At 38.8% G+C, this 1,153,433-nt stretch overlaps 4 protein-coding genes, 1 long non-coding RNA gene, 1 other non-coding gene and 5 pseudogenes across 16 annotated transcripts; 3 read left to right on the forward strand and 8 right to left on the reverse strand.

The window, feature by feature from the left end:
* Positions 1-39,739: 39,739 nt before the first annotated feature.
* Positions 39,740-54,472, forward strand: LOC104658079. The gene is made up of 8 exons (XR_747377.1): positions 39,740-39,794; positions 40,954-41,139; positions 41,551-41,647; positions 43,332-43,451; positions 50,028-50,122; positions 50,353-50,418; positions 52,645-52,706; positions 54,209-54,472. It is a non-coding gene; the product is annotated as an uncharacterized LOC104658079 (long non-coding RNA).
* Positions 54,473-117,746: 63,274 nt separating this feature from the next.
* OXSM (3-oxoacyl-ACP synthase, mitochondrial) lies at positions 117,747-129,149 on the reverse strand. 2 transcript variants are annotated; one of them, XM_010358005.2, is made up of 4 exons: positions 128,864-129,149; positions 122,114-122,407; positions 120,269-121,279; positions 117,747-118,189 (listed from the first exon to the last, which is right to left on the reverse strand). In XM_010358005.2, the coding sequence occupies exons 3-4, from the start codon at positions 121,246-121,248 to the stop codon at positions 117,787-117,789; spliced, it is 1,383 nt and encodes a 460-aa protein (XP_010356307.1). In that variant the 5' UTR covers positions 121,249-121,279; positions 122,114-122,407; positions 128,864-129,149; the 3' UTR covers positions 117,747-117,786. The 2 variants fall into 2 exon arrangements, with proteins under 2 accessions (XP_010356307.1, XP_030789016.1); XM_030933156.1 differs by having other exon boundaries at positions 120,269-122,407.
* Positions 128,547-196,511, forward strand: NGLY1 (N-glycanase 1). Of its 5 annotated transcripts, XM_010358006.2 has the most exons (12): positions 128,547-128,884; positions 134,419-134,533; positions 150,574-150,819; positions 163,524-163,689; positions 174,995-175,217; positions 177,356-177,477; positions 178,684-178,829; positions 181,174-181,284; positions 182,618-182,782; positions 185,785-185,970; positions 195,253-195,430; positions 195,814-196,511. In XM_010358006.2, the coding sequence occupies exons 1-12, from the start codon at positions 128,754-128,756 to the stop codon at positions 195,987-195,989; spliced, it is 1,965 nt and encodes a 654-aa protein (XP_010356308.1). In that variant the 5' UTR covers positions 128,547-128,753; the 3' UTR covers positions 195,990-196,511. The 5 variants fall into 5 exon arrangements, with proteins under 5 accessions (XP_010356308.1, XP_030789000.1, XP_010356309.1 ...); XM_030933140.1 differs by lacking the exon at positions 185,785-185,970; XM_010358007.2 differs by lacking the exon at positions 182,618-182,782.
* LOC115898358 lies at positions 159,187-159,799 on the reverse strand (annotated as a pseudogene).
* On the reverse strand, positions 164,893-167,515 carry LOC115897741 (annotated as a pseudogene).
* A 28,134-nt stretch (positions 196,512-224,645) lies between the features above and the next one.
* Positions 224,646-224,878, reverse strand: LOC104658075 (annotated as a pseudogene).
* A 25,551-nt stretch (positions 224,879-250,429) lies between these two features.
* On the forward strand, positions 250,430-318,139 carry TOP2B (DNA topoisomerase II beta). Of its 2 annotated transcripts, none has more exons than XM_010358002.2 (36): positions 250,430-251,139; positions 269,665-269,835; positions 271,162-271,252; positions 272,548-272,611; positions 276,866-277,011; positions 277,805-277,902; positions 278,969-279,181; positions 281,092-281,265; positions 282,300-282,401; positions 282,511-282,648; positions 284,163-284,301; positions 284,639-284,796; positions 284,956-285,081; positions 285,999-286,109; positions 286,191-286,296; positions 287,807-287,916; positions 288,580-288,672; positions 288,770-288,884; positions 290,604-290,725; positions 290,965-291,113; positions 291,972-292,203; positions 294,926-295,060; positions 295,657-295,857; positions 296,833-297,028; positions 297,172-297,263; positions 300,059-300,214; positions 300,357-300,440; positions 303,275-303,469; positions 306,322-306,466; positions 306,681-306,842; positions 308,659-308,863; positions 309,885-309,964; positions 311,154-311,264; positions 314,825-314,950; positions 316,519-316,613; positions 317,632-318,139. In XM_010358002.2, exons 1-36 carry the CDS (start codon positions 251,071-251,073, stop codon positions 317,803-317,805), a joined length of 4,884 nt encoding a protein of 1,627 aa, XP_010356304.1. In that variant the 5' UTR covers positions 250,430-251,070; the 3' UTR covers positions 317,806-318,139. The 2 variants fall into 2 exon arrangements, with proteins under 2 accessions (XP_010356304.1, XP_010356305.1); XM_010358003.2 differs by having other exon boundaries at positions 269,680-269,835.
* A 51-nt stretch (positions 318,140-318,190) lies between these two features.
* On the reverse strand, positions 318,191-743,130 carry RARB (retinoic acid receptor beta). Of its 4 annotated transcripts, none has more exons than XM_030933177.1 (8): positions 742,674-743,130; positions 456,485-456,633; positions 415,640-415,781; positions 346,508-346,668; positions 335,645-335,821; positions 322,381-322,585; positions 321,414-321,572; positions 318,191-319,696 (listed from the first exon to the last, which is right to left on the reverse strand). In XM_030933177.1, exons 1-8 carry the CDS (start codon positions 742,849-742,851, stop codon positions 319,500-319,502), a joined length of 1,368 nt encoding a protein of 455 aa, XP_030789037.1. In that variant the 5' UTR covers positions 742,852-743,130; the 3' UTR covers positions 318,191-319,499. The 4 variants fall into 4 exon arrangements, with proteins under 4 accessions (XP_030789037.1, XP_030789052.1, XP_010356303.1 ...); XM_030933192.1 differs by lacking the exon at positions 742,674-743,130 and adding an exon at positions 576,007-576,114; XM_010358001.2 differs by lacking the exon at positions 742,674-743,130 and adding an exon at positions 489,105-491,465.
* Positions 583,208-583,272, reverse strand: LOC115892143. The gene has a single exon (XR_004052031.1). It is a non-coding gene; the product is annotated as a U7 small nuclear RNA (small nuclear RNA).
* Positions 594,297-606,332, reverse strand: LOC104658083 (annotated as a pseudogene).
* Positions 743,131-1,049,969: 306,839 nt separating the features above from the next.
* On the reverse strand, positions 1,049,970-1,050,594 carry LOC104658072 (annotated as a pseudogene). The gene has a single exon (XR_747376.2). The product of XR_747376.2 is annotated as a 60S ribosomal protein L17 pseudogene (transcript).
* Positions 1,050,595-1,153,433: the final 102,839 nt, after the last annotated feature.

The following is a 1,153,433-nucleotide window of genomic DNA, read 5'->3' on the forward strand; positions in this document are numbered from 1 at the left end:
ACCCAGCCTGGAGTGCAATAGCATGATCACAGCTTACTGCAGCCTCAACCTCCCTGATTCAAGTGCTCCTCCTGTCTCAGCCTCCTGGGTAGCTAGGACCACAGGCACAGGTCATCATGCCTGGCTAATTTTTTTGTTTGTTTTTTTAGAGATGAAGTCTCCCCATGTTGCCCAAGCTGCTCCTGAACTCCTGGGCTCAAGCGATCCTCCTGCCTCGGCCTCACAAAATGCTGAGATTACAGGCAGGAGCCACAGCACCCCACCAATAACACACTTTTTCAGCTATGCAATAAACTTCTTGAAAACAGATTATATCACTAGGCCTCAGGCTAACAACAGTACCAATGTCTTTGTTGATAAAGCCTCGTTCTACTCATTCCACTACACTTCACTTTAGAGACCTCACTCTTCTTTGTTTATTGCAAGTAATAGGGAAGCAGCCTGCCCCAGTTGCTAGTTACCCAAACCAACCCAACAAAGCAACCACAGGATTTTATCTTGTGGCAGTACAAATATAAAGGACAAAAAAGGCTGTCAATGCAAAAACATCTGGTGCATTCATTAGGTTAGGCTAAATTGTGGTGACAAATGGGTTCAAAAATGTAAGTAGTACAAACAAAATTGAAGGGTTTTGTTGTTGTTGTTGTTGTTCACAGAACAGTTCAACATAGGTGTTCTTGATTGACTGTGATGCTCTTCCATGTGGTAATTCAGGAATCAAGATTCTTTCTATCTTGTGGCTCCAGAATCCCTTAAGACCTCATCAATCTCTAAATCCAGCCGGCATAAAAATTAAGACAGTGTGGAGGAGGCACACACACTTTCCTAAAAGTCCCGATCCAAAGGTGGCACACATCATATGAATTTAGTTCCATGGACACACTAGAAGTTTAGCCTATCCATATGTGCTGCCAAAATCCAATCACTGTTTAAGGATAGAATGGATGTAGGTGGACATTTAGGGGGTTCCACCATTCTCAGTTTATCTACTTGAATTAAGAACACCCCAGCACATAAGAGGCTCAGTGTATTCTTTTTTATCCCCTTTATCTATCACTCAGCTTTTTCTCTTATAATCTCAAGTGTTTTTTTTCTATATAACCTCCTCCCAAATATCCCCTAATTCCACCCTCTGCCTTATGGTTATAAGAAGGAAAAAAATCAATAACCTCTCCATCATGATCATGGCTACATTCCTAAGCATTGTTTAAACCAAGTCATGAGTGTCTATTCATTACCTCTACAAACAAAACCCAACCTGCAAAATACTCCCAAACTTACAAGACCACACCCAGAAACTCTTACAAGGAAACTATTCCAAATACATTATCTATCCCAACAACTTCTCCTTTTTCAACAAACTTCTCCTTTCTCCCTAGAGTAGAATTGTCAGTCTCACATGCATTTCTACATACTCAGCTTCTAGTGCCAGGGATGTCACTTTATTAATCAAATTGTCTTCAGTGCTGCTAATTACTCTAACCTGAAAAACTATTATGCATACATTTGGTCAACAAATACTTATTGAGAGCCTACTATGTGCTCAGCAACATGAAAGGCTGGAGGCTTGAGGATGAAGAGAATATAGTTGCAGATCACCAAGAATTTACTGTCTAGTATAGGAGACAGGTTATAAACAGGTATTTATTTATAGAGCCCACTGCTCTAATGAAGCTCTGAACAATTCTTCACAGGATAAGATATAAAGGAAGCACTGAACTCTGCTTGAAGATGCCAGGGAAGTATTATTCCTCAGTATTTATTGAGTCCCCAGTTTGTACTCAGTGCTATGATGGGCAGCATGAAGGCCAGAAAAGAAATAAAATGTTCTATCCTTGCCCTTGATGAGCATATCATCTCTATCCATACAGCAATAATGTTCTCTACAAGGCTGTATAGAGTGTTCCAACTGAATGAAAACGGATATTAATGATATTGAAGATGAGGTAAGCATCCTGGGGGAGGTCAAGTCATAAAGTGAACCTTGAAAATTTGTTTAAGTCTGGATGAGAGTTGGATGTGGAATGACTGGCTTTGTAGACAAAGAAAATAAATAGAGTGACACGGGGCAGGGAATATAAGCAGTGCGTACCTGAAACAGTAAAGAAAGAATCTTTCAGGAGTGAATGAAGTTAGTAGAAAATAATGGGAGAGAGTGTGGGGGAAGCTGGGCGGAGCCAAACCTTATGAGTTGAGCAGGTGAGATCAGATTTAACGTGTACAAATTAAGAAACTATTGAAGTCTTGTGAGTAAAAACACATTTGACAGAAGCAGTGTATAAAGAGACCTTTGTGACTACAGTAATCTAATCCACTCAATAAAGGTTTGTGAATTTTTAACCTATATAAAAATATAGTTTATATGAAAATATAAGAATATAGTATGTTCTTCACTTTCAAGAGTTAGGAAACACTGGTGCTGCTGAGTCATTCTGTATTGAATGGCATAATTTTGATGTTCGGGTCCCTAGAGTCAAAATGTAAATGAAAATCAGTTGGAGGCATTTTAAGAATGGTGCAAATAAAATCTCCTCAACTGTATGGTGCTGTTTTCTAAATTCTTTCCTGTGGGAATCCATTAAAGTCTCCCTTAAATCACTGTATTTCATATTTTTCCCTAAATGTTCTCAATATTTCATATTTTTCCCTTGCTGTTCTCAAATGAACAAACTCACTAACTTCATTTTAAAGGAGTTTTGATTGGGTTTTATTTTGTTTCTAAAACTGTATTATTTTTACTCCAAATCTGATTATCTTAGGAGATGCAAATTCATTTCTCTCCTCCTTAACTTTCCCTGCTGGACATGACAAGTTGACATCTCCAGTCAAATGCATTAGTTTCACTTGATCTACAATGCTTAAAATTCTAGATGATCTTAAGATTCTAGATGATCTGCTTAAAAGTTAGCTTTTTCTTCTTCAAAAGCAAAACTTTACATACAGACAGGGACCCAAAAAAATGACTCTGGAATGTTGTGTTTTCTTGGTCTTTACCACCTAAAGAAATTCACCTGAAATGCCTACAGTGGAAAACCAAGTATCATGAACAAAAGAAAGAGCCCTCATCTAATAAAAACAACAAGACAAACACAATGAGGAATGACAAATAACAGAGTCCCAGTGCTGGGAAGAAAATGGACTATAATGAGGCCTGTGGCAAAATCAATTCTCATGCCCTATCCTAATAAAGCAACAGCTACTGAGCGATGGCTTATGTTTTTCACACAAGCATGGGAGCATTTTCAGATTTTCTCATTTTCTTCTTTTTTGGGGGGGGGGGGTTGTTTGTTTATTTTTGTTTGTTTTTGTTTTTTTTTTTTTTTTTTTTTGAGATGGAGTCTCGCTCTGTCACCCAGGCTGGAGCTCAGTGGCATGATCTCGGCTCACTGCAAGCTCCGCCTCCCGGGTTCACGCCATTCTCCTGCCTCAGCCTCCCGAGTACCTGGGACTACAGGCGTCCGCCACCTCGCCTGGCTAATTTTTTCTTTTTCTTTTTTTTTTTTTTTTTTTGTATTTTTAGGAGAGACAGCATTTCACCGTGTTAGCCAGCATGGTCTCGATCTCCTGACCTTGTGATCTGCCTGCCTCAGCCTCCCAAAGTGCTGGGATTACAGGCGTGAACCACCGCGCCCGGCCTAGATTTTCTCATTTTTCTAAAGATGGTGTAATTCAGATTTTCTCATTTTTCTAAAGATGGTGTAATTCAGATTTTCACATGAAATCTCGATTTTTTTTAATTTTGGCAATCACTGCAGAGACACTACTATTGCCACCCAGCAGCCATTCCTGACCCACTTAACCATCACTCACCTCCTGTTGCAAAGGTTGAAAAATCTAGTCAGTCACTTTCGAAGACTTTCTGTTTCTAGTAATGGCTATGTGTTAAAGCTTTAGCCCCTAAAGAATAAAGAATAGTTATCTGGGGAGATTTTAAAGAAAGTTGTTCCAGAAAGATTTTTTTCTCTTCCCTGATAAAAGATGAGAGTGACATGAGGAGAGATCATATTCACTATTTTGGCTCTCACCCTACATTTGCCTTTACTTAAAGTCATTTATGTGACGTTATGCCTGGAGATGTGGCAGCGATTTTACAACCATGAGGATAGAACAAGAGAATCATGGAGATGCCAACCTAGAGCTCTGACATAGTTGAGCCACTGATCTAACTCTAAACACATCTATCACTATTATTTTTAATGAGATAATAAACTCATATATTAGTTAAAAATTGTATAGAATTTGTTTATAATACTGTAAAGAATACCTAAAAATGTCCTAGCTCTTAACTGGGATTATAAAGATTCAGTGTGACAGCTTTCAAAAATTTCCACCATAGGTCACATGAATCTCTTTATTTACTCTTGTACTCTAGTTTGGGTCATACCATACTGTTTAGAACTTTTTTGATAATTGTGTTATGGGTGGTGATTATAAGCTGTTAGACAGCTAAGTCCTTTATGCCAGTTTATCTGGGAAAGAAGTCATAGCAAATGGAGCATCTTTAATCACAATGGCCAATTTGAGTGATGGTGCTCCAACTTCAGAGGTGTAGCCTGTATATGTGTGAGAATCTCATAAGAGATTTCGCTTTTCTTCCTGGAAAAATGCACTTACTCACATCACACTGAGTTCTGAGTATACTTCTGTGGGTTTCACAGATTCCCAATCGGTTCAAGGCAAATTTAGAAGGAAACTTATTAAATTCAGACCTGGGAAACAGTGAATGGGGACTGGGAGCTGAATCCAAAATAAACAGTTTGGGAATAGAGAATAATCATTTTCCGTAAAAATGTCTCTGTGGCCACTTGAGATAAACTCAATGATAAACAGACTTTCTATGATCTGTTCTCTGTCTTCGGATACAAATACAACCTCAGAATGGCAAGCCTTACATTACCTGATCATCTAATTTTATAGGTATATTACGTAGCACAACTGGGAAAAAATAAGCCAGCTTAAGATGACATTCAGCAAACAGGTAGAGAGAAAAAGAGGCTCTTGGTTTTGCCCAGTCTGAGCATTGGACTCTTGAAATAATAATCACTGAGCAATGTCTCTATATGCCTCTTTCTGGAAGGAACTTTAACATGGACTTTGAATTAAACAAATTTTAATGTTACTAATTTGTGTCAAGACTAGTTTTCTCTCAATTCTCTAGGTTTCGAGTATATACTTCTGTGTTGATTTATGTCTTAAATAAATAGCAAGAATTTTACTGCAGTATTGGTACAAAACTCTGCTCAGTGAAGCCAAGGGATCTGACGGGCAAAGTTCCAACCTCGCCTTGGCACAGCCAACCAGCCAAACAGCATGTAACACTGTGATAATTTGAACATTTTCCTTTTCAAAAGTATATGATTCACAACAGTGTTTTTCTCTATCTAGTTTTTATCTCTCCTGAATCTCAAACATCTTCTTAGGTGAGGACTATTTCACAATCCTATTAAAAAATGGAAAAGCTGGTCACCTTAGATGAAAAAATATTAATACAGTCCTAAAATTTCCTGAAGGAGAAACATATAAATGTAGAACTATCTTCAAATATCTAGAGACCACTTCTACTCGAGTTTACCAAATTCTGTTCTGAGTATTTTGAGTATGACTAGTGATGAGGACTTACAGCCTCTGGATAAAGACAATAAAATCTGGATGTTTCTAGCTAATGAAGGAAAAAGCTCCCTACAAATTTTTAAATGAGAAGAAGCCTTGGATATAGCATTCTCTTTCTGTAGAGAGAAAATAATTTGCTAAGTAAAAAAGAAAAAGGAATTTCCAGAAAGAAATTACTACATCATGTTTGTTTAAATTCTTTTTAGACTCAGCATTAAAGACCTTTTGTTGTCATATGTGAGCCAATGAGCACAAGATTAAATGCTGGGTTAACAAAAGTTAAACTATGAATTTTCATCGTTTACTTACATCTTTCAGTTACTTGGAAAGAGAAAAAATGATTTTTTGAAAAATAATTCCTTAAAGTCAGGCAATTTAATGTAATACATGAAGTACAAATAGAACATTTTCAATAAACTTCTCATAAACATTGCTCATCCAACAGCAATGCCCCAGAATTAGCTCAGTCATCACCTGATTTGTCCTATGTGCCTGTCTTTCACAATACCCCAGGACAGACAAAACCCTAGAAAAGGAGTGCGGAGCCCTAGAGTTTGAGACCTCCTGAGCTGGAATAGTAGTTGATGACATTATAATGACATTACAAAAGCTTTATACTATGAAAGCCACTAAAAAGCCTGAGTCCTCAAAGAATTGCCCATCAATGATCTCAGATAAAGGCAATATTGAAAAAACATCCTTGCGTACTGGAACTTTGCCCTCTAGCCCCATCTCTGCTCTGCTATTTATTATGAGCCATGCTTGTCATTGCCATCTGGGAATCTAAACTATCAATTTAACATAGTGTGTATTAGTGGGTCTCTAAAACCTAAATTCAGTTCAATTTTTCTGCGTAACAAATCATCTTAAAACTCAATGGTTTAAAACAACCCTACAGTAGGACTCATGAAGCTCTAGGCCATCTAGATGGTTCTGCTCACCTGCCCAGGCTTGGCTAAATCTTGGCTAAGCTCTCTCAGATGTCTGAGACCTAGCCTGGGAAACTGGGATGACTCCTTGCTGGCCCACATGGTATCTCATTCTCCATCAGACTCCCCAGGCTTGTTCACGTGATGGCTGGCAGCATTCCAGGAGAAAGAGTAGAAACCACAAGGCCTCCTGATGCCAGCCTTCTAAATCACACATAGTTACTTCTCTGCATTCTATTTGTCAAGGGAAGTCATAAGCCCAGCCTCGGTTCAAGTTTTAGAGAAACAAAATGCACCTTTTTATGGGAGAAGTTGCAAAGAGAAGGGATCCCATTGCAAAGGGAAGGGATATAGAAAGAAGTGAAGAATAGCAGCTATTTTTGCCATCTGACACAGAAACAAGTAACTCTTCTAAGCAAAAGTGTTGTTTCTTTGTAGGGGGTTAATTTGGAATGAGGGCAAGAATTATTTCTAACACCAAAGGGTCTTCACCAGTTGAGGCATATTAGCCAGGTAAAGCCAGGCTTCCAGCTCACCAGACTCACCAGTTTTCCCCTCTGCATTCTGTTGCCAAGCATGCCCATTCCCATCAAACAATCTTTAAGTTCATACCCAGGAAGGAGAGTTTGGAGGACAGTATTTGTTGAAAAGTAATTTAGGCAGCCTCTGGCCTGGAATGCATCCACTGAACTGGAAGATTCAGTAAGTTGCTACAAAAATAAAATGCTCAGTGGACAAGCCAATGCTTGGCTCCTTCTAATGGAGGGGACTGGAGAGCTCAGGAACTGGCAGAAAAGGTCAGTGCAAGAATAGAGTGCTCAAGACAGTACTACCAACTCGCAGCAAGACTCCAAGCCCTCGGGGAAAAAGAGGAGGAGAAGAAAGCCCCTGACAGAAGGAAGCAGGAGACCCGTGAAAACAAAGACAGAGAAGATGAAAAAACGACAAGGCAATAGAAATCTGGAAGACCAAAAATAAAATGTCTGAGTTTTAAGAAAGTTTTAAAATGCTAGTTTTTCTAGAAAATAAATTACTAGCATGCATGCCAATTTTGCTGGTAATATGTCCACAATATTTGGATATATAACAACAAAAATAAATAGTTCTTTGATATTTGAAGGGTTTATTCCCAAGCTATCAATTACTCAGTCCTCCTCTTTTTCTTCTATTTCCTCCAGTCTAGGGTCCTTTGTCAGATAAATGGAGACTCACAGAAACCCAATAATAAAAGAGGATAGCAGGGAATAATAGACATTATTGACTACTATATACCAAAAGTTTTATGTGTTAGCATCCTAACAATCCATAGAGGAAGGTATCATTGTATCCCTTTGACAAATTCAAAACTTTAGGATTAGAACTGTAAACTAACTTTCACAAGGTCACCCACTCAGGATGTCTTAGATTCACACCCATTTCTGTTTGCCCTCAAAGTTGGGTTGCTTAACAAGTTTCCTTAAAACTCTGAAACCAATTAAAGGTCTCTGTTTTGGTGTTGGGTTACCCAGCACCAGCAGGACTGTTGAGTTGACAAGCTGATGTGTCAGGTTAATGAGATCCTAGGCTTGAACCCCTTCTGCCACCTTCTGGTCTAAGGCTTTCCCTCACATCACACTCCTAAGCAGGGAAATTCAATCAGTTAATTTATTCATTTATTCCAAAGTTGCTTATTTGCAGCTGCTATGTCCCATGTGCTGTGTGAGGTGACACAGAGGGAACAATACACAGAGTTCCCAGCCCTCATGGAACATAAGACCCGGCAGTTCCAAGATAAATGCTGGATTGGAAGGAAGCCTAAAACAGGCAAAGTTTGGGGACTCAATTATCCACACAATTCTTAATTCTCCCTTCTTTCTCACTCCTTTGATGTTTTGTTCTTCATTCCTTAGGTCACTCCTTTCACAGCGCTTTATAAGAGCAGACTTTATACAGTGTTATTCAATGACTCAAACAGAACTGATTTGAGTTCCCACTCTCCACATTCAAGACTTTCTTCTATAATTAAAGGTCTGAAATATACTGAAAACAACAGCTCTGAAGCTTTGAAAGTCCTGAGTACAGTAGCTATTATCCCAGCAGTTCCCTAATCCCTTCAGTATGGTAGTAAAACTCACTGCCAGGAATCTTCGCCATAGGGTGCTTACTGAAATATCTCATTTTTGCTGTAGTTGAAGGTTTTTTTGTTTCTTTAGCACTATGCTAATATGTCTAGAGGGAGTTAGGCTAGAGTAATACCTCCAGAGAGCAAAGCTTGAGACAAAGGCTGGGTACAGATGGTTTGATGGGAGGCAGCCCCAGAAAGCAGAAGTGAGGGAGCAGGGAAAAGATAGTAAGAAAAGACAGTACAATCCATGTGTTAATCTGCTAATTATTGCTGTGGGCAACTAGAGCTCACTCTTGCTGAGGCTCCTCTGGGGAACGGCGTGGGCCATACCTCAGATTTGTCTCACCAGAGGACAAGAAGTCTGAGACATTTATGCACTGATTCCCACCAGCCTTTGGAGCAAGGCTGTCTCATAGGGCATTTACTTCCCCAAGCTTCCAGGTTGTGTCTGTATATGACTGATCAGCCTTCTGGGCTTTCACAAAAAGCCCCCCAAGGCAGCAGAGAGGGGTCACATCCTGTGCTTGGAGAGGGATGCTGGTAACTCACCTGGAGCTGCCCACCTCAGCGGCACTAAAATCAGGTGGGTGAAAAGGATGAAGCTCGGTGCATCATAAGCCGTCTGCTAGAAGTAACGTCAATATTTGTAAAATGGTAATAAGTATAGATACAATTTAGTAACTTGTAATTTACAAAGTGCCCTACACATACATAATTTTATCTGATCCTTATAGTAGCCATACTATGAGGTTGGTATTATTATTATTATCACATTTTCCTCATGATGTTCTGAGAATAACAGAAGTCAAAAATGGTAAGAATATCCCATCTTACTTAGAGTTCTAATCTGCTTCTGCCAATTATAATTGATTGAATCAGAATATCTTAGTTTGAATCATCAATACACCCTACACCTTCTGACTTGGAAATGCTAAACAGAATTTTTTAATTTTTGAATTGTTTCAGAACCACAAACACCTGCACTAAAAATGCTCCAGAGAAAAGCCATCGACAACTTATATTCTTATCTTACAATACATAAATTAGAACTACAGAGTCCAAGAAATAATTAACAGGTTCCAGTTTATCTTAAAATAGCCCCCAGTATAACTCATGTGGCAATTCCAACAATATGAATGTTTATTACTCATTCCAAAAATTCTCCATAGAAATCTGTTGCTGAAAACATTATGTGGCTATGTTCCCATATGCAGATATGCTTGTTTTTCTCTGTTTCATGCCAGGGTACTTAATCCAGTCATCATAATAATTGCTGTTTTCTCTGCCCTCTTTATATAATTATTAGTGTATGAATCTGAAAGAATCTTGAGATTTTTAAGAATATAGGAAAATCTACCAGAAACATTAATAGAATCACTCCCACATTTCACTTCTCTGATCTTTGCTTTTTCAAAAAATAGGCAACTAAGTACATTTCTCCTGAAATGTCACTGTGCATTTAAAAATATTCCAAGATTATATTTATTTTTATCCCTTATCCTCTCTGTAGCCAAATCTTACTTAGCAAATTTTGTACTTTGGTAATACAATCATAACTTCATTTACTTTGCCTACTAGCAAATATGCATATGTAACTCACAGTCCTTAAAAATAGAGCAGGTGAGTTAACCTACAGAACGTGTATTTATTCCAAATAACAGTAAAAGCACAGTAAAATTTTTGACAAATGAGAAAATATTCAGTCTATAGGTCTGCCTTCCTGTCATCAAGTGAAAAGACAAATTATTCCTAGTTTTCTTAATAATAAAATCTGTTTATTACTACTCCCAAACAATTCTGTTAGATGGTGTGATGGAGTAACATTCCCACAAAAAGAGAAATATATCTATGTCACAATTTTCAGTTCCTTGATTATAATTATTATTTCTTACTGCTCCACTTTGATGTATTTTGCAAACCACATCAGGGCCAGAGAGCCTCATACCAACTTCCTCTCAATGTTTACAGAAAGGTTTACTATGTCTCTCTCTTCATCCTTTGATATCAGAAAGGTTCAGTCTACAAAACGAGGAGGATTAAAGGGCTGCTTACTAAGAAATTATTAATAACCAAGTTCTGAGTAAAGTCAACACATCAAGTTTGACAGATTTGTACATGCCTCTAATATATTTGCTTAACTGCAGAGAAATATTTCACCCAAGCAATCAAGAAAATAACTCATTAAAATGTTCAAAAGACTAACCAACTTTTATTTTAGACTAAACTAATGAGAAGCAGTTGTTTTCCCACCATATGCGTGAAAACTTCAAGCATCACTTGAAGAAGGAAGATTTGGATCTTCTAGTCTACCTTAAATCCTGGTGGGATAAAGAAACTTCCAATATTGTTGCTGAGAATCCATTGGTTTTCACAACAAAAGTGCAAAACAAAGGTTAAGTTCTAATGATTGCAAGAACAAGGAAATGAAGTTGCCCACAGAAAGCACAGCAATGGGGACACCATAGTACATTCCACATGTCATCCTTAGACATTATTCTTGAAACTATCTATTTCAGTTGGAAATTATACTTTGTACAATCATATTTCTAATACTTCCAATAAATAAAGCTTCTTGGGAAGTGAAAACATATATAATCCCATTAGTAGAGTCAAAAACATCTTATCCAGTATTCTGGGGTAACTATACTTAAATAATAGATCACCCCTTATTTCTAGTTTCATTCATTTATGGAAATATAATAAGTACCTACCATGTGCCAGGTACTCTATGATGCACTGCAGAAAAGAAAACAAAGAATGTACAGTCTCTGAAGTGGCCGAGAATCACTATGCAACAGAAGAAGACATAAACAGATGAAAGCTACAGCAAGTAAAACATGCGCCAGTGAAGCTATAGGCTAGATGTGATGAGAGACCAAAGGAGGCAATAATTTAGCCTCTAACCAATGAATTCATATTCAATAGGGAAGTGATTTGTCCTCAGGCTTAAAAAACAAAGGTGCTTGCCAGGTCCAGGAGTGAGAGGGGAGGTGACATTGAAGGCATATATACATATACAAACTCAAACACACAAACACATAGAAATGTATAGCCTCAAATAGGTAAAAATATCTGGGGGTATACAGCCTTCAGATATGTCTAAATCTATGCATTCAACAGATTATGAACTAGCCTTTCTATCTCTCAGCTCCATTTTCCTCTCTGTAGACTTAATACTGAGGCAGACATTCCCTTCAGGCAAGGTGGCTGGCAACAACTGTAAGCTTGCATGGCAGTCTCTCATTAACCCTAGTAGAAAGAAATGTTTCTTCTTTCCTACTAGTTTTAGAAAAGCCCCGAAAGTGAGCCTTACTGTGTCCAGTTGAATCACACAATCTCCTGTTAGTATGTTCAAGGGAATATGACACTCTGGCCAGACCTAGGTCACAAGTCCACTCCTAGAGCCAAAAGAAGAGTCATCTTCACCCAAACCACATGGAGAGGGCACAGGGAAGTTTTGGACCCTCAACAAAAATAAAGATTCAAGATGCAATGACCAGAACAAAAATGAGCGGGTGGATCTAGCACATATTCAAAACACATGGCCACTCCAAGGGAATCTACAACAGTTCCACATGGCTAGGGTAAAGCATGTAGATTAAGGAAGGCAGGAGATCTGGCTGCAAAGATGGTGACAGCAGATGGTGGAGAATGTTTTATGCTATACTATGTAGGTCAGGATATAGATGATCAGAACTTCTCAGATTATTAATGAATGTCCTTCTAACAGCACAGAAGCATCAGTAGGGTTTAATCTCCAGGGTTTGAGACTGGAGATTAAAGAAACTTCCTGTTTGGGCCAAAATAATTTGAAATTCACAGGTTTTAACTTTAAGATTCATGCTAACTTATACTCTAGTCTACAAGATATTCCTATTTATTTTTAATATTTTTTATTTCTATTGAGAAACCAATACTCCAGGAATTGCAAGAAAGAAGGGCTGAGGAAAGAATATTGTTCTCCTATTTATCCTCTGGCTTTGCATACCAAGGGCAACAAGTGTTTACTGAGTCCCTGCTGTGCACCAGGTCTATTTAGGAGATAACCACGTCCTCCTATCAGTAAGCTCTGTACAGACAACAAGCAATCACTTAAAGGGTTAAAGACGGTATGCAGGCTGCATTCTCTGAAAGCAAGTACTGAGACAGAGTTTGGGGTACCAGATGTTTGTGAGGGATCAATAGCTATGAAGGGAAGACAGAGGGAGGAAGCACGAGTGGGTGGAGAGAGAAGTTAAGCTAACATGCAGTCCCAGCAAAGCCTCAGAACTCCAACCCAGTAAGGAGTTCTGAAGCAAGAAGGGCTCTTCAGAGTTGTAGTTCTTCAAGCAGAAATCTCCAGGCCTTGTTCCCTTACTTCCACTCAGGGTGTGACTTGTGTGGTCAGAAGGGAAGTTGGGACTGGGGGAAGAAGCAGAGACTCTGTAGCTGAGGCAGATATGAAAGGAGTGGAGAGCTGAGGCTGTCTGCTGACCACGCTCCCTATCATAAGGAATAAAGTTCTTCCTCAAAGGAGGATCTAGGTAGCATATCTCAGTGTCTTTCCACTTTCTAGTGGAAAGTGATAGGAGCGGATATGCCTTAGAAGAATTACTCCAGGAACTACTTGGAGAAGGGATTATTGCAATAGTCTAGGTGAGAGCTAATAAGATTTGCCATTCCTTCTTTCCTTCTCTTTGGTTTTATTTTTTTAGTACCTAAAATCAGGGGAAACTGGGCAAAGGAGCAGACTGGTGGGATGGAAAAATGATGTGCCAACTTTCATTTTAATAGTTTTTCTCCTGCATAGCCACAAATCCTTTATTAAGTTGCATTTGTATTATTTTATGGTTTATCCAGCACCATCACATACCTCATCTCATTTGTTTGATCCTCACAGCAAATGAACATAACTACATTATAATAGCTTGCTGCTCCCACCTGCATGATGTAGGACCCCCAAGCACCGTCTAGTCTTTATACACACAGTTCCTAAAAGTAGTCTCACATGCCCTCAAAAACTAGTTCCTCTTCTCACCTCCTCTACCAGGCACCATTTCTCCCAGTTCTCCATCATTCCTCACTTGTTTTTCTCTTATACCCTCCTTTCAACTTCCAATTCCTATAACATCAGGCAGATTTGAAGCAAGGAAGTAGGTTGGTCCTTTACTTCTTGTCTTAAGTCCCATTTCTTTTTTGTTTCCTCCCTAGTTTATTTCCAAAGCTAGCCAGGAAGATTCAATGACCCTGTTAGAATTGCTTGAATTGGCAAGATCTTCTCTAATTGGAACCACTCTGAACCTCTCACCACCACCAACAGCATCCCCAGAGGTACATCTCTGGCTTATGAGGCTGTTGTTCCCGAGTGTAGCTCCCACCCTGTAGCCTTGAAAGGGCTAATCTAGGAGATCACTGGTAGCTGCGTATAAGTTGACATTCCCTGACCAGTTGCTAACTGGAACTTCTTTACACCCGCTGGGAAGTGGAAATGGGTCTGCTCCCTGATGTATCAGGAGCTCCTTCTCCCAAAAGAATCTTTACCTAAATCCAGCAGAGGGTGGGGGTGCACAACTGCCTCAAAGAGTAAGTATTACAAGAGCTAGTTAGTATGAGGAACACGATCAGAGTGTAATCTGTTTCACTATTAGGATTCTCCAGAGACAGAATCATAGGGGGGTGTGTGTGTGTCTGTGTGTGTGTGTGTGTGTGTGTGTGTGTGTGTGTGTGTGTGTGTATGAAAAGAGAGAGATTTCTTTTTTTTTATTTTATTATACTTTAAGTTCTAGAGTACATGTGCACAATGTGCAGGTTTGTTACATATGTATACATGGGCCATGTTAGTGTGCTGCACCCATTAACTCGTCATTTACATTAGGTATGTCTCCTAATACTATCCCTCCTCCTCCCCCCTCCCCACAATAGGACCCGGTGTGTGATGATCCCCTTCCTGTGTCCTTGTGATCTCATTGTTCAATTCCCACCTATGAGTGAGAACATGTGGTATTTGGTTTTCTGTTCTTGTGACTGTTGGCTGAGAATGATGGTTTCCAGCTGTATCCATGTCCCTACAAAGGACATGAACTGATCCTTTTTTATGGTTGCATAGTATTCCATGATGTATATGTGCCACATTTTCTTAATCCAGTCTGTCACTGATGGATATTTGGGTTGATTCCAAGTCTTTGCTATTGTGAATGGTGCCGCAATAAACATACGTGTGCCTGTGTCTTTATAGCAGCATGACTTATAATCCTTTGGGTATATCCCCAGTAAAGGGATGGCTGGGTCAAATGGTATTTTTAGTTCTAGATCCTTGAGGAATCGCCACACTGTTTTTCACAATGGTTGAACTAGTCTACAGTCCCACCAACAGTGTAAAAGTGTTCCTGTTTCTCCACATCCTCTCCAGCACCTGTTGTTTCCTGATTTTTTAATGATTGCCATTCTAACTGGTGTGAGATGACATCTCATTGTGGTTTTGATTTGCATTTCTCTGATGGCCAGTGATGATGAGCATTTTTTCATGTGTCTGTTGGCTGTATGAATGCCTTCTTTTGAGAAGTGTCTGTTCATATCCTTTGCTCACTTTTTGATGGGGTTGTTTGTTTTTCTCTTGTAAATTTGATTGAGTTTTTTATAGGTTCTGGATATTAGCTCTTTGTTAGATGAGCAGATTGCAAAAATTTTCTCCCATTCTGTAGGTTGCCTGTTCACTCTGATGGTAGTTTCTTTTGCTGTGCAGAAGCTCCTTAGTTTAATTAGATCCCATTTGTCAATTTTGGCTTTTGTTGGCATTGCTTTTGGTGTTTTAGACATGAAGTCCTTGCCCATGCCTATGTCCTGAATGGTATTACCTAGGTTTTCTTCTGGGGTTTTTATGGTTTTAGGTCTAATATTTAAGTCTCTAAACCATCTCGAATTAATTTTCGTATAAGGAGTAAGGAAAGGATCCAGTTTCAGCTTTCTACTTATGGTTAGCCAATTTTCCCAGCACCATTTTTTAAATAGGGAATCCTTTCCCCATTTCTTGTTTTTGTCAGGTTTGTCAAAGATCAGATGGCTGTAGATGTGTGGTATTTCTGAGGGCTCTGTTCTGTTCCATTGGTCAATATCTGTGTTTTGGTACCAGTACCATGCTGTTTTGGTTACTGTAGCCTTGTAGTATAGTTTGAAGTCAGGTAGCATGATGCTTCCAGCTTTGTTCTTTTGGCTTAGGATTGTCTTGGCAATGTGGGGTCTTTTTTGGTTCCATATGAACTTTAAAGCAGTTTTTTCCAATTCTGTGAAGAAAGTCATTGGTAGCTTAACGGGGATGGCATCGAATCTATAAATTACCTTGGGCAGTATGGCCAGAGAGATTTATTTTAAGGAATAGGCTCACAAGGTTGTGTAGGCCTGGAAAGTCCAAAATCTACAGGGTAGGCTAACAGTCCCTCAACCCAGAGAAGGGTTGCAGTTTGAGTCCAAAGGCAATCTGCTAGCAGAATTTCTTCTTTCTTTAGAGCAGATTGGTCTTTTTCTTAAGACCTCAACTGATTGGATATTGCCCAACCACATTTTGGAAGGCGTTCTGCTTTGCCTAGAGTCAACTGATCTAAATATTAATCTCATCGTTAGAAAATACCTACACAGAAATATCTAGAATAAAATTTGACCAAAATCTGGGTACCATGGCCTACCCAAATTGAAATAAAATTAACCATCACAACTATTAAAATATAAGAAAAACAAAATAGCACCATTCATAATTTGTACATTAATTATCATATGATAGAGAGTTAATATAAAAGTTATCATGTTTTTACCAAAGTTTGTTTTGTTTGGTATTTTTTTTTTTTACCTTTCATATCAATTAGAGTTCTTGAAAACAAGCAACAGAAACTGACTCTGGTTGTATTAATCCAAAGATAATTTACTGGAAAAACATAAAGAGATCACAGATCAACAAAATGTGGAAGACCAGGCCTGCAAAATGGAAAAGAATCAAAATACTTGAAGAAGTTAGACCACTGCTACTGTAAGACAGTGTACCTGCCACCTCTAGATGCCGCTGCTTTCTCATCACCAGGCACTGTCACATCTGCTGCCAGTGTGGAATACTGGTGCCATTAACTTTGTGCCATTTAACAGATTGAGAGCTACTGAAAAACACTGGACTCAAGTCTCAGCCCTCAGTCATGTGTCCGTTCTCCAGCCTGCATTCCAAGTAGAGAGAATATTGGATCTTTTTGGACTCAATGATGTGAGGTAACACCCCACATTCAACAAGACTCACACCGTGGTAGTATCCCACGAAATGAGAATGTTCAGATTGTTGTACTCAAAGAACAAAGAATATATCCAATACTTGAAGTCAAAAGACAAATATGCTTAAATAGTCTATTCCCAATTTGTATGCATGCTCTTTTCTTTTCTGAAAAAAATTCTAAGAGCACAGAGATTCCAAAGGGATTTCAATTAGGTGGCTGTGAACTGGAGTGTCTGACTGTCACACCTTTTCCTTTATCTTGGCAGTGGCGAGGCCAGAAAATCCACCCAAGGGTATGGACAGAATTCGAGAAGCAGCCCTAAAAGAGCTAATTTGTGATCAGACACAACTGGTCTGTAGATTTTCTCACAAGAAACTCAGGGGATATCTAACATATCTGTGGATGTACAAGTTGGTCTCTAAGAGAAGTCAAGTGTTCAACAGATTTTTATTAATATCTATTTTATGCCAGGCACTGTTCTACATGTTGGAAATATAAAGTTGGTATTGTTATTTTTGGTTTTTTGTTTGTTTAAAAAAAGAAGAAGAAGAAAGGCTGGGTGTGGGGCTCATGCCTATAATCCCAGTACTTTGGGAGGCTGAGGCAGGCAAATCACCTGAGGTCAGGAGTTCGAGACCAGGCTGACCAACATGGAGAAATCTCGTCTCTACTAAAAACACAAAATTAGCCGGGTGTGGTGGCACATACCTATAATCCCAGCTCCTCGGGAGGCTGAGGCAGGAGAATTGCTTAAACCTGGGAGGCAGAGGTTGTGGTGAGCTGAGATTGTGCCATTGTACTCTAGCCTGGGCAACAAGAAAGAAACTCCATCTCGCAAAAGAAGAAAAAAAAAGAAAAGGAAAGATACCTACTCTACTGAATTTTGCATTCTAATAGAGGAAGCCAGAAATAAACAAATATATAAATAAGTCTGCCAGGTAATACTAAGGACCATGCAAAAAGCAAAGCAGGAGAAATTGGCAGAAAAGCAAAAGAAAGTACTATTTTACCTAGAGTAGTAAGGACAAGTTGTCTGGGACAATGACGCATGAGCAGACAGTTGAATAAAGTGAGTAAAATTCCTGTGTGTAACTGCAGGAAAAGGATTCCTGAGAGCCGATTCTGCAAGTGCATAGGCCCTGAAGTAAAAAATGTATTTGGTATGTTTGAAAAATTGCATGTAGATCTGTGTGATGGGAGCATAATGAAGTATAAGGAAAGGAGGAAAAGATGAGGTTAGAGGAGTAGCAGGGGTTGGATCATGTAGGACCTTGTAGGTTGTGTTCAGAAGCTAAGAAGTTTGGGGTTTACTCTAAGTAAGATGAGAATTTATTGGAAAATTTGTAGCAGAAGACTGGTGGGATTTAATTTACGTTTTTAAAGGGTTACTCTGAATGATATGTTGAAAAGAAAATTCTACAAAGAGGGTAGGAACATTTACACTGTTCCCAGTGAGAAATGATGAGGCTTGAACTAGGCCCTTAGCAGCAAAGATAGTGAGAAGAGGTCAGGCTGTGGCTATGTTTTGAAGGTGGAGCCAATAGGATTTACAGACAAGATGTGGAACCTGAAACAGAGAAAAGACAATGATGACTTCAAAGCTTTTGATCAGAGCAACAGTAATAATAGAATCGTCATCATCTGAAATGGGAAAGACTGAAAGATGAGAATATTCAGTTTTAGTTTGGCACATGTTAAATTTGAGATGCCTAATAGGCATTCAAGTAGAGATGTTAAGAAGTCATTAAAGATAAAAAAGGATTCAGTGAAGAGAATGTGAATTGAGTAGCCAGAGGGGTGGACAGAGAACAAAGAGACTGTGGTATACTGACTGGCAAGAGATGAAAGAGTTTCAAGGAAGAGGTGATGAACTACGTCAACTAAAATGAGAACTATATAAGATGAGAGAACCATGTCAAGTAAAATGAGGACCATTGGATTTGACAACATGAAGTCATTGGTGACCTTGATAATACGGTTTCAGAAGACACAAGCCTGGTTATACTAGATTCTAGTGAGAATGGGGGTGGGGGGCAATGGAGTAGAAGAGGCCATTGACATGTTTTTGAGAAGTTTATTCTCAAAGGGAGCAGAGAAGTGGAACAATAGCTAAAGGGACATGTGGAGTTGGAAGTAGATGAGTTAATTTGCTGTGAAAGTATGTGAATAATGTATTCCAACTGCTTCTATTTTCTCAGAGAAACAAGCAAGGTCTTGGTAGAGAGCAAAGCAGTGGAGAGATGCTGAAATTTGAGGAGAGAAGAAAAGGCATGTAGCAAAAATGATTTGCCCTGTATCCATTTTCTCTCTCTTTCTTAGTAAAAGAACCCCTACTTTTAGCTTGGCCCTTTGTTACCCAGAGAAAGATTTTATGTTCTATCCTCCCTTTCGGTTAAGTGTGACCAGTTGACGACGTGTGATTATGGCAAGAAGTATGCAGTTGTATGATACTACCAAGAAGACTCCTTAAAGGAGGGTACCTCAGCTGAGAGGTGCCTCATGTGTCTCATGCCTTCCTGTTTCTGCTCCTTGAAACTCAGATATGAAGACTGACACTCCAGCAGCCATACTAGTTACCTTGAGGATCAAATCCATGTATAAGCATGGCAGAGGAAGAAGAAAAAAAATAAAGAAGGTTCTTGAGTCCCTGACAACTTTGTAGAACTTTCAAAGAGCCATTAAATACTTTCTTGTGCTTTATGTAAGAAGATTCATCAGTGTCACATTCAGCTAAACTTAATCCCCACTGTGTGTTGTGTGAAATAGCCATATGGAAGCATGGGAGAGTGTTGAAAGGAGAAAAGACCTAAGTTTGCCAAGCTGACTAGAGCTTCATGGTCATATATTTAGACTGAGCTAGGTCATCATGGTTATGTCTTTCTCAGTTGCCTAAGTACAGGGAACAAGATTTACCAGGGTTGGATTTTGCTAAACATACAACTGTAAAGAGGAACAAGACAGTTAAGAATGCCCACAGCAGAGTGTTATCATACTGGAAAGTGGAATCTAAATGAAATGACAAAGGAAGTAAAAACATAATGGGGCTGAGGTAAAGTGAAAGTATTTTAGCATCCTTAGATTGAAGGCCCTGATGGGGGTGAAAAATTGAAATAAGTGTGGAATGCTTAAAATTAAGATTTTGACTATAGTTGATGTCAATATCTAAGGTATGTCCATAAAAGTGGGTAGTTGAGAAGCTGAGAGAGGATATGAGACAAGACTAAGGAGTTGAGGAGATCTCATTTACACTGAATCCTATGATTAGAACCTGGGTCTAGACTAGGTTGCCTTTAGAGATTGAGATCTTAGTCACATGAAAACTTTGCTGGGGTTTCTCAACTTATTTTTAAAAGATAGTTAGTTTGGTACTTCATTATTATCACAAGCCAATCATAATCATCATCTCTGTCCTAGTCCAGTGCCCATCTGTTGCACACAAAGTGACTGCCAGGTCATTATGATCAATGACTAATAACAAAAACCATGTGCAAATGGTGAAAGCAGAAATTAACAACTTTTTTTTTTTAGACGGAATCTCACTCTGTTACCAGGCTGGAGCGCCGTGACACGATCTCAGCTCATTGCAACCTCCACCTCCCGGGTTCAAATGATTCCCCTGCCTCAGTCTCCTAAGTAGCTGAGACTACAGGCACGCGCCACCATGCCTGGCTAATTTTTGTATTTTTAGTAAAGACAAGGTTTCATATGTTGGCCAGGCTGGTCTTGAACTCCCAACCTCATGATCCACCCACCTTGGCCTCCCAAAGTGCTGGGATTACAGGTGTGAGCCACCGTGCCCAGCCCTAATTAATAGCTTTTTTTAAAAAGTAGCAACCTGTGGAAGAAGATGAATAACGAACTCGCCCAATAACACATGTGTAGAGCAGATGACTTCAGTGGGTTTCTCAGTGAGTAAATCTAGTTTTTCTAAGTGGATAAATGCCCCTATCAGAGTAACTTATGAAATGGGAACACTTTTTCCCTATTAACTGTGTTATACACAGTGAAATCCACCTTCCACTCCAGTGGAAATTACACAACCCTAAAACAAAAGAAATGAAAAGTATCCCTGCTGTTCGCACAAGGCAGGCTCTTTAATCTTTTTAAGCACTTAAAGAAAACCTAGATATGCTTTTCTAAACTTGAATCCCTATTAAAATCTGACACCTGGAGTTCTTATAGCACACTGATTTTCTTGTTCCAAATGTACTCCTTGTGGACCCCTAATGTGGCAAACATAAAAGTAAGCTTGCTTTAGTTAAGGCAAGAGTGGAAGCCTGGGGCATGCACACTTGGTTTTCTGCTTATCTGTTTGGCAGCCATTGGAGGACACCCATCCAAGGAATCATGGTTTGAAAATAGAGATCAAGTTCAGTCCCCATTTTGAACAATGACCACCATAGTGTACACATTCTGTTTATGGCATGACTTAGACCTAAATTAAAATTTTTTTTAATATTTACATATTTATATGTATTTATTACGATGAATATTTATTTACTTTATTGTTTTTGTATTAATGTGTTTAAGAGACAAATAAATGGAGGAAAGACAGAAAGGTATAAATCCTCACTGTCCTTGTCCTTCTCTTGATAGCTGTTACCTTCCTTCTTACAGAAATCTCTAGAAATCTCTGAAAAACAGAAGGTATTTTTAAAAGAATTCAAATTGTAACTATTAGGATTTGAAAAACGATGGTACCTCTGAAAGAAATTCAGATTCCCCATGTTTTCTTATGTGTTCATATTCACTATTAAAGGTAATAGTTAATCAAACTAAGTGTAATGATTGGCGCAAAGGCCTCATGCCACTGAGCAGTACAGCGTTTTGCACTCTAGAATACATAAGAATAATGATATAATGAAAATTTCTGGGCCATGCTACCCAGAAATTAGTTCCACTAGGTTTGAGATGGAGCCTCAGAATAATAAGCACCTTTGGTAAATAAGATATTTTCTAATATCCTCCTAATGCTCTACCTATAAGTATTATCTAAAAATATATTACCTCTAGAGATGGAAATAAAATAACTTTTTTTCTGTGTGTAGATAACCACCTTTATATTATATAAACAAAAATGGAAGGATCCATCTTACCACATATATTTACTTTTAAATATTTTTTAAATTAACAGTGTGGAATGTCCTCCGATATGCCAGGCCTAGTACTAGAGAGCTTCACATTTATTGCCTCTAAAAGTGGATGTCAGTGAATCTGACTTATTGAGACATGCTTCCAGCCTATGGTATTTTCACTGGTTTGAGGCATTGTGCCAATGTAAAGGGTAACCTATCAGTTGTCTAACATTTTATCCAAAATCTACTTGAATCACTGCCATCTTGAAAAGTAATAAAATAAAATAAAGAATAGATGTGGGCCAGGCACGGTGGCTCATGCCTGTAATCCCAGCACTTTGGGAGGCCCAGGTGGGCGGAGCACTTGAAGTCAGGAGTTCGAGACTAGCCTGGCAAACATGGCGAAACTCCGTCTCTACTAAAAATACAAAAATTAGCCGGCGTGGTGGCAGGCACCTGATTACTATACATTATATGTATGAAAACATCACTATGTACCTTATAAATTTGGACAATTATTGTGTGTCAATTTAAAAAATAAAAAAACTCCAAAAAAGAGGGACAAACGACAGAGCACAAAAATATCAGGAGTATTAAGCTCCCTAGAAGAGCAAATAAAAGTGTCAGAAAGGAAGCTAAAAACAAATTTGGTCAAATTTACAAGATTCCCTAGCTTTGGGAAGCTTGACTGGATAGTGTGCTAATTGAAAAAGCTAACAGGACCTCAAGGTTGACCAACTCCTTTCAACCCATAATCACTCTCTCCTTCCCTACCCTTGGCCTCCCCACTTGCATTCTCATATCTCAAGGATTTCTACTTATGACAAGGACAGGAAATAAAGAACATTGAATGGATTCTTAATGGAATCAACTTAATCATAAATATAAGTATATAACCTGCTTTAATGGTATGGTTAGGAAATTTTTTCTTTGTGAAAATACAACAGAAAATACTGTATGTGTATCAATAACATTTTAGATAAGTCTAATGACTATCTAAAGTTTAAGTTTTTAAACTTTTGCTTCTGAGATTCAGGAAGAAGGAAGAAAAAAGGGTTATTGTTTACATTCAATGCATAGAGATTATACCATCTCCACTTCTCAAGCAGCTTTTTTTCTCAATTCACACCAAAGTAACACATAGGTCTCTATTTCTTTTTACTAATTACTAATTGCTGTAATTCAACAAGCCCTTATATTTAGTCATGATAGAGGTAAGGTCAGCTGTTTTGAAGTTTAAATATGGTTATTTTATATTCAGAAAACCCATTATAGAGTAAAAATATTTCTGAGAAAACTCTCTCTAGATGTGGTGTGTTTAACTAGTTGTTTATCTAGCAGAATGTAAGGTGATTTATCCAAATTACAAATTTGCTAAATTATTGAATAATTTGAGTAGATGAATCTTATGCCTATTAAATTATGGATAAAGCTGGGCAGAATGTGATGATTACTATAAAATAAGTAACAGTCCTATTTCCTATACCACTTAACTGGCTACAAGAAAAAAACATTATGATCACTTTTTGTATATTGTATTACACAAAAAAGTTTCATCCCCAAGTCAGATGCTTAGCTCTAGGCTAGAGCGAATTGGCAGTAAATGCCAGGATATTGTTTGCTGGAAATTAACTCTCATTTAGATGTTTCTCTGAATATTCCATTACTTTGGGGACTAAAGACAGAAACTTCCAAATAGGCCGTCAGAATCCTTAACAGTCAAGGGGATTATTTAAAAGATCCCACCTGCTTGTATAGCCAAGTGAGAGAATGTTGGAATTTCACTGTTTGTCTTTGGTGCCATGGGATCCTATAGAATAATCAAGATGTTGAAATATTTACTAAGCACAAACAGCTTGCTAAGGAAGGAAGGGAGGGAGGGAGGGAGGGAAGCAAGGAAGAAGGAAGGAAGAAAAGAAGCCAGGAAGGAAGGCAGGCAGGCATGCAGTGGGAAGCAGGGGAGGGAGGGAGCAAGGGAGAAAGGGAAGGAAGATAGGCTTAAAATATTCTTAGGAATCTACTAGATTGTCTTTAGAATTTTACCTTTGTGCTTCAGTGCCCCACCATCACTGACAAGCATTTAAGCTACAGATGACATGAGGTGAAATAGAGTAGCCATCATCCTTCTTCCTTGCTTAGAATTCTTATCTTCTTGGCCGGGCGCGGTGGCTCACGCCTGTAATCCCAGCACTTTGGGAGGCCGAGGCGGGCGGATCACAAGGTCAGGACATCGAGACCATGGTGAAACCCCGTCTCTACTAAAAATACCAAAAAAAGTTAGCTGGGCGCCGTGGCAGGCGCCTGTAGTCCCAGCTACTCGGGAGGCTGAGGCAGGAGAATGGCGGGAACCCGGGAGGCGGAGCTTGCAGTGAGCCGAGATCGCGCCACCGCACTCCAGCCTGGTGGACAGAGCGAGACTCCATCTCAAAAAAAAAAAAAAAAAAGAATTCTTCTCTTTTAGTATTTCACTGGATGTAAACTGACCTAACAATTTGTCCATTCAACAATTGTTCAGCCCTTTGCTGGTAAATACCAATAGTTTCTACTTATTAATGGTGTGGACTTTCTATTTTTTCTCCCACAGCTTCTTGGCCGGGTGGTAGGTTATAATGAAAGTAAGTCTCAGGTTACAGTCTGCCATGCATATAAACAGTTGTTACAAGTAGTAACAACAACAACAACGAAAGTCAAGCAACTTGTGATAGTCATAGTGCTGTCACCCAAATACTCTCAACCCTTTGTCTTCTGGTCACAAAGTAGCCTTGTATTTGCCAAAATTAGACCCTCCAGAGGGTGTTTCCTCTTTTCTATCTTCCAATGTTCCAACTAGTGGTTGCTCATTAGGACAGGGGTTTAGAGTGATGGTAATGCAGAGTGGACTCTCAATGGACATATAGCTTAAGTGAAAAATGAAACTATGTTATTTTAACTACTGAGATTCTAGGGGTTATTTGTTAGCAAACATGATCTAGTTTTCCTGACCAATACATAGTTTTCACTATAAGCTCAGTGAAGTCCCCCTTTTGTCCTTATTTAAATTTCAACAACTATTTTGAATGAACATTTTATTCTGAAGTAAAGGCAGTAATATTATGACAGCAGGATCAGCTAATCTCCTAAACACAGAAAACTGAATCCTCCATATTCAGTGTGAGGGAGGACAGGAATTGAGGATGAGCTAAATGTTGTGTCTAGGGAACCATTCTGAAGTTAAGTAACTAGGCTCACCAGATTTAGCCTATTCACGCAAGGTACCTGTGCAATCATTTTAGCCAAACTTTTATCTCTAAAAGCATCCATTTGATCAATTCAAAAAGTATTTCTAACACCCCTTATGTTAAATAATAGATGCTTACTCATAACTAACAGGTTAATTACGTGTTCCACAACCAGTTTTGGAGGCTTTGGAACACAGGTGTGCCATCTTAAGACTGGAAGATAGGACACCTGCCCTCAGAAGTTGCTTTAACAGCTGCAAATCTGCCAAACTGTGAAATATGACATCTAGGACACCCAGATAAAACCTCCACCTTGTATTCTAATCACTGCCATTGTCACTAGCTGAGGTCTCTGCCAGGTCTCAGTAGATCTAGATACAAGAAAAGATGGTTGATATGGTTTGGCTCTGTGTCCCCACCCAAATACCATGTTGAATTGTAATTCCCAATGTTGGTGGAGAGACCTGGAGGGAAATGATTGAATCATGAGGATGGATTTTCCCCATGTTCTCATGATACTGAGTGAGTTCTCACTAGATCTGATGGTTTAAAGTGTGTAGCACTTCCCCCTTAGCTCTCTCTCTCCTGCCACTGTGTGAAGAAAGTGTTTGCTTTCCCTTCGCCTTCTGCCATGAGTGTAAGTTTCCTGAGGCCTCCCAGTCATGCTTCCTGTTAAGTCTGTGGAACTGTGAGTCAATTAAACCCATTTTCTTTATAAATTACCCAGTCTTGGGTCATTCTTTATATTTAATAGCAATGTGAGAACAGACTAATACAATGGTTCTTTCCCCAGAACCCTCCCACCCCACCCTAATCAGTGCTGCACTCAGCCTTACATACTCCTTGCCAAAACTGGCTTGGGCTTCCACTGCTTCCAGTTTCATATCTTTAAATTTACTCACCATATTTGTCAAAGTCCCAACAGACCGTTATCTTAAAACAAATACATGTTTTTAAAGAGACTATTGTCAAAAGTATGGGCATGATGCAGGGAAATCCAAGGGGTAGCCCAATGCTCCAGAGCTAATGACAATGGAGAGTGGTTACCACTCCTGGCCTGAAGGTCTAGGGGAAGGAAGAGGATACAGGAAACCAGGGACGGGACACTGTGATTGACCAGAGCTGTGATCTTTGGTTGAAGAATACAACTAGCCTGCACCCAGCCCACAGAGAGGGAGCTAGAGGGAGAGGGATACCCAACTTCACCCTTCCATGTCCTGCTGGTGAGTTCAATTGGTGAAGCCAATTGGAAAAAAGAAGGCAAGGATGCCCAGTGATATAATACAGAAAAGTCAGCATCTCAGAGTAGAGAAGGAGAGCAAGTGCCTCTGGAGAAGCAAATGGAAAATATCCAGCCCAATTACAGTTATGTTGCAGGGTACAAGCCTGCCCCAGTAGGCTGGGCTAGAACCTCCCAACTCCTAGATCCAGAACCATCTTTCCCACTGGCCCTGTTTTTACTCCCTTGTATATAGGAAAAAGTTTGTGTTTCAGTGCAATACTAAACATTGTCTACATATTGCATATCCTTTCAGTTTACGAGAGTCCAGCCTTTCATTGCTTTATGCTATTTTATAACTCTTTGTAAGTTAGTAGACATGCAAATTCTATTACAGTAGATTTTTTATTAGTTTCCCTCCCTTCTGTAGAAAAACCAGTTTTACCCTGACTTGCCATTCAATTCCCTTAATCCATATAAATTTGTGCTTTTTGACTTTCCCTTTGAATTAAATATAAAATCTGACTGGTTCTGTCATACATGAGTAAAACAAAACCTTTAACGTGTGTTCATTTTTATATCTGTAAGAGAGTCAGGATTTTAACTTTTCCTGAAAATTATCTTTTAACCGGAATCTCAGTCTTTTTCCTATCAGAAGGTACTTGGCATCCTTAAGCAAATTTACCCAGCCCTGCCCTAGCAAACTGCAAATTTGGCAAATCAGTAATTTATTTCAAAGTTTAAAAAAAAGATATCTCGTTATGCAAGGTTTGTAGAAAATAAGCAAGTTGATGGCATCCTAAGAAAATAAAGACTCTGTGCCAACTTTACAAAATGTTGAAATGTTCATCCTTTAATGGTATATCATAATCCTATCCTTTTGATTCATTTTGTTGGTGTGACCATGACTCAGAACTACAATGAAACACTGAATTAGTTAACAGTGGTATTTGGTTTCACAATCTAATTACTGTATTATTTTTTACCTCTTCTCAAATATCTGTTGGAGACAACCACAAGTCAGCTTTACTGGGTGTGAAAGCCAATGAGTATTAGATGAAAAGCTGCGAGCACTTCTTACAGTCTACCGAGGGTGTGGGTGTAGGTGTGTGTGTGGGTGTGTGTGTGTGTGTGTGTGTGCATCCTACCTTCTGTGGGCAACGAACTAAAGACAAAAAACCAAAATGATCAAAGATTCTGGAAATAATTATTTTTAAATTGCCTCCTAGTTGCAGGATTGAGGAATTATTTCCAGTTTGATTAATCAATATGTTATCCTTCAAAATCATGCTTTCCATTATTAAAATGCTAATGTCAGCTAAATCTGGCCTCCAGCTACTTTTCCTGCCTTAATTTCCACTACACCAAAATAAAAACCTTTTCACAGCACTTAGACTTGACTATTCCTTTAGCTGAACATTCCTGTACCCATGGCCCAGGGTCCAGAGTGACTCCATCATTCCCATAGAAGCCCTCCCGAACTGCCAAACAGCTCACTCCTGCCAATGTAAATTTCTTCAACATTAACGAAATCACCTCTTCCATGAGATGTTTCCTGACCATCCCAGCTGTAAATGGTTTAACATCTGCACCTGTGTTGACAATTATAGCTTCATGTCATAGGTGGGCTAAGTCAGGGGTATAAGTATTATTGACAGGCTGGATCTGTTGCTATAAACAAATAACAATACTACCAAGTACATATCTTCCCGCCATATATTATAAAATAATTAAGAAAAAGCTACAGGAGTCAGGCAGGAGTCAAAATGTCAGCTTTATTGCTGGCAAAACTGGATTAGAGGTTACTGCTTGGACCTGAGGATGAAATCAAATTTCCTATTACCTACCCCTGAGTTAAATCAGTTTACTTACCTAGTACTGGGTCTAAGAAGCCTTTCCAGGTCTTGCATACCCATCAAAGAGCAAGATAAATGAAGAGAACATATGTATCTCTTAAACAAACTGAGCTATATATGCCCACTAGCCTTTTTGCCCTGAGGGTAGTAACAAAGGCGCTAGAGTATAGCACAAAGGCTACTTATTAAGGGCAGAAATCTCCCATTTATGAGCCTGTAGGAACACAGAATGAATGAGAAAGTGATCATGGCTACAGGCAAAAGGTCTGGGATTATCTGGTTCAATATCTCATCCCATCTGAGGAATACTGGCTCCCTCAAGAAAACAAGCACACCTGTTGATGAGATAAAACTGAACTCATTGCTCACTATGGTAAGGGAGAAAATCACCCCCCATAGAGCTCTGACCGTGTCAGCATAGGTGGCTGGTCAGAGTGAAGCAATGTGAGAATTTATTGAGAACTGGAAGTTTGGTTTCAAGTGGGTCTTTCAATGTGGGAACTTGATTAGGGTTGGGTAAGGAACACAATAAAATAGTCCAAGATTGGTAAAAACAGCAAAGGAGAAATATGAAATGAGGGATTTAAAATAATCTTAAGGTACAAACTATCTACTGATGCTTTCCACTGAAGATTTGATGGCACTTTTGGAAAGTTCCTGATATGGTTTGGCTGTGTCCCCACCCAAATATCATCTTGCATTGTAGCTCCAATAATTCCCATGTGTCATGAGAGGGACCCAGTGGGAGGTAATGAATCATGGGGGCGGGTCTTTCCCATGCTGTTCTCATGATAGTGAATAAATCTCATGACATCTGACGGTTTTATGAAAGGGAGTTTCCCTACACAAGCTCCTTTGCCTGCCGCCAGGTAAGACATGACTAATGACTTTGCTCCTCATTTGCCTTCTGTCCTGATTGTGAGGCCTTCCCAGCCATGTGGATCTGTGGGTCCATTAAACCTCTTTCCTTTATAAATTACACACTCTCTGGCATGTCTTTATTAGAAGAGTGAGAACAGTTCCTGTAATAAATAATCAAGCCATTTGCCTGGGAAGAGATTCCTAGAAAAATGGTCTTTTCATAGAAACAGTGGAATATCAAAGTGACGTTAGTATAGACATTAAGGAGTGGCTTCAGTTCTCAGCGTCCAGGCCGAGTGTGGGAGTAGATGATGTTGGTTCTCAGTTTCATTTTGAGACGAAAGCTGAGGCTCTCTGGAGCAGAACTTTAGAGACTCAGACACCGGGCCCTTCTCCTTGAAATTTAAAGCATGGAAACCATCATATTAAAAAGAAAAACTCAAGTCTGACTTTGGAAGTCCAAACCTTCACAAATTCCAGAAAAAACTTCCTCAAAACCACTTCATTCCCATTTCTCCCTAAAGACCTCTTGGTAGCTGTATTATCCAGGGTTTTCCAGAAAAATAGAATCAACAGAAGAGACAAAATATAGTGAGAGGAAGAGAGAGATTTAAGGAATTAGCTCACACAGTTGTAGGGGCTGGCAAGGGCAAGCCAGCAGTCTGGAAACTCAGGCAGTTTTGAACTAGAAGCTGCAGTCTTAAGGCAGAATTTCTTCTTCTTCAGGCAACTTCAGCTGGACAAGGCTTCTAAGGCCTTCCACTGATCAGATGAGGCCCACCCACATCATCAAGAGTAATATTTACTTAAAGTCAGCTGGTTATAGATGTTAACCTCATCTACAAAATACCTTCACAGAGACAGGTAGATTCGTGTTGTATTAAATAACTGGGCACTGTAGGGCTAGCCAAATTGACACATAGAACTACCTGTCATGGCAACTGCTCAAAAATTTATTTTCCCTCTCTCCTGAAACTCTATAAAAATCTTTAGCTGCACTGGCTCACCTCTCTTCTCACCCCTTCCCGCACATCTCCTCTCTTTCTGCCTTCTGCCATCTGGATCGACATTTCACTTCTAGAGGCAATTGTATGCCCTTTATAACAATATAACAGCAGGTTTTAAAAAACTGTCTGTCATAAGAAGGAATTAATACCGTTAAAAATTGACACACATTTAAGTCAAATTCACAATAAACTCAGAAAAGTGCATGCAGAAATTTAAGAAGACATCAGCTATTATCAATGGGTTATTTTTGCCTCAGTTTATATTAGTCAAGCGATTTAGCCTCTCTCACTCCTCTCTCGTAACCTTCTAAGTCATTCATAGGCCAAATATACATTAAATGGAAATTTTCCAAGATAAATGTAGAGAATTTTCACAATAAAATATATTAATAAATTGGTGGCTCACGCCTGTAATCCCAGCACCTTGGGAGGCCAAGGGGGGTGGATCACCTGAGGTCAGAAGTTTGAGAGCAGCCTGGCCAACACGGTGAAACCCTGTCTCTACTAAAAATACAAAAATTAGCCAGGCATGGTGGTGCACACCTGTAGTCTCAGCTACTCAGGAGGCTAAGGCAGAAGAATCCCTTGAACCCAGGAGGCGAAGGTTGCAGTGAGCCAAGATTGTGCTACTGCCCTCCAGCCTGGGTGAGAGTAAGACTCCATCTCAAAAAAAAAAAAAGTATTAATAAATCTATGCCGAAAAATATGTTCTATCATGGAAATAAATATAAGACAAATGACTTGCAAACTCACACAGCCCTCGACCTTGAGCTTTGTATCTTCTGACTCCAATGCACCTGCCTCGAGTGCCTCTGCCTCTGCCATTCCATGTGCTGCAATGACTCTAACACCACGTTTTACAGCAATGGTGTTGTTTTGCATGACCATTCTCTGACACAGAAAATAATCCCAAAATATTTTAGCATCTGTATACTAAGTAATGCTGTCTTTAAAATAAGTTATCCTTCTAAAACGGTGATGATATACATGCCATTTATCTAGTTCTGATGAAAGCAGTGAAAAAAATCGTTTCAATGAGACAGCATTAGGCATGCAGTATAGGGTATACTTCTCTTTCCATTTAAATCTTTTCCCAGTCATCCAGCAGATGTGGGACTGGGTAGAACAATTAAGGCCAAGAGCTCTGTGGCAGGCAGAATAATGAGCCCCCAAAGATGTCCATGTCCTAACCCCTAGAATCTGGGACTGTGTCACTTTACATGGCAAATGGGACTTTGCGGATATGATCAAGTTAAGGATCCTGAGATCGGGAGATTTCCCCGGATTATCAGGGTGGGCCTAATGTAAACACAAGGTCCTTACAAGTGAAAGAAGGATATAGAGAAAGAGTCAGTGTCAAAGTGATGCAGTGTGAAAATATCTTGACCTGTCATTGCTGGCTTTCAAGTTGGAAAAGGGTCAGGAGCACTGAATGTGGGCAGCCTTTAGAAGCTGAAAAGGGAAAGGATATGGATGCTCTCCTAGACCTCTAGAAGGAACTCTCCTCTGCCATCACTCTGGCTTCTGCCTAGTGAGATGCCTTTCAGACTTCTGACCTCCAGAACTGTAAGATAATGAATTCGTGCTAAGCCACAAGTTTGTGGTAATTTGTTACTATAACAATAGTAAACTAATACAAGCTCCCTGGCGTCCAAAGTTACAACGACTGGGAAGGCCTTGCTTTGACCACTGACAAGAAACGTCTGCTGCCTTTTCAGCCAGAGTAATTCAGGTTGTATCTGCTTATACCATCCTACATAGTTCCTTTACATTGGAGGTCAGGTATTCAAATGGCAGGGACAGCAAGTAATAAAATGAGAAAATGGATGGATGTAAGAAACTGGGGATTAGTGAAGACTAAGGCAAGTGAGAAGTACATGCACCATCCAAGGCAGTGCATCCAAGATAACTTTCTGTAGAAATGGTCATGTTCTATATCTGCATGGTCCAATAGGATAGCCACATGTGACTATTGCTAATGTGAATAAGGAGCTGAATTTTTAGTTATATTTAAGGTTCATTAACTTAAATGTAAATGTAAAATATCCACATGGGGTTAGTGGTTACTCTGTTGAACAACACAGATCTAAAGGGTAAAGAAATAAAAACCTAGTGTGTCCAGATCTTCTGATGTTTCAAAAGAAACCAAAAAATATATGCTTTTATGTGAAATACGCTGGATTTTACATGTTGGCTTAAAATTTCATTTAAGCCATCTGCAGGCCAAGGATGCTGATGTTTCCTGCCAGCAGAGCAAACAATGTTCTCTTGCTCTCGATTTAAACATAATCTACATTAGTCTCAGACCAGGTTCCCATATTCACCAATTATGTCTAAGAGGCACATTCCTCAGATACCAAGAAGACCCCCAAGGTGGATTCAGATGTCCTATAGGCTCAAGACACAGGCTCCCAATCTCCTTATCACCATCATCATCTTCTGAAGTTTTTTCAGTCTCTGATCATAGAATCTAACACAAACTGAAATTCTTAAATTCCGTGAGACCTAAAATTAAATATTATGCTTTTTTTTGAAGATCTCATTAGTGCCTGGAACAGAGATTCTATGTCCAAAGCCTCTGCATACTTACTGTTATTCTTATTGTATCAGAGAAGGACATTTTATCATAGACATGTTCAATTGAGAACAAAATTAATGTATAAAATTCCAGATCTACAACAAATAAATTCGTAGGTAATTTTATGTCTAAATAGAGAATTCTTTTCATGGCAACTTTCTCTACCATATTTAAGATATAATTCTAGTGACAAAGATTAATATGTGCAATTATTTGTGGACATACCAATTGCACTAAGCAGTGATACTGGCTGATCTAAGTTGATTGTCTCTAAACCATTATCAATACAACAGAAACATATCTGACAACCAGGCTTTCTATCAGAACTGAATAACAAATAACAAAATTTTTTTCAAATTTTAGGCAACAAATTTAATTCATTAAATTAAATTCAACATCATTATTTCTATATGTATTATGTCATTTGGTCAACAAGATAATTCTACAGACAAAAAGATCCCAATATACAGTCCAAATTCAAGATAATTTATTAAAAACAAATTGTCTAACTCAAAAAAAGTCAAAGAACTTGAATAGATATTTCTCCAAAGACGGTATACAAATAGTCAATAGCCACATGAGAAGATGCTGAACATCACTAGTCATCAGGGAAATTATAATAACACAATGAGATACCACTTAACATCCATTAGGATGACTACCATCAAAAACAAAAAATATACACACACCGGAAAAATAACAAGTGTTGATGAGGATATGGAGAAAGTGGAACCATTGTGTATTGATAGTGAGAATGTAAAATGGTGCAGCCACTGTGGAAAACAATTTGTGGGTTCCTCAAAAAGTTAAACATAGAATTATCTCTGGAGGCTAGGTTCAATAAGAAAAAAAAGAACTACCATGTGATCCAATAATGTCACTTCTGTATATATATCCAAAAGAATTGAAAGTAGAGACTCAAACAGATACTTGTAAGACAATGTTCATCGCAGCATTATTCACAACAGTCAAAAGGTGGAAACAACCCAAGTGTCCTTCAACAAATGAATGAATAAACAAATGTGGTACATGTATATGTGTGTGTATGTGTGTGTATGTATATTTATATATATGTGTGTATATATGTATATATACAATAGAATATTCAGCCTTAAAAAGGAATGAAATTCTAATACACGCTACAAATGTGGTATGTATACATGTATGTGTGTGTGTGTATATATATGTATATATACAATAGAATACAATAGAATATTCAGCCTTAAAAAGGAATGAAATTCTAATACATGCTACAAATGTGGTATGTATACATATGCGTGTGTGTGTATATATGTATATATACAATAGAATATTCAGCCTTAAAAAGTAATGAAATTCTAATACATGCTACAATTTGGGTGAACCTTGAAAACATTGTGCTAAGTGCAAGTAGACACACACCAAAAAAACAAATATTGTGTGGTTCCACTTGTATGTGATATCTAGAATAGTCAAATTCATAGAGGCAGAATGTAAAATAGAGGTTAGCGGTGGCTGTGGGGAGAGGAGAATTGGGAGTTATTATTTAATGGGCACAGAGTTTCTATTGAGGATGATGAAAAACTTTAGAAATGGATAGTGGTTATGATGGCACAACATCATGAATGTATTCAATGCCAGTGAATTGAACACATAAAAATGGTTACAGTGATAAATTTTGCATTATGTATATTTTACCACAATAAAAATAAAAACTAATTGCTGTTTGATTTCTCTAGACTACTGCTTCCCATCCACTCCCAATTAGTGACAATAACTAAGAGGCACTGAACACATACTATAAAGCAGACTTTCTGAGCTATGAAGTAGCAAGCAAAATTGTCATCACAGTCATTACATTATGTCATCACAGGCATTATAGTGTATGAGAATAGAGGATTTAAATAACAAGACAAGTCATGGAAAACTGCAGAATTCCTTTCACTAGTAAAAGATATCCAAAATTTCACAAGTCTAAAAAGCAGGAAAGGACATTATTTAATCATTCTACAAAAGTCTATAAACATGACCATAAGAGAACACAAAGAAATTTGAAGACTGCTTTCAATCTCAGTACAAACAAACCTCTAATACATGGCTGAAATTATGCAACAGTTCATAAAAATGTAAGCATTTTATAGGAATCATATCTGTCTTCAAGTACAATACAAAAAAAAGGTAAATCTAATAACAAAGCATGATTTTGCTGCAATGAGAGCTCTAAGGAGCAGATATTTTCATTAAATTGGTCTATCACAGGTCCCTTCTAAAAAGTTTTAGCTAAGAAAGTGCCCAGAAGTTCATTACATGGTAGGTTTAATACCCAAAAACATGCTTGTATGCTGACTCCAAGAACAGCAGTATTCTAACTAGGTTCTGGAAAGTTCTACCTAAGTTATACTGAATCTAAATAACCATAGTATTAAGATCAAGGTCAAAATTCCTTTGGATCCATTCCAGCAATTTAAATTTTGACAAAAATTATCACTGGTTGGATTGGCCTAATCAAAGCAAAACTGATTTGGTTGATCAGTGAGCAACCTTAAGGTCCCTCATGGTTCTAGCATACTTCCATTGTATTGTTGCAAAAATTGTTGAAATATCCATCCCTTCCAAGCTAAGGGCTATTAATTTTGAGACTATGAGTACCCAGAGTCTTGAGTTTACGATTGCCTACTTCATTGTTTAATAAAACATTAGCAATTGTCAATTAAGCTTTAATGATAGTATTAAAATGCAAAAGATGATAATTCATATACTTTTCTATCACTTGGAAACAGAACTTTGGCTCTACAGAACAAAATCTGTTAAAATAGCCTTTATGTATACATTGAAACAGAATAATTTGCATAAAACAGATCATAATTAACTTATGTGGCTTTAAAATTTACAAAGTGTTGTAATGTACATTTCCTTATCTAATTCTCATTAATATGTTGTGATGTGGACTGTAGACTGAATATTCAAGTTTCCCATTATAAAATCTAAAACAAAAACAAAATGCAAATAGTAATGGCTCTCAGAGTGAACTGAGTGCTACCTTAAATTTACAAAAATCTTCACAATTTTTTTCTTGATAAAAGCAGCAACAATTTTCTTTGGACTAGAACCATAGTGTTGAAATGGTTCTTGGGCCTAAATCACATGTTTGTGCCATTCAACATCATATTATGTGGGCAAGTGAAGCAAACACAAATATAAGCATAAAGAGAAAACACAAAGATAAAACTGAATAAGTAGCTATAATACTAGTCATCTTAATCAGAAAGACAAATAAGAAAGGAAGACTGAAAATCTGCTATTCAAAATAAATGTTAGTGGCTCATGCCCCAGCACTTTGGGAGGCCAAGATGGGAGGATCACATGAGCCCAGGAGTTCAAGGTCACCCTGGGTAACATAGTGAGACGAGGTCTCTACAAAAATAAATAAATAAATGTAAGTTAACCTTAAATTATTTTTGGAAAGATTTTAGTTTTTAAAATTAGTTTCTTATCCTTGAGTTTATGTTTTGAGGACTTTGTGTGTTTTGAACATCTAACAATGACAAATAACATTTTTAAAAGAAGATCAAAACATGACTGCATTTAAAATTGAGATAACCAACTTCTTGGTGCCCAAGAAGCAAGGGCACCAAAATATTCAGTAATGAGCAGGACCCAAAAACACCTGTGGTCCTTTGCATACATAAGTAGGCAGAGGATTCTGGGAATTTGGCTCTTGGGAAGAAGCTGGAGTTGGACTCCTCTGCTCCTAAGAGGAGGAAGAATATATGCTGCCAACTATTGCCTGTAGCTGCTACTCACATGAACCTCATAGGCATGAGGCAGATGGACACACACACCACCTTGCAACAAGATGCTGAGCCAAGCCATCCCCTGACTCTGTGACTGATTCTGCAATAGCCCAATAAAAGCACCAGTATGAGACATAGTCCTGGATCAAAGGCCAGGTGGTCAGGCGGGAGGTAGGTGGGTACAACCTCAAAACTGCTACACAGGGAGAAATTATACAGAGAAAGAGACAATCTTCAATACATGATGAGCCAGAAAACCCTTAAAACCAAGACACATAAATGAAATTACAGTTAAGAAAGACAGTCTATGAATCAGATTATGGATTTATGCCAAAAAAGTTTAGTACCTTTAACAAGATAAAGAAATAACACTCATAAAATAAATAAGAAGTCTAAATCCAAAGCAGTCAGTAATAAAGAACGGATAATGATAAATACATATTAGTAAAATTAAACTTATAAACATTAAAATTTTTAAAAAGATAGACAAAATAAAGTGCTAGTCCAGCCCAAAGAGAAAAATATTAATAAATTGGAAGGCAGTCTAAGGAATTCACTCAGAATGTAGCACAGAAATAAAGGAATTTTAAAGATATCTGTGTCTGTATGGATAGAGAAACAGAGACAGAGACAGAGAGAGGCTCAAACAAATAGTAAAAATAGTGCCATATAAATAGAATCAAAGATGATGGGAAAATAACATTCTTGTACTAATAATTACTCAGATTAGTACAAAGACTTGAAAAGTCACTATCTAGTAAAACTGAAGATGTAACTTCCCTAATCAAGCAATTCTATAATTCATAAGAATATAAGAATATGCCAATAACTTTTAAAGTTAGATAAAATGATAATTTTCTGGAAAAGCACAAAAACACAAAAATTGGCTCAAGAAAAATGGAATTTCCAAATAAACCTAGAAAAACTGAATTAATTTTTTTAATATCTACCAAAAGAAAACCCTAACCTCCCACAATTTTATAGGCACATTTTATCCCATATTCAAGAAATAAAATAACATCTCTTATATGAAAAACTAAGTTCATATAAAGACATTATTAATCTTTAGTAATTAAAATGGTGTGGTGGTGATGTACGAATGGAAAAAAATGTACCAATGAAATAGAAAAGAAAACTCAGAAACAGAGATATCCATGCATCATATGGTATATTGCAAAGATGCCCTATAAATTAGTAGGGAAATAAACCCTTATGGCCTACCGAATAATACAGATGCTCTCATTTAAGCCATTCAAAGTCATCACCAAATGGCTCAAACTTATCTCTGTAATCTTACAGCCCATTACTTCCTCAACTATATCATCTGTCCTATCAAAACTCATCTAATCATTATTTCCCTAAAAAAGCTGTGTGGACCTGCCTCTATTACTTTTATCACAGCTGGATTTTCCGCTTAGAATGCCTTTTAACTCCCAAGTACCCCCTGGCACATTACAGCTTATTTTTCAGGGCACAAATCAAAGAGTACACAACAAAAAATACACTTCTCAATCACAAACATCACATAGGGATTGCATGCTGGCTGTTTGGGTGAGTGTGTTATCTCTTCTACTGAGCTGAAAATCATTGAGGGCAAGGACTGTTGATCTATTAATGATGTCCCTTACCTGCATAGTCACACACACCTACAGTGGCCTAAGACATGATAAATGATCAATAAAAAACTTTCAAATTGAATTTAGGAGTTGAAATAAGGTCAAGAAAACTGTTACCCAACAACTTGAAATGTTTCCAGTTTTCCAAAATTGGAAAAGATATGTTCTATACAATTTTCAATTGCTAGGAAAAATAGTCTAGTCTCCAGTTACCAATTACTAATGCTTTTTAGCTATCATCACTTGCCAAAATTAGAGAACCATGAGGGGTCGATACAGGTTAAAGATTCTTATCATTTAATCCAATTATGTTCCATTTGTATCAGTTATTTTCAGTCCATTAAAACACTTATTCAAGCTCTTGGGTATTCCCCTATCTCCTTTTTAAAAGTATTTCCTTCAATATGTTAAATGAATAAAAGAGGCTTTTGCTGAATCCCTGCAAAAACATACTAAATGACTGAGACTAGAGCAAATACACCTCCTGAATTAAAGTACAGAAATAGCCTTTAGAGAGAATAATAGCCTAATAATACAGGAGATGTCAAAGACTGCAAACACTAAGTCTTACGGCTCTTACGCAAAAGGCATGTGGCAGGGAATCTTTGCTTTTCACTGTCAAGGGGAAAAATTCAGATTTTAGGCATAAATACACCTCCATCCTGATGGGAAGGAGACACCAATGGGACCAAGTTAATACAATTAAAACCTAAAAAGGACTGGGTAGAAGTGGGGTCAAGATGGGAAAGCCGAACCTTCAGGTTTCCTCTGCATTCACATCAATTATCTGTAAGTCAAGAGGTAAAGGCAGCAGCTACGGAACCTAAACTAACAATTATTAGAGGTAGTTCAAAGGCCTGGAGGCCAAACTTTGAAAGCAGAGGTGATGAAAGTCTTGGGTACCAGGGATCAAGAGCAAGTCAAGCATTTGAAACACAAAAAGGTCAAAGCAGAGGTGAAGAGGACAACAGGATTTCAGTGGCCAAAGTACACACGAATACAGAACTGTCAGTGTCATAGTGAGCAAAACACTGGCACCAAGAATAAGAATGCAAGAATGTCTGATTTGTGAAAGAATCATGATATGTTATGAAAATTGATACTTTCTGATTTCTTCTATACATCTTACTAATTATAAATCATTCTGAGTTGACCAATAAATGCAGAAAGTATTTAAACTAGCCAGAGCCCAGGAGTATTCTGGATACAGGTGAGTTCTGTTGGCATCTGGAACAGAAAAACTGGATGTGGCCGATTGTGTCTTCCAAAGATGATCGCCATAGTATCTCCTATCCAATATGTTGTTCTGCAATATGACTTTCACATTTCCTCATCAAGAAGTGGAGTCTTATTACCTTACTCTGGGCTTGGCTTTAGTGGCTCATTGAACCAGTAGAATATGACAGAAGTGACACTCCAACCTCTGAGAGCAGATTGTAAAAACACCTTGCAATTTCTACCTGAACCTCTTAAAAGGATCACTCTTGGGATGCTGTCTCTGAGGACTGTTGCCATATGAAAGGTCTCAGCCACATGAAAAAGTTATGGGTAGGTATTCAGACATGTAGCCCCAGCAGAGCCCGTAGGAAATAGTCATCATCAACTGCCAGTCGTGCGACATTCCAACTCAATTGAACCTTTAGACGAATGTAGCACTAGCCTCTATTTGACTTCAATTACAAGAGAGATGCCAAGCTGAGACCAGTTAAGCCACAGAACTGTGAGATATAATAATAAATTGTTATTCTAAGCCATATGTTTCAAGGTGACTTGCTATGTAGCAATAGATAATCAGTACCTAGGGTTACAGGGATGATTTTTAAAATATCTCTATCCATGGCTAGTAATACTGGGACCATGACACTTACAGTTATCAACTCCAGCAGACTCAGAAATTCACTCAGCTCCCCTACTCCACCATTTTTGGTTCTCTAATAAAATGTTTGGTGATGGATGGATATGAAAGTTAAGTGAGACTTGGTATTACCTGGGAAATTTGATTTGCAGCAATTCCACAATGCCTATTGTTGCACATAACTAAGATGTGGCTAGAGCCTGAAACAATTGAAAATGTAGAAGAGTCTGTAAGACCAGGATGGAGAGCAAGTACTGGACATAATTGAGTGATCACTAAATACATTAGAGAATCCACACTCTAGTGACAAGTGGCATTTGAAGGGAGAAATTTTCCAGAGAGATCAATGAGACCTTTCTCAATTAATACCAGTACTTGTGTTGCTTGTTAAATTGTTGCATTTCCTCCTGAAATATTACAGGCATCTGGCTCTTTCACTTACCTCCAAACCTTCAATTGTTCAGTCTCTGTTAATGCAAGGTCATAATGCAGAACATAATACGATTCTCAGTTTATGGTCAATTCTCAATTATTCAAGGCTTATGGAGTTACAGCGCAGTCCAATAGATTTCTGCTTAAATATTGACTTCATTGACATTTGGACACATCTGGAAATTCAGTCTGCTTAATTTTGATTTTGCAGACATCACAACTCAGTTATTTGAAATCTAACTACCTAATCACCTCTAGTGCAAGTTTGGGCTAGATGGATGGCAGGAGAAAAGTAAACATTTATAGATTGTCTTTTGCATTTTACATACATTATCTAATTTAATCCCCATAGCAATCAATGAGGTATTACTATCCTTATTTCATAGAAAATGAAACTGAGGCTAAGAAAGTTCAGCTTAAGTTTGCTTTCTTCCCCACTTTGTTGCTTAACAATATAATTAAGAAAATAGACTCTAGAATCAAACAGACTGGAATTAATTATCTTTTTATCATAATATGTTTTTATTAAAATGAGTTTTATAATGTATAGTTTATCTCTGTTTTTATACCTGGTAGTTTCTCTATAATTTAGTTTTCAGAAAAGTCATATTTTTCTCAAATGACCTAGCTTTTACCTTTGTTAACTCACACCTGCACCCATCTGGTGAGCAACTAGCATTAGAAGTGAAACCAGCAACCATTTAACAACAAACAGTAGCAGCAGCATGCACCAAAAGAGAATGGAAAGTGAAAAGAACACAACAGATCATTTTAAAAGGTATACTCCCTAGAATTTTTTGACAATGTTTGAGCGTGGTTCTCAAAACTACAATTCGATAAGTCAGTGAATCCTGAGTTTTATTTGGAAAGCATGGTCCCACCTTGTGTAAAGAGAAAAAACAGCCCTAGAATAAGACTACCAACTATAAAGGGCTATTCCACGGCATCAATTAAACCATGCATGCCATCAATATAGTCTTTTGCCAAACGTGGACCTTCAGTGTGGATACACAAATCTCTGCCAACTTAGCTTCATATTTTACGTGAAATATGGATACAATACAGGAGAGAAATATAAATGGTCTGCAGTGTGACTTGCAATTCTGCCTATTAAAAAACTGTGTGTTGGTGACTTACCCGTTAACTAAGGGACTTTAACTCTAGGCAGGTTGTTCTAATTCTCTTTCAGTAATGTGTCAATTGCCTGGTTCTTGACTGACAGCTAAAATTAAACAAAAAAGTGAATTCCATTCTACAGTGGGACAATCTTATGGGAACACTAAGAGGTAGATTTTTTAAAAGTCTGAAATCTCTAATATAATGAAAGCATAAAAGCATTTGCAAGCATCACGTAAGATGTAACAATAGAATGTGGACTGCTCTAAATCAGAGAGCACACAGACCATGCTGAAGATTAAGTAATGACAATACACAAATGAACTTCAGCACTAATCTTTGAGGAATACATTTCACTGCAGTAATAATAGTCTAAAATTAATACATTTCACTGCCTGCATAGGCAGGCAGGAGGCAAAGCAACAAATAAAAGCAAAGATCAGAAAAGAATGTCTGGCAAATAGATACTCTGCAATTTCTAAAATGCAAGATAAAATGAAGGAGCCCAATATTAGACCTAACCCCTTCTAATCTAAATGAAAATGTGAAGAAATTAAAACTGTCTATAACTGATAACTAACCAGCCAGAATTGTATTCCAATCCACAGAGACAAGTTAAAAACAGGTAAAAAAAAAAAACAGCAGATTATTTTATATTGGCAATCAAATATATATGAAAGAAACAGTAAAGTGTTTTAAAAATTGGCAAAAACTATTTAGAAAATAAGATTCCCTGAAGAAAAATTATCAAGGACACGTCTAAATACATGTTAGAATGAGCCGATATGGACCAACTTCCCATTATCAACTACTAAGACAAAGGTTCTAGACATGGCTTAAAAGTGTTAGCTTTATCCGATGCTCTGACAGTGCAGAGTGATATTGGACCCAAATGTAGGATCTAGAGGATGAGAGCTTGAATGTTAGTACCTTGGCTGAATTGGGCTCAGGGTGGGGAAAGTGATGTTAGAACCAGGACTCCTGCAGAGAGCCGGAAACTAGATCCAAGCAGCCAATTCATGAAAGAGAAACTAGAAAGACTCAGTCCTCATGGAGGCAAAGTGTCAAGGAAACTTGTCTTCATGATGGGAAAACAGAAAGCAATTTTTCTGAAAGCAATTTAGAAACCCATGCTTGCCCTACATGGAGATGTAGAATCAAAGTTACACTTCCTTCATGGGGCAGAAATTTTAAGCCAAGAAATTAACATAAAAAAACTGATCTGAAACTGCTGAAACATCTAGAGCACTGACAGAAGTAAATAATATCACTTTCAAAGGGTGCTTTCAGATCACTGGTGACTCAGACACTGGCAACACAATAGAAACAACAGGGAAAAGATGAGCTCACAATAGAAAACTGCAAATCACACAGGGAAATGAATCACCATGAGGAGGAGACAGCGTACCAAAAAAAGGGAAAACTTCACAACCTAAAGATTAGGCATGATACAACTATTTGAGTTTATCAACTGAATGTGTTTAAAGTTATTAAAGAAATTAAAAATAGAAATAATAATGAACATCCTAGATATTTCTTGAGTTCTGAACTATGTCCTTAGACATTCCTTTGATAATTTTGGAATAAAGTCTCTGTTTTTTTTTTTAATCTGAAAATTGGGGTAGGAGGGTAGTATACACTACAAAGGACACAAGGGAACTTTTATGGGTAATGGAACTATTCTATAACTTGATTGATGTGACATTACAAAACTGTATATGTGTGTCAAAACTCAATGAGCCATACATCTAAAAGAGTGAATTTTACTGTATGTAAAGTATACCTCAGTGCCTTATACCAAAAAAAAAAAAAAAAAAAAAAAAAAAAAAAAAAAAAAAAAAACTCCTCCTTCAGGATATCCACAGACAGCAGAAAAAAAGAGCAAAATAGATATTTTCACTCACGGAAAATGAATGTTTGCAAAGATTCACCAAGAAATAAAGTCAACCAAAAAAGTAAAGTCATGGAAAAGAAGTGAGTTCAATTTATATTAAGAATTCATTTATTGAAAGCAGTTAAGATTTTACTTGAACACCAGGCCTCAAAGGCAGACACTGGTGAGGCAGCCTCACATGGGAAGCAGCTTCTCTGGTGAGATTCAGTGTCAACTCACAGCCACATCCTTTTCTATAAAAAATTTATGACAGCAAAGTTCACTTTCATTTATAACACTGAAAAAAATAACTAAAGCTTTAGTAAACAGATGGTGCTGAAAGTGAAATTACATTTGGTGAATTAGAAAATAAGAAAGATAATTTGAATCCAGATTTTACCAGTAATTATTAATATGATCCTATGCCAGGTGTCTCACTTCTCTATTCCTTAGATTTCTCATTTGTGAAAACATAAGGAATTAGCCAGATGATCCTGTGGGTCCATTCCTGCCCTCATGTTCTAACAGTGTGATTAATTTGGGCTTGGACAAACAACCACTAACACTTTAAGGTCAAAATATGATTTGGAGAAAAATTAGAGACCTGTAAACTCTTATTGCCATGATTGAAGCTTTATAAGATAGTAGAGTAGGAAAATCATGTTTTCCTCAAAAACATTTATTTGAAGAGTTTTATTGTGAAGTTAATTTCTACACTGAAGTGGGAACATTAGAACTTGAAATTTCTCTTTCGGATTCTCTAGACCTATATTATAGTTTATATGGTACCAACTGGTATGCTGCAGTTTTTATTCTGGCACTAACTACCAGAAGTTAGCAAAGACCCCACAAGGTAAGGGCTCAGTCCTCCACAAGACTACTCTCACTTGAGACTCCAGCTGAACATCAGGGTTCCCCAGGCCACCTGCACTTTGACTGACTACAAATTTGGGGATTCTCACAAACCCCTCAGGTTTGATAATTTTCTAGACCAAGTCACAGATCTTAGGAAAGTGCTCTACTTATGATTAAAATTTTATTATTATAAAGGATAACAGATAAGGACCAGCCAAATGAAGAGACACATAGGGCAAGGCCTGGGAGGGCCCCCAACACAGAACGTTCATGTTCTCGTCCCTCAGACAGAACAGGTCAACCTCCCAGCACATTGATGTGTTCATTTGTCAGGAACCTCTCCTAAGCCTTGGTGTCCAGAGTTTTAATTGGGGTTTCAGTATGTAGGCATGATTGATTAAATTATTGACCATGTGATTCAACTCAATCTCCAGCCTTTCTCCCCTCCCCAGAGGTCAGACTGCCTCAAAGTAGTCACCTTTTAATCATGTTGTTGGTCTTTCTGGTACCCAACCCCCATCTGAAGTGATTGGAGGACTGATCTTGAGTCATTTCATTAGCATAAACTCAGGTGTGAACCAGAGGACCGAACACCTCTATCACTCGGGAAATTCCAAGAGCTTTAGAAGCTCTGCATCGGGAAGCTGAGACAAAAACCAGAAAAATTCTTTATCATACAGCATAGCTCATCTCAGCTTCTCTATGTAGAGTCTTTTAAAATAGTCTTTCTATGAATACAGGCATTCCTAGCTTCAAGATGCTAGTGGATCACAGCTGCCCTGGGTACAGAGCCCCAGTTTGATATGACCTTTCAGCTTTAACACCCAACCCCAACTAACAAACATCCCTATCTTACATTAAATCCCTCTGAGAGAGAATCCAAATACATCCAGCTTGAGTCAAGAGTCCATTAATCTAAAAAACTGTGATCACAGCAGCAAAGTTATAGGATGCTTCAAAATAGGACTGACAATTCTCAGAGAACAGAGCCGGTACTTGGCAAGCATCAGACAATGTAAATCAAAGTATAGTTTCTATGGTTATGAAAAGCACAGGTGTGCAAAATGGGCTTAGAAAACATGAACAGGAAACTGTACAAGCAGAACCAAATATAATCAAGCTCCAAGATTTTGCCTTCCTTCCTATGCTCTTTTTTAAAAGCAGATACAAAAATAGTTTTATTCAACTATATTTAAATAGAATGTCAAAAGATTAATTTTAAACATTAATTAATCAAAAGATTAATATTCAGATTAATGTTCTTGGGAGTCAAACCCAAATTGGATATATTCTTTCTTGTGTACAAATGGCTCTGTTTTGTTTTATAGAATCATTGTAAACGGAAAGAGTGGTTTGTGGCAAATGGGAGAAAGAAAAGTTCCATTTGGGAGTATTTTCTAGAAATAAAATATGGAGAGCTAATAGGAGACAGATAAAGGCTTACCAAATATTACATATTTGAGCTAAAAGAAAAAAGTAAAGGTCTCTTCAACTGTATGTGAGGGAAGCTAATTAAAGCTACATTAAGAAAAATGAGAATGTATCACAATGATGAAGGGATAGCTCATGAACTCCAAATGCAGAAATGTAATCTGGCCTCCAAAAGAAACCAGAATTGAGGCCTCAGAAGCCTCCAGAAGACTGAGCCTCTTATTTTAGCATGTTTCATCTCCTAGTGGTCCCATCCTACTGTTTCTCAGGCTATATGAATAAGCATGATGGCTACTTCCCAACCCTAGGTTTACTTTGCCTCCATTTGAAAGACCAAACTAAAGAAAGTTAAAAATCCTTAGTTGCAGTTCATTCATTCCAGAAGATACCATCTGATCAACCCATTCTGGTCCAATTGGCAATGGCCAGGAGGGAAGGAATCACACAGTGCAAATATGGCTGCTCGGGGACCCACACTGTAGGGCAAGAAAGCAGTTTAAAATCATTTATGAATTGAGGAAACACCCCGGAAAGAGTCTCTAATACTCTCTGCTTACTTAGTTCCAGAAAAATAATAATTGACCTGGACAAAAGACAATATCTAAGCAGAATCTCTCCAGGATACTGATGGGTTCTGTATTTAATGTTTTTATAACTTATGTGAAGAGTGAATGCTCAAAAAAGCCTCACATTTGCAGATAAACAAAGATCTTTGGAGTATGAATAAACCAAAATGACGTAAATAAAATGCCAACTTATTTACTTCAATGAGTATAACAGAAAGGTAATACATTAGTTCTGAAAAATCAGAGAAATATAATCTTGGATGCACTGAAAAGAATTTCAGATAGAAACCTCTAAGACTCAAGTATTAGTCACTCATTTACTAATGCAACAGAAATACAGAGAGAAGGTGGGGCAAGAGGGAAGGCAGAGAAGAGGAAGGAAAGAAAGAAAAGAGAAAGGAAGAAGAAAAATGCATGCTAATATATCATGATTACCTGATGAAGCAAGTATTATCAATCCCCTTTCTCAGAGAAAGAAACTGTGACTGCAAATTTCCATGAATTACCCAGGATCACCAACTAGTAAGTAGAATAACTGGAATTCCAGCTCAGGTGTGTTTATCTGACTGCAAAGTATACATTCTCTCCAACACATGATTATCCTACATTTTTGAGATTTGGCATGAAATTCTTGGCAAAAACATTAAGAACTATTAAAATAGCTTAATGAAAAGCTATGAGACACTGACTTTTTTTTTTAACACTCTGTCAAAGTCTGGAGACGCAACATAGCCCCTTTGGAGTCAGGTTATGAAACATGAAAGGTCAATGCAGTGTCTCTACTCATCTACTTTCACAAGCCAAACATGCTACCCTCTTTATTGACTCAGGCCCAGAATTTCCAAGAGAAAACTCTGGCCTCAGGTAAAACGAAAATATTCAAACTCAAAGGCAAAGAAGAAATAATAAAGAAAAAATGGATGCATCATGTTAAAGAAAAAATAGGCCTGGCACAGTGGCTCACGCCTCTAACCCCAACACTTTGGGAGGCCAAGGCAGGCAGATCACTTGAGGTCAGGAATTCAAGACCAGCCTGACTGATGTGGTGAAACCCCTTCTCTACTAAAAACACAAAAAAATTAGCCAGGCATGGTGGCACATGCCTGTAGTCCCAGCTACTCGGGAGTCCAAGGCAGGAGAATCGCTTGAACCTGGGAGGCAGAGATTGCAGTGAGCCGAGATCAGGACATTGCACTCTAGCCTGGGTGATGGAGTGAAACTCTGTGTCAAAAAAAAAAAAAAAAAAAAGAAAAGAAAAAATATAAGCTGCATATAGGCAATAGGCAAATAAAACAAAAATAAAGTTAAAGTGGAAACTGTATTTGTAATATATATGACAGTAACTATTCTTTCTTTAAAAATCAATTGTATTAATATATTTAAGATATATAACATGATGCTATGGGATACACAGGAAGAAAATAGGTAACTATGTGCGATGATGAATATGTTGTTTCATTAATATATTCATCATCAAAACATTACCTATTTTTGTTTTTATGGCAAGAGCAGCTAAAATCTATTCATTTAGCATAAATTCCAAATACAGTACCATTTCATGAACTACAGTCATGCTGCATATTAGATCTCTAGGTGTGCTCATCCTAAATATCTGCTACTTTGTGTCCTCTTGACCTACATCTCCCCGTTTCTTCCCCACCCATAGTAATCACTGTTTTGTTCTCTGTCTCTGTATATTTGAATTTTCATTGTTTAGATTCCACAGATGAGTGACATCATGTAATATTTGTCCCTCAGTCTGGCCTATTTCACTTAGCATAATGTCCTTCAGGTTCATCACATTATGGCAAATGGCAAAATCTCATTCTTTTTAGAGTTGAATAATATTCCATCATATATACATACCATTGTTTCTTCATCCATTCGTCTACTGATATACATTTAGGTTGTGTTTATATTTTAGCTATTGCCAATAATGTTGCAATCAACATGGTAGTCAGATATCTTTATGAGGTGGTGATTTCATTTTGTTTGGGTACACGCCTACAAGAGGGACTACTAGGTCATATGGTAGTTCTGTTTTTCATTTCTCTAGAAACCTCCACAATGTTTTTCATAATGGCTATTGGAAATCTGCATTCCCACCAACGGTACACAAGAGTTACTACTCTTAATAGCTAAAAAAAGAAAATCAAACAGTAAGAAAACATTAAACACAACAGAAAAGGGGCAAAGGACTAAAAGAAAAATGCATTTCCCAAATAAACTTATGAAAATTCTGCCCATCCTAATAATTTCATTATTTGTCTATGTAACTGCAAGTTTCTCTTTCTCTCTCACTCTTTTTTTAACAACAATACTCAGGATTATGGAACGTATTAGAAAATGTGCTTTCTTAAATATTGCAAGTGAGTGTGCAAAATGTTACACATTTTCTGTAACATAGTTACTCAACATGTATCAAAGAATAAAAACATCCATGTACGCTTTGACCCAACATTTGCACTTCTAAGAATGTATTCTAAGAAAAAGTTAGACCTTAAAAGCTGTAAACATTCATATTTTTATATGAAAGTATTCATAAAAGCTAAAACAAGTCCATTCTTGGGTAAGTCTGAAAAAATAAACTAAAATAAGATAATGCACAAAAATAGAAACTGCTTAAAGAAAGTTGACCCATTTATATTTTTAAATTACTTGTAACCACTAAGAAGTGTGTAATAACAGAATATTAGTGTTCTAAATAATTGTGTTTGACACTCACCAGATGTATACCAAAATATTAACAGCAGTTCTTTCTGGGCAGTACTATTTTAGAGGATTTTTACTTTGTATGTGTGTGTTGTTCTCTGTTTTTCAGTTTCTGTAACAAATTAAGTTGCATTATTTTTATAATCAGAAAACAATTATTTGTTAATTAAAATGAAAATTAATCAAGAAGAGAGGCATATTTCTATTTCTTTTATCTGTATAAAGGTTTTAATTCTGTCAGAGGAGGTCACAAACATGACAACACATTCTGAGTGGCTGAAAGTAAACTGTCTTCAAAAATTTCCTGAGCCTTACTAAAGCATTCCTTCCCAGAGCAAAACACAACAGTGCATTTCTAATAAGAGCAATTAACTTTTGATGATAAATTCTACCCAAATAATTAATACAGGATTCAGAATCTTCAAAAGCAATAATACAAACAGTAACAACAACATAAAACAACAATAAAAATGATAAAATACAAAATCAAAACAGTCATCTCCTTAAAAACAAAGGATTACTGTTGAAAATATATAGGCTATCATGAAAAAAATTTATTGTCTTTAATAACATTTTTGATTTGCAAATTCCAATGGCAAAATGACTTTATTTTCCCCTCTTACTGGTGCATTTATGATCATGTTTTGATATCTCTAAGGGTGCTCATGCAGTTGTCTGCTAAGAAAAGTGTGATTGCTACAGGGGCCAAGGGAATACTTCCCCTTTGCTTACCCGCTTCAGGTTCACTGAAAATAAACTAGCAAAAGGCAGATTAATAGAAGAAAAGCCAGACAAAATTTATTAATGCACACACATGTGCACGGGAGTCATAAAAAATGTAAAATCTCAAAGAAAGGGCTAGCTGGGTGATGCTTTAATGCCATGAGGTTAGGAGTTTAGAGCATGCCAAGACAGGTAATAGGAAGGAGAGAGAAACAAAAGTGTGGGGCAAAGGCAATCTTATTACATAGATGAAACCTCCCAAGTAGCAACTCTCAGAAAGAATAAATGGTATCCTGTGGCTGAGTTAATCTTTTCTAGATCTGGGTAAGGGGGAGGACCGCAGAGAAAACCTGGATTTATTATTTCACTAATGTGGTTTTTTCTCTATAGATGCAAATCTCCACAAAAGGCAGCTTTTCAGGGCTATTCCTGTCTGCATGCCCTCTGAACAACCATCTCAAAATATGTTCAAGAAGTATATTTTGGTGCAAAACATTTTTGGTTTTCTTTAGTCCCCCATTTGAAACTTTGTGTTTAGAAAGTTTCACATATTAAAGTGGGGTTGGTAGCTATGAAGAGATTTGGGTGAGAGGTTGTGAAATAAGAGATTGGCAAAGGGGAAGGGGGAAAAGCATACATTAGACCACGCAGCTGATATCTTGTTGAATCAATCTCTTATAAGTTGGTTCAGTTAAACAGTTGTGCCCCATTCCAGGAGGCAGCATTGCAGATGGGATCTCAAAGCCAAGTCTCTATATATGATGCAGGCAAACAGATGTTTGTAAGTAAAATGTTTGTAAGTAAGATGTCTGTTAGTAAGAAGCATTTCTATGGAAACAAAGGAAAAACTAAGGTCAATATCTAGAGTAGTCTATAAACTAGTTTTTCTCTAGTCTCTATAACACCTTCAGTTGGATTGGGCAGGCGTGGCAATCGGACAGATTTTTGTAGATTGTAGTTCAAATCATATGTTCTAGTGAACCTTCTGAGTAGTCCATACATCAGCAGGCATGAAAGCTGAAGATAGATGAGAGAGAGAGAGAGAGAGAGAGAGAGAGAGAGAGAGAGAGAGAGAGAGAGAGAGAGAGAGAGAGATAGGGCTGGGCACAGTGGCTCATGCCTGTAATCCCAGCACTTTGGGAGGCTGAGGCAGATGGATTGCTTGAGGTCAGGAGTTTGAGACCAGCCTGACCAACATGGAGAAACCTCGTTTCTACAAAAAAATACAAAATTAGCCAGGCGTGGTTGTGCATGCCTGTGATTCCAGCTACTCTGGGAGGCTGAGGTAGGAGAATCACTTGAACCTGGGAGGTGGAGGTTGTGGTAAGCTGAGATAGCACCATTGCACTCCAGCCTGAGCAACAAGGGCGAAACTCCGTCTCAAAAAAAAAAAAAAAAAAAAAAGAATGAATGAATGAAGAAAGAAAATAGAAAAAGATAGATAGCTGTAGGGATTTATTCTGAAGTTTGTATCAAGTTGTCTAGTTTCCATTTGCAGGGCTTTAAAGAAGGCAGTTTTAATTTCTAGTGATTCTAAGTTAGAAGAGAGAAAGAAAAATTGGAATGTTAGTCTGCAGAGTCACAGTAATATATTTGAGGAAACTAGAAATTTAGGATTTAGTTTAGATTGCAGGTAAATAATAAAATCTCAAAAAAAAAAAATGATCCAGAACCTAATCACAGAGGTACTATAGGTTTCCTTCTGAAACAGTTTTCCTCTCTCCAGTACCCCATTTCTAACAAGGAGAAATCATAGTAAGACCAATTTATTTACAAAATAAGTTTAGTCTTATTACACTTGGCCTATTTGCATAAAGTATAGAAAGAACAGTGATTGCTATACAGGCTATTTTTAAGTTGGCTTTGCTGGAATTTTTTAATAAGGAATTTTGGATTTAACTTCTAAAAATCTCTTGAGGGTCACAACAAAGCCAAATACTGTGTCTATAATACCTTTATGAAACAGGTGAACTCAGTCTGGGCAACATAGCAAGACCTTGCCTCTACAAAAAAAATTAAACATAGCAAGGTGTGGTGACACACACCTGTAGTCCCAGCTACTCAGAAAGTTCAGGTGGGAGGACCACTTGAGTGCACAAGCCAAGGCTTCACTGAGTTGTGATTGTGCCACTGCATTACAGCTTGAATAACAGAGCAAGACCTTGACTCAAAAAAAGAAAAAAAAAAAGAGAGAGAGAGAAGGGTGAACTCCTCTTTAGCTGAAGACCCCCAAAATCTCTTGAGGTTCCTGGGCCTCTCAGAAACTCGTATTTAGTTTTATCAATATCATGTTGTCCTTCAGAATCTTTAAACAACCTGTAAATCTTTAAACAATCTTTAAATAGCCTATAAACTAGACAAAATTATTTTGTTCTCAGTAAACACAATCTTCATCCCTTTGTAACTTTCCTCACCAAAAGCATACCTTATTTTTCTCGTACACTTTGCATATGGAATTATTTCTTATTTCATTAGTTTTAAATATATATATTCTCATATATAATTTTATATATTTAATCTTAACTCAATAATGCTAATTTCTAGGGAAACCTAGGAAATGAGTAATTTTGGACTGTTTTATATCAGTATTTACAGATGAAAGCCATTTTATAATTTTTAGAAAGATATGCTTTCTCAATTTTTTGTTTATTAACACCTCTAATTATATTGTTTCTATACCATATCAAAATAAGATGTAAAAGTAAATAAACTTATGTTTAATAATTAATGTTTTCATTTTTAACTTACTTAGAAATGACTTAGACATTTTATAATTATCTATTACTTAATTAAGCATATTATGTGATTTGGCTGTGTCCCCACCCAAATCTCATCTTGAATTCCCACGTGTTGTGGGAGGAACCCAGTGGCAGGTAATAGAATTATGGGGGTAGGTCTTTCCTGTGCTATTCTTGTGATAGTGAATACGTCTCATGAGATCTGATAGTTTCAAAAGAGGAGTTCCCCTGCACAAGTCTCTGTCTTTGCCTGTTGCCATCCATGTAAGACATGACTTGCTTCTCCTTGCTTTCTGCCATGATTGTGAGGCCTCTCTAGCCACATGGAACTGTAAGTCCCTTAAACCCTTTTTCCTCTATAAATTACCCAGTCTCGGGTATCTCTTTATCAGCAGCATGAAAATGGACTAATGCAATATGACTTTAAGATTTAAAATTACTAAAAAAGAATTTTGAAACTGTAACACAGATACCACACTTCCCCATGACTTCCCCAGTTGTCCTGAGTCCCATGTACCATGTGGCACCAAAGAGGCTATGAAGGATAGCACCTATGTGGGTCCTAGACTTATATATCAGATGTAGAACCCAGGACAGAGGACAGAGCTCTGAAGATGGTAACTGGTAGCCCAGGTGCTGCAGGCACATATATGTCCCCAGGTCTTCTTATGGCCACCTACCCACACCCCAGAATCCAGACACCAAAAACCAAAAACATAACTTCACAGTAAGATGTGTGCAAAGCTTCAGGTGAGCCCAGAAGCCAGCCCTTATTGCTTTAGCATACAGACAAATCAAGCAAGTACAAAAAATATTATAAAAGCAGCAGTCGTATGATGTTAAAGCATGTAGCAGAGACAGCATATACCCATCTGAAAGTAGATCCAGGCAAAAATGTCTAAACTATATTTAGTACTGACAATTCTGAAGACTGCCTATTTTATTTTACCAACAGTTTTTAAACTAGCTTTACTTTCCAAAGATTATCTCAGATCACATAGCAATATCACATACTCATAATATACACTGACATATAGACAGACACAAAGACGGAAGCAGATCTTATAGCTTTCATTAAGATTCTTCATTTGCCAGCTTCCAAATAGTTTTGCTTTCCCCAATTCAGACCATCAATCTTCTGATTACTCATTTTACTCCCCTAAGAAAATAGCTAGGCAATCCCAAATTTGTACTTCTAGAGGAATGACTCTTAGGTGGAACAAGGTAGAAAATTTATATCTCAAAGGCACAAAACATAGATCTAAACATAGTTATCTGCCAAGACAAAGAGGGGCTTAGATAAATGCACAGATAAGGAAAGATAGCCAGGAAAAGTACCTTAAAGAAAAGTAAGGTTTGTTGTGTAAACTTGCCTTTCTCATTGTAAAAGTTTCTCATGGTTTAGATGCAGAGAGGAATGTGCCCTTGCAAATGGAGGTTTTCTTTATAGATACAAATTTCTTTCACGAAGAGCTTTTAAACAGCCAGTGAAATGCCATAAATATGTACTTTGGAGATAGGTTTAGTTGAATAGGTGGCTTTTTTTTTCTTTTTTTTTTTTTTATTATACTTTAAGTTCTAGGGTACATGTGCATAACGTGCAGGTTTGTATTTGTTTCAGCTTCTTAACTGGGAGGTTGATTTCAGGGCAACGTCCATTAACAAATGGGGCCAAATCAACTCATAACTCTTCGGACTCCATGAGAAAGAAAGGCAGCCCAAAAAGGGGTCACTGGCACCTTGGCTTTGTTCCTCAAGGGGTCCCAGAGTCACTAGCATATCTTTTAGATCTGTTTGTGTGGTAATCGAAACTCTCTTATTTTCTTTCTGCAGTTTTTCATCCAGTGACCACCAAATGGAGGAATTATGGTCTTGAAGGGGAACATATCAATGACTTAAGGAAGCTAGATGGGAGACTGAAGGTGGCAAAAGGAGAGGCATAGCAAATGGAAGAGGGTGTCCTAGAGTCACTCTTAAACTTTGAGAAGTTTGAGATATTAGGTTGGTGCAAGAGTAATTGAGGGTTTTGCCATTACTTTTAAGAGCACAAAGACCAAACATATGAATATTTATACTAAAAAATAAACCAGAGCTGCTTCATCTGAGACTACTGTAGATGCTTTTCTCCCATTAATCTTAATTTGAAAAAGGAAAAAGAGATAATCCATGATTTTTACCGACCTCTCGACAGGATTCGTGACAGACACCTGGGAATCTGACTGGGAAGATATTCTTACCCTACAGCTGGCATGTCAGATCCTGGGTTCCCTTGATGTGACATCCAGAGGAGCGGTGTGGTTTTGGTTATCCTGCTCAATACAGCAAAAGTGCAGAAACCAAGGGGAAGCTTCCCCTTCGGCTTCTGAAGGTTCACTGAAAATCAACTGACAAACGGCCCACTATTAGGGGAAAAGCCAAACAAAATTTATTATTGCACACACGTGTGCATGGAAGTAATGCAAAACGTGAAAACTCAAAGAAAGGGCCAGGTGGTTAATGCCTTTATAACGTCTTGAGATTATAGAAAAAACGTGGGCTTGGAGTGCGGCAAGATAGTTATAGGAGGGAGAAACAAAGGCATGGGGCAAAGGTGGGCTTGTTATTTACATGAAACCTCACAGACAGCAGCTCTCGGAAGAAAAGAGATGGTAGTTTGTGGCTGAGTACATCTTTTCTAGATCTGGATAAGGAGGGGGCCTCAGAGAAAGTCTGGGTATTTATCTCACTAATGTGGATTTTTCTCTACAGATGCAAATTTCTTCCACAAAAGGCAACTTTTCAGGGCTATTCCTGTCTGTAGGCCCTCTGAATAGCCCTCTTGAAATATGTCACTGAAGTATATTTTAGAGTGAAATATTTTTGTTTTCCTTTATTGGCAAAAGAGAAAAATGTGTTAGTTGCAATATTCAAAGGAAACAAAAAATAGACTATGCTTATAATTAATAAAATTGTATTATATTTTTAATTTCCTATATAGTATAGATTAAGTTAGATTGAAATAAGTCTGGCACCTCTCTTCCTGCTTTTCTTTCCATCCAAAATATTTCTCCCACCTTACGCCAAAATGTCCAGCACACACTATTATTGAGTCATTCCGTAGGGTCCTAAAGGCATTTACTTCATCAAGAGGCTTTCATTATTGAAAGGCAAATACTCCCTGCGCCAAATTCAGCTCAGTAATTGATTAGTTGGAGTCATCTGAGAGTAAAAAAAAGTGACCAGAAATAACATACAGGTGAGGGGACTGTGTACCAAGGACATTCTAAGAGGGCATATGGGAAACAAATGGCAAAGCTAAAGGGTCATAAAATCAAGGACTGCTTATCAGCTATGTATCCACGTGAAGATGATTAATATAATGCTAAAATTCAGAAAAATATATATGCTTTTAAAAATCAAGAAAGCATCTACCTCAGCCCACACTGTTAAAGAATAGAAAGCAAACCACTCGTTTCCTGAGATGAGCAGCTTCCTCTACTAACCACAAGGTGGGGCTCTATTTGGGATTACCATGCTTAGATTCCATACTCAGAGCCAAAACAGCAACTTCATTAGAAATTCCATTTATAAACCATTTCCTTCCAGTCAAATCAGTTTTAAATAGTACTTGCTGCTGTTAAACCACTTTGCCCAAGTATAGACTTACGTCCATTGAGAACTGTTCATTTAAAGATGTTGCATTTATGTAGGCAAAGTCAATGCTGAGTTCCAACATCAATAGCCATCATTTTCTGTTATGGACTGAAACAGGTGGTTTACGTACCCTCAAAATGTATACATTGAAGCCCTAACCCCCAATGTTATGCTACTAGCAGGTGAAGTCCTAGGGAGAAAATTAGTTTTAGATGAAATCACAAGAATGGAACCCCTATGGTGGGATTAGTGCCCTTTTAAAAATAGGTCCTCCCATCTCCACCAGGTGAGGCTACAACTACAAGCAGACCGATCACGACACAGGTGACTGTCTGCAAGCTAGGCAGAGGGCGGTTACCAAGAACGGAAACTGACAGCACCTTGCTATATAGAGAGAGAGAGAGAGAGCGAGAGAGAGAGAGAGAGAGAAAGAGTAGATATATGTATTATATGTAATAGAGACTATATATTATATATAAAATACATGTGATATATTACATAATATATGTAATGTATACATGACATACATATGAGACATATATATTAAATATTTGGTTGTTTAGGCCACCCAGTCTATGGGTTTTTGTTGTTGTTGTTGTTGTTGTTTGTTTTGAGATGGAGTCTCGCTCTGTCGCCCAGGCTGGAGTGCAGTGGCATGATCTGGGCTCACTGCAAGCTCCGCCTCCCAGGTTCACACCATTCTCCTGCCTCAGCCTCCTGAGCAGCTGGGACTACAGGCGCCCGCCACCACGCCTGGATAACTTTTTGTATTTTTAGTAGAGACGGGGTTTCACCGTGTTAGTCAGGATGGTCTCAATCTCCTGACCTCGTGATCTGCCTGCCTTGGCCTCCCAAAGTGCTGGCATTACAGGCGTGAGCCACCAGGCCTGGCCAGTCTATGGTATTTTTGTATTACCCAGAGCTAAGACAGAAATTGGTACCTAGAAGTGGAGTGCTGCTGTAACAAATATCTAAAAACATAGAAGCAGCTTTGGAACTGAATAATGGATAGAGGCTAGAAGGGTTTTCAGATGCACACCAGAACAATTCGAGATCACTGTTAAGGTACTGCCAAATGGGATTCTAGTGAGAACTCAGAAAGAAAAGAGGAGAGTGAAAGAAAAAGCCCTCCATCTTCTCAGAGAACACGTAACTAATCATCAACAGAATGTTGGTAGACATATTGATGGTAAAGGTCATTCTGATAAGGTTTCATACAGAAATGAGGAACATGTTATTGAACAATTTTTAAAAAGGCAATATTTGTTATAAAGTGGCAGAGAATTATTCTGAATTGTGTTCTTATTCTAGTGCTTTGTGAAAGGTAGAACTTGCAAGTAATGAAATTGGATATTTAGCTGACAATTCTAAGCAAAGAGTTGAAAAACTGGTTTGGTTCCCCCTGACTGCTCAGAGTATAATGCAAAAAGTGAGAAAAGGCATCAAGACAGAATTGTTAAGCAAAAGGGAACCAGAACTTAAAGATTTGGGAAATTCCCAGCCTGTCTATATTGCAAAAAAAAAATGAGAAAGCATGTCCAGAAGAAAATACCAAGCATGTGTCTGACCAATCATTTGACAAGGAGATTAGTGTGGGTGTGAACCACAGACCTAATCGGTGATGTCAACAAAAGCCAGAAAACAGACGGGATTATATCAGCAGAAACACTGCCAGCTGAGACTACAGGAAACATTCAAAAAGGACAGAACGAAGGAAGCTTGTGAATATGTGCTATTCCTCAAGAAAAGAAAGGAATCCTCTCTCCACCATGTAAGAATACAGCAAGAAGGTTGCTGTGTGCAAGTTAGGAAAAGGGCCTTCACCAAGAACCACATCTGCGGGCATCTTGATCTTGGACTTCTCAGCCTCCAGAACTGTGAGAAATAAATGTTGGTTGTTTAAGTCACCCAGTCTATACTATTTTGTTATAACAGCCAAAGTTGATTAAGATACTTTCTTTCCTTGAGCTAAGCTTTCTGCTCTCATTACGCCTCCTCCCTCTTTCTTCTTTCCTTTTGTTTTGTGGATCTTGTCATTTTATTTTTGTGTCATGACACGTGACATTGGTTATTGGATATGTGAAATATCATACTATAGCAGATATGGAGGTTTGCCATTCAGATCACTTCAAGACAGGACTTCCTGCCCAGCAGTGGGGAGTGCAGTCACCAGAGAGCCTCCTACTGTCAGGTTCTTCATAGTCTTAGCTGCAGAGAGCCACCTCACTCGAATTCACATTCTTCCCAGAGCAACCTGCATCAGGTGACTTAGCAGAGTGTCAGGGGATAGGAGATAGTAGCGATATGGAAACTCGGTCATTTCAACCCAATGTAAGACCAGCTTTGTTCTAAAGCTACCTACAGAGGCTTCACTGGGCTTGCACAGCATGTTAGCTTTTTCCTCTAGTTGATATTGCTTCTAACTCTTCCTTTTACAGATACTGATCTTTAATACACATCTTGAACCACAGACTACATCTGAGTGTCTACTCTCTACTCCTGGGGAACACAGCCTGTAACTATGCAAAATAAATTACTCGGATGATCTGATGATGACTGGCCATTAAATAATTTGGAACACTGAGCTTCCTCTTTTGTACAACTTAGGATTTTTTTTTCACTGAATCACCATTTATTCATGTATTAAATAAATATTTAAGTACCTCTTATGAGCTAGGCAGTGTGCTTGTTAGAAGATACATGAAAAATACTGTACTAGAGGTAAAACAGACATCTCGTAACCATGAAAATGAAAGCTATACTCTAAGGGACAGCAGAACAGAGCCAGAAAGAGCTTCCGTGAAGCAACAATTACCGCTCTAGATTGCCTATCTCTGGCCTTCTCATTGTATGAGAAAAAATAGCCTCTTCTTGGGTTTTCTGTTACCTCAATGGAACATAATCTCTAGCTGATGGAATCTCCCCACTTGGTACTTAGTATGCCTGACGCAAATACCATTCGTTGGCAGTTGTTTGTTAATTTATCGTCTGTGATTGAATGAATGAATTACAGTGCTTGCTTTTATTTTACTCTATATTCCCTGGTCAAATCCACAACATCAGCCAATAATAAAGCCCGGAGAATAATTTGGTCTCGGCAGCTCACTCTTTGGCTCAAATCTGCTCATGCTATTCTTCCTTTTTCATTTCAAAAGCATGTGCGTGTTATTCCTTTTAGGGCATTACCGCATGAAAATGAACAATAAAAGGATGTCACCGATAAGATCATTTTGACACTTTTATCTTCTGTATTTTATATTCAAATTAAAAGAAAATTTGACACATGGGATATGAGGCTGTATAAACATATAACATATTATTTAAATGCTTCAGTTTCAGAGGAGCTGAGAGATAAATGGCATGTCTATAATTATCCCTCCACCATCAATAAACCAAATTAGTATCTACTCTCAGAGGCAGAGAAAATTCAAAAGTGTTTTTTAAGAAATTTCAGAAGTTACATGTTCATTAATTTGTTATATTAACTTCTGAGACTCCTGGACACAGAAGTTGTCTTCAGATCCTATTTACTTGAAGGGAATTTTTCAATCTGTTTGATAGAGAGATACAAGAAGACCACAAGGATAAGGCTGACCACCAAGCACATCCTGGTTTTTTGAGTCTCAGAAAAGCTTTCCAACAAAATTAAAACCACCAATGATGTGACACTAGATTCAGCTTATCTCCATATCCATTTTCTTCTTCCCAATTTTATTTCCTTTTAATTTTTTTGATTTATATATGTCTATTAAACAATCATTCAATTAACACCGATTATGTGCAAGTACAGTGCCCGGCACTAGAAAGAAACAAGGCATGGTCCTGGGTCTAAAAAAAGAATTTACAGGCAGACAGATACAGCACATACATAATAAAGCACTGAATAAAATGTAATATGTCAAAAAGAAGTAAAAGTGGGCTGCTTAGGTGACCACAGGAGAGGGAAACTCAACCTGGCAAGGAGGAAGAGTTCAGGAAATATCTCTCAGAGAAGGCAGCTTTTGAATTATCTTAAACAATGAACAGAAGTTACCTCTATCCACTGAAAATATTATTCAAATCCAACTGCTTCTCCGAATATCCACTGCTACCAGCCGAGTGCATCATTCATCTATCTGGATCACTGCCATGGCCTCCTAACAGGTACTTCTGCTGGAAACCCTTATGCCTACAGCAGCCACAGTGAGCTTCTTAAAAGGTGATCAGATGATGTCACCCCTGTAATGGCTTTCCTACATTCTTAAAATAAAAGTCTTCCCTACGTTTATAAAACCCTACAGGATCTGGTAATTGGCTACCTTTTGGATCTTATTTCCTATTACTATTCCCCTGGCTAACAGCAGCTCTATCTACACTGGCCCCCTTGGCAGTCCTCAAGCACACCAAGAGATTTGCCCAGGAATGTTTGTATGTGCTGTTCTCTCTGCCTAGAAATATTCTAATGGCTTCTTCACCTCATTTGGATCTCTGTGGAAACGTCACCTCCTCGGGGATGCCTTCCATGACTATACCACCTAAAATCATACTCCCCATCACTCTCTATCTCCTTACATTTCATTGGTTTTATTTTCCTTCCTAACACTTATCACTGTCTAACATTATATATATTTATCAATTGTCTACCTTCCCTTCTAGAGTGTAAGTTTTATGAGAGCAAGATTTTATTTGGTTTACTATTATGTCACCAGCACCTGGAGCAATTCCTACACTTAGTAGGCACTTGATAAATATCCATAGAATAAACAAACATATCACATCCCCCTAACCCAGGAAAAAAGAAGAGAGGAAAGGATAGTGTGTTCAGAAATAATTTACATGGCAAGTCCAAGCTCTTTACTCCCATTCTAATTGAGCTAAATAATCTGTTCTAGCTAACAACACGAAGCCAAACAGAAAAGATCAGCTTCCAAGTGAATGTGGGCAGTAGTACTTGTTTATAAAGTTTTAGAAGTACTATTATTGAAAATCAGAGTCGTAATACCAAAAGCTTTTTTAAATCTCGCAAGTTCTAAGTGAGCAAAAGGGCCAGGTTCATTTGGAAACACACATTCTGCCACCTCAGCTTAGTGTCATACTCTGAAGATATGATTTTCAGATGGCCAAGGGTTCCTTGAAACTTGGTTGTTCATCCCCGCTGGAAAGTTACGTAAAAATTACCCTACACATAGAGGTAAGATTCTTAAAATGGTAACTCAGAGGCCCATTCTGCATTCAGGAACTGGGGAAGAAGCGTTACATAGTATTTTTTAAAACTTGAATTAGTTGCCTGCATTTATATAGATTTCACATCAAAATCCATCTTTTGAAAATGTGAACGATCTAGCAACATAAATTAATAATAGTCAGCTGGGCCGGGCGCGGTGGCTCAAGACTGTAATCCCAGCACTTTGGGAGGCTGAGACGGGCAGATCACGAGGTCAGGAGATCGAGACCATCCTGGTGAACACGGTGAAACCCCGTCTCTACTAAAAAATACAAAAAAACTAGCCGGGCGAGGTGGCGGGCGCCTGTAGTCCCAGCTACTGGGGAGGCAGAGGCAGGAGAATGGCGTTAACCCGGGAGGCGGAGCTTGCAGTGAGCCAAGATCCGACCACTGCACTCCAGCCTGGGCGACAGAGCGAGACTCCGTCTCAAAAAATAATAATAATAATAATAATAATAATAATAATAGTCAGCTGGAGCTGAGTTATAGCTGCTCCCTTCAGATGGGCTAAGTGCAGTAAGTATCACTTAATATCACTGATAGGTTCTTAAAAACTGAAGTTTTAAATGACAGGATGTATAAGTGTTACTGAGGAATGGGCTCGCTTCCTGATTAACATAGACACAAATACTATGACACCAGTTTTTAAGAAAAAAAAAAGTTTTATTGTGGGGTTGGCTGGCAAGGAGACAGGAGACAAAGCTCAAATCCATCTCCCCATTCTGGAGTCTGGGACAAGTTTTCCGGGTTAGAGACAGCAGGCTGGTATGCAGCGGTGCTGGCGGGTAGGTTTTGATTGGAAGAACTTCTTTAAACAAGACCATATATGGTAAAGTATGATAAGGGATCTTAACACCTAACACTCCTGAGCTTGTATCCCTTCACTTTGGAAAGTGTTCTGGCCTTCAGTTCTGACCAAGTCTTGATACATTTGTCTATCAAGGGGATACACAAGGGGAATGAAACTTCAGTTCCAGATTTTATTTGAGGTTGAAATCTTTTCTGTGCATACTTCAGCTGTATGACTCGTAATTTCTTCATTCTGTGCCTGTAAAATAATTTAATGTCCTGTTATCAATAAAGTAGGACCAGTTAAAACTGGTTCAGTGGTCACATGAGAAAACCAATTTTATAATACGCTAATTAACATAAACAAGAGTTAAGTCCCTATGGCATATTTCTGGTCACAAAAACATCATCAAACATCTAACTAAAGGCCAAAATACTTCTAATATTAAACATTGAAATAAATGTGAGGTATACATACAAATGAGAAAAAGTAATAAAAACAAGTAAGATAACTATTTACCCAATTATTCCAGGTCGGGGTCATGGGTGACCATAGCGTATCCTAGCAGCTGGGTCACAAGGCGGGCACCTGTGGCAGGCCAGGTCTCACTAACACAGGCCTCCATTACAACTGTTCCAGCACTGACTGAGTAGGGAGGTTAAACATGAAAAGCTGATTGAGCCAGTGCCCTTACACAAAGGCTGGAATGTAACAAAAGCCCACAAAGAGTTTTGTCTAGGCCTTTCCTGGGCCTGAAAGCATGATAAAATAAGGAAGGAATTAACATGACCCATTGAGGATTAAACAAGTTTTATTGGGGGTCTGAACAAACTCCCCAGGCCTCCATAAACAAGTTTGTTGGATCTAAAGGAACTCCCCAAACCTCTGTGATTTAGCAGGAGACCAGATAAGGGTAATCACCCCCACACCTGGACTCATTTAGATGAAGTAAATTACTGAGGCTTCAGAAGAAGATCTTCAGGACTCAGACCCTAGTTATAGATTAAAAGAAGTTTATCATTTATGTCTTTATATGAATGCACACTTACACGTAGACATATAGCTTGGAAGGTCTATAAGCTCTGGAAAACTTTGTAATTTTGAATTGGTCTGGCGATAATTTCCAGGCCTTCTCCCTGTAACCAGTTACATAAACAAAAACTCTCTTCCTCCCCAGTTAATCTGTGTCTCATTATTGGGCTTCAAGAAATAGCATCCTGACCCGTGGTTTGGTCCGGGAGCAAACCCACCCTAGACAGGACACTATTCCATCACAGGACACACTCCCACACACATCCACAATCACGCAAACTGGGACAATTCAGACATGCCAATGAACCTAACATCTTTGGAATGTGGGAGGAAACCAGGGTATCTGGAGAAAATCCATGTAGACATAAGGAGAATGTGCAAATGAAGACAGTGGCCCCAGCCCAGGATCAATTTTTTTTTTCTCATCAGCATCACAATGAAATGGTACTGAAGGAAATAATGTTATTCCGGGACCTGTTATACTCTGCAGCACGCCACAATGCTTACCACAGACTGTCTATTAACTCAGGTGGTTTCCCTCATTTATTTCACCTGTCTAGTCTCTACAGGCATTTAAGTTTTTATCTCTGGCCTTAAACATGATTGGTTAATTGTCCCAGAGACAGGGAGATCATCAAAGAAGCAAAAGCGCTCATATAATAACCATGAAGAACCACCAACCTTTAAAATAACACAAGCCATTGTAGAAACATAGAATGGGGCCTCAGAAATCATCCAGTTTTCTTCATTATTATAAATGAGGAAACAGAGACCCGGATGGGTCGAACTTTGAGCAGATCAAAGATTAAATCTCTTGATGCCCAAGAAGGGCCTATATCTCCCACTGAGCACCTACCAGAACATGTATTTGTGTGTTAGCAAACATTGCAATGTAAACCTGGTTGGTGTTGGAGCTGTTCAATGGCTCCAACCCCTATGTTTTGAAAACATTTCTTAAAGCCTAAATACTAGAAAAAGGCAGTATTTCTAACCATTTAAGTGCAACTGGGAAAAAAATTCTCTAGAATAAAGTTCTCATGAGGCCAAGACACGATGTGAGGAACTGAAGTTGGCCTAGGTCAAGGGTCAGAGAATTGTTTTAGTGAAGGGCCAAGATAGCAAGCATTTTAAGCTTTGTGGGCAATATGGTCTCACAGCAACCACTCAACTTTGCTGCCATAGCATGAAGCATCCATAGATAATATGTAAGTAAATGGGTGCTACTCTGTTCCAAAAAAAACTTTATGTACACTGAAAATTGAATTTCATATAATTTTCATGGGTCATCAAATAGTATTCTCTGATTTTTTTTTCTTTGAACCACTTAAAATCTAAAAAGTATTTCTAGCTCATAGATCATATGAAAATTGAGTATGGACAGGATTTTGCCCATGGGCCATAGTTTGCCAATCTCTGGCCCAGATCATGAGGATGGATGAGAGGAGCAACCAAACCTGCTTGTCCTAGACCCGAGGATTTTGTTCAGTCTGAATACAAGATTCATTCTCCTAACCAGACCAGCCTGGTGTTTCTTATGATATTTCAAATGTCTTACAGTTTCTCAGGTTTATATCATTTACTCATATTCTTGGCTGATCTTCACAATTATCCTGTGAGGTACGTAGAGCAGGTATATATGTTGTATTCCAAATTTGTTCATTACTCGTACCGATTATAATGACAACAATAGAAGAGAAATTCACTGGAAATATCACCACGTCAAGAAACAATATTTGATATTTTCTTTATATTCCCACATGCCTTTTTCATATGCATGCAAAATTCCACAGAATTGGCATCATAATGTGAATATAATTGTATATTCCAGTTTTTCACATAACTGGTCCATGCATTATACTTTATTACTAAATAGGCCTCATGGTGAATATTTAAGATACTGTGTAATATATCATTAGTTACTTAATCTTTTCTCATTTGTTTGACATTTAAGAAGTTTCCAGTTGTTTACTATGATAAGTAATACTGCAATGAATGTCTTTATTTACTTTACTTTTATATATTTCCTAACAATATTCCCAGAAGTGAGATTACCTGATAAAAGAACAGTAACACTTTTTGATTCTTAATATGCTCTGAAAACTTCTTTCAAAAAATTACATGAAAGCCACCAGTAATGAGCTTGATAGAAGGAGAAAGATCTACTATTCTATAGCACTATAGGTTGACTATAGTTAGCAATAAATTATTGTAAATTTTCAAATAGCTAGAAGAAAGGATTTTGAATGTTCTCAACATTAAAAGAAATTTTAAATGTTTGAAGTGATGATTATGCTAGTTACCCTGATTTTATTGCTATACCTGGTATGTATTGAAACTCACTACCCCATATATATGTACAATTATTATGTATCAAGTAAATAAAAAATGCAAAAAGAGAAAATAATGTATCCTATCATTGGAGAAAATTTGGAATATGTAGAAAAAATACACGAGAGAAAATAAAATATTTTGTTTACAAAAAGCCACCAGTAATATATGGATATACCAGAAAAGGGTTTTCATTAGCACAGGGTTAAAAGACCGGGTCGTGCAGCAGCCCAACTCTGTCATTGACTCTTGTGTTACATTCAGAATGTTACTTCTACCTTAAGCTTTGATTTCCTCATCTGTCAAATAAGGACAATAATATGTGTTTTATGTTAGGATTAAGAGAGATGTTCTGTGTAAGGGTGACCTATAGTAAACAACTTCCAAATACTAGTGAAGGTTATATCATGATGATGATAATGATAATGATAGTGGTGATGATAATGATGATGATGAACTTCAGTTTATTCATGAACAACCAGGATTTAGATTAGTTAAGTGTCTTGTCCAATGTCACACAATCAGTTGAATAGCATTCATATTCCAGTTCATGTCTTTTGTTGTTTATCTTTGATGGTAGCCAAGGATCTTGTGGAACATTTAACATGTAAATCGTTTTGACTTCTTGCTTACTCTCAAGAACATTTTGTTTTCAGACTAACTTCTTAGATATCAGCCAACCTGTTCCTTCTGTATCTGAGGACCCCAGTGGTCCAGCTCTAACCTGCTACACAAAGCCAGACATGAAACTTTTTCCTTCACATTTTTAAAATTAAGTGAGTAACAGATGAGCATTATATGGCATAATCTATGTGCCTTCTAGCACTTGCATCAACCTAGTCACCAAGCTTGCCACAACAGCCTTTTATTTCTAATAGTGTTTACATTGCTATTTAAAGTAGATGTTGACAGGTTTTAACATTGAGTTCGTTTATATTCATAACCTTTTATACAAACTCCAATATTTCAAGGTTAATGAAATCAGTACTCCTGAAACTGAGAACTAATATCCAAGAAGAATTCATATATGTAAAGTAGATTGCTTCCTTCTCTTTGTTTCTTCTTGTTCAAAAACAATATTCCCAAGAAAAGTCAAAATTATGGTCAGTAACAATTAACATGAGAATTTAATTGAGAATTAACATGGAAATTTCAATGTGAGAAACATAATCTGTATTCTATCATCTTATTTTTAATGAAACACAAAGATATAGTCTACAAACTTTCTTATGAGCTTTGGCTAGTGCTTAATCACTGCTCCCAAGATGGTTTTCTGCGTGTCTGCTTATTGAAGCGGTTGTGTTCTGGGTGTTGGTTGCACGGTAATAGTTTTGATTTAAACTCTATGAAGCAAATCTGGTTCTAAGAATTAATGACACTTGTGTTTATAGATGGGTGGCATTTGAGAATCTACAGCATGTGTCAGCAAACCTTTTTTAAAAGAGCTAGATAGGAAAGATTTCAGGCTTCACAGGCAAAAGGTCTCTGTTGCAATTACTTAACTCTGCCATAGACAATGTATAAATGAATAAGCATAGTTGTGTTTCAATAAAACTTCTCTTTTCTAGGCAGAGTCTCACTTTGCCACCCAGGTTTATGAAGTGCAATGGCACAATCATAGCTCACTGCAGCCTCAACCTCCCAAGCTTAAGTGATTCTCCTGCCTCAGCCTCCTGAGTAGCCGGGACTACTGGCATGCACCACAATGCCTGGCTAATTTTTTAATTTTTGTAGAGATGGGGTGTCCACATGTGGTCCAGGCTGGTGTCAAACTTCTGGCCTCAAGCGATCCTCCCCCCTCAGCCTTCCAAAGTGCTGGGATTACAAGCATGATCCACCATGCCTGGCCAAAACTTCATTTTAAAAAGGAGATATTATGCCTGCAAGATATAGTTTGCTGACATCAGGTCTAGAAACTAGAAGAGCTTGTTCTAGATGTCAGTGGCACTAGTCATATCTTGATATTTTGTGGCACTTAATAACAATGTAATGGCACATATGTTTCCAGATTTTGCTGTTTTCTGGCACCTTGCAAAACCAACACATGGTAGAGGCTTCTTAAGACTGGGTGAGACTTATGATTCTAGACCCTGATAGCACTTAAGTTTTTATGTTTGGTGATCCTTATCACTTTGAGTACTTGTGGCATATACAGTTCTAGAAGGTGGTGGTTTATGGCATTAAAAGTAATTTGCCAATCTTAAATTCATAGCCCTTAGCCTATAGTAAACACTCAGAGAATGTTTGCTGAGTGAGTAAATGATCCTTACTTGAGTCTCCAAGAGGTGCTAAAAATTACATCTCTAATATTTACTAGTTTCTCCACTCCATGTTGTATATTCAGTAACTGGCAAGATAATTTGGGGGGAAAAAAATGAGCGAATTTGACCATGTGGTTTGGATTTTCATTAATTCATACCTTCAGGATTAGTTAAGGATCCTGGGATACATAGGATTAATTAAGAATACATAGGGTACAGAACTACCTCTACCTAGTCATGTTAAATGTCATATCTGGGTGTCTGGTTCACTCACTTTATAAATATCTCTTACTGAAGCTTGGTATATTTTCCAAAAGTGCTACAGAAAAATTTCTCCATGCCTCCCAAAAAGAGAATGCAATTATATTGAAGTCCTACTGGTCTCATTCCTAGATAAATAAGTATAGAATTGTATCCCTCTTCTGCACCATTCCGAGAATGTGCTACACTGGGTTTACAAAACTCCAGTTTTACAAGTAAAAGTATAAAATAATGAGAGTGAAATAAGGACTACCAGTTGGCTTGAGAACATTGTTAGAAATAGGCCATTACTGTGAAAACATACACACAAATTCATTTATGTTTAATGGAGTTCTTTTTTAAGTAAAATAACTAAGTCAAGGTATAAACATTTCTGTAGAAGAAGGAATGTGCAAGCTCCACGGAAAAGACATGTTAACTTACCAAGGTTTTGGCACCATCATGTGGCCATTTAGATTTGTTTTATTTTTTCCAGATTTGTTGAAGTATGATTTACAAATAAATATTGTATGTATTTAAGGTATACATTGTGATGTTTTGATATATGTATACATTGTGAAATGATTACCATAATCAATCTAATTAACATATCCATTACCTCACATAGTAACTATTTTGTGTGTATGTGTGTGCATGGCAAGAACACTTAAGATCTACTCTCTAGACAAATTTTAAGTATGTGATACATAATTATTAACCATGCTGTACTTTAGATCTCCAGAACTCATTAATCTTACAACTGAAATTTTATCCCCTTCAACTAATAGCTCCCCATTTCTCCTACATTCCAGTCTTCTACTCTCTATATCTATGTTTTACATATAAGTGAGATCACAAAAGATAAAGTATTTATCTTTCTGTTCCTGCCCTATGTCACATAGCATAATGTCCTCGAGGTTCATTTATGTTATCACAAATGGCAGCATTTTCTTCTTTAAGGCTGAATAATATCCCTGTGTGTGTGTGCATGTGTCACGTTTCCTTTACACATTCATTCATCAATGGACACTTACATTGGTTTCCATATCTTGAATAAATGCTGCATGAATGTGGGAGTGCAGATATCTTTTTGAGACAATAATTTTATTTTCTTTGGATATATACTCAGCGGTGGGATTGATGGATTGTATTGTAGTTTTATTTTTAATTTTCAAGGTGCATCCATACCATTTTCCACAATGGCTGTACCTCCAACTATGTGCAAAGGTTCCCTTTTCTCCACAGCCTTGACAACACTGGTTACCTTTCAACTTGTTGATAATCATCATCACGACTGTGAGGTTATATCTCACTGTGGTGTTGATTTGTATTCCTCTGATGATTAGTGATGTTGAGTATCTTTTTATACACCTGTTGGCCATTTGTATGTCTTCCATGGGAAAATGTCTATTCAGTTTTTTTGCCAATATTTTAATTAGGTTATTTGTGTTTTTGCTATTGAGGTTCCTTATGTATTTTAGATAATAATCCATTATAGGATAGATGGTTTGCAAACATTTTTGCCCATTCCATAAGCTGTCTTTCCATTTTGTTGGTTGTTTCTTTTACCATGTAGAAGCTTTTTAGTTTGATATAGCCCATGTGTTGCCTGTACTTTTGGCAAAAAAATCATTACCAAGGTCAATGTCAAGGAACTTTTCCTACATGTTTTCTTCTGGTAGTTCTATAGTTTCAGGTCTTATGTGTTTAATCCATTTTGAGTAGATTTTTGTGCATGGTGTAAGATAAGGGCCCAGTTTCATTCCTTTGAGTGTGGATATTCAGTTTTTCTAACATTATTTATTGAAGAGAATATCCATTCATCACTGTGTATTCTTGGCACCTTTGTTGAAGATTAGTTGACTATACATGTGTAGGTTTATTTCTGGGCCCTCTATGCTTTCCATTGGTCTATGTGTCTGTTTTATCATACTGCTTTAATTACTATAATCTTTGTAATATTATTTGAAATCAGAAAGTGTAATGCCTCCAGCTTTGTTCGTCTTTCTCAAGATCGCTTTAGCTATTCGGTGTCTTTTGTGATCCTATATGAATTTAAGTATTATTTTTTCTATTTCTGTTAAAGAATGACATTGGAATATTGATAGGAATTGCACTGAATCTATAAATCATTTTGAGTCGTATAGACATTTTGATAATATTAACTTTTCTGATCCATGAACATGGAATATCTTGTCATTTATTTGTGGCTTCTTCAATTACTTCCATCAATATTTTATAGATTCAGGATACAGATCTCACACTTCCTTGGTTAATTTTATTTCTAAGTATTTTTTATGCTATGATAAATGCAATTGTTTTCTAGATTACCCTTTTGGACAGTTTGTTATTTGTGTACAGACACATAACTGATTTTTGTATGTCTGTTGTGCATCCTGCAACTTTACTAAATTTTTTTATCAGTTCTGACAGTTTTTTGGTGGAGTCTTTATGGTTTTCTCTATGTCAGATCATGTAATCTTCAAACAGAGGCAATTTAACTTCTTCCTTTTGAATTGGTATTACTTTTATTTCTTTTCCTTGTCAAATTACCCTAGCTAGAACTTCCAGTACTATGATAAATAGAAGTGGAGAGAGTGAGCATCATTGTCTTATTTCTGATCTTAGAGGAAAAGCTTTCAATTTTTGAACATTGAGTATAATGTTAGCTGTGGATTTTTTCATATTTTGTCTTTATTGTGGTGAAATAAATCCCTTCTATGTCTATTTTATCCAGAGATTTTTATAATGAATGAATGTTAAATTTTGTCAAAAGTTTTGTCTACATAGACTGAGATGATCATAAGATTTTTGTCCTTTGTTTTGTTAAATAGGACACAATTGCTTTGTGTATAATGAACTATCCTTTCATCTTAGGAATAAATCCCACCTGATCATGATGCATGATCCTTTTAATGTGCTGTTGTTTTCAGTTTGCTAGTATTTTATTGAAGATTTTGGTGTCTGTGTTCATGAGGGATATTGACTTACAGTTTTCTTGTGGTGTCTTTGTCTGGCTTTGGTATCAGGATAATGCTGACCTCAGAAGTGAATTTAGAACCATTTCCCCTTTTTCTTTATTTGGAAGGGATTATTTAGAATGGATTAGCATTAATTCTTCTTTGAATGTTTGGTAGAATTCACTCGTGAAGCCATCTGGTCCTGGGATTTTATTTTATGGAAGGTTTTTGATTACCAATTCAATCTCGTTATTTGTTACTGGTCTGTTCTGACTTTCTATTTCTTCTTTATTCATTTGTTTATTTAAAATGTTTCTTATAAACTTTTATGTTTAAAAACTTCCCTCTTGGTACTGCTTTTACTACATCTCATAAGTTTTGGTATATTGTGTTTTCATTTTTCTTGAAAAAAAATTTTTCTTTTTTAAACGGAGTCCCGCTCTGTCGCCCAGGCTGGAGTGCAGTAGCGCGATGTTGGCTCACTGCAAGCTCCGCTCCAGGGTTTACACCATTCTCCTGTCTCAGCCTCCCCAGTAGCTGGGACTACAGGTCCCGCCACCTCACCCAGCTAATTTTTTTGTATTTTTAGTAAAGACAGGTTTCACTGTGTTAGCCAAGATGGTCTCGATCTCCTAACCTCGTGATCTGCCCACCTCGGCCTCCCAAAATGCTGGGATTACAGGCGTGATCCACCACGCCCACCCCGTTTTTCTTGAATTTTTAAAAAATTTATTTTTGTTTTCCTCTTTGACTCAATGGTTACTCACAAGTGTATTATTTAATTTCCAGATATTTGTGAATTTTTCATTTTCTTGCTGTTATTAATTTGTAGTTTCATTCCATTGTAGTCAGAAAAGATACTTGGTATGATTTCAATCTTCTTAAATTTGTTAAGACTTACTTAGTAATCTAACAGGCAATCTATCATGGAGAACGTTCCTTGTGTGCTTGAGAAGAATATGTATATGTACGCTGTTGAGTAGAAAGTTCTGTATGTTTGTCAGGTCTATTTGGTCTATGGTATTACCTTCAAGTCAGCAGTTTCTTTATTAATTCTGTCTGGTTTTCTATCCATTTACTGAGAGAGGGATATTGAAGTCTTCTATTACTGTATTGATGTCAATATCTGCCTTCAGATCTGCCAATATTTGCTTTATGTATTTAGGTGCTCTAATATTAAGTGCATGTATATTTACAATATTTATGCTTTCCTGTTGAGTTGGCTCTTTTATCATTGCATGATGACATTATTTGTGACAGTTTTTGAGTTAAAGTCTATTTTTTCTGATATAAGTGTAACAACTTCTGCTTTCTTTTGATTACCATTTGTATGGATTATCTTTTCTATTCCTTAACTTTCAGCCTGTGTCTGTCCTTGAGTGAGTCTCTTATGGAAAGCATATTACTAGCTCTTTTTCTTTATCCATTTGACCACTTTATGTCTTTTGATTGGGGAATTTAATTCATTCACCTTTAAGATAATTATTGACAGATGAGGACTTACTATGGACATTTTGTTGTTTTCTGTCACCTTTGCTATTGTTTTGTTCCTGTCTTCCTCTCTTACCATCTTTCGTTGTTATTTGATGACTATCTGTAGCAATTTCTTTGATTCTTGTCTCTGTATTATATATATATCAGGGTGTTTGTGCCTACCATGAGACTTGTATAAAGTATCTTGTAATTATGACTTTTTATCTTAAGTTCGTAATTTAACTTGAATTGCATACCAAGGCTTTACATTTTTACTCCACACTCTTGGTGTTCTTAAAGTCGGTTTGATTCTTTGTATAGTATGTATCTATTAACAAATTTTTGTGGCCGTAGTTATCCCTAACATTTTTGTCTTGTAACTTCATGTTTATGTTAAAAGTAATTTATGTTCCACCATTACACTGTTGCATTGTTCTGTATTTGTATATGTATTAACCTTTACTAGCAACATTTATGCTTTCACATTGCTCTTTACTATGTTTTTATTTCAATTTGAAGAACCCCCTTAGCATTTCTTGTAAGGCAGTTCTGATGGTGATGAACTCCCTCAGTTTTTCTTTGTCCGTAAAAGACTTTCTCCTTCATTTTGAAAGGATAGTTTTGATGAGTATAGTATTCTTGATTAGTAGCATTTTGTTTGTTTGTTTTTTTTTTTTTTTTCAGTATTTTCAATATATTATCTATCCCACTCTCTCCTGGCCTGCGAGGTTTTTGCTGAGAAATCTGCTGACAGTCCTATAGAAGTTTCTATTTATGTGTATAAAACCTCTTCTTATTTTATTTTTATGGACTGCTTTCAGCAGGTAAAGACCTTCTCTTGCCTCATTCTCAGACTGATAGGACTGCTTCTTGGATCACAGTCAAGTGGGGCTAGAAGTGGGTCACATGGCTATAGCGTGGTCTGCAGTTAGTTCCGCAGTCTGCAGTCCTGTTACGAGGGGTATGGGCAAGCATGGTTTCTGCCATGTCGTTTGGTTCTTGCTGCTTTCAAAACTCTCTGTTTTTGACTTATGACAGTTTAATTATAATGTGATGTGTTTCAGCATAGGCCTTTTTATGTTCAACCTATATGAGGTTCATAATTTCTTGAATCTGGATGTTTATTTTCTTCCCCAGATTTGGGGGCTTTTCAGTCATTTCTTCTTTAAATAAGCTTTTTGCTCCTTTCTCTTTCACTTTTCCTTTTGAGACTTACACAATGTACATGCAGACTAGCTTGAAGGTGCCTCATAAATTCTGTAGCCTTTCTCATTCTTTTTTATTTCTTTTTTTGTTTTCTTTTTTCTCCTGTGGCTGGATAATTTCAAATGGCCTGCCTCTGGGCACAGTACGTGAACAAAACGAGAGTTATGATTTCTACATCTTTGTTAAACCTCTCATTTTGTTCACATACTGTTTTCCTGAAATATTGATTTAGTTGTCTATTGAGCTTGTAGCTCACTTAGCTTCCGTAAGACAATTATTTTCAATTTGTTGTCAAGAAATTCATAGATCTATACTTTTTGGTACTTGGTTGCTGGAGCTTTATTAATTTCCTTCAGTAGTGTCTTGTTTGCCTGGTTCTTCATGATTCATATACCTTTGTATTGGTAGCTGCTCACTTGAAGGAGCAAACACCTCTTCCTGTTTTTATAGACTGCTTTCAGCAGGTAAAGACCTTCTCCTGCCTCCTTCTCAGACTGATGGAACTGCCTCTTGGGTCAGAGTCAAGTGGGGCTAGAGCTAGGTCACATGGCTGTGGCCTGGTCTGTAGTTAGTTCCACAGTTGACAGTCCGGTTACCAGGGGTGTGGACAAGCATGGGCATGGTTCCTGCTAGATCCCCAGATTGATGGAACCACCTCCAGAACCACAGTTGAACAAGGCTAGAGCCTGGTCATGGAGCTGCTTCTGTTTCTGCAGTTGAGTCTGCAGACAGTGGGTCTGCCACCAGAGAATACCTGCTAAGTGTGTGGCTCCACCAGGTCCCTGGCAGAACAGACTCCTGTCAGGGCCCTGTTTAGGTCTCTGGGCAGGAAGGACTTCCCCCAGTACTGTGGTAGAGCAGTGCTGGAGCCAGCTCACAGGACTGCAACAAGGTTTACAGTCAGGCTCAATGTCAGTGGGTCTACCATGCCACCAATTCTGTGAGCAGGCAAGATTACTCTGAAACCATGACAGAAGGAGGCTGGAACTGAGTCTCAGGGCTGCTTCAGGGTCCATAGCCAACACTGACTTAGGCTGCACAGCAGGGACTGAGGGCAGCAAGCCTGCTACCAGGGGCATGGACAGACATTACTTGGTCTTTGGGTGGGCAGGACTGAGAGCAAGGCAGGAGCTGGGTCACAGGGACTCTTCAAGAGCCACAGTAAGGACCAAGGTTGGTGAATCTATAACCTGGGGCATGACAATGTGTGTTTCACAAGATCCCTTTGAAGGCAGCACTGACTCCAGACTGGTAGTAGAGCAGGGTTGAAGCCAAGTCACAGGGCCATTTTAGGATCCCCAGTCAGGTCTGGTGCCAGTAGGCCTGTTACCAGAGGCATAGATTGGTGTGGCTCCTCCCAGGTCTCTTATTGGATAGGGCTAGTTGCAGCACTGCAGTCAAGCAGGGCTAGAGCCACATTCATGGGGGGATGGGGCTGCTTTGGGTCTGTAGCTGAAACCACGCTCAGCGAGCCTGCCACTGGGGCATGTACCTGCCTTCTCAGAGTACCTCTCCTCCGTCTTGAGCTTCGCCAGGGCTTTGTGACCTCTTATCTGGATCCCAAAGCTCCCACAAAGGCAGTTTTGTTCATGAACAGCTGCCAGACCATTGTTTGTGTTGGGGAACATGAGCTGGAGACTTCTTATTCTGCATCTGCTGGCAACTGCAGCCATTTACATTTGGCCATAAGAAACTAAAGTTCTCCATAGCCAACATATTCCCATGACTCCACAATTTCCACATATCTGGAAATAAAGGTGACATTCTTCAAAATAATATTTCAATAAAACCTGTTCTCTGACTTTTAAGGGACAAATGATTATTACAATCAAATTATTAGCTGACTTATAAAGTTGGTTTGCCTATTTTGAACCCAATTATTGTCAAGCCTCCTGGAATGGACTGGTTAAATGTCTGACATTTCTCTTTTCTATCTTTTCCTACTGCCAGCACCTAGTTCAAGTGCCTGTGTTTGCCTTTCAGCAAATCTGTCTCTGAACCTCCTAATTTCTCTAAATAAAATAAACTCTTCATTCCCTCCAATTCATTCTCCACTCCACTGCCACAGTGACTTGTGTTAATGCAACAGTAATCGTGTCACTCCTAAACTCCAATTAACATCCTTCAGTAATATCCCAACTTAAGAAAAATTTCCCAATCCTAACATGGCACACAGCACTGTCCAATACAGTAGCCTCTGCTGTACAAGCCACATGTGATTATTGAGCACTTGAAATGTGGCTTATCCAAAATTAATTACCGATATGCCACCCCTTGCATTTATATAAAACCATTCAGCACCTAAATAAAAATAATTTACAGTAAAAACCTTCTAGTCTTATCTCTGCTATATGGGAAGATTGGAAGTCATATCTCCCATCTTACAATAAGAAAAGCTGAACAAACTGAAAATCTGTGACTTTAGTTGGACCCGTCAGAGACTGAGGTAGCAGGGCAAATCACTGCCCTGAAATCTAGAGAGACAAGTACATCCAGAGACTCATAGCCAAGATCTGCTTACCTGGAGCAGAAGCTGTTGGGATCATAAATGTAGCCACAGGTTCCACATGGTGGCTATAGTTAGATTGAGGATTTGATTCGTCAGCACCTGGCAGATGTGGAAGGCTTTTTTAAGAAATGAAACTCAGAAGTAAAACATTTTACACAAGGCATGAAACTAAAGAAGAAGAAGAAGAAAAAAAAAAGTGTGACTATATAAAAATGAAGAACATCTGTATAACAAAAGAAATGTTAAAAGATAACAAGAGGCCAGGCGCGGTGGCTCACTCCTGAAATCCTAGCACTTTGGGAGACTGAGGCGGGTGGATCACGAGGTCAGGAGATTGAGACCATCCTGACTAACACAGTGAAACCCCATCACTACTAAAAATATAAAAAACTAGCCGGGCGAGGTGGCGGGCGCCTGTAGTCCCAGCTACTCGGGAGGCTGAGGCAGGAGAATGGCGTGAACCCGGGAGGCGGAGCTTGCAGTGAGCCGAGATGGCGCCACTGCACTCCAGCCTGGGCGACAGAGCGAGACTCCGTCTCAAAAAAAAAAAAAAAAAAAAAAAGGTAACAATAAAACTCGAAGGAAATGTCTGCAATATGGGTAACACAAGGTCAACATATACAATATTAGGTTGGTGCAAAAGTAATTGCGGGTTTTGCCATTACTTTTAATTACTTTTAATGGCAAAATCGCAATTAATTTTCCACCAACCTAATACATAAACAGTACCTACAAATAATCTTTTAAAAGACAACTCAATATATTGAAGGGTAAGCAGGCATTTTGAAAAGTATATATTTTAGAAGGAGTCTAGTAGATTGAGAAAAAAAATTTTTTTAAAGAGAACACTCAGTGTTCATAGGGATGTGGAGAAAAAGACATTCTAAAATAGCATTAGCAGGAATGTATATTAGTAAATCTTCTTGGAAGGCAGTTTGTTTGGGCCAGGAATTTCCGCCTCTAGAAAGGTATTAAATACTAGTGTGGACATAAGACACATAAATAAGAGCAAGTTCTTTTCACATTGTTTCTAATACGGAAAAATTAGAAACAAACTAATATTCACTACTAAGAACTGACATAAGTAGGATATACCCATTCAATAAGATTCTGTGTAACTGATAAAAGGATGGTTGTAACTCATCTATTCCCCTGGTAAAAATGTCCACAATTTGTATTTCAATAACAAAAGCACGGTAGATATTGAGAGTTTTATTATCTCAAACCAAAGGATTTAATTTATGTATTCAAGGCTTCTTTAATGGCCCCATAATGGAATTTCACAATTTTCTTCCAAAAGGTTCTTTACGTTTTTGGTTAAGCTTGTTTCTGGATATTATATTTTGTGATGCCAATATGAATGGAAGATTTTCTTCCATTAAATTCCGTATGTATATAAAACCTCTTACTGTTCACGTAAGAAATCTTCTGATTTTGTATATTAACATAATTGGGCACCTTAATAAATTATGTTATTGTTTCTAGTAGTTTGATAGCTGTACCTACCCATTCTATTTTTTATGTTTCCTTTGGTATTCCTGGAGAAGAGCTGTTAAATACAATTGTAGTTCAGTGGAATGTTATTGCTAAACACCTGGGAAAAGAGAAAAGGAAATCATAAAATTACACAATTTGGAAACAAAAGTTTTTTACAAAATCAAACAACTACGTCGCCCCCGAAATCAGGTTCCTAAAGTCGTTCTCGGTCTAGGCAGTGATGCTCCCTCTTTTTTTTTTTTTTTTTTTTTTTTTTTTTTTAGGCAAGCAGCTCTTTCTCCCAGTGAAACTTTGGACAGGAGCACAACGTCTGCAACTGAGCTGATTTGACTGACACTGTGGTAAGGGCAGCTGCCTGGGTAAAGGGGAAGCCTCCTCTGAATCCTTGAGAGACTTGAGAACGATGCACCAAGCACAGTCTGAAAATCTGTACAGTTTTCTGCTCTCCTTCCCCTTTCATTCCTGCATATGGAGCTCCTGAAGTTGAGCACACATTTTTTTTTCTTCTTTAGTCCCAACTCTTCTCTAGAATTTGTATTTCCCTTCTGCCATAAAGATCAGTCTATTTCAATGATAGGGGTCCCAAGATAACTTTTAGACACAAAAACGGAATTTGTTCACAGTCTCAATGGAATGTTTCATGATCACCATATCCTGGGATTTGATTTGGCTTCAAGGAACCAGAAAACAAAACACTGTTCATGATTATTCTTTGCTTTAAAATTTATTTAATCAATTCTTGAGAATTCTAACCTTTTTAACCTTAAAAATATAGCACAGTCATGAACATTCCATTGTTTCTGCTGATTCCATGTCCTCCTGCAAGTTATCAATTTAACAAAGGTCTTATTCTGAATGCCCACCGTTGCTGGATGAGGGAGAGCTTCTCCACAAGTCGGGAAAATCAAGTCAAACCAAACTGGAGGAAAAGCAAAAATATTAAAACAGTCTAGATCCAGGATAAGGCTTTACAAGAGCAGGGCTTTCATCCAAAATTGTTCCTGGTACAAATCATTCTTCAAGGCCCATTTACATAATTGGCTTCACTGAGAGGTCTGCTGTCTGGCAAGCACCCGCTTATAAATTTGGTTCTTCCAGTCCTATGTTAGGCAGAGCTGGCAGCTGTGCTTTGAAATTTCTCCTTTTACTATCCTGGCACACTTCTACATGTGCTTGCATAAAATTCCATCTGGTAGTATATGGGGTGATTTTCACTGGAAGACTGCATTTGGTGAGTAGATGAGATAATGCATCAAAAGTTTTCCACATGATGAAATTGCCTCTCCTAGCATTATACTTTTTGATTAACTGACTAGGCTAAACTACGTTGTTTTTGAGCAACAGCTTTCTATTCAAATCATGTCTTATGGCAGAAGGAGCTGTCATGCTCTGAACTATCACACTGACCGGGGGGCTTTCTGTAAAGTAAACTCTGTCAGCTGACAGAGACTCTACAGAAAGTAAAGTATGGCATAGAGATTCAATGAGTATGTTTGATAACTGCTCTGCCACAATTGGTGTAACGAGAATAAATATCCAGCTGAGAAAATTATAAGTATCCAAACTCACATTACTTAATTAAGCTTAGCTAGGACTGAATGCACTAGTCATTTTGCCCAGAGCATGCCCCGGTTTCACTTCTCTTTCTTAAAATGTTCTTGTACACCCATCCCCAGACTTAAGATAAATTCTAGTTTTCTCTTTGGATTTAAGTGTAGACTTAAAAGCCAAATAATGCAATACTTCATAGCCCGATGCCGTATATACAAGTTCTATTGGTATCATATTCTTTCTGTCTAGAGAACTTTCCCATTGATTCAGACTATATTCCATGTTTGTTTTATGCATCAAGTGTTGCTGATGAAAAGTCTGATATCATTCTGTTTTTCTTTCTTTTGTAGATAGTCTGTGCTTTTATCACTGGTAGATTTTTGGATTTTTTTTTTATCCCTAGTGTTTTCAGGGTTTCCCCCCACTTCCCCACCCTCCGCCCCCAGTATTGGGTTACACTACACTCGGTTAATATTTGTGAAAGGTGTAGGGTCTGTGTTTAGGTTCTTTTTTTTTTTTTTTTTTTTTTTTTGCTATGGATTTACAATGGTTCCAGTACCATTTGTTGAAAAGGTTATTATTCCCCTATTGAATTACCTTTGCTCCTTTGTCAAAGATCTATGTGGGTCTGTTTCTGGGATCCTTATTCTGTTCCATTGATCTATGCCAATCTTGTATGTCTGTTCTTCCACTAATACCATGCTATCAGTTTTCCCTGTGTCTTCATCCATTTTCTGTCACTATAATAGACTACTTAAGGCTGAGTAACTTATAAAGAAAAGAGATTTATTTCTTACAGTTCTGGAGGCGGGGAAGTCTATGATCAGGAGTCACGTCTTGTCAGCTTCTGGTGAGGGCCTCATGCTGTGTCATAACATGGCAGAAGGCATCACAGGGCATGATGGGTACACTGAGAGCCAAACCAACTTTTATAACAGACTCATTCGTATAAGCCCATTCCTATGATAACCTGTTAATCCATTAATCCATGAATGTATTAATTCATTCATTAGAACAGAGCCCTCATGACCCAGTCACCTCTTACAGGCCCCACTTCCTAATACTGTTACACTGGAGTTTCAGTTTTGACATGAGCTTTGGAGGAGCCAAACATTCAAACCATAGCAATCCCCAAGAAAGGTTTACCAATGTACGCTCGTTTTAAAAATTTTTTATTTTAGATTTGAGAGTATGAGTTATGTAGATAAATTCATGTCTTAAGGGTTGGTTGTACAGATTATTTCATCACCCAGGTATTAAGCCCAGTACCCAGTATTTATATTTTCTGCTCCTCTTCCTCCTCCCACCCTCTACCCTCAAGTAGACCCCAGTATCTGTTGTTTCTTTCTTTGTGTTCATAAATTCTCATTATTTAGCTCCCACTTAAAAGTGAGGACACGTGGTATCTGGTTTTCTGTTCCTGTGTTAGTTTGCTAAGGGTAATATCTCCCAGCTCCATCCATGTTCCCGCAGAAGACATGATCTCATTCTTTTTATGGCTGCATATTATTTCATGATGTCTACATACTACATTTTCTTTTAATGACATTGATTTACATTGACCTTTTCCCTACATCCCTAGCAAGACTAAATGTTATCTATCCTTTTAAATTTTTATCCAATCTATTAGATTCCTCCCTCAAAAAAGCCTTTAAAAAAAAAAAAGTCTACTTGCACCTTAATGTAATATATTCCATTGTATTTTTAAGTGATTTATCAGTACCCTTTACATATTGTGTGGACCTTTTGTTACCAATATTGCAACTAGTTCCTTCCAGTTTCTTAGTTATCTTCTAGCTTTTTTTCCTTTTAATGTGCAGAAACTCTTCGTTTTTATGTAGTCGAACCTGTCTTTTAGGTTTCATGTCTGGCCTAAGCATTTTACTTCTGGATTTTGTTTCTTACTTAGAAAAGCCTTCAGCATCTACCAGGTGCCTGCAAATCAAATTCTTAATCTAATTGTAGCAAGCATGTAGAATGTGTGGTTTACATATTTTCATTTGAAATTTTCACTTTTTCATCTCAATATTCTTTTCTTATCTACATTTTTACTTTTCTTAAGGTTATTTAATATCCAATTTACCTAACATATGTAATACCACCTCAATAAATGTTTGTCTCTTACAGGAAATATGCTTCCAGAATAAAGTGAGTAAACATAACTATACATTCCACTCCTAGGTATATACTCAAAAGAATTGAAAGAGGCATTCAAACAAAAACTTGTACGCAAATGATCATAGTAGCACTATTCATAATAGCCAAAAAGTAGAAACAACCCAAATGTCTTTCAAATGATGAGTGGATAAGGAAAATGTGGTAGATCATACCATAGAAAATTATTCAATCATAAGTAGGAATGAAATACTGATACATGCTACAACTTGGATGAACCTTGGAAACAGTATGCTAAATGAGAGACCAGACACAAAAATTTACCTATCATATTATTTCATGTATATGACATCAGGAATAGGTAATTCCATAAAGACATAAAGCAGATTAGTGGTTTCCAGGGGCTTTGGTACAAGTGTAATGGCGAGTGACTGCTTAATGGGTATAGGGTTTCCCTTTGCAGTGGTAAAAATCTTTTGGAACTAGATAAAAGCTATAGTTGCAAATGTTTGTGAGTATACTACATGCCACCGAATTGTACACTTTAAATGACTTTTTTATGTTACCTGAATTTAGCTCAGTTTGTTTTTCAAAACTACAAATACATCAATAAACATTTCTTTCTAAAGTAGAAATTTTAATCTCTACCTATCACAAGTAATTATTCTACTGCTTAGATAACATACAGTAAGTTAAAATATATAAATATAAAATCATAATATATTTATATATTATATAAATATAAAATATCATAATATATTTATATATTATATAAATATAAAATATCATAATATATTTATATATTATATAAATTAGTTTATATAAATATAAACTAATCATATCATGGTTAGTTTCCTATCTGGAACAAATTTTGCCTTAATTTCAAAACCTCTCAGCTGTGGTTCATCATATGAAAATATGTTAGGATGACAAACCACCTGGTCTTCACCACTGCTCAATCTTAAATTTCAATATAAAAAAAGGTCATGGTTATAATTCTACCCCATCTCTGAACCTGCTCCAGTTAAAAGCAGACAGCTGGTATTCCTACTAACTAGACTGCAGACAGTATGGGCCCTAAAAAGCACAAAAGGGAATAACTGTGAGCCCTTCCCTAAAGGCAAAGTTCACTTCAGTGCTTCCACAAGAGTGTTGCTGTTGCACTTTCTTATTCAAAAATCAAACAATTTTTGAGCATCCACTATAAGCCAGTCACTGTTGCAGGTACTTGGGATACGTTTACCACAAACTAGTCAAAAATGCCAGCTCTTGTGCATCTTGCTTTCTGCAAAGGGTGAGAGAAAAATAAATAATAAACTTAATAAGGAAATAGATTTTATAGTCCATTGGAAGGTGGTGGAGTGCTGTGGGAGAAAGAAAAGTTTTAGGAGTCTAACAGGGTGGCATTTTTAATGAGGTCATCAGGTAAACCTCCGGGAGACTGGCATGGATCAAAGACGCTAAGGAAGGAAGAGTTAGACCTCCAGGAAAACCACTCATCATTAGATAAGGATTGCTCCAGGCCGGGCACAGTGGTTCATACCTGTAATCCCAACACTTTGGGAAGCCAAGGTGGGCAGATCACCTGAGACCAGTAGTTCAAGACGAGCCTGGCCAACATGGTGAAACCCCCTCTCTACTAAAAATACAGAATTGGCCAGGTGTGGTGGTGCATGCCTGTAATCTCAGCTACTCAGGGTTCTAAGGCAGGAGAATCTCTTGAACCCAGGAGGCGGAGGTTGCAGTGAGCCAAGACTGCACCATTGCACTCCAGCCTGGGTGACAGAGCAAGACTCTGTCCCCCCCCCAAAAAAAGATAAGGATTGCTCCAGGCAGAGCCTCCCTGCTCCAGGAAGAGCCTATGCAAATTTCCTAAGGCAGGAGAGCCACAGTGTGGTGGGAACGTGTGTGGGAAGAGAGCAGGAAATGAGATAGGGAAGGAAACACTTTGGTTATTAAGAGGAGAGAAACAGGGAGTCACAGCAAGGTTTTGAGAAGAAGCCTTGGCTGTGTCCTGCTTAACTTCTCATTGTCTCAGGTGCATTTTCCTCAATGACTCTGACTTAGTATGTCACCTCCTGAATCAGATCCATCCTGTACACATTTCAAAATGTTCTTGGCTCCATCTCTTACTCCAGCCGTTGCTGCAGTTTTATGCAGTCTTTGATCTTTCTTGCGCCAGGGCAAATGGATTTTATCTTGCCTTAAGCTAGACTGCAGACCTCTTGCTTTCTGCCAAGAGATTCATTTGAGGCTAGCCCAAGATGTCTTCCAAATCACTTGGAATTCACACATTCTTTTTTTTTTTTTTTAATTTCGACTTTTTTTTAGATACGGGGGTACATGTGCAGGTTTGTTACATGGGTATATTGCACCCAGATAGTTAGCATCATGCCCCATAAGTAGTTTTTCAACCCACGACCCCCTTCTTTCCTCCTTCCTCTAGTAGTACACAGTGTCTATTATTCTCATGTTTATGTCCATGTGTGCTTAATGTTTAGCTGCCACTTAAAAGTGAGAACATGCAGTATTTCCCTGCATTAATTCACTTAGGATTATGGCCTCCAGCTCCTTCTATATTGCTCCAAAAGACGTGATTTCATTCTTTGTTATGGCTGAATAGTATTTCATAGTGTATATGTACCACATCTTCTTTATTCAATTCACCATTGATGGGCACCTAGGCTGATTCCATGTCTTTGCTATTGTGAATAGTATAGTGATAAACATAATGAGTGTATGTGTCTTTTTGCTATAATTATGTATATTACTTCAGGAACATACCCAGTAAAGGGATTGCTGGGTGAAATGATAGCCCCATTTTAAGTCTTTTGAGAAATCTCTAAACTGCTTTCCACAGTGGCTAAACTAATTCACATTCTACCAACAGTGTAAAAGTGTTCCCTTTTCTCTGCAGTCTCACCAGCATCTGCTATTTTTTTACTTTTTAATCATAGCCATTCTGACTGGTATGAGATGGTATCTCGTGGTTGTGATTTGCATTTTTCTGATGATTAGTTAAGATGAGCATTTTTAAAATGTTTGTTGGCCACTTCTATGTCTTCTTTTGAGAAGTATCTGTTCATCTCCTTTGCCCATTTTTTAACAAGGTTGCTTGTTTTTTGCTTGCTGATTTGTTTAAATTGCTTATAGATTCTGATTATTAGACCTTTGTCAGATGTAGAGTTTGCAAATATTTTCTTTCATTCTGTTCACTCTGTTGATACTTTCTTTTGCTGTGCAGAGCTCTTCAGTCTAATTGGGTCCCATATGTCAATTTTTATTTTTTGTTTCAATTGCTTTTGGGGACTTAGCCAAAAATTCTTGCCAAGGCTGATATCAAGAAGGGTATTTCCTAGGTTTTCTTCTTTGTAGCTTGAGGGCTTACATTTAAATTCTTATTTCATCTTGAGTTAGTTTTTGTATACTGTGAAAGGTAAGGGTCCAGTTTCATTCTTCTGCATATAGCTAGCCAATTATCCAAGCAACATTTATTGAATAGTGAGTCCTTTCCGCATTGCTTATTTTTGACAGCCTTGTTGAAGATCAGATAGTTGTAAGTGCACAGTTTTATTTCTGACTTTTCTGTCCTGTTCCATTGGCCTATGTGTCTGTTTTTGTATCAGTTCCATGTCGTTTTGGTTACTGTAGCCTTATAGTATACTTTCAAGTTGGGTAGTGTGGTGCCTCTAGCTTTGGTCTTTTTGCTTAGAATTGCTCTGGCTATTCAGGCTCTTTTTTGGTTCCATATGAATTTTAGAATTGTTTTTTCTAGTTTTGTGAAGAACGACATTGGTACTTTGATAGGAATAATGTTGAATCTGGTAGCTGTTTTAAGTTATTTGAGAAATCTTCAAATTGCTTTGGGCACTATGGCCATTTTAACAATATTGACTTGCAGGGCTGGGCACAGTGGCTCATGCCTGTAATCTCAGCACTTTGGGAGGCCGAGGCAGGTGGATTGCCTGAGGTCAGGAGTTAGAGAGCAGTCTGGCCAACATGGTGAAACCCCATGTCTACTAAAAATACAAAAAAATTAGCCGGGCATGGTGGCACGTGCCTGTAATCCCAACTACTAGGGAGGCTGAGGCAGGGGAATTGCTTGAACCAGGGAAGTGGACGTTGCAGTGAGCTGAGATTGTGCCACAGCATTCTAGCCTGGGTGACAGGGCAAGACTCCATCTCAAAAAAAAAAAAAAAAAAAAAAATACTTCCAATCCACAAGCATGGGATATTTTCCCATTTATTTGTGTTGTCTCTGATTTATTTCAGAAGTGTTTTGTAGTTCTGTTGTAGAGATCTTTTGCCTCCCTGGTTAGCTGTATTCCTGGGTATTTCATTTTCTTTGTGGTTATTGTAAATCAGATTATGTTCTTGATTTGACTCTCAGCCTGAACATTGTTGGTATATAGAAATGCTACTGATTTTTATACATTGATTTTGTATCCTGAAAACTTATTAACATTGTTCATGAGTTTTGTAGACTTTTGGCAGAATCTTTGGGGTTTTCTCTGGATAGAATTATATTGTCAGTGAAGAAAGACCATTTGGCTTCTTCTTTTCCGATTTAAATGGAATTCATGCATTCTTAGCCCAGGTATACAGAGGGGTCAACATTAGTGAGACCATCCTTGACCATGGGGGACAGAACCCAATGAGCAAAGTCTCTTTTCTTGCACTTCCCAAGCAAACAGTTTATTTTATAAGACTCCTCACAAGGTTCTGCTGGATCCAAAACTAGACACTGATAGCGCTGGGCCAATCCAATAATGACTCCTTGTACTGGCTTTCCTCCTTCCCTGTTGCATTCCTCCATCCTCTACCCCTGCTTCCTGGGATTATATTTCCAAATAAACAGATTTCGCACAAGTTTATATCTCAAGCTCTGCTTTAAGGGAAGCCAAGCCTAAGATACTTCCTTACACTTTCAAACCGGTTCTTTATTCCTCCAGAGTGGAGTCCCCTAGAACATGGCATCGGCCTGGAATCTCACAAATTGTCACATTCACCTGACTTTTACTGGCAGCCAGCTTTACTCTGATTGCCCCTTCAGTTCCTTCTAGTTTCCAATTACCTTTTACTACCCCTTGGCTGAGAGGCAGAAAATAAAACTACACAATAGACGGCCACTAGACTGAGAAAGCCTTGGATGCCATGCTTAGAATTTATAGGCAGAAGAGTTCCATTGAGTATTTTTAATCAGTGTGATCATGTTTTAGAAAAATAACCAATGGCATTATAGAAGTTGGATGAGAGGAAGAAAGTCTGGAGCCATGAAGATTAGAAACAAAAAATGTTGAGAGATATCTGCTCTGATGATTGCTATTTTTCTCTTCAAAACCGGTCATCTGTCAATAGTGCTGCGCATAAGAGTAAAGCCAAGGCCTGAAGAGACGGGTAGATGTGCCCTTCGATGAGATCTTCCTATGAAGAGTTGGGTTACTCTGGGTTCAGGGCTGTCATGGTAGGTGCAGTAGAAGGATAAACAGATGAAGGAACCTGGTGATGTGAGAAATATGGCTGAAGGGATGGATCATGAGAGTCAGATTGGATAGGGAAGGTAAAGAAGTCAGGAAGCAGGATCGATAAATTCCAAGAGTAAAAAAGTGATGCCTTCAAGAAGGAGAAAGGAGGCAAAACCTTAAAATGTCCATCTTATTCCTTTATTACAATTCTGAGTGGAAGGCTTGTTATAGAAAACAGGGATACTAATCATTTAAATGAGGTTTGAGGATTACCTCTGGATTTCTAAGATAATTGGATTGAATATGCAATGAAATTCAATCCTGCTTAACTTATAGGAACCATCTCATTTTAAAGTCTAAAGTGAGGATGAACAAAAACTTCTATTCATAGAATACATTCAGCAGAAATATTAATATGGATCAATAGTTGTAGAGCTAGAAAAGTGAGGCCAGAACCAATAAAGAACCTTGGTATTGGCAAATAAGAGTTTTAGCAATTATTAAAAATAAAATCCTGAGCCACGACCCTAAATTTATTGAGAATAATGCTCATCGTGGTCAGCAACTTAAATCACGCAGCATTTGGAAGATTAAAGAAGCTGATAAAAAATGCGAGAAAATTAATATCTTTCAAATAAACTTTACAAATCAAATTGGTCTGCTAATTTGGTAATTTGCCCTTGGTTTTAGTAATTTAACTTTCCCACTTTCTTTCTGTAAATGGATAATTACTTCTCTTCTTTTTCACTATTAAATATTTAATATTAAAATATTAAAAATATTTTCATATATATATTTAAAGCCAAGATAAATGCAAAAAGCAAAGTTAGAAATCAGGTTTAGAAACTATCAAGGAGGAGAGAGGGAAAAAGGGAGGTAGGGAAGGAGGAAGGGAAGGGAAGGAAAGGAAGGGAAGAAGAGAAGAAAGAAAGTAAGGGAGGGAGAGGAGAAAAGGAAAAGAAAAAACGACTAAAGAGGTTTTTGCTTGTTTGTTTCTTCTTTTATCCAGTTTTAATGTGCATTGTCACTTCAGCACGACTGCATTTGCTACTTCAAATGATATCCAGAAAAATATACCAAGGCTTTAAAAACTACAAACTAATACAAGTACCAATTTAAAAAATGGTTAAATTCCACTGTATCAGTTGCCTATTCCCACATTAATACTGTGTAGCAAACAACCACAAATCCTCAATGACATACAAAAATGAGTGTTTAGTCTTAACCTGCCTGTGGGTTAGCTCCATAGTTCTGTGATCAAGTGGCTGTGAGTTGAGCAGGTGGCTCTGATTTAGTCAGAACTTTATTGCATCAGCTTAGCTGAGGAAATCATGCTTCTGTTTTTCTGAAACTAGAAGGCTAGCTAGGAATGTCCTTCACATGGCAATGTCAGAAGGCTAATTGCAAAATCGCTTTTCAAACCTCTGCTTGAGTCACATTTCTAAGATTTCACTGGCCAAAGCAAGTCATTTGAGCCTAGGAGTGGTGCATACACTCCTGCTCACGGTGGAAGAAGGCTGATCACAGCCACTGGTGCAATCTAGCATGTCCATTTTTAAGAATTTACTCAAGGAAATATTTGAACAAGATGAAAAGCACAACTATACGCAGGGATATTCATCAATATAATGATTACAATATGGAAAAATTGGAAACCTAAATATCCATGAATAGGGGCCTCTTTAAGCGCATCATGATATAAGAAAATGAAAAATCTGGCAGCTATTAAAATTGTTGTAGATCCTTTTTTTAATGCAAAGATGTCCACCACATATTGTAGGGTAAAAAAAGAAAAGCTTTACAGAATAGAATTAATGTTATGAACCCATTCATGTAAAATGCATACATACAAGTATTTCCACATATATTGACAGGAAAGAAATATCTGAACCATGTGATCCACAATTTTATCTGAACTGTAGATTTTCAGATGCTAGTTTCTTTCTCTGTGTTATTTAATTTTTTGTAATGCACAAGTATTATTTTTATAGAAGGAATAAAGTACTCAAAAAGAATAAGCAAACAACCCATCATTAAGATTAAATGCAGAAAAATTAGGCTTTTTCTCTTAATTTAATTCCTAATTTATTGTCAAAATTTAGATGGGGAGTCCTAGTTTTTATCTATAAAATAGAGAGTAAGCATTTATTTCAGAACAAATTTTATTTTTTATTAAACTGGGTGAAAAGCACAAAAGTTTTTGTTATGCTATGCTTTATTTCTTTTGTATGTCTTAATTATTTCACAATATATATTTTTAAATTGTTTTAAAGCACATCTGTTTCACTACTTAATATGTTTATATTACAAATGCAATGTTTATTAGTTCTGAAGACCTTAATGCCCAGTTAGGAAAATGTTCAAATTTGAGACTATATTTAATAATTTGCTAGAAGTCTTTTAAAAACAAGCACTCATCTAATAAAATATTTATTAAACTTCTGCTATATACAATGCACTATATCAAGGACTGTGGGAGTTTTGTTTTATTTTGTTTGTTATTGTATGTGACAAAGAGTCTACTCTCAAAGAGCCAAAAACTTTGTATTTTGAAGAATAATTAAGTGTGAAATGATATAAAGAACGTTTTCCTCTAAAAATATCAGTCAAAGCTAGATTTCATAGAGAAGATTGATTCCATCTATGAGACTCTCATGTTAGACTTCAATGATTTGAAATGACCACATAGGTGTTCTGGACCCATCCTTCAAGTGGCTTGAAAACTTGCTCCAAAAACTGTGGACAGTACAACTGCCAACTTTGATTGTGCCCCAACTGCAAGCATCGTGGTTATGGCATACAAAAAGGAACATGTATTAAAGAAAAAGAACAAAAACAATAATCATATATTAACCAGCAAGCCTAGCACAGTGATCCAAAATTGCCTAGTGTCTCAAGGTGACTTTTCCTCAAGACTACTTAAAGTTCTCAAGGATGGTTTATTGTCCAAAAAGTCTAATATGCTGATCTTGGCTTAGTATGACTGCACACAAGGTTAGCCACCACATTTTCAATTCATTGTCTTCTACCTCCTACCAAATATGAGGATTCCAGCTATCTGTATCTTTATGTACAGTGCAGGAGCTTTGTATCATTACCAAGCAACATATTGCCCCCAGACTTCCTAGTAAAATACTGAATAGGTAATACCTTCATCTTAGTTCTTAAATACCAAACACAAGCTAGAGGTGATATTTGTTTCTTTACTCTAAACTTCAGTAGTTCATTTTTTAGTACAATCACACTTATATGTCAATTTACACTTAAAGAGACATTTTCATTCCAGTCCCACCTTTCTTCACTGATTGTATGTTCTTTGAAAGCAAGAAAAGCATCTATTAATACTGATAGCCCCAAAACACCTGTTACAATGTCTGGTGAAGAGCAGGCTTTCAATAAATAGCTTCTAAACTAAATGAATAAATTCTAATTCTATTTCTGTTTCTGAGAAATAAAAATAAGTCTGATGAAATAAAATTAAAAGAGCTGAACAGTGAGTACAGAGATATAGTAGACACTGTTTACTATCAACTCCACATTCACTTCCCAATACTGTTGTCTTTTACAGCAAGATCTGTCTCCAACGATAGACATTAAAAATGTCAGACATTTACTTTCACAGCCTTTCTTGCAACTAGGAGTAAAAATGTAAGCAATTCTGGCTGATGAGCTATATGGGAAAAATCTTTGAAGAATCTCAGAAATATGTTTCTCCTGATTAAAGGAGAGGGGAGAAAGAAGGAATGTGAGAGAGAAAGACAGATGGAGAAGGGGGAAAGAGAGGTACAAGCAGAGAGGAAGAAAGAAGGAGGGGAGAGAGAGACAGAGATGGGAGAGAAAGAAAAAGAGGGAGGAAGTGAGAGAGAGAAAAAAAGGAAGGGAGGCACAAAGAGAGAGAGAGGTTTCCTCCTCCCTTCTTGCTTTTGATTCTGTAATGTGAAGATGTGATGTATGAGCTGCTGCAACCATCTTGCAGCCTTGAAGGAAAGATCAAAAAAATTAGAGACACAAATCTAGCTTCTTGAACTAACCAGGAACAACTTGCCTCGTCTTTTTCTTCCCTGCCCCCCCGCCCCGCCCCCTTTTTTTTTTTTTTTTCCAGACAGAGTCTTGCTCTGTTACCCAGGCTGGAATGAGGCAGCATGATCATGACTCACTGCAGCCTTGACCTCCTGGGCTCAATAAATCTTCCCGCCTCAGCCTCCTGAGTAGCTGGGACAACAGGTATGCGCCATTACACCCAGCTAATTTTAAAATTTTTTTGTAGGGATGAGGTCTCACTATGCTGTTCAAGTGGGTCCCGAACTCCTGAGCTCAAGCGATCCTCCTGCCTCAGCCTCCTAAAATGCTGGGATTACAGGCATAAGCCACTATGCTCAGCCCAGTCTTCTTTTTATGTGAAATTCTTTATTGTTTAGTCACCATTCACCAAATATCTTGTCAAGTGTAGCTGTATCTCTGATTCTTCATTCTCTATCAAGTCCTTCCTCATAGCATTGGTGTAATGAATGGGAAAAACATTGAGGACAGTAAATGGCTATGAAAATTAATTTATCTACAAATTGAAGTGAAAGATATTCTCACATTTTTTCAACAATTGTTGATGGATTATTTCCTCAAATCCCAAAATCAACAAGTAAAAAAAGAATACCATAAAAGCAAAACCATAAATGAAAAGCAAAATCTCCTGATGAACAATTATTAAATATCACTTATCTCTAGATTATCTTCTTTTCAAAGTGAACTCCCAGAACCTCATTTGACCAACTCCAAGAATTAAGTTTTCTGATTCTTACAGCATGATTTTGAATAATAGAGATTTTATTCTCCTTAAAGATGGACAGGAGATATTTTTCTGGAATAGTTATAGCAAATATGTACTAATTACAGGATAACTGCGAAGGGTCTTTTTCTATGACAGATTGTACACTAACCTGCCATAGCTAACTTACTGTGGGTAATGGCTTAGTCACCTGCAGTAGCAATATAATTACTCAGCATTTACAGCTATGCCTTGACCAAGTGAAGTCATGTAAATACTATAGAATAGACTGTAAGTACAGCAAATGATTCAGGAAAGGTGTAAGTGGTTTCTTTTCCGGTTGTCTAGTCTACAATTCGGGATGATTTGTTCCTCTCAGATGCACATATTTGTGTGGGTGATCCCAAACTACTTGAACTCAGACATCCAAACCAAATGAGAAGGAGAGAGAGAGAGCTCAATCTTCCCCTGAACTAAGAGGCTCAGGCTTGAAGACTTCATGCTGGTTAGAGTAGCCTGCAGTGACTACTATTTTCATCTGCTCAGTATACACACTTTCCTCTGTTCTTTTTGGTAACAAACTTTCCACTAGCCACAGGGTTAGCAGATGACCCAAAATGAGTCAGTCAAGTGCCACATACTACTGACCCCAGTAGTATTCAGGAATGTGCATGTGACCTAAGCAGGACCAGTCAGAATCCTGCTTTTGGCTTACTATATGAATGTTAGGAGAAATCCATTTTCAATCAAAGTGAATCAGCTCAGCACACAGGGGAAAAAAAAAAAAAAAAAAAAAAAAACTAGTTTCATTGTTTGGGTCAGGTTTTTAGTTTTTGCATAACTGGCAGGTTGCCAATACAGATGACTTCTGACAAATATGCACCAGTTAATGCAAGGATGCTCCTTGGATTGCTGCTCCAAATTGCTTCAATTGCTCCTCCAAAAGGTAGCAAACAAAAAGTAGATGGTGAATTCAGCTATAATCTGAATTGAGATAGAAAGAAAAGATTTGGATTAGCTATGCCATTGAAACAATGATTAACATAACAAAGAGAAGTAAAGAGTAATTGAGAGTAAAAATTAATTGACCCAAAGAAGAGAAGAATGTGAAACATCAATATCGAAATATCATATAAACCTTATATGTAATTTTAAATTCTCCAGTAGCCACATTTCAGAAAGCAAAATAAAGTGAAAAAAAATTTACAATGTATTTTATTTAATCTAAATGTACCCCAAATCTTACCATTTCAATATGTAATCATTATTTTTAAGTTATTAGTGAGATACTTAACTTACTTGTATTAGTACTAAGCCTTGAAAGCCTACATGTATTTCATATTAACTTATAGCTCTTCTCCATTCAGACTACCCACATTTCCAGTGCTCAAATTATCTGTATCCACATGTGGCTAGCTAGTGGCTGCCATATTGAATGGTAATAATCTGGAAAATAAAACATCTTGGTTTGTAATTTTTGATGGCAGGTCCCTAATATCTTTTTGGGCTAGGAACCAGAGTGATCCCCTACATCCAAAACCCCACTTACTGGTACAATAAGTGGAGTAAAAATTCCATCCTGGGGATTGAAACGGCAAGTTCCATTATTACAAGTGAATATGGGTACACCCAAGACTGTGTGCCAAGAATCTCAGACACTTCTTGTGGACTGTTATGCCTACCCTGTGAAAACACAAATATGAATTCACACTCAGCACTTACATTCAGTTTGTTGAGCTCTCTCGGAGAAATTAACATAACCATGAGCACTGGTACCATCACAAATTTGAGGCTTTAAATTTCAAGTGGAAACTCAGTGCAAGTCGGAAATCCTGTCCCTGATCAATTCCCTTTCCTGTTTTCAATAGCTACTTACATCTTCACTGTGTTCCTTAAAGTCACTACCTTTGTATACAACCTTTTTTAAAAAATCATTTTTCCATGAGCAACCCTAATCTTTCTTCACAGAGAAATGGAAACCTCAAACAAGAATTTCATTTCGCTAAAATTCTGTTTCCTAATTCAACCTTCAAACTTAGATACTCTTGATCCATCCTTTTTGCCTATTGTCTGAGTCTCATTCCAGTCACCTCCCATTTTCTTCAAAATTGCTCCATCAACTACTTCACCCCTTGCATATTCACCTTTTCTTTTCTTCTCTGCTTTCTCTTTCTCTTCAGCATGTAAACACGCTCAAATTTCTCTTGCTTGAAAGTTATCCACATCCACTTACTGCTACTGCTTGCTTTCTCTGCATTTTTCATTTAAGCAATCTATCCTCCTTACTCCATTAAAACTGCCCTAAAATAATCAGATACTTTCTTCTGAAAAATCCAAAAGAGCCTGTTCTATCTTTAATTTTCGGTTTCTCAGCAGTATCTGACAGAGTTGGGCACATCCTCTGTCTTGAAAATCTTCCCACCATTGACTCTATGACACCAATATCTCTCTTGACTTCTTCCATCTCTGCCACTTTTTAACATTCTCTTTGTAGCTTTTTTCCTTTTGCCTATTATTTAAATGGCGTTGTTACTCAAGTTTCAATCATCTACCTCCTTGGTTTTCCAAGTGTGGACTGTAAATAAGCAAAAGTAGCTTCACCATCTGGGAGCATGATGCAAATTCAGAATCCTAGGCCTCACTCCGGAACTTCTGGATCAAAATCTGCAATTTAACAAGATACCCAGGTGATCTATCTGCACATTCAGCTTTGAAAAGTGCTACTTTACTCTTGACTCATCTCATTCTAGACTTTCTCCCTGAGTAATCTCATCCTCTGTGACTTTCATAACTACCCATATATTAATGACTTCCACATTTATATCTCCAGCTCAGTTCTCCCTCATGAACTCTACTACATATATAGAATTTTTCACTGAACATCTCCGCCCATTTGCATGACAGGAATATCAAGCTTTGTATGACTCCACAGACATACCTGGCCACATGTGTTCTAGTAAGAGAGTAATCATAAGGGATCCCAAGTGTTTGGATAAGGAAATCATGAGAGAAGGGTAATTATAAAAGACCTTATGTTGGCTTTGGAACTTGATCTGAACCCTAGTGGATAGATTGGAATAGAGGAAGGGATTTAGATAAATGGAAGATGACGGAAAGCATAAAGCACATTTTATCTTTAGAACTGATAAGGAACCCTTTCTATCAAGGCAGTAGTCTTCTGCCAGGGAAACTAAAGAAAAGGAAACTACTCAGGGTTTCTTTAGCTGGTGTGAGAAGTCACCTAAATATCTTGGTCTCTGTCCCCTACTAATTGCTTTTCACTTCTTGAACAGACATTTATTGGCTTCTACTACTATGTCAGGTACTGTTCTAGGTGCTCGAGATAAAGCAATAAATAAAATAGACAAAAATTGCCGCATTGACATTCTTGCTAGCAATATTAATTTTCTTCCCTTAATGGGTCATTTGAAAGCGAACTGTCATGCAGGGTGAGTCCCTTTGTGATCAACTCCCTGTTAAGCTCCAGGGTTCAGAAAGAATTACAAATCATCACATGAAATACTGGAAGGCAAAGGCTTTGTATTGGGGAAACTTACAAGCAAGTTTCAGTAGGGAAAGAAAGCCTGGATCCCTCATGTTCTCTTTGCCCCCACAAAGAAGCTTGCTGGAAACTGATACCCTTGTCACCCAAAAACAACTGATATGACCCCAAAATGTGCTTACATATGCTGGACCATGATATCACAAAGAGGAATAATATCTCTGCCCCTTGGCAGGGACGTGAGGCAAAGTGTGAATGGAATGGTGCAAATCTACCACCAGCACTGAGAAACTTTTTCAAAGTAGATGAATAGCTTCATCAGTGTATATAAAAACAGTATGAAACATTCTGTTATATCCTTATTTTATACAGATTTGACTTGTCATACATTCCCTGTTGCTTTGATAGATTAACTAAAACCAGTACCAGAGTTCAACTACAATAGTGCATCGTAAAAGTAGAAAACATAAAACTAGTGACACACACCCACAAATCTGAAAGTAATCTATTTGAGTTCAGTTATGAGCAGACAAAAATACGGATAACAGAACACTAAACCACAGAAAATTTACAGGTGAATTACAGAGTAACTGAAATATGGGTCATACTCCTGACACTTCCATTAAATAATGTATTCCTCAAACCCCAAAGGTCTTGCTCTTAAATATGTTTGATAATTGTAAAAAGTTTGAACACCACACTCATCTCTTTACATTTCTGTTTTTATATTGCATTTTAGTGCTAACAAAATTGGAAAGAAAAAAGTAAAGCTTTGATATCAGGCTGCTTACTGTTTTATTTGATTTCAGCCCCATTATCACACATTTCCAGAAATACACAATAATGCCAAATCACTTTCTCCATTTTGGGTTGGTTTCTCGATATATTAGCTGTCAGTGTAAAATTATTGTGCCTCCTACACGGCAACTAAAATCCCAAACAATGGTTACTGGCAAATTTCTCTATAGTTCACTGATTCCTCAAAGAAAATGAATTTTCTACCCAGCTAAGATTAATTACCATTGTTACAGACATTGGAATGCATCTGACAGCTTGCACAGAAAACACTGTGCTTTGCTTTCCTTTCTATTGTGTCAGTAATCACATGCTCCAAAATCAATTAGAATCACATAATCTTCCTAAAGAAATGCCTACCCACTATAAATGCTTAACTGTAGAAAAGTCAAGAGATGTGAAAAGTGGAGACGCAGGTTTGGGGAGGCGTGTTGGAGGCATCTTTTCATTACCTCTAGCCTGCCCCAAGACTATGCAAGATCTGGGAAGATGATACTATGGTTCTAGGCAGCCCAAAGTGGGAAGTTCCAGGCTGTTTTTGAAGGGAGAGAGTTCCCTGCCCCCCACCCCTCACAGGACATGCAACAGGGATGTGACTCTCTGTTCGGCTACCACAAGCTCAAACCCCTTACAGAAGGGAGAGCATGCAGATGGGCAGGTGCAAGAACCAGGGCAAGTGCTTTGGGGCTCTGGCCCACAGCAGCCTATAGGGGTAGGTGTCTGCTACTCCCAAAGCGCAAGTGGGCACGTGTTACAGTGCACCCTTTTAGCCTTACTGTCTGTGGATGGCCTAAGGGTTAACTGACTCATTGGACCCTCTGCCTTTTTATAAAGAGAGGAGTCCAGTATGACAGTTTTCTGTATCATGAGCTCTTGTGCAGCATCCCAGAAGAATCAGGTCACACATAGACTTGAAGGATAAATACGAAGATTTTATTGAGTGGTGGAGGTGGCTCTCAGCAGGATCGATGGGGAACTGGACAGGGGATGAAGTGGGAAGATAATCTTCCCCTGGAGTTTGGCCATCCAGTGGCCTATTCTCTGACCATCCCCAGCCAAATTCCGCCCAACATTCCTTCTTTTCTTTCCTTCTCTGCCTCACCATTCTGCCATTCATCTATTCATCCCCTCATCTCCTTGTCTGCTCCTGGAGCCTGGAGTTAAGGGTTTTATATGGGTACAGGATGGGCGCATGGCAGGCCAAAAGGCAACTTTGGGGGCATGAAAACAGGAATGCCTGTTCTCACTTAGGGCCACAGTTATCCAGGCTTGAGGGTGGGGCCTTTGCCAGGGAACCACCCTCTTCTACCCAGTATTTCCCTGTCTCCTCTCCATATCATTTTTGTTAGTATATCTGGCTAACAAACCACCTAAACTTTAGTGGTTTAAAACAACATGCCAGGTGGTTGGTGCACACCTATAATCCTAGTTACTCCAATGGCTGAGACAGGAGAATCTCTTGAGCCCAGGAGTTTAAGTCTGCCATGACCTATGATTGTGCCACTGTACTCCTGCCTAGGTGGCAGAGGAAGACCTCATCTCTCTTAAAAACAAAACAAATTGCTTTCCACAGTGGCTGAACTAATTTACATTCCCACCAACAGTGCATAAGCATTACTTTTTCTCTGCAGCCTCACCAGTATCTGTTGTTTTTTGACTTTTTAGTAATAGGCATTCTGACTGGTGTGAGTATCTCAGTGTGGTTTTGACTTGCATTTCTCTGATGATTAGTGATGACGAGAATTTTTTCATGTTTTTGGCTGCTTATATGTCTTCTTTTGAGAAGTGTCTGTTCATGTCCCTTTGCCCATTCTTTAAAAGGGTTAATTTTTGCTTGTTGATTTAAGTTCTTTATAGATTCTGGATATTAGACCTTAGTCAGATGCATAGATTGTGAATGTTTTCTCCCATATGGTAGGTTGTCTGTTTACTCTGTTGATAGTTTCTTTTGCTGTGCAGAAGCTTTTTAGTTTAATTAGGTTCCACTTGTCAATTTTTGTTTTTGTTGCAGTTGCTTTTGGGACGTAGCTGAAATTTTTTTACCAAGGCTGATGTCAAGAAAGGTATTTCCTAGGTTTTCTTCCAGTATTTTTATAGTTTGAGTTTTACATTTACATCTTTAATGTATTTTGAATTAATTTTTGTATTTGGTAAAAGGTAAGGGTCCAGTTTCGTTCTTCTGCCTATGGCTAGCCAGTTATCCCAGCACCCTTTATTGACTATGAAGTCCTTTCCCCATTGCTTGTTTTTGTCAGCCTTGTCAAAGATCAGATAGTTGTGGGTGTGTTGCTTTATTTCTGAGTTTTGTATTCTGTTCCATTGGCTTTTGTACCTATTTTTCCACCAGTATCATGCTGTTTTGGTTACTGTGGCCTTATAGTATAGTTTGAAGTTGAATTGTGTGATGCTTCTGGCTTTCTTCTTTTTGCTTAGGATTGGTTTGGCTATTCAGATTCTTTTTGATTCCATACAAATTTTAGACATCTTTTTTTTTTTCTAATTCTGTGAAGAATGACATTGGTAGTTTGACAAGAATAGCATTGAATCTATAAACTGCTTTGGGCAATATGGCCAACAATCCCATTACTGGGTATATATCCAAAGGAGAATAAATCATTCTACCAAAAAGGCTTGTGCATTTGGCTGGGTGCAGTGGCTCAAATGCCTGTAATCCCAGCACTTTGGGAGGCCAAGGCAGGCAGATCACTTGAGGCCAGGAGTCTGAGACCAGCCTGGCCAACCTGGTGAAACCCCATCTCTAGTAAAAATGCCAAAAATTGGGCAAGGCTAGATGGCTTATGCCTGTAACCCCAAAACTTTGGGAGGCTGAGGTGGGCAGATCACTTGAGGTCAGGAGTTTGAGACCAGCCTGCCAACATGGTGAAACCCCATCTCTACCAAAAATATAAAAATTAGCTGGGCAGTGGTGATGCAGCACCTGTAATCCCAGCTACTCAGGAGGCTGAGGTAGGAGAATTGCTTGAGTCTGGGAGGCTGAGGTTGCAGTGAGCCAAGATCATATTACTGCACTCAGCGTGGGTGACAGAGTGAGGCCCTGTTTTTTTTTTTAAAAAAAGAAAAAAAAAAAAAAAAAGCCAAAAATTAGCTGGGCGTGGTAGGCCTCATGCTACTTGGGAGATTGAAGAAAGAGAATCGCTTGAACCCTTGAACCCAGGAGGTAGAGGTTGCAGTGAGCCAAGATTGCACCATTGCACTCCAATCTGGGTGACACAGCAAGACCTTGGGGGAAAGAAAAAGACACGTACACTCATATGTTCACTGCAGCGCTATTTACAATGGTAAAGACATGGAATCAACCTAGGTGCCCATCAGTGGTGGATTGGAGGAAGGAAATATGGTACATATACACAGTGGAATCCTACATTGCCATAAAAAAAAGAATGAAATCAAGTCTTCTGCAGCAACATGGATGCAGTTGGAGACTACAATCCTAAGTGAATTAACACAGGAACAGAAAATCAAATCCCACATGTTCTCACTTTCAAGTGGGAGCTAAACATTGAACACACATGGACATAAACACAGGAACAAGAGACACTGTGAACTCCAGAGGGAGAAGGAAAAGAGGGAGGCATGAGTAGAAAAAGCTACCTATTCGGTACTGTACTCACTACCTCGATGAAGAGATCAGTAACCCTTCAGCATCACACAATTTACCCATGTAACAAACTGCATGTGTAACCCTGTATCTAAAATAAAAGTTGAAATTTAAAGGAAAAAAAAATTCCTGTGGTTCAAGTGACAAAAAATGAAAACAAAAACCCACATGTATTATGTCTCATATATCTATAGGTCAGTCAGGCAGGTTGTTGATCTGAGCACACTCCTGTAAGCAGTTAGCTGGTAGGTTGGCTATGGACTGATTGATCAGTAATGGCTCCAGCAAGGACAGCTAGGAGTTCTCAGCTCTGCTCCATATGGTCTTCTCACCTTTCAGCCAACTAGATCAGGCTTATTTGCATGGTAGTAGCAAAGAGAGAACAAAAGCACACAAGTCCCCTTGATGACTAGGCACAGAATTGACATACCATCACATCCACCGCATACTATTAGCCAAAGCAAGTCAGTCACCAGTCAGTGCAGACTCAAGAGGTAGGGAAATGGACTCTACCTCTTGACAAGGGGATCTTTAAAGTCACATTGCAGATTGTTTAAATATAGAGGTAAAAAAATAAAGTATTTCAGTTATAAATCTACTACGCATGAGAAATTTCTGGGTCGCCTCTCTAGGTATCACATTTCAACATGGCACTTCCTTGGGGATCATGTTCTTGCTGGGACTATATCTTACTGTGACCCTGTTTTGCACATGCTGTTACACTCTAAAGGGAAAGTCAGAGAAAGGATGAGGCAAGAGGAAAAGAGGAAGATGTTGCCTGTGTCTGTGGAATTGTATTGTCCTTCAGCACCCACCAAAAATACATCCAAAACCTTTTCTATGGCTTTATGGTTGGTGGAATAAGCTTGCCTGCCCCTCAACTTTGAGAGGGGCCATGTGCTTTGCTTTGGCCAATGGGATGTGTGATCAAAAAAGGCATAAAATGTGCTTATGCATAAAACTTATACTACTGCACTTAGTAGAAAAACAGACCCCATGTAGATACTATCTTTTCAGCATGGAGCAGAATTAGCCCTGCCAACTTATAGATGCAAGGGCCAGAAACAAATACTTTTGACCGTTGTATGCAACTGAAATTGTAAGGTTGTTACACAGCAAAAGTTGATGGATAAACTGAATTAGAAGAGTAGAAGGAGGCAAGGGGGAAAATGGGGATTCTAAAGAAATCTAGCAGAGAGGGGATGAAATCACCATCTTCATTACAAGTTTGTTGAATATACAAATTTTCTGGTGAGAAGTCATGCAGAGAGCCTTTTTTTCCTCACTGAGCATTACAAGCACTGATCCAAGAGTATCTTTTCATGTGTGTGTGTGTTTAAATATGTTTCTTGTTTAATAGTAGGTGCTGGTTGTAGCCACCCATTAGGAGAGAACTTTGCACTATTTTTGTTAGCATAACAGGATATATTGTTGTTTGCTTAAGAACTGTCCCATATTCCCCCATCTATGAAATGGAGATTAACATGCTAAGACACCTCAAACGGTCTTGTTTTATGGTTTGCGGGTTTTTTGCCCCCAAAGAGTAATGGAAAAAGTAATTGGAAACATTTAAAAAAAATACAAAGGGATATAAACACTAAATAATAATTACTTGTGAGAATTGAAATGAGAATTGCTTTGCCAAGAATCTTGAGTTGATTATAGTCCCAATATTTGTGAGGAACAGCTAATAAGAATCTTCATTAAAATTTCTAATTTTCTACTGACTGCCTCCTTATCAGGTGAAAATTATTAGCAAATCCATATCAACCATCATGGAATGGAATGATTTTCAGGGCAACCAGCTTAATTTTCTTCTGGGATGCAGTTGACCAAGGTTGTCTGAAGTCACAAAAGCATTGCAGAAAGAGGTGCTGCCTTCAGTTAGAGAGAAAAATAATCTTTCCCCTGGCAGATAAAGTTCCACAGGAATACTCTTGAATCATGGTTGGAAGGCTAACTGATGTGATATTGGTATTACTACCATTCCAACATACTTATTATTGATTACTTATGCACGCTGGTAATAATAATAACAATAATAATAGCTGCTACTTATTAAACAACCATTGTCAGGCCATATATATATTCATATATATATATATATATATATTCTTATTACAATATCTATTTTGTGCAGTTCTTTGTATATAAAAGATGCCAATAAATGCTTAATGAATGAATGAATAAATACTTACAAGGTAAGAATTGTTAACTCTTACAGATAAGAAAAATGGTATTCAGGGAACTTAAATAATTTGGGTACTAAATGACAGAGTCAGAAATTAAAGAAACTTTTTTTAACCCAAAGCCTTGTCTCTTTCTGTCTCACTCTTTCTCCTGTACACACCCAAAAACTAGAATGTAAACTAATGGAGTTCTCATGCTTTAGATATTTCTGGTCTAAATTACAGTAAAGTTACCTATAATAACTTGAGTTCTGCTGGGTCCAGCTGTCCCATGCCAGGAAATGTAGAGGGACATGGACCAGATCAAGGTGACTTTCTCTATACCCTTCTCTCATCCCTTTGAGGCTGTGCCCTCTGAAAATCAGTTTGAAGTAAAGTATCCTGGTGCTTACAAGCAAAGTCCACCCAGCTGGTCTCTCAACTTCACCCCTTTCCTATTTCTTCTAACTGGTCTACTGGCCTTCAAAAGTACTGACCTTCCCTTGTTCCTCTTGTCCTACCAAGATGTTCCTACTACCCAGCTCTGGGAAAATCAATGGGTAAACTGGGGTTTCCAGGCTCCCTTTATCTTCCTGTCTAATTTTCCTCTTATAGATTTGGCTGCCTAGAACACTCCCCCATCCCACTTAGTTCATCGTGTTCTTTTCTGATGTTTGCTATAGTATAACGAATACAAAATTTGGAGCCAGAAATCCTAGCTCTGCCATTTACTAACTGACTTTGAGAATGTCTCAAAATCATCCTGGGTGATTACAGATGTTTTTCTCATCCATAAAGTAGGGATGAACCTAAACAGAAAAAAATGCACTTTAATGCAACTTTGAAGTCTCATCAAAGGTATTATTAATACAGGTACTTCAGATAGAATACTATGACAAGTTGTGGTGAAGGGGAGCAATTTTTTATCATGTGAGCTCACCCCATGACCCTAAAATCATTCCCTCTAGGAGAATGACCGGCTCTCTTCTATATTAGCCCTGAATCATATCTCTTAAAAGAGTTAAAATAAAAGCTTAGTGAGGGCAAAAATTTTTGTTTCGTTCACTGATTATATCCTAAGGACCTGGCATGTAGTCAACACTCAAAAAATATTTGTTGAATAAGTGAATAGAGAAATTGTCATAAGTAACGAAGCTTAGAGCAAAGCCATCCACTGGGGAAGTATTACATTTGTGGTTTAAGGTAGATATATTTGAGTTCCAGTCCTGGCTCTGCATCGTCCCAGCTATGTGAGCTTGAGCAGGAGCTAAACTTTCCTAGACCTGAGTTACATCATCTGGAAATGGGAGTAATAATTTCCTGTTTTCTTAGGGTTGTTTGAAGGATTAAATGACATCATACTCGGAAACTAGTTCACATAGCACTAGGCACAGACTGATTGCCTAGGAGGAAGAAAGATACACAGTATTTGGGAGGGGATGATCAGAGGTCCTTTGGCTCATAAAATACATTTGTTTTCTCTTTGTAGGTATAAGTGATAGCAATTCAGGCACTCATTCAACAACCATGTTTTAGGCACCTCCTGTGTGCCAAACATTGATTTAGGCACATGGGATAGGATAATTTAGTGAACAAAACAAAGAATCCCACCATTAGGAAACTGACCTTCAGGCAGGAACAAATAAAAAATAAACAGTAGACATAATAAGTAAATTAAAAGGTGTGGTGGTAGAAGATGACTAATGCCTTAGAAAATTAGAAAGTGAGTGCGTTAAGAGTAATCAGTAGTGTGGAGGCAGGGGGCCAAATGCAATATTTACTAGAGGAATCAGACTAGGAATTTTGTTTTTGTTTTTGTTTTGAGACGGAGTCTCGCTCTGTCACCCAGGCTGGAGTGCAGTGGAGCGATCTAGGCTCACTGCAACCTCTGTCTCCTGGGTTCAAGCAAATCTCCTGCCTCAGCCTCCCGAGTAGCTGGGACTACAGGCGCATGCTGCCACGCCCAGCTAATATTTTGTATTTTAGTACAGACGGGGTTTCACCGTGTTGCCCAGGCTGGTCGCAAACTCCTGAGCTCAGGCAATCCGCCCGCCTCAGCCTCCGAGGATTGCAGGAGTGAGCCACAACGCCCGGCCCCCAGACTAGGAATGTTTTAGAAGACATTTGAGCAAGGACTTGAAGGAGGTAAAGGAATAAGTCATGTAGATGTCTGGGGGACGACCACAGAAGGGAAAGAGAACAGGTGCAAAGGCCCTAATGGGGTCTTTATGATGGGTGCATCTAAGGGTCTACGATTAGACGAACAAGTCCAGAGCAGGAACAAGCACAGATTATTTAGGGCTTGTGAGCTATGGCATGGACTTTTGTACTTATTCAAATGATACAGGGACAATAGGAATGTTTGAAGCCAAGTGGTCATGTGACATGACTTGGATTGATTAATTAATTAATTTATTTATTTAGACGGAGTCTCACTCTGCCACCCAGGCTGGAGTGCAGGGGCGCAATGTCCGCTCACTGCAACCTCCGCCTCCAGGGTTCAAGCAGTTCTCTCCCTCAGCCTCCCGAGTAGCTGAGATTACAGGTGGCCGCCACCACGCCCGGCTAATTTTTTGTATTTTTAGTAGAGACAGGGTTTCATCATCTCGGCCAGGTTGGTCTTGGAACTCCTGACCTTGCCTCAGCCTCCCAAAGTGCTGGGATTACAGGCATGAGCCACCGTGACCATCCATGACTTAGATTTTAAAAGAGGTAGTCTGGTTGCTGGGTTGAGAATAGGTTATAGGCAAGCCAGTACAGAAGCATGGAGACCCGTTAAAAGGCAACAGCAGTGATGCAGACAGGAGATGACACTGGCACAGACCAGGATAGCAGGAGCATGGGAAGTAAAAGAAGTGGATGGATTCCAGATACATTTTATTTTTATTTTTATTTTATTTTATTATTATTTTTTTAAGATAGAGTCTCGCCCTGTTGCCCAGGCTGGAGTGCAGGGGCGCAGTCTAGGCTCACTGCAACCTCCGCCTCCTGGGTTCAAGCAATTTTCCTGCCTCAGCCTCCTGAGTAGCTGGGACTACAGGCACCCACCACCACGCCCAGCTAATTTTTGTATTTTTAGTAGGGACGGGGTTTCATCATATTGGCCAGGCTGCTCTCGAACTCCTGACCTTGTGATCTACCCACCTTGGCCTCCCAAAGTGCTGGGATTACAGGCCTTAGCCACTGTGCCTGGACCCAGATATATTTTAAAGGTCATTAGAATGGGCACAATTCAGAGGTTTGTCCCCTGTGAAGGACTGCTAATCTCCACCTATTTACAGCTGCCATGATAAATAAAGGTACATTCGAATAATTTCACAATATTTTAGTAGGCAGATCTTTCTCTTACTCAAAAGGGCACCACCTCCATTGCTGATTTTTATTCAGAACTTGTCAAAACTCTGCCTGTCTGCTTACATCACAGAGAGACATTATTTGCTGCCTGATGGAAGTACACATTACCCTTGAATGGTATGTGTTTCTGTAAACTTCAATCAAGGAAAGTCTCCAATTCTAACCACCAATTTATAGGAAATACAAGGGATGGAGGATACCACTGACTTACAACCAGTAAAATATAAGCATGGAAAACTCTAGAGGACAAATGACCTGGTTTTTTTTGTAGTTGTTTGTTTTGTTGTTGTTGTTGTTTATGAAACAGTCTTGCTCTGTTGCCCAGGCTGGAGTGTAGTGGCGTGATCTCTGCTCACTGCAACCTCTGCCGCCTGGGTTCACGCCATTGTCCTGCCTCAACCTCCCGAGTAGCTGGGACTACAGGCGCCTGCCACCACACCCAGCTAATTTTTGGTATTTTTTTAGTGGAGACGGGGTTTCACCGTGTTAGCCAGGATGGTCCCGATCTCCTGACCTCATGATCCGCCCGCCTCGGCCTCCCAAAGTGCTGGGATTACAGGCGTGAGCCACCATGCCCAGCCATGACCTGTTTCTTTAACAGATTAATTGCAAGGGGAAAGAGGACTGATTCTCTTCTATTTCAGTAGAAATAGCTCTGACTTCAGAGCTACATCTTCCAAATGTATTGACCTCTTTTGGATCTCGATTTTCTGGTTTTTTGTTTGGTTGTTGTTGTTGTTTTAGAGACAGAATCTTGCTCTGTCATTGTCTGGAGTGCAGTGGCATGATCATAGCTCAATGCAGCCTCGAACTCCTGGAATCAAATGATCCTCCCACCTCAGTTTCCCAAGTAGTTAGGACTACAGGCATGCGCCACCACACCTGGCTTTTCTTTTTTTAAGTTTTTGTAGAGACAGAGTGCTGTGTTGCCCAGGCTGGTCTTGAACTCCTGTCCTCAAGCAATCATCCCACCTTGGCCTTCTAAAGTGTTGAGATTACAGGTATGAGCCACGGCTCCCAGCCTGGATCCCAATTTTTAATAAATAATTTTTTTAATGTATAAGACATTTGAGAAAATTTGAACACCATTTGGGTATTTGATTATATCAGCACATTGTTATTCATGTTTTTAGGTGTAAAAGTGACTATGGTTATGTTTTTAAAGGAGAAAGAGAGTCTGTTTGTCTTTTAGGTAAAAATTGTCAAACATTTTCAATAAAGGGCCAGATTGTGAATATTTTAGGTTTGGTGACCACACGGTATCTGTCACAACTACTCAGCTCCACCATTATGGCACGAAAGCAGCTACACACAGTAAGTAAATGAAAGAGCATAGCTGTTGACAGGGAGGAAAAACTTCCTCTTAGTTTTAGTGATTAGAGGCCTGTGAATTATTAATAAATTGACAAATGACAGATTTGCAAGAGAGAAGATAGACTTTTACTCACATATGTAAATGGGAGTTCATAGGAAAATGTGACTTGAGGTGGCCATTAGAATTTGTGGCTTATATACTATCCTAATGGGGAAAAGTGAAGGGAAGTATTCATGGAAAAATAAATTACTTTTAGGAAAGATAAATGGGCTTTTATATGGAAGACAGGATAGTTTCTTGACAGTTTGTTAGGTGTGGTACCAGCTTCTCAACCTAGTGTTAAGAATCAATATTCCATGGTTGCAAAACTCCTGGAAAAGGAATTTATGAACATTGAGCTCATTTGAGAGACTTTTTAGCCAGGCAAGGGAGTTCAGGGGGAAAAAAAAAAGCTTATTCTCAAATGCTTTCAGCTCAAAATAATGTTTATGCCACAGTTGCTTATTCTGCAACCCTTCACTAAATTATAAGAAAACTTTACTTATAAAACAGACATTGGGCTACAGTTTGCTACCTCTGTTTTAGAGATACACATTGAAATATTTATAAATGAAATAATATGACGTACGAGATCTATCTCAAAATAATCACGTAGGAGTAGGCATTTAGGTAAAACATGATTGCCCGCGAATAGGTAACTGCTGATGAGTACAGCGGGGGTTATTATACAGCACTTCTCTGTTTTTGGATGTGTTGGCAACTTTCCATAATAAAAAATGAAGAAACAAAAACAAAAGGCAAACACAATAATACTTAATATCTTGAATTAATCACTATTATCAAGCACACTATATTCCAGGCACTGTGCTAATCGCTTTACATGTGTTCACTCATTCAATCTTCACCACAACCCTAAGAAATAGGGTCTTGTGTAACTGAATGTGAACTTGATTGAAGGATACAAAATATTGATCCCGGGTGTGTCTGTGAGGGTGTTGCCAAAGGAGATTAACATTTGAGTCAGTGGGCTGGGAAAGGCAGACCCACCCTTAACCTGGGTGGGCATACTCTAATCAGCTGCCAGCACAGCTAGAACATAAGCAGGAAGAAAAATGTGAAAAGAGAAACTGGCCTAGGCTCCCAGCCTATATCTTTCTCCGAACCTGGATGCTTCCTGCTCTCGAACATCGGACTCCAAGTTCTTCAGTTTTGGAACTCAGACTGGCTCTCCTTGCTTCTCAGCCTGCAGACAGCCTATTGTGGGACTTTGTGATCATGTGAGTTAATACTTAATAATACTTAATAAACTTAATAAATATTTAATAAACTCCTCTTAATGCTACATATATATATATATATATATATATATATATATTAGTCTGTCCCTCTAGAGAACCCTGACTAATACAGTACTATTATTATCCCCACTTACAGATGAGAAACACAAGGTACAAAGAGGTTAAATAAATTCCCAAGGTCACAGAATGCATAAGGGGCAGAGCCAGTAGCTGAACCCAGGCAGGCTAGCTCCAAAGCCTATTCTCCTTAAGTATTATACAAGTTACTTGTTAAATACAAGACATTTATGGATTTGGAGAATTCTCTCTCTGCTCTCTTCTAACAATGGCTCTTTTCTAGTTAATATGCTGCTCCAGCAATGTCTTGTCTAGGGGATTACCTCCTGGATCTTCGCACTCTACATTATTATTCATTCATTTTTCTGAACCACAGTATAACTGAGCTTAGTTATTAAAATAATCTAATTCCTTCCATAACTGAATGCATTTTTATCAACCTTCTCCCTCTTGCTTTAGAACAGAAGACAACTAATAAAAAATCTTCTTGAGAAGAAAAAAAAAAACCCAATGGCTTGTATAAAACATGAGCATTTGAGCCCTGTTAATTTCAAGTATACAGTTTTAACCAGGCAGGCGAAGATTCAGATCACGAGCCAGTGTTTTCAACCATCCTTGTGTACAAAGGATTTCACATCAGCAATATTAGCATAATCTTTAAGTAGACATCAAAAAACAAAACCATAGCTAGAAAGAACCTTGAGAGGTCATCTAATCCACCCCTACTGCTAAGAAGGGTGGGCATAAGCTAGACAAGAAAGGCAGCTTTCTAATCCTTCATCTCTACAGAAGGAATTTCATAAGCTTCTTTTAATATATCAATGCCTTAGACTGCTTACTTTAGGGAACATTCCTAAAGTCTGGATATGGTTCTTTTTGCCTGGACAAAGCTTTTCTCCATTTAATAATAGGTCACACCATGCATGGTGGCTCGTGTCTATAATCCTAGCACTTTGGGAGGCCGAGGCAGGTGGATCATAAGGTCAGGGGTTTGAGACCAGCCTGGCCAACATGGTGAAACACCGTCTCTACTACAAATACAAAAATTAGCCGGATATGGTGGCACACGCCTGTAGTCTCAGTTACTTGGGAGGCTGAGGCAGGAGAATCGCTTGAACCCAGGAGGTAGAGGCTGCAGTGAGTCTAGATTGAGCCACTGCACTCTAGCCTGGGTGACAGAGCAAGACTCCATCTCAAAAAAAGGAAAAAATAGGTCACAAGGATACCACAATAATAATAATAGTAGTAGTAATAATAATAAATTGATATAGATATATACAAATGATAAAATACCAATGCATTTTTCTGTACTTAGCAATGAAGCTCCTGGATAATTCATCAATATGAAAAAAAACACACTACTCTTTAAATATAACATCTACTCTTTGTACAGAGTATTATATTTAGTATATTGAACTACTGGATTTGAGTCTCAAGACCATTGTTAAACAGGTAATATATTGACTCCATTTAACAGATTGACTATCTTCATGAGAAAAATTAGGCTCAGTGATAGTGATTTAGATCCAGGATTATTAAGCCCAACTCTCCCATTTCTCCCATCGCACCACTCTGGAAAAGCAAACAGATCTTCTGGTAGGTTATTCACTACCAGAATACCTTTAACAGAGCTTGGCCATTGTAGAATTAAGCAGTGAAAGGATAAAGAAAGTTCTTATATGCTGTTTGCTGACGTTAGACTAGATCAAAATGGCAACACATATTTTAGTTCACTGTGAGGTTGTACAGTGTTACTAACAAGCGGTCAGGGATGTGGAGAAAGGACTGACATAGCTTCTGCACTATTTTACATTTTAAAAATGAGCATATATGAGCACATACTATATACTGTCTGCACTTTTACCTGTGGTATAAATAATATATATATTAAATACCTATGATATTTTTATATGCATAAAAATTTACCACTGGTGTTTTTACCTGTAAAGAGTCCTTCCCTTAAAGTATTGTGATAAAATATTTAAAAATTATAAAGATTCACAAACCATATACCTGAAAAGAATAGAATATTTATACCTAGAGAGGAATCATTTTAATTTTTAGGTTGGGATTTGGTTGTCAGACTTTATCCACTTAAATTATTTGTCAGTAACTACGATAACAAAACAGATCACATCTTTCTTCTTTTCCAAAGAAATAAAATGAGGTGGTCAATCAAATCTGAATCGTTCCTTCTCCCAACTCAGAACAGGGTCCCAAAGAGTTAGCTCTGCCCCTCGCTATAAGATTTCAATGCTTGCTCTGTGGGAAGGTAGCACATTCATGGAGTTAAAAACCTGCTTTTTGGAGTCAGATGACAGTTTTCAGTCTCTGCTTTGCCAGTCTTTGGCTGTGTGACTGGACCAGCTTTTTAATCTCACTACACTTCAGATTTCTTATCCATAAAATGGGGGCAACAATATTACTTAAATTACAAAGCTGTTATGATAATTAAATGGGTTATTAAGAAAGGCACTTGAAACAATGCCTGGCACATAAACACTAGCTATTTATGGTGTTGTTGTTGTTGTTGTTGTTGTTGTTGTTGTTATAGTTGTTACGATTATTACAGTACCAAAATCCAGCTGTCTAATCTTATACTGCAAAATTTCTGGATACTCCACTGACATAGAAAAATTAGCTGGCTAAACATTTCAGAGAATGTACTTCCTTGCAGAGTTAGCGCAAGAGTCAAAAACCACAGCCCATTGGGCAAATCTGACTTCTTGAAGGCCAAAACATGCCATACCCATTTGTTTTTGTATTTTTTTCCTATCGCTGCTTTTGCACTATAAGGGCAGAGTTGAGAAGCTGCAAATGAGACCATATGGCTCACATAGCCAAAAATATTTACCATCTGGCCCTTTACAGAAAAAAAATAAATAAATTAGCTGATTCCTAAGCTAGAGGCATTTTTGTTCAAGATAACGTATTTAGTCTCTTAGAATTCAAGATATGTGGCTTGTGCTAAGCAATTCTAAAGAAATTACCAACATAACCATCATCCTTTCTTCTTTGGTACCAAAGATCAAACATGAGTCTCAAGTAACTAGACAGAGAATGAGCATTAGTGCCGCCACTAATTATGGCTCCAAGATCCATTCCTTGTACTCACTCTTGACAGTAACGGCAGCTCTCTTACTTTTCTAAAACCATGGATGAAATTATCCTCTTTGTTGTCCTTCCTATAACATAGATATTTTCAGTTACTGTTGGAACGAAAATTTTTGTTTTTGTTGGTATATGTGCTTGTATGTGTACATATATATGTGTACACATGTGTGCCACATACTTTGCTGAGTTCTGGGAATACTATTCTTGTTCACAAGGTTGATTAAGATCTCTCTGCCATGAAGCTTACATACTACCAGAGAGAAGAAAAAAGTCCTAAAGATATATTTTTTTCCTTAAGATAATTTCTAATAGTGAAAGAGATGTGAAGATTATATTTAGTATATTATGCAACTGGATTTGAGTCTCAAAACCATTGTTAAACAGGTTTGACTCCATTTTACAGATTGAATCTACTTTCATGAAAAAATTAAGCTCAGTGACAGTGATTTAGATCCAGGCTTATCAAGCCCAGTCTCCCATTTCTCCCATTGCACTACTCTGGAAAAGCAAAGAGATGTTCAATAAAACCACTGGGATGTGGATGGAGAAGGATTGAGAAGGAAGAAAAGGGGTTACTTTAGAATTGGTGGCTACAGAAGGCCTCTCTCAAGAAGAGATATTTGTACTGAAACTCAAATAGAAAGAGGAAGATAATTTTCACATAAATAAAAATGTGTCCCATACAAGAGCAGAAGTAAGCTTGGTGTTTTTGAGGTTACACATGCTGATACGCCAGCACAGCTTGAACACGAGCAGTATGAGGTGAGATTAGAGAAGGAGGTCCTGTGACGTCTCATAAACCTTGGTAAGGTGTTTGAATTTGACCTAAGTCAAATGGGAATCCATCAGAAGATTTTCAGTAGGGAAATAACATGATCTGATTTATATTGTGAAAGATCAATTTGTCAGCTATTACAAGAATGAATAATACTTAGAAAGCAATGGAGAGTGGAAGCAGGAAGACCAAAAAGTTGGTGCTTGCAGTTCAGGGAAGAAAGGATAACAGTGGTAGAAATGGAGAACAGTGACTACTCAGGGCATATTTTGAAAATACAATTGGCTAGACTTGTTGAAGGATTAGGAAAGGGAAAGATAAAAAGGGAGAAATCAAGAATGATTCTTACTAGTCTTGTGATCTGAGCTCTAGGTGGTTGGTGGAGCAATGTACTGAGATTCATTCATTGTTCACTCATCAATGTTTTTTGAGACCAAGTTTGTGCCAGGTACTGTTCTAGACACAGGAACTACAGCAGTGAAAGAAGTAGCAAAAATCCCTTCTCTGGTGGAATTTATCTAGGTGGGGATGGAGAATAGGGAAGATTAAGAAGCAAGGAATTAGGTGGGGAAGGTGAAGGTATCAATTACCAAATCCTGTTGATTCTACCTCCTAAAGATATCTTGTAGAAGTTCAAGTAGAAAATGAATGGCAGCTGCATCACAGCCACATTCAAGGGGTAGCCTTGAAAGATGTTGAGAAGGAAAAATCTTCTCAATAGGCAGAGCTTCATCTGGTCACTCACTTCATACAGTAGAAGTGGCCCAAGAAGTAAGCATATATAAAAATTCCTGGGCAGTGTCCAAAGGCCTAGCCTTTAGTCAGGGGTCTAGAAGGAAAAGGACTGAAAGAGCAGAACAATATCTTGAGTAGAGGCATGTGGATGGACATATAGACACTTAATGAAGGATAAAGACTTCTGCATCACACAATTATACCTACCAGAAAGTATCTATCATAGTAGAGGGACTAAATAGCCAAGTAGACAAAATGACTTTGCCAATTGACAGTAGCCAGCCTTTGTCATTGGCTGCCATATAACTTACATGAAAAGCATGTGAATCAAGAGGCTACAGTGGCAGAAATGAAGGCTACCTGTGGGCTCAACAATATGGACTTCCACTTACCAAGATATCTCACTACTGATGCCTCTGAGTGTCCAACCTACCTCAAAAGGAAGTACCTGTGGTTCATCCTCATAGGTATAGATAGATACCTATTTCAGATATCGGTTTGCCTTTCCTACCCACAGAGCCTGAGCCAGCACCACTATCTGCAAGCTTATGGAATAAATAATCCACAGGCATGGAATCCCTTATGACATAGCACCTGAGCAGGGGGACCTATTGCACAGCAAATAAGATGGCCCTATGACCACGGTTCCGTAGTTTGTATCATATATTACGTCACCCAGAAGAAGCCACCCTCAAAGAAGCTGGAACTGCCTTCTAAATGCACACCTGAATCACCAACTCAGTGACAACTCTGACTGGATGTGGTGCCATCCTCAAGATGCAGCACATGCTAACATCAAAAACTTTTATATGGGGCTAAGTCTGCAATAAGAAGAACATGTAGGTTTAGAAACAAAGGGAGTTGGAAAACATGAATGGCCCCACTTACAGTCATTTCCAGTGATTCAATCACAATAAGGAACTCCATACTTCCTATTTTGCAATTCTTGGCATTGCAGAGATGTATTACTGCAACTAAATAAGATTTTATTTAAGCTAACTAAATAATTTAAGTGGGAAGTCCTGGTCTCCAAAGGATATGCACTCTTGCCAGGAGACACAAGTATTACCCTGAACAACAAGATGTAGATGCCACTAGGACACTTTGGAGTTCTTGTGTCCAGGAACCATGAAGTCAACATACTAACTGTCATAGTTGACCCTAATCCGCTGGAGAAGGTAGTGTTGTGTTCACACAATTAGGACAGGGAAAATATATGTGGAATCTAGATGATCTACGTGGGTATCTTGGCATTTCCTTGCCTCCTGATCCCAGTGCCCTATGATACACGCAGCTGCCACTGTCTGAAAAGGGAATGGTATGATTGCTAAGGGCTTACATTCCTGAGGACTGAAGGTTTGGGTTATACTACCCAGCCACCAAGGCCTGAAGAGATGATAGCTGAGGGCAAGGGGAATTTATAATGAATAGTGGGTTAGAGAGAGGAGGAATAGCATTTGTGGACCTGAGACCAACTGCAGCCTCAGAGGCTATTATTTATCCTACTAACTACCCTCATCTACATTTTTCCTCAGAAAGAGAGGCCCACAGGAACCATAAAGGAGCTGTCCCATGAACCTGCTTGGAGAAACAGATCTCCGTGGTGCAAGGGGTAGATTATAATGGCCATGAAAAATGGACAGTTCAGATCTCCTGCTGTGCCTGGGCAGCTCATAGCCAATGACCACGCATGGTATGAGTCCTAATGCAGGACCATTCTGGAGAGATGTGGAACACCTTTAACAAGAGATTTTGACTGCAAACTGCCCATTGGCCTGGCCAAAACTTTATTAGAATGCCACTTCAGATTGACACCCTTCCTACCCAATCCTTTCATTCCTGTGCCCCTCTCCTTCCTAGTTGTGGGAAGGAAAGATCTCTCTGCCTTCTTCTGCTCTCACCCTCTATCCTTCACAACAAATTTCTTGCATAGAAATTTCTGTTTTGATGTCTGCTTCTGAAGACCTGAACAAACATATGAATCAACTATTATTATTTTTACCTGAAGTTTTATTTCTTCCATAAATATAAAGACCCTGGGAATAAGGTTAGGATATTTGGATCCAAAACTTGTCATATACTCATGGCACTAAATCACAGGAAATTCTAAAATTTCTAGCAGTATTTCTGGTAATCTAAATAATATTTATAAAAGTGTGTGTGCACGTGTATGTGTAGGTCCTTTGTTAAACCCTTGTACATTTGTGATTTGGGGCGGAAGAATTCTTTGCTTTAGAAACTATCTTGGTTCTATAATTTTTTAAAAATCCTGTCTTTTTTCTGTTCAAAAGGCAATATATATTCTTTTTTTAAAAAAACAGTGACAGTAAAAAGTTAAAAAAATAAGCTAAGTAGGGACTAAGGAAAGAGTAAAAGTCAAAGGTGTCTATACTGATTAAAGAATTTTTAGGGCCGGGCGTGGTGGCTCACGTCTGTAATCCCAGCACTTTGGGAGGCTGAGGCAGGTGGATCACCTGAAGTCAGGAGTTCGTGACCAGCCTGGTCAAATTGGTGAAACCCCGTCCCTACTAAATATACAAAAGTTATCTGGGCGTGGTGGCAGGTGCCTGTAATCCCAGCTACTCGGGAGGCTAAGGCAAGAGAATTGCTTGAACCGGGGACACAGAGGTTGCAGCGCGCTGAGATTGCGCCATTGTGCTCCAGCCTGGGCAACAGAGCGAAACTTCATCTCAAAAAGTTTAAAAAAAAGAATTTTTAAAATTCAGCAATAAAAGAGAAATGAATTACTGACACAATAACATGGATAAACCTCAAAAATATTATAAGAAGGCAGGCACGAAAGGTTATGTTCTGTATAACTACACTTATTTAAAATTCTAGAAAAGTACATCTTACCTATAGTAACAGAAAGCTCTTCAGTGATTTTCTGGAGCTGGGGGTACCGACTGCAAAGGGGCAAAAAGAATTTTGGGGTATCAGAAATGTTCTTTCACTGAGGTGGTGGTTCCATGTGTGTGCATACTTCTATCAAAATTAATTGACCTAGATACTTAAAATGGCATATAAATTGTATTTTATATATAAATTATGCCCTGGTAAAGTTGATTTTTTAAAAACACATGATTTTCAATTTTGGAAGAAACTTGGGTCAAAATATTCTTCTTCATCCAGGCCACCATCTTTTCTTACCAACATTTTGCAATACCGTCTGATTGTATTCCCTTATGGGAATAAAGCTTCCTTCCAAGCTGTTCTTCACTCTGCAGCCAGGGTGATGTTTCTAAAAGAAAATATGATTATGTTAGCCCCAATAACCCCTTCTTCTTCACATGTATCAGTGTTGACTCAGAGAAATAGAACCACTAAGACAGATATAGGTATCTGTTACAGGAATTTGACAGTTTGTGTAACCAGTTACACAACTGTGAGAACCGGTTAAACTTTCTGTAATGCAGTTATGTTCACTTGTTATCTTCTGATGATGGAGTTTGAAGTCCACAGGGCAGGCAGTCGGGAAGGGAAGATGGATATAAATTCCAGTAACAAGATGGAATCCAGAAAGTGACAGAAAGAAATCTGTCAGTTCTCATGGCCTCTGACTTTGGTGGTATGGGGCAGAAGGTCAGGTCCTTCATTATCATGGAACTAAACACACACCTGGTCCAGGAGTCAGGGAAACTGACAGAGGATCCAGGGAAAGGTGAAGCAGTTGAAGGCTCAGCCAGTCTCACACCAAGATGAGCCAGCTGATAAGCAACATGCATGAGCTACAAAATAGCTGCTGCTTCACTTCCATCCTCCAAATCTCCCACAAGAATTTCTTATGGCCCACCCTAACCAAGGACATACAACAAAAGGAATGCTGTGAAATGTAGGTCAGCCTAGCCAAACCAACACATTACAAAGCCATCACACCATCCCAAACCTTAAATGGCTTCCTATTACCCTCACTGCCTTGAACAAAACTTGTAGTTATTTGTGACCTGCCTTTCCAGATTTTCTGCCATTATTTCCTAATCCATCTCAGGGTATACGTACCTATGTTTAGTACAAACATTCTGACTTCTAAACCTTCCCACATTGAATTCTCTGACTGGAACACGCTCCCTTCTCTATCTTCTCCTTCAACCTGGCTAAGACCTATTCATCCTTACAGTCTCAGCTTCCTTTACGAAACCTTCTCTGACATACTCTCATCATCACTGGTAACCAGTACAAAGTCAGGTCTATGTTAGCACCCAACAGACTTCAGTTGAATGAATAAATGTGTGCTCATGAAAATTAAAACCAATTATAGTTATATGAACACACAGCTGGAGCCTTTGGCATAAAGGGGATAAAGTACTATAGTCAAAGTCAGTGGGTAGGCAATGTGTCCAGTCTACTGCAATGTGGGAAACTCTATTCAGTTCAGCAGAAATACACACATCCTGTTTATCCCCTATTCATTCTATACCATTGATATATAAACCCCACTACAACATAAACGTCCTTAGTTTGAGTTGCCCAGAAAGCAGAACCTGAGAAAAAGCGGTTTGTTTGGGAGGTGATTCATGGGAACAAGATTAAAAATCAGGGAGAATGGGAAAGGGAAAATAAAAGCCAGAGAACGAGTGTTAGAGCTAGCTAATACTGTGGGTAACTAAAGCTCTGTTTCACTGGGGACCCTGGGAAGAACTGTGGAGAACCATAGATATCCTTCTGAAAGGAGGCTGAGGCATTTAGCCACCAACTGTCCTCATTCCTCACTGGTTGAGTATTGCCTCTGGGGAATATGTTCCCTTCCCCCTACCAACAGTTCCAGGCTGCTGCGGATGAACAAGATCCCTTGGCTTTAGAGAAAACAAGGCAGAGAGGTAGAGGGACCACCAACATGTGTAGTAGGATGTTGGGAAAACATAGGAAACTAGCAAAGCTTCAAAAAAGTTAGAGGAGAGCCAAGGGGACGTGACCCGAGTCTCGAACAGTTTCTGCTCCACGTCCCAAAGATTCTTTATCTCCGTTAATCACTAGGTGCCAACATAAAGACAAAAAGAATAAGAAATGTCAAATCAATTTCAGTTTCTTCTTTCAGAGAATTGATGGCTTGGGAGTTTAGAGAAATTTCATTACTGACTTACAGTATGAATAATATGAAGGAAAGAGGACTAGGTGTTTAAGGAGTAAACAGATCATTACTGGCTGACAGTTTTACTCAAAGAATGCTGATGCAAACTTTGTTATATTCCTTCCCATGTATTGTATGGAAATGGTATGCCTGGAGTTCTATAGTATAGCAACCCTGCCTAGTAAAGAGGAGTTGAAAGGGACAGGAGCAGCTCAAATGTTATAGAAAATTGTTTGACCTAAAGTATTAGGAAAATATAGATTCATGGTTCTCATAGGCGGTGGGGTACGGCGGTTATTTTGTCCCCCAGAAAACATTTGGCAATATCTGGAAACACTTTTGGTTGTCACAACTGGGGAAGAGAGTGCTATTAGAATAGATTAAGAAGGGATCAGGATGGCGTTAAACACCCAACAATGTACAGCACAATCCCCCTTTTCCTGACAAACAATCATCTTATCCAAATATTAATAGTGCCAAGGTTGAGAAACCCTAACATAAAGGATATCTGGGTATCAATGTATAAATATATAATTTCTTCACATATAACATTTAAAAATCAGTATTTAATTACAAATGATTCATTCTACATTCCAGCAATACAAAGTGTTGCATTAGTACCACCAAAACCAAAAGAATTGGTGAGGCCAATAAATCTTTTCTCAGTTTTCCATTCCTGTGCCTTTAGTGGAACATAGTTGAGATCAAATTCTGGTTCTGTACAATCCAGGTTTAAAGTAGGTGGTAGTTTTTGATAATAACAAGCTAATGTGGTAAAAGCTGCCTCGGCCGCCCCTGCAGCTCCCAGCAGATGTCCTGTTGCTCCCTTAGTTGAGGAAACTGCAAGGGCATATGCATGGTCTTTGAAGAGATGTTTGATTGCTTTGTTTTCAGCAGCATCTCCCAATGGTGTGGAAGTAGCATGTGCATTTATATAGGATATCTCTTCAGGCTGTACACCTGCATCTTTTAAAGCAGCAGCCATACACCTAATAAAACAAGAAAATACATCAGGACTAAGTTTAATTTTAACAAAAGTCTCTTTATCTGTATGGCTTATGTGAAACAAATGTAGGTATCCAAGTACACTGGATGAAAAGAATCCCTTGTTCTAGTAACGGAATGCTATCTTGGATTACCATGTGAGTTAGGATGTCATCTCTATGGGAATAAAGAGTCACACTCACTACCTTGGACTGGTTCATCACCAAGAGTTAAACACACAAGCCAATGCAAGATTGTATAATCTCAAATAAAATATAATTTCATTTATTTGCATTGGCATTTTTCCTTGGGGAAAAAATATCATGTTGACTCAAGACTAGAATAATTTTTCTTCCAGGGATTTTTGGAGTGTGGCAATTTTTTATGAGAATTATAATTATGATTTTTCTTTCACATTTAAATTTAAAACTTGGCATACTTCCCAATAATCTACTGTTTCATTGTTTCAAATAATCTTTCCAAATCCTCTTTATTTAGGCCATAAGAATTCTAAACAAAAAATTACATAGGCAAACTAAGCCAAACAAACTTAAGAGTAAACAATATATCTGAAAGAACCTCTGAAAACGTTTTGGATCTCATCTTCCTTTAGTTCCTAAGAGAAATATACACGTACGTACGCGTGTGTGTGTATATATATTTCTTAACAGCCAGCTCAGAGTATAATTTGAAGTACGCTGAAAGGTTTCCTGTGAGCTTATAACCATTTCTTCATCTATTTTGTTACTATGAATGACATTTTTAGCACCAGCAACTACTCACTAAAATTCAAAAGTAGGCCAGGCATGGTAGCTCACGCCTATAATCCCAGCACTTTGGGAGGCCAAGGCAGAACTGCTTGAGGCCAGGAGTTTGAGACCAGCTCTGGCTCTGGCAACATAGCAAGACCCCAACTCTATTAAAAAAAAAAAAAAAAAAGAAAGAAAAAAGAAAAACAAAAACAAAATAAAAATTCAAACATATAATTTAGGGGTAGGTAAACTATGGCCCTGGCTAGATGCCTATTTTTGTAAATAGTTTTCACTGGAACACATTCACGCCCACTCATTTACATACTGTCTACGGCTGCTTTCATATGACAATGGCAGAGTGGATTAGTTGCAACAGACTCCATGGCCCATAAAGCCAAAAATATTTACTATATTTTTCCCATTACAGAAAAGGTTGCTAACTCTGGCTAATTTAACTAAGTAAAACATAATATGATTTAATAGCTATTAGCTATCTATTAACACATTATCAGGGACTTTTTTTTTTCATTTTAAATGCACTAATCTATAACAGTTAACTTAAATGTAGTCCTTAAACCAGCAGTATCACCATCACCTGCTAGAACTACAGAATCTCCCAGTCTGGGAAATAAAGTGAAACCCCATCTCTACAAAAAAAAAAAAAAAAAAAACTGGTCTCAGTGGTGCATTCGTATAGTCCCAGCTACTCAAGAAGCTGAGGTGACAGGATTGCTTGAGCCCAGGAGTTAGAGACTGCAGTGAGATAAGACTAGCATAAGCAATAAAGAGAGACCCTGTCTTTAAAAAAACAAAACAAAACAGAATCTCAAGCACTACCCTAGACCCACAGAATCAGAATCAGCATTTTAAATAAGATCCCTAGGTGATTATAGTTTGAGAAGTGCTGATTTGAAAAGAATAGAATCCTGTTGAAAAGAACAGAATCCTGTTGAAATGGAGCAAAGACCAGACACATCTAGAAGGGTTGACTTTACTTTCCAAGTCTGATGAAGGGTCAAAGAAGAGGACTTTGTGAGCGAGCACACTGATGCTTAAGCAAAAATGGAGGCATGAAAAGTTGGCAAAGGCACACATGGTCTTTTTCGCAACTCCATTGGTTTTAACTCAAATGCAATTTTGTAAGGATGTTCAAATGCTTTGAAATACTTCAAATATCTTAAGCAAAGAATTAAATAATCTTGTTTACTCTAAAAATTAAAACAATAGAGATTCGGTACACCAAGGCCAGACACTACAATTTTCCCTAATTTGGGACTCCCAATAAAGTGTCTTATTTAGAGAAATATTTAGAAGGAAATAACCCATTTTTACCTTAAGGCACCTTCTCCTTCAGGATCAGGGGCAGTTATGTGACCAGCATCACCTGAGAGTCCATAGCCCAAAACTTCTGCATAGATCCGGGCTCTTCTTTGAACAGCATGTTCATATTCTTCCAGCACCAGCACAGCTGCACCTTCTCCCATTACAAAACCATCTCTCTTTGGATGAAATGGTCGACAGGCCAACTTGGGATCTGAGTTTGTGCTCAGAGCCCGGGCTCTGGAAAACCCAGCAAGAGATAAAGGGCTAATACAAGAATCTGTACCTCCAGCCACCATCACATCAGCATCACCATGGGCTATAAATCTAAAAGAGTCTCCCACAGCATGAGCTCCTGTGGTACAGGCTGTGGATACCGCATGATTTGGGCCCTTGAGTTTATATCGAATGCTGACCTGGCCTGCTGCCATATTGATCAGAATCTTAGGGACAAAAAATGGGCTAACTCTATTGTAACCTTTTGTCTGAAAATTCAAAAAAGTTTCAGAAACCACTTCAAGAGGAATCATTCCCATGCCAATTGCAACACCAGTAGCCACTTGATCAGCTTCTGACTGAGGATGCCAGCCAGAATCCTTCATGGCTAATTCTGCAGCCCCAATGGCCATGATGGTGGCAGAAGACATGGACTTGATATCTGATTTGGACACAAAGTTTTGTTCATTGAACTGACCTTCATCACTACCTCTTGGCACATAAGCAGCAACACTGCAAGGGATACTCTTATACTCTTCACCAACCAGTGAAACAATTCCACTCTCTCCTGCGATAAGACGATCCCAAACCAAGTGAGTTCCAACACCAAGAGGAGTCACTAAGCCAATGCCGGTAATGACAACTCGCCTATGCAATCTGGATATTGGCTCAGTTCCGAAAAACTTCCTTTTACTTCTTGTTAACTGTTGGCATAATCTTGAACACAGAAGACGAGTGCTTGTAATTTTGAGGAAATTTTGCAGGCAATTGGACATGATTGAGATTCAGATGATCAGAAACACTTTCCTGTGAAAGACCACAACACATCTAGGAGGTATTCTTTTAAATAGCTTAAGGGCCTAAGGAAAAACATCCAAGGTGTTCCTTTGGGTGCTTGATATGAGCTGCTAATGAACACAGGGAAAATGGTACATAATTTCAATTTATACCTTAACATCAAACTACCTGTTTAAACTTATCTCCTTTTCTAGACTGTAAGTGCCCTCAGACATTTGAAGACAAATAAATGAATTGATGATTCATTCGATTCACCAAAACAGTAATTCAGTGAAAAATATAAAGGCACCTCCAGCCTGATATGAGTTGCAGGAAGCATCCTTTGTCAGGATTACTGATAACTTCTTCTAAATAGCATTTCTGGTGTCAGTGGCACAGAAAACACATTTCAGGGCATATTCTCTTAAGTAAGTAAGTGGGCTTTATCAATCTTCAATAATTAAGGACAACGAGCCTTTTCAAAACGCCACCCAGGGCCAAGAGCCCTAGACTGAGCGTCTGGATATGTGGGTTGGAAACAGACTCTGTGACCAAGACTGGGGGAAGGGGGCGAGTCTTTCCACTCCTCTAAACTTCTCCAATTGAATCATCTGTGGAAGGAGGGGTTAGGACTGGTGGATCACTTCAAGGGTACCACAAAGGCCAGGAGCGGGAGTAATAGGGTGTAGTCACTCCCTGTACTGCCTCAGTCACCACCACACATGTACACACCTGAAGCAGCATGGCGACAGAAAAAGAAATCAGGCCCTAAGTCCTCGGACTCCCCTCTCGAAATTCAACCCTGACTGGATTTCACTGTAAAGGAGGAAAGGAGGGGCGAAGGAGGAGGGTAGCGAGCGATACCTGTAACACGTTTACAGCTCCAGACACACTCGCCACCGTCCTAGGCGATGACGCGCTCGAGCGCACGCGCACGCGCACGTACGCTCATGCGCGCTCCCACGTACGCTCATGCGCGCTCCCACGTACGCTCATGCGCGCTCCCACGCACGCGTCTCGTCCGACTCCCCTTCCGCCGGTTGACTTTACGCCGCGTCACCTTGGCGGAGGTCAGACCTTGGGAGGTGGCTGGGTCGCTGTTTGCCTTAGCAGAGACACCTCTCTCGGAACCTCAGTGACTCGCCGATAATCAAGGACCTGCAAATAATGCGATGAGATAGCATTTTCACCCATCAGAAAGGCATTTTTCTTTGGCAGTAATAATGCCCAAACATTCCTTTTTGTCGGAGAAGGGACACCATCGTATTCTACTGGAATTGTAAGAAAGAATTAAGGAAATGACTGCAGTTACAAAGTTATTGCTATATCTCGCAACGTTATTAGTACTTGTGAGTAAAGAAGAACTAACCAAAATGGCCAACATCAGGAAATTTGTTGTGTATCTTGTGGTACATCCAAATGTCATGCAGCCGTTTAAAATAACTCTACGGGTGAATATTTATTAATGAGATGTTGAGACTATTTGTTAGGAGACATAGTTACAAAACAGTATATATCCGTTTTTTTCAAAAATAATTCTTTAAAGATCTCCAAGATGTATAATGATTGTGATCTTTCCCTCATTTTTGCTTGGCTTTATTTAATAAAGCTTTTCTACAATAAACAAATGGTTTTGTAGTAAAGTTTTTACTTTTTAAAAGTTGTCACCAGGCTGCTCTGCTTATGGAGTAGTCATTCTTTGTTCCTTTACTTTCCTAATAAACTTCTTTCACTTAAAAAAAAAAAATTATCACCGGATTTGAGACAGTACTTAAAAATATCACACCCATTGTAACAATGGAGACTTTTGTTTCTAAGTGTCTGAAAAATTCATTAACTGTTTGCTCAGAGCGGATTGCAAATCGATAAAGGGAAAATACAACATGAAAATGTAAAAAAAGCAAGAAGTCGACAAGATGGTATTCATTGAACATCTGTTTTTCACATGCTATCCCAGGCATGAGTTTAGTCCTTGCTCTTCTTTAGAAAAATGGTTGACCATAGAATCTTCATCTGGACCTTCTAGTCATATTATGTTTCTTTCTGGGTAATGCCTCTTGAAGCCATTGTTTCCAAGTAGAGTCCTCTGCATTCTTTCCTACCCCTGCAGAAGAATGTGAGTCAAGCTTAGCTTTTCCAGGTTGGTCCTGGATTTAAATGAGTTTGGAAATCTATTTTGTTTAAAATAATTCAGCAAAGTCCAGTTTGACCTTCGTCCCAGGCCTAACCAGTCACCTCTAGTATGATCCTCATTCAGTGACAAATAGAGTTACTTTAAGAAGAATTAAACACGTGTTATAAAAAAAACTAACACTTGATGAGTAAGTACCTAAACTTGATCTCTTTTTCATTGCTGTCTTTAAAATAATAGTGTGAAAATACCTACAATACTTTCTCTGAAGCTGAACTCATATGAAACATACAATTTTAATGTGCTATTTCTTTTGTAATATCACAAAATCATCTTGGCTAAGAGGTGACAAAATCTTTCCAAAAAGTAAAAAACCCGTCATTTTTGTATCTACCTCATCACCTTTTCTTTGATCTGGAAAAGGGTGGGAAATTTTATGATATTTTATAGCTTTACATATTTGGTACCATATTTCCTGCTACAATCCCATGGTGTCTTCTTGCACCAAAATCTTCAAATGGGCTCTGCTTATCCTACCCTCCTATTAAGACTTTTTAGGTCTGCCTTAAATTCTTTGTAATCTGATTCAAAACTATCTTTCCAGTTATGGCTCCCACTCTCTATTGAGCTTTCCACCCAGCAAACTGATTTTCATACTATACATGTCTTGATTGATCCTAAGTTTTCTCATCTCTGTACTTTTGGTATTTTCAACAACCATTCATTTTCTTGCTATCAATGCTTTAAGTTTGAATGCAAAACTGAGTAGAGGTATGGCTCTTGCTTTCAAGAAGTTCTTGGTCTAATAAAGTTCGTGGTCAACCCATTAGAAACAAGTAAGTGCAAACTACAGAAACAAGAGCTGTAGCGGAACTATTGTAACACAGAAGAGACAATGAGGTCCGTGCTACCTTGTAAAATCAGAAAAGGCTTCAGAGAAATGATCCTTGAACTGCATCTTGGAAATGAATATTTGTCTAGTAAATTGGGTGGGAAAGGGCATCCTGGCAGGAAGAGTAGAAAAAAGGCCTGGAGAAATGAAGTGTCATGGTATCTTCCACAAACAGCTAAGTATGTGGCCCATGTCAAATTTGAAGTGTGGGACAAAGCAACAGTAAAAGCATGAGAGTAAGGCAGGGCCCAGGTCACAAAAGCCTGGGGTATCATACTGAGGACTTTGGATTTAATCCTGTAGTTCAGAGAGCATATGCTAGCCTCCATGGTATAATTTGGAGTGCAACATTCTTTTATTGATTCTAAACTCCTCTCGAAAAGACATGGTAAACTCTCTCATTCCCTTCACCGGAGTCTCTCTTACTCCTCTTTGTCTTGAACAAAGCCACTTAAAATATTTAAGTTACCAGCCTGGTTCCTGACACCATTTGACTTTAGAATGTGGGTAGAGGGAGCCATAGAAAACTTTTTACCAGGAGAACAACATGATCAGATGGGTGCTTTAGAAAGATCACTGTTGCACAAATGAGTAGGGTGGATTGGAAGGATGTGGAAATGGACACAGGGAAGAAAGAATGGATGCAACACGATGAGGCTCTCAGGGCAATGGCGAGGAGAGATGTAGGAGATGTTGAGAAGGAAACATTACTAGGATACTGTACATGATTTAAGGAGGGTGGGGAGTCCCTCACAGCTAGCAAGTCCTCTCCTTTCTCACCTTCTCAACCTCTCAATTTAAGGCCTCTGTTCAAATTGTCCCCCATCACTGAAACTGCAGCCCTCAATGAAATTTCCCTCTGTCTAAACTAGTAGTTCTCCAAGTTTCCTGTGTATCAAAATCACCTGCAGGGCTTGTTACCACACAGATTGCTGGGCCCCACCTTTAAAGATGGAGCTTCAGAATTTGTTTTCCTGACAAGTTTCCTGCTGATGCTGCTGTTGCTTGTCCAACCACTGCTGTAAACTTATGACTTCTATGAAAGTAGGGACCATGCTTGTCTCCTTCACAGTGCTGAGCAACTAGTAGTCACTTCATAAATATATGATGAATAAGTGAATTATGGAATGAATAAATCAACATTTATCCTTATATTTGAGAGTACACATGCACTTTTTGTGCATATCTCACCAAATGACTTTTGTGAAAACCAATGCCATAGCATTAATATTGTGATAAAAATGTACAGTCCATAAAATCATAGAAATCACCATTTTAAAAAAACATCTGAAATTTAAGTCCTTCCAAATAACTCTTTAGTAACACTTCCGTTAAAGTTCTTGAGTAACTATAATCTCTTTTGAATACCGCCATTTATAAAACTATTAAGGGAATCCATTATAATAAGGGACTTTGTCTCTCATTTTCCTGGCTGCTTCCTCCACTTCAATCAAGTTGGAGATACTCTAATTCTTCCGTTTCCTTTAGAAAAGCTGAGTAAGTTACCCTACCTTTTATACCCATCGTTGTTTCAAACAACCAAAGAATGGTCTAGTACTAAATCAGCATTGAAATTCTTGTTCTTTTATTTTATTTTATTTATTTATATTTGTCCCAAAATAAAGATATTTTTTTCCAGGATTTCACCTTTATTAAAAACATCATTTTTAGAGTTGATGTATCATGGCATTCTTCTTTTTTTTTTTTCCTTCTTCTTTTTGAGAGAGTCCTGCTCTGTCGCGTAGGCTGGAGTGCAGTGGGGCGATCTCAGCTCACTGCAACCTCTGCCTCCTGGGTTCAAGCGATTCCCCTGCCTCTCAGCCTCCCAGGTAGCTGGGACTCCAGGCGTGCACTACCGCGCCTGGCTAACACTATTCTTTAATAAAACAGAAAAAAGAACTCTCTAAATTTTTCCCAGGATTGGTTTGGTGATATTAAAAAGTTAACCTCCATAAAAACCATTAGCAAGGAGAGGGGTTGAAGTCTTTCAGGAATTTGTATAGTGATTCACTATTGTGTGACTACATTAAGTGATTAACCAACAACTCTTTATTCAGAACCTGCTGTGTGCAAAGCAGTCTGAGACAGATGGCACAAGAGACTTTTAATCAAATAGGGAAGACAAAACTAGCGATAACTTACAGTGAGATAGCGTTTTAGTTGAGGAAACAAACTATTATGAAGAGAAAAACAAGTCATTTTGTTCCCCCACAAAAGTACCCTATGACTATTCTATCTGTCAGAGGGAAGCCTGAGCTAGCAGCTTTCTGCCCTTTACTTGACACCTCTGCTTCAATACCAGAGCATTTCCACTTTGGTGTTTTGTATATAGACAATCTTCCTTTTTCTTTTTTTTTTTTTGGTAGAGATGGGGTCTTGCCATGTTGCCCAGGGTGGTCTCGAACTCCTGGGCTCAAGCGATTCACCTACTTCAGCCTCCCAAAGTATTGGGATTATAGGCATGAGCCACCATGTCCAGCCCCTAAATTTTTATTTGAAAAAAAAAAAAAAAAGAGTTCTGTTGCATTTTAAAAAGTCACAAATACTGCATAATATATATTATTCTCATATAATTAGTAAAGTATAAATAAATGTATCAATGGAAAAAAGAAACCCAAATGAAGAGGAATAAAGTTTGTGATAGCTATATCCCCAGACCCAAGCCCCTAATCCATTGTGTAGTTATAGGAGACTACATTTCCCAGACTCTCCCCTTTTATCTTTTTATGTTTTTTTATTTTTATTTTTATTTTTTGTAAATCTGGCCTTACTGAAACACCCTCTTTTATCTTGATGAGGCCTCATTCTTAGCAATGATATAGTAGAGAAAATGCTGTATGTCATTTCTGGGCTTATGTGGTTAAAAGTAGGTGTGACTTTTTTTTTTTTTGTCCAAGCAGGCTGCCTGGATTTGTAAATAAAATTTCACTAGAACATAACCATGTCCATTTATTTTCAAGTATTGTCTGTGGAGCTACAACTGTAGAGGCAGAGTTAAATAGTTGAGACAGACCTTATGGCTCACAAAGCCTAAAACACTTACTATGTGGCCCTTTACAGAAAATGTTTCTTGACCCCTGTTCTAAGGGATGGAAGGAGACTGGGCCCACTGACATTATGACACCTGCATTATTAAACTGTTATATGAGCCAGAAAGAAATTACTCTTGTGTTAAGCCACTGAAAATTTTAGTTACAGAAGTTAGCAACGCACTACTATCTGTTGAACACGCCATACTTGGAAGCTGGTCCAAAGATCTACATATTTATTAAAAGCGTACGTATATCTGGGAGACGAATAGTCATTGAAGTGGATGGCATAGCTTAGGGTCTTGCTCGGAGATTCTGGAAGAAAATTTCAAGTCTTAAAAGCAAACAGATGAAACATCAAGAAATTTAAAAGAAGTTATTCAGGCAAATCACTTATCTTAAGAAATAAAGTCAAGACAAATACTTGGTGAGGTTGAAAAGGAATTTCTGCAAAGAAGGAAGCCAGTGGTAAAGTACACTTTCAAGGACATGGTGGGGCAGAGACTGGATTAAAGTAGTTAGGGATGCATCTTCTAAGAGGAATAAAAGACCTTGATCACATGATATACCTAAAAAGCAAGTCACAAAATAATACCCCTTACTGTGTGGGATGCAAATTTTTATTTTCTTCCCTTCCCGCCCCCGACATTCTATAATATTGCGTAATTATTATGCATGTGTTTTACGCTGGTCACCACGCAGTAAACCGAATCCACAATCCATTATGACGTTGCAACCTACGGTTTAAAAATACACTTCCTTACAGAGGAATCATATACTAGTTGAGCTGGGACTTAGATTTTCAGTCATTCGCCAAATTGTGAAAAGAATACACGTAACAAACCCAGCAGAGTTCATAGCCATGGTTTTGCTTTTGACGTTTGTTGCTCCTTCCTTCTGGGGTCTTGCATCCACATCTATGTAGAACCTCCTGACAATCTGCGAAGTGAAGGCTCTAAGGTCGTTTTATTTGTGGGGAAAGGAGAGAGGTACATGCGGTTTCTCCACCTTAATAGCTGGATCAATTAGGCTGGCCCCGGGGCGCTGAGGGATCCGGGTTTCTGAGTGGCACGTGCCAGCACCATTCTCCCGGTACCTCTAGACTAAAACCGACCTCCCCTCCAGCCGAGCTCATCCGTCCTAAGGACTCGACAACCCCCTCCTCCAGCCCCACGCCCCTCAGCCCCGGCGCCCAGGCCCCGCCCTCCCTGCGGAACCCCTCCCCAACCTGTACCACCAGGCCCCAGCCGGCCGAGGGCCCCCACGTTGCTCCGAACAGCCCCTCGCCCCTCCCGAAGGGGCAGCAGTAGCTCCCAGCCGAGCTGCCCTGCTCCCGCCCCAGGCCCCCGACCCCGCCCCTCCCGGTGGCTGCGGTAGCCGCTGCGCGCTGAAGCGCCTGCTCAGTGTGGGACACGGAGCGCGAGGGGCGGCGGCGGCCGCTGGCGCTCAAGCATGGCGGCGGCGGCGCTGGGCAGCTCCTCAGGCTCGGCGTCCCCGGCCGTGGCCGAGCTCTGCCAGAACACCCCGGAAACCTTTCTGGAGGCCTCCAAGCTGCTGCTCACCTATGCTGACAACATCCTCAGGTGCAGGGCAACGGGGTCGAACGGCGGGTACCGGGGTGGGTGGGCCGCGGCGCCTTGCTCGGCCAGGGACTGGGGGCGTCCGGCCTGAGCTTCGGAGGGCAGCGACGCCCGGACAGACCGGGACCTGGAGCTGGTTCTGCTCCTAACGTCCGAGCCCGTCAGCCAGGGGCCTCGGGACCCGGCCAAGTCCCACCCCCGCTCGAGAAGAGGAAGTTTCTTTGCAGTTGTGACTTGGCACCTGCAGTCAGGGTGCTGCGGGTGAACTGGAGTCCCGGAAGCGGGGCCGGGCGGAGGAGAGGTAGGAAGGCGTGCTGCAGACACTGCCGCTCTTCTCGTCGTTTAACGACCTCAGATACCAGGACACAACGGTAACCGCACCGCGCGTGTCATTCCCCCTGCGTGCATTTTCTCGAGCGGAGTGGCTTACATTTCCACATACTTACCAGAAGTTAGTCACTGACAAAGTGATGTTTTCTTCCCATGTTGAGACTATCCGAGTACTAAAGCATATGCTTCTGAAGTGGTGGGTTTTAAAATTTTTAATGTTTTCTTCTGCCCACTTTTGTTGATTGAAACATTATAGTATTTTGAAGTTACGGTTTTTATATTAATACTTGGACTCTACTATATAAACTCTTTAAGAATTCGTGGAGGTTATCGCCTTGGATGAGAGTAATTAGCTTCATTTTCCTGTCAGCAAAATTGCACTTTTAGAGGTCTAGGGGACCTTGTAGATTTCGGGAATTGGGAGGCAAGTTTGATGATTCATTTTGAATGAGTACCCACCTCAACTCTGCAGATCAAATGATGTGTCTTAACGGAGAGACATGGTGTTGGGGGAGGGAAATGGAACTGAGGTTAAAGGAGCGCCACTTGCTTTATGGTGTTACCTCATTTATCAGGTCACCGTGATTAATTAATTAGGTTCTCTGTTCCCCTCAGCCCCTGGTGCATTAAGTGGTTGGTAAATTATCATGAAGTCTAAGAGGAAATTCTTCTCCGTTTCAAGGTTATGTTTCCTGTGACCCAATTTTAGACATTAGTTACATGTGCAGTTTTTAAAATCCATGTCAGTAATATTTCATTTAGGCAATGGTAATGATGTTTAAAGTAAATTGAAGGGAAAATATGTTGAGCCCTTATTTTGTGGCAGATGCTATGAAAGATGCAACATGTAGCCTGTTCACAGCTACATAATTGTGACCTATGTGGGGGCCACCTTCGTGCTCTGTGACACCTTCTCAACTCACCTTTTTCACCCTTTGAGGCCTTACAGCTCTTCACAGTACAAGGATGCCAAGGGACTCCATAAATGAACTGATAGGCTGGGTTCTCCAGAGCTCATTAGCTGAGACTTACCACCTGGAAAGCCACTAAGCTATTTAAACCCCACTAGTCAGAAAAAAGAGGTGCCCTTGTAACGAAGACTCACTTCTGCTTTAAATCTAGTGAAACCGAAAATGCTGAGGTTTAGTTTGAGGAGGAAACCTTTGCATGCAAATAATGACATTTAACATCATAATCTTCATTAGGAATGTTTACTAATGGCTTGTTTCTGATTTTTTTTTTTTTTTTGGAGACGGAGTTTGCTCTTGATGATGAGGCTGGAGTGCAGCGGCGCAATCTTGACTCACTGCAACCTCCGCCTCCCGGGTTCAAGATTCTGAAAGATGAGGGGTGTGGCAATGAGCTCAAAGGATAGTGGACACACTGGAATAATGCTGAGAAGAGTTTAAGAAAGTCTTTGTGCGTTGCTTTTCCAAGGATAGGAAAGGGGATATGATGGGTTTGAAGTCTAATGTCCCTACAGCCCTCTAAGTCTTTGAGGGCTTCAGGGTCAGGCCTTTGGTATCAGTCTATGCACAAAACCATGGTCAGTTTACTCAACATATTTAATAAGAAAAAAGATAGAATTTGAGGAACTGGATGTGACTGTCATTGCTGGACCCTGTTTGCAGTATTCTTTTACTGAGAAAAATAGATTAATGTGAGGTCCAGAGATGATATAAAAATAAAATTGCTCACTGGGCACAGTGGCTCACTCGTGTAACCCCAGCACTGTGGTTGGCCAAGGTGGGCAGATTACTTGAGCTTAGGAGTTAGAGACCAGCCTGGGCAACATGGCGAAACCCCGTCTCTACAAAAAAAAAATACAAAAAACTAGCCGGGCGAGGTGGCGGGCGCCTGTAGTCCCAGCTACTCGGGAGGCTGAGGCAGGAGAATGGCACAAACCCGGGAGGCGGAGCTTGCAGTGAACTGAGATCGGCCACTGCACTCCAGCCTGGGCGACAGAGTGAGACTCCGTCCCCAAAAAACAATAAAATTTAAAAAAATAAATAAATAAATAAATAAATTAGTCAAGCGTGGTGGCAGACACTTGTAGTCCCAGCTATTTGGTGGGTGGAGGTGGGAGGATGGCTTGAGCCCATGATTATGCCACTGCATTCTAGCCTGGGTGGCAAAGTGAGACCCTTTCTCAAAAAATAAATAAATAAATAATAAATAAATAAATAAATAAATCTCACTAGAAACTAAGGAGGAAAATCTATATTGTATATCAGTAGTTAAATGGAAGCAACATATATCAAAAATAACAAAGGCCAGTCGAAGTGGCTCCCGCCTGTAATACCAGGGCTTTAGGACACCCCAGGTGGAAGGATTGCAGCCGGGTCAACACAGTGAGACCCCATCTCTTCATAAAAAAAAAAAAAAAGCCAGGTGTGGTGGCTTGCCTGTAGTCCTAGCTACTTCAGAGGCTGAGGCAGGAGGATTGCTGAGCCCAGGAGTTCTAAGCAGCAATGAGCTTTGATAGTGCCATTGCACTCCAGCCGGAGTGACAGAGCAAGACTTTGTTTTTTAAAAAACAAAACAAAAACAAACTATATGGGAACTGATGTGTATTTTATAAGAATTTTTAAACAATTGTGAAAGAAGGAAGAAACTAGAAAATTCGCCCAGAGAAAGACCGAGCATGTAGAGATCTGAAAGCTGTAAGGAAAAGAATAGATTAAAATAGCTCAAGCAGTTTTGAACCAGTAGGTTATATCATCCTGGTGGTACTGACATGTTTATCACCCGTGAAATACATTGAGTGTCAGGAAAAGATGCCTCATTTATCTAAAAGTAGCTTTGATAAATGTAAGATTATCTTATAGTTCAGTTTTCTTAAGTGATAAGAAAGAGAGGCTCACTTGTAACACAGTGTAGCATGGAAGCCAGGAATGCTGAATGTTCTGCAGTGCTCAAGGAAACTCCACTAAGAAAAGGTCCCACGTGTTAATGGTTCTGAGACTGAGAAACTCTAATCTAATACACAGAATAAAGAGTTGAGAATAAAATTTTCTTTGTATTTAACAACCATCCGTGATTCTCAAATTACGTACAGTAAAGAACAATGTTTTTGTTTTAATTTCCAATCCCTTATGGACCAATAACTTTTGTAAAATACACTGAAAATTTCATGGCAGTATCAAATTGCTATATACCAAACATTCCATTTCTGTACTTCTTGCTTCATTTTTATGCCCTTGTAAACAAACAAAAAATTTCTGTACTTCTTGCATATGGGTAGCAAATCATTTGTAGATTAGCACCAATCTGTGGACATTTTGAATAGCACTATTTAGAGCTTTTGTCTCTGAATATTCTGTAATAAACTTATATGATTTTTGAAATTAGGGAAAAGTTTAAAAACATTCATTGAGTATTTATGACACTTTGGCAATAGGTAGTTGACTGGTGAAAAACAAATGCAAAATTTGTTAAAACTTATAAAATTAAAATATTTGCTTTTTGGTTTTGTTTTTATGTCAGAATACCTATGGAACATGTGTAGATAGGACAAAGTTGATAAGTCATTTGCTAGCATTTGTCTACTCACCATACCATACCCCAGGCTGATGGCTTCTTATAGAAGTACATCTTCCTGTGGATCCCAGACACTGCCTCAGAATCCTCCTTAACATAGTACTTAAAGAAGTCACTATCACTTTAAGGCAGTTGGTGTCAGATATGAAAGTTATCATCCTAAACTATGTTCTGAGAGTCTTTTGTATATAATACTGTGATTATCTTAACCTTATGTTCTTTTAATGTTTTTTTCAAACAATTCTTCTGATTTATCAAAGTAATTAAAAATCTCAAACCAAAACTTTTCATGTGCTGGTTTCTTGTCTCAAGTATGCTATTCAAAATCTTAATTATGGTAAAAGAAATTTATATCTTCCTTTTATTGCTGTACTGTGTTGAGAATGTGTCTTGGGCCAGGTGCGGTGGCTCACGCCTGTAATCCCCAGCACTTTGGGAGGCCGAGGCGGGTGGATCACCTGAGGTTAGGAGTTCGAGACCAGCCTGGCTGACATGGTGAAACCCCGTCTCTACTTAAAAAATGCAAAACTTAGCCAGGAGCGGTGGCACACACCTGTAATCCCAGCTACTTGGGAGGCTCAGGTGGGAGAATTGCTTGTACCCAGGAGGCAGAGGCTGTAGTGAGCCGAGGTCACACCACTGCACTCCAGCTTGGGCAACAGAGCGAGACCCCCCTCTCAAAAAAAAAAAGAATGTATTTTAAACTGAATGGAGACCCCCACCTCAAAAAAAAAATGTACCTTAAACTTAACAGCACAGAATGTAACTTACTGTTTTTACTTACAGTAAAAACAATCACTGGTTTAGGGAAGAAAGAAAATCAAGTGACCATAAAGGTATACCTAGGTCATGTTTGTCGAAAGTAAAGTCTTTGAAGAACTATGACCTGTTTTGTTTGTTTTGTTTTGTTTTGTTTTTTTGGAGACGGACTCTTGCTCTGTCGCCCAGGCTGGAGTGCAATGGCACAATCTTAGCTCACTGCAACCTCCGCCTCCCAGGTTCAAGCGACTCTCCTACCTCAGCCTCCCGAGTAGCTGGGACTACAGGTGTGCACCACCACGCCCAGCTAATTTTTGTATTTTTAGTAGAGACAGGGTTTCACCATGTTGGCCTGGATGGTCTCAGTCTCTTGACCTCGTGATCCACCAGCCTTGGCCTCCCAAAGTGATGGGATTACAGGTGTGAGCCACTGCACCCAGCCATGATCTGTTATTATATAACTTTTTAGTTTCTTTCATTCATTTCACGAATATTTGTTAACCACCATATATGTGCCAGGCACCGTTCTATATGATGAGAATTCATCAGAACAAAACAGATACAATTTTTTGCCCCTGTTCAGAGATTACATGGATTTTTTTTTTAAACAGCCTAAAAGACTCATTAAGGTGTCTAGACTTAACAGCACAGAATTAAGATGTCACATGGATTTTCTTTGTGGCAGCATTAATATGAGGTGTGAAATTAAACAGTGAGGTGGTGCTAGATGTGTATTGAAGTAAGAGTCACAAAATTGAACTACTTTTCCAGACTGCTTCCTATTTATTTGAAGTTCGAGCCTATGCTACCATGTAGGAATGTAGCCAGTATAAAATATTAAAAGGAATACAAAAACACTATGAAAAATATAAATTACCATGTATAATCAAACTTTTGTTTTTTGTCAGAAACCCTAATGATGAAAAATATAGATCTATCCGGATTGGAAACACAGCTTTTTCTACTAGACTCTTGCCTGTCAGAGGAGCTGTTGAATGTTTATTTGAAATGGGCTTTGAAGAGGTAAGTATGTTCGAGGATTTCCTCTCCCCTCTTCACGTACAAAGCAGTCATTATCATGTTGGTGAATAATTGTTTGAATAAGATAATGTTTTTTCATTTATCATTTTGGGAATCAGTAGAAATAGTTGTTTCTTCACTGATTGGACCTTTAAAAATCACAGCAAGTATGGTTTAAAATTTCAGTAAAATATAACAACGCTCCACAGAGAAATTCTTACGAGTCTCAATTCTTTAGTATAAGGGAGGGTCAAACATGCAACCCCAGGACCAAATGTGGTTCACTTTGGACTTTTAGCAAAAACCTGATTTGTGAGCACACGTGAATACTAATAGATCTAGCAACCTGTCTCTAGTAGGAAATGAAAAGAGTCTGAAGTAAACAGAAAAACTGAGTTCAGTTGCCACACAGAAGGGGTTTCTTCTGTGACAGGAGAGGAGTCTCAGTATGTTTTTTTGTTTACTTCAAACGAATATTTTGGTGTTACCTTTTGGAATCTTGTGGTGTAGTTTAATTTTATGACACATTGAAAGTAGTTATTAAGATTCCGAATTTTCTTTATGTTTATATCCTTAACTAGTTCTCCTTTGTAGAGTGTTGAAAGAACTTGAACAGGTTACAGAGACTCAGTAGTCAGCAGTAGGCAGAATAGGCAATTGTAGAAATTGTTAAAGAGATATGCTGAGCTGCTATGTAAGATTCAATTTTCTTCATGCCTCTCTGCTTCCCTCCCCAGGTTCTATTTCAGTCCCTGAAGTAACAGTAGTGAACAAAGTAGTAGATATAATCCCATCTCATGTGGAGCTTAGATTTCTACTAGTTTAAACAGCCAGTAGATGTGAAAGCAAGATAAGTGCAAAGAAGAAAATAAGACCAGGTAATAAAATAAAAAGTACTTTGCATGGCAGGCAGTGGTCAGGGAAGGCCTCTCTGAGGAGATGACATTTGAGCTGTGACTTGAAACATCTCAGGTACCTGAAACTCTCAAATAAGAGTATTTCAGACAGAAGGATTAATGTGTGTAAAGGATTTCCTGCAGGAGTAACCGTGAAACAGAAATAAGCTGCATAAGGAGGCAGAGACCAGGACACGTGGGGTCTTGAAGACTGCAGCAAAAGACTTAGACTTTATTCTAAGTGAGATGAGAAGCCATTGGGAATTTTTTTTTTTTTTTTTTTTTTTTTTTTTTTGAGATGGAGTTTCACTCTTGTTGCCCAGGCTGGAGTGCAATGATGCAATCTTGGCTCACCATAACCTCCACCTCCTGGGTTCAAGCGATTCTCCTGCCTCAGCCTCCCAAGTAGCTGGGATTATAGGCATATGCCACCATGCCTGGCTGATTTTGTATTTTTAGTAGAGATGGGATTTCTCCATGTTGGTCAGGTGGGTCTCGAACTCCTGACCTCAGGTGATCTGCCCACCTTGGCCTCCCAGAGTACTGGGATTACAGGCGTAAGCCACTGTGCCCAATCTGGAAAGTTTTAAGTAGGGAAAAATATTATTTTTCCCTACTTAAAAAAAGATTATTCCAGCTTGCTGTAAAGAGAATTCTTGGAGGTGGTGGAATGGGGACAAGAGATGAAGCAGGGAGACCAGTTAGAAAGCTTATTATATTAGTCTAAATAAGAAGTGGTAGTGGTTTGTGTCAGGTCCATGAAGGCAGGGCTTTTTGTCATTTCTGTTCCTTGTGTTGATAGCTCCTGGAATAATGCTGGTACATTAGAAATGTTAGGCACTCAATAAAGATTTGTTGAATAAAGTACTGATGGTGGAGATGGAGAGAAGTAGATGGATCCAGGATTTCTTTTTGTGGCAGAATCAACAGGACTTGCTGGTGATTTAGATGTAAGATATAAGGGAAAGGAAGGAATCAGGGACTTATCTATGTTTTGGTTTAAGCAACTAATTGGATGGGAGTATCATTATTTGAGATAGAGAAGCCTTGGAGGGTAGCAGGTTTTATGTCTTTGGACAATTGTGACTAATTTGCTGTCAAATATTCAAGTAGAGATGTCAAGCAGTTGGATATATGAGTTTACAACGCCAAAGGAGAGACTAGGCTAGGGATATAAATTATGGTGTCATCTGATTATAGATGATACACAGGCATCTTAACGTAAAGAATTTAAAATTCCTTGTTCAAGGAAGTGCCAGTTTTCAAGATTCAGATTGGTTGGGAAAATTGAGTAAATGACAACTGAAGGCTCTACGCATTTCTCATGTTGAAGTGTCACATATTTAACAGAATTAGATTTGTCTTTCATTCAGCAAATATTTGAGTGCCAAGTAGGATAGCTAGCCATTCCAGTTTGCTCAGTACTGACCTGGTTTTAGCAGTGAAAGTCCCACATCCCAGAAAACCCCTCAGGCAAACCAGTGTTGGTCACTCCAGTGCCAAATAACAGGCCACACTGAGACTTGTAGTAGTATTGGATGCAAATGGAGTCACAATTTCAGAAAAGATTAACAGGTTTTGATATGACTAATTTATACTTAAAGTTTCTGTTAGGCTTTAAACATCGCACCTCAGGACTTGTCTGAAGTAAATGTTTTATCAGCGCGACTAAGTTTAGGAAGAACTAATAGTGCTGAAACTGAACTCTACTACCAAAAAGAAATTTGGTGGGTTTTTTAAAGAATAATTATATGGATACATAATAGTTGTACATTATGGGGTGCAGGTGATATTTTGAGCAAGCATACAAATGTGTAATGATCAAATCTGAATAAGTGGAATATCCATGATCTGAAGCATTTATCATCTCTTTGTGTTAGAAACATTCAAAATTCTGTCTTCTAGCTATTTTGAAATATACAATGAATTGTTCTTAACCATAGTCACCCTATTGTGCTATAGAACATGAGAAATTATTCCTATTTAACTATAATTTTGTACCCATTAACCAATCTCTTTCTATTGCCCAGTCCCTTCTATCCCTCCAAGCCTCTGGTAACTGCCATTCCACTCTTCTTTATTTTTTTAAATTTGTATTTAATTTTGTAATATGTTTTTACAGTCACTCTTTTCTTCTATGGGATCAGTTGTTTTAGCTCCCACATATGAGTGAGAACATGTGTTATTTGTCTTTCTGAATCTGGCTTACTTAACATAAGGTCCATCCATTTCCATCCATGTTGATGCAAATGACAGGATTTTGTTCTTTTTTATGGTGGAGTAATATTCCATTGTGTATATATACCACATATTCTTTATCCATTTATCTGTTGATGGACAATTAGGTTAATTCCATATCTTGGCTATTGTGAATAGTGCTGCAGTAAATGTAGGAATGCAGATATCTCCTCAATATGCTGATTTTGGAAAATGGTGGATAGGAGACAGGACTAACTTGCAGCTCCCAATTGGACTGACAGAACAGTGCCTGGAAACTCACATCGTGAACTTTTGCTCTGAGAACTACCACAGGAACATTCCAGGAAAAACAAAAGAATTCACAGATCCTTTGAAAAAAGCAGCTTGCTGCTGCAAATTCCATGAGACAGAGGGAAATCTGTGAGTGCCCGAAGTGTGAGGGGGGAAAGTCCACTGCGGAACCTGAAAATCCAGATCATGGGAGAAAGGTTTAACTTTACCTAGAGCTGAGATGGATTTAGAGAGCTGAGCGAAATACAAAAGTAGAACAAGTGGCGAGAAGAGCCTGCAGGCACTCCTGGCCACCAAGGAAGCCATTTCTGACTTTATCTCACAGGGGTCCTTGGGGAGGACTGCCAGTGGAATTGGGGAAAGACCACAGGGAGAATGCAACTTGCAGCTGAACATGAATTTTCCTGGACTGGGGAGTATAGGGGAGGCGGCAAACGGGAAATGCAGATATAAGCACAGAAGCCAAGGCAGGGGGAGGGGGTGAAGCCTGAAAGCCCTGATTGCTTTCTCAGTGGGGAGACTTGTAGCCTGGGGCAAAATCTCAGCGCTGCACACACTGCCTGGCTATAAACTTGGTGCTATGGGTGGCTTATGGTGGGAGTGAGACTGGCCCTTCTGGCTGTGTGGGAGCTGGGCAAGGCCTGTTATTGGTGGCTTTCCCTCACTTCCCTGGTAACCTGTATGATGGAGCAGAGACAGCCGTAATCTCCCTGGGAACATAACTCCATTGGCCTGAGAACCACACCCCCATCCCCCACAGCGGCCACAACAAGCCCAATCCAAAGAGAGTCTGAACTCAGACACGCTTAACCCTGCCTTCACCTGATGATCTTTCTCAACCCATCCTGGTAACTGAAGAGAAAAGACATAATCTCTTGGGAACTCTATGGCCCTGCCCACCACCTGAGAAACCCAGATGCTTATCCAGTCAACCCTAGAGCAAGCTTATATCCTCTTGATACTACCGTAGCTGATGCTGTCTTGAAAGCATCACCTCCTGGCTGAGCATCACTTCCTTTCCAAGAAAGGAAAAAACAACAGCTGATTCCACCACCTGTAACATCCTGGCTAACCAGAGGTCCTGAGTCTGACCACATGACAGCTTTACTGCCAGCACACCTGGAATTCGAGAAAACCAACACGCTAAACAAAACTACAACCAAGGTCCCACACAGAGTCCACTTCACTCCCCTGCCACCTCCATCAGAGTAGGAACTGATGTCTATGACTGAGACTTGAAGACAGATCACATCACAGGACTCTTTGCAGATACTCTCTAATACCAGTTCAGAGCCCAGTAGCTCTACTGGGTTGCTAGACCCAGAAGAGCAATAACAATCACTGCAGTCCAGCTCTCAGGAAGCCCCATTCCTAGAGCGGGGGAAGAGCAGCACATCAAGGGACCACCCTGTGGGGCAAAAGAATCTGAACAGCAGCTCTTGAGCCCCAGATCTTTCCTCTGACATAGTCTATACCTAAATGAGAAGGAACCAGAAAAACAGTTCTGGTAATATGACAAAACAGGGTTCTTTAACATCCCCAAAAGATCACACTAGCATAGTAGCAATGGATCCAAACCAAGAAGAAATCTCTGAATTGCCAGAAAAAGAATTATTAGGTTACTCAAGGAGACACCAGAGAAAGATGAATACCAACTGAAAGAAATTTAAAGAGTGATACAGGATATGGATGAAAAAAAATCTCCAGAGAAATAAATAGTATAAATAAAAAACAATTACAGCTTCTGGAAGTGAAGAACACACTTAGGGAAATACAAAATACGTTGGAAAGTTTCAACAATGGAATTGAACAAGTAGAAGAAGAGAACTTCAGAGCTCAAAGACAAGGCTTTTGTATTAACCCAATCCAACAAAGACAAAAAAGAATTTAAAAAATGATCAAAGCCCCAAGGAAGTTTGGGATTATGTTAAACGACCAAACCCAAGAATAATTAGTGTTCTGGAGGAAGAAAATACATCTAAACGCTTGGAAAACATATTTGAGGGAATAATTGAGGAAAACTTCTCTGGCCTTGCTAGAGATCTACATATCCAAATACAAGAAGCTCAAAGAACACTTGGGAAATTCATCTCAAAAAGATCATCACCTAGGCACATAGTCCTCAGGTCATCTAAAGTCAAGACAAAGGAGATAATCTTACAAGCCCTTAGGCAAAAGCATCAGATAACCTATAAAGGAAAACCTATCAGATTAACAGCAGATTTCTCAGTAGAAGCCTTACAAGCTAGAAGGGATTGGGGTCCTATCTTTAGCCTCTTTAAATAAAATAATTGTCAGCCAAGAATTTTGCATCCAGCAAAACTAAGCTTCATAAATGAAGGAAAGATAGTCTTTTTCAGACAAACGCCAAGAGAATTTGCCACTACCAAGCTAGCACTACAAGAACTGCTAAAAAGGAGCTCTAAATCTTGAAATAAAACCTTGAAATACCAAAATATAACCTCCTTAAAGCATAAATCTCACAGATCCTATAAAACAATAAATAACATGATGAAAAAAACAGAAAAAGTATTCACACAACAACTAGCATGATCACTAGAATAGTACCTCACATCTCAGTACTAACATTGAATGTCAGTGGCCTAAATGCTCCATAGAATGGCAGAATGAATAAGAATTTACCAACCAAGTATTCTCTGTCTCCAAGAGACTCACTTAATGCATAAAGACTAACATAAGCTTAAGGTAAAGGGGTGAAAAAATATATTCCATGCAAAAAGCCAGCAGGAGTAGCTATTCTTATATAAAACAGACTTCAAAGCAACAGTTAAAAAAAGACGAATAAGGGCATTATATAATTATAAAAGGCCTAGTTCAACAGGAAAATATTACAGTCCTAAATATGTATGCACCTAACATTGGAGCTCCCAAATTTATAAAACAATTGCTACTAGACCTAAGAAATGAGATAGACGACAACACAATAATAGTGGAGACTTCAGTACTCACTGACAGCACTAGACAGGTCTGCAAAATTGACATGGAAGGGACATACCTTAAGGTAATCAAAGCTGTGTATGACAGACTCACAGCCAACAGTATACTGAATAGGGAAAAGCAGAAAGCATTCCCCCTGAGAACCAGAACAAGACAAGGATGCCCACTTTCACCACTTCTATTCATCATAGTACTAGAAGTCCTAGCCAGAGCAGTCAGACAAGAGAAAGAAAGAAAGAACATCAAAATTGGTAAAGAGGAATAAACTGTTGCTGTTTGCTGATGATGTGATCGTACACCTGGAAAACCCTAAAGACTCATCCAAAAAACTCCTAGAGCTGATAAATGAATTCAGTAAAGTTTCAGGATACAAAATTAATGTACCCAAATCAGTAGCACTATTTGTGCACCACAGCGACCGAGCTGAGAATCAAGAACTCCTTTTATAGTAGCTGCAATAAAATAAAATAAAATAAAATAAATAAAATAAAATAAAATAAAATAAAATACTTAGGAATATACATAACCAAGCACGTGAAAGACCTCTACAAGGAAAACTACAAAACATTGCTGAAGGAAATCATAGACAACACAAACACATCCCATACTCATGGAAGGGTAGAATCAATACTGTGAAAATGACCATACTACCAAAAGTGATCTCCAAATTCAGTGCCATTCCCATCAAAATACCATCATCATTCTCCATAGAACTAGAAAGAAACAGTCCTAAAATTTTTAAAAGCAGCCTACATAGCCAAAACAAGACTAAACAAAAAACAAATCTGGACAAATCACATTACTTTACCTCAAACTATACAACAAGACTGTAGTCAACAAAACAGCATGGTACTGGCATAAAAATAGGCACATAGACTAATATAATAGAATAAATAACTCAGAAATTAAAGCCAAATACTTACAGCCAACTGATCTTCAACAAAGCAAACAAAACATAAAGTGGGAAAAGGACACCTATTTATTGGTGCGGAGATAATTAGCAAGCCACATGTAGAAGATTGAAACTGGATCCTCATCTCTTACCTTATACAAAAATCAACTGGAGCTGTATGAAAGACTTACCTCTAAGACCTGGAACCATAAAAATTCTAGAAGATAACATCATAAAAACCTGTCTAGACATTGGCTTAGATGAAGACTTCATGACCAAGAACCCAAAAGCAAATGCAATAAAAACAAAGATAAATAGATGGAGCTTATACTAAAAAGCTTCTGCACAACTAAAATAATCAGCAGAGTTAACAGACAACCAACAGAATGGGAGAAAATCTTCACAAACTAGGCATCTGACAAAGGACCAATCTCTAGAATCTAGACGGAACTCAAATCAGCAAGAAAAAAAATCCCATCAAAAAGTTGGCTAAGGACATGAATAGACAGTTCTCAAAAGATATACAAATGGCCAATAAACATATGAAAAAATGTTCAACATCTTTATCAGGGAAATCAAATCAAAACCACAGTGTGACACCACCTTACTCCTGCAAGAATGGCCGAAATTAAAAAATCAAAAAATAACAGATGTTGGTGAAAACTTTTATACTGTTGGTGGGAATGTAAACTAGTATGACCACTATGGAAAACAACGTGGAGAGTCCTTAAAGAACTAAAAGTAGATCTACCATTTGATCCAGCAATTCCTGTACTTGGAAATCTACCCAGAGGAAAAGAAGTCATTATATGAAAAAGATACTTGGACACACATGTTTATAGTAGCACAATTTGCTATTGCAAAAATATGGAATCAATCCATCAGTCAACAAGTGGATGAAAAAAATGTGGAGGCCAGGCCGTAGTGGCTCATGGCTGTAATCCTAGCACTTTGGGAGGCCGTTGTGGGTGGATCACTCAATGTCAGGAGTTCAAGACCACCCTGGCCAACATGGAGAAACCCCATCTCTACTAAAAATACAAAAATTTGCTGGGCATGGAGTGGTGAACACTTGTAGTCCCAGCTGTTCAGAAGGCTGTGGGGAGAATCACTTGAACCCGGGAGGCAGAGGTTGCACTGAGTTGAGATCATGCCATTGCACTCCCACTTGGGGGACAAGAGCAAAACTCTGTCTCAAACAAAAAAGCGGATAACTGTGGATACTACTCAGCTATAAAAAAAAGAATAAAATAATGGCATTTGCAACCTGAATGGCATCAGCAACCTGAATGGAATTGGAGACCATTATTCTAAGTGAGGTAACTCAGGAATGGAAAACTAAACATTATATGTTCTCACTTACAAGTTCTCACTTATAAGTGGGAGCTAAGCTATGTGGACACGAAGGCCTAAGAACCATACAGTGGACTTTGGGGACTTGGAGACGGGAAGAGTAGGAAGGGTGTGAGGGATAAAAGACTATACATTTAGTCGGGTTATAAGTGCATCAAAACCTCAGAAATCACCACTAAGGAAATTATCCATGTAACCAGACACCAACCCCTTCCCCAAAAACCTATTGAAATAAAAAAATAGAATTTAAAAAAATTAAAAATGCTTAAAAATTAAGCATAAGAATTTTTTTTAAAATTAAAGATCATTAAAAAATGATTACTTTTTTTGGATATGTGCCTAGCAGTAGGATTAGTGAATTGTATGGTAGTTCTACTTTTAGTTTTTTTGAGGAACCTTCATACTCTTTTTCTTAGTTTACATACTAATTTGTATTTCCACTAACAATGTATAAAAGATTATTTGCTCTAGATCCTTGAGGAATTGCCACACTGTTTTCCACAATGGTTGAACTAGTTTACAGTCCCACCAACAGTGTAAAAGTGTTCCTGTTTCTCCACATCCTCTCCAGCACCTGTTGTTTCCTGATTTTTTAATGATTGCCATTCTAACTGGTATGAGATGATATCTCATTGTGGTTTTGATTTGCATTTCTCTGATGACGAGTGATGATGAGCATTTTTTCATGTGTCTGTTGCTTGTTCATGTGTCTGTTGCTTGTATGAATGTCTTCTTTTGAGAAGTGTCTGTTCATATCCTTTGCCCACTTTGTGATGGGGTTGTTTTTTTCTTGTAAATTTGATTGAGTTCTTTATAGGTTCTGGATATTAGCCCTTTGTCAGATGAGTAGATGGCAAAAATTTTCTCCCATTCTGTAGGTTGCCTGTTCACTCTGATGGTAGTTCCTTTTGCTGTGCAAAAAGCTCTTTAATTAGATCCCATTTGTCAATTTTGGGTTTTGTTGCTGTCGCTTTTGGTGTTTTAGACGTCAAGTCCTTGCCCATGCCTGTGTCCTGAATGGTATTACCTAGGTTTTCTTCTGGGGTTTTTATGGTTTTAGGTCTAACATTTAAGTCTCTAATCCGTCTTGAATTAATTTTCGTATAAGGAGTAAGGAAAGGATCCAGTTTCAGCTTTCTACTTATGGCTAGCCAATTGTCCCAGCACCATTTATTAAATAGGGAATCCTTTCCCTATTTCTTGTTTTTGTCAGGTTTGTCAAAGATCAGATGGCTGTAGATGTGTGGTATTATTTCTGAGGGCTCTGTTCTGTTCCATTGGTCTATATCTCTGTTTTGGTACCAGTACCATGCTGTTTTGGTTACTGTAGCCTAGTAGTATAGTTTGAAGTCAGGTAGTGTGATGCCTCCAGCTTTGTTCTTTTGGCTTAGGAATGTCTTGGCAATGCGGGCTCTTTTTTGGTTTCATATGAACTTTAAAGCAGTTTTTTCCAATTCTGTGAAGAAAGTCATTGGTAGCTTAATGGGGATGGCATTGAATCTATAAATTACCTTGGGCAGTATGGCCATTTTCACGATACTGATTCTTCCTATCCATGAGCATGGTATGTTCTTCCATTTGTTTGTGTCCTCTTTGATTTCACTGAGCAGTGGTTTGTAGTTCTCCTCGAAGAAGTCCTTTACATCCCTTGTAAGTTGGATTCCTAGGTATTTTATTCTCTTTGAAGCTATTGTGAATGGGAGTTCATTCACTAGAAATACCATTTGACCCAGCCATCCCATTACTGGGGATATACCCAAAGGATTATAAGTCATGCTGCTATAAAGACACATGCACACGTATGTTTATTGCGGCACTATTCACAATAGCAAAGACTTGGAATCAACCCAAATGTCCATCAGTGACAGACTGGATTAAGAAAATGTGGCACATATACACCATGGAATACTATGCAGCCATAAAAAAGGATGAGTTTGTGTCCTTTGTAGGGACATGGATGCAGCTGGAAACCATCATTCTCAGCAAACTATCGCAAGAACAGAAAACCAAATACCGCATGTTCTCACTCATAGGTGGGAATTGAACAATGAGATCACTTGGACACAGGAAGGGGAACATCACACACTGGGTCTTATTGTGGGGATGGGGGAGTCGGGGGGGATAGCATTAGGAGATATACCTAAAGTAAATGACGAGTTAATGGGTGCAGCACACCAACATGGCCCATGTATACATATGTAACAAACGTGCACCTGTGCACATGTACCCTAGAACTTAAAGTATAATAATAAAAAAAATTCAAAAAATATAAAAAAGATTCTTTGCATCCTTGCCCGCATTTATTTTCTGTCTTTTTGATAATAACTATTTTAACTGGAGTGAGATAATAATCTCATTATAGTTTTGATTTTCACTTCTCTGATAATTAGTGATGTTGAGCATTTTCTTCATATACCCATTAGCCAATGGTATGTCTTCCTCTGAGAAATGTCTATTCAGATCTTTTGCTCATTTTTATTTTTTATTTTTTAATTATTGTTTTTTTGAAGCAGAGTCCCACTTTGTTGCCCAGGTTGGAGAGCAGTGGCACAATCTCGGCTTACTGCAGCCTTTACCTCTCAAGTTCAAGTGATTCTCCTGCCTCAGCCTCCTGAGTAGCTGGGACTGCAGGTGCACGCCATCTTGCCCGACTAATTCTTTTGTATTTTTTGTAGAGATGGGGTTTCACCATGTTGGCCAGACTGGTCTTGAACTTCTGACCTCAAGTGATCCACCTACCTCGGTCTCCCAAAGTGCTGGGATTACAGGCGTGAGCCACCATGCTGGCCTCTTTTGCTCTTTTTTTTTTTTTTTTTTTGGTAGAGACAGGGTTTCACTGTGTTGGTCAGGCTGGTCTTGAACTCCTGACCTCAGGTGATCCACTCACCTTGGCCTCCCAAAGTTTTTGGATTACAGGCGTGAGCCACGGTGCCTGGCCCACCTTTTTTTTTTTTTTTTTTTTTTTTTTTTGAGATGGAGTCTTGCTCTGTCACCCAGGCTGGGGTGTAGTGGTGTGATCCTGGCTCACTGCAACCACCGCCTCTGGGGTTCAAGTGATTCTCTTGCCTCAGCCTCCCAAGTAGCTGGGATTACAGGCGCCTACCACCACGCCTGGCTAATTTTTGTATTCTTAGTAGAGACAGGGTTTTGCCATGTTGGCCAGGCTGGTCTCGAACTCCCTACCTCAAGCGATCCACCCGCTTCAGCCTCCCAAAATGCTGGAATTATAGGCGTGAGCCACCGCGCCTAGCCTCTAATCCATCTTGATTTGATTTTTTTATATCGTAAGATATAGATGGGTTCTGGTTTCATTCCTTTGTGTATGGATATCTGATTTTCCCAGCGTGGTGGGCTTTTGAAAATGGAGTATGAACCTAAGACCTATCCCAAAATTTTCAACTATGTTAAAATTCTAGTTAGTTTTAGGCCCACTTGTCTCTGAGGCTGCATTCTTTTTTATGACAGTTTCTGAGAGTGATGTTAAAATGAAAAAGATGGGGTTCCAAATGGATATGTGACCCTACGGTTTATCTCAGTGAAGTAGTCTTCCACTAGGAGCCATACCTGCCCCCTCCACCTGCACCTCTTTCTTCAACCTGTTGAAGATGAGAATGGAAAATTTGCTAGGGCAGTTTGGTTGTTTTGTTGACTGGATGGTATTTTCAGCATTTAGTGGTCAGGGTCAGTTTTGCTAAATATCCTGTAGTAAGAATTATCTCAACAAAAATTCCTTGAGAAACAAATTTGTTAAATACTGGAATTCTTTTTGATTTCTCTTTTTTTTTTTTTTTTTTTTTTTTTGTGAGACGGAGTCTAGTTCTGTCACCCAGGCTGGAGTGTGGTGGCACGATCTCGGCTCACTGCAACCTCCACCTCCTGGGTTCAAGCGATTCTCCTGCCTCAGCCTCCCGAGTAGTTTGAATTATAGGCACCCCCCAGCCAATTTTTGTATTTTTAGTAGAGACAGGTTTTACTGTGTTGGTCAGGCTGGTCTCAAACTCCTGACCTTGTGATTTGCCCGCCTCAGCCTCCCAAAGTGTTGGGATTACAGGCGTGAGCCACTGTGTCCAGCCTTTTTTTGTTGTTGTTTTGTTTTTTGAGACAAAGTCTCGTTCTCGTCCCCCAGACTGGAGTGCGACAGTGCTATCTCGACTCACTGCAACTTCCGCCTCCTGGGTTCAAGTGATTCTCCTGCCTTGGCCCCCTGAGTAGCCGGGATTACAGGCACCTGTCACCACACCTGGCTAATTTTTGTACTTTTAGTAGAGACGGGGTTTCACCATGTTGGCCAGGCTGGTCTGGAACTCCTGACCTCCGGTGATCCACCCGCGTCAGTCTCCCAAAGTGCTGGGATTACAGGTGTGAGCCACCGCGCCTGGCCTCTTTTTGATTTCTTAAAATGTTATTACATCTAGTGCATTAAGCTTATAATTTTGTCCATTTATGAAAATAACAGTGCTGTTGGTTAAATTTTTTGATATAGACACTTTGACCATAATTATATCTTCTTTTAGGACTGGTTGTAAGGAGATTGAAGGGAAGGGAGCATGGCATGAGCAGCATTTCTGTCTTAATGGGGCCCTCTCTGAGTTGTGGACTGAGACCTACATCTAAATAACCTGTCATGCTTTTTCCTTCTCTGTCCATGGAGTTATTTGCCTTTCTCAGTGCTGTTCCAGTAACAGTATGATATCAGATGCCTCCATATTTGGTTTTAAACCAGATGTCAGGTTTCTCTTCCTAGGCCTCCTCCTAGATGTAAGAAGATTCTTTCTAATGTTGAAAAAGCATTGTGTTACAATTTTTGGCAGTCATGTAGTCGTTACAGTTGTACAAATGTTCTCTGCTCATTCCCTTCAACTATTTGTTTAAGCTTGTGGGTTTCGGTCCCTGTTCAGTCGAAGATGGAGTCAGTTATAGCATAACGATTAAGGTCATGGAGTCTGAATCCCTGCTCTGCCAGTTATTCTGTGGCTTCGAGCAGGTTGTTTAACTTCAACTTCCCCGAGGCTTTGTATTTTCTTTTTTCTTTTTTTTTTTTTTTGAGACGGAGTTTTGCTGTGTCGCCCAGGCTGGAGTGCAGTGGCCAGATTTCAGCTCACTGCAAGCTCCGCCTCCTGGGTTTACGCCATTCTCCTGCCTCAGCCTCCTGAGTAGCTGGGACTACAGGCGCCCGCCACCTCGCCCGGCTAGTTTTTTGTGTTTTTTTTTTAGTAGAGACGGGGTTTCACTGTGTTCGCCAGGATGGTCTCGATCTCCTGACCTCGTGATCCGCCCGTCTCGGCCTCCCAAAGTGCTGGGATTACAGGCTTGAGCCACCGCGCCCGGCCTGTGTTTTCATATAATAAGTGAGTATTGGCCAGGCGCAGTGGCTCACGCCTATAATTCCAGCACTTTGGGAGGCTGAGGTGGGCCGATCACCTGAGGTCAGGAGTTTGAGACCAGCCTGACCAACGTGATGAAACCTTGTCTCTACTAAAAAATACAAAAATTAGCCAGGCGTGGTGGCGCATGCCTGTAATCCCAGCTACTCGGAAAGTTGAGGCAGGAGAATTGCTTGAGCCCGGGAGGTGGGGGTTGCAGTGAGCCAAGATCGCACCACTGCACTCCGGACTGGGCAATAAGAGCAAAACTATCTCCAAAAAAAAAAAAAAAAAAGTGAATATTAATCTAATACCTACTTTTCAGGGTAGTTGTTAGTATTACTTGAGATAATGTGTTTAAAATGCTTAGCATTTTGCTTTGGGAGGCTGAGATGGGAGGATCGTTTGCGGTTAGGAGTTTGAGACCAGCCTGGGCAAAAGAGTAAGATCCCTGTCTCTCCAAAAAATAAAAAAATTATCCAGGTGTGGTGGCATGCACCTATAGTCCTATCTATTGGGAGGCTGAGGATGGAAGATCGCTTGAGCCCAGGAGTTTGAGGTTATAGCTTTGATCACTCTATTGCACTCCAGCCTAGGTGACAGAGGGAGACCCTGCCTCAAAGAAAAAAAAGCCTAGCATAGTACCTAGAACACACGAAGACAATACATTGTAGCTGTCTTTGTTATAGCAATTATGAATCACACATGGAGCTTCCTGGTCTATTCCAGCTTTTTAAAAAGGATTCAGATGAAATTGACTTTCATGTCATTGAATAATGTCTTATTCAGTTGATTCCTATACGTCTGCCGTCACCAGGGAAATGCAGTAATGTTGTCGATTTTGGAGTTTAATTTAAATGCTCATGATCTGCAGGTTGTGTACTGCATGCTGTAGCAACTTCTTTTTTTTTTTTTTTTTTTTTTTTTGAGACTGAGCCCGCTGTGTCACCTAGGCTGGAGTGCAGTGGTATGATCTCAGCTCATTGCAACCTCTGCCTCCCAGGTTCGAGCAATTCTCCTGCCTCAGCCTCCCACGTAGCTAGGATTACAGGCACCTGCCACCACGCCTGGCTCATTTTTGTATTTTTGGTAGAGACAGGGTTTTGCCATGTTGGCCAGGCTGGTCTTGAACTGCTGACTTCAGGTAATTCACCCATCTGGGCCTCCCAAAGTGCTGGGATTACAGGCGTGAGCCACCATGCCCAGCTGCAACTTTTTATCTCATTTGCAGTTGGAGAAATTAGTGTTTTAACATTGTTTGTTCTCAATATCCAGAAATTTGATCGAACACATTGTCATTTCATTTCACCTTTTTTCTTGTTTTGTAATTTACTGTTTTACATTATAGAATTTGTTGTAGCATTTTATTTTAAAGCATTCTCAGGATATTTATAGGTATTCTTTAAATGAATCATTACTCAAAGGCATGGTTTTAATTTTTTTTGTTTTGTTCGGATTACCTTTCTATTACTGTTAACCATCCATACTTTTGGATTGACTATCAGGGTGTACTTTTTGTTACCTTGGAAAAATTAGTGGACCCCATACACAGACTTCTAATCATGTAGCTATTCTTTAAAGACTCAGATTAACAAGATTCAAAGGTTGTTAGATAACTTCTTGTTGGTTTTATGTGACCCTGGATTCTTTTGTGTGGCTGTATCTCTACCGTCACTATTATTTCATAGGGAATTTCTTAGAGAATAGTAGTATCATATACTATTGCAGAGAGGATAGGAATATGCATTTTTGCAACTGTTATGAGGCCGTCTGACTTATTATTTCTAGAAGATCAAATATTTTTTCCTGAAGGTCCTTTGAACCACATTAAATAGGCTAAAGATTAAATGCCCAAAAGGAGATAAATTTTTTTATAATTTTCTGGTTTATGTTTAGGCATTATTTACCTTAGACTGTATTTAAAAATAACAATAGTGGTAAGAAAACAGTATGATTTTAGAAACATGCATTCTATACTATTGGTTTCATTATACATCTCTGTGTGTGTGTGTGTGTGTGTGTGTGTGTATGCACAAAAGAATGACTGCATAAAGCAAAGGTTCACATTTTTTCTAATTTTATAAATTCCAGGGAGAAACACATCTCATTTTTCCTAAAAAAGCTTCAGTGGAGCAGCTGCAAAAAATTCGTGACCTGATTGCCATAGAGAGAAGTAGCAGATTGGATGGCTCAAATAAGAGCCACAAAGTAGAGTTGTCTCAGCAACCTGCAGCCAGTACCCAGCTTCCTACAACACCATCTTCAAATCCCAGTGGGTTAAACCAGCACACAAGGAACCATCAAGGGCAGTCATCAGATCCACCATCTGCTTCAACGGTAATGTTAGAATTAAACCTTCTTTAACTGTTTCTTTCAAAATGTTGAAATAGCAAAAGCTTTGGAATGTGTTATGATTTATTCCTCAATTTATGCCCCATATTTTATTCTTGGTTCTCATAACTCTAAAACATCCAAATTTCTTCAGCTTTTTAAAAAATTGTCAGACTTCCTCTACTGCATTAATACTTCTGATCTAAATTATACCTGCTGCCATTCACTGTGGGGATATTTCCAACAACACAGCCATTATCAATACCTTAATTCAATAAAAAAGCTTCTTTAGGTTTAAGGTAATTAAGAATGCATTGATTTAATGATAGTGGATGCTAGCAAATTAGTGAAATTTTGTTATTGGTATACACCATATATATACTTGTGAAGAACTAAAGTCAAACTTACAGGCATTCTTGATAAGCCGAAATGATTCCATTTGATAGGAAATTATCCTGTTTACAAAAATCCCTTTTGACCAAGGTCCTTACGTATTCTTCTCCTAAGTTTTTACTGTCAGACAAATTCTTGTGATAGTTCTGTAAGTCTAACAAGCACCTCAGTGGATTTTTATGCCCCCTGAGATCATGTGCATTCCATTTTGAATACCTTAGGTCTTCATCAGTTTTGCAGTTAAGGTTGGTACAGTTACAGAAGCTCACTTAACATCCTTCTTGGTTTTTAACACCTTTTCTTAGGAGTTTTCCAATTACAGTGTTAGAATATATCTTTTAAGATTTCCTACTTTATCTTTTTAATTGCAGTATTATAGTTTAAAATGCACATAGCGCAAAAAGCTTGCAAACTTTTATTTTTTTTTTTTTTTTACAAAATATCTCTTTCCTGGGCTAAGTAGTATTTTGTTAGTGTTCTGGCTCAGGAAAGCCATTCATATTTTCTGAATCTTCTTTAAACTCCTTTTTTTTTTTTTTTTTTTTGGAGACAGAGTCTAATTCTGTCCAGGCTGTGGTGCAGTGGCACAGTCTTGGCTCACTGCAACTTCTGCCTCCCAGGTTCAAGTGATTCTTGTGCCTCAGCCTCCTGTGTTGCTGGAACTATAGGCACGCACCATCACTCCTGGCTAATTTTTGCTTTTCTTTTTTTCTTTTTGAGATGGAGTTTCACTCTTGTTGCCCAGGCTAGAGTGCAATGGTGCGATCTTGGCTCACTGCAACCCCCGCTGTCCCGGGTTCAAGAGATTCTCCAGCCTCCGCCTCCCGAGTAGCTGGGATTACAGGCACCCGCCACCACACCTGGCTAATTTTTTGTATTTTTAGTAGAGACGGGGTTTCTCCATGTGTGCCAGGCTGGTCTGGAACTCCTGACCTCAAGTGATCTGTCCGCCTTGGCCTCCCAAAGTGCTGGGATTACAGGCGTGAGCCATCTCACCCAGCCCTTTTTTTTTTTCAGTTCTTAACCTTACAATTCAAATATAGTTCCAGGTCTTTAAAATCCTGTCAGTCACCAGAAAGCCTCTAAACACTACACTAAAAACAGAATGTCATTCTATTGGCAAAACACATTCTAGTGTAGAAGAAAGTAAACTTTCTCAAAGATGTATGCTATTAATAGGCTAGTATATATCAATTCTTACTACTCTAGTCCTTCAGACAAAATATCTTCTGTATTTCTTAAAGAAGTTGAGAGAAATTAGAATGAATCTTGTTTTTCATAGGCAACTCTTGGTTATTTGTGGATCACTTGAATATACGTATTTCTTAAAAGTATTTTGTTAATTATGCTTTTATCATTAGTTGCTATACTACAGAATTTGACAGTTTTCTTCTACCTTGCCCATTTTGAGTGGAGATAATGAGAATTAAAATGTACCAAAGTCAGGGAGCCAGAGAGATAGTTTTTAAAGCATTTGACCTGTGTATAAACTGGATAAGTCCTAGTGAACTTATAACTGGATTTTTTGTTTTGTTTTGTTTTGTTTTGTTTGTGTTTTTTTGGTTAAAACTATATCAGTAAAATGTTGATGTATAAGTCAAGATGATAGTCACTGATGTTGACATTTGCCAGTAAGCTTTTAAGATACAAAATACTGGAATATATTGATGCTGAATAAATGATGATAGTGGTGGTAATTATTAGAAAGTTAATCTTGCTACTTTTTCTGGGCATTTTATGTTAATAGAATTACATAGTATGTAATCTTTTGTTTCTGGCTTTTACTTTGTGTAGCATTTTTGAAATTCTTCATATTGTAGGATATATCAATATTTTGTTCCTTTTTATTGTTGAATAATATTCCATTTTAAGGATATGCCACATATTGTTTCCATTCATCAGTTGATGGACATTTGGGTTGTTTCCCATGTTTGCCTATTATGAATAATGCTGCTGTGAACATTCACATACAAATTTTTGTGTAGACATATGTTTTTATTTCTCTTGAGTAGATTCCTAGGAGTGGAACCACTGGGTTGTATGGTAAGTTTATATTTGTTTTTAAGAAATTACCAAGCTGTTTTCCAAAATTGTACCATTTTACCTTCTCATCAGAAATATGTGAGGCTTCCAGTTTCTTAGTATCCTTACCAACCATTGTTACTGTCTTTTTTAGTATACCCATTTTAGTGGTTGTTAAGTAGTATTTCATTTTGGTTTTAATTTGCATTTCCCTAATGACTTAATTGATTTTTCAAACTTGCTGGTTGTACATGCTAAGTGTTTAGTGTTCCTAATGGAAGTAACTTTCTGATAATCCTTTATTTTTATACCTGTTGCCTTCCAAAGGCAGATTCAAAACAGCAAGGACAATTTTTCAATGACATGGTACCTCAGAATGTTAGAAGCATTGTTTCTAGCTTCGCAACTTTATCTAGGTTAAAAATGTGATTCTGAAGTATAATGTGCTTAAAATATACAGTCAGTACTTTTTACTCAGCTAATCTAAATGTATGCTTTTATTTAGCACATGGCTACTTTGAGTATGTATGTGAAATTGGTAGGAACTTTTCGTCAACTCTTTATCGCTCCAGAAATTACTACCAATTTATATGTGGGTATGTGTTTATTTAAACCAATTATCATAATTTGTGATTATTTCATTGAAATTATAAAATATTACCAGATAATGATAAATAATAAAATGAACTAGTTAATTTTAAAACTAATTTTATCTCATAAAGCAACAATAAGGCGACCTCTTAGTCTTAGTCTAGATCTATGTGCGAGCTTTTTTTTTTTTTTTTTTTTTTTTGAGACGGAGTTTCGCTCTTGTTGCCCAGGCTGGAGTAGTGCAATGGCGTAATCTCGGCTCACAGCAACCTCCGCCTCCTGGGTTCAAGTGATTCTCCTGCTTCAGCCTCCCTAGTAGTTGGGATTACAGGCATGTGCCACCATGCCCAGCTATTATCAATACCTTAATTCAATATTAGGATTTGTAGTAGAGACGGGGTTTCTCCATGTTGTTCAGGCTGGTCTTGAACTCCTGACCTCAGGTGATCTGCCCGCCTTGGCCTCCCAAAGTGCTGGGTTACAGGCGTGAGCCACTGTGCCTGGCCTATGTGCAAGCTTTGTAAGAGAAGAAACCTATTTGAACATAAGATTTAAACATCCACTTTCTTTTTCATGAACCTACCACTCTTAAAAGTTAACTAATACCTACATGCCCTTTGATGGGGGATTACATTGTATCCTTATATCAGCATACTTAGGGTCTGTGAAAAATGAAGATGTCTGTTTTGACATGAAGAACATTATATGGAAAAAAGGTAAACTGAGAATTCTAAAATTAAACAACATATGTTGTCTGTATATGTGTAATATTTTGATTTTTCTTATTAGAAACATAGACACACACACATATATATATGTGTATATATATGTTCATTTTTTTAAAGGTTTGGAAGGCCATACACAGACATCTTAACCATAATGTACTCTGAGTGATGAAATTATGGGTGCTTTCATATTATTTATACTATTCAGTATTTTCTGAAGCAACATGTATTACCTTTATAAATAGAAAAGTTTTTCTTTAAATAAGTTTACTGAAGTCACAAGTTGATTAAAACATATTTAAAAAAGCAGAACTTTTATGTCTAAAAACAGGTTTTAAATTTTAAGGCCTCAAAGGGTTGCATAAAATTAAAGAGAGGGCAAGTAGGCTTAAGCCTTGATTTGTTGTGTGTGTGTGTGTGTGTGTGTGGTTTTTTTTTTAACTAAAGAAGTGGATTTGTTAATCTAACTTCCACTGATTAATTCCCATGATTTGATAAAATTATACACATTGTACTTTTTTCTTATGAAGAGTCTTAAATATATCTCATATCAGAAATCAAAATAATTGGAAGTATGATTAGTGAAGATAAAAACTCTTTGATCTAAAACCAACAGATTTCCCATTTTAAACTTCCATTTGTGCTCCAAGTAACTTGAGTCTCTCAATTAACTACTGCCTTATGTAGCATTAGTACATGGTTACCCAGCTGCTGTAATTGCCATGTAATCAGCAACCTTCTATTTTTATGACTTAATTTTTTCAGAGTTGTGCCAATGAATGTGTAAAGAAATAAGGCAAGAAAATAAACTTTATTGTTTAAAATATTTTGAGTGCCATTAAAACTACAGTTAATCAGATAATTTTCAGATTGAAAATAATTAAATTGAAAATAAAAATACTCTGGATGAATTCTTACCTTCCTGGTAAATGAAAGTCTGCATTTAAGAAAAATGAGATACTATAAGTGCTTCATTTTAATATGAATTCTTTCAAATAAAAATGGAGACTTTCTTTTTTTTTTTTTTCTGTTTCTATACTAATCCTAATAAAGAAGCATATTTGTTTCCATGACGAATTCCCTGGACTTGTCATCACCAACTCTACATTTCTTCTGTCAGCTGTTGCATCCATCTCTTCTGTAATGGAGGCAATGTGTCTGCTCTTAATAAAGGCCAGTTGCTCCTCTCTCTCTGTATCCCTTCTACTCTGTTCACCATGGAATCTCACATGGACAGTGCCCCATCTTGTACCTGTTCTTTTCTTGGGGAATCTTCCTAGTGGCATGTAAACCTTGTTTTAGGCCAGTTTTCGTTTAAGATTCTTCCACTGGCATCACATGCAAATTTCTGAACATAATTCCAGGCTGGCTGAATCAAAATGGAAGAGGAGTGAAGTTTGGAATCTACATTTTTAACAAGCAGGTTAATGTTTAAGAACTTTACCTTTAAGCTCTCCTATCTTAGAAACAAGGTGACATACAAATATCCCTGGTCCTCCATGCTCTGTCTTTCTCACTTCCTCTTCCCAGTACTCATTATTGCATCTTTGTTTCTTACATACTTTTCTAGTGGGTCTCCACACTTTAATTATATGCCCTATCAGTAAAATATTTTTGAGCACATATTGTCAATACATTTGTGTTCATTTGTTTATATGTTATCTACATGTACTACTATGGCAATATACTGTACATATTATAAAACAATGTAAAGAGGATCTAAATAGTAAATAATATGTTTAATTCCAAAAAATTTATTTATTTATTTTGAGACAGGGTCTCGCTTTGTCGCTCAGGCTGGAACGCAGTGACATGATCACAGCTCACTGCAGCTTTGACCTCCTGGGCTCAAATGATCCTCCTACCTCAGCCTTCCAAGTAGCTGGGACTACAGGTGTGTACCCCAAGCCCAGCTAATTTTTCTTTATTTTTTGTAGAGATGGGGGTCTTGCCATATTGCTCAGGGTGGTCTGAAACTGCTGGTCTCAAGCAATCCGCCTCCCTCAGCTGCCCAAAGTGCTAGGGTTATAGCCATAATCCACCACACCCCACCAAAAAATTTATTAATACTATGTTATCTAATGAATGTAAACAAATCCATATTTAAAACAGTCTTGATAATTTTGAATTTAAGGGGCTTTGTTAGATCTCATTAGATTGTTAGTGATTTTCTTTTTTGCACTAAAATGTAACTGTTGAAGTGCTTATGCTAAAAAAGCAGATGATGTGGTTGCCCTTTCATTTTCTCCTTGTTAATGTGTGCTTTTATTATTAGTATTAGCCTCGGGGCCTACAGTTCTTTGTAATCTTTTTAAGCTAGATTGGGGGTTAATTTAGTTAAAATGATATAATCTGTAATTCCACTTAACCCAGCACATTTGAACTGCACAACTTTGTCACATGACAGCTGCAGAAGTAGGAGTGCGGGTGCCACTGTTAACCCTTTGACTTTATGACATTTTTTTCTCTTACATCAGGGTAGCTTCTCCAGTCTGTGAGGGAGGCACTGTTAATCCAGATAGTAAATATTATTATAACTTAATTGTTTTACTTGTCGGACAAAATAGAAATAGAAATTCTCATACTTTCTGTCCACATCCCTGTGGACCATCTCGTATAGCTCCTTTGGTACAGCTTAGCCAGCCCACTGTTGCACATCATGTATAACTCAGTCTCTTGCAAATTGTTTTCCTTATTAATGCTTTTGTTAGACTGTATTCTTACTACTATCAGTGATTTCCATGTTGCCAAATTTGACTTTTTTCAGTGGTTTTTACCATTTGGTAGTCTTTTTTCTTTTAAGCTCAAATTTTATTAATAACCTTGGAACAAATACATTAATATTTCCTTATAGTCATATAGCATTTTACAAGTTTGAAAGAACTTCCACGTATACCAGTCAAACCCTTACAACAGCCCTGTGAGGTAGGCAGGGTAGGTGTTTTTTTTCCTACTACTATTTAGAGCAAGGCTAACAGGTGAAGTAAGGTCACACAGTTGGTAAATGATAAAGCTAGGACTAGAACCTAGGCCTTTTGACTTGCTGCCTCCCTGAGAACATTCAAGTAATGATATCCCATGCTATATAGCAGATATCTCCTGTGATGTTGATCAGGTCTGTTTTTATACATTTTACCTGTTTTTCTATTACCTTTCCCTAATATCAAAAAACTCTAAAACTGATGAGACATTTGAGACATTTATTCTCTGTTACTGGACTTTTTCTTATATATGTCAAGCACTATCCTAAGATGAAACTTCTGTTTTGAGAATCCTTGGCTATAAATTCTAAATTATGATATGAACATTTATTTTACAAAATTCTGCAAATATATGTTGAACTTAAGAAAAAACAGGTCTGTTTATATTCTCAAAAGCTTTGCCGTCTTTCCCAATATGACTTTAAGATGTGTGTAAGAGGAAAACAGGGAAAGTGTTCAGCAATATTACAGTATTATCGGGAAACCAATGCAGAGTGCACATAAATGCAAGTCACACTAGTTTGTTTTCCTTGTTTTTAGAGGATGGAGAACCATTAGTGTCTTACTTTCAGGTTTGATCTCATCTTATATGTGATATCCTCAGCAACAAGCTAAAAATATCATCTGAATTATACCAATAGGAGGACTCAAGCAGCAGTGATCAAAACATATATGTATGTGGTAAAAAGGAAGAAAACACTTGTTCTTCAGTGGTTTTGCCTAGGTCCAGTGTAATTATCAAAACAAATTTTAACCTACAGCATCTCTGTTAAATTTAGAAATGTGAAATATGGTAGAGTTATCGACTTGGAATATAAGACTAAAACTGTAACTGACCCAAAACTACCTGTCAAAAGCACAGAAAGCTCAACAGGCATAAAAACTAAGGAGTAAAACCCAGCTGTTCTGACGTAGAGTGAAAAACAGCAAATGCAAACCATCGGGTTAAAGTGAATCACAAAACATTAGGCATGTAGAGAATGTTTTAAAAATATGAAAATGACACTGAGCTGTATTACCAGGAATTATATTTTTTAAATTCCAGGTATGGCCTTTTACATTTAAGAACAATGGAGAGACAGAAACAAGCCTATGGGTAGGTGCAGAAAATGAATGGGATTTAGAGAGGGAGTTCAGTTGGGGAATTCAGGAAGGCCAAGAAACAAATACATTCAAAATGGATTTAGAATCTCTCCTCTAAATCCACCCTTTCCAAAAATGTTTCCTAAATTGAGAGATTTGGTAAAAATAAAAAAGCTAGTGACTATTTTACCTTATAAAATAAAGTAGTATTTAAATGTAGATTAGAAATTATGCTGTAAAAGATAAATCTGCTGACCAGGCTGTAGAACCTGAGACTTAGGTGCTGCTGTCAGTGATAGAAGGCAGAAAAGTGTCTCAAAAACAGAATTACCATACTAGGACTCAACATTAATGAAACTTAAGAAACAAGTACTTAATTGTTTGTAATTGAAGCCTAATGAAAAACACATTTGTATGTTTACTAAAGCGATCTAACAGTCTTAACTAATATGAAAAATGCTGCAGCTACATTTCAGTCTTTTAAGGTAAAATGAGAAGATCTAGAATATTCTAGTTCAGTATATTGGGCTCAAAACCAGCTTTCCTTTTGAAATTCATCTCGACTAGACTATAATGCCTTACATAGTATCATTGTATTCATCATCTTCATGTTTTTCTCTTCAGTGGGTTTGCTTCATTGGCTGTGTTCTATGACGAAACCATGTTGGTGGTAATAAGAATATTTTGGGGCCCAATCATTGAGGGATTAGTTGGAACCAAATTTGAACTGCAGTTGTTGCGGGAACTGCTTTGACAGGTGTGGACTGAGAAGGTGGAATGTGCACTGTTAAATCTTTGGCTTGTCACTGACATTGGAGTTGAAACTTTATTTGGGACAGACACTGTTTGTGGGGTCGCTGTGGTAGGAGTGGTAGGTTTGCTAACAGCACCAACAGTTAATCGTGAAACTAGTCTCCCTTGGTTGGGTCCCTTTTTAATTAAGGACTTCAACCTATAGTTTGGAGCTGTTAAGCAGTATCTATCATCCGCATCAACATTAGGTTTCTTAGCATGGCTTGAATAAATGTATGCGTCATCCAGAATTGTTGTCACATTTTGGAAAGCAAATTCCAAAATTTGATTTATAACCTTTGGTTTGTAGTCTGTGATTCCCATATCCTTCAGGATCTGTGCCATCACCAAGGCATCCCTCGGAGCGTTCTTGGGAGGTGCCATCTTGCCTCACTCCATGTTATCCAGACACTTGTCATCCAGAGAGAGAGCCTATTGGTAGTTTTTAACTGAGTTGGTCATTTCACGGTTTTTCTCCTGCTGCAGGTGGTTCAAGTGCTGACCCAGTTGCTCATATCCAAAAACAGACAAACAAACAAAAAAGCCATGAATCGTCTCTAATGTGTTTTTTTCCTTTTCCAAATACTCTTGACTTCATAGTACAGTCACCAAAACTTATTGATTTTACTTCCTAAGTTCTTTTCATATCCATTCACTTTTTTTTTTTTTTCTACCAGTTGTAAAACTACCCTAATTTAAGCCACCAGCTCCTTGGAGTTCTGTAGTAGTCCCCCATGGGGTCTTCTGATACCTGCTTTCTCTACATAGTGGCTCAAGTGATATTCTGAAAACAGATCAGATTGTTTTACTCTTCTTACTTTCATCTCTGTAATGGCTTATCATTGCAATGAAAAGCGACTAGAAAGACCTTTATCTCTCCACTGCTTTCCCCTTATTTCTCTGGGTACTAAACACTGATCTCTCTGATCCTTCAAAATATGCTAAGCGATCCCCAGCTACCTTTGTGCTGTTTTCTGACAGGAATGGTCTTTTCCTTCCCTCTTCACTAGCTTCTTCTCATCCTTCCTATTCTGCCACAAATATCATTTCTTCAAGGAAGTTCAGGTTCAAAGACCTTGTTGTGAAGTCTCATTTTATGCTATATATTTGCTTAATAATATTTATCCGTATGATTAATTTTTAACCATTATATCCCCAGCACCTAGCAAATAAAGGATAAATAAATATTTGAGTAAATGAACATTGTTTATCAGTATTTGCTTGTTTTTGTATCCATAGACTACTTGCTGTGTGAGGGTAATGCCCATACTATATCTATTTTGGTCTCCATTATTTTTCCAGTATCTAACATTCACACACAGACAAATATTTTTGAGTTACTCTGGTGGGTCTGTCATTATTTGTTTAATACCTTTTCCCCATAGACCTTAAATTGATTATGTCTGTCTTGTGCACCCATTCCAGTGCTTAATACAGTGCCTGACATGTAAGTATTTGGTAATGTTTTTTTGTTGTTGTTATCGACCTGTCTCTACTTTGCACTATGCACATTTAACCCATTCACATTTATTCTAATTGTTAATATGTTTAAACTTACTTCTGATACCTTATTTTGTGTTGTCTATATTCTTGCTTTTTTTTTCTTTTCTCCCTGTTTTGTTTAGACCCAAGTTTTTTTCTATAATAGGTTTATTCCTGTAAGAGTTAGGAAGTTAAATATAATCTTTTTAGTCTTTTAATTATTGACCTGAAATCTGTAATGCAAATTTTTAATTTTATATTTTTCTACCAACACCTTACCATAAGACAAGAACCTCTGTTCTGCTCCCTTCCTTGCTACCTTTCTTATGAAAAAAATGAGATTTTGCTTTCCAACTGTGATTATCTATACCAATCAAAACTTGTACCAGTACTTTTATTTTAGATTCTACTCCCCAGTATGTATTTATTTTAAAAAATTAATGTAGCCTATATTTATTTTTTTGGCTGTAATAACTTTCCTAATAATTCTTTTAGATAGGATTTGAGAGTGATATAATTTCTGTATTGTCACATATCAGAAAATGTATTTATTTTGCCCCTATACATGATTAGTTTGACTGGGAATGAATTCTGCATTCCTAATCATTTTCCCTCAGATTTTCAAAAAATTTGCTTCATTGTTTCCAATGAAATATCTGACATCAAATAATTTTTTCTTTACATGTAGTGTTTCTTCTTACTTGAAGACTTTTAGGATTTTGTTTTTAGCCTTGCTATCATAAAATGTCACCATTATATGCTTAACATTTGTTTTTGTTTTGTTTTCCATACATATTAGCTCTTCAGCTATAAGAAATTTATTTCTGTTATTTTTTTGAGCAGTTGCCTTCTTCCATTGTTTTTACTGTTTTTCTGGAATTTCCATTAACTGGATGTGAGAAGTTTTGGATTTATCCTCAATGTCTATTTGTTCTTTTTATGCCTCATTCTCAGAAAATGCCTTTGGTTACTAATTAACTGATCACTCTTTAGCCGTGTTTATTTTACCGTCTGACACCATCTATGCTTTCTTCTTTATTTTATATTGTTAATTTATTTTATATTACTTATTAATTTATTTTTGAGACTACATTGTCCAGGCTGGAGTGCAGTAGGGCAATCACAGCTCACTGCAGCCTTGACCTCCTGGGCTCAAGCGATCTTCCCACCTTAGCCTCCTGAGTAGCTGGGACTACCGGCACACAACACTATACCTGGCTACCTAATTTTTTTTTTTTTTTTTTTAAAGAGATAGGATCTTGCTGTATTACCCAGGTTGGCCTAGAACTCCCGACTCAAGTAATCCTTCCACCTTGGCCTCCCAAAATGCCTGGCTTCTTTATTTTAATGTTTAAATTTTTTATATCCAACCGGGCACAGTGGCTCATGCCTGTAATCCCAGCACTTTGGCAGGCCGAGGCAGGCGGATCACAAGGTCGGGAGTTCGAGACCAGCCTGACCAGTATGGTGAAACCCGGTCTCTACTAAAAATACAAAAATTAGCCGGGCAGGTGGCGGGCACCTGTACTCCCAGCTACTCGGGAGACTGAGGCAGGAGAATCACTTGAACCCAGGAGGCAGAGGTTGCAGCGAGCCAGGATGGCACCACTGCACTCCAGCCTGGGCAACGGAGTGAGACTCCATCTCAAAAATAAATAAATAAATAAATAAATAAATAAATAAATAAATAAATAAAATTTTTCTATCCGAGATCCATAGTTGAGTCTTTCTCTGAATATAGTATACTATTGAAACTTTTTAAAGTTTTTTCTGTATTTCTGTCATTGCTACAGGATTAGTTCTTCTGATACTGATTCTCATGCATCTCCCCCACAGTTGTTGTAGATCCATATGTATTTGAGAGGTCCTGCCAGCTTGTCTGTGAATACTGCATTTGCTTCTGACAGCTGTGGAGAAGGGCAGTACATACTGCACAATGGGATGTGCCAGTGACGACAGTTCTGAGCTTGGTTACTCCCCTTTCCTTTTGTGACTCTAAGCATGCACCCTCACTGCTCAGAGGCAGACCTTTTTGTTGATGAGGTGATAAGGAGGGAGAAGCCAAAATAATTAGCTGTCCCTCCAGAGTTCAACCACTCTCCCTAATGCTTGCTCTGAGGACACTTCCTATTCTGTAGATCCTGTGGCTTCTCTGCCCTTGGGATTGTTTTGGAAACTTTTTTTACTTTTCATCACCACCCTCTGTGGAGGTTTCTTCCTTTAGTCCTTTCATGTTTGCCTTTTCTCTTTCAGGAATTTCTCAAAATTCCTGATTCTTTAAAAGCACACCTCTTTTGCTACTGCTGTACATTACAGGGATTTAAAGTGGAAGGGGCCATTAGCTCCTTAGATCAGAGCGCTGTATTGATCCATGCTTGTATTCAAGAATTCTGCATATCCTTGTTTAAATATATCCTTAATAGTATATACAAAGGGGAAAAAATAGATCTTAGGCTCTGACACAAATGTGGCTGTCTCCTAATACTAATGTTATGAAGGTCGTGGGTATAATTGTTATATTTAAGTGAATCCATACATTCCCTTCCACCTGTAAAATCATAAAACCACAGTGCTTTTTTATTATATATTATTTTTGGAGCATATAATGAAAAGTTAATTTCAGTATTTTTTTTCCTATTAGGTTACTCCTGATTCAGCCATTCTAGGAGTTCTTCAGTCCAACATTCAGCATGTGCTGGTCTATGAAAGTCCTGCTCTTCAGGAGAAAGCGTTGGCTTGTATTCCAGTCCAAGAACTAAAAAGGAAATCACAAGAAAAGTTATCAAGAGTTAGAAAATTGGATAAAGGTAGTAGCTTTACATAATCATTTATTGCTAAATGTAAATCATTGCTAAATAAACAGAAAATACTGAAATACAACTGACCCTTGAACAACACGGGTTTGAACTGCAGGGTCCACTTATACGTGGATTCTTTTAAACCAAATGTGGATTCACAGGATGCAAAACCCATATACGGAGGGTCAACTCTTTATATACATGGGTTCTGCAGGGATGACTGTGAGACTTGAGTATGTGTGGATTCTGGTATAGGTGGGGGTCCTGGAACCAGTCCCTGGCATATACCAAGGGACAGTTGTAGTGCCTTTTGCTCTTATACATTGTTTTACAGTGTTATACATTATAAATATTTAACCTATTTCAATTTGAATTTTTAAGAAGTACAATAATAGTATAATTTTATTGCATATATCTCGTGGGCACATATCACCTTTTTTTTCAATTTTTTAATTGAAGTAAAATACATGTAACAAAATTTACCATCTTACCCATTTTCAAGTGTACAATTCAGTGTTATTAAATATAGTCATAATGTTGCTCAGCTATTACCACCATCTATAGCTTTTTTTATCTTGTAAAACCGAAATGATACTCATTAAATAATAATCCTTCCCCAGCTTCCAGCAACCACTATTCTACTTTGTTGCTGTGATTTTCACTATTCTATCTCATATAAGTGGAATCATACAGTATTTGTCTTTTGGTGACTGATTTATTTCACTTAGCATAATGAACCTCAAGGTTCATCCAGTGATATGGTTTGGCTCTGTGTGCCCACCCAAATCTCACCTTGAATTATAATCCTTATAATCCCCATGTGTCAAGGGTGGGACCAGGTGGAGGTAGTTGAATCATTGGGGTGGTTCTCCCATGCTGCTCTCATAATAATGAGTGACTCTCGTGAGATCTGATGGTTTTATATGCATCTAGCATTTCCCCTGCTTGCACTCATTCTCTCTCCTGCTGCCCTGTGAAAAGGTGCCTTCCGCCATGATTGTAAGTTTCAGGAGGCCTCCCCAGCCATGCGGACCTGTGAGTCAATTAAACCTTTTCTTTATAAATTACTCAGTTGCAGGTATTTTTTCATAGCAGCATAAGAACAAACTAATACATCTGGATTGTAACATATTGCAGAATTTCCTCCTTTTTTTTTTTTTTTTTGGCAGTTTTTACAGTTTTATTTAAACACAAAGCATGCACATGAGCTGTCTACTCATTTTCTTAGCTGTGCAGCCTCGCATTGGGGTTGGTGACTCTGATGGCTAGCTGGCTGGCTCTTTCCATGATGGCTTTGCAGTTCTTGGGGGAAACGCTGTGAGCAGTCTCAGCACAGTAAGATTTGTTGCACATCAGCAGCACTTACAGCTCCTTGACGTTGTAGACCAGGAACTTCTGGAAGCCAGTGGGCAGCATGTCCTTTGTTTTTTTGTTGCTCCCTTAACTAATGTTGGGCATCAAGATCTGGCCCTTGAACTTTCTATGAATCCTGTTGTCAATACCTCTGGGTTTCCGCCAGTTACACTTAATTTTGACACATTGGTCAAACTGGTGCCAGATGAACTTTTTGGTTCTCTTTTTGATGATCTTGGACTTCACAAGGGGTCTGATGGCTGCCACCTCTGTAGGCAGCGCTGAGGAGGAGAGAGCTTCCTTCCTTTTTAAAGTGAATAATATCCTATTGTATGTATATATCACATTTTGCATATCCATTTATTCATGCATTCAGGGATACTTGGGTTGTTTCAATATTTTGGCTATTGTGAATAATGTTGCTGTGAACGTGGGTGTGCAAATACTTTACTCTGAAATCCTGGTTTCAGTTATTTTTGGTATACACCCAGAAGTGAAAACTGCTGGATCTTATGGCAATTCTATTTTTAATTTTTTGAGGAACCACCATACTGTTTTCCACAGGGTATCATTTTACATTGCTAACAGTGCACAAGTGTTCTAATTTCCCATGTTCTTACCAACACTTACTATTTTCTAATTTTTCAATAGTAGCCATGCTAATAGGGATGAAGTGGTATGTCACTGTAGTTTTGATTTGCATTTTCCTAATTCATGATATTGAGCATTTTTTTCATGTGCTTATTGGTCATTTGAATATCTTCTTTGGAGAAATGTTTATTCAAGTCTTTTGAACATTCTTTTTAACAACTTTTTTTTTTTTTTACCTGAATATGTATTTGCAGTTTAATCATTGGTGTATGAATATTTTAGGTAAAATAGAACTTTAGCCCACAGAATACATGATAGCATCACTAGTGAATTTAAATTAGTGAATTTTAATGTGAATCTAACAGAAACCATATTCAGAATTAATCCATATGAATAGACCACTGACTCACTTTTATTAGTAGAGAGACGTTATTTATTAAGAGTAGGTTTTGGAGTCAACTGTCTTTGTATAAATTCAGCTCCGCTACTTCCTGTGCATCACTGAGCAAGTAATTTAATCTCTATGACTCAGTTTCTTCATGTAGAAATAAGAATGATAATTTTTAGAAATAAATGAAATAATACATGTAAAAGCTGGGCTTGATGTACTGGATAATAGGAACTGAGGTAAACAGGCCTTTCATGTAAGGTTTTATGCTAATCTAGGAATTAATCTAACTAGAGTTGTTTTCATGTTTGCTATAGCTGTAGGTATCAGAGGCTTCAAATTCCTCCAGTGTTCTTGTTGTCTCCCCCATTGTCTTTAGGCTTCCCTAAGAACGCCTCCTTAGGGTCTGCATTTATCCTGCTTGGTGTTTGTTTAGTTGTAATCCATTGTTACTATACTGGAGCCCTATTGGTGTGATGGTAAGGTATCAAGGAGAAGGTTCTATAATCTTTTGATTAAATCTCGGTATTTTAGTGGGCCTATATCTCTGGGCCTGTGCCTTTCACAAGTGTTTGTTAGCCTTTTTACCCCCATAGGTGAGACAGGAAGGCTACAAGGGGCTGGAGTCGGGGGAATGTATGTCCTTCCCCTAGTTCAGAGAAGACTCTGGTAAAATCTTTTTCCCTGGAGAGTAGGCCTTAATTGTGAAGAACACTCTGGCTATACCTCACAATTCTTACTCTTCCCGTCTTTTCTAGAGCCACAAAGGATTTTTCTTGGTTCTTCATTGTGAAAACCTGGTGGGCTTCCTGCAGACAAAATGCACAGAAGTGTGGGGACCTCTCCCAAGACTGAATTTCTTACTCCCAACTAGTCCATACTCAGCTTGCAGCAGTTTGTCAAAATTGCTATTTAAATATCCTTACCAGTTTATGGCTCTAGTGACTTCTGTTCCATTTAAGCAGATTTGGGCTGTGATTCTCTTTATTTGTCTTTTTGGATTTTGGGGTGATAGTTCAGTCTGTGACCTCAGTTCTCTAATGGGTCCAAGAAAAGTCACTGATTTCAGTTGAGCTTTTTATTGTTTTAAAGGTGGAAGTATTGACCTCTGCTTGGTAGAAGCTGGAAGCTGAAACCAGAAATCCCTCTGAAGGCTTAACTATGTGTATCTCTTCCTTTTTTAACCATTTGATCAGTTTTCACATATGTCATTTATATATTTTGCTACCCATTGTATTTTGGTAATTTTTGTCTTTTTAAAAATGTTACACTATGCCATTTTAAAATTTTTGATGACTGGCTTGGGCCTTAGATTTACTTCTGCTACAGGCCTGCTAACCTTAAGACAGTTATTCTCTTCTTGTATTAACAGTTTTTTCCTGTGTGTACAATAAGAATGCTTATTAATATGTGATTATACAGGCCCTGTCCAGCTTCAAAGTACTGTGGTCCTTTATATGATGCCTTACGTAAATGCCTGTTTATCAGGTACTTACTGAACATGTTTTGTGTCTGAGTCATTGGGCTGGGCCCTGCAGGGGAGAGACAGTATAATAATATAACCTTGCCTTAAGAAGCAGCTGAATAGAAGATGAGAATTCAAATATACAGATCAACTGAGTGTAAAGCAGAGTCCAACAAATGTAATGTATGAGGTATAATTTTTAAAACATATTGTAGACCAACGTGGCCAACATGGTGAAACCCCGTCTCTACTAAAAATACAAAAAGGAGCCAATTGCAGTTGCCTGTAATCCCAGCTACTTGGGAGTCTGAGGCAGAAGAATCGCTTGAAACCGGAAGGCGGAGGTTGCAGTGAGTGGAGATTGTGCCACTGCACTCCAGCCTGGGCAAAAGAGTGAAACTCCGTCTCAAAAAGTAAAAAAAAAAATAAATAAAAAAACATTATGTTACTAAATGAATAAACTTCAATGAGAAATAGCATAGAGACAGAATGTTCCTGTTTGTGTCCATCATATTTTCTCTCTCCAGGCAAATAACAACCAGGAGATTGCTCAAGGAGCAAGAATCTACAATAAAGAGCATTAGTTAGGTGAATGTTATGTTTATCCTGATGCATTTATCCATCTGTCCTCACAGTGGGAATGGTCTTATCAGTGGACCAAGAATCCTTCAAGTCCATTAGCTAAGACTTAAAGTCCATTTCCCATAAAAATCTGCTGATGTTCCCTGCTAACATTTGCTCCAGCATTTTTTCTTTCTAATTATAAAGATAATACAGGGGTTGTAGAAAATTTAGAAAATAGGGAGAAGATAAACATCAATAACTTCATCACATTGGAGTATGACTTTTAAGATCTATGTATATATTCTTTCACACTTAAAAAGTTTTAATTAAAATAGGAAAGAAATGACAGCAGATTAGTAGTGAAAATTATGAAAATCAGTACAAGACTGGGCTTTTTTTTTTAAGGGCGTGAAGGATGAGTGGGATTTATAAAATATGTCAAAGTACATACTAAGGGATTGGGGATTTTCTTCCAAGTGTAGTGATCAACATGGATAGAGGCAGAGAAGGACAGGCTCTATTTGGGAACAATGAATAATACAGTTAGACTGTGTGTAGGGTAGGGTTTATATAAGGCAGTGGAAGATCAAGTAGGCTGAGACCGTATTTTGGTTGACATTGAATTTCAGACAGAGCAGTGTATACCGAGTTCATTTTTAATGTTTTCAAAAAGAATTAGCAGTAAAATGAACAAAGCATATTTCTAATAAGGTTTGAAATAGTAAAGACCAAAGAAATTCAAAGGAAACACAAGTCTCGGCAAAAAGACTAATGTTATATTGTGACTGTAATTGGACATATAGCAGAAATGTTACGTAACCTTTTTCATCAGAAAGCAGAAAATGATATTTCAGGTGTTCTTGAATAGGTAATTCAGCAGGATTGACTACTGAAGCTTTGAGTGAGTGACATCAGACTGTATTTAAGGAAGATTAGTAATAACTTGTGGAATGAATTAAAATCAAAAGAGTACAAAGAGAGAAAAATTAAAACACAATAGTAATCTAATTTACATAAGAGGGGTAAGAGGGTGAACAAAGGGTTGAGATTACAAGGGAGAAGATGGATGTGAAAGTTGTTGGGGTTATAGAATATGTGTAATTGGCAGTCGATAGGATAAGGCATCATGTATATATAAGGAAGATGTCAAAGATGACTGGGTAACTTTGAATCTAGGCAACTAGGAAATTAAAGGAGTTAGTAGAAACAGGTTTTGAAGGGAAAGGAAGAGTGAGTTGAGGTGCCTGCTATCTGGACTGTCAGTAAAAACATAGGCCTGGAAATTCAATAAGAAGTCAAGCCTTGAAATACACTTTAGGATGATAGGTAAAGCCATGCAGGTAAATGAGACTGCTAAAATTGAGAGGACAGGGTGGAGAAGTAGGATTACAGAGGTTCTAGAAAACAGTGTAGCACTAGCCACATGTGGATATTTACATTTAAATTAAGTGAGATGAAAAATCAAGTTCTTCAGTCACATTCAGCACATTTCAGCTACTCAGTAACCTCAAGTGGTTAATGACAACCTTACTGGACAGTAGGAATAGGAATTATTTCCATTATTGCTGAAAATTCTATTGGATGGCGAAAGTTTAGAAACAACAGGATATAGGAAGAGGAAGAGTAACAAGTGAAGTAAAGGAAACTTAAACATATAGTGAAATAAGTGGTATGGTAGGCACAATGAGTGTATCAATTAGGATTAGGTTGTGCTATGAGTAAAATGACTGATGGCTTAGATATTATTTTCTCATGTAAGAAATTATGGAGGTAGTCTGGTGCTAATGGTGAGCTATCATCAAAGACCTAGGTGCCTTCTGTCTTTCAGCTCAGATGTACATGTTTTCCATCCTTCACATCACCTTGTAGTCCAAAATGGCTGTTGCAGCTCCAGCCATTACATTTCCAGACCAAACATCAGGAAGAAGAAACGGAGAAAAAGCGTAAAGGTTTTGTCTCTAATTTGAGCTGCTTCTCTTGAAGTTATCTTCCTTGGAGTCACATGAAGTTTAGTCATTTAGCCACACTTAGCCGCAAGGGAAGTTGGGATCTGTAGTTTTTTAGCTGGTGCATTGTCATCCCTCCAAAATTGAAATTCTACAAATGAGGACGAAGTGGCAAGTGAATATTATATGGCCACCATCAGTCTCTGCCCCAGTGAGTGAATGGCACTGAGATGATGACAAAGCCCCCGCTGGCCAAGTTGGTGATTTTCTTTCATTAGTGCAGTGGACTGTTTTTTCCTTTCCAGACAAAATCATATTCTGGGTCTATGGACTGGGGAAAGTGTTTTGGTTTGATGCAGAAGTGGGGACCTTGTGGCACTGCCAAATGAGATAGAGAAGCATGGTTTGATAGCTCTGGCCTGGTAGACTGAAGGTTTGTCATGACTGCATGTTTCAGATACAGGTAAAACACCTTTCTGGAGGAGGAACCTATTTTTGAAAAGTGGTAACAAAATGTGTCTTGGCCTACTAAATTGTATATGAAGATATGAGATGGAGAACATGGATAAGGCTACCTCTACTGATGTTTTTACCCATTTTCTCATTGTCTTGTACATTGAAGGGGTTTTCAGAGAATGGAGTTACGGCCTAAACTTGTTGATTTTATTTTGTCACTGATAAGTTACTAGAAATCTACATTTATATGGTATTTTTGAAGATGGTAACTTTAGAAATTTGAAGTCTTAATTAATTTTTGAAGTAAACCCAATATTGTCTTCACAGAATTTAGCATCTAAATCAGGCTTCCCTTATCTCTGAAATTTCTGAGCTTTCATCATACAGGAATCTACGTTTATTTCTCTGAGCCCCTAGTTAAGGATATTGCTTAAATGAGGAACACTGACCCTTCCTTAATTGAGTGTGACTATTTGATAGTCGTGCTTTCAGCTGGAAACGTGCTGATTTATACCTGGAGTATGTAACAAAAGTACAAATATGCTGTTTTCCTTTCCTTCTTGGTCTTGATAATGACTGGTGAACAATTGCAATTCTAAATAATATTTTGAGGCATGTTTGTTCAGTCCCTTCATCATTCAAGTATTTATTAAGCATCTAGTGTATAGCAAGCAGAACACTTAAGTGTTGGGGATATAGCAGTGAACAAAACTAAGTACCTACCATTATGGGAACACACACACACTAGTGAAAAGCGGTAGGAATACCAATGGGAGAACAGAGAGTGAGTGATGATTAGTAAGATGCTGTTTGATACAAGATTTTCAGGGATGGCTTCTCTAAAAAGCAATGATTTCCCTTTTAGGTAGAAGGCATGAGCAGCTGCAAAGGCCTCTTGAGGTGGGAGTGAGGTTGGCAAGTTTAAGAGATGGCAGGGAGAGCATGGTGGCTATAGCCAGTGAACAAGACAGGAGGAGATAGGGTTTGAGGTCAGAGAGGTAAGAGAGTATTTAAGTTTCCTGGGGCCACTATAACAAATTACCACAAACTTGGTGAAATAAATGTATTCTTATAGTTCCAGAAGGCAGAAATCCAAAATCATTATCACAGAGAGAAATCAAAGTATCCCCAGAGCCATGCTCCTTTTGGAGGGGAGAATCTGTTCTTTGCTTCTTTCAGCTTTTGGTTGCTGCTGGCAGTCCTTGGTTTGTGGCTGCAACAGTCCGGTCTTAAGGCCAGCATCTTCAAATCTCTCTCAGTCCCATCTTCACATTGCCTTCTCTGTGTGTAAAATCTCCATTTACTTGCTTCTTATGAGGTTACTTGTGATTGGATTTATCCACATATTCCAGGATAATCTCCCCATCTAAAGATCCTTAACTTTATAACACCTGCAAAGACCTTTCTCTTTTTTTGCCACATAAGGTAACTACCTTCATAGGCTACAGTGATTAGGACATGGGTATCCTCTGAGGGCCATTTTTTAGCCTACTACAGGGGGCCAGCTGAAAGAACAAGAGTTGGGACTTTGAATTTTATTCTGAATGGATGGAAACCCATTGGAGGGTTTTTTAAGTCATGTAATCTGGCCTGTACTTTTAAAAAGATGACTCTAGCTGCTGCATGGTAGGCACTAGACTGAGAAGGAGAATGACAGTCCTCTGTTTCTAAAACTTTGTTTTTAATGTAACTAATTGATGAATATCTTCCTGTTGGAAAGCTTTCATATTATATGGGAAACTCCAAACTCTCCCTGCCATTCAGTTCTGTTCCTTTTCATGTCTTGTCCTGGATATTTATACCTGTAAATAATTATTTATAAAAATAGTTTAAGTTGTATGGGGTTTATGTAAAATTTATCATCTCATATCTATTCAGCTCCTTGGTGTTTTTCATTTACAAATATGTATTGGACAGCTTTTTCACTCTATAGTGTTTGATTGTGCATATACTATTATTTATCCAATTCCCTATTGATGGACATAGGGGTTGTTTCCATTTTCTCTGTTCTAAATGCCACCACAGTGGAGATTCTTGTAAAATACGTCTTTTGACACACATGCACAAGTGTTTCTCTTGGATGGATACTGAAATGTCAAGTGTGTATAATACTTTTATACTATAATGGATCCTGCCAAATTGCCTTCCAATTTATACTAGAAGTGTCTAAGAATATTTGTTTCCACTTAATGAAAGTATTGAATTTCTTTTATGGACTTTGTGAATTTTTCTAATGGGTTTCTTAATGTTCTTACTGATTTATAGAAGTTCTTTATGTATTTCGAATTTTTTTTTTTTTTTGAGATGGAGTTGTGCTCTTATCGCCCAGGTTGGAGTGCAGTGGCGTGATCTCGGCTCACTGCAGCCTCTGCTTCCCAGGTTCAAGTGATTCTCCTGCCTCAGCCTCCTGATTAGCTGGGAGTACAGGCACCTGCCACCATGCCCGGCTTTTGTGTGTGTGTGTGTGTGTGTGTGTGTGTGTGTGTGTGTGTGTGTTTAGTAGAGATGGGGTTTCCCCACGTTGGACAGGCTGTTCTCCAACTCCTGACTTTAGGTGATCTGCCTGCCTCAGCCTCCCAAAGTGCTGGGATTACAGGCGCGAGCCACCATGCCCAGCCAGAAATTTATCTTTTCTTTGTTAGACATGTTACAATTTTTTCCTCCCAGGGTTCTTTAGTGTAGCTTTTGAAATTCAAAAGTTTTTATTTTTAACAAAAGAAAATTTATTTTTTTCATTATTGATTTAACAGTTTGTATCTTGCTTAAGACCTTCCCTAACCCAAAGTCATAAATATAAACACATTCACCTATAAACTTCTATTATTTCTTTTATAGTATTCTGGAGACAGTGTTTTTTTTTTTTTTTTTTTTTTTTTTAAATGAACTATAGTAGGGATCTGATACTTAGATAGCTATTTGTCCAAATATCATTTATTGAAACAGTCCATCCTGTTAAAGCTGCTTTAAAATGCTACCTTTATTAAATACTGTGCATTTGCTTAGAAATCTGTCTTTCAGGACTTTTTCTTTTGTTTCATTGATCTGTTTCTTAATTCCTCACTAATATCACAATGTTTTAATTATTAGAGTTTTATAATATGTCTTGATACACTGTAGGCAAATTTACCTCATGATTCTTATTCAAAGTTGTGTGGGTTTTTTTGTGCATTTTCTCTTTCACGTGGGATTTTGTAGTTAGCTTGTCAATTTTTTTTTTTTTTTAATGAGACAGAGTTTCGCTCTGTCACTCAGGCTGGAGTGCAGTGGCACAATCTTGGCTCACTGCAACCTCTGCATCCCAGGTTCAGGTGATTCTCCTGCCTCAGCCTCCCGAGTAGCTGGGATTACAGTGCCTACCACCACACCCAGAAAATTTTTGTAGTTTTTAGTAGAGAAAAAAGTTTCACCTTGTTGGCCAGGCTAGTCTCGAACTCCTGATCTCAGATGATCCGCCTGTCTTGGCCTCCCAAAGTGCTGGGATTAGAGGTGTGAGCCACCATGCCTGGCTAGCTTGTCAAGTTTTATGAAAAAATATTGTATAATTTTATTTGGGATTGTATTAAATTATAGATTAATTTGTGGAAGGTTAACAACTTTAGAAATACTGAGTTTTCCCTCCAGGAACATTAAAATTTCTGACCTTTTTACATTCTCTGTAGTTTTTTTTTTTTTTTTTTCTGTAGTTTTTTATTTTGAAACACATCAAACTTAAATACAAGAACAAAGTATAATGTATCATACACCTATGACCAGCATCAAGCTTTATTAGATTTTTATGCTATATATGTCCTTCATATTTATGTTTTATCACTCTATTTTAATCATAAAACATTAAAGATAGAGAACCCCCTATATATGTTTTTAAGATTGATTTTCCCTCCCCTTCCCTTCTTGCCAGAGATACCATGGTCTTGAATATGATCAAGAGAGATCTGTTTATGGAAAAGTGGGTATAATATTATCTGTCATGTTATCATATGCTAGGATTGTTATATATACTAGAGATATGGTTGTGTTTTTATGTGTTTGGGGATGAGTATCCATGGATGGATTATATTGTACAGTTGAAGCCCTAATAGAAAGGCTAATAATTAGGATGATTTTTTAAATGTCTAGAATTCTGTGATTTCTGCCTTTTGTGATTGTTTAATGTTTACTTGTGTATATACCTGATAACAAATTTAATGTATCCCATTTTTAAATGTTTTTCAAAATCAAATTTATTTTTCTACCTCCCTTGTACTTCAGGATCAATTCCTGACTAGTTCCCTAAGAGGTCATTGTGTTCAGCTCACTTGTTAATGCATAATGTCAGTTAGAGGATATAAAATGGTAAATGTTCTACTATTTTTAATGTGCAGTTATACATGTCATTGTATTTCAGCCTAGTGCATAATAAATGACAGTTTCTTCTTGCCTCTTATTAGTGAAAACCTTTAAAATCATCTTAGGTTTTCATATTTTTCAGGTTCATATTTGAGAATAAATATGTGTGGATATTTTAAATTTTGCCAGCTTTAGCTCTTACTTGGTTCTCCTTTAATTTCTCAGGTACTAATATAAGTGATGAGGATTTTCTTTTGCTGGAGCTTTTGCACTGGTTTAAGGAAGAATTTTTTCACTGGGTGAATAACATTTTGTGCAGCAAATGTGGTGGACAGACTAGGTCTAGAGACAGATCATTACTACCCAACGATGATGAGCTGAAGTGGGGCGCAAAGAAAGTGGAAGATCATTACTGTGATGCCTGCCAGTTCAGCAATCGATTCCCAAGGTGGGTGCCCAGGACAGTAAAGTCAGAATAATCTCTTAATGAAATAGTTAGAAGAGAGTTTTTACTAAATGAACTTTTTAATATTTATTTTAATTATCAGAAATATATTCCTCTGAAACACAGGTGAGCAAACTGTGGCTGGCAGGCTAAATCCAGCCGACATCCTGTTTTTGTAAGTAAAGTTATATTAGAAGATAACCATGCTGATTCATTTGCTTGTGGTCTGTTTTTATGCTGCAACAGCAGAGTTGAATAATGGTGACAGAAATGATATGACCCACAAAGTCTGAAATATTCACCGTCTGTCTTTTATAGAAAATTAGTTGACTCTTGTTCTAAAGTATAACTTGAGTATCGTCATGTTTAATGCTATATATCTTGTATTACTTTTTTAATTCCTAATTTTTAACTGTCTGATAACTAACAATACTGATAATAATAATGCTGAAGTATACTTTTACCTTCCATACTATCATCGGATGATTATTTTAAACACATAATTGTATTTACTCTCACAATAATCAGCATTATTATTATCATCAGTATTATTAACAGAAGTTTGTTGTAGTTAGGTGCTTCCCCTGCCCAACCTAACCTGCTCCTCATATCTCTAAATTTTAAACTAAGGACATTTTAAATTTTAAATTTCCATTCTTTCATTTATAAGCCTGTTTTCAGATTTTCTGAATTGGCGACGCTTATAAAGTTTGGTTGTATTATCAGTCAAGAAAAGATACCACGTTTTGAAAATATCTAATTTTTTTAGCTTAGGACATAGTTTCTAATCATGTGCTCGTTTTAACTTCTAGCTGTTCTCTATATGGGGAGGCTGAGGCAGGAGGATTGCTTGAACCTGGGAGGCAGAGGTTGCAGTGATCCGAGATTGTGCCACTGCGCTCCAGTCTGGGCAAAAGAGTGAGACTTCGTCTCAAAAAAAAAAAAAAAAATTTAATTACCTAAGTTCTGAATTCATTTATTTAGCTTAAGAAATGTTTCGTTAAGCATTTGCTTAACAGACTTGTCATCGCAGAGCCCATTCATTTATGCCACTGTTTCCTTTCCTTCCAAAGCACATCGCTGACCTCGCTGCTCAGCTGCAGCACTTTTCCTGCTCAGCTCTATCAGTTCAAAACCCGCCTCAACACAAAATGCAAAATTCAGTGTTCTCGAATTGTCTGGTAATTTTATAATTGGAGTAACTTCTGAAAAGAATGTTACAAATAGATCCCAAAAAACAACTTCTAAATTAGCAGGCACCTTTAAATACTGCAAAAGAGTAAAATTTTAATCAAAATGATTATTAGAAAGAAAGATAATATTTTAGATAAAATTGAATGTAAGCTAAAATTTTTGTTGAGTAATTTGTTAAAGTTGTTTACCTTTTAAATATAGTGAGCTAGTTATACCAGTTTGCTTGTCCAAACCTTACCTTATTCAAAACACAGGTCAAATAAAAGCTCTCCTCCCCAGCCACTTTCTGACTTGTTGTATTGTTTGGTCACTAACCTGACCTGTTGTATTGTTTGATCACATTCTGCCTTATATTAAACACTAAATCTGACCTGTTGTATTGTTTGATCACATTCTGCCATATATTAAAATTATTTATGTTCATTCCTTTCCTCAGGATTGTGAACACCTTGAAAGCAGTACTACTGTTTATTTTTCACCAAAGATTCTAACATTGTGCCTCATATATTCTAGATTCCTAAATCAATATTTAAAAACAAATTAAAGACTGGGCGCAGTGGCTCACGCCTATAATCTCAGCACTTTGGGAGACTGAGGCGAGCAGGGTGGATCATGAGGTCAGGAGATCGAGACCATCCTGGCTAACACGTTGAAACCCTGTCTCTACTAAAAATACAAACAAAATTAGCCAGACCTGGTGGCATGCGCCTATAGTCCCAGGTACTGTGGAGGCTGAGGCAGGAGAATCGCTTGAACCTGGGAGGCAAAGGTTGCAGTGAGCTGAGATCACGCCACTGCACTCCAACCTGGGTGACAGAGTGAGACTCCGTCTCAAAAAAACAAAAAAAAAATTAAGAAACGTTTCTGTTTAGCATAGAGGTAATGTAAATTATCTTAAAAATCTTGATTTTGATAATCAAAGTTTTTTTTTTTTCTTTTTAAACCAGATATAATAACCCTGAGAAACTTTTGGAAACAAGATGTGGACGGTGTGGCGAGTGGGCCAATTGTTTTACACTGTGCTGCCGAGCTTTAGGGTTTGAAGCTCGCTATGTTTGGGATTACACAGGTACAGAATGTGGAATGAGCAGAGGGTAGTAGGGCTTTGCAGGCTTACAGGTTTGGGTTTACATTCTGAGCCCATCATTCTCTGTTACTTTTTGGCCTTGTCAGTCTGACCTTCCATTTGCCTTGTGTAAAACAGTAATAATACCAACCTTCCAGGTTTTTTGAAGGGATCACAAGAGTTTTGTAAAACACCTAGCGCTGTGCCTGGTGCTTTGCACTATAAATATTCTTTTTTTCCCCTTTATTTTATTTTTATTGATGCATAATGGATGTACATATTTGGGGGATACTTGTAATAATTTAATGCATTTATATAAATTCCACAGAGCAAATCAGTATTATTGGGGTACCTGCGATCTTAAATATTTGTCTTTATGCTGGAAACATTTGAATTACTCTCTCCTAGCTATTATGAAATATGCAGTCGACTATTGTAAACTATAACCACCCTATTGATCTATCAAACACTAGGTGTTATTTCTTTTATTAGCAATTTACCATGGCATTTATAGTGATACTATTTATATATGGATAAAAACATGTAATAATGTGCCATAGAAATCTTCATTGCTATAGGGATTACTGTAAAAGATTTAGTAAACTGTAAACTTAAATTGCAGTATACAGAAATAATAAAATAAAAGTCATGTGATATTTGTGTTGTCCCTGTTTAGAAATGACTTGTGTGGTCTACATGTTAAAAAGTTGTTTTCCTTGTGTTTCCATTTTCTAAAGAATTAAATGAGAATTAAATGAAACCTTCCGTTAATAGTTAGTGTTCTCTTAAAATCAAATATAAAGCATATATTGACCAGAGATTCTATTAGACTTCCTGCCAGTTCTGGGTCTTAAAGTCCAGAGAGAGAGACTGTAGTTTCAAAAGTGACATTAACTCCTTCATGATGGTAAAATCAGAATGATACTTTTTATGCTGCTGTTTAATATGTCTACCTTCTTAAGAGATAAAGCGCACATTAAGCCTAAAACTGAACACATTAAAGGAGATTGGAAAAACATTTTTAAAATTTCAAAGAGACAGAAATTAATACAGGTATTCGAAAATCCTGTGTGCCACAAAAATGCACTTATTAACTGAAATTCAGAATATTACGCATTACTTTATGATTCTTAGGAGTTTGTGTATAGTTATTAGAAGTCATTCTGATTTCATTTTTTTCCATTGCTCTCTTTTCTCTTACTTGAGTAGACCATGTCTGGACAGAAGTCTATTCTCCTTCTCAGCAGCGGTGGCTACACTGTGATGCATGTGAAGATGTCTGTGACAAGCCACTCCTTTATGAAATAGGATGGGGCAAGAAGCTTTCCTATGTCATAGCATTTTCAAAAGATGAGGTAGGGCATAAAAGAAAAAAACTTTTTTCCAAAAATAAAATATATTTTTTTCTTTTTTGACAGTTTTATGAATGTAAAATTAACATATGATAACCTGCATATATTTAAATTGTACAGTTTGATAAGTTTTATTTGTATACACCGAAATCACCACTGCAAATCAGTATTCATTTTATGGATGTGCCATAGTTTACCATTTAACCTGTTGATGGCTATTTGGGTAGTTCCCAGTTTTTTTCACGATTTCAAACTAAGCTGCCATGAACATTCAGGCACACAAGTCTTTATACGGGCATATGCTGCCTTTTCTCTTTGCTTAATGCCTACGAGTAGAATGGCTGCATTATATGGTAGATATACATATAACTTTTTAAGAAACCACTAAACTGTTTACCAACGTGATTGTGCCATTGTGCCATCTCACAGCAGTATGTGAGAGTTTCCGGTTCCTCCATGTCCTTGCTAACATTTAGTATGATCTGACTTTTTAATTTTATCCCCTTTAATAGGTGTGTAGTGGCATTTCATTATGGTTTTTATTTGTACTTCCCTAACGACAAATAATATTGAGCATCTTTTTACGTGTTTGCTTACCATCCATATGTCCCCTTTGCTTATTATTATTATTATTATTATTATTATTATTATTATTATTATTATTTTTGAGACGGAGTCTCGCTCTGTCGCCCGGGCTGGAGTGCAGTGGCCAGTTCTCAGCTCACTGCAAGCTCCGCCTCCCGGGTTTATGCCATTCTTCTGCCTCAGCCTCCGAGTAGCTGGGACTACAGGCGCCCGCCACCTCGCCCGGCTAGTTTTTTGTATTTTTTAGTAGAGAGGGGGTTTCAACGTGTTAGCCAGGATGGTCTCGATCTCCTGACCTCGTGATCCGCCCGTCTCGGCCTCCCAAAGTGCTGGGATTACAGGCTTGAGCCACCGCGCCCGGCCTTTATTTTTTTTTTTTACTTGGGTATTGTGTTTTCTTACTGTTGGGTTTTGAGAGTTATTTATATATTCTTATATAAGTCCATTATCAGATGTGTGCTTTGCAAAGATTTTTCTCCCTATCTGTTGTTTGTCTTTTCATACTCTTAATAACTTTTGAAGAGAAGAAACTGGTGTTCAGTTTACCAATTTGTTGTTTTATGGATTGTGCCTTTTGATGTTATATTTAAGAAATTTTGCCTAGCTGTTGGTCACAATGATTTTCTCCCATGTTATGTCTTAGAAGTTTTATATTTTTAGTTTTACACTTAGATCTATGATCCATTTTGAGTTAATTTTTTTATAGGATCTAAGGTATGAAGGGTTTTTTTAACATATGGATAATGAATGTTCTAGCACCATTTATTGAAAAGATTATTTTTTCTCCATTGAATTGTCTTTCCACTTGTATTAAAAATCAGTTCTATAGTATAAATTTAATACAATAAAAATGGATAAAATTTTTATTTGTTGAATTTTGTGGAATCAGCTTTACAGATAAATTTTAAAAAGGTAATATTTTGAAATTTTCACTTTTTTATCATGGCATTTCTGGTTAAACTATCAACTGTTTAGGAATGAATAAGTGACGAATTCAGTTTATTTTACAGACTTTTAAAGTTTTATTTTATTTTATTTTAATTTTTCGAGACAGAGTCTCACCCTGTTGCCCAGACTGGAGTGCACTTACACGATCCTGGCTTAATGCAACCTCTGCCTCCCAGGTTCAAGCGATTCTCCTGCCTCAGCCTCCTGAGTAACTGGGATTACAAGCACGTGCCACCACACTTGGCTAATTTTTTTGTAATTTTTTTTAAGTAGAGATGGGGTTTCACCATGTTGGCCAGGCTGGTCTCAAACTCCTGACCTCAAGTGATCTGCTCACTGCACCCTCCCAAAGTGCTGAGATTACTGCACCTGGCCCCATGGCTTTTAAATTTTAAACAAAGGATAGTATTCTAAAAGTGGAATTTAAGGCTGGGCGTGGTGGCTCATGCCTATAATCCCAGCACTTTGGGAGGCCAAGGTAGGTGGATCACCTGAGGTCAGGAGTTCGAGACCAGCCTGGTCAACATGGTGAAACCCCGTCTCTACTTAAAACAATACAAAAATTAGCTGGGCGTGATAGTGCATGCCTGTAGTCCCAGCTACTCGGGAGGCTGAGATACAAGAATCGCTTGACCCTACAAGTGAGACTACAGTGAGCTGAGATCATGCCACTGCACTCTAGCCTGGACAACAGAGTGAGACTTCATCTCCAAAAAAAAAAGCATTTAAAAATTACATACATTCTAGGTATCTAGTAAATAAAGGTTGATGGTTGTAATCTTGTTAATTATTTGCATTCTGTTATTTGTTTCAGGTAGTTGATGTTACTTGGCGATATTCCTGTAAACATGAAGAGGTGATTGCTAGAAGAACTAAGGTTAAAGAAGCATTACTTCGAGAAACTATTAATGGGCTTAATCAGCAGGTATGTGGTGGCTATCTTTTTTGAAAGAACAGTTGACATTTTTTATGTAATCGAGAATAGCCATTTATAGCCTATGGAAATTCTTAAAGTAGTAGCATTGTTTCATAAGCAGGAATATTTTAATATGTTCTGTCTTTTTGTTCATTGAAAATTTTGAGGGCTCATTTTAAATATTATGAGTTATTAAACTGTCTCATCTCAAAGTTCTATGAAACACAATTTCAATGTTGGTAGTACCTGACAAAAAGTGTGTTGTCTTATTTATCAATGTAACTGTGCTTTGGATATGACACAGACTCATATTTATGTAGTATGTGTGTACATACACACACACACAAACACACACACACACGTCCATGTGAGGACATTTCTGAAGCAAGGCACAGGAAATTATTAACAATGACTGCTTCCGAAGAGAGGAACTGGGGTTCCAAGATGAAAGGTTCAATTTTTATTTTATACCCCATGGATAGTATTGAAAAATTTAACTCTATACATGTGGGTTTTTTTCATAAATTAAAAAATAAGCAATGAATTTTGGTGTAGCAGGCAGTCAGAACAGAGCAGAGCAGATTAATCCAATCAGTGATTATGATTCCAGGTAAGGTTTCAGTCTATTTTGTATCTGCACTTACTCCTAATGTGTAGCCCTTCAGAGATCTCTACCTGAAAACCTGGAGTATTTGCTAGACCCCCTTGCTGTAGAAGACTCTGACCCTCAGTTTATTTATACCCCAGCACTGTGATTCTGCTAAAAATTCTGGTTTGATTTCCAGCACTTTAGTCACTATTTTGTCCTTGGCTTCTCAGACTGTTCTCATGCCACTTAATAATTGACAAATGACTGGAAGGGAAAAGGGTGCAGCATGTGCCCTTCACCTGAATTCTTTTCTTCTCTTGGAGTCTTGACTTCTCAAGTTCTGGCTGCCTTTACAGCTTTCTGTTGCATTCAACAGGTGTTTATATGTGAGTGTTCTGTGTGTGTGTTTCTACTAGCTTTTCTAGCTTTTCTCAGCAAGACATTCTGACACAAGCCAGTCTATCATATCCAGAAACAGAAGTTGCTACCTTCATTATAAATAAATCTAGGACAGTAGAGCTCATGGAGAGTTGGAAATAGGTGTTAAATGATTTCCCAATGTAAAGTTTATAAAATTATTTAACTTTTCCACAGTGTTCTTTTTATTTTCTGAATAATATATGTTTGAAAATAAAATTCAATACTTGTTTCAAGACCTCTTAAAATGCAAGTGTTTTAAATATATTCTTGCTTAGAGATGGACCTATACATTCCCCCAATCTTAACAACTTTTTTAAAAAACATGAATTACAGAGGCAACTGTTTTTGTCAGAAAACAGAAGGAAAGAACTTCTCCAGAGGATAATTGTGGAGCTTGTTGAATTTATATCTCCCAAAACCCCTAAACCTGGAGAACTTGGGGGAAGAATATCTGGGTCAGTGGCTTGGAGAGTAGCCCGAGGTGAAATGGGTCTACAGGTATTTAATTCATTCTAGCATGATGATCCTTTTACTTTCCTGCTTTCTATACTATGCTTTTCCTGTACTATGCTCCAAGTGCATTGACTATGACCTTTCAGTTAACTTGAGAGTAATTATTTTAAAATGCAGATATTTGAAGAGAACCAGTAATTGATTGACATAGCATAATCATGTGTAAGAGTTAGCAAAGCATTTTTAAAATGGGACTTAAAATTTTTTTTACCTTATGTAAATTTTTAGTGCAGTATAACTTTTACTGAAGAATATACAGGAAAATGCACAAATTACAAATGTACAGCTTAATGAATGTTTACAAATTTAACACCCTTGTAATCACCAACCAGAATAAGAAATAGATCACTGGAACTGTAGAAACAAGCGTGAGTTTCTTTCCACACTGTCTTACACCCTTGAAAGTAATCATTATTCTGGCTTCTAACATCATATATTAATTTTGCCTGTTATTGTGCTTTATATAAATGGAATCATATAGCACGTACTGTTTTGTATATAACTTCTTTTGTGCAACTTTGTGTCAGTGAGATACATGTTGCAATATGTATGGTATGTTTAGTCTCATTGCTGTATAATTCATTGTATGAATGTAATTTTTCACTGTTGATGGCTATTTGGGTTATTTCTAGTTTTGGCTGATATAAATGGTGCTGCTCTGAACATTTATATTCATATTTTCAGTGAATATGTGTAGGCATTTTGTTGGATGTATACCTAGGAATGGAATTGCTAGGTAATAGAGTATGAGTATATTCAGCTTTAGTAGATATTGCCAAACAATTTTTCAAAATGGTTATGCCAGCTTATACTCTCACCAGCAGTATATGAAATTTTTTGACATCTTTTTGTACACTTGGTATTGTCTATCTTTTCCATTTTAGCAGTTTTGGTGGCATATAGTAGCATCATGATTTTAGTTTGCATTTTGGTGATGACTAATTATGTTGAATGCCTGTTCTTTAAACTTTTGGATGTCCTCATTCTCTTTTGTGAAGTGCTTATTTAGGTCTTTTAAAATGAGAATCTAATGCATTTAGAAGAATGCTATTTCACTTTTATCCTCTCCAGATGAAAACTTTATGGAGTGGGGAAAATACAGAATTTGGGGAATTCAGCAGATGAAAGTGTTTATTTCTTGGTATATGCTTGCATATATCTGATATTGGCTAGAAATTATTGTTGGTGGTATAATTACTGTTACATTAAAACTTATTTTTTAAGATATCACATGATTAATCTCCCAAAAGTAAATAACAATAGAAATATAATTTTCGTAGTTAGGTCCTAAAGTTAAGTGACTAGGTAAAAATCAGTGTGCTAGACTTTGTAACGGGCATTAGGACAGTATAATAAACTTTCCTTCGCCTTTAGGGAGCTAAAGTTGAGTCACTGGAGAGCATTTAATATAAATGTTTAGGAAATTTGCAATGAAAAATGCTTGAAAGGAAAATAACTCATCACAATATCAATATCAAGCAGTTCCAGAGTTTTATTTATCTACTTTTTCTAAATTTGCCATTGTTGCAGCTCATTTCTCTAGTAACAGAATATGTTTTAAAGGAGCAAATTATCCCTAATAAATTTTATATTTGCTTTTTAATTTGTCCTATCGTCTGTAGCAGGCAGTTAAAAGTGTTGGTTCAGCCATAGGATTACAAGATCCAAATTCAACAAATAATTCAAATCACTGCCAATGCAGTGTGTTACAAGTATAAATCTAAATACAGCCAGTTAAAAAGAGCTAATTTAATTCACAGCTGTGTTCAATTTAAAACATGGATATTATTTAGGTCTTCATTTCTTTTTATGCATGGGTATGCTACCTCTTGCATGGCATGGAAGTTGATTAACTTTAAAAATATGAATTGGGTTGCATACCACATTGTTTTCTCTTTTGAATTTTTTTTTTAAGTTTCTTAATTGCTGGAGACTGTTTTAGGGCCATGGATTTAAAAAGAAATAATTTTTTCCTTTAGAAATAGATGTTTGTTTTAAAAGTAAATAGAAAAACATTCATCCTAAATACTTTTGGAATTAATCTTGCAATCAGCTGGAAACAGAAGGAACATTGGTGATATCATTTCCAGAAAGAAAAGTTTTATTTTAATCTTAGAATTAAAATATTGTATAAAATGTTAATGTTATTTTGGACTAGAATGCAAAGATTGCCTGGGATTTTAAGGTTAAAATGTGAGCTTTTGTAATAATTTTACACATGCAGAAGATTGTTTCATGCTATACCTCTCAGCTGCTCTCCTACCTTAGGGAATTAGGAAAGGACACTGAAGAAATGGTTGAGGACTGAGGATGAAAAAGAATCAAGTATGTGGAGAGTAGAAAGAACAGCATCCTAGACGAAAGAAGCAGCATGTCTCAAGGCCGTGAGGCAAAATGAGCTGGACCTTTTTGAGGAACTAAAGGAAAAGTAATATGATGTGAGTGTAGAAATGAAAGGGAAGAGTGACAGGACATCTGGTTGGAGAAGCAAGCAGGGTGAACCATCATAAGGCCCTGGTAGCCTTGGTAAAGAGCTTGGAGTTCAAGTCACTGAAGTGAGTTAAGCAGAAAAGTGACATATCCTAGTTTACATTTTTTCAAAAATCATTTTCATTGCTATGTGCAGCATGGATAGGAGAGGTAAGAGTTGAAAGCTGGGAGTCAGCTTCAGGAGACAGCTGTAGAAGTCCAAGTAGGGGATAGTGGTGGTGGTAGAAAAGAATAAAAATTAATGAATTCATTGAATGCAAAATCACAAAAATATAAGTCAGAGCTCATACTTCTTGTTTTTCTCTCTAGTAATGTTTAGAGCTATAACATCATACTGATTATATTTAATTTATAAAATAATTTCCAAATTTTCCAATGGCACCAATTTTTTCTTTTCAATTTTGAAGGATTCTCTTACCACTCTGCTTAGTAATTTCTCTTTTTTCTTTTTTACATCTTCCATAATGTTGAAAAACTAATTCTGCTTTCTTTTTAAGAGAAAAGAAACCTCGTTTATTCCCTCTGAAAATGAGAAGATTTCTAAACAGCTCCACCTTTGTTATAATATTGTGAAAGATCGTTATATTCGAGTTTCAAATAACAATCAAACCATTTCTGGATGGGAGAATGGTGTGTGGAAAATGGAATCTATATTCAGAAAAGTTGAAACAGACTGGCACATGGTAACTTAATACATAAAACCATTTAAAACCTTTGTCGTTGTTTAAGCAAATATAGATTGGCTTCATTTTTCAGTTGTGCAAAATATGAAAACTGATATATCATACTTATTTTTAGTAATCCTTTAACCTGGAAAAGAAAATTGTGTCCCCAGTGCGTAATCAAAAGTCCACTAGAAATCCTTGCATTTTTGGCCGGGCGCGGTGGCTCAAGCCTGTAATCCCAGCACTTTGGGAGGCCGAGATGGGCGGATCACGAGGTCACAAGATCAAGACCATCCTGGCTAACACGGTGAAACCCCGTCTCTACTAAAAACTACAAAAAAAATTAGCCAGGCGTGGTGGCGGGCGCCTGTAATCCCAGCTACTCCGGAGGATGAGGCAGGAGAATGGCGTAAACCCGGGACGCGGAGCTTGCAGTGAGCTGAGATCCGGCCACTGCACTCCAGCCTGAGCGACAGAGCGAGACTCCGTCTCAAAAAAAAAAAAAAAAAAAAGAAATCCTTGCATTTTTATCAAGGAAGTATCTGTTTTCATCTAAGAGGATGAATTTAAGTCTTTCATGGGGAAAAATAATCAAATGTATGATGAAGCCATGTGACTGATTTTTGCATGAATATATATATATATTCTATTTAATACTATATATATATGTATAGTCTATTCAATACTATATATATATATATAGAGAGAGAGAGTGAATTAATTCCTTCACAGATGTGTATTGATTACCCATTAAATACAGGCTATTTAGGGAGTATAATAGATTTAGTTCAAAATTTCAGAAAGCTAAACATCTAATAGGCAGTCACTTCAAAGAATGGATGATTGAGCAGCAATATTGGTTATTTCTTCTCTGTATCTTAAAAAAATAAGTAAGTAGAGGTTAGGACTATAGCAGTGCATTTATACCAAGTTAATCATCACATTCAGTAACAAATAAGAGGCTTTGCTTTAAAACTGCCTGCTCCTTAGAAATACACCAAAATAAACTTAAAGCTATTCACATGACCTCAGTAGATCTGATCTTATTATTGATAGAGTTTCATAGGGATTAATTAACTTATAGGAAGCTTTTAAAGTTAATTTACCAAGATACTTGAGTGGGAAGTTGTTCACTTGTAAAATATATTGATAGATTTAAAAAGTGAGACACATACAAACAGCTGCTAGTGTTTATGAGCATCTGTTATATGCTGTCACTGTACTAGGCATTAGTCAAATTACCAAAGATGTCTATACAGGGATAAGGTCTCTGCTTTTCTCTTTTTCAACCGTAAGTTTTGTTCAAAAACTTACCTTGCTGCTTAAACATAGAAGTACTCCGTTTATATCACATTGTCTAATACTAAAAAAGTTGAGGTATTTTTGTATTAATAACTTATAGGATTATTCTAAATTTTGGAATTTTCTTCTTTAGCTAAAGAAATGCATAAAAATAGAGATAAAATTTAAAATTTCAAGATATCTGTAATTAGTTGTGTAGTTGATGAGAGAGGATGAACATCTTCTAGAAGACTATCCTTAGCCTAAGAATTTCTCTGAACAGAAAGCAAGATAGAATAAAAGTGTAATCCAGTGACTATACTTGCTGAAATGGAGAAAAATCATGTGTTTCCTCCTAATCAGCAACATTAGTCAAGTAGTAATGATGGGGAAAATAGTGATGTGTTACAGAAGATGTGCTATGCCACGAAACAGAACTACTCTATGGAGTATTCCTTCTTTGTCTTATACACCCATTTGTTCATCAGCAAACTTGTACTGTTGTGCCAGGCATTATTCTCAGCTATATGGACAAAAAGATGATTCCTGACCTCACGATCTAAAAGGGGAAGCCAAAGCATAAACCACCATCTTAACCATGATGCAGAGTGCTATAATAAGGATATCAACACATTGCTATGGAAACAGCGAGGTGGGAGTGATTAGCTCTGGCTGTGGGAGTTGGGCAAAGCTCCACTGAGCAGACGACATTTGAGCTGGACGCTGAAGGTTGAGTAGGTGTTCATCAGGCAAGGAAACCAAAACAAGGCATGGAGTACGTGGCATGTTTCAGCATCTCCAAATAGAACATTTTAGCCACAGAGGGGCTATTGTATGAGAAAGATTTGAATAATGTAAATGATAGACAAAGACCATTAAATAGAAAACACACCCCTATTCAAGTAAAGCTTATGCCTTGATATACTTTTATGAAGATACCATTTTTTTTTTAAGTTGAATGAGTTTCTTTCTAGCTACATATATTTAGTATCAAATGAAGAAAAATACTAGAATCTTTACTTGTAGACAGTGATAACTCAGAAGTAACAATTGTCATTATAACTTGGGTATTCCATCTAAATCAGTATTTTTGGTTCTGTACTAGTACGCTTCCAATTAGGGATTTTCTAGCTCTGTTGAATAGTAAATGTATTTTTCACCACACTTTTTCTTGGTAATCTCCAACCAGGTGTCATGACAGATCACATGCAGCCTTTCAGAGTTTTAGAACAGATTCTTTACCTCTCAAAGAGGTATCCTCCCAGGAGCACAAAGATTAAAATTTGCTATTTAGCAAATAGCATTGTTCAATAATATCTGAATTGAAAAGAATATAAAAACTAAATCAAGAAAGCCAGTATGCTTTTTGGGAGGCAAGTGATAACACCTTGATAAAAGCAGTGTTAATAGCTTCCTTGCTAATCTCCATCTGCCCTAATCCTTTCAAAGCTGTGATCCATGCTATTGCTAAAGAAACATTTACAAAAACTTAATCCTTAACTGAGTGCTCTTAGAGTAAGACATGGGTCCAAGTCTTTTCCAAATCTGCTCCTTGCCTTCTTCTCTGGCTTTGACTTGCACTATGCTACCCCTTGCTCTCTGCATTGCAGATATATTGCCCCGTCTCCCTTCTTCACAGAACCTCCTGTACTTCTCTTTTTTGATTAATGTATTCTTAACCTTGCCACTTGGTCCAAGCCTCACTCCCTCAGGTCCCAGCAAACTGAATCCATTTCCCTCTTTATAGGTTCATTTGTACCATGTACCTCTCTTTCATGACATGTATTCAACAAATAGGTATGAGAATAAATTATTTGTCTCTTTCTGTAATAATGTTTACATTAGATTGTAAACAATTCTCAGGGGGAGACCTTGTCTTTTTCTACTCACTTTTGTACTCTCAGTATTCATACATCTGGCATAGTACCCAATACATAGTAAGTGTTTAGTAAAGATTGGTGAATGTAAGAATGTATGTGGCATAAATTCTGCATCACCCCTAGGGCTATGTAGAGCACTGTAAAAACTTCACTTTGTTGAGTGTTCTTTGGATGGTCTTAGATACTTTTTGGTTTTGATCAGTTTTATCTCTCTCTTTGTCACTACAGTCATTTTAGCATTTTGATGGAGGGGGCGGGTGCATGGCATTATGTCAAGAATTCATTCAACACTTAGCAAATATGCACATTGTCAAGTGTTGTGCTTGGCAGTCAGATGTAATGGTGAATTAAGAGGCAAGCCTCAAGGTGCATATCAGCTGGTAAATGAAAGACATGTATGGGCCAACCGTTTAGATTAACGGGGTAAATGGTAGAAGAGTATGTGTTTGTTTATGATACTGAGAGAAAGAAGACAGAAACAAGAGCCACTGACACCCTGAATCTGAGTGAAAAAACCTCATACTCCAAGTATTTTGTTTTGTTTTTTGTTTGCTCTACAAATATTTTTTTTTTTTTCTGTTCTCTCTACAACAATCAACTCAGACCTCTGTGACCAAATATGTGGGGGGTGGGTTCCCCCAAATAAGCAAGCAAGCAATTCTGTAGCAGAACCAGCTGAGTGACCTCTAATGTAATCAATTCTAACATAATCTTCATGGAAATAACATTAGATCCCAAATGTTGAGGGCTTAGTCCCCAAGACTGTCCCCTCCCCACTTCAGAAACCAGTCACAACCTCCAGTTTGTTTTACCTGTGCTTCTTACCAACTGGCTGTAAATCAGGACTCTCTCCTTGGAGTCAATTAATTTGCTAGAGTGACTCACAGAACTCAGGGAAACACTTTTACTGGTTTATTATAAAGGATGTTACAAAGGATACAGATGAAGAGATGCAGAGGGCAAGGTATAGGAAGGCACATGGAGCCCCTCTGCCCTCCCCAGGTGCACCACCCTCTAGGAACCTCCATGTGATCAGCTCTCCAGAAGTTCTCCAAACGCTGTTCTCATAGACCTTTTGTGGAGACTTCATTGGATTTTCATAACCATGACAACAGTGTAGAAATATGTTTGGACAAAAAGGGTGTGATCTGATACTAATAGCCTGACAAAACCAGCAAAGCCTATCTGTTCAGATTCTTCTTGGTCTCTGTGCAGCATTTCCACCTCCAGGGTATGGAACAGGACACTTTCTGAAATAGGGGTGTTACGACCCACAATCAGACAAGGTAGGTCAGATAAATTCTTTATGGTCAGCACCACGACAGAAAGTTGTGGGGAGATTGTATTTTTAGTTTCCATGGCCTGCCTTAGAAATAACAAAGGCTATGGGAGTTATGAGCCAGGAACCATGAATGAAAATCTGGAGAGAGATATATACGCACACACATATCATAGTATCACACTGAGTCAGAGAAGGCCTTGCAGAAGAAGTAATATCTGAGTTGGCTTTTGGAGAGGAGGAAGAGGGGAGAGTTTCTTAGTATGAGGATAGGATATGGAAGGGGAGGTTGTTTGGGGACCTGAGAAATAGTGTGTTTGAAAGCACTGAGGTGAGAGACATCTGGTGTATTCAGGAAAGAGTGAAAAGTAGAGAATATGAAGGAGAATAGTGAGAAATGAGACTAGAGAGGTAAATAATTGTCAGGTCCCAGGGACTTTAATTACCTTGCTATTATGTAATAGGAAACCATGAAAGTTTCCTATTTCAAATGTAGTAAATTGGAAGTATACATGGAAATCTTAAATATTCTATCCAGATTCTACAAATGGAATAAATTGGAAGTATACACAGAAATATTTAAATATAGTGGGAACTAGGAGTGGATTCATGTTTGATTTTCGAGATAAAATGGAATAACCAAAAATAAGACTCATTGCAAGTACCAGTTTACCAGCAACAATTTAAGATCCCTTGAAATACAACTGCTTTGCTCTATATCTGTAGGAATGATGACCTTCAGGGTGCCTGCTGTATGGTGAACTTAATTTGAGTGAACCTTAGCAGCCTAAGTAGAACAATAATTTTAAGAATGTATTAAAGAAGAGCTTCAAACAATATAGTACAAACTGAACCCCTAGGGAGCCATAGCAGCCTGACATGTAGTAATCAAAAAATCTTTGAGCAAAGATCTTCTATAGAATATTAATTACATAAAGAAGCCAACATGCAAATTGTTCTCAGTCCTGAAAATAGTGGTTACAGCCACAACCCAAAGGACAAGTTCTATTTATATACATTGTGAATAGTATGGCTTATGCCTAAACCCTAGACACACAGGTCTTGTTCTCACCCAAAGGTTGTATATGCCCATATGTGCTTACAGACATCAAAAAGGAGCAAGGATGGGTCACTGGTGGGAGGAGGGTTGGGGTGGTATATATAGAATACGGGAGAAAACCTCCATGATTTCTGACTTTACTAGCACTCCTGCTAAAGTAGGATAGCAACACTTACCTTTTAGAGACCTACAAATTACAAAATCAAGCTTATAGAATGCACACAATAAATTTAAAAAAAAATTTTCAGCCAACAGGCAAAAATGTGTCTATCAAATAACTCATGATGTTAGGAACAATCAATAGTTGTAAAAAAAAATTTTCTCTACATTAAACAAGTGAATGTTTGCTTTTTTTTTCCTTTTAAATAAACTATAGTTACTGATTGTGTTGGTATTATACATAGACAGGACCAGATTTGGAGGTTTTTTATAAATTCTATTGTTTTGGCACATTTTAATTTACCAAACTGAGTATACATATTCTTGGTAACTTTCTACCACCTCTAAAAGTGAGTCTTTGACAGAATATATTGTGTAAAAAAGATAATAGGAATTTTCTGTATAAATAGGGTGTTTGATCTCCATATACTGTTTCTTTAACATGAGACATTTTTTATTTTGCTCATAGTATGTTTGAATGTTTAAACATGTAAGTATTAAATCATGAACTCTATCTTATTCTTTAACTTTCTAGTCTTAAAAGCTGATGATGCCTTTAGGACTGAAAATTTTAAGTCTTTAATAAATGCTGTCAGGCATGTTCAACAGCTACTATAAACCTTCTCTTACAGTTAAAACTACAGTTCTGACCCAGACCCACACAGTGTAATTAAGGCAGTTATTGGAGTAAGCTACATTTGGAGTTAACCTAATTCAACCTATCATGTTTTATACCCACACTTTTGAGGAACATTTGAATCTAGTGAGCTCTGAAAATATACAAGATACAGAAATGCATATTGAGATATAAATTTGAGTATATCTATTAATATTTATGTCTTAAGATTACTTTCCTCAAGTCTTTTAGTTCTTTTAATTCACCTTTCTTCCAGTAACCTCTCTGTTTGGCTCTTCTTTCCCAGCTATCCCCCTTTGGTAGCCATTCCTTTAAAGGAGCGATTAACCTGTGTGTAACCCAGATGTCTAATAGTTTAGGATGGGTGAAACTAATGACTCTCAGGGACCACCGGTGGAGTCCTGAGTCCCACGTCCTCCTTACAAACGGCTTTAGGAGGAGCATGCAGTAGGAACATATATGAACTCTGGAGGATGTTATAAGTGACGTTATCCAAACTTGAGTGGAGCAATTGACAGTTCCACGTCTAGGTTTGTCAACAACAAACAACAGTTGGCTATACATATCTAGTTTAAGTAGTAGTTTAAGATCATTTTCTTTGGAGAGTGATTGCTCAGTTGTTACATAATCTCTAACTCACTGATTCTAAAATTTTTCAGATTAAATTAATGGGCACACCTGGAAGAAAAATAGCTATAGGTTGGTTGTCAAATAAATGGTGATGAGAATACTATCGGTGATTGATTTTTTTACTTGATGAGTAAAGACCAGAATACAGAATAGTACATGTAATAGGATATTCCATGCAGATGTGTTTTATATGGTACTTTCAACTATTTTCCCCTGAGCTAGAGTATGAGTTAGATATTCCTAAAAAGATCAAGTCTAATATGAATATATACATATATACATATTTGCATACAGATCTTTAATACTTAATATTTACTAAATGTTTTTATTTGTTTTTTTTTTTTTTTTTTTTTAGACAGAGTCTTGCTCTGTCACCCGGGCTGGAGTGCAGTGGCACGATCTCACTCACTGCACTCCGCCTCCCTAGTTCAAGCAGTATTCATGTATCGGCCTCCCGAGTAGCTGGGATTACAGGTGTGCACCAACATGCCTGGCTAATTTTTGTATTTTTAATAGAGACGTGGTTCCACCATGTTGGCCAGGCTGGTCTTGAACTCCTTATCTCAAGTGATCTGACTGCCTCAGCCTCCCAAAGTGCTGGGATTACTACCAGTGTGAGTGACCGTGCCTGGCCCTAAATGCTTTTATGAATCCAGAAACTGTGCCCCCAGAGAGCTTATGATTTGATGAAGGTAGGTCAGAATATGGGCAATATCAAGGAGTATAGTATACAAAAATATAAAGGAGCATTGGCAATTCAAAGTGGGATGAAATTGTGGAGTATTTTTTTTTTTCTTTTCTTTTTTTTTTTTTTTTTTGAGATGGAGTCTTGTTCTGTCACCCAGGCTGGAGTGCAGTGGTGCAATCTCGGCTTACTGTAAGCTCTGCCTCCCAGGTTCACACCATTCTCCTGCCTCAGCCTCTCGAGTAGCTGGGACTACAGGCGCCCGCCACCATGCCCGGCTAATAGTTTGTATTTTTAGTAGACACAGGGTTTCACTGTGTTAGGATGGTCTCGATCTCCTGACCTCGTGATCCGCCCACCTCAGCCTCCCAAAGTCCTGGGATTACAGGCATGAGCCACCATGCCCGGCCTAATTGTGGAGGATTTTTAAAGCTAATAGATTAGACTTAATGTAAGAATCAAGTACTTGCTGTACCTTTCAGACCAGGCAGATGACATAAAGAGAGTGGGATTTTAAAACATTAACCTGATCAGAGCCAGGTACACCGGTAGCTCACACCTGTAATCTCAGCAACTCAGGAGACTGAGGCAGGCGTCAAAGTGAGACCCTGCCTCTAAAAAATTTTTTTAATTAGCCAGGCATGGTAGTTGGAGGCTGAGACAACAGAGTCATTTGAACCCAGGAGTTCAAGGCTGCAGTGAGTTATGATCACACCACTGCATTCCAGCCTGGGTGACAGAGTGAGACCCTGTGTCTAAAATAATACACTTGAAAATAAAAATATGATCAGAGCAATTGGAATTGCACAGCAGTAGTCAATTGCAGCAAGATGAGTGTAAAGTCCAAACTGTAGTAGTAAGTGCAGTATTAGTGAGGAAGGGGTTTCTTTCCAGGAATTATTTCAAACAAATACATAGAATTTTGTGGGAATTCAGACATAAGGGATGAACAACTGAAGAGTCAGAGTCTTAAGAGTTTGAGCATGGTTGAATAGAGTGACCTGTGAAACACCAAGGCTATGGATGCCAGTTTTCATGGCAATGTTTTGAGGAGTGTAGATAGAAGTATGAGAGGGAATGAGCTGGAAGCAGCCGGTAGGCTTAGATGCCTTAAATAGTATACATTTAATGTGCTAAAGGGTATTGATGAAGGAACAGGGAGCATGCCATTTAGAGAAGTGAGCACGGATATCACCTTTTAAACTGTTAGTTAGCAATGGCTGAGGTATTTTCTCGATTTAGAGGCTATAGCATACCACGTCACGCTAGGAAAACGTATATGAAAATCCAGACTTAGAAAAGAAATAAAAATTAAGGAGTAGTTGCATTTAAAAGGATTCTTCATTTTCAGCAGGATTAATCATAAAACTCATTTTAAAAAGTTGTCTTAATATAAAAGAATATGATTTACCAAAATTTGGTTAGTAGGCAGTCCTTTAGAGTTGCACTTATTGGGGACATCTGCATTCAAATAATACCTTTCTTCTAGGGCAAAAGATGCCACGGGAAAAATTGCCAAAAAAAGAAAAAATGTTAGCAGTTAAGAACCTTTTCAACAGGGAAAAGTTAGTTTTTAAATAACGACTTGTACATACTACCCTGTGATAGTAATATTCTTCACTAAGTTTGTTTTCTGTATTATTTCATTATTTCTGACAGTTCCTTTCTCCCCATCCCTTCTCCTTATAGGTATATTTGGCCCGAAAGGAAGGATCATCTTTTGCTTATGTTTCCTGGAAGTTTGAGTGTGGGTCGGTTGGCCTAAAAATCGATAGCATTTCTATTAGAACAACTAGTCAAACTTTTCAAACTGGAACAATAGAATGGAAATTGCGATCTGATACAGCACGAGTAGAACTGACAGGCGGTAAGCATTTGGCTGGAGAATTAATCATGAAATATATATTTAGCACTCTGAAGACCACTTGTACTTATTTGAGATGTAGTTCTTTTTTGTATCCAAGAGTTATTGATACTATTTCAGTAAAAAAAAAAAAAAAATTTTTAAATAAAACCTGTGTGATCTCATTGTAACAGAAAGGCCGATGTTTTCTGTTGTGAAATACAAACGCAAGGAAAAAAATCATTTCTTTGTTTCAAAGGATGCATTTCTTCCATAAAAAATAATTTGTATTTATTTTTAAGGGTTTATTTTAACTTATACATCAGCCTATATAAAATGCATTTCAAAATGATCTGTGCTCTTTAAATTACCAAAAGCAAAATGTTAATTTTTTTCCCCTCTAACAGATAACAATCTTCACTCCTATGCTGATTTTTCTGGTGCCACTGAAGTTATTTTGGAAGCAGAATTAAGCAGAGGAGATGGTGATGTCGCTTGGCAACACACCCAGCTGTTTAGACAAAGCTTAAATGACCATGAAGAAAATTGTTTGGAGATAATTATAAAATTTAGTGACCTTTGAGATCCTAAACATTATAGAAAAGCTAGCAATAATCAAAGACTTACTAAAGTAGTCTGTTGGTTCAGTGCATGCTTAGTTGGCATTACCACCCTGTGCTAGCATATTTCTTTTGCTAGCTATCCATCATGTAATCCTCATGAAAATTATCTTTATACTGTGGACTATAATAAAATATTGAATTAAAAACTTTCTTCCATATGTGACTATAATTTGGAGTAAAGTCTCATTGACCCAATATGGGATTTTAATCTAAAAACTGTAAGTATAGTTTTAAAAGTTAAATAATGATATTCATGATTAAATGCTATTCATGATTATGATAAAATCTTGGGCTTATGATAGTAATTTGACATTTTCTGATCAGCCATTCATTTCTTCAGAAGTGGTTGAATTAGTCTCCTAATATTTTTAATTTTTAATTAATGTGAAAGTACAGTATCTCATAAATTATATAATGCATGAAAATTTACATGATTATAAATATGCAGGCATTTAAGAAATAAAATGAATTATTTTGCCTTACATCTTTTTAGTTTTTATTTTGGCTCATAAAAATCTTTTTTCTAAACATTGAAAAATACTTGAATAGATATGAGTTATGAAAACATTTAACATTGACAACATAAATTAGGATACATTTTAAATTCCATAATACGTGGACATTTTGAAAATGCCTTACCTTTGAGTTATATTTTTATCTACCTCATTGAATAAAATATTATTGATTTTGAAAATATGTAACTATATTTTGTAGTATCTATATATTGTATCAAGAGTTTTTGTGTATGTTCTGTATAACCTCTCAAATTAAGTTTAGTGAACATTAAGCATTTATGTACAAAGCATTGTGATAGCACTGTGGAAGAAGCAGTGGTGAAAAACATAGCTCCAAGCCTCCAGATTCCTTTGTGCTGTTCTGCAAAGTGAGTTCTCAACTCTTTATACAAGAAAAAGACATACTCAGAGTCTCACCCTGTGCCACTCAATAGAACGTGACATGTATTATAAAATATATAATTAAGATCCTGAAACAAAGGTCTTATATTTATTCTTTTTTTCTTTTTAGAGATGAGATCTTGCTATGTTGCCTAAGCTGCTTGGAACTCCTGGGCTTAAGCGATTCTCTCACCTCAGCCTTCCAAGTAGCTGGGACTATAGGCATGTGCCATTGCTCCCAGCTTATATTTGCTTTACAATTGCAGTAAAACTCTGTTGAGAATCTTTTTGTGCTAAAAAGTTATATTTCAAGAGAAGTAGTTTATGCATCTGAAATTATTAATATGTCTTGAATATAAGAAAGTTTTCTGGAACTCTCAGTCTCGAAATTTTAACCTATAGTGGCCAAGTACTTAAGATCGGAAGGACTTGACACTTACCTGTCTTGTGGTGTCTGCTATTGGCACAGTGAGTATTTTGATGATCATATGGGCTGATCCTGTTAACCAGCATGAAAAAACCTAGAACTGTTCAAGCAGTTTTATAAAGATGGTACTAGAATGTAGGAACTCAACTGAATGGATGCATTCTTTTACTGTGGCTTTAAATAGAAAAAATGATTCGAGTTCAGATGTTTTTTGTTGTTACAGAGTTGAACTGTCGAAGAGAAAAGGTAGTTGCACACTTTTTTTTTTTAAATACTTTTCAATATATGTACATATTTTTCATTTTACTTTAAGTTCTGGGATACAAGTGCAGAACGTATAGGTTTGTTACATAGGTATATGTGTGCCATGATGATTTGCTGCACCTATCAACTCATCATCTAAGTTTTAAGCCTTGCATGCATTAGCTGTTTGTCCCAATGCTCTCCCTCCCCTGGTACCCCACCCCCCAACTGGCCCCGGTGTGTGTTGTCCGTTCCCTGTGTCCATGTGTTCTCACTGTTCAACTCCCACTTACGAGTGAGAACATGCAGTGTTTGGTTTTCTGTTCCTGTGTTTGCTAAGGATGATGGTTTCCAGCTTCATCCATGTGCCTGCAAAGGACATGATTTCATTCCTTTCTATGGCTGCATAGTATTCCATGGTGCATATGTACCACATTTTCTTTATCCAGTGGTCATTGATGGGCATTTGGGCTGGTTCCGTGTGTTTGCTATTATAAATAATGCTGCAGTAAACATACATGTGCATGTGCCTTAATAGTAGACTGATGTATATTCCTTTGGGTATATACCCAGTAATGGGATTGCTGGGTCAAATGGTATTCCTGGTTCTAGATCCTTGAGAAATCGCCACACTGTCCTCCACAGTGGTTGAATTAATTTACATTGCACCAACAGTGTAAAAGCATTCCTGTTTCTCCATAGCCTCACCAGCATCTATTGTTTCTTGACTTTTTAATAATCACCATTCTGACTGGCATGAGGTGGTATCTCATTGTGGTTTTGATTTGCATTTCTCAAATGATCACTGATGTTGAGCTTTTTTTCATGTTTATTGGCCGCATAAATGTCTTCTTTTGAGAAGTGTCTGACCATATCCTTTGCCCACTTTTTGATGGGGTTGTTTGTTTTCTTCTTGTAAATTTATTTAAGTTCCTTGTAGATTCTGGATATTAGATCTTTGTCAGATGGATAGATTGCAAAATTTTCTCCCATTCTATAGGTTGCCTGTTCACTCTGAAGGTAATTTCTTTTGTTGTGCAGAAACTCTTTAATTAGATCTTATTTGTCAATTTTTGCTTTTATTACAATTGCTTTTGGCATTTTTGTCATGAAGTCTTTGCCCATGCCTCTTTCCTAAATGGTATTGCCTAGGTTTAATCAGTATGCAAAAATCACAAGCATTCCTATACACCAACAAAAGACAAGCAGAGAGCCAGATCATGAATGAACTCACATTCGTAATTACTACAGAGAGAATAAAATACCTAGGAATACAGCTAACAAGAGTTGTGAAGAATCGCTTCAAGGAGAACTACAAACCACTGCTCAAGGAAGTAAGAGAGGACACAAACGAATGGAAAAACCTAACATCCTCATGGATAGGAAGAATTAATATCATGAAAATGAACATACTGCCCAAAGTAATTTATAGATTCAATGCTAGTCCCATCAAACTACCATTAACATTCTTCACAGAATTAGAAAAAATTAAATTTCATATGGAACTACAAAAGAGCCCGTATAGCCATGACAAACCTAAGCAAAGAGAACAAAGCTGGAAGCATCATGTTACCTGACTTCAAACCATACTCCAAGGCTAGAGTAATCAAAACAGCATAGTACTGGTACTAAAACACATACAGACCAATGGAGCAGAACAGAGACCTCAGAAAAATAACACATCTACAACCATTGCGACAAACCTGACAAAAACAATGGGGAAAGGATTCTGTATTTAATAAATGGTCCTGGGAAAACTGGCTAGCCATATGCAGAAAACTAAAACTGGTCCCCTTCCTTATACCTTATACAAAAATTAACTCAAGATCGATTAAAGACCTAAATGTAAAACACTTTTCTTAAATGTATTTCATGAGATTTTCAACCCAGAGCCTATCCCATATGTTAATAGATATTTTATTATACAGAAAAGTTTGGAAATGGTACAGAAGGTATGGGACAACACAGTTCTTGATAATGTGAAAAGTTGAGTGACAGTAAACTGGTAAGGCAAAAGTAACTTAGGCAAAATGCAGATAGTACAAACCCCTCAGTGCGTGACCAATATTAAGGTACATTTTATTTAGGATCTTATGATTAATAAGTTTTCCACTGCCATTGCATATTAAAAATAATCTATACCCTGGTTTCAGGTCAGATCCCATCATGATGAATTCCACAGACACAGCTTGTTATTGCAGTGTTTTATTTTTAAGAAAGTCCTTTGCTGGAAACCACATTCTCATGGTGAACAAGAAGTACATCTGATGCTTTGATCGATTTACAAGGAAAATAGTGCTTCTGATTAAAGGAGGGCCAGAGAACACTTTGTCATAGAACACTTTTGAGATAGAAAGTGTTGTTAGAGATAATTTAACCCAGATTTCTTACTTTTCAATGAGGAAAACTCAAGCCCAGAGAAGGTAAATGACCTGTCCTGACAATTCAATGAATCAGTGGTGTAGGCAAGATTCATTTCTACATCTAGTTGCAAGGTTATATAGAATCAGAGACCTGTAAGTGGGTTGCTGTTTTAGTAGGTGTTATTATACTTTAATAGAAATGTTCAAGTTGAGAAGGTATTACAATTGAAATTAGAAGGTATTAATATTGAAATATAGAAACTTTAATAGAAATGTTTAAGTTGAGAAGGTGTTATAATTGAAATTGATTTTTCTAACCATAGTTAAACTTTTCTAAAGATTTTTTTTTCTCTACAACAATAAGTTGTATTTTGATTTTATAGTACCAGCAGATACACTCTTCATAAACTAATAGCAGATCCAGGTAGCACACCTTCCTTAAATACTTTTGGGAGAAGAAGAAGAAGAAACCAATACAGGTCATGATTGGTTTTATTTCTCTTAGCATATATTCAGTTACACTCTGCATATTGACCAAACACTGTTTTATTTCTGATAAGAGATTTAGAATACACCTAAAACAACAGTCACCACTTTTTGAGTTTTTCATAAGTGCCAATGACTTTCATTGTCTCATTTGATCAAGATGGCATTGTACAGTAGACACTGTATCTTATCCCCATTTCACAGATGAAACTGAAGAATTAAGTGGGAGCCAGTATTTTAGTGGCTCTGTGTCCAACATCCCTTTCCTGTTTCTTAAGCCACAGTGAAAACAGACTCAGAAGTTGAGACTTGCTCTCTTCTTAGTTTTCTGAAGACTTGCTCTGGGAATAACAAAATTGTTTTATAACGATATAACAAAATATTATAAAGTAAAAGTGCTGCCTCCACTTCCCATGCACTGTATTATTTTCCAAGTTAACTGCCAAAAATTTTACATGTGTCCTTCCATAGGTTTCCTGTGGATTTTCATGTCTATATATGTATACACACAAACATATACAGTTTTCATGTGTTTTTTATGTAAATGGAAGTATATCCTTTTCCCGCTTGTTTTTTAACAATGTGTCTTAGAAATCATTCCTTGGTCAGTCATGGATCTGCTACATTTATTTTTAACTGCTTCACAGTATTCCATAATTTATCCATTCTATTATTTACAGATATTTAGATTCCCCACTTTTTTTTTTTTTGTTATTAAAAACCCTGCTACAATGAGCATCCTTGTACATATTTATTTTACATAAAATACATGCCAAGATATGTGCATTTTAAATCTGACTAGCCACTGTCAAATTTCCCTCTAAAGATAATTTACACATCCAGCAGTAGTGGTTGAGGACACGGATTTCCTTCCATTCTTACGGAAACTGAACATTGCAGTTGTGGTGGCCATCCACCAGAGATCCCCGCCTCTTAGCTTCCATACCCTTTGGGTTGTCCCTTTTATACTAAATTAGAGCTAGCCCATGTGTCCAATAGAATATAGTGAGTAATCGTGGTATTTCCGAGGCTAGGACATAAAAGCCTTGGCTTTCTTGAACTGGTCTTTCAGAAGAAGCTAGCTGCCATGCTACTAGGACAGAAGATCTGTGCAGTGGAACCGAGGCCTGCCTCCAATCGCAAGCACCAACTTGCCAGTCACGGAAGTGGTTTCTCCCACCCCAGTCAAGCCTTTAAAAACTGTAGCTTGATGGGAATGAGACACCCCAAGTCACAACTGCCCAGCCAAACCACTAGTGAATTCCTCATGCATGCACAGAAACCATGAGATAAACATGATTTTTTAAGACATTGTTTCTGAGTGATTTGTTTATACATCATTAGATTATCAAAATAGCAACGTTACTTTTGCCATTCTGAATTGTGAAAAGTATCTAGTTTTAACTTATATTTCCCTGTTTACTTGTGAGGTTAAACAGTTTTTAAATATTCATTGGCCATTTTTATTTTGTATTTAAATTTTCTATGTATATGTATTATATATAATTATATGTTAATATGCTTACAATATGTAAAATTGAGTAAGCACATTCATACCTTTTTCTACTGGATGGGTTCTTTGTTTTGATAGTCATTTTTTTTTTTTTTTTTTTTTTTTGAGATGGAGTCTCGCTCTGTCGCCGGCCTGGAGTGCAGTGGCGGGATCTCAGCTCACTGCAAGCTCCGCCTCCCGGGTTGACGCCATTCTCCTGCCTCGGCCTCCCGAGTAGCTGGGACTACAGGCGCCCGCCACCTCGCCCGGCTAGTTTTTTGTATTTTTTAGTAGAGACGGGGTTTCACAGTGTTAGCCAGGATGGTCTCTGGCCGGGCGCGGTGGCTCAAGCCTGTAATCCCAGCACTTTGGGAGGCCGAGACGGGCGGATCACGAGGTCAGGAGATTGATAGTCATATTTAATATCCAACTCCTTTTTTTTTTTTTTTCTTTTTTTGAGATGGAGTCTTGCTCTGTCTCCCAGCCTGGAGTGCAGTGGCACGATCTTGGCTCACTGCAAGCTCCACCTCCTGGGTTCACGCCATTCTCCTGCCTCAGCCTCCTGAGCAGCTGGGACTACGGCACCCGCCACCACACCTGGCTAATTTTTTTTTTTTTTTTTTTGTATTTTTAGTAGAGACGCGGTTTCACCGTATTAGCCAGGATGGTCTCGATCTCCTGACCTCGTGATCCGCCCGCCTCGGCCTCCCAAAGTGCTGAGATTGCAGGCTCTAGCCACCACGCCCAGCCAATATCCAACTCTTTATGATTGCTTTTCTTCACATCAGCTTGCACTTGATGATTGTATTAGCTTCTCTAGCTCTTGAGATTACTAATAGAACTATTCTAGAAGTCTCTTGTTACTGAAATATTTCTATTTTCTCTTGAATTGTATCACATTGTTCACCTTGGTTCTCTTTTATGTTTTCCTTAAATGTTTGATCCACTATATTTATAATTAAGGACTAAACTGATAATAACAGGAAACTGGCCTGGGTTTTCTCACTGATGACATATTTTTTTGCCAGACCCTTCCCTTGGGTGGGAGGGCTGACAGTGGGACAGTATAAGTGTTGAGCGTGGCATGCCAACCATGAGCTTTACCATGGAGTTCCTGGGCATCAGTTACGCAGACCTTCAGACCTTCACTCCCTGCTCAGTACTTAGGTTCATTTGTTTTGGTGATTTTCTTTTTTTCCTTCTTTCTTATATAATGCATACACACAATTCCAAAGTCAAAACTGTGTATCAAAGTGCAGAAGTTTTGTCTCCAACTCTGTTTTCTTCTGTGTTTCCTTCTTCCACCCACCCCACCCTCATGGGTAACCACATTTATTAGCTTGGATTTATTCTTCCATCTTTCCCATTTTGAAAATAAAAGCAAAAAGCATTTCTTTTCCTTTCCATCACTGTAGACACTATTCTATACTCAGACACTGTTTTGCACTTTGCCTTTTTTTACTTAGTATTTCATGGAAATCATGCTACCTCAGTATTTTAAGAGCTTCCTCATTCTTTGTACAGCTGTGTAATATTTCTTTCAATATATGATAATTCACATTTTGACTTATCTCCAGGTTTTTTAACATTTAAAAGTTAGTAGATTAACATAAAATCTGGATTTTTTTGGCTAATAGTGAAAAATTGGATCATGTAACAACACTGTGGTTTATAATTCCTGTATGGAAGCAGTTGGCTTAGCCTGATTATACCCATGCCCCCTTTAAAACAGGACCAGCATAGGACCTGTACTTCCTGTTCACCATAAACTGCACATCCCTGTCTCTGGCTCCTGTGCTGAAGCCTAGCGTCAGTCACCATTTACCCCAAGACTTAACACCAGTGTTCCTAGAGAAGTACTCTTCTATTCCCTTGTCTACCAAGGTTATAAAATCCAACATGGACTAAATTGGTTGAATGATTTTATTTACACATTGATTCATTCATTTTCACCTGTAATCACTTTACTCATGAAAGTTACCTGCCTGTACATGTTAGAGTTTGTGACTGCCTCTAAAGGAATGTACTGTGTTGTATATATTTTAGTCAAGTTTAACATAATTGTTTTATATTACAAATTCTTAAGATGATTTGACATGTTGATTAGGGAGGTTGTCTTTGAATTGGTAGAAACTTAGACTCCATCAATAAGCTACATAGATTGTAGTAATCATTACGATTATCAAATACAAAATGTAGGAGACTTACCAATTTGTATGTCTTAATTTCTGTAACTTGTACCTTTTCTCAACTTTCAATTTTCTGTGAAGCAAATGTTCCCAGTCCTTGTAGTTGTCTTTGGATTCTTGCAATGAATAATTCTCAGAATGTTTTGTAAATATCACCACTGCATTTTGTGAAACTAGCTCTGCAGAGCTGGCTAGCCCCACCATAGCACTCTCATAGGTTAAAAGAATTGTCATTAGTATTTTTGTTTTTCCCCCAGTTATTTCCTGCTATTATTCATTTTAGTTTTAATAACTAAAATTCAAAGAAGTACAAAGAATAATATGACATAAACCAGTGCACTGTCCACTCAAGTAATATATATTAGCATTGTTTTATTTGCTTTACCTTCTAATGAAAAACGAAACACAGCACGTATGAAGATGAAATCTCCTATGGAACCTTGTATTAGTCCGTTCTCACACTGCTATGAAGATATTACCTGAGACTAGGTGATTTATTTATAAGGAAAAGAGGTTTCAATGACTCACAGTTCTGTATGGCTTGGGAGGCCTCAGGAAACTTACAGTCATGGCGAAAGGGGAACCAGACATACCTTACGTGGCGGCAGTCGAGTGTGTAAAAAGCCCAAGAGAGGCTGGGCATGGTGGCTCACGCCTGTAATCCCAGCACTTTGGGAGGCCGAGGCGGGCGGATCACCTGAGGCCAGGAGTTTGAGACCAGCCTGGTCAACCCCATCTCTACTAAAAACACAAAAATTAGCCGGGCAGAGTAGGGTGGTGCGTGCCTGTACTCCAGAGGCTGAGTACAGTAATCTCGAACCCAGGAGGCAGAGGTTACAGTGAGTCAAAATGGCGCCACTGCACTCCAGCCTGGGTGACACATAGTGAGACCGTCTCAAAAAAAGAGAAAGCCCAACGGAAACTACCATTTATAAAACCATCAGATCTCGTGAGAACTCCCACACTATCACAAGAACAACATGGGGAAACTGCACCCATGATCCAATCACCTCCCACCAGTTCTCTCACTCAACACCTGAGGATTACAATTCAAGATGAGATTTGGTTGGGGGAACAAAGCTTAACCATATCAACCCTCTTCCTTTTTTTTTTTTTTTTTTTTTTTTTTTAAGGCAGGGTCTCACTTTGTCACCCAGGCTGGAGTGCAGTGGCACAATCTCGGCTCACTGCAGCCTCAGCCTCCTCCTGGGTTCAAGCCATCCGCCTGCCTCAGCCCCCCAGGCAGCTGGGACTACAGGCACGTGCCACAATGCTCAGCAGTCTTGTATTTTTCTGTAGAGACAGGGTTTCACCATGTTGCCCAGGCTGGTCTTGAACCTCCCCAAAGTGCTGTGATTACAGACATGAGCCACTGCGCCCAGCCGGACTGTCTTTCAGTCCCATTTCTCCTACTTTCCACAGAGGCACCTGTAATCAGTAATTCTGTTTATGATCTTTTGCTATATACATATATTAACAATATACAATGTTGATTCATATGGTTTTAAGTCTACATAAATAGTATATATAGTACATAAGGTTCCGCAACTTGCTTTTTTATTCACTTTCTATGTCCATGTTGATACATATAGGTCTTGATAACTCCTCTTAAGTGCTGCATAGATTCCATCATTTAACAGTACCCTAATTTATTTCTCCCTTATTGACTTGATGGACATTTAAGATATTCTTAGTGTTTATTACAAGCAGTTGTTAGTATCACAGCTAATGCTTTATCTCCTTATAGATAAGTGTGAACTAGGATATATTCCTAGAAATGAAACTGATGGGTCATAGGATATGTGTATTTTCAAATGTATTGCCAGTTGTTCTATAAGATGTTTAATGCTAACTTACTCATATCCTGCTTCTCTACATCCTAGCCTATATGCAGTATTGTTAAACGTTATAATCTTTGCCAGTATGATCTGTGTAAAATTGTATTTTTTTACTTTGTGGTTTTTCTTTTTTTTTCTGATTATGGGTGAGTTTGAGTATCTTTTCACATTTATTGATCATTTGGGCTTTCTGTTCTGTGATCAAATATTTTGCTTTCTTTTCTTTTCTCTTGTTTGTCCTTTTCTTCTTGCTGGTTTTTAGGAGGTCCTTATGTATTCTGGACAGTAATCTTTTGTCTGTTATATATTTCTGCAGTATTTTCTCCATATATGATCCATCTTTTAAATTCATTGATTATTTTTTGTTAGAAACAACACAACAAAGCCATATTCTCTACAAGATCTGTTTAGAAAGATAACCTTTGACTTATACCTCTTTGTAAGCACTGAAGCCAATCTAACTAGAAAAAGTGCTTTGTGGGAAGAAAAGGGACAGTGATTTCCAGTAGGAAAAAAAAAAAAAAAAAAAAAAAAAAAAAACAGGTGTGCTAAATTCCTGGAGTCCTTGAAATACAACACTGAATAAAATTTTATGTTTGATGGCAATGTGCTTATAATTTAGAGAATGTTTAGGCTTAGAGAGAAGTAAATGCTTGAAAAGGAACACATTTTCATGCTGAATTCCTTGGTCAGAAAGACTATCATCTGAAATGTCATCCCTTTCAGACACAAAAAAACTTAAAAAAGCAAAGAGAGTCTTTGATCTTCACTTAATAAATATGGAACCATCAAAAGCTCTTGAACTCCTTGTAAACTTAAATTTGAAACAGATTAAATGCTGAGGGGGAATGAAAGCCGGAGAGCTTTTTGAAATGGATCATGAAGTAACTGAATTTCAAAAAATTCATGCTTGAGGAAAGGAGGATGGTAATTTCATTTGGATCCAATAATCTGACTGTATGAGGAGTGTTAGCACTGAATGGTCATGCATTCAAGCTGTGTATCTTTGCCACTAAGGGAAAAAATTATGGTATTTTTCAAAATAAAATACTATTAGCCCAAAAATACCAGGTGGCAGAGGAGTTACCCAAAGGATAAGGCACAATCTCAAGTACCACTTTTTTCATGTATGGGAGTATATGTCTACACTGAAGCAGTCACAAGGTTCCTGAGGACCAGGATGCTTCACTTCCTGCTCTCCTTCCACTTCTCTGTAGAAAACTTCCATGCCAGTCCCTGGATGCATACAGGAGCTGCATGAATGCCTAACATATGCATATGAAATAACCATGACTCCTAGAACATATTTTCAGTGGGAGAATGAAAACATTTTCCATTTGATACCTCATACTCTTCTCTCCACATCATAAACCATAACTCATGAAATCTTTTGGAAACTTCATTTTGCTTTGTGAGTGCGAGTTAATTATTTTTCTTAGTTTGGATGCAGTGTTGGGTTTAAGCCTCATTTTCTGATAAAAGTATGATTTTTATTTCACTCCAGAAGGAATTGCATACAGATTAAATTATACTTCTATTTACAAAATAATTCCTCTGGTAAACTAATTGTGAATGTATTACAATGGGAATACATGAATAGAAAGAGGAAGAAAAGAAATTACAAGATGTGTAGTTAATATTTCTGCTATTTTCCTTTTGTAATGGAGCCTTGCACAGTGCATGACCTCTCAGACAGTGTTCTTCAGAGCAAGGACTATGTATCACACCATATGAGGAGTGTGTTTAAAATGCAGACTTCTGGGTCTCATGTACGAGATTTCAAGTCAGAATCCTTGGCTGAGGCTAGGGAATTTAGTTTATTAACAAGTCCCTGATTCTTAAATGAACAAACATTTGAGAACTACTGTTCTAACCTAATGCTTACATTTTTATAATGAGGAAATTGAAGGTCAGAGAGTTAAGACATTGGCCCAGGTTATACAAGTTAGTAATTCCTTGACCAGTGTTTAATATTTGGAAGAGTCTCTAATTGCTAACCTGTCTCATTCTCATTTTTACCAATATTTTACTAACGTGGGTTTTTTTGTGTGTTTTGTTGTAATTTCCCTTGAGTCATTATGTGCTGGCTGTTTTTTTAACTTGAAAAAGGAGTAGCTTCAGCTCTTTCTGGTTCTCTTTTCTCAACTCATTTAGAACAGAGAGTTACCTCCAAAGGGAGAAGAGGATAAAAGAAAGGAGGGAGAAAGAAAAATGGTGTCTCAGATTAACTGTGCCCATTTCTTTGCATCATATTTCACCGTGAACCCACTGCAGTTTGTCTTTTACCCATTCACTCTGCTGAAACACAAGATGGCAAGGCTGTTAGGGACTGTGTTCTGTTCCTTTTTGTTGCCCCTACTAAGCACAGCACCCAAGAGGGACATAGTAAGAGGCAGCAAACAGTAAGCAGATAAACTACAGAATTAAAAGAATCCGAAGTGGATTCCCTGCCTCTCCAGAAAATTGTGACTCCTTTGGGGTATATTCAATAGTTTTGCTCCAGAACAAATTCTAAAAATGTTGCATCCACTGTGCTGTAGATTATTGTACAAATATGTGAAATGTTATTGAATATCCACTTTTGAGCTCGTTATGTTAGCCTTCAAGTAGTAGTCTCAGATACATGGATATTTCTTCATTCTCCCTCAGTCAGGGGGACTAGATCTCTCTCAACCTGCATTCTGGTTCCTTTTCTGATTGAATCTATCAGCATAATTCAACTTGGCTTTCTGGTATCCTAATCAGTTGAACAAGCGATCATCTTATATTGAAGTTGCCATGTATGTTATTTACATTAAAGTTTATGGTTAAAATCATCACAGGGATAGCTTGACAGCAGTGCACATACCACAACTTTCTGAAAACTCTTTTTTCATGGTCAGTTCTTACCTTTAGTTCTTCCTGCCTAACTGAGGTATTTTGCCAAAGCTCAATTTTGAGTCTTTGTTCTAATTTCACTATTCCTTTTATAGAATTGAATATATCTCATAGTTTTGCTGATCAACCTAGACATAAAGAACTCCCATAGTTCTACTTCAGGCAGGCAGATATCTCAGTGATGTCTGAGTTTCACATCTTTGGCCACCTGGGTTCCATTTCTATGCAGATATTCCACTGCCATTCTCAAACACAGTCCAGTCTTTCGTATGACAACCTTCTTGTTAATGACTGTGTAGGAGCCAGCTCAATATTCATAATATAGTTGATTCAATAATTCAGTTATTATTGACAGTCTAATCTGTGTCAGGAACTAAGTACTAGGAATATAGCAATGAATAAAATAGACAAAAAACCCCTGTTCTCATAGAATTTATATTTTAGAGAGAGATGAGTTTTAAACAAAATATACACATTATTTAGATAGTGATAGATAGATGTTTAGATAGTGATAAATTCCAAAGACAGTAACAGCGAAATGACTGACAATTTGGTGTGGCTTTATTGTGTACACTCACCTCTACTTGCCAGATGTTGGTTACAAGGAGGACACATTACCATTCATTACCATATCTCACTGTGAGTATTGAATAATTTAGATAGGCTATGCATTTTGCACACTTCCTTGAGCTAGCTGCAAGCATCCCCCTTTCTCCCTCACTGGTTGCCCTCCCACCATTGTGTCATCAGGATAAACCCAACGCACCTTTTCTTCATATGAAATCCTTTGCTCTCCCATGTGTTGTGTCAGTGATGTTAACTGTGGCCCTAACTGTTGTTGGAGGTTATTGAAGGACCAACCATTGGCCTAGTGGTATTGTACTAGACATTGATTAAGAGGAATGTTGATGTGAAACTCAGGGCTTAGCAGCGTCTTTCCATCTCTACCTGGACCAATTTGCCTTCTTGCTTTGGTCTCACTAATGTCCCGTCAGTCTAGTGGAGCTGCCTTGTTAAATAGTTGTATCGATTTAAGTAATTTCCTTCTCTGAGTCTGTTTCATTATATGATACATGAGATAATAACTCCAACTTTTCAAGAATGTAGTGACGATTAGAGATATTTTATGTAAAGCATTAGCATGATGCTTGGATACAGTAAGATGCAATGAATGGTAGTGGTCATTGTGATTGACCTTCTCTCTTCCTGGAGGGCCAGACTTGGTTAAACCTCGCCTTCTCAAAATTCAGCCTTGGGCCGGGCACGGTGGCTCAAGCCTGTAATCCCAGCATTTTGGGAGGCCGAGACGGGCGGATCACGAGGTCAGGAGATCGAGACCATCCTGGCGAACACGGTGAAACCCCGTCTCTACTAAAAAAATACAAAAAACTAGCCAGGCGAGGTGGCGGGCGTCTGTAGTCCCAGCTACTAGGCAGGCTGAGGCAGAAGAATGGCGTAAACCCAGGAGGCGGAGCTTGCAGTGAGCCGAGATCGTGCCACTGCACTCCAGCCTGGGCGACAGAGCGAGACTCCGTCTCAAAAAAAAAAAAAATTCAGCCTTGGCTGCTCCTGTGTAGATGCCTTTCTTCTCATTCATACTTGCTTCAACCATAACATCTCTTCGTTAGTTTGCAGTTATCTCCAAAAATGTAACAAGAAAATCAGATTCTGAAGAAATTGTTAGTCCTAAATAACATGCAATAAATATTAACTTAAAAGCAATTAAAATTTATTTTTATGCAGCTGTGACTCGGGTTTATAAATTTTAAAACAATTTAATTATTTTTATTTTTTCTTATAATTATCTTTCTTATAATACATGTTCACTATAGAAAAAAATAACCTACAGAGAAGCAAAACTTTAAAAATCACTTGTAATCCCATTGCTCAGAGATAATCACTGATTGGATTCTGGTATGTATCTTTACCAAAATACATATTTATCTTAAGATAGGAACAATTTTTAAGTTAATATGTCTTTTTTAAAATAAAAATAAAATTGTGCTATACATAATGTTCTGTAATTTAAATGTGAATCATAATGTGGTTTTCATTATTTTTTATGACTGCATAGTAATCAACTATCTAGATGCATTATAATTGGAAGCAAACCAATTGCCTGCTGGATTTTTAGTGGTTTTATTACGTTTTTTTAAGAGAAAGTAAGCTTTTTTAAAGAGAAACAATAAATGGCAAGATAATCAGCTATTTGCAATTTTTTTAAAAAGTCAAAATACCCAGAACATGTCCTGAGATGATATAACTACAGTTCAGTTTTCCATTCATTAATAACATCTTAGAGATTCATCAATTTGTTGTTGACTGTCACCAAGGCACTATACTCTTCCCTCCCTGCTTCTTTTATTACTGATACCTCCTATATTTCAAATACTGTAGTGGAAACTGAGGATGCAACCCCAGCATTCAAGGAACTAGTCTACTCGTTGGTATAGGACTAATACTTTTAGGGTGTGAAATATTTAAGCAAGGGTTTTTAAACAGCATTACACTACTATAAATTAAATTGGCTGGATTTTATGGTTTGTGTATGATTAGTACAGAGATGTTTTGTTTGTTTGTTTTTTGTTTTTTGAGGCGGAGTCTTGCTCTGTTGCCCAGGCTAGAGAGCAATGGTGCGAACTCAGCTCACTGCAACCTCCACCTCCCTGGTTCATGTGAGTCTCCTGCCTCAGCCTCCCGAGTAGCTGAAACTACAGGCGCGCACCACCACACCCGGCTAACTTCGTATTTTCAGTAGAGACAGAGTTTCACCATGTTGACCAGGCTGGTCTTGGACTCATAACCTCAGGTGATCCTCTTGCCTCAGCCTCCCAAAGTGCTGGGATTACAGGCGTGAGCCACCACACCAGGCCAAGATGTTCTTTATATTTGAATCTCAATTTTGTTAACTAGTCTAAACATATAGAGCATCGAATATACCATTTCCTTATCTCCTTGTTTCCTACTTGTCCTGTGCTTAAAAAACAAAAAGTAATCTATTGCTTAATCTCATGTACCATAAAAATAAAGTAATATCAGGAGAATTGGAAAGAACTTCTGTAATTTGTGACAGATATGTTTAGCATTTCAGGAAGACAGTAATTTTGAAAGAGAAGTGAGATTAACATAGAGCCCGATGGCTAAGTGCAGGTCTGGTGGTTCTGGACTACAGCTTGTTTACATGAAAGCATAGAATTTAGAGATCCACATTGCACTGAACACACTAGCCTCTGTGAGCTGTTTTAAAGATTGTGGCATGCTGTGATTAACTCAATATTGTGCAAGATAGTTTTAGACCCCAATCTCCTGACAAACAGATTCAACATAGGCAAAGTTTGAATCTGTTTACAGTTCATATATTGATAAGATGTAGACAACATTCATTGTATAAGAAAGTAGGTTTCAAAGATACAGTTAAATCTCAGCTTTCTGCAATAAGTATTATATCTTACTAGTATTAATTAACAGAAGGTAAATGTGTAAAAATATAATTAATAGATTGCATCTTTTCAAACTCAGCCTCATCACTGCATAAAATTATAGTAGGTGACATTACAAAGAAATCACATATACTTTCGGTTCTTATGGTAAATTAAATTGATCCAGCAACCATTTAGATGAACTACCAGCATCTTAAATGGAAGATATTCCACACCAACCCAAAATTTACCTGCTCAACTGCAAGAGATTTCCTTTCCCATCTTGCCTATTTCTATCAATAATGCCAACTTACATCATGAAATCTTATGAGGTCCATCTTGTTGATTCTTCTTTTAAAATATTTCTATCTTCCACTCATTTCTTTCTAACCCCATAACATGGCCCAAGCCCTCATCCCTTCCTAATTGGCTTCTGTGCTCTAGTATCTCCTTCTTCCAATATATTCTACATGTTACTGCAAAGTGGCCTGTGATCTTCTAGAAATATTTATTTAATCAGATCCATCCTCAGTTCAAACTCCCCCTTCATTCTCTACAAGAAAAATCTTGGTTCAACTCTTACCACATAGTAGGTTTCCAGAAATGTTGACTGCCTGATGGGCTAACTCACTGATTGGTTTTCGAAGTATGACATTTTGGTTTTCTTTTAGCTCACTCATGTGAGTCATTAAGTTTGAACTTATCACTCTGGTACTGTATTTCTTCTGGGTTGTTTTCATTTCCACTATTAAATGCACTGTGGCATTGCAAAATGATTGTTGACGGTGAAATAAACTAAGGTGATTAAAGCTTTAACTACACTTCCGTCTTGTGAAGTAATTCAGTCACAATCTAACTTGCACCTCATTAAAACTTAAATCATTCACAATGTGTGTCTTTAAGTTGGAGGTACTGATTTCCATAACCCTCACTGGAAAATCAGTCTTATTATTTTTCTACTTCCCTGTGGATACTCAACTCTTCTTCTCATTGTTTTATTTTTAGACCCTGCTGACCTGCCAATCATCTGTCTGTGGGCTGCTCACGGACAAGACCATTACTAAACAGGATTGTAACGTAGGGTTTTTGGCTACAGCATAAATGTTTGTAAATCAGGTGAATACATTGAGCATACAGTTTAATCACTTTATATTGAAGAGAAAATGTAAATGAAATGTTAAATGTTTGCATTTGAACTGAAAGCATTTTCTCCTATTCCCCACTTCCCCGTTTAGGATTTCCAAAAATTGTGATTAAATTTAAGCAAGACTTAATATCCACTTTAGAATAATTATATAGCCAAGATTAAAATGATTCACATAATCAAAATTACAAATTGAACAAAAATAAATTGGTAGAGACAGTTCCTAGGATGCTCTGATCTATCACATCCTCTCAATTACCCTAGTTGATAACCATTGCTGTTATTTCTTTACCTAGGTTTTAGGACCCTAAATATTAGCTAATAAGAGAGTCTCCTTGTCTCTTAGCTTAATTTTTATAAGTACTCCTGGAAGATGTGCACAGCTTGCTGAGCAGTGACTGAAAATGAGGGAAATGAAGAAGATTTGAATGGTTCTGGCTAATATTGGATGATTCTGGATAATTAACTTATGAATAACTGAGTGTAATATGCATATTTCTTTGATTCATAGTTAGAAGCTTTTTTAGCTTTTCTGATTGCACACTCTATATTTTCTAATTGTAGGCTGAGTGTCAAATTGCCCATATTCCAAAGACTGGGAAGAAATGTGGGAAGTTAGCTTATGTTTCAAACTTATTTAAAATATGCACTTTTTTAAGCTATGTAGACTATTTTTACCAATAAGCTAAGTTTAACATTTCTCTCACTGTGCTGAAATGATGTTGCTACTGTAAAATGCTATTGTGTAGACTGGAAATTTAGAGAGTAATTATATTTTCAAAAGGCTTCAAGCCAAGTTCTACTTCATGTTTCTTAAGAGTTTTGCCTCCAGCCAGTGTGATAATACTAGAAGAAATTACTCATTCTTAAGTCAAGACAACACCTGTAGCAGAATGTGCAAAGACCCAACAATAGTTACTGAACAAGCTATTCCCTGCTGAAGTGGAATCAGTAGAGATAGATGATGTAATAGATGAAAGATGCAAGGACCTCTTTTGTATGCTTGATGGTGGGAATTATCTTTAAAATCTTTTAAGGATTATTTTTACACAAGGAGCACTGTAGAAGCTGTTTCCTGGTTTATTTTAGTACTATCAATGCTGTTATTTGATTTAGAAAATGTCAAAAGAATGATTGTATACTGTTCATTTGATTGTACCAAACAATGAAGGGCATTAAGTGTGGTAATGTGAGGCATATTTAGTAAAGATTTTTGGAAAAGTTACATATTACAGTGGTTTCCCTCTTCCTCATCTTCCTCATTCTTCCCCCTTCTGTTCATTCTCCTCTTCCTCCTCCTCCTCCCCCATCCCTCCTCTTACTTTTCTTCTTAAAAATGAATTGGTAGTTCTGACGTTCATATATATAGACTCTAATTTACCGGTGGGCTATGTTCCATAAATATGTTTGAAGTCAGTTAGCTGACATAACAGAAAGACCAAGGACACTGAAGTAAGCCAGACTTGGCTGAATCCTGGTTCTATTATTTCTTAGCTGAGTTGAGTCCCTTTACCTTTCAGAGTCTCTTTTTGCATGTGTAGAAAAAGAATAATATCTTCCTTACTGAGTTGTTATGAAGATTAAAGAGAATATATATAAAACCCAAAGCACAGTGCTACGGACATTGTAAGTATTCAATTTATAACAGTAATAGACTATAAGTAGTAGATACAGCTGTAGTTGTCAGAACTAAGAATTAACAGCAGAAATGTAGGTGACTACACTATGAGTTAAATGAGTTTTTACGGAGCAGCCTAGAAAATCCATCTTAATTAAAACTAAGGTGAACAAAAATTTTTATAACGTTCAACTCTGAAAAAACAAAGACACTTAAGGCCAAATTTAAAAAATTTTATAATGAAATCAGCTTTAGCCCATGAGCAAGAATATGCATTTTTACAAGGTATAGGAGCTTTTAGATTGGAAGAAAGTCATAGAAAATATTAGCACTGTGTTTTTGACAGTGTTTAATATCTGTTGGTATTTGAGAAGCAGCAAAACAGAGACAACTGGTTGGGTACAGTGGCTCATGCCTGTAATCCTAGCACTTTGGGAGGCAAAGGTGGGTGGAATGCTTGAGCTCAGAAGTTTGAGTCGAGCCTGGGCAACATGTTGAAACCCTGTCTCCACCAAAAAAATGCAAAAATTAGCTGGACATGGTGGCCGTGTGCCTGTGGTCCCAGCTACTCCAGAGGCTGAGGTGGGAGGATCACTTGAGCCAAGGAGGCAGAAGTTGCAGAGTTGAGATTGCGCCACTGCACTCCAGCCTAGGCAGCAGACTGAAACCCTGTCTCAAAACAAAACAAACAAACAAAAAAATGGAGACAACTTATTTTTCATCCTTTCATGTGCATAGAGCTTTAGAGTTTATAAATTTGTTCATAGGTGTTATCTCAGGGGCCATACCAACTGTAAAGTTAGAGATACTGAGGCTTAAGCAAAAATCACTTGCTTGAAGTCATACAATAAGTTAACAGCAAAATGGGAACTAAAATTAGTTTATTTAATTTATGGAAACATTTGCTGAGTGCATGCCAATCCTGGGGAAATGAAAATAAATATATCTTCCACCACTTCCTCCTGCCAACACTTAACACAATCTAGGTCTTCCTCTCTAAGGATTTTAACTTTCCTCTCTGCTTGGGCCAAGTAAAGAATGGTGAACTGTGCAATCCAGAACAGAACTTCTTTCCTGGGCTTGCCAATTCCTGGGCAATGCCAATAATGCATTAGTTGTCTGTCATTCAACAAGAAGCCTCTTGGGCAGGGGCCACAGGTTCCCTCTTCCCCTAAGTGTGCACACATAGCTTCGAAGTTCCCAGAACCAGAGAGATTTTCTGTTACACCAAGGCAAAATGGGCTGGGATTCCTTCAGAAAATCTATATCACTCACATTTGGGTATTCTGGTTGTTAAGTATGTATGAATAATAGTTCACCACTGACACTTAAACTGCCAACCTAGTACTTCTCAAAGCACCAGAAGTTAAGGCATCTTATTTTCTACAATTCAGTGACATTCTATGATGATCATTCTCTCATAACAGGTTTTTTTCAATGTTTTGTTTGTTTGTTTGAGACAAAGTGTGGCTCTATCACCCAGGCTGGGGTGCAGTGGCATGATCTCAGCTCACAGCAACCTCTGCCTCTTGGGCCCAAGCCATCCTCCCAACTCAGCCTCCCGAGTAGCTAGGACTACAAGCATGCATCACTATGACCGGCTAATTGTTGTATTTTTTGCAGCGACAGGGTTTCACCATGTTGCCTGGGCTGATCTCAAACTCCTGGGCTCAAGTGATAGGCCCGCCTCAGCCTCCCAAAGTGCTAGGATTGCAATCAATGTTTTTAAAGATAAAAAAAATACTTCGCAAAATCAGAGATGACACAAGCAAATAGAAAAACATTCCATGCTCCTGGATAGGAAGAATCAATATCATCAAAATGGCCACACTGCCCAAAGCAAATTATAGATTCAATATTATTCCCATTAAACTACCACTGATATACTTCACAGAATTAGAAAAATTTATTTTAAAATTCATGTGGAACAAAAAAGATCCCGAATAGCCAAGGCAATCCTTTCTTTTTTTTTCTTTTGAGACGGAGTCTCGCTCTGTCTCCCAGGCTGGAGTGCAGTGGTGCAATCTCCGCTCACTGCAACCTGCGCCTCCTGGGTTCAAGAGATTCTCCTGCCTCAGCCTCCCGAGTAGCTGGGACTACAGGCATGTGCCACCACGCCTGGCTAATTTTTTGTATTTTTAGTAGAGACAGGGTTTCATTGTGTTAGCCAGAATAGTCTCGATCTCCTGATCTCATGATCCAGCTGCCTCAGCCTCCCAAAGTGTTGGGATTACAGGTGGGAGCCACCATGCCCAGCCTAGCCAAGGCAATCCTAAGCAAAAAGAACAAAGCTGGAGGCAACATGCTACCCAACTTCAAACAATACTACAGGGATACAGTAACCGAAACAGCACAGTACTCGAACAAGAATAGACACATAGATCAATGGAACAGAATAGAGAACCCAGAAATAAGACAGCACACCTACAACTATCTGATCTTCAACAAACCTGACAAAAAGGAGCAATGGGAAAAGGACTGCCTATTCAATAAATGGTGCTGGGATAACTGGCTAGCCATATGCAGAAAATTGAAACTGGACCCCTTCTTTACACCATATACAAAAATTAACTCAAGATGAATTAAAGACTTAAATGTAAAACCCAAAACTATAAAAACCCTGGAAGACAACCTAGGCAATACCATTCAGGACATAGGCACAGGCAAAGATTTTATGACGAAGATGCCAAAAACAATTTTAATGAAAGCGAAAATTGACAAATGGAATCTAATTAAACAGTTTCTGCACAGCAAAATAAACTATAAACAGAGTAAACAGACAACCTACAGAATGGGAGAAAAATTTTGCAAACTATGCATCTGACAAAATTCTAATATCCAGCATCCATTAGAAACTTAAACAAATTTACTAGAAAAAAAAAAAAGACCCATTAAAAAGTGGCCAAAGGACATTAACAGAGACTTCTCAAAAGAAGACATACATGCAGCCAACAATCGTGTGAAAAAAAGCTCAACATCACTGATCACTAGAGAAATGCAAATCAAAAGCACAATGAGATACTGTCTCACACCAGTCAGAATGGGTATCATTAAAAAATAAAAAAAAATACAGATGCTGGCAAGGTTGTGGAGAAAAGGGAACACTTTTACACTGTTGCTGGGAGTGTAAATTAGTTCAACCACTGTGGAAGCCAGTGTGGTGATTCCTCAAAGACCTAAAGACAGAAATACCATTCAACCCAGCAATCCCATTACTGGGTATATACCCAATTGAATATAAATTGTTCCATTATTAAGATATATGCATGCATATGTTCATTGCAGCACTATTCACAATAGCAAAGACATGGAATCAACCCAAACACCCACTAATTATAGACTGGGTAAAGAAAATGGGGTACATTTACACCATGGAATACTATACAGCCATAAAAAAGAATGAGATCATGTCCTCATGTTGTTTGCAGGAACATGGATGGAGCTGGAAGCCACTATCCTCAGAAAACTAGTGCAGGAACAGAAAACCAAATACTTTATGTTCTCACTTACAAGTGGGAGCTAAATGATGAGAACACAAGAACACATAGAGGGGAATGACACACACTGAGTCCTACTGGAGGGTAAAGGGTGGGAGGAGGGAGGGAAGCAGAAAAAATAACTAATGGATACTATGTGTAATACTTGGATGATGAAATAATCTGTACAACCAACTCCATGACACACTTTTACCTGTGTAACAAACCTGCACATCCTGCACCCGAACTCTAAACTTAAAACAACTTTGCACTCTGGTTTTGTAGAGCCCTAGCATGAGGTTGAAACAACATACAGACAACATGTCTAGGATAGATGTTTTAGTTTTGAAGAACAGGAAGTGCTTAAAACTTTTTCTCTCCATTTGCAGTATTCACAGCATGTTAAGCACAGAGCCCCTGATTAAATAAAAAAAGGTTTTGAAATTTTAAGGATTCAGATCATGAATGGGTTTTATTACTTTTCTCCAAAGCATAATATTAATAGATTACTAGGTTCCTCTTCCAAAATCCAAACAGCAAATAGTTTTTGTTGAACGGTGTTCTCTTCCCCCAAAAGGAAATTCTAATTAACTCAACAGACGCTGGCAAGGTTGTTGAGAAAAAGGAAGGCTTTTTCTCTAAGCAATTTTCAACCTCTGAGCAATTTAAAGATTGGGGGTTGCGCTACAGTTGGTCTTAGTTTTTCTAATGTGTTTTGTTAGCCTCATAAAAAACTCCTATGGATATGAATCTTAATAAATTTCAGTTCTGTTCTATTTTCACATTCCTGCTTTTCCTGAGGGAGTAGTAATAGTTTGGTTATTGTTGGTCTGGCATGCAGCTGGAAAAAGAATGTGGAGTTTATGGGAGTAGGGGGCCTCTCTGCTTATTGCTGCTGCCAGAAATGTATATTCTGCAACTCCTAGGTTTTGTGCAAGGCTTGTGTTGTAAATGGAACCATGTACCTTGATGGTTTTATGTGAGTCCATCAAAGTTGGACTTAGTTGCATTTAACATATTTTGTCAAGGAAGAGATAGAGAGATTATTCATATTCTGGAATATCCTCTCCCTTCCTTCCTCCTCTCACTCTTTTCAAATGGTCTCTCACCCTTGGAGAGAGTTACTTGTTTGGATGAAGAAACTGTGTTTTGAGGAATCCTCTTAATATATCTATCAGATAGCTTATTTGTCATGTCAGAAAGCAGAGGCTAAAACCCTGGCGTAGTTACACATGGAATGTGTAACATTTAAGAGAGATGTTAAGTGCCAGACTCAAGATTACACAGCTAGTAAGTGTAGTAGCCACAACCAATCTCGACTTCTTCCATTTCTCCAAGTCTCTCAACTCGCTCATGGCATTGCTTTCTTTCCTGTTCAGTCTAGACTCCGGGTTGAACAATTTCAGCTTCTGCCTCACTCACTCTACCAATCCCTATTCCTCAACCAGTCCATTCTCCCCTGCACTACCTGCTATTTACCAGGCTGCTGGTAAAAACCACGCAGTCAAGGAGACTGTCCTGCTCTACAGCCTCTTTCCACTTTACACACTCTTCCTGGGCCATCTACCTCCATGGGACAACCTAGTAGACCTTTGCTGGCATGTTGCAAACTTTTATCTGCAGTCCAGGCTATGTCCTGAGTTCTAGGGACATCTTTTCTCATTTAATGAAGATATTTGCTTAGATGTCCCAGACAGAATTCACCTACTTCTCCCTCAAATCTTTATCTTCCTCTATAGTGAAGACCCTAGGAACTTTGGAGGGAATAAAACCCCAGGAAATCAAAAGCTAAGAACATGGAGGCCTTTGCCTCTTCTAAATCTAATTAGAGCCGAGTGCACTGAAAGTTTCAGGCTGGCATTGTCTCATGCTTTCATCAGTTACTTTATGATCTAAGTCATTGTGTGCAGAAGTTCAGGGTTTCAGGATGGGACATGTTCGTTAATTTATTAGGCATCAGTGATGCCAGATATGCACCTGAGATAACGAGAGTTGTTTAACTAAATAATGGCTGTGTGTGCTGTTTTCTTTATATCCACTGGAATATCTTTTAAATTTCTGAATAACCAGTCTCCCTGGCACTTGTATACTCCTTCTAAGCTTATATACATGCCCCCCTTCTCTGCCCTCCACCAGGTGAATAATTTGTATTTAAAGCATTATTCTAAATGCATACCTTTTGAAAAAGGGGGCCACAAAAAGACCACTGATTTCCTTTGGGGTCAATATAAAATAAATAGCATTTGAATAGGTAAAAATCATATGCTTCAGTTAGGAAAGAGCTACAGAATTAGATATGATTAAACCTTGCCTGAAGGGCTGAGCTGTTTGAGAAGGCTTCAACTTGTTGGGCATGGTGTGACTTGGCTCTGAGTACCAAGACTGCTTAGACTTAGGGACTTCTGAGCTCAATTCCAAGGGTTTCTGCCTCTGCAATTGACATGTCTTGCCATTATCTCAAATACAAAGAACTAAATGATGATTTGGTTTTTACTTCTTCAACAGAGGTTGTCAAAAACTAAAAGTGCACCTGTTGAAGTTTGGCTTTTCTTCAGGGATATATTAAAGTGAAAAGAGCAACAAGCCAGAAGACAGTTTATGTTCCTATGAGCTGTGTGATCTGAACCTGTCACCTTACTTTCCCAGCTTCAGTTTCCTGTTCTGCACAATAACTTTTATACTTCATATCAAAGTTTCCTGATATTGCTAACAGAACACCCAGAAATTTATTACTTTATGATAAATATGTTTTCATAACACAGAAAGACCCATTAACTTTAACACCTTTGTTACTTTGATTCTGAGATAATTATTTTTTTCCCTGATAATGGCAAAAGGCAGACTTTTTTTTTTTTTAAGTTCCGGGATGCATGTGCAGAATGTGCAGGTGATGAGATAATTCTTATATATTCTTTAAAAAAAAAAAAAGATCATGCCTGTAATTCTAGCACTTTGGGAGGTTGAGGCAGGTGGATCACCTGAGGTCAGGAGTTAGAGACCAGCCTAACCAATATGGTAAAACCCTGACTCTACTGCAAATACAAAAATTAGCCAGGCATGGTGGTGTGTGACTGTAGTCCCAGCTACTTGGGAGGCTGAGGCAGGAGAATCACTTGAACCTGGGAAGTGGAGGTTGCAGTGAGCTAAGATCGCACCACTGCATTCCAGCCTAGGCGAAAGAGAGAGATTGTCTCAAACAAAACAAAACCCTTAAATTTGAAGTACTTTTATTACTTGTTGACTGTGGAAAATTAATTTAAAAGCTAAGGTTACAACATTGTAGACTGTGAGCTATTAGCAACCAGGACCCTTAGGCAGAATAATGGTATATTTAAAACTGGAATATTGTACTGAGGTTCTCTGAACCTTAAGAAAGAGAATGAGAATTATAAGGGTCAGATGACGGAAGGGCCTTTCACTGAGATGGAGAGCATAAGGAGGAGAAGGCTAAGGAGGTGAAGTTTGGTGGATAGGAATCAAGTCGGAACATGTCATTCTCCTGCTCAAAACTCCAGTGGCTCCCATTCCACTAACTGTAAAAGCAAAATCCTTCTCAGAACCCACTAAACCCTCTCCCACCTACCTGACCCCTGCTGCTTCCCAAGACTCACCTCCTATCACTGTGTCTTTCACTCAAATTGCTCTAGCCTTATTGTTTTTGGGACGCCCCAACACACTCCTGCCTCATCCTGCTTCAGGGCTTTTGCACTCGCTATTCCCTCATAAGGAATTTTCTCCCCACCATGGCTAGTTCCTCCCTTTTTCAGCTCTCTACTCATAGGCCAGCTTATCAAAGAGAGACCTTTCTTTTTTCTTTTCTTTTTTTTTCTTTTTTTGAGAAAGAATCTGGCTTTGTCTTCTAGGCTGGTATGCAATCATGCAGTCTTGGCTCCCTGCAACCTCCTTCTCCCTAGCTCAAGTCGTCTTCCCACCTCAGCCTCCTGAGTAACTGGGACCACAGGCATGCTTCATCACACCCGATTAATTTTTGTATTTTTTTGTAGAGACTGGGGTCTCCCTATGTTGCCCAGGCTGGTCTCAAACTCCTGAGCTCAAGCCATCTGCCCACCTTGGCCTCCCCAGGTGCTGGGATTACAGGTGTGAGCCACCTCTCCCCCTCCAAACCTAAAGGGACCTTTCTTGACTACCACCAATAAAATAACACTGACTCTAGCACCTTCTCTCTCCCTTATTTACCTTTATTTTTCACATACCCTCATCACCACCTGATATCTATTTGTTTATTGTCTATATGCCCCTCCTCCATGTAAGCTACAGAAGCTAGGAGAGGGGTATGCTTAATTATTACTGCATCCCCATTACCTAGCATTGGCTCATGGTACATGCTCAATAAACAGGTATTAAGTGAACAATGAAATCAGTTTGTTCCTAGCATTGGCTCATGGTACGTGCTCAATAAACAGGTACTAAGTGAGCAATGGAATCAGTTTGGGACATGCCGAATGGGAGTTGTTTCAGTTATGTCTAAGTGGAACAACACACAAGAAGTTTATGAACAGGTTTATCAGAGATATCTGGGCTATATATTGGGAGTCATCAGCATATGACATGAGAATGGATGAGATCCTGCAGTAAGGAATGAGCAAGGGGAAGAGCCGAAGATGCATTCCTGGGAACACCAACCTTGAGGTACATGTAGAGGAAACAGATTCATGAAGGAGACAGAAGAGTAGCAAGAAACTGAGAAACAAAACCAGAGGGGAGAGTTATTCTTAAAGCGAACTAGAGAGAGGATCCAAATGAGAGAATGACCAACAGTGTCAATTGGTGCAGAGTGAGATTGGTTCCTTAGAGCAGTGTCCCCGGAATGGTGAAGGGAGATGCCAGGCTGCAGAGGTGACACATGAATCAGAGATGAGATGGTGAGGGTAGAAGCTGGACATGAGAGGATGAAGTTAGTTGAAGCAGTAGCAGAAACAGCTTTTAATGAAAATGGCAGATTAAATTTTTCTGTGGATGGAGTGAAAACTGGGAGGTGGAGGGAGATGGACTTGAGGATATAGATGAAAAACTGACCACAATCTGTGGCAAAGGTACTTCTCCCATTGTTGAAGAGAGGGGAGAAGGAGTGGACACAGAGGTAAGCAAGTGAGGATAGCAAAGGGAGAACTTTCTGCCTGAGCCCTCCCCTCCCCTTCCCTTCCTTTTCTTTTTTACAGCAAAGGAAAAGGTAATATTATTTGCTAATGATAGGGGTAAAGCAATGGATTAACTTCCAAAGAGAGAGTCAAGTTGGAAATGGCAGCCCTGGGGAATGGAATAGCATGCTGCTCAGGGAGACCTGCCTAGGGTGTTCAGAGGCACTAAGGTCAATTGCCACTCAGTTGCCACTGGAGACCATAATTTTTATAGCAGTGTTTTCTGTTAATGTTTGTCAGTTTTAATGTGCATATGAATCATCTGGTGATCTTGTTAAAATGCAGATTCTCATTCAGTGGACCTGGGGCAGGGCTGAAATTCTACAGTTCCTACAAGCTCTCAGGTGTTGCTGATATGTTGCTCTTTGAGTAGCAGGTGGTTTTTACCATTTTCTTCAGCACCACTCAGGAGGCCTGGCGCAGAATGGAGCTGATAGAGAGTCAGAGGTCAATTCAATAGAAGGAAAAGTGGAAACAGGAAGTTAAGGAAGTTAAAGAGTAGATAAAGCTAGAAGCTGTTGATGTGAAGAGAATGGAGAAAGGCTTGAAGATTGGAGTAGGCGTCTGATGGGGCAAAAGAACTTTCAGAACTGAAGGTAGGTAGGAGTTATCAGATATGCTTGGCAAGACAGGTTAAAAGCAACTGATACAGTTTGTAATGGCTGAAATAGAAATTCAGCTACCTAATAATGGCATATAAATAACATGACAGGAAAAATACAACCTGCATTCACTTTATAGTCTTCCTAAACACAAAAAAAGTTAAACTGGGTGCACTAAAATTCTTATCTTCTTCCTTTTTAATTAAATGTCTTTTGTTCCTGTTACCTTTGCTCTAGGTTTTACATTTTTTTTTTTTTCCCAAGTGTTCATGTTTATTGAGGGCATTAGGGGCTACAAAGAAGCCCTGGACATCTGTGGGCGAGGCCTGGCATTTGCCTAGACAGTGGCCCAGCGAGCGGCCAAGGATGGGGTCTCCACTACCCGGTTTACCTGAAAGTGTGGCTGTCGGCTCCACCCCGACCAAAGCCTTTCTGCCCAAACATGGCGGCATAGCAAGAGTGGTGGCAGGAGGGCCTGCCTTCCTGCTCAGCGCGGCCCCCCGAGGTCAGCGTCTTCCCACATTCTCGCACTTCAGGCAGGGCCGATGCCAGTCCTTGCCCAGAGAGGTCACCCTCTCGGCGAAGTACACCTCCTTGTCGTACTTGAGGCACTTAGGCATGGCGGCTCCGAGTCCGGCGCAGGCGGCAGCGCCTGGGGAGGGACGGGCTGCAGGTGCGAGACTAGATTTTAAATTTCTAGGAGGTAAAGCTTTTACTTCGGGATTAACATTTATACAGCCTTACACTGCACAGGGAGTTTGGCTGATGAACATATTTAGGTGCTTTTCTTCTGGACGAGTACATGAACTTACCCGTAAATCCAATCATTTTTTAGTCAGGAAAACCTATTGTCATCATCTTTCTCATTAAAACAGTGTAATGCCATTATTTCGCAGTTTTTCTTTTGAATAAGGCATCACCGGTATTCTTAGAAACATAACTCTGTTGAGTAAAAGACTGAAATAATGTGGCAATCCTGTAGTCTAGCGCCTGTCCAATTATGTTGCACTTATAACAAGATTCTTTCATATTTGAATGGATCATTATTAATCTTTAGGAAACGGTGCTGTATGATGGGAATATAAAGGGGCATAAGATACGATGCCTTCTCTTGGCTGTGTTCAAAAACTGAGATATACATGTGTAAAGTCTTAGGAAATAATATCAGGCAGTATTTTAGTTACATCCCAGAATAAATGATATAAAGAGTTTAAAGGCAGTTTGAAAGGAAAAGTAAGTACACATAATTCAAAGCAAAAGCCGTTACCAGATTTTTTTTTTTTTTTACTTTAGGATCAATTAAAGGCATAATTTTCAATTAGTGTTAATTCTGTCTTGAGTGCTATATTCTCTCAAACCTGAAATCAATATTATTAGCAGTTGTTATTAGCCAACACTAAACTGGAACAATTTAGCACTTAAAATCGTTATAAAATATTCTAGACAAGCAAAAAGGCATAAAGGATAGATAATATAATAAATACAAAATAATTTTTCTTTCATATTTGCCAGTCTTCAGCCTAGCAGATACTCAGTAAATGTTTGCTGAATGAATAAATGATTCTCATTTATTATTAAATGCCTTGTCTCCATATTTATGATAACCTTGGAGCCAAGGACATTTGTCTTCCATGGTGCCTATAAAATGATGGTTTTGTGGTTGGTGTTCAATAAATACTTGTAGGCTGGTTTATTCAAGGCCTAGACTCCCTGTTTGTAGCTCTCTTTAAACTTGAACCCTAACTCATAGCTCTTTTTAACCTGATATTTAGCCCTATTGAAATTACTTTGTTATACATTGTTGATTAAACATACCTCTACAATTCTAAGAAGAGCTAGAAATTTAAACTATAGCTTTTATTTTTTTACATCCTAACGTCTTTTTTTTTAACTAAAAATAGGACATTGTGTAACTCCATGTTGTTGATTAAAAAAAAAAAAAGGACATTGCTTGAAGTCCTGATTTGTAATTAGAGTAAGAATAAGTCAAAATCTTATATTGCAAAATAGTTAGGCATAGATTTTTTTTTCTTTTTTCAACAATGAACTCAGCTTCAATTTTAAGAGTCCTCCAGGGACTCCAGGGACTACCAGGGATTCATCTCCACAAAATCCCATAAAATCTCTATAAAATTATTCCATCCCTGCTGTGTGCATTTATTTTCTGCTTCTTCCTCTAGTTCACTGTTTTAATGTGGGATTCAAGGACTACTTGCATTGAAATTGTTTGTACTGCTTGTTGTATAGATTCTTGACCCTCCTCTCAGGTCCTTCTATATCCCAACCAGGCCAGTGAGGGTGGTAGCTTGTCACCCACATTTTTCAGCTCTCCAGATGCTTCTTAGAGAAGCTAAATTTGAATACATTGTTACTGCTGTTTTCTTAGCTGTGGTTCTCTTGTTCCACTTCCAGCTCTGGATTAGTTTTATATTTCGGTTCCTATTCTTCATCTTCCATACCCTACCCCTGTTTCCAACTTCGGCAGTTCGCTAACAACTCTCTTCTCTCAGTCATGGCCTCATGCTCTACCTGCTGACATGGAAATTTGGGAGTAGCCATTGTTACAAGATTGCTTGCCCTCCTCACTTTAGTCTCTGTAGCCATAGTCACCAGAGACACTAAAAACCATTCTATTTGGTGTGTGTAGTGCGATAGATCAGTGCTACCCACAGGAGACTATGAACAATAAGCTTGTGCTTGGGTAAGCAGTACACTTTCTTTTCAAGAAAGTCTTGTTACAGTTTTATAGTGGTGCAAGCTCCTTAGCGCTTTGTGGACCAATAACCCATGGTCCATGGAAGGAACCATTCCACTGAGCACATTTTGAGGCCTGTGCTACAGATTTTTGAGGGAAATGACTTCACTGAGATATAATTCATATACCATAAACTTCACCCATTTAAAGGTTACAAAAAGTATATTCAAAGAGTTGTGCGACCCTCACCACAGTCAATTTTAGAACATTTTCATCACCTTGAAAAGAAACCCTGCGCCCTTAAGCTGTTGCTCCCAATCCCCCAATCCTGTCCTCCCCCAGGCTTAAGAAATCACTAATGCACTGGTCTCTCTATATTTGCCTGTTTGGGATATTTCATATAAATGAAATCATATAATATGTGATCTTTTGTGGCTGGCTCTTTCATTTAGCATGTTTTCAAAATTCGTCCATATTGTAGCTTGTAATAGTATTTCATTCATTTGATGGCCAAATAATACCCCATCATGTAGATATACCACATTTTGTTTATTCATTCATCCGTTGATGGGCATTTGGATTGTTTCCACCTTTTGGACACTGAATAATGCTGCTATGAACATCCATGTACAAGCTTTTTTTGTGGGCATATGTTTTCAATTCTCGGGTATATAGCTAGAAGTGAAATTGCTGAGTCAAAGGGTGTTTCTGCATTTAAATTTCTGAGGAACTGTCAAACTTTTCCACCATTTTACATGCCTACCAGCAGTGTATGAGTGTTCTCCACTCCACATTCTGGCCAACATTTATTAGCATCTGTGTCTTTGATTATAGCCATTTTACAGGTGTGAAGTGGGAGCTCATTGTGATTTTCATTTGTTTCCCTGATGACTAATGATATAGAGCATCTTTTCAAGCATTTATCGTCTATTTGTATATCTTCTTCGGAGAAATGTCAATTCAGATCCTTTGCCCATTTTTAATTGAATTACTTGTTTTATTATTGGGGATTGTAAGAGTTTTTCACTGAAAACAAGTCTATTATATACGATTTGCAAATATTTTCTCCCATTCCATGGGTTGTCTTTTCACTGTCTTAATAGTATCCTTTGCAGCACAAAAGTTTAATTTTCATAAAGTTCAATTTATTTATTTTTACGGAGGCTTATGGATTTGGTGTTTAAGAATTTATTGCCAAATCCAAGTTCATAAAGACTTATCCTTATATTTTTATCTGAGAGTTTTATAGTTTTGACTTTCATTAAGACCTTTGATCCATTTGGGATTAAATTTTGCATATGATGTGAAGTAAGGGTCCAACTTTAGTCTTTGGTGTGTGGCTATCCAGTTGTTTCGGCATCATTTGTTAAAAAGACTATTCTTTCCCTGTTGAAGGATCTTGGCACCCTTGTTGAAAATCATTTGACTGTAGATATATGGGTTTATTTCTGGACTCTCAACTCTACTCCATTGACCTATATGTCTATTCTTATGCCAGTTCCATACTGTCTTCATTACTGTGGCTTTCTAGTAAGTTTCCAAATTGGGAAGTATTGATCTTTCAATTTTAGTCTTCTATGAGAAGATTATGTTGGTTATTCTGGGTCTCTTGAGTTTCATGTATCTTAGAATTGGCTTGTCCTGTTCTACAGAGTCAGCTGGAATTCTGCTAGGGATTGTTTTGAATTTGTAGATCAGTTTGGGGAGTACTCTCATCTTAACAATATTGCCTTTCAATTCATGAACATTGGACATCTTTCCATTATTTAGATCTTTAATTTATCTCAACAGTGCTTTGTGGTGTGAGTACAAGTTTTGCACTTCGTTTGTTAAACTTACTCTAAGTATTTTATTCTTTTTGATGCTATTGTAAAAAGGGGTTTGTTTTTTAAATTTCATTTTTGGATCATTCATTTATAATTTTTACTCCTTAGGGACATTTAGAGAAAAATAAATCTGTTGCAGGGAAAACTTGGCTGATGGCCTGGCAGCCATTATTTCTCAAAATGCATTCTTTGAGATTCTATGTAGAGAAAAAAGTGTTCTGTGGTCAAACAATTTTGGGGAATGCTGGATAACATGTTTATGATCCCCGTAAACGTATAGAAAGGCCTGAGAAGTCAGCACCTTAAAACTTTAAATCCTGTGAAAGCAAAGCCCTTCATCTATTTTGAATTACTTAATCTTGAATGCAAATGAATTTCAGATTCTTCTTAGTATGTGATGAAATACAGAATTTATGTGACTGAGGTCTTGAAAGGCAAAGTTAAGATACTTCATAATTTTGCCTAGGGTAGATATTAATGGTTGACCATGATGTTTATTGTAAAATGTACCCTAAATGCCAGTGAAAATAGTTTTTTTTTGTGAAAGTACCATTTAAAATCAACCAGCAGCCTGGCACAGTGGCACATGCGTGTAGTGCCAGCTACTCAGGAGGCTGAGGGGAGTTCAAGATTACCATGTGCTATGATCATGCCTGTAAATAGTCACTGCACTTCAGCCTGGGCAATATAGTGAGACCTCATTTCTAAAAATTAAAAAAAAAAACCCTGTAAACTACTGTTTTTTAAACAATTTTTTCTTTGAATCAAGTGTCTTAAATGAAAGTTTCCTGTTTATAACAATATAATGATAAGAGTAAGATGTTTAGGAGTGAAGAAATGGGGCTTGAAGGAGCTATTAGATAAACATACAGTACTTTTAAGGTTAGGTGAGGTATAAAAAAGGAGCATGGCCTGAGGAGTTGAACACACCTATATTTGAATCGTAGCTCTGTGTGTATGACTTGAGTGATAGTGCACATATCTCATGGTTTTTCTGAATCTGTTTCATCACTTTAAAATAGTTTTAACAGCTATATCACTTTATAAAATATACAACTTCATTCTCTAAAGGAGGGATATAGTATTTATAATTCCATTTTTGCATAGGCTTTGCCTGTGTCTCTCGGTCCAGCCCTGGAGACTTGTGTCTGATTTAAAGAAACACCGGAGATTCAGTTCTGGGGGCAGCTTAGAGGCTTGCATAAATGGAGGATATTCAAGCGTTCCACCCATCTGAACTACGCCTAAAGCTGGGTCAAAGCAAAATTTGGAATCACATGAAGTTTACCTGCACTCTTCCCTCAACTCTTATTTCTGTCTTCTTTCCCTGTAATCCAGTTCTTCCTTTCTGAAACAATCTGTTGTGACAAAACCAGCTTTCTGGAAATGTAATATCAAATAAAATCAATATCAAATCAAATACAATTGAATGAACAAGTTACCTGTAGCAGTGATATTTTCAGTTTTCTGTCCTCTCTAAATGTGAAATGAAAGGCATTATTTCTAGTTAGATAAATTTTGAAACTTTGTCATGGATGGAAGTGAGAAGGTATGGAATTCTATTTTGAATAGGTGATTCTTTCCGAAGGATTCTGATTTAATTTGGTTTGCTTGATGATTGATTCTATTATACCTTTCGCATGCGATTTTAGATCACCTTGAGGTTTTTTATGCTTTGTTGGTTTTAACTCTGGTGTTAGGAAGCTAGGGTGGGAGAAGGAAGAAGAACAGCTAGTTACAAGGAGACTAAGCAGACAGATGGAAAATAATAGAATTCAGGTCCAATAATAAGCCATAAAAATGTGGCTGCTTGCCTTTGTTATTGCAATTTCCAGAAGGTTTTTTTTTTTTTTTGCACTGGAGATAACTTCCCAAACACATCTGTTGACATGAAAATAGAATTATAGCTGGCCAGGGGCGGTGGCTCACGCCTGTAATCCCAGCACTTTGGGAGGCCGAGGCAGGCAGATCACGAGGTCAGGAGATCAAGACCATCCTGTCTAACATGGTGAAACCCCGTCTCTACTAAAAATACAAAAAATTAGCTGGGTGTGGTGGTGGGCGCCTGTAGTCCCAGCTACTTGGCAGGCTGAGGCAGGAGAATGGCGTGAACCTGGGAGGCAGAGCTTGCAGTGAGCCGAGACTGCGCCATTGCACTCCAGCCTGGGTGACAGAGCGAGACTCCGTTTAAAAAAAAGAAAAAAAAAAAAAAAATATATATATATATATATATAGAGAGAGAGAGAGAGAGAGAGAGGGAGAGAGGGAGAGAGAGGGAGGGAGGGGGGAGAGAGAGAGCAAGTTACTGGGGTCTATGGCAGTGTTTTTGTTTAATTCTTGACCTTCCTATGATTTGAGTTTATTAGCAAATGATTTTGTGACTTGTTCCAAACTGATGAATAAAATTTAACAAAAACTAATCAAGGGGTAGAACAAGGGAGCTTCAGAAATGAAAACAAATCAGTTCACGAAGAATTCACCCAGTCTATGTGCAGGAGACTTTTAAGGGATAGAGAAAATCTATATATCTCTTCTTCAGGAGGACTGAAATGAACAGTAAGCTCATTGACAGTCTGGACAGTCCTAACTCCAAGATACTACTTTTGTTGGGACTGAAGGCTCAGCTCTCTCCAGTGGCAAGAGATGTTGGATGACTGAGATTAGGGGAAACAATAGTCTCCTAGAAGCATGACTTCTTCTCCCATGACCTTTGAAGAGGCTGCTCTAATAAAAGGGTAAAATAATTTTTTAAACAGCAAAAGGCATTTTTGACATTACCCAAACCAAGCACAAAAGGGATCTAGCCACCTCTCTCCTCCTCTTGCTCCTCTCTCCTGTCACCCCCCAACTCCTATCTCCTCTCTCCTCTCCCACCCACCCCTCTCCTCTCTTCCCCAGTCCTGCTGCTCTCTCCCCCGTCCTCCTCGCTCCCCCATCCTCCTCTCCCCCCGTCCTCCTCTCCCCCGTCCTCCTCTCCCCCGTCCTCCTCTCCCCCGTCCTCCTCTCCCCGCGTCCTCCTCTCCCCGTCTCTCCTCTCTCCCCGTCCCTCCTCTTCCCCCGTCCTCCTCTCCCCCGTCCTCCTCTCCCCACGTCCTCCCCTCCCCCGGTCCTCCCCTCGCCCCGTCCTCTACCTCCCCCGTCCTCCCCTCCCCCGTCCTCCCCCGCCCCCCGTCCTCTTCCTCTCTCCCCAAGTCTCCTCTCGTCCCACGTCCTCCTCTCTCCCACCCGTCCTCCTCTCTCCCCCCGTCCTCCTCTCTCCCCCGTCCTCGGCTCTCTCCCCCGTCCTCCTCGTCCCCCCGTCCTCCTCCTCCCCCCCCCGTCCTCCTTCCCCCCCCGTCTCCTCTCCCCCCCCCGGCCCTCCTCTCCCCCCGTCCCTCCCTCCCCCCGCCGCCTCTCCCCCGTCCTCCTCTCCCCCGCTTCCTCCCTCTCCTCCCCCGTCCTCCTCTCCCCCCGCCCGCTCTCCCCCCGTTTCCTCGCTCGTCCCCCGTCATCCTCTCCCCCCCCGTCCGTCCCCTCCCCCCCCGTCATCCCCTCCCCCCGTCCTCATCTCTCCCCACGGTCCCTCCTCTCTCCCACGTCCTCCTCCTCCCCCCGTCCTCCTCTCTCCCCCCCGTCCTCCTCTCTCCCCCCGTTCTCCCCTCCCCGCCTCCTCTCCCCCCGTCCTCCTCTCCCCCCTCCTCCCTCTCCCCCCCGTCCGCCTCCCTCCCCCCCGCCTCTCTCTCCCCCTCCTCCTCTCTTCCCCACGTCCTCCTCTCTTCCCCATGTCCTCCTCTCTCCCCCCGTCCTCCTCTCTTCCCCACATCCTCCTCTCTTCCCACGTCCTCCTCTCTCCCTCCGTCCTCCTCTCTCCCCCATCCTCCTCTCTTCCCCCCGTCCTCCTCTCTCCCCCCGTCCTCCTCTGTTCCCCACGGCCTCCTCTCTTCCCCACGTCCTCCTCTCTCCCCCCGTCCTCCTCTCTCCGCGTCCTCCTCTCTCCCCGTCCTCCTCTCTCCCCGTCCTCCTCGCTTCCCACGTCCTCCTCTCTTCCCATGTCCTCCTCTCTCCTCCTCCGCCGTCCTCCTCTCTTCCCCAATCCTCCGCTCTTCCCACGTCCTCCTCTCTCCCCCATCCTCCTCTCTCCCCCTCCTCCTCTCTTCCCCCCGTCCTCCTCTCTCCCCCCGTCCTCCTCTGTTCCCCACGGCCTCCCTCTCTCCCATGTCCCTCCTCTCCCCCCGTCCTCCTCTCTCCCCCGTCCTCCGCTCTTCCCCACGTCCTCCTCGCTCTCCCCCGTCCTCCCTCTCTCCCACGTCCTCTTCTCTTCCCCACGTCCTCCTCTCTTCCCCGTCCCCTCTCTTCCCCCGTCTCCTCTCTCCCCATGTCCTCCCTCTCTCCCCCAGTCCTCCTCGCTCCCCCTGTCCTCCTCTCTCCCCCCCCCGTCCTCCGCTCTTCCCCACGTCCTCCTCTCTTCCCCCGTCCTCCTCCTCCCCGTCCCTCCTCTCTCTTCCCCACGTCCTCCTCTCTCCCCGTCCTCCCCTCTCCCCCGTCCTCCTCTCTCCCCCCCGCCTCTCCCTCCTCTCCCCCGTCCTCCTCTCTTCCCCACGTCCTCCTCGCTCCCCCCCCGTCCTCCTCCTCTCTCCCCCCGCCCTCCTCTCTCCCCCCGCCCTCCTCTCTCCCCACGTCCTCCTCTCTTCCCCACGTCCTCCTCTCTTCCCTACGTCCTCCTCTCTCCCCCGTCCTCCTCTCTCCCCCGTCCTCCTCTCTCCCCCCGTCCTCCTCTCTCCCCCACGTCCTCCTCTCTTCCCCACGTCCTCCTCTCTCCCACGTCCTCCTCTCTCCGCCGTCCTCCTCTCTTCCCCACGTCCTCCTCTCTCCCCCGTCCTCCTCTCTCCCACGTCCTCCTCTCTTCCCCACGTCCTCCCTCTCTTCCCCACGTCCTCCTCTCTTCCCCACGTCCTCCTCTCTTCCCCACGTCCTCCTCTCTCTCCCCCCGTCCTCCTCTCTCCCCCGTCCTCCTCTCTTCCCCCGTCCTCCTCTCTCCCCCCGTCCTCCTCTCTCCCCCCGTCCTCCTCTCTCCCCCCGTCCTCCTCTCTTCCCCACGTCCTCCTCTCTTCCCCACGTCCTCCTCTCTCCCCCGTCCTCACTCTCCCCCCGTCCTCCTCTTCCCCACATCCTCCCTCTTCCCACGGCCTCCTCTCTCCCTCCGTCCCTCTCCTCCCTCCTCCCTCTCTTCCCCCGTCCTCCTCTCTCCCCCCGTCCTCCTCTGTTCCCCACGGCCTCCTCTCTTCCCCACGTCCTCCTCTCTCCCCCGTCCTCCTCTCTCCCGCGTCCTCCGCTCTCCCCGTCCCCTCTCTCCCCGTCCTCCTCTCTTCCCCCGTCCTCCTCTCTTCCCTCACGTCCTCCTCTCTTCCCCATGTCCTCCTCTCTCCCTCCGTCCTCCTCTCTCCCCACATCCTCCTCCTCTTCCCACGTCCTCCTCTCTCCCCCATCCTCCTCTCTTCCCCCCGTCCTCCTCTCTCCCCCCGTCCTCCTCTGTTCCCACGGCCTCCTCTCTTCCCATGTCCCTCCTCTCTCCCCCGTCCTCCCTCTCTCCCCCGTCCCCTCTCTTCCCCCCGTCCTCCTCTCTCCCCCGTCCTCCTCTCTCCCACGTCCTCTTCTCTTCCCCACGTCCTCCTCTCTTCCCCACGTCCTCCTCTCTTCCCCACGTCCTCCTCTCTCCCCCGTCCTCCTCTCTCCCCCGTCTCCATCTCTTCCCCACGTCCTCCTCTCTTCCCCACGTCCTCCTCTCTCCCCGTCCTCCTCTCTTCCCCCCGTCCTCCTCTCTTCCCCACGTCCTCCTCTCTCCCCCCGTCCTCCTCTCTCCCCCCGTCCTCCTCTCTTCCCCACGTCCTCCTCTCTTCCCCACGTCCTCCTCTCTCCCCCGTCCTCCTCTCTCCCCCGTCCTCCTCTCTCCCCCGTCCTCCTCTCTTCCCCACGTCCTCCTCTCTCCCCCCGTCCTCCTCTCTCCCCCCTCCCGCCATCTCTCTCCCACGTCCTCCTCTCTTCCCCACGTCCTCCTCTCTTCCCCACATCCTCCTCTCTCCCCCGTCCTCCTCTCTCCCCCGTCCTCCTCTCTTCCCCACGTCCTCCTCCTTCCCCACGTCCTCCCTCTCCCACGTCCTCCGCTCTCCGCCGTCCTCCTCTCTTCCCCACGTCCGCCTCTCTCCCCCGTCCCCTCTCTCCCACGTCCTCCTCTCTTCCCCACGGCCTCCTCCTTCCCCACGTCCCTCTCTTCCCCACGTCCTCCTCGCTCTCCCCCCCGCCTCCTCTCTCCCCCGCCTCCTGCCCTCTCCCCCGTCCTCCTCTCTTCCCCCGTCCTCCTCTCTCCCCCGTCCTCCTCCCCCTCCTCCCTCCCCCGTCCTCCTCTCTCCCCCGTCCTCCTCCTCCTCCCCACGTCCTCCTCTCTCCCCACGTCCTCTTCTCTTCCCCACGTCCTCTTCTCTCCCCCGTCCTCCTCCTCCCCCGTCCTCCTCTCTCCCCACGTCCTCCTCTCTTCCCCACGTCCTCCTCTCTCCCCCGTCCTCCTCTCTCCCACGTCCTCCTCTCTTCCCCACGTCCTCCTCTCTTCCCCACGTCCTCCTCTCCACACGTCCTCCTCTCTCCCCCACGTCCTCCTCTCTCCCCCACGTCCTCCTCTCTCCCCCACGTCCTCCTCTCTCCCCCACGTCCTCCTCTTCCCCACGTCCTCCTCTCTCCCCCCCCGTCCTCCTCTCTCCCCCCGTCCTCCTCTCTCCCCCCAACTTTCCCCTCGCCCTCTCCCCCTTCCCCCTCGCCCCCCTCCCCACCTTGTAATTGTTAAACTAGAATATTTGATTTTTGAGCTCTACTGGTAAACAATGGAGGCTCTCATTCAGTGATTCAGGGCTATTGAAAGAAGCCTAGTTGTATTGATTCTTTCAGAAGCTAACAGTGTGGGTAAAATATGAAATATTTGGTATCAAGTTACAGAAAAAAAGGTTCTCAAACTGTGAAGGGCCAATGCAATTCACTGGTCATATTTTTCAAATTATTACTCTTATATTCAAATAATAGGAAGAGTAAAAAAATCATAGAAATATTTAGCTAGAAGGGAATACCAAATCTAAATCCCTTTCATTTTATAAACTAGAGACCCGGATAAATTATACTTTGAAAGAATTTTTTAACAAATAAAGTCTGTAAAAATTGAAGCCAAGGAATTAAAAACTGCTGTGAAAAATTTCATTTGAGGTTAGTTATTGGTGACAAATGAACAAACAAGAAATGTAATGTGAAAAAGACAAAGTGGGAGATAGTTTAATCAAAAGCAAGAATTGTACAGCAAGACAAATTCCTAGGAGAAATTCATGACCAAGGTAATAGCGAAACACTTGAGGCTTTTACTATATTCTGTATTATCAGATGTCCATAATCAAGTGAAGCAATCATTATGTAGTTGTCAGAGACCTCCTGGGAGGGGTCAGCTCAGCTATTACAAAGATCACCACTGGAAAAATAACAAGGCAGTGAATTTATAGATGATGTGTTCAGGGAAACAGATTTTAAAAAGACAGCCAAGAAATTGTGGTTGCCTGGACTTAATACTAGAATCACTGAGAATATTTGTACTTAGAACTCTACTAGCAACCACTCTTATTCATCGGGAGAAACATTCTCCTTTACCAGGTGTGAAAATTAAAGAACAAAATGGAAACAAGGAATCAATTGCCATGTATCTTCTGTGAGGCTTTTAAGGACTTCCTTCAATGTTTAACTGGAGGTCCTATAATTTCTTGGAAAATTTTTAAGGGCAATATTGTGAAGGAGCCATTACTTGTTAGAGGAAGACAATAACTGTGATCCACATTATTTTATTTTTCTGGTGGTGAAAGAAAAGAATATATTATAGTAGGCAAGTTAGTTTAATTTCTAAGACTTGGTCCCCGATTTTTCCCTTTTGTAAGAATGAGATAATAATAAGAATATTAGAGTAAACAAAATATGAAAATTCCAGGCCGGGCGCGGTGGCTCACGTCTGTCATCCCAGCACTTTGGGAGGCCAAGGCAAGCAGATCATTTGAAGTCAGGAGTTCCAGACCAGCCTGACCAACACGGTGAAACCCCGCTCTACTCAAAATAGAAAAAATTAGCCAGGTGTGTTGGCTCATGCCTGTAATCTCAGCTACGTGGGAGGCTGAGGCAGAAGAATCTCGTGAACCCAGAGGTGGAGGCTGCAGTGAGCTGAGATTGCAGCATTGGACTCCAGCCTCGACGACAGAGTAAGACTCTGTCTCAAAAGAAAAAAAATAAAAACAAAAACAAACCAAAACTCCAAATGTACTCGTGACCTGCTCCTGCTTAAAAACTTCTTCAATAGTTTGCCATTGTGAATTTTCATATGTATGTTTGTTTGTTTTGTCCAAAGATAAAAACCCCTAACTTGACCCAATAGGCCCTGTTTCATTTGACCTTGGTCGTCTTCTCTTCCAGCAGTAGTTGTCTTCTCTAACTTCAACTATACAACTCCAGCAAGCCTAAGACTGTCATACATGCTACTTGCTAGTCTTGAAATGTTAACTCATATGTCATCCTCAGAGCTTAACATAATTTTCTCAGGAAAGTCTCCGACCTCCTGCTTCATTGTTTTCCCCCACCGATCACAATGATTTATTTACGCAAGTAGCTATTTAATGCCTTTTTTCCACATGCTTCATAGAGGTGTGCTTTAAGTCTCTCTAGTTTACTTCTACATCTGTAGCACCCGGTGCCCCATATGACACATGGTAGGTGTTTAATAAGTATTTGTGGAATGAATTAACAGACGCAAAAGGCTTTACCTGGTGCATAGCAAGTAATCAATATTAACAGCATTGTTATTTTGACTTTTGTTTCACTCTCCTTCTGTTGTTTGCCTTGTTTGCCCAGCAATTGGAGTATGAGGAACTAATGGTGTGCTACTGTGTGGAATAGGAGCTTGATACACATCTATATTTATTAATGATGAAGATGATAGCAAAGCTGCCTAGCCCATGAACCTCTCCAACTCTGACCTTGGACCTGTTATCACTATAAACTGGGTTAGCACTCAGGGCACTTCATCATGGTTAAACATATTAACTGTGGTGATACTACATTAGCTTTCTGTTTGGAAATTTTGGAGTTTTCTATTTACTTAAATGTTTATTACAAAGGACTTGTTCTTCTATGTGTACTTTTAGAAAGCAGAAAAGTTTTAACTCTTAGCTGGGTCAGAAGCTAAGGGATGTTTGTCAGAGCTAAGATATTTTAACATTTGTTCTTACCCTCAAGTACTGATATTTACTGTTCTTACTATCACCTTTGGAGTGGTCTCTACACCTGCTGGGTAGTAAAATTAGAGAATTGGAAAGGAGATTAAACTCACTACTCTGGAGGAGACAGAACTGGGTTCAAATCTCATTTCTACCACTTACAGCAGTGGGACTTTGGGCTGATCAACCTTTCTAGCCTCAGTTTTCTCATCTGTAATATGCGGTTTATAATAAATAACACCAAGATGTTCATCAAATCCCTTTTATATTGTTGAAAATAACAACATACATATCCTTCTACAACAGTGGTTCTCGATGGTGGTGCGAGAGGAGGCTTTTGTTTCTCAAAGGAAAAAATGTCTGGAGACATTTTTGTTTGTCACAATGGGGATGGTGCTAGTAGTGGTGATATGTTACTGGTTTCTAGTGGGTAGAGGCCAGGAATGCTGGTGAACATCCCACAATACATAGGACAGGTCTTTAAAAAATTACCCAGTCCAAAAAGTCGATAGTGTTCTTAGTTGAGAGCCTGTTCATAGTGAGCTCGAGAAATCCCTTTTAAAGTAAAATGGTAAACTAATCACTGCAATTATTATAAGAATGAGAGCAATCTACATGCAGCCATAGAAAGATTTCAAGGATAGCCAGTTAAAATAACTAAAGCAACTCACAGAGCAGTATTTATAATATGGTCCCATTAATTACTCACCTCTTTTCTGTGTGTGTGTGTGTGTGTGTGTTTCCACATACATATAAAGGATTTGGAAGGAAACATACCTACTTGTTAACCAGAGACATCTATAAGGAAAGCAGATTTTAAAGGAGTGTTTGCAAGTTTTACTGGACATACTTTTTTTATTGTGTTTTTTCAACCAGAAGGTATTATATTTATAATTTTGAAAAATTTTAGAAGTAAATTCATATTTCATACAGCTCTTCTGAACATTAAAGTAGACAATGCAAGCAATATGTTAACACAGTGTCCATATAATAGGAGCCAATAAATGTTATTGTTTGTCATAAAAATTCTATATAATTTTTTCTTCTAAAAATTGAGTTTTGGAGGTAAAGGTTTACAGGTAAACATGGTAATTATAAGATTTCATTAATGAATTTGCATAGCTTCAGATGGGATAATATCCATTTTTCCATCACATATGAGTTTTGTGCTTACTGAAAGAACTATTTCCTTTTATATCATGTTGTGCACACATCCAAAGGAAGACAAAAGTGAAAAACACTGGTTAAGAGTGTTCCTACCACTTCATATCCAGAGGGTGATCTTCTGAATCACTGATCCACACAGAGGCATTCATGATCTTGTTTTTCTGTACACTCTTATTTTTGTCAAGTGTTGGAAATACAGCATTTTTGGGGTAAACTTTTTATTAAAATAATGAAAAGCGTAAAATTCGAAAGTGTATAGCTGAGGGAATTCTCAACATATCTATTCACCACCTAATTCAGCAAATAAAAATTATTAGCACCCAGAGTCTGTCTCCCACAGGTAACCACATCTTGACTTATAATATTATAGATTAGTTTTATCTGTTTTAAAATTTGATATAAAAATACCGGCCATGGTATGTCACGCCTGTAATCCTAGCGCTGTGGGAGGCCAAGGCAGGTGGATCACCTGAGGTCAAGAGTTTGAGACTAGCCTGGTCAACATGGTGAAACCTTGTGTCTACTAAAAATACAAAAATTAGTTGGGCATGGTGGTGGGTGCCTGTAATTGCAGCTATTTGGGAGACTGAGGCAGGAGAATAGCTTGAACCCAGGAGGCAGGGGTTGAAGTGAGCCAAGATCATGCCATTGCACTCCAGCCTGGGCAACAGAACAAAAACTCTCTCTCCAAAAAAATAATAATAATAAAAATTTATATGAAGGGAATCATATAGTGTGTATTCCTTTATGTTTGACTTTAGGTTGATATTATATTTGTGAGACTCATACATGTTAAGTGTAGCGGTAGATCACTCATTTTTATTGCTGACCAATATTCCATTGTACATACATACAATATAGCCGTTCTATCACTGATGGATATTTGGACTGTTTCTAGTTTGAAGCTGTCATGAAGTGTTGCTATATATGTTCTTGTGTGTGTCTTGGTACATAAGTATGCATTTCTATTTGTATATATCTATTGATGGCAGCAGTGGGCCATCTGGAGTGTCCACTGTCATCATTCTGGCCCCAGTGGGGAGGTGCAGGTGGTGGCAGCAGGAGCGGCTGCAGGAGCAGCAGAGGCAGTGGTGGGACCCCTGTGACCCACATCCCCAAGGCCGCTGACTATACCACCCCCACCCTCGCATGGCTGGGCAGGACCCACTCCAGGCCTGGAGTCTCTGTTGCAGCCTCAACGTCACTCCTTGCCGTGTCTTGGGAGCCCTCAAGCACCCGGCTGAAGGTACAGCCAGGACTTTTGGAGTCAGCCCTGAGAACATCAGATTTGTTTGTGTACGGCTGGCCAGGGCGTGGCATCACCTGCACCTCACCTGCTGTTGCTGTGAGGAAAACGTGGCCAGGGCTGTGCACTCCATGGAGCCTGCGGGAACCAACCATGGACAAGTGGGAGCCTTGTCCCCTCTAGGTTGGTGGTGAGGGAGCTCATCAGGCACAGCCGCAGCTGCCCAAGTTGTGACTGCGACCTGGGAACCCCTGTGCTCCTGGGAACCAGAAGCAGGCAGAAGCCCTGCCCTCCCAGGCACAGCTGCAGCCACTCAAGCCATGGCTGTAGACTCAGGGATCCCTGCACTCTCAGGGACCCAGGAAGGCCCTCTGTTTACACCCCCCAGGCTCAGAAGTGCCTGCTCCTACTCTCTGGCTTCTCCCCACTTTTGGCACCTGCTCTGATCACAGAGAAAAGTTGAGGCTAAGCCTGGGTACTGTTGCAGCCTGACTGGGTGTGTGCATGCTCAAGGCAGCGCTGACATGCCAGCGCCCTGAAGCCTCGGCCTCCTCTGGACTTTGGGTGCCAGTAAGCATGGGAGGGAGGCAAGGGGGTGCTGAGGATGGCTTGGTGCTGGCCTGAAGGTGCCACCTCAGCACGATCAGCCTTGGCGCCATGAACAGCAGCAGGAAGCAGACAGGCTACTTAGTGGAAATGAGTGGGTCCCTGGTGAAGCCCCACCTTCAAGCCAGGGAAGGCCTGGAGTCTGGGGGCTGAGCTGCTGATCCTGTGGGCCAGAGGACCTAATGCCCATAAAAGCCCCATACTCAGGCTGGACCCAAAGAGATCATGGGATGACCAGCTGCAGAAAGGAGTCACCCTCTCTGCTAAGAGCTGAAGAGACAATGGGACCACCAGCTGCAGAGAAGAGCTACCCTCTCTGCTGAGAGCTGAACACTCAGTTGGGACAACCTGCCTGCAGAGAGGAGCTATCATCTCTAAGAGCTGAACACTCATCGGGACATGCTGGCTACAGGGAGGAGCTACCCACTGCAAGTCTCTTCTGAGCTGTTCTGTCACTCAATAAGGCTCCTCTTCACCTTGCTCACCTTCCACTTGTCTGCATACCTCATTGTTCCTGGATGTTGGAAAAGAATTTGGGACCTGTCAAATGGGGGGCTAAAAGAGCTATAACACAGAGGGCTGAAACATGCCCCTTGCTTGCCACATTGTGAGCAAGAAGGAGAGAAGAGAGAAGGACAAGAGCTGTGGCCCTTCAGGGACCCCAGACCTCCTCAAGCCAGGAGCTCCCCAAGCCAGGGCTGTGATACTCTCTTTAGGGCTCTGCTTGGTGTTTCCAAGTTTCTGGGCACCACTGTGTTCCCTGGTGCCAGTCATGGAAGCTGCTTGTGGTAGGCCTGGTCCAGCTGCAGCCTCGCAGGGAACCAGCATCTGTGCCGGTGCCTGGGAGCGGACTGCTTCGTCACTGCCAGCATGCCTGGCTGTGTGCAGTGGCCAGACCCCATGCTTGCTTATACACCCCCTGCCACTCCATGCCTGGCTCGCCCTGGGCAGACATAAGATCCAGGCCAGTAGTGTGAGCTGGCCACAGCCTGCCAGGTCAAGTGGGCAGAATGAGCCCAGTGGGCCAGAGCAAAACTCGGGCAAAGGCACCACTGACCACAGAGATTTCTGGCTGGTGAAGCGACACCCCAAGGATCCTAAATGTGTAGCTTTAGCATATATGGAGAGACAGTTATCCAAAGTGATTTAGTAGATTCTGAGAAACAGTTTTCCAAAGTGGTATCCAGTGGTAAGCTCCATAATACTAACAGTATATGAGAGTCTGTGTTGCTCCACGTTCTCACTAACATTCGGTATAGTCAGTCTTTTAAATGTTTGCTATTCTAATGGGATAGCGTTCTTTTTTTTCTTTTAAATGACTTATTATAGCCTACTTTTTTTTTTTTTTAAAGTAAAAGCTTTTGAGCATTTGCAAAAGGAGTAGAAAGATATTCACCAAACTGTTAACAGTAATTACTTGAATGGCAGAATTGTGGGTCAATTTGTTCTTTGCTTTTTCTTTCAACCAGAGAGATAGTTTCTAAACATATAAATTAACATGTTATTTTATTTATTTATTTATTTATTTATTTATTTATTTATTTATTTAAGACAGAGTCTTGCTCTGTCACCCAGGCGGGAGTGCAGTGGTGCAATCTCAGCTCACTGCAACCTCCACCTCCCAGGTTCAAGCAATTTTCGTGCCTTAGCCTCCCAAGTAGCTGGGATTACAGGTGCCTGCCACCACGCCCAGCTAATTTTTGTATTTTTAGTAGAGACGGGGTTTCTCCCTGTTGCCCAGGCAGATCTTAAACGCCTGACCTCAAGTGATTCACCCACCTCAGCCTCCTGAAGTGCTGGGATTACAGGTGAGCCACTGTGCCCAGCCAGCATGTTCTAATAACAAAAATAAAGTGGCAGTAGTTCCCAAAGTCTTTACATTAAAACATGAGTTCCAAGGATGTTAATAGATATTCCTGAAAAGAGTATCAAGACTAAATAAGTTTGACTTGCTTACTGCAGGACTGCTCAGAGGCTTTCTAAATGCTAGTGAGTTTTGTGAATTCCTTGTGCGTGGCGACTATACAGTAGTGTGTATGGTTTCTGAAACTTATAATTTCCAAAATACTTATTTTTACCTCAAAGTTCTAGTATACTGAGAAACAAGATTTACTAAATGCTGGAATGGAAAAAGCAAACATATAACACATAAAAATAGATTACAAAAAGGCAAATAATTCACATAATAGATGGCGTGTTCACAAATAAGTCTTCCCTGTGAAACTAAACACTTTGAGAAATTTGTATGCTGCTTTCAATGTCTTCTGAATTGAAGATCTCTTTAATATTTTCTATTGTGAATTTGAAATTATCCAAAATGTGAATCCAAGAGTGGAATCCCATAGTACATCTGTATTTTTCCCTCTGCATTTCAATGTTAGCTATTTGAATATCTTCTATGATGAGGACACTGGATGTGGATTATAAAGTTTAAAATTGCAGGCCGGGTGTGGTGGCTCATGCCTGTAATCCTAGCGCTTTGGGAGGCCGAGGTGGGCGGATTGCCTGAGCTCAGGAGTTCGAGACCAGCCTGGGCAACACGGTGAAACCCGTCTCTACTAAAATACAAAAAAAAAAAAAAAATTAGCCAGGTGTGGTGGCATGCACCTGTAGTCCCAGCTACTCGGGAGGCTGAGGCAGGAGACTTGCTTGAACCTGGCAGGTGGAGGTTGCAGTGAGCCTAGATGGCACCACTGCACTCCAGCTTGGGTGACAGAGCAAGACTCCGTCTCCAAAAAAAAAAAAAAAAAAAAAAAAATTGCATAGATGCTGAAGTATCACAAGATTCACAGGACCTTGAGCTTTGGGTTCTCTTTGATCCTTTGGATTTCAAAAAGCAATTTGCTTTGCTTTTTGAACAAGGTAAGACACAGTAGATTCAGACTGGTTTCAAAGAAAACATCTAGTCAGTCATACAAATGATAGACATTTATCTTGATCACCATAGTTCAGCAATACAATTCTACTGAGAGCGAATGGCTAGAATTATTCACCAGTGTTGCCAGTTTTTTAATACATTGCCAAATATGCTATATTGCCAAGTATGTTAGCCAACTTGGCAGTGTGGCAAAAGGGTGTGGTTTGGAGTAAGAGACTTGGGCTTGATTTTCAGTTTCACTACTTACTCAGCTCTGTGACTTTTTCTTTTTTTTCTTTTTTTTTTGAGATGGAGTCTAGCTCTGTTGCCCAGGCTGGAGTGCAGTGGCACAATCTCGGCTCACTGCAACCTCTGCCTCCTGGGTTCAAGCAATTCTCTTGCCTCAGCCTCCCGAGTAGCTGAGACTACAGGCATGTGCTGTACACCTGGTTAACTTTTATATGTGTTAGTAGAGATGGGGTTTCACCATGTTGGCCAGCCGGGTCTCGAACTCCTGACCTCAAGTGATGCGGACACCTCAGCCTCCCAAAGTGCTGGGATTACAGGCATGAGCCACCGCATCTGGCCGCTCTGTGACTTTCTATGAGCTTTAATTTTCTTGATTGAAATAAGGATGATAATACTACCTCTCTTAGGGTTACTGAAAGTTAATTAAGCTTCTATGTGTGAAAGGACCTGACTAGTACTGTCACAAATTGATACCAGGGTTCTCAGTAGGTGAGGCTTCTTAATGAAATAAAATATATGCCCTGGTAAGGCTACAGCTGATCTACTTTCACACCCGAAGATGTTTATTTTCTCCACTCAGTTTCACACAATTCGATGCTTTTGTTCTCCATGTCCCCTCCCCTCTCCCTCAATTCTTTTGGTACCAATAATTTCTTCCTTCCCTCCTCACACCATCCTGTTTCTCACTACTACAGAGACATAATGCTTTAACCAATTCTTAATCTGTTAACCGATAAAGTTAACAGATTAAAGTTTAAGGTATTTTACTCTTGCTAGTAGTCAACCAATAATACTTGAAAACACAAAAGACTCAAGGATGCTAAATAATGAATCTCAAATGGCCAAGTTTCAGCACTACCATGTATGGTGCATGAAATTTTTCTGAGGGAGGCTTCTTGATAACACCTCAAATCCTTTTTTAAAGTGATTATTTATTGAACACCAACTATATGCCAGGCACTTTCTTTGACTAGCTGGCACTATGTGGTATACCGTTCATTGAACAGGCTAGTCTTATTCTTTTACTTTTCCCAAACAACATTTAAAACAGAAATATATTCCTTAAAGAGTCTGTATTCTTCAGGCTTCTTCTGGATCTTTCCACATTTTGACAGTCATCTCAAAGAGGAAAGCTGATAGATAAAGATACGAATTATGTATGACATCAGGGCTGACCTCTTAATTCTTTAGAAACAAATAATTTGCTATTTTTTATTAATCACCATACTAAAAGATGGTATCTTTTCAAATTTTTTATTTTTAATTCCTACCTTACATAACTTACAAGTACCTTTTTTGTTTTGTTCCTCCCAAAATGCTGGAATTACAGATAAGTGCCACTGTGCCTGGCCGTTCTCTACTCTTCTGAAATGAAAACAGTTGTGGTGGGAAAACTACTGCTATCTAATTTTTTAAGGTGTGAGTCTTACAAACCTATGAAGTAACAATATCAGATGACTGTGGGCAACCAGAAACTTCAAATACAACTTACTAATACACATGATAGACTGTGTATCTTGTTGGTGAAGGGCAGGTGCATGATAACATCTAATGTCCCCCAAAGTAGAATTTTCTCAAAACAAGATGCATCTTTGCAAGTCCATTCAATTATTAGACTTTGTTACAAAGGCCAAGAGCAACTTTCCAAGAGCTAATTTTATTCTCCACGTTGTATGAAAACCCTGAATTACTATTGAGAACCCTGAATTACTGAGAACCCTGAAATATTATTGAGCTATATCATATAAGTGAAAGTGTCCCTTCTATCTGTATAATTAGAATGTCACCAGAAGATCAGTGTAGCTTACTTGACCAAAACCAGTCAAAACAAACTCCTGCAAAACAAAAAATCAAAACAAAGACTGTATCCTGTAGTTACTGCAGGTAGAAATTGAAGAACTTTACCTGCTATCTGTCTTCCTAGTGGTAATAATACTTAGGAATATGATCATTGATATCTTCAGTCATCCACAAACACTTGTTACTTTTGGTGCTTAAATACCATTTTAAAAGTAAAAATATACTCATAAAATATTTGGAGCAATTAAATAGTTCAAAGAAGCAGAGTTAATAATCTATAATATTTATTAGAGAAATACTGAAAACCAAAATGCCACATTGATAGTAACTTTTCTTCCTCGAGCTCACTTCTAAAGAACTGTAAGAAACTAAATTACATTTAAACATACAATAGTCATTAAGTAGGCAATCACTGAGTCTACGATAGGCCAGACATTAACAATTTTTCTTATTCTTAGCCCAGCAACTTTGTATATTGTAAGGATCCACACAATTAATGCAATGAGAAGGGAGAGGTGAAATTATAGACATTGAATTTTGAATTCAAATGTTAGCTTCTTTAAACGCTCCTGAGGGTAAAGATTTGTCCTCCTCCTCCCAACTGAATCTCAATGTTGGAACGATACACAACATTTAAGTGGAAACTATTGAAACTTTGGCAGATACCTAGAAGTATGGTTTTGAGTTGCTATTTTCTTAATTTACTTAGTAAATTACCTACTGTGTATAAAGTACGATGATAGCTGTGGCTTATCAGGTAAATTGTTTATTTTTATTTTTTATGTATATATATACTTTTGAGATGGAGTCTTGCTCTGTCGCCCGGGTTGGAGTGCAGTGGCGTGGTCTTGGTGCACTGCAAACTCCACTTTCCGGGTTCAAGCAATTCTCCTGCCTCAGCCTCCTGAGCAGCTGGGATTACAGGCACATGCCCAGCTAATTTTTATATTTTTAGTAGAGATGGGGCTTCACCATCTTGGCCAGTCTGGTCTTGAACTTCTGACCTCAGGTGATCTGCCCGTCTCGGCCTCCTAAAGTGAGGTAAATTGTTTGTTAAACAGCAAATGAATAAATATAAGATTGCTTTTCAATTAAATGATTAGCTCGAAACTATATAATTCGAGTGTGGACTTAAGGCAAAAAATGCATCTTCATCACCTTTTTAAATTCTCAGGTCCTGAGTACCTAACACAGCAGGCATTTAATTTTTTTTCCATTGCTACAATAGGGAACTATAAGATCTAAAAATATAAATTCTGAAGTAGTTAGGAAAAGCTCCTATGGAAGCTACTCAGAAATCTTGACTAAATAAAGACCTTTATACAGTCTATAGAAATGACTAATTTCTAGTTTTTCCTTTTGGTCAGTGCTTGCTATGGGGTAGAAATTAAGTCATTATATGTAATATATACATATAAAGTAGTATCTAAAACTAGGCAAATCTGATATAGAAGGTTTTTTTTTTCTTTTTTTTTGAGATGGAGTCTCGCTCTGTCGCTAAGGCTAGAGTGCAGTGGCACGATCTCGGCTCACTGCAACCTCCGCCTCCCGTGTTCAAGCGATTCTCCTGTCTCTGCCTCCCCAGTAGCTGGAATTATAGGCACGTGCCACCACACCCAGATAATTCTTGTATTTTTAGCAGAGACAGGGTTTCATGATGTTGGTCAGGCTGGTCTGGAACTCGTGACCTCAGGTAATCCACCCCTACTTGAAAATTACTTTACATTACCCCAGAAAAGAAAGCTATGCTCAAGTTGGTACAATCAATTTTATCATAAAGATATGCTAAGTCTGCTGCACAGTTAAAAAGAACAATTCTTTAGAAGCCGAGATACTTTTAATCTAGATTCTGTCTTCCACTCATCACAAATCTCTGCTTTAAAAATGTTGATTTTCATGTATATTCAGCAATTCTTATTTGCAATTCTTCTGGGTAAGTCAATATTTTCTTAAAACTAGTAACACTTATTAAAGGGTTTTTTCATACTGAGAAGACAAAAGGACTCAATGCCTCACATAAGAGGCAAGTGAAAAGAACATTGTTTTTATTAATCTATTTGAGTTTTGAATATATTGTTTTATTCATTTCAAAATCTGAACCTAGGCCAGGTGCGGTGGCTCATGCCTGTAATCCCAGCATTTTGGGAGGCCAAGACGGGCAGATCACTTGAGGTCAGGAGTTTGAGACCAGGGTGGCCAACATGGTGAAAACCCCATCTCTAATAAAAGCACAAAATTAGCTGGACATGGTGGTGGGCGCCTGCAATCCCAGCTACCTGGTAGGCTGAGGCAGGAGAATCGCTTGAACCTGGGAGGTGGAGGGTGCAGTGAGCCGAGAATGTGCCACTGCACTCCCACCTGGGTGACAGAGCAAGACTCTGTCTCTAAAAACAATAACAAAGGACACAAACTCATCCTTTTTTATGACTGCATAGTATTCCATGGTGTAGGGACATGGATGCAGCTGGAAACCATCATTCTTAGCAAACTCACAAGAACGGAAAACCAAACACTGCATGTTCTCACTCATAGGTGGGAACTGAACAATGAGATCACTTGGACTCGGGAAGGGGAACATCACACACTGGGGCCTATCATGGGGAGGCGGGAGGGATTGCATTGGGAGTTATACATGATATAAATGATGAATTGATGGGTGCTGACGAGTTGATGGGTGCAGCACACCAACATGGCACAAGTACACATATGTAACAAACCTGCACGTTATGCACATGTACCCTAGAACTTAAAGTATAATAAAAAAATAAATTAAAAAAAATAACAACAAAAAACTGAAGATAAAGAGCTTTGACAACTTAAGTTTAAAAAAGGAGACAGCTATATATTTTATAGCTTAGCTTCTACCTAATACTCTTCATAAAAAAACTCATTGCCTTTAAAATGACCCCTTTTCAAACGAAATACGTGTGTACTTGGAGATGCAAACTCACAGTAAGAACACAGTATCATTTTAGCAAGCACTAAACTGAGGCTCAGGGAAGTTAAATAACAAGGCTATGGGTACTTGGTCAGGTTCAGAAAAGTTTGCACCCAAAGTTCAAGGTAAAGAAAGGCTTCACTGTTCTGAAGTCCCTCGTATGGCAAAGTTACATGGCCATCAGAGAGCTAATTAAAAAAAACCTGTTTAAATTATTTCCATGTTTCAGAGTTCTCCACCTCTAGACTCAGAATGCAGTTTAAAGATGTGACCCGGGACATTTTTGTTTTCCCTTGAGAGGAAATGCACAGTTAGAAGTTCACAAAAACACCTCTTCAAAAAACAATAATACTGTTTCCATCTTTATAAAAAAGCTCTCATCACAACTCTTTGGTCGCACTTCATGCCTTCAAGTACTCATTTTGGTGATCGTTGGCTCCTTGTTAGTCTGTCTCACAAGCCAGGTTATAAATGGTTTGAAATCAGGGGCCCTGTTTTTATTTTGAACCCATCGCAGAGCCTGGCACAGCGTGGCAGAGTGTGCGCCCAATAAATACTTGAGTGGAATTACACTGAAAAACAGGAAGAAGTAAAGCCATCTTCCATCTGCCAAAGACTGTGGTGTTGCTGTATCGGTAATTTTCATTCTTAGAAAGCTTTAATGTGAATGAAATTATTCCTTACTGTGCATTTGAAAATTCCACTGAAAGCAGTTTTAAAAATTAAGCATGCCCTCTTAGAGGCAGGGGGCACAGTTCTGGACACATGAGAAAAGTGACAGTGACATCTCCGCATTGTTCAGAGAAGAAAGGTCAACAAAGAGTAGAAATAGAACACTCAACCCACCCTGCATTCTTTCCCTAGAACGTTCTCTGTGTGTCCCTTATCATTTAAGCTTTTCATGTGTAGTTTTCTGGAAACTGACTATATCCTCTTTCGGGGTGAAGGGAGGAGAGGGAGGAAGGAGATGGAGAAGGTCTGAGATGATTTTTTTTTGACAGCAGCGTCCACTTAGGCCCTTGGGGAGACCGGGTCACGGGGCCTCCTTGCACCAGTGGTCTACAACGTCTTGCTGCGGTTTACAACCGCTCTTTAAAAATAATTTCCCTCTGGGACGGCCCCCGGCTGCTTCCTGCCACCCCCACGCCCACTCCCACCCCCGCCCCCATCCTCATCCTTAGAGGCCCCAGTCAAAGAAACGCTTCGGCTTCCCGGTTAGGTCTCAGTAAACAGCACGCTTGGAGGATTACAATCGACCCGAGGCCAATTCGACCCTTTCCCTTTGCCGCCCTCAATTGACCCTTGACAGCAGCCCCTGCTCTCCCTTCAAATGGAAAACCCACAGACACACACACAAACAAAAACCCCAAGTCTTCCTTTCGGTTGCTACCCGCAATGACGTTTTCCCCTCGGGTCCCGCCCCTCCAGGGGGCTTGGAATTTTGGGATTGGCCGAGAGGCTGTGGCGACAAGGCCCCGATTGGACGGCATGGCGCTGACTGACAGCGGGGGCGGCCGCCGCGCCCTCCCTCTCTCCCCGGTGTGCAAATGTGTGTGTGCGGTGTTATGCCGGACAAGAGGGAGGTGACCGTGGCGGCGGCGGCGGCTCTGTTTATTGTCCCTCTCGGTGTGTGTGTGTGAGGAAACCGGGGCTGCAGCGAGGCTGACTAAGGTGGCCTTTGAAGCAGCGGCGGCGAACGGGACGACTACTCTGGCGACTCGAGCGGCTGGCCTTCGCGGAGTGTGAGAAGGACAAGGCACCTCTGCGTCCTCGCCACGTCCGAGCGCCTCCGGCTCCCAGGCCGCCCTCGCGGCTCGCACGCCCGGGCTTCAGCCCGGCCTGCAGCGGCGCCCGCGGGCGGGCGAGAAGGCAGTGCCGCCGCTCGGCGGTCGCCGGTCGGTCCCTGCTTTCTCTTCCCCAGCCGCCACGCTAGGCCCGGGCGACGCCGACGCCGCGCCTCGAGTTTGAGGGCAGCCGGCGGCGCGGCCTCCTCAGCGGGCTCGGCTGGACGTCCGCTCCGGGTCTTCGCGATGGGGCGCGGGGGTCGGCGCGGCTAGGAGTGCGGCGAGTGGAGCGGTGGGTGCGGAGCGGCGGGGCCTAGCGGCCCGCAGGAAGGCGGGAGCGGCGGCTGCGGCCTCGGGGCCTGTGAGCTGGAGGCACTCGCCATGGCCAAGTCGGGTGGCTGCGGCGCGGGAGCCGGCGTGGGCGGCGGCAACGGTGCACTGACCTGGGTGGTAAGTGACGGGTCCCCGGGATGGGCGGCTGCATTGTTCCGGGCTCGCGGCGGGGGCGGAATTCCGCGGGTCCGAACGGGCGGGGGAGGGGAAAGGGAGGGAAATCCCATCTCCGGAACGGGCGCTCCATCGGGGCCTGTGCTTGCAGAATTCTCCAGCCGGCTCCCCGCGCCTTTTTTTTCTTTTTTCTCTGTGCCTCTCTGGAAGCCCTGACTGCCAGAGCGTAATGTGTACTTGAAACTCCGGGGGAACAAAATCGCGAACGTAACATGGAGCCCTTGCTTCCTCTCTTTTCCTTTTAACCAGACTCTTCCGGGGCAGCCGGGCCTGCATGGTGGGGAAGGTGATAATGCAAGTGTGTCTGTGTGGGGCAGCATTTTTCTCCAAATGTAGTTTAAGAAAACCCTGGGAAAAGGGGTGTGTGTGTATTTTAAATGCAGCCCTTTCTGGGGCTTTAATCTCTCAAAGAAGAATGCACTGGGACTTCTACAGCAACTTGCACTTCGATTTGTAAAGTCTCATTCAGTTGAGAGCGCAGTTGGGATGACTTTCACAGCAGTTAATACTGTAGGTGTTCACTCTGTCAGGGTGAGATTATTAAAAGAAGTGCTTGCCTACGTCAGCATCGCAGGTGTAACGGGCTGGGGGCTGAATGGGTGTCCCGGAGAGGTAACTGAAGTGCTTAGGCTTGGAGTTAAAGGATTTCGACGCTCAGTTCCTGCTGGGAAGTAGAAGTAGCTGTAGCGGAAAGAGGAAGGGAGGCTGGATTCCCACGACAGATCGATAATTCACCGGCATTTCACTTGCTCAGTGTGGAGTTCAGACCAGGGTCATGTCCTATACAGAAAATCTAGGTATTGCGGAGAAAAGTAAAAAATGTTACATTTTTCTGGACTTTTTGACGGTCTATTCCCCTATCCCTGTTTTAAACACCTCAAGGGAGCTTTCATATAGGCATTTTTGTTACTTAATTCATTTTCTCTTTGTTTGGGTGAGGTTTAGGTGAGTTGAGTAGCAATTTGTGCTATATTGACAACTGCTTCTTATAAAAAGGATGTTAGTGACAGTAGCAAAACAATTTAATCACTTATGTTTGCGTGCCAGGGTACATTGCAAGATAACTTGCCAGGCTTTTATTGTTGCAATTCTCTGAATGTTGTATATTACTCCAGTTATGTAGAATGAAAGTATGAAGGGACTAGAGCCAGGAGAGAAAATGTCAGATACTAAGTTAGTGGTCCATGTGGACTTGCAGTAGAGGGTATGTGAGAGGAAGGAGGAGATGGACAGATACATGCAAAAGAATGACTTTCAGAATTAATGGCTTTTACCCCGTCACTACAATCAGACATCGGAAAATTGACTGAGACAGCCAAATGGTATTGTAAGTTCTCATTCACTATTTGGAAGTGTTGAGGCCTGATCAGTGTTTGTTCTGAAGACCTCTGGTTCTACAACGGTAAACGTTTTGCTCCATAGTAGGTTGTTGGCTTTAACATTTGATAGCAGTACTTTAATTTAGTGTTGTATAATTTTGTAGATAATTAAATAACAATTTATTTCTTTCAAGCTCCATAGGAAATTCATTGCTAATAAATTTAGCAAAACTTGGAGGATCTCATTCAACATAGAAAAATCCATTTGAAACTGAAATTGACTTATTGATTAAAGGAATTTTCATTATAAAGTGGATTATGGAAAATATGGGAAATGCAGTAAAATAAAGAGAAGTGAAGATCACTTAGTCTTTTATTTATGGAGTATATCTTATGGAATTAGAAGTTTATTAAAAAGATAATCACTCCTATAAATCTTCTTTAAGAGTTGATGCTTACTCTAAATTTCAGTTAGGTTATATGAGCATCTTTATGTCCATAATGTACATCATTGATCATAGACTGGTTTGATTTTATGGGAGGCAATATAGTGAGGTAGTTATGGGCTTTGACATCAGGCTGATATAGGTGCAGATACTGTCTCTCCAACACATTTAGTTGGACTTTTCCCAAGGAACTTTACCTTTCTAAGCCTGTTTTTTTAATCTTTCAAATAAGATTGCATTGAGAATGAAATGAGATAACGTATATAGCACAGTGCTGGGCTTAATGTTTGTTATTATTGGTGAACTTCAAGAAATGTACACTCAAATAATAATTGCAGTTGATTTTACATAAAATATATTTTAGCTGGGGTAAAAGCAAATTAATTTTTCCTTTGCACGAGTTAGGGCTTTATTGCAGTGGTCATCTATTTTGAGAAAGGTAACTTCGTCTACTTTATTGAAGCTAGTGTTATGTTGCCACCTGCTTGTGGATAACAGGAAGAAATAAAAATAGAATTAGCCCCTGATTTCTTTCTTCTGGGTGGGGAGTTGTATGCCATGTGTTGCTGATACTAACTACTGTTGGGATGCATGCCAGCATGTGTTGTTAATGTTGTCATTGCATGAAAATTTACCTTTCAATATCTGAAACCACAAAGCCAAGTGGTTTTAGGACTGGCATTAATTTCTTTTAATAACTCATTTGGTTTGTGTTTAATTTGTAGTGATATCTCAACCAGAATTTTTTATAATTAAAGTAAAAAATAGAAACATGGCAAAGCTATTTTGATTTAAAATGTATAGCAGTTACAAAGGCTTCTCTTAAGCCAGCAGGATTGCTTGAATTCATTCTTTGTAAAGCTTTGATTAGTAGACAATAATAGTCTGGTTCATTCTGTCAGTCTTGTATCATAAGTGATTGTAGCAAATACATTTGTGGAGATATTAGAATATAGTTATATGACTTGATCCTTCTCCCAACAGTATTCTAACTTGGTAGATTAAAAAAAAAATTGTAATAGAAAATGTTAAGCGTCTCAAAAAGTTTAACCAGAATAGTATAACAGGCTTCCCTCTATTTAGCCTTAAGCTTCAATAATTATCAACCTGCTGGGTGCGGTGGTTCACGCCTGTAATCCCAGAACTTTGGGAGGCCGAGGCAGGCGGATCACCTGAGGTCGGAAGTTCAAGACCAGCCTGACCCACATGGAAAAACCCTGTCTCTACTAAAAATACAAAATTAGCCGGGGTGGTTGTGCATGCCTGTAATCCCAGTTACTCGGGAGGCTGAGGCAGGAGAATCGCTTGAACCTGGGAGGCGGAGGTTGCCGTGAGCTGAGCTCGTGTCATTGCACTCTAGCCTGGGCATCAAGAGCGAAACTCTTGTCTCATAAAAAAACAAGAAAAAAAAAATTATCAACCTAAGACCACCCAGTTTATCCCTTCTCATTCTTTTGAAGCAGAGCAAATCCTAGAATTTTATCACTTTCTCTGTAAATATTTCAGTATTAATCTCTAACAGTTAAGTCTCTTTTTGAAAAACTGTAGAGCCACAAATATTGTAGTTTTCTCAAAAGTAAAATTTTTTGAAATATGTAACTTATATTTTTTGGACTGTGAATATCTCTAATTAAACATGACTGTGTATTTAAATGTTGTTTAAAGATTTGTTTTAAGAACCTTGCTTTAGTGGTTTACTATTGCGAGTCTAAATTGCTGAGCTTTTCATAAACTGTGTGCCCTTTTCAATGAAATTTATTTATTATAGTCTCTATAGTTAGATTTATCTCTTCACTGTGCCCTGTACAAGTTATGCTTGTTTTTGTCACTTTGTCTTTACATATTTACCTTCCATCCAGAATTACTCTTTCACTTCTCTTTACTAGTCTCAATCTTAACTGCTCTTCAGGGCTAGCTCAGCGCCTCATCACATTATTATTTTCCAGTTTATACTCATCTTTTTCTTTCATTGAATGTTTGTTACTCTCATGAATCATAAAACAGAAGTCTTTATTTTTTATGTAACTTTCATGCATGATTACTTTGCCTTAACAATATTACAAACTTCTGAAGTTAAGAGAGCATGTATTTTCCTTGTTCATATCCTTTATAGTGTTGAACAAAGATCTGGATACATAATCCAGTCTCAGTTATTAACAAATTGGATAACTGACATACTGACTTCCTAAAAAGTCTTCTGTCATTAGTAGGACAAGTGTTTAAGTAGCAGTGTTTTTTAGATACATTCTCAAGTACATGATATAGCAGTATTTAGGCACTTTTTAAATAAACTTAATTTTTCTGAATAGAAGTATGTTCACCTGTAATCCCAGATTTGTTGTTTAGGTGGTGGCAAAATTGCATTTTACTGAGTATACTTTAAAAAATAAACTTCCTGAATTTTTAAAAATATTAACACATATGGAACCCCATTTTAATGAAAAGTTGAAGTAGCTATAGTTGTTCCTATTTGCAGAGAAGAAAAGAGGTTTAGAGATTAGGTAACAAATTCTTAGGCACATGGTTAAGGCTCAGGTGGAATTTAAACCAGACTCAGTGTTCTTAACATTTACATAGCCTTCAACTTTAAAAACATTGAAAGACAAAACAACATATCTTATACTCTGATATGACAGAATAAGGAGACATCTGGGATATACCTATCTTTTTCTACTAACCTTTTACTTACATACAAAAAGTTAAGGAGTATATTTCCTTTTTCAGAATACGTGTATATAGTATAGCATAATGCTAAGAGTATGGGCTGTGAAATCAGATCATCTAGTTTAATAATTCACCTTTTTCAAGTACTAGTTTTGTTAGCTTTGGGAAAACACTTATCCTGACCTTCGTTATTTCGTATCTGTACAAAGGGAATTATAACTGTCTATTTCATGGAGATACTATATAAAGATTAATTAAGATTATCGTAGTGCTTGGCACATAGTAGCTCCCAGATGGGTTCACACATACATTCTCCCTTCTTTTTTAATCCAGTGATAAGTATTTTCATTCCCTTTATTATAAAGAAAGCCTATTTATTTTCATAGCAGAAGACTAAGCATTTGTTACTGTCTTAAGTATCTCTTATCTCTTCCTTGCCCCTTTGTTTAGAAGGGTATTTCTGAAGGAGCATAAGACGGGGGGACAATTTGTTACTTTTTGCTTCATTAATGGTGAAATATGGTTAGAATGAACATCATGGGATGGCAACCTTGAGGGAGAAAAGAGAGAGGAGATGTTATAAAAGGTTAGTGTTAAGTCTGAGGGGATTGTACAGAAGAAGGTAAAAGAAGGGGCTTGTTGCTAGGCTGCCAGCCCCCACTTCCACTCTTGTTGGCCTGGTGATGGAGAGCTTTCTGTGTCGATTATGTGAATGAGCGGCTCAGTTCTTTTTTAGTACCAACTGGCAAACCATCTCCTTTACCCTCTTTGTCAGCAATTCATTCTCCCTCAGAAAAACAGAAACTGTAGGTGCTCTGCCAAATTGCTATATTTCAGGTGACAACTCTGTCCATTGAAGAATCTTTTGTTTTGCAGAATGATCTTGGTGTATAGTCGTTCTGAAAACTAGGAAGTTTTACTGGAATGTTTTGCATTTTCTTCTGATGATTGAGAAATGTTCTTGAAAAAGATCAAATCTTTGATTAGTATTAAATCTGTATTAGGCATTAGCAATATTGCAAAAGTGCTGTAAGGTAGGTTAATATTTAAAATATATAGTCTGTATATTTGTTTTGATATTTTTGTTACAAGTTTAAATTTTTCCCAAATGCTTTGTTTAATTTGGCAGCTGACTTTTGAAATTCAGAAAACGTCAATAATGTTATCATAGTTATAAATGAAAAAGAATAGAATTAAAACAACTTTTAGATATGTGTAGGAAATTTATCTTAATATGGTGATTATTTTACATTTTTATTGTATTTATGAGAATGAAAATGTATCCTTGATTTTTTAGATTCCAATGTAATTGGATGCTGGCATTATTTATTACTATAAGTAGTTTGGTAATTTGTTCACATAAGTTAAGGCATGGAAATAAATTACAAATAAACTTAAATAACAAGTTTTCAGTTGTTTTACTTAGTCTCAATGCAAGTTTATTCAAAATGCTCTTGGTAAATTATTTTTCTTCTTATTTTTTTTTTTTGGGGGATGGAGTCTCGCTCTGTCGCCCAGGCTGGAGTGCAGTGGTGCTGTCTTTGCTCACTGCAGGCTCCGCCTCCTGGGTTCATGCTATTCTTCTGCCTCAGCCTCCCGAGTAGCTGGGACTACAGGCGCCTGCCACCACGCCTGGCTAATTTTTTGTATTTTTTAGTAGAGACGAGGTTTCACTGTGGTAGCCAGGATGGTCTCGATCTCTTGACCTCGTGATCTGCCTGTCTCAGCCTCCCAAAATGCTGGGATTACAGGGGTGATCCACTGCGCCCGGCCAGTAAATTATTATTTTTAAAGGCATGTTGTCAATTTTTATTCAATGTGGAGTACTGGGAGCAATTGCTATAGAACATGATGCCTTGTTACTGTGAACATAAAAGAATAAGAAAAGGTAAAATCAAAAGACTCTGCTGGGTCTAAAGTGAGCATAATTCTGTTAACCTACTTGTGTTAAATATACATCACTCTCTTTTATCATCTGTAGAGTTGAGGTGCTTTTACAAACATGCAGATATGAGTTTGCTAGTTTGTGGTGGATCAAGGCAATTTCCTGTTCTCTTTTCTGAATATTGTCAGCAAAAGTGTTAAAACTGAAGAGCTACCCAGGGTGACTTTTTTTTTAAGAGATAGAGATAGTGATGATAATAGCAAGGGAGAAGGTGCAGAATAGGTTTCTCATTTAGCTTGTCTCTTCTAAGGCCAAAGGTGGTTTGTATTAAATATGCATACCTGTTCTAGGGATGGGATCATCTTATTAACTGGGTAAGTTGCTCTCGTTCCCCTTACCCTAGATTTTGATTTTTAGTATCCTGAACATTGCTCAGGGGACAACTTTCTGCTGATAAACAGGAGTTGAAAGAGACTATTATTTCTGGTTTCTGTTGTAAAAACTTATGAAAGTCTCAGGGGAGAACCACCTGTGTTTGCCACTAGTGAGCCAGTGAGCAATGTAAATTACCATTTGTTGAGAATGGGAACATAAAAGACAAATTGAATTCTAGTGTTAGTTTCTACTTTCTACTCTGCCAAGGCTGCCAATCTTATTTGTGTATTTTGATTTTGTTTTTGCATAGTCTCTAGTGAGAAAGTTGGGGTTGCAGAAGTAATAAGTAGGTATAAACATTGCCTCTAGGAAAAGAAACCTTCAGTTGTATTCTGGCTTAATTATGCTTTCACATGCATGGGTTAATAAGCCTTTAACATATTTGTTTATGCATTCATTGTAGGAAATTAGAAAACGTGTAAAAAAGATAAAAATGGCATGTATTTCTACTCTATAGATAATTTTTATTGATACTCTGTTGGGCATATTTCACATTTTTTGCTACGCATGCATATACTATGCATAATTTTTTTCTGACAAAAATGGGCTCATGTTTTATATATATTCTTTTGTAATGTTCACTAAACAATGCCATTTTGATAAACGAATTTAAAAATAATTATCTTTACTAATACAAATTTTCTATAAAAGAGCAATAAAAGATTAACACAAATTATTTTTAGTATAGTAATTATAAACTTATTGACTCATTGAAACGTCCAAGTTTGAGGGTTTATATTAAGGGTTTTTGTTATGTATTTATTTATTTATTTTTCTGGTGGAGGCTTGCTATCACCCAGGCTGGTCTCAGATTCTTGGGCTCAGGGGATTGATCCTCCGTCTGAGACTCCAGAGTATCTGGGACTACAGATATTTGGCACCATGCCCTATGTCAGATTTCATAAGTTGTTTGATTCTATAATTGGGAGTAGATTTGAAATATCTGCAAATGACTTCCATTGTATTCTATAAATAATATGTATCCCTTAATGCTTTTCCTGACTTTAAATAGAATAGTATCTCTTATTCTTTCCTCAATACTTGTCATATGATATTTAGAAAAAAATACATTGTCACACATTCATCACACTTATTTTACAGTATTTCTATGTTCTTCCTAGAGAAAATTACGAATAGTATTAGACAAAGTCAGCTACATTTCACATATTCAATTTTTTTGTCGTAAAAAACATGTAACATTAAATTTACTATCTTAGCTATTAAGTATAGAGTTCAGTAGTGTTAAATATATTCACATTGTTAAGCAACAGATCTCTAGAAGTATTTCATTTTCCAAAACAAACTATATCTGCTAAACACTAATTCCCACTCCCCCCAGCCCTTGGTTAACCACCGTTTCTATGATTTTTGATTACTGCAGATACTTTATATGATTGTAATCATACAGTATTTGTTCTTCGTGACTGGCTTATTTTGTTGTTTAGCATAATATCCTTGAGGTTCATCCATGTTATAGCACATGACAGGATTTCTGTGTTTTTTGAGGCTGCGTAATACTCCATTGTATCTTTATACCACATTTAAAAAATCCATTTATACATCAGTGGACATTTGGGTTGCCTTGCCTCTTGGCTATTATGAATAATACCCATGATGAACATGGGTGTGCAAATATCTCTTTGAGATTTTGCTTTGAATTCTTTTGGATATATACCCAAAAGTGGGATTGCTGGATCATATAGTAATTCTATTTTTGATTTCTTGAGGAACCTCTATACTATTTCCATAATGGTTATAGCATTTTTCTAGGATTTTATATTCTCACCAACAGTGTAGAAATGTACCAATTTCTCCATATCCTTACCAACACTTATTTTCTGATGGCTGTCTTAATAGGTGTGAGGTGATATCTTATTGTGGTTTTGATTTGCATTTCTCTTATTAGGAATGTTGATTATCTTTTCATATGCTGTTGACCATTTGCAAATCTTATTTGGGGAATTGTCTATTGAAATCCTTTATCCATTTGAATGGGGTTATTTTGTTATTGTTGTTGAGTTATAGAAGCTCCTTATCTAGTTTGAATATTAACCCTTTGATGGTTTACAGATATTTTCTCGATCCATATGTTGCCTTTTCACTCCGTCAGTTGTTTTCTTTGGTGCACAGAAATTTTTAAGTTTGATGCCCTGTTCATCTATTTTTGCTTTTGTTGTCTGTGCTTTTGGTGCCATATCCATGAAAGCATTGCCAAATCCAAGGTCTCAAAGCTTTTCCTTTGTGTTTCCTTCTAGGAGTTTTATAGTTTTAGGTATTACTTTTAGGTCTTTATGTTAATTTTTGTATGTGGCATGAGAGTTCAACTTCATTCTTTTGCTTGTTATCTAGTTTTCCCAGCACCATTTGTTGAAGAGACTGTCCTTTCCCCAATGTGTAGTCTTGGCATTCTTGTGAAAAATCATTTGGCCTTTTATGTAAGGGTTTATTTCTGTGCTCTCTATTCTGTCTATATGCCAGTGCCACACTGTTTTAGATTTCTGTTGTTCTGTAGTAAAATCAGGTTTTGAAATCAGGAGGTGTGAGGCCTTTAGCTTTATTTTCTGATTAAAGACTGATTTAGCTATGTGGGTCCTCTTGAGATTCCATATGAATTTTAGAATTTTTCTTTTTTCGTATTTCTGCAAAAAATACCATTGGGATTTTGGTAGGAATGGCATTGAATCTGTAGATCACTTTGGATAGTTTGGACATTTTAACAATATTTTAAGTTTTTCAAATCATGAGAATGGAATGCCTGTCCATTTATTGGTATCTTTTTTCATTTCTTTTAACAGTGTTTTGTATTTTGATGTTATTCTCACCTCCCTGGTTAAGTTTACTCTGTGGTAGTTTATCCTTTTTGAGGCTATAGTAAATGGGATTTTCATAATTTCCTTTTTTGATTGGTCATGGTTACTGCATGAAAACATAACTAATTTTTGTATCCTGCAACTTACTGAAATCATTTATTAGTTGTAGTAGTTTCTCTGTGGAATCTTTTGGGTTATCTACTATAAGATTATGCCATTTGTGAGCATAATTCTACTTCTTTTCTAATTTGTATGCCTTTTATTTCCTTTTCTTGTCTTAATTGCTCTGACTAGGACCTCTAATGCTATCTTGAATATTGGCAAGATTGGACCATCCTTGCCTTGTTCCTCCTGATCTTAGAGGAAAAGTTTTTAGTCTTTCACCAGTATGTGTGCTGTTAGCTGTTGGCTTTTTGTGTATCGCTTTTATTATGTTGAGGTGTTTTCTATTTCTAGTTTCTTATGTGTTTTTATCAGGAAAGTGTATTGAATTTTGTCAAATGCTTTTTGTGCATCAATTGAGATGATAATGTGGTTTTTGCCCTTCATTTTGTTAATATGGTATAGTACAATGATTTGTTTTTATATTTGGAAACATCGTTGCATTTCAAGTATAAATCCTATTTGCTTATTGTGTGTAATCCTTTTAATGTGCTGTTGGGTCAGGCATGGTGGCTCATGCCTGTAATCCCAGCACTTTGGGAGGCCAGTGCAGGAGAATCGTTTGAGGCCAGGAGTTTAAGACCATCCTGGGCAATATGGTAAAACCTTGTCTCCAGAAAAAAATTTAAAATTAGCCAGGTGTCGTGGCACATAGTTGTAGTACTAGCTGCTTGGGGCAGGGGTTGTGAGGTATTGAGGAGGAGGGTGGGTGTGCTGAGGCGGGAGAATCACTTGAGCCTGGGAGGTTGAGGCTGCAGTGAGCCATCATCATGCCACTGCACTCCAGCCTGGGCAACAAAATGAGACCCTCTCTTAAAAAAAGTGCCATTGTATTGAGTTTGCTAGTATTTGGGGGAAGATTTTTCCATCAGTCTTGGTCAGTGGTATTGTTCCGTAGGCCTCTTATTCTGTCTTCTAGTTTTTGTATCAGAGAAGTGCTGGCTTCATAGAATGATTCTGGAAGTGTTTTCTGCCCTTCATTTTTTTGGTAAGAGTTTCAAGAGTTAATTCTTTGATTATTTGGTAGAATTTTCAAGTGAAGCTATCTGGTCCCGGGCTTTTCTTTGTTGGGAAGTTTTTGATTACTGCTTCATATCCTTATTTGTTATAGGGCTGTTCAGATTATTTACTCATGATTCAATCTTGGTAGATTATATGTTTGGAATGTATTCATTTCTTCTAGATTATCTGATCTCTTGCCATATATGTGTTCATGTAAGTCTTTTATAATCTTTTTTATTTCTGTGACATCAATTATGATGTCCCCTTTCATTTCTGATTTAGTTATTTGATTATCTCTTTTTTTCTTACATAATCTAGCTAAGGGTTTGTCAGTTTTGTTAATTTTTTCAAAAAACAAACTCTTGGTTTCATTGATTTTTTTTCTCATTGTTTTTCTATTCTCTATTTTATTTATCTTTGTTTTAAACTTCATTTGCCTTCATTAATTTGGTTTAATTTCTCTTTTCCTAGTTCTTTGAAAGGGTCTAAAGTTAGGTTGTTAATTCGAGATCTTTATTGATTGTTAATATTAAGTGTAATACTGTTTTAGCCGCATTACATAAATATTGGTGTATTGTGTTTTTGTTTTCATTTGTCTCCTGATATTTTCTAAAATCCCTTGTGATTTCATCTTTGACCCACTGGTTGTGTAAGAGTGAGTTGTTTAACTTCCACTTTTTTGTGGATTTTACTGTTTTCTTTCTACTGTTGATTTCTGGTTTCATGCCATTGTTGATAGAAAATATACCTTATATGATTACAGTCTTCTTAAGTTTGTTAAGACTTGTTTTGTCACGTAACGTGGTCTATGTTGGAGAATGTTCCATGTGCAGTTGAAAAGAATGTGTATTTTGCTGTTGTTCATTGGTATGTCTGTTAGGTCCAATTGGTCTATAGTGTTGTTCAAGTTCTTTGTGTCTTTATTGATCTTCTGTGTGGTGGTTCTATCCATAACCGAAAGTGGGCTAGTGAAGTCTCCTACTATTATTGTGTTGTTGTCTCTCTCCCTTCACTTCTGTCAGTGTTTGCTCATAAATTTGGGAACTGTAATGTTAGATGCATATCTTACTGGTGAATTGACCCTTTTATCATTATATAATGTCCTATTCTGTCTCTTGTGACAGTTTTTGTCTTAAAGTCTATGTTGTCTGATGTAAGTACAGCCACTCTCTTCAGATTCCAGTTTTATGGAATATCTTTTTCCATCCTTTTATTTGTAGGCTTTGTGCATCTTTGGATCTGAAGCAGGTGTCTTGTAAACAACCTATAGTTGGATCTTATTTTTTTATTCCATTGGCTAATCTATGTCTTTTATTTGGGGCACTTAACCTTTTTTTTTTTTCTAGATGGAATCTCCCTCTGTTGTCCAGGCTGGAGTACAGTGGCACAATCTTGGCTCACTGCAACCTCTGCTTCAGGTTCAAGTGATTCTTCTGCCTCAGCCTCCCGAGTAGCTGGGATTACAGGTGCCTGCCACCACAACTGGCTAATTTTTGTATTTTTAGTAGAGATAGTGTTTTACCATATTGGCCATGCTGGTCTCTTAACTCCTGACCTCAAGTGATCTGCCCGCCTTGGTCTCCCAAAGTGCTGGAATTACAGATGTGAGCCACCATACCTGGCCCAATTCACATTTGAAGTAATTATTGACATGGACTCACTATTGCCATTTTGATTATTGTTTTTGTATGTCTTATAGCTTTTTTGTCCATCTTTCCTCCCTTGCTGCCTTCTTTTGTGTTTCATTGACTTTTTTTTTTTTTTTTTAGTGACATGTTTTGATTTTCTTCTAATTTCTCTTTGTGTATATTCTACAGATATTTTCCTCTACTTTACCTTGCAATTTACATAACATATCTTCAAGTGATAGAAATAAATTTTAAATTAGTAACTTCAATTACGTATGAAAACTCTTCCTTTTTTCACCTCTGCCCTCCCCTACTTTGTTTTTGATGACACTTTACCTCTTTTTATGTTGTGTATATTTTAACACAGATTTATAATTATTTTTTATGCTTTAAAAATTCTATACCATATTTAAGTGATCTGTATTACTGCATAACAATACTAGAAGATGTCATATTTGTTTATATACAAATAGTCTTCAAAAAGTTCATGGAAAATGTGTATTATTAGAAAATTATGCATGGATTTCAAATTTTTTTTGTATCAAAATAAACTTCTACTAACTTGTTATAACATTTCTGAGCAAAATCTAGTTTGAGGTACTAGGAAGGATAAGACATCATTTGGAAAAGAGCCCTTATCAGAGCAATATGAATTACGCTAAAATTGAAGCAAGAACAAACAACAAGTTTGTGAAGAAGCTTAGGTGGAAAAATGGTGAAATCATTGATTTCCAGTATGTTTACAGGGCCAATGTCTCAAATAAATGAGCAGTTTACAAATGGATAACTTCTTTTAAGAAGAGATGAGATGATGTTAAAGATGAAGCCTGCAGCAGCAGACCATCTGCATCAATTTGTGAGGAAAAGATTAATCATGTTCATGCCCTTATTGAAGAGGACCAATGATTAACAGCAGAAACAATAGCCAACACCATAGATGTCTTAGTTGGTTCAGCTTCCACAATTCTTTATGAAAAATTAAAGATTCACAGACTTTCCACTCAATGGGTGCCAAAACCATTGTGCCTAGATCAGCTGCAGACAAGAGCAAAGCTTTTAATGGAAATTTTAAACAAATGGGATCAAATCCTGACGAATTTCTTCAAAGAATTGTAACAGGAGATGAAACAGGGCTTTACCAGCATAATCCTGAAGACAAAACACAATCAAAGCAATGGCTGTTAAGAGGTGGAAGTGGTCCAATCAAAGCAAAAGAAGACAGGTCAAGAGCAAAGGTCTTGGCAACAGTTATTTAGCATGCTCAAGACATTTTGCTTGTTGACTTTATGAAGGGCCAAAGAATGATAACATCTGCTTATTATAAGATTGTTTTGAGAAAGGTAAAGTTTTAGCAGAAAAATCCCCAGGAAGGCTTCACCAAAGTCTTTCTCCATCATGACAGTACGCCTGCTCATTCCTTTCATCAAACAAGAGCAATTTTATGAGATTTTTGATGATAAATAATTAGGCATCTATCTTATAGTCTTGATTTCGCCCCTTCTGAGTTTTTTGTTCATTTGTTTGTTTTGTTTACTAATCTTAAATCTTTAAAAGGCACTTATTTTTTTTTCAGTTGATAAATTTATGCATTGGCATAAATTCGCAAGACCCTTGGTCTTTAGAGATGAGCTAAATGGCTGATATCATCACTTATAAAAGTGTCTTGACCTTTATGGAGCTTCTGTTGAGAAATAAAATTTATATTTTTAATTTTTGTCTTTTGATTCCATTTTTCGAGGAACTTTTTGAAGTCTCCTTGGACTTTACCAGGGAGTTAAGTATTTTTGTGTTACTGTGTTGCTATTTTTTATCCTTTTGCTTTAAGGGACTCCCTTTATCATTTCTTGTTGGGCAAACCTAGTGGTGATGAACTGTCCCAGCATTTGTTTATCTGAGAAAGTCTTAATTTCTACTTCATTTTTGAAGGGCACTTTAGCTAGATATAATGTTCTTGGTTGGCAGTGTTTTTTTTTTTTTCTCTTCAGTACTTCAGATACATTCTTCCAATCCCTTCTACCTTGCAAGGTTTCTGCTAAGAAATTGGCTAGTAATCTAACAGAAGCTCCATTGTACTTGATGATTCACTTTTTTGTTGCTGCTTTCAAGATTCTCTGTCTATGACTTTTGACAGTGTAATTATGATGTGTCTTGGTGTAGTTTTCTTTAGATTTATCCTTGTTGGAGTTCTTTGAGCTTCTTTAATTTGTATGTCCATTTATGTCCTCAGATTTGGAAAGTTTTCGGCTATGATTTCTTCAAATAGGCTCTTTCCCCATTTCTCCCTTTCTTCTCCTTTGAGACTTACATAATGTATATGTTGTTCTGATGATAGTGGCCCATAAGTTCTTTAAGCTCTTTTTGTGTTTATTAATTCCTTTGCCTTTTTTCTCCTTTCCCTTGGCAGTTTTGAGAGTCCTGTCTTCAAATTTGCTGATTTAAAAAAATTCTGCCTACTCCAGTCTACTGTGCTATCCCTCTAGTGTATTTTCAATTCATTTACTGTATGCTTCGGTTCAAGAAATAATGTTGGCTACTTCATCATAGTTTTTATCTTTGTTGATTTTTTTTCTTTTTGTTTATGCATTGTTACACTGAGTTTTTGTTTGTCCATCTGTACTCATTTATTTCATTAAGCAACCTTTGGCAGTTAATTTGAATTCTTTGTATGACTGTATTTCTATTTCTTTAGGCTCAATTTGTGGTGATTTATTTATTATTTTTTTGAGACAGGCTCTTGCTTTGTCACCGAGGCTGGAGTACAGTCGTGTGCTGATGGCTTACTACAGCCTCGACCTTCTGGGCTGAGGTAATCCTCCTGTTGCAGCCTCCCAAGTAGCTGGGACTACAAGTGTGCACTACCACACCTGGCTAATTTTTTTGTTTTGTTTTGTTTTGGTAGAGAGATTTGGCCATGTTACTCAGACTGGTTCTGAGCTCTGGGCCCAAGGGATCTGCCTGCCTCAGCCTCCCAAAGTGCTAGGATTACAGGTGTGAGCCACTGCGCCTGGCTGCAATTTAATTTTTTACGTTGAATCGGCCATATTTCCCTGTTCCTTTGTATTGTTATTTTCTGTTAGGGCTTTGGCATTTGAAGGCTTAGCTAACTCTCCAGTCTTTGCAGTCTGGTTTCATACTGGGAAGACTTTCTTCATCCAGTTTGTCTAGCTAGGGAATCTTGAGACCTCACAAATCTTTTATGGGGATGCATCCTCTTTAGGTTTGTGCATGGAATTTCTTAATTGAAGAGGTTTGCCTCTGTCTGTGTTTGCTCTCTCTGGAGCGTGTGTGTGTCTGCTTTGCTTGTGGCCGTTGGTGCTGTAGTAAACTACAGTACTGGAGCTCCACCTTGTGTCTCTTTCTGATACTGCAGAGTCTGATGCTAAACTTTGATTGCCTTTGTTCTCAGTGACCCTCAACCTGCCACCCTGTTCAATGTCAATGCTTAGATTCAGTCAAGAGGTTTCTAGGGTAGCACTGCCCCCAACTGTTCCATTGGAGGTATATTCCTCTTCTGCTCCTCCCCAGGGAGAAGGTGAAAGTTGTTGTAGTCATGTTTTTCTCAATCTTGCCTTGCTGGGGCAGATAGGAGGGAGGATATGAGCTTTGATGCTATTTTATGCTCACTTGGGTTGCTGGAATGTATCACAAAGGCAGTTGGATTATATGTTATTGTTGAATCCATGTCTTCATGGGGAAAGAAAGGCCTGGGGTTTCTTATTTTGCCATCTGGCTGACCACACTCAAATGTTATCTGTTTTTTTAGACATTATCTTAGCAAGATTACGGCAAGTCTTTGAACTTGATAGAGATTTGATGGGTTCAAGCTTTCAAACTTTTTTTTGTAATATATCCATTTGGGAAGAGATGCAGGGAGGAAGAGGTGGTGATTATAAGTAAGGAAGTATGGAAAAAGTTGTAAATTCTTGAAGAAAGCATGAGGTAAGGCTTTACACCTGTTTTTTTGTTTGTTTGTTTGTTTTTGTTTTTTTAATCCATGTGTGCCCTTTAGTTCAGCTTAGTTCATACAAATTAGATAGACATGAGCCTCTGGTTGAGTCTCATCTTGAAAATATTTTCTTTGTGATGAGGTTGGTTTTGGAAGAGTAGCCTGGAATAGGAAAGCTTTTACTTGTATGGTTATCATGTGTCCTCAACCTTTATGTCAATAATTACAGACTTTAAAATAGCAGTTCTAAGTTAATGGTAAAATGTTACCTACCTTTGATTCCATAGCATCCATCTTCTTTGAGTACTTTCTTAGAGTGTGATTTTAATGATTATGATCTTTGTTCTAACTATTTTGAGGCTCCGTTAAAAAATAAATTGTGATTTTATTGTTAGAATCATTTCTATAAATTAACGTCACTGTGCCTGGCCCCTAAACGTAAGTTCGTTTTTACCAATCAACTATTTCTTTATAAAAAGCAAGGAATATGATTAGAAATTTGAAGACTATCTGGTATTTAAAAAATAAAGTTCATCTTTCTGGCCAGCTAGTTCATCATCTAACTTTTGCAGAAGTAGAATGTGAAAACTTTGTGAAACAGAATTATTTGCTTTTATCCAAAGCTATTTTTAATTGTCTTTGAGCAGTGTTAATGGAAAAACTTATAAATCTAGGAATGTATAAGAATGTAGTTTAAAATCTAGTAGAATGAGTTATTTTTAATACTTTTATTTTGAACTATTATTAAATCTTTAATTTTATATAAAACTTATTGCATTGTGAAATTATAATTAATGTTTGAGTTTCCTCAGGATATATTAAATTCTTGGTTTAGACTTTTCAGAGGTCATGTTTTTGATTTTTAAACACACTTAATGTTGAAGTTTTTAAAAATAAACACTTTAAAGAGGAATTAAAATTGCATACTGCTTGTTTAAATGCACAAAAATCTCTGTATCTTCTATTGTCTGTATTGTTTCTTTAATTTCTACTAAAATTTGAAGGCCTATGAAGATATTTTAATTCTCATTGCATTATTTTTTGACTCTGAAAAAATAGGCCGTCATATCTTTTTAGTGGGATGTCATATTTGTCAGCATTAAAGAATCCCAGAAGGAGAGAAGTATATTCTCTGCTGCTCTTAAGAAGACAAGGAAATTTGTAGACCTTGGAAATTTCATTTGACATCCTCATCTGCTGTAGGAATGTTTAGAATTAAGATCACCAACCTGTGCCTCCTTGAAACTGGTAGAGAAACTGGGATCAGTATTGGGGCACCCGGAGCTGATATGTGAGGAATTATTGGCATGATCTACAAATGTGTGAAATTTGAGGATTTTATAAGCTATTATATTTTCAGTCATATCAGTGTTTATTAACTACATAGGTTAATATTTTTCGTAGATCATATTTGTTTATACCGTAGTCTTCAGTAGCTTAATGGTGGGGAGCTTACATCTGGAAGCTTCTGGGGCTCCTGTACCTGGCAAGGTTCAGTCATTGTGATTCTGTAACCTCACCAGAACTCAAGGTTTTGAAGACCACAAAAATTAACTTGAGGCCAGGCATGGTGGCTCACGCCTATAATCCTAGCACTTTGGGAGGCCAAGGCAGGCTGATCACCTGAGGTCAGAAGTTCGAGACCAGCCTGGCCAACATGGTGAAACCTTGTCTCTACTAAAAATACAAAAAAAAAACAAGCAAAAAAACAAAAACTAGCTGAGCATAGTGGTGTGCATCTGTAGTCCCAGCTACTCAGGAGGCTGAGGCAGGAGAATCACTTGAAACTGGGAGGCAGAGGCTGCAGTGAGCCAAGATCACACCATTGCACTCCAATCTGGATGACAGAGCAAGACTCTGTCTCAAAAACAAAACAAACTAACTTGATATCTTATAGAATTGGGAAATGTTTGTATTTTTGGATTGCTAGAGACTGCTCTAGTGATTCTGGTGACTATACCCATGTTTTGGGCTCAGTCAAAACTACAGGTTCACGTTGTATAATAAGAGCCGGACTGTCAGTAATAGACTTGTGGTTTCTTTAGGATTTAAAAAATCAGTGGGTCTGAAAGATAATTTTGCCATTAAAAAAGAAAACCCATGTCGTGTGTCCTTACTCATTGTTTACCCCTTGGTAGGTTATTTAAATTTGATTTTTTGGTTAATTTTAGACTCTTTTTGATCAGAACAATGCTGCAAAAAAAGAAGAGTCAGAAACTGCCAACAAAAATGATTCTTCAAAGAAGTTGTCTGTTGAGAGAGTGTATCAGAAGAAGACACAACTTGAACACATTCTTCTTCGTCCTGATACATATATTGGGTCAGTGGAGCCATTGACGCAGGTAATTACTGCTAAAATTGATTGAAATTAGGAGATGTGCATCTATATCTACTTTTTAATGTTGATAAAATTATTGTAATTATATGCTTTGGAAATCTGTAAGTTCATCTGTCTGTAGTCATGGTCAAAGTAAGGTGAAAGATCTAGAAGTAGAAATGTATTTACTTCTTTCTGGGGATAAAAACCATCACAAGAGCCCGGGCACGGTGGCTCACACCTGTAATCCCAGCACTTTGGGAGGCCGAGGCAGATGGATCACCTAAGGTCAGGAGTTGAAGACCAGCCTGGCCAACATGACTAGTTGAGACTAGTAAGAACTGAGATTCAAAGTAGATCTCTCTGACTCCAAAGTCTTGCTTTGTTCGTATTATTTTACTCGCTCCCTGTATTATAAAAAAAAATAAAGCATGAACTTTCCATTCTTTATGAAAAGTAATGTTTTTATTTTTTCAACTATTTAATTCTGTTTCTAATAACTATTGATGGTCTTACATTAAAACTGACTTTAAGGCCAGGCGCAGTGGCTCACACCTGTAATCCCAGCACTTTGGGAGGCCGAGGCGGGCGGATCACGAGGTCAGGAGATTGAGACTATTCTGGCTAACACAGTGAAACCCCGTCTCTACTACAAATACAAAAAATTAGCCTGTAATCCCAGCACTTTGGGAGGCCGAGATGGGCGGATCACAAGGTCAGGAGATCGAGACCATCCTGGCTAACCCGGTGAAACCCCGTCTCTACTAAAAAAAAAAATACAAAAAACTAGCCGGGCGAGGTGGCGGGCGCCTGTAGTCTCAGCTACTCGGGAGGCTGAGGCAGGAGAATGGCGTGAACCTGAAAGGCGGAGCTTGCAGTGAGCTGAGATCCGGCCACTGCACTCCAGTTTGGGTGACAGAGCGAGACTCCGTCTCAAAAAAAAAAAAAATCAGCCAGTTATGGTGGCAGGCGCCTGTAGTCTCAGCTACTTGGGAGATTGAGGCAGGAGAATGGCATGAACCTGGAAGGCAGAACTTGCAGCGAGCCGAGATCGTGCTACTGCACTCCAGCCTGGGCGACAGTGCAAGACTCTGTCTCAGAAAAAAAAAAAAAAAAAAAAAAAAAAAGCTGACTTTATGTATAATAATACAAACTTGATACAAAATGAACAATTTCTCAATTTTGAGGTTAATTTAATATGAATAGTGAAGTTGACTATTACTGAAGTTGTGTATGTCTTCGCAGATCTAAGTATTCATATAGTGTAAATGACAGGATGTGGATTATACTATGAAAAATTGATGTTAAGGATTTATCGAGTAAAAAACTATTTTTGAATTTTTCAATGCAGTTCATGTGGGTGTATGATGAAGATGTAGGAATGAATTGCAGAGAGGTTACCTTTGTGCCAGGTTTATACAAGATCTTTGATGAAATTTTGGGTGAGTACTTGCTTAGGATTTAATGCATATTTCTATTAATATCATCATAATGTCCTTTTATATATAAAGCCACACTTAACCAGTATAAACTTGAAGGGTGTATCTTTGGCTTTTATCCTTCTGAATATAAATGATCTTCAGAAAATTTATACCATGATCTGTAGTGTTTATCTCTGTTTCATCTTTGTTTCGTTTTCTTCATCTATGAAATCAGTGTGTTGTATTTGTAATCCCATATTTGGTCTGTACTCCTCTATGTGTAGTCTTCCGGGATTTGCTAGCATCACAGTTACCTGGGGGCATCTTGAATATGGAGATGACAGGAACTGATTTTGCAGATTGATTGAGTTGGGATATGTGAATATGTTTTTCACCAACAAACCAGATATTTCTGTTGGGCAGCCAAGTTTAATAACCATTGCCCTAAATGATCTCTGTCCTCTCAAAATCACATGGTTAATTAAATTGTGTGAATGCCTAGTTGACTGCCAGGGATTGCCTCTACTTTGGAAATATTCTAACCAAGGACACTCTAGAAATTCTCTTGGTCTGCCATCTCAGTGCAACTTGAGGTTTCTTAGTGTAGTTGTATGGGTCTCTCAGAGCTGCTTCTGTTGGTATTTGGTGAAGAAATAAGAGATTAAAACTGGGTTACATTTTATACCTTTACTCTTGCCTCCATATTATAATTTTACTGTTTTAAGTTTATTACAAGTGTTTGTCAGGAACATATTTCTTCTATGATTGTGTTCAAATTTCCTTGAAGCAGTGGTTAATGAATGTAAAAATATTTATGTTGTCAGTTATAGTGCCTAAGATACAGAATTTTGATTTCTAAGGGTGTTAAACAGTTTTTTTTTGTAACTAAAAATGAACTGGTTGCTATTCAGTATGCCTATAAAGTAACTAGTTTATTGAAAGAGATCAGTAGAATGCAATTACTTGTTACCAAGAAAAAAATATAATTAAACAAAAGTTTTTGCTTTTAGACTTGGATTTGGGTGTTGTAAAATGCAGGTGTTTGCTCTGACTTAATTTGTTTTGATTAATATGTATACTAAAACATTTCCTCCTCTTTTTTGTGATGGAAAACATAACAGTAATTTGATGTGATAATACAATTTAGAAATATTATTTGGAAAATAAGATTTTATATGAGAAGTTAATGGTACTTATTTTCATTAACTATTACCATATGTAGATGTTTATATTAAGCAGTGATGCAGATAAAGTTGTGTCCATGTATTTATTTGTATAATTTTGTATATTACTCATTGAGATGTTTAATTTTGTAGTTAATGCTGCTGACAATAAACAGAGGGATAAGAACATGACTTGTATTAAAGTTTCTATTGATCCGTAAGTATATTTAAAGTTTAATTTTTTATGCTGTTTTATTCAGATAGTCCCCAATTTATGAGTAGTACTCCTCAAATAATGTATATGGGTAGTACTTTTTTGTTTCCCTGTTGTTTGAGACTTTGTAATTTTTGCCTCTTTTCTGTGTCATTTATTGTCTTTTCTTCCAAAGAACTTCCCTATCAGGACTCTTGGAGACCATTTTTCTTTGATGCTATATATGCTATTTCAACTGCTAGAGTAATCACCCTATCTTTTCTTTGGGACTCAAGGCTAAGGGCCATTAGTGTGATTCCAGTTGTACTTTAAATCTACTTTTCATGATTGGTGTTTGGAGTTTTCCATTATTTATGACATGATTTAATAGATTAGCTACTTTGGTGTAACTAGTTGTTTAGCTAATTATATTACTGTGGTGATTTTTACTATTTTTTTGCGTAGGATGAAGGTGTATAAAAAATAGTAGTGTTAAATCAGAAACATAAATGTTATATTTCTCCTGTTTTTACCAGCATGCCTTTTGTAAAATACTACATTCATCGTTTGTAATTTGATTAGTAATTTAGCATGATTTTAAGATTTTTCTCTAGTAAACATAAAAATCTAATAATTCAGGTGTAGTCTATTAGTAATCTAATTTCAGTTAAGATTAGTAGTATAGGCCGGGCGCGGTGGCTCACGCCTGTAATCCCAGCACTTTGGGAGGCCGAGACGGGCGGATCACGAGGTCAGGAGATCGAGACCATCCTGGCTAACACGGTGAAACCCCGTCTCTACTAAAAATACAAAAACTAGCTGGGCGAGGTGGCGGGCGCCTGTAGTCCCAGCTACTCAGGAGGCTGAGGCAGGAGAATGGCGTAAAAACCCGGGAGGCGGAGCTTGCAGTGAGCTGAGATCTGGCCACTGCACTCCAGTCTGGGCTACAGAGCGAGACTCTGCCTCAAAAAAAAAAAAAAAAAAAAGATTAGTAGTATAATAAAAGTATAATTTGTATTTGGTTATACCTTGAAGTTAACTGTATTTTATATGAAAATGTTACCATATAACTATGCTGTTGGATTCTTTATTTTTCTTCTCCATTCTTTTTTCAAAAAAATTTGGATTATTTCTATAATGAATGTATTCTTGAGAAGTTATATAAGGCATACAAGACATAAATTACAACTTATACAGAAGTTTAAGATGGTTTCAAGGAAATTTTGGCTATTAAGATTCCTTTTCCTTGTTTAGGCAATTGTCAGTTAAAAACCATCTCTCTCTTCATTTATTATGTTTTAGGAGAATAAGGAATAATAGACACTGAATGTTTGATATTTTTGAATTGTTTTCAAAATTGAACAATTCTAATTGAAAACAAAGAACCTTCTTTAAATACACTCTTGATGAACGTAGTTGCAATTGTTTAGTTCTTTTATGTGGTACTAGCCATATTAGTCCAAATATTTTAGCCACATTAATACAATAAGATTGAATTTAAGAAATAGTGTATAGCATACCATCATAACAAAGTGAAGTGAGCTAAACCAGTTGCAGCAGCTCACGCCTGTAATCCTGGCACTTTGGGAGGCTGTCAGGCGGATCCCTTGAGCCCAGGAGTTCGAGACCAGTCTGGGCAACATGGTGAAAACCTGTCTCTACCAAAAAAAAAAAAAAAAAAAAACCCAAAATTATCTAGGCATAGTGGCACGTGTTTGTAGTCCCAGCTACTCAGGAGGCTGAGGTGGGAGGATTGCTTGAGCCTGGGAGGTCAGGCTGCAATGAGCCATGATTGTGCCACTGTACTCTAGCCTGGGTGACAGAGCGAGACCCTGTCTCAAAAAAAAAAAAAAAAAAAGACAATGAAGAAGTGAACTGTAAGACAACTCTGTAGACTGGATAAGGGCTCTTGGTTTATTTTACTTATCAGTTCATTACAGATTTTGTACAAAGTGTAATTCTACATAATTCTGGTACTTCTAGTGCCTTTATCACTCCATTTTACACTCTGTTTTTAATCAACAAACATTTTTGTGTAGGCATAAGAGGGAAAATTATAAATAAGTTTATTTGTTTCTTAATGGCAATAAGGTATCAATTTTTTTTCATATCTCCCACCTCATTTTAACTGCCTCTGGTAGGAAATTGTTTTATTTCAATATAAACAAAAATCCTTAGCTATTCCAAGAAGAAAAGGTGATGGTAGTATATTTTTTCACCCCTCCTTTCTTATTTCTTTTGTTGTTTATGAATCATTGATGAAAAATTGAGTCTTAATCTTGCCTTTAATTGAATTTCATATACTTCTAAAATTGGCATTAGGCAAGCATTTTGTGAGAAGTTGCTGATTTGTATATTGTATTTCTGAGTTTTAACTATAGCATTTTGTCTCTTGTGAATTTTGTCCCATAGTCACTTTTTTTTTTTTAACCACATATACTATGGAATTAGTATTATTTTGATTAAAATAAATGCTATTTCAGAAGTGCAGTTTTTGCTTCAGTAAGATTTCTAATTGTCATTTTAAAGCTAAATTTAAATGAGAAAAAGAGCTGTTGCACTGTTTATCCAATTGATCCAGTTTTCTCTGCTGTCCATTTTTGTATCCTTTGAGTTTCATTCTTTTTAACATTTTTGTATAGCAGATTTTTATTTTTCTTTGTACATTTGTTCACATAAACTTCTTGTGTGGAGGAGAGGTTAAATTTTAATAGCTAATGGGCAAAGTATATAGGATATATAATACAGTCTAGCTCTTATTCTTTTTTTTCCTCCATGGTATTCTGTGATGTGGGGATAAAATTTAAGGAAAACGTCATGGTTGTAAAGCCATGAGAATAGATTAAATACAAGGTATGCTATACAGAATTTGGACAGTTCTTCTAGAAGTTAGAGAAGTTAGAGCAACTTCTTACAAGGGAACTTAACACTTATTAAATAATATAACATAATAGTATTGAAACAATTTATTTGTGGATGTCTGTCTGACTAAAAACCAATGTGGAATCTGGGCGTGGTGGCTCAAGCCTGTAATCCCAGCACTTTGGGAGGCCAAGGTGGGTGGATCATGAGGTCAGGAGTTTGAGACCAGCCTGGCCAACATGGTGAAACCCCGTTTCTACTAAAAATACAAAAATTAGCCGGTCGTGGTGGTGCGCACCTGTAATCCCAGCTACTTGGGAGACTGAGACAGGAGAACTGCTGGATCCCAGGAGGCAGAGGTTGCAGTGAGCTGAGATCATGCCACTGCACTCCAGCCTGGGTGACAGAGCAAGACTCTGTCTCAAGCAAAAACAAAAAAAATGTGGAAAGCATATTAACCAGAGTTCAAAATATTCCTCTAGCTTAAGTATTCTTTATTTAGAATTGAAACTTTAAAACTATAGCTTTAAAAATATTGTATACTCATGCTAAATTACATATGTAGACATTTCTTCTTTTAACAAATGGAATCATAGTGTATATACTATTTTATATCTTTCTCTTTATTCAACATATAGACAGCTTTCGTTATTAACTTACATAGATCCACTTAATGTTTTTAAACTACTTGCAAGTATTTTATTATGTTGATGTGTCATTTATTTAACCTCTTGCCAACTGATAAGTGTTGGATATTTAGATTTTCAATGTTTTTTTTTAGCCTAATTATTTTTGAAACTTTATTTGTAAACTATTAAATGCAGTATTCTTATTCTTAATTTTTATTGAAGATTATCAATGGAGCAAAGTTACAAAATTCTGAATAATTGTTTAGAGATTACAGAAATAAATACCAGATCTGAGAAATGATATAGATTGAAATTTTATAAGAGAGGTGAGTTTAATAGCAAGTTCCAGTTCATACTCATATGGACTTAGCTATGTCGAGGATGCCAAACGTTGATTTTTTTTTTTTTTAAATTGTGATGAAGATAATTAACTTACAAAATGCCTATTTTAATTACAGTACCATGTGCTAAACATGATGAAACCTTTTTTTAAGGTTTTCTTATGAGTATGTTGCCTTTTTTGTCATCCTGAGATATTTAAGGTCTGTAATTTTCCATTCTTGCCTTTATTTCCTTCATAATCCTTCTCTATTAGTTATGACTCAGGGAAAGAAATGTTTGTCCTCAGCGAGTATTTTCTTGAGAGATGAGTCAGTGCCTTTCAATTTATAATGACTAGTATCTTATAACCTTTAAGGTTTATTCTAGATTACTTTTTAATGAATTAATTTATCTTTACAATTTTAAGCTCTAAATTCTGCTTTTCTTTTTCTTTTTTTTAATACAGTGAATCTAATATTATAAGCATTTGGAATAATGGGAAAGGCATTCCAGTAGTAGAACACAAGGTAGAGAAAGTTTATGTTCCTGCTTTAATTTTTGGACAGCTTTTAACATCCAGTAACTATGATGATGATGAGAAAAAAGTTACAGGTAAAGTCTGAATGGAATTTTGATTGAAAAATACTGTTTTCTTATTATAAAATGTATAACTTACTGAGGAAATTGTGCAGTTTTGGTGTGAGAAAATCATTTTCAGAATTAATATTTATAAACTATCATGTATAAATATTGTCGAGAATAGTTTAACAGTGACATTTTAAAACCTTAAGTCTGATAGTACATTGACTATGTTGTTAGAACTGCTGGAAGTTTAACTTGGCTGACAGCTTGAGTTTTGATTTTAGATAGGACTAGTATGATGTCTATGTATATAAACTTTTTATTACATAAGTACTGTGTCTTTTGGTATTAAGTTACTTTTAAACTGTTTTCCTTAAGAAGGTCAGGATCGAAAATCTAGACTCTGTAAATAGAGTTGAAAGTGCTTTGACCAAAGCCATATGTTTTCATACTTATTTATGTTGCCCAAAGAGGTTGATAGGTTTTTTTGTTTTGTTTTGTTTTGCTTTTTAAACCAAGGCTCTGGGAAATGATATAGATTAAAATTTTGTAAGAAAGATACAAAGCTTAATGTTTTTGAAATTGTAAAGACTGTGGTAAATGTACAAAATACCCATTTTAATTACACTACCATATATGCTAAATCTTAATTGTATCTTTCTTTAAATGAAAAAAATCTAATTATGCTCTAGAATATTCAATTGATGATTGATAATGCAGTTAGTGGAACAGTTTTGCAACAGCCTTGCCCTATGGTAGTAAATTAACAAAATTCCTTTAAAATCATTTTTACTAAACCTTTTACATTTAATTTTTCTTACAGGTGGTCGTAATGGTTATGGTGCAAAACTTTGTAATATTTTCAGTACAAAGTTTACAGTAGAAACAGCTTGCAAAGAATACAAACACAGTTTTAAGCAGGTATGCTAGAAACACATCTATTTCTTTTTTTAAAATAATGTTTTGTTATTTTGCTGAGATAGTAGAACCTTAGATAAACTGCAGTAATGCCTATATAACTTCATTTTTTGTTTTCAAAGCATTATCCAAGTCAACTCATCAGAGTAAAGAGACATTAGAATGCCTGGGAGATTTAATATAAGCCTATTCCTTTATCATTCCTTTAAAACAAAGTGCTTTATTTAACAGACTTTATTTTAGTTAAGTATTAGTGAAAATGTCCTAAACCTCACAGACTCATGTACATGCAACCGCTTAGTGTGTTTGAAAAATTCCTCAATGAATCATCAAATTTGTATTTCAGAATTTTATTTTATTCTTGCAGGTCTATGAAAATGATTTGAAATTTTATATAAGCTAAAATAATTTTTATTTTAAGTTTTCTTTATTGCTTTCCAACAACCCCATTGTTGAAGTAAGCTAAAATAATTTTGTCAGGAAAAGCATCATGCATGTTTATTTTTCTAAAAGTCTATATGGTCATGTTGAAGAATTTGAAAGAGATTTTGTGGACAGTTTATAAATTTGTACCGTTTAGTTTATTTTTAACATGAGAGAATTATCACAGTAATACAGTTGTCCCTCAGGATGATTAGTTCTGGGATGCCCTTTCTATAGTGAAATCAGAGGAGGATCAAGTCCCTTATATAAAATGGGGTAGTATTTGCATATAACCTATACACATCCTCCCATGTACTTTAAATCAACTCTAGATTACTTATAATACGTAATACAATATAAATGCCATGTAAACAGTTATGCTGTATTTTAAAAATTTGTATTTTTTATTATTTTTTCCCAAATATTTTTAAGCTGCAGTTGGTCAAATCTACAAATGTAGAACCTACCCAAGGGCTGACTGTATTTACTATTTTTTTTTTTGTCTGTAATGTTATCAAGGATTTGTTTGGTTTGTTGTGAGGTTGGAAAGTTGATATAGTTTGATGAATGAATTTAATGAGCGAAGTCTTTATATATTATGAAATATGGAAGCATTATAGAAATATTTGTTTTTTTTCTTGTAAAGACATGGATGAATAATATGATGAAGACTTCTGAAGCCAAAATTAAACATTTTGATGGTGAAGATTACACATGCATAACATTCCAACCAGATCTGTCCAAATTTAAGATGGAAAAACTTGACAAGGATATTGTGGCCCTCATGACCAGAAGGGCATATGATTTGGCTGGTTCATGTAAAGGGGTCAAGGTCATGTTTAATGGAAAGAAATTGCCTGTAAGTCTCCTGTAAAATAGTTTTAATACTATGTTATTTTATACAGAGAATATTGTTGGGTCTTCCTTTTTTAAAGTTCATCTGGTAATCTCTTTTACTGGTGTGTTTAGATGATTCACATTTAAAGTGATTATTGATACATTAGCCCATTCTTTCTTCAAATAATGCTTCTGTCTTGTACTTTCCTTTCCTTCTTGGTTATATATATGTTACATTATTTGATATTGTCTCCAGTTCTTGAATGCTCTATTTTATTCACTCTACTTCCTCTTTTTGTATTAGTTTAATTTTTATTCCCCTCTCTTCAAGTTTACTCTTTTGCAATCTCTGCATCAAGTTTCCTGAAGAGCCTGTCAAAGGCATTCCTCATGCTTTCTGTTTTTTATTTTTAGCATTTCCATTTGATTATTTCTTACAGTTTCTATGTCTTTGCTGAAGCTGCATGTTGTCTACATTTTCCATTAGATACTTTAACATACTAATTAATTGTTATTTAAAATATTTTATCTGATACATGTTACGACATCTGTGAGGTGCTTATTCTGTTTCTGATGATTGCTGTATTTTTTCAGATTGTTTTTTTTTTTTTCTTGCCTTTTGACACGCCCTGTAAGTTGTGGAAAACCAGATATGTTTTGTAGGGCAGTAGATATTGAGGTAAATAAGCATTAGTGTAGGACTTAGGGTATATTTACCCAGAAGATGGGCTGTGTTTGAAGTTTATTTTTGCTGTAGTTATTAGTGTTGAGGTTTGTTGCTGCTGTGAGTACCAGAGACTTCCAAAATCTTTCTTGTTTTTGTCTTTCCCCTTGGCTTAGGGCCTTCTTTTTGAGCTGCCCCTCAGAGGTGATCTGACTCTCACAGCTCTTTCAGCTGAAACCCACTGTTGTTACTGGAGGCTTGGTAGCATGTTGGTAGATTTTGGGGGAGACGTTCTCTAATGTCTGATTACATCCCAGCCTTTGAAGTGCATGGTGAACCTGTATCTCAGGGGTTTGACCTTTATAAGTTTATGCCTCTCCTCCGTAGGTAAAGACTTTTTTTCTGCCTTCTATTCTCTTTCCCCAGCTGCAGCAGGTTTCCACCAGTGACCAGTGTTCTCAGCCTATGTCCTTGAGGTTCCCTGCCCTGCAGAATAAGCATTTTTTTTTTTTGGGTAAGGGAGATAGATCTGGGTGGATTTCCCAGTGACTACTGTTTCTCTCTCCCAGCTGGCACCATGGAAATGCAGAGGGGAAACCTTCTCTAGATTCTCACTGGTCTTCTCTGTGAGAATTTGGTGGGTTTTCTGGAGGGAAAACTTGCGAGAGTGTGAATAAATGAACTTATGACTATAGCCCCTAGAAGCTTTACGCATTCAAACTAGCATACACTCTTTCGGTAGTAATTAGTCAAAATTTCTAGTTTAATGTTCCTACTATATCTGCCCCAGGTAAGCAAAAGCTTAGGTTTTGTGGTCTCCTACAGACACTTGTGTCTCTAGGCTTCAGGATGGCCAGCTCTCCTGTGATCTCAATTCTTCAGTGGGTTCATGAAAAACCCTTTAATTTGTTGTCTGATTACAAATTTTCTTGTAAGGATGGAAGCTTTTTTTCCTGCTAGTTCATTACCTGTCTGAACTGAAACTAGAAGTCTACCATATCATTTTAAAAATATAAATTTCTGAAATATTTTATAGCAATTTACCTGTCCCTTTACATCCTTTTTTTGTCAAGTACACATAGAAATGAATTTCTTTTTTAAAGGTCAAGGGTTAAGGAATAGATCTGGGAAATGCCACTAAGGTTTGGATCTGTACATTTAGAACTGTTGTAAATGAGATGAAATGAAAGTATATGTACTTAAGGTCATTCACCTCTTTGAGCTGCCAGTATAAGATTTTTAATTGTTTTTGTTTTTTAAATTAATAGGTAAATGGATTTCGCAGTTATGTAGATCTTTATGTGAAAGACAAATTGGATGAAACTGGGGTGGCCCTGAAAGTTATTCATGAGCTTGCAAATGAAAGATGGGATGTTTGTCTCACATTGAGTGAAAAAGGATTCCAGCAGATCAGCTTTGTAAATAGTATTGCGACTACAAAAGTAAGTAAGCAAATTATTTGTTTCCAAGTCAGCGGTGGAACAGTGCTTCATTAAAAACTACAAAATAAATAACAATATCAGCAACCTCAAAAAACCCAAATCTGTTTTTGTTAAATAAGAATTGACTTATGAAAATGAAAACCTGTTTTCTATGAAATTGTTGTATTAAAATTTATTTAAACATTCATTGAGAAGTAAGTTTATATGATTAGTGTTTGTAGTTGAACATATTTATATTTTATGAAATTTGGAATAACAAATTCCTTTTTCTGTAACTTTTAGCCCCACCTCCCCCAACCTCTGGGGAGAGGAGAGGGGGCTGGTGACTGAGTTAAGAATCAATTATGGCTATGTGATAAATCTCTATAAAAACTCCTGAACAATGGAGTTCACAGAACTCCTAGATTGGTGAATACGTTGAGGTGCAAAGAGGGTAGCATGTCTGGGTAAAGCATGGAGCTTTGTGTACCCTTTCCCCTGTACCATGCCCTATGCATCTCTTCCATTTGGCTGTTTTTGCTGGATCCTATATAAAAAACTGGTAAATGAAGTAAAGTGTGTTCTTGAGTTCTGTGACCTGTTCCAGCAAATTATCATTCCTGAGGAGTGGGTCATAGGTTCGTTAGAAGTACAGGAGGCCTAGGATTTGTGACTGGCATTTGAAGTGTGGGGAGTCCTGTGGGACTGAGCCCTTAACCAACCCTAAATACTTGTGCTAACTCCAGGTAGTTGGTATCAAGATTGAATTACATCGTTGAACATCCATTTGGTGTCTGGAGAATCAGCAAATTGGTTGTTGGTGTTGAAAGCACCCCAGAATTGGTGATAGAATTGAAGTGAGAAAACAAAACAAAACAAAACACCATAGCAGTTGGTTTATTGGCTCGTTAGCTAAAATAACCTTATTTTTTAAAAATCCCAACTCTCATTCTGAGACTCCTGTTACTCTTTAGAAAATAGGGTTTATAATACAGATAAAGTATTTTACTACTTTAATAATACAGGATTTCGGATTTTATGTTTTCTTTCTTTAGGGTGGACGGCACGTGGATTATGTGGTAGATCAAGTTGTTGGTAAACTGATTGAAGTGGTTAAGAAAAAGAACAAAGCTGGTGTATCAGTGAAACCATTTCAAGTAAGGGATGCGTTATATATTGTATATGATGCATATATATGCATTATATATATGCTGAATTACTAAATATCAGCTCTGATATTGACTTTTTTTGGTATGTTTTCAACAGGTAAAAAACCATATATGGGTTTTTATTAATTGCCTTATTGAAAATCCAACTTTTGATTCTCAGACTAAGGAAAACATGACTCTGCAGCCCAAAAGTTTTGGGTCTAAATGCCAGCTGTCAGAAAAATTTTTTAAAGCAGTGAGTAAAACTTGTATAAAACTTGTATTATTTTTTATTGTTGTTATTAAGAGTTGATTAGGTAGTTTTCTTGATTTACTTTATTTGTGATTAGTTTCTTTCGTCATATTAATTGTGGGTATAAGCATGCTTGCACTGCAAACTAATATGCTTAATTTGATAACTTTAAAGGGTAGACTTTAATGTTTCCTAAAACAATTGTTTTGCCAAGAACTAAAGTAGGAAATTGTGTAACTAATTGCATTTTTAGCTTTGCATTGACCATTGTAAAGGTCAGATTTCCTCTAACAAATGTACCAATCCTTATGCAACTCTTTCATCTTTTCTACTTTCATTTCAACTTGATCTACTGATTTTATCTTTACATATGTTTAAAAATTGTGGTAACATATGCATAACAAAATGTACTATTTTCTACATGTTTTAAAGTTGCTTTGCTTTGCACGTAATTTTTTAAGGCTACGTTAACTTCTCTAAAATAAGGTGAGAGCACAAATAAACAAATGAAGATGAATCAATCACGGCCTCTCCTCTTTGGAATTTTGGTGGGGAAATGCTGTATAACTGCCCTAGAATTAATGTATTTCTCAAATTCCAAAAAGTAGATTATCAGAAACAAAAACAAAGGTTGTTTTGAGGTTCTAACTTAAGGCCTGTAGAAATAGTACTTTTGGATCTAATCTTAATGAATTCTGAGTACAAATTACCCTATATTAATGCTTTCCCAAATTTCTGTCCTCATAACAGTTGTTTCCTTGATGAAGTGATTTGATTTTAAATTTTATACTTTTTCATTTTAGGTGCACTAAGTTTAAATTTGGCAACACAGTTCACCTCTTTTGTTTATGTCTTAAACATTCCAAAAAACTATTTTATACACCTAACATCAGATCACCCAGGATGATAAAAAACTTTTAGTACTTAGAGTTGGAGATGCTTAACTTTCTTTTCCTTTTTCTGTCTGGGTTAACATCTTGCCACAGATTGATTCACTGCAGAGTACAAACAATATGTAATGTTGAAATCTTTGTTACCGAGCTATTTAAAGAATATAGTCATTCATAAGTTACCAAGGTTATCCTAATGTTCCTTTTAGGTTAATACTTTTTGTCATAGTGAATTAAAGGCTCACATTTTGTATTGAAGGATATCAGAAATATCAATGTGTAGAATTTGCCAGCTAGTAGGTTCATGTGTGGATCTGTTTTCAATGTGTTAATTTTAATAAAATTAATTTGTAACAAGAGCAATGTATATTCCTTATGGAGTTTATTATAATAGAGTGTTTCTCATATGTAAAAGTTATCCTTTTTAATGTATTTATATTTTAGCTTTAGTTTTACTGTAGCTGAGTAAAAATTGATTAGCGTGTATCATGATGCTTATCACCATTATTGTTTTGCCGTAAAATACCTTAAAACTGCAGATTCCAGGTCTTGCATTAGGCCCTATACATTTTAGCTAAATGTATGAATTTTCAGCTTATTTGTATACCATTATTCTTTTATTTTTAGGCCTCTAATTGTGGCATTGTAGAAAGTATCCTAAACTGGGTGAAATTTAAGGCTCAGACTCAGCTGAATAAGAAGTGTTCATCAGTAAAATACAGTAAAATCAAAGGTATTCCCAAACTGGATGACGCTAATGATGCTGGTAAGATTGATATTTTTAAATAAGATTTTGATTTAAGTTTCACTTTTAATTTATCTAAGTTACAGAAATTTTTTATTTTCCACATATAGTTAGACTATTATTTTCCATTCAGAGTGTAATTTTACTTCATTGAAATTGTCACATACACAATATATTACTAATTTTCAGGGGATAGGAATTCAATAAAATATACTTAATATTTATACTGAGCAATAATGTAAGATGACTTTTATAATCTTTCACTGTCAGCATTCTGATGTTAATTTTCTGACTTCATTTTTCTCATCAGTAAAAGTATGAGAAATTTTTACTATGTATAATTTTAAATTTCTCTCAGGTGGCAAACATTCCCTGGAGTGTACACTGATATTAACAGAGGGAGACTCTGCCAAATCACTGGCTGTGTCTGGATTAGGTGTGATTGGACGAGACAGATACGGAGTTTTTCCACTCAGGGGCAAAATTCTTAACGTACGGGAAGCTTCTCATAAACAGGTATATATATATATATGTGTGTGTGTATACACACACGCACACATACATACGACATTTCTAATATTTTTACTAAACTTGTGGAATTTTTAAATGTAATTTCTGACTGACTGTATGTTTCAACACTTTGAACTACTTTCAATGCTTTTCCATTTTGAACAGATCATGGAAAATGCTGAAATAAATAATATTATTAAAATAGTTGGTCTACAATATAAGAAAAGTTACGATGATGCAGAATCTCTGAAAACCTTACGCTATGGAAAGATTATGATTATGACTGATCAGGTTGGTTTTAAAGTTACCATATATTTCAAATTCATGTCTTCTTCAGATTCTACTTTTAATACTTGTTTTATGAGACTTGCCCCAAGATAGTATAACTGAAAGTGATTATACATCAGGGGAAAAAATTAAAAAACCTCATCATTTAGTGGAAACATTTGTATGAAGCACATTTTACATTATCTAATTTTTGGGGTAACGGTCTTATGGGTTAGTTAAAAATATTTTAAAATGCAATGTGTATGAGGAGAATATAATACAGTGTGGTAGTATGGCAGCCTACCTACAAGTAGGAACAAAATTATGGAATTAACAAGTAAGAAAGATCAATAATAGTGGTTAATATTTATACATGATGGCATGATTTGATTGCACAAATACCAGGAAGACTTAAATAGTAAAATGACAGTAATCAAGAACTAGAAAATTGAAAAGGAAGGATTTCGATGCATTCAGCTGTTTTCTCTTACACACTCTAAAGTATTTGTAGAGAAAATCTGCAACTGAAAAAACTATTAATATGTAATTTTAAGCAGAAATTTTCCAATTTTTTATTTAGGGAAGACTTGTGAATATCTGTATTACCTGGATTTCCGTACCATTGCCCGTTAAGGTGGCATTGTAGCCATGTTTTATTTTGTGTATTTTCCATCCTTAAATCATTCTTTTAGTGAAATCTGGGGAAACTATAGAACAGATATAATATATTTTTATAATGACAAATTCAGTCTATTACTACTATATTCTTTATTTGCCTATTAAGAAAAAATTTAGTGTGATCATCTTAATAGCTTTTGTAAAATGCATTTCTAAATTCAGAATTTTGTTTTTTTGTATTCACAAGTTTTAAAATTTGTTTATATAAGTAATCATTTTATAAAAGTATTACAGGATTTTTTACTTTACTAACATTTATTTAGGATCAAGATGGTTCTCACATAAAAGGCCTGCTTATTAATTTCATCCATCACAATTGGCCATCACTTTTGAAGCATGGTTTTCTTGAAGAGTTCATTACTCCTATTGTAAAGGTACTCTTTGCATTAATATATTTTTATATTGTTGTCTTAAAGAGTAGCAGAAAAACTAATTTTTTTTTTAATTAATTCAAGGCAAGCAAAAATAAGCAGGAACTTTCCTTCTACAGTATTCCTGAATTTGATGAGTGGAAAAAACATATAGAAAACCAGAAAGCCTGGAAAATCAAATACTATAAAGGTTTGTATTTTAAAATACTTAGATTTTAAATACTGATATAAATGTATTCTTATGAAAGCAGTCTAAAAGACATCTTGAAAATTTGACTCTATTTTAGACTTCGAAAATAGCTATCACTGATTTTAAAATATTGTTACAGAAAAATTTATGCAAATAGAATAGTGTAATAGATTCCATTGAATGGGATCACCATTCCAATGGCCAGTCTTGTTTCCTATAAACTTCCTTTATTGCCACTCCCTTAGTTTGAAAAAACTTCCAGACATTATAGTCTAGTATTTCACCTATAACTAGTATGTATTTTTAAAAGAATTTTTTTAAGTAACCCATAATACCACTATCATAACCTTCTTTAATATCCTATTGTTGAGACAGGGTCTCGCTTTGTCACCCAGGCTGGAGTGCAGTAGCATGAACACAGCTCACTGCCACCTTGACCTTCGGGGCTGAAGTGATCCTCTTGCCTCAGCCCCCCAAGTAGCTGGGACTACAGGCGTGTGCCACTACACCCAGCTAATTTTTGTATTTTTGTAGAGGTGGGGTTTGGTTTGTTGCCCAGGCTGATCTTGAACTCCTGATTTCAAGCCATCCACCCACCTTGGCCTCCCAAACTGCTGGGATTACAGGTGTGAGCCACCATGCCTGGCTCCCTTTTTTTTGGATAATGTTAAATACCCAGACAGTGTTAAAATTCCCCTGGACTGTATTAAGAATGTTTATTTTTAGAGTTTTTAATTTTTATTTTATTTTTTTGAGATGGAGTCTTGCTCTGTTGCCCAGGCTGGAGTGCAGTGGTGGGATCTTGGCTTGCTGCAACCTCTCCCTCATGGGTTCAAGTGATTCTCATACTTCAGCCACCCGAGTAGCTGGGATTACAGGCTTGTGCCACCATGCCTGGCTGTTTTTAGTAGGGGCGGGGTTTTGCCGTGTCGGCCAGGGTGGTCTAGAAGTCCTGGCCTCAAGTGATCACCCACTTCAGCCTCCCAAAGTGCTGGGATTACAGGCATGAGGCACTGTGCTTGGCCTGAGTTTGTTTTTTTTCCAAAGTTAGGATCCATATAAGGTCCACACATTGCATTTGGTTGATAAGTTTATTAATACAGCATTTCTCTTTTTATATTTTTCCTTGTAATTTATTTGTTAAAGAAATTGGGTTGTTTGTTCTGTGTAATTTTCCACATTCTGGATTTTGTTAATTAGATGCCTCTAGTTACATTTAATATATAGTATTTTCCTGTGCCCTTATTTTCTGTTAACTGATGGTTAAATCAGAAGCGTGATCAGATTTGGGTTACAGTTGTTTGGCAAAAACATTTCATAGGTAGCGCTGTGTACTTTCATCAGGAAGCATCTAATGTCTACTTTGTCTTTAGTTGCTTATTAAGATTGCAGTTGGTATAGGTGTTGCCAGCGTGATCCATCTGTTACAACTTTTCCACCAGCTTTTCACTTGATGGTTTTGAACAGACATTGATATTCATGACTCACTTTTATTTTTAAAATTGTGCAGGATTGGGTACTAGTACAGCTAAAGAAGCAAAGGAATATTTTGCTGATATGGAAAGGCATCGCATCTTGTTTAGATACGCTGGTCCTGAAGATGATGCTGCCATTACCTTGGTAATTAAGTTAATTCTTTAAAAGTTTTTGTTAGCCATCCCCCTACCTTCTGTTCCTTTCCTCCCAGTCCTGGTTCCCTATGAAAAGTCTCTTTTGAATGCTCAAGCTAGTTAATTTTAGTTTTTTCCCCAGATGATGCTGTGCTAGTATAAACTTTTTTTTTTTTTTTTTTTTTTTTTTTTTTTTTTTTTTTTTTTTTTTTTGAGAAGGAGTCTCGCTCTGTCACCCAGGCTGGAGTGCAGTGGCCAGATCTCAGCTCACTGCAAACTCCGCCTCCCGGGTTTACGCCATTCTCCTGCCTCAGCCTCCTGAGTAGCTGGGACTACAGGCGCCCGCCACCTCGCCCGGCTAGTTTTTTGTATTTTTTTAGTAGAGACGGGGTTTCACCGTGTTAGCCAGGATGGTCTCGATCTCCTGACCTCGTGATCCGCCCGTCTCGGCCTCCCAAAGTGCTGGGATTACAGGCTTGAGCCACTGCGCCCGGCCGGCTAAACTTCTTTAATTGAAAGATCTGAGTTCAAATGTGTTTTTGATAAAAATATTGTAAAATAACCTTAATTTTCCAGAAATTAATAATTAGTTATTGGCCACTTACACATTTTAATTTTGTAATGAAATTTATTTTATTTTTAATGTGCAAAATCATTACCTGGAATCTTTCAGGCGTTCAGTAAGAAGAAGATTGATGACAGAAAAGAATGGTTAACAAATTTTATGGAAGACCGGAGACAGCGTAGGCTACATGGCTTACCAGAGGTTAGTCTTAAAGAGCGGTGACCTGGGGGAAGAAGGAGAGAGAGACTAGAATTCATGCCATAATAATGATAATATTGCTATATAACTTTTCTCTTAGCAATTTTTATATGGTACTGCAACAAAGCATTTGACTTATAATGATTTCATCAACAAGGAATTGATTCTCTTCTCAAACTCAGACAATGAAAGATCTATACCATCTCTTGTTGATGGTGAGTAATGTTTATTTAAAAACCTCATTTTTGTATTTTATTTACTATAGTTTAATTTTATGTACTTTAAGCCATGCTTATGATACATATTAAAATTCTTACTTGAAATCTTGTATATGAAGAACTTGTTCAGAGGAATTTAAGGCCTTTTTGATTTTGCTTTTGTTACATGTTTTCATAGTGCTGAAATCTTTAATATTCCTTAATTTGAAACTTTTAAACCCTTTCTGAGTTTTTCAGGAAAATTAACTTTAAAAGTCTTAAAGCTTTTGCCCAAGTTGTCTGCAAATTTTCTAAAATACAAAGTAAAAGGGAATTTTGATCATTTCTAGAATATTTATCAGAGATTAAATTTTAAAAAACTTTTATTCCGCATTACCCAAAGCCTAGTGCTTTAACTTAACTTGAAAAAAATTTAGGAACTATTTCTAACTTGAAAAAAATTTAGAAACTATTTCTCGTTAGTTGAAGCAGATTTTGATCTTCTATCTAGAACTTTTTTTTTTCTCATAACCTTTACTGTTTGTTCATCTTTGTATTGCTTGGCTTTTCTGGTAATAGATGATTCTACCTATCCCTCAAGTTCTAGCCACAAATTGCCTTTCTTCTATGAAGCCTTCCCTAGCAATTCTACTCCAAATTGGTCTTAGATACCTTAACTTCTATGCCAATTATTATGTACCTCTTATTTTATGTTTGTTCCTTTTGCCTCTAGAATTAGATTACAAAATTCTTAAGGAAGTTACCATATTTTATCATCCTCATGTTTTATCATACTCTGGGTCCAGTATGATTACAACGATGGCATATACTGAAAAGATTGTTACTGTGCTCATTGGCCTAGAGCAGGGGTGTCTAATCTTTTGGCTTCCCTGGACCACATTGGAAGAGGAAGAATTGTCTTGGGCCACATGTAAAATACACTAATCCTAACGATAGCTGATGAGCTTAAAACAAAAACAAAAACAAAAAATCGCAAACAAACAAACAAAAAAACTCATGATGTTTTAAGAAAATTGATAAATTTGTGTTGGGCCACATGCAGCGCATGGGCCACGGGTTGGACAAACTTGGCCTAGAGCAAGAAGAATGATAAGAAAGCAGAGTGATTTGCCCACATTGTTTCATGCAATCCTTATGATAACTATATTAGGAAAGTAATTATTTCTATTACTTGGATAAGGACACAGACTTACTAGTTATTTGCTTAGTCACATGGTAAATGACCAAGTTGAGAAGAATATACAGATTAGTGAGATTCTAAAGCATTTATTCTTCACTACCACAATAAACCTCTTTTTATAAGGGTTTTCCTGAGTGGGATATTTAGAATAGATTTCAGGATCCTTGATGGCATGCTGGCAGTTTAGTTAGCTACAAATGGCATTTTGGTTGTATGAGTGTTTGGAAACTACTGTTAAAAGAGTTTGGTGCCACTGGGTGATTCTTTAAGGCCAGAATGTTGTCTTTCAGTTAGCAGTTCACTTTTGGAATATATGGAGATGGCATAAAAACATCTTAGTGTATGCCTGCAGATAGCTTTCTGGGAAACAAAACAAAACAAAACAAATGTGCTAGTATGCACTCACTTTGGTACAGAATCTCAGGTAACAATTTTACTGGTATTCTTGAAAAGCAAATTGTGTCTTTGCTTTAGTTCCCTGAATTGTTACAACTGTATCTTGAAGTAACATTTTAAAAGAGCTCTTTTAAAAATAGGCTTTAAACCTGGCCAGCGGAAAGTTTTATTTACCTGTTTCAAGAGGAATGATAAACGTGAAGTAAAAGTTGCCCAGTTGGCTGGATCTGTTGCTGAGATGTCGGCTTATCATCATGGAGAAGTAAGCATTAAGATTGGAATCCGTTGAGAACTGTAATTATTGTCTTGAAGAATGATAATTACACATAGTATTTTTCCTTTAGTAAAGTCTTCAGAAATGTAACAGAATTAAGAACAGAATATACAGATTAGTGAGATTCTAAAGCTTTTATTCTTCACTTGGATTTTAATACAAGTTGGGGAATAATTATAGAAAATTTAGAACATTAATGTTATGTTCTGCCGCCTTCTGTTGTATAGCAAGCATTGATGATGACTATTGTGAATTTGGCTCAGAACTTTGTGGGAAGTAACAACATTAACTTGCTTCAGCCTATTGGTCAGTTTGGAACTCGGCTTCATGGTGGCAAAGATGCTGCAAGCCCTCGTTATATTTTCACAATGTTAAGGTAAATATTTACTGATACAATGGTATAAAGTTTGATTTGATTTGGAACCAATTGACTAAATGTGTGATGGAATTATAGCTGTGGAGAGATGCGATTGTCTGGTTATTCTACTTAGAAGGTGAATGTTCCAAATTATTTGACCACAAATAGAATGAAGTCAATTGACCTTAATTTTTATGAATTGATTGGTGAAATCAGTCCTAATGAATGCAGGATGTTTTTCTCACCAACTTTACTCTTTAGGCTGAAGATGGGTTATATGCTTTATTCCGAGTAATAGGAAATTATTAAAAAGTTATCAATATTAAAGAAGTCAGGTAAGTAAGTACCTAAGTAAAATAGGACTATTTTATTCTGGGCTTGTAACTGAGAGAAAGATGCATTTGATAATACAGTTAGGCAGATTTTATTGTTAAGCAAACGTAATCAACATTACTAAAAATGCATTCTCTTTAAAAGATTTATTTTTAGGCCGGGCGCGGTGGCTCAAGCCTGTAATCCCAGCACTTTGGGAGGCCGAGATGGGCAGATCGTGAGGTCAGGAGATCGAGACCATCCTGGCTAACATGGTGAAACCCCGTCGCTACTAAAAAAATACAAAAAACTAGCCGGGCGAGGTGGCGGGCGCCTGTAGTCCTAGCTACTCTGGAGGCTGAGGCAGGAGAATGGCGTAAACCCGGGAGGCGGAGCTTGCAGTGAGCTGAGATCCGGCCACTGCACTCCAGCCTGGGCGACAGAGCCAGACTCCGTCTCAAAAAAAAAAAAATTTATTTTTGCAGTGTGAAGTTTTAAATTATGTATAAAGTTTCTTTTGCAAAGCCATAACATTTTTTCATTTGCTTCTTTCTTTTTCATTAGCTCTTTAGCAAGGCTACTTTTTCCTGCCGTGGATGACAACCTGCTTAAGTTCCTTTATGATGATAATCAACGTGTAGAGCCTGAGTGGTATATTCCCATAATTCCCATGGTTTTAATAAATGGTGCTGAGGGCATTGGTACTGGATGGGCTTGTAAACTACCCAACTATGATGCTAGGGAAATTGTGAACAATGTCAGACGAATGCTAGATGGCTTGGATCCTCATCCCATGGTAATTATTTTGAACTTATTGTTTATTTAACAAATGACAATGGGTAAGCTACAAAGTTCAGTCATTTTAGAAAAGTAATGGAGCATTTTTATTTTAGAACATATTGTAGACCATAAAGACCTAATTAGGGTATAATTTGATATGTGCCTACAGTAAAAGGTATAAACTTTGGAATGAGTTCTGCAGGTAAGTTTCATGGGGAGAAACTGTTTATTTAAATTTAGAAACACTTCATATTCCAGGTTTTCAAACCTCTAAACCATATATTAATAGAAAACAATCCTTTTCTGATAAAATTATATGTAACTTTGTTTCTGTTCTCAAACTACCACCTCTTGTTAGTTTGTAAGGATGCTTAAAAACACATTGTATTCATTAGCCTACCATTTGTAAAAAGACAAAAACTACATTGTATATATTTTAAATATATCCCCAAGGCCGGTGCGTGGTTACTCACACCTTTAATCCTGGCACTTTGGGAGGCCTAGGCCCAGACGTGTGGATCACCAGGAGTTCCAGACCAGACTGACCAGCATTGGGAAACCTTATCTCTACTAAAAATACAAAAAAAAATTAAATGTTGCTTGGGCACGGTGTCTCACGCCTGTGATCCCAGCACTTTGGGCGGCCGAGGTGGGTGTATCATCTGAGGTCAGGAGTTCTAGGCCAGCCTGCCCAAACTAGGGAGAACCCTGTCTTTACTAAAAATACAAAAATTAGCCGAGCGTGCTGGTGGGTGCCTGTCATCCCAGCTACTTGGGAGGCTGAGGCAGGAGAATCAGTTGAACCTGAGAGGTGGAGGTTGCAGTGAGCCAAGATTGTACCACTGTACTCCAGCCTGCGCAACAGAATGAAACTCCGTCTCAAAAAAAAAAAAAAAAAAAAAAAACACCATTTTTTTTAATGTTTATTCTTTTCTTGTATCATTTACTCTGCTCAGACCTCCAAGAAAAATGTCCTCAAAAAATATCCTTCCTTTCTCCCCATGATTTAAAATTACCTGGAGAAAAGTGTGTTTGTATTACCAAAATGATAATGCTTATTGTAGAAAATACAGATAAGGAAAGAGGAAAAAATCCATAATCCCACAATATAGAGACAATATTTTGATGTATGTTTCCAAGTTTTATTTCATTTTTGTGTTTTAAAATGAAAGTTATTCTTTAGCAATAAGACATACATTCTGCTTTTTCTCTTAAATACTTTTAAAGTACTTTAAAATATTTCTAACATAAGCATCAAATTTTTAATGATAGTGTGTTACTGAAATGGTTTTGAATTTTTTAATGGATTTTAGATTGTTAAGATAGTGTATTTGATCAATACATGCTTCTTATGTGCCTACTATGTGTATGAAACTGTGTAAGTGGTGAGATAAAGAGCTATGGTTTTTGTCTTCGGAAAGTTAGACAGTTGTCAAGACAAGACATTGAAGCATCAAGGCCTGAAATTTAACAGTGACCAACAATACTGATAGTTGCTTAGTATGCCAGAAGAAAGGTCCTATGCTATGTGCTCAGTTTCTTTCTTTCTTTTTTTTTTTTTTTTTGAGACAGAGTATCACTCTTGTCACCCAGGCTGGAGTACAGTGGTGTGATCTTGGGTCACTGCAATCTCCGCCTCCCAGGTTCAAGCGATTCTGCTGCCTCAGCCTCCTGAGTAGATGGGGCCACAGGTGTGTGCCAACATGTCTGGCTAATTTTTGTATTTTTAGTAGAGACGGGGTTTCACTGTGTTGGCCAGGCTGGTCTCGAATTCCTGGCCTTGGGTGATCCGCCTGCTTTGGCTTCCCAGAGTGCTGGGATTACAGGCGTGAGCCACTGTGCCCTTCCTATATATTCAATTTCTTAATGATAATAATGAGTAAGAATTTTAGAATAGGCCAGGCGCAGTGACTCATGTCTATAATCCCAGCACTTTGGGAGGCTGAGCTGGGCAGATCACTAGCTCAGGAGTTCAAGACCAGCCTGGGCAACATGGCAAAACCCTGTCTCTACAAAAATACAAAAATTAGCTGGACATGGTGGCATGCACCTGTAACCCCAGCTACTTGGGAGGCTGAGGTGGGAGGATTGCTTGAGCCCAGGTTGTTGAGGCTGCAGTGAGCCAATATCGCGCCACTGCACTCCAGCCTGGGTGGTAAAGTAGGGACCCTGTCTCAAAACAAACAAACAAAAACTTAGAAGAGGGAGAGATGACTTGTAATTCAGTTGGGAAGGATGAATAAGATTTATGTAGATGAATGATGAATGGGGTTGGGCCTGAATATGTGTCAGGACTTGTGGGTAGAGTGAAAGTGAGAATATTCAAAATAATCAAACAAAATGTGGGAAAAGAGTAGTGGTTTTGTAAGACAAGTCATTAGAGAAAAAATTGAAAGCCAGATTGGGTTTCAGACTATGGAATGCTTTCAGTGTGAGGCCCAAGGAGTTTGAATTTAAAGGATATTGATCTAGGGGAGAAGTAGGTGTAGGGGAAGTAGGCTGAAATAAAGTACTGTTCCAGGAAGACTAGGAAAGATGATACTAACATTTTGAGATTGGAGGATGTTCAGGTTTTATTAACAGAAGCTATGAGTTCAAGATCAATTGATAAGTTGGAAAGGGACATTTGAGGATGAGAAATTCTGTTTGAGGTACATTAATCTGTCAATGTTAGACCATAGACTCATGGTACTAGTACTCAAGAGAGAAGTCAATGCTATTTACATTTTTCTCTACAGCTTCCAAACTACAAAAACTTTAAAGGGACGATTCAAGAACTTGGTCAAAACCAGTATGCAGTCAGTGGTGAAATATTTGTAGTGGACAGAAACACAGTAGAAATTACAGAGCTTCCAGTTAGAACTTGGACACAGGTTAGTGTAAATATGTGATCTGCCTGTGGGAAGGGCAGTGTATGAAGCAATTTTTTCTGGTAAGGATGATTCCACCATTGTTTGTCCTAAGCATGCGTAGTGTTAAAAAAATTCCTGTAGCTGCTTTTACCCTTCAGTTGAATTTGTGCTTTGAATATTTAAATAGTATTTATATCTAAGTAGTATAGTATGACTTATGTTAGGTAAGGCTTTTATAGACTATTATCTTTGTATTTATCTTAGAATGAAAGGAGTAGAATATGACATAGTGTTTTTAATTCTTATAAATGTGGTCAGTAAATTAATGTCAGTATCAGCTTTACAAATCTAAAAGCTAGTTGATGTCATCCTTTTCATACTCAGCCTTTATCTTGCCCTTTAGAGTATGAGTGGGTCAGCACCATTACTTCTTACGTCTTTTCCTCCCACCAAGATCCCCATATATTGCCTTCTATACTGATTGGATAGGAGATGATAAAGGTTTCCTTTTTAATTCCCCATGAGAGTTGACCATTTTCACAAGACTGTATGACTTGTAGTATGAGAACATGAGAGTGTGTCATGAAAAGAATCACTTATTTTTAAATCTTTTATAGGTATATAAAGAACAGGTTTTAGAACCTATGCTAAATGGAACAGATAAAACACCAGCATTAATTTCTGATTATAAAGAATATCATACTGACACAACTGTGAAATTTGTGGTGAAAATGACTGAAGAGAAACTAGCACAAGCAGAAGCTGCTGGACTGCATAAAGTTTTTAAACTTCAAACTACTCTTACTTGTAATTCTATGGTAATTTATTAGATTTACTATTAATTTAATCTTTCTTGCATGTTGTAAGTCAGATTATTATAATTGGTTTCATAATGGGAGTGGCTATAGTAAGCCTGAAGGCATTTTTTGCCGAAGATTCTAGAACCACGTTCCTTTCTTCTAGTGTTGTCCACTACCCTTACTCTCAACTCTGTGTTTATGCATCTGGACTTGAACACACAGGATACACACACCTTCACACACATTGACTAAAAGTTATGAGAGTGGTTATTGGAGGGCCTTTGTGTACTTTATGCCCATCTCTATTAGCATTTTAACTGTAGAGTACTCATAACTCTAATCTGCTTTATTAAACTTGCACATTTATCTTTGTACAACTGGGGAGGAAGGTAGAAACTTTAAGTGTGTGATTCTTCAAGTTCCATTCCAAATTAGCTTTTACATTTAAAAAAGTAAAAAAAGTTCAGCAATGGTACAGTGGCTGAGAAAAAGTGCCATAGTCTGCTGAGAAAGGCTGATGGAAGAAAGAAAAAGGATAGGGAGTTTGGGTGACTGGATTACAGCAGATATAAAAGAGAGAGAGAAAGGGGACAAATGCATATACACAGAATATATGGGGGAGGAAAAACTTTAACATTTTTAAGCTTAGCAATAGAATAGGTATGTTTTCAGTTTGGGGAAAAATCATTTTTTAGGTGGTTTTATGGCTACTTTAAGAGCCCTTTTTTTAAGGCCTATTTTTGTCTTTCAAAATTATTCCTATTTTAAATACTTTTGTCGTCGTGAGAATTGATCAGCTTGCAGTCACCAAAGGAATATTTACAGAAATGTGCTGAATAGTTTTAGTTCTGTTTAATGGTTTTTAGGGGTAGTCTGTGTTCATATACATGTATTATGGTTATATATTATGGTTATTTTAAATACTGTAGATGTTATGTAAGTTAAAATATCAGTACAGATCTATATGATCTGCAAAATATGTGTTTCGCTTAGGTACTCTTTGATCATATGGGATGTCTGAAGAAATACGAAACTGTGCAAGACATTCTGAAAGAATTCTTTGATTTACGATTAAGTTATTATGGTTTACGTAAGGAGTGGCTTGTGGGAATGCTGGGAGCAGAATCTACAAAGCTTAACAATCAAGCCCGTTTCATTTTAGAGAAGATACAAGGGAAAATTACTATAGGTAAGATACAACCTTTAAAAATTTGAACATTAGTTAAAATGGAAAAAAACTTTATTAATAGAAGACATTTTTATCAGTAGAATATAAGCAAATACAAATTGAATCTCTTATCTTGATCCTAACTTTATTTTTCCCTCACATAGAGAATAGGTCAAAGAAAGATTTGATTCAAATGTTAGTCCAGAGAGGTTATGAATCTGACCCAGTGAAAGCCTGGAAAGAAGCACAAGAAAAGGTAATCATTTGCAGAAAAAGACATTCAGAGAAGCTTTTAAAAGCAACTTCCAAAACAAACAAAAATTCAACCCCTAAATTTTAAATTTAGTACTACTAAAGGTGCTGAGTTGTCTGTTTAGAGACTGAAGTCTTCTGTTTATCCACAGAACAGATACAGTACAGGAATTTATAGTACACACCCACCACAAAGCACTTGGCCAGTGTGACTCAACCAGAGCCTGGAGAAATGACTCCAGGTGTGAGAAGGTAGCTCAGTCTCCTTGACCTTTTTTCCTGAGTCTGCCAGTAAAGGTGTTATAGTGGTGGTTTTTATGAGGTATATGTATATTATCTGGGAATCAGACTGGTCGCACCCAGAATCAGCTTCACAGTATGGCATCCAGTCACCACTCACTTGATCTGGTTTGGTTAATACTGGGAAGACAAGAGACAAAATGTTAATTATTATAGACAGTATTTATCAAACACCAAGCTCTGCTTCATTCTTAGATTTTTGGCCAGATATTTAAACCCTGGAACTTCAGATTAAATGTCTGATGTTTTATTAAGCAAGTTGGCCATTGCAGATCACAAAATAGTAATAATAGTTAAATGAATGGAATGTTGAAACTTTGAGATTCCCCTCAATTAGCTTTTTGATGTTTTGTATGACTAAAAGAAAAATGTAAACAACAGTACAACGTTGTGATTGAGAACAGAAATTTCTTACAGAAGAGGAAGAAAAGTTGAATGATTAATTTTTTTGGATATTGGATTATTTGTGCTTATATGATTCTGATAACATCTTTAAAAAATAATTATGTGACATAACTTGAACATTTAAACTTCCCTGTACTTGAATTCTCAATCATAATGTTTTTATGTTTCATCAGACTACATTGAAATACTGCTTTTGTTTACATTTTTCAGTTTGAAGTCAATAAAAACCATGTATTAAAGTGAGTAAAATTAGAGTAAGTTATATAGAATAGCAATTACATAGTAAGATAATAGGCTTATTCATTATTTGAAGAAAATTTGGTAGGACAAGATGGGCGCATTCAGAATTAAGATGATTGAAGCCCTTTGTTTTCCTCTTAGTGTGTTTTATTGTATTGTTAAACCCCAAATTACGGTTTCTACAACACTTGCCCTTCTGTATCACTGTTGCTTTAAGCTATACTTTTTTTTAAAAAAAAGTAACTAGTAAGCTGATGAATTTTTAATGCTTAGTCTTAAAAGCTAAAGATTTCTACAGTTTCAGAATGTCCCTCTGGTGGAAGTAGAATTTATGGGTAAAGCCTAGCTTGATTTCAGTTATTGCGTTACCACCATCAGAATTTTTTCAGCATCTTGACCATGTGTACATTTTGGGGAGTTCAGGTAACAAAAGGAACTGCTCTTACAAGAGTGTCCTATTATACAGAGTTGGAGAAGAGAGAATTATAAAGTAGTTAATTAGAAGATTAAAGTTTTTTATAAAGCATAATGGAATTTTGTCATTAGAACTTGCAGTTTATTTTTTTTTTTAATTTCTGGAAGTGTCCTTAGTCATATTTCTGTTATCAGTGATAGATACACATATTCATAGAACACTTATTAATAATACTTTGGGTGCAGTCAAAACCTAGATCAAATAGACTTCCAAAATGTGGGTCTAAACAGGATTTTGTTGCATCCTAGTAATATTTTTATAGTTGTCTAGCAACCTGAATACTCCATAGAGACGAGCTGTTTCATGAAGAATTTTTCAAAAGTGTAGAATTATTTGTTGTCAGTTATCTAGGTACTTACTAATCATCTATCAACTCAACAACAGCCTTCCTTATTTGGCTAATGTGGCTTAATCAAATTTATAGTTTTTGTTTATATAATGAAGCATCTTGCTTTGCAATTTTAATTTTTATCTTATTTCTGAAGTACATATAAACTGTACTTTGTGTATACACATTGTTTTGCTTATAAATTTTAATTATAAAGGTTTTTTTTTTTTTCCTTTTTTGGTTACCAAAAGTGAACTTTTTGCTTCATGGAGTGTCATGGTTAACTCAGTCATCTTAAACAACTTAGATAAAATTTTGTTTAATGGCAGTTGTTATTTTAAAAAATTTAAAGGTGATATCACCTAAAATAACTTTTATTGAATTCATTGTATTTTGAAATTTAGTATTAGCACAAGATAATTTTTTTGTTGCAGCTGTTTCTGTAGACAAGGGCCTGATGAATAAAATTTCAGCAAAACCCTGACAAAATTCTTACTCTAACTCACCAACTCAAATTCTTAAGTGGACTTTCTCTGAGTCCAGACATGAATATTCTGGCTTTAGAGAATTTTTATTAAGAATTCGCCCTCAGCGAGTGAATGTACCTTAACATATTTATTAATAACTGTAAAATAATTTTCACAACTGGTATTTATTTTGTATTTCAGATTGTTCATTCACTCACCAGTATAAAAATCTGACAAGATGCAATGATAAAACATTAATTCTACTCTATTGACTTTAAAATGTGGTATCCTCTCATTTTGTTACTTAGTACCTGAGGAAATCAGTTAATTTTTCATCAGATTCCTGAATAAATAGGGATAGCGTTTACCATTCCTTCTGAAGATCTTATTGTGCGTCTTTAGAAAATTTTAAACTTTTTATAAGGAAATATATTTTTATAGGTAATCTAAAATAACCCCACCATCCTGAAGATGTAGCATTTATAGTGTAGCACTTGTAGAATTTTAAACTAATTATTCAATAAAATTCAACATTAATTTGATACTATACAAGACTTTAATATACAGTTTGTTATTTTTTACAGGCCGCAGAAGAGGATGAAACACAAAACCAGCATGATGATAGTTCCTCCGATTCAGGAACTCCTTCAGGCCCAGATTTTAATTATATTTTAAATATGTCTCTGTGGTCTCTTACTAAAGAAAAAGTTGAAGAACTGATTAAACAGAGAGATGCAAAAGTATGAACTTTTGTGGGTTAAATAGTTTGAAACTATTTCAGTGTTATCTGTATCTTTTTCTTTTTCCAAAAAAAAGTATTTTGATTTATCCTTCATACGTTTTAAAACTATTCAATGTTTAAACTGTACTTTTTTATTATAGGGGCGAGAGGTCAATGATCTTAAAAGAAAATCTCCTTCAGATCTTTGGAAAGAAGATTTAGCAGCGTTTGTTGAAGAACTGGATGTAGGTTAAGTCTCTCTTAAAATGTATTTGGAAAAGTAATGTTTATGAACAAGAATGAAATTCTTTTAAGTGATCTTAAAGTTTTCTTTAACTCTGTGAAGGTTAATGTGTTTATAAGTTGAGTTAGTATTAAGCTTCTGGTTATGTGAAGTTATAAAGAACTTCTTGTATGGAGGAATTTAAATGCTATGAAGTTGAAATTTAGAATAAATTAAATATACTTTGAATTAGTTAAAAATTGTTAACTCATTTTTAGATTAAAAATTGATTCAGTTTAATGTTTTCCTGGAAAGAGGTAAGGCTAATATGTGTGTATAATTGAATGTAAGTACTTTGGTTTTAGGAGTAGAGAATGATAGTCTCTTCAGATTTATAACAGATATTTCAATATTTGATTGTCGTAACATAGTTTTTTCCAAGTAGAATTGTAATTTAAAAAGTAAAAATGTAGAGATAAGATATAAAAAGTACACCTTTTCTAAAATTGCCCACTTAAAATATTAGAATTAAATTAATGGTAGCATTATGAACATGTGAAAATAGCAAAATGTAAAATACCATTTATTACTCACATTATTTTTTTTTTAAAGTTGCTTTGTTGATTTATTGTATACATGTTCTACTTTTACTTCGATGGTCTAAGTCAGAATTAGAGCTCATAAGAACAAGTGTGGTAAATTAGTTACCTAAAAGAATTTAGAATTTTTTAGTGCTATTTTTCTAGGCTCCCTCAACGATCTTTCAGGTGCTGCAATGTGAGTCTTCCTTGATTTGTGCTTTCCATATATTGTTCATTAATTAAATTTTTTTGCACATTTTTTCCTGCTGAGTTATAATTTATTTAAAAATTATTCATTAAAAATGAAGCCATCATATATTAAAAGAAAAATTATTCCTAATATTATTGATATCCTGATATTGCTTTACATTTGATCACTAATATAGTGAAACACAGGAAACTTTTGTGGTTATGCCTGTAAATTTCCTCACTATTGTAAAGTCGTCATTCAAAACAACCCTAGCAAAAAATACTGTTTCACGTTTAATTTATCATCTTATTTTATTATTTGACAATTAATGAAATAGGTCCAAACAACTTATTTCAATTCTGGATGTATTTGTTTTTAACATCTTAAAAGATTTAGACTTAAATTTCATGTCTCTCTGTATCATTTAAAGTCCAATGATAACAATAATTGAATATCTATCTATTGTACACTGGCACAGCCTTCTATGTAATGCTTAGAGTGACCCTCACCACAACCTCAAATGAATGAGATTATTATTAACCTGTTATACAGATAAGGATCCTGAAGCTTAGAGAGGTTAAGTCACTTTCTTAGGAATTACATCATTATAGAATTACTCATCTTCTCAGACACCCACTTTCCTCATCTATAAAATGGGGATCACAGGGTTTTTAAAATACCTAGCACATGGTGGATGCTCTATAAGTTATCTGGCTTTTTTGTTTTGTTTTGTTTTGTTTTGTTTGAGACAGGGTCTTGCTCTGTTGCCCAGGCTGGAGTGCAGTGGCACAATCATGGCTCGTTGCAGCCTCAACCATTCGGGCTCAAGCAGTCCTCCTACCTTAGCCTCCCGAGTAGCTGGAACATGTGTGCCACCACATCTGTCTAATTTTTGTATTCTGTGTAGAGACGAGGTTTTGTTATGTTGCCTAGGCTGGTCTCAAACTCCTGGGCTCAGGTGATCCACCCACCTCAGCCTCCCAAAGTGCTGGGATTACAGGTGTGAGCCACTGCACCTGACCTCTGTTATCTCCTGAGGATACATAACTAGTAAGTGGAAGTGCAGTTGAAATCCAGAACTATCTGATTTCAAAGCTTGGGTAATTTCTATTAAACTATTGTGCTACAAAGATCTTTTAAAAAATCTCTAAAGAAATGTCATTTTTTCCTTGTGCCTTTCAAAGCCTATTTTAAGGAATAATTCTGGTAAATGCAGAATCTAGGATATTAATCATGATTATACCGTCATTTATCATTACATAGACCTGCCTAAGTTCAGTCTAACTATATGGGCATTTTTAATTTCTCATACTTTCTGAGTTTACATTTAGGAGGTTTTTTTCATATTTTCTATTATGACTAAAGCAGTAGAAAAAAATAGCTTCATGCTTCTTAGCAGAACTGCCTTTGTATATGATTTGCTAGGATTTTGATGATACCAGGTTATCAGAGGTCTTGATTATTCTGTAATATATCACGGGGTCCAAGAATTGGCAGAGAGTTCTTAGGTTATTTAGTCACTATTGCCCGCTCTTATTACAAATGGGAAACTAGTTAGATGAATTGGGATTACAATCGAGGTCTTCTGATTTAGAATTATTTATTTATTTATTTATTTATTTATTTATTTATTTATTTATTTTTTTGAGACGGAGTCTCACTCTGTCACCCAGGCTGGGGTGCTGTGGCCAGATCTCAGCTCACTGCAAGCTCCGCCTCCCGGGTTTTACGCCATTCTCCTGCCTCAGCCTCCCGGGTAGCTGGGACTACAGGCGCCGCCACCTCGCCCGGCTAGTTTTTTGTATTTTTTAGTAGAGACGGGGTTTCACCGTGTTAGCCAGGATGGTCTCGATCTCCTGACCTCGTGATCCGCCCGTCTCGGCCTCCCAAAGTGCTGGGATTACAGGCTTGAGCCACCGCGCCCGGCCTATTTTTTTTATTATTTAATCTTGAACTAGATAAGTTAAAAGGAAAGCTTCATCTTTACTGAGTGAATAACATTTGTTTCAATATTTTATGAAGTAGTGATTATCTTTTCTAAGAAGTTGTTTATGTTTCTTCTGCTGCCTTATAATTATATTTTAGAAAGTGGAAGCTCAAGAACGAGAAGATATTCTGGCTGGAATGTCTGGAAAAGCAATTAAAGGTAAAGTTGGCAAACCTAAGGTGAAGAAACTCCAATTGGAAGAGACAATGCCCTCACCTTATGGCAGAAGAATAATTCCTGAAATTACAGCTATGAAGGCAGATGCCAGCAAAAAGTTGCTGAAGAAGAAGAAGGTATGACATACCTCTTGTCATTAATAGACTCATCTCTATAACGAAATACATATATAATTTTAAAAATTTTAATGTGTGTTTAAATCATGCTTTGTTTTATTCAAAATATATTTCAATGGTAGTAGGAAATCATTCTATGACAGCAGTTGATCTATAGAAGGAAAACATGTTGGTAAAGGATCACATATTGTAAAGAGCTATGTAATTCAGCTTTTAAAATGAGAAATAGAAACACTCCACTCAGCTGCCTTCTAAGTTAAAATCTTGGAAGCCGGCTGGGCACAGTGGCTCATGCCTGTCATCCCAGCACTTTGGGAGGCCGAGGCAGGTGGATCACAAGGTCAGGAGATCAAGACCATCCTGGCAAACACGGTGAAACCCCGTCTCTACTAAAAACTAGAAAAAATTAGCCAGGCGTGGTGGCGGGCGCCTGTATCCCAGCTACTTGGGAGGCTGAGACAGGAGAGTGGTGTGAACTTGGGAGGCAGAGCTTGTAGTCAGCTGAGATTGCACCACTGCACTCCAGCCTGGGTGACAGAGAGACTCCCATCTAAAAATAAATAAATAAATTAATTAATTAAAATAAAAATAAAAAACTTGGAAGCCAAAAAGAAAACAAAACAAAACCCAAAAACCCAACCATGAGTATATCAACTTTAAAGTATAAGCTTTAGTTCTGTATCATAATCCATTAAAGAAGACTTAGAGTGGGAAAGGGTCTGTGTGGCTTATGAAGTACTCTGTCATCTTTTACTATTTACTTGTTTTTGTCCTTAAACTACTAAGCACATCCTATGTCATTATCACTGATGAAAGCGCTATTGAGGATTAAAGAAAAAAATGACATTGACCTCACCTCAAGCAGGATGGACCAGAGTTAGCCAGAAGAAGAAAACATCAGAAAAATGTTCAGAGCTGAGGAAACAGGGTGCATGTTGGGCTTAGAGAGGCTAATGTTTTTGGACAGGTTGATTTTTAGAATTCAGGAAGTATACATTTAGATGTGTCCAATAAGTAGGTGGGAATATAGCCTCATTCTTACTAGAGCTTGGAAAATTAGCCTAAAGAGCTAGAGTTAGAGATTGGAGAGTTCTCTGTGCAGAGCTAATGTTTGAAGCGTAGGTGCATTTTGACACCAGAGTGGGCTCTCTCTTCTACTGTTGTGATAAACTCAGGTCTATACTACTTTCCTCTTACTTGGCTCCCCACCGCACACAGGTTCATTTACCTAGACACTCTTGCCTGTCTTCTTCAGAAAATGGCTTCTTTTCAGTTGGCGTTTGTCAGATTCATTTCTCAGCACTCTTCTCTCTACCTTAAATGGTCCCCTCAAGTAACCTCATCTATGCCTAGAGCTTATTCCATTCATACTGATGGCCCCTAAATCTTTGTTCCTAAGCTATAATGCTTTCAGGAGTGCCAAGCTCATAGCCGCTTGAATGCGTGAAGCCCATTAAACTCAGCATGTCTGAAACTGGGCTCATTATCCTGATTTAAAAATCTGTTCTTTGCCTTCTCCCAGTTAATGACACTATCAGCCATCACTGATAGAAGCCAAAAACCTGGGAGTTTTCTCATTTAATCAGTAACTAAATCCTATTGACTACCTACTAAGTAATTCCAAAATCCACCCCCTTATCTTGGTCCCCATTTGACATTGCCTTAGAATTCTGTGTTTCCTCTGAGATACTTTAAAGTGGTCCTCCTAACTCTCTCAGTTTCTAGTCATTTAATCATGATTTCTACCACTTTCTACTTCATTCCTTTAAGTTCTGTATTTTACTACTAGAATGAAAATTCTAAAAAGTCAGTCTGATTGTTGTGGTTAAAAATCTTCAGTGACTCCCCACTGACTATGCACAAATTCTTGGTATACAGTGTTAGCACCTGTATGCCTCTGTGTGTTTCTCCTCCTGGCTACTTTCTTCTCACATTTCCTTGAGTTCTAGCAGACTATTTCCTGTGTTTAAGCACCTAATTCTTTAAACATTTAATTCCTGTTAGATGACTTTGTGCCTTCTGCCTGGGTGCCCTTCCCTTCTTGCTTCTCACCTGACAAACTTACGTGATTCCTTTAGAACTCAGTCAGAAAAGGAACTTCTCCATGGAGACTTTTGACCCTGCCTTGAGCAGAGTTTCTCACTTCTCCCCTTGGGCCATGGCTCTACCAGCCTCTGTGTTTGTTATTTGTATTGTAATGACTCATCCTTGTTGTGTGCCTCTGTGTTTTTTGTTTTTGTTTTTTTACCCCATAGTCTTAGGGTTGGGGTCTGCCTTACAGTGTCTAGCAGTGAAAGACACATGTTACTTATTTTCCTTCAATAATTTGAAGATTTTTTTAAAATTTACTTTTATCTTTATTTTTTTGAGATGGAGTTTCCCTCTTGTTGCCCAGGCTGGAGTGCAATGGTGTGATCTCGACTCACTGCAACCTCCACCTCTCAGGTTCAAGCAATCCTCCTGCCTCAGCCTCCCAAGTAGCTGGGATTACAGGATTTTTTAATAGTATATAAAGGCCTGCCAGAGCTATAGGAACTTATTTTGCAGGTACCTTTTAGCTAGTGGTCTGGAAATCCCTCTGATAATCAAAAGCTGCCTTATTTTTTATGGTTGCTGCTAAGTAGCTGTCATTTCACTGAATGTACTGGAAAATTAGAGTTATATGCAATATTATTTACTATAGATAAGTGAAGTAAAACATGATCTGATCAAAGTCAGCTATTAGGACCTCGTCAGAATCACAGTTTTTAAACTTACCTGATTTGGAGGAGCTATCTGTTGATTGAAACTATCTCTAAAATATGCGATGTTTTTATTTTTGCTCGTGGTTTGATTTTCTTTTTATTATGTAGGGTGATCTTGATACTGCAGCAGTAAAAGTGGAATTTGATGAAGAATTCAGTGGAGTGTCAGTAGAAGGTGCAGGAGAAGAGGCATTGATTCCGTCAGCTCCTATAAACAAAGGCCCCAAACCCAAAAGGGAGAAGAAGGAGCCTGGTGAGAAATTATTATAGTTTTGTGTATGAGAGAGAAAAACCATATGTATAGAGTATTACTAGATTGTACTCTTTTTCTGTAGTTGAAATAATGCCTTCAATTTTAATAAATATTTATTATTTTTAATGAACTTTTCATTATAACAATTTTATTTTTACTAATGACATTTGTATAAATATGGATACATACTTTATTGCTATTCTTTTGCTTTTAGGTACCAGAGTGAGAAAAACACCCACATCATCTGGTAAACCTAGTGCAAAGAAAGTGAAGAAACGGAATCCTTGGTCAGATGATGAATCCAAGTCAGAAAGTGACTTGGAAGAAACAGAACCTGTGGTTATTCCAAGAGATTCTTTGCTTAGGAGAGCAGCCGGTATTGTAACACAATTTAATATTAACAGTGACAGTAATTTAATATTACTGTATATTACAGTTTAACCTATATGTTGGTATTGTTAGTATTATCAGTGTTGTTTAAGTACTAAGCCATTACTATTTCAGACATTACAGTTAGGAAGAAGAAAAAAATGCTTTATAGAATGATCTTTCTAGCAAAGTTGGACATACATTTCTCTAAAGTGAATCATGTTTCCTTACTGATTTTTATTATAAAGTTTAGTTTATATGCCTTCCACAGTTTGAAGATGTTTGGGAAAAAATGTACCTTGCCACAATACCAGCAATGATAGATCTATTAATATTAGAAGTGCTTTGTGGTTTTTTGTTTGGTTTCCTACCCCTTGTATCATAAAAAATTTCCTCCTGCTTTAGAAGTCTGAGTACATAGTTCTCTTTTAGATAATGATAGTGGTATGGGTGAACTGCAAAACCCCATTTTGCTATTATAGTAATATAGTACTTATAAGAATATAATTTGATCCTTTCTGAATTTTCATTACCGAGAAATGTTGACATTATTAACATCTAGTGAGTTTTCTATTTTGTACCTTCTTCTGAAATTTTGTTATTTGAAAATTTGTCCTAATTTATTAAAATGAATGATACAACATTGTGGGTGTTTACCTCTGAGAGATACATTTTTAATTATATATCAGACCTTAAATTCTTTGGTTCTGTAATCACCAGGTGATTGAATTTCTTTCCCTAGTGTACATAGGTAGCATAATATAGGTGAATCTTTAATAAGAGTAGTTTAAGTTAAATGAAAATTGTTTATTAAATGCTTTAAAACTGTATTTACATACATCAAAAGTGAAGTGTAAAATTATATAACATCCAAGTAATTTAAAAATTTTATTCCATAATACATGCTAGAAATTATAATCAAACATACTTGCTTTATAGCAATATGCCTTTCACTATAATTGGTATCTTTTTAGGCATTGTATTATTGTTTTTTGAATATATTGAGATCTTTATGTCTCCTGTCTTTTCTCATTCATCTAAAAAATTACTCTGTTATTTCATACTAAAACTAACTCTGAAGCGAAGATAGAAGTTTTTATCCAAAAAGTTAAGAGAAAGTTTAGGTGTTGGTACTGTGACTCACACCTGTAATTTCAACACTTTGGGAGGCTGAGGAGGGAGGATCACTTGAGATCAGGAGTTCAAGAGCAGCCTGGGTAACATGGCAAGACCCTGTGTCTAAAAAATTTTTTCTTAAAAATCAGCCAGGCATGGTGGCACACCTGTAGTCCCAGCTACTCAGTAGGCTGAGGGGTGAGGATTGCTCGAGCCCAGGAGTTTGAGGCTGCAGTGAGCTACGATCATACCACTGCATTTCCTGCCCAGGCAGCAGAACAAGACTCTGTGTCAAAAAACAAGAAAGTTTAGCACTTTTAAAATAACTGTGAAATTTGTTGTTTGTGATTGCAAATATGGGAAACATTGTATTTGTTGTCATTTGTATAATGGCTGTATGAGACAAGGCCATTGACTACTTTCCTTAGCGTCTTTAATTAAGTATATCAATAAGTACATTACTTTATGCTCTCCTAACATGCACAGTATTATCTGGTAGCCTCCTGGAAAGTGTAAGACAGACATTAACACTACCAAATAACTAAGGCCAAAGTTGTTGGCTTTTATTCTGTAAATGCTTGCCTTTTTTTCTTATGGTATTTTTAGAGATGGTCGGAATATACTTTAAATGCTTTATCAGTAATAATATTTCATGTATATAAAGCTAGGATTTGAGTTTTAACATTCATTTTTATTTTTCCTCCTAGCCGAAAGACCTAAATACACATTTGATTTCTCAGAAGAAGAGGATGATGATGCTGATGATGATGATGATGACAATAATGATTTAGAGGAATTGAAAGTTAAAGCATCTCCCATAACAAATGATGGGGAAGATGAATTTATTCCTTCAGATGGGTTAGATAAAGACGAATATACATTTTCACCAGGCAAATCAAAAGCCACTCCAGAGTAAGTAATGCTATTTGGTGATGTGGTATAGTTAGTTGTAAACATTTGCCACAGATATTATAGTGAACTCTTCTAAGAAATTGTTATTCTAGGCAAGGTCTTCTTCATGAAGGAATCAATTTTGTTAATATTGTGGCTGTTCCCATCACAGTTGCTGTAGTTTAAAGGAAGGATTGGCAAACTTTTTCCATAAAGGGCTCAATAGTAAATGGCTATTTACTAGGCTTTGTGGGCCATATTGTTTATGTCACATCTTCTTAATGCTGCCATTCTAGTAAAAAAACAGCCATAAATGATATGTAAATAAATGAGTGTAGCCATGTTCCAATAAAATATTATTTACAAAAATAGGCAGCAGGCCCATGGGATATAGTTGGACACCCCCTGGTTTTGAGAAAACTTACTAAGTCCTTAGAATTGGGAGGTTTGTTTCTTCCCTGAATTTGGCCTCGATAGATTTTTCTTGCTTTTGGTGAGCGTGAACACATCTGGGATTTGAGGTTTGTGAACTATTTTCGATTTTTTAAAAAGTATTTTCTCACGTATTACAGTTGGCCTTCACCAGATTCTGAAATAATTGCCCACCTGTAGTCTTGAATTAGAAATAGGATTGTTGCCTGGTGTGATGGGGTTTCTGTCTTTCTCCTTGGGTTTTTGTCCATAGTTTGCTGACTGTAAATTCTGGAATGGTTATTTCTATCAACTATAGAATTTGGTTTAATAGTATTTTGAATAACTTTAAACCATTGCTTAGTTTCCATTCTTTTTTATATTAAATAATTGATTTGTATGGTGTCTGTGTGCATATATGGTGTGTGCATATGGATTATGGATATGTGTGCACACTTTTACACATAAGAGAGAAAGAGTTTTATTACCCTGTCTTTAACAGAGAAAGAAATGAAAACTAAAGTTTTGTTCTGTGATTATAATCCTGCAGTATGTATTATATATAATTTATCAGGATTGAAATCAGATACTTAAATTGTATCCTCTGTGGTATTTCTTTTCTTTCTAATAGAAAATCTTTGCATGACAAAAAAAGTCAGGATTTTGGAAATCTCTTTTCATTTCCTTCATATTCTCAGAAGTCAGAAGATGGTATGTTCATTTAGTCTTTTCATTGGTTATTGTATTTTTGCTTTTAGTGGTGGAGAGAAAACAGTAAATAAATCGTTAGGTAATGATTTAGCTTCAGAATTTTTTACGAGTAGGAAACTTCCTTTTTATATTTTGCTCCAAGATAATAAGATTTCTCTACTTTTTCTGAGGTGATTCCTAACTCATTGGTCAAAATAGGCATTATGGAAGCATTTAGGTGGACACGCAAATGCTTATCTTTGTTTATGGGTGTGAGTGTGTGTGTAGTGTTTTAATGAGAGACAAGAAATAATGAAATTTTGAAAGCTTGAAATTTGATTTTCATGGCAATGTGAATGTATATACGACAGCTTTCTAAATCTGTAAGGGCACCAGTAGGATTGCAGATTGGTTTTACTAAATCCTAGTTACCTGAGAGATTAAAACCTTCGTAAGAACAAATTTAATTGGTGTATATACTTTTTGTTTCCTATATTTTTTTGTGTATGGAATTTTTAAGGTCATTTAATTTATTCACTATCATTTTTTAATACACACATCTATACATTTAGACATATTTGGTACATGTTCTATATGTATAGATACTCATTTTTGACAGTGTGTCAAAAGAGTTGTATAAACATATTTATTTACATCCAAGTAGCTATTTTAAAAGTTTGTGCTATGGTGTTAGGGAAGAACAGATTGATTAAACTAATTTGCATGCAAAAGTAAACTGAAGATAAGCCTGTCTGCCTTTTAAATTAGTCTTCAATAATTTATTTAAAAATAGGAATACTTACTATTCTTTTAGATTTAAACATTTTTACTGATATTCCTGAAATGGTTAATAGTATTATTTATGTAGGTACTAAAATAATCCAGTGGAACATTTTCATATCTCATTTTAAAATAAATTGTCAGCATGTATTTTTGAATTGGTCAGTTATGTTTTAAATATTTAACATTTAGTACTTTTAATTTTTACTACTTTATGCACTTCTGTGTTATTTAACCACAGAGTTAACATTTTTGGTGTATAACTGATATGTTTTATTTTCTGCTGTTTGTATATTGTGGATTATCTGGTCACAAAATAGTAACATAAGATCAATTGTCTAGCTAAAGAGAAGTCATCAGTTAAGAGTCAAAGTTTACTGAGAGATCTTTATAATATCTCTTTACTAAAAGAAGGCTTTGCAATTTTTAGATTCAGCTAAATTTGACAGTAATGAAGAAGATTCTGCTTCTGTTTTTTCACCATCATTTGGTCTGAAACAGATAGATAAAGTTCCAAGTAAAACAGTAGCTGCTAAAAAGGGTATGTACTTATATTTGATTGAGTTAAGCATTGCATAGATAGTTAATGTAAAAGGAAATGTAACTTAATTTGAAACTATTTGCATTTTTTATCATAAAACAAGTATAAATGCTTACAAGGAGAACCTCTCTTGTTTTCTAACCATGTGAGGGAATTAATAAAATTCCAACCATGTGAGGGAATTAATAAAATTTCTTTAAGACTTCATTTTAAAGCTGTTGTAATTATAAAATAATCCCATGCATTGATATCTAAAGATAGCTTTCTAGAAAAGCTCCCTTGTAGTTAGGTTGTAATGGAGATTAAAATTTTGTCTTGCTAGTAGCCTGCTTCTGTTATCTTTGTTGATCATTACTCAACTCCTTATGTGGAGGGATTGGTCAGTTCAGTGGAGGTCCTCTTTTTCTACGTGAGTCATGCAGCTTCTCTCTTTTTCATAGCCTTAGATTGGCCACAAAGCACTTTGAGTTGATTAATGAATCTCTTACTAGTACCAAGATATATGTACCTTGGTCTTCCTGAAAGAGGCCAGTATTTGTGCTTTGTGTTTGAAGGATGACACTTAAAAAAAACCCCACAAATCTAATTGAGATGTGTGCTACTTAAGATAGCAAGTAAATAATACGGATTGTTCCCTCAAGGACTATAAAAATGCACACAGACAACCTCATTACAGACACACGTGTATTGAAGGTAGTAGAACAACAATTTTGAAAAGTCCTGCTTACTCTGACTGCACTAGAACCATATTGAGAAATTGGTTATCTGCAAGAGTCTCTGTAGCCAACACACTGGGTGACCTTATGTCCCAGTGCCCTTACCACTTAGTGCACATTGGGCAACGTCTGCATTCTTTGCCTGAGGACTTCCTCTTTGCCACTGTGCTGGAATATTAACGCTCCCCTGCTCCTAGCTGCCTTTAACTAGTGAATTGAGGAAAGTTGTTCTGTAAATATCTCAGTGTCCTTGCCTCTCATGTGAGCCAACTGTGGGATGTGTGTTTCACACTGGCTCTCAAAAATTTCTCGTGGAATTAAGCTCCTAGAGTGATGATTGGCTTGATAACTTACCCATTACTGGCTGCCTTCTCTTCATTGTCTCATTTTTGTCTCCCTTTCCTTTACCTCTCAAATAAATACTTATACTTAAATCCTTACTCTAGGATTAGGCAGATTGGCCCAAATCTGGGGAACCCAAATTGAGATAGACTCTCTAATTTCTCTTTCTTTAAAAAAACAATCAGATTGGGCACAGTGGCTCATACCTGTAACCCCAGAACTTTGGGAGATCGAGGCAGTCAGAGATCACTTGAGTTCAGGAGTTTGAGACCAGCCTGGCCAACATGGCGAAACCCCATCTCTACTAAAAATACAAAAATTAGCCTGGTGTGGTGGCACATGCATGCCTGTAGTCCCAGCTACTCAGGAAGCTGAGGCACAAGAATCACTTGAACTTGGCAGGCAGAGGTTGCAGTGAGCTGAGATGGCAACACTGCACTCCAGCCTGGACGGTAGAGTGAGACTCCATCTCACATAACAACAGAACAATCAAAAAACATCTTTTTAAAATAATCTTCATATGAGCATCTTATAAACACCCTGAAAACTTAGGAGCACGTATTACTTATTGAGACATACCCCGTTTCCTTCATAGAACTGTTCACCCATATTTAACCTGATGAGTTTAGCATGACTAAAAGGCTAGAATGTCATGGCACCTATTCTACTTGCTTCCTTCTTCAGTAGCTGAACTGGCCTTGTCTAAGTTGAATAGGTGACTGCCTGTGTGGTGTGATTTCAGGGACCCCAGCAAGTCCTCGACCTTCCTCTAGCCTCCCTTACAAAATACAATTCCAATTAAAATATCATTTCAAGAAGAGGATGCATGACATCCATCTGTGGGATTGTCTGCGTTAACTCCAAATTGCATATATTATACAAGTTAAATTCTGTAGTTCCAATAGTTTACAGCAGAAAGGCAGCCGTAGTACTCAGATATCTGACCTGTTTGCCTGGTAGAATTGAAAGTGCCATGTAACTCCAAGCAAAGGAAAAAAAAGTGGTTCCTAGAAAACCTGGCTGAGTTTATACTCCCTGCCAGGAGCTGCCCTGTGGTTCTTGTGGTAGATACAGTCTTGAAGACTCAGGTGGGAAAAACCACACAATGTGGGTGCCACTTTCCTAGGGCTCCTCCTGCTCTTGGCTCATGAGGGGCCTAATTTGTAGTGTCTCAAATTGTGACAGATATACATTTTCCATCGAATCAGCATAGGTTGTTTTTTTGTTTTTTTTTTTAAACAAAGTCTACAGTTAATATATTTTCTTCCAAATTAGGTTTTCTTAATTACACAAAAAGTGATATATCAGTTTTTTTCCTTTTCTTTTTTTCTTTTTTGAGACAGAGTTTTGCTCTGTCTCCAAGGCTGGAGTGGAGTGGCAGGATCTTGGCTCACGGCAACCTCCCTTGCCTGGGTTAAAGTGATTCCCCTGCCTCATCCTCCCAAGTAGCTGGGACTACAGGCACATGCTACCTCATTGGGCTAATTTTTTGTATTTTTAGTAGTGATGGGGTTTCACCATGTTGGGTAGGCTGGTCTCAAACTCCTGACTTCAGGTGATCCGCCTGCCTTGGCCTCCCAAAGTGCTGGGATTACAGGTGTGAGCCATTGCAACTGGCCTGATTTATCAGTTTTCACATAGAAGTGCAGATAAAGCTGTAAAACAAGGTCTGTTTTTCAAAATTCAACAAAGCAAAGGTCTTGTATCTATTGTCTACTTATCTAGGACTTTATATTTCTTTCCACATAAAAATGCCAACTCTGGATTTCAGCTTTTGAATGGAAGTGAGTTGGTTTCTATTCATTGTATTTGAGGATCCCATACATTTTTTTTTCTCTAAAACATTCTAAAAGTTAGGACTTAATCTGTGGTTATACTTGGGTTATAATTAATTTATCAAATATGCTACTCTTTTGTCATGACTATATTTAAAAGTTACTGCTTAATTTATTTTTAATGGCTCTTCCTTAAAATGTCTTAATTGTATTACCTAAGGGCAAATTATACATAATTAAATAAAAAGCATTTTGTCATCTATGAGAAATTGTTTGCCTTTACTTTCCGCCAAGCAGAGAGAAACCATTTCATTAAGGCGACTCAATTTTTTTTTTTTTTCGAGATGGAGTTTTGATCTTGTTGCCCAGCTGGAGTACAGTGGCGTGATCTCAGCTCACTATGACCTCCTGGGTTCAAGCGATTCTCCTGCCTCAGCCTCCCAAGTAGCTGGGATTACAGGCACCCACCACCATGCCCAGCTAATTTTTGTATTTTTAGTAGAGATGGGGTTTCACCATGTTGGCCAGGCTGGTCTTGAACTGCTGATCTCAGGTGATCCACCCACCTTGGCCTCCCAAAGTGCTGGGATTACAGGTGTGAGCCACTGCGCCCAGCCAGGCAACTCAGTTTCTAATCAGCTATGAGAAATTCCATTTATAGAGGACTCTCTTCAGTTTGGTTTGTTGGTAAGTATATTGACCTGTGAAATGGAAATTTGCTTACTAGGAAAACCGTCTTCAGATACAGCCCCTAAGCCCAAGAGAGCTCCCAAACAGAAGAAAGTAGTAGAGGCTGTAAACTCTGACTCAGATTCAGAATTTGGCATTCCAAAGAAGACTACAACACCAAAAGGTGAGGATTATCTTCTTATAACCCTTTAAACATATACTGTATGGAAAAGATGGAATTTTTTCTACCTCATTGAATTTAGAGAGGCTAAGTATCTATTTTGTTTTAAATTGCTTTACTCCTCAGTAAGCAGTGTGTCTAGGAATCAGTGCTGAATATAGTCCAAAGGAGGTATAGCAATTTAGTTCAGTCACTTTGTTTTACAAATTAAAAAAAACTGAGGCTCCAAGAGGTTAAATAAGAATCCCTAAGAATGTTCCAAATTCTCCCCTGCAGCCAACTCACTGAAAGTTGTTATTAAAAAGTCAGATTAGCACTCCACACTAACTAAACTGTGACACTTATTGTAATGGTGTAGATCCAGGACTCTTAGGCTAGAACTTTTTTTCTCACCTAAGAAATAACTGTACTCAGGACCACACAAGGAACCAGCTCCAGTTCTCCATGGCATCCCTTCTTTGTCTCCAGAATCTGGAAAGCCCTTAAAGATGCTTTATAAAATATGTTTGTAAGACATGATATGCTCTGAGGGTAGCTGCTCCATCTTTTATTCAACTGAAGGATATCTTCCTCAGTGTGTTTCTTCTATTTCTTAAAGAAGTGGCTGGGATAAGGAGCTGTAGACCAAAGGGAAATGGGGATAATAGAGTGGAAAAGAATCATAGTGACTGGGAAGGTAGTACTCAAGATATGCAGGATTGAAAGCCTTTATAAATTCAAAAATGCTATTTCCCTGATTAATTTGATCAAATATGACATCCCAAGATTATGTAAGGCTATCTTTGTACTTGTCCAATCTAGCTGTCAAGGAATTTTTAAAGATTTGAAATTAATTGCTGTTTAGTTCTATTTTATTTCATTGGCATCGTTGTGGGATGGAGAACATCTGGCCACTACTTAAATATTACCTTTTCTCCTTTCACCTCCAATGATGAGAATAAGAGGTTAGGTAGGTGAAAAAAGTGCTGCATGTGCCAAGTCTAGGTCTGAGAAGGAATATGTATTTGACATTTTATAGTCAATACTGGTGGTTCTCAGATGGTGCCACTCAACGTGGGATATGCAATTGGTTGTTACTAGTCTTTGATAAGTAAAACTGAGTAAACATTTAGACGTTTATGATAATTTTGTGTTAATAAAACAGCATGTGATTACATTTTTTAGTAATTTGTGTTGTGTTTTTAAAAGTATTGGCCCATGACAAATTAGAAATTTAAAAAAAATTTTAAGTCACATGTAATTTAAGAAATACTCTTCCAAGGTATTTCCTTTTCAGGCTCAAGGACCACATAGCAAATACAGATGTTTTATGTATGAAGGGATTCATCATTAAAATTTGTCTTTGGGACTTTCCCACTAGTTTAAACGTATTTGTGAAAAAGTCTTTGGTCATGTCAACCCCAGAATTGAAATGCTACTGCCAAGTTGTTTATAATCACTCGTAGTAAGAGATCAGGACTGCAGTGTTCCACTGATTGGGCATGCCAAAGAAATAAACTACAATGTTGTGGCATTTGTCTTTTTATATTGCACTTAACCATGGAAGAAAAAACCTTTTGTATCATTTTAAGGTAAAGGCCGAGGGGCAAAGAAAAGGAAAGCATCTGGCTCTGAAAATGAAGGCGACTATAACCCTGGCAGGAAAACATCCAAAACAGCAAGCAAGGTAACTGGGAACATCATTGCACATTAGTGCATGGCTTTTTAGAAACAGATCTGTAACTGACTTAGTTTGCTTATTACTACAGTCCTGGAACAGCTTTCCACCTAGCATCTCATATCAGTATGGGGCTTGTATATGATATGGTTAAGGAATTATCGAAGTATAAATTTATATAATCAGGACTATTTTCTAAGTAACAGTGTGCTATAAATTAACCTACTTAGAATCTTCCATTTCATCCATTGAGCTATAGTACTGTTATGTTACCTAAATATTAGACTTTCAGACTAAAATATTATTTTTCAGACTAAAGACTGTTTCCTTTTAACTTGGATTTATTTGACCAGGGCTAATTTGATTTTTTTTTTTAATTGAATTCATTTGACTGTGGCTAATTTTCCCAATTAGTCTGACCCTTTTCCAGAAGTACACTTTTTTTTTTTAGGTAAATGAATGACATCAGCTGCCTCCATCCCTTTTTTTCTCTTCCTAGTAAAACTTAAAAATACCAATGTAGATGATCATAGCTTTATGTTGATTTCCACACTGACCTTTTCCATCCAGTCATCTTCTGTGTCTCAGGTCCACCTCGGTGATGCTTTGCATTTTTTAAAACACTTAACAGTGCATACTCCACATGGTGCAGGAGTCTTGTTTCCTCCCATGAATTCTTGATATGTACTTAGCAATAGGACAGCTTGAATTTTTACTAATCTGGGCATTGTGCATACTTCTTGGGTAAAATATAATTTTAGAAATGTGTTACATTTTTCAGGCTAGAACTTGGTAAATATGAAACCACCCAGGTGGTGAATTACTGTATGTAATCTTTTTCCTCCAAAAAATAAGGTAACTGGTCTTACACTTAGGTTAGCATTGCGACTCTAATTTTAAAAGTTCCATTATTTGTAATACTTCCTAAACATAAGTGAAGTTTAAGGAGTGATAGTTCTTCATACTAGTCTTTATTTCTTTTAATAACTTTTAACTCTAAGCTAATCTATTGAAAAAAAATATCTAGAAACCGAAGAAAACATCCTTTGATCAGGATTCAGATGTGGACATCTTCCCCTCAGACTTCCCTTCTGAGCCACCTTCTCTGCCACGAACCGGTCGGGCTAGGAAAGAAGTAAAATATTTTGCAGAGTCTGATGAAGAAGAAGAAGAAGATGTCGATTTTGCAATGTTTAATTAAGTGCCCAAAGAGCACAAACAAACGTTTTTCAACAAATATCTTGTGTTGTCCTTTTGTCTTTTCTGTCTCAGACTTTTGTACATCTGGCTTATTTTAATGTGATGATGTAATTGATGATGGATTTTTATTATTGTGGTAGGCCTTTTAACATTTTGTTCTTACACATACAGTTTTATGCTCTTTTTTACTCATTGAAATGTCACGTACTGTCTGTCTGATTGGCTTGTAGAATTGTTATAGACTGCCGTGCATTAGCACAGATTTTAACTGTCATGGTTACAAACTACAGACCTGCTTTTTGAAATGAAATTTAAACATTAAAAATGGAACTGTGTTCTCTGTCTCTTTACTGAGGATAAAGGTGTAGTAAAGGCTCCCACACACCTTTAAAATAAATATATTTTATTCTTTGCCAGGAGACTCCATGGAAAAAGGTAAACAGTATATGAACATAGAAAGCATTGTTAAACAAACAATCTCAATGTACAAACAGAGCCAGTGAAAGTACATCACAGACTTGCTAGTATATATATATAAAAAAAAAAAATTCCACTAGTGCTTAAATGAGAACTAAGAAACTGACACTTGTATCTGTTAACCACTCTACCACAGCTTTCACTCTGCTTCATAGTGATTGATTGAACAAGGTCAAAGGAGTCAGATTCTATGCCTGTGTCTTTGGGAGTTAATATTAGCCCCTTGGCATCAAGAAGGCTGGAAAAAAAATCCCAATATTAGGCGTGAATCAGGAAGGACACTAGAGTTACATGGTCCAGGTGGTAGACCAGCCTGCTAATTATCCCATGAAATGTCCCTAATGGCTTGTGAACAGGTAAACAAAAACTTCTTAACACTGAAAAGTGTTTCTGCCTTGGAGGCTATCATGACTGTAAAAAAAAATTTTTTTTTAAACTGTGTAGTTATGTCATTAAACAAGTAATAAACCACTTTTAATTTAAAGTGACATTAACAATTGAACAAATGACATTTGATTAACTGAACTGGCAGTTACACTGATACAGAATTCTCTTCTGCTAGTGCAGGGAATTTGTATACTTTTACTGGGCAACATGAAATAAAAGATGCCGTTTGAGAGCATCAGAAAGAGCAAAGACAAGCTTCCATACTAACTAAATTAGAATATCTTCAGTCTTATCTTGTCATACTGTACAATAGTCCTGTTTCCTTACCTTGATGTCTTGACTATTCCATGAAAGCAAGACAGTTATCTTTTTGAACGTAGGTAGGCATGTACAGTAGTCTATTTCATAACCTTGGTGTCATGGTTATTTTGAGTATGCAAGACAAAAGGAAAGCACCAAACATACAGTATAGAAAGAACAGAGCCATACTTCTGTATGTACAAAGTCTTCAGAAACTTAACCAGGGGTAAATCATTTTGACTGGGTCTTTGCCATGCAATCTTGAGTGTTCAAAGAGGAAAACAGAAGCTTTTAACTAGTTTCTGGTTGCATGAAATGGCTGATATTTTTAGAATTTGAAAAGTTTGTATTTCTAGGTAAGTTACACAGTGAGGAGTATATATATTGATACATACGAAAACTTCTTGGTCCTTCTTGAGTTTTAATATATTTTCAGTCCAAAAACTAAGCAGCAGTAAAAATGTTTTTTCTTGCATTTTAAATCTTGGAACTGAAGGTACTGGGGAATGTTTGAAGTAGCTAGAAAATGTCTTATTGCACGAGTGGTGACTGACTGACCCCACTGTTTTCCACTGAGCTGGGTGAGATGCTAGGACTGTGCTCTGCTGTGTTCCCACTTGAACTTGGGGTCAAGGGTTCATGTCCTTCAGAATTCTCCAGCATTTCTTGAATGAGAGGTGGCATTGATCCAGGAATTTCCATTTTCAAGGTAATTACACGTTCTGCACCTTTTCAAAAGAGAGAATGGAAATCTGGTTAAGATAAGGAGTTAAGCTATGACAGATAACCAGGGACCAATTTTCATATATTTTAACAGGTGTTTCCTAAGACTGTCACTTAGGAATTATGAAATGTTGCTATCAGGTGGCTTTTTGTTGAAAAGGATCCATCGATTACTATCACACTCATAAATACAAAGATGTATTTGGAATGGGAATTGCATCCACCAAAAATCATGTTTGTTTATTCTGAAGTTAGAATCAGATTGGGTTCTCAGCCAGCTCAGACTCAGAGTATGTTGATAAGAGAGGGTCTTTTTATGATCTGCTAGAACTTTATTCATCTTTTATGCAAGCAGTAACTGATACGATTGCCCCTTTTGATAACAGAAAATTATGCCAACAGTGCCTCCCAGAGGCCATCCTTATTTTACACCATTAAAACATTTTTACTTTATGGAAAAGCAGCAGAGATATGGTGACATTTAAACTTGATGTCTTCATTTCAGGAAAGAACAATTTACAAAGAGAAGTTCCTGATGAAAGAAGTGTATCTTGAAAAAGACAGGTTGATGCCAGTTACCCACAGAGGAATTGACAATGTGCGGTTATTAACAACTTGATTTAGCAGCACTCTGTCCAGTACAGTACCCACTAGTTAGCTAAATTTAAGTTTGTTAAATACAATTAGAAAAACAGTGCCTCAGTTGCATAAGCCACACTTCAAGTGCTCGAGAACCTCTTGCGTCTAGTGGCTACTGAAATGGACAGTACAGATTATTTCTGTAATTGCAGTAAATTCTATTAGATATCACTAGTCATCTATACAGAATGACAGTATTAAGTTAAACAGCCTCGTTTTTAAAAATCGAAGATACCATATTCACAACCACACTGGTATCTGCTGTTTACTTCTCTTAATTCCATGCAAGGATGAATTCAGAATGCTCATCGAGGAGACCTCTTAGAAGGAGCTCAAGAATTAAGACTGCTTGTCAAACAAGTTCCCTGTGCTTTTAAGCACTTTCTGAAATACAGAGTTTATTCCTTGGCTAGCAAACATCTTCAGAGACAGAGTAAGTAGTCTGATGGGGAAAGGAGAATGGCAGTAACCCATTTGGTACCAGGGATAGCTGCTGAGTGGTGTCTCTACATAGAAGAACCTTACTGTTAACATTCAACTGTGATATAGCTCTAGGCACCTCTATAATTGCTTGAATTGCTACATAAACAGAAAATCACAAGGCAAAGAATATTTATACCTCTTAGGAAGGCAAGAATTCCTTTGCTTAGAAGTGTGCAGAAGGAAATTTGCCTATATACAAAAGAGCAATGGCTAAAGTGATTGAGAGAAACTTAACAAAGGTTTAGATACTCAGGAAAAACTGGAGTCAAGGTTACATAAGCCAGAGGTGTGTAGAAAGCTGGAATTAAATGTATGAAACTAGACAATTAGCCTGTTATAGTACATTCTCTTGAAAACGATGTTTTTCTAATCAGTCAAATTTTAAAGCTCTCAATCATTAAGACAGTTGAATAGGGTAAGATTTGAGGGTTTTTTGGGGGGATGGGGTGGGGGGGTACTATTTCTTTTGATTTCAATGAGAAATGAGTTCCAAAACTTAAAAAGCAACCATTAAACATCCTGAATTGAATAAAGCAACACAACCTGGTAAGGCCCTCAAGTCCACTGTGTGACTACAGTACTGAGAGCACAAAGACATACCTTTAGCACTGATGCTACGGAGATCTGTGATTTTCATTAAGATCTTTGGAAACATGTGAGGCTTGCTGGGTCGTCTTTTTCTGATATAAATTTTTAGTGCTTCCAGCAATGGTTCTTGTAGTTTATCTACTTTTGTCGGTTCCTCAAGGTCCTGGCGGTCTGCATACCAGGAATAAAGTATTAAATAAAATCAGGATTTATGCCCTTTCCCCCTCTTCCTTGTTTCCTTATTCCTACTGAGTTCATTAATTTGGTAATTCAATTACATACACAAATTTGCAGACTTACGCAATTGCTTTAAGCAGTGATATTTGAAAGAAAAAAAAACCGCCCCCCTTGGTAGTATAAACATTTTGATAGCTGGTTGCTTTTGTCCCAGGGAAAGAATTACGTCCTGTGACCAGAAGGTGTCACTACCAAACTGAATTAAAACCTTGAGCAGGATGGTTATTTTAGCACAAAGTAAATCGGCTCCTTAATTGAAGCCATTACTTTTTAACCACTTACGAGTCAGCCTCCTGTAGGCCAGTAGGGGTCACTACAGAGAAGAAAGCTAAATTTTATCCCAGTCCTCCAAGGGTTGGTGGGAGGGCCCAGCCACATACTTGTATACCTACCCACTAAATAACAAACAGCACATACAAGTCCCTGGTCATCATTCAAATGTCCCCAGGCAATTCATTTTACAATAGTCTGATCCTACATTTAAGAAAAAAAAAAAAAAAACCTGTGGCAATTGGAGTAATAGCTTTTTGGGATTTCTTTCTGAGCAGAAGGATCCGAAATACCATTAGTTAATTTGTAACAACATGAAAAAATACAATGAACCCAGGCATGTATGCCTGGCTTTATTCACATCTTTTCCCATGTAAACAACTCCAAAAGGGAAATGAGGAATTTTTCACAAATTGGCAAGTATAAACTGTTCTTCATGGAATTTCATGAGGCTTTTCTACATAGTTGGTACCTCCACAGATTAAGCAGATGGCACTGAGAAGGCCTGTTTCTGTGTCATCCATTTCCAAAGGCAGGAGCTGGTTGGCAAAGGTGAACACAAGGTCAGTCAGAGGACCAAATCCAGCATTGTGCATCTGAGTTCGATTTAGGGTAAGGCCGTCTGAAAAAGTCATGGTGTCTTGTTCTGGGGTATACCTGGTGCAAATTCTAAGAATCTGGAAGGGGAAAAAAAAAAAATGATGGATGTTCTAAGCCAGCCTGTCCTGAAATCATCAATCAGATGTAAGCAGGAAATAACATGAAGATTTCCAAGGAGCTCTTACATCACATAGGGCAGTCTGTCCCCCTTTCACATGTTGAATGTCTTCTTTAGCTCTTCCATTAAGAGACTACAGAAGTCAAAACCTAGGGGCTGAAGTTTTTTAGGAAATACTAAACAGGACACAGGAAATTCTGAGAAATATCTTTTTAAAAGTAATTCATTATTTGATTCAAATAAACATTTACTGAGTACCTAAGTATGTCCCAGGCACTGTGCCAGGTGCTGGAGGTTTAAAAAAAAAAAAAAGATGAATAAGATTCTATTTTTTAAGAGCTTACGGTATACAATAAATGACAATATCATTTATTAAATGCAGAGTATATATCAAGTTTTGTACACACCCTATATTCAATCTTTCAAACAGCTTGGTAAAATGAATATTATTCTTATTTTACAAATGAAGGACTTACGATGTGCCCAATGTCACATAGTTAACATGTAACTGAATCTGACTCAAACCGAAGTTAGGCTGTCTCTCCCATGATGCCTCTGATCGCATAGTTACACAGACAGCTACAATACAAGGCACGTGAGTGAAACCAGCAAGGTATTAGGGTGTTCAGAAGAAGGAAAGCTCAGAAATAGCCAAGAGGAAATCAAGGACAGATCCATAAAGAGGTGGCATTTCAACCAAACTCTAAAGTGTTGGCAGGATTTCTACAGGCAAAAGGCCTGAGTCACTCCGCCAGAGTCTCCCAGTCCCACCCAGTGTATGCTTGACACATAACCCTATTGGCCCCCTGGGGCGCCAGCTACTAAGGAGACGCCTGCTCACTGACCTGTGCCTCTAAGCCTCACTCAGAGCAAAACAAACTGAAAATGCCTTGCTTCTGTCGATACTCAATCCTGGCTCATGTTTCCACTGCCCTATTAAGCCTAAATGCTGGTAAGGAGCTCTGTGCATTCCAGAGCACTTCCCCACTCAGCACCACATTTCTGCAACAACGGTAAAAGGTCTCTGCTGACCAGGTTGCCATACTTGACTTTTCCCTCTGAAAAAGTATCAGAGCTGCTTGAAGCACAGAGAGAAGTAAATCAAAAGTGAGTAACTCAGTAGGCTGAAGAAGTTGAGAGTTTTTCCCAGATACTGGCACTTAATTTGACTGGGTATAGCCCTGTGAATGTCCACCTCAGTATCAACCTACAGGAGGACAGATGTGATCGGAAAGGCCTGCATTATTCCTGTTACATGGCCATGTGCAGAGACGAGTGGCCTCTGAGGAAGACACAGGACCCCCTACCTAGGAGGGAACTCCTTGTAGTAAAGCCGTCTGCATCCTGCCCATATTCCCATCAGGTCTCCTAAAAAAAAAAAAACTTCTATCAAATCTCTCATCTTGTCAGGGAAACACTGGGGGTTTGGGACCAGGACACTTCCCATGGGGAAGTCAGTCCTATCTGAGTGGTGGTGGATCCACAAGAGCCTCACACCCACTGGACCACATGAACCACGATGGGACAGTTGCACTGCAATGGTCACATGCTTTGGGTTCTCTAAATCTCCAAGAAGGCAGTGACCTAGAAGCTAGCCTTCTTCCTACACAAAGGACTCCAGCGTGTATATGGAGGAAGGCACCAGGACATCCTATAGAGTGAGGGTGCAGCGCCTCTGTTAGTATATTTTTTTAAAAGTCTGACTTCAGTGTGTTATTGGTTAAAACTCCAAGAGGAAAACTGTGAATGAGTAGCACTCTTCATCCCCGACATACAGTAAGAGCTAATGTTTTACTCATCACCTACCAGGTACCGTAACTAAACACTAGTGTATTATTTCTCCTATCAACCCACGAGTTGTTACTATTAGCTGGGGAAACACATCTGAATAGCTTATGCTAGGTCACATAAGCTAGTAGAATGATTGGATTTAGGCTATCTTTTTCTAGAACCTGTGCTTTTAACCACTGCTCCATAGCTGCCTCATTCTCTCTTCATGCCAATACTCAAACCTAGACACCTCTCTAAGGTTAGATCACCTTTAGCCCAGTATTGACTTCGATATCAGCCTTACTGGGCACTTCTGTGCAGCACATAACTGCTAACTATTCACGGTGGCCTACCTGGTGTAGAGGGGTGTAGAGGGGTGCAGAGCTTGTGGCCTGGAAACGAAACCTCATTTTATATTGGGAGGGGTGGTAGAGATATCTAAATCAGGACATGTCATCAAACTTCTTAATGCTCCTACTATATGATCAAGTGGCAAAGTGAATCAGCAATTGACCATTAATGTGAGTGGTTATCAAAACACTACCATGATCTCTCTTCATTGGATGGGTGGTTACTTTCACCTCCCAGATACTTGCCCAGAGGCCCTTCTGAGCTAGCCCAGCCATTTCCTCTGGGTTCCCAACCGGTTGACCTGTTTCACTTCACCTTGGTAACTGATGGGGTATGAAGCCATTCCCAATGTCAGAGCAGTAAGAAAACTCAGAAGTCATTGGGCATAAAGCCTCACATTTCCCCTGCAAGCCCTGGGAGATAAAGTGTGGTGCCCAACATCACACAAGCAACAGTGCTAGAGCCTAGAATACAGGTCTTCCAATCCCCAGCCTGATGTTCCTTCAACTACCTGGAGAAACATGAGGAAATACTGCCTATGCAGGGAGTTATCAAGCGACAGTCACAGTTAGCATTTTGGGAGGCCAAGGTGGATGGATCATCTGCAGTCAGGAGCTCGAGACCAGCCTGGCCCACATGGTGAAACCTGTCTCTACCAAAAAGCATAAACATTAGCCAGGCCTGGTGAAGCACACCTGTAGTCCCAGCTACTGGGGCGGCTGAGGTTGGAGAATCGCTTGCACTGGGAGGGGGAGGTTGCAGTGAGCTGGGATCGCACCACTGTGCTTCAGCCTTGGCGACAGAGTAGAGACCCTGTCTCAACAACAACAACAACACAGGTAGTATGCTCAATATTTATGGGCCCCAAATCCCCGGATACATTTCTAGTCTGGAATCAGATAGGTACTAAATAAGTCTTTGCAGCTTTAACATGCTGCCAAGAAATGAATGCATGAGATCTGTCCCCTGCAAAAATGAAAGAATCCAGAGATTTGTCGGAAAGGAACCGAAGACCAGGATTTAGGACTTCGCAAATTGCCAATAACTCACTTAGAAATCCACATCCAAACGGCAGCCCTCAAATGTTTCTAACTATTCTATTCGAGAAGGTTTTCCTCCTCAAAAGTTAGAATGTATTTGCATTCTGATGAGGCATTTAAACCATGTTCTGTTGCCTCTCTTCCTGGAAAGTTCAAAGCTGAAACCAAGTACAACCGGTACCTCCAGAGAGGAACGCACGTGGCCTGAGGAGGAAGAATGCGCAATGTCTTCTTTCATCCGAGGAGTCTCCATTCCCTGCCCTGGCTCCAGCCTGAAACAGGACGGCCCCCAAGTGAAACGGGCATCCTCCTCACTGCTTCCGGCTGGTTCTGTCTCTGGAGAGAACCCAAGTCGTTTCATTTTGTCACACTAAAATCAAATGCCAGTGGCAACCACCAAGTACTTCTCCAGGATTAAAACACTCTTTGTTTGAAAGGAAGGCATCTTATCTGGAAAGACGAGCATCCAGGCCCCACGAGATGGGTAAAAATAGCCTGCGCCAGGCTGTCTCACCAAAGCCGGGCCCTGTTGGACAACACAAAGCTCCAGTTGATGGTCAAACTTGATCCTCCTCAGGACAAAAAGAACCTTCTCTTCTTGCCGTCAGCAAAGACGACTGTGCATGTCTCTACTGCTTCTGATGGGAGTGTGAGTTCTGTGTGTGTCTTGGGGGAGGCCTGCTTGATAATGGAACCCTGGAGGAATCTGATGATGTGGGACCCCAGAGGCAGAACCAGGGACTTGTCCACCAAGCTGCCATTACCTCTCTTATGGTGAGGGCCTCTGAAGTGATCCCTGATTTCCATTCCTGCTTGAGTACTACGTGGTCAATCCACGGCAGCCAGAGCATGTTGTCCAAAATGCTCATCAGAGGAGAAAACTCCTCAAATGACTTCTAGTCCCCTTCAGAATAGAATCCAGACTTCTTTCTGGGGCCTCAGTGGCCTCTCCCTACCTTGCCAACTTCAACTACTTCTCCTTTCCTTTGCTCTCGAACTTCCGGCCATCTTGGTCTGCTTTGTGAAGCTTCAATGACCCACTGCTGAGGCCGTGTTTGCACTTGCTTTTCCCTCTAGCTTCAGTGCTTTTCCCTGATCTTCACATGGCTCACTTCTCAGAGTTCAGCTTGAACGTCACCTCCTCTAAAGCCTCAGTGAAAATGCTTTCTCAAACCCATTATTTTCTATCCCGTCATGCTTTTGGTTTTTGGAATAAGAAATAACATTGTTTTAAAATTGAGGTATCACGTGGTGGTTTAAAAATACGTGTGCAAATTCTTTGATCCTACTCCCTTTAAGGGGTGGAGCTTAATTCCCCTCCCCTTGGGTATGGCCTGGACTTAGCGATTTCAGTCTAACAAATAGAATATGGTGAAAGTGATGGTGTGTGACTTCTGAAACTAGGTCACAAAAAGCATTGTCACTTCCTTCTTGCTCGCTCTTTCTTGAATCTGTTGCTCGCTCTTTCTTGAATCTCTTGCTCTGGGGGAAGCTAGCTGACATTTCAAGAGGACAGTTATCCAGCCCCATGGACAGGTCCACGGAGAAAGAAACTGAGTCCTCCCATCAATGACCAGCACTAAATTGCCAGACAAATGTGATGAGTGACTGTGGGAGCAGAGAGCTTCCGGCCTCTGGAATTCTTTAGATGACTGCAGCTCTGACTGGTGTCTTGATTGCTATTTCATGACAGATACTGAGCCAGAACCACTCAATGAAGTCAGTACCAGATTCCTGAACCACTGTGACTATGGGAGATAATAATGCTTATGTTTTAAGCTGCTAAGTTTTGTGGTATTTTGTTACATGCAATAGATGATGAATATAGCATACAAGCCTGGAGCTGTACACAAATCTCAAGAGTACAGCTTAAGGCATTTTCCCTAACCATATACCTGTGCAACTACCACCTAGATCAAGATACGGGTATTTCCAGCACCTACCGGCTCCTTTGACTACTCCTAATCAAACCTCTTCCTCAAAAGTAACCATTATTTTGATCTCTATTCCTACAAGTTAGTTTTGCAAGTTCTTGAACTTCAGATCAACAGAATTATACAGAATCTTCTCTTTTGTGTCTGATTTATTCACTCAATATTATCTCCGTGTGATTCACCCACATGAGTGTACACAGCAATAGTTCATTCTTTTACACTGTTGTGTAGTATTTCACAATGCAAACCACCACCCTGTTTTCTTTTCTTCACAGCAGTTGTCACGATCTGAGTTTCCTGGCCTATCTCCCTTCTAGAACATGAGCTCCAAGAATGAGACTGCTGTTTACACCTGTCTTGCACTCTGCTGTGTCTTTAATGTCTAGAACAGCGTCCTCCACACAGCAGGTGGTTAATGAATATTTCTTGAATGAACAAACTGAATTCCTTCATCAGACTCTCTTCTGTCTTGTAAACCTCAGAGGGAGGCATCAGGGGATTGCCCAGTTTTCAGGCAAAGGAGAAAGCTCAGGTTGTTCACCCATCTTGGTCACTCTACACTGATTGTGTTTGGCAACATGCGGGCAGATCCTGATCTGATTTGACAATCCATCCCCATATGCCTGTGGGAATGTTTAAGTAGTGATACTAGTAACAACGTTTAAGTAGAGATACTAATAACAATGACACATGCAGCACACATAGTGCCGGTTGTGATGAGTTCATGGGAACAAAACGTTTTCCCCAATGGGACCTGTAGCCAGCCTGCCTTAACTGAGGAGAAAATACAGACGTTAGAAGCAGCAGGAGAGCCTTGTTACTGTCACTGTCTCTGTTTTGTAGACCAGCACTCTAGTAGCCATTGTTTTGCAATGTTAAGAGAAATAGATGGAATTATTTTAATAATCTATTTTAACTTAAGATATCCAAATTATTTTTATTTCAACATGTAATCAATACAAAAAATCATTGAGGAGATATTATACATGTTTAAATACTATGTCGTTAAAAGACAGTGTTTATTTTGCAATACACACTTCACACCAGGCACATTTCCAGGTGCTCATGAGCCACAACTACCTCGCAGCTGCTGAACCTGACGGCACAGCCCCAGGTGCTATTGCCTGGCCGCTCAGACACAACACTTCACAAAGGCAGCCTAGGCTTACTCAAGACTGACCATTACGCCTTATTTAGAGGAACACTCACTAGGCGCCAGGAACTAATTAACTCAATTCTTTATTCCAGCAACCTAAATGCAGAGGAGCTACTATTCTACTTATTCAATTGGTGAGGAAACTGAGGCTCAGAGAGGTAAGTTAGCTTCCCTAAGTTCACTCAGCTCCTACATGGCAGAGCTGGGATTTGAACCCAGGGAGTTGGACTGCAAAGCCCACCCTCTTAACCACTACACTGGCTACCCTATAGCAATTCCTGGTGTCTCATGAGGTAATCGCGCCACATCTACGGGTGGGTAAGCTGAGGCCAGGAGAGACCCAGGGCCTCCTCATATGGCACAGATGCCCAGGTGCAATGGTGAAGCCTGAGCTCAGGCTGTGGGACTCCAAGGCCAGAGCTCGCTCCCCACCAGCCTGGGCTCTCGTCTCTACTGAGTCCCCAGGAAGGGGAGAGGGAGGGACAGGTTCACAAGGGAATGGGCCTCCATGGTTATCCAGCTGCATGGTGTCCAGGGCCTCAAGGAACCACAAATCACATTTTGAAGTCACACAGGCCATCACTTTTGCGTCACCAGAAGCAAGGTGCTGCTGTGACTGGCATGGGAATATTTTCCTTGGGGGCAGTAAGGGCAGTGGGTGGGTGGCAGGACTCAGGAAGTCGTGTGTCTTGTAGGGAAAGACTTTAAATCTTGAAGCCTTAACAGGCGTGACATTCCAAAAGCAGCATATATGCTGGAATTTGAATTTTGACTTTTAATTCATTTGCTCATTCATTCATTCACAACTATTCACTAAATCCCCCTTTCGAGCCTGGAACTCTGCCACAGCGAGCAACCCTAAGATGGTTCCTGCTCTCACTGAGACAAGAGACCGGGGGAGAAGCTGCTGGGGAATGCACCTGTAATTACGCTACACCTTAAGAGCTTGGGACAGACCCGCGGTGTGAGGAAGGAATCGGGTGGCTGGTCGGGGAAGGCTTTTCTGAAGACATGGCATTTCGGCTGAGATGAGGAATAGGCCAGGAAGGATGTGAGGAGAAGAGGGTGGGTAATCGAGACAGAGGGAATGGATGTAAAAAGGCTCTGGGTCAGGAAAGAGCTTGACTGAGGCTTGAGGCAGCACCAGGAGGTGATAGAGCCAAGAGAGGCGCCCTTGTGAGTTAGGCCAGATGGCAGCTAGAATTTCCAGTCAAGCTCTTCAAGCCCGCCTGCCCTGCCCCCAGTTTTACAACAGTGTTTACCTCCTTCACCCACCCCGCCCACCTCGTCCTGGCTCCACACTGACCCTGCTCCCCTTCAGCCTGCCCACGCTGTTGAATGTGGGCTCTGAGGGCAGCTCGCCTGTGTTCAACATCTGGCTCCACTGTTTACCAGCTGTGCGACCTGGGGCAAGTCGCTTCGCCTCTCTGAGCTTTCTCCCATGTTGACAAATACAATCAGTTGCGTTTCTGAAGTTCCAGCTTTGAGAAACACAAGCAATGGCTCTTCTACGACGACAACCCTGGCAGAGGCAAGACGGCCTGAGCCCCGGTCCAGGAAGGAAGGCCCCTCTGGCTTCTGCGGAATGGCCTGGCTGCACCACCCACGCGTGACTGTGGCATACCAGCTTGCCCCATCATTTGCCCACGCGGGCGGCTATGAAAACCCTGTCTTCAGAATCACAAGTGGATCATGATCCCTCACTGTGTTCCCACAGGGTTTAATTTCATTGTAAAAAATACAGCTACTTAATGAATTCTCCACCACAGTCTTTAAACAAACCCTGGCAAAGCAAGTCATTTTCTCATCCGAAAATTGCTCAAGGTTTTCTACTTTGCAAAAGCGATTTTGCCCTCCTTTATCCAGAGGCTGGAAACTCTCTCGGGGGAGCTCTATGGGTTTTTGGCTTCCCCTTGGGCCTCAGCTGCCTCGCCTGCAAAATGTGGACAGTAACAGGAGCCCTGAGGGCGTAGTGCAACCTAAGACTAACACTCCCGTAACTGAAGCCTGTGGGGTGCCACACACCGTTCCAAGCTCTACGTGCCACCTCATTTCATGCTTTCTAGAGCCTGAAACGAAGCTGCTATTGCCATCTTCACCGTAAATACGAGGAAACTGAGGCTCAGAGAGGGAAGTAACTTTCCCAAGGTCACACAGCTAGTAAGCAGCAGAGCCGGATTTTAAACCCAGGCAAGCTAGTTTCAGAGCCCACATTCAACAGCTGGGCAAGCTGAAGGGGAGCAGGATCCGTGTGGAGCCAGGCTGGGGTGCAGCGGGGTGGGGTGGGGGTGAGTGGAGGAGATAAATACTGTGGCAAAAGTAGGGGCAGGCCAGGCGGGGCTGGAGAGCTTGACTGTAGTGCAACAGGACAGGGACTCTCCACTCTGCCATCACACATAATTTCAAGCAATATTGACGCAGTGCTGCATGACAAGACAGAGCGAACGTTTAAACCAAAAGTCAGACCGCGGTACACCTCTGCTCAAAACCCAGTGACTCTTTAGGAGACCAAGAAGGAGAATCTGTGCGCGATCACAGGCCCCACTCTGGGATCGAAGGTCTCGTCCCCTCTGGCTCACTCCCTTCCAGGCACACTCACTTCCTCCAACCTGCCGGGGCTTCCCCTGCCCCAGGGCCTTTGAACTCCACTCTCTCTAGGCTCCTCAGGACCCGCACACCCCTCCCATCAGGGTCTTCTCCTGGGCCTGGCTCTTTCTGGGACACACTGGGAAATTCTGTTTCTTCATTCAGGTTTCTTCAAACGCCATCTATGTCTGAGCTATGTAAACAAGCCCCAGCCCTCCTTCGTTGTGCTCCATCCCAGATTCTGCTTCTGTTCTCCTTTGTTGCACATAAGACGCTGTCTAATCCATGTATCTGCTTCCTTACTGTCTGTGTCCCCCCAGGAGAAGGTCGGCTCCATGAAGGCTGGGGTTTTAGCTTGGTTCCCTCTGCTGCCTCCTCAGGGCCTAGAATAGTGTCCGGCACACAGTAGGTCATCAATAAATATTTGTGGAAGGAGCAAGAGAAGGAAGGGAGGGAGGGAAGAGGGGTGGACGGAGAGAAGAGGTAGAGAAACCAAAGTCTGACCACCTCAAGGTTTATTTTTATGATTTTTATTTTAAGTTGAGAGAGACGTGATCCTAATCATTGCAGAGGAGAAGAGGCAGGTGAGAGGGGGTGGAAGAAAAGGCATAAAGGAGACAAAGGAGATTGAACAAGAAGGAAACATGAGGGCAGAGCCAGGTGAAGGGACCACTCCTGCCGCAGGGCTCCCTCACTTGCCTGAACACAACCCTAGGATGCTACCAACTCTTGAGTGAAGAAAGAAACATAAAAAACCCATCTGCAGTGGTTATGAAGAGTCTGCCTATCTTAATAGAGACATTTTTGGCTACTTGGCTCCTGTGGGAAAACATAAAACTCAAAGTGTGGCCTCAGAATCTTCTGGCTCCAACCTCGTGCAGGAAGCCCGGCTATGGGCTGCCCACCAAAGGGTCCCCACCGAGCAGAGGCTAGGATGGGAAATTGCCTTGCAAGGTGAGCAAGGGCAGGACAGGTGAGGCCTTCCATCCTCTGCCTGTAACATGAGGGCTCTCACCTCATGATTCCGAATCAACCCTTCCCGGAGAGCCTCAGCTGCGTGTCCCACAGCTGACCGCATCTTCCTGTGAAAGTGCTGGCCCCGGCAGGCCTACAGTCAGAAATATTACCTTGTCTTGTGGAGAGACCACACACAACACAACGAGACATGTGGCTCTGAACAGGCCGTACTCAATCAGGGCTGGTGACCCTTGAGAGAGCCTGGGTTTTCCTTTCTAGGGTCTGAGAATAACCTCAACCTGGGTCTGTCTGTCCATCCGCCCGGTTTCTCTGTCCCACTCTAACCACATATCAATGACTTAGATAAGAAGATTCTTCTAAACAGCTCTGCCAGTTAACATCCTCATTCAAAATATGCTCTTTGAACTTGTGTACTTGCAGGATCTTGTGATTAACTGCCTTTGCTACAAATTCTTGGAAACAAGCTCTTGCCTAGGGCCAAATGGGTATTCCTTCGAGCTTTGTCTTGTGTGACTGGAGGTCTTTGCCCTTTAACTATCAGGACATTTTTCTCCCTGGCCTATTGCACCCCAACCCAGACTCCTCACCCCCATGGCCCAGGAAGGAGTGGCTGAAAGTTTCCTGATTCCCACCACAGGGCTGAAATTGCCCACATTAACCCAGCTTTGGCCTTGTCAACGTCATTGGTTAAGTACCTGCTGCATGCTAGGTATTACAGCTGTTAATATAGTTAATCCCATTTAAGTAATTACCTTACTTAATGCCTTAATGATTTGCATTTCTATTTTATACATAGGTAAACAGAGGCTTAGAGAAGTTAAATAACTTGGCCAAGGTCACAAAAATTGGTTTCTGTTCTACCTGACTACTGAGGGGCTAATGGCTAATTCTTGGATCCACGGGACTGGAAGACTGCTGCAGGATTCAGTATAAGCTGAGATGTGGAAAGAGAGCTGCTGGAGGCAGGAAGGGGATTTCTAAATTGAGGAAGGGGATTTAAATCTTGTGGAGATTGCACCCTGATCACTAAGTGTGTGGCTGTGCAGAAATAAGCCACTGCCCTGGAGGATCTCAAAGTATACCTCTCACTCCGTATGTTGGGGCTGAGAATCACAAACTGTCATCATCTGGCAACTAGACAAAAGAATTAAGAAACAAGGAGAAGATCAAGGTCAGAACCTGAGGACTGGGAAGGCTCCAGGCCCTGCTGGGTGGCTGCGTGATACAGGCTGTCAGAATGACACAGCATTGCTTGCTGTGGACTTGATTTGCTGTGTGTCACCTCACAGATCACTCAGACACTGTGGTGGTAACTCCAGTCTCTGCTAATATCTTGGAAGTGTTCTGAGGTTTAGGGGAAATTCTACTGAGTGTTACATTTTAAGTTTTTGTCAGGAAAGCATTAAAAGACCCAGTAATTTTCGTACATTGTTCTAATAGCTCATTGTTAATATCATTATTGATTTGTCAAATTGTCTCTGTTACTCTCTGGTGGTCTAGCTGGTTCTCTCACTGTGGCCCACAACTCTCTCATCTCTGCTATCCCTAAGGGCTCCTGTTTATGCTTCATTATCCTCTTTTTTTTTTTTTTTTTTTTTTTTTTGAGGCGGAGTCTCACTCTGTCGCCCGGGCTGGAGTGCAGTGGCTGGATCTCAGCTCACTGCAAGCTCCGCCTTCCGGATTTACGCCATTCTCCTGCCTCAGCCTCCCGAGTAGCTGGGACTACAGGTGCCCGCCACCTCGCCCGGCTAGTTTTTGTATTTTTAGTAGAGACAAGGTTTCACCGTGTTAGCCAGGATGGTCTCGATCTCCTGACCTCGTGATCTGCCCGTCTCGGCCTCATTATCCTCTTTTACATCCTCTTAGGCCTGGAGGTAGCCCAGTACCACCCTGGCTCTATACCCCACTCCACCCCTGATCTTGCACCACCCCCATCTGTGACCTTGGGAAGACCCCTGCCCTCCTGTTCTTAGTCAGTTCAGGCTGCTATAACAGAGACCTGGCCCGTTAAACAACAACATTTGATTCTCCTAGGTCTAGAGGCTGAAAGTCTGAGGTCAGGGAGCCAGCATGGCTGCGTTCTTGGTGAGGGCTCTCCTCTTAGGGCACAGCTGCCTTCCTGCTATATCCTCACAAGGCAGAGAAAGGGAGCTCTGGTGGCTTCATCTCCTTATAAGGGCACTAATTCCATCTTGGGGCTACACCCTTGTGACCTCACCTAAACTTAATCACCCCCCAAAGGCCCCACCTCCTAATAGCACCACATTGGGAATTAAGGCTTCAACATACACATTTTTAGAGGATGCAAATATTCAGTCATAGCATGTCTGTGGGCCTCAGTTTCCTCACCTGTACAAAGGGGATATCTGATGCCCCTTGGCTCCCTGCCCTGCTCGTGCTATGCTTCTAGAGCCTTAAAGAGGGTAAGGGGGCCAGCACACTTTGTCTTCCATAGGCTGGATGTCCACCCTGTCTTTCCCTGGTGGGGACTTCAGGCTGGGACTGTTTTCTTGGGTGGGAGCAGCTCCCATTAGACATATGTATGCAGAGAGGCCCGTGGACCCTCTCCCAGGGATGCATCAGAACATAGGGAAAGTAAAATCAGCTTTTGAAGTGCTGTAAAAGCATTGCCTTTTTATTAGGTTTTTCACAGCTTTGGGTATAAACCATTCTGCAAAGCAAATACAGTTACTATAATTAAGCACACAAACACACTCCCACTTAAGAGGAGAGAGGTCCCTGCGTGCGGTGGTCGTACAGGAAGCTTGAATGTTTGTTTATGTGTCCTGTTTGCTAAACAGACCTGAGGAAGAGTGGCAATGGTTACTCAGTAACTTACAGGTGCCAGGCGTCCTGAGAGCATATGTGATTATTTTATTTCTTGTAAAATCAGGGTATCCGGGGTGAACTTAGAAACATTCAGGAAGACTGAAACAGACCAGCATTCACCTGTAGAGTTTGCCAACCTCAGCTCATTTGAGCTTCACAGACCTCAGTGAGCCTGAGGGATGGGAATTCAGCCCATTTCACAGATAAGGAGCCAGAGGCTAGGTGAGTCCACCTACTAAGTCAGGTGAGTGCTAGAGTCGAAACTCAAAACCTCCTCTGGAGATCTTCAATGCCTCTTGGTCCCCTCCCCTCCTCTCCACAGTGTCCTCTCTCCCTCCCCAGCCCCATCATTGAGAGCTCAAAAAAGCACATACCAGGATGTCCAGGCAGGCGGCCTTCAGCAGGGTGATTTGGTCTGCGATGGTCAAGCCAGTGAAACCAGGCAGACGTTTAGCAAACTCCACGATCTTAATAATGCACTTGGTGGCCAGTTCACTGAATTTGTCCCAGAGGCCCAGGTCCAGTCGGACTCGATGGTCAGCACTGGAATTCTAGGAGAGAGAGAAAATGTCATCAGATACAGTTTCCGGGAAGCACTATAGGAGGGGAGAAACTCAGTGTTTCCTATTAAAGGGGGTGACATATCAGCCTTGAGCAGGCAGCTTGTTGGTGGAGCAGCTGTATATGTTTTCAGCCTGGATTCATCTTTTTTTTTTTTTTTTTTTTTTTTTTTTTTTTTTTTGTGAGACGGAGTCTCACTCTGTCATCCAGGCAGGAGAGCAGTAGCACAATCTCAGCTCACTGTAACCTCTACCTCCCCGGTTCAAAGAATTCTCCTGCCTCAGCCTCCCAAGTAGCTGGGATTACAGGCGTGTGCCACCACGCCCAGCTAACTTTTTGTATTTTTAGTAGACACAGAGTTTCACCATGTTAGCCAGGATGGTCTCAATCTCCTGACCTCATGATTCACCTGCCTTGGCCTCCCAAAGTGCTGGGACTACAGGCGTGAGCCACTGCATCCAGCTGGATTCATCCTTTTAAAATGCTTAAAATCTTATTCCTGTACCATTGGATAATCAAGTAACAGATGAGAGGGAGTTTCTCTGTATGCAGTTATCCAGCTAACAAACAAGGAAGGAATGAGGATTCACCATTTTCTAACTGATGAATGAATGGCTCTAAGCATCGACCATCAGTATTTGTTAATCTCTTAAAAACAGGCAACCTGTCGTGCTGATGCCCTGATGGGAAAACACACCACCACCTATGAAACATTCTGGCTAAAAATCAAACTTGAATCAAACGGAGGCTCTAGATATAACCTCAGGAAATCCAGGGATATGGTAAACGACACAAAAGGGGTACAGCTGTCAATATCCAGAATGCCAGAAAATCCACAAAACCAATGAACCGGTTTTTCCAATAAGTACATTGCAAGAGAGAAAAACAAGTGGAGAGAGAAATCTATAGATTGAAAGCAACTCAACCCAAATGCTCATTAACTGATGGGTGGATAAATAAATTGTGATTACAACTTTGCATTGAAAATGCTAGGTAGCATTAATAAGGAAGGAAACTGTAATACATGTTACAACATGGATAAACCTTGGAAGCATGCTTAACCAAAGAAGGCACACATAAATGCCCACATACAAAATGATTCCATTTATATGACATTCTGGAAAAGGCAAAACTATAGTGATTGAGAACAGCTCAGTGGTTTTCCAGGAGCGGGAATGCAGGTGGGGACTGACCACAGGCATACAAGGAAACTCTTTGGAGCAATGGAAATGTTCTACATCTTGACTGGGGTCAGGTTATGTGACTGTATACTTTTGTCACACTCATCAAATTATACCTCTAAAAAAGATAAAAATTACATTATGTAAATTATACTGCAATAAACCTGACCTAAGATTCTGAGAAGACTGACAACCAATTGCATGATGTAAACCTTATCTAAATTTTAATTCAAAAAATAAACTGTAAAGAGATGGTGATATATATGAGAAAACTAGAAATATGAGCTATTAGGTGTTGGAGATAATTTTATTTTAGGATGGTAATAATGGCACTGATGCTCTACTTTCGTTTGCAGAAGCTTCTTTCATTTAGAATGCATATTAAGATATTTACAGATAAAATGAGATATTTGTAATTTACCATCCAACAAAAGGCTGACGTTTGGTCCTCTGACAAATGTAAACAGCTCAGGAGAGGTACTCTGTTTCTCAAACTGATATCTTTAGTTCCCCACCTCAGTTAAAATCAGTCTACAGGAAGTCAATAAAACTAGCTCTTGCTTTGAATGTCTGCATGGAAAGCCAGGAAGGAGAGTTTGCACGAGGTGCCATAGACACAGCAAAAATGATGGTGGCCAACTGTGCCTTCCATGACATTCCTTGTGGAGAGTAGACATGCATCCTCCAGATTTATTTTATTCCTTCCTCAAGGACGTTGGTGGAATACAGTACACTTGGGGGAACAAGAGATCAAGATGTGTGGCCATTCGGACCATAATTAAATTTAATAGGCAGTTTATACGGTTCATAGGAAGATGACACGGAAGAGAGGGACGGAGAGTCAAGCTTATGGAGGGAAATCATTTTACAATAGAGTATCCATCTGGAAAAAAAGACATTGCCCAGACCCAGCAAGTGTGAACGAAATCTTCATCAACATTGGATGAGGTTACTTTATCACGCGGCAGGGCTGAGAGAGAGGAGCCTGTCGCACCTTCTATTAAAAATAATGCACAGCCGTCTTAACGGCATGTAAATCTAACTCACTATTATGCAAACTGAAGGGAAGAGGCAGTTAATAAAACACAAAATAACCTGGTGTTTTATTATACTGGCTGCTGGATTCATAGGCACGAGGCTTCAAATGGCTTATATATTATCTTCCAGCTGCGGCAAATGGAGAGCCCTGGCCTGCTTGGGTTGGTAATGAAGGCGGCTGTGGGGAGCATCAGGGAAGCGTGCATGTTCAGCAGCATTTCTGAGTGTGCAGGAAGGAAAACCAGCAGAGGAGAGGCAGAAAATTGGGTGGTGAGGAGGGGCCCTTGCTGTGAGTATGAGGCAGGCTGATGAGGAAAACAGCCAAGGCAGAAGGGCAAGGGGCTCTCCTCCACACGCTGCCAGCTGTGATTCCGGTCTGGGCTTCCAGGGAGGCCCCTCTTCGGCAGGAGATACAGGAACTGCAGCGCCTCCCCGGGATGCTGCGTGGTGGCCCATATGGAGGATCGCACCCATGGCCTCCCAGGGCCATCTTAAGCAGCAGAAAAGCCCAATCCTACTATGAAATCCAATCAAATGGCAAGTTTTGCCACGCAAATGGATCCCTTTCTTCTGCTGGTTTGGTTTTCTGCTGCAACAGGCTGCCTTCCTGGACTGGCAGGACTTTCAGAACAAGACCCACAAAGGAAAGTGGAATCACCAGCATCTTTGAATCCCGCTGGAGGCAGCGCCTGGGTATTAGAGTGGTTTGTTCAAGGGTTCTGGCTTTTTTTTTTTCCAAAGCTAAGCAGGAAATGTAAATTTTCATTAAAGGAATAAAGAATTAAAGATCTGTGGCAATGTTGGGTATATCCATGGAGGTGCCTCCTTCCACCATCCTGCAGACTGATGTCCTTTCAAGTTCAATTTGCAGACTGTCCCTGTCACTCACATTCCATTCCTGCATTTTGTATGTTTTTGTAGGTAACCAACCCTTTTCTAGGGCTTGCTTCGTGCCGGGCACTGTTCTATGTGCTTAACAATCATTGACTCGCTTTACTTTTCACAGCGCCCCCATGCGGTAGGCACTATTGTGGCCCCCATTTCGCTGATAAGGAAGCGAGGGCCCAGGAAGCGCAGTCATTTGTGCAAGATACCGCAGGCGACCTGGAGGGTATGGGATTCACCTACACAGTTGGGTTGGGGTGTTTAGGCTGCACCTTGTCACCCCGCTCCCTACTGATTCCTCGCATATTTCTACTTTCTGGTTAGAACTTCCTGATTCCTAAAGCCTGTGGTTGCATCTGTGATCTCCCTCCTTATTGGAATCTCTGGATGCTTCCATCAGGTAGCTACAAGAGCTCCAGCACGGCTATAAAGAGAATGTTATGTGCCAGCCAACATCTCTTTGTTGTCAGCACACACATTATCTAGGCACTATGACAAGATGGCTTCGGAAACGTCTGCCCCCAACAGAGGAGAAGAGAAGAGAACGCCCCCAACATGCCTGCAGCATTTTCCTTAGGACCACATGCCTCCAACAGGTGGGGAGAAGGCAGCTTGGCAGCTACCCTGTAGCTCTGGGTTGACAGGAGGGCGTCATCTTAACGGCATGGTGCGGTGTGTGGGTAGAGAGGGCTTCGAGCAAAGGGCAATGGGAGAGGGCAAGTAGGGAAGGTCTCTAGAATCTTTCGAGTATTTCCTAGCAACCTGGTTAACAGCAAGAGTGATGCTGCGGGATTCCCCTGGAGGTCATGCTTCAGGTGTGCTCCTGGACCACCATCGTCTAAGATTCCTGAGCTGGGACATAACCCTGGAGGGGACCATCTATCCATCTGCAGCCCCTTCACTCCTGGGGTTCAGAGATCCGGGACCTTGGGTAGAGTGCAGAGGTGATGTGGTGGGTGCAGTCCAAGGCCCTAGAGGATGTCCAGGAAATGCTAGAATTCTGGAGTGGTCCCAGCTGCTGAAAGGGGCCATGAATGCCTTCTGGAGCTGCAGGATACATCTGAGAAAGATCAAAAGCCTTGCCCTGTTTCCCTGCCGAAGCCTTCCAGTCAGACACAGCAGCTAGGGGCCACCTTCTTGGAACTGCTTTTTCTCATGACTAGAAACTTCCCTTGGCTCCCTAGGGCTAATATTCACACACTTTATCCCAGCACCCAAAGCCCCTAGGAAGCTAGCCCTGACCTCCCTCCTCAAACTTAGCTCTGCCTCCCTCGCACCCAGCTCCATCCCTATGAAACCCTGTGCTGGGTTCACGCTATTGCTTTTGCTGAGAACGTCTTTCCCTTATTCCACTACTCACAAAGAATGTGGGTACTTAGTGCAGTGCCTACAGAACACTTTTCTTCAAAAGATCAGGACTTACGTGTGCTGCCAGAGGTTTCTAAATACTCACAACACTGTGACAAAATTTGATTTCCAGCTAGGCTTTGTAGAGAGCGGCCAGCATGGAAAGGTAATGTCCGTGCACTCCAATTCTGCACTCACTAGGTGTCATTGTTTACTACGGGTTAAATTGTGTCCCGCAAAAAGATGTGTTGAAATCCTAGCCCGAGTATGTCATAATGTGATGCTACTTGGAAATAGGGTCTTTATAGGGGTAATCAAGTTAAAATGAGGTTATTAAGGTAGGCCCTAATCCAGTATGACTGGTGCCCTTATAAAAAAAAAAAATGTGGAAATCTGGACAGAGGTTGACATGCATAGAGAGAAGACATGGTGAAGACACACAGGGAGAAGATGGCCATAAGAAGATGAAGGATTGGTGTCATGCAACTACAAGCACTGCCTTCCATGCTGGAAGCTACAAGAGGCAACAAAGGGCTCTCTCCCAGAGCTGTCAGAGACAGCATGGCCATGCACACGTCTTGATTTTGGACTTCTAGCCTCCAGAAACACAATCAAATAACGTTGTCTCAAGCCACCCAGTTTGTATTATTTTGTTCCAGCAGCCCTAGGAAACTAACACAGTAGGTATGCAGTCATTGTTTGTTGCAACATGAAAGAATGTTCTAGGTCAGGGGTCCCCAAGCCCTGGGTCGTGGATGGGTACTGGTCGATGTCCTGCTAGGAACTGGGCCACGCAGCAGGAGGTGAGCGGCCAGGAGCGAGCATTATAGCCTGAGCTCCACCTCCTTCAGATCAGCGGCAGCATTACATTCCCATAGGAGCATGAACCCTGTTGCAAAGTGCACATGTGAGGGACCTCAGTTGCCCGCTCCTTATGAGAACTGAACTAATGCCTGATGATCTGAGGTGGGGTAGTTCCATCCTGAAACCATACCCAAGCCCCACATCCATGGAAAAATTGTCTTCCACGAAACTGGTCCCTGGTGCCAAAAAGGTTGGGGACCACTGGCTAGGTGAAACCGGCAGCACACGTGTGTTTGCTAGCAAGAAACTGAGGCTCACTACCAGCTGGCTCAAAGTCAGACAGCTGTGAGGTGACAGCGGGGACTGGAACTCGGGTTTTGTGGCCCCCACTGACCGTCCATCCCTGCTGCTGCATCTCTCCTGGCAGGCCGAGCTTCCTGAGTTCCAGGTTCTGCTCCTCTGGCTGATCACAAACGTTAATTTCCAAAAAGCGCACCGAGTCCACCCATGACTACAAGGGTTCAAAACAGCCTTCCTTTTCTATGGTGTGTCTCCTGGAAAGTCTTTTCACGGTTTCACAATTCTGTTTGTGGTCATTTTTCTGAGCGGGTTAAGGGCTTCTTAAATCTTCATAGTTCACATTCACGAGCCCCTGGGAGGACAGCTTACCTCCCGCCAGGCCCCACGTGGTGATGAGCAGCACGCACACGGCAGAGCTGCGGGAGGCTGGGAGCAGAGGCGGCCCTGAGCAGACAGCACGAGCTGGAGGTGGGGGCTACACCACTTGGAAATCTGTCCCACTGTCACACCCACGCTACTTTACAGAACCTGGGCATGTGGCTTGAAAAAATGACAAGACACTTATGATGGGACGGAGAGGAGGAGAGCTGCACACTCAGCACGCCTCCTCTGTGCCGGAAACCGTGCAAGGCGCTCCATATAGTTTTCTCATGGAACCTCCTCTGCGCTGGAAACTGTGCAAGGCGCTCCATATAGTTTTCTCATGGAACCCTCCAGGCAGGAGGTGGATGTGTTTAAAACTCCCGTTCTACAGATGAAGGAGCTGAGGCACACATGATGATGTCACTCTCCAAAGTCACATAACTCCTAAGTAGCAGGGGTTAGAGTTGAACTTGAATTTAGGAGGCCCTAAAGCCCAGATGACAGTCACTAGGGTTCACCCTAAGGAAATGGAGAACACGTCCTCAGAGCTAGGATAGTGCCTCTGGTTCAGTCCTGATTCTATTTTGGAAAGCTCGTCTATAAATAGCTTCTCTCCTGCTTTCTACCTTTCCACAGGGAATCCACCCTCTCTCCTTTTATGGCAGCGGAGGGTCATTGGGTAGAAACCTTCCCAGGGATAACAGCTCTGAAGACTGTGGGTGAGTGCCCTGCCCTGGCCTGAGGTGGGGGTGGTGGGAATATGTTTCTGCCTCTTCCATCCATTCCTGCGGCCTCCTGGGACCCAACCATTTGTCCCCAATCTACCCTAATTAGGGAAGAAAAAGGAACTACTCTTTCAAAGATCTGTAGATGCGCAGCTGGCTGCCTTTTTTATTCCTCTCTGCCCACTAATTCCAAAGGCATCTGACAGGGATGCCACTCTGGTGAAGATGACAGGAAGTTTCTTGCCGTGGAAGCAACTGCCGGTCTAAAAAAAGCTCTTTTTAAAAATGCTCAACTCGGAACTAAGAGCTTGCAGAGAATGTGTTATGGCTGCTGTTATTTATTTATACCACCGACTTCCAGAAAGGATTTTAAGTGGCTCACAATAAAAACACAGCTAGATTTGGGGAGAGATAGTAGAAATGAAGAGCACAGTGAGCTGCAAGACTGGCTCAGAGCGCCCTCCACCCCGCGGTGGGCAGCAGGCCTCTGGAAGGATGCCCAGTAGCGAAGGGCCACGCTCTAGAGATAAAATTGTGCTTTTGTTTTTCCTGCCTGATTGAAAGAAGTACAAAAAGTCTCCACAAAGTATTTAGGAGGGTGGGCCCCAGTTGAGGACTGGGGGTGACTCACCCCCATCTTGGGGTGGATAGGAAAGGGCTCTGGAGGCCCACAGGGAAGCCTCTCTCTCTCAGGCCAGAAGCCGAGGCTGAGACTAGAATTGGAATGCACGGTGGTTTACGTGGGAGGAGATCCCAGGAAGCACTGGAAGAGCAGAGTGGGCAGGGAAGGAAGGCAGCCAGTGGAGTTCATCACTGTGGGCAGTCAGGGCTCGATCTAGCTGGGAAACTCTGGGAGATGGTTTAGAGGATACCTAAGAGTTATCCTGCCCAAGGAATCAGGAAGCCGAGGGATTTACCTCTCCAGCTTCTACTCATCCATGGTGAGGGACCGTTCACAGGAGTGCCAGTGCCTCACATGTGAGCCACCCTGTAGGAACCCCCAGTCACACCAGGCGCGCGTTCCAGGAGGGGCAAACGCTGTACATTGTGTTTGTCCTGCCCTCCTCCAGGCTAGAGTGGGAGCCATTTCACCTGGTTACTAGGTGAGTCAGAGTCTGGGGACTGACTTGGCTGTGCTAAGATACCACCTGGAGGAGACGGAGGGGGGGCCCCTGATGTAGCAGTTAGTGGCCCTAGGTACTGCCATATAAAGTCTCTCACCTCATGACCTGGATCAAAAGTCTCCTCTTTCAGGAAGACCTCCCTACTGTGATCTCTTTTCCTCTGACTTTCTTGGAGCTACAAGATTGATTTATTCCTGGGTCACAGCTCTCTCCTCCTAGCCAGATGCCTCCAATGGCCCCAGCTTCCATTCTCCCGTTCTGGCAACCCTCTCAAGGGATTCTGTGTATAGTGTAGTGGTTAAAAGAGTTGCCCTGGAGTCAGGCTGTTCAAGTTCAAGTCTCACCTCTGACCACTTGTTGACTGAGAGAAAGGGGAAAATTATCTAGGCTTTCTGTACCTGGCTTTCGCATCTGTAATATGAGGGCAATGAAACCCAATTCATAGAGTCCTCACAAGGAGTAAAAGAATTAGTATGCTTACAGTACTTAGCATGGTCCCTAGTACCTAGCAAATGCTCAATAAATATTAGATGTAATAATGATAATAAAGATTTTTGACCACAACCCATCAATTACTGTTCATTATCTATGAACCAAAATACAGACTCCTTAAGTGGCACTCAGGACTCTGCCAGGCTTTTCCCATTCTCACTTCCCACTCGTTGTCAACTCAACACAGTCCACCATTGCACAATGCTCGTTTTCTCTCATCTTCTCTTTTCATCCCTTCCCACTGTGCCAGCCTGAGTTCCCTCATTTCTTAGGTCAAGACACCCCCACCTTGATACACAGCCCAATACAGGGCCTGAAATGCCACTGAATGGCTGGCAATTAGTAAGTATTTCTGAAAGAAATAAATGGCATACTTTCTGGTATTGGTTACTCATCATATTACTTTTCTGTATTGTCAGATGCACCCAGCATAGGGGCCAGGTCCCAGTTCATAGCCAGTAGAAGATGCACGGCTGGATGATGCTTCTGCCACTCCACTGCTAGGTAGATATATTTGGGTCCCATCACAGCAGCTTTTCACAAATTGACTCATTTCATCCTCCCAACTAGTTCACATTATTCCCATTTAGAGATGGGAAACCTGAGGCTGAGAGACGTTAGGTAATTTGTTCACTGTCACGGGGCTGATGGTGGCTGAGCAGGACTTGAAGTACATTCGTGTGGTTCCAGGCCTCTGTTCTGGATACATGGGGTCACATTCCACTTTCTCTCCCAGGTGAAAATGAAAGCTCCCTTACAGTGTCCAGTCTTGTCCTGGCCTGTGTCCCTGCTCTGGGATGGGACAGTGCTCCCCAAGCTCAGTGAAGACTGGTTGAGGTTAAGCCGAGTCTCTCCCTCGGCCTGGCAGACATGCCAGTGTCCCTCCTGGCTGACACCCATGGGCGAGCTGGGCCCCAGGGTGCCACCCTGGGTCTTGCTTCTCAAAGCCCAGCTTATTTGCTCTTCAGAGTCTGGTCTGCAGACCAGCAGCATCAGTAGCCGGGCAGCTTGTTAGAAATGCCCCTAGGCCATGCCTGCTGCACCAGAACCTGCATTGTAAAAAGATCACCAGACGCGTCAGATGCACACTGAGTTTTAAGAAGTAGTGCTCAAGGTTCTACCTCTGCGTCCAGTGAGCCAAAGCCTCTGGGCTTAGCCAGGGGACTTATCTGTTTAAGGTGGGTACCAGCCCTTCAGAAGCTGGTGCCACCCAACTGTGTAGCCTCATCCTCATCTGAGAAGCCACCTAGGCGTGTGCTGGCATCAGTTGCCATAGGCGCCCCTCTGGTCCTGCTTCTGGTCACCATTCTCGTGTTACAGATACCATGGTGGCACCCACATCCCAGCGCACCACACCGCATGCTCACCAAGAACTGCTGCAAAGCCCCTCCACTCACTGTGGTTTTTTCTTCCTGGTATCACTATTTTGTCTTTTTATCTTCAGGACCTCCCATGCTATCCTTTTTCCAGCATACCAGTCACCAAACCACCAAGTGCTACAATATTTGGATTTTTTTTTTAAAAGTATGTTTACTACAGCATTGTAGGTGAGCAACCTAAGGTTTTTAAAGAGGCCAGAACAACATTCTAGTTATATTAATTCATCAAATATCTATTGAGTGTCTATTACATGCCACAAGTTAGAAATATACATCAGTGAACATAATATATGCAAAAACCACTTGGAAAAATTAAAGCACCTCATGACCTCTCCACTGGCACAACCTAGACCAGCCAACACACACCTCCTACCTTATTCACTCACTTCTCTTTTTCCTCCTTCTCTCTCTTTATTTCTAATCTCAGTGAAAGGTCATTCCTAGCAGAAGCCTGGGAAGCAGAGGGAGAACATTCACTCAACAGGGCATGGGGCATGCCTACCCCAAACTTTTCTAGGCCCTGGCTTAGGGGTTTCGTACATGTCCTCTCACAGAAGGCAGACCTTGGCCCAGGAGAGGGCCTCTTTATCTTGGCTGGATTTCACAGCTGGATTGGGGTTTTTAAAAGATCGGGCCCTTGTACCCTGGGTCCCTCTGTACAGATGTCTGTCATGACCCATGTAACGCATCACTGGCTTTGTTTCCTTCACCAGATCAAAGTCTCTGAGAGCAGCACTCAATAGTTCATGTTGCCAGGGCTTAGAACACAGCCTGTCGTATAGCAAATGCTCAGTTAATGCATCTAGCGTGAATGCATGTGTGCATGACTGCAGGGAGGTGGCACTCAGCCTACTCACTGACTGCCCATGCCCAAAGGCTACCACACAGAGGGAAGTGGCTACCACATAACCCCAGGCGGCTAGCATGCAAGTCCCTGCCAGGCCCAGTGCAGGGTGTGTGTGTGTGTGTGTATCTCTGCACACATGCATGTGCAAGGTTTCCACACGTCCAGCAGCCTGGGGCAGGAGTATCTCTTACCGTGGTGTATTTACCCAGCTGGCAGAGCGAAGGGAAAGTTTCCTGGTGAGCTTTTCGGATCTTCTCTGTGAGATCGTCCAACTCAGCTGTCATTTCATAGCTCTCTGTGCATTCTTGCTTCGAAGTCTCCTTCTTTTTCTTGTTCCTGTCATTCCTGACAGCTGGAAATGAGAGAGAAGGCACGTCAGGGGTCACTGAAGGCTGGGCCTGTGCTCCTGAGCTGGGAGGTTCCACCTCCCGATGCTGCCTTAAGCTCATTTGATATTTGGGACAGAAACAGTGGGAAGAGGTGGTAATAATACACCTCCCTGGAAAAGGGATTTGGCAGCCGGGGAGGCCCGGCAGAGAGCTAGGTTTGTCTCTCTGTATACGCATGTGCCTGTCAGTTGTTTGGGAAGCTTGGGCTCAACCCAGGAGGCTCAGAGTCTTGGCTTATTGTGAGAGAACTTCTTCTGTGGACTGGATCTCTTGAAGAGAGAAGGATTTTTCCAACAGCTTTACCCTCAAAGGGGATGCCCTGAGTGACACTGTAAGGGAAGGGTCGGGTCTCTGAACAAAGCTCCTGTTGCTTCATAATTAGTATTTCCTAGTTACACATTTTGCTGTCTTTGCTTTTTAGTTTTCTGAATTAAGTGACTGGCACTTTTGAAGAAACTCATCTGAGAGGAGATAAGGATGATGGTTTTTGTCCCTTCGTGTTTTTCTTCTTTCTAAACTTTCTGTATGAGCCATGTTATCTGTTTTGGTCTATGAAGTTACTTAAAAATAATAATTGATATAGTATGAAACCTTCAGCCTGGAAAACCATTTATTCCCTTATTCGCTGGTCGCCACTCGACTCCACCTTGTGTCCGGAACACTGCACCCACAGCAGGCGTGTGTGCTTTCCCTCTGCATGCTCTGGGCCAAGCACGGTACCAGGCACAAAGTCAGGGCCCAGGACACAGTGCTACGGAAGCCTGTGCAGCACAGGCCTCTGGTATGACTGCAAAACCGAGTGTAACTCAAAGCTCTAGCCCCTGACTAGGATCTCGTGGGGAAAGAAACTGAAGCCCCGGGAGGCAGACACGTGAAACCAGACCAGGCCACCCCCTCCAGGAAGTCCATGTTCGCTGGGGGCCCCGTGGGTGCCAGGCTGGACGCTGCCTGGCTAGGCCTGCCACCACCGTGACCTGGGAATCTGGACTGCAAAATGACCCAGGGCATAATCTGATCTGCCTAAGAGGATCTGGCCTGAGTTGCCTCCCTAAGAGCACACGGGTGATTTGAGAACTGGCAGTTCCCTGTGTCCACACCATGAGAACACTCGTGTTTGGGGTGGGAGCTGAGGGCAGAGTAAGACAATAGCAGGAGGAGAGAGGAAGCGGTGAAAGGAAAGAGCAAGGGGTGAGAAGGGGGAGTAAAGAAACAAAGGGAGGTGAGTCGTCCTACAAAATCAGTGTCTGTACAAGCCACTCCTACCCAACCAGGAGGGAGGGCAGCTGGGGAGAAAAGGAACCTTTTTTTGAGTATGTTGAACATGGTATCACAGTATCTCACTTGATCCTCTTATCAGGTAGGCAAGTTTAAACCAATTTTACAGATGAAGAAACTGAGTCTTGGAGAAGCTAAGAAATATGCTCAAGTTCACATGATTGAGAAGTTCTTTCCTCACTTGGACTCACTTACTTATTCCTAAGGAAACCAACAGGTCTGAAGAGAATACCTTTCTAGACAGTTTCCTTCCCCCAGGACTCTGAAATGACACTGCTCATTGCTCAGAAAATTTCTAGATCACTGGTGAAATGAGTGGGTAGCACAGCCTCAGCTGTATTCTTTCCCAGTGCAGACTGGCCCCTCGAGACCTCTGTGACCAGATCCCTCCCAGCCAGTGTAGGATGCTGGGTGAGAGCGGGTATCGTGGTTCAAAGCAGAGAGAATGCAAAGAAGCCGGTGGGCAAAGCAGACACAATGAGGGGGGAAGGTGTCATGCAGGGTGGCAGAGACGGCATGGTGGCTCTCTGTGAGGTGGAGCCTGGACTGCTGAAGGGAGGGAATGTCTGAAGGCTTGTGTGTGAGTGCGCAGGATCTCAGGTGACAGCCTCCCCTCTTTTCCCCTGCCTCTGCCCATGGCCTTCCTTAGCTAATGACAAAGTCAAATCTAAGCAGGGAGGGTCCTTCTGAAACACAGCCCGGGGAAAAGGACTCGGCAGTTTTTCACAAAGTTATACACAGAAGTACCAAGTGATCCAGCAATTCCTCTCCTCGGTGTACACCCAAGAGAACTGAAAATATATGTCTATGCAAAACTTGTCCATGAATGTTCATGACAGCGTGACTCACAGCAGTTGAAAAGTGGAAAGAACACAAATGTTCATCACCTGATGATGGAGAAGCGGAATCTAGGATGTCCTTATGGTGGAATATTATTTGTCATAAAAAGGAATGAATTATGGACACATGCTGCAACACAGATGAAGTTTTAACACATATACCGTAAAGAAGCCAGTCACAAAAAGCCACACATTGTGTGATTCTAACTATATGGATGTCCAGAGCAGGCCAATCCAAAGACAGAAAGTAGGCTTGTGGTTGTCAGGTCCAGGGGCCAGTTGGTGGGGAGGGAGGATCGGGAGTGCTAACGGGTTCAGGGTTTCTTTTTTGAGGAGATGAAAATGTTCTGGACTTACTGGTGAAGGCTGCACAACTTAGTGGATCCACTACGCACCACTGAATTGTACAGTTTAAAATGATGAATGCTATGCTACGTGAATTATATCACAAAACAACACCAACAAGAAACCCAGAGCCCTTTGGGAGGCCACACATTGCTAAATACCAGGAACTGCTTTGAGTCGATCATGAAGCTGAGATGACACCTACAGCTCCATTAAAACGCAGCAGCAGCTGCAATACCCTTTAGTGATTGTATAGCAAGGGCCACTGGGGCACCAGCAGGTGAAGAATCCTGGCTCACGAAATCGTCACAGTAAGCCAGGTGAGGTGAGCATGATGACCCCGTTTCTACACTCAAGGAACTTGAGGCCCAACAACACCATGTTTGAAAGTAGTCAACCCAATGTGCATTTCAGTGGAATGTGCAGAGAGGCCACAAAACAAACTAATAACCCACCCAAGGATTCCCCATAATTCCGTCCACAGGGAGCTCTTCAGGACCCGTGTCTGCTCCTAAGCATTCTGCTTCATTTTCCCCATCCACCACCAGGGGCCTGGAAAACTCAGATGAACAAACACAGCTCTAGAGGGTTACCAGGAGAGAGGAGACACCGTGAGCTCTCATCATGGAGTATCTGAACCAAGCAAGCAAGGGAGGGGTGAGGTCCTGTGGGAAGGGGCCCGGGGTGAGCTGCAGCTGGGCACCAAGTTGGGAGTCTCTGTTGGGTTGTACAGTGATAGCACCTGCCATTTGCAAAATCACAACTGTGAAGCCAGAGCACCATATTCTGAGCTTTGGGCCCAATTTGGAGCACCCTTTGCAGCTGACTCAAAGGGGACCATGGTATAACCTCAGGCTGCTTTCCACAGTCCTTCTGTCCCCTAAACAAAGTCCCACCACCACTGTCTATGTAACTAAAGGACTATGCAACATGCAGGAACAACCCCTCTGGTGATAATGCCCCAATTACATAGAGCTTCATAAGTTGACAGACAAATTTTCTAAACATGTGGCTTCAGCAGCTGCTTCCCTCAATGGTTTTAAACTCTGGAAGAACGCAGACACAGTGTTTGAGAAGGGCTGCCAAGAACCACCAGAATCACGGAGGTGATGCAGTGCACAAGAAGCCACAGGGGCCTGGGGATGGTGGCTTTGTCCAGGTTCTTGGTACCATTGGTCCCTCTGAGGCCTCATGGTCAGCAGCTCCTGGGGCAGGGCAGGGGCTCATTCCCCTGGAGGTCAGCAGTGGGAGGCAAGGGGTGACACAGGTACTGCTGGGGAAGTCAGGAGATAAGAATAAGTGCCAGCTCCACCACTGACCACCTGGGGTCAACTCCAGAGGAGGCAGCTCCTTTCAGAGCCTCCCCCGAGATGGCAGTAGCACCTGCATGGAGACACACAGATGGTGGGTTAGGTGGGAAGGAGGTAGACTGCTGTAAAAGCCCGTGTGGGTTAGTTATGCAGGAAGAATGTAAAGCCCTTCTGTGGGGAAATGGATGCCCTAAACACCAAGGACTTGTGGGGATTACTGTGGGGCCTGTGGCTGTCAGTGGCAGAGGAGACTTGCTATAAAAAATGGTGCTTGGAGAAGCCATTGCAGTGGCACCAAATGAGTGGGTGGATTCATTTGTTCCTTCATTGTTTAATTCGTTCATTCAATCAATGAATATTTACTGACTATCTACTACGTGCCATCGCAACACAGGATGGTTCTTGCTGCCATGAAGCAAAAACTTATGGTAGGCGACAGACATTAATCATATAATAAAACAGTGACAGTAAAATAATAGAATATTGGCATCACTATTATTACATGTACTGCAATTAATATATGAGAGTATTATTTACCACAATACTGAAAGTGCTCATTACAACTATCATAAAACCTTCTATTCATGGTAGACCACTCAATCCTTACAACAACCTAATAGGGTAGATATCACTATTATGCCCATTTTGCAGATGAGAAAATGGAGGCACAGGAAGGTGAGTACCCTGCCTGAGGTCATGCATCCTGTGAGTGATACAGTCAGGATCAGAACTTAGGAAACCCAGTGTGCTCTGCTGAGTCTGAGTCTACCCCATGTACACACATTCTACAGCGTAGTGAGTGTAATGAAACATGCTACAGGGACCTGTGCCTGCGTATTACTGGGTGTGGCAGGGGGCTCCTGCTGGTCCTAGATTAGGAAGCTAACACTGGGGAATTGGGAGGGTAAGCTGAGGCGCGTTGTGGGATGGTGGGTGGGGAGATGACTCTCTTCTCTGGGAGCGTAGGGTGTGCATCTGATGCTCAGCTCCAAAGGCTGCCTGGGATGTTGGATGGTGGGCCTCTTCTTTCACTCTGATTGCAACTGACATATACCTATGCCAGACCTGGGGGTTTGACAAGCTGCTTTCAGGTATGGTGCACCCCTGGGAGGGAATGGGGAGGAAAGAGAGGAGCAAGCACTGTCAAGCCTGCATCAAAGTCCTCCCCTCCAAGTCTGCGAACATCTGAAAGGCAAGGGCCGCATGTTACTTGTCTCCATGTTCCCAGGGCTTAATACAAGATCCAACCCACAGATGGGGGGCCTCATAACTGTTTTGCAAATGATAAGGTAGACATGTACCTACATGTGGTGTTCTGTCCACTGTCAAGGCCTATATGTGGCAATACAGAGTTCACCTGAGCCTCTTTCTTCCAGAATTTAAAGTTCTCATTATCACGTTGGGGCCTGTGGGGGAGTCACCAACTACTCTCCACCCCTACAGTAGTAGCCAGGTTGATGAAGCAGGTGGGGCATTCAGCGGGTCACAGATGTGATTTATACACCGGATAGAACCCGGCCCGATGTTTGCAAAGCGCTTCTTGGATGAAAGGTGCTCCATAAAATATCAAGTATTCTCCTTGTGAGGGGCTAAGTGCTACAAATCAGATTTGGTGGCATAAAAGTAACATATTTATGATCCACTATCATATTGCAAATGAAATGAATGTAATAAAAGTGTCACTTATACAAATACCTCTGATGTACGGATCTCGACCTATGAATATGAAAACAGACACCCAAGCACTTTTATTTGAATGTCTAATCATGGAAATAAATGAAGTCATGTTCATTTTAATGTGTGCACTTGTGCATGTATCTGGAATATTGATTTTCATGCACACAATAAAAATTTAATGCAGGAAACATGCAAAAGATGTAGATTCACTTGGAGTCAGGAAGAGATGAAAACAATGCTTCACTAAAAGTCCTTTCACATCAAAAAAAAAAAAAAAAAAAAAGGAAAATACAATTGATGGTATTTTTGTCCATAAAGTTCTTTATATTCAGCTTAGCAAAGGAAGCATGATGGTCTATTTATTCTTGCTTGAAAATTAAAGTCTGGAATTTGTTCATCTTGACTCTTCAGCCGCTTGCTAACTGCAAGAATAATGAGTCACAGTCGGTGATCAGAGCTATGAGGCTGTCATGAGTTGGGGATGACCTGTAACTAATGCACTGATATATTTAAAAGAAAAACAGTAAAACATGCTTTAATTTTAGTTAAAAAATCATTTTCTAATCTCATTATATAAACGAGCTACCATGGATCTGAAGGCAGGTGGATCTATTACTAATGGTTAGAGACTTACTTTTCCCATAACCTAAGGATTTAACTCAAGCATTTAACACAGCAGGTCCCACGGTAAACTGGGTAGAGTTGGGGTGAGTAAATACTTCTTCTACGTCGGAATCTGCCTGAAGGTGCGGACTGTGTCTTTTTCCTAACAAAGTTCCTGCCATGTGAATTCTAGTTGAAACTGGAACAAATATACAGAGAAAAAAGGCTAGCAGCTAAGTTTTCTTGACACTCATGAGACATGTGTCTTTTGGGCCAGGCTGAGGGTAGGGCGCGGAAGAGTATGTTTTGAATGAATCAAGTTATTCCATTTCCAGGGACCTTGATTTCAGGGTTTGTAAAATGGAGGTCAAAATGGAATCCTAAGAGGACCACTCTGAGTCTGCAACATGTAGCATACGTGCAAGGACTTCAAAAGGGGACAGGAGGCCCCACACAACCTCGAAGTCTAAGAGATGACCTGGTGTCCATTGTGCCAGCAATCAAGCAAGGAGCATGCTGAGAATTTTTACAGAATATTAAAGTCTTAGGGGAAACAGTCTGGACACAGCATTCTGAGAGTTTAACACGGATCTTCCAGCCTAGCTCCGCTTCTTAAAGTTATTCAAAGAAGTTATAGAAAATCCCTGAAATATCAGAATGTACAGATGTCAAATACTTCTTTGTAGTTAAAGTGGTATGTTATGCGAATGAAACTTTCAAAACAAATTTAATCACATTTCCCTCACTGGTTACTTTTTGATACGCAGATTTTTACCTCTTCTTGCATGAAGAGTCTTTCAAATACTTTTTCCCTCCTCTGTCTGGGCTGGTAAGGGCAGCCCTACTGTGGTCGCATTCATTTTCAGACAAGCACAGTGTGGTGGGAATCCTTGCAAGGCAAGAGATTTAGTTTTAGATGAAAAATCCTTTTCTTTGGACATATGAGCTATAAGAAATATCTTAAGTTCAATTCCAGAAATGAGAAAAAAGAAAATGTTCTGGCATAATGTATAAAAGTAGGAACTCAACAATGAGTAGCTGAGGGATGACGTGAACCTCTGAGATGCTTTCCTTCATCAACGGTGGTGCTTCTTTGCACATTTCCTCTGTCAGAAATGGGCTATTCTCAATGATGACTTTGCCTAAATCCTATCCAAAGAGGCATACGTGTCTGTGACTCCGTGTTTGTGACAGAGCTACCCAATATGAATAAGAGCTGAAACGAAGTCCTTTACTGATGGCAGAAAACTGAATGTTAAAAAACGTAAATTAAAGACATTGTGGCTGGCCCCTCTGCTTTTTAGCCAGAATAAAGTCACACACTTACTGCATGATCAAGTCACCTTGTTTTTAAAAACTTCTGATCCAGAAAAAAAAAAAAAAAGGCTTAGTATCATTTCCATGATCAATTTTCATAGGCAGGAAATTCTTTGCTATGCCAAACTCAAGTTCACTTCTGCTGAAGCCTAAGCTGCCCTCGTGTATCTGAAACACTGTGAGTGGGTCTTTTAACTTTTTTGAAAAAAGGCAGACAGTCTAAGGTTCAGGAATCAATAGTCTTCAAATAGAGGCCCCATATATCTAGGGTAAAAAAGTTGAGCAGGGATACAAGCACACTCCTTTATATTTCTTTCATGGAATAGGCATAGACTGCCTTTCAAACACAGAATCTGATGAAGGGCAGGAGGGCAATAAAGAAATTTCCCAACAGCAGATTGTTCCAGATAAGCTTGTATCTTGCTCTGTGTCATGTATATTCTTTATAACAAGTTATGGGCTTTCAAATATTAAATAACAGTCTCTATCATGACAAAATATAATGGCCCGATCTTTCATTCCTACTGTCCTTTAAAACTCAATACATATTTAGCAAATGAACTGAAGTTCTGTTTGATATTTCATCACACATTTCCTCTTAAAATGTTATGTAAAATAGAAATGAAGTTTTTCTCAGCTTAGGAAAAGTTCTGAGAAGCAGAGGTTCCAAGAGACCATAAAGAGGATAGCCCAGTTGTTCCAACCAAGACCACACTAGATCAATCTGGAGCCAGCTTGAACCTGGGAAAGAGTGCAGGTAAGATCAGCAGAGTTGCCTACCCAATGAGAGAGCCCAGTGAACCCAGAAGTACAACCCGACTGATCCATGGTGCTGTGAAGAATAACAAATGCTTACAGTTTTAAGCCACTGAGCTTGGGGGTTGTCTGTTACACAGCAATAATCTGTGTAATATAGTCTGTGTAAAGAGTGTTTTTACGCAACAGTAACACATGCCCAAATGCCTTTTACCCTACAAGATATTTGAATACATGGTTCCCTCTATTCAGCATTTGAGGCAAGAAAGAAAATAATTGGTCATTCCTACAACTCAGAGTTCCAGATCCCACCCACATCTGTTACAACACACAGAAATGATGGCACTGTTCCCCATAGGTCTTAAATAATATGAAAGGAACATTGGACAAATGGAAGGACCCAGGGGTAAAATTTCAAAGGCCTGCATTTTAGCTCATCATTTATTGTACTATGTAAGCTCAGGATAGTCTCTTAATGTCTCTGAGCTTCAGTTTCCTCACCTGAAAAATGAGGATATTAATTTTTGTTCATTGCACACAGGATCTCATGTATATTTATATCCATGATTGCAACACAGTGTAACATGAACAAAAATAGTGGGAGTCCTATAGCAATTTGTTTATTCACCAAACATTTATTGAGTCCTGTAGCCACTAAAGAAACTGAGTCAAATAAAGCATGAGGGGTTCTCCTTTCAATAAATGAAATGCACATGAGACATAATATAGAATATAAGGATTTAATATACACAAAAGCTTTGAAATGTGAAATGCGAAGGCAGCAGTTGAGGAAGAAAGGTAGAAAGAAACGAAGGAAGAAAAAAATGAGGGAGGGAAGAAAGAATTTTTATCCAAGACAAGACCAGCATTCCAGCCTGGTGCTCTATAACTGGAGATGAAAGGGAAGACAGAGTATGGAAACTGTCAGTTATTAAGCTTCCAGTGAGTTCATCTCTAATGTTAGGACTCTGTGTCTGAACTTGGCTTAGTGAACATTTATGGCCACACTCACGTCCTTGGGATTCAACATTTTCTGAGATTGCTTAACATACATGATGGATTTCTGCTGAGCCATCCATGTGTCAATAAGGCATCTGAGAGAGACAGACAAATGGCTTATAATTTTGCCAGATGTTTGCCAAATATCCTGTTAAGATATGAATGTAGAGAAGTTCTCACATGTTGTCAAATAAATTTTAGAAACCCAAATCATTAGAGAAATGGTCTACATGTTAGATATAGTAGGTGCTTATATCACATAGTTAGTTTAAATGAAAAACCTCACTTTACAGCATTTCAAATGGTTTACACCAGTCTATATACCCCTAAGTGATTCTCAGTGAAGTCCTCGAAGTGCTAAAATTTCTAAAGATCTTCAGAATCACCACATATAAATCTTGTTCAGTATAGCTTTTGTTCTAAATGCATTCTATTAATTTTAATTTTTAGAAAATTGTCAGTCCATGTATGAGAGATATACTAGCCCACTGTTGGATATGATTAGTCACTTAACTATAATCTTCTTTCCTACTCATTATAGATCTGAACAGTGTCATATAACTGGGAGTTTTTTCCATCCATCCATCCATCTGTCCATCCATCTATCCATCCAAATAGACATCCGAGAAAGAATTGCCTGTTTATCCAGTCCTTTTATCTACTCATTCATAAACACATCTGTCTGTCCATCCTTCCATCTATCCAATGCAGCTGCCCATCTATCTGTCCCATTTTCCATCCATTGATCCATCTATTTGTCCATTTGTCCATCTGTTCATCCTTTTATCCATTCATCTGTCCATCTACTTATCTAATCTATCCATCCATCCATCCATCCATCCATCCATCCATCCATCCATTCATCAATCCATCCATCTTTCTATCCATCCATCAGTCCAACCAATTAACCATCCATCCATCCAACCATATATCCATCTATTTATTTCTTCTTCTGCTCAAATAGTTATTGAGCATTTACACTTTGTTTGGCATTATGCATGTTAAAGAAACAAGAGTGAGAAGGTATCATTTCAAGAGATTCACATTCCAGTAAAAGACACAGTCATCTAAAGAAATAACTATCACGCACTGAGCTAGATGTCAGAAAGGAGATATTCATTCTTAGACTCAAGCAATATGAATTCAAAATCTAAGGGGCTGGTTGTAAGATGGCGCTGAGACTCACAGATGAGGAAGCTGATAGTTTAGCCTGTGGGGCCGTAGGGAAAAAATCTCAGGAGAGAGGAATCTTGAGCTGAATTTCCTTATAAGAATAGGCTAGGTCTAATTCACTCAGATATCCTCAGTGCACAGTCCAGTATCTTCTCCATAAGGAAAGTTCAACATATATTTCTTAAATGAATTGGTCTTAGAGAGGCTAGGAGACATTCTGGATGAAGAGACCAACGTGTGCAAAGGCCTAAGTGTTGGAAAAACAAGGCTACATGATGGAATTTAGCTTTGGGGTGGCCTTTAAAGGGTGGGGTCTCATTCAGGAGGCCGAAAAGGGAGGGAAGAACATTCTGGATGGGACAGATATGAGAAAATACTTCCAAGAATGACTGCATCATGTTTGAAGGGGAGTGGAGTGGCTGGTGTCACTAAAGAAAAATGTGGAGACAGGGATTGGTGGGGAGAAATAACGAGGACAGACCGAAGTGGGGAGATATAGTGAATCACTGCAAGGAAAAATATACTGGACTTGGCAACAGAATGAAAATGAGGATGAAAAAGAAGACTTAGAGGTAACAATAAGGTTTTAACCCTGTCTTGGGCTACTGATGGTATCAAAACAGAGAAGGAATGTAGGGTAGCTGGTGGGGAGTAGGGAACCCAGTTTTTGGCAGACATACAGTGAATTTGGTTTGAGGGGACGTGAATTAGGAATCCAGAGGCTGTCAGAGCAATGGTATTGTGGATTTGGCAAGAGAGCAGCTCCAAAGTTAGATTATTTAGGAGTCAAACTTTGGAGATGGCTGTTGAAGTCATGAGCGAGGATGAACCATCTAAGGTGAGAGAGAGGAAAGATGAAATAAAATTCCATCCATCTTCCTATCCATCCATCAATCCAACCAATTAACTATCCATCCATCCAGGGCCAGGGTCAGGAACTAATCCTTGGGAATTGCTGGTGGTTGATGGGAAAGGGAAAAGGATACAAGGATGAAAGCAGATGAACTATGGGAGGAACTGGAATAGAAAACCACAGAAATCAATGGAGAAAAGAATTTGAAGAAACAGCAGCCTGGCCAAGTAAGTGTTCAAGTAGCCGCCAGTCAGAAAGAATGAAGAGGGGGCAAAGTTCATTTGTTTTGGCAATGGAGAAAGTGGTGACTTTCGAGAGAACATTTGTAGCAGAGCAATGAGGATGGAAGCCAGACTTGGGGGTGGGGAAGGTTAAGAGGAGGCCAGAGAAAGTCCTTCAAAAATCAACCTAGAAAATAAACTTGAGGTCAAGCACTTGAAAACATGTTTTTGTGTAATCCAACCTGTAGGAGAGGTCAATGAAACCACCCATGTTTACAAACACAAAAAGGCTGTATGAATTTTTCAGAGAATCTGAAATTGCTCATTTGCAGAGAGAGGCTCACTGGAGGGTCACTATGGAGTGAGATCTTGAAAGATGCATTCACTTAATTTCTACATAAATATCCACAGCAGACTTGAGCTAACCAAAGGCTGGGAGAAGGGAGTGCTTTCCAGGCAGAAAATAGAGCCAGTTTGCAGACCTAGAGAGAAGCAACAGGGCAGCTTTGGAGCTCTGCAAGGAACAGGGTGAGGCTTGTAGTTCTGGGTTGTGGCTGGACCACAGCTCATGTGATCGTGTGAACTTGGCCAAGGAGACTTGGCTTTTAAGTTTATCTGGGGTTGCTGTTTAGACAAGTCACTGTTTATGGTGAAGAAATGATTGGGGGTATATGAACCACTGAAGTAGTTGCTAGAAGTTCTGAGTGAGAGAAGAGGGACGTCTGAACTAGGGAGGGACTGTAGGGAAGTTCCAGGGGAGCAGATGCAAGGCACCAGGCAGCAGGAAGGGTCAAGGGTTTCCAGCTTGCACAGTGGTGAGGGAACAAAGGAGAAACAAGGGCATCCTCCTTCTCCACTTAGAATTCCAAGTGCCCATGTGCCGCGCAAGTGGAGTTATCCAGTGTGTGCTATATATAATTGGCTATCTGGGTTTTAGGCTCAGGAGAAGTGATAGGCTGCAGAGAGAGCCTTGGGAAAAGCCCACTTATGATTGGGATGGTATCCGTGGAAAGTGATGAGGAATTCCTTAGTCCCTCTGGGTTTTGTTTCTTCTAGCTCTTGACTCCTAGAAATTGGCTGAATATGAAATAGACTCAGTTATTCATTCCACTAATAGTTACTGAGCTACTACTGTGCAACAGATGCTGATGTAGACACAGGCTACAGAGGAAATCAAAGCAGAAGTTTCTACTTTCATGGCAATTGTGTGTGTGTGTGTGTGTGTGTGTGTGTGTGTGTGTGTATGCAATGCCAAATGCCAAGCAAAACACAAAGAAGGAGAACTTCTTATAAGTCTACTCTAAAGACACCCAACAGCATGTCATTGTGAGAAAATGCCTTATGCAAGGATGGATCCATATAATTTGTTGACCAACCTTGCACATCAGAAATTGTTTATAAGTATTACTATGAGAAAATAATAACTATTCCTTGCCCTTGGCTTTGAAATGCAAAGATGAGAGAAATTCCAACCCAGTATGGAAATTCAAACTCATAATTGCCAACTGTCACAGACCAGTTTCTCAAATTAAGGCTGTGGTATATGACCCAGACTTCTCTTGCATCTCCCTCAGCTGTAAGGACAGTTTGCCATGAACAAGCGACATCACTGCTGTCATCAACCCCAGCCCTTCAGGGTGCTGGTTGTGCTAAGTGCATGACATACGTTCTCATTTAATTCTCACAGCAGCCCTATGTGGTCGATGGCATGATTTACTTCTCAAGTTGCACATGAGGAAACTTTGGCCAAGAGAATTTAAAAGTCACATTTAAGCCATTAATTTACAGGGCCAGAATCTGAACCCATTTCTAATTCCAAAACTAAATATTGCTCATACAATAATTCTTACAACTTTTTGTTTTTTCAAAAGATTAGTGTTGGTAACAAGAATGTAATGAGGACTGTAACTAGGAAATCTTTCTACTTGGCCTTGGTTATCCTGAATGCCATTGAAGGGTCACTCTCAGTCCACATGTGTTACTAAAAGAAAATGTTAAAAAAATGAAACAGCAGAAATACGCCACAGCTCCCAGGTCAATCTCAGCACATGAAGTGTTGGCTAGAATTGTAGCCAACTTAGCCTTCCCCTGAGTGAACTTATCAGTTTCTCAATATAAATAGATCACCCCAAATTGCACTGTCTGTAAAGGATTGCTGAATCCCATTTAGTTCACAAAAATCTTCTTTCTGGCCTACGGAACTTTAATTCTCAGGTATTTATTTCTCTGGAGAGTCATTTGGGAAAGAAATAAAGCCATCTCCACCATTCTCTGCATAGCTTACAGCCACAGTCTTGGATATCTAATATTAACAGAAAATCCAGTTTCTATTCCTGGGAATGCTTCTGCTAAGGGGTCAAAAAAAAAAAAAAAAAAATACAAGAAGTCCAAGAAATAACATACAAAACGTTCCTGCCAGCGCTTCACAATCCACTTCCCTTTGCCCTTCCTTTTCCCTTCCTTTAACACCCACACCCATGCCCAGAATGGACTTTCTTTCCCTTTTAATAAAAAAGACATCTGCTAATGCCTTCTAAGGTAGAGGCGGCCTCCAGGCCTTGGGGGAGAGAGGAAAGGCAATGGTAGATCAGCAAGTAGTAGAGAACTCCAACATCCCCGGGGCCATCTATTTCTTACCAATCCAGACCTTAGGGGTGTAAGATCAGTACTGATAAGACAGTGTTTGGGATCCAGGGGGAAGGCAGTTAACATCCAAGAAATAACTAGAGTACATACAAAGAAATCCTAGGCTGCGTGCAGTCCATTCTTAATATGATCATTCATTTTCAAATATTTGCTGACTAAATGACACACACATGACTAAAACTTAATCCTGACAGAGCTAGAAAAAAAAATTAACTGGGGATCCACTATGCTCCAGGTACTGTTCTAGGCACTGAGGATGTGGCGGTGATAAAAGGATGTTCCCAGCTTCTTGGTGTTTATTTTCTTCTTGGGGGAGGCAGATGATAAACAAATGCATATCCAGTATAATGACAGGTAATAAGTGTTCTGAAGAAAACCAGTGCAGGGAAGAGAGAAAGATCGACAGGGGACGCTGTGCTGTGAAGTATGGCAGGGAAAGCCTCTCTGGTGAGGCACCATCTGAGAAGAGAGCTGAAAGAGGTGAAGGAGCAAGTGTTGTAGATATCAGGGAGAAGGTATTACATGTATTGAGGGAAAAGGGTTTCCCATAAATTAAATAAACAAACTAGAGTAGCTATTTGTCAATGTACTCATTCATTCATTCACTAATTTTATTCAAATATTTACAGGGAACCTGCTGTGGTTTGAAGATTTTTCCCCTCTAAAACTCATGTTGAAACTTAATCCGCAATGTGGCACTATTGAGATGAGAAGCTTTTAAGAAGTGATTGGACCGAGAGTGCTCTGCCATCAGGAGGAGACTGACTCATTTATGAATTAATGGATTAATGGATTAATAGGTCATGAGAGGAAGTGGTGGCTTTTTAAGAAGAGGAAGAGAGATGTAGGCTGGCATGTTAACACACCCAACGTATGAGGCCCTGTGCCATCTTGGGACACCACAGAGATTCCCTATCAGCAAAAAAGACCAGATGCAGTGCCTTGACTTTGGACTTCTCAGCCTTCAAAGTAAGAAAGAAATTCCTTTTCCTCATGAATTATCCAGTGTTCTGGTATAACCAACAGAAAACGAACTAAGGCAGAACCTATGCTACGCTGTGCCCAGCACTGTAAGTAAGGACTACTGGAGGTGTTGATGGTGAAGAGGCAGACGCGGTTCCTCATTGAGTCACAGTCTAGCCCAGGAGTGGCAATTTTTTCTCCTAATAGGCCAGATAGAAATGTTGTAGGCTTTTGGGCCTTCCCAGTTTTTGTTACCCTACTCAACTCTACCCTGGTAGTGCAGAAGGAGCCAGGACTACATGTCAACAAACTCACGAGGCTGTGTCCCAGTCAAACTTTCTTTACCAAAATAAGCAGCGGGCCGGGTTTAACCCATGGACTGCAGAGTTTGCTGACCTGTACACTAAAAAATGTCCTTGATGGTTAAGAAGTTGATTGTGCAACAAATCAAAGTCAGGGAAGAAAATAAATTTAACAAAAAGTAAAACAATTAATACTCACCCCCTCATGTTTTTTTGTTTTATTTCAGTTATCAGGCAACATACTAGATGTCAGTTGTTATTTTCTGCACATCAGTGAGCTTCCCCTGCCCTATACCTCCATACACTGATACTTTCTCTCGGGAAATCCCCTCCCCCACCATAACAATGGCCTGCAGTATTTGTAGACCCCTGCTCTAGAGGTAGACACAAACATTCCTCACTTAACCACACACAGATCAACGTGACATTAAATGCTGAAAACACATGGGGAAACAGTGTGGCAAACACAGGTGACATGGGCTTCTTTCTAGTTGGGGAGGGGGAGTGGGAGGTCAGCCAGAGAAAATCTGCACAGAACATACTGCATCAGAATGTCTGGGCTGAATACTGTTTAACTAGGTGAAGAACATTCTAGGCTCAGGAGAAAGCATGAGTAAAGATCTTGGGAACATAGAGTAGGGGACCTCTGGTATTTGAGAGGTGCCCGAGAGATGTCAGGGATGTTTTGATTCTCATGAGGGCTGGGAATGAAGGTTGGCCTCCAATCCTGCCAGGCTGCAGCAAAGACCCAGTGACAATCCATGCAAATGGGTTCAGCAGATGCATGCCAAACGCCTTTGGAGGGCAGATGTTATCAAGGCCAAGGGAGTGTGTCGACACGTAAGATATTACCAAGGGACTTTATTGATTGCTCCGCATTCTTAGGAAGCAACACTTCAGACGACTGGTTTTTTGGTGATGTTAAAGAGAGTTCTTCCAAAATTCTTCCTTTGTAAGTATCCACAGACTTTCCAAGGCCATTGCATTACCTGTTGCTCCTTTGGAAGGTAACATGGTCAGAAAGGGATCCTCACAGATAGCTGGGTCTAAATCACACAGAGATGAAGAGGAAGGGCTTAAAGATCCCTAGAGTTCTCTAAAGAAAAGTTCTCTGCTCCCCTGCCAATCATTCCTTGAGGGGTGGTGAAGAGTATGCCTGGGCGCCAGAGGCAGAGACCACCCTCCCTCAAGGAGGCTCCCATGAGAGGCTAGGTAGCCAGAAAAGCCTGTAGGTAGCGATCAATATAGTTCTGTTTTATTTACTCAAATCTTTAAAAAAAAAAAAAAAAAAAAAAAAGCAAAAGATGGCAGGAACAAAATCATCTTTATAGAACTAAAATTTTAAATATGTAAGTACTTTAACTCCTCATGCATTTCATAGTATTCACCAAGTGAATTATAGTTTGCCCATCTTCCTTTGCAGGATATCTGTTTTTCATTTTCAAGCTTTAAAACACAAAATCATACCGTTAAAAAGGTATGTCATTAATTCCTCTAGTCCTGACAACTGGAATATGTATTTATATTTAAACATATCTGCTACACAAAATCTGAGACATACTTAAAGTAGAGACCATGATGTAACAGCCCCCATTCACTCAACACTCTGCTTCAATGGTCACAACTCATAGGCCAAACTTATTTTCTTCCTACTCCCACATCTCCCAAGATTATTTTGTAGTAAACCCTAGACATTGAATATTTACATCCATAAGTATTTCAAAATTCTTTCTTTCATTATCTTTATCATACCCTTGGTTCATGTTAAAGGGGTGCAGCAGTATCTCCTTCAGGTAGATTTTAGTAGGCAGAAAGATGAAGAGAACTGACCTTCTAAAAACTTGAGAGAGGAAACCAGACTAAGAGATGTGGGGTGCTCACTTGATCTAGATATGTGCAAAGCAGGGCCAGCTATCTTGGAAATATCTGGAATGCAGGCAGAGAGGTCAAGTTGCCCTAACAAGCCACTGACACGAGAACGTTCCCCCTCCCCTTTACCAAGTCCCTTCCACTTAACAACGAAAGCACATTCAGCAAGAATTGGCAGCCCTCCCACAATCCCAGCCATTTTCATTATCTTGAGAACGTATGGCCCAACTGTGCATGCATTTAAGGTTGTCTAGATCTTAAGCTGGAAAGGAATGCTGGACTCTAAAATAATATTTTTCTCATTAATTTCATGAGGCTGACTTTCCCTTTGCCCAGCCTATTTGCCCACTTACCCTATAATCTTTTGACCGAATTCAGGAAATTGCACGATGGTTGGTCAGCTCCAGGAACTGCCATTTTCAATCACACAGACTGTTTTTGCTACCATGTACCTTGACTACAGAGGGGCCCGTGGTCAACTATGATTATTGGCTTTGCTGTCTCATCCCAGGGCTCTCGCTCATATCCAGGTTTATTTAAAAACAGGGCCAGCTCCGTGGGCTATGGGGACTTTTTAGGATGTCTCTTGACTTTAAAAAGTAGCAAGAACTATGAAACATGGTTATTAAAAAATGCCTTGAACTAACTAACTTCAAAAAGAGGAATGCAGGTAGGCGTGGACTGGGATTCCCCTCTCTCAGAACTATTGCTAACTTCCAGATTTATGGAAAACAGATTGAAGGCTTGATTGAGAAAGCTAAGAAACACTCAACTTGAGACATCTGCATCCTGGGATTCCCCACAAGACCTATCTGGCAGCCCATCTAAAGAATTCTGTATATCTGGGAGTGTCCCTGGCCCTCTTCTAATTCTATGTATAATGAGATCCATGCCCAAGCCCTCCAGTATCAACCACATATATCCAGGAGACTCAAATCTCAATCTCTAGCCCAGACCTTTCTCCTAAGCATCAGATGTGACCATCCCATTGCCCGCTAGACATCACTGGCACCTCACATTGATCTTCTCCCTAAAATGGACTCTTTAGCTGCTCCATATAACTCTTTCTCCTTCCATGTTGCCACCTCAGTGACTGGCACCATAGTCAATCTGAGGGCCCATGAGTCAAACGGGAGAGGCAGACCTATCCTCCTCTCTTCCTTATCCAGTATATCCACCAGGGTCTGCTGAGTCTATCCGCTGTTTCTCAAACTCACTCCTTCTTTGAATGGTGCTTTGCAGACAATAGGTCATCTGCTAAAGGTGGAAAAATACCATACATGACAATGAACAGCAAAAAGTAAAAATAGTACTGTTAGAGGTCAAATGGGCTGCCTGGTTCCACAGATGACTCCTTATTCATTCTCTCTTGCTGGGCCCCATATGATACCTTGTGAATTGCTCAGGTAACCATAGGTCCTTACTATGAGGACAGCATTTAAAACCTCTCCTTACCGTCCTAACTACTCTGCTAAGACCCTGCCCTTAAAGCCTTCAAAGATGATTTTTGTCATTAATTTTGCATGTCATCTTCTTAACCCCTTCAAACAGTCAATTCTGTAGACTCAATGTTTGTGTCCTCTCCAAATTCGTATGCTAAAACTTAATCCCCTAAAGAAAATGTGGTGCATATATATACATCATGGAATACCGTGCATCCATAAAAAGGAACGAGATCACGTCCTTTGCAGGGACATGGATAGAGCTGAAAGCCATTATCTTCAGCAAACTAATGCAGGTTCAGAAAACCAAACACCACATGTCCTCACTTGTAAGTGGGAGCTGAACAATGAGAACACATGGACACAGAGGAGGGAACATCACACACTGGGGCCTGTCAGGTGGCCAGGGGAGGGAGAACATCAGGATAAATAGCTAATGCATATGAGGCTTAATACCTAGTCGATGGGTTGCTAGGTGCAGCAAACTACCATGGCACACGTTGACCTATGTAACAAACCTGCACATCCTACAGACGTATCCCGGAACTTAAGATGAAATAAAAATAAAAATAAAATAAAATGAAACCAATCCCCAATGTGATGGTATTTGAAGGCGAGGCCTTTGGGAGGTGACATGGTCATGAGGGTGGAGCCCTCACAGATGGGATTAGTATCTTAAATTAGTCCTGAGGGCTCTTGCTTCCCCCTTCTGCCATGTGAGGTTACAGCAAGAAGACACCTATCTATGAACCAGAAAGTAGGACCTCACTAGGCATCTCCTGGTGCCTTGATCTTGGACTTCCCAGCCTTCAGAACTGGGAGAAATAAATTTCTGTTGTTTATAAGCCACCTGGTCTATGATATTTTTGTTACAGCAGCCCAAACAGACTAAGGCGGGCAGATGCAGACACACTTACTCCTTTTCCTCAAGACTTTAGGAAACTGCATAATGTCTCAAGAAGTAATATTTTCAAAAGTGTAGACAGCTTTTACTGCCAAATATCTTAACTGCAAAGCGATCCTCATTTTCTCAACCTCAATGCAGCAAGTGTTCCCAGGTTAATCTCATCTTATTTTGAGTACTATAAGAGAGTATTCGCTCTTTCTGCTTGGAATGTTTCCAAGTATCAGGCAATAATGTTTGAACTCATATCCTGAATAGAGACCGTCAGAATTCTACAGCTGGAAAGGACCTTGGAGATCATCTAGAATCATCAGTCTATAGAAAATCTCAGATATGGTGAGATCACAAAAGCTGAGAGAGAGAGAGAGTTGGGCTTACATCTTGACTGTGTAGCTTTAGTAGTTGTGTAAATTTTGACAAATTATCTGGCCAATTTCAGTGTCAGTTGCCATGACCATGAAAGAATGGTAATGTCTCATAAAGGTGTTGAAAAGGCCCAGCACTCAATAAATGACAGCAAACTATGACTTTCCTTTTTCTCATCTCATAGCACACAACTTTATGATCTCATGCCATCTTGGTCAACATTCTTTGGATAATGTCCAATTCTAGGTAACTTCCCTCTTAAAATGAGGTGCTCAGAACAAAAACCACTAATGTCTCAAGGTGTGCTCTGATCAGTCCCCAGTACAGAGGGTTATGGTCTTTCATGATCTGATTAACCAAACACCTTAAAAGGGAGAACATGTGACTACCCCGAGTTGGTTCATGGCAAGCTTCTGGTCATCGGATCCTCAGCTTGATCCTTCCCAACCTGTATTTCCTCCACCAATTTGGCTGAGTCTGAATCAGAACATAAAGTTCACCTCTGCTAAATGGTATCTTGTTTGTACTGGCCCATCAATTACTTCTGCTTAGATCTTCTGGAGCCTTCAGATCTGAATTTCTCACTCTGCCAGGTTCATCTAGGATTGATCTTAGAAGTGGGCCTTCTGCTTTGTCTGCCTTCTTTTTAGTCTCTAAATGCTTATCAGACCTGCTACCTCTTCAGCCTTCATTATTCTATTTGCTGCTCCTAAATGCCCCTCACCAAGAACATGGCACAAAACAAGAAACCTTTTAAGTGCTATTGCTTGTTAGGCCACCAGGTTTTGATAGCATTTCATACACATGCCAGATCAAATGGAGCTGCAAGCCAAAACAGAGGAATTCATAATTACTAACCTAGATTTCGACATGACTGGAATTGGTTAGAAGCCACAAATAGAAAAAGTACAACTTACTTCCTAAAGTGAGTCAGGCCTCTTGAAGAAAACAAACATAATCAGGTATTGGGCTCTAAATATAGAGTCAAGCCTCCTACAAACTAGATACCTTGTGGCTCACCCTAAAACATCTATAATGTCAGCTGCTGCTATAATGGATATTGGAAAAGATTTTTAGAACTAAAATATAGTATTTCTCCAGGGAATGTATATAAAAATGGGAAGAAAGCAGCAATTACTAGAGAAACTCAATAAATAACTTAGCAACCTGTCACTTTTCTTCAGGTGCACTGATAACACATATTTAAAAAAGAATCAAAACTCGCTGCTTCTCAAAACGTTGTTGTTTTTTTTTTTTTGCAGGGGGGTGGGGAGGTCAAGTTTTCTGGCAGGTTTGATTCAGATCATCAGCAGGAAAAAAAACATCCTCTATAATGCAGACAAAGACTTGGAATGTGCATCGCATTTAAAGAAATGGGTTTGTCTAAGACCTTCCCTTGGCACTGCCTTAAAATCAAGGGAATCTGAATGCTGGTCCTCCTGTATTAGTCATTACATAATTGCTGTGTTTTATTAGAAATATGATCTATTATAACCTTGAATAGAGTACATTAAATGACATTGAAAATTAGATTATTCTGATTATTAGAGAAGTGAGAAATGTGCTAAACATTTGTAGGACTGATAATCAATCAGGGTATCCATTTGAGTGTAATAAAAATCAATCTGGAGCCAGTGTGTTTGAATCTAATTTTTTAAGCATGACATTTTCCTCAGAGTTTCTTTCTAAAATGTCACCATCTTCTACCACAGTGATTGATTCTGTCTCTAGGGAGAAGCACTCACTCCAATTACTTCATCCACTGCACACAAACCACAGTCCACTTCAAAAAAAAAAAAAAAAAAAAAAAGCAAATGAATCACAGAAATGACAATGTATTTTATGGGGGGGCACAGATTTATGTCACTCAAGCTAGAAAATCACCCATCTTCCTTTTTTGGGATCAAACGATAAAATATGCTGTTAAGATCATAATGTGTCTCTTTACTTACTTCCAACAGAAATGAGGGGTTTTTATATTGGGTTTGTATTTCACCTGAGAAAAGAGACTACACTGACTTATGTAAAATCATTATTTCCCACATATCTCTTCATAGGAAGAAAAAGGATACAATGACTTTGTCTTAATTTACCCTTTTTTCCATCCACCCACTCTCTATCCTCCTTTCTTCCCTCTCGGCCTTCTCTCTGCCCATTCGTCCATCCATCTACTCATCCATACATCCATCCATAAACAATTATTAAACTCCAACAAAGGTTACCAAGATGCTGCCAACTTGGGGGATCATTGATCTTTCTTCTTTTGAGTATATTCAGCTTATACAGGGTGAGAAGGATGACTTAGGACATCCAAGGGGAACCCAGTGAACTCATCCTGCATTCTGCAGGGAGTTCACTAGGTTGGCAGAAAAGCAATGACTGCCCAGTAATTCGGCTTGGCCCATTAAATTGGCACATGGGACTATTTACTTTATGAAATTTTGGTATTTTCCTGGAAACAGTAGTGGAAGGGGGAAGATGGCAATTATTGAGCATTTACCAGGACTAAGTACTTGACATTCATTAGTCTGCTGAAATTCCAATGGCGGGAGGAGATCTCTGCTTTTCTGGCCTTGGGTATTCATGTATAGACAGGCCTTTCACCAGGGTGACCCTCCTGGCCTCTTTCTCTACCTCTCTTACTCATTTTCCCAGGGAAGAAGAGAGGCTTATGTCGGTGAGTCCTAGTAAGGGCTCTTAGAATTCTGGGTTTGAACTCTCCCAGGCCTTCTCCATGTGTGTCTGCTTGCAGGAAAGGGAACATGGGCCTGTTCTCCATGACACAGAAGCTCCCAGGAGCAGGCTCTGCCCTTGGAGGAGGCCTTCAGGTATCAGCCCTGCTGTTACCAGGCAGCTAAGCTTATCTGATTTGGGGGTGAGGTTTTAGGAAGCCATCAAGGCTGTACCTGTAAGCCCCACCCTCCACTAAGCAAATGGCTATATAAATTAACTCACACTAGTAGGAAGGAACATTATGCTGCCATTAAAATAATCTTTTCAAAGAGTATTTGATGAATTTGATGACACAGAGGAAATATTCACAATGTTAAACTAAAACATGAGGTAAGGAAAATTTAAATACGTGTGTGTATGCAGAGAAAAAAATCAGAATAAAAAATAAAAATATTAATAAGACGTTTCTACAACCTAGAATTATGATTTGTATTTTCTTCTTTACAAATTTCAGTACTTTCCAAATTGTCTGCAGTGACCCTATGTTGCTTCGATTATTGTTAAAAGGGTACTCTTTTTTTTCCATTCAAAAGAAAACAGCTTTTCTCTGGTACTAATCAGTTTCTCAGACTAGACAGTGACTATTAGAAACGAGTTGCTGACATTCTGATCCCCATTCGATTTCCACAGCTACTTTGCAACTGGGCCTGAACGTGTGAGGGGTGGAGAGGCCTGTGAATAGTGGACCCCTCCCGACCCCTCACTGCTCCCTGCTCTCCAGGGCCCCAGTGCTTCTCATGGGGTTAGCTTCTGCAGCCTCCTCACACTCTCTCTGCCTCTGCCCTGCCCTCCCCTCCAGTCTGTGCTCAACAGAGCAGACACCTGGGTGCTATTCACCGCAGTGTGGCACTCTTTTGCGCAAAACAGCTGACGCCGTCGAAGCCGGAGAAAAAAGCTGGAGTTCGCACACAGCCTTCCAAAGCCCATGTGAACAGGATCTCTTCCTGTGGTCTCTGATTCCTTCTCCTGCTGTGGGCCCCATCATGTATCCCCTGTAGACACACTGGCCTTCTCGATGGTCCCTACACATGCCAGGACATACTCTAAGTGCTTCTGCACTGGCTGTTCCCTTTGCCCGGGTGTCCTCTCTCCTCCTCTCCCCTCCCAGATATCCGCTGTCTCCCTTACCTCCTTCGAGTCTTTACTGACATGACATGTCACCTTCTCATGAGGCCTTCCTTAACTACTTCATCAAAAATTACAACCCGATTCCCCTTCCTGGTTTTATTTCACTTCTTGTTTTGTCTTCTTTATTATCTTTCTCCCCAAACCCGCCCAAAAGATATAAGCTCCAGGAGGGCAGCAATTTCAAGAATTCTTCACATGCTATCACCAGCACCCAGAAGAGTGCCTGGTACATCCTTAGCCTTCCATAAATTGTTGTCCATGAAGTATCTGGAAGGGAGGCTGTGTGCTGGGCAGGGAGGAGAGAGGGGTGCAGCCCTTGGTCTGTGGTCTTGTAGCTACCCAGGGAGGAGCTGCAGGACAGGAACAATGCAGAGAGGTGTTCTGTCTGACCTTTACAGCCCTGGCCCCAAGGCTTTACCCGCTACTCAGAGCAATGCCAACTGCACACACAGGAGCACGGAGGGAATGAGTGTGGAGAGCAGATGAACATTGGATGGCCAGCTGGGTCTGAGGAGAACTGTCACCACAAGTAACACATCTGGCCTCAAAGTCTAGGTTCTCCTGCAGCTTCTGGCTTGGGAGGGCAGGACACAAGTGAATGATAGTAGGCTAGGAGGACTGACCCAGGCAGATGTCTAAGCCACACAGAGCACCTTTGAGAGGCAAGGGGACAAAGCAGAGAGCTTCCTTGTGGCTCAGTAGAGCCCATCACTGCCATCTTTCTTAAAAGTACAAAGGTATGCCAGATAGAAAATGCCTAGCCACCAGGCCAGGAATGGTAGCTCATGCTTGTAATCCCAGAACTTTGTGGGGCTAAGGAGGGCAGATCACTTGAGGTCAGGAGTTCAAGACCAGCCTGACCAACATGTTGAAACCCCATCTCTACTAAAAAATACAAACATTAACTGGGCGTGGTGGCTGCTTTGGAGGCTGAGGCAGGGGAATCGCCCGAACCCAGGCAGCAGAGGTTACTGTGAGCTGAGATCATGCCACTGCCCTCCAGCCTGGGCGACAGAATGAGACTCCATCTCAAGAAAAACAACAACAACCACAAAAAGAAAATGTACAGACGAATAAAATCCCTGATTTCTTATATCCTATTTCTTGAAACCAACAGCTCAAGTGAACTTAATGCAACTACAACTGTAGATTCTGTCTTAGCAATTGCTTGAAAAACTGACCTCAGTTTAGGACAAAAATCTACACATTCCAGAAAGAGGGAAGGCAAAAAGAAAGGCAGCTGAAAGTGCTCAGGGAAGTTAGCAGCCCCTTGGAGATATTACCTGTAGTGTGTAGATTACTGAACGGGCATTTTGAGGAGTGGGCAGGGGAATGACCACGTCAAATGAGCCAGACAACTCTGCCTGTTTCCCAAATTCCAGATGGGCAGTTCTACAGTCTACCAGAAGAAGGAAGAGGAGGAGGATTTTTTGGTGTTCAGCTAAACATCAGTGTGTGACAAGCAACACAGGGCATGAGATGAACTAATTGAAGTCATCTTCCAGGTAGTAACTGGTTTTTGGTGAAGATAGCTGCTAAACTACATCTTGGGTAACTAATTTCCCAGAGTCTCCATATAGTATGAGAACCTCTTATTAGTGCCAGGGAAGAGCTTCTTTGTTTTGAAATTTTACAAAAGTATCATTTAAAAAACAACATGGGCTCACTGTAGACAATTTAGAAAGTGCTGAAACTTGCTAAGAAGAAAATATAAATCTTAATTATCTACACCCTCAAAATAAAGCCCTATTCACATTTTCATTCATTTTATTCTGTTTTTCTATGCGTTTACATATTTTTTTCAACAAAAATCATATACCCAATTTTTCTGATCTTGCTTTTCATTTAAACTTAACATTGTAGATATTTCTTCATGTTATTAAATAGTCTTTGGAAGAAAATTACTTTCAATGTCAGCAGAGTATTCCCTTCTACGAGTGTGAATTAATTTGCATAGCCATTCTTTTCCCGTCAGTCCTTTATTACCCACTCTATGCTAGCATAAATAATGCTGCAATGAACATCTTTATACGTCATGATTACACACATTTTTCATTGCTCTTTAAAATAGCTTCAAGGAAGGGATTATAAAGGTTTTTTCAATACATGGCCAAGCCATATGCAGTTTCTAATGTGAAGCTTGCGTCTGTCTGCCACAGGATTGGTTCTTGCTCCTCACTGAAGATCATGGGGGCGCATTCTATGGAAGGTTACTTTTGCATTTCCAATCTTGCTCATCCCCGTGGGGAACTGACTGCTTTTCTCTTGTCAAAGTTGCCCATCTGCTAGCCCCCACTGGCAGGCTATTACACTCTCCCCCTGGTCAATCTATCATTCCAAGGAACATTGCTATCGTCCGTCTCACTTAGGTCAGCACTGCTTGCTTAATAGTTCCTCAAATGGCCACAGATGGCCAATGGGCAGATATAGCAACATAATCTGATTATAGGACAACTGTGACCCCCTTGGCCAACCACCCAGAATGAGTGGATTTGCCACACTGCCCCTCCAAGCTGCAGAGTTATTGAGGCACTCATGGAAGGGCCATCTTGTAGTACAGGGTTTAATTCTTTTCACCGCCTGAACAGACTGAATTTTCTGTCTTATTTGGAGGATGTATGTCAAGCAGAGTAGAAGCTGGTGGCGGGGCGGGGAGGTGCCTTTAGGAAAAAATTCTTTCTGGCAACTCCTAGTTAATTAAGAAAACATTAACAGCTGATTCCTACTCACAGTGAGCTTTGTCTTTTAAGAGCCAAGTCATTTGTCTGTTCAGATCCCAAAGCTCTATGGATACTTTAGGTGGTCCCAAACCACATGTACATGTGTATATACATATGAGTGTCTCCACCTTGGCATGACTGACGTTTTCAGCCAAATATTCTTTGTCACAAGACCCATCCCATGTATGGCAGGATGTTTAGTGGCATTCCTGGCTCTACTAGTATCTCTTCCAGGTGTAATAACTAAAAATGTCAACAGACATTACCAATGTTTCCTAAGCAGCAAAATCTGCCTAAGCGGCAGTTGAGTGTCCATGGGTACATACAAATGTTAGAATCTTGAATTTGTGAGTGATTAAGAGCACAGGCTTGGGAATCAGATTACCACCATCACCACCAACCATGCGAACAAACCACTTGATTCTGATTCCCTGTCTGCAAACAGAAACATACTAAACACTTCACAGAGTTGCTGTAAGGATTATGTAAGACAATGGATGCAAGGACTTGGGAGGGCCCTTAGTAAGTGCTCCATACATTTACTAATTACCTGCTCCATGGCAGTTACTAATGCTGTTAGGCACATTCACAGCCACACCCATGGAAATGATCATTGCACAAGGGAACGGAGGAGGGCAAAGGGATGATGACTTTTTCAGAAATATCAGCACACACAGCTGCAAAGCTTCATTACATCAAATTTTGAATTTTGGCCAAATTCCAACTGTCTTAGGCCATTCTTAGATGAGTTAAGACAACTGAACAACTTCTATTAATACTACCGTAGGAATCCCAGACTCTTGATTGCTCTCTGTGGTGGACCCTAGACAGTTTGGTTGATTGGGAGGAGCAGTATTTAGCATCTATTTCTCCACCTTACCATCACCCTACTTTCCTTTGGAAAAATTACCTCTATCCCATTGGGTTTAATTTTGATAGGACGAAAAATCCAGTCATTTACTAAGGGATGAGGAGGCCCCCAAAGGCAGGCACCTAATATTCTACTCGCATAATCATTTTTAAAGATTTTTTTATATACTTTATTAGCCTGCAAGTGGAATGGAAAAACATGGCCTGTAAGCCACAGCTCTCTTTCTTTCAACAACCAAAGCAGACATATTAATTGATCATAGCTCTTCTCACGAATACAGCCCCAGAATCCAATGATACAACCACTACTAATTGATCAGCATTAGCACACAAAGTGAAACCTCTTCTCTGCCAGCCCTAATCTTAACAAAAGGCTAGAGCTTCACCTAACTTTCCTTTCTCCTTCTTTTCTTTTCTCTCTTACATCCTTTCTTCCTTCTTGAGATGACAATTTATTTAACAAACACGATCGAGGTCAGCTATGCAAAGATGGTGGAAATATAGCCACCTCCCACGAAATGAATAGCAGAGTTCTCAGCTAGTACCATGGTGGTGGCCACAGAGGGGCTCAGGAGTCTGGGGAGGAAGGGGCCAGAGGGTGGTTCTGTAAAGCCGTTGGAGACTAGACCAAATTCGAAGGTACAAAGGAGGATATTTACACTGTCTGCTTACATCATGCACATATTCATAGTATGTCACAATAAGGAGTCAGGTGTTGGAGCCAATGGACTAGAAAGCAGTTCCCTAAAACATCCAGGCTTTCGGCCATGTAAGGAGAAATGTTCATGATTCTAAGCTAAACTCTCCCTTTTTGACTGTCAGGGGCATCCACTTACTCACTTGTAAAGTTTGAACTGGCCTTTTTTTACAAGATGACGTGAAAGAATTCTGATTCAACTTTCCTCCAGACAGAGCTAGACTCATTCATCCATTCAACAAACATACATGCCAGGGACTGTTGCAAGCACTGGAGAGGTAGACAGGAACACAAAAGACAGAAATCTGTGTCCTCATGCATGATTACAGGAGAGTAAAGGTCAGAATGAAACACAGAAAAAAGACTGGTCAGAGAGAGAAGGAGAGGAAAATAAAATTCGGTCACAGTGGGTGAGGGAAAGTATTTTCAAGAATTGGTGGAGAGAGCCAAAGGCAGCTGAGAGGCTGAGGAGGATGAGGAGGGATTCAGGGCCACTAGAGTGGCTAAAATAAATGGATTTATTGATAGAGAGCAAGGGTCAGCCAAATGATCTCTGTGGGCCATACAGTCTCTGTTACAACTACTCAATCTTGTGGTTGCCCTGGGAAAGCAGCTTTAGACAATGAGTATAAATGAATAGGCATGGTTGCGTTCCAAAAAAAGTTTATTTACAAACGCAGGTGACCAGCTAGATTTGGTCCACAGGCCACAGTTTACTGACCCCTGATTTAGGTCATTAGAGAACTTTAGAAAAGCATTTATTTTTCCTCTGCAGAGTGGTTGGGGTAGAAGCCAGAATGCAAGGCGCTAAGAAATGAGTGGGTCATGAGTAAGTCAGACAGCCATTAAGGAGGAAGGCCCCAGCATGACCTGAATGAGTCCTAGCCAACAAGCTAGTAGGAGTGATTTCTTCCTTCTCTTTAATCTTTTCTATTACATTTCTTAATTACAAAAATCATACATGCTTATTATAACACGTGAAATGATGTTATGATCTCTCTCTCACTCCTCCTCCATCCACAGCACCCTGGGGCAACCCATATAAAATGTCTGGTAACTATTTCTTGGTGCCTATGTCTCACCTTGGTGGTTATAGGACGCTGTGACCATGCCATCAGAAGCTGGGATGCTGGGTACAATCAGATATGCAATCTGGTTACTAAGGAAACAGAGGTCACAAAATTCACAGTAGAGAGACCTCCTTAATTAGTGATTCTAAAAGGGGAGGAAGATGAGGGTGGAAGTTAAAAATAACAAAGTGTCTATCCAGGGAGCTCACTGATAAACCAGATTCTAGAGAGTTTAGCTAGTTGGGAATTAGTTAATTGGGTAACCATACCCCGAGGTGTGGACCAAAGAGTTGGGGCCTGCCCAGACACTGAGGCTCCAGATCAAATTAACTAGGAAGATTAAAAAGCCTAAACCGCTTTCCTTCCACTAGGCATGATTTCTTCTCGAAATATCTTACAGGATTAAAATCACGAAGCAGATATTACAGAATTCCATGGCCTGGCTAGCTGGATGCTTCATTGGATGGTGAGTGAAGGAAGGAATTGATCAATTAATAAATTACTGGGTCAATAAATAAAATAACCAATCAACTAAGGAAATTCATATGAAAAGGACTTAGCATTCTTATCCTTTTACAGTTGTCCCTCAGTATATACAGGGGATTTCAGGACCCCTGTGTATACCCAAATCTGTGCATACTCAAGTCCAGCAGTCGTCCCTGCAGAACCTGTGTGTGTGAAAAGTCAGCCCTTTGTATATGTGGGTTTTGCATCCCATAAATACCGTGTTTTTGATCCACATTTGGTTGAAAAAAGAATCATATATAAATAGACCCACACAGTTCACTCTAATTCATATATAAATGGACCCACAGTTCAAACTAATATTGTTTAAGAGTCAATTGTATAAGACATCAGTGTGATGGGGATACAAAATAAGTAATGCAGTCTTCTTAGATTACACTATAAAAAATACAGTATATGGATCGAGAAAGATGATCATTTTCCTGTAGTCTGGACAGACCACCTCTGGAATACCAGGATCCATTAATGGGACTCTCTTATTTTAGGATGGACTTTGACTAAAGAGAATATAGAGAGTGTAGGAAAAAAAAAAAAAAAGAAATACAAAACAAGAAAAAGAAAAAAAGAAATAAAGGGAAAAAACCAAGCCAAAAAAAATTAAAAAAAAAAAAAAGAGAGAGAGAGAGAGAGAGAAGAGTGTGACCAGGTGGTGAGTCTGTGGGTGAGGGGCATTCCTGAAGCCATACCACACAAGCAACCACTGAAACAACTAGAGACGTTTGGTCTGAAGTAGAGGAAGACGTTTCAGAAGAGACACAATAATTCTCAAATACTGAGAATTATTCTCAGTACCTTGAGAAGGTAGATATAGAGCCAACAGGTAGGAATTAAATAGGCAGAGGTGGGGACTCTCTAATTGTCCCTGCTGTCCCCAGATAGAATGCTGTCAACCGTGAGACATTCTTCCCATGGTAACTGATGTGTCCACCGGAGGGATCACTGCCAGGGAGCTATGTGGTTTCCCCTAGGTCTCTTTCAAACCTTAAACTTCTATGCAGTTAGCATCTTTCAACTGTTTCGGAAAGCACAGGGAACTGGCCAGTTTGTCGGTATCTAAATGGTTGTATGAATTGCGAGAACTCAAATGTCATCAATGGTTATCTGTTCATAGATCATTCAAGGTTAATTATACACAAAGAAACCTTTTAAAAAGCTTCGGCAAGACTATTTGTAATTAAGCTTGCTTCAACTTGTCTGTGATTGGCAGAGTAGTATCTTGGAAATTGCTGGCTGTGGGTAAGAGGAACTAAAATGCGATATCAACTGCTTTTATCTCTTTGAACCCAAGTATATTTACCTGAAAAATGAGGCTTAAAATGCAATCCCTGTCTCCCTCACAAAACCTGTTGTATAGCATCTCATTTGGTGTTGCACCAAATGAACTGATGTATGTTATACAATAGATTTCCTCAAACTACTGCGATGAAGGACCATGATTCTAGTGTTTTCCCTCCATTTCTAATCTACCATGGACAAATACTTTTATAAAATACATAAAGATGAACTACTAGGAAAAGGAAATGCTGCTTAAATGTTGCAGCACTATCAAATTGCTAAAGTTTCTACAGGCCTACCCTCCACATCAGGCCCTAACTTGTGGGGCCTAGCAACAAATAGCACACCAAACATCTCTGGTCCATGGACCATACTTTGAGTAGCACTGCTCTAAACTGTTGAAGAATATTATTACGAACACTAATTCTCTATGTTAATACATTTTAAAAATCACAATGACAAGACATCTAAAACTCTGATGTAAAGACAGAATTCAAAATGATGCTTAGCAAATGCTTCCCTTTCCTTTTGATGACCAGATGGGTTTAATGACATAACTGAGTCAAATTACAGGAACAACAAGAAAGTTCTATGTAATTATGAAATGGGTGTAAACCTCCCATCCTGGCAGGTGGATTCCAATCTTTCTGGACACTGATGTAGTAGCATTGGACATTTTAAAGTCCTTTCACAATTAAAAAGGTTGAATTGACTTAGTGTCTGATAAAACAGTGAAAAAGACACTTGTTACTGGAAAACACCATTGCTTTAAAAAAATAAAGTTTTCATTGTTGATTTTAAATCTAACTGATTACTTGGAAGCCCCTGAAAACTTCCAGAGACAATATCCTGCACACAAGGGATTTTGTTTCTATAAAGAGGCAGCAGTTTACACAGTTAACTCAATAAAGTAGCACTTTCTACTTGGATAAACTGACCTAGATATCCTGACTTCCATGCAAAAACAAAATAGGCAGGCTGAGATTTTGGGGGCTGTCTGTGAGGAGAGAGAGAAAAGGGGTAGGAGATATAGGTTGGGAGAAGGCCCTGGGTAAAGAAGAGCAAGATTCTTCATTTTGATTGTAGTTAAAACTTCTGTCCTCAGCTTTATGAACTGAGGGGTTCTGCTCCAGGCATTCAAAAAGAGAGTCATAAATCAAAGTGCATCATGATTCAGAGTTGGGCCCATAGAAGAGAGCCTCCTTGTAAAAGGGAGCTGCAGAAATACACACTCAAACCCACAGTTCCCTCATTCCACAGGCATTTTCATGATACGGCAATGTGGGGTTAGGAATCAAGGGCACCACAGTCAAGCAGCCCCACAAGAGCCTCAGTGACTACACCTGCAATATGGGAATTTTGTGAAAACTGAATGAGTCGGTGCACAGTATTGCGAATGTAGACTATATCAATAAGCGACGTCTGCATGGGCACGCACACACACAGAGTGCAGCACACTCAGGGACTATTCAAACACACAACCAATTTTGAACAGCCGGGTGAGACAGTCTCAGGGGAAGAGCTATATACAGTTGAAGTAATTTACAAGAACATAAGCTCACATTACTCAATTAGCTTGGCATGAGTTTAAAGCATCAAATGGCCCTTTCCAGATGCTTCTTGTCGTCAGCCGCTTTCCTGTCAGCAGGCCTTTCTTGACCAACCTCCCTTCCCTTCCACTAAGCCAAACCCCTCTTTCAACTTCCTCTGTCCCTGTGGGTTTGGGGTCTTTTCTTGACTCAGTTCCAAACCACCCCTGCCAGCCTCCAACTGCAGCAGGCCCCTCCTCAGCAACCTGTAGAGAGAGAACCCGGAGTCAGCTTTTTGATCTGGGTGCTCCCCAGGGGAAGTCTTTGACTAGTTTTTCTCATGATTCTGGGAATTTCGTCTCTTACTCAATTTCTCTGAACTGGATCCACCATCTTGCTTAGCACAATGTGGGTTTCTTTTCTTTCTCAATCGAAAATGTCACTGGAAAACTCCCCAACTTTCTTTTCCTAGGACTGCTAAAAATCCTATTTCACAGTGACTTTCATAAAACTCCCATGAAGAACCCTTTGCCACTTACCCCACAAACTTCTCACCATTTATGCTCCCGATGATAAGTTTCTGAGAAAACATTTCTTCCAGAAAGACTCAGCTGCATTTGCTTAACACAGCAACACATCTGCATTTTATTTTCCCTGCAGTTTAACTTTAGCTGTAACAAATGAATTCCCCTATATCCACCAGAGCCCAGAGATAAAAATATTTGATTGTTTGTTTGTTTTTTGAAACCACAAATCTTATCTAGGTTTGTACTCTACTTTCTAAGGAATGGTTTGATTTAAAACATTTTACCCTCCTCCAAGTGCCTCAATTCCATTTTGTCATTTTTCTCCCATGGTGGGTTTTTTTCTGTAAGCTAGCTTGTGGGGTTGTAATGAACTGGCATAATCTAACCTCCATTTCAACCTTCAAGGAACTGACCCTGTTAAGTCTTCTGAGGCATTCACACTTTAATATTCATTATTCCATGTCATGTCTTTAGCATGACAGATATTATTAGCATTAGACTGGAATTCTGCACACTATGGTTTCTAGGCCTGACTTTGTCTCTAACTAGCTATGTGACTTTAGAAAAGTCACTTAACCTACTCTTGGCTTTATCTCCTGTTCTTAAAATGATATTAAGTTAATTTTTTTGTTTCCCTATAAACCCTAATACTTGGGTTCTACTGAATATGTTTTGAATATTAACAGCAGGTAGGAGGAAAAAGATTGTTTAGTATAGTGGGTAGGTGACAGTGGATGGGGAACCCTGGTATCACTGTTGTCATCTTTTTGTCCTCCTCACCTTCACTAATGGCTTTCTCTGTATCTGGAACTCTTATAAGCCACTTCTTCGTACAGATGTTCCTTGACCTGCAATGGACGGTGGGGCTACATCTTGATAAACCCATTGCAAGTTGAGAATATTCTAAGTTGAAATGCATTTAATACCCTGATAACACTGTAAAATAAGAAAAATTCTAAGTCCAACCTCATAAGTCAGGAACCATCTGTATTCACTCCATTTGCCCAGCAACCTAATGAAGCAGGGATTCATATTCTTTCCCATTTAAGAGGTAAGGATGGTTTCCAGCTTCATCCATGTCCCTGCTAAGGACATGAACTCATAAACCATCCTTCTCAGCAAACTAACACAGGAACAGGAAGCCAAACACCACATGTTCTCACTCATAAGTGGGAGTTGAACAATGAGAACACATGGACACAGGGAGGGGAACATCACACACGAGGGTCGGTCGGGGGCTGGGGGGCTACAGGATGGATAGCATTAGGAGAAATACCTAATGAAGATGACAAGCCGATAGGTGCAGCAAACCACCATGACACTTGTGTACCTATGTAACAAACCTGCACATTCTGCACATGTATTCCAGAACCTAAAGCACAGTAATAATTTTTAAAAAGGGATAAAGACACAGAGACATGAAGAGGTTATTTGACCGATGTCACATGGCCAGCAGGTGGTAGAGTCAAGATATAAAGTTAGGTTATGTCCCTAAACACCAGACAATACTGCCCTGACGTCACTCCAAGCAAGTGACCACTGACCCCAACCAAAAGATTTCCATTTTAGAACTCATCAAAATTCATTAATTAAGAAAAAGAAAAGAGGAACAAGTTTTAGAACGAATGATCCAAAGCCCTGATAAATTAAGTAACCAAGAGAACACTCAGCTGGTCTGGCTAATAGTGGAGTGAAAACCAAGTCCCTGTCCTTACTGCTTTTCCTTCACTGGGAAACCCAAACCTGACTACTTTCTCCTCCTTCCATTGCATATCATTAATACAATACATCCAGTGTGCTCCATTTTGTTTCTCCTACAGCCACATGGCTATTTTGATCATTTTCTTTCTTTTTTTTTTTTTTTATTTTATTATACTTTAAGTTCTAGGGTACATGTGCATAACGTGCAGGTTTGTTACATATGTATACTTATGCCATGTTGGTGTGCTGCACCCAATTTTGATCATTTTCATTCACTTTACTGGCAAGCATACAGAATATGGTCTGGGCTTCAGAATGATACATCTGGGTGCCCCTGAAGGAAAGGTTTCTGGAGGAGTGATGGCCTCCACCTCCTCAGCAGAAGCTGGAACTTCTTCCAGTGTCCAGTGCACTGGCAGTCCAGCATTAGCTTGTCCCATCTTTTAGTTAAAGATGATCAACTATTAGGTGCTAGTCCCAAAGCCAACAGGTAAGGGCTCTTTGGATAAAACAAAATACAAACCTAAAATGTGGTTCAGTGTGTTTCACAAAGTTTCCTCTGAAAAAAAAGAAACAAACAAAAAAGAGGTGACACTGTGTCACAAAAGTGTATCCAAACAGGTATGTTCAGCAAACACTGTGCCGGGGGGCCCAGGAAAGGCACTGATAAGGGAACCTGTTACATCCAGATACTTGAAGGAAGAAGGAAAAGCAGGAAGAGCAGGAAAAGCACACGTGACATTCCCACAGGGCTTGTGAGCAGTGACCTTTCTCTACTTATGCTATTAAGGAAAAAAAGTATGAAAACCCTGAGTACTTCTCAGACTCAGCAAGGTAACTGAGGACCCATTAATAATAGTAATAATAATGAATATTTATTGAATGTAGTGCTTAATATGTACTAGGTACAAAGTACCCAAGCACGGTACATAGGTTCCCATCCAACCTGCTCTACCATTAAGGTAGGTACTCTGATTACTCACCTTTTACAAATGCTCTTGGTTATTTGCTCAAAGTCTTAGGTCAACAAATGGTGAAGCTGGGTTTTCAACTCACATGGGCTGATTCCAAAATCTATACTGTTAATATTCTCATTTTCTGATGACTGATTATAAAATAATAAACTGAACCTTTAATTCTCTAGGAAGTTGGAGCTGCATTGAGCCAAATAAAGTCAGGCATTTCTTCAACCGGCACATAGTAAAAATATTTCTTAAATTGCTAGACATGAGCAAGGGCTTATTGCTGCTTCCGAGGAGGAACTCTGAGAAGCCCCCTAAGAGTGCTGAAAGTTTCAACGGGAATCAGTCTCGCCATCACAAGTGAGAAAACCAGGATTTAATTAAAGATTTATTCAAAGCATTGAAGTGTTAGGAAGTAAGGTATTTACTCTTGCCCAAGAATTTACATTACTTTAAAACATGCTTTCAATTACATAATTTAAAACTTACTTATGCAGATAGTCCCTGCTTTAAACTTAAACTTTGTAATTGGTTTTCTTTTTCATTTAGTATTGTCTAATAGAATCATGTGGGTTCTTTTTGCTCCCTCTATGGGATCGTTTTATGATTTCTGCCAGTGATTGGGCAGAATGAAAGCAACAAAGTAGAAACCTAGATATATCATTTGCAAAGTAAGTACTTACTCTACTGGCTGGCACATAAGATACAATCTCCTCTCTCACTTCTCACTAATCAAACATATCCAAACTTTATCTTGCATTCCATGTGCTATACTACCCACGGCGAACTAAAAGCCCAAGATGCAAAATAATAAACAATGCTATCCTCTTGTGAAATAATACACCACTAGCCAGGCAACTAATCACGCATTAAGTTTGGCTCATTAATGTTTTAGATTGACTTCGGTGCTATTACAATCCTCCCATATTCCAGTATTTCCTGATACCAGTATATTTATCTATTTAATTTCGTACTTTTTTCAGGGTTAGCAAAACATAACATTTACAAAACTAACATCTTATTGAATACTGGTACAAAGTATAATATTATGGTTATATAAACAAAGTAATGTGTCCCCTTCCCATAAAACTGCATAATTATTTGCACTTTATTTATAAAAATAGAGCTTTTTGTTAGTGTGCATTAACATGGCCTTTACAATGAATGCATTAGATTTAAAAATGGAGGTAGCCTCTAGAGTATTTTTGGCAAGTATTAGTCTTTCATAAAGAATTCTCTTTGAGTTTTTAATATAATACCTCTGGCTCTTTAGCTACACCAGTTTGGCATGACCTCAGTATTGCCTGCCACCTAGTGTCAGCAATGCTGAATTGCAAGCATAGGTCTCGAGCTGGTTCAAGAGTGCTAGACATACTGAGGCCAGTCTCTGAAGTGAACTTCAAATGTCCTGGAAAGCAATGCCTTTCTTTCTAAAATGCCCAGTTGTATTCCCTGGGAAGAATTCTCTCATCTTGTGGCTCGGTGTCCGAGCCACTCTCAACAAAGAATGAAGTTAAATTCTCGCATTAGAAGCAGTTATAGGAAGCCTCTTTAGGGCTCCAGACATTTGGACCAAGTTCATAATAATCTGAGAGTTAAATATTTAGCTCCTCTTCCTGGATGTTAGCCAGAGACCATTTACTAACCAAATCAGTTGGTCAAGCATTTCCACATTATATATGGCAGATTTCAAACACTCTTGGGAGGCAAAGTGCTACAAAGATAAAATAAATTATCACTAGAGAAACTACCACAACACTCTAAAATACTCTTCCCTCTTTTGCTTTGCGGAAACAGTATCATAAATAGGAGACATATCTTTTAAAATGAAAAATGCTATTTGTTTTTTAACAGCTTCACTCTCCTTTCATCCTGCGCCCCTCTGCTGTTAATAACATCTGATCTTACATTTAAGCAGGAAGAAAATGTAGCCACATGATTTAAAAAGCATGTGTTTATGACTTGCCATGTTTAAGCACTGCTGAATAAATGTATATTGAAAACATATTTCAAGTGAGAAGCCATAATAAGGGGTTTAGGGATATTCAGTATTACTCTACTAATTCATAGCACACCATAATTATGGAATGTGTAGACTTTCTAGATGTAAATTATAATCCATGACTCAGTGAGAGCCCTTTGCAGTCCTCCCTCAGTGGAATGCCACAAGATTACACATTTTAGGCAAATTGACAGAAAATAAAATAAATCATGTCAAGAGCTGTATAGAACCATTATTTCAACCTTAAGCATTTCATTAAAACTGTACAGCTCAAAATCTCCCCTCCCCTCCCCCACCTATCAGTCTGTATTGAAAAGAATAGGTCCAAATATCCTGAACAATGTAGCTTTTTACATTTTCTGGTGGAAAGATTATTTTTACTAACAAAACTGAATCCAGATTTCTGTTCTTGTCCCTTCAGCCAAGACCCTGAGGGAAATTAAATTGAGCTCTTCTTTGCCCCTCTCAAATTCCTACCTGGCAGAAAAGAATCCTGACACAAAATTTTTATAATTTGCAGGCCATGAAAGTGGTATCCGCTTTTTTTTTTTCTTTTAAAGTGTCTGTATCTTTTCCTTGTTCTAAAACAAAATTTATCAAAATAAAATATACAGAAAACTGTAGCACTTCTGGATGTTAGCCAGAGAGCATTTGCTAACCAAATCAGTTGGTCAAGCATTTTCACATTATATGTGGCAGATTTCAAACATACATTGCTCTTGGGGGGCAAAGTGCTACAAAGATTAAATAAATTATCACCAGCGAAACTACCAGAAGACTTTAATAATTTGAGATACACAGATGTGTGCGTGCACGCCCACACACACATATATATAAATCTATCTATATCTATCTATCTGTGTATCGATCTTCGCCTTGGCCTTGACTTTCTCAGTATGTCCTGCCCTGACTTCCAACTACCCACACTTGTATCTCTTTGCTTGAGGGCTTTCTTTGGCCCTGGAGCCCATGTGGTCCACAGGTCCTGGGAATGAAGTTCTCCCAAGAGCAGCCCTCAACCCTTAACTGATGCTTATTGGAGGATAACTCTGAGGCTTGTATTTTTCATTGCTTCTCATAGTTCCCCAGGTTAAGTTCTACTTGCACACAGAATAACTACCTTAAAACACACTCTTCTTTGGGTATCTTTACTTCCTTATCTCTATTTCTCCACCTGTGTTTATGGCAATTATGTAAAACAAACACACAAACAAAACAAAAACTATATGCATTCAAATCCTTGTCTTACGGTTTGCTCCTAGGGTATAAAAGTTAAAACAAAAGTCCATATGATCCTGAAACCAGGAAGTGGCATTTGCTACATGCTGTCACTCTCTTAAATTTCAGTGGATAATTTTATTAGTTCTTCACCGTAGGCAGTAGGCAGAGTAATGCCTCCCCCACCCCACTCAAAGATGTCCACATCATAATCTCCAGAAGCTGTGAATATGTTATGTGGCAAGGGGGAATTTAAGTCGTAGATGGAATTGAGATTGCGAATCAGCTGACCCTAAAATAAGATTATCCTGGATAATCCAGGTGGGTCTGCTGTAATTACAAGACTCCTTTAAAGTGGAAGAGGGAGCCTGAAGAGTTACAATCAGAGCAGTTCAATGTGAGAAAGACTTTGGCCATGGCTGGCTTTGAAGACGGAAGTGGCCACAAGTCAAAGAATGCAGGCAGCTTCTAGGAGCTGGAAATAAGAAAGTGGATTCTCCCCTAGAGCTTCCAGAAAGGAATGCAGCACTGCCAAAGTCTTGATCTTAGTTCAATGAGACCCACTTTGGATGTCAGATCTCCAGAACTACAAGATAATAAACTTGTGTTAGTTCAAGCCGCTAAATGTGTGGTAATTTGTTACGACAGTAATAGGAATCTAGTAAACCCTTGGCCTGTGGAACTGGCCAAGTCTGAAGTAATTATCACCATGTAGGCTCTCCATGTCTTACCCATTTCTTCCCATTGTTTTTCCCCTACAGAATCAAAGGGGATGCTTGCACATCTCAACAAAACTGCACAAATCCTTCTGAACTCCTATGATGTGCCAGACCCAGGGGACATAAGGGGTAGACAACACTCAGGCAGCCTTCAGCCTAGTGGGACATAGAGAAGTCCATGGACAGCTGCAATCCAGCAAGGTCAGTGCTGAGACAGGAAGGGGAGAGGCAGCCACGGGTCCGTGGGTTGCTCAGGGAGGGGAGGCGAGCAGGGGCCAGGACGTGAAGGGCAACATAGGCCACATAAACAATCTGACCCTAACCCGAGAAAATGGTGAGCCACTGAGGGGTTTTAAAAATCACTTTTTTGAGTAGCTTGTGTAGCTGTAAAAGGATATAAATTACACATAAGGTATATTAAAAAAAATAAACATTATCTGTGTGCCCGCCACATACTTTTCTTTAACATGGGTATTTTCAACTGAGCTATACTTTACATACTACAAAATTCACCCTTTTTGGCATATGGTTCTATGAGTTTTAACAAATGTATACAGTCATGGAAAAACCACTATGATCAATATATGGAATAGTTCCATCACCCCTGAAATTCCCTCACATACTTTTAAGACAAAGCATATCATGTTATCCTTTGAAGTCTCCTTTCCCATTTCCTCCTCCTTCAGAAGTAACTCCATTGTCCATTGCATCATTTCCTCAGTTTCCTTCTGAATTTTATCACACTTCTATCCATTAAGGAAAAGGTTGTTTTGCATGTTTTGAAATTTATATAAATAAAAATATATGTGTTTCAGTTGTTAGAAACAGATGCTTCTGTTGCTGACCCTATGTTAGGATGAATCCTAAGCCTCATCCATGTTTTTCTACTATACAATTTCATTGTTGTATAGTATTTCATTGTTTGAATTTACCTATGCATTCTATTGCTGATTTGAATAGTGTTGCTAGGAACATTCTTGTACACATTTTTCTAGGATGTGTATGTATACACTAGATGTGTATATACACGCACATCACATATACACACACACAGACTTAGGAAACAGCTATTTTTTTTTTCTGGGTCACTAGGTATATGCCTCTTTCACTTTACTAACTAATGCTAAATCGTTTTTCAAAACTGTTGTATCCACTTGTCCTTCAATCAGCTGTAATATTCCAATTACTCCTCATCTCATTGTCACATTTGAGCTCTCTCCTGCTCAAAATCGAACAAACGAACCATTTTGAGCAGGAAAGAGCCACACATTGATTATTTATTTATTTATATAGCTTCAGAAAGACCACTCTAAGAGAAAACCTAAGAGAGTAGCATGGCTGAAGGAGGTGAAGCCCAATCAGTGCTAACTTGTAATGATGAGAATGGATCCAGAGAAGGGTTCTTAGGGAGGTGAGTCTTTATGTTTCTGTTTTACGAAGAAAACAAAACTGCGTTTTTGTTTGGCTGCGTTTTAAAAGTTGCTGCTTCTGAAAGTGGACACATCAGACTACTCTGTGTGGAGTGGTCCTCCGGACAGATGCAAATGAGGAGAAACAAGAATCTTTTTTCTCCTAAGGCAGCCATCTCTACCCTCCCTACCATGGGGAATATGGAAGCCCCTCGAGAGGAATGGGCCCTTCCATCCTTCAGGAGGAAGTAAGGGGAAGGAGACTGCTTTGAGGTCCCAGCTGATTGGATCCTATCCACTGGACTGGCCAGTGCTGAATCACATGGCAGGAGGGGAGCCCTCCCTTCCTTCTACTCCTCCTCCAGAGGATACTAAGCATGAAAGAGGGAAACATCTGGGTGAGTGAGTTACCTCAGTTCAACAATCAGAGGATGACTGGTTCCAAACACAGCACGGGACCCATGCTGGAATTTCCCCTGTCCCAGCACCCTGTTTGGGGCCACTAAAATGTTATAACAGGGTTTCACGGGACAATTTTGCACCAAGCTGTCTGGACTCAGGAGGGTGCATCTGAGACTTTGCTCATCTTCTTGTCTCAATCTCTTGCTGTCCTGCACAGCTAAAACAAATGCTGGCCATCTGGGCACACTGTCCTTCAGGAGTTTAACCGACCATTTCAAAACAGTGTGACAAGCTTCCTTGAACTCCATGGTGGGCAGGCTCTTTCTCCAAACACTTGAGGCTTGGCTTCAAGTCTGTCTGTCTTCCTTCCTCAACATCCACCAGCCTCTTTACTTTCTTTTCTCCTGGTGCCAACTCCGCAGACATTACCAATTAGTTAAACATCAGTGTTTGGCAAGCATTTTCCTAAGCCTTCTGGCTCAGCTTGCAGAGCACCTCATCCACAGGCCTCCCGCCTGGCTTTGTGCAGGGCCTTGTTGCTGGAGCAAAAACAGCACTCATTATGCTTTTAGTAGGAGACACTGAGGTAAAGAAACAAACAGCAAGAAAATCTGTGGGGGGCAAGGGGTAGGGCTTTTCTTTTGAGGTTTACAGAGTGAGTTGTTTGTTTTGTTTTCTCTTAAATCCATAGAGGCAAAGATAATCACAGTTAGTTTTACCGTTTTCGTCACTCAGGAGAAATAATGACATTTAGGTTTGTTAGAGGAATGCCAAGAGCATCTACCTACCCTCCAAAACCTCAAAAAAACCTTTTTACCTGAAAACATAAGGGTATACTCGTTGTCCTTTGTTTCATTTATCCTGTGCTTGGAAGGTTTGGGACTAAATGCTTCATGTACAAGCATGTACAAACATAACACACTACCAAGGTCAGCAAACTCCAGTTCACAGACCATTTGGAGATGGAATTGAACCCACAGCTGACTAGTTTCAAAGTACAGCTTTTTTGGACCTCTATCCTAAAGGAAATTGGTTTACTTGAAAAATCCAATGGTCTTTCCCTACCATTTTTGGTGTTTCTCAGTTGCAGGCCTCGCCAGCTAGGTCTCCTTAGCTAAGGAGGAAATCGAGTCACAGACAAAGGCCCACTCCTGGGTTTCCATGAGCAGGCAGCTCATAGGGCATTTCTGGAGCTGTTGCCTGCAGAGCTGAAAATCTTTGCCATCTAACCACTTGCTGATCACCGCTTTAAGCCCTTGCTGGTCAAAGTAGGACCTGAGGACCAGAAGGATCAGCATGATGTGGGAGACTGTTGGAATCCAGAATGTCAGGTCCCATTCCAGACTTGCCAATTCAGAATGTGCATTTTATCAAGATCCCCAGATGACTGATGTACATAATGCATTTGAGAAGTACTGCTCTAAGTAACTTAATCTTTCCCACTGCTGGCACTGAATAAAGTAGTAATTACACACAAACACATAAACATACACTTGCCCCTCACCGCCCTTCCCCCCCACCCCCCACACACTGCTTCCAGTTGCATGCTTAACTATCAGTAAGGTTTTCTGGCAAAAACATTCATTGGCAAATAATATAATACCTTCGCCAGCAGAACTCCATCATTAAAATAATGAGTAAGGAATCATGGGAAACTAAAGATATACCTGAAGAAGGGGAACACCTCTAAGTACCAGCTTAGATATCACTCTGTTGTCTTTAAAGTTTGAGAGTGGCTTGCCAGAATTGCATTGGAAGCCAGAGAACTAGTGACCAGCCATTCGTTCACCCACTCATCCATCCATCCATTCACCCACCCATCCAGTCCATCTGACATTCTCCATGTACCTTTCATGTACTATTTAATGTTGGTTCTATCTCTAATTTATTTATCAAAATCCATTCACTGCTCTTTATTTTTAAATTTAACTTAATTTTTCATTTCTCTTTAACTCCATTAGTCCAAGCCATCATTACGTTTTGCCTGGACAACTTAATTGACCACCCCACTTCCATTCCCAGCCCCTTGCCCAATCTATTCTCCGGACAGCAGAATACAAAATAAGTATATTCAAACTGCAAATGTGATCATGTCACTCAATGTTTATCCCTTATCAATGGGCTACACTGCACTGAGAATAAAAATCAAACTCCTTCAAGTGGGCTACAAGAACACCAGGCCTTTGGCTTCCTCTTCAATGACATATTGGACCACTTCCTTCCTTGCTTACTATATTCCAGCCCCAGCAGTTTTCTTTCATTTGGGTTCCCAGAAGACTTACCCCAACCCAGGGACCTTCTCCCATGCTGCTCTCCTACCTGGAATGCCCTCTTCTCTCCATACATGTGCTCAGGCTTCACACTCCTCCATGAGGTCTTCCCTCATCAGCCAGTCCTATGTCTCTTCCCCTACTTATTCTCTATCATAGCTTGATTGTTAATTATGAATTTCTTTGTTGCCTAGATTAATGTCTACCTTCCATATAAATGAAAACACCAAGAGGATGAACCATGACTGTGCCTGTTTTGTTTACTACTGACCCCCTAGCATACAGCTCAGAGCTTTGCAACTGCTGTTCCCCTGCCTGGAACACTCTTCCTTTGATATCTGCCTGCTCACTCGCTCACTTCCTTCAGGTCCCTGCCCAAATGTTATCTTGCCAGACAGACCATCCATGACCACCTTTCATAAAACAGACCCCTTTGGCTCCATGATGCTCTGCTTCATGTTTTTATTTATATTTACATGACTACCACATTATACAGCACAGTTCTAAGCAGTGATGACCACCTTCTATATTATGTAAAATTGCTTATTATCTGTCTCTGTCTACCCTCTCCCAACCCTGAATATAAACTTCAGGACATCAGGAACCCTTTCGTCAATGCTGACTTTCATCTAAAACAGCACACAATAAATATTGGTTGTTGAAAGACTACATAGTAAGTGCTCAGGAAATATGTGAGTAAATGAGTCAATTCATGAAGGCATGAGCCCAAAGCTATGTTTGCTGAGGGGGTCTATGAAGACAATGAAGGGGAAATTCCTGTCCTCAAGGAGCTTGTTTTTGAGTATGGGAGGCAGGGGTGATTTGGTGTCACATAAATACCTCCTACCTTCATCCTCTCTCCACTCTTTCCACACCAGCTCTCTCTGCCCCTTCCGTCCTCTGCCTCTCCCCTCAAAATGACACCACACTTTCATTCTGCTTGTCCTGTGTTGCCTCCAAAATGAACGGAATAACCTAGCATTCTGAGAATTTTCTTTCTGAGCTAGATCTTTGAGTGTTCTATTTTCCCCTCATCTATTTAACACCATGAACATATGGACTTTTGAAGAGCTTTGTCAGAACACTTTATAATGTTATGAGGTAAACTGAAATTTTCCACATAAAGTATAATTTCTGATTTTATTTCCAAGAGCTAGAAAAGAAGACCTTTTAAAAACATACAAAAGGCTGCGTGTGGTGACTCAAGCCTGTAATCCCAGAGCGGGGTGGATCACCTGTGGTCAGGATTTCGAGATTAGTCCGGCCAACATGATGAAACCCTGTCTCTATAAATACACAAAAATTAGCTGGATGTGGTGGTGTGCGCCTGTAATCTCAGCTACTCAGGAGGCTGAGGCAGGAGAATCTCTTGAACTCGGGAGGCAGATGTTGCAGTGAAACAAGATTGCGACGCTGTACTCCAGCCTGGGCGACAGAGTGAGACTCTATCTCATGAAAAATAATAATAATAATAATAATAAAAACATAGGAAGCAAAAGGACAGAAAGAAGAGGATAGGAAGAGGAAGAAAGAAGGGAGGATGGAGGGAGGGAGGGGGAAGACAGGAGGAAGGGATAACTTTTGAAGGAGCTTGTCAGTCTGTGGTTTTAGTCCTTAACTTTTATGAGATAAAAAATATTAGTACTAAATTACTTAGGAGCTTCATCTTTATTCTACCAAGATGGAGAAGATGGTGGTTCCAGTTGGGCTGCTGGTACTTTGCAAATCTAACCCTAATTTCTGTTGGACAAAGGTTCTGATTAAATTATCCTTTACATCTTATTTTTTCTGGCCAACACCTTGACCTTGACTATAAAAGTACTTTCTGAATGGTTTGATTCTCCAAGCAGTTTTAAATGATTGTTTATGCTGGGTGCCGTGGTAACAAAAGTAGGTCATTATTATTTGGTTGTACGTCTTTCTGAGTCCATTAGAACTGTCGGTTAACTACCTAAGCTCAAATTCCTCAGAAAGTGCATATTTGTTTTCAGTTACACATTGTGTGGAGGAAAGGTAGCAGCTCTGATTTCAAATGCTTCTCACATACTTCAAGAATTTCCTTCACTTTTTAAAAAAATTCCTTCCTAGCTGCAGTGAACAACCTATAGTATATAGAGGTCACAGCAGGGAAACCCACAGAAAATTCAATGTGCATCAGCCTTAGGCATTGCCCATAGGATGTAACGCTACGACTTTTTAAAGAGGCAGTTTTTAAATTGTACTTTATATAGGAATGGCATGAGAGATTTCCCCCTTCTACGACTGCTAAAAATGGTCCATTTAAAAAAATTATGCAATGTTACTAATAGGTCCTGTGCACGAGAGAAAAAATTTGTAAAAATTGCTGCAGAAGTTTTATGGTTATTTTTCCCCCTTTAGCTCTGAAAGTGTGAGTGAGGGCTGATTCTTTATTCAAATAGGAAAATAAGAGGAAAGCTATTTGCTTACCATTTTCAAAAAACATTTGTTAAACCTTTTTTGAGGGAACCACATAAAGTATATGGGGTAGACATGGTCCTTGACTTTCAGACAATCCTAATTTGTAGTTTATTCAGTTCAGTTGGTAAAAGAAAAAAAAACCCCTCTCCAAAGAATAGCATGCTATGGTAATGAAGGCACTCCCCTTAGAAACTGTATAGCCAGGTTCTTTTTCTAGCACAACCCCTTATTAGCCATTGACGTTGCCAAGTCATTTTACTTCTACAAATCTTGAATTCCTGTGTCTTTAAACAGGAATTTCATTATCTCCCTTGTTTTCCTCATATGACAGCTGACAAAATCAAACTACCTGGAGGGGATAATTCATATCATTCACTTTGCCAAAAAACTTACCCACACTTCCTTGAGACAATGACCACACCCTGCATTTGAAAAAGTCTTTCTATTTATAAGAATGGGATTCTTACCCCCATTAGATCAGAAATCAAATACAAACAAGGGCAGAGAACCATTCCCTTGGGAGGACATCCCTCAACTCCATATATGTAAAGAAATAATGCTTCTGACAACACTGGGGAAACTTACTGGAAACCAGTGATATTCTCAATACATTCGGGCACATATTTCCTGTGATTCCACTATGCGTTGAAAAACTGAATCCAGTTTTTCAACGCATAGTGGAATCACAATAAACACATAGTTGTCACCAAATCAAACATTTCCGTGTGTCAAATATGAGCCCTTGTGAACAACAGAACTTTCTAGACGGCACCATCAAACTAGAAAACATTTAAATTAGATTCTAATCAGGCGTCCATTTGTCCCTCACCCAGTGTCTACTGGAGATCAACCAGCCTGGGTCTCCCTCTCTGTGGACAGAACCTTAAGCCAAGAATCTAGGGCCATAACATACAGTTTCAAAATATACCTCAGATGTGGTCGAAGAGGGCAGGACAGGGGCATCTCAGGAATGGAGAAGCCCAACGGCTCTAGGAGGACCTGCAGACCTCGCCCTTACCCAGGGCTGTGCTTCTGGAATGAAATTCTGTGCCTTGATCGAGTCTGGGCCAAGCCTCTCCAGTGTTCTCTGTCTTTGCTCCTCCCGCAAACTGCCCTCACATCTACCTTCTCCTTACCTCCCGCCTCCAAACGTGCTCTCAAACAAGCAGGCAACACTTTACTTCCTGTCAGGTACCATGAAGTGATTTAACCTGCCACCTTTCCTTGGGGAAACTTCCATTTTCAGGGAATAATAAAGAAACCTTACTGCTAAATAAAGAAAACTTCAATGTTGAGGATGAAAAGCCAGAGACAGGCGGTCTGTGCTCGGACACAGAGTAGGTGTATATTGTCACCTACTCGTAAAACATGTCCCGCTCCCTATGCCTACCAAAAGGTTTTTTAGACCATTCTCTTAGTTTCTTTCTTCCCAACTGCAGTTTACTGGCAAGGGACATCGAAAGTACAATTTTGATGAGCTTTTAAGTCTACGTGTTCATGGTAGATCCCCTAGAAAATGTAAAGTGCATAATTACAACTTTAATTATCTTCCATATCACAAATACAGGTCTTTTTCTCGACCACTTCTGCTTGAAGTATTTTGTTTTCATGTATTTTCTTGAGCGAGGTAATTAACCTCTTTGTGTCTCAGCCATTTCATCTCTAAAATGATGACACTCTTTTACAGCACACCATGACAAAAATGTTCGGAGATCCCCACATAAAAAGGTGACATATGAGAAAAAAAGCAGCAAGAGAAGTCAATCTTGGCACATTATGTTCAAAAACCACTTAACAGCTCTCTCTCTACTGTATTTGGAGCAGAGCACAGTATGAATTAGGTTTCACTGTAATTATGTCCTGGAAGCAAATATGATTTTCAATGAAGAGGTTTTACTGACTCTAATTAAAGGGATGTTACAATCTATTGTCTCAGATTGTGTGATGTCTGGAAGGGATCTTACCAGTCATTGCCTCAATGTCCTTGTTTTATAGTCGTGCAGCACCCAGAGAGGTTAAGTGACTTGCCCATGGCCACCCAGCTAGTTGGGCATGGCTGGCCCCTAGGTTTCACATTCCGGGTTCTCAGTGTAGTGCTTTTTAATAGACAGCTATTACATTAGACCAAAGTGGATACTGTATATTCTTTCCTACTGCACAGATCTCTTCCACATTTATTAATGAATTACAGGCCAACAGAACCAAAGTTCCAGTGGATTCTCTCATCTTATTTTTTCCCCCAGAATATCCTAGAAACTGTCAGAGGCACCAGGAATAACTCAGAAGCAGCTGTCAGCTCTCTGCAGCAGCAAAGTTCACATGTTGATTCACCCTTGAAACAGGAACGTGTGCGATGAGTTTGGATGGGAGGCGATGCTTGCGGCACCCCCGGTTTTGTATAATTAGATCTAGGAAGGAACTCTAAGAAAGATGGTTGTATCTTTTAGATGCGCAAAGTTTGAAAGCTAAGTAGGCCGGGGAAGTTCTATCGTGACAAGAGCATGCATAGCAAAGATTTCTTCACTGGAGACATGTTCTGTTCTCTGTAGACAGGAAGTCTTGGGTGATGTGGGCTTCAGGAGAAAGGTAATGCCCTTTCCTTGCCTGATGGGGGAGACCCAGACATAGGTTGCTCTGAAGGCTTGGAGTCAATAAAATTAACCACAATTATATCTTCTGTTTTGAAAGCATTTTGATTTCTCAAAGCACTTTCACAGCTTTTTGATACTCTTGATATTTTATTCTCACAAACTCCCTTAGGTATAAAAAGGGTAGGAATGAAGACTTTTATGTTACAGGTGAGAAAACAGAGGCAGTTACTGTTCTTGCTTGAAGTCCATCTTAAAAATGGGCCAGTACATCATGCTCGCTTAAGGGAATTTGCTTTACCTGCCTTTTTGGTAGTTTATAAAAGGCATCAGTGAAGGGTAATAAGTTTGTCATGAGCTGGACTTAAATGTTAGAGCATTTCACTATATATCACGTGTGGCTATAAATGAGTGAGGTTTTATATGATATGTGACTGTTCGAAGAAAAATCATCCTGAGTTTACTTGTTCCAACTCTAGTGTCACTGCTTACAATATTTTTCTCTCTCCTCTTCTGGAACTACCTTCTGAGGCAATTTCTAGACAAGAAAAGCAAGCTCATTTATTCACAGTCACTACTTACTTTATCTAAAAAAAAAAAAAAAAAAAGAGTTATCAGTTCGATGTTTAAATTCTCATCTATATGTGTTTTTAAAAGGATATAATTTCATAGTTAGTTGCATTTGTATTAGGAATCAACACTTATGTTCCCTGTACCTAAAATGACCAGATTTTGGAGGTTGGAAAAGAAATAGTTTAAGAATTTTCAGTTCAGAGTTGAAATCAGAAGGTCTCTACTGAATTGTTGAGATAGGAGGGTAAGCCATGTAACCACTGAGTAGCTTCTATGAACTGGATAGAAATGAAGGCTGCAGTTACAAATTGCACATATATTTGGTATGGAACTAAAAAACCAGTGTTTGAACTAGAATAGAAAATTTTAAGAGTGAATATGGCAAGGGATGGCAAAATTTTTTCTTTAAAGGGCCAGATGGTAAATATTTTAGGCTTTGTGGGCAGTATGGCCTCTGTGACAACTACTCAGCTCTGTTGTTTAGCAAGGAGGCAGCAGCAGACAACACGTAAGTGAATGCATGTGGCTGTTTCAATAAAATTGTATTGCTGAAAACAGGCAGCAGGCTAGATTTGGCTCATAGGCTGACCCCTGATTATGGTCTTTTACACTGAGGTGAATATGGATGTTATCCTCAGATATCAACATTTTTAATATTTAGGAATGGATTTGATCTTCTTTGGGGAAACAAAGAAGTAAGTGCAAAAACAGTATGGGCCTCAATTTTTCTCAACCATTTCTATCTAAAGCATTGTCAATACCCAATGTTATTTATTGTTAGAAAATCAGGAAAACTGAAGTTTTACCTCAGAATAATCTGAGTTAATTCACTTTTTAAAAATAGCTTTTTTTGTTTTTAATCACACGAACAAATGTGCACTAAAATGCGAAATGATAAAAATACAGATAAGCTCAAAAAACTTGACAATAACTTTTGACATTTTGGGTTTTATCTTTCAAATCTTATGTGTTGTTACAAATATGAGATCAAACTGTGCATAATTTTGTTTTATACTTTCTAACTTAATAAATGAGTTTTTGTTAAATTAGAAAGAAATGCAACATCATTAGTCATCAGGAAAATGCACATTAAAACCACAATGAGCTACCACTTCAGACCCAGGAGGATCTGTGAAATTAAAAGACTGAAATATCAAGGAATGGCAAGGATGTGGAACAACTGGAATTCCCATACACTGCTGGCGGAGGGTAAAATGGCAGGTAGAAGAACCACTTAGAAAATGAACTGCTTTTAATAAAATTAAACACGTGTGTCCCTGTGACAGAGTAATTTCACTCTTAGGTCTGTACCCAGGAGAAATAAGTGGCCATGCCTCCCACAAAGCATGTACAGGATATTCATGGCAATGTTATTCATAATAGCTTCAAACTGGAAACAACCCAAATGTCCATCAACATGAGAAGAGCCTATCTATAAAATAGAATGCTACTCAGCAACAGAAGGAGCAAACAACCAATACATGCACCAACATGGGAAAATTCTACAGATGTAATGAATGAAAGAAGCTAGACACAAAAGAGCATACACTGTGATTCTGTGTAGATGAAGTTCAACAAGCAAAACTAACCTATGGTGACAGACATTGGAAGAGTTTACCTTAATTATAACCACCACCCAAATCAAGATACAAAGTGTTCCAACCCCAGAAAGCTCCCACATGCTTCTTTCTAATATCTTGACTTAGGAGGTGGTTTGAAGGATGCATATATTTATCAAAACTTACTAAACAGTACACTTAAAAGTCTATGCCATTAAGATATGTAAGTTATACCTTAATAAAGAGAAACATGTTCTAAAATAAAAAGTTGATTTCTACCTTAAAAGGGAAAATCAAACAGAAACAGACAAAACCCATAAAGGCATTATTTGAAGGAGAGTGCTTTTAAATTATAGAATTTGAAATGGAATGAAGAGGAGAGTCAACTCTTGTTTTGAGGAAGCCATCTTTATTGTACTGTCTCCATTTCATGCCCATCGTTATTTCTTTTGGGTCTAAGGTCATAAGGATTGCCTTGCTTTTCCACACCTTTTTATTTCAATTTGGAAAACAGATGAGATTGAATAACTACCTGGAGGGATGTCCTGAGGAAGAGCAACGAAAAATGTCAAGGACATCCTAAATGATGTCTCCCAGTACTCACTTTATAAAGACCTGTGGGAAACATTCATCTCAAACATCAGTATCTAGAAAATCTGTGATTCTTCTGAACAACAAGGCTGTTTTCCTCTTGTGGACACCTAGAATCTTGTCACTGACCTTGTCCCCTTTTAGCTCTGAGTACCAAACAATTTTTACCAAATAAGAGCCCTCATCTGGCACACACACACAACTTAGTATATGAATCTGACTCCAAGGTTTATTTTTGTATTTTCCCTTACATCAATTGACCTAACATTTGAAAATCGTCTGTTTCTTTTAGAACTGAGATACAGTTCAAATGCTATAAATTCGACCTTTCAAAATGTATTATTCACTGGTTTTTAATGTATTCACAAATTTCACAAACTGTGAAACAGTCACCATCATCTAAGTCCAGAATATTTCATCGCCCCCAAAAAGGAACTCATTAGCAGCCCTCCCCATTCACCACTGATAGACAACTTCTAGCAACTCTGAATTTACTTTGTGTTTCTATGGATTTGCCCTTTCTGAACATTTTGTATGGATGAACCCATAGAATATGGGGCCTTTTGTGTCTGGCTTCTTTCACTTAGCATAATATTTTCAAAGGTCATCCGTGTCATACCATATGTCAATATTTCATTCCTTTGTATGGATGAAAAATATTCTGTTGTAAGGATATATCACATTTTATTTGTCTATTCATCAATTAATGGATAGTTGGGTGTTTCAGCTTTTTGCTATTATGAATAATGCTTCTATAAGCATTTCTGTCAAGTTTCTGTGTGGATACATGTTTTTATTTCTCTTGAGTATATAGTTAGGAGTAAAATGAATGGGTGCCATGATAACTCTCTGTTTAAGTTCTTGAGAAACTGCCAAACTATTTTCCATAGTGGCAATGTACCATTTATGATCCCACTAGCAGTGTGAGAGTGTCCAAATTTCTGTACATCTTCCTAACATTTGTTATTGCTCATCATTTTTATCATAGCCATCTTAATAGGTGTGAACCAGCATCCCATCATGGTTTTGACTTGCATTTCCATGACTAAAGATGTTGAGCATCTTTTCATGTGTTTATTAGATATTTGTGTATTTCCTTTGGTGGAATGTCTACTCAAATCCATTGCCCATTTTAAAATTGAGCTAATAGTCTTTTTACTGTTGAGTTATCATTTTTTTCACAATACTTTTGTAAGCCTCATTGTATTCATTGAAGATGGCAACAAGAGATAAATATATTTCTATAAAGAGGGTGAGGGTTTGCTAATATTCGCTTTTGCAGAGATAACCAATCCTATTAGTTTTGATATTTTAGAAGTGATATTACATATTTTAAATCAACTTGTTAAAATATCATCTCATGAAACCACAAATTGTATATCTTTATGTCTAAATTTCAAATGTTGGATTAATTGCTCATACTCTGCAAACTGGCATTAGGAAAGAATTTGTCATTTTTACTGCTTTCTTTTCTGCCATAAGTATATATTAAACACTTTCAAATAATAAAAATAAAAAGGACAAGGAGGCTGGGCACAGTGGCTCACACCTGTAACCCCATAAGGGCGAGGTGGGTGGACCACCTGTGGCCAGGCGTTTGAGACCAGCCTGGCCAACATGGCAAAACCCTACCTCTGCTAAAAATACAAAAATTAGCTGGGTGTGGAGGCACATGCCTATAATCCCAGCTACTTGGGTGCATGAGGCACGAGAATCACTTGAACCCAGGAGGCAGAGATTGCAGTGAGCCAAGATTGCATCACTGCACTCCAGCCTGGGTGACAGAGTGTGACTCTGTCTCAAACAAACAAAAAAGACAAGGAAATAAAGATGAACCTTTGATAAATTTAGAACTTACAAATAAATTACTCTGATGGCTTTTTTTTTTTTTTAAACTAGATTGCCTATTGTAGCAGCCAAAACTTTTTGTTAACTTCCGTAAGCCAGTCTCAATTTGATTATTCATTTGAAGTCCCAGTTCCCTTTAATGAATGAATCAAAATATAAAGCACCTTGTTTTTTTAATTATGGAAAAAATAATTAGCTAATTATTAAACTGGAATCCACATAAGTTCATAAATCACATTTTGAACACTACATTTCTTTTTTTTTATTATACTTTAAGTTCTAGGGTACATGTGCATAACGTGCAGGTTTGTTACATATGTACACTTGTACCATGTTGGTGTGCTGCACCCATCGACTCGTCAGCACCCATCAACTCATCATTTACATCAGGTATAACTCCCAATGCACTCCCTCCCCCCTCCCCCCTCCCCATGATAGGCCCCGGTGTGTGATGTTCCCCTTCCCGAGTCCAAGTGATCTCATTGTTCAGTTCCCACCTATGAGTGAGAACATGGGATGTTTGGTTTTCTGTTCTTGCGATAGTTTGCTGAGAATGATGGTTTCCAGTTGCATCCATGTCCCTACAAAGGACACAAACTCATCCTTTTTTATGGCTACATAGTATTCCATGGTGTATATGTGCCACATTTTCTTAATCCAGTCTGTCACTGATGGACATTTGGGCTGATTCCAAGTCTTTGCTATTGTGAATAGTGCCGCAATGAACATACGTGCGCATGTGTCTTTATAGCAGCATGATTTATAATCCTTTGGGTATATACCCATGAGCACTATATTTCTAAAAGGAACTTACTGCCACTACTGATAATTTAACACTTAGACATAATAATTCTTACATTATCTTTTTTAGCTGTTTATTATCTGATGGGTCAAATAATTTTTCAAATATAACAGGTTGTAAACAAATCCTTGGGCTATTAATTTGGAGTGCATAGCCCTAAAAGAAAAAGCTAGTTATGTGGGTTGATGCAATTTGGGGTATTAGATAACCATACTCAGAGAACTAGGAGTAGATCATGGCCCATAGTGCATTTCTGGTGTTTCTTACACATTCAAAGCTGAAGTGAAAAGGGTCTCAAACCAGAGGAAAAGACAAAATGCCAAGATGTTAAAACACTGCCTGAAGAAATTTTAAAGTATTAATAGGAAGGAAGATTCTTCTAATGAGAGGTATTACTCTTCTTGGTGCTAACACAATTTCTCTATGCACAGGAAGAAATGGCCATTCCACTACTCCACATTTTAATCTGCTTCTTTCTCACTGAAGTATAAAATACACACATAGTTTTGTATGTACACATCAGATTAAAATTTAGAATGTCGAGCACCCCACAGAGATTCCATGTGCCTCTTTCGAGTCAATATCTCCTTTCTGAGGGTAACCCCCATTCTCATCGTTATCATAAAGACAGGTTTTGCTCATTTTAACTCTTTAAACAAATGGAGTAATATAGACTGTTTCTTGTCTCTTATTCTAAGTTCTTTCACTCAATATCATGTGAGTTCATCCATGCTGTTAGTTATTACTAAGCATATTCCATGATTTGAATATGTCACAATTTATTTACACAGTCTACTGTTGCCAGACCTATGGGATCCCCCCCTACCCCAGGATTGGGAATAAATCTGCGGTGAACATTCTTGTATGTGTCTTTGGGTGGGCCCATACTCTCATTTCTATTGAGTATGTTCCCAGGAATATAACTACTCAGTCATATTGATACGTTTAGCTTTAGGAGATACTGCTAAAGAGTTTTCCAAACTTTGGCTTGATTTATACTTCCACAAGCCACGCATGAGAGTTCCAGTTGCTTCACATCTCACCAACATTTGCTATTGTCAGTCCTTTTAGTGTCAGCCATTCTGGTGGAGTAAAGCACCACACTTCAATCTGATGGATGCAATTCTATTTTTAAGGAATATAATGCCACACAGAAGGCACTATTTGTAAAAACAAAATGGAGCTTTGCACTCCATAGACCTGGACACCATTATTATCCTAAGAATGCGGGGGAAGGCCATCTGCAAGAGTTTGCTCAGCCCCAAGAGGCAGGAGGAAGCCCTGATGTCTTTCTTCCTGAAATAACTCACTCACTGCATCTATTAGAGTAGGGTAGGAGTATATTCTGAGACTGCGTATTTTCAGATTTCTGAGAGCTCAAAGTCCAAGGACATCAGAGCCAAGTTTCCATTCAGTTTAAAACTACTGAAACATTCTGTCTGGACACTTTCAGGACATAAAGTGGGACTCCTTCACTTATTACCTTTCACTTGGTTCTCTTCCTGTCCTCATTAAATCCCTTGAGTCCAGAGTTTACTAGAAGCAACTTTCATCTTTCCCTTTGGAAGGGCCATATCATGACTGGCTCCCAAATGGGTCCATTTTGAAACACTAGTGAAGTTCCTTAGTTTTATTTTAAGATTTAAACAATGTTGCTAAACCAAAATATTGTTTAGAAGTCAGACCAACTGACCTTATAACTCCCCCCCCCCAAAAAAAAACAAGCAAAGAAAAATGGAGGATTTGCATTTTCCAACATCAATAAAATATTTTTGTCCTAAAATCATTTTGAAAATGAAACAAGCAGATTTTTTCTTTTTTAAACCACGAAGGTATTTTACGCTTGGTGAAATGAAGTGTCGGAACAATCAAGTGTGTATTTGGGACAAAAACATTCCTTCTCTTGAGAAAACAGGATGTTTGCTTTGCTTGGTCCCAGTACTAAAAGATGTCTGTCTTCATTAATCTAATTCATCACATAATTGCTCAATTCTTTGTTTTCCAGCTGTAAAGGGAGAAGGATGAAAGAAATAACCTAACCATGATAGTTAATATTTTGTAATAGCAGTGGGAGAAGAGATAGGGTTTAAGTGCTTGATACCACTCCAGGAAGAGCAAATTCCAGACTGTACTCTATGTAAGGATTTACTGAGTGATTTAGGTAGCCACTCTCCTGAGAACTGCTGTCACTGGGAGAAGGTTCTTAAAGGGCCATGTTCATTGCTCCAGAACACAGGGACTGCAGGAGAATTTCGGGTTGCTATTTTTAGGGAGACATTTGTTTCCAAACAAAGGGCTCTCTGCCAGCTATTTTAGAAGCACTTGCATATTTATTCAGCCAACTCTCTGTGCTGGGGATTGTCTTTGGGCATTAAGGTTTTATCAATGTCTATTTAAAGCAGAATAAAAAATAGCTCAAGATGAAAACATCCAATATTTCCAGTTTAGAATGTAAGGCACTTCCTTTTTTCTTACAGGGTTGATATCTGGTTTCTCCCTCTCTCCCTTCCTCTCCCCGTTTCTGAAATTGCCACCTGTCTTACAATCTGTAGTGTGTCTTGGTTTAATAGGTGCCGTTTTCCCTTTTAGCGGTATTTAAAATAATAGTGCACTTTAACAAATGATTGATCTGATGAAATATTTGTGTGTGTGTGTGTGTGTGTGTGTGTGTATAGCTTTGAGAGAAAGTAAATCTCTGTTAGGACCTATTTACAAGCTTCATCTGTTTACATGCACCATGGAACAAACAGCATTGTGATGTCATGTCATGAAAGAGGTAACATGCTATCATTCATATGGTGCAAAGTGGGAAAGCAGGCAGAATGGGAAAGGTAAAAATGGGCTCATGATAAGATATCAATAAGACCTAATGTTTTCTTGGGCTTGTATTTCACTTTAAGTCCACGTGTTCAAATCACTTAATTCTTGGAAAGATCAGACAGAAGTTCCTGATTCAGAATCCCCAGTCCTTAAGTACCCTTTTCGCTCTTTCTCTCTTTTCCTTCCTTCCTCCCCTCCCCTTCCCTTCCCTTCCCTTTCCTTTCTTCCTCTCTCTCTCTCTCTCTCTCTCTTTCTTTTTGAGATGGAGTCTTGGTCTGTCACCCAATCTGGAGTACAGTGGCACGATCTCAGCTCACTGCAACCTCCGCCTCCCGGGTCAAGCAATTCTCCTGCCTTAGCCTCCTGAGTAGCTGGGATTACAGGTACATGCCACCACATCCGGGTTTTTTATTTATTTATTTATTTATTTATTTATTTATTTATTTATTTTGTATTTTTAGTAGAGACGGGGTTTCACCATGTTAGCTGGGATGGTCTCAATCTCCCGACCTCGCGATCCGCCTGCCTCAGTCTCCCAAAGTGTTGGGATTACAGGCGTGAGCCACTGCACCCAGCTGTACCCTTTGCTTTCAATTCATTCCAGAAATACCTATGAAATACAAGGCACTGGGTTCACAATTAAAGACTCAAATAAAAACCAAACTCCATACTCATCCTTGAAGCACCCCCAGCCAGTGAGGGACCTCCTGTGTGATGGGTTTTCTCTCTCTCAACACATATATACACACAGACACCAAAATCTCCTGAACCCCCCCAAGAAACCGTTTGACTCTGAAAGTCATCTCAACAGAGGTGCCACTAACACATCATAGCATAGAGAGGTGACAGTGACCCCCACACACTCCTTGCTGTTAGAAAAGTGTGTCGTGTGTACATGTGCATGCCTGCTCATTTAGGAAGAAGGTGGCTTCAAGGAGAAGTAGGGAGGGAAAGGCACTGCAGGCAGAGAGAACAGCAGGCACAGCCTAAGGATGCTGTGTCACATGCGAGGACACTGAGTGGCTAGTGGCTAGTGCATGGCACATTTCGGGGCACGTGACAAGAGATCAGTGTCAGACAGGCTGGGGCAGCTGTGCAGGGCTCTCTGCTCATGCTAACATGTTTAGACATTTGGAGTTGATTCTGTAAGTGTTGAAGGGCCATGAATTCCAACATCAGATCATCTGGCTTAGAGCTGAAACTGCTTCTGGCCCCATCTACCCATCACCGTGCTTTGTTGGGGTAGATGTGAGTCCCAAGTACACATACTTCTTGTTTTGAGTAAAGGGACCACTGGTCCGGAAGGAGCATTAGCTGTCCTGTACAATCACTCAGGACCACTGATGAACGAATACACCAATCTTTAGAGACCAGGATAGCTCAGTATCATAACAGATACCAGAACAGTAACAGGAGCTAATGCTTAGCTAAGTACTGTTTTTAGCCCCTGCCATATATTAATTCATTTCCTTCTCACAATAGCCACATGAAGTAGGTACTATTACTCTCTTCATGTTACAGACAAGCAACCTCGCGCACACAGATGTTAACTGACCTGCCCAAGATCACACAGAGCTAAGTAAGTGGTGGGTTGGGGTATGAAACTGGCTGCCCCTTAAGTTCCGACTTTAAGCTGCATATTGCCTTGCCACTCTTTGGGAGGGGGAGTAAATGGTGCAACTTGAGAGTCTCTCATGTCTTTCATTATCCCTCCATCAGTTCCCGTGGATGCTTAAAATCCACTGTGACAGATCCACCCATTCATTGACCGTTTGTTTTATTAGGAAAGGTCTAAACCTTGAGGATCCAAGAAACTGAGATCCCCCTTCCCATCTTCAAGTTGTGCACAGAGTTCAGGTTGTGAGGAAGGGTTAGCGGCAGGCAGCAAGGCAGGGGCATGTCAGTGGGATCTGACCAGCAACTGAGGCACTACAGAGACTCTGAGAGGACCGAGGCCACCGCTTAAGACTCTGCTTCTATTCCTAAGATACAAGAACATATAAAACCAGTGTTTCTCAAACTTCAGTCCTTTGAAGTACTGCCTTCACAATTTTGCACATATTAACAGGCTGCTATACACTTATGATTTCTGTCTCAATTGGTTTTCTTCTTAAATAAAATTTAGAGGAAATTTTTATATTACTACTATAAAGGGGAAAGGAGTGCCATTTGCCATAAATAGAAAGGTAGGGTAAAAAATAAACAGGGTTTTCAGGTCAACTGCCCGTGTTTGTAAAGTTTTACTGGAACAAAGCCATGCTCAATTGTGAAGCTCTGAAGCCGCAATAGTAGAGTTGAGTAGTTGCAAAAAATATCAAATGGCCTGCAGACGCTAAAATACTTACTGCCTGGCCATTTAAGAAAATTTGCAGACCTCTGAAATAAATACAATCCAGTCCTACCTAGGTATTGTTGCCATCCTCTGTTAAAAAGAGAGATTAGCAGAGATTCATCTAACAGTAAGGCTGTATTGGCATCAGATTTTTCTCATTGGTAATAAAAAGACAATAAATATTGAAAACGAAATAACTTTATCATTAAATGAGTAGATACTAACTCATGACAAGTTCGTTATTCCCTAAAATTACATTTCATATCACAGCATGCAGTTTACACTTAGGGGAATACAGAATTAAACTAGTATACATATCAAATCAAACCACATATATAATTTTTTTTTTTTTTTTTTTTTTTTAGACAGTCTTGCTGTGTTGCCCAGGCTGGCGTGCAATGGCTCGATCTTGGCTCACTGTAGCCTCTGCCTCCCGGGTTCATGCGATTCTTGTGCCTTGGCCTCCAGAGTAGCTGGGATTACAGAGGCACGCCACCATGCCCGGCTAATTTTTTTGTATTTTTAGTAGAGACAGGGTTTCACTGTGCTGCCCAGGCTGGTCTCAAACTCCTGACCTCAAGTGATCCACCCACCTCAGCCTCCCAAAGTGCTGGATTACAGGTGTGAGCCACCATGCCTGGTCTATAATTATAGAATACTTGATTTGGGAGCGAATACAGGTGAAGATACTGAAAACTGTGTAGCCTTAAATGTGTGCAAGAAGTTCACTGTTTAGAGAAGCAAAGGGTAGTTGAAAGGATGCTGAGAATTAGAATTAAGACCCATGGGTGTAAACCAGCTGTGTGACCTTAGGCAGGTCTCTTACCCTCTCTCAATTTCAGGAAACTGAATCAGAATATGATTCCTGTCCTACCTGCTGCACAGGATAACCTGAAGTCTTGGGGCTCTTGCCATTAGTAAAGCCTCTTGTGACCATGAACTACCACAGCACCACTGATGTCCTCCCCAGCTTTCCTCTCGGGTGGCTAACAGCAAAAGCGGTCTTGCTGAGAAGGCCACAGAGTGGATAGGAGTTGGTTGGGAGAAGGGACATGATGGATCTGGAGGAAGGCAGGCTACAGAGTCCCAAATAAGGCAGAGGAGAGATGGAAGGTGCCAGATGAGCAAAGAAAGGCAGCTGCTGGGAGGGCGGGGAAGGGGAAGGGGAAGGGGAAGAGAAACTTTGCCTCTGTGGTGATTTAGCTTGGGCTCAGTACCACGGGAAGACCCCGATGGCCTCACCTTGAGCTGACTGAGGCAGGAAGGGGGCCAAGCATCCTTTCTAACACCCCAGTTCAGTTTTCTCCATGGAGTTGAGTTCCAGGATACCAGGATACTCTCCCATTCTCTGATTACACATGTCTCGGCATCTCTGGGCAAATGAGCCATCTGGCTCCCGCTTTAAGTAGCCCAGAAAGGTGGATATTTATTTTAGAAACCATGCTTGCAAGCTTTATTTTTAAGGCTGTGACATAATATTTGGGGCTGCACTTCTACGTTCTAAACAATTCAAAATGAATAGAGCCTCTACTTTTAACTTTTCTCCTAAAGTATAATCAAGGCTGTAACTATAATAAAACACAGCTGTGGCAGCAGCAACAGTGGCAGCCAAACTGTGTCACCACAAGAAGCAGTAGCAGAGAACCACTCTCATTCAACACCTACTATGTGCCAAGCATGGTGCTAAATGCATTACCCCATGAGGTCCAATTCACAAAACAATCCTGCAGCATTGCTGTGATAATCTCCACGCAATGGGTTAGTTCATTTCACGTGAAGCAAAATTTTGCCATGTGCCCAAGTTGAGACAGCTAGAGGCGAAGGCTGCATTTGAACTCAGCTCAGGCTAACTTCAAAGCCCTTTGTTCTTTCCCCTGTGCTGTTCTATTGTGTAAGGGACATTTCTCATTTTTCTAAGGTGAGAATGTACTGAGTGTCCCCACTCCAGGAGACAGGCAGTGGGGAGAAATGTGTCAGTAAAGCTGAAGGAATGCTAATACCTTCCTTTGCAGTCTGAGTGTTAATGGGCTTTGAGTCCCGCAGTGGCACTGACATCACCGGGCTGCTGGTACCCAAACAGAATTTTTATTTTTTAAAGAAATTTCCTAAACAGATGCAGGCAAATACTCATATCTGGCAAGTAGAAAGGGGCAGCAGATTTTTATTTTCCAGCTTCTAGGATATTTTTAGATATAAAAGTAGGAAGTTTCCAGCCTTTCGCTTACTTTTGGGAGGCTCTTTGGGGATTTGTGTGCCACAGAGCAAGAAGAGAAGGTGTGGGTTAATGGTAGTCTCTGGTGAGCAGAACAAAATGATCACAGTGAACCTTGGAAGCAAAGTAACAGGCTGGGATCTAACACGGGAACAAATGAAGAAATAAACTAAAATTAGAAAGACATTAAGTGCCCTGATGATGATTTTTATGTAATTTCCCAACTACACAGGGCAACCTACAATATGAATTTCCCTGTTATTAAGCCAGTAAAATCCAGCAGTAGAACCAATGAGCACATCAATATAATTTGTGCACCAGCAAAGGTGATTCTAACTAAGGTTAAGTGCCTTTAGTCCAAAAGGTTTGTTTTAATCTAAGTTGAACAGTAAAGGGGGAATGAGAGAAACACAGAACAACAAAATTCTCCCACAGAAGTATCTAAGTGCCATACAAAGCACATTCATTCCATCCAATCGACCCATGGGGACGTTCACGTCTAAAGTATAAACTGGAATTTAGAGACTTTATGAAAAGCTGTTCTTAAGCTCAATATGCCCCCAAATGAAAAGGTGTCAATGAGTACTTAGGGACTCTTAAATTCAGAGATTATTCAATTGCTCTATTCTACAAATACACTTATGAAACTGTCATAGGAAAAAAATGCTGTGAAATACACGTTAGAAAGCATTCTCAAACAAAATCAGACATGTTTTGCTCATCACTCAAGGGCATGGGCACATAAACATAACCTCAAAGAGCAATACAAAGAGGCTCCCCTGCATGAATTCATGGCCAGTGGTTTTCAGAAAGAAAGGAACTAGGATGAGGGGATGGCAGCAACAGTACCTTCCACGGTGTTTTTGTTACAGACACAGGGTGGGGGCACCCAGTCTTGGAGGAGGCCAGTGACCCATGGGAACCTAGCCTAACCTCAGGGGCATCCAGGGTATTATTTTTTTATTTTTTTTTTTTTTTGAGACGGAGTCTCGCTCTGTCGCCCGGGCTGGAGTGCAGTGGCCGGATCTCAGCTCACTGCAAGCTCCGCCTCCCGGGTTTACGCCATTCTCCTGCCTCAGCCTCGGAGTAGCTGGGACTACAGGCGCCCGCCACCTTGCCCGGCTAGTTTTTTTGTATTTTTTAGTAGAGACGGGGTTTCGCTGTGTTAGCCAGGATGGTCTCGATCTCCTGACTTCGTGATCCGCCCGTCTCGGCCTCCCAAAGTGCTGGGATTACAGGCTTGAGCCACCGCGCCCGGCCTGCATCCAGGGTATTCTACTGTCCCTTCCTCACAGCACCCAAGTCCTAATTCTGGCCTAATTCTTGTCTTCCACTTTCCTTTTGACCTCCTGACTGCAGTGTCTCCCCTATCCCTGGACCCCCTTCTGTGATAGCTAAAGTTTGGCAGAGGTAAGGTCCAAACCCCAACACATGTCCATCTTTGCTTCTCCCTCTTAACTGGGCTTCTGCCATGCACAACTACCCAAGACACCTGCTCAGCTCAGCCTTTTTCACTGGCAAAAGCCCTAGAAGATCTAATGTCTTCTGGGGGAGGGAACTGGGAAGAGGAAGCAGCTTATGGAAACGCTGCTGTCTAAACAGGATTAAAAGCATCAATTCTCATGTCACGCCTGGGCTGTTAGGCAATACCAATGTTCCTCTCATTCAGGTAGAAAACACAGCCTCAAAGAAGTTGAATAACTTGTTATGGGCCCCTAGAAGATAAACGAATGACTACAATTTGAATACACACCTAGAATTGTTTTGCCTCTGACAACTTTTCAGAAAGTAAAGCCAGGGAGAAGCTGGGTTTGCCTTATAAAACTGGTCACATTTAACCACTTGATCAATCTAACTTCACTGAGCAAAGCTTCATGCTAAGTTCAGGGGCTACAAGGTGAGAAAGACATGATGCATGCTTTTTAGGAGTTTATAATCAAGCCAGGGAGACTCACTGGTGTGTGAAGAATCATACTATCTGTATAATATATTAAGTTTGCGGTTCATGGAGCTTTGTGCAAAGCACTGTGAGAACACGAGGTTGGGGAGGGAGAAATGAATAACTCTGCCTAGAGTGTGGAACGAGGCTTAGGGGTGGCTTCAAAGAGGAAATAACATTTCATCAGGCTCCTGGGGTTCAACTGAAGGAGAAGGAGGTGAATCCTCAGAAAAATGGAGACATAGGGCTCCTAAGTCAGCATGGTGTAGTGTGGCTGGAAGCTGGGTGTGTCTACTGGTAGGAGATAAGTGTGGGATGGGATCACAGAGCAGCCCTAAGTGGCATCTGTGGCCACTGGATGAGCCACTTAAAGCAGATGTTGGCAAACCATGGCCTGTGGGCCAAACCTAGTCCCTCACCTGCTTCTGTAAATAAAGATTCACTGGAACATAACCACACTTGTTTGTTTATGTTTTCCATGGCTACTTTTGTGCTATCATGGCAAAGTTAAGTAATGAAGACCAGGACAAATATTTTCTTTTTTTTGAGACAGGGTTTTGCTCTGTTGCCCAGGCTGGAGTGAAGTGGCATGAAAATGGCTCACTGCAGCCTCAGCCTCCTGGGTTCAAGTGATCCTCTTGCCTCGGCCTCCTGATTAGTCACAGGTCCACACCATCACTGTCAGCTAATTTTAAAAAATTTTTTGTAGAGTTGGGGTCTTGCCATGTTGCCCAGGCTGGTCTCATTAAACTACTGGGCTCAAGAGATCCTCCCATCTCCTTCTCCCAAATTGCTGGGATTGCAAGTGTGAGCTACTGCACAGGGCCTCAAAAATATTTTCTAAAATTTCAAACATTTTTTAAAAAAAGAGCTGGTTCCTTTTTTTTTTTTTTGAGACGGAGTCTCACCCTGTCGCCCAGGCTGCAGTGCAATGGCGTGATCTCAGCTCATTACAACCTCCGCCTCCCAAGTTCAAGCGATTCTTCTGCCTTGGCCTCCTGAGTAGCTAGGATTATAGGCACGCGCCACCATGCGCGAAGAGCTGGTTCTTTTAAAAAATGGTTTGCTGACCTTTGGCTTAACGATCTGAAATATCAGTTGAATTTCTGTAACTGACTTAAATGCATGTGATCAGGCTTGCTAGGGCTTTACTCCCATGGTTTCTAAACAGTATCATCTTAAATCTTCTTTCTCATCATGGACCATCAGCTATTACCTATATTATAAGCTTGTCTGGACATTTCTTTTATAATCCAAATGTTATGCCTTCATTTATTGTTTCTCTTTTTCATTAATTGTTTTTATTTCACGGCTTTGCCACATGCTTTCCTCTTCTGACATCACTAGTAACCTCCCACACCACCAGCAGAAGTTCATCATTCAACTTTGAGTCTGTTTGCTTCCTTTGCCTCCTTCTCCAATTCTTAGTAAATTTTTGTGCCACCTTTAGAATGCTGCTAAAAATCGATTTTTTTTTTTTACTTGCCATTACCGTGTTCAAATTCTATGCTTTGACAGACAGCTACTTCTCTGCAAAAAGGCTTCCCTAGTTCTATAAGCCCTTGGAAAATACAAGGTATACCCAGCAGTATTTACAAAACAGAAAAAAAAAAAAATGAAGAAATAAGCACACTGTTCTGTTAGGCCACGTTAAAGGATTTCTTTTACTTGTAAATCCCCTTACATATGTAAAATCAAATTTGATCTATAAAAATTAAATTTGCACATGATTTTCTAGGGGATACATCTCTAATATAGAGCAAGGAGTATGGTTATTGTTTTATTAACCACTGGCAATAAAATAGAGTGGAAAAAGGAACTGGGAGTTTTAAATGCTGCTTCCTATGGCACGCAGTATATATTTCAATTTGAATATAGACTTTCTCATCAAACTGCCTGCTTCCAAATCTTAGCACTGCCCCTTACTAACTGTGTTACCTTGAGTAAATTAATGTCTCTGTGTCTCAGTTTCCACATCTGCCAAAAAAAAAAAAAAAGATGGGACTTGGGAAGGAGGAATTATAACTAATCTATCTCATAGGGTTGTTATGAGGATCAATGGGATAAAGCATTAAAAGTGGTTAATGTAGGCCGGGCATGGTGGCTCACGCCTGTAATCCCAGCATGTTGGGACGCCGAGGTGGATCACTTGAGGTCAGGAGTTCAAGACCAGCCTGGCCAACATGATGAAACTCCATCTCTACTAAAAATACAAAATTTAGCCGGGCGTGTGGCAGGTGCCTATAATCCCAGCTACTTGGGAGGCTGAGGCAGGAGAATTGCTTGAACCCAGGAGGTAGAGGTTGCAGGGAGCTGAGATCACGCCACTGCACTCCAGCCTGAGTGACCAAAAAAAAAAAAAAAAGTGGTTAATGTAGTACTTGGCACATAGAAAATACCCTGTCTAGTTAGCTATTACTATAATGATTCTTAAATTTTCCCAGTTTTTACCCTTCTTTTTTCTCCCACAGCATAAAGAAGAGTGCCTTGGGAACAGCACTGTGGGACCTGACAAATCGTGGCGAACATGAAGTCGTTTTTACCTCCTGTCTTTCTGATTCTCCTCTGAGGAACATTTTCTTCCACACTCCCCGCCCACATGGTTTGGGTGAAGTCAACTTCAATCCTGGGCTGTAGATATTGTCACATAATCCAGACCTGGCTAATCACAATATTCTATCCCCCGTCCAAAGCAATGCATTCATAGAGGGGCACATGACCCAAGTTAGGCCACTGAGAATCTGTCCCTTGGCTTTGATGGAACAATCGGGATCTAAGAGTCTCTCTTTTTAACGGGTCAATAGATTATCAGCCTGGAGCTGTTGGTGCCCTTCTTTGTCAGACATGGGGAAAGTCTTCCTGAGAATGAAGCCAGCACAGCAAAAATCAGCTGTGAGAGACAAAGAAACAATGCCCCGAAAACAAACATGTGCCCTTGGATCCAGCATATTACTCTGGACTTTTCAGTGACATGTGCAGAGTTTTGTAGCTTAAGCCAGCTTGGGCTGGGTTTTCTATCACTCTCATCTAAAGGATTCTGACACATACAGATGAACTGACATGTCCTATGGCTAGAACGGAATGTGAATCTTGCTAATCTTGCTATTGCAGAAAAGGCATGGGGAGGAGAGGTGGCCGACTTCACTGTAGTCTTGGTTATGTCTTCAGCCAGTTGGGACAGCTGGGAAAACCGTTTCATCTTTCTGAGTCCTAGTGTACTTGTATGTCAAATGAGAGAGGTGAGTGAAAATCAATCTCTAAGATCCCTTTTCACCTCTAACATTCTACGAGTATCTATTATTCTTGGGTTCATTTCAGTTGCGTATACTGTGGTATAATTGGTTACTGATTCTCATATTTGCCTGCTTCCTTCTGTTTCAACTTTAAAAATACCCTATTAGACTCTCAAGCTCTATATTCCAAGTGTTTATTTCTTTCCCTTCAATTTCCTTTTAACAAAAATATATTTATTTTTGTGTACTTGGACATAATGATCCCATTTTCTTCCCATTTCTATATTTTTAAATCTAATTAAGGTGATAAGCTCCTTGAGGGCTGATGCTAGAGTTTTCCTGTGGGTGTAAACATTATTTTTTTTAATTGCCAACCAAGCTGCCAGTTTTTACAGAGCAGCAGGATATGGGTTTTAAGTAATGTAAGCAGGAAATGGGTCTCCAGCCCACACAAAATAATGCAAAAGTACTGATTTTCCCTGAGACCACATCTGGCTTACTCATTTATAATTTCAGCCTGAACTGAAATTCTCCCACAGAAATGCTATGTGACATCCATGTCTACAGAACATCAGACCAAAACTGGAGCAGTAGGTGATCATCCTGTGAATCTCACACACAGGAATAATCTGGCTATTTCAGGTTATCATACCTTTCTCTTCAGTGGTAGCATTTAGAGCCTGAGCCAATTGAATGTTAGCTTCCTATCTTCAAATGTATGGATTTTGAGTAACTCAATGGCTCTAAAATTTAGAGGGAGGGAAAGGAACTGGATGAAATGTGGCCAAGTGACCGATCACCTGCAGATGGAATTGCCTAGGGGAAAAAGAGCTTCCCAGAAGGAATGGCACATGCAAGATGCTTTCCTGTCTGATGACCCACTGCATTCTCATTCATGAGGACTCTAAATATTAACAAGACGTCCATTCTAAAAGCCTTAATGGGTTCTTCTTGGCAAATATAACAAAACGACCTGGAGGCAGTGGTTTCATAGGGCTGGCTGGTTCAGTAATTCAATGGTGCTATTACGAGCTTGATTTCTGTCTTTCCACTTTACCACCTACAGTGCATGCTTTGTGCTACAGCTGACTTCCCTGGGGATTGGAGGATGGCCACCAGGGTATTTGTGGCTACCTGTTTCCTTGTTCACATGCACAGAGGGAAGGGTACTTCTGTCCTGATATTCTACACACGAGTCTTGAATTCCCTCTCACTGAACCAGCCTAGGTTACATGTTCACACATGTGGTTGGAACACAAAATATGCTGATTGGCTTTAATTGACTGAGTGGATCCCAGCCCTGAAGTTTTCTCTGAAGCATATAAACCTAACGGGTATAAAAGAAAACTAAAATCTGAGTACAGTTAGGAAAGGTGAAGGTGCAGGAGTACAGTTAGGAAAGGTATCTGCGTGGGCTACCAAGAAACATCTGCTACAATCCCTGAGCAACAGCTCCAAGCAGAGGCAAGGTTCCCAGCTGGGCACCCTCAGAGCAGTGCCTCTGGTTGGCTCTAGGAGCTTTCCCTCTTCAGTCATTTCACCCAAGGGTCACGTTTCCCAGTTCCAAAATCTAAGAGCTCCTGATTCATAACATAATTCCTCCAACTCCATTAGAGGATCATGGTGGGGGTGACTGGCTCTTTGTCCCACGCTCTTGGAAGGCAGTAGCCATGTCTCGGGTATCTCCAGGGTCCCCACGCAGCACCCAGCCCACTGCTCGCAGGTGCACAGCACGCCATCACCAAAATCCCCCCGCGATAGAGTGACAGGAAGAGCAGAAGTCCCTCAAGAGTGTCACTGGGCACATATCCCCATGACATCCCCAGGCCTGCTTGAGCCAAGCCATCCACCTAATACTTTCTTATTCCCTACATTTGTACATGTCCGAGAGAGAGAGTAAAATCTGTTGCAGTGTTTATATACTCTGTTTACACTAAAGCCTGTATATTCCAAATCCTTCCCTCCTAAAAAAAGGGCAAATTATGACTACTGTTAACATTCATGCCTATCATTTTATCTTATCCTTACTGATACAGGCGAAGATCCTTATGTCCATTGTCAAGATGGGGAAATGGAGTCACCATGTGACTGTGCGATATGCTTGAGTTACTGCTAATGACTCTGGGATCCACAGCGAGTTAGCCAACGCTTTGGAATACAAATCTGCCATCCACGACACCTAACTCCTGCCTTTCCACCAACTGTCAGTCAAGTTTCATCTCAAAATCTCCATATCAATCCCCATTTTCATGTCATCTCGATTCACACCTACCTTTGGCAAGATATCATTAGTGTCAAGTGTGAATTCCACATGACTGTGGAAGGTGAGCAAATCACAGAAATAAGGAAAAAGGGAAAAAGGTTTTTGAGACTGCACTTACATTCTTTGGACATTCCCACTTCAAAGCACTTCTGGAGTCGACAGTATTGGCATCGATTCCTGGTGACTTTATTAATAACACAGTTCTTATCTCGGTGACAAGTGTAAATCATATTCTTCTGAATACTTCTGCGGAAAAAGCCCTGCAAGCAAGCAAGAAGATGAGAAAACTCAGTAAAGCAAATGAGCTTTGCCAGAAATCAAAGCCAACCTTATCAATGCATTAATTGCTCTTTTTGCATAATGAAGTGATGGCAGCAGAAAAGTTAACTTACATAAACCTTAAAACCCTCGTGAGATATCAAGAGCTTCTCCCTTTGTTGCAAACCCAAAAGCCACTTTTAATCAAAACTAGACATGACCATTATTATCTTGCTAAAGGAAAATTAATTCCAAGCTGATTTACTTGGAAAATACCAGAGTTGGGTTCCCTCCAAACAGGCTTAGCTTTCCTAACTGGCTCCCTTGCTGACCAGAACAATTTCAGATCAGCCCACTACCAAGAAGCCCAATATATGAGGATTTTTACCCAATAAAAGAAATTATTGGCTGGGTGCGGTGGCTCACTCCTGTAATCCCAGCACTTTGGGAGGTTGAGGCGGGAAGATCATTTGAGGTAAGGAGTTTGAGACCAGCCTGACCAACACGGTGAAACCCTGTCTCTACTAAAAAAATACAAAAATTAGCCAGGCACAGTGGCGCACGCCTGTAATCCCAGCCTTGGGAGGCTGAGGCAGGAGAATTGCATGAACCTGGGAGGCAGAGGTTGCAGTGAGCAGAGATTGTGCCACCATACACCAGCCTGGGTGACAGAGTGAGACTCTGTCTCAACAAGAAAGAAAAGAAAAGAAAAGAAAAGGAAAAGAAAGGAAAGAAAAGAAAGAGAAAAAAGAAAATAAATTATTTGCCTAATGCGAGAGTTAGTTTTTTCAAAGGAGTCTTCTCTGAGTTCTTTTACATAGCTCCTCTCACAACATTTAAAATACAATTTTAAAAAATTAACCAAAATTGGAAACAAGAAATAAAAATGAGTGTCTGCCCATTTAATGGCATATTAGAGCTATGTTGTCCAACATGGTACCCATTAGTCACATGAGGTTACTTAAATCAAAATTAATGAAAAGTAAATAAAATTAAGAATTCAGTTCCTTAGTTACATTAACTACATTTCAAATGCTCAATAGCCATATCTGGCCCATAGCTACCATAATTAAACACCACATATATAGCATATTTTCATCATTGCAGAAAGCTCTATTGAGTAGTAATGTACTACAGCATTGACTGACAAGCCCACCTAAGTGTCATCTAACACTCACAGGAAATATAACTTTGTTTGACTTACTATTTACTATTGATTGGACTCAGATTCTCTACAGACTGTAGAAAACTAGTAAATTACACATAATTTTTATCTAGTATAGGTGCAAAACATTTCTGACCAGATGAACAATAACCCCAAATATTATTGTTTTATTGCCTTGTAGGAAATGAACCATTTTCTATCTAACTTTGCAATCTTATTCTGGTATTCTCTTTTCCTTCACTCCTTTCTCTCTTGTTTTCTATCTACCTGAATATCTTTCTCATATCTTCCTTTAAACCAGCTTGGTCATCCCACTATTCCCTTCATCAATGAGCTAAATAATTTTTGGCATGTGCTTACTAAATACTTGAATGAGTTTTTTGCTTTTTAACTTTTTGAAAATCACATTTTGACAAAAGAAGCAATTTACCCTGATTTTCTGTGAAACACCGACAAAATAAAGCAGACTTCAGGCTCCAGAAGCAAGGGTCCCCAACTTCCTCTTTGTCTTCCCTGTTTCTATGTACAGCTTTGCAGACGATGGATGATCAAGTAATGCTTGCTGAATACATACATGAAGGATATACCTGCTGCCTTTTCTGTCTTCTAAATGCCTAAGAAAAACTTCCACGTCGCTATGAGTATTAGGAGTGACGAAGTCTACCTTGCCAGTTGTGATGTGGCTTACATCAACACTAGAAACTACTCTCTTGAATGTAAGAAACACACCATTGAATGCGTTGAACAGAAACTAAGACCCACCATCTGAGTTCAACTTTCCCTGCAGTACATTAACACTGTGGGAGCCAGAGCTAAGAACACTCAAAGCTAAAGCACATTAGCAAAGAATGCTCGTGTAACACACATTGTTTAGGATACTTACGTGGGCACCCTAGGATTTTAATGTCTAAATAAGCATATTTTTACTGGCATGGTTCAACTGTAAGCGCCTGGAAATCTTGTTTAAGGTTGCAACTCCTGTCACATGTCCCAGACACACACATTTTCCAAGAAAACACAGCTTATTTTTGTGCCTCTGGAGCTACAAATATGCTTAGAATCTAAAAGGTTACCAATACTGTGAAATCCTCCCAGAATCTGTGCAGAGTGGTCACCTAAAAATATATCTTTCCCTACAAAAAATATAACTGCGGGCCACCTTCTGTTGCCAGATGCAGAAACTCAGTTTACAGAAACCTCCATCACTCTTCTGCCGAGAAACACTGACACAATGGAAGACATGGTCCTTTACACACGTGGGAAGAAAATGAGATAGGGACAAAGGTGACCCCCTTCATTTATTAAAAACCAAATACTCAGTTCAGCAAACACTTAGTGAGTGACCAGGAAGGCGAGAAAAACAATCTCATGATGCTCAAATGAAGGAAGACTAGAGAATGAAAGAACTTTATATGTCACTAATTACCCAGTCAGTGTGGTTCAGTAACAATGACGGCAGAAACTAAATAGGACTTCTTGGTTTTCCAAATCAGATTTTTGGCTGGATTTCAGGAGAAGGTCTAAGTTTCAGTAAATCATTTCCATCATGGTAGAACACTTGCTGACTAAAATATATGCTATGAGGTATTTTTATACATGGGTTGAGTAAACAGACATGCCCTCCGAGCCAAAGGGAAGCTTGCATCGTACAAATTCTCCTCCTCCTTCATTGGTATTACGAATTGTTATATTAACCTCACTCCCTTCTGGATCACTGCTTTGAGGACCCAGTGTATGTGGTGGGTGAGGGCAGTTATCCTCATACACCTAAAGTTTACTTAGCTAAGATTTCAATTGAGGTTGACTCCTCCTTTTAACAAACTATTTAAAGTGGAAACCATTTCTCTCTGGCTTACTTGGAAAACCAGATCAACTCTCAATATTAGAAGGTACTCATGAAATAAGAGAAATGCAAACAATACAATAATCAGATGTCATTTCACTCCTACTAGGCACTGTGTCTGCTGCAGGCCAGGAGCCCCAGCCCTCCTCACTTCTTGCTGAAAAGGGAGCTTGGCAAGCATGAGACACACATCAGCACTGACTCAAGATTTTCTGTTTGAGGAATTCAGAGAAACAAATAAGCTTCTTATTATGTGACTGATTTAAAGCCATGGATCTGCCCCACCTAAAATTAGACGCCTTAAACTTCGCAACAAAGTTTGGGATAGTTATTGAAGCCAAGGGATGGGTAGACACATCTGGAGGAGAGGAGATTCAAAAGTTGAGCATGTACAGAGGATGAATTCAGTCCCATTTGGAGGAGCAACCTGAGAGGAGAGAGCAGAGGTAGGACAGGTCCAGCCCTGGATTAGGAGTTGAACGCCTGGGCTGCAATCTCCTCATGGTCACTGAGAGGCCTTGAGCGAGGCACAACCATGTGGGACTAAGCTGTCTCTTTCCCTGAATGAGGGGTTGGGCAGTTTACTTGTAAGGTCCTCTCTAGTCACAAATTAACACCAGGAAGTGATGTGTTGGGTAGCTAGAGAGTGAGACTTGGGGAGTTTCTGTGGGCAAAGAAATTGGCGAAAGAAGAGGTAGTATTTGCAGACTAAGGGAAGAGGGACCATCCACCTGCATGGGCAAGAATAGCAACTTCTGGAAACCAGCCTGGGGCTTAAAGGACACCATCATGAGGGCTTTTATATTTGTCTTAGAACTGAGTCATTGCAGCACCTCACTGAGGGCCTCAGGCAGGTATCTGTGCTGGACTGAAGTTGGAATCTTTCAATACTATCCCAAGTGATTGTGGCTAGAAGTCTTAAGATCTGGTTTTCAGCCAGGCGCGGTGGCTCACGCCTGTAATCCCAGCACTTCGGGAGGCTAAGGCGAGTGGATCACCTGAGGGTTGGGAGTTCCAGACCAGCCTGACTAACATGGAGAAACCCTGTCTCTACTAAAAATACAAAATTAGCCAGGTGTAGTGGCGCATTCCTGTAATCCCAGCTACTCGGGAGGCTGAGGCAGGAGAATCGCCTGAACCCGGGAGGCAGAGGTTGCAGTGATCTGAGATTGTGCCATTGCACTCCAGCTTGGGCAACAAGAGTGAAACTCCATCTCAAAAAGCAAGCAAACAAACAAAAAAACACCACCTGGTTTTCTGCTATCAAGTCTGGAACTGCTGACACCATAATTTTACTCTTTCATTTTCTGGGAACTTCCTTTTCTCAGTAAACCCAGGAAAATTCTATGAGGTCACCTTGGCCAGGAAGCCTTCTCTGACTGATTTAAGCCTACATGGGTGCTTCCTCTCCTAGGCAACCATGGTATTTTGCTTTTCCTTCCATGTTATACCTATTCAAGGGTGATACTTAAAGTCTTAAACAATAGTACTGTCTGCTTTAGAGGTTACATAGGTGACATGGGGGAATGCCAACCTGTGGCTGGTGGCCACAGCCTCAGGGAGACCAATAGGCATTGTGCATTTCTCCATTAAGGTGTCACAGTGCCACCAAGTGTGCCATCTTCCTTGCTGATATCCATGTCTCCCTGACAGGGGAGTAGGATAGGTGTAAAGGCTGGTTCCTAGGAACCTGAGCTGACAACTTGGTGGACCCAAGGTGGCCTCCAGGCAGTGCCAAATAGACCTCCCTGGAACTAAGTAAGTACAGCTGGATGGAGGGAGGGAAGACCCAAGGCAATGGCCAGGCAGAAACTGGCAGGAAAGTGTTTCAATTTTTCAACACCTAATAAATTTTGTTGGGACACACCAGCTGAATAGCTTGGGGCTGGGACAGAACCTGACACACAGAAGATATTCAATTAATAATTGTTGACTAACAATTGTTAGTCAATTGTAATTATAACTGTAATCGTAATTGTAATTGTTGATGAAGTCCTAGCTATAACCAGAGCCAGAGTAACCGTCTTGGATTATACCTTAGTTTCTTAAATGTATTCCTTGAGGATGATATCATCTGTATTTAAGAAATTAAACAATAAGATTTCTCAGCTGTTAGTAGCAGACCCACTGATTTGAGTTGGAATCAGGTCAGTCAGGGCCTCTGTTGGCTATAACTGTGACTTGTGCACGTTGACTATGACTTTTGTTATACATCATAGCTTCTGCTGGCTAATCATGAATTCTGTCGGTCAAACATGAGTTTTGTTGCTTAATAATGAATTCTGTTGCTTAATCCTAATTTTTGTTGGTTAATTATGATTTTTCTTTATTAGCCATGGCTTGATTAGTCATGACTTCTGTTGTTGATTAATAGTTAAAGCCGTTAACACAATGAACACCAATTACCGAGATCGGAAAGACAGATCTGTGTTACAAACTGAGTCAAGCATTTTCTAACCGTGGATTTTTCAACTTTCCTACCTCATGCCCTTTGACTGCTGTTATCAAAGAACTGAGGTACAACCAAAAAGGAAAAAGAAAAACTCACATGGTGGAGAAGGCTATACATGCATTAGAGTCATTTGGTTCATGTATTAGCAGTAATTATGGAACGCCCATATCTGACTCAGATTGCTTCTGTCTCCCTGAGGGTATGAAGTACCACTGTTCCCAGTCACCCCTACTATCTACAGTGCAGAAAGAAGCAAAAATCAAAAGGAGGGATAACCGTCTTTTTTATACCTAAATATCCTATACATCAAATTTATAATTTTCTTGATGGACTCATCTTAAATCACAAATCAAGAAAGGACATGGAGCAAAGTGGCTCATCTCCCTGCACTCCTGCATATTTTGATATGGAATTGGGTTAGGCCATCTTCCCTCCTCTGATACCCTCAAATTGTTGCTCTAGATTTTTTTTTTCTCTGCACATGAACCCTGTTTCACCTTCTAATTCTCAGATGTTATCACACACAATAATCTCCACTATCTTCCACAGGGGATGATTTCTGTTGGTTTAGATACTCGTCTAGTGAATTGTCTAGTTCAGGCACACGTGGATTTGAACTGTGACTCGGCCACTTACTATCTGTATGACCCTGAGTGAGTTATATTAAGACCTCAATTTCCTCATCTGTAAAAAAAAAAAAAAAAAGAATGACAAAGTACCTCATGAGAGAACTGTGTGTATCTGAAGAGGGAATGCATGCAAAGTGTTAGCACAATCTGGCCACATAGCAGCCATCCAATGAATAGCAGCTACTGTTATTGACAAAACTTCTTTCCTCAAAGCTTTTTTCTGAACAATTTCCCATATACATTCTATGTTTAAATTAAAGATCCCCAAATAGTATAGGACAGTGTCCAACCTCTAAACAATATAGGCTCTTGGGGATGGACAACTTCATGATACCAAAGGCCATCTCTATATTTAATTGTCCACTTTTTGATTCATTCACTCAATGCCAATTAGAGTAGATGTGGTAAGCTTTCTTGGAGTATACATAGGTGGTTCCTGTCCTTTCTCAGTATAGAAGAAAAAATAAGTCAAGTGAACACTATGTAAGATGCCACCAAGCAGTGTGATAAGAACTTTTATGGAAGCAGAAAGTGAAAAAGTGTCCACTGTAGTGCCTGATCCACATATTGTAGACACATAAAATATTTATTGAGCAAATAAAGGCCTTAGGAATTCAAAGGAGTTAGAAGGGAGGAAAACTGGCACTTGATCTCAGCTCTAGTGAAAAAATAGAATTGGAAAGGCAAGCTTTCCCCCAAGAATATTATGGGTAAGCAACAGAGGTCAGGAGTAAGAAAGCGCAAGGAACAGCCAGTGGTCCACATTGGCAGAGATGTAAATGATGGGGGGGGGGGGCGGTGTAAGATACAGCTGGAAGAGGGGGCTAATGTTTAAACCGGGGAAGATCTTAAAGGCCGTGCCACGTGTTTACTAGAGAGACACTGTACTTGTCTGTGCAGTAGAGGGCTGAATTATATTCTGCCAGGATTGTCCGGGAAGCTGTGATTCATTGACTTCGTCACATATCTATCTGAAGTAGATATTGAGCTCTGGGAATCAATACAAATACCTAATACCCTGAGTCTGCCCTTGAGTCTAGGCAGGAACGTAGTCCAAGAATCCTTGCTTTCTAAAATAACAGTGCAATCTGCTGACTCATATTTAATCACACATTTGCTTGTGAGAATTCATACTGTGGTGTTTTGAATGGAAGTTATTTTTTAGCCTTAGAGCCATTGACATCAGGTTTAACGTGTGGAATGTGTCAGGATTGTTTGAAGAAAGGAACTAAGTAAAAGATTAAAAAAAAATTTTTAAGGCAATTTGGCACTATATTTAGTTGTAAAAAGCATTGGATCAGGGGAATCCATCCAAAAAGTGGTGTGGAAAGTACATCTATGTGAGCTGGGTTATTGCAGAGTTAATTTCTATCCCATGCAAAGTTCAAAAGAATAATTTCTCCTTCTAGAGCAAAAGAAGGAAAAGCATTACTTAGTCATATTTTCCTCAGTCATTAAAAGATTCTAACCTCATCTGAATAAAAAAGTAACCAAATGACCAGACCAGGTAGTCATTCAGCCATGCAGCAGGCTGGAACTCTGTGCAGTGTGACCCCAGGCCAGCAGAAAACTGCCAGTAATGCTCATTTCCAGCCAGTAGTAAATGCTGCCAGTAGGAGGTGAGTGTGGAATAATCCCATCACAGCTACTCTGGGAAACACGGGTTTTAAACCAGGAAACACGTTGCCTTAAACAAACAAAAAACACCCTCCGGAGTGAGTGGAAGTTTGTGCGTGACAACGTCTGAGAAGTTATTAATAGCAAAATTTGGGGCGAGAAAGAGAAAAGTGAAGACCTTTTCACCCCACTGAAAGACAATGGGTGAGAGGGAGGGAGAAAGTAGAAAAACAGCCTATTATTTTGATGACAGCGAGTTTCCTTCTATGCAGGGAGGGTGGACATAAATGCAATGAAAAGAACACTGAACAAGTCAAGTTAGAGGGGGCCAAACTCTGGGACACAAAAAAGAAAAAGACCAAATCTATACTCCAAACAAGAAAGCTGAGTTGTCTCAAGGGCAAAAGCTCAGAGCTGTTTATTTTTGTTTTTTTTTAAAAAAGGTAATAAATCCCCACCAGGACACGGTTCCAGTGCTGGGGATTTAGTAAAGGTATAGCCGTGGCTTCTATAAGGTCTGTTGGTCTATAAGCACCTCTTGCCTGCTAACTTGGAGGGTACCTTCTGGCCTTTCAGAGAACTTGACCATGTATTTTAGGCCTAAAGGTCTCCTTTCAATTCCCTTGGTCTAGAAGCTTCCTCAGCACACTTACTCTTACCATTAGAAAAGAAAGCCTGAATTTTGGAAATATGCATAGAAAAATGTCCTAAAAAAGGCAGAGATTACAGATTTATCAAAACATCATCACTGTGAAAGCAAATCTTTCGAGAAGAATATGATTATAGTATTTTCCTGGATTTTGTCAAGTGAACCCTTGACAGCTGAACCTCTGTTAGACCCAGAGACAACAGCTCTCAATCCTTTTAATCCCCAATTAATTAAAACTCCCTGAGAATACCAATGAAAAGGTGGCCCATGTTCTTAACTGAGAACCTGAACTCACATCATCAGACATCAAGGTCTAAACTTCCAAAGTCTATGATGTCCCAGGAAGGGCATGAAGCCAATGTATTCAGTTCACAATGTTCTTTATTTTAGAGGAACATGAGCCAGGGAAGAAATGTTACTAGGTAATGTAAACTGGAAACCAGTAGTAAGGAGAGATTACTCAGTTGGATAAAATGTCCTTTAATTTAGGTGAAAATATATCTTTTTCTATTTCCAAAACATGACCTTGGATAACATATTGTTTTAAATGACCAGGTATCATATAGGTCTGATTATCATAACCCCACTTTAATCGGTAGGCAGCAAGTCCACCAGGTTTTGTGATCAACTATCTCAAAACAAAATTTTCAGGGAGCAAGTTTCATAAGGCAAGTAAACACTGCTAAATTGTCTTCAAAAAGTGAAGAACTGTGTTCTGGGCAGGGCATGTGACTATGCAGTCCCTCAGGACCTTGCACCTAAGGGCCCGGAGCTTGGTTTACTGCTGTGCTGTCACTGTCCTAAAATTCAAAATAATTTTATTTTTTTATTTTATTTTTGAGACTGAGTCTCACTTTGTTGCCCAGGCTGGAGTACAGTGGTACAATCTTGGCTCACTGCAACCTCTGCTTCTTGGGTTCAAGCGATGCTTGTGCCTCAGCCTTCCGAGTAGCTAGGATCACAGGCACCTGCCACCATGCCTGGCTAATTTTTGTAATTTTAGTACAGACAGGGTTTCACCATGTTGGCCAGGCTGGACTTGAACTCCTGGCCCCGAGTGATTTGCCTGCTTTGGTCTCCCACAGTGTTGGGATTACAGGTATGAGGCACCGTGCTCAGCCCTAAATAATTTTTGAATAAGAGATAAGCATTTTCATTTTGCAAAAAGTCCTGCAAATTATGTAGTCAGTCCAGGCTATAGAATACCATCTACAGCAAAAGTGTTCCACCTCTTTTTCCTTTATGAGGATGTGGCAGTCTTGGATAGTCTCTCTTCTCTTCTGGTTGACCTAACGTCTACTTTAAAGACTGTAGATCAGACAGAATTAAGTAGTTCACTGCAAGCACACTCATTCTCCCACAGGATTCCCTTGGGATGCCTCTGAGAAAATCCACGACCTGAGTAAGAGCTAGAAAGAAAAACCTTTCAGGAGGGCTTTTATGTTTTACTACTGGGCTTTATTTCTCTAGTGTAAAAGGGACTTGGGGGTGGGGGTACAGGGGGAGTGGGAGAAGCCAAGAGAACACAAAGAACTTCTTTGAAACTGGATAAATTTCCTTTGAAATAGCACACATATCTAGGCACGGTTTCAAGAGGATATCTAAAAGCTCATCTTGGCCGGGCGCGGTGGCTCAAGCCTGTAATCCCAGCACTTTGGGAGGCCGAGACGGGCGGATCACAAGGTCAGGAGATCGAGACCATCCTGGCTAATACGGTGAAACCCCGTCTCTACTAAAGAATACAAAAAACTAGCCAGGCGACAAGGCAGGCGCCTGTAGTCCCAGCTACTTGGGAGGCTGAGGCAGGAGAATGGCGTGAACCCGGGAGGCGGAGCTTGCAGTGAGCTGAGATCCGGCCACCGCACTCCAGCCTGGGCGACAGAGCCACACTCCGTCTCAAAAAATAAATAAATAAATAAATAAATAAAATAATAAAAGCTCATCTTAAATCCCCTAGGTGTCTCTGACCACTACTTGGGAGCCACCAAAATAAAGGTGACTTAGAAAGAAGGGAAAGAGTATGAGGTTGAGTAGTTATCCAAAGGAATTTCTGTGCAGTAGGCTAAATATCATAAATATGTTATCTTGGGAACTACTTTATCTCTTCTCAAGAGTTTGAATTAAGATGTGGCAGGAAGAAAAACTGTATGACAGGAGGAAACGAAGCCTCTAAAATGGAAGATTTTGCTCTTCTCCACATGCTTTCTTTAAATCTGGTCTTGAGAATTTGAACCAACTAAAGACATCTGTTTTCTAAATTACTTGGGTCAGTTATTTTGTGCCCTTCCTTGGTAACATCCATAGTTACCAATCTATTATCAGGATTACTCTAAGTATAACAGGGCAAGAAGCCAATGAATTTTAAGTTTTTAAATTTTCAATTATTTTATTGAAAAAAAAAAAGCAACAAAATAGTTGCTCAGCTACAGCCCAGGAGTTGGTGGACCCCAGCTGCTTTGCACATTAATTACTAAATCTCATCTGAACCCAGATTAAATTTTCTTATCCGTACTGAAAAGGGGGGAAAAAATGGTAAGCAGAAGGAGAGAGAACCAAAACATGCTCAAATATATTGAAACTCTTTACCAAAGAGCATGAATTGTAAAATCTCTTTTGGAAGTTTGGTATGCAACATTTTGCCATTAACAAAACCAGAATATGGCTCTATCATAACATGCTGGTTGACGGCAAGGCACATCACCATGGCAATGCTGCATATTGCATAATTCAAAGGTCTCTCACAGACCCATATAATTATGATGTACTTGTATTGCTTTATGATGTTAAGGACCTAAATTAGTACAGAAAAATAAATGCTTGTCTATAACTTGGTGCATTTTTCCCAAGTCTATTTAATTTTCAGGGCCATGTTGGGATCTTCTCACTGGAATTTTTCTCACTTATACATGGTTCCATCCTGACCCTGGAATAAAAAGGAAAAAATCATAGAGTATATGAGAATGGGAGTAGGAAAGCTAGTCAGGTATTTACATTGAAGTCAAGTCTGACAACTGAAAAATAACAGGGATTTATTGGATGTAGCCTTCTGCTTCTCTTCACCACAGACGCTGCTCTGACAGTGCAAAAATCTCATGAAGTTTATTGAGAAAATATTACTTAAGCTCCAGCTCCCAAAATGGATTCTGTCCTTGTGTGGAAAAGCTGTGGTGAGTCCAGGCTGATGCCTGATAATGCTAAGAGTATCGACCTCTACACACCGACATCAGCGATGAAATGGTTTAAAGCCCACCTGCCCCTCAAAGTTGTTCATGCCTTTGTCCAGTCATGCTTACCCAGGTCCCCCAAACCTAGAGTGTTCTCTCCCTGCTCGGTGCCTTTCCACAGGCCCTATGACTTGAAAGTCCCTTCCTCACCTTGTCCTTTGGCTCAGGACTGCTCATGCTACAAGACACAGCCCCCAAGAGGGGTCAGGCTCCCACCAAGCCCCCACGACCAGCATATGCTGTTGGACCACTCACTCTACAACAGTGCAACAATTGATCTTTGTGTCTCTTTCTCCTTCAAAACAGGAGTCCTTTGCAGGCAGGGATGTAACAATCTTTTTTGTGATGGAGTAGTGCAACTTTTATAATTAAAAAATAATATCATATGGATATTCCATGTAGAAGGAAAGGGAAGAAAAGAAAGATCAGCAAAGAAACCTAAATTTAAACCAAAATGCTTTATATGCAAGGAAAGGAAAAAGGAAGTGATATTTTCATTGGTAAAACTCTAATATAATAAATTCAGGCAGCAACGTTAACTTAATGATTTATCCCAAATTCCCCTCTTTCTTATTCCAAATTAGCAAAAAAATAGGCTCAAATTTCACCCACAGGCTCCTCTTTCTTGATCCTTAAAATTAAAGTAGCTATATTATGTCAGCACAGTGCCAAGATTTGAAATTAAATAGGTCCCCAATGCAAAAGAAAAAGTTCTTTTAAACAACATGAATTTGTCTGCAATTAACACATTATAGCTTCCACCTAAGCACCATGCTATATGAAAATACACTCCTGGAGCTGCTGCTGTTTCAGAGACCTTAAGTTTTGCACTTTCTGAAGTTGTTTTGTAGGAGAACATTTAGCAGAACAGACACAATTAATTTTTTAAGTGTTACCTCTCTGCTTTTCCATTTCATACCTGACTTTAGTTGATAAAAAGAGGAACAGCCTTTTGACTACACTGGAGAGAAGGGGAAAAACAGTCTCCATAATAAAAGAGGTACCTGCCAATTAGTTAGATTGTTCTCCAGTTTTCAATTAAAGGCAGCCAAATGGATGTAGGGAGACCTGTTTTATTTTCCCTGACAGAGCCCTTATTTTTAAACTCTTCGCTTCATTTTCCAAAATTGCTGGCTTTAGACAGAAGAAACATATATCTTGAGTGAAAAGCTGTACTGTTCTTCTTCTATTTCCTGTATCAAAATTACATTTTTCTCCTCAGTGGCTACTTCCCATCTGGCTCCACAAAGCTTTCTGCTGCCCAGGATGGGCTTGTTAACGGATGGTGGTCCCTGATGTTATAACCCACTCCAAAAGATGGGGTGTCAGATCCTGCCCCTGGGCCAGGAAGCCTCATCTAGAAGCTTTGGGGCTGTTTCAACCTAATTTTGCTTTCCTCAGGTGATCATTCCACAGAATGTCATTTGCCCTGCTCGTTTTCTCCAGAAGGACAAAAGAGATCGCTTAGGATGGAGTGTTTATTTTGAACTCATCCAAAAGCACTTCAGTCTCTCCTGAGCATCTGCCTGTGGATGAAATTTGGGAATCATTTTCCTTAGATGAAACAGGACTGAACATTTCCTTAGACATGGCTGGCCTTCTTCCTTGGAACACACACATATTCAAGATTGATATTTTTATTCAGAGTTTTCTCAAATGAATAATTAGGAGACGTTCACAGGCAGGTGTAGGAAAAAGAGCGGGGCGGGGGTGGGGGCATAAATCATGATTCAACTACATTTAACCACCAAAGATCTGAACCACCTTTTGCTAACAGCTTAGCAGTTTTGTTTCTGTAGGATAGCAGTCCCTAGACTTTGGGGATTTGTGAGGCCAATTCCCCATACTGTCAGTAATAGTTACAGCAGCTGAATAAATCCCTCCAGATTGGACCAACCACTCCCTCCAGGCTGGAAAATAAGCCATGAATCACATTACCCTTGTACCTTGAGATTTAACATATCTATAGAGGGAAGATACAGAGCTTCATATATTAATTCCTATTTGTTTTCAACATCATCTGAAGTTTACTTGGTTCAAGATCACCTAAAGTTTACTTGGTTCAGACCAAAGATGGCTACAAGAGACACATCAGAACAGAGCATGACACCTTAGTGAGCATTAGAATAGACCCCGTGAAAGCACCAGGCAGTGACACAAAAGTAATGCTTTCATCCTGCCAAGAAAACAGAAAGGACTTTTAGGAGCGCCTCAGAAGGAGATTCTGAATTAATCCGTAATTTCAGGTTTCCAAATGGCTTTTATGAGCTTGCTTACCCAAAGTATTTCAGAACATCATCTCTTTTCATTTTTGATTTTTATCCATGCAAAGCTCCAAAAATACACTGATCTGAATCATAGGCTCTCTCATCTTGTTATCTTAATGGGGGAAGGATAGAGTGTCATGCCAGCCATTCCGCATTAGGTGTCCTCATTTACAGATTGAAAAAAAAAAAGTGCCGGACATAAATTATTGAAAATCTATTGTATCAGTGTGTGTTCTGTAAGCATTCACTACCGGCAAAGCAGACAGATTATTTTTCACTTTTAATTGTGTTGATACCTTATCTGCTTTGTTGAAAGCGGAGAGTGGTAGGTGAAACCACATCACACGCTGAGGAACAGAGAAGCGATGGGGTCTATTATTTAAAGCCAAAGTAACCCATTTAGTGGACACAACTTTAACACACTTCCACGGAAGGGAAAACCTGGAGTTGCTATTTACATCTGTAATGTGTGTCTGTTACTGTGACAAACACGACTGAGGGTAGCACAGGGCCGGGTTCCTTAAGGAAGCTGTTAGCTGACTGCATCAGGGACACCAGACACTTCACATCACCATCCCAGCACAAAGGGAGAGAATGTGTGTGACTGAGCAGGGGAACTTGTTCAGCATCCCTCCTGTCTCTCCTCTCCAAGTCACAGGTGTGTTGTAAAGCAATGTAAATCCCTCCAGATTGGACCAACAGGTATACCTGACCTAATCCAAACCTTGTCCTAATCTAAGAAAAATATTTAGAGTAAGAAAAATTAAGTAATAAATACTTAGGTATATAAAATTAATAATCTGTGATTGGAAACTGATAGAAATAAAATTATACATAGGGATACAAGGATTCATTATTAGAAATTCAAAATTAGCCCTTCTCCCATTGTCCCTGAAGTCCATCATCAGGAAATGCACATATGTGCTGGATATATCAGAATGCAGCCAAAAAGTACCTCACCATTATCCAAATTTAAAAGACCCTTCCAAACTCAGCAACTTAGGAATTCATTTGGGTGAAGTGGCAGATGATGGCAGGGTATATACAGATAATGACTACAGAATTGTGATGATGTAGTTTATTAAGTTGAAGTCCTGTCATAACTCTAGCTTTTTGTATCCTCGGCACCAAATCCAGCACCTTGCCTGTCATTCAGTAAGTATTTGCTCACATGGATGGGTGGAAGTTTGCATGGGAGAGTGACTTCGTTTGCCAAATATCCTCTGCCAGGGCTGTAGGATGGCTGAAGTGACTTCCACTTCTACCCAAGCAGAAGTCCAAAGGGCTCTGGGCTAGTCTACTGTCTTCCTTTAACTGGCTTTAGACTCTGGGCAAACTGTTGAGTCATTTCTGTAGTTCCATTTCACAAGTCTGAAATGATCTCTACATGCCTTCTGGCACTGATACTTGAGACTTCCATGTGTCTTCCTAAAGGAACACACATTCATCATGTCTCCAATATAAGCCTTAGTTCTATACCTTTTGTGAGACATGGCTGGTTTGGTAAGATGCAACGAGCTGAAGAAAGCCCAGTCTCCCAAATATGGACCCTTTGTGCCTTGACTCAAAATTCAGCGAAAAGACAATTCCCAGCAAAATACTCAAGTCAATAACCAGACACAAAATTGAACTGCATCTTATCTGATATTTGTGAGTTTCATTTCCACACTGTCAAATATAATTCGTGGCAACCCACTTCAGTGAAAGCCCAATGTAAGCCACTGCACTGTTCTTACCCTCCAAACTCCACAACCCCAACCAGTGTGAGCTTCAAATTGAACTCCTGACCTTTCCAGCAATTATCCCCGGAATCTAGACAGCCCCATCATCACCTCAAGCCAACGTGTGAGAGGAGCAGCAGCCAGGAATGCTCTGCCTCTGTTCCCGAAGGGAACCAGAGTGAGAGAGAGGATCCTGCTTTCCTTTCCATCTGCTTTCTCCAATAAAAGGGAAAAAATAAATGGAAATGAAAAGTATACAATTAAAAAAAATTACATTTAACTTCCTTTTGCTAATGTCTGTAAGATGATTTTTGGCCTGGCAGGAGACTCCAGATGGGCCGTGTAATGAATATAATTTAATACAAAGAACCGGAGTTCACAGAAACACATTTTTCCAAGTCTGAAGGTAGTGGGTTGTCTCACACTGTTTAATGCAAAACACCAGGGCGAGTCATTGCATTTATTTGCTGTTGCACATTGGCCTTTAAACCTAATATGAATGGGGCTAGACCTGAAGCCATGAAACCAGAAGCTGTCACTCTCTGAGATGAGGCTGGCACCAGTGCACACTCACCCAAAAGGCCAGAGACCACTAACCACTCAATGTGTTTTTCCTCTGGGGTCTGAGGATTTATATCACCAATTAAGGCCATAATGAGTGCCCCAAGTTGACCTCCTAGGAGCAAGAATTAATTAAGCACAGTATTTCTCAGTAAAGAATGACATTTTTCCAAACGAGTTACATAAGGTAGCCACATTTTCTGAGAGTACTGTGCTTCTATGTACAATTCCTAATTGTTAACACAAATAGAATATTCCAGGAACACAGCTTAGTTTATGTTTTTAATTTGACAGTAAAAGAAAATAATTTTTACTTTTATCCTTATTTTGGAGGCAAAGAGAATGTTTTGAGTGTATCGCCTGTGTGTGAAACACAAAATTCTTTACATTAGTAATATAATATCATTTCTTTCAATTATTAATATGACTATAAATGAAGGAAGCTAAGACTCATATTTATAACCTTCCCAGCTTTCAAAAATGAAAAGTCATGTTTTAAACCCAGTTGTTCTCCAAAATTCATATGTTTCCATAAATATTGCAACTAAGGTTAAAAAACATAGGTTAAAGCTTCCATTTTTGAAACTACACCTTAGATAGCCTCATCCAGGGGGTGACAGATTTCTATAAAGGGCCAAATAGAAACTCTTTAAGCTGTGGGCCAGAGACTTAGCTGCAAATACTCAACTCTACCATAACAGAATGAAAGCAATCATAGACAATACAGAAATGAATGGATTGGCTGTGTACCAAGAAAACTTTATTTATAAACACTGAAATTGAATTTCATATAATTTTCATATGTTATAAAATTAAAATTTTTTTCAAGCATTTAAAATGTAAAACAATATTCTTAGCTCTTGGCCGTACAAAAACAGGCGGCAGATCAGGTTTAGCCCATGGGCCATAATTTGACAACTCCTAGCTAAAACATATGTATATTTTGTAGTAATCAGTGAGGTTGGAGAAAACACGGTCTCTTTCTCACTCTCTCACAGATGCACACATGTACACATACACCCCAATTATCAACATCATGGTCTCAGAAACTGTTGACATAGTACCGAAAAAAATGTGGCTTCAAGCATGTCTCTTTTGCTGTGAATCAAGACACGAAGAAAACCTCAGCCTTGAAGAAACGTTATGAGGGTGGTTGGAAAAAGAGAACTCTTTCCTCCTCGCCCTTTCTCATAAAGAGAATTCCTACTCTAAATTAGAAATCATGTCTTTCCCTCCTTTAAGGAGTTAACATAGCCAGCACGGATCTGGAAATCCCTACAGCCTACTTGCCAATTAATGTATTTAACTCTAAAGAGCAGGAGTTTTTTAATCTAGCTCATCCATCACTAACTGAACATTTTGGTAGAAAATATTAGGATTTCCAAATAACTTTATAGCTCTGTAAATTGCCAACATACCATCTGCAATTGAATTAACATTTATAACCAAACTGAAATAATAAATAAAGCAAATTACGCTGCAAATATTCGTGAATGCCCAATATGCACTTGAGAACGATAATTAGCATTTTATAATCACGCTTCATTTTCTTTATCCAACTCCCTGTCACATTAATGATAAAATATTTTAAACTGTGCTTTATCAGCAAATGGCAGTACAATCTCTAGATTAGCCATTAACTAACATGGAGAATGAACACAGTTTGTGCTGCTGACATTATGCATCCAGAAGTTTTACTCATAATCACATCCTCTAGTCTCCCTTGCTCTTATCTCTGGGTTTTGTTTTGTTTTGTTTTCCTATGCTACCAAAACAAGGCTGAGAAAGCCAGTGCTTCATCTGTACCATCTGAACCTGAAGCTCTATGGGAACTAAAGCCACACACTCTCTTTTTTGAGTAAAAAAAAAAAAAAAAAAGAAATATGATTTTTAAATTTATGACTTTCTGATCTAGAAAACCAGGGTCTAGAGGTCAAGAAGCTTAAGTCACTCAAATGGAATAACTCTTGTCTTCAAATAATTCCAAAGTTCTCTCTTATTATCATCTGACATCCTCTACCGTAGTATGTGCGATTCTTTTTCTAGGTTCAAATAAATGTTAATTCAACTAAATAAACTAGTAAAGACTATATATGCACACAAATTTTTTCAACTAAAATTTCTACCAATTAGCAAAATTTCCCCAAGTTTTACCATTATCTTCCTTGAAAATCAATTCCCTTAAAACAATTGTGTCCTGATGTTTTCCTGAATCATTTCTGCCTCTCGTTCCATGTGTGTTTGCACTTGACATTTCGGGGTTCTCTGCCGGTGTTGCTCGGCTGTAAATTCTCACATCTCTTTGATCCAGTGCTGTTCTGTCCACTACAGTAGCCACTAGCCATATGTAGCTATTGAGCACTTGAAATGTGGCTCATTCAAACTGAGATGTGTTAGAAGTATGAAAGTTAACATCAAAATTTGAAGACTATGAAATTACTATGTAAAAATATCTCAATAGTTTTATATTAATTGTTGAAATAATTTTTTGATATTGCAGTAGATAATGTTTATTAGTAAAATTAACTTCATTTGTTTCTTTTTAAAAATGTGGCTGCTAGAGGGCTGGGCAGGTGGCTCATGCCTGTAATCCCAGCACTTTGGGAGGTTGAGGCGGGCAGATCGTGAGGTCAAGAGATTGAGACCATCCTGGCTAACACGGTGAAACCCCGTCTCTACTAAAAATATAGCCGGGTGTGGTGGCACACGCCTGTAGTTAGCTGGGAGGCTAAGGCAGGACAATCGCCTGAACCAGGGAGGCGGAGGTTGCAATGAGCCGAGATCACACCACTGCACTCCAGCCTGGCAGACAGAGTGAGACTCCATTTCAAAAAAAAAAAAAAAAAAAAGGAACTGCTAGAAAATTTAAAGTTAGATGTGTAACTTACATTTGTGGTTAGCATATTTCTGTTGAACAGTGCTGGTTTACTGGGTTCTAAATGCAGTGATGCCTGAAACTTTTTGTTGAGTACATGCTCTGCTATTGACCAACATGATTATTATTGAAAGGCCAAATCAAGTAAAGCTTTTGATCAAATAAATCCTACATGAGTGTCATCAGGCAACTCCAGAAATTTCAAAGAGCAGTAATCTTTGTCTCAGCCTGCATGCAATCACATTTTTATTGAGACAAAGGTTTGATAAGCCAGACATACCACTTGAATATGGAAGGAAAATGGAAATGACTGTTTCCATTATAAGCTGCTATGTGCTAAGCCTCCCCACATGTCCAGCCAGGTTCTGCAGGGAAAAAAAGGGGGCTGAAAGCAGAGGCTTCTTATTGTAGAGGTAGTCTAGTGGTTGTGGGCTTGGGTCCTGCTGCCAGATACCCTAGGTTCAAGTTCGGCCTCTGCCTGTTATTAACTGTGTGATCTCAGACAAGTTACAAAACCTCTCTGTGCCTTACCTTGTCTTTTAAATGGGGATAGTACTATTTTCTATCTTGTGGGATTGTTATGAATATTAAATTTGTTAAGAGCTTAAAACCGTACCTGGTAGAGCATAAGCAGTCAAAAAATATTTGCTGTTATTATGATTACGAGTCTTTACTGCCTTTAAAGACAGACAGAAGTGTTCACAAAGCAAATGGAAGTGGTAAAAGGCGCAAAGAAAGCTAAAAACAAAGAGTAGGGTAAGACCAGGAAAGAAGGTAAGTTGGAAGTAGGTGGAAAGAAGAGGAAAAATGTCTGCAATGTACCACAGGGACAATATGGTAAAGAAGCACAGAAGCACTATCCTGCTAGGACCATTCACACAAACCATGCCTGCCACCAGCTGATAGGCTGATTCAGTGACCATAACAGACAGGCTCTGCATGCTTAACCGAGGGAACAATCTGTTAATTCTAACAGTTTATGGATTTCCCTTTCAGGTTATAAAAGGAAAGCACATTTCTGGACTAGCTTCTGGGCTAGCTTTAAAAATATTCGGCCAGTGTTTTTCATAATTTTTTTAATGCAGAAAAATTCAAAAAACCTAATTCTTTTCTTTTCATCCATTATTTCTTCCTAGCATTTAAGGTAGAGGTTGCAAACTGCTAATCTCCAAACTGAATTGAGCTAACAGACATGTTTATTTTGGCTCAGTGGTGGCCAACGCAGTCTTTTAAAAACTTTTAAATACATTGCCAATACTTAAAGAGTAGATTTAAATTATGCAAGAGATTGACTTAATGTTCTTTCCTACTATTTCTTGCCTAATCATTGTATGATCTGAGTGTTTCTTAGTAGTGAAATATGTGGAGAACCAAAAAATACCTTGAAAAAGCCATAATCCTCAAGTAATAGAGGAATTCTCTTGAAATATTGGAAAACCTGGCAATGCTAGTTCCACATTCCTGTAGGGCAGTGACTCTCAAAATGTGGTTCCTGGGCTAGCACTCAACATTCCCTGGGAGCTTGTTAGAAATGCACATTTCTAGACCCCTTGAACCTGAAACTCTGGAGATAGGACCAACTAATCTATCCTTTGACAAGTCATCCAGGTGATTCTCATCATTCTAAAGCTTGTACTCTACTGAGGCATGAAGTAGCAAAGAATCAGAAGACAGCTACTATCTTTGCTACACTCCCCACCACCCTCTACTGTACCAAATCAGCCTGCATTATTTACTTACCTGCCCTGCCCTCCCAATAAAGCAGCTGATTTCTCAAATCCAATAATAAAAATTAACTCTAATAAGAAAAAGCAAATACAACTTCTCAATGGGTTGAGTTTTGAAGAAAATGATCAGGTATCCTTTTATCTAAACTCAACTAAATGGATTGGAATATACAGTGACTCTCACCTTTAGAACTATATGAAACATCACCAAAATGCATCCTTGCCATACTGTCAAGGACTAATGAATCAGATAATGTTAAAGACGGTAGTTAGTTACCTTAGCTACCATTTGAACCTAACCTGGCTCATGTCATAGGTAGGAAATCATGTTCCTAAAGGAAAAGGGAAAGAGAAGTAACTGGGAGGTTCACAGACTTGGCCCAGGTGCTATACCCTACCTGGAAAATGTTGCAGCAACAGCATCTACTTTATAGAGCTGTTATGAGGATTAAGTGAGTTAAAAATATGGATCTGGAATACAGCAAATTCTAGATACGTGCTCTTGGTACTAAAGAAGCACTGTGTATATACCACATTGTCTATTGCTCAAAATAATTCCAGTGCTCATACGTTATTACATGAAAGATGAAACTGGATTTCAGTGGTTTGTCCAATAAAGTGATGGAGCCAAGATTTGAACCCAGGCTGATCCCCAATCCAATGGAAATTACTGGCTTAGGCTAAGGGGCTGCATACCAGTAATAGGGAAAGCAGAATCCACACCCCTCTATAATATTCCACCTCACCAAAATTGAGTCTGTTGTGAAATATACAAATCTCTCACTTCCCAACAAATACAACCAAGTTGTTTTTTTTGTTGTTGTTGTTTTTTTTATTCAGGGGTAATGGTCATTCTGTGGGTCATTCAAGTTCTTTTCTAGTTTCCTCGCTATTGCACTGCTGGTAATGGGAGCAAGAGGAGGGAGGAAGTCATATCAGTCTGTTTCACTTCCATGTGGTTGTTATTCAAAAACATTCAGTAGAAGAGGGGTTGAAAGATGCAGTGGAATTAACATGACCTGTTGTTTCTGTGATCAGTGATAATCCAGCTTCCTTGATGAGAGATAATAAAGACTTGGTAGGTAGTAATGAAATGTTTGAACCAAGAATGAGATTTGAAGACTTCCAAGTCTTCAACTCTGACTAACCAAGTAATGATTCAGAGCTGTCAAAAACACTTCCATCATTCTCTAGATCTCCTTAAAATCTATGAAATTCAACACTTTCAAAAGTCATCGCGTGTACTTATAAGGATTCGAACAAAATTCAGCAAATTCCATTTCATTTTGTGTTTCAATTTTAAATAGGAACAAATTAATAAATAGCTTTTGGGGTTTTAATCTAATCTGAAATGTAAAAAAAGAAAAATAAAATTCATGGTCAGAGACAGGCATGGACTACAAAATACCAAGCACAACAAAGTTGAGATTTTACAAAGCAGCCATTTAACACAGAGTAAGACACCTCTCATTTCACAATACGGTATTACCATACTGAAACCAACGAACACACCATGATAGATTCACTGAGTAGTTTTTAAGTAAAAGCTGCATATTTTCTCATTGCCCTTCCCTTGACACACTGTACTTCACAAAAATTCATGTCCAAGTTCAAAGGCAAGAAAAGAAGACAGACGGCATTTTTTAAAAAGCCCAGCCTTAGAAATATGCACAGAATTTATGCCTGTTTCAAGTGCTCTTTCCCCTTACCAGAGGGTACAATTAAAGGCCCACAGACAACTTCCAAACAGAGGCCAAAGAGAATTTTGGTCAGAGTCAATAGGAGTTCACCACCCTGACCATGCACAGGAACAGCTCTCCCCAAAAGGAATAAATAACTATTTTGGCAGGGAGCACCCTGAAAACACAAGGACTGGAACAGCTCACATTAGAGCTCACATTTGGTAAAAATAAAAAATTTACTCAGTGGCCTAGAATCAATATGAGAATAATGATACGATCTGATGCAAGCCAGGAGAAAGCAGGGGGCCTGAATTTGAGACCACTCCCTGAGAGATCAGCTTGCGGTCTGTTTCCATAAAGCTGGCAGAGCCAGGTTTCACATGGGCCTTCTGATTTCTTCTTTTTCTCCCTGTGTCCATAGACGTCATGTCGATACTAAGGGCACTGCATTTTTCTCAGTTACCAGGAAAGCCAGAACGCATTCACAGCAGCTTAAAGGTGGGTGGTAGCCACATGTCCATCTGCCATTTAACTCGGTGAGTGTGTGCCCTGAAGTAGGGCAAGATGGGTGGTGGGAACCCACAGCTCCCTCAGCCTGTCTCAGTTCCCATCTGCTTTTCAGAATGAGCCACTAGTCTTCCGAGGGCATAGAGATGCATATTTTTCCTACAACAGGCTCTTAAGAACAAGCCACCTGCTTCATCTGGCATCTAACTGCAGAAAGAGCCTGTGATTCAAAACTAAACTCAGTCTGCAGCAGCTTGGATTTTCCAAAGATGGCCACAATAATAACTCCTTCCCAGATGCTCTTTTAAAGTGACTATGGCACTATCCCAATGAAAGGAGGGCTTATGTCCCCTCCTCTTGTATCTGGATGGATCTGTGGCTGCTTTAACCAATAGAATTTGACAGAAGGAACACTATGGGACTTCCAAGGCTAGGAAATAAAAGGCCATGTGGCTCCTACCTTGTCCTCTGCAACCCTAGTTTTTGGACCCCTGAGCCACCATGTAATAGGTCGAACAACTGAGACTGCCATTTTGCAAGGATGCCCAAGCCACATCAAGAAGCTACTTAAACGCCGGGCGCGGTGGCTCAAGCCTGTAATCCCAGCACTTTGGGAGGCCGAGGCGGGCGGATCACAAGGTCAGGAGATCAAGACCATCCTGGCTAACACGGTGAAACCCCGTCTCTACTAAAAAATACAAAAAACAGCCGGGCGAGGTGGCGGCGCCTGTAGTCCCAGCTACTCGGGAGGCTGAGGCAGGAGAATGGCGTGAACCCGGGAGGCGGAGCTTGCAGTGAGCTGAGATCCAGCCACTGGCTCCAGCCTGGGCGGCAGAGCGAGACTCCATCTCAAAAAAAAAAAAAAAAAAAAGAAGCTAATTATTGCATTGATGCTCCAGTTAGCAGCTCTAGCTGAGGACTTAGCAGGCAACACCAACTACCAGACCTATAACTGAAGACAACTCCAATACCTACCAGACACTGAGTTACTCCCAGATGTTGACTGTCATCAGCTGGGCCCCAGATAGCAGGAAGCAAAGACAAATCATCCCCACTATGCTTCCATAAATTCATGACCCACTGTCTGTGAGCCAAATAAAAAAGTTTTATGCCGTTAAGATTTGTGATGGTTTGTCATACAGCAATGATAACTGGGACACGCTTTGGGTGATTTAAGGGTCATTTTAACCATATACGATATTTACCTCATATGCTTATTCTAGAAGTTAAACCCTGAGGGAGAAGAGATTCCACTCTCTGTCTTACTCACATAATAGAGCTGTTATTAAAAGGAGATATTGCATATGTACGTCCTCAGTAAACTGCAGTATTCAAGTACTTGTAGTAATTACAGGATTTATCACTTCAAAAGGAACAGAAGGCATCTGTTATTTCACTGTTGTATATGACAAATAGGGAAAGACCAATATTTGAAACCCAAAACCAGTTCAACTTGGGGCTAAGAAGTAACCTTAATAATTGATAAGTTCAACCATTGTGTAAAGGAAATAGTCACCGTTGGCAGACACCAAAAAGCCATCTCATCAGCTGGCAAACTCAGCCCAAATGTTGTTCTTGAGTCACCTACCCCATGCCCAAAAGCAGCATGACAATAGGCAACTAGGAAGAGACAGCAAGACAGATGGGGCGGGCACCTCTGCATACCTCTGAGTGCTCAGATGAGCATTTACTTTCCTAGAAATAAAAATGAAATGAATAAAGGATGCCTGTTGACATTTTTATTCTTCCTTTCTGATCTGTTAGGACATACTTGGCCAACATTATCCTAAACGTCTCCATTTGCCCCATAGCTATTGTCCTGTGATAACTTGGATCGAGTACAAATGTGCTCTAATCCTGTGTTTTCTCCCACCTCTTCTGCATACTATTTATTATTGATTCATTCAACAAACATTTATTGAGTGCCTACATCATGCCAAGATTTGTTGTGGGTGCTGAGAATATGGAAGTGAACAAGACTTACAAAGTTCCTATTCTCATAGCACTTACACACTAGTGGGAGAGAAAAACAGTGACTAAGTAAACTATTCATGAAAGAGTTTCAAATAGTAATCAGTACCACAATGAAAGTTCCACTACAGGAAACTTGCAACCTCAGGATGGCTGCCAGCACTTCTACTCCAGGGAAGACTCAACAGGCCACAGTGGGAAAAATGGTGATTATACAGAATGGGGCAGTTGTAGGCCCACGACTGGGTCTCTCACATAAAGACAAGGATAGCAGGTGCCCTTTAACTGCTCGGGGACGTCCCAGAAAGGCAGGGGAGACTACGGAAAGATAAAATGAAAGATATGTTATGATCATATTCAGTTTGGAGAGAGGCAATTTGGGGTGTGACACAAATTTTTTGCCTAAATCTACCCTATAAACTATGCTTAAGAAACTTGTAAAAAGTTTCTGCAGAGAATGGAGTGTAAAAATAGAAGGCACAGCCAAATAAGAGTATCTCTACTCAAAAGGTTTTACATAAACCTCTTATTAAGGGCCCAAAAGAGTTTGACATTGCTGGGGAGGGGACGCTTTATCCAGTGCATATAAATGCAGCTGTGCAAGACAAGTATACTGAGAACCACACGGTTATGGCAAAGCAAAACAAACAATAGTTGTAATTCTTGGAGCAGAAGGAAGAAGTAAACATTGGCAACTGCCCATTCTCCTAGACACACGGTATGCTAGCATTTTCATCTATTCCATTTGGATTAGGTGAGGCCAAGAGAACTGCTTTAGTCAATGAATCGTGAGTGGGAATGATGTGTGTGAGATTCAGTAGAAAGATACCAGCACAAGTGGGCAATTCTCCATTGTTCTCCTTCCCCTTAATGCAAGAGCCAGTGATTTTCTAAACGGAGGTGACTCCATCAGTCTTGGTCCCTGAGTGAAGGTAACACGGAGTAAAACTATCTATCCAAAATGGACACATGGTGCGAGTGACAAATAACTACTGTTTTAAGCCATTGTAATTTTGAATTTGTTCCTGCAGTATAACCTGGCCTTACCATGACTAAAATTGGAAGAGTTAGGGCCTCAATTGTGAATGGAAGAAAGGATGTTACTGTGAGAGGAACAGATGCCAGATTCATATCCAGCAGGAGTAATAGCACTGCAGAGCCAAGGAGACCAATCTTGAAGGCTACTTTAGAACGTTATTGGTCAGTGTGGATATGGCAGAGGACTTCCATGAGAGGAGAGGTGACTTGGGTTCCAGCAAGGATTCAGAAACAAAGATTTACCCACATCCACTGACTGTGCTCCCCAGATGGCTTGAAGAAAAAGAAGCAAGTGTCACAAAATATCAAGCCCAAAAATTTATCTAAGTTCCTTTTTCTTTCCTATATAAATTCTGTTTTATATATCCTTACAGGAATGTCAGCTTTATTATTTAAAATAAGTTACTAAAATACTAAATAATAGTAATATACTGTAACATAACTTATCTACAGTGATTTTTTGCAGGGGATCCCTTGCTTTGTTATGTGGATAATAGCTTATCCACCCCGACATAATACAGGTAAACATTTACTTCCTTGGAGGTCACTATTACCATCCCTCATCCAATGCTCATATTTCTGATAGTGTATGTAGTGGAAAACAGGAATATTCCTTCTGAGGCCCAGAGCTCATAAGAAATAAGACGGATAAAAATAATCAAATAATAAAGGAATATCTAATCTAGACTCAGTAATTCAAAAATACTCTTTTAGGTATCTTAAACCACTAAGTCTGGGACATCAATCCTGTGAACTCTCTAGCAGCAAACATCATACACGTGAGCATAGCAAAAGAAATGCCTTCGGGTGGGGCACGGTGGCTCAGGCCTGTAATCCCAGTACTTAGGGAGGCCGACGTGGGCGGATCACGAGGTCAGGAGATCAAGACCATCCTGGCTAACACGGTGAAACTCCGTCTCTATTAAAAATACAAAAAATTAGCCAGGCGTGCTGAGGGGTGCCTGTAGTCCCAGCTACTTGGGAGGTTGAGGCAGGAGAATGGCATGACCCCGGGAGGCGGAGCTTGCAGTGAGCTGAGATCGTACTACTGCACTCCAGCCTGGGCGACAGAGCAGACTCCATCTCAAAAAAAAAAAAAAAAAAAAAAATGCCTTCATTATGAGTTTGGGTTTAAAACCAAATATATTCAGTGAGGACAGTAAGACCCATTTATGATTTGTAATGTAATTCATAATTTTGCACAGATCCTACCTGCCACAAATACTTATAGAAAAAAATGATATCTGTATGTATATTGTGCACAACATGAGACTCAAATTTTTGGCCAACAGGCAAGAATTAGCACCAAACATGCATTTAAGTAGGGCATACTTTCCACCTAATTCTTAAAGCAGAAAATGATAATTTAAGAGCAAAATACAATTGAATTAGACATTATACATTTAATTTCATTCTAAGGAAATAACCAGAATTAGCAGAATCACTTAATTTCTGATACCCTCTTTCTACATTTTGGTACTGGAATGAAAACTTTCATACTTTTTATCACAGCTCAACACAACAAATACACTAAAAGATATTCAAGCATATCAGCATAATGTTTTTGATGAAATCATGAGCATGACAAACTGTAGAGCCAAACAGAATAAACGTCATCAAACAATATCTTATGGAGTATGGGGACTGTAAACTGGCTTAGGGTGCCAACCGGTTGAAGGAACACCTAACAGAGAAGGATGACTCTGGAAACTGAAAAATAAAAAATATATCACTCTCTCATGCTATTATTCTGAATTTATTTATGTTAATGAGGAATGATACATATAAATTAGAGCAGGAGCTTTCAAAAGTATTTCTTATTGAAAATATGACCATAATCCCAAAGTCCCCAGATATAGCATAGCTCATGTACGATTTGAGTACGATACAGAGAAGTAAGATCCAAACAGAAATTCTCATTTCCCTGAGGAACAGTCAGATGATCCCTACTGGGTTTGACTAATAAGGATAATTTTCCTGACGTGGGGGACTTTCCAGGGCTGTATGAATGGTGATGTTGTGTACTTAGAATTGCTGCTATTTTCAGATTCAAAAGCACAGCGGAGAATTAACGTTGCGTGGTCATTCTAGCTTTTCCAAATTTGTTTAACCATGAAAATCCTTTATAAAACCATGGTATTCTCCCCATTGCTGACCTACCTCAGAGTTTTCTACTGCCCATTATTTTAAGGCTCACAGAACCTGAGAAGTACATTTTACACGCTCCAGTTCAGAGTTGCAGCCAACATAAAGGTTTTTCTTTTTTTTTTTTTTCCCTCCCAGACATAGAAAATACCTCCATAGAAGCAGAATTGAGACGGTCACCAAAGATTCTGTCTTTTTTCTTATTGAAATATTTACTTTGCAAATCCACCAATCTCTGTTATAAATGAAACATTACATGAAGTCCTGAGAGGGAGGAGGAGCCCATGTTAAAACACAAGACCTGCCTCAGAAACACTTGAGAACAAGTTAAGAAGTGAAATTCTACTGTATATATGCCTTCTCATACATCTTGACACCAGTGAAAAGGAAGCAGACACCCGGGCAGACGGGCCACCTTGACTGTACTGCCAAGTTTGGTGACAAGCTTTATAAAAACAGTTCTACCTTGTACATTTACAAAGCCTGCACTTTGCTGCTTTTGAAATAAAACAAAACCAACCCCAACAAAAATGCCCCAGGCAATAGTGCTGGCCATAGAACTGGTGCCAGAAATCCAGGCAGGACGCTGCTAGCAAAGGAATGTCATCTTTTCAATATGAAACAAGAAACAAGGCTCTAATGGGGCCAGCCTGCCAGAACCCCAGCTTTTCCCCTTCACCCCAGACAATGCTAGCTTTGTACAGGCAGAGATGCACACAGACTTTTATTCCTCTCTATTTTTTTTTTCAGGGATGAGTTCTAGGGTCTATAGAACAAAATTTTCCCTTCTGGTGTTGCTTATCCATATGCCACATTTAATCTTCTTTTCTGAGGTGGAAAAAATACTCAATAACAACAAGAACAAAAAGACATAGTTCCTAAAAGGCACAAGAGAAATCTAATCCCAAAGAAACTATTATGGTAGAAGATAGTGACAAGAAGACATTGAGAGGGATGTGTGGTTTTCGTGACATGAGCATTGCGTTGTGCTGCTATGACTGTTGCACTTAAGGACACATATTTGATACAACAAGAGAACAGAAAACAACTGTTTCATCTGGTGTTCCATGGAGTGATCTGTTTCCAGAGCCTAGAGAGCAAGAACTGGCTTTGTAGGTCCTAATGAGAGACATATGTCAGTCTCCAGCAGCGTGCTTTTCAAAGGGATTTTCTGGGGTCATTTTGTCTGCGTGTGATTTTTGCCTTGTGTGATGACACTGGAATCTAACCCCTGATAAAGGTCTACCTCTATTGGGTAAGGATTTCCCAGTTTCTCAAAATGTCAAAGGTGAATGAACTAGGAATACGGGGATGTTTAGAATCATAGGCCTTGAAAAGATAGTTTGATAAGTTTCAGGGAAGCTTATAGAAATGTATTTAAGGAGGTTCCCACAGTAACCATTTCAGTAACAGAATCGGATTATAAATCAAAACCACAGATGGTAGAATCTGGTCTCATAAATTTTTAGTTTCCTCATCTGTGAAATGGAGGGGGAAACAATCGATTCCACCTACTTCTCTAACTATGATGAGGATCAAATAAAAAAAACCTATGGCAGAAACTGTTAGCTCGTCACCAAATCCATAATTTCTTTCCATAAAAGTAGGTCTGTACCTGAGCACATGGCTAGACTACATCTCCAAGTTGACCGTGTAGTTGGTTTTGGTCACGTGTCCCATTCAAGCCAATGAGGTATGCCATTCCTGGCCAGGGCTTTTAAGAAGCAGGTGTACTGTCTCCCCCGTGCTCTCTTTCCATTCTGGTAGCTAGAATAAGATGATGCTAAGAACCTAAGAGGATGACAAGCTGCAGCACTGGCAGGAGTCCTAATTACTGTGTGGAAGAGAGAAGGCTGCCAATCAGGAGCTGATGTGAGAAAGAAATTCTGTAGCAAACGTTGTACCTTGTGGGGTTTATTTTTACTTCAGCTAAGCCTGGCTTAATTTAATTCCACACATGAAAATGCATTAGAAACACTAAGGCTATAGGAATGTAAGATATAAGACAGTTTTATTATTTCCGTGGTTTTACACAGGTACATGGGTCGGGAGAGAGGCAACTGTAGAGAGCGGGAAGACCAAGGGCTCTGAGCTCTGCCCTGACAAAGAGAAGCTAGAGGGGGCTGATGAAGAAGGAAAGCCTTCCCAGACAATTTCATTTCATATCACCTCTTTACAGGCGTCCACCCAGGAGAAGGAAATATGGAAAGCTCTCTAACTTTTCTAGTAAAAGGTGGAGAGAGAAAGAGGATAATTGTAATAATAGCAGACTTTTAGTTTGTTATAAGAAAAACAGCAAATGAAAGTGTTCTAGATATTTTCAAACAACAAACAAGCAAAGCAAGCATTTAAACAAGCATTCCGGAATGTTTAACTATTAAAAAATTTATAAGCCCCTTAAAACCACCAAATTAAATAAACTATTTTTACCACACCAACACAAGGAAAAAAAAAAACAAAACAAAACACAGAGTTGCAGGCTAATTCAGAATTCACCCCTCCCTCCAACTTCCTGTTTATTCATATACCAGAAGAAAAAAAAAACAGACAGATTTTTCGGTTTTTTCAATCCAAAATCAGTTCTCAATTTGTTAGAAGAAGAAAAGTGTTTTCTCCTTCTGTAGGATTACTAGGAAAAGCTAGATTGTCATTTCAGCTGTCTTGAGGTTCCTCGATATGGAGGTAGAAAATCTAAGTTGAGATTTTTCTTCTCTTTAAAGCACTGACAGCCCTCAGTACTCTTCCATTTCAGTATATCATTCCAGCCACTAGTTCTTAAGAGTTTGCCTAAAGATAGTATCAAAGAGAACATATCTTTTGCAATGAAGGTTAACTGAGGTAGAAGGCAGAAATTACTAAGAAATGAGCTAGACTTTGGTCACCAAAGACCTTGTCCTGCTTATAAATAATTCCATGAATGTTTACATGAATGTATCATCTCAAGCCCTATGTAATTAGATGCAATTCATTATATAATTAGATAAAATGTGTGAAATTAATATATTGTTTGCATTATTATGCAATTATATCTTATTACACGTTATTTATAACTACACTAATTGTTGTATAATTAGATATAACTTACGATAAAAGCACATACGCATTGACGTCCTACTACGTGCCTCCCTAGGCACTGTGCGAAGCCCTAGTAATAAGGCTGTGACAAGAGAGACCTGCCCAGCCCTCCTGGAGTTTATAGCTGACATTAAACTAATGACTTGGTAATAATGACTTAATTTCAATTGTGTTAAATGCTACAAAGGAGAACAATAGCAAACGTAAAAGAGGGGGACCTAACCTGGGGGTTCCAAAGGAAGGCTTCTCTGAGGAAATGATATTTAATGAGTCCTTCTGAATGTCTTTCATATCCTACGGATCCCTAGTTGTTTACACAGGGTTATGCAAAATAAATGTGAGCAGAATGGATAGATTTCCATTTTTCCACGTAACTCTACATAGGCAATTTAATTCTGAGCCCTCTTGCCTTCCAGCCCCATCTTCAACTTTTGCCTGGAACACTCCTCTCCCCTTCCTCATCTGGAAAATGCTTATACATCTAGAAAATCACATCTTCTATAAAAGCCTTCCATGAATGTGTCAGAGGGATCCGAGGCTCCTTCTCTGTGCCCATCAACCCCTTAGCCACAATTGTCATAGCACGTGCCACACGGTTTCCTTGCTCCTTCGTTCATCCGCCCAACGAGTATGTACCATTTACCTGTAATCAAGGAGCTTCACTTTAAAATGCATTTTAAAACTTACTTTTTTCCTTCTTGTTCTCAGCCTTAAAACATACTTAAAACTTTTTGTTTCCCTCCTTCCCACTAGACATGCTCTTGTACTACTAGCTTACCTAATTAGACACTTACTTAGAAGTTCCAGGAGCTAATTTTAAAACAAACCAGGTATGGAGACCCAGCTGTGAAACTGCAGAGATGACCTCACAAGGGTTAGTCTACAACCCGGGCATTGCTGAAATGACGACAGGCTACGCTCCAGGTGGACCGTGACTCAAGACTGCCTCCGGGACCGAGCACGCAGACCTTGCACCCAGCACCACTCCCACATGCCCCCACCCCTGCTCCACGTTCCCCTTTTTAAGACCCTCTCCACAGCCTAAAGTTTGGAATGGTCTTTTAAAGACTTGAGCCTGGTCATTCCCCAAAGGCCAGAATTTAAATCCTTTTACCACACCTCGCTTCTCATGTTTTCTGCCTCCAAGCAGCTAGCAGCTGGACTTGAGCCAGTTACATCCCTATTATTGGATAGGCCTGGTTCTGTGTATTTTTTAGGCACTGGGATACAGCATTGGAAAGAAAATACACACAAAACTTTCATTTCTATATCCTGGAGCCTGTCTCATGGAAGGTACTTAATAAATGTCTGATGAATGAATCAGGGAACACATAAATCCTCCATGGTTGGCAGATTGTAACAACAGGGAACAGAGAGTCGCTTTTTGGGTCTATGAGGGAATCTACTCTGTGTCATCCAATACAGTAATGAACTTTATGGCAGGTTTCATAATTCATTTTAGCTGTCACATGTGGCACACGGAGTGTCCTGTTTTTGCTATTGTCTTGGGTATGTTATTTTGTTCTTCGGGATCAATACTGCAGCAAATCCCTAAAACAGAAGCAACTATCAGGGTGGGGAAAGCTAAAAATATTCTCCAAAGAGAGCTTCATGTTCATGTTTATCCACTCCAATTAAAAACAACAATGTGGTTTTAAATGGCCTTGGTCAAATAAAATCATTAAGCTCATTTAAAGTATTTAATAGAAGTTCTAAAATTAAGTGCAGACATCCATCTTCCTGATTGCAAAACTTTTTGTGACTGAACATTCTGCTTGCTGTCTGCCAGGAAAACCCAGCCCAGCAGCCGAACGCTGTCATGGAGATGAGGGCCTCCCTCTCTTCAGAGGCTAGCAAAACAAAGGCAGATGAGAAAAATGGACAAAATTAGCCCTGAGGGACTGAGGGGGCTAGTGGAGTTTAAACTCTTAAAAGACTGCTTTAAATAGAAGGCTACCAATGTGACCTTCAGCAAGCATTTCCTCTGCGCCCTTGTGGAGAAGACACGCCATCACGGCTGTGCCAGGCCTCACCCTGGGGCCTGCTGCAGGACAGGCTGGATTGTGGCCCCCAAAGGTTGGCTTAGGGATAGGAAGTTTCCACCCATCAAAGGCAAAATGTAGAGAACAAGGACAAAGCTGCATCTGGGAACGTGCCCCCGTGTGGGTTCTGCCCGCTGTCTCTTCTTGGGAAAGACTGACTGCCTAGTAAGCGCTTCCTTTTTAAATTTTTTGTTGCAGAGATGTCATTTCTTTTACGAAATGATCAAGACAATATGTTTTTTAAAAATATGCCCCTATCTGTTAGTTTTAAATGTGGTGGCCTATGAAACCCCCACACTAGACCATAACACACCACTGCTTCAGACCTTCTGTCTTAGAGTGGCTGAAGCAGTGGGGTGTTTTCTAACAGGAAAAGCATTTGAATCCCAGCTCTAGCAAAGGCTAGCTGTGTATCCTTGGCCAAGTGCCTTAACTACTCTGACCCTCTGTTACCTCATCTATAAAATGTGGGTCACGGAGCCTACCTTGCAGAGCTGTTGTGAGAAGTAAATGCACTATGGTTTAAAAAAAAAAGTGCCCAAATGCCTGGTATACAGAAGGCACCCAACAAGCGTCGTTTTCTCCTTCCCTCTACTCTACATTTGGACGTGCAAACACTGGAGACCTCTCACTCCATATAGCCAAGCCCTAACAAGAAATCAGTGCCATTACTGGGTTCACTGCTTTTATGTCTGTATTTGGCATGGGACTCGGTTCAAACTTGTGGATTTGCTTTCATTTTACTGATAGGCTAAGGCCCAGAGGAGTCAATGGACATAGCCAGGAGAAGTAGAAATGGTCTGAGAATCCAAGTGTTTGGTTTCTGACCTAAAATGCTTTCTCTCTATGACTCACACTGCTGCTTCCTTCTCAGCCATGAGATCCCACCTGATCCCCATCACATCAGGCCTCTTTGACCCCTATGAAATAGAATACCCCTAAATTATTCTTTATCAGACCATTCTGTTTATTGTCTTCCAAATTTGAATTGTTTAGCATCTGTCCCTTGTATGAGACACTAAATTCCATAAAGAACTTTGTCATGTTCACTGTTGTATCTCCAGCACCCGGCACAAGGCCTGAAACTTAGTAGGTATTCAACAAATATATGCTTAAGGATGAATGATTGGTGAATATGGTTGTCAGAAGAGACTTGCCCATCAAACTAGAGAATAACAGAAGACAGTATGTAATCAAATGCGAACTCTGGTAGGCTCTCCCTTTTGCAAGGTGACGTTGTCACTTCTCCCCTCAGGAGGTAAAGTCTATTTCTTCACCCATAGAATCCAAGCTTAGTCATGTAAGTCATTTGGTCAAGGGGATATTAGCAAATGTGATGCAAGCAGAGGTTGAAGAGTGTTTGAGCATGGTTATTGTCTTCTCTTACTGATGGGAACCCATCCACCGTGTGAAGAAGCCTCGGCTAGGCTAATGGTGAGCAACAACATGGGGAGAGGATCTGGTCATCCTGCCAAGGCCCCAGACATGTGAGTGAGACCATCCTAGACCACCCGGCCCAAGCCAAGTCATCCAAGACAAGAAGACCTGTCCAGAATGATAATGAATAATAAATGTCTATTGTTTTAAGACATTAAGCATTTGAGTTATTTGTTAAGCGGAAGAAGCTAACTGATATAACACCATAGAATATGTTCCAGAAACCTCTCCAAGGTGCGATGCCAGGTATTTCTGGAGGTAGCTCAATTACATGGATATTTCTAAAATCTCTGATTTTGGATGACAGGAAAGTGGGAATTGAGTGTGAATGGAAGGGTGGAGGAATGACCAAACATGGCTTAAAGCTTCTAAGCCATGGAGCCCTGGGCAGGTGGATGTGAACTTCTTTTAGCAGTGTGGAAGTGGAGCAGCAGACCCAGGCCCATAGCCCAGCATAACCAGCTGGCTTGCCACTTTTGGCATGAGAGCTTTGGGACACCAGCTTCTGAGTTTTAGAAGTTGTAAGAAGAATAACATCATCAAGGGCCAAATCTGGTCCACTGCTTTTGTAAACAAAGTTTTGTTGAAACATAGCCATGCCCATTTTTTTTACATATTATCTACAGTACCTTTCATGCTATACTAACAGAGTTGAATAATGGCAGCAAAGACCACATGGCCCTCAAAGCCTAAAATATTTACTACCTGACTCTTTGCAGAAACATTTGGCAACCCCTGTACTAGGGTAATCCAGGGAGGCTCCATGGAATAGTTGGGTCTTAACCTGAGCCTTGAAGGAAAGAGGCAGTGTTATTTCGGTAGAAAAGAATGGAGAACTGCAGAAAGAACACTACAAGAAGAGTACTAAGATTATAACTGATGTTATATCACTGTGTGCAAAAGTCATTATAACTTAATGACAAAACAAACAATAGGCTGGGAACAGTGGCTCACACCTGTAATCCCAGCATTTTGGAAGGCCTAGGTGGGTGGATCACCTGAGGCTGGGAGTTCGAGACCAGCGTGACCAACATGGAGAAACCCTGTCTCTACTAAAAATACAAAATTAGCTGGGTGGGGTGGCACATGCTTGTAAAGCCTGTAATACCAGCTACTCAGGAGACTGAGGCAGAAGAATCACTTGAACCCGGGAGGCAGAGGTTGCAGTGAGCCTATATCACGCCACTACACTCTAGCCTGGACAACAAGAGTGAAATTCCATCTCAAAAAAAAAAAAAAAAAAAAATCAAAACAATAACTAAGCATGTATGTGCCACTTAGTACCTATCACTTAGTATGTGCTAAGTACTATTCTATATGCTTTATACATAGTAAAAACGTTTTATCCTCACAACAATACCATGAGGTAGGTAATATCACCCCCATTTTTCCAGATGAGAAAAAGAGAGAGTTGCACCAAGCTAGTAAGTAGTCTGGCTAGAATTCAAATCCCAGCATTCTCACTCTAGACTTCACATTCTTCAAAAGCTATAAAAATGAAAATGGAAAATATGATTAAGGCCAAAATTTTGCATTAAATTTTAGCTATGAGCGATAAGACTGTTTTCCAAAGACATTATTTTATTTTGTCCTATTATTTTCTTTTTAATATTGTTTTTTTTTTTTTTTATACTGTTGAACATTCTTGGCTAACCACACTGCACATTCATTTTGTGTGCTCTTTGTCCCCTACACAAAAACTGCCATTGCTCAGCTGGAAACCCCCTAAATGGGGCATCCCTACCATGTGTCTAGTGGTTATGCCACCATGGTAATGCTGTGTCAATATAGCAGCCGCTGACCATTCATTCCCAGAGATGGACCACACCCATCTGTTAAATTCTGACCACCATCATACAGCTGCGGCAGAGGCTGAGACTGTCACCCAGTCCCTAGGAGGACAGAAAGTTCTCTTCCCCAAATAATAGTCAATTAGGTCATCCTGGTTATGACAGGCAGAAGCCACTGTAGGCATTACTTCTTGAAGATATACCAGGCTCTGGGAGTCCCACTTTAGAGCAGAGGTTCTCAGCTTACAGTAGTAACCTTTGATTTCCAGCCAAAGGTTGGGCCAGTTTCTACAGGTCAACCAGGGGCCTGTGGTGCATCTGCTGGTATCCTAAAATGATATCACACACTGGGCCCATAGTAAATATCAATTTAAATACAGGCAGAATTCAAGAAGAAAAGTTGCTTCTGGATTCATTACCTTATTATATCACAAGGGAGAGATTCCTAATAGATAGTTTCCAAAAGGATTAACTTTTTACAGATTACTAGATAATAACTTTTTCTAGAGGGTATTTTGGCAATCTGATTCAAAAGCCTTAAAAATATACAAAGCCACTGATCTAAAAATTCCACTTATACTACTTTATCCTAAGGAAATTTTTATCCTAAGGAAATTTTCAGAGATATACCTAAAGGCCATACATTAAAGTGTTATTTATAATTGAAAACAACTGTAAGCACCTTAATTAGTTAAATAAATTATGACATAACCATAAACTACTATATTAATTGTATAACCATAAAAGCTATGCAGTTGCTTAAATTTGGGTCATAAAATATTATTAAAGATTAAGTTAAAACCAGTATACAACACAAAATTTCATTTTTCTGAAATAATAACAATATGCATATACTTATAGAACAGCTGAGTTTTACAGGGGTTCTCTCCCAGGGTAGGATCATGGTTGTTTTAATTTTCTATTTTTATACAATAAATTCTATACTATATTGATATTTTTTTTTAATGACAATAAAATTATATTTAATTTTTTTTTTTTTTGAGACGGAGTCTTGCTCTGTCTCCCAGGCTGGAGTGCAGTGGCCGAATCTCAGCTCACTGCAAGCTCCTCCTTTTGGGTTCACGCCATTCTCCTGCCTCAGCCTCCCGAGTAGCTGGGACCACAGGTGCCCGCCACCTCGCCCGGCTAGTTTTTTATATTTTTTAGTAGAGACGGGGTTTCACCGGGTTAGCCAGGATGGTCTCGATCTCCTGACCTCGTGATCCGCCTGTCTCGGCCTCCCAAAGTGCTGGGATTACAGGCTTGAGCCACTGCGCCCAGCCTATATTTAATTTTTTAAAAGTTGTATTTCTTTTTCTTTGTCTGTTACATTTTACTGTTACCTCCTCCTGCTTCTCAGTTCTGTGAATTTTGTCACTCTATTTTCCCAGTAAGCTTAAATGTAGACCAAGTCTTTCTCAATGACCAGGGAGAAGGGCAATCCACCCACAATATAAAAGGTATCAAATTCAACTGGTTGTCAAACTCACCTGACCTTATTGGGTTTATAGCTCTATTAAAAAAATACACCATAAAATTACTCTGTATCACTTTTAACTGAGTTTATCAAAGTTGTTTGTGCTGGTATGTGTTTTGTTTTTATTGGGTTTTTTCCTAAAAAGAGTCAGAATCCCAAACTAAGGTCAGGCAACTCACTGACTATAAGCTGATTAAAGCAGTTTGTTCTATACAGATCGTGAAACAGCTTCGTATGCAGCTCCTAGTATGTGCCACGGAGACACGTTAGATAATGATGAGAGCAGGTAAGCTGAATTACAGCAGACCTCATTCAGATTTCTGGACATGAGATGACTTAACATTTTTCAGAAATAAAGAAGTATCTTTTCATTTACTTTTCAAATAAACATTAGAAAATGATTTATTTATATATTGCACAACAAGGGGACAAAATGAACTAGCTATTCCACTGAAACCTTTCCATATCTCAGGATAAATTTAAGTAGGTTCCACTAGGGGTTACTAATAATAAAGCAATAATTGAATGAACAAATGTCTTGCTTTTTAGTCGGTTGCCAACCGGTTGCCCATATAACTTTCCTGACTAACATGTCAGAATCTACTGGAGAAAAGAGAATTGCCATAAAATAGCACAATCCCAGAGGCAGAGAGATCTTCCTAAGCCTTTAATGAATTTCCCAAAACTGGCCTTACCTTATTAATAAACCATAATAAATGTTTATTTCAATGATTTGAAAAGGCAGGAAAAACTCACAAAATTACTTTGAGGGGTTGAGTGACATTTATACCTTTGTTCAGTCTTTAAGCACCCACTATATGCCAGACTGTGTGTGACATGTTGGGCAGTGGAGCTAGGGTCCCCATCCACTTTGTGTTCATAGGCAATCAGACATGCAGTACAGTAGTCTAATTACAAAAATGACACCCATTCCCCTTGGCCCCTTCATATCTATATCACTTATTACTTTGAAGCTCTGCCCATTAAGAAATTGAGTGGGGCTGGATGCGGTGACTCACACCTGTATTCCCAGCACTTTGGGAGGCCAAGGTGGGAGGATCACTTGAGCCCAGGAATTCAAGACCAGCCTGGGCAACATACGTGAGACCCCCATCTCTACAAACAAGTTTTTTCAAGTTGACAGATTAGTTTTATTTTATTTAAAAGAAGAACAAAAGTTGAGTTTGTGTTCCTACCTACTGAGTCTAGGCTGACCTTACGACTTGCTTTGGCCAATAATGTGGCAGAAGTGGTAATGAGATGCTTCTTAGCCTAAGCCTCTGGAGACCTTATGTGCTTTTGTTCTGTCTTCTGGAACCCTGCCGCTGTGAACAAGCCAGGGCCAGCCTGATGGAAATGAGGGATCACATGGAGGAGAGCTGAGTCTCCCCAGCCCACAGTCAGCACCCCCAGAAGCAGAGCCAACTAGCTAACTTACAACTGCCCAGAGATACATGGTGGAGCCTAGCCAAGTCCAGATGAACCATGCAGATGAGTCTGGCTGAAACTGCTGACCCACAGAATTGCAGGCTAAATAAAGAATTGTTGTCTTAAGCCATTTAGTTTTAGGATGGTTTGTTATACAACAGTGCCTAACCAATATATACAGTTAAGTGCTAACTCTGATAAGCCAAATACAAAATGCCATGGAGTGCCTGTAACATTATTCCAACATGTTAACAATTACAAATGAATCATGCAATTTAGATGTATAAACAACAGATCTAAACAACCATCTAGAGAGGACTTAAAGAAGTTATATATCTAGGGAAGGGCTAGATCAAGACAGCCACAGTTCCTTTGAGAAATTTTTTATGGATGAGTTAGTTATATCTGCCTTTGAAGTCATTGTTTCTTTTCTTTCTTGAGAAAAAGAAGCTCTTTCACTCAATTAAGACTGTTGGACTTGATAACAATTGTCTTGCTTGATTCAAAGCAGCCATATACTACTCCCTGACACATGTTCAGCCTCCAGTATTCTGTAGGCAGGAATTTTAAATCCAGCTCCCCTTAATTTATGACACACATACAGTAGCAAGTCCCTACAGGCTGAAAATCAAACTGTAATTCAAAGGCCACAGAGCTGAGGAAAACAGCCAGGAGATAAATCCCAGTTTCAACCTTGGATTCCCTGCAAGTTGATTCAGTGGACTGTCAGTCATATTCAAAAATAAAATAAAACTACAGACACCAGACGGCATGTTCTAAAGAGAAACAGAATGATACTTCTCAAGATTCTTCCAACCAGTTCTTTGTTTTTGTTTGTTTGTTTTTTAAAACAAAGTCTCGCTCTGTTGTCCAGGTTGCAATGCAGTGGTGTAATCTTGGCTGGCTGCAACCTCTGCTTCCCGGTTTCAAGTGATTCTCATGTCTCAGCCTCCTAAGTAGCTGGGACTAGAAGCACCAGTCACCCATGCCTGGCTAATTTTTGTATTTTTAGTAGAGATGAGGTTTTGTCATGTTGGCCAGGCTGGCCTCAAACTCCTAACCTCAAGTGATCACCCAACTTGGCCTCCCAAAGTGCTGGGATTACAGGCATGAGCCATCACACCTGGCCTGGCCAGTTCTTATCATCTAAAAAGAATTGTTATGTGGGGGTATTTTAAGGGCCTTAAAACCTTTGACCTAGAAGTTTCTGAATTTTAAACCAAAGATCTATATGGAAGTAATAAAAACCACCAAATATAACAATTCACCACACTGATGGGAGGTGATGTTACACATCCAGCCCAGTTTTGGAACAGGGTAGGTCACCTCCAGAAAGTACAAGGAGAATGAGAGTTCATCAGGCACAGAGGTGTGAAAACTCACCTTACATCCCTCACAGGCGCTGACCCCATAGTGGTACCCTGATGATTTGTCCTGGCAGACGAAGCAGGGTTTGTACACTCGAGGGGGAGGAAGTGGAGATGGGGGGCTTGGGACGAGTTCCTCAGAGCTGGTGCTCTGTGTTTCAATTGCTATAATAGAGATGGGGTAGAGGGAGAAAAAAGAGAAGATGTATTTTAGTTCATTACTTTTTTCAACAGTGAATTCATATGCTTCTGCCCCAAATTCAGTAATAACACTAGCAGGGATGAGCTCATAAAAACAGCTATCATTGTAGGCCCAGCAGTGGTGACACTGACATTGATGTGGTGCTCTACGGTTTACAAAGCAGTCTCATACATCTCTCACTTGTAGTCCACAGCTCACACAGCACTGTGAGGGCCATGGTTTTTATCACAATTTTACCCACAATAGAAACAGAAACTCAGAGGAAGGAAGCGACTTGTTTAAGATCAACAGAGCAGTGGTAGAGCCAACACACAAATTCAGATAATCATACTACAAACCCCAGTAGCTTCTGATTCATGTAGAGTCTCAAATGACTTGACCTTGTTGCTCACTTAACCAAAAGTAAATTTCCTTTGGGCCGGGCGCGGTGGCTCACACCTGTAATCCTAGCACTTTGGGAGGCTGAGGCAAGTGGATTACCTGAGGTCAGGAGTTCGAGACCAGCCTGGCCAGCATGGTGAAACCCCATCTCTACTAAAAATACAAAAATTAGCCAGGTGTGCTGGCGTACACCTGGAATCCCAGCTACTCAGGAGGCTGAGGCAGGAGAATCACTTGAACCCAGGAGGCAGAGGTTGCAGTGAGCTGAAATTGTGCCATTGAACTCCAGCCTGGACAACAGAGCAAGACTCTGCCTCAAAAAACAAATTAATTAATTAAAATTTTTAAATTTTCCTTTGGACAAATGAAGAAAATGCCCAAATTATTCATTCAACAAGTGTATTGGGATAGTCTTTAGCATGATGCAGCCATAACTGATCTTCATTAATAACAATATGGGTAAGACTCTTGCTACTCAAAGAAGGCTCCTTGGGCCAACATGCATCAGCATCACTTAAGATCTTATTAGAAAAATAGTATCAGGTCCCAGCTCAAGCCTGTGGAATCTGAAATCTGCATTTTGATGAAATCCGCAGATGACTAAATGTACAATTAACGTTTGAGAAGCAGTAGGTTAAACCTAATGATGACACAGAGTGGTGCGATTCATTTTTAAGTCATGTTACTCTTTAATCTAGATTTAAAAAAACATAATCCTCTATACTGTTATCTAATCACCCAAATTCCATGGGAAATGGGAGTTCACAAAATATAAGAACGGGGTGTTCTCCTACCCCTAATTCTCCAGGGTTGTACTCAGAATCAAAGCAAGAACTGGCTCTACTTCTATCACAGGTAAACATGCTCATAAAATAACATGGAAATCAGGAAGGGGAATTAAAAGTGGTTAAATAATGTTCCAGAATCCTCTAGTCTCCAAATTGCTTTTCAATACACAGTATAGTTCCCAGAATATAGTTTCCAGTTGCCCTACTGCTTATAATCTCCCAGAGTAGATATTCTCCTGACTGGATTATCCTGAAGGCAAGCTTTTAGCAAGTCAGGTCGACTCTACCCACTACATTTACTGTTAATCCATCCCCATATCATTATCCTGCTACCACACCATGCTAGTAATCCACCATCACCTCTCACAACTGCTGCAATAGCTTCTTCATTGATTCCTTCATGCCCCTTCTTCCTACCTAGGGTCTAGTCTTCAAACAAGCAGTCAAGATAGTTGTTCAAACATTAAAATCCATCTCTTTCACTTGCCTATCTAAAGCCCTCCAATAGCCATCAATTAGATGAAAGTCAGACTCTAGTATGTGCTACAAGGCTTTTAATCACATGGCCTTTTAGCAGCATCATTGCCTTCAGTGAGTCCCCTAATTTATTGAATTCTATATAATTGGCATCTATTCTGTCTTCTGAATAGGCTGAGCTCTCGTACCAATGGAGGCTATTGCAATAACTATTTGTCCTTTCTGGAAATTCTTAGACCTTCAAATATCTCGTTGTTTTTCATTTCTTAGATCTCAAAGCAAATGTTTCCTTCCCAGAGATGAGTTCTGTCATTAAAATGCCCCTCTCCTCTCCATTCCTGGTCACTCTGTCTCACTATTTTATTTCCATAAAACCCTAACCAGTGTTCAAATTTTAGATGTCTGTATATGATTTTATATTCTACATCTGCCACCCCCCATACTCTGAATGTTGAGTTTCAGAAGGCAAAGAAACTCACCTGCATTATGTACACCTGTGTTCCAGGACTGGACGAGGTCCTGGCACATCGTAGATAATCAATCAGTATTTATTGAATTAGCACATGAACTTTTTCCTTTTCCTTCCTCATTTTGAGCACTAAGTGCCCCTCTAAGTTGTTAAATGAGAAAATTAAACCAAATAGCTCTTATACTCCTTTGCTTCCTTAAAAAAGTAATTAGCCCTTTGGAACAGAATCAACTATAATTATAGTATTTTCATAATTCAGAAGAAACTTGGAATGAATTCATTTGAGTAGTGCAGGTCCTAGTAGATAAATCTATTATAGTCTTTACTGGTTAGAACCGAGGTATCTAGGACGAAGATAGCAATCTTGAGTACGTTATTTCTGGCAGATAGGAAGCCCTTACTTTGAATAAGTTGGCACAGTGGTAGCAACTGTTTTATAGAAGGGTTGGCATCCGAGATGTCACTAAAGCTTATCAGCTATCAAGCAGTAGATGCAAAAGCCTTCTTCACACGGAACTAATCAGCTTCACTGAAAGCAAATTAATAAGAAAACACTATTTGCTAAAATTACAAAACAATATATCACTCTTTGTTAAAAATCTAAGAAAACATACACACAGAATCACCCACAATCTTTTCACTGTGTACGACCTTCCAGAATTTTTTTCTATGCACATAAATGTTTCGAGTTTGTCTACTAATGTGGAATTATACTGAGATTGCTGGGGACTTTGTTTAACCTATGATGGCATCAATTTATTTCCTTGTCGATAAATATTTTTCACAGAAAACATTCCATTGTGATGAACATCTTTGTAGCTAATCTCAGCACATCTTTATTTCCTTCAAATACACTACTGAAGGGTATTTATCAGATCAAAAGTTATTTTATAAATATTTTGTTTTTAATGCATGTTGATAAACTGACTTCTAGAAAGCCTGTGTGGATTTACACCCCTGATATCAACGTAAGTGATCCCCTCCCCAGATGCCTCTCAGACCTTTTGGAGTGGTTTGATTTGTGTGCTTCTACTTCCATCCATGTGCTTCAACAACTGACAGAGTCATGTCGTCACCACTATGATCAGTCTCCCATTGAGTTCTTCACAGAAGGAAGGTGGGGAGGGGTGTGTTTTAAGGTCCTACTCGCTCGTGTAGAACAGCTCATCTGGCTTGTCTAGGAAAGTTGTAAATAGAATTCTGGTGGGGCTCGAATCAGCTGTCAGAGCTATGCCCTGAATTTCAAAAGTGGGTAGTAATTTTCATAAATATGCCACTTCAAACACATGCACCGAAGGGAGTCCAGCATTTCATCTTCCCAAAGAAAGGAAACAAAATTGTGCATAATTTAATACCCAAAAAACTTGGGGCAAAGCACACAAAAAAACGTGGAGTCTACTGGACGTTAAAGATCCCAAAACATTTTGTGAAGATTGGATCTTTTCCTACGGATAAGAGTCATTTATAACAAATGAATGAATCCAGAAGGCTTTTCCTGAACAGTTGCCATGAATGAAAATGTTCTATTGTAAGTAATCAATAGTGAGAGCCCTGGACTTTTATTTAGGTTGCGGTGATTTCACCAGTAATTCTAGGAACTTTCTCATATGAGTACAATAGATTCTCAGACTGTTCATGTGTTCAATCATTTGTTTGGCTGAGTGACATAACATGCCAGGCATTGCGTTATACGCTATAGACGGTGATAGTATATAATCCCTTATCGTCGACAAATTTGGCCTAATAGAGAATAAACCAACCATTACAATACAGTGGGTTCCAAACTTGGCTGCACACTAGAACCAGCTGGGGAGCTTTTAAACATCCTAATGACCAAGTTATATTCCAGATCGATCATATATATAAATGTATATACATATATATAAATGTGTGTGTGTGTGTGTATATATATATATATATATATACACACATTTTTTTTTTCAAGTATCACCCTCAAAATTGATGGTCAGTGGTCTTTTATTTCCTCTTTGTGGCCTATAACACTGAGAACAACGCAAGGAAAAAAAACATTTTCAGTGGTATAGTCCATCAGATCACCAAAGCTTGCCTCAGGCGAACATGCCAAGACAAGTTCTAGAATTACAACCAGGATATGGCATCAATATAAAAGATTTGTACTTTAATGCAATCCCTTGCCTTTTTGGTAAGGTAGCAAAAACATACTTTGGCAAAGTTTCTTAGAGCTCCTTTTCTTTTTCTGCCTTCCTCCACTACCACCCCCTCCTCAAGAAAGTCAGTGGGAAACAAGCAGGGGGACAGCCCGTGGCTTTCCTTTTATCAGTCATTTTTGGTATTTAAGGTAGATACAGAGTACTCAGCCATTGATCTGTTCACTGTCATCCTGCTGAAATCAATAATCTATTAGTCCCTTTAAATTAGAGTTAGATTCATCAAAATACCCTTGAGAGGCCTCAAACATTTTGTTCCTTATTCCAGGCAAGCACAATCAGTCTATGGAATGATAAAATTTTTGCTCGAAAACTCTGCCGGCTCAGCAGACAATGTGTTCTGTATTAGCTCATTCAGCGATCTCAGGCAGGCCAAAAAAGCAGTTTTTAGACTTCCCAGGGGGAAAAGAGGCTTGTGTCATTCAATAAAACAACTACACTGCAGCCATCCTGATGTGATCTCAGTTTGGAGAAGCAGTCTTTGAGGAATAATTCGGATCTGCTTTTTGTCTCCTGCTTTTATTTATTTCCTTGCCTACTTATGGACTTACTCAGTTCTGTTTGCTGATTGAATGCCCAACAAGCAGCAGCCTCCAATGTGGCATCCAAACTGCTAACCAGATGGGCTGCCCTGCTTCGTCAGGGAATGGGCAAGTCAGAGGAACTTCTGCTACTCCGGTGAGATGGATGCTTGGCTCTGTGGGTCCCCGCCCAGAGCACAGTCAGCACCAGTGATGCTGAGAGGGCTGCTCTGAACTGCACACATGAGTGGAGACAGTGAGCCTCAGGGAAGATGAGAATGAACCAAACCTGCAGCATCGTCGGAAGTTTCTGGCCCCTATTTTAGACCTCTCCACCCCCACAACATACAGATAACTATCAGTAAGGGAAGCAAAGCTAGAATCCCCTTCTTTGTATAATAAATTAGTCATGGGACTCATTTGCCTTTAAATCAATGTTCCTCGAAGTGTGGTCTGCAGCAGGAGAATTCTTGAGATTAGGGAGGACATTTGCTTTAAACTGGTGTTTTTCAGACTATCAATGGTGAAGCACCATTTCTTAGTCTTTCCCCCAATCCCTCATGGATTGATAAAATTCAATACAAATGAATCTCCAGGAAACAGGAGTCAAGGAAAAACAAAGACGCCCAAAGCACGAGCTCCAGCTTTTTTTAAAAAAAATTTGACTTAACGGACATAAAATAACCCTGTCAAATAGCTGCTAAAGTTTTGAAACACTTGCTCTCAATGTCTGAACTTCTCTCACTGCGGACGGGCACAGGTCTCTGGATTGCATTTTGAGAAACAGTCTTCTAAAAAGACTTCAAACTCAGAAGTTGTTTGCAGACAAAACAAAAACAAAGCTAAACAAAATCTCCTCCGACTGGGATGGTACAAAAGCAGAATTCCCGAGTTCCCACTGCCGAAGCTGTCTTAAACACTGCCACAACTCTCAGGTTGATTCACTCCCAAAAGAAAAGAAATTAACATTGCTGCCTGATAAAAGGACTTGGCACTTACGAATTTAACTCACCTGAGAAAACACAGTATAAATGTCCTTGTTGTTACAACACACCTGAGTGTCATTTAAACACACAGAAAGTCTTCGACAATAGCTCCCTTCACAATTCCTTACATGCTTGGCATTTTTCTAAAGGTTAGATTAAGTAGCAGATAACACTTTTAAGAGAGCTCAGTATACTTTTTTTTTTTTTTTTCTTTGTGAGAGCTAATTTACGGCTAGCTAAACCACGTTGACAGATTTCAGGATTTTAGGTTGGGTCTGATTACAAGCAGGCAGGCAGGCATCATGCATTAGGAAAGCCCAGCCTTTTTACTAGAACCTTCTATGATTAAGACAGTATTTTAATGCACTCTCTGGGCAGCTGAGCTTTAAAAGAAAAAGGAGTTGTAAAGCAAAAGACATTTCCTGCATGGCCCTAGGGGAATTTTGAGCCCAGAACTCCAAATCCCGGTGGAAGGGAGTCATTTCAGCTAATTAAGGGAGAAGAGCAAAGTTGGATTTGGTCAAAATGTTCGTTTGGACTTCATTTTTGTTGGCACCAAAGAAGGCTGATCTGGATTTTTTTCTCCCTTTTTCTGTGGATTCACTGCAGGCCTGCAAAGCCTACAGCTCACATACATTAGGGAGAGAGTCAAAGGAAACGCCAAAGTTCAACTAAAGTACAAGTAATTAGAACCAGATTCTCCGCTGTTTGCGTGTGCGCATGCGTGTATGAATGTGTGTGTAGACATTTTATTAAAATGTAATTTACATGCATCCAAACATTTGGGGCACGGAAAGACTCCATACTGTCACTCACTTAATTTTTATGTCGCCTTTTCAGGAGAGGATCTGCTTTTAATCATGTTTCAGGAGAAACGGTTTCCACACACAAGGGTTTTGCAAATCTGTGAATCGCATCCTGAAATTAGGTAATTGCCAAACAAGAAAAACTCTGCTTTGAAATCTTGCCTTACTCTGCTGCTGGCTTTGTTATTATTAAGCAGCTCCAAGATTAGTCCCGGGTTTGAGGTGGCTAGGGAGGGAGGAGGATGGGGAGTGAAGGAAAATATCATTGTGGGGCTTTGGCAGTCTTGACTCAGTAACCTGCCCATGACCCTGAAGAAGTGTGTGTTTGCCCGGGTCACCAGGGATCCAGGCCTAGGGCTGGAGCTGGGTTGTGAGAAACCCTGCTTTTCTGACCACACATGCAACAGGTGCTGAACATAGGCAGGAAACAAAAGGAAGGGCTAGGGGAAAGATTTTGGTTTTGAGTCTTTAGTAAAGCCTTTCTCTGCAAAGTGTGGTCCTGGACCAGCAGCATCAGCATCACCTGGAAACTTGTTAAAATGTAGAATCTTGGCCCGGCACAGTGGCTCACACCTGTAATCCCAGCACTTAATCTGAGGCAGGCAGATCACCTGAGGTTGAGAGTTCAAGACCAGCCTGACCAACATGGAGAAACCCCCGTCCCTACTAAAAAAAACAAAATTGGCCGGGCATGATGGCGCACGCCTGTAATCCCTGCTACTCGGGAGGCTGAGGCAGGAGAATTGCTTGAACCCGGGAGGCAGAGGTTGCAGTGTCCTGAGATCGTGCCATTGCACCCCAGCCTGCAAAACAAGAGTGAAACTCCATCTCAAAAAAAAAAAAAAAAAAAGAAAAAAAAAGCAGCATCTTGGCCCCACCCCAGAAATGCAGAATCAGAATAGGCATCCTAACAAAACCCCTTGATCATTTTTATGCACATCGATGTTTGAGACACCTTAACATAAAAAACGTCTTGTTATTGTCCTAACCTTCCTGTAATCCCATTTTGCTGAGTTAATTTAGCATCAGAACTCTGTCAACTTGCCCTTTGCACAGGTCCTTACTAAATACTCCACCTTGTTAAGTACTTAATGCATTAAGATCTTCAGGCTGTGTGTGTTTATGCTCATCATAAACCAGAAGTCTTCGTTCACTCTCACAGAATTTTGGCAGTGGCTTTTAGTTGGCAGTGTGTTCAAAGTTGTACCAGAAGAGCCTGAACTAATAGTAATTACTATTTACTGAGTGCCCACTGTGTTAGGGGCCATGCAAAGTGCTTAATAGACATTAGTTCATTTACTCCTTCCCCATACCATGTGGAGGAGAGGGAGAACTGAGCACCTTAGAATTAGGAAATTTAAAACACAACAATGCTTTCAGCCTTTATAAATGAGATTTACATGACTTAATATGTTTACTATTATCTCACCAAACCTCCCAGCTTTTTAAATTCTCATTTTCCATCTCCCTGATTTATTTCCTAGGCTAGGAAGTTCACAGGGTTTGGTCTGGTCAGGCCTACTTACTCAAATTTGAGAACTGCAGAACTTTGTAATTCTCTTGCTTTTAACTCATGGTTATAACTTTCCAAACACTGATTCAATTCAAGATATGGTTAAATTTGACAAGATAGTTTGGTCCTTAGAAAGAGAGTAAGGCTCAGGACCCACTAATCACTCTGTATTGTAGCTATACCTGTCTGGGCTCATGGCCAGCAACAGAAGTTATTCCTGGGACTGGCTTTTACCATGGGAAGTGCTGTCATATTATCATAAGGTACCATGACAGGTTCAACACCAACATTTCATTTTTATAATATGTGTTCTCACCACAAGGAGTATATTAAAAAATATCTCATAGGTTGTTTTGCATGACGTTTTAAACAGACGTTTTCTATCACTGTTTTCTAGGACATACTAAGATAGCTTATGCCAGGGTTCAAATAAATCCTCTCTTACAGTCACTTAAGAGGCCAAAACATCTAACTGCTTATTAATGATCTGAACATGGAGGCATCAGAAATGAAACTGCATTAAATGAACAAATGCTCGAACAAGTCTCGGGAGTCACGTGTAGATGAAGCTAATTGCTTTGCAATATTGAGGTCCCCTGAAGAGTTTCTCTCAACATCAAGTGACTCAGTTCCATATTTCACTTCTATCGGGATTCCCATAATATTTACGAAAGGAAGTATCACACTAATAAATGACATTATTTTATCTGATCAAATTTCCTGCACACAGGGTAGGTTAAAACAGGAGCATTAACATGTATATCATTTCAGACATACACAGCCACATTCATTTCAGATACACACACACACACACACATTCTTTGCTTATGTACTATATACCTATTTGAAAACCACATTGGTAGCAGCCTGACAGAAAACTAAAAAGGAAATGCTTGGAAGACAACAATGAAATTATGTTCTGTCACATACCTTGCCACTCCTCTAAGATCTAAGGAAGTTCAAGTGTGATCGATTACACTACAATTTAGCCAAAACCCCGTTTTTCTTAATAAAATAATGCTTGGCTTACTCAGAATTTTGCTGCAAAGAAATTTTTCTGTTTTGTTTCTTACAGGTATGCACCATATGAACAGCCTCAAAATAACTTTGAAACCAATTTAATCCTCACTGTGTGGGTTTTCTTGGTTCCTAAAAAGAAAGAAAATGCCATGAGCCTGCATAAAATTGTGTGGAGGAGGTGATGGGAAAGTGGTAAGCTTTGCTGCCAGGTGGACCTGAATTTGAATCTCTCTTCTGCCACTTACTAATGGCCATAGAGTTTTATTTCTCTGAGCCCTAGTGTTTCTTTGCTGAAAATGAAGATAATCCTGATTCCTGTTGGTAAACCAGAGACAACGTTTGCAATTTGCCTGACACACAGTAAGTGCTCAATAAATGATAACCAACCTCACCTCCACGTTTCCCCTCCTCCCACAAATACATTTCCCTTCCACCTTCCTTAATCTAGAGCACAGTTTTTTGTTGTTGTTGTTGTTTTGTTTTGTTTTTTTCTGAGATGGAGTTTTGCTCTTGTTGTCCAAGCTGGAGTGCAATGGCGCAATCTCAGCTCACTGCAACCTCCGCCTCCTGGGTTCAAGAGATTCTCCTGCCTCAGCCTCCTGAGTAGTTGGAATTAACAGATGCGCACCACCACGCCCAGCTAATTTTTTGTATTTTTAGTGGAAACCGGGTTTCACCATGTTAGCCAGGCTGATCTCGAACTCCTGACCTCAGGTGATCTGCCTGTCTTGGCCTCCCAAAGTGCTGGAATTACAGGCGTGAGCCACCGTGCCCAGCTGGGCAGGGGTTTTTAGCCAGCACCATTTTGTCTTTCACGGGACATTCTGCAACATCGGGAGACATTTCTGGTTGTGACAACTGGGGGCTGCTCCGGGCATCTATAGGTAGAGGCCAGGGATGCTACAAAACATCTCACAATGCCCAGGACAGGCCCCTTCCCCACAACGAAGATTTGTCTGGCCCCAATTATAGATAGTGCTGAGGTTGAAAAACGCTGATCTAGGCTAAGGATACTACTGGTGGGGAGACACTGGGACCAAAGAGTGGGAACGGCAAAGAAAATACTACCGCTCTGGAGAAATGGCAACTGCAGAGTGCTACAGTGCAGACAGTGTGAGTTCATTTCCTAATCCTGCCTCTTATTAGCGGTCACTTGTCCTGCCTGATCCTCAGTTTTCTCATCTGAAAAATCGAGATGACAATCACGCTTACTACATTCGTAACTACACTTCGTAAACTACAAAAAGTGTAAAAACACATACAAATAATAGCTAATGCTTTATTATTAGACTCTCTGGGGAAAAGGGGACTAAGTCCATATCAATAATGCGACTAATATGGTCACCACAGAAAACAACAGAACCATCTCTAGAGTCTAGTCAAACATTTCAACAACAGTAATCGCTAACACTCATGGAGCATGCACTGTAGGCTAGTCATGCCCCTTCACTCTATTCTAAGCATTTTTAATCTATTAATTCATCTAATCCCCAGAGTGACCCAATAAGAGAGTAAGTCTTGGCCAGGCACGGTGACTCACGCCTGTAATCCCAGCACTTGGGAGGTTGTGGCGGGTGGATCACTTGAGGACAGAAGTTTGAGACCAGCCTGGCCAACATGGTGAAACCCCATCTCTACTAAAAATACACACACAAAAAAAATTTGTGGTGGTATGCGCCTATAATCCCAGTTACTCGGGAGGCTGGGGCAGGAGAATTGCTTGAGACCAGGAGGTGGAGGTTGCAGTGAGACGAGACTGCACCATTGCACTCCAGCCTGGGCAACAGAGCAGGACTCCGTCTAAAAAGAGAGAGAGAGACAGAGAGATATTTTTAGTCTTAGTATTTCTTTTTGACAGGCAAGAGGAAACCAGAGGTATAGTGTGGTTGGGTAACTTGTTCAAGGCCATACAGCTGGTAAATAAAGAGCGTGGACTTGAACTTAAATGGTCTTAAGTTCAAGGGACTGGGTCTGACCCCCATGCTGAGAGAAGAGTATGACATCCCCTCTTAGGACCGTGCAGGACTCCTGTCACAAGCAGCTGTCCCTGGCAGGAAGTTTTACAGTATGCAGGGTATGTCTAAGTCAGACAGACAGATAGACACACTGTTATCCCAGCATAAAGAACAAAAGTAAAACTGGAAAATTCAAAAGAAAGAAGTGAAGGAGACAGAAATAATGCCGTTTGTTCTTTCCAGTCAGAGCAATAAAGTAGGAAAGTCCCCCAGAAGCAAACACAGGAATTAGAAGGCACCACAAACACCCACTAACCCCTTCTGCATCTTCCCTGCTGAGAACCCGGCCCTCAGCAGGAAGAATGGCAGCAGCTAAGACCAAGATTCCAAAGGCCTCTGGCGGCAGTTCAATGGCGTGTGGCTGAACACAGTCAGGAGCAGTCACTCAGGCCAAAGGGAGTCTGCACAACCACCAGCTTCAGGGCTCTTCGGGGAGGCAGAGGAGGAGGGGACACTGAGCTCCCAGCCCCTATGCAGGTTCTCCTTCCCTCACCTGAAGGCCACATATATTTCCTTAACCAAAATTTATTTGGCACATGAATGAACCCAATATCCAGAATTGGTTGTGCAATAGCTTTTCTGTCACTGTCTACAGAATTAGCATGCCCCATAGGCTGGGCGCGGTGGCTCACGCCTGTAATCCCAGCACTTTGGGAGGCCGAGGTGGGTAGATCACGAGTCAGGAGATAGAGACTATCCTGGCTAACACAGTAAAACCCCATCTGTACTGAAAAATACAAAAAATTAACCAGGCGCGGTGGCGGGCGCCTGTAGTCCCAGCTACTTGGGAGGCTGAGGCAGGAGAATGGCATGAACCTGGGAGGCGGAGCTTGCAGTGAGCCGAGATCACGCCACTGCACTCCAGTCTGGGTGACAGACCAAGGCTCCATCTCAAAAAAAAAAAAAAAAAAAAAATTAGCATGCCCCCAAAGAGGGGCTGAATGACTGTCTTCCCAAGATGTCTGGGGGTTGGCGGGGGAGGTGAGAGAAGTAGACAGTGAACATCCTTAGTGTACCCTCTAGTTGGCTAATATGAAAATTATATTACTGCTGGAGCTGAACATAATGCATCAGTTCAAAGCATGCACTTGATATTTCATTTGAAAAGATTCTGGGCCAGGCGCGGTGGCTCACGCCCCTAATCTCAGCACTTTGGGATGCTGAGACGGGCGGATCACCTGAGGCTGGGAGTTTGAGACCAGCCTGACCAACATGGAGAAACCCCACCTCTACTAAAAATACAAAATTAGTTGGGTGTGGTGGTGCATGCCTGTAATCCCAGCCACTCGGGAGACTGAGGCAGGAGGATTGCTTGAACCCGGGAGGCGGAAATTGCGGTGAGCTGAGATCGCACCATTGCACTCCAGCCTGGGCAACAAGAGCGAAACTCTGTCTCAAAACACAAACAAAAGATTATCAAGTTTCTATATAGAACTTTTCAAATTACAGGAATGCTACCTTGTTGGTTATTTTTTTCTTTCAGAGCAGTGATTCCTAGATATGAGAAAGCTAAGAGTTTCAAAGTACTTTAGCATTATTTCTTTTTAAAAAATGTTAAGTGACCCAGCCATCCCACTACTGGGTATATACCCAAAGGATTATAAATTAGTCTACTACAAAGACACATGCACACGTATGTTTATTGCGGCACTATTCACAATAGCAAAGACTTGGAATCAACCCAAATGTCCATCTGTGACAGACTGGATTAAGAAAATGTGGCACATATACACCATGGAATACTATGCAGCCATCAAAAAGGATGAGTTTGCGTCCTTTGTAGGGACATGGATGCAGCTGGAAACCATCATTCTTAGCAAACTATCACAAGAAGAGAAAACCAAACACCGCATGTTCTCACTCATAGGTGGGAACTGAACAATGAGATCACTTGGACTCGGGAAGGGGAACATCACACACTGGGGCCTATCATGGGGAGGGGGGAGGAGGGAGGGATTGCACTGGGGAGTTATACATGATATAAATGATGAATTGATGGGTGCTGACGAGTTGATGGGTGCAGCACACCAACATGGCATAAGTATACATATGTAACCTGCATGTTATGCACATGTACCCTAGAACTTAACGTATAATAAAAAAAAAAAAAAAAGTTAAGAAAATTTTGAAAAAATAATTCAAAGACATTTTCACCAACCTTCCAACTGAGAGCAGTCCCCCCAAGGTTCAGGTCTTTTTTGGATATTCCCGAAAATTGTCCACCTTGTCTACAAGATAAGTTGTCTGAGGCATACGGTTGGAAGTATGAACTCCAGAGTCGGCCTTCCTGGATTCAAATCCTCACTCTCCTACTTACTGGCTGTGTGACTTTTGGAAAGTTACTTAACCTCTCTGAGTCTCAATTTCTGCTTGTATAAAATGTCTATTCTTCATTGAATCATTGTGAGCATTAAATAACATCATTATAAAGTACTTTGCACAATGTCTGCCACATAAGTGTTACACAAGCAGTTATTACCATTATTGTATCATGCTTATGTTGATGAATCTCAATGCTATTCACCTTCCCTTCTTTCCCCTGACTTGATTTGGTGACCTTCACTTCCATTTTCCCTCTCAAAATAATTTTCCCTTCTGATGAACCTAAGAAATTCTCTACAAGCTAATGTGAGGAAAGCAAGTCATGTCAGTTTTCCCTCTCTCAACTGTCCTTTCCTTCCCAGGCCCACAGGCATTAATCTGAAGTGTTCTCACTCCTAGTAGGTTTTCCTGGCCGATCCCCAATCCAGGCTACCTAGCCCCCTCAGAAATGACTTCTTTAAACCCCTCTTTACCACAGCGATCTCTCATTCGAGAGCCTTCAATTGCTGTTCAAAACCCAAAGTCCCAAACCACTGCATGGACTAAGGTGGGTGGGGGAGTAGAAGGCAGTGATTATCAGTCAGCAACATCCAGCTGCTGACAAATATTTATTGAGCACCTGCCAGGGACCAGACCACTTGATACATGATGGGTTATAAAGAAGTTCGACTACACGGTCCCCTGCCCACGCAAACAGACAAGTGAGAGAAATGCCACAGACCAAACATGGTCCCAGCTAGAAAAAGGATCTGATGGGGGTCAGAGGCTGTCATGAATGGATGTGTTACAAGCACACACAAAGATTTTGGCGGCCTTGCCTTTAAATGCTCAGGGCTGAAGGAGTGTCCAGTACATAGCAAAAGTTCAATCAGTGTTGGTTAAAAAAAAAGAATGAAAAAAAATGAAATAGGCATATAAATCCTTACATGTGATGTGAAATAAATACTTTCAGACAGTTCAGTAGAATGTGCCAACAGCACACTTTATATGGTGGGGGACAACTTGAGGGGTGTTTTCACACACATTACCCCATTTACTCCCTCTTGACAAAAGTGTGAAGAGCAAGGATCATTAACATGATCAGTTTTCTTCTTCTTTTTTTGATCTCCATTATTCACACGAGGAAACTGAAGCTTAGAGAAGTTAAATGATTTGGCCAAGGTCACACAGTTAGGAAATGAATGCAAAGTGAGTTCACACCCTGAATCCACATAGAAGATTAGTATAAATGAGAAACCAAGTACACATTTCTATTCCTCACAGTCCTATTCATTTTTTTATGTTTTAAGGCAGGGCCTGCAAATTTTATAAATGGTCAGATAGGAAATACTTTAGGCTTTGTGGTCTGTCTGGTCTCTGTCACAGTCACTCAGCTCTGCCACCATGGGGGAAGGCAGTCACAGACAAAATGTAAATGTATAGGTGTGGCACATTCCAAGAAAGCTTTATTGACAAAATCCAGATTTGGTGTAGTTTTCACCCAGGCTTTAAGATAAAGGAAATCAAAACTATTCCTCCTAACAGTGACTGCACACGTTACTATAAAATTCATGTGTTTCCTCACTTCCAGGGTAAAGACACAGGATGACAGCCATATGTCACAGAGACGTGGGCAATATTTTAAAGATACGAACACTACTGTGTGTTGTAAGGGCTACGCATTTTCTTCAAAACCTCATGTATACATTTTTATTAGTTAGGGAGGTCAATATGTCCACCATAAATACATTTTAAAATTCCTTCCCACATATTCTGTCTATTGGGATTATTTATCATGCTTTGTTCCCTGGCGTAGAGCCAGGGAGAATATGGGAGTTTTAATACCTTTAATCCATTACATGGATTTTTTTAGAGCTCCATAAGACAAAATGAAATGCACTCTCATGGTCATATATGCAATAAACCCGGTATGTCACTTAATATTTCATGTCCCATTTTATATTTCAGTTGTAACTGTTCCCAGCTTTCAACATCCAAAATGACACAATTCCAGCCATCTTTTTGCTCCAATTTTTTTTGTTGTTGTTTAGAGAACTCCTGACAATTTATAAAATAATAAATCTCACTGTAGACTTTGAGGGGCAATTATTATTGCTCTCTGATATTCCTTATTTTTTTTTGAGAAGGAGTCTCACTCTGTCGCCCAGGCTGGCGTGCAGTAGCGTGACCTCGGCTCACTGCAACCCCTGCCTCCAGGGCTCAAGCAATTCTCCTGCCTCAGCCTCTTGAGTAGCTGAGACTACAGGCGTGCCCCCACCACGCCAGGTTAATTTTTTGTATTTTTAGTGGAGACAGGGTTTCACCATGTTGGTCAGGCTGGTCTCGAACTCCTGACCTCAAGTGATCCACCTGTCTCGGCCTCCCTAAGTGTTAGGATTACAGGTGTGAGTCATGCGTCCACACTGCTCTTTGATATTCTGAAGAAGTACTGAAATAACTGTCTACTGACATATGCCACCCAGTTTATGGCAACGTCGTGAACTGGTCACGCTTATTTTAATTAGGCCATGTTAATCTTGTTTTGAAAAAGAGGTGCTCGGCCGGGCATGGTGGCTCATGCCTGTAATCCTAGCACTTTGGGAGGCCGAGGCGGGCAGATTGCCTGAGCTCAGGAGTTCAAGACCAGCCTGGGCAACACGGTGAAATCCTATCTCTACTCAAATACAAAAAATTAGCCAGGTGTGATGGCATGTGCCTGTAATCCCAGCTACTCAGGAGGCTGAGACAGGAGAATCACTTGAACCCGGGAGGCGGAGTTTGCACTGAGCCAAGATTGCGCCACTGCACTCCAGCCCCCATGGGCGACAGAGCAAGATTCTGTCTCCAAAAAAAAAGAAAAAAGAAAAGAGGTGTTCATTCATTCTCCAGCTAGGTGATATGGTTAACACTGGTCTCTAAAGATGGTCTGCTCAGTACACCTCACCTCCTGTAATGCAATGGGTCTTTTTTTTCTCAAATTGCTTGTAAAACTCACTCACAAGTCCACAGGAGCCCAAATGTGAACACCCCCTGCCTATCACCTGCACACACCCTCTTTTGTTTTGTGATGCAGATGTTTGCTTATAGGCTGTTGTATTTTTACTTGTTCCTCCAGGAGATAAATTGAATCATCCTCCCCATACTGGACATTGCCATTCAAAATAATAGCAAAAGACCTGCAGGTAATAGGCCATAATACTCACTTGATACCCACTAAAGGAGGGTTTAGATCACTTGTTCTGTTACCTTTCATGAAACATCTGTTTCATATGAGCCACTTAAAAGTATATACATCTGTAAATAATAAGCCTGTATGTGTACATCATTTAATGAATTAGGACATAAAAAGGAATTGAACAGTAGGGGCTCAGCAATTAGAAGAACCGCCCATTTTGTTAAAAATGTATTATTTCCAGCTTTCACTTGGAAACCATTTTATTATTCTGTGGATTCTGAGGCTTCTAATCTTCCCCATCCCTCTTCCCTGCAAAGAAAATAGAAATTTATATAGTTGGCAAAGAAAAGGAACCCTACATTATACAAACTCGAGAACTTTGGACTTGCTTTCTCCTACTCAGGAGATTCAAGGTAGGTATTTGAACCTCTCGGTGCTTAGGAATCTGCATCTGTAAAGTGGGGATAACAGTGCCTTTCTCTTTAGGCTGCTCTGAGGACTAGATGACATGGTTCACTTTAAGCACCTGACACAGAATAAGCACTTACTAAATATTAATTATGATAGTGATTGTTTTACTTTAATAAAAACCAGTCGCAATTTTAAATCAAGGGGGTATGGAAGCAAACCGTGGTTCAAAAGTTTCTCTTGATAGCTGTTTTAGCTATTTATTTATTTTATTATTACTATTACTTTTTGAGACAGTGTCTTGCTCTGTTGTCTAGGCTGGAGTGCAGTGGTGCTATCTCGGCTCACTGCAACCTCCACCTCCTGGGTTCAAGTGATTCTTCCACCTCAGCCTCCCGAGTAGCTGGAATTACACGCACCTGCCACCATGCCCAGCTAATTTTTGTATTTTAGTAGAGGTAGGGTTTCACCATGTTAGGCAGGCTGGTCTGGAACTCCTGAGCTCACCTGATCTGCTCACCTCAGCCTCCCAAAGTGCTGGGATTACAGGCATGAGCCACTGCGCCTGGTCCCTTAGCATATATATATATATTTATATTTTAGACTGACTTTCTCTCTGTCGCCCAGGCTAGAGTGCGATGGCTCGATCTCAGCTCATTGCAACCTCCACCTCCCGGATTTTAAGCGATTCTTCTGCCTCAGCCTCCCAAGCAGCTAAGATTACAGGCATGCTTTAGCTTTATTTTTATTTACTTTCTTCACACCATTTCTAGGGATAGACCAAAAAAAGGTGGGGGAGGGGGGACAAGAGGGAGCAATAATGTCCTGATTAACAGGAGGTACCATCAGAAAATCTATTTCTGTGACACCAAAGTAAGTGCCAGAAGCCTAGGGAAATATTACATTCTCATGTTTTCAGGCCAGTTTGCCAGCAAATGCACTTATAAGGGCTTACTTACCTTGCCATCCCAGCCAAACGGAACTTCCCAAGTTTTTGACAGCCCCCATCAAGTTTACTTTAGGTGTTTTGAATAACCAAAAAGTATTAGCTCACTTGAGATGTTCTCAATTTCATTTTCACTAAACTACACTCAGCATATTCCTGAGTGCCTACTGCGTGCCGTGTTCTGGGTTATGAGCAGAGGACGAGTGTGAGCAGGAGAAGGCACCCGGGGGAGAGCTCATGGTATTTCCTAGACGGCAAACTGAGGCTTCCATAGAATATGGTCAGTTCCTCTCTGCCTCCTTGAAGTTTGTTGAAATGTTCAAGCTGAGTTGAAAGCTTGAAAATGTTGGAAGATACTCTGCCCATCTCAAAACCAAGCAGGTGTGGAGCACAGGAATAGACATCGTATGTCACCATGATTTGATTGCTACAGGGAATGTAATTCCCGCCCACTGAGATTCTGCAAAAATCTTGGTTTAGCTGTGCAAACTAAATGTTAGCAAAACAAGTGCTAAATATTTGCCAGGCCCCAGGAAAAATAGTTCCACCCAGAAGGAAAAGGAGTTAAACAATGACTGAAATCACCACCCTACAGCATTCTGTTTACATTTTCCTGCAGTCTATTTACCCGCTACATAAAGGGATAATTAGAGCTTGTTAATAGCCATAGGAGAGAAGAGTAAAGGCTGAAGGGAAAAAGGAAATAAACAAAGAGAATGAACAAATATTGAAAGAATAATAATAGCTGAAGTATGCAGAAGTGAATTGTGTAATACAGTAGCCACTAGCCATGTGTGGCTATTGAAAGTTAAATTAAGTAAAATAAAATAAAATTGGCGGTTCCCGCCTGTAATCCCAGCACTACCGGAGATCAAGGTGGCTGGATCATGAGGTCAGGAGTTTGAGACCCGCCTGACCAACATCGTGAAACCTCGTCTCTACTAAAAATATAAAAATTAGCTGGGCGTGGTTGCACGCACCTGTAATCCCACCTACTCAGGAGGCTGAAGCAGGAGAATCGCTTGAACCTGGGAGGCGGAGCTTGCAGTGAGCCAAGATTGCGCCACTGCACTCCAGCCTAGGCAACAGCGCAAGACTCTGTCTCAAAAATAAATAAATAAAAATAAAATTAAAAAGTCACTTCCTCAGGTGTATTAACTGCATTTCAAATGCCAACAGCCATAAATGGCTAGCGATTACGATATCAGACAATGTAGAATTATAGATCCTTTCCATCATCAGAAACTTCAAAGTAGGAAGTTCTGTTGAAGGGCACTGATATTGAGTATATTAAAGGGTTGCTTATTAGAACATACATGTGGGTTCAACCATAGTTTACTGAGGATCATAGACCAAGTAATATATTAGCACTGGGAAAGCAGAGGTAAAAAGCACAATACCTGACCTCAAAGACTTCTCAGTTTAGTAAGGAGACCCAGTCAACAATACAAAAACGAAACAAAACAAAAACATGCAAAAGGGGAAAAGGATGGGAACACAGAAAAGAAACCTGGTAATTTTAATGGTAGCTATGGTAGTAGGTACCCAGGTACTTTTCTGCGTTAAAAAAAAATTCATAATAAAATACTGGGGAATTTGGTTTCCAATTGAGGCTCTCTGACGCCAGCGCCACCTCTAGCTTACCGAGCTCTGGGCGAAGGAGAAGGGGGAAAGTAAGGAGGCGTCCATACGATGGTTCCTACAAAGCACACTACTCGAAAATCCACCCGTGGAAAAAGCACCCGGGAAGAAACTGGCCACAAAAGCCATTCTCGAGAGTGCGCCATCTACTGGAGGGGTGGAGAAACCTCATTGTTACAGGCCTGGGACCGGGGGACTCAGTGAAACTAGGCCTTACCGAAGTCCACTGAACTGATTCGCAAACTTCCCTTCCAGTATCTTGGTAAGAGAAATTGTTCAGGACTTTAAAACTGATCTCAGCTTCCAGAGCGCAACTACTGGTGCTTTGCAGGAGCCAAGTGAGGCCTATCTGGCTGGCCTAGGCACCAACCTGTGTGTCATCCATATCAAACATGTAACAGTTACGTCAAAAGACATCAGCACGCTGTATACGTAGAGAATGCGCTTAGGAGTCCACTATGATGGGAAACATTTCATTCTCAAAAAACAAAAAACAAAAAAAACAAAAAACAAAAATTCTCTTCTTCCTGTTATTGGTAGTTCTGAATATTAGTTTTTTGTTTTTGTTTTTGTTATTTTTTTCCAATGCAGTCAAAAGGTACCTAAGTATATGATTGCAAGTGGAAAAATAGGGGACAGAAATTAGCTATTGGCAGTTTTTCCATTTTCATTTGTGTGTGAATTTTTAATATAAATGTGGGGATGTAAAGCATTAATGCAAATCAAAATGTTTCAGTGAACAAGGTTCAGGAGTACAATTTTATAACAATTAAAAATAAATCTGTTGAATTTTTCTGGACAATGCTAGCATTTGGATTTTTTTTTTTTTTTTTTTTTTTTTTTTTTTTTTTTTTTTTTTGAGACAGTGTCTCACTCTGTCGCCCATGCTGGAGTGCAGTGGCACGAATCTCGGCTCACTACAACCTCTGTGTCCCAGGTTCAAGCAATTCTCCTGCCTCAGCCTCCTGAGCAGCTGGGACTACAGGCACAGGCACCACCATGCCCAGCTAATTTTTGTATTTTTAGTAGAGACAGGGTTTCACCATATTGGCCAGTCTGGTCTTGAACTCCTGATGTTGTGATCCACCTGCCTTGGCCTCCCAAAGTGCTGGGATTACAGGTGTAAGCCACCATGCCTGGCCTGAATTTTTTTTTTAAATAAATTTCTGGGTTTTTTCTTTTTGTTTTTTGTTTTTTTTTTTTAGACAGGATCTCACTCTGTTGCCTAGGCTGGAGTGCAATGGTGCAATCCCAGCTCACTGCAGCCTCAACATTCCGAGGCTCAGATTATCCTCCCACCCCAGCCTCCCAAGTAGCTAGGACTACAGGTGTGTGCCACCATGGCCAGATAATTCTTTTTGTAGAGACAGGGTTTTGCCATGTTGCCTAGGCTGGTCTCAAGTGCCTAGGCTCGAGTGATCTGCCTGCCTCAGACCCCTAAAGTGCTAGAATTTCAGGTATGAGCCGCCATGCGAGCCTAAAGCAAGTTTCTTATTGACAACTGTGTTTATATGTGAAAACAATCTATTTACTGAGCATCATGTGTCAAATACACTCTCTTATTTAAGGCTTTAAGACTGATCTTAAGCTTTCAAGGTAGATATTATGGATTCATTTTAAAGATTAAAAAAGAAAAAAAAAAAAACGGAGGCAACCTGAGCGCAAGCTTCCACAGCAGGTGTAGTGCACAAAGAAAGTCCGCCCAACTTCACTGTATCACACTGCAGGGTACCATGCTGTATTTCACTACATCACCTGTTAGCATCTTACAGATGTAGATCTGCTTCCACTTAGAATGCACTACATGACTTCTAGCAAGTCACATTTAAGACATATCTGAGCAGGGCACAGTGGCTCACACCTCTAATTCTGGCACTTTGAGATGCCAAGGCAAGCAGATTGCTTGAGCCCAGGAGTTTAAGACCAGCCTGTGCAACATGGTAAAACCTGTCTCTCCAAAAAACTAGCCAGGTGTGATGACACACACCTGTAGTCTCAGCTACATGGGAGGCTGAGGCGGGAGGATCGCTTCAGCTCAGCAGGTTGAGGCTGTAGTGAGCTGAGATCATACCACTGCACTCCAGCCTGAGCAACAGAGCAAGACTCTGTCTCAAAAAAGTAAAAAATAAGACATATTTGAAGTCACGGAAATAAGAGCATTATCTGAGAGGCCAATGAGATCCACTACGGTTCATGTAAGTTTCACTAAATGGTAATGGTTAACTTAAGTTTGGGATCCTCTACACATGATACTTAAATTATGTAGCAAATAAAAAAAACATTAATTTGACTTTACTATCAGAAAGTTTTCTTTCTTCCTCTTTGTCTTTTATTTTTTTACTTTTGGTAATGGAAGACAAAATAGCTCCACTTAATGAAGAGACACCCTCTAGCACAAACACTTAGCACCTATCTTTAGATGAGGGTTACCAGTAAACTAGAGTAACATGAAAAGCCCCGTCTCCCATCTCTCATCTTCTTGTGACTCTTCAGTAAATACCAGACTAATCCTGCTCTGAGCCCCCTAAGCTACAGCAGTGACTAGGCCAGCGTAGACTTCAACAGCAAACAGGATGTAAAAACAAAAGGGCAAAAGAGTAAAATAGCCTCATAGTTTGGGCAGAGTTTCCTCCACAATGTAAAAGACTAGTTTATAGTAGAGAAAATAATGTAATCAGAGGAAGCTATGTGAGTTACAGTACTTTACCTCTCTTTTTCCTACCTCTCCCCTAAACCAAAACACTCAGTGGTGTTTTATTCTTGGGATTATTAGGGCATAAAACATTTTTCAGGAATTCTTCACCGAGCTGATGGGATGGCAAACTCCTGAAGCCGAGGACCCCCAAGTAAGTAATAGCACATGGAGGCAAGAGAAAAGCCCTTCATGGGACTTGAAACCACACTCTGCCCCTTGCAATCTGTGTTATTCACCTTCCCTGAGCCTCCATTTCCTCATCTGTAAAATGAAGGTATCTCACGTATAGGGTTGTGAGGATTAACTGAAAATGAGTATGTTGTCATTACAGTAGCATTTCATTAAATATTGAACCCACCAAAAAACTAAAAGCCCCACAACTGTTCTTCAATTTAATCATTTTCAGAAGACAATACTTTCTTTCTTGTTATAGTGCATATATGCTACGATTGTTATGGTGGGCATTCTTTGCCTCTCTCTCCCAAACTGAAAGGTAGTTGTTGAAACTGGGCTGGCCCTGTGTCTGCTTCACCAGTAAAATAGTGAAAGTGACTGAGTACCACTCTCTAGGTCTAGCCTTTAAGAGGACTGGGAGCCTCTGCCTCCTCCTTCCTGGAAGGCTCACTCTCGAAATGCTCTCTCTCAGAATACTGCTGCCATGCTGTGACATGCACAAGTCACATGCAGATCCCGTAGAGCTCTCACCGACAACCAACACCCACCGCCAGCCATGAGAGCAAGCCTTTTTGGATTTCCAGCCCAATTTAGCCCTGGATGATTCAGCCCCAGCTGACAGCACGCAGAGCAGAGGGTCTGCCCAGCAGAGCTCAGCCCATCCACAGAATAATGTCATAATAAATTGTTAGACCAGGATGAGCCGTCATGCGATAAGTCACAGAATGGTTTGTTACACAGCAATAAGTCACAGAAATCACAGAGAAATAAGTTATTTTTAAAAATCCAATAGAATCAAACCCATCCCCAAAGAACACGATTACTTAACAAGCTCCAGAAACATCCATATGCAAGTCTTCAAGAAGATAGTTTGGAAGGTGTGCATTTATTCCACTGTTTAAGATAGGTTTAGAACTCCTCTTTGTGAACTACTTTTAGAGATGATCTATGAGGCCTACACACAGAAAAACTTCACGCCCGCTCCACTGTGACAAAAATGTATAATCCACTTGATCACCCACCATATAAACCAGCTGTGGTTCTTGGCAGTTCTTGGTTCTTTCCATTATCAATCTCAGGTTCAAAGACATGAGGAGATTTTTGGGTTTGTTATAAGGGGGTTATGTGACAATGACTTGTGTACACAAGTTCTTCCCATTATATCATGAGTTCAGAGGGAGAAGGGACAGTGTCTGATTCATCTTGGTGTCCCCCACAGATCACATCAAGGGGCCTGGCACATGGCAGACACCCAAGAGCCATTTGTTGAATGGCACATTGCAAGAGCTAATCCATCAATGAGCAGTAAAAATGTACAGTGCCATGACAGCATCTTTGGGCTAAGTGTGTTGTGACAACTTTGAAGGTAACAATGCTCACTTGTAAAAGTCAATCATTTGCAAGAAATCTGGGGATCTGGCAAATGGATGCCCCTGAATCAGGCCACAGTGCTACTTGACAAACAGAAAGGACTGCCACCTAGGTTATGAGCTATAGACCGAGGGATCATTTCACCAAAGAAAAGAGATACCTACTTTAGATATGACCAAAAAAAAAAAAAAAAAAAAAAAAAAAAAAAAAAAAAAAAAAAAAAAGTTTGCTATTAGCAAAGGCACGTAAGCCACAGGTGTCATGCCAAAATCAGGGCAGAAGGCCTACCTGGTAACTTCCATATGTTTTCAAGACAAGAATAGAATCTTAATTTACATGATCTCTAATCCTTCTACAAATCCTGCAACGCAGACATTATTATTCCCATTTCATAGCTGTAGAAACCAATCCCGTGTCAAGGCAGGCTACTTGCATTATCTTGGACCATCAATCAGGCCATGATGGGAAGCAGAGGTGGAGAGATGCATGGAAGGGTAATTCTGAGAGGATTAGGGAGAAGCAGCAGTAAAACTCTTGGAAAGGGTGAACTTTTCACAGCCTCTGCTGAGTGCCAAAAAATTACTATACCCCCTTCTCTAGAAAGCGCTTGAGGTACAGGTGATAGGATAAGCTCTGGAAGAGTATCTGCAACTTCAGCTTCTGCCCGAACTACAAGCCCAACATGGGTTTCTGGAAACTCTTGCCCAAGAAGTAGAGAGATGCCTTGTTCATCTGCATCCCCCAACTTTCCCTGCAAATCCAAACCTGTTCATCCTACCTCTAGTTCTTATTGTTTCCTCTGATAAGCAGGGCCCCAGTGAACAATTAAAGCTTTCAATAAATAATCTCCAAGCACATTCATTTGATTGACTGTTATTTGATACAGCAGTTAGTTTCAATGGGGCAGTTAATATTGATCACATAAAGTACTCCAGACAAACATGAAACAGTTCCAGAACTCCATGGATTATTACCCTTTATCTGCCAGTCATCTGGGTTACTTGTAATGGTCACAGAATTTAAAATCAATAATAACAATTAGTGTTCTGTACACCAAAACGGATGAATCATGTGAAATGGGTTTTCATATAAAATCAAAGGTAAAGCGGGCCGACAGAATGGGGAAAAAGCTCTCTGAATTTCCAATGCACATTTGGCAAGGCACTTTCATGCAAATCCTCAAAACAGGAAGCAAGAGCGAAAGAAAGGTGTTCAGGAGAAGATGTGGCCATAAAAAGGCATATGAAACCCCTGACGATCTTAATCCAAAAAGATGAAGCGTAAAAGATAAAAGTGATCAAAATGAGTTCTAACAAATGTAGTAAAATTAATGGAACCGGTAATTTACTTCCTTGGAGATGTGTGTCTAGCTACCTTTTTCAGCTTTCAATTTGTAGGCATTAATCGTGATTTTTTTTGTAATAAAATGGCAACAACGGTATTTTAGTAGCTCCATGGCACCACTACTGTAATATAATGTATACATAATTAAAATGCAAAGCAACAGAGAAATGTTTCATCATTAAACTGTAACCAGCGCACTATGTGAAATCATCCATTCCAAAGACTTGTTTTTCATCAATTATTTGTTATTTATCTGATGTAAATATAAAAAGGACTAATTAAAATGTATGCCTTTTTATACAGCTTCTTGTCATTAAAGCCAATGAAAGCATTCTGAGGACCATAATGAAATAATTATGTTTGCCTTTAAGAATTCTCTTCAATAACACATGGCAGTACTGAGCTAAATTAAAACATCAGGAACTGAATTTCGCTGCCTCCATTTCCATTTTAGTTAATTAAACCCCCAAGCTTTCCAATAGACCAGACCCTAAAAAATCTTTTGAAGCTGAAATGGCCTTCAGATCATCGACCTTTTTATAATTATGGACTTTGATGACATGACAAAAGTACTGTAGCCGTTGAAAGCTTTAATATTTTTGAGAAGACAAATTTATTACATGAGGTCTTCATTTGCTCTGGAAATGGGAAAAAAAATGGGATGTGATCCAAATCTTCTCTCCCTAGTTAACTGATGCACTCATCTTATTTGTTCTTTTACCTTCACAGTATTTTGAATTTAGCTATTTTTCTGACTTGACAAAATTTTATTCTGTGATGAACAGTAATTTATCAATAACATAACAAACATTCCACTAAATATGGGTCAAATTAGACAGTGATTCTTTGTCAAACACTAAAACTTAAAAAATAAGAAGCAATCTTTAAGAAGTCAGTGGACTGAGGAGAATCTGTGAATTTTAAGAAATAAAATCCTTCTGTTTGAATTTCTCCTCCTCCAAACCTCAAATCAGATACTTTGGAAGGCAAATAGAATAAAATAAAATAAAAATAAATCTGGGTTTAAGAGAAAGGGAAGAAGGAGAAAGGGAAGAAGGAGAAAGGGAAGAAGGGAGAAAGGGAAGAAGGAAAAAAGTGAGGAAAACTGCTAAGTGGTTTCAGGGCTGGTAGCAAATGATATGGCTTTAGCAATGTTGTCATCTGAGGCAGATGGGGTGGGAACTTTGTACTTTCAAAAGTAAACAGAAGGGCGGGCGCGGTGGCTCATGCCTGTAATCCCAGCATTTTGGGAGGCCCAGGTGGGCAGCTCACGAGGTCAGGAGATCGAGACCATCCTGACCAACATGGTGTAACCCCATCTCTACTAAAAATACAAAAATTAGCCAGGTGTGGTGGCACATGCCTGTAGTCCCAGCTACTTGGGAGGCTGAGGCAGAAGAATCACTTGAATCCGGGAGGCGGAGGTAGCAGTGAGCCAAGATCGCACCACTGCACTCCAGCCTGGGAGACAGGGCAAGACTCTGTCTCAAAAAAAAAAAAAAAAAAAAAAAAAAGAAAAAGAAAAAACATTAAGAGTACCAAGCATTAACTCTGACAACGTGAATCCCCTCACATTTTGTTCTATATGGAGACTTGGCGAGGTTTGTGAGTGGATCATATTTGGTGATTGCTGGATAGCCTGTCTAATGAGACATCAGCAGTAAATTGTTGACAACTGGCAAACAAATACCTATTCTATGACAATGTGAAATTACAATTATAATCTCAGAATCCACTTTTATTAAACTACTTTATTCCCCCTAGTTTTTCTTTGTTCTCGCCAAAGAAATCTGCTTTTGGAAATCGGGGACATCATCACCCACTATCACCCCTATAAAAATCAGTTTTCCTCTCTCTCCCTTCCCTGAGCTGGTTCAGTTCTTCAGCTGCTGGGGGAGGCCCAGAAACTCCTGGAATCCCTGAGCCCTGACTAGAGGAAATGCTTGGCCAGGTTGAGTCGCCTTGCTGACGTCAGTTCCTGTTATCCTAGTCTTATCGCGCAGGGGGCAGAGAGTCTTATCGTACTAAATAGCCCCCTTGTAGCTCCCCCACCTTGCAAGGCCAGAGAAAAAGCAAGTCAGCAATTCCATTGCCTGTTTGAATTCCCATCTAAGAAGCTCTGAAAGCTCAAGACAAAATGCCAGTAGACTTAGGCTCTTCTGCTTCCTAGGTAGAGAGAACTTTTGCCACTTTATTTTTCATTCATTTAAAGGGGTTTGGGGAGTGGGATGGGACAGAGATCATGCTTTTTAATCATGGGGTAAGGAAGCTGGGAATGAAAAGAGGAGAATTCAGGGCAACATATTGACTGATTAGGTTGTGTTATTAGATCTTACAGATGGGGCAGGTTATCTCATCTCCTATTTAACAAGAGGTACTCAGGCCAAGCCACTTACAAGCAGGATACTGATAAATCTGAAACCTGAGTTAACTCTACTTTTCTCCCTCCATCAACCCAGCTCCAACTTTTTAAGAGGAAGCTGGCAAGGGCTGATACAGATTTGCTCATAACAATTTAATTCTACTCCCTCCTCCCCACCCTGTCCACGCACACACAGGTGCTAGAGTGAGAACCACAGCCCAGTCCATTTTGCAAGGAATGCCTTCTATTCACAGATCCACAGTTTGCTACGAAAGCAATTCATGTTCATAAGAATGACCCAGAAACGCAAGGTGATCTTCAGACATAATGTAAAAATTAAGCTGTGAGAGCTCTAGTTATATTGACTATAGAATCCAAACAAAGACTTTCTGTGCCACTCCTGGGTTCAACGGGCAGCCTAGGAGATGTTGTAATATTAAATATCTGGCATATTTCAATGATTTATGTGGGAACCGTGCAGGACATTTGAAAGTGGGTTATTCTAGAAAATCAGAGATATATGATTGTCATAACTACCCTGTAATTTGAAAGGCAAGATTCTATCTACATTAATATCTTTGGAAAGGTTTTCAGCCAAGATTTTTCTGATTAACCTTCATCAAAAACTCCCATTTCTGAAATAATCTATTTAATTGATAGTTAACTGAATTTATATTAGAACATTTAAAGTATAAAAATGTCATTTAAGGATAAATTTATGGTACTTACACATAACTCAAACTGTATAGAAGATTCTAAGATGTTTTAAAATGAACACTGCATTTATTGTTAAAGTCCTGTGCGACTTGAAAAGAGTTTTGTATTTCGCATCTTGGTTTTTACATCGCAAACTTCTGCCCAAAGAGTAACTTAAAATTCGCAGCTTTTTCTAAATTATTGATTTAAAAAATTATAAATTCCTTGAGAGCAGAGTTTATAGTCTTTGTTATTTATCATGTATTTCCCTTCTCAGATAGAGTTTAACGATATTTGTGGAATATATAAAGGAGAAAACAGGTTCTCTTTCCTTTTCAACCACCTCAGGGCTTAACATATGTTGAAGGTAAATTATAAGCATCTGATATCCAGAAGAACTTTCTTTTATTCTTATGCTTTAGACAAAAGTGCACAATACCCTCGGGTTGTACATATCAGCGCCAGGCTTCTAGAAATGAGAAGGAAACTTCTGATTCAGGCCAGCTAACCTATCAGAAATAGCCATTCTGGTAATTTATCTATTAAGGAAAAAAGACCTGATTCAATGTAAGGGCTTTACAATTATTGGCTGGCAAATCAAATTCTAACTAGAGCTTCCAAATCAATTCCATAGCTTAAGTTTAGGCAAGCAGATATCTACCTTTCCTACTGTTTGGTTTTTTGATCCATCCTTTTCTGGCAATAAAATTTAAACGCATACTTTTTCTTTTCTAAGTTGCACATCAATACTCACTCCCTTGTCAAATGTACCAATTTATCTGAATATTCACAATGTGATTTCTTTTTTTCTACAAGGAAGGAAAACTTTGAATCTTTCACTTGTTTTCGAACAACCCTGCCTGCACTCTCTTTGTGATTTAGGGAAAAGTCCCTCTTTTTCTCTTCTTTCTGATGGTATTAGTTACCACTGTCATGTGTCCGAGAAGCAGAAAATTATGTCCTACTTTAGAAAAACAATTGGGCCTTTTCACTGAAATATTTATTCAAAACCCCATTCAATTCATACGGTGGCTGTCAGTCTTTATTTAGTCTTTCTTTCAGAGGGTATCTTTGATTTTGCCACTTTGACCCCAATTTATATCTCACTAGGAGAGGATTTAGATACTGTTTAATACTTAAAATTTGGGTCCCAGGGCTTTGAAAAGAGGCCTTTTCTCATTCCCTAATCAAACATCACTACTGTGTTTGTTTTAAAAATAATTTCTTCTCATTAATGGGCAAAATCCTATTTCAAAAAGAATTTTTTTTTTTTTTTTTTTTTTTCCTTTTGACATGTTGAGTAGGGAGAAAAGACAGGGAAAAAGGCCAAGAAGTTGTCACACTCATTATTTCACCAAAGTAACTATATTTAGACCACAAAATATTAAGATTTATCCTATGCCCACTGAGCAATTAATGTTGAAAACATCTGGAGCCGCCTAAAACCAAGATAATCCTGGAGGCATCTGAACAGAAATTTAGTGACTCCTATACCTTCCAGGGGCAGTTGTCAATCGTAATATTTAGACCACATTCCCTTAGTAGTCCCCTAATCCTGACTTTGAATGCTTATAACAAGCAATTCACAGACACTACTACAAATAGCAGCTGGCTGGCATATCATTTTTCTGCCTTTAAAATTAAAAAGAAAATAAAGGGAATATTTTAACACCTTTCAAAGTGAGCTTCTGGCAGTGTGCTCCATGTTCAAAGGTCTTACTTTATTTACTATGCATACACACACACACCATAAAAAAAATCTCAAAGCAGAAAATAGTTTTGGTTGGAATTTAGTACTTTTTCTTCTTTGCCCACTGTTTCCTCTGTGTTAAAAGCAAAAACAGATCTGCTTCTCGTCAAAATAGCCATTAAGTAAAATGGAAAAGGTTGTGGTTATGTTCTTACTTACACAAATGTAGCCCTAATATGCTTTTATTTCAAAAGTCCTAAGTAGCTATACCACCCTGAACCAAACACTGCGTGGCACAGACATTTGTTACAACCTTTAAAAAGAAAAAAAAAAAAAAAAAAAAAAAAAAAAGTTTTAGTTTTATTTATGCTAAAAACAAAAAAACAAAAAAACAAAACCTTAATCGCTAACAACTGACTATCATAAAGTGGTTTATGGAGGGTAAAGCAACTCTGCAATGGCACAAGCAACATTTACATTTTATTCATTTAACCTAAAGTTGGGGTGTGGGATTCAAACTCTTGTGAAACTGACCACAATAAGAGCTAATTGCCCTGCTTACAAAAATAAGACACTGGAATTTCTGAAATCCCTTTGTCAAATGCCTTTATTTACTTTGTCTAATGCAAGTTTCTTTGATTAGCTAAACTTTGCTGTTATCAACACTTCTTGCTTATCGGCTAGTTTTAGGCGAATGACACATTCCCGCTCGCTCTCCCTAGATAAAGCAAATCCCTTGTTTAACTTGTCCAAGAACAAACAAAGCTTTTCCCCCTACTCTTACAACTTAATAGGCATGTTTGGAGGGTTAATTACAAAAGGAAGAATGTCTACATGTAAAAACTCTATTAGGTCTAATAACTTTTGGCGAGGATCCTGAGCTTTTTTTTTTTCCTTCTGTTAAAAAATATGTTTCATTACAACTTTCTCTAACAAGAAAAAGTTTCAGAGAGCCCCAGTTCCCTGGGATTCCAACAGAAATTATTCATACTCTTTTAATTGCTACAAAGAGGACGGGTCTGAAAGGTCTCTTCTTGGATTAGAAAATTATTTTGTAACTCAAGTTTCTTTGAGTTCTCCAGAAATAAAATAGGCACCAAAAAAGAAAAGGCATATTTGGGGAGCAGCTGAAGATTAAGGCGCCTACTGAAAACGATATTCTTTTTGCCCTGCTTATGTCTCTACAAAATGTTAAGTCAGACAGCTAGGCTGTTGGCATCAAATGGTTATTGATTTTTCAGCTACAAACCTGTTGATTTCCTAGCCCAAGAAGCAAGTCTTTATTCTTAAGAAAAAGTTTCAGAGAGGGCAATTTAAATCCTGTCATTGTCCCCTCTCTCCTTTTTCTTCTCTCTTTAGATAAGCCACCATGTTATTAGGAAAACTCAATTTCTTCCAGTTAAACTTTGACCTCTTTGAAAACAAAGATTTAAAATGTCATTTTCAGGCTAATGCTCCAATGAATTGTCAAATAAAGTACTAAAAACATTTTGATAGATAGCTGAGCCATTTATCTAAATCACTGTCAGGGCGGCAAAGCATCCTGCAGGCTCCCACTACAGCCACCCGAAGGTGGGATTTTCTGGGACTCCTGGTCATTTCTCAAGCCTGCAGCCAGGCTACTGTTGACCAGATGCGTACCTCGGCACTGTGTCAGCATCAGATAACAAAATAGTCAATATTTTTTTTTAAATTGGGCTATCCCACTTATATTTCCTTTCCTTTAACTGATGTCCATGTTCCAGGCTGAATTGCAAGATATGAAAATAATGGATGGCTCAGCCCAAGGGGTGTTCATTGCCAGTAGTTTTCTAGCAAAACAGCAACTTCTTAGACCAACAAAGTGACTCGGAAAGGTGGCAGCAGGGTCAATGCTAAGAAATATTGCCTTTCCTTAGCAAGGAAAACATTGGAAGCGGCAGCTTGAACTGGTGGTTTATGAACTTCGGGAGCAGCAGCCACCTTAATTAAACTAAATTCCTTTCAAGGAAAATGTCATATTTTAATTACTTTGGACTGTTGGAATACACAAGGGGTGGATGAACCTATACAACTAGTAGCTAATCCAAAGAACAGTAAAGTTAAATTCCACTCTGCACACATTTTAGTAAAAACTGCAAAATGGGTCAAATTGCCCTACTTGAAGAATGTTTTAAAGTCTTGTGGTCACCCTCCACTCCCCACCCCCCACACTTTTATGCATATTTTCAAAACTGTTTTCAGCAGACTATAAGGTTGGTAAGGAGAGGAGCATGGGGGCGAGAGGGGTTATTTGGGAAGAAAACATCTAACAGGAAATTTTCAGCAAAGGGAATCAATATGCATGCCAGCATATCACACCCCTTCAGCATTAAATCATTAAATCCTTTGTCTTGCTACCAATGCAGTTTATTTCCAATGTCTTTATTGCATGCAAGAGAGACAATTTTTTTTTCTTGGTAGAAGAAGGGAAAAAAATAAACCTACATTGAGCAGTGTGCCGATGCTGCCATTCGGTTTGGGTCAATCCACTGAAGCATGCTTTGAGAGCTTTCTCCTGGAGCATGCAGGAAGACGGACTCGCAGTGTAGAAATCCAGGATTTGCCCAGGACTCACTGACAGAACATCCATACAGTCAAACATGATCTCCCCTGCACTGAATGTCTGCAAAAGTGCTTATCCTCTAGGTGTGGAGGCAAATGGCATAGAAAAGTCCACCCAACTCCATCAAACTCTGCCCCTTTTTTGGCACGTAGGCTGTTGGTCTTTTTCCCAGCCCCGAATCATGAATTATGACAGACAAGCCAGCTAAAAGCCTGTAATTGATCCAAATGATCATTTACCATTTTCCAGGCTTGCTCGGCCAATCCAGCCGGGGCGGGGGGTTCCCAGAAAGATCCCAAGTTCTCCTTCCAAGTAAATGCTTGCAAAAAGCCTTCCGAATGCGTTCCGGATCCTACCCCGACGGTGCCCAGACAAACCCTGCTCGGATCGCTCGCGTTCTCGGCATCCCAGTCCTCAAACAGCTCGCATGGGGGAATTCTGGTCCCCCCTTTGGCAAAGAATAGACCCTCCTGCCTCTGAACAGCTCACTTCCTACTACTTCTGTCACACAGAATGAAAGATTGAATTGCCTAATATATGCGAGTGAACTTTCGGTGAACCCTACCCGGGCTGCTAACCTTCAAATGACCCAACTAGTCTGACATCACCAACTCCCAGGATTCTCACAGAGCTTAAAAACTCCCAGCAGCCCTGCAAAAGCAGACAGCCAGCGAGGCAGGCAGCGAGCGCACAAGCCGGCGCTTTCTTTCCTATTTCTCACCTTAAAAACAATACAAGAAGTGCTTTTAAAACGAGCAGGGGAGGAGCCGGGACGCTGCTCCTGGCTCACGTTGAGCACCAACTTCTCTCCCTTTACGCCTTTTTATTTGCGGCGGCTTAGCTTGGAAAACAGTGTCTCCCCCCCACCCCGCCCCCGTTCGCCTCCCGCCCACCGCCTCGCCCCCCAGCCTACCCTTTAAATTCCTCTGTGCGCCTTTCTGTCTGTTAAATTCCTTATAACTTATGTATTTTTCCACTCCAGAAAAAAGCACATGCAAGCCCTAAACTGTAGAACAGAGAATGGCTATCCCTTGGGAAAGGCTTGAGTTGGGAAACTTTCCATTCCACAGTCTTTTTCTCTTTCTCCCTCTTGCAAGCCCCTGGCTGAAGTGACCGCATTCGTTTGCTCTGCAATCCAGCTTTCGGGATTCATTTACTTTGAAAAGTCCTCTCCAGGTTCTATGCGGCATATGGAGTAGTCAAGAATTAGTTATCCCGCCCCAAACACACAAGTCACACAGAAAATGAGATTTTAGATCTGGACTTGAAAAAAAATATAGTGGTCAAGAGCATGGACTGGGGAATCAAACTGAGCTAGATTCCAATTCCAGGTCTGCCACTTACCAGCTGTGTGTTCTGGGACAAGTATTTAACTTCTTCGGGCTTCAGTTTCCTCCTCTATAAAATGGGCATATAATACTACCCACCTTGGTGGTAACTGGGAGGACAGAAATAACACTTGTATGGTGCTGGGTAAATATCATGGAACAAATGTTAGCTGTGACTCATCCTCATATTGTTCAACTGGGGAAACAACAGCCTGGGGAGATGGGACCCACCCAAGGTCACACAGTTCAGAGCTGTGACTAGAACCCAGCTCCCCAGGATCAAAGTCCAACGTGAAAATTACTTGCCTGTTCCCATATCCTTGCACCCCAAAACGCCATGTTGGTTGGTTGCCTCTCTCATCACACACCTACACACATCCCACCACATAATTAAACACATATTTTGTAAGCTCATTTAAGTAGGACAGTTTTATATTTTGAAGGACCAGTTTTCTCTCGTCCCAGCCCCTGCCCAATCCTTTTATTAAAATACAGTAATTTTAAGGGAAAATGATTTTTTAGATCTCTCACACGGACCCAACCTACAGGAAGAAGAGTCTTTCCAGCCAGTCTTAAAACACTGAGAAGGATAGATGCAATATTTACAAATAAACCCAGCAGGATGGAGAGCTTTAAAAGGGAGAGCCAATCTACCCTGCAGCCATTTTGCACAACTTGCTTAAAGGATGCAACATACATCAAAGAAAGGAAACTCTGGGGAGGAATTAAAACACCCTGTCTTCTCCACTGCCTCTCTAGTATTTACTTATAATTCTCCCACAAAACAGGGCAGGCAAGAGGGTAGGCAGGGAGGGAGAGTCTCCTTGCCCAACGCAGGCAAGAGCACTGCTCCAGTCTCCTTTTTGTGGATAGTGTTGGAATGTGCATTGGCATCCAGGCCTTTTAAAAGCCTGTCAGGGGGCACCCCACCCCATGCTGAAACACTGCCCTGTCTAGCGGAGTTGCTAAGTGGCACTTGTGGTGTAACATGAAAAGTATGCATCGCACACACTTACCAAGTCAAAGATCCTTTTATGAAGGTACATTAAAACAATTTTCAGCCCAGCAAGCTCAGTTCTTGCTATTGAAAAGTTCAGGGCAATAAAGGGGTGAGATTTTTGCTGAATCTGTGTTTGTTATTTTTTTCACCTCTCTTCTCTCTTTTATATGACCATCATTTTGTAACAGAGACTTATTATAAGAAACCCTTTAACTACAAAGAAAACACACATTTTAAGCAAGGGAACACAGAGGAATTTACAAAACATTTTAACACACTGTCATTAAGGTAGTTGTAAAGATACACAAAGCACTACATTATGTGCCAATTTCTACTTGGTCCACGAGGCTTATGACTCCAAATGCTTATTTAAGGTCCTTAGAGTTCCTTGGAAACTGAGCTCATTTAGACTGGATAAGGGAGGGGGATGAAAGTAGTTAGACAAGAGTAGAGGAAGCAGCTATATTGAAAGTACAGCAGGAGAAACTTAAGTTAGAGATGGGAAACATGGCATCACTGACAGGTGTGTGTATACAAGGATCTGTTATCCAGGGGAGGCTGCTGCACTTTCTTGCTTAACATCTTTTCAAAGAGTAGAGATGCACTGGTCCTAGGGAAGTGAAGATGGGGAGGGGTGTCCTCAAAATTCTGTTCATTCTGATTTCTTAAGCTACGGATTCAGCCTCATCGAGGGAGAGCACTGCTTCCAAATTTCTTACCTCTATACTGTATCATTGCACAAAAATAACAACATTAGTGTGTCTCTCCGTGTGTGTGGTAAAGGTTGGGCAACTCGATGTTTTCTTTGTGTAAGAAAATGTAAAATGTATAATTACCTTGAAGTTCTCAACTGAGAAATGAACTTGGGTCTTGAAATGAATAATCAGTATTTAAATCCCAGTGAATGGAATAGTATGGGTTTCTTGTAATGTGACAGTATTCACTAGTCAATTAATCATTCCTCATCATGAATTAATTATGCTGATAGCAATAACTGGAGCTATTACTTAATCCAAGCATTAATTTATAAAACAGACCCATGATTTAGCCACATGCTAATTATTTCTTCATCAGTAAATGCTTATACTTCTTTTTTTTTTTTTTTTTTTTTTTTTTGTTGAGATGGAGTCTCGCTCTGTCACCCAGGCTGGAGTGCTGTGGCCGGATCTCAGCTCACTGCAAGCTCCACCTCCCGGGTTCACGCCATTCTCCTGTCTCAGCCTCCCGAGTAGCTGGGACTACAGGCGCCGCCACGTCGCCCGGCTAGTTTTTTGTAGTTTTTAGTAGAGACGGGGTTTCACCGTGTTAGCCAGGATGGTCTCGATCTCCTGACCTCGTGATCCGCCCGTCTCGGCCTCCCAAAGTGCTGGGATTACAGGCTTGAGCCACCGCGCCCGGCCGATGCTTATACTTCTTGAAAACTTGATTCTGCCTCCTAATTCTTCATTTTAAGTAAAATGAAGGAAAGATACATAAATAAGCCACAATTCTTTAAATACACATCCATGTACTATAAAGATTAATGAGTAGGGTAGAAAGTGAAAAATAGACCGATTTGTCCATAATGAAATGTAAACTACTGACACCCATTTTAAACATCAGCCACAGGGTTGGAAGAAACTTTCCCAAATATCTTCTTGTTATGGCATAAAAGAACATTCTGATGTGTCATTTCTATTTTCTTTGTGTTTGATCAATGATCTAATAAATGTATTTCCAACCAACAAGCAAACAAAAAGTAAAAAACAAAAGGGAAAGTTTGAGAGCAAAATCCATTTTGTTTCAGAGTAACTGTATATTTGTCAGTGTGACACAGCACATTTGAAACCCATAATCATAAAACAAAAATTTATAGCCAGGGTTCAGGGTCTACATCTGTTTCTCTGGTTTTCGTACAGCAATTACCCACTGGACAATCCAGAAAGAAACACCATGAATCACGCTCTGCAAACATGTTTGAACTGGAGATTTTTCTGAAGAAAGAGCAGTTGTGTCTGTGCACCAGTATTGCAGCCGGCCGTGTTCAAAATTGGGCTAATACCTTGTGATGTCTAAATAAGAAGATTTTCAGAGGCGCAGACATATCCCCCCCCCACCACAGGCGCAAGCATGCAAAGGGCAGGCAGACACAAGCACAGGGCTGGGGGAGGTGGACACTGATTGTTTTAAAGACATGCCCACCTCTTTCGTGTTGTTTTGGCTTTTTGTTTGTTTTTTAAATTTTCTCCCTGTTAATCCCCTCTTGCCACAGTTCTGCCAGAAGAATAAATGGCTAGTACTGAGTGACATGTGTGTTCCAGCAGGAAAACCAAGGCAGAGATGTTGCCAGCACGAGGCAAGTATGAGGCTGTTCCCAGGGCTTCCATACTAGCAGGCAGAGCTGCTTTTGTGTTGGAGGGGAGTGGGGGAAGTTCTAACAGTAATAACACATGGAAACTTTGCTTCTGGCCCTTCAGTATGAACACCTGCTCACATAACAGGACTGCTGATATTTGTGGATCTTATACCAAAAGACACCAATGCACTTTCCAGATGAACTTGCACGGTGGCTCTGGGCATGAGTATAGAGACTTTTCAGAAACCCTAGAAACACATCTTCTTCAAAAATGTCTTTCTACTTTGAGTGTTGGCCACCGTGTCCTTCATTTGGCTCCTTTCTCTTCAGCTCTCTGCTTTTTCAGACTTTTCTCCACAGTCTTCCCACTTGGTTACATACAAATATTGTTCTCCCAAGACAAGGGCATACTTTTCTCTTTCCACATTTCTGAATTATTTTCTTTAGCGCTTCTGTGCTTTCTGCTGTTGATGACTCATAAAGACACCTCTTCAAGCCCAACAGTTTCCGTTGGTTCCAGCTTGAAAGTTAAATACAAACCCTGCTGAATGCCTCAGTACTGAGCAGTGAGCTGCGAACCATCTCTTAGCTGACTGTCACCGCTGGTGGTCTCAACATTAGTTTTGGGGAGACCTATCTTTGGCTGTTTCATCTTGTTTACATTTCCCTTTTTAAATCCAGATCTTTACTTTTTTTCCTTTTTTAAAATTTTATTTTCACATTTTCCATCACTCCCTATAAATCTAGATTTATGTAATACATGCTCATAAAAATTCAAAGTCTAGTCCAAAAGATATAAAGTGAAAAGTAAAAGTTCTCTATATTTATTCATTAAATATTGAATACCTATGATGTTCCAGGTATCTTAATTGGTACTGGGCATATATCTGTATGTTTTTATGGGGCTGGGTGCTGTTTGTTACTATTACACCAGTATGGTCTTATGATACATATTGCTCTGCAACATTTTAAAACTTAGCAATATTTCTTGAACATCCTTTCAAAACAAATAGTACATATAGAACTAGCTCATTTAAAAAAATAAATTAGAATCTCTTTACATCAATCCATTGTATTTCATTTAACCAATGGCCAGCTGTTAGACATTTAGGTTGTTTCTAACTTTTTAGTACTATTAGGTTGGTGCAAAGAAGCCCCGTGGGCCTGTGCACCAATACACCTGCTGGATAAAATTCTAGTAGCAGTATTCCCAGAACAAGGATTATGAGCATCTTAAAATTTGATGGACACACAAAATTGTACTCCAAAACAGTTATGTGAATATACGTTTCCTTTTTGTTCTAAAAGAGGGGTCAGTAAACATTTTCTGTATGGGGTCTTTGGAAATATTTTAGGCCTTAAGACTATACAGTCTCTGTTGCAGTGGCTCAACTCTGCCATCGTAGTAAAAGAAGCCATAGACTGTATAATAAATTAATGGGCATGGATGTACTTAATAAAACTTAATTTACAAAAACTGATAGTGGACTAGGTTTTGCTCATGGGCTGCAGTTTGTCCACCTCTGTTCTAAACCAACATTTAACAATTTCACGGAATTCTACATTGCCTCGTCTCTATCCTTATAAAACCTAGCTATATACATTTGGGTTTTGTTAACACTTTAATTTTCTTTCCCTTTTAAAAGCTTAATTCAGTTTCAACTTGTGTATCTCATGAAGAATAATATGGCTCTTTTCTTATATTATTCATCTAGAATGCGTTATATTACTTTATCCAGAATCATCTTTCCTTCTCTCTTTGCTGGTAATTTCTCATTTTTCTACCTTATTGTCTTCATTTCTTTCTGTAAGAAGGAGTTTTGGATAGTATCTCTGCCTTCAAAACATGTGCAGATACCCCTGTTCTTCCACCATTCAACCCTTCTTTAAAGTCTATTATTTTCATCAACACCCCACCTCAGTCCCATATATGATGGCAATATTTGAGAGATGGAAAATGTAATGGTGACCCCTGAGAATAAATGCCAATGGCACTACCATGCTACAGCTTGCTTTTGACTTCCCTGTACTATTCCACACGAATTTTGTCTCATCTCAGTACATCTTCCAATAAGCTAAGATTAGATGTGCCACTTAGTTGACAAAGGGCTTAGAGGAACACCTAGACTCTTTTCAAGGATGGAAAGAAGCACAAAGGATTCTAAGAGTGCTTTGCAATTATTTCGTGTTAATATGACTAATAAAGGATAATGTCTATAACTGAGATGCCTGCCTTAATTCCTAGTTCAGCACTTCCTTTTTTAAGATCATATGTATGAACAGAAACTGTTAGTCGGCTCTTAAGCTCTGCTGTTTAAACTAATTAAAATTAAACAATTAAAAACGAATTCTCAGTCACATTAACCATATTTCAAGTGTGCAAAAGCCTCATATGACTGGTGGCTCTCACGTTAATAGGACAGTGCAGACACAGAATGATTCCATCATTGCAGAAAGTTCTATTGCAGCACAGTGCTCTCAAAGGTCAGCTTAATGATTAGAGAGGCAGTGTAACATGGTAGGTGGGGCCACACAGTTTAGACACTGCCTGTGTTTAAACCCCAGCTTTGCTTCTTACTAGCTGTCTGATTAGGCCAAGTTACTTAAAATCTATATTCTCTTGCCTGCAAAATGTAGATATTAATGGTACCTACGTCAAAGGGTAGTGGTAAAAATTAAATGAGGTAATACAAGTAAAAAGCACTTAGAACAGTGCCTGAACTATAGTAATTATTTAGAAAATGTCAGTGCAAGGCTGGGCACAGTGGCTCATGCCTGTAATCCCAGCACTCTGGGAGGCCAACGCGGGTGGATCATGAGGTCAGGAGATTGAGACCATTCTGGCTAGCACAGTGAAACCCAGTCTCTACTAAAAATACAAAAAACAATTAGCTGGCCATGGTGGCACGCGCCTGTAATCCCAGCGCCTGTAATCCCAGCTATGCAGGAGGCTGAGGCGGGAGAATCGCTTGAACCTGGGAGGTGGAAGTTGCAGTGAGCTGAGATTGAGACACTGCGCTCCAGCCTGGGCAACAGAGCAAGACTCTGTCTCAAAAGAAAAGAAAAGAAAATCTTAATTCAGTGTCTGCAAGGAGAAAATGAAGTCAGGCACACATTGCTCAATACTACTCAAATACTATCTCTACCAGATACCGAGAATCTTCTGTCAACCAGAATGCACATTCCAGGCTGCAGGTGGAGTGGGTACTGGCTGCAAATATGTAATTAGGGCAAGTTCTCTAAGAGAATTTGCTGCATATACCTGATTAAGTACTACCACACTGAAGCATTTTTATATTTATATATTATAAAGGAAGACGGTTTCTTTCATTTCACAAAGCACACACTGAGTCAGAATGGCCATGAAATAATTGGCAAGCCCTGCCCTGCTGTCCCTGTGGAAGACAGGAAATACATCTTATGACGCTGTTTGTTTTGGTTTTTTTGCATAAGTCGTGTTGAGCCTCAGCACCTTAGGGCTGAATATAGTTAATTAAATGGCAAAGGCATTGCATAAGATGGAAGACTTGCATTATTAATCTATCTTGCCTTATCATGTTATCTTTCCATCCATCCATCCATCCACCCACCCATTCGTCTACCTGATATCCACCCGTCCTTCCATTTACTGATCCATCTACCAATCCATCCACCCTTCTAGTTATCCATACATCCACTTGTTCATATACCCATCTACCTATCCACCCACTGATTCACTCTCTGATCCATCTACCTATGACCTAACCCTCAAAGGTGATATAGCAGAGTATGGGTTTTTGCAGACAATATATAAAGTAGTGAGAGGGACAAAAGTAAAACTTCTCAGATCATGCATGTATCTTTCTCCAGAATCCTTGAGAAGAATTTTCTGATGAGATGTGCTGGCAGAAATAAGGTCAAAGGCACTGGTCACTAGAGATTTCAGTTGAACAGGTTTGATAAATCAGGTTGTGGCTGGAGAGCCCCTTAGATCTAACTCTGATCTCTAAGAGCATCCCAGGATTTGAAATGCTAATGAAGCCAAGTTCTATTAGCAACACAAAAGTTTCTGACTCTGAGGGAAAGCTAAAAGCCCAAAGGAATTTCCTTCAGATTCTACAGGGAAAGGGAATGTAAAAAGTACAAACACATCAGAGAGGCAGTTGGAGAGGGAATGGAGTTTAAATTCATCCTACTGTCTGACAGAGAAAAAGGCAAATAAAAAGCTCAATGTGATTGAGTGGGAATGATCAGGGTAACATAAAGCCAGATAGAAATCCCTGTGAAATTTCTGTCGGAGAAACAAAGAAACGCATATAAGCACATTACACACACACACACACACACATACACACACACGTAATGTGAATACAATGTAAGTATTTTTTGGCGGAAAAAAATAGTTTTTCTCTCTTCTTTCAAACATCAGGGTATAAACCCACCTTCTCAACGTCTACTCAACCAAGAGCTTCGATAGGTTCTCTTGGAGAGGACATCGTGGTGGCTTCCAATATTAGATTTTTGCATTTTGTTATTGTTTACTTAATTAAGTTACAGTTGCTTAAAAAAAGATAAGCAAAGATAATTCAGAAGGCAACAGTTTCAAAATTTAAGGTAACACATAAGCATGGGAGGTAAAGAAACGGAAAGAATAGACAGAAATACCTAACACTTTCCCTCTCCGCTTAAGCAAAATGCAATGATAAAACGTAAGATCTGCTGCAATGATTCCCAAGGCGTGGTGAATTCAGGGCTTCAAACCCAGAGCTACCTCACAAATTTCTGGGGTGGGGGTTGTATTTAGTTGTATTTAAATCAAGGTCCTCGGGTTTTTATTCCACATACTACACTGTCAGACTCTCTGAGCTGATGGGACATTCCACTTGGTGAACACCAAGGCACCAGAGAACCTTTAGATAACTCGGTATTATGTCTGGAATTGGTAGGTTCTTGGTCTCACTGACTTCAAGAATGAAGCCGTGGACACTCGCAATGAGTGTTACAGTTCTTAAAGATGGTATGTCCAGAGTTTGTTTCTTCTGATGTTCAGACGTGTTCGGAGTTTCTTCCTTCGGTGGGTTCGTGGTCTCACTAGCTTCAGGAGTGAAGCTGCAGACCTTCGTGGTGTTACAGCTTTTAAGGTGCTGAATCTGGAGTCACCCATTCCTCCTGGTGGGTTCGTGGTCTCACTAGCCTCAGGAGAGAAGCTGCAGACTTTAGCGGCGTTATAGCTCATAAAGGCAGTGGGGACTCAAAGAGTAAGCAGCACCAAGATTTATTACAAAGAGCAAAAGAACAGAGCTTCCACACCACAGAAGTGGACCTGAACAGGGTTGCCACTGTTGGCGCTGGCAGCCTGCTTTTATTCCCTTATCTGACCCCACCCACATCCTGCTGATTGGTCCATTTTACAGAGAACTGATTGGTCCGTTTTGACAGGGTGCTGATTGGTGTATTTACAAACCTTGAGCTAGACACAGAGTGCTGATTGGTGCATTCACAATCCTTTAGCTAGACATAAAAGTTGTCCAAGTTCCCACTAGATTAGCTAGACACAGAGCACTGGTGTATTTACAAACCTTGAGCTAGACACAGGATGCTGATTGGTGCCTTTACAATCCTCCAGCTAGACATAAAATTTCTCGAAGTCCCCACCTGACTCAGGAGCCCAGCTGGTTTCGCCTAGTGGATGCTGAGACAGGCCAGGGCCGTGGGGCGGGTGGGGGAGGGGGCTGCCCATCAGTCCTGCTCTGCTTGCCTGCACCCCTCAGCCTTGGGCGGTCAATGGGACTGGGCACTGCGGAGCAGGGGGTGGTGTCCATCGGAGAGGCTAGGGCTGCACAGGAGCCCATGGAGTAGGGGAGGCTTGGGCATGGCGGGCTGCAGGTCCCGAGCCCTGTCTCGTCGGGAGGCAGCTGAGGCCCGGAGAGTGCAGCACCAGCAAGCCGGGACTGCTGGGGAACCTGGCCCACCCTCCGCAGCTGCTGGCCCGGGTGCTAAGCCCCTCACTGCACGGGGCCTGCGTTGCCAGCCGGCAGCTCCGAGTGCAGGCCAGCCAAGCCCAAGTCCACTCGGAACGACTGATGTGTCCCTCTGAAAGATCTGTATAAGGTTGCCCAACACCATACTCAAGTCCAGGGGTTGGCAGACTCCAAAGGCCAAATCCAGCCTACCACTTGTTGTAAAATAAAGTTTTATTGGAGCAGAGCAATTGCACGTTAATTTGTATATATTGTCTATGCTGCTTTTGCACAACAACAGAGTTAAGTGACTGCAATGGAAACTGTATGGCCCACAAAACTGAAAATATTTACAATCTGTACCTTCAGAGAAAAAAATTTGCTGACTGTAAGCATTCGGTACCAATCCATTGAATTGGCTTTGAAGATGAACTCTAGCAGCAGTCCTGGAACAGGATAATATCAAAGGTTTCTTCAAGGTCTAAAAGTCTCAATTCAAACACTTCAAGAATCCTCTGCAGTTATTTATTTACTTACTTATGAGACAAAGTCTCACTTTGTTATCCAGGCTGGAGTGCAGTGGCACAATCTTGGCTCTCTACAGCCTCAACCTCACAGGCTCAAACAATCCTCCTGCCTCAACCCCGTCAGTAGTTGGGACTTCAGGCATGTGCCACTACGCCTGGCTAATTGCTTTTATTTTTATTTTTAGTAGAGATGAGGTATCACTACATTGCCCAGACTGGTCTTGAATTACTGGGCTCAAATGATCTGCCTCCCAGAGTGCTGGGATTACGGATGTGACCTACTACACCCAGCCTTTGCTTAGATATTGACATGCCTTGTTGCATCTTTTTCTTCAGTTCTTTTTGAATATGTCGCCATAATTACGACAATGATGACCCTAATTAAAATAGGACTCTAGGTCATGTCCATCACTGTGTGTTCCTTGCCCCAGCATTTTTTATTTATAACCCTACCTGGCATGTATTTATTCTTTACTGTATGTCTATCACAAAAAAAGTAGTCTCTTCAATGGTAGCAACTCAGTCCAGTTCACTGCTATGATCCCAGTAATCAGAACAGTATACAACACATACCAATCCCTCAATAAGTATTTGTTGAACGAATGAATAGCACCTCCTGGAAGACACTGACTAGCAGAGCCATGTACAAGTTGGTAGAAATTTAAAGTTGGAAGAGACTATGATCTACTGTTGTAAGGCAATTAGAATGGCCTCACTGTAAGTAGAACAAAATTAGGACTAATTATTAGAAGACATCATTAAAACAATGCAATCTGATGGCACAGACTTTGTGTTTTAAACTCATAAATGGAGAAGTCCAACCTACATAAAGAGCAGGAAAAAGGTAGTATTTTCCTAAAAATAGTGCTGGAACAATGGGGTATATATTGCATACAAATAAAACAACAAAAATAAAGGATTTATACCAGGAAAAAGATAGTATTTTCCAAAAAATGGTGCTGGAATAATGAGGTATATATTGCATACAAATAAAACAAACAACAAAAATAAAAGATCCATAACCCACAGCATATGCAAAAATTCACTCAAAATGGATCCTGGACCTAAATGTAAAGCAGAACATAGGAGTAAATTTTGTGACCTTGCGTTGGGCAATGGTTTCTTAGATATGGCACCAAAGTATGACACATTAAAAAAAACCAAAATAATTTGAACTTCATTATAATTTACAATTTCTATTCTTTGGAAGACTCTGCTAAAATAATAAGAAGACAAATCACACAGCAGGATAAAAATTGTGCAAAGTGTAATCCCAGCACTTTGGGAGGCTGAGGCAGGTGGATCACCTGAGATCGGGAGTTCGAGACCAGCCTGGCCAACATGGTGAAGCCCTGTCTCTACTAAAAATACAAAAATTAGCTGGACATAGTAGCAGGTGCCTGTAATCCCAGCTACTCGGAAAGCTGAGGCAGGAGAATTGCTTGAACCCGGGAGGTGGAGGTTGCAGTGAGCCGAGATTGCACCATTGTACTGCAGCCTGGGCAACAAGAGCAAAACTCTGTCTCAAAAAATTGTGCAAAGCATATATCAGATAATGGATTTGTAACTAGAATTTTAAAAATTTCAAAATTCAAAAAGAACAAAGCAAGCACCCTTCTTCCAACTCTTATTGGGTAAACAATTTGAACAGAAAGGTCACTGAAAACATTATATATATGGCAAATAAACCTATGAAACAATGCTGAACATCATTAGTGATTAGGTTAATGCTAATTAGGTAAATGCCAACTAAAACCACAATGAGACACCACTACATACCTATTGGAATTGCTAAAATTAAAAAGCCTGCCATACCAAGTATTGCTGTGAATGTGGAGAAACTAGAACTCTCATATACTGTTGTAAGAAATATAAAATCATAAACCAGTTTGAAAATTTCTTAAAATGTTGAACATATACTTACCAAGTGATCCTGCATTTCCATGCCTAGGTATTTACTCAGGAGACATTAAGGCATATTTCTATTCAATAACAGGAATGTTCATAGTAGCTTTATTTGTAGTAATAGCCCCAAACTGGAAGCAACCCAACTGTCTATCAATAGATGAATTGGTAAAACAAATTGTGGTATATCCATACAATGGAAAGCTTCTTGGCAATAAAAAGGAATGAACTATTGATACGTGCTACAGCATAAATGAATCTCATAATAATCATGCTGAGTGAAAGAAAAAGGATACAATAGTAGCTAATGTATAATTTGATTTATGTAAAGAAATTCTAGGAAATGCAATCTAATATATGTGGCAGAAAGGAAATCAGTGGTTGCCTAGAGACAGGGCTTAGGGGAAAAGGAAGGGACAGGAGGGCAAGATTACAAAAGCACATGGACAAACTTCTGGGTGGTGGTGGTGGTGGATATGTTTATATCTTGATTATGGTAATGGTTTCACAGGTGTATGTGCACATCAAAACTTACACATTTTACAGTTTAAGAATGTGCAGTTTATTAAATGTCAAGTACAACTCAATAAGATTGTCATGGAAAATAGTATTGAGTAAAATATTTAACAACCAGTATGCTACAGACAATAATCCTTGAGAATAAATGCAGACCATGCCAGTGTGTTGCAGCTCAATGCCAACCAGCCTTGGTTGCAAAGGTGATCAACTTCATTGGTTATCAGGGAATAAAATGTAAGACCACATACAGTAGCACTACACATCTACCAAAATGGCTAAAATTAAACAAACAAACAAAAACAAGATACCAAGGGTTGGTGAAGATGTGGAGAAATCTAAATTTTCATACACTGCCAGTGGGAATGGAAATTTGCCCAACTAGCTTGGAAAGCCATTTATCAGTATCTACCGAAACCTAATATAGCTTCAAACTCTCATAGCTGATAATTCCATTTCTATGTATATACCCAATAAAAATGCATACATATGTTCATGTAAAAGGCATATACACAAAACATAATCATAACTGTACTAATCATAATAGCCCCAAAGAGAAAACTACGCAAATATTTATCAAGAGAATGGATAAAAAATGTGATATATTCACACAATAGAAGACTATCCAGCAATGAGAACGAACTTCAACGATGCGCAATAGAGTGAATGAATGCCACAAACATAATGTTGCATGAAAAAAGACAAAAATACACAAAAAGTAAAACTCCGATTCTATTCATAAGAAGTTCAAAAAACATTAATGTTTTAGTTAATCTCATTAGAAGTGAGGATATTGGTTACGTTTTAATCTACGTTGTTAGAAGTGAGGATAATGGTTATGTTTTAGTCAGGATTTAAGAAAGGCACAAAGGAGCTTTTGGTGTTCTGGTCACATTTTTTCTTTCTTCTTCTCCCCCCACCCCCCACCCCGCCAAGACAGAATTTCACTCTTTCACTCTTACTGCCCATGCTGGAGTGCAATGGCACAATCTCGGTTCAACACAACCTCCGCCTCCCGGGTTCAAGCGATTCTCCTGCCTCAGCCTCCTGAGTAGCTGGGATTACAGGCATGCGCTACCATGCCCAGCTAATTTTGTATTTTTAGTAGAGATGGGGTTGCTCCATGTTGGTCAGGCTGGTCTTGAACTCCCGACCTCAGGTGATCTGCCCGCCTCGGCCTCCCAAAGTGCTGGGATTACAGGTGTGAACCACTGCACCTGGCCCTTGGTCATGTTTTTTCTTTTCTTTTTTTTTTTTTTTTTGAGAAGGAGTCTCGCTCTGTCACCCAGGCTGGAGTCCAGTGGCCAGATCTCAGCTCACTGCAAACTCCGCCTCCCGGGTTGACGCCATTCTCCTGCCTCAGCCTCCCGAGTAGCTGGGACTACAGGCGCCCGCCACCTCGCCCGGCTAGTTTTTTGTATTTTTTTAGTAGAGACGGGGTTTCACCGTGTTAGCCAGGATGGTCTCGATCTCCTGACCTCGTGATCTGCCCGCCTCGGCCTCCCAAAGTGCTGGGATTACAGGCTTGAGCCACCGCGCCCGGCCATGTTTTTTCTTGATCTGAGTGCTGGTTAAATGTTTGTGTTCAGTTGTAAAAAATAAGCTGTATACTTATGATTTATGTACTGCTTTCCATGAACGTTTTATTTCAATAAAAGTCTTTAGTTAAAAATAGAGTGGACAGATGACTCAGATTTAAAACAAACAAACAAACAAATAAACAAACTCTCAATTGGTCCTGTAACTGAGAACGTTTGAAAACAAGTACTCTTGTCAACAGTCTTGAGAATGGAAGGAGCTCTCAACATGAGCAGGTCAGATACTGGGGGCTGGGAAAAGAGAAGCTGTGAGTCACCATAGAAGTAGCTTTACATTTAACTCTAAAGATGTTAAACGTAAATTTGGATGAAACTGCATGCCACTATCTATGTAACTAGGCCCCTTGGTTAACAGGAACATTCAATAAAAAACAAAACAAAACAAAACAAAAATAATCCCAAAGCCTCAATATATTAAGATGTAATTTTTATCTTTTAAATAAAGATCTGAGTGATTAAGTGCAGGATAAGGATGAGAATAAAGGAGGACAAAAGAAAAATAAAGTATCTATTGTCCTCTAGTTCAATGCCTGCTGTCAAATCCCCAAAATGAAGCACTTTGACCACAAGTTTTATTAGAAGCCAAGAGCCATTAGATAATTTGCAGTCATTTCCAGGGAGTCTCCAGTTCTGTAATACCTCATGACTGCCCTTCATGCTACCTACAATTCCTGGAAGAAAGAGAACGTTTAACATCAGAATGGGTGATTCTACTTGCAGTTTTCCATTTCCCCAACATCAGCTGCTTCTGCCCTCTTCCTACCTAGCCTTGCGGTCCCTACATGGCCTGCTGCACTGCCCTTCTTTCTCCAGGGTCCCCTGTTTTCTCTTCCAAAGTTGTCCCTGCATCTTTTGACTTGCTGGAAGTTGGGTAGTTTGGGACCTTCTCTCTGGATGTCCAGGGGTCACTGTCTTTCCCGCCAGGAAATTGTCCTTGTTTACACCAACTTACCAAGACAAAGGGGTGCTCAGGCCATAACCATCAAGGGCAGGTTCTTTGGCCTTGACTTACATTACTAGTTTTCAACCAGAGCAGTAATATTCCTCAGGCCATTTGAGTGTCTGGGAGATATTCTTGGTTGCTTCTTGAGGTCACTACTGGCATTTAGTGGGTGAGGCCAGAGATGTCAGCTGTTCTATGCAATGAGGAACTCTCCACATCCCACATGACTTTAGAATGTAGGTGACTCGTGTAGATAAATAACCTGAGCCTAGAACCTAATTTCTTCTTACATACCCCCACACACTATTTTTTGTATGGTTTTAACATGCACTGGCTCTCCCAAGATGGGATTACCTTGGGAGTTGAGGGAAAAGTGTGTTTTGTATTGTGTAGAATTTTACCAAGAGTTGTTTATCATTTCATAAAATCACTGATTCACCAAAATCTGGTCTCTGTAAGACTGCCTTGTAGCTGCTGCTTTCATATCAGCTCTACAAAAAGGTGTGAATGCCTGACTTCTTCATCTTATCTTCCAGAGAAGTTATGCCTAAGAATTTACATGTTAAACATCAACTATTATAAATTTTCTTTCATTTTTTCTATATATTATCAAGATGTGATGCTGATTAAAAAAGGTGATTACATTATCTATGAATTTGATTTCAGAAAAGCATAGGATATGTTACAAAGTATTTACTGTATAAGGGACACTTTGGGTTCAAAGGGTAGGAATCCACTGATTTAAAGAAATAGCTCTAATTCCTCTGAAAATGTTTCAAATACTTCTGTAAGGCCTTAACTTCCTAAACTTCTTATGCCAAATACACGCTGACCTTTGCCCAGTGGTATGCTCCTAAACATTGAGCAAGTGCTCTCTGCAGAGCAGGGGTTGGGGCAGGGAGCAGGAATTGGGAGGGAAGGAGGAGAGAAGCCCTGATATGCAGTGTTTGCTGATTTCTGTGGTGTAAGTACTCTGACTGGGGCCCATTTCAAGAATCAAACAATATGGCATCACTGGACAAAGAGCGGCGTAGAGATACCAAAAATTAGTTCTTATAAACTTAACAGGTGAGAGGACTTGAGGACTCAGTATATGTTACATTTCTGCTTAGACACCCCGATATTTTCTAGGTCACTCTAACAGGGCCTTAGGCGACTATAAGGCAAATTAAGCAAAAAAGAAAATAAGTCTGAAATGCACATGGGAAAGAAACACAGATGTCACTAGGCTCAGCTAGTTCACTACTCAAGATTCAAAGTGAATAAATACAAGAATGAAATAATTCTTCATAAAGCTGGGCGATATCAGTTGTGATTCTAGGATAAAAAGAACTGCCTTGTTCAGATGAGAACTAAAGGACACGGCAATATGTTCCTAACATTTATTCTGCTGCCAGCTTGAGGGAAAATACGAGAGACAGATTTGTGATATGGTTTAAAGGCAGCACCTGAGAAGACCCATTTAATTCACCAGGCACTGGAAATTTATGGGAGGCAGACGACGCCTACTCATTTGTATCTTAGCTTGTATGTATTTGCTAATCAAAGAAAGGGCCAGCCATTGTGATAGACTAACCCACACTCTGTTGTCCTGTTATCGGTCATTTTCAGAACTTAGGGAATCTGTTTGGCCTAATTACAAAATCTCATCGAGAGAATGATGAATGGATTGTGGGCTAAGAGAATGAATGAAAACAAGAACTGGGTTGGTGTAAGCAGTGCTAAGGCACGAAAAAATTGTCAGGATCTAAAGCAATGGGAAACTGATACATACACTCTCGTCTGATTTCGGATTTGTCTAGGGGCAAAATTAGCAATATTTTGATTGTTTCTGCAACTCCTTGATAAAGAACACTGAAGGATTCCTGGGATGTAAAAGTAAGACACCATTGTATAAAAGGCATTAAAGTACTTTTGGAATCTATGGTGACACGTGCAGTAAAATTTTGGAAAGGAAATGTGGGGAGTTGCTCAGTTGGCTTGCACATGGACCGAAGTTTTACTGGCTACTTTGAATTCTACACATTATTACAGAGATCACCAACACAAAGTCCTTTGTAATAATTTTGCACAGTTTGCACTCTGTATACCTCTTTACTGCTTTTATGTTTTCAGAAAATTCAAACACAGTCCCACATTAAAGGTATTACTGGCCAATATTAAAAGGTGTAAGACTCTGGGGTTTCACATTCTCTATGAGTCCTAAATATTCAAGGTGACTGGAGAAGGTTCTTACACCCTATGGCACTACAGAGTTAACACAAATTTTGAATAAATTGAGTCTATGATGAATGTGTTCTGAACATGAAAAAGTTTACAATGACTATCAACCAGGAAAATGTGCAACCCCAGCAGATGATGGCATATGGTGTGCAAGCTGATGAAGAGGAGAAGGTTTGCAGAGCCTTTGCTAACAGCTGCTCAATGACAAAAGAAAAGTCAGTTGTATGGTCTCTTGGGAAAACAACAAGAAAACATAGGTGAAAACTTTTTTTTATGTCAGTGAAAGATATTAATGAACTACATATTTTTTCTCTGCTATTAAGGAACAAGGAATGGTGAGCTCATGGCAATGGGCTTAGGTCACTGAGGCCAGTGAGTACCAGGTCATTGGAACCTGCTGCATTGGCACTCTCATACTTGAGCATTTAACAACATCATAGCTTTTATTATTATTATTATTTTTAGGCAGAGTACTATTGTGTTGTCCAGGCTGGAGTGCAGTGGCACGATCTCAGCTCACTGCAACCTCTGCCTCCTGGGTTCAAGCGATTCTCCTGCCTCAGCCTCCCGAGTAGCTGGGACTACAAGTGCCCATCACCATGCCCGGCTAATTTTTGTATTTTTAGTAGAGACAGGGTTTCGCCATGTTGGCCAGGCTGGTCTTAAACTCCTGACCGTGTGATCCACTCACCTCACCTCCCAAAGTGCTGGGATTACAGGCGCAAGCCACCGCACCTGGCCCTGTTATTATTTTTTAAGTGTCATGGTGTCATATATCTTGTTATTGCTTGACGTGCCTGGTTCCTGGAGCCAGGCAAGTCTTCCCTTAGCAATTCTTTAATGGAAAAATAACTGGTAACACTAGAAACCTTGCATAAATCACAACTCCAATTTTCTTGTGGCCACTGTGTGGAGTGGTGTCAGCTGTTTGCAGCCTGGTGTGGTTTGGATTTGTGTCCCCACCCAAATTAGAGAAGGGGCCTGGTGGGAGATAACTGGATTATGGGGGTGGATTTCCCCCTTACTGTTCTCATGATAGTGAGCTCTCATGAGATCTGATAGTTTAAAAGTGTGTGGCACTTCTCCCTTTGTTCTTTCTCTCTCCTGCTTGGCCATGGGAAGATGTGCCCTGCTTCCCCTTCATCTTCCACCATGATTGTAAGTTTCCTGAGGCCGCTCCAGCCATGCAGAAATGTGAGTCAATTAAACCTCTCTTCTTTATGAATTACTCAGTCTCAGGTAGTTCTTTACAGCAATGTGAGAATGCACTAATACATAGCCCATTGTTAGATGTTACTGAGGAATCCAGAAATGAGAGACAGAGCCTGTTCAGTGTAGTTGATGAAAGATGATATATGTTATATTTTTATCTTGGGTTGGGTTTCCCCAGAAACAGACATCGAGACAAGGTTTTGAGTTTAAGTGGTTTATGTGGATAATCCAAGAAAGCAGTGAAAGGTAAGTGGGGAAGTGAGACAGCAAAGTGATAGGGACAATAAAACGTGTGTTATTGAGAAGTTACCACTGTGGGCAACTGGAGTTCGATCCTGCTGGGGATCTTGGGAGACATGAAGTGTATACTTGGGAGTTATCCTCCTAAAAGGGCAAGAGAGCTTGAGGATTTATCCACCAATTTCCCATCTTCTTGTTTAGGGCTATTTAATTTTCTTACACTTCCAGCTTATGCTGCATGAGGATCAAGGATATTCTCATGGCCAGGAAAAAAAGGCTTCATGCAGAGAACTGAAGGTATTCACAGTAAGCAGCCTTTGACATGTAGAAGGGAGGGTAAAAGGGACTCTGATAGTTATCTGCAACTCTGTGTGTGTGCCTGTGTGTGGACTGCGCATGTGCGGACACGTGTGCACATGTGCAGAGATATAAAACGAGGTAGATTTTCAAGAACGGAACTAAGATAGGCATAAAAGGGGCAAGGTCACAGCCAGTAGGTGGGATAGTGTGCTCAAAGGGGCAGAAATACAATATCCAAAGTAGAATCAGGGATGATGACAATTATTGTGCCTTTGAGAACCTACCATATTGAAGTAGGCCTCTTGTAAATAAATGTGAAGTGTCCTCCCTAGCATCATTCAAGGTAAGGATTATTATTCTCAAATATGATGATGAAACTGAATTTTAGTTACATTGTCCCAAATCTCAGTGCCTAATGGCCAAACCAGAATTTGCAGTCTTTTTCTTTTCTTTTTTTTTTTTTTTTTGAGGCGGAGTCTCGCTCTGTCGCCCAGGCTGGAGTGCAGTGGCCGGATCTCAGCTCACTGCAAGCTCCGCCTCCCGGGTTTACGCCATTCTCCTGCCTCAGCCTTCCAAGTAGCTGGGACTACAGGCGCCCGCCACCTCGCCCGGCTAGTTTTTTGTATTTTTAGTAGAGACGGGGTTTCACAGTGTTAGCCAGGATGGTCTCGACCTCCTGAGCTCGTGATCCGCCCGTCTCGGCCTCCCAAAGTGCTGGGATTACAGGCTTGAGCCACCGCGCCCGCCCAGTCTTTTTCTAAAGACTGCAGTTTTTTGCCTACCATGCTGCCTAGTACCCCTGTTTGTTTGTTTGTAGTGACATCTCCAGAAGGTATCAGGAAGTTAGGTTCTGTGGAGGAACATATAAAATACTGGACTACAGACAGTGGGGGAACTGCTGAAGGCATTTTGAAGAGAGAAGTACATGATGTGGCTGGCAGAAATATCCGGAAAAGATTGGGCTGAATGCAGCCAGTTAGGTAACTGTAAAAATTTGTGGGTGGTAAAAATAGGAAAAATGACAGTTGTGAAAGACAGTATTTACTCCAGAAAATGTTACAGAATTTGGAACTCATTCCACATTAAAGGCAGAGAGAAGGAAGCAAAGATAACTTAGAGGCATCAAAACAAAGGGCAGGTGGGAATGATTAGCAGCCATTGAGATGCCTTGGTATGAAGGACGAGCTCAGTTGTTTTCGCTCTGGGTTGAGGCAATGTAAAGTATGTGAGCACAAGCTCGTGGTGTGACGGCGGTAGCTGTGGCCTCTGCCATCCTGCTCCCTACTGTGCCTGATCTGGCTTTAAGGCAGATGTCCTTTCTCCCTTCATCTCCATTATGCGCTTAATTGTGTTTCCTAAAATTTATATGCTGAAGTCCCAACCTCCAGTGTCTCAGAATATAATTGTATTTAGCAACAAGGTCTTTAAAGAAGTGATTGAATGAAAATGGGGTGTTAGGGTGAAGTCCTAATCCAGTATGACCAGATTATCCAATATCCTTATAAGAAGAGGAGGAGACACTAGGAGTGTGCACACACAGAGGTTCAATCATGTGAGGACAAAGCAGTGAGAAGGCAGCCAGCTGCAAGCCAAGGAGAAGGGTCTCAGGAGAGACCAACCCCGCTGGCACCTTGATCTTGGACTTTTAGCCTCTAATACTGTGATACAATTCTGTTGTTTGAGCCACCCAGTCTGTGGAATTTTGTTATGGCAGCCTGAGCAGACAAATACAATCCCTGATGGAGTTGCGTGCTGCTTCGGAGTGAATGCCCTTCGTGTATACAGGAGGACAACTCTTCTGACTCACAGTGATCCCTTCCTGGAACCTCCAAATAATGTTTGGAGCACATCCAAAAGATGGGTATGTACATCCGTGACCTGAATGTGGCCAGCCGTGGATATGGACAGATGCCTGGTCATGTTGGTGAAGGTCAGAGTCACAGGAATAGAGAGATAGCAATCATAGGAAAAAGAAAGTAATGAGAAAAAAGATGGCCAGTTCTTATGGTTAGAGGATGGGAGCCCTCTAAAGCAGGAAGAGAAGGAATACTCTTGGGTCAGTGACCACAGTATTATTGCTACTAATGTCAACACCAAACATGTGTCAACAGTGCCCTTGGCTCATGCCATCCCTCTGGACAGTCTTCACCCTTTCTCATTAGTGTCCTGCCCCTCCACCAAGAGCTGGCTCCTATGCCACATATTCCATGAAACCCCTTGACCAAGATAACAGAAGTACTTTCTTATTCCTTTGAACTTTCAGAGCAGCACTGTCCAGTAAAACTTTCTGTGATGACAGAAATATCTGCGCCCTGTAATAATGCATCATTAGCCACATGCAGCTACTGAACACAAGGAATGAAGACACTGTGACTGAACAACAGAATTTTTTATTTCATTTCATTTCAATTTAAATAGCCACATGTGGTTAGCGGTGAACATATTTCACAACACAGATCTAGAGTGTTTACTGTGGCATTCCGGGACTCACCCCACATTGTCTTGAATGATGGTTTTGTCTTTGTACATGACATTCTCTAGCCACATAGCAAGCCAGGTGAGAGCAGAGCAGTTCTCTTAAGTAAGTTTGTATTTCCACAACACCAAACTCAAGACCTGATGTACAGCAATGCTTACAATAGGTTTGCAAGCATATTCATGGCTATCATTTTGTCTTATTAATATAGCAGTTGTTTGTTAGTTTGCTAAATAGAGACAGGGTCTCACTATGTTGCCCAGGCTGGTCTCAAACTCCTGGCCTCAAGCAGTCCTCCTGCCACAAACCCAAAGTGCTGGGATTACAGTCATGAGCCATTGTGCCCAGCCAGTATAGCAGATTATTTGTCAATCTTGTGGCTCAAAAGAAAAAGCCTTCAATGACTTTGATGCATTCCACTAAATGCTAGGTCTCTGCTCCAGTCTCTGGGGATTAAGGGATGGTTAAAAAATAGCTTTGGCCTCTCAGGGCTTACATCTCATGGAGGAAGCAGAGACATGAAACCTGCAAATGCCATTGAACCAGACTTATAGTTGGCCTAATGGGAATTAGAAATTATATTCCTGGCATTTCTCTTTCAGGTCCCCATATAATAAATTTTCTTTTCTGCAGATAGAAAAAAAAAGGATAGAATAAATGCTGACTGGGCATAAGACCTACTGGGTTACTGAAAAAAAAAAAAAGTAGTGAGTACTTTCAATTATTTCAGAAGCAATCAACAACTGGGTTGGGGGTTCAGTAGGTATAAAGAGGAATTTGGTATGATGTTTCAGAACAGAAACAACAAGAATCTTCACTTGTTTCATGTAACTGCAACGTGAGTCTAACTACATCACAAAAAGGTTTTCTCTTTGTGGGCAACCCTTGAAATACAGAGACCATGCCTAATTTATTGGCATTTTCTTCTACCCCATGCCCCTGCTTCCACTGCCAGTCCCTAAGCCGAGAACCTTACAAACAGCAGGCGCTCAAAAAATGTTTGAGCATCTACTCAAACTCTCCTCTTCATAGTTCCTGAATAGTGAAAAATATTATATTTACCTTCTCTACCTTGGGTCAATTATTTATTCCCTAGAATCATATCCTTCATAAAAATGGAGAATATTAAATTAGCCCTCAGGTCTCCCTTTAGCCTAGTCAGAAGTAACTCTTGGAAAAAATAGTGGCTCCAGGGAATTAAAGGCAAATAAGCATTAGCAAGTCAACTTTCTACCAAGGAGTGAGTTACTGTTGGCTACACAGCACTCCAGGCCAGTTAAGCTAACCCTGTTGGAATGTTAAACAGAGTGCAGCCAACACCTTGTAAATGTGGAAGGAAACCATCAGGGCTTTGCCAGGACTGCTCATCAGTGAGAAGGTCCCCTGGAAAGAATGAAGTAACAAAGGGCACTGAAAGAAGTGTAAAGCAACCTGAGAATCCAGTGACACGTTGACAAATATCACTCCTCGCTGCTTTCCTCAAATCAAAACCAAGCAGTTGAAGCACGAGCAGTTTCTAAATAAGATTTTCACTGTCCAAGATTAGGCTCTTCCTTCCCCTATCAGCAGCCTCTGAAAGGCTCCAGGTGGATCCTGTCCAGGAAAAAAAATATCCTGAAATATTGAGTAAAAAGTTATTAGGGAGGCTTTGGCCTATAACTATAAGCTTCTGGAAAAAAAAATACCCCCGCCCCCCTTTTTTTTAAGAAAAAGAAATTCACAGCTTATGACACTTGGCATCTTTTTTTTTTTTTTTTTTTTTTAATGAATATGATGGCCAATTTCATAAAAGAAAAAGAAATGAAAGTAACAGTGCTAAATAACAGTGCTCAAATGTCAAAGAAGCCACATTTTTTTCCAGGAAAATATCGGAACTCATCAAAAAAGCTGAAAAAGTTATTAAGACGGTAATATAGTTTGAGACATAGTCTCCTGTCACTTCAGAGTGTATTAAAAAATTATATCACAGAGCTGAAATTTTTATTTTTATTCTGGTTCTAAAGTTAAGCCAGGGTAACTTTATCCTAGCCTGAACTGCCTAGGATTACTCTGGTTTAAAGGCAAAGTTGAGGTCAAGTTTAACACTAGTGTTTCATTCTCTAGCCCAAGTAACATGAATTCAAGTGACTTCACATGGCCTTACTTTTTTGTTTGTTTTGGGTTTTATTGTTTATTTTTAAATTTTTTTATTTGTAATTTTTGTGGGTACACAGTAGGTATAGATATTTATGGGGTACATGAGATGTTTTGATACAGGCGTGCAGTTTGAAATAAACACGTCATGGATACTGGGGTATCCATCCTCTCAAGCATTTATGCTTCAAGTTACAAACAATCCAATTACACTCTTTATTTTAAAATGTACAATGGAGTTATTACTGACTACAATCACCCTGTTGTGCTATCAAATACTAGGTCTTACTCTTTTTTTTTTTTTTTTTGAGACGGAGTCTCGCCCTGTCACCCAGGCTGGAGTGCAGTGGCATGATTTCAGCTCACTGCAACTTCTGCTTCCCTGGTTCAAGCAATTCTTCTGCCTAGGCCTCCCCAGTAGCTGGGACTACAGGCGCCCACCATCATGCCTGGGTAATTTTTGTATTTTTAGTAGAGACGGAGTCTCACTATGCTGGCCAGGCTGGTCTCAAACTCCTGACCTTGTGATCTACCTGTCTCAGTCTCCCAAAGTGCTGGGATTACAGGTGTGAGCCACCATGCTTGGCTTTATTCATTCTTTCTAGCTATTTTTTTTGTACCCATTAACCATCTTCATGCCCCATCCCAACCCCCACTACCATTCCCAGCCCCTGGTAAACATCTTTCTACCTTCTATGGCCATGAGTTCAATTGTTTTGATTTTTAGATCCCACAAATAAGTGAGAACATGTGACATTTGTCTTTCTGTGCCTGGCTTATTTCACTTAACATAATGTCCTTCAGTTCCATCCATGTTGTTGCAAATGTCAGGATGTCATTCTTTTTTATAACTGAATAGTACTCCATTGCATATATGTATCACATTTTCTTTACCCATTATCTATTGGTGGAAACTTAGGTTACTTCCAAATCTTAGCTGTTGTAAACAGTGCTGGAAAAACATAGGAGTGCAGGTATCTCTGATATTCTGATTGCCTTTCTTTTGAGTATACACCTAGCACTGGGATTGCTAGATCACATGGCAGCTCAATGTTTAGTTTTTTTGAGGAACCTCCAAATTGTTCTCCCTAGTAGTTGCACTAATTTACATTCCCACCAACAGTGTACAAGGGTTGCCTTTTCTCCACATCCTTGCCAGCATTCATTATTGCACATGGCTTCACCTCTAAATCATGAACAAATTTATAGTGTTGGATGAAACTGGCTTTGAGTAATTGGGTTTTATCTAGCTTGGAATTCAAACTGTGTTCTTTAGCCTGTAATGATATCTTCCACTAATTTTGGAAAATTTGTGGCTTTCTTTTTAAAATTGTTTTTTTTTTTTTTTTTTCTCTTTACTCTTTCTAGAAATCCAACTATGTATGTTGAAAATTTTCAGGCTGGGTGCAGTGGTTCATTCCTGTAATCCCAGCACTTTGGGAAGCCGAGACAGGTGCATCACTTGAGGTCAGGAGTTCGAGACAGCCTGGCCAACATGGTGAAACCCTGTCTCTACTAAAAATAACAAAAATCAGCTGAGCTTGGTGGCGTGCACCTATAATCCCCACTACTCGGGAGGCTGAGGTAGTAGAATCGCTTGAACCTGGGAGGCAGAGGTTGCAGTGAACTTAGATCATGCCACTGCCCTCCAGCCTGGGCGACAGAGGGAGACTCCATCTCAAAAGAAAAAAAAAAAAAAAAAAAAGAAAATGTTCAATATGTAGTTTTGCTGTTTTCTGCATTTTCCATCCTTTTATCTGTTTGTGCTTCAGTCTGAATACTTTCTCCTGACCTATCTTACAGTTCACTAATCCATTCTGTGGTGTCCAATCTGCTACTAAGCCTAAGATCTTCATTTTAGTTAATATACATTTCAGTTCTAAAATTTCTATTTGATACTTTAATAAAGTCCAGTTTTCTGGTACAATTCCCCATCTAATCATTTATTTCTGAAATATATTCATCACATTGATTTTAGAGATGATTATAATATCTGGATTACCTATGGTCTGTTTTATTATCTGTTTTTTCCTGGTCTTGTTTCTTAGTATGTCTGGTAAGTTTTGGGAGAGCAAGGAACATTGTGTATGAAAAATTATAAAGGCTCTAGATGAAAAAAAATATAAAAACTGTCTTTCTTCAGAGAGGTTTTACCCTTTCTCAAGGTAAATCTAGGTATCTAGAGTAGGGGGTGTATAATCTCGACTGAATCAAGGGCTCAGCTGACTGGAGAGAAAGTTTTATCTTTCTCAGCCCGGCTCTACCTTGGGTTCACTTACTCTCATAGTGGTGTCCCCTAGGGATGCCAAAAGGAGCCTGAATGTTTTCCGCAGCCTCTCCTCCTGAATTTCAAGTTTTGTCTTTCTGGCACCATGAGATTCTGAAAACTCCACTCTGCTTTTTGGCAGCTTTTCTTTGGCTTGGCTTCTTACCCTCTTGCCTTATGCAACTAAGAATGAGAAAGTGACTCAGGGGGCATGAGTTTTGCATTGCCTTTTTCAGAGGGGTTGACCCCTCAAATCTCGGCAGCCTTGGCAGATCTCTGACACCTTAAAAACAGATTCATATTTTATATTTATATTTTAATTTTATATTTATATTTTATTTTATATTGTCTGGTTTCTCTAGTTCTTCCTGGGAGCATTGGTCTGTTATAAGCTGTTCCATCCCAGTCAGAAGTAGAAGTGTTGAATAACTGTGGTTTTCACAAAGGCAAAATCCTACAGGCTGAAAACTATCCAAAAACCCAACTAGGAAAATTTATTCTATATGCCAGGAACTGATTTCTATTGGGGTTTTCAAATGAATAAAATAATATTACTATCCTGAGGGCATTCATATCCTATCAGAACTCTTCTAAGGTACACTTGACTCTGTTCCATCCTTATTCTCTTCTTTGTTTATTTTAAATATTAAGTTCAAGACTCCCAATAAATCTTTGATGAAAGAGTTAGGTAAATATTGAGACCTTCTTTCCCTGAAACCTCATATTATTATTACCAACATTTCACAGAACAACATGTCACAATGCTTGAATTATTGAATAAACTGTTCCTTACTCTCTACTCCTTCCCCTTACCAGATCATGAGTTCCTTGAATAGAAGAACCAGGTTTGATACTTATGCTATAACCTCCAAATCCATACATATAATAATTATTATTATTTCATCGTGATCACTGGGCAAATTCCCAAACTCCTAGTAACTTTTGTGTGGGAAAGAATGGGGAGAAGGAAGTGTCCTTCTCTTTGGGATCCTGTCTATGGAAAGAGGAGAATTGAATTGCTGGGACTGTGTCTCTGGGAGTTAGTTCTCCTTGGCTATGCACAATCAAGAATGATCTGCCTCTTCTTCCAGATTATAGTAATAATGAGTAGCATTATTAAATGCTTCCAGTATGCCTGGCATTATCCTAAGCATATTATATATATTACTTCATTAACTCTTTAGGAGAATCCTCAGAGGTAAGTCTTATTATTTCTTATCCTCATTTTGCAAGTAAGGAAATAGAGACATAGAGTGACAAAGTTATAAAAACCTAACCATAAGGCTCACTTCTCAAGAAACATCAGCAGGGACCCTAACTCAAGGCATTCGTGATGGGAGACCAAGAGGTGGATTGTTAATGGCAGACCTGCTAGTTGTATGCAACAGTCTTTGCCTGAGAGACAAACCTTGCATTTTCTTCTGGTTCCAGCTAACATTTTTCTTTTTCCCATTTTTAGTTGGTTTTAATATATCAGCTAGGATTGGGTTCCATCACAGCAGCTACGGTAGCTTCACAAGCTAAGGGCCTACGTTTTTTCCAGAACAAGAGGTCTGAGGTTAGGTAGTTCGGGACTCATACAGAGGCTTTTTGCTACCTTCCTACTCTCTTAATTAAATATGTACCGGTTGCCTTCACGTTTGTAAACTGGCTGCTACCTCTTCAGCATTGTGTGTGTATTTCAGGCAGGAAGAAGAAAACGGATGAAGTGGATAAGATAAAGAGTAAAGCCAACAATTAAGCTCCTGTTCAAACAGTTTTCCCAGAAGCCCCATCCAGTGACTGTCTTTACATCTAGGTGGCCCAGACTGTGTCACATGGCTACCCCTTGATGCAAGGGGATTTGGAAGATGGAGTACTTTAAATATGCAAATTGCTACACTGAAGAAAATAAAGATACTTTTAGCAAGGACTAAGGAGAGACTAGCAACCCAAAATATCTGCCACAGTTATTAAACTTTTAACTGAAGTCAGAGGAAAGAACTTCAAAGCCAGCAAGCCCACGGGGTTTATTTCTCAGTGAAGCATCATAGTGGCACATGGAGCTAGAATAAGAAACCTGCATCCTCCTGGATCAGGTCTATGTATCTTTTTATCTGTAAACAATCTCATGCTGCAAAGCCAGGATGGTACAGTGAAAAGAGCCCTGAAAGCAGAAGAAGGGGGCCACATATTGCTTTTGCCACATGTAATCTGGGGACTTTGGACAGATATTAACTTCACATTCCTTATCAGTAAAATGGGCAGAAATGCAAGGGACCTTTCCTTTGTGTAAGTCCATCTAAAATTACACAGGTATATGAATTTATAACATTTTAACATTTTTTATAGGGACATAAAACATATATTAATGTAGATAATTTTATAACATTAGAACATTTATATACACATTAATGTATTTATACAGTTATTTAATACAATTTTATAATATCTTTATAATGGAATATGGTAGAATGTACAATGTGCTTTAGGATATCGCTTCTAAAATTAAGGACTTAAGCTTCTGGAATCCACCTGGTTTGCCAATCTACTTCCCATATAGGGGGGAAAAACAAGGCTTGGTTTATCCCAAATAAGGGAAAAAAAGAGGGCTTGGAATTATCAGTGTATCTCAACATTAAAACTGTCATCTCTCCCATTGGAAATATGGCAACTGTGTTGTGTTTTCTAAGATATATGCCAGCAATATTTCAAAATATGATTAACAGTGCCAATACCTTGTAAAGTTGGGCACATCTTTTCTTGTTTTGTCTTAGTGATACCGTCTATCTTTGTGAAAGCTGATATATTAAATAGCTTTTTAAAAGCCTTATTGTGGCTTTTCTTTCCCCTTGGTATAGTAGTGTAACTTTTATCGATAATAATGGGAGTTATGTTGTAGCATCCAGGGTGTTTATGTGGGTCCTCTAGTTAATGGTGATGGACCAGCCTTGAAACCGTGGCCTAGAGTTCAGGGGCCTGTCTCATTTTTTTATGTTCTCAGAGGGATGGAAAAGTGTCTGGTGACATCTCTTTTAGCTAGCCCCCAAACTTGGAGCTTCTCTGCCTTTCTATTTTGGTGGAAACTGGTGCTTGGATACATACATTGAGATGGAATAAAAACAAATTTCATGTAAAATTATATGATATCTGAATCCCAAAATTAGGGGAAATTTCACCCAAAAAAGATTTACCTTAGCTTCATCCTAAATTTTAGTTAAAGACTATATGAAAAATTATATCATTTTAAAGGTCATATAAGAATTATAACCAGTTAAGAATATATAGACCAGCCCTTGAAATGTATGTAAGAATTTTTTTTTTTCTAATCAAAACAACCCACACATTTTCACAAATCATGTAATTTTTGAGCTGGAAAAGGGCTGTGAAGTGGCCTTATTTTATAAATGAAGAGATGAAGGCCCACTGAGGCTAAATGCATTACCTGAATTTGTACAAAGAATTTTCATTCCTGACCACGGACATGGAAAACATTATGATAATGAGGAACTTGGTAAGTGAACAAATATATGTATGCTTGGAACAGAATGGATACTCAATACTTTTTAAATAAATTCAATATTGGGGTTTTAAAATGCAAAGTACAGAGATAAACTAATATAAAATTATCGAGAGGTTTCAAAAATGTTGGCTAGGAAGCAGGACTAACTTGCAGGTCCCACTTGGATGACAGAACAGCGTGTGGAGACTCACACTGTGAACTTTTGCTTCGAGAACTACTGCAGAAACATACCAGAAAAAAATGAAGGAATTCACAGACCCTTTGAAGGAAGTGGCTTGCCACTGTAAACTCTGTGAGACAGCCGAAAAACTGTGAGTGCCCAAAGTGTGATGGGGAAAGTCCACCTCTGAACACACATCCTCATGGAGGAACCTGAAAATCCAGATCAGGGGAGGATTTAACCTTACCTAGAGGTCAAACAAATTTAGAGAGCCAAGTGAAACATAAAGGTAGAAGCAGCAGCAGGAATAGCCCTGTAGGCACACAGTCTCCAGGGAACCCAGGGAAGCCATTTCTGATTTTCTCTCACAGGGACCCTTGGGGAGGGCTACCAGTAGAATTGGGGAAGGACCACATGGAGAAGGAAACTTCCAGCTGACATCTGTAATAATTTCAACTTCCTATGCAGAATCTGAGGTTGCGGGGGCAGCAAATGGGAAGTGTAGATATGCGCACAAGAAACCAGGGCAGGTAAGAGTGGTGGGGCCTGAATGCCCTGGTTTCTTTCTTAGTAGGGAGGCTTGTAGCCTGGGGCAAGATCTCAGCCATACTCACTTGTTGCCTAGATATACACTTGGTGCTGTTGGTGGGGCACAATGGGAGTGAAACTGGCCTTGCTGGCTGTATGGGAACTGGGTAAGGCCAGTTGCTGCTGGTTTTCCTCTACTTCCCTGGTGACCTGTATGATGCACCAGAGGCAGCCATAATCCCCCTGGGAACATAACTCCATGGGCCTGAGAACCACACCCCATCCCCACAGCGGCTGCAGTAAACCCCACCCAAAGAGAGTCTGATCTCAGACATGCCTAACCCTGCCCTAACCTGATGGTTTTTCTCTACCTGCCCTGGTAGCTGAAGACGAAGGATATAATGTCTTGGGAGCTCTATGACCCTGCCTACTAACCTGAATACTTATCCAGGAAACCTTATGGCAAGCTTGTATCCGCACTATACTACCATAGCTGATGCTCTTTGCAAAAGTGCCACCACCTGGTTGGAGGCCAACCTACTTAAGCCATTCAGCAACTCACAAAAGAACAACCCCACTTGAAGAAAGGAGAAAACAACAGTTAATTCCACCGCCTGTAACAGCCTGGCTAACCCGAGTCTGTCCACATGACAACTTCACGGCTAATACAACCAGCATTCAAGAAAACCAGCACACTAAACAGAACTACAACCAAGGACCCTCAGGGAGTTCAATTTACTGCCCTGCTACCTCCACCAGAGCAGGTGCTGGTATCCATGACTGAGAGGCCTGAAGATGGATCACATTGCAGGACTCCTTACAGACCCTCCCCAGCATAAGCCTGGAGCCCAGTAGCTCTGCTGGGTGGCGAGACCCAGAAGTGAAATAACAGTCACTACAGTCTGGTTCTTAGGCAGCCACATCCCTAGAGGAAGGGGGAGAACACCCCATCAAGGGATCAACCTGTGGGACAAAAGAATCTGAATAGCAGCACTTGAGTCCCATGTCTTCCCTCTGACGTAATCTACCCAAATGAGAAGGAACCAGAAAAAAGATTCTGGTGATACGACAAAACAAGGTTCTTTAACTTCCCGCAAAGATCACATGAACTGACCAGCAATGGATCTAAACCAAGAAGATATCTCTGAATTTCCAGAAAAAGAATTCAGAAGGTTGATTATTAAGCTACTCAAGGAGACACCAGAGAAAGGTGAAAACTAACTTAAAGAAACTTAAAAATAATACAAGATATGGATGAAAAAAATCTCCAGAGAAATAGATAGCACAGACAAATCCAAAATACACTGCAAAGTTTCAACAGTAGAGTTGAACAAGTAGAAGAAAGAACTTCAGAGCTCGATGACAGGGCTTTCAAATTAACCCATTTCAATAAAGACAAAAAATAAAAAATAAAAAAATAAAGCCTCCAAGAAATGTAGGATTATGTTAAACAACCAAACCTATGAATAATTTGTGTTCCCAAGGAAGAAATTTAATAGCTTGGAAAACTTCTTTGAGGGAATAATCGAGGAAAATTTCCCTTGCTTTGCTAGAGATCTAGACATCCAAATACAAGAAGCTCAAAGAACATCTGGGAAATTCATCACAAAAAAAATCATCACCTACGCACATAGTCATCTGGTTATCTAACTTCAAGATGAAGGAAAGAATCTCAAGAGCTGTGAGGCAAAAACAAAGGGTAACCTATGAAAGAAAACCTATCAGATTAACAGATTTATCAGCAGAAACCCTTCAAGCCACAAGGGATTGGGGTCCTATTTTTAGCCTCCTTAAACAAAACAATTATCAGCTAAGAATTTTGTATCCAGTGAAACTAAGCTTCATAAATGAAGGAAAGACAAAGTTGTTTTCAAACAAATGCTGAGAGAATTCACCACTGCCAAGACAACACTACAAGAGCTGCTAAAAGGAGCTTTAAATCTTGAAACAAAACCTCAAAATACACCAAAATAGAATCTCCTTGAAACATAAATCCCACAGGGACTGTATAACAATAACACAATGAAAAAAATAACTAAGGTATTCAGGCAACAACTAGCACAATGAACAGAATAGTACCTCATGTCTCAATACTAACATTGAATGTAAATGGCCTAAATGTTCCACTTAAAAGATACAGAATGGCAGAATGGATAAGAATTCACCAACCAAGTATCTGCTGTCTTCTAGAGACTCACCTAACACATAAAGACTCACAAAAACTTAAGGTAGAGGGGTGGAAAAAGATATTCCAGACAAATGGACACCAAAAGCAAGAAGGACTAGCTCTTCTTATATCAGACAAAACAGACTTCAAAGCAACAAGAGTTAAAAAACACAAAGAGAGACATTACATAATTATAAAAGGATTAGTTCCATAGGAAAATATCGCAATCCTAAATATACATGCCCCTAACACTGGAGCTCCCAAATTTATAAAACAATTATGACTAGACCTAAGAAATGAGATAGATGGCAACACAGTAAGAGTTAGGGGACTTCAATACTCCACTGACAGCACTAGACAGGTCATCAACACAGAAAGTCAACAAAGAAACAGTGGACTTAAACTATACCTTAGAACAAAAGAACTTAACAGATATTTACTGAATATCCCAACCAACAACTGCAGAATATACATTCTACTCATCAGCACATCGAACATTCTCCAAGGTAGGCCGTATAATAGGTCACAAAACAAGTCTCAGCAAATGTAAGGAAACTGAAATTATAACATGTACGCTCTCAGACCACAGAATAAAATTGGAAATCAAATCTAAAAGGAATCCTCAAAACCATGCAAATAAGTAGAAATTAAATAATCTGCCTCTGAATGGTCATTGGGTCAACAATGAAATCAAGATGGAAATTTAAAATTTCTTTGAACTGAATAACAGTGACACAACCAAAACCTCTGTGATACAGCAAAAGTATTCTTAAGAGAAAAGTTCACAGCATTAAATGCCTACATCAAAAAGAATGCAAATAGACAAACTAAGGTCACACCTCAAGGAACTAGAGAATCAAGAACAAACCAAAACCAAACTCAGCAGAAGAAAAGAAATAATAAAGATCAGAGCAGAACTAAATGAAATTGAAACAACAAAAAAATACAAAAGATAGAAAAAACAAAAAGCTGGTTCTTTGAAAAGATAAACAAAATTCATAGACCATTAGGGATATTAGCCAAGAAAAGAAGAGAGAAGATCCAAATAAGCTCAATTAGAAATGAAACAGAAGATATTACAATGTATACCACAGAAATACAAAAGATCATTCAAGGCTACTATGAACACCTTTATGTGAACAAACTAGAAAACCTAGAGGAGATGAATAAATTCCTGGAAATATACAACCTTCCTTGATTAAGCCAGAAAGAAATGGAATATCTTAACAGACCAATAACAATCAGTGAGATTGAAATGGTAATAAAAAAAAAAAATTACCAACAAAAAAAAGTTCAGGAACAGATAGATTCACAGCTGAATTCTATCAGAAATTCACAGAATGGGTACCAATCTTATTGAAACTATTTCAAAAAATAGAGAAAGAAGAAATCCTCCCTAAGTCATTCTATGAAGCCAATATCACCCGAATACGCAAACCAGGAAAGGACGTAACAAAAAACTACAGACCAATATCCCTGATGAACATAGACACAAAAATCTTCAAAAAAATACTAGCTAACTGAATCCAAAAGCCCATCAAAAAGATAATCCACCATGATCAAGTGGGTTTCATACCAAGGATGTAGGGATGGCTTAACGTATGGAAGTCAATAAATGTGATACACCACATAAACAGAATTGAAAACAAAAATCACATGATCATCTCAATAGACACAGAAAAAAGCATTTGACAAAACCCAGCATCTCTTTATGACGAAAACTCTCAGTAAAATCAGCATAGAAGGGACATACCTTAAGGTAATAAAAGTCATCTATGACAAACCCATAGCCAACATTATACTGTATGGGGAAAATTTGGAGTCATTCCACCTGAGAACTGGAACAAGACAAGGATGCTCACATTCAACACTTCTATTCAACATAGTACTGGAAGTCCTAGCCAGAGCAATCAGACAAGAGAAAGAAATAAAGGGCATCTAAATCGATAAAGAGGGAGTCAAATGGTTGCTCTTTACTGATACATGATTGTATACCTAGAAAACCCTAAAGACTCATCCAAAAAACTCCTAAATCTGATAAATGAATTCTGTAAAGTTTTGGGATACAAAATCAATGCACACAAATCAGTAGCACTGCTATGCATCTACAGTGACCAAGATGAGAATTAAATAAAGAACTCAACACCTTTTACAGCAGTTGTCAAAAAAATATACATAGGAATATACCTAACTAAGGATGTGAAAGACCTATACAAGGAAAACTACAAAACATTGCTGAAAGAAATAACAGACAACACAAACAAATGGAAACACATCCCATGCTCATGGATGGGTAGAATCAATATTGTAAAAATGACCACACTGCCAAAAGCAATCTAAAAATTCAGTGCAAATCCCATTAAAATGCCATCATCACTCTTCACAGAACTACAGGCCGGGCGCGGTGGCTCAAGCCTGTAATCCCAGCACTTTGGGAGGCCGAGACGGGTGGATCACGAGGTCAGGAGATCGAGACCATCCTGGCTAACACTGTGAAACCCCGTCTCTACTAAAAAAAAAAAATACAAAAAACTAGCCGGGCGAGGTGGCGGGCGCCCGTAGTCCCAGCTACTTGGAGGCTGAGGCAGGAGAATGGCGGTAAACCGGGAGGCGGAGCTTGCAGTGAGCTGAGATCTGGCCACTGCACTCCAGCCCGGGCGACAGAGCGAGACTCCGTCTCAAAAAAAAAAAAAAAAAAAAAAAAAAAAGAACTACAAAACACAATCCTAAAATTCACATGGAACCAAAAAAGAGCCGACATAGCCAAAGCAAGACTAAGCAAAAACAACAAATCTGAAAGCATCACATTACCTGACCTCAAACAATACTATAAGGCTATGGCCACCAAAACAGCATGGTACTGGTATAAAAATAGGCACACAGACCAATGGAACAAAATGGAGAATGCGGAAATAAACACAAATACTTATAGCCAAGTGATCTTTGACAACGCAAACAAAAACAAAGTGGAGAAAGGACACCCTATTCAGCAAATGGTGCTGAGAAAATTGGCAAGCCACATGTAAAAGAATGAAACTGGATCCTGATCTCTCACTTTATACCAATATCAACTCAAGATGGATTAAGGACTTAAATCTAAGACCTGAAACAATAAAAATTCTAGACCATAACATCAGAAAAACCATTCTAGACATTGGCTTAGGCGAAGACTTCATGACCAAGAACTCAAAACCAAATGCAATAAAAACAAAGATAAATAGATGGGACTTAAACTAAACAACTTCTGCACAGCAAAAGAAATAACCAAAAGAATTAACAGACCATTCATAGAGTAAGAGAAAATCTTCACAATCTATCCATCCAACAAAGGACTAATGTCCAGAATCCACAAAGAACTCAAACAAATCAGTGAGAAAAAACAGACAATCCCATCAAAAACTGGGCTAAGGACATGAATAGACAATTATCAAAAGAAGATACACAAATGGCCAACAAACATGAAAAAATGCTCCACATCACTGATTTTCAGGGAAATGCAAATCAAAACCACAATGTGATACCATCTTACTTCTGCAAGAATCATCATAATTAAAACATAAAAATAGTAGGTGTTGGTATGGATGTGGTAAAAAGGGAACACTTTTGCAGTGCTAGTGGGAATGTAAACTAGTACAACCACTGTGAAAGACAGTGTGGAGATTCCTTAAAGAACTAAAAGTAGATCTACCATTTGATTCAGCAATCCCACTGATGGGCATCTACCCAGAGGAAAAGAAGTCATTATATGAAAAAGCCATTTGCACATGCACGTTTACAGCAGCACAATTCACAACTGCAAAAATATGGAACCAGCCCACATGCCCATAAGACAATGAGTGGATAAAGAAAATATGGTATATATACCATGGAATACTACTCAGTCATAAAAAGAAATGAAATAATGGCATTTGCAGAAATCTGAATGGAGTTTGAGACCATTACTCTAAGTGAAGTAACTCTGGAATGGAAAATCAAACATTGTAAATTCTCACTTATAAGTAGGAGCTAAGCTATGAGGACACAAAGGCATAAGAATGACACAATAAACTTTGGGGACCTGGGGGAAAGGTGGCGGGGGGTATGAGGGATAAAAGATTGCACATTGTAAACAGTGTACACTGCTTGGGTGATGGCTGCACCAAAATCTCGGAAATCACCAAGAACTTATCCATGTAATCAAACACCGCCTGTTCCCCCAAAACCTATTGAAATTTAAAAAATATTATCAAAGTTATTATTGTTTTGCTGAAAAGTACTAGGAAAAGTCAAACTGCTTTAGACATAGGGCTTAGCAGGGTTCTGAGAATCTACTAAGAGCTGAATAAATATTTGTTGATGGAAGGAAGCATGTTGAAAGTTTATTGGGCATTTGATGAAATATGCCAAGAGAGTAATTTTTAACTTTTTCCTTTGATGACAGCTTTTACTACTGTGAAGCCCAAACTTGATAAATATGATAGGATATGCATTTCATTATTCTATTTCAGTAGATTTCCACTACATATTTAAAAGCCTGTACTATTATATTTTGAAGAGAAAAAAATGAATGGGTCTTCTAATATTCACACAGCCACCTTTGGTGTTTTCATATCCCACAGGTTGTCTTTCACCCAGTCTTAGTCCGTTTGGGCAGCTACAACAAAATACCTTAGACTGGGTAATTCATGAGCAACAGAAATTTATTGCTCATAATTCTGGAGACTGGGAAGTCCAAGATCAAGGTGTTGGCAGACACAGTGTCTGGTGAGGGCTTTTCTTCATAGATAGTGTCTTCTATGTGTCCTCACATGGTAGAAGAGGCACACAAGCTTCCTTGTCAAACTCTCAAACTCCCAGGGTCAAGCAATCCTCCCTCCTCAGCTTCCTGAGTAGCTGAGGGCTACAGGCATGCACCACGGCACCTGGCTTTCAGGCCTCTTTTATAAGGGTGCTAATTCCATTCATGAGAGCCCTATCCTCACAATCTAAACACCTCCTAAAAGTCCTACCTCTTAATATCATCATATCGGTGATTAAGTTTCAATATATGTATTTTGGGGTGACACAAACATTCAGATGACAGCACTCGATAAGATAAATAACCACAGCCTCTGTCTAAGCCTTCAAATTTTTCTTTCCGCCAGCCTTGTTTTACCCCTTGAGTCACGACCGATCCAAACTTATGTCTCCTTACCACCTGTCTTGGAACCTTTTGCTATCTACATCAGTACTCTTCCCCATTTGGTTTACCTTTGTTCAAGACTCAAATATTATTATCTTCTCTTTTATACATTTTCAGGCTAATGCTCTTTTCCCTTGTGCCCCAATGCGCTTCGAAGATAACTAGTTATTTTAATTATTTCTATGCATACAGGTGTACTTTCTATTAGTGCAAATTTTGAGAGGGCAGATATTCATATAGTCTGTTGATTTTTAGGTCGATAGCAAATAAGCCCTGTACTGAAAACAGAGGGGATGCTCAGTAAATACTTGTAAAATGAATGAATGGAAAACCAAGGTCTCTCATTCTCCCAAAACCCAGTTATCTGCACTGGTCCTCTACTCTAAGTACTATGATAACTTCCTATGTGCCAAGCAGAGCTGACTAGCATATATTGCTGTATTTTATTGTCACAGCAACAACACTGAGTTGGTCCTATTGCTGGTACCCTTTTACTGATGAGGAAATTGAGACTGTTGAGAGACATTTAGTTACTTCCTCAAAGTCACACAGCTAACCAGTGACAGATGTCCCTCAAATGGTGGTGCTGTGGAAAAACGAGGGAAGAAGCACATGACAAAATGGACATTGTTGGGTAAAAGCCACAACAATAACCACAGCAGTGTACACTAGTGCTATCACTAAAGCAGGAGCAGAATAATCCAAAATGATTACTATCTAAAACAAAGAAGGCAAGGCTGTGGGTAACCTGACGGGTCTCACCCAATCAACTCTGGTACTTGGAATTCCATCAAAAAAATGGACAGATTGTTTCTGCCACCTCCCCAGAAACCTCTTCCAGAGGCTCTGCATGTGGAAATATCCTTTAGCCAACCTAAATGTGGCACGCTGCTCTCTGAGCTCCATATATATTATGAAGCTATTTTCATCATCTTCCTTTTCCTTCTTTCTTGCAATTGGCATTATGTTTCTGTCCTCTATTTTATTCAAAAGGATGTGTTTCTATTCAATGAAACAGATCAGTGGCCTTTTCTACCACTAAATCATAAATCTCTCTCCTCTTACAACTTTGAAGAAAAACCTAGTAATCAAAACAGTTTCTAGATTTTTTTTAATACCTAGAAATTCACTGACAAACAAGATTGAAAAAAAGCCTTCCCACCTACCCCACACACTTGTGAACATTTACAATGCCATCATTGTTTGTTGTGCTTGATTCATTTTTGTCAGCAGGCTTTCCTTGTACAGTTAAACTACTTTCTTACGCTAAGCTCTCTGTGAATTGTCACAACGGTTGACAAAAAATTCTGTATCAAACACTACTTAATTTTAAGCATTTCTGTCTGCCAATTTATTACTTAGTACAAATTTCATTTTGCCAGGGCAAAAAAACAATTTGTTTGTTTCATGTTGAAAACAGTTTTTCAAATAAATTCTGATGGTACACTTATCAAGCCCTCTTATCTTTCATTAAACTAATGCTTTCAAGCATAATTAAGAATGAAAGGGAAAACTAAGTATATTGTAATGCTCTGATATTAAAGAAGACATATCAAAATAAATTTACAATCACATCATCACATCAATCTCTACTATGACTACAATAGTATTATAACCATAATTAATTAGCTATGGTACAAATTACTAATAAATCTTTAGATATTAAATGCCTAATTTTTCAAAACCATATGTCTTTGTAAATTGATTATTTAGAATTTAGAGGCTTTTTAATTAGGAAGAAATTTATGCAATGCTGTATGTAATAATTAGGAATCAGCTTTTCTGCAATACTTTTGAACATCAGCAAAAATTAAAGCTGTGGAAAATAGTCTGAGTTAATTATAGTATTTCACTGTCAAAAATCAACATATAGGTAAAATTTAGAGGTTAATGTGGCATTTCCATTTCTTTAACTTCCACCTAGCCTTATGTTCTTAGTGCTTGAATCATTAACCGAATCCAAAAATCAATGAGACGGGGGAAGTCTCCTTAGTGATTTATGCCTCTAAGAAAGTTTTCATTTTATCCAATAGTTTCAGCAAACCTCATCAATCCAGGTTAAACATTTAATGCTCTTTTTTTTTTTTTTTCTATTCCCTAAGGATAAAGCTGGAATATTTCTGAGCCTTGCCATCATTTTTGGTAAGTGATTATTTTGACATAAGACACAAAAGCTGCTTTGTCAGGAGGGTGGGAACGCCATTTGGGGTCAAAGACATTGCTGAAGTGAGACCTCATTATGTGTGTGGTCAAAAGACCCCAAGAGATGGGGAGAAGACCTGACGGTGAACCACTTCACACTCACAGGGGCCTGCTGAGGGTGGATTTCAAAGTCAAGGCCCTCCTGTGTCCAGAGGACTTGTGGGGAGGGAGCCTCGGACGTATCTTATTCTGCCTACACTGGAGAAAGGTGTGGAAGATACTATAAATAAGAGAGGAATATTATAAAAGCAAGGAATGGTTTCCTACGCAACACAGAAGCCAGCTTTTTCTCCTTCTTACTTCAACTCCTCCCCACTTCAGTTCTCTGAAGACATCCCAGCCAATGTGTTTCCTACCCATAAGGTGCTGGAAGAAAGAGGGCGGTCTGGGTAAAATTCACCTTTCTTCCTCTAAACGCTTCCCATTATGTCTTATTTTTAAATTTATTTTCTTCAATAAAAACCTAGATCCTCAGTCACCCAAAGCCAGTGTCCTCCTGTCCATCCGGGAAACAGAATTTTTCTTCCCTGATGGCTCCAAAAGGAATTAAGCCACTGTTCTCTCCTGCTGGGTTTCTGTTGTGCATCTTCAAGCCATTTCTTCATCTGAAGGTCTTCAGGCAAGCCCACTAAACCTCTTGAACACATGACTCAAGAGGGACAATTGCTAACAGATGCATTTGTACATTTGTATTCTGGCAGAATTGGTCTTAAATTGTTGCTCATAGGAGAAAGGAACAGCAACTGTAGCACCTCTGTTCACTGTTGCTGGCAGATAACAAACTTGAGATGAAGCCACATTTACAATGGGAAAATTGCCTACGCCCACAGAATGAAATTTCAGGCTTTGACAGTTGCTAGGTAAGTAAATGAGAATCATTTTATTCTGGGTGAACGTAACACCTAGCACATCTTGAACAATAAGAAGAGTTGGTGGCCCGAGGGTGGTGACACCCCAGGTTGTACATGTTCATAAGAGTCTCTTGGGAGGAAATATAAGGAACTAGTGGCCAAACAATTGCCCCCTTATGGTTCCTCATAATCTTAAGTAGAAGGTACAATTCCACTCAAAGGGAACCTCAGAAAATGACTTTAATTCTCCAATTTTAATTCAACACATATTGCACCAACTCTGAAGAAGCCCTATATGAAGGCCCAAGGCCTCCACCTGAATCCAGGATACCTTCATCTCATGCCTGAATGCTTTAAACAACCTCGAGTAGTTTCATGACTTCAATCTTTGCCCTGCAGCCAGAAAAACAAAAACAAACCTTTCTAAAAAGTTACTTTTTCCCTTCTTATAAAATCGCTCAATAACTCCACCTACCATCAGGAACAATCCCACTTCTTGACATAGACCTACAAGGTCCTCCCATGCTAGCTCCTGTTAACTTTTCCAACTTGGTTTCTCAGTGTGACCCACCCCTCTCCACCCCAGCCTCTATGCCCTTGAGAGGTTGTTCCCTTTCCCCACCCTTCCTTTTCCACTTTTCTGGCCAACCTTTAGGTTTCAGCTTTAACCGCTCCTTTCCCCAAAAAGCCTTCTCTGACTTGTCAAGTGGGTTAGATGCCCTCTTTCTGTGGTTCCACAGCTCCGTTAGTGTCCCTGGTGTATCTTTATCAGACTTTATTGCCTGCTTGTATTCTGTCTCTGGATCCTTCACGGTTACAAGGGACAGAAACTCAGCTCGAATCAGCTTAAGCTAAAGAGGAAATGTGCTGGACCCTGGGTTAGCTCACAGACCGACGGAAATGCCAAACAAACAAGCTTGAGGAAAGCAGAAACTGGGGCCCCTCCCAGATCTCTGGATTCTGCATTAGGGCTTTAAACACTGATCACCGTGTATCTGTGAGAGTTCTGATTGCTCCTTCTTAGGTCATGTGTTTGCCTACACTAAGAACTGTGGTCCTGGTTTAGGAAATATATAAGAAGATCTAGAATTCTACTCAGAACACTTTTCAAACCCTTGGGTAACAGAAAGGGAATGAAGGAGAACAGAAGGAGGGCAGGGCAGGCTGTTATGCAGATCACCTATTGCTGCAAAGCTAACAACCAGAAAACCTCAGTGGCAAACAGCAATATATATATATTTTTAAATGCACTTGCAGGAGGTCAACTGATACAGTCTTGATGGCTTCGCTTTAATCTGAAGGTCTGGCTGAACCAGGATCCTCAAGGTAGGGGAAACTGAGGCTTACTCCAGGGATGCTCATTTGGGGCCCCAGGCTGAAGGAGAAATGTCACCTTTTCATTATCTGTGTCTTGCTCAGTGGCTGACACGTAGGATAGGTGCCTCATAAATTTGAATTTAATAAATGAGTAATCACGCCCAGTGTCCAATAAACTTCCTCTTTAGCTTAAGCTGATTTGAGTTTCTGTCCCTTGAACCCCTGAAGGATCCAGAGACCAAACATGAACAGGCAACATAGTCTGATAAAGACATACCAGGGACACAAAGGGGGCTGTGTGGTCCTTTCTATGGATCCTGGCAAATAGACAAGTCAGGAAAAGATGCTTGAGACAAAGGGAATAGTCTGAATCTGGTATAAGAAGAGAGAGGGCACATCTTAAAATGGCTATGTGACTAGTACATGGAGTGCATTGCAAACTACAGGGCTACGATGGTAAATAGAGGACAAGTGCGGAGCGAGGAGTGTATGCTTTATTCTGCCTATAAGTATCTATTAGGGCCATGGGGGTACAACTCAATGTATGACCTCATAGGTAAGAGTTTATGATGCATTTATGGCAAAACAGATTATAGGTGATATCCAAAATGGAATAATTTGGAACCAGTGCACCTATACAAATTTTTATTATTAGCTGGCTAATGAAGGAAAGAAATGCACTTAATTGGGTAAACAGTTTATTTCTTATCTTCTTTTAAGCTGTCTGAAAGAATGGAATTTGGCTGGCTGGTTTTCTACCCTTAAAAGCATAAAGAAGGCTGGACTGTCTGAAAATATTCTTTTCTGGGAGCATGTACGTAGACAACTGAAATAAACTGCAACTCACTGGTGCCAAATATATCACACATCAGCCCACCTCCTGCCACGGTGAGCTTGTAGCAGAGAAAAGAATGTTCTCAGGTGAGAAGGATGTCAGCCTCATTCTAGAGAAAGAGGAGCCAGTCCTGCATGTGAGTGTGATTTCAAAGCTAGAGTTCTGAGGCTACAAAGAAAAAAAAGGGCTGAGGAACAGGTCCCTGTCCCCAAACAATGATGCAGGGCCATCACCATCCATACCTTTTCATTTTAAAGACAGGAATTGAGAGTCCAGTTGATAATTCTAAACACAAGCCTTTTGCCCAATATAGAGGACAACTCTCATTGTTATTCTATATACTGCTCATATTCCACCCTATTGGTTAATAGGAAGTGATAACAATAAATAAAGCTTGCTCTCAGGAGAGAGGGAGGGAGGGAGGAAGAGAGGATGGAGGGAGAAAGAGAAGGAAGGAGTCATTGTACTGACTTTTCAGGTAAAAGCCAGACAACTGGTTAACAACTGCCATGCAGTAATGGGGCAGGGCTCTGCTGGGGTGCTAATTCTAATCAGATATGCTAGATGTTTGACAGAAAAGTGGATTCTGTTTGATGATTTGTTTCAAGAAGTTAAGGGGACAGAAGTTAAATTATGTTTCTGTTTTTTTCTTCCTCCAAATGAAACTCATTCTAAACACCCAACTGAAAAATGGTCTTACAGATCTGTGTAGTCTAATGCCTATGGACATGTTGCTATTCAAATTTAAAATTAAAAACCTATTTTTTTTTTTTTTTTTTTTTGAGATGAAGTCTCGCTCTTTTCCCCCAGGCTGGAGTGCAGTGGTGCAATCATGGCTCACTACAACCTCTGCCTCCCAGGTTCAAGCAATTATCCTGCCTCAGCCTCCCCAGTAACTGAGATTACAGGTGCCTGCCACCACGCCTGGCTAATTTTTGTATTTTTTAAGTAGAGATGGGGTTTCACCATGTTGGCCAGGCTGGTCTCGAACTCCTGACCTCAGGTGATCTGCTCGCCTCAGCCTCCCAAAGTGCTGGGACTACAGGCATGAGCCACCGCACCTGGCCAATTAAAAACTTAATTTAAAAAATTAAATTAAAAAAATGTAGCTCTTTAGCAGTTACCATGTTAGATAACATAAATACAGAACATTTGCATCATCATACAAGTTATACTGGACAGCACTGCAGATGCTGATGGTCACCATTCTCTAACATTGCTCAGCCTCCTAGTTCTACCAACTGAAAGTCTGGGAAAATACTGGAGGATAGCAGAGGTTATCAGTACAGGGGCTCCAAATCTAACAAGCAAATCATCTTTTCATTTCTTTTTTTTTTTTTTTTTTTGAAACGGAGTCTTGCTCTGTCACCCAGGCTGGAGTGGTCTCGATCTCCTGACCTCATGATCCGCCCGTCTCGGCCTCCCAAAGTGCTGGGATTACAGGCTCGAGCCACTGCGCCCGGCCTATCTTTTCATTTCTTAGGTTCAGAGAGGGGCTTGCCTGCTAAGGAGCCATGCTCTCTCCATGATGAAGAACTAGAGACCGTCTTGTGCAGTGGGCTGGCAGAGAGGAGCTAGACAGTGAACTGGAAAATGCCCAGGATCGCAATTCAGAGGACATGGGCTCTCACCTTGGCTCTATGACTCGTTTTGTGCCTTTCATCCCTACAATCTCTCTGAACCTCAGTCTCTGAATCAATAAAATGAGACTAACCAAACCAATCTGGCTGAATACAAAGGTATAACATCCTAATCAGACACAGGAATTTGTGCTTGCATAGCAAATGCTGCAGTAGCATACCTTTGGGAAACCATTGCTCTTAGGTGGTATTGTGAACAGTGGGCCTCCTAATCTAGGTGTTCTCACTCTAGTTCTTCCATGAGGATTTCTGGGAAGTCTGTCTATGAGGGAAGGCTGTGACCCGTGACCTACTGTTGCTTTGGGAAGTCTTCAGCAGCTGGTGCCAGCTGTGTTTTCCTGATACAAATTTTTGTGTGTTTGAGATGGAGTCTTGCTCTGTCGCCCAGGCTGGAGTGCAGTGGCATGACCTCAGCTCACTGTAACCTCCACCTCCAGGGTTCAAGCAATTCTCCTGCCTCAGCCTCCTGAGTAGCTGGGATTACAGGTGCGCACCACCACGGCCAGCTAATTTTTTTGTATTTTTAGTAGAGATGGGATTTCACTATGTTGGCCAGGGTGGTCTTGAACTCCTGACCTCAGGTAATCTGCCCACCTCGGCCTCCCAAAGTGCTGGGATTACAGGCATGAACCACTGTGCCTGGCCTCCTGATACGTTTGATAAGAGAGGTATATGTAATCCTCTGCCATCTTTAACAGAGAGTTTCACAGGTTCTGTGAATTACCTGGTGCTCTTTAGGACATAGGCAATGCCACAAATATCACACCCACGGATGAGGCTACCCAGTCCATGTCCCTGCATGGGAAAGTTCTCCCACCACCCCAGAGGCTTCAAAGGAGCACACATTGATTTGCCGTAAAGAGTATCAACTTTGAAAGTTTCTAAACATGACCCAAAGGAGACAATTTGGAAATTCTAAACACAGGTCATTGAACGTTTATTGCCAGTTGTCTTGATTATTCTGAGAGGTGAAAAGCACTCATGTTTAAATCTACGTTTGGACCATCTAGTCTTGCCTGCCTATTCCATGAGAATAAAGAACATCTCTTTGTTTTAATCTGTCCTCACCTACTATATGCTTTTGGACTCCTACTCTTTGAGCCCAAAGAAACCGGCAATTCACTACTGGGGCCAAAGAAAGAGATGATTCTAATGTTCCTCAGTTAGAATATTGCTATCTTGCACCCTACTCAAGTTACTTTGAAGATGACAACATGGACCACACAATGGCTCAGGCTGTTGCTGGTGGTAGTGGTGGGGGATTGAGATGGAGACAGCTACGTTCTATATTCTGAAGGCAGCCTGAGAGTAGAGAGGGGATATCCACCCTACAGTGGTAGTTCTTAAAGTTCAGCATCATCAGAATCACTCGAAGGGTTTGTTAAAACTCAAATTGCCTGGCCCACCCTCCAGGTTTCTCATTCAATTGACCAGGGGTAGGGCAGAGATAGGGCTTGAGAATTTGCGTTTCTACCAGATTCCTAGGTAACGCTGATGCTGCTAGTCCAAGGACTCAACTTTGAGAATCGCGGCTTTAGGACCTTCTCAAGCTTCATTTCATATGCACACATGCAAGGGGAAATGCATTTCTCAAAACATGTTTCCTTAAATGTGATGCCAACTTGAGTGACCAAAGCAAATGATAATGGCTAATATGTGCATAGCTCTTACTGTGTTCTAGGCACCGTTCTAAGTGCTTAAATATACTAACAGATTTAATCCTCACAAAAATTGTATAAAAGTTGTATTATATTATCTTTATTTGACAAATGTGATCTGGAGAAGTCACTTTCCTAAGGTTACACAGCTAAAGTATGCATTAGGGTTGGTGCAGGAACACAGGAAGTCTGGCACCAGAGGCTATAGCCACTGCACTACATTGCCTCTCCCTGCAACCCCCTTTATTTTCCAACATTATCCTCATCCCCGGGCAAATGACAACATTCCTTTCAGAGAGTCCTCCTTGGGAGCCTCCCTTAAATGGGATGTTAACAACCTCAAGGCTGTTTGACGTTAGCCTTGGTCAAGTTTATTTTTAATACCTAGTAACTATAACAGAGCACAGTTTCTCATTTACCTATGCCCTGTCATTTTGGGAGTATCCTTGATTCAATAATTATTATTTTACAAGGAATGCAGAAAGACTTGACAAATAGAAAAACGGAAGCCTGAGTGAAGGAAGAGAAACAATAAACAGGAAAGAAAAAATAATAAAACAATAGGAAGAAGGGGAAAAATAACCAGATGGAAAGGTCGAAGTAGATACAATGCAGGAGATAAGGATGCGAGAGAAAAATGCGAACACCAAGCACGCATGACAAAATAGTTAAAGTCCAAGTAGATGTCATACTGAGAAAATAGAAATATAAAACCTAAGCATAAAGCCAGTCACGATGAGTAAATAGAGGACATGAGGAGAGGAGGAAATTAGCAGGGGGAGGGAGACGAAAGATGCCACTAATTGGATTTTGAACTCCAGTTGCTATAATTGGGCATTTAAGCTATATCAACATTCTTCTTCATCTTTAGAATATTTTGCAATCTTTTAAAATACAGGAAACGCCATTTGATTTTGTCCCAACTCTGGCCACTCAAATCCTGGTTGCTTGTTTATTTTTTCTCGAGCAAGAAAATTTCACTAAGGGTTGGCATGCAGGATAAATCTTTTAGAGGAAAGGGGGAAATAATTCAATAGGAAGGAAGGATTCATTATGACAAGGGCTGGGTCAGGGAAATGGTCACATAACTGCATTCCTGAAAGCAAAGGCCTGCTAAAAAACTAAACCTGAGTCTTAGGATTGTTTGCTCTGCCCTGGGATCGAGTTGAGGTCACTCTGGAGGCCAGTCACAGGGCCTGAGACTCTAAACGTTCTGTTTTAGATTAAGAGCTGGGTTCACCCAACGGGTACAGAGTGGGAAAGAGGATGGACGACGTCAGCTCTAGTCTGAGGGCTGGCGTCCTGCATGTGAGGATCCCATCACTCTGGGACCTCCCTAGGAGTTGGTTGTTCCATTAAATGGGGCACAGGAGGCCAGCCTTCACTGTTTATTCTTTCCCTTTCCCATTAGTTGTCAGGTTCTTCTCTCTACATTTCTATTATGATATAATAGGAAATTCTTGGATTTTAAAATGGTATGCTTGCAAAATGTATTATCTTTCCCCCAGACGACTTCTTATCCAGTCCAACATGAATTTTCCAGCCATGCAGCTTACACAGTCATTCTTTCTGCAGTCTTTCAGAATCTGTCCTCTGGGGATACACCTCCCTCTTCCCACAGTTCCCTTGATCCCCAAGGAAAGTTATCTGAGGGGCTGTATTATTAAATTTCATGGAATCTAAGACACAATTGGGTATGAAAAAGAGTCACCATTAACTCATGCACCACTAAGAAAGAAAGAGTCTTCATTCTAAGATATGCCATTAGCTATGAGATATACCTCAATTTGAGAAATGTTATAATGTAAAATAAACAATGTCTCAGGTCTACAAAATGTGACATCTTCTCTATTTGACTGTAATCTCCTTGAGAGTAGTAACTGTGCCCTAGTTCTTTACCCCGTAACCTCTCCAAGGCAAATAGCTCTTTGTATTTTCCAAACATGCTTGCTGACAACTCTGACTGCATTAAGTATGTGTGTATGTATGTGTGTGGTGTTTGATCACACATTTGCATAGCACGTTATAACCATTTTGTCCTTAATGTCCTAGGAAATTCAAGAATGGGACAGGGATTGAATTGCTTTTCTTGTTTACAGATGACCAGCCTGAAGCTTAGAGACATAATCTGATACACCCATGGCACTAAGTCACCAGTAAGAGTTGAAATTAGGACCTGCAACTAAGTCTGAGTCCAGTATTTTTTTTTTTTTTTTTTTTTTTTTTTTTTTTTTTTTTTTTTGCTGTTGTTTCCATGTTCAACAAATACTAAAAAGTGGAAAGATTTGGACTCCTCACCTCCTACTCTAGCTCCTGAGAAAAGTCCAGCATTTGATTAGAAAATAACAAATGTTTCCATGCCCTACTATGCTCTGGCATGGGGCTCCTTATTTTCTCTCTGTGGCAGCTACCTGTCAACGTGTGATGCTTGGAACTGAGGGTGGGGAGTTTGTACACACCAAGGCTATCTAAACAGACCATTAAGCGGTAGTAAAGTAACACATGTGAATGACAGGTCAATAAATCCCCAACAACTTACGTTGCCTGCAAGAAGTTGGCTGTTGCCGAGTGTTGTTGTGTTTACATAAAATCAATTTTACAAGCAATCTTAAATAATTAGGGAAGATGCCATCATGCAGAGGATATTCTACATTCACTGTAATCGCTCTGGCATTCATCTCATTGATCCCTTTTGTCTGATACTATGTGTGGGTTTTTTTTCCTCTCAAGCTGCTATCTTCCCTGATAGCTTCTTTATGAGATGCTGAAATACTACCTTACAAGAAACCAAGACACACATTCTTATCAGTATTTTACAGACCAAAGACCTTGAAGTTACCTATTAGTTGAGTCTTCCTGAAGCTCAGCTTTATATGTGTTTTCCTTTAATTCTCTAATCTCAAGCCCTTAAAACATTTGGAGACAGATAAATTGGGGTAGGGGGTAGGTACTGTAGATACTAAACATAAAAGTTTGAGAAAAAATTAAAACTATGTTGGGTTTTATGATGATAGCAGGGAACATATAGATGAATATAGGTTTCTCTCAATCTTCTAGCCTTCTGGATGATGCTGATTTATCCTTTATAAAGTTTAAATAGAATAGGTTTTTGTTGTTGTTGTTGACAGCAAATATCCATTAATGATAAATTGCAGGGGTACAGGATGAAGCCAATGGTCCCACCGGGGACAAAATTTCCTTTAAGGACTCCTAGACCAGGGATTTACAAACCAGAGGCATCACACCACTTCAGCTGTCCCATCAGGTAAAAGGGAGCCACTCTGCTGGTGACTGTAGAGCCATAAATCCTCATTTACCATGAAATACTGTGGCTTCCATCTGTTTCCTAAAGTGCCTACATAAACTAAGTCTTTGTAAGCCATCTGCAAAATGCCCTTATGCATGCATGCCAGAGTCTTGTGCTAATGCAATGTGGTGATTTTGCAACTTCAAATAAGGTTCATTTTAATTGTCATTGTTAAGATCAAATGCTTTGCAGCTGTCTCTCTTCTATAGATGAAAAACATAACTTTGATGGCTAATATGATGAACTCTTATGTTCCATTTTTCATCTAAATTGCTACACTTCAGTGCCTATGTTGTCTACTAAGTGCCTAACAAATATTTTTGAATTTAAAAAATCATGACTAGAAAAAGGTCGTGGGCTGTAATATGGGAATAATGTAAGACTCAGATTTTAAAAGTGGGTTTTGGCTATTGCTTAGTTACTAAGGAGCCATGTGAGGGCCTCTTTTTCCCCATTTGGAAAATGAGTGTGTTGGGTTAAGCGACTCGAAGGTCCCTGCCTGCTCTAACATTTGGGTTCTAAATTTTAACCCAAATTCTCTCATGGGTAACTCAAACTTTGCTTGAATTTTCTAATCTAGGGAACAATGCAGCATGACCCATTTTGGAAATTGTGTCTCCCTACTTTTTCTTTATTCTACAATCCCAACTAAATGTTTATATAAACCAGCTTGGAGATTTTTCAGTTATCATTAATCACCTATTTTAAATTAAACTACTTAGTATAAAAGATGACTTAATATAACTGGCAATTTTTATCTGCTTAAGAAAAGCTATTTTCTATTACTGTACTTTAAGTAAAAATAAAAAAGCAACAGTTGTAAAGAAATATCTGACCTACACAGTGCCATGCCCAGCATGCAAGAATGCTGCCATGGCATTAGAACTGTTTATTAGACCTGCACATGTGTCTATCTGCACGTTTCTTCCTCTGTCTGCCTTGTAAAGGACAAAAATAACGCACAGTTCTGAACACTGTTTTCTCAAGCCCCCTTTTCAATATGGGTTGGTATTTAGCCTAACAAGAAAAGCAAAGAAAAAACAATTAGACAAACTCTAGGAATACCTGTTCTTTGACTGCTGATAAGCTCAACCGCATGGGACATGTCTGAGAGGAATCTGTCATTAACACAATGTACTATTTGTCCAAACATCTGTAGGTCACATTATTTCTCCACAAGCCAGTGGTAGAAAAAGCAAAACCAAGATGGGTTATTAATCACTTACTCAGTATTTCTCAAGAAACACTTAAAAAAAAAAAAAAAAGAACCGGCCGGGCGCGGTGGCTGAAGCCTGTAATCCCAGCACTTTGGGAGGCCGAGACGGGCGGATCACGAGGTCAGGAGATGGAGACCATCCTGGCTAACACGGTGAAACCCCGTCTCTACTAAAAATACAAAAAGCTAGCCGGGCGAGGCGGCGGGCGCCTGTAGTCCCAGCTACTCCGGAGGCTGAGGCAGGAGAATGGCGTGAACCCGGGAGGCGGAGCTTGCAGTGAGCTGAGATCCGGCCACTGCACTACAGCCTGGGAGACAGAGCCAGACTCCGTCTCAAAAAAAAAAAAAAAAAAAAGAACCTAATAGATTGAAAGAAGAAAAACAAAGCATTTGTCATTTATTATGAAATGAGCCACCAAGGTCCCATTAAGACCACCTTTTACACATGGCACACTGGGTAGGCTCCAGGAGATGTAGGGCGCTAGAAACGGGACCAGTGCCTAACAGAGGACACCCTGGTAGTTTTCATTTCCTTGCGAAGGAAATGGAAATTCAGATTTGCACGTCTTTTCTATTTGTGTTGGAACTGCTTCCACCAGGGGTGTGGGAATCCACATGGATGCAATGAGTCAAACAATTCTTGGGAAAGCCTGATACTATTAGAAACAGGTAGACCTGGGGAGAAAAGTTCAACCGTCCATTAATGCCAACAGAAAAGAAACAGTATGGTTTACTGGCTATTCACAGCTGTCAAGGTGATAGGGAGTTGTGTAGGTAGGTGCACTTTTACACATCTGTCAGCAAAAACCGGTTTCCAAATTTAAAAATCTACTACTCAGGAATGGCATGTGTATTGTTGACTCTCCCAGGTGGTTTCACAGAGCAAGGAGTGGATTATGAGGTGACATCAAGACAAGGTTGTATCTGGGGCCATAAAGACTAGTAATTACTCAGGGAGACAAAAATTTCTTCTTTTGGTGTATACTACATTAACCAAAGATACTATTTTGAGACAAATTGGACTTGTGTCCTAGTGGACTACATGCATCTCACAGACAATAATGGAGCCCCTCCTATGTGTTATGCACTAGGCACTTTTCTGGGGAGTTAATAAGGGCTTCCAGGGAGGTAAGAGCATGGTGGGAATGGTAAGATATCCAAAGTGGAGTGAGCGAAATGCCATTTTATGTGACTGACTTTACACCAGTTAGTGATAGCCCGACTTTGAGGTTTTATTAATAAACAGTGCAATACATCATCAGAACTGCAATAAAATAATACTGTAAGAGCTAACATTTACAGAGTACTTCCCATGGGCCAGGCATGGTTTTAAGAGTTCTACATGTATTAGCTCATTTACTCCTCATTAATCCTGAAGAGTTAGATGTAACATTATCCACATTTCTTAGATGAGGAAATTGAACCATGGGGAGGTTCAGTAACCCTCAAGGCCACATAGCTAGTAAATGGTAGGTGGAAACTTGAATCCTGGAAGTCTGGCTTCGGGGTCCAAGTTTCTAATCATTCCCTTTCAAAACAAAAAATGCTATGGCTGATTGTGGCTGTCCACAAATAGCATCTCAATTTTGATCATGGTACATGCATCCCAGCATACATCTACTTGTTTATACACAATCAGAGAATTTAGAGGGGGAAGAGACTGTAGAGATTCAACTAATTTGTGGTGATCATTTTTCAACTGATAGATATGGAAATGTAGACCCCTCAAGAATCCAAGTTTGCTTCAAACAAAGGTATTCACTATTTAACCTATATATATTAGCCCCATATAGTCCCATTATCCATCCATTAAAATGGTAAAAGGGTACTTCTTCAATCCCAACAAATAGTAATGGGAGCCAGGGGACCCAAATCACCTTGCCTGACTCCACAATCACCATATTATCACAAAGTTCCTTAGTAAGGTGGTAGCCCCTGATATTAACACAACAGTAGCACCAACACAGGAAACCTTCAGAGTTAGGGATGGTGGCTGTGGTGTTTCCTACAACACCCACTGTTCTCAAGATATAAAACAGATCATCATTCTGAGGTAATTCAGCCCCAATGACAGGGTGGTAGAAATACTTTGTTATCAGTGAGAAGGTACTAGCTCACCTACTATGCATAGGGTTCTACATTTATTGCCTTGTTTGAGGCTAATGATTTTTCAGAGGTAGAATATGCTGATGGATGATAATTTTCCAGGCTTTATTTTTTCCCTGGCAGATCTCCAGTAACACAGTTTTGGTGGCTAGCACCATGGAGTAATGATTTTTCATTGTTTGTTGACAACCTTGTTTATTTCTCTCTGCTTTAAGTTTTCAGTAAAGGCTATTCTCAGCCTGGAAGATGATCAGTGCATCTTGCACTAAATAAAAGGTAATGGATTTCAGAAAAGAACCCCAAGAAAAAAAAGGGGGGGGAAATAATCTTAGAGTCTTCCCTGTGGTGTTTTCTAGATGCACTCTTGCAGTTCATTTGTAGGCAAAACCAAGGTTAAAACTGCTCAGTGTAGCTAAATTTGTGTTAAAAATCATTAGCCCTGAAGAAAGAAACCTTGTACATTCTGAAAAGAACACAAGTTCAGGTTGAATCCACTCATGTCAGAGGGAGCCAAGGGAGGATGGCTTCCACTTGCCCCTCTAGATCTATGATCTATTCTCCATTCTTCTTCTTGTCCCAGGAGGCTAACATCTATTCTGGATTCTGGCTGGAGATTGACAGGAAAAAGGAGACTGAGATTGAGATGCTTATCTCCCCAGCTCCCACCCAATTAGGAGCAGCAGGGAGCTGTGTTCTGTTACAGAAGGCCACTAGCTTCTATAGGGCAGCTCATCCTTATACTCTCCATGATCTGGTAACTGTTCCCTTCACCCTTCAAGCTGGGCATGATAATAAAGCCTTGCTGTTGCTAGTATCAGGGCACTTCATCATGTCTTGTTGGTCCCTCTTAACCCTTCCTCCATCTTTAGATTTTCCTCAATTAAACTACCTGTTTCCTGCTGGGAACTTACCCCATATAAAGTCTAGTTTGTGATAACTGGTCCTGAGACTTGTCTACCTGTTCCCAGTCCTCAGACCCTGTTTTCCATTTCTTGCTGTTTCCTGGTACATGGTGTGAGCATAGTGTGTGAATGTATTTGTGTGTGTTACTGTGCTCTCTAGGTGCTGACTGATGCCACTCCCTGGCTTCCACATCCAGCTACGTCCAACTCAGCCCTCCTATCCTCACCATTCACCCTGCTCATGACTCTTGGGCCTCTGGAGGTTAAGTAGAATTCCAGTTTGAACATGACTTTGTCTGACAGTGGGTTGAAATATTGAAATATACCTAGGGATTTTATGTAATCATGAGCTGCCCTCATTTTATCTTGCTTTTTGTAATTTAATATATGATGGCTCCCCAACCATGTACTCTATCTAGCCAGACACTGCTCTGACCTCTCATGTGTGAGCAACCCTGATTTTTAGTTCTTTCCTTTCCTGCCAGTTAGTCCCCCATTACCTGGATCTGGAAATCAGCCAAGACAAAGACAAATGGCCTCTCTATAGTTCAAGTCACTGATGGGTATCACATAAGAACATGGGCTTTTAAAGTTAGAAGGGAGTGTGAGAGGTTCTGTGGTCCATTCCCTGCCATGGTAGTAGAGGGGAGTTTACAGCCCCCTTTTAATTACCAGAGGAGAAGAATACCCACCAGGGCAGATCTTAAGACTATGAAGCAATTAATTCTTTAAGTGCTGTAGAACACTGGGTGACTGACCTACAGACTGGCTTTTATAGTTAAAAATGGTTAGAGGAGAAGAAACATTTAGAATCTCTCAACACTAATGAGATTATTTATTCTGACTTCTGGGAACTTCTTATTCCTTGTTTTTCTAGCTCGACAAAAGCAATGCCTCAAAAGTGTAAGGGTCTGCACATGCATTCTCAAGTTCCTCACTGCTTTTCTGGACTCTCCTCACTCACTGCACTCTCTTTCTTCATTTCCTGGGTTGGTTTATCATCCAGCAGAACATGGAGTATGCTAGACTCCAAGCTAAGTCTCCTGGGATTCCTTCTTCTCTTTTCTGTTAGTACTGTCTTTCTTTCTCTCTCACAAATCTCATCTTGACTCATCTTGATCATGGCTTTAAATACCATCCACACGCCAAAGACTTCAACCATTTTATCTCTAGCCCCAAGCTTCCTCCTGAACTCTAGACTTCTGTATCTTACAGCCTGCTTGACTGTTTTCTCCCTTGGATGTCTAATACATCTTTCAGACAAACTCTTCCAAATCAGAGCATCTACCTTTCCTGTCCACTCTGCGCCCCACCCAGCCTTGCTCCTCTGTCATTCTTCTTGTCAGTAAAAGATACTCCTGGTCACCAAATTGCTCACATCACAAACCTTCTTTGACTGTTATCTTTCCCTTCACCCACATTCCCAATTCATCAGTAAATCCTGTGACTTTACCTACAATGCATATTCCAAATCTATCCATTTCACTCGTTAAAAATTTTTTTTTAAGTTTACATTTTTCTTTTTTTCCTTTTTTGAGATAGGGTCTTCCTCTGTCATTCAGGCTGGAGTGCAGTGGCATGATCACAGCTCACTGCAACCTCAATTTCTCAGGTTGAAGTGATTCTCCCACCTCGGCCTCCCAAGTATCTAGAACTACAGGCATGTGTCACCGTGCTTGGCTAATTTGTTTGTTTTTGTAAAGACAGGGTCTCATCATGTTTGCCTAGGCTGGTCTCAAACTCCTGGGCTCAAGCTATCCTCCTGCTTCAGCCTCCCAAAGTGCTGGGATTACGGTTGTGAGCCACTGCACCCAGCCTATTTCTCTTTCTGCAGTTAAAAACTACCATCTTCTCTTGCCTGGAACATACTACAGCTCTCTAACTGGTCTTCTGGCTTTTACTATTATGTCTCCTGCAAAAATTTCTCCTTGAAGTAGTTGGAGAGCGATTTATTAAAATCAGTGGTTTTCATGTGGGAGTGATTTTGTCCCACAGGGGCCATTTGCCAATATCTGGAAATATTTTTGGTTGACATGGATGTGGCATCTAGTGGGTAGAATCCAAGGATGCTGCTAAATATCGTACAATACATAAGACAGGCCTCATAACAAAGAATTATCCAGATTGAAATGTCAATAGTGCCAAGGCTGAAAGACCACCGTTCATTTATTTATTTATTTTTAAAATTTTTTATTTTTATTATACTTTAAGTTCTAGGGTACATGTGCACAACATGCAGGTTTGTTACATATGTATACATGTGCCATATTGGTGTGCTGCACCCATTAACTTGTCATTTACATTAGGTATGTCTCCTAATGCTATCCCTCCCCACCCCCTCTGTACAATAGGACCTGATGTGTGATGTTCCCCTTCCTGTGTCCAAGTGATCTCATTGTTCAGTTTCCACCTATGAGTGAGAACATGCAGTGTTTGGTTTTCTGTTCTTGCGATAGTTTGCTGGGAATGATGGTTTCCAGCTGCATCCATGTCCCTACAAAGGACACGAACTCATCCTTTTTTATGGCTGCATAGTATTCTATGGTGTATATGTGCCACATTTTCTTAATCCAGTCTGTCACTGATGGACATTTGGGTTGATTCCAAGTCTTTGCTATTGTGAATAGTGCTACAATAAACATACGTGTGCATGTGTCTTTATAGCAGCATGACTTATAATCCTTTGGGTATATCCCCAGTAATGGGATGACTAGGTCAAATGGTATTTCTAGTTCTAGATCCTTGAGGAATCGCCACACTGTTTTCCACAATGGTTGAACTAGTTTACAGTCTCACCAACAGTGTAAAAGTGTTCGTATCTTTCCACATCCTCTCCAGCACCTGTTGTTTCCTGATTTTTTAATGATTGCCATTCTAACTAGCATGAGATGGTATCTCATTGTGGTTTTGATTTGCATTTCTCTGATGGCGAGTGATGATGAACATTTTTTCATGTGTCTGTTGGGAAAGACCACCATTTAAATGGAAATCTGACCATGTCATGCTCCTGTTTAAAATCCTCCAGTGGTTTCTGTTTGCCTTTAAAATTCAAACTTTTTATCCTGGCCTACAAGGTTTCAAAGGATGTGGCCCCACATGCTTCTTGGGTCTCCTCTATACCTCTCTTTTTCATTCTCACTTTCCCTCCAACAGGCCAAGTTTAGTCCTTAAGACATTGGTGGCAGCTGTGAGCCTGAAATGCCCATCACCCAGATATTCCCAGTGTTCAATGTCAAATGCATCTCCTCAGTGAGGTCTTCCCTGACCACTCAACTTCAATATTCCTCATACACTTTCTTTCACACCACATCATAATTTATTTTTGCATTTATGACTTTATTTTCTGGTTTACCTATTATTTATATACTGTTAGCTCATGCGAGCTGGGAACATTTTCAAACTTTATCCACAAAGCCACAGTAAATGCTCTATAAATATTTATTGAATGAATGAACTTCATGTTTGTACAGTAAAGGTTGATTGGCTTTGTGTGTTTTTAAGTGGCCTAATAAGGAACACCTACATCGAGAATAATTTTTGCCCCCGGGCCAATGTTTACTTAAAACACTTATTAGGTCACTTCCACTGGAAAAGTACCCTCCTCATCTCTAAATATAGGCAATCTTTTTTCTATTGGTTTGCAGATTCATTTATTTCTTCATTAATTCAATAACCAGCAAATCAGAAACCAGGAAAGACATTTTGCTCTTAATAATGACCAAGAAACATCTCCAGTCCTTAAGGAACCCTCAGGCTTGACCTGCCAGCACCATCTCCCAAGAAATCAAATCTGATTATATTATTTATTGCTTCTGACTTGCCCCATCAGCACTGCAGTAGGTTGAATGGTGCTCCCCTCCCCCGAGGCTTGTCCACATCCCAACCTTCAGAACCTGTGAATGTGACCTTATTTGGAAAAAGGGCCTAAGTAATGGTATTATTATACCAAAATAATGGTATTAATCCATTCATGAGGGCACAGCTCTCATGAGAAAATTGCCTCTTCAAAGTCCCACTTCTCAACACTGTTGCATTAGGGGTTAAGTTTCCAACACATGAATGTTGGGGGACACATTCAAGGGTGCTTGCAGATGTAATTAAGTTACAGATCTGTAGAAGAAATCATCCTGGATAACCCAAATGGGCCCTAAATCCAATGACAAGTGTTTTTACGAAAGACCCACAGAGGAGATATGTGAATGAAGATAAGAGGGCCGTGTGAAGATAGAGATAGAGAGTGGAGTTATCCAGCCAGGGGCTAAGGAGACCCAGCAGTCACCAAAAGCTCAAAGAGGAAAGGAAAGCTTCTCTCTTAGAGACTCTGGAGTGTGTGCAACTCTGCTGGATTTGGGATTTTTGGCTCCCAGATCTGTTAGAAAATAAATTTCTGTTGTTTGAAGCCACCACACCTGGGGTAATTCTTTACAGCAGCCATAAGAAATGACATGCCTGGTTCTTCAGCTGTCACTCAAGGCTCTCCTGGCTTTGGCCTCTGCCTGCTCTCCTACCCATCCCCAGATTCTGCAACTGCTTCCCACATGCCACACCATTCTCCAGGCCTGCCTCCACCACCCAAGTCATGCTTGAGTCAGAAGGGACTAGTTACGCTCTCCAAAAAACTCAATCCTCTCTCATATTTAAGCAGGTATTTTCACCTTCCCTGTTCCTGCAACCTCTTCCCTCTCTAGTTAAGCCAGAAAACTCCCCCTCCTTTTTTAAGACCCAACTTAGATTTCCCTGGTTCCTCAACTCTTCCTTAAGGCTCTCGTGTAAGCACCTTGCTACCCTTAGGGTACCAATTACTTCCTTATGGAATTTGCATAGCTTGGAGTACATACATTTACTCTAACACCAATTTTTATGCTAGTGTATTTTGATGATCAATTTTTACTAATTTTAATTATAGTATATTTCATGAATACTTTCTTATTTAAAAAGAAAATTATAAAGGTAAAGTGCTCCTTTAACCACATCCCCATCCTGCTTTCCTTATAAATCTTATATAAAATAAATCCTATTATTTTATGTGTTTTTAAATATAAGTCATACATATGTGTGTGTATATATGCATACACACATACATGACACACTCTCTCTGTAAATGTATACATAGGGTGTGTGTTTTGTTCTGCTCTGTGCCTTTTCACTCAGTTCTCCTACTAGAAGATGAACATTTAGGCTATTTCCAATTTATCATTATCCCAAACAATGTGAAAGTGAACATCTTTTTTTTTTTTTTTTCCGAGACGGACTTTCACTTTGTCGCCTAGGCTAGAGTGCAATGGCGCAATCTCGGCTCACCACAACCTCCGCCTCCCGGGTTCAAGTGATTTTCCTGCCTCAGCCTCCCTAGTAGCTGGGATTACAGGCATGTGCCATGACGCTCGGTTAATTTTGTATTTTTAGTAGAGACTGGGTTTCTCCACATTGGTCAGCCTGGTCTCGAACTCCCGACCTCAGGTGATCCGCCGGCCTCGGCCTCCCTAAGTGCTGGGATTACAGGCGTGAGCTACCACACCTGGCCATGAAAGTGAACATCTTTGAATCTGCTTGCTTATGCCAGTGTGACAGCGTTACTTACAATAGATACAAAGAAGTAAAATCTCTGGAATAGGCATCCATTTTAAATTTTAGCAAATACTGCCAAATATTCCTTTGCCATGGGACTAGAATGAGGGTACCCACTTCGTAGTTTTTTAATTGACTTATCCACAGAATCTCGCTGCTCTGAGGATCAGCATCTTGTTTCTTCTTTTCATTGTTGTATTCTCAGTTCCCTAGAATAGTGCCTGGCACACAGTAGGCATTCAGTGAATGTCTGAGAATGGATGACCGTTGCTCTCTTTTGGTAGAATGTGAGCTTCCTCTGGGCAGAATTAATGGCTCACACTTCCTGTATGCCCAGTGCCTTACAGTGCCATACATAAAATAAGCGCTCAAAAGTACTTATTGTTGAGTTCATGAAAACATTTTCAGCACTATAACTGTATACTGTATTTTTGATTCTCTGTGATTACCACATATTTATTAAAATCAGAATAGGCAAAAGAAATTGCTATGTAATTTGAAAGTGGAAACCATGATCTTGACCTACTCTCCTCTCTCCCACCCCGACAACTATTATAATTGGGTATTTCACATATCCTATACATAAAATGCCACTAGTATTTGAAATATGTAATTTTTTAACATGTAAGTAGAGTTCATAAAGAGCATATCACAACGATGTGGCTCAGCTTCCTTACTTGTAGTCCCATAACACTACAAACAGGCAGTCAATTCAACAGTAGGGAATGATTACCCAAAGGGGTCCAAATCATCTGTTAGAATCTGTAGTTATGAAATACAGGCTAAAGTAAGAGCAGCAATGGGTCCTGTAGGCTGACTCCAGGCCAGCACTGGATAGCATTAGGCAAATTTCATTCAGATGTAATGGACACACCTGGAAATCTACTTGCTTTTAGAAAAGGATAATGAACTCATCTATCAAGGCTAGAACTGTGTGTCAGCAGTTCAGGATGCAAAGCAGAACCAGGAGTGCCTTATCATGACCTAGGTTTTCAGTGAAAACATGCACAATTCCTTATAAGCACACTGCCACCTCTTTCATTGGTGCATAGAGATATTAGTGGTCTTTTATGAAAGTATGTGAGTGTGCACACTTAAATAATATATTACAGTAAATATCTCTGAACTTGCCTGCTTGTGTATAAATGCTGTATATGGAATATACATCTTAATGACATACATGAATGAGAAATACTAAGTTTTTCTCAAAGTAGGTGATATAGCTATTCATTACCAAATCCACTGCCTATTCCACTAAAGAATTCTTCCATTTTTTTCTAAAATGCAAGAGAAAAAATATCAATTGCCTAGTCTAGAAATTCCCAGACCTTCATATTTCATGAATTAATTAAAACAGCTAGCCAATAAACAAATTTGGAGTCTATTATGACTTGCCAACTTTTCATTTTGCCAAGCAAGGACATTAAAAAGAAAAACAACTATTCTTTACTGCCATTATCATTTCATAAAAGGAGGATTTTCAAGCCCCTACCCCCTAAAAAAGTTCAGGAAGAACATTCTTAGAATAAAGGAAAGCCTTTTAGCTTGAAATTTTTGTTTGTAAAAAACTTAGGCTTAAAAAATATTTTCTTATATATTCTTATTTCACAGAGGAGCACCGAAAACTTAAGGAGTTTCGGTGTATGAAACAGTATTCGGTGCATGAACAGCCCACCCCTGTGCAGGAAACTGTATTGTGGAATCACCTTTCCAGCCTCTCTGCCTCAACACTCCCTTGATTCTTCTGAAATTCTCCTATGATATTGAATAGCCACATTTCTTTGTTGTTGTTGTTGTTGTTGTTGTTTGTTTTTGTTGTTTTTTTGTTTTTTTGTTTTTTTGTGACAGGGTCTCACTTTGTCACCCAGGCTGGAGTGCAGTGGTGCAATCTTCTGCATTTAAGCAATCCTCCTGCCCCAGCCCCCTAAGTAGCTGAGACTACAGGTGAACACCACTATACTCAGCTAATTTTGGTATCTTTTTATAGAGATGGGTTTTTGCCATGTTGCTCAGGCTGGTCTCAAACTCCTCAGCTTAAGCGATCTGCCAATCTCAGCCTCCCAAAGTAATGCGGTTAAAGGTATGAGCCACCATGCCTGGCCGAATAGCCAAGATAGGGGACTGATACAATTCCACTAGCATTTATTGGGGCCCTGCTATGCGCTTGGAACCCGAAGCAGATGCTTTGCCAAAGCATATAAAAGCAGACAGCCGGCCGGGCGCGGTGGCTCAAGCCTGTAATCCCAGGGCTTTGGGAGGCCGAGACGGGCGGATCACGAGGTCAGAAGATCGAGACAATCCTGGCTAACATGGTGAAACCCCGTCTCTACTAAAAAAAATACAAAAAACTAGCCGGGTGAGGTGGCGGGCGCCTGTAGTCCCAGCTACTCGGGAGGCTGAGGCAGGAGAATGGCGTAAACCCGGGAGGCGGAGCTTGCAGTGAGCTGAGATCCGGCCACTGCACTCCAGCCCGGGCGACAGAGCGAGACTCCGTCTCAAAAAAAAAAAAAGCAGACAGCCATCTTTTAAGTTAAGGTATGTCCACTCCTGTGTTCCCCTTTTGTCATTTCACAGAAGGAGTTCCTGGCAAGAACAAGAACATGTGAAGAAAATTCTCCTGTCAAAGTGTGACTGACGCCATTATGCTGGGTGCCACAGGAGACTGCTCAAATGCTACCGTAGCCTGGAATTGTCTGCCAAAACGATGCTCTGTGCCAACATTGAAAACCCAATCTTTCAAGTAAACATTGATAAGCATGTCTGTCTTTTGCTTTTCCTGGTATTATTCCAACCTGAGGAAATACTGGAAAGAATCTTTTCAGAGCTGTAGTTTCACATGTTTAGATTGACAAGAAAGAAATGATGGAATGTAAACTCTTGGCTGGCAATAGGGAGGGTATGAGACAGGCTGCCTGTTTAAGGGTCATCCTTTCCTCTCCCTTCTTCAATCCAAATTTCTTTATGACATTCTGCCTGTTGCTACAATCCTGAGGATTCTGTCACAAGAAAAAAAAAATGGTTACATTTGAGCCTGACAATATGTTCGCCACTCTGCGAGTAATCTCTTTACCTCAGGAGGTAAAATGTGGCCCATGAACAATTCCAGATGCAAGGTTACTATGTAGGAAATGCTCTCACTGGAGACTCCAAAGAATGCATTCACTCTGTGCCACAGAGAGTTTATGTGTACTCACAGAGACCCAAAACATGTAGGCAATAACATAACTCAATATAGATTGATAAGAACAAGTCCCCCTCACAAATGTAGGCTTTTAGAAAACAGTGGTTGACCGATGTTTAGGAACCATAAGCTAAAAATATTTTAATTGTGCCCTGTACATTATTTCCTGTATGTTGAGTTGACCAACTCCCCCCGACTCTCATTTTCAAAGTTCTGATTTCATCAGTTTTCTAGGAATCTTTGTGCTATCTACACACATGTTCTAAAGCCCTTTAAAACAGAGGTTACTTCTATTAACCTGATCATTGATTTCACATAATTGGCACTTAATTGCAATTGTTGTGCAGATGTTGTTTCCTATGTTTTTCTACCTATTATTTTACTAACAAAATAGTAATCCTAAGGGGTAGAGGGCAAAGCATCATATTCTAGTAGGGAGAACATGGGACTGGGAGATAATCAGTTGTAGGTTCAAATCTTTTCTCTACTACTTGTTAGCCTTGCGAACACAGTAAGTTTCTTAATCTCTTTGAGCAACACTTTCCCATTTGTAATACAGAAATAACAACACCCATATTACAAGGCTGTAACAAGTACTGAAGAAAATGGATGTGAAGCCTTAGCACAGTCCATAATACATAAAGTCCTTGAATGAATGGCAAGTCTAGTTGTGTCTCACCCCTATAGGGAAAAAGTCAGTAAGCAGAAATCTGTTCAGCACTCTCCACAGTGATGCTTATATTTGTAAATGTGTGGTGTTTAAAAAAAAAAAAATGGCTACACTATTGACAGACTGCCTATAGAGAGCTGGGAGGTCCCTGTTTCCTCTCCATGAATGAGGGCACGGTTGTGACTACTGTGGTATGGCAGAAATGTTGCCACGTGATTGCTGACATTAGGTTATAAAAAGTTAGGCTGTTTCTACCTTGTTCACTGAAATAGTTGTACTGGAGGTGCCCCCATGACAAGTTAGATTACCCTGAGGCCTCCATGGTTGTGAGGAAACCAAAACCACATTGAGAGTAAGTTTCTTAGTCCACAATCTCAATCTTTGTATTATCCTAGCCCAGAAAACAGACACGAAAGTGAATAATCCTTCATGTAATTTGAATATCTGACCTTCAAGTCACTCTTGGATTTTGGACTTTTTTTTTGCTGAGACCCTAGATATTGTGGAGCAGAGATAAACCGTTCTGTTGTGACCTGCTCAAATTCCTAACTCAGAGACTCTGTGAGCAGAATAAAATGATTGTTTTATGCCCCTCTGTTCTGGGTGGTTACACAACAATTTTAACTGGAACACAGAACCATATTTTTAATTTGGGAGGGAGAGTAGAAAGCATGGATGAGCCAGGCATGGTGGCTTATGCCTGTAATCCTAGCACTTTGAGAGGCCGAGGCGGGAGGATCACTTTAGTCCAGGAATTTGAGTCCAATCTGAGAAACACAGTGAAACCCCAGCTTCACAAAAAATTAGCTGGGCATGGTGGCATGCACCTGTAGTCCTGGCTAGGATCCCTTGAGCCTCCAGGCACAAAAAAAAAAAAAAAAAAGAAAAAAGAAAAAGAAAACATAGATGGTTTATATACCTTTTGTATGGTACACAGTACATTCTGGATAGGGAGCTAGAAGCCCAGAATGGTCTCATTTTCTGTACTGCCACATTTTAGGGTCTGTGAACGATGGGAAATTCCTAGGTATCCCCTAAATATCAAAACAAAGCACTAAATTGAAAACTTAGATCTCAGTGAATCAAATGATATTAATAGTAATCAGATTCTAAGATAATGATGCAACTGAGATATGTCAGAAGTGTAAAGGAAGTTAATAAACTAAGATGCATTTTAATTATCAAAATGAAGTACTTAACCATATCTTTTATAATAAGAGGGAGCTTGTACAAATCTTTCAGAAATTTTATCCATTTCACAGTTTAAAAAGCAAAGGAAGACAGAAATAAATTGTGCAAATGTATACATTGAATTGGTGGTGAATAAAAGAGAAAATTACTGGGCACGGTTCCTCATGTTTTCTATTGCCTTGCATGTTACATAGAAACAACCTTCACTGTGACGTTCAAGGCCCTCTCCGATACAACCCAAACGTGTCTTCCATTGCTCTCTTACTTCATCACACACTCAAGCCAGATGGTTCCTGCTGAATCTCTAACCCATGTTGCACATTCCAGCCTCTGAATCTTTGTCCATGTTGTTCTTTCTGCCTAGGACATAGGTTCTTAATCTTGGGTCCATGGATGATGAGTCTTCGGGTGTGAATGAGCCTCGTGGGTGTGAAGGCCGCATTTTGTGTAAATTTGCAGATGTGCATTATTCTGGGAAGGAGGATTCAACAGACTTACATAGGGGGCTGTGAGCCAGTGTTGTTTAAAAATTGCTCACCACCTCCATTTTTTGGAGTAACCCTAACTCTCTCATGAGTCCACTTGCTTACTTATTCATAAATATTCATTGAGTACTTGCTCTGTGCCAGACACTGTTCCAGGCACTTGGGATTTAGCAGTGGACAAAACAAGCGAGGATCCTACCCTTTTGGAACTCAGATCCTAGCAGAAGAATTTTGATAATAAATCACAAAATAAAACAAAAAAAGAATAGGTAAATTATATAGTGTGCTAAAAGATAAGAAGTGCTACATAAGAAAAAAGAAACTATAAGGAGAATCAGAAATGCTAGGAGAGGGTATTGAAATTTTAAACAGAATGGTCAGGATAGAACCTACTAAGAAGATGTTCGAGAAATGAGTGGAAGGAAGTTAAGGAGAGATCTATATGGATATCCGAGAGAAGAGCATTTGAGCCAGTGCCACGGACCCAAGATGGGAGTCTACTGTCACATAAGAGGAACAGCAAGGCTGCCAATGTGGCTGGAGCCAAGTCAGGGAAAGAGATGGTAGCAGGGATGAGGCTGAGAGGTGCCGCAGATCATGTAGGACTTTGAGACGAATGGGGAGCCACAGGGAGACTGGGAAATACAAGTGATGTCAACTGATCTGTGTTGTGCTGCGAAAAAAGTTATAAGGCATTGAAAGGGTGGAGGCAAGGAAACGGTCTAGTAGGCTACCTCAATAATCTAGTTGAGAAGTAATGGTGGCTTGGACCAGGATGATGGTAGTGGAAAAGTCATTAGATTGTAGACACATACTGAAGATGGAGTCAATAGAATTTCCTCTTAGATCAGATGTGGTATAAGAAAGAAAGAAAGGAGACAAGAATGATGTCAAGTGGCCTGAGCAACTGGAAAGATGAAGTTTCCATCAACACTGATGGGGAAGGTTGTAGGAAAGAAGGTTTTCAGGAGCAAGGCTGGAATTGAGTTCTGGACATGCTACGTTAGATATCTAAGTGGAGATACCCAGCTGGCAGCTGGATGTATGAGTTGAGCTCCAGATAATGTTTACCTGGGGGTAAACATTTGGGAGCCATCAATTACAGATATTATGGAGAGCCATCAGACTAGCCCCACAGCCTACATCCCTTCTCTAACCTCTTATAACACTTCACTTGTACCTCCCTAGTGAAAATTTTTACGTTTTTCTTTGTATTATAGTTTTCTGTATACTTCCCTCATCATCCTTCCTGGACAATAATGTCCTTAAATTATGTCCTATCCAATTTTGCACTCTTCGTTTTGCCTACAAAACATATGGGTTGGGTTGAATCAAAACATTTTTTTTAAGCTCCTATCCACTCAACGTTCATATTTCAATTGCCAGGACCTGTAGATCGATTGAAAGTAATATATTTTTTTCTTACTTATCAACATTTGCCACAAAATCTAAGCTCTGTTTCTGGGCAAGACGGCCGTATAGGAACAGCTCTGGTCTGCAGCTCCCAGAGACGCCAACGCAGAAGGCTGGTAATGTCTGCATTTCCAACTGAGGTATCTGGTTCACCTCACTGGGACTGGTTAGACAGTGGGTGTAGCCCACGAAGGATAAGCCAAAGCAGGGTGGGGCACCGCCTCACTCAGGAAGCACAAGGAGTCAGGGAACTCCCTCCCCTAACGAAGGGAAGCCATGAGGGACTGTGCTTTGAGGAATGGTGCATTCCTGCTCAGATACTACTCTTTTCTCATGGTCTTTGGAACCCACAGACCAGGAGATTCCCTCAGGTGCCTACACCACAAGGGCCCTGGGTTTCAAGCACAAAACTGGTCAGCTGTCTGGGCAGACACTCAGCTAGCTGCAGGAGTATTTTTCATACCCCCGTGGCACCTGGAATGCCAGTGAGACAGAACTGTTCACTCCCCTGGAAAGGGGGCTGAAACCAGGGAGCCAAGTGGTCTTGCTCATGGGCTTCCACCCCCATGGAGACCAGCAAGCTAAGATCCACTGGATTGAAATTACTGCAGCCAGCACAGCAGTCTGAAGTTGACTTAGGACTCTTGAGCTTGGTCAGGGGAGGGGCGCCCACCATTACTGAGGCTTTAGTAGGCAATTTTCCCTTCATAGTGTAAACAAAGCCACCAGGAAGTTTGAACTGGGTGGAGCCCAATGCAGCTTGGTAAAGCTGCTGTAGCCAGACTGCCTCTCTAGGTTCCTCCACTCTGGGCAGGGTATTACTGAAAGAAAGGCAGCAGCACCAGTCAGGGGCATATAGATAAAACTCCTATCTCCCTATCTCCCTGGGACAGAGCACCTGGAGGAAGGGGTGGCTGTGGGTACAGCTTCAGCACACTTAAACGTTCCTGCCTGCTGGCTCTAAAGAGAGCAGCGGATCTCCCAGCACAGCACTCAAGCTCTGCTAAGGGACAGACTGCCTCCTCAAGTGGGTCCCTGAACCCTATGCCTCCTGAAGGGGACACCTCCCAGCAGGGGTCAACAGACACCTCAAACAGGAGAACTCCAGCTGGCATATGGCAGGTGCCCCTCTGGGATGAAGATTCCAGAGGAAGGAGCAGGCAGCAATCTTTGCTGTTCTGCAGCCTCCACTGGTGATACCCAGGCAAATAGGGTCTGGAATGAATCCCTAGCAAACTCCAGCAGACCTGCAGAAGAGGGGCCTGACTGTTAGGAAGAAAACTAACAGAAAGCAATAGCATCAACATCAACAAAAAGGATGACCACACAAAAACTCCATCTGAAGGTCGCCAACAGCAAAGACCAAAGGTAGATAAATCCACGAAGATGAGGAAAATGAGCAAAAAAAGGCTGAAAATTTCAAAAACCAGGATGCCTCTTCTCCTCCAAAGGCTCACGACTCCTTGGTAGCAAGGGAAAAAAACTGGATGGAGAATGCGTTTGATGAATTGACAGAAGTAGGCTTCAGAAGGTGGGTAATAACAAACTCCTCTGAGCTAAAGGAGCATGTTCTAATCTAATGCAAGGAAGCTAAGAACTTTGATAAAAGGTTAGAGGTATTGCTAACTAGAATAAACCAGTTTAGAGAAAAACATAAATGACCTGATGGGGCTGAAAAACACAGCACAAGAACTTTGTGAAGCACACACAAGTATCAATAGTTGAATTGATCAAGCTAAAGAAAGGATATCAGAGATTGCAGATCAACTTAATAAGATAAAGCATAAAGACAGGATTAGAGAAAAAAGAATGAAAAGGAACGAGCAAAGACTTCAAGAAATACAGGATTATGTGAAAAGACCAAACCTACATTTGATGGGTGTACCTGAAAGTGATGGGAAGAATGGAATCAAATTGGAAAACACACTTCAGGATATTATCCAGGAGAACTTCCCCAACCGAGCAAGACAGGCCAACATTCAAATTCAGGAAATACAGAGAACACCACAAAGATACTCCTCAAGAAGATCAACTCCAAGACACATCATCATCAGATTCACTAAGGGTGAAATGAAGGAAAAAATGTTAAGGGCCATCAGAGAGAAAGGTTGGGTTACTTAGAAAGGGAAGCCCATCAGACTAACAGTGGATCTCTCTGCAGAAATCCTATAAGCCAGAAGAGAGTGGGGGCCAATATTTAACCTTCTTAAAGAAAGAATTTTCAACCCAGAATTTCATATCCAGCCAACTAAGCTTCATAAGTGAAGGAGAAATAAAATCCTTTACAGTCAAGCAAATGCTGAGGGTTCTTGTCACCACCAGGCCTGCCTTACAAGAGCTCCTGAGGGAAGCACTAAATATGGAAAGGAAAAACCGGTACCAGCCACTGCAAAAATAAACGAAAATGAAAAGACCGTCGGCACTATGAAGAAACCGCATCAAGTAATGGGCAAAATAACCAGATAGCATCATAATTACAGGATCAAATTCACACATAACAATATTAACCTTAAATGTAAATGGGCTAAATGCCCCAATTAAAAGACACAGACTGGCACATTGGATAGAGTCAAGACCCTTTGCTGTGCTGTATTCAGGAGACCCATCTCATGTGCAAAGACACACATAGGCTCAAAATAAAGGGAGGGAGGAAGATTTACCAAGCAAATGGAAAGCAAAAAAAGCAGGGGTTGCAATCCTAGTCTCTGATAAAACAAACTTTAAACCAAGAAAGATCAAAAGAGACAAAGAAGGGCATTACATAATGGTAAAGGGATGAACGCAACAAGAAGAGCTAACTCTCCTAAATATGTACCTTATACAGGAGCACCCAAATTCATAAAGCAAGTTCTTAGAGACCTACAAAGAGACTTAGACACCCACACAATAATATTGGGAAACTTTAACACCCCACTGTCTATATTAGACAGATCAATAAGACAGAAAATTTGCAAGAATATTCAGGACTTGAACTCAGCTCTTGACCTAGCAAACCTAGTAGACGTCTACGGAACTCTCCACTTCAAATTAACAGAATATACATTCTTCTCAGCACCACATAGCACTTATTCTAAAATCAACCACATAATTGGAAGTAAAACATTCCTCAGCAAATGCAAAAGAACAGAGATCATAACAAACAGTCTCCCGGACCACAGTGCAATCAAATTAGAACTCAAGATTAAGAAACTCACTCAAAACTGCACAGCAACATGGAAACTGAACAATCTGCTCCTGAATGACTACTAGGTAAATAACAAAATTAAGGCAGAAATAAATAAGTTCTATGAAACCAGTGAGAACAATGACACAACATACCAGAATCTCTGGGACACAGCTAACGTAGTGTTTAGAGGGAAATTTATAGCACTAAATGCCCACAGGAGAAACTGGGAAAGATCACAATTAAAAGAACTAGAGAAGCAAGAGCAAACAAATTCAGAAGCTAGCAGAAGACAAGAAATGACTAAAGTCAGAGCAGAACTGAAAGAGACAGAGACATGAAAAACCCTCCAAAAAAATCAATGAATCCAGGAGCTTGTTTTTGAAAAAATTAACAAAATAGATAGACCACTAGTCAGACTAATGAAAAGAGAAGAATCAAATAGACACAATAAAAAATGATAAAGGGGAGATCACCACTGAACCCACAGAAATACAAACTACCATCAGTGAAAACTATAAACACCTCTATGCAAATAAGCTAGAAAATCTAGAAGAAATAGATAAATTATTGGACACATACACCCTCCCAAGACTAAGCCAGGAAGACATTGAATCCCTGAATAGACCAATAACAAGTTCTGAAATTGAGGCAGCAATTGATATCCTATCAACCAAAAAAATCCCAGGACCAGACAGATTCATAGCTGAACTCTACCAGAGGTAAAAAGAGGAGCTGGTACCATTCCTTCTGAAATTATTCCAAACAATAGAAAAAGAGTGACTCCTCCCTAACTCATTTTATGAGAACAGCATCATCCTGATACCAAAGTCTGGCAGCGATTGAAAAAAAAAAAAAAAAAAAAAAAAGAAAGAAAAGAAAATGTCAGGCCAATATCCCTGATGAACATCAATGCGAAAATCCTCAATAAAATACTAGCAAACTGAATCCAGCAGCACATTAAAAAGTTTATTCACCATGATCATGTCTGCTTCATCCCTGGGATGCAAGACTGGTTCAACATACGCAAATCAATGAATGTAATCCATCACATAAACAGAACCAATGATGAAAACCACATGATTGTCTTATTAGATGAAGGAAAGGCCTTCAATAAAATTCAACACCCCTTCATGATAATAACACTTCATAAACTAGGTACTGATGGAACATATCTAAAAATAATAAGAGCTATTAGTGGGAACCCACAGCCAATATTATACCGAATCGGCAAAAGCTGGAAGGATTCCCTTTGTAAACCAGCACAAGACAAGGATGTCCTCTCTCACCACTCCTATTCAACATAGTATTGGACGTTCTGGCCAGGGCAATCAGGCAACAGAAAGAAATAAAGGGTATTCAAATAGGAAGAGAGGAAGTCAAATTGTCTCTGTTTGCAGATGACATGATTGTATATTTAGAAAACCCCCATTTTCTCAGCCCCAAATCTCCTTAAGCTGATAAGTAACTTCAGCAAAGTCTCAGGACACAAATACAACATGCAGAAATCACAAGTATTCCTATACACCAATAATAGACAAACAGAGAGTCAAATCATGAGCCAACTCCCATTCACAATTGCTACAAAGAGAATAAAATACCCAGAAATACAACTTACATGGGATGTGAAGGACCTCTTCAAGGAGAACTACAAACCACTGCTCAGTGAAATAAAAGAGGACACAAACAAATGGAAAAACATTCCATGCTCATGGATAGGAAGAATCAATATCCTGAAAATGGCCATACTGCCCAAAGTAATTGATAGATTCAAAGTTACTTCCATCAAGCTACTATTGACTTTCTTCACAGAATTAGAAAAAACTACTTTAAATTTCATATGGCACAAAAAAGGAGCCTATATAGCCAAGATGATCTTAAGCAAAAATAACAAAGCTGGAGGCATCACACTACCTGATATCAAACTATACTACAAAGCTACAGTAACTGAAACAGCATGGTACTGGTACCAAAACAGAGATATAGACCAATGGAACAGAACACAGGCCTCAGAAATAATACCACACATTTACAACCATCCGATCTTTGAAAACCTGACAAAAACAAGAAATGGGGAAAGGATTCCCTATTTAATAAATGGTGTTGGGAAAACTGGCTAGCCATATGCAGAAAAGTGAAAATGGACCCCTTCCTTATACCTTATACAAAGATTAACTCAAGATGGATTAAAGACTTAATGCAAGACCTAAAACCATAAAAACCCTAGAAGAAAACCTAGGCAATACCATTCAGGACACAGGCATGAGCAAAGACTTTATGACTGAAACACCAAAGGCAATGGCAACAAAAGTCAAAATTGACAAATGAGATATAATTAAACTAAAGAGCTTCTGTACAGCAAAAGAAACTATCATTAGAGTGAACAGGCAATCTACAGAATGGGAGAAAATTTTTGCCATCTTTCTATCTGACAAAGGGCTAATATACAGAATCTACAAGGAACTTAAACAAATTTACAAGAAAAAAACAACCCCAACAAAAAGTGGGGGAAGGATATGAGCAGATACTTTTGAAAAGAAGACATTTATGTCACCAACAAACATATGAAAGAAAGCTCATCATCACTGGTCATTAGAGAAATGAAAATCAAAACCACAATGAGATACCATCTCATGCTAGTTAGAATGGCAATCATTAAAAAGTCAGGAAACAACAGATGCTGGAGAGGATGTGAAGAAATAGGAACACTTTTACACTGTTAGTGGGAGTGTAAATTAGTTCAACCATTGTGGAAGACAGTGGGGCGATTCCTCAAGGATCTAGAACCAGAAATACCATTTGACTCAGCAATCTCATTAGTAGGTATATACCCAAAGGATTATAAATCATTGTACTCCAAAGACACATGGACACGTATGTTTATTGCAGCACTACTCACAATAGCAAAGACTTGGAACCAACCCAAATGCCCACCAATGATAGACTGGATAAAGAAAATGTGGCACATATACACCATGGAATACTATGCAGCCATAAAAAAGAACGAGTTCATGTCCTTTGCAGGGACATGGATGAAGCTGGAAACCATCATTCTCAGCAAACTAACACGGAACAGAAAACCAAACACCACATATTCTCACTCATAAGTGGGAGTTGAGCAATGAGAACATGTGGGCACAGGGAGGGAAACACCATACTCCAGAGCCTGTCAGGCAAAGGGAGAGATAGCATTAGGAGAAATACCGAATGTAAATGATGGGTTGATGGGTGCAGCAAACCACCATCCACATGTATACCTATGTAACAAACCTGCACATTCTGCACATGTACCCCAGAAATTAAAGTACAATAAAAAAGAAAAAACAACTATGTTGTTTTTTCTTTCATGTAAATTATTAAAGATTATCAAAGACCATGAAATTATAAAGCAGAATTTCCATTTAGAAATAGACTATTATAAAAAATACGTTTATCAAAACACCAAGAATTTTTAATGTAAATAAAACTTAGAAAAAATATCAAAAGGCAACGTTTAAACCTTTTTTTCTCTCCCACAGTTAAAACGAACTTTTGTCTCTGCTTTCATTTAGCTGAACACTTGAGTTTAGTGGATCTCAAGTTTCTTATCCAGAAGAGGAAGAAAATAGGCTAGAAGATTCTAAAATTCCATAATTTTGTCTTTGAAAAATTCAGAATGGCTCTGTCAAATCACTAAAATCGCTAGAGATACAGCACTTACTGTCCTTAAAGCTAAGTGTAATCAGAATATCAGCAAGAAATAGATCTTGTAGTCAGCAATCTTTACTACATCTCCTTTCTATTAACTTGCAAATAGAGAATTTTTTAAAATAAAAGAATATTTCTAAAAATGATGCTGAGCATTTTCTATGTAATAAAAGTTATTTTCCAAATTCGTGCTTAACATTTTTTTTTTCTAATTAGTGACAGCTAAGTTCATTATAGACACATTCAATAAAAAAATAAGAGACCTACTCATTAAGCAAATAAAATTATTCTCTATGTTCTGGCCCAAGTATGTACTATGAGACTTAGGATACAATTTGCATGACTAAAGTGGATCTTGTGATTCTTACATTAAAACTATTTTAGCTAATTATGAGGTTTGGAAAACGCTGTGGTCACAATGTCTTAGCTTTCATTTTGCTTTGAGTCTGATAAGAGACTATTATGTTTAATCATGAACATCCTGATGACTTACAAGCAGCTCCTCTCAAAACTGATTTGCAAATGCCATCTGTAGAATAATGACAACTTTTTTTTTTTTTTTCTAAAGGCTAGATCAGGCTCAGTGGCTAGTAGTGGAGGTCAAACAAAGCTGGGGAAGGGACAGAAAACCAAACAAGCTCCAGCCAGAGAAACTCCTGTCAAGAAGAGGCTAAGTGGCTTTGACTGAAGTGCCTCGCTGTGTGACAAAGGGGTTAAAATACAAGGATTCCATCAGATTATCTCAGATGTTAAAGTCCTTGGAGAGTGGGAGGTCAGCCAAGGAAAACCTTGCCCTCAGAAGAGATGGATGGAAAAGATTTTTAAAATTCCCTCAAACAAAAAACACACCCAAACCTACCCACAACAACCAGCCCAATGGTGGCAATCAGGCTTCTCATGCTTGATTCTGACAGGATATCTCCACATGAATCTCCACTGTTACCCTCGGTCATCAGATTTATTTAAAAACACACATGTAGTGCTTTGAACACACCGGGTACTATTCTAGGCTCTTTACAAATATTATTTAATTTTCCTGTACATCCTATGAGGTAAGCAGTAAGAGTATCTTTATTCTCTGGATGATGACTGTAGACCCAGCAAGGTACTATAACTTGCCCAAAGTTGCACAGCTTATGAAGTGGAAGAGCTGGGATTCAAACCAGTCAGTCTGAATGCAGAGTGTGTGCTCACGGTTTCATGGTTTCTGTGTTACGCTATGCTGGATGGAAAAGGAAAAGAAAAGGGAAAAAAAAAAAAAAAAAAAAAAAAAAAAAGACGTTTCAAACAAATGTATGTGGTTCAAAATTCCTACTTTTCCTAGTCCATGAAACTCAATAACCCTAGAGAGGACTCTTCAACAATTGAATAGCAGCAAAGCATAGGATGCTTTTTAATTATGATTGCTTAGTGTATCCAACCCTGTCTCCAATACATCAAACTCAACAAAGGCAAGATGAAATAATCAAGGCATTTAACTCGGAATAGGTAAGTGGGGTGCACAGTTTGGTTTATGTCGAGTGCCTTAAAAATGGGCATTGAGAGGAGCCAAGTAAGTTCAGCTTCCAGTTCTACAATATATGAGGAAGAATAACAACTCAGTTTGCCTGTACCATGGGAAGGTTTTCCATGGCTTATGATAGTTCTTTTTCTCCTTTATCCAAAATAACATAAAATAAAATAAATGAGTCGCTTACACTTCTGGGTCCAAGAGGATGTTGATATAAGTTTTAGAAATGAGAAGAACAGACCACCCCCAAGAGGAAATTCCAGACAGGAAAAACATACCATCAGGGTACACACAATCATAACCTGATTTAGCATCCTATAAAACCACAGTCTCCTCAAGGATTTTCCTGATTACTGTCTTCAGAAGCATGACAAAGTTACAGGGGATTTTTCTGATTATTGAATACAAAAGCATGAGAAAGTTCTATGAGTCACATTATAGAGTTCTCGAACTTGAAGTTTACCGCCAGGCAGTTTGGAGGGTTACATTTTTGTAACTGCTACATGACAGTTCTGGGAAAGGAATCTATGTTAGTCTTAAGAAATCACATTCTCTAAGCGGACCAGAATCTTTCAATCCAGTACCCTTAACTATTTCTGGTGGGGGTGGAGGGTTTGGGGTGGAAAGGAATTGGGAGAGGGTCTTGAATCCCACAAAAACTATGAATGTACTGCCCCAGAAAAATGCATGAACATATAGTCATAATATGCTGCACTTTATTTTATGGGATTTGCAAACCTCTTCCTCTCTCTCCTTAGAAAGCATTTTATATATTCAGGCCCTAAAAGAATTCCATAGACAGCTTAAGATGATAGTATAGAACCACTTGAAGGCTGGGTTTATTGTTAGAACTGGATCAAAGACCACTGGGCCTATTTTTAGGAACTGTCTGGCCTCACCATAATTATCTGGCCCAAGAAGAAAATTTAGGGTTAAGAAGTATGGAAGTATCTGTCAATCACGGCCACCTTCAACGTTAAGAGTTATCAGAATTTTGGTTTTAATTACTTTATTTCTTCAAACATTACTGAATCCACTTTGGGGTAAGACCAAAAAAAAATCTCAGCAGCAGTTTTCCCACAAAAGATATCAATCTTACGGTTAATTTTAACAAGGGAAAAAATTACCTGTGAAAACTCACTGGAATCAGATAAGACAGGAAAAAAATAAGAACGTCACATGAATCTATATTGATACTGCCAAGCACAGAAAACAACTCTAAATGGTCCAGTGTAATGTTTGTCATTGATTCACTCATTCATGATTGATTTATGAATTAATTTAAGCAATTTTCTGCAGAGACCCTACTACGTAGCAGACTCTATAGTATGGTGATATAAAATTAATTCAGCAGGTTCTGTCCAGGAGCGTCACTACAGTACTGTGAGAATTCAGAGCTGGGTTTTTTGCCTCCTGCCATCAACTTAATCACCGCTTGCCATTGAAAGAGGTGGTGAGACAACCAAAGGCCAAATTATGGGAACTCTCTTGTCATGGGTCCAAACTTTAAAGTAAAGGCAGCTGTGTGTTGATGATGAAAACATCTCCAAAAGGCAGGTAGAAACTTCACTTGATTTCTGTATTCTAAGTACTTCACATACGACTTGGCACATAAGAGGTGCACAATTAGTGTTTGCTCAGAAGATGACTTCTCACTTGGTTGTTCAATGACTTCATAATAGGCAGGATAGTCATGATCATTTACATTACACCGATGAGAAAAGCTGAATCTTTGAGAAGTTAAGTGAGTGTCCAAGGATAGTCCAGTTCATATGCTGCAGAGTCGCATCTGGAATTCAAGTCTTTTCAGCTCTCAGTTCGATGTTCTTGAACTCAAGAGGGAGGTGGAAAGTAATGACTAATGTTATATATTCCTGAAATGGATGCAGTAAATAATGGAAGAGAAGGTTTGCAAATTTGAATTGAGGTCTGTTCAGAGCTTCCTAAAGATTTTGTCCTGCTGAAGTGATATAGGTCCATTTTGAGAAAAATGAGAAAAATAAGCTAATTAGTTAACCAAATCACAAACAGAACGTGAGAAAGAAAAAGACAAAGAAAACATCAAGTTTCTTACAAATTGGGGCAGGTTAATACTATAAAAATCGCAGAAGCAATGCTAAAAACAACTTGATTGACAAAGAGGAGGCAAGAAGATAAATAACAAATGGTTTTAAACTTGTTTCTGGTAGACTTCCATTATCAGAGGCCTCAAGGCTGTTGCCAAACCCAAGAGAATCTGAGATTGGTGTACGGCCATACCACCCTGAAAGTGCCCCATCTCATCTGATCTTGGAAGCTAAGCAGGGTGGGGCCTGGTTAGTACTTGGACAGGAGAGAATCTGAGATTTTTTCCTCTCCTAGTTTTGGAGAGCCAGGGAACAAGTTGATATCAAAAAAGATGGGGATTCAGGTGAAGAGAGAGAGAAAGGAAGCTGAGGTGATGAAAAAGGGAACTGGCTTTACAGTCTTTCATTTAGGTCCCAACATGCCCACGGCCTCTCCTTGGTTCACTTTCAGAAGTTCAACTGGGCCACTTCAACGCAGAACTCCAGACTCACTAACTCACAGCTGGTTTTGGGAAAGTGCCTTGGAGCAGTGTGTTGCATGGAGGGTGCAAACTCACAGGATATTGTTGGTTTCTTATTTGGACTTAAAACACACTTGATATTCTAGCATCTCTAGGCCTAGGATCTAAAATGGCTCAGAAAACTCTGACAGCTATGGCATCTTTGAAGAACTTGGTTAAGGTTATTATAATCTGAAACACTCACATTAGTGCTCTTAGAGAACACTCTTAGCCAGATGGCCTCCTTGTGCAGCCAGACCGGGCTGAGGCTGCTGTGAGTAGAGGAGCCATACTTCAGTGACACAAGCATGAATAGGGACAAGGAGGGGGATGGAACAAGGGAAAACAAAAAGACATGGAGGAAAATAACCAGAACACAATCCAACAGAAATATTTTAAATGCTTTTTCAAAGCAATTTTTTTAACCTCTTTTGAAAACACACAAGTGTCTTCAGGGCTGGTAAAATGGTTGGAAACCATAGCACTGAGGACCGCTTTGCACAGAGCCAGAATAAATGGATTTCAGAAAAAGACTCCATAAATGACAAGGAATAGACTAGGCATTCAAAGGCGAGGTCCCACAAGTGACAGTTCTAGGTGACCTGTAACCAAATGAGATACAAGCGCATAATATTCATTAAGAAAATCTGATTTTTCTGTGATTGATAAACAATCAAAAGAGTGCATGGACAGGAGGATGAGCACAAATGAGGATTCTCACAAATTATACTGAGTTTTCAAAGGGATGCTATAGAAAAAAAGAAAAAATCTATAGACTAGTAGAAAGCAAACCAGAGAGAAAAAGAGAAGAAAGAAAAAGAAAGAAAGCTAGCCAGCCTGCCCGCCCCTCTCCATCAAGTGAAAGACAGAATATAATGAAAAACTATCTGGTTAAGCCTCTTTTTAGGAATGAATAGCTAATGTTCACAAACCAGTCTTAGCAAGGATGAGGATATCCAAGTTTTAATTGGAAATAATACAGCATTGCACCAGATGCTTGTTCCTTAAAACTAAGGCATTAGATAAAGCCAGGTTCATGTTTCTCCCACCTCTGTGTTTGGAAATGGGAGCACAAAGCCTAATTGGCCAAATAAAGGAACTGGAGGTTCTACAGAAAAACCCTCTAACCCCATGATTGATTTCCATTGACACCTCCGAACAATGACACCATGGAAACTGGCAGAGGGTACACCCCATATGCAACAAAGGGACATGCAGCCCAGGCTCTATAGAGAGAGACAAACCTTAGCCATAAACCCTGCATCATAGCAACTTATTTTGAAGTTGTCATGTCTGCATATTCTCATATGCAGATTTTCAGTTATGAAATTTATATACTCATTCATTCAATAAATATTTATGCAGGGCTTTCTGTGTGCCAGGCACTCTCGGTGCTGGGCATCCAGCAGAGAGCAAAAGAGACCGAACATCTTCCCCTGGGAGTTTTACATTTGACTGGAGGGAAACAGACAATAACCAAGTAAACAACTACTTAATAAAGCATGAGGCAGTGGTGAGTGCTATGAAGAAAAAAGGAGGCAGGATAAGGGGAGATAAAGTAACTAGCAGAGTGTTTGGGCAGCAAGTTAACAGAGATGCCTGTTCAGCAGACACATGTCCTTGCACTCTGACAATTCTCTCTCAACTAAAGTCAAAGCCACTATTCCCTCTTTGGGAAGCACTATTGTTCATCCTGAGATTAACAACCTGCCTCTGTTTATGCTGAGCTGGCCTGATTGTGGTATGGAATGCAAAGAGCTCTGAAACAGCAGGGAGTGGAAAATCCAGCATCATCATGACTGTGGTAGGCTGTTGCTTTGGTGGGCTCCAAAGACCCACACTTGCTGCTGTCCATGCCCCTGTGTCTACTCTCTCCTTGAGTTTGGGCTGGCTTTGTGACTCATTTTAAGCAACAGAATGTAATGCAAAGAATGATGGGCCAGTTCCAAGCTGAAGCCTACAGAAGGTCTGGTAGTTTCTGCTTTTGCATGCTGGGTAGAGGCACCTTGTAGAAGCCCTACTTCCCAGAGACCAAACTGCTGTGAGAAGCCCAAGCTAGTCATGTGGTGAGACCACAGAAGACGAAAACCAAGGTCCCAGCCAACAACTCCAGTACCAACTTGTCAATCAAAGTGAGTGGAGCCCATTTGGAAATAGATTGTTCTGGCTTAGCTGAGCCACCCTAGCTGACCCTACACAGAGCAGAGTCCTACCAAGAATGGTGCAAATTGTAGACTCATGAGCAAAGAAACAGAAGGGTTGTTTTAAGCCACTGAATGTTGGGATAGTTTTGTTACTCAGCAATAATTATTGAAAAAAAAAGACTTTCAAATTCAAAATTAAAAGACACAAAACACATAGAACTTTTAAATGTACACCTTTGGTTTAAAATTTTTGTTTGCTTAGAATTTTTTGGCTGGCTGTCTGTGTTTCTGATTGTAAAATATCTCATTTGAGGACATGAATTGCTGGATCTCAAATACAGGAAAATTACGTTCTGATTTAAGGCTTAAAAGTAGAGATGCCTGGATTAGGAGGACAATATGATTCTGCTGACCTATTCATCTTACAGGGGCCAAACCTATGTCCTGCCATAATTCTGTAAGTAGGAAGCTGAACTAGAATTGACCTCAGTTAGCATTTCCCCATGCAAGCAACAATACCCACCCTGGAATTCCTGACAACACTATCAACCTGATACAGCAGCCACATGCTGGCCATCCTCGAAAAGTGCTGGCAACAAAGTCTTGTTCAAACAGACGGACAAATCTGCCTAGTTTTATGCAAAGGAAAAGGAAAAGCAAAGCAATTAATTCACCCTGGGGAAACATGCTGAGGGCATGAATTTACCAGGTAGTGCAAGTCACTGTCAGCTGCATTCGCAAAGAGGATGCGCCATCCTTCCCCTGTCCTCTAGACCCTTTCCGCCTTCATTGGGGGAAGGGTAATAGATAGTGTGGAGTGGGTGGAAGGGAAATGTAGGACATGAATGGGTAATATAAACTGGAATATAAAGGGAATATTACTTCTTGATGGCACTGATCCTGACGAGATTTGTATTATACACACACCAAAGTTCTACGGGAGGATGCAACCTGGGGAGTCTTCAAGATGCTCTACTGCAGTGTTTCTGAAAGTGTGGTCCCTAAGTCCAGCAGCATGGGCTTCATCTGCAAACTCGTTAGAAATGCAAATTCTTGAGTCCTACCCCAGATGGACTTAATCAGAAACTGTGGGAGTCACAAACCCTCCAGTTGGCTTGGATGCATACCCAAGTTTGGGAACCACTAAACGTGTTGAAATTCAGGGAGAAAAGTTAGAGCTTCGATTCTGAATTTTTAGAAAAAGCATTAAGATTTACCAACACTTAAATTTACTAACATTTAACATTGACTCTCCTGTTCTTATCTGCTCTGTAAGTTGTGGGTCATGTGTCATGTGCAATTTCCACAACCCAAAGGACTTGCAATTATTATCCCTACTTGTTCATTCACTTTCAGCTTGCAGTATTTTTTATGTATTCCCACTGGTGGATTTACAAATTATATTACCTACTTTTAATTTCACTAACTTGTCTCAAGTGGCCAAGTGGCTTGATTCCTGCAAAGAAGCCATCAAGCCTAAGCAAATAAGAAATGGGCAGAGCTGACACTTTCATAATGTCTTCCGAATCACACCACTACAATGCTCCCCCTATAATTATTATTGAAAATATTTTAGTGAGTACCAAAATAAATTTTTATTTAAGATAATAAAATGTAAAATATCTAAGAGATTATTTCATTTTATCTTTTAGTTTTATATATCTGTTTTTATATAGTTTAAAAGAAACCTGAGGCTTAGGAGGAAACAGGTTCAGAGGGGTTAACTAAATTTATCAAAAGTTTAAGGCCAAGATTTAAACTCTGGAACATCTGTTGGATCTCACAGCCTGTTGCTATCAGCTGTGTGGTGTATTAGCCCATGAAGCCTACGAAGATCATTATGGAAGATATAGGTTGGCCACACAAGACTGGAACAGGTGGAAAATGTGCATTAATCAGTAAGTTTGCAATGATTCTGGGAAGACAGGGCCAGTATTGCCCTCAAGGAATCCAGACTAATTGGAAGCAGTAAGACCAGATCAGATAAACTTTCCTGAGTAGAGTCTTCTGTGATATTACCAGTGCTGTATGTACTCCTGCAATATCACCAGTGCTAGAATTGCTCTGCCGTTATCACCAGTGCTGGGATTTGCTATGTGTCCTGCAGGCAATGATGAACATGTGTGAATGATTGGAGTTGTCATTGCATTCACTCTTCCACCTATCATATTGATTCCCTTTTTCATAAAATACAAATCCTGAAAACTGGCATGGATTTAAATAGCATGAGCTTTCAGGCCCTTTGCTGATTTTACAAAATGTCTAAACCTGAAGTTTCTGTTACCATGATAGTTTTCCGTGCATTTCAGCTGCTAACTTGGGCTCCTTTGACACTGTGTTTAGAAAAAGAAGTTTGCACAAAGTGAACTTTATAAGAAAGTAATAATAAATAAAATAGAGAAAACTTCATTTAAAAATCTAAGGGTGCCTAAAGGCAATTTTGTTATATATGGTTGATAATTTTTGTAGAAGATTATCATCAAATATAACTTTTAGATGAGTGGCAATGGCTACCTTCAGATGGAATATACCATAGCTCAGGATTGCCAGCTCTACCTTGTCATAGGCTTGAGCTGGTCAAGCCCACCATGAAGGGTGGAAAGCCTCATCCACTTTTCACTTATGTTATTGAATTTGCATTCCACATTGTGTCATTTCAGAACTCCCTTACACTTTAGTAATTTCATCAGATCCAACCAGCATGAAACCAGCCAGCCAGCCAGCCCTGGATATATCTAATTGTTCAATTTCTTAGAGTCTGCATGTGGACAGCTAAACCTTGCTGGGGGAAAATCCATGGTGTCAGTTTTACCAGCTGGTAATCTGGTATGTTTTCCTGGTCAGTCTGCTCCTTCATTCTCAACCACCATAATTTTAAAGTTTCCCTCTTCTGAAACCTGTATTCCCAATGCTTTCTCTTCACAACACTCATTAGAGTTTGTATACCTACATGGAAGACTACTCACAAATGATGCTCTTACTAATTTGACTACAGCCCATCAGGGCAGAGCTAGTATCAATTTTGCTCACCAGAGCCTCCTTTTGGGGGCCTGGCACAGGGTAGATTCCCCAATAAGCATTGAGGGTTTGCTGTTTGATGCGAGATGAGTAGCTGCTTTCAAACCTTGACCCTTGGGCCATGTCCCCCTCCCAACTGCCAGCAAGTCTTGTAGGGGGCCTCAAACAGCCTTGTCCAAACAGCTATGTCCAAACATCCTGTGTTGACGGAGGTAGCAATCAGTCACTTAGAGCCTCCTGATCAATTGGTGAGAGACAATCTGGGCACATTCTGCAGTGGCTGCAGAGTTTAAGTGATGTCCCACATCAGCCACGGGATGAAGTTTCTAAGGGCAAAATTGCCAGGGACTGGTGAGCTCATCTGAGACATACAGGAAACAGGGAGTAGAGATAGAAAGCAATAAATTAGATAAAAATGCTAATTTGTTTAGCCATCAATTTTTAATCATTTGACCACCTAATTAATTAATTAGTTTTGTTTGGACTGTAGTTCCTTCCTGAAAGCATTTGAGGCTGATGACTATAAAAGACACAAATACAATAACCCTAAAGGTTATTAAAAATAAGTCAGGAGAAATGTTGGCTTTCACTTTACTCCCTGTCTCAAGAAAATTCAGGCAACCCAGCTAAAGGATGTTGACCCTGGGGATGTTCTAATAAGATCCAGATTAAGGAAATGACAAAAAGAATTTAGAGACATGGAGAGATCAAAAATAAACAGAAAAGGTATGGAAGTTGTATCTGAATAAGGACAAGACTGAGAGACTACATGGAGAGAGGCCTCAGCTGTCCTTGCTTTGGCCATCCTAGACCAGAGTGTTCACAACTCACCCACCACAGATGTATGAGTGAACCCAGCAGAGATCGATCAGCCGCAGCCCAGGTCAGAAGAACTACTCATTGGAGCCAGCCCCAAACTGCAGACTTTGTAGAATCATGAACTAAAGTAAATGGTGGTTTCAACATTTTTTCCCTTTCTTTTTTAAAATTAACATGTGATAATTATACATATTTAGTGGTGGCTGTTTTAAGAAATGAATTTTGGAAGTGTTTCTTAGATAGCAAAAATTAACTGATACAGTTCATTTCATGCACAATAACTCTCTGAGAAACTTATTTACTTCAATCTTCAGCTTTACAGGATTAACAATATCTTTTTAGCTTTTCCTAAATCCATTTAAATTTAGTCCTTTGATAAATTTCTTTTTTTTTTCTTTTTTTGTGAGATGGAGTCTCACTCTGCCGCCCAGGCTGGAGTACAGTGGCACGATCTCGGCTCACTGTAACCTCCACCTCCCGGGTTCAAGCAATTCTCCTGCCTCAGCCTCCTGAGTAGCTGGGACTATAGGCATGCACCATCATGCCTGGCTAATTTTTGTATTTTTAGTAGAGATGGGGTTTCACCATATTGGTCAGGCTGGTATCTAACTCTTGAGCTCGTGAGCCACCCACCTCAGCCTCCCAAAGGGCTGGGATTATGGGCCTGAGCCACTGTGCCCGGCCAGATGAATTTCTTATAGTTTAACTCTATTTGCCAATATTATGATTATTGGGCACAACGGCCCAAGAGGAAAAATAAAGCGCTATGAATTTCTGCTCAGCAGCCTCAGTTGCTTCTTTTTCATGGAAAAACAAAACAAAACAAAACAAACAAAAAAACCCAAACCAAAAAACCTCTAGAGGTTACGTTCAACTCTTACAGCACTGAACTCAGCTTTTGTGAGTTCAGTTTATTTAGGCTTTTTATTAGGCTTGGGGACGGGCTGGTGGTAGTATTAATACTACTGAGTTTGGGTTGAGAACACTTTTTCTCTTTAGGATCCTGAGTCAGGGGTTGACCTAGAAAATCAACACCCACAGATATTTTCTACAAGGTGGTAAATCAAGCAATCCAAATTTCGCGCTCTCATTTTAAGATAGTCTTTGTAAACCAAACAAATAAGCATAAAGAGAAAAAAGAAAATGCTTAAGACCATAAATGTATACTTTATCTTACAAATACAAACATGCCAAATACTTTTCAGAAACCATGCATGAGAATGACAATTTAAGCTTAAGTCCTAAAAGCTTTCCACTCTCTCTAGCTCCCACATGTGTATAAAAGGTTTAAATGAACAAGAAAAACATGCTGGGATTAGGATTTGATTCCAAAAAGCTTTTATAGTCATATAGAATGACCAGGAGTTACACTAGCTTCAAAAGACACACCAAACAAAAACTGATTTTTATCAAATGGTATTAATACTTGATGGACCAAAGTTGTTTTCACAAAGTATTTCCAAAATGAGGAGCTTGCCAAGCTGTGCCAATGTTCATAGCTCCAGGGGTCCTATCTTGGAACTTTCAAATTCAGTCAAAAGGAAAAAACATGTGTTTGTCTATCTGAACTTTAAAATCTGTCAACGAATACCAAACTCAGCACTTCTGAAACATGAATTGGAGGCCCATTCCTGACCTGACTCAATTTCCTACTTTGACACAATGATCATTAGGCATATCGCACTAGAGTGTGGCAGATGCATTTTGATAAGTTATTTTGTCAATTAGCTCAACCACTTACCAATCTCTCAGGCATAAACACTACTTACAAATTAACTGCTCTTAATTTGTTAGTATGAAAACTTGCCTAAGATTCTCAGGGACCTCAGACAAAAATTAATAAACATAACTTTTTTAAAAAACAAAGCACCAAATTTTTTCATACATATGATTTGACTATCCTCTTGAAATAACTCAAAAGTTCCCCAGCAACTTAGCTTGTAACTCATTTCAAATAAGATTGCATGAAAGAAGAAATGAAGGCATTATATGCCCCATCACCCCTGAGGCAATTAGTTTAGAGAAGTGATACAAATCATTTAAAGAACGTTTCTGGAGTACATTGCCAGGCTCCTGATCCTTAGCCTAACGCTTCTGCCAATGTAAATTCTTTGGTCTCCATGCTATGCTACTCATTTAGAGACCATGATGGCAGGCATCAAACTACACTTTCCTATCATAACTTCTGGGTCTTTTTGTCTGCTTGAATTTCCCTTTTTCTGAGCTGCCATCCTTTTTCCTTTCAGTTCCTTCTTCACCAACGCCCTTGTATTTTCCTCATAAGCCTCATGATCGAAAACAGCAGTTTCCAAACTTTGCCACACCTGAACACATATTATAATTATATAATCATTCCCTGATTTGTTGTCCTGGAATCCTTTTGGGGTTACATAGTTAAATAGGGACTTGAAGAGTAACAAACCATATACCTCTTAGAAAGATACAACATACATTAGTGTATCAAAGACTGTAACTTTTTAATCCAGTATTGCTCAAATTAAATAATTTATTTATTTTAAGGAACTGGGTTCCATGGAATATAAATTTGGGAAAATTTTCTTTTCCTATTTTTATTTTCTGGAAAAATGTTTTTTTTTCTCAAGGATTTTGGCTAACTCAGGGCTTCATGTTCTATTCAAAATATAGGAAGTACTGCTTGTAAAAAAAAAAAAAAAAAAAAAAACAGAAGTGAAGGAAAGAAATGAAATGAATCTCCTCCAGACTTTCATTACATCTCTTCTTTTTTACAACTATGCACTCTAAGATAAAGGGGGAGAAAACTGTGCTTAATCTGAAAATATTGACTGATATTATGGTCTAGGCATGGCACTCTTCCTAGACCAGAGAAACTGAGAGCAACAAGACATGGTTCTTACCTCCAAGATTCTCATAGCCTAGAGTAGAAGAGCAGAGAGAAGAGCAGAAGAAGGTAGAAGTGCTTTGAAGCCTGTATCCACAAGAGTTTGTAGAGTAGCCACTTTGTGTTCAGGTCTTTCCCTCCATGCAGAACCTTAAAAACTGCATCTAAAATCCTCATATTCTAACTACCGCCTCAGCACTACACACACACACACACACACACACAAGGTACTTGCAATATGTAAACAGGAAATCAGCTACACTGTATTATGAATACTTTTCCCCCTCCCCCTCTTAAACCATGAGCTCTGGCATCTCTTTTTCTGAGACTCACCACAAAGCAGCACTGGGCTCCATCACAAATCTTTCAAGGTTACAACCTCTACTACTTTAGATCCTTCTATTTTCTTTCTACTTCAGATGAGATTAAGCCCAGGCCAAGCTGTGCTACCTACCATCTCTGTTTCTGCTTTTGCATCATTAAGAAGACCATGAAAAAAGATAAGCTACCACGGCAGAGAAATGTATCATCAGGTAGGGCTGCATTCAGCTGCAGGTAAGAGAAAACCTAATTACAGTGGCTTAAATAGAGGTGGGTTATACTTTCCTCATTTAATAATTACTGCAGGCATAGGCAGTTTGCTGATACTGGGTCCAACCAGGAGAAACAAACAGAAGGTTGGTACTTGTTTTGCCTCTCCCTTTTAACAGAAAAGCAAAAGCTTTCCCAGAAATCCTGTCTCAGCAGATCTGCTTTTTATCCTGTTGACCAGAATGGTGTCACACGGCTGTAAGAGAGAATGGGAAAGTGAGCCTGAATGGCTGTCCTAGCAGCCGATGAAGATTCTTTGCCACAAGATCCATCCTGGTTCAACTCCCAAAGATTTTTTTGAAAGGGTTGGCATCCAAGTTCCTTTAGTGATAAAGAACTAAAGTGCTGAAACACTGCAATAAATCTATACATTAAAAATGTTATAGAGTTTATTAGTTCTATGTTCCCTTCATACTGTGACTGAACTCATTAGTTTCTTGAACTGAAATGGAGAAATCCAAGATCACTGGTCAAACTTCAGGTGATTCCTGAAACTGCAGCTCTGCTTAACAACTTGAGTATCTCTTTTTCTTATTTTTCCATATTAGTTATTTCTTGATTCATTCATTCATTCAATAAATATTTATTGAGGATCTACTATGTGCCAGGCATCGTAATAGATGCTACAATACAATGGGGAACAAGATACGTACATTTCTTCTTCTATGAAGTGTTGTTTTAGTGGAAGAGACAGATACAATGTATTTAATTATAATTGTGATACATGCTATGTAGGGTAAGTACAAAGTAAAATGAGGATATTACAGGAAATTAGTGTAGTTTGAGGTGTATCAGGAAAAGCTTTCCCAAGGCTCAATGAAACCAGGGCCTGTATGCTTCAGTGCTTTTGACATTTTGGGTCAGATAGTTCTTTGTTATGGGGGGCTGTCTTGCCGCCCCATGGGAGGTTTAGTGGCATCCCTTGACCTCTACTCACTAGACGCCAGTGGCTTTCCATTCCAGTTGTGACAACCAAAAGGAGTTCTAAACATTGTCAAATATCCCTGGGGGCAAAATTACCCCCAGATGAGAACCACTGATTTAAATAAAGACTTGGAAGATGAATAGGAGAGTCAGTCACACCACAGAGAGAAGTCATCAGTTCCTGTCCATGTTTCACCCCAATCCTTCCTTTGGTAAACTTTTAAGCCCTCTTGCTTTATTCAAAGAGCATTGAAACTTCTTCTAGGAAGTCTTTGCTGAAGACAAAATAGGTGGCAAATTCCCTCTGGCTCTCACCCTGAATAAACCATGAGTTCCACAACTTTTTTTCTACTCAGTATTTCACAATGTCTGGAAATACAGATAACGCTATTTCACTTTTTCACAGATGGAAGATGTCCTTGATGATCTGATGTATATTCACCTATGTTTCCAGACTTCATGAACAGCCTCTGTACTTCTTTCTTTCTTTTGAGCACCCCAGAGACAAGTATTAAAGGTCTGCTTCATGCCAGGCACGGTCCTAGATGCTACAGTTTAAATACGAGTAAGAGAAGACTTTTGGTCTCCAAGAACTCATTGTCTTGCTTCACTCAGGTACAACATGCAGGAAGCTGTAGAGGCAAAGTTGAGTGTTCAATTAATTATGTTCTGCTGGCTGCATGTCTTTTCCAATGAACACAGATTGAGAGGCAAGGACAAAGCCTATTTAGCTCACAATTCCGCAACTATGAGGTTATGCAGAGAATATCTGCAGAAGATTTGATTGATAATTCTGATATAAAATGATTAATGAGAATGATTCTGTACTCACTCAGATAACCTCACCCGGAGTGGCAATTCTACTCGGCTTGATTCCTCGTAATTATTTGCTGAATAAATTGAGACTTGATTTTCATTTGCTTCAAGCTCTGTCAATAGCTTCTCCAAAGCGAGATCCTTCCTAAAATTCCTTGCCAGGCTTTGACCTACTTCCTTCTTATTCCTTCTCCCCTAGACAGAGCTTCCCCCTAAAATCTCTCCTGTTTATCACCTGTCTAGCCAAATCAACTGCCAAGGACAGGAATGCTGAAGTGAGGCAAAGTATTTATTTCCTGCTTTGTAGAGCCAGATACTTTAAGTGGAGAAAAAAAGTCCTCACTTGCTTCTAAGTAATGTTTTGTTTTGGTCAGAGCCACACATTAATTCACATGTCCAGGCTGCTTGTAAAATAAAACCAGAGGCATAAGAACTGATAAGAACATGCATTCCTATTTCCTTTCTCTACAAAAGAAAGCCTGATGGTAGTGGCTCATCACTTGTGAGCACTGGGCTTAAAATTTTAAAGAAAGCAGGGCTTAGCATGGAGAGATGGTTCTATCCAGTACTCAAATAAATGGCAAATTGAACTTACATTCTGTGGAGGCAGAAGCAACTCACTAGGGAAGCTTCCTACAGAAACAAAAATTACTAAAACAACATGATGAGGTAAGTACAGTAGTACAATAAAGTCACCTATTTTTCTTCCATTAGTCTTTAGAGTCCTTTATAGTCAGCCCAGTGTAGTGATTGATCAGCACCAAAACTCCTCATTCTTCTTGAGAGGGAGAAACATGTCAGCAGGTCTCTGCATTTTACTATCACTGATGTTCATCCCACCTGTTCTCTTTCGCTTTACGTGCTGTGTACCAACAGCTAGGTCTTCTTTTTCATATATCCATGCCAGGGCCTTTAAACCAATTCAGGACCTTCTGCATGGCTCAAACTTGGGTCAGCTCCACAGTAGGCCTCTTATTTATTTTTTAGAAACTGTCTAAATTGCAACATAAAAACTGCAGTCAGTTATGCAAGTTTTATGTAGTTTTGTGGAACCTGTTGAGGATGATCTTTTCCCAGAAAATGAATAGGTTTCCAAGCATTGTAGTATATGTGATTAATTGAGCCCAGTCTTCAGACCTTCTCTGGAGGTGCAATGCTATGGCTCCTGGGAATGTAATACAGTTGACTCTTAACATCCAAACTATGGCTATAATACAGGATCCAAGACAGCAAGATCCCTGTGCCTTTGTGGGTGTATATGTTAAAACCAGAATGTCTTTTTTTGCGGGCGGAAATGCTCTCGAATTAGGCAGAGTGTGATTCAAAAAAAAAGAAAAAAAAAAAAAAAAAAAAAAAAAAAACTTCAGCTGAAGTAAATTTAAAGGAATTTAATTGAGCAACGAACGATTTGCGATTCCAGCAGCCCCCTGAGCCACAGTAGACTCAGAGACTCCTGCGCAGCTACGTGGTGGAAGAAGATTTATGGACAGAAAAAGGAGAGTGACGTTCAGAAAACAGAAGTGAGGTACAGAAAGCATTGAACTGATTACAGTTCAGTGTTTGCCCTATTTGGACATGGTTCAAACAGCTGACTGTATTTGATTGGCCAAACTCAGTGACCGGCACAAGTGTAGGCTACGGAGTATTTATACTTCCAGTTGTTATAGTTCACAATGTACAGAGAAACCTTCAGGCCAAGCTTAAAATATGGAAGGAGGCAGCTTCAGGCTAAACTTCATTTAGCAAGTGAGGTTTGTTTTGGTAGGGCAAAGCAATACAATTAGATCCTGGGAGACTTCTCCTTTAAGGGTGTTTCAAAACAATTTAATATTTTCAGATTATGTGACTTCCATTTCTGTTAAGCTAGTCTTGAATTTCTTATGAAGTAATGAACATAGACCTTTCAAGTGCAGGTTTTACTGCTATTACAGTCTCAGGTGAGGTGATAATCAAATATTTATTATATGGAAAGTAGTGGGCACTACTACTCAGAATGGACCTCAACTGTTCTCTCAGAGACCTGGTTTTGAAGGTCCCCTGCTGTGCCAAGAACTAACCTTTGAGTGGTGACTTTGGGAAGGTCTGGTGAAATGACCCTGGTGATGAAAGGCTCAGAGTAGTGGCCACTTACCAAGGGCTACACAAATATTTCAGTAATTTAATAACCACTAGAGTTGTATTAGTGCAAATTGATGGATGTCAGCCTTTCCTGGATAAAATTAAATGAATAAATGAATGAACTTAAACTCTTATGAATAAGCAACATGACCTGAGTCTTCCAGAAATCCACAAAAGCTTGTGCAGATGAGTTTGGTTTGCTGAATCTTTTCCTTTGAACTTCCCTATAGATAAAAGGGAGGTTCCTAGCAGGCTGGCAGCTACCTTTTGGCTAGATGTCAAAGTAACTAGAGAGTGTAAATGATTCCAGCCAAACCATCAATAATTGACAGTGGGTAATTCAGTACATAGACTCCACAACCGCCTATCTACAAAGGTGGCAAAGAGAATGTCTCTCTGTTTCTCTTCACCCATTCAATTTAGACACCAGCCCACCCTTCAATAATGCCACACATTCCAATCATGAAAAACAAATGGTGTGACAATAGCCAGGGGACTTTCAGAGTAGAGCATCCCTTTGGTAAACACAGCCCCTAGATACTATCTCTTGCTCTCCCACGGGATGCCTGCTGCAAAGGAGGCTGAAATGCAACGGATTAGGAAATTAGGGCTTTTTGGTCTAAGTGACCAAAATGTAACTCATGAGTTTCAGAAAACTTTTATGTTTTGGTACTTTGCTTAATTCTCTCTCTCTCTCTCTGTGTGTGTGTGTGTGTGTGTGTGGGCGCGCACACACACACACACGCAGGCATACACATGTTTCAATGCTCAATAACGGTGATTTTATTGTGAAACCTATGGTTCAATGAAAGATTTAGTGTTGAATGTTTGTAGAGATAAATTACAATTTTTACATCTAACTGACCCGTGCTTTTGATTATTCTGTCTGGGTAAACTTAGTTCAACTAAATTCATTCATTTATTCATTCAACAAATATTACTGAGTATCTACTCTAAATCACCTACTCTTCTAAGGCTCTGGAGATGTAGACAGGGAAGAGGGCAAACAAGAAACCTATACTCCTGGAATGTACATTCTAGGGCAAAAAAAGTATTTATAATTTCAGGTAATAGTACTGTACAAAAAAATAAAGCAGGGTAAAGGGTTAGAGGTGGCTGAGGGTATCTTAGTGAAGGTGGTCTTGGAAGGCCTTTGTAAGGAGGTGATATCTGAACAACTAATTGAAAAATATGAGGAGAAGAGGCATGTAAAGATTTGGTGGAAGAACATTCCGGGCAGAGAGAACAATAAAAGCAAAAGCCTTGAGGTGGGAATGATGTCGATGCATTTCAGACACATCAAGAAGTCGACTGTCCCGAGTATGAACGAGGGGGCAAATGTAGAAAGTGAAGCTAAATGTAACTGTTGCTAAAGCCCCGTAAGATGAGGTCTTCTGACAGACTGAGGAAACTTTTCAAATAAATGCTGTAGATTCTCTCTGAGTTACTAAGAGCTTCCTCAATTAACTATAATGGTTGTGATTAGAATTCTGAATTGGAGAATCATGTTCATACACACAATACTTTTTTTATTATTGTTGATACATGGCATATTTCGCCTTGCTATTCTGTAGTGAATGTATTCTAACTTTTTGTGGGGGTGGGGTTGGGGGTAGGTAAGAAAAAGGATGGTGATAGTGGTTGACATATCCACAGATGAGCAAAATGTACATTTTTTGTTCCTGCCTCTTCTGATTTAGTACATGGCCTCAAATCTCTCACTTTTCAGGGGCATCCCATTCTGATAACATTGAGATCTAATGGAGTTTAGCTCTACTAGAGAGTAATATCTGTGAGGGCAGGGACTTGTTCATCACTGCATCCATGGTGATTTGTAAATAATTATTGAACTCGTCCACACACTCTGCCCAGCTTCATTTACTTCCTTGTCCTTTATGTTTCCTCCCATAAACCTCACCGAGTAGGACCCTGTTCTGAGAGGAGCACAGCAGGACACTCTGGGTCTCCCAAGGGAGCAGTTCTACAGTGTCAATCACTCTCTCATCCTGAACATAACGTGATACAGACCATTTCTTGGAAAAACCCCAATTCTCCTGGTATTGCTTGACCACATTAACCTTTAGGTAATTGGCACTAAACTTAGAACTTAGGATTAGTTCAGTGGAATTCCAGCTAATGAAAGAGGTGGCCATAAATGTCCAAATGTCATTGTTGAAAATTTGTTTCAAGTATCATATGTTGTTGGGCAGATAGGAAGGACCATCCCTCCTTGTCCCGCTCCAAAGCTGAAATACTTATAAGCATTTAATATCAAAGAAGAACTGGGCCAGGCAGCTGTATTACAGAGAAGTCTAATATTTGATTTTTGCCCACAAGAGGTCTAAAATCTACTAAGGAATAATGACAATAATAAGAAGCCATTAAACAAATACTAAATGAATAAAATACATTTTATTACCAAGTACCTTGAACTCTAAAAGCACCTAAAATTATATTAGAAAATAGTAAATACTGAAGTTACTTGTGGAATTAAATCTAATTGTGTTATTTATCTTGAGGCTATTATTTTTAAAACATATATGTCATTCTCATAATAGACTATACATATAAAAGAAAAGGTGTAAGAAAGAAAAACTGCTAAATCTCTGAACCCAGAACGACCTCTCTTAGCATTTTGGTTTATATTCTTCCAGTTGTCTTTATCTTTCTCTTCTTACATAGATAAGATCATATGGAATACATCATTTTATTTCCTTTTTTCCTCTTAAGATCATAGCATGTTTTGAATATTTTTTTCCCTCCCTAGTGGGGGTGTCTTCTGGTGAAAACTAAAAAAACCTACTAGGAAAATTCTAAAAGAACTTTAACACTTGTTATGTATGTTTTAAAAACCTTTGTTTTAGAGGCTGAATAATACTCAAATAAATGAACGTTTATTAATGAGACTTTGAAAATTTATGTATGGCTACACAACTAAAATATTTCTGCATTTAAATGCTTTACATGTTCTCCTGTGTTTTCCTGTGGACTGTTCCCTGGTCACATAGGTGACAAAATATCCGTACAAGAAGAGAATATAGCAGAGATCATAATAGATGAGGTTGTCAGAGGCAGAAACAGAGTTTCCCTGTCTGCTCTTGCAGAAAGTAAATGTGAAATTCTGGCAATTTGGTTGGGTTATTTGGTCTCCAGCAGGGCCCCTCTCAGGAAGTGAACTCACAGTGGCCTTTCAGTTGACAGCCAGAAGATGGGGTAAATGCTGTTAGCAGTTACCCTAGGGCAGAAAACTTAAGAGGTGACTGCACAATGGAACTGGGGAAGCCAAGAGAAGGTAATGAGGTGCCAAACCTGGCCTGATATGCACAAGGCAGGAGACAGAAGCCAAGAAAATACACGCCAACATGCCTGGCTTCAGAGGTCTGTCACACAGTGGATTGCTTTTGCAAAGCTTTTCAGTTCATAATCAGTGCCCTGTAACTGACAATTATTTTTATCCAAGAAGTAATTTTCAGAAATCCGTGGGCTCTGCCTTCTAGGCACTTAGGATGGCCTTCTAACACTGTACTTACAAGTTCATGATGTGTGTGTCATTATCTAAAATACAGTGATAACTGCAGCTTATTGAACATTTGGTATGTGCTACATACCAAAGCACTCACTGAATATCCATTCACTCAGTTAAGCCTCCCCACCAAACACATACAGTACGCTTGTGCTATTACCATCCCCATATTATAGCTGAGGAAACAGAGGCAGAGAGAAGTTGCCCAGGGTCAGCCAGCCAGCATGGGTGGGGGCTGGAATTCACACCCCCGCCTAACACCAGAGCCTATGCTCTTGACTCCTCTAGCCCCTGTCTCTCCCCTTCCCTAAGTAACCTCAACAGGAAGCCAAATTGTTTCTTATCTCCTCATTCTCCACAACTCACACTGATCTGAAAAAAGAAGGTGACCAACACATGTTAGCTTGAATTGAATCAGCCACGATAAATATTTCTTTTCAATTTCTTTGTCAAAGTAATATACATACATAATTAAAATGGTGCCAAAAGAAATTTAACAATTTAAGAAAATTCCCTATACCCTGAACTCTCATTTTTTCCTTTCCCATTCCACTGTTTGGAGGCAACCATTTATTTATTTATTTATTTTTTACATTAATGATTATTATTTTTAAATTATACTTTAAGTTCTAGGGTACATGTGCACAACGTGCAGGTTTGTTACAAATGTTTACATGTGCCATGTTGGTGTGCTGCACCCATTAACTCGTCATTTACATTAGGTGTATCTCCTAATGCTATCCCTCCCCGCTCCCCCCACCCCATGACAGGCCCCAGTGTGTGATGTTCCCCATCCTATGTCCAAGTGTTCTCATTGTTCAGTTCCCACCTATGAGTGAGAACATGTGGTGTTTGGTTTTCTGTCCTTGTGATAGTTTGCTCAGAATGATGGTTTCCAGCTTATTCCATGTCTGTACAAAGGACATGAACTCATCCTTTTTTATGACTGCATAGTATTCCATGGTGTATATGTGCCACATTTTCTTAATCCAGTCTACCATTGATGGGCATTTGGGTTGGTTCCAAGTCTTTGCTATTGCGAACAGTGCTGCAACAAATGTACGTGTGCATGTGTCTTTATAGCAGCATGACTGTTAATCCTTTGGGTATATACCCAGTAATGGGATGGCTGGGTCAAATGGTATTTCTAGTCCTAGATCCTTGAGGAATCGCCACACTGTCTTCCACAATGGTTGAACTAGTTTACAGTCCCACCAACAGTGAAAAAGTGTTCCTATTTCTCCACATCCTCTCCAGTACCTGTTGTTTCCTGACTTTTTAATTATCACCATTCTAACTGGTGTGAGATGGTATCTCAATGTGGTTTTGATTTGCATTTCTTTAATGGCCAGTGATGATGAGCAGTTTTTCATGTGTCTCTTGGCTATATGAATGTCTTCTTTTGAGAAGTGTCCGTTCATATCCTTTGCCCACTTTTTGATGGGGTTGTTTGTTTTTTTCTTGTAAATTTGGTTGAGTTCTTTATAGGTTCTGGATATTAGCCCTTTGTCAGATGAGTAGATTGCAAAAATTTTCTCCTATTCTGTAGGTTGCCTGTTCACTCTGATGGTAGTTTCTTTTGCTGTGCAGAAGCTCTTTAGTTTAATTAGATCCCATTTGTCCATTTTGGCTTTTGTTGGCATTGCTTTTGGTGTTTTAGACATGAAGTCCTTGCCCATGCCTATGTCCTGAATGGTATTATCTAGGTTTTCTTCTAGGGTTTTTATGGTTTTAGGTCAAACATTTAAGTCTCTAATCCATCTTGAATTAATTTTCATATAAGGAATAAGGAAAGGATCCAGTTTCAGCTTTCTACTTATGGTGACCCAATTTTCCCAGCACCATTTATTAAATAGGGAATCCTTTCCCCCTTTCTTGTTTTTGTCAGGTTTGTCAAAGATCAGATGGCTGTAGATGTGTGGTATTATTTCTGAGGGCTCTGTTCTGTTCCATTGGTCTATATCTCTGTTTTGGTACCAGTACCATGCTGTTTTGGTTACTGTAGCCTTGTAGTATAGTTTGAAGTCAGGTAGCGTGATGCCTCCAGGTTTGTTCTTTTGGCTTAGGATCGTCATGGCAATGTGGGCTCTTTTTTGGTTCCATATGAACTTTAAAGTAGTTTCTTCCAATTCTGTGAAGAAAGTCATTGGTAACTTGATGGGGAAGGCATTGAATCTATAAATTATCTTGGGCAGTATGGCCATTTTAATGATATTGATTCTTCCTATCCATGAGCATAGAATGTTCTTCCATTTGTTTGTGTCCTCTTTTATTTCACTGAGCAGTGGTTTGTAGTTCTCCTCGAAGAGGTCCTTCACATCCCTTTTAAGTTGGATTCCTAGGTATTTTTTTCTCTTTGCAGCAATTGTGAATGGGAGTTCACGCAATATTTGTCTCTCTGTTTGTCTGTTATTGGTGTATAAGAATGCTTGTGATTTTTGCACATTGATTTTGTATCCTGAGAATTTGGTGAAGTTGCTTATCAGCTTAAGGAGATTTTGGGCTGAGATGATGGGGTTTTACTAAATATACAATCATGTCATCTGCAAACAGGGACAATTTGACTTCTTCTTTTCCTGATTGAATACCCTTTATTTCTTTCTGTTGCCTGATTGCCCTACCCAGAACTTCCAATACTATGTTGAATAGGAGTGGTGAGAGAGGGCATCCCTGTCTTGTGCCAGTTTTCAAAGGGAATGCTTCCAGTTTTTGCCCATTCAGTATGATATTGGCTGTGGGTTTGTCATAAATAGCTCTTACTATTTTGAGATATGTTCCATCAATACCGAATTTATGGAGAGTTTTTAGCACGAAGGGCTGTTGAATTTTGTCAAAGGTCTTTTCTGCATCTATTGAGATAATCATGTGGTTTTTGTCTTTGGTTCTATTTATATGCTGGATTACGTTTATTGATTTGTGTATGTTGAACCAGCCTTGCATCCCAGAGATGAAGCCCACTTGATCATGGTGGATAAGCTTTTTGATGTGCTGCTGGATTCGGTTTGCCAGTATTTTATTGAGGATTTTTGCATCGATGTTCATCAGGGATATTGGTCTAAAATTCTCTTTTTTTGTTGTGTCTCTGCCAGGCTTTGGTATCAGGATGATGTTGACCTCATAAAATGAGTTAGGGAGGATTCCCTCTTTTTCTATTGATTGGAATAGTTTCAAAAGGAATGGTACCAGCTCCTCTTCGTACTTCTGGTAGAATTTGGCTGTGAATCCGTCTGGTCCTGGACTTTTTTTGGGTGGTAGGCTATTAATTATTGCCTCAATTTCAGAGCCTGTTATTGGTCTATTCAGGGATTCAACTTCTTCCTGGTTTAGTCTTGGGAGAGTATATGTGTCCAGGAATTTATCCATTTCTTCTAGATTTTCTAGTTTATTTGCATAGAGATGGTTACAGTATTCTCTAATGGTAGTTTGTATTTCTGTGGGATCAGTGGTGATATCCCCTTTATCAATTTTTATTGCATCTATTTGATTCTTCTCTCTTTTCTTCTTTATTAGTCTTGCTAGAGGTCTATCAATTTTGTTGATCTTTTCAAAAAACCAGCTCCTGGATTGATTTTTTGAAGGGTTTTTTGTGTGTCTCTCCTTCAGTTCTGCTCTGATCTTAGTTATTTCTTGCCTTCTGCTAGCTTTTGAATTTGTTTGCTCTTGCTTTTCTAGTTCTTTTAATTGTGATATTAGGGTGTCAATTTTAGATCTTTCCTGCTTTCTCTTGTAGGCATTTAGTGCTATATATTTCCCTCTACACACTGCTTTAAATGTGTCCCAGAGATTCTGGTATGTTGTGTCTTTGTTCTCATTGGTTTCAAAGAACATCTTTATTTCTGCCTTAATTTCATTATGTACCCAGTAGTCATTCAGGAGCAGGTTGTTCAGTTTCTATGTAGTTGAACAGTTTTGAGTGAGTTTCTTAATCTTGAGTTCTAGTTTGATTGTACTGTGGTCTGAGAGACAGTTTGTTATAATTTTTGTTCTTTTACATTTGCTGAGGAGTGCTTTACTTCCAATTATATGGTCAATTTTGGAATAAGTGTGATGTGGTGCTGAGAAGAATGTATATTCTGTTGATTTGGGGTGGAGAGTTCTGTAGATGTCTATTAGGTCTGCTTGGTGCAGAGATGAGTTCAATTCCTGGATATCCTTGTTAACTTTCTGTCTCATTGATCTGTCTAATGTTGACAGTGGCGTGTTGAAGTCTCCCATTATTATTGTATGGGAGTCTAAGTCTCTTTGTAAGTCTCTAAGGACTTGCTTTATGAATCTGGGTGCTCCTGTATTGGGTGCATATATATTTAGGATAGTTAGCTCTTCCTGTTGAATTGATCCCTTTACCATTATGTAATGGCCTTCTTTGTCTCTTTTGATCTTTGATGGTTTAAAGTCTGTTTTATCAGAGACTAGGATTGCAACCCCTGCTTTTTTTTTTTATTCTCCATTTGCTTGGTAGATCTTCCTCCATCCCTTTATTTTGAGCCTATGTATGTCTCTGCATGTGAGATGGGTCTCCTGAATACAGCAGACTGATGGGTCTTGACTCTTTATCCAGTTTGCCAGTCTGTGTCTTTTAATTGGAGCATTTAGTCCATTTACATTTAAGGTTAATATTGTTATGTGTGAACTTGATCCTGCCATTATGATATTAACTGGTTATTTTGCTCGTTAGTTGATGCAGTTTCTTCCTAGCATTGATGGTCTTTACACTTTGGCATGTTTTTGCAGTGGCTGGTACCAGTTGTTCCTTTTCATATTTAGTGCTTCCTTCAGGAGGTCTTGTAAGGGAGGCCTGGTGGTGACAAAATCTCTCAGCATATGCTTATCTGTAAAGGATTTTATTTCTCCTTAACTTATGAAGCTTAGTTTGGCTGGATATGAAATTCTGGGTTGAAAATTCTTTTATTTAAGAACGTTAAATATTGGTCCCCACTCTCTTCTCGCTTGTAGAGTTTCTGCTGAGAGATCTGCTGTTAGTCTGATGGGCTTCCCTTTCTGAGTAACCCAACCTTTCTCTCTGGCTGCCCTTAACATTTTTTTCCTTCATTTCAACTTTGGTGAATCTGACAATTATGTGTCTTGCAGTGTCTCTTCTCGAGGAGTATCTTTGTGGCATTCTCTGTATTTCCTGAATTTGAATGTTGGCTTGCCTTGCTAGGTTGGGGAAGTTCTCCTGGATAATATCCCGAAGAGTGTTTTCCAACCTGGTTCCATTCTCCCCATCACTTTCAGGTGTACCAGTCAGACGTAGATTTGGTCTTTTCACATAGTCCTATACTTCTTGGAGGCTTTGTTCATTTCCTTTTACTCTTTTTCCTGTAAACTTCTCTTCTTGCTTCATTTCATTCATTTGATCTTCAATCACTGATATCCTTTCTTCCACTTGATCGAATTGGCTACTGAAGCTTGTGTATGCATCATGTAGTTCTTGTGCCATGGTTTTCAGCTCTATCGGGTCATTCAAGGTCTTCCCTATGCTGTTTATTCTAGTTAGCCATTCGTCTAATCATTTTTCAAGGTTTTTAGCTTCTTTGTGATGGGTCCGAATATCCTCCTTTAGTTCGGAGAAGTTTGTTATTACCGATCATCTGAAGCCTTCTTCTCTCAACTCATCAAAGTCATTCTCTGTCCAGCTTTGTTTCATTGCTGGCGAGGAGCTGTGTTCCTTTGGAGGGGGAGAGGCGCTCTTATTTTTACAATTTTCAGCTTTTCTGCTCTGGTTTCTCCCCATCTTTGTTGTTTTATCTACCTTTGGTCTTTGATGATGGTGATGTACAGATGGGGTTTTGGTGTGGATGTCCTTTCTGTTACTTTTCCTTCTAACAGTCAGGACCCTCAGCTGCAGGTCTGCTGAAGTTTGCTGGAGGTCCACTCCAGATCCTGTTTGCCTGGGTATCACCAGCAGAGGCTGCAGTACAGTAAATGTTGTTGCCTGATCCTTCCTCTGGAAGTTTCGTCTCAGAGGAGCACCCAACCGTATGAGGTATCAGTCAGCCCCTACTGGGAGGTGCCTCCCATTTAGGCTCCTCGGGGGTCAGGGACCAACTTGAGGAGGCAGTCTGTCCATTCTCAGATGTGAAACTCCATATTGGGAGAGCTACTACTCTCTTCAAAGCTGTCAGACAGGGATGTTTAAGTCTACAGAAGTTTCTGCTGCCTTTTGTTTAGCTATGCCCTGCCCCCAGAAGTGGAGTCTACAGAGGCAGGCAGGCCTCCTTGAGCAGCATGGGGCTCCATCCAGTTCGAGCTTCCGGCCACTCTGTTTACCTACTCAAGCCTCAGCAATGGTGGACATCCCCCGCTTTGTCTCGCTACCACCTTGCAGTTGGATCTCAGACTGCTGTGCTAGCAGTGAGCAAGGCTCCATGGGCGTGGGACCCTCTGAGCCAGGCACGGGATATAATCTCCTGGTGTGCCATTTGCTAAGACCATTGGAAAAGCTCAGTATTAGAGTGAGAGTGTCCTGATTTTCCAGGTACCATCTCTCATGACTTCCCTTGGCTAGGAAAGGGAAGTCCCCGACCCCTTGCACTGCCTGGGTGAGGCGATGCCCTGCCCTGCTTCAGCTCACGCTCTGTGGGCTGCACCCACTGTCTGACAAGCTCCAGTGAGATGAACGTGGTACCTCAGTTGGAAATGCAGAAAGAGCCCATCTTCTGCGTCACTCATGCTAGGAGCTGTAGACTCGAGCTGTTCCTATTTGACCATCTTGGAACCTCCCCCTATTTCACTTATTTGTTTTTACTTTTTTTTTGAGACAGAGTCTTGCTATGTTGCCCAGGCTGGAGTGCAGTGGCATGATCTTGGCTCACTGCAAACTCAGCCTCCCGGGTTCAAGCGATTCTTCTGCCTCAGCCTCTCTAGTAGCTGGGATTGTAGGTGTGCACCACCATGCTCAGCTAATTTTTGTATTTTTAGTAAAGATGGGGTTTTCCATGTTGGCCAGCCTAGTCTTGAACTCCTGACCTGATGTGATCCGCCCACCTCAGTCTTCCAAAGTGTTGGTATTACAGGCTTGAGCCATTGCACCCAGCCTAGAGGTAACTACTTAAATCTCTCATCCGTTTATTCTGATCTCTAGATTGCCAAATATCTTGTATTGCTATTTCTTAATATACCAATTTTATACTGCATATTGATATTCTTTATGGGACAAGAGGAATTAGCTCTCTTATACCATCCTCCTGCTTACTTCATTTAAAGATATATATTGCTAATAATACTTTAGAACTATTTATAATTCTTGATAAGGTTTTTGTTAAATAGTGTTTATAAGTACTGTGTATTTTTACTGCAAAGCCAACTAGTGTACTCTGTTTTATTTCTCATACAAATTCTTATTTTTCTGCAAGTTGATTGTTGCTTCTCTTTTTAAACTTGCTTAGTTATACACCTAATTTTCTTTCATATGCCTCATTATTAGTATTACTTTCCAATAGTCAAATAGACCAGATAATGTACCAATTACATTTTTTGTATCGTTTGTATCCAATCTGAACTTGTTTCTTTCTAGAGCCATCGTACAACTGTCATGTGAGACTTTACCTTTTCTCATCATCTCAACATTGCTTTACATTTCTGATTTGTGTTGGACACTTAGTTTCATGAATCCTTTCTGTTTCAGAGTTAACTGCCTAATCTGGTTAAAGCCAAACCTCAAGGATCAGATTAGTAAAGAGTATAGTGGAGAGAAACATTCTGAGACCTTACATATCTAAAGATGTCTCTATTCCATGCTCAAACTTAAAAGTTTTGGCAGGTATCAAATTCTAGGTCGCTAGTCATTTTCTGTCAGAATTATAAAAATATTGCTTTTTTGTTTTTCTCTCTTCTAATGTAGCTATTAAAAAGTCTGATGTTTTTCTGATTCCAATTGCTATGATTATAACTTTCCCTCTCCTTTTTTGGATCTGTTATTTTGAAATATTGTAGTAGTGCTGCTTGATGTGAATCTTTTAAAAATTTTTTCCAATAACTGTACCTAGACATTTTGCCTTTCTAGTCTGAAACTTTATATTCTTCAGTTCACAGGAAATGCCCTTTAAAAAAAAAACTTTCCTCCCATTCATTTTCTCTTATTTCTCCCTTAATTCTTAATAGCCAAATGTTAAACCTTCGGGGCTGATCTAAATCTCTCTTGCCTGCTCCCTCCTAATTTTATAATCCCTATGTCTTTTTATCCTACACTTTGTGAGAGTGTCTTGATGTTGTCATCCAGCCTACCTATTAAATATTTTCCTTTCTATCAAAGGATGTTGGTTGTGACTTTTCTGATTGTCTCAATGTTTCAGGAGAGATTCCAGGGACTGACAACAAAAGGTGCCAACAGATCCACTAGGGAGATGCTAAAGAATGATGAAACTACAAAGGTAACTAGTTTGCTGAAAAACAGTTGGACTTTTAAGGTGTAAATCATGAAAAGAAGTTATTTAATGTATTTTTTAATACCATAGCCTGTCAACCATATTATTTTGAATTTTTTTCTCTACCCATGAAAGGAACTTGGGTGATTTTCAGGTATTAAAAATAGTCTAAATTAGACAATTGTCTTAATAGACAACTGGAGACATCTTGTCTTTCCGGGGGTCCTTTTCAGGATGACTCAATTTCTGTTCCTTTCCACATGGAACCTTCAGGAAGTATAAACCTTTGTCCAACTATCAGTGAGATGCAGCAAGCCTTCACTGCAGCCCTTTCTCTTTGTTCTACAGTTAGGGGCAACTCCAGACAGCCTCACTCCCACTTTTGACTTTAACAGGTCCAGTTGGATATCAATCACACTGCCCCTCAGAATTTTAGGGAGATATACGGCAATATCTTTCAGTATTTCTCTAAAAGTCAACTCACTTCACTTCTGGGGTAGAGGGGGCAATCCCTTTACTTTCCCAGGGGGAGATAAGCAGCAAAGAACACACTGGTAACTCTCTTGAAGAAATTCTCATGACCATCCTTCCTCAATAAATCTCCTTATCTTCCTTCATATGTGCTTCAGGTAGGTGATGAAATGGGATGTAAAGTCAGCCTCACTTTCTCTCGCACGGTCTCAACAGGTGATTTGGAATCTGTTGGTCTTGGACTTAGCTAAAACTGAGTACGTAAGAAAATTTGCATTTAACAACTTGTTTCACTTGGGTAATTTTATCTTTATTTCCAAAATTTCTTTCTTCCCCTCGTCCCACCGCTTTGTTTTCTGCTTCCCCCCACCACCCCTAAACTGAAGGTCCCCTACTTGTCCTGCTTCCATGAGTGGCCGTGACCAGGAAAAAAGGGAGAAGAACCAGTAGCATGGGGAGGGCTCATCTCCACAATTTTCCATTTATACACACAACTCACAGACAAGCATGAGTAAGCACTGCAGTTAGAAGTTGGCAGCAGAGGAAGGATAAAGAATAGGTGAGGAGTTGGGGTGTTATTAAAAAAATACCCTCCCCCCAAACTGAAGTGCCTGCGGGATACGTGGTCTGTTCCTGTCAGAGAGTTTGAGCCAGAATGACTCCATCCAAAACAAGGACTGGGTAAAATAAGGCTGAGAGCTCCTAGGCTACATTCCCAGGAGGTTAGGCCTTCTAAGTCACAGGATGAGATAGGAGCTCAGCACAAGGTACAGGCCACGAAGATCTTGCTGATAAAACAGGTTGTGGCAAAGAAGCCAGCGGAAACCCACGAAACCGAGATGGCCGTGAAAATGACCTCTGGTTGTCTTCACTGCGCATCATACACTAGTTATAATATATTAGCATGCTAAGAGACACTCCCACCAGCACCCTGACGGTTTATAAATGCCATGGCAACATCAGGAAGTTACCCTATATGGTTTAAAAGGGGAAGGGATCCTCAGTTCTGGGAATTGCCTGCCTCTTTCCCAGAAAACTCATAAACAAGCCACCCCTTGCTTAGCATATAATCAAGAAATAACTAAGTATCCTTTGTCCAGCAGCCCATGGCACTGCTCTGCCTGTGGCGTAGCCATTCTTTTGTTTGTTTATTTCTCTAATAAACTTAATTTCACTTTACTCTGTGGACTTGCCCTAAATTCTTTCTTGCATGAGATCTAAGAACCCTCTCTTGAGGTGTGGATCAGGACTCCTTTCTGTTAACACTTCAACTCAAGAGCAATCAGAAGATCAAAAGTAATTTGGGAAGGCCAGAACTGTCAGGGATGGAAGGGAGAGGAAAAAGCAGGGCTTGGTGGGGAGCTGTTTGGCAACTGGGGTGAAAGGATTACTCTCCCCCTGCTGAGATTCTCCAGTCCCTTCCTGTCTGTTAGGAACACAGCAGCCTGCAACCCCTGTGGGCAGGTCTGGGGCTTCCAGATGTTCCAGGAAGGGGGCTCACAAAAGCTTTCCCTCCAGGGAGATGATGGCACTGCCTCCCAGCTTCTCTGCCAGGGTGCAGTCGTTCTTGACTTTCGCGTAGTAATTTACTTGTAATTCATGCTTGATCCCCGTTAGCTTTTTCTTGATAGTGCCCTTGGAGTTGGCACAGATCATTTTGCTCTTAAGGGGTGCAGACTCAGGCCCAGAAGCGGAACACCAGGTCCTCCTTCTTGCTTTCCTTGGTCTCACAGTTTGCATCATAGAGGGCATTGTGGCAGTCTTCGGCAGCATCTTGACAGAGGTGGTGGAGAGACCATTGACAGTCTGGCTGACATCACCCATCAACATCTGCTTCCCCTCCTTGAGGATGAGTTCTTGTCCTCACTCAGGCAGAAGAGTACCACCTTCCTGAGCTTCTTTACCTCCTCTGGTGTCAACAACTTGTGCACCTTCATGCCATTGGATACCTTGATGATGCCATCAGACAGACACACAGGAAGTTACATTTCCAGAAGTCAAAAAGAGATGGCAAAGGGAGCCAGAGAGGAGGAGATCTGACTGGACCTGCTCTTTTTTTTTTTTAATATTTTATTTTTTGAGATGGAGTCTTACTCTGTTGCCCAGGCTAGAGTGCAGTGGTGCAATAGCGGCCCATTGCAAGCTCCGCTTCCCGGGTTCATGCCCTTCTCCTGTCTCAGCCTCCCGAGTAGCTGGGACTACAGGCACCTGCCACCACGCCCGGCTAATTTTTTTGTATTTTTAGTAAAGACGGGGTTTCACCGTGTTCGCTAGGATGTTCTCTATCTCCTGACCTCGTGATCTGCCTGCCTCGGCCTCCCAAAGTGCTGGGATTACAGGCGTGAGCCACTGCGTCCAGCCCTGAACCTGCTCTTTAATAGTACACAGTATCTTCTAATTTATCTGAGACTAGAAATCAATGATTTTCATGATTTTCTTCCATTTCCTTCCTTAGCTCTGCTTCCTTAAGCATCATCTTTTGTTTGTTTACTTTTGCTTTCTAGTTGAGCAGAGGCTTTCTTCATGTGCTTGGTGATCCTTGATTGCCTATTGTCATTTAATGTTAAGGTACTAGAATGTGAATGTTGTTTAAGAAGGGAGATAAGCTTGTAGTTAAGCTGAACACACTAAACTGGAAGTCTTCTTGGGTTTTGAAATCATCAATTTAGTTTAATTTCTAAATCTTTTCCCTGTATTCATCCATTTTAGGTTTGTGGTTTATGTTTTTCTCCAGCTCTTCATCTTGGTGTGGGCATAGAGGTCCACCATAAAAATGTGTGGCCCTTCATTATCTAGGACAGTGTGGGTTTTCTGAAGAGTTCCTAAACTAGAGCTAAGTTATGGAAAATGTTTCATATCAAAATGGATGAAATATACAAGCCAAAGTTATGGCATCCACTTTCCCATTCCAGGTATACATTCATAATTTTCATTTTGGAAGATTTTGAATAAGTTTAAAGAAAATCCTTGGGAATTTAAATTGAGTAGACTACTATTATAGTGTACAGCCACTCTTAGATTACTATGTTTTGTTGCGTATGAATGTTAGGGCACAAATGGACAAATGGATCTGTTGCTAAAAGTGGCACATTTTCAGACAACTCTATTGTGGTAGGTTGTTCTTTAATAATGACCACAGCAATCGCTCTTATCCCACATGTCCTTTTGTAATGTGGCTGTGCCATTCCTCCTACCTTGGGTCTATTTCCCCTTAATCTTGGCTGACCCTGTGGTTTGCTTTGACTAACAGAATGTGGTGAAAGTGATGCTGTGTGTTGGCTGGGCCCACATGGCTTCTGTTTTTGCCTTGAGCCTCCATGTTTTTGCCTTGAGCCCAGGGTATTCTGTTGGAGAGAGGTCAATGGAGGAGCACTGAAGCACCCCTGCCAACAGATGGGACCAGGACCCCAAACATGTAGGTGAGGCCCTTTTGGATCCTCTGACCCCAGTTACGTGCAGACAACCCCATATGAAGCCCGGACAAACTGGACCTGCTGAGTCTTGCCTAAGTATTTGACCCACAGAATCATAACCAATAGAATGGTTTTTGTTTTAAGCAACTAAGTTTGGGGTTGGTTTGTTATACAGCAATAGAACACTGACCGACTCTCTTTAGAACTATTTAGAGCAGGGATTTCCAACTCACATTGCATTTTGGGTATCTGCACTTATGTGCACTTCTCAGAGGATTGGGGCCACAGCTTCTGATGCTTAAAGGAGTCTTTGTCTTCGAAAAGACTAAGAACCATTGAATTATGGGCCATTACAAGTTAAACACAGCATCAACAGATTTTACTTTATGTTTATACAATACATGCTTATGCCATTATAAAAATGATTTAAAAATTATATTAATTCAAAGATTATCCCAAAGTCATAGTAAAAATTTTTGTTTGTACCCTTCCAGAGCACAAAAGTATTAGGGATCTAGTTGGAGAAATTAAAATGGCATATATGTATTTATATACACGTGCCAATGTGTATACTGATGTGTAAATGAATGTACTTGGCCAGTAAGAAAATCAGATCTTTGAAATAGTAGTATGTACTGCAAATATCTTATGTTAGCTTGTTGTTTGTCTTTTGACTTTTGGTGAGTACTTTTGTTTTGTGGTCAAATCAATATTTCACTTTCTAGCTCTTGCATTTCATGTCACTCCTAAAAAGGTCCTGTCTCCCTAAGTATAAAATAGACCCATATTTCTTTTAGAACTTTGCAGTGTCAACTTTTTCTTCATCCCAATCATTTATCCCTCTATGGCATATCCGAGGTTTATTTTGTTGGAAGCAATGAGGTAGGAAGCTTGCTTTCCCCCACAACATTTTTTAAATAGTATATGTTTCCATCACTCATTTCAATACCCACCTCTTATACTGAATTTCCATATGTATTTGGGAATACCTCCAGACCCAGTGCTGCACTATTCATCTTGCTACTCCAGTAACTCACTGTTTTGATTGCTATTGCTTATAATGCATTTTATTTCATGGAAAGGTGGTCTTTCCTTCTGTCTCTTTTTTTCTACAAACTTTTTCCTTCAACTATTTTCGTTTAATATTTTCAGATGAACTTAAGAATCATCACATCACCCAGAATTTCATATCCAGCCAAACTAAGTTTCATAGGTGAAGGAGAAATAAAATCCTTTACAGATAAGCAAATGCTTAGAGATTTTGTCACCACCAGGCCTGCCTTACAAGAGACCCTGAAGGAAGCCTTAAACATGGAAAGGAACAACCGGTACCAGCCATTGCAAAAACATGCCAAAATGTAAAGACCATCGAGGCTAGGAAGAAACTGCATCAACTAACGAGCAAAATAACCAGTTAATATCATAATGACAGGATCAAGTTCACACATAACAATATTAACCTTAAATGTAAATGGACTAAATGCTCCAATTAAAAGACACAGACTGGCAAACTGGATAAAGAGTCAAGACCCATCAGTCTGCTGTATTCAGGAGACCCATCTCACATGCAGAGACATACATAGGCTCAAAATAAAGGGATGGAGGAAGATCTACTAAGCAAATGGAGAACAAAAAAAAGCAGGGGTTGCAATCCTAGTCTCTGATAAAACAGACTTTAAACCATTAAAGATCAAAAGAGACAAAGAAGGCCATTACATAACGGTAAAGGGATCAATTCAACAGGAAGAGCTAACTCTCCTAAATATATATGCACCCAATACAGGAGCACCCAGATTCCTAAAGCAAGTCCTTAGAGACTTACAAAGAGACTTAGACTCCCATACAATAATAATGGGAGACTTCAACACGCCACTGTCAACATCAGACAGATCAACGAGACAGAAAGTTAACAAGGATATCCAGGAATTGAACTCATCTCTCCACCAAGCAGACCTAATAGACATCTATAGAACTCTCCACCCCAAATCAACAGAATATACATTCTTCTCAGCACCACATCGCACTTATTCCAAAATTGACCACATAATTGGAAGTAAAGCACTCCTCAGCAAATGTAAAAGAACAGAAATTATAACAAACTGTCTCTCAGACCACAGTACAATCAAACTAGAACTCAGGACTAAGAAACTCAATCAAAACCGCTCAACTACATGGAAACTGAACAACCTGCTCCTGAATGACTACTGGGTACATAACGAAATGAAAGCAGAAATAAAGGTGTTCTTTGAAACCAATGAGAACAAAGATACAACATACCAGAATCTCTGGGACACATTTAAAGCAGTGTGTAGACGGAAATTTATAGCACTAAATGCCCACAAGAGAAAGCAGGAAAGATCTAAAATTGACACTCTAACATCACAATTAAAAGAACTAGAGAGGCAAGAGCAAACACATTCAAAAGCTAGCAGAAGGCAAGAAATAACTAAGATCAGAGCAGAACTGAAGGAGATAGAGACACAAAAAAACCCTCCAAAAAATCAATGAATCCAGGAGTTGGTTTTTTGAAAAGATCAACAAAATTGACAGACAGCTAGCAAGACTAATAAAGAAGAAAAGAGAGAGGAATCAAATAGACACAATAAAAAATGATAAAGGGGATATCACCACTGACCCCACAGAAATACAAACTACCATCAGAGAATACTATAAACGCCTCTACGCAAATCAACTAGAAAATCTAGAAGAAATGGATAATTTCCTGGACACTTACACTCTCCCAAGGCTAAACCAGGAAGAAGTTGAATCCCTGAATAGAACAATAGCAGGCTCTGAAATTGAGGCAACAATTAATAGCCTACCCACCAAAAAAAGTCCAGGACCAGATGGATTCACAGCTGAATTCTACCAGAGGTACAAGGAGGAGCTGGTACCATTCCTTCTGAAACTATTCCAATCAATCGAAAAAGAGGGAATCCTCCCTAACTCATTTTATGAGGCCAACATCATCCTGATACCAAAGCCTGGCAGAGACACAACAAAAAAAGAGAATTTTAGACCAATATCCCTGATGAACATCGATGCAAAAATTCTCAATAAAATACTGGCAAACCGGATTCAGCAGCACATCAAAAAGCTTATCCACCATGATCAAGTGGGCTTCATCCCTGGGATGCAAGGCTGGTTCAACATTCACAAATCAATAAACGTAATCCAGCATATAAACAGAACCAAAGACAAGAACCACATGATTATCTCAATAGATGCAGAAAAGGCTTTTGACAAAATTCAACAGCCCTTCATGCTAAAAACACTCAATAAATTCGGTATTGATGGAACATACCTCAAAATAATAAGAGCTATTTATGACAAACCCACAGCTAATATCATTCTGAATGGGCAAAAACTGGAAAAATTCCCTTTGAAAACTGGCACAAGACAGGGTTGCCCTCTCTCACCACTCCTATTCAACATAGTGTTGGAAGTTCTGGCTAGGGCAATCAGGCAAGAGAAAGAAATCAAGGGTATCCAGCTAGGAAAAGAAGAAGTCAAATTGTCCCTGTTTGCAGATGACATGATTGTATATTTAGAAAACCCCATCGTCTCAGCCCAGAATCTCCTTAAGCTGATAAGCAACTTCAGCAAAGTCTCAGGATACAAAATTAATGTGCAAAAATCACAGGCATTCTTATACACCAGTAACAGACAAGCAGAGAGCCAAATCAGAAATGAACTTCCATTCACAATTGCTTCAAAGAGAAAAAAATACCTAGGAATCCAGCTTACAAGGGATGTAAAGGACCTCTTCAAGGAGAACTACAAACCACTGCTCAGTGAAATCAAAGAGGACACAAACAAATGGAAGAACATACCATGCTCATGGATAGGAAGAATCAATATCGTGAAAATGGCCATACTGCCCAAGGTTATTTATAGATTCAATGCCATCCCCATCAAGCTACCAATGAGTGTCTTCACAGAATTGGAAAAAACTGCTTTAAAGTTCATATGGAACCAAAAAAGAGCCCGCATTGCCAAGACAATCCTAAGTCAAAAGGACAAAGCTGGAGGCGTCACGCTACCTGACTTCAAACTATACTACAAGGCTACAGTCACCAAAACAGCATGGTACTGGTACCAAAACAGAGATATAGACCAATGGAACAGAACAGAGTCCTCAGAAATAATGCCACACATCTACAGCCATCTGATCTTTGACAAACCTGAGAGAAACAAGAAATGGGGAAAGGATTCCCTATTTAATAAATGGTGCTGGGAAAATTGGGTCACCATAAGTAGAAAGCTGAAACTGGATCCTTTCCTTACCCCTTATACGAAGATTAATTCAAGATGGATTAGAGACTTAAATGTTAGACCTAATACCACAAAAACCCTAGAAGAAAATCTAGGTAGTACCATTCAGGACATAGGCATGGGCAAGGACTTCATGTCTAAAACACCAAAAGCAACGGCAGCAAAAGCCAAAATTGACAAATGGGATCTCATTAAACTAAAGAGCTTCTGCACAGCAAAAGAAACTACCATCAGAGTGAACAGGCAACCTACAGAATTAGTGTAGGTTAGAGGATCACTTGAGTCCAGGAGGTCAAGGTGGCAGTGACCTGTGATGGCACCACTGTACTCCATCCTGGGCAACGGTGAAACCCTGTCTCAAAAAATAAATAATAATAATAAATTTTTTTAAATGACAAAAAAAAAAAAAAAGAATCATCACATCAATTAGCATCCTTCCTTTTACTGCCTGCCTCGACAAATTCCCCAAATAATCTTCTTTTTTTTTTTAATTTTAGAGAACATCCCATTGAATTCACAGCTTCTTCTGGGGAGAAGTTACAACTTCACAACACTGAGCTTTCTACCAAAGAGCAAGGTCTCTTTGCATTGATTCAAGACTTAAATGGCTGACAGCGCATTTTTTTTTTAAATTTATTTTTTGAGATGGAGTCTCACTCTGTCACCCAGGCTGGGGTGCAGTGGCACGATCTCGGCTTACTGCAACCTTTGCCTCCTGGATTCAAGTGATTCTCCTGCCTCAGCCTCCCGAGTAGCTGGGATTACAGGCACCCACCACCACTCCTGCCTAATTTTTGTATTTTTAGTAGAGATGGGGTTTTGCCATGTTGGCGAGGTTGGTCTTGAACACCTAACCTCAGGTTATTGGCCCACCTCGCCCTCCGAAAGTACTGGGATTACAGGTGTGAGCCACTGTGCCCAATCGGACAGCACAATTTAAAATTTTTATTTTGATCTCTGTTAAATTTTCCTGCAGATATTTTAACTTTTTTGGTCAACAAAAAAAGACAGTGTATTACACCAATATTCAGTTACCTCTGGCTTGGCGGAAGCAGTACCTAACCACTCCATCCAAGTAAATGATCATGGTTTTTCCCTGTACACTTCAGACATTCTGGTCAAGTTCCTGAAGTCTGAATGCATCACACATAACTTGTAATGGGTCATTTGTCCTGTTTAACTCAGGAATAATTGTACTCGACAACCCTGATGCTTTCTAAGCTTATCCTAAACTTACTATGCCTCATACTGAAAAAGATCTGCTTGTTAAACACAGATTTCCACACTGGGGTTATACCACTTGGAAAAACAGTGCTCCCACAGGGAAACCCAAAGTTCCTTTGATGGACTTACAGGCCTATAATTTGAAGGATATAAAGAATGAGCATGTTTAAATATCAATGTTGGGTGGATACCTCAAAATTTCCCAGGTTCTATCCTCTGTGCCATAAATCAAAGTATTTTTAAGGGATTAACTGATTAACATTGAGGCTTTACCTGGGATTTGACTATATGCTACAAGACTGAAGGAAGCAGGAGTTGAGTTCACTGGGAAAGAAGCCAAATCATATCTCTGGTCAAAAACAAACAAAAAAGTAAATCTCAGGTTTCACAAAAAGCTCCTTTAGCACTTTTTTGAGAGGTATGTTAACATCAACAATTCTACCTATGAATTCACATAAATATAAGTCTAGATTCTAAATATCACTTTGGTGCTAGAAGTGAGATTTAGCATTTAGAAGCAATAAATTAAATATCTGACATGAGGAACAAAGTAAAATGCAAGGAAATGGCAGAAGGGAAAAATGTTGGAAATCCTGGGTCAGGGACTGGTGAACTAATAATGGCGTCAGAGCAGACAGGCTTCTCATTGGCCAAACTTTCAGTTGTATGTCCTGGTCCTGGAAAGCTCCTTTTCTGCAAATACCATGGATCAGTTCCAAGGATGATCAGCCATAGTTTCAAACTGAAGCTGGTGTGAGAGTACTACTGCAGAGAAAGTAATATCTTATGGAATGGTGATAAGACCTTACGAGTCATTTTAATTTATTATAATATTTTGAGGAAAGATAAGGAGAATATAAGGAAAAAAAGAAAATGCCCTAATGTTCTTTCTGAAAACATTCCGGCAATATTCAATGACTGCACAGAATTTGCTGTGGAGAGGAATCGTGAAGATTAGGAAGTGGGTGTGGGGATGTTGTAGAGGTTGGGGTGACTTCTGGGGTCAGAAGTTCCTTAGCAGCGCTTGCCTTGGTCTAGATTGATGCATCAAGAGATCCAAAGGCAAAACATCCATTAGCAAAAAAAAAAAAAAAAAAAAAAAAAAAAAAAAGATGATCCTTATTATAGAGAAAACATCCCCACTGTTCCAGAAACAGACTGATTTATGGCAAACTTTTGACCACACAAATTAAACTGTGACATTGAGATAGTGCTAGTTACTTTTCTAATGAATAGTTCTAGGCTAGATCACTTTTTCAAAAGAATAAAAAGAAGTGATCTGAGAGTATATCCTGAATCAATAAATGTCCGTCTACAACTCACACAGTACAGAATCCACTGTGAACATCTCTCTTTTCTGGATGGTAAAACTCCTTAACTCTACAAATACAGGGTTTACTTCATCATCAGATCACTTTCTCATCACGACCTGTGTCTTCTCAGGCAGTGGTGAGCTCTGTTATTCAGGAGAAAAAAATCAAAACTGCCATGCATGCATGTAACCATGTTGAATGGAATTCTTAGGCCAGTGAGGAAAAGACCCTCATTCGTGGGTTTTTATGGTACCTGACAGCTCTTTAATTTTGGTTGGTCAGATGAGATTGTCTGGGCCAAGGGATGGAGAACAGACATAAACTAAGAATGTGTTGAGAAGGGAAATGGGTAACGGAATTGACGACAGTCTTACCTATAATGCAGCTGTCAGATTCAAAATACTCAAACTCCCTCACCCTGTCTCAACATGGCCATTCCACAGAAGGGAAACTAGTTATCTTTCCAGGGAATGAAATGGATGCTATTAAGATACTCCCACAAGGATTTAGTTATTATGTGGGCATTGTCTATGCCATTAAACTGTATCCCAGGAGGACCTGAGGGTTTGATGGCAGAATCTCAGGATCACCAGGATAAGAGGGTGAGAAAACATGCATGTCACTTCCCTTATTCCTCATGTTCCCCCACTTTTCAGAGGATAAAACTTCACCATTAATCTAAACACATCATTTGCCATATAAGAATTTTCTTTCATCTCCCCAGGTCTGAGAACACAAACAAATTGGTCCAATATATTATTGAAAATCATCTTTAATATTATAGTTAATAAGAATTAATGGCTAAATTAGGTCTTCTTAAATCTAATTATTCAGTGATCAAACATAAACATGGAGTCCCGGGGAAAGACAGAGCATGAGTTACTATCTATGCTGGGCACTACAAGAGTTAAAATAAAAGGTTTGTTAATTGACACAGAGAAAAGGACATTAAGGATATTGTCCGATGACAATGCTGAAAAAATCAAAACCTTTCTGAAATTCCCTTCTGTCTTGCAGGTCATGAGAGAGTTTCAGGGTGATAATTTTTAAATGTGGAGGCCACTTACAATTCTGCTAAGCACTATTATAGTGGCTATGTGGCTGGGTGAAAATCATTCTTTCAGGAAGACCAAAGAAGTCTACATTTTCTCCTAAAGATTTCCTTCTTTAATAAGGACTTGAGCAGATCCCTGTCATTGTTCTAGATAATGGATTACCTACACATACATTTCCAAGTGTAATGACACTCTTGCTTATTAAAGACCTCTCAGCTGAAGGGGTAGAATATTATGAACTGGCCAAGCCATTCATTTTCTTGAATATGTTATTCAGTATTTTATGCTAAACCAGCAATACACCATCCATTTTAGTACAATGATCCTTATGTTCAATAAAACTGAAGTGTCGCATCATAAATCATTATAGTCATTTATTTTACATTAGACACATTAGCCACTATATTCCATAATCTATTACAATAAGGTGGATTTAAATGTACCCCAAGGAACTGCAATAATAACTCGAGAACCAAATATAGCAATTTATGGATAAAATATGCTTAACCTAAAACTGCACTAGCTATCGTGATGGCTGTGAACTCTGAATGGAATTTAGTGCTGATGGTGACTGAACTCAGCTATACATAAAGAGGGAGGAAAGAGAAAAAGAAATGGCAGACCTTCCTCTAATTTTCTGTTCATTAATTTAAAAAATGTACTAGATTATTACACTATCAGTGAGACAGACATATTTTGCTGGAGGAACTCATGCTCAATTGAAACTTTTTCTAAGTAACACATGTTCAAAATCTCTAGTTAACTATTCAACAGGATGCCTGTTGTTTCCAACAACAGCAGTGTCTGGGAAAGCTTCATCAATTCAGACTAATTCTACTAATTCTGCATTTGTGAAAATTCAGACAGGCTGGGTGGTGTGAAGAAAAAGGTTTGCATATGTGATTCGTAGCATAAAAGAGGTACCCCGATAATGTTTTTATACCAGAGAAGCATTTCAAAATAGCCTTAAGTTTGTAGGAGGCATTCTTTTACTAATAGTTGAGATGATCATTATAAATTCTTATCAGTTAATGAAAATTATTTTCTCAAATGATCTCTTAGATAATATTAGCCTACTCCCATTTCCTATATGTATCTAAAAGCAATAAAACTGTGTCCTATAATTCAGATTCTTCACTAATTTGGTATCCCTCCACTTAATCATGGATAGTGAGGTCTTTGTAATTTTAGGTAAATAGTTACTACTCATGTTATTTACACTGCTAAATAGCTCACTCGGCAATCTCAGGTCTTTGAGATATGATCATGAAATGAGACTAGCTTTATTATATTGCCGGATATGAAGTCCTTGCTGATCAAGATTAAAATATGTGTTTGTTTCTGTGTTCAGTCTGAGATAGCATGACCCAGAACTGGCATAGTTAATTCTTCCTCGGGAAATTAAGGAACAGATTTACATTTCCCATTTGTAAGTCCTCATTCCCCTACCTTCCCTTCCTTCCTCCCCTCCTTCCTCCCTCCCTTTCATCCAACCACCTAGTCATCAGCCAATGATACATTTAGTGACTATCCTACTTATTTAATGCCTTCTCTGTGCCAGACACAAGGCAGGCACCAAGAACACAAAGAACAAGGCAAGGCACCTAACACTTGTAATAAGATATTTTCTATGATTACATTCTTCCTTTTATCTATGCAGAAATGTTGTATTCTTTTATACCATTTATGATAATCAAATACTTAACAGTTAGTTATAAGATTTCCCTCAGTCAACATTTATAGAATTATAAATTTATACATAAACCAAATTCTGAGGGGAAACAGAGGACCTTGGTTGGCTAAATGACCTGGGGTGAATAATTTATTCTGTCTAACCCTCACTTCATCGGTACAACGAGGGGGTTAACTGGATAGTTTCTTTGAGTTCCTTCTCAAATTTTAGGACTTGAATCATTTTCTCTGTCCTATATAGTCATCGTTCCATTTATTAAAATGTCTCCAGTGCAAAAAGCGACAAAAAAGTTAAAGAACTAGAAAATCTCGTCATTGTCATATTTGTCAGTCTCTTGCAATCCAGTCTACACTACTTTGTCTTTTCTTTTTACTGTCAACTGCTAATACCAAATGTGCTGTTCTCTAATCAGTTTGCTGTCTAATTTATGCCCGTAAAATATTGTTACCATCTGATGACGATGCGAACACCAAATCTGTTGTCTCCACTCTTCGAAATCCTCTTTCAGCATCAATATCATCCTGGCTTTGCTCTTTTTCAGATACATCTGAATTATACATTATTTCCCCCAGGCATGCTTTTCCAAATTAAATAAAATTTCATTTTCTGTTTCTTGCCTTAATGCTACCAGATGACTTGGCTTAAAATATTTACAGACTCCACTTTGTAACATTTTTAATAACTTGGCCCTATTGTATGTATTTATTTTATCTTGTGTTTTAGAGGGTTGTGGTTTGTGCTCACCCATAATTAAGGCTTTCCTCTAATACCATATGTCATCTTTGGCACGCTCTGTCAATTATGGAGAAAAATTACATGCCCTACCTCTAGATAGATGGAATAGAAATTACATAAATAAATAATAAAGATATACAGATACAATGGTCTTCAGATCAACCTATGGGCTCAACAAGGTGCCTCATAAAAAAAGTTTATGTAGACAATAGACATCTATCTGTACAAAATCTTTAGGCCAAATTTAGAAATATAAAAATATTTCTGAGCATATTATTCGATCAAAAAAAAAAAAAAAAAAAACAAAAAACAAATATAAACCAGAGTCCAGGCTAGTAGATCTAGGTGACTGACAGAATAAATTTAATGTGGAAGGAAGTTACAAATATTTTGGACAATCTGAAAACCAAATGGTATGATGATAGAGATTAATGTAGGTCAGGTGCGATGGCCCATGCCTGTAATCTCAGCACTTTGGGAGGCTGAGGCGGGCAGAACCCTTGAGGTCAGGAGTTTGAGACCAGCCTGGGTAACATAGTGAAACCCCCTCTCTACTAAAAATAAAAAGTAAATTAGCTGGGTATGGTGGTGCATGCCTGTAATTCCAGATACTCTGGAGGCTTAGGCATGAGAATCACTTGAACCCAGGAAGCAGAGGTGCAGTGAGCTGAGATTGCAGCACTGCACTCCAGCCTGGGCAACAGAGCAAGACTCTGTCTCAAAAAAGGATTAACAGAGGCAGGAGGCACTATGCATCCTAGGCTGAAGAGGTAAATGGTCTTATCCAAAAAGCCAGGAGCCTTCCATCTCTTACCAGTGCTTCCTTTTGGCCAAATCAGGTAAAAGGATAAGTGAATTGAGAGGGAAGTTAGGGAGTCTCAAACTTCTGAGCCACTCACTGTGCACACTCCTTCCAAGACCTGGGAGGGGTGCTAGCAAACTGTGTACATGGTCATATATATATAGTTTGAAAAAGTATAGTATTTTAATTTAAATAGTTACAAGTACTTTCTTTTTGTTCTTTGATATCCCCTGCATTATACTTCTCAAGTACGCCCCTATCTAGGGACTGATTAGGGGGAGTTGAGCTGGGAATTCATTTAGTTTCTGTCTAGTGGGATATGTGTATATGGTTCAGTTTTTTTTTTCTGTGTAGATTTAAACCATCGGTTGTAGCTGACATAAGAATTGAGGGCTACTAATACCACTCATTGTGTGAAGTCTGGGAATACCAGAGAGCCTGTAGACATAGAACTGCCCCATACGCTTAAGAATTTTTCCACATCCAGCATGAATTTTAAATGCCCACCAAGTGGATAAAGAAAATGTGGTACCTACACACCACCATGGAATACTACACAGACATTAAAAAGAACAAAATAATGTCCTTTGCAGCAACATGGATGCAGCTGGAAGCCATTATTTGGTTTTCTGTTCCTGTGTTAATTTGCTTAGGACGATGGCCTCCAGTTGCATCCATGTTCTCATAAGTGGGAGCTGAACACTGAGTACTCATGGACATAAAGATGGAAGCAATAGTCACTGTGGACTACAAGAGAGGGGAGGAGGGAGGCAGAGAAGGAGTGAAAAATTGTTGGGTACTATGCCCACTACCTGGGTGATAAGATCAATTATACCCCAAACCTCAGCATTACACAATATACCCATGTAACAAACCTGCACATGTACCCACCTGAGTCTAAAATAAAAGTGGAAAGTATTTTAAAAAATTAAAAAATGAAAATATAAAAAAGAAATACTCCACCAGACATTCAGATAGGTGAAAAAAAAAGGTTTTTGTTGATGTCTTGGTGTTAGAATGGACTGTAGTAATATACACACACCCATTGTGCCATTTTACCTGGCATTCACCTCAGATGTCTCAACCCCAAGAAACTGATGACAGATTCATTGGTTGCAACATAAGAAACTTAAACTATCTTAAAATCTTACAGCTCTCCTGTGAAAACAACTTGATAGAGGTTTTCCCACAATTGACAATGATCCCTACAATTTATGTAACATTAATAATATTATGAATAGGAACTTTTCTAAATTGTCAGTAATAAAAAAGTAAATTCCAATTAGCATACTGAGGAAAGACAATTATATTTCTGCTTTTCCTATAGAAAATTATTGTTATAAAAAGAAACAAAGATGAAGCTAAAAATTCTAGGAAAAAATTATGAGATATATCTCAAAAGTTAATAAAATAAGACCTTATTTTTCCAGCTTTTTATTTGTTCTTGATTTTTAAAATTCTGAGTAAATTTTTAAGATTCGTAATGTTTTGTGATTTAAAATATATATATATATATATATATATATATATTTTTTTTTTTTTTTTTTTTTTTTTTTTTGAGAAAGAGTCTGGCTCTGTCACCGAGGCTGGAGTACAGTGGCGTGATCATAGCTCATTGCAACCTCCAACTCCTGGGCTCCAGGGACCCTCCTGCCTCAGCCTCCCAAGTATCTGAGACTACAGATGCATACCATCACACCTAGCTATTTTTTTTTCTTTTTTGTAGAGATGAGGTCTCACTATGTTGCCCAGGCTGGTCTTGAACTCCTGGGCTCAAGCGATCTTTCTGCCTGGGCCTCCCAAAATGCTAGAATTACAGGTGTGAACCACCACGCCTGGACTGTTACTTTTTTCTCATAGGAAATAAATAAATATTCTCTTTTGTACATAATTTTGTATGTATAATTTTGTATTATGACTAAAGACAGCCCCCAAATTGCATAAACTTTAGATCCTATAGACCTGCTGACACAGAGCTTAGGAAATGAATTTTACAGTTACCTAAAGCAACACAGAGTAGAATAGGAGAAAGGTGGAGAAGGGATCTGGGAGCCAGTTAGCAAAAGACAAGCACTACAGTATATTACAGAGCTTGCAAAATCTCTGGAAGGTCCAGGGAACCAGACAAAGAAGTTTCACAACCAGAGATAATCGCTGACATCACACCAGGGAGTTGGAGAAACCTACTTACTTCCTACATTAGGCATAAGCATTCCAGTTCAAGCCACTAATGTACTGATAATGAATTTTGAATGGTATCAACCACTGACCCATCTGCCAGGGCTGTCTCTAGAAACCTGATGTAGATCTTGCAAACCGAACCACACATGCATGTCTGTTTGGGTCACTAACTCTTAATTCTAAGTCTGGTTTATCTACATTTGATTGGAGTAGCCAGGGTCACTCATCCTAGAGAAAAAACAAGTGGGTCTTCTTATTCCCATAAGAGGGGAACGTCCAAGGAAAGGATTAATGCTGGGAAAACAAAAACAAAAACAACAAATAGATATCCACTACATTCCACCACCATCATCCCTATTTTAGAGAATGGAAACAGAAATGGAAGTCTTGACCTGGAAAGCAATCTGCTCACATTCAAATTAGCTAGAAATGGATAGAGCCTGGATGCTGCCTCCAGACTTGAAGACACAAATTCAAATGCCTCTAGAATCCAGGGTGTGATACAGATGGGTGGAGAAAAGCAGCAGTACAGTGTGATGAAAAATATCAACAGACCATTGGTCACCAGGACTGGCGGCAACAGGGAGTGGCGAGATTGAGGCGAACCAGAGAGCCCATGTCCATCTAAGAAGGACAGCTGCTTCCGAGTTCCTCCTGGCTGTGGCTGCATGGGAATGTTCCCCAGTGGGGCCATCTATGCAGATTGTAAAAGAGAGGTTAGAAATCTAGATTTTTATTATGAAATGTCCCGATTTTTAAATGTTTTTAACAATTGAAAAAACTTTGTGACTATTGTTTGGGCCACAATTGTACAAGCTCATCTGCTGCTAGATGATTACCTCAGGCTTCTATTTGCAATTTCTGCTCCAGAGAGAGCTCTCACTCACTAAATTACATTTCAATTAATCACATTTTACAAACCCACTTTTAACTCCCAGCCTTTACTTTTCCTCTGTACTTGACCAGAGTAGAGTCGGAAGGTCTGAATTTTCAATCCTGACATACCAATTATTAGCGATATAATCCTGAGTCCTTTAACTTCTCAAAATCTTAGGTCTTTATCTGGAAAACGAAAAAAAAAAAAAAAAATCCACTCTGCCTACCTCCTGGGGTTGTTTTGAGAATCAAATGAAACAATGAATATGAATGTGTTTTGAAAGCTATCAAAATCTACAGAAAAGTCAGTATATTACTTTTAATGATAACCTTAATTTTCAGAAAAGTAATTACCCCAAATTCCTCCTTTCCGTTTATAGAAAATAACACATTAATTTTTCTTCCGTCTCTGATTCTACCCCCATCATCCTTGGCATTTCAAAACTGATTGCCTTGTAGTCAATAAGTTCATTAACCACTTCCCTAAACACCACAGGAAACAACTCATCTCCCCCAAAGAACCCATATTTTGAACACAAGCATTTATTTTTTTACATACTTTTTTTCCTTTTTTTTTTCTAACCAAGTACAACATTAATGAGTTGTGTTTTACTTGAACTTTTGTATGGAGATTTCAGGGTAACTGACTTGAACAAGGAGGCAGGATTTCTTAGGAGGTCAATCAGGAGGCAGAGCTTGAGTGTGAGTATCCGCATCCCCCACTGTCATTCCTTGCGTTTTTTGAGAGTTTGTGTCATGAGCCTGAACTGTCTATGTACCATATGTGCCCTGGGGAAAGCCATTCTTATTGAAAGGTAAAATAAAGCCATCACTTATATGAAGAATGGAACCCATTTGGCAATGATATTCCTTTCCATATTTCCCTTCTCCGAACATTTTGTTACAGAGCAAAGACAGGCATAAACCTCACCCTGCTTCCCTTGTGGAAACCCTCAGCTGCCCCGCCGTGAATACTGATCTGGCACTATCTGCCACCAATGGGAAATGTTTGGGGGGAACATCTACATATTTGATAGTATAGCTTTTGTTAATTAAATAAAAACTATAAACAGAGAATATGTGACAAAAGGAAAAGGTCCAGATTTGCAAAGTTCTTTTTTGGCTACAGGAGGCCTCTATGAGGAGGAAATGAAAATAGCCTTTAGTACCGACCCAAACAGTATGGATGGCTAGTGCCGTATCTTTTAAAATTCATACCAGTGGACTCTTCTAATAATTGTCCACGCAGGGCGGTTCAGAATCTAGTCTTCACTCCCATTCTTTGTACTTGCAGCTGGGACTCAATTCTGTTTTCACAAATACGCCATGTGCATCCTCTCTTTCCCCTTCTTGAGGTGGCCGTCCTGTCAGATGTGCCTTTCCTTTATGCCTGCCACCTACTTAGAATCTAAAGATCTTCAAGGCTTGGAACAAGCCCAACACCCTCTATGAAGCCTTCCCTGATTGCACTATCCCCTCCTAAACTTCTTTTCTTCTGATCTTGACCCACAGTTTAGCATCAAATGTTGTATCCTCGTACCTAAGTGGCAGTCTCATCTGTTCCATTGGACTTGAAGGTTCAGGGCCATTATGTATACATCGCCTTTAATTTCCAGAGTGTGCAGTTCAAGGCAGTGGTTGGCATAGAATATAAACTGAGTAACAAATTTATTTACATGCAAATTCTGGCTATATCTCATGACTTCCAGAACCTAAGTGCTTCAGAGTAAAAACACTGACATAGGCACTGCCTGAGGAAGTACTGTACATGCTGTTTCAAGAAACATTCAAGGAGCTGTTGAACAACCACTGGCACAGATGGTACAGAGTGGAATAATGTGTGAATAGAGAGGGGTAAAGAAAATGGTAGCCCAGACAGGTATGGTTGTCAGTCACGCAGTAGGTGACCATAGTCACGCAGTAGGTGAGTGGTAAAAGTAGCACTTAAACCCTGGCATTCCAGCTCCCAGCCTAGACTCTTTCTACAGTGTTCATGGACAATCACATATCTGAAGAAACACTCTGAACATACTGCATTTTGTCTGCTACACGGTATCTGGAGAGGTCCAGGTCTCATGTGGTTACTACCTGAAATGTCCAAACCCCCTATTTCCACAAGGATAGAGACTTTTGTTCATTGTGATAACTCTGAGTGCTTTTCACATACTAGGTACCAAAAAATATTGACCTAATGTTGAATGAATGAGTGCCTAGAAAATCTGAGTATCAGTCATACAGACTAGGCTGTGTTGCAAAAACAATGCTCAAACTTCAGCAAAATGAAGGACTATTTCTCACTCATGCTCCATATCCACCATGAGTGAGCAGGAAACTCTGCTCCATCTCACCTTACGATGAGACCCAGACTAGCAAAACAACCACCATCTTGAGTGCTGCTGGTCACAATGCCAAAGAGAAAGAGCACTGGAGGGTTTTAAATGTGTAGACAAATGGTTGGCCTGGAAGCTACACACATCATTTTCACTCCAAATTCACAGGCCAGACTTCATCGCATGGCCTGTTCAACCATAAGGGGCCAGCAAGGGCAATCCTACCATGCTGCTGACAGGGGAAGGGGCAATAAATGTGTGTAGAGCAGCCTTTGCGACTTTCATGAAGAATCTTTGCCTTCAGTGCCTTTAGTTTCTTTAAAGCCATCAGGTAGGTTGAAGAAGAATAAACAGTCTGGAAGAAGCCATCCTTCATGTGTGTAGGTAATGTACAAGGGAATTTGAGACATCTGTTTCATTACTTCTCAGGTAGAAGCAATTATGAGGCTCACGCCTCTAATCCCAGCACTTTGGGAGGCCGAGGCGGGTGGATCACCAGGTCAGGAGATCAAGACCATCCTGGCTAACACGGTGAAAACCTATCTCTGCTAAAAATACAAAAAATTAGCCAGGCATGGTGGTGGGTGCCTGTAGTCCCAGCTACTTGGGAGACTGAGGCAGGAGAATGGCGTGAACCCGGGAGGCGGAGCTTGCAGTGAGCCGAGATCACGCCACACTGTACTCCAGCCTGAGTGACAGAGCAAGACTCCGTCTAAAAAAAAAAAAAAAAAGAATAGAGGCACAGCGCCAGCAGAAATGACTGAGGACAAGAAAATAGAGAAAGTTCGGAAAATCAGCAAGGTACTTTTCTACAGATCAACAAAGGGCTTTTGGTTGATTTCATGGAGAGTCTGAATCAACAGTGATGCGGTTTCCCCAAAGGTGAATTAAATTTTAGTTTACATTAACAGAAATATAACTTCTAGAATGATGGAGGTGATAACTCTGCCTAACTCCACATTGGTAGAACCACATCTGGGATATCATGTTAGTGCCTAGTGAGGGATTAGTGCAAACAGAGGAACATGACTGGATTGCTAAAGAGCTCAATATTCTGCCACAAGAGGAACAAAGAAAGCAAATTGGAATATTTAACTTGAATTAGAAAATACTCACAGAGGCTGGGTGCAGTGGCTCATGCCTGTAATCCCAGCACTTTGGGAGGCCAAGGCAGGTGGATCATTTGAGGTCAGGAGTTCAAGACCAGCCTGGCCAACATGGTGAAACCCTGTCTCTACTAAAAATACAAAAATTAGCTGGGCGTGGTGATGCATTCCCACCTACTCGGGAGGCTGAGGCACGACAATCACTTGAACCTGGGAGGTGGGGGTTGCAGTAAGCCGAGATCACACCACTGCATTCCAGCCTGGGCAAAAGAGCAAGACTGTCTCAAAAAAAAATAAATAAAAAATAAAAATAAAAATAAAAAAAACTCAGGGAGAAAATGATAATAGTTTTTAATAGCCGAATGATTACTGTGTTGAAGAGCATTCATCCTTGTCCGTATGCTGGCAAAGCATAGGAATATGACCAAGGGAAAGAACTTACAAGGAGATAGATTTGTACTTGATACCAGGAAGAGTTCCTTACAAAACTATCAAAATACAGAATGGCGTGTTTGGAGACTTAAAATGTTCCCCAATAGCAAAAAGATTATTGTGGTAATCAAACAGCGGCCATGTGGAAATTAAGATGAGGTGATTTCTAAGATTCCATCTCACTCAAACACATGATTTTAAGTTCCATGGTATCTACTCTTGCACTCACTGCTGGGCCTAGAGCTGTACCTACTAGTGGGCACCATAATTTAGGAGAACGTTTTAGAGGAACAAAATCCTACAGGGCAGGGATTGGCCAACTTTTTCTGTAAAGGGCCAGATAGTAAATATTTTAGGCTTTGCTGGTCATATGGTCTCTATTGCAACTACTCAACCCTGCTGCTGTAGTATAAAACCAGCCATAGATAATATGTAAACAAATGAACATGATTGTGTTCCAATAAAACTTTATTTATAAAAGAAGTTTGGGGTAGCATTTAGTTTGTGGACCTTAGTTTGCAACCCCGTACTACAGACACTGAGAAAGATTCTAGCTAGAGAAGCTGCTTATCTAAGAAATCTACACCCTCTGAGTGCCTCGTCCTCATTCTAGTGACAGAGGCCAAAACGTTATAGGACCTACTCATCTCTGTCCAACGACAAATAAACTAAATAATTCCTGGCTTAGCAGGGGGTACAGAAAGCTCTGATCAAAGCACAAATATTTGTGATAATAGCTTGAAAATACAAAAGAGGAAATGAAGATATTTTTGCACAACTTTCAAACCTGGCTCACTGTTGGAAAACAAAAACTGTGACCAGAGATGCCATTGAGGAATTTGTGTGTTGGCTAAGGGACTTTTGAGATTGGCAGTAACCATGCAATCATATCAACACTATGCCGAGAACTTACATGGCCATATTACAGATTTTTTTTTTTTTTTTTTTTTTTTTGAGACAGAGTTTCATTCTGTTTCAAAGGCTGGAGTGTCGTAGTACGATCTGAGTTCACTGCAATCTCCGCCTCCTAGGTTCAAGCGATTCTTGTGCCTCAGCTTCCCGGGCAGCTGAGATTACAGGTGTGTACCGCCACACCCAGCTACTTTTTTGTATTTTTAGTAGACACGGGGTTTCCCATATGTTCACTATGTTGTCCAGGCTGGTCTTGAACTCCAGTTCTCTATTGATCCGCCTGCCTCATCCTGAGGGATTACAGGCATGAGCCATTGCGCCTGATCTATATTATAATTTTTAACTAATTTGGATAAATAGCTAACTGGTATCATGAGTGTTTTCTAGACTACAGTAAGACCAGACATACATAAATCTCTGGCACTAGTAGAATGTGAAGGAATGTATCTGTCTTAGCATGGGGAGCTTAATGCACCAACCCTAACAAGCCTGGACAATGAAAAGAGTGCATAGCCATGACTCCCACCAAGGATGGAGCCAAGCCAAGCAGACAATTCAAACAGACAAATGACTTCTGATTTGAAGTAAGAGAAATGTTCAACCCATCCCACTCTCAGCATGTTTAGCTCATAATCAGGCATTATTATAATGGTATGCAAATTGTGGAAACGGCAGACATTCTTTCCAACCATGTTTTCATTAAAGATTCAGCTTTTTTTTTTACCCTAGAATAATAGTAAATGACATGCGAACTTCATATGAACTATAGGTCATGAAAGGATTTAGCATTGGCATTTTTAATCTAAAAAGTCTAGTGCCAGAAAATCAATATGTTTCAGTTGCAGCATTCGAATGCAATTTTCCTCACGTAACAGGGTTTCTTTCTTTCCTTCTTCTTTTTCTTCTACGTCTTTTTTTTTTTTTTAAAGAATGAATAATTCCTGGTTTTTCTATGAAACAAGCTGCCGTATTATAAGGTAATGACATCAATAACACATTACATGTAAACAGAAAATGAACAAAAAATCATTCAAGGCCCTTTTGAAACTGGAGTGCTTTTCATCAGTCCTATTACAGGTTCCATTCACATTATCGGATTGAACCATCCTGCATAACCGAGGTGCTGACAAGTCCTGATTACCCAATAACTCCTATATCCCTTTCAGGCAGGTTCACGGAGAGGACAGGAATACCAGGCCTTCCTGGGGGGCAGCTGGCCTGCCACGGAGACCCAATCAATGCAACTCAATGCCTTGTCACTTTCCTTCTCCAAAAATGGGGCACTGGACTTCCTGGTGCATAATTGGGTCTTTTTATTCCCTGTGTTCTCAACTGTTTCAGATAACAACTGTTTATAATACAGCAGAGGACAGGCCAGGTTAACACTACCAACCTCTTTCCCCCAAATACTTACAGCTCCATTTAAGCTCTCTATATGGCAAATTAGATGGTGTCTTTCTTAAGTAGCAGAAACAACGGAAGAGATTGGCACTTGGGACAAGATGGGTACCAGACAGGCTGCAAACATTCATCATCTGAATGTTTATATGTTTCAAATAACCACTCCCTTACACTTGACCCTTCAATCTCCAGTTACACCACTAATACAACACCCAAAGACCCTTTTCCTTATTTTTTATACCACTGTGTGACATTTCACTCTTTTTGAGGAAATTTTTGTTGAAGCCCAAGCTCTTTCTGCTATTCAACAAATGGAATTTCTCCCCCACTAGGTAGGAGTGTTGTGGACACCACGGCTCAGGTGTGACAGATATGACAACCAGCTGCCTGGCTGGCCTGCCTGATATCTGTGGGGTTGGGGTGATTCTACTAAAGGTTCAGAGCCTCTGGGCAAGACCACAATTCATGTTCTCAAGACAACTTTCCAACCCTTGCATAGAAACTGCAGCCTGTTGCTTGTGGTACGGCTCTGAGAAGCAGCCAAGCCATTTAAAAATAAGCCTTTAAACAAGCAAACTGTGGCTTTTGCCTTTTGGGTGGTATATCACCATATATTTGACGTAATCTTCAGCTTGGGAGATATCGTATTTTTAAAATAAATTTCTTGGCTTCCAGCTTGGCTCTGGGGCATTGCTGTCTGAGGACGTGGGTTTACCTAATTAATGCAGGCTCCAGCCTTTTTCTCTTTTTTCTGCCTTAAAACCTCTCCTCCTACAGTTAAACTCACACACTGATACATCTGCAAACAGAAGAAAACAAATAGAGTACTAGGCTCCTTATTGAAGTGTTTTAAATTAAAATGAAGGTCTAATTATGCAGGTTGCAGCACATCTTAGTGTATCCTACCGTCCAGAGGCAGGAGGGGGCAGTGGTGTAGAGTATGGGCTCTCTCATGGTTCGAATCCTAGTTCTGGTAGTGCACACTGTGAAAGTCTCCTGGCCTCTTTGTATCTCAGTTTCTGAACTGTAATGTCACCTGTCTGGTACAGCAACCCTGAATATGTCAAAGACTTAGAACAATGTCTCTTGTAGGATAAACAGTAGTCAAACGCTATCATTATTATAAATAAAAATACCACTAGATTAAGTCTGAATTGTTATGGTGTCTTAGCAGAACCTGGTAAGACCAGGTGTTCTTCTAAAGGAGATGGAGGCCATTAGAGAGCTTTGAATAGGGAGGGACATGACTGGACTTGCATTGTAAAAGGATCACTCTAGTTACTGGGCAGAGGTCAGTCTATAAGGACAAGAGTGGAAGCAAGGAAACTAATTAACTGACTATTGTAATAACCCAGGCGAAATCAAATGGTATGTGGACTAGGGCAGTAGTTGTGGAAGTAGGAATCAGTGGTTAGATTTTGGATGACTTTAAAGATAAAGCCCAAAGAGTTGTGGAAGGATTAGATTTTGGGCATGAGAGGAGAAAAGAGTCAAAGATTGTTCCAAATGTGGGCTCACCAGCTAGAAATGATCAAGGTCCATGAAAAAGTCTGAAAGAGTGAAGATAGAGACAAGTTGAATAGTGAGGAAACAGACCATCTAAGAGGGCAATACTAGGCATAACAGTTATGGCAGACATGTCATAGAGGTGGTAAGATTTGGGATCATCAGCAAGTGGAGGGGATCTTACAGGGCATTCTAAGCAGAAGAGGAAAAAGATGTGGAAATGGAGCAACTGTTTAATGCCAAAGAAAGAGGAGATGAGCAGAACTAAATAAAGAAGTCTTCTTAGGAAGCACTGAAAATAAGGTTAGAGGAGCCCAGTACAGCTGGGATTCAGAAGGCCTTGACTGTCTGCCAGACAGTTCTGTTTAGTGATGGAATGGAAGTCTGGATGCTTGGGTTTTGGGTTCAGCTATAATCGGTGCATATATGTTTTATTTTTAAGGTTAGCGAGGAAAAGGTGTGCATGTACTCATACTACTAAAGTCAAGATGGGTCTAGGAGGATCTACCATGTTTTCCATTTTTTCTGGAACTTTGAGGCTGTTCAGTGTCCTATTTCGTAGCAGGCATCACCAAGCCTCAGGAGTATATTGGATATGATCTGGCCATATTCACAAGACTCATTAAACCTGTGGGCCACCCACAGTCACATTTCATTTTTGAACCCTGGACTCTGCAATTTGCAATTAAGAAACAAACCCAGACCAAGCAAAATAAAATAAAAACATTCCGCCAGGCTGGTTGTGGCTCTATGGAACTCAAAGTGGCTTTACTGAAATGCCGCCAGTGATTGTGGTAAGTTGTTATTGTCCCCCAGTTTCACAAAGAAGGAAACCTGAGCAACTAAATAACACACACATTTATTGAGGGAAGAGAGCTGATGAACAGTCCATGAAGAAAAGAAACCGTTTTTACTCAATGAGGTTTCAACCATGTGGCAAATGTCTTGCTGGTATCTGCCCAGCAAAAGATCACAGGAGATTAGAGAGACATTCAGCTAACGTCAGAGGGGGACATGGGTCTTCATTTTGGCACTCAGTCAGTCATGGCCTTTTGCTTCACTTAGTCCTTGGACTAGCTCAAAAAAATTAATGGGAGCTCAGCTCTGCTATTGTTGTCAAATATTATGTTGTAGCTTAATTGCAGTCATTACTAAGCAGAAAGTCCTGTGACAAATGCAGCCAACAGGAGTTCACTGTTAAAAGCACTCGAAGAATCAGATTAAAAGGGCTTGGCAAATTTGGGAGGATAAAATCAGTGTCAGTTTTCTTTGCTTCTTGGGTCACAGTCTCTCTGACTTGGGTTTTCTCACTTATGAGTGGAGACAATAATACCTCCCAAAAATTCTTCAGAATATAATATAGGCTTTGGGGCTGGAACTGCTGAGCATGTCAAGAGGTTGTCTATATAAAGGATCAAGGAGCCTACTGAGAAAGAACTCAGGGAAATAAGGGAATACATTCAGGCTCTGATGGCCATCAAGGGTCAGAACATTCTAAAGAGAGCAATGAGCTTGTCATTCAGATTATTGTCTAGTCTAGCTCCCTTAGACATAGAGAAGCTCATATGTAAAGAAAAATACTAAAAAAGCAATTTATCTCCCTTTCTCTTACATACACACAAATTCTGTGACAAATGGACTTTAACATCCAAACCACAAAAGGGTGGATAAGTGGAATCATACTCACAGGACCTTGTATGATTTCCAAGGGGGCACAGCCCAGCTTTGGTGGAGGTTTTTAAAAAAATGGCTTGAGATACAATTCACAGTAACATGAAATTCACCCTTTTATAGTATACAACTCGGTGGTTTTAAGTCTATTCACAAAGGTGTGCAAATATCACCACTATCTAATCTTGAAACATTTTCATCATCTCCCAAGGAAACCCCATGCCCATTAACAGTCACTCCCCATTGTCCCTTGTCCCTAGCCCCTGGAAGCTACTAATCTACTTTCTGTCATATTTGCCTATTCTGAATATTGCATCTAAATGGGATCATACAATATAACGGCCTTTGTGACTGGCTTCTTTTACTCATCATAATGTATTCAGGGTTTATCCATGTTGTAACATGTATTGGCACTTCGTTTTTTATGACTGAATAATATTCCATTTTGTGGATATAGCACATTTGTTTATCCACTCATCAGTTGAATATTTGGGTTATTTACAATAATGAACAATGCTGCAAGAACTTTCATATTCTAGGTTTTGTGTGACATGTTTTCAATTCCTTTGAGTATATCAGGAGTGGAATTGCTGGTTTATATGCTTAATCTTTGTTTAACCTTTTGAGAAATGCCAGACTGTTTTTCAAAGCTATTGCCACATTTTATAATTTCACTAGCAATATAGGAGGCTTCCAAATTCTCCGTATCCTTGCTAACACCTGTTATTGTCTGACTTTTTGGTTTTAGTCATGGTAGTGAGTATGAAGTGGTATCTCATTGTGATTATGACTCACTTTTATTTATTCTTCTTGGCATTAATGTGAACTTAGTGTGAGGACTTGCTATGATTTTGCTGTTAGTTTCTCATCTGTGTCAATTGATTTCACTCCTGTGGGCCATTGTCCTTTTCTCCTGCTAGGTCCCCTTTAGTAGTGGCAATTACTTGGGCCTCTGCTATTTGTGGGGCTACTGAAGGTGTGTCTCTAGCACCATGACCCCAGTGCTGACACCAATGGTCTGGCACCTATGTCAAAGATACTTTCTTAGATGTGATATTGGTGCCACCTTCCACTGGGGCTGAAGCCATAAGTAATCGAAACTGCCACCGCAAGAACCTCAGATGTTAGGGACAGGAGCACAGGGTCTTTGTTCTTGTCGAGACTAGCACTTTAAGTCCTGCTTCTAGAATCCTCAGTGTTCTAAAGCTCTGCTAGATTTCCAGTTTAAGATGGTAGATGGAACACCTGCCAAAATTAATGCCCAGGCCCATCTCCATACAAAATGCAGAAATAAGAGATATAATTAACAAGTACATATCCACATTCTACAACACAATATGAACGCACTAAATAGAAATGGAGGAACATACAGGACCTTATGGTTATAAGGAGAAGGTAGCCATGATTATATCACTAGCACAGAGCTGTGAGTAACTCTGTACCTCCTGTAAAAGCTTGAGCCAACAGTGCCCTAGGGCTGCCTCAACATCAATCTATAACAGCCCAAGATATGCAAGGGAGGATCCTCCCACAGAAGATATGCACAAAACGGAGAGTCCCCAGGTAGCTGAGGAAGACTAACCCCATTGGTATTCAGACTGTAGTACAGATGCTCCTCGACTTATAATGAGGTTATGTCCTGATAAAACCATAATAAGTTAAAACTATCATAAATAAAACAGAAGTGAAAAATGCATTTAATACCCTGATAAACCCATCATAAAGTAAAAAAAAAATTAAGTCAAGCCACCATAAATCCAAATGTTTCTCAACTCACAATGAAGTTACCTCCCAATAAACTCATTGTAAAGTTGAAAAATCTAAGTCGAACCATTGTAAATCAGAGATTTATGTATGTATGTATGTATTTTTTGAGATGGAGTCTTGCTCTGTAGCTCAGGCTGGAGTGCAGTGGTGCAATCTTGGCTCACTGCAACCTCTGCCTCCTGGGTTCAAGCAATTCTCCTGCCTCAGCCTCCCTAGTAGCTGGGATTACAGGTGCCCGCCACCACGCCTGGCTAACTTTTTTTTTTTTTTTTGTATTTTAGTAGAAATGGGGTTTCACCATGTTGCCCAGGCTGGTCACAGACTCCTGAGCTCAGGCAATCTGCCCGCCTTGGCCTCCCAAAGTGCTGGGATTATAGGCACGAGCCACTGTGCCTGGTGGATGGTTTGTATTTTATTATAGCAGCAGCTAAAAAGTGATTCCAACAGTGGAGATACATACAGTCCTAGCTTCCCTGAGTAACCATTATGGTCTCTCCTTTTTAAGCCTTTATGATCCTGTTACAGAAAGCTTTGGTTCCTTCTGTTCTTCTCAGAAAACTGCCCTCTGCCTGCAAAGGTCCCTGCGGAACTATTTGTACCGTGAGACCTAGTCCCTGTGCCTCTTCAATGGATCAAGAAGGATATCCAGAGTAGACAGTCATATTCTTTCTTCTAGAATTTGGGGTTAATGATTCAGAGACTAGATTGTCTCTATTAATGGTGAGACCAAGAGTCTTACACATTGTGAAATATTGTTCGGCACATACTCACTCTCCTTCCTCCACAAAGACATGATCTAGACATTGTGCCACATTTTACAGCATCTTAATCATTTTTCCACATTGAGGAGTTATGCATTTGTGCTGAACAAATTATAATGCAAGGACATTTTGTAGAAACCTGTGTCATGTTTTGTTATGTAAGAGAGTGTTTATCAGACACACAGCAGCAGTGGTAACAGAAACACAGGTTAAATTTAGAGCAGTGGTTCTCAAATTATTTCATGTGATATCATCTACTCCTCAACCGTATCTGATGAAGGTATAAACTCTGAAGACTATGCTTAAATGAACAGAGCTTGGTGTTGAAATCGAATCAAATGAATTTAAAAAATCAATGTGACACATATTTAATGCTATGCATAGTTGTAATTATATGGCATGGCAATTAGACATAGGAAGCAAACTGTTCAGGTAGATTCTTATGCAATTATTTGACTTTTCCACAGTCAGTTGCAAGAGGGCAAAGGCAAATTATTCTCGAACAGGAAAGATGAAGAAATTACTATTTTCTAGTCTTTAACTTCCTACAGGAGAATCTCTGAAATTTTTTTTTTTTTTTTTTTGGCGCCACAGACCTTTTAGCAGACTGATGAGGGTTGTAAACTTCTTATCAGAATAACGTTCCTAAAATAAAACATAGAGGATTATAAAGAAAACCAATTTTATGGTCTTTTCAAAACTTTAAAAAATAACTTTTAAAAAAATTGAAATATTGCAACAATTAAATGTGATATAAAAAAATCACAGGCACTGCTTGTAATACTGTGGTTACTTCCATTCATAATTTCAAATTTCATTTAGGAGTGAAGTGGGCCAGGTGTGGTGGCTCATGCCTGTAATCCCAGCAATTTGGGAGGCCAAGGTGAGTACAATTTGAGTGCAAGAGTTTGAGACCAGCCTGGGCAACATGGTGAGACTCTTTCTCTACAAAATAAATATAAAAGTTAGCCATGCATGGTGGTGCATGCCTGTAGTACCACCTACTTGGGAGGCTGAGGTGGGAGGATCACCTGGGCCTGAAAATGTCGAGGCTGCAGTGAGAATGAAGAGGCATCTTTCTTTTTTTTGCTATTAAAGTTGAAGGATCCTCTGAATTGAGGTTAAGAAGTCTGTCCTGAGGGGAGAGGTCAACCACCATTCTCCAATAAATACTCACTAAATGTTACTTGTTTATTATAAAAAGCCCAAACTAATAATAAACAGTTTTTACATTATGTAAACCTGGGCTAATACACTGACCTTATATGAACAAGTCACCTTAATGCCATTGCTAGAAAGCTGTTTTAATAACTATGCAAGTCTATGATATCTATGATGTGAACAGTGACCCCTTAGATGTGGAATGCACATTAGCATAATCATACAAGGGAGTCTTAATATCGGTATTTCAGATATTCTAGGTCTCTCCAGGAATTTGGAATCAGGTCTGTCTCCCAACCCCACCTTCAGTCTAAGGGAATCCTTGAGGGGTTCTTGGACAATTGGGCAGAGTTAAAGAAGCCTCCACGCCCATGGATCAGGTTGTACATGTAAGTTATTAGAAATTCCTTTAGAATGTTCCAATGCTCATCCTCAACACCCTCGGGGAAGCTGAGAAGTTTTTCTCCTCCTTGGAATCAGTAGACCCCATGATCCGGTCTCCTGAGACACTCAATTACAAGACAGAGGAGGAAGATTGCTGGAATCCCCAAAGCTAGTGTCATACCTGGGACTAAAAATTAGAGGCAAGCTTAACTCAATACTATGCAAATCACCATCCTGGGATTTGATTCTAAAACACAGACACGCAAAGAATTGTTGAATGAAAGGAATGTCGGCATAGCCTACTCTGGCTCTCTATCTCTGTATCTCAGCTGAGTTTTTAAGCATATACTAGAGGCCAAGGCCGGTGGGTCAAGAGGTCGGGAGTTCGAGACCAGCCTGACCAACATAGTGAAACCTCATCTCTACTAAAAATACAAAAATTAGCCGGGCATGGTGGAGCATGCCTGTAATCCCAGCTACTCAGGAGACTGAAGCAGGAGAATCGCTTGAACCCGGGAGGCGGAGGTTGCAGTGAGCCAAGACTGCACCACTGCACTTCAGCCTGGGTGACAGAGCAAGACTCTGTCTCAAAAAAAGATTTGGTAGCAACTCTTAATAAAATTATATGAGTGTTTACATAGTCAAAGTAGTCCTTTTGTAAGCTGCACAAATAAATACTATTCCCCCTACCCTGAACCTCTGCTTTGAAGAAAGAACACGTGCTTAGCTATCTTTTGTCCTATATTACAAAAGAAAGTCCCTTTCTGTGGAATATCTAAATCATTCACTGGCAGTTTCTCAAGGTAAACAGAGTAAATTAAAAATTAATGTTTCTCATATGTATACACACACACACACATAAGTGAATGCAATTCTTCCTTGCCCCACCAGGCATTAAAGGCAGTCGAGCCCATCTGTCATTTCAAAAAGCCTCTAAAAAAGTAGAAATCTAGGACAACATCAAAAAAATTCTGAAAACAACCTCTTGGATAAAGATAAATGTTCTTCCAATGATTTGTCTTGTCTAATTAGTCCCATGCATGAGACTAGAATGGGGAATGAGGGGAAGAAATGGGATCATCTCTAGGTTTTAATAGGGGACAAAACAAAAAGAAAAAACTAAGACTGTATTTACGCTGATAACTTAAAGGAAAAAAATCCCACAAAAATCTGCTTTTCCCTGTACATGATTAGCTTTGCTTTATGAATTAGGTTTTTGATAAAAGCTGTTTCAGATTACAAGAAAACAAACAAATCATGCTTCTTATGAATTCATATAATATTACATCTCTGTGGAGGAAGCAGGAGCGCCTTTGACCAGTCTAAATCCAAGATAAAATTAAAAGTAAGCTGTAAGTTGAAAAAAAAAATAGCTTCGAGTCCTCAGGTTTTCAAGCCATGTCAGGAGTAGGGAGGGAGAGGTTGTAGGGCTAAGTGAACTGATTGTAATCTCCTTTTGTTCTCTAATTCTATGTTTCAGTTATAGGCCTAATTATTCTGCTGGTAAAAAATCTAGACCTTAATTCCCTTACTTTATCCTAAGTTATTTGTTAACCATTTGAGAATATGATGAAAGCAATTAATCCTCTCCTAAGATGTACACTTGTGTGGGAACATCCCATTTTGTATACCATCACAGAGTTCATGGATTTCCTGAAGTTTATATACATGGAACTCTTAGAAGTCTACACAGGCCAGATAAAAGACTTCGGTCTTTAGCCATTTGAGAATCCATTTAGCTCTTTCGCGGATACTATCTCGGTAGGGAATGAGAGCCCTACACAAAACTCAAAGTCTCTAGGAACCTTCTCAGTGCGTGAGCCTCACAGACTGCCCATGATACCGAAGGCATATCTTCTCACTCCTATAAAATATCTTGTCCAGAGCAGCTTAGAAGTGAAACATTGCTAGGATGGCATGCCAGTGAGATGTCTGGCTCACTTAAATATATTATGGATTCAGGCAAGTGAACAAAAGCAATCGGACTTCCAAATTCTAACTAGTAATACATTGGTCAGAGTTAGAGATTCATTCTGAGAACCACTGAGTTAAACAGTAAACAATTTGGACAGGGAATAAGTTGACCCTCCCAGTTAGAGTGAGGTGCTTTTTTTTTCCTCTCCAGTAATCCAGATCATTTCCTTCTTTCTCTGCCAGACCTTTACCACTGAATAATTAAAATAATTAAACTAAGAATTTTTGAATGTTTACTACCTGCCGGCTACCATGCTAAATATATTCATGTATGAATTCACTTCAACCTCGCGTCGACTTCAAGAGGTAGGTACAATTAAAATCAACATTTTGTAGATGATGAAACAGAAGCACAGAGATAATTTACCCGAGTTCCCAGAAAGCTAGGAAATAGTGAAGTTACTTCCCACCTTTCATTTCCCATGGACATAGATAGCTTAATTTTCCTGTAAGTACGAGCTTCCAGCAAAACCCTAATTACCAACTTCTTTGAGGAAAAATGCCTTTTTGGCAGACTCCAGGCTGCCTTTCCCTTTGAATTTTCTACTGTGGGTTCGAGAGGATTTTGCCTTGTTTCTGGAACACTTCATGATGTGTATGTCTTCTTACCCTCTTCTAAGTTTCTTCGTTCAAGGCTTATCTCAAGTTTTGCCTCTTTTGGTGGATGTCCCTAGGGTTCATTCTATTACGTAAGATTAGGCATCCTTGAACATTCTTTCTTTAGACAGTTGATTCAACTAGATCCTAAGTCTCTAATATAGAAAACCACGAAAGTTTACTGAGTCAACAAGATACACTTTTGAGAAACACCTTTGGTGTGTGAGGCAAAGCTCCCTTTTCTCCAAATAAATCTTTCATCTCCATATGTCCTTTTCTCCCCACTGATACTTCTGAATTCTCCTTGTAGCTGCTGTGGTAAAGGGGTTAAAGTGTCATGAAACTTGTTCTCAACATATTATTTCCTGCTGTTGATGATCTGCCTTACATTTAGATTGGTATTCAATATCTAGTGTGTGGGTGTCTTAGTCAAAACCAAAGGAGAAATAGTCCCATCTTGTCCACATATCACAGCAATAAAAGTGGGCCACTGATATATCAGAATCTTAGGCCTGGGAGAATTTTCATTTAATACTCAAAAGAACACAGCCCTATATATTAGGCAGATAAAATAAAAATGTCATGAGGTTGGGACTTTTTTCAATTCCATCATACAAACAAGAGAACAGAGAGGTTAATGTCTTAGTTTGTCTAGGTTGCTATAACAAAATACCTTAGACTGGGTAATATATAAACCATGGAAATTTATTGCTCACAATCCTGGAACCTGGGAAGTCCAAGATCAAGGTACCAGCAGATTTGATGTCTGGTAAAGTTCTGTTCTTCATAGATGGTATCTTCTCACTGCATCCTCACATAGTGGAAGGGCAAAGGGGGCTCCCTCAAGCCTCTTTTATAAGGGCAATAATGCCATTGATGAGGGCAGAACCTCATCACCTGCCCAAAACTCCACCTCTTAATACCAACATGTTGGGGATTGGATTTCAACATGTGGATTTTTGAGGGACACAAATATTCAGACCATAGCAGTTAAAATGCCCAAAAGTCACAAAGCAGGCACAACCAGGATTTGAACACAAGTACTTAAGAGCTCTTGTTCTTAACTACTGTACCATGTTGCCTCTCTAGCATAAGAGAGTTATATGGTAAGTGGTAACACATAGTCTATATAATTTGGGTGATATATTACTCTTTTGGGAAAATGGACAGATTGTCTTTCGAGGAAAAAATAGAAATACTTTCTGGTATCCATGAGATAGAGCAGGACTGATCGCATAGTCCAGGGCTAACTGGGGCACTGTTACCTGTGTATATACCTCACTGGGGCACGGTTATCTGTGCATATACCTCGACACCCTGTGATAAAGAGCAGAGCAGGGTAAGGGCAGGGAATGAATCCGAGAACAAATCTGCAAAGCTGGTGATTTTTCCTCCTCCTTCCCCCCTTTCCTCCTCTCTCTTCTTTTACAGAAACAGTAGGAAAAAAGACTGGGAGGCAGTGAATATGTTGCCAACTGACTTCTAGGAAGCTTCCGCCAATGGGCAGTTGGAAGGACAGAAGCTATGGTCTCTCTCCTCTCTCTCTCTGCCTTAGGTGGCTTCTCCCACAGTGACTGAATTTCCTCTGTGGTTTTAGCTTCCACTGTCTACCCAAGATCTTAACCTCCAAAAACACTATCTCTTCCTGTAGTCCCTTCAGCCGGGGTTGGGAGAGGGGTAGTGGCTTCCTGTTGTAGCTAATGTCTGGGTGGCCCCATTCTGCAGTTTCCTCTTTTAGCTCTTACATCAACTGTATGATCAACTCCCCGTATTAAATTCCTTCTGCTAGAAATAGCGGGAATGGCATTTAGTTTTCCTTATTGGATGCCGACTGGTAGAGAGAATTAATTTAAGACCACAACTTGCCTAAGGTCGTGCAGTAAGTACTGAAGTTAAGTTCCCAGGGTTCAAATGTCTCTCTTCAAAACCTGCACTTTTCCTAGTACAATATGCTGCTTGTCAGTGAGTACCCAATGTTTATAAACTTAATTGTTAACGAACGACAACATAATCAAAATATAGTGTTTTTTGGTTTATCTCAGTCCCCTTTGGTTTTTTAATTACATTGATCCTTTTGGCAAGTTCTGACTTGTTCATGAAATTCTTACAGATGTGAAACTCTTTCCTGGGAAACAGGCTGCATTTTCCTTGGTGAATCCTTTGGTGAACATCCCCTCCTTACCTCCTCTGAAGTTATTGTCTCTGTGATACTTGGGCTGAAGCTGAGAAGGTTTATTCAAAGGAACAAAGCCCTTAGAACAAATGAGAAGGGCGCGGACAACCGATGAGCCATGAGTAGCCACTCCCAGTTACGACACATGTGAAATTGAGCCCCAGCATTCTTGGCTTGAATTTCAAAAATGTGACTAGGTTGTGACCCTGTGAGCCTGGCTAGGATAGGTGAGCAGAACCAGTTCTTCATTTTGGTGGGAGAGAACAGACAGAAGACAAACACATACAACCTCTTTAGCCAGAACTCCTAAACCTGAGACATTTCCATTTCATCAGAAGCAAAGATAGAGATACTAGGTGATGATGGTTTTAAGCAGATAGGATTAGTTATTGTCATAGACACAGCTGCTTTCTATCTCTGGGGTTTTTTTTGTTTTGTTTTTGTTTTTAATGGAGTAACTCTTGCCTTGGGAAATTCTTTTTCTTTTGTCCAGGGTTCTGCAAAATATCATCTGAAATTGGAAAATGCTGTGTCGTATGTTGGGTAATAGGCATTCTTCCCATCGTCAACAATACAATAGCATCAACTACAAAAGAAGCATTAAAAATGTTAATGACAGTGAACATTTGAGGGCTTGTGATGTGTCAGGCACTGGTCTAAGTGGTTCATTATAAAACATCAACTCTTAAGCATCATCTCACAAATGACAAAACTGAGTACAGACAGGTGCTCACTGCACTGCCCAGACTGACATGGTCAGGAAGTGACAGAACTGGCATTTGAACACTAAAAATTCAGGGCCTTTGCCCACATTTTTAACTACAGTACTGTACTGCTTCTCCATAATGTATCAGAATACAGATACAGGTATATGATGAGAAATTCTACATAACGTGTCTGATCTGGTTGTGTGACTGACTGTACAGCCAGGCTGTGAATAACTAGGAGAGCTAATCTTTTGTCTCCATTGGATTTTCAGCCACAGAAAAAAAAGAAAAAAGAACGCAAAAAACCAAAACCAAATGCCTTTACTGAGTGTCTAGGATCTTTTTGGCTCTTGTGGAGAACACATCATGCTTAGTTTGCATTAAATTTTGGGGGCGTCTTCAGTTTCATAGACCCTAAAGGTATTTTCAGGCTAACACGAAGGCAAAGCTATTTCTAACTGACCAGCCTCAAACAGGGCAGGACCATGTTTTCTCATAACACAGGCCTGCAGCTAAAATCAAGGGCACGTTTAAACACTCCCATTTTGAAACCAACCCAGGGCTCTTTCTTCCCCATTTGCCAGTGGGGACAGCTGACCATATCAAAGGGAAGGGAGCTCCTGAGGTGTCTAGTTTCTGGAGACTTTGGTTTCTAAGGATTTAAGAAAGCTAAAGAGGGAGGCATTAATATAAATCTTTCCTTGCCTAACTCTGTCTGGGATAGGAAGCTAATAGCAATGCAAGCTCCCTCTTGTTTTAGAATAATTTTTTCATCTCATAATCTACTTTAACAAAAACTACAAAGGTTTGTTTCTGTAGGCTTTTCTCCATCTACTCTTCCCACCTCAAAGGAAGACGGGGCATAGCATTTGGCTCCCCTCTTTGAGAGAAAACTCACCATTCATTTAGTGACACGACCCTGCTCACATGAAAGAAAATGCTGTGTGTACCCCACTTCGCCTTTAGACTCTGTGACATTGGGGAGGACTTGCTCAACGTGGGACATTTCTTGGACACATTTCTAAATTACACTTTGGTGGGGTGAGGGTGGGAAGGGGCCATCCTGCCATCCAATGGCCCTAAACTCACTGCATCCCCAGCGGTGAAGAACAGCCCTTGTATTTTTGTTAATTTGTCAAATTCTCCTGCTGGGGATAACAGAGCCAACTCTGCTCATCAGCAACCCCTGAAGCAGGGTATTCTTCAAGCAAAGGATGGGGAGTTTGAGAAACAATTAATCTCTATCAAAGTTTGGCAAAAAAAGTGGGAGGAAGACTCACTACCCCCTTCTCACATATTAGAAACAACGTTGTATTAAATTGGTAAAATTTGAATGAGAGGAGTGGTTCTGTCGCTCCCCATAAGAGAAGGAAAGTTAAAATCCTGGGTTAAAGATTAATATTCCAAGTTCAGAACAAAAGGATGTTCTTTTGTGGCTCTGTGCTTATGCCTCTGAATGTAAACATTGTTCTGAGAGCCATTTTTTCTTTGCCAGATCTTTAAAGGGTAATAAATTAGCCCGTGGACAGCCATACAAGCTGCTACTAGATGTGAATGTGAATGTGTCTGAAGAAAAGGCTGACTTTCAATCAAAGTCTATTGAAAGAATGGTTGGATTTTCTAAAGAAGCATGTTGTGCCTATTAACCAACTTACAAAAGGGGCCATTTCCTTGATTTATGTTTGGTTGCTATAGAGATCCTGCAGCCCAGACTGGCAGGTGAAGCTCCCCTCTAACAATCTCAGAGGTTTTTCTTAGTTATCCTCTGAGGCTGAACTGCTGCAGCGGGTAAAAGGCAGTGTGCAAACAAGCTGTGCGTGTTCAAAAAAAAAAAAAAACCAAACATCTGGCTCAACCATTTTTACCCCTATCTCTTAAATTATGACTTATTATTTCTGAGACTTAGGGCAAGCATTTTTACAGCACTTGAAAACATGAGTACAGAGAAAAGTTTATTTTTCTAGTTGGGAGCATTAATGACTGGTTTCTGCAAGTGTGGTTTATTGCTTACATTATTTTACGGAATGCACAGCATTCCATGTTTGAACTCAAACTGATCTTCAAGAATGAGCTGTCCCTTCATGACCTGAGGGAAGATATATATGTGTGTATCTATGAGTGTATTTGTGTACATTTTTGTGAAGCAGATGGATTATAATCATCTCATGGTAATGCTGGAAGGATCTTAAAGATCGTTTTGCCTCAACCCTATATTTTTCAGAAGGGGAAACTGAGGGATTTCAGAAAGATTTACCCAAGTAGGATGTAAGTGATCTATTGTAGGGCAAAATTTGTCTCTTTACCAAAGCTCTTGCCATCATTCCCCTATCATATGAGCAAGCTCATAGAAAACTTCAGGGTCAGAGAGGTGAGGAGAGGGCTTGAGCACTGGCGATGATATAATTTCACATATCATTCACAAGGAAAACATTACTGCTGGGTCAAAGACTCATCAAAGTTTATGTTCTGGGGAAAGCAAGAGAAGAGGGGAGAGAGAGGGAGAAGCCAAGGACTGAGCAGAATGCTAAATGCATCCCTCACTGTCAATGGCCCTTATATATACAGAGAGAGGAAAGACAGCCCAAGATTCCAGTTATCAACCAACAGAGCAAAGTCACTGCAAGGAGGTGAATTGCCTGAGCAAGATCACTCTGACTCCTGAACCTTTTTACCATGTACCCACTTTGAGTTTCCTAGTATCAGAGATACTCCTTGTAAAGCCTTCTGAACGTTTTAAAGGGATCATGAAGGAATCCTCTTTTCCAGTCATGAAGGTGTGTTTCCTGTGTCCCTCCACACAGTGGATTAGTTTTCTAGGGCTGCCATAACAAAATACCGCAGACTGGGTGGCTTAAACAACAGAAATCCATTTTATCACAGTTCTGGAGGCTGGAAGTGTGAAATCAAAGTGTCAGTAGGATTGTTTCTTCTAAGGCCTCTCTCTGGGGCTGGTAGGGTCAGTTCCTTAAGTGTCTTTACATGGTCTTCCCCCAGTTCATGCCTGTGTCCTAATCTCATCTTCTCATAAGGATGTTAGTCCTATTGGATTAATGACTTCCTTTTAGCTAGATTACTTCTTTAAAGACCATATTTCCAAATGTAGTTATGTTCATAAGTCCTGGGGGATGTCTTCAACATATAAATTTGGGGCAAGGGGGACATTGCAGCCTGTAACACAGTTAAATGAGATTACTATCTGAAGAGCTCAATGCTTCATTAGCCTAAAGAAAAGGGGAACATTCTTCAGAAGGTTCTCTTAAATCCCCCAACCCCAGGACCGAGAGGGGGATTTCCACAGGCCCTGCCAGTACCTGCCAGAGTCTTTTCCTGATTTCCAGTAAAGTCAGGATTTCTTCCCAGCTCAGAGTTGTGGTGACATCCTTTTAGCCACTAGGAATTCCTGGTAGCCTCATTCCTCACAAGGTCTTAGGGTCTCCAGTTAAGAACTGTTTACTAGTGGCTGGAAAATGAATCCTTTGGTTGATTTCCAAAAATTATTTATGACTTATTCCATTGCTATCCAATACTTCCAAGAAACCAAAGGGAATAGCCCAGACAGAAAAAAATCCGTTGCCTTCCTCCCACTCCCTTATTATGCTATAAACATTTGTTAATAGAGCAATTATCTTTTGAGTTGTAAAGGCTAAGTAACTACAAGGAAGAAAGGGGTGAAGGAAAAGTGCAATTCTTCAAGCTTAATGAAGTCAAGTGAAATTATTTCAAGTGGATGTGAATTATGGAGAACAGAATCCTCTTTTGCCAAAGTTTAATAAATGATGGCAAGCCATTTTGTTGAGCCAAACCTCCTTGCAGCTTGGTTTTGTCAGACAACATATACAAGAACACAATAAAGACATCTGTGGACAGACCTGGCCTTTTGGAAAAGGGAACTCTTTGTGGTTGAGAGGTGACTGATGGTAACAGGGAAAATGGATACTCCGTCTCTTGGATAGCCCCTTGTTAATAAAGCCAGCTTCACTGAGCATTTGCCAAGTGTCCACCATTGTGCTCAGTGCTTTACACACAGATCTCATTTCAACCTCACAGCATCCCTGTGAGGGAGGTCTTACTTACCATTTTGGTGAATGAAAAAAACAGGGTGAGACACTCTAAGGAAGCTGACTGGGATACCACAGCCTACAGTGGGTAGAGCTGACATTTGAAATTGACAGTGGCTCTAAATCTGAGCTCTAATCCACTACATGAAACAGCTGAAAAGACTTCTCTGCTGGTCCAGGCAACCGCATGCTCTTTGACATTATGCAGCATTGCCTTAGTGGCGGAACAGTATGAATGAGTTATCGTCATTGGTTCATGGGAGTACTGTTCCAGAAATTAAGGTTTCCAAATATAGGTGAAGTATGAGGGCTGGGAAACAGTAGGGGTCCTTTGCCTTTTGGAAAATAGTTGTTGGTTGAAACTTGCATAAAAGGGAGGGCTAACAAGAAGAGAACAAGTGGAATGAAGATCAATGTCTCAAATTTCTACAGGGACAATTCAAAGCAGACATTTCAATCTGTAGGGGAGAAGAAAAAGAAAAAAGAACAGAAGAGGAAAGTTCCAAAAGATAATTTCTCTTAGAAGGGGACAGCTCTGAGACAGTTCTGCTTGGCTCTCTTCTGTTATTGTTTCTGGTACAGGGAGTACAATGGATTATCAAGAATGGAAGCATCTCCAGTGGTGAAAGCCAGTCTGTGGCCAGGTAATCATTCACCAAATGGATACCACCTGGGGTAGAATCACTCACACATGCAAATTGACCCAAATAGTGTCCTGGGCTCATGGGTTATTTAAATGAATGCAGCTGGGATTTGATTTCAAGTGGCAGCAAAAATACCAAGAACGTTCTGCACCAAAGAAAACAGCACATTGACTGTGTCCCCTTTGCTTCCATTAGCTGCAAAAACCTTACAGTAATTCTCACTACAGTCTAGCATGATTAGGTAGAGAAGAAGCGATTAACTGCTTTATGGTCTGCTTTTGAACTCAGTTCCAAAGTTTCACTAGATCATTTCTTTTGCTGCTGTTTTTATTTTTAATATCCAGAATGTCTTAGCCATCTTCCTCCTTTCTCTCCAAACTAGGGCTACAGTGCAAACAAAATTTACTGCTAAATGTGATATTGCCTATAACCTACCGTGGACAATTCCCTGTAGCTTCTTTATAGTATTTGCAGCTTGAATTTCTTTGACAATATCTTACCATATTTGGTGCTTACTTTTAATACTAAACTAGATATTTTAAATTGTATGAACATGTTAGATATTTAATTTCTATTAAATATGAACTTTAATTTTAAAAATCTACTGGCTTTGTGGAAAATTTAATAAGTGAAAAGTCTCTTCTCCTTCTCCCCTTTATCATGCATATTGAATTAAGTTTGTGATATTACATAGAGTGTCTGAATGTTTAAGATCACAGTCGATGTACTTTTATCAAGCTCTAAGTGAATATGGCTGACAACAAACAGTAGAGAAATGTATTTATCACAAGCTGCAATCATTTCTCAAGATGTCTATTTAGATCCTTCCTGGATATGGTTTTATAAAAACTGAACAGTGGAAAACATGCAATACATAAGACATTATATCTGATTAGGCCACTTTCCAATTGACAAAGGGTTTTCCAAGCATCGCATCAGTTGACAAAGGGGAAGATCCTTAAATTCTTTGAAACCCATACAAAGGAAGTCAGAATTTGTGAGGTGACTCTTGAAGCTGGAGAAGGCTGCTTGGCCCAATACTAAAGGAGGCCGAGAGCGTCTATCTGTGTGTGGACCAGGACAGGATGGGTGGAAGCAGTTACCATCTATGCTTCCCCCTCCTGCCCTCCTAATGACCTAAGCTCTGGCCTGAGGGACCAACATCCCTTAGAATGAGAGGTTATTTAGTTTTGATATGAGTGCAGCCTTGAGACTCCCTGTAGAGAAATTGCTTATTCCAAAAATTTAGCTTGTTTCTCTCCCTTACATGTGGAAACACAGGAAGGAATGTGGTCTGGAATACAGAGTGTAAGGGAAAAACAAAACCACGTCAGAAATGAATTGTGGATGAAAAAAGAAGGATAAGTGCAGTAGTGTCTGCTGGAAAGGGAATGACACTGGAGTTTACAGACAAGCACCATAGCTTGTTAACTTTGTTCAAGATGTTATACATTTCAACAATGCATTCATCCCCAAGATATAAAACCTGTACCACTAGAATGTGAATTAGTTTATGTGGTGTATAAATGACAAAACGGAGTCACATAGAAACAAACTGCCTCTTCCACTGTTTATAATTACAGGCAGGAGAAAGCCTTCACTTTTGTGTCTTGACCACTCTGATCTCCCCTTAACAAAGACAGAGCGCATCATGAGTGATCGGGAGTTTTTCATTTGTGGCCATGATACATAAATTTTCTTGGAAAATAGATATCTTGAAGTAAAAGCATAGGTTTCTTTAAACAGTTGAGAGTGATAGTACTCTGCTGTGGACTTATTCTCCTTGATCGTCGATCTATTCCTCTGTGAAATGTAAAAATAAAAATACCAATCTCGCAAGGTTGTTGTAAATATTACACATGACTTTGTCAACTCTCAAAGTACAATTAAAATGTTCAAATGGGCAGGTAAGAATGAATAAAGATTAAATTAACTGAGGGGAAAGATTATAAAGAACAATAATTTTGGAGTTTCCTCCAAAGGGCCTTAATGGAGGAGTAAGGAGGTGAGACTTTAGGTAGTAAGAAGGAACTGAGATTTTTGAACAGGGTGTATTATGATGAATAAAGTCAATTCAACAATGTTGTATAGGACACACTGAAGAAGAAAGGCTGGAGAGGAGGAGAAACATCAGAAGGTTTCTCAGTAGGCTAGAGGGATTATAGTAGAAAGGGAAGGAAAAGAATGTATTCGAGAGAGGTTGTAAGAGAAGGATCAAGACTAGCAATTAATTGAATGGGGGTGGGTGGCTAGATAATGGCCTGACACAGATGGCTTAAGGAAAGTAAGAATAGGGAAGCAGAAAAAGTGATGGGGTTTAACAACTTTTTGAGTTTGTGTGTATGTGCACACCCTTGTTACTGAGCATGTACAGATGTATTTGTATGTGTATATTGGTGGCTATACCACCACGGAGACAGAGAAAGAGAAAGCCAAGTAGCATGCTCAATTGTCTAAAATGGAACATATTATCCATAATCTTCCTTCTTCCTTTGACTCTGCTATCAACTTTGGACAAGTTGTCACCTTCTCTAAGAGCCCCGCCTTTGGTAAAATGGGCACAGTCACACCGCCTCCTCTGCATTCCCTCCAATTCATCACCCAGTCTGTCTATTTCACCTGATAAGTTTCTCAAATGCTCCCCTCTCTCCAGCCCTTGGGCATCACCTTAGTAGTATAAGGCACCCTCCCCTCTCACCTAGGTTATTCCAAGAGCATCTTAATTGTTATCTCAGGATCAATTCAAGTTCAACTCCAACTGGTTCTCCACATTGCAGCCAAAGTTACGTTTCTGAAGTGATGTCACTACCAACTGCCCCCTTAAATGGCTTCCTATTGTCATGTGCCCTACAAACTGCTGTGCAGCCTGCCCAAAATCCACATGTCCCATCTCTCTCTCTCTCCTCTCTTCCTAGAGCATCAAACAATGGGCCTTCCCAACAAAGGGCCTTTGAATACACTACTTTTGACTGGAAAGCCTTTTCCTTTTCCAATTCACTTAATTCATTCTTCAGAATTCATCATATCACTTTCTCAGTGGAGCCTTCTCTAACCCTGCCTCAATATGGGTCAGACTCCTTTGTTAGGACCATTTCTTTACTTCAGAAAACTCATCTCAGGTTTTACTTATATATTCACTGTTGTGATCATTGACGTAATGATGCTCGCAGCTATTAAAATGGAAACCCCATGAGTGCTCCATGTATCTAACACAGTACCTGGAGAAGCAAAGGTGAATAAGAGAGGGAATAAATGAGTGAATAGATGAGTAAACACATGAATGAATGAGTATCAGGGCACCTATCTCACAGAGCTGCTCTAAGGACATTTGGTAAATGCACAGTCATCCCTTGGTGTTGCTTCCAGGACTCTCACATATACCAAAAATCTATGCATACTCAAGTCTGCAGAGAGCCCTGTGGCATCCACATATACAAAAAGTTAGCCTTCCGTATACCTAGCTTTGGCATCCCATGAATACTGTGTTGTTGATTTGTGTTTGGTTGATAAAATCCACATCTAAGTGAACCTGTGCAGTTCAAACGCATGTTGTTAAAAGGTCAACTGCAATTGTTATTCAAATATGAGTCAAGGTTTTGACTTATAATCCTGAGTGCACATCCAAATAGTTTTATCTTGAGAACTTTCCCTACCTTTCACCTTACAGGGATTTATGAGGTGCTGACAACCTACATTTTAGAATGCTGCTTCCCTCACTTTATTAGTTAGCTATTGCTAAATGCTGTTGTTTGAAGCCACTCAGCTTTGAGTAATAAAAATATTTGAGTAATATTTTTCCTTGAGTAATACTACTCAAATAAAAACACACCTGAGTAATACTACTCAAATAAAAATATTGCTCAAATATTTTTATTACTCAAAGCTGAGTGGCTTCAAACAACAGCATTTATTATTTCAGTTTCTTCAGGTCAGGAATCCGGGCTTAGCTTAACTGGGCTCTTACTTTCAGGGTCTCTTATAGGTTGTAGTCAGGTGTTGATTAGGTTTAGTCATATACAGGCCTGATTGGGGAAGGTCCACTTTCAAGTCCATGTTGTTTCTTTGCACGATTCAGTTCCTCATGAGCTGTTAGACGGAGGGTCTTAGTTCCTCCATGGGTGTTGGCCAAAGGCCAACCTCATTTCCATGTGGGCTTCTCCAGCATGGCAGTTTACTTCATCAAAGCAGCAAAATGAGAAGGAGGGAGGGAAGGAGAGAGATTGCCAGCAAGAGAGAAGTCACAGTCTTTTATAACCTATGCTTGGAAATGACCTACCATCACTTTTGCCATATGCTACATGTTAGGAGAAAGTCACTAGGTCCACTCCATGTGTACCAAGGGAAGAGATTATTCAAGGGAGTGAATGCTGGGAGGTAGGGATCACTGAGAGCTACTAGAGAAGGCTGCCTGCCCCACTCATCCAAATGCCCAAAAGTAGAGTTGCTTAGCGACATGTCTCTAATCTTGTCTGGGCCCTAATGAATGCCATTCACAAACTGCCCCCCTTAGAAGGGCTTGTGGCTGTTCCCGATGATGGAATAATCCAGCTCAGTACAGCAGTCCCACAGCAGATGACCTTATTGATCTGCAGCTTAAAATTTGCCTGTTTCTTCACAAGGTGTGTCAGGGAGAGAAACAGTCAGTCTGACCCAGCAAGGTCATAGTTACTCCATTTCCATTAAATAAATATTCATAGCCTCCAATGAGCCACCTCTAAGGTGTCAGGTATTATGTTTTAATTTCGGCAATTACGTGGCCTCCTGTCAGATTGATGTGGCACTGGTGTTGAGATACAGAGGAACTCAAGAATTTCCACTTGGGGTCAGGCCCGAGATAAAGAGGGAAGTCATTTAATGTTCTGCAACCTAAGTGGACTGGGTATGATGGCAAAAACGACTGGCCATGGACGAGGACCACACGTTGAGTTGCCATTCTCAGACCTCTGACTGGTTTCCACAAGCCCAGCTCTGCTCTTTTGTCTGGTTCAGGCTGGCAAAAGTGAGAGGTCATTGCCATCATTCTAAGAGAGCACAAAGCTTCCCAAGGACTTAAACTTTTGATTTTGGCCTCATTAATACTATCCTGTGTGCAGCCAAAAGGAATGATCTGGAGTAAAACAAGGGCTTTGGAATCAGGAGACTCAGATGGGTAAACGTGACTTAGTGATTTACTTGTGAGACCTATAGTCAGTTACATAACCACTCTGAGCGGCCAGTTGCTCATCTGAAAAGGGAAGAGACCGTGTCACTCCTCCATGTTCTATACAATGTCCAGTGACAAAGAGTTGGACTGGTTTCAGCAGCTTTCATTTTACCCTCCCCTTCTATTTGGAGGAGTTGAAAATATAAACACTACATTTACCAGGCTGTCTTCCTGGAGATTTGGAAGGTGGAAATGAAGCAGAAGCCATCTTCCCATGGTGTCCAAGCCTTACGAGGAAGCTTCCAAAGATGTGGGTGGTGGCGGTGGTGAGCAGTCCTAGTGGGTGCACTCATAAGCACATCAGCAACAGTTTCTAAATGATGGATCACAGTTATGGTGGTGTGATCTTGAACTCACAAGCCTAGCAGCAATGCCCTGGATTCCTCTGCGCCAGCTCTTCTGGTGATGCTGTAAGCACTTGATCCACTCAGTAAATATTTATCAAGCACCATCTGTATTCCAGGGACTAATTTAGGACTTATCAGTGAACCAGAGACACAAAATCCTGCCTATGGAGCTTACATTCTACTATGTGTGAGAATAAGTGATACACATATTAAGTATTTTGTATCTTAAAAATTAAGTGCTACGAAAAGTAGAAAAAGTATAAGGGGCATCAAAAGTGCTGGAAGTGAGAGTGGGTAACAATTTTAAATAGGGTAGTAGAGGCAGGGCTTACTGAAAAGGTGACATTTGAAGAATGATTTAAACATTCAAGAGTCAGCCATGTGGTATCTGAGGGAAGAGTTGCAGACAGAGGGAATGGTTGGTGCAAAGCCCCTCACTGGGAGTGTGACTGGGGAATTTGAAGAAGAGGAAGCAGTCCAGTGAGGTTGAAGCAAGGCAAGGGAGGGAAGAGGGGGTAGAAGATAAAGTCTGTCGGGTAATAGAGGGCCATATCTGGCACCTAATTCCTTACATTAAATCTCTTCCTGCATGAAATGACTATAATGTTCTCTCTTTCCTCTACTAAACTAGGGCTGATGTATTGCCTTTGCATACTTTTATACTTGCCCTTATCTAATTGCATTGAAATTATGCTTTTGTGTTTGCACCCACTCCAAAGACAGTGCCTCATTAATCTCTGTAATCTGAACACCTAGCCCAGGGCCTTGCAGAGCAGGCAGTTAAATATACGATTAGTAACACAACATGAGCACAGCTATTTCCAAACTACTCCCTCTTCAAAACAGGAGATATCTCTGTAGGAGGATGCAGCTTCCAATATGGCTGGATATGTGGGGGGATAAAGACCTTCCTGGTTGAAGTAATACATTTAGTATTCTAATGAAGTAATTATAAAAGTAAGTAATTATTGAAATAACCACATCAACTCCCAGTCATTAAAATCCTCCTAAACAGAGCTGGCATGACGGCTTAGGCTACTAGAAACCCTGGCAACCACCCAACGCCTACAATAGCTTCTAATTAATTGATCTCACCTCTAATCTGCTATTGTTAGCCCAGTGCTGATCATTTGTTTGGCCTACAGATCCTATTGCCCCTTCCTTTTGATTGTATTTGTTACTGTACCCTCTCTATCTCTTTCAATTAAGCACAGGTTAAGTGGTTCACCCGCAAGAGAATAGGAGATAATGGCACCAATCAAAGTAATCTCTTTAATTTGCTAAATGGATTACAGGGAAACCCCAGCCAAAGTGAAGTCATAGCTAGTGGCCTTCACTTGAACTATACACAAGGAGTATCTAATTATTAACCCATCGTAAGCCAAGCTTCACTGTGGAATAAACGTCTACAAAGTTAGCAAGGTATAGGCAGTTTCAATAGACAAGATGGCCCTCTGGGACTAAACTGTTCCCAGGGTAAAATGTCTCCACTGGCTCCATTCCCAAATTTCTTGTTTGCCTTAACTTTCAAGTGAAACACACATCCTCACATACCAATCAAAATACTGCCCAGCACTCCAGTCAAGAGAGTGGATTTATAATCTCTTTAAGAGCATTCTCTAGTGAGGATTCATTTTTCTTATTTGTACTATAAATGCAAATGCAGTTTCATAGGCACAATGGCTCTGGCTTTTGCTGACTTTGACAAAAATCTGTGTTTAAGAGTAAACAAGTTTGTTCTTAAGCTGGTAAGTGATCTTCCTTCTTTTTGTGACCCTGCTTGTTCCTGCCCTTATACGCAGAGACACACCCCTCCCCATAAAACCACTCCAAGACCAAGATGGGGTAGAGGACAAAAAGACCCCATGCTACTGGAATTCTGGCTTTGCACATGTCCTTGGTTGATTAAGCAAGGAAGCAAAAAATGGCAAATCAAGGCATATTTCAGTAGAATATGGAATAATTGCAAGAATACAATGGAAGGTGAAAAAATGCTGAAACAAAACTCCATGAACTTTCAAAGATTGAGGGACCTGGTTCCTAATTTGAAGAACTCAATAAACATTGACATAACATCTGTGTCTCTGTACCCTCCATCTTTGTGGGGGTAGGTGGGAGGCACTGTTTTTTCAATATCCAATTAAAATTATTTGATACCCAATACCCTATGTTCTGTGAAAAGTCTAGTGACCTTTTCAACATTTCTGAGCATTCCTAAGGAGATTTATGTCCAGGTTATTTCACTCAGCATTCCAACTCTTCACTCTGATGGGGTTCAGGACATGCTACCCCAAAATATGTCACCTTGGCATTTGAGAAAACAGCAGAAGCAGGAAAGTTACTCTCATCTTCTCCTCATCCTTCTCCCCTGAAGCAGGTCAAGAAACCCTCATTTGAGAGGTGGCCTCCCTATACTCACAGGAAAGGAATATTCTTATTTCTGGAGACACAGGGTCAGAGAAAAGAATCTGAACAAACAGGTCTTGCTAAGTTCCCCCCAGTTTATAGCATCAGATTATACCCTCTTATCCTCCAATCATATTTCTCCATGACTGCCTACTCTGTCAAACCTAAGCACAACATTACACAACTGTACCTGTTTCTTTGGGCCTTCATTTCCTTAAGGCTCCTGTGTCACATGAAACATTTATATTAAATGAATTTGTATGCTTGTCTCTAGTTAATCTGTCTCTTGTTATGGAAGCCTCAGCCACAAATCTAGCAATGTGTGAGGAGAAGAAATCTTCCCTCCCCTACAACTCTGCCTCTCAATACTCTCTTCCTGTCTTGCCTCCTGAGGCACTTGACCTCTCCCTTTAGACCAAAGACTGACTTAACCCCTTTTTCCTAAAGTACCATTGACACAGGATGTATAATATAATATTACCAAAGTTTGGGACAAAATTACCCACAGTGATATTACAACACAGAGCAGAGGAGGAAATGGCTAAAAGCTAATATAAGATATCACTAGTCCTCAACCATCCTCACTGCTTAGACCTTCTCATTCTTCACTGGCTCTGGCCATCCACCATATTTCTCAAAATCACTCTAACTTTCTTTACCATTTTCTCCCTTTTGATCCCAACCTTTCTCCCAAGCTATCAGAGAAAAACATTTAGCTTTTTTTTTTTTTTTAATAGAGCAATAACTGCCTCTTCCCTAGATTTGCTTTGCAATCTATTTTTGTACAATCAGAAGATCCCTTAAGAATTTTTCTCAGTCAAGAGTCCCTTTCTTTCCCTAGAAGCATCTGAACTCCTACAACAACCTATTAAAATTGTAACCAAATGATAAAGAAACACAATTATCTCAACTACTTTAAACACCCATTATGCTTAAGAGGCAGCAGTGGGTGCAAGAAACAGAACACAGGACAAGAGGTACCCTCTGTTCTCACGGCATTTATGATGCAGTGGAGGAGGTGGCCATGCACCTGAGAAGCTGTGTGGTGAGTAGAAGGAAGTTGGAAGGCAGAAGGTCCAAGTTTCAGTGTTGATTTTACTATAGTGTGTCTCTGGACAAGACAAGTAACCTTCTGCATTTTGATGTTGTGAACATTCCACAACCTGCACCGTTTCTGGGGCTTCCGAGAGGGCAGAAGGGAATGATGTGTGTGGATGGGTTATAAAAATCATAAAGCCCTGCATGAGTGTATGGTGTTGCTATGATCACCACGTGAAAAGTAACACACAGTAGCTGGCTATGAGTGCAAATCCCCACTGCTACACAATCTTTTTAGGGTTTAAATGCTAAATATGTTGATGCTGTGCTTACAGGGACTAAAGAAACTAAACATCAAATACGTTGATAATTATTACAATGAAACCACAGCCACTTACCTCAATAGCTTCCCAAATCTACAAAAACATTCTTAGCTCCCATATGTGTTATCCTTTAGTAGTGTTACTGAGTAGAACGTGCTGCCCCAGCTATGTTCTTTCATATGCTCACAAGCACAAATTCTCACATAATATGGTAAATACGCAAATTTGCTTTGTAACTGGGCTGATCTTTTGCTATCTCTTTCTGCTTACTTCAAGCAGCTGTATCTGGGTTTCTATGCATTTAGATGACCTATTCAAAGTATCTATCAAAGCTAAGAATCCATCAATCCTTGGATACAGCTACTGGCTTCTTAGCTGTGACAGAAATAAAATCTACACATTCACAGATATTCGGCAGTGCCCCTGTGTAGAGACACTGTTGTACCTATGTACCTTGACCTAGAGTGAAGAACCACTGTTATAGACCCCATGTTCTGTAAGGATTTGGAAGGCCTGAGAGTGGTTAAACAATATTTATTTCAAGAACACTGCTGGACTGTCTGATGGGTAGAGAGTAAAACAGAAGAGGGTCTTCCGAGGGGCAACTCTCGTATCTGTATCCTATTTAAAGCTCACAAAAGTTTCACATAATTTCATTTAATCTTTACAACAAACAGTGAGATTCATTCATTTCCCAGCTCTAGTAGCAGACACTTAGAGGTAAGCCACAGAAGATGTATGCATGTACCGCCACACCCGACACCACACCAAAATGTACAAGAAACCCTGTAGCTGCAATGTTCATAATGGCCCTGAAGTGGAAAAGTCTCAAATGTTCATCCTTAGGATGAAAAAATACATATGCACTGAGCACTATATCGTCTAGCAATGAGCAAAGCCCCCCACAACTATCTGCACAAAAGGATGAGTCTCTCCAACATTACAGTGAATTCAGAAGACATAAGAGAGAAAATATTGTGTGACATCATTTACGTAAGCAGAAAAGCAATCTGTCAGAAGTCAGGAGTTGTCATGTTTACGGGAGAGTAGTGACTGGAAAGAGGTATGTGGTCTTCTGGGATACAAGACATATGTTTCTTGACCTAGGTTGGGGTTACTTGTGTGTTCACTTTGTAAAAATTAATGAAGCAGTGCACTTATGTGCTACACTTCAATAAAAATTTACATTAAAAAAGCAGAGGGACCCACACAGAATGGCCAACTTCTATTTTGCTAAGTAAGTAAAAAGTACTCCAAACTCTATTAACCATCTATTACCACAATCTAAACATTTTGAGACAACAGAATTGCACTAAATATAGGAAGGACATACAACTATAGCATTGCATAACTTTATAAAAAACAATTTGTGTATTAGCCTTATTTTGCTCATTTGACTCTAAGCCCATGAGAGTCTTCTGAGGACAACTCAATTTGCAAACTGTTTTCTGAGAACCACTACTTTGGGATGTAGATAAAAACTCCCCTTTTTGTTTATGATTCATAGGCAATTTCACTTGTGTCTTCCCACTTCTGCAAGCGAGCAGCTTATTTTAATAGTGACTCACTGGAGCTCTTTGGAACTCTTGGAGTGGATTAGGATGACTTTTGGGTGACTGAGAAGGTCCTGGACATCATATCCCAGGCTGCTCTGCTTAACTGGCTCTTGTTGGCCTACCTGCCCTCCACCTACATTGGCCTCCACAGTGCAATCTACCTATTATTTGACACTTACTTAGAGTTCTTCCTTACCAGCAACATTTTAAATCATGCCTTGAAGGTTTGAGCTTCTTTTCTACTCCTTGGATAAACAGTTAGCTAACTTTTCCAGTAATATGTGGATATAGGCTTTGCTGTTGTCATTATTAACCTTGAAGAGAGATACTCTTCATTCCAATTTAATTATCCAATTATTCATCTATCCATGCATTCACTCATTTTCACTCTTTTTTCCTTTCCTGTCTAAACTCTTACCAATGAGATAAGATGACCAGTCCTAGATCTAGAATTTAAGTTTAAATTCTATGAGCTGTTATACAGATTACTGCCAATATATACTGTATTAGTCAAGTGCTTTTGATTCCCAGACCTGTCAACCAGTCTTATGAAGTGACTTGTTTGACAAAACTTGGTCTTCACATAGCCATTGGGCTTACTACCAAGGACTGTGCTCTTTTCCAGGTGTTTGTAAATGGAATACAAGCTGGCTTTTCTTTTCTTTAGGCCTTTCTTATGCTAAGTGTTCAGTCTATTATGTCTATAATCACTCTTTAAAATTAGAGGCATAATGTCTTTTAACATCCTTTCTTCCAAAACTCTTACAAGTCATAGTTGATGGTCTGAGAATTTCTTTGATCAGTTTCCTAGTTACTAAGAGAGAGAAAATGAAATACGGAATTAAATTCCTTCCATTATATTTTACTTCATTTTGGTTTCCTATGTTCCTATTCTACAAATTATACTTATTGAGTATTTTGTTTGTAATGAATACATAATTGTACATATTTATTGAGTATCGTGTGATGCTTCAACACAAGTATACATTGTATAATGATCAAATCAGGGTAGTTAGCATATATAATGGGCTAAAGACCTGTACAGACATTTCTCAAAAGAAAACACACAAGTGATCAAAAATATGATGAAATGCTCAAGATCACCACTAATCATCAGGGAAATGCACATCAAAACCACAGAGATACCACAATACCCCAGTTAGAACAGCTATTATCAAAAAGACGAAAAGTATTTTTTATGATTCACACGTATCCTAAAGCTTTTACATGAATGGCCTTGTTTAATTCTTACACTATCCCCATGATGTAAACATCACATTATAAACTCATTTTACAGAAGGGAAAGCTGAGCCTCAGAGAGGTTAAGTGACCTAGGGATGTCCTAGCTTCATGTGAAACCCTGTATTTGGCTCTTACCTTGCTGCTCATTCTAAGATAATTTCCTTCAACTGAACAAATCTTTACTGAGGGCAATGATGCCCATCACTGAACCTGGCATTAGAGATTCAGCTATGACCAAGATGGGCTTAGTTACTGCCCTTACAGGGCTTCTCGGTTATAGGACAGATAGTTCTTGAATATGCACGATTCTAAGGTGATACATATTATCAAAGGGTTGCCCTATGGCTAACAGTACGAAGGGGTAGCTTCGGGCTGGTGCAGATAGTAAAGCCAGGTGCTAAAAATACAGATCTGAGTTTTTTTTTTTTTTTTTTTTTTTGAGACGGAGTCTCACTCTGTCGCCCAGGCTGGAGTGCAGTGGCCGGATCTCAGCTCACTGCAAGCTCTGCCTCCCGGGTTCACGCCATTCTCCTGCCTCAGCCTCCCGAGTAGCTGGGACTACAGGCGCCCGCCACCTCGCCCGGCTAGTTTTTTGTATTTTTTAGTAGAGACGGGGTTTCACCGTGTTAGCCAGGATGGTCTCGATCTCCTGACTTCGTGATCCGCCCGTCTCGGCCTCCCAAAGTGCTGGGATTACAGGCTTGAGCCACCGCGCCCGGCCTTGTTTTGTTTTTTGAGACCAGGTCTTGCTCTGTCACCCAGGCTGGAGTGCAGTGGCCTAATCACAGCTCATTGCAGCTTCCACCTCCCAGGCTCAGTTGATCCTCCCACCTCAGTCTCCAGAGTAGCTAGGACTACATGCACACACCACTACACCTGGCTAATTTTTGTATCTTTTGCCATGTGCCCAGGCTGGTCTTGAACTCCTGGACTCAAGCAATCTTTCTGCCTTGGCCTCCCAAAGTGTTGGGATTAAAGACATAAGCCACCGTGCCTAGCCAGACTTGGGTTAAGAGGTGCTCACGGAGACTCTGTGGGTACGATGTGGTCACCACTATGACTGAGACTGTGTGCAGTGACCTCCGATAGCACGATGGAGCAGCATATAAGAGCATGAGGCCAAGAGAAGCCATAGATCTTATTTTTTAAAAATCAGTATTTTTGAACTTCCAAGCAAATGCTGATCAGCTAAGTATCCTTACATGGTATAAAGAGTTGACTACTGGCTCACACTAGTTCCTTCCCTCCACTGTGGGCAAGGATATTTCCCTACCCCATTGCTGTTGAGCTTGGTGATGTGACTTCCTTTGACCAAAGGAACATGGGTAGAAGTGTCAGTCTGCCAGTCCTGACCCTGAGCCCTAACATGCCTTATGTATTTCCTCTCCCCTTCCTGTATTTTTGCCGCTATAATGAAGAAACCATATAAAGAGGCAGCTGCTGGTCCCAGAATAAGGGAACATGCGGAAGAAAGCCAAGTCCAGCTGATTCCCACCAAAGCCCTGCAGAGCCAGGCTGACCTACAAAAAATAGTTTGTTATTATAAACCACTGAGATTTGGAGGTTGTTTAACAAGAATATTACAGCAAATACACACGAGATGTGTCTTAGGCCCCCTTTCCAGGGAGCCAGGCTCCAGAAATTTGTACTAGTTTTCCCACCTTTTTACTCAGCCGTCCCGAACAGGAGAGGCCTTTCTGATCACCCTGTATAAACTGGCAGCTTCATAAAGGCAACACCTGATCTGAGTCTTCAGGCTGAATTGGGATAAGCGTGTGAGGTGCTTATGAAGGAACTGGAAGAACACCATTCTGTATGGCAGCCTATGGCCATTAGTCACGTGTGGCTGCTGAGCACTTGAACTGTCCCATTCAGATGGAGAGGTGTTATAAGTATAAATACACACTGGACTTTGAAGACTTAGTATGGTAAAATGTATACTAGTTAATTTTCATGCAGGCTTCGTGTTTAAATCATATTTTAAATATGTTGGGTTACATGGAATATATTGTTGAAATTAATTTCACTGGTTTATTTTTACTTTTTCTTAATGTGGTGATCAAACGGCTTTAAACTATATATGTGTCTCAGGGGACACGTCTACTAGGCAGCTCTGGGCTAGGAGGACTTCCAGGCCATAAGCCAAGTTGAGAGTGAGAACCATCCCAGGGTGGGAACAGGCTGCCACATGCAGCAATAGTTAGGGCACATAGGGTGCACAGTGCAGGGGTGGCAGGCCAGTAGGAGTCACAGCGAATGGGCTATGAGGTCTGAACACCAAGCTTGGGGCCTGCACCCATCACCTGGAGGTGCCTGAAAAGGATGTTGTTAAAAGCAGGATGCCTCGATGCTAGGTGGTGGGTTATAAGAGAAGACTGGCAGACACTGAGGAAGTGAAATATCTGTCATAGTGAAGTCAAGTGCCAGCTAGCAACTGCTTTCTTATTCTAAGGCACTTACAGGTTGATTCATGGGCATTTTGAAACCATAAGCAGTTTCGGTGATGAAACATGCAGACCAAATGATATCACATTTCTTATCTTTGCCAGTAAGCAGACTTTCCCCTCTGCCCACTGTCACAAACACTGTCACCTTGAAAGGTGCTATCCTATCACTGTATCTGACGAGCTGAGCAGGGAGATGTCACTTCTAACAGCACCTTGAAGTATGGGCCCATTCGGAGACATATTAGGCAGCCTCTAAGAAAGCCAGCCTGCTTTGGGAAAACGCAAAAGGGAAGAAACTCAAGTCATAACCGGATTAGAATGTCATGATAAATATAACTTTCACCTTAGTTTCCATTAGGTGATGATTTTAAAGGTTACTTGGAAACATTCTGAAGTAGGCAATATAATGATTAAGTGAGCAGCTCAAAAGACTTGGGATGTAAAAGAAAGCATGAGCTTCTCATGCACAATAGCTGAGGCCAGTTCAAGTCCTTTGTTAGACACAGAAATATCAGCAATGATTCTGCACTTAATATGACATGTGGATCCACACAGAAGTGGCTAAATATTCTGCTGGATTCTAAACTCAGTGTTTAGAATTTGTCATCCTGGTCCCCCAATACATTGAGGAAGCTTGGGGCTATTTGGGGAGACTCAGGGCTATCTATGTGCTTGCAGAGCATCAGCTTATGGGAAATGTAAAATGCAAATGAGTTGGGATGTGAACAGAAAAAAAAAGTTCTCTCCACAGTTTGATATGAACAGTTCTGTTGGCTTAAACAGGAATAGGTATTTCATAAACTGATAGAATTTGGAGGTGTGTAATGAGCGACCCTGTAGTTTAATAGGGGAAGATACTGAGGCTCAGGTGGGACTAACGTATCCAAAGTTACACAATTAGTTAGTAAAAGGGCTGGAAATCAAACCGGAGTCTCCTATATCACTGTTCAGTCCTCTTATGTGACTTGATACCTGTGGCTGACCCATGGACACAGAAGCCTTGCAATAAAACTACTTAAGGTGCTGAGAACAGGCCCTAGGGCAGTGGTTCTCAACCCTGGCCGAACTTCAGAATATCTCAAGACATTGCTCTGGCCACACACCAGAGCAATTAATAAAGAATTTATGAAGATAGGACCCAGAACACTGTATTTTTAAAAGCTCTCCAGGTTATTCTAATACGTAGTTGAGAGTTACTGCCTAAGGGGATACCTGAGTGATGTAGGAACAGACCCAGCTTTCAAAGGCAGGACATCACCTGCCTCAGATGACTACCATGTCCGGGTCCATCCAGAGGCCTCAGTTATAGAGGAAGCGGAGATCAAATCAGCAATAATATCTTGACCACAAGACTATGTTTGGCAGGCAGACACTGGTGAGTTGCAAAGTCACCTTAATGTTGTCCAAAGGAGATCATGGCATATCTATCAGCCCTAACCAGCCGATGGCTTTGTTGATGTAAAAGTGGGTTCCCTCACATAGGTGCCATATGGCCAGCACAGGACACAATCGGAGATGAACAAGTTTTTAAAGGAAGCATATTCAGCTTTTAAAGGTGTAACACTGTCCATAGAATTTTCTGCTATAAATGGAAATGTTTTATAGCTATACTTTCTAATATGGTTACCAGTAGCACATGGCTGCTGAGTACTCAATATTCCAAGCATGACTAAGAAAATAAACTTTACATTTTATTTCATTTTAATTATTTTATCTTTGAACTTAAATAACCACATGTGGTTACTGACCACTGTATCAGACAATGCAAGGAAGTTCTCAGAACTCTCCCAGCCAGGCAGAAGACAAAGAATTTGTAGAGGACAAAGATAAGTATTTTAATTTTAAACTGTGCTGTTGCCTACTTACTCTGTACATGTCTTTAGCTTATTCAGCAAGATTGGACATTTTTAAAAAACCTTACTAGAAAATGGTTTTTGACAATAAAGGTGCAGAGAGCATTGATTTTTTTAAAGTGCTTTAGTGTATTTGGTTTTCTTTTATAAACAAGATTACTGAATAAGAACATTCTTACCTTGGAATATTAAAGTTTCTGATGAGAATGAGTTTTGGGAATAGCAAGTATCTCATAACCTTCCTCTCAGATGCTTACAAGAGTCATATTGCAGGAAAGACAGAGCTATCATTTCATCTAATGACCACCTTTCCATGGAACCTCTTCCAAAAGAAAGTTAGTTGTATGCCAATATCAACTCATTCTCCCAGAAACACAGAAAGCACCTAATTTTCCTAATGTAGATGCCTTTGGGCAAAGAAGGTGACTAAACTTTCTGGTCACTTCTTTCAGCTCAAGAAACAAATACTCTTGTGTAGGCCTTGCATTGAGAGGAGATTCTTGAGACATTGATATGTTTATCCTATATGGCATTTCAAAAGTTCGTTATTTCTGGTTAGCACATTATTTGTATGAAAAACCATAGCATGCCCGTGTACATGCAAGCCTGCAGCCACCCCATCTTACAATTTTATCTCATTTTTAAATACTTGATAGTACTTCCTGATTTATACTAATAAAAATTGAGGGGAGAAAAATTAAAGCCATATTCGATCATAATTGGTGGGTATAATATCTCTGCTGCTAAAATTAGAAGTGACAAGAGACTTATGTTCTCTTTGCCTATGCTGATGCCAATGAATATCATTTGTATTTCACTGGAAGCTGGAATGAGTGATGTATTTATGGAGTAAAAGAAGATCTGGTCAAGGGATGGTATGATTTCAAGGACAGAACAGAGGAATAAATGCCTGAAGACTGAGGGCTTAAGCCCTGACACCAAACTTACCGGTAATATTAGATTGGGGCAAAAGTAATTGCGGTTTTTGCCATTACTTTTAATGCCCGTTGCTTTTAATGGCAGAAACCGCAATTACCTTTGCACCAAAACTATTAAAACCTTGAACACCACACCACTTAATTTTTCTGAGATCCACTCTCCTCATCAGCCCTAGAGGGATAAAAATAGCACCACTTCAAGGGATGCTGTGTGAACATCATAAGGTAATATGTGTGTTTTGTAAATAATTAATATCACCCAGGTATTAATGATCAGTGATAGGCTGGGATAACATGGCCTATTCTTTCCCCATTAAATTTTGCATATAAACCTGCTTTTTTAGGTCTATCATGAATTTAAACAAATATGTACACATTCCATTTGCTTCAAATGTGACAGGTTTTAAAAAGATATATCTCTTTTTTATTGTGGTAAAATATGCATAACGTTTTTACCATTTAAAAAATTTTTAGGTGTACAGGTCTCTATGAATTTGACTACTTTAGATACCTCATATAAGTGGAATTACATAATACTTGTCTTTTTGTGTCTGGCTTAATTTCACTTAATGTCCTTAAGGTTCAACCATACCGTAGTATGTCGCTGAATTTCATTCCTTTTTAAAGCGAAATAATACTGTGTTGTATGTACAGATCACATTTGGTTTATCTGTTCATGCACCAATGGAGATTTGGGTTACTCCAACTTTTGGCTATTCAGTTGCTATGAACATTGGTGTAAAAATATCTGTTTGAGTCCCTAGTTAACACTCATAAGTGAAATTAATGGATGATACGTGATTCTATGTTTAGTATTTTGAAGAACTGCCATACTGTTCTCATAGAAGATGCCACATTTTCTGTTTCCACCAGCTAGACCCAAGGTTGCAATATATCCACAACCTTGCCAACACGATTTTTTTTTCTCCCCCCAAATAATAGCCATACTAAATGGTATGTGGTGGTATCTCACTGTGGTTCTATTTTGCCTTTCCCTAATTATTAGTGATGCTGAACATCTTTTCATGTGCTTAATGACCAATTGTATGTCTTCTTTAGATACATTTCTATTTAAGTTCTTTGGCCACTTAAACATGACATTTTTAGCATAAAATGAGTGTATACACATTTTGTTCAAAAAAGATGTTTTAGGATGTAACAGCAAAGTCATAAAGCCCTTAAAAGTAGCTGTTAAGTGAGTTTACTATAATTGTTGCTATTTGTATCATTTATAATTACTACTGCCATTTTATCTAACAGGATTGAAGACTATTTTCTAGGTACTGTGCAAAGGAGTACACATGTATTAACTTACTGGATCTTCACATCTATTCTATGAAGAAGCAGCTCATCTTGTCAGTATCCACATTGAACAGGCAAGGAAACTGAGGTATAAACAAGCTAAAGTAACTTGCCCAAGGTCATGCAGCTAGTAAGTGGAAAAAGTGGGATTTGAACCTAGGCAGTTGGACTCCAGAGTTTTTGTTCTCAGCCGTCACACATTCCCACCTCTCAATGATGGATGGTGCTGAATGATCCATTGATGAGCTTTATGAATAATAAATAATTATTTATTAATTATATAATTATATATTTATATAACATAATTTATATAACATATAATTATATGTTAAAGAATAATAAATAATAGGTTATTGTTCATGATCTTTCATTTCGGAATACTTAAGGAGATTCATCGACTCATTTCTATGACTATTCAATGGACTTCTAAAATAAGCCAGCAATATGACTATTTGTCTGCTATTATTTAACAGCCCAAAGTTGAGACATATTTTGGCACATACTTGAAAAATTATATTCCACTGCACTATGCCATATTGGTTTGATAGTTTATTGGAGGGTTAAGAGAGAAGATCATAATTACTTTGGGTATTCAACATTCTTTATATACTATTGGAAGATAATATTTATACTTTACCCATTTATTGCTCAAATCTTTATTGTGTGCATATCATGTGGTAGATACTATTTGAGTTTCTGGAAATACAAATGGATAAATCTCTGCTCTAACAGGTGATGGTGTTGGGTGGTTTGACAGGCTGTAAACACAGAATTGCAAATTGCACAAATATTTTGACACAAAATCATACTGGGGAAGAAGAAAAAGCAGGTAAGAGGGGCTGACACTTTAGGGTTGTCAGGCAAGGCTTCTATAATGAGATAATGTTTGAGAGAGACCAAAATGAAATGAGAAAATGAACAATGGGTAAAAGAGGATCTCAGACTAAGGGAACAACCAGTGCAAAGGTGCTGAGGCAGGAGTCCCCCAGGAATGTTTGTATAACAAGGAAGGCAGAGTGAGTGGAACAGAGTAAAAGAGGGGCTAAAATTAATTAACTCTTCCATTCCTTGAATTCTCCATGATAACAATGGAATGTATCAAATGCTAAACTCTGATGGGGACCAGGGTCAAAATATACCATATCTAAAATCTGAGTTGGAGAAAATAATATGAAAAACGTAGATTCACTGTTGTAGACCACATGGCATCCTGACTTTTTTTTTTTTTTTTCTATTTTCTGGGGGACTGTGAATCAGAAGTTCTATGAACACAAAATAGATTACAGATATGGTGTGCATTTAGCCACATTTGAATAGGTCCAACATTAACATTCATTTCTTCTACATCAAATAATGAGCCAGTCCTTCAATGGTGGATCTACCTGGTCCTAAAAAAAGAAAAAAATTATCAATGGCAGTCACCAAACGCTCTCTAACAGAGATGGAGAAATCTACTGCTGAGAGCTGTTAAAAGTTCAAAAGAGGAAGGTTGATGTCATTCATGTTAGACTGTGACCTCAAGCACATTTTTTGTTTGGGAAGATTATCAAATTTTATATACAAATCTCTACTATTCTATGTTCCAAGAAATTTGACATTATAACCACTGATGACTTAAGAAATATATAACTCTCCTCCTAGCATTTGAAAAAACCTTGAGATTATCCAAATTAAGAGTATAGTTTCAACATTATTTTCTGGGGGACTGTGAATCAGAAGTTCTATTAGATTTCTATGCTCATTTCTGAGTAGCTCAACCCAGAAACAGTGGAAAATAAAAGTACTTAATTCTGTGACATTATCATATATAATGTTGTGATTTTCACTATATATTTAACCAAATACTGGAATAACCATAAATTATAGCCCTCCAGTCACATAAAATGAACTTCCAGATAGCTCCCAAATTTGAGTAACTTAAATGACTATATTTCAGAATAATATCCAAACACTAAAAATATTTGTCACATTTGCTGCAGAAAAAAAATAACCTCACTCAAGCATGGGGAAGAGAAGGCTCTGTAGGATTCCAGCCTCCAAACACCACTCTCAAGCCAGAAAGTTATTCTAAAAACAAGAGGACACTGAACAAAAGGTGATAAAGACAGATCAAAGAAGTAAGTGGTAGAGTTAGGAAAACAGTTTAAACTCAGGAAAGATTAAAATGTAGAGACTTTAGGACATCTGGATAAGGAATAGGCAGGCAGAGTTAATGTGAGGTGGAAGATAGGGGCTGTGAAAGGCCAGAGTGGAGCTGGGGGCACTATTTGGCCTCTAAGAGAGGCCTTCACTGCTTTAACATTTAAAGGCTTTCCATTGTCTGCTGTGTTCCCACCATTTCCTTACAATGCCTTGTATACTAGCTGCTCAAAATGATATACTCTCTAAATAAAGTCTGGTTAAAATGAAGGTGCTTAGTAAACACTGAAGCAAAGTCCGCTTAGTCTTCTACCTTCAGAATATCTCACTGTAGAACTCTCAGCACAATCTGCTGTAGCGAAGGCCTCTATGGTATCAGATCACTTGTGGGAAGTTTTCTTACATATTTATGCCTAAAGAGCTTCAGGGAAGGGGTCAGAATCACAGAGCATTTAGAAAGGGGGAAAAATTGAACTATAGGCAGCTTTGTGGTTGCTCAGTATTTCCAAGCTGGTGCTTGTGTTAGTCGGCTTGGGCTGCCACATCAAAATAGCATAGCCTAGGGCCTTAAACAATAGAAATGTATTTCTCATACTTCAGGAGGCTAGAATTCTGCAATCGGGGACAGCCATGGTCAGATTCTGGTGAGGCTCTTTTCCTGGCTTGCAGAGGGCTGCCTGCTCACTGTTTCCTCAGATGGTGGGGAAAGAAAGCAAGTTCTGGTGTCTCTGTCTCTTTTAAAAGGACACCAGTTCTATCAGATAAGGCTCCAGCCTTATGACCTCACTCAACCTGAATCACCTTCTTAAAGTCCATATTTCCAATTCAGTCACTCGGGTGTCAGGGTTTCAACATAGGAATTTTGCAGGGACATAGTTGAATCCATAGCCATGATGGTTTAAATTCAAAGATATGACAACAAAACCTGATAAAAAGGACCGAGGAATGTGGACATAAAAATTTTAAACTTCTGTACAGAGACCATAAGTTTTAAAAAATGTAAAATTAAGAAAAAATATTTGCAACATACATATAATATTCTTAATATATAAAAAACTCCAATAATTAAGAGGTCAACAAAGGTAAGGGGAAAAGGTGTGAATAATTCAATCATTGAAAAAGGACAGAAAAACATTAGAAAGGATGCCTGCACAGTGTAATCATAATTTTAAATTTAAGTGATAGAAAAAATTTTCATTTTAGATTCCAAGGGGCTAGAACCCCTATTGTTGTATTAGGCAAAATATTAGCCCCTAAAAGTCTAATGTTGTGTTAGGCAAAATATTAGCCCCCAAAGATATCTATGTCCTAACACCCAGGATCTGCGAATATGTTAGGTTACATGATATTTAACATATTAGGTTGTAGATACGGTTATAATCAGTTGACCTTAAGAGTGAATTGATCCTGGATTATGCAAATGGATCCAATGTGATCACAGGGGTCCTTAAAGCTGGAAGAGGAATGAGAAGGAGTACTATAGAAATGGCAGCGTAAGGATCAATCAACAGGTTGAAACTTGCCAGCTTTGAGGTGAAGGAATGGGGCCGTGAGCCAATGAATGTGGGTGGCTTCTAGAGCTTGTACCAAGCAAAGCAAGGAAATGAATTCTCCCCTAGAGCTTTCAAAGGGAACCCAGCCCTGCTGACACCTTCATTTTAGCCAATGAAGCCCATTTTGAATTTCTAACCTTCAGAATTGTAAGATTTAATTATAAGACATATTTGGGCCGGGCATGGTGGCTCACGCCTGTCATCCCAGCACTTTGGGAAATCGAGGCGGGAGGATCAACAGATCAGGAGAGCAAGACTGTCCTGGCTGACACGGTGAAACACCGTCTCTACTAAAAATACAAAAAAATTTAAAAAATTAGCTGGGCATGGTGGCGGGCACCTGTAGTCCCAGCTACCCGGGAGGCTGAGGCAGGAGAATGGCGTGAACCTGGGAGGCGGAGCTTGCAGTGAGCGGAGATCGTGCCACTGCACTCCAGCCTGGGTGACACAGGGAGACTCCATCTCAAAAAAAAAAAAAAAAAAATTTTTTTTGTTGGCCAGACTTGTGGTTCATGGCTGTAACCCTAGCACTTCGGGAGGTGGAGGCGTGTGGATCACTTGAGCCCAGGAGTTCAAGACCAGTCTGGGCAACAAGGAGAAACCCTGTGTCTACAAAAATACAAAAAGTAGCCAGGCATGGGGGTACATGCCTGTAGTCCCAGCTACTTGGGAGGCTGAAGTGGGAGGGTTGCTTGAGCCTGGGAGGTGGAGGTTGCAGTGAGCTGAGATTGTACCACTGCACTGCAGCCTGGGCGACAGAGCAAGACCCTGTCTCAAACAATGACAACAAAAGTGTGTGTGGTTTAACTTGCCAAATTTGTGGGGTTTTTTAAATAGTAGCAAAGGGAAACAGTGAGGAAGTGGAAAACTTGCTGAGGCATCAATTTATACAAATATCTTTAGAGGACAATTATGTATGTATTTATCAACATCTAAAATACAAATATTCTTGTACCTAAAAATGGTAACTTTTATGAACTCATTCCATGAAAATAATTAAGCAATTGGTTTTTTGTTTTTCCTTCAAGTAGTAGAAAACAGAATATAAGCTGAGTGGCCTCTACTGTAACCACAGAATACAGACCTATTACTCTTAGTCCATTTGGGCTGTTATAAAAAAAAATGCCATAAACTGGGTAACTTACAAACAACGGAAATTTATTTCTCACAGTTTTCTGGGCAGTCCAAGATCAAGGCATTGAAAGATTTCGTGTCTGAGAAGGGCCCATTTCCTGGTTCACAGAGCCTGTTTTGTAAGGGTGCTAATACTATTTCTGAGAGCTTTATCTGTGTGACATAAGTACCCCCCAAAGGCCTCACCTCCAAATACTATCATTTTGGGAATGTTTTTACATATGAATTTTTGGGCACACATTCAGTCTACAGCACTAAGGATAAAAAAAGGCAGTATGTCTTCAAAGAGTAAAAATTCTTCACTGAATATAATTATAGACAAGTATGTTCCCAGTGATTTCAGTTTGAAAAAGGAAAAAAATGTGTACACACCCACGCAGAAGGAAAACCCATCTGAAAAAATTTATTCCCATATTATTAGCAGGATTCTTATGGGTAAGAGTTTAGGAAAAATGCCAGTTACTACCATAATTATATGTTTTTATATTGTTTAAACTTTCTAAAAATTAATAAATGTTAGCATCTGATATTTTAAAAGTAAAGATATTTACATAAAATTGTACTGAAAATAAAGCAATACGCAATTTTGGCTTCGAAGTAATTAAGAATAAGTTAATCATAAAAAAGCTATTCAATACCTATCTCAGTCTACTTGAAGATCCAGCAACAGAAAACAGAGCAAGACCAAATTCACTGAATTCATGTGGCATTGTTCAAGGTTTTGCTGGAGATTGAGTCTTAGCCTTCGCCTTATATAAAAAAATAAAATAGTACGTCTTGCCCATCATGTCTACTGAGTGGAGAAAAACCAGTTTCCCTTTTCACCCCAGGGTTCTTGAAGGCATATTGGGAAGACGGTATCCATTTAATGTTGTTCACACTTTCTTTCTTTCTTCCTTAGATTACAAACCATTCAGGTTACAGTTTAGCAAGAACTTTGAATTCAGTGAAAAATATCATTGGCTTTCTAAACAAAGTTGTTTGCAATAAAACAGAATCAACCTTTTTTTAAAAAAAAAAAAATGCCCCAAATGGGAAATACATATTATTAGTTTACCCTGCCACTAATTGAACTGCTGATATGAGCATGGGAGTCTTCTGAAAACTTATGAATTCTGTTACCATTGTGCAAAACAACCTCCTGATATACCTTGCCTTTGATGGCTTCTATTACATTCTAGAGCTCTAAGAGAAATAAGCTTGTCAGTACAAAATGCCTTAAAGGGCTCTTCCCCCTTCAGAACTGCTGAGAAGACACAGAATTTGTTGACCGGGAGGAGGCGATCAGTATGTCCCCCAGAGACAGCATCAAAGGCAGATGCTGTAAGCAACCGCAGATTTAATGTGCTTCGTCCCTCCATCTTTCCTCCCTGGCACACTGGCCTTCCCCTAGGACTGACTCTCATCAAACTGACAAAATAATCATCCATGGACTCACAGTTAGCACCAAGGATTTTCCCAAAGACCAAGGTGGCTTTGATAGATAATACACGGCTCATTTTTACACTTGAGGCCCATAGCCTGTGTGTGTTAGAGGTTGGCTGGCTGAAAAATCTCAGATGGAGTCAGCTAATTCACTCAGTTCTTTTCTTAAACCCATGAGGCTAAAGGCTATTAGGTTTCATAAGAAATAAACAAAATTTCAGATTAACTATAGTGGCCTCTCATTTAAGTAGACTGGTCACAGAAGGGATTGTTTGGGTTGGCAGAAAAGACTAGTTAACTCGGAGTTACTGTATACTAAGCCGGCTGACACTAGGCAAGTTATTTAATCCCCAATGCCACAGTTTCCATATTCATAAAATGGCCATTACTAATTATTCTTACAGAAGACTGTTGTAAAGACTAAATGAATTAACGCATGAAGGTACCAAGAAAAATGTCTGATATGTGATATATAATATGTAATTTTAATACAGTATATAATTTTATTATCATCTAGAGCAGGAAGACCAGTGCAACCTACATTACTACCATCACATTGGATGACAAATGCTCACAGAAATGGAATCATTAACATGCATAACTCAAATTACCGGGCACAGGTTAATCCCCCTTCTGTGCTGATCCCTAGAAGGGTCCCAGGTTATCATTAGATATTTGAATTACCTATATTATTTCGAAACATTTATAGAAAGTCTTCTATTTACTCTTAAGGCAGGGATTCAAAAATGAGTAAAACCTTAAGACAGTCAAATTTAAGTCAGAGAGACAACATACAAATGCTTATGACAATATTTACTAACGTGGAATGATAGAGGTAAGCACAGAATGTTATAGGAACACAGAGAGACAGTGTGACAAGGCAGAATGACACCCTCTCCAAAGATACCCAAGTCCTACTTCCTAGAAACTATGAACATGCTTCATTATAGGATATAGGAATTTAGTTTGCTAACCAGCAGACCTTCAGATAGGAAGATTCTCCTGGATTTTCCAGCCAGGCACATGGTAAACACAAGGGTCTTTAAAAATGAAAGAGGAGAGCAGAAGAATAGGTCAGATTGATACAGTGTGAGAAGGAATCAATCAGCCATTGCTGGACTTGAAGATGTAGGAAGGGGACCATGAACACGGAATGCAGATGGCCTCTAGAGCCTGGAAAAGGTTAAGGACAAGGATCATGTCCAAAGTCTACGTAAAGGAACAAACCCTGCTGATGCTCTGACGTTAGCACCAGGAGATCCATATTAGATTTCAGACATGCAGAACTGTAATAAATTTGTATTGTTTTCAGACACTAAATTTGTGGGAATTTGTTACAGCAGACATGGAAAACCAACACAGGATAGAGCCCAACTTGCAGGTGAAAAGGGAGAGGAGTGATGGGGAGGAGGGCATCTTCTGGGATGGATCATGGCTGAACGTCAGAGGGAGAACAGTCATTACGTGTAGTAATGGCACTCACTCTGGGCAGAGGTTCTGGTTTGAAAAAAGACCTCTTGGTGAAGTTCCATTGATCTGGTCCAGTGAAAAAAGTTTGAGATGTGAAATGGTTAAAAATGAGACTGCCCCGTAAGACCAGCAGGCATTAGTGATGGCTTGGATGTGAGGCATGAAGGTAAAGAAAGAATCTAGAATGACCTCTGCATTTCTAGAGTGGGTGACCAGGGAGATGAAGGTGCCCTCGAGTGAGATACAGAATGGAGGAACAAGAATTTACTTAGGCAGAAGATAACTTTCCTTTTGGATGATCTGGGATGACCAGATGGAGATATGCAGCTGCCAGCCAAATAGCAGCATCTGTAACCTGAATTAGTGGAAGCCTGAACTGAGGAGGTGGATTTTACATCTGAAATGAGCAACTTCTACCAGCAGATGGGAGATAACTTTAATACTATAGACTATTTAACAGATTGAATGATATCACTCCAGCATGAGAAGAGTGATAGGCTGAAAATAGAACCTCAGGAGACAGTAGCATGTTACAGGTACTGTAGAAAAGAGACGCTCATGAAAAAGGTGGGAGAGAAATGAGCAGAAAACAGCCTGGAGAACTAGTAAGTATGGTGATCCAGGAGCCAAGGGAATAGAGTTTCGAGAAGAAGGGAAGGATAAATAGAGTCAAATGTAACAAGGTCCAGAAAGAGAATAATTAGATGATGAGATGACAATGATGGTGGTGATCATGATAACCATCATCTGACTATAATAATGATGACAATAGCAACTAGCACTTCTTGAGCATTCATTATGTGCTAAATGCTACAATTTATTTAACTAACACATATAGAACATGTACTCCCTACCAGAAGCCCAGTGTTTTTAAAGGTTTAACTCATTTAATTCCCACAACAACCCTATGAGGTAGATACTATTCTTAGCTCCATTTTACAGATAAATAAATAGAAACAGAGGTTAAGAGACTTGTCCAAAATTACTCAGTGAGTAATAGAGCCAACATTCTCCAGAGGCTATTTTCCTAACTACTAAGCTTTGCTGTCTCACGTCCTATTTCATTTAATTTTCTCCATACGTGAGCCAATGAGTATGTTCTGTCATCATACTAATTAAACAGATAAAACAAGAATCAGCAAAGTTAATCAACTTGCCCAAGGTCACCCAGCCCCAGTGACAGGCTGAATGGGTGACATCAGGCTGAATTAACTGGTATGAATATTGAGATTAGCAAAGTTAATCTTCAGCTGAACACAGGTGGCTGCAGATAACATCTCTCATCTGAGCACTAGAGGAAAAGAGATGGGACCCCTTTTCCTCTAGTGGGCAGATAAGATGAAGAGCTGTGTTGGGGTTGGGCTGCAGTTTTTAAGACTTGGCTCAATTCTGATTTGTTCCCACTCCTTGGATATGGCTTCTCAGATTTTTAAGAACCCAGTGGGTACCTGTCTTTTGTGAGATTTTCTTCTGCCCTTTGGAGGTTTGTTAATGTCTTCTCTCACTAATAAGGAGTATGAACAAATCCCAACTAATTAAAACTCTTCAGTTGTATGGTTTTTGTATGCATGGTAGGCTAACATAATCTGGGACAGTTCTCTTTTAGGAATTCTTTATTGGCTTAAAACAGAACATGGAGTTTCCAAAACCACATATATATGTATTTCTTATTCTATACAAAACACTGCAGCTTTCTTGTCTATGAACAAAGCCTTGCAAAACCCTGGTGTTCTTGCACTCACTATCTCCCAACCAGGCTTAAAGGAATGCAACCAGGGTTCCCTATTCCAGGGAACACTGCCCACCGGGTATCAGAGGCTGATCTCAGAACAGTCAGTACAAACAACAAACAAAGCTGAAACTCATCTGGGCCTTCTGCCCAAGAAAACCAGCCACACACGAACTCACACCATGGGGGAAGGAGAAAGGGGAAAAACGTTTCAAAAACAAACCGAGGAGAGTAAAAGGCTGGCTGAGAAGTTGGCTCCACACTGACTGCCCCCCTCCCCTCCATAAATGCCAGAGAGACAAAGCCTGAGAAAGAAAAGCTTCCCTAATCTTGTCCAGGAAAGAAGCTCAAACCTCTTTACTTATGTGGGAAGCAATGACAGATACCAAGAGCTCTGACTACTGAGGAAGAAGATGGCTTTGGTTCATGCATAAAATAAAATGGGCTTTGCTGAAGAAGAAAAACTCAGAAATGCTTTAACATTTCCAATATTATTTATATGTAGAAATTTGCCTAACTGATGCCTTTATTTAAAACTGTATGAATTAGTTATATTCCTGCTAGCTGCTGTAACGGATAAACCCGAAACTTCATTAGCTTCACACAATGGAAGTTTACTTTTTGCTCCTGTGAAGTCCAGTCAGTAGATGGGAGGAAGAAATGCAATGCTCTGCTTAGGCACTCATTCAGGGACCTAGGCTAAAGGTAGTTTTGTCAACTGTAACATGTGACTTCCTAGGTTACCTTGACATTGACATCTAGCTAGTATAAAGGGAAGAGAGAATGGAGAATTATACAGAAGATTTTTATTCACCAGGCCAACAAGTGATATATGAGACCCAATAAACATTTTTCTTACATTTTTACATTTACAAAAGTACACAAATACTTTTGCCTACATATCACTGGCCAGATAGAACTCAGACACATGGCTACATCTAAATATGAAGAATGCTGGGAGATCCAGTCTCTGTCTGAGCAGCCACTTCACAGCAAAAACTCCCTATTATGGAAAGGGAATGCTAATCATTGGTGGAAACAAGATGTTTCTTTCACAGTGGATTTGCTCTGCTTTACCATATCTGTTTGCTGTATTATTAAATAGTTTAGTGTTTCTTGAGAGGTGAGTTATTGTCGTTTTGGATGAGAGTTACCTGGTTGCTGTACTGTTTCTCATACTGAAGTATGTTCACACTCCTAGTCCCTGCCTACTAATATCAGAAGCAGTCTCAGACACCACATGCTATGGTTTGTCCCCACCAAAACTCATGTTGAGGTTTGGTCCCCAGTGTGGTGGTATTGAAAGGTAGTGCCTTTGAGAGGAGATTGGGTCCTTAAGAGAGGTTTATACCTTTCTCTTGAGAGTAAATTCAGGGACCTCTATTAAGACTGAATTAATTATTGCAAGAGAGAGCTGTGTTAAAGTGAGGCTGCCGCTCCTATTTGGTGTCTTTTGCAGGTGCCTACTACTTTACCCTTCTGCTTCTTCTGTGTTATGAGGTAGCATAAAGCCCTCACCAGAAGCCAGTGAGATGCAGCTGCTCATCTTAGACTTCCCAGCCTTCAGAACCATGAACTAAATCCACCTCTTTCCTTTATAAATTATTCAATCTTAAGTATTTTGTTATAGTAACAGAAAACACACCAAGACACCATGACAACCCAAACCACTATACATTCCAAATGCCCACTTCAGGGTTGGTACTTCCCTAGGCTAAGGACCACAAGCAGTCAGAATTTCAAGTTATTGGCTAATTCTTTACCCTTGCTAGATCATATTATCAGAATCATTTTATCAAGCAAACCTCCCAGCAGCTTCCATTCTGATTAACATTTCCCTAAGGAATCCTGCATTCTGCCTACTTTACAATATCAATTGCGACCATAAAACAACATACAAATATCACAGAAGAGTGCTGACCACTCAAAATCATCACTTTGGGATGACTAGCTACTTAGTGTAATAAGTCTACCATTCCTTTAAGTGTTTTTGGAGCTCCTCATTTGGAAATCACCTTTAGAGGCAGTGCTACATAGAAACATGGAATTATTAAGCTCAAGGGAAACTCAAAGTTTTCTCAGTCCTAAGTTCAATCTGATGCCCCAATCCTATCTACCATGCCTCTGCCAGCTATTCATCAACCTTTCTTCACGTATTTTGCATGTTTTCTGAGGCACTGCCTTAAAGCTGAGGACAACACAATGATGAAGTCAGGATTCCTAACTTCATAATTTAATAAGGAAGATGTATACAAATGGATCATTACAACATAAGTCGGTAAATGCCACTGCTATGGCAGGAAGAGAGTGCTGTGGAAATACAAATGATGAAGGGGCTAAATTAACTTCATGAGTAGACACATGATTTGTGCTTTCATGAGAAAGGTTGAGTTTTTCAGGCTGAGAATGCAGGATGGTAGCTGGGGTATTTTAAAGGACTAGGTAACAGAGGGGGCTTAGAAGGTTTGGGAAGAAATAAGGTGCCTGGAAAAGATAGAAGGGGAATAAAATAGATGAAGAGAAGTTGGGTGGAAAGGGGAGGTCTTGGAAGACTCTGTAAATAGAGAGCAGATAGAGCCTGGGAAGGAGCGGAGGCACCAGGTAGGCTGCAGGACTTGGAAGAACTTGGAGACAGGGCTTTCCGTTTAAACATCATTAACAAGACAGACCTCCTGATGAAACTGACTCCACATCTGGACTATTTTAGATGTTATATCTCATCATTCATCCAAAACCTGCCCCACACTAGTTCCAACTCTTCTGTCCTGGTTTTCTTCTCCTAGACAGAGAGATCAATCATAATCACTTTTCCAGAGATCAGCCCTTCCAGAATCTGAGGACAATTATTACATCTCTATGAGTGTCTCCTCTTCTCTAAGCTAAATACCCTGTTCATATGTGTTTTTCTGCAAGGCTGTTTGCAATTCCCTTTTCATTCTACTCTCACTCCTCTATGTGGGACATAGTCCAGTTGGTCAACATTCCCCTTAAAATTGGTACCCGGAATGGAACACACTACTCCAAGTGTGGTTCACCATCAAAATCTTTGATCTGCATTCAAGCATCAAATTAAGTCACCATGCAGACATACCACATTACTGAGTCATGCTGAACTTACTGTCAACCACCATGTGCGTTGCTGGTAAGTTCATACCCTATTTCATTCAGGGGCAGATGTTTTTTAAATGTGTGCATAACTCTACATTGATGAACTTACATTTCTCTTGGTAAAATCTAACCCATTTTTGAAGCTGTCAGGAGCTTTTAGGATAGTCCTTATTGGATGATATTTTGGGCAAGCATGTCAAGCACAAAGCTATATTCTCTTCCAAGTTCTTGATGATGTTCAATGAGAAGAGCCTGAGACAGAACTCCATAAACTGCCACTCAAGACCTCTCAAAAATAGGCTATTTGTGCCACCTCTTATTTTCACATTCTTGGATATTTTTATTTTTTTCCATACTTTAACGTATTTCAATCATTGTACATGTTTGTCAAAGAACTCTACATGTAGCCAAATTGGTTTGAGTTTCCTTTATCTTTATCTTTTCTGTTCCACTGATTACACAGAATTTCATTTATGACACCCTTCCATCCTTTATGACAAGACTGTCCTTTGAGTTTTTGTCATACATTTCAACTTATATTTGCTCAAATACTGAAACATTCTGAACTCATGGTTATACATTTGATTATGGGCTAATTTGCAGCACAGTGTTTTGTTTTCATAAGAATTTTTAAAACAGCATGGACATCCTTTAAAGGATCTCTCTATCAATTTCTTCTTAATGATTGTATAAATTTCCCTTATTGCTTCTCTTGCATTCTAGAACATCATGTCAACAAGAGTGAAAGAATAAAGGTAAATAGATTTTCTAGATTGAGGGAGCAATATGAGAAAAGGCAGATAAATAAAGGTAACAATGTGTTCTTCAGATTCTTCACATATGTATGTTTAGTTCATTTCTCTCATGTAGATTAAAATTTTCTTAATGGCAGGAAGGGGCCATATCTTTTCAGTAGAATATTGGTTCATCTGGTTCTATAACATGACAAGTATAAAATAGGTACTTAATGAATATTTTTGAACAACAACAACATCAACAACACGGCTTGTTTAAATGGGCACATACTTTCATTCACTGGTTGAAGTAATTAAGGTATTAGAGATTTGTTCAATGTGTGACTTCATTCCTACATAGAAATATTGTCAAACAGACATTTACATGATATGATACATTAAGAGATGGTCACAAATAATCAAAGTTAAGAAGGAAAAGGTCACTTTTAAGAAATCTCACTGAAAAATCAAAAATCTGTGGGATATAAACATTATTACAGCATTTCACATTAATAGAGATAAATAAATAGATGTAAAGTAATTAACAAGTACATTTACAAGCATACACACTTTACTCATCTATATATCAAGGATATAAAAATGATCATTTTTTAAAACTATTGTTTTCAGAAATTATACATTAAGGAAGAAGAGGTTCCAGTTGTTTTTGGACTTGAGCAGCTCAACTAAAAAGTCAACAAAACTGTACTGCATAAACCACTCTAATATAATGCAAAGTCTCTCTACAATCAAAAGACTAAAATTACAGTTTGTTTTTCACCTATATTATCAGTACTTTGAGACATCTACATGGCAAGTATTGACTCTTGTTCACCAAGATAAGGTATTAGCTTTTTGTACTTGCAATGTGCATAATGATTAAAGATTCTAGTTGCCAAGGGTGAAATGCTTCAAACTCGAAGCTCAATTGTTTTGCGAATTCGTAATTGTACCCTTTCTGAGGGATGGAGAAGGCAGAGGAGGAAATTCACAAAAGTGACACAAAGCAGATAATAACAGAGCCTCATGAATTCATAATGATGTTCAAGGTATGAGGGAAATTGTTTTCATCACAAAGAACAATCTGTGATCACTTACTGCTAGTCACTGCTGAGGTGGCTGTGATCTAAGGACCCACTTTACGTTCCAAAAACAGATTAAACATCCAGGTTCTGATCTCCAGAAAAAATTCATATTTGTGTTGATCTACCACTGTGTCTGTGAAGGTGGGGGGAGACTGCATGAGAGAACTAACTAGACATTCATTTGATGCTGGTGCCTAGTAAAGAAATGTGTGCATGTTACCCTAAAGCCAAATCCAAATTTAAACTGGTCAGTAAGCCTGATGTTTGGCCAGTATTGAGAGCAGCCCCTAATTTAGACACAGAGAGAAATAGAAGGATGCTAATATTTTTTGAGAATGTAGTAGGTGCCAGGTACTATGCTGGATTATTCCTAAAAAGTCCAAACTGTCATAGAAGGAAAAACCAGTTGGCTGCTAAGGTAGTGCCTCAATAATACTTCCAATCCAAACACAAGAACACCAAGCTTGAGAGCAACATGTAAGTTGTCCAAGGTTAGTGGCAGAGCCAAAGACAATTTTATATCTGTCCAAATATCATCACACTGTCTTCTTCCTCCTACTTCATTTTCTTTTATCTCCCCCTTTGGACCCAGATTTTTGCGATATAGTCCCTAACCAACCAAGTCATCCAGAACTCTCCCTCTCTTTCCTTCTCACTGCACCCACAAGGCCTTGAGTTGATTTTAAATATTTTAGGCATGATATCAATAGCCACCCCCAACACCTCCTTTAAGTGATACCTTTAAGGAAAACTGTCAGAGAAAAAAAAAAACCAGTTGGCTGCTAAGGTAGTGCTCCAATAGTGATATTGTTTCAGTGTGATTTCCATTATCCTTGATGTATTTTTCAGCTTTGCAAAAGCAAGAGTGGGATGCTATTAGTTCCTTTAGAGATAATCAGGCTCTAGGTGACTAAAGTTCACTCAACTTGCAAGAAATCAATTACTAACACAGAATCTCCTAGACTAAATTAAGAGAAAAAGCTACTCATGTAGAGATGTAAATCTTGTTCAACTGTTTCTCAATAATGGGGACACGAAAAGTAAAAAAGACAGGAAATACTCTTGAAGTCCATAAGGAACACACAGATCTCTCTCTTTTGGATAAGAGGAAACACTGATACATTTTTAATATTAAACTTCTTATTCTATGATGTATTACATGTCTCATGAAGTTATGGCAAGCAATTGAAAGGGTTGACATTTTATTTCAACTCTTCTCTTAGACAGTTTGGTCTGTATTGGTTGAGTCCATTTATTATGGGTTGATTTTTCAATCTTAAAATATTACTTTTCCCCGATTTTGTAGCCAATTACTAGAAAGCACTTTATATGAACCCCTTATGCATTGACTACAATGAAATCCTTTTATTCTCTTAGGACGTATTTCCCTACCGATATTCTAGCCCTTCTAACTAACATTAGTATCTATTAGAGGTTCTCACAAGATATTGTTTTAAGCTAAAGGTGTGATTCCAGAAATACGAGCAATTTGAGGGACCACTAGGGCTCAATGGAAAAGAAAGGCATCTTTTAGTACCCTTCAAATAATATAACCTTTATAGCCTTCTTGTCAACTGATAAATCATATACAAATGAATAGATAAATCATCTCTTGTGGTGAGCTATAGCTTTTGACTATTATCTTGATCTGCTCTATTTATTCTAGAAATTAATTCTATTTTCCTCTTTCTTGAGTTGTTTATTCATCTATCCATTTCTTCCCTCTACTCTTCCTTTCTATTACCTCTGAAAATTCGGTATACTCTACCCAGGCAATATATAAATTATGTTTGGGGACCCTCCTAGTGCATAAAGTGGTTTGCTGCTCTAGAAAATCTAGTATATGGACATTTACTATTTCTTTGAATATTTTATAGATCCTTCAGGGTAAATGGGTGGGCAGACACACCAAAGAGTCTCTATGTATTTCAAAATAAAGTTAAGCAAAGTGGGTGGAATTTCCCAGAAGAGTAAACTTTTCTTGTTGATGCTGGTTATGTAAAACTATTCTTTTAAGATAGGCAAAATACAGATGTACGACTCAGTCCTCCTTTCCTTCAGGTTTTGATAGAGAATACAATAAAAAAACACATGTGTATCAAAGTGTCAGCTTTATTAGCAATTACAAGTATCTATTATCCCCCCAAATCCAGAACTCTTTGGCAGTACTAGTAGTTGACAGGACCGGAAAGCAGATTAGAAACGAGGCAAATGGGATAATGAAACCTCCTACCATCTACCTTCCACATGTAATCAAGGTTTGTGAATCCTAATACCTATGAAGAGAGTTCAGTTTAACTTACATAGTTAGTCACTGACACATAAATTGGTACAGAGAGGGAGAGAGCGCATATTACCCTCCCCTTCATAGAGACTCTGCTCAGTTGAACTCAACAAATGGGACCTAGAAGCTGAGGAGAAGGGAAAGTAAAAGCCACTGTGCCAGATAAAAAAAGATCCGTAAGTAATGACTCATGCTTTGTGTGTTGGGCTTTCATCAATTAGATTAGATGCTACTGTTCCCCTGGAGAAGAGTTAAAAGGGATACAAATGTGAAGCAGTCCTTCCACAAAAAAATTATTAGAATAAATACATTCAGCAAGGTGGCAGAATACAAGCTCAATATACAAGTCAATTGTAGTTCTATAAACTGGCAAAGAACAATCTATAAATCTAAGAAAATGAAACAATCCTGACTATAATAGCATCCCAAACAATAAAATAGTTCAGAATAAGTTTAGCAAAAGAAGTGCAAGACTTGTTCAAATTGTAGTTCTATAAACTGGCAAAGAACAATCTATAAATGTAAGAAAGTGAAACAATCCTGACTATAATAGCATCCCAAACAATAAAATAGTTCAGAATAAGTTTAGCAAAAGAAGTGTAAGACTTGTTCACTGAAAGCTACAGAACATTATTGAAAGACGTTAAAGAAGACCTAAATAAATGGAAAGATATACCATGTTCATGGACTGGAAGACAATATTATTACATGACAATATTTACCTAATTGATCTACAGATTCAATACAACCCCTATCAAAATTCTAGCTGGCTTTTTTACAGAAATTGACAAGCTGATCCTAAAATTTATATATAATTGCAAAGGCCCCCAAACAGCCAAAACAATCCTCAAAAAGAAGAACATAGCTGGGGGACACACACTTCTCAATTTCAAATTTACTATAAAGCTGTAATAATGAAGATAGTGGGCTAAGAATAGACAAATATATCAAAGAAATAGATGTGTAGTCCAGAAGCAAGCACTTATACCTGTGTTCAATTGATTTTGACAAGGGTGGCAAGAAAATTTGATGGTAGTAAAGAATAATCTTTTTAACAAATGGTGCTGGGACAACTGTGTAGTCACATGTAAAAGAATAAGATTAGACCCCTATCTCACATCATATACAAAAATTAACTCAAAATCTATTGAGACTTAAACATAAGAGCTAAAACTAGAAAACTGTTAGAAGAAAACACAGGCATAAGTTTCTGTGACTTTTGGTTAGGCAATGATTTCCTAAATATGGTACTGAAAATACAAGCAAAGACAAATTTGATAAATTGCACTTTATCAGAATTGAAAATATTTGTACTTCAAATGACACCACCAAGAAAACAAAAAGACAACCCAAAAGATGAAAAGAAGTGAAAAAAATAAGTATTTTCGAGTAATGTGTCTGAAAAAAGGCCTTCATTCAAAATGAATAAAAATGTCTTACAACTCAGCAACAGAAAGACAAATAGCCCAATTAAAAAATGGGCTAAGTATTTGAATAGACTTTTCCCAAAAGAAGATATGCAAATAGCCAATACACACATCAAAACCTATTCAATATCATTAGTCATTAGGAAAATGCCAACCAAAACCACAATAAGGTCATTTCACATGCACTAGAATGATATCATTACAAAATGGACAAGTTTTGGAGAGGATATGAAGAAATTAGAATGCTCACAGGAATGTAAAATTTTGCAATTACTTTAGAAAACAGTTTGAAAGGACCTTAGAAAGTTAAACATACAGCTACCATATGGCCCAACAATTCCACTCTTGGGTGTATACCCAAGAAAACTGAAAACATATGTCCATGCAAAAACTTGTACACAAATATTTATAGCAGCATTATTCATAAAAGTCAAAAAGTAGAAATAACCCAAATGCCCATCTTGTAAAGAATGGATAAATATAACATTCTATATCTATAAAATATTATAATAAAATGAATGAAGTAGTAATATATGCTACAATATGGATGACCTTGGATATACTGAGGTACGTTAAAGAAGCCAGTCAAGAATGCATATTTAAGGTGGCAGAATAGAGGAATGTGGTACTCACTCCTCCACAAACAAGAACCTAAACAGCAAGTAGACAATAGAACACCTAACAGAGAACACTTTCAGTAGAGAAGTAACAGGAAACACCTAAGGCAATGAAGAGGAGAAAAGCAAGGTAACATGCTCTTCTGGGATCAACCGGAAGCCTGTAGAGGTTCCTAACTGTGGGAAAAGGGTAAGTGAACAACCCCCATTGGTACAGATTTCCACCACAGACTCCTGCAATCTTAGCCATTGTAGAGTCTCAACCCTTCTGAGTCCTGAGACTAACACGGAGCTGCCTAGAGACCACATGACAGCATTGCTTGAGGAAGGGAATTCACACTGGATTCCACACAGCCACCAAGTCCTCAGCAGCTATAGCAAGGTGCCACTTTGAGAGCCTAGTCCCTACCAGACCGCCTCCTACCCTGGGGCCCAACAGCCTCTTCATCTCCAGATTTCTGAAGCCCAGTTGACATCCCTTGCCCACAGCTGGCTGCCACTTCTGGCTGCTGCCACCAGGCATGAATCATGAGCCACTGTCAGTGACCCCACAACCCCCGGTAGTGGGGACACCACACATCTACAAGTGCCATGAGATGCTATCCTGCCCAAAGCCACCAAATGGGACAAAAGTGTTCATGCCCCAGCTGCCTGTTTATGGTTGCTGCCACTGAAAGCAACTTTCTCTCCTCAGTAGTAGGACTGCAGCACAACCACTGCTGCCCCCACTCAAGCATTCATCTGGGGTCCTGGGAATTACCCTATCCTTGTCTACCATAGCCAGTGCCTGCAAACATCACATGGAGCCTGAGGATAAACCCACCCAGGCTGGCCCTGCCTCATTCACGCACAAGCATGCCTGGGGATCACTCTTCCCCATCCACCATTGTTGGCATCCCTCACAGGGACCTGAGAATAAGCTCACCCAACCTGCTGTTACTACTACAGCTGGTACGACCTGTACATGTCACCTGCAGGCCTGAGTACTGATCTGCTCAGCCTGTCACAGCCACCACCAGCACCAGTATGGACCACCTGGGAGTCAGAGGGTTGTCCTACCACTGCTACTGCCATTAATCAAGCAATTTCTGATGCCCAGGGGCCTGAGGACCTTCCCACCCACCCAGCTCACCACCATTACTCTCAGCACCAGAGAAAGCCACCTGGTGACCCAATAATTAGCCCAACTGGACCTAGCAATACTGCTGCAAGCATATGCTGCCCTGGGACCCCAAAACAGGAACACACAGCCTGCTGCTGCTACCACTGGGGCCCAAGGACTGACTTACCTGACTTAACTGACATCCCCATCCCTGAAAAACTTCATCACAGCCTCTACTAACAACCATACCCTATGTTACTAAGGAAATCACAGACACTGCTGATGCTGTTTACAGCCAAAAAAAAAAAAAAAAAAAAAAAAAAAAATCATACAGAGACTACACTACTGCATACCCAGAATTAAAGCTGAACTGCCGTACCCAACCAACATCATGGATCCATCTTCAGGAAAACCTCCTCTACAAAGCAAATTCAAAAAAATGAAAGAAGCAGCTATTATAACAGAGGTGCAGATATCAATGTAAGGACACAAGAAACAAAAAAGCAGGGATATATGAAATCTCCAAAGGATCACAACAATTCTCCAGCAACAGATTTCAATGAAAAATAAATTTATGAAATTCTGGAAAAAGAATTCAAATTAATGATATTAAAGAGTTCAGTGGGATATAAGAGAACACAAATGAACAATACAAAGAAATCAGAAAAATAATTAAGGATATGAGAAATTTATTAAGAGATAGATATCATAATAAAGAACCAAACAAATTCTGAAACCAAAGATTCACCAAATGATATAAAAATACATTCAAAAGCTTTAATAACAGACTAGATCAAGGAGAAAAAAGCATTTCAGAACTTGAAGACAGGTCTTCTGAAATAACCCAGATAAAAATTTTAAAAAATAAACAAGAATGAAGAATGCCCACATGATATATAGGATGCCATAAAATGACCAAATATTTGAATTTCCAGTGTCCCATAAGGCAAAGAGAAAATGAAAGACACAGAGAACCTATTTAGCAAAATAATAGCTGAAAACTTCCTAAGTCTAGCAAGAAATTTAGATATTAAGATATAGAAAGCTCAAAGACTTTCAAACAGACATAATTCAAAAACTCTTATTCATGGCACAGTGCAGCCTAACTGTCAAAAGTGAAAGACAAAGATAATTCAAACAACAGTAAGAGAAAGAATCTAATGACTTATAAGGGAACATCACTCAGACTAACAGTAGACATCTAAGCAGTAGACATCTTACAAGCCAGGAGATAGTAGAATAATACATTTTATATACTGAAAGAAAAAGTTGCCAGCCAAGGATCCAGCAAAATTATCCTTTATAAAAGGAGGACAAATAAAGGCTTTCTCAAACAAGCAAAAGCTGAAGGAATTCATCACCACTAGTATGGTCCTGTAAAAAATGCTTTAAGGGAGTCCTACATGTGGAAACAAAGAAGGATATTATCTACCATCATGAAAACTCACAAAAGTATAAAAAACACTGGTAGAGCAAACACACCATAAGGAATGGAAAGGATCCAATGGTTATAACTACAGAAAATCAAACACAATGATAAACAGGAAAGAAAGAATATTCAAAACAACAGTAATTCAACTAATAAAATAATAGGAGTAAGCCCTCCCATATCAATAATAATCTTGAATGTAAACAGATTAAACTTTTCACTGAAAGGACAGAGTGGCTAAATGAATTTTAAAAACATGATCCAACTATATGCTGCTTACAAGAAACCTCACCTTAAAGACATATAGATTGAAAGTAAAGGGATGAAAAAAGATATTGGATGCATATGAAAACAACAAATGAGCAGGAGTAGCTATACTTCAAAGAGACACAAAAAGTCATTATATCATGATAAAAGGATCAGTCCAGCAAGATGAAACAAAAATCCTGAAACATATATTCACCCAACACCAGAGCATCCAGATATATAAAACAAATATTAGATTTAAAGGAAGAGAGGAATTCCAATACAATAACACTTGGGGACTTCAACACTCCACTCTCAGCATTAAGCAGATCATCTAGATAGAAAACTAACAAAGAAATACTGGATTTAAACTGCTCTTTAGACTAATGGATCTAACATTCATTTACAGAACATTTCATCCAACAGCTACAGTATACACATTCCCTCTAATCAGTACTTGGAACATCTTCAGAATAGATATGTTAACATAAAATTATTCCCAGGCAAGATGGCCAAATAGAAACAGCTCCTGTCTGCAACTCCCGGCAAGGCCAATGCAGAAGCTGGGCGATTTCTGCATTTCCAACTGAGGTACCTGGTTCATGTCATGAGGACTGGTTAGACAGTGGGTGCAGCCCACAGAGGGTGAGCAGAAGCAGGGTGGGGCATTGCCTCACTTGGGAAGTGCAAGAGGTGAGGTAACTCCCTCCCCTAGCCAAAGGAATCTGTGAGGGACCATGCCATGAGGGATGGAGCTATCTGGCCCAGATACTTGGCTTTTCCCAGGGTCTTCACAACCCTCAGACCAGGAGATTCCCTCGTGTGCCTACACCACGTGGGTCCTGGGTTTCAAGCACGAAACTGGGTGGCCGTTTGGGCAGACACTGAGCTAGATGCCAGAGTTTTTGTTTGTAGCCCAGTGGCATCTGGAACACCAGCAAGACAGAACCATTCACTCCCCTGGAAAAGGGGATGAAGACAGGGATACTAGTGGTCATGCTCATTGGAGCCCATCCCCACAGAGCCCAGCAAGCTAAGGCTCACTGGCTTGAATACCTCACTGCCAGCAGAGAACTCTAAAATCTACCTGGGATGCTCGAGCTTGGTGGAGGAAGGGCATCCACCATTACTGAGGCTTGAGTAGGTGATTTTTCCCTCACAGTGTAAATGAGCTACCAGGAAGTTCCAACTGGGCATAGCCCACTGCAACTCCACAAAGCGGCTGTAGCCAGACTGCCTGTCTAGATTACTCCTCTCTGAGCAGGCCATCTCTGAAAGAAAGGCAGCAGCCCTAGTCAGGGGCCTGTGGATGAAACTCCCATCTCCCTGGGATAGAGCACCGGAGGGAAGGGGTGGATGTGGGTGCAGCTTCAGCAGACTTAAACGTTTCTGCCTGCTGGATCTAAAGAGAGGAGCAGATCTCCCAGTACAGGGCTTGAGCTCTGCTAAGGGACAGATTGCCTCCTCAAGTGGGTCCCTGAACCCATTGCCTCCTAATGGGGAGACACTTCCCGGCAGGATTCAACAGACACCTCATAGAAGAGAGTTCCAGCTGGCATCTAGCAGGTGCCCCTCTGGGATGAAGCTTCCAGAGGAAGGAGCAGGCAGCAATATTTGCTCTTCTGCAGCCTCCACTGGTGATACCCAGGCAAACAGGATCTGGAGTGGACCCGAGCAAACTCCAGCAGACCTGCAGAAGAGGGGCCTGACTGACAGAAGGAAAACTAACAAACAGAAAGGAATAACATCAATATCAACAAAAAGGAAGACCACGCAAAAACTCCATCTGAAAGTCACCAACAGCAAAGACCAAAGGTAGATAAATCCAAGAAGATGAGGAAAAACCAGCACAAAAAGGCTGAACATTCCAAAAACCAAATGTCTCTTCTCCTCCAAAGGATGACAACTCCTTGCCAGCAAAGGAACAAAACTGGATGGAGAATGAGTTTGACAAACTGACAGAAGTAGGCTTCAGAAGGTGGGTAATAACAAACTCCTCCATGGTAAAGGAGCATGTTCTATCCCAATGCAAGGAAGCTAAGAACCTTGAACAAAGGTTAGAGGAACTGCAACTAGAATAACTACTTTAGAGAAGAACATAAATGACCTGATGGAGCTGAAAAACACAGCACAAGAACTTCATGAAGCATACACAACTATTAATAGCTCAATCAATCAAGAAAAAAAAAGGATATCAGAGACTGAAGATCAAATGAAATAAAACATGAAGACAAAATTAGAGAAAAAAGAATGGAAAGGAAAGAACAAAGCCTCCAAGAAATAAAGGACTATGTGAAAAGACTAAACCTACGTTTGATTGGTGTATCTGAGAGTGACAAGGAGAATGGAATCAAGTTGGAAAACACACTTCAGGATATTATCCAGGAGAACTTCCCCAACCCAGCAAGACAGGCAAACATTCAAATTCAGGAAATACAGAGAACACTGCAAAGATACTCCTCGAGAATATCTCCTTGAAAAGAGCAACCCCAAGACACATCGTCATCAGATTCACCAAGGTTGAAATTAAGGAAAAAATGTTAAGGGCAGCCAGAGAGAAAGGTTGGGTTACCCACAAAGGGAAGTCTATCAGACTAACAGTAGATCTTTCTGCAGAAACCCTGCAAGCCACAAGAGAATGGAGACCAATATTCAACATTCTTAAACAAAAGAATTTTCAACCCAGAATTTCATATCTAAGCAAACTAAGCTTCATACATGAAAAAGAAATAAAATCCTTTACAGACAAGCAAATGCTGAAGGATTCTGTCACCACCAGGCCTGCCTTACAAGAGGTCCTGAAGGAAGCACTAAATATGAAAAGGAACAACTAGGACCAGCCACTGCAAAAACAAACCAAAATGTAAAGACCATCGACACTATGAAGATACTTCATCAACTAATCGGCAAAATAATCAGATAGCATCATAATGACAGAATCAGTTTCACACAAAATAATATAAACCTTAAATGTAAACAGACTAAATGCCCTAATTAAAAGGCACGGATTGGCAAATTGGATAAAGAGTCAAAATCCATCAGTGTGCTGTATTCAGGAGACCCATCTCACATGCAAAGATACCCATAGACTCAAAATAAAGGGATGGAGGAAGATTTATCAAGCAAACGGAAAGCAAAAAAATCAGTGGTTGCAATCCTCGTCTCTCGTAAAACAGACTTTAAAGCAACAAAGACCAAAACAGACAAAGAAGAGCATTACATAATGGTAAAGGAATCAATGCAACAAGAAGAGCTAACTATTCTAAATATATATGCACCCAATACAGGAGCACCCAGATTCGTAAAGCAAGTTCTTAGAGATCTACAAAGAGTCCTAGACTCCCACACAATAGTAGTGGGAGACTTTAACACCCCACTGTTGGTATTAGACAGAACAAGACAGAAAATTAACAAGGATATTTAGGACTTGAACTCAGCTCTGGATCAAGCAGACCTAATAGACATCCACAGAACTCTCCACCCCAAATCAACAGAATATACATTCTTCTCAGCACTACATAGCACTTATACTAAAATTGACCACACAATTGGAAGTAAAACATTCCTCGGCAAATGCAAAAGAACAGAAATCATAACAAACAATCTCTCAGACCACAGTGTAATCAAATTAGAACTCCGGATTAAGAAACTCACTCAAAACGTCACAACAACATGAAAACTGAACAACCTGCTCCTCAGTGGCTACTGAGTAAACAACAAAATTAAGATAGAAATAAATAAGTTCTTTGAAACCAATCAGAACAAACATACAACATACCAGAATCTCTGGGACACAGCTAAAGCAGTGTTTAGAGGGAAATTTATAACACTAAATGCCCACAGGATAAAGTGAGAAAGATCTAAAAATGACACTCTAACATCACAATTAAAAGAACTAGAGAAGCAAGAGCTAACAAATTCAAAAGCTAGCAGAAGTCAAGAAACAACTAAGATCAGAGCAGAATGGAAGGAGATAGAGACACAAAAGACTCTTCAAAAAAAAAAAAAATCAATGAATTCAGGAGCTAGTTTATTGAAGAGATTAACAAAATAGACTGCTAGCCAGACTAATAAAGAAAAGAGAGAAGAATCAAACAGACACAATAAAAAATGATAAAGGGATATCACCACTGATCCCACAGCAACACAAACTACTATCAGAGAATACTAGAAACACCTTTACATAAATAAACTAGAAAATCTAGAAGAAATGGATAAATTCCTGGACACATACACCTTCCCAAGACTAAACCAGGAAGACATTGAATTCCTGAATAGACCAATAACAAGTTCCGAAATTGAGGCAGTAATTAGTAGCCTACCAATTAAAAAGACCCCAGGAACAGGCAGATTCACAGCTGAATTCTACCAGAGGTACAAAGAGGAGCTGGTACCATTCCTTTTGGAACTATTTCAAACAACAGAAAAAGAGGGACTCCTCCCTAACTCATTTTATAAGGCAAGCATCATCCTGAAACCAAAACCTGGAAGAGACACAACAAAAGAACAAAATTTCAGGCCAATATCCCTGATGAACACCAATGGGAAAATCCTCCATAAAATACTGGCAGACCGATTCCAGCAGCACATTGAAAAGCATATCCATCACTAACAAGTCAGCTTCATCCCAAAGCATATCCACCACTAACAAGTCAGCTTCATCCCTGAGATGCAAGGCTATTTCAACATATGCAAATCAGTCAATGTAATCCATCATATAAACAGAACCAATGACAAAACCCACACGATTATCTCTATAGAAGCAGAAATGGCCTTTGATAAAATTCAACACCCTTTCAGGCTAAAAACACCCAATAAACTAGGTATTGATGAAACATATCTCAAAATAAAAAAGAGCTATTGATGACAAACCCACAGCCAATATCACACTGAATGGGCAAAAGCTGGAACCATTCCCTTTGAAAGTCAACACAAGACAATGATGTCCTCTCTCACCACTCCTATTCAACATAGTATTGGAAGTTCTGGCCAGGCAATCAGGCAAGTGAAAGAAATAAAGGATATTCAAACAGGAAGAGAAGAAATTAAATTATCTCTGTTTTCAGATGACATGATTGTATATTTAGAAAACCCCATAATCTCAGCCCCAAAACACCTTAAGCTGATAAGCAACTTCAGCAAAGTCTCAGGACACAAAATTGATATGCAAAAATCACAAGCACTCCTATACCCTGACAACAGACAAACAGAGAGCCAAATCATGAGTGAACTCCCATTCACCATTACTACAAAGAGAATAAAATACCTAGAACTACAACTTACAAGAGATGTGAAGGACCTCTTCAAGGAGAACTACTAACCACTGCTCAAGAAAATAAAAGAGGACACAAACAAATGGAAAAACATTCCATGCTCATCGATAGGAAAAATCAAAATTGTGAAAATGGCCATACTCCCCAAAGTAATTGATAGATTCAATGCTATTCCCATCAAAGTACCGTTGACTTTCTTCACAGAATTAGAAAAACCATCTTTAAATTTTATATGGAACCAAAAAAGAGCCGATGTACCCAACACAATCTTAAGCAAAAAGAACAAAGCTGGAGGCATCATGCTACCTGGCTTCAAACTATATTACAAGACTTCAATGACCAAAACAGCATGGTACTGTTACCAAAACAGATATATGGACAAATGGAACAGAACAGAGGCCTCAGAAATAACACCACACATCTACAACCATCTGATCTTTGACAAACCTGACAAAAACAAGCAATGGGGAAAGGATTCCCTATTTAATAAATGGTGCTGGAAAACTGGCTAGCCATATGCAGAAAACTGAAACTGGACCCCTTCCTTACACCTTATACAAAGATTAACTCAAGATGGATTAAAGATTTAAACATAAGACCTAAAACCCTAAAAACCCCAGAAGAAAGCCTAGGCGATACCATTCAGGACATACACATGGGCAAAGACTTCATGACTAAAACACTAAAAGCAATGTCAACAAAAGCCAAAATTGCCAAATGGGATCTAATTAAACTAAAGTTTCTGCACAGGAAAATAAACTACCATCAGAGTGAACATACCACCTACAGAATGGGAGAAAATTTTTGCAATGTCTCTGACAAAGGGCTAATATCCAGAATCTACAAGGAACTTAAACAAATTTACAAGAAAAAAACAACCCCACTGAAAAGTGACGGAAGGATATGAACAGATACTTTTGAAAATAATATATTTATGTGCCCAACAAACGTATGAAAAGAAGCTCATCCACTGATCATTAGAGAAATGCAAACCACAATGAGATACCATCTCACGCCAGTTAAAGTGGCGATCATTAAAAAGTCCAACAGATGCTGGAGAGGATGTGGAGAAATAGGAATGTTTTTACACTGTTGGCGGGAGCATAAATTAGTTCAACCGTTGGGGAAGACAGTGGGGTGATTCCTCAAGGATCTAGAAACAGAAATACCATTTGACCCAGCAATCCCATTAGCGGGTATATACCCAAAGGATTATAAATCATTTTACTATAAAGACATGTGCACACATATGCACATGCACTATTCACAATAGCAAAGACTTGGAACCAACCCAAATGCCCATCAATGTTAGACTGGATAAAGAAAATGTGGCACATGTACACCATGGAATACTATATAGCCATAAAAAAGAATGAGTTCATGTCCTTTGCAGGGATATACATGAATCTGGAAGCCATCATTCTCAGCAAACTAACACTGGAACAGAAAACCAAACACTGCATGTTCTCATTCATAGGTGGTAGTTGAACAATGAGAAAAAATGGGCACAGGGAGGGGAATATCATACACCGGGGCCTGTCCAGGGGTTGTGGTGGGCAAGGGGAGGCATGGCATTAGGAGAAATACCTAAAGTGGAAGAGTGGGTAATGAGTACAGCAAACCATCATGGCATATGTATACCTATGTAACAAAACTGCATGTTCTGCACACGTATCCCAGAACTTAAAGTATAATTTTAAAAAGACATAAAACAAGACAACAGATTTTAAAAATCAAAATCATAACAAGTATCTTCTCAGACCACTAAAAATCAGTAACTAGAGAAACTTTGGAAATTGTACAAATATATGAAAATGAAACAGCATGTTCCAGAATGATCACTATATTACAACTGATACCACAGAAATAGAAAAGGTCATCAGAGACTATTATGAACAACTACACACGAACAAAGTGGAAAACCAAGTGGAAGTGTATAAATTCCTTGATACATGCAATCTACCTAGACTGAATCAAGAAGAATTAGAAAGGCTGAACAGACCAACAATGAGTAATGAGATTGACTCGGTAATAAATAACTTCCCAATAAAGAAAAGTCTAGGACCAAATGGCTTCATTGTCAAATTCTACCAAACTTCCAAAGAAGACCAATTCTTCTCAAACAATTCTAAAAAGCTGAGGAGGAAGAAGTTTTCTCTAATTCATTCTACAAAGCCAGAATTACTCTGATACCAAAACCAGACAAAGACACAACAACAAAAAAGAAAACTATAGGTTAATATCCCTGATGGACATGTATGCAAAAATCCTCAACAAAACACTAACAAACTGAATTCAACAGCACATCAAAAAGATAATACACCATGATCAAGTGGGGTTTACCTCAGGGATGTAAGAATGTCTCAACATATGTAAATCAATAAACTTGACACATTACATCAATAGAATGAAGGACAAAAACTGTATGATCACTCAATAAATGCAGAAAAAGCATAAGATTCCACATTGCTTCATGATAAAAAACTGTCAACAAACTAGGCATAGAAGGAATCATACCACAAAATATAATAAAGGCCATATATAACAAACACATAGTTAACATTATACTAAAAGGAAAAGAGTTGAAAGCCTTTTCTAGAAGAACTAGAACAAGACAAGGATGCATATTTTCAACACTTCTATTCAACATAGTACTGGAAGACCTAGTCAGAGCAATCAGGCATGAGAAAGAACTCAAATACATTCAAATTGAAAACGAGGAAGTCAAGTTGTCCTTTTCTTCAGACAACATCATCCTATACCTAGAAAAACCTAAAGACTCCACCAAAATTCTCAGACCTAATAAATTCAGCAAAGTTGCAGGATACACAAAACATGCAAAATGCAGTAGCCTTTCCATACACCAATGATGAACTAATTGAGAATGAAATCAAGAATGCAATCCCATTTACAAGACTTACAAAAAACAAAACAAAAAACAAAACAAAACAAAACCTAAGAATAAATTTAACCAAGGAAGTGAAAGACCTCTACAAGGAAAGCTACCAAGCACTGATGAAAGAAACTGAAGAAAACACAAACAAATGGAAAGGCATCTATGCTCATGGATCAGAAGAATTAATATCATTAAAATGAAGATACTACCCAAAGCAGCTTACAGATTCAGTGCAATCTCTGTAAAAATACAAATGTAATTTTTCACAGAAATAGAAAACATTTGTATGGAACCAAAAAAAAGCCTGAATAACCAAAACAATCCCAAGCACAAACATCAAAGCTGGAGGCATTACATTATTTGATTTCAAAATATATTTCAAGGCTCTGCTAACTAAAACAGGATGATATTGGTACAAAAACAGATGCACAGACCAATGGAACAGAATGGAGAACCCAGAAATCAATCTATATATGTATAGCCAACTGATTTTTGACAAAGAGGTCAAGAACCTATACCGAGAAAAGGACATCCTCTTCAATAAATGGTGCTGGGAAAATTGGATATCCATATGCAGAAGAATAAAACTGGACTCTTATCTCTCATCAAATTGAAAAATAAACTTTAGATGGATTAAAGACTTAAACATAACACTCAAAACTATAAAATTACTAGAAGAACACAAAGGGGAAACACTTCAAGACACTGGTCTAGGGAAAGATTTTATGGCTAAGATCTCAAAAGCACAGCCAACAAAATAAAAAATCAACAAATAGCACTATATTAAACTTCAGATCAGCAAAGGAAACAATTAACAGAGTTATCGGACAACCTGTTGAATAGGAAAAATATTTGCAAACTATTCATATGACAACAGACTAATATCCAGAATATATAAGAAACTCAATTTAATAGTAATAAACGATCCCATTAAAATGTGGGCAAAGGATATGAATAGGCATTTCTCAAAACAAAACATTCAAATGGTCAACTGATGTATGAAAAAAAGTTCAACATCACTAATCATCAGAGAAATACAAATAAACACCACAATGAGATATCATCTTACCCCAGTTATCGTGGCTGTTACTACTCTTTGAGACATAGTCTTGCTCTGTTGCCCAGGCTGGAGTGCAGTGATGTGATCTCAGCTAACTGCAACCTACGCCTCCCGGGTTCAAACAATTCTTCTGCCTCAGCCTCCTAACCAGCTAGGACTGCAGGCACGCGCCATCATGCCTGGCTAATTTGTGTATTTTTAGCAGAGAAGGAGTTTCACTGTGTTGGCCAGGCTGGTCTCGAACTCGTGACCTTGTGATCCACCCACCTCGGCCTCCCAAAGTGCTGGGATGACAGCTGTGAGCCACTGCACGCAGCCCATAGGTATTATTAAAAAGACAAAAAATAACAGATGCTGACAAGGGTGCAGGGTAAAGAGAATTCTTATACACTATTGGTGGGAATGTAAAGTAGTACAGCTACTATGTAAATGTGTGTGGCAATTTTTCAAAAAACTAAATATGGAACTACTATACAATCCAGCAATCCCATTCCTGGGTATTTATGCAAGGGAAAACAATCAGTATATCAAAGGGATACCTGTACGCCATGTTTACTGCAGCACTATCCACAACATCAAAGATATGGAATCATTTTAAGTTTCCACCAATGGATAAATGAATAAAGAAAATTTGGTCTGTATTATATAATGGAATACTATTTGGCCATACAAAATAATAAAATCATGTCATTTTTAACAACGTGGATGGAATTGGAGGTCATTATGTTAAGTGAAATAAACCAGGCATGGAAAGACAAATATTCCATGTTTTCATTCATATGTAGGAGCCAAAAAAAAAAAAAAAAAAAAAAAAAAGTGGAAGTCATAGAGGTAGAGAGTAGAATCCTAGATACCAGAGACTGGAAGGGTGTGTGGGGGGCTGGAGGATGAAGACAGTTTGGTTAATAGGTACAAACATACAATTAAATAGAAGGAATAACTTCTAATGTTTGATAGCAGAGTAGGATAACTATAGGTAAGGGCAATGTGTTACATATTTCAAAATAACTAAAACAGAAGACTTGAAATGTTCCCGACATGTAGAAATGATAAATACTCAAGGTGATGGATATCCTAAGTATAACTTCTATGCATGTAACAAAGTGTCACGCATACTATCTCTATCTATGTACAAATATTACGTATCAATAAAATAAAAATAAAGAAGCCAGTCACAACAGACCATATATTATATGCTTTCATATATATGAAGTATCCAAAATAGGGTTGGTGCAAAAGTAATTATGGTTTTTGCATTAAAAGTAGAGTACATTAGAGTAGCATTTGCCAGGGGTTGAGGGGAAGTAGAATGGAGAGTGACTGCTAATGGTTTATGATGTTTCTTTTTGGGGTGGCATAACACGTTCTGGAATTAGATAGTGATGATGGTTGTGTAACTGAATAAATTAAACTCACTGGATTGTACACTTTAAAATGGTGAAATTTATAATATATAACTAAATCTCAATAAAGCTGTTATTTTCAGAAAGAGTTTCTAACAAAAAAAGGTTTTACATTATATTTTTGGAGGGTGGCTTTTTAAAAAAACATGTATTATCTGCTTATGTAAATTAAAAAACTGTTTAGAATATACATTTTTTCTCTCCGGTAAGATTTAGAAAATACCATATGGCATTTGGAATATTGAAATGCAAAAAGAAAAATAAACGGCAACAGTGATCAGATAGGAAAAAGAAAAATATTTATTAAAAAATATTCTGGTTACCTTAAGATCATTTTACAAAGCTGCTTTGGGAAGCCACCTTTTGGGGTTGTCTAATAAATGCCACCAACTTTTAATGAGATCATCTCAGTTTTTCAGTAACCAAGTTCTCTAAAGGGATTAGCTAAAGTATAATGAGTATTGTTGTATATAGAATTCCTCTGTTTTGAGGTATTAATCCAAGAAAGCTTTTAACTATTAAAGAAAATCTTTTCAGACAAAAGGATACCTTTATTAAATGGAAAGATAGCAATTATGACAATAGCATAAGATGTTTTCTTTCAAGCAACACCAAAAGTACAAGTGCACAGTTGATTGACTCAGTTCTGGAAGACCAACAACTTGTGTTTAGAGTTAGGTAAAGAAACAGGATAAGATAACAGAATTATCAGAATAATGATATCCTCTGAATTTCTGGGGTTTTAAATAAATATTATATTAGAAAACTCTATTAACCATAAAAAATGATGCAACATCTTCCAGATAAATAACACATTCAAAACAGTTCCTAGCACTCTTAATAAAATGTGTTGCAGGAGGAGAAGTTTCACTCTAGTTTTCTTATGACTCCTACCAAACACCAAATTCAATATGAAATGCTAAATAATTTAAATAGCAGCAGACATACATTAATGTAAAATCTAGCATTTATTTTCGTTATTACACATGTATACATTAATAGTTTGGAGCACTCAGCACTTTTATATGTATTAAAGTGCATAGTGAGGGGAAGAAAAGATGTTCCTTTTCCTTCCTCTTCTTTCCTTCCTCTTTCCTTCCATCCTTCACTAGGTCCCATGTTCAATTCCTTCCTTTCTTTGTACTAGTAACATAACTACTATTTATGTATTGTTCATGGTTTTTGTTTCAAAAACTCAGGACATTTTAGAAGAGGACTTCTTAGTCTTTAGAAGGTCAGCGAAGTGAATATGTAGCTATGGATATGTAAAGCCACAAATTAATCATCTGTTATTTTGAGGTAAGAATTAACAGGATATTATTACCTTTGAAATTATCTGGAGCTTAAAACCTGTTGATGAGTAAAATTAGGCAGACTGCCCAATTATCCACCACATGCATTGTTTCTGTTTACTGCTCTAATTCTTGCAATTAGCATTGTTCTTGGCACAATTAATATTTGTTGAATGAATATAGTAGGGCAAGTGGCTATATTTATAAAGTTACTCATTTATACAGTGAGCTATAACTACATCATGAATGAATCAGAAATATGAATGATATTTCTGAGGAATACACAAAAAATTATCTAGAAATACCAAAGAAAATAGAGTTAAAAGATCCTCTGAAATAAATCACATGTACTATTTTTTTCGGGATATATAGACTTGAGGCTTATAAAGTATCTAGAGATGTTTGACTTTTTACAATCCTAGAGTTGATTTAAAATATAAGAAAACAGAGTTGATTAACATCTCTAGTATTCAAATAAGTAGTGGAGTAATATGTGGCACTGTTTATTCACAGATACAAATACTATGGGGAAAATTATGACATTTCTATTTCTATTTTAATGCACAAACAAAAGAGAATAATAGTCAAAGAAGGGGTTTTAGAGCAAAGCCTTTCCATCTCCTGTGTTTGTGTGTGTGTGCTTGGACGCATGTCTTCATTCTGCCCTATTACCTTGTAACCTCACTCGAGAGCTGTAATAGATAATAGAAAAGTGGTTAACCACATGAAACAGCAGACTTGCTTATTTCAGCTATGGAATGTTTTGTCTGTGATTTGCGTAAGTAAAAGGCATGATGACTATCACAGACACAGAGGAAAAAGGCAGTTGAAATTCAACCATAATGAAGACTAAACACCTTTCAACTTTGCTGAGCTCTGAAAAGACCTCTCATCTCCTTTTGGTGAGGAGACAGATACTTTTTTATATAGTTTGGTATTCTAACTCACTTCAAATATCCCCCAAATTCTGAATCCACCATCATTCTAATCCCAACTTCCAGAGGCATCTGTTCTTCTGAGTAAAATTTTGCTTATGATATTTGATGATGAGAACTTACAGTACTGATCAAGATGGAGTAAGTCCACTAGAGACCACTCTCTCTACTTACCACAACCAGAGTTTCAGACAGAATAAAAAGCAACTATCAGAGGATTCTGAAAAGTAAACAACTGCAGGCAGATAATAAGGAAGCAAAAACTTGAAGAATGGCCAGAACCACTAAGTTTTCTGGTTTACTGAGGATAAGCTTAGTGGCCTGAGCTGGAGAACAATGTAGTGATCATGGGCAGTAAGAACTCTGACAGAAACTCCTATTTCTGGCCAGAGATCCAAAAAGGGGGCCCCCTATGAACTGGACGTTGCAGGGGAAGTAACTGGTATATTTCTCCCTTCTTTTTTCTCCCAAGTCCTACTCTAAGAATGTTCCCAGTGATAAAATTGTGTTGATGTGGTGGAGACAGCAGCAAGTAGCATGGGTAGATAAAACCCCAAGAAAAAAACCTGCCTCTGCAGACAGATGAACCAGAAAAATGTGTCCCTGTGGGCTGAAGAATGTGCTTGGGGTGAAATCTTCATAATTTCTTCTTCCCTCTTTGCTCTTGTTGCTTCAACTCCAAAGGCAGATAATCACTCAGAAATGTGCAAGAGTTTAAGGGGAGAAATCTATGTTTCTGGTCAGAGGAATGAAGAAAAGGGAACTATCTGGGATCAGAGACTATGAAAAAAAAAAGTTCCAGGGAAAGAGAAGTGAGGCAGAAGATCCCCTAGCTCTGTATTATAAACTGACACAGGTTCCCGGTTCACCCCCAAGCCATGCATGGAATAGACCCAAAGAAAGAAATAATATAGATAGAAGAACAGAATAAAATTGGAAACAGAAAATCTATAGAGAAAAATAAAAAGCAAAGGTGTGTTTTTAAAAGGATCAACAAAACTCTTAAGCATCTAGCCAGACTGATGAACAGAGAGAGGAGACACAACTTGCTAATATTAAGAATAAAAGAGAGGATATCACTACAGACTCTACAGACACAAAGTCTAACAACTTAGATGAAATGGACCAATTCCTTTAAAGATACAGACTAACAAAAGTCACTCGAGAAGAAATATATAACTTGGATAGTCTACATATATTAAATAAATTGAATTCTTAGTTGAAAACCTTAAACAAAGAAAATTCCAAACCTAGATGGTTTTCCTGGTAAATTCTAGAAAATATTTCAGAAATAATTAATAGCAATTCCACATAATCTCATTCAGAAAATTAAGGAGAAAGTAATATTTCTCAATTCTGTTAATGACGCCAACATTACCCTAATAGCAAAACAAGACAAAGACATTACAGGAGAGCTACAGACCACTATCTGTCATGAACAGCCTTTGAAATCTTCAACAAAATATTTGCAAATTGAATGTAAAAAGAATAATACATCAGAAAATTGGAAGTTTATTCTGGGGACACAAGGATGGTTCAGCATTCAAAAATCAATTAAGTTAATGATGGCATTAACAGATTAAGAAAGATGAATCACATGATCTTCTCAATAGATATAGAAAAACTATTAGACAAAATTCAACATCCATTCATGATTTAAAAAAATAAAAAAGAAAGCAAGCCAAACAAAAATGCCTGGCAAACCAGACAGCAACAACAACAACAAAACCCCCATAGCTTACATGGGTTTCACGCTACAGGGTGAATGACTGAATGATTTCTTTCTGATATCAGGGACAGGACAAGTATGTCTGTTCTCACTATTCTTATTAAATATTCTAAAATTTTTAGCCATGCAATAAAGTAATTAAAAGAAATCAAAGACATACGGATTAGAAGGGAAGAAATACAACTCTCTATTCACATTAGAGACGACTGTCTACATGGAAAATCTCAAAGAATTTATAAACCCACACACACAAACCTCCAAGAACTAATAAGTGATGTTAGCAAAGTTGCAGGATATAAGGTCAACATATATATATATATATATATTCATATATATATATAAATCACTTGTTTTACTATACAGATACTCCTTGACTTACAAATGGGGTTATGTTCTGATAAACCTATCATATGTTCAAAATATCATTAAGTTAAAAACTCATTTAACGTCTGGGTGCAGTGACTCACGCCTATAATCCTAGCACTTGGGGAGGCTGAGGCAGGTGGATCATGAGGCCAGGAGCTCAAGACCAGCCTGGCCAGCATGGTGAAACCCTGCCTACATTAGCCAGGTATGGTGGTGCGTGCCTGTAGTCCCAGCTACTTGGGAGGCTGAAGCAGGAAAATCTCTTGAAACCAGAAGACGGAGGTTGCAGTAAGCCGAGATTGCACCACTGCACTCCAGCCTGGGTGACAGAGAGACTGCCTCAAAAAACAAAAAAGGCATTTAATACACCTAGCCTACCCAACATCATAGCTTAGTCTAGCTTGCCTTAAATGTGGTCAGAACACTTACATTAGATTACAATTGGACATAATCATCTAACATAAAACTATTTTTATAATGAAGTGTTGAATATCTCATGTAATTTATTGAATACCATACTAAAAGTGAAAAATAGAATGGTTGTATAGATACTCAAAGTATGGTTTCTATTGAATGTGAGTCATTTTTGGACAATTGTAAAGTGGAACAATTGTAAGTTACACCATCACAAGTTGGGGCCCATCTCTATATCAGCAATGCACACTTGGAAACCAAGATTTTAAAAAGTACCATTTACAATAGCATTGACACTTAGACATAAACATGAAAAATACATGGACTGGACGTGTATGCTGAAAATGACAAAACGCTGGCCAAAGAAATAAAAAAAAAAAACTAAATAAATCTTAAGTTTTCTTTTATTAGGTTTATTTGGGTTTTCTCTTATTAATATATATTACATAGAGATATACTAGATTCATGGATTAGAAGTGTTAATATTGTCAAGATGCCAATTCTTTTTAAATGACTCTATAGATTCAATGCAATGACATTCAGTATTAGGTTGTAAATACCAACAAGCTGAGTCTAACACTTACATGGAAAGTCAAAGGAACTGTAGTTGTTAAACAATTTTGAGGAACAAAATTGGAACAACCATACTATCTGATTTCAAGACTCATAAGCTATAACAATAAACACAGTATAAAGTTGGTAAAAGGATAAACACATAGATCAATAAAACAGAGTAGAGATTCCAGAAACAGATCTATATATCATGGTTAATTAACCTTTTACAAAAGTGCAAAGGCAGTTTTGTAAAAAAAATAAGTTTTTTCAACAAATATCCCTCAGAAAATGTGGTATCTATATGCAAATAAGGAATCTCAAACAATATCTCATAGATCTAAATATTAAGCGTAAAACTTTATCACTTTTAAAAGGAAATGTAAACTTTGTGACCTTTGTTGGGCAATGAGATCTTAGACATGATACCGAAAGAAAAAAAAGATATATTGAGTTTCAGCAAAATTAGGGACTTTTGCTCTGTAAAAGACACTAAGAAAATGAAAAGATTTGCTCTGAATTGAAAATAAATATTTGCAAGTTTTATCGCTGAAAAACCTACATAAGCAGATTATATAAAAAACTCAAAATTCAACAAGAAAGGATGCAATCCAATTTAAAAGCGCACAAAATATTTGAATGGATTCTTCAAAGAAGGCAAGTAAATACATGAAACCATGCTCAATTTTATCAGTAACTCACAAAATGCAAATTTAAACCAAAATGAGATACTTTTACACACTAGAATGGCTAATTTAAAAAATAAAAGTCATTACTAAATGCTGGGAAGATGTAGATGAACTGGAACTCTCACAAGTTGGTAGACATTGATGTAGCTTACCTTCTCAAAGGAATAACCTAACACATATCTGGGAGCTAACTGCTTTCTAACAAAGAGTATTGCTTGGCTGTAAGAACATAAAACTAATGGTCTACAAGGATTTCTTGGTTTGACTTTGGACAAGTAGAAGACACCCAGTAATCACAGGTACCTTGTCTTGGTGCTTCTAAACAGGAAAGATCAGTGTGATATAAGCTAACTTCAAAGAAGCTAACTTTAAAGAAGGTGTAAATGCTTCTATTTCCTGAGAGAAGTGAGCATTGCTTTGCTGGCCCCTGTCTTGATGAATAATCCCTTTAATTAAACTTTCCAGAAGTGTTGAGTTTTTACCTTCAAACATCATTGCTTTGCATAATTAAAATGTTAACAGCAATGTGTAAATCTGTTCTTGGCTACTTGGTATAAATGTATTTGCTTGTTTAAGGAGGGATTCTTCTCAGGAGCTCAGAGCCAATAAAACAAACATAAAGCACACATTCTGTATATTATTAAGATTTTCTTATTTTCCTAATATTTTAGAGATATCACAGTTTTTGTTCAGTGTATTAGTTATCTGTTGCTGCATAATAGAAAACAAAAAATGAATCTTATAGAAGACCAACTAGATTTGTGTTGTCTAATATGGTAGTCCTGTGTGGCTAAGTTTAAAATGGAACAAAATAGTTTCTCAATCATATTAGCTACATTTTATTATTGAGCACATGTGCTCAGTAGCTACAAGTGGCTAGTGGCTGCCCTGTTGAACAGCACTATAACAGTGAAGTCTAAAAACAAAACCTGTGGGTCCTGAAGTTTGGAAGAATGTAGTTTCTATTTAGACCTTAGGTAAACCTCAGCTTTCTATAAATCAAAGAATATTTCCTAACTGGGAAGATTAAACCAGGTGATGTGTATATCATGCCTATCAGAATGCCCGACACATCGTGACTACTAGATCAATATTAACTATAATAATTATTGTTAGAAACTGATCAGTGGGAAAATATAACCTACCTGGGATAACTTAACTTTTCTTTGAAATACTGTATTCCAAGGTTGAGTAACAATTTATGTTGGTGAATAGGACACTATGTTTATTTCTTCACGTCATTCTAGCTCCCTGAGATTTGGGGGATGAATGGGAGACAGAAAAGTGTGTCCTGTTTTTATTTATCATTTCATGAAATGGGGGAAGGACAGCTTGACCACTAAATCCACTTCATTTCTTAGAAATCCATAGGTTCCCAGTGTGTAAAAAGGCATGTGACATGTTCAGAGAATAAATATGTTAGGTTTTGGGGGAAAGATGCAATAATCTTGCTGTTCTTAATCATTATAATATTATTCCTCTCCAAATGGTTATTTAGAATGTGTTTCTATATAAAATAGAATGGTGAGAGAAACAGAGAAGACAGAAGGGGGAATCTACGAGAACTTCCTGGGCTAAAACTTCAGTATAAGCATACTTCATTCATTATTTATTTTGATTTCTTTGGTGTCACTAGGCATCATCATTCATAATATATTTACCCAAGATCCTTCCCCACTCTAGAAACATGTTTTATCATACAAGTCTTTGATAATCTCAGAAGCTATAGTGCACTTCATTACAGAGTATACTTAAAGAGAGGATGAGCTTCAGTTGGGGTGACCTGTCACACCCAGCTAATCCATTATATCTCTTGTCACAACTGTTTACTATTTCACACTGTGCTGAAGCCATTAAGAAGGAACATGAAGGTAGGATTGGCTACATGCTGTTCTCCTCTTGACCTGCCAAGGAATTAATCTTGAATGCTCAATTTAATGCTTTCTAACAATGACTGCTGGGGTGGGGGGTGGGGAAACGTCTGTTGCATTTAAAAAAAAAAAAAAAAAGGGCACCCATTCAAAGCATAGAACTTAGTTTCACTGATGTACACTAGGTCATTTTATCTTTGATAGGGAAATAGCAAAAGGTCCACACATTTTTTAACTAGTATACAAGATACTCAGTTGGGGTAGAATGCTTACCTATGTATTAATGTAAATAAATATCAGTAATAGATACCAATTTGTAAACAAGAATTGGAAATGGTGGTAGTTTATGGAGAGTTGTACTGTCTATCATCAATTTGAGAAAGGATTTTAAAACTTTTTTGTACTTATCAAATTCAGTTGAGAAATATTTGTATTTTTGTATACCTTCAGAAAGAAATTCATACAGTAAAAGAGAATAAAGTGATGTATATTCTCTTTCTTAAAATGCATAGAAGTGAATAAAAGGAATCAAAAATAGAATAGAAAATACAATCTATAATCAAACTAAGAAACAACTACGTCTACAAATAATGGACTAAAAAGATGGTTTGCCTGAGACAGCAGCAGCATTTGCTCCAAGTTGAAGTGTAAAAACAACTGTCAATAAATCTTCACAAATTTATCTGGCAGGATATAGATCTTTCTGAAGGTAAGTCAGCAGGTCTTGAAAGATTCAGACAATAGCCGATCTCTTAGAAGAGTGAAGACTGAGTTAGTGGATAGGACATCAAGGACAAAAACTTCCTTGTAGAGTTCTGGCTCCTGCAACTAGGAGAGCATATTGTAAAGGACGCAAAACAAAGAAACAAGGAAAAAAGAGAAACAAATTGCAACTTGATGAAGAATCTTCACTAGGAGTCACTCCAAGGACTACTTCAATGATTTGCTCTTCTAGGAGAGAAACATTCACCTAGAGAAGAAGGTACATTGGTGAGAGATTATCCATGCTACTCTCTACTGCTTGTGTGCTTTTATTAATACTTAAACTAGAGTTAGCACACCAAAAAGTCACACATAGATAACTTATACTTAGCAAAGATCAAATATGCCACCTGCACATCGTTACCACTGCATTTCCTGGTTTCCCACCAAAAAAAGTTAAGGCAATCAGTAAATTTCAGGGAATGGGAAATGAAAAGGACTACAGACAAATGTTCCTCTCTGATAAAAAAAATGGAAGAAAATATAGACTCTTTAGTAGGTGTGAAGAATATCAAAGAATCAATACAGGAGATAATAGAAGAGAAGAGATAATTAAAGAGATAAAAGGCACTCTGATCATGCTTAGAAGATAAAGTCATAAAATTATTGAAGAAAAGGAAAACACATTCGAAGCAGAAGTAGAATGGATCCTGCTAAAAATAGAGGCAATGACAAGGACAGGCATGAGAAAATAACATAAATGCAAAGGAAAACTAAAAATCAATGAAAGTAATACAAGATATGGCAAATAAAGAGTAGAGTATCCCTTTTTTTTTTTTTTTTTTTTTTTTTTTGAGACGGAGTCTCGCTCTGTCGCCCAAGCTGGAGTGCAGTGGCCGGATCTCAGCTCACTGCAATCTCCGCCTCCCGGGTTCACGCCATTCTCCTGCCTCAGCCCCCCGAGTAGCTGGGACTACAGGCGTCCGCCACCTCGCCCGGCTAGTTTTTTGTACTTTTTAGTAGAGACGGGGTTTCACCGTGTTAGCCAGGATGGTCTTGATCTCCTGACCTTGTGATCCGCCCGCCTCGGCCTCCCAAAGTGCTGGGATTACAGGCTTGAGCCACCGCGCCCGGCCAAGAGTAGAGTATCCTTAAAAAAAGAACTGGACAAATGAACAACTGAAAAAAAATCCCAAAGACCCTCAAAGTCACCATAGATGAAAACTTTACAATGAAAAAAGAAGTTCCGTATCTGCACATCCAAACGGCTCAGCAATTATTCATAAAAATAGTTACAATTACTAGAATCATATATTCTGGTGAAGTTTTTGAACTTCAGGGATAGAAATGTGAGAGTATTGAGGCAAAAAATTGTTAAATCACCTACAAGGTATAAAACTCAGGCTGGCCTCAAACTTCCACATAGCAACATTGACTCCCAAAAGACATAGAGGCAGTGTCTACCGGTTTTTAAAAGAAAAACAAAACTAATATACCCAGACAAGGGTTTAGTCTTTTTTAAAGACAGAAAAGTCATTCTAAAGCAAGTGAATACTTTGTAAAACCTGGTTGGGATAACGGAACTCAGTCCATCAAGAAATCAATGAAGGGGTTGTACAACTCAGGGAAGAGAATCTATGAAATGAAGGGATGGTCACTGAGACTGGTTCCCATGTAAATATAGTAGAGACTTAATGATAAACTACTACTGGAATTATGATAATAAAAGAGTATAAATGCCATAAACATTCATAATGTCAATATAATAATACAGCAAATGATGTAGTTGTTATGGGAATGGGGAGAAGTATTAAGCAACCAACTTGTAGCTACTTTCTTCATCTTCCACAGCAAGCTGTCAACAATTACTTTCTAGAGGAATTTTATGTCCCAATATAGAGAATATCTGTATAACAAGAAATAAAAAGAATAGTTGTGGAAATATATATGTAATATAGTCCTAATTGTGAATTTTGGTAGGGTGGGGGAAGATACGATTAGCAAGAAAAGAGACCTGTTAACACTTACGAACAGTATGAAATTTCTATAGTGCTTTTATAATGAATATCAAATAAATTCCCCTTTTGAATGGATAAACACATCTACTATGCTTAGTGAATATGTCAAGCTGATTTATTTTATTGTATAACATATTCTTTTGAAAACACTTCCTAACTAAAATATTCAGACTTTTATTGATTTCTCTGAAGTTTTTCATTTTTCAATATCATTTCAGCAAACTTATTTACCTCCTCAGTGAGCCCACGAGCCCATCAAAGACCATCTCTTAAATGGCACACGTGCTGTCCCAGCCCTGCATGTCTCCTAAGCAACATCTTTACAGTGTCCGACCCACCAGTTCTGGAATAGTGGATTAAAACTCCAAACAGTAAGAGTAAATGGGCTCACTAAGGAAAGCAAATCATCTAATTAAATAAACAGTAATCATCTTATGCTTAAACATTGTGGGCGATCATAAAATTGGTCTCTTACAGTGTGACACATTTTGAATTGTGAGAGAAACCACAGAGTTAAGTCTTCCTGAGGTGCAATTATGGATAACTGTGGGTAGTTCCAAGCTCCCTACATTCAGCCCTTCTTGAGCCTGTCATAGCTTGATCTGTTTCTAATGTGTCTCCTTGTGTTTGATTCACAGAGCAGCCTGATAGGAAAGGACATGGAGTTGGGGAGAATCTGCCAGAAAAGTGAAGGGAGACACTATTTTTGATTGAGTACCCACCAGCAATTCAGACAGCAGCCGACCTGCTTGAAGACAAGTTGAGTGTAAAATCAAATTCACATCCCTCAGTAGATGTTGTACTTGTTCACCTGTCATATATGTGGTATAGATTATATTAAGACATTAGGATTGGCAGGTTTGTAGGTTTTATTCTGAGAAAACAAGAAAACTTGTGTAGAAAGCTCTACAAAATGCTTGAAAAATCATCATAAACCTGATTTTAAGTCCCTTTTCAAAAGAGATTGGCCATAGTGCTTTTTTTCCTGAGAGAAATATTGCAATGAGGCTATTTAGGGGTAAAACTAAATTATCTTGAAGTCAGAGCAAGTTCACTGCTATTTTAAAGTAATTGTAATCCAGCTCCATTGTTTAATAAAGGCTCTTGTAATACCTACTAAAATAAACTTCAATACTGTAATATTGAGGTGCCTCTTTTATAGAGTAAACATGAAGTCTAATTGAAGATATTTCTAACTCAACCGATTATTTAAGTGAATAAGGGAAAGGCAACATTTTAAAAACCCTGATGGGAAATCTTTTAGAAAAGTGGACACACCTTTCCTTATGCATTCTGTAAAATTGAATTTTTATATGGGCAGTTTGCTTAAAAAAAGCTACTGTTGTCTTTATCAATTATACTTATCTATGAATATTTAAACTGCAAGAGATTTAGCAATCGCTTTTCTTATATATCTATTTTCTGATTTTAGGGCATCCTTACTTGGAAGATGACTAAACAAACTTTGCAACACAAAAATCTGTAATGGGTGCAAGGTTGTTGCGTGAGTTATCAGGTTGTTCAACTCTAACTTCCCTTGTTTAAGGTCCAATCAAAGATATCATCGTGCTACTTAAGCAAATTAAAATAACCTATTGACTGAAAAAGAATACTATCAATATTGGTGCTATCTCCATCACAAATATGTGTGCGTATATGAGAGTATCTGTATGTCTATATTATCCAGTTGTCATATTGCCTGTAAAATTCTCTCTCACTCTTAACATTATTTTTCATGAAATTCCAGGTCATGACATTCTGTTCTATCAATATCCTGTTTTGCGAGACTAACATTTTTATGATGGTATATTAATTATTGGGAATTTCAAGATTCTAGAAAGTATAGGGTCTTACAATGATGATGAGTTCCATTTATTTGGTGTTGAAATATGGCCAAAGTCATTTTGACCTACTGATGTGTATCACACCTTGAAAGCATTTATATCCCTCCAAAATGGAATCCAGAGAGAAGATACTCAGTTATTACCCTTTTCATAGAGATGATTTGCAGCCCCAGGAATCACCTTTATCATATTAACTTACTAAAATGTCTCCCCTCTTAGAAGGCCTAGCTTACAAGTCACCTCTTGAAGCCTTCTTTAACTATCTTTCCACATTGAAATCCTTTGTTTGTCCCTTTGCACTATCAGAGTATTTTATTCCTGTGTTATAGAGCACCTGAACTGTAGTAAGCATCTCATAAATAATTTTTGAATTAATAGATAGATGAAGCAAGTCAGAGTTTGATCTAGTGGTAAGGGCACCCCAAAAGCACTAGTTTAGGTATCACCTTAAGTTGTAAAACACAATTCAGTTTTATCTTAATGGTTCACTAGATTTATAAAATTCAGAGTACTACAGAGGACTACATCTAAAGCTGTCTTATCTTCGGAATACAGATCCTGTGAATGTTAAGCTGCTTAGATACAGTATATAATAAGAGGTGACTGGCACTGTGACTGACACTTGTAACCCAGGCACTTTGGGAGGCTGAGGCGGGTGGATTGCTTGAGCCCAGGAGTTTGAGACCAGTCTGGGCAACATGGCAAAACCCGTCTCTACTAAAAATACAAAAACTAGCTGGGTGTGGTGGCACACACCTGTAGTCTCATCTACTTGGGAGGCTGAGGTGAGAAGATTGCTTGAACCCAGGAGGTTGAGGTTATAGTGAGCCATTATCATGCCACTGCACTCCAGCCTGAGCAGCAGAGTGAGACCTTGTCTCAGATAATAATAGGCAAAATTAATCTATTAAGATTTCAGGTGAGCTCATCTGAACACCCAATTTCTGGAATGCTTAGTGACTTTGCAGACAGAAAACATCTTAAAGGCTAAATAAAGATTTCATTTAAGGCATATAAATAAATAGATTTTGCCATTCACTGTGATTTCCAGTAGACTTGAGGCTTGGTCTGCTTCCAGTACAGAATTTGGCCTTCATTTGTCTGTTTTTCTTGCTTTGGCATCAATTCTATTTTAAGCTCTATAGCTGGCACCTTATAAGTTATTTTTTCCTTGATATGCTCTAAAGTATCACTCAACATAATAAACTGCATACTACCAGTCCTCTTAAGTTTGGATATGAACAAATAAGCAAACTAAGAGATCTTTTGTTTTCAATTCAGTTCAATAAATTAACTGCTTGTTTGTTGGGCATTAATAGGCTATTAAAAGTTATCTTCAATTGCACAAAAAATTTTCTACCAAATGTATGAATTGAGGCCATTTTCAAGAGTTGTTTCCTCTTCTGTCAAAATGAGAACATTAGACTAAACCATCTTCAAGTGTTAACATTCTATGGTGTTCTGTTTCCAAGTGTACCATTTCTTGATTATGCTTTATATGTTTAGAAAAACCCTTGGAACTGAAGAGCATGTATAACTCAAAAATTTTTTAAATATTTAGAAACACTCAGGGCAAATAAAAAGACAGTGCATAGTAAACGTACTAAGTTGGTTATCCCAAAGCTGGGAATTTAGAATAAAATACACTGGATTGGAAAAGCATTTAAAATACTTGGGTGATTGTACTAAAAATAGATCTGAAAGGAAACTGAAATATGTGCAGAGAACTGAGTCACTTTACAAGCACTTCTATGGTAAGTGCTCAATAACTGGTAACTAATGTAACTTTCACTTTATATTTTACTCTTATTTTGAGGGACTGCTCTCTTCATATGACTACTGTACATGGATGATGAACATCTATTAACGTCTTCATTCACTCATTTAACAATGATTTATTAAGCACCTAGTAAGTGCAGGCACTGGGCTAGATATTGCAGACATAATAGGAAGCTAGAGAGCATGGTTCCAGCCATCACTTAGCTTTCAAGCTTGTCATTGTAGAGTATTAAAAAAAATATATTGGAATAGAAGGCATTTGTTCTCTATTCAAGCAAGAATACAAATTGCCACCTTTATGCTTGTTATCAAATTCATATGGATATTTCTTCTAACCACTACACTTAATATTCCTTAAGCTTTTTCCTCATAAAAATAAATCCTAATGAAATACTGTTCAGCAATAAAAGTGAACATAATATGAATACATGCAACAACATAGATGACATATGAAAGAAGTGAAAAGACTACAAGTATAATTCCATATATATGACATTCTACAAAAGATAACATTAGAGTGAAAGAAAGGAGCTCAGTGGTTGCCTAGGGCTGGGGGTCAGTTGGTGGGATCCACTGAGAAGGGGCATGAGGGAACTGCTCAATACCTTGATTGTCGTGGTTACATGATTATATATAGTTACCAAGATTCATCAAAATTTACTCACACAGGGTAAAGTTTATTGCTTGTAAATTATACCTCAGTAAAGCTAAAAAATAATACATTATTATTATCTTCCTTCTCAAAAAAGTTCAGAAGACAGAAGTGATATTAAACATTAGAAAAAATGATCCTATTCATTTTGGTAAGTTTTCTAACTCTTTTTGCAAAGTAATTTATATACTTGAATTTCATTAGCTTTGCTCTTCACAAAAATGCCTTAAACAGACAATATTTTAAGATCTTGGCTTTATCAGAAGGTGAGAATAAAACATTGCTATGAAGAATGTTACTGTGTTTCCAGTATTATTACCACTGTAGGCAAAGTTCATCAAGTTCTTAGCATCTCTTATACAAAAATCTACATAAAAATTAGAATATTAAAAATGAAGTTTCTAAACAGAATAGTGTTCATTCCTTACATCTATCAGCTTTTTCATTTTGCTTTCTCAGAGACGAATATAATACTCAACTACACCAACTCTATTAGCCTTGTTTTTTAGTATCCTTTTTTCTATCTTCTATTTATTGGAGTGGCATCATTGTGTAAGTTTCCTTAATGTATTTGAGAATTATATCAGCTATGAATCATATATAAATCCACAGGCACTTTGACAAATATAAACTGACTCTTAAAATATGAATCTTCAGGAAAGAACCAAGTGACTCAGTTACGTACCCAAAGAAACGGAAGTCAAATATCCTTGGACGAGTAAGAAAATCAGCACTAAGAATAAAAAACTTAGAAGAGTTTAGGGGCAGGTGGTCACTGGTTTTGATAGCTTAAAAATAGCTCAACTTTAAATAGTAAGAAGGAGATAGGGCTCAATTATATAGGCCTCCTGGGCCTTAGGTTGCAGTCATCATACATCTGCCCCTTGATGCTTTCTGCACCGGATAGTCCTGCCTCTGGAGTAACACCTTATTAGTGGGATTTACCCTGTTGATGAATTACACTAATGCATCATTAGAATGACAGGTCACGCCAGTGATGTATTGCCAAGTAACTTAATGAGAGTGATAGCTCATTCCGATTACCCTCCCATGAAAGGAGGACTCCGTCTTCAGAAGAACTCAACTCTAAGCTGATTCTGCTTAATTACAGGATACAACATGTGCTAATAGTAATGTTAAGATGTTCTTTGGCACCATATTTTTGGCACTGATCAAAATATGATTTATTGCTCTATACACTTGGAAATGTTCAAACAGGATGCACAGTCTCAAGATGAGAAGACACTCTGGAATCCACTTAGTTTCTAAGCTAAAAACACACACATTTCCATTGTAGATCTCTAAATTGACAGCTGAAAGATGCAGGTTTGAGAGCTTGTGTCAATCAAGTTCTCCTAGAAGCAGCATTTGGTTAAAAAGAAATGGGGGAGGGAGGAGGAGAAATGATTTCTCTTTAAGACTGGCAGAAATGGTATATTATACAAGTTGTATCTTCATAATGACAGATTACTTTCAGGGGGATTAGACTTACACCCACCAATGTCTTAGGCTAGTGCAGAATTTTGACAGTATTTGTGTCAGCCTAGGAAAGCAAGAAAAACATGATGATGAAGAAGAGGATTATTTATTAAACTTCTAAGAATAATCACTACCACGATTATTATTAGCTGCAGGCTTCAGGCAAGGTACTGGCCCTGACACTGTGGTTTCTTTAAAAAGTGGTAATGATTTACGAAACCTGTTATGTAAGATATAAAGCTACCTTAGTAGCACTCAGTTATGAACTAACTTAGCACATAGCATAAGGACAAAGAGTTGTCGCAATTAGACTGGGAGAACCTTGCAAAAATGTGTTTTTCTTTTTCCCTTGACTGCTATGATGCTTAGGGAATTTTATGTTCAGTCTTGGTAGTTTCTTCTAATTCCTCTTGCCTTCAGTATCTGGCTGCTTTTTATACATCCTCGTTTGATTAGTTCCATTATATCTGTATCTCGTATGAAAAGCCACTTCTTTTTTTTTTTTTTTGGACAGTAGAACATAAATTACAAGTGAAAAAAGAGTAGATTTGCAAAGCTGTTGAGTGTGTGTGTGTAGCAGGGGAGGGAGCCTTAAAAACAACACCAAAAGAATAATCCATTGCTTTACACTTTTGCAAGTGCTATTTGTTCATCTCACTTGACCTGCATCAGTGATCCCATTAGATAGCCAAGACCATGAAAGACCATCTCCACTTAAAAGATGACTTGCCACATAAGAAATAAGTGGTTGACTTAGTGTATTCATCCATTTTCACACCGCTATAAAGAACTGCCCCGGACTGGGTAATTTATAAAGGAAAGAGGTTTAATTGACTCACAGTTCTGTATGGCTGAGGAGGCCTCAGGAAACTTACAATCATGGTGGAAGGTGAAGGGGAGGCAGGCATCTTCTTCACAGGGCAGCAAGCGAGAGAATAAACACAAAAGGAACTACCAAACATTTATAAAATCATCAGATCTTATAAGAACTCACTACCACGAGAACAGCATGGTGGAAACTGCCCCCATGATTCAATTACCTCCACGTGGTCTCTCCCTTGACACGTGGGAATTATGGGGATTATAATTTTGAGATTTGGGTGGGGACACAAAGCCTAACCATAAAAGTTAGCTTTTGAAACTGGGTCTTGTAACCCCTAATGTGTTAGTTCTCTTTGATATCATGCTTTCTCCAAAAATAATCACAGTACTAATCAAAAGAGGTTTGACAACTTAAATATTGGTTAAAAACACAACATCTAAGTTACTGCAAGATGAATTCCTACACATGGAAAAATTGTTCTGTTTTCCTAACAGAAGGAAATTTCCTATTACTTGGTGTCTGCTGAACCATACAGTTAGGGAAATGCAGCTGTCAAACTGATTGGTTGAGTTTGAGTTAGCAATGAAATAGTCCAAAGGCAGTTCAATTACAATATTTAATTAATGGCTACAGGTGAGGATTTTATGAAACATGTTAAATAGTGGATTTCTTGTTATTTTATGTAAGGTGATCTAGATGCATTCTTTAAGATAATCCTATATCCCTATTCAATAATTGTCTTTAGAACAAAAGGAATGAAATTCATTTTTTCTCAAGTGTTTTACTCTAAGCAATAGTTTTAAAATGAGGTATGTGTACCACATTATGCAGATTTACTTCTATTTTTGCTTTTAGATTATCTTTTCCTGTACCAAGGTTCACACTTTACTCTCTTTGGATAAGTCTAAAAACCTCTGTGGAGCTGGCAAGGTGAGTGTGTAGGAACCTGTATTCTGAAACCATTTGAAAGTATGGTTCTTTGACAAAACTAATGGGACTTCTTGAAGCCTTGAAGTTGTGGTTCATGATCCAACTCAATTGTCCAGAAAATAGCATAACAGTGAGCACATGTTTAATTTGAAGATGCTGATAAGACGGGGTTTAAGCTTGGGGAGTGGTGGGGCGGGCAGCATATGGCTCTTCAGCAAATGTGATCAAACAAGAACAAAAGAACAGGCACTTCCCTCCCTGCTCCCTTCTCCCCAGATCCTTGCTTTTGTTACCAAGAGATGCATCAGGTTTTATAAAGCAAATTGTCGATTTTAGACCACAAGAATAAGTTAGTATTAACTTCAAATTAGGAAAGACTTAGTGGTTCAGGCCCAGGAACTCAGAGCCATTACATGGTTATTCTTCTGCCTCCTCCTTCCATGCTCTCTCTCTCTCTTTTACAGGAACAGTCAGAAAATGAGAATAAGGTAGCTTGAGACTTCCTTAGTCTTCACTATAAGATGGTGTATGGATACACATTTTTTTTAACCTAGAGGTAATTCCTTTATCAATTTCCTTTCAAGAGAGAAGATCACTAAAAATTGACTTTAATAGGAAACTTCAGATATTATCTATTAAATTTTATATATAAAAAATTTTCTTCCACTTGACTATAAGCAACTTGAGGGTCTTTGGTTCCCTATGAATGAGGGCACAGAGCTTAACACATAGTAGATGCTAAATAAATACTTACAGTTGAATGAATGGATGCCTACATGATGGGTTGACAAAGGGAATGCAATAAGCTTCAAGTGACTGTATCAGCTGGAAATCCAGGTGCAAAGACCAAGATCCATCTCACCAGAAGAGCAAGGCAAGGGTGAAGGTAGAAACTCACACTGCTCTGAGATAAATGGAAGCCCAGGGTGGGGCAGCAGAAGGACCACTGGATGGGGTGTAAGCAAAGTTGAGTTTTAGTCCTGGCTTTACAGTTCTGAGGTCTTAAGTAACCTCTCTGAGCCTCAATTTCCTATTTTTTGAAATGGGAATAGATCTGTCTCTATAGCTTTCCCCAGAATTATCATAAGAATCATAGGATGCAGGGCACATGAAAGCCTTTTGCTAGATATGGTCAAACCCTGTAACAAGGTAAGGTCTTAGCAAATGACTTCCTACTTCTCTTGCAGTTGAAGAAGTTTTCTGTTTCCTGAGGGTCCTCCTCTCTGTCTAGGTAGATAGAGGTCATCCAGTCCGAGAAACCACAGGTTGAGGTTGGCCTTGCTTCTTCTGGTTTCAGCCACAGCATTCAGAGAGGAGAATTTCTTCCACTTTGATAATGGCAATTGCTAAGCATATTCCTATTTTACAATGATACTTTTCACAAGTGAAAAGGAACAACTTGGGAACTATAGAGCAGCACCCTGGGTATTTAAAGGGGCCTTGTTGGGGGGTGTGTAGTAACAAAAAAAGCAACCTCAGGGGTGTGTGTGTTTGTTTGTGCACGTGCACTGGGTGGGGGTGCAAGGCTGGTGACTCTCACATTCCTGAAACAGTGCCAGGAAAAACCATCCTCCCTAGAAGCTGGAGTCCTTCAAACTAGATAAAAGTGGGGGTGACTGTCCTCTGCCTGGGAAGCCCACAGTGCTGTAGCTAAGGGCATCCTTTCAAAAGCTAGAGAAGCTGGTTTGTATTATAATAAAAGGCTTATAGGAAATACCAGTTAACTTTATTCAGAAAACAAAGGGAATGAAAATAAACTTTATTGAATGGCAATAATGAAAACTTCCTGTAGATGAAAACAAAAAAGAGTAGAGGGATTTTTTTTTTTTTTTTTTTTTTTTAAAGAGAGAACCATATGGATTCATGGGGCTTAAATATTTGAACATGTTGCCCAATGAATGACCCCATTCTTAAAAGTGCTTCCATTTCTCATAAGTTTGCCTACGGCTAGGTCTAGAACTCATTGCCTTTAGGATTTGGTGCATATCCCTTTGCAAAGGGAGCTCAGGACAGGAAAGGAACTTGTACTGAATGCCTACTATGCAGCAGACATTGTGCTAGGTGCTTAGTGCACATTCTCAATTAATACATTACACTGAACTAAGACAAAAGTTATTACTCTCAATTTCAGAGATGAGGCAAGGGAGTCTCAGAAATGTTCAGGGGGAGACACAAGGTCACACAGCTAGTAACTGACAAAGCAAAGATTCAATCCCAGGTCTCCTGGCAGTGACTCCCAATCTTGAACTCTCTCTACTATGCCATCTTGCTTCCCTTGGCCATACAACTTCAAGGATCAGAATGGCAGGGTGGGAGTAGGCCTTTGCAGGCTCCCTTTGTCCTCTCTCAATCATTCCTGTGGTAATGGCTATACAGGCATAATATTGACTATCATATAACCATAAAAACACTCTCCTAAGAGATATTGTAACAACTATGATAGATTGAAACAAGTCATATATGCTTATTATCCCCAGCTCCTAATGATACAAAAATAATAAAATGGCCACCTTTTTGAAAGGATGCTAAGGAATTGATGGTTTATTTTGAACACTGGTAAAATGAAATACTTAAATATTTATCCTGTTCTTCTGCAAACTGTACCAACAGGTAACCAAATTGTAGATGAGAGGAAGTTTCTCTGTATAGAAATCAATTCTAATAAATTAATGAAGAATAAAATTGCAATATCACCACTTCCTCCTAATGAATGAAGGATTGAGAAGCAATGGCTGCTTCCAAGAGAGACAATTAGAGAGCACGCACCTCTTGATGAGAACACATCACCACCTAAGAAGCCATCCTTGAACAATCAAATCTGGATGGCATTAAGCCTCTAGATCAAACTACCAATTTGTAAAAAATACGTAGTCCAGAGAAAGATGGGACTCTACACTGTGGGAATGAAATCAGCAAAATCTCAGCTGAGGGAAATAAGAAATGATCTGATTTCTTCAACAAGTAAATTGCAATGAAGTAAATAGACCAATGGAGGAGCAAAACTACAGACTAAGAGCTCAAAATAATATATATATACACACATATATATTATGTTTCTTCTAAAAAAAAGGGATACACATGCAGAGTGTGCAGGTTTGTTACATAAGTATACATGTACTATGGTGGTTTGCTGCATCTATTGACCCATCCTCTAAGTTCCTTCCCCTTACCTCCCCCACCACCCCACAATAGGCCCTAGTGTGTGTTGTTCCCCTCTCTGTGTCTGTGTGTTCTCAATGTTCAGCTCCTACTTATGAGTGAGAATATGCAGTGTTAGGTTTTCTGTTCCTGTGTTAGTTTGCTGAGGATGATGGTTTTCCAGCTTCATCCATGTCCCTGCAAAGGATTTGAACTCATTCCTTTTTATGGCTGCATAGTATTCCATGGTGTATACGTACCACATTTTCCTTATCTAGTCTATCAGTAAATATTTTTTTAAAGCAGGCAACATTTAGTGTTTATGGATATACATTTGGCTGATAAAGGTATAAAGAAATGAAAAAAATAAGAAATGAATTACCATAGAAATCAGTGATTCCTCTTGTGGGGGAGAGGACTGTGTTTAGGAGGTAGCAAACTGGGGAGCCCGTGGGCTGTCTGGTAACATCTAGCCTCTTCCATGGGTGGTGTTCTGAGATGTCCACCTTTAATAATGAAACTACACATTTATGTTACTTTAACAATAAATACATATGTATACCTGTACCTCTCTGACTGCTTCAAGCACATATTTTTAAGTTTAGGGCTCTGAAAACGTTAGTCCATGTCCTTGAGTGTGAAAGGCACTTCTGGGAAGAATTTCTTTTAAAACCTGGCTTAGTTGAAATGAAAATTCTAAAGTTCTTTCCCTACAAAGTGCCAGTTTCAGTTTTGTATAAAAAATACTAGAGTCTGAGATCAAAATATGCCAGACATTACTTTCTTAAATCATAGAGTGCGGCTCCATGTGTAGAACATTCCAGGGAAGAGTCCTGGTCCTCTTAAGACCCAGGTGGCCTCTTATTTTTTCACTTTTGAATGACTCCCTTCATTCTGAGCTTCCTTTCCATAGACAGAAGGCCAGAGGAACTGTGATGGGCAAGCCACCAGGAAAGGCTGGTTTCAAATCATAGAGAGAAAGGATCCCCTTAATACCCTCCAACACACTGTTTCTGTTGGTCCCATGAAGTCCCTCAGGCACGGGTTCCCAAGGCAGAACTTCCTCCTGCTGCACTTCAACACCCCAGGCCTTCTTGCCATGTGTGGAGAGGCAATACTGATGACCCCGCTTCAGTGCTCACTCAGTCTCTTGTCCATATTCTTAACTATGTGAATGGTCAGTACTGTGGATGGACATGTCAGATGACCTCCATAAATTATGTTCTTTTCCATTTATCATTTCACTAATGTGTCATAGGTAGAACAGTCCACAGTTTGTCAAACCCTTTCCCAAAAACACTTCTATTTCCATGTTTTCTTTTAAAAAAATCACATTTATGATTTAGCTTTAATTTTTCAGCCTACAAAGACATTTCATCTTAGTCTGTGGTTCTCAACCTTGGCTACAAAGAACCACCTAGGAATCATTTCAGATAAACCGCTGCCCAGGCTTCATCCAAAACCAAATGAAACAGAAGTTAAGGGACTGACACTTGGGCCCCAGAAGAGTCCATGTACAGTTGGGATTAAGAACCACTGGCTGGGATTTTTACTAACTTGAGTGAAATCAGTCAGCCCCACTATATAAGTGTGTTATATCTTCATGGATTTTCCACCTGGTACTCACTGGACATATATTCTGATTCCCATTCTTTCCTTCCCTAGTCATTCATGTTGTTGTTGTGTGTGGTTTACATGCACCCCCAAAAATAACTTCTGTGACTCTTCCCTGAGGTGAGAGTGGAGAAAGTGGATGGGTGAAGGTCATAGGTCTACTACTTGCTAACTAACTACATGCCACCGGGGAAGAGGCTCTGTTTTTGCATGTATAAAATGGGAACAGCAATGTTATCCTTTCAGGGTTACCTCAGAGATGGGAAGCAAAGTTCAGAAAGAACCTAGCCCGAAGTGAGGACTCAGAACAGGAAATTTTCATCTGTGTAAATTGGGTCAGCTCCACCCAAGTGCCGAAGTCCCTTCAGAGGCGTTTCAGGGCGCCCTGTTAAAATGTTGAAGATTCTTACAGTAGGAAAATTTCTTCTGCAGTCTGATTAATTCAATGTGAGAAATACAGACTTATACAAATGGATGTTCATATTTTATGTATTTATATTTACATACATACTTACGGATACGCTATTTTAAATTTATTTTTAAAAGCCACTGAACCCACCTACCCCAGATATTGTCTCCCGGTGTGTGGCTGAAATACTTGTTATAAGCACTCATATTCTTCAAAATTAGAAAAGCGCTCCTAGTTAGCACAGGAAAGATCTTATTGGTAGGAAATGCTCCAATGCAGCTTATTTGCTCAAGTTAATCGCTCAAAGAGAACTTGTCTTAATTGGCCAGAGCCTCTCCCTTTGAAGTCAATAAGAGCCCTGCCAGCACAGAGTGAGAAAGCAAAGAAGCCAAGGATAGGGCCCCACTAAGTGCTTCGACCTGAGTTTCAAACTCAAAATGCTGCTTTTCTGGGAGCACACATGCTTTATATTTGACCTCAAAACTCCCATCTGTCTATGCTGACTATGAATCAAATGTATTGCATCTTCACAGAAATGTATGAAAATGCTCTGTATGCATGGCTTTGGTGAGTTGGCATCTCTGGATTTTTTTTTTTTTAGTAGTATTTCTATGCTTTGGTTGGCCAACAGCATGTCTAGAAATATATGATAAAATCTATATTCATTCATAAGGAAAGAGCAGATCATATGGGAAATGAATGGTTCTGCAAAAATGACATTGCGAAGTAAGAGAAACTTATCATAAGAGTCCAGACTTATATTATGGAAGGTGCCCTACCTTGCCATTTTAAATAGGCATTATTGACCACAGTTTGACATCTTTGGTGAGTCAAAGCTAAGCACTCCTAAACATTATTCTAACTCTCATCGCTGTTGCCATCAGTATGCCTGCCTTCAGCAGGACTGACTTCCAGTTTGTTTAAAAGCTGTTTTGGGCTTAAGGAAATTTTTCCACAGAAACTATTAAAGCTGAACATATGCATATCCTACAACTCAGCAATTTCACTTCAAGGTAGATACTCTGGTAATGTGCACATGGTCACCAAAAGACATGTACGAGGATGCTCAGAGTGCCTTATTGGTAATGCTTCAAAACTGGAAACTTCCCAAATGTCAATGCAATAGAATGGATAAATAAAATGTGGTATATTCATACAATGGAATACCACTGGGAAGTGAAAAAGAACCAACCACAGCTGCATGCAACAATACGAATAAATACCAAAAACATAAAATTGAGCTAAAGACGTCAGACACAAAAGGACCCAAACTGTGTGATTACAGAGTACAAAAACAAGCTGTACAGATCTATGCTGTCAGAAGGCAGGACAGTGAGGCCTTGGGTAATAGGAAAGAAAGAGGGAAAATAAGGTGCTCATCAGTTGCTGGTAATTTTCTCTTTTCTGATCTGAGCATGACGTACACCAGTGAATTATTTCAACTATATTCTTACTATATATATAGTATCTTATATGGATGGCAGGCTTCATTTAAAAGTTAAAAAAAAATACTGTAGTGGGCAAGAAAAAAAACCAAAGCATGGTCGTTAATATGTGAATTCAGAAGAAAACCTGAGAGCTTCTCCTGAGAGTGAAATACGAGAACACTATGTGCCACAATGCTCAGGGACCTCCCTTACTTCCCATCCATGGCCTAGTTCAGGCTCCCAAGTGAGTGACCTTTGGTAATTAAGATTTTTACTCTACATAGCTTTACTTGGAGTTTCCCCAAATTGCTTTGGTCTTTTAGTTCAAGGGGAAATTGAGTTCAGGCTAATAATCATAGGTTTGTAATATATTTTTTTCATACTCACAAAAAGTGGAAAATAACTGGCACATTTATGGAAATAGCATCAGATGGAGAGATAATAGATGATATGAAGATTTATGGACACAATGGTCTAGATAGCACACTTCCTCAAATTTAACATGATTCACGTTTTCTTTTGAGACATAGTCTAGCTCTGTCACCAGGCTGGAGTGCAGTGGCACAATCTCAGCTCACTGCAACCTCTGCCTCCTGAGTTCAAGTCATTCTTCTGCCTCAGCCTCCCGAGTAGCCGGCATTACAAGCATGTGCCACCACGCCTGGCTAATTTTTGTATTTTTAGTAGAGAAGGAGGTTCACGGTGTCGGCCGGGCTGGTCTCGAACTCCTGACCTTGTGATCTGCCCACTTTGGCCTCCCAGAGTGCTGGGATTATAGGTGTGAGCCACCGCACCTGGCCAATATACACTTTTTCTAATGTAACATAGGTCATGTAAATAGAGAGTTGTTAAAATTATTGATGCTCAATTTAGCATAGTCTATATTATTTATTTCTGCATTGAGCTTATTTACTTAGGTACATTTTCATTTTCCTTTTTCATTTTAGAATCACAAAAATAAAAATAGGGTTTAGGTAAACTTTTAAATCACAGCCCATTGCTGGTTTCTTGTTCATTAATGTCTTTGACAATGTCACTTCAACTTATTAGAAGAAAATGACAATGCTCGCCACCCACTCCAACCCACTAAATGGAAATCCCCAGCAAAACAAAGTGAAATTTAGGTAGTAAAATACATCTCTTTTCTTTCAGATAGACCTTATGTTCTTGGCAAATGGATATATTTTAAGTGGGGGAAATAAAGTTGTATATGCAAGAATGGGAAAGTGATGGAAAGAGAAGAAAAAGGAAACATGATTTGAAATTATTTAAATCATGAGTCTGCAAATTACGGGTCAGGGCCAAATTTGGCCCATCACCTATTTTATAAATTTTTGCTAGAACACAGACATACACATTCATTTATATATTGTTTATGGCTGCTTTTGTGCTATAACAGCAGAGTTACAAAAGAACATATGACTCCCCCAAAGCCAAAAAATTTTACCGTTGGGCCCTTAATTAAAAAATGTGTCAATCTCTGATATAAATAATACAGTTTACATTTTGAATTTCAGATTTGAATCATGGGGAGTTGAACAAGGCAGCTGTTCCATCCCTTGATGCTGGAGTTCTCATTCTACAAGAAAATGTCCTATGTATTTTTTGGCGTTATTGATCTTTATTAATAAATTTCCACAGGGCTATAATGCTTTTGCAATATATTGCAAAACATACTATATTCTGGGAACTATTTCTTCTAATGGTGCTTTTAAAATTAATGACTGCAGTAATTTGATATATATTCTAAAAATATTCTTTCTTGTGTCTTTGTAGAAATGGCTTAAATCTATGCTAATCAAGAAGGCTTAGAGAACAAACTCCTTTCCTCTGCTCAGCACTCACCCTGCTGTCAGTTCACTTTTAGGATTCTATCTATTTCATGTTTTTGCCACTCTCAAATAAAATAATACAGTCAAGTGCCTTGAACATGTCTATCTTGGTCCTTGGTAACAAGACCATATTTTCAGCATCAATAATATCAATTGATCTGATGAATAAAAGTTAGTATTTGCTAAGAGCTATGTCCCAGGCATGACTCTGAGAGCTGCAACTTCATTAATTAATCTTTACAACTTTATCAGATAGGTACTGTTATCAAAATGAGGAAACTGAGGCACAGAAAGGTAATTGACCCAAAGTCACACAGCAAATAAGTGTCTGGACCAGAAGAATCCATATCAACGTTAAAAAATAATGTTGAATGGATTTTTATGTGGTAGGTCTAGAGCAAGAGTCAGCAAACTTTTTCCAGTAAAAAATCAGATAAAGCCTGGGCATGGTGGCTCATACCTATAATCCCAGCACTTTGGGAGGCTGTGGTGGGCGAATCACTTGAGGTCAAGAGTTTGAGACCAGCCTGGCCAACATGATGAAATCCCATCTCCACTAAAAATATAAAACTTAGGCAGGCATGGTGGTGTGCCCTGCAATCCCAGTTACTCAGGAGACTAAGGCACGAGAATTTCTTGAACCCAGGAGGCAGAGGTTGCAGTGAGCCGACTCTTGCCTGGGCAACAGAGTGAGACTCTGTCTCAAAAAAAAAAAAAAAAAAAAAAGAATCAGATAAAGATTTTAGGCTTTCAGGGGTCGGATGAACTCTCTGCGACTTCTGACCTTGTGATGAGAAAACAGCCACAGATAACACATAAGTGAATGGGCATAGCTGGGTTTCAAGAAAATCTTGTTTACTCAAGTAGGCTGCATACACACCGGATTTGGCCTGTGGTCATAATTTGCTGGCCTGTGGTCAAGATGATCCTCCTAACCTATACATTTTATTATTTTATATGCCTAGCACTGTGCTGCACAGGGTGTATTGGGACAGGAATGAGAAATGATATGAAGAGAATTTTATCTAGAATCCACTAACCCAGTGTAGACTGTAACGGACAGGCCATGCCTAGCCATCTTACTTCACAAATCTTTTCTGCTAGCTAGTATCTACTTCTATTATTTTCTGTCTTAAATTGATAATCTGAGAAGCTATAGAGCCTATTCTGAAACCTCATCTCCAGAAAATAGAACCAGCTCAGGAGAAAAGTGTTAGTAAAAGACACCCGAGAATGTCTTGTGGTGGTAATTTCAGTAAGATGTTGGCTATAATAATATGTCATAAGAGGGATTATCAAATTTATCTTATTAAGAGAGTTCAGTTGGATAACTTTGAAATCAAAGTTAAATGTAGGAAGATGACAGAGGAGGGCTTCCCAGTGGTAGTTTTGGTCACATCACAGGGCAGACAGGTGCAAAATTTCCAAAATGCATTCTTAAGGCCAACCAACCTTCCAACCTAAGGGAAGAAGATGTTTTCAGTTGAATAGGACTGCAATGCAAGTCTGAGAACCTGGTCTTCTTTTTATTTTCAAAATGACATGGTGGCAGGGAGCAGGAGAGCTAGGGATGGAGGAAAGACATAAAGCTGAGGTCCGCTCTGCACAACTGTGAATGTTACACCCAGCAGAAGCAGAGGTCTAGCTAAGGAGGGTGAAAGAGCCGAAATGTACTCTCCACGCCATGTATCCATGGGTCTGCCTTCCTTCAGGGTGATTCCTTTATCACTTCTCACAAAAGCATCCTATGGTGCTGTAAAACATTGACTTTGGCAAATCTTTGGGTTGTGACTTCATGGACATGAAGTATGAACCCATCCTAACCTACATGACTACAGGACTTCATCACATCTATATATGCTTCTGTAAGAGAAGAATAAACTCCAAAGTGTCTTCAACACCCACCCATGGGATGACCGTGCACCTAAGAAAGTGCTCATGCTTCCAAACAAACTTGAATAAGATCACAACAGCCCAGAAACAACAAAGAGGAGTCAGTAACTTCCTCTGGTCCCAGGGATCTGCATGACCAACCTGACTCAGTCACCAGCAAAATGGAGTTCCAGCTGACTGATGAAGGGGTCAAGTGGTTGGGACCCATGGAAAGGCAAAGTCAAGGTTTGACTACACTGTTGTCTGTGGACTCACATATATTAGTGTCCACTTGTTATGCTGACAGTGAGAACAGATGACATGTCTTCAGCCTTCTGTTTCCTTTTTTTTTTTTTTTTTTTTTTTTCTTTTTTTTGAGGCGGAGTCTTGCTCTGTCGCCCAGGCTGGAGTGCAGTGGCCGGATCTCAGCTCACTGGAAGCTCCGCCTCCCGGGTTCCCGCCATTCTCCTGCCTCAGCCTCCCAAGTAGCTGGGACTATAGGCACCCGCCACCTCGCCCGGCTAGTTTTTTGTATTTTTAGTAGAGACGGGGTTTCACTGTGTTCGCCAGGATGGTCTCGATCTCCTGACCTTGTGATCCGCCCGTCTCGGCCTCCCAAAGTGCTGGGATTACAGGCTTGAGCCACCGCACCCGGCCCTGTTTCATTTTTAACCTAAATCCCTCATCGCAACTCAGGGAGCCATGTTTCATGTTTGTTTGCAGACATTCACCTAGACCCAGGGTAGGCTGCTGCTTATGTATTCTGTGTGGAGCACTTTATTAAGTAAAGAGTTCCTTGATAAGAGGAAAGACCTTTTCATGAACTCTAAAGATAATGAAGAAGGCAGGGGCTTCCCAGGAGTATGACGGACCCTGTGTCCAGGTCATCTTCCCCTGGTGAGTTACAAAAGGCGCAAGTTCAGCAGCTGGGGACTTGGCAGCCAGCATCTGAGGGGCTCAATGAGATCTTATTGCTTTAAGAAAGGAAATACATGTTTTTTTTTTCTGTAAAACAAATAACAAAAGGAGATAACATTGTCATGTCAGAGGGCCGGACCAAATGTATGGTGCAGTGAGACGTTTTCTCTTCTAGAAAAAAAAAAAAAAAAGAATAGACAAAGAGAGTGAAAGGGAATAGTATCCTATTTCAACACAGTATGACACTGATATTTAGGATGAGACTACATCCTAGATTTTGGAGCTATCTCCTAAGGTGGGTTTTATTGGTAGAATGTTTACATACAGCAAAGAAATGCAAAATTAGAGCAAATGACTTGCTTGAAAAGCCAACAGGAGAAATTCAACAGAATCATTGGAATAAAGTTGAGAAAACAGTATTTTACTGTCTGTAAGTGGACGAGACTTCTGATTAACCTATATTCAAAATTTCGGAATATTAGAGTAAGGGAAAATTTGTTCCCTCTGATTGAAACTGAAATCCTTGGATCCTCAGTGTCTCATTCAGAACAATAAAATACGCTAATAAAGTTGGAATGTCCCCTCCAAATCTTATATTGAGATGTAATCCCCAGTGTTGGTGGTAAGGCCTAGTGAAAGGTGATTGGATCATAGGGGCAGATTTCTCATGAATGGTTTGGCACCACCCCCTTGGCACTGTCCTTGCAATAATGAGTGAGTTCTCATGAGATCTGGTTGTTTAACAATGCGTAGCACTCCCCTGCTTTGCCCCCGTTGACCTTTGTTGCTCCCACTTTTGCCATGTGACATGCTAGTTCCTGCTTTGCTTTCCGCCATGAGTAAAAGCTCCCTGAGGCCTCTTCACAACCCAAGCAGATGCCAACACCATGTTTGTACAACCTACAGAACTGGAACTGCGAGCCAATTAAATCTCTTTTCTCTATAAATTACCCAGTTTCAGTTATTCCTTCGTAGCAACTCAAGAACAGCCTAACACACATTCTATCTCTCTGAACAGTCTTAATTGCATTCATTCATTCATTCAAGAAATATTTGCTGAGCACCTTAATGCTGTTCTAAGTACTTGGGGTATGTTAGGGAACAGCACAAACAAAACCCTTTCAGGGGTTTTATTGTAGAAGGGAGAGAGAAACTAAATAAATAAGTAAATGGTTTGGTATAATAAAACATGTAGTATAGAAAAAATGAGGAGGGAAGAGAAATACTGACATTTTTATTCATGTTTTGTAATTTTACTAGTTATTATCCCTTGTCAAGAATGTCCACTTTTTATGTGTTTGATATAAAACCTTCCTACTATTATTCAGAATATATAAGAAGCATATTAAAACAAGAAAGAGAAGATATGACTACACGTCCCAGACAAGCTGTGTTTCCTTGGGAAAAGCAGACAACTCTCAATCTCAAATTCCTCATTGTTAAGATAATGTCATTGAACATTAAGTGAATAAGAAGATACGTGATCTGAAATGGGTAGATGGGCACAGGGGAGGACCACAGAGATTTTCTCAGTGAAGACTCAAAATGAAAACATACTTAGTAGATCTGAGTTGGAATTATATCTCCAGGCAAATGACCTCATTATTCTGCCCTGAATAAGCAGCAAATCTTCAATGAAAAGCAGTAGTGATTTATACATTTTCCCCTGAGTTTCAAAATGTGACCAGACTGATAATTTATTTCTAAAAAGTTCTCATCTTAACCTCATGATTCTGTGATTCTAAGAATAAATCATTACCTTATTAGGAGAGAAGTAAATAACCATGAAAAAAAAGATGTCAGGGTAAATTCTGCAAAGTCCTCCCTTTCATAAGGTTTATTATAATCCACTTTCACGTGGTCAAGTAGCTTTGGGTGCACCTGGGATTGACAACTGGAGAGGCACTAACAATTGATTCTAGCACTCGGGTAGTCATCAGTCTAGGTGTAAGTGGTGAACATGGATAAGAAAAAGTAGTCAGGATTTGGAGAAATCTCTTGGAAGCTATCGGGCATGACAAAGCATCCACAGCACTCTAGCACTGAAGCAGTACTCACCCTACCATATTTTTTCCAGAAAGAATAATCCCAACATAATTTTTGTGTGCTTCATTGAGCCACTGTATTTCATGCAGATACCGTTAACTCTGTAATTTACACGTCTTTAAGGGGTTTCTCAAGCACATGGGAAGCTTAGAGAGATAAAAGATCTGAAATGGGTAGATGGGCACAAGGAATGACCTCAAAAGATTTTCTCGGTAAAGGTTCAAAATGAAAACAGTAGATTGAGTTAGAACTATATCTTAGGTCAAATGGCCTCATTATTCTACCCTGAGTAGCCAGCAAAATCTTCAGTGTAAAGCAGTAGTGATTTACACATTGTTTCCCTGAATTTTAAAATGTGACCTGAGTGATTTAGGTGTAAAAACAAGTAAACATTAGAGATTTCCTCTTTAGAATTACAAATTTCACTTGACAATGCCTTAAAGATATCAACTTTATGTAAGAATACTAGCAAGTTCAATTTTAAAAGCTGTTTTAAACTGCATGGGCAAACAGAACCAAGGAGGGGATTCACTTGAGATGAAATATTATTAGAGCTGGAAAATGGAACTTGAGAAAACAATGAGCCATATTATCATCATCTATACAGATGATCCTTGACTTATGATGAGGTTATGTTCCAAAAAACCCATTGTAAGTTGAAAATATCGTTAAGTCAAAAACATCCGTCATACAGCTAACCTACCAAGCATCATAGCTTAGCCTAGTCTACCTTAAACGTGCTTGGAACATTTAGACTACAGTTGGGCCAAATCATCTGACATAAAGCCTATTTTATAATAAAGTTGTTTTTGTAAAAGAAAAAAAAATTAGCTGGCCATGGGGGCTCATGCCTGTCATCCTATCTACTCAAGAGGCTGAGGTGGGAGGATCACTTGAACCCCGGAGGTCGAGGCTGAAGTGAGCCATGATTGCACCACTGCATTCCAGCATGGGCAACAGAGTGAGACCCTGTCTCAAGAAAAAAAAAAAGTTTTTAAAATTTGGTTTTATTTATTATTTTTATGGATACATAATAAGTGTACATATTTATGAGGCACATGAGAAATTTTGATATGGGCATACATTGCAATGATAAACACATTAGGGTACATGGGGAATCCATCAGCTCAAGCATTTATTCTTTTTTTGTGATTAAAAAATTCCAATTATATTCTTAGTCATTTTTAAATGTACAATTATTGTTGACTATAATCACTCTGTTTTGCTGTCAAATACTAGATCTTATTCACTGTATTTTTATACCCATTAACCATCTCCATTACCGCCACCCCCAACCTTCAACGACCTTTCCCAGCCTTAGGTAACTATCATTCTACTTACTTTTTCCATGAGTTCAATTGTTTTAATTTTTAGCTCCCTCAAATAAGTGAGACCATGTGATGTTTATCTTTCTGTGCTTGTCTTATTTCACTTAACATAAAATGTCCTCCAGTTCCATCCACGCTGTTGCAAAGGACAGGATCTCATTCTTTTTCATGGTTGAATAGTAGTACTCCATTGTGTATACATACCACATTTCCTTTATCCATTCATCTGCTGATGGACACTTAGGTCGCCACCAAATCTTGGCTATTGTGAATAGTGCTACAATAAACATGGGAGTGCAGATATTTCTTCAATATATTGATTTCCTTTTTGGGGGGTATATACCAAAAAGCAGTGGGATTGCTGGATCATATGGTATTTCTAGTTTTAGTTTTTTGAGGAATGTCCACTCTTTTCTCCATAGTGGTTGTACTAATTTACATTCCCTCCAATCCTGTACGAGCGTCCCTTTTCTCCACATCCTCACCAGCATTTGTTATTGCCTGACTTTTGGATAAAAGCCATTTTAACGTGGGTAAGATGATATCTCACTGTAGTTTTGATTTGCATTTCTCTGATGATCAGTAATGTTAACCACCTTTCCATATACCTGTTTGTCATCTGTATGTCTTCTTTTGAGAAATGTCTATTAAAATCTTTTGTCCATTTTTAAATCAGATTAGAGTTTCTCCTATTTATAGAAATACTATTTATAATAGATCTTCCTATTGAGTTGTTTTTATATTCTGGTTAATTCTTGTCAGGTGGATAGTTTGCAAATATTTTCTCCCATTCTGTGGGTTGTCTCTTCACTTTGTTGATTGTTTCCTCTGCTGCGCAGAAGCTTAACTTGATGTGATCCTATTTGTACATTTTTGCTTTGGTTGCCAGTGCTTGTGGGGTACTACTCAAGATATCTTTGCCCAGATCAATTTTCTGCAGGGTTTCCCCAAAATTTTCTTTTAGCAGTTTTATAGTGTGAGATTTTAGATTTAAGCCTTTAATCCAGTTTGATATGATTTTTTTATATGGTAAGAGAGGGGGTCTAGTTTCATTGTTCTGCATGTGGATATCCAGTTTCCCAGGACCACTTATTGAAGAGATTGCACTTTCCAAAATGTATGTTGTTGGCAGGTTTGCTGAAAATGATTTCACTGTAGATGATGAGATTTATTCCTGGATTCTCTATTCTGTTCCATGGGTCTATATATGTCTGTTTTTGTGCCAGTACCATGCTGTTTTGGTTACTATAGTACTGTAGTATCATTTGAAGTCAGGTAATGTGATTCTTCCAGTTTTGCTCTTTATGCTCAGGATAGCTTTAGCTAATCTGGGTCTTTTGTGGTCCCATATACATCCATATACATTTTAGGATTATTCTTTCTGTTTCTGTGAAGAATGTCATTGGTATTTTTCTAGGGATTGCATTGAATCTGCAGATTGCTTTGGGTAGTATGAAGATTTTAACAATGTTGGTTTTTTAAAACATTCCATGAACATGGAATATCTTTCCATTTTTTTGTGTCATCTTCAATTTATTACATTTTTTTTTTTTTTTTATTGTAGAGATACTTCATTTCTTTGGTTTACTCCTAGGTATTTTATTTGTAACTATTGTAAATGGCATTACTTTCTTGATTTCTTTTTCCAATTTTTTTTTTTTTTTTTTTTTTTTTTTTTTTTTTTTTTTTTGCTATTGGTATACAGAAATGCTACAGAGTTTTTGTATGTTGATTTTGTATCCTACAACTTTACTGACTTTAACAATTCTAATAGTTTTTTGGTGGAGTCTTTAGGTTTTTCCAAATATAAGATGATGTCATCTGCAAACAGGATACTTTGACCTCTTCCTTTTCAATTTGGATGGCTTTCTTTCTACTGTCTTATTGCATGGCACTGGTACCAAAACAGAGATGTAGACCAAAGGATCAGAACAGAGACCTCAGGAATAACACCACACATCTACAACCATCTGATCTTTGACAAACCTGACAAAAACAAGCAATGGGGAAAGGATTCCCTATTTAATAAATGGTGCTGGGAAAACTGGCTAGCCATATGTCGAAAGCTGATACTGGATCCCTTCCTCATACCTTATACAAAAATCAATTCAAGATTGATTAAAAACTTACATGTTAGACCTAAAACCATAAAAACCCTAGAAGAAAACCTAGGCAAAACCATTCAGGACATAGGCATGGGCAAGGACTTCATGACTAAAACACCAAAAGTAATGGCAACAAAAGCCAAAATAGACAAATGGGATCTAATTAAACTAAAGAGCTTCTGCACAGCAAAAGAAACTACCATCAGAGTGAACAGGCAACCTACAGAATGGGAGAAAATTTTTGCAATCTACTCATCTGACAAAGGGCTAATATCCAGAATCTACAAAGAACTTAACAAATTTACAAGAGAAAAATCAAACAACCCCATCAAAAAGTAGGCAAAGGACATAAACAGACACTTCTCAAAAGACGACATTTATGCAGCCAACAGACATGTGAAAAAATGCTCATCATCACTGGTCATCAGAGAAATGCAAATCAAAACCACAATGAGATACAATCTCACACCAGTTAGAATGGTGATCATTAAAAAGTCAGGAAACAACAGGTGCTGGAGAGGATGTGGAGAAATAGGAACTCTTTTATACCGTTGGTGGGAGTGTAAACTAGTTCAAACATTGTGGAAGACAGTGTGGCAATTCCTCAAGGATCTAGAACTAGAAATACTATTTGACCCAGCAATTCCATTACTGAATATATACCCAAAGGATTATAACTCATGCTACTATAAAGACACATGCACATGTATGTTTATTGTGGCACTATTCATAATAGCAAAGACTTGGAACCAACCCAAATGCCCATCAATGATAGATTGGATTAAGAAAATGTGGCACATATATACCACGGAATACTATGCAGCCATAAAAAAGGATGAGTTCATGTCTTTTGTAGAGACATGGATGAAGCTGGAAACCATCATTCTGAGCAAACTATCACAAGGACAGAAAACCAAACACCGCATGTTCTCACTCATAGGTGGGAACTGAACCATGAGAACAGTTGGACACAGGGCAGGGAACATCACATGCTGGGGCCTGTCTTGGGGAGGAATAGTATTAGGAGTAATACCTAATGTAAATGACAAGTTAATGGTGCAACACACCAACATGGCCCATGTATACATATGTAACAAACCTGCATGTTGTGCACAGATACCCAGAACTTAAAGTATAATAATAAAAAAAAATCAGAGATGATTCTATTGATGATATACTTGATAATCTATAGATACATGCTGACCATGAAGAATTTTTAAATGACTTGAGGCAGAGGAACAAATATAACCACAAAACTCCCAGTCTTGTTTGCACTAGTTCACTTACCAAATAATTGATTTAAAATAGAGCCATAAACATTGATTCCAGGAAATTAACAGATTGCAAATACTTCAGAGATATATATATACACATATATATGTATATATGTATTTTATAGAAGATGTTTACATTTTCATATTTTATCACTCAAGAGATGGCTTTTTTAAAATCTGATTAGCTTCACAAAATTTCTACATAGAATTTTAATTTAGACTTCTCTTTTCATTCTGGGAATGAAACTGTAATTTCACAATAAGTTAATGGTAAAATACAGTCCACTGAGCTATAATTCACTATCAAGTTAAATTTTCAATACACCTTTGTTCCATAAAAAGAATTTTAAACACATTGATCTTCATAAGGTGCTAAGAAAATGCTTGGGAATTCAGTAAAGGTGGAGAGTTGTACTAGGAATAAAATATGATGAATTTATCTGGAATAAACTCAGAAGTTGAATATGATATTAGGGATATCCAAGTTAATGCCATATGTGCTATTTTTTAATGTCTGAATCATCTTAATAAATATTACTTTAGCATGTTACTGCTGAAATTAACCAACCAAGTCCAATGTCATCAAATATCTATTCCTTTAGCCCGTGAATAACTATAAGAAACTTTCTGTAAACTATTGCCAGAAATTGAGCATATATGACACTACATATTCTTAAGTGATACAATTTTAGGTCTAGGCCTGGGTTGATGAGGAATTGGTAGGCTCCCAAGAAATGGATATTTTCAGGTGAAACTATTTGGAAAAGAACTTTTCGTAACAAGACCTACAGAGAGGATGGGCAATAGTTTGTACGACGAGATTTCAGCAGTATGATAAAGACCTTTTGTACCATGAAATATCCGTTGCCTTCTAATTACTGACTGATATCCAGCACACAAGCACACACTTTTAGAGACACATTTTAAACTTTTTTGTTAAAGCTTTTGTTTCTGTTAAAAGAAAATATCCACTGAAGGTATAAGAAAGCAAGTCATATAAATCCTTTACTCTTTAGTATGAATTAGTGTCCTTTTCCACCAAACTCTTTCAAGCATGCTTTGAAAAGCAGAGCCAGGAAAAGAAGAGAATGTTACTGAATGTTCAAAGAGGCACAGACCAGAGCATCCATCATAGCAACTTGATACTGGGGTTCACAGAAATTAACAAAATTCTATAGTCTTTTTTAAAAGTTAATAAAAGCAGCATTGTGTTAATTTATTTGATTCCAGAATGCTTACACAAATATGCACATTGTTTTCATCAATCCAAACATTTATTTAAAACTTCAATGCATTGGGAAGTGGAGATTGAAATAAAAAAAAATAAAAAGAGCGACCTTGTTCTCAAAGAACTCTAATTATGCTCTTATGACAGTTTTTCAAGTGTATAACATGGTATATACTCTATATATATCAACATATATAACACTATATATCTCTCTATATATAGATCTATACATATACATATGGTGAAATGATTACTACAATCAAGCAAATTATGCTATCCATCACCTTCCATGGATATCTTTTTGTGTATGTGCATATGGTAAAAGCACCTAAAACCTATTCTCTTAGCAAATTTTCAGTATACAATATTATTAACTATACTCCTGCAGTACATTAGTTCTCTAGGCTCATTCATGCTACACAACTGCAAGTCTGCATTCTTTGACCGACCTTCTCTCTCCTTCCTGCCGCGGTAACCACCATTCTACTCTTCGTTTCTATGTACTGAACGGTGTTAAGATTCCACATAAGTGACACTGTGAAGTATTTTTCTATGTCTGACTTATTTCACCTAGCATAATGTTCTCCAGGTTTATCTATATTGTCCAAAATGGAAAGATATTTTCCTTTTTTAAAGCCTGACTATTCCATTATTTACATACACACACACACACACACACACACACACACACACACACACACACATACATACCACAATTTCTGTATCCATTCATCAGTTAACGGACACCTAAGCTGTTTCCGTTATCTTGGCTATTGTGAATAGTGTAATATTAAAATACAAATGTTTTCTTTTTTTTTTTTTTTTTTTTTTTTTTTTTTTTTTTTTTTTTTTTTTTTTTTTTTTGAGAAGGAGTCTCGCTCTGTCACCCAGGCTGGAGTGCAGTGGCCAGATCTCAGCTCACTGCAAACTCCGCCTCCCGGGTTTACGCCATTCTCCTGCCTCAGCCTCCCGAGTAGCTGGGACTACAGGCGCCCGCCACCTCGCCCGGCTAGTTTTTTGTATTTTTTTAGTAGAGACGGGGTTTCACCGTGTTAGCCAGGATGGTCTCGATCTCCTGACCTCGTGATCCGCCCGTCTCGGCCTCCCAAAGTGCTGGGATTACAGGCTTGAGCCACCGCGCCCGGCCACAAATGTTTTCATCTAAATTGTGTAGCTGCTAAATAACCATCTTACTAACTGGTTAATTACATATACAATTTTGAATACTTATTGGTATATATTTTGAAACTGAGTGTGAGTATAGTGTATATGTCATATGAATACAGAAAATGTACATATTGCATGTTTATATAGTCGCCTTCATTTCCCTCTTTTCCTTTTCCATTTGAACATTTTCTTTATCTGAAAAACAATAATCTACATACACAACAGAAAAAAATTAGAATGAGAATTATTGAAATATGTCCCTATAAAATATCACAACAGCTGCTAGCAAAGAATATATTCCAATGTAGCAGCAACAAATAAGATGAACAAATATTAAAATGAACAATAAAATTTGATAATTTCTACTATTTTTTCTGACAAATTTATTGCCTAGAATGAGATGCTGACAAGCAATTACAGTTGAGTTAATTGAAACATATCAAACAATAAAAAGCACAGTCAGATCATGGATATGATGAAGTATCTTACTCAGATAATTGATTTCTGAACTTTTTAGGGACTTAAAGTTTTAATATTGCTATCTTTTTATTCCACTACAAACAGGTTTTTTTAAATTTTAATTTTCTTTAATATTTCTAAATATCCAGTGGAAGGTAGCTTCTATTCTATGAGAATATAATGTTCTCTTTCTTCATTTTTCCTTTGAATGGGGAAGAATGTAAATAGAAATAAAGAGTTCGGAGAAGTTGTGATCAGTGGAAAAGGGAGACATACAACTAAGCCAAAAAGTCAAGATTAAAAGGAGGTTGATGGGACAAGTGATGACATGCTTTTCCATTGCTTGGAATGTTAGCAACCACTTGAGGCCCTTATGCCTATGACTCAAAGTTTTCATTTGCCTGCTTGGTTAAATACTGAATGACAGTTTGCCTCTTGCTTTTTCCACCTGCAAGGTCTAAAGCAACACTTAATTAGAGCTTCTTTCTAGAATGTAAGCTTTATGAGGGCCTGGCTCTTGGTTCCATTCATATATGTACATTCTAAGAGCCTAGAAGAGTTGTCTGACATACAGTAGGTACTCAGGGAGTGTTTGCCTACAATGGACTAGATACTATGCCAGTCACCTGCTCCCAATTATGAGTAAGACCATGTCTAAAGATGCTTGTGTTTTTCAATCAGTGTCACTGGTGTTTTGAGCAGAACAAGTTTTGTTTTGTGTGTGTGTGTGTGTGTTTGTGGTGCAGGATTGTCTGAGGCAGTACAGATGCCAAACATCCTTGTGCCATTCATTAATTGCCAGTGGTATCCCCTGGTTATGGCAAACCAAAAACTTTTACATAATTCCAAATGCCTGCTAGGGGACAGTTCTGCCCCAAGTAGAGAACCACTGATGGAAAACATGATAAGTAAAGAGCGTAACTAAATGTTAAATTAATAAACAGCATGATAGGTTATTTACAAAAAACTTTTAATTCCTAGTACAGGCATATTAAAAGTTCACTTATAGTGTCTATGTAGCATTTTGTTGAATAGGTGTATCTTATGTTCAATCATTTCTCTTCCATTAATCAGGGAGGATATTTACATAGCTAATGCCACAAAATTGTCAACCAATAGTTTTAAAACAATTACACGATTTTTACCAACCAAAATCTTTTAACTGTAGCAGGATATCTGAAGAACAGCTTATGAGATGCCTCAAGAGGCTACTATGCTTCAGTCTGATGTATAAATTATTTAACTATGAGAGGTTATTTAGTTGTACTTAAAGAATCATACCAACAAGGTTTCTCATTCCTATTCTGATATTCACAACATCGTTAAGCAAAGACACTACATTCACGTCCTACAAGATCCAAAGATGAAGAATCATGTAAATATTAGATTTCGAACATTCAAAGCTCTCAATCATTATTACACTTTTCCAAAGCTGTTTAAATAAGTACTTCCAGAATAACTGCCGTGATTCGATATTATGTCAACACTCAGTCTCTTCCCCTAAGAGACTCTCTTCTCCACACCCCCGCCTCCTCTGCCTGCTTTACATTAAAGGAAAACTTACACATCAGCAAATTCACAGGATTCCTTGACTATGTAATCAGAGACAACATGGGGAACCTCTTCTCAAAGATTTAATTTGTCGTTGAAGCAAACTACTGTGCCTTGTAACACTGGATTATAGATATTTTAATCTTCACTGAGGGAGTATAATTTGGGAACACAGAATTCCTGGTTTAGGAGGTGCCATTTCAAATCCTTGCATAGACGGAAGAGACCGGGTTAAAGTCTTCCCCCAATGCAAGTTACTTAGTTATTGCCCAGCTTAGTTACCGTAACACAATCCAGCAAAGTGTTTTAAAAGCTCAATATGGATCTTTTCACTTATTCCCCCATGTGCTTTGGAATGAAAATTCATAGCTGTCCATTTTTGGATTCTTTCCTTCATTCAACAGAGTTACTCAGAATCTCCCTGCTAAAAGACATCACCCTAAGTGCGGTAGGAGATAATATGGCATTTGTACTTAGCACTGGAAAATGTCATGGGAGGGAGAAATGTTTAAACCAATGACCACATTATAAGATGGAATAAACAAAATTCTTTATTAGAGATATAAAATTCACGTGTCAAGGGGCCAGAGGAAGTAAAGATGGATTCTAAGGGGAGCTTTCATTCAAAAGGGAATAATATTGTCCCACAAGCAATGTCCCAGTATTTATGGAATACTGCTGCCAGTATTGTGAGTAACAGTCTATGTAAGAAATATGATTGCTTGGGGTTTTGAAAACTTTCCCCTCCTATTTTTTTCATGGACTAAAATGCCCTTTTAATACATGAATGAAAAACGTAGAAGTTATATCAAAGTCTATAATACATGCCCATGCTGACAGCCTCCCAACAACTTTGTGTTTACAGAGTTGTTTTTGCTTTATACAAGGCAAATGTGAACCTAAGGAAGAAAAGAGGAAGATGATGGGCGAGGCCCCCAACACAGATCCATAACAACCAATCAGTTGCCTTTAGGGAATTAATTGACTCTGACTCGATTTAGCACAAGTTTCTGAACCAGATGATTTTTTTTGATGGCACATCTGGCAACATCATAAAAACTCCAAGTCCCAAGTGATTAGACACGAATTACTTTTGTAAATCATTTATGACTATTACTGATGTGAACTCATTCTGAGCAGCATGCGACAGAAGTAGCCAAGGACAAAGAAAAAAAATCTAGAAGTGGAGAGGAGACCCTTTCTCTTTGAGGTGCCTTTTTGGAGGAAGGGCATTTATCACTTGAAACTAGAAAACTGTTGTCATTAACAGATTGGAATTGATTAACCATACCTCAAGGAATCACCTGGCAGTCTCTTTTTCATTTGCCTGTTAAAGAAATGCAGTTTTTTAGCTGATCAGTTGAAGCTTTCCGTGAAAAAATGTGGCACATTTTGACCTCAAACAGAACATGCCAGTTAAACATCTCCTGGAGTATTCTGTAATGCAAGACCCACAGTAAGATTAGAAATACTTTATACTTCTACCCAAAATATATATACACACATATATATGCATATACAGTTGCACATATCAGTACACAAAAGAAGGCATTATCATTTGGAAACATGAACCATCTTCCCCCTTGTGTGTTTTTGTTGTGCATGTCTGCCTGGGATATGGGCCTGGTGGGGGGCATAAGGGAACATGTGAGTACATTCGTTGACTGTTCCTATGTCCAGAGAGAATTAGATTGAGGAAAATTAACTCTTGAATCCATTTGTTTCTACTGGTCTCCTTCCATGGGAAAGTTCTAGATATTATGATTTTCCATTTACACTTTACCTTTATTTTTTCATATTCCTCCTCTTCCCCGAAACCCTTGCATCACAATCAATAAATGGACCCATACTGAGGAATAAATTGGGCTTAACTGAGGCTCTATGCAAAGTATCTCCCAAACATTACTTCATTCAGTTCTAACTCTGGCCCCATTGCAAGGCACATAAAAAGGAGAGGTGAGGTGTTTATCCAGGGGTCACACAGCTGGGCCACAATGAAGGATTTTCTTTCTTACCTGTTCCTTTTTGAGACAGAGTGTCACTCTGTCATCCAGGCCGGAGTGCAGTGGCATGATCTCAGCTCACGGCAACCTCTACTTCCTGGGTTCAACCAACTCTCCTGCCTCAGCCTCCTGAGTAGCTGCGATTACAGGTACCCACCACCATGCCAGCTAATTTTTGTGTTTTTCGTAGAGACAGGGTTTTGCCACATCGGCCAGGCTGGTCTTGAACTCCTGACTTCAAGTAATCTGCCCACCTCAGCTTCTCAAAGTGCTGGGATTACAGGCGTGAGCCACCATGCCAGCCCAACAATGGACGATTTTCTGACTCCAGGAACTAAGCTTTTAAACATGCTGCTCTACATTTTCCACCACCTGTTGTCTGTTGGAGCCGATTCAAAATGATTGTGTGAGGGAACATTTTGGCCTTTTCCTGGGCACTGCTGGGGCCCCTGCTCCTAAGGGTGGGCTGGGCCTTTGGCTCCTAAGGTCCTTGTCAAGGGAGTATTACTTCAAATTCATGGTTTCTCAATGCTTACAAAAATCTTTGGCTAAGGAAAATAGTTTTTATGGATAACTGCCCGAAGGCTATGAAGATCATTTATTTATCTTGACGCTCTAATATTTATTTTTGGATTAAACTCAGACTGTCAGACAGCTATGTACCTGGAGACAGGGTTTAGACCCCTGCAGGGACCTGCTTTCGCTGACTGACCTTTGGAATGATTAATTTAGCCTACAATGAGGGAAGATGTTAAAAACACAAACACACAAAAAGAATCGTATTTACTGTAAAGGTAGAGTTGGGATGTGGTTCACGTATTCTGTGCTTCTCCGCGTGCCTGGATGACTTCATTTTATGAACCCTCTCAACTATGTGACTTTGTGACTCCTATTCTTGAGTTAGACTTTTAGTTTCTTTGAGCAACATTTATTATCTATATCATAAGATGCATTTAATGCATGGCCTCAAATTGGCTTCAACCTGTTTCCCTGTACTTATATTCTCTTTCCCCAAATGTCCTCATTTACAATTGTAAAAAGTTACACATATAATTTTTTCACAAGTGGTCATAAAATCTTTCTTTTTTCAAATAAAACATGGTATGTATAAGTAAGTGAATTCGAGAAATAGCTCATATATCTATTGTGGGTAAAAAACAAGATGATGTATACAGTTTCTCATACAAATGGCAGTTACAATTATTACAGATAGTAATGATAACATTTATAATTTATCTGAAGCCTAATAAAATAGAAAATGACATAGTTGTGGGTAGAGTACATGGATATTATATGATACAGCTTTCAAAGAAGCTGACAGAATAACTTTTCTACTCCAAAAGACCTCCTTGGAAATTCTACCACTGCAGGGTCAGGACCTTAAATTAAAAGTTCACACTTCAGGGAGGCCGAGACGGGCGGATCACGAGGTCAGGAGATCAAGACCATCCTGGCTAACCCGGTGAAACCCCATCTCTACTAAAAAATACAAAAAACTAGCCGGGCGAGGTGGCGGGCGCCTGTAGTCCCAGCTACTCGGGAGGCTAAGGCAGGAGAAAGGCATAAACCCGGGAGGCGGAGCTTGCAGTGAGCTGAGATCCGGCCACTGCACTCCAGCCTGGGCGACAGAGAGAGATTCCGTCTCAAAAAAAAGAAAAAGAAAAAAAAAAAAAAAAGTTCACACTTCAAAATGCAAATATCCCTCTGAAGGGTTAATGTCTTGGAAATAGAATCAGGCATGAATACTTTTAATCTTGATTTAGCTAGGATATTTGGTTTAGCCAAACACGATTGAATTAACCCAATAAAAGGTCTCCCTTTTTAAAATTAGTTCCATAAATTATTATTAAACACACTTATTTATACAACAAACATTTAGTGAGCACCTACTATGTGCCAGGCACCAAGCTCCGAGCAATGAGTATTGAATGATGAACAAGATGTCATGGTCCCTGAATAAAGGTAAATAAAACATCAGGGGTAACTCCCTGACCCAAAAATGAAGACTATTAATATGCTTGCCAGAATTTGTACTAAACCCACATTGATACCCCAGAACATATACACAATATATAGGTTTAAAATGTAGGAAGATTGTCTTGATACTTAATATTTCATTCTGTTAATTCTGTAACTTGTTTATCTCATTGAATATTTTCATATCAATATAATCATTTCTCCATCAAAATTTTAAGGACTGCTTGTTATTTTCATTCTCTAATCAGTCACCCCTTATTAGCCAGGAAGGTTGTCTCCAGTTTTTTAATTACAAATATGTCTGTGCTAATATCTGTGTTGTCCCAAATACACTAAAACATGTATTTATTACGAATAAATTCATAGTAACAAAATGTAAAGTCATAGGTAAAAATATTTTAAGGCCTTTTTACTAAGTTCAAAATTATTTCACAGAAAGGAGATATTAATGTTCATTCTCCCCATCAAGGCTGTATCTGAGTGTTCATTTCTCTGTAGCCTGAACACCACTAGAAATCTTTCTTTTAAATCTTTCCCTCCCCACAACAAATAAAATCTTCATTTGCATTTCTTTTTAAAATTGCTTTTGTTCAATTATTTTTAAGACAAAGATTAAAAGTATTTTTATTAGCCATTTGCCTTAAAAAAAACCTTTCCCTTTCTCCTGTCTCTAACACATTAAGGATATATTCATATTTTATCTTTGTAATGTACATTTAATAACTATAAAAATGTAACATATATGCATATGGCAAAGCATACTGGAAAATGAATACTTAATCACTTAGAACTTCATCCTTTCTGCTGTGTCTACTCATGTGCTCTTTATCCTACCCACTTGCCTGTCCCACTGCACCACCAAGAAGTACCTGTTATCTTGAATTTAGTGTAATAACAAATAAATAATATATAGCGTTCTTACAAATACCTATTTTTCTAAACAAAGTTTATTTTAGATTTTAACAGGGTTCAGAACATGCTATACCTAATATACGGCAGCGTGGTTTTTGAGAAAAAAGCAGAAGTAAGAAGGCCATTGTCTTCTTCTTCTCACTCTTCTCTCCTGCAGGTCATAAGACCCTCATTTGAGAGGTGCCCTCCCAATAAGAGGAGGAAAGGAACATCCCTATCTCTGAAGAAGCAGGGACACAGACAAGAATCTAAGCAAACTGCTTTTGAGAAGCACCCCTCAGGGTATTACCATTAAATCCTACTTCCTTTGTTGAATTGTATGACTGATATGACCAGCTACTCTTCATCAAGCTTAGCAGGAAAACACACGTACACACACATACATACACACACACACACACACGCACGCACACACAGGCTTACCTGTTTCTTTGGGTCTTCATTTCTGAAGGTTCCCATGTACATATAACTTACATTAAACAAATTTGTATGTTTTTCTGATGTTAATCTGTCTTTTGTTATAGGTGTCTCAGTCATGAATCTAAAGATGAGTGAGGAAAAAAATCATTTCTCTTCTATGATTTATAAAAATGTTGGCACCCTAAATGTGCTCTTAAAGAGTTTTTCATTCAACATTATCTTTCTATGATCTATCCATGTTTGTTGCATATAAACTTTCACTGATGAATAATATTCAGTTTAGTGAATATACCACTTATTTTGCCTTCATCTGCTCATATCCAAGTAGCATCCTTTTTTTTATAATCTATGAACAGTGCTACCATAAACATTCTTAAACCTAAATTCATATTAAAGAAATTCTCTAGAATAATACCCTAGAGGTAAAATTGTTTGGTTGAAATTGAATCTGAATATTCAATTTTATAGAATGTGCTAAGTCATTTTCAAAACAATTATACTACCAGAGGTTTCACCAGCCATGTATTTCAAAGTATCTGTTGATCCACACTCTTTCCGGCACTTGGTATTATAGCCATAATTCTTAATTTTTGCATCTGTACTGGATATAAAATGGCATACCATGGTTGCCTTGATTTGTATCACTAATATGAGGTTGATATGGGATATCTGAATTTCTTTGTAGGGAAATAAAATATTTTGTTTATTTTTGGTTGGGGTTGTCTTTTTGATCTGACTTGCACAAAGTCTATATACATTCTTTATGTTCTTATATATTTTGTCTTTGTTAGTTGTATTTTTAATTGGAATGCTGGAATTCCCAGGGTCAAATTTTGTTCTTCTTCCATTCCATAATACTCCTTTGTTTGCCCAATACTGGACATACAACTCTGTTTTCTGTTCTTAAAGTGAAGACAGAGAAACTGTGGTAAGTACTAAAGATGATGTTAGCCTTTACAGCAATTTATATATAATTATATTATATGTTAAATGTAGTCACCAAATATTATCCTCAATAGTGACATATGAATTCTTTGATTTGTTATTTGGCTTTAGTTCTGGAATGAGATTTCTTACAGAAGAAAAAAATGAAAAACAAACTCTAAAATTGCCTACACAAGGTCAGGACAGAAGTCAATGTGGCTATGAAAGTCACTTTATTTAAATGTCTCAGAGATTTCCATCAGGACTCACAGAAATTCCTGTTTTGGTATTCTAATAAAAGCGATTCTGATAAAAAAAAAAAAAGATTTACTAAATATTCTTAAGGGTAGAGTTCTTTTGAACCATGTGGTTATCATTAAAACACTATTCACTTGTATGAAACGTCAAGGTTAATTTTTCTCCTTAGGTACCTCTTTTTGGTTGGCCAATTCCATAACCATTAAGCAATTAATATTAGTGTTGGAAAGTGTTCATTATTATAAACATCACTGAAATTAAATCAAGCATTATTACAGACTGTTTATAAAGGACAAAGTGACATGCAGACCCTGCAGGTCCTAAGAGAAAAGGAAGTTCAGTCTTTAAGTTCTCTGACTCTAAAGGACCCTCATCTATGAAAAATAGCCTTAAATGTTGTGTATTTCTTGGATGTGAACTCGTTATGATAAATATAAAATTATTCATCAGGGCAAGCTTACTTATGAAAAAATGTCTTTTCCAATACCCAAACTTAGGATTGCCCCCTTGAGAATTCTTAAATTAAAAAAAAAATCTTGGCAGGATATAAGCTCTATGAAGTGAAAACTTCCATATGCCTAATGTAAACTTTAGAAATATGTGGAAAAGCACATGCACATGTAGAAAGACCTTGCATTTTGGAAGTTAGAATGCATAATTAAGGGAATGATTGTCCTGTGACAACAAGATTTTTACTAGTAAGTGGATGAATTGTGGCTGCAAAGCATGGATAATAACAATGAATGCTATTATTTACTCAGTTTTTTCTCTCTTTTTTTTTTTTGGACACAGGGTTTTGCTTTGCTGTCCAGGCTGGAGTGCAAAGATGTCATCATAGCTCAGCGTGGTCTCCAACTCCTGAGCTTATGTGATCCTCCTGACAGTTCCGCAAAGTGCTGCGATTATAGGTGTGAGTCATCATACTTAGCCTACTTTTTACTCTTATACCACTGTTATAAGTAGTTTACATGTATCAATTGATGGAAATTGATCATAATCAACATCATAATCTTTGGAAGATAAATTATCCTTATTTTACAGAGAAAATAGCTCAGAGAGGTTAAAAATCTGTCAAAGGACACAGACTGAGTCTGTAAGCAGCAACCTCTTTCTCACCCCCATTTTCAACCTCCTATCTTTCTGCATCCCCCACCCACTCCCCTAGATTTTCAACACTAACATCAATTGTGGTTCAACAAGACGAACATTTCCTAATTATTAGTTCTGAGTTAACTATAAGCTCCTAGAGGTTAGGGGCAGTCTCTGAGTAGTATTTCTCACAGGACCACATGTGATTCACCATGAAACAACAGCCAGATAACTCTCTGCTGTCACCTGTGCCCACAAACCCACAGATAAACACTAGCCTTACTCTCAAAATGTCCCATTTTTTTTTTATTTTGTCTAAATATTTGCAAAGCTTATGGGCATTTGGCAAAGGATCTCAAGACTAAATTATCAATGCACATTCTTATTGAAAAGCAGTCATTTCCACCAAAAGGTACAATGGCTTTTTTCAGATTTGGGCACTAACTCGAAAAAAAACTTAAACTCTGTATTTGTAGATTTTCATACTATTAAGTTTGATTCATCTGATTAACATAAAAAGACAAGGATAGGGGCCAAGTTAACCAGGGAGGGATTTAGTTAGGTAGTTAGGGCCAGAATCCTTTAGTAAAGTTTAAATGTGGTGAAACCCTAGGTTACCGCAAAGAAGCTTACATAGGCTTTTGGCCATAAGAAACTAAAAGAATCTTGGATAAGGAGAACTAATGGGGACAGATATAAAGACCAGGATGCCAGCAGTGTGTAGAATTAATTACATAACAAAATTAGCTCTAAGTATAAGGGAGAAGATAGTAAGTGTTATTGCAGGAGAGACGCTAGGGCTGGACAGAGGAGTCGTTAAAATTTGACTGTTGAAAGACTGTCCAATAATTTTGGACACTAGAAGCTGAGGCAAAGTCAATACAGAAGTTTGTATGATAAATGTATAGTATACAAATCCTAAAGAGAGACTGCCAGAGAAGTCAATAAAGTGATGTTCAAGATAATACAGAACTGATAATTATAATAAGATCACTGCCACCAATAATCCCTCGGTAACTGAAACTTAAATATGAATTGTAATATGAATGGTTTTTCTGAAGAATCTCACAGACTCCAATTTGACAGTGATGAGTAATCCTGCCGGGTTTTGAGGCAAAGGTTTTAAAATGAAGAATAAAATGAATATTAAAGAGAACATGTTGAGGTCAAGAAAGGAGATGGGAGTTTGCCATCCAGTAAGACAAAATGAAAACCAGAGGAAGAGAAAGAAATTCATTCTGAAAAATTGTGAACATTGTGAATTATAATCATGGACTTGTAGCTGCCAGGACCAAGACAGATTGGCTATGTAGTAATAAAAAAAATTTTTTCTTCAAATATTATTCATTAGTCCAAGCCAAAGAAGCCACATACAGTAAGAAAAGAAAGTCATTATAAGGATAAAATTATGAGAAAATAAACAAATTAATGGATATTTTTAGAGGGAGAAAGTTTCAAAAACATAGTTTTTTCTTTTTAGTAGTAAGAAGTTATGGTCCCTGTATCAGTTTGCTAGAGTTGCTGTCACAAAATGCCACAAACAGTTCTGTAGGCCAGAAGTCCAAAACCAAGGTGCTGGCAGGGTTGGCTCCTTCTAAGAGCTGTGGGGGAAATGTGCTCCATGCCCTCTCCTAGCTCCTGGTGGCTTGCCAGCAGTCTTTGGCTTTTGGCAGCTAGCTCCAATCTTCACATGTGTCTCTATTTCTTTGTCTAAATTTCCCCTTTTTATAAGGACATAGTCATACCAGATTAGGGCCCACGCTAATGGCCTCATCTTAACTCAATACTATTTCCAAATAAGGCTATATTCACAGGTACTGGGGGTTAAGCCCTCAACATCTCTTTGGAGGACGCAATTTAACCCATAATAATTTTAGAATTGTTCCTGCTAAATACTAATATAATGTTTCATTGGAGATAGAACCTGACACCACACACAAGTGAAAACCCATCATTCTCATGGATTTACCCAGAAAATTCTCACAGAGCTTCTGAGGTGTCTAACACAATACCTGAAACAACACATATGTGTTAAATATATATCAGAAGAGTGAATGCATTGTAACAATACCTTTGAGTCCCTTTTGTACCCTTTGGGGACATTGGCTACATTGGCTACACATCAAGAAATGAAGGCAAGGGCCAGATGGTTCCTTCCTAACCCCATATGCCATCCAAGACAGGAAACTTTCCTGCTTTTTCTGGGCCTTCTGCATATGGCTCTTCCCAGCACCATGCCCACTACCCCACGGCTGGCATAATCGCTGGTTCTGGTGTTGCAAGCCCTCTTCTGTCCATCTCACTTATAAACTCCCTTCCTCTCCTCTTCACAGCTAGAGCATTTATTTTCTAGTCAGTTTATTTCACACTATTAGTTATTTTTTCGCTAATTCATTCATATGTTCATTCATTCACTCATTCATTCCAAAAATTCTCAACCCTTTGGGCCTAAAGCTTCCTTTAGCAACATATATCACGTGCTGTATGATTCCAAAATGAAAGTCATAGGTAATATAGGCCAGCTACACATGTAATTCCAAAGAAGTTAATACATTTCTCTGACTGCAATACCAAGGATAGATGGAAAAATGTAATTTGTAATAAAGTATGGTTATTTCAATGTGTAATTGTTCAGGCATAAAGAAGTGATAAGATGCTTGCCCCTCTATGCATAATTACAGTGAATGTTTTAGCTATGAATGCAGACTGATACAAGTTTGTGGTATTGGCAACTTGAATACCAAGAACAGCACTGCCATCAGTGACATGGTTTTATAAAATGATGAATGACTCTCAGAAAAGTTCCCAACAGAACAAAGATCAACCTACTATTGACTTGCACGGCAATTAATGTCCTAAATAATTTAGGGTATAATAAAAGCATAAAACAATGTTTTGCATTTATATGTAAAATGAAGTTATGATTTAGGATCAGTTCATCATAATTTATTTGGTCGGGGGGTGGTTCTTAACAGGAATGCCTGGTGGGACATCGAAAAGTCATGAGAATACGAGGCACTTCTTTATTATTTGCAACTATCGCATACATTGAAGGACATTCAGCCTCCTAGCCTCTGCCCACTAAATCTCTACAGTGCTCCCAATGAGCATGGCACCCAAAAGCATATCTACAAGTTTCTAAAATTCCCACCAGCAAGAACCATTGATTCAATCATCCCACAAAGATGAAATGGGTTTCCACTATGTCCGATGTATTAGATTAACAGACAAGCAGAGGAGGAAAAGTTATGAAAACAACTAAAGACAGCAGAAGAAGACATGCATAGTAAATCAAAGTGCTTAGGATGCACAGTGGGTACCCGGGTGGGAGAGACTGTTACAAGCTTTATAAAATCTAGGTCCTGAAGGGCAAAGAGAGATCAGGGTTTTAGATTTCAATGGTTTTCAGTGATTATGATTTCTCAGTAGGAATCCAACATCCTTAAAGACAGACACAGTGCTTTAAAAATCTGTGTGTCCCCTCAATATCCATAGCAAACATAGACTTATGAAAAGAGGACTGACTTTGGTCAGAACAAGAAGAGTTCAAGCCCAGCCCCACCAGTGAGCAAACTTAGAAAAGTTGATTACCTGGATCTTACCTTCTCTATTTCCCTTTTCCTGTTGGCAGACAGAGGTAATATATGTAGCAAAATAAATGTTATTTTTGATAGTTAATTTTCATAGCAAGGTTAAAAAAAATCAAGGGAATTGATGGTACCACCCGCCCATTAGTTGGTCTGGGAGCCCTAAGTTTTTGGTGGTGCTCAAATAACAGGACTAATTAGATTCGTTCTTTCTCTCTCTCCCTCTTTTTCTACCTTCCTCTTTCTTTCTCCCCCTCCCTCTTCTTCTACATAAAATTACAAAGATTCATTCAAACGTCAGAGGGAACTAAAGGAGAAAACACAGAAACAAAGACAGAATAAGGTGCTGCATCATGTCAGTGACAAGGCATAAATCACCAGAGCTTTTGTGGGACTGCCTGGGGTACATCCTGATGGCGGCCCAGGCCACTCCACCTGACCTCATGTCCACCTACCTGCATGGAGGCTAATCTCCCATCACTCAAGGTCATCTGAATATAGCCTATCTGAAATCGATAGGAGTTGCAGATGGATGAGTTCATTGAGGCAGAACTTTAGAACATGAGATATGGAAAGTCTCATTTTCTATAATGAACTCAGTCAACTCAAAGCCATTGTCATGATTCTAACTTTTCCAAAGTTCAATTTTTATAAGGTCAAAATGCTCTTTTTAAATGTCTACATTTTAACTATCTAATAAATACAACCGGGATGTCTTTATCTAAAGGAATTCTAATACAAATTCTTAAACCATTACTCCATCTTTTCTCCATTCTTAGCCCTTCCTTGTATATATTCTTTCATCATGTCCTCCAGAGGTAAAAAAATGATTGGCAGGAGTAACTTGAAGGTAAATTCATTCCTGTCTTTATGATGGCCTCTATGGACTGAAAGCCTACCTCTACTTAGGGACACACTTCCACAATTGGGACACTCCTTTGGGCATTGTAGTTAATTTGATGAAAGTGAATGATATTCTTTTTGTTTTTAATTCATGTTCATATATTCTTGATCCCTTTGGGGGGTAAGGATCAAAAAACAGGATGAGCTCAGCCCCTCATTAGAACTCTTCTGAGGATTATTAGATTGATGCAAAAGTAATCATGGTTCTTGCCATTACTTTTAATGGCAACGTGATTACTTAATACATGTTATACTCAACCAGAGTCTGAGGAAATGGTAGAAACACCAAAAAGACACAAAGATTCTTGTATTTTGGGGGAAGAGAGGCACTGAAGTAATCAATACCTATTCACCTTTAAGGAACGGTCTCTTAAAATAATACACATATGACTCTGGGCCTAAGAAAGTCCACTAAAATAATTCCATTATGTCAACAGTATAAACTCTATTTCTCAAACATTCAAAGCCTTTGATCCCCCTAAGCCAATGATCAAAGGCAGGTGAAATGGGCAAAACTGTTATAACTGAGTTTACTCAAATTCCCAAGAAGTGTCTTACTTCCACTTATTTTTATTTGGTTTAACAACGTAAGGATACACAGATATAAACGATACTATTATGTTTGACTTTCACAAAATACCAGCAATATATTAAGTCCCTGATATCTTAAAATCAAATGTGATTCCTGTCCAGTAGAGTCATTGTGTAAGTTTAAGGACAAATATAACTCAACAGGAAGAAGACAAGACTACGGAGTAAAAGGTGACGGTAGAAATTAATGAGTTGGATTTACTTGCCATCAATCTGCTTATATCTAAAACAGGATCCACACCTCTGAGCCAATTGTCCCTAACATGTAAGAAGGAAATTCAATCTGTGAGCACACCCTGCTTTAGACAAGCTAGGTAACAAGGCTCTTCTTAGTTTAAGACAAAAAAATAGAAACAAGACTCATTTTATGTTCTGTCATTGGTAATTCTGAGATTGCACAGCCTGTCTCTCCAGAAGGTTGGGATTTTTTAAGCAAATACCCTATTTTGTGATTTTGACAGGAGAGCACTTTCTGATCATTAAAGAAGCAAGGGAAAAGAATTCGCATTTTAAGATGCTGGAGTTAAACTAAGATCATTCTGAGAGAGGTTCTGAAGCCAAAACACTTAACAATATTTTCCAGCTTGCAACAACCTATAAAAAGCACATGTGCAGCAATAAAACAGAACAAGCAGCCATGAAAGGAATATAAAGACAGACAGACAGACAGTTGTCCAACTCTCACAGAGAGCCCTACCACATAATATTTTGAGTGTTCCCTGGCATAGCAGATCAGGCTCCTCTCCCATTGGAAGTCATGCTTATCAAAGGCACTGCGGTGGCACGCTTTCAAATCTCCATTGTGATGAAAACCGATAGTAGCTTCCATAGTAGTTGATTAAATTAAAGAGGATGCAAGGTCCTTTAAATATCCATCATCTCCAAGGACTCTCTGGAACATCGTGGAAAAAAAGATGTCCACGATGGGGCTGTGAATTTTCCAAGGGATTATACTAGCCTCACTGCCCAAAAAACTGGGAAAGACATGCACTCTGGGGTCTCAAGGTCTGGATGTGGAATTTGACTCCAACATTAACTGGTTATGTAAACTCTTTACTCTCTCTAAGCCTGCTGGTCTTTATCTGTAAAATGGAACTTCTGTAATGTCCTGGCAGTGACGTCGAGGCTATTAAAAAGACTAAGAATGGCATACACTAAATGCTCTGTGGGTAATCCAGGATGTGCTCAATGCATGGTAGTTTTTCTTATTATATATTTTAACTCCCCCTTTTTTCATATGTTCCCTGTGTTCTAAGCTTAGAGAGACTCTATGCTGTAAAAATTAAGTCAGAATGCAAAGACAAGGGCATGTACACACAGAAGATGCTTTCAAGTTCTCTTCTGCAAATATCTTTTCTTCTTTAAGGTAGAAATCTCTTGAGAACAGACCTTCTGAAAAGTGGCCACATCTTCCCCTCTGAATTGTCAGAGGTCACAAATGATCATACTAATAGCCAAGTATTCCACACTGCAAAAGAACAGGGCCCACCCCTGTAAATGGCATGTGGACCAGGAGAAACTTGAGTTACGTGAAATCATCGCCTATTAGAGTTGAAAAGATTTTGGGGATGACCTGATTTCACCCCTTTATAGTACAAGTTTTCTTCCTAATTTAGACTCCACCTTCATTCTTAAAAGATTTAGATATATAGTAAAAGGCTGTCCTGTAAATAACATAGTTGATAGAACAGAAATTCAGAGAGGTTAAATGACTGCAAAATAGATACAACATCAAGGACATGTTTACGTGTGGGAATGGAGTCATTGTGCTGTAGGCTTAGAGAAGTTCAATATGCAGAGCTCAGGTTCAGGTCTAGGAGATAAGGCTGACCAGAGTCAGAAGTGAATGAGGAAAGGGTGAGGAGCAGGTATAACTTCAGTAGCTGCTATGGAAATTGTTCTTACTTGCTTTTGAGGTAGAGAATTCTTGAGCCTTTACAATTACTTAGTGCTGACAGACCTTCACTACAGGGGCAGTAGAATTTATTCTTTCTAGTGAGCTGCAGAATCAAGACACGTACAGATAACAAAAGAGATATCAGTAAGTCCTACAGTTCAATGACATGAATCTCTTTACAGTCATTCTCCATTATGTTTGTTCCCTTTATATTCCACATTGGTCAGCTTTTCCACCCAAGTACGTGTGTTGCTAGTTATTGAGTCTTTACAGAATTTGGCTACCTTCCTACTAATCTCAGTACATGGATAAAACCTTAAATTTATTTTTAGCCAAGTCTGTGGGTCATTTTCAAGACTTTATCCTTTTCTAGGAACTTTTGAAAACATGGGCTTTAACAAAGACAATTCCTCCTTTGAGGGCCAACTAACAGAGTCATATTCACAGTGACTTCTTCTAATCATTTCCATCTGAGCAGCTTTCATGTGCTTCGACTGTAGCAAGAAATAATAAAACAAGGTATTAGGGTATGAAGTAAGTCATCTTTGATGTTTCCAGCCTGAACTTTCTGTACCTAGTCCTTTTTCTGCCCCTTCTCCAAACACATTTCAAGGTGCAGTTACTTAGCATTCTGCTTACAAGGCCTTCAAGAAAAAAGTCATCAATTATTTATCCTTTTTTTTTTTTTTTGAACTTCAAACCCTCTCTTTCCAAAGGTTGAATCTATATATAACCAGTTTTGATCTAGAAAATGACAACTGCATTATAGTTCAATCTAATAGTAATGGCATCTTGTACTTTATTGGTAACTGTGAAATAAAAATAATTACCTTGTATTTTGAGTGGAAAAGAGGCTTAGATATGATATATCTCAACCACTCTTCCATTTAATATGCTCCACATTTTCCTTAAAATCAGTAGTAGCCAAAACTAGGTGCGGTGGCTCACGCCTATAATCCCAGCACTTTGGGAGGCTGAGGTGGGCAGATCACCAGGTCAAGAGACTGAGACTATTCTGGCCAACATGGTGAATCCACGTATCTACTAAAAATACAAAAATTAGTTGGGTGTGGTGGTGCGTGCCTGTAGTCCCAGCTACTCAAGAGGCTGAGGCAGGAGAATCACTTGAACCCAGAAGGTGGAGGTTGCAGTGAGCCAAGATCACACCACTGCTCTCTGGTCTGGCGACAGAGAGAGATATCATCTCAAAAAAATAAATCAATGAAAGATAAATAAAAATAAAAATAAAAATAAAAATAAATCAGTAGCCAAAGAAACCTAAAACCCAGAGTTGCTTTTGGGAACCTAGAGGTTTCAGGCTGCCTTAGAGTCTCAATCTGCTAAATTTGATCATTCAGCATGGGAATCCTACTCATATCTCAATTTCTTGGCTACATCTACAAAATATGCTTCTGATCTCAGGAAAGAAACCTGTTAAAATGTGCTATCAGGCCAGTTGAGCAATGGGATTAGAGGCTCATAGGTGAAATTTTAATGACTTTATCAATCATTTAGACCTCCTCATTTGCTAGCTAAAAGTAATTTCATTACATCATTTGCATATTGGGTGAACATGATTTGAAACAGCACTTGAGTCAGCAAGATATTTTGAGTGCTGGTACTATGTCCATTTCTCTGGATAGTCAATAAGCCACTTTGGCTGCTTCAACTTTCAGTTTGAACTTCAGAAGCATGGGAGAAGGGTTTTAGGCAATTCCAGAGACATTAGGGTCATATGATCAAGCCAGAAATTCAAAACACAGAAGGAAAGAGTCATCAGCAAATCAAGTCACTGTTTATCAGGAATGATAGAGCACTATAATTGCAATCAACATTCCAAAAGTGAAAATCTGCCATCTGTTTGCCTATCTGTCAGTCTGTCTGTCCGTCCAAACATCCATCCCCTACTATTTTTGAAGGCACTGCACTAGGGATTCTACATACGTAGAACAAGCTCCCTGCTTTCAGTGAGCTAAGGGTGTAGTAGAAGGACTGAGTGAAGGCACGAAGAGCAAACTATAGAAAGATTAAGGTGGTATCCCAATGATACCACGCTAATATTTGGGGGAAGTCCTTAAAGAGAAGCAAAATGCAAAACAATCACCAGGAAGAGTTACAAAGAGCTCCTGTTGCTCTGAGCCAGAAAGAGCTTGGAGAACATGCTGTGGATGCCTGTTGTTAAATCAATATGCCTTTTCACCTCCAGATGCTAAACCAAGTAAGTTATTATTAACAGGTGGAAAAGCTCGCTGGCTACCACAGTTTGTCTTTAAACAGGCAGAACTTTCTAAAAATTGCACGATATAGACATTTCAATGTGGAAGTTGTATCAGTCTTGGAGAATTCTAACTTTGACTATTTTTATTTTATAGAACCTTACACAGAAAATTTAAGGGAAGATCTGGGATAAGAAATAGCTAGTACAGAAACAAAAGGTGTCAAGGACACTAAAAAAGCTTAATGTGATAGGAATCGGTAGCAAAGGTCTATGGGAAGTTGGGAACAATTACAGATATCATTTGTACACAGGAAATAAGTACAAGATTCAAAGGAGATCTCACAACCAAAATAGATTTTAACTCTAGTATTATCATTAGTGATTTTTATGGTATCATCTCCTAATTCACTGCTTCCATTATTTATCACGTGGCCAATTTCTTTAGGTACTGACCACAGATGTTTACCCCATATGCTCATTACGTTTTGTGTTTGCATTTTATGAAATAGAGCAAAATACCAAAGCAGCTTTGAACGGGCTGAATTCTAAAATTTGCCACTTATCTAGTTTCAAATCATATCTCTTTCCACAGAACTAAAAGTAGAATTCAAGACCAAAAGAAACCAGCAGCCAACGAAATGGGAAATTGCCCGGGATACCAACCATCCTGTTTTCTCAGGTCCCTTCATCCAATCAACCAAGAGAAAAGAGAGCAAATCCAGCAGGACTTACTTGCTGGTGATGGGGTGCTGCATCCACTCGGAGGCGGATGTCCATGAAGGCCATGGAGAGGAGGCAGGGAAAGTCCTCCGATGACAGGTGGAAAAAGTAATGGGTAGGGTGTGGCTGGATAGTGAGTCATGTGTCCATTCACTGCTGGGACCGGACATGCGTGGCCGCTAGTGGTCATGTTTCGGGCCTCACAGAAAGAAAGGTGCTCTGGAGCAGGAATACATCACTCCAGGTCTTGAACGAAAGTGAGGGAGGTAAATGCACTGTAGGAGTTGAGGCTGAGCTGTGTTCTGGGCCAAAGTCAAGATGGTTCAATTGATGACTTTGCTTCTTCCCAGCACGGCTTTTCCGCCTCTCATTTTGTTACACTGATTACAGGAAGGATGCTTTCGTAGTTCAGCTTCTCAGTTCAAGACCGGGGCGACACTAGCACCTTCAATTTTCAGAGCTGTTAATTCTGTAAGAAAAAAAAACAAAAACATATGTATATATCACAAAGAAAAAATCACTCCCTCTTTATCAAGTTATTACACAAAACATTTCCAATACTAATCCAGGTCTCCTAATTCCTTGTCTTCCTACAGTTACTACTTCCCAAAGAGTGTTAATTTTCTTTTCTCACATTCTAACATAGACTACAACTTTTACACAATTTAAAAATAACTGACCATCTGATATTAAATAGCAAAACCCTCCACTCCTATGTTATTTCGCTGTATCACTCTGCTTAATTTTTCTCCATGGCAGTTAAACAACTTGATATATTACATGTGGGAGTGTTTGTTTTTGTCTGTCTCCCCCATTAGCATGCACTCACCAGGAGGGCAGACTGTTTTTGTTAACCGTTATGCTTTAAGCCCCTACAAGAGTACCTGACAAAGGAGAGACCCTGAGTATGTATTAGTTGAATGAATGAAATTTTTTTCTTGCTTTTTTAGGGAAACTATTTAACGCTATTCTAACTGATATGCTTCCAAATTTTACTTCTTTTATATGAATAACTTTGGATTTTACTGTGGCTATTTGAAGTCATGTAGCCAAGATAAATAAAATTATGGGAGAAACTATAACCTAATGAGAGAGAGTAAAATATTATGTATCATTTCTTTATTATCAACATCTTTCACAGTTGTGCATCCATCTATCCATCCATTTGTTGACCCATTTGTCTGTCTATCCAATCACCTACTCACCAATCAAATCTCACTATTATGTGCCAGGCGCTAATGTAGGAACTAGAGATATATATAGTGCCAAAGAACACTAACGTGATTTCTGCCTTCACTGAGTTGCTAGTTTTAACAACTTTTGATTAAGGTCATATTGTGAAAGAAGTCTAAACTGCCCATGATCCATGAAGGACAATCCAGAGACGCTCAACACCTAGGATTCCTTGAGATTGGCAATAGAAGAAGCTTAAATTCTAGAGCAGGCTGGATGTAAACTTCACAGCCTCACCTTAGACCTGATAACCAATATTAATTAGAAGCTCCCAAACTCTGCCCACTGAATGGCAACCTCTGAATGTATTCATGTGGCACACATACACACACACAAAGAGAGATTCATGTGGCACAAAACAAGAGTACTTCAAGGCCAGAATAGAGCAGTTGTTAAGAGCATGATTCTAGAACCAGTCTGTCCAGCTCAAATAATTCTGCCTCTCAGGCAATTATTTGTCCTTTCAATATGTTATTTTTTTCCTATAAAATAAGAATACTAGAATTTACTTCAGAATGGTATTGTGAGGATTAAATGAGGTAATACAACAGAAAAACAGTGCCTGGTATATAGTAAACATGAGGTAAATAGTAAACACTTGGTAAAAGTTTCTATTAACGTTAACATGTTTGCTATGTCAAAATAATATGCTTCTCACAACAAGCTTGCTGGAATAGACAAGAGGTTTTGGGGTTAGGGCAGGGAGACTATATTATAGTAATCCCAGCAAAAGAATATTAGGATTAAAGCTTATATCCTTGAAGTAAGGAAGCAAACAAGGGACCTGGGTGAGGTTGAGAACAATCACTCATTAAGGCTTCTTGACTTCAGTTTGTGAAGTGAGTCGGTTTGTTTCTTATAAACCCCACAGTGTTCTAATCAAATATCATTTTCACTGGCTATTTACCACATGTGAGGCACCTCACTATAAGCTCTAACCCTTTTAAGGCAGATATTTTTTATTTTCCAGATGAGAAGAGTAAGTCTCAGGGAGTTTCAGTGAATTTCCCTCAATGTCACAGAGTAAGCCCTCGGTAAGCCAGAATTTGAATCACCTTCTCTGCTCTTGCCCCTCTGCCAACCTAAGCTTATGTATCTTGAACGCCAATGTTATGCTGGTTGTACTCTACAGTGGAAAAACTCAGTGAGCAGTTGTGATGTTTGCTTCTGTCCTCACTCAGATGACATCTGCCCCAGGGCCTTGAATCCCCGGCCTATTAATATTAAAAACGAACAGTGTCAACAGTGAGACCATATGGTCCCAGGCCCCCTAGTACTCCGCTGAACTTACAAAGGAGATGACATTGCCGGTTAGCTTATACAACACACGAACTCTAAAAATCCCCCCCAAAATATCAACGCCTTTTTCAAACTTTCTAACTACAACTTGTTTCTCTGATGAAAAGAAAGTAAACAGCCTCTGAATCCTTTTTATCTCAGAGGTGCTTTCGATGCTTATTCTTCTTAAAAGCATACATTATCCAATATATTCAATAGTTTTATTTTGTAGTTTGTAGCAAATTAATTAGAAAATAAACAATACCATTTAGTATTTGCTGAGTTTCCACTCAATTTGATTTTTAAATCACACACAAAGCACAGCATTGTTATAAATGGTCTTTCTATCTCCATTTGACAAACTACCTCATTAACTGGTGGAGCTGACAGTTCAGCAAACCCACCCCCGCAGGGCACAATTCTGATTTTTAAAGCTGTTTGTTTGTTTTTTTTTTTAACCAACCAGGGACTGGTTGGGAAAAAACCATTATTCCACCCTCAATAATCCTTCATTTCTCTTTGCTTTCAAACACTGCAGATTGTCAGCATCTTGCCTGTCTGGTGGAGAGGTCTGGTATCATGTCTGGGATTTTTTTTTTTTAACTACTTATACTGATAATAGGCAAAAAAAAAAAAAAAAAAAAATCAATGTGTCGAGAAAATCCCGACATTAGGTTGGTGGAAAATTGTCTGAGCAGTCACTGGGTCTATGTTCACATATGTGACTGATTAAGGCTATTCCTGGAAGCAGAGAATTTCCTTTGTTTCAGGCTTTTAGAAAAAAAGATTAGCAGTGCTCTTTTTTCTTTAAGCTTGATTTGAGTTTGGGCTCATCTGGGGTTCTTTCCTTCACCACCTCAGGCAAAGCAAACAGGAGCTGGTAGGAAGAGAGGAAGGAAGCAGAGACTGGGTTAGAAGGTCTTGTATCTACCAGCCAAGAGATTCTCTGGGTATCAGTTTCAGATTCTGTAAAAGGGGTCAAGTGAAGAGAAGTAGGCTTTATGTCACGTTTCTCAAACTGCATTTTCTAGAAAATAAGTGAAAAAAAAAGATTAAAATAATTGTTTGCATAGTTCATACTGTTATGCAATAATCTGCCTTTGATAAACAAGATGCCAGATAGGAGGAAGCATGATTGGTTTACTCACTAACCGCTTGAATGATACATGCACATTTAGTGGTGGGGTCTTGGTAATCTTTACAAATCTTAATATTTATGCCTGTGTCTATGATATCTTATTAACAAAATATTTTTCTATTTTTCTGCACACCTATGTATATAATTTTTCTCTAGTTTATTATTTTGGTTCTATGAAAACATTTTAAAAGTAACATTTGAGTGATTTTCTATTACATTTCATTCACCAGAGGTCGTTTTTGCATTAAGTTTAGCTCAAATTTGCATGTAAGTTTCCAACCTTATACTTCTCAACAATTCAAATTTATTTTATAAACATAATACTTACAACATGATTTTTAAAAGTCAAATAGCTTCTTTAGATCAGTGATTCTCAAAGCGGGTCCCTCAGCTGGCAACATGAGCATCACCAGCAAACTGGTTAAAAATACAAATTCTCCAGGCCACACCTGAGAGACCTACTGAATCAGAAACACTGGAAAGAGCCACCCCTCACCTGCGTTCTAACAAGCCCTCCAGAGGACTCCGATGCAGTAACATTTGAGAGCCACAGCTCTAGACACGAGGTTGGCAAATTTCTTCTGTAAAGAGCCAGAAAGTGAATATTTGAGACTGTGGTTCATACAGTCTCTGTCACTACTCCTCGACTCTCCTGTTGTAGCAACTGATTTGGCACAAAAGCAGCCACAGAGAATCCATACATGATTTGGTGTGGCTGTATTCCAATAAAGCATTATTTATAAAAACAGGCGGCCTGATGAATTTGACCCATGGGCCATGGTTTGCTGACCCCTGCTTGAGACTGATAAAGAATAACAGCTCTCTATCCTTCCCATTCTTGAGTTCCCCTCAGAAGCAAGTACTTCCATTTCATTTTTTTTTTTTTTTTAAACAAGGTGTCGCTCTGTCACCCAGGCCTGAGTGCAGCAGCACAATCACAGTTCACTGCAGCCTCAACCACCTGAGCACGAGCAGTCTTTCCACTTCAGTCTCCAGAGTAGCTGGAACTATAGATGTGTGTCACTACGCCCAGCTAATTTTTGTATTTTCTGTAGAGACGTGGTTTTGCTATGTTGCCCAGGCTGGTCTCGAACTCCTGGACTCAAGTGTTCTTCCTGCCTCAGCGTCCCAAAGTGCTGGGATTACAGGTATGAGTCACCGTGCCAAGTCAAAATTTTTTTTTATCTATTGGTTCCTACTATAACTCTCTTAAACTATTGCTCACACACAGAAACCTCTTTCTCCTCTTACTCCCAACATAATTTTATCACAATTTTAAAAATAAAAATCATTTACATTATATTTACATTATGACCAGATAAATATTGTTACAGTTGAGTTATGTGATATACTGCATTTATAGTTTTCTTATAAAATTGTTTTTTTCCTGGAGTTAACAGCTTTATTTACATAATTTGATTAGTCTTCTTTGTATCTGTGAATAATTCTTTTCTAAATCTCTAACAATTTTGTCTGACATGTCATGTGATAGATGAATTCCACAATCGGAGACATTCTTCCTGCTCCAGGGCTGATTGGCTTCTTTCCTAGCCACATGCACTGATGTCAGACTAGGACTTTCTATTATTGCTTCTCTCTTTTTTCGGAATCCCCATTTCCTGAAACTCATGTCTTTTCTGGCTTTCTGCAGTTGGGTAGCTTTTTTCCTAAGAGTTTTCTGAAGGATGTTATGTGGGAGGTAAATTTTTTGAGACTCTGCATGAATTACAATATTTTTATGCCGCACTTCACATATGTTTAACAGTTTGGCTAGGTATAAAATTGTGGATTAGAAGTCATTTTTTTTAAACAGAATTTTAAGTATGGTGTGCCATTTCCCCAAGCTTTTTACATTGCTTTGGAAAAGTCCAGTATTATTCCGATTTCTGATCCTGTGTGTGAGATTATTCCATTTCTTGTACTCTTCTCTTTAATCCCAAGGGTCCCTTTCCTTGCTTTATTGTGTTATGCACTTGGTAAATGTATTCAATCTGCTGACTCAAGTCCTGTTAGGAAACATTTTATTTTACGCTTCCTTTGCTAATATCTTCCTTAACTTCTATTTTGCTGTCTCCATTTGGAAATCTTATTTAGATGGTAGACCTTCAGAATTGATTCTCTATATTTTCTATTTCCACTTCATCCATTTGTTCTCCTTTCTGGAAGATACCCTCACCTTTAACTTCCAATTACTCTATTGATTTTTACATTTGTGGTAACACATTTTTAACATCTAAGAGTTTTTCCTGTCTTTTCTTATTTATACATTGTTCTTTGTCATGACTGCCATATATTTTCTGATTTTTTTTTTTTAGGATATTAAGAACAGTTCTAGGTGGGGCGTGGTTTCTCAAGGCTGTCAACCCAGCACTTTGAGAGGCTGAGGCAGGTGGATCACTTGAGATTAGGAGTTTGAGACTAGCCTGGCCAATCTGGTGAAACCCTGTCTCTACTAAAAATACAAAAAATTAGCCGGGCATGGTGGTGCCTGCCTATAATCCCAGCTACTTGGGAGGCTGAGGCAGGAGAATCAATTGCTTGAACCTGGGGCGCGGAGGTTGCAGTGAGTCAAAATTGTGCCACTGCATTCCAGCGTGGGCATCAGAGCAACACTCCATCTCAAAAAAGAAAAAGAAAAGAAAAGAGAGAAATGTTCTTTTCAGTGTTTTATTCTGCTTTCTATATTATTGACTCTTTCTCTTCACTTTTTTTCTGTTTTATTTCCATTAACATTAGACGTATTTCTCATTTGTATTGTCTGCCAAATTCTCTAGTCTGTCCATTCATATTCAAGAGGAAGTTTATTGCAAATTGTTCTCATGGCTGAACCTTGTCAAACGAGTGAATTTCATAAAAAGTTATATAACTGCTACATTTATTTCATTGTGGGACTCCCCAAATGTCAGATTTATGGGCTTTTTATTTGGGACTCTTGGATAACTCCATTGAGCAATCCTGTAAGCATCTGCCCAGGGTAGGGTGGAAAGAAACAAACCTTATGAAAGACTCTAGTATTTGAATGGAGGAATGAGGCTGGGGCTGCTGGTAGACTTACTATGACATATGTGGTCTTTCACATCTTCCTTCAGTTTTCAGTCCATCGTTACCACCCTATGGTATATTCATGCTTGGTGTCTAGAACTCAGTAACCCCTCTGCTTTAGTTTCTTCAAAGAGTAGATTTACCTTTCTTACCAGGGATGGGTTACAATAATCAAGATAAAATTGGTAGAGGAGTGAATTTATCTTCTGCTTACTTGGAACAACAACCAATTTTCCTTTCAATCATCACTTCCTTGTTTCAGGATAGCTGGTGCCTCTGCTCTCTGGGACTGGCCAAGATTCCACAGCTAGTATCTCCTTGCATCCCCTTTTCATCTTCTTCTTTAGACACTTAGCAATCTGCTTTCGGTACTTTGTTCATTTATTCGACACTGCACATTTGCTCTCCATCTTCCAAAAAAGTTGGTGCCATCTCTTGTCAGTGATTAGCATCACTCATGTTCTTGTTACCTTTGATGATTTATACTTTTTACATCTCTTGTCATTTTAGTGAAGATTTGAGAACAGGAAAAAGTGCATGTCTTTTAATCCATTATATGTCACTGGATGTTCATTAAGTTTAAAAACAAGAGCTCTGTGGTCAAATAAGTTTGGGAAACCTACACTGGATGATTCCTTAACCTTTTCAGCTCTAAATGTCTTCTCTGAAGAGGGAGTTAAATAATAATTTAACTATGAGGAAACGGTTCACTCAAGACCACAGCTGAGACAAGATTAAATCAATAGCTAAATTGGTATTCCCTTGTGGCAAGAGAAAGGCAGTAACAGCACCAGTCTGAAATTGAATAATAAAAAAGTGAGATTTGACCTGCCCTTATGGACATGCCATGGGGCTGTGTCAAATGCTTCTACAAATATAAATAAAATAAAGATGGGATTTGGCTTGCCTTAGACACACATCTGCAAATATAGTGGATAATGTCAAATGCCACTTAACACATTGATGACTTGATATGTGCTTTCTTGAAGACTCTACCTTGGAGAAAGGACCGTTATTAGAGTTGGCCTTGAGACACAGGAGCTAAACACTTTGACATGGTGAGAAGTGTTAGTTTTACATCGTGCTGCCTTCAAGAGTGATCCAAGCAACAAAACAGACAAGACTTTTGGAGAAAATGTATCCATTTCCTCTGGCTGCAATTTACTCACACCATGGCTGATGTGGCTAACATATAAAACAGAAATAAGTGAAAAAGAGAGATTTTTAAAATGTCTTGTCATAGAGTACAACAAATTCTTTTGTACTTCTTTAGCTGATTTAGAACTTGGTGTGGGGAAATCTTTGCTTTGACAGGCACTACATAAATATTGCCATTTTTCCCAATGTATTTTAGTTCAGACCTCCCTATTTAAGAGATTGCTTCCAGGTAATGCCACTTAAAATGTCTCAAATGCATTCAGCCAAATACCTGTTTTCAGCAAAAATGCCAGGCTCAGCACAAATCCTGTCAGTTGCTTTTGCTGCTGTTCTTGATAGAAAAGAAACATGGATGTAAAGAAGTCAGTTTTGCATGCCTGGTGGTTTTGCAACCTCTCGTATATTCAGCATCCTCATCATAAATATTGCTGATAAAATTACTCTCAACCTAAAGAGAAGCCACAATGGAAAAACTTGAATTTGGCCAAAAAGGAGGCATTTCTTACTTCCTTTTAATTTGGGAATAAAGGAGAAAGAAGAGAGTAATTTAGAGGAAATAACGCAGTCAAAGGAGTCTTAGACCACCAAGTGAGGAAGGATGAAATCTAAATAGCTTCCTCTGCATCAGGAGGGGTCATTTGATACAGTAAAATCTTTTTTAAGAAGCTTATAAAGAATGTCCTTGTATTTCTTTTTAGGCCATTTAAAAAAATATGTAAGATTCCATCTGCTAAAGAAACAAAGTTCAAATATGACTTTCAGAAAAAGCAATAGGCAGAAATGCACATATGTTACAATGTATAAAACACTAAGATTTCACTTCTATCAACTATGAGAGCAGTAATGTAAACAGGGGTTTTTAGGGAGTCATTCAACCCAAAGTTGTTACATCTGCTAGCACTGCACACACATGCTGAAGTCAGGCTTCACCTAAGGTCTTTTCATGTAGATTCCCAAACATAAGGTGTAGATGTATTGGACTAAAGGTCTGCTGGTACCATTGCTTGTCTTTGAGAAAAGTGGTAGTAGGCAACTCCTTGTACAATAGTTTCCATGCTACATATTATGGAATCCTCCCAAGCCAAGCAGAATGACTGGCCTAGGATTTGGTTCTCAAGGGAAATTCAGTTATCTACAAGATCTACAGGCTGGCAGGAGCCTGTGAGACAGTGTAGAAGTAGTAGTGTGCCCAGTGGGAGTCTTCACATTGGATGTTGACCCATCTATCCTATCAGAGCCTTGCTGTTGATTGGTTTTGAATGCCTAAGACACCAAGAAAGACACACAGAGAAGATGGGCATAGAAATGGAAATGTATACAGAGAAGCAAGGTGGCAGAAGCCATGAGACTAGAGAAACCACGTGTAAACAAGAGACATGAGAGAGAACAGAGAGGCAAGGTACTGATAAAAACAGACAAAACGAGTCACAATAGCTACAACTGTGCTTCTGAGTCAGGCTTTAGTGTCAAGAACAGCATTCTAGACATTGTGAGGCTGGTGTCTTTAACCATTGAAACTGGTTTGTATTTTTTCTTTCTTCTTCCTTAAAACAAACTCCAAAATTATCTCTCTAGGCCTTAGATCCCAGAAGGACCATACTAACCCAGTACTTAACTGCCCCTTTTAAAAGAGGAAGGTGGACAATCTTCAGTTGACTGTGATTACAGACCGTGACTGAAGGTCGACCTTCACATTGAGATTAAGCCTGATAGGTTACTGAGTGGGATTAGGAAGTGTTCATTCATGAATGACACAGTGCTGGAAAGAACAAGACAGAGACACAGCTGAGATTCCTGGGCTGTTGTAGTTTATAATTTACGATAGAGAGTTAAAAACAGACACAGCATACTTGCTATAGTCAAACTCAGTATGTATGCATATCCATTTTTATTTGAAAATAACTTTATGGAACATTTATTCATCTTATAAAAGAAAAATTCACGTAATTAAAACCATAACAGGGTCCCCAAAGTAGCAGATTTAAATAAGTATTTAATATTTAAATATTACAACATACCTATAATTTTGAGGGGTATATCTATTCTAGAAAATAAGGTCTAGCCATAAATATATTTTTAACAATTTCATTCATTTGAATTTAAAAATCAAGACAACAAAAAAGCAAGAATTTTCAAGGTACATTTGAGTTATTTGTGGTCCAATAAATGAGATGGCCACATAGTTCCACATGTCAGGACTGTCAGAGTCGCCACAGAATGTCAGGTCACTGAACACGTGGGTTGCCCATGCTTCCTCTGCAGTAATGCTGGCCTTCCCACCTGTATGAAGCAGGTTAAGCTCACCTTAGGAGTGTCCTATAATGGTAATCAGGATCTCTAATAGCCTTGCTGCTCAATATCCATTGGGCTATGGGTGATATCTGGACCCATTCTCATCAATTTCTTAAGTGAGATCACTTGACCATCCTCCAACACTCACCCCTACTACCTTCCGGCTGAGGTCAAAGATAAAATACCTAGTTCTTTCCAACTACCTTCTCCCCAGTGGCCAGACTGTATCCTCATGCTTCTAGGATCTGCATTTTTATGTCAAGCCAGGCAGCCAGTCTGGGACTGTCACCACACAACCCTGACCTACCACCTCTGTCTGCACTCACTGTAGCTTGGTCTGTTCTTCATCCACCATACTCAGCCCCTTGGAGAGGAATCAGTACCCATTTTGGATACTGTGTGACACACAGTCAGTTCCTTTGAGAACAAGACCTATGGCCAGGGAAGTTACCATACTCAGGTCTTCTCCTATTCCATGCTCTTTTCATTCCCCACAACCTTTACCTCCTGAGGTCAAAAGAAACATCACAACTGAATTTAGTAAAATAGAGTTTTCTAATTGGTGTACCAGAAAATGGATTAGAGGTATGCCTGTGACTTTCCCCAGTCTCTAGTGGCTTGGTGGGGCCTGAGAGTGAGAGAACGGGGCCCTTGACTCAAAGAGTCCATCCCTTAGCACTCTTTACTGACCACCAAGGGCCATGCAAATATTAATTTCTGTGTTCCTTGATGTGGAAAAATGTCAGAAAACACATTAGAATTATGATATTTCATAAGGAAGGCAAGACCAAATGCTTTTTTTTTTTTTTTGAGATAGGGTCTTATTCTGCTCAGGCTGGTGTGCAGTGGCATGATCTTGGCTCACTGTAGCCTCACCCTCCCAGGCTCAAGCAATCTTCCTGCCTCAGCCTCTTGAGCAGCTGGAACTACAGGGAAATCGCCACCATGCCCAGCTAATTTTTTATTTTTTTATAGAGACAGGGTTTCCCCATGTTGCCCAGGCTGGTCTCAAACTCCTGGATTCAAGCAATCTGCTCACCTCAGCCTCCCAAAGTGCTGGGATTACAGGCGTGAGCCACCACACCACAAATAACTTTTCTTCAGGTGTGAAAGAAATGTCTAGTTTCTGTATTTTATTTAAACCAGATTTGATTGGACTCTAAATCCTTATCCTGACACATAATAGGAAATTCAGCCTACTGTTAGGGTTTTCTCCCTCTCTCAAGGTTTTGCAACAGAGAGATATGCAGACATTGAAATGCTTTAACGTTGCTGGTGAGAATGTCAAACGTTTCAGCCACTTTAGAGAACAGTTTGGCAGGTCCTCAAAAAGTTAAACACGGAACTACCACATAACCCAGTAATTTCACTTCTGGGTGCATATAGTCAAGGGAATTGAAAACATGTCCACATAAAACCTTGTACACAAATGTTTATAGCAGCATTATTCACAATATCCATACAGTGAAAAGAATCCAAGTGTCCATTAATTGATGAATAAACAAAATATCGTCCATGTATACAAAATTATATTGATTGACCATAAAAAGGGAATGAAGTAGTGATTGTGGATGAACCTTGAAAACATGATGCTACAGGAAAGAACCCAGACATAAAAGGCCACATATTATATGTTTCTGTTTATATGAAATGTCTAAAGTAGGCAAATCTTGAGACAGAAAGTAGATTAGTAATTGTCAGGTGCTAGGGGGAGGAAAGAATAGAGGGTGACTGCTGGTGTGTGTGGAGTTCCTTTTTAGAGTGGTCAAAATATTCTGGGATTAGATTGTGATGATGGTGAACTAATTTGTGACTATATGAAGAACTACTGAATTGTGCATCTTAAAATGGTGAGTGTTGTTATTATTTGAATTTTATCTTGATAATTTAAAAAGAATGACTGGGTGTGTGGTTTGTGCCTGTAATCCTAGCATTTTGAGAGGCCAAGCCAGGAGGATTACTTGAGACCAGGAGTTTGAAGCCAGTTTGGGCAACATAGCAAGACCCTGTTTCTACAAAAATAAAAATAAAAATTTAGCCAAGCATGGGGATGCTTGCCTATAGTCTTAGCTACTTGGGAGGTTGATGGGGGAGGACTGATTGGCCCCAGGAGGTTGAGGCTGACTGAGCTATGATCACACCACTGCACTTCAGCCTAAGTGATGGAGGGAGACTCTTGTCTCTAAAAAATTAAAAAAAAAAAAAAAATAGGTACATACATACATACACACACACACACAAACCAACCCACACACCCATCCCTGGGGTTGGGTTCTCAGGCCTCAGTCCACACAGGTTCTGCTGATATATGCCAAAGGTGTGAGGCCAGATTGTACTGTGTGTCTGTCTGTCTTGGTCTCTGTACCCTGGGCACAGAGTCTAGCCTTCCTATGGGTACCATACAGCCTCTTTCCCTGGAAGGTTCTAATATCCACAGGGCTCTGCCAGGGTTAGGTCTTAGTCCTCACCATGCATACATTCCATGGGTCCCTTACCCTATTCATCTTCAGGGAATATCTAGAAGATACTTTGTTATGAACTTGCATCTGTTATTTAAAATATATTCAACATTTTGGAAAAAATAAGTGAATAAGATACACACACAAAACTAGCTCTGCAAAGAGATATGCACAAGAATATGTACTAAGAAAAGTGGGAAGGAAAAATGGTAGAAGAGAATGATGAGTGTTTTACATTTATGAGCCAGTGGAGACCATGATGAAAGTATGGAGAAGCAGAAGTATCATTAATTTATAATCCTACATTAACATTAAAAGCACATGGAGTTAGGCCTCTGTGAAACAGAACCAGCAACAGTAGACAGCAGAATGGCCCCCACAGTGTCCGTTTTCTAATTCCCAGAACCAGGGAACATTACCTCATATGGCAAAAGGACTTCGTAATGTAATTAAAGTTAAGAATCTTGCCATCAGCCAGGTGTGGTAGCTCACACCTGTAATCCCAGCACTTTGGGAGACTGAGGCAGGAAATCACTTGAGGTCGGGAGTTTGAGACCAACCTGGCCAACACAGCAAAACACCATCTCTACTCAAAATACAATAATAATAATAATAATAATAATAAGATGGGCACGGTGGCAGGTGCCTGTAATCCCAGCTACTTGGGAGGCTGAGGCGGGAGAATCACTTGAACCCAGGAAGCAGAGGTTGCGGTGAGCTGAGATTGGGCCACTGCACTCCAGCCTGGGTGACAGAGCAAGACTCTGTCTCCAACAAAAAGAAAAAAAAAAAAAAAAAGATGATACTGGATTATCTGGTAGCCCAGTGTAATTACAGGGATTCTTACAAGAAGGAGGCAAAGGGAGATTTGATTCTAGAAGAGGAGACGGTGATGTGATGGAAGCAGAATTTGGGGTGATACGCTTTGAAGGTGAGGAAGGGGCCAAAGACCAAGGACTATGGGGCAGCCACTAGAAGCTGAAAAGGGCAAGGAAACAAATTCTCCCTGCAGATCCTTCTGAAAGAATGAACCCTGGCAGCACCTTGACTTTAGCTCAGGGAAGCTGATTTTGGACCTCTGACCTCCAGAGCTATAAGATAATACATTTCTATTTTAAGCTTGTAGTAATTTGTTATCATAACAATAAAAAACTAATACATCAACCCCTGCTGAACCTCAAAGGACATAATCAAGAGCATGAGCCACAAATACTGACAAATTATTTCTTCTGGATTCAGTAGCCAGGTTTTTTGTTGCTGTTGTTTTTCACACATAGGGGAAAATCCAAAGTGTGGTGTTGGGTAGTGAGAGAAACTTGAAGATGCTCACTGCTGGCTACAAAAACTCCCTGCAATGCTGCAGCAGAGACAAAGCCACATGATGTCAGTTCTATAAAAGGCGTGGGTTCTAGAAGCAGCCAGGGGTCAAGGTCATGTCAAGAGGAAAGGTAAGAGTGTGGTAATTTTATTGGGAAAGTGTAGCCATTCCTGAAAAAGTATTTAAAATGTGCATTTGGCTATTTTGTTTTCTCTACTTTGCCATGTGGAAATTATGTAAGGTCATTTATTTATCTGTAGCCTTGGAGCTGTCCTGAAAATTGCCAGCGCCTAGAGATAATATATGATAGAGCTATTTCATCTGAAATAGATATGATGGAGACAGTTAAACAGTTACAGGAAAGAATGACAGGGTTCTTGCACCAATGTGTGAGTTTATAGAGAGAAGCTGAAACAAAAATATCAAATCTCGGCGTTTTGTTTTTCAAACTTTTTGTACTCAAGAATTTCCTTTACTGTCTTAATTAGCCTGTGGTTTTCAAGATACTTGGGAGGAGAAAGAATGAGTAGTATCCTCTTTCCCCAAAATAAAGATGTGTCTGAATTATCTCCCTTATTCTCTTTGTGGGTGTTGGGGGTGTCAGTACCTAGAAGAAAAATAAAAGCTTGATCTCATTTGAATACTGAAATTTGGCCTCCTCACATTAGGAAATGACATTTTAACTAATACCAATGCTTTCTTCTCCCTAATTCTGGCAGCTTGACTATGTGGCCTCAACTTCCATTCTGAGACCTGCCCCCTTTTTTGTTGTCAGAAAAAACTCTAAAAGATGACTGAGAGATCAAAGAGGATACAACTGTTTTGCGTCATTCATCTGAATGAAGCCATGTGTGCAATATGGGTAAAAGGTATGCGATCATGTAAGAAGTCAACCAGAATATATTTCCAAGTCGCACTTTTCCTTCCAGACAGTCATAGTATGTGACTTGCAACTTATTCAGATGACGCTATTACTCAAGACACTTTTGGGCTAGGCGGGGTGGCTCACGTCTGTAATTCCAGCACTTTGGGAGGCTGAGGCAGGTGGATCACCTGAGGTCAGGAGTTCGAGACCAGCTTGACCAACATGGAGAAACCCCGTCCCTACTAAAAATACAAAATTAACTAGGTGTGGTGGTGCATGCTTGTAATTCCAGCGACTCATGAGCTGAGGTAGGAGAATCGCTTGAACCTGGGAGGTGGAGGCTGCGGTGAGCTGAGATCGCACCATTGCACTCTAGCATGGGCAACAGAAGCAAAACTCGGTCTCAAAACAAACAAACAAACAAAACAAAAACAACAAAAAAGACACTTTGGAACACTTTTCTTGGGAGAAATCATCACTAGAGGAAATGGGGCAGAGACATTGCTATATTCTCAACAAATATCATTTTCTTTTCTTTTCACTTACACAGCCAAACAGTATTTCCCAACTTCTTCTGCAACTAGCTGGGGGCATAAGACTGAGTTCTGGCCTGTAGAACATGGGTGATGTGATGTCTTCCACTTCCAGGCCTAGTCCCCCAGATCTCCTGCAGAAATTTTCAGGCTCTCTCTTCTCTCTATTGCTGACTGAATGCAGAGGGTTCAATACAGAACTCCGAGGACCTAGAAGCTATCAGAGCCTCTACTGGGAAGAAGCTTGCGTCCCTGAATAGAATTGTATGGAGTAGAGCCTTCCTACCAACCTCCACTGGATGATGACATTAGTGAGAAATAAATCTTTATTATATTTAGTTGCTGAAATTTGCAGATCTATGTTATAACCAGACTAATAAAGTCATTAATTATATAAAGATAATAATTTCATGACTTTATATTTGTACTTCAATTTTTGATATTCTCAAATCTTCTCTGCCCCTATTGACTACACTTTCTTCTGAAATTATTTTTTAAAGCAAATATATCTTAAGGATGAAGAGTTACCACCTCCCCCTGAAAACTAATACTTGCTACAAAGGCAATTAAAAAACAAGAAGAATTCAAAGGACAATCTGATCATTAGTAGCACCACTGATATAGGTCTACAGCTTCTTCAAGGATCATCTTGAAAGCCAACAGCACTCGTTTGAATTTATGGGAGAGTTTATAAGCAATTGTAGCAAAGAATGTAAGCCATGGAACTATTGAAAAATAATACTTTTCAATGATTAATATTTAAACAATTACAGCATTCTAATAATTGGAGCGTGACTTGGTTGTCTATATGGTATAAGGTGATGGTGTGATCTCTCAAGTGAAATTATGGTAGCCAGTCCCCAGGATAAAGACAGGGGAAGGAAAGTTTGTAGGGAAACAGAGCAGTATTATCTTGATAGGCTGGCTGGTAATACATGAGCAGTAATGTTTCTTAGCTGCTTATGCGTTTGGGTAGGAAATTATGTTTAAAGTAGTTTAACTTCATTGGTGCAAATATTACATTATGGGGAAAATTGCTATTTATACATGTGCATTCTTTCGAAGTCAAGATAACCACACTTCGGAAAAGTTATTAATTCAAAATGTGTCAAATTACAGACATTCTGGATAAACAATCGTCTGCTGCATCAGTTGTGGTGTGTTTGATTACAGCTGGTCAGCACATTGCTTTGTGAATTCACACCTTGCAAATAAAGAGGAGAGTCTTATTCAAGGAAACAAACCATAGCAATCAAGTTTCTGTTAGAGGCAAAGAGTAAAATCTCAACTTGAGTCTCAGCTTTCTGAGTTTAAAATGAGAAAATAACAGGACTTAGCACACAAATTTGTGAAGAACATCAAAAGAGTTAATATAGATACTTAGGGCTGGGCATGGTGGCTTCCGCCTGCAATCCCAGCAGGTAGGCAGATCGCTTGAGGCCAGGAGTTTGAGACCAGCCTGGTCAACATGGTGAAACCTCATCTCTACTAAAAATACAAAAATTAGCTGGGTGTTGGTGGTTCATGCCTGCAGTCTGGTCTCTGGAGGCTGAGGCTGGAGAATCACCTGGGAGGCTGAGGTTACAGTGAGCTGAGATTGTGCTACTGCACTCCAGCCTGGGTGACAGAATGAGACACTGTCTCAAAAAAAAAAAATAAATAAAATAAGTATATATATACACACACACACTCACACATACACACACACTCACACATACACACACACACACTTAGAACAGTGCCTGGCACTAAGGAAGCACTAATTATTGTTAATACTATTAACATTGTTAATTTTGTTAATATTGTTGACTCTATGAAAATACCTGGTAAGTTTCAGCATGTTTAAGCCAGTTCACATTCACACATAGCTGGAAACAGAACGAAACACTTTTTTCCCATATTTGTTTTGAACAGATACCTTGTTTCCTGTATTATTTATCTATTCATTTATTTATCTCAGATGTATGTTTATATGCATACACATATATACATCCTTTTTTAGAAGTCAAACTTCTTGACTTAAAAATTAATTTAGGAAATTTATTAAGAAAATGACAAATGTATGAACGTGGTCATTATTTCCGCTGACTGAGGTTTTACAAGTGCCTGCTACAATCGCTAGCCTGACCTAGCTCCAATATTTCAGCTGTCCAGTTACCCAGAAGTTTAACTCAAAGGCCTGCCACATTCCTAACTATTGTGTCACTGGAGCAATCTGCTAGAGACAGCACCTCTTTCAGCCTTGTTCTAGTTAAGACTCAGCCTGTTTCTCTATTGCTTAAACTCTTTCAGGAGGGAAAAAAAATCTGCCTAAAAATTCCTCTGGGCCAAAATACAGCCTTGGGCATCTTATGCCAAGAAGGACTCAAAAATACTGGCTGAGGCATTTTTTGAATGTGTTGTAGGAATGAGAGCATCTCCATTTAGACTCTGTGCACATTTTTTTAAATAACTGTTTTGTTCTGTCTCTGTGGACAAGCACTTTAAAAATTAGGATTAAAAATTAAGTGAAAAGTCTAAATGCCTTTTTTTTTTTTTTTTTTTTTTTGCAGTTGGAGGTAGAATTTGTGTGATTAGAGTCAGTTAAAATGAAGGGAAATTAATAGCAAGAAAGCGTTCACTAGTGATGTGAATGAATGGTCACATTTCCATGACATTTTACTGCATCCACTCAAACAGATGGGATTCCAGGGCTTACTGGCCTCTGTTGAGATGAATGAGATTCCACAACTATTAGCACATTGGCATAGAAATGGGCTGAATTCAGTTGCAGAGGCATTCTTACAGAAACAAAGAAGATCACAAAGCTACCTTGTCCCCAGTGTCCATCAATACAGACCCATTCGTTATCAAATCCCATTCATTCCCGCTAAAGCTACATTCAGTATCAGATGACATTCTTCAGGCACCACAAGGAAATTCTGAGGATCTGATCATCTATTAACTACTATTGATGCTGATGTGGCTGGTTTGGCTACAGAAGACCAAACAGCACTCTCACAAATGGTGATGCAAGTAAAAAATTTGCCAGGCAAAAAATCAAACACACAGAGAAAAAGCAGACTCACCAATAAGCAAATGAACTAAGGCCTCCTGTGTTGGCAAAGGTCACCCAATACATTGAAATTCAATGAAGGGGGTTTGAAGTTAAGGAAAACAGGCGAGCACCAGGGAACCTATCATGTAAAAAGGCTGGGAACCAATGCCCCCTTTCCTACAGAAAGGAGCCAGCATGGGGTATGCTTTGCAGATGGGCTGGGGTAGCAGACAGGCTGCAGAGCACATCTGGCACACAGGTGTATGGCCTTGTATTCCTAAGCCAGCCATCAACAGTCATGTGGAAAGAGTCCTATTGCTGTTTTGGGTGGAAATCAAGAGGAATTGTAGCTAAGAGATCATAAAGCTTTTCAAAAAAAAAGTGTGTGGGTCCCAGCCAAAACATTCTTCCTCCAGATTATATTTTTAATCCACCTACTTAATTAACTAGCTCCTCAGTGGATCAAATGATATTAGTGAGTTAGAGTAATATTGCCACTGGAGCAGCCATTTAATTCTAGCAACTCTAAAGCAAATTATTTCATAAATGGATAGTTTATTCAATTCTGTTCAGTTCCAATTCAATTCTGAGCCCCTTCTATGACCAAAGCACTGAGATAGACCAGTGAGGGAGCAGAGGAAGGGAGGAGCAATCCCTGCCCACAATCTAACAGCGGAATAGCGACTGCTACAAAATAATAGCAATATAATGCAAATAAAGTGTACGTGGGCTGGGGTTGGAGGGGGAAAGAGAATTAGCCCTAAAAGGGAGGGTGATCCCTTTCATGACAGGAAAGCAGAAAAGACATGATAGAACAGAGAGCATGGAAGAAAAACGTTAAAAAATATGAAAAAAAAAAAAAAAAAAAGAATTGAGCAGACAAGACAGATATATTGGGGAAGCAGTATTTCATTTTAGATGGAATATAATGCATATGGGAAGAGAATAGTGATGAAATCTAAATTAGAGAATGGCAATGAGAATAAATAACAGAATTAGATGTGAGAATGATATAATGTTAACAAGGGATTGAATGCATTGGGCAAGTTTCATGAATAATTGCTATGTGTTAGGTTCTACATTGGATGTTGGGATACAAAAGTAAAAGGCATGCTCATGTCACCCCCTGCTTCCTCCCAAGTAGCTCACAGTCTACTGGCGAAAAGATAAGCCTTTAGGGTTGTCTCCATGCTCAGATGTAGGTAGGTGCCAGTATTATGAAAGCACACAGGATGCACAACTAGCCAACAAAGGACTGGTTGTGGAAAGGTGACAACTGAACTGGGCAAGGGTCTTCTGCACAAAATATAGAAAATGCAAACTCTGAGCCGAGGAGTATTAAGAGATTGGAATGGAAAGGAAGGATCTGGATGTAAGACCCTACACATGTAGTTTGGGCGACCGGACTTTTCTCCTGCATGTACCCACTGGTGAGTCATTGGAAGGTCTGAAGCAGGGACATGACATTGTCAGATCTGCAAAGGCCACTTTGGCAGCTGTGTGGAAAACAGATTGGTAGCAAAGCTTTGAGGCTGGACAACCAGCCAGGAGACTATTGCAAGGGTCCCACTGAGAGGGCCCAAGACTTTGGTCTCCGCCATGATGAATCCAAACAATATTAATGAGGGTAACACGGATAGAATAAGACATAGATTGGACATGGGATTAAAGGAGAGTCAACAACGAAGGCTGACTCCAGAATTCTGGTTTTAGAAACCAAGCAAATAATGGTGCCCCTTCAGCAAACTAAGGAACTCAGATGGAGCAGAAGGCTTCAGAAAGGATGAATGTAGTTTTGGATGAGTTAATGGAAATGCCTGTGGAGCATACTAGCAGATACATCCATTAGCAACAGTTGATGTGAAAGCAAGTCAAATCATATAGAATAAAAGGAAAAGTCAAAAAGGTATGTTTAATTGTATAACACAACATAGCTGGCTTCTTCAACATCCACGTAGTCAGAGAAGAGAGTGATTTGGAATGAGCATAATAAAAGTGAAAAGCATAAAAAGATAAAGTCCAATGCAAAATGCTTTAATGTAGTGTGAATTCTCTGCATTCTTCATGTACCTCTTTAGAGACAATATATTCTGTAGAAGCCTCAGTAAATGTCAACAGGATCTGAGCTCCAATTTGCCTGGCTCTTTTATTTAATAGGCCCTCACTGAGAATATTGTGAACAGAATATTGTGCTAAGTACAATGCACAATATTGAGGAAAGTGTGGCAGAAAGACAAACATCACATGTTCTCACTTATTTGTAGTATCTAAAAATCAAAACAGGGCCGGGTGCGGTCGCTCACGCCTATAATCCCAGCACTTTGGGAGGCCTGTGCTCTGACCACAGTGGGTACATAATATGCACTGTTAATGTATATTAGGCCTGACTGTTGAAAAACAACATTCTTAACTACAGTAGCAAACTGTTTATCAAACAACTCAGAAGGCTTTCACATTGTTTAATTATAGTTATGTATTCTTATTACTGTTTTATATTGGCCCAGTGCACACAGATACTCAAGGTGAGACTTTCCAACCCTAACCTCACTAAACTGTCAGCATCTGATCAGTCCTTTGGTAACAGCAGAAGTTGTACAAATGGACTTAAGTCAGTGTATTTTATGGCGGTAACTCGATAAAGAAATCATCTCTGCATGTTCTTCGTAAGGAATGAGATTTTGAGCCACATTTTGGCAGACAGCTCATTAGTGACATTTCTGAGGACTAAGCTGATTTGGAAACTACTTGTTAAGAGTCTGGCTATGACATGCACAAAACAACACTTTTGTGTGTCTTTGTGTCTCTGTGTGTGTAATTGCTATACACGTGTTTCCTGGTGAAGGATCAGTATTCAGGACAACTCTACTGAAAACACACACACACACACACACACACACACACACACACACACACACACACTCTGCTTCTATTACTGGATTGGTTTCGATTATGAATGTTGGGTAAGCCATGAAGAATTCCGTGAAAGTAGTAATGAATAGCACTTATCAATAGATACAAAATTATTCTGTCCTTTTCCCCTGGGGAAGTTCATTCGTTTTTTTCCTTCAAACCGTTTTTCACGGTTCTACTTGAAATAATATACAGAAGAAGTTTGTATCAACCACTGCAGTCCACATATTTTTAGAAGTTTTAGATTTTCTTGCAAGCATCATCTGGCTAGTGGCTCCACCTGACCCTATTTTGTTTATGAATTCTGATGAGCACATAGGTCAAAGCATTACTGCTCTAAGTAGCATCTTAAATGATTTTAATACACTCCCATAAAAGGTCAGCTGCCAAGACTCACAATTACAGACTCCAAACTATAGGAACTATGTAGAGTCTAATATGTAGAGCCTTTAAAAATATTAAACAGTTTAATGTACCAGGCTGGTTGTATTATTGTGTATGTATTATGTGTACCTAATTTTATAATTAAATATATATTATATATAAACACACAATATATGTGTGTTTCATGGAGTAACATATTTTTTCCTTCCCTGAGTGCAGTGTTTAATTATATTAAATGAAGATTAGTTTACTACATTTTAGTTCCTTGTAAATAAAAGAAAAAGACAGTCAATAATCATTTTCCCCTCACAGTTTTTCCTTGCCACAAAATAAAACCTCTCTGGACCCGAGAAGAACAGAAAGTACCAACTGCTAACCTGCTTTATAACATAATATTTTGTACCAACTTAAAAATATGTTAACTAGGTTTGCTGTGGAAAATGGTAAAATTTTTAGCCAAGTTTTCCTAAAATAAAAAGACAAGTGAGTTGAAAGCATAGCAATTCAAAATCAGAGAAAAAAACAACTCTACCGACATCCACATGTCTAGAGAGTATTTAAACTATTTCACTTTATAAACTTCAACGGGAGATATGATTTCTGGTGTTCTGGCTTATAGAATCACTTGGGAATGAATAATTCATAGGCTTTTTACCAAGCCTCAAGTGTAAATCAGTCAAATATAGCAACATGATATTCATACTGAATTTTTAAGTACTTAAAACATTTAGATGGAAACTTTTTCTTTTCAAGAGAGAGGGAAGAAGAATGTCATTTTCCCTCTGCTCACGTTGCCCAGGCATACTTTCATTTTGTACTTTAAAAAAAAAAATCTATAAAAAGGGATTTAATTAAACAATAAACCAGTTAACAGTAGCTGAAGTGAAGAAAAACCACAAAAACTTTCTCAGTGTTATGTTTTCTGTATTAACATACTGATGTGAAACTAAACAGAAAAAGCAATCTAATAACAAACATTCCTTTGAGACGTGTTCAGGGAGCAAAAGGACATCCACTTATTGTTCCGCCCATCCGATTGGTCCATATATGGCAATAAAGGTACAATAGACGGAAACAGGAAACAGACTGGCACATCTGTAGTATCTTATTAGCAACTAATGGATATCTGAGAAGAACACGCATATAATGCTGAATCGTCTGTACCAATCTCCTAAGCAATTACTCTTAATTAGTGGGTTCTGTTTATAGATTCAACTTAGTGTACCCTTATGCATCAAAGAGACGAAGGCAGCTGGAGAAAGAAATGACGCTCTTAAAGGAAAAGTATTACAAGATGTTGGCGGATTTCTTCCTGGTACAGTGAAACTTAATGTCTTTCCCTGCCCTGGTGTTAGGAGGGGCTTTCTCTTTTGTGAACGATTAAAGAAAAGAGATAACAAAATTTCTAAGGCAGGCTAAGTGAAAAGGTATACTTGCCATTTGCTTCACGGAAATGCAAAAAAAAGTCAGCAAAACCAAATAATTGTGCAGGATGAAGACACTACCCTCATACTGTAACTCTAACTATTTCCAGGAGGCTCCATCCCCCACCTCCAAATGCAGTGCTCTAATTCAGAGATGCGGCACCTGCATTTAGTGTCTGCCAAATGGAAAGCCAAGGGGCAAAATGGGCGGTGTGGCCAGCTTTATCTCCATAAAAGAGAGAACACAAAATGAGTTTTCCAGGCCAATCTAGTCAAAGGGGATCTGAGTACATACATGGAGCCACTGAGCCAACTGCCCACTTCTGTAAATGGAAAAATATTGTATAGCATCCCCTCACCCTCAATATATATCGCATAACTGCCTTATGAGCAAAAACAAGAAATTCCTGTTGGATAGTCGATATTCAGTTTGTACATTACTATTCCCATGCAAACAGCTGTCTAGGTATTTTTCCTAAAGAGAGCCAACACTGCGGTCCTGTCTCTTGGGTTTCTAAAACTACTAGAAGGCTGGATTTTTGTTTCTGATTATTTTTGCAATACATTATTGTACTCTCTTGGAAGTTCAAGGAAGTTCTTTCCTGGTCTCCTGGAATTCTATTTAAAAAGATCATTGTGAATACACAACCAGTGTACCAATATCTAACCTGGGGCTGTTCTCTCAAATGATTACCCTCTGTGTATACATAAGAAAACTGGGCTGGATTTCTTAGAAGGGTGGAGGAGAAAATTTCTTTCTTGTCCATAGGTTACCACAGATCAAGGTAGAATGATCTTTTTCTGCATCTGTCATTCTGAATGTTGAGAAGTCTATACATGAACCACTCCCTCCCGAAAGCATTCAGACCATGAGAAACCAAACAACTGGCCTTTTTCACCGGCTTAACTGTTCAGAGGAAAGGTGGAATGCTGCCAGTCAGGCTTGGGGCTCTAGGAGTCAGTGCTGGGCTTATTCTCCCTTGGGAATCCTGTCCCTTCCTGAAACCAGCTCCAGAGGTACTCCTCTGTTTGTCGGATGAACTGGTCTCCATTGAGCATTTGCTCTGTTTCATCATGCTATGCATTTAAGCTTCCATCAGGTTAGATGTTTAACAATTTTTTTTTTTTTTTTTTTTTTTTTTTTTTTTTTTGAGACAGAGTAAGGCTCTGTCATCCAGGCTGGAGTGCAATGGTGCAATCTCAGCTCACTACAACCTCTGCCTCCTAGGTCAAAGCGATTCTCCTGCCTCAACCTCCGAGTAGCTGGGATTACAGGTGCCCACCACCATGCCCAGCTAATTTTTGTATTTTTAGTAGAGACAGGGTTTCACCATATTGATCAGGTTGGTCTCAAACTCCTGACCTCAGGTGATTCACCTGCCTCGGCCTCTTAAAGTGCTGGTATTACGGGAGTGAGCAACTGCCTCTGGCCAGATATTTAAGATTAAAAAAAAACATTCTGCTGCTTATGCGTATGGAAAAAGTTGTTAAAATTTCATTAAGGGTATAGATGGCATTCTTCTGATGACTTGCTCTTGTGAGGAGTATGACAGAGTTGTAGCCAAAGAATGCCAATGCCAATGGAGACTGTCTTCATTTAACAAAGATACGGGGGGGTGGGGGGGAGAGAGAGAGAGATGTTACATTACACATGCATCTAATTCATGCACAGGTAAATTGTATGAGCTGTGGGTATGGAAGGTGAGTGGGAGACAGAAAGAAACAATTTAGGCTGGGCGTGGTGGCTCACGCCTGTAATCCCAGCACTTTGGGAGGCTGAGGCAGGCAAATCACAAGGTCAGGAGATGGAGACCATCCTGGCTAACATGGTGAAACCCCGTCTCTACTGAAAATACAAAAAATTAGCTGGCCGTGGTGGCGGGCGCCTGTAGACCCAGCTACTCGGGAGACTGAGGTAGGAGGATGAGGTGAACCTGGGAGACAGAGCTTGCAGTGAACCAAGATCGCGCCACTGCACTCCAGCCTGGGCAACAGAGCAAGACTCCCCATCTCAAAAAAAAAAAAAAAAAGAAACAATTTAATTTAATTACTAGATGGTGATTCTGTCTTCCCTCTGAATGAGCTTGCACTCCAGCACTGGAGTAAAATGTGGGACTTGATTGTGCCATATCCTCAGTTAACCTCTTTTCCTATGCAGCTTTGGCAATGCGTGTGTGAGCGTCACTCCATCATGGAAATGGCTTGGAGAAGTCACTCACTCACAATCACATTTTCTGGTAGAACGATGGTTAGCATATGTGCTCTTTATTATATACTATATATTATTCCACAGGTTGTACATTTACATAAATATATTACTGCAAAGAACTGCAGATAACAAACCAGGCATGAAAGAACCATTTAATTTTCTGGGTATATTTGACAAAATTCAATTGTCAAAGAGAAGCGTTCTTCACAAATTTTAGAAACTATTCCTATGGAAGACTAATTGTCCAACATGGTAGTAATTATTTTGGGTGATAATTATTTTTTCCCCCCTGCTAAAGACTGTTACTTCTTGGAGAAGTTCAGAAAAAGGTCATGGGATGGCCATGTTGCTAGGAAGTTTCCAGTCTGAATCCTTAGCATATCAAAGTAAAACTAGTTCTTTACTTATTTCATATTTTTCTATTGCTCAGAGGCCACAAAGATAGGCCAGACAGAGAGAGGAATGTTTGAAGTGAGCTAAGAGGAAGGAGATAAAATGAAAAAGGGGGAAGAAGCCATGCACAACCCTTTTTCAGGGACTGGCTGTGCAAGGGTAGACATCCAAGCTGTGGCTTTAAAAGGAGAAAGGGAATATTTAGCAACTACTTACAAGGTACAAGGCTCTATGACAGATATATTTTCACATATAATTATGTTCAATCCTTTCAGTAATGCTGAGAGGCAATAAATATTCACTCTTTACACATGAGGACACATGAGGAAACTGAGGAACAGAGATATGAGATATGCTTAAGATCACAAAGGTAGGGAACCTTTAATAACACAGTCTATACTTGTATTTTCCACTGCACCACACGCTTCCATAAAAGTACAGCGACAGTGATTACTTAGTAATTAGTGATTATCTCAGTAAATATTGTAGAAATGGTCCCTGTAAATCAAAGAAGATCCAGTAGAGAAAGTCATAAAAATCCTTAAAAGAGACATTTCTTACTGATATAAGTTCATTGATTCAATAGAATTCCCTGATCCAATGATTTTGTAACATATCAAGGTTATAATTTATGAGACTATTTAAAAATTATTTTTGTAAAGTATCTGCCATGTTCACCAGCACATACATTCTTAAAAAATTCCTGCCTTCTATTAATTGAAATAATTCTGCCTCTAGCCAGTGAATTGAACAGTGTGTTTCTTAGACCTGCCAGCAAAATATCCCCGATTGACTCATTCAGAAGGCTTACATCAATATGTTAGGGTGTTAATGTCTCTTAACTATTGCAACTTCTGTAATAAACAAAAGTGTAGCTTACATACCCAGTCAGGAATTCTCTTTTTGTCTGCAAGTAACAGAATTCCTCAGTGGTTTAAGTGGCAAAAGGGTTTGACTAGATCACATAAACAGTAGTCTGTAGACAAGGCAGACAAGAGGAGGAATGTGGTTCAAATAAATCATCAAGGACCCCGGACCCTCCAATATTTTCCTACCTTCATTAACGTGTTGGCTTTTTGCCTCACAATTACAGATGTATTCAATGCAGGAAGAAGAGGGAGAGAGTATGAAAGGGTATAAATCAGTTTTACAGGAAAACCAAGCTTTATCGAAGGGATCTTGCGGATTTCAGCTTAAGTCCCATTGGCTAGAACCATGTCACATGGCCAGCCATCTCTGCAATGGAAACTGGAACAGTGAGTAGCTTTTCTAGCTTCTTTAGTAGAAGGTAATACAGGAGGATGCCTAGGTATTCCTTATACCAGCTTACAGTTACTATCACTTATAAACAAATGTCAGGTTGTATATAATTTCTGTTTATCCTCCACATTCAAAAAATGGAAAATCTTCCTGATCCTAGACCATCAACCTGATTCGTAGAGTAACCACTTTCATTCAAAACTGGAATTCTTATTTTGAAAATGAGACATAACACTTCAGTGCAACCCAGGAAAATCTATGTCATATAGTTATATGCTTTCTAGACTAGGACAGTATTCAAAATCTCTACTCCAGAAGAAGTAACTCTGTTAGGCAGTCTAGGGCACCCCAGAGATGTGGCCATGGCACATTGGAACAAGGGACTGCCCTGGCATGGATGAACTCACAGTTTTGGCAGGGGTCTCCTAGCCTTGGTGTTGGGAAGAACCGGTAGAACAAGTAATATTTCATGGAGAGGATGGGGAAGACAGGACAAGTTTTCCAAACCTGCCTGAAGATAATCACCTAGAGTGCTTGTTAAAATACAGGTACCTGGGTCCCAACCCAAAATTGAATCAAAATTTTCAGAAAATAGGTCTGGAAATTGGTTTTTTTTTTTTTTTTTTTTTTTTTTTTTTTTTTTTAGCAAGTGTCCCCCAATGAATTTTATCTTCAGGTGAGTTTAGAAACACTAACAGCTATTCCCCACCCTGACTGCTCACTAGAATCATCTGGAGAGCTTGGATAAATAACACCCATGACTAGAGCCCCACTCTCGACCAATTAACAGAGCACATAGCCCGGGCATTCATATTTTTAAAAACATCTCTGGCAAGTCTACCACGCAGGTCTGACAGTAGCTGCACTCGGTCAAAGGAAGGGGCTCTGGTATGGAAGGCCAGATCCTAAGTACCACAGCTTAGGGAAAAAGCTGAGATGGCTAAAAAAACAAATTCAGAACTTGGCAAATTATAGCCTGCAGGCTGAATCCTCCAGGCCGTGGAGGATTTTTGCAAATTAATTTTTATTGGGATATAACCCTGCTCCCTTTAACATATATTATCTATGGCTGCTTCCTACCCTGTGATGACAAAGTGAATAGTTGTGACCGAGACAATATATACACCCTCCCCCACATAGCCCCAAATATTTACGGTCTGGCCCATTATAAGAAACGTTTACCAACTTCTGAACTAATTGAATATTTAGATCAGGAGTAGTTGATAAATAATAACAAGGACTGATTATACATAAGACATGGGTGCCTTGTCTCTATTAGCTCCTTAATCTTCATTTTACCAATAAGAAAATCAAATATCTGAGAGATCAAGAAACTCAACTGAGGTCACAGAGCTAGTGAGGGGCAACGCCAGGATTTGCATGTAGGCTGCCTGACTCTAGGAACCGCATACATGTTTGAATCAGTATGTCTCTTAGGTATGATTTTTTTTTTTTTAGATGAAGTTTCACTCTTTGTTACCCAGCCCAGGCTGGAGTGCAGTGGCGCGATCTCGGCTTACCGCAACCTCCATCTCCTAGGTTCAAGTGATTCTCCTGCCTCAGACTCCCGAGCAGCTGGGATTACAGGCACCTGCCACCATGCCTTGCTAGTTTTCTTCTGTATTTTTAGTAGATATAGGGTTTTACCATGTTGGCCAGGCTGGTCTTGAACTCCTGACCTCAGGTGAGTCACCCAAAGTGCTAGGATTAAAGGTGTGGGCCACCACGCCTAGCCAGACATGAATTTTTTGACAAGGTATAAGAAGAGCAATATCCTTCCAATTTTCTAGCTAGTGGTAAGTCAGGAGGACAGACATATGTCTGAACTAATCTAAGCAAGCACTTGCCTTTTCCCTTGTGCCTAATGTCCACTGGAACAATCAGACTGAACAGGATTCATTCTTTTAGCAAGCTTGAAAAATGGTGAGTGCTGAACTGTACGATTTCTTTTTCTTTTTTGAAATTTACAATGTTCAATATGACTAACTCTATAAGCTGGAGTTCTAAGAATCACTCAAAGTTCCCAGACATATGGCATTATGATCACTTCCTTGGCTGCATTAAGCCTCACACCCTTAATTTGTTCTGTGATATATTCAATATGTTCCTAGTTTTCCACAGGGTCAGCAGGATAGACAGTTTGCTGGTAAAGATTACAGACATTATTCTGGAATCACCATTGCCGTGGCTTTCTGTCAAGGGAACAGGGAGGCAGTTGGAAGAGAAGAGCATGCAGCCATTAAACACAGAGGAACAAAGACCATGTGGTGGCTGGTAAGACAAAAATAGCAATTTTATTGTCAATATTTTGCTTTACAGGGAGCCAATAAAGCAACTGAAACATAAATTAGATGCTGAGAGAACTCAGTCTACAGAAGGGCCTTGGGAGTAGCTTCTGGATCATCTGCCACTGACGATAGAGCCCACAGACTCTTAGGTGCAAAGACAAAAGCCAGAGCAGGTCTGTGTCTTCCTCTAGTCAATTTGCATTCCACAATGTTGTATTATGAAAGTTAGGCATGCTGTATGCTGAAGTGCTAATTAGACAATGTAAATGAACGGTGGCAAGAGTCTGCCATCACACCACTCCACCAAAATTCATTTATTGTTCATTTATCGAAGAATTTATTGTTCATTAGCCTATATAGCCTCAAGGTATATGGGCTGATCACATGCTGCTATCGGCCAGGCATTCTAGCTTTGTTTTCAGTGCATACCAGACACTGAAAATGTGACGCTATTGCTAAGTAGACTGGCAGTAGTGTTATTCACCAATAGAAGAAGTTAGCTCAGTCTACCTAATGTTAACATCAATCCAAATAAGCCTGTTAAGCATCTGGCACTATGCCAGCTACCCAGGTATTATTTGAAGAATGTATGGTTTAGAGAAACTTTTCCTTTTTAGGCCTTGCTACATCACATTGCTACTTTTTAAAAGTTGTATTATGTGGATTTGATCTGAATTCTTTAACTAGAGAACATGGGTCTCTAGTTCTTTGCTGACCTTCTCCCTTACTACTCTATGCTGTGGGAACAGCTTGCCTTGTAGTTCTTCCCCAATCCCTCCCCTAGAACCTCCTCCAAACCGTTTTTGTTGTTCAGAATTTTGGCAAAGGAGTGTGAGCCTCTCTTCCCCACAAGGTAACAATTCCATTTTCTTCAAGCAGAATTTGAAGGGCCTCTTTGATTCTGAATCCTCAGTGTACTGGTCTATAAGGTTTTTAAGTCCCCTGCCATCTTCTGCATTGTATTAACTTTTCAGATACTTAACCTAATTCATCCCCACAAGAATGTACAATCCTTGAGAGTGGAAACCTTACATAAGTAGTTGCTCAACAAATTCTGTTGAATTTATGAACTAAGGTTGTCAGCAACACGTGAGCCTACCTGGTTAAAGAGGAATGCAGATTTATTCCTGTAAGAAAAAATGTTGTTCTGGGGTCTTTCACTCTCACAAGGTTATGAATATCTTTCACAGAAAGTGAACTGGGTTGATTTCTCCCATTTAGAGCTGTGAGGAAAGGAAATGAGTATTTCTAGGTAACTGCTGAACTTCAGGCACTGTGCTATCTTTTGTTCCTTGATGCCAGGCACTTTACACACATTACTTCATGTAATCCCGTCAGGAGTCCATTGTACAAATTAGGAAATTGGAGACCCAAAGAATTTAAGCTACATGCTTCAAGTCACATAATTCCAAGGACCAGGGCAGCATTTCAACTCAGGCAGTCTAATTCCAAAGTACACATACTCATCCACTGAGTTATATTGCTTCTAAGTCTAAAAGTTGGGTGATTTGGGGTTGCTCAGGTTCAATGTTATTACAGAGGAGATGTAAAGACCTACAGAGGATACCAGGGCATCATGTGGGCATCACTGAATTGAGGAGTGCCTAAGCTAGAAGGATGAAGTACCAGGTAACCCAACTCTAACCCGAGCTTGTGTGACACACACCTTTGGAATGCCTCCCTCATGGAGGCTGCCTCATCATCTATTGGATCAGGTGGGCCTCAATCCACATCTAAACGCTAGGCCAAACTAAATTACACAGCTTGGCTAAGGGGCATACTAGAGGGGTTTTGGGGGAAAAAAAGCAGATAAATGGATTCTAGTTGGGATTTACACAAGAAAACCAGTTCTTACAGTGCCCCAGCAACTCACCTTCCCTCTTCATCCTACACTGTCAGAAAAGCTTAGTAGCTGCCTCTTGCAATTTGCCTCAACATGTTAGCAGCTGCTACCTAATTAAGGCCTCTGAGAGACTGCTAGGTGAGTTGGGAGTGTGTGTCTTAAGTACAGGCTCCTGAATGACAGAGAGCAAATAATTCATTGTCAGGTGATGATTTACCTGATATCACTGGATACTCCAGGCTAACTTCTACTCATAATAAATGCCCCTCAGCTAAAAGCTCAACTTTTCTGCCTGCTGCAGCATTCTTTCAGAAATAGTCCAGAAAATTCCTATCACTACTGTGACATTCTTTTTAATATAATATATATTTTATGTACATGTTATCTCTGAGACTGAATCAGTCATTTAGCAGATGACCAGACACAGAGACAGCTCTGCTTTTGTTTACTGAAGACAATTCCCCAGTGGCCACATTTTCTCCCACATCTTGACCACAGATCCCGAGGTAAAACTCAGACCTGCCAGCTGTAGATTGCCGCCCATTTGCTGACTGGTCTGCTCTTGGTTTCTGGAGGCTTTCTGGGAGGCAGCATTTCCCCTTCAAAAGGTAGAAATATCATCTGTCTGTTAACCCAAAGTTACCTTTCCCCCAAAGCCAATGATGATGGTAAACGGCCATGTTCTCAGATATGACATGGATGGGATATTTACCACAAAAATACAGGCAGTGATTTCCTGCATTGGGAGAGAATGCTAGTGGAAGGGGGAAGGATATAGAGATTATATCTTTGCCTCAAAGTATTATTATGAAAGATCAATGAACTGGTATAAGGTATAGCTTATAAAGGTATAGGGCAGGACTTAAACTTTCATAGGCATGCCAGCCACTTGGGGGTGTTGTTAAAATGCGGATCCTGATTCAATGGTTCTGAGTTGCATCTCAAGATGTTTTCTTCTTTCGAGATGGAGTCTCACTCTTGTTGCTCAGGCTGAAGGGCAGTGGCATGATCTCAGTTCACTACAACTTCCACCTCCCAGGTTCAAGTGATTCTCCTGTCTCAGCCTCCTGAGTAGCTGGGACTACAGGTGCCCACCACCGTGCCTGCTTAATTTTTGTCCTTCTTTAGTAGAGATGTGGTTTCACCATGTTGGACAGGCTGGTCTTGAACTCCTGACCTCAGATGATCTGTCTGCCTCGTCCTCCTAAAGTGTTGGTATTACAGGCGTGAGCCACCGCACCCAGCCAAGATTTTTTATTTCTAACAAGCTCTCAGATGAGACTGATGCTGCTGGTCCTAGGACTACACTTGGAATAACAAGACTTTAAAATATTCTACAGATGGATGCCATGAGTATTAGTATTCCCAATGCTCAATCTTATAACCAAGAAATTGGTCACATGCATGTATCCTACTGACCTGATTTTCATGCCATTACACTGTCTGTAGAAGGTGAGGGAGACACTTGATATATTATAAAAGCAGTTTCATTTTATAAAAATCTAGATTTACCAAATTGATTTATATTTCTTAGAATTCACCTTAGGATTCCTAAAAGTAGAAAGCACTCCTTTTAAGAAAATATGATGTTTAAAGCCCTAATTTAAATATAGAAGTGCAGAAAGCCATTTATAACTGTGAAATATCTAGATTGGGAAATGGTGGCAAGGAGTTAATACCACAGGATTGAAATGATAGCCCTTTTATTTTCTGTAGATTTGAATGACTCCTTCTGCCATGGTCCTAAGGCTTTTAGATACCCCCAGACAATGGGAGGCAAGATTTCAATGGATGCTGCCTCTCCTAAGGCCCTCTGCAATTGGCAGATCATTCTGCCTATCAGTGGCCACCTGGGAAGTGGTAAACTGGGTCAGCCCAAATAGGTCAGGTGCTTCTTCAAAAACCACTGAAGATATAAAGTTAAGCTAAAAACAAATCAAAGGAACCCAAAGTTAATTCTATCTGTACCATCATTACTCATCTATTATACTGAATTCAAATAGTGGCAGAATGTGTGTTTGTCAGTGTCAAAAGTCATGCAAGGACAGGCAAATGTCTTTGGAGAAGAGTTACCAGTTTCCTGGGTCTATGAATTTCATCTCATAGTGTGATTGAATCATCTTTTAGAGAACTATATTTTATATGGGATATGACAAAAGAGACACATTTTTTAATATAGGTATACCTAAAAGATATTACATGTTTAGTTCCAGACCACTGCAATAAAGTGAATATTGCAATAAAGTGAGTCACACAAATGTTTTGGTTTCCCAGGGCATATAAGAGTTATGTTAATATACTTGAGTATATTAAGTGTGCATTAGCATTGCATCTTAAAAAGTCATCTACATAACTTAATTTTAAAATAATTTACTGTTAAAAATTGCTAATGATCACCTGAGCTTTCAGTGAGTCATAATCTTTTTGCTGGTGGAGGTCTTGCCTCAATGTGGATGAGTGATGACTGATGGATCAGGGTATTAGTTGGGTGGCTGTGACAATTTCTTAAAAAAAGACAATAATGAAGTTTGCTATATCATTCTTCCTTTCACAAAAGATTTCTCTGTAGCATGCAATGTTGTTTGATAGCATTTTTCCCACAGGAGAACTTCTTTCAAAATTGGAGTCAATTCTTTCAACCTCTGCTATCACTTTATCAACTAAGTTTATGGAATAGTCTAAATGTTTCATTGTCATTTTAACAATTTTCACAGTATCTTCACCAGGAGTAGATTCCATCTCAATAAACCATTTTCTTTGGTCATCTGCAAGAAGCAACTCCTCATCTCTTCAAGTTCGATCTTGAGACTGTAGCAACCCAGTCACGTATTTAGGCTCCACTTCTGATTCTTGCTTTCTTGCTATTTTCACCACATCTTCAGTTACTTCATCGAGTAGAGTTTTGAATCTCTCAAACTCATCCATGAGGGCTGGAATCAACTTCTTCCAAATTCCTGCCAAAATATGGGTATTTTGACTTCCTTCCATGAATCGCAAATGTTGTTAATGACATCTAGAATGTTGAATTATTTCTAGAAGATTTTCAATTTACTCTGCAAAAATCCATCAGAGAAATCACTATCTATGGCAGCTGTACCTTACAAAATGTATTTATTAAATAATAAAGCCTAAAAGTTGAAGTTACTTCTTGATCCATGGGCTACAGAATAGGTGTTGTGTTAGCAGGCATTCAAAAAACAAACAAAAAACATGTCCTCGTCTATCTCCATCTTTTGAGTGACCAGGTGCATTGCAATAAGCAGTAATATTTTGAAGGAAAATCTTTTTCTGAGGTTTCAAAAATAGGCTTAAAATATTCAGTAAACCCTGCTGCAAAGAGATGTGCTGTCATCCACACTTTGTTTTCCACTTATAAAGCACAGGTACGGTAAAGTTTACATAATTATTAAGGGCCCTAAGACTTTTAGAATGATAATGAGCATTGGCTTAAAGTCACCAGCTGCATTAGTCCCTAAAAAGAGAGCGTCCTTTGAATCCATGCACTGACTTCTCCTCTTTAGCTGTGATAGTCCCAGATGGCATCTTTTCCCAATATAAGGTTGTTTCCTCTACAGAGAAAATCCACTTAGTGTAGCCACCTTCATCAATTATCCTAGCTAGTCTTCTGTATAGCTTGATGTACCTTTTTCCATCAGCACTTGCTGCTTCAACTGGAACTTTGATGTTATGGAGACAGCTTTGCTTAAACTTCAGAAACCAACTTCTGCTAGTTTCAAACTTTTTTTTCAGCGGCTTCCTCACCTCTCTTAGCCTTCGTGGCATTGAAGTGAGTTATGACTTTGCTCTGGATTAGGCGTTAAGGGAATGTTGTGACTGGTTTGATCTTCTATCCAGACCACTAAAACTTTCTCCGTATCAGCAATAAGGCTGTTTCATTTTATTATTGTTAGTGTGCTCACTGGAGTACCACTTTTAATTTCCTTCAAAAACTTTTCTTCCGCATTCACAACTTGGCTGTTTGGTGCAAGAGACTTAGCTTTCAGCCTCTTTTGGCTTTCTTCACTAAGTTTAATCATTTCTAGCTTTTGATTTAAAAGGTGAGACTTATTACTCTTCCTTTCATTTAGAGGCTATTGTAAGGTTATTAATCAGCCTAATTTCAGTATTGTGTCTCAGGGAATATGGAAGTTGGAAAAGAGGGAGACGGAATGGTTGGTGGGTTGAACAGTCAGAACACACACGGTATTTATCAATTAATTTCCCCATCTTATATGGGCATGGTTTTTTGTGCCCTCAAACAATTACAATAGTAACACCAAAGAATGCTAAATCTTAGCAGATATAATACTAATGAAAAAGTTTGAAATATTCAGAGAGCACTGTGACAGAGACAGGAAGTGAGCACACTCTGTTGGAAACAGTGCTAACAGACTTGATCAACACAGGGTTGCCACAAGCTTCTATTTGTAAAATATACAGTATCTGCAAAGCGCAATAAAGCAAAACACAATATAATGAGGTATGCGTGCACAGAATTCTTATTAAACGTTAATTAATTTAGTCAAGTTAAAATTGAAACAGTTTCACTCTTTTGCTTATATGTGGTCTCAATAAAAAATAATTGTCCATGCAGATACATTAGGATGACAATTTCTATAGATAACTGATAACTGTAATAAACATAATCTTGAACATCCACCTTGATTTTCTTTTCTTAGAAACTTATGTTGTTTTTAAATGTCCATTCATGCTCAAATCAAGAAAGAGACTCATGTTACTAATTAGAATTCTGATTTAAAGCTTAAATACAAACAGTAAAAAGCAAATGCAAGTTGAATAGTGGTCTATTTTGCATTACTTTATATACCTTGGTACAACAAACCAGGGGCAGGGACTGAATGAATGGTCCTTTTTAAAGCAATGTTCAACCTAGAACCTGGCAGGATTTTCCTTTGGCTACAAAAAAAAAAAAAAAAGTCTCATTTATGGTGCTTTTAAAACTATGTATCACAGACTGGAGGCAAAATATAAACAGCTAACTGTTCGTAATTTCTTCATGGATATATCTGCTTTCGTCTATGTACAACGATAATTTGACTATTCCCCAAAAGTCTCCAATCACTTTGTGACTCTTGGGCCCTGCCAGATGTTGTTGGGGAATTGCTTGAAAGGCAGGCTTGTAGCTCCCTAAAGACCGAAATTCCCAATAACCCCAAGGTATATTATCTGAAGTCAAAACAAAGTCTTCTTGACTTGTTCTGCTAATCATTTATCTCTTCAGTTGCCTGACCATCCCTTCCCTGAATGAGATCTCAAATTTGATCTTAGGTTAAAAGGAAGTGTTGGCCGGGCGCGGTGGCTCAAGCCTGTAATCCCAGCACTTTGGGAGGCCGAGACGGGTGGATCACGAGGTCAGGAGATCGAGACCATCCTGGTCTACACGGTGAAACCCCGTCTCTACTAAGAAAATACAAAAAACTAGCCGGGCGAGACGGCGGGCGCCCGTAGTCCCAGCTACTCGGGAGGCTGAGGCAGGAGAATGGCGTAAACCCTGGAGGCGGAGCTTGCAGTGAGCCGAGATCCGGCCACTGCACTCCAGCCTGGGCGACAGAGCGAGACTCCGTCTCAAAAAAAAAAAAAAAATAAAAAAATAAAAGGAAGTGTTGAGTATCTTTACTCTTGGGTAGACAATGGCTATTTCAGAGAGCTCTGGTATTTCAAAACCAGAATCTTCTTTTAAACTCAACTAACTCTTGCCTTCAGGTCTTACAAAGTGGTTCCACCTCTCAGTCATGGCTGTGGGCCGAAAGGACAGGGTGATTGGTGATTAGAAGGGTGGACTCTTTGGCTAATATTCCTTATAGAATGCCAATGGGACCTCAGCTAAGTATATGGCTTTTTAAACACACAGTTATTTAAATGACAATAAACTAAGCTGTAACAAAGAGGCCCTCGTGGGTGTGGTAAATCTTCCACTAAGATGTTAATTTCCACTAGAAATTGAGAATTACAGTCAAATTCAATAAGAGTGATTATAATTTATAAAGCTCTTCAAACTTTAACATCTATGTGGAAAATAAGAAAATTTTCTACTAAAATCAAAACTCCTTTGCTTTTTCTACATCTGACCAAACTAAATTTCAGTGGGTTTTTTTCTGTAAGTTACTGTAAAATATTGATAAACCAACCCCAAACCTATATGACCCAGTCGTCCTAAATTTCAGCATTACCAAGGTTTTTTTTTTTTTTTTTTTGAGACGGAGTCTCGCTCTGTCGCCCAGGCTGAAGTGCAGTGGCCGGATCTCAGCTCACTGCAAGCTCCGCCTCCCGGGTCTACGCCATTCTCCTGCCTCAGCCTCCCGAGGAGCTGGGACTACAGGCGCCCGCCACCTCGCCCAGCTAGTTTTTTGTATTTTTTTTTTTTTTTAGCAGAGACGGGGTTTCACCGTGTTAGCCAGGATGGTCTCGATCTCCTGACCTCGTGATCCGCCCACCTCGGCCTCCCAAAGTGCTGGGATTACAGACTTGAGCCACCACGCCCGGCCACCAAGTTTTTTTAAAGCTAAAGAGAAGGGAGCAAAAATCACATCCTTTATTGATGTGCATTTCACCATTAAAATAAAAATGTATCTTAAAATGTCAAGCTCTGTCCTGTGTGAAAAATGATAAATTATAAGAATTCCAGCTACATTAAAAATTCCTTCAACTTTAAGTTCTTAAAGTTTGTTTTCTTTGGATGTATAAGGGTGTCCTTTTAAATACAGCTCAGCCACAGTGAGCAGTCTTTTGAAATGGTAGAAATATTAAGTGTTTGAAGATAATAATAGGGCTTGTGGTCTGCATTAAATAGACTGAGATTAACGCACTTTCATCTCAAAGCAGTGTTTGAGCACGTCAGTGATTACACAAACAGTTTGAAAATCTGTCTGCTGCTACTCCTTGCTTAATATTGTTTTCTTTTTGAACAATTTAGGGGCACTCAAATCGTGGGCAATTCTGGGCTCCCAACAAATCTGTGTGGTTGTTGATGCCATTAACAATCTTGGCCCAGCTTGCCAAATATGTGTTCCTCTACTTCCCTAGTGAATGATCTGCTATGGACACCACCTTCCCCTATGCTATGTTTCCTGAACCCAACTTCTAAGCCAATGATGGTTCTTCTAAGGCCTTCCCTCTTCATCCCCAAACTCTCCCCATCCTTTGGTATTGAAATCCAGGCCTACTACACCTGTTAAATCATCTTCCCTCCCAGTTAGCACACTGCTTCTAATGTGTATTATTAATTGAAGGTATGTGGCATATGTTGTATTCAGCTTTGTGCTGGTTCTTTTATTGTGATTTTCTAAGGCCATTACAATAATTGTCACATAATTAGTGATGCATTGTTTCATGAAGTTATTAATCTAGTCATTTAGAACTCCTACCATTTATAAGACAAAACACTCTAGGACGCTGTATGGGTTATTTTCACAAAACACAAAATAGATGTCTTAATTAGGTTAAAAACCAAGCAAAGTTTTCACAGTAACCCATAAACCCATTAAAAGAGGTATCATCACGTGAATTTTTATACAACCATTGCTGGGAATGGTTGGAATTGTTTTAATATACAAATATAAAGACAAGAAAATGGCTTATCCATATGTGTTCTAGTCCTAGCTTTTTCTAAGTATTAATCATGGAATTCAACCTGCACATGCTATCTTCAATAGAGTCTTTAATAAGCCCTTTGAGTAAAGCTTCCTGTCATGACATATGCCTGTCAAGGGTTCAGTCTATTCCCCTGGCATATTGAGGGACCAATGGACCAATAAATCCTTCTTATTCTGAGGTTTTTGGACAGCACGTTATTCTTATATTCTAAGAGGAGTCAGAAATGAATGCTGCTAGACCCAAGAAGGTTGGGTCAGATAACGAGTCATTCCACATGTGAATGTTGCTTATCCCTCTAAATGTGAAGACTTCTTAAACATTTTCTTGTAGAACATTTACAATTTTGTATTTCATTTTTTTAATGAAAGGAATTTTACAAAGATAACATAAGCTTTTTCTTGACAAATTACTTTCAAAATTGTGAATACTGTTCATGATGTTGTGGCATTCTCTGGAGTTTGCCCTAAGTTGAGCTTTTAGCCTTGGTGCATGTCCCCAGACTGATATATCCTTATAGTTCTACTGACTATTTTTATTTGTGTTTCATACACTGCCTGTCCAAAAAAAAGACTTAATGCACTACTTGCTTTTAAAAAAGTCTTTGCTCTTTTCTTTCTACCATTTAGCTATATCTTCTCACTGACATCAATGTGTTTCTGGTTTTTCTGGCTGTTTTATTTCACACACAACTGTTCAGACAAGAGTCCCAGAGTGGCTCAACCTATCCTGTTGAGAACAACACTTTGACATTACCGCGAATCATTTGCAGCATAATAGTGGTCTATTTGCCATTCTAAGGCTTTTCCTACTTATCTCTGGTTTTCAGCTAGCAGATTAAAGCTTACCTTTCCTAAATATCAGACATCCAGGTAAACAGGGTTATTTCTATAATTCCCAGGGAAATAGAAGTAATATGAAGAATACTTTAGAACTGTGTCATCCAATATGGTAGTCACTAGCCACATATATTTTAAATTAAAACAAAATTAAATTTAAACTAAAGTTAAACTTTAATTAACATTAAATAAAATTTAAAAATCTGTTCCCTAGCTGCACTAGCTATTTTTGAGTGCTCAATAGCCACACCTGGCTATTGGCTACTCTATCGATGTATCAAAACAATTTCTACCATCCCAGAAAGTTTTTCTGGATAGTATGCTTCAAAGAATTCAGGGAAGCACAGTTCTGGGCCTATTAAACTCAGACCAAAAGAAAGAAAAAAGAGAAAAGGAAAGAAATGATGAGACCTAAAGGACCTTTATTATGCCTTCTTCAAATACTTACTATGTATTTTTTAAACAATGGCATCATAAGTAGAGTTTAATCTTCATATAATATTAGTAACTTTGAAATTCATGGAACAAAAATCTACTCATGGGGAAAAAGTCTGTGCAGCAGCAAGAAAGCTTCAGATGTGATGCTTGTTTCATGATTTAGACCAGGGAGAGGCAGTGATGGTTAAGGTCAAATCCATTCCTAGCTACATTCTGATTCTTCCATAATGAACACGGTAACTGAGAAAAGAGCATAAACCTTGTTTGAAAAAATAAATCACTCAGTTCTAATCTATTCTGGATCCTAGAGCCATTTTTTTTTTCTTAATGTAGAATATTATTAATGTAGAATATTGATTGATGAGAGGAATGGAGAATCAAGTTTTCAGGGAACTAAAAAATATTTTAGTTGACAGAGAATAACCACATATGATAGTATCACATCATCATCCTAGCTAACACCTTTGAATGATTACTATGTACCAAAACTGTACACGTTTTAGCTCATTTAATTCTCATAATAAACCTCTTAGGAAGGTATTTTATCCTTATTTTACAGATCAGAAGCAGAGCCCCAGAAAAGGTTTACTTAAAGAACACAAATAAAACTAACTCAGGTGATTCAGCTAATAAACAGCAAAACCTAGATGGAAACCTAAGCAGCTGGCTCTAGAACCTGTGCCTTCACTATTTCAGCCTCCTACATCCTATGTGCCATTTAAGAGCTTTTGAATTTTTGACTAAAGATTTCCTGTTAACTCTTACAAAACTCTACTAAATATTACTTAATATCTCATGATTGCCTCAGAAAACAGTTTAATGTTAACAGATCTTAAGATTTTCATTATGAGCAACAGGTTTTACTAAGCTAATGATTTGTAAATTGCCAGTAACCAAAGAGATTTGGTTAACAAAATGACATACAATTAGTTTACTTCTCTACCTTTGGAACTAAACAGAAAATGTAATAAAAAATAGAAAAGCACATTGTCAGGAATTGCTGCAAGAAAGCAATGTTCTTTTAAATCATGGCAAATGTCTTTTTTTTTTTTTTAAATGAAAACAGTACTCTCCAGGAAATCTCAGTTTTTGTTTTTGTTCAAACAGGACTGTAATATTTAATTAACTTCACAGCTGGATCAACATATTTATGACATTTTATACTCATTTTTCTTAAATCCTTCTCCCTCTCTTTGTGTCACACACATACTTTTTGTTTTCATCAGTGTTGATTAGTCTTTTTACTTGGAAGTGTGTCTGCATATGTGTATACAGCTTTGCCAAAAACTCTCATATTTTAGTGAACCTCCTTTCTGAATCTTTACAAGCCTACTGTATTGAAAAACAAAGTGGATTATATGTAGTCACAGAAAACAAATTTTTAAAGAATAGGTATAAAGTTAAGAAAAAAAGACTGATTTATTAGAATGCATTTTTCAGATAACTTAAGGCATAAGCACCTGGGATTTATTCCTAGCTTTGCCTCAAACCAAGGAAGCAGTAAACCATGTCACTGATCTTAAATTGCATATTTGTTTCCCTTTTAATATTTGCACTTATAGTTACCATCCTCAAGGGTGCTGACATGATTGTCATTGCCTAAGTGCACAACCCAAAACTTGCAGAGTGGATATCATAGGCTTAGAAAAAAATCCTGGCAAAAGCAGTGGAGCACTTTTTAAAGAAACACTCTGTAACTATGTTTTTAATGTCACAAAGAATGCTACTCTTAGGGAAAATAATCAGTGATTCTGAATTGAAAAGTAATTGAGAAGAGTCCATCTTTAAATGTGGAGACATTCAAGTTAAATGATTAAGATATTTATGAACATCTTAACAAATTTATTTCACATATACTTCCCCTTTTACATATGGTTAAGGATGACATGATAAAACAGTCTAAATTAAATCTAAAAGAACTCATTCAACATTAAGAATGAAAATTCAGAGTGATAAGAAAGCATTGTGCCATTGTTTAACCAGCAGTTGTAAAACTTTTTATAAAATAATGGTGCACTTTATAGTCAAATTTTCCTAAATTTGATAAAATACTATAACACGGATACTAGCATTAGTTAAACCTGGAGTAAGTCCTTAATCTTTTTTTCCCCAAATATTTTATTTTTAAAAATGTTTTAAAGTTTTATTTTTAATTGACAATTGTATAAATTTATGGGGTACAATATGATGTTTTCATACACATATACATTGTGGAATCATGGAATCAGGCTAATTAATGCATTTATCACCTCAAATACTTATTTCATTGTAGTAAGAATACTTAAAAGCCATTATTTTAGCTATTTTGAAATATACATTATTATTAGCTATAGTCACCATGCTGTATTAATCCTCTACTGCTTAATACCTGTGAATTCTTGAATTATTTTACATGTTGATTTTTCATCATCTTTTACTTTGATAAAAGTGCCTAGCATAATGTTTTTTGAGAGAATCAACTGCAATAAAACAGGGAATGCATCTTAGCACAATGCCTAGCATATAATAAGGATTCTAGCTCCCGCTGTTATTACATGTGTTAATATGGGCAAGTCAGAAAATTCTTGGATGCTGAGTTCACTGTGAATGTGTGTCTAAAATGTCCTACCGGGTTTCATAAGGTTGTTGTGATGTTCACATGAAATCGTATCATGAAAACACAAGACGGCAAACTACTATACAAGTGTGCTATTATTATTTATAATTATAGTAGCAATTGGTGCTATTAAACATAGATGCTTTTCCCATGATTTTGAGCACCTTGGTACAGGAAAGACTTACTACTTGGATTTAAGCAGAAGTTGAAAGAAGGAAGAGACTGAAGCCTTCCTTGAGGAGAAGAGAGGAAAAACTGGGATTAGATCATCTCTTATCTTCTTTTCACTTGTAAACTTTTTTGCAATATGGTGTAATGTGTCAAGATGTGTCGAGAAAGAAATTTGTAGCAGACAAGTACTTGACTCTCAATGGAGCCACACTCTTTAGACCCTTGCTTTTCATTTTCTTAGCCTCAACCCACACTCTTCACCAATCTCACCTTCTTTTGCACCCCTGATCCCTTTTATCCTTTCTTCCAAGAACCCACAATTTCCTCTGCCTTTATCCATCCCAGATAGATTTAGTGCTCGTAATGGTGAAAAACTTCTCAGCTTGGTGTTTTGTTGCCCTTAATTTTGGGGAGGGGTTGGGAGTGGGAAGAAGAACTATCAATCTTGGCACAAATTCTCAGATTAGAATTTAAAGTCTTTGGGGCCCTGTCTCTTCTCCCACTGGACAGTGTGGCAAATGGCTTCACTCTCTCTCCTCCTTGATATATTTCTATTGTGAATAGGATCCATCATAGACTTTTTGACTCCTGAAATTTAAACCTTTTACAAATATATATATATATATATATGTTTTTCAGCAAATGAGAAATTTTGAGAAATTATAGCATGCCAGACGGGTTTAAACAATTCATCTGGTATGTTGAAGCTAATTAGACATGCAACATAAACACTGTCATGAGTAAAATGTACAGAAAAGTCATTTCACAAACAATACAACTCTAAAACCCTACATCTGATCAAAAATGTTTAAAAAGAAACACGGCTTTGCCAAGATTATTTTCCAAAGTCCATTATTTCTAGTGCGATATCTGCAGAGGGAGCCAAGTCACTGAAGAGCCTCATGTAAAACAGCAAATGACTCCAGCTAAACACAAAATGATTAGGAACACAGGGGAAGCCAGTAGGCCTTAACTGAGTCATGTTGTCCTTGGCTCTAAGCTTGTGAATTCTGCCTAAAACTTGGCTTATTCTGTAGGCACCTCACTCTGCATAACTTTCGGGTTTGATTTCTGGGCATGTCCTAAGATCTCAACTGACTTTCCCTTGAAGCTTGATTTTCAGAAGACAAAGAGGTTGATTCCACATAAATAGAGAGTTTTGGAAGAAATAATACTAAATATTGATAAGTCTGTTGGGACACATTGACATATTATATGAGGTAGAAGCAGAGATGAACAATTCATTAATTCAGAATTTCCAGATCAAGCAGTTTCTGTATGCAAGGATGAGGCTGCAGGAGACAGCAGGATGAGTGTTTTGGCCTCTTAGAATTTGCTGCAAGACATTCATACCAGTAACTATAAAAAGTGACTCAGGTGGGGCGTGGTGGCTCATGCCTGTAATCCCAGCACTTTGGGAGGCTGAGGCAGGTGAGGTCAGGAGTGAGACCAGCTGGGCCAATGTGGTGAAACCCCGTCTCTACTAAAAATACAAAAATTAGCCAGGCGTGGTGGCAGGTGCCTGTAATCCTAGCTACTTAGGAGGCTAAGGCAGGAGAATTGCTTGAACTCAGGAGGCGGAGGTTGCAGTGAGCCAAGATCATGCCATTGCACTCTAGCTCGGGCGATAAGAGTGAAACTCTGTCTCCAAAAAAAAAAAAAAAAAGTGACACGATGCTCAGGGTTGAATTGGAGCAGAGAAGGCAAATTCCCCCACACCCAGGTCCCTCTCCTGTTTCAAATATACTGAGGCTTAACAGGAGATGCAATCCAGGTCTGCAAGGATGAGAGAAAAAAAAATGCAGTGAGCCAGGAAGAAAGGAGAGTAAATACAAGGTGGTACATTACTAATCTGGCCACTATATTATTAAAAAAAATCACAACATGCTCAGTCTTGCTGGAAAAGTCATATAGGAACATAGCTCCTTAGAACAATTCTTCAGCCTCTATTTGTCAGAGTTAGTCACAGAAGGGAAAACACAGCATACTATCTAATGAAGTTCAGCTGAGAGAATTCAGGGAACACTGTATGTTTAGGTGACATTTTAGCTGAGCCCTAAAAGTCAAGTAGGGTTTTGGCAGCTTCCACAAGAGGGGAAAGCCTTCCAAGTGAAAACCACGTGTAAAAGTCCTCAGTAAAGACTGGTGCTACTGAAGGAATAGTTGTTTTATTCCCCTACCTGGAAATGAACAAAATATAGCAGACATGAAAGAGGCCTGTCATGTTCCTGTTTGTCCTATGGCAGTCTTATTTTAAATGAAAAGAACATTTTTGCCCACAGTTTCCCATACTAAGGCAATCAAGCTTCAACAAGATGTTTAATAGGGTCTTCCTAATGATTCTCTACGCTGAGGTTTCAAATCCAAAGATTTGACTATGAGGACTGAAGAGGTTTTAGTGAAGGAAAGCCTATATAAAAGAGAGCGTCTGAAATGAAACCATGTAAAAATCAATTTTTAATCAGCCAAAAACATTCCTAAACAATTTCTAATCACCTTCTTCCTCCATTACTCTGCACCAAAAGGTGTGTAGTTAATACCAAAATGATGACAAATGATGGCTACAACATTTAGGTAAATAGAAAATTCCAACCATATGCAAAAACATGCTTTCATTTTTAAACTTGTCTTTCAGTGAATTTTTCTAAAATTCATAGTATTTTAGAAATTTATAGTAGTCATTAATTCACTTATTCAACAAGTATTAAATACCAGATAGAGAAGAGTCATACTCTGATATGTTATGCTTATTGAAAATAAAATATTTCGTAGTCTATGCCTGTAATTTAGACACATTGAAGGGTTAAAGTGAGAGTAAGTTCAAATGCAAAGACTGAGGCTATTGAATCTATTTCAACTTGGTCTTGAGATAAGTTATATCAATACAAATTGAACCTACATCATCTCATTCTAAATATGCCTGTTATCCATTTGTAACCCAAACTTTGTTTTAAATAAAGGAAGCTCAGGAAACCTGAAACCATTTCTCCACAAAAAAAAACATACTGTAATTGTAATTGATGCTTTAAAATATATATTGTGGCCGGGCGCGGTGGCTCAAGCCTGTAATCCCAGCACTTTGGGAGGCCGAGACGGGCGGATCACGAGGTCAGGAGATCGAGACCATCCTGGCTAATATGGTGAAACCCCGTCTCTACTAAAGAATACAAAAACCTAGCCGGGCGACGAGGCGGGCGCCTGTAGTCCCAGCTACTTGGGAGGCGGAGGCAGGAGAATGGCGTGAACCTGGGAGGCGGAGCTTGCAGTGAGCTGAGATCCGGCCACCGCACTCCAGCCTGGGCGACAGAGCCAGACTCCGTCTCAAAAAAATAAAAATAAAAATAAAATAAATAAAATATATATTGTGGATAAAGAAAAATCTACCTTTGTATGAAAATTCAGAAATATAAATCATGGTTCTAATATTTACAAACAAAACATTGATGGACTGTGGAATAAACTGAAATAATTCTTTTCCACCAGACTTGTCTTCTGCTTCAATAATTTATTCCTTACAACCAATAAAACTGTAAGAAACACATCCAGTATAATGATTTAAAAAAGAAAGATATTATCTACCAAACATAAAATTCTTATTTACTGAATTTCTAGAATGGGTTAACACTATTTTTTCTAGATATTGCCTCTTTCTCATTAGAACTTACACTGGACCTTCTTACCCTGTCCATGTTTTTTAATTTCAGTTTTGCATGTCATCATTTTGCCTTCCTCAGCTAATTACATTATTTTTTCCTACCTTGCTTCCAGTTAACTAATCCTCTCTTCAACAGATTCTAATTTTCTATTGATTCACTCATTGATTTTTTACTGTTACAATGTTTTTTTTTTTTCTATATCTCTTCCTTAAAATTTCCTCAAGCTCATCATTCTTTTTTTCAGTGATTAACCTAAAACTCTCCCAGAGTATTTAGTTGTTTTCAGTGAGAGTACTATCCTAGGTTATCTATTTAAAAAGGGCATGCCTCCTTGTATAACTACAGGAGGATCATTTATATCACTTTTCTTATAAAATTATGTGCCCCAACTCACTGCTCACCTACTCACAAAGGTAAAATGTAAATGTTACACAAATTACATGGATTGCAAAATAAAGGCTGCTTCCTAGAATTGTGTAGGATTCCATGTCCCCAAAAGTACAAAAAAAGTGATATATTCTAGTATATATTATATACTAGATATATTTCTAGTATACTGTATACTATTATATGAATTATAATTTATAAAATATAATTTCATATAATTATTTGAAATTATAGTATATATAAATATATACCATATATATTCTCTAAATATATAGTTTATATTTCTATAATACTATATTATATACTACAATATATAGACATTCCTATAATACTATATTATATACTATATACTATAATATATAGAAGTATATAATTTCATGTAAGTCTAGGTACTTTACATATATGATTTTAAAACCTTACAAAGATTGTTATTTTCATGTTACAGCTGAAATAAGGAGGCTCAGTAAGTTTCAGATGCTTTTGCAGAGTCAGATAACTAAGCCAATATTTGACTTAGGAGATTCCAAAATGCACATTCATTGCACACACTACATGTACCCAGTTACTTGCAGTGATTCTGCTGTCTTTGTCATGCATGGTCAGCAGGTTAGAACACCAAAGGAGAGTGGGAATTAAATATCCAAGTGAACCAGAGTACTTTGTTCTTCCCTATGACCACAAACCACTCCAGCCTTAGGTGATCAGTTAGCAAATGTTTGCTCTTTGTCCCCTAGAGCCAGCTTAGAAACCTATCAGATGCATTATCCATAGTGGAGGAACTTCATTAGGAGTGTCATCCTTATGTATATTTACCCAAATGGTGCCTTTTTTGTTTTTCAAAATTACAGTTAATGATGTTACTAAAACTCAACACAGAAGTGAACTACTCTTCATAAAAATATATGTATATATATTTTTTAGGCCTTTAAAGTATACATAATTTCTATTACTGTCTTCCCTAGACCATGAGAAAATAATAATTTATAGTACCACTCATTTATCAAATTGAAACATAGGGCACCTTTTGATCAAAGGTAGCTGGGTTGCCTTCCTCCCTCCCTACTTTGTTTCTTTTCCCTCCCTCCCACTCTCTTCCCCTTTCCCCATCACTCTCCTCTCCTTTACTAAATATGGAGCCCCTGTGAAGCTTATATCCTAGTGTGGTAGTGGGAAGTCAGAAAATGAACACGTAAACATAGATGCAAAAAATGGTACTTTCCGGCAGCGATAAGGGCTAAATAGGAAATAAAGCTGATAGATGAAATACAGAAAAATTGGGGCACAGCTAAATTACAAAAGGCCTTGACGGGCTGCCAGAATGAGAAGACACCAGCATAATGGGAAAGGCTTTCCACACAGAGAGAAGCACGAATGCAAAGCTCCAAGGAAGGAAGGAGCTTGGCCTACTGAGTTCAAGGAGTTGATAGAAGGCTGCTGGGCTGTGGCAGGGTCCAGTAGTGAGAGGTCCTAGGAAGAGGTGAGGGAGGTTTGCAGGGCCAGATCAGGTATCTCTTGTATGCCACAGTCATGGGTCTGGGTTTTATTCTATGAAAACGAGAAGCTATTGGAGGATTTTAAGCAGAGAGTGACATAGTTTGATTTACACTCTTCCAAGATCACCTGGTTGCTGTAGGACAATACTAGAGGTAGGAGATAAGTTAGGGGAGTCTACTGAGTGCAAGTGAAAGATGATGATGGACCTGACTGGAGTGGTGTGGCAGAGATAGAGAGAATAAGATGAATGTGGGGTGGATTTTGATAGAACTTGCATTGAATGTAGTGTGTCAAGAACTTGCATTTGATGGAACTTGCATTGAATATAGTATGTGAAGGAGAGGGAATATCAAGGATGACTGAAGGTTTTACCTTGCGTTTTAGTTGCCCTTAGGACTAATTCTCAGATAAAAGAAAACACATGCTGAGTAATTCAAGTGAGAGACTCTAGCAAGTTATTCAAAAGAAATTGTCCATGACATGGTGAAAACTAGCCAGACTATAAACACAAAGCTGGTGTTCCATTGACCAGTGATGTAGTTTGCTTTTCAGGAGATGAAAGTTATTGCCAAGAGCTTTGCTACTTAAAGCATTGTTGGGGCCAGCAGCACTGGATCACCTGGTTGGAAAGACAGTCTTTGTCTCCACTCCAGACCCATTGAATCAGAATCTGCTTTGTTCATGTGCACATAAAGGTTTGAAATGCAGGTGCAAAGAGACATTCTAGCATACTGGAACCATATCTTTCGTTTTAAGAAATGTACAAAAGCACCATGCTTGTTTAGCATGAGTGACCTTTAAAAAAAAAAAAAGAGAGAGATTGCTTTCACCGGAAAAATAACGATAACAAAATACTAAACAGTTTCTGTAAGCTTGCTTCAAATCACCTTACTGACTAGATTTCTTTCCCTTTCCAGTGGTCTTTCTTTCCCATTTTAGTAATTGCACACAGGAGAATGGAAATCTGCACAAATCTGGTTACCAGGCTTCAGGGTTTTGTGGTCAGAAATACTGCTCTCCAGTAATATTTTAAAGGAAACATTACTTTCTTTAATTATAAATGGAGGTCATAGCAATTTCTGCACAGACCCCTAAATGTTTTATGATGTTTTTAATGAAAAAAAGGCAAAGGAGCCAGCACGTCAATATATCACACACACCAGAGCAGCAAAAAATTATAATAAAAATCTATGTACTCAACTACATTTTCAACTCGCAGTGAATCTATTGAGAATGGAACCATTTATATAGAGCTAATTTCTTACTTGAGTTCAGGGGAACCTCACTGGGAAGGCCACTGCCCTCTCTCTCCCACTCAGTCTGGTTTTCCTGCCTCTAGAAGTCACCTAAAAATGGAATGCAAAAGCCATCTGTTTAAAAACCAAATCAAGATGTTTTCCAGAGCAGTGGTGCTGATATCACTGTATTGGTTTGCACAGAGGGGTTATTAATCAAAGTTCAATTCAAGTCAACAAGTATTTATTGAACACCTATAATACTTAGGTTTTTTTGATTTATGTGCATATAGTGCTACTGAAAGTTGCTGATTGAGAAGTTTCCACATTGACAATTTTAAAGACAAAAGAGGTGAACTTTCCTTAAAATGCTTCTGATTATGGAGATTTAATCCCACTGTCGGAGTATTAAATTTATGTCTTCTTTCCCCTTGTTTTTAAATATCTGAATCTAGCAGTACTGTTTAAAAGCCTCTTCCTCAGAGAAACCTTTCATGCCCACCCAATCGAACATCAATTTTTGCCCTGGTTATTCCTTCACACGCCCTAGTACTTTCCTTTCATAGCACTTAATACATGATGCAGTGTTGTGTGTCTTTATTTGCTTGTGCTCTGTCTTCTCATTAGAACAGTCCTCATGAGAACCGGGTCTGCTCTGATTTGCTCTCCAGTGAATCCCAGCTGCTTAGTGGAGTACCCTCCCAGGCAAATAATAACTATTTGTTGAATGAATACACAAAAGTGTTAAACTGTCAAAATCTTTTCTCTGCTCCACTGATTACCTCCTCATTTCAGATGCCCTGATTAAACTTCGTCTTTCTCTGAATTTCTTATTCATTTGTTCATTCACTTAGCAACAGTATGTGTCTGGGTAGAATGTGTTTGGTAGAAAAAAATCAATATTTTTTGAGGCCTCCCACTTTAAATCTAAGCTGTTCTAATCATTTCTTGCTGTATTTAATTTCTGATTTTTCTTACTAGTAAACTAGATGATCTCAATAAAGAATTTTTATCAGTTGCTAAACAGTTAAGTTTGATATGTAAGTCATTAGTAACAATATTTCCATTGAAATCACTTGCCTTCTTCTATATTAACCAAATGAATTACATATTTTGAAGAAGAAGCCTGAAAAGACCAATCTATTGTAAAAACACATAAGGAACACAGAAATAGGTGACCAATGGTATGGTATCTACAACACAGCTGCAGCTAGGCTGACAACAAACACGAGGCAAATAAAACCAATGTGCCACAAATAAGGACCATAAATCAAATGGGAAAAGAAAGCAAATACCTCAATCTCAACTTATCTCCAGGTCAAAACCTCAAAGCTGCATTTCAGTGGATATGTTTAACAGGTTCACAAGGAGCAAGACAGAGGTTTGGAGAAATATTTAGAAAAAAAAAATCTCAAACACTGTTGTTTCCAAGGGGAAAATAATTCTGCAACAGTCATTTTGACTCTACCAATCTATTAGGCCCAGAAAGGGTGTGAAGAGGGACCTGCATGTACATTCCATAAAATTCCCAGTACAGGATCAAATACCTATTAATGTGGTAAGTGTACTTTTTCATTATACAAGAAATGAAGACCATTTAAGAAAGTTCGGGAAATAAAGAAATAAAGGGCTGTATCCACAATTTCTTTTCTTTTTTTTTTTTTTTTTTTTTTGGAGACAGAGTCTTGGTCTGTCACTCAGACTGAAGTACAGTGGCGTGATCTCGGCTCACTGCAACTTTCACCTCCTGGGTTCAAGTGATTCTCCTGTCTCAGCCTCCCAAGTAGCTGAAATTAAAAATGCCTGCCACCACACCCAGCTAATTTTTGTTATTTGTAGTACAGACAAAGTTTCACTATGTTGGCCAGGATGGTCTTGAACTCCTGACCTCAAGTGATCTGCCTGCCTTGGCCTCCCAAAGTGTTGGGATTCCAAGCATGAGCCACCGCGCTCAGCCCTCCATCCACAATTTCTGACATCACCAGGGTTCACAGATTAACTAATAGTAAAAATGGGCAGCAAAATAAGGTTTGTCATCTATTCATCAGTTTAATATACTTGTCTGTTTAGATTACTGGGAGGAGCTTAGCATACTGATTTGAAAAGAGGGCATTGAATGCATTCAAGTTTAAAAGGAATGTTTAATTACAGTTATTTATACTCTCTCACTTTCTACAAGTTCATTGTTAAATAATCAGAGGTCTGAAACTGGAGGAGACTTTGAAAGGCCATTCAGGCCATTACACTGACTGTTTTCTCAGCTCTCTGAAGTCTCACCGGTGGTGGGCTCTGTAATGGACTCACATTCTTATTAACATCCTTTCCATTCCCTTCTGGTTGAGTACTGGCAATATAATACTGGTAACACAGTTTGGAGAATTTCCCTCTACTAAAAGGGTGTATCTGAGTATTCCAAAGTTATCTCTGACACAGACTAGTTGAGGACTGAGACACTTTGGCCAATAAGATATGAGCAGATGCTTGCTATTGACTTTTAGAAAGTTCTAGAGAAGGCAACAGGAAGTGAGCTTCTCCCATAGCCACGTGAAGAACATTAGAGATAGTAGATGAGGGAGAGGAAAAAGCAATTCTAGATAATATGGTTGAAAAGATAGATTTTCAAACACTAAGCCTATGACTAGAAGAGGGTAAAAATAGGCAGCAAAATAATAGTGGGTGTGAGCTGCTCCTTGCTGCTTCTCATGAGATATTACAAGAAAGAGATGAGCTTAAACAGGAAGTTTTTAGTTTGCAAGGAGAAACATAAGGGAATGAAGATCGAGTCCAGCAACTAGGTGTTAGGATATATGATGAGAAAAGGTGATACAACTGTTGTTTTTCTCCCACAGGGGAATATTTCAAGTGGGCTTTGATATATCCACCATCAGTGTGAAACAGATATATGGGTAGAAAAGAAAGGTGAAATATGTCTAGTGAAGAACAATGAGTGTAGTTACTGGCACAAGGAAGTTAATGGGCACAAATAGAGGAGAAGTCCACTATGATTTTGAGGAAATCATATTGCCAAAGAAACCACAGGAGCAGGCTACAAAATTCTATGACTATTCCACCCCTAAACAGATGCTCAGTCCTGAAAATTGACATCAATAGAAATGAAATTGTGAAACACACTTCCAAAAGTAGACCACACATAAAGCAATGGAAGGTGAGAGGCACACACAAACCTGTCAATGAATGGAGCCAGAGGACACAGCAAATAACTGGAAAGGAAGTTTTACCCAGACAGCAGAAAACAGTTAAGAAACTCCTCCCTGCCGACACCCCCAGTGCCAAGTCAAAGTGTATCTCAGTGTTCATGCAGGAGAATTGAATTGTTGCCATTCATCAGAATGGCAGTTTTTAATGAAGTTATACTGTTCCTGAGTCACCACTATGTACACGTGTTCTGGCGAAGTGGGGTAGATAACTTGCCTTTTATGATATGTCAAGATGACAAGGTGCCAACTCCAGACCTGATGGAAAGGATTTAGCATCACCAGAGATCTTGAATGTTGTAATAGTTTGGGATATTTTGGGTTTCTTCCCTTGGGAAACGTGAGAATATTGTGTGTGTGGTTAGAGGGGTGGACTGCAGCTGAGATTCAGATGTCCACCAAAATCCATCCTCCATCTTCTATACATGCCTGGTCCGTGGTTATTTAGCCACATTACATTTTCCAGCCTTACTTGCCATGACTTAAGACCATTTAAGATCTCATTAGTAGAGTATGAGGAAAGTGATATCAGAGTACCAGATGGGGACCTTCAAGAGAGCTGACTTGCCCCCCTCATACTTTCCTGTCCCTTGCCATAAGTCTGAGTATGGACACATCCACAAGCCAGCTTTAACCATACATTCTGCATACAAGAATGTCCCAGACCAGGGCTTCCCAAACTTCAGTTCATGGCATTGTAAAGTTTAAATAATCTTTCCACAGTACCCCTAGGCCAAAAGAAATATCTAATGATTCAATTTAAAAGCAGTTAGTTTCAAAAAACTTAGTATATCCTAATGATCTAGTAAGCACTTGAAACAACAGTTAGAAATTGAGAGACAAATATTTGCATTTTATTCTTAATCATTAATAATAAAATTTATCCATTTGTTAAGCATCACACAACTTCTCAAATACCACCAACCTCAACACTGATTTTTGCAAAATACTAGCTTTTTCAAATCAACAATTTCTGAAAAACAGCTTCACAAAGATATGCCATCATTGAAAAGGGTGTAGAGTGAGGTCTGACATCGAAACTGATCTTATTTGCATTGTGGGTTTCTGTGTTGGAACAATTAACATTATCCTAACTGATACATAGATTAAACTTTTGAACGACTTTCAAAGAAATATAAGAGAATGTCACATTGAATCAGAATAAGGCATGGGTTTCCCTAATACAGCATTGCCTTTCTTAGGGCTGAACTAAGATGTATAAGGAAGAATAAGGAAGAATGAGGAAGAAAGTAGAAGAACGTGGGAGGCCCCCTCTGGGATATAATCCTCCAAAGACCTCAATGAACCTCCAAATGGTCTTTAAATACACACAAGACTATCACTCCTAGTCTTCTTAGGAGTTGAATGTTCAATAGATAAATCTTAATGAATGTGTAGAAATTTAAAAAACAAAAATTTTTTTTTATTAATTCAGCAAGTATTTACTAAACACCTACTATGTACAAGTTACTGGATATCAAAATACAAAATCCAAAGTACCATTACACATAAAAAAATATTCTTTGCAAGCTACCCTTAGGTAGAACAAATCCCCATTCCACTCATGCATTGGATTCTAATACCTCGCTAAGCCAAAACTCACTGTCTACTGTTTTCAACAGAGGGGAAAACATAGATTGGTGTGGGATATTTTTCTTTTGCACCATATTCATCATCCATCTTTACTGGGTTGTTTATTCATCAATTGTGTTATATTTTTCAACTATTAAAGTTGAATCAAAGAAGCTGTTTTTTTCTTTAACAATCTAAATAGGAAGCTAGAGATTCTGAAAACTGAAAAGGAGGTGAGCAATGTTCTTTATGGCTTCCTTGATTTATCCTTGGGAGTTTTAAGCCCTCTTGTATCTCCTCTCCTCTATAAGCTTAAATCATTAGCTGTGATTCAAACATGTCATGCCTGAAAGTTCTCCCTTTTCCACTTGGGGAACTCTGCCCTCCCCTTCGAGACTTAAGTCAAAAATGACCTTTCCAGTGTAGCCTTCCTCACTGGCACCCAGAAATAGTGATCCCTCCCCTTCTTCAGGCTTTTCCACCACTTTATACACATTCATGTGAATTCAAGCATCCATACTTCTGTTACAGTACTTTTCAAATTATATAACCAGTTTGGGGTTATCTTCATTTAAATCAGGAGCTGGCCAACTTTTTCTGTAAAGGATCTGATAATAAATGTTTCCGACTCTGTGGGCCATAGGGTCTCTGTAGCAACTACTCGGTTCTGACTTTGCCATGGGAAAGTGGCCATAGACAATGTGTAAATGATGAGTGTGGCATATTTTCAGTGAAACTTTGGCAGCCAGCTAGATTTGGCCAAAGGGCAATGGTGTGAGGATTCCTGATCTAAATCTTTAAGACAAAAAGCCTCACATTGTTTATGAAGTCTCCATAGGTCATTTATCTTCATGGAATTTGCCAGGTCCTCTTCAGCCATTTCCCCAAATTCTGGGTACCATTAAGATCCATTTTTGACTGATAAAATTTTAGACTTTAGTTTACAATATATAACTTATATCCAATATGAGGTGGTTGACCTGCACATTCAGAAAATTATACTCTAATAGGCATACTGAGATATATATATATATATATATATATAATTTATGTGTGTGTGTATATATATATGTATATATATTTTTGTTGTTGTTTTTCTTTTTGGCTGATAGTATTGACCCATACAGTGTTTTACATTTAACTGGTTAATGTGCGTAAGTAGAGACATTAAACATTTTTTAAAAGATGGTGTTTACTGTTTTTCTTGACAAGTTGGAGGACATGGCTTTACTCTACCTACCTTCCCTTATGGTAAAAAGTCATTGGATCTGAGTAACAGCTGACCCTTTTAAAAGGAGCATGTAATCTCTAGTTTTTCAGTCATTGCTACTCTCTACTGTCTCTCCAATGTTTAGTCCAAATGTTGGTTGCCATTTACCATCTTTCATCTGCCAGCCTCTTGACGTTACCCATCTGGTTCCTGTGGTAATTTGGGTTTGTAACCCTGATATAGTGTTAAGAATTCCTGCCGGGCGTGGTGACTCACGCCTGTAATCCCAGCACTTTGGGAGGCCAAGGCGGGCGGATCACAAGGTCAGGAGATCGAGACCATCCTGGCTAACACGGTGAAACCCCGACTCTATTAAAAAAACAAAAAACAAAATTAGCCAGGCGTGGTGGTGGACGCCTGTAGTTCCAGCTACTCAGGAGGCTGAGCCAGGAGAATGGCGTGAACCCGGGAGGCGGAGCTTCCAGTGAGCTGAGATCCGGCCACTGCACCCCAGCCTGGACAATAGAGTGAGACTCCGTCTCAAAAAAAAAGAAAAAGAAAAAAAAAAAGAATTTCTGGGAGACTCAGACCACAAGTCCTTCACCTTCTCTTCACCCACGCACACTTTATTCTTGTCCTGAACACTCAGGATTAGGTATACCAATTCCTGTGATGGGTGATTTTAAAACTGTATGCCTTGAAGCTGGGAGGGGCTCCAAACTCTCCTTGTGCTCTATATCCATCAAACCATCACTTCTCCTTTCATCCAGCCTTTGTTCCACTTCCTGATTGTCCACAGTCTCTCATGTTATCTCACTTATCTACTCATCAGATTTTTTAAAAGTGCAAATGCCCATTCATTTTTCAATGATAAAATACAGACACCAGCTCTAGGCATCTTCTAGTCTATTAGAAAGTCCATCTGAATGTTTATTGTAGCCATTTGCTATACCAGAACAAATGAGCACATTTTCAAATATAAAGTTAATTTCCTTACTGTTGACACAAGAGCAGTGTTTTTCTTTTTTTTTCTTTTTCTTTTTTTTTTTTTTTTTTTTTTGATCACTTTTTCACTCACAGTGTTAGGCTGCGCTGAGTTACACCCATTCATCTGACCCACCACCTGTCCTATACTGCACCCTGCATTTGTAACATGGATGGGGGTCAGGGTGCATAAGACCCATAATAGCAGCCAATGTGTGTTGAGCATTGTGTGTACCAAGGACTATCCTACATTCTCTTAACATCAATTATTTTGCTTAATCCTCACAATACGCCCATGGAGCGTATACTATTACTACATTCGCCTTACAGTTGAGAAAACTGTAGCACATAAAGTTAGACAGTCTGCCAAGGTCAAATGGAGGAACAAGGGTTCAAACTCCCGAAAAATCTGATTTCAGAGCATATTCTCCTTACCACTGACCCCTCAGTCCCCACCAGCTCACTGCCAGTAGATGACCACAGAACTGAACCAACGCTCCTATTCAAACAAGTTCAAACCCAAGGTATTGTGAGGAATTTATTAAGTAAGTTATCAAACTGAAATCTCACTGTAATAATATTGCATTCCAGAACTACCCATATTCCTATCTTGCTTTGTAATGAAAAGATAATAAAAATTTACTGTTCCTAGGCTTAAACATCCTGGGATATTGGTAAAAATTTTGATGGAAACTTAAAACTGCATTATACTTTTTCAGCTTACACTGGGAATGACACTGCTCAAAGCTCTATATTCTCTGGATACTCTATTTACTGAGATTTTTATTTTTTTATGATCAAAGTGGGCATTAGGTTATAGCTGCTTTAAAGTTTTTCTGAGATAAAGATTAAAGTTACGCCTTAAAACAGGGAACTCTGGGACTTCCATTCCCATCTCTCTGTATTATAATGGACCTAAAATTACTTTCTGGGGAGGATCTTGTGTTGCCTGGGACTACTCCTATGGCTCATTGCTAAGCAAAACCAGGTATCCTTCTACCAAGACAAATCTCATTGTTAAACACTTTAACTTCAGCAAGATATTAATTTCAACCTCAGCTTGGCTGAAAAGGCACATGGCTTAGCACTTCCTGACAAAACAGAGCAGCTATCCTCCATGTACTTCTCAAGGAATATAACCTTTAACTCATTATTGATCCAGCAGTATCTTTCAAAAACTTGGCTAATAGAAGATATACCTACAGAGGATTCCTCCAAAGCTATATCTTTGCTCAGACACAGTGGTCTTTCCTTTTGGCATAAATTACACAGAATGTGTATATATGTACTTTTTATCAGAAGTCAGGGATTGCACAGACACGAGGTGTGGGATACTCCACATTCCATCCTGGGATAGATGGCAGATCAGGAGAAAGTGACAAATCTGGACCACATCAGGTTGAATCTGATGAAAAAACTCCTTTTTTTCCCCCCACAGAATTGATTTTCAATTAATTTTATCTTGGCAGATACACTGGTCCATATTGGGGAACTGTACAGGAAAGAGCTGATGAAGGTTATCACTGCGATTAGGATGGACACCATTCATGACATTATACAGCATCCTCTCTAGAAAAACTTATTGGAGAAATTTCTCTTTGGTCTCAATATCAGGCAGGATGGAGCCTCTCCAAGCAATTGGTTTCATTTCACTTATGAACACTATAAATCATGTTTGTCTCCTATCTTGGACTACTAGAAAGCTTAGTGTCAAATATGTGACACTTCTTTACAAAGGAGGTAAGACTTCAGTGATGTGCTGGTTCTACTCCTGACCTTATTTCACTCTTCAATTATAACTTTCTCTTTCCTTCATCTGTTTATTGATTATCTCTTGTTATACTGAACAGATTTCAGTAACACATTTTAGTATGATTTTTTTGGACAAGGAGGGATATAAATAATTTCTTTGGTGTTTTTTTTTTTTCCCCTGGTGACTTGTTCCACCAATGATCCAGGTAAATTCTGAAAGCCATCCTCTGCTTTTCCTTCTTCCTTGCACCCAACAGTTGATTCTGCTTCAAATTCAGCAACTTGTATCTTGACTGCCATTACTCTAAGCTCAGGCCACCAGCAGCTCTCTCCTTGGCCACTATAACAATTCACCTGTTTCCTCCCGCATGTCTAATCCATCCCCTATCCATTCTCTTCTCTGAGCGTCAGTCGTGCTTGAAATCCTACATTGGCTTCCTTTGTTTGGCCTTAGGATATTGTTTAACCTTCCTCGCAGGCCTTACATGTCCCTGGTAAATCGGAACGAGTGCTCTTTAATTGGGCCCATGGAACATTGCTTTACTTTCTTCCTGTTTTGGACATTTACACATGCTGTTCCCTTTGCCTAGAAACCTCTTGTGCCATGCTCCTGGCAAACTTTTATTCAGTTCTCAATTTAAATGTTCCTTTCTTGGAAGGCTTTGGTGGCGTCTTAGATTTGGTTACATATTCCTGTTACACACCGTCAGGAGCAGTTATTACTTGAGAAGTAGATTATCATATTTGATTTCAATTACTTATTGAACAGTTGATTCTCTCTGCCATGCTATAGGACATGGGCTCTGTCTGCCCTGTTTATTGCTCTATTCCCTATGCTAAGCACAGTGCCTAGCACATTTGAGCATTCAAAAAAAACTGGTTCATTGATTGAATGAGAAAAAATATGATTAAAGCATCAGAAAGGATGATTTCTGGCTGGTATATCTTTAGTGGACCCACAAATTTCATGAAACAACCTATAAAGTTGCTCTTATTCTTATATTAAAAATTATATTTGCTTACTTCTTGTCTATCCAATTTTCACTTTAAAATCCGGAAGAGGAAAAATGACACAACGTATCATTCCTAGTCTGATCCTTTATTCAGTTGCCATGAATCACCTAGGGTAGTGCAGCAATAGAAGACAAAGCTAGTCTTCAGAGTTCTGTCCTCTTATCAAGGGTTACTGAGTCATTTAGACTTAGAGGAAGGCTTCCGTCTGTGTGAGAGAAAACAGAGGGGAGAGATAACTGCCAAGTAATTCAAAGATACCTTTTACTTACCAAAGTCAATGGTAGTTTCACATCCTCTTGCATAGCCAGTGTAATGCAAGCTAGTTATGACATCAAGCATTTCTGCCTTTTCTTTAAAGAGGTGGTTGTTACATTTTCTGCACACATTATAAAAAAATATAGCATCGGCCGGGCGCGGTGGCTCAAGCCTGTAATCCCAGAACTTTGGGAGGCCGAGACGGGCGGATCACGAGGTCAGGAGATCGAGACCATCCTGGCTAACACAGTGAAACCCCGTCTCTACTAAAAAAATACAAAAAACTAGCCGGGCGTGGTGGCGGGTGCCTGTAGTCCCAGCTACTCGGGAGGCTGAGGCAGGAGAATGGCCTAAACCCGGGAGGCGGAGCTTGCAGTGAGCTGAGATCCGGCCACTGCACTCCAGCCTGGGCGACAGAGCGAGACTCCGTCTCAAAAAAAAAAAAAAAAAAAAAAAAAAAAAGTACGTAAGTACTTGGACTGAAAGTACGTAAGTAGATCCAGGATGGACAAACAAGTATCCTGGCTTCATTTCCTTTATTGTCATATATTCCCAACTCTTGTTTGTTTGTAAACTTTAATAAGATGTTTCTGTTTGATAAAGATGGGGATTACTTAGGTCATGACTTGCATAAAGTGGGGAAACAAAGGGCAGGGTGGTTGAATACCTTCACTTCTGCTAAAACACGCATTTTAAACTCAAGGTTGCTTCTAGAGCATTTCCAGACTAGTGACAACTCTCAATTACTTGCAAAGGGGAAAGGGACTCCTGGTCTGCTGCAGTATACAATTTCACAGACTTGGCTACATTCCATTCCTGGTTTCTGTGAGCTGCTCTGTGCTCTACTGCAGTTACTTTGGTTACTTTCAATCAAAAGAATATGAACTAGTAGAATATGAACTAGTAGAGCAAAAGTTTAGTCAATGAGATATCAAACACTTGGATGTTCTGAAATATAGACTCCTATAAAGAAAGTAGAAAATCACATCTTGAAATTATCTGTGGGAGAGAATCCTTGGGAATCTCCTTAATGACAAATGAAGATTATCTTCAAAAAAATGAAAACTGGGCCAGGCATGGAGGCTCATGCCTGTAACCCCAGCACTTTGGGAGGCTGAGGCAGGAGGATTCTTTGAGGCCAGAAGTTCGAGATCAGCCTGGGCAACATAGCAAGACTACACCTCTACAAAAATAAAAATCAAAAAATTAGCTGAGTGTGGTGGCATGTGCCTGTAGTTTGAGCCCAGGAGCTTAAGGCTGCAGTGAGCCATGATGGTGCTACTGCACGCCAGCCTGGGTGACAGAGTGAGACTCAAAAGGAAAGGGGAAAGGAAAGGAAAAAGGAAAGAAAGAGAAAGAAAGGAGAAAAAAAGAAAGAGAAAGAAAGGAGAAAAAAAGAAAGAGAAAGAAAGAAAAGAAAAGAAAGGAGAGGAAAGAAGGAAGGAAAGAAGGAAAGAAGAGAAAGAAAAAACTGAAGAATACTAAGCATAATTAGAAATGCTGACTCCTGCACATAGGTTCAGCCAAATTAAGTAGCCATCTTTTGCATTATATTAATACATATAGGCATACCACACACTCACCCAATTGTTATCTGTTCCTTTCTAACTGAATTTTATAGATGTTACAATGTCATTAACAGTAAAGCATAATGTTTTTTATATACTACTAAGACACAGAAAATACTGCCAATTAAATGGTAACATGATGCTTTCTTAATACTTATGTTAAATGTTATACTTCTTGAAATTTCTCCCTGGGACTTAGGTAGTTTTTTTAAGTAAAACTATTGTATTAAGTAACACATGGCTAGCTAAGAAGGTTCTGGGGACCTGGAACTTGCACTCAGTGGTGATTATTAGGATTTGATGAAGTCAATGCATTGGATAATTGACTCAATTATTAGCAGGAAGTTGTACAGAAAAGGAATTACAATTTTTTTCTCTTTCTATGAAATAAAGCAATGTTTTTCTTAAGTAGTTATCATCCTTGTGCACTAACAGGGAAATATGAGCTAAATACATTGGTTAATGTACTCCTACAACTTCTTCATACTCAGAGTCCAACACTTTCAAAATTACTTTTCAACTCAGTCTTTTATAACTTGTTATTTTATACAATATCATCCTCTATGGCATCAAGAGCAATGATAATGCAGTAATTTTTAAAGAGTGTTCCACTGTTATCTTTAAGCTGGAAACCATCATTTGGCATATTAGAGCTTTCCTGATCTTGCCAGAGGTGTCAACAGAAGGTGCTCAGACAGCAACCTAATCTTCCTTCCTCCAAAGATCCCTACATGGTTGTCTAGGCACACAACTAGAAATAACAACCATATTAATTCATGCAAAGAATGGCAACTGTGTCATGACTGCTGCTAACAACACTTGCAAATGTAAACTGTATCCTGGATCCCGATTACACAAATACTAAAATGGGAGGTGGTGGCAAGTGGGAAGTTTTTCTTAGAATCAGTAAAATACAAAGTTATACATCCTGGAGCACAAAGTAAAATCCCTACAAGATGGGATCATCATTTTTACTTCTGCTAAAAGAAATGCTCTAACTCAAGGATATTTTCAGAGCATCGTCAAACTAGTTAAAACTCTCAATTATTTGCAAGTGGAGTAGCTCAGTGGTAGGATAATGAACACAAAACCTCAGCTATTCCAACTGTCTGGTTTGGGCACGTGGCTCTTGAGTAAAAGGAACTTCAGAGCAGAGAGTGCTGCACCAAAGGAGGCAAGAGATTCCTGAAGGGTAACACTTTCCATTGCTCCCAGTTACCCAGAGATGGGTGGGTGGAACAGAAAAGGCTTTAAACACAAATACTATAAACACATAATTGCCTTACCTCACCTCTTCTTACAAATAATGAGGATGACGATGACGCAAGTTGCACTCTTTTGAAATGCCCAAGAAACAAACCATTTAAGTAGGTGTGTGGGTTGACAAAACACTTCTTATACACCATCTTTAAATCTCTCAAACTTTTTGAGTTAATTCACGAGCTCCTTCAAACATAAAATCTAGGAATGAGAGTAATCATTTCAATGGGAACAGGGCAGACATTTCTAGCCTGGCAGATCCCTTACACATGTTATCTTAGACTCTGCCTTCTGACAAAGAATGTTGGCAATGCAACCAGCCTTTCCTGTTCTCTGCTCAGGGTCCTTTCTTCCTGCCTTGGTGGTCACTGGCTGTTGCTGGGGAACTTTCTGGAACTGCTCTCTACCTACTATCTTTTAATTCAAGATCCTTCCCTAACCCAGTTGTCTATATCCCAGCAGGAGGTCAGGACTGTGGACTGTTTTGTCTGCAAAACTCTGGGGCCATGGCTAGCTAAGAAGGTTCTGGGGACCTGGAACTCACACTCAGTGGTGATTATCAGGATTTGATGAAGCCAATGCATTGGATAATTGACAGCTCAATTATTAGCAGGAAGTTGTACAGAAAAGGAATTACAAATTTTTCTCTTTCTATTAAATAAGGCAATGATCTTTCTCTTAGGCCTTATACTTGGAAGACAACTTCATTTCCTAAGAAAGCAAACAAAAAATATTTCCACTGTATGTTCATTATTAGGAAATGGTAGGTTTTAGAATTGTCAAAATAAACCAGAATGAACAAAATTAGACTTTTAGGAAATTTACAGTGATGCTAAAATGTATTGTACCCAGTGGTAATTTAATTTCCTTATCAGTGTCTCCCAAGAGAAACTGGGAACAGAATGTGTCCAAGTCCAAGAATTCCTGAAGAAAACGCAGAAAAGGAGCTAATTGCTAATTGAAACAATTGGTACCAGACCACGTGAGTTCAGATAATACAGATACAAAGGGGCAAAGGCAAGGAAATGATCAGTGAGAAATGAGAACACGAAGAAAAAATCAGAACAAAAATAAAGCAAATGACAGATAACTTTATAATGTGATTCGTTTCCAAATAAACAGCAAGTCAGAACAAAACCACAGGAAAATAAACTGGCTCTCAATGATGCTGAATATCTCATATAAAGATCTCTACAAAATCAGATATATATGAAATAAAAATACCCTAAAATTCAGAAAAAATGTAAGGTTGTAGCTGAGAAAGAACACAGAAGATCTTACACAGTGTGTATAATTTTTACACCATTATGTTGACATGACTCTGCCCTCAAAATAGAATATCGAATATCAATTTTCTATATAAGATGGTTAGAAAAACCATTAGCTTTTTTTCCCTTTTTGAGACAGGGTCTCACTCTGTTACCCAGGCTGGAGTGCAGTGGTGCTATCGTGGCTCACTGTAGCCTCGAACTCCTGGACTGAAGTGATTCTCCTACCTCAGCCTCCTGAGTAGCTAGGACCACAGGTGTGTATGACCATGCACGACTAATTTTTTTATTCTTTATAAAGACAAGGTCTCCCTGTGTTGCCCAGGCTGGTCTCAAACTCTTGGGCTCAAGCGATCTTCCCACCTCAGTTTCCCAAAGTGCTGAGATCACAGGTATGAGCCACCACTCCTGGCCACCATTAGCTTTTATAACGAAGTATTGTTATTTAATACCCCATAACAATTAGAAAAAACAAAACTTACATATAAGAAAATCTCTTAATATCAAATGTTAAATGAAGATATAAGATTGAGAAACTTGCCTGAGAATCTGCATTTGTAACAAGCTTCCAGGTAATGCTGCAGCTACTGTTCTGTGATTTGAGTAGCAAGGTTCATCATGTGGCCTCTATTTTTGGTGGAGTCTTTCACCAGTGATATGAGGACTGAAACGATGACCAACTTCTAGTTCAAGTCCATGTCACTAATTTGAATCTGGTCTCATTTACAGATCTTGACTTAAGTTACTCAATGTCCCAATAATTCTTAACCTCTACAAGAGTCTGTTCTTTTATTTAAAATTATTATCATAATCAAAACACTGAACAGCTGCCTACTATCTGTGGGGTGGCAAGTTAGATTACAAAAGAAAATACTGCCTCTTGCCACCTAGGAGTTTATAATCTAACACAAAAACATTGATGTTGGTGTGTATGTGACATTCCAAAGCATGTCTTTAAAACATATCCAAATCAAAGATTTATTTTAAGAATTAAGGGGGGAAAGTGAATATAAAATTTTTTGGAGCTGGGCCCAGTGGCTCACGCTTGTAACCCCAGCACTTTGGGAGGCCAGGTCAGGTGGATCACGAGGTCAGGAGTTTGAGACTAGCCTGGCCAACACAGTGAAACTCCGTCTCTACTAAAAATACAAAAATTAGCTGGGCATGGTGGCAGGCGCCTATAATCTCAGCTACTTGGGAGGCTGAGGCAGGAGAATCGCTTGAACTCAGGAGTTGGCGGTTGCAGTGAGCCGAGATTGCACCACTGCATTCCAGCCTGGGTGACAGACTCCCTCTCAAAAAAAAAACCAAAAAAAAAAACCATTGTTAAAAATGGAGGTGACATTGTTAGAAATGGAGGTAATTTAGCTAGGAAACTTAAATTGAGATATATATTATAGAGCTGTCAGTTTTCTTTTGGACCATCTCTTGTGAAAGGGCATGGCATTTCAGAAATGATTTTAAATCAGTTTTGCTAGGCTGCTAGTGAGAGAGAAATTCCAAGGAACAACAAGAAATAAGGCTACAGGTGTTAATGTTGTTCCTAGTGGTTAAAGCAGACACGGACTTAATACCGACAGTGGTCAAGATGGCAGAGAACTTAAGAATAGCTGCTGGTAATTAATTTTTGAAATTAAATATTATTTTGACTCTCAGATATAATTGAAGCACTTCCTAAAATTATACCACTAAATTTTCTTCTAAAAGCTTTATACAAATATATCTCTTAATAAATGAAATCAAAATAGTATTAGGATTGATTACTTGCATCTGAAAAAACAAGATGGACTTGATATGGATTCTTGACTTCCTTGCTGTCATAGCCGTACAAGTCTTTAAGTGGTAAGAAAATAATCCTGCCAAGCCTTAGAAAGACTCAAGAGTCTGGAAAGAGAGCCAAGATGTTCGAAATATCTTCCCATTCCCACTGTTCTTCTTTCTGTCAAACTCATAAAAATGTACACGATCTGTACACATTTGTAAAAATACACTCTATTTATGTCAAAGTAAACTTAAATTGGGGGCTTTATGTGTCTTTCACGTAATGCAGCTCATTGTTTCCCTGAGAAATGGGGATGAGATATTTTGATACCTGGGGCAAGGCTAACATTATTCAATTTGAATGGGGTAATTAAGAACAGATTCTTACCACGAACCCTTGATTGGTTTAAACTGAGCTACAATACACTAAATACTCCTCCTTCCTGAGATTTTGAAATTTAATATCTTTTAACATGGAAAAGGCAAAAATCATTTCTCTCCTGAAATAAGACGTAATTATAGCCTTCGGAGGCTAGCTGTAGCTACAGGACTAAACTCAGGAAGTTATCGAATTATGACGCTCCTTTACTAGGCGAACTGGTAATTCATTTTCATGTTGGATGAAGTCTTAATATTTAAAACAAATTTTGCTCTAAAATGAAACAACTGGTATTTTTAAAGCGTTTCTGAAATGCAAGAAAAAGTATTTAATTAAAATATTTGAAGCTGAGTCCCCGGCTCCTCCACTTAACTCACTCAGTGATTTTGACCATCTCTTAGATTGAGTTTCCTCATTTGTAAAGTTCCTCGGAGACACGAACCAAGGCTTAAATGAGATAACACATATGAATGCCCTTAGAAAAGTACAGGATGCTGTAAATATGTTTGTTTCACATTAGTTTTGGGAACAGCAAGAGCAGCACCTATAAACAACCATAAAGTAAGACACATTGACATATATTTAGCCTAAGCATGGTCAACTATCAATTTATGAGTATTGCAATTCCCACATCCCCTTTGTAGGGATTTTTTTGGAGGATACCACTCCTGGTATGAATGTTTCAATCAGTCAGGAGACAGAAACCACACTGGAGAGTTTAACAGACAGGATTTAATGTCAAGAATTGTAAGCCAGATCTTGGGGAACTGAAAAGGCAAAAGAAGAACACAAGTATTATAAGGTAATAATTTCGAGGAGCAACTCTCGCTCATAAGCTGGGGAAGCAAAGGGATGAAGCTGGAATTCTTTTAACAGGAGCTTGCAAGGGTATCTTGTGGGGCTGGGATCCGGGCCTCTGAAGGAGTCCACCTGGTAGGTGCTGGAGGCTCTGAGGCTGCTTCCGAGAGTGTTGGAAAAACTTTAACTTGGAATCAACTGCTGCTTTTGAAACAAACTGCTGCTGCCTGAATGAAGAAGCATGGCTGACATAATGCTCACAGAAAGGGAAGCAAACCTGCTCTTTGCTTATCCTGCCTCCCAGTCAGTCTCCAGTGTCCCCATAGGCAGAGCCAATAGGTGTCCAGCTGGAAATGATGAATGTGGTTGCAGAGTTTTGGGGTCAGCAACACAAAGCAGAGAGTAGAAAGTTACACTTGAATTTGAGTAACAATATTTTAATAACCAGCATATCCAACTTTCAAATATATTTTGCTTTTCAGGAGACTGTTTAAAAAACATGTACATTTCAGTGTTTTTGTACTTGTACACATTATTTAATCACAGTTCCTACGACTTATTATCATATTTGATTTGATCCCCCCAGGTCATAGTACCAAAATGCCACTGATTGTTCCAAAGATGCTGTGGGCCATGCTTCCAGTGTTTATTCTACTCAGGAAATAAGTCAAAGAACCCATCATCCATCAGGTGTTGCAAACCAAACAATGCAAAGGTTAAATCAATTAACATCTTCAATCATATCTACACTCAATGAAATACCAGCTAATATATTTATATACATTTAATTACTATTCTAATATTATATGAGGTAACTATACTTACCCATTTGAATGCTTATTTGGCAAACACTGAACTACGTGATTTGCATGTTACATCATTAACCCCTTCAGAGCTATTGTTATCTGCGTTTTACCTAAGAAATGCCAACTTTTAAAGGCTAGGTGTCATGTTCAAGATATTATCATTGGTGTGTGGCAATGCAGGGATACAATCTGGTCTGAATGACTCCCAAGCCTGAGATCTTTGCTCTACAGCCCACTGTTTGCATGTTAATTTTATATGGAATACCCACTTAGAAACTGGCACAGAATGTTTGCATAAGGAGATACGGAAATACTGCTGTGACACAATGAGACTAATTTTCAAGTGATAGTAGTTTTAGGAAAGTTGAAAAAATTAGCTTAATTATAAGAAATTAGTTAATTCATATGTAGTTTTAATTTTAAAACTTGGTACAATTTGAAGACAGTAAAAAACATCAAGAAAAAAATAGCTTTGGAATTGCCAAAAGTGTCACAAACTCTCCATACAAAATCACCATAGCAGAGACTGATAATCTGTCCATCAAAATCCATTCTTTTTTCCTTGGGCACTGAATTAGACATTTACCAGGCTTTCCGGCAGTTAGATGTGACCACACGGCTGAGTCCTAACCAATAGGATTATGAGTGATGTACGGCACTTCCTGATCTGGTCCATAAAACCTCCAACTATTATTTATCTATCTCTTTCTTCTTCCTCTGGGTGGAGACAGATGACATCAAGATACCAGGTGATAGAGTAAACCCAACTTGGAAACAACCTGGATAGCTGAATCATCCTGTGAAAGATACCTGCCTGGCGACCTCAACCCTAACCTGGGCTCTTCTGTATGAGACATAAACTTCTATTATGACTGAGCCATTTCATATTTCAGTGTACAGTAGTCACCTCTTATCCATGATATTTTTTCCCATGGTTTTCATGGATACACGATCAACCGTGGTCCAAAATGTTCAATGAAAAATTCCAGAAATAAGCAATCTATAAGTTTTCAGTTGTATGCTGAGTAGTATGTGGAAATCTTGTGCCATCTTTCCCCTGACATGAATCATTCCTTTGCCCAGTGTATCCATGCTGTAGATGCTACCCACCCATTAGTCACTTAACAGAGCTTGGTGACCAGATGTACTGTCATGGTATCACAGTGTTTGTGTTCAAGTAAACCTTATTTTACTTCATATTGTCCCCAATGTGCAGAAGTAGGGATGCTGACAATTCAGATATGCCACAGAGAAGCCATAAAGTGCTTCCTTTAAATGAAAAGAAAGTTCTCTACTTAATAAGAAAAGAGAAAAAAATGTATGCTGAGGTTGCTGAGATCTACAGTAAGAACAAATATTTCATCCACGAAGTTGTGAGAAAAAAATGTTAGTTTTGCTGTTGCACTTCAAACTGCAGTAGTCACAATTTGTGATACATTTTATTACAGCATATTATTACCACTGTCCTATTTTATTATTATTGCTGTTAATCTCTTACTGCACCTAATTTATAAATTAAGCTTTATCATAGGCATGTATGTGTAGGAAAAAACACAGCATACATAGGGTTCAGTACTACTTGTGGTTTCAGGCATCCACTGGGGATCTTGAAATATATCACTTGTGGATGGGGGGGAGACTACTGGATTTATTTCCACTGCTTAATTCATCTTTAACATATGCATGAATTTTAGTAATTATATTCATAACAATACGAGAAATAATGATAGCAGTTAATATTTATTACGCTCTACTAAAATGTTAGAAACTGTTCTAAGCATATTACTTAGATTTATTAATGAAAGACCTTGCAAGGCTCCTCTCAGAACCTCTCTACACTTTACACAAGCCACAAATGAGCCTAGATGTTCTACAGTACAGATTCGACTAGGGGAAGAAAACAAGAAAACAGAGCAAGATGTATCTGCATCGAAGATAACTGATAAAAGTACTGACGTCTGATAGCTTGATGGCAAAGGAAAAGGCAGAAGGAGCCAGGTGCGGTGGCTAATGCCTGTAATCCCAGCACTTTGGGAAGCCGAGGCAGGTAGATCATCTGAGGTTAGAAGTTCGTGACCAGCCTGCCCAACATGGTGAAACTGCCTCTCTACTGCAAATACAAAAATTAGCTGGGTGTAGTGGCGCTTACCTGTAATACTAGGTATTTGGGAGGCTGAGGCAGGAGGATTGCTTGAACCCAGGAGGCAGAGGTTGCAGTGAGCTGAGATCGCGCCACTGGACTCCAGCCTGGGCGACAGAGCTAGACTCCTTCTCAAAAAAAAAAAAATGCAGAAGGAACACAAACCATTTAAAAAAAAAAAGTGCAATCTGGAGCAAACTGGTATAGGGCCATAGCTCCAGCAACCCACTGAAGAATCACAGTATAATTGCTCCTTTCAATAGTTGATGTTCATGATAATGATTATGTTATCAAAAAGTTAAATCACATTCCCTAAGTTCTGCTTAAGAAAGTAGGAAAGTGTTACAATATGCATGGGAATATTTCTTTTTTTTTTTTTTTTTTTTTTGAGACGGAGTCTCGCTCTGTCGCCCAGGCTGGAGTGCAGTGGCCGGATCTCAGCTCACTGCAAGCTCCGCCTCCCGGGTTCACGCCATTCTCCTGCCTCAGCCTCCCGAGCAGCTGGGACTACAGGTGCTCACCACCACGCCCGGCTAGTTTTTTGTATTTTTTTAGTAGAGACGGGGTTTCACCGTGTTAGCCAGGATGGTCTCGATCTCCTGACCTCGTGATCCACCTGTCTCGGCCTCCCAAAGTGCTGGGATTACAGGCTTGAGCCACCGTGCCCGGCCTGCATGGGAATATTTAAATTCACATGGGCAACACTAAAAAAAAAATACTACTGCCTAAGGGATGTGCTTCAGTTAGCTGTTAAATTTACTTAAATGAGCCAGGTGCCATGGGCTCATGCCTGTAAACCCAGCACTTTGGGAGGCTGAGAGGGGGGAACTGCTTGAGCTCAGGAATTCAAGACCAGCCTTGGCAACATGGCAAAACCCTGTCTCTACAAAAAACAAACAAACAAACAAAAAACAAAAGAAATCAGCTGGGCATGGTGGTGCATGCCTGTAATCCCAGCTACTTGGGAGGCTGAGGCAGGAGGATCACCTGAATCTGAGAGGTCAAGGCTGCAGTGAGCTGCGATTGCACCATTGCACTCCAGCCTGGGTGACAGCGAGACTCTGTCTCAAAAAAATAAAAGAATTCTATTTGTATGAAACAACCAATTTCTAAAATTGTGGTATATTCCCATGCATTTCTCCAAGAAACCACCCTTTGAAACATCACAACTGTAAGTTCTGTAGCAAACTCAGATGACATTTAGGCTTGATACAATACAGAGTATCAGGAACAGCCCTCATTTTTTAAGACACTCCCATTTTATGGGAAACAAACACCCTCTTCAGCTGATGTGAATTACAAGTGCCCATTCTCACAAGCTGTTGCCTAGGCTCACAGTCCTTGCTGACTTCCCACTGTTGTCATTCTGGGGTAGCTACTGCGGTCTAAATGATCTGAATTGCTTTCCTGCTGGGATTAGTAACCGCCACACTACCAAACTGTACTGTGCAATGGGCCTGGAGGTTGCATTTAGATTACATTTCATTTCTATACTCGGGAAATGAATGCCTTAATTTTCCTCTTATGTTAAAATTGATAAGGCATGGAAAAGAAGATATATGTTCATGATAGTGATTTTATAAAGTGGTTATGATTTTCTTTATAATAGCAATGCTTATACCATCAAATGTGCATTTGTGATTTAGACTGGCCAGGCTATGGAAAAAAAGAGACTGACAAGTAAAAACATTGGGAATGGGCAACAATCCCAACTACAAGGCAGATAAAAGAAGCTGCTTCCCCTGACATAGCAAGGAAATGTCAAGAGAGTGCAAATTTGGTAATCATATTCTTCCAATTCCTCCCTCCAAATGCACTGAGACCTATAAACAGCTGCATCCATTATTCACAAGATAAAGGCCAAGGAAAGAACTAAGGCTATTATATCAGAAGCAGTGCAGTCGTACCTGGCAAAACATATGACTGATGCCATTTTATGGCATCACAAATCTTTTTTTCTTTTTTGCACGTGTATACACTAAACAGCTGTCACTTCTTTTTATACCTGTTATGAATTTTTTAAAAGTGCTATCAAAGCACTTGTTTTACTATCTTTTTACTATCTTTCTCCCCTGCCCCTTTTACAGTTGGTCTCAGAGAAACCTGAATGCACATCCTAAAGCTCATTAGGCAGGGGAAGAATAAAGTCCAGTGGTGTGTAGATGCTCTGTAGGGATTCAGGATATCTGTATGTGGTATAAACCATGGGGAGCAAAAATAAAAATTCTCTAACACTAAAAATAATGTAATTATGAAAATATTTTACCTTTAGTGTAAAAATGTTTGAATTAGTCATTTTTCTAAATCAGGAATTTTAAAAATATTTTATGCTTCTTATTAAACTATTCATTCTTATAGAAAAGTACACAAACTGTACCTGTACAGCTCCATGGATTTTCACAAGCACTTGTGACCCTCATTCAGATTAAGAAATAGAACATGACCAAGAAACAGAAGCTCCCCTTGCAGCCATTACCTCCACTCCCCTAACTTCTAGCACCGGAGATTAGTTTTGCATATGTGTATATCTACACTGGTATCAAACAGTATGTACTATTACACATGTGGGATTCATTCATATTGTGGCATGCAGTTACACTTTGTTCATTCTCACTGATGTTTGATTTTCCATTGTTGTGGGTATATCCTAATTTATCATGTCTAACACTGATGGGCCTTTGGATATTTTCCAGTTTGGGATATTAATAGTATCACTATGAGATTTTTTTCTTTTTTTTTGTGATGGAGTCTCGTTGTGTCACCCAAGCTGGAATGCAGTGGCACAATCTCAGCTCACTACAATCTCCACCTCCTAGGCTCAAGCAGTCCTCTTACCGTAGCCTCCCGAATAGCTGGGACTATAGGTGTGCACTGCTATGCCCAGCTAATTTTTTATATTTTCAGTAGAGATGGGGTTTCCCCCATGTTGCCCAGGCTAGTCTCAAACTCCTGGGCTCAAATAATCTGCACCCTGCCCTGGCCTTCCAAAGTGCCTATGTATACATAGGAATGGAATGAACGGGTGATAAGATGTGTGCATGTTCAGTAGATAGTGATAGATTTCCAAAGTGGTTTTACCAAGTTATATTCCCACCAACAATGTATGGGTGTTCTGATTGCACCACAGCCTTGTGAAAACTTGGTATTGTCTGTCTTTTTCAATGTAGCCATTCAGGCAGGTGTGTGGTATAATCACATTGTGGTTTTAATTTGCATTTCCCTGCTGACTGATGATACTGAACAGAGTGACACTTTTTTATATATTTTCAAATAAATATATATTTTACAGACTCCTGAGACAGTAAAGGATTTCAGATGACCCAGTCCAAAGGCAGAAACTGTATGGCATACCTATCCGATGGGAGTGTCCACACCTTCACAACATGCTGCTAATTGGGTACCTAAGCTCGATTTAGCTTCAGAATCCTTCCCAACACAATCCTCACACAATCTCTTCCAAGCAATCAGAATAAACTCACAGGAAGAATCTTACTGACCAGAAGGAGATTATCAAAAGCAGAGACACAGAAAGAGTGAAAAAGGCTGAGATAGACAACCCTAAGACCTGCCATCAAAATGGAGGAAAATAAGATCCCCATTCATAATACTTTTTAAAGTGGATATGATGTACTTTATAGTAGCAACATTCAATTCATGGAACTGAGTGACACCAGGCAAGTTATTTCATCTCTAGAAAATTAGCTGGGAGAATTAGCTGAGGAAAGATCTGTATTGTTTCCAGTTCTATTCTCCTTCTCCTTGCTCAAAGAGGGCCTTCTGTTGTCACCTGGGGACAAATCTTTCATGATTTCTAGTCCATCTGTTCTTGAATTAGTAGGCTTTTTAAAATCGTCCTGAAGATGGCAGGAGTTTAGGCAGTTAATGAATCATCAAAAGAATAAGACTTTTCCTCCATTTTTGCCTAAAGCAAGACAGTTACATTTGGGTCAAGTAAGTCATCTTTAACCATGAAAGAGGAGGAAGGGGAATGCGGCCCAATAATGGAATTGTGAGAAGAAGCCAGTTCATTTCTCCTGTCACTTACAATGGTGCATATCACCTGTGAAATGTTTTAAGAAGTACTCATTTACTCACTGAGTCCTTAACAGAACTCCCCAAATGGTTTCATGACCAACAATGAAGTCAACCATTGGCCAATGGTAAAACATTTCTCCCACCCAAAGAAAGCAATGCAGAACAGAGGGGAACTAAGCTCATGATCTTGGCAGCTCCTTTTAGCCACTTCTGCGTGGTTTCAAGCTTCCTCGTCTTCCACTCCCTCAACAGGTTCTACCTCTGTGCTATCTACCAATCCTAGAGGAGTCCTCTTCTCTTGTCTAGCAGTTCTAGTGCAGTGTCGCAATCCCGGCTCACTGCAACCTCTGCCTCCTGAGTTCAAGTGATTCTCCTGCCTCAGCTACCCAAGTAGCTGGGATTGCAGACATGCGCCACCAGCACCAGCGAATTTTGTATTTTTAGTAGAGATGGGGTTTTACCATGTTGGCCAGGCTGGCCTCAAACTCCTGACCTCAGGTGATACACCTGCCTCAGCCTCCCAAAGTGTTGGGATTACAGGCGTAAGTCACAGCGCCCAGCATGAAGCAGTTCTTTATACAAGCTCATGGCATCATAACTAAAATTCTAAAATTGAGAAAGCTCTGAATAGCAAAATATATATTCAATATATATATATATATATATTTTGAACATGTATATTATATATACTTTTTCTTTTTTTTTTTTTTTGAGACAGAGTCTTACTCTCTCATCCAGGCTGGAGTGCAATGGCGTGATCTTGGCTCACTGCAGCCTCTGCCTCCTGGGTTCAACCCATTCTTCTGCCTCAGCCTCCTGGGTAGTTGGGATTACAGGCATGTGCCACCACGCCTAATTTTTGATTTTTTTTTTGGTTTTTTTTTTTTTTTTTTTGAGACAGAGTCTTGCTCTGTCGCCCGGGCTGGAGTGCAGAGGCGCGATCTCAGCTCACTGCAAGCTCCGCCTCCCGGGTTCACGCCATTCTCCTGCCTCAGCCTCCTGAGTAGCTGGGACTACAGGCGCCCACCATCTCGCCTGGCTAGTTTTTTGTATTTTTTAGTAGAGACGGGGTTGCACCATGTTGGCCTAGCTGGTCTTGAACTCCTGACCTCAGGTGATCCACCCGTCTCGGCCTCCCAAAGTGCTAGGATTACAGGTGTGAGCCACCGTGCCTGGTCAATCTAAATATATTTCATGGCAAGAACCTTTCCTGAACTGATGTGGGGATATCTGCCATCTTAGACCATTTTGTGAGGAGATTCATGCATTTTGCTGCAGAAATGCTAATGTGCTTGCTTAGGGAGTTCTGGCCCAGACTAGCCTGGGAGTGGTACCTAATTTATGGCATCTGTACTTATCTTTCAAAATCTGAAAAATTTTAAATGTTTTCATAAATCTGCATCCAAAAATGTTGGTTTAAGGATTGTAGAACCTGTACCATGCTTACAACAGACATCATTCTCAAACTTCATGTCCTGAGTGTTTACCCTTTATTCTGAATTATTTTAAAGAGTTATAAATCAAAACAAAGAGACACAAGTTTTTGCTTAAATAGAGCAGCCAAAATATAAAAATGTTAAAGTACCCAGGGTAGAAGAGGATATGGGGAAACAGGGATCCTCATACACTCTTGGTGGGAATGTATGTTGGTACTCAAAGAAAATTACAAATAGCCTTTCAAAAAGTAAATGCATTTTGATCCAGCAATCCCACTGCAAAGCATCTACGGAAAGAGTCAAGAAAGTATGCCGGCCGGGTGCGGTGGCTCACACCTGTAATCCCAGCACTTTGGGAGGCTGAGGTGGGTGGATCACAAGGTCAGGAGTTCAAGACCAGCCTGGCCAAGATGGTGAAACCCCGTCTCTACTAAAAATACCAAAAAATTTAGCTGGGCATGGTGGCAGGTGCCTGTAATCCCAGCTACTTGGGAGGCCGCTTGAACCCAGAAGGTGGAGGTTGCAGTGAGCTGAGGTTGCGCCACTGCACTCCAGCCTGGGTAACAGAGTGAGACTCCATCTCAAAAAAAAAAAAAAAAAAAAAAAAAAGAAAATATGCCAAGGATAGGGCATATTGAATGCAATAAAAAAAAAAGATTTAGCAATAAAAGGTTAAATAAATGTTGATATAACTACGCAAAATAATACAGTGTTGCCTTTAAAATAACAAAAATGATATAGATCTATACATAATGATATGGAAAAGTTTCTAAGATAAAACAAAGTGAAACAATTTTCAAGACAGTAATATATAACAAAATATGTATATAATATATATATAGTTTCTAAGGATATACTTATTTCTAGATAATACAATTTTCTCATTACACATATTTTTACAAAAACTCATAGGTGCTTATGTTAAGCACAGGAACAAGAGAAGGAAGCTTTCACTTTCTGATGTACATGTTTATTACCTTTTTTTCTTTTCCACGTGCATATTTTGCTCTTCTTATTGCTTTCCAGTAAGTTTGTGGAATTCTCACAGGCTCAGGTATAGCATAGGTCATCAAGTATCTTTTCTGAGACTAGAAGTGCCATAAGGTGAAGCCTCTAGTCACCAAAAATCCTCATTAATCTTGGCTTCTACTAACTCTTAAGATAGACCCAAGACCTGTCAGTAACAAAAATCTCTTTAAATGATACTATGGAATTCCAGAAACGATATTCCACCAAATAAATCCAATAATCACCTCCAACCACCCCTTAAATGTTACCTGTGCAAGGCATATTGACTCTATTTTAGCCTTTCTAATCCATGATTTCAATTGCATGATCTGTGCTTCAGCTCTGAGTATGGTGCAAAGAGCTAACAGGAGTCTAGGATTAATTAATGGACTTGAATCTCAACCTTAGTGTAATGATCCAAGTTTCTCTAATTCCCATTTCCATATCTCACTGGACATGTGAGAGATGGCTTAAATCTTGGTATATAACCCTGTGTGTTGTCCGTTTTGACACTTGACCGAGTGGCTATGGGAATCTCCTAGTTTAAATGGAACAGTAGCACAGGATGAAAACTTCTATGGAGCCTTCCCACTTGCCTAGTGTTAGAATTGGATAAGGCAATCAAAATAGCAGAGTTATCTTTCATTATCAGATCACAAATACTATGTTTAATACCACTCCTTCAGATCAATAGAAACATAAAACAATTTGGTTGGTTATACTACTGAAAGGTACATGTGTTCTTGAAAACCAGATCTCTGGCTATACTTCAGGCTTTATTATTCTGAGCTTAAAGTCTTCTCTGCTTTTCCTAAGCCATTCACCTTCAAATATATACGTGTAAATGTAAGCACACCCCAGCCTTCAACTAAATTCTATATCTAGAACACACTTCTTCCTGGTCTCTGCATGCTGGCTCCTTCATGTTATTTAGATCACAGTTTAAATGGCACCTGGATTTGTTCCTCTGTCCAAGCACTGTAACATTTAAAAATCTCTGTATATTACTTGTCATTTATTTCCTTAACTTGCTATTTATTCAATGATTGCTGATTTATTTCTCATTCCCCAGGATGTAAATGTAAAAACAGATGTTGTCTGTATTGATTGTCACCATATTTAAAGTGATAATCACTTTGCCACTTTGGAGGGATATGACAGTCAATCCAGGGATGAGTGAATGAATGAGCACTTTGTCACCTCTCATCCCCTAAAAGCGTAGCTAGGTGTTTTTGTGGTAAAAAGGCAAAGCAGATATCACTTTTGTTTAGTAGAAAACCAGCCAGGTGAAACCAGGAAATGATATTTTAAAGTAGACTAAGACAGTAGGTCAAGAAGCCAAGGTAGTCCATAAGGAAAAGCATTTATGAACAGCTACTAATGTCTTCCCATGCCTTTCCTGCATGTCCAAGTCAGGGGACTGCACACACAAATGAAGGAAAGCAGGATGGAGGTAAGTCAAGCTCTGTACTTACAGAAGTACATTGTACTTCTGCAATGCACCACATTCAGGTCTATGATTGCCGAGACCAGGAGAACCGAAAAAGGAGAGCAAAGGCCAAAGGGAAGGACTCCAGTGACCTTCCATGGACAGACTGACATCAAGAAAACCTTTACACAAATGTTTGGGCATCTTCTACTACACAATGAAAGTTTTTTTTTTTTCTTTTTAGTCCTGAAAATACTCATGAGAAAGGTAGAGGAAAATTGACAGTAATGGAACAATGTTAATAGTATAATAATATCTAAGAAGATATAATTTGATTCAATGATACATATGCATCTTAATCTTGGTATTTTTCAGATGAACTTTTTCCCCCGGTAAGTTGTTCTTTTCTAAGACGTTATAAATGAAATGCTTCACTCAGAACATTCACATTCTGTTACATTAATATTTTTCCTTTGAAAGCTTGTCTTGACAATCTAGCCCTCCCTTTTCCCAAGGTTGCAAAAATACCTATAAATGTCCTCAATAGGTCTGTGTCTCCTCTGAAACAAGGATGGACAGGTAACACTGGACTTTCGTTAAGAAGGCAGAAAAGGTAAGCGGGGGCCAATTTTCCTCAGGGATGTCAGACAAATGAACTGCTGCATTTAAAGCCAAGGGCTCTGGGAGTGCCTACCTGTTCTGTTACCATCTTCCCTTTTATGCTCACCACCTCCAATCATGACTACTTAATCACTTATCACTCACAGGCTCACTCTTGCAAGTATTCTCTGTGCTAGGTACACAGCCAAGCACTGAGGTTGCAGCAGGGAATGGACCCAAGCCTCGGCTTTCACATGGTTGATACTACAGCCACTGAAGGTAGGGATGTCATGAGGTTGCAACATCTTAAATATCTTAGAGGAAAACATTCTTTAAAATTTCTTTAACAACAAGCCTAATAAAATGAAGAACATTTTGCAGGGGAAAGGGGTTGATGTTGAGGAGGAAGATAATATGTTAGGCATTAACACTGGATTTATTCAGAACAATTATTAATAACAAGCACATGGTAAATGTATAGGATTGGGGTCAGTAAACTACTTCTGTAGAGGACCAGATCACAAATATTTTAGGCTGTGTGGGCCAATCTCTGTTCAACTACTCAACTTTTCCACTGTAGTGCAAAATCAGCCATAGACAATGTGTAAATGATCATAGCTGTGTCCAATAAAACCTTATTTGCAAAAACAAGTGGCAGGCTGGATTTGACCCACCAGCCATAGTTTGTCAATTCTGATCTAAGTTTATCTTTTCCCAGCAATCCTTTACAATGAAGAAGCTAAGCCTTATACAGGTGGACTTCTTTACCCAATGTTTCACAGGTAGGAATTGCTCTCACTCTGCACCACTGACCTCACCTTCTTAGAGAATAAAGCCATCCATTAGAAAAATAAGCATGAATAATACACCATGATAGAGATCTCTAACTTCTAAGTTATGTGCTACAATTTGGGTAACTATGATTAAGAGATGCTGACCAGTGAGAGCCAAGGGGTTATGAAAATCTTTCCGGAAGGTAGACTGAAAGAATTCCTGTCCTAGAATATCAACTCTCCTTTCCACTGCCTGTCTTTGCCTGCCTGTAAATAACAACTTCTCACCCTTCAGGCCACCCCTCCAGCTTCACCTCCTGTGGGAAGCCTCCCCAGATTTCCCTGGCCCCTTGTACAGTGCTCCCCTTGCTCTTGGTGAAAACGCATAGCTGTGTGTGTATACTTTTCTGCATGTACATTATATTTCAGTAAAAAATAAAACAAAAATTGACAGTATTTATTCACATGGAACTGTGGATTAGTCATTTTCATGTCTGAATCTCCAAAGGACTTTAAACAACTTAAGGGTAGGACCATGGATTTCTCTTTGAATTTTGAGTCTAACCCAATACAATAGTGACATGCAGTACATGCTTGGAATTCAAGTTAAAGTAAGGGTAAGATTGGGATGAGCACAAAGCATATCTCCCAAAAATACACTCCCAGAGGAGAACCACCTGTGACCTGCGACACGGATATGAAACTAAGGCTAATGAGGAGGTGAAAGCAGTGAGGAAGTGAACTTGAGTTTGGACCTGATCTGGGACATGCCCAGGAATCTACTGTCACATTATTGGTGGCACTGCTCTCCCTTAGGTAAGAATTGGAAAGTTTTTGTTTTTAGAGATGATGTCTCACTATGTTGCCTAGGCTGGAGTATGGTGGCTCTTCCCAGGCACAATCCCACTACTGATCAGCATGGGACTGTTGACCTACCCCTTTTCTAGCCTGGGTAGGCTCACCCCTTTCCTTAGGCAACCTGGTAGTCCCGTGCTCCAAGGAGGTCACCATATTGATGAACTTAGTGCAGGCACCTGATTGGCAAGAGCACACTACAGTCCAGAACTCATGGGCTCAAGTGAGCCTCCCTCCTCAAGCCTGAGTAGCTGGGCCTACAGGCATGCATACTTTTGGAAAGTATTTCTGATTGCAGATATTTTCATATAGAATATTAGTGAAATCAATTTCCTTCCCCTTCCATGACGAAATTGTACTACTATTTTATAAAAACATTCAAGTAACCCCCTCAATGTTTTCATGTTACTTTCTTTTTTAGTACCTGCAAATTTGCTTTGAATAGATTTCTATTTTAACCCATGCTGCTTCTCTTAGCTTCTCTTTTAGTTTCCCCGCAGTAAATTGTTGGGTACAGTCATCAAATAGTGTTTGGTTCATCTCCATGAAGCGGTCCAGTGCACCGCAAATCAAGCCGTGCATGTATTGTTTAGTTTCAGTGGTTCTTTCATTCATGGCACAAAGGATGGGAACATGAAGGGTAGAATCGTTACTGTATCTGATTGTTTGCTATTCTTCTATCTTTCAAGTCACTTGCACCCATTTAGCTAAATTGCTGCAAAAGAACTAAAAGGAATAACCTATAAATGAAGATTTCTGAGGTGGTGAAGATACCTCTTTTATTCTTGGCTATCAGCTAAAAAAGGGCTGTGCCTTCTTATGCAAAACCTCACAGGCTGGAGAAGATTTGGTCAGAGAGGTTTCAGGTAAGTGGAAAGGAAACAGCACTTTATATCCCACATCAGTTCTTAGTCGATGCCGGAGTTGCTAGCCACTTTCTTACTGTGGCACCTATTCCTTTGACAATGTCGTGTCTATGAATAGATTAGTCTTCCCAGGAGCCTCAACTGACAGATGATGAATATGCAGGGTCCACCCCCAGATTAATCATATTGAGATACTAGGAGGTGAAACACACCCACTCAACCCAGGTAAAAGTGGCTAAGCTGCCCTCTTCTCCACCCTCTCTTGCCCTTCTTCCTCAGCGTTTTGATTGCATTTTTAACTATCTGTTCCTCACTACATGAGGGAAACAGAAAACGTCAAATGATGTCTGAGTCAAAAAAGTCAGTTATTGGATACAAAATGATACAACTAAAAATAGATAACTTACTGAATTACAGGAGGATATTTTGTGTATAAGGCATCTTCGAATTGGTGACTAATGACTACCGTCAAACAACTGGATTTTTGGAATCTGCACATTAAATTTAGATACAACTTCGCCTAACTCTCTCCACAATTTCTCCAGTGGTATCTCGTCTTACATAAATGTGTATCTTCCTTCTCTCCCCTCTTAAGGCTCCATACAAGTTCTCGGTTTAATTATATTCCATTAACTCCGCCCCAATTCAATATCCTGGAATCTTAATTCTTTCACAAACTATTGTCACAAGGACCAACAAAACCTAACGCAAGTAGCTACTGAGTGAAGTCCAGTGGGAGACACTTGAAAAATATGACAAAAACCAGCCACGTCGAGCGAACATGCAACAAAGGGCATTAGGGAAATTGGTTAATATACTGAGTTACTTAAAATTGTAATGTTGAAAAAAATAACTGTAGCAGCAGGGAAATGATGCCAATTAAGTAGTCCAGTAATGGGAAAGAGGCAGGAGAGAAGTCACTTTGCCATTCATAATTCAGCCCCTTCACTTCCCAGGCAGTGGAGCCTGCTTTCTGCCACAGCGCTGAACTGTTTGGAAGATGTAGATTTCAAATGCATCGAGATTTTCAGGAGAAAACAAAAGGTGCCAGTTAAGAAGACATCACCATTAACTTCAAAGAGCAGGAAGGAAGAACTGTAAATGACTAAAGTGAAATCAGATGATAATACTTATTGCTTTCATTCTTCTCCAGAGGCCCATTTTTCCTTTTCCTTTTTTTTTCTTTTGATGGTGCAATACTCTGGCCACCCCCAGAAAGATTCCAAAATCCTCCCTCAGCTTTTTATTCTTGCTGTTCACAACCTACACCACCAGGAAATCCATCTTTCAATACAAATCTGAATGCCTTGTACTGTCGTTTGGGTTTAAATATATTTCTCCACAGCTCTGGCCTCAATATAAATAGCAGACAGCTGGTCACCATGTTCCACATCATAAACCTGTTGGGAGGATGTATGGCCAAGGGGGTTGGCTTGCATTGGAATCACTTGGAAAGCTTGTTAAAAACACAGATTGCTGGGCTCCACCTCCAGAGTATCTGTTTCATAGGTCTAGTGTGGAACCCAAGAATTTGCATTTATAAGAAGTTCCCAGATGGTGCTGATGTTGCTGGTCCAGGGACCATACTTTGAAAACCACTGCAGTAAACCAGTGCCAAACCTACTCTCTTGAAAGTGATGGCAGTGGTTCCCAAATTCTGTTGCATATCAGTATCACTTGAAGAGCTTTTAATATTCCGATTCATTCTACACCAAGTAAATCAGAATGTCTAGAAGTCGACGCCAAGCATTTGTAATTTTTAAAGCTCTCCTGGTGATGGCAATATACAGCTAAGTTTGGGAGCCACTCAATCTTGAGATGAAGTCTTCAGCCAAAGGGAAAAAAAATCACTGGACCAGAGGCCAGAAGGAGGAAGAGCAGCCCTACTTAACTGTGACCTTGAGAGAATTCCTCTATTTCTTCAGTCGTTTTTCTCATTTGTCAAATGAGGTAACTATTTGTTTACCTTTTTCTCAAGCATCTGTAGGAAGAAAAATACATCAAACAAAAGTGAAATGGTTTTGAAAATTAGGAAGCAGACTGAAGATGTAAGACATCAGGAGAGTCTTGCCTAAGGTGAAAGGCCAGAGCTTTGGCACAAGATGACCTACATCAGAACTCTGATTCTGAGTAGTCCTGTTACCTGATCAAGTTATTTAACTACTGTGTTGCAGTTTCCTTTTTTTTTTTTTTTTTTTTTTTTTTTGAGATGGGGTATCACTCTGTCTCCCAGGCTGGAGTGCAATGGCATGATCTTGATTCACTGCACCCTCTGCCTCCCAGGCTCAAGCCATCCTCCCCCTAAGCCTCCTGAATAGCTGGGACGACAGGTGTGCGCCATCACACCCCGCTAATTTTTTGTATTTTTGGTAGAGACAAAATTTTGCCAAGTTGCCCAAGCTGGTATCAAACTCCTAAGCTCAAGTGATCCACCCACCTTGGCCTCCCAAAGTGCTGAGATTATAGGTGTGAGCCACTGTGTCTGGTCAATGTCCTCTTTTTGTAAAATGAGAATGACATTAGCTTCTTCATGGGGTTCCTCCAGAGAATTTTTGCTGTTTGCCCAGGATATAGTAGGTGCTTAATAAATGACTATTAGGCATATTTGATAGGGGTATAGCTACATATGCCATCACCCAATGATATGGAGAAGGCATCACCTTAGGAAGAATTTCAAACAGACTTTAGTGATATTAACAGTGGACAGGCTCGAAAACAGCATTGAATAGACTTTCTGTATGCAAGTAACAGATAACTGTGAACATGTGAAAATTCAGCTCAGTTTAAGTAACTCAGTGACTGGTTCTTAAGGCAGTAGAATCCTTAGAATTGCTAGGTTCTGTCATCATTTTCTCTGGGTCTAGACAATACCCACTTACAAGCTAGTTTGCTCCTCAGGCACTTTGTTCTGGGTTGTTAGTCTGAACTTGAGAGTACACACAGATCTTGTATTTCGTATTTTGTTTTGTGTGTATATGTGTTTCTCCTGGACCAGACTATAAACTCCCCGAATTTCACAAGGTTCACGTTTTCCTGGAGTACACACAGGCTGACTATTCTGAGTACTTAGTAGTCATCAATTTCTCATCTACTTCCAGAAGGCCCTCCTTTCCACTTACCATCCACAAACCCCCTAGAACAATCTTTCAAAACTCCAAATGCCATCTCCTGCTTAAAAGCCTTCCAGGGTTTCCCACTGCTCAGAGGATCCAGTTTAAACTCCTTAGTGTGATTTACAAAGCTCTTTGTGATCTGGCCTCTGCTGACTTCCCCAGACTCAGCAGAGGGCCAATGGCCAGGGATCTGGTGTCACAGAGATTTGGGCCTGAAGTTCAGCCCCATCTCTGACAAGCTGTGTACCTGTCAACAATTTCCATAATCTCCCTGAACCTCAGTTTCTTCATTTGCAAAAATAAAGTCACTTTACTTCCTTTTCATGTTTGTTGTAGGCTAAAATATCTATAAAATGCCTGGGACATGATAGGTATATTTTTAAACATAAACTGCATTTCCTGATATTATCACATGTGCACCCCATCTAAGAAATTGTCAGCTCCCCCAAACCCTTTATGCTGCATTGTGCCTATACCTTTGAATGGCACATCCCTACCTCATCAGTTTGGACACCTCTCACCCTTCAAGACCCAGGTGAATTTTCTTCTCCTGTGATGTCTCCCTAATCCACATAAACAAAGCTGCTCCCTCCCCTAGTGTCATGTTCTCTTGATACAGAGCTCTATGTGTCCAGTTCCAATGCAATTAAAGTTTATATACCTTTCTCCCAAACCAGATAGATGGCTTTGGCTTTGTGAAGATCAGAGACAATTCCATATTCACTTAAGCACAACGTGGGACTCACACATAGTGACTGAAAGCCCCCCTTCTCACAGTTTCCTCTCTGTTTGTAAGTGCATATGTAACCTGCTGTGCTGTAAGTTCATACAGGTACTCCACGACCTGGCTACTCACACACCATCTGCATCTCCTGGGACTGTAGAGTCTCAGGCACTTCCCTGGACTGCCTGTGTCAGAATCTGCATTTTCAGAAGTCTCACAGGTGATTTGATGCATGTTAGAGTTTGAGAAGTGCTGTCCTAAACCTCTCTACACCTCCTCCAAAGGCACACAATAGGCATTTGATAAGTGAATGAGAGTATTGGCAATCCACCACACACCAGCAAGAAAGAGAAAGATACTCAAAGTATATTTCAATCCCAGAATAATACTGGTGATAGAAAGAGTCTTGTATTTTAGTCTATATAACACTGTGGTGATAATTTCTAAGCTTCATCCTCATAGGAGGTCCTTGTAACCACCAAATGGGTTCATTTTGCCTGCTGCCCAGATAGTCAATTTATCAAGACAAGGGAGTTGCAATAGAGAACAGTATAATTCATACAGAGCTGGCTGAATGGAGACTGGTGTTTTATTATGACTCAAATCAGTCTCCCCGAAAATTCGGAGGCTAGCATTTTTCAAGGATAGTTTGAGCAAAGAGAAAGGGGTGGCTAAGCAATGGGTGCTTGTTGCCAATTGGTTGGGGGTGCAATCATAGAGGTGTGGAAAATGGTCCTCATGTGAGCTTAGTCACTTCTGGCTTGGCCACAGGAGTGATCCGCAGTCCAGGTGGAGCCATGGTCATCATCAGACAGGCAAAAAAACCTGAAAAGATATCTCGAAAGACTAATCTTAGATTCTGCAACAATGATATTATCTGCAGGAATAATTGAAGTTGCAAACCTTGTGACTTCCAGAATAATGGCAGGTAATCATTTATGTCTACATGTAAGCAGAATTCAGGTTTATCTCATCTTCCTAGCCTAGTGGTATCTCATTAGCTTTCAAAAGGTGCTCTAGTTTGGGGGAAGGGCTATTATCACGTAAACCATACATTAAATGTCTCCCAAAGTGAATTTGGCCCAAGCCCAGGAATAATTAAGGGCAGTTTGGAGGCTAAAGGCAAGATGGGGATTGGTCAGATCAGATCTCTTTCACTGTCATTATTTTCTCACTGTTACAATTTTTGCAAAGGTAGTTTCGTTCTGAGAAATACTACTCCCTAATTTTCACCAACAAAAATTAAAAGAATAATCCGTCCCAATCCAGCTCCTTGTGTAAAAGAAGTATCAGAGAGCTTTAGATAATGCTGGATCATTGAACAAAAAAATAAAACAGCCAAAGCCTAATTCCCCAGTTGAGAAGGTAGCAAAACTCATGACCAACATGTCCACTGTGAACAAGAGATTTTTTATTTTTTATTTAATTAATTAATTAATTAATTAATTAATTAATTAATTTATTTATTTATTTTTTTGAGACAGAGTCTCACTCTGTCGCCCAGGCTGGAGTGCAGTGGCGTGATCTCAGCTCACTGCAAGCTCTGCCTCCCAGGTTCACACCATTCTCCTGCCTCAGCCTCCCGAGTACCTGGGACTACAGGCGCCCGCCACCTCACCCCGGCTAGTTTTTTGTATTTTTTTAGTAGAGACAGGGTTTCACCGTGTTCACCAGGATGGTCTCGATCTCCTGACCTCGTGATCCGCCCGTCTCGGCCTCCCAAAGTGCTGGGATTACAGGCTTGAGCCACCGCGCCCGGCCGAGCAAGAGATTTTTAATAACCCACCTGTATCAGAGCGTGGCATGACCATGAGAGAAGACTAATCCATAGTCAATATCATTGCAAGCAACACTTGTGCTCTAAATGGGCGTGGAACGGCATTTAGTGGAAAGGCATTCATAAAACTTAAATTTTCCTTTCTCACTATACCTCTGTAATGCTATAAGAAACATTTCAGTTTTTCTTAGCTGTAGAGTAAGTCGTCTCTCTCTACCTCCTAAATGAACATTAGAGACTGAATAAGGGCACAAGGAAAAATGACCAGTGCATCATTCTCCCTTACACCTGAAACTCATGTTCAGGTGACAGGATCTGGGAATCCATTCAGTGGAAAAATGTCTCCATAACCAGTAACAATGACATGGCAAGCCAACATACTTCTCTCAGAGGCATATCTTATCAAAAAGAAAGCATTCGCAAAATTTCTGTACAATTAAAAAATCACCCACATTGTTTTCTGGAAAAAAAAAAGAGCAAACATGTAATTTGAATCAAAGATGACAAATTCCAGGTGGCAGCCTGTTTTTGGTGGTGTGGGGAGAGGGCTGGAGTTAACGGATATTGTATATCTTACAGGCACGCCGTGAAAGGTAGTATTAGGAACAATAGCAAAAATAAGAGAGACAACTAGATTACGCTTCAATTTCCTCTAAAATCTTGAGGAATCCCTACTTACAAATTAGCAGAATAGAAGAATAGAGACACTTTACATGGAAACTTTTTTTTTTTTTTTTAATGTCTTGGGCAAACAAATGAACAAACAAAAAGTTCTAAATGAAACTAAGAGAAAAAGGCATTTGGAGTATTTGCTTTGCCATTCTGTTCTCAAAAGAGCTCAAACATCACAATAGTTTGCAACCTTTTCGGTTGGATACTTTTTTCCATCACTTAACAGATGGGAAAGATTTTGTGAACTTTTCTGAGCAATAGAGGAGACTGCCTCCTCTCTCCTAAGTGCCTCGTCAGCAGATTCCTGGAGCCTGGCTGTAAAAGCACTTGTTTCTGCTTTTCCCCAATCTAGGAAAGATGCCTCTTAAGCTATAGTGAGGCAGAGCATAGCCATTCAATTATCCAAATACTACAAGTCCATAAAAGAACATTGTGCTGCAATTGGTTTCTTAATTTGAGTGAAACAGCACACCCCGACACCATCCCTCCGATTCTGAAAAGAAATCTCCACACACATCTTCCTATTCAACCAAGTTGCAGGATGCATTTTTATCAATTTTGAGACAACTTGCAGAATATGCAGACCAAACCAACATGATCACAGCACCACAGAGGGAAACATAAACCCCAAATTAAACCTTTTTACATGAATACGGATGGTAGCAACAACAGATTATATTTTTTGCCTTTTTTAATACAGATGTTCAGATTTCAATTTCCAGAATGCTTTTAAATGTATCCAACTCTTTTAATGTGACAAATGCCTTTTAGTGCCCACTCCACAAATATTCCAGTCATACTTAGCTGCCTGCATTTATGTATATGAGCACTTGGAGAGTAAGTGGGGAAAAAAACCCTAAACAAACTAAAACCTAATTGAGAAGTCTATAAAATTTATATCTACCCCATGTGAAACAGATGGTGGATTCTGCAGAAGGCATAAAGCAACGAGCTGTCCAGTGTAAAGTTTAGTTCAGAAGCTGCTATTTCCTAGGAAAGGTAAATCACAGCTTCTCTACACTTTTCCTGTTTGCCAAGGACTCACCTGAGCTCAGAAAGAGGGCAGTAGCTTGAGAATTCATTTTCCTAAGGAAATCATAAAATTCCACCGACAGGCTGGGTTCAGTTCCAACCTTTGCCATGAGGAGATGTGTATCTTCGAACCTCAGAAAGCATCCAGACAGCACAGTGCACATTCAATTCTCTGTACATCTTGCAAAAAAAATACCTCTCACTCACTTGTACGGATCTCTTTATTGCAGTTGACATGGGCTTGCCCAGGGGACTGACTTGTTGTTCTATAAAGATCCTTAAATAAGCACTACTGATGAAACATTTAATCCAAGCCCCAGGATCAAATGGCTGCTACTGCCAGGGACAGTGATAGAAAAATCTATTCCCCAATTAAATAATTGCACGCAAAGCTATAACTGTTCATTATGTCCTTTAACCTGGTTCAACTTTTCTGGAACACAGCCAATAGGCTTCATATTTTATTTTAATAATATACATGTAGCAGTTTTGAAATCATGGATCATCTTAAACATTTCTTGAAGGAAACCACCTCTTTCCACCACATGAAAAATGGAGTGTGAGTTTGAACAAGAGATGGTTGTTGTGATACACCATACAGCAATTATTCATTCTAAGTGTATATTGGCTGTTTCTGAAATTCTTCTCTGCTTATGGTTTAAAAGTCAGACTTCATTTGAGGGAGAGCATTTTTGTCTCCTTAGTACCATGAATACTTTGTCTGATCTGAACTGTTTATATAGGAAGTGAGAAGAGATTCATTGTCTATATTAAGGGCTGTATCCCAAAAGTCTAATGAAAAATTTTGTCCCCCAAGGGAACGACATCTACATTATATGACAGCATCAGACAACAGGAATGTGTTCAATGGAAAATGTCCAGAATGATATTTGTTCTCAGGTTTAAACATCTTCAGAGCACAGGAGATGGTGACAAAAGTGACAGTGTTTTGTGTTTTGAAGTTTGGAAGTTGTATATTGAACACAGGCAGTGAAATAGTTCTTAAGATTAAAATATTTGCACAAAACAAGTTAACATTGTTTTTGAAATGCAAAGCTGTTAGAAAAAAGAATGAACACCAGAAGCATACACAGGCTTAAGAATAGACAATATTAAAATGTTTCCTCAAGTACTTATTTTTCCCCAAGAACTTAAAAAAAAAGGTATGCATGGTTCTCAGAGGGTTTATTTTGAATGAAGTTCTTTTTGATGACATGCAAAGGTGCCAAGAGTTAAGCTAGCTCCCTCAGAGCTTGTCTCTCACCTCCTTCAGGGAAATGGATTTTTAATTCTTCAAAGTTGACCTATGTCTGTATTATTCTGTGCTTTCATTCAGATTAACTATAGATTTTAATTACTGATTTCTGTCATTTGGTTAATGTATATTTTTCTGATAAGTTACACCAGTGGACTTGGATAGAAGTCACATCCTACATCAGGTCAATGTGAAGGAATTGCTCTCCAAGGCCCACTGATTTTTGTGTCATTCACTGGGGACTTTGACTGCTAATATACCAACATCTGGGAACTGCCTTTCTCTTGATTTCAAAGGATTCGGATTTAACTAGGAATAGAATCTATGAAAAGCACTATTTCCATCTTGACTCCAGTATCATTCATATGGAAACCATTTATCAGTTCAAACTCCTTTAAATAAGAGGAAATGAATTGTAAATATTCTTGGCTTCTCTTTCAAGGAGAGGCTTGCTATTGCTGAACCTCACTGAGATAAAACAACCCAAAATAAAACAAGTAACTTTAAATGTCTCTATCAATAGGTGCATGAAAAAATGAATTACAACATCTTGCTTCAGACCACTTTAAGTGCTTTTTCAATGGTAAGAACAGTTAATTTACTAAATACAGTGAACTGATATCAAACAGTATTTCAACATACTCTTTTCATAATTTGGGATATTTTTAAGGGATATGATTGAATCCCGATCAATACTTTCAACTCTCTTTGGTTTTATTTGTGCTTCCTTTATCCCTGCTGGAAAAACACTCTCAATTACTAAAATACTTTGTGTAAATAATAAAAATAAAATGTTCTGTATACTCCAATTGACCATAATTTTGTATTACTGTGATATATTACTCTGGTCTTAGCATTATTTGCAAAACACATCCTTTTTTTTTCTGAGCATGCTATTGAAAAACAATAAAGTATCTTCAGTTTGCAGGGTAATTTTTATGGAGGAAAACCAAAATAAACCCAAAATGAATTATAAAGTCTGTTCTTTACAATGATTTTTTTTAAACAAATTGGTTCACTCTATTATTTCTAACCCTTGAGAAGAATCTCTAATTACTTTCAGAAACTTAGTATCAATCTCTGCACCCTAAAGAAATGTCAACTTAGAAAGTTTCACAGACTCTTACTGAATTAGTAAAACTTAAAGGGGGCAGGGTGGGGAGGGAACAAGGCATTAAATTCAGCAAATATTAGAATGACAGGTTCTGCGAGCTACATTGTGATAAAGCTGCCAAAAAAATCTGTATTTTCCTTCTTTTTTCATTATTAGAAAAAAAGAGACTTGTGCCATTTAAAAAAGAGCTTTCATCTGCTCCCCAGTCAGCAACTTAGCAACTTGTCAGAGACTCTGGGAGCGGCTTTTCAATACTAATAACTTGAAGTACTAATGTCAAATTTTGCTTTTGGAATAGCAAATATATCTGGTTCACCAAATAGCTTCACTTTTCTTCAGAAATGCCTCACAATGAATACATTAGCTTTAACATCTATTCTTTTGATAAGCCATCTTGAGGTGGTCTGACTTTTGTTTTCTTTACTTTCACAAACACACTCCTCACCATGATTAATGGCCTCCCATTGGGTATATGGAAAATTTCCCAGCCCGGTTCCCTTGAGAATGCTCCACTACATGGATTTCTAAGCAAAGCTAGATTAAAAGAGGAGGAGCATGGGCTATAGTCCCCCTACCCCACAGCCATCAATTATATACAGTTATAAATCAAAGTTTTCAGCCTGAACAAAGACCAGCGTGGCAAGCAAACAAGGGCGTTCACGGCAAATTGTTTTGAGACCGAATAAAACTCTTGACAGAAAACAATGGAGTTGGGAAAGCCACTGTCAGTATCACTCTAAAGTTTAGCTGATTTATGAAGAATTAGACATGGTGTATCAAGTCGCTGGAGGATTGATTGAGACAACAGCAAAGAGAAGTGGGAATAAGCTAATATGAAACCAAATGAAGCTCTTCCTTCATCACGAAAACGTTTCACCAAATAATGTTTTGATTCATATGAATTTGACCCCGTGCCTTAGATCCCTACTGTGAAATTGCTTATCTCCCTCCACCCCCGTTCCTACTTATTTTTGGTTTCTTTGCTGGCAAAACTACTGTCCTTTACAACCTTCTTGTGAACCATGATTTCAGGCTCATAGCTTTCTTACTATTTTGTTCCTATACTTGGGAGAATTTAATTTCTCTTGTTTCAGATACTGTTTACATGCCCCACATAAAAATCTATTTTAAAAAAAGAAACAGAAAAAATATTGACTTTTCGGGAAACAAATGGAAATACCATCACAGGGCAAAGCAAGCAGAAGGCATGAAGTTAAATAAATAATGCTATAGTTTTCTAGTGTTTCTTTTTATCCTTAAGATCTAACATTTGTCAAGCGCTTTCTTTTAGTGCCAAAAATTGTTCGTACCTGTAAAACATGTATGTACTTGGGTGACAGGATGAATAACAATTGTAATAACAACAATCTCCATTACGATTCTAACACTACTGAGCTTTTACTATGTGCCAGGTATTCTTCAAAGTAATTTATGTGTATTATCTGATTTATTCTTCCGAACGAACCTATGTGGTATTTACTATTATCTTGCCCCATTTTATGGCAGAAGAAACAGATGCTTACAAGGGCTAACTTGCCCAAGGTTACATGGCTAAAAGGCTACACAAGTAAGACATGATGGATTCTGGTTTTGAACCCAGGAATTATGGCTTCTTCCACCTACAATCTGCACCATTACACCTGACCTCACTTTGGGGATAAAAAAATCAAATATATATCCTTCAAAACCTGAGATTCTGTAAATCAAAAATAAAATTCTAACCTCCCCAGCAACTGAATGGACCCCTCCTCTTGGCCAATGGCATTCTAAAGCAAATCTGAAACACTAGTTCAGGACATGAAGGGAAGAGGTGGTCAGACAGGCCTAAACATACCTTCCTCTCGTTGGAATTCAGGCACAGCTGACCGGTATTAACTTTAAAACAGAGTCCTTAAGATAAAACAGGCTCTTTGTAGCAATAAGATACCAATGAGATAGCGCCCTAAAAAAGTTGAATTATATTACCCAAAAATATGTTTCTTTGACATATTTTGAAATGGTCCTGCAAAGCTGTCTCTTGTTGGGAAAAATCAACATTCTGTAGAGAATCCCCTTCCCTTTCCAGATCTTTTTCCTCATCCAGGAGAGAATTAAGTAAGGAGTCTGGCACTTTTCTAAGTCTGATTAGAAACATTCACAATCTATTCTCTCCGAAACAGGCTATGTGGAGGCTTTATCTGCATAATAAGAACCTTGGTCTCCACAACCCCTTATCTTAACCCAGATACTCCCTTCTGTCAACTCCAGGTCTTTAGATAAACTCTTTCAACCAACTGCCAATCAGAAAACCTTTGAATATACCTACGACCTGGAAGGCCCCCGCTTCCCCAACCCCCCACCGTGAGTTGTCCCACCTTTTCAGACCGAACCAACGTACATCTTACATGTATTGGTTGATGTCTTACGACTCCCTAAAACACATAAAACCAAGTTGTAGCCCAACCGCCTTGGACACACGTTCTCAGAATCTCCTGGGGCTGTGTCACGGGCCACGGTCACTCATATTTGGTTCAAAATAAATCTCTTTAAATATTTTACAGAGTTTGATTCTTTTCTTCAACAATTCAAAATCTTCATAAGGTAAAAAAAAATTCTGAGAAAAAATGTCCTGACTTCCCTCAATCACCTTCTTACATTAGCAAACTGTAAGAATCAAATCAAATGACACAGTATACCAACAAGGATGGGAAACCTTGTAAGATGTATTGAACATCTGAAGTTACTTTGCCCACTATTGCTTTCCTTAACAAAACTGTTCTGTCCTATGGATGGCCCATTGCATGTTCTTCTGGTGGGAACTGGATGAGGGATGGGCATATGATTCAGGGCTAATTAGAATTCACCATTCCTATAACCAGAATATGAGTGGATATGATATGGGCCATTTCTGGGCCCAGGACATTAAGTTGAGTGAACCTCCGTTATGTTATCTGTCACTAAGAGATCTGGATATAGTGAACCCATAGTGACCACATTGACTAATCAAGGATATAGAGAATGGCAAAGCCACAAGATGTAAGAAGCTTGAGTCCCTGCATTGTTATGTGGAGGAGAACTGTTTCCAACCTAGATCACCCACTGTAGGTTGTCATATAAACAAGAAGCAAGCTTCCTTCACATTTAAACATTACATATTTTGTTCTATTTGTTACAGCAGCTTAGCCTACCCTCATTCTTGCAATAATAGTGGAAAAGAATTTCAGCTACACTTGAAGTTCAGATTATTTTAATAGATTAGTCAAAATAAAGATCATGGAACTGGATTTGACACAAATCTGAGCAATTATGGAGGGGCTGGGTCACAAGATAAAAGGAAGATGATGAAGCCAAGTGTTTATTTCATCATTTGGGGACAAGCAGGCACTGAACAAGACTAAAAAATCTAATTGGCCGGGCGCGGTGGCTCAAGCCTGTAATCCCAGCACTTTGGGAGGCCGAGACGGGCGGATCACGGGGTCAGGAGATCGAGACCATCCTGGCTAACACAGTGAAACCCCGTCTCTACTAAAAATACAAAAACTAGCCGGGCGAGGTGGCGGGCGCCTGTAGTCCCAGCTACTCGGGAGGCTGAGGCGGGAGAATGGCGCAAACCCGGGAGGCGGAGCTTGCAGTGAGCTGAGATCCGGCCACTGCACTCCAGTCCGGGCGACAGAGCGAGACTCCGCCTCAAAAAAAAAAAAAAAAAAAAAAAAAAAAAATCTAATTTACAAATATTGCAATATTTGTCTTCAGTTTTGTGTTCAGGAAAGAATAAAGGAAGATAAATGAATTTAAGTGGTAATGGTATAAAGAAAAATTGATAGGGGCCAGATAAGAGCCTAGAGTAAGAAAAACATAGGAAGGAAGAGAAAGGAGGGTAGGTTGAAATGTGAAAGAATGGTAAAACACAATTAGACTGAGAATTCCCCCAAACATTACTTACTGGAATCTGGAAAATCTTTGAAGAATGACTTATTCAGATTTTTCCCATTCCATGAAATGGCAAATGAAAGTATATCCACTATTTAAAAAGAACCCCTAAAACAAGTTGACTAACCTAAGAATGATTAGTTCATGCTTCAATTTAGGATGTGTTACCATTTCATGGCTTACATTTACATTGTTATGTTAAAGTAATTCTATTTTCATATTTTGAATAGCTGATACTGTTGCTTGCCAAAGAATAAATCCCAACTGATAAAATAATTCCATATTTTGAACTTCAGGTGCCACATCTATAGTTGTCTCCTCTTGGTATTCTGCTTTTGGAATGATGCATGCCTTATACTGTCTTCAAAATAATGGATCCTATTAATCTATAGCTTATCCAACTTAAAGAGCTGCAAGCCCTGCTTTGTAATTTCATATTTAAAGAATGGCACATAAATGATTTGTTTGTCATGCTCATTGCATAAAAATGTATTGTGAAGTCATGGCAAAACTGCTGATAATTAAGGGAATACATCAGTTTATGGTAGGGTTTATACAAGCTGGTAAATTCTCTTTTAAAATGTACTCAAAATAAATTGACTTTAAAATCTAATTTAAACATTATATTAAAATAAATATACATATTAAAAATAAAAATAAAATCCAAAGATCTGGAAACAAACATTAAAAAAGAAACCCAAACAGATGGAATATAAAAAAGGAAAAACGCAATAGCAGTAAGAGATAATATCGAAGCATTATCCTCCATTTTCTGCTAAATCCCAAAAGAAAAATTCATACATCTCCTTTAAAATAGTGTTTCATAGACCCCCATTCCAAATGTCAGTAATTTTCCAGTCATAAAATATCCGAGATGTTGCATATAGAAAGATTATGTGTAAAGAATCAAATAAGTATTGATGACATCAACATATTTCCATTGTCATCTAAACAGATGATTAAAAGTCAACAAAAATAAAACTTTTAAACTGTATTACAAATTGCAAAAAAAAAAAAAGGGGGGGGCTTTTGTACACTTATAGGTATCCACCATGACAGAGTGACATATATAGAATTTAACCTTCATAGTTCTTCTACAGAACTATAAATCTAGACAAAACACATACAGCAACTGTTTTCAGGGGTTACACAATAGACTGTGACCCTTGAGGAAAGGGAAACACACGAGAGAGTTGTTTCTGCTGGGGAAGGCATTCCAAACTGTGGCACAGAGGAGAGGAGCTCTAACTGGAAGCCGCAGATTCCCCGAGAAGAGGTGGAGAAAACTGGAACACGGAACTGCTGAGTTAGATAGAATGTGAAGAATAGGGTACCAAATAGGAAAGAAATGCTATTGGACACACTATAGGGGTCTTACTGAGTCATTAGTCAAATACTGAGATACATATCCAGAGGATGAGACTGAGAGAACTCTGCCAGAGAAAAGCTACTGAGGGGGTGGAAGATGAACAAACATTTCAAAAGCCACACAGTACTGGACAACATTTCAGTTTGCCCGAGTGGATAAAAATTGCTGAAGACCCAGAGCATCTAGTGGAAACTTTATAAAGGCCATATCTTAAAAGTTCGGCAACTCTAACCCTAAAATAAAGCTACTTTAGATTCATCCCATGAAAGCCTAAAACCAAGTTGAAAGTCCAGTTGCAAAACAAATAGAACCCCAGAACAAAACTCAGTCCTCTTTAAAGGATGATAATACAAACCAGAGTCCCAACAACACAGCATTTACTGTGCCCAGCACACACTTAGTAATTACTGGAAAACAAAATCTTGAAAAAATAACCATGAGAAACAAACAGAATATAGAAACACAGACATGACAGACATATTAGAATTACTGAACAATGATTTCAAAAGTTATTGTAAATATATTCAATAGTTTAAATAAAAGATGGACATAATGAATGAACAAATGGCAAACCCCCACAGACAAATACAAACTATAAGAGAACCAAATGATAATTCCAGAATTGAAATATACTGCCTGGAAAAAAATAAATCACTGGATGAACAATAGCAGATTTCAAATGCCAAAAGAGATCAGAGAGCTTGAAGAATGACAGGAAACTATCTAAAATGAAGCATGTTGTCAAAAATGGAAATAAACTAAAGAATAGAGCTTTAGTGATCTGCGGGACAACACAAAATAGGTTACCATACATGCAATTATGATCCCCTAAGAGAAAAGACAGATTTGTTAAAAAGAAATATCTGAGCAAAAAATAATCAGTAATCTTCCATAAAATTATGTCAAAATACATTTTAACTATTTAAATTCAAGGATCTTAATGAATCCCAAACAGATAAAAAGAAAAATCATACCTAATGATATAATATTAAAAATGCTAAAATAAAAAAGTCTAAAAGCAGCCAGAAGGAAAAAAACACATTACATACAGAGGAACAGTAAGAATAACAGGTGTTTATTAGCAATAATATAGGCAAGAAGGTAATATAAAAACATCTCTACACTACTGAAATTTTAAAAACCAGCTTCCAGCTAGAATTGTATATCCAACAAAAATATTCTTAAAAAATAAAGGTGATATTAAGATGTTTTCAGAGTAACAAAAGTTTAAGGACTTTGGCACCAGGAGACTTGCACTATATAGACTTGCATTCCACTAATATTTATTGGAAACATCAGAGAAAGTTCTTCAGGTTGACGTAAAATACTGTCAGAAGGAAATTCAATATAAAGAGCTCAAGAAAAGACAAACGTGGGTAATCATAAGCAATATTTTTTGTTTCTTAATTTATTAAAAGAGAAGTTACTGCTTAAAGCAAGAATAACAAAGTGTTCTGGATTTCATAAAATACCTAAAGGTAAGAGACATTAGATAAATAACACAAAAGACAGGAGAGCGTAAATAGAAAGATAACATTGTAATGTTTTCACATTATTCTTGGAGAAATATAACTTTAAATCAAATAGGCTAACCTGAGTTGAAGCTGTATATTATAACACCTAAAACAAGTGCAAAAATATGAAAGGGTATAATTACTGAACTTAGAGAAAAAATCAAAATACTAACAAACAAAAACAAAAAACAATTAATCTTAACAAGGCAAAAGAGAAGGAAGAATAGTTATGAATAGATGGGAGAAATGCAAACAAATAGCAAGACAGTATACATAAACCCAACCTATATAACATATAAACTGACTAAATAATGAAAAGGAATAAACTGACTGGATATGGAAAAAAGTAAGTTCCATTTCTACAGTCTTTAAAAGCATATTTTACACTTTAAATTTAAAATATAAGTACACAGGTTGAAAGAAAAAATGATTAAAATATATAATGGAAACTAGTATCAAGGAAACTGGAGTGGCTATATAAATGTCAGCAAGGTAGACTTTGATAGATTATTAGCAGAGACAGAGATCATAAAAAGTAAATTCAAAAAGAAGATATAAAAATCCTAAATGTATATACACCTAATAACAGAACTTAAAAATATATGAAGCAGGCCGGGCACAGTGGCTCATGCGGGATTACAGAATCCCAGCACTTTGGGAGGCTGAGGCAAGCGGATCACCTGAGGTCAGGAGTTTGAGACCAGCCTGGCCAACATGGCGAAACCCCGTCTCTACTGAAAGTACAAAAATTACCTGGGTGTGGTGGCAGGTGCCTGTAATCCCAGCTGCTCAGGAGGCTGAGGCAGGAGAATCACTTGAACTCGGAAGGTGGAGGTTGCAGTGAGCTGAGACTGAGCCACTACACTCCAACCTGGACAACAAGAGCAAGACTCCATCTCAAAAAATAATAATAATAAATAAATAAATGTGTGTGTGTGTGTGTGTGTGTGTGTATGTATATGAAGTAAACACTAGCAAAAGTAAAGGGAGAAACAGGCACATGTACAATTACAATTACGGTTGGAGATTTTAATGTTCCTTCTCTCAGGAGCCGATAGATCAAGTAAACAAAAATCAGTAAGGATGTGGAATATTTGAACAGCACTATCAATCGATTTGACCTAAATGATACTTAAAAAGCACTATATTCCACAACCACAAAATATATATTTTTCTCAGAAGCACGTGGAGCATTCACCATGAGATATACTGTATGCTGGGTCATAAAACAAAACCCTTAACAAATTCTAAGTGTCAAATATTACACAGAGTATGTTTTCTGAACATAACTGAATTAGAAACCAACAGTGAAAAGATAGTTGAAAATTAGCAACATATTTCTAAATAACTCATAGAAGAATAATTTTAAAATATTTTAAATTAAATTATAACTCAATGTACCCAAACTTATGAGATGCAGCTAAGACAGACACTGCTCAGAGGAAAATTGGTCTAATGATCTAAATTTTCACCATGAGAGAGTGAAGAAGAGCAAATTAAACCCACAGTATGCATAGAAGAAAATAATAAGTAAAATAGATCAAATCAGAAATTAATAAAAAGGCAAGCAAAATACAGAAACACCAACAAAATCAAAATTTTTTAATAAATTAATAAGATAAATAACTGCAAGCACAAGCAATGAAAGTAAAAATAGGTACACTGGATTTCATCAACATTAAGAACTTTGGGCAGTTTTTAAAAAACCTTAAAAGTAGAAAAAAATTGCAAAACATATCTGATAAGGCTTTAATACCTAGAATAAAGAATTCCTACAACTCAACAATAAAAAGTCAACTCAATTAAAAAATAGGCAAGTGGCTTAGATATAAATTTCTCCAAAGAATGTAGAAAAATGGCTAATAAGCACATAAAATGTTCAACATCGTTAGTCACTGGGGAAATGGAAATAAAAACCTCAATGATGTATAGCATCACACCAAGCAGGATGGCTAAATTCAAAACAATACCAAATAAGTGCTGGCAAGGATATGAAGAAACTAGAACCATCATATTTTTTCTTATGGGAATGCAAAATGGTATAGCTACTGCAGAATACAGTTTGGCAGTTCCTCAAAAGGTAGACATAGATTCCAGCAATTCTACTCTAAGAGTTGACAGCAGGGACATAAACAGGTATTTGTTCAACAATGTTCATAGCAGCACTATTCACAATAGCTAAAATGTGGAAAAATCTCAAGTGTTTGTTAACATATAAATGGATAAACAAAATGTGTTATACAAAGATAATTTAATATTACTCATCAATGAGAAGAAATAAAGCTCTGATACATGCTACAACATGGGTAAACCTTGAAAACATTCTGCTAAGTGAAACAAATCAGACACAAACTCAAATGTATGATTCTACTTTTATGAAATACCTAAAACAGGCAAATTCGTGGAGACAAAGTACATTAGAGGTTGGTAAAGTCTGAGGGAGAGAGGATGGGAGAATTATTGCTTAGTGACTACAGAGTTTCTGTTTGGGGTGACGAAAAAATTTTGGAAATCATGATGATGGCTGTACAACATTGTTTAATGCCACTGAACTGTACACTTAAAAACAGATAAATGGCAAATTTTACAAAGAAGAAATAATACCAAATTTATACACACTCTTTCAGAAAATAGAAGAACAACTCTCTACAACTCATTACATGCAGCCAGGATAATCCTGTTAAGAAAACTAAACAAGAAGCTTACAAGAAAAATTTAGACTAATATCCATCATGATCACAGTCATAAAAATCTTAAAACTTTAGCAAATTGAGCCCAGCAATATATGAAATGATATTATCTCATAACCTAGTTTTATTCTAAAACAAATGTAATATATTTTTTAAAAATTAATCAATGCTATTCATCACATTAACAGAAAAAGGAAGAAAAACTATCATCTAAGTGGATACGGAAAAAGTATCTTCAAAAATTCAATACAAATACTATGATAGAAACCCTCAGCAAACTAGAAATTGAGAGGGAATGCTCTTAACCTAATAAAAGTTTAGCAAAATACTTAATGGTAAATGATAAGCAGCTGTTAGAATAATACTTCAGGGTAAATGACTAAATGCTTTCCCCCTAAGATTGGGGGAAAAGGCATGAATATCCACTTTTTGCTACTTCTATTCAACAATGTATTAGAGGTTCTGTCTGGCACAATGAGGTAAGAAAAAGAATTAGCATTCAGTTTGAAAAGGAAATGGTGGTCGGGTGCGGTGGCTCACGCCACCCAGCACTTTGGGAGGCTGAGGCAGGTGGATCACCTGAGGTCAGGAGTTTGAGACCAGCCTGGCCAACATGGCGAAACCCTGTCTCTACTAAAAATACAAAAATCAGCCAGGCGTGGTGGTGAGCGCCTATAATCCCAGCAACTTGGGAGGCTGAGGCGAGTGAATCGTTTGAACCTGGAAGGTGGTGGTTGCAGTGAGCCGAGATTGCGCCACTGCACTCCAGCCTGGGTGAGAGAGCGAGAGATGTACCATATGACCCAGCCATCCCACTACTGGGTATATACCCAAAGGATTATAAATTATTCTACTACAAAGACACATGTACACGTATGTTTATTGCGGCACTATTCACAATAGCAAAGACTTGGAATCAACCCAAATGTCCATCTGTGACAGACTGGATTAAGAAAATGTGGCACATATACACCATGGAATACTATGCAGCCATAAAAAAGGATGAGTTTGCGTCCTTTGTAGGGACATGGATGCAGCTGGAAACCATCATTCTTAGCAAACTATCACAAGAAGAGAAAACCAAACACCGCATGTTCTCACTCATAGGTGGGAACTGAACAATGAGATCACTTGGACTCGGGAAGGGGAACATCACACACTGGGGCCTATCATGGGGAGGGGGGAGGGGGGAGGAGGGAGGGATTGCATTGGGGAGTTATACATGATATAAATGATGAATTGATGGGTGCTGACGAGTTGATGGGTGCAGCACACCAACATGGCATAAGTATACATATGTAACAAACCTGCACGTTATGCACATGTACCCTAGAACTTAAAGTATAATAAAAAATAAAAAATAAAAGAAAGAAAAGGAAGAGGTAAACTGTCTTTATTCAAAGACAACACAACTATGATTTGTCCATTACAAGTTCTAAGATATTTATTAAAAATGTGCAAGTAAATTTAGCAAGGTAGAAGGACACAATCAATATGCAAAAATAAATTATATTTCCAAATATTAGAAATAAGAAATTGAGATAAAATACAATATTGTTGACAAGAACAAAAAATGAAATATTTAGAGATAATAGAGTGTGTGTAAGCATCAACAGTGAAAACTGTCAAATATTGTGAGAGAAGTAAAAAAACAAATCTACATAAATGCAGAGATATACCATGTTCAAGGCTTAGAATATTCAGTATTATTAAGATGTCAGTTTTCCTCAAATTGATTTATAAATTCAGCACAATTCTAACAAAAATCTCAACAGGCTCCTATGTAAAGTTTGACAAGCTGATTCTAAAATTTATATAAAAATGCAAAGAACGCAGAGTAACCAAAACAATAATACAATAGAAATACAAAGTTCAGCCGGGTGTCATGGCTCAGGTCTGTAATCCCAGCACTTTGGGAGGCTGAGATGGATGGATTACCTGAGGTCAGGAGTTCGAGACCAGCCTGACCAACACGGAGAAACCCTTTCTCCACTAAAAATACAAAATTAGTCAGGCGTGGTGGCACATGCCCGTAATCCCAGCTACTGGTTCAGGCAGAATTGCTTGAACCTGGGAGGTGGAGGTTGCGGTGAACTGAGATCGTGCCACTGCACTCCAGCCTGGGCAACAAGAGCGAAACTCCATCTCAAAACAACAACAACAACGACAAAAAACAAAGTTGGAGGACTCGCACTACTTTACTTTAAGTTACAGCTATTAAGACACTGTGGCATTGTCACAAAGATAGATAAATCCATCAATAAAATAAATAGAAAATTAAAAAATAGAACCACACTTAAATGGTCAATTGATTATTCATGGAAGAGCCAAAACAATTCAATAAGAAAATGAAAATCTATTCATCAGATAGTATTGCAAAAACTGAGTGTTAATAACGAACTTACATTCCAGCTTTATACCACACAAAAGTTAATTCAGAGTGAATTAAAGATCCTGAGATGAAAAGATAAAATCTTACAGCTGCTTGAAAGCAACACAAAAATATTTTTGTATCCTTTGAGTGAGCAAAGATTTCTTAGAATATGAAAAGCACTAACTGGTTAAGATTAATAAATTCACTAAATTAAAAACTATTCCTCAAAAATCATCAAGAAAATTGATAAGAGAGAGGCAAACTATCCCTATATCTCAAAATATTTATATCTAGAATGTATAAACTCTGGAATTCAATAATAGAAGTCAAACAAAAATAGGCAGCAGATTCACAGAGCAATTTCAGAAGAGAATATTAATAAAAGCCACGTGAAAAAAAATATATACGTATACGCATATATGTGTGTGTATATATATACACACACATATATGTATCTTGATAGGGACGTTGTATATATGTGTGCATATGTCAAAATTTATTAAACTCTATGTAAGATCTGCACATTTACTATGTGCTTAATATGCCTTGATTCAAAAAATAATGCTCCATGTGCTTGGTTTAGAAGGAGTAGTTTAGGAAAACATATGCTATTTGAGGAGCACATTAATTATCAATATTGGGTTTGACCATATGGGGAAGACCAACGTATTTCTTTCTGGGCCCAAAAGTATAGTTGCCTTACTTTAGATGGCATATAGAAAATAACTTCAAAAGAAGTTGCTCCTTTTCCACACTAAAAGACTGGGAAAGCAAAAAAGAGACCTGATGTTCTTACTTACAATGATGTTTATTTATAGCTCCCATCATATTGGATGAGATTTTTCCTAGAAATCCCACTGTTATGGGAAACGCCTCATGGGAAGCACTGTGGTTCATAAAGTAACCTCACATTTCTTGAAGTAGACTGAGGATCTCTTGTTCTTCCACGTGGTAATTGGTCTGATTTGAATGAAGACTTCAGTGGTCATGTAGGATTTGAAAACACTTGGTTTTATTAAAAGGCAAAAAAAAAAAAAAAAAAAAAGAAAAAAAAAAAGAAAAGAAAAAAGGAAAACCAAAGCTTTTTAACACAACAAAAAATTTGTTTCTTACGAAACAAAATTAAGCTTTTAAACAAAGCTTAATCATAAGACCTACTCAGAATCTTTAATATGCAAATGTTCAAGGTAACTCTTCAAAAGTGGAAATACATTGGGAACACTTTTTAAACCTACTTTTGCATGGAATCATTTGTTCACTAAAAATATCAGCAGAAAAGAGTTTCATGGAAAATAAGTTTGGTGGGCAAATTTAAATCTAAAATAGCCATGGATTTCTAGTAATTGCCATTACATGTTCAAAGCATATATAATGCTGCTGAATTAAAAAATGAATTGTTTCTGGCAGGCCGAGGCAGACAGATTACGAGGTCAGGAGAGGGAGACCATCCTGGCTAACACAGTGAAACCCCGTCTCTATTAAAAAGACAAAAAGTTAGCTGGTATGGTGGCAGGTGCCTGTAGTTCCAGCTAGTCAGGAGGCTGAGGCAGCAGAATGGCATGAACCTGGGAGGCGGAGCGTGCAGTGAACCAGATCATGCCACTGCACTCCAGCCTGGGCGACAGAGCGAGATTTTGTCTCAAAAAAAAAAAAAAAAAAACTGCTTCTGTGGATACTACTTACTATTCAATTTAAGGACTTAATTTAACTGAGAGCTGAAATCTTTGAACAAAGTATTGATTCATCCTAATAAAGATTTTTGAGATTGCAAAGCAATAAACTATATCCTAATTAATTTTTAACAATTCATTTTGATGACCAGAGGCTGACTATGGGTTTTCTAGCTCCTCTTTCAGATATCTAATCTAATGGCACAATCAAATAAACAGCTGGTTAGTCTACAAACTGAAATGTCAAGAGAGATAACTCTTCAATTTGTTGATTCATTGGTCAGTTGATAAGCCTAAAATCATTATACTTTTCATACAAGCTCTTCTACAGAAAGCTCCCAAATCCATACTTTCTCTTCTCTGCCAAGTAACTACAAAACAGTGTGCTGAAATAATATTTTATCAGGGGATTCTCCAACAAATGTCATAGTCATTTGCTTCTACAGTTTTTTGTGTGTTTTTTTTTTTTCCTGAGGACAATTCTCTCACTAAATGATCTCTACCCTCCCATCCCCTCTTTGTATATGCATAATAAGAGGGTTCTCAGCAATTAGCAGAGTTCCAGTAAAAATATTTCCCCCAGCTATAATGTAGCAATGTCTAGAGAAAGTAGGGGAAATATTTTCCTTATCTACTTTAATAAGTACACATCCAAGTAGGGACATGTAGGGTATTGGCTCAGGAATGCCCCAGGCTCAGCATCCATCTTTCTGCTCTTTTGCCACTTCCAGACTGACAGCTGAATTACTGCACAGAAAAGGTTTCCGTGGGCTGTAACCATAATGCTGCCACTGAAACTAGTTTGTTGGCTAAAGGATAAACAGAGATTGAAGGACAATTTTTATTAACCGAGAAAGACGGGGTATAGGAAAGCAGAGCTGGATCTGCATGGAAAAATAAGCTCAGCAAACTTGAGGACAAAATGCAAGCAGACACACTCTAATTGTGTTGTAATTTTTTTTTGTTAAGTTTCAGGAGCACTTGCTAAATTACTGGAAGACCCCCACATATGCATCTTAGACTGTGTTACATATTCTCTGTGCCTGATGGCTAAGCATAGAGGATGGTTTTACCTGTAAATACAATTTAAATTTGAGTAATAAAGAGAGGGAGTTAACAGTTTTTCAAAACTGAATTGACACATTATTTTCAGGAAAATTAACTTTCTTTGCTAAGATGTCCTGAAACTATAGGACTGGGAACCAAGATTGAGAAATGTGAGGAAAATCAAGTTCACATTTCCTAAATTATTTGCCAAATACGTACAAGTCACTGCGCTACATATGTATGAAAAGAGTCCTGGCCCCAGTGACTATAGCTCAGATTAAGCAGAAGAAAGACACATTCAACCATACACCAGGTTGCAAAAGTGAGGCTGGTAGGCATCACATTTTCCTTGGTATCTATTTCATCTCCATTTGTCAGTGGTACAGTATGATAGTGCGGTATACGTAGTAAGTAGTAAGTCTTTGATATACATTTCTTCAAGAAATTAATAAATTTTTTTTATAGAAAGGAGAAAGTCACAACAGCCATTAAAAAAAGCTACAGATATGTAACTTGGTAGGCTTTGGAGGGTGAAACACTTACTCCCAGTCAGAAGGGTCAAAGATAACCATGTCGATGTGGCATGTGATTCAGGCCTTATGGAGATGGACAGAGACACTGAGGGAGAGCAAATAACAGTGTGAACACAGAAGTGGAGAATTCTTAGGGAGTAACGGCAAATAGCACCAGGATTCTTAATGGTCAGTAGCAACTGTCCAGGATAAAATAAACACACTCCTATCATTCTGATTTTCAGTAGCTGATCGGGAAGCAGATGCTATTTTTAGCCACCTGTGTAATTGAAAACCTCCAACTCAGGTCATACTATGACTTGGTAAATAGTTGCGGACAAAGCTATTCTTTTTCAAAATGTCAGAAAAACCCTCACCGGGAGGAAACGCTATTCCTTTGTGTGTTAGTAGTTTTCCATTGTGATAAATTATGAATTGAAAACATATACTTTAATTTGATCCCTGGTTTAGGGTAGAATTGGCACTACCTAGATCCATAATTTAATCCAGACTCTGCTCAGTGTCTGGCACATTACCTGACACGTAGTAGGTGCTTGAGAAATATTTGTGCAATGAATGAATGACAGAAGTCAAGATTTTGTCATGTACTGAGGCATAGACTATTTTATAGACGGATAAAAGCATGCTTTACCAACTCTAGTCTCACACTTTGACATATTTTCAATTTAAAACTGTAAAATCCAAACACTCTGAATAAGAAAGTCTAATTCACAAGGTAGCTGATGAAAAAAAAATCACTATTGTTTCCCACTTCTACTTTATACAATGAAATTGTGGTTTCTAACTTATCAAAGCCACTTACAGGCATCCTTATTGTAGCCATGATATTTGTTTCTTTCTCAACACCTACTGTTCCCCTAGGATTTTCACTTACAGGAATTACATGCACATTAATTTCTGCAAAGTAAATTACCGCATGGTCTTCTAAAGTACTTTGATGAAGTATCCACAGAAAGGGGGTCCAAGGGTCAGATGAGTTTGAGAAATGCTTCATAGTCAGGGCTTACTCTTAGAGGTTTACATTGTAAGTAACACATTTAAGGTTCTGAGAAACCCTGCAATCAAGAAACCTAATTAACTGTTAAACCCACTGTTTCTCCAACTGTTACAATCATGGAACCAATTCTGAAAGGCTTTCACTGTCTTGCAGAACTAACGTTCTGAGGTGCATCCTTAGGACAACATCCTAACATAGAGATTATCAACTGATGCCCTGCATTGAATTTGTGTTTTAAAATTGAGGGATCAAACACATTAAGGTAAAGAAAGGTGGGAGAAATGTCAGCAAGGTCAGTCTGGGAACACTGGGACTGCACTTTCACATAGCATTGGTCTTGCTACCTCCTTCATGATGGTCATGCTTCCTCTGCTTCATAATGGCTGGGATATTCCCTTTGTATGACTCCCAAATTATTTTAGATGCACACATCACTTGCCTGGCTCCTGCAGATATTTGACTTTGGAATTCTTGTTCTGGGGTGTCTTAATCATTCAATTGTCCCTAATACTCATTTAGGAGAAAAAAATGACAGTATTCAAAAGGCAGGAAAAAGAGGTCAGTGTAAAATGAAACCCTCCCTGTAGGTAGGTAGAAGCCATTTCTAAGCCTGCTGAATTTCACACAAACAATAGAACCTAGTGCGGTTCTTATATCAGATCGTGGCCTCCAAATGGTATTTGCCTCATTCTTTGCATCTGAAAATCCAAAAGTTCTTAAAATATTATGGGAATCTTACGGTGTTTCCAACAGTTATCTCTATCAAGTAGTTCATTTGTGCTCCCCCCAAAATGGATCTTTCCTCCCAAATGGTATCACTTCTCATTTCTTGTTTTGTATCTTGAGGCTTACATGCCAGTGACTGGTTGCTCAGCTCGACCATGGGGTTACAGAGTGAACTCTCGCATCTACTAACAAACAGCACTGGGTCTTCACAGCAGATCACCCTCATAAGGCAGTGACTGGCTCTCCAGAACATATCCTTATTCCCATTTTCATGCTTACTCTTCTGAGCTGAAATTGTAAACTGCCCAGTTTTAAGATTCAAATTGTTGTTTTCCTAAATTTTAATATTAAACACATTTTAGTTTGCAAATTTTGAGGCAATGGGAGGACTGAGGCAGAACAGAACACCAGAAGGGACATTTGGCACACTATCATCATGCAGCCTTCTAGCAACAAAGACCAACACAGAAATGATGATTGGTCAAGATAAGAACTGCCACAGGGCAAAGGCAACAGACAGCATTTTCTGTCTATGCCTCGTGTGGAGTCTCCAAATAGTGTATGCCACTTGTAGGTAGCATGGTTTGCTTTGAAAATAATAGGTCCCCAAAGCATTTAGATATCATACTGATGGCTTTCAAGCATCTTTGGGAAGCTTTTTTTTTTAACCCCAAGTATTAGCACATTAAGCATGACAACAGCATGACAATAATATTAGCACACTGGGCATGTTAAAGTGCCCTACTACTTACTTTATTTTTTATTACTTTGGGCTAAAAGGTGAATTTAAGCAATGCCTCTCCTTATAAGACCAGAGTTTCTCCTCCAAGTATTTTCTAATTTGAATCTTTTACCTTTTTAATTATGCCATTGATCAGCATTCCGTAATTCATTATTATTCTCCTTCCTCTCAGCCAACTGATTATATTGTGACAAGAGAGTATATAATCTTGTGGTCTAGATAGGAAGCAAAAGAACTAAGGTTCCAAAGTAGTAGTTTTTTGTTCATGTTTTTCTCATTTGGCAAGAAGGAGTTTCAAGTAGGAATGCCATACACACAACCAACCAACTCAAATCACATGGGGCATTTGGATTATCGAGTGTTGGTTTGGGTGTGGAGGGAAAGATATATTACTTCTCTTTCTAGTGTGGCTGTGTTTCTACAAAGTCTCAGATTAAATCCAAAGTATCATGGCATGTTTATATTTTTAATTTTACAGCCAAAGTAATTGCTTGTGATTATCAAAATCTCCTAGCACCCTGTCTTCCCTGGTATGATTTGGGTTTTGGATCTAAATTTCCTGCTAATTACTTTCATTCATTCCATAAATACTTATTGAACACCTACTAATGGGCCAATTTCTCTTCTGAACACTGCAGATGTAGCAGTGATGAAACAAAATTCCTAACTTGCATGAAGCTTACTTTTAAATGGTTTTATTTTTAAGAAGCCCATTAAATCCTTACATTTTAGTGTCTCCATTTTGCACTGGTTTTTGTTTGTGGCACTCAAGACTCAGAAGATGCATGGTAGATCCAGTCTGGTCAATGCTGCATCCAGAGCAAGGGAAGAGCTTGCGTGGAATTCCTTCTGGCTACGCTTTAAAGGCTAATACCCCAATACCTGGATCCTCCCCTAAAATGTAACAACAAGGCAATAGAGACAACAGCACTAGTACACTGGGCATGTTAAAGTAATAGATGGCCATGGAGTTCATTTAATCATATTCTGCAGATGAAATGACTGATGCCTGCAGGGACTAAAAAACCCAAACATACCTTGAGAATATAAGCTCCATAAAAAACAGGCTCTACCTTGAACTTTCCACATAGGGTTGTCATGAGGGTTAAAAGAATGTAAAGCACTTAGGGATTGTGTCTGGCAAAAATTCCTGTGCTATATAAATGGTTTGCTACTATTATTACTAATCACTACTGTATCCTCTGCATTTTGTATATTGTAAGTACTATAATTTTACCTGTTTCTGTAAATAATGGGTGGGGGGGGGGTCTTATTTTGATTATTTCATATAACTCCAACAGCACCTAAGAGTCCTTGATACCAGTGATTTCTAGTTAAGTGTTTATTGAACTGCATTAGAAAAGTGTGTTTAAGTCTGTTCAATTAAGACTTCAAACATCTCTTAGTCACAGTGATGGGTTAAACTACATACGTGCACTCCCTCTTCCCCCCTGCCCTCCCAAAGGATAGGTTTAAGACCTACCCCTCTAAATATGACCTTATTTGGAAACAGGGTTTGATGCAGATGTAATTAACTCAGATGAGAACACTGGAGTAGGGTGGGCCTCTAGTCTAATACGACTGATGTCTTATAATAAGAGCCATGCAAAGACAGAGACACACAGGGAGAACGCCATGTGCTGGTAAAGGCAGAGATTGGAGTAATTGAGTTGCAAGCCAAGGAACCCAGTAGGTTCCTGCCAAAAAGCCAGAAGTTAGGAAGAGCCAAGGAAGGATTCTCCACCACTGGTTTCAGAGAGAGCACGGCCTTGCCTGATACCTTGATTCCAGACTTCTAAGCCTCCAGAACTGTCAAGCAACAAATTTCTGTTGTTTTAAGCCACCCAGCTTGTGGCACTTTGTCATGACAGCCCTAGGAAACTACACTCACAATTCAGCCTCACTGTGTAGTTCATATGAGTAACTGGGTCAGATGGACTCCCCTAATGGAGGCCACACCACAGAATGTACATTTAGTGTCTCAACATTTGTATGTGTGAATATTTGCTACTGAAGGGTCAAGACAGAGTCGACTGTCCCAGCAAAAAGACTGCTCGTTCATCTAAGTTTCCCTGCCTCCCCCTCCTCTTTCAGATGTGCTTGACATACGCCAGATAAAACGCTGTGACAGTGTATACACAAGCAGCCACGGTGCAGTTCCCTCTGAGATTTACAGTGCTCTTGCCTTTACATCCAGGTGGTAGACAGTGAGATGAGGAATTTTTGAGACAGACTTGGGAAGTAAGATCACTCTGGGAAGTTTCCAGAGTTCTCTTGGTGACCTAAGAACTCTATTCTATAGGAAATCATTCCTTGCTTGGGTGGAACGATCCAGCATATAAATTTGGTACGATATATGCCAGTTAATTCAACAAAATGTCAAACTGTCTAGGAAAGCCCTTAGAAAAGGTTTACTTTCTGTGTCACCAGGGAACTGAGTGATAGGAGGGAAAGCTCATGAAAATGAGATTTTCTTTAACTTCTGCCTTAAGTGAATAAATCAGTGGGATTTTTCAAGTTCCCTCAGTATCAATGTGTTTATTTCATAAAGCAGGCAAGTATTTATAGACTCAAAAAAAAAAAAAAAAAAAAAAAAACTCTTTCTCCTTTCTCCCAGTCCTGCTCTAGCCAAATTGCTTGCTTTCTTCTCTCTCTTCCCTTTCCTTCTTCTTTGCGCTTCTCTTTGCATAGCTATCGGAGAAAAGATTTGTCTGACAACTGCTCTTACCTTTTAGCTTTTAAAAACCATGATGAGTATGGGAGGTCTTGACTTCATGAGTTGTTTTTTTTTTTTTTTTTTTTTTTAGAGGAAGATTTAGTCTCCCTGCCCTGAACTGGGTTTAGGGTAATTGCGTATCTGCTTGGGGGCTGAATGCAATCTCTAGCCTTTTTCATAAAGTTTATGGCCCTATTGCCCCTTTAAAGGTCTCATGTGGCTGATTGATAGGCTCATTTCTGATACTAACCATAAAGAATTGGCCATCCTCAAGATAAGCTGCTCTTCCCCTGAGCATTACAGGAGGGAAAGGCGGGCCGCCATTATAGATGACGCCTCCATTATAGATGGTGCTTCTTGCCTCAATCAGATTCATCCTTCAGCAGCCCAGGCAGTGCTCTGTGCTGAGGGACTGTACCATAGGACAGGGAAGCTCAGTCGAGTCCTTTTAGTTAATGGATACCTAAGGATTAAAACATCATCATGGACAAGTAGAAGAAAGCACTAGCTAACACCCCATTTCATAACTTTTGTTGATTTTCGCTTGGTGTAATTAACCAGAAAAGAAGTTACCAGACTCACAGAATGTATAATTTAAGCCTTTTTATTTAATTTAGCTATTCCTCAATATTAACCCCTTTCTGTTTTCTTAGTTTCCTTCTAAATCTATTTCTTGCTTCCTCAAACTATCTTTCAAATATCATGGGAGAAGTATGGTGATTAGTGATTCTTCTCCAACTTGTGTGTTCTACAAACTAAGATAGGTCAAAATGGAACTTGAACTCTTAGAAAAGAGCAAGGGAAGGAGAAGAGAAGCAGATGAAAGGGGAAAGGGGAGAGGGGAGAAGGGAGAGGGGTTGTGGGTGGGGGAGGTACACTCAGAGTGGGAGAGGGGGACAGATTTTTTGAATGTTGAACTTTAATCCTTAAGGTTTTTTTTTGTTTTTTTGAGACAGAGTCTTGCTCTGTCGCCTAGGCTGAAGTGCAATGGTGCAATCTCGTCTCACTACAACCTCCACCTCTCCTGGGTTCAAGTGGTTCTCATGCCTTGGCCCAAGTATCTGGGATTACAGGTGTACGCCACTGTGTGCAGCTAATTTTTGTATTTTAGTAGAGACAGAGTTTTACCATGCCAGCCAGCCTGGTGTCGAACTCCTGACCTCGAGTGATCCACCTGCCTCAGCTTCCCAAAGTGCTGGGATTACAGGCATGAGCCACCACACCTGGCCAAGATTTAATTTCCTGGGAGAATGGAAGTTAATTTGTTTCTAGCCAAAAACTGTGACACAGATGTTGCAAAAGAACTGATATAACCTGACAGCCTATAAAGTGCAGGAAGCAAAAAGAGAGAAAGAAAGACCAGAAGGCAACAGTGGTGAAAGCACAGGAGGAGAAGTGGGTTTGCAAAGGAAGATTTATTCATTCAAATATTTATTGAACACTTTTTATAGGGTAAGTATGGTACTAGGACTAACAGATAACACATAGTCAATGCACATAAAGAATCCACGTTTTAAACAATGGAAATATCAGAACTGTACATCAAATAATTAATGAAACATTAAAATGTGATAAAAGGCATGTAGAAATGTTGCTAACACCTCTACATCCACTCGAGTCTGGTTTCTTTCCTGCATCACATCATAAAACAGCTCTTGTCAATGTCTGAACCAATGGACCACTTCCTCCGTCTTGAAGCATTCTTTTCTCGTGCTCTCTGTGTATCATATTCTCTAGTTTTCCAACTACTTCTCTGCATCTTTTCAATCTCTTTTGCAAGCTCATTTATTTAAATGTGATTTCATTAAGGTCGGGCCCCATGCTCACTTTCGTTTTTCATACTTTCTTGGGCAGTATCATTCAACCTCTGGCTTCAATTGCCTTTAGCAGGACAAGGGCACTCAAATGACCTCTCCAGGCAGGCTTCCCTCTCTACAATCATATGTCCACCCATGATCAGCCATATCCTTGCACTTGGGCCCCTTCTCAATGAGTGTATGTCAGTCTATATCTGCCAGTTAAGATCTATGCATTTCTCAGCTATGTGCTTTCAGTGGTTAACATGGTACCAGCATGCAGTAGTAGTTCACTGCTTACTTCACTGCTGACTGGAACTGAGGCAGGGCTTTGGAGAGGAATGCAAGTACCACTCCCCATAAGGGGAGGCTGGGTCATTCTGCTTCAGCACTGTGAATACATGACCAGACCGGTGAGCCAAGATATAGGATAACAGCTTTTCAGATGATAACTTATTACATGAGGTTTACGTAAGATGAGGACAAAGGAGTATAATATGGCAATTAACAAAGATAATTTTTATTTTATTTTTCTGGGTTTTTTTTTTGTAGTTTTGGAATTTTCTACAATGTTTATATACTATTTTTATAATTGGGGATTTTTTCAAAAATGTAAAGTTCTTTGGAAATCTGCCTTATGATAGGGTAAGAGAGAGAAAGGTGTGTGTGTGCGTGTGTATGTATGTGTATGTGTGTGTGCATGTGTGTGTACATATGCACATGCACATATACACTCAGTCAGGAGAGTAAAATGTCAAAGGTGACTGACATAGGAGTAGGAGTTCTAGAAGTTGAAACTCCTGGATTTGCCCAAATTGCCTTTATTCCTAAGTAACCTTTAGGTAAGAATAGGGCACAGATTATTTACTCAAATGACCTGTTACTCCTGATTTTTAAGTATTAAAAACAGATAAGTATTTATGGATAATAAATTTGATAGTAACATATGCTCTCCTGAATTTTTTTTTTTTTTTTTTTTTTTGAGACGGAGTCTCGCTCTGTCGCCGGGGCTGGAGTGCAGTGGCCAGATCTCAGCTCACTGCAAGCTCCGCCTCCCGGGTTTACGCCATTCTCCTGCCTCAGCCTCCGGAGTAGCTGGGACTACAGGCGCCCGCCACCTCGCCCGGCTAGTTTTTTTTTTTTTTGTATTTTTTTAGTAGAGACGGGGTTTCACCGTGTTAGCCAGGATGGTCTCGATCTCCTGACCTCGTGATCCGCCCGTCTCGGCCTCCCAAAGTGCTGGGATTACAGGCTTGAGCCACCGCGCCCGGCCGCTCTCCTGAATTTTAACTCAGTTCACAATCTTTACTGATGAGTACAGACACTGACATTCTAGTCACCCAATTCAAGTCATCAAAATAAACAACCTTTTATGAAAATGAAAACTGAATATTGCATTGGAGAAATGGAAAGCACATTTTATCAAAGGCAATTTGTTTATGATCTGGCAGCCTTGAAAAATATAAGGAAATTATTTGTCTCACATTAAAATGAAAGGGCAGCAGCTTCTTTAGACATCACAGTAATAAGGAAATTTTGGAGTATTCAGGAAAAAAAAATCTGTTTATTCTACATGCTGAATATTCTATCTAAATTCATCTTCTTTGCATTTGCTGAAATAAAATTGCACATTTCTGCACTAGTTAATGAGTCAAAGAAAGCAATATCACTTTCTTTAAAAATATATTCATTTTTGGTAAAAAAGAGTCATCCACAGAACAACCACAAAGGTCATCAAAGTGTTAAAATCACAAGATACACCAGGTAACAGCGACTTCCTTCTCCATCAGAATCAGAGCCAATGGCCACCATTGCCTTCCTTCTATGCGTGAGCCCTCTGACATCATTCTTCATGTGTGTGACCCATAACCTGGGTTAGTATAGAGCATTTGCATTCCAGATTCTCAGATATGGCACAAAGTGTCATCCAACTACACATTTCTTTGAAGAACTTTTAGTCTCTGCTCTCTGTGATAAGAAAGAGTCATGAATACTCTTTGGGTAGAACAATCGTATCTTTATCTTGGTCAGCGTTTTTAGATGATCACATATATAGCAACAGAAGACTACTAGAATATGTGGCACATCTAGCGAAAATACTTTTACAGTGCTTGAATCAGTATCACACTATCAGAACTATAGTCAGTGCTGCTTGTATACTTCCAAGATTCATTTATTCTATTAAGAAAGTTTAGAATTATCCTCTATCAAAACATACTCAGATTTTTAAGTGCACTGTCTAGAGGAAAAGCAGAGTTAGTAATCTGATAGTTTTCTAACACTAATATTCCAGAGAGTTTGAGTTTTACTAAAGTGATATAGTGATATTTCTTCCTACTTGATATAGGAAGAAATGATATACAAAACAGCAGAATCTCAGGTTGTTTGCAAGGAGTTTTAATAACTAAGGTAATAACGATTTTTTTAAAAATCTCACAATAATGTAGAAGTGACTCCAAAAACTGAAAAAAACAAATGAAGTTCTAGAGTAGTATTTAAAAGGAAGCAAACTTAACCAATCTAAAAGTCCCGAGGTGTGCCAGGTAATAGTGACTTCCTTCTCCATCGGGATCAGAGCCAATAGCCATCATTGCCTTACTCCTATGCATGAGCTCTCTGACATCATTCTCCATGTGTGTGGCCCACATAAGCTGGGTTAGTGTAGGGCATTTGCATCCCAGATTCTTTGCTTTCTTCCTGTTCAACTAAATGAACCTCATGGATTATGACATTTGATCACCACCCTTTGTATCTAACAGCATCAATGAGTAGAACACTTCTGAGGCCTGGGAAAGCTGACCCATATGGGATTAGTCTGGAATTCAGATTGTGGGGCTCTGAGTCTAGTGGAATAGAGAGACACAGAGCTCTGTTATTTTCTAGCTACATGGTCTCAGAACGTTAGTTTCCTAAAAATATAATTTGAAAAAAACCGCACTTCCTTCTAGTATTATTAACTCCCTATTTTCCCTACCTACATTTCACAATAGCACTGGGTGAAGTTGACCCCTTTCATGGATGTTTTTTCCACCCTCTTGGGATAATTAGCTGCATGAACCATAAATGTCTCTTGGTAATACTGTAAGAAAGTTTCAGTGAGCACTAAGCAGGAGTTCTTTTTTGGATAACTTACAACTGTATGTGAAAAAGACATTTAAAAATGCTATTTTTGATTGCTGATGTCATGGACATTGGCAAGAATATTGAAGCTGTATATCAAAAAGATATTTTGGGGATAAATCAGCATAAGAATAAAATAGAGCTCTCATAAAATTGAGAGATCTCTTTGTATCAAAGTATATTTATGAGATAATATTTCAACTGAAATGGAGAAAAAATGGAAATCTATTGCCATTATATTACTATTTTGTTGAGATGGCAATCTTATAATGAAATTTAAAATTCCAGTTCTCATATCCTAAAGTGGATGCCTGCTTGCTTTAATCTTGGTTATCATTATATCACTAAAGCAATCATCAAAATTAGCTTTGGCGTTTTTACAATAAGGCAAGCTAGGTTCTATTCACCCACCGCCCCCCATCTTCCTTAACTTTTGTAATCCCTTCTCTGTCTCTATGGCTGCCCCGAGAATCAAAGTTCAAAAATATTCAACTGCAATCAGAAATGAAGAGATCATTTGAATCTGGCATTTGGTAATTAGAGTCTTCCCTGAGTCTTGGTAAGTCACAAAGTACTGCTTAATTCTATTTGGCTCTCCTAAACCACAACTTCTGAGACTCTTAGTGATATGGAGTAAGAGGAGCTAACAGTGCTTTTCTTATCTTGAAACTGAGTCTGAAAATATAACCCGTGGTAACCCTGTGCAAGATCCTAACATCCCAAGGTCTGTTTCCTCATTTTTAACAAAAAATGGAAATACAAATTATCTCAAACTACAAGGCCTACAGACCCCTTTGAACCTCAAGATTTTATGACTGTGGTAGTCTTTAAGTTGTTCCTTAAACTTTAGTTAGTCAGATTCCACTGGCATACATTTTGCCCTGTTGGAAGCATTTTTCATGCACATTTATTTCACGTTTGTTTTTTACCATATGTGCATTGTTTTTTTACCATATGTGCATTTAAAAATTGTTTTTTACCATATGTGCATTAAAAATTAAAAAATACGTGCATTTAAAAATATGTGCATTAAAAATTGTCATACAAATTATGACACTGCCATAAATACTAAATTGGCTTCACTTACTTCAAATAGAAGGTAGCCCATAAAAATAAATAGGATGGAAAGCGAACAATGTAATTGAGTCCAAGTTAGATGGCACGGCTTGAGGAAAGCTCTGGGTCTCAAATCTGATCTCTCTCAGTTACAAAGAGATATAGAAGACATAATACCTTCAAACCACCTTTCTTATCAAGAGAATCAGAAGTTTTAGAGCAGAATTGAGAGGGGAATAAAATAATTTCCTCAAAATGCAATTTGTATGATTTAAATCATTGCAGGTACCACCATTGGTATAGATTCTATTATATTTGCTGGGAAAACTTCTGTGGCTATTCAAAAGGTAGTGTTACACCTTTAGTCACAACTCCAGACAACTGAAGCACTGATACCCTTTATTATTCCTTGTCTCTAAGAAGCATCTCAGAAGTTGTCCTAAGTTACACAGTTCTCATCTGAAAAGTCAAAGGAGAGTTTCACCAGCTCTGAGTTGTATGACTCAAGTTCTGTCATTCCTAGTTTCGAACATGTGCATTTAAAAAAAAAAAACCTTTGAGACATGATTCACATGCTCTAAAATTCACTTATTTAAAATGTACAATTTAATGATTCCCATATATTCACAGAAGTTTGCAACTATCACAATGGTCTAATTTGATAACATTTTTATTTTCCCCTAAAAGCAATCCTACACTTATTAGCAATAACTCCCCATCTCACCTCTACTGGCCCCAAACATAGGCAACCAATAAGCTACTTTCTGTCTCTAAACATTTGCATATTCCGGACATTTCTTGTAGATGTGGAATCAGACAATATGTGTTCTTTTGCACTGGCTTCTTTCACTTAGCATAGTGTTCTCAAGGTTTATCCAGGTTATAGCACGTATCAATACTTATATTTCATTATGTTGACATATCATGATTTCAGCAGGCTTTTATTTTCTGTTATAATGCACAGTGAGCATTTTCAACATGTATCATCTGAACTTAAGTCATCTTGTAGAATATTTTCCGAGAAGCAAGGCAATTGGGTTACAGAATGTCTGTAATTAAAATTTTAATAGATATTTGCCAATTTTATGCTAGAAAAAGTTATTTCATGCTATAGTCCCACCTACAAGGAATAAGAGTAGAGATTTCCTATAACTTTGCCATTGCTGGCTGTTATCAAGGCCACATTTTGTCAATAAAAGGCAAAACACAAAACACAGCTTTTATATGTATTTAAATATTAGTGTGCTTGAACACTTTTTTCATTTTCTTCATTGGCCATTGCTATGTCTTCTGAGAATATCCAGTTCATGTAATCTATTTTCCCACCGAATTATTTATATTATTTTAATGGATTTATTGCTATAAACACGTTCCATTTTCATTTACAAAAATGCTTTAGCTTCATTTACCTTTTGCCATAAAGATATTTTATACTTCTATATTCTTGTTTCCCATCATCGATTCTTGACTCTACTATTATTTTCTCAAGTTGAAAACCACTTTTATTCTATATTAAATTTCAATATTTAGAGTGTTTCCAGATGTGCTGTTCTATTGATTTCACTCTTTACTCTTATGCCAGTGCCAAACTGTTTTAATTACTTAAACTTTAGTAGAGTATATGCTGTGTTATTAAATTGAATAAGTTCTTTTTTCAAAAATTCATATACTTATTCTAAGAAATATTAACCTGAATCAGTTTTTCCCTCTAAATTGTAAACCATCGTCATATTTAATACTTAACTAGTATAAAACACTTTTCTCTCCAAAATATAAAATTTAGTGGATCAATATATTGGTATTAAACTGCAACAATCAATTAGAATTATTCCAGCTTATATTTAAGTTTAGATAAAAGCAGCTAGCTCTGAATAAAAACTAACAGCAAAACAAAATACCAAGAAAGCTGTCTGTGTTCAAATCTTAAAGTACTCAACTGAATGTATAACTACACCAAGCAGAGAAGAAAACAAAGTTACAAAATCATAAAAAATGCATTAAGTTCAAAATCAATTAGACAAAAGCAATCAAGTTATTTGGAACTGCTATAGAAATTCTGTTTTAAAATACCAATTGAACTTACCCAGTAGATACACTGGAAGATTAAATGAAAATATGATTATTTTATAATGAAATTTGATGAAAATATGAAAATATGAAATTTATAGTTAAGCCGCATCACATCAATTCCTTATTTTCTCCTAGTACACTTGGATATGTTTACCTTTGCTATTATTTGTATGTACATATTTATCTTTCCCCCAAAATAACAATGAAGGAAATTATGAATAAATGAAATTTTATTTTCACTGTAATTAGATTTTCCCTCTAAAAAGTCTTCTATCTTTTTAAATCACTATGAAATAAACTATAATGTTTCCCTTATTGCAAAAGTTCCAGGCCAAATATGTTAATCCTTTCTCAGGAAATCTCAGGACCATTCTGGTAATAGTTATGTCTACACAACCTTTGCCAACAGTTTGAAACACGACTTTTAAGGGGATCCATATGATGTACGTCTTTGACTTGTTGAGACACAGTAAATTTGGCCACTTCTTCCTTATTCAAATGCTTCATCTATGTGAGTATATAAATTCTGCTTTTACCCATGCCAAAAGAAAGAGAATTTTCTTACCTACTAACAGATAAATTATATAAATTATTTCATTTAATCTTCAAGATAATCCTGCAATCTGGGTATCAGTACTCACACTCTGCTCATGAAGCCTGCTAGGCTACCTACCTTAACCAAGGTCATGGCTAAGACGGGAAACTCAAATCCAGTTCCTGCCATCTACACCTATGATAAACACTGTATTTCCCCTTCAGCTTCATTGTTTTCTAAATCAACTTAATTTTTTTTCCTTCCGTATTTCAAGAATTAGCAAACTACAATCTGCAGGACAAATGTTGCCTGCTGTTATTGGAATGTAGTCACACCACTTGTTTACATATTGACCGGAGCTGTTTTTGCAACCCAACAGCGGGGTTGAGTATGTGACAGAAGCTGTAGGGTCCACAAAGCCTAAGTATTCACTATCTGGCCCCTTATAGTTTGTAACCCTCTGCTGTATACCATCCACGTGTTAGAGAAAAAATAAGACATTCTGTCTCTACAAAATATACATAAAAGAACAATTTGTAGAACCATTTTTATATATAGTATGATTCCACTTTTGGAAAAAATAAAAATATTGGTTTTTATGTGTATATAATAAGTACTTTCAAAATTCATATGCCAAACTACAGTTATATTTGAAGTGCTAGATTATGGAGAACTTCCCATGTTTTTCAAAATATTTGTTCAAATGTATTTACTTTTTCTTTCATTACTTACCAGGTATGGGTCTTAGGGAAAGTTACTTCATCTCTGCAGTGCTCTGTTTTATCTGTAAAATAAGTGGCTGGATAAGACAGTCTTCCAAATCCTGTTCAATTCTAACATTCTATCACTGTATTTAACACTGCTACCCAATTTTCTTATATAATTTAATTTTGATAACTATTTTAATAGGGAAAGATAATTGCCAGGGATCCCAAACTTAAGATTTTCCATTTACCATTTCTAGTAGAATGTCATTTTCACCGACAACTCACTTCTTTCAGATTCTGTCAACGTAAACTCTTTCAAAAGTCACAGGAATTCTAAGGTGCTACCATATGTACCAACCTAAGAATATATTTCTCATCAGAGATTACAGCAAACTCTGATTTGTGGGGGACAAAGAATTCTCTGCCCTGATTTTGCTTGCTTTTTTTTAAATAGGAGCTTTTGTTGTTCCCATTCTATTACTTGTATTCTCTTGTAATTTGTTGATTTGCTTTTGTAAACAGCATCACCTTGAACTTTGTCTCCACAATGCTCATATCCTAGAAGCTCCCATTTCCTCTAAATTTGATTTTGTTTCTAGTTTTATTTTTAAAGCAGCATTACAAATCTTAAAGCATCATTAAACATGTATTCTAATTTCACATGAAATATAAAGTGCAGAACATGGTTTTTTAGTCATTTTATGACTACTAAAATGACAAAAGTTAAAAATCAAAACAAGTACGTAGTAAAAGTGAGGTATGGTGAGAGTGGACATGTTTCCAGCTAGTGGAAGTCTGTATCAGTATGGTTTTTTTTTCAGGGGATATTTTTCATCATATATCCAAAGCCTCAGGAGTTTAACCAAGCAATTTCACTTTTAGGAGTGTGCCCTGAGGAAATAATTAAAAGCAAGGAAAGAGATAGGCATCCAAGTATTTATAAAAATGAAAAACTGAAAACAAATGTACATAAATAGTGCCTCAGGTTAACTCAAGTGAGATGCAACAATGTAATTAAATACTATGAGGCCACTAAAATTATATTATAAAAAATGTAAAATATTATGGGAAAATTCTTGTTCCAAAATGTGGAAAATGGTTGTAAAATAATGTGTATAGTTAGATTTCTTGTACTAATGCACATGTATAAATATTTATGCATGTGTTAGAAAGTGACTGGGATACTGGCCAAGACGTTAATACTGGTTATCTCTTGGTGGTAGAATTACGGGTAAAAATTTTTTTGGAGTTTTTTGTAACCTTCAAGTTTTCTACATTGATTGCATATTTTATTACCATAAGAATTATTTAGAAGCTATAAATTACAAATATAAACATTTTCAAATGTCTAGATTATATTCACTCATAGGGACCTATCAAACTTAGATAGAACCAATCATTTTACTAATTCAAAAATCATGTCATTTTAATGGAATCCAACAAATTTTTGATCAATTGCACAACCAACTGGTTGGTTTTTGTTTATATAGGAGAAAATTAAATTAGTAATAATGAACAATAAAGAAAAAATACAATCAGATCATCTACCCCACTCATGCCCCTCTTATTCTTGTCCTAGGACACTGAGTTTTTTTAATTTCAAAGATTTTACTTTAATAAGTTGTAGTAACTGTACTTATTTGCTTTTTACTTGGTATTGGAGATGCCCATCAAAGCTTCATGAAGGCATGGATTATATCTTACTGGTTGATTTAGTACAGATTTCACATTTGTTCAATGGGCAGAGATAAAAGAACAGAACTGTGTAAGCTTCATACAATCTGAAAACCAAAAGTCATTAGATTGGTCAGTTCCTTTAACCTATAAAGACCCATGGTTGGCAAAATGTTCCCTGAATTTCACCACTTGGAATTTATACAACCCAACCACACAGAAGCAAAGCATACTATATCAACATCCCGGATATTTATAAAAATCAAGACCATTAATCTTTATGACTGAGGGAAAGTTAACCTCCTTTACCTATACTGCCATTATTTAATTTTATGCCTTTAAAAGATTACATCTGATAAATCAGCCATAATCACAACTTTGAACTCCAAATATAATTAACCAAATGGCAACCCAGTGCCATTTAGGTGAAAGTTAATGGACGGGAAGTTTATGCTCTAAAGTCAATTTTTATAACCTAAGCAAAGTGGAAGTGCAGTACATAATTCAATATTCATTTGGGCAGTATCAGGAGGGGAATAGTTTAATTCAGGAAAAAGAATCAAATATAATGATAATTGTTCAGAAGTATATTTTGTATCACAATTCTATATACATCATTTTTATTTAATAATTCAATCTCTTTAAGAGCTCTTTTAGAGGACTTTATAGGTCAAGTTCTAAATACACTTTCGATGGTTAAAAAGTTCAATTTATTTTGAAATGATAGTTTAGCTTTCTCAATCATTTGGAATAGTCTTTTTCTAGTAAGTCTGAATGAATAAGGACTCATCATATTCTTAAAATAAAAAAGCAAGCATGAGTGTAAATCAAAAGCCAAGAAACGGAAACAAAAGAAGTCCTTTTCATTTTTCCTTTGAAGCTGTTCTCATCCCATAGGGTCCACAAATGAGTAAGCCTTTCCTGTGCCAAGTTTTTCAAAGCAAAAATTGGAAGTGGAAAGTTACTCAATTAGCTGGCAAATTCAGTCAGTGAGGCGAGCCAACCTAGATTAATTGAGGCTTTATTTTTGTATCTATTTTTGCTTATGATTTTCCTAAGAGATTAGGAATTTAAAATTCAGTCTCAAGGACATGTATTTTGTTTTGAATTTTAAGTGTGGAGAAATGGCCAGAATACTGAAACCCAACTCTCATTCTCAAACATAATTTGAAAAATTATGGAGATAATCACAGGTCCCTTAATGATGGAGCATCTTACATTAAAGTCATAATGGGAACACAAGAATGCTTATTGCAAAAGAATCCTAAGATTCTATTCCTGACTGGCTTATGACTGCCAACAAGGGCTGGTTTGTGGGTTCAATGCAATAAGCATGGAAGATTCAGCAGAAGTACTTGTACTCTTTAAATAAAACAGTGGGACCATTTAGGCTCAGCCCATAAGCTTCAAGACTGAAAGCTAAGACTTTGAGTAATCTACCCGATTATGGATGATGAATCATGGCAGAAATCCCAAGGTACATGGGAAACATACTGGGGAGTGCCACCATGAAATACAACTTCTGAACATCTAACAGTGAAGGCTCATACACTAACCATATGGTTTACTTCAAGGCTTAGTCATTAGTGCTACAGTCAATCAATGTACACAGACTTTAGGGGAACACTCATCGTTAAAGAATTTTTTCTCTAATGATTCTAAGGAGGGGCAAAGGAAGAATTGTAGCAAGATAGTAGTTTGTCTTTAAGAGACATTATATTTTGCCGAATAATTAAAATAATTCTATCCTCTCAAAATGCTGATGGCAAAACTCTCAGCCAAAATAAGGGTGAATTCTCTTATCATACATACAAGTATGTATATCATATAATACATTGAGATACATACAAGTAAATAAATTGGATACGTATTGGATATATACTAAAGATTTCATTATAATGAAACTGCTACTGAGAGGATCTATTGCTCTGGGACAGAGTCCCAACTTTTAAACATGTGGCAAGAATCCAGTCGATTTAAGCACTCTTCTCCTTTTATATTTGCTTTCTGTATTCTAGAAAGTTTTCTGTAATTGTCCAAAACATTATTTATGCACATATTAAGGTCATGTTTTAGACAGTCAATGTTGCAAACTGATAGGCTACTGGGCAAATTATGTTCACAAAATATACTTTTGAGCCAGTATTAAGACTGAATTTTATTGCTTTTAGGTGGGAATCTCTCTGGCTTTTCAGAAGCTTTTCTCTCCCCTGCTGCGCTACACCCAGCCATCTGGAAGCTTTCTCTCACTGAGGTTATCTGCTTGGCCTCTGAAGGCAGCTGAGATGGCTACCCTGCTCCTGATTTGTTTTCCTAATTTAGGCTGCCTAGTATGTGTTGATTCTCTTTGACCAGCCTGTTACCAGCAGGAAATCTCTTGACCCCCTGAAACCTCTCCCTGCCCATTGGGCTCTGAAACAAGACGACACTAAGAGTTGGGCATGTTTCCCAGCAGGGTAATACTGAGTTCTTTACTGTTGGGACAGATTGGTTAGATTAAACGTTGTTCCCACAGCATTTAACGATAATTATGGAGTATCTAACATGACTGGTGTGACAGATGCTGTCAGAGCACTGCCCACATGTCCCCAGATCCCTTTACCGTCTTAGAACATGCCAGCTCACCATGCACTTTCACTCCCAACAGCCAGCACCTGTGACTCTTTTTTGGAGGTTTGCTGCATACAGGAGGTTTAAATACACCAGCTTCTGGTTGCTGGCTGTGATGATTCTGGGGTATGCCCTACCCTAATTCCAGAGCCGCTGAGCAGGATCAAACCAAAGTTACTCTCTATGTAACTTTGCTTGCTACCGTCCCTTTATTGGCCTCGTCTTTCTAGTCCCACTCCTCCCCAAGTCTTCCTAATGGCCTTTCCCCCAGTCTTCATCGCAAGATCTATTTTCTGTAGAAATCTACATAAGACAGCTAGTTTTCCAAATTTGTAAAGAATAAGGATAATGGGTAGCCAACTCTTCCAGAGGCCCCGTAGTTTCCAGAAAACAAAGTATTATAAATCAAGTTGGAACTTGTGCAAATTATATGTACCATCTCTCTACATATATTGTACTTTCAATTCTTAAGGGCCCTTAGTGCATAAATCAGTTACAGAATGATGCTTGTTGTTGACAGCAGAATTATTCATCAAATACATTCATGGTACTTGGCAGGTACTCCATGACAAGCCAAATTTGCAGTAATATTCAAAAATATCTGCTGCTATCAACAAACTATGGGATACCTCACAAGGTCAGCTTCATCTTCTTTTTTAATTTACCAAATGACAGGATTAATTTACAAATCCAAATACCAAACTGTGATATGGTTGTATATTTTAAATTTTGAATAATATTTCTGAAACTTTGACTTTTAATTTGTTACTCTTGAGAATTGCTTTTGAGCAAAAGCAGAATGAATAAATGCTAATGATGTATAAGTCCCTGGTTCAGAGACCTGTGTCACAATTTTCTAATACACGAAGTATTTAAAGACTGATGAGACAGTACATTATACCTGCATGGTAATTTAGTTCAGAATTCACAATTATTTTATTTTCAATATTAATTGCTTTTGTCTCTCAATAAATGACTCTGTAGGAATTAGAATTCAGTTTCATTCGTTTTCAATAATCGAGATTGCTTTGAACTAGCTCAATAACTCTCAGCTCTTCTTGGCCTTCAATATATTGCTAGTGGTAGCACATAAATAATCTGGGTTTTCTTTTCAGATTCCAAAGCAGGGCTGTCTGGCCTTTGGCAAAACAGCTAGGTAGACACAGTTTGTGCTCCATGTTTCCAGCTCTTTTGCTATGCCCTACTCAGCATCCACAGTTTCCCTGCATCTCAGGTTTCTCCTGCTCCCCCTTTCCCCTCAGGGGCAAGTGCTAGGAAACATTTATATACACACTGATGAGAGCCTCTCTGACTTCACTCATCCTGTGTCTTCTGTCTGAAGTAGCTTTCTGCCTTCAAATCCAAATATATGAAGTGAGATCATGGTTCACGCCAAACACCACCATTTTCACAGCGCTCCTGCGGACCTCCCTAGGTAGAAGAGGGCATTCGGTTCCCTCAGGACTCCTCTGTATCTCTCCTATGCCTCTTCATCTCCTTACACTGAATTAGAGGCATTCACATGCCTTCCCCAACTAGTACACAATCAATTTCTTAAGGTTATGAATCACAAGCCATTCATCTATTTATTTCATGTAGTGCTTAGCCAAGTTTCCTGTCAAAAAACATCTGAACGAAAAACCAGTGGATGAATTAATGTATGCACATTTGGTTTAAAAGAGGCTTGTCTATGAGTCTACATTTTAGTCACATAAAACTACTTCTTTCAAAACAAGTCTCACTAACTCACCTCAGAGTCTTTGTTTACTCATAGGTTTTAGCTTTGATCAAGCTGTACTTGGACTGTGTCCACACGGACTCCCCACCCAACCCCAACGAAACCAAGAACTCCTCAAGAGCAAGGACAATGACCTGCACCAGGCCCAGGGTAGGAGCAGAAGTCATTTCTGTAGAATGAATGGGTTTACAATGCCCTGTGATTTCATATGTTCCTTTCCAAAGATACATTTCAAAAGATGAGTACAGGCAGGACACTTCATGGACCACTGCATTTGAGGTCACATTCTTAGGTCAGTAAGGAAGAGACGTGGTAGCCTTCCTCATAAACCCTAACCTTGCTCCAGTTCCATAACTGATTTGGGTACTCTACAGAAACTTAAATTTTTTTCACCTAACATTCAAAGCAAAGTGATTTCCAAAAGCACTAACGTATCAGAACTCCATCAACAGTTATGGAATACATGGGCTATTATTTATTGGCCTGAGTATTCTTTGTATCTGTTTGCAACTCACTTTCAAACGTGTTGTAACTCTTTTCCTCCCCAGCCTACAGATGCCTAGAGGAAAGGATGTCTGACTTTTTCAAACCAAGGTTCCGGCTGGAATGGCAATGCAAACTTTGCATTTGTGTCTTAGGAACTGCTGCCAAGGATTCAATTCAGTTCAACTCAATAACATCTACTATAGACCTGCTAAGCAAAGGAAACTGCTTTTGGATTAAGGAGGTGTCAGATATAAATGGAACCCAATTCTTACCCCTAGGAAAGCTTGCAGTCTTGTGAGAGAAAAAGACAGGTAAGTGACCATGTGTGATACAAGGCAAAGGCTGGAAGTTGTAGCAGATTTTCTTAAGAATAAGTTGTTTAATGTGATTGCATGAAGGGATAAAGTTAATTATCACCATCAAACCTTGTCATAAGTCACACTCCCACGTAGTCCAGGGGTGCTGCTATTTACTAGGTTAATTATGTGGCTTCAATTGCTTAAAATCTATAATCTCTCCCCTTAGCCTACTCTACTTCTTTTCCCCTTTTCTTAAGGATACTTTCCAGTTTTCAATGTTTTAATTAATTTTCCATGTTTCACTCTGAAATTACATCCCAACTAAACTGGAATGCTCCGAACTATAAACATGCTATTAAAAGTTGTGTCCAGGCAACCTAGAGGAAGGATGATCTCATTGCTTCTGCCAAATGGTCTTCTTTCTTGGCATCTCACAATCTAGAACCTTTTTTTGTTTCTTCTATGACTGTTTTACCTCTCACGTGGGACCCCACTTTTACTACTCCTGGCTTCTCTTGTCACACCCAAGAAGTCACATACATATTTCTAAATGGAGAACACAAAACTACCTCTGGTGTAAGGCAAGAATGCTTTAGGATAAAGATAAGAGAATATAATTGTTAAATTGCAATCTACTTTACTATTTTCACCTGAAGAACTACCTGCAGGAGATAACCTTCAGGAAAATACTTTCAATTATAATCTAACCAACTTTTCTGTGCTGCTATGTGGTTCTACATCTGGTCCACCTAAAAGAGTTAAGACATTTCCTACCCTATTTTAGTTTTTGTGATACATTTGTCATATAACAGCAAAATGTATCTACTTACATTTAAATTTTAAATGAAGAAAAATAATTTTTAGTATAGTATGCCCCAAATATTGCATGGGATATACTTACACTAAAATGTATTTTTTAAATATACAATTCAAATTTACTTTGGTGTCCTGTATTTTTATTTGTTAACGCTAGCAATTGTACTTCTCTGTATCTCAAAATTGAGTTTCAATGAATCTGTAATAGAATCTGGGAGGCAGTTAGGTGTGATGGTCAAGAGTAGAGGCTTGGGAATCATATACACAATGGGATGCATCCTCTCTGTCACATATTGTGATAATAAGGGCTTTAAACCAATATTCTTATGCTCTTCTCCTCAGGATGGATATAAGATACATACCACTTCCTCTGTCCAGTTTAAGTTAGGTGTAGGCCAATTAGCTTTGGCCAGTGAAATGGGTATGGGGACTTCTTTCCATTTTCTTCCCTTAGTGCTCACAAAATCATATACTGAGATGGAGCCTCCATTAGCCTGGGTCCCTGAGTATCCACAATAAACAAAACATACTGTGCCTGTAGCATGAGTGTCAAATATTTTCGGGAGGTAGAGAGAGGGTTAAATTAGAGAAATTGGTAGGATAACATAGCTTTTATGGGAAAGTCTTTTCACACAGAATCCATTTCTCACCATTTTTGTACCCGTTTCTTTCACAGTCCATTTAAGATGCTACCTCCCTTCAAGCATAGGAGTAGTTTCTCATCAGCATAAATTCTTAGCTGGGCTATGTTCTCTCCTCTATCATACCCCATTTCTCTCTGTACTTATGATCGCTTATCTTGCATTAGTTTGTTTATATGCTTGTCTCATGTTCTTTTCTGAACTGTAACTTTCTTGACGTATCTATCATCTAAAAGCTCACTGTTCCTAATGAATAATAGTGTCTTTAAAAATATTGATTAAATTGAATGTGTAGTCTTATTTTTATACAGGTGGGTAACAAAATTCTATTAACAATAAAACTTTTTCCTTTACTAATTCAAATATATACTGCTTGATCTTTGCAAATAGTCTTATTCTCCTCTATTTTTATGCACATAGGATTCAAAGAGGCTGGATTCTACTTTGGTTTTTAGGCATAAAGTATCTTTAGACAGTTCTTTGAAAGTACTTACAAGCTTCTTCTTTCTTTCCTTATAACCCTCAGGTCAGGGCCTATCTTAATGCTGGAAACACTCCCTTTCTCCTATAATAACAAATATAATATTCACAACAATTACACGTTTCTATTCCTCCCCCATACATGTATGTATTTTATCTGTGTCTTCATATCCTTGACAGGTGATTTAAACGCTGCTTTATCTCAACACCTGCTTTTCCTCTGTGATCATCAGACGTTTTCACTTACAATTCTACTTCTTCCTTTTCTGTGGCTTCACACAGAAAGCCCTATTCTACTTGTGTTAAACATGGCATATCAAAGACACACATTTATCTCTACCTCCTTCCAAAAGCCATAAATCCACAAAGTTAAAGAGAATGAGAGATGAGAGAACAGTAAATGAATGACGTCAAATTTTTAGAAGCTGGAAAGCATATGGAAGACTTGGCACACCAGAAAGAATTAAAACATTAAACTCTCTGTTGAGTTGAAGAGGAGTGGATGGTCAACAAGAAGTTCATTTATATGACAGAAATAAATGTCTTCCTAATATATGGCATTTCCACATATAAGAAATATTGGCATACTCATAAGTGTTGAATATTGATTAAATAATTATGATATAACTATATTGGAGAACAGGGGAGGAAGAATGAGCACACAAATGCGACATGAAAGAGTTAAATCTTTTTCTATAATTGGATGCCAGGAAATGACTAAAATGAACTTTTTAAAGTGTAACAAGGAATTTAGAAATATTGGAATGAAATACAAGACACTTGCTGAAAAGCTGAAAATGGTTGCCTCAGGGGAGTAGGAATCAGTGGTGGAAAAGGGTGGAGTAGTGCTAAAAGGCTTATAGAACTATCTGACTTCTTAAACTGAATACACATAATACTTTCTCTCTAAAACCAAATCACTTCACTTGTGTGTAAAAGGATGAGAGTTATTATTCTTTCTAACCATGAACCTTTTGAGAAGTAAAGATTTAATTAGAAGTATTATGTTTCTTATCTTAGGGATTGATCCTTGTGTAAAATACTGACCATTTTGTGATGACTTTGGTCATAAGGTGATGCAGTGTGTCTTATCTGCCTGAAAGCAGCTCACCTTGACATAGTAAATGTACCTTCTAGACTCTTTTCCACAGCCACAGCCTGGGAGTCAAGGAGAAGCAGAGATTTCTAGGTTTTACTGTTGCAGAGTCATTTCAATATACAATCTTCTGTGTTGCCACACAAAACTCCAAGCCTAGAAACTTGTCACACTCATACAAGCTTGGGATATGCTTTTCCACATCTCCAAAATACCCTTTCCTCACCCACCTAGAAAACTCAGCCTTTAGAATCCAGATTAAATACCCTTTCCTTCTATGAAACTTTTCTTCCACAAATAGTTAATAGTGCCCTCTTCCTATGTGTAATATTGCTCACCACATCACTAACAACAAATTACCTGTCTATATGTCTTTCCCTTTACTAGACTTTGAGGTCCACGAGAGAACTATATTTTGCTTTTTATTCACAATGCCAAAAATACATATCACACAAATAAACAGTTTCAGTAAACTGGGCAGTTTCAAGTAATTGACTGAAATGTTGACGAAATTTGCAGGGAATCATCCATAGTTAACACATCAGTTTGGATTAGTTGTATCTTCACACAAATGTGAAGATGTTGAGCTAAAATAATGTCCTTAATTTTTTAATTTTATTTTTGCATGTTGTATTCTCTTTATATAGTTATTCAGAAGTCTGACACCAATAGGATGCTTTAATTTTTTTTTTTTTTTTTTTTTTTTTTTTTGAGATGGAGTCTCGCTCTGTCGCCCAGGCTGGAGTGCAGTGGCCGGATCTCAGCTCACTGCAAGCTCCGCCTCCTGAGTTCACGCCATTCTCCTGCCTCAGCCTCCCGAGTAAGCTGGGACTACAGGCACCCGCCACCTCGCCCGGCTAGTTTTTTGTATTTTTTAGTAGAGACGGGGTTTCACCGTGTTAGCCAGGATGGTCTCGATCTCCTGACCTCGTGATCCGCCCGTCTCGGCCTCCCAAAGTGCTGGGATTACAGGCTTGAGCCACCGCGCCCGGCCAGGATGCTTTAATTTTTAACACTACATAAAAAGCATGTGGTATAGACATACACATCTACAGAGGTAAAATACTCAAAGTGTGCATTCCTGCCTTTATGAATCTCACAACCTGTTCCAGAAAGTCTCCCACCTTTTTTATGACAAGAACCTCAACTGGAAAAACAATAGTCAAAGTGATGTAAATAAGCAAGGATAATTTGCCAGGCCAAAGCATACATATTCTACCATATTCAATGCTGATCCCTAGAACCCTAAATCGATACTTGGCAAACTTTTGACAATTCTGAGTCAAGTCACGTGAATGCTAGAGTCTGTAGTAGTAGAAGACAAATTTCTCCAGATTTGGCAGAGGGAGCTGTTTCTTGATGAGCTTCAGCCTGCCCTTTGAAGCCCATTTCTTGATGAGATTATTTCCTTTCTCCCAGTTCCTTAGTTCTTCCACAAGCATCCCTAAACTGTCTCATGCTTCTGTTGAGATACTTCGACCTACTCTAATCCACAAAACTTCTCCAAATGAGCTGAAAACTATGGCTCATCTTTCTGTATCGGGGCAATTATATAATTTACTGAAATAAAATTAAAAGTGGTCTTAATTTCTTTCTCTGCAGAAATGCCATTTTTAAATCCCTAAAATTATGGAAGTATGGCCAGATGAACCACAATAATCAGATAAACACCAAAGAAATCTGAAAGTAAGTGCTTTTGGCCAGAGAAACCACTAATTTTCTGCCATCACAAAAATTAATCAACATACACAGAAGGTCCCAGAAATGTAGACACAATTATAAATATTTTTAGAAAACAACTTGAGTGAAGATGTATAAGCAAACCTGTATAATGAAATAAGCCCTTGACAGAATAATACACTCCTTCAAAACAGGACATTTTGCATTTATTGACATGTATTCATAGAAGAAAGTTGTGTGTACTTAATTGAGATATCATATATTGGACGGGGGTCAGGAGAGTGCTTTATACAAAACATCAATCAAGGCATAGCTATTTAGATCAACCAAGTAGGAAATCCAGATTGGTAACTTAGATGACCCAAATCACCAAGTTAACCATTTTTCAATCCAGTGCTTTCCACTGAGTAGATAATATTTATACTAAATGAAGAGACGAAATGAGTGATTATCCTGTGTGTTAGTCTGTTCTCAAACTGCTAATAAAGACATACCTGAGAATGGGTAATTTCTATAAAAAAGAGGTTTAATGAACTCACAGTTCAACATGGCTGGAAAGGCCTCACCATTATGGCGGAAGGCAAAAGAGAAGCAAAGGCACGTCTTACATGATGGCAGGTGAGAGAGCTTGTACAATGGAACTCCCATTTATGAAACCATCAGATCTTATGAGACTTATTCACTACCATAAGAACAGTGTAGAAGAAACAACCCCCATGATTCAATTATCTCCACCGTGTCGTGTCCTGCCCTATACAGGTGGGGATTATTACAATTCAAGGTGAGATTTGGGTGGGGACACAGCCAAACCATATCATCCCGCTGCTCTATACAAGCAAAACCACCTGCATAATTCAGGTGAGAAATGCAGATAGACAGTATGGTACAGTGGGAAGAGTAGGTGTTGGAATTCAAAGGACTTAGGTTCAAATTCATTGAGCCTCTCTGTTTACTTATTTGCAAAAACAGGGAAAACAAAAGACCTACTATATTGAGTGAGAGAGAGCACTTAACATCGGCTAAATAGTGGTGATTACTCCAAAATATGCTACTGCCCTTCATTTCCCCATGTACACAACGGCCTCTAGTTACCATGAAACACTGTGTTCCTTGACATTTGCTATGACATCCAATATAATAGATGTAGAGTCTGAGTGAATCCTTTAAAAACTCCTTTTCTTTTTCACAGGTTTCTTTTACATAAACATTTTTTTAAATGAATCCCCCAGCTTTTCCTTATGGATTGTGCCCCTGACCTAATTACATAAGTACCTGATGGGCTGGAACGCTTCCAAAAGGGCCTCTTAGGAAAAACAATCTGAAGGGTTTTCTTCTCCTTCTTTTGTAATTACATAATTACTCAGCTGACTAATATGAGTCACCATGTGCCATTCTAATCTCCCAGGCACAAAATAGTTTTATTATTTTCCTTGGAACTACCTAATTACCCAATGGATAGCAATAACTCCTGGGCTCTTTTCTGTAAGTAATCTGTAAAGCTCAAGACAAATTCCTCCAGAAGTCTTTGCAAATGGAGGAGAATTTAGAATAATACTATCATTTGCCACATGAGACACTGGAGCTCTTAGTGACAAGGGTGGTCCAATGATACACCACAAATAAATTTGGAGAAAAATTTAAGACTCTGGGCACAGGATAAAATATTGAGGCACATTCTCTCTGCTGTGTTCTAGGAAATAAGTGTTCCTGAGCCAAAACAGCAGTAGCTGAATGCACATCTCATCTCCTAAAAAACTCCCGATATATGTGTATTATTATATCGATATAGCAAGCACTCCCGATATATGTGTATTAACTTATAAGTTATATGCACCTAATATAGTTTACTCATATATTAACTATTAGCCAAGCTTATTATTTTAATAAAATCTACATACTAATATAAATTATCAATTATAGGCCAGGCATGGTGGCTCATGCCTGTAATGCCAGCAATTTGGGAGGCCGAGGTGGGAGGATCACTTAAGGACAGGAGTTTGAGACCAGCCTGACCAACATGGTGAAACCCTGTCTCTGTCAAAAACTACAAAAATTAGCTGAGCATGGTGGTGTGTGCTTGCAATCCCAGCTACTCAGGGAAGCTGAGGTGGGAGAATCACTTGAACCCAGGAGTAGAGGCTACAATGAGCCAAAATCACACCACTGCATTCCAGCTTGGGTGACAGAGTGAGACCCTGTCTCAAAAATAAATAAATTATAGTATTTTTCATACCCCAATAGAAGCCTAGGATATCTCATCTTAAAGAGTGCTGCCTTCCAGAATATCAAAGTCTTCAATAGATCTTAAAATTGCTCTATGAATGACCTGTAGTTTCTCAGTCTCTATTCACTTAGGGAATAACTTAGGAGACTGACTATTTTGATCCCTTTCTGCAGTTTTTCAAAGGCATATGCAAGAAAATCACACAAGTCTTTGAGCATATCAGTCTACCCCAGCATATTTTCTAGGGGGTGCTCAGGCCAACAAGCCCAGCAGTTTTTTCTCTAGGCCTTTCTTGACCTCATTTTCTTTCCCTAATTTCCCATTCGACCCCAGAAATGGTGGGTTTGCAAAAGCCTCTTTCTGATCTAGGACCAAAAGAACTGGGCAGACTACATGATTTCCAAAGCCAACATGTTGGCCTATGCCCTGGGTATGACAGATTTCTAACAAAAAGAAACATATTTATCTAAGCCATTGAACAGCCAGGTCTAATGAATATTAAATCTGATGAAGCCATTTTCCTATGCATAATAAAATACCAAGTCATGTTGTAATTTAACTGTATTTAGAACTGTCCTCCTTAGTTTACATTCATTAAAACATTTTAAGTAAAAGGCTACATTAAATTTTATTTTGGAACTAATAAAAATATTAAACCTTAAGAAGTTCTGCAGCTTTGCTAAGGCAGCTGAACTTAATATGCTTGTAATTTCCCAAAGTAAGAGATTCAATTCCATAACAATGAATTTTGTATTCCAGACTCATCGCTCACATTTTTTAAAAGGTTCATGAGGCATTAGAAAACATAAATCTGAAAAAAAAAAAAAACTGTTCAGTCATGTCTGATTGTTCTGGTACATAAACCAACTCACACACTATAGTAGAAGTAGCAACACTGAAGTCGTTTTGACAGTTGAACACAAACAGAGGCCCCAAACAATGAACACACAGAAACAGGACACTCCTCTGGAGGGAGGGAGCTCTGGCTTTGAATGTCAGGAAGGGAGCCAACAGGCTGTCTGTTTACTTAAACTTCTCAGATACAAACAGTTACCTCGCTTTCTCTCTTGGAAGGGCCTCCTGATAAACCTTCCTCCTGTCCCACTGCAGACCCCCAATCTTCCTCAACTCTGTTAATTAGGGGAGAGAAAAAAGGGAGAGGGAAACCAGAAAGCTCACTGACCTATCTATAAATACACAACATTTCACTCTCTCCTCCAGGCTCAGAGGTTTAAGACTCTCCTTTCTCCATCAAACACCCAGAAAAGTTGCTTTTGCCAGAAGGCACGGTACTTTTGCTATTCCAGCTTTTAGACCAGTCATTTACTAGAAATAGACCTGACATCTTCCTCTCCTCTCAAACCTCCTGGTGCCACTAAACTCACCAAACTAAACTTTTTAGATTTTCGAAATTTGTCTTTCAGAAGTCATTGGTCATAGTCCATTCCTCCAAGTGGAACAAAAAAATGCCAGGAGGACTTTGATTATAAGGTTCATGACTCCCTCTTCAAACTATCAACTGTCAGATATAAACAGGGCATTCACTGAGAACAATGGAGATTAACAGAGAGACAGGACTGCTGTCTGGGGGAAAGAATGGTTCAAAGATTCCAGGACTGGTCTTCTATAGTCAGTTGGCTATTGTATCCTGTAGGTCCTAATGTTGCTAGGAAGAAGTTCTATTTGATTGTGGAATCTTTCAGTAATATTAGAAAGATACTTATTTGAATTAGCTATTCATTCCATCTACAAAAAGTTGAGTATCTTCCATTTTCCAGACAGTATTTGCAGGGAACTAGAGAGACACATTCATTTACTTCCCTAGAAATATTTCAAGTATTTATTATAAGTCAGGCATGTGCTGGCCATGTACCACGAATCCTAGCACATGGAACCTTGAACACCAATCCCAGGCTCTGATTACTGCAACAAGGTCTGATAGGTGAGAACTCAAGGATTTGTTTTTCAGCCCTATAATATACAAAAATAGACATCCTCCTTTCCTTCCTTTCTTCCTCTTATCAATTTAACACGTATTAATGAAGGGTCTGGATACATTTGGTAGAGTGCTAGGTGCTGAAGACACAGCAGTAGGCAAACTCAGATACAGTTCCTGCCTGTTATTTAAAAAAGTTGACACAAGGCCAATTTCTCATGTTTTGCCCAGCTGAGGAATAAGATATTAATGTCAGAATCACACATACATCAAATGTTGCAGCTGTCATTAGTCCTTGAAGGTGAGAAAGGAAAATGTGAGGCATTTAACAGAATTTTGTTCAAAAAAGAGGGAAGGGTCTATTAAAGAATTTATTAAAAGGGCTTTGCTGTTTAAAATTCTTCCCTGAACTTGTTTACCTTCTGTTGATTCATTTGCATTTACTTTGAAGGATTTCACTGGACTGAAAATCTAATTAAAAAAAAAAAAAAAAAAATGAGAAAACCTGAGAGGTCTGCAGAGCGTCAGTCCGCCAGTCAGGAGGTCTTGCACTCCATATCCACGTACACATGCTTTCTATTAAAACCACTGAGAGGTACTTCTGAATAGCATCAATCACACATTTCCTCAATGAGCCACAAAATAAAGTGCTATTAATTCTCACCAATATTCATGAAATGATTGCTTTTTATTGCATATGTCTAACCTCCTACCATGGTCCTGAAGTTTTCTATCCTTTTCTGACCTATGGGTGACTTCTGCATCTCAGGGAGCATACTGAGTGGTCATGTAAATGCTTAAGGGTTATAAAGTCTAATATGCTACTCAGATAAAAATTATCTTGATATAATTATAAATAGTATCCTTTAAAAAAATCCTGTAACGCCTGCTTTACCTTTTCTGTCCCTGAACTCCATGGGAGGAATAAGCTTTCTTTCTAGAGAAAAACATTCTTTCTTTTTAAATCTATTAATACACCAGTCCAAATTTTTCCTTTTTAAAATTCCAATCCTGTTGAAAGAGGTTTTTTTAAAAAAATTTAAAAAAAAAAAAGAAAAAAACACATTACATTTCACATCCCCTCTGACCATTCTCAGGTTACAAACCTCTGAAGTGTGCTTGGCCTGTTGCCGGTGTATTTATTACTATTAATAAATGAGTCACTGGTGTAAGAATGCAAATTTTATGTGGCTCATGTATAAATGAGCCTGTTAAGAATGGCCAGATACACATTTTATGTGACTGCTAAATAATTATGTCATAGAAATACAGCTTGTGAATTCAACATTAAAAAATAAATGGATTCCAATAATGTGAGAATGAGTATTTGTCAAAACATGGTTTTGATGAGTTGTGACTAACAAAAAAAAAAAAAAAGATGAAAGAGAAAGTGATCAGGTTCTAGGGAGAGCAACATGGAAGCTTAAGCTTACTATAAGAGCCTCTTATACAATGTCCTTGGTCGCTCCCCTGCCTCACGCCATTATATCATGAGGGCACATCCAATTCACAAAACTGCTCTTACGCTTTCAGCATTTTCATCTGTGAAGATAATTACTGGATGAGGGATATCTGAAGCTTTAGTACAGAGCCACAAAACCCTGACATCAGAGTTGAGAAAATTATAAAAGCAGAGAGTAGGAAAGTGGTTGTCAGGGGATGGGGGGCGGGGGTAGAAGAAATGGGGATATATTGGTCAAGGGGTACAAAGTTTCAGTTATGAAAGATAAGTTCAATTTAAAAGAATTGAAAAACTTATCACAGATAATAGGAACTTGGAAGTGAACAGACAGGATCTTGGAGCTCACATTCACATTGACACGGACATTCAATAACTACGCAGTGGATTACATCGTTATAAGTGTGTTAAGTATTATTCAGTGCTCATCAAGTGGCACAAACCAGAGCTCACCAAGGTGACATTTCCATATTAAGCTGTCCCATCCCATCAGAAGCCTGGATGTTAATTTAATGTCATATCTCTAATCTGAAGGTGAACCGACAGCTTCAGATAACAAGGAAAGACCCAGATCAGCTGACTGAAGAGGAAGTCATGAGCAGACACTAAGGTATTCTGCAGAGCAAAGGACTGTGGAACCAAAACATTACTGGGTGTTAAAACACTTGGAGCATTCTGGAACATTTTAATGAGACAATAGTCTTGGCTCTGGACACAGTTTCAGAACTTAATCTACATTCCTAATGCCTTGAATAACAGCACTAAAATAAACACTGTGCTTTCATATCTGTTTAATTAGTAGACCTGTTGATGAACAAGTAGAGTTTGGGAGAGTTTGTTCAGCCACACAAAATTTTAAAAATAGTAAAAATTGCTACTGTTTAAAATCAGTTTGGAAATAAACAACTAGATACCCAGCTTTTTTAGAAAAATGGGAAGGTCTGATAATATTTCCATATCAGCATCAGTCAGCAGGAGCACAGTGGCATCTGGCTTTCAAGATGGGGATGTGCTGCCTGTGTTACCACTTCCATTCCTGATGTTATTACACCTGGGGCCAGGGGAGCTTCTCTCATTGACTGTTCACACCCTACCCTGGGGACAGCTAATTTGTGGTATCAAGCTTTAACTGCAACATCAATTCAGACAATCCTTCCTATTCAGTATTTTACATTCTCATGTTCCATGGATACTACAATTACCACATCCACTTAAATTTAATTCTGAATCTCTGTGACAGTTCCAACTCCATTCTCAATTATTTATATATTTATGCATTCAATAATTTATTATTTTATACTAGTTGGCATTGGGGAGGAAAAATAAATATATAAGGCACAATCTGTATTCTTAAGAACTCCAGAATCTAAGAGAGGAATTTAGAGTTGGGAAGAGCAGTGATTTAAAAAAAAAAAAAAAAAAAAAAAAAAACTTAGCTGGAGAACTATGTGTTATCTCATCAATTTTGATCTATTGATCTATGTGTTGTAGAAGGACATGGCAAGAACTTCTTTTTTTTTTTCAAATGTCCTCCCTCTCAACTATGTTCTCTAATGTCTCCTCTACCTCCCTCCACTGAAGATGTCGGACCAGTTATTGTAGTTAAGGGAAAAGACAGAATATTTATTTGAAAGTCAGATCTAGAGACTTTGTTCTACGAACTTTCCAAGTGAAAATTTCTAAAGATGGATTTGAATATTTAAATATTAAATGGCAACCTTAAAAAAACTTGTGAAGCATATGTATCAGTAGAAAAATTAATCCAACACAGAACATTAGTGCTGGAAAAGACACTTCTTTTTACAGGTAGGAAATTTAGAGTGGTAAGTGACATCTCCCAGGCCTTGGAAACAGTAAGTAATAGACAGAACATAATCTCAGGTTTAAGCATCTCCAGATACTTTTGTTATTAAATACTGAATGGCAATAAAGACCATATGATAATTCTACTGCCCACCATTTTAAGTTGTAAGGAGAAAGCAAAATTTAAAATAAAAATTTTAATCATTCCAAACATTCAGTAGATACTTATGGAGTGCTTTCTTTATGGCAGACACTGTGCTGGATTTCTGTTGAGACAGCGTGAATGACATAACCAAAAACTTTTGCCCTCAAAGAGTTCACATTCCAGCTATGAGCTGACTTTGAATCTTTCAGGCGTATAGGACTCCAGACAGACCTTAGACCAGGAAGTCTATCCACCTCCTACGATTATTGTGACTATCTAGTGAGGCAATGGCTAAGGCAAATGCAAACCACAATGTTTGGTTGTGAATTATTATTTTTTTGAGACAGAGTCTCACTCTGTTGCCCAGGCTGAGGCACAGTGGCGTGATACTGGTTCACTGCAACCTCTGCCTCCCAGGTTCTAGCAATTCTCCTGCCTCAGTCCCCCAAAGTAGCTGGGACCATAGGCATGTGCCACCACACCTGGATAATTTGTATTTTTAGTAGAGATGGGGTTTCACCATGTTGGCCAGGCTGGTCTCAAACTCCTGTCCTCAAGTGTTCTGCCCCACCAGGCCTCCCAAAGTGCCAGGATCACAGGCATGAGCCACTATGCCTGGCATGGTTGTGAATTCTAATATGTCAAGGACCAATCCAGCTCATTTGAACAATCATAATGTAAAAGAAACCATAGTAATGGATTCCATCCTCCTATGAACCACGAAATGTTTCCATTGGTTTACCCTTAACCCAAATCAGATGCAAGTTTGTTGAAAGAATGGCAACTACATTGACTACATAAAAAAGGCTAAGTGGAGAACTGAATAGCAGGTCTCCATTCCATCAGTATAGAAACATACAAACTAAATCATTTGTTCCCCAAAGAGCTTCGCTTTCCACTTCATTTTGTCTCTGTTGAAAGAATTTTTTTCACTACTCCCACAATAACATTTCAGACCAGAAAATAAAATGTACATGCAACTCACATTACCATGAATGCCCCTGGCCTGGCCAGCAGGGCTCACCTTCAGGATATCAGGAGAATGTCACCATTAAGTTGACTTTCCCCAGCTAACATCTCTTTCTCTTTTGTTTAGCTAAGTAAAACTCTCTTCTGAGGATAGTTACCTCTCCTTCACTTTCTATCCCAACCCACAAGACAATTTTGTCTTCTGCCCAGACAAGAATGACGTATCATGAAGTTGCCCATGGGCCACATCTAATTTTCTGCAAAAAACTATGCAACAATTCTCCACTTTCCTCACCTCTCTTAAAGAGATCTCTATGTCCATAGCTGACAACACTTCATACTGGGGACTTCTAACAGGAATGGGAATCCAAAATAATCTTTGGTGCCCAAAGTTCTACCTCCAAATTATTATAATAAAAGAGGCAATGAAAAAAGCTTCTCGTCCTTTAGATCTCAACTTTCATCCCCAAATGGTTTCTTAGCTTTTTCATTATTTTTAATAATGTGCGATTTTAACAACACAATCCACAGTGTGGTTGGTTAGGCCCATGACCCACTCGAATGTGAGCTCTAGGATCATACCTATCTCCTCACCACTGTGGCCCTATTTCCTAATATAATTCTTGGGACATTCTAGATTCTTAACTATTTGTTGAATTAAAAGAACAAATAAATTACTGAACACATCATTTGAACCGTAAACTCCTTCTTACCAAGCTTTCCCAGAACAACATTTTTCACCATCAGAATTAAAAGGCTTTACTGATCTGCCCCACCACCGTCTTATTTAACGCACAGCCTATTTTCCACAGAGGTTTGATCTCAACACCAATCATTTTCTGCTACTACAGCAGGACTCAATATTCTTAGTTTCTCACTTCGCCTCTGCCTCACCCTTCTTTGTTTCATACGTATCCCTCTAATCAAATGCAGAATGTATGAAATAGGATACGTGATCACATTAGCACAGCTTTATTTTGATGTATTATTGTCAAGCCTGTACAGACAAGTGGAAAGAGAAGTGTAACAGAAGCTGGGAAAATACTGCCAGAAATTATGTCAACAAATAACTTCAGAGTTTACTTTCCCATTAGTTCTAAACCGTTTAAGCAAAGTAGCTGCTCCTCTGTCTATAGGTCAAAGCCTGAACCTGAATTAAGGGTAAAAAGGCAAAGCAAATCCCTAATAGAACACATTTCATACCATGGTCCCAGAGATTAGATTTCTTTCTATTTTTACTTAAAACAACAGAGGTTTATGCCTCCTTGTCTTTTCAAATCATACCCAGAGGTTGGCAATAAGGCTCTAGTTGGTAGTTAATAAATCTCAAGTAATGTATCGATCACTCTTCATGCTTTTTCTATTGTTCTTAAAACATAAGAACTGTCTCATTATGTTAAGAAAAAAAGGACAAGTTTCCACACTTAAATGCCAACCAAGGAAAGAAATCCCTGGGAAGCTAATAATGAAACAAAGGTGGTTTTCTTCAGCAGAACTGTGTGTGCTAAATTGCACTTTTATGTGATTTTTAGGGCAATTTGCCACTTTCTTGGCACCACTTCATCACTTTCCTTCAGCAACAAAGAAAAAAAGGAGGCCACAATGACCTATATATTCCAGCTCTAACAATGTGTGGGGGTCCAGTCTCTCCAAGTTTATGAGTCAGATTTAATAATGAATATTCCATTTTCTTAAGTTAGAGAAACTCAAGGGAATATTCTCACTCCCCTGAAGACTTTACTGCTCCTCCCAGTTTGTCCATTAGACAATTTTTTCATCTTTAAATGTCATGAACAGCAGTGTTTCCATTGCATTCATTACATATTATGATTTAAATGATATACACAACTTCATTTTTACATGAATTTGACTTCCTAAGAGGTTCAACTTACCAAGTATCTATCAAATTCCTTCATCACAAAAATGGGGAAACTGAGGCCCAGAGATGTAATGTAACTTGCCTTCACTTACAGACCGTGCTAAAGGATTAAATGGCTGTTAAGGTAGGCTATGCTTTAAAGTGGGCATGACAGTTAATAGCTAAGTGATATTGGAGAGGTTTAGAAGCAATTTGAGTCTCATTTTCTCCATGTCTAAAAGGGATAATAACTAGCTTGCCAAGTTGTTACTTATCATGGCTGGGGGGTTTGAAAATGAAAATTTCCCTCCGGAATATTACTCTTTTTCTCTCTTCTGATTTTCTCTTTCTCCCTTTCGCATCTGATGCCAAATGTCCATCTTTTCCAGAAGCCTTTGCAGACCCTTCAAGCGAAGGTCTCTGACACACAGGACACCTTGTACTTCCCCGTTGTAAGTTCATCACAGTGGCGATTAAACAATGTGTAGGGAATTTGCTTTCAACTTCACTATATATAAGCTCCATGAGGGCAGCAATTCTGTCTCTATCTCTGTACACTTGCTCTTGAGCTCACTTTCTCTCCTCCCCTAGCCCTTGGGAGGTGCTCCAAAAATACTTGCTAAATGAGCACCACAGTACCTATTCAATAGATGAAAGTCCCAGCCTTTCTTGTTGTTGAGCCAAGTGACACATACTCAGTTCTTTTCACTCTCCCAGGTAGGTCAATCCGTTCACCTCCTTAAAAATTACTTAGTCCATAGTTTCTGTGTAGGGATAACAGCTTCCTGGTGTCTGAGGTTTTATCTCTCATTGCAGTGTGAACAAAACAGTCAAGGAAAAGTCACTTCTGTGCTTAGCTCTTTTGGCAAAACAAACCTCCCTCCTCCCTCCACCCCATGTTTGCCCTGAATTTGACTTCACCACAGTCTACATTAAGAAGAACAGCAGCTAAACCTTCTTTGAAACTTTATTCGCCATGGCCAACAGGAAAAAAAAAAAAAAAAAAAGCTGGTGAAATTCCTTTAAAACGTGCTTTAATCTAGCTGGAATGCCATAAATTGCTTCCAGATGTGCACGATACAAAAGTCAATCAGAGCTATTTATACTGACACTCTACAGTCCAAACAATCTGAAGCCAAATGCCATGTCTCCGCTTCAACGAAGCTATAAATGTCAGTTTTGTTGAATTTGGAAAGGTGTTGAAGAGTTCATGCAAGTTTGAGTTCTTGACTCTTTTGGAACCAGCAGTAATTTTGACAGGAGGGAAATAAAACCATCACACATACAAACTTTTGTAAATCCCCATCCTCACTGAGCACACCTGACACCTCTCATGCATGACCTTGAAAGTATCATAAGTTAGAAGACAAAACTCAATTTTGTAAAACAGAAGAATGTAGCTCTGGGACAAGGTGCCAAAGAAACTCAGATAATCTGGCCAGATCCCTCCGCCCCACCCTGAATGCAACCAAGCACACTTGGGAGTTAGTTGGCTGCATGGCTTGTAGTGATGCCTTTTCGACATCCTAGCCAGACCATTGCTCTCCCAAGCAGCCCTGCAAACAAAGATAACTCAGGTTGTTGGCACCACACTCAGGTACCGGTGTGGGCACAGAGCCTGAGGTCCAGGTGGCTGGTTCTGGGGTTTCATCACTTAGAGACATTTGTTGTCCCTTTCCACTGGAATAATCTTCAGGCTTGTGTTTTTATCTAATTCTGCATCACATTTCTAGTGTTGGCACACAGTAAGTCATCAATACATAATGCTGAAAAAAATGAAGACTTGAAGGAAAAGATAATCTATTAGTCTAGTGGTTTCTTTTCTGGCATGTAATTAGTAGAGGTAAATTCAGAGTAAAAATGCTATACATTTTTACGGTAGAATGGAGAGGGCTTGGGATTTGGAGCTACAGACATATGGCTTCAAATTCTAATCTCAGGTACTGATTAGTGGTATGGCTTTGTGAATGTTTCATAACAGCTCTGACCCTCAGTTCTGTCCATAGCAGAGGGAGCTAAAGATGTCTTTCTCATACAACTGCTGCAAGGAGGTTCTTGTCTCATAGTAGGCCTTTGATATTCATCCCCTTGTCTTTGTCCCCCTGGCTGGGATTGCAAGTGTTTAAAAAACATAAAGAGCCAGAAATAACTCAAATTTGGAGACAAATAAATCAAAAGTAAATACTTGTCAGTTTTCACAGAAGGGCATAGTACTTGGATTAAACTATGTGAAATTTCCAATATTTAAAAACAGCAATTTCCTACAGTTCTACCTGCTATGAAGGGTCATGTGAAGGACCATGTCACAACATCTGTGGCCCACCACAGCAGGTCACCATTTAGTTACCGAGTGTATAACCACCCTCTGTTGTTGCAGTCACTGAGGCTCACAGCAAATGGGTGTAGACCAATGGTTCACAAACTACAGCCTATAAGCCAAATCCAGCCATTGACTGTTTTTATAAAGTTTTATTGGAACACAGCCACACCCATTCCTTTCCATATATTCTTTGGCTACTTGCATACAAGGGCAGAGGTGAGTCATTGCAATAGAGATGGTAGGGTACACAAAGCTGAAACTAAATTATTTACTATCAAGTCCTTTGTAGAAAAAGTCTGCTGGCTCCTGTACAGACACATAGTTTAGGTGAAGCAACATCAATATGAGTTTGGGCTCTCAAGTTATAAGAGATTCTATTTTTCTGTATCTGAATGTTGGCTGCATCACTTCCTTCAATGTATCTCAGATATATTCCTTAACTTCTTTAATCTCAATTTTTTATCCACATGATGGAATAGCTACCTTGTAAGCTTGAGAGAATTAAAAAAAGAAAGAAAGGAAGGAAGAAAAGAAAAGGCAGGACGCAGTGGCTCCCATCTGTAATTCCAGCACTTTGGGAGACTGAGTAGATCAGATCGCTTGAGCTCGGGAGTTGGAGACCAGACTGGGCAACATGGCAAAACCCTGTCTCTGTAGAAAATACAAAAATTATCCAGGGTTGGTGGCATGTGCTTGTAGTCCCAGCTACTTGGGAGGCTGAGGTGGGAGGATTGCTTGAATGCAGGAGTTTGAGGCTATAGTGAGCCATGATGGTGTCACTGCACTGCAGCCTGAGTGATAGAGTAAGACCCTGTCTCAAATAACAAACAAAAAAATGCAGTTAACAGTGCCTGACATGTGATAAGGGTTAAATAAATTGAAACAGCTTTTTCATTATGATCCTAACCCATTAATACCTCTTTACTTACTAGAAATATCATATCACATGTGGAATGATAAATGGCAAGGCATGTGCAGCCTTTGTGTCAATGGACAATTCACAGTGGTGGAGACAGTGGCAATCAGAAGAGCACTTTGTGTAAAGTGAGCAGCTGCCACTGAGCTCCAGCTGCAGTTACCACATGGAAATGGCACTCCAATGTTTCCAGGTCTTCTGAATTTCCAAGAGACACTGAAAGTGTGGATACTTACACAAAATCTCCCATTTTTAAGTGTTGATAATTGATTTAAAATGTTTCAAATCATTCATTCTGTGAGCCAAAAACAATATATGTAGATTTGTGTTTTTTACTGATGTTTGGCTGAGTAAGTCAAAGAGTGTCACAAGGAGGAAAAGAGGGAAGAGCTTTTTGTATCCGGCATAGAAGATGGCAGATGTTTGTGTTGGAACTGACGTAAAATAGCTTTGTTGAGCCATAAAAAAACATTTTGTTGAAGGTTTACTGTTTGCACATCTACTTTTGTAACACTGAACTATTAAATACGCAGCCATCTTCTGCGTAGAGAAACCACTTTCTATACACTTTTCCATCTACCCCCTCATTCAAGCCCTTATTTCCACCTACTACGTGCAATACATTGCATTTTTAAGCTAAATGGAGAAACACCCTTTAAGTCACAATGTTCTGGTCCTCTCAACACACAACTGGGAGATCTGAAATATATCCAAGCAGCTATTCTTTTTGCTTTATTATTATTTTTTTTGAGACAAGGTCTCACTATGCAGCCCAGACTGGAGTGCAGTGGCGTGATCTTGACTCACTGCAACCTCCACCTCCTGGGTTCAAGCGATTATCCTGCCTTAGCCTCCTGAGTAGCCGGGATTACAGGCACATGCCACCACATCCAACTAATTTTTGTATTTTTAGTAGAGACGGGGTTTCACCATGTTGGCCAGGCTGGTCCAAACAGCTATTCTTGACTCCCATTGTGAGCACAGGAGAGGAGGCTTAAAAACACCCTCAGAGCAACACAAGCTCAGCCAAGAGTGACTAGATCCCACGGCTTAAGAAAAACAAGGATTTCTAAAATCAGTCACCTGGAGACATACATTTTATCAACATTTAAAGCATCTACTTTCAATCATTCATGAGGAGAAAAGGTCTGGGAGAAGAACACCCATGTATGTTCTTGAATATACGTTTGTCAGTAATGTAAACTAGGAGATTGAAACTAACAAATATTTATTTTGGTATTTTCTACTGTGCCAACTTGGCTAGGGCAAAGTTTGTTTCCCAGAATCCCCTTCCCTGTGTGTAGTCAACAGAGCAATTTGCCTGGAATCTGGAAGACAGAGATAAAGCAACAGCCACTACTCTCTGAAATCTTCATGTTTGGATGTGGTTCTGGCTTGACCTTGCTGTCCTCCAGGGGGAGCTCTTCTTCACTGTTGACCTCATTGTCCAACATAATCTTCATGTCTCTTGGCAGATGCTTGGCAGTGGACCTGAAAAAGCTGGAGCCACACAGAGACACAGCTTCTCTCAGCTCTCCCACACACTTCCCTGTGCAGTCCCATTTGAGGGACTGGAGGTGCTTGTTTCTCAGATTTTCTGGTTAACAACTTCCAATTCACCATCTCTCCCATTTCAGACATTTAACTTCCCAGCTTCTCCCATGACTGGGAAAGTCTAATTTCTAGGATAAATAATTTATTCCGAGACCTTGACTAATACAGCTATCTTTAACAACAGATGAGTGGCCCCTACTTTAATTGTCTTTGCTCCACTTGCTTGCAAGTTTCTGGTGGGCTAGGACTCCCTTGTTTCTTTTGAAAGTTCTAGACCTTCATAATAATACCCACTCAATAAATATTAGCTGAACAAAGGAAATAGAATCATTAATATTCTCTATCTATTTTAAAAACAAAAAGTACAAATTTAAACAGATCAAAAGCCTAGATGAATAATTGGCAACTACAAGACATTTGATAATTATTTTAGTAATTGAGTACAAGGAATGACTTAAGTTGACGCGTGGTGAGGGACTTTTCAATTTGACTGTAATGGTGTTTATTGAGTACTGCTTATGGGTTGCCAAATACTGTATTCATTGCATGAGGTAATGTATTGTCCCACTAAATGACAATTGAACTGTTTTCTTTATCACAAACATTGCTACCACAACGTAATCTAGTCCTTATGTCTTAGTGAACTTTTATAAATACATTTGTAGAATAAATTCTTAGAAGGCAAGTTACTAGAACAAAGGGTGGGTTCAGTTGCAATTCCAGCATATTACCCTCCCTGCCCCCTGCTGAAATACCCTCCCTTCCATCTGTGTTCCACCAATTTTATACTTTCACCAACAGTGTATAAAGGTGACTGTTTCCCACACAGCCTGATCAATGCTATGTATTTTGAAGCTTTTCAACCTCAGCCAATCTGATAGGAGAATAATAGAATTATCAGTGTTGTTTAAAGTGAACACTGCTTTTGAATATGCAATAGTGCCTGAAGTTCTCATCTCTGCTTCACTTCAGATCCACGTAATCAGTGAATAAGGCAGTCTCATTCTGGGGTGGAATTAACTTTATAAACCAACAAGGGATACTTAGCATTTATGTAGCACTTCAACTAATGACTGAAACTGGCTTTGGGGAAAAAAGTACTGCTGCTAATTTTCATAGCCCATAGGGACATTAGCTTTTACTGTCTTTGTTTTACCATTCTTGTCTTAGGTAAGGGGAAGGTGGGGAAAGGCAGGCTCCATTATGCAGTCCATGGCTTAATTAAGATAAATAAGACAGCTCACTGATTGCGGATGTCTTTTATAATCCAATTTTAATGATGGCTATTGTCACCAACACTGGCTACTATAGTAGCAGAGGGAAACAATTAGTAAATTTATGAATTATGGCCCTATTAATAGCTTTTTAGGGAGAAAAACAATTTTAGCTCAATGGATATTTTATGTCTTGATTACAGGCTTAGTAGATGGGTGTGGATCTAGAAAAAAAAAATTCCTTCTCCTGGCTTTAATATAGACAAACTCTCTGAGGAATAATAAATTATCAACTCTAACAATAGGGTTAAGAAAAGTCAAATTTATGAACTTTCTTAATATATTTTTCGTGATCAGGAAAATTTTTTTTTCTTGGTCAGGTTTAGGGTTTTTTGTTTGTTTTTAGTTTAAGTACTAATATTAACCCCTAAAACTGGAGTAACTGGTTGGGATAAGTATATGAAGACATGGAATTATTTACAACTGCCCTTTTTAGTTTTCATTTCACATATGGTAGTAACACAAAATGTCTGACATTCTCAAGTCTGGCTAATAGAAACATGCAACTCCATAGAGAGTTCCCTTCCCTAGGTCCCTACCCCAAGTGCTTGCTAGATAGTGAGGGGGATGAGAGAGAGAGTTCATCAGGTAAGAGGAAGCTGGTCAACATTTAGTGGGCATAAATACATCTACTTAGTTTTCAAGGCATTCTCTTTGCCACATTATGTTCTTCCTACCCATCACCCACCCACCTCTGCAATTCTCTACTCCAGACATCAGCAAAATGTGTCCACATTCTAAGGGGGAGGCCTCATAATATATATATTTTCACTAAAATGATCAGTTCTCCTTTCTTGGGAATTTGTAGGAAAAGCTTACCGGCCAGGAAGAGGGCAACTAAACTAGTTCGGGACCTGCTCCATGTTTCTGTTTCTTCACAGTTTTATGGTATGAGAACAGAATGTGTGGCTATGTGTGTTAAATAACACTGAGTGGTTCTCAGTATGGGTGTATGGGGAGAGGGGTTTGGAAGGGGAAGCAATTTTGTCCCAAGGATACATTTCTAAAATATATGGGCACATTTTGGTTGTCACAACTTGGCGAGGGTGGTGCTAGTGGCACCTAGTGAGTTGAGGCCGGGGATACTGCTAAACACCCTGCAATGCATGGGACAACCCTTTGCAACAAAACATATCATGCCCCAAATGTCAGTAGTGCTAAATTAAGAAACCCTACTGTGGCCCATCAAAGCAAAGGGTTACATTCCTATAGTAGAAGGTGAAGGAGAAGCAGCCTCCCAAGTAAATATCTCGGGACAAGAATATTCAGAGACTGACTCTGCTGCCTGCCCCTGTTGAAAGGGAAAATAAATTTTTGATCTTGTTTTGTATCTAAAATGAGCTGAGGACAAACTAGAAAAGAGGTCTTCGCTCTTGAACTTACATTTAGTGTTATAGAAACCAGACAGACACATTTGGTAAATGCAAGAGAGCGCCCGAACACAACACAAGTAAAACCCAGATCTTCAGCAGGACGCAATATTTTCCACAGCTTTTCAGAAAGATTCAAGATTTCCTCAAAATTATATGACTAAATATTGAATATTCTTTTAGGCGCTCCTACTCTGCAAAAAGCTGAACTTTTCTAGACCCCAACTTATTAATTTAAAAGACTGCCAGGAAGAAGCATGAGAACATAATAGAAATTACAAACTTTTAACTAAATTAAACCTCAAAAATGTTTTCCTCATTGAAACCATTTTTAAACATGTTTGACATCATCATTATTAAAAGACAATACAGTTTTAAACCAAAACCAAATCTATGAAAGAATATGGAATTAAATACTGATATGTACAATACTCTTACTTTGTTTGTAATTTCCAGATTTACATTTCCAACCTAGCTTAATAGTCATTTTCAAAAGGCAGAAGAAATTACTGTAGGGTGACGATTTAAAAAATACATCTAATTTTCAGCTAGCGTTGCTGGCTTTAACATGTGTAAGGGCAGAATATAAAACACGAGTTGAACAATACAATATTCTTCCTCTCCCCAATCTTTCTCAATCTTGCACAGGCTCAGGCAGAAGATAATAATTATTTTCCAGTAACATAATAATAGAAAAGGTATTGACTAGCAATACAATCTACTGGATCACCCTGCATGACTCCATTCTAGCACTGAAAGCTCAATTTGATGGCATGAGATATCTGTCTCTCAGAGGAATAAAGGGCTTTCCAACTGCACTATAACTGAAGGATGTGATTTGTCTTGCCTGACACCATATTCCATGCATCCCCAAATTCAGTGGCCCTGTCTCATACATCATCAAACAGATATTTTCACTCTGATATGATTTCTTGGGCCCAGTGTTCTATGAAAGCTAAATGCAACTAAAGGATTTCTGACTTCTACTCTGTCCCATGTTAATTTCCTTTTCCCATTTGGATGAAATAGTAGTGTGACCCTCATTGCCCATTCCTAAGATGAAAAGCAGCTCTGCTGTGCCACACGTGACTTATTCACTACTTTATGGACCCACACCTCTCAAAGCATTACCTTTAATAAACAAGGTAACCTGGAGTGCTAAATGGTGCTTCAGGGTGTCAATGAAGTGGGTGAGAAATAGGTCAGAATCACATGGAGAAAAGGCAATTCCCCACTGACCACACATTTGAAAAAGCTAAGAAGGTTCATCAGTGAAGACCTAGGAAAAGGCTCCTGTGGACCATTTATTCATAAATGAAACTGGGAAATACTTTCCACTTGGAATTTATTCCCAGGTCACCAGTTTTGAATCAGTTATGCAAAGCAGAGTACAGCCAAGTTCAAGACCAATTCATTTAATGTATTTATCCTTGGAGTTTGTCTTTTAGGGTAGAGCCTCCTGCTTTCTAAGAAGAGGAAATTTATCAGTCATTTGACTCTTAGGTTTCTCACCACTGACCTATGATTTTATGAGTTAGAAGGCTGTTAGCAAGAAAAGTCCTGGGTGACAAAAGGATCCTGGTTTAGTCTCAGTCTGAATGTGAGGTCCTTTCCAAGACAGTTTCCACCTTTGGAAAATGCCTTCTCTAAAAGTACAGAACTTGTCAGTACACAAACCAATGCCATCTGATTAAAAATGGTCCTGAAGTCAAGTTGAAGATAGACAACTGAATATCGCAGCCAGGATTTTGCCAGGAAGTCTGTCTAAGGATAAGGTCCTCTCATGCTTTACTTTGGAGATGAATACTCCCATCCCCAGCACAGTGGTGAGAACATGCCTGGGTTCTCTTTGCCGGTGACAAACAGGTGGGCAAGAGCTGGAAGAGGCGGGGTGGATTTGGGAGTTAACATGGTCAGGCACATTTGGTAAATTCACAAGAGACCCAGAATGGGACAAGTAAAAACTAACTCCCCAGCAGGGCTTCTCCAGACAACCACAGGATATTCTCCATAGCTTTTCCAGAAAGTTGCAAGACTTCCTCAAAGTTATAGGACCTGGAAAGTTCCCTTAGGCACAGGAAGGGGTGGGACAGCCAATACCTTTTACTTCTCTGTACATGGCTCTCCCGGTAAACTAGGTTCCGCTCCCCCAACCACCCTTTATCCTCACACACTTGAAACCACAGAAACACCTTTTCCCGTGATTCCTTCTTCCTCTTCTAAAATCCACTCTGTACCTCTAACTGTTTTTATCAGACTAACATGCTTCTCTCCCTAGTGCCAAATGGAAGTACCCAAGTCCATTATTTGAAACTACATATTGGCACCAACTCTGCCTCTTGCTGAACCCCACCTCCAGGGGAGGCCCGGGAATTGGCATTGCTAGCAAGTGACACTGATACTGCTGCTCTAGGGACTTTACCTTGGGAATCACTGCCATAAAGAGATGCAAGAATGAGAGAAAGCCTGAGTCCTGCCTGTTTTCTATGGCAGAGCTTCTGGTCAGACAACCTGCATCAGAATCACCTGGAGGGCTTAAGAGAAATGACAGGGCCTCATGTACAAAGATTAGCCTTCAGTAGTTCTCAGGTAAGGCCTGATGATTGCATTCTAATGGGTTTCCAGGAGATACTGCTGGTCCAGGAAACACTCCTTGAAAAGCACTGGGGAAGAATCCTAACACAAAGTGAAGTAGGTGGGGGTGACCAACATGTTATAAGCTGATTACTTATGTCTCCAGATAACAATGCACTGACTAGAACCATTTCAAGATAGTTCTGAAATGGTTAGGAAGGCATATTTACAGAAGGGTTTGGAAAAAAAAAATCCATGAGCCAATGAAGACCTGTTTATTTCAGAGACGGTCTTGAGTGTGTACAACCCTCGTTTTTCTTTTTAAATGACCTGTTCAAGAGCACAGCAACCAGGCGCCCTGCCATGATGTAGTCAAATCATAAAGCATTCACTGAGCCTTACTGCTGAAGTGAAAGCAGAATTCCTCTGGGGCTGCCTGCGTCTCTGATATAGTTCACACACCTTTCTTCTAAGCCAGACGCACATTGAAATAGGTTACTTGTAATTGCCTCTGAGAATCATAAGGGTAAAAAAAAAGCATTTTGATAGAAATCTCTTTTATGATCTTGCTAACTATATATTAGTGACAACAGAATTGTGGGTTGTTTTTTTTTTTTTTCCTTTCTACAAAGTGTACCTTCTGCAGTGACTGTCATATATGAGGGATAGATACTCACCTCAATTATGGCTGTTTCCCCCATAAACTGGCTTATACAGACAGAAAAATGAAGAGGGCTTGGCAAGTATTAAGTGATAGGATCCCAGAATTTCAGAGATGAATGTCTCCCAATAAATCATATGGGGGGAAGATGAATTTTATAGAGAAGGACACTGGGGCTCAGAGAGGCCATGTCCTGCCCCATATTGCCCAGTCTGCTTGAGCACAACCAGGATAGGAATTGAGGTCATCTGACCCCAGGACTCACTCTTTCTACTATTCCTAATTTGCTGCCCCATCAAAACTTGCTCCCCCTTCCAAACTCTCCATCCCTCTCTCATTAATTTTGGATTCTTCCTGTTTATTTTCTCCCATATCCTGTCACTCATTATAGCCAATATATTGTCTGTTTATAGTTTCTGAGTAAGTTATTCTTTTCCATTCCTAATGGCAGAATTCTACTTAAGGGCTACGTAACTCAGTGGTAGGCTAGGACTGGCTTGTACAGCTCTTGAGAGCCCATTGTTAAATTTTCAAGAGTTTTGCTAGCTGGCTTTTAAAGACAGCTATTATTAAAAATTAAATTCTATAAACTTACAATGAAATAAATGATATTAATAAGAAAAACGAAAACTAAAACTCATCTCTTCCTATGATCTATGCCCTTGAGATTATTTTTGTTTGTTGTGTTATAGAAGTGCTACATATTTCAGCCATCTTCCCAAATCCATGGTTAATGATGTCATGTTGGGGTAACCTGAAATTAGACAAGGTGGGAGGACTGACACCACAAAAATTGGGCAAATGCTACAAATAATATTTTTTCTCTTCATAGAGATACACATAAAATTTACACATGAATTGTCATGGGCTAAATTATGTTCCATCCAAAATTCATATATTAAAGCCCTAACCCCTAAGTACTTCCGGATATGATTTGGAGATTGGGCCTTCAAAGAGGTAATTAATGCTAAATGAGATCACATGAGTAGACCCTAATCCAATCTGATTGGTGTCCTTATAAGAACAGGAAATTTGGACACACAAAAGGGCACCAGAGATGTGCGTGCACAGAAGAAAGGACCACGTGAGCACATGGCAAGAAGGGAGCCACCTACAAGCCAAAGAGAGGGGCTTCAGAGGACACGACACCCACCAACACCTTGATCTTGGGCTTGTAGCCCCCAAAATTGTGAGAAAATGAGCCCGCTTAGAGAAGACTTTAAGAAAAATTGTGAGAAAATAAATTTCTGTTGTTTAAGCCCCCTAAGCCTGTAGTATTTTACTAGGGTAAACCTAGCAGACTAATATACCACTGTAGTTGGATCTCCTTACATGTGTGTCAACTCAAAGTCCTTGACTTCTAGGTTTTCCTCAGCCCCTTTCTTCATATGCTACAACTTTATGCAAAAGTGCAAGTATCTAAGAAGGCCCACAGCTTTTATCAAATTTCTCAGGGTAGGGGGAGCAAGAGTACTCATGAAAACTTAAAATTCACTTTGTACTATTCTATTTCATCTAATTTGTACATTGGTTCTGGCAATGCGGACTACCAGTCTCTTTACTTTGGAATTGCAGACTTTCAGGTTGAATCAGAGGAATTACTGATACTTGAGCATTTTTTAAGCCATAAAAATAGCAATGTTATATGATTCAATTTAATATAATTTGACATGTAGCTCCTTCAGATTTCTTATCCTTATAATGTGTTTTGCAAACTGATACTTAATGGGATTTATATGGGCCACAGACAAATATTCTTTGTTTCACAAAGTGATTACTTGCAGATTGAATTTAGTTACCCACATTTAAAAATTGAGCAAGTACTTTAAGAACTCTCGGAAACCCAGGATACCAGGCTACAGTGGGCCCATGTCCCTCCTGGCAGCTGGTCCCTCTAAATGGAACATACTCTCCAGATTGTCCCCATTCCCTACAAAGGCCACTTTGTTCATTTGTAATACCTTCCTGGCCTTATGTTTATCTGTGTATATAACTACTGTAACTTATAGTTTCTACTTTAACTTTCTACTATCCTGGCTAGTTCCATATATTTTCAAACAGTTGAGCACATACAAAGAGAGATAATGAACCATCTGGGTCAAGATTGCAAGCCCAGAAATGTAGATCCTCCAGGGCTTAGCACAAGTCTATACAGTTTAGTTTGACACAATATGGACATTACTTAATATTTGCAGGCAAGTCAAAAGGAGAAGGGCTCCAAGATACAAAGTCAATTGGTATCAAAGTTATTAACAGAATAATTTGCTGACAACTCCCACAAGCATTTGCTATCACCTGAATGAAATTAAATTACAATTAAAGTTCATCTTGGAAGTGCTATGCAGATGAAAATGTTCTAATCCCTGTATTTCAGAAGGACATGAAAGGAAGAATATCAGGTCTTTATTCATAAGAATGCTTACAACTTTTCTTGGCAGACATGGTTTTCTCTAATTTTACTCCCATTCAAGTACTAACCAGGCCCAATCCTGCTTAGCTTCTGAGATCAGATGAGATTGAGAGTGTTCAGGGTGGTATGGCCATATTCACTAACCAATTTTTCTCTTTAAATTTCTTTTCTTTTCTTATCTTTTTTTTTTTTTGAGATGGAGTCTCACTCTGTTGTCCAGGCTGGAGTGCAGTGGCATGATCTCAGCTCACTGCAATGTCTGCCTCCCAGGTTCAAGCGATTCTCCTGCCTCAGCCTCCACAGTAGCTGGGACTATTGGCGTGTGCCACCACGCCCAGCTAATTTTTGTGTTTTTAGTAGAGTCAGGGTTTCACCATATTGGCCAGGCTGGTCTTGAGCTTCTGAGTTCAAGTGATCTGCCCGTCTTGACCTCCCAAAGAGCTGGGATTATAGGCATGAGCCACCATGCCTGGCTTTTTAATTTCAAGATTTCTTATCTTGCTGCAGTTGAAAAAATTGTCTAATGACTTTCTAGTGCACTGGACCACCTCTTATATTTAGAGACTATTTTAGGTTGCTTTATTGATAAGAAACTTATTCTAAGTCTCTTATCTGCAAAGAAGATAAATAGAAATTGATCTCAAAGGCACATTTTGTTGCTTAATGTTCATGATAGTCTCTATAATTCCTCTCAAATCTTACTACTTTTAATCATGTCAGTTTATATGAATTAGAAAGTACAACATAATTATATCTCCATGGTCTCCAAGTTAGGGCAATTCACACTCAGAAATAGTTTCTAAGTATTCTGATAGTTTTATTGACTAACAGACAATAAATAATACTAACCAAATAATTTTATTTTGGCCGTACCTACTAAATCAAACAATCATTTCAAAAATTAGAAAAGACAGGTCTACAGTTTCTCAGGGCTGAAAAGAAAAATCTACAAAAGTCTTGTGCATTTCTACATGTTTTAATCATACTAATTTTCTAATTTCAGACTCAGGGATTAGGATGCGATGGAGGGCTCATTGGAGAGCATGTTATTATGGCTGATTAATACTGGAAGACTGACAGTAGAGCTTGATAGTCCCTAAGGATTATCTAAGCCAAGCTCCTTCTTTTCACAGATGTAGAAAACAACATATGGAGAGTCAGTGAATTGTCCAATAATAGAGTTAATGGTAAGACTCAGACTATGATATCAACACACATACACACAGTCACACTCACGTAATCCTCTACCCACCTCCCCAAACACCCACATCTAGAGATATTTCTGCATGTATTACTTTTTAATGCACCCTAAATTAATTTCTCCAGATCGTTATGTTGTCATTTGAATGACTATTTAGATAACTGCTCTAATCTATTGAGGTTTCACTAGATAACCTCACAGAAGAAACTTCCACTCTGTCCTTTCATAGCTGTCTCATATACAAACATCCACATCTATAGATTTCACACACCTGGCTAATCACAGTGGCAGGACACATCCCAAGTCCCTAATAACAGTGACCCAGAGACTGAAAATCCAAATTCTAGTTTTGATTGGTACCCGGAAGGATAGGCTCCCTTTGTGATGAAGTCCTAACCGCCGTGTTTCCCTGATGTTGAAGCAAACCTCAGCTGTGTCAGTGTATCCTGTGAGTGCTCATAAACATATACTGAGCTATTAGTCCTAGGCCCTTATTTAATCAATAAGAGACAAAGCCAACATTCCTCTTAACCTCAGTAAATAAAAAAGACAAAGAAGTCGTCATTTTAACTGCATTAATCAATCACTCTCCCACGCAAGTGCTCGGAAATTATTAAGTAGGCTTCTTGATTAAGCAGACTGAAGCTAAGATTGTGGCTATACTTTTCTCACATTACTGTGGAGTATAATCCTGTCGCCAAGGGCTGCACGTCACAAAAGGTCCCAAGGTTATGGTAACATCAGGCTCTTAAATTAGGTCTACTAAGGACCTGAGACCCAGGCAGCCCAAGTAGCCACAGAAAGAGGACTCCTTACTGAAAGAACTGAAGCTGTTCTGGGCTATTAGAGTAGCTACCTATCAATACCCATCTCCCTCCCTCTACCCATTTGCCCCTCCAATTTGTAATCCATGTAGCAGCTAAAGTGATTTGGGCAAATCTGATCAATCTTCTCTGCTTACGGTCTGGTGATGACCTTCTCTTGCTCCGAGTATGAATATAAAGCTCCTTAGCTCTCCAAGGTTCTACACCATCAGGCCACTCCTGACATATCTGTCCTCATCTCCTCCGACTGTCCACTTGTTTCAGCCACCCTAGCTCCCTTCACCAGCTCTTTCCCACCATGCTGCCTCTTGCCACTAATCTTTACACAAAGCCATTCTCTCTTCCTGGAGTACTCATTGTCATCTTGTTAACTACGTATCATCATTTCAAATGTCAGCTCTTCAGGGGAGCCTTCCCTGTCCTCCCTCTTTAGAAATTCAATTAAATCTACAATGTGACACTATATACTCAACAGAACAGTTCAAGTGAGAAAGACTGAAAGTGCCAAGGTCTAGTAAGCATATAGAGGAACTGGAATGCTCTTGCATTGCCACTAGAAATGCAAAATGGTACAGCCACTTTGGAAACGTTTGACAAGAATTTTTAAAATTAGAAAAATCAAAAAAATTAGAAATGACTCCCATTGCCCAGTAACAGCATTGGTGATAAAGTATACATATAAATGGAATACTATACAACTTATACACAAAAATATGAATGTGTCTCACAAAGGGAATGTTGAGCAAATTAAGTCAACACACACAAAAACGCACAAGCTGTGTCATTCATTTTATATAAGGTTTACAAATAGGAAAAACTAATTAATGGCTTTAGAAGTCCAGATATTGGTTACCCTTGGGGTGAGTAATGACAAGGGTGGCCAAAGGAGGCTTCTGAGTTGCTGGTCATGTTCTGTTTGTGAAAATCTGTTGAGTTGTGCATTTATGATTTGGTTACTTTTATACATGTACATTATACTTGGGTTTAAAAAATTCAAAGCGCTCTAGTTTCTGGCAGTAATAAAAACTTACTCTTTGTTGCACTTATCTCTCTTAGGAATTTACCACCGACTTGTGTCATTGCTTGATGAGTGCCTCTGTTGCCCTCTAGAGTCTAGACTGCAAGCTCCATGTAACTGGGAAATTCAGTTTTTAATAGTCATTACTACTTGGTGTCTAACTCAGTATTTCTCAAATATTTGATAAATTAAAATGAATCGATACAGCCTGACTCAGTAATTCAGAGCATGAACCTGGGAAGCACAGGACCTATGTGTTAAAACCCATTTTGTAAGACCAGCCATATTTGGCTGAGGGAGATAGTGACTTCTGTCTTTCTGGCCAACCACTGTTTCTTTAACACTCAGTACATTTGGACATTATAGGTCCTCAAATTCTTTAAAAAAAAATTGAACAAATGGAAAACTGAATGTACACCTAAATGGATTGGGTATTTTTTTTCCCAGTGAACAATACTCTCAAGTGAATGAAAACACAAAGATGAATTGTTTATTTTTCCTATCCTGGCTGCAGTAAACTAGGTATATAAGTCCATTTCTAAGTCTTCAAACCATTGCTCTGACAGACTCTACCTCTGCTCTTCTTTACTTATCACCTCCTGGTCCCAGATCCCATTAGCATGGGATTTTGTTCTGATGAGTTTACGGCTTTCGAGGTGATTCTTAGCTCATTTACAAGCCGAGATCTTAGGGTATTTTTGATCTGACTGAAAAAAGGCAATAAACTGACTTTCAAGTGACAGGACTACAAATAAGTCAATCTTCCACTTTCTCAGGTAATGCCAGAAAAAAGTCTTGACGGGCATAAATACAGAAACTTCTAGGAACGGAGATTGAATGCTTATATACATATTTAGGGTAATTTCCTACTTTAGGATGTAAAATTAAATTACATTAGTAATATATTACCTCCAGAAGTACTATTCCTTCTCATTTCAAACAATAGTGTTGAAATCCTTCACATATATCTTTTACAACAGTGTTCACCATCAAGAGAACCATATTTTCATAATCTAAGAATTTTTCGGATACATCATTTTACTTTTATTAGAGATGCTGCACTTTTTGAATCCAAGTAAAATGATGCCACTAGAAAAATCTAAAATATTTATTTATTTATTTGAGATGGTGTCTCACTCCATTGCCAGGCTGGAGCGCAGTGGTGCGATCTCGGCTCACTGCAACCTCTGACTCCCTGGTTCAAGCAATTCTCCTGACTCAGCCTCCCGAGTACCTGGGATTACAGGCACATACCACCACACCCGGCTAATTTTTGTAGAAAAATATAAAATATTTTAAATGAGAGCCTCAAGCATTCATTTACAAAATATCAGGATATGTGACTTGTTTATTCATCCCATACGTATTTATGGGTGATCTCCACAACATAAGCACTGCTCTATTGCTTTTGAAGGTGATCTTCAAAAGCCTATATGCAATGAAATCTAACACCATGTTACATTTCTTTGCCTTTTTTTTTTTTTTTTTTTTTTTAAAGAAAACGCTTTTCCTGTGACCCCCCATAGGTATCTAAAACCAGCATCAGAGAAGGATATATTAGATGAATTTGCTTTCTCCAAACAGGATTTTTGGTTATTCAAAATACAGTGATTATGAGACTGTGCCATATATGCAGATGCTTTATAGAGGTGCACCTGTAGTCACAGCTGCTACTTTGCAGGCTGAGACAGGAGGATCGCTTGAGCCCAGGAGCTCTGGGCTATAGTGCACTTTGCTCATCTGGTGTCTACACTAAGTTTGGTATCAACATGGTGACCTCTCAGGAGCAGAGGACTGCCAGGTTGCCTAAGGAGGGGTGAAATGGCCCAGGTCAGAAGCAGAGCCTGTCAAAACTCATGTGCTGATCAGTAGTGGGATCATGCCTGTAAATAGCCACTGCCCTCCAGCCTGAGCAACCTAGTGAGAATCCACGTCTCTCAAAGAAAAAAAAAAAATTAAATAAAGAACTTGAGTATACATCTGTACCTTTTATTCTGAGAGCTTGTTTTGGGTAAAATCCCCAACTTGTATTTACTCATATAAGGTCACATTCTCTGTGTAAGTTGGAAGAGGTCACCAGTGAGATAAACGTACAAGAATCAAATGATCTGTTTCCCCAGGGTTAAGGGTATGCAAGTTGGGCTGAGAGCTGGGAGTCTCTTTAATCTCCCAAGCTCCCTGCTGCCTATGAAACGAGTGCCCCCATAGAAGACCTCACAGAACTCAGAGCCAGCTGAAGCTCAGATCATCCAGCGTTGGTCAGCATAAACTGGCTAACATTGCTTTCCAAAATATGCTGCCCTCCTTGGGTACCCTGTTGGTTACCTTCCTAGGCAGCGACGTAATAACCATGTTATGCCTCAGCCTTCTCCACCCTCCCCCTGCAGCAAGAGGGAATGGAAATGAACGCCCTACCTGTCTGTCTTTTGAAAGAGTTACAAGGTTTGGTTATTGTCTATGCTTCTCTCTGAGGCACAGATAAAAAGCCCTGATATTCACATTCACAGCACATCATGTACTAATGCAAATTAAGCTTTCTGAACCTTGAGCTACAAAGAATTATTTTTAGAAGGTTATAAACCCATGAAGAAAAAAAGAAAAAAAGGGAATTTAGCATCACTGGCACTCTCATAGATAAAAACTGGATTTCTTATGCCAATCCCAACCTGATCCTATTAGCAATTGCATGGCTTATCTCCCTCCATGCTACCCTTTGTCTATCATATCACACCTCTATTTTTCTTTTCAGCTTCTCTAACCACCACGCTGGCTTTTTTGTGTGTCTTATTTTTATTTCTGAATTTCTATTACACTCAAAAATAGTTCTAAATTTGATTCAACATTTTTAGGGCATTTTTAAAAATAACAATAATATTCCACATCCTAGACATAAAATTCTTTCTCCCTAGCATAGCTCAGATGCTACGGTGAAGTGTTCAAATGAGGTATGACATGAGAACTCTATGGCTATAATGAAAAGGTGATTTCCCAAGAGTCATCTTTCAGTTGAAGCCATTTAAAACTAGCTCAATATTTGAACAAGTTCTGCTTATCTTTTTATTCATGGTTTAAAGAGGCTATAATTTCAAGCCAATCACAAATGTGAACATCCTTAATTTGGAGTCCTTAGGTTTTGGGTTTGTAGCATAAACTTGAGTTAGGATGGTAAGGGGAAAAATGACTGAAATGAGTTTTCAAATATGTGTTTTCAGTGCTGGTGCTTACGAAAGTTTCTTATCCATCACCCAGAAAGCTTGCTATTGTAAGGCAATATAATGGAGGTAGAACTCAAGAGCTGGATGGAATGATACAATTTTAAATAGTAGCAAACTTAAATCTTAGCAGGATAGTTGCCCAGGTGTCTGAGTCACAGATGTAAAGTTGAGTTTTCCAAATTTTCTGACTTTATATACCATGACTTTTCTAACTACATGAATATTATCACCTTAACATTTCAAATGAATGTGACCTGCTCATATGGCCTCGGTTTCAAGATCTACGAGACAATTTGTTTTAACAGTTGCCTATTATTAGTGACAGCCTTAAAGAGAAACAGCTTTAATAAAGAAGGTACCTTCTAATCATCACGACTTTGAGGCCTACTGTGAAGATACTAACATTCTTGTCAACTTTTTAAAAATAATCCCAACTTGACTTATCTTTCTTCTCATCCATTGCCATCTTTGATCCCAGCCTATGATAACCAGATGAACAACTGGAATTACAGTTTGTGAGAGATTGGGGGGAAGGATGATTATACTGCTTTAGAAAATTTTAAAAAACATACAAAACAACGCATCTACCTGCCTATGATGGCCTATAGTTTCAGGAAATCTGATCTAACTATATTTGCGATGCTATGTGTCCAATATGTTTGTTTTACTGTAACACATCTGTGTTTGTAGTAATTATGCCATTCATTCAGTTAAACATTGAAAAACAGGCCTTATAAAACTTTCAATGTACCTCTGCGCAAGTGTCTTAGTCTATTTGGGTTGCAATAACAAAATACCATAAACTGGGTGAATTAGAAAAAACAAATTTATTTTTCACAGTTCTGGAGGTTGGGAAGTCCAAGACCAAGGTATGAGCAAATCGGTGTCTAGAGAGGGCCTGCTTTCTCATAAAGAGCCCTTTCCATTGCATATATGGTGGAAGGGACAAACCAGGCACTAATCCCATTCACCAGGGTTCTGCCCTTACAGGCTAATCACCTCCCAAAGGCCCCACCTCCAAATACCATCACACTGGGGATTAGCTTTCAATATATGAATTTGTGGGGGGAAAGCAAACATTCAGAACATAGCATTAAGGATTAAGCCTATTCTTTGTGATCTGCCATTTAAAAACTAAGTGATTGGCCTTGATTCAGAGGCACTAAGTTTAGAAGTACTCATTAAAAGTGCACTTTAGTCTACCTTAAGAGAAAAAGATTACGGTTGACACAGTCTTAACAAGCTGTCTTCCTGTTTCCACCTTATCTTCTATTATATAGATATTCATCTTTAAACACAAAGATATTTGATCAATCAAATAGCTGAAGTTAAGATAGTTATTAAGTGTACTGCTTTCTTAGAACATATGTTAAAAATGCACCAGATAAGTCAATGCTCCAGAGAAAACATGACGTTCAGATTCCTTCTAAATTTTATATTTGAATTAATGTTGATTGCAGATTCATTAAAATGGGAGAATTCTTTAATCTTTTTTTTCACATGATGAATTGACTTGTTTAAACTTTGAGAAGACATAGCCTGGGTTATGTGGAGTCTACATGGAAACACAAAGATGATTTTATTTACAGCCAGAAGAGAAATTAGTCATAATTGAGTTTAATTCTTATTTTAGAGATTTAGGGGTTTAGGTTCTGAAAGGGGGAACAAAAGGCCAGTTAATTTGTAAACGACAAGTTCAGGATCCAAGCATGGATATGGAAAGCTGCATTTTCCAACAATGACAGGAACAATATCTCCCATGCCATGTGCTCTTCTGCAACATGGCCCTGCCACTCTACGCCAAGAAGTAGAGTCTAGTTCCTTTCTTCTTAAACGTGGACTTTGGTGTCTCATTTGTAACAAAACACAGTGGAAATGATGCTATGTGTCTTCTAAGGCCAGGTTGGAAGAATCTGTGTTGACTTCTGCTATAATCTTTTGAAATGGACATTCCTCAGAACCCAGATATTAGAGGATCTAAGGGGACAGTATAAATCAGATGCTAGTGTCTGACTAGCTTTTACTGATATTTGTTCTTGTAAGTGTTATCAAGAAGCATGGAGAGAGCACAGGATAGGAGTTCTAACAGAGGACTCCTACTCCTCATTCTTGAGCACTATGTCTCTGTGGCTTGGCATACCCTTGGCGGGGGGAAAGAAATGCTATACTGACCGTGATTAAATTTCTGCCACCCTATGAGAGGGGTGACACAATAGAAATTAAGCTCCCCCAAATAAAGTTATATTTTTGACACACTTAAGTGTTGTACTAAGATGATTGTATCCACTGTACTTTTTTCTGAATTGCAAATCACAAGTGTGATATCTGTGAATGTTCCAAACTAGTAATTCTTAACATTGGATGATTCCCCTCTCCCACCCTGCCCCAGCAGGAATTAGTCAATGTCCGAAGACATTTTTGGTTGTCTCAGTTTGGGGGGAGGTTGCTGCTGGCCTCCAGAGGGTAGAGGCCAATGATGCTGCTGAACATCCTACAATCTGCAGGGCAGCCTCTCACAACAAAGAATTATTCAGCCCAGAACGTTATGAGTGGCAAAATTGAGAAACACCATTTTAACCTTAATCACCCAGTAGCTTTCCTTGGACATGAGTTAGTATAGTATCTTAATCCCACAATCATGCTTCATTTATTTCGTATTGAAATTTATAAGTACAGTGTGCTCTACATGCTACACAATAATACTAGCACTTCCAAAAATTGTTACAAGCTACAAGCAGGTAACTCCTGTCTCAGACTGAGTTTGCCCTTGCCAAATTCCAAACACTTGTCCATTAGTCATCCTGCAAATAGCATGTACCTATTTTTCCATAAAAGATCTGCAGACCTTATGAAATCATGGAAAAAATTAATACATTCCAAGTTTTTGTACAATGCTTTATATCTAAAACAGAGTTAAAGCAAAACTAAAAACAAATCCACTGGGATCAGTTGGGCTGTGGTAGGAGGGGTCAACATGATATGACTTGATTTACTTATGTTGAATCAGAGCACTTTGGGTTGGTGAATATTTATAATCAGCTATTTGTTCTCACTCTATGTGCTTGTCCACTGACTTCTTGAAATGCTTGGCAGTTCATATTCACATGCATATAGTCTAAAAGCACTAAATCTGCTTCCTGTCTGACCAGAAACAGAAAATAATAGCCTCCCTCCTTGGAATGTCTAACAGTGTAGAGAGGAACAAATGGCTTGAGGAAACTCCAGAGTGCATCAAGAGGGAGGCTGTGGGAACCAGGCTTATTTCATTGGCAATGTCGACACATTACAGAAGATGAATTCCTCTGTATCAGTTTGGAATTATTGACAGGTCCTATCAAGTAGTTTCCCATTATGCCTGGGTCAGGAAACAAAACTCTTACACATGAATGAGGGAGGGTATAAATCAGCTCTTCCACTCTGAAGACAACAGGACTCCATTTATTTCACAGTTATTTTAACAAGTTATAAAGATAATAATTTGCTCCCAATGAAAGATTCACTTCTTGAAAGTTCAAAGTATTCCTCACACCTCTCTAAGAAACACTGTAATAAGAAATTTAGAATGAACTAAAACACAATGAATGTTAAATTTATGTGTTTAGTGGATCTTAACCTATAAGCATTTTTCATTTCCTTCTGTGCTTTTTGATCTTATATAATATGGTTAGCATTAATGAGTATTTTTGAGGTGAAGTCACACCGTCATATATATAGGCTTTGCTACAGAACCTCAATTCTTCAGCATACTGTATATGTAAGCTATCTTCACCTTATACACAGACACTCAAAGCCAGATTTTTCAGAACAGAATCCAAAATGTGGAAAAGTCCTGATCACAAGCACTTCAAATCTGTTTGTAAACAATGCTCTTTTCCTGTGTCATAGTTAAATAAATACAAAAAGGTATACAATTGGTTTTAATATTTGTGGGCTCCATAAAGACAAATAGAAACAGAAGTATAGACAAAGTTAGGGAAATAAAACCAAAATAAGTGGGGAGGTGAACTTGTGAGGGTTTTCTACATAAGTATTCCTGTGATACTATCCTTATTTCCCTTGGGGCCACACAGTCCCTACTGTCAATCCTAGTGTTTCTAGTAGGGTCCATCTCACGCTCTAGCTCTAGGAATGGGTAGGTACAAGAAAATTCCAATCCTCTACTGCTGGATAGCAAACTATCCAATGACTTAGTAGCTTACAACAATAACCATTTTCTTGTTCACAAGTCTGTCCATCAGGAACATGGGCAGGGTTCAGTGGGGCTGAACCATCTCTACTCTATATGACATTGGCTACACTTATTCAGTTGCATGCTGACACCTGGGTTCAACTGGAAGGTCAAAAATAGATTCCCTTACATGACTGGGGTCTGGGCGCTGGCAGTCATTTGAGAAAACTCATCTTTCCCCCATGAAATCTTTATTTTCACAGTGACTATCATCCTCCTGAGCCTCTCTCTACAGGTAGCCTCTCTTCACATAAATAGTTTGAATTCCTTACATGTGGCTCAAGGTAGAAAAAGAATTCAGGAGCTTCCAAGATTCTTGAGGCCTGGGCCCAGAACTGGCACAGCATGAACCCAGCACATTCTATTGGTCCAAACAATGCAAAAGACCAGTCATGTTTCAAAGGGAGGGGAAACAGACTTCATTTCTTGGTGGGAAAGAGACATAGTTATATTGCAAAAAGGCATGCGAAAGTGAAGAACATATTTGGGGAAAAAAAACTTATGCCACAAAATGGCCTAAGCCATATAGCAACAAGGGAAAAAGTGTTGTTTCTGCTTGAGCTGATAAGGAGGTAAGTTTCGAGTTTCTGGTTCTCATCTTGTCACATGAGTAGAGAACTGAAGATGGAGGAAATTCAGAGTTGAGAGAGGGAAAAAGGTAGACCAAGTCCTGATGACATTTAAACACCTCAATTCAAACAAGCCTGAAGCTAATACTATCCTACACTTTTCAGTTTTGTGAACCAAAACATTCCCTTTTATGTTTAAGCTAGCTTTAGTTGTGTTCCTGTTGCTTGTAATAAAAACAAACCTGAGTGACACAGACAGGATCTGTTAGTATAGAGAGAAGAAACTAGTCCAGTCCCCCTTTGAGCCTTGAAGCCCAGTGTGGGAGTCCTTTCTGACCAGCACATGGTCCCTCTCAACTCCAGCTCTTACTTCTCTGTCAGCACCACTAAACAAAGCTATCTTCAGGGCACAGGTTGTATTCTCCTTGATTATCCTATCCTAGAACTGGGTGTGTGTTTTCCTATAATGGCTAACTCTGATATTGTTAATGAGATGAGGGCAAATAGTGGTTAAGGGTCCAAGTCAAAGGTCAGAGTCCAGGAAGCAGTACCAAGCATGAGGGTCAGTCTTCATGGCAGGATGACTGAAACAGGAAATCTAATCACAAAGTTAGAAGATGAGATGGTTAAGAATAGTTGGGAAAGTAGAACAGATCAGGATGACAGTACAGTTTGAATTCAGTGAAACTAAGTACATTTCTAGATATCTTTTTTTTTTTTTTTTTTTTTTTTTTTGAGACGGAGTCTTGCTCTGCCGCCCAGGCTGGAGTGCTGTGGCCGGATCTCAGCTCACTGCAAGCTCCGCCTCCCGGGTTCACGCCATTCTCCTGTCTCAGCCTCCCGAGTAGCTGGGACTACAGGCGCCCGCCTCGTCGCCCGGCTAGTTTTTTTGTATTTTTTAGTAGAGACGGGGTTTCAGCGTATTAGCCAGGATGGTCTCGATCTCCTGACCTCGTGATCCGCCAGTCTCGGCCTCCCAAAGTGCTGGGATTACAGGCTTGAGCCACCGCGCCCGGCCCATCATTTCTAGATATCTATGTGATGGCAGTGAACATGGAATATAGGGCCAAATGCATCTTTCATGTGGGCCATTTCAGGGAGCCAAAAGAGGTTCCCAGATTGACGTAACGGTCTGAGATAGCTCTGAGATTCTTAAGCAAAGCTGAACACTGGTCTTCACGCCAAAGTTCATCTTAAACTTTGAGTTGACTCAAGACCTAATGGAACTAGTCGGTCATTTCTTGAAGGCAATGCTGTCTGCAACCACTACCTAGGTCTGTTGATTCAAATGGACTAGTACTTGAGCAGAACCAATCAGGTTAGCAATACTACAGTGGGTCCATGCCAGATGAAACAACTCGCTGAGATTCCTTCCATGCGCATCTACCCTTTCTCCATAGACACCAAGTAGGTTTCAACTTGAGAAAGATATGAAAATGATTCTTAAATACCAGCAGTTGTTATTAATCAGAGTCCTAAGTTTGGTGCCAGCAACCATACTAAGTATCTCATGATCTCTTATTTGACCTGTGGAGTTGGTCTTATTATTTCCATCTTTCAGTTGTGCCTACTGTATTGTTTATATATAATAAAGCCAAACAATAATCAATTTATTTCATTTTTATGAGCACAAATTTTGTATATCTCTCCCTTTATTTGCAAGATTACTTTTCCCACTAAAGTAAGATAAGGCGTCTCATTTTTCCAGCCACCTAAAGGAAATAAAATGTAAATCACCTCAAACAACATTTAGGTGCTCACTCATTAGAAAGTCAAAATATGCCAAACTACAGAAGTAATGATAGAGGACATTTTCCTTTCCAGGGCTTTTGCATGTGTAATAAGACAGTAAAATTGAAATCAGTGTGTCATTCAGGTTTCTAATATCCAGAAGGAGGAGCTGATAGTCCTGAGGAACACAGAGCCTCCAGTACAGTTTCTGAACCTGGCTGATGATCTGAATGCACATGGAGCTGGTTAGAAATACTCAATTCTGTTGCCCCAGTCAAGACCTTCTGAATCAAAACATCTGGGGATAGCATTCTAAACACTTCTCAGGTGATTTTGCTTGTCAGCTAGATTTGTGGACCACTTTCTTTTTAATAAGAAACAAACTGCTTTAAAAGTCAAAGATTTCCTATATATTAGTAATATTTTAGAACATTAATATCAGCTTGGAACATTTAACGTATGCATCAATATGCTTTTGATTTCCTCTTCAATGTTTAGTGGGGTCAATGTAATCCAGAAACATGAAGACAGGTATTTAATCTGTCCCTGTCTGAAATGAAATGAAGCTTAATTACTATTTTCCCCACTGAGACTGAATTTATATGTTGAATTAAAAGTACTTGTCTATTTCTCATTGTGGGATTTCTAATCCAGTGCAGATGATGTCAGTCCTGTCTGCCCTGTTAATATCAGAATCCATTTATGACCTTTGCATGAAACAAATGACCTTTTCTCTCCCTAAGCAAAATTGTGCCTCTCTTTTTCAGGGACTGGATCAAGATTCTGAACTCTGACAAACTCCATGGCTTAGTGATTATGCTATTAATTTAAATTCCTACTTTGCTTTAGATACACCAGATTCCTAGGTGTGGGGCTAGTCGGCTATGTGGATTATAAAGTCCACCAAGGACACACCAACTTCTTTGACATTGTTTCCATCCTTAAAGCAGTAACTGCCAGAGTAGGTATGAGATAAGAGCTGACGAGTAAGTGAATGGATGGACAGATGAATGACCTGGATCTCAATGTTTAATTGGATGTTCAGTAGGCTGCTGAGATTTCTTGGTCAATCTAAAGCTAAGAAAGTAAGTGCACTTTACCTCATTGAGCCTTAGTTTCCTCATTGATAAAATGGAGACAGAAGAGGCAGACAAGAGAAGTCCTAACTAAATATAGCTACAATTCGACAGAAAAATCTGACAACACTTGGCTTTACCATTAACAAAATTTTAGACTCACATTGACTTTTAAGAAATTACTGTCATAAGTACATGGTTTGCTCCCTCACCTCCTTCAGGTTTTGTTCACAAGTCACTTTCTCAGTGGAGCTCTTCCTCGAAAGCCCTATTTAGAACTTACAACCTCTCCTCAACTTCCCCCGATCTGCTTTATAACTCCACAGCACTATCCCATATGGTACTACATCATTCACTCATTTATTCCATTTATCCATTTATTGCTCATTCCCTTTCACTAGAATGTAAGTTCCATGAAAGCAGAGATTTCTGTCTGCTTTATTCACTTCCACAACCTTAGCATCTTGTCTGCCACCTTACTGGCATTCAGTAGATAATTGTTGAATGAAGGACTCAACAAAATAGCAATGGAACATAGGTTAACTTAATTCCATTTAAAAATGTGAGCACGGCCACTGCTATAAACAGGAAAGATACATGCTGAGCATTGCGGGGACATGAAAAGAAAACCAAGCCTTGGTCTCGATGGTCACATTGCGACGAGGAAAAATCTGGAGAAGTAGATATTTATAGAAAGATAATACTAAAAGGCAGAATTACATAAATATCGAAAAGAGTCACGGCAATATTTTGTGAGAGTTTAAAAGAAGGAGTGGTTAATTCTAACCAAAGAAGGATTGGGGAGGGTTCATGAAGGGTGTCATAGGAGTTAGTGTTGGAAGGATTTGGCTCTGAGCAAATCACAAAAACCTTCTTAAGCATCACCTTGCTCTTTGAGAAGAATAGAAGAGCATTAAATCCCTCTCACAGGGGTACTGCGGGGGTTAAATGAGGTAATGAATGTGAAAGTGACCACTTTGTTGCAACCAGATAGAAGATTCTCCAGTGTTAGTTGAATGTGAGTCCCTACAATAATCTGTTGCTCCCAAAACAAAAGCATCAAGTACAGTAGTGAACACAGATTTAAGCTGGTGTAAATATTATGTTATATAACTAAAGTCTGTACGCAAAGTAAAATATCACACTCTTTGTTACATGTTAGGATCATTGCAATAATTACACAAATGGTTTTTTTTCAATTTTGTGCATGGAGTTATAAAACTGACTGTCATAGCAATTCTTTACATCCTGGCTTAGTTTATTTAAAAATTCTTATAATTTGTGATAGTTTAAACAGTACAGAGAAGGAATTTTAAATTTAAGTTTGGAAAAGGCATGGACTCACTGTAGGAAAGACATTTAAGAATTTAAGATACAAAATCTGATGGAGAAAGGGTGTACAATTAATCCGCTATGTTTCTTACGGTTTTCTTTAGCTCCTCTGTCCTTCTGGCCTCAGTATAAAAAAAATGTTGGGACCCAACATTAAAAGCGAAAGAAAAGGGTAAGTTACACTAAGAAAAACTTTACCTGAACTAAAGTTATAATAAACAACCAGTCGAAGGGTCATGACCCAGCATTTGCGACTGGCAGAAAGTAAGAGGGGCTACTTGAATGAGACAGGCTGGCTTTTATAAAATAAGAAACAGCTTTGACGTCAGTGCTGTCCCTGAACTGAACTGCTTAAAGGCTCAAATCGGGTTCAGTTAAATTATCCCTTCCTTCCTGCTTGTCTCCCCTTCCACTGCTTCCCCTAACCCTGACACTGCAGTCATTCCACCCTGACCTTTTCCAGACAGAATAAGGCAAATGAGCATATATCCCATCCCCCTCTAAGCCTTCTGGAAGGCTTATCCCAAATCACACTCCAGAAAGCTGGAAAGGGAGACATGGTGAGCAAAGGTCAGCTGTGGTAAGCTTGGAGCAGGAACTCCTTTGAGACTCAGGCGGTGAAATGCCTAAGCGTTCCAGTGTGTTGCCAGCAACACAAGGGTAAGCATGAACGAGGACTCCCTGTGACAATTAGATACCTAACTCCTAAGGGAATGACCTGAAACCAGAGATTTTAGAACAACTCTCTCAAGTTGGAGCTGCTTATTGGACTCACAGGATCTGAATTTTTATGCCGATCACAATTACCCATTTTATTTGTGAAGACCAGTGGAGGATAAATGCGGAGACGTAAGGCCATGATTGCTTTAAGTGGGATTGTAGATGTGGTTAATTGGAATATTTTCAGTGTAAAACAATATGACATGTATGATTACCTTTAAAGAGAAAACTGCTCCGTTAACTAAGTCACAAAATTAGAGACGAAAGTACCTACGTATCTTCTGTCAGCCATTCTACCCTTCATGCTCACACCCATGGCCTCTCTCATAAAAGTCATAGAATTTGGGAGATACTATTTTCTGGTTAGCCAGAAATGTCCAGAATTAAGTGACTTGCTCAAGGACTCCAACCAATTGTGACAAAGCCTAAATCTAGTCTTCACTGATTTAGAAGGGAAAAGTCAAACGAGAAGGGACTGATTTAGAAGGGCCCAGTGACTTCTTAACAGGTCACACCGCTTCTTCGGCAAATAGACTTCATTTCATTGCTTTTAACTTTGAAGCAAACTCAGGAGTACTACAATATTAGATCTTGAAAAATTAAAACCAATAACGAGGACAGTTGTTACTAGTAAAAGTTCCACATAATGAAAACCTGGAGATGAACAGTATCAGTGTGTGAAGCATACAAAGGAGGTCACCATTGCTCACATGACCAAAATATTTGCCAGTGGCTACATTATATTGGGAATGTCCATATTAAATGTCTCAAGGGCCAGGCTGGTAATACATGCGTGAATCAGGCAGGGTTGAGGAGATAGAGAAGTTTTCTGGAAATGGGCTGACTTGGAACAAACTAAATTTCTTCCTGACAAAGTCTTGAAAAACTGGAGAAAATAATGGTGATTATGATGATCATTCTCTGTTTCAAGGTACCCGAGAAGTACCAAGGCAGCCAAGACTTAAGCAGTCAAGGAGAAAATCTTACTGAGGTGAGCCCAGTATTTCACACCAATTTCCCTGTCAAGGCATTCAAAGACCCCTAAGCAGTACTCTTGGGGAGGCTGAAAGGACAAGGTAGTTACTCAGAGGCAGAACTTTCATCATCCTCACAAGACTGAACTGGAGTTAAGAGCTATATGACAGCTAGGAGTTCAGGGGCCAAGTTCCTGAAGGTGAGCAGGCAAACCAAATTTATGGTGATTCGAGTCAAAGCAGTGGTCATCTGTATATAAAAGGAAATGAGTAAATAGAGGAGAAACAGACAGGCTTCTACTCTCAAGTTAAAAAATTACAGGGAGTAGCAGGGCTTGTTGCAAACTGCTAAAATGTACAAGCCCTGCCAAAAGGCACTCAAATTCACACTTCCTGAAAACTCTGAATTGCCCAAATGAAACACTCTTATGAGTCATACATCAGCTTGCAGGCCAAGAAATCTGTAGAGATTACCTATTACAAGAGCTACAAATACAAGTATCTCTGTAAGAGGCTTCAAGATTCAACGTTATAATATAGAGCTTTTTATGTGCCAAAAAAAAAAGCTGTGCTAAGACCTTACATATACCTTTTCTTATTTTAACATGCCCACAACAACCCTGTGAGTTAGGCATACAATGATCATCACAGTATCAATGTTCAGGTTCCATAATTTGTCCAAGGTCACACTGTGGGTATACAGCAGAGCATGGAATTAAACTATAATCATCTGACCCCAAGTCCAGACCTCTCTCCACCACAAAGACGTAACACATATCACAAAGCACCAGAGCTTTCAGTGTTGCAATAGAAAATGAAGATAAAACATCATTGAGCCCTAAATCAAGAAAATGATTTGTGAGAATATTTACTGTGTAGTGGGTACTTGAGTCTTATAAGGCAGTACTCATTAGAACTTTTGAAAGTTTTGTTTTCCAAAACTGTATGCACTGCTTTCAGAAAATACGAGGGTTTTTTTTTTTTTTTTTTTTTTTTTTTTTTTTTTTTTTTTTTTTTTTTTTTTTTTTTCTTTTTTTTGAGACAGCGTCTCACTCTGTTGCCCAGGTTGGAATGCAGTGGTGCAATCTCAGCTCACTGCAACCTTCGTCTCCCAGGTTCAAATAATTCTCTTGCCTCAGCCTCCCAAGTAGCTGGGATTACAGGTGCCCACCACCATGCCCAGCTAATTTTTGTATTTTTAGTATAGATGGGGTTTAGCCATGTTGGCTAGGATAGTCTCAAACTCCCGACCTCAAGTGATCCACCCGCCTCAGCCACCTAAAGTGCTGGGATTACAGGCATGAGCCACTGTGCCCGGCCATGAGTGTGGTTTTGGTAGCTAGCATTGAGTTCTACATTTAGGATAACATCCTTTATTCATTAGGCACTCCTCAATGATGTCCACTGACTTGGGCAAGATCAAAGGGCATATGTTGCAATTTCCTTTGCTTTCCTGTTTATAGTAATCACAAGATACGGGCTCCATGGCCTTTTTCTTCATTGTAAGTTTTCTTACATATTATTGCGTTCATGTTGTATCTTTTGGGTTTGGCAGATGCCAAAAGTCTGAAGCATAAATCAAACTCAGGATTGAGTATCACAGTTCTTTCAAGATTCTTTGCAATCATTGTTTGCAGACTCATTCTTATTCAGAAGAGCATGTGAATATCAAAAGGACTGAAAACCAAAAGGACTACATAATACTGTGGATTATTACAAAATATTACATTGGAGGATATTTAGTCACTGACCTTCTGCTTTCATTGTAAGGAGCTCCAGGACATAAAAAATTTGGTGTTGTTAAAAAAAATTCTATTTAGTGAATTTATAAATCAAATAAGCACTTTAAACAGTAACACCCCAAATAGGACTCTAAGGTATAATGTCTACTCCTGGAGTAACAGTGGTCTCAACCAGACGAACATAGAGTGGATTAAAAATTCCATGTTCAAAATCTATTTTTTACCTAATTGCCTGAGATTTATAACAACTTTGGCAATAGACCTTCATTAAATCAGAAGTAACCAAACACTGAAGTCTGTATGATTACTCGTTTCTGTCTCACCATTTTAAAAACAGAAACAAGGTATCAAATTTACCTCAAAAAAAAAAAAAAAAAAAAATGAAGTTTCCAAAGTCTTGTGCAATATCCATCTCAGTGTTCCCAAACTGGAAACCAGATAGGATGCCAAAAAAGTACTTTAAATATTTTTTAATCAATACCACAGCCATTCAATTAAGATGTGTAGTTGTATTTATTTGAAAGCCCAGCATCACAACTGTATCCACTACCTATCTGTTAAACAGGTATTTATCTCGTACTATAAGATGAATATATGATTATATTGCATTTTTTTTATAGCTCAAACTACAATAAACAAGGCACACTAACAAGTATTGAGAAAGTACGAACAAAACAGAAAATGTTTTTATAAAGCTCGGTTGAGTTTAGAGAGATAGACAAACTCAAACATCAGTGCTTATATATGCTATGAATACAAATGAAGCAACATAAAGAGAGAGAGAGTAAGCTGGAGGGAGACTATTTCATAACATGGTCAGGAAAGGTGTTTCTGATAATACAACATTTGCGTAAAGACCAAAAGAAAACGAAGGTGTGAACCCTTTGGCTACCTAGTGAAGGGCATTTCAGCCAAAGGGAACAGTGAGTGCAAAAGCCCTGAAGTGGGATTGTCATTGGCCTCTTGTAGGAACAATAAGCTAGTATAACTGGACTATGTAAGAAAGAGGGGAAGAGAGGAGACGAAGTCAGAGAGGTCACAATGGGGCGACATAATATAGTATTCTCCTAGGACTTTGAATTTTATGTTAAGTGAAATGGAAAACCATTGAAAAGTTTTCAGCAGAAAAATGATACAATCTGATTTGCATATCAAAGGTTTCTCTGATGGCTGGGTGGGGACAAGACGATGGGAAGTATAATAGCCAGACTCCAAGATAGCCTCCATTGATTCTCGCTCGAGTAGTCACACTCTTGGGTAGTCCCCTCCCACACTAAATTGGGCTGATCCATCCAACCCACAGGATATTGTGGAGATGATGGTTTGTGGCTTCTAAGGCTAGGCCATAAACAATATTGAGGTTTCCATCTTGCTCTCTCTTAAGTCATTTGCTCTTGGGAAGCCAGTTACCACATTGTGAGGGCACTTATGCAGCCCTCTAGAGATGCCCTTGTAGTGAGGAGCTTTCTGCCTACAATCAGCCATAACTTGCTAGCACTTTAAGTGAGTCACCTTGGAAGCCAATCCTCCAGCGGCCAGGTAAGCCTTCAGTCCCAGCTGACAGCTTGTCTGGGACTTCATGAGAAATTCTTAGGCAGAGCCACTAGCTCAGCTGCTCCAAAATTCTTGACCCACAGAAAAAATAAAATGGTAAATGTTTTAAAGCACTAAGTGTTGGTGTAATTTCTTACACATTAATAGATAACGGATACAGGCAAAGGTGGAAACAGTGAGGCAAGAATAGGATCAGACTAGCTAGGAGGCTATTTCATTCAAGAGACATGGCAATCTGGACTAACTGGTAGCAACAGAGGTAGTGAGAAGTGATTAGATACTAAACATACTTCTATAGGTACATTTGGTATCTAACCACTAAAACCACTAGAAACACTAGTTTTACTAAAATTCTGAATAACTTACAAATTTGATGTACGGTATGGGAAAAAGGAATCAAGAATGACTGCAAGACTAGCAAAATGAAACTTCCATTGGCTAAATAGGGAAAGCTGCTGAAAGGAAAAGGAATGGAGAATTAGAATTCAAAATAACCAAATAACCAAGTAAGTAGAACTGTCCTGACACTATTTGAAGATACGTGACAGAATTCTTTTTAAAAAAACTTTAAAAAATGCTACCCAGTAGTTGACTTTCACAGCTAATAAATACCATGAAACAGCTATTTAACCTTTTCAGTTGTCTCATTTACCATCTCAAAATTTGGAAAAGGCTAACTATTGGGAATGAGTAGAGGCTGAACAGTTTCACAGGGAATGTTATGCTGCAGAAGTGACAACATCATAAGCTATAGTTTGAATGTCCCCTCCAAAACTCATGTCAAAATGTAATTGTCATTGTGACACTATTAAGAGGTGAGACCATTAAGAGGTGATTAGGCCATGAGAGCTCTGCTCCCATGAATGACAATAAATGAATGAATGCTGTTATCATGGCTTCATCATAAAAGGGTAAGTTCAGCCCTTGCTCTAACCCTCTCTGCCCTTCTACCTTGTGATGACTTTCACCATTGGATGCTGGTCTCTTGATCTTGGAATTTCCAGCCTCCAGAATAGTGAGCCAATGAATCTGTTTAATATAAATTATCCAGCCTCTGCTATCTTGTTATAGCAGTACAAAACAAACTAAAACACTGTATTTTCACTAAATCCTATTTTATTTTTCTCTTTTTGAGCACAGAGAAAAAAAATCTTTTTAGGGTTTCATGCTATTAGGTTGGAGTCAAGTGACTACAACCTGGACAATAACATATGGCTATCTGTGATGTGGTCATCATTGCCTTAGCCCTTAAAAACATCCCACAAAACCTTCATGCTCTTGAAATGGCAGCACAATAGGGTAGAGAAAACTTGAGTCCATGAAGCTCCACATAAAGGAACTTGTACAAGACTTCAAATAAGACAAACTATTTTCTTGGCTCAGCTACTAAAATCTGGAGTTTATTTGTTATCACAGCAAAGCCTAGTCTATGCTATTATGCATGACCTGCACGCTCTGATGAAGCCAATCTGTTTTCTCAGGTTAATCACATGGCCAGGAAAAAGTTCAGTGTGCTGTCAAACCACACTATTCTACAAACTATAGGGCCCCAGTAATACAGATCCCATCAGTGAAAATGGAAGTGAACTTCCATGAGCCTTTTCTGTGATCTTTTATCGGTGTATCTGTTCATATCACCTCCAGGCAAGGAGTGGTTTTCTTACTACTTTATTCCATACAACTTCCATTCATCTTCAGTAAATATTCAATCTTGCACAGATCATATTCTATTGTAAGTAATTATGAGATCCTGGCAGGCATGATCTTTGTCTTTTTATTTTCTTCTTTCATGAGTGTCTAACACATAGAAGGCACCAAATAAATTTTGGACATATTAGTAAGGCCAGTAGTTGTACCCATTAAAATATTTACATGTACTATTTCTGTCATAAGATGAAATATCACAGTGCTGACAAAATTGTAAATCAGTACTAAGATATATCTGACAAAAGTAGAAATAAGAGTGGACCATCTTGTCATTACCATATTATATTTTATGTAATAATAGAAGAAACTATATTGCTATTTCAGTGCAGATTAGTAACTGGCACTCAGTCCAGGTCCACTCTGGTATGCTGAGCTCTCCCTGACAAGTTGGTCTGATGCTATCACGGCTGTTCTGCTTTTCCTTCCTAAATGAAACACCCTGTAATTATTCCTAATGACCTTTATTTCAATAGCATTTTTTTTTTTTTTTTTTTTTTTTTTGCATTATGATCTTTTGCCTTAGAACAACAATTCAAGTAGAGTCAAAAAACAAAGAGGGGCAAAGCTAAGCAAAGGCTATGAGGATCAAGATCAAGGATGGCCACCATTCATTATATATAATACCAAAAATTCAGAAGTGACCGAATGTTCAACAATTAAGAAATAATTAAATTATATTGCACCTCTTCAAATAATTTGACATAGCCAATTAGTTTAAGTATGAAGATGTTTTACTATTGTCAAGTAATCATAAATGCAATCATACCAAATACTCATACGCAATTGACCAGAAACCAGATACTTTTCTAAGCATTTTATATATAAACTCAATTGATCTCCCTAACAACTCTGAGATATTCTTATTATCCCTACATTATAGATGATGAAACAAAGCAATTAAAGATTAAGACACTTGTCCAAGTTTATATATATATATACACACACAATGTCTTTTATATACATATGTAAATGACACGTATATAGATTTATATGCATACATGTACATATTTACTTTATATATATATATGCAAATAAATATGTAGCATAGAAAAAGCTGATAGAAAATACACCAAAGTATTAAGTGACTTTCTGGTTTTTAATATGTAAAACATTACTCAACTCTATTTTCTATAACCTTTATAATCTAAACAAAATTAATTTTTAGCCTAAAAATAAGATAAGCTGGATGCATTCTAAACCTAGTGAACTAAACTCTGCAGGGCATTTTGGCCTGGATGATGCCCAGTGTGTTGGCTACTGTATGACTGTCATTACTCGATTCATTCCTTCTTTCATGAGAGTTTCCCATGTGCCAGGTACTGCTCTAAGCACTGGGGATACAGTGTGTGAACATCTCCAAGGAATAAATGTCTACAGGGTTCTGTGTTTCACAGTGAGATGTAAATGATCTTGTCTATCTCCTGAAGCTGACAGGAAGCCTGATAAAGGTGGGAAGTGTGCTCTCCCCTGTGTCTTCACACCTTACCACATGCTGTTACAGAAAGTGTGCCCGATAAATGTTGATGAATGTTGTCATGTTTGAGGCAGATTTTACATTTTAACTTCAGGAGTCCATATTAAACCAAAATTCCCTCCCTAAATCCACCGTACCAAGAATCTCACATATGAGCCTGGTGTGGTGGCTCATGCCTGTAATCTCAGCACTTTGGGAGGCTGAAGTGCATGGATCACTTGGGCCCAGGAGTTTGAGACCAGCCTGGGCAACATGGTGAAACCCTGTATCTACAAAAAATTACCACGTGGGGTGGTGGGTGCCTAGGGTCCCAGCTACTTGGGAGGTCGAAATGGGAGAATTGCTTGAGCTTGCAGGGCAGAGGTTTCGATGACGTATGAAACATATGGATGGGTAGTAGTGATAAGATTCAGTGAACACATTTCCATGATCAAAGTAGCTGTAAGTAAAAATGAAACTTGAGATAAGTAAAAAATCATATGCAAATGAGTTGCATTTAGCAAAGATGGGATGGAACAATACTTATCAACATTTCTCATGTTAGACACACTATTTTAAGTTGATTTCTTATCAGCAGCACAGCCGTGGAACAACAAGCGTGTTAGAATGTAACTGATGCCACATAGCTAATAGCTGATCTCCCGGCTTAATTCTGAGGAAATGGGGCCACAGTCAATCACTGCGGTGGCTTGCCAACATCAGCCTGTAAAATGGACCTTCCTACTCCCACGTTTTTTCTCTCTGAGGGAGAGAAGACAGTTGAGGAGGATAAAGGCAAAAGTATCCAGATTGCTACTCTGCTGAGTGGCTTGGGACTTATCACAACCTCTCACAAAAGTCGTTTGTTCCTTTGGGCAAATTAGAACTCTAGGTTGAATGCCTTCACATTATTGAAGCAGAGCCACTGTTGAAACGTTCTCATGCTTGGCAACTGTTTTTCTTTAGAAATAAAAACCACAGCTGGTTTTATATTATGTATTTTGGTTAAAGACATTGTAATTTTTGCCTTTATTTATTTATTTTAAGCAGTGTTAGTAGAAAAACTGTCTCATCTACTTAAGATGATTAATTTGTCCCTTATTCACCTCCTTCCCTCCCCATCCTCACACATTTCTCAACATTTGACTCAGCATTACAGTATGGCCACTGAGACTGTAGGAACTACTTACAAATATTTACTTTTTAATGGCTCAAGTCCATGTTTTCGTGGGGCCTCTCTTTCAACTTCTGCTCAATTCAAAAATCAACCATAATTTTGTCCAAGTATCAACTGCTATGTGAAAACTACACATAACTGAGACCATTTTTCTGTTGAAAAAGTCACAATTTAATCTTCATAAGTGCTCTTAATGAATAAATACATACATATAAAAATCTATAGCACTTACACTTTTATAAGTGAGCTGGTGTGAACTGTAGTATTTGTAAGAGTACAATTATTACTGACAAATTTTTGAAGTAAAATTATGTTCTCTGCTTCTCTTAGAGGGAACATTCTTAGAATCAGGCCTCAGATGATGAATGAAAGAAAGCACTGAGATACTCACATGACATTCTGTGTGCTCATTTGCAATATACACATGCATATACTGAACAGATTTTTCTTAGAGACCAGGGATATGGAATAAATTATAGTCACCAATTTTAAAAGATTTTTAAAATCTAGGGGTAATATGATTTTAAAAATCAGCCTCGCAGGTCAAAGGAATAGTTAGGACTTCCACGGGGGGAAAAGACTCTGAAATAAGATAAAAGAAAATGCAAAAAGGGGATTTCTCTCTGTAAGTAAGTAGGAGAAATAATCCAAACTAACTGCGGCCCCATAAGTGATTTAGTACATGCAAATATCTGGGTAGTGGTCATGGTGTTACTGGACCTGCCTCCTCCCACTGCCTTGAATTTGCAAAGTCTATGAAGCACTTGTGTTACTTTGAATTAAGATAGATGAAGTCAGCCTAAAATTTGCATTCTAGAAGTAAAGTACTAGTACCTCAAACTTACGGAACTACCAGAATCTCTCAATCATTGCACTCATATTGAAGTAGAAATTTTGTAGTGGCCATCTGTTGTTTTGACTGGTCATCATCCTTCTGTAAACATAACACCCTTTTCCTTTAGAAATTGTCTCTCATTCTAATGATTGAACCCGGAGATCTGTTGCCACTGAACTGGTATGTGACCCTGATCAGCCAATGTCCCCACTTCTCCTCATAACAGATCTCAGGAGTGAATTTATGATTCAAGAAGAACCAGTCAAAATATTTTCTTTGCATTAATGGGGCTGTTGGGGAGTAAAGGGGTCTCTTTTTACCTTGCATCAAAGGCTAAAAAAAAAAAGTGGTAATCCTGGAGTTGTCTGGGGCCATTTTTGCTAGTTATTGAGAAAACGTCCCTGAAGTTAAAACTTATACAACAGAGGCAAGATATAGGGTGAGGGGGTAGGATACTGCCATGAGTTAAGTGCAGTCTACCCCTTAGAGGTCTTGGCTACAGGGGAGAATCAAGTCTTTTGTGCTGAATAAAGTGTAAGTTATATTGCTAATGCACACAACCAAAAGGGCTGAATAATAGCATCCTCATTGTGCCATTTTCTTGTTGGTCCTGAATTTGGGCACTGCAGTCTAAGAAACATCTGTGCTTCTATCTTTTCTGCCTATGATGTCATCAACTACTGACTTTAAACAAGTTTATGAAGACATGTACAAAAGTATGTATTGGTAGGCTTTGATTTCTTAATGGGATCTGCCTTATAGCACAATATCCATGCGATATGGGCAACAAGCAATGAGTTGTCTTCATTGCTGTCCCAAATATCTCTTCCCCAAACTCAGCATGCACACCAGCAAAATCTGATATGCATGGAAATAGGTCACTTTTACACCAAAGTAAGGGGTAGAAAGGGTTTTTGGAGACATTTATGGGTGTGACAAAGGTGAGTTTTTATAACACGGCTAACTGTGTACTATGTGTTTTTACATGGTAATGCAAGACCTCTCTAATTTCATATCATGGGATGAACATTCAGTAAGTACATAAGTACTTCTATACCTAACATATTATATATTCTAAATAAAATTGGTACCTGTTTATCTATATAACAGAAAAGCCTAAAGAAGCTTAATGTCATGCAGAAAAGTACATCACACACTTGAGTGAGATTGACCAAAACCCCATGCCAGCTGGGCCCATTAGGGACTGGGCTCATATATTACTGTTTAAATTCTTGGAATCCAATTTTTTTTCATTTTTAGGGTAAGGATAATACTTTGCAGGTGACTTTTGCAAGATAATAGAATCAGACATGTGAAAGATCTTAGCACAATATTCATTATGTAGTAGGTATGTATAAATATCACTTTACAAGAATACGTTATAAAATTGGCACCAAGTTTTTTGAAACACTATTACAATATCTACAGGAATTTGGATTTTTGAAAAGATGTTAGGACTTCAAAGAAGTTTAAGAAGACATGTAAGAACTAGCTGAGTTTTTGAGAAAGAAAAAAGGAAAATTCCTGGAAGACATATAAAAAAGGAATGTTAAGCTAGAGTAGTAATCTCCAGAAGCCTGTAGAAACATAAGGGATATTGAACTAGACATAACTCCTTAGGATAAAAGGCAAACAGAACAGAACATGTGGCCTGAGGCCCATTAAAGCCTAGGCCTTCAAACAGCTGTTCTGAACGCAAAAAGGAATACTGCAAAAACTCCCCCCCCCCCCCGCCCTTTTTTTTTTAAGGCAGCAAGGAACATTTCTGTCAGTCAGGGGTCTTTGTGGTGACAATGAAAGTCTTCCACAAAAAATCCAAACACCACATCTGTGCCACATGCATAGGATCACATGCAATTAAGTTCCAGCTTCCTATGTTAACAAAATGAATTTATAACTTTTCTTAATTCAAATTCCTACGGCCTTAATTCAAATTCAGGGTGCAGAGGACTCCAAAGAAAAAAAAAATTACAAGTCAAAAGGCAGTGAACCACCATGAGAGGTAAGAGCAGTCAAAGGGAGAATTAGCTAAAGTCACCCAAGAACTACAATAATCTAATAGAGTCCACGTTCATAACTCTTCAAAGGCTAAAATGAAGATTGAAATGGATTCTGAAAGAATAAGTACATTTAAAAAGCAGGTTTGAAAAGAAAGTAAAACATCTAGAATTAAAAAGTCTATAAAACCCAAAAGAATGTTTAGGTAACTACACTGAGTTGGACAAAGGATACTGCGAGATTAAAAATAATGATACAGAAAGAATATCACTGTATGATAAAATAAATGCTTTATTGTAAAGATTTAAATAATTTAGAATTTCTATGCATTTATTAACAGATTCTAAGTAAAAATAAGGATTTTAACAACTCAATTAAGAAGTTGGATATAATGCATATTATATGCATTATAAGAAGTTGGATATAATGCATAGTGGATATAAGACTGTTATACCCACTATTTAGAAAATCTACATTTTTACATGTATATACAGTGAATTTTAAAAACTTATGCTGAATAGGCTGCAAAGTAAGTTCCCACAAATGGTTATAAATCAACAGTATATAGTTTAATAAATTATATTAAAATGTAAATCAGGCCGGGCGCAGTGGCTCACGCGTGTAATCCTAGCACTTTTGGAGGCCAAGGCAAGTGGATCACCTGAGCTCAGGAGTTTGAGATCAGCATGGCTAACATTGTGAAACCTCATCCCTTATAACTATAGAAAACCACTCAACTGCAAAAATAAACAATATGAAATTAAGGAATGAAGAACATACAAAACAACCAGAAAATAATCAATAAAATGACAAGAGTAAGTCGTCAGCTATCAATAGCCATGAATGTAAATTGATTAAGTTCTCCATTTAAAAGATAAAGACTAGATTTAAAAAAAAAAAAAAAAAAAAGACCCAACTTGACGCTGCCAACATCACCTGTAAAGACACACGTGCTGAAACTGAAGGAATGGAGAAAAATATTCCATGCAAACAGAAACCAAAAGGGAGTAGAAGTAGTTATACTTACCATGCAAAAGAGATTTCAAGTTAAAAGCTATAAAAAGGAGCAAAAAAAGAACATTATACAATAACAAAAATATCAATTCAGCATGAGAATGTAACAATTATAAACACATATATGCACCCAATGTTGGAGCCCTCAGATATATAAAGCAAATATTATTAGATCTAAAGTGAGAGATAGACCTCAATACAATAATAGCTGGAGACCTCCACATCCCACTTTCAATATTCGACAGGTTGTGTAGACAGAACAACAACAAAGAAACATTGGATTTAAACTACATTATAGACCAAATGGACCTAAAAGACATTTGCAGAACATTTCACCCAACAGCTACAGAATACACATTCTTTTCTTAAATACATGGAATATTCTTCAGGACTGACTATATGTTAGGACACAAAACAAGTCTCTAATTTTTTTTTTATTTTTATTTTTTTACAAACCAAAATAATATCAAGTATCTTATCTGACAAAAGAATAAAACTAGATATCAATAACAAGAGGAACATTCAAAATTATACAAATACCTGGAATTTAAACAACATGCTTCTGAGCAACCAATGGATAAAGGAAGAAATTATGTATGAAATTTAAATATTACTTGAAACAAATGAAAATAGAAGTACAACATACTGAGACATATGGGATATAGCAAAAGCTATATTAAGAGGCAAGTTTATAGCAATAAATGCCTACATCAAAGAACTAGAAAGATTTCAAATAAACAATCTAATGATTCACCTCAAGGAAGTAGAAAAACAAGGATAAACAAAACCCAAAATTAGAAGAAAATAACAAAATCAGAACGGAAGTAAACAGAATTGAGATTAGAAAAGCAATCCAAAGGATCAATAAAACAAAAAACTTTTGTGAAAAGATAAATGAAATTAACAAATTAGGTAGACTAAGAAAAGAGAGAAGAACCAAACAAAATCAGAAATTAAAAAATGGACACATCACAAATGAATACCATAGAAATACAATGGATCATTCAAGATTACTATGAACAACTATATGCCATTAAATTTTAAAAACTGGAGGAAATAAATAAGTTTCTGGACACACATAATGTACCAATATTGAACCACAAAGAAATGGAAACTTGAACAGACCAATAACAAGGCATGGGATTGAATTAGTAATAAAAAGTCTTCCAACAAAGGAAAGTCCAGAACCAATGGCCTCACCTCTGAATTCTACTGAACTTTTAAAGAACAATTACTACCAAATTCTTTTCAAACTATTACAAAATATTGGAGAGGAGGAAATTCTTCTTAACTCATTCTACGAGGCCAGCATAACCTTGACACCAAAACCAGATGAAAGCACAACAATAAAACTACAAACCAGATCGTGATAAACATAAATGCAAACATCCTCAACAAAATACCAGCAAACCAAATCCAACAACACATCAAAAATATAGTGCAATATGATCAAGTAGGATTTATCCCAGGCATACAAGGATGGTTCAACATATACAAGTCAATTAGTGTCATAAATCACATCAATAAAGTACAAAAACCATGCAATCATTTCAATAGATGTAGAAAAAATTTTTGATAGAATTCAACATCCCTTCATGATAGAAACTCTTAATGAATTAGGGATGGAAAGAAAGCACTTGAATATGATAAAACCCATATATGACAAACCCACAGCGACCATCTTACTGAATCGGGAAAAGCTGAAAGCTTTTCCTCTAAGAACTGAAACAAGGTAATAATGCCCACTCTCACCACTTTTACTCAACATAGTACTGGAAGTCCTAGCTAGAGAAATTTGGCAAGACAAAGAAATAAAGGGCATCCAAACCGGAAAGGAAGAAGCCAAATTAGTATTCTTTGCAGATGACATGTTATATATAGAAAAACCTAAAGACTCCACCAAAAACTCTTAGAACTGATGAAGTACAGTTGCAGAATGCAAAATGAACACACAAAAATCAGAAATGTTTTTATACATGAATAAACTAGCTAAAAAAAAGACTAAAAAAGGCAATCCCACTTACAACAGCTATAAAAAAAAAAACCTGGAAATAAATTTAACCAAGGAGGTGAAGGACCTTTACTAAAAAAGCTACAAAACACTGATGAAAGAAACTGAAGAGGATATAAACAAATGGAAAAACATCTTATGTTCATGAATTGGAAGGATCAGTATTTTTGAAATGATAATACTACTCAAAGCAATCTACAAATTCAATGCAACCCCTCTTAAAACATCAATGGCATTCTTCACAGAAATAGAAAAAATATCCTAACATTTGTATGGAACCACAAAGGAGCCCAAATATTCAAAACAGTCCTGAGCAAACATAACAAAGCTGGAAGTATCATACTGCCAGACCTAAAACTATACAACACTGTAGTACTGAAATAGCATTGTACTGGCATGAAAACTGACACATACAACAATGAAACAAAATAGAAAATCCACATATAAATCCATCCATTTACAGCCAACTAATTTTTGACAAGCACACCAAGAACATACAATGAGGAAAGAGCAGGCTCTTCAATAAATTATGCTGGGAAAACTGGATATCCATATGTAGAATGAAACCAGATTTCCCCCTCTCACTCTACCCAAAAATCAAGTCACAGTGGGCCAAAGACCTACATGTGGTACTCAAAACAATAAAACTACTAGAGGAAAAAACAGGGGAAACACTTTAGGACATTGGTCTGGGAAATGATGTTATGAGTAAGATCTCAAAAGCAGACAATAAAAAGCAAAAATAAATAGAATTACATCGATCTGAAAAGCTTCTATACAGCAAAGGAAACAATCAGCAGAATGAAAAGACAACCTACATAATGGGAGAAAATATTTGCAAACTACTCATCTGATAGAGGATTGACATCCAGAACATACAAGGAATTCAGATATCTCAACAGGAAAAATACAGCCAATTTTTAAAATAGGCAAGTAATCTGAACAGATATTTCTCAAATAATTCAAACTAGTGATCAACAAATATATAGAAAAATGACCAACATTATGAATTATCAAAGAAATGAAAATACAAACCAAAATGAGGTATCATCTAACCCTAGTTAGAGTGGCTATTATAAAAAGACAAAAAATAACAAATGCTGGTGAGGATGTAGATAAAAGAGAAATCTTACACACCATTGGTGGGAATGTAAACTAGTACAGCCACCATAGAGATCCATAAGGAGGTTCCTCAATAAACTACAAATAGAACCACCATATGCTCCAGCAATTCCACTACTGGGAATTTATCCAAAGGAAAGAAAATCGTTGTTTCAAAGAGACATCGAGACATCTGCAATCCCATGTTTACTGCAGCACTATTCACAATAGCCAAGATATGCAATCAACCTAAGTGTCCAACAACAGGTTAATGGATAAAGAAAGCATAGTATATATATATACAATGGAATACTATTCAGTCATAAAAAGAATGAAATCCTGTCTTTCATGACAAAATGAATGGAACTGCAGGATCACATGTTAAGTGAAATAAAACAGGAACAGAGTTAAATATCACATGTTCTCACTCATGTGAAAGCTAAAAAATGTTGATCTCATAGATGTAAAAAGTAGAACAGGATTTGAGAGACTGAGAAGGGTGGGGGAAGGGAAGGATAGGAACAGATTTGTTCAAGGATATAAAATTACAGCTAAATAGAAAGAACAAATTCCAGTGTTCTATACCACTGTAAGATGACTACAGTTAATTAATATTACATAATTTCAAATAGCTAGGAGAATATCAAATGTTCCCAACATAATCAATATTTTAGATAATATGCTAATGTGATTAATATGTATGAATGCATTGAAACAGCACTATATACCCTATATATGTGCAATTGTTACTTGTAAATTTAAAAAGACTGAAAATTTAAAGCATAGCCAATTATCAGTATGAAAATTTTTGGTCCACACTGTTTGCAAAATGCCTTATTAATAAGTCAATCTGCTTAGAAAAATTAAAACCAACTGTGCTTCTGGCATGATAAAAACATGGAATTAAATCAGGCATAATTTATGTAAAATGTTGTCAAAACATATTCTACACCATTTGTAAAAGCTGAGAATACTTTTAGCATCTCTGATTTTTTTCACCAGAATCATCATGTCATGTTTGTATGTGTTTTCCCTATATAAAGAAAAAGGTTAACGTGTGTTTGTATGAATATTTAACTGGAAGTATCCATGGAGTTGGCTAATATATATTCACTTTTTATTGTATATAGATTTCTAATATTTTTTATTTCTGTAACATTTAATGTTCCTTTAAGTAAATTCATTAAATATGTCTCAACACTTTGCATTTAAAAAGTGAATAACACTGTAACAAAAAGTATATTTTAAAAAGTAGAAAACTCAAATAAATCTATGCTATTGGTTGAACTGTGTTCCCCCAAAATTTGTATGTTGAAGTCCTAATCCCTAATGCTACTTCAAAATGTGACTATATTTGGAGACAGGGCCTTTAAAAGGGCAATGAAGGTAAAATGAGGTCATATGGGTGGTTCCCTAATGGATCTGACTGGTGCTCATATAAGAAGAGGAAATTAGGATACACAGAGGGAAACAGCGAGACACAGTGGGGAGATGGCCATCTACAAGCCAAGGAGAAAAACTTCAGAAGAAACTACTCCTGCTGGATTTTGACCTTGGACTTCAAGATTCAGAATTGTGAGAAAACACATTTCTGCCATTTAAGCCATGCAGACTCTGGTATTTCGTATGGCAGCTCTAGCAAACTAACACAATTTATAGCCATGAAACAGATCAGTAGTGCTTTTTCTTAATCTGTCACAAGAGAAACATCCAGCAGATTTTCTCTGGTTTTAGGTCCAAGAGTACCAGCCTGTTACTTAATAGATGATCCCTATCTTACATAAGCTGTTTAAGAGGACAGAAAGATGAAAGCACCTCAACTAACTTTATACTTTTATAATAATCATGACATCAAAACCAGGTAAGAGATAGGCAAAAAAGAAACATGTCAAACTTACTTATAAATGTGGATGAAAATACCCTAAATATTTTTTTTTTAAATCCAGTATATTTATCTCAAAATGCAGGATTACTTATTATAAAATAATTTAATTCTACTTCTTCCAAACAATATAATGATATGATAGGACAGAGTAAAGTAGGCATGCACATTAGGTTTGGGGTATGGAGGAGCAAGTCAAGGTAACCCAGACCAGGGTGTCAGAGCCCTGCTGGAGTTGCAAGGGCCCACGTGGGGCGTGCCCTGGTATAAGGAGAGCCAGACTACCCAGGCAAGGGGTAGCATGACACAGAAAGCCTGAGCAGGGGAGGAAGGTACACCTCTGGAGAGTCTGGCACAGGGTACTGGAGCTCACCCTAGGTGAAGAGGTCCTCATGCTGGGGGCAGGCAGAGGTAGGGAACAGACTGGCACCAAGTGTCAGCTGAAGCCAGGTGAGGAGAGGTGGCTGAGCACGTGGTATCAGAGATTACATTAAAGGAGGTTAAGGGGAGCAGGGAGGGAAAAAAATAAACACCCTCCATATGGCTCAGCAGATGTGGCAAAAGCATTTGATGATAAAATGTGCTACTTATATGCATTTTTAAAACTTTATCAAACTAGTGGTAGGCAATTTCCTAAACCTATAATACAACTGCACTTAATATAAAATATAAAATCTCCCTGGAAATCAGGAAAACTATAAGAATGCTGAAAGATTAATATCCTATTGAACACTGTATTTACTACAGTGCAATAATACAAGAAAAATTAAACAGAATAAGATTGGAAAGGAAGGACTAAAATGATTATTTTATTTATTTATTTATTTATTTATTTATTTGTTTGTTTGTTTATTTATTCATTTTTTTGAGACAGAGTTCTGCTCTTGTCATCCAGGCTGGAATGCAATGGAGTGATCTCGGCTCACTGCAACCTCCACCTCCCCTGTTCAAGTGATTCTCCTGCCTCAGCCTCCCCAGTAGCTGGGACTACAGGCATGCCCCACTAAGCATGGCTAATTGTTTTGTAATTTTAGTAGAGACAGGCTTTCGCCATGTTAGCCAGGCTGGTCTCGAACTCCTGACCTCAGGTGATCTGCCCACCTCAGCCTTCCAAAGTGCTGAGATTACAGGCGTGAGCCACCATGCCTAACCCTAATTTTTTTTAACAGATCATTATTTAGAAAATTCAAAACAAAATATTGCAGACTATTGGAATAAGAAATTCAACAAGGCTGCTGTTTACAAGACCAACATAAAAACAATAACATACCTATGTAGTATAAACTGCTAATTAGAAAATGTAATTTTTAAAACAACTCTATTCACAATAGCAACAAGAGCCACGAAATACTTACAAATAAACCTAACAAAAATGTCCAAGACTTTTATAGACCAAAATTTTGAACTTTGCTTTACTATTTAATGATGTCAATTTTACCTTAAATTAATCCATAATTCAATGCAGTTCCAAACCAAAATCCCGTATGGGATTTGTTGTATGCTTGTCAAATTAATTTAAAGTTTATATTAAAAGGTAAAGATAAAAGAAAAGAGTCAAAAGAAAATTTGAAGAAGGTAATAACACGGAGGCAGGACTAAACAAGTCAAAGAGCAGGACGTAATAAAAAACACTAATAGAAACACAGTGGTACGGTTTGAGATCTAGACAAATAAACAAAATAGAGAGGACTGTAAGTTGCAGAATAGAACTATGTATTCATTTAAGCTTGGCTTATGAGAGAAATGCAAAAAAGAACAAATCAGATATCTCACATCATATTTAATAATCTCAGGCAAAATAAAAAATATAAAAATAAAACTTTAAACTTTACTAGAGTATATCTAAGTACATTTATGTTAGATTAAGCAGGATTTTTTTTTTAAAAATGTAGAAAAGTCCGATTATATTAAAAAGAAAAACATGACAACAGTTAACGTAAAAGTTGGAAATTAAGCTGTAGACTGGGCACCTATCTGTGCTTTGTGCTTGATTCATAAAGGCTTAGTATTTAACACAATAAAATGTCTAAACAGAAAAGAGTAAATGAGAGAAATAAAAGATGAGACAATCTGAATGGTTAATAAATTATGTTCAACATCACCAATAATCAGAAAAATATATATTAAACATCAAGGGCAGATGATATTTCAAACCTAGCACCCAGGCAAACATTAAAATATCTTGCAATATGAAGCATTTGTGAGGATATAGGGAAGTGGAAACTCGAGTATATTGCTGGTGGGAGTGAAAATCGATACTACAATGTTAGAAAGAAAATTCTAATTCAGTAATGTTTTCCTGTGAAACAACAGTTCCTCCTTCTAAGTATTTACCCGAGAAAGACTCCAGCACTCAGGGCTATTACTTAGCTGATACACCTGATACAGCTATGACAATTGTTTATGGCTGACATCCACTCTTGTTATTCAATATCCCATTCTTATGGGCTCGGCATTCCTGCCACACAGATTGCTAAATATTCTGACTATCACGGTAGTACCATGTATATAAGAAATAAGTACAAGGAAAAGCACTGCAGAATTATATAAAAATAAACAATAAGTGGGCCGGTGCCGTGGCTCACGCCTGTAATACCAGCACTTTGGGAGAACGAGGCGGGTGGATTACCAGTCTGGTCAACATGGTGAAGCCCCACCTCTACTAAAAATACAAAAATTAGCTGGACGTGGTGGCACACGCCTGTAATCTCATCCACTCAGGAGGCTGAGGCAGGAGAACTGCTCGAGCCCGGGAAATGGAGGTTGCTCGAGCCTGGGAAGTAGAGATTGTGACACTGCACTCCAGCCTGGCTGACAGAGCAAGACTCTGGTCTCAAATAAATAAATAAATACATACATACATACATAAATAATAAACAATAAGTGGCCATCAATAGGAGAATGAATAAATTGTTGTAATGACACATAACAGATCACTATATGGTAATCTGATGAATTAGACCTATGTCTAACAATAATTTGATATCATTTCACATATTAAATTTTAAAAAATAAAGTTGTAAAGGAAGGTAGAGTGGGATAGCATTAAGGTAAACTTTTTAAACAGAAGAACCAAAACTATTTTTTTATAATCTATACTTTATCTTATAAAACACACGAACCAAAAGTATGCTTCCCAACTTGAGGGTTTTGTTTACACTTATCTGGGGAACAAGGGAAAGAAATGGAATTGGACAAATCTTCAACTCTACATAGATTAGTTTGAATATTCTCAAATTAATATTAAGTCTGGTAGAAAAGAACATGTTAAATTTTTCTGAATACTTTGTAATATGTTTGAAATATTTTATTGTTTTAAAAACATAACAAATATGAACCAGTAACTTTGCATTCTTGACCCTGATTGAAAAACAGACATCCATACCTACTCACACCCCCTAAGCGCTAAGCATGGCTTTTATTTTAAGTTCAATTATCCCAAATGGTAAACAAGTAGATTTGTATCCATCATACTTTCGTATACAACAACATACAGATAAATGCATGGTAACCGTGGGAGACATCATGACATGAGTGCTCCCAAGATGGGATCACATTTCAAATGTCTTAGTTAAGGGTTTTATATGAGACAATTACATCTAGCAAGCGTTTCAGCCATGTGTTCATTCTAAAGACAATTTCTCAGTACTCTATTACTTACTGTAGAATGTTCTAATTACAACTAAGGATGAGAACTGGAAAAAAAAAATGGAACGAAACGTCTTAAAATTGATGTTGAAAGAAGAGAAGCCAAGGTTTATGTTTTCTTTTTGGTGTTATTCTGTGTCGGTTTTTGTATGTGTTTGCAATTGTGTGTGCCTACACGCACACATGTACGTTTGAGACCTTTGTGTCTGTTTTGGGGACAGGAGGGTTCATTCAAATAGGGGGCTGAAAGAGGTCTGTGTTGCCAAAACTCAAATCCATTACCTTATTTTCAACTTGCCCATTTAAAAGTGTGTGGATTCAAATTTGGAAAAATCTTTTTCCACCAGGATTTAGACCTAAATAATCTTCCCATATATTTTTCTCTTAAAACCTGGCCGTTAGCTGTGTAGAACAGTCCCTCAGGAGGGATATAAGTCTCTTGTCTTAAAAAATGGAATATATTTCTTATGTTGCCCCAAGGCAAGTGAATAATATAACAGTTTTGCATCAGAGGATCCATCTCTTTCTTTCTCTAACCCCCCTTTGCAGTGTTTATTTAAGATAAAGATTTCATCCAACCCCTCTGGGGTCGTCATTTTCCACACTGCACCATTTCTCCTTCTTAAGAGCTTTCTTCTTTGCTGCTCTCTTTTTAATAGTCACTAAACTACTTTTCCATTAGAATTCCACCCTGTTGACTTTTCTGTATGCTTTAGTTGGTGTCTTTACCTTGAAATGTTTTAATGAAAAGTGGAGGAGAATAAAAAAATAAAAAGATGTTGATTTTGAAACACAGATTGAAGCCCAAAGAAATAGCAGGTGATTAAGTTTATTTTCCTTAATAAACAAGGTTTTCTGATTTTTATGTTATGAATATATACTCCTCTCACTGCCCAAAGATTTAGACAAGTAACTTCCTGAAAGCTAAGAAGAGTTATAGGACTAAAAGCGAAGTGATTAAATTAGAATTTTTTTTGAGAGAAAGACAGCTTTCAAACCCTTTTTTTTTGAATGAGCATCCAAATTTTGAAAATGGAAAGATGATGACTGTTGAAATCTAAACGTTCTTGGGTTATGAGATTTTGATAGGCTATTCTTAGCTTCTTTGGCTCAGCTGAAGCATAGCACCCCACTGAGAGGTAAAACTGTTGAGGTTCGCTTTTCTGCTGTTTCGGCAAAGGGGCAGGAGTTCACCGCACAGCAATCAGGAGTTAACAGGGGGAAGGCTGCGATGTGAATGACCATGCTGATTTCCAGTGAAGTTACAGTACTGCTTAGCTTCTCCAAAATAACATCTGTTATTTGAACCATAAAACACACATGCTGCAATCTCCCAGAAATTAACTACAAATTGTTTTTATTCTCTTGTTTAATGATCTTTATGAATCAATTAGAACAAAAAATAGCATTATGCAAGCAGAATCCAGAGAAGACAAATTAAATTTCAGCGACACAACATTAACTACTATTAATATTTCTTTAACTAAAACCACAAAACCCATTTGGACATTAATCCCAAAGTAATCAACAAACAGCCAAGACTGATTTTGGTAAAATAAAACTCTAGCAAGAATTTACTATACAAGTGGAACTTTTTAGCTTTCTAAAATAATTTTTATCTTCCAGATCTTTAATCTATGTCTGCCTGATATTGATTTTTCTCTTGAAGAAGAGATGAAAGTTGGAAATTTGACTAACATTGATTAATTATACACATATAACAACACATATTTTGCATTTTTACTACATTGGACATATTTATTACTTGAAGATGTTCTGTATAATTTTAAAGTTCTATTTTATTCACCTCCATATCTCCAGCCTTAGTACAGAGCAGGAACACACAGACATTCAATACAAATTTCCTGAGTCAATGAACAGTACTACACAGTGTTCAGAATCAAACAATTTATAGTTTAGCACTTAAAACCAGCTTGTCACCACTGTAGGTGATTTTACCCGTGGTTCTTAGAATTATATTCAAATATTCCAATGCTGGGGAGAAAAGTATGCTCATATTTAATCCCATAAATATTTTATGGCATATTTAATATGGACACAGATGAGCGCTAAGTCTCTGTTCTTAGTTTATTATTTTTCTCTTTGCAGTTCTGTCCTGTCCTTTTTGTTCGTCTGGGGCTGGGACTACAGCGGGATACTGACATGCGTGGAGGCTCATGGCTGCCAACGCGGCAGCAGGCACAGGCCTCAGCGCAGTGACATATCTATCTAATTAACACAGCTGCTGTAGCTACTGTGCAAAGTACAAAAGAGTGGGACTGTTCTGGAGAAGGCACGGCTCATAAAATGGAAAAAAAATGAACAAAATTTCTGGAAACAAAAGACCCACACTTTTTTCAAAACCCCCTTTTTTTCTAAAAGGCAAACATCTATTCTTTATACTTTGCCAACCTGGAGATTCAAACCAAAGGGCTCTTGACATGTATTTTATATTTCTTGAATCATCATCCTTGTTTAAATTTTTCCCCAAAGGAAAACCTGCAAGGTAAAATTGCTTCGTGCAAAGTTACCAAATAACTAAATATTGTAAGCAAAGGTTTGTCTGTTTTTTCCCTTGAAGTTTATCAGAAAAGACACAGAATTCTGTTTAGTTTAACCCAGATATGTTATTGTTCAGCTGGGAAATGTTCTTGTCAAAAATAACCATGAGGCAAATGCCATGGCAGTGATGGAAGCAGTGTAAGTCCAATTGCTGCTCTTAAGGTCTCAAGATGTTCGCAAGCAATCTCAATGCCCCATTAAATTTCATGGTGAGGAAGATAAATTCTTACGTGATTTAAGATAACTAGTAAGTTAGCATGTGAACAAGTAAAAGGGCATGAACTAAAATTACTGCTAATGTTTTGAAAAGAACCCCTCACCATTTCCATGCTAGTCATTAAGTGGATATAAGTTTATAATATGACTGAGAGAGTCAAATAAACATTTAATGAATTTCCAGAATAAAATGAACCAGATGATCTCTTTGAAATCTGAAAGTCAAAATTCCCACTTTCCAGACGAGAAAACTGAGCTTCAGGAGGGAGAAGCGACTTTCCCAGAGAAACTCAGGTGGTTGGCAACAAAACTCAGGACAGGAAATTACAGGCTATTGCTTTTGGAACTTACATTTTCACTGAGCTAAAGATGTTATGCGTACAACATGATGTTTTGCCGTACATATACACAGTGAAATGATTACTACAGTAAGCAGATTAACCTATTTCCCCGCACAGCAACTTTTTTGTGGATATAACATCTAAAATCTTTTTAGTAAATTTCTAGTATAATATACAGTATTATTAACTATAGTCACCACACTGTACATTAGAGCTCTAGATTTATTCAAAATACATAAATGCAACTTCGTACTCTTTGACCAATATTTCTCTGTGTTTGCCACCTCTCTGTTACTATTAGACTCTGGTATCTTCTATTCTAACTCTCTATGTATTTGGTTTTTTAGATCCACATACAAGTGAGATTATGCAAAAGAAATAAAGAATAAACATTCAAAGTTTAACTTTAAAAAAAGATATTTTCTGAATTTAAGAAACCCCACCCACCCACACATTATTTTCTCTTTTCCTATCCTTTCCCACAAATATTCTCAGCAGTGCTTCTCACTGGTATGTACTAAATAAATTCTAGTTGAACGGATGAGTGAACAAACAGTCACAAAGCTACTTTAGTAGTATCTAACATAGTTTTATGCTCATTTCCATGTTGCTATTGCTTTATATTTATTAGCATCTCCACCTGTTCTTTGCCATTTAGGTTACTTTTACACTGTGATGAACACCTTCACTGGTTTGGTTTATTTCTTCCCTTTTGCTTGGCTTAGCTTACATTTTCAGGAAAGAATTACTCGATCATTGTAATGACTGTGGATTATATAGCTAAATTGCTTTCCCTAATAATTTTATTAATCTATAATGATACCAGTGGAATAGTGGCAGAACAGTTTCATCACAACCTAAATTAGAATTAGTGAGAATCATAAAAAATATAAACTAAATAGAAAATTAATTGGAAAGTGCTTGCTCTTTTCATTTGGTTTATTTTATTGCACTATTTCTACATGTCTTTTTTTGTAATTGTATTTATCCTGTTTTGAATTATCTTTCATGTTCTTTAGTATCTTATATTATTACTTAGGTAAAGAACTCCCTCTTCCCCAGCATTCGATAAGCTTATCACCCCCTTCCACACGTTATGATTTAGCCTTGATGCTGAGGTCGTGGAGGAGAAGCAGACAGACCAAAGGTCCATTTTTTTCTAGCAAATATAAATGAAATTCATAGAAAATATAACCTATCTACAAACATAATTCAAAAAAGCAACAGTTCTCTAGTAGCAAGATAAAGGTTCTCACTCATAAGCAGGGGTTGAACAATGAGAACACATGGACACAGGGAGGGGAACATCACACTCCTGGGCCTGTCAGGGGGTGGGGGGGCAAGGGAAGGGAGAGCATTAGGACAAATACCTAATGTATGCTGGGCTTAAAACCTAGATGACAGGTTGATAGGTGCAGCAAACCACCATGGCACATGCGTACCTATGTAACAAACCTGCATGCTCTGCACATGTATCCCAGAACTTAAGGTAGAAAATAAATAAATAAATAAATAAATAAATATAAAAAGCAAGTCTTATAAAACCAGGGGAAGGAAAAAGATGCTAATAAATATCAGTGACTTAACAATAAAAAAAAAACAAGGAAATACATGTAAAATGTATTTTAGTATGTAAGTGCTCAGGTACAATTCTACTAAAAGATATAATGAGGTTGGCAGATGTGTGTACGTATATTGCAATATCACCAGGAGTGTGACAATTACAAATGCTCACTAGTACGTGTATGTTTTATTGGCAACTCAAATACCAGGAGTGGCTCTACTATCAGTGACATGCAAATTTAAAAACAAAATAAAATAATACTCTCAATTTGATCGTTACATTCTTGGAAAAGTCAATATATATTTAACATATGTATGTATTTATATATGAAAAGGAGTTACAGTATAAGTTCAGATAGTTTCAAAAAGAATTCTTACTTGTGCTAATTTCCAGAAGGACATTTAAAGGTCATGCAGACATAGGACATATGTGTTGGGGGATGGGACTCTCATGCTTTGTAGGATATTCAACTTCCCTTGACTAAATGCTCCTAGAGTTCTCCAATAATTATGATGCCCCAGCTCCCAACCACTCCAACACATTTCTAAAATTTCCCCAGGGATGGTGTAACTATTATTAAGAGCCACTGACAGAGGAGAAGTTGGAGCTAGGCAGAGGGACAGTTAAACAAAAACTGTCAGGGAATTATGGAAAGAGGAGAAAAGGGAGGAGGGGATCTGACATTTGTACTCTGATTTCACTTCTTTTCTGTCTAGAGGAGAAAGTATTACTCAGGTATAAAGGAAAACCAAAGATGGAGGGACCCAGCTTCCCACTTAGGACTCAGAAAGCATACAGCCCCCTAGACCACCCTATTCTATTCCACTTGGAGAAGGACCACATCAAAGCTACTGAGCAGCACAGTGTGGTCAGGCAAAAGGACAGTCTGAAAGTTTAACTTGCCTAAACCAGCCGTGGTTCCACTCTGGTTTGGAAGGAAGCCTGAAGTTCTTTTACAATGATAGAAGGATGTAGAAATCAACTAGGATTTGGATAAAGCTTAGGCTGGAAGGAGCAACCATGAGAAAGACAAGGCAGCCCACCTGGTTCAGAGTTACAGCCTGGTCTCAGGGAGATTGTAGAACCAGAGAAAACAGAGGTGAAGCCAAGTCGCCAAAAAGAGCAGCTGGGCCCTGACCAAGCTGAGAGAGTGCCCAGGCCACAAGTCCCACCAGCTGCAGATGTCATTTGACCACACCTGCCAGCAGGGCATGCAGGGATGAGGCAGATACATAATGTCATTGAAGCAGTGGCTGGCCAAGACCCAGAGAGAGCAGCACAGAATGCCCAAGTCAGAGCCAAGATTCCCCAGGTTTCCCTTTTGCCTTAAGGTCACAGTAGCTACACTCCTTTTCCAGACACTCAGACACCATCTAAGAAAATTTAGGGGTGCTTCTAAGATGGCCGAATAGGAACAGCTCTGGTCTACAGCTCCCAGCAAGATAGAGACAAAGGACAGGTGATTTCTGCATTTCCAACTGAGGTACCTGGTTCGTCTCACTGGGACTGGTTGGACGCTGGGTGCAGCACATGGAGGGTGAGCTGCAGCAGGGTGGGGCATTGCCTTACCCAGGAAGTGCAAGGGGTCAGGGGATATCCCTTTCCTAACCAAGGGAAGCTGTGAGGGACTGTGCCTGGAGGATTCATGCACTCCTGCCCAAATACTGTGTTTTCCCATGGTCTTCACAACCAGTAGACCAGGAGATTCCCTCCTGTGCCTGGCTTGGTGGGTCCCACATCCACGTCCACGTCCGCGGAGCCTTGCTTGCTGCTACTGCAGCAGTCTGGGATCAACCTGGGACACTGGAGCCTGGTGGGGGAAGGGGCATCCGATATTGCTGAGGCTTGAGTAGGCAGTTCTACACTCACAGTATAAACAAAGAGGCAGGGAAGTTCAAGCTTGGTGGAGCCCACAGCAGCTCAACAAGCCCTACTGCCTCTCTAGATTCCACCTCTGGGGGCAGGGCATGTCTGAACAAAAGGCAGCAGACAGCTTCTACAGGCTTAAATGTCCCTGCCTGACAGCTCTGAAGAGAGCAGTGGTTCTCCCAGCATGGCATTCGTACACTGAAAATGAAGTCTCATTTTATACTTATATTGCTGTTTCACTCATACACTCAGACCTTTGCTAGTCCGCCTACTGTATGGCAATTTTTTTCTCATCACTGAAACTTGGCCACAAGACAGCCGAACACACTCAGTAGCACATAGTTCTGCCAGTTGTCTTCCTTAAGGCTATCAAACTTCTCTCTGCACAATAGAGACCCCTTTCTCATGGCTCACACTTATCCGCCAAAGGCTAAACTTAACCTACACTGTGAATATAACCAATCTCTCCCACTGCTTCCTCTGTGAGGCTTTAGAAGGCCCCCGCCTAGTGGCAGCCCCCTGCCCAGGGCCTTCAACACAACTGGTCAAACATCCCACAATTCACTCACACTCCAGGCGCCACTATACCAAAATCCAAATAGCCCAATCCTTCCTTTCCATTATTCAACTCCAAATTCATCCTGAGGTAATCATACTCAGGCACCCAATGGAGGCTAAACAGCCCCCATTGGAGGCTATTTCTGGTGCAACTGGTCGCTCTCTCTAAAACTCTTAACCATACAGCCATTAACTGATCCCTCTATGTCCCCATGTCCTTGGTCCCCAGTCTAACTTTATACAGCCAGGCAGAAGTAGCAGAGCTTTTCCAGCAACTTTCCATGCCACTATGCCACTTCTGTCAAAAACGGGCTGTTTTCCTCCCTCTAGTTATTGGAATCAGCTGAAAGCCTGGCCTCCCTACAGCGCCGAACTACCTCAATAGCCCAAGTAGCTGCCCAAAACAGGCGAGCCCTAGGCTTGTTTACAGCTGAAAAAGGAGGCACTTGTCTCTTCCTTGGAGAAGAGTGCTGCTATTATGTTAGCAAGTCAGGCCTAGTAGACACTAACATTCAAACCCTCAATAAAATAAAAAACTGAGATACAGAACCTTAATACCCCAACCTTGCCGGGACCTTCCTTCTGGGTTTTGCCCATATTCCAACAAATGCTTCCATACCTCGTTCCTATACTAATACTGTGCCTTATTTTATTCTTCATCCGTACGTCCAAATGCCAACCATGGGCCCTGACCTTAACAGCGCCCCTCAACAGCAGGAAGTAGCCAGACAGATCACGGCGCCCCTTTATCACTATTATCAATAAAGGGTTGGACTGTTTGGACGAACGGAGGCAAGATGGTGCCCTTCCGGGTTCTTCATCCCCCAACTTTTCCCGCGCACGCGAAAATGCAGCCAGCGACCCAGGAAGGTGCAGACCAACTAGGCATGCGCCAGGTGATGTCAATCTGAAGAGACCAAGATTTACCTGGTCGCACCTGCGGAACGCCCCCCAACATGCCCGTGCCCCGCCTATTGCCCTCCCACTCCTAGAAAAGCCGCTCCGGACGAACGCCACGCACGGACTTCCCAGCTTCCCCACTGCGGTCGGGACTGTTGGAACTCCGTCCGAGAGCTGCACGGGTGACTCTGTTGGCCTCCTTTGCCGGAGGCCAACAGACCTCTCCCTACCCACCTTCTTCCCCTGAAGCTAGGTGACCAAAATAAACTTGCAGTTTTGCTCCTACCCTTGCCTAGTCGCTGGTTCTTTTGTGCGCGCTCTGGTGGTCTTAGAAAAACAAATCAGTTGGTGCTGAAACCCCGTTAATGGACAGACTGCCTCCTCAAGTGGGTCCCTGACCCTTGTGTAGCCTGACTGGGAGACATCTCCCAGTAGGGGCTGATGGACACCTCATACAGATGGCTCCCCCTCTGGGACGAAGCTTTCAGAGGAAGAATCGGACAGCAATATTTGTTGTTCTGCAGCCTCTGCTGGTGATACCCAAGCAAACAAGGTCTGGAGTGGAACTCCAGCAAACTCCAACAGACCTGCAGCTGAAGGGCCTGTCTGTTACAAGGAAAACTAACAAACAGAAAGGAATAGCATCAACATCAATAAAAATGAAATCCACACCAAAATCCCATCTGTAGGTCACCAACATCAAAGAACAAAGGCAGGTAAATCCAATCAGATGGGGAGAAACCAGAGCAGAAAGGCTGAAAATTCCAAAAACCTGAACGCCGCTTCTCCTCCAAAGGAACACAACTCCTCTCCAGCAAGGGAACAAAACTGGATGGAGAATGAGTTTGACGAGTTGACAGGAGTAGGCTTCAGAAAGTCAGAATAACAAACTTCTCCAAGCTAAAGGAGCATGTTCTAACCTATCACAAGGAAGCTAAAAACCATGAAAAAAGGTTAGATGAATGGCTAACTAGAATAACCAGTGGAGAGAAGAGCTTAAATGACCTGATGGAGCTGAAAACCACAGTATGAGAACTGCATGAAGCATACACAAACTTCACAAGCTGATTCCATCAAGTGGAAGAAAGGGTATCAGCAGTTGAAGATCAAATTAATGAAATAAAGTGAGAAGACAAGATTAGAGAAAAAAAGAGAAAAGAAACAAATAAAGCCTCCAAGAAATATAAGACCATGTGAAAAGACCAAATCATTTGATTGATGTACCTGAAAGTGACGGGGAGAATGGAACCAAGTTAGAAAACACTCTTCAGGATATTAATAAAGAGAACTTCTCCAGCCTAGCAAGGCAGGCCAACATTCAAATTCAGGAAATACAGAGAACACCACAAAGAAACTCTTTGAGAAGAGCAACCCCAAGACACAAAATTATCAGATTCACCAAGGTTGAAATGAAGGAAAAAATGTTAAAGGCAGCCAGAGAGAAAGGTCACATTATCCACAAAGGGAAGCCCATCACTCTAACAGCAGATCTTTCTGCAGAAACCCTACAAACCATAAGAGAGTGGGGGGTCAATAGTCAACATTTTTAAGGAAAAAAATTTTCAACCTAGAATTTCATATCCAAACAAACTAAGCTTCATAAGTGAAGGAGAAATAAAATCATTTACAGACAAGCAAATGCTGAGAGATTTTGTCACCATCAGGCCTGCCTTACAAGAGCTCCTGAAGGAAGCACATGGAAAGGAAGAACCAGTACCAGCTACTGCAAAAACATGCCAAATTGTAAAGACCATTGATGCTATGAAGAAACTGCATCAATTAATGGGCAAAATAACCAACTAGCATCATAACGACAGGATCAAATTTACACGTAACAATATTAATCTTAAATGTAAATGGGCTAAATGCCCCAATTAAAAGACACAGACTGGCAAATGGGATAAAGAGTCAAGACCCTTTGGTGTGCTGTATTCAGGAGATGCATCTCACATGCAAGGCACACACAGACTCAAAATAAAGGGATGGAGGAAGATCTACCAAGCAAATGGAAAGCAAAAAATAAAGCAGGGGTTGCAATCCTGGTCTCTGATAAAACAGATTTTAAACCAACAATGATCAAAAGAGACAAAGAAGGACATTACATAATGATAAAGGGATCAATCCAACAAGAAGAGCTAACTATTCTAAATATATATGCACCCAATACAGGAGCACCCAGATTCATAAAGCAAGTTCTTAGAGACCTATAAAGAGACTTAAGACTCCCACACAGTAATAAAGGGAGACTTTAACACCCACACCACTGTCAATATTAGACAGATCAATGAGACAGAAAATTAACAAGGATATCCAGGACTTGAACTCAGCTCTGGACCAAGCAGACCTAACAGACATCTACAGAACTTTCCACCCCAAATCAAAAGAATATACATTCTTCTCAGCACTACATCACACTTATTCTAAAATCAACTACATAATTGGAAGTGAAACACTCCTCGGCAAATGTAAAAGAACAGAAATCACAACAATCTTTCTCTCAGACCACAGTGCAATCAAATTAGAACTCAGGATTAAGAAACTCACTCAAAACTGCACAACTACATAGAAACTGAACAACCTGCTCCTGAATGATTACTGGGTAAATAACGAAATGAAGGCAGAAATAAAGATGTACTTTGAAACCAATGAGAACAAAGACACAACATACCAGAATCTCTGGGACACATTTAAAGCAGTGTGTAGAGGGAAATATATAGCACTAAATGCCCACAAAAGAAAGCAGAAAAGATCTAAAATTGACACCCTAACATCACAATTAAAAGAACTAGAGAAACAAGAGCAAACAAATTCAAAAGCTAGCAGAAGACAAGAAATAACTAAGATCAGAGCAGAACTACAGGAGATACAGACACAAAAATCCTTCAAAAAAAAAATCAATGAATTCAGGAGCTTTTTTTTTTTTTTTTAAAGATCAACAAAACAGACTGCTAGCAAGACTAATAAAGAAGAAAACAGATGAATCAAACAGATGCAATAAAAAATCATAAAGGGGATATCACCAGCAACCCCACAGAAATGCAAACTACCACCATAGAATACTATAAACACCTCTATGCAAATAAATTAGAAAATCTAGAAGAAAATGATAAATTCCTGGACACATACACCCTCCCAAGACTAAACCAGAATGAAGTCGAATCTGTGAATAGGCCAATAACAGGTTCTGAAATTGAATGATAATAGCCTACCAACCAAAAAAAAGTACAGGACCAGACAGATTCACAGCCGAATTCTAGCAGAGGTACAAAAAGGAGCTGGTACCATTCCTTCTGAAACTATTCCAAACAATAGAAAAAGAGGGAATTCTCCCTAATTTTGTAAGACAAGCGTCGTCCTGTTTCCAAAGCCTGGCAGAGACACACACACACAAAAAAGAGAATTTTAGGCCAATATCCCTGATGAACATCGATGCAAAAATCCTCAATAAAATACTGGCAAACCGAATCCAGCAGCACATCAAAAAGCTTACCCACCATGATCAAGTGGGCTCCATCCCTGGGATGCAAGGCAGGTTCAACATATGCAAATCAATAAATGTAATCCATCACATAAACAGAACCAACAACAAAAATCACATGATTATCTCAAAGGAGAAAAGGCCTTCAACAAAATTCAACAGCCCTTCATGCTAAAAACTCTCAGTAAACTAGGTATAGACGGAATGTATCTCAAAATAGTAAGAGCTATTTATGGCAAATCCACAGCCAACTGAATGAGCAAAAACTGGAAGCATTCCCTTTGAAAACTGGCACAAGACAAGGATGCCCTCTCTCACCACTCCTATTCAACACAGTATTAGAAGTTCCGGCCAGGGCAATCAGGCAAGAGAAAGAAATAAAGAGTATTCACTTAGGAAAAGAGGAAGTCAAATTGTCTCTGTTTGAAAATGACATGATTTTATATTTAGAAAACCCCATAGTCTCAGCCCAAAATCTTAAGCTGATAAGCAACTTCAACAAAGTCTCAGGATACAAAACCAATGTGGAAAAATCACAAGCATTCTTTTACACCAAGAACAGACAAACAGAGAGCCAAATCATGAGTGAACTCCCATTCACAATTGCTTCAAAGAGAATAAACTACCTAGGAATCCAACTTATAAGGGATGTGAAGGACCTCTTCAAGGAGAACTACAAACCACTGCTCAATGAAATAAAAGAAGACACAAACAAATGGAACAATATTCCATGCTCATGGATAGGAAGAATCAATATTGTGAAAGTCTCCATACTGCCCAAAGTAATTTATAGATTCAATCCTATCCCCATCAAGCTACCACTGACTTTCTTCACACATTTGGAAAAAACTACTTTAAATTTCATGTGAAACCCAAAAAGAACCCATACAGCCAAGACAATCCTGAGCAAAAAGAAACAAGCTGGAGGCATCACACTCCCTGACTTCAAACTATACTGCAAGGCCAAAGAAACCAACACAGCATGGTACTGGTACCAAAACAGATATGTAGACCAATGGAACAGAACAGAGGCCTCAGAAATTACATGACACATCTACAACCATCTGATCTTTGACAAACCTGACAAAAACAAGCAATGGGGAAATAATTTCCTATTTAATAAATTGTGCTGGGAAAACTGGCTAACCATCTGCAGAAAACTTAAACTGGATCTCTTCCTTACACTTTACACAAAAATTAACTCAAGATGGATTAAAGACTTAAGTGTTAGACCTAAAACCATAAAATCTCTAGAAAAAAAAAAACAAGGCAACACCATTCAGGACATAGGCAAGGGCAAAGACTTCATGACTAAAAGACCAAAAGTAATGGCAACAAAAGCCAAAATAGACAAATGGGACCTAATTAAACTAAAGAGCTTCTGCACAGCAAAAGAAACTATCACAGTAAACAGGCAACCTACACAATGGGAGAAAATTTTTGCAATCTATCCATCTGACAAAGGGCTAATATCCAAAATCTACAAAGAACTTAAATTTACAAGAAAAAAAAAAAAAAAAAACCTTCAAAAAGTGGGCAAAGGATATGAACAGACACTTCTCAAAAGAAGACATATATGCAGCCAACAGACATATGAAAAAATGCCCATCATCACTGGTCATCAGAGAAATGCAAATCAAAACCACAAGATACCATCTCACGCCAGTTAGAATGGCAATCATTAAAAAGTCAGGAAACAACAGATGTTGGAGAGGATGTGGAGAAATAGGAATGCTTTTACACTGTTGGTGGGAGTGTAAATTAGTTTAACCATTGTGGAAGACAGTGTGGTGATTCCTCAAGGATGTAGAACTAGAAATACCAATTGACCCAGCAATCCTGTTACTGGGTATAGCCAAAGAATTATAAATCATGCTAATATAGAGACACATGCACATGTATGTTCGTGGCAGCACTATTCACAACAGCAAAGACTTGGAACCAACCCAAATGTCCATCAGTAATAGACTGGATTAAGAAAATATGGCACATATACACCATAGAATACTACGCAGCCATAAAAAAGGATGAGTTCATGTCCTTTGCAGAGACATGGATGAAGCTGGAAACCATCATTCTCAGTAGACTATCACAAGGACAGAAAACCAAACACTGCATATTCTCACTCATAAGTGGGAGTTGAACAATAAGAAAACATGGACACAGGAAGGGGAACACCCCACACTGGGGCCTGTTGTAGGGTAGAGGGCTAGGGGAGGGATAGTGTTGGCAGAAATACCTAATGTAAATGATGAGTTGATGAGTGCAGCAAACCAACATGGCACATGTATACCTATGTAACAAACCTGCACATTATGCATGTGTACCCTAGAATTTAATGTATAATAACAACAAAAAAATCATAGCTAACTCCCAAAAAAAGAAAATTTAGCAGCAGCGTGACAAAAATACAAGAGATTGAATATTTTTACCTAAAGAAGCTGAGTTTAAGCTACCCTCCACTTTCCCTCATCCTGTATAATAGGGGAGGGAGGTTAGAGAAAATTATAGAAAACTTAAATGTATGTATTCTCTTTCTGCATCTCAGTGTGGCATGAATAAATTTGCATCTCATTAAATCATTTAATTAAAATAACAATGATAATTCATTAGAATGTAAGCTCTTTGAAGGCAGGGATTTTATCTGAGCTGTTTTCACATGCCTCCCCAACACTGAAAACAGTGCCTTGAGTGTTGTAAGTAGGTGCACAGGAATTTTTCCTGAGTCAACAGAAACCAAAAAAAAACCAGTAATGTCAATTTTATAAATAACAGTAATAATAGTAACTATCATTTATTGAGCAACTAACATGAGGGAGATAGAATTAGAATTATCAGCACATGCTACTTCTCACCATGACAGCCAGGATTTAATTTCAATAGATAAACTGATATTCATGATACAGATTCTAACCCCAAATCCCTATGCCATGCTATTCACTTTAAATGACGTCCAAGTACATTATTGTTTCAATCTATTTCAAGAACTCATTTCAACTTAATTAAAATTAAAGACAATTTAAAATTCACTGCCTAAGTCACACTAGCCACATTTCAAGTCACCAGTCAATAGCCATAGGTGTCTGTGGCTATCATACTGATTGGCCAGTGTGCCTCTAAAAGCTAAACAATCCAACCTTGTATAACATTTCCATCAAACTTTTATTGGACAGCACTGACTAGAATGCAAATGAAGCTTCCATCTATGTCTAAAGACCTTTCCAAAGCTTTCATCTTCTTTAAAATGTTAATGGTTGAGAGTATTCCTTATACTTGTTTCAGTGGCTAATAAAGGTGTAAGTTTATATTTGCTGATACTCATTTATAATTTCTTATGTATTTCTTTCTGTATTAAGGCTTAGGGATACTATATATTTGTTAATGCACATATTGATTTGATTTACCATATTAGGAGCCTAACGAATCCATAGACAGCCTTATTGGGAGGGAATACCATTATTTAACAGAGATTATTGATGTAATGGTGAATAAAATAAGGAGATTTGCTTCATCTTTTTTTCAGAGGCCTATGCTGAGTCACTTGATTCATTTCATCATGTATTTTAACATCCATGACACTGGAACCAAGAAAGACAATGTGGAAAACAAATTAATAGAACAACTGCTGTGCAAAACTCTTATCCTCCAGGTGGGCTCCTTTTCAAAAACAAAACTTCTAAAAGTTAATATTTATTCATGATACAAGAATCCTCAATAAAATACTAGGCAAACTAAATTCAACAATGTGTTTAAAAAATTATTCACCATCATCAAGTGGAATTCATCCCAGGGATGCAAGGATAATTCAACATATGCAAATCGATAAATAATAGAACCAAGAACATAAACCATATGATCATTTCAATTGATGCTGGAAAAGCATTTGATAAAATTTAACATCCCTTTATGTTAAAACCATAAAGAACTGGGTATAGAAAGAACACACCTCAAAATAATAAGGGCCATATATGACAAACCCACAGCCATCATCACATTGGACAGGGAAAAATTAAAAGCCTTTCCTCCAAGATCTGGAACAAGACAAGAATATACACTTTCACCACTTTTATTCAACACAGTACTGAAAGTTCTGGCCAGAGCAATCAGGCAAGAGAAAGAAGGGCACCCAAATTGGAAAGGAAGAAGTCAAATTAGCCTTGTATGCAGATGACATAATCTTATATTTTAAAAAATCTAAAGGCTCCACCAAAAAATGGTTAGACCTGATAAATGAATTCAGTAAAGTTGCAGGATACAAAATCAACGTACAAAAATCAGTAGTATTTAGATATGCCAACAGCGAACACTCTGAAATTACAAAAGCAATCCCATTTACAGTAGCTGCAAAGAATATAAAATACCTAGAAATAAATTTAACCAAAGATGTGAGAGATCTGTATAAAGAAAACTATAAAACACTTCAAAGAAATTGAAGACATGCAAAAAAGTGGAAAGATATTCCATGCTCATAGATTAGAATATTGTTAAAATGAGACTAAACAAAGCAGTGTACAATTCAATGCAATCCCTAACAAAATATGAGTTACATTCTCCATAGAAATAAAAATATTCTAAAATTTGTATAGAATCATAAAAGACCTCAAATAGTCAAAGCAATGCTGATCAAAAAGAAGTTGGAGGCATTATACTATCATACTTCAAAATATACTACAAAGCTATAGTAACCAAAATAGCATGGTATTGACATAAAAGCAGATCAATGGAACAGAATAGAGAATCCAGATATAAAGCTACACTTTTACAGCCAACTTAGTTTTGACAAAAGTGCCAAGTACATACAATGGGAAAGATCAATCTCCTCAATAAATATAGTGCTGGGAAAATTGAATAACTAAATGTAGAAGAATGAAACTAGACCCCTATCTCTCACCATACACAAAAAAATCAAATAAAAATGGATTAAAGACTTAAATCTAAGACCTAAACTATGAAACTCATAGAAGAAACTTTTGGGGAAATGCGTCAGGACATTGGTCTGGGCAAAGCTTTTTTGTGAAAAACCTTAAAAGCACAAGCAACCCAAGCAAAAAATAGACAAATGGGATTTAGATCAAACTAAAAAAGTTCTGCATAACAAAGGAAACAATCAAACTGAAGAGACAACACATTGAATGAGAGAAAATATTTGCAAACTATCTATATGACAAGGGATTAATAACCAGAATAAAGAGCCCAAACAACTCAGAATACTTACAAATGGCCATGGAGTATATGAAAAAATGCTTAATATCACTAATCATCTGAAAAATGCAAGTCAAAACCACAGTGAGATACCCATCTCACCCCAGTTAACATGGTTTTTTATCAAAAAGTCTGGAAATAACAGATGCTGGCAAGGATGTGGAGAAAGGGGAACCCTTGTACATTGTTGGTGGGAATGTAAATTAGTACAGCCACTACAGAAAACTGTACGGAGGTTCCTCAGAAAGCTAAAAATAGAACTACCATATGAACTAGGAATTCCACTGATGGTACACATCCAAAAGAAAAAAAATCAATATAGCAAAGAAATATCTCTACTGCAATGTTTGTTGCAGCATGATTCACAAGAGCTAAAATGTGAAATCAACTTAAGTGACCATCAGTAGATGAATGGATAAAAAGAAAGTGTAGTATATATACACAATGGAATATTATTCAGCCACAAAAGAAAGGAAATCTCGTCACTTGCAGCAACACAAATGGAACTGGGAGTTATTATATGAAGTGAAATAAATCAGGCACAGAAAGACAAATATCACATGTTCTCACTCATATGTGAGAGCTCAAAGACTGGGTTTCATGAAGACAGAGAGTAGATTGGTGGTGACAAGAGGCCAGGAAGGGTAGTAGGGAAGGTGGGCTGAAGACAGGTTGATTAGTGGGTGCAAATACTCAGACAGAAGAAAGGACATCTGGTGTTCAATAGATCCATAGGCTGACTACAGTTAACATTAATCCGTTATACATTTCAAAATAGCTAGAAGAGAGTAACTCAAATGTTCTTAAAGAAAAACAAATATTTAAGGTGACAGGTAACCCAATTACCCTGATTTGATTATACACATGTATCAAATTATCACATGTAGCCCAAAAATATGTATATCTATTATGCATCAATATAAACAAAAATATATTTATTCATAATACTGAGAATATACCAATGCTTGTCATGGAATCACAAAATTTTGCTTAACCTCAACATAGAAGGATTATATGATAAAATTTTGTATTTTATACACCAAATAGCCAGCCTATACCAAGCCCAAGTTATGCTAATAAAAATGTTGATTATCCTTACTCTTCCAGAAAGCTGAAGCCACTGCTCTGATCATGTAATCACCCTCTTTGTCGGTACTTTTAAAGCAGTTATGTGTTGCCATTTTTTTAGAAAGCTACCAATGTATCTTCTAAAACAGCACTTAAAAAAAAAACAGCTTTGGCACTTAAAGAGTAAGCTTTAAAAATGTAGAAATATCATTACAAGTAATACTTCACAATATCAGATAAATAAGGAATGACTGGTATTGGTCTACTAGAGTTAAAACACTGTTATCCTAAATCTTTTACTAAAATTATGTCTATCTTCAAAAACTTCTAAGGATAATTATTATTCAGAACACTACAGACACGATTTTGCTTCTCATGTTTTGCTTTCAAATAACATCAATCTAGAGTCCAAACATCAGGGAAAAGGTAAATAGCTAAGAATTAAATGACTAACCTCCTAGTCTCAGCTTCCTTATCCGTTGAATAAGAATAATAATGGTATCCATTTCATAGATTTGTTTTGAAAACTAAATGATATAATGCATGGAGACAATTGACATGGTACTTAACACATTATAAGCCTTCAATAGATATCATTAGAAATGTCATTTATATGACCTCACCTGTTAGGCTCTGATTATCTTTTAATAATAGATAAATGATTTAAAATGATATCCATGTCTCCTATACTGCATATAACCTGATAAGAAAGTACATTGGAACACTAGAACAATGATACTGGGAGCACCAAGATGAAGAACTAGTACCAGGGTGAGCAGTTAGTTAAAAGGAGAACAATTGTAACTGATGAGCTGACTCATTAGAGAAAATAGTCTAAGCATCAAGTAGAAAGTTATTCAATTGACATGAAAGTCAACAAGCTCCTTAGAAGTCTTTCTATTCTCGTGACTTGGAATTTAGAGTAGGTAAAACAGCAGTCTTTAAATCAAGCAGTCGGAAATGTAAGTTTACGAACTAGAATTACTCCATGACAAAGTATTCATGAAGAATGAGGAAAATACATTTTACACAATGCTGTATTTTTTTTCCAATTAAAAGGACTATCCTTTAGGTCTTCTCTGAGTACTAAAATGAAGTGTCTTTCTTGTGCTACAGGTGGTAGCCGAGGATGTGTGTGTTTACATGACTTGTTGGAATTTATTTTAATTAGCAACTGTTGATCTGATACATTTTCTGGCCTTTGACATTTAAAAGTCCAGTTAACTACACCATTATCAATATCCAATCTTCAAATATAAAGGACCCACAAAGTAGACTCCCCAGTACGGACTAATTATAAAGAAGACAGAATTGTCTTCTTGTCTGGTTATCTTAAAGTGTCTGTGGATGGCATCACATTCCAGAGGAAGCTGAAATACTCATGGTGGTTTAGTTTCGTTCTCACCACTACAAACAGCTATACCTACATCTTAAACTTTCTTAGAAAATGAACGTTCTTTGCTTTGCTGATTGCTTAAAAGATTTAGAATTCCTTCTAAATCAGCAGTGGGTAAGCTACAGCCACAGGCCGAATCTGACTCACTGTTGCTTTGATAAAGTTTAATTGAAACACAGCTTACGCCATTCAGTTATCTGTTGTCTGTGGCTACTTTGCCTACAAAAACAAAGTTGACTCATTTAATCAGAGACCTTATAGCCCACATAGCTCCTGGTCCTTTATAGAAAGTTTGCTGACTCCTGTTTTACGTGATCATTCTTTTTTTTTTTTTTCCTTTAAAATTAGGTCGCGGTACATAGTGTCCTATCCAATCTAAGATTAAACTGACAGCTCTGAGCGTTTTTGTAGTAGTAGAGGTCTTTACACACAAAGTTTGATGGAGAAGGAAATACATAGCTAAAAGTATATTTAACAATGAAACTGTAATGGTCTAAATGGACACGCCACTCTCTGAGGAAACATCTTCTCCACATCTCCTATTATCCAAAGCTCTGAAGCAGAACTTCCTGCCTCATTGCAGTCATTGGGAGTTACGCAGAAGCCTTAGTGAGAAAATAGTAATTGAAATTCAACACACTGTCTAGCTCTCTTCTCCTTCTTAAAACAAAATTAGTTGGCAATTTGATGTATTGAGAAAGATATAAGTATCTAAGCTCTGGTATGGTGAAATGAGATGGCACATAAATAAAAGAGACAGAGTAACCTTACATAAAATTATACAGAGATTGAGCTCAACACCTGAAAGGTGGACAAGTTATAGAAAAACAATGGTTGGCCTAGAGAGATTTGTGGCTCTTGTATAATCGAAATGTCACTTCTGGGAAATAAGCTGTTACTGACATCATTACTATTATTTAACAACAATAACAACAGCAGTGGCATGAGGCACTGTGGCTCATAATAATGCCCCTCACAGAGCATTTAGATGGTGCTTTCTTTATGCTAGGCACTAGGCTAAGCTTTTCACTGATTTCCATAACAACTGTATAGGGAAGGTACTTTTGCTATATGCTTTTTATAGTTAAGAAAACAGATTGAGAGGGAAATAAACATGTATAAACATCTGACAAATACAAATACTTCTACATTTATGTAATATTTATATACACAGATTTATACAACTTCAAAAACTTTACCATTTATTCAAAATTTTGTGAATAATTCTAAACGAATATTGTATCAGAATTACAAATCACAATTTTTCTATCCTGTGCCTGGTAGGTAACTTGATTGTAGAAAGTCTCACTCTAAGGAAAAAAAAAACATGACCAAATATACCTAAAATTACCCAGAAAAGTACTTAGCACATAGAAGGTATTTAATAAATGTGAATTGATTGATATGTATCTGCAAGAACCCTTGTGGTAGACAGAGTAATGACCTCTCATTTATATGTGTTTCCTTGCATCCAAGTCTGTTTGTAGTCTACCCACTCACACTGACTCTGGGCTTAGTCACATGACTTGCTTCAGCCAATGGTTCAATAGCAATTGTAAGGCAGAAACTTAAATATTTGCACATTGGGACTTGCCCTGTCTTCCTGTCTTTAGAACCCCTTGAACCCTATGAGCAAGTCTGGGTTAGCCTATGGGAGAATGAGAGAGATGTTATCCATTTACCCATAATGCCATAGCCACCCACCAGATATGTGAGTGAGGCCATAAGGGACTGACCAATCCCTAGGTCACCTGTCAATTGTCCACAGAAACAAGAGGTACTCCAGCTAAAATCAGCCCAACTGATCCCAGCCGAGAACTGTCCGGCAGAATCATGAGCTAAATACATGGTTATTTTCATTATTAACCACCACTAATTTCTAAGGTGGTTTATTACATGGCAAAGTTAACTGATTCTCTAACCCCAAAAGAAAAGTATGTTATTTCAGTCATGGGAAACAAGAGAACTATAGTCTTAGCAAAAGAATGAAGATCTTTTACCCAGTCATTACAGGGAACATTGCTTCAGGGAGCCCTTTAAAACTGATTTACGTAGTAGAGATATAAAGACAACTAGTCACTTTGGACAATGTGGCAGATGGCATTAGATTTACACATATTTATGTAGCACACCCTTGATTGTCTACTTTACTGTCCATCTTTGGCCCTCAAGTAGATGGTTATTTTCAAGAATTATAATACTTTAACTGACTGATGCTCCAAACATAGCTTCTTCCTTTCGATGCACTAGGAAAAAACCAAACCAAACAAAAAAGACACCAAAGCTCCAAAGAGCTATTATAATTGTTTTACAGTTTCATTAGAAAACATCCTGTCTGTTATGCTTGCTTCCGGAAACTCTAATGATAATAGTGTTTGTTGCTACTGCTTAATTCCCCCTTAGGGTGTCTGCCTTTTACAGTTACAATTACAATTGGAAAGTCATTCAACCACATGTTCACATCAATTTATCCATTAATTTATTTGACCTGTTAATCCATTAGTTACTCATCCAATAATCCAATAAACTGCTTAAAATAATGTTTGCAGTCTCTAGTGTGGGATGCCTGCCTTTGGGTCAAAGATGACGAATCCAAATTATTAATGATGAAGCTATTTTATTCATTTTGGAAACTTTGATAGTGCTATAAAGCAAACTGTGAATGTCTTCGTAATTACATGACTGCAGAGCAGCTCATAAAGGGCAGTGGTAGGGTAATAACTCATTCCTAGGCTCTTACTATCACTCAACCAGTTCATTCTCTATCCTGGCAAATCTGCTGAAAGATGTATGCATGTGGGAGAAACACTCTACTTGGTACTATCAGAGACAAAGTGGGAAGGAATGAACTAGATTCTACTCCTAGAAGTTGACCATCTGAGTTGAGGAGACAAATTTACAAAACAACTACTTATAATTTGCGGTGGTAGTGAAGAAATACAACGCTAATGGAAACAGAGGCTTAGGCAAACATAGGTAGCCTTGAGAGATAATCTGGCTTCTACTGCAAGGCCATAAGCTCAAATCTTACAGGAGACAGATGCTTTCAGGGAATGAATCTAGCTGAAGGAAGAAAAGTAAATGGGAGTGATACCAACTGTGACCAACCAGAAGCTTATCTCCTGTCAAAGTAACCGCCACAAGGCAGCTCTGGCCACTACTATGGAAGCCCATGATCTTCTGATTTTTCAAGATAATATGGAAATTTCTATGTGAAATTGTTGACTTTTGAAGTCTATGTATCTAATTCAAAACAGTAAATAAAACTACACAAAGTAAATGAAAGACATGGACACATTTAATTTTGTATATGGGCATCTGGCTTGTGACTTCCATGATAGAAAGCATTCCAGGATGAGCCAAGTATGCGAAATTAAAATGTATGGTGAATTCAGGGCGGGGTGTGTGGTTCAATACAGTCAAAACGTGTAGGACTTTATTAATGAATGGATATAATGATCACCTGTAATGATCAACTGAATGGTTTTAACATAGTACAGTTATCTATAGAATATTTTAAGAATTCATGCTGATCACCAGAAAGACAAAAATTTAATGTGAATCTTGTTGTTGTTGTTCTTTAAAGTGGGTGAACCCATACTTTAGACAACCCTGGTCTGTTAAACATCTGCCCAATGTCTTTACTGTTCTGCTTCTTGTTAGAGACTTCGGGGCTAGGGGGGAGATGAATGTAAACCAAGGTCAGACACAGATGACGGTAGAAATGACCTTTGACATTCCTGTACTTAATCAGACCAAGGAGTGTGCTAAGAAAAACACACACTGAGGTGTGGAAACCATAAAATATCACCAGGGAAATGAGAGAGAAGGGTTGGTTTGAAATGCAAGCCACCTGCTGATATTGTACAAGTGATAGTAAGACACAGATAGGAATAGAAATCCCCAAGTGTTAAACCAATACTCGCCTCCTTTCATTTGTCAAAATTGTTTCTTTTAAGTAATTAGGTATTAATCTTCTACAACTCCCACATCCCAGGCATCATCAATCTCACCCTTGGGCTGATCTAACAGTCTCTTTTACCTCCCCCTCCTTCTGGTTTCCCAAATTCCAATAATAGTTACATGTCCACTCTCTCCTTTGGAATGTCTCTACAATTAAGTATTAAAAATGCCAAAGATCAGTGCCAAAGAAAAATAATTTAACAAGCTAAAATAACAAAAAAAAAAAAAAAAGATTCAAAGATAAAGGTGCCTCTTTAGTTGCATTTCTAAACTTTCTGAATGTTTCCCAATTTATTTGCTTTAATAAGGCTAACCAGGCCAATGAGACTTTCCATGTAAACCTGCATGTTTTTTCTAATACAAAACTTAGATGTGCACAAAAAATGTAACACTGATACCACATTACTTTTCTTCAGTGTTTTGCAATGACAAATTCTTTCACAATTATCCTGTATTCATTATAAGAAGAGTATGACGTTATCATTTTTTTCTGGAGGATCAGGGGGATGAGGAAACTGGAGCTCAGCTACAGCAACATTTCCAATAAAAGTAACAGAATCATAAGACTATCATAATGATGAATGGATTTGAGGTTTGACTATGCAGCAGGCATCCTCTAAACATTTCATGTGTATTATTTCATTTAATCCTTATAACTGTGTGAGACAGATACTAAATTTTTCTGTATTTTATAGCTAGCAAAACAGAAGGACAGAGGAGTAACTTGATGAAGGTCATCCAGCAACCTTTAGGGTCGTATTGGAATGTAAATGAACAATCTGGCCTGGAGTCCATGAGCCTCATGGTCATAAAATATCACCTCTCCATTATGAAAACCCTGATTCTCTGATTCCAAATCTATTCTTCTTTTAGCTTTACCCTGATTGTTTTACTCATAAACCTGGAAGACAAAGCCTACCTACTTTTTCCATAGACTGAGAGTCAGTCATCAGCCTTCCTCAAAATGACCTCAATTAATGTATTTCTGGTTTCAAATATTTTGACATTTTTTGTTCTGCTTTGGCATGACTACTCTATTCCAGGATTTGGAGATTCCATACGTTTATTTTTATACTCTCCTAGGCACCCAGATGGATACAAAACACCTGACAAAAATACATTCAACACAAGAAATTAAGTGAGAAAAAATGAGAACTCCACACATGTTGATGTCATGAGATCTTGTGCCCTTAACCAGAAGTGAACCTGATAAACATGGTTCTAAAATTTCTAGCACCCAATGTAGAAAGGATAATCGATTACATGGGCTAGTGCTTCTGTAAATCTAGAACTTAGTTCCAGTTCTGTCTTTAGAATCAAAGCAATTCATCTTCATACTATCTTTGGTTGCCAATACATTTAATCACTATGTATAGTTCATAGATGAGACCAGTACAAATGAGTTTCTTCCTATGTGATGTGAATTAAGAAACCTATCCACAAATAACTTTCCCACCAGCCTGAGGGTACCCAATAGCCCTGCTATTAGATAACTCCCTTGAGGGAGAACATAAAGGAGGGGCATCGCCTTTAGGGGACATCAATAAGCTTGTGCAGAATGCCTGGCAAGGAGACAACTGCTCAGGTACATTTCTACGTATCTGTGAAACATACCTCAGCACTGAAAAATCATCAGATTAGTCAATGGTTACTCCCAACTTCATTGGCTTATAGGTACCAACTTGTGGACAGGGCATGCATAAGCATCAACATATACCCCAAACCATCTAAATCTCTGCCTGTATGTGTACACAATAATCGTACACCAGCTATTCTCAATTGTGGGTGTGCTTTCAGGATCTAAAGTTTTCTGAATGTTAAAAGGGTTAGAATATAAAATGGAGAGTGGTGGGTTGATTAAAATGTTCTCCTAGGCAACCAGGTCTTGAAAAGATGACTCAAAGGTTTATGCTAGAGGCCAATACCAACAGTATTACAAAGCTAATGCTTCATGTGATATATACAGGAAAAAAAAAAAAAAAAAAGAGGCTATTTCTCTCTTTATGAGGGTTAGCAATGAACAGATTCCTATTTAATCTGTAAATCAAATTTGTAAATTTGATTTGTACATTCCTACAAAATATCAATTCCTATAGGCATAGCCTTTATATAACCAAATTAGCAGAAAACATTTCCACAATGCTAACCTTACTTTTTATACACAAAAAAGGGCTGGTTATACCTTATACAGTATATGGGGTAGGGGGTGGAAATCAACATTTTGTAGTTCAGTAAAATCTCAACTTGAAAGGACTTTGGCAATCAAAACAGAAGGAAAACAAGGAGAATGAAAAACAATGATCAAATACTGAGAAATTCTGTGTCCCTTTTGTTTTGTTCTGGCATCATTTGTCAGGTATGGAAGCCCTCTGCTGGTCAAGATTATATACAAGACGATTCACTAAAACTCTGGAAAAGGCTTTTAAAAGGGAAGGTAAAGAATTTTTTTCTCCCAAAATGCAGTTGGACTTGTCTCTGAAATTTCTTTTAAAGATTAATCAAATATTGATTGCACCTAAGTAAGTTGTTTTAAGAAAAGACGACACTTATTCTAGGTTCCTAATTGTATTACGTATTTTCTCACAGGTGCATTCCTGTGACTGAAAGCATGAACTCTATACTCTGGCAGAGACCCCAGGCCCACACTGCCTTGTTCCTCTCCACTTAGTGCTTAGGAAACGTTCCTCGTCTGTGTGACTGGTGAGCTTTAGCTAGGTTTCTTGAATTCTCCAAGGCCAGTAGGTTTTTCAGGATTTGGAGAATTTATTTCTAAAAGTTATTCTGCTTCCTGAATTTGGGTTATTAAGCAAATAATGGCCATAATGTAATGGAAAATAATCTCATTTTCAGGGGAGGTGAGTGTAAGACCAAAGCAAGCATGAGAAGGCAAACTAGATCAAGAGGCCATGAGCGTGACAACAAGGAGGGGAAGCCATTAGGCCCTAATGCTTTAGCTATAGCACAGCTGACCAAGGACAAAAATAGATGTGTTTCCAGTGTCTTGCCTCTGTGAGAGCATTTCCAATTAACTCACTGGCATTTATATCAATGCACTCCTTTGCTTGATGTTGCAAAGGAACTTGCCCAGAGCTTACCCCATTTCAAACAGCCAAGGGGCCAAGGACAGATTCACCATGCCCTGTGGATCAATATGTAACTTGCTTTTAAAAAAGAAAGATCATCATCAACACCAAATCAGTTTAAAAACTGGAAACAACATCAAGAACAAATCCTCAGCTATTTGAGGAGAAGTCCTCAAAGTTTATGGTTCATCAGGAGGCACAAATCACTTCTGTAAGAACAAAAAGGAATAAACAGTTAAGATTATAGGGATCCATAGGCAGGCTGAAGGGATTAAATTATGGATGGGCAACTTCTGCAAAGTACTTAACCGCTCGGTATCAGTTCCTCATCTGTAAAATGGGGATGATAATAATGGAATCTACCTTAAAAAGCAGCTAAGAGGATTAAATGAGTTAACACATAAAAATGGGCATAAAACGTGTGACACATGATAGTACTCATTGATACCATTTAGTGCAGCAGCCCCCAACCTTTTTGGGAGCAGAGACTGCTTTCGTGGATTTAGGATGAAACTGTTCCACCTCAGATCATCAGGCATTAGTTAGATTCTCACAAGGACATGCAACCTAGATCCCTTCCACATGCAGTTCATGATAGGGTTCGTGCTCCTATGAGAATCAAATGCCACCACTGATCTGACAGGAGGTGGAGCTCAGGCAGTAACGCTGGCTTGCTTGCTGCTTAACTCCTGCTGCGCAGCCTCCTAACAGGCCATGGACTGGTATCAGTCTGTGGCCCAGGGATTGGGGACCTCTGATTTAGTGTAGTAGTTTTTAAGCCAGAGTGGTTTTGCTCTCAGAAAATATTCAGCAGTGCCTAGAGACATAACTGATTGTCAGGACTGAGGGCCGATGCTGGCATCTAGTGAGTAGAGGACAGGAATGTTACTAAATATCCTACAAGGCATGGGCAGCCCACAGCAATCAAGAATTATCTGGCCCAAAATGTCAACAGTGCCAAGATTGAGAAACCCTGATCTTTCGAAGGATATTCTTTAAAAGACACCCAAAGGGAACACTAAGGTTTTTATGGCTATTTTTCTCACATACACACTTGTAAGAAAACCAAAATGCTTTGTTTTTGTAGACATTAAGTACAGGGTGTTCTCAAGCCTAAATTAAATGGAGATAAATCAAATTAATCCATTTTAGTCATCAGCTTTGCTGATTGTCCAATGGTGTTTTGGATCCTCAGTTTCCTGTCACATTAATTCCCTGTTCTGAGTTGATCCATCACTTCCAATACTCTGAGATACCTCGATCCTCAGAACTCCATGCCCCGCCCTCCCTCCCCACAGTGTGGCAAGGTTCACTGAATTCATCTGTCTGAACGACCTGGAAAGTCTCAAATGATTCGTTCCATAGATAAAGAGTTATTACCATTATTAGTAGAGGATTGCTTGATCTAAAAAAATTAATTCCGCTTTTACAAACTCTCTCAGATACAGAGAACAGCCAATTGTAATGTGATTTATCAATTTCAGCATCAGTTAATATCCATGAAACTGAGTGATGAAGCCGTTAGTCTGTTAGGGAGATTTCAGTGAGAACGTGAATGTTATTTCCAGTTATTCATTGCACAATATTTGCATATTTATTCTTGGTCTGGAAAAAGGTGGAAAAATTAGAGCTACTGTATAACTATTCTAGCAGGGTACCTAGCACAGTAGATGTTCAATAAATATTTACTTTTTTAATTGAACAACAGAAACTCTGGTGTCTCAACTAAAATTTGCAGTTGAATTCTAGATTCCTATTTATCATTAATTATAATAGCAAAGTAACTTATAATGACAGAACAGGTTTTTTAGTTTTCAAAATGCCTTCTCAAGTCTCTTATTTCATAGTTTTATCAAAACAGATTGCATTAAGTAAATTTGACAAATAAGAAAATAGACTTAAGAGAGGTTAATTCCTACCCCCTGCCAGTCCCTCTCACAGGCCCGCCACTAGTTACCGTCAAGATTTCACAAAATGTTCTTTTCCATTCCGTCATTCCTAGTCATTGTTCCCAATCCTACCAAACATTTTTATGTTGATGTCAAGATACACTCTGCCTAAAAATCATATATTCTAAGACTTTTTTTTAAAAAAAGTAAAGTGTCAATGTGACACACCAAAGTTAAAAAAAAAACAAAAACAAAATCCAAAGGTCCAATTCTCAACTGGCAATTACAATTTTCTATTCCTTTACACAACATATGATTGTAGCTACCTTGCCAGGTGTTAAATCATTCCATTCACCACATTTTATTTTGGTTTTGTTTTAATCAGAAGGAATAGATCACATATTTCAATTTAGCATACCTGGAGGGTGTCCACAATTTTCCATTTTCCACATTATCTCTTGTCACCACCTCCTCTGCCTTACTCTGCCTGTGAGCCCAAGTATGCATACAAAGATGTGAGTACCCACAGGCACACACTCACACAAACTGGTGGGATGTCTGCTCAACTGAAAAGAATGGAGCCCATCATAGGTTGGGAGAAAATATTTTCAGTGAGATTTTCTTTCCCTAGGAAACAAAATGTTTCTCCCAGGAACACATCTCAACATTTATAAAAGTCATCATGCTGCATAACTTACTTTAGCAGGTAGTACATAGATATATTCATAGAATACACCAATTTCATAAGATATATTATCAAAAAACATTTTAAAGGCAGCCATCTGATATTCAAGATGCGTGCCCTAAAAACTCCAATTTAAGTATTAGAGGAGGTTTTCCTCAAAATATAAGGCCATAATCCCATTATAACTATCAGGAGGTAGAACCTGAAAGGGAAGGAACATTGTAGGAGAAATTAGAAGAGCAGGAGGTCTCCAAATGTTCAGTTCCATCTTTTCCCCTGCTGTGATTTATTGATAGTTCATTCTTTGTGCCGCTTCTTTTCAGGATTAGCCACTGTCTTGGGATTGGATGGACTGGAACCCAAATCCTAAATCCAGCAATTAACTGAGAGATCTTGAATAGGTCTCCAAGCTTCTCTGAGCAATCATGTCTTAAAATGTAAAGATAATGCCGGGCGCGGTGGCTCAAGCCTGTAATCCCAGCACTTTGGGAGGCCGAGACGGGCGGATCAGGAGATCGAGACCATCCTGGCTAACACGGTGAAACCCCGTCTCTACTAAAAATACAAAAACTAGCCGGGCGAGGTGGCGGGTGCCTGTAGTCCCGGCTACTCGGGAGGCTGAGGCAGGAGAATGGCGTAAACCCGGGAGGCGGAGCTTGCAGTGAGCTGAGATCCGGCCACTGCACTCCAGCCCGGGCGACAGAGCGAGACTCTGCCTCAAAAAAAAAAAAAAAAGTAAAGATAATAATGCCAATTTCCTAGGGTTCTTGTGGACATTAAATAAGATCACTATAAACAAAGGGCTTAGATTAGGTGCTTCTCCTTCCTGTCTCATTCCCCTTGTTCTTTGCTTGTAGTCTCCCTTCCCCTTTCTTTTTTGTTAAACATAAAGGAAAGATCTCATTGTCAATTATCCTCTGGCTTTTCATTTTGTTTTAATCTCAGCCACATGTGATAGGGCCAGGAGGCACAGAAATTCTAGACAGAAAAGGACAGTGTCCCTGGCAAGGGCCCCACCCTCAAGCCTGGAACCTCAGCCCAATGTGAGAACTTTACATCCCCATCTTCCCACTAGAATTCTGCCTTTTCCAAAACTACTCCTGGCCTACCATGCCCCACTCTGTCCTCTACCCATAAAAACCCCACGTTCCACTGGTAGAGAGCAGAGAAGGGGAGAAGAGAAGCAGCAGCTGAATGTTGGACAGATGTTTGACTCCAGAGGGATGGCTTGATGGTAGGACTTCAGGGGAAGAATACCTTCCTGCTCCATCCCCTTTCCAGCTCCCCTTCCCACTGAGAGCCACGTCCATCGGCAATCAAATCCTCTGCATTGACCACCCTTCAATTCATTCATGTGACCTGATTTTTCCTGGACGCAGAACAAGAGCTCAGGGGCTATGTGTGCAGATGCTAAAGGCTGTCACACTGACCCTCTACCCTTGCTGGCGGAGAGCAACTGCCTCACATGAAAAGGCAGAGGGCCCACTCAGCTGTTTACCACTTAAGCTGTCCATGGAGGCCGAAGCTAAAAGAGCGCACTGTAATGCATGCCCTCTGGGGCTTCAGGAGTTGCTGGTACTCCCCCTCCAGAAGCTACTGTGGGGCCTGCACTGAGTTTTGCTCCTGCTGATGCTCAGAAGCACTTGCCCTGGCTCCTGCACAAGCTCACCTGTGTGATTCCCCTCCCACAAGGGATTGAGGGCTGCGGGCTGAGTAAGCAAGGCACCCTGTCCTGAGGCCCATGAAGGAGTCAGGGAAAATTTCCTGTTTCACATGTTTGACTTAAAATACTGCTAGAAAAGACATGAAAAATCTCAAGTGCAAATCTAAGGTAGGGACTATGTTTTCATGGCCAAAGACTTATCTCATCAGACATCAAGAAACATCTGATTAACAAATCTAAAATTTTACAAACTCCAGGACTCTATAACTTCTCATTTAATTAAACACATGCTTTAGTTCTCCACTTCTGAGTGGTCACCTCCGTGAGGTTTACCCCTCATTATGTGCAAACTAGCGCTGCCTATAGTCAGCCTGAAAGAAAGCACAGATAAACTCCTAACCAGTGAATGAAAAGGAAAAAGTGAAACCTAAAGAGAGCAGCATGCATTTCTAAAAATCAGGGTGTGAGAGAATTTTAATGACTCTGTTTGTTTTAATTAAATTGCCTTTATACTTGCTTTGGCAGACATCTGGGAACCAAATGACTAATTAAGAACAGAAAGAACAGTTTTCTCCTTGCCTTTATTAGAGGGCATATAAGGAGAATGAGTTTTGAGTAAACTATAAATTCTAAAGTTCACTGAGTGATCCATGACAGCTCAAAAAAAAAAAGAAAAAGAAAAAAAAAACAACCTGAGCAGCTCAGGAAGCTTCAGGTCTTCCTCAGATTCTGTGATTTTTTAACATGTCCAACACTTGAATGCCTCCCTGTTATCCTTTACTATGAGAGTTCAAAAATGTAACTATCAAAAGCTGCTGAGCTAGGGCTCCAAGAGCCCTGTCGGAGTGTGTTGAATCTGGCTTGTCTGGGTTCACAAGAGCCAGATGTTAAATTTTTAGGATTTTGGTGAGCAGGTTGTTAAACACAGGCACCAACAAAAATTATTATATTAACTTACAATCAAATTATGCTAAGACAAAGTCAATACATTCTCAAAACTCCTATTTGCTAACTGTTGGTTGTATTTTACTATTATCTTGGAGTGATATACACCTGTTTTATCTGTGTGGTATAAATACTGTACTATGGGAGTGAGCACTGCTGTGATTATACTGGAGATATGATCACTTTTTGCCCTGCCTACCCACTCTTTTCTAAGGGGATCTAACTCTGCCTGCATCATAGGCAGCCACTTTTTACACTCTGATTGTTCCTTTCTGAGAGCTGGTTGGATGCAGATGAGGCCAAATTTGAGTAAGTTACCTGAAAATGCTAGTAATTGGCAAAGAACTTTGCTTGAAACCTCCAAATACTCAAAATGATAGACTATTATAGTTTTAAGGCTCAAAGCATCTGGATAACAATGTTGATTTTTCAAAATTCTGTAAATAATCATAACTTTCCTGAGAACCATCTTTTCTTCTTCTTCACAATTCTGATTGTGTACCCTGGATCTTTATCCTTGGTCACTCTCCCAAAAGAACAGTAAAGCAAACTGGGAGAACATTTGACGTCTTTCCACTTCCACAGACTGACAACTCTTACGGGCTGTGGTCAGCTAGGGTTCCAAGTAAGACCCCTCAATAATATTTATAAAATAATTATTTTTGTTAAATTTGAAGGTCTGGTTTTACATTTCTGAGGGAAGGACAAAACACTACTTTGGCGGTCATTGTAGGTCTCGTGGTATCCTGAGAACAGCAAAGCAGTACTTTCTAGGCCACTGTAATATATTTGGAAACAACGAGGGCTTCTGCGTTGGATTCTTGCTGCTTTGTCCAGATTCCACTTCAGAAGTGAGGCACTCATTAGCCCTGCTGGAATGCTGTCTGCTCACAGCTCTTGGTGAAGGCCCTCTCTGGCAGTTTCCCTCAGCAGAAGACAGTCACCTTGTTCAATATTACTCCTTCTCTCCAGGGGCAGCCAGCATGTAATAGCTGATCGGTATGAAATACAGAGATCCATCCCTTTGCCTCAGTTCTCAACCATTCAAAATAGCATCTCAACTCCATAACTCAGAGGGATTGGCCGATAACTGTACTGGCTGTTGCAACTGTATTGAATTCCTCCTTCTCTCTGGTCCAGCTTTCCTCATTCCCTTACAGGCATAGAACCCAAGGGAACTTTCCAATAACCTTCCTGTGTACAAATATCTAGCGGACAGTCTGTTTCCTGGGGAAGTTGACTTAAGTTCACTTCCTAAGCCTTTGTATGACCTGTGAACATGATCAGACACTACAATGTGAAGAAGATCCAATGTACCGTCTTCATTAGACTTGAGACAAAGTTAAAGGTAATTTCATACATGTGGCCCTGTTTAGTCATTTTTGGCAAATAGTCAACATGTCTATATATTACCTTCCCAGAGTAGTTTCAAGCCACAAATTGTGTCTGGGATTATAACGACAAGAGACACACAGCTTGAGGCCAGGTTTCAGATCCTGGTTTCAGAGCCAGGCAGAATTTGTTTGTACTTCACTAACCCTCAAAGTGTAAAAAACCAGCCCCAGCAACTCCAGACCATTGATACGTGAGTATTGTTCATATGAGGGTGGTTACAAAGCGTTCAGTCACAAATCCAAAACAACATTAATCACTATTTGTTTAGTACATGGTATATATTAAGCTCTCTAAATAACATTCTCATTCATGACATCTAACTTGTGATGAAGATATTATTATCCCCCCATTTTACAAATGAGAAAACTGAGACCTGGAAATGTTTCTAATTATTATCTTCATTGTCCCCTTCTCTCATCCTCCTCAGAGTGAACTTCAATGTCTCTCTTGTTGAAGTACAGAAAATGATTACCCAAAACGTAGCACTTCAGTAGTCTTAGTAGTTGGAAAATGGAAAGGCTCAGAAATGAAGAGAACCAAGGTTTCTCTCTTTCTAACCCCGCTCTCCACCCCAACCCCTCCATTTAGAGATCAGGGACTCTCTGAATTTCCTAATCTGACTAAGACAGCCTGAGTGCAATTGTTTTAAGACTCCCTCCCTAGGAATTTCATCAAATAACCAAGAAAGATTCCAGATCAACCTCAAGAGGAGACTGGATGTCATCCCTATGCCCAGAGAGACATTTTACCGAGGGCAGCACTAAGAGATTAGCCAGGGGACTTTATCTACATAATAAGACCACCTTTATTCCTGTGCAGCTCCGCTCCTTGCCTTTCCTAAGGTCTGCCTCCCACCTCCAGGTACATTTATTCTCCCTGATGAGTTGCTCTCCCAAAAAATTGTTAACATCCCCAGCTCCCTTCCACCCCTTATGAAAAAGGGCATATAAGCTTGTGCACATTAGGGTAATCTTTTTCCCTGGGATTCCACATAGAAATAAAATTTTATATGCCTTTTCTCCTATTAATCTGCCTTTTGTCAGGTGATTTTCAGCAAAGCCTCCGAGGACAAAGGGGAAGCTTTCTCTTGGCCCCTTTGCTGTTGATATGGACAGGAGGCAGGGAAATACTGGATAGGAGAGGGTGGTTCCCTGGCAAAGGCCCCACCCTCAAGCCTGGAAACCACAGCTCTAAATGAGAACAGTTATCCCTGTTTTCCCACCCAAATGTTGACTTTTTTGGCCTGCCCCACCCCTATCCTGTGTCTATATAAACCCCAGACCTCAGCTGTCAAAGAGACAAGTGGCTGAATGTCAAGAGGAGAAGCAACTGAGTGCTGCAGACTACAGACAGACGCAGCTTAACTTCAGATGGCATGACTTCAGAGAGGAGCCTGGCTAGAGACAGTTGAGCTTACCCTTCTTCTTACACCATTCCCTTTCCAGCTCCCCTTCTGCTGAGAGCCACTTCCGCTGCTTCATAAAATCCTCCACTGAATAAAATCCTCTGCATTCATCACCATTCAAACTCTTCATGCTACCCGATTTGTCCCGATTGCCAAAAAATAACCTGGGTACCAAGAGGGCAGGATGTAAAAGGCTGTCACCCTGACTCTCCACTGATCTGGTTAACACTTAGCAGTTCATGGACAGCAACTGCTAAAAGAGCATTATCTGTAATATACCCCTAGACACTGTCATGGGACCAGAGCCCCAAAACACTCCCCTGGCTCCTGCAACCACTCACCTGCATGCTCCCCACTCCTGTAAGGGGTTTGAGCTCCTGACAGCCAGGTAAAGGAGCTACACCCTTGTTGCAGGTCCTATGAGGGAGTCAAGGGAATTCTTCCATCTCATTCTTAGAACTGCTTCCTTTCTCCACTTTCCTTCAGCTTGGGGAAAGACCCCCAAATTCTATTAAATCCATTAGCAATAATGACTCTATCCCCTTCTCTCCCTATCTATTGTCTCTCACACCTTTCCATAATGTGGACTTAGTCACTTGATTACAAGTCAATATTCCTGGGTTCTAGATTGATGGAATTGCCATTTATAAAACTTTGAGTAAATCACAAGTTCTCTGCACCCCAATTTTTAAATCTGTAAAATGAGAGGATTAAATTTATTCTATGCTTTTTCTAAAGATGACTCAGGGACCACATCTTGACTTCTGATTTTGTTGTAATTTCACATGTAGGACTCACCTGCGGCTTAAGTCTGATTTTTTCAAGCTGTCAAGTTGCACTGCAGAGGAAATAATATAATTCAGCCCCAATTCTTACCCACTAATTCTACAAAGTCCTTTCCTATTATCCATACCAGTGGACACATGATGAATTTTGAGGAGGACTTTTCAAGGTCCTACCTCACCATCATTTTATAAAACATGTATATGTATTGACTGAAATTGTCTATTGTTGTTTCAAGAATTGAGTGGCCTCACAATCTGGCAGGAGTGTTAGAATTTCTATAATTCCCAGAGGTACCTATAAAAAGAGCAGGAACAGAAAACAATGAGGCAGGAAAGTCAGACACATATGGGAAAAAGAATAGGGAGAAACAGGAAAATAAGGAGAAAGAGAAAAAGAAACAAGTAAAAAGGAAAAGGACAAAGAGATAATACTCATCTGAGTACTCAGAAAAGAAAATAAGAACAAACAAAGCTCAATTTATTGTAAAATAAAGAAACCCTAGTGGTCCTGTGTCTACCCTTTTCCCTCTAGCACTGGTCACACCCAAGCCTTTGAAGAAAGTTAACCACCTGGACAAGAAGTCAAGTAGGAGTTGAATGGGCACGGCACATCATAAATGTGATAAGAAAATGCTTTGGAAGAGTAGGGGAATGTATATGAGGTAGGAATAAAGAGAGTTCTATTTTTGATTTGACAGAAGAATTGTTTTTGAAAAAAAATCTGTAATTTCCTAGGCACAAAGGCCTCTTCTGACACATGAGATCATTTATCTACTATCTATTCAGTGTCTATCTATCATCTAGCTATCTATCATCCAGTTATCTCTATGGCAACGATAACCATTGCAGGTAGGTGTTTTGACACTCCAGAGCCAAGCTTTGAGTTCATGGGATCTGTCGCCTGAGGTGAACACAATGCAAGAAAGTGCTCTCAGTCCTTTCTTAAATGCACTCGTGTTTCCAGAAGACTGTATTGCTCAGGGGTACTAAGTGAGGCCCTGGTTCTTTAAAGCAATTCTAACCAAGATGTTTCCATTTATTTTAGAAAATAAATCAGGTATAGATTGCTTTTTCAGGTTTTCGCTTCCTAATTTTCATTTCTTTTTTTTTTCTGATCTCCTTTTGAATATGCATTTCTTCCTCCCACCGTGCCTGCTGGCAAACTTCCAAGGATTTTTATCAAATGTTCTAGGGAGTGAATTACTCATTTTTGGTTATTTAAATGAAAGAGATGCATAATACCACTTCACATTCAAATTTCATGAAACCCTGCCCATGAACTCTTTTATCTACATGCATTATATGCCCCCAAACCCCAGCTCCACCTCACTATTAGCTTTCCCTAGAAGATGTAACAGCTAAATGGAGTTCATTTAATACTAAACAAGCAAAGGGTTTTTGGCCACGAGTAGTTTCAATAGGCTATACCATATAAATATTCTTTCATACTTAGCATGCTTTGTGAGCTATGTTATGCCCTGACATTATGCAGCTTCTGATGCAAAAGAAAAAAAAAAACACCAACCCTCCCCACACCCCATACCCCCCCCCCCAAAAAAAAACTCACCAGTTTTACTGTTGGGGGCTGTTACCTTTTAAGGTAACAACCTTAAATTCAATGAGTTACATAGACAATTTAGAGAAACTGAGAATTGGGTTTAATGTTTTTGTAATGAATCTATCAGGGAAAGGGAGAAAAAAAGAGGGTGAGAGGAGATAATGGGAGAGGCAGAGATTTGAAAAGCAGGTACACAAAGCAGCGGTCTTCAGTAGCAATTAATTGGTTTAATGAATGTTTACTGAGCACCTGCTGTGCCAGGCACGGAGCTAGAGACTGAGGGTGAGTAAAGCCCATGTGGTCTTTTCCTTCTAGGACTTGAAGGAGAGGCCATTCGAACTCGACAAAGGGTTAAGTCATGGTAAGCAGTTAGCGCTGGAGTGCAGGTAGTGGGGGATGGGGGAGTGTCATTAGCAGAGTACAATACATTTTAGTAAAGGAAACCCTAGAAAAGAATTCTTGAGAGCGTCAAAAACAAGTTTAAAATCTCAGATAATGTGTATTTCATTGGGTGGGGGGGTATAAAAGTTGGGGGTAAGCTCCTTCACTTAAATAAAAAGAAAGTATTTGTTAGACTACATCTCACTAATCATTAATTGTCTAAATTTAAACCACTGAAAAAAACAAATGTTACTTTGAAAAAAAAAAAAAAAAGAGGCGGGGTCTCACTATGTTACCCACACTGGCCTCGAACTCTTGGCTCAAAGGATCCTTCCATCTTAGCCTCCCAAAGTGGTAGGATTATAGCATGAGCCACCACACCTAGCTGCAAATGTTACTTTCAAAATAAGAAAAGTTATGGAGAAAGCTGTTTTAGCTATTTGTGTCTCGCTGAACAGATAGTAAAAGAGTGTGATAATCACTCAAATACAGGGCAATTTGCAATGCACTGCATAGAGCAAGGGTGCATTATGTTTCCTATAATCCAAACTTGCAGAAACTATTCTCCACAAGAAAACAAAGGTGAGTCAAATCCCTCCTGGTGTTACCTGTAAGGTTAATCAATAAATTGTTTATCCTGAATATATTTGTGTTCAAAAAAGTGGGGATTAAATGACCAAAGGAGCAGTATCTCTCCTCTCGCATCTTGTGCCCCTTTGGGGGGTCATTGGCATTGGTTTCCTATTGACTAAATAATTTTTATTCTCTCAAGTATCTACAGACACATCTTTTGGACAAGTGTTCTAGAGTGAGTGTACCAGAGACAGGCCCCAGAGCCCCACAATGGATGCCTAGTAGAGGGATGTAAGACATTATTGATCTTATGTATCTTCGGACCCAAAACTTTGTCACTAGGAACACCGATCTTATGACACTTCTCAGCAAGCATTTAACTAGTCATGTAATTGTCACAGATCGTAAGTACATCACTCTCAGGATTACAACACTCTTCCTCTGGAGTGTCCAATGCCCTAGGACACAGCCTAACTTGTCAGCATTGCACACGTGGCCTGTTCTCTGGCCATGGCTTCCTCCTCTCTCTGTGTTCTGGATGCACTGACTCACATCCAGTTCTTCAGAGTACCGTGATTTTCCTCCTCTGCACCGGATGTGTCTTCTACAAGGAGCCTCCTTTCTCCCTCCCCTCCTAGAGGTCTTGCCTACCAGTAACACCATGACTTGGAGCCTGGTTGGAAATGCGACCATCCTTCCTTGAGTGGTAAGTGCGTGCACATAAAGTCCTCTGTTGGATAAGCTTCTCTCCCTGCCTCGTCATCATAAAAGTCATTGAAAAGGTACTTTCAAAGCATTTTATCCAGAGGGAAGAAGTATTCCCATAGGTCACTACTAGCTTGCCCTGTTCTTCTTGTCCTTCAGGTCTCCAATTCTCCCAATCCTGCAACTGGGCTTGGTGACAGAGAAACCCTCCAGAGACCATCTAGAAGTGTTGACTGGATTTCAGGGTGTCCCGCCACCATTGTTTGATTCAGCAGGGTGGAGGTATTTGCATTTCTATGCCAGGCATGTTGATGGTGCTGGCTCAGGGACCACACTTTGAAAAAATCACTGCTCTACATTATGCTTTATTTTTATTAGTTGGTGTGTTCAAGTTCTTATTTGTATAATATTTATATAATACCCTCTCTTTCTCTTGCCAAATCACCTACTCTTTTTTTTCTTTTCCTGCTTCCTCTTCTCCTGCCTATGCCCTAGGTCTTCCAGTAACCCTGCTGGGTGTTGTTCAGCTGTGCTCATAGCAAACATGACAACAATTGTTCCCATCTCTAGCTCCGTTATGTTCACCTCTAAAATATCAGATGTAGCTGTGCATTCTGCCAGGCAAGCTAATCTGTGATATTTCAAATGCATTTCCTGGACCAGAAAAAAATAGCATATTTGAGCTAAGCTGTGTTCTGGATATATTAAAGTGTAAAACCTGGCATGAAAATCAGGTCTCATGTAAACAGGAGATTATTATTACTTAGACTCCTATAATGTGCCCATCATATGGATCTCTAGGGCATTTGCAAACCCATTTTTACATAATTATGTGAAGAACATGTATTTTATATGAGATGGCGAAATTAAATACAAAATAGGGCATTTTGAAATGGCTGTAATGTTTTAAATGAAGAAATGAAACTGTTTCGAGACATATGTAGGAGAGAAAATTTATAGACGGCAGTTTTTAAGAGGCTCTATTAATTCCGAAGAAAACACAGAATGAAAATGAAATCCCTAAAGAATAAAATGAGAGGTCTCCCATAAAAATCAGTCTTTATGATTCAAGTGATTAGGCTTGCTTTCTCACAATGTGAATTTTACAAGGTGATGCTCACCTACATTAACATTTCAATAGCACAATATTTTTGTTACACATTGTTGCAACTGCTATAATCTGCCCTTTCACTCTTCCCTCTGATCTTGGGTGTGATCCAAAGGTACAAAATATGACTGGCTGGTGAATCTGGTGTCAGTTTCCTTACCAGTGCCAACGTAGGCTAGTATTTATTTTTACCCAGTTGCCGGATATTGGAGGAAAAAGTAAAGGAACAAATCAAATTCATCTTGTGACCGTTCAGAAAGCAACCAATTGATAAACTAGCTTTTGGAATTAAAGAGTACTTTATCCTATCTCAGAGACTCTAGTGTAATGTCCAGCACAGAGGGGAATCCCAGGAATGCTAAGACCTGAATACATTTTAGATAGAATCGAAGGATTCAAGAAGTACATATTCTCACTTCAAAATTTCATAGTCACATTTTGTTTTCAGTAGAATCAAAGGATCCAAGAAATATGTATTCTCGCTTCAAAATTTAATGGTCACTTTTTGTTTTCAATTTTCTAATGCAACATATATCCTTATAGGGAGCATAAAAATGTAAATGTGAAATCACATTACAGACTTTAAATTGCTATGAAGTGAGTTATTTTAACAATTTCCCTTTCCTCCTATTTGATCTTCGATTTTACCATGCACCCTCTTCCTAGTAGGTGAATTGAAGGTCTACCTACTTGCACAATATGTTCAGCAGGGCAAGGGGGAAGATAGGATATCTTTTCCTATCTCAGAGGAGGTCCTTGGGCTGCCTACGTCAGCTCTGACCAGGAAAGATGTGTGTTTCTGTTACACTTTTTCCCATCTGCAACACAGCTGCAAGAGAATCATGACTGTTCACTCCTGGTCAGCAAACACTCCAACACCTGAGGTCACCGGCAGGGAATAGCTACACCCCTCTCTACAGTGGGAGTTATAATTGTTGCTTTGACATTGGAAAGCTCTGGTTCTAAAAGATGGTGAGAAGGAAGTGCAGTGAGGTTTCCCAAGTTGGTAGGCAGATGCTGACATGCGCCAAATGGTAACCAGGGCTGAGAAGACCCCAGTCTTTTGGCAGGAACAGAATATGTCCTGTGGCCTTGCTCTGCAGAAGAGATAACTGCTGTAATCGTTCATTTATGTGTCATTATAAAGGTACATCTAAGACTGGATAATTTATAAAGAAATTATAATTATCATGGTTCTGCAGGCTCTACAGGAAGCACAGTGCTGGCATCTGCTTCTGGTGAGGGCCACAGGATGCTTCCAATCATGGCAGAAAGCAAAAGGGAACAGGCAAGTCACACATGGCAAGAAGAGAATCAAGAGAGTGAGAAGGGGGAGGTCCCGCCAGATCTCACATGAACTGAGTGAGAACTCATTCATCACCAAGAAGACAGTGCTAAACCATTCATGAGGGATCTGCCCACATGATCCAATCCCCTCCCACCAGGCCCACCTCCAACATTTTGACATGAGATTCAGAGGGGACAGACATCCAAACCACTAAGACAGAGTTTCTCCATGGGGAATAGGTAGGGAAGGGATGGGCCGTTAAATAACACTCAATCACAGCCTAAGAATATTTTTACCTCTTCAGTTGTCTTTCAGTCTGGATGAATAGAAGGTCTAGAGATTTGCTAGCCTAAAAGAAAGGAACTTGATTGAAATGATGGGCAGAAGCAAACATCTTTTTAGCTTCTATTTATCCACACTCTGTGTGGTCTACTTTCCACCTCTTGCAGATGAAAAGAAAACAACGTCACCTAGCTAGGAAATGGAGGATCTAGAACTTGAATCCAGAATTTCAGTCATATGTGTATTTCTTTTCCTGTATCTCTATCTGACCACCCCTCTTCCTGGACTTTTCCCATCACCGTGGGCAGGGGGATGTGCTTCCTATACCTGGCCTTCCTCTAGTGGGTACACTGAGACTTCAGGTCTTCAAGGCTGCCAGTGCTTCCTACTCAAAGACCCTTTCAACAGTCTGAAGTAATCTGAGCACAACTCCCCAAACCCCCTGGTCTGAGAGATGAGCCTTGAATCCTGGCCAGAAAAGGCTCATGTGATTATATTAACAAAGACATTATCAAGTAGGTACTTGTCTAGATGGAGCAAAAAGAGCTGACAGACCTATATATGCTCTTTACATAGCCACTTTCTGGAAAAAAAAAAAAATAGGTAACATCATTATCATTAGGCATGCACTACAAGCCTTGCCTTATTCTTAACCACCTTATTGAGGTACATATTTTACAGATATGAAGAGAAAGAAATTATTCTAAATAACCGGGTCAGAGTCACACAAAGCTACTAAATGGCAGTGTTGAGACCTGATTGCAGTTCTATTTGACTTGAGAATCTGGTCTTCTCGGTATCCTTACCCGAGTTCCTCCCTTCTTCGCATACTATGGCTAAAGAGCATGCTTTACTAGGGTAAGGAAACCAATCATGCTACTGTTACCATACCAGACTGGATGGAGAATCTTTGACACATACCATTGTCACTGAAGGTCATCTGTACTTGTGAGCCTTTCTTGCAGCTATAAAAATGTATCCCCATGGAGCACCATAAATAAAGATGTCCATGCTTCCACAAAGTGGAAGAGATTTTGGCTCACAGCCTGAGCCTTCCTTAGTCCAACTTCATGATTTACACATGTTCTACTTCTCAAAATGAAGTAACACTCCTCTGAACACATATAATATCCAAAATTTAATCTTGCGAATTACCTTTCCAATGTCCTGATAAACTCAGTAATTTTGCTATAAAATGCGCATCTGTAATGCAAATTAACACGATAGAACTGGTAAACAGAGAAATGATGTCATCTTAAAGGAAGATATTGTATCGGTTCATGTATGACTTTTCCCAGTACATTCATATTTTTCAGTAAGACACAGAAGATAAACACAAGATATTCTAGTACAGAAAGCTGTGGAAGAATGTGCTCTATATAATTTGCCCATGTTTCTCCTCTTGGCTCAATGTAGACATATGTCCTGTCTTGGAAAGGCTTATCATATGCTTCTCCCCATTTAGTCTTATCTCTAACTCAGCAGCCTCAATCCTTCCATCAAATTACCTTCATTTTTATTAAACGTCAAGTTTCCAATATATAATGCACTATTATGAGAAATTCAGCAAGTCTTTTCAATGGCACTAATTTTTAATTAGGTTTATGCATGCTGAGACTCATGCCTATCTTTTGAGTGGTCTATTTTTTCCATGAGCCTTTATTATTATTAGTATTATTATTATTATTATTACTATTTTTATTATTAGATACAGGGTCTCAGTCTGTCATCCAGGCTGGAGTGCAGGGGCACTATCATTGCTCACTGCAGACTCAACCCTCCCGGCTCAAATGATGTTCCCAACTCAGTCTCCCAGGAGCTGGGACTACAGGTATACCACATCTGGCTAAGTTTTATCTCTTTTTTGTAGAGACAGGATTTCACTATGTTGCCTAAGCCGGTCTCGAACTCCTGGGCTCAAGTCATCTTCCCGCCTCAGTCTCCCAAAGTGCCAAGATTACCTGTGTGAGCCACCACACCCGACCAAGCCTTGCCAATGTTAATGTATCATTTTTTAGAACTCTAGGTTTTTTTAAGAACACACACATTGTGTTATAGTAAAAACATCTGCATTATAAATAGCTTGGCAACCATATTTGCAAGACATTTTGCAAAGAAAGAACAGCACTCTTCATTATATGCTGTCTCCAACTTCACACCACCTTCTAATTTCTAAAGGCAATGAATTAAGTTATAAAATTATCACTCTGAACTGGCTGAGTTTTCAAAAAAATTAACCCAACTCTGGAAAAACTACTATATTGTCCATCAACTATACTTGAATTTCAGCGATTTTTTTTTTTTTTTTTTTTTTTTTTTTTTTTTTTTTTTTTTTTTTTGGTTTTTAAGACGGAGTCTCACTCTGTCCCCCAGGGTGGAGTGCAGTGGCGCGATCTCGGCTCACTGCAAGCTCTGCCTCCTGGGTTCATGCCATTCTCCTGCCTCAGCCTCCTGAGTAGCTAGGACTACAGGTGCCCGCCACCACGCCCGACTAATTTTTTGTATTTTTAGTAGAGATGGGGTTTCAGCATGTTAGCGAGGACGGTCTCGATCTCCTGACCTCGTGATCTGCCCGCCTCAGCCTCCCAAAGTGCTGGGATTACAGGTGTGAGCCACCGCGCCCGGCCTTCAGCAATTCTTAAGTAATACATTAGGAAGTTCTCAAGATAGCTTGAGACATTAGAGTCAGTGAATTCCAAAGAGAACATGTGGTACATAAACTTTGGAGGATGACTTACCAGTTTGAAAGCAAAATATTAACTATGATGAATTAGCCTGTTGTTCACCATCCTCAAGCCCTGTGGATGCCTCACTGACTTTAGAGAGAAGTAATGCCGCAGGGAGTTGTATAAGGTGTCAAGGAGAACAAGAAATACATCTATTTCAGGTTTGCTCTCTGTTGGCTGGAGGCCAGCATATAAAGATGCTTCAGCAATCAAATGTGCCAAGGGAATTCCCTTTTAATTCTTGCCAAAGAGAATCACCAAGGATAACATTCTGGAAATACTCTCATTCAAAGAAGCCATCTTTCTTCAGTACTACAGGGATTGGACAAACAAGATACCCAGAGAAAGAATCATATGGGAGAGGCAAGCTGCTTCATGAATTGTTTGAATCAAGAGCTAAATAGGTTGGCCCCAAGATATGCTAGTCAACCATCCCCTCAAACTCCCACTGCTATCACTTGTGCCTCATAGGCATTTGCAGGTGCATGTGTGCGTGCTCACACACTGCTGTTATCCTGATTTAGCTTCAGTTCAGTCTCTGGGGATCATGTGATGCCCAAAGACAGATGTAGGCAACTCTCACCTCAAAGGGTGTACAGATCCCTTTAAAAGGGAGAGAGAAAAAGAGATATGGCTCTCTCCCAAATCTTGACAGACCTATTCTTACATAAATATACACAAATATGAAATTGCAAACTCTTTATGTCTAAAGTGCACTATGGCCATAAAACCCAAAGAAGTTTACAAAGAAAAGCAAACCCATAAGACTATAAAAAACTAAATTTACCACATAACTTCAACATAATAGATAATATTAGTTTTATTAAAAGTATATCACTGTTTCCCAAAAACTATGTCACTGTTCCCCATGTGAATGTTCCCAACTGGAAAGCCACACATGTTCACACACGTGAATTTTCACTTCATCATTGCTTTGTGCTTTGTGGGCATTTTTTCCCAATTTCTCTGTTGAAGCTCCTCCAAACCCTTAATGTTACTAACCTTCAATGGCATAAACCTATTATCTTCATATCTACTTTGCCTCTGTTCCTCCCTGAATCATGTTCTATCATTGAAGCAACACTAGTTGGCACTAACATCATAGTAAACACCATCACAATATGGTCACCCAGAAGATCAAGAATATGCTCATACCTGTTCTTAGAATACCATTCCAATAAAAACAAATGCAAAACAAGTCACCCAAGGAAACTCACCAGTCCTCAAGAATATATACAGACCCAAATTTGAGGATAATCAGCTTTGTACATAAGTGTCTAAAGGACAGAATCCACACTCTATATGACTGAATGACAGGCACAGGGTCAAGCATTTGTAGGTTTAAATTCCAGCTCTATTACTTCTACTTGTGTAATTTTAGACAAACTATTTGGTTAATCTCCCTTACACTTAGTTTCTACATCTGCAAAGCAATAAAGGCAATGCCTAAGAACACATCAGTATGGATTAAATGAGATGATGTGAATCAAGTATTGAATACATAGTTGAATCCCCTAGAAATGTTAGCTATTTCCATGCTTTCAACAACAATCATACAGCAAACGCTTATTATGTATCAAGCACTGGACTCTGTGCTTGAGACCTAGAAAGAAAAGGCAGAATTCACATCCCCAAGGGGATCAATGTCTATGGAGAACAAATGAGAAGCCAAAGAGATAAACCTCAAGAAGTCCGTGAGTGAGAGAAACAAGAATGTAAGTGAAGTCTGCCATGGGCTTTGCACCAGGCAATCACTGTCCCATCTAGGACTTCATAATATCCAGTAAAGAGGATGAGTCAGGCTTCAACCAGGACAGGGTTCAGGGTCCCAAATCTCCCTTGGTCACTTCATTTAATCTATTACAAGGCAATATTTTCCTGAATGACTATATACAGAGATATTATTATTCACTCTTGCTCTGAATCGGAACCATTCTTCTTCTTCCCCTTCTCACTTTCACTTTGAAAATTAAAATGCAAGAATGTTCGACACTGAAATATCCTTCTAGAAGTCTTCAGCCTCTGTGACATAATGACCATGACAACTGACCCCATTGAATGCTAAGTTTTCAAATGCATAGAAGACTGCAGATTCTAATCTTTGATATTCTGTCATTTCACTCTGCTTATTCAGAAAATGGATCCATCTGTAGGTGCAAAATGCAATTTGCAGGAAAATGGCACCTTAAAATATTCTGACACAATATTCCATCAGTAGTCCTTCTAGTTAGACAAATAAAGACAATGAAGAGGCTTGCAGACCTGTTAACATCTGCTCAAAACCTGCACCCGCGTTTCCTTGCCTCTGCTAGCACTAACTCAAGCTAGAATTCATTTAGATAATTCCTTAAGCTCGGAATGCTTAGCATGTCACATTTCCACCAAGTCTCATTTATATAATTAGTGCTAACATATGTCCCACAATCAACATTGGAGATTTGGAATCATTTTTAGCATGCCGTTAGACCTAAAGGGGTATGGATTCAATATGGAGGGAAGAAAATTAGGCATGCAAATTCCATTTACGATAACAAGAGCATAGCAATGGAAATTTACCCCCAAAAGGTTTGGCTGCTAATCACATTGCAAGCAGAAAGAATTACATTCTTAATAACCTTCACCAAGTGCAATAAAAGGAAATAGAAGTTTGTTTTACGTGATGCTTTTGGTTACTATTTCTCCCCTTAAACTCAGAAGTATTTTACAAAATAGTACTAACAATTGAGATTACCCCAACAAAATTCTCCCATACGTAGTCCGATTTAGGAATCTAAGTCAATAAACTGTCTTGGTGTCACCCACTAGGAGTTCATGGACTGTATGCCATAGAATTCACAGTGGTCACTCTTTCTTTGGATTGTACTAGCTGGTCTTCCTACGGATTTTTCATTCAATTCTTATTCCAAATATTGACCTTTCCAAAACTTTTGATAGCCCAAATCTACCTTGTTTCTCTTACATTTTTATTAATAATTTTTAACATGAGGTAACAGGAAGATAAAAGAAAAATAGCTAAATGATGGAGCCAGGTTCTAGATGATTTTGTGAAATCTTACGGATTCAGATATTGAATCCATAAGTTGAGAGAGAAAGAACTCCCCTAAACCAACATACCTCACTTTTTTTCCTCTATCAATGCCACTAATGCTCTTGACAGTAATCTTTACTGAGTACTTACTATGTGCCAGGCAACATAGTGTGTATTTAACAAGCATAATACCATTTAATACTCAAAAACCCCTCAGAATTGAAATGATCTTGACTACAAAGATGAATGAACTGAGGTTACATGATTTGACTAAGGTCACTTAGGTAGTAATGGCACAGAACTCCTAGGTCCATGCTTATCATTCTGTGTTCAAGTTCTTAATTCTCTATATATCTTTGATTTCTCTATCTTTAAACCTTCATGGTTAGTTGACTATCAGATCTTGTTAACTCTTAACACCAACATTACTCAGATCTGTGTTCATCCCAAGCCCCCTCTTCAGATGAGGGCCTCGTTTCCCTACATATGAATTAGAGTAAATAAACCCTAAGGCCCATTTCAAATTTAAGATTTGATACTTTTCTCATTATTGCTTTCTAGATGATGCCATCCTCTCAATTCTAACAATTATGAGCATAGTTACAGAACTATTTTGGTTTTTTTAATATCCCAGCACCTAATGCAGTGACAGCATACAGGAGGTGTTAAAATGAGTGAATGTTTAGCTGAACCGGGAACCATGAAACCTGGTTTCAATCCCAGTTTTACCACACAATAGCTGTGTGACCTTGAACAAGTCACTTAACTCTTCTACACTTAAATGCAAACATCTGTGCAATGAGGCCATCGGACCAAAAATTATCTAAGAAAGCTTTCACATCAATATGGCCAAATCATTTCTGTGCTGCGGAAATTTCTTCCCCACTCTGGGGGGAAAAATACATGTTTCAGCCTGGGATCCTGATTAGCAACACTTTCTCATGAGAAAATCTGATGAGGTGAGAAGAGAACTGCAAATTCAAAAGATTAAGTTTACACTTAAGTTTTTGGCCTCCCAACTGTGTAAACTGGGCAAGCTACTTCCTATAGATACTGGTATCCTTAGCTTTATGAGGAGTGGAATCTGGATTCAGTATTCTAAAATGTTAGTGAATGAAGTGTTCTACAGTCCAGAGAAAAATGAGGCAAAGATAAAGATAATGTAGTGAATCTTTCATAAAGCTATTTTATTCTGTTTAAAAGACTGTCTTTTGGCCAGGCACAGTGGCTCATGCCTGTAATCCCAGCACTTTGGGAGGCCGAGGTGGGCGGATCACAGGTCAGGAGTTCGAGACCAACCTGGCCAACATGGTTGAACATTTAGAAACCCTGTCTACTAAAAATACAAAAATTAGCCGGGCATGCCGGCAAGTGCTATAATCCCAGGGTACTCAGGAGGCTGAGGCAGGAGGATCACTTGAACCAGGGAGGTGGAGGTTGCAGTGAGCCGAGACTGTGCCATTGCACTCCAGCCTGGGTGAAGAAGTGAGACTGTCTCAAAAAAAAAAAAAAAAAAAAAAAAAAAAAAAAAAAAAAAAAAAAAAAAAAAAGAAGGACTGCCTTTTATTCGGATTGTCTCATATTTTTACATTAAAATATTTAAGAAAGAATTATGTTTTTTGAAAATATCCTTTAGACATAATAAAAATTGTCATCGCATAGTCCAATATCTCCAAGAATGCTAAGGAAGGCCCCATTTCCCTGATAATCACTTTATTTAGTTTTCTGATTCTGATGAATTTCGCTATCCACCCTCCATCCTTCTATTCCTTTCTGCAGTCTCCATTAGTTCAAAAGTCGAACTCCTTTCCTTTACCTCATCCCCACTCTAAATTAAAGTATCAGCAATAACAATAATAATTTCCTCATACAAGTTAATAGTAACGGAAAGGGAGTTCTATTTCAACATAAGATGGTAAATGATTCAAAATTTAATGTTGGTTGGCCCTGTTCTTAAAAGTTCCTTAGGAATTATCTGGGATGAATTTACCTCATTGACCATCTCTCCCTGGTCCCAGCTCTCATTTTCTCCCTAAATTCCTATATTTTTCACAAAGAACATATAAGATGGAAAAGCTTACTAATTCAAAAACTTAACTGACTTGCCTAAGTTGACAACGTCAGTAAGGGACTGAAGCCGACCTCAATCCCTGAGGCTTGTGACTCCAGAGCCTATGCTTTCCCCACTTCTTGTCACTGCCAAGCAGCAGAATGGTAGTCTATGGTCCATGCCTTTCCCTCAGCATGTGGTAAGTTAGATTGGCTGGTTATTCTAAGAACACACATGGACAGGAACTCAATTTGGTCCAGCTAAAGGAGGGTGCCCTGGGGAGTATTGCCATAGAGATGCAAGACAAGGAAAAAACATAGGAAAGGAATTGGATGGAGAGGAAATTTGAGTTGTTGCTTAGCCAGGCAGTTCACTTGAATGACTATTTTTAAAACTAAAATGGTATGAAATCCTTCCTACCCCCTTCTCTTGTTGTATAAAGAGGAAATGAAATTAATTTAGGTCTTTAAACAAAAGACATCGTTCCTCCCTTTCCACATTGAATCTCCTCTCTACGTCGCCAGCATCACAGACCTGTATCTTAGTCCTGAGTCTTTTTGAGCCCATGAAGAAATTCCCACCCACTGAGCTGTTCCCATTATTTCCATGGGTGAATAGAAAGAACTATTCAGTATGAAATTGTTAAATGAAACTCCTTTTGTACTATGAAAAGATGAAACGACGTGCCACACCTTTGATTGCAGACACAGACCACCGCCACCATTTAAAGGAGACGTGTCTAGATTACCGCCAACAATGACATTTCTTTTCTACTGAAATAAACAGTGAAGGGTTTCAGAGCTTACGTTAACTCTACACAGTCATCCCCAGAGCTCATTTACATAATAACATTAAAGAGTGCTTAAATGAGTGAGAACATTGTTTTGATTGGAATCACAAAATTTATCTAAAATGAGTGACGTTTGCTTATAGGGAGATGTATGGTACAACAAGTTATTTGTGTATATAGACTGTATTGAGAACTTTCTCCTCAGTGTTATGTATATTATTCATGGTCATAACACACATGTTTATGTATGATTACATAAAGGCACTTTTAATATAGAATGCATTGTAGGGTACTAACAAATTAACTTCCAGTATTAGAACAATGGAAGCCCAGAGGAGTGTAATTGTCAGCTTTACAAAGAACATGCTCATCAGCATGATGGTTTTCATAGAGGAATTAAAATGTAAAAATTCATCACCAGAACAGTTCATCTGAAACCAAAATGTGCTATATATGAGCTTGAAAAAAGAAAACGATGGTGTTGATCTAAGTTTGACCCCAGTGAAACTCATTTTGACTAGAATATTTAAAAAGAGTTTGCCTTTTTCTGACCCAACAAATATTTTCTATGGCAAAATGAAAGAAGAGCCTGGCTTTATTGTGATATAAAAGAGAAGTACTATAGTACTGTACCTGGATTTAAAAAGACTATATAATGCAGCTTGCGTTTGTCACCTCTATAAAATATGTAACAATTTGACAGTTCCTCAAAAAGTTAAACATAGAATTAACACGTGATCCAGCATTCCATTTCTAGGGATATGCTCAAAAGAATTGAAAGGAGGGACTCAGACACTGTACATGAAAGTTCACTTAAGCATTGTTCACAAAATGTGGAAATAAATTAAACGCCCATTCAGATCACTTGAGGTCAGAAATTCGAGGTCAGCGTGGCAACACAATGAAACCCCATCTCTACTAAAAATACAAAAAATTAGACAGATGTGGTGGTGCACGCCTGTAATCCCAGCTACTCAGGAGGCTGAGATAGGGGAATCACTTGAACCTGGGAGGTGGAGGTTGCAGTGAGCTGAGACCACGTCAATGCACTCTAGGTTGGGCAACAGAGTGAGAGACTGTCTAAAAAAACAAAGAAACAACAACAAAATCCTCATTAACGGATAAATGAACAAAATGTGATAAATGTGAAAAATGGCATATTATTCAGCCTTAAAAAGGAATAAAACTTTGATACATGCTACAACATTGATAAACCTCGAAAACATTATGCTAAGTGAAATAAGCCAGATACAAAAGGACAAATATTGTATGATTCTACTTATGTGAGATACCTAGAATAGGCTAATTCATGGAGACAAAGAATAGAATGAACATCACCGGGGACTGAGGGCGGGCAGAAGGTAGATTCACTTAATGGGTACACAGTTTCTGTTTGGGATGATAGAAAAGTTTTAGAAATGGATAGTGGTGATAGTTGTTCAACATTGTGAATGTGCTTTATGCCACTTAATTGTTCATTTAAAATTTACCATTTTAACTATTTTTATGTTGTGTATATTTTAAGTGGGGGGAAATAGATTGTAGATATAAAATTGCCAGTGTTCAATTGATTTTGACCTAAAAGTCTCAACTTCATATGGTTTGACTTAACACCTGGAAGGCTACCTTACCATACACTCCCTTCTTTCATCTTAACATTGGCCCAGCCAAGGTTAATCTTAATCACCTCTCAAGCTCTCCATCCCTCCCTCAAACAATCACCACCACCACCACCACCATGCAAATCATTAAGAGTGTGTGTGCATGTGTATGCACAGGGGGTACACATTCCAATCCATACAGAGACCAGGAAGAAATGTACTGAATCAAGTGAGTCATCAGTAAATACAGTCGCCCTTGTCATGTGTAGCCTCCTCAGATTTAACTCAGAGAACACAGACACCCTGTTGGCCCTCTTCTGGATTTTTCAAAAGAAACAAAAAATCTAGATTTGGGATTAAAATCTCTTAATTTTTAAAGTGTTGTCCCATTTTTTATAAAAAAAAATTTTGCATGTCAAACAATATCTGTGGGCCCAACTCGCTCCGCCCACCTGCCAGTGTGTGTCCTCTGCTGTATAAGGATACCCCAACAGTGAGGAGCAATTGCCTGAATAAATGTTTTGATGCTGTCTCCCTGAACGGTTCTAAAGTTTCCTTTGTTAAGCCAAACCACAGAAAAATGAGGGCCTTTCCCATACCGCACCCTACTGCTTGCTTGTTTGCTTCCTGCCTTCCCCTTCAGTTGGTCCAGGCTCTAGGATTTGCCTTGGGATCTGGAATGGAAAGGAGTTTTATGTCATCTGGCACATATGTACATGTGGGTGGGGAAGCGTTGCTGGGAAAGGGTAGTAAGGATGAAAAGTAAGATAAAGTAGGACAGTCTCAACTTATCTCTGGAATCAGGGCAGGTTTTGGCACCAGGGAAGACTCTTCATGCAAGAGAATTGGGTGTGTTGATAGCCCCTCTCCAGCATACTGCACTGCACATAGAAGCGAATTCTCTAACATACATTGAACCAAATTGAGTGGCAACTAGTTTCTGGCAGAGAATGGAGATGTGTTACAGGAAAAGATAAAAGAGCAAAAATAAAGAGAAGGAAGACACGACTTTAATTTTCGTTTCCATATAATAAATCTGCTTTACCAGTTATTAGAAACTAGGACATGCCTTATATGAGACAATCACTTTTTGAAGTGATATTCTTAAATTACACAAAAAGATGAATGTTATATTCTTCTACAGACAATAGTCAAGAAAGTTTCATTTTTATTTCTCACGACAGCTTCAACAGTCATATATGACTGGCACTGAAGACTTATCCAGGCTCCTCATAGATATTTAACCCAGGAATGGCCTTTTCCTTTGGAATTTTGGCAAAGCACACCATACACACTCCACAGCATTTAATTAACCGGAGACCATTCTCAAGTACACTTAATTATAGGTCAGTATTCTGACTATATAAATCATGGAAAAGGAAAGGAAATGACACAAAAGCCCTAGACTAATATAATTTATAGCTCTCTGAACTAACACAAGGAAGAATGGTACTGTGCTATAATTAAAGATTAGGTTAGTGCCAAAAATCATAATTTTCTGCCTGGCTTTAAAAGCAAATGTCATGTTAATGACAGTTAACTTTTGATTATGCGGAGATGATTATATATAGTTTGTGGATTATCTATGCCCTCATTTTCTTTCCCTCTTTCTCATGTTGCTTTATTGCTAATTAATCCCTCTATCAGAATTCTGATTAAGGAAGAGGAGTAGAAAATCAAATTAGTCATTTGAGCTGATTGTTAGCTGCCTCGGTTAAGACTCTTGGTTAAGCTAATATGAAAAATGCCTTTCTGGATTTCAATCCTCTATACTATTCTGTGACTTTTAAACAGATTATCTGAGGTTGAGTGTCATGGGAATATATACAGATTATAGTCTTGGGATATTTTTATTTTATTGTGTGATCTGAGACCCTAACAGGTAAAATTTAGAAAACTCTTCTACTCAATATGTTAATTTGTAAAATAGAATCTCAGGAATATTTCTGTGTTCCATCACCATCACACATCTCCAAATTATGATGCTATCTATGAAGTATTTGCACCCATTGCATACTCTATACAAACATGGACCTTGGGCGGGGTGATACAATTTCTAATCATAAAACACATTTCAAAGAGTGTCTCTAGAATATAATTCTGGAAACCTAAGAGGCTTTCCTAAAAAGGTATGTTTTGGATCCTCAGCAACTACACTATTTTCAAACGGTGAAGTTCCAGAAGACATCCAGATCCCCTCAAATTAAGTTTTCAATTTATACATTTTCCTAACATATCATGAAACAAAATTCACCTACTCTGTGCCAATTTATTGGTGGTTAAAATGAGAGAAGATTAAACATGAGTAGAAACAATAAACAATTGGACAGAGCTCTCTGCCAACAGGCCTGCAATAAAAATAAGCCAACAGACTGCCATGTTGTTGCAATTCAGTTATGATTATGCCATATTAGAGTAATCACACAGGCAAGTGAAAACAAACAATCCAATTTTTGAATTTTAACAAGATTTTCTCATCCTGCCAGGCCTACTTGAAAACACTCCACCGATTTCCCATCATAAGTCGTCTTCCTCTAACATATGGCAGTGCATTCTACGTCCTAGGGATTGTGAAAAATCAGCATAAAACTAGTTTTCCAGTATTTGCCTATAGATTAGGGGTGTGAATATTTCAGAGCATTAACACAACAGATTTTTAAAATTAAGCCCACTTCTACTGTGAAATCATAACAGACTACTGTATGAGCAAGGGTTGAAGCAATACAAAAGAAGGCTCAGACACAAAGTAACAGAGCTGCAATAGGATAGATTTTTCAGGTTTTCATAAAATGCTGTAGTGTGTCTGAGAGTGTGGGTGTGTGTGTGTTTTAAAGATTTCTGTTTGCCTTTGGAGGTCATATACCAGGGAAGGAAATAAATTAAGTACTGTTTTCTTTTTTTAACGACTTGAGCTCAGTGGGATATATTAATATACACATGTAGGATGACATAATGCCTTTGTTCTATACCTAAATGTAACAAAGCAATTTGACTTCTGTTTAAAACCTGCAACAGAGTATGAAAGTGCCTTATGGATTAAATCAGCCAGCTACAGCGCATTACTGAGCTTTATGAAGAAAATGACAAAACATTAATAAACAGCCACCTTTCAAAAATATCCACCCCTGGAAAACATACGTTAATGCAATCATAGTCCAAAAGGGATGTAAACCAACATTATAGTACCACATGATAGGGTTCGTTAAACACTTCAAGTCTTTAGGGTGCTTTTTGGAATTGCAAACTATTTCTGTCACATCCCCATGGTAATTTGGTACTCCAAAATACCATTAACTTTTAAATGTACCAATTTGCTTTTTGCTGCTTGATAAATCATAGTCGTCATTCATAGGCTTTAAATTCATTTTATGCTTTATAATAGCTCACTCAAAAACTTTTTCCAGTGCGGGGAATTTCTCAATAAAAACCTTGGAAATAAAATGGCATTTGGTCATAACAATATAGGAATATGGCCAAACATTTTCTTCTTAGACATTAAAATTGATTTACAGGAAGAAAAATATTCATACTTTGAATATGAAAACAACCAAAACTTTTACTAAAACTAAATATAGCTACAGTAAAATCAATGTGAAATTATCAGTTTCATGCATAAAACTACAAAAGGACAGACGTTTCTATCAACAGAGATGAGATTTGGGGCTTATTCTTATATAATTTCTAGATCAAGACCAAATTCCGTTTCATAAAAGAAATTCATAGTGTATGTATGGTATGATCCCTCAGCAAATATCTAACTAAGAAAGACAAAAGTAATTTAAATCTTCAAAGTCATCCAAACACTACATGAAAAAGAGCTCTTCTTACCAGAAAAACCTGCCAGAATATTCTGGGCTATACTGATTCAGCCTGAGATGTGCCGGTAACTCTTCCAACCCCTCAGCAGAATGGTAGGTAAGAAGTTTTCAGACTAACAACTGGAAAAGCACGGCATTTGAATTTTCATTCTAGGAAGAGCCACAGTGCAATGTCTTGGCCGGTTCCCTCCTCTGGCTAGCTAGTACCAAAGACACAGCTGAACTTCACAAGTCATGATGAACACAAAACCGCAGACAATACCTTTTGGCAAAATAACAATTGGAAAAGCTGTTATTTATCATCATGCTCTTCAAAGGGAACTTCATTGAGAAGCTGCGGGAAGTCTGCTTAACAGAACAAAACAAAACATTGTTCGATAAGGATTCCAAGGATATTAAAAACAGTCTTTTTATTCTCTTATTAGAATGTATACAGTTGATTACCTTTTTGGAATATACAGAGAAATACAAATGCATTTCTATTTGTATGTGTACTTGAACTTCTAACAATGTTTTGTTTAATACTTTGTTCAATCCCTCCTTATTTTACATAACATCTTACACACTACAAAACAAAGATAAAAAGATTATGGGAAAAGTGATTACAAAAAGTCTATTTATTGATACCTTATTTTTCAAGTAAATTGCTTTAAAAATTGTTCAAGTGGCCATTTTATAAAGGCCGCTGGCCTCCTAGAACATTTGTTTCTTTCTCCAAGTGCTGTAATAATTTCCGCTCTTGAAGAATGCAGCTGTGAGTGTATGTCTTAGGCATAGAGTCCTCATTTGCTCTACCCATCAGCCCTTACTGCCTCTCCTGGCTGGAAGAGGTCAGATCTGCAAAAGCAAAACTCTGAAGGCCAAGACTCACTGAAGAACCTCACAAACCTAACGAGTTTGAAAACACAATTTTATTTGAACTGACTTCTTGAAAAATTTCTTGTCAGGGTGCAAAAACTGCACTTATGGAAACTTTTTAATTGGCTTAGAAACAGTGTAGAAGACATCAGATATGTTTCCTAATAAATTCATTTTTCAAGTATTTTCATGAAGCTCTGTAAAAAAATGTATAGTGAAATATAGTTACTGGGTTTTTTTCTCAAATTGAAAACCAATGATTCTCATTTCAGAGACTAAAAAGATGCAGAGTTATTTGAAGGAATGTGTTTATAGGATTTGCATATTTTTATTGCTTTTTTTAAAAAAGATTCATATTACAGGGAAATAAACAACTTATTTTTTCTGCTGAATTATGTTTTCTCCTGAGAAAATCATTTTTCCCTTATTTATGAAAATACAGCTAATACCTTGAAATGTCACAAATCTGGGTTACATTTTATTTACATTTTCTGAAAGAAGATAAATTTCTTCTGCCCACTTAAATGAATCCACCAGTTTTCTCATTTAAGGCTATTTTATTCATAAATAAATTGTATGGGTTTTCTCTCTTCCATAATCATTAATTACTTTCTGAGCAGGAAAAGAAAGATAATAGAACAGAGATTAGCACCTCCATGAATTCTGTAAGTGTGGTAGTTTTCTCAACAAAAGTAACAATTAGGATATCATCCCACGGAATGTTTCTTGCTTAATTAATAAATACTATTTTCCTGGCCACATATCAAAACCTCTATTAACAGTCCTCTCTGAATAACTTGTTGAAAGCAATGCTATTGGCCCTCATTTTTTTCTAATTCTAAAAATATCAAATTAGGTAAGTCAGAACCACTTAACCATGATAAACGTATAGAAGACTTCGAGCTTACTGTAAAATTACAACAGAAATATTCAATATATAGTCATAGGTATGTGTGTAAAAATGCATACGCATATGTAGAGTACACTAATGAGCACTTTAGAGTTGCTATTGAATATTATTTCAATGCCAACGAAAATTATTTAAAAAGTATTAGCAATGTAAATAACTCTAGCAGTAGATGTCCCTACACAAACGAGAGCTGTTGCAAAAATCTAAGTCTAAGGGACACTATTCATATCATAGTGCCAGATTTTCCCAGATCCCCTATTGTGGTGCGGAGGAGCTAAAAGCAGGAGAGGGCCCCAGTCCAGTTTTAGGATGGTGACTTCAAGACACTTCTAGGAGTTACTGCTTCCTCTCCTTTTTCTCTGCTTGCCCTATAGATCAAGGACATGCCTCCAAGCATCCTGAGTGAAAGGGCCAAACTTTGAAGCCCATCACTGCTTTCTCGTTAGAGCATATGGTACTTTGACCAGGTAAACAAATCAAAACACTTTTTCTTCCAAGCAGGCTCCCGAAGTTGGGAGTTTCTATTTGTCATGGAAATCAAAGGTATCCAAAGATGGCATTTGGCATTCAGTTGGAATCACCTCTATTTTTCTATCAAATCAAGTTTTGTGGAAGGAGATGTAAGTTTAGGAACAAGTCTGGAAACTGGCTGCATAGTCACTACTCACCAAACAACTAACAGAAGCAGTATCACACTTGACACTCTCTGGCCTTGTGAACACAAGTAACTACCTAACTCTCATTCTACAAACCCTTGTTGAGCCCCTACTATTTGCTAGCAAGTTTGCCCTGTATTGCTATGGCAGTGGCACTGATCAAGTCTAAGTGACACCATTTATATCACAGACTATGGGATGCCATAAACAGGTATGAACACATGTGCACAGGTGCTCGCAAAGACACATTATGAGGTCTACAGGAGTCGTTCAGTGCAAAGTTTTGTGATTGTACCTATCAGTTTGTTGTACCAGACACTTTGCTATACTCTACATTATATATACAAATTAGATAATTCTCTGTAGACTTTACCAGGTGACATTTAATCTGGTCTTGATGAATCTACAGAACTTGGTCAAGATAAAAATGGGGTTGGGCAAAAGGAAGTAAAGAGCACTGAGGTACAGAACAGCCTATTGAGAGCATTGAGGTATTTTATGCATCTTGTACGCTAGCTATAGGGGAAGTACAGAGAAATAAGGTAGGAAATAGGGCCAAATAGGAAAAACCTTAAGTGACATGCCAAGAAGTATAAGCTTTGTCTCGTGTAGTTGGAGGAATAGGAAATTTTCAGGCAGCAGAGAGAAATAATTGCTTAAAAACTACACTTACACTTAAAACATTTTAAAAATATATGCATGGAGACTGGAGACACTAATAATATGAACCAATGGCTCTCCCTAGAATATATGCAGTTCAACGAGGCATAGCAGAGTACTTAAAAGTATAGACTATAAAGCCAGACTGTCTGGGTTTGAATTGCAGCTTCTCTACTTAACAGTTGTGTGACCTTGAACAAATCACTTAACTTCTCAGTGTTTAAATTTCCTCTTTTCTTTTTTCAGAGACAGAATCTCACTCTGTCACCTAGTGTGGAGTGCAATGGCACAATAATAGCTAACTGCAAATGGGCACCACCACACCTGGCTAATTTTTAAAATAAAATTTTGTGGAGACACTGTCTCACTATGTTGCCCAGTCTGGTCTCTAACTCCTGGCCTCAGGCAATCCTTCTGTCTTGGCCTCCCAAAATGCTGGGATTACAGGCACAAGCCACCATGCCTGACCAGATCTCCTCGTTTTTATTAGGGTGCATATCTTACATTATTGCTATAAGGATTAAGTAATGTTTGAAAAGCATTTGGAACCGTGTTGGGCACATAGTAGGCACTATATAAATGTCTGATAGACAAGCATGTATTTAATATTAGTAGAACTCCTCTTATGTGTCAGGCATTGGGGATAAAACATTGAAGGAGAGATAAGGAAGCACCTGCTATAATGGAATTTACAACAAAGCAAGATTCAAGGCCCTATTGAATGGCTTTCATTGGTTTTATCTCATGATTGTGAATTGAAGTTACTTTGGTTTGGGGAATATTGTTAAGAATTTTATGATACTAGGTATAACCATATTTTGCAGTTCTAGCAGCACTCACAAACGCAGTTAATGGTGGTAAAGCTTACGCCGCTGGATGCATCCCACCTCTAATCCACTTCCCTTTCATTCAGAATCATAAAAGAATAAGACTCCTCAAAAGTAGCCCTCAAAGGAGAGCTCTCTACATTCTGCCTAAATTCAGACAGCTGTTGTGTTAATTTTCCTTTATATTTCTTGTTGTCATTAATTCTGTTTTAATAGACCTGTTTCTACTTTGTGTGTTAGAATGTTCTTAGGCAGTATGACCAATAAAAAAATCCCTCTATTATTTTTCCATTCAAATTAATATATTTCACATCAAAAGAAGTTGCAGGATATTGTCAATAACCCTTTAAAATATAAAATATCCAGACTTATAACTTACTGAGCTATCATATTCTGTACCAAATCATTTAACAATCAGAAACAAGAGAAAAAACTCTTAAGAACAGCGTTAAAATAGGTAAAACAAGATACACATTATTCTTTGGAATTGTTAAGAATTACTTTTCATAATTACTAAGTTCTTTATCATGGTTAAGAATTTTTTTAAAGGAGTCAACTCAAAACAGCAGCTTATGTAGCAGTACTGCCCAGGCATTAAAGCCAGGCCACATTGACAACAGCTGGGAAGCTCTGCTCCCTCTAGAAGTGCTAGGGGGACAGATCTCAGAGACCAGATAAAAAGTAGAGAGGAATAAGAATTTAGCAGCTTAGCTGCTAGAAATGAGCCACAAATTACTATTGCTTCTTTTGTACCCTAAATCTTCAGAATCTAGTATGGTGTTTATAATCATGTAAGGGGACTCGCCAATTATTTGTAGAATGAATGAATAATGACCAGTCTATGGTGGCTTTTTTGCTAAAAAACATTTTTAGGTAGAATAAAACCACTCTTTGCTCTTTCATAAGTGATATTTCCAAAACCATATTATAAACTACAGCTCAGAACATTTTTCCCCTTAAAATGCATTTTTATTGAATATCATCGGTCACTTTTCTGCTTACTCTCAGAGCACGGTTAGATCTTCCTATAATTTATCCATAAGAATAGCTAGTGTAATGTGCAAACGCAGAGATTTCACTATGCAGTCTAACTTCTAAATCATTTAGTAAAATATTAAGTAAGGCTAGTACCCGAGTTCATCTCCTAGGAGGCTCCATTAGTAACCTGTTGTTCTGTTTCCTCTTGAAATATTTGAAAATACGTTCCCTTTATACATTTGTTTACTAATTAAATATATTATTTTCAAAAGATATTAAAAATTTGGCAGGATAATAGTAGGAAAACTATTCATATCATTATCTCATTACTTTTACATGGCATCTTTTCTAAAGCTCCTTTTTAAAACACAATAGACATTTCAATGTATGCAATAAACACTAGGAGAAAACATGATCAAAATGCTAATGATGATCATCTCTGAGTGAAAATATTCTCTTTCTTTTCTGTTTCAAGGTTTGGTGTATCTAAGTACATAATTGCTTTCTTCAAAGCAACCCAATTTCTAGGAATTACTAATATGAAATAAGGATGCTTTGTTAAGCCATATTATTTACAATCACTACATATAATCTAAGAAACAAGAGAACCTCTAAGTGGAAGAAAAATTGTCTTATCATTGGAGAGAATCTAAGTGAGGATTTGGGAGCTGAGAAAGTGAATTATCCCCAAGTATCTGTCTGTGGAGGGACATACAGGCCTTACTTGGCTACTGTAAAAGACTCTGGAAAGCATAAGCAGACAATGAAATAGCACTTTTTGCTAAGAAGCTTAAAGCTGAAAAAACACAACCACAAAAAAGAACTTTCAGAAGTCGAGTCTAAATTAAAAAATAATTAAGATTACAGAACAAGAAGGAATAATCAATCATTTAGCTAAGAAAAGCAATCTATTAAAACAAAAGATTCCTTCAAGTGCAACACATTTCAGAGGTAGAGTTCATTTGCTGCACCTAGGTCTCTCCATCTTGGTTTGATGGTGCACTGAAAGTTAAAGCATGGTGTCTTACTTACAGAATGGGTTATATTTTATTGTAAGTATGAATTACAATTTTGGTACATAATAGATGGATCACACTTTTGGTACAAAAGGCATGTGATCTTTGAAATCCAGTCCACCAAGACCAGAGATACTTCTATAAGGGGTGAATTAACCCCTTCATTTATGATACTGCATAAGCAACAGAAACACCTACAATTAACATTGACTTTATACCTACCGACTTACAATGGCATAAACCCACTTAGACCTCAAAATTCTACCATGTGAATTGTGCTTTTGTGAATTGATTTTCTACTCTCAGAAAATGTTAACTTTGACTTGAAATGCTATGTTCAAAAATATTTATAACCCCTTGGGTGTCTCCTTTCCTATTAGATCCAACAATAAAGCAATCTCATTGTGCAAAGATGGTAAGGATTTGGTTTGGGAATACATCTGCATTACAGGAAACAAAGTAATCCTTTGACACGTGTTTGTCACTTTTGCAGCAGAGCACAGTAAATTTTCTTACCCTCTGCCAGCTGGCATTAGTGTATACCGAAAACATGAAAAATTTCTAGCACCTACTCACACCAACTCATTTGAAAGCATGCCAAAATCAGCATCAGTGATTCTACTTTAAAATATACACTTTAACAAGATTAGCATATTGAGGGAAAAAATAGACTGGTGAGTCTATAGAATAATACACCGATCAATTATGGGTAACAGTGTTTCTTAGTATGTGTTGAGGGTATGAATAGTTCTTGGCTACACAAACTTTAAAAGCCACAGGCTTCTTTGCGTGTTTCTGGGGCTGTAGTCATACACTTCAACTCTTACCTGAACTATTGAAGATACCCGAATTTTTAAGGGCTGATAATTAAGCAGATGTCACATAGAGCTTTCAATCTCAATACATCCCTAACTAAAGACAAAAATCTTGGTAACTGCATTTCATTGCTGTGCAGAAACCACATGAGTTACAGGATTGCCTTATAAAATACAAATTCCTTATTTGTAGCTTTTTAAAAAATTATGCTTTTAGAAACAATGGAATACAAACTTACTCTGGGATTCAGAACTAAGGAACTCAGAACAAATTAAGACATTCCTATATAAAGATAAATACATTTAATGATAGTTAAACTGTGGCATGGAAATCTTCAGGTTTTACTTTTTTCTAATTTTATAATGCAAATCTAAGTTTTACTGGATAACAAAGATACTGGATGAAATATCTGGCACTATAAGGACAAAAACGGTTCTGCACAAAAAAAGAAGTATAATTTGAGAATGTGTGAGGTTAAAGTAACAACATTACTGGATCAAGCTGCCATGCTGGGGTACTAACTAGGCAGAGATGACAGGAATCCATTCTTCTCCATCTTTGAGAGTCTTACGTGTACTTTAAATTAATGAAATCAGCCCTAATGACTCTCATTTGGAAGTTCAGCTGAGGTATGACAAGAAAACTCTCAAACTAGTCTTTTCACTTAATTTCTTAAGATGAGCACATTTGTTTTGTGAATAACTTAATGGGAGTATATATATTAAACCTCATTTGGGGAATTTATTATAACTATACTATATATAGTATAATTATATATAACTATATATATAGTATAAATATATATATAACTATTTGAACAATATAGTTTGTTCTTCTAGCAGCCTAGAATATAGTACCCAGAAGCTCTGATTTGTAAGGGCATGCTATACCTTTATTTATGCCTGCCCAGGTGTCATCTCCATTACGATATACCTCAAATCAAACTCCTCATTCTTACTGCAAGTAGCTCTCAACTTCCATCTTTCTCCTTGCCACCCCCAGCTTCTCAATTATCCTCAAACACCTCAAAGCATCACCAACTCATCCTTTTTGCTTAACAGCTATATCATAAGTCATCAAGTCCTGGTGATTTGACTACGTTTCAGGTGATATTTTAGCACTATCTATAGACAATAGTTCCACTTCTCAACTCAGATATATTTGCGAGTCAACAATCTCTCTTCAATTGAACCTATACTTGATGGCAAAACTGTTGCCATTTGTATTTAAAGCACCACATAATTTAGCAAGTTGTGGAGAATAAATTAGTTCCTCTGAAACAATACTTTGATATTCACATGGTACCCTATACTTTTAAAAGTAGGCTTCAATTTTACACACTCTCCACTGCAATCTGTCTCAACCTTACTATTAACTTCTTCTTCCCTAACGTTTACTGTAAATTAAGTGTCTTATTGCTACTAAGCATCCTACTGCTTTGCCTCATTCTCTTTGGTCAAACAAAACTCAATATTAGGGTCCTGTAAATCAAAGCACATTAAGAAACTGAAATTTTAAAAATGTGACAAAGACCATATTTTCTATAAACGCCAAAGGCTTGTGAGTTACCAACAATAAATTCACTTTGCAAGGAAGTATTCTCAGATCACCTACTGTGTGCTTCTGTTACAGACAGGACTGTGTGTGTTCCTAGAGATAGTAGACATCAACTTCAAAGGATAAGTCACTATAAAACCAAAATAACTTACATGTTGGTAAATACAAGCTAGTTAAGAGACAAGCCCACAAATGGAAAGGTTGAGAAAATTGGAATGAGATTGTAGAATAACGAATGCTCTGTTTTCACATGAAAGGTATTTTGTAGGCAAGAGTAAGCTATTGAAAGTTTTGAACCTGAAAATACTAAGACAGAGATCTCTATTAATAGCTTGCTGCATTTCAAAAAGAGTCGAGGGGGTTGCAAAACCATATGCCATGAGAAGTTTGTTTTTTTTTTTTTAAAGACAGGATCTGGCTCTGTCACCTAGGCCAGAGTGCAATACTGAGCCCTCAGCTCACTGCAGCCTCCCTCGATCTGGGATCAAGAATTCCTCCCACCTCAGCATCTAGAGCGGCTGAGACCACAGACATGCACCACCATGTCCAGCTAAATTTTGTATGTATTGTAGAGACAGGGTTTTGCCATGTTTCCCAGGCTGGTCTCAAATTCCTGAGCTCAAGCAGCCCTCCGTATTCAGCCTCCCAAAGTGCTGGGATTATAGGCTTGAGTCACCGTGCCAGGCCCGAGATTTCTTTTCAAGGACATATCTACAACAAAATGGCAAAATATCAACAATCTGTAAACCTAACTGTGAATAATGGAGTTTGTCATATTTTCTGGATTTTTATGTGATAACTAGTATTTTGCAATTAATAATACATTTAAAAAGGGAAAATGACATCTTCTTTCCTTTAGTAAATATTTGAGTACCTTGAGTATGCCAAGTAGGGTGTGAAGTTGTGGGGATATCGTTTTTGTTTCATTTCACTGGTTAATGCATATGAGAGGGCTGGGGAAAGAAAAATTAGAATGCCAAGATTGCCCTTTTGTTACTAGGCGCTCATTTGTGCCAAAGAATATGGCTGAAGGGGCAGGGAACAGTGGTGGTGGTCAGCCCAGGAACAGGCGATACAAGCTTGCGTTGCCTATAGTGGTCGACTACCATGTATTTACCATCTTCTATGTGCCAGGCATCATCTTCAGCAATTCACATCTATTAATTCCTTTACTCATCTATACTCTTTATAGCACCCCTATAAGGGTAAGGGGTATTACCCCACAAGAGGTTAAGATACTTGCCTGAGTCCACACACGGTAGAGCTAGGTTTTGAGCTCAGACCCTACAGATCATGCCCTGGAAAGTACAATGCTATACTCCTCCCAAAACACAGGATTGAGACTAAAACATTCAGTCATATTCAAAGGCAATAGCATAACCTCATTGACATCAATAGTATAACATATGACACAACTGTGATGTAGCTTTATATACTGAGTAAAAATATTCAGAGCTATGCTGTCCAATATGATATCTATTAGCCATATTTGTCTCTTTAAAGTTAGTTAAAAGAAAAAATTAAATGAAAATTTTACTTCATCTCACATTATCCGTATTTCCAGTACTCAGCAGCCATATCTAGCTACTGGCTACCATACTGAGGAGCACAGATATAAACATTTTCTTTGTCACAGAAAGTTATCTTGGACAGCAGAGGTATGAAACATTTCCGGTATCACAGAAAATCCTATTTGACTGTCCTGTTCTAGAGTCCAAGGATTTTTTCAATCACAATTCTTCAGCTGAGCTAAAGAATATAGAAATTCATTTGAATGACTATTTTATCAAAGATGGTACATGGTTATTACCAGTTTAGATGCAAAAGATACCTTACGAAATTGAAGGCTTACTTCTTTCTAGGAATTCCTGTTAAGAAGAGCCAATTCCAAACTCCTGCAAAAATAGAGAGTTTATTTCTGGGATGCCTCTGGTATGAAAAAAATAGTTTATGACTAGAAGGCTATGGTTTTTGGAGTGCAGACTTTTGGAATCTAGACCTGGCTGGGTCACCAGATTGCATACTTCGACAAGCCATGCAACCTTAATAGATCACAGATTTAATTATGTAAAATGACATTATTTCACCTGTTAATTTCTATGATTTCATTCTGTTGAAATATCTAAAAATCTACAACCACAGAAACCATCCTCTTCACTTCCTCCCACTCCAAATTCACTATTAGTACTTTTAAAGAAGATTAAACATTCACCACAATCTAGGAACAGGAATTTCTAGTTATTTCTTCATGCTCTACCAGTCTTTAACCTTCATAAGCTACTAAACTCTGGGTTTGCTCAGGCCAGTTTATGTTCACAAGCCTTCCTAATAATTCCACGTGACTCAGCCAGCTGTCTTCAGGATTAAACAGTCCTCTTTAAGGTAATTCTTATACCTTGCCCTAAGCAAAGGGTTTCTATGGTTAGTGCTAAGTCCACTGAGGTTTATTCTTGTTACCTTTGCCCAGTATCTCAAAAAGCAAATTGTCAGAGCTAGAGCTTTGCCTCTACATGTTGAAGACTCAAAATAGAAAAGAAAAAAAAAGAAAAAGAAAAAAGAGTGCCTATATAAGGTTTTAAAATAACGATTCTATAATTATTGGTAGATCTCAATGGATTTAGTACATCACTAATTATACTGCATTACTGTCAAATGAATTCTTTTAGCATGATTAATGTTATTATGCCAAATCCCAAATTAATTCACAATGAGTAACTTAAAGTCTCAGCAATGCTTTAAGAGGGAAGAAAGATGACAAATTAAGCTGGGCCATTATAGTGAAATACAGAGAGGTTTGCTATCTAAGCACTTCAAATATATTGCTAGAATTAACCTATATATTTATGAAGCACCTTTCTGATCTTGGTTCAGTTTTGCAGTAGATTTCCCAGCTGGAAAAATAATGTGCTAAATGGATAGCTCAAATACCCAGTCTCTTGACCTTTTACCCTTGTCTGAACATGTCTATTGTTTGTGTGTCCTTTGTTGTAACCTGCTGCAAGTCATCATTAGGGAAGTTGGCAGGATACAAATAAGGAATCCAAGAACAAAGAAAAAATACAGTCTCTTTGTCAGTTAAGCTTTTTGATTCATAATTACTAAATTACTTTTATAATAAATATCGTCTTCTCTAGCTGTCCCTAAGATTTTATTATCCCCAGCCAACTTGACCATGAAGACTCTAAGGGTCTACAACCCTGAGACGCCCTCCCCCAACTCCTTTTCTCAGTGAGACATGTTTGGCAGAGTTGGAAGCAGCCAGCAGTAGCAATGAACACTAAGTCTTTCTATTATGAATTGCAAGGCTCTGTATTTTAAACTCAAATTTGTAAATTGCCTACCCTAGCCTTCCTTTCCCTTGATCAGCCTTTGGGCTGACCCGTTTTCTACACTTCTCTTCTTTCTACCGTGAGGCAGCATAGAGGTTAAGTGTATTGATTTCGAGGCAGATTCCTTGTTTGTATATCCCAGCTCTTTCAAGCTGTGTGTGACTTTTGACAGGATACTTTTGTCAAACTCAGTTTTCTCATCTCTAAAATGGGGACAATAAACACCTCCTATAAATACCTATGACCCAGGACTGCTGTGAGGATTAAATGACTTGATATGAACTCAGCACAATACCTGGAAAAGTCTAATTGCTTGATACACATTAGCTTTCATTATTTTCTCTTCCCTGAAGATAAAGAATGCAGAGGCAAAAACCTAAAATCTCTATCATCAGCATCTTTTTCTCCAACATGCAGTTCTATGTGCCAGGAATTGTACTTCACATTTTATAAATATTACCTCATTCAACCATTTTTACCTCCATTTCACAGGTTTATACAGGTGGCAGTGACAGAACCAGGATTTGAACCAGGGTTGAATGCTAGAGCCTATGTTAACACTTGATACTAGAAATGCATTCATAAAATACTTTCCTATATAAGATAGTGGTATATTTTACACATGGAGAAATGACATCTTAGCAAAATAAACTTGTGTTAGCCCCAAGGGTCTAGCATGCAGACCTAGAAACTCTACTGCATCCTTGGCCCTAGGACAGTATTGTCTGCTGAGATCTATGAGGGATGAAATAATGTTGGGCAGGTAAGCCTGCATCAGTCTGTAAACTTCAAGTCAGCAAATCATGAATTGCTTAATCCTAGAATCAGGGTATATGAAATGTATAATTTCTTAGGATTCTGCATGGTCTAATTATTGCTGCATTGGATTGCTAACTGCAGAGATTATTCTACATAAATTATTATATTTTTCCTATTTGACATTTTAGTCTAGGTCCAGATAAATTTAGTCTGAGTAGAGGGCATTGCTGAAGATGAGGACTAGTACAGTTCTCTGGGGAGATGGTGAGGTCTGGGCTAGACTATGCGGGAAGAGAGTTATGAGTAGATGAGTGGGGACCTCCTTGCTGATTGGGTGCTGAGATAAGAAATGGAAAAGAACAAAGGTTGATGTGAAGAGCGAGGCAAGAAGCTCATTGGTAAACACCAGGCACATGGTAGAAGGACCTGTGGTGGGCTGTGTTGGTGCAAGGTCACCTAAACGCTTATCACAGGATTGCTTCATTTTTATATAAATTAAAGACAAAAATGTGCTCCAGAGTTTGGGGCAGGGCTGATTTTCTGTGATAGTGGAAGAAAACAGAAGCATGTAGTGCTTTCTTCTAGTCACTCTAGCTTTAAGGAACAGAGTGATACAGAGAAGTTCATTACACTGGGATAAAATCAATTTTTTTCAGCTATAGAATAAAAGTATGTAGCACGGTGCTGAACATACAGTAGGATCTCAATGTGTACATCTGGAGTGCAGTAATGAATGAATTTAGAGAAGGATTCAGGAACTGATAGTCTCATGGGCTATATTCAAACTGCTTGTACTAGTGTTAAAAAAAAAAAAATCAGAATTCTCTTCCAGCATATACTAGTTAAGAGATTAGTAATCATTGTCTATAGAACAGACAGGTGCCACCTTGACCTGCTTGGGTTTTGTAGGCCTCTGTACCAGTAAGCCTTGACCTAAAGACATGACTATATAATAGTGGAACTATTGGCCAGTATGAGGGGAAGTGATGCCATAGAAACCTTAAGAGAGCCAATTAGGAGCAAAAGGACTTCAATTTGACACTCCAATCATATCAATTATGTAGGACTGTCTCACTCTGGTTCTTGAGAATGCTCTATAAATGCAGCATCCAATTCGAAGTTGATTGACAAAGGTGAGAGAGACTAATGACTGATAAAAGCTGAACCACAGACAGAAAGTTGGCTCTTTCGAGGAGTTTAAAAACTTGCAGAACTGAGGACAGAATGGAAGCCACGGTGGCATAACCAGAAATGGAACTCAACGCAGTATAGTAGATGGAAAACAAAATTGAGAGTCAGGAGAGAAGAGTTCTAGTCTAGGGCAGCTGCCAAGTGTTCTGACCGTGGACAAGGCCATACCACCCTCTCTTGGTTCTTTATCTGGAAAATGAGAGAATGAAAGTAGATTATTTAAATTCCCAGTTTTAACCTAACTTCCACAACCTTACAAAATTAACAGCTGAAGCTACAATGCTTAAGGGAGATCTGGAAAATTTGAGATGAAATGGGTATGGGAAAGACTACCATTTTTAATACAATATTTAGATTTCTTGAAGTTTTCTCATTTTAAATCTGAGATTATCCTCTCTGAGCGGGTTGCAATACCAACTTTTCATTATATATTAAGGAAATATTTGTTCTACAATTTAGAAGGATTAACAAGATTTGCATTGGAAATTGGCCCTAATTGGGGATAGAGGTGGACTGTTTTTAAGGACTTCAACACATTATTTGTATGCAAATGGTGCTAATTGCCAAATTAAAAGTAGTCCCAGCAGGACCTCTTCAAGAAAACACTTGGCTAACAGCTAGTTCACATTGTTAGTGTTATTGAAAACTAATGCAATTGTTTTTTATTTTTAAATAATCTTAAATTCATTCTCTTTGGTTTGTATGACTAGCATCCTCCCAACCTCTCAAAGAGAAATTTAACTCAATAAGCAGTGCCCAACAAAGTTATTACAAAATGAACATGTTAAAACCCACATATTTTAATTTGTAGGCAGAGACCACAGATCTTCGTTTTGCCATTTTGGACTTTTGTACCCAATTCGATCAAGACTATTCAGAGTTCAGCAGCACCCTGGAAGCTGTAAATGAGCAGAAAGAGGAAACGGCTAGAGACAGCACTTCGAAAAGTCTGATGAGAAGGAATTAAAGGCACCATGAACAGTAAAATTAGAAGTCAGATAAGGAATTAGAAAAGCACACTGTTCTAGGTCCTTTTAGACATACAGTAAATGGAAGTGAGGTACAGAAACAGCTGGATTGGTTACAGCTTGGTGTTCGCCTTATTTGAACAGAGTTTGAACAGTTGGCCGTCTTTGATTAGCCAAAACTCGATGATTGGCAGAAGGGTAGATTACAGTCTGTTCACACCTGCATTTCGGTTATGGTTCACTTTGTATGAAGAAACTTTTAGGCTGAACTTCACATATGTAAGGAGGCAACTTTAGGCTAAACTTAACTCAATACCAAATCTTGGGAACAAGGACAGTCATCGAAGGTTAAGAAATTTTGATCAAAAAAGTAGTGAAATATTATGGTCAATGCCTCTACATCATTATCATAGTAGTAGGAGTTGACATTTATTAAGCTCTCAATGTGTTAATTGTGTGATAAGTACTGTTTATCTCCTGCAATTTTCTTAAAATTACTATGAGGGACATATTCTTATTGCCATTTCATAGAGGAGTAAAATAAATCACTGAGAGGCTAATTTCCAGAAGTCACACAGTAAGGATGAAGGAAATCACACTGTACCAAATTCAGTTCTCTTACCCACAAAACTCTACAATTTTGAGTTCCATCAGTCTAAGTTTTATTTTTTTATTTTTTATTTTTTGAGACTCTCGCTCTGTCGTCCAGGCTGGAATGCAATGGCACAATCTGGCTCACTGCAACCTCTGCATCCTGGGTTCAAGCGATTCTCCTGCCTCAGCCTCCCGAGTAGCTGGGATTACAGGCGCCCACCACCACACCTGGCTAATTTTTATAGTTTTAGTAGAGACAGGGTTTCACCATGTTGGCCTGTTGGCCAGGATGGTCTTGAACTCCTGAGGTTCAGGCAATCCACCCACCTCGGCCTCTCATAGTGCTGGGATTACAGACGTGAGCCAGCGTGCCCAGCCCTAGTCTAAGTTTTACACAATATTTTTAACAGCTTTGAGATGTTATTAACATACCATAACATTCACCTGTTAGAAGTGTATAATTTAATGATTTTCAGTAAATTTACAAAATTATGCAACCATCACCAGAATGGGTTTTTAAAATATCTCCATCAGCCCAAAAGACACCACTTTCTCTTTTGCAGTTCATTCCTGTTCTCTCCCAGGCAACTCATACCTACTTTGTCTCTACAGATCTGCATTTTCTAGGTATTTCATAGAAATAAAGATTACAATATAAGGTCTTTTGATATCTGGTCTCTTTCAGTTAGAAAATGTTTTTGAAGTTCAACCAAATCAAGTTCTAGTTCAACCAGCATGTATTAGTAATGTATTCATTTGCATTGCTGAATAATATTCCATTGTATGGATGTACCATCTTTTGTTTAGTCATTCACCAGCTGATAAAAAATGAAAACAATCCAAATGTTTAACTACTAAGAACAATGCTATTCTGAACATTCACGTTGAGGCCTTTGTGTGGATATATGTTTTCCTTTCTTTTGCATAGCATGCTAGGTGTGGACTTGCTGGGTTGCATGGTAATGTTATATTTAACATTTCAGAAAACTGACAAACTGTTTCCTAAAGAAGCTGTACCCCTTTGCATTTCCGTCAGCAATGTATGAGGGTTCCAGATTCCCCACATCTTCACCAATACTTACTTCATCTTTTTGTTATAATCATTCTAGTGGGTGTAAAGTAGACCGTGGTTTTCCCTAAAGACTAATGACATGGGCTGGGCACGGTGGTGCACGGTGGCTCACGCCTGTAAGCCCAGCACTTTAGGAGTGAGATCACCCGAGGTCAGGATTTCAAGACCAGCCTGGCCAACATGGTGAAACCCCGTCTCTAGCAAAAATTGAAAAATTAGCCAGGCATGGCACACACCTGTAGTCCCAGCTACTCAGGAGACTGAGGCAGGATTTCTGGAACCCAGGAGGCGGAGGTTGTAGAGAGCCGAGATCGCACCACTGTACTCTAGTCTGGGTGACAAAGGCAAGACTCTGTCTCAAGACTAATCACATTGGGCATATTTTTATGTCCTTATATTCTTTGATGAAGTGACTATTCAAATCTTTTGTCCATACTTAATTAGGTTGTCTATCACTGAGCTGTGCTTCGTTTATTCTGGATACGAGTTCATCAAATATGCTATTTGAAAATATTTTCTTATAGTATGTAATCTGTCATTTTTACTTAATGTATTTTAACATACATTTTTTAAGTTTAGTCAGTTTATCATTTTTTTCCTCTATGAATCATGCTTTTCATGTCGTATCTAAAACTTCTTAACCTAAGGTCATGAATTTTTTTTCTAAAACTTTTATAATTTTAGCTCTTACATTTAGATTTGTTTGCATATGGCAAGGATAAGATCCTAAAGTAATTTGTTGCCACTAAGGTACCATTTTTGCAAATAATTCATACCCCCAAGGCTGTATTATAAAATTTTTTTAAATACACAAAAGTTGAAAAAAGTTTTACAGTGAACACCCATGACAACTGTTAACATTTGCAGTATTCACTATTCTTCATAAATTAGTTATACCTGTGAAAACTCACAAAAACTTCATACAAATGGAATAATTGAATATGTACTGTTTGCATTATGTTTCTTCCACTAAGCAAAATACTATAGAGATTCATCCATGCTTTTGCTAAGTTTCATTATACAGGTAGGCTGCAGTTTGTTTATGCATTATCCTTTTGATGGACACACGGGCTATTTCCCATTTTGGGGTGTTAAAACACGTACCTTCTTGTACAAGGTTTTTTTTTTTTTTTTTTTTTTTTAACAGTAAACAGCAATGCCATAGACTAAATGTATATTTAATTTTATAAGAAACTGCAATACTTTTTTTCCAAAATGGTTATATCATTTTATACTGACATGAGCAACATAGATTTCCAGTTTCTCTGTATCATCAATATACTTTCTGGGAAACATCACTCTCTGCAAGCGTATTGTACTCATTAGCACATCAGACATCATGGTTATCACAGAGGGTACAAGAATAGTTCTTCAATATACCTAGAGGGAGTAGCTAATAACCAATCTGGGCTTTCATTCTGCAAACAGAGGAGACCAGGATCTTCTCCTTAGCAGCATTTAGGAACACTAAAATGCTGCAGGAACAGCTTTGGAATAAAGCCTCATTGGTCAGGAGACATGGGATTATGTTAATCTTGCTCTCCTGATGCCCTTCTGTGAGGCCTGAAGAAAATCAGGTGTAGTAGGGAAGGTTGGTTATCCTTAAGATTCTTTTCAACTTTCTCTTTTTGCACCTATGACTAGAATGGAGGGAAGTGATATATATTTCCCTCAAAATCATAAAGAGGGCTCTAGCTTCCAGTGTGTCCTACTGCTTTCTGTGAGTCTTTCTGCCAACTCAGACATCAACACAGACATCTCTGCTTGTGCTCTCATTACACAGAAGTAAACTACTATTGACAGGCCTAGTTTTTATTAATTCTTCTTGTCTACCACTTGAGTCAATCAGCTTCTGTAAGGCTTCTGATTGCTTTCTACTTCTGAAGTGCTGTCTCACTCCACTCAGGCCTTGAATGTAGGTGCCTCTCTCCCTGACTCCTGTGAACCTGCTTTTCTGCAGCCTCTCCCTTGATGCACCAAGGTTTACCCTTCCAGCTTTGTTTCTTGGCTTCAGAAATCCCATTCCTTCTACTGGGATGAGATCACTCCAGATGGATCATTCACAGCTTAATAGTCACCTATATTTGTATAGACCCAGGATCAACATATTAGCATTCCCAGAAGAAAGCTATTTGGTGAGCTCACCATGGCTAAAAGTCACCTCATGTCATATATCAGTTGAACCAGATCCAAGTCACATACAACACCCACAATGCTGTATGGCAAACATATGTATAAAGTCTGAAAATGTTATTTCCCTTTCTCAGGGGTTTAAAAACTTTTGTCATAAAACAACATTTGGGCATATATCTCCAGTTCAAAATTTCTCCAATGGATCAGGCACGATTTCCTAGCAATTTAGGAGCATTCTTTGGTCTGGAGCTGTCCTGTCCAGTTTGATAGCCCTTAGCCACATGTGGCTATTGAGCAGTGGGAATATAGCTCCTCAGAATTGAGATATATTATAAGTGTAAAATGCACACTAATTTTAAAGATGTAATACAAAAAAGATATATGCCAGTTAAATTTTAATATTGATTGTGTGTTAAAATATTTCAAATATGTGACGTTAAAATTAGTTTTTCCCTAGGTCTGTACTTTTACTGCTGTGACTACTAGAAAATCGTTATGTATTTGACTTATATTTCTGTTGGACAGCATGGATCTACAGCATTTTAAAAGAAAATCTCTCTTTCAAGAAAAAAAAAAAGCTTGTCCTTGTTTTCTTCAACTTTTGTATCTCTTGTCTAAAACCAACAGGACTAGTTCTTCAGAAACACCTCTTGTAAAGACTGGTCCTCTCCTCCCTAACCACTAAGTGCACAGTTTGGAATGACTATTTCTATGTTTCAAATCAGCTTTCTAAAGACAAACAATATCAATCTCTATAATGCTATGTATGGAAGCTGGGTCCATACTGCAAAGTCAAGTTATTATATTCACTTTAGGAAGCTGGACAACAAATCACAAACAAATCACAGCGAGGTACATCTGTAGCACACATGTAGTTAAGACAGGATAGTAGTATCTGTTAGTACTGAGATTACCACATCATTTTGGACACTGTACAGTGGGGCCCTCTGTATCTCGAGTTCTACCATCCTTAGATTCAACCAGTTTCAGATTGAAAATATTGGAAAAACATGAATGGTTATACCTATACTGAACACACACAGACTTTGTCATTCCATAAACAATACAGTATTACAACTATTATATAGCATTTATATAGGACTAGGTAATCTGGAGATGATTTAAAGTATACAGGAGGATGTGTGCAGGTTATATGCAATTACTGCAGCATTTTCTATCAGGGACATGAATATCATGGATTTTGGTACCTGAGTGGGGAATCAGAACCAGTCCTTTATGGATACTGAAGATCAGCTGTACTTTACACATAATTGGCAGAAGATTTTCCATCTATCAAATCCGGAAGGTTGAATTGCCTCTTCCCATGAGCAAGCAGGATGAGACCTATCTGGGAGGGCATACCTGTCCTGCCCTGCTCCCAATATTCCTGCAGCAATCCCCACCTTTAAAAGCATTGAGGCTTCAGTGAGTAGCAATATTCCAGGGCCCTAGAACCCATTTGTCACTGAGATGCCACAGGTACGACATGGAAAATGTTACTCATCAAGAGATTGGAGCACGTGTTGCTGTACCACTAGGGATGCTGGAAAAATTTAAGCATTTTGTGTCTCAGATCCCTGAACGATAACATGTTGGAGCATACAGAAGGTGGAATGGCACATGATTTGAGATTTTCCATTTGCAATCCTTTCTCTTTCTAATGCTGCTTAAGTAGCATCAGGGACATGATTTAATGTGTGATTGGCACCATCTCGGCCATACCCATTTCACTGTGGCTACCTTTCGCATCTGGCTGACTTGTGTGTATTTCCATTGCATAGAGACAAAGCCAGACAAGCTGATTTTAGATAGACTAGAGTTTAAATTCTAAGACAAATTATTCTGTTTCTAATACATAGTGAGTCAACCCAGAATAAATGCTGGAGTACTATTTTAGACGGGACATCCACTTTTATGTTGCTTTTAGATTTATAAATTCATCATTATTGACCTGATCCTTAATCTTGATACCTTTTTCCCCAAAAACATTCAAAATATGGGACTGTAAAGATGAATTTTCCTTACCAGCTTAATTTTATGCTGGCTGTTGAACAGACTTAGATCAGTGTTATCATTTCATATTAAGATGTAACTTTATTTTGATGAAAAAATTCCTGGCATTTGATTGTCCACTAATTGAGATAGAAACAAGTTGGAACCCATTTTTGTAACAATATTTTCTGATAGTTATTTCAACTCCACTGCTGTAGAAATAAGTTAACACACAAATTTACTCTCTGAAATTTGTATTTTTTCAGGCTGCCCTTAAATTGAGAGAAATGTATGAGCTATATTTCTGAATTAGTACTACAGATGACCTCTGACCAAAAAAAAAAAAAGAGAGAGAAAGAAGAATATATCACTTCATACATTTGTAAATTGTCCCTACAATTGTCTCTAAATTGAAGGAAATTTCAGTGGGAAAACCTTATGTTAAGAATCAGTACCAGCTGGGCATAGAGACTCACGCCTGTAATCCCAGCACTTAGGAGGCCAAGGCGGGCAGATCAGGAGGTCAGGAGATCGAGACCATCCTGGCTAACACGGTGAAACCCCATCTCTACTAAAAATACAATAACAAACTTAGCCAGGCATGGTGGCGGGGGCCTGTAGTCCCAGCTACTCGGGAGACTGGGGCAGGAGAATGGCGTGAACCCAGGAGGTGGAGCTTGCAGTGAACTGAGAAGGCGCCACTGCACTCCAGCCTGGGCGACAGAGCAAGACTGCGTCAAAAAAAAAAAAAAAAAAAAAAAAAAAAAAAAAAAAGAAGAAAAAAGAAAAGAATCAGTACATTATGTGTGTATTGCCACTTTAGATGACCATGGGTCAAGTTTCCTTAAGAGACAACATACCTGTATGGGATAATTTTCCTGTCTTTCAATCTCTTCCTGGATTTGAGAAACTTAACAAGTTACACTTTGAAAAACATTTTTCTCAGACATAGGGACAGAAAAAATATCAGGTTCAGGTTCTTTCTAACTTCCTTTTCTATATGATAATTGTTAAAAACATTCACAGAATGCTAACTTTAGATGAAATGTCAAATGCAATTTAGTTTAATCATGTAGAAAGATTTTTCTCTTCTCTGAGAAATAGTGGCTTCTTCTATCTAAATCCTCCCAGTGACGGGAGTTCATTGCCCTGTGCCCTGGTTCTATTTTTATCTGTTTCAAGGATTATTAAAAGATTGGCTATGTTAAGCTGAACTGCGCCTTCCTAAAACTCAGACCCATTGGTTTCTATTCTCCCTACAAGGCCACCTACACTAAACCCAATGCATCTTACACCTGGAAGATACTCACATATTTGAGGACACCAAATCATAACGACCACTTATTGAGATTTTACTGTGTACCTGACATTGTATTAAGTATATTACATGTATAACATATTCTTCATAATACAAAGAAACAGGCACATGAATCCTTTTATAGAACAAATGGAGGTACGTAAATGTTCCCTAACTTACCCAAGTTCAGATAGATAAAACATGGAAGAAGTATAATTTGCACCTTGTATGCCTGATGCCACCAAAAGCTTGTGGACACTATCATGGATCCACATTTCCCCCGACTCATCATCTCCTTCATTCTCAAATTTCTAGCAACTTTCACTCCATCTGTAGGATATGTAAGCACAGCAGGAGACATGGAAAAGGCACTCAAGCAATATTTGTTTAGTGACCATGTGCATAAGTAAACGTTGCTAAAAATGGTTCTGAGGTCCCATGTTCATTTTTTTTTTTTTTTTTTTATCATTGTAGGTCTGGAGACGAACTTCTTTAAAGCAATCCTATGTACTATATTGTCACCAACATTAAGATTCATTCTTTTTACATGAGCACAGTCCTAAGCCTTTCTAAGAGAAGATCACAGGATGCTTTGAAAATCTAGTGAAGGCTATAGAAAATTCTTCCCAGAAAAAAACACACTCGCACAAAGACACATTTTAATCCACAATATGATACTTTTTTTTTTTTTTTTTTTTTTTAAGAGACAGGGTCTTGCTATGTTGCCCAGGCTGGTCTTGATCTCCTGGCCTCAAGTGATCCTCCCATCTTGGCCTCCCAAAGTGCTAGGATTATAGGTGTGAGCCACTGTGTCCAGCCAGGATTTGGCACATTCATACATTCCTCTGATACCATCCGTGGATAAACCACACAATCTAAATTTATTCAAATTTTTCTGTGTTAAGACACTAGCATTTAATAGCAAAAGCAGACAAAAAATAAAAATAAAGACTGGATAACTGTTTAACATTCAGTAACATTTGTGCTTGGTCCCAAACCATGGGACCACTCCTCCTCCATATTTCTGTGCATATGCATCAGAAATTGTTTCTAGAGTTTTCTTTCAGGTGTCAGCTCATTCTAGGTTTAGCATCCTTAAAGTTATTAAAAGTTTGTACCATTCATTTTTATAGTTTGGTAAAATTTTTTTTTTGATTTTATATAAATTCCTTTCTTTTACAAATCAAACAGAACAATCCTGTCAATGTCACTTGTTGGGAGGTCTGTGTGTTCATTTCTAAAAAATTCTAATTCTTTTACTGAGTACTACGGCTCAGTAAAAGAGAGCCGTGTGAAGCTCAGTGAACAAAGCCAAGTACTTTCTTCCAAGAGAGAAGATGGTTTCATCCTAGAAATACTTTTAATTATTAAGCAGTCCAACTTAATTCATCATTAGTGCCCATAATGAAACACAATAAGGCAATTTAGAGGGAATGAAGCAGAGGTGCTATAAAATAAAATATGAAGTCATAACATTTATCACAGCTTGCCGAAGAGAAATTTATTCTGCTGGAAGCAATAGTTATAGGCATAAAACCTGAGCTGTTAAAGAACTTATGTTGGCCCTGTGGTAGAAATTGGCTATAGCTGTGCACAAAATCTAGTTCCTCTTCCTTTTGGGCACAGAGTAGACTACCAGCCTCCCTTGTGGTTAGGAGTAGCCACAAAACTGAGTGGTAGCCAGTGTAATGCAGCAGCAGCAATGTATGCCATTTTGGGGTTTCCACAGAAAATCCTCCCTCGTAATTCTCCATGGTCTTTTCTGTATCTGATTGACTACAATGAAGACCTCCCCAGGGTAACCTCAGACACAAGCATTGAAAAACATAGGGTTGAAAATGGAAGGAAATGGAGTCTCTGAATTCAATATTGAGAAAGAACTACCAGACCAGGAGCACCCAAGTTAGACTGTTAAAGAGTGACAAATTTTTATTATATTGAGCCTCAGATATTGGATGGGAGAGTATCTGTTACAGCAACTAGGATTATTTTAACTAAAACAGATCTCCTTTGTAAACACAGATACTCACGGGTCCTAAAAAATTACAAAGCTCGTATATTTACTCTATGTTTATCACAACATGTCATCCAATTATTTTGTATTTATTTACCTTAAATGAGATAATAAATTTCATTATTAGTGGGTTTGGGGTAAAAAGAGCTGGACATCAGTGTTAATGGGACTGAACCTAACTGGGGAAACTAGAAAATTTACTTGAAAGTCTTTGAAGGAATGGTGGAAAGACAAATACAATTCAACATTTTTTTTTGCCAGCACCCCCAACCCCTCTAAGTTCCTAGGCTTAGGAAGAACAATTTTTCAATGTGAAATTATATTTAACTTGTAAAAAATGGAAACATGGTAGAGTAAAAAAAGAATCAGACTGCCTGAGGTTCAAATCCTTTGCCAAAAATGGGGATAGAAAGATCCAGATTTATGTGGTTGCTATGAGAATTAAATAAAATGATAACATACCTAGTATGGAGGAGCTTTTCAATAATCTCTGGCTAGAACAATTAAAAGCAGACTTTTTCAATTTTGTGACACAAATGTTTTGGGAAAAAATATATAGAAATTTGACACTTTACTGTGGAAAATACAAACACACACACACAGAGACATGTTACTTGGCAAATAGACATTTATGCTAACATGCATACAAACATTAAAATTCTATGCCCTACACAATCAGACATCAAAAATAAGAGGTGACAGAACAAAAACAGGTCAGGGTAGACCACTCAATGTACGTACCAGTCAACCAGAGCAAAAAAAGCATCATCATCTTAATTTAAAAATCCATCCCAGTTAAAAGACAGGATGAATCTCTAGTAAATAAAATTGACATATAGGACTAACAAATGTAAAAAAGGGCAGAGATAGCTTGATGGAAGGTTTAAGTCAAAGCTGAGTCTTGGAGATGAGGTAAAAATACAAAAAAAAAAAAAAAAAAGAAAAGATGAAAAAACTAGAATAATAAGTACTTCCAAGATGGAATACCTAGCGACACTGAGTCACGAGGAGGAATGTAGGAGACAGGCCTCGTGTGCACACTCTGTTCTTTCATAGCTCCATGCATTCACCCGAATTGGTGAACTTTAATACGTCAAAAACTAATGTGCTGGAAAGCACCAAGATGATCTCCATATTTTAGCAATATCACTCTATTTACCAATCATGTGTGTGCTAATTTATCTTACAGAAATATGTGTTCTAGAAGAATATAGTAGGTGCTCAATGAATATTTTTTGAATGAATGAATGGATAAGTGCCTTAGTGGTTCAGCAAGAACAAAGACAGGCAAGTAATAGAGGACAGAGTATAACATTTGCAGCATAAATCCTAACTCCGGCCCTCATCTACAACTTACTGACTTTTAACCTCAGAGATTTGGTTTCCTCCTCCACCAAAAGGCCATTATAATAACCTGTCTCCTAGGGTCATGAAAAATAAAAATGATGCCTTTTGGGAAAAGCTCTAACATTTCTAATGTGTTATATAATGGGAGAGATCAATGTTATTAATAGCATTATTTCCTACTGAAGTCTTCAGCAAATTGACATATCATGGAAAAAATAGGATTTCATTAGCCATTATGGGGAGTTGAATATGGAAAGTTGAAGGATCTGGGAAAGCAGAGAATGTGGGTCAAGGCATGGAAACTGGGAAAATAATAAATTTAAATTTTACTTGAATAGCAGTGAGTTCACTGCTATTCAACATACCACTAGGCTATTAACATACCACTAGGTATGTTAATCTCAATGGTTTATAGAACTAGAAAGGTAACAGGTCTCTTAAGGGCCAGTACAGGGCACGGCATTTCCTTTTTCTTATTAATATCTCCCTAGACCTTCTGTATGATGTGAATTAAGTGTATGTTAGTCAAAAAATAAAAAAAACACACCATTCTAGTTACCTCAAAATTATGAATTTTAGAGCTAGAAAGCCTTTATGAGTATCTAGTCATTTGCTTTCTATCCTCAAGGTGACCTCGTTTCTGCTCTTCGAGAAAATGTTTCCAAACCAAACCAGCTAAATTTTGTTCATTATGTTGAACTAAACTGCATGCAAGTATTATTCTTATCAAGGAGAAGATCCAAATTGTTAAGGTTCTTGCTTCATTGACTTTCCTTGATGGAAGCTGTAGGTGTATTGACTTTCAATGTACAGAGCCTATGGTGACTGCAATCTCTTCTTCTAGTACAGATTCCACTGGTACATATTTTTAAGAAAATAGGCATTTGCAAAAAATATATAGCTACTGCATTTTACACAGAGGTTATCTTTAGGCAACGTTTTAAAGAAAATTAAGAAAGCAAATGCCTTAAATCAATCACTCTAACAATAAAAATCCAAGTATACCTCCAGGAGACCAAATATCTGAAAAAGAATCAGTGCTTTTCTCCACCGGCCATCATTCAAAGGCTTGGAACATGCTGTGCTACTACACAGATAGAATGCTTAGTACAGCATTTATGCATAGTCCGAGGAACAGGAAAGGAATACCTCTCAAATCCTGAGCTTCTCTGGGATGTCGATAAAGATAACGAAACCCCCTCACTCCAGTAACCTTCATTAACCAGTAAGATTTAGAATTGCAGAGGGAACATTTCCAAAGGGTGCTCCTTGGACCACTTGTCCCTAAGAGAGCCGTGCAGAAAAGTATTTCCTTGTCAAATAGTTGTGATTAATATTGCTTAGTAGATCCCTATCTTGATAATATACAAAGCTCATTTGTATATTTAAAGGTATGGAGAAGTGCTGCTAAAAACAAATCTGTTTAGCTTTACCTTGGGCAGGGTTTACTAGATATTTACTAGATATTTATTAGATATTTACTAGATATTTACTAGATATTTATTCAATCTTTCTTTCCAAGTATGATTTATGTACCTACCAAAACACTTTGGAGAAAAGTGTTCAAAGATTCTGTTTATTCAGAAGAGAAGCAAATTTCTTAAGCTGACTACACATGCCATCCCATATCCTTATTCATCACATTCCAACAGTCATACTAACCATGCTTCCACTCAGCTTCTCTTGCCCTTTTAACTAAATCCATGGGATGCTTTGGAGCTAGTCTGACCTCTCAGCATTTAACAACGTTTAATGATAATATACCTATTAATTCATTTTTAAAACTTTCATTTTCTTGGCTTCTCCCTATACCCCTTTAGTTCTTCCCTCTCAGTCATCTTATAACTAACTCTCTTTTCTAATCCAGCAATACTAAGTGTGGCCCTAGGCCAGTGGCATCAGCATTACTTAGGGAATCGTCAAAAATGCAGGATTTCAGCTCTCACTTTAGACCTATCGCATCAGATCACTGGAGTAAGGCCCAGGAAATTTGTTTATAAACAAATTATCTAAGTGATTCTGATGCTAAAGTTTGAGAACTACCACTCCAGTGCTGAAATAATCTGGTTCCTCAGGGGTTTGCCCATGGCCCTTTTCTCCTGGCTTCAACTGCCATAAGTATTCTAGTGCCTAGCATAATACCTATCACATGGTGGGTGCTCTATAAATATTGGCTGATTGAATGGACAAGTAAGTCCAAGTCTATATCCCCAACTCAGCCCCAAATATTCCTACTGGAATATCTACACTTGGCTGTCTCTTGACTTCTGAAATTCACTATCATTCTCTTCCTTAATTTGATCCAACAACAATACTGAATATTATTTATATGTTCCAGGTTTCTTGTGAATTGTCACATACGATTAGTGTAGTTTTAAGGAGACAGAGTCTCACTCAGTTGTCCAGGCTGGAGCACAGTGGCACAATCTCAGCCTCCCAGGTTCAAGCGATTTTCCTGCCTCAGCCTCCCAAGTAGCTGGGATTGCAGGCACCCGCCACTATGCCCAGCTAATTTTTTTTTTTTTTTTCCAGTAAAGACAGGGTTTCACCACGTTGGCCAGGCTGGTCTCGAGCTCCTGACCTCAGGTGATCTGCCTGCCTCAACCTCCCAAAGTGCTGGGATTACAGGCGTGAGCCACCACTCCCAGCCAGTGTAGCTTTAAAGATAGGAATCTTGAAGATTAGAGAAGTTAGCCTTCCCAAAACTATAAATCTAATAAAGGGCAGTATTCCAATTCACACTCAAGTACTTTTGTTACAACAATCTCAACTATACTGTCTTTAAATGGTGCTCCTTGACTCTGTTATTTGTCATATTATTTTTGTCTAAGCCAAAAATCCGAAGCATTCTGAATTTTCATTCTGCCTGCATCTGTGATATCCAAGTCAATCCAAACACTAGAATCCATCCATTCTTCTCTAAACCCAGCCATCATTCCAGCCCTAAGCTCCAGAAACTCTCCCTGAAACCTCCTATACCCTCCCAAATAGACTACTTCCACCCAGCTACTAGCTACAGCAAGTTTTCTAAAACCAAAATGTGGCCACGACATCCTCTCCTGATCTGTGAAACCCACCCTGCCTAGCCTAGGTCCTCATGCTTATTGGCTGTGTCAACATTCATTCCTTTGTTCTAATTTTGTTAGTACTGTATTTTCTGAGAGGAACTAAGACCCCACTTTGGTATCCCAGGTCTTATCTTACCTATGCCTTGTGCATAACAGACTAGAAAAAGTCAGTATCAAAGAGTTCAGTATCTTGTCTAGTTTTAACAAGGAAATTAACAAAGCATCAAGTCTTAATTGCTTTGATGGATGAAATAAAACCATGGTAAAATAGTCAAGATTGCATACTGTGGCAAGTAACAGAAAATATGACTAAATAGTATATAAGTAGGTATTAATCAAATTCATATAGGAAGTCTGACAAACATCCTTAGCCAGTGCAACTGCTCAGTGATGCTTTCAAAGACCCAGGTCCCAGTTATATCTATGATTACCCTTCCTCATTATTTTGTCTCACTCAGGATGACTACTGCACCTCCAGGCTTCTTTAAGCAGGTGGCAAGAAGGAAAGAAGGGCAATAAACAAAATGCTTAGAAATTCAAATTCTCCTTTTCCTTTTTTAAATCAGGAAAGGAAAGCTTGTCCAAAAACTCTGTCTAGTAATCTCCCCCAGTCTCACTGGTCAGAACTGTGGCCTGTGGACATCCGTAGAAAGGAATGAGTCAGTCCATCAATAATGAGTATCACCAGTGTTACTACAGCAGAAAGATGAGCAGTGTGAGAAGAGATGTGGTCAGATGTGTATAGTAAGCAGAGGTATTTTTGTCTTGTGCTAAAAGGGTGCATTTGGCCTTAAGATAATGAGTCAAACAAGACATAGAATTGGATTTTTGTTTTGTTTTTTTTAGAGAACTCATTTTTATTATTGTCATCACATTTGAAACTACCAAATCACAAACCCCCCAGGGCCTAAGGTAAAGAAGAGATGGCTATTCACTCTACCATCTGTAAAATAAACAAGTCACAGATTCACCTTCTATAGCCCTGTAGTAAAGGCTTTCATTATTTTTATTATACTTTAAGTTCTGGCATACATGTGCAGAATGTGTAGGTTTGTTACAGAGGTATACATGTGCCATGGTGGTTTAGCTGCACCCATCAACCCATCATCTACATGAGGCATTTTTCCTAATGCTATCCCTCCCCATGTATGATGTTCCCCTCCCTGTGCCCGTATGCTCTCATCGTTCAATTCCCACTTACAGATGAGAATATGCAGTGTTTGGTTTTTTGTTCCTGTTAGATGAAGCTGGAAACCATCATTCTCAGCAAACTATGTCCCTGCAAAGGACATGAACTCATCATTTTTTATGGCTGCATAGTATTCCATGGTGTATATGTGCCAATTTTCTTTATCCATTCTATCATTGATGGGCATTTGGGTTGGTTCCAAGTTTTTGCTATTGTGAATAGTGCTGCAATAAACATACATGTGCGTGTGTCTTCACAGCAGAATGATTTATAATCCTTTGGGTGTATACCCAGTAATGGGATTGCTGGGTCAAATGATATCTCTATAGTTCTAGATCCTTGAGGAATCGCCACACTGTCTTCCACAATGGTTGAACTAATTTACACTTCCACCAACAGTGTAAAAGCATTCCTATTTCTCCACATCCTCTCTAGCATCTGTTGTTTCCTAACTTTTTAATGATTGCCATTCTAATTGGCATGAGATGGTATCTCATTGTGGTTTTGATGTGCATTTCTTTAATGACCAGTGATGAGTTTTCATATGTTTGTTGGCTGCATAAATGTCTTCTTTTGAAAAGTGTCTGTTCATATCCTTTGCCTTCTTTTTGATGGGGTTGTTTTCATGGCATTTTCTAGTAACATCCTTGCACATTTAACCCCATCTTGGTGTCTGTTTTTCAGGGGACTTAGACTAACATACACATTACATCATGTAATACTCAAAATGGCCATATTAAGTTAATATTATCATTTTAGAGATAAGACAGTTGGAAGTTAAAGAACTTGCTCAAGTGTAGTCCCTGGTTGGCTAGTAAGAGCCAGAATGAAGAATATGACAATTTCGTTATTGTTGTTTCTAAAATCACCATTTCCTTCACCTTTTGGGAAAAGATTCATTCCACAAGACACAGGTAGAAACCAAGGCCAACTTTATAATCAGATTTCATATATGACCTGGTGGTAACATTCCTTCAGAAATATGGTTTTTACTTTTAGTACTTGTGACTTAGGTATCTAGATCACTACATCATATAACTTATCACATTAAAATTAGATGTTATAAGCAATGAAGTTTTTGTTATTAATCCTAAAGATTCTTTTAAAAATGTATAGAGAACATATTTGTCTTCTCAAGTTACTGGAAACAAAGTTTTAACGTTCCTTAAAATATGCTTCCTTTATTGGCCCTGACATCAATATTTATCAGAGACATGATACTTTCCACTTGAACATCAATATCTTAAAGCCCTAAAGACACCATGCTGGATGTTGGACAAGATCAGAGCAGCATGAGACAAAAGTCTTCTGAATGTGTTGTTTGCATAATTCCTAAAACACGTTTGATGGACCATGCACCCCCTTTCATATTAAGCTGACATCTGAAGATTTTTAGCATACATTGAAATGGTTGAAAATATTAAATATATTTGATTATATTGACAAGTACAAATATATTGTGATTACAAATATATCAAGAAACAACTTTTAAACTGTATTTAATAGATTCTAAACACTAGGGAAACTTAATACTTATCAATTTCAAATACATGGACAACTCATCTAACAGAAATTTTACATTGTTATTTTTTCTCATACTAGTGTTTCCCTTCCTCTACTTCATATAGAGGTTTGTCTTAATGTCATATTTTTATGCTTATTATTTCTTCCTACTTCTGTCCCAATGCATCATTTTATTTTCTTTGGCCAAAATGCTATCCTATTGTAAGACAAAATAATCATTTAAAGTGATCATTACAGTTATCTATGTCAGAAATTAAGTATTAAAATTATGTTATTAAAATACGTATTAAAAGTTTATTTACTATTTGGAGATTTTTCATAAATTCTTGTGTAAAATTTGAAAGCATGTCAAAACAGTTTTCCCAAGATTTTTCAAATAACAGTTATTCCTGTTAGTCTTCAGCTTAGAGGCACCTTGTTTCTCTCAATATATTTTGAAAGGTTTGAAAAAATTAGTTTAGAAACACTCTTACCAATATAAAGATAGTCAAATACTTTGATCTTATTATGAACTTCATATTTTTGCTAAAACCCTTAAACTGCAGATTTAGTATACATAGTTAACATAAAACATCCACCATATAACCAGATTGGAAAAGCCAGCCCTCACTGTCAAACCAACCAAATTAGACTCATTTTTATCAAGAAAGGTAAAATGAAACTTTTTCCATTTCAAAACATGTCAGTGAGCATTTTTTATAATGACCATATTAATCTTTATTTGAGAGACAGAAAGAGACAGAGCCCAGAGCAGTCTTTGACATATCAGGAGATAAAAGGGGGAGGTCAGTGAGCAGTCTCATCATCCTCGGTTCACTATACAATACATACAAATTCATAAAATTCCCAACCCAAACCAAATTATCCATTTTTATCATCCTCATGTTGTCCCCAACAGAACATGTCTAAATCTTAAAGCACTGCCAAATAAGCCAAGATTTGAAGGGTGAAAACTGTTCCTTTCTTCTGCAGGGTGGACAAAAAGTGGAAAAACAAAAAAACCTGGTGTCAACTGAGGATGGATGTGAAATTACTCTGAAAGTGATTCCCTGGAAGTTTAAATTCTACCTCGTTGGTTGACCCGTTCTCCCTGAAGCATTCACAAGTCAGTAGGGAGGCATGCCACATATGTACTTAACCTAACGGAAATACAAAAATGTATTTTGGAAGCAGTAGATCTCTAGGGACACATGCATCTGTGATCGAATTCTAGACCTGCTACTTCCCAGACGTAGGAATGCGGACAAGCCACTTAACCTCCCTGAATCTTTAAAACAGAGATAATAAGAGCATCGATCTCATATAATGGTTTTGAAGTTAGATAAAATATATATTTCTTTGCTGTTCTTTCCTTATTTTTTTATATGTTATATATATTACATATTTATATGTTATATATATTACATATTTATATGTTGTATATATTACATATTTATATGTTGTATATATTATATATTTATATTTTATATATATAAATATATTAGGTTGGTACAAAAGTAATTGCGGTCTTGGTCATTACTTTTAATGGCAAAAACTGAAGTTGATTTTGCACCATTATTATTAATACGTTATATATATAAATGCTTAGCACCTGGTATAGTAAATGCTCAACAAGATATTGGCCCTACGTAATGGCCTAATGACTGTACATTTTAAAACTGCTATTCTGACAAGTGACAGCTCAGAGGAATCCCCTCTAGTCAGCAAAGGCTCCCTGAATTAAGGTGAGCTAGGCATCGCAGGAAGGATAACTTACATGGAGAAAGGAGAGCTAACGGACATGCTAGACTGGTATTTGAAATTTTATTCACTCTCAAAATCTGAGCATACTGTATATTTTTATATGTGTCTAAGAATTGATTACCAAAGGCTTTGATAATAATGTGTTTACATTTGTATTTTTTAAAATCCCTGAACTGGGCCCAGTGGCACTTCCTTGTAGTCCCAGCTAGTAGGGAGGTTGAGGCAGGAGGATCACTTGTGGCTAGGAATTCCAGGCCAGCCCTGGGCAACATAGTGAGATTGTCTCAAAAAAGTAAAAAATATAAATATAGATGAAATCCACATAGATTTGGGGTTTGTTCTATTGCTCTCCTTTCAGATAGGGGCCTTATAATGCCTTCTTTCCCTCTATTTTCTTTGAAGAAATTCTTTTTTATTATGCTTTACGTTCTAGGGTACATGTGCACAATGTGCAGGTTTGTTACATATGTATACATGTGCCATGTTGGTGTGCGGCACCCATCAACTTGTCATTTACATCAGGTATAACTCCCAATGCCATCCCTCCCCCCTCCCCACAATAGGTCCCAGTGTGTGATGTTCCCCTTCCCGTGTCCAGGTGATCTCATTGTTCAATTCCCACCTATGAGTGAGAACATGTGGTGTTTGGTTTTCTGTTCTTGCGATAGTTTGCTGAGAATGATGGTTTCCAGCTGCATCCATGTCCCTAACAAAGGACATGAACTCATCCGTTTTTACGGCTGCATAGCGTTCCATGGTGTATATGTGCCACCTTTTCTTAATCCAGTCTGTCACTGATGGACATTTGGATTCATTCCAAGTCTTTGCTATTGTGAATAGTGCCACAATAAACATACGTGTGCATGTGTCTTTATAGCAGCATTATTTATAATCCTTTGGGTATATACCCAGTAATGGGATGACTGGGTCATATGGTACCTTTGAAGAAATTCTTAATTGGTTTATGTCCACCCACAATACTCCTGGGTTCCTTTAAATACCCAATCATTCATTGACAATTGCAGCTCCCAGTTTCCCAGGAAGGGACGCTGTCCCTGAAGTCATTATATAGCTGTTATGTGCAAAAATGTTTAGACACTGTTCTTTCTTTTTAATGCCATTGGCCATCAATTTACACCAAGCTTTTTATCCAATTTATTCCAAGAGCCATAAACTTAATGAGTATTTAACAGAGCATAGTTAAATTTCTTCTAGTGGAGGGAAGAAAACAGAAGATGAGACTCTGACATATTTTAAGTCCTGGTTGGGTTATGGGAAACTTACCATATTGTCTTCCAATATTGGATCAATGAAACTTGTATGTATGCATCCCATATTATGTAAATGAATTATTTCTAAAACTAAGAGTTATTATTTATTCTCTCATATTCCTTCCTATTACAATCATCCAACTTTCCCCTGCAATTTTATTATAACATCACTTTCATGGTATCACTGCTCAAACTGAGTGTGCTGCTGTGCTCAAATGAGACGTGCTTAGCAACATTTAAGAAGTTGTGCTTAAACGTGTTTGCATCAGCTCTCTCATCCCATCTTTAGAGAAATAGGCAAACAACTCTATTGTGCTAGTTATCAAACAACTTTTTTTTTCTTAAAGCAAGCTTTGGCAAATTAGATAATTATTAAGCAAAACAATACGGTGTCCAACGTGATGCATTAACAGTTTCTAATGTTATTGAACCAAATGACAAGAGAGGCACTTTGTTCTTACTTACTTGGCAGACAATTATTCTTTGCTCCAGCAATACTTCATGTGCATACTTGCAAGGAAGACTCATGAATGCAAAGGTTCATTAAGGGAATGAGAGAATCGATTGTAAAATGGAAAAGGCCGGGTGAGGTCATATTTCAAAGAGATGAATATGGTACACTCCATTATGTTGTAATCAGCCTCTCTCTTTCATTCCACAAACTGTAATAGTTTATCCTAATTTTTTTAAAAAGGAAGACAATTCCTTCAGACTTCTGACCACCTTCATCCTAAAGCCAGGGAAGGAGTTACACACGCTGCAGGCATTTTCCATTTACCACAATCCTTGCAGTCTACCAAACTGATGTTACTGACCATTTTTCTCCTTAATAAGAAAAACATTCAAATGCTACTATTATTGCTGCTCTGGCAAACCACACTTAATAGATGGGACTTGCCCTGTACATGACACTTACAACATCAATCAAGACTGAATTTTATTTCAATTTATTATGGTTGCTGTCCAAATGAAAAAATGCTTATATCGTAAAAATGTCTTGCAATATAAATGTGCCAATGATGTAATCACAGAATTCAGGCAAAAAAAAAAAAAAAAAATCCCAATTTGGATTAAAACATTTGCCATCCTTCCTAAATTTTTCACTGAACTTAAACATAACAAAATAATGGAACCATTAAGAGGTGATGTTGGTACAAAGCAGAAGTCACATGTTAAATATTTTATATCTTTATGAGGGAGCTTTATTATATTTTCCTTCTTTAAGAAGGGAGTTGAGATTTCCAAATGATCTGGGATAAATGACTTTAATTTCACTTTCATTGAAGGCTCATCTGCAATTTTTTTTTCTCCTCGAAACAACCATTCATCAGGGGAGAACACTACCCAGCTTATTAGTCTGGAATTTATCCTTGGCCACAGCTGTTGGCCAACAGAAACTCCTCTGGGTCCTACTCAGTTCCCACTAGGCTTTTGTCCCCAGTGAGGGAGAGAGACAGATGTCAAGAGATACTTTTCACCAATGGCAAAGAAAACCATATAATATTCAGCCTCTCACATGACTGGCTGGTGATGGAACCTTTCCACAAACAGCCTGGTACATTTCTCAAGAAGCTGGAAGTGCTGGGAGATAATCGAGTACCTGTTCTAAGCTGCCAAACGCACTCCTTCAGTGGTTCTCAAGCCTGTGAATATGCCACAGAATCACCTGGAGGACTTATTCTTTTCATGACAGAAGGTAGGGCTAGCTTCATGTGCATGTGATCTGTGCGGTCACACAGGGCCACCTGCTTCAAAGGGCTCCATGCTTAGTTTAATGTTCTGCTGTCATCTTGAAATTTGTAATAGGGATTGAAGAAAGAGCTACACATTTCCATTGTGTACCAGGCCCCGAAAATTAAGTCACTGGTCCCAATGGAAGGTCAGGGGCAGGGCCTGAGAATTCACATTTCTAAAATGATCTTAGATCATGCTACTGCTGCTGGTCTGCGGACCACACTTTGAAAACCTTGAGTACTTGATTTTTCAAGCCACCTTCAAAAGCCAGAGGTGGTCATGAAACAATTTTGGCCAATGAGTTGTACATGGAAGTTTATGGAGAAGAGCCCTCTGTTCCTGAGTAGAAACACAACCGTTCCAAAAAGTAGATTTCTCCACCCTTCCTACCTAGAATGTGGTGTGCAGCCTGGTGGAGAAGCAGCCATATTTGCAACAAGAAGGACAAAAGCCAAATGCTAAAAACATTAGAGCAAAAAGCTAAATGCAGCTACCATAGTAAGGTTTCTGGGGCCAATATATCAACTACAGGGGAAGGGGGAATTTCTAGAAAATAGAGCGGATTAGAATACGAAATCTATGTACAATTGGTATATAAAATAGAAAAGTAGAAGAACAAGTATTCACCCCAAATCCTTACCAAAATAAAATATTGCCAACATGTGGGCATTATGCCTTCCAATATTTGTTCTATGCATAAGGCTATTTTGCAAACATTGCTATGATTATACTATGTAATTACACTACATGTAAAATTTCTATCTTGATATAATCATAGTAACAAATATTAAAGCTATAGTCTAATTGTACTGATAATTTCAGTGCTAACACTCTGAAATTATTCCTATAATTTATTCTTAGTTATTTATTCCTGTTATATATAAATCATTTTATTCCTATTATATATCATATATATTTATAATTTATTAATATTTTTCATTTATTTCCTATTTACTTTGCAAAGCTATTTCACAAGCATGTTCTCTCTTGCTCAAAACCATCCAGTGCATTGGGTATGAGAGAAAGCAATGCCCTAATCACATGATGAAGCATCAGTCACAGCAGTGTCTGTAGGTGACAGGCCACCAACGTGGGGACTCTAACTCTGGGCTTGACTCCTAACTCCATGGCCTTTCTATCCCAAAGTGAAAAATCATCTTTTTTTTAAAATCACATAATGCCAAATAAACCATGAGGTCTAAAGTGTTTCTTTCCTCCATTTGTCTGATGAAAGAAGTTGGACTAACTTTCTCGACATCCATTTTATTTTCTCCCACTTCCATGAGATGCCTCTGGGAAAATAAAAAGGTTCCATAGTGAGTAAGTTTCGAATGACTGTATTGACAAATTTCTTCTTGGCAATTCACAAGGCAAATTAGCCAAGAAAGGTTCTTAGACGTCCTGCAGTTTCTTTTAAAGTTTTATTTAAACCTATTTACCAAAATTGTAACAAAACATTTAAGAAAAAAATTCCCCAGAGCATTGTGTTCTATGGAAAATACTGTGATGGTCTCTGGACAGAAGGCACTCTGGTTTTAAGATTTCATTGAGTATAAAAAGGAATGGAAGGCCTAGAAAAGGAATAACTACCACATAAAGTTATTATTGTATCAAGTATTAATCTTGTAACAAATCATATTTTAACAAATATAGCTTCTAGTGATTTATAGTATTCTATCTTTTCTATACTTTTATAGTTTACAGTTAGAATTTGCAAGGAGGAAGTAACTTGGTCACTTCAAAGTGATGAATTTATTATTAAAATAGAGGTGAGATATTTCAATCCAGGAGCCATCTTTCCTTTTGCAAAAGTGTAATTCAGATGAAAGAAACTTCTTTTGAAGAATGAAGTCAAAAACTACATATGCTGTCCAAAATTAATAGCCCTAACTTGAGCTGCAAAAATCGCCCCTGAGCGTTTTACTCCTTATATTTATTTTACTATTAGGTTTTTTGGCAAAGTTCATTTTGGTCACATTTAATTGAGTTAAACAGCTATGCCTAAGGTTAGAAATTATGAAATGATAGATACAGACAACTACCCAAAATGGCAATGTCCTGCTTTATGGAGGAGGAGAGACAGGGCATGATGCTGGCTTTACACGTTTATCTAATTAGCAGCAGTCTAATTTAGACATAAGTGTCAGAGACAGACTTCAGGGATGCCAAATCAGACAGCCTCTGACTTCCAGTCGTTTTCCATGAGCTAAAGTTACCGACAGTGGCTTTCCATTCAGACAAATCAAGATGTGTTATTTTCCCGAAAGCCTGGCCAGTGGTTGAATGTGAAGGGTTAACTTCTGGGCAAGTTCAATGTGTCCATTATTTTTCTAGTTCAGTTTTCATAACAGCTCAAGTCTTGGTATGAGACATTTCTAAAACAGAGGTCTACTTTTCCATTGTAGGAGACTATACTGCCCCATTCCAAGTTCATTTCAAACAAACACGACTATCTAGCCTGTTCTAATGAGCTTGGGAGAAATAGGAAGAGAAAAAGAAAGGGTATGTGCAATATTCTTCATAGTTTTTTTTATTGTATCAAAATATACAACACAAAATTTAATATTTTTAAGCACACAGTTCAGTGGCATTAACATATCCACAATGTTGTGGAACCATCACCACTGTCCATCTCCTGAACTTATCATCCCAACTAAAAATCTGTACTGGGGCCAGGTGCAGTGACTGGTGCCTGTAATCCCAGCACTTTGGGAGGCCAAGGTGGGTGAATCACGAGGTCAGGAGATCGAGACCATCCTGGCTAACACTGTGAAACCCCTTCTCTATTAAAAATACAAAAAATTAGCCGGGCGTGGTGGCATGCACCTGTAATTCCAGCTACTCAGGAGTCTGAGGCAGGAGAATCACTTGAACCTGGAAGGCAGGGGTTGCAGTGAGCCGAGATCATGCCACAGCACTCCAGCCTGGGCAACAGAGCGAGACTCCACCTCAAAACAAAAACACAAAAACACCACCACCAAAAATCTCTGTACCTGTTAAATAATAACTCCTTTTTCTCCCCTTCCTCCAGTCAGTGGTAACCATGATTCAACTTCATCTCTAAGGATTTTCACAATTCTAGGTTGCTCATATAAGTGGAATAGTGCAATATTTTTCTTTTGTGTCTGACTTATTTTACTTAGTATAATGTCATCAAGGCTCATACATGTTGTATCATGTAACAGAATTTCATTCCCATTTAAGACCAAATAATATTCCACTGTATGTATAGACCACAGTTTGTTCATCCATTCATCTTTTCATAGATATGATTTGTTTCCACCTTTTGGCTATTGTGAATAATGCTGCAACACGCGTGTACAAATATCTGTTTGAGTCCCTGCTTTCAGTTTTTGGGAGTGTATGCCTGGTTGTGGAAGTGCTGGATGTTATTCTGTGCTTCATTTTTTGATGAACTGCCCCATTTTCCAGCACAAATGCACCGTTTTATATTCCTACCAGCAATGCGCAAGGATTATTTCTCCACATTCTTATCAATACTTGTTATTTTTCTGTTTGATAGTAGCCATCCCAAAGGGTTCAGTCTCTTTTAAAAGACCCAATTGTAAGAAGCAAGTGAGATAAAGATAATAAGCATACAGAAAGAGAAAAAATGTGCAAATTTTGCATTAATCCCCGAGTGCATTTTAAACATCTATACCTAGATAAATAAGCTTTAATCTAGAACAGTCGTTCAATGTTTGGCTTGTGAACCCAAACTCTAGAGCTTCACCCTAGTCCTTCTGAAACAGAAACTCTGGAGGTAGGACCAAGTAGTCTGTGTTTTAACCTCCTTTCCAGGTGATTCTGATGTACAACAAAATTGAGAGCCACTAATTCAGAGCTAAGGATTAATAAAAGCAGTATCAAATATAACTGGAAGCTGGCTGTAAACTAAATATATTGACCAAATCTATTTTTACCTATTTTACCTATTTAATGAATTAGCTGTGTGATATGAGACAATCCATGGAATTCTGAGCTTCAGTGTCTTCATTTGAAAAAAGTAGAGATTATACCATTTAAATGGTTGATTAAATGATTCTTGTGAAACTTAGCATATCACCTGGTAATCAATAGGCAGCTTAACTTTCCTAAATGTCATAAAACAGATTAAGTCTTATATCAATCATTTTTATCCTATATAACTTAGTAAATCTATTGGATAAATTAAGTACATCTCCCTGGCTAAAGCAAAGGTCTTTCCACATATGTTCTTCAATTCAATTCAAATGCTACTTCTTTTGACAAACCTCATCTGACTCTCCTTTTAACCCATATATTTAGCTCAGACCTCCCCTATAGCTTCTATCATATTATTTTGCTCACATTGGATACTTGTCTCCATGAATGCAAGTACTACATCTTCCTCATTTCTGTTTCTCTGACTCCTAAGCACGTAATTGATATATTATGGTTACTCTACAAATATGCTAAGTAACTGATTTATATTGGTATTATTTTATCATCGCTAGCCAAGAGTAAACCGGCTAAGTCACAGAAGTTTCTGAATAATTATTATTCAAAAAGCATTCCCATTCCTGAGTATATATCCAACAGAAAATAAATCATTATACCAAAAAGACACGTACTCACATGTTCGTTGCAACACTATTCACAATAGCAAAGACATGAACTCAACCTCAGTACCCAACAACAGTGGACTAAAGAAAATATGGTACATATATACCATAGAATACTATGCAGCCATAAAGAAGAATAAATTCATGTCCTTTGTAGCAATACGGATGAAGTTGGAGGTCATTATCCTAAGTGAATTAACACAGGAACAGAAAACCAAATATTGCATGTTCTCACTTATAAGTGGGAGCTAACCATTGAATACACAGACACAAAGATGGGGCCACTAGATGGTAGAGAGAGGTAGGGCTGGGGACGGGGGGTGGGTAGTGTGCTGAAAGATTGCCTATTGGGTACTATGCTCATTACCTGGGTGATAGGATCATTTGTACCCCAAACCTCAGCATCATGCAATAAACCCAGGTAAACATGCACATGTATCCTTTAATCTATAATAAAAGTTGAAATTATAAAAAATAAAGCAATTCACACAAAGACTCTCAAAGACAAAATGTAGAGGAAATAATTTCTAATCATTTGAATAGGAATCTGCCATCTCTTTCTGTTATTTGTTCATTTATTTGTTCAACAAATATTTCAGATAGAATAAAAGCACAGGCTTGTGTTAGGTACACTAAAACTACAATTGTTTTGAGCTTTTGTAGTCACTGGCTTTATCTGAAAAGCAAGTGAAAGTGTTATAAACATTCCTCCTGGAAAATGCACATGACTACATCCATAAAAACAGTTTTACGGCTGGGCACGGTGGCTCACGCCTGTAATTCCAATACTTTGGGAGACTAAGGTAGGAGGATTGCTTGAGGCCAGCAGTTTGAGACCAACCTAGGCAACATAGTGAGACCCCATCTCTACAAAATTAAAAAAAGAAAAAAATCAGTGAGGCATGCTGTTGCACATCTGTACTTCTAGCTACTCAGGAGGTAGAGGCAGGAGGATCACTTGTGCCCTGGAGTATGAGGTTGCAGCAGTGAGCTATGATCTACTGCACTCCATCCAGCCTAGACAACAAAGCAAGATCCTGTCTTTAATGAAAAAAAGTTAAATCAATATTACATATACAGGCATTTTTTATGTCATCAGGGTAAGCTGTTTGCAGTGAAGAGCCACATCTTATTTATCTCTGTGTCCCAAAGCATGTTGCACAGAGTAGGTGGCAAAAATAAATAAATAAATAAAGCTGTCAATGTCTTCAAACATTTAAATGAATATTAAACAGCTCATTTTAAATGTTTAGTTTATTCCTCAATTTTGAGGTGTTTACTTAATAAACCCATGTAACCAAATATAAATACGGTCTTTCTTAAAATGTCTCCCAGGGACTACTACCAGAATGCTTGTCAAGATCAAGACATTGAATTGGTAACACAATCTCCCAACATGGTTTAGATGCAAATTAGTTCCGTTCTATTGATGGAAAAACCATTGTAAAGTTGTCAATTAGCAGGTGTCCCACCATTACTGGAGTTCATTTAAAGGATCCTTTGGGCAAATATCAAACGGACTTTAGCCCGATAACTAAACATCACTCTGGTATTATACATGTCTGGTACAGGAAACACACAGAATTCTCTTGAGTCAGCTACTTCAAATGTGGTCACTGTTAAGATTCAGAGAATACTACCCTGAATGAAAAGCAATTGCCAAAACACTACTTACAACATTATAGCACAGTGATAGCCCAATGGCAGGCAGGTTAACTACTCATTGCTTTAGATCTCTAACATCTATACCTATATTATGTTAGGTCATCAACTGAATTTAAGGTATTTTGGGGGTATGTCTCTCACATTTCTTGTAATAGTATATGTTACACATGCATACATGCTGGAACAAATGCAGTGGTAATGACTGGCTCTTACACTAAGAATTACATTCTCAGATAAAATACTCTAAGGATTACTTCATAAATCTGCTAGAATCATAATTCCAGGAGTCAGGGTCACTGATTCCTTTGAGAAAGAAATGAATATGTTTTAGCCATTCTCTTTATAAAATACTCACAGACAAATTCTCAAAAAACTCATATGTTAACTATTGATTGAGGATGCAAAATTTAATGCAGTGCTAAGTTGAAAATGCAGAGAACATATTTATTTTGTCTTAATCTGGCCACTTTCATAAGTTCTATCTGGTTGGTGCAAACAAACAACTGAGCAGTTTATACCATCAACTGGACTAAGCTTTACAGTCTTTAGTGATGGATTCAGCTTTCTGGATTACAATGCACCACATCTCTCAGCCCTAAGCCTCCTACCTCCAGTCCATTCTCTTCCTAAAAGTGTACTACGTTGAGCAGAGAGGGAATGCTACCTATATCCCTTTTTTTTTTTTTTTTTTTTTTTTCTCAGAGGGCATTCAAGTGAATTAGAAAAGGGGCTTTTTACTTCCCTGGGTGGATGAGTTGGACTCCTTGAGAAACATATCCTCCTTCATCTGGCTACTTTTGGTCCTGTAACATTCCCTGCTGATATGCAGGGATGGCTTAACCCATCATTTGTCTCTCCACAAGGTTACTCCCTCACAAGTCTAACTGGGCTGTAGGTGGGCCTGGGACCTGTCTTCTTTGCAGCCCTCTAGTCTCACATGCCAACAATCTCCTTTGGCAAATTCTCAACCACTCTCCCCCATCTACTTCTGTGGGTAGAGCTCCAGAATCAAGTGGGGGTTCAGGAAAGTTGAGCCCTATGGGTATGCCCCAGGTTCTGTGCAGCCTGAAGATGGTGAGCAACATAGAAGCTCCATCCTGCAACTCTTTCCCAACATACACGCTAGAATGTTTAACCACTTTGCTCTCCTTGACCTCCCGATTTCTGACAGGCCATAAAATGGTTGGTCTTGTCCTTTAGTGTCCCCTACATCGGTTCACGTTTGCCTGATTCCCCTCATACACTCCACACTATCAGTGCTAATATTTTATTTAGCCACAAAAAATTCTGATGAAAAGGCAAATGAATATTAAACATTAACTATATATTTATAGAGATGGGAGTGGGTAAGCAACAGGTAACATTTGCTAAATGTTTACTATATGCTGAGAAATGCATAGAAAGCACTTAACAGCATTTCAGATGTGAGTTTCTCATAATACTCACAACTAACCTAATGGGGGCTATGATTCTTCCCATTTGGGAGATGGGAAAACTGAAGCACAAGGAAGCTAAGTAACTTGCCCAAGGCTGCTTAGTAAGCATAACAGACAAGCTTCCAATGTAGACATCCTAGGTGCTAGGACCCCTGCTTTTAGTTGGGTAGAGCATATATCACTTCTAGCATGAATGACTCATAACCTAGTTTGGAGGATAATCTAAATGAAAGATAGGAACATATGTAGATAGGAACTTCAAAGACAAAACGTCATGAGATATTATCAAAAACTAAAATTTATAGTTCTTGGTAGGATTACTTTTTACATTTGGGATTTCATTTGTTTAAAATCAAATGCTATGGGCTGCATTGTTCACAACCTTCCAGACAGACTGAAATGCACTGAGCTTTTCCACATGATGTTATCCTTGGTGCTACTTTCTTCACAAGTGCTGCACCATGGCTTACTAGGCTGCTAATGGGTGTCTATCCAATAATACCCCAAATTATTCCTATTGTGCAGAAGAAACAAAACCTTAAACTAATTTGTCCAAGATCACACAGCTGGTAAATGAACCCAAACCGCAATTTTTTTTATTACTCCAGAGCCCTCTTTCACATATCATGCAATATTGCTGACGCATGTAGGAAGAACCCACCCAAACTCTTTGTCCAGGAAAAAAAGAGAACAGAGACCTCTATATTCAAGGATTTGCAAAAGGTCAGATATTCCTTGTACCATTCCATCTTTCTGTTCAGCCAGGTTTCTTCGCATCCTATGGTGACCCATATGTCAAGGTTATAGTCAATTAAAAACATGACAAAGTCATTTCTTTTAAGGGATATTTCCCTCCTACGCCACCCCCCCCCCCCCCCCCCCCCCCCCCCCGCCAAGAGATGGGGTCTTTCTACCCTCCCCAGGCTGGTTTCCAACTCCCAAACTCAAGCATTCCTCCTGCCTTGGCCTCTCAACTTGTTAGGATTACAGGTATGAACCACCATGCCTGACCTACAAAGTCATATTTCTTCATGGTGTTGCTCATGAAATAAGTCCAAACTCTCAGAAAGCCTGAGATATGATCAATGTGAATGTGGTTCTTGAATTTCTGGAATCCCTCCTATAAGTAACAGAGAGACAGGTCTAAAGAACTTCCACACCTTCCATGGCCAGGGACTCTACAAGTTAGAAATACATACAGGTTGAGGCTTAGCACCAACTGGGAAGAGAGGACAGTCACTTCAATTCTTATTGAACCACTACAGAAAGCACCAGCATGGCAACTTTTAAAGACTCGTGCTTTTAGAGGCTAGGAGAACTGAAAAGAGCACTTCTGTGTTAAGACAAATAGTAGTAAGCCTAAGTCACACGTAGGCTACCCTAATTCTTCACTCTTTTCATCTGGTAATGAAGAGCTGCTCTAAGTGTAATTACTGCATATACTGCTGATCGCATTAGAATAATGAATGTGCCATACAACATTCATTATTAAGGTTTTTATTTCAGGGCTATCCAAGAACTTTTGAGTCAATTTTTTTTTTTTTTTTTTTTTTCTGCATGCCTACTCTTATTCTGAAGGTAACTTCTTAGAATGGTCTGTCAAAATTCTCAACAGCTCTTAATAAATACGAAACTTTTGTTTCCAGAGTCCTTTTATATCTTGGATCACATTTAAAAGTATAAACAAACAAGAACACAGACTCACATACTTTAAAAATTAGAATTTGTGCCCTTGCTGCAGATAGCTTTAAATGTATACACACATACACTTTAAGAGGTGATTCAATACATTTATTGGAGATGGATGGGAAGAAAGACATACCACTCAAATAGTAGAAATTGAAAACAAAAATCTAAGCAAATGGTTGTTATGAAGATTCCAGGAGCACCAAAATTGGCAAAGACATGTACCATATAATTTCATCAATGTAAAAATTTCTTTGGAAATAAATTATGGTTTGCCTTGCTCTTTTCTGAGCTGATGTTCTTCCTTTTTACAAATATAAAGGTAATAAAAAATGTAAACACTGCAGTAACTGGAGGTTGCAAACACATCGTTTTTTGAAAAGTCAAGATTTTCTCTCCTGCTTTGGCTCACTAATGGAAAACCCAGATTTAAGGCCATAAGGTTGACTCTCTTATTAGTGATAATAACCTGCCCCAGGATGACTTAGTCAAGGAAAGCAAAACTACTGCAAAAGGTGATAATTACGGTTTGTGGGGATAGCACTCCCATCAAAAAACTCCCAGCAAAAGCAAAGGAAGTGAAAACAAAGGAAGAGAGATGGCACTTCTGCAGATTTTGATGAATCCACCCATTTGGTGGGCTAGATTCATGTGCAGTGAGCCCTCATAGGGGACAGTGCATTGCTCTCACTTCCTGCCCTCAGCAGAACATCCCATCTTCTATTTGCAAAATTCCCAGTAATTCTATTATCCAATTAGAGAAGGAAATTCACATTATCATCAAAAGGAAATTAGTCTGACAGTTACTGTTTTCCAGTTAAATAAGGTCCAGGACTGTCAGCTATAAAGTAAAGTGAACTTGCTAAAAATGCAGTCAGTTGAAGCAGAGGCCTGAGGCAGAGTCTCTCTACACAGCCCTGCTCTAGTAACACTATGGAGAAGATTGAACTGCATATTCTAAAACAAGAATATGGGCACCTCTCACTTCTTTCCACAATCCTTCTCTCCTGTGTGCCCATAATGTACAAAATATATAGCAGACATATTTATATCCATCAATGCATAGCCTTTATTTTCCATCATTATAAGTACTAAGCTAACATTATGTTAGGGACATCACAATTCCCAAAACAACATTATACAGTTAAATGTTTTTACTGTCATTTTACAGATTTTTTTTTTTTAAGCTTGAGTGTTAAATATCACATTACTAGCATTTAAACCCAACTTTGGCTGATTATAGAATCTCAGCTTTTAGTTTCTATGCATGATCGTTAAGAATAAAAGCTATAACTGGCTGGGTTCAAATCCCGGCTCCTACCATTAATACTCATGTAAAAACCTTTCTGGCCTCAATTCTCATAGGGTTATGAGTTTTAAACAAATCAATATATATAAAACATTTGCTTAGCACACACCAATAACTATGAAAGTGTTTGTTATTATCATTATCTGTGTTACAGTTATTATGCTTTATAAAATAATTTGATATTCCATGTAGAACAGCCCATCTTTGGGTTTCAGGATGTGTGAAAAGGGCTGTACCTGGCTATTTCAGTGCAGCAAGGTGGGTATTTTTAATCCCTCAAAAGTGAGGACTCCTAGTAGTTTAAGCATTACTCATGAATCACCAAGAGTCATGTAATAAGAGTATCCAACATATGCATGTAGGCCATGGGCACTCACATGATGCTGATAGACCAGCTAGTCACACAGCACATAGGGCCAAGATCCAGAAAAATCCCACTGGAGTTATGCTGCCTCAAACCCCACCATACCACCTCTCCCCTAAGGCCATCAGCTTCTTCCCATTACATGCCAAGAGTACTAACATCACAGTAAACCACTGCTGGCAAAACCCAAAACCTGACAGAGCTGCTGCAAGTCAGTAGTACCTTCCTTCCATGTGACCAGCAGCAGAGGTAAATACTGAAAGGCAAATACTGAAAGGAAAAAGATAATTTAAGACTTCAGAAGTCACAGTGTAGAGTCAACCATAACATTGTGCATCACTTCTAGCAGGAGGAGCTGTGAGAGTTGTTAGATTATTCTAGAAGCCAGCCTGCAGATATTCTTTCATTACAGTAAGTGTAAAAACTATTATTCAATTGCTGCTATGTCTCTTAGTTAAGTATTTACTAGCCATTTAATACATATTATAATCATAACCATAATATTCTATCATAAAATAGTGCTAAGCTTCAAAGAAGGTACACTCAATACTGTAACTCTCAAGGAGTGTTGAGACAGAGAAGCCAGCCTCAGCAGGCACATTTATGAAGCATTCTTCAGAGTTAATATACTATGAGACATGCTGTAATAAATTGGCCTCAGCCAAAATTTACCTTCCAATATGTTGCGGATATAAATCTTTCATTGAGATGATAGCTTATAGAAAATTATTTTCTATTGTATTCAAAGTATCCTTTTGTCTCTTCTGCCCCCCCCCCACCTCAAATGTTTTCTTCATACATCATCTCTACTCTACATCAGCATACTAGTTAACAGAAGAAATGTGACTTTCAATCCTTTGCAATCCTATTATGAATAGACTATTTTGTAATTGATGGTCCTTACTTATGAAGCCTGAATCTTCAGACATTCAGAGTATACTGATTTTCATGCCTCCATGGCATTAATTCAAAAAAGCAGAAATGAGTAGAGAAAAGTTAAGTTTATGGTTTTTATCTGAGAAATACTTTTCAAACTATTAATACAATGTTTTATTAAAAGTTTGTATGCAAAACTCCCAATGGGAAAGAGGATATTTAGAAACAATTCAAAATGTTTTGTAGACACATGATCTGTACATTGTGGACACTAAAAGCTTCATATAGGAAAGCAACCTAAAATGAATCCAACAAACAGAATTTCTCTTTTTCATCACTGCCTTTACAGATATCATTAGCCTGTCTATGTAAGATCAAGTTGCGCCCTAGAAGTATCAAGTTTCATCTACAGGTCAGGCGCGGTGGGTCATGCTTGTAATCCCAGCACTTTGGGTGTCCAAGACAGGCAAATCACTTGCTTTCAGGAGTTCAAGACCAGCCTGAGCAACATAGCGAGACCTCGTCTCTACAAAAATTAAAATTAACCAGGCGTGGTGGTACGTGCTTGTGGTCTCAGCTACTCAGGAGGCTGAGGTGAAAGAACGGCTTGAGTCTGGGAGGTCAAGTCTGCAGTAAGCCATGACTGTGCCACTGCATATCATCCCAGGTGATAGAGCAAGATCCTATATCAAAAAACAAAAAAGTTTGTTTACAGATACTTTCTGCTGGGAGGTCAGGGTATCATGAAGCTTCCTTTCCCATAAGGGTCCTCTTTCCAGTTAAGGATTAGGTGAGCCAGCTCAACTGAACAGCCATCCATGGGTGCCTGACACTGTCGGAGACTCCAAAGAGATGACTGAATCAGCCCCTCCCATCAAAGGGTGTGCAGTCTATTTAGAGAGGCCAGACATATCCAAGCTACAAATGAATAATAAACTCAGGTATATTTCAATGTCAAAATTTACCTCACAGAAAAGAAATGACTAAGAGGCAAAAAGTGTTTTCCAGCCCTAGCTATGACTAGCAGGGAAGATTCTACAGAGACCTAGGGGTTTGAGCTGACACGGAAAAAGGAAATTGTAAATAAAGTCAGAAGAACCCTAGTATATGGGCTCAGCTCTCCGTTAGCAAATGAGGGTAAAATTATGAAGCCAAGATTACCCTTGAAAATCCCCTAAATCACTCTATAAAGTACAGTATAGTATATGAATAGGTGGCATGTAACACAGATATAGAGCAATGTTTTATAACACTATGTGCATATAGTTTAAGTTGCTTAAAGGCACACGTGATAGAACTTCACTGTAAAAGATTTCAGCTGGCCTATTTGAAACATCATCTGGTTTCCCAAATGTCCAGTAGAAGAACATTAAATGGGACTGCAGACCTTGCTTTAAAGAGAATTTTCTTCATGTTCCAAGGTCTCCAATCTATACTCTAGTTTTATGTCTTACCCAGTGCTAACCCTAGCTTAGGAATCTTAACACTGGACCCTGCTACTCAAAATTAGAATTCTGAAATTTCTTCCCAGCTATTCTTCATACAAATTTAGGCTCATTTTGATGTTAGTGATTTAGAGCTACACTATAGCCATGCTAGACGGCACTCATTCTAGAATGCTATGAACACATCTTAAAACAACTCGATTTAGTATTTGCAGCTCTCCATGGGAATTCTCCATTTAATATTTAGACCCACAGATTCTCAAGGTTTAGAGCAACATTAAAACTCATTTGGTTCAACCATAATTCTGATGCTCAAATCCCCACCAAAACATTCTTGTCAAAAGGCCTCACCATCTCCAATTTAGCAATTCCATTGACTAACTGGAAATTACCAAATTCCCAAAGGCATCCCATTTCAGCCACTCAACAGTTCCTTATAAATCCCTCCCTTATATTGCAATTCAATCTCTCTCTCTGATACTTGATCCTACTTGAACCTTTAAGACCAGGAGTAGAACTGCTCTTTGCTTGTCCCTAGCCAATCATTAATGTCACTCCCTTTTATTCCCAAAGGTTCCCCTACTTGGAAAATAAATTATGTAGTAATTCTAACATAACGGATTGTGGTCAGCTGGTAGACAAGCTGAATCCCTAACTAAAATCGTCAAGGTCCTTCCAATATTCTTCATCTGGAATCATTACGTTCTGCCACCATCCTGCCTTTTCTTTTTTGAATACATAGTAGTTGTTATCTATGAAAGTGTGGGGAAAAGATGTATGGCCCCACATCCCCTATTCTCTGTAAATATGTTGCTTTACATTTGACAGTCACGTCACATCTTGTGTTCAGGTTATATTTTCTTTCTCGTAATAGTTTATATTTTTGGAGTGATCCTCTGTATCTCATCTACTTTTCAAATAGAGCTTCTGCACAAAGAGTTAATTAGATGTTATTGAGGACAAAAACAATATGAGATTCCAGTCAATGGTATTTAACCATTTGATAGCTGTTAAAACATTATCTCAGTAACATCAAAGAGCTTTCATAAAGAAATTAGAAATAAGAAAAAGACTATGGACTAAGAAACAATACAATTGGTAATGAAGTTTGAGGCAAAAGCACTAAAATAGTTAAAAACAAAAAAAAAATCCAGCCAAAATCCACCATCACTAGGCCACTGATATTTTATCTCTAGAGATCATCCTTGGAAAAAGAAAAGTGTGCTATGCAACTTTAAGAAGTTTGGAGACGTTCGCTGGAAAACCGTGCCCTCAGTATTTCCACCTCTGTTGCATTCATGGCTTGAATAAAGAACTCATGTATTTTCCCTTAAACCAGTCCTTCATAAAATGCACAATGAGTAGATTCTCTAATGGCTTTCATATTTCAGTGTAATAGATAATATGGCATTGCCCTTCCAACCTCCTTTACTGGAGAATCAACAGTTTCACAGACATTTTCATTTCAGTAGACCCCATATGTGGTATTCACAGGACACTGGCATTAACATTTAATAGAGTCTGTGGGCATAAAGCACTTTTATGGACACCTGCTACAGAGCTTTATTTTCCTTAAAAGTTTTATTGGAGCTGTTACATTTTTTGCAGTGTTTTATGTGGCTTGCTGTAAATGATTATTGTATTGCATTAAACACAACAAAATCGCTGGTGTCAGGCAACCAACAAAGTGTATGACCAGATGCTTGTTATCTATTTAGATGGGAGAAACAAATGTAACAATACCCCAAAACAACCTTGTTTTGCTGGTCAGAATAATGAAAATTAAATAACCACATAGAGTCTAAAATGAGAAATTTGATATGATACATAGATATAAATGAATTATTAAAATACTAGCAACTTACACCAAAATCATTGACTTTTTCCCTCTGATTACTATTTCAGTAATCAGAGTATATTAGGTACTTGTTTGCTTGCAATGTGTTTTATTAATGCTCTGTATCTGACACCCAATTTGGAAATCAATGCTTATTTCATCATTTTTCTCTGAGGGATTCTATTATTTACAATTGATTTAACAGGAATGAAAGGGTTACCATTAACAAGACCCAGCTGCTGACACTTCACAGATGAATTATTGAACTTCAAAAAGTGAATTAACTTAACCATCGCCAAGACTGATGGTTTGATGATTTTTTGCACCAAGCCTAATGTATTTATAATTAGAATGTCAAAACAGTAGTGTTCCTGCTTTGCCCTCTTTCTTGATTCCTTTATAGTATTTAAAAATTTGTTTGCTTCATAGACCACCACTCGAGTTTAAAAATATTCCTTTAGTGGTTTAAACACACACACACACACACACACACACACAAAATGATTGTTGAAAGTCTGGCTTCAAACATGCCCAAGTAAACGTGAATCTTTCACCCCTGAATATCAAAGGACTACATGCACCTAAGAGGATTTAATTAGAGATCAATGACTCTAAAATGCAACTTGCTTTTGGGAAAATATCAATTAAATTGACTTCAGTTGGAACTTTAAAATTCAGCTTTAATTGACTGGCTTAAAGAAAGGGGATTTTTTTTGAATAGTTTTTTTTTGCTGTTTCAAGTCTGGAATTGGGTCCCAGTGTGGGTTAACTTAGTGGCTCTACAATGAATGTCATGAGGAGAGAGGTTCTTACTGACTCTCCACTTGACATGTTCAGCTTCAGCTCCCCTTAGTGCTGCACGCAGTTTGAGGCATCACATCTCACCTCACCATCACCCATCAGAAGAGAATAAATAAGGAAACCCTCTCCATATACCCTATCAACACCACCACCAATGAAGACTCTCCCAGTTAGGTGTAATTGGTCAGCGTTCTGTCATATATGTCTTCATCAACCAATCACGGGTCAGAAGAATGGGATTTCCCAAGCTGGTTAAGCACACGTCTATAGAGAGAAGGGTGGTGTTCCTGGACAACATCAGCATTCTGACAGCAGAGACATAGAGAATGTCTGTTGAGTAAAAAGTTAAGCCTTCTATACGGATATGAAGATGTTAGGGCAGTGAAACTATGAAAAATGTAAGCAACTCTGTTCCTCTCTAGTAAATACACCACAAAATATTAAGTTTGTGCTGAGAAAATATTGAAGTTTAAATGGATGTGATTATGTTCCCATAGATGACAATAAAATTAACTGCAGTCTTCCTTTGTATCCATGGGGGATTGGTCCTAGGAGCTTCTGAAGATGATCAAGTTCCATTCCTGATATAAAATGGTATAGCATTTACGCTCACCTATGCCTACCCTTCCATATACTTCAGATCATCTCTAGATTACTTATAATACCTAGTACAATGTCAATGCTAGAGTTGTTTTGTTTACTGAATAACAACAAGGAATATCTAGAGTACAGACACAATTTAAAAAACATTTTTAAATGACAATTGGCTGAATCAACACATCCAGAATTCATGGGTACAAAAGGCCAACTGTAATCAGTTATGTTTGTTTAATGTAACTCAACTCTCTCAGCTATTTGTTCTGCTCTATCTTCTTTAAAAATTTTATTGCTAATTGAGTTTAATGCAGAATGTTACTTACTAAATCCCCTAACTCTTGCCTGTCATTCTACCTATCAGTCCCCTATAGACACTATTCTCTTATTCTCCAAATATAAGTCACTATTCTTCCATTTGTTTAATATTCAATTTTTCATTGTTATGGCAATATTTATATAAACTGCAGCTGAGTCATGTGGCACATGATTACATACTTTTTTTCATAAAACTGTTTTCCCAAGAGCTAAACATTGAGTCAATATTTTTGGTCTAGTTCTGTTACTTTAATTTCACTAATTCATTCAAAAACTCTGCTGAAGTGCAACTCTCCTCAAACAGTTCAAAAAATGATCAATTTGATTATTTTCAGCAGTCATCACTCCTGTGACACTATTTTCCTCCACTCTGCACAGGGAGCCTTGGGCTACCTGCCACAGCCATCATTGTGCTCTTATTCTGACATTCTTGGGTTGGTTCCCATATTTTCCTTCAGAATTTTGAAGGTATTGTGCTCCATTGTCTTCTGGATTCTGATAGCTTTTAAAAAGATCAATGCCACTATAATCCTCAAACATTTAGAGGTAATCTGTTTTTATTTTTCATTATGAAAATATTCAAGATTTTCTCTTGGTCCCCAGAGTTTTGAAATGTCATAATATGCATACAAATCAATTTACTAAGTACTCAATGAGTTCACTCAATCTGGAAACCCTTGTCCTTCATTTTTAAAAAACTCTTCTGAATTCAGAAATTTCTCTATTCTTTCTCAAATTCTATGTACCAGATCTTGGACTCCCTGGGCTAACTGCTTAGTTCAGCAGTTATCAAACATTTTGATCTCAGACTTTACTTTCTTAAGAACAAAGATCCTGTATTAGTTTGTTCTCACACTGCTATAAAGATACTACCTGAAACTGGGTAATTTATAAACAAGAGGTTTAACTGGCTCACAGTTCTGCATGGCTGGGGAGGCCTCAGGAAACTTATAATCATGGCAGAAGGCAAAGGGGAAGTAAGGCACATCTTATATGGCAGCAGGAGAGAAAGAGAACAAAGGAGGAACTGCTAAACGTCTTTCAAACCATCACCTCTCATGAGAATTCACTCACTGTCATAAGAACAGCAACCCTATGATCCAATCACCTCCCACAAGGTCCTCCCTTGACACACAGGGATTATCATTCAAGATGAGATTTGGGTGGGGACACAGAGCCAAACCTTGTTAGATCCCAAAGAACTTCTACTTACAAGGATTAAGTCTATAGATCTTTATTGTAATAGATAATAATATGGAAAAAGAATTAAACATATTTAACAAGTTCACAGTACCATAACGTTTTTATAAAAAGTAACTATATGTCCCAAAATAAAGTTAGTGAGAAGAATAGCATTTTACATTTTTGCAAATCTCTTTAGTGTCTGGTATAATGGCACATACTTGGATTCTCATATCTGCTTGTACATTCTAATTGTTGAGATATATTATCATTGGAGTCTATGAAGAAAATTCTTACTTGTACCTACATATAGGTGACACCTCATGAAGTCCCTTCTAGGATTTTAGTGAACTCTCATGGGTATTCACAACCCGTGTGAGAACCATGGGTCGACTTTTCTAATATTTTTCTCTTGTTTTCTACCTCTTTACATATTATTAAGAAGAACAAATAGGTATCTTCAACTACCTCACCATAACTACTTGAATATTTCTATCCCTTGACAATTACATGGTTATAAGCTGTATTATTTTAAGGAAGGTTTATCTTCTTTTATCTCTTCAAGGATATTAATTACAGATTTGGGCTGTCCCCCTCCCCCAGAGTTTTCCTCTGCTCCCTCGCTGCCTTTTCTTTTCCAAAGATGCCTTCCTCCCCGTTTTTTTTCCCCCATCTCTCTTACGTGATGGATATTCCCCAAATGTCTGATAGCCATAGATATCTGTTCATTTGCTACAGAAAAAAAAAATGCAGTTAACCATTTGGGGTGGTATAACAGACCAGAATCCATTACAAACTCCCACTCAGAACAACTAAAAATTCTAAAATGCTTTTAAAGAGTAAGCCTTGATGAACTGGCAAGAAAGCAAAAAATAGAGGGAAAAAATATATCAAAAACCAGGAATGTAGAGGTAAGGGGAGTTCCTTATCCTGTTTATGTCTTTAAGCATTTACTGAATTAGGTGCTCTTGAGCTTCAGTTTTCAAGGCTTTGTAGGACAGAGGCACAAGACAAAACTCAAGAACTTTGCAAGATGGGATTCACGCAGGACAAAACTCCCTGAATAAATATTCTCAAAATCTACACCCTTAGTGTAACTGTCAACTAAAAACCCATCTGAGATCTGCAAGAAAATCTACACATCTTGAATCTTGGTGAAAAGTGAAAGACAAAAATCTCTCCACTGAGAATTGGGAAATCCTAGCAGGACCTCATACAGGTTTACAGCATAAGTTAACTTCTGCCAAGGTGATCCTAAATCCCTCAAGTCAAGAATGTAAAGTGATTCGGTTTTTTAAGAGATCGGGTTCTGGCTATGTTTTCCAGGCTGGTTTCAAACTCCTGGCCTCAAGTGAAACTCCCACTTGGCCTCCCAAAGTGCTGGGATTACAGACATGAGCCACCACACCCAGCTTTAAAGTGATTCTTGATTGTTAATCCTCCCAGGTTAAGGGAGAAAAAAAAAAAAAAAAAGCAGATCCTTTCCAGCGGAACTCTATTTATTTTGAGATGGAGTCTTGCTCTGTCGCCCAGGCTGGAGTGCAGTGGTGAGATCTCAGCTCACTGCAAGCTCCGCCTCCCGGGTTCACGCCATTCTCCTGCCTCAGCCTCCTGAGTAGCTGGGACTACAGGCGCCCGCCACCTTTTTCGTATTTTTAGTAGAGACGGGGTTTCACCGTGTTAGCCAGGATGATCTTGATCTCCTGACCTTGCGATCCGCCTGCCTCGGCCTCCCAAAGTGTTAGGATTACAGGTGTGAGCCACTGTGCCCGGCTGGAACTCAATTTCTAGCTCAGGACTTAAAGACTACCACAAATGAAATTCCAAGAAAACTAAGTCTACAGTGAGAAAAAAATACATAAAACATAAAAGAAAAGTAGGTGTGAAAGCCAGTTAATATATCAGACTAGCAATGACTTCAGATATTGATATTATTAGATATACAATGTAAGTTTTTTTAATGAAAGAAATAAAAGAAATTTTACAAATGAATAAATGTGAAAAATAATAAAAATGAAACAGTGTCTTCAACCAAGTCTTCATCTATAGGCAGGAGATAGCAAGGTTTTTCTCTGGGCAATCTTACTAGTCCAAGAACAGCCACAAAGATTCTGACACCAGAGGCTCTTCTACAAATGGTACCTGCAAATCACCCTACAGGAGTGGTTCTCAATTGGTTGATTTTTAGACTTCACCTCCGACTCCAAGGCACATTTGGCATATGTGGACATACTTTTGGTTATCACAATTGGGGGATGCTAATGGCATCTAGTGGGTAGAGGCCAAGGATGCTGCTAAAAATCCTACAATGCACACAACAGCCCCTGATAACACAGAATTACCTGCCCCCAAATGTCAATGCTAATGTTGCGAGTCCTGCTTTAGAGTAATTCTCACCATTGATATGCCCCATCTGCCTTTTCAGAGCCTCCAAGTCAGCTCTTTTGCTTCCCACTCCAAATCATAAGGAGTTAACCAAGGTTTTTGCCAGTATCTGAGGAAAGCATGTAAAACAAAAGAAACAAAAACAAGCAAGAAAAAAAAAAAAAAAAGAAAGAAAGAAGGAAAGAAAACACAGCTTGGAAATAAGCCAAGCAGAAAGATGAAAACTTCAAAAACAAAATCCAATTGCGTGCTATATGTGAGACACACCTAAAGTAAAAGAAAGTTTAAAAAATGATGGAAGAAACATACCAGGAAACTACAAACAAAAAAAAAAATGGTTTGGCTATATTAACATAGGCAAGACAGACTTGAGGACAAAAGCTGGACTAGAAGAGTTATGATAAACGACTATTCATTAAGACAAAACAACAATTTTAAACAAGTATATGGCTAACGACATAGCCTCAAAACATGCACTTTGTGCCTTTCTTTACTGTTCTCATTTTGGAACTTTGCACATATAGCACTTTTATTATTCCTTTATGTCAATAGGAAACCGAGTTGGTGATTGTCTGTTTTGTCTTTCCAGCTAAATGCATGTCTGTGTTGTGAAAAACACCTAGTGATATATTTTGAAAAACAGGAAAATCTTCCTTAAGAGCCAATTAGAGTGCCCACATGCATGTAGGCATGTGTTAGAGGTCTGTGGACAGGTAGATTTTCCTGCATGGTGACCTGAAGATCATTTCATTAACAAGCCCTCACTTGCCACTACCTGTCGGTCTTTTTCCCTCTGCAGGAGAGGGGCCTCTGATCTTGCTTCTGAGAGGTATGCCAGCCTGCCACTCCTTGTTATCAAAGACCAGTGGAAGATCAGACTTGGAGGTCTCCCTCTTCAGCATGTAGGTTTCCACCAAAACCTCCTGCCCTTAGGCTGGTATTTCAAACCTCAGCTGTACCTGGTGTCTTGGCTGTGGTCTTGTTGGACCATCATCTTTAGAAGTGAACCTTCAGGATTTTGTGTAGGAGGATGAAGTCACCGTAACTGTTTCTTTATAGCCTTTCAACAAATTCTCCCATTTGCAGCCATACCTGCACTCTACTTTTAAAGGTTCTGGGGCTTTCTATTCTTAAGTCTTTCTAGAGTTTCAAGAAGACAGATGTGAATTTACCAAAAAAAAAAAGTAAGGTTGCTTTAAAAAATTACTATCATATAAATTGTGACCAACCAAATATGCAAATATATAAAAACTTTAGAGTTTAATGTATTTATCCTTTTTCAAAACTGTGTTTAAATAGTTAAAAGTGAGATACTACCTATGAATCATTGTGCAGCTAAGAAATGTTCCCAGCTAAGTTGAAATAATCGTTTTCAGAAGATAGATTTATTACTTTAACATTGTGCATCTAATCATTAAACAATCTTCCAACCTGGGGCACTGCTGATAAAAATTAGAGAAAATATACATGATAAAACAAATACATTTACATATATTGTCGTTTCAATTTGCACTATTAATTCTGAGTCCTAAGTGTTATTCCAAAATCCTAATAGCACTGGCATTAATAAAATGATTTTTCTTGCTTAGTATTTTATGATAAATCTATTTTGTTTCTGAGTATGTTTATGCCCGGGAAGGACATTACATCCATCAATAATAAATACTTGATAAATGAAATGCCATTGTCTAAACTCCATTTTTCTAATTGGCATCATGTTTCCTTATGTAAGAAAATTTTGTATTTTGGTATAGCACATGGCAAGTTGTTTCTTTCCCAAAAAGAAAAATTGCCAGTAATTAATATATTGTGGGTCGGCCGGGCGCGGTGGCTCACGCCTGTAATCCCAGCACTTTGGGAGGCCGAGGTGGGCGGATCACGAGGTCAGGAGATCAAGACTATCCTGGCTAACACAGTGAAACCCCATCTCTACTAAAAATACAAAAAAATTAGCCGGGCACAGCGGCGGGCGCCTGTAGTCCCAGCTACACGGGAGGCTGAGGCAGGAGAATGGCGTGAACCCGGGAGGCGGAGCTTGCAGTGAGCTGAGATCGCGCCACTGCACTCCAGCCTGGGGGCAGAGCGAGACTCCGTCTCAAAAAAAAAAAAAAAAAAAAAAAAAAAAATATATATATATGTATACGTATATATATGTGTACGTATATATATATATGTGTACATATATATGTGTGTATGTATATATATGTGTGTACGTATATATATGTGTACGTATATATATATGTGTGTGTACGTATATATATGTGTGTGTACGTATATATATGTGTGTGTACGTGTACGTGTACGTGTATATGTATATGTATGTGTATATGTATATATATGTATGTGTATATGTGTATATGTATGTGTATATGTATGTGTATATGTATGTGTATATGTATGTGTATATGTATGTGTATATGTATGTGTATATGTATGTGTATATGTATGTGTATATGTATATATAGTGGGTCCTTGAAGACACATTTATAAAACTGCATTAGAAGATAGACTTTGGTTTATGCTACTTGAGACTGAGAAATATAAGATGTGTAGTTCATAAGATCAAGACGTATTTCTAGAGTAGTATGGGTTGAAAAGCTAAAATTAAATGCTTGCTAAGTAATATGTTCACTTGCTCAAACATTTCAGACTTTATAAAAGTTGATTATGCTTCATAGGACTGAGCTACCTGAACGATTCTTTTTCAAGCCATTATTATAACTTATTTTCATTGGATTCTAACCCGTAATAATATTTGCATTAAATGAGGCAGAGAGCATCTCTTAATTATAGGAAAAAATGTGAATTAACATAGAAGAAATGAGGGAAGCAGAAAATTACCATTAAGCAAATACTTCAGTGATAATTGTCATAGGCAAGATCCACCAATGGATACTAAAATTAGCAGTTGAAAGTTTGAAGAGACTCAGGATATTTGCATAGCCTCAAAGTTTCTTTCCCAAGATATTAATCACAATGAGAAAAAAGTAACTTCAGAGTGGAAAAACCACTAGACACCACCTTAAACAAGTGATGGAAGTTATCAGTAATAAGAGGCACTGACATCATGTATCCTTGATGCACTGAAAGGGGCACATCACTTCCATGGAACTCTAGGCAAAAATGTGTAACCTCAACCCAATCGTAAGAAATTATTAGATCCAAATAGAGGGACAGTCTAAAAAACTAGCAGAGGAGTCAAACAAACCAAACAAACCAAAAAGACAACTAGTACTTTTCAAAAGTGTGAAGACCTTGAGGGACAAGGGAGGAATAAAGAATTGTCAAGATAATATAGGAGACTATAAAAACATCACAACTAAATGTAATGTGGGATAATGGAGTCTATCCTGAAACAGAGAAAGGAAATTAGTGAAAAAAAAATGGTAAAATTTAAATAAGGTCTGTAATTTAGTTAATAGTATTATATTAATGTTATTTTCTTGATTTTGATCATTGTATTATGGATATATAAGGTATTAACATGAGGGCAAACTGGGTAAAAATACATGGGAACTCCCTGAAATATCTTTTGTAACGTTCCTGAAAATAGACATTTCACACTAGAACAACATTTTGAAGTTGCAATATATACACAAATAATTGAATAGCTTACACTGGAGTTGCTTACATTAGACAAGGCAGTACCATTAGCATTTTTAGTGCATTAATTTATTCAATTCTCATAATAAACCTATGAGTAGGTGCTATAATTTCTCCCATTGTACAGACAAAATAATTGAGGCTAAAGTGCATAAGGAACTTGCCCAAGCTCACATAGTTGCCAAGCAATCTTAAAAAAAAAAAAAAAAAATTGAGTCCAGAGCCAGAATGTTAAATTACTGTACAGACCACATTAGATAATTTATAGATGGTCTAAGCCAGGCTTACAAATTGCTGGAGTATTTGAGCCTAAACACAGCAGAGGTTTCCTAGATATAGTATCAACTAGGGCAACCAATAGTTGGTTCACTAAAAATATGCAAAAGAATATACTTCAAGAAGAAGAAAAATGATTCCAAAAGGAAGTTTAAAATGAAAAAAGGACTTGTATGTAAATCTTTTTTTAAAAAATCATGAATAATGTTAAAATGTGAGATTAGAAAAAGATAGCACCAAAATCTTGTATAATAGAAGCATATAAATTTGCAAGAGATTTACCCCCATTAATGCATTCTGAGGTTTACATATTGTTTGAGAGGAGGTAACGATGTTAATAAGCATTAGATTTTGATGTGTTAGGCATAATTGTCTATTTCTAAGGTAACAACTAAAAGGAGGGAAATGAGTATATAACTTTTAGTGTAGTGGAGTAAAAAAAATGCAGTGAGAAAATAACTTTAATAACCAAACAGAAGGCAAAAACTGAAAATATACAAAAAGATCAAGACAAATATAAAATATAAATACAATTTAAAATTGTGGTAACTGCCATCAACATAAATGAGCCACGTTAAGCAAAAGTAAAGACTGCCATAATAAATAAAAACCAGTTACATGACATTTACTCAAAAAAAAAAAAAAAAAAAACCCATGTAAAAGGGCAAAATAAAATTGGAAGTAGAAAAAGAAATGAGTCAAAATGTAATCAAAATGATCTATAAAGCTATATTAATAGACTTGATGATAATAAGCATGGCTAGCAATAAAGAGAATCACAGCAACATGTTGAGAGTTACTTCACCAGGAAGATAAAACAAACTATATGTAAACTTTTTTTTTCCTTTAAATTACATTTATTTTAATGCTGAATTTACTCCCGTGCCATAAGTTTTTGTTTCTTCAGTTTCTTCTGGGATATCTTTTTCTTCTGGGCAACCTCCTCTTCTGGTTTAGGAACAATCTGTTCCTTTTCAGTAAGGATCATCTCAATGTGGCAGGGAGAGCTCATGTATGGGTTAATCCGACCATGAGCTCTGTAGGTCCGTAGGCGCATCTTAGGTGCTTTGTTCACTTGGATATGCTCGATGACCAGAGAATCTACATCTAAACCCTTAAGTTCAGCATTACTCTCTGCGTTTTTAAGCATGTGCAGCAAAAATTCAGCACTCTTTTTGGGCCATCGACCTTGTGTCCAGCCCCACCGCTTGGCCTGGGCACACCTGCCAACTCCACCATTGTAACTTCGGAATGGTACGCACTGTTTCTGTAAAGTGACATCTTTCAGATACTTCGTGGCTTTTCGAATATGCATACCCTTGATGGCCTGGGCAGTTTCATGAGTGTTCTTAAAGTGAACACGAAGATTGGAACCTCTTGATTTGCATGATTTCGTGGGGTTCTCCGGGTCAAGTGAATAGCGAACCATTTTCACAGATTACCTCAGGCCGCTTAGGGAAAGAACTATACGTAAACTTACCTATACCTGTTAACCTGGATTTGAAATATCTGAAGGACATTATAATGCAATTATATGGGGAAAAAAATCATCATCCTGGAAGATTCTAACAAATCTTAGTAATCAATAAATTAGCAGATATAAAGAATCACTAATGGAGAACACAATTAATAGGGTTGATTTAATGAACATTCTTAGCATGAAACAGTATACCTTTCACACAAATACAAAAAATAATAAAATTGAACTGCATGCTGGGCCATAAAGCAAGTCTCAACCAATTTCAAAGAATCAGTAGTACCATATTGTTCTATTCTATGATCAAAGTAGTCATCCCTTTATATTCATGGGGTATTGGTTCCAGGACCCTCCGATACCAAAATTTATGAATGCTCAAGTTCCTATGGAGTAGTATTTGCATATAACCTACACACATCTTCTCCTATATTTCAAATCATTTCTAGATTACTTATAATACCTAACACAATGTAAATACTATGTGAATACTTGTTATACTTTATTTTTATTGTTATTTTGTTGCATTGCTATTTTTAATTTTTCCCCTGAACATTTTTGATCAGTGGTTGGCTGAATCTAGGGATGCAAAACCTATGGGTATGGAGGGCTGACTGTACAATTTAGTTAAGCATCAATAAAATTTTTTAAACTACACTTAGAAATGTAAAAAGACCCCTTACCAAATTGTCAAAAGTAGCTATCAAATATATAAAAATATTCAAAGATAAACAAATGATAATATTTGGACAAATATGTAGGATGAAGTCCAGTTACTTGTTTGGGGAAAATTTATAGCTGTAAATTATATGTGTATCTAGAAAAAAAAGGAAGGCTGATAAATAACAATTTATCCAGAAAACATAAACCCAAATAATAAAAATGTACTAAATAAAAATATGGACAGGAATTGATGAATTAAAAAAAAACACTGTAGAGAGAACCAACAACCCATTTGGTCCCCTGAGAAGACTAAAAAAGAAAAACACAGTAAAATCTCTGTCAAAAATAAGAAAAAAGAATGGAATAATATATTAATGTTTAGGATAAAAGACAACTGATAAGAAGTGTAGAGATTTAAAAAGATAATTGTAACAATTTAAATATAAATAAAACTGACTCAAGAAGAATAAATTTCTAAATGGTCCTACAACCATTAATGAAGTTAAACAAAGTCTTAAAACCATTGATGAAGTTGAAGAAAAAGTATGTTCACAAAGAAAATTCTAGGCCTAGATGGTTTTATAAGCTATTCATTGACATAAGACATAATTCTAATCTTACAAAATGATAAACATAATAAATCAAATGTAGAATAAGTTTCAATTAACATAGGGCATGGGCCAAATCTAGTTTGTCATCTGTTTTCATAAACTTTTATTGGAATATAGCCCCACTTTTTAAAAAAAGTATTGTCTGTGCTGTAACTGCTTTTATGCTAGAATAGCCGAGTTGAATAGCTGTAAAAGAGGATGTATGGTCCACAAAGTTGAAAATTCTGTTTGGTCTTTAGAAAAAGTTTGCTGATTCCCGATACAGGACGTTAGAAAATAACTGGTGTGAAAACAGAACAGTAAGTGAGAGTTCAAGTGCATGGATGAGTAAGGGATGTGCATGCATGAGAAATTTATAATATTACATAGGGTCGAGAAGTCTATACAGAGAAGGTACCATAGTTCAGATCTTTGTCCTCTGCAAATATTATGTTGAAATGTGATCCCCAATGTTAGAGTTGGGGCCTGGTGGTAGAAGTTTGGGTCATGGGTCCCTCATGAATGGCTTGGTGCCCTCGCTGTGGTAATGAGGGAGTTCTCACTTTATCTGTTCATGCGAGAGCTGGTTGTTTAATGGAGACTGGCACCTCCTCCTCCCTCTCTTGCTGGTTCTTTCAGCCATGTGTCAGAACTGCTCCCCCTTCACCTTCCACCATGGTTGGAAGCTTCCTGAGGTTCTCACCTAAAGCAGATGCTGGCATTGTGCTTCTTGTACCGTCTGAAGAACTGTAAGTCAAAATAAACATCTTTTCTTCATAAATTTCCCAGTCTTAGTTAATCCTTTATAGCAAAGTAAAATGGAATAATATAGGAGGTGAGATTTGTGTCAAGACTTGATGGAAATGGGGAGATTAGGAAAGTGGATTAGGTAAGAGCATTCCAGATGGAAGAGCTGAAACCAAGGCAGCAAGGCAGAAGTCTGCCTTCTATGCTCAAGACATAGCAATGAGGCAGTGAGGCTGCCACAGTGTGCAAGGGGGATAATGGTAATGGTGGAGGAAATCAGGAAGGGGGTATATTGGATGGAAGGGGTGGAAGTTGAAGTTCCTTGTAGGCCACTCTAAGGATTCTGACTTTAAGTCTAAGTGAAATGGGGAATCATTCCAGGACTTTAAGAAGTGTCATGACCTAACTTACTCTCTAAAAGAAACACTAAAGGGTTAGGTTGAAAATAGTTTGCAGAGGGGTAAGGGAACAAAGCAGGGCCCTTTTCAAAGGCAAGAAATGACAGTGGATCAGACCAGGGTGATGGTAGGGGAAGTGGTGAGAAGGGATGAGATTCCACATCTATTTTGAAAGAAGAGCTAATAGGATTTCCTAAATGATTACTAGTGAGGCAATAAAGAAAAAGGAGTATAGAATAATCCCAAGGTTTTGTTCTGATTGGTTTAAGGAATAAAGTCACCAATAACAGAAACGGAGAAGCCATACATGGTGCAGGTCTGGGGGGTGCTGGCAAGAGAGATAAGGAGTTTAGTTTTAGACTTGTTAAATTTGAGATATGTACTAGGCATTCAACTGGAGATACTAAGTAGTAGCTGGATATCCAATCTGGTGTTTGGGAGAGGACGCGGAACGCAAGACAAACTTAGAAGATGATAGCATAAAAGCCAAGGACGTAAATGTTGATAAATGAGCAAAGTCCAAGAACTGAGCCCTGGGACATTCAATCATACAGGGTTTGGGGGAAGAACTAGAGGGGTGCGTGAAAAGGAACAATCACTGAGAAGAGGAAATGCTGGACGTGGTAGTGAGGGAAGGCCCTAAAAGCTAAAAGAAAATTGTGTCAAGAAGGACTAAGGAACTTTATCAGAGGTTGATAGCTAAAATAGGATGAACAGTGAGAATTGACCATTTGATTGACCATCAAGAGATTTTAAAACTACGTTGTCTCAATATATATTCTTTAAAAAGACATTAACGTTAACAACTAAAATAAAAATTCTCTGAAAATTAGGCATAGAAGTGAATTTCCTTAACCTAATAAGGGGTTACTGTATAAAAAACTTCAAACTTGCTGGTTAAAAATTCTCTTAAAAATTAGAAAGAAGACAAGGTTAGTTATCAACATAAGTTCTATTAAAAAGTGACTAACAATTAAAACTGAACTCATGGAATTAAAACAACTGAATTCATGAAGATAGAGTACAATGATGGTTACCCAGAGGGTGGGAAAGGGAGTGTGGAGGTTGAAAAATATAGTTAGGTAGAATAAGATCTAGTATTTAAAAGCGCGACAGGGTTACTATAGACAACAATAACGTACTGTATATTTTAAGATAACTAAAAGAAGGAAATTAGAATGTTCTTTACAAAAGAGTTGACAAACGCTTGAGGTGATGGATCTCCCGATTACCCCAATGTGATTATTATACATTGTATCCCTATATAACAACATCGCATGCATCCTATAAATATATGTACCTATTATGTACACATATTTTAAGTGTACTAGAATTCTTAATCAGCGCAGTAAGAAGTACTCATCCATACCTCCGTCAAACACACACATGCAGGGCAAAATGACTGAAAGAGAACAAGAATCACAGATAATGATCCCCAAAATGCTACAATCAAATGATTAACATAGTTTCTAAAGTTTCTGGATATAAAATTTACTTCTATAAATAGAAGGCTTAACCTGTCAAAAATCAAGACTTAGTATAAAGAAATATTAATTAAACAAAGCAGTGTTAATATAAATTTATAAACAATAAAACATAACTAAGAGCCCAGAAAAATACATATAGAAATTTTACTTATGACAGAAACACTATTAGTGAAATAAGTTTGGACTATAAAATAGTACAATTAATTTCCCTATTACGGAAAAATAGAATCCCTACCTTCACATCAGTTACAGACATCAATTCCAAATGAATTATGTGAAAGACAAGATTTAAAGATGTTCATAGGAAAATAATACTTTTATTTTCAAGAGATCGGTCATAAAGGAAAATAAATTAGAATGCATCAAAATTAATAAACTGCATTCATCAAAAGACACCATAAAGATAGTTAGAAGACATGCTTCAAACTGGGAGAAGATATTTGCAACACAAGTAATTAACAAAGATTAGTCTCTAGGATATACAAAGAACTTTTAGAAATCAAGAGAAAAATATCACAGGTGTTTCACGGAAAAATACAGCATAAATGTTCACTGAACATGAAGTGATACACAACCTAATTAGTAAATGCCAACTAAAACTGAAATGAGATTTTCCATACTAAGTACAGGAAAATGAAGTTTCACAATATAAAAGGCTGATGAACATAAAACAACTGGAATACTCTTATTCTATTGTTTCCACTTGCACACAAGTAACAGAATGATAAACAAGGGAATGATTAACACAAAATTCAAGAGTGTTGATAAAATTCTGTTAGGAAGAGAGACAGGATAAACAGAAATACAAGTATGTTCATTGCTTATTTATAAAATGCAAAAAATTTAAAAATATTTTAAAGTCTAACAAAAAGAGAACATGCTACACTACATCTGTGTGATGAAGTATTATGTAGATATTTAAACATCACAATTCCAAAGAATAGTGATAAGAAAACTATTTATAGAACTGTCCATTTACAATATGATTCTAATTGGGGGAGGGAATAATTCATATGTATGTGCATTTTGTAAAAACTAGTTTTGTGAAGGGATTCATTTTCTCCTTTAGAGTTTTACTCTATTTTTTATATTTCCCACATCAAGCTTGTTATAATTAATCGAAAGAAAATAAGCATTTTCTAAAAAATCAAGAAGCATAATTTGATTTGTCTTAATTTTATATTCATGTGAAAACCATAAATTCTACACTCTAGAAATATGCTGATTGTACTTCCTTTAAAATCTTTTTCCAATACATGGAAATATTATACACAAATACCTAAGTTGACCAAATTTGTAAACCAACTTAAGACACATTATGAAAAATCTCACACATGAAGACTTAAGTTGCAATTAGTGATTTAAATTGTACATTCTGTATAAGACATTTAAAATAACATCATACATAAATGAATAAGACTATACTTTATTAAGAATTATTCTGAGTTTCCTGGATGAGAGAGAGAGAACTTGAAGAGTGTTGATGAAAAGAATCAAACTCTAAAATATTTGAAGAGATTTATTCTGAGCCACACGAGTCACCAAAGGCCTTTGACACAGCCCTCAGAAGATCCTGAGAACATGTGCCCAAGGTGGTCAGGGTACAGCTTAGTTTTATACATTTTAGGGAAACATAAGAATCAATGAAACAATGAAATTTTATACAATTTAGGGAAACATAAATCAAATACATAGACAGTGTACACTGGCTTGGCCCAGAAAGGCAGGACATCTGGAAGTGGCAGGGTGGGGCTTCCAGGTCATAGGTAGACAAAGATTTTCTATTAGCAATTGATTCACAAAATTATTGTCTATGACTTAGGAGTGTCTGGGTTAAGATAAGGGGTTGTGGAAACTAAGGTTTTATCATGCAAGTCAAGCCTCCAGGTATCAGGTTTCAGAGAGAATAGATTATAAATGTTTATTATACTTAGAGTCTGTTCTACCAAGTAATTCCAAAAGGGAAGAGGGTATAATGAGGCATGTCTAACCCCCACCCACCTTCCCATCATGGCCTGAACTATATTTTTCAGGTTAACTTTGGGATGCCCTTGGCCAAGAGGAGGAGTCCATTCAGATGGTTGAGGGGCCTTAACTTTTTTTTGTTTGTTTGTTTACAAGAGTATTGAGAGTTCTTGCTTCACAAAAATAGGAGCAGAAAGTAGCCACAACAGAATATATAAAGTATTTTGAAAAGAATTCACTTTTTAAAAGCCTTATAAATGGATTAAATACTAAATAAGTTTGGCATCATTTGTACAGCCAATCATCAGCAAGCATCCACTGCCTAGTCACTCTCCCTTTCTTCCCCCAAACTATCCTTGAAAAACCCTAGCTTCCAAATTCTTGGGGAGGCTGATTTGAATAATAAAACCCTGGTCTCCCCTTTCACCAGCTATACATGTGTAAAACTCTTTATTTCAATTCTCCTGACATGATAAATCAGATGTGTTTCTGAGGTGTCTTCTATTTTTGTTGTCTATTAATTATTTTGATCTCTGAAACCTAGATTTTCTATATCCAGACAATACCATCTGGACAGATTTTAAAACAGGCTAACACCCACATGTAACACATGTATTTGATACTGTTTTATTGAACCTACATTAAAAAGATTGAAGTGTAAGTGCTAACACAGCCCCAGGAAAATTATTGTAATTTCACAGATAGTTCTTACAACTCAGATATCAAGCCCCATTTTCTCTGCAACCCATCCAGAGATATGGAATTGCATTTTCCTTAATAAGGATGAATCATCTCCAACCCTGATCACTTCAATATGGGCATCTGTTATCTCAGTGAGCACTTTTATCTCAATGGGCAATCATTTGACACTCGACTTGGAAATCTGCCTATGGTTGACTTGAACTCAATGACAGTCAATGAAAATTTCCCAAGTATCTACATTTCCTTTTGTTGTTTTTGTGGGCTTAAGAGAATTTCTAAATTTGATTTTTCAACTTAATGGACCACTAAAAATCTGGCAGAACCTGAAGAATAAGAGGATAGAGGCATGAGCAAATATATGCAAAAATGACCCTGAGGTCTCCTTCTGAGTTGCTTCAACACTGAGCACTCTCCACTTCTGCCAGGAAAGGGCCTGCACCCAAAGTTTGCTTTCCATGAGACCAAAGGCTCCCTCCCCTACAGAAGGGTAAGTAATCTCCACTGGGCCTTAAGGTTTCCAGGTGCTAGGCAGCAGGACTTCTGAGACAACTATATGAACAGTCACTACTTCAAAATCTAGTCCATTTGGTGCCAAGCTGGCCTGACTTGTTTTCCTCTAAGAAGTTTCCTCCCTCAAGCTTTTCCTAGAAAAGTCAGGCTGCCTTTGCAAAAATTATTAACAGTGAGAAAATTATGGCAGTGAAAGATCTCATTTAACCAACTCCCATCTTGACTTTAGCCTTCAAACTGCCCTTTTGTATTCCTGGGCTTTGCCAAATGAACTTTGGGAGATATTTAGTTTATAGTTTTTAATGATAACAGCCCCTCCCCAAAACTCAACCACCTTTGTAAGGCTAATGAGACCACCAGGCTAGGATGAATTCTGCTAAGGTGTAGACATAAACAATTGCCATCCATAATTCCAGAGATCACAAAATATAAACTTCCCCAATTACTCCCACAGATCACATCACTACTGTAGAACCTAAGATTCGCCTTTTGAGATGCCTTTTCAGGTTTTTTGCATATCTGATGAGCAATGGCTCCACTTGGACCTGCAGACCCTCCTGTGGCCCCACCAAATGAGGACAATTTCCCACATCCCTATGATTGTACCCCCAGCCAATCATCAGCAAGCATCCACTGCCTAGTCACTCTCCCTTTCTTCCCCCAAACTATCCTTGAAAAACCCTAGCTTCCAAATTCTTGGGGAGGCTGATTTGAATAATAAAACCCTGGTCTCCCCTTTCACCAGCTATACATGTGTAAAACTCTTTATTTCAATTCTCCTGACATGATAAATCAGCTCTATCTTGGCAGTGGGCAAGAAGAACCTATTGGGAGGTTACAAACTGAAAAGCAAGAAGGGAAAAATACTCTGCATTTGGAAGACAAACCCACATCCTGCGTGGCCTGCAGATGACTGTGACCTGGAAGCCCCTTGACAGGTGAGGGGAGGTTGGGAGCTCACATCTTCCCTTCTCTTGCTGATCCTGGCTTTGTCAGTTTTCCCATTCTCCATGAATCCTTTCTTAAACCATGCTGTGTGACATGCTGGAATTCATCTGGAATCATGGGGACCTGAGAAAAGGCAATCCAGAGGGCCTTGCCTTGTGTTACAATGGGTCATTAGCTTCTTTCCCTGTATATATGTCAGTTTAAATAGGTCATGAGGTGACTATGCTAAAGTAGAATTTTAAAGGATGAAGGGGAGTTGAGAGTAGAGTGGATTTGAGGTGTGGGCTTGAGGACTAGAAAAGGTAGTCACTCAGAGAAATGGTATGTGCAAAAGCGTGGAGGGACGAGACAGTTCCTGGAATGACAAGCCATTCAGACTGGTAAAATGGAAAGCATAAGAGAGTGGTAAGAGATGAAATGAGAGGTTGGCAGGATCAGGTATGAAGGGGCTTGAACATCAGCCTAGGACTTAGACTTCATCCTGGGGCCAGCATTCCTCAGATTGGGGTCCGCAGCTAACCACCTTAAAATCTAGAATCCCTGTGGCATTCAGGACCAATGTTTTACTTTTGATTGTGTGGATAAGTTGTAGTACCTAGAAATAGCTTAATTAGGAGGAAAGAGGTTAACTTAATATTCATGTGGCACATTCAGGCCAAATGTCATCATATTATGGTATAAAAATAAAAGTTTCACAAGTGTTTGAAAAAAATTTAATAACTGAGCTAACATGCCTCAGGCTGCACAATTAGGTCAAAGCCACAAGAACCTCACTGTAGCAAATCAACACCCATTCATGCTGCAATAGACAATATTCAGTAAGACTGCAGTGATGTGTCACATCAATTTAATGTTAATTTAGATTTTACTCAAATTGTTTGTATTCACTTTGGTTTTATAGTTGTACAAGAACTAGTAGCATAGAAAAATATATCTAGGTTTTCATTTGTACGTATTAAGTTATAACAAATATAAGAAAATCACCACAGGACAGAGAGGTGGAAGAGTGCTATGCGAGACTCAGTAAAGCATGGTCTCTGGAACCAGATGGCTTGGGTTCAGATTCTGATTTCACAGCCTGCCTGCTATGTGACATTGTTATTGAAATTAGGTTTGCTCATCTGGAAAATGGGGATAACAGAAGTTCCTACTACACTGGGTATTGTGAGGATTCAATGAGTCAATGCTGAAGATGCTTGGCATAACACATACAGTGGAACCTTGAGCAACATGGGTCAAACTGCAAACATCCACTTCTATGTGAATTTTTTTCAACTTGGATGGAAAACATTGTATATGCAGGTCTGCAAGGCCAATTGTGAGATTTGAGTGCACATAAATTTCGGTATACACAGGAAGTCCTGGGACAAATTCCTCTTGTGTATTAAGTGACTCTTGTAGTTTATGCATATACTACTGTGGTCCCCAAACTTTTATTGGGGCCTATAATTTATTCAACTTGATGAATATTATCTATAGGTAATGAAGGGACCCTGAGAACTTGTCATGTAATAGGCAGACATATATTTCTGAAAAAATCTTTTGGCAGCATTGAAGAGAATAGATTCAATGGAGACGAGAGATTTAATATCTATTTAGGAGAGAAAAGTGAATGACAATGTAATTGTGAACCCAGAGTCTTTTCAAAGTGGGGTTCCTTGACTAGCATTACCTGGAACGTTATTACAAATGCAAATTCACAGGTCCTTGAATCAAAAACTTTAGAAAGAATACCTAGGAATTTGTGTTTTCACACACCTTGCAAATGCTTTTGATGCTCTAGGACAGAGGTCGGCAAAAATTTTTTGTAAAAGATTGATAGTAAATACTTTAGTCTTTGCAGGCAACATGATCTTTTTTAAAGCGCGCACACACACACACACACACACACACACACAAACAAAAAACTTGAAAAATAATAGCTGTGGCCCTATTCCAAAAAATCATTTACAAAACATTGGCAGACTGGATTTGGGCCTATCAGCCATAGTTTGTGGAGTTTGATGCCTGGGCCTGAGACTAGCAATAAAGAAGGAACAGGGTTGAAGAGCAAACTAAGTTTGGGTATGAGATAGTGAGTCTGAGTTGAACACCTGGTTCTGGAGTTCGAAGGAAACAGCAGGAATGGAAATATAGATTCAGAAGACACAGTAAGGTGCTTATTAAAATGGCATGTGCAAACAACATTGCCCCAGCAATACATGGAGCCTAAGCAAGGAAGAGAGCCAGGGAAGTATCCAGAGGCCTACCAACACTGGACAGCAAAGGAAGAAAAAACACAAAGAAACAACATTGAACGGCAAAGGAAAATAACGAGGAACCAGGTCGATGAGACAAACACACTGAAGGATGGATGGTGTGTCTGACATCAGAGGAGGACAGAACCTGAACACAAACAGTTCCAGTCCCTGCCGTGTTGTACAACTTGAATGCCATCATGCCTGCAATCAGAACATCAGTGACTGTGTGCATGCTCACAGTTCAGTGTATGGGTGAAACAAGTAAGCTCAGTGCAAGTGCAGCAAAAGAAGAATAGAGGAGCAAAAGTTAGTGAAACTTGGCTACATTTCTAAGCTTAGGGCAGAAAATCACATTCACAGGCAGAGACAGATTGAAAACACACAAGTTAGGGTTAATGAAGAATTGAGATTGCTAGGGAATTGAGATAGGGTGGCTCCAAGAGCCTCACAGAGGGATGGGTCTTGAACAGGAGAAGGCATGCCTCCATCCTCACACGTGGGCAGGAGGAATAGAAACACAGATACAGAAGTTTCTGGGTGGGCAAGAAGTTCAGCTTCTTTATTTTCATCATCTCAATTTTATCAGTGAAGTCGGAGGTTATCAAATAAGATTAGAAAAGTGTTAGGCTAATGACAGGAGGAAAGTGAAGATAAAGCAGCATTTCTTTAAAAAAAAGTCAAACTTGTTGCTTCATAGAAAATTTCCCCCTCCCCTAGTCAGTGAAAATTAGTGGTATTCTCTAATTAAATTGGATTTATGAACAGGCCAGGCAAACAAGAAATCTTATTGTTTTCTGTTTTGGCGTTCACTTCTTGATGCTTTCCTTCCCCTAATCCAGGTTACGCTGACTTGATCTTTGACTTCCCACAGAGAAGTGTTCATTTTAACTGGCAGGCAAATGATATTACACTCCAAAGGCCCATCATGCTAAATGACCATTAAACCATTACACTTAAGAACTGCCTCTCAAGATAGAGACTCCAAGTGCTTCACACAGTATCACTGTTTAACTATCAGCATTTTATAGACAGGGAATTGTCATCACCAAGCTCACATGAATTCCTGTGGTTATAAACAAAACATCTGTGGCTGGTTAGCTCGGTTGGTTCATCCATGAAGTTAAATGGCCAAAATCTTGGGTGGAATCCTTGTAAAGCTCTGTTAGTATGGCTCTTTTCACAAGCCATTTGTCTGCAGCCCCAGTTAGATGAGGCATCTCAAAATGGCTGCTCCTGATTTGGACAGGGTATGGCTATCACCCCATCAATCAGCCTCCTCTTTCCTTAATCTTCAGCACATGCTCTGTGTTAATGGGGCTATTCTCCTTTCTGGCCATCTCTGCCTCTGTGCCTTTCACCACATTATTTCTTCTGCATTATTGTTTCCATCCAATTCCTCCCTGTACTTCAAAGTTTGCCTCAATTCGCACTAAAGCTCCAGTATTTCTCTCAGCTGACTCCAGCCTCTGTGAGTCTATATAACTGAATGGCCAGCTTTGGAATCCACACTCTATAAATTTAGTTGATTATTTAGTTTAACTCTAGGCTGCCCAAGGGCAGGTACCACAGATATAATATAGAATATAAAGAGAGTATCTTATTTCTACTTTAGGTTTAGTAGAGTAGCCCACACCCCTATACATTGGGCATACATTCCAAGACCCCCAGTGGATACTTGAAACTGTGGATATATAAACCCTATATATGCTATGTTTCTTTTTTAACCTATAATTGAAATAACTGCTAAGTGACTACCAGACATGTAGAATATACAGCATGGATACGCTAGACAAAGGAAGATTCACATCCCAGGTGGGATAAAGCAGGATAGCCAGAGATTTTATTGTTATACTAAGAATGGCAGGCAATTGGAAACCTATGAATTATTTCTAGGATTTCCTATATTTTCAGATCAGTTAACCATGGGTAACCAGAACCGTGGAAAGCTAAAACATGAATAAGGAGGCACTACTGTAGTTCCTCACTAGGTAATCTTGGAAAATTCACCTACCTCTTTGGACATTCGTTTCCTCGTTTGAAGATGAAAAGTCATATAACTCACTACCTTACACTTTTTTAATCACTACAGCCTTTTAATAGCACTCAAACTTGATTGATGAGTCAAAATTCTATGAGTATGAATCTATAACAAGAGTGAAAAACCAAACCCACAACTGATGGCCACGTGGGTCAGCAGCAACAGTTCTTTCCTTCATTTTTCATATTTCCAGCCATACCATGTCAAGTTGTGAAGAGCAGCGTGTCTTATACACAGGTAGGAGTGCTACTGTTGGAATGTTAGCTTACAGATTTTAAAAGGTGGTCATTTGATAACCATCTTTAGGCCGCAACTTCGACAGTGCAGTTACAGCGAGAAGCTTGTGCCTGGTCAGCAGGACAACTGATCCATTTACATGGAAGGAATTATACATACCTTGTCCATGGTTTACTGCTCTATCAGTGGTTCTTAAACTGTGGTCCAGGGAGCCCTGGTGGCCCCTGCAAGGCATCCAAGAAGTCAAAACTACTTTGCTAGTAACACTAAATTGTCACTTGTCTTTTTCATGCTCATCTTTTCATCAGTTACAGTGCAGTTTTCCAGAGGCTACATGATGTGTGATATCACTACAGCTTGAATGAAGAAGCAGATACATGAACCCAACTATCTATAAAGCCAGACACTAGAAAGACCTACCAAACTGTGGGAGAAAATTGTCATGCTTCTCACTCACTTTTTGCTTCAGGAGATTTTTTATATACATATATATATATATATATATATATATATATATATATAAAACAGGTTATTTATGTTAACAAGAATAAGTTTATTATTTTAATCATTTTCTTAGTTTCTAATATGGTAAATATCAATAGGCATAACTATATACATAGATCTTTGAGGTCCTTATTTTCTTGAAATATGAAAGTGTTCTAAGACATTTGTGAAGTGCCTCTCTGTATTAATGAAGGTATAAAATAAACACAGTTGTCCTTTGGTACCATAAAGGACTGGTTCAGGGCTCCCTGAAGATACCAAAATTCATGATGCTAAGTCTCTTTATAAAATGACATAGTATTTGCATATAATCTATGTACCTTTCCCCATATACTTTAAATCAACTCTAGCTTACACCTAATACAACGCAAATGCCATGTAAATAGTAGTTATACTATATTATTTAGGGAATAATGACCGGAAAATCCTATACACATTCAGTATAGATATCGCCCGCCTCCACCAAATGTTTTCCATTTGTGGTGATTGAATTCACAGGTGAAAACTCTCAGTGGTCAACTATATTTGCCAAATGTAAGGCATGCATCCCTTCATGATGGGGATACATTCTGAGAAATGCAGCAATAGGTGATTTTGTCATTTTGTGAGTTTCACAAAATATACAAACCTAGGCTACATGGTAGTCTCTTGCTCCTAGCAAACAAACCTAAGTAGCATGCTACTGTACTGAATAGGCAATTACTAGTACTTACTCAGAGTGAGCACTTGTGTATTTAAACATAAAAATGGGACAGTAAAAATACCATGTTGTCTTGTGGGACCACTAGCATATATTTGGTCCATCATTGGCCAAAACATCAATAGGCAGAGCATGACTATATAAGCTGAACTCTGAATTATTGCTAAGACACAGACAAAAAATACATTAATGAATGATTGTCATTTGTTGATATCTAGAACACAGGATTTTCTCCAAAGGATGGCAGTAAAGTCCACACACTCCAATCTCCTCTGCTTTCAAATCCAGCCCCACCAAACCCTCCTGACTACTGGCTGGCTGGAAAAGGAGTGAGGCGACAGCAATATTCATGTTATTACCTCTCCTCCAAGAGAGGAGTTCAGGATAGTCCCTCCTACATATACCCCTTGTGATACCATGGATATTTACTTTAACAAAATGGAATCAATTGGGTGGCTTGACAGAAATTTCAATTCTGGAGGCTGGAAGTCCAGGATCAAGATGTCAACAGGTTTGATTTCTCCCGAGACCCTTCTCTTTGGTTAATAGATGGTTTCCTTCTCACGTGGCTTTTTTTGTGTGCTCACACATCACTGGTGTCTTCTTATAGGGATATAGTCATTTCTTACAGGGATGTAGTCATACTGGATTAGGGCCCACCCATATGACCTCATTTAACCTTAGTTTTGTTTTGTTTTATGAGATGGAGTCTCACTCTGTCACCCAGGCTGGAGTGCAGTGGCACGATCTGAGCTCACTGCAACCTCCACCTCCTGGGTTCAAGCAATTCTCCTGCATCAGCCTCCCGAGCATCTGGGATTACAGGCACCTGCCACCATGCCTGGCTAATTCTTGTATTTTTAGTAGGGAGGAGATTTCACCATTTTGGTCAGGCTGGTCTAAAACTCCTGACCTCAGGCAATTTACCCACCTTGGCCTCCTAAAGTGCTGGGATTACTGGCATGAACCACTATGCCCAGCTTAGTGATCTATTTAAAAATCCTTCTTTCAAATACAGTTACATTCTGGGGCACTGGAGGTTGGGAATTCAATATATGAATTTGGAGGTAACAAAACAGCCCACACGTTAAGAAATTAACATTCTTCCATTTGTTTATTTCTTTTAGAGACGAAGTCTCGCTCTGTCGCCCAGGCTGGAGTGCAGTGGTGTGATCTCAGCTCACTGCAACCTCCACCTCCTGGGTTCATGCCATTCTCCTGCCTCAGCCTCCTGAGTAGCTGGGACTGCAGGCACCCACCACCATGCCTGGCTAAATGTTTTTTTTTTTTTTTTGTATTTTTAGTAGAGACGGGGTTTCACCATTTAGCCAGGATGGTCTCGATCTCCTGACCTCAAGATCCTCCCACCTTGGCCTCCCAAAGTGCTGGGATTACAGGCGTGAGCCACCATGTCCGGCCTCCATTTGGTTATTTCTAAAGGTTGATATAGCTCACTATGTCAACTACACTACCTACCTTTCTAAGTCATTAGCATATAAGAAGCCCCTTGAGTTCATATAGTTCAAGTTCCTCTTTTTAGAAAGTGACTCAGATAAGCTACTTCACCTCTCTGTATCTAATGTCACACAGCACATTATCAGCTGACCTTTTTAAATAGTCTTAATTTCAACATACTTAGGGGATATCCTATTTAGAAAAAGCTTGCAATGATTTAGAAGAAATTTAAAGACTGCATGCAATGTTCTCTTCTGTAAAGGATTTTTTTTCTTCAATCATCATGCCTCAAGTATTTGTATGTAAAGAGTAAGAGGGTGGGGCAGTGGATGGGTTTGTTTTCTATACTAGAATTTGCCCACACTGAGGAATAGCTATGGTCAAACCACTCTTGCCATGTGTTTGAAAGAAACTCCTTTAATCACAGCGAAGCAATAAAATCAGAATGTAAAGAAACCTTCTGCCAAATGACCTGTTGAAAAGCAGCAACCAAGTTGACAGCTCTCTCATGTCCTGCTAACTGGCTAAAGAACTAAAAGGCTGAGAGAGAGTGAGAGGTTGGGAGGTTACTGGCTGGGAAGGTAGAATGTCCCAAATGCAAAAGGTTTATTCCTAGAACAATCAGAGTCAATACCCAAGATGCGCCAGGTGACTTCAATATTTGGCACTGCTCCCTTTATCCACAATGGGCAGCTAAAGATATGATGCCTACCCCCAAGAGGCACTAACCCCTCTGACATAGGCCCTGTTCATTTTGGGAAATGATTAGTTTAACATGAATATAATACAAGATCCTTGCAGCACCAGGGAGTACAAACTAAGCGGAGGTTCACAGAACTTATTTTATTGATCTACAGGTAGGTCAGCAAACTACAAACTGTAGACTGAATCCATCCTTCCACCCATTTTTTTTTTTTTATTCCCAACCTTTGAGCTGGAAAAGAAATAGCAAGGAAAATATATTTCACAACATATGAGAATAATATAGAATTTAAATTTCAGTGTCTGCAAATAAAGTTTTATTGGAACATAACATACTCCTTTGCATCTTATCTAGGGCTGCTTTATTGTTACAATGGCAGAATTGAGTCATGTGACAGAGACCATATGGCCACAAAAAACCTACAATATTTACTATCTGGTCCTTCACAGAAAACGTTTGCAGACACATGATGTAAACTTCCAAGTCCCCAAAGTGTATAAACCTTACGTTTCAGATTTTAATATCTTTGCATATTTTACCCTGGAAAACCTTAATGACTAAGCAAAGCATACTGATTATATTGGGTGAGTCTGGGATCTTGTGGAACATACTAAACCAGAAAGATTACCACATTTAGAATTACCAGAATACAGAGGTTTGAGACCAAAATCTTCTTAAGCAAGAGCTGCTTTAGAAGAGTCTAACTTCCAGGTGAGTACAATAACATGGCACCTGAAAGCATTCTAATTCTTAATTACTTATTACACCTACATGAGAGTTGTACTAAAAACTCAGTTCACAATTCATTACATGGCTCTAAAACGAAGTTCCACCTCCTAAATCCATTCCCAATTTCTCGGTCACAACTGTCTCCTCCACCTCAAACAAAAGCAAAACTCTCAAGCTGCCAGAACCACCTTGTTTCAAGAGACATTGCAACAGAGGAAGACATCAGCTCAACTATTTTTTTCTCATCTCTTCCTGGCAAGAAACTGGTGCCTTGAGTTGAACTGACTAACTGGAATAAGCATTCTAAAAACCAGATAGGGCTGATTACAAAGGGAATTACTGACCATAGCTTCTAATAAGAATATTAGGGAAGTTTTTTTTTTTGTTTTTTGAGAGAGTCTTGCTCTGCCACCCTGGGTGAAGTGCAGTGGCACAATCTCAGCTCACTGCAACCTCTACCTCCCCAGTTCAAGTGATTCTCCTGCCTCAACCTCCAGAGTAGCTGGGACTACAGGTGAGTGCCACCATGCCCATCTAATTTTTGTATTTTTAATAGGGACAGAGCTACACCATGTTGGCCAGGCTGGTCTTGAACTCCTGACCTCAAATGATCCACCCACCTTGGCCTCCCAAAGAGCATTAGGGAACTTAAAAGAACTAAACCTGAACGTACCTCCTCGCTGCAGACTGTGAGAACAATTCTCCAGATGAGCAGGACTGGTGACTGTCTTTTTATGATGCTGTTCAGGATTCTGTAAAACAATGGTCTTCATTCAGCAGTCTTAAACATCACAATGCAGAAAAAGAAATTAAACTAGATTAGATTATTCAAAATCTTTGCCTGCTTCTTCACAATACCTCCTTTCCATGATGTGACATAGTTAACCGTCTTGAAATGAGGAGATCACCAAGTTCTTTTGCTAAATCTTAAGCCAAACTGAAATCTCTTCACTGAAGCTGTACCCGTTCACAAGGAGGGAATCACATCACAGGGTACAGCCATCTTGGTTCAGTGCTTCGTATTAACTGGGCTCAGAGATGGGCTCATGTGCTTTAAATGCAACAGAATTCACACAGGTGGCAATCGTTAATTATAGTGCACATCCCACGAGCATGGACTTTTGACCCAATAGCAAATTAAAAGTCGATTGGATAGAGGTTCTGTTATAAATCAGGCCCATGAAGATTTATAAGAAGAAGAAAAAAAATGTAAACTTCTTGGTTTCATCACTTTTTACATAATAAAATAAGTTCTAGGGTCTACTGAGAGATACCTCTAATTACTACCTCAGCAATTTTAGGGAAATATGACAATAGTTTCTAATCCTAACATTTTTTAAGAAAGCAAAGTCTTAGGTTCTAAAGAATATAATTTAGTTTTCTTAATTTCCTCCAGCTAGGGAAACCAAATAACTTGCCTTAGAGATCCTCTTCGATTAAAGTTTAACCATCACAACAAAATATTCCTTTTTGGCAGGGGGGGAGCGGGGAGACAGCAATTTGCTGCTCTGTTGCTCAAGCTAGAGTACAGTAGCATAACAGCTCACTGTGACTTCAAACTCCTGGGTTCAGGCTATCCTTCCATCTCAGCCTCCCAAGTAACAGGAATCACAAGCACACGCCACCACTCCAAGCTATTTTTCATTTTGTTTTGTTTTTTGTAGAGACAGAAGTCTCACCATGTTTCCCAGCCTGGTCTTGAACTCCTATGCTCAATGATCCACCCACCTTGGTCTCCTAAAGTGCTGGGATTACAGGTGTGAGCTACTGCACTGAAATCTAAACATCATTAGTTAAAGAGGAGTAACTAGTGTTGGTAGAATTTACAAGTAAAAATACAGGATGCTGAGTTAAATTTGAATTTCAGGTAAACAGCAAATACATCTTTAGTATATGTGTATATACCATGTAATATTTGAGACATATTTGTATTGGGGACCTAATTATGCTAAAAAATATATTTGTTGTGTATCAAAAATTTAAATTTAGCTAGGTATTCTGAATTTTATCTGACAACCCTGGAAACATCTTTAATTCAAAATGTTTCTGGGTAAACGAGCAGCGGGGGAAAAGTTTAATGAGTGTGTTGTGCCTAATCTTGAAAGGTAGAAATTCTTAAAAACTTGGGAACAGACTCCAGTACTGTTAGGACTCTCAGTTCTCCCATCTGAGGAATGAGGGGTGTGAAGTATAAATGTTGCATGGGCCTGTAAGGAGAAATTTTAAAAAGAATGATAGTCCAGTTTGGTATAAATGGCAACATGCTTGATTTTTTTTTAACTTCTTTAGATTGCTTGTGTATGAATCTTACTCATGAGCATAATTAATTTATTAGTGAATTAAATGAATAAAAACTGTTTGGATGCTTTCAGCTCCAGTCATGGACCACAACATGAACGATCAGGTGTAGCTTAGCAACTCAATAATGAGAAGGCATTTTCTTTTCAGCTTTGGTGCATTTTCTCTACCAAATAAATCAATTTAAAGCTCATCTTGACACTCCTCCATCCCCCGCCCCCATCATTTCAATGTGAAAAGAGGAGACAGATTCAAGCAACTTAATCCAATTGCTTTTTCGAGATACAGACTCCTTAAGTATTGCCTCAGACTATGTCTGACCTCTTGAACTCACAGAGGGGAAATTAAGGCAGAAAAATCTAGCAGTTCAAATTGTTGTAGCTTCAAGACCTGGTAAGATTTAATCTTGTTGGTTCCCTAAGGCAAATAAGGTTGAGCAAAATAACCAGAGAGTAACATGTTGAAGAATGGTTTATTTTTAAGGACTGAAAATGGCCCCAAACACCGAGCATTTAGGAGGGTAGAAGCTACAGAAGTTCAAGGTTATTTAGTTACCAAAGCATAACGACATAAGTCAACGAATCAGGAGAGAGGTGTTGAGTGCAAAGCAAAAGAAAACTTAAATAGTTAGGTACAGTATAAGGAATCTTTTGCCTTGGATAACTTTAATTTCAAGGTAATTATGGTGGACATAATACCATATCTACCTCAGAGTTACTTTTATGCAGTGGGTCAGGACATGCTTCTAGTTCTTAATACTATTGATTGGCTTCCTCTAAGGAGTCCCCTAAATATTCAGTCCAGGAAGCCTCACCACAAAGTGACAAAACCCTCACTATAATCCCCAAGCATGCCATGGTAGGTCTAAAACCTGGCTCATTTTGGGGAAGGTCTTAGAGTGTCATGGATGAATTTTTATCCCTGGAAAATTCCACTGCTAGGGCATTGCAAATAATTTAAAAGGGATCATGGCACACTTATATGAGAAGAATGAAGATCCTCAAAATATTGTATATATTCAAGAGTCACCTAGGAAAACTTGTTGTAAATGCAGATTTCCAGTCTCCATCTGGAAGACTGAGACAGAATATGCTGTGGTAGGTCTTGACTTTTCCATTCAAATTTTTTTAAACAATCCATATAACATGTTTTGATTATGTCTTATGATCAATGTAATGTGCTAAGTGCTGGAAGATTAGAATTTAAATATGTACATATTCCCTCTCAAAAGTGTCTTATTTGATCATGTTTATTTCTCAGAGAAGGCCTATAGGGAACAGGTATACAAAAGAAAGCTGCGGTCCAAAAAGATACAGCATATACTAAAAGACACATAGCCGGTACATACGGAAGTCAAGTCTGCAATGAGGTAAGTTCATTAATTCATTATTTTTCATCTGTTTTCCAACTATTTTCCTGCCACGCCTGTCTATTGTGTTGCTGTGGCCTACTCACTGCCCCCTGAACCCACCAGACACACACTTGCCCCAGGACCTTTGCTGTTTTTCCTTCTCTCTGCCCAAAGTATTCTTCCCGTTATCTGACTTACTTCACTTCCTTCTGTCTCAAATCAAGTGTCACCTTCTCAGTGAGACCTTATATGACCACATTATTTAAAATTACAGCCTTCCCACAGAGCACCCTGACCTTTCCTATCTTCCCAGTCCTTCATGAAATGTGAAATTTAATGGATAAAGTGAAGACACTCCATCTTACAAATCTGATGTGTAGCATACTCATCACTTGGAGTGATTTACTTATATGTACACATCTAACAGTTTCTTGCCTGTCTCTGCTAGGATAGTAATTCTCAAACCTTAGCAGCATCAGAATTATCAGAAGTGCTTTTGAAAACACAGATTCCTCCTTCCCAGTCCCAGAGATTAGACTGAGGTCGTGCTAGTGGTGCCAGTCAGCAGATCATTTTCAGCAGTCTTGCCATAAGGCACTAGTTCTCATCTAGGGATGATTTAGCCCCCAGGGAACATTTCATACTATTCAGAGACATTTTTTATTGGTACAGCTGGAGTGGGGGAGCCACCTGGCGTCTTGAGAATAGGGGGCCAGGAATGCTACTAAATATCCTACAATACACAAGACAGTAGTGAGGAAGTTGAGTAAACCTGTCCTAGATGAATGCTTCTTAAATGCTACTATGCATCAAGAAGAGGAGGGCTTATTAAAAGTCATATTATTAGATTGCACCTCCAGAGTTTCCGATTTGTTAAGTGGGTTCAGTGTGGAGCCCGAAAATTTACTAAGTACCCAGGTGAAGGAAATGCTATTGGTCCAGGGCCAACACGAAAACAATTGCAGAAGGAAAGCTCCACAAAGCAGGAATCATGGTCTCTTTACTCCTTTCCCCAGCAATAGAATGTGGTACAGTATAGTCACTCAACTTTCTAATTGTTTAATAACAGCACCACTACGCCATGCACTCATGTGATGATTCTGACACCAAGGATTCTTGGATCACACATTGAGAAACAAGAGTTGTTGTTTGGGCAGCAAATTTCAGATGCCTTCTATTCCTATTGACCCCTCAGCTCATTTACTACCAACCAAAGAAGTCTAAGGAGAGTTTGCGTGTTTGCCCCGGCAGGCCTAACAATCTGCCTGAGGGCAATGCTCAAATTACATCCCCACAGTAAGCTCTGTACAAAAGAAACAAACTGTCAAATGCCAAGTCTCTGCGGTCTCTACTTATGATGAAACTACACGAGCCTACAACCACCTGTCACACAATTCCCATTTTCAAAAAGGCCAGAGAATTTATTCACATATACAGACACACACACACTTAGTTCTTCAATCTGATCCTTGAGTGATGTCTCTAGCATTGTAACATAATTGGGAATCGGTGTGTCTTGAATGTACTTGCGCTTCCATAACCTCATCTCTGGCAGCTGTCCACTTTAAGATGGTATCTTCCAGGTGCTGCCAATTAACTCTCCTTACATCATTTTCTGGGGGAATATTAAATTCAGTTCCTTTTATCCTGTGCCCAAAGCCAACAATGAAGCAGTTGATCTCCATAATTCAAACATGTCTGATATCTTAGATTCAATGGCCCTGTTTAAGACAGGCATTTAATGAAGAACTGGTGAATGAGAAGTTTAATGGCTAGAGTGAAGACACTCCATCTTATAAATCTCTTTTTACTCATGTGGAATCATCAGCCAGTGTTATTGATTTGCATTTACTGATTGGACTTTCTACTGTGTTCAGATGTTAGTATCCTCTGCTGGTGCCTGCAGGCTATTAGCTTCAGAGTAAAGCTTGCTGTTCTGAAAACCAGATTCTTCTCTACCGAACTGAAAAAGCTGAAGCATTCACAATGGCTCAGAGAACCCAACACATTTTAGAAAGCCGTAAAAAGTACTTTACTAGTTGTCTTTGTTTACAACAGTGAGAATTGACACAGAAATAATCAAAATCTATAAAGAGACAGTTCTTTTATTATTATTATTATTATTATTATTATTATTATTATTACTATTTTGAGAGAGAGTTTCGCTCTGTCACCCAGGCTGGAGTGCAGTGACGTGATCTCGGCTCACTGCAAGCTCTGCCTCACGGGTTCACACCATTCTCCGGCCTCAGCTTCCCAAATAGTTGGGACTACAGGCGCCTGCCACCATGCCTGGCTAATTTTATTTATTTGTTTATATTTTTAGTAAGGACGGGGTTTCACTGTGTTAGCCAGGATGGTCTTGATCCCCCGACCTCATGATCCACCAGTCTCGGCCTCCCAAAGTACTGGGATTACAGGCGTGGGCCACTGTGCCCAGCCAGTTCATTATTTTAAAAGCAGCATTATTGAGATATAGTTTATATACCATACAATTCACCTGTATAAATGTACAGTTCAAAGGTTTTCAGTAAGTTTAGAGTTGTGCAGCTATCATCACTAATTTTAGAACATTTCCATCATCCCCACAAACCCCCAAAAAGTAACCCGGGGCCAATTTGTAGTTACCCACCACCAGCCCCAAATACTAATTTACTTTCTGTATCTGTAGATTTGCCTTTTTTGACAATTCCATATAAATGGAATCATACTATATGTTGTCATTCGTGTCTGGATACTTTCACTTAGCAAGATGGTTTTTAAGGATCATCTATGTTGTAGCACAAATCAGTACTTCATTCCTTTTTGTTGCAAAACAATTAATTGTATAGATATATCACAATTTGTTTATCCTGCAGTTGGTGGACATTTGGTTCATTTAGTTGGGCTATTATGAATAATGCTGCCATAAACATTTATGTACAAGCCTTTATGTGGACGTATTTTCATTTTCCTTGGGTAGATTCCTAGAAGTAGAAATCCTGGGTCATAAAGTAAGCCTATGTTTAACTTTTTTTAAATGCCAAACTGTTTTCCAAAGTGGCTGTATCATTTTGTAATCCCACCAGCAATGCATGAGGGTTCCAGTGATTCCACAGTCACTGAACCTCCAGCGTTTCCGATTTGTTAGTTGGGTTCAGTGCGGAGCCATAGTCTCTCAAATATTCGTTATTGTCTATCGTTTTTAGCCACATATGGTTCACTCTTAATGTTGAAATGTGTGAAACAGTGCTTTCAGATTTGTCCCACAAATATAAAAATACATCCAACATGTACTGGGGGCCTGCTCTATGTAATGTCTTTTAAATATATACCGTTAACCCATCACTAACAAAATGAGATATCATCTCTTTAGTTTATAAACAAAAAAAATTAGGTTCAGAAAACTTAATTTCCTCATGGAATTCCAGCAACCAGGTTGCAAAATCTGAATTCAATGCCACAAAATGTGAATGCAAGAGTTATTTATGCAAACGTCAAGAAATATTTGAAATACAAGCATGGGCTTCCGTTTACTACTCATGGCCAAGATATTTCTACTAATGTCATTAAAAAGAGGAATAAACACTAAATTTAGTTCTTTCTAATGATTACACATTTTCCTTTGAAGAAACTATACTGAAATTCTAATGAACAATTTCACCTCAGAATTTTCTCTTAACATGTCAAATCCCAAAGCTGTAGTTTTGACTCAGGATTTAACCAGCAAGATATTTATGACAATCAAAACTCAAATGAAACATACTTCATAGCAATGAAAATGCTGAATGGTTTTTATTAACTCTACTAAATCATTTGCTACCATCAAAAGATGTAAATTCTGACAACTGCTGTTCATGTTTGAGTGCTTAAAAAACATTTATTGCCAGTTTCTGGAGTCCCGCCTGTGATTGAAGAGTAATGATGTTTCATCTAGCATGTATTCCATTATAGATAGGCTGTTGGCAGAATGGTGGCCAAAGTCACTGGATGGAACTGCTTCAGCTGAAAATCTTTAACTTAGCACCTAATCAGACCACAACTTCCTTTTTTTTTTTTTTTTTGAGACAGAGTCTCGCTCTGTCGCCTAGGCTGGAGTGCAGTGGCAGGATCTTGGCTCACTGCAAGCTCCACCCCCCGGGTTCACGCCATTCTCCTGCCTGAGTCTCCCAAGTAACTGGGACTACAGGTGCCCAACACCTCGCCCAGCTAATTTTTTGTATTTTTAGTAGAGACGGGGTTTCACCGTGTTAGCCAGGATGGTCTTGATCTCCTGACCTCATGATCCGCCCACCGTGGCCTCCCAAAGTGCTGGGATTACAGGCGTGAGCCACTGCGCATGGCCACCTTTTGTATTTTGTAGAGGCAGAGTCTCATCATGTTGCCCAGGCTGGTCTCAAACTCCTGAGCTCAAACAATTCTCCCCCTCCCAAAGTGCTGGGATTACAGGCATGAGCCACCACACCAGGCCTGGCCACAACTTCTTAACCTACCCATGCGCTCTCCTGACTCCAATATGACTTCATCTGATCTACCCTTTGTCATTTAAACGGCCATCCTGCTTTCTCAAAGCTAATCTTTCCCTGCCTTGGAGATAATCTAAACACTGGCTTGAACTGATCAACATTTCAGAAAGGATAACTTCATTCCCTTGGGATTCATTATTTGACCTGTTTGACACAGAAGGTTTGCTAATGAGTAGTTGCTTCCCTGTTTTGTTTTAGAATATCTGCTGATGTAGTTCCTTGCTCCTCAAAGTATGGTCCACAGACTGGCAGCATCAGCATCCTCTGCAAGCTTGTTAAAAATGCAGAATTTCAGGCCTCATCCTTGACCTACGGATCAGAATCTGCATTTGAACAGTCTCCTCAGGTGGTTCCTATGTGCTAGGTTATTAACTTCAGCACGGGCTCTCGGGTCTAACCCACAGACCCAGAACCTCACATTACCCAGTTGAAAATCTGCCCCTATCAGGAGTGATAATAAGAACATTTATCATTCAGAAAGCACTTCCTTCTCTTCTGTCTGCATAGGTTTCTTCCCTCTGCCCCCAAACATGCTAAAGTCACTCCCTATTAAACAACAAAATCTCTGGTCTCTGTTATCCCTTTGAGGAAGAGTGCAATATTGTTCACATGCATCTACTTCCTTTCCTTGTGGGAGTATCTAACATCCCCATCCTGTTGAGTCCAGAATTGTCTATATGACTTGCTTTGGCCAATGAAATGTAAGCAAAAGTGATATGTGTCATTTCCAAGCAGGAAACATTTCAGGCTTTGCAGACCATAGGAACTCTCTCACAACTACTCAACTCTACCGTGGTAGTGTGAAAGCAGCCTTAGGGACTACATGAGTAAGTGAGTGACTGTTGCTATGGTCTGGAAATTCATGTGGTGGAAACTTAACCCCCGGTGCAACTGTGTTGGGAAGTGGAGACTTTGGGGACGCGTTTAGGTCATGAGGGTTCTACCCTCATGAATGGATTAATGCTGCGATAAAAAGGGCTTGCAGGAGTGGATCCACTCTCTCTTGCCCTTAAGCCTTCTTCCAGGTAAGGACACAAAAAGGAGGCCTTCAGCAGATGCCATCATCTTGATCTTGAACTTCCCAGCCTTCAGAACTGTGAGAAATGTCTGTGCTTTATAAATTACTCAGTCTCCACTATTAATTGTTATACCAGCAGAAAACAAAGACAACTGTGCTCCAGTAAAACTTTCTGAGTCCAAGTTTCAAAACTGAGATGTTATTCGTAGCTCATCTACTACCCTAACTCCATCTACACTAAGCCAAGTATCAAATGCAAAACCACAGAAATTCCACGTGCAGGGGTATTTGACATCTTTTAGCTCATTCCCATAATGGATGCTGAATGGGTAAACAGGTATGTGATAAAGCAAAGATAGTAAAACGTTAATTGTAGATATAGACAATGGGTATATAGATATCCCCTGCAAAATTATTTTAACCTATTTGAACATTTTTACAATGTTGAGGGGAAAAATATCAAAGCTAAAGTGTGTCAGTCCTGGGACATAATCAATTGACTTATGAAGTATAATTTCACTTGCTAAACATCTCATGGAAATTTAGCAGGCAGGATGTGAAAAATAAGGTCTGAGATACCAGCTCAAGTACCTCCATGGTCATTAATAAATACATGTTGAGCCCCTACTATATGTTAGGCATTGACACCTTGGTAAAGAAGATAGATGTAGAGTTTATTGGTAGACAAATGCTGACCACTCCCGATTAAACAACTCTATTGACCAAACCTTGGTAGGTTTGAAATTCTCTAACACCTATTGTTCCATCCATTAGGAACTTAATGTTTATTATGTTGTATTTGAGCCTTTCTCTGAGAGATTGCAAGCTCCTAAAACTCAAAGATCTGTCCCCTGACCTTAGTGCCATGCATGTCATATCCACAAAGGTTGCTGCCATGCTCGTTCATAAAGGAACGGCTTTGATGAACAATATGTGAAGGTGTGGCTAAGGTGATGCTATGCCTGCATTTATATAGGAGGCAGACCTCTGTCAACATGATCCAGCAATTTTTAAATGGCTGAAGGCAAATATCTTTGCCTCTTTAAATGAGTGGAGTCAATGAATTATTATTCTTTCATAAAGTAAGCAGAGCCAGCTGTCAAGAGGATGGTTAAATAACAATATATACTCAATCCTACTCATTAGTGGAGTCCATACTTGTGAATTTGCCTACTCACTAAAGTTCATTTGTAACCCCCACAAAATAATACTTGAGGCACTTTATAGTCATTCGAGGGCAGGAGCAAAGCCATGAAATGTTTGAGTGGCCCAATGTGCAGGTCAGCTGAGGCCAGAAAAGGCAACACCCTGCCTTTCTGTTTCAGCTCATATGCTGTAAACAAGTGTGGGGTTTTTGGCTGGTCTTCTTAGTGCCACAATTTTCCTATATTTTATGGTATGTGTTGATGACTTCACTGCTCAAAATGGCCTGCAAGCATATGCTGAAGTGCTGTTTAGTGTTTCTAAGCTCAAGAATGCTGGCTGCAATGTGCTTTATGGAGAAAATACATGTATTTGAGAAGCTTCTTTCAGGTGTGACTTACAGTCGTATTGGCTGTGAGCTCCATGTTAATCAATATGTACTAAATAAGGTGTCTTTAAACAGAAACACACATAAAACAATGTTACATATTGCTCAATTGATGGAAATGTTGTAACCAGAGGCTCACAGGAACCTAACCCTGTATTTGATAAGGCAGCAATCTTGGTGACTTTACAGAACATAAGTGGCAAGAATAACCGGAACAAGCAGCTTCTTGAGAGCCATTACTAAGCTCTGCCACAGGCACAACCATTCTCACTTTGTCCATGAACACATGCGGCATATACAGTAGCTCCCCACTTATCCGCAATTTCCCTCACTGCAGGGCAACCATGGTCTGAAAACAGGTAAGTATAGTACAATACCATATTTTGAGAGAAACTACATTTACTTTATTTTTTACAGTATATTGTTATAATTGCTTATTTTTATTAATCTCTTACTGTATTTAACTTATAAATTAAACATCATAAACTTTATCATGAATGTATAGGAAAAACCATTATGTAGAGAGAGTTTGGGACTATTCTCCATTCCAGCCATCCCCTGGGGGCCTTGGAAAGTATCCCCTGCAGATAACAGTGGACTACTATAGCCAGAACAGCTGGTTAAGGAAGCGTAAGCAGACAGATAGATGTTGCAAGACAATGAAATTTAGTGCAAGCCTGTCCAAAGTGAGTAGTAAGGAGAAATCCATAATCAACATCAAATAAATTATTTCTTCTTTGGGTGGCCATAAGGCATAGACAGTCATACCTGGATATAAACACAGTTTATGGTAGTCTGGAAGGTCACACTAAGGCCTGAATTTTCCTGTAAATAACCCTCTAGGACATTGTGAAGTAAAAAACAATCAATCATGGAAACAGATGGGATACAGAATACGCTGCTATGTTGCAATTAGTAAGAGGGGCTATGGATAAAGCAAAACTCATTATGCTGAAAAGCAGAAGCATTGCAAACATTAAAAGACCTTGTGGTCAGCCACAGCTGTAAACTGAAGGACAGATGTACCCTTCGTGAGGCAGAGAAAAGGCCAAAAATGATAAATACTTCCCAGATTGTTCACAGATGCTCATCCCAAACAAGGAAAAGCATTAAGTAGTACTTAGGCAGGAACTGAGAAGTCAATAGGCTTAAGAATGCTCTAGTCATGACTCAACAGCAGTCACCTATCTTTTTTTTTTTTTTTTTTTTTTTTTGAGACGGAGTCTTCCTCTGCTGCCCAGGCTGGAGTACAGTGGCCGGCTCTCAGCTCACTGCAAGCTCCGCCTCCCGGGTTCACGCCATTCTCCTGTCTCAGCCTCCCGAGTAGCTGGGACTACAGGCGCCCGCCTCGTCGCCCGGCTAGTTTTTTGTATTTTTTAGTAGAGACGGGGTTTCACCGTATTAGCCAGGATGGTCTCGATCTCCTGACCTCATGATCCGCCCGTCTCGGCCTCCCAAAGTGCTGGGATTACAGGCTTGAGCCACCGCGCCCGGCCTACCTATCTTTATATTAAAAAAAAAAAAAAAAAAAAAAAAAACAGTTAAAGAGAGACAGTACTTGGATTTGAGGTGTTTAAAACCCTACAGGGTTGGTGCCATGGCTCACACCCATAATCCCAGCACTTTGGGAGGCTGAGGCATGCAGATCACTTGAGCCCAGGAGTTCAAGACCAGTCTGGGCAACATGGCAAAAACCCTGACTCTACCAAAAAGACAAACATTAGCTGGATGTGGTGGCGCATGCCTGTGGTCCCAGCTACTCGGGAGGTTGAGGTGGGAGGATCCTTTGAGTCCAGGAGGCAGAGGTTGCAATGAGCCAAGATTGTGCCACTGCACTCCAGCCTGGGCCACAGAGCAAGACCATCTCAAAAAACTTAATAAAATTCAAAAAGTCTTTCAGCTCAGAGGAGTGGAGATGTATTGATACTTTATGTATGAAGGCAAAACCCATAATCCTGAAGCATTAAATGTGACCCTAAAATGCTCTCTAAATTTGTCAGGGCTGAGTAGTCTACTTGCAGTTTAAGTGGCAAAGGGGCATCCCTGGTCTTTCTGCACATAGGCCAGCTCTACTGCCTTGCTTCTCAAAGTATGGTCCACAGCCAAGAAGCACAACATCACTTGGGTATTTGTTGAAAATGCAGATTCTCCAGCTCCAACCTAGAAGTACTGAATCAGCCTGTATTTTAACAAGATTTCCAAGTTATTCACGTTTTAAAGCTGGAGCAGCAATGGCCTACCATTTCGGTGACCAACTACCTAGGGCCTGTTGTAAGCACCACAAGTCCCATGCAGTGTGAGAAACCTCTCGGTCTCAGACACATCCAGATAGTTGGTCACCCTATTTTATCCCAATTCTACAACCAAAAGAAGTTCTCAAATGGAAGACTTGAGACTGAAGAGCTACTTAGGGATTATTGTACCCTGAAACAATTTCCACTGTTTACAGTTTACTTTGGAGTCATCTGGTTCTATGTGGTTTTCACATAAGGAAAGTAGAACAAGGATGAAAGAATTCATATGGAAAACTAAGACTTTGAAGAACAATCTTCCCCCACACTCAGTCTTCCACTCCAGGATATACCAGTCCAAGAAATGCATTTTGAAACTGAGCAGAAGAAAGACCAGGAGACATTCTTTAGGGCCTAGAGTCATTCTGTGTGATTGGTTACATTATCACCACACCTTTCAAAGCCAGGGACAGCTGCTCTTGAACAATGGGTCTCAGACTTTAGCTATGTCAAAAGACACTTGCAGGGTTTATAAAGCACAGATGGCTGGGTCACACCCTCAGACTACCTGAATCAGTGTGGCCCCAGATCAGCACCATCCAAAACACAGGAAAGTGTGTGTAGAAGCAGAAGCTCAGGCACCACCCCAGACCTGCTGAGTCAGGATCTCTATTTTACCAAGATCTCCTGGTGATTTGCTTGCACAGTAACCTTCGAGAAGTATTGATACAGAAGACACTCTGACAAATTTGCTGAATCCGCACCCTGTGTATAAATACAACTGGTTAATCTTCTCATTGAGCAAATCTGAATTTCATGCTCTTCTCTTTCTTTTTTATTTTTTTCCAGTTTTGGCCATCGAATAGGTGGAAGTTCACTGCCACACAGGTATACAGATTCATTGTTAATAAAGCAAGTTACCTTCAACACCAAGAACAGAAAGTGCTCTCACCATGAAGGAGCATTTTCCCTGACTCAAGGAACATAAGGTCTTCTGTTCTCCTCAGGGAAGCAGCCACTCAGGGGAAGCTACCACTCTCAGACTAAGGACATCTGGACACAGCCAGTGCCAGCAGCCTGTGTACTAGGCAGACATACCTCGGAATCCCTGCCCTCCACAACAGTTCCTGCAATTTGTTGGCCATACCTCATAGGAAGGTTTCATTCCTGCCAGATTAGCTTACTAAGGAACAGCATATTCCCTTCTGCAAATAGATAATGCTGATGTCACATTTTCTGCCTCTACTTCACTGTTGCCAATAACATAAGGCCACATATTCTGTTATTTTCTTCTTTGAAGTTCTTGAACTCGATATCAGTTCTCCTGGAATTTTTTTAAAGAATGGTAATAACTAATATTTATGAAGCATATGTTAAGTGCCAGATATTGTCTTAAATACTTAACATTCCTTATCTTATTTAATCCACACAATAACCCAGGAGGTAGCTACTATGATTAGTCCCATTTTACACATTAGGGAATTTGAGACACAGAGTAGCTAATTAACTTGCCCAAGATCACCCAGCAGGTAGATTGCAGAGCCAACACTAATGAAAAAGATGTCAAACCACCAATTTTGTCTTACCTTTTCTTTCCAGAAAGTTCTACCTTGAAAAATATTGTAATAACACATACAGGAGTGACCCTGTTGCACTGGAGAATGTCTTTTAACCTGCATGCATCTCAGCTCCTCCTGTGGTAAGTGGAATAATAATAAGCACTCTGCCTCTTGCAGAGGTATTGTGTAAGTCTGTGCCTGCACAGTGTAAACTGTAAAAGCACAGGACAAAGACAATGATCAAAGGGATGATAATCACCCCAGATAATTCATTAATTCTCACAACAACCTTGTGAGACACAGGAAATCGACTCTGGATTAATTGCTGGCAACTGGTAAAATGTGGCATGCCAAGATTCTATTCTTGTTCTTCAGGTGTGTGGAAGGGGGCTATCTGCTGCAGAGAACTGACTCTCAAGTCAGGGAGGGAATGTCAGACCTTTCCAAGGAGCTGCAGGAGAAACAGAAAAAAGAAACAGGGCTGTTCCCACCTGTATATGAGTGCAGCAATGACTGATAAATGATCATCAACTCTGGCACATAGGCTACATTTCTCAGCCTCTTTTACAGTTAAACATGGCCATAGGATTCAGATTTACACAATGGGATGTGAGAAATCATGCCCCATCAAAATCTCCCATGCATGATTCTCTCTCTCTCTTGCCCCATATGCCAATTGAATGTCAATACCCAGAGCAACCTAGGAAACCACACACGGAAGACAGCCGAGCCTTTGTTATCCTGGGTCCCTGAATGACTGAGTGGAATAATCCTTCTTACCTACTGCTCCTTCCTAGTCCAGGTGTACCATTATTGCACTGCTTTCTACATATTACATCAAATTTAGTTTTATTAAGCCACTGAAATTGGGTATTTATCTGATATCATAGCTAGTATTAGCCAAACCATTGATCAATGTCCCCTTTAAAAATCTGCTTTATGCCATTTTAAATATGTCACTCCTGTTGTAAATTCCCATGAATAATGATTCCACCTAGGTTAGAAGAGGAAAATATCCTTAATAGATTAGGGGAGATTTTATTCTTATATGGATGCTAATCTGATTGTTTTCCTAACTCCTGTGTGGGATTGGCCATGGTGGGTAAATGACAGTTTTGATTGTTGAATAAGAAGAAATGTTTTGCAGCAAGGACAGAGGAGTTTGCTAAAGAGGAAGACGTTGGTCATTGTGATTTCACCGTATTTCCAAGACCAAAGCAGAGTTGGAAAGTAAGGTGGGATGGCTCCAAAAAGAAGTCACCTGACTTGACGATTTTGCCAAGACAGACCTATGGAGCAGGGACAAAGAGGAGAGTAAGAGTGCTAACTCGCTGGGGAAGCAGGTTCCAGATCGCAGGGGTCCAGAGAATATTGGTATGAACTTCACTGAAATAAACTCTGGGTATAAGTTGATAAAATTCCATTTAGATATATTTATCACAATGTTATAGATTGAAGAAGTGCCATATTTGATTTGCCCAAGGTCATGCAGTACAATTCATTTCCCAAATCATCAAGGGCCTGCAGTTTTGTTTCTCACAGTCCTCAAGGCAGCAAGTTCTCTCCAGCAGTTTCATCTTGCTCTGGGTAATATCCGCTCCCCAGTTTTTTCCCACTGCAATCACATCCTATGCCAGCCTGGGAACCAACAACTTGGAAATTTGAAATCGATAGAGATTTTGAGACATTAACAGGTTAGTTATAGATGTGGGAAAATTATAATCCTGGTGCAGTGCCACTGTACCTACTTTTTGCCCCTTATGAGCATGAAAAACTGTTCCCAAAGCACTGTGGCACCAGTCTTGCCAGACAGGGGAGAGAAAGAAAAAAAGTGCTCCCAGGCCTTTGTTCCGGCTGCACACATGTGACAGCTTTCAGAACCTCAGCAGATCTCCTGGCAAGAATAGCAGAGAGGAAATCCCTCCTCCCCATTGGGCAAGGGTAATGCCTCCTGGCAAAGACCTCAAGCACATCCGTCTCTCTCCAGGCCCTTCTAGGGCTGCTGTGCATCTGCAGAACAGATGGGAGAGTCTGCTTGTCTGACTGTTGGCTGTTTTATTTCACTCAATAAACATTTATTGAGGATCTACTTGTGCCAAGCCCTAGGCTGAGGGATGTTCCATTGATATGTGTGCAAGTGAGCATGCATTGACCAAGGTACGAGTGCTAAGAGAATATGGGTATCTGTGTGTGTGTGTGTGCGCGCGCATGCGCGAGCGTACCCTCAAATCACCAAAACAACAGGAGAATGGTGAAAAGGAATGGACAACCAACAACACGGCTGATCGACTTTGTCATAGGAGAAATGTCATGGTCGATCTCAGTGCTTCTCAAACTCGGCTGTGCACGCGAATCATCTGGGTATCTTGTTAAATTGCAGATTTCAGTTCAGCAGGTCTGTGGTTGAGCCCTAGATTCTGCATTCCTGATGGGCTCCCAAATGATGCTGATGCTGCTCATCGGGGACCATAGTTAGAGTAGTAAAAGTCTCATCTAATTTTCTTGCTGATCTGATATAGTAGTTTGATGGTGTGTGGGCTGGCAGAAGATATATATTTGATTCAAATCTATATGAGGGTAATGAGTGTATGGAACTCACTTAAAAATGGACCCACAATGTGCCAGGTACTTTGTCTATGTAAAGTCAACTAATTCTCACAGCTGAGTGTTGTTACATCTCTTTTACAGTGAGAAAATGTAAATTCAGGGCAATGAAGTAACTTTTCTGAGGTCCCACAGCTAGTAAGTATTAAAGATAAGATCTGAAATTAAGTCTCCCTGTCTTGTAAAATTAATGTTTTGTCTACTTCCCTAAGGGGTCTCTTCATCCATTTAAGTTGACTCCTGTCTGGAAGGGATGGTCTGAAGCACCACAGATTTTGAATTGGAAGCTGCTGTCACATGGCCCCTTGACAGTCAGTGAAACCTAATATGGAATTATCTGCTCAGCAGCATTGCTCAATTAATCCAATTTTTAAAGCATGGTTATCATTAAAACCTCTACGTGAATGTTAAAAAAAATACTGTATTAGCTGGTTTTCCATTCCTGGTAATGATCTGACAGCAGTGAACAGGTATCAGTATCAAGAAAGTGATGGATTTCTGTCACGTCAGAGCAAAGGAAATAATAATAATAAAGGCCAAAGGTGAGATCTCTTCCACTCTGAGAAGAAATACTGTGAGGACTGTTCACTAGGAGCCATGGGCTCAACCCGGCAGTCTCCAGAGAACGAACATGTGACTATCGTTATGCAGCCCAGCCAAGTATTCAAAATATATTGGGTTTCATGGTTAAAGAATTATGTTTATTGTTTCCTCTAATCAATTTTACTTCACAAAATAAAGAGTGATATATCACTCTTAAGTTCTCGGAAGAAAGGAGTGTCAGAAACCTTACAAATAAAGTATGTGTTAAAGAAAATGGGTATAGAGTGGGCTCTGAACTGAAGAGAGGATATATGACCCACTCTTTAAGCTCATAGGAAACTGCGACCTCGAAAAAGTACCCATGATTTCTCAAGAGAACTATTACTTAACAAAATCTCCACAATAACAATGAATAACGGCCTGCCAAAGAATATAAATAGAAAAGGATTTAATATATATCCCATAGTTATGAGATTATTGGCCAAGGGAGTCTCGTGCTAATAAGATCACTCCCTCAACCCCCAAATCAAATTCCTCACAAAATCATATTCATATTACTAACCTTTATGAGGAGAGAAGATAATCCTCTATAATTTTCAGCCCAATTGGCATTTATTTTTCTATAAAGAAAATAAAGAAATCAAAACGATAAAATAATTCCATTTTGAAGTAGTTTTCAATGTGCTGACCTAACTATAGCTTTGAATTTATAGTGGAATAGTTTATATGTTTTATATCTAAAGACAATGAATCTCTGATAAAAACCAAAAAATGAAAATAACCTGAATTATTTTCTATCATTTGCTTATTTCCATAACTGTAGCCAGTCTTGGGCAGTTCTCAGTCTTTTCTCTCCCTACTTCATTCTATTACTCTCAGGAATGTTGCTCAATAGAAAATCGAACCAACAAAAATGGAGAATTCTTAATGCATCATTAGGTCTTTGGAGCATGTAAATAGACTGCATCAATTAAAAAAAGGGGTCCAGGAATATATTTTCTGTCTTCTAATTATGAAAACTAAAAAGAGAGCATTTCTTAATAGGTTCTTTCATATTTAATTTTATTCTATGTAATTATATTTAATATGAAGGATATAAAATTCACTAAATAGAAGCATTAATAAATGTAAAATAATTTCTAAAATGTGTGTAGTGTGTATACACTATTTTTAAACCTTGCACATCCATTATTCTTCATAGATATACAACTGCTGCTTATAATTATGAAATACATTTGCTAATTATTTCATTAATAGTAAACCAGTTTTATTAGTTGTTATTTGTTATTACATTAGAGGCATTTTTAAAAGACTATTAGGATTAGAATTATGTAATGAACTTGCCTTCTGTTGGTCTAGTTGTTTTTTACTAATCTAAAATATCAAATGGACAGAATAGTGTTCAATTTTGATACAGGAGTTACTATAAACTTGGTTTCATTTTCTTCCCTTGAAACAGAATTCTCAGCATGACCTTTCTATATATGGGATTTCAAAACTGCAACACACTGTCTGTAATATCCTAAATTAAACAAGGACTTCCTGATCCACTGCAGTGGTTTGAGTAATGGTTGCATCTAAGCAGCAGTTCTGACCAATTACAAGCACATGGTCGTGGGCTGTGACTGAAGAGCAGGGTTTGTGTATATACGATCTATGTTGATACTATTTCTGGAGCTACAGCAGGTAAACTCCTTTCTCCTAGTTAGGTTTTGAAATCTTATGTAATATTTTTAGAGATAACACCTTAGGTGGGAAAAATGGGAAAACGTCCATGGAATTGTTGAATTGAGAATGCAATAAAGTTCAAGAAAGCAAATGGGGACACATTTGGTTTTGATTGATGGTTTTTGTGTTTTACAGCATCTCCTGGACACTTATTTCTAGCTAAAAAATATTTTAATGATATTTCAATTAGGATGTCTTTCTGTACTCTCTCCACACTACTGCCCCATTGATCTCCAAAATACTGTGCAAAACCCCTCATTGCATGAATCACAGTGCATTCTGGCATTTGTCTTCCTAGCTAGAACATAACTTTCAAGAAGCTAAGTGCTATGTGTGTGTGCATCTTTTGATTTTAGCCCCTACACTGAGTATATCTGGAAAAAGATACATTGTTTCAGGCAACCCTTTCAAGCCCGTGAATTAGGAAACTTGGTTTTATATGTCATACAAAAGAAATCTAAAGCTCAGATAACTTATGTATATTTTCCATATTCATGGTTTAGCTGGAATGTTGTGAAAGTAATACATGCATCAGGTCCTTAGGCATCAAGTCCAAAACTGTTGCTGTGAACCTACAGCAACCTTCATTCCTTGCTGGGCATTTCTGAGAAAACCCTCCATCTACCTCAACTAAGGTGGCAACAGCCAGAGAAGCAATGAAGGATCAACTGATTCAAATTCTAGCTATCCTGTACCTCTACACCATCACAGTTTCATTTAATAAATGACAGATAAATATTGGTCCTATCTAGGGAGTTACAAGTCTGTTATTTTTAAACCCACAACGTAAGAATTGATGGTAGTTGATAAGATGCCAGGTGTCCAGATCTAGAATCAGGTTACAAGAACCATAGCAGTAATACTTAAGTGCTTTAAAAGTATCCATTTAATCTTCACAACAGCCTTTGAATTAAGTGCTAATTATCTTATTCTGCAGGTGAGAAAACCTAGACTCAGAAAAGTGAAATAATCTTGCTGGAGGTCATTTATCTGGAGAGTGGTAGAGTCCTAACTCAAATTCTCATTAGTTTGAGTCATAGAGCTGTGCTCTCAGCCATGATACCATCCAATCCCCTGCTCCCACTCAGTTGGAGATATTTTCTAAAACCTTATGAACCTCAAACTCGATCTGTAGGATAAATTTTTGAGCCTCTTCATGCACTTCGATTCATTCTTTAAAAATGATTTTTAAATTAGTATGCATTTTAAAAGGATATTCTCTCTCTAGTTCTAAACACAAGTGTAATTTTGTGACAATCTGGATTTGTGTTTCAATTATCCAAACTGTTTCTCCCCACCTCCACACCCCCAGTTTTTGTTTGTTTGTTTGTTTGTTTGTTTGTTTTTGAGACAGCGTCTTACTCTGTAGCCCAGGCTGGAGTGCAGTGGCACAATCTTGGCTCACTGCAACCTCTGCCCCTGGGCTCAAGAGATCCTCCCACTTCAGCCTCCCGAGTAGCTGGGACCACAGATGTGCACCGCCATACCCAGCTAACTTCTGTGTTTTTTTTTTTTGTTGGTTTGTTTGTTTGTTTGTTTGGTTTCAGAGACAGGGTTTCTTCATATTGCCCAGGCTGGTCTCGAACTCCTGGGTTCAAGCAGTCCCCTCACCTCGGTCTCCCAAAGTGCCGGGATCATAGGCATGAGCCACCATGCCCGGCCTCCTTCCCATTTTTTTCAAATTCAGTGGATAATTCATCACGATTTATCCTTATCCCTTTTACTTGTGGAAACCTAAACCTAAAAAGTATAAATCAAGAAAAAGTGGTATTCTAGACACTCAAATAAGGTTAAACACTCAAAAACAGCATTACAGCAGTATCTTCTTTATTTTTTGCTTATATTTTTTACTATAGATTAACAAAAGTAGAACACTAAAGTTGCATGCACTTTTACTTCTGAAAGCTGAAGCCACAAACTTCTTAACCTTGCTATACTGGAGTAAATTAGTATCTTTGTCAATGCCAATTCCTAAATTGAGTATTTTCTATCATATTAAATACTTTTTTACTCAAATATGTACTTTGGTCCGTCTGACTAAAGCCATAAATTGCTAACCGGCAGCCCACAAGCCAAATTTCATCCCATAATATATTAGGTTTTGGTGCTTGTTTTTAATTTTGATTTAGTTGGCATAAAAAAAAAAAAAACCTGGAGATTTTACACAGATTTCCAGAGTCACATAAAAATTCAGATTTCTAAACCCTCATATAAAGTCAGACATTTATCATTACTAGGCTGAAATCGCTCCAAAGTAAAGCAAGTTCCTGGAGCTGAGTTAGGACTGCCCTCTTTCATGTTCTTAATCCATACTGTTATTGTCATATATTATTGCTGCCTCCCTTCTTGACTCCTGACTCCTGAAGGCATTTGAATGTTCCATCCCAGTACATGAAGTATTCTTTGTTTATTTAAGCTTACTTTTTGGAGGCCACATTGCATAAAATTAAATAAACTATTTCTGTTTTGTTTAATACTATGGCTATCTTTACCCTGTAGTGGCTTTATTACAGGATGTACTAGAAGATCACTGCTTTTTCCTTTGCCAAAAACTTATAGCTTTCCAATATACTTGTCAAGCTATAGTGTCTGATAGTTTTTAGGTTATCTGGTCTGTCTCAGTTGACAACCATATCATCAGAGGTAGACTTCATGGGCCCTGGTAAGCAAAATTCTGGCCATGCTGTCTGTCACTCTGCTATTGCTCCTGTGAGTATGTTACCTTTCATGGCAAAAGAAATTTTGCAGATGTAATTAAAGTGACTCATCAATTGACCTTTAAAAAAGGAGAGATTATCCTGGATTATCTAATCACACAAGCCTTTAAAAAGCTGAGAACTTTCTCTGGCTGCAAGTAGAAGAGATGTAGGAAAAGTGGAAGTCAGAGAAATTGGAAGTACAAGGACTCACTGTTGCTGACTTTGAAGAAGGATAGAGCCAAAGAATGACTCTTTTTTGAGAATGATCCCCAGCCGACAGCCAGCAAGGAAATAGGGAGTTCAGTCTTAGAACCACACGGAACTGAATTCTGCCAACAACTTGAACAAATCTGAAGGAAAAATCTTCTCTTAAAACTCTAGATAAAAGTTAAAGGTAGCTGATGCCTTAATTTTTGACCTGGTAAGCCTGCCTGGACTTCTGACTTACGGAAACGGTAATATAGTAAATGTGTGATGTTTTCAGCCACTAATTTTGTGTTAATGTGTTAAGGCAGTGATAGAAAACTAATACAGGCTTCATGGTCACTGATGACCCTAATGAGTAATATCAGAAAAAACTCAGAATGCTTCATTCACAGCAATCATTGTTTCCTTTTTGGTGTGACTTTGTCATTAATCATTTATGTTTCCAAGCCAATTCTGGTGATTTAGAGCCTGCACTAGTTTTCGATCTGTGCCATAATAAAATTAACACAAAAAGAAAATAAGAGGGCCAAAATCAGTACTGAGAAAATAAATTGAGTACGATGAAAATCACACAGAATCTGAACCTCTTCAATTTAAATGTTTCAGCACTATCTCTTTTTACTGTAATATTGAATATATGAACATGTGAGGCAAGAAAAAAGCTATCTACTCTAAGTTTTACTTCTTCATTAAATTATCAAAAGAAAACTACAATTGTCATTGTAACACTGGAACATTTAATACAGTTCTAAAATTAAATGCAGAACACATTTACAGAAGCCATCAATTTGGGATCTTCTTTTGTCAAACTCTGTTTTTCAAACAATATTTTAGTAATAAGCCTTATTTCACTGGTGGAAAAATCTTAAGGAAGACAAGACTATATATTCACTCAACACAAGACTGTTTAAACTATATTCATCTCTGTGATCTCTACCATTTGCAGATGACCACATTATTCATGGTTTAGTACCAGGAACATGTGGGATCTGCAAGTAAAGTATTCTCCACCTTGGATATTACCTGGCTAACTCAAGTCATTCATTCATTCATTCATTCATTCATTCAACGAAGGAGGCCAATGGATAAGGTCAAAGAGGTAAACTATATGATAAGGTTTTCTTCGTAGGATATATTGCTATCTGAAATTATCATTTTATTTGTCTAATTTATTGTGATATATGTCTCCCAATAGAACGTCAGCCCCAAGGGGATGGTGAATTTGTCTTCCCGTTTATTGATGGTCATCCAACCTTTAGATTGGCAGATCTCAATAAATACTTATGAAATAAATACATACATAAATGATAAAAAAAAAAACTAGGTCAGCATCCAGAAGTTCTGATATACTACTGTTATTCACATTCTCTAAATTGTTTCTGTGCCTCTTTTTCCTAACACCGATTTCTCCAAAGTATCTTCAATAAAACGGTAAATCCTCTCCTGCATTTATTCAATAAACACGATTGAGCACCCTGGATATTCCCTGTCTTACTCAAGAATCATTTACTCATTCATTTATTCGTTCCTTCAACAAAGGAGGCCAGGGATGTGGTCAGAGAGATAACAGGGGATAGATCATAAAGAGCTTGGTAGGACACTGTAAGGTCTTGGGCCTCTAGTAAGAGTGAGATGGGAAGCCATTTGGAGGATGCTGACACAATAAATGTCATATTCTGATTAACATTTTATTAAGGCCAACGTAGCTATTATGTGAGACAATGGTAGAAACAGGATCTCCAGTCATGAAGTTGTTGGAATACTCTCATGTTTTTTGACTGCCAGTGTTTTCATGTAATTCAAACTAGGTTCTTGAATAAACTTTGCTAGAAAACAGCAGTCATATTTGAAACCTTAAAAGACACATTACTGATTGCCAGCTGTCCTCTCTTATATCCAGTCCCTTGCCATGTATAAGATGCTGGGGCATTGCTGCTGCAAAGAATTAGAGACCTAATTCCAATTGCCTCCATTCACAAAAGAGGAGATTTTACTTTGCTCATTCCTTGGTGGTCAAGGTTCACTCCCTTTACACAATGCTATCTTATTTCTCTTCTCCTCAGATCTAGCATTATCTACATTTACTGTCTCAAAAGACAAACTATACCATGTTTACCTAAAAATGTTAACATGCATTGTCCTGAAAGAGAACACAGAGCACTTGCAGATAGTCACTCAAGTCTCTTCCAAAGCCCATGATGTTTAGGTCATCCTAGACTGCAAATCCCACTTGTTTTCAGGCTTCCCTGGTAACCACATTGAAGAGACAGTCTATGGTGAATTGCCTCTATCATGCTTTCTTGTGAAGGATCTAACCTTAAGATGGACTCAACTGACCTATATATCTTGGCCCCCAGGGTCAATGCATACAACTTTCACCACACATTGTTTCTTTGAGGTGTGTCCATATTAATGTAGATAATGTGGCTTCTGGGCATCTCGACAGTGCTCTATCATTACGAATATATTCATAGATACAGAACCCGGTTTTTCCTAGGGAGGTGCTCTACTACAGAATAAAGAACGGCAGTTAAGAGGATCTGAATTGCCACCCCCATGCTTTTGGTTCTGCAACCTTTGTTCCAGTCGTTTAACCTTGTTAAGGCTGTTTCTTTACCTATAATATGAGCCTACTGGGCATGAGGAATAAATGCAATGATATGTGCCAAGCTTTTAGTACAGAGTCTGGCACATAGAGAGCACTCAATCAATATTAGAAATCATCATTTAAAAACCATTATTCTAATTGTCACCATCCCTGTGAAGATGGGTATGAATCTTCCAAAATGGTACCTGAATTCAAGAAGTTATTTACTTGGCTTGCTATCTTTCTGCCACCTTTCTGTAAAAACAACAGTATTGGAAAAGGGACATTCTAGAGCATGGTAGCATGGATCCACAGACACATTTCATCAATTCCCTTTCTTGCATCTTTTCAATGTTTACTTATTGGCATAGGTGAAACTGAGGCAAGAGTTTTAAGCTTCTTGATATAAGTTTGACATGACGAATGCAAAGACCATCAAGTACAAAAGGCAAGGGCAATGCAGTAGATGAAATCCTATAATGGTGGAAATAGCCAGGGCAAAACTCACACAGATATTTTTATTTTGTTTGTTTTTGCTTATGTAAGAGGATGAAGAAAGACAATTTAAAAGGATAAGGGACAGAAGAAGGGAAGAGAGAGTGGAAAGGCGCAGCAGAAAGTGAAGAAAGAAGGAAGAATTGAAGAAGATGAAAAAACTAAAAAGTGGGAAAAAGGGGAAAAGGAAAGGAAGAAATAAAAAGAAAAGGGAAAGTTACTATGAGACTGGTTCTACAGCCCAGAGCAATGCAAAAGCAAAAGCCAGGATCAGCACAAAAAGACTAACAGAGAATATGAAATGGGCTTACAATTGAACAAATTCTTCTTGCAGTCTTGTGACTCTTTTGTGAGTAAAACTGCTTCTATCCCTAGAAAATTGAAACTTAGATTTTTCTTGACCTTCGAGTCCAATGATACCACTGAATGATCACTCGACTCTTGTTTGCATGATTACATTGAGGTCATCACTGCTCTTTTGAGGGAGGTAAAACCTTTTACCTTTACCTCTCAGATGTACCACATACAAAGTGAAGTGAACTCCAGGATGCCGGTTACACTCAGAACAGTGGCTTCCTAGTGCAAGAGGGGAAGCCTGCTACAACAGTTCTGGGGTTGACATTGATGATACTTCTCACTCAAATATTTTGCTTTCATTTTTAATTTTTGTCAAAAAAAAATCTGTACACAACATTGAACATGCTTGATTCTCAATCTCTTATATATATTTCTAGGTTTTTTATGATATATACTCTGCTGGCCAAGAGAAAAAGCAGGCTATTCAAGATTATGATTACTTAAATTTACTTTTTTTTAGTGGTAGAATTTAATCTGACTTCATTTTCCTAAAATTAACAATCAAGCATAGTACTGTGTTCCAAATTTGGCAAAAGTGAAATTCCATAATCTGTCGCTTTAGCGTGGGATCCACTAAGCATATTTCTCAGCTCACAAAGGACTTCTACCTTGGAACATATCCAACCTCTTAGTATTAAATTGGTGAGTTACCATGAAAGGTATAAGCTCTTTCTTAATTGCTCTTCAAGTTCCCGATATTAGATTGTGTGAAACTTATATAATCTGCAAAATATAGCAAATCAGTTTATCTTTAAATAGTGATACTAGTCACACACATCTATCATGTCAGGACAAAAATAACAGGTGAAAGGTGATATTGGCCTGGACACTAGGGGTTACGATGGAGGTGAACAAAGGTGAGATATGAGCAGGGGTAACAGTCCAAAATGCTTATCAACTGGTATGGCCAGAGCACTGGCCAATCAGAACAACTGCAGACTATAATCCGCCAATGCTGGCAGGCCTACCTGTGGGTATCCGGCACATGCCTACCTTGGACACAATGTACATGACAAATAAAGAAATAGTTGAGGCAAAGGAATAAATCTATGTTTCTGGACTGAACAATTAGTATGGTACTGTTGTTTCCACAAATGAGGAAGACTAAAGAGAGAATAATTTTAGAAGGTTGTTGGTAGTGATAATATAACCTTTAATTTTGGAAGTAAAATGTTGGATATGCCTGTGAAACATCCAAACGGAGATGTTAAGTGAGCAATTGAATAGATGTTGCTGGAGCTCAGAGGTCAGGAGTGGATTAGAGACATAAATTGAGTTGTTGTATGGATAAGACTTAAAACCATGAGAATGAAAGATATTACCTAAAGTGGAAGGCGGGGAGGGAAGAGGAAGGCGATATAAAAAGATGGGCCAGAATATAGCCCTAGTGTTGGAAAGATCCAGTCTTTATTTAGAGATGAGATCATGGAAGTGGAGCCAGCTGGGAAGTAATCAACTCTAAAGAGGAGAACTAAAGACATACAGTCCCACAGAAGCCACCAAAGTCACTGAAAGATGCCAACAGAATATACCTCATGACAGAAAAGGGATGAGTCAACTCTGTCCAATGCTCCAAAAAGTTGAGTAAGAGTGCAGATCACTGCTCAGTAGTCACTGCTGATGTCAAGAGAAGTTGTTTTCGTAAGCGGTGGAGGCAGAAGCCACACTGGAGGAGGACCCACAGCAAGGTAGAGAGGAGGTGGAGATTAGCATGTGGAGATTAAAATGTGCAGACAAGCCTCACCAGAAGTTTGACAATGACATGGAGAAAATAAATGAGGTAAGGGATGCTGAGAAGTATGGGATCCAGAGTTTGTTTTAAACATAGAAGACATTAAAAATATGTTGACATGTAATTGTTGTAAAAACTCCGTGATTTAGGGAAGTGTTATTTCTCTCATTTATCAGATGAGAATACTGAGGTTCAGAGAGGTTAAATAACTGGATCAGGTTCTCATAACTAGTAAGAAACAGAGCTGAAAGTTGAGTCTAGCCTATTTTATTCCCAAGTTCTAGGATAGGTGGACACTTCTCATATTTTATTGCATTTATTTTCCCACACAACTGTATACTCATTTTAAGAATTTTATTTTTAATTGACATTAATTATATATATTATGGGACTCAATTTTTTCTAAATACAGGGGATGAGTCTAACTCATCCTTGAAACCCCAGTACCTAGTACAATATTTGGTTGTTAATAATGGGTACTTAATAAATGCATGGTGCAGAAATGAATAAACAAATGAGTTTGTAGCCAACTAACTGCTAAGAACTTACCCCAATCTTACACAATCACCAGGCTCCACTGTAATGAAGGGCTTACTTCCCACTTAAATTTTTTTTCTCTGTACTTGAACTATATACAGAGTCTTTATTCTCTCATGGAATCTATTCTCAGGTAATACTGATTTCATTGTGCTGTTCCACATGAGATCAGCATATTTGTATGGGAAGGAAAAGGGATATTCAATCACTGTGATATTTTATGAGTCTGGTAATAATAAATAGATATTTTTAAACATTGATGTGCTTGACTGATCCTTCTTAACCACATGTTTTGCTCAGCTGTTTTGCTGACATTTTACTTTACAGCCTTTTTAATGCAGTTATTATTTTTTCCCTTTATCATATGAGTAAAGAAGTTTTAACAAATGTCCCTAAGGTTAAAACAATGCACAATACTTTTAAAATGTGTGAACTCTGATGATTAATTGTCTTAAGATGTTTATAACTTAAGTTTCTGCTGAAATAGTTTTGTTTTGAACTTCTTCCAATCAACTCCTTCCTTCTTTCAGAAAATTTACCCTTTGAAAGTCTGAATAGAAAAAAATAGATTATCAGATTAACAAAACTGCTTCATGACATAATGTGTGGCTCTTCAGTTCAGTTTTGTTATGATTTGCTAGCAAAGAAGTTTAGGGTCTGTGCATCTCCTAATTACATATATATTGTTAAAGCTACCTTAGCCAAGTTCAATAAAATAAGGATGCCTAAAGTAGGTTAAATTTGCATTCTTATTATTTGCAACAGTTTCTAATCCCACAGAGTTGTTTTTTTTTTCTTCATGCTTAAGGTAAGAATTACCTACTAGTTCCTCCCCACCCCACCCGCCATATCTATAAGCATCACGTATTTTTTTGTCCAAGAAGGAATATACTATACAATTTAGCTATTCATTTATGCAAATGATGGTAAACAGAATTATAAAGACAGATAATAAACAGCAAATGAGGTTATTTTGTTTCACGCTTTATGTTGTCAGAGTTCTGAGCATGGTTTAGTGTTTTCTATTCATGACTTTATATTACCAAATTACTCCCTGATGGCGTCTCAGATGTGCTTTTGTCTGCAAATGAGAAGGAATAAAATACCAGGACATTAACATTAAATTACAATCGTTAATGGCATAAATACGAAAATAATTACTGCATCATACCATCAATTGTTATGTGTTCATTACTGAAGTTCTTGTAAAGCCTTCATTTTCTTGTTACAATTATTTTTTCCTTTATTTTTGTCTGGCTATTTTATAGCTCTGACAGTACTTTAGCAACATTCAGCAGTTACACAAGCCATTTAATCTGGCTCAAAGCTTCATTTAAACTTCATTTAGCTGCATTTTATTTGTGTATTACATGCCTTTTACTTCTTTCTGACAGTCAAAAGGTACTTCCGGAGTAGGTGCTGTAAAGATGTGTCAAAGGAGACTATCTAAAACCAGCAATAAACTTCGGAGAGGGTTTTAGACTTACTTTACCATGGCTCGATAAGATATCTTTATTAAATAATCGAACTTATTGCGCCCCCATCTCTAAAATTTTAGCTTCAGGGCTCTTTTCTTCTTCTCCTCCTACTTCTAGCACCTCTTTTTAAAATTAATTTATATATCTGCGTCCAATCAGGTAAGATGCTTTTACATCTCGGCTCTCGACTCTCTCCCATTCTGTTTCTTCTTCTCTGCTCCGCCTCACCTGTCTTTCTCCCGGTCCTACCTCTTTCCTCTTCTCTCAGTGGTCCCTCCATAGCTGGCAGAGCAGGGAACCCCTCCAGACAGACAGATCGACAGACAGACCGACAGACACACACACACACGCGCGCGCACACACACACCCACCACACTCTAGCCGTCTGGTCCTGGAGGGGTCGTTCAAATGCACCCTTTTGTCTGCTTCACTCTGCGACCATCACTTCGCCTCTGCCTGCCTGCCTCGGGCTGGGAGTGTCAGGGAAACTCAACCCGCGCTGAGAGCTGGAAGGGGGCGGGGTGGGGGTGTGTGGAGGCACAGCGGGCGGTCCAGCACCCGAGCATCCCTGGCCACGGCGCGCGCGCACACACACACACACACACACACACACACACACGTCTTCTGTCACCTGTTCACTTTCAAGGCCAGCTCTAGCTCTAGGTAAAACTTATCCCTCCTCCCCTCCCCCACCCCTACCTCCGGGAGTCCACGTACAAGACATCGCGTGCACACCTTTTTCAAAATATCCGGAGGGAGAAAAGTGCACACTGGGGCACACTACACTTACGCAAACCACTAGTACCTCTCTCTTCTCTGTTTTTCCGCCCATCGTCTCTACAATCACACACAGCCTCTTCCTGCCAAAGCGCGCACACAGCAAGCACCCCTTCCCGGCTGACAATCCAGGCTTGGAGCCTCAGCCTCCAAGGCTCGGTCCCTGGCCGTGTACCTCTGCCTAGCGCCAAGCCCCTAGTACTCTCTCCAACTCCTGCCATGTGCAGCCTGGCGCTACCCGCTCCCTAGGCCCAGCCAATGCTCAAACTTTTTCTCGCCCTTTCTCCGGCCCCAAAGCATACCGCAACACAGAGGTCCGATACCCCGGCCCCGAGCTTAGACCCCCACAGGGGAATGGAGCGAGAGCCCCTGCTCCCGAGGGCGCCAGGTCTCGCCGTGTCCAGCCCTAATGTGCGCAGGACAGCGCTGGACCCGGCAGGTATGGGAAGGGAGCCGGGGCGGATCCGACTGGCAGGTGCAACTTGCCAGCGACTCCTGGGTTCACGCCCCTGGGGACGGCTGGTTTGGCCTAATGAGAACAAAGCTGGAGTCCGGGGAGACTGTCAGACAGGCGCTAAGACAATAGCAATAAAGGGAACTTGGAAGAGGACTGCTGCGCAAAGTTGTCCTCGAGTCCAGATGTCCTGGGATCGGTCGCGGGCTCCCGCTACAGACACCCCAACCCCCAGCCCCCGGCCCCGCCGCGGTACACGCAAAATCCCTGCTAGGCAGTCGGTCCCTGGATGCCATGCAAATACCCTGGTCTTCCAGACCCAGCCTGGGGCTCCGGGGACGCTTGGGGCTTGGACAGCAGCCACCCAACAGCAAGACCCGCCAGCGCGCTCTCCTGGCTTTACCTTTCGGCGGGCTGCCTGGGAGTCCGCGGCGCGCCGCCCGCTGGCTGTGCCCTCAGCCCCTGCCGCCGCCGCTGAGAGGAGACAGCGGGAGCCCTGCTCGCTGCGCCCCGCCCCCGGGCGCCAGGCCCCGCCCCCGGGCGCCACGTCCCGCCTCTCCACGCTGGCCCGCAACCGCGCGGAGCCACGACGGCCCAGTGGGGTTTCCGCGTGAGCTGAGCAGGAGGCGGCGGCCGGCTGCTACTGCTGCCACTGCTGCTGCTCTGGTTGCTGCCCCTGCTGCCTTCACCGCTGTGGCTGATGCATGCCACAGGCCAGCCAGGATGTCCCAAATTGCCAAGGGGTACCGCCACCCTCCTCCCCAACAAAAGAGACTATTGGAAATAAACTCCAGAATAGGGCTATTCTGAGTGTGTTCCATGCACCGGCAGCGTCAGCATCACCTAGGGGCTTGCTAGAAATGCAAATTTCTGGGTCCTACCCCAGATCTAGTGAACCAAAATCTCCGGGGAGGGGGCCTAGTATTGTGTATTTTAAGAAGCTCTCAGGGAGATTCCAAGCACATTGAAGTTGGAGAAGCACCGCTAAGAGAACTAATTGGCTGATGAGATGCATGCTTCCGCAGTCCTGAGACCCAGGAGCCCACCCTGGCTGAGGGTTTAACTTGGCAGTGTTTGCAAAGCTCAAGAGTACTTGTCTGCGCCCTGGATGTCATTCATCTTGCTTTATTGACTGAGAAGTCTTTAGAGATAAACAGAGGGGGGAATACATTTACTTCTGATCTGACAGCTCTAATGAGCTCAAAGAAGAATTATGTAAACATTATTAAGTGTAATAAACACGTGTCGGCATCAGGCAATCTTCTCTGGAGAAGGCTTGGCAGAAGCCGGCATGAGCCAACGTTTTATTCATAATGTCTTTTTAACTTTATGTTGCCTGTGTAATAGGCCTTTGGCTTTGCTGTTTCCCGGACGGAAAATCATTACCCCAGTAATGGATGAGCCAGTTCAAAAGGAGAACCACTGGGATGCTGAGCACTTTCATTCATAAATGCTATGTATCAGACACAAAGGAAACCATCTTCTGTCAATGTGCCATTTTAATTATCTAACTGGTGTACAGGTTTCTTGTTTCAACTTCCTAAGGCATCAACTGTAGAAAACAAATAAAAGTTAGCCATTCATTCACTCACCATTTTATTTGTAGTGAGTTCTCCTCACTTTTTCCCACTGTACTTTCCAGAACTTTGGATGTTATTAAATACAGATGTTCCTAGACATACGACAGGGTTACCTTCTGATAAATCCATTGTAAATTGAGAATATCAAAAATGCATTTAATACATATTACCTACTGAATATCAGAGCTTAGCCCAGCCTACCCTAAACATGCTCAGAACACTTACAGTCGGTAGCCTACAGTGGGGCAGGATCATCTGGTAACACAGTACACTGTAGAGTATCTGTGGTTTACCCTGCTGATTGCATGGCTGGCTGCCACTCGGCCTCTCTCTCAAGAGTATCCTACTGCTTTAGCACTATTGGAAAGTCAAAAAATTTAAAAACCATAAGTTGAACCATCTTAAGTTAGGGACTGTCTGTACCGGAGGAATTGATGATCCATTGCCAGGGAAGAAAATGATGACACTACCTTGACCTCCACTGCTAGCTCTAGGAATTGATTCTGGTTTTGAATATTTATTTGGTGTAAATGTAGAAGTTTGAATTGGTTCTGGTTTTGAACATTTATTTGGGGTAGATGTAGAAGTTAGAAGTTCCAGTCCTCAAGAAAGCCTTGTGAGAGCCTTACTCTGGTGTCCAGAGCAAGTGAGCCTTCTGTACCACCTTCATGTTCCTCCTTCCTAAAAAAATGTCAACCTGCTCTCAGCACCAAAAGCATTACCATTTTAAGTAATGAAAGAGGAGCATTATTATCAAGACAATCAGTCCATCAAAGAATCCAAAACAGTTTGGCTTCTCTTCCCAAATTCCAAGAGTAACATGGGAGAAAAGACTAGAAATCTGGAACCACAGTGCTTATTCTAGAAAGGATATAGAATAGGAATGAAAAGAAAGACAAGAAAGGATGAAGGAAGAAAAGAAGGGAAAGAAGGAGGGAGGAAGAAAGAAGGTAAGAAGAAAGAGAAGGAAGGAGAAGGAGAATGGGAGGAGAAAGGAAGGAAAAGAACATTAACCGCTATTAAGACATTTGAAATTAGAAAGAAAATTGGAAAGAGATGGCAGGATGGATCGGGGGCAATGTGGCAGAGAGCTCCATGCTTATCCAACTGTATGTCAAGAGTAGGTTTCTTAGGTCAGTTTCCAAAGGAACAGACCCTGAGTAAGGATTCAAGTGATTTATTAAGAAAGTGCTCATAGGAGAAATCAGTAAGGATATGGGGGAGACTGGCAGGGGCAGCAGAACAGGAAAGGAGAATAAGCTGAACAAGAGTTCAAAAGTCCCACAGCAGTGGATAGGGCTTGGCTTGATTCTGCAGGGAACTTCCAGAGTTTAAGTTAAGCCTCTAAATTGCCCTGCACTGAATGAAGAGAGCTAGGCAGTTTATTGGTAAACAGCCTCCCAGGGGAAATAAACTTCTTGGCTCATCTGTAGGCTCCAGTAGCTTGAGGGCAGTCCTTCAGAGAAAAAAGCAAAGTTGCTAGTAGTTGAAAGCAATGGAACTCAGAAATTTGGGGAAGGTGGGATGTCACAAAAAAAAAAAAACAGTAAAACGAATTGTATACTATATGAGTTGATTCTTGACTTTGTCTACTTCAGACAAAGTCAAATGTGAGTTTTCCATTTTGGGTACCAGGCATGAGCTGAATGACTAAAACCTCACCCAAGAGGGCTTGACATTGGAAAAGAGAACCTCAGCAATAAGTGGCTATGGGATGTCCTACGTGATGGGATAGTGGTGGAATTAAAGAGGCTTGGAAAATGTGAAATCATGTCAAAGCACTGAGATGTAGGCCAGCTCTCCAGTGTCCTCATAACCTTGTCATCCACATGAGCCAGCATTTGGATACCTGGCATAAGAATGTATAGACAACAAGTCCCTCTTAGCCAAAGAATTCATGACAACTCACCCAAGTGCAGATAAATAGTGGGAATTTGCCCGTCCTTCTCTTTTCCCATTCCTGCTCCTAAGACCAGAGGAAAGGGGAGTTGTGCCTTGAAAGTGGAAGGAAAAGGTATCTCCAAACCAAGCCTGGGTTCTCCTGGAATCCTTTGTGCTGATTTGAAAAGAGGAATAAGAACAAGCTTGTTTCCTTCTCAGTGAAGGCTCCTTAAGCTCAAGACTGGTCTGTGATCAGGAAAAGAGAGCTCTGAATGGGAGACAAAACTGGAAATTTAAATTAAAACTTGATGGATTTTTAACAGTTGAAACTGAGTAACTGAAAGTTAACCAGAAATGATGAAATCTGCCCAAGGTCTTGTTAAGGGGTCTTCTACCTTATGGAAAAGGGAAAATTGACATAATGCATTTGAGACAGTGGTTTGAGAAAAATGTAATAGTTTCATGTTTATACTTCAGTTTGTACAACAAATTGGTTATATTTGAAATTGTTTACTCCTGGCTGCCTCCCATGCGGTGTCCTCAAGTAACTTTCCCTACCTTAGGTGAGCCTCCACACCAATGTTTACTGGGATGGCTGTGGCCTGGCATGGCTAGTCCTGCCCAATAGTCATGTGCCCTGAAATATTAAAAGTATTAGCAAGGCACAAAGGAAAAGCTATCATGTAACTATACGTGGTTAAACACCACGTATAGTGTAAGTCTAATTATTTTGCTTTATTTTGAGGAAAATGACCAGCTTAGAAATATTCATAGAATAGCTTCTTCTCACTTTTCATTTGTAATTTCCTTCAAAATATCTCTATAAATACGTTGCTTTTATTTTGGTTGGAATGTTTGGCCCTGGGTATATACACGTTGGTTCAATACTTTGGGAAACTGTTTCTATCATTAACTGAGAACAGATTTGAATGATAATCTGAAGCTGGGAGAATCTGGTTTTGAAGATATTGTCATTTTGCCATCATACAGATGTCAGGAGTCCACTGTTCATTTTCACCAGTGTTTGGAATGCTCTGTTCTGTCCCAGTTAGAGATTCCAGCTCAAGTTTTCTATCTCTTCCTTCATCCTGTCTGGCACTTCCTAACCTGCCCTCTTGTTAGATTCTATTCCCAGACTTCACTTGCTGTTTCCCACTTGGACCATGAGTCTAAGATAAGATACACAGTACATCCTGTGCTGAAACAGGGTGATAAATATGATTCATTAAACACAGTGTACATCAATATCAGGTCAGGCTAGAAAATATACAGCATAATGAATGGTCTACAGTTTGAGATTCAAGGAAGTGCAGTCGTCCCATGGAGGGTTTTCAGTGGCATCATCAATCATGGAAGTAAAAGTGGAATGGCTTGTGGTTTACTGGAATGCCATAAAGATGTTTTCCACTTCTATTCTCACTCCCCAACAAGCTCTCACCTGATTTCCTTGATGATCATAAAATCAATCCACCACCTCTGAGTAACTCACAATTACCCTTTCCCCCCTATTAATATCACTTTTTAGGGCATCAGTTAGTGTCATATTATTATCCAAGAGAAGCTTTCCAAAAATAGTTTAATATAGGTTGCCAAAACTTATTGACTGACCATGGCCTTAGAATTCAACATCTTGGAAGGGGGTTGAACTACTGATTCCCCAAAGACTAGAATTTCTCTGAAAATAATTATAAGATCTGGCTGTAACTGCTCACTTAAAAAAAAAAAAAAATTTCCCTCCCATTTCAAATTATTTCTTAAAGGCTCAGTTTTCAGGAAATTAATGTCATTGATAGGGGAAAATGTGAATCTACCGATAAAATCAGGATTTATGGAGGGTGTACAATGTGTTTAATACAATTGACTCATGAAATTTTATATTCATAAATATTCTTGTTCAATTTTTCTGAACTGAACAGCTGTTTTGGAAGAGAAATTTTCAAATGTAAACTCATTTCATGTATACATAAATTATTAAGATCATTAAAATATGTAGGTAATATTCCAAGTTACAGTAGTAGCATAATAAAATATGTGTTTGTGTAAAACATCCAAAGATTTAGTTAGCACAAAGATCTTGTATCTATTTTTTTTTTTAGCTTTTAAGAAAATTGAGAAATTAAGTCAACTTCAATTAAAACAAAAAGATATATAGGAACATTTCATCACATTTCTATAAATTGTATACTAGTTGCATAACTGATTTCTATTACAGTTATAGAGAGGACTTAACTTCAGTTTAAAAGACTGTATTCAAAACCTCATGCTTCCACTTCAAGTATCTTTTCTTCCTTCGTCACAGCCTCTCAGACATCTGTCTACAACCAAATCAAGTCTCTCTGTGAAATACTTAATGCTCTGTAAAACTGACACACAAACACACTTTTGGCATTCACCAATTTACATAACCTTAGGAATAGATTTCATCACAAATCTACAGTGATTCAAAATTAGGTATATATGTCAATATGTGTACTCACAGGACGATACTCTAGATTTTACATAAAGTTATGAATAAATACTTCACCTCTTAAATTAGAAGTGAAGGAAGGTCATCTTCAATTTAATGTTCACTGACTGCTCACTGTGTACTAGGGGCTGTTATCATAAAGATGAACAAGACACAGCCCTCCCAGCCCACTGTAGATGTAGGGCCGCATTTGCAGATTGCATAAACTCTTACATAAATGAAGGTGGCAATTCTTCACAATTGGCATATTCCAAAACGCTCATATTTTTTACTTGCCTTCACAATTACAATGAGATTTTCTCTTAGACGAACTTTAAAACTGTAGCTGTAGTTTGCCGAAAAAATAATCCTTTGGGAATTTTAATTAAAATTGTATGTATCGACCGGGCGCGGTGGCTCAAGCCTGTAATCCCAGCACTTTGGGAGGCCGAGACGGGCGGATCACGAGGTCAGGAGATCGAGACCATCCTGGCTAACACGGTGAAACCCCGTCTCTACTAAAAAATACAAAAAAACGAGCCGGGCGAGGTGGCGGGCGCCTGTAGTCCCAGCTACTCCGGAGGCTGAGGCCGGAGAATGGCGTAAATCCGGGGGGCGGAGCTTGCAGTGAGCTGAGATCCGGCCACTGCACTCCGGCCTGGGCGACAGAGCGAGACTCCGTCTCAAAAAAAAAAAAAAAAAAAATTGTATGTATCAATGTGGTACATAGGACAGTTTCAGAATGTAAATATTGTTTTAATTTTTTAAGTTCATATTTCTCACTAGGAAGATTAAGTTGCCTTCTTCTTTTTCTCTAGTGATTTGGAGATCATGATGTTCAATTTTTACTCTATGTGGTTAAATAACATTTTGAACTACATATCATTATCAGTAATTAAACATCTTTTTGAAACTACTTGTGAGAGACAATAATTTTGTATGTCTTTACCTTCTTCCCCCCAAAATATCCCCAATAAAAATTTAAAAATAGAGAAATATGACATCCAGATATACAGTACTATTAATTTTTGAATTCTGTGCATGCTCTTCCAAGAAGTATAGTTAACATCTCTATCGGGTTTAAAAATCACACAAATAGGCCGGGTGTGGTGATTCACTCCTGTAATCCCAGCACTTTGGGAGGCCAAGGTGGCTGGATCACCTGAGGTCAGGAGTTTGAGACCAGCCTGACCAACATGGAGAAACCCTGTCTCTACTAAAGTACAAAATTAGTTGGGTGTGGTGGCACATGCCTGTAATCCCAGCTACTCGGGAGGCTGAAGCATGAGAATCCCCTGAATCCGGCAGGCAGAGGTTGTGGTGAGCTGAGATCATGCCATTGAACTCCAGTCTGTACAACAGGAGCAAAACTCTGTCTCAAATAAATAAATAAATAAATAAAAATAAGCAAACCACACAAATACAGTACTAGTTAGTTCTGGTGCTGCTATGCATGCATACTGGAATTGAACAATTAAGTAAATGTTAGATCGGCAGATTGTAAGAGATAGGTTTATCACTGTTGCAGTGGGAGCTAACAGATAAGCAAGGAGGACGCTAGAAGAATCCATAAGATAATAGATTATAGTTTGAAACATCCATATAAACTCATGTTTAGCTTAATATACAGAGAGATAGTTATGTATGGAAATACTTACAGAAATGTTGATATATACTGGTTAGTATACATGTGTATATCTTCTTGCTCTGTCAACTGAGTGGTCCTAGAAGCAAAGACAGCCCAGTAGCAATGAACATACTTAGCACCCAGATCTTGGTTTCCAATACCATTCTCCAATAAACAGAACCAAGGCTTCTTGGAGAAATGACTGATTCTAGGGTTGGAGCAGGAAATATTAACAATTATCAAAATAACTAATACTTATGAAGTCACTCCCCTGCTCCTATAAATGAGCTATGTATTTTATATGTATTTTTCTCCTTTAATACTCACAAAAGTGGCCAGAGCCTGTAATCCCAACACTTTGGAATGCTGAGATGGGAGGATTACTTGAGACCAGGAGTTCAAGACCAGCCTGGACAATATAGTGATACCCTGTCTCCACACAAAAAAATTTAAAAATTAGCCAGGTGTGGGGCACACATCTGCAGTACCAACTACTCAGGAGGTTGAAATGGGAGGATTACGTGAGTGCAGGAATTCGAGGTTTTAAGGTTGCAGCAAGCTAAGATCAGGCCACTGCTCTCTAGCCTGGGTGACTGAGTGAGACCCCCACCTCCCCCCCACCGAAAAAAGATACTCAATAACCCTATTAGGTAAGAACTGAATCTAAATTTTAGGGTCTTACAACTCAATACCATTTTGAATACTATGACAGTTAGGTTTATATTTGATTATTTTTTTTCCTTCACGACTAAAAACCAGGAAAACTCTTTCAAGCAATTTATTTTTCATTAAAATTCTTGGGGTGGTAATATTTGTTAGTCTGCACTTATCTGACAGTATCTTTTTGTTAGCGGTGACCATAAAAAAATGGCCTAACCAGGAATACATATAATTAGACATAAAGAGCATTTTCTCTTGAAATTCTATAGAGATTCTTCCTTCTTTTGGAGCATTTAGATTTTGATATAATCTGGTTGTGTTCCTTCTTTGGGTAATACAGCTTTTATATGATGTTAATTTACTTTTTTAAATTAATAAGGTACATTAGGAAATGCTTGGGTATGGGCCATTTTTGGTAATACTAATTAATACTCTAATCATGAAATGATCTGAAGGCTCAAGTATTTTAGATAAATTGTCCGTATTTTAAAATTTGTAACAGACAACATTCGTATGCCTTCACGCTATCTAACTGATCCTTGATTTTGTTTCATTATCTGCACTCCTCAAAACTGTGATTCAGAGGTGGCAGGAGGCCAAGCTCTACACTGGGGAAAACATAATTGTTCTAAGTCAATCATGGTGGCCCCTTTTCTGCATTGGGGGCAGGAACATGGGATGCAAGTTCAGTCAATGAGTTAAGGGGAAACGTGTGTGTCTGTGTGTGAGTGAGTGTGCATGCACACAGGGAAATGGTCCTTTTTCTTAAAAAAAAAAAAAGAGGGATCCACTGCTCCACATTTGTGACAACCACCCTGTAACAAGATAATGTAATATTATGAAAAATATAGAGTAGAAAGAAGAAGAAAAACTATGTCCTTGATGACATCATTGGGCTCCTATATTATTCTAACTTGGAGCTATCATATTTCCAGATTTCTTGCTTTATAAAATAATATATCTTTTTTTAATTAGTCTGAGTTGAGTGTATTCCACTTATAGACAAAAGCATCATAAAATATTTTTAACATTCTTTTATCTATTTCCTCCTTTTTTTCTTTATTTCTCATAATTTATATTGCCTCTTATAGATATATTTAAAAAATTTTATTATGAAAGATAACATATTTACAGAAAATGATACAACGCATGAATGCAGAGTATAATGAGTTGTCATTAAGAAACACTACTGGAAATATCAGCCAGTCACCCAGAAGCCTCAGTATATCATTCTTCAATTCTCTGTCCTCTTCCTTGGTAGAAACCACTCTTCTGACTTCTAAAATACTCTATAGTGGTATGTTTTTTTTCTTTTCTCTATAGTTTTCCACTGATGCATTCCTAAACAATGTAGTTTGGTTTGACTCTTTGAAGTTTTATATGAATAACACAGTGTGTATTATTTTAAGACTGCTTCCCTTCTCTCTCTCCATGTTATGTTTGAGAATTTCATCCATGTTCTTTTGAGTAGTTGCACTTAATTTTGTTATAATACATTATTTTAATATGTGAATATAACACAATTTCCATATTTATTACACTGTGGATGGATATTCAATTGTTCCCAGTTTTTGCCTATTGCAAACAATGCTGCTATCACTGTGCTTGTTTACTTATTATGATGTTAGTACCCACCACCGTCTGAGAGTGTATATTTTGAGTAGATTTGCAAGGTTGTAAGGGAACTATACAGCTAATTTTACTAAAAAATGCCCGATTGTTTTCCAAAGCAATTGCACCAATTCACACTCACTGAAGTAGTTTATGAAAGTTTTTTGTTACTTCACATCCCTGCCAACATTTGGTATTGTTAAACTTTAAAATTTTTTTTGCCAATCTGTTGGGCAGGTAATACCTCATTATGGTTTTATTTTGCACATACCTAATTATTGATGGGAATGTTTAAAATATGGCACTTTTCAGAAGTTTACTAGCCTAATACATTTTCTTCTTTGTTAAATGCGTGTCTTAGCCTTTATTGTGTTTCAGTGAGGAATTTATCAAAGGAAATTCTGATTTAAAAACTTTAACATTGACAACACAGAGCCTCTAAAAGAACTTGGTGAATCTAAAATTAATATAACTCATCATTCCTGATGCACTTAAAAACCATTTCACTTGGACCTTGAACCCCTTTTAACTTCTCACTGCCAAACCAAGCTAACAATAAATTTTAAATGCTAGAGTAAAATTAATACACTTAAATTCATTAATCTGTCTACATCTGTAAGATGAATTGTGTAAACATCTTAGCAACAATCTGTAAAATATATTGTAAATACTTTTAAAACCCCTTCAAGTGATATTCTTAATTAAATTTTAGTTATAATACCTGAGATGCCACATTCTGTATTTTAGTATAGTTTTAAATTTTCAGTAGATTGTTATTCTATTATATAAACAGAAATATCAATGGCAAAGTCATTTATTGAATTTTTGTCTACTGAAAGCAAAGGTCCTGGTGGAAATTGATTGGTAAGTTGAAGCCTGTCTCTAAGAAACAATGGTCTCTATCTGAATTACACATAATTTTCAAAGTATATGCAGAAGTGATTTGATAAAATATCAGAATAATTGAGTTCCTCTTCTTCTCTAAAGAAATACATATTTTAAAACATAGCACATAAATATAAGCATATAGAGTTCCCATGACATGTTTCTATTTTTGTATGTGTATAAATACAAAATATTAGCGTTAATCAAATTGTGAAGGACAAGTATATATTAATCTGTTTTTATCAAAATAGAGTTAATATGTGTTATACCCAGAAAGAAAAAATAAGAAAGTTCTCTTTTTTGAAATACATATGATGTGTGTGTTTATTGGGGGTTATTAGGTTTTTGCTTGTTAATTAGGTTTTTACTTGTTTCCAATAGGGTTATTAAAAAATGTTAACATGCTATCTGATTTTACTCTTAGAGAAGTACAGAAATGTAAGGAAAGCTGGTTTAAAATATCCATTTGAAAATGACTTCATATTTTAACTATGACAGAGTAACCAGACGAGGACCTCTGACCAAAAGGAATTATAAAATGGTAATAAATACATGAAGAGAGCATTTGCAGGAATTAATCAATAGGCTGGACAAGATTATGGACATTGAAAGAAGAGGAACACAAGAAGTGAGCCCTGTGATCACTCCAATGACACTTCAGCTTTCTCAATGGCAGGAAAATGGAAGTTACAGGATTAATGGTCTCAGTGATTTGAAAAGGGAGAGACTGGTGATCAGGGATGTGACAACATCTGAAATTTGCAAGGCATGTTAACTAAGAAGATCGAGCTATGCTAAAAGGGGCCCCAGCAGTGTGTGGGGGGATAAATTGGAGCCCTTGGCCAAGGACTGGGCTATGTATGTGCAGAGTGAGGCTTCGCAAAACCTAGCTAAGATTTTTTTTCAGGGCTGAGAACTGAATAGTAATACTACAGTACATATACTGCTGGAATTCATTGGAATTCCAGCCAGCCAGTGTGATGAGATCTCACTTGTCATTCAATTGAGATTCCAATAAATAGTATCTTAAGAGTAAGGACCATGCCCTAGAGCAAGGGACTGCCCTAGGCTGAACTTAATAACTAAAAACTAAATATAAATAAACCATTAAAAAGAATAAATCTACATAAGACAAGATCCAAAGCATCCACCAGTGATTTAGCTGTCAGACTTAAAAAGGCAATTGTTTAAGAAAGACAACACATTTCTAGATGCCCTATAATTTATGACTTATAATGCGCAGTATATAACCAAAAATTACTAGACATATCAAAAAGAAATGAAAAAGGTGACTCATAGTTGAAAGAAAACACAATCTATATAAATCAGTACTAAATATACAGATGTTGAAATTAGCAGACACATATTTTAAGCAGGTTTTATAAATATTTTAAAGGATAATATGATCATGATGAATGAACAGATGGGGTTTCTCAGAATAGGTATGAAAACTATCATATCAAAGAAATGGATATTATAGAATTGAAAAGTATTATATTTGATAAAAATTCACTTGATAGTGTTAATCATAGACTGACAACATTAAAAAGGTCATTGAGTTCAATAACAAATCAATATGTAATTATGTAATTTGAAGAATAGAGAAAAAATAAGGTAAAAAATTGAACAGTGTTGAACCTGTGGGACAATACCAAAAATTACAACACAAACATAATTGAAGTCTTACAAGAAGAGGAGAAAAGGGGTGGGGAGAGAGAAGAGAGAGAATATGAATAAAGCAGTAAACAATATTTAAAGAATGATAGCCAATATTTTCTGAATTCAGTTAGAGACATCAACTTAAAGAGCCAAAAAAAAAGCTAAGAGAACGCCAAATAGGATAAATGCAAATAAAATCATGCCCAGACATGTTATAAACAAACTGACAAAAACCAAAGATAAAGAGGAAGTCTTTAGAGCAAATAAAAAATTATGACATGTTCATGAACATTATGTACATAATCATGTCACATTATGACAGCTTATTTCTTGTGAGAAACAATAGAGTAAAAAAAGCAAATGCAATGACATATTTAAGTATTGAAAGAAAAAAAAACCCTGTCAATTAAAAATTCTATATCCAGCTGAAATAGTCTTCAAAAATGAAGGTGAACCAAAGATATTTTCAGATAAATGAAAACAAAGGAATTCATCAGAAACAGACCTGCATTGTGAAAAATGGCAAAATAAGTTTTTCATGTCAAAAGAAAATTATAGCAGATGGAAATTCAGATTGACAGGAAGAAAAGAGAGCACAGAAATGTTAAATATGTGGGCAAAATATAAATGACTATACATTTTTCTTCTTTTATTTCTTTAAAAATATTATTCTTTACAGTAAAAATTAGAACAGAATTTTAGACCTTTTAATGCATGTACATGCAATACACACATGCACAACGCACCACATCACAAAGAACAGGGATGAATGAAACTATAATGTTTCAAAGTTTTCATGTTTTACATGAAGTGGTACAATATTATGTAGACTGTTAAAAAGGACATATATTATAATCTCTAGAACAATCACTGAAACATATCGCAAGGAAGTATAGCTAAAGTACCTATTTCTCATTTTACTTTTAACTACATGAAAGTAGAGAGGAGAAAAAAGTAATATATCTTCCCCACCTACCACGAGGGTCATGGTCAATACTATAACAAAAACAGGTCAGCAAGAGAAAAGCATAACAAATTCATTTAACAAAGTTTTATGAGACATGAGAGCCTTCAGAAGTGAAGGCCCATAGACCCAGAGAAAATTGTGTTTAATGCTAAGTTTGATAACAGTGGTAGACAGTTGTGGAGAAACATGATTAAACAAAAAGAGTATAATTGAATGGTAATAAACTGAGTGGAGAACCCAGCAAGGCCTATTCAGATTTTTTTCTCTGTCTCTACCCACGCCCCCAACTCCCCAGTATGGAGCAGGTTACTTGTTCCATTGAGGACCTTCAGGAGGAAGGGAGAAAATCAGAGACCTTCCTAGGTTGTCTGTCTTGCTCTGGGGGAGAGAAATTCTAGTTTCTATGACTCACTTAGGGGATAATGGAACAGATGGAGAGAAGAGGATGGAAGAAGGTCAGACAGTCCTTGCTTCTGCAACCCTTCCAATCTCCTTCGGGTCAGAGTACTCAGCATCTTAAGATACCATAGTTTGGGGTATTGTGTTCTGACTCCCAACAGAAGAAAACAATACAAACATCAAGGTACCAAAATTCAAGGGGTGAGATTAAATAGGCGATCTTAAATGTTTGAATACTGTTGAAAAAATATATATGTATATGTTTAATATGTTGAGAAGTATGTATTTCAAGATAGGTTAGCTTTAGCTTGCCTGAAAACGGTTAAGTTGTCCTACCAGCCAAATTCAGTTTGAGGTATTCAAAATCATATAAAGTGTAAACATTTTTAAAGAAGTCTATTAGTAGGTCTGTCATCCAGCTACATCTGACTTATAAAATAAGTGGAAGTTGGGATTTTGATTTGCTTTTACAATGTGTACACATAGTCTTAAGACCATCAGTATCAGTGGATTTTCAGTGTTTTCTTTTTCACAAAGCACTTTTTTAAAAATTGAAGTCCTTTATAGAAGACCAAGATAGAAAAACAGACATAATAAGTAATGTAGCTTTGTCAACATTAAGGTGGGGTTCTGCAGAGGATTTCCTATGTCGATCATCTCTGGTGAACTTCCCTTCAATGTCCTGATAAGCACTAGAAAAATCACTGATGTGAAACATTTCCCTTACACACATAAAATTTCAACTAATACTTAGATTCTGTTAAATAATTCTCTTGGAATCTATGTTAGAATCAGAACAATGACCTTTATGTTATTCTATTTTGAGATTTCAAAAGTATTAAAAATAGGGTATATATTTTAGAACATATCTTAAAATAGTTTTTTATATATGCTGTAATTTAAAATTGGGATTTAGAAATTGATACAAGAAATCAATCTTCTATCAATTTACCAATTCTCTCACTTGTCTATCAAAATGACCAATACATTATTGTATTGCCAGATATACTTAAAATGGCTAAAATAGTATACTGCCCATTTATTTTGTCTTCTAACTTCTATTGTGCCTTCATTCTACCAGCTTGGACATTGGAAGGCATCACCATTGATATAAATCCCAATTATTTTTTAATTTAAAAAAGAAGGGAATAGTCAAGTTCATTTCGAACTGTCTCCTAACTCATATGGAAGCATATTTTTTTTTAAAAAATCGTTTGTAAATTTTTCTTAAAAGTAGACATCTATCTGATTGTTTCATTAACACACTGAACAATTATTAATACACTAAACAAATTTGATTGTAATAGGCATGCTTAAAGCTCCTCTTTTACATTGCTGTTTTTAACATACTAAACAAAATCATTCTATTTAAAATAATGGGCATGAATTTCCATTGTATGTAGAGTTCTTTTGCCCTTGAATTTTTTTTTTTTTTACCAGTTTATACAAATAGGTAAAGAAGAATAAAATAGCATTACAGACTCATGAGAGTAACATGCTAAAGTTCAGGGCACACCAAGCTATAAATCTGAAAGATCCACTTGTGTGGGATAAATCAACATAACTATTCAACAATAAAATCTATAATGAATATATTTCTTAATTACCAGGCATTTAGTTTCCTTTTACAAGCTTACTGTTGCATTCTTTATAGCTGATTATCACATCATTCTTTATAAATGATACGTGAAAAAGTGGCTGCATAACCTCAGAATATTCATCAAGAGACATATGTATCAGTGATTTACCAGTGATACACATACTTGTACACTTGACTTGTATAGTGCCAATAGATGAAGTGCAATCTTCTAGCTCCCTACGTGTGAACCGTGTGTGTACATAAAACTACAATTTAAACAGCTAAAATAAAATCCACAGTAGACCAAGACATTGAGTTAAAATTTCTCAAGACCAGATCAACCAAGCAAAGAAACAAAATATACATTATTTCCCTTAGTTTGGTTTAAGTTAATAATTTCCACTGTTTTGAAATTATCTTCTTTACTAGCAAGCACTTGAAACTGACTTTGACAGAATGGAGCTGGAGGGAGAAGCTTCCAGAGCCAAACAGAAGAGTGACAGATACTGAAGAAACAAAAAGAAGCCAAAAAGCTCCCAAAAGTCCTGGTAGCAGGGGCGAGTCCACAAATTTATTAGTTATCTATTGCAATTTAGCAGATTACTCCCCAAACTTAGTAGCTTAAAATGACAACAAGCACCATTATCTCTCACATACTTGGGAGCATCTTGGCTGTTTTTGTCTCAGGGTGTCTCATGAAGTTACCATCAAGATGTTGGCCACAGGCTGGGCACGGTGGCTGACACCTGTAATCCCAGCACTTTGGGAGGCCAAGGTGGGTGGATCACCTGAGGTCGGGAGTTCGAGGCCAGTCTGACCAACATGGAGAAACCCCATCTCTACTAAAAATACAAACATTAGCTGGGTGTGATGGCACATGCCTGTAATCCCAGCTACTTGGGAGACTGAGGCAGGAGAATGGCTTGAACCTGGGAGGCAGAGGTAGTGGTGAGCTGAGATCATACCATTGCACTCCAGCCTGGGCAACAAGAGTGAAACTCCATCTCAAAAAAAAAAAAAAGATGTTGGCCACAACTGAAGTCAGGTGAAGGATTAACCAGAGCCAGAGATCCCAGTTCCAGTGAGGCTCCCTCACATGGCTGTCAAGCTAGTACTGGACTTTTTAGCAAGAACGTCAGTTTTTCTTCACATTCAAGTCCTCTAGGTCAGCTTGAATATCCTAACAGCACAGTGATGATTCTTTTTAGAAAGAGAGATGAGAAAGAAAAAGAGATGAGAGAGAGAGAGAGAGAGAGAGAGAGAGAGAGAAAGAAAGAAAGAAAGAAAGAAAGAAAGAAAGAAAGAAAGAAAGAAAGAAAGAAAGAAAGAAAGAAAGAAAGAAAGAAAGAATCAAGTAAAGTTGTATCCTTTTTGTGACCTAGATTTGAGAGTTACACAGAAATTACACACTCTGTTCCTTAGAAGCAAGTCACTAAGTCTGTCCCAAAATCAAAAAGAAAGGAATGAGTTTCCATCTTTTGAAGGGAGGGGTGTCAAAGGATTTCCAGACATATGGACACCACCACAACGTCCTTCCTAGGGCTTCTACTGGAATGGATCAACTCCAGATGTTTTATTCTAGTTTTGTATCATCCTGGTGAAAGTTCAAAGTCAAAGGAAAGCCAAACTGTCATATTTTGTTCATGAATCTACCCTTTGCTGAGGGAGAGGCTAGAAATCTTGGCTTAAATTCCTACTAAAACTATACATAACGGAAATTATTAATAATTCCTCAAAGAATTTATAGGTTTTATTATTTATATTTGTGTAATACAAATGATTTGAATAGTAAGATTCTCAAAACAATAAAAGTCCACAACACATGGAAACAGCAAATTTGAAAAAAAAAACAAACACAAAATTAAACATACTAAATACCTATCAAATACAATTCCCTGTCACGTTGCATATTCTTTGACTAGCACAGTACTAACAACACTGTTCACAAGATTTAAGACCTCCTGTATTGCTTTTCAATCTAATATCTCAAGCACAGTTAGGTTTTCCATCTTACACAACTATGGATTTCTATTTTTCAATACTTTCTCTGAGCAAACGGTGTAACTGCTTATTAAATTGCTTCCTCTTCCAACTGTATTTCAATTAGTGGTAACATTTTTCTGTTACAAACTCTTGAAATTAATTCTATTACCAATAAAGCTGTTCTTACTTCAGAGATGAATAAAATCTTCTAAAAATACTTTCTGAACTGACACTGTTAACCTCTCAGGATATAAGAAACTTTTATAACATCGCTTTTCTTGGTGTACACACAACCCAGAACCAGCTTCCACCTGGTTCCCTCTCTCTGTCTCTCTCTCTCTCTCTCTCTCTCTCTGTCTCTCTTTCCCTCCCTCTCTCCCTCCCACCCCTTTTCCGGGGGAATCAGTCACCATGACATGAGAATGCTGCAAGTGTCTCACATGAAGAGTGTGGTGCAGTTTCAAAAGTGAGGTGAACAATTCGGCAACACCAAGTATGCAGCAGACATCTTAGCAATAATTTAAAAATTAAAATAAAACTAGAAATTGATTTACCCCACCAAGAATCTATCAGTCATAAAAACAAAGTAAAAGAAAGAACTTTCCATTTCTTTGAGTAAATGATTTTTGAAGGATGGCTATAAAGGAAATACAGTCGGTGTTTAATCTTGTAGTCCATAAATGTTTTCTTCAAGTTGTAGGAAGGAATTGAAGTGTAACAAAAGAGGGAAGGAGTGTCCCACACCCATTCATGCCAAACGAAGTAGATATTTACTAATACATATTCACAAAGGGGGTAAGATGTGAACTGCAAAGACAGGATTGAGGAGTGCACTAATGTGACATCACGTGGTTTGAAACTTCTAACTTCTAACTCATAAATAGAAAATAATAACAATAATAGCTACCTCTGAAAAGACAGAAATGAGGCTCTGAGGTCAGTAATCTGAGAGGGGTATAAATGCATTTTTCACCTCCGCGATTTAGGGAATACTTATGCTGTATCAGAGCAGATATTGGAACCTATTTGAATATATATTTTCAATATCAGTTTTTTGGTGGGAAATAAAAACTACTCAAGCTTATCAGTCACATCCCACCTGTTCTGAAAGAATAAGAAAGAGTCCCAGCAGACAATGTTTTCATACTCGGAAAGCTCAAGGTTCTTAAAGAATAACATTCTAATTATTTCTCTTCTGGCCTCAGATGACTACAATGTGGTTTCTATTTTTCTAAGATAGTGCTTTCCTAACTGTAGAGTCCCTGGGTTCCTCAGGGTTCTTCAAGACTGGGTGTGCTTGGGGTGGGGGACTTGGGCCTAGGTCCTCCCACATCAGCTTCTTCCACCCCAAGTCGAGCCACCCGATTGAATATTTTACATGTAGAACTTACAAGCAAGATGCCATGTGAAGAAAGGGCTTCACAACTGAAGAGAAATTTGAAGACTGTTCCTCTAAGGCAATGGCAAACACGAAAACAAAGAAGCAAGCAAACAACACAAACAAGTTGGCCATTAAGAGTAGAGTAAATAAAGGAAAGCAACTTACTCTAGAGCTGGGCTTCATGTCAAATTCTGCTTCAGAAAAGGTCAGGCATTCTCTCACTACAAGTTCCCCCAAAGAGGCCCACCATTTCCTTGTGCACTCTCAACATAACAGCGGGTTCTAAGACACAGTGAGACATCTGGAGAATAAAAAGATAATCTCCTTCTCCATTTACTAGCCTCTGGCGCCATTGGCCTTTCTCCCCTCTTGGCCATAGTCTTGCCACTGCCTCCCACGCTTCTCAAAGACTTCCACTGCCTACCTCCATCCAGGCATCACTCCCAGCTTTCACCAAATTTTACTTTCTTTTCCCCTTCCTTATCAAAAGTTGCCTGTCCTGGGCCCATTTCTTCATTTCTATGTGACTCATTAGTTAAACTAATAACCAATTTTTCCCGGAGTGATAATGGCTTAATAAATAACCAACTATTTATTCAATCATTTGCATACTCACTAACTCACTCAACTAATATTGTCAGGCTTTGTATTCCTAGAAAAAAATCAAGTAATTTAAGTAATTATGATAGGTCAGTGGAATGACATATTCGGGCAGGGAAACTCCACCTGGCACCCCATAAATGGCTGCTACTGCCCCCAAAAAAGAATTTATTATAGTTCATGGTGTTATGATACTTGTTTGTGTGTTCATAGAGGGAGAAGTAGAAGGAAGAAGTTTTTTTCTGGGAGAAATAAAGTCTATCTGTGACACGAACCAGCTGGATGATTTTGAACAAGTTGTTTCAGCTTCCTGATTTCAATGTCTACACCTTTAAAATGAGTGATCTAGAGCCAATTATCTTTAAGCCTCTTTACAAATCTTTATTCAGTCTTAGGACTCTTGTTCTCAACAGGAGATATCTTCTTTTGCTATTTCCTTTCATAATATACCTGTCACTGTTACAAGATGCTTCTTCACCTACTACCTTAAAAGGAACACATAGAAACTCAGAACAAATAGAAACTCAGATTATTAGTTTGTTCAACCAGAGATGTCCTTAGTGCCTTACAGCCCTCTGCATGGAAAATACTTGGCTCACGTTAGCTCTCTGTCACTTATTTCATTTAAGGACAATCCCAGTTCAGTATTTTCATAAACACATAGCCAACTTAATGATAATGGGAAACTTCTTTCCCCAAAATTCCATTATGAAAATTTTTAAATATGCAGAATATGAAAGAATAATATATTAGTCACTATAAGGGCCCCTCCTGGATTCTATAATGAACATTTTACTATATCACATTACTTACTATTCATCCATCTCTCCACGTTACCATTAATTCAGAAGATAAGGATTTAGTAAACAATGTTAAAAGTTACCAAATTTGATAATAAATTGTTTGTGAATGTTCATAGTTTACATTTTGCTATCATATATCCAAATAAGGAACATTAGAGTTTTTCTCTCTGCATTTTGTGTTCTAGTAAGTGACAAGGAAAAATTGATACCACAGTGTGAATATGTCAGTAATTTCTGCATGTCTCAGGATATATTTTCTAATTAATTGGAGGTAAGATGATTTTTTTTTTTGAAAGGATAGCTTTTATAAACAATTTCATTATATTTAGGACGTATTTACTGACTTTCCCCTATGTGCTAGGTAGTCAGGATAGACATACCTCTTACCCACAGGGAACATACCATCCAGAAGAAGTAATAAAATACAACAATGTGTCACATACAGTTATTACAAATTTATAGTTAGGAACCCATAGTGGACACTGTGGTACGCAACCCAATCTCTCTTTAGTAAAGACTGTGGAGAGTTTTGGAGAAGAAAAGCTTTAAGCTGAACCTGTTTCCTACTAGCCTCAGCAGCAGAGAACCAAGATCAGGTCCTTCCCTAGGGGCAGACCACATTCAAATCAGGCCTATGCAGGGGTAGAAAGACCCAGCCCCTTGTCTCCGTTGGGGATCTCACTGAAGGGTCATCCCAGTTCCAGAGCTCCCCATGATATCAGATGAAGTCTTTACTGACACTGCATCAGAGCCCAACTAATTCCAGTCATTCTTCCATTACTTTCCCATAGGTGTTGACCGCAAGTGGCTCACTAACAAACTTTCTTGATGCAAACTTTAATCTCAGTCTGTTTCAGGAAATTTAACCTAAGGCAGAACCTAAATGAAAATCCACTGCTCTAGAATGAGTTCTTTTCTGGCATTATTTAATCATAAGAATTTTCATTTTTATAGTACTTATAATATATCACAACTAATATATTAAGTGTTTTATAGACATTAGAAATGCAGATGATCTTACTTAACCCCAAGGATGACTTTATGTCATGGGAACTATCACTATCCTCATTTCACACAGGTATCAATAGAAGCTAAGAAGCTACTTCACCCTAATTATACAGTTTGTAAGTAGAAAGGCCAGGGTTTGAACCTAACCCTTGCCAATTGGATCACACTATACTGTTTTCTTTAATCTTGCTGACACAAAAGATTATGGAGTCAACTTAGCAATTCATGTTTTAGTCATCCTATACATTATCACTTTCTAGATGTATTCAGGTCTTTATATTACACATGTCAAACTGGAGATGACTTCAAGATCAAAGGCATGAAGAGTGACAGTTTCTTCCCCCTGTATTGATCTCACAGCCTCACCTGTGAAATGCTGAAATGTTGGAAATTTTGCAGATGGAAGCACCTGAGAAGAATTCTAGTTAGCCTTTTGTAAAGGAAAGCTATTTTGCCATTTAGTGACAGTTCAATGACATTCAAATGTGAATGCAAGTCAGCAGTGGAGAGAAGAGAAAAAGAGAAAACAAGGAGGATAATGAAGGTGAAACTAAAAGAAAATTAAGACAATGTCTGATTTAAATAATACATAGCAACTTAGGGCTCCAGAACAAAATAAGCCAAGAAGCTTTGAGCCAGTCAAGATATAGTAAATGATACTAGTAATAGAACAAAGATGGCATAATTTCACCAAACCAGATTTCTGTGGAATAACAGGCAGTCTTTTGAATTATACTGCTTTATACTGTTTTATATTTAATGATGCTCCCTGGCATACAGGAAAAAAATCAATATTCATTTATTTCCTTCAAAAAATGCTCGAAGAGCATTTTCTAGAACCATTTCCTAAGTGTGGTGGATAAGGTAAGGGTAAGGAAAGTAGTTATTATTAGAGCTTTCACAGCGCTCCAGGCATTGTACTAGACCTACCCTTTGCCATCTGATATTTTGTTTTGTCCTCATGAAATTATAGGATCTGTGCAAGTGTACAACTTTTTCCTTAGGAGCTTTCAAAATATTTGAGGTATCAGGACTGAAAAGGCTAAAAAATATCAACAATAGCCAATGCATATAAAGTATTTATTTGTCAAGTATTTTCTTCCTACACTTTAATTCTTTTTAAAGAAAAATCAATTTCTTTATTATAATTGACACAAAACTATACATGTTTATGGTATACATAGTAATATTTCAATGCATATAATGTGTAGTGATCAGATTAGGGTAATTAGCATAGCCATACCTCAAACATCAATCGTTTCTTTATGTTGGGAACATTCAATATCTTTCCTTTAGTATTTGAGGCTAACATATTATTAACTGTCATCATCCTCCAGGGGTATAGAACACTAGAGCTTATTCCTCCTACCCAGTTGTAATTTTGTATCCTTTAAGAAATCCCTTCCTATCCCCCTATTCACCCCTCTTCCCAGCCTCTAATATCCTCTGTTCTACTTTTAAATTCTGTTAATTCTCATAATTTTCATAATATCTATTATGAGAATAGAACAATATCCATTATGGGCATTCTAAGTCAAGAGAGGTAATGTAACTTGTCAAAAGTTACAGGGCTTTAAAAAATTACAGACCTGGGATTTTAATCCAGGCAATTTGAATCCAGAAGGTAAATCCTTAATCCTGACTCTTCACTGTCTCTTTTTTTCAGGAACAAACATAACCCCTCAGCAGACAAGCTGCCAACACAGGGATATGAGTGACTGTTGCCTTTGCAATAGCAGCAGCAGCCACAGAAATATTTATGGAGCACATACTAGTTGTCAAGTCTTGTGTGAAGCACTTTACATGCTTTCTGTCATTTAAGATCCCAAATTAAAAAAACAATTTTCAGGGAAATGAATGTGTCTGACAAGAAGTGCTCTAAAACAACATAAGTGGAAAAATTATCACCAGCTGAAGTGAGGGTGAGAGGTAAGAGGAGTGTTCTTCACAGCTAAGGTGGAATTTATTTTAAATCTGAAGGAATATACAGATAAAGCAAATTAGGATGTATTAAGCACTGTATGCCAGATCCTTTACTAGGATGTCTTATATGCGTGATCTCATTCAGCATAATTAATCATTATTATTTGCATCTAAAGATGAGAAAATTGAGCTCTGGCCAAGTGAACAACTTGTCTGAGATCCTACGGCTGGGCGTGGTAGTCAGGATCAGACATGGTCTGTTTGACTCCAAGCCTTCAACAGTCTGTTGCTCATAAGATTTGGATTGCCTAAAAAATGACAGAGAAGTTCTAGATGGGAACTCAGGGACGGAAATGAGCATGGTACGATCAGGTGAGCATACTTGGGCCATTGACCAAAGCAAAATGTTACTGTAGGGATAGTAAAGGGGAGTACATACAGAAAAGTAAACTGATGCAATTGGTGGTAGACCAGGTTTTAGAGTTTAAATATTTTTCTCTAGACCTTATAGGGCCTGTGAAATTCTTCAGCAGGGATATTGCATAATGAATAGGTATTTTAGAAAGATATAGAAAGTAAATATGCATCTAAAAATACCTATACTTAATGACTCATAAAAATATTAAGTTGGTCCAATACACATCATTTTTATTATATATATACATAAATATTCTGCCACTTTAAACACCATGTTCATATTATGGTTCTCTTCCCCAGGGAGAAACAATGTAAATTTTATCTCACAGTCACATTCAGGCTTTTGAAAACAACAGCACTGTTCTCTTTCTTTTTATACTACCAGATCTGGAACTGCACTTATGAACCTTTAGCTTAAGTCAGGATCCTTAAAACTGATTTTGAAACATGCCTTTAGTTATCATAGTGATGGATATTAGTTAGATAGAGATATATGTCATGTTGATGTGATCTTTTTACATACAGAAGGTAAAGAAGTTAAGGTTAGTAGAAGTTAGTAGGTTAAGAAAAAGTTCAATTAATCTTTAATTTTTTATTTCTGTTTTTCTCTGAATCCCTGAGCCTATATATTAAACCTATTACATATAATTTTTTTGTCAATATACTACAGGTAAAAGCCCTCAGTAGCAGCATCTGAGACACTTGTGTATCACATTCGGAGAGAGTTAAGGCAGATTAAAATCAGTAGCCGGTTTCTGAAACTACCAAGGCAGCACCAGCTTTTCAGACCTCCCAGTTCTCTTACCATGTATGATAAATACACTTGGTACAGGGAAAAATGCAGAGAACCAAGAATCAAAACTTCCATCTCACCGTCACTGAGATATTTTTATTGGCAAGATGGGGCAGCCATGAACCAGGGAGGATGGCCAGTAAGGACAGGGCCGAGAACTCAGGCTGGCAAGAGGTGTTGGGGGCATGGATGGATCCTTGTCTCCATCACACATGTGAAAGTTTTAGCAGCCGCCATGAAGTTGAAGCTAAAACCACCAATTCTTTCACTCTCAAAACACGCTGTGCATTGTAGCCAGTTCTAAAAGTGGGAAATTCTTTTCTGTTATTCATAAGACTCTCTCTTGCTAATAATTTGCATTTGCCTCTAAGAACAAAAAACAAAGAGGTATATCTGTGTCTGTGGGGCATCTCACATAAAATTACACAATTTTTTTTTTTTTTTTGACAGAATCTTGCTCTGTCGCCCAGCCTGGAGCGCAATGGCGTGATTCTGAGCACCATAATCTCCACCTCTTGGGTTCAAGTGATTCTCCTGCCACAGCCTCCCAAGTAGCTGAGATTACAGGCATGTGCCACTGCACTTGGCTAATTTTTGTATTTTTAGTAGAGATGGGGTTTCACCATGTTGACCAGGCCAGTCTTGAACTCCTGACCTCAGGTGATCTGCCTGCCTCGGGCTTCCAAAGTGCTGTAATTGCAGGCGTGAGCCACCAGGCCTGGCCCACACATGCTTTTTAAGAGATCATCAAAGGTCCAAACAAAATTCTACATGTAGCTACTTAGTTACTAAACCTATGAATGAAAGATGCAAAGGGGTCTATCACCTGATATAACATTGTTTTTCTCATTCAGACTAACCTCCAAAATGAACAAATTCCATGATCCCAAGTCACATGGCAGCATGTTGTGCTGGCCTCAGTGGACTTGTCACATCCATGATCTCTATTTTATTTGAAATGTATAAGTTAATCCACAAATGCCCTTGTGTGATATCTCCATAATATGGGTACAAATAGCATTTGGAAGTCTATCTCTGTCAAGTGACTAGATTAAAAGAGCAGCAGCATTCCCTCTTTGCACAGAGACAGTAATGTTCAAATAGGCACCTAGGAGATGGTGAGTATTTACAATGAGTTATGGTTTGAATGGAATCGGTGTAACCTATTTCTACAGACACACCTGTTAAGTAACTGCTATAACGGCTTCCTGTGCTGAAATAAATGGAATTTCCACCCCTTCCCATCCTACCCCATGCCCAACAAGGGAAACCCTCCAAACTTTTCCTCAGTTTGAAATCCCTAAGGCAAGAAGATTGCAATAAAGGAAATATGAGCATTTGGTTCATTAGTCTCCAGTGCTTCCTGAGCCATAGACACATATAAAGAATGATGCAATTATTGCCTACTTTCCTGACACTCCTGAGAGTACAGGGACCTGGAAAGATGTAATCACAGAGACTAGAAATAACCAATTTAAATACAACAGTATCATCTGTGACTTCATCCTGGATTATATCCACTCAGTCCGTTGTGCTAAATGAGATACTAAGGGGAAAAAAAATCATTTTTGAGAGATCTCTCCACATTTGCTTGCATTTAATTTTGAAACTATGTATATGTCATTACTAACTGTTCCTTAATATTTGTTAAAAATCTCTGAGTCACACAGATGCTGTCCTCTTAGGTCAGATGAAGCCTTGGAGAAGAGGTTCACCTGCCATTGTTTGCCATCAGCAATAAGAAAGATACCAGAAGGGGATGCTGTAACACAGACAGTCCTGCTTGCTTTAGCACTTGAGAGAGATGAGATTCTCTGCCCAGCAAAGCTTTACTGGAGTATGGTTAGATGGGTTTCCTGGTAGGGCTGCTTTACATAGCAGATAGAGAGTGTAGATGTTAGAGTCACAAACATGGGGTATAATGAACCTCTATATTTTATTCTTCGTGTGACTTCAGTCAAGCAAGTTAATTAAGAGAGTCAATCTCTTATGCAAGCTTCTAAAGAGACTGACTCTATTGCAGTAGAGTATATACATACATATATTCCATATACACATAATATATAACATCATAAACATTACTTATGTGTAATCTGATAAAAGATTTGTATTCTGAATATAAAAAGAACTCTCAAATTCAAATAAAAAGATAAATAAGCAAATAAAACAAGCAGATAACAACTATAAACTGAACAAATCCAAATCAACAACCTTCAGCCTCTGGAGAGTCAAAACAGAAAGCAGATTTAGGAAGAGAAATGATACTTTGAAGAAGCACCTGGCATAGGATACATTTTCCATTTTTATAAATTTTGCCTGAGAGCAGACAAGAGTTAAGATATGGCAGGGGATATTTAAAATTCTAGTAGAAAACCTGCCTTTTTTTTTTTTTTTTTTTTTTTTTCTGAGACAGGGTCTTGCTCTGTCGCCCAGTCTGGAGTGCAATGGCATGGTGTGATCATGGCTCACTGCAGCCTGACATCCTGAGCTCATGCAATCCTCCTGCCTCAGCCAACCAAGTAGCTGGGACTACAGGCATGTGCCACCAGGGCCAGCTAATTTTCCATAATTTTGTAGAGACAGGGTTTCACCATGTTGCCCAGACTGGTCCGGAACTCCCAGAATCAAGTGATCCACCTGCCTCAGCCTCCCAAATTGCAGGGATTACAGGTAAGAACCAGCATGCCTGGCCAAAACCTGACATTTTTAGTATGCCAAACAATCCAATAGAGTCAAGGACAAAACAGCCATTGGAGAGTAAGGAAGGACTTCTAGAGAGGAGAACACCAGAGAAGAAAACCTCAAACTAAACATAAAGTTTGTCCAAGTCTCTGATTGACCCCATAAACCATACATGTGTGGCAAAGGCCAATGCAGACTGTACAAGAACTGAGATTTGATCTACTACTCACATAGGACACAAAACATTTTCAGTTTGAGACTAATCAAGTTAATTGATTTCTAAAACAAAAACATCATTACTCTTTGGAAGAACACAATAGTTTCTAGTCTTTACAACTTGATGTTCTTAGTGTTCAGAATATAATCTAAAATCATTAAAAATATACAGAACCAAGAAATTGTAGGTCATTCTTTTTTTTTTTTTTTTTTTTTTTTTTATTATACTTTAAGTTCTAGGGTACATGTGCATAACGTGCAGGTTTGTTACATATGTATACTTATGCCATGTTGGTGTGCTGCACCCATCAACTCGTCAGCACCCATCAATTCATCATTTATATCATGTATAACTCCCCAATGCAATCCCTCCCTCCTCCCCCCTCCCCCCTCCCCATGATAGGCCCCAGTGCGTGATGTTCCCCTTCCCGAGTCCAAGTGATCTCATTGTTCAGTTCCCACCTATGAGTGAGAACATGCGGTGTTTGGTTTTCTGTTCTTGTGATAGTTTGCTAAGAATGATGGTTTCCAGCTGCATCCATGTCCCTACAAAGGACGCAAACTCATCCTTTTTGATGGCTGCATAGTATTCCATGGTGTATATGTGCCACATTTTCTTAATCCAGTCTGTCACAGATGGACATTTGGGTTGATTCCAAGTCTTTGCTATTGTGAATAGTGCCGCAATAAACATACGTGTGCATGTGTCTTTGTAGTAGAATAATTTATAATCCTTTGGGTATATACCCAGTAGTGGGATGGCTGGGTCATATGGTACATCTAGTTCTAGATCCTTGAGGAATTGCCATACTGTTTTCCATAATGGTTGAACTAGTTTACAATCCCACCAACAGTGTAAAAGTGTTCCTATTTCTCCACATCCTCTCCAACACCTGTTGTTTCCTGACTTCTTAATGATTGCCATTCTAACTGGTGTGAGATGGTATCTCATTGTGGTTTTGATTTGCATTTCTCTGATGGCGAGTGACGATGAGCATTTTTTCATGTGTCTGTTGGCTGTATGAATATCTTCTTTTGAGAAATGTCTGTTCATATCCTTTCCCCACTTTTTGATGGGGTTGTTTGTTTTTTTCTTGTATATTTGTTTGAGTTCTTTGTAGATTCTGGATATTAGCCCTTTGTCAGATGAGTAGGTTGCAAAAATTTTCTCCCATTCTGTAGGTTGCCTGTTCACTCTGATGGTAGTTTCTTTTGCTGTGCAAAAGCTCTTTAGTTTAATGAGATCCCATTTGTCAATTTTTGCTTTTGCTGCCGTTGCTTTTGGTGTTTTAGACATGAAGTCCTTGCCCATGCCTATGTCCTGAATGGTACTACCTAGATTTTCTTCTAGGGTTTTTATGGTATTAGGTCTAACATTTAAGTCTCTAATCCATCTTGAATTAATCTTCGTATAAGGGGTAAGGAAAGGATCCAGTTTCAGCTTTCTACTTATGGCTAGCCAATTTTCCCAGCACCATTTATTAAATAGGGAATCCTTTCCCCATTTCTTGTTTCTCTCAGGTTTGTCAAAGATCAGATGGCTGTAGATGTGCGGTATTATTTCTGAGGACTCTGTTCTGTTCCATTGGTCTATAGCTCTGTTTTGGTACCAGTACCATGCTGTTTTGGTTACTGTAGCCTTGTAGTATAGTTTGAAGTCAGGTAGCGTGACGCCTCCAGCTTTGTCCTTTTGACTTAGGATTGTCTTGGCAATGCGGGCTCTTTTTTGGTTCCATATGAACTTTAAAGCAGTTTTTTCCAATTCTGTGAAGAAACTCATTGGTAGCTTGATGGGGATGGCATTGAATCTATAAATAACCTTGGGCAGTATGGCCATTTTCACGATATTGATTCTTCCTATCCATGAGCATGGTATGTTCTTCCATTTGTTTGTGTCCTCTTTGATTTCACTGAGCAGTGGTTTGTAGTTCTCCTTGAAGAGGTCCTTTACATCCCTTGTAAGCTGGATTCCTAGGTATTTTATTCTCTTTGAAGCAATTGTGAATGGAAGTTCATTCCTGATTTGGCTCTCTGCTTGTCTGTTACTGGTGTATAAGAATGCTTGTGATTTTTGCACATTAATTTTGTATCCTGAGACTTTGCTGAAGTTGCTTATCAGCTTAAGGAGATTTTGGGCTGAGACGATGGGGTTTTCTAAATATACAATCATGTCATCTGCAAACAGGGACAATTTGACTTCTTCTTTTCCTAACTGGATACCCTTGATTTCTTTCTCTTGCCTGATTGCCCTAGCCAGAACTTCCAACACTATGTTGAATAGGAGTGGTGAGAGAGGGCATCCCTGTCTTGTGCCAGTTTTCAAAGGGAATTTTTCCAGTTTTTGCCCATTCAGTATGATATTAGCTGTGGGTTTGTCATAAATAGCTCTTATTATTTTGAGATACGTTCCATCAATACCGAGTTTATTGAGCGTTTTTAGCATGAAGGGCTGTTGAATTTTGTCAAAAGCCTTTTCTGCATCTATTGAGATAATCATGTGGTTCTTGTCTTTGGTTCTGTTTATATGCTGGATTACGTTTATTGATTTGCGAATGTTGAACCAGCCTTGCATCCCAGGGATGAAGCCCACTTGATCATGGTGGATAAGCTTTTTGATGTGCTGCTGAATCCGGTTTGCCAGTATTTTATTGAGAATTTTTGCATCAATGTTCATCAGGGATATTGGTCTAAAATTCTCTTTTTTTGTTGTGTCTCTGCCAGGCTTTGGTATCAGGATGATGTTGGCCTCATAAAATGAGTTAGGGAGGATTCCTTCTTTTTCTATTGATTGGAATAGTTTCAGAAGGAATGGTACCAGCTCCTCCTTGTACCTCTGGTAGAATTCAGCTGTGAATCCATCTGGTCCTGGACTTTTTTTGGTGGGTAGGCTATTAATTGTTGCCTCAATTTCAGAGCCTGCTATTGTTCTATTCAGGGATTCAACTTCTTCCTGGTTTAGCCTTGGGAGAGTGTAAGTGTCCAGGAAATTATCCATTTCTTCTAGATTTTCTAGTTGATTTGCGTAGAGGCGTTTATAGTATTCTCTGATGGTAGTTTGTATTTCTGTGGGGTCAGTGGTGATATCCCCTTTATCATTTTTTATTGCATCTATTTGATTCCTCTCTCTTTTCTTCTTTATTAGCCTTGCTAGCGGTCTGTCAATTTTGTTGATCTTTTCAAAAAACCAACTCCTGGATTCATTGATCTTTTGGAGGATTTTTTGTGTCTCTATCTCCTTCAGTTCGGCTCTGATCTTAGTTATTTCTTGCCTTCTGCTAGCTTTTGAATGTGTTTGCTCTTGCCTCTCTAGTTCTTTTAATTGTGATGTTAGAGTGTCAATTTTAGATCTTTCCTGCTTTCTCTTGTGGGCATTTAGTGCTATAAATTTCCCTCTACACACTGCTTTAAATGTGTCCCAGAGATTCTGGTATGTTGTATCTTTGTTCTCATTGGTTTCAAAGAACATCTTTATTTCCGCTTTCATTTCGTTATGTACCCAGTAGTCATTCAGGAGCAGGTTGTTCAGTTTCCATGTAGTTGAGCGGTTTTGATTGAGTTTCTTAGTCCTGAGTTCTAGTTTGATTGCACTGTGGTCTGAGAGACAGTTTGTTATAATTTCTGTTCTTGTACATTTGCTGAGGAGTGCTTTACTTCCAATTATGTGGTCAATTTTGGAATAAGTGCGATGTGGTGCTGAGAAGAATGTATATTCTGTTGATTTGGGGTGGAGAGTTCTATAGATGTCTATTAGGTCCGCTTGGTGCAGAGATGAGTTTAATTCCTGGATATCCTTGTTAACTTTCTGTCTCGTTGATCTGTCTAATGTTGACAGCGGAGTGTTGAAGTCTCCCATTATTATTGTATGGGAGTCTAAGTCTCTTTGTAAGTCCCTAAGGACTTGCTTTATGAATCTGGGTGCTCCTGTATTGGGTGCATATATATTTAGGAGAGTTAGCTCTTCCTGTTGAATTGATCCCTTTACCATTATGTAATGGCCTTCTTTGTCTCTTTTGATCTTTGATGGTTTAAAGTCTGTTTTATCAGAGACAAGGATTGCAACCCCTGCTTTTTTGTGTTCTCCATTTGCTTGGTAGATCTTCCTCCATCCCTTTATTTTGAGCCTATGTATGTCTCTGCATGTGAGATGGGTCTCCTGAATACAGCAGACTGATGGGTCTTGACTCTTTATCCAGTTTGCCAGTCTTTGTCTTTTAATTGGAGCATTTAGTCCATTAACATTTAAGGTTAATATTGTTATGTGTGAACTTGATCCTGCCATTAGATATTAACTGGTTATTTTGCTCATTAGTTGATGCAGTTTCTTCCTAGCCTCGATGGTCTTTACATTTTGGCGTGTTTTTGCGATGGCTGGTACCGGTTGTTCCTTTCCATGTTTAGGGCTTCCTTCAGGGTCTCTTGTAAGGCAGGCCTGGTGGTGACAAAATCTCTAAGCATTTGCTTATCTGTAAAGGATTTTATTTCTCCTTCACTTATGAAACTTAGTTTGGCTGGATATGAAATTCTGGGTTTAAAATTCTTTTCTTTAAGAATGTTGAATATTGGCCCCCACTCTCTTCTGGCTTGTAGAGTTTCTGCCGAGAGATCTGCTGTTAGTCTGATGGGCTTCCCTTTGTGGGTAACCCGACCTTTCTCTCTGGCTGCCCTTAAGATTTTTTCCTTCATTTCAACTTTGGTGAATCTGGCAATTATGTGTCTTGGAGTTGCTCTTCTGGAGGAGTATCTTTGTGGCGTTCTCTGTATTTCCTGAATTTGAATGTTGGCCTGCCCTACTAGGTTGGGGAAGTTCTCCTGGATGATTTCCTGAAGAGTGTTTTCCAACTTGGTTCCATTTTCCCCCTCACTTTCAGGCACCCCAATCAGGCGTAGATTTGGTCTTTTTACGTAATCCCATACTTCTTGCAGGCTTTGCTCATTTCTTTTTCTTCTTTTTTCTTTTGGTTTCTCTTCTCGCTTCATTTCATTCATTTGATCTTCAATCGCTGATACTCTTTCTTCCAGTTGATCGAGTCGGTTACTGAAGCTTGTGCATTTGTCACGTATTTCTCGTGTCATGGTTTTCATCTCTGTCATTTCGTTTATGATCTTCTCTGCATTAATTAGTCTAGCTGTCAATTCTTCCACTCTTTTTTCAAGATTTTTAGTTTCTTTGCGCTGGGTACGTAATTCCTCCTTTAGCTCTGATAAGTTTGATGGACTGAAGCCTTCTTCTCTCCTCTCGTCCAAGTCATTCTCTGACCAGCTTTGATCCGTTGCTGGCGATGGGCTGCGCTCCTTTGCAGGGGGAGATGCGCTCTTATTTTTTGAGTTTCCAGCTTTTCTGCCCTGCTTCTTTCCCATCTTTGTGGTTTTATGTGTCTCTGGTCTTTGATGGTGGTGACGTACTGATGCGGTTTTGGTATAGGTGTCCTTCCTGTTTGATAGTTTTCCTTCTGACAGTCAGAAGGACTGTCTGTTGGTCTGTTGGAGATTGCTTGAGGTCCACTCCAGACCCTGTTTGCCTGGGTATCAGCAGCAGAGGTTGCCGAAGATAGAATATTGCTGAACAGCGAGTGTATCTGTCTGATTCTTCCTTTGGAAGTTTCCTCTCAGGGGTGTACTCCACCCTGTGAGGTGTGGGGTGTCAGACTGCCCCTAGTGGGGGATTTCTCCCAGCTAGGCTACTCAGGGGTCAGGGACACACCTGAGCAGGCAGTCTGTCCGTTCTCAGATCTCAACCTCCGCGTTGGGAGATCCACGGCTCTCCCCAAAGCTGTCAGACAGAGTCATTCGCGTCTGCACCGGCTCCTGCTACTTCCCCTGTTGGTCTTCAGCTGTGCGCTGTCCCCAGAGGTGGAGACTACAGAGACAGGCAGGCTTCCTTGAGCTGCTGTGAGCTCCACCCAGTTCGAGCTTCCCAGCGGCTTTGTTTACCTACTTAAGCCTCAGTAATGGCGGGCGCCCCTCCCCCAGCCTCGCTGCTGCCTTGCGGATAGATTGCGGCAGACTGCTGTGTTAGCAGTGAGGGAGGCTTCGTGGGCGTGGGACCCTCCCGGCCAGGTGTGGGATATATTCTGGTGTGCCTGTATGCTTACAGCGCAGTATTGGGGTGGGAGTTACCCGATTTTCCAGGTGTTGTTTGTCTCAGTTCCCCTGGCTAGGAAAACGGATCCCCTTCCCCCTTGCGCTTCCAGGTGGGGCGATGCCTCGCCCTGCTTCAGCTCTCGCTGGTCGGGCTGCAGCAGCGGAGCAGCACCGATTGTCCGGCACTCCCTAGTGAGATGACCCCAGTACCTCAGTTGAAAATGCAGAAATCACCCGTCTTCTGTGTCGCTCGCGCTGGGAGTTGGAGACTGGAGCTGTTCCTATTCGGCCATCTTCAGGTCATTCTTAAGAGAAAATGCAATCAAAAGAAGAAAAGTCAAACCATAACCCAGATGTTGGAATTATTAGGCAATGAATTTTAAAAGTTTTTAAATAATTAAAAGTGAAGGGAAAATATTATAATATTTGGAAAGATAGAAGATTTAACACAGAAAAATAAAATTTAATGAAAAATCAAATAGAAATTCTAGAACAACTCATTAGGAGAATTGAGATGATTAAGAAAAAAGCTGATGAACTTGGATTTTACTCTTCAAAATATACTAAAAAGACAAGCCATAGGGTAGAAAAATTATTTCATATATAAATAATATACATAACATATTCTATAATATAAATATTACATATATGTATGTAATACTGACAAAAGTCTTATATTCTGAATATATGAAGAACTCTTAAAATAAAAAGATAAACTGGTAACTAAAAATGGGCAAAAGCTTTGAATGAAAACTTTACAAGAGAAGACATACAAATGGTCACTAAGCACATAAAATAAAGGTTCAACATAATTAATCATCAAGGAAATGCTCATTAAAACCACAATGAGATACAGAGCCCTTAGCTTAGAATGGCTAAAATTAAAAGGGCTCATAATGCCAAGTGTTGGCAAGTGGAAAGCAGCCAGCACTCTCATATATTCCTGGTGGGAGTGCAAAGTGGTACAAGCTCTTTGGAAAGTTGTTTGGCAGTTCCTTCTAAAGTTACACACGAACCTGCAATATTCCATTGTACAATCTATACCGTACATTGACATTATATATTCTACAGCTACTTTATTCATTGTTGTTCACCTAAGAGAAATAAAAGCATATGTCCACATAAAACTCATACACAATGTTCACAGTGCATCTACTCACAGTAACCAAAACCTGGAAAGAACCTGGATGTCTATTAATAGGTAAATAGAGAAACAAATGCAGTAAACATATATGAAGAAATAGCACTCAGCATTAAAAGGCATGGACTACTTTTTGGCCAAGAAAAAGCATGAATATGAAAATCTGCAGAGAAAAGAAGCCACACACACAAGAGTACATGCTCTGTGATCCCATTATATAAAACTCTAGAAAACAAAAACTAATCCATTTTGGAAATAGACGTGTGGTTCCCTCGAATTGAGGGTGGAGGAAGGGTGGTCAGCAAAGAGGTACAAGGACACCTTTGAAGACAATGAAAATATATTTGTCTTGATTTTGTCAGTGGTTTTATGAGTGTATATGTCTTTAAAACTCATCAAGTTGTGCACTTTGAATGGAAAGTTTATTGCATGTAAATTATTCCTTAATAAGGTTGGTAAAAACACAAAGACCAAACTATAAGAAATGCTTATCACAACAATATAACACATTTGATTATTTCTTACATTTTTTAAGAGTTCCAACAAATGAGTATGAAAAATAAGTGATTCAATAAGCAAACGAGTAAAATATATTTAAAAATCATTTATAGAAAATATAGTATGTATGGCATTTTAAGAAGTACTCCTTTTTGCTCATTAGTTAAAAAAATACAAATAAAAACTATGAGATACCATATTAAATTGTTCACTGAATTGGCAAAATTAAAGGTTGATGATGCTCCAGAGAGTGGGAGAGCCAGTCTCATACACTGCACATTATAAACTGGTGCCGCTTTTCTGAATGGCAATTTGGCAATAGCCATACAAATTGAATGTCCAGAGGCTTTGACCCAGAAATTCTACAGCTGGGGAATATATTATCAAATTTACCATATACATATGCAGAGATGTTCATGGAGACATTGCTTGTAACACCAAAAATCGGAAACAACATGGAGTCAATAAAAGACTAGTTATGCAACGTATGGCACATTAAGTGATAGAATACTATTTTGTCATTGAAAAGAAAGTGGCTCATTAATATGTATTAACATGAAAAAAATCAGTAAATGATGTTATTAAGTAAAACAAAAACAAAGCAAAGCAAAACAAAACAAAAAAACAAGCCCTACAAAATGCATATAGTGTAATTTGGGTAAAGCAAAAGAGATATACATATATTGATATTTTATTATATATATTTGTATGTTTATATATGTGAGCATATGTGTATGTATATACATACAAATATGTATTTTACTATATATTTTTACTATATATTTCTATGTATATACTATATATTTTACTGTATATATTTGTATGTATATACATATGTGTGAGCATATACATATATTTGTATATATATACCACTTATATGGGGTGTGAGCATACTTATACATATACAAATACATTACATTGATAGAAATATCTTCAAGAAACACATACACATACACACTATTAATTGTAGTTACTTTGGCAGACAGAAATGATGAGAGGAAGGGAGTTCTAGTTCAACAAATCCACCCGTACTCTGAGTTACAAAGTTTTTCTTCCAAATTTTCTTCTAATTATGTGACAATCATTTCACTTTTAATTATTTAATTCATATGTAATTTAGGATTGTATATAGTATAGCAAGTAGGAATTCAGTTTTATATAAATAATTATATTCACAGGTATTCCACCCTATTGTCATTCAAAACTTCTACTGAATTTTAATTTTTAAAAACTTCTTCAATTTATATTTTTTACTCTTTTTTTTCTCTTTGAGACAAAGTCTCACTCTGTTGCCCAGGCTTGAGTGCAGTGGCAAGATCATGACTCACTGCAGCCTTGACCTACTAGGCTCAAGCAATCCTCCCATCTCAGCCTCCCAAGTAGCTGAGACTACAGGTGTGCAGGTGTGCACCACCACGCCCAGATGTTTTGAATTTTTTGTAGAGACAGGTTTTTGCCATGTTGCCCAGGCTATGTTTTTGACTTTTAAAAATAATTCTAGTCTTGTTTCACAGATGCACTATTAGATCATCTTTGAGAATACTAATTAGAATTATAAAAATATCTTGGGGTTTAGGTTATCAGTTTATTCTGGTCCCTTCCATGATACAGGTTTTTTCCTTGTGTTTCTCTTTTATGATACAGGCTTTCCTTACACATTCAGTGGGCCTTGGGGATTCTATCACACATCTGAAGGACAGAAGCCTGGGTGGTAGCTGTGTGGATCCCTGGCAAACTTCTCAGAGAAAGCAGGTAGGGAGGCATCGATGATCGCTCTGCTGCCCACCCCATAAATGCCAGAGTGGGAAGAACTTTAATCTAAGGTGCTTCCACTCATTCACATTCCCTGTGTTCAGGGGTTCATACTGATTTTTTTTTTTTTTTTTTTTTTTTCAAAAGAGAAGAGAGTATTTCTCTGATCTTTTGCCCTGAGGGTAATTGCTAGGATGCCTATGCTCCACCTCTGGAGGTTGTAGAGGGAGGTAGTTCAGACTTTTAATTATTTCCTCTTTCTTTAGCTACATATCTCACTTCCGCTCTCTAGAGTGAATCTCTCTGGCCTTCTCCAGGAAAGATTGTCTTTTCTACCCCTTCGGAGCCCTCCGTGTGAATTCTAGGCTGTGGCTTTCTCCACTTGGTTTCATTTGTTATTGTTCTTAGACTCATTTTTAATTTCAGAAATGTATAGATGTCTTTATATGCTATATCACTCCTCCTATTCTCTTTGCTTTGGAAATGGAAGAGTTCCCTGATACCCCTGGCAGGATGTGCAACAGGGGTGTGGCTCACCTGTTCGGTCATTGCCACTGCTCAGAACCCTTATGGGACAGAGAGCATGCAGACAGACAGGTGAAGGAGGCCAAGTGGGCATGTGTTACAGCGTGCCTGTTTAGCCTTGCCGTTTAGCCTAGCCATTTGCCCACGACTTGAGTATTAACCAACTCAATGGACCCTCTGCCTTTCTGCAAGGGCAGGGGCCAGTGGTTTGACAGCCTTCTGTATCCCCAGCTCTTGTCCAGTGTCCCGGAAAAACTGGGTCATACACAGACTCGAAGAATGAATGCAGGAGATTCATTGAGAGGTGGAGGTGGCTCTCAATAGGATGAATGGGGAGGCAGAAGGTGGGGATGGAGTGGGAAAGTGATCTTCCCCAGGAGTTGGGCCATCCAGCAACCAAACTCCTCTCTGACCAGCCCCAGCCAAACTCCTTTCAGCATTCAGATATTCCTCCTCTTCTCTCTTTCTCTGCTGTGTCATTCCACCGTTTGTCTGCTTCTCTCATCTCCTCATCTGCTGGTATGCTCTGGACCCTGGGGTCTAGGGTCTATTGGATACAGGATAGGGGGCATGATGGGCCAAAGGCAACTTTTTGGTGAGGAAACAGGAATGCCTGTTTTCATGTACGGCCATGGATATCCAGCTTTAGGGTGGGGCTTTTGCTGGTGGACTGCCCTCTTCTGCCCAGTATTTCCCTGTCTCCTATCCATATCATTTTTATGGTGTATCATTTTATCTCAGGTGTATACCTTTACTGTAACTTTAATTTGAAGGAGTAGGAAGTAAATGCACTTTCTCAATTAATCACCCGGAAGCCCAAGAACTAAGTGTTAAGTCAAGCAGTGTTGGCTATCATTGGAGACAGCATCATTATGTGGTGGTGAGAGGCGTCCAGGAGATATTACCAAAAAGCTTCTATTAAAATAAAAGACTGGGGCAAAAAAGACAAAATATCACTGCCTTGGGGGTGTCACCGGAAACCCATGGAAGAACAGTTTATTTGTATTGATGGGAGTGGAATCCAAATTTTAAGAGTATGAGAAGTTAGTAATGTCCACCCATGAGTGGCAACTTTAAGTGATCAAGCTTGTCCCTAAATACCAGCGGACACACTGATTGCAAACCTTACTTCTGACCCCTCTTTTTGAACCCTTTCTAAGTTGCCTTTTCCCTTCTTGAGACCTCCCAGATACTGATTTGAAGCTTGTTTTTCCATTTTTATTTTGCTCAGTATATAGGCAAACGCATCCTAGATCCAGGTTCTATTTTGTCCACTACTACCATAGGGTAAATCTGATATTCATCTACCTCTGCCTCCCCTGCGACCGCACACCACACACAAGCTGATCAGGCTGGCACTCTTACCCATCTGGTTCTGGCCTCATGAGAGACAAGTGAGGAAAGTGTGAAGCAGTGAAAAAAGAGTAAGTATAGGTGTAAATACATCAGAGTAATAATGTGATTATAATCTCCTTAAGGGCAGCAAGAAGGTCTTGTTTTTCTTTACACCCTTAAGAACTGATCAAGCACAATAAGCACTAATTAAGCTGAATTCAATTGAATAGAGCATTTTCTGCCTCTGTAGTACTTAAAAGCACCAATAACGTAATCCTCTCAGCACAACTACAAGGCAGGCAATTATAAATGCTTCTCATCCTAGATACTGAGAAAAGGCAGAACACATATTCTTCAATTTGAGGTTATCTCATACATCCTAATGTGTTTTTTAGCAAACAACATTAAATATAACCATTGTTCTGTTTTTATTCATTTATTCCACAGATGCTTATGGAGTACCCATCATGATTCATCACTGCTGTGGCACTGAGAATACAGCAGTGTAAACAAACAAACAAACAAACAAAATCCCTGCCATTGTGGAGCTTACATTGTGTTTAGATATAGGTGATCCATGCCACACCAAAATGGCAGCTTTTTACACATTTTCAAATTATTTCAATGCTTTTATTTTGAAGGGAAAGGGATTAACTGATCCTTAGACAAAAAAGAATCCACAAAGCTGTGCCTCTTACCCATGATCACAAATTGTGAGGCTTTGCAAGCAAAGTTGTCATGCTTAGTGATGGGCACCAGATTAGTGTCCCAAGAGAAAGGTAAAATTCTTGAGGAGGATAACTGTGCCTACAATCTCCATCCTTCAGGGCTGTCCATGGTGCCCATGATGTTTAGTACCAAATCAACTCATTAATATAGGTTTTGTAGATGTCTACAAGCTAGAACAACAGAGAGCAATGACTGACTTAATACTGCCAAGTTAATGACCTGGTTCTCCACATGGCCCAATATGCGATCTAATCTTGGAGAACTGTGATTCAAAGTGGCTGTAAGGGCTGCAGAAAATAGCCCAAATTTTTATTTACTCTGTTAAACTTTATTTGGCTTTATCTCATCCTTGTAAATTTACACGGATTATCAGTGATCCAGTCACAGTCATAGCTACTAGATTATACAAATTAAATCAAAATTGCCCAATAACCTAACCCGTCTCATGCTGCACAGCTTACACGCTTCCTATTTCTCACAAATGTACAAATTTAAAGAGAACTCATTAAAATTAACCAGAAATAGACTTTTAAAAGAATCATATTTTTTCTCTATACCGTTTTAATTTGTGTCAGTCATACTGCACCCAAAAACAATTAACTCATAAAATACAGTGGCTCTAAAGTTATATTAGCTTTTATCTCTACTCTTATTGTGTTTACTTTCAAAAATATGAAACCATAAATCATAAATAATAGACTTATCTTATGAAAATGAAATGTCACTCTGTTTATTTGGCTCCCAATCATGGCAGAAATAAATAAGGAGATGGAGGGAAAGATGAATCAGATCATACAGGGTGATGCATTCCCTTTTTCCATTTGTCTTATCATGTCAGCTCACATCCTGCAAAAATGTTGCCATTAAATTGTAAGGAGGAAAATCTATCAATATAATCTTGGAGGCAACTACAAATTTCATCAACTGAGAACAAGGGTGACTAATAAACTCCAACAAGAATTAAGAATCTGTTCAAGAAGCAGAATACACGTTGATGTATTGCTTGAAATTACGACTATCATTCCCTAAAAAGTCTATTCATATCATGCTCTTTAGATGTCTGAATTTGGCCAACAGTTCTCAGAAACCAAGCAAAGGTGATCACACAAGTAGAATGTATTAATTGCATCTCCCATGGTGGAGGGGCAGGCAGGGCTTGGGAGACTGGCATTACATATACATCAGGCAAAAGAGCAAGAAATGGAAGAAAATAAGGGTAGCTGAGGACATATTCTCTCGCTTCTCTTTGCTTGCTGGTACGTGACCATCTGTTTCCCATCCATAGGAAATAAATAATGCAATTAGAGTAGGAATTCGGGTGGGTAAAGGAAATAGCTGTGTATTTTTCACATCTTGTTTTGTTTTGTTTTTAAGAGATGGGGTCTTGCTATGTTGCTCAAGCTAGTCTTGAACTCCTGGACTCAAGCAATCCTCCTGCCCCAGCCTCCTGATTAGCTGAAACTACAGGGTGTGTGTCATGGAACTGGGCAGAGTAGCAGATCCAGATAAAATAAACTTCTTGTATCTTAGAATGCTGGAGGATAGGATTCTCTTCTGTCATGGTCACGGCATGCCAGAAGCATTGAGTTATATTCCAGACACCTGGATAGGTCTATATGAGGTTCAGGGACTTGTAAAAGAGCCCTGGGCTAGTTAACACTTTATGGGGAGACCCATCTAATGGAATGAGATTCCTCATTCCTCTGTCAACATGCCAGATGGACAACAGGGTAATGTGGTCCCTGAAAGAAAATCAGCAAAATGAAGAAACAAATCTGGCAGAGTGGACTGATCTAAGAGTTAAAGCAGGACGGGCGGATCACGAGGTCAGGAGATCGATACCATCCTGGCTAACACGGTGAAACCCTGTCTCTACTAAAAAATACAAAAAACTAGCCAGGCGAGGTGGCAGGCGCCTGTAGTCCCAGCTACTCCCGAGGCTGAGGCAGGAGAATGGCATAAATCCAGGAGGCGGAGCTTGCAGTGAGCTGAGATCCGGCCACTGCACTCCAGCCTGGGCGACAGAGCAAGACTCTGTCTCAAAAAAAAAAAAAGAGTTAAAGGAGAATTTGCAAGAGACCGATGATTCCAAATCACCATGACTCCCATCTCATCATCTCTTTCTTCCCCTCTCAGAAAGTGTGGGTAAACTCTAAGCAGGCAAGAAAAATGGCAGAGACTAGTCATTCTTAAATCTTAAGGAACATAAGAATTAACTGGGGCTTTCGTTAAAGATACAGATTCTGATTAAATAGGTCAGGGAGCAACGGGAGAGGAGGGCTGAGGGTGAGTACTTTTCATACTTCCCAAGTGATGCTAATGTTGCTGGTACATAGACCACACTCTGAGTGACAAGGGTCAAGAAGATTGCTGGGTCACTTAGGATAATCCATTAACTGTTGGGACCCTCTGTGAAATGCTGTCATAAAAGCAGGAAGGATTTTCCTTGGGCTAGAAAGTAGAAGACCTACAGTGGTCATGAATGCAGAGGACTACACTGCTGAAGGCAGCTGGGAGACATGAATGGTGGGTAGTTCACAGAAGATCTGTAGAAAAGAAAATGGGTGAGGGCTCAAGACTCAGTGTCAAAATGACTTGAGTTAGACTTCATCTTCCTAGTTATCTTAGGCAAGCTGTTCCATCTCTTTGAGTCTGTTTCTTCATCTCAATATAAAATGTGATAATAATTGTACTTGCTGTCAGTGATTGTTGTTGATTGTTGTGAGGATTAAATGAGGTAATACAGGGACAATTCTGGTACCTACTGAGCGCACAAGAATGCAGTTGTTGGTTATTTGTCTTTTGACTCTCAACTTCATTTTCAACCTTCCTGCCTGAAAGCAATGCTACCCCCTGGCCAGCTAGTTTCTGTTTAACCTCTTCCTCCAATATTGGGAGATATTGGAGGAAGAGTAAAAGTTAGGAGAAACAATAAATCATTTTTTTCTTCCTTTTCTTTTTTCCGGCTCTGGAAGTGACAGCAGTCAAATCCCAAAAGCCTTAGAAACGTGAGCTCATTGACTCTGATTGCAGCAGCTGCTGCCGCAGTGAAAATGGCAAGCAAATGTAGGTGACTGCCAGGTGCTGCATTCGTGCATGGTTATGGCAGCTGCAGCAGCAGAAACAAGTAACTGTGGATTCCAGAAGTCTCCGCAGCATCAGCAACACTGGGCTCCAGGGTTCCTGAGGGTCAGCAGCAGTGCAGGCTTCTGGCTTGCTGCAGAGCACAGTGGTAGTGGTTTGGATAACAGCTGTGACACTAAACACTGCAGCACTCTCAGCAGCACAGCCCTTGTGGGTTCCGTGAAACACCACTGTCTCTTTTGTCCCTTGGCTCTAGGTGGGTAGAGGCTGCTCAGGTACTAATCTCCAAATAACATCTCATCGCTTCCCTTCTTGATTCCCTAGTCCTTCCAATACTTTTGTAAATAATTTACTTTGTTCAATTCTCTTTGTTTAAAATAACCAGAGTTATTTCTATTTTCCTGGCGAGACACTGACAAGGACTTATTATTGACAATGATGATGTTATTGGGCTGGAGTGAGGTGGGCAAGAGAAGTGCCCGTGGCTATTGAATCTTGGTCCATAGGAGGTTTGTAGCCTGAAATCACATTTTGTCCTTCCCCCTCTCCTCTCAAACCCTGCCCTAAAAACACACACACATCCAGATGTTATAATTCCAAGATTTCTGGTTATAATGGCAGATTTTTGAAATCAAACATGTGATATCGGAATTAAAATAATAGAAAGACTGGTAAATAGAATTACAAAATTGTCCCACAAAACTTAATAAAATAAGAAATGAAAAAATTTTGAAAATAAAGGAAATTTGAGAACCAGTCAGGAGTCCAAGCATCCAAATCATGAGTCTCAGAGTGAGAGAACAAAAAATAAAGAAAGGAGTAGAAATTACAAAAAATAATATGAAAAAAATTTGCAGACCTGAAGGGCATGAGTTTCCAGATTGTAAGATTTCCCTGTGTACCTAGATCAATAAATGAAGACACAATCATATAAACAACACCAAGGGACACAATTATTAAATTGGAGGAAGTCCTGTTAAAGAGAAGTTCTGAAATCTTTCAGAGAAAAAATATATCATATACAAAAGATTAGAGATTATAATGATATTGAACTTCTTGGAGCAGCACTGGAAGCCGGCAAGCACTGGGATAACTAACTCACTTGGAAGCTAAACAGGAAATAATTTTGAAAATTATTTTAATTTTATATAATATTCTTATATATAGTTACTATGTTAATTATTTTACACATAAACTAAATTGCAAATCCAGTATGAGAGTAGAGACCATAAATCCAGTGCAATGGCTGTCTTTTGATGCAGAAGATCTCAGAAAGTGTTCCTTCAACTGGCCCTTTCTAGAAACCACTAGAGGTTTTACTCAAATAAATCAGAGAGTAAAACAAGAGAAAAAAAACACCCGGTATCTAGGGGAAAATGTATTGCCTTACTTTGGATGGTACAGGAGCAGGCTCAGAGATGGGGATTTGAGCATCAGCAGGGTGATGGAGGAAGTGCAACGGGGAAGCAACGGCAACCAACAAGGAGCGCGTTATCAAGCAAGGCACCACTGTGGGCAATCAGAGTTTGATTCTGCTGGGGAACTTCCGGGAAACAGGGCAGAACACATGGCTCAGAATTATCCCTTTCAAAGGACAAGAAAGATAGGTTTATATCCATCTTGTCCATCATTTGTTCAGAGCTATTCCCCGAGGGGGTTAATTCTCAGGTGCTTTCAACCCCCTTATGTGAGTGGGCAAGGCAGGCCCTAGGGGGCAAAGAAAGTCCTCAAGATAAAAAATCCAGGTGCCAGCAGTTGGAAGCTGGACAGATATGTGCACCAGGCACCATCAGTGACACACATCAATCCACTCACATTCCATAAGTGAGAACTAGCCATAAGGGCCCACCTAGGTGCAAAAGAGGTTGGGACATGCAGTCCTGGCAAGAGAGCCTTTTTCCCCAACAACTTTCGACTGTGGGAAATCGGTTGTGGGGGTGCAGTGGGGGCAGGGTGTCAGTCATTGATGAGCAGCTATCTTCTGCCACAGCTAATTTATTCTTTTATCCACTGACAGCCACTAAAATGGAACTAGTGCCACTGGGAGGTATCCAATATCATCCTGACTCTCAGTTTTTTCCTTCTAAGTTGATTTTGTTTCATCAGAAGATGCAACTAATGACATAGCACTTTTTCTCACTCTGAGCTCTAGTTAGCCTCAAGAAGTGTATGTAAATCCCAGGAACCCATTTAATTCAATTTAGTTTAATTCAACAAATATTTAGAGTCCCTTCTGTGTTGCAGGCCTTGGAAATATGATGATAAATAGGACACTTTGTCACCTTCTAAATTCGAAGTGCATGATTAGTTCTAAATTTGAACTAATCATTCCAAGTGGTGTCTAACACTGGTGCCATACTCTATTTAGCTTCATGTGTCTCAGGACATTTTTTGGGGGGGAATATAGGTGATCCCTAATTATCAAAATAATGCCACGATTTTCAGCACAACATCTAAAATCTCCTATGCAGGAAAACTACTCATCTGCCAGTACCCAGATCAAACGTCATCTTTGATAAACCTGCTCCCAGGAATTCCAAATGCAATTACTGACTTCCTTCTAGGTGCTCCATAGTACTCTGCGTTCTGGATTGTATTTTAGTTATATTGTTGCTTCAAAATTTTCTCCACAAAAAAAAAAAAAAACAAAAACCCTTTAAGCTCCTCTAGGCCAGGAACTTACCTGTGCTTCGTTGTTTTCCAAGCACCTAGCATAAAGTATATATAATGTATATCCTTATATGGATTATAAATGAATGAAGTAGAATTCACCATTTTTTTTAAAGTTGATACTTGGAATCAATCAGTAACTACTGTTAGAAATTCACCTAGATCTTGATGCTGGACATTTTATTAGAAAAGGTTGCATTTTAAAATGTTTTCTGTAGGTGTCTATGAAGAATGCTCTCTGTAAGGCATTTTACTTAGTTGCTAGTACCATTCATCTGTGACTATTTAATGCCAATTGATAATGAATAATGGATGCTAGATTATGATGATTAATATATCGGGCACTTTAGTTTAGAAACCTAGCAGTTATATACAGAAAAATACTCCCTAAAAGTTAGCGATCTCATACTGGAAATTCTGGGTCCTTACCCAGCTCTACTACTCAATGGTTATTTGACCTTAGCAAGTTATTTAACTCCCTTCAGCCCCCATTTCCTCTTCCATAAAATGCAGAGGATAATAGTTATACAGTCGTAGTAAGAATTTAAAAACTGTAAATCTTTTTTAACTATGCAAAACGGCTCAAATGTGTTTAGCTCCTGTGCTGGGAGTTAAACCAAGAAATATCTGACATAATCTCTCTTAAGCAGCTTATAGTTGTGTTACACATCAACATGAGAAAGACAAATAGCTCTTTAGAGAACTCTACAAAGGGTACAAGCATTCAGGTTGCAGAAAAAGAAATCTAAGTGGCCAAAACCACATGAAAAGACACACAGTCTCACTCTAAATTTTAAAAAAGCAAATCAAAACAATGAAATCGTTTTTTCACTGACTAGATTAGAAAAAGTTAACAATTTTATAATACTTAAGTGTCCATGATGATGTGTAAAAGGAGACACATTCAAACACTGTTGAAGGAAACAAAATCAGCACAAATAATTTAAAGAAGAAGTTAGCATAGCTGTCAAAACACCAACCTGTTTTAAGAGTCGATACCCTTGATCCACAGTTCTACTGCTGGGAATTTATCTTTTGGAGATACTCAGAAATAATAATCTATGTAAAAGGTTATTCATGACATCATTAATAACAAAAACTGCTAGCAATTTGAATGCCTATCAGTCAGGAGTAGCTTAAATAAATAACGACTCTTGCAAACAATAAATCAAGCACTCCTCAGACATTAAAAACAATTAGCTATCTCTATGTATGTGTACAGGTTGTGGTAACAGTAACTACTGACACTGATCTCAAAATTTCAGTGTCTAAACATAATGAAATTTGATGTTTTTACTCATGTTATAGCCCAAATGCAAGTGCTCTGGTCACAGGTTAGGGAGTTCAAGGGTATGTGCTCACCTCAGTCCTGCAGACATCCAGGTTGATGGAGGCTATACCATCTTCAACATCTGGATTCCACGGTCACCCTTATCATCAACATCCTGCTGACAGATAGAAAATGGGGAGATGATTATTCATGGATATTTTTATGGACCTTATCTGGAAGAGGCACACATCACTTCCACTCCCATTCTACTGCCTAGAATTCACTCAGTTGGCCACACCTAACTGATAGGGAGTATTAGAAGTATGGTCCATTGTGAACCTAGGAAGGCTTTGATGATAAAGACCAACTGACAAGGTCTGCCATGATATTTTAATGTCTGTTAACTTTGAAGATACAGAGTTAAGAAAAAAATGCAATGTACAGAACAGCATATGCACATATGTGTGTATGTGTATAGATCCCATGTCTTCAGATTTTTAAAAAGGCATATGACAGTATGCCACCATGTTTTTAGAAGGGCATATACAGATATGTATATTCCGTTTTTATATATGTATACTCAAGAAAATAACAAGTGGTTATTTTGATGAGTGAGACTAAGGTTGTGGTGAGGAAAGAGACTTCACTCTTTCTTACACTTTTCCTTTTGGTTACATTTTTAAAAATTATGTGTATATGACTTGTATTTTAAAAAATGCTTTTAAGCAATGACAAAAATATCCCACTATAGACACATGACTACTATACCCATCTTAATTATAACATAATTCATTGATAAATGGAAGCCAGATCCATCTATCTATGGGGAAAGTGCTTCATAAATATCGAACAAAGAATAAATTAATGAAAGAATTGTATAAATGATATAAAGGTAAACAAATTCAACTAAGTGAATAATCACTAGGTGTTGTGATTGTCATGGAAGCCTTCTTGAAGAATACTGAATGCAAATTAGGTCTTGAAGTATGCCTTGATTTGGAACAGTTAACTTTTATATGAATACTGAAACAGAGTGTTGGGAAGCAGGAATATCCAAGCCCTAGAAAAAAAATTTTTAAAAAGACACAGGCCGCATTCTGTATTTCTAGAACCATCTTGTGTTCACCAAGTTTAAATTGTCCATTACTTGGTTTCCCTGTTTCACAGCCTTTAGAACATTATATCCTACTCTGTTGTTTTATTTTATTTTATTTTTGGCCCTCAATATGACCAAGATTTTTCATTCTTGTCCTGTTTGCTAGGTACCTTCTCATTTGTTATTTCTCGTCATCCCCTGGGCCTCCACTACCTCTTATATAAGACTTCCTGCCTTTATAGGCATCATCTTTCTGTGGTCCATTACCAGGAAAGGAGCTTTGGGACTTCCACCTTCACTGCTTTCTCTTGCCTTCAAACCTCCTGCTTGTAATCATGTGAGTAATGCAATTTTGCTGAAAGAGGTATATTTTCCTTCACTTCAGAAACCTTTGTTTTGTGTACCATAGTTAAAAAAATATGCACAGGGTTATGACTGTTGTATTTTATCAGCTAGAAGTAAGGAAATTATGTGGGGAGGAATGCTGGCTTGTAAAAGATATTATACTGCTTTCTGCTTTTGCTCTATATCCTGCAGGTAAACTGACTGATATTTTAATTTCCTCAGACTCTTTTGAAAGCTCTCTAAATGAATGTTCTGAAGAAAATATATAACTTTGGTTATCATACTTTATGGTTATTACTGTGTACACATTAAATGTGAATTAATGCAATAAAACAGTACATTTCACATAAAAATACTATGAATTCCACTGCTGCCACTGACATAACACATGTATCAATGTAATTATGGGTTACAAATCTTTGCCAAGAGAGGAAGTAACATTTATTTGATATTCACTTATTGTGAGAATTCAAAACAAGTAAGGCACTTTGATACTGCACTTGTACCTGATCCATTTCCCTTACTTGAGGTCCCTTTTAGGAAATTAGCATTTGCTTTAGACTTATCTTTAGTTTGATAACAGGTAGTGGTACTGGAAATGTTTAGGTAAGACTGACATCAGCGACAATCCACGTACCACTAGAAATGAATAATTCTCACCACTGAAATGTATGGAGATTCTGATATCTTCCCCCGATATAATCAATGTTTACAAGGTATTTACAGTCTTAATACTACACTAGATAGACAAATAATATGGACATTACAGCAAATTGTTACATGCTAGCTACTCTCTACAACAGACACTAACAATAAATTCATTTACAGACATTTGATTTGGAACTTTTGGGTGTATATATACACATATATACTAATTCTACTTTAAATAAGCTATCTGAACTTCATTAAAAATAGTGTTTATCAGTAAGTGAATTTCACACATTTTGAGGAAAGGAAAAAAAGCTCAGGCAATATTTAGAATTGTAAACTATAAGATCATAAAGATTATTCTTTAGAGGCAAACCCTAACTACGGAAAAATTTCATATCCCCTACAGCACCTAGGACAAAATGTGAATACTAGTAAGTACTAACTGGCATGATTTCTCAGAACTTCAATTTTTACTCCCTGCTACAGCTAGTTTACTTTACCAAAACTTAGCCAACTGTGGGTATGAATATGAGGGCACATATGTATGTACACATGCCCCACAAGGAAAGGAGCATAGTATATAATACCAGAAGTTGTCTCTTCTAATTACATGTTTGTCCACATAAGTCATCTTTCTCCCATCTCCTTCACCTCCATCATCCTCGCTAATAGTGTACTTCTCTATTTTCAGGCACTGGGCAGGCACGTAAAAATTCTGGACAATGTAATATAAGCGAGTATCTTCTGAGAAAGAAGTTTCCTCTTTAATAAGAGAGGGGTTACATAAGGAAAAGTGCTCTTTGCAACATAACCTTCTATGTCCTGCCTTTGAATCTGTGTCAAATGGAACTGTGGTGCTTTCAACTACGGCTGCTATCTTGAAACAGAAAGACCAAGAGACATCAACCCAGCATCTTGACATTGTTCAGTCCCAAAGTCATCCAGCAGCTGCCTGCCTCTGGGTTTCTTAGTACACAAAACAAGTAGATGATTCTTTTTATACACTATTGCTGTTTTGTAAAACATTATTTAAGTATCTATTTGAAGTTTCTGGTAATTCCATAAATTGAAACCAGCCAGCTGGTTTGTGTGATAATTTTTCTAGCAGTGTTCAGATGAGTCAGTAAAGATGTGAGGAAAGGGAAAGTTTGAGTTCAACAGGGACTGGGGTTCTATTGGGTAAGTACAGTAAAGGGAGAAGGAAACAGGGAGTTGAGAGTGTTTGCAGAAAAGGTGATTCTAATGGGAATCAGGGAATGTAAGCAAGATAAAGAGGAAAGTCAATATTGAGAGGTTAAATTAGGTCTTAATGAGGTCAGAGAACTCTTGCAGAGGGTATATTGGAGTGAATGGATTGGAAATATAGGAGAGGGTGGTTAGACACTACAATGCTTGAAACTGGAATAACAAATGGAGGCATTACAGATGATGAGAAGTCAGAAAACCACTTTGGAGATAGGGAGGTCAAAGTCCAGAGAGATCAAGTTAACATAAAAGAGAATGAAAACACAGACACACACACACACACACACACACACACACACACACACACACACACACGATCTTATTCATAAGTGGATAATATATTTAAACATTCTTATGCCATCTTCCCTTACATCCATTTCCCCCATTCTCTGCCTGTTCTGTGACCTGTGAGGCTGATATCTATAAGCTGCATCACTCAGGTACCCTGCTCCTGTGGCTGTGGTTGGGTTTGACCAAGGAAAGTTGAGGGGAAAAGAAAGTTGGAGTATTTCTTCCCCTCCCCTATCCCTTCTTGACTGTGGTTCTAGCAGTCGCTGAGTACCAGGGTTACAGTTCCTGATGGAGGTGAGCGTTCTTCTCTCAGAGCTCTAAGCCATCTGCAGGCTCCTATAACACATCGCCCTTATCATTGTGCCTTGTAGCCCAGTGGCAACAATGACTTCATGCAGCCTTCATTCCCCATTTGTTCTCTTCATCTACGTTATATCCCTCCAAATATTTTCTTAATTTAACTTTCTTCAATTAAACTTTTTGAACGTGGTACATATTTTCTTCAGGACCCAGGCTATTTCAGTCAATTTCACAAATTGACTGTGAAAAAGTTTACACGATTTAATTTACAAGAGTCAACAATAGAAGAAAAAATCCTAAGGAAAGTGTCAAATGTTTTGATACCTAATATAAACTAAAGAGAGAGTAAACAATATTTTGGATTATAATTGAACTGTGGAGTTTTTAGAATTAGAATTATCTTTGACAATTAAAACCCAATCTAAATGCTTCATATTTTAACTATTGTTTCAATATAGAGAGGTTAAATGGAAAATTTTGCATCATGTAGACAATACTGTTTTAATTTGCTCAGATGACCTTTGTGAAATGTGAAACCTCACAACCTTCTCATTCCCAACCTAATTTTATCTGGCAAAATAAACTGTATTATTTTTGAAGTAGAACTTACAAAATCTAAAATTTTACTCACTGAATAAAAAAGATACACTGAAACTGCTGATCTTTTAACTTACCCTAATTTCTACATCAATTGCTTCTTTCCTTTGAGTTATTTCTGGAACTCCTAGATTCATATTTAAAGATCATCTAAAAATTTCTTTAATTTACCATTTTACAAAAATAATACTGATTACAGATGATTTTATAACAGTAATGCAATATTACCCAGAGGCCCATGGAAAGACAAAGTTACACGTGATCCTATGCAGCTACTCAAGGTTGTTATAGCTCCACAGGAGATACCTCTATAAAGATAAAGCTCTGATAGGAATATTTACTTACATTAGGAGACAGAAGAATAAGTACCACATGCCTTATCTTTTCTATTTGTACAAGCAGCAGAGAATATTTAATGACAAACATTCTTATTTCCATTTGTCACACAATGCTTTTAACAGTGTATTATCATCAGCTCATATACCGAGAGGTTGCCATTGATGTTATGTGTCAGGAAGATGCTTTTCTGATGACCTTTAAATACCACAATCCCAAGTGATGATGCAGAATGACGTTCTTTTATCCCAGACCTTCTTTAAAAAATTCAAATGCTTTGGGGTATGTCATTGGGCCAATGATGCAGTGTTATATCTTTTGCAAGATGTTAGAGGAAGGAAAGGCTGTTAAACCTTGAATGTCAATTGTTACCTTTACTAAGCTATTTTTACCTTACCTATTCGTAACATTTTTCTTCTAAAGAGCACAAAGACTGTATGCAACAGCGTGCAAAGGACCCTCAATATTCCAAATTATTGAGAGAAGGTGGATATTTTTTTCTTTTGGGTCAGGGGATTTGTGCAGAAATACGAAAGCAGTTGAAAACAAATCATCTCCTATGATGATCTCAATGAGGAAAAATTTTAAGCTAGACTGTCCCATCTGGCACGTGCAACGTTTCACAGATGAATCTATGACACTCATCAAACCACACTCAGATCAGATTCTGATACTCCCAAAAGGTGACTTTGATATTGAGTCAACTGTCAGTACAAACATATCACTTGAGAGGGGTATTTTTCCCACATCATTTGTTTAAGTCATGGGATAATCAAAAAGGTTGATTTTCGTTCTTCCAAAATCCTTATTTCCATTATTTCCCAGAATTCTTCTCAGGGAAGATACTGTGTGTATTTGAAAAAGATCCTTTGTTAAATTAAAGTTGAGAGAAAACCCAAAAGGCAAACTAGAAACACTACATGTTCAACAAATGTCTTCTAAGAAGTAGAGAAGGGATCTTATAACTAAGGGGCATTATAATTGCTGAGCGCTGTGTTCGGTGGGGCTTATGTATACTGGAATAGATCAGAATTTACCAACTCAATAGGGAAGACTATAAGCATTTTCTACGGGTTGAACGGGTCCCCTCCAATATTTAGATGTTGCCAATGCTATAGCCTTAAGAGGTAGGGCCTTTAAGAGGTGATTAGGCCATGAGGGAGGAGCCCTCATAAATGTGATTTAGGTCTGTGTGCAAGAGGCTTCATGCAACACTCAGCCTGCTGGCTCACTGGCTTCCATGTGAAGACACTTCGTTCCCTCCAGAGGATGCAACATCGAGGCACAATCTTAGGAAAAGAGAGCAATCTTCACTAATCCTGCTGGCACCTTGATTTTGGAATTCCCAGTTCCCAGAACTGTAAGAAAATAAACTCTTATAGTTTGTAAATTACCCAGCCTAGGTATTTTGTTATAGCAGCACAAAATAGTTAAGACATTGCTTAAATGAAATGCAGGAAATAAGAAGGGACTATGAAAGACAGATGTTTAATGGGATTTGTGAAGACCATGAACAATGTAATGTGAATATCATTGTAATGTGCAATGTAAACCCTCTCCTCTCCTATGAAATCAACATAATATTTTGCACTACTTAATAACAATATTGGTGTGATTGAGTTATCCAAGGGGAATGTAAGGAATAGTGGATGCAAGGAAAAAGTAGAGATATTTCAACATTTGAAAAATTTTTTGATAAAGAAAGGGGCTCACTTCTTCAGGAACATTTTCTCTGCTTTTCTGTGCTAAGTAAGAAGTGTTTACTTTCTTCCATTTTCGTGATGGTACAAGGAACTTCTAGTTTCTACTTGGGATGTAGAAATCTGGAAGGAACTATGCCTTCAAGCTTACAACAACAATGAAAAAAGTGAAACAATCTGCAAGTTAATGACATTACTTGAATGCATCAAAAAGCTGATATTGCTGGAAACCAACCATTCAAAATATAAGGAGAGGCAGATGCTTGTTGGGAGAGATGAAATGTGAGTACTTGCTTATCTGGGGCAGACACAGTTGGATATAAGTAAGAATAATTGGGCTAGAATAGTTAACAAACTGGTGGAAGCTGAGTAGGGATTGTTGAGAGATTGTGGAACCATAAGACATGAAACTACAGCAGTCCTCCATTATCTACAAGGGATATGTTCCAAGACCCCCAGTAGATGCCTGAAACCACAGATAGTGCTAAACCCTATATATACTATGTTTTTCCTACACATACATACCTATACATACAAGTTTAATTTATAGATTAGGTACAGTTGTGTTTAACAACTAATAATAGAAGAATTATAACAATATACTATAATAACAGTTACACAAATATGGTCTCTCTATATGTAGATATAAATATATTCAGACCATGGTTGATTATGGGTAACTGAAACCGAAAAAAGTGAAACCACAGATAAGGACTACTCTATAGGGGAATTCAGACTCTCTTTCTTGCAAACTTTTCTCCGTAGATCTCATAGCTTCTCAAAAAAGATTGGTACGAGTCTCAAGAGAGCATGCCTAATGGTGTAACTGTGAAGTTCTGAGAGAGGAAAACAGCAGCCACTGTGGGAAAAACATATATCCAATCATATATCTCCTATCTCCTTTATGGGAAAAAAAAGCCATAATCTATGGAGTGAAAGACAACCAATCCTCTTACCCTGAGGCAATGATAAAAATCCATTTTAGCCTAAGAAGGAAACAAAAAATAAAACCCTCTACCCTTGGAGAAAGACCAGGAATATGTGCTGGATCTGGAACTACAATTAAGAAATGGAGAGGAACATTAAGAATGTTATACCTGAGGCCCAGGCACAGTGGCGCACCCCTGTAATCCCAGCACTATGGGAGGCCAAGGTGGGGAGATCACTTGAAGTCAGGAGTTTGTGAGCAGCCTGGCCAACAAGGTGAAACCCTATCTCTACTAAAAATACAAAATTTAGCAGGACATGGTGGTAGGTGCCTATAACCCCAGCTACTTGAGAGGCTGAGGCAGGAGAATTGCTTGAACCCAGGAGGTAGAGAGGTTGCAGTGAGCTGAGTTCATGCCACTGTGCTCCAGTCTGGGCAACAGAGTGAGACCCTGTCTCAAAAACAAAAAATAAAAATAAAAAAAGAATGTTACACCTGAGACTTGAGACATAGCCCTTGCCTAAGACTTAGAGTGAACCAGAACACTGGGCAAACAAGCATTAATTTTAAAAAGTAATAATAGAAAACTGCTGGAATGCTGGAGATGAACAATATCTGAGATACAGTGCAAAGGGAAGACCTAAAGCTGAGGATGAAACAGAAATTAAGTAAAACCCACTGACAAACCAGCTGCCACTCAAAACACAAGATTTCATCAGAAGAATTTGCAACCTGTTTAACACTGAGAGTAACTATAGTAACAAGAAACCCAAACTAAATTCCTACTACTGGTTGAATTAACTTAAACGTGCACATTAAAGAACCAGCAGGAAGAAAAAAATAGAGACCTAGCAAAAGCAAAAGCATGCCCATTTGTAAACATAAAAGCTATTTGCCTTAGACTCTATTGCCCAACATAATATGTTCCATTTTCAACAAAAAATTAAGGCGTACAAAAAGGCAAGACAAAACCACACAGTGTCAAGAGACAAAGCAGTCAACAAAACTAGACTCAGATATGACACTGATGTGGAACTGAAAGGTAAATTAAAGTATCTATGATTAATATGTTAAAGACTCTAATGTAACAGGAGAAGACATGCATGATTTGATGGGAAATTTCAACAGACATTCAAAAACTATAAGAAATAATTAAATGAAAATGCTAGAAATGAACACACAGTAACAGATGAAGAATGACCTCAACAGGCTCATAAGTAAACTTGATATAGACTATGAAAGAATCAGTAAAGTGGAAGAAAGTCACTAGAAATTATCCAAACTGAAGCTGAAAAAAAAGTGTGAAAATACAAATAGAACATTCACGAGTTATGGAATAATTCCAATCAGTCCAATAATCTAATAAGGATAAGACAGAGAACGTGGATCAAAAGAAATATTTGAAAAAATGATGGCATAGAATTTTCTAGAATTAATTACTGACATTAAACCACAGATCAAAATAGAGAATGCTGACTAAGATAAATATCACAAAAACACACCTATGCATATTAGTCAAACTGCTGAAAACAAAAGGCAAAGAGAAGCTCTTAAAGCAGCTGGGGATGGGGGAATCCTTTACATATACAGGAACACAGATGAGATGTGGAGCCACCTTCCTTCCAGAAACTACCCAAGCCAGATTATGATGAGACCTTTTATAGTGCAGCAAGAATGATTTACTTGTCAAAAGTTTACCAGAATTTATAGGCAGTGAATATAATTTTCTTTTTTTTATTTTTTATTTTTTATTATTTTTATTTTTATTATACTTCAAGTTCTAGGGTACATGTGCATAATGTGCAGGTTTGTTACATATGTATACTTGTGCCATGTTGGTGTG

Source organism: Rhinopithecus roxellana, chromosome 1 (assembly GCF_007565055.1).
Source record: "Rhinopithecus roxellana isolate Shanxi Qingling chromosome 1, ASM756505v1, whole genome shotgun sequence".
NCBI lineage: Eukaryota > Metazoa > Chordata > Mammalia > Primates > Cercopithecidae > Rhinopithecus > Rhinopithecus roxellana.

Coding starts and splice junctions, on each gene's coding strand:
- OXSM (XM_010358005.2), bottom strand. CDS start 121,248: ATGTCCAATTGCCTGCAAAATTTCCTCAAAATTACAAGCACTCGTCTT. Junction 118,190..120,268: donor GAAGGAGAAGGTGCCTTAAG/GTAAAAATGGGT, acceptor TTGTTTTATTAG/GTGTATGGCTGCTGCTTTAA.
- NGLY1 (XM_010358006.2), top strand. CDS start 128,754: ATGGCGGCGGCGGCGCTGGGCAGCTCCTCAGGCTCGGCGTCCCCGGCC. Junction 175,218..177,355: donor TTCAGCAATCGATTCCCAAG/GTGGGTGCCCAG, acceptor TTTTTAAACCAG/ATATAATAACCCTGAGAAAC. Junction 178,830..181,173: donor TAGCATTTTCAAAAGATGAG/GTAGGGCATAAA, acceptor TATTTGTTTCAG/GTAGTTGATGTTACTTGGCG.
- TOP2B (XM_010358002.2), top strand. CDS start 251,071: ATGGCCAAGTCGGGTGGCTGCGGCGCGGGAGCCGGCGTGGGCGGCGGC. Junction 272,612..276,865: donor ATTAAAGTTTCTATTGATCC/GTAAGTATATTT, acceptor TTTTTAATACAG/TGAATCTAATATTATAAGCA. Junction 303,470..306,321: donor AGTTGCTGAAGAAGAAGAAG/GTATGACATACC, acceptor TTTATTATGTAG/GGTGATCTTGATACTGCAGC.
- RARB (XM_030933177.1), bottom strand. CDS start 742,851: ATGACCACTAGCGGCCACGCATGTCCGGTCCCAGCAGTGAATGGACAC. Junction 346,669..415,639: donor AGTGGGAATGTCCAAAGAAT/GTAAGTGCAGTC, acceptor TCTCATTTCCAG/CTGTCAGGAATGACAGGAAC. Junction 322,586..335,644: donor CCGCCTGCCTGGACATCCTG/GTATGTGCTTTT, acceptor TTCCCCTTCCAG/ATTCTTAGAATTTGCACCAG.